This window comes from Balaenoptera borealis, assembly GCF_965194805.1.
Source record: "Balaenoptera borealis genome assembly, chromosome: 3".
NCBI classification, from domain to species: Eukaryota; Metazoa; Chordata; class Mammalia; order Artiodactyla; family Balaenopteridae; genus Balaenoptera; species Balaenoptera borealis.
The window spans coordinates 154,044,234-155,122,781 of NC_138866.1; the positions used below are offsets into that span (position 1 = coordinate 154,044,234).

General features: G+C 42.9%; 7 protein-coding genes, 5 long non-coding RNA genes and 4 pseudogenes across 60 annotated transcripts in view; 10 read left to right on the forward strand and 6 right to left on the reverse strand.

The window, feature by feature from the left end:
* Positions 1–21,858, reverse strand: part of ENTREP2 (endosomal transmembrane epsin interactor 2) — a 396,616-nt gene extending 374,758 nt beyond the window's left edge. For 3 of the 10 annotated variants that reach the window (XM_082386097.1, XM_082386095.1, XM_082386096.1), the window contains exon 1: positions 21,352–21,462. Coding sequence is in view for 5 of the 10 variants with exons in the window: in XM_082386093.1 (XP_082242219.1) it covers positions 21,352–21,570 (219 nt within the window). In the remaining 5 variants the exon portion in view is untranslated. Of the gene's footprint in view, positions 1–21,351 lie in introns of all 10 variants that reach the window. The other 7 variants (XM_082386089.1, XM_082386087.1, XM_082386093.1 and 4 more) reach the window with 6 other exon arrangements.
* Positions 21,859–114,473: 92,615 nt separating this feature from the next.
* LOC309625928 (heat shock cognate 71 kDa protein pseudogene) lies at positions 114,474–121,306 on the forward strand (annotated as a pseudogene). The gene has a single exon. The product of its transcript is annotated as a heat shock cognate 71 kDa protein pseudogene (transcript).
* Positions 121,307–129,625: 8,319 nt separating this feature from the next.
* TJP1 (tight junction protein 1) lies at positions 129,626–468,763 on the reverse strand. Of its 11 annotated transcripts, none has more exons than XM_082385987.1 (30): positions 468,533–468,763; positions 447,074–447,197; positions 363,599–363,731; positions 219,054–219,110; positions 193,666–193,790; positions 192,876–192,978; positions 182,546–182,822; positions 178,462–178,565; positions 177,712–177,880; positions 177,260–177,407; positions 165,954–166,093; positions 164,929–165,034; positions 161,871–162,021; positions 159,473–159,581; positions 158,286–158,505; positions 157,820–158,004; positions 157,624–157,719; positions 154,212–154,294; positions 153,406–153,616; positions 153,005–153,105; positions 149,504–149,854; positions 148,938–149,177; positions 147,202–148,065; positions 146,956–147,053; positions 145,488–145,700; positions 140,045–140,220; positions 136,530–137,010; positions 134,866–135,083; positions 133,595–133,738; positions 129,626–131,172 (listed from the first exon to the last, which is right to left on the reverse strand). In XM_082385987.1, exons 1-30 carry the CDS (start codon positions 468,618–468,620, stop codon positions 131,078–131,080), a joined length of 5,610 nt encoding a protein of 1,869 aa, XP_082242113.1. In that variant the 5' UTR covers positions 468,621–468,763; the 3' UTR covers positions 129,626–131,077. The 11 variants fall into 11 exon arrangements, with proteins under 11 accessions (XP_082242113.1, XP_082242119.1, XP_082242117.1 ...); XM_082385993.1 differs by lacking the exon at positions 148,938–149,177 and adding an exon at positions 450,417–450,461; XM_082385991.1 differs by lacking the exon at positions 468,533–468,763 and adding an exon at positions 447,998–448,061.
* On the forward strand, positions 193,797–201,717 carry LOC309625953 (large ribosomal subunit protein uL23 pseudogene; annotated as a pseudogene). Its single transcript has one exon. The product of its transcript is annotated as a large ribosomal subunit protein uL23 pseudogene (transcript).
* Positions 411,538–425,135, forward strand: LOC309625979. The gene is made up of 2 exons (XR_014242864.1): positions 411,538–416,557; positions 420,361–425,135. It is a non-coding gene; the product is annotated as an uncharacterized lncRNA (long non-coding RNA).
* Positions 453,772–458,608, forward strand: LOC309625984. The gene is made up of 2 exons (XR_014242869.1): positions 453,772–453,944; positions 454,294–458,608. It is a non-coding gene; the product is annotated as an uncharacterized lncRNA (long non-coding RNA).
* A 208-nt stretch (positions 468,764–468,971) lies between the features above and the next one.
* LOC309625983 lies at positions 468,972–470,669 on the forward strand. The gene is made up of 3 exons (XR_014242868.1): positions 468,972–469,309; positions 469,861–469,923; positions 470,642–470,669. It is a non-coding gene; the product is annotated as an uncharacterized lncRNA (long non-coding RNA).
* Positions 470,670–470,842: 173 nt separating this feature from the next.
* On the forward strand, positions 470,843–519,735 carry TARS3 (threonyl-tRNA synthetase 3). The gene is made up of 18 exons (XM_082386086.1): positions 470,843–474,051; positions 477,406–477,529; positions 480,589–480,710; positions 482,309–482,426; positions 483,984–484,048; positions 484,732–484,782; positions 486,732–486,810; positions 487,716–487,862; positions 488,676–488,774; positions 497,017–497,183; positions 498,849–499,011; positions 505,023–505,160; positions 507,309–507,386; positions 507,468–507,568; positions 514,053–514,157; positions 516,371–516,443; positions 517,073–517,187; positions 518,514–519,735. Exons 2-18 carry the CDS (start codon positions 477,503–477,505, stop codon positions 518,660–518,662), a joined length of 1,797 nt encoding a protein of 598 aa, XP_082242212.1. The 5' UTR covers positions 470,843–474,051; positions 477,406–477,502; the 3' UTR covers positions 518,663–519,735.
* Positions 519,736–520,864: 1,129 nt separating this feature from the next.
* TM2D3 (TM2 domain containing 3) lies at positions 520,865–711,339 on the forward strand. Of its 19 annotated transcripts, none has more exons than XR_014242799.1 (8): positions 520,865–521,014; positions 521,408–521,500; positions 523,010–523,167; positions 528,156–528,330; positions 530,110–530,185; positions 612,466–612,790; positions 627,155–634,678; positions 710,205–711,339. XR_014242799.1 is itself a non-coding variant. In XM_082386103.1 (7 exons), exons 1-6 carry the CDS (start codon positions 520,924–520,926, stop codon positions 580,797–580,799), a joined length of 627 nt encoding a protein of 208 aa, XP_082242229.1. In that variant the 5' UTR covers positions 520,865–520,923; the 3' UTR covers positions 586,486–600,128. The 19 variants fall into 19 exon arrangements, 10 of the variants coding, with proteins under 10 accessions (XP_082242229.1, XP_082242226.1, XP_082242232.1 ...); XR_014242800.1 differs by lacking the exons at positions 612,466–612,790; positions 710,205–711,339 and adding exons at positions 584,461–584,560; positions 638,641–646,481 and having other exon boundaries at positions 634,464–634,678; XR_014242801.1 differs by lacking the exons at positions 612,466–612,790; positions 710,205–711,339 and adding exons at positions 584,461–584,560; positions 638,641–646,481 and having other exon boundaries at positions 634,514–634,678.
* Positions 646,570–671,727, reverse strand: LOC309625954 (uncharacterized protein). The gene is made up of 5 exons (XM_082386126.1): positions 671,288–671,727; positions 668,356–668,484; positions 661,499–661,689; positions 656,152–656,314; positions 646,570–647,188 (listed from the first exon to the last, which is right to left on the reverse strand). The coding sequence occupies exons 2-5, from the start codon at positions 668,406–668,408 to the stop codon at positions 647,056–647,058; spliced, it is 540 nt and encodes a 179-aa protein (XP_082242252.1). The 5' UTR covers positions 668,409–668,484; positions 671,288–671,727; the 3' UTR covers positions 646,570–647,055.
* Positions 671,593–865,249, forward strand: PCSK6 (proprotein convertase subtilisin/kexin type 6; the record flags this gene model as incomplete). Of its 8 annotated transcripts, none has more annotated exons than XR_014242794.1 (24): positions 671,593–671,883; positions 719,007–719,111; positions 733,840–733,950; positions 734,467–734,610; positions 736,089–736,165; positions 738,420–738,508; positions 781,053–781,225; positions 785,297–785,509; positions 788,863–788,963; positions 792,970–793,073; positions 794,635–794,752; positions 805,565–805,753; positions 809,472–809,608; positions 840,472–840,651; positions 840,797–840,835; positions 846,383–846,485; positions 847,426–847,622; positions 849,432–849,519; positions 852,251–852,354; positions 856,457–856,586; positions 860,650–860,762; positions 862,145–862,238; positions 862,365–862,545; positions 864,132–865,249. XR_014242794.1 is itself a non-coding variant. In XM_082386016.1 (23 exons), the coding sequence occupies 23 exons, from the start codon at positions 671,593–671,595 to the stop codon at positions 862,411–862,413; spliced, it is 2,949 nt and encodes a 982-aa protein (XP_082242142.1). In that variant the 3' UTR covers positions 862,414–863,542. The 8 variants fall into 8 exon arrangements, 6 of the variants coding, with proteins under 6 accessions (XP_082242142.1, XP_082242143.1, XP_082242144.1 ...); XR_014242795.1 differs by having other exon boundaries at positions 864,135–865,249; XM_082386016.1 differs by lacking the exon at positions 864,132–865,249 and having other exon boundaries at positions 862,365–863,542.
* Positions 767,736–779,346, forward strand: LOC309625951 (testis-specific Y-encoded protein 10 pseudogene; annotated as a pseudogene). The gene has a single exon. The product of its transcript is annotated as a testis-specific Y-encoded protein 10 pseudogene (transcript).
* Positions 865,250–865,528: 279 nt separating the features above from the next.
* On the reverse strand, positions 865,529–870,892 carry LOC309625982. Its single transcript, XR_014242867.1, has 2 exons — positions 870,760–870,892; positions 865,529–866,935 (listed from the first exon to the last, which is right to left on the reverse strand). It is a non-coding gene; the product is annotated as an uncharacterized lncRNA (long non-coding RNA).
* Positions 870,893–871,146: 254 nt separating this feature from the next.
* Positions 871,147–883,777, forward strand: SNRPA1 (small nuclear ribonucleoprotein polypeptide A'). Its single transcript, XM_082386099.1, has 9 exons — positions 871,147–871,304; positions 872,905–873,052; positions 874,045–874,123; positions 877,900–877,946; positions 878,591–878,693; positions 879,284–879,363; positions 879,773–879,848; positions 880,484–880,577; positions 883,514–883,777. Exons 1-9 carry the CDS (start codon positions 871,223–871,225, stop codon positions 883,570–883,572), a joined length of 768 nt encoding a protein of 255 aa, XP_082242225.1. The 5' UTR covers positions 871,147–871,222; the 3' UTR covers positions 883,573–883,777.
* Positions 883,778–928,800: 45,023 nt separating this feature from the next.
* Positions 928,801–1,006,266, reverse strand: LOC309625963. Its single transcript, XR_014242839.1, has 3 exons — positions 1,001,447–1,006,266; positions 991,575–991,657; positions 928,801–939,412 (listed from the first exon to the last, which is right to left on the reverse strand). It is a non-coding gene; the product is annotated as an uncharacterized lncRNA (long non-coding RNA).
* Positions 969,569–987,703, reverse strand: LOC309625942 (ornithine decarboxylase pseudogene; annotated as a pseudogene). Its single transcript has one exon. The product of its transcript is annotated as an ornithine decarboxylase pseudogene (transcript).
* Positions 1,006,267–1,078,548: the final 72,282 nt, after the last annotated feature.

Sequence of the window (1,078,548 nt, forward strand, 5' to 3'; positions counted from 1 at the left end):
TATAAAACAACAAACCAGAGGCCAGAGAGAGCCGGTCGGGGGCAGGGGTTGCAGAGGCTGGGGTCCCCGCAGCCACAGCTGCGTCTCCAGGGCAGAGAAAGGGGCTTTGAAAAGATTGGCCGCTCAGGGACCCAAGAAGCCTCTTCGCTCTTCGCTCCAGCTTCTCAGGGTTCTTCTCTTACCCCCAGAGGGCTTTCTGCCTCCCCTTCCTGACCGCGTCCTGCTGGATGGAAGAACCCTTCCATCGTGTCCTCCGTTTACCAACACAGTGCTTAAGACTAAAACAATCTTCAGGCCTTTAAGCTTTGCTCTCAGTAGATAAAGGAAAGCTCCCGGCACTGAGAGATTCCTCTTCTCTCGTAACAAAGCCTGGTTTTCATGACTGTTGTCTCTTCCAGAGACTCAAGGAAGTCAGTGTTGGGACTCAAAGCTGAGGAATGAGTTCTCTGTTCTAAAGGGTACCTTCTCTTATCCTAAAGCCATGAATGTCCTCGAATGAATGGGTGAAAGAGCTGCAGGGTAATATGATTTACAGGAAGTTTAAAAATGGGTCCCTTTAAATTCTCAGAAATATTGTTCTTGGAATAACAAGAGTGAGGGCCAGAAAGTTGACACCAGGCAGTGGAAAGAGAGGTGCAATGCAACTTGGGGAGCTAGCCCAGGATGCAAGGGAGGCAGCTCTGCCATCCAGTCCCAGACCGTGTGAGCTGCTCCCCCTGAAATTCTCTGCCAAGGCAGCTAATCTGGGTGCCAGAGAAGAAAAAGAAGACCACTGAAAGATATGAAAAAAAGTTAAGCTCAGTTAATGGTGAAGGAATCAGAGGGAAGATTCTGGATGAGTATATATGTAAGAGAAGGCTTTGGAGATGAACCCCCAGACCACAGGTCCCAAGGGCAAAAGCAAGACATGGGACCCGAACAGCAGGTGTCTACAGTCTGTCTGCAGAACTACAGATGGGCCTCAGACCCCCAGACCCCCTGCCCTTAACCTAGACTTACAGCACTGGTGTCTGCTCTCAGGCAGAAACCAAAAGAATGCTGTATGCACCAAAGAAACGAGCTTTCTGCCTCGTCTGCTTCCAAAGCGAGAATTCACACCCCAGAGCAGACGCTCTCTCAAGCACATGGGAGGAGAGTCCCCACCCAACATCCAAAGGTGAAGCTGCCAGGTGACCTGCCTTGCCCACACCTAGACAGAGCGAGGTCAAGCCCCTGTTCAATGGGTAGGACAGGAAAGTCAAGGAAAACGTGCCAAGCACTGCTATGAATCAACTAGTCCCTCAATGATAAACCCCAAAGGACACCAAGAACAACCAGACCATTAGGGAAAATCAAAACCACAAAAGAGGCAGATTCAGAAGAAAAAATAGAAAAACGCTAGAGCAAACAATTCAAGAATAAGAAGAAACCTTCTTGACTTAATTAGTACCCTCAGGCAGAAATGGAAAATAATGCAAACAGAAAATAAGAGGAATACTAAGAAAAATTAGCAGAAAAGATGAAAGCATCACAATCTTAATTATGGTTACTGTATCAATACAGGGTTCATCTCTCCTGGGTGGTTACCACCCTGTGCTGGTGTCCGGAGGGGCTTGGAACCAGGGTGCAGACAGTCAGCCAAATCAGAATGAAATGCAGAAACTTGCAACTGATGTTGACCCATGCTGGGGTCCCAAACAGAGCAGGGGCAACCTACACCACCTTGTCAGGTGGTTTATAGAAAACGTTTGCACCTGTTCTCTAGGTTTTTGTTTTTGAACCTGGTAGCCTCGTTTTGGCTCTGTAATCAGAAGGATAGAAAAGACCCCTCCTCAGATGAGACACCTGCTCTCAAACATCTTGGCGCTTCACAATTCAAAGTCAAAGTGTGTCCTGTGTGGCAGAGGAAGGCCCCTGGCCGGGGGAGGGTGGGGGCGGGTCCAACTTCTGTGATATCTGCTTCCCTCGCCCTTCAGAAAAGCCTTGGGACTGACATGTACACACTACTACACTTAAAACAGATAACCAACAAGGACCTACTGTAGCACAGGTGACTCTGCTCAATATGATGTAACAACCTAAATGGGAAAAGAATTTGAAAAAGAATAGATATGTGTATTTGTATAACTAAATCACTTTGCTGTACACCTGGAACTAACACAACATTGTTAATCAACTATGCTCCAATATAAAATAAAAATTAAAAGAAAAAAGAAAAGAAAAGGCTTACTCAAGTGCAGCCTGCAGACCCCCAGGGAGTCCTTTCCATTGGCCAACCCTGTCGTTGCTGCAATTATTTTTTAAAATTTCAACACCTGGTCCAGAAGCTGAAGCTGAAGCTGAAGAAATCTCTCAGAGGATAAAGTAAAAAGTAGTGGCATGGCAAATAGGAGAGAAAAGTTAAGATGCCCAGAAGATCAACCCAGTAGGTCAAACAGCCAACAAACAGGAGTTCTGAGACAATAGAAATGAGGAAATAATCGAAGAAAACAATTTCCAGTATCAAAGAAGGGACACATTGAGTGCCTAAGTCCCTTCACGAAATACTGTGAAATAATCAGGACACCACGAATCAAGAGTAGACCACAGAAGCTTCCAGAAAGGAAAAATAGGCTAGGTCACCAACGAAAGAAGATGAATCAACACAGGATCAGACCTCTCGTCAGTGACATCTGATATGAAGACAATGGTGTAGCTGCCACCAAAGAAGTAACAACAGGGGACTTCCCTGGCAGTCCAGTGGTTAAGACTTCGCCTTCCAATGCAGAGGGTGCAGGTTCAATCCCTGGTCAGGGAGCTAAGAGCCCACATGCCTCCCAGCCAAAAAACCAAAACATAAAACAGAAGCAATATTGTAACAAATTCAATAAAGACTCTAAAAATGGTCCACATCAAAAAAAGAAATCTTAAAAAAAAAAAAAGTAACAATAGAAAGGTTGAAAATATTTAACTCCGAGGAATGGGGAAGGCGGGAGCTAAGGGTTCGATTTAGCACTTCGATTTGCACCCTTCCATGCTGTTTTAATTTTAATTTCCATGAAATTAAGTCAATAATACTTTTATCATCATCATCACAATCACCATCAAAAAATATAGAGAGATACACTGTGTGCTTTCACCAGAATATGTGATATCACGGCTCTTTCTCTTAAACTCTGATTTTATGCCTCTCACCTGAGAGGCACACCATCTGGATCACAGGTAACAGCCACAGGTGTAACTCCTGAAGTCACCGGGCAGATGCCTTGCTCAGGGGCTTTCTGGCTTTTTGTTTCATTTTCTTTTGGTTTTTGTTATTCTTTATACAGAAAAAAAAAAAGCATACACACACATACATATATATATGTATTATATTTACACATTCTCTTTCTTCGAAGAGAAAGTCAACCTTGAGAAGCTATTTACCACTAGTTATGACAGACTCCAGCTCTGTTAATCCACTCACACCTCTTGGGTGTTATTTCCTCATCTTGAAAAGGGTCAGCTCTGAGCCTCACACGCTGCCTCGGCACCAAAAGGCAATGACAAGCATGGAGAGAGGCCCCGGGGACACCAACACTGAATTTAATGAATTGGCAGGTGAAAAGCAGATGCTTTGACTTTTTCTGAGACTGGATCAAACGTTAGTTTCTACAAAGGCAGTGTCCCTTAGTGAACAGTTGTAAAGAGCTCTGTGGGGTATAATTGAAAAAAGAAAGATGTATTTTTTTAAATCACAAGATTCTTATGAGTATATGCTCTTCATTATATGTATTATATACTTAATATACATATATAGTATATGCTGCTTATTAACATGTTAAACAGGGACCATTCTCAGAGTCCTTTCAAATTCTGAGGGTTCCAAAAAATGTTTTTCAAAATCACTATTTGTATCACTATCAAAGCCATTAGCTACAATTTCTCATTACAGATGAGAAACAACACTCATCATTATGTCGCATCAATGTTTTTCAAAGAAAAATTTGCTTTTTCATGAAGTCCCAAATTCTCTATACTTTTTCTGTAAAAGGATGAGCTGAAATTTTAAGGGTTTATCTTTGAACAATTAAGTTGCTTGTCTCTGTGATAGATAATTACATAATAGGCTCTGGTAGCTGCTGATGCAAAAGAAGTAGTTTGTTTACATTTATCATGTACTTGACTGAAGGCCTCCCCCTCCCCCCAAAATGCCGGTATCCCCAATTCCTGTGGGCTCCACCTCACTGTACTGCACCCTTTAAGTGAAATAGGACACTTTCATCATCACTTGGATGTAGAGGCGGTAAGAGCAGGCCATAATGATCAATTGAAGCTATCAAGGTTAGGTGGGTAAAGTGCCTAAATGCAGAAACAGAATTCAGGCAGGCCTGAGCCTGGGCATGCCAGGGACAGTGGGCCTGGAAATCTCACCTTCCCTAGGAATTGTACCTGGTCGCTGGAAAGGAAGGCCTCAGGGCTGCACTTGGTCAGCACACAGGCAGGCATTCCTCCAGAGCCTCCAGAAAAGCGAACAGGAGCCATTACACATATGGCCCCTGTGGGGAAGGTAAAAGGAGTTCTCCCAGGACCAGAGGGTCCTCACCTCATCAGGCAAACTTCTCAGCAGAGGGTGTGGTCCTGCGGGCTGGAAGGCAGCCCTGTCATAGCCGCCTCTGCATCTTCCTTGCGGCCCACCATCTCTCCTTCCATCACTGTCACCCCAATGCCAGCTCTGCAAGGGCAAAGTGCTTGCATGTGGTTTGAACTCATCAACAAATATGGAAATAATAGAGTCGTCTTAAGAAACCATCACCAGCTTTATTATATTTTCCTGACTCTGCAATAAGACCATAGGATACACTACTTTTTGAACTTTTCAAGATTCAAATTCAAACTTATCCAATAAAAGACTGAAATCTGAAGCAAAAAAAAGTTCTCCCTCACATACTCAAATTATGTAGACTATATAATGTTCAAAGTCTGTTTTCTTTTGAACTCATCTTTCAAAATGAATCAGGGACACAGAGAAGTTCCAAAGGTTTCATCCTGTGGGGTTTGCAGGATAGGAGGTGAGGAGGTGGCCAAAGTGAGGGATGAGAAACTACAAAGAAACCATTTGGCTTAAAGGAGAAGGCTAGCAATCATATCTATCATTCAATTGGGTAGGCTAATAGAAAATTCAGATTTCAATCGATTGTCAAAGATGAAAATATAACTATTAGGAGAATGGAGACGCACAGGAGAAGGGGTTTGGGAAATGGAATAAAAATCAAAATGGGCAGAAGATCTAAACAGACATTTCTTCAAAGAAGACATACAGATGGCCAAAAAGCACATGAAAAGATGCTCAACATCACTAATTATTAGAGAAATGCAAATCAAAACCACCTCACACCAGTCAGAATGGCCATCATTAAAAAGTCTACAAATAACAAATGCTGGAGAGGGTGTGGAGAAAAGGGAACTCTCTCCTACACTGATGATGGGAATGTAAACTGCTATGGCCACTACGGAGAACAGTATGGAGGTTTCTTAAAAAACTAAAAATAGAGCTACCATATGATCCAGCAATCCCACTCCTGCACATATACCCAGAGAGAACTATAATTCGAAAAGATACATGCACCCCAATGGTCATTGCAGCACTATTTACAATAGCTAGGACATGGAAGCAACCTATATGTCCATCACCAGAGGAAAGGATAAAGATGTGGTACATATATACAATGGAATATCACTCAGCCATAAAAAAGAATAAAATAATGCCATTTGCAGCAACATGGATGGACCTAGAGATTATCATACTAAGTGAAGTGAGTCAGACACAGAAAGGCAAATATATGATATCGCTTATATGTGGAATCTAAACACAAGGGTACAAATGAGCTTATTTACAAAACAGAAGTAAAGCCACGGATGTAGAAAACAAACTTACGGTTACCAGGGGATATGGTTACCAGGGGATAAGGGGGGGAGGGATAAATTAGGAGATTGGGATTGACATATACACACTACTATATATAAAACAGGTAATAAGAACCTGCTGTGTAGCACAGGGAACTCTACTCAATACACTGTAATGGCCTATATGGGAAAAGAATCTAAAAAAAAAGAGTGCATATATGTATATGTATAACTGATTCACTTTGCTGTATACCTGAAACTAACACAACATTGTAAATCAACTATACTCCAATAAAAAAATTTTTTAAAAAGCCGCTTGAAAAGAGTTATGTGTGCACCCGTGTTCATAGCAGCATTATTCACAATAAGCCAAAAGGTGGAAGCAACCCAAGTGTCCATCAACAGAAGAATGGAAAAACAAAATATGGTCTATCCATACAACGGAATATTATTCAGCCTTCAAAAGGAAGAAAATCCTGATGTGTGCTACCACATGGATGAATCTTGAACATATTATGCAAAGTGAAATAAGCCAATCACAAAGGAAATACAACTGTATGATTCCATTACGCGAGTTGCCTGAAATAGCCAAATTTACACAGACAGGAAGTAGAAAGGTGGCTGCCAGGGGCTGGAGGTGGGGAAATAAGGAGTTAGTGTTTAATGGGGACGGAGGTTCAGTTTTGCAAAAGTTCTGGAGAGGATGGTGGTGACGGTTGCACAATCGTATCAATGTTCTTAATGCCACAGACCTGTACACTTAAAATGGTTAAAATCATAAATTTTACGTTATGTGTATTTTACAATTTTAAAAATACATATTTTTTTAAGAAAATTAACTTTATCAATCCAGCAAAAAGAAAACAGAAAACAGTAAAGTATAATAATAAAGTCAAAAGGAATGACTAAATCTATCACACATCTTAATAAATGGGAATGGCCTAAATTCCCTGAGCTGTCTAACTTAGAAAGAATAAAGCTTTCCTATGCTAGTCCTCAGAAAAATACGGAAAGCTCACCAATTTATTTTACAAAGCCAGCACAACATAACAAGGTTTAATAAAGATAGTGTATGCTTGTGTACATGTGTGAATGCACAAACTCCAGACCAATTTTGTATGTGGCTATAGAAGCAAATATCTTAATATTACAGCACATGGATTCTAACAATATGTTAAAAGAATAAGTGATAAGGATGATTCCAGGAAGCCAAGGATAATTCAACATTAGGAAGTCTATCAACATACTTCAGTACGTCAATTACTGAAAGAGAAAAACCAAGAGATTACATAACTAGATGACATCTGAATAATTCAGCAGTCATTCCTTGTAAGAATTCTAAACAGGAAACTACGTAAGTTTGACTTTTAAATTCCTAATTTGAATACTGGACTAGAGAGCAGGTGAGGGAAATATTTATAAAGAACATTTTGGGGACAATTGGCAAAATTTGAATATGGACTGTGGATAGTGTTGTATCGATGTTAATTTCCTCACTTTTATGGTGGCTTCATGTTTATGTAATGCCTATTTAGGAAATATACACTGGAGTATTTAGGGGCAAAGGGGCATGCAATGTACTCTCAAGTGATTCAGAAAAAATATGTAGATGGAGGTATCACCAATTGATTGTTCAGGGGGTTTGGGGGCCTGGAAATGACAAAATGAAAGGGGCAAAATGTTAAAAATTGGTGAATCTGGGTTAAGGATATATGGCATTTTTCGTACTTTTTTGCAACTTTTCTCCAAGTTTGAAATTACAGCAAAATTTAAGTCATCAAAATTACCTACCTATTAAGAAATAAAAGCAACGAAACTAAAGCTTTTCCCAGTAAACTCAAGAGCAAGACATGAATGCTTCCTTTCACAGTATCATTCAAAATGAAGATTCCGATTAATGCAATAAGGAAAGGAGCAAGCAGCGTACAACAAATATTGAGATATGAAAACACTGAATATAAAGAAACAATTATTTATAGATGATATGGGTGTAGAAATGGAAAGCACTAGACATTTACTTTAAAAAGTAGAATAAATAATTTCAAAATAAGAGAGAAATAAAAGTCAACAGTTTCTCTGTATAGGAGCAGTAAGTCCTGGAGAAGGGGAAATTTCAAAGACAACACAAACCAACACCACAAAAGCTTGGAGCACACTTGACAAGAAAGGTACAGCAGCCATAGGACAGAAGGTTAGAACACTTTACCTGTTCAAATATTTAACATTCATATTAAAAACGTTAATCATTGAAGCAAAATACAAAGATACAGCATTACATTGTATCACGAATAAGCAAGAATATATGAATCCTACCTTGCCTGGTACCAAGAGTGAGGCCTCAGACATAGAGAACAGACCTGTGGTTGTCAACGGGGAGGGGCATAGGGGAGGGAAGGATTGGGAGTTTGGGGTTAGCAGATGCAAACTACTACACATCGGATGGATAAGCAACAAGGTCCTACTGTATATATAGCACAGGGAACTATATTCAATATTCTGTAATAAACCAAAATGAAAAAGAATGTGTATATGTGTAAATCACTTTGCTGTACAGCAGAAATTAACACAACACTGTAAGTCAGCTACACTTCAATTTAAAAAGAGAGAGAGAGAGGCCTGCTTTCTTTTTATTTGAATTTGCCCGGTATATCTTTTCCAGTCCTTTTATATTTAGCCTTTCTAAATCTCTTCATTTTAACTCTATCTCCAGATCTTGCTTTGTTAAGTCAACCTGAAAAACTTTTTAAACTAGGTGAATTAAGCCCATTTATATAATGTTAGTACAGTCTGGATGTGTGGCATCAGCTTTGCAGATTTTTAGCCTTATATTTAAAACACTGACGCACAAACTCAGTCTTTTCGTCCGTGGGCTGCAGTCTGCTTGCTTCTCTCTCTGCGTTTCTGTAGGTACGTAGGAAGGATTTGGTTCTAGTTGCTCCTTTTATATTACTACCTTATATAACCCCCTTAGCACCCTCCACTTTTAGACATTATTACCTCCCTCCTATGAGCAATAATGTAATTAGCTAGTAATTGCTTCTTCATCTCCCCCTTCCCCCCCCTGCCCCCCGCCCCCCCGCTCTTCCTAAAGCATCCATTTTAGTCACTAGTATTCAATCTGCTGTTAATCTGTATGGTCTTCAATACACTTAACCTTCCACTTCTTGCTTTGTCAGTTTCGAGAGACATTTTTCCATCCTAGCTCACCCCAATGTGCCAATTAAGGAGCTGATTCTACTTCTCCCTCATCTCCTCCCATTTATTTTTCTAGCTGTATGGTTCTACATAACCCGAACGTCTAATGCTGTGTATTAGTCTGCCTCCCTTATTGCTATCTTTGAGTTTTAATTCTACAGTGAAACCTAGTCATTGTTCATCATTAGACCTTATGAAAAGCTTCACCATCATTTCAAGTTTTCTGAAGCTCACTCTCTAGTAAACAACTACGAAAGGGCTCACTAGGGGGAACAGCACTGAGGTTTTGGTCCCGGGTGGAGGAAGCACACACCATCCTGTGTCTCCCACTGATTGCAGCCGTGGACCTGATGGGATGCAGAGAACAGACCACTGGGAAACTCAGAGCAAAACAGCAGGCAGATGGGTGGAGAGCGATGGAACTCCAGTTACCACCACAGTGGCAGAGGGTTGTCATTGCTCCCTCTTGAGCATGCATCCCCCAGCCAAAATGCAACACAGCCCGAAACCCACAATTGAGCATGCAGGCAGACAGACAGGGCCCAGGAGAAGCCCCCGAGCTCTGGCTCAAGGATTTGGAAATCGGCTCCCTAATGCCCAAAGAGAGTGAGCAAATCCCCAGTGTTTTTGCTTCTGGGTTTCTCTCTCTTCTCTCTGCAGCACTCTCACACCCCAGCACCCAAGCAACACCACAGCAGAAACAGGAGCTGGCAATGCACAGAAGACCCTTCCCCTTTGCCTGCTCCAGAGGAGGGGCTTGGTCCCAAGGGGGCGGGACAAAGCCTTGTTGCTGGTTCTCTTGCTTTGTCCCCCCACTGCACGGCCCCTAAGCAAGACAAGGTAAAGCCCTAGCATTCTTTTGTTTATTTTTATTTTTATTTCCATTATTCTAGGATGTGGGTCAAAAAAGATCTTACTGTGATTTACGTCAAAGAGTGTTCTTCCTATGTTTTCCTCTAAGAGTTTTATAGTGTCCAGTCTTACAAAAGGGACCTAATGAAACTTAAAAGCTTTTGCACAGCAAAGAAAACCATAAACAAGACAAAAATGCAACCCTCAGAATGGGAGAAAATATTTGCAAATGAATCAACAGACAAAGGATTAATCTCCAAAATATAAAAACAGCTCATACAGCTCAATATCAAAAAAACAAACAACCCAATCAAAAAATGGAAGACCGAAACAGACATTTCTCCAAAGAAGACATACAGATGGCCAAGAGGCACATGAAGAGATGCTCAACATCACTAATAATTAGAGAAATGCAAATCAAAACTACAATGAGGTATCACCTGACACTGGTCAGAATGGCAATCATCAAAAAATCTACAAACAATAAATGCTGGAGAGGGTGTGGAGAAAAGGGAACCCTCTTGCACTGTTGGTGGGAATGTAAATTGATACAGCCACTGTGGAGAACAGTATGGAAGTTCCTTAAAACACTAAAAATAGAATTACCATGACCCAGCAATCCCACTCCTGAGCATATACCATATTTCAAAACCATAATTCAAAAAGACACATGCACCCCAATGTGCACTGCAGCACTATTTACAACAGCCAGGGTATGGAAGTACCTAAATGCCCATTGACAGACAAATGGATAAAGAAGATGTGGTACATATATACAATGGAATATTACTCAGCCATAAAAAGGAATGAAATTGGGTCATTTGTAGAGACGTGGATGGACCTAGAGACTGTCAAACAGAGTGAAGTAAGTCAGAAAAAGAAAAACAAATATCGTATATTAACGCATCTATGTGGAATCTAGAAAAATCATACAGGTGAACCCGTTTGCAAGGCAGAAATAGAGACACAGATGTAGAGAACAAATGTATGGACACCAAGGGGGGAAAGGAGGGGGTGGGATGAATTGGGAGATTGGGACTGACATATATACACTAATATATATAAAATAGATAACTAATGAGAAGCTGCTGTATAGCACAGGGAACTCCACTTCGCTGTACAGCAGAAGCTAACACAACATTGTAAAACAACTATACCCCAATAAAAAAAAAAGTCATGCATTACTCCTAAAAAAAATTTTTTTTTAAATAAACTTAATATTTACTTGAAAAAAAAAAAAATGCCCTAGCATTCTTGGAGGACTGGATAAGAGAAGCCCCAGGGAAACAGAAAACATCAGGAAGATCACAGAGGGAGGAACTGCAGGAAGTGATCCCTGAAATTTGTTTATGAACTAGTGGGCTCATCCCTGAGGCGAAGACATGACCCTAAACAGAATCCTTTCTTGTTTTTTTAATTTTTATTGGAATAGAGTTGATTTACAGTGTTGTGTTAGTTTCAGGCGTACAGCAAAGTGAATCAGTTATACATAGACATATATCCACTCTTTTTTAGATTCTTTTCCCACATAGGCCATTACAGAATATTGAGTAGAGTTCCCTGTGCTATACAGGATAGATCACCACCCCAGAACCAGACTGGCCACTGGGCGTTATATGTGCAGGACAGGCTGAAAAGTACTGCAAAGACTTTGAAAACTGGACTGACATCAGAATGACAATACACAGAAGGCTTAGCTCAATGTGGTCTAAATCAGAGAGAATGGATAGCCTGCTAACACAAAAACAGCAACATTCTTTTTTAAAAAATTTTATTGAAATATAGTTGATTTACAATGTTGTGTTAATTTCTACCGTACAGCAAAGTGATTCAGTTATACATATATAAATATATATTCTTTTTCAGATTCTTTTCCATTATGGTTTATCACAGGATATTGAATATAGTTCCCTGTGCTATACAGTAGGACCTTGTTGTTTATCTATTCTATATATAATAGTTTGCATCTGCTAATCCCAAACTCCCACTTCATCCCTCCCCCCGCCCCCTCCCTTGGCAACCAGAAGTCTGTTCTCTCTGTCTGTGAGTCTGTTTCATAGATAAGTTCCTTTGTGTCATAAAAAATAGCAACATTCTTAATTGCATTTAAACAATGTCCAGAGACTCACAACATAATATTCAAAATGTCCGGGATATAATCCAAAGTTACTCAGCCTACAAAGAATCAGGACTGTCAACTCCCAGGGGAAAACACAATCAATGATAGATCTTGGAATGATCAAAGACTTTAAAGCAGTGATGATAAAAATGTTCCAGTAAGTAAGAGCGAATGTTTTGGGAATGAATGAAAAGCTACAAAAACCGAAAGAAAAAAAAAAACGAGTTGAAAAAAAAAAAAAAAAAAACACGAGTTGATATGAAAGGAAACCCATGGAAAGTTTTAAAACTGAAAAACAGGGCTTCCCTGGTGGCACAGTGGTTGAGAATCTGCCTGCCAATGCAGGGGACACGGGTTCGAGCCCTGGTCTGGGAAGATCCCACATGCTGCGGAGCGACTAGGCCCGTGAGCCACAATTGCTGAGCCTGCGCGTCTGGAGCCTCTTGGAGCAACAAGAGAGGCCACGATATCTGAGAGGCCCATGCACCGCGATGAAGAGTGGCTCCCACTTGCCACAACTAGAGAAAGCCCTCGCACAGAAACAAAGACCCAACACAGCCATAAATAAATAAATAAATAAAATTAAATTAAAAAAAAAATCCAATATAAGCTGATTTAGCACAAATATACACAATTATATTTAAAAAAAAAAACTGAAAAACAGAATAACCAAAGTAAAAAATTCACTGGGTGAGTTTAACAGCAGAATGGAGATGAAAGGACAAAAAGGCAGTCAACTCACATGGGAGCAACAATTTAAATTACCATGGACTGCTCATCAGAGAATACAGAAGACAGAAGGAACTGAAAGAACATCTTGCATCTCCATTCTGCTTTTCATTCATTTCCAAGAACGCATAACCCGAGTGTGGCCATGAGGATAAACCGGATGGACCCAGGTTCAGGGTCATCCTATAGAATAATAAGGCTTATACTCTTTAGGACCATGGAAAACACAAAACACAAAGGAAGACTGAAGAGAACAAAGAGAAATGAGACATGCATATTCCTGGATAGGATCCTGGGCCAGAAAGGGGACAGGAACACTATTTGGGCAGTTGGTGAAATTGCGATGGAGTCTATGAATCGGGTGACAGTATTCTTTCAATGTTGATTTCCTAGTCTGGAGGAGTTTGTGCTGGTAATACAGAACAGTATCCTTGAGTGGGGGTGATATACTCTGAAATTATTAGGGGTGATGGGGCATCACCTCTGCAGCCTGCTCCCAAAAAGGTCAAGAAAAAAAACTAATGACAATGGATTTTTTTTTCCCACTGAGGAAGAGAGACAGGGTACACAAGTGCAAGCCATGGGGCAAATACAGTAAAACGGTTACATCAGGGAACTTAACTGAAGGGATACAGCACAGGAGTTCTCAGTTCTGTTCTATAACTTTTCTACAAGTTGGAAATTTCAACTTTTTCCCCCCAAAATTTACTTTTTAAAATATTGCTTCACCTTTTCTAGCAAAGAATTTATTTGGCTATGAGAATTCCAATGCACAATACAAATGACTAGGACTTTTTATCAGGATGCCCAAAGGATTTTTTCCTTATCTTTAACATTCATTATATTACAGGGATATATCTCAATGTTGATTATTCTGCACTGATTTCCCCCCCCCCAGTTACGTGGTAGACATTTTCAAGTCTTCTTTTATTTTTAGGTAAGTTTTCTTGCATTATAGTTCTAAATATTTATTTTATTCCATTGCTTTATTCTTCCTGTCTTAGACACTCTAATTGTATATATATATCTCAGATCTCTTTTGCCTGTCTCCTATACCGTCTAATTCACTCTATCCCTTTCTTTATTGGCTATTGTTTTCATTTTTCTCCTTTTCATCCTGTATTTTTACTTCTGTGCTGTCTATGGAAACCATTTGCTCTTGTGTTCCTTCTGGACACAATTTAGTCTTCCTTCCTAAAATTCATTTTTTCCTAATTCTTTCCTGACATCAATCTGTTCTCATTTCATAATTTTCTGTTATCTAGCCATATCCTTTGTCGTTTCTAAATTTCTGCTGGATGTTACTCTTTCAAATTGTTTTCTATTTTAGCTTATCTTGAAATATTAGTTTATGATTTTTCTGGTGTGCTCTCATTTTCTGTAGCACCATTATGTTCATTTTCATCATTTTCCTTTGAATCAATTTTGCATAAAGTTACCTAATGTTCCATTTTTTGTTCCCCATGTATGAATGAGGTGGTTTTTCCTGATGCGAGAAGAGAAAGCTCCTAAAGAAGAGGGGATGGGCTAGGACAGCTTTCCCAGACAGGCTCTGTGGACCTGTAAAGAACTCAAGTGTGAGATCTCTATGTATCCACTTATTTGTTTCTCAGAGTTAAACCCAGAACCCTCATAAAGCTCACTCCCACCCTGGCCCTTTGCTCCAGCTCTAGACCCCCGAAGTCCTTAATTTCCAAGACCACACTCTCTGCTCGGGGTCTTCTCTTTTGCTGCTGGAGCAGCTTCTGAGATCTCTTTCCCCTGACCTGCACCGTCGGAACCTCCCCTGCCTTGCCGTCTGCGTTCCCGTCCTGCTCAATTTGGTTTAGGTTTCCAGTCCTTCTGCTCAGGGTAAGGCTCTGACCTTCTAGGAGGAAAGACTCACTGTGCATTTCTCGGATGCTCCCAGGCTTGTGCTCCACGTCCCTGCACGGCTACTGTTCTTACCCACAACCAGAAGCCCCAGAGCACCTCTCCGGCGCCCACCCACTTTGCCGGTTAAGTAACTCGTGGTGATTTTGGTTCCCACAGCCTGTCAACAGCTCCCGTTCACTGCCCACCACCCACGCCCCGCCTCCCCTGCTGTTCATCTGCAGCTCCGGCTGCTGCTGGTGGACTGGCTACACCGTCTCTGTCCTGACCTGTGGGCGTCTCCCATCTTTCATCGACCTGTCCTCACTCAGCTTTTTCTAGGATGATCTTATAAACTGGTTTACTTTTCAAAAGCAGTTTAGGGGAGACTGAAAATCTGCCCCCATGAACGCATCCCCATAAAAGATTTTTCTGAAAGGTATAAGACAAAGGACAAAGAAATGAAGACGCAAACCATGTTCCTGAATTGGAAGTTTTCATATGATAAAACTGTCAGGACTTCCAAAATTGATCCATCAGTGTAATGCAACTGCAATCCAAATCCTAAGAGGGTTGGGCTTCCCTGGTGGCGCAGTGGTTAAGAATCTGCCTGCTAATGCAGGGGACACGGGTTCAAGCCCTGGTCCAGGAAGATCCCACATGCCGTGGAGCAACTAAGCCCATGCGCCACAACTACTGAGCCTGTGCTCTAGAGCCTGCAAGCCACAACTACTGAGCCCGTGTGCCACAACTACTGAGCCTGCGCTCCTAGAGCCTGTGCTCTGCAACAAGAGAAGCCACCGCAATAAGAAGCCCGTGCACCCCGCTTGCCACAACTAGAGATAGCCCGTGCGCAACAACGGAGACCCAATGCAGCCAAAAAATAAAATAAATTAACTAAAAAAAAAAAATCCTAAGAGGGTATTACTGGAAACTACTAATTTATGAGTAACAAACACAGATATTTTAAAGTTAATACAGAAGAAGAGCCAAGGCACTTTTGAAAAAGAAAACAGTATGGAGGGACCTGCCTGACCAAATAGCAAAACTCACCAGGATGTTGCCTTAATCAAAAGTATGCGGTATTGACCCTAAAACAATGAAGAGAGTAAAGTTGTCATGGGATGTGACGTACAGCATGGCAACTATAGTTAACAACAATCCTGTACTGCATATTTCGAAGTTGCTAAGAGACTAAATCCTAAAAGTTCTCATCCCAAGAAAAAAGAATTTTGTCAACTACGATATATATGGTGATGAATATGTAAGTAGACTTATTGCACAAGTAGACTTACTGTGGTGATCATTTTGCAGTACATACAAGTATCAGATCATTATGTTGTATGCTTGAAACTAGTATAATATTCTGTGTCAATTACATCTCAATGAAAAAAAAATAAAAGAGAGTAAAACTGAATAGAATCCAAAACAGAAGCATAGGTGCATAGGAACTTTGTCTGCAAGCAAATAAAGTTAGGCCCTTTTTTCATACCATATGCAAAACAAATTCTGGATGATTTAAAATTTGAATGTAAAAAATAAAATAAAAACATTAGAAGGAAATGTAAAGGAATGTTTGTGTGACCTTTGTAATGACAACCATCTTAACTAAGAAAACAGCCCACACACTGCAGAAGAGAAAACTAACAGATTTGACTACATAAAAAGTTTTAAATTTTATATATGGTAAAAGACACCAAAAATTAAGCCACATGAGAAATGAAAAACTGCAAGAAAACATTTGCAACATATGAGAGAAATAACCATGGAAAGTCAGATCAAGTGAAAACAATGAAATATTTTTTTCTTCCATCAGAGGAATAAAATGTTAAGGAATGCTAACAGCCTGGACTGGTAAAAGGGTGGCAAAAGGGCACCCTTGTGTCATGCTTCTGTGGGCAGGGATGACTGCAACCTTTTGTGTAATTAATCTGGCAATATCTAATGAAATTCCAAATTTGAATACCCTCTGACTAGCCATTCCACTTTGGGGAATTTATGCTCAGAAAACAAGCACTGGCCTCTAAGGCTAGATAAGCAGCATTCTTTATAGAGACACAGAACTGACACAGAGTATTCTCAGCAGGAGAAGAACTGAATAAATTATAAAAATTCATACTATGGACCCTTATGAAGTCATTAAAAATAATGGGCATAATAGGAATAATAAATTATGGCTGGGAATATTTATTATACACGAAATAAAAGAAAAAAAAGAAGTCACGGAGTAAGGTGTGTGGTATGACCTCTTGTAAAAATTATTTAAAAGGAAAGAAACATATTCCACACATATACATAAATCCTAATATTTTTGTGATTGTAAAGGAAAGTATGGAAAGGTCACATGAAACAACACCATCAATGCCGGTTACCTGTGGGTACAGAATTGGGATGGAAGAAGGCACTGTCGTCATTTTCTTTATACCATTCTGTGTTTTCAGTTACTGCAACAAGCATCTGTTGCTTTTGGAGTATAGTGTTGCTTTTAAAGGAAAAAAAATACATACACACACGTGCATAAACAGCTCCTATCGGCTATGTCTGGCTATGTCTTTATCAACACGTGTAACTGGCAATGTGGATCATTCACAGGGTACTTATTTGTCGCTGATGTCCTGGGCATGAAGAAAATTTCAAAGAAAAATAATGAGGCTGCTCTATCAAAGGATACCTACTCAAGACCTCCACTAGTGCCAGAGGCAGCACTGTAGATTTCCTTCCCCTCCCCTTTAATTCCATTTTTAATATTTTTTATTACATATACTAAACTGTTTCTATTCTATGATATAAGGTTCACTTAAAAAAAAAAACTGAATTCGATGATCATTTAAAAACAACACACACAGCCCTGGTAGTCTTCTAAATTGTTCATATAGATCATCATCTCTCAAAACGGGCCAAGCATTTATCCCTGGGGAAGTTAGCCCACCCCTAATTTCCAACTGGATGGCAGGGACCCAGAACAGGACCACCACTTGCAGTGGTTCTCAAGTCACTGAAACAGCAGCTGCTCCCTGGCCAGACCTGCCGCCCCTTCCCATTTCCAACCTTGCCAAGGACCCCCCAGCCCTGTCCCCGATCCTCAGACTTCCTCAATTTCCCTAATTTCATGCCTCCCCAAAGTGCTCTTGAATCATCACCTTTCTACACATATTTTGTGCTTTTCCTAAGAAACAGAGGTGTGTCCTCCCTGTGGAGGCTTTACCTTTGACCCTTTACAGCCTGCTCTATTCCACCACCCCACCCCCCATCAGCCTCTGCCTGGGGGGCAATTAAGTCTAATGGCTAGGACTGTGGCATCACAAGTCAGAGCAACTAAGTGCAAACCTGCGTCTTTATTGCTGTCCTGCTCCTAGGTTCATCAGAACCATTTTTTTTTTTAGATTCCATATATATGTGTTAGCATACGGTATTTGTTTTTATCTTTCTGACTTACTTCACTCTGTATGACAGACTCTAGGTCCATTCACCTCAGGGCGATCAGCTCGGTGCTTTTTAACACCCAGAGGGGTGGGATAGGGAGGGTGGGAGGGAGGCGCGAGAGGGAGGGGATATATGTATACATACAGCTGACTCACTTTGTTGTACAGCATAAACTAACACACATTGTAAAGCAATTATACTCCAAAAAAGATGTTAAAAAAAAAAAAGTGCAAACCTGACATTGGCCAGGTGTGACCTTGGGCAGGTGTGAAGGCTAATTTTATGTATCCACTTGACTAGACGAAGGGGTGCCCAGATAGACAGGAAAACATTATTTGGGGGTGTGTCTGAGAGGGTACCTCTAGAAGAGATTACCACTGAATCAGCAGACTGAGTAAAGGTCACCTTTATCCACGCAGATGGGCCTCATCCAAGCCAGTGAGGTCCTAAGTAGGACAAAAAGGAGGAACAAGGGCAGATTCACTCTCTCTGAGCTCGGACATCCATCTGCTCCTGCCCTCGGCCATCAGCACCCCTGGTCCTCAGGCTTTGGGGCCAAGCTGGGAATTACACCATGGGCCCTCCAGTTCCTGGGCCTTTGGACTTGGACTGAATTATACCAGCAGCATTCCTGGGTCTCCAGCTTGCTCATATGTATTTACTGGTTCTGTTTCTCTGGAGAACCCTGACTAATACAGCAAGTTCCTTAATCCCTCTTCACCTCAGTGGACTCTGCAGAAGCTGCCACGACATCTCAGGGCTTAGGCCTAGCCCTGGAGACAGCCTTAGTTCTGCTGCATCCCACTGGCTAAGGCCAGTCAGAGGTCCAGTCCAAGTACAAGTGCAGGGAACTGTGCAAGAGCAGGGGCGCCAGGGGCCACAGACGAAATGTGCTATCACAGCACGAAAAACACTCAGCTTAATGCCTGGCACACAGTATGTGCTCAATAAATGTAAGCCGTTTTCTTGGGTATTGATTTTTCTTCAATAAAGGAGAATTATTTTTACAATGGTTCTTCACCATGGACACACCACAGAGAAGGCCTAGCAACCTAGAAAGTGCTAAAGAGCCCACACCCCTTATTTCAGGAAATGCAGAGGAAACACAGGGCAGCCCTAAACCACGCAGAACAGATTTTGGTGTAAAGCCGGCCATCTTAGTCACCATTCGTAAAAGAAAACTATCCTTGCAAAGTGGTTTCCAGGTCCGGGCAGGCAGGCACATTCATGGCAAGGGGCCAGTGTTAGCGCCGAAAGCCATGCCAACATGCAGACCTGTCCCAACATCACTGGAACCAACCACCATGTCTGCAAAGGGCAGAGGTCATATGTAAAAAATGGTATATACTGTTTGGAAAGAATTGTAAAGGTGCATGTGGTAGATTCAGTTTCAAGAAAGAAAACTAGCCCGTGAAACAGTGGGTGTAAAGAGGCGGGGAGTGGGAGGTGGACGGAGAGCAGAATCTACAACCTCTAAAACGTAAGCAGAGGATGTTGTTCACTGTTGTCCCCAGAGCCTAGAGAAACGTCTGCACACAGCAGACACGTGTGGAATTATTCTGAATCGCAGGAAGTTAGGACTAATAGGTTATAGCTGTGGAAAGGAATAACTATGAATCACCCAAACTAAATCCATGGATTACATATTTATTTAACTCTTCAGACTAAAATGCAGTGAACGTACATTTTTCACATAAACAGCTTTTCTACCGTTTTTGACGAGTGTTTTCCCTTTTAAGCTTATTATTAAAAGGCAGGTCTTTTTCCATGCCCTTTGAAAAGTGCCAAAGCCACATAGCTCGGACTAGGTGGAGAAGCAGAGGCCCAGGGAGAGAAGCCAGGAAGAGAAGCTCATTTACCAGTCTGCCACCTGTAGGCCGCTCCAGCAGACACAAACTCGGGCCCACTAGACAGACCACATGGAAACAATGCATACTAAATCATGCTAAAAATTGAGCTACAGAGGTAGGAAGACTATATACAGGGGCCCGTTTTAATGATGACTTCTGGGTCTTGCTTCCAACCCCCTGTCTTTGATTTGAACACTGCGAGCTATGGCCTAATCAGCCATGGCTGATGTTTTAATCAGCTCTCCAAGACTCACCCCTGGTCTGAAATAAGCTTTGAAAATTAATACCCCCATTAGGATGAACCACCATACCTGCATCGATCAGGGTGTCACAGAGTCAGTTCTGCTCAGATCTCATTTTACCAGCCGGGCATCACACTTAGAGAACAAAGGCCATTACAAAAGAACAACAACAACAAAAAGCGAAGCTGGACAGAATTTTTAAATTTCCAAACTCAACAACAAATAGCAAACATTCGTTACAAAGGCTTGGTTTGGATTTCTGAAGATGGAACTTAAACACACTGCGTTTACGGTTTAAACCTATAAGATGTACTCCAGCACCAGAAACCAAATGTAGTTACAGATGTCAAGAGTTCGCAGAACAAGTGCCTCTCTTTATAAAGACTATCTGCTCTGCATCGATTTTTACCGTTTCCATATGTCCGTTCTTTACTAATACAGGAAAAAACGACTTCAATCAAAAAATGCCCCCCAAAATTAACTCTTGGAGACAATCATTTCCTTTAATGGGATTCCTGGTGGCTTTGCTCCTATGGAGGTTTGTCAGCCACTGGATTCTCTAATTTGGGGGTCAAAATCCTGAAAGTCGGTCACCCTCGCGGAGACGAAGCTCACTAAACACGCCCCCCGACGCCGCCAGCATTCGCTCGCCCAGTCCCGCCGCCCGCTGAGCTCGCCGGTGCGTTCCCGCCAAACGCGGGACGCGCCAAGTCCTGGACGCCAAGCGGGTGGGCGGCCAAAGCGGGTCCGGCCGGTTCCCGCCGCCTCGACTGACCAGCGACCCGACGCGACGCGCCCTGCTCCCCAGTGCCCGGCCAGAGCCGCCGCGGAGGCCAGGCGCACGGAGCCGCGGCCCGGCACCAGGCTCGCACCCCTGCTCCCGCCTCGCTCAGGGCCGCCCAGCCCGCCTGGCGGGTCCCCGGCCACCGGGAAGCAGGGGGCCCCAGGGCGCAGCCGCCCGCCCCGGAGCGCGCCCGCCGCCCACCCTCACCCGAAGGCCCCTCGGGTGGTCGCGGGCGCCTGGCTTCTGCTTCCTCGAAGAAAAGTTACTCCGGGACCAGCGCGATAGGAAAGGGAAAGCCACGCTCCCAGGGCGGCGAGCGGTGAGTCGGGTCCCCGGAGTTACCCTGCCCGAGTTTTGAAGCGCACCCCGGGCTGCGGCAGCTCGCGCGGACGCTTGCGCCCCGAACTTGGCGCCCGCGGGTTGGTAGGCTCGCCCCCGCCTGCAGCCCCGTGCGACACTCACCGAGAAGCCGGCCCAGAAGGGGCAGGAGTGGCGGACGCGGGCCGAGGTGGTGAGCGCCAGCGCGGCGAAGCTGACGGCCACGATGAGGCATCCGAGCGCCATCTGCGTGGCCCCGAGCGCCAGCACGATGCGGGAGCGGCCCGGGCACTCGCGCAGGCGGGACAGGCTGCGGGGCAGCGCGGCGGGGCGCGGCGCGCGCGGACCGCCGGCCGGAGGCATCGCGCCCGCACGCCTCGCCTGCTCCCGTCCGGCCCCGCGCGCCGCCCCTCCTCACCGAGGGTCCGAGGCAAGTTGCTCCGGCCGCGGGGTTGGCCTCCCCGCGGGCCGCAGGGGCTGCGGCGGCAGCGCACTGGGAGCGGGCCGGACCGGGCGGGGAGCCGGGCACCCGCAGCCCCCTCCAGTGCCCGCGCCCATGCCGCCGCCGCCGCTCAGCAGGGCCGCCCGCCGGCCGCGCCGCGCTGCGCCCTCTCCCGCCCGCCCGGCGCGCTCCCCAGCTCAGGCGCGGGAGCGAGCCGCCGCCGCCGCCGCCTCTGTCCGCGGGCGCGAGCCCCGCCGCCGCGCGCGGGGTCGGGGCCGGGGCCGGAGCTCGAGCCGGGACCGAGCGGGGCGGGAACGGGCTGGCACAGGTGTGGTCCCAGCGGCTGGGCCTCGGCGCTCGCGCCTCTCGCCGCGGAGGGGAGTGGGGATCGCGGGCGCTTCAAGGGCGAGGGCGGCAGGCGGAGCCCCGGGCCAGCGGCGGGGAAGGGGCCTGGGAGCCGGGCCCGTGGCCCGGCCGCGCCACAGGGGGCGAGCCGCCGCCGAGCCTGGGGCAGGCCCGGGGCGGGGGAGGGGCGCGCGTGGCGGGGCCGGGGTCGGGAAGATGTGAATTCCGAGCGCTCGGTCCCAGGTGTGGCGAGCAGGAGCCGCTCTCGAATGCGGAATTCCAAGATCCAGAATTTCTGCAGTTCCAGAATTTCTCAAGGCACCACTGAGAACTCGGCCCTGGAGGACTCGGCATTTAGAATATTCCCAGCTCACGAACGGATGTCTCTTGCCCACCTTCCATTTGCAGGGCTTTTGATACAAGTAAAAAGTTGGGGCTGAAAACAAATTGCACAAAACGAATTTAAATGAACAGTATCATGAAGGACCTACGAAATCATTTCTACTCCCTTTTGCCTGTATTAGGTTTTAAATACCTGACTGTTGGCTTCCTTAGGGTACCAAGAAAGCTTGGAAGTTTTGTCACAATTCACTTTGTGGCCCTGTTGATGTGACCACTTTAAGACTGCCAGTGTTGAAAAGGGTTGTGTTGACATGAGAGGCCCACGAGTGTCGGGCGACCTGAGGAGATTAGGCACAAAAAGGCAACGTTCACAGTAATAATAGTGGGAAATGGTGGGTCAGTCTTACACAGCCTCAAGGCGGGACTAAGGGAGTCCCCCTGTTGATCTGGATTGGCAACACTGCAGAGTCTTGCCCCAAAATACTGCAGTTGCTGTGCTGGAAATTACATCTTTAGAAGAGTTACTGATTCCTTTGGGGCTGATGAGCCTCTATTAAAATGCAAATTACTCTTGAAGGGGCAGTAGCTCAAGCCTTTATCAACCAACACCTTAGCGGGGATGGGATTTATTTTCCAATTCAAGTGGATGGCCCAAGGATGAACAGGGGTGGGAATTCCACAGATGAAGTGGCTGACCTCAGAACGCTGGCCTGTGGCCAAAGCTGCTCCTCCTGCAGTTCTTACCTGTAACAGGACTGAGCCTCTGACTGGCATGGTTCTGAGCACTGGAGTACAAATTCAAATTTCCTGGAGACGTTCTCTATCTAGAAATGTGCAGGCCAGCACTTTTTAAGGGCTTGGAATTATACCAAACAAGATCCTGGACTGCCAGGAAGTTAGGTTCTCACTGTAGTCAAGTCACTCATTCATTCATTTATGCATTCCTCCAGCAAAAGGTCACAAAGGGCCCTCTAAGCACTGGGCCCCCTTTTAGGCTCTCAGAGAACATGGGTGAACAGAACAGCCAACCCCCTGCCTTCCAGGGGCAAGGTGAGAAACAGATAACAAGCATAACAAATAAGTAAGTTACGTAGAGTTTATTGACATTATGTAGTATTTAAAAAATATGTTAAACACCCGCCGTGTACCAGACACTGAGGGTGTAAGGATGAGCAGAAGCAGACCAGATTCCTGTACTCAGAGACCTTTCAGTGTGGTGGGGAGACCGGCAGCATATGGATAATTGCTCAAATGGCCAATTGCAAATGGGTTCAGTGTTACGGAGAATTCTACACGGTGCCAAAAAACAGATGATAAGGAGCTTTGGAAAGAGCTTTCTGACCACAATATAGAAAATGGATTAAGGGATGCCCAAGGGAATGTAGAGAGATGAGATGCTGTTGCTGTCATGTAGGCAAGAGGTGACAGTGTTTTGGATTAAGGTGGAGAATTGGATGGATTTGAGAGCTGAATGGCAGGTGTCAGTGGTGAATTAAACATGGACTAAAAATATAGGTGGCCGCCAGTTGACACACCATGGGAAGAGTCACCAAGTGTTGGAAACCTCCAGTGAACTCCCATTTACGTATTAGATGTGCTTCCAAAATATATGTGAATCAATTCCTTCTATTTATAAATGACATGGAAAAAGCTCCAGGCAGCGCAGCAGGGGATTTTGGTGTACGTGGGTTAGGATAGGGATCTACCTCCTTGGTGAAATTTGATTTGGGGGCTGAGGGAGAGACTGATGTAGAAATTTAAAGCACTTTGCTCTTTTAAAAATCAATTCTGTATTTTAGAAAATCTTAAAATTCTGTCGTATTAAATGCAATAAATAATTAAGGTGAGTCAATTTCCTAGAAGTGAATCATAAAGAAAGGAAGGAGGGAGGGGGGGAAAGGGGGGGAGAAAAATAGGGAGGGTAGGAGCTGGCAAATCCTTGGCCCTCTTTGGTCCTCAGTGTTTTTCTCTTATGAAAGTCTGTAGTAATACATGTCCTAGTGTTATGGGAGATTCCTGGAGACCCCTGGAACCACCTTATAGCAACTTTTTCTTCTCCCTAAATCAGATTAGACTAACAGACCATTGTTCTTTTTTTTTTTTTTGATTTGATTGAAATATAGTTGATTTACAATGTTGTGTTAATTTTTCCTGTACAGCAAAGTGACTCAGTTATACATATATATGTATATGTTCTTTTTCATATTCTTTTCTATTATTGTTTATCACAGGATATTGAATATAGTTCCCTGTGCGATATAGTGGGACCTTGTTATTTATCCATTCTATATATAATAGTTTGCATCTGCTAATCCCAAACTCCCAATTCATCCCTCCCCCACCCCCTTCCCCTTGGCAACCACAAGTCTGTTCTCTATGTCTGTGAGTTTGTTTCTGTTTCGTAGATGTGTTGATTTGTGTCGTATTTTAGAGTCCACGTGTAAGTGATATTACATGGTATTTGTCTTTCTCTTCCTGACTGACTTCTCTTAGTATGATAATCTCTAGGTCCATCCATGTTGCTGCAAATGGCATTATTTTATCCTTTTTAATGGCTGAGTAATATTCCATTATATATATATATGTGTATATATATATATACACCACATCTTCTTTACCCATTCATCTGTCAATGGACATTTAGGTTGTTTCCATGTCTTGGCTATTGTAAACAGCGCAGCTATGAACATCAGGGCGCACGTATCTTTTCGAATTGTAGTTTTGTCTGGGTATTTGCCCAGGAGTGGGATTACAGGATCATATGGTAGCTCTCTTTTTAGTTTTTTGAGGAACCTCCATACTGTTTTCCATAGTGGTACCCACCAACAGTGTAGGAGGGCTCCCTTTTCTCCACACCCTCTTCAACATTTATTATTTGTAGACTTTTTAATGATGGCCATTCTGACCAGTGTGAGGTGGTGCCTCGTACTTTTGATTTGTATTTCTCCAATAATTAGTGATGATTAGTGGGGAGCATCTTTTCATGTGCCTGTTGGCCATCTGTATGTCCTCTTTGGAAAAATGTCTATTTAGGTCTTCTGCCCATTTGTTGATTGGGTTGTTTGGTTTTTTATTATTGAATTGTATGAGCTGTTTGTATATTTTGGAAATTAAGCCCTTATCAGTCGTATCATTTGCAAATATTTTCTCCCAGTCCGTAGGTTGTCTCTTTATTTTGTTTATGGTTTCCTTTGCTCTGCAAAAGCTTATAAGTTTGATTGGGTCCCATTTCTTTATTTTTGCTTTTATTTCTATTGCCTTGGGAGACAGACCTAAGAAAACATTGGTACGATTCATGTCAGAGACTGTTTTGCCTATGTTCTCTTCTAGGAGTTTACTGGTGTCTTGTCTTATGTTTAAATCTTTAAACCATTTTGAGTTTATTTTTGTGTACAGTGTAGGGGAGCATTCTAACTTCATTGATTTACATGCAGCTGTCCAACTTGCCCGGCACCACTTGCTGAAGAGACTGTCTTTTCCGCATTGTATATTCTTGCCTCTTTTGTCAAAGATAAATTGTCCATAGGTGTGTGGGTTTATTTCTGGGTTCTCTGTTCTGTTCCATTGATCCATATTTCTGTTTTTGTGCCAATACCATGCTGTTTTGATTACTGTAGCTTTGTAGTATTGTGAGCCATTGTTCTTAAGCAAAGAAGGTGGCTGAGCTTTCTGTGAAAGGCAAGGCTCACGCCTTCTTGCACCAAGGGGAGATAAGTAATTCTAATGCCTCCCTTACAGGCCCCTTGTTCCAGATTCCTGTTCTTTTCAACATATACGTCTCCATAAATGGATGAGAAATGAGCTTGCCCCTTTGCATCTCCTATAAGACAGAAGAAAGGTGTACTTGGATCTCACAATCCCTACCTCTGGAAAAGTAATGATCAGCAGAGAACTCCACTTCTAGGAAAAGCAGGCTAGCGAATTCTCCTGCTGAAGACAACTAAGAAGCCAAATGAAATATTTTTTAAATATGTTTTTTAAAGCATCAAAGAATTATGGAGATAATGAGAGAATACCAGGCCAAGATCTAGGAGGAATCCAGAGAGTTATGCAGCACTTGGACAGCTTCTGCCCTGAGCACTTGCATTCTGGCTCTGGCAACCACACAGGGTTAGAAGGATGAGTTTTGAGTCCAGGTCTCTCCAAGGGTGGGAACCCAGGAAGCCAGTCCCCTGCTTTGTGATGGACCCCCAGATGGCTGTGCCTGGGGATTAAGGGAGTAAGCCAGCCTTCTCTCTGGTTGCAGGTGCCCAGAAATCCCAAACCCAAAATTTGGATTAAAGTAATTCTGCATTGCTCAAGCCTCTAGGAGCTGACAAAAGCAATTGAAAATCATCTCTGGAGAAAAATAACACCAAAATAACATCATCCTAGGCCTCAAATTATTTCTAAAAATAACATTTTAAAGAGTCACTTTCCTTAAACTTCTTCAGTATGATAAAGGACATTTATGAAAAACCCACACCTAACATCATACTCAGGGTGAAAGATTGACAGCTTTTCCACAAAATTAGGAATGAGATAAGGGTGTTCATATTCACCGCTGCTATTCAACATTGTACTAGAAATTCTGACTAGAGCAATCAGACAAGAAAAAGAAAGAAGAAGCATACAAACTGGAAAGGAAGAACTAAAACTATCTCTGTTCACAGATGATATTATCCTATATTTATAGAAAATCCTCAAAGAATCCACAAGAAAGCTACTGGAGATGATAAATTCAGCAAAGTTGCAGGATACAAGATCAACACACAGAAGTTAGTCATTTGTTTATATACCAGCAAAAAACAACCTGAAGAGAACATTAATAAAGCAATTCCATTTACAATACATCTAAAAGAATAACATACCTGGGAATAAATTTACCCAAGGAAGTGAAAGATTTGTATACCAAAAATTACAGAACATTGCTGAAAGAAATTAAAGAAGACCTAAATAAACGGAAAGACACCATGTTCATGGATAGGAGGACTTAATATCAAGACATCAATACCCAAAACACTCTACAGATTCAATGTAATCCCTGTCAAAACTTAGACATATTTTTTTTTTTTTTGCAGAAATGGAAAAGCCAATCCTCAAATTCTTCTGGAATTGCAGTGGGCCCCAAATAGCCAAACAGTCTTGAAAAAGAAGAATAGAGTTGGAAGACTCACACTTCTAGATTTCAAAACTTACTATAAAGCTACAGTAATCAAAGCAGTGTGGTAGAGGCATAAGGATAGACAGACCATTAGAATAGAATTGAGGGTCCAGAAATAAATCCATCCATCTAACACCAGTCGAGTTTTGACAAGGCTGCCATTCAATGGAGAAAGAATAGTCTCTTCAACAGATGGAGCTGAGACAACTGGATTTTCATATGCAAAAGAAGGAAGTTGGACCCCAGCCTCACACCATGTATGAAAATTAACTCAAAATGGATCAAAGACCTAAATATAAGAGTGGAAACCATAAAGCTCTTAGAAGAAAAAATAGGTATAAATATTCATGATCTTGGATATGGCTGTGGATTCTTAGCTATGACACCAAATCCATGAGCAACTAAAGAAAAACTAGATAAATTGTACTTCATCAAAATTAAAAATTTTTGTTCATCAAAGAATACTATCAAGAAACTGCCTGCCAATGCAGGGTACCCAGGTTCGATCCCTGGTCTGGGAAGATCCCACATGCCGCGGAGCAACTAAGCCCGTGCGCCACAAGTACTGAGCCTGCACTCTAGAGCCCACAAGCCACAACTACTGAGCCCACGTGCCACAACTACTGAAGCGCGCATGCCTAGAGCCCATGCTCCGCAACAAGAGAAGCCACTGCAATGAGAAGCCTGCACACTGCAACAAAGAGTAGCCCCTGCTCACTGCAACTAGAGAAAGCCCATGCACAGCAATGAAGACACAACGCAGCCAAAAAAAAAAAAAAAGAAAGAAAGAAAGCAATAAGACAAACTATAGAATGGGAGGAAATATTTGCAAATTATATAGCTAATAATGATTTAATATCCAGAATGTATAAATAACTCAAAAACAAAAAGACAAACAACCCAATTTTTAAATTGACAAATGTCCGAAATAGACATTTCTCCAAAGAAAATATGTAAGTGGCCAATAATCACATGAAAAGATGTTCAACACCACTAATTAGAGAAATGCAAATCAAAACCACAATGTGATACCACTTGGCATCCATTAGGATGGCTATTATCCAAAACAAAACAAACAGAAAATAGCCAAGTGTCATTGAGAATATGGAGAAATTGAAACCCTTGTGTGCTGCTGATGGGAATGTCAAATGGTGCAGCCACTGTGGAAAACAGTATGGAAGTGCCTCAAGAAAATTAAACATAAAATTACTGTATCCAGCAAACCCACTTGTAAGTATGTACCACAAAGAATTGAAAGCAGGGACTCAGAGAGATATCTGTACTACTATCTGCTGAACCTTGAGGACATCATGCTGAGTAAAATAAGCCAGTCAACAAAGAGACAAATATTCTATGACTCCAATTATATGAGGTGCCTGGTGTAGTCAAATTTATAGAGACAGTAGAATGGTGGTTGCCAGGGGGTGGGGGGAGGACAGATGAGGAGTTAGTATTTAATGGGTGCAGGGTTTCTATTAGGGAAGGTGAAAAAGTTCTGCAGATGGATGGTGGTGATGGTTGTACAGCAATGTGAATGTGTTAGGTATATTATAACACAATAAGAAAAAACACAATGAAAAACCACTTCACACCACTAGGATGACTATAATAAAAAATTAAAAATGAAAAAACCTGCAAATCACAAGAGTTGGCAAGGACATGGAGAATTTGGAACCCTTGTTCATTACTAGTGGGAATATAAATTTATCACATGACCCAGTAATTCCACTTTTAGGTGTAGAATTGAAAAACAGTGACTTGAACTTGTTCCCCAGTGTCCTCTGGTCATCACCAACAGCTCTGGAGCACGTTTGTTCAGATAACTCTAACTGGAGGGGTGAAAACTGCACAGGCATCTCTGGGCTTTGATAAGAGAATAACTTCACGTGTGAAAACTTTGACTTGTCTCTGTCCATTGGGTTATAAAATGTCTATCTCACTGCCACCTGGGAATAAATTTAACCAAGGAGGTGAAAGATTTATACACTGAAAATTACAAAACATGGCTGAAAGAAATTAAAGAAAACATAAATGGTTGGAAAGACACTGTGTTCATGGATAGGAAGACTTAATATTAACATGTTAATACCTAAAGTGTTCCACACTTAAATAAAATAATTAAAGTACAATTTAGTGCAGAGAAGGAAGAAATCTAATTTTGACAGGCCTTGGAACACTCATAAAACCTCATAGTTTCTGTGATGAGATTTAAATTAGATCACAAATAGATAAAAGTATTTTGCAAACATAAAAGCACTTTGTGAATGCTGGGTGACATTATTCCATCAGTAATGAGTTCCTTATAGACAGGAACACAGTTTCATTCATGCTTTCAATCCCTTAATGTACCTGGCATAGTCCTTAGCAGATTGTAGTATTTAATTACTATTTATTCAATTGAATTCTCTATCCTAAACTCTATGTTAAAGTTAAATTTTTTATATATAAAAAGGATAAACAACAAGGTCCTACTGTATACCACAGGGAACTATATAGTCAATATCCTGTGATAAACCATAATGGAAAAGAATATAAAAATGTATATATGTATAACTGAACACTGCTGTACAGCAGAGATTAACACAACATTCTAAATCATCTATACTTCAATTAAAAAATGAAAAAATTTTAAAGATAAAATAAGTAAATCCAAAGTTAAGTTTTTAAGACTTCTGAGCTACTGACTAGAATTTTGTGAGAAGCCCCTGAGAAATAAATGATGTTGGATTACTCAGGAAGGGCAATGAGGCTAAGAAGTAGGTTCCACTTAAATTAACTCAACCAGCACCATTAAGTCAGGTTATTAGAAACATATATTGTAATGATTTCATTAGAATAAGCAGTTATTCACATTCACACACACTGACTCAAACAAAATTATGCATGAAAGAAGTGTTTTGCCTTCAGGGAAAATGTATCAAAATTACAAGTTAAGCTACATGAGATTTGATAATTCTCAACCATCAACTGAACAGAAAATAATGGAGTAAAATTTATCATTTGGTTTTGAAGGATGAGAGTCACCTTCAACGAGAACTCCTTGAATAGCTTTTTTATTTTTTAAGTATGAAACAAAAGTAAAGCACTTTGCTCACGGATAAATGGGAAGTCCCTGGAAAAATAAACATCAAGACTCACTGATCTTCTGTGTCAATTACGTCATTGGCCCCACTTTTCACAGTGCAGATATAATTCTCAGGGGATAGTTGGCCTTTCTCATGCAAGTAAGCTGTGTGCTCAGTGACAGCTCAGACCATCCAGCAAACCCCACTTCTCTCTCTGCTCTCCCCGACATGTTCCCCAGCCCTCTGCTCCAGCAAGACACTGGCCTCTGCTTTTTTAGCTTCTGGACATTAGTGGGCCATTCCTGCTGAGAATGACCTACTTCATCACCCATGCAAACTGTATCTCTACTTTAAGTTCTTTCTCACATCTAAAAGGCAGGCAGGCCAGCAGAGTAATTAGGGCATTGGTGCCTTAAATGCTGGTGTCATACAGCATTGGTCCAAACCCCAGCTCCATCACTTCCTACATAATGTGATAATAGTACCTGCCATATAAGCTCCTTGTGAGAATTCCATGATTTAATTCATCTAGAGTACTTAGAACAGCACTACCATACAGCATACACTAAGTGCCCATTATTCTTCTGTGATCGTGACACCATCCTGTATGAAAGCAGTGCTGTTGGGTTCAGCTGATCCTGGCCCAAAGCAGCGGAACAAGTTAGGTCAGAAAAGACCAAAACGTAAGTTAGATGCATAGGATCTGAAACCAGAAGGTGAAGTTAGGTTAGGACCCAAATGCCAAACCAAACCAAAATAGGAGGAAGGGTAAGCTTTAACACCATTGGTAGACAGAGCAGAGTACAGATGTCCAGCAGAGATGACTTGGTATCTGGAAGCCACCTTCCAGGACACTGTAGGGAAAAACAAACTAAGCTGTTTCCTCAAATACAGTATAGTAACTTTAAGGAGAGAATTCATAGTATTTCTTTGGATTTCCCACAGTTCTCAGAATAGTGCCTTATTAGAATAAAAGCTATAGTAAGTATCTTTTGTTTGATACTGATACAGCTTTCTTAAAATAGTTTATATTTTTCCTGATGTCATCCATCTATTCTAAAATATTATTAGTGGTATATGTGCAAGGCATTGTCCTAAACATGTAAAGATCAATAAGACTCAGTGCCAGACCTCATATTTCTTATGGATTAATTTCCATCTAGAATTCAAGAGGCATTATTGTAAGGCCTTTATTAGTTCTACTCTTACAACTATACAATATTCCAATAGCCTTAGGATAAATGGGCAAAGTAATGAAACTTCAGAAATCATTTAGTGATTTAAATGTGGGATCCAGACCAAAACCTCTTCCTAGGAAGTTTCAGACTTGATTATAATGATCCCCCTAACCTGGAAAGGTGGTAGAAGTCCCTTTTCTACTCTTGCAGAATTCCTTCTTGTTCGGGGCAAGGTGGGGGGGGTCATTCTTTGTTCTAGTAAGGCCTTCAACTGATTGGATGAGGGCCAGCTGCATTATGGAGAGGAATCTGTTTTGCTCAAAGTTCACTGATTTAAATGTTAATATCTTTCAAAAAATACCTTCAAAGAAACATACAAAATGATTTCTTATCACATATCTGGGCACTATGGCCCAGCCAAGGTGACCAAAAAATTAACCATCACAATGATGAAGTCAAAAAAGACCTAAACAGGGACTTCCCTGGTGGTCCAGTGGTTAAGACTCTGTGCTTCCCATGTAGGGGGTGTGGGTTCAATCCCTGGTCAGGGAACTAAGATCCCACATGCCACATGGCAAAAAGAAAAAAAAAAAGACCTAAACAAATGGAGAGGCACACTGTGTTCATGGATTGGAAGATGCAACATAGTAAAGATGTCAGTTCTTTCTGAATTTCCCTATAGGTTTAATGAAATTCATGTCAAAATCCCAGCAAGGATTTTTTTAGACTTATTTTTAGATTTGTGTGAAAAAGCACAGGCCCTAGAATAGCTAAAATAATCTTGAAAAAAAAGTAAAGTGGGAAGGATCACTGTACTCAATACTGAAACTTACTATAGAGATATAATGATCAAGATATTGTGGTTAGGGCAGAGGAATAAACACATTAAACAATGGAACTGAATAGAGAACTCAGAATAGACCCAAAACAATATGTCCAATTGATTGTTGAGATAGATGTACAAGCAATTCAATGAAGAAGGAGGGATAGGCTTTTCAACACATGGTGTTGGAGCAATTGGATATCTATAAGCAAAAAAAGTGAACTCCAACTTAACTTCACACTTTATACAAAAGTTAACTAAAAATGGATCATGGGATTAAATGTAAAACAGAAAAAGAATAAAAAGATATCAGAAATAAAGGCTATGCTAGAAAAAGTACAAGAGTGAGTAAATACAATTGCTAATAACCTGAGAGAAATAAAAGGTAAAAAGGAAGATAAAATTTAAATCATTGGGACTTCCCTGGCAGGTTAAGATTCTGGGCTTCCAATGCAGGGGGCATGGGTTTGATCCCTGGTCGGGGAGCTAAGATCCCACATGCCACGTGGTGTGGCCAAAAATAATAATAATAATAATAATTAAATCATAAATAAAAGAGGTGAGAAAAGATTTGTGAGAAAGCATATACTGAACAGTATTAAAGAAGATCCAACATATGGCTGAAAGGAGCTCCTGAAAAAGAAAACTAAAGCAAGGGAACAACACAAATATTAAAAACTATAATTCAAGAAAATAATCCTAAAAAAAATGACTTGAAATTGCATATTGAAAGAGTACACTCTGTGCAAGAGACTATCAAACCAGTATGGTCATGACCAAGACATACTGTAGTAAAATTACTGAATTCTAAAGAAAAAGGAGATATCCTTTGGGTATTGAGGCAAAAAGAGCAAGTAGCTCTTTAAGGAAATAATATATTTAACAATAATGCATTATGCCAGAAAATCAGTGAAGAAGCATTTCTAAGATAGTCAAAAGTAAAGAAAATGTCACCCAAAGATTTTATATCCAGAAACTGAACTTCAAGTATAAAGCTCACATATAAACTGTGATCAGTGTGCAAGAACTCATGGAATATTGTTCCCACGAGCCCTTCATGAAGAATCTTATTCGTTCATGAACCTCAAACAACCAAAGTAACTAGAGAAACATTAACATAAGTACAGGCTGAAGAGCAATAAATATAAATTTCCTTTTAGAACTAAGACTAAATGAGGACCCTACCTCATACCATATATAAAAATTAACTCAAAAATGCATCAAAGGGCTAAATATAAAAACTAAAACTATGAAACTCTTTGAAGAAAACATAGCTATAAATCTACATGACCTTGATTTAGGCAATGGTTTCTTAGCAATGACAGGCACGAGCACTAAAGAAAGAATAGATAAACTGGACTTCATCAAAATTGAAAATTGTCTTCAAAAGACATTATCAAGAAAATGAAAAGACAATCTATGGAAAAGTAGAACATGTTTACAAATCACATATCATGAATCTAGTATTCCAGAATACATATTCTTTTAAACTCTTGCAATTCAACAAAACAAATAACCCAACTAAAAATGGGCAAAGAATCTGAATTGACAATTCTGCAAAGAACATATAGAAATGGCCAATAAGCACGTGAAAAGATGTTCTACATCACCAGTTGTTAGGGAAATGCAAATCAAAACCACAATGAGATACCACTTCACAGCCACTAAAAGGGCTGTTATTACAACGATGACAATAACAAGTATTGGCAGGATGTGGAGAAAATGGAAACTTTGGATGTGCTGGTAGGAATATAAATGGTGCATCCACTTTGGAAAACCATTTGGCAGTTTCTCAATGTGCCCAGCTTAAAGTTACCACAGGACTCAGAGATTCCTGAGTACATGAGTGTTGATAGCAGTATTATTCATAGTAACCCAAAAATGATAACAGCCTATGTATCTCCAACTGATGAACAGACAAAATATGGTGGATCCAAACAATGAAATGTTTTCAGCCATAAAGAGGAATGAAGTAGTGAAAAATGCTATAAGATAGATGAACTTTGAAAACATTATATGAAAGAAGCCATTCACAGAGGACCATATAATTGTATCATTCCATTGATATGAAATGTCCAGAAGAGGCAAATCCATGGAGACAGAAAATAGATTAGTGGTTGCCAGGGGCCAGGGGAAGGAGGAATAGGAGTTTCTCCTAATGGGGACAGGTTTCTTTTTCAGGTGATGAAATATACTAAAATTAGATTGTGGTAATGGTTGCATTCTGCTGTGAACACACTAAAAACTACGGAGTTGCACACTTTAAAAGGGTGAATTTTGTGCTATGTGAATTATATTTTAATAAAGCTGTTCTATTTCAAAAGACCAAATGAGTATTAAAAGAAAAAGTGTAGTATGTACTGGTTATGTGCTCTGCTATAAACTGAATGTTGTGAACCTCTGAAATTCATATGCTGAAACCTAATCCCCAATATGATGATATTTGGAGATGAGCCTTTGGGAGGTGATTAGGTCATGAGGGTGGAGTCCTCATGAATGGGATTAGTGCCCTAATAAAAGAGACCCCAGAGAGCTCCCTCACCTCTTCTGCCACGTGAGGACACAGGAGGAAGATGGTCATCTATGAGCTAGGTAGCAAGCCCTCACCAGACACTGAGTCTGCTGGCACCTTGATCTTGGAATTCCCAGCCTCTGGAACTGTGAGGAATAAATGTCTGTGTTTATAAGCCACCCAGTCTGTAGTCTTCTAGAAGTCATAGCAGTCTGAACAGACTAAGACATGCTCTGACAATGTAGCTATAATACGACTATTTTTTAAAACTGAGGTTGAATGGGAAGAGCAAATGCAAAAGCTTTCACTGCGCCCAGTAATTAATTGGTTGCAGTAGGGTTTGCATTATTATTATGAGACTCTTTGCACATAATACCAGATTAAGCAAATGAGGAATTATGGGACATTCTAATTCTATCATTTTTTGTGTCCTTGAGAATTAGGATTCTCAGTGTAGAGAAAAGCAGTTAGAGATGCAATATAGATGTTACATAAAATTCCTGTAGTCCGGAATTTGAATTGGAAATAACAGTATGAATTTATGAACTATTTTGTCTTTCTGTGTAGCTTACTCTGTGTGTGTGTGTTTCTCTTCATTCTGTCCCCTGAAAAAGCCTAGAAACAATGACCAACCCAGTCGCAATGACTATCCCTAGTGCACTGATTATGGTCTTAAAATACCAGTTCTGAATAAAAGAATTGGCTGATCCCAGGTTTGGGATCGTATCAGATAGCAAAAACCTATGAGAGATTACTAGAGTAATGCCAAAAGGAATCAGGAGCTGACTTCAGAAGTTCTTACTTGCTAACGATGGGAAATTTTGAGCGTCAATTAGGATACTCATTGCAATGCATTGGAACTTATCAAATATGTTTAAATCCATAGGTTCATGATGATATTTTTTAAAAACTCATTGGTTGGCCTCAGAGGATAATAGGGAAATAATTCATAATCTTAAAAACTGGCAAATAACAAGAAAATTATCAGGCATTTATCCTGTCTTTCCTATATAAAATGTACCCTTGGGTAATCAGATAGTAGGTGAGGGGAAGTATCATTGTATAATAATATCAATTATTAGTGATAAGTGATCATTGAAAAAAATATTGAATTAAGATATCACCACTTTGCAGCCCACAATGAATTAATAGATACAGGAATTGAGCACCAACAGCTGCTGACATCAAAAAAAGAGTGAAAACCAGACATGATGGTCCTGATGGAAGGACACATCATTTGTATCTTGTGAAAGGGATTGAGCCTGACTCCAATCCAGTCTTTGGATCCAGCTGCCAATTGGCAGGACACCCAGAAGGCAGAGTAACATATTGAATTGTACCATGAGAATGCAGTCAGCAAAAGCCAGACTGTCAGATAGTCCAGGTTCCTCCACAGATAAATTGTAGGGAAAAGAGAAGGATGGTGGGAAACCTGGAGATTGAGACTTGAAAGACATTAAAAAATTTTTAATGGGCAAGACTAGCCTGTAGTGTCTAGGGAGAGATGCTTGAATGTTAAAACTACAAAGAAGTGAAAGGAAGTGATGACTACAAGTCAGAAAGTGGTTACTTTGGAGGAGGAGGAAGGGGTTATCATCGGGATGGGGCAGGTGGGGGGAACTCTGGTGTCGTTTGTGGTTAATTTCTTCACCTGGGGGCGTGGTTACAAGGCCACTCACCTTATAATAATTTACCCAGCTCTACACTTGATGTGTGTGGATTTCTGTATCAGTTTTCCCTTCCCTTCCCTCCCCCACCCAAAGCATGTTTATTTACATGAGATGGAAAACCTCACATTCTTGGCTTGTCAAGTTCATCGTGACCTTCCTGTACCATGACTTTTGTGCCTGTATCAGAGAGTGAATTTTTAAACAACTCCATTTTGTGTCTGACATCCTTGAACAAAGATGTATGTGCTGCTCTCCTGCAATGTGCCTCTGTGCGTCTTCATTCATCCTGGAAAAGGGGCTGCGTGTCATCTGCCAGATGCTTCTTGACAAGCAAACCCTTCATAGAACGAAAGGAAGCCGCAGCTGGGAACACCTCCTTCAGCTCCCCCCGCCCCGCCCCGCCCCACCTCTGCAGCCTTGTAGATGCTAACATACACTGTGTGCTGCGCCGCGGATTTATAGCTATTTGGATGTCGACTCTTTTTTTTAAATTTTATTGAAGTAGAGTTGATTTACAATGTTGTGTTAATTTCTGCTGTACAGCAAAGTGACTCAGTTATACACATATATATATATTCTTTTCATATTCTTTTCCATTATGGTTTATCACAGGATATTGAATATAGTTCCCTGTGCCATACAGTAAGACCTTGTTGTTTATCCATCCTATATATGGTATTTTGCATCTGCTAATCCCAAACTCCCACTCCATCCCTCCCCCATATTCCCTCCCCCTTGGTGACCACAAGTCTCTTCTCTATGTCTGTGATCTGGATGTCGACCCTTTATTCCTCCCAGACTTAATCTGCAGCAGATTTGTCAAAACAGGCAGCTGTGAAGCAGAGTGGAAAAAGCAATAAGCTTGGAATCCAAACACATGGCCCAGCCGGCCACCCCTCCCTGCCCTATGACCAGGGCCAGGCCACGTGCCATTCCTGCCTCCGTCACCTCATCTGGAAGGTGGGGGTGACTCATGGGGTGGTTTGAGGCTTCAGTGAAGAGACGAACAGAAAAGCAACTTGTAACCTCAGCTGTGGAATGTCTGCCTCACTCTTCCACACTTTCAATGAATTTCTTTCTCTGTCAGTACCTATGACTCTACAATGGGTCGCATTATAACTCTGCCCCATCAAACACAAAAAATGGCCCAAAGAGCTTGACGCCCTCGCAACAAGACCACTGGGAAGCCGAGGATAGAGAGGAAGAGCCTTGGGATGTGAAGACCTCAGAGCCATCTGGCCCAGATTGTCAGGCGGGTCCCTCCTGAGGAGCCTGGGGTTCACGGCCAGCGACCACGGCTGCCTCAGGGCCAGGAAGAGGAAGCCAGCCTCTGACCCCACCTACTTCTTCCGGAGCCGTTCTGCATCATCCAGTCTATTTCTTGGTGCCCTGTGTACGGGTTCATTCTACAGGTTTTGAAAAAAACACAAAACAGAAACGTAGCCATTCTAATCCTCATTTTACAGATGAGTATAAAGACCTAGGAAAGCTCAGAGACTTCTCCGGCATCTTCCAATGAGTGACAGGCACAACCGTGGCCAGCATGTAGTTCTTCCAGGTTCCAGGCCAGTGTCCTTCCCACCAGGTCCCTCTCTGTGGTGCGTCAAGGCTCTGTCTTGCCCTCACGGACAAGAAATGGAACGGGCAGCTGAGCCACCAGGGGTGGCTGTTCCCTGCACAAGGACGCCCCGTCAGGGGGGCTCAGTGAACCGAGTGGGTCTAATTCACCCCCACTCACCAGGCCAGGCACCCTGGCCTGGCGCTTGTCCCTTTCTCATTTTCTGCTTGGCACCAAGGTGCTGTGCATGCTGGCCTCAGCCCTGGCCGCCAGTGTGACCAACTCTGTGTGCCACGGCCCTCCTGCTTCGCTCCTCGGACCACTTTCAAGGTGTCCTTCCATCCAGCCCGCAGCTGATGGGTGGCCATGCAGACAGGTGAGTTTTGGATGAAACACATCAATAGAATTGTGAAGCCAGGTCATTTTTCCAACAGGCGGTGTCCTTGAAGTACCATCGGTAGGACTGGAAACTGTAATAGCATGTCCCAGCCACTAGGGTACCATTTAGGAAATTACTTCCTCAGTAAAATTTAGTAAATTATGGTTGTAATTTAGTAAAAGTAGGCTACTATTTGGTAAATTAGTGTTTCAGGGCAGTGGAATCATTTACTGCACAGCATAGTATCCAAGTGACCTAAAATCCTTAATGCTCCTTCCAGATGAGCCTGTACAAAGGAGAAAGCTTCCGTGTCGGAAAAAAATACTCAGTTTAATTATAATTCATGGAGAAGGGAGAAACCAAGGGTCCTTGGAGGTCCAAGGGTCCCGCTGTGTTCTTTAAGGAAGACAGCTCAAAGCACAGTAACTGCACGTGTAAATGTCTCCAGAATGGATCCAAGATGCTAAGCCTTCCACAGCCTCACAACTTCCAGGAAAAATTAATTTGGAGAGAGGAAAGAAGGAAGGAAGGGAAATTTTTCGTGATTGATATAATGGGATATTTAAAGATGTAACACAAAAGGCTTTTAAGGGATCCAAATATTCATAAACATGCTGATAGGATGACTGTGCTTTACAAATTCTCTAACATAAATTATTGTTAATATGCAAATAACACCCCAGAGGACCTATAATGTGATTCTCCTCAGAATTTTAACAAACTGCTGTGTCAATTAGCTATGAATACTGTCTCCATTAATCTTATACATTAATTAAACCTTCAAACGTTACTGTCATTTTTCTTTTGCCAGTCTCCCATCAGTCATTATTAAATACAACTTCTTATTTCTTTCTTCTTAAAAAACATCGCTTTTTTTCTTAAATTTTTCCAAAACGGTGTAACATACTAAAAGATTTGAGAAAAATCTGTCTTTGCTAAAAGATGCCCGTTGCAAGTCGATTCCTTCGAAAATAATTTTCTTGAAATCAATGCCTAACTCATTTTGCAGTCTTCTTTTAAAAGAGTCACTTAATTTTAGAAGACTCTTGTAAGGGAAACTTCTTTCCTTCATGCCCACTCGGTTCACTGAGCCCCCCTGACGGGGCGTCCTTGTGCAGGGAACAGCCACCCCTGGTGGCCCAGCTGCCCGTTCCATTTCTTGTCCATGAGGGCAAGACAGAGCCTTGACGCACCACAGAGAGGGACCTGGTGGGAAGGACACTGGCCTGGAACCTGGAAGAACTACATTCTGGCCACGGTTGTGCCTGTCACTCATTGGAAGATGCCAGAGAAGTCTCTGAGCTTTCCTAGGTCTTTATACTCATCTGTAAAATGAGGATTAGAATGGCTACGTTTCTGTTTTGTGTTTTTTTCATGCCCCCAAAAGGGCTGTATGGTATGCACGGTTCAGGTTTGTCTACTTCTTTGCTCCTCCCCATAAGAGAGGAGTGAGTTACTTGATTAGTGATTGGACCACATTACCTGTAGGACAGTGATGCCCATCTCCCCTGCTATGCGTTGAATTGTGTCTCCCAAGAGGGTGTGTTGATGTCCTAAACACTGGTACCTGTGAATGTGACCTTATTTTGAAATAGGGCCTTTGCAGAGGTACTCAAGTTAAGATGAGGTCATTAGGGTAGACCCTGATCCGATGTGACTGGTGTCCTTATAAGACCAAGAGAAGAAACACAGATGCACCTACAAGCCAAGTGGTGCCCAGGACTGCTGGCAAACACCAGCAGCTGGAAGAGGCAAAGAAGGATCTTCCCCTACAGGTTGCATAGGGAGCAGAGTCCTGCCAACACTTTGACCTTGGACTCTTGCCTCCAGAACTGTGAGAGCATAAATGTCTGTTGTTTCCAGCCACCTGGTTTGCAGTACTTTGTTACAGTGACCCTAGGAGACCAACATACCACCCTTGTTCCCTCTGCCTCTTGGATCTGTTTGCACCCAGCATGGTGACGGCCTGCTCCAGCCACATCTGATCTTTCAGATCCAGCTCTCACCTGTTGCAAAACTAGGAAAGTCAGGGTCATGAAGTCCTAAAAGTCTAGGTTGTGGGAGAAGGGTCCCTGCCCTCTCTCTAATCCACACCTGTCACTTACCAGAGCTGCTCCAAAACTTTGCTTCACTTTGTTCCTTGTGTCCATTTGCAGATGCTTATAACGGGGAGGCAGCTGCTGCTAGGCTGTGACATGCTCCCCTTTTGTGTCTCCCTGCTCACCCTGTGCTGGTTAACAAGCTTGTGTCAGCCCCAAATCCACCCGCTAGGCTCTGCTCTGTGTGGTGGGTACATTCCAGGGTTTCCTGCCTTCTTCATCCAAGCCCTGCCATCTCTCGAGTAACTTCAACATCCTCATGACAACCCACCCAGCAGCCTTGACCTCTCACCTCCTGCAAAGCCTCACCTCTGTGTTCTGCTCCACTGCATCTCAGCTGCCCCCTCCTGGAAGCACACCCAGATTTTGCCTTCACCAGAAGCAGCTTTCCTCCAAGATAATGACCGTGAAACCCATCCCCTCCCTGAAGTTTCCAGCTTGATCACTCAACCGTGACCACCCTTGGACCACTGTTTCTCCCGTGGATTCTTTCCCATCTGTCCAGGCTCCTCCACTCTGCACAGCAGCAAACACGTCATATTTGGTCAGGTCACTCTGAGCATGTCAATCTTAAAAAGTAAATCATAAAAAATGTATAGAGATGGAGAACAGAACGATGGTCACCAGGTTAGGGAGGGGATGGTGGTGCATGTGGCTACAAAGAGGTTCCACGAGGAAGCCTTGTGGTGATGGGACAGTCTCTTGATTGAGGTGATTACATGAGTTTCCCTCAAGTGATTTTTTTAAATATTTCTTTAATGATTAGACTGGGGCAATATGTTTTTGGGGAGAAAGACCACAGAGGTAAAGCATCATTCTCAGCACATCTTATCAAGGGGACATACTATGAATAAGATCCATCACTGTTGATGTTGACCTTGATGACCTGGCTGAGGGAGTGTTTGTCAGATTTCTTTCCTGTAAAGTGACTGTTTCCCTCTCCCATGCTGTGCTCTTTGGAAGGAAGCCACCACACACAGCCCACAATTAGGAGTGAGAAGTTATGCCCCTCTCCTTAAGGGCTGGGTATCTACATAAATTACTTGGAATTCTGCTCAGGAGATTTATATCTTCTCTGCTATTATTTTTTTTTTTCTTTTTTTTTAAAGCAAGGCAATGCTTTTTTTTTTTTTAATTTATTTTTTATTTATTTATTGTTGTCTGTGTTGGGTCTTCGTTTCTGTGCGAGGGCTTTCTCCAGTTGCGGCAAGCGGGGGCCACTCTTCATCGCGGTGCGCAGGCCTCTCACTATCGCGGCCCCTCTTGTTGCGGAGCACAGGCTCCAGACGCGCAGGCTCAGTAGTTGTGGCTCACGGGCCCAGTTGCCCTGCGGCATGTGGGATCATCCCAGACCAGGGCTCGAACCCGTGTCCCCTGCATTGGCAGGCAGATTCTCAACCACTGCGCCACCAGGGAAGCCCCCTCTGCTATTATTTATTCAATCATTTATATAAATGTGGACTCGTGAATATTCATTTTGTGATTTGTATACTACTTAATTTTCTTGCTCAGATTGTTCCGACTTGAGCCACTGGGAGCTCTTCAGTTGGCTCCTGTGTCCCTAGGACAGGCCTTCATCACGGTGGGTGTTTGGGTTTTTTGAGCACTTCCTTACTTTCTGGACCACAAGATGCTCCTAGCTCATCTCATATATTTCAAGCCTGAGTCCTGGATTTAGCCATTCTCTGGGGAGCCCTGGTCCCTTCTACTGAAGAACGGTATCAGAAACCAAGATCTGGACAGTAGGCGTGCTCATTGCTGCTGGGGAGACACTGCTTATAGGCCCTCTCAGCTCACAGAGCAAGGAAATGCGTGTGTGTGTACACTAACCTGTGTACATACACATATCTATAAGTATTTCTATACGTAACCATCTCTAACTGTATTAAGATAAACATGAGGTCTCCAATTCTAATCCATTACCACATGGATCCCTCTAGCTACTGCCCTTGCTTAGCTGTAACCTCTCATTCCTACAGTGAGAAACCTAACTTCTACCATGTACTTCATTAATCATTTAATTCCAGGAAACATGTACAGTGGTTTCAGAATTGTTCACTCATACCCACATGGGGAACAACTCTGTTAGCTAGAGTACAGCACTTGTGCATGGTTCTTTGTGCCTTTAGTCTTAGAGACTAAAGTTACTAAGAACTAAAGTTCATTTCCAAAGTTACTTAGGTCAGCACTTTATTCCCTACCCTCTTCTGTGAAGTTGTTTCATACATTTGTTTTATATTTAGATTCTTTTGACACATAATGCATTTCATCCTAGGATCCCTAACCTCCTAAATTTTTTTTTTTAATTTGCGTAATTAAGGTTTACTCTCTGTGCTGTAAAGTTCTTGGGTTTGACCAATGTTTGTCTTCATCATTATAGTATTATACAGAATAGTTTCACCACTCCAAAAAAATCCCCTGTGCTTCACCTATTCAATTGTCTCTCAGACTCCTAAACTTCTGGCAACCACTATCTGTATAGTTTTGCTTCTTACAGAATGTCATATAATTGGAATCATACAGAATGTAGCTTCTTTCACTTAACACTATGCATTTAAGATTCATCCATATCTTTTTGTGGCTTGACTCCTTCTAATTGCTGAAGGTACTCCATTGTCTGGTTGTGCTACAGTCTGTTCATCCACTCTCCCACTGAAGGACATCTAGGTTGCTTCCAGTTGTTGGCTATTATGAATAAAGGTGCTCTAAACATTTGCGTGCAGGTTTTTGTGTGGACATAAGTTTTCAGATTAGTTGGGTGATACCTGGGAGTGTGATTGCTGGATCCTATGGTAAGACTATGTTTCATTTTGTAATAAACTGTCAAACTGTCTTCCAAAGTGGCTGTATTTGGGTTTTGCATTCCAACCAGCATGGAATGAGAGTTCTTGTTGCTCCACATGCTCTCTAGGAATTGGTGTTGTCAGTTTTTTGGATTTTAGCTGTTCTAGTAGGTATTGTATGTAGCAGTATCTCATTATTGTTTTGATTTTCAATTCCCTGATAACAAATGATGTGCTACAGGTTAATTATTGTAAAATCATCCCTGTGGGCAGATACCCCCCATTATTTAAGTGACTTACAACTAATAACCATATTGATTCAGATATTGATTCAGCCAGTTACTGAAGGGAACATTTTGCAGCTACTTTTGCTTGGACTGTTCAACAGTTTATTACATGGTTTAAAGTTGGTATTCTATATTTTTTTATTGAAGGAGAGTTGATTTACAATGTTGTGTTAATTTCTGCTATACAGCAAAGTAATCCAGTTTTATTTATATATATATATATATATATAAATTATGACTTATCATAGGATATTGAATATAGTTCCCTGTGCTATACAGTAGGACCTTGTTGTTTATCCATCCTATATATATAAGAGTTTGCATCTGCTAATCACAAACTCCCAATCCATCCCTCCCTCACTCCCCCTCCCCCTTGGCAACCACCAGTATGTTCTCTATGTCTGTGAGTCTGTTTCATAGATAGATTCATTTGTGTCATATTTTAGATTCCACATATAAGTGATATCAGATGGTATTTGTCTTTTTCTGACTTACTTCACTTAGTAGGATAATCTCTAGTTACATCCATGTTGCTGCAAATGGCATTATTTCATTCTTTTTAATGGCTGAGTAATATTCCATTGTATATATATATATATACCACATTTCTTTATCCATTCATCTGTCCATGGACATTTAGGTTGTTTCCATGTCTTGGCTATTGTGAATAGCACTGCTATGAACATAGGGGTGTGTGTATCTTTTTGAGTTACAGTTTTGTCTGTATATATGCCCAGGAGTGGGAATGCAGGATCATATGGTAGCTCTATTTTTAGTTTTTTGAGAAACCTCCATACTGTTTTTCATCATGGATGCACCAGTGAAGTTGGTATTCTATAACTGCATTACAGAGATATTTTTATCACCAAGATTATATGTGTTTTAAATTTTTCAGACCAAAATTACTGAATATATGGTAAAAATCTGAGGTTTCAATGATCTATTCATCCATTGCTGAAGTGAGTAAAATCTTGACTCTGCAAAGTTACTCCCCATCCCATCCCATCTCCATGCACGAATGTTCATCCTTTCAGAACCTGCTGATAGGAAGTCCATCATTTTTCATAAGTGGATTTTGAACCATCTACTCATTAAATATGCAACCCTGTACATAATCAGCAACATGCTTCCCAAGACTTGTCAGGAGGACACCCTCAAATGCACTGCTGCTGGACATGCAGGAAACTTAGGTAAGAGAAACAGTAGTAATGCAGCATTACTTGAAGGCTACATTGACCATCCACTCATTTAGACACATGAGGACAGAAATGGATTAGAATTGATTATCACAATGACAATGCCCTAAAAAACAGACCATGAGGTCGTGCTTCCCAGATCCTCAGAGCTTTCCTGGTCCATGGCCCTTTGGAGCCCTGGTGGTTGAGATTTTCATTTGGTTCTTACAGCTGATAGAGCAAACTTCAGGAAGCAGAAGTAGAGGAGGAAAGATCGTGAAATTAGGCACTGGATGACTGGGCCCAGCACCTAATACTAGTGCTTCCTTGGGCAAGTCACTCACGCTCCATAAGCCTGTTTCTGAGTATGAAAATCAGGAAGTAACTGCATTATAACCTTTGCTTTGTCAGGATTCAGTATGTAGTATTACATACAAAAAACAGCACCATCGTCTGACAGTCTTGCAGCCTGAGGGAGCACAGAGATGTGCTTTGTTTGCCGTGCTCTGTGATATATTGTTTAAAAGCTGGAGTCAACCTTTTCAAATTGGGAAATTTCATATAAAGCTGAGATTGCTGGCTTCTTTTAAAATCTTTAATGGGTCTCACAACTCCTGAGCCTACATTTCCCAGAGCTGAGTAGCAGCCTTGCCCTTTAGACAGAGCGTAAGCCCTCCAGAGCACCTATACAATTATAAGTTGTTGTTGTTATTATTATTACTGGAGAGAACTTAGGGAAGACTTCCTAAAACCTAAGAGGCCACTGGACCTACATCTTGCTCAGAGTAAAGCTGAGAGTGGTCTCTCCAATGAGAGAAGGCACAGTTCAGCTGGTTGAGCTGAATCATTTTGTGCTGCATTGTTCCACATCTCTGCTCTGAGCATGCTCGGCGTGAACACCACTTTTTAGGCAACACACTCTGACATCAGGCTATTTGTCAGGCAAGATGCTTGAACAAATTCCACAGCCAAGCAACCCACCTTGCTAACATTGTTCCTAAGGCAGTGGTATTGCATGGGCTGCTATGTTGTTCTGCTCATACCTTTCCATGCTCCTGCCACCTTTCTTTCTCTGGGTTTGTCCAAATTGGAAATGTTGGCAGTGTCCATATTCCCATGGTCAGCTCTGTCTTCTGTGAGTCCCTGATTTGTTCTAGAATGCCATTCACGTCCAGCTCAAATTTCACCTCCATCTTTATCACTTTGTGTTTCTTTGTTGCACTTTCATCTTTGTTGGCCAATTCTTTCTTTTGATTATCCATTTTCATAAAGTGCCATGTGGGCTTATCACTGAGAAGCAAGGAGGCACCACAACTGCACACTTTGCTATCAGTGCATGAGCTGAATGATCTGCTGGAATCAGGAGGTTCGCCCAGCAGTTGGGGTTTTCACAGCTCTCTGGGGGATTCTGACTCTCGGTCAAGTGTGAGATCCACTGGAATAGGTGAGAGAACAGAGAGAAGAAACTCCAAAGGCAACTTCTGAACGAGGGAGGCTCCAGCTCAGAGCCTGGGTGGTAGCTATTCTCTGCCTGGGGCTGGCTTTAAAAAGCAAAAACAAAAACAACGCTGTCAAACACAAAGCAAAAAGGCCACAAAAGCCCTTCTTAAATTCTGATTAATGTGAAACTGAATTTTTTTTTCCACAGGACCCAATTGACAACCTGAAAATTAAATATTTCTATATGGCAAGATTTCTCACCAAAAATTAAGATGAGCAACAGGAGAGAAGATACTTGTAGTTACAATAGGGGGGTAAAGATCACTATCCTTAATATGCAAAGAACTCACAGAGAAAACTTAATAGAAAACTAGATAAAGGATGTGAGTGGGCATTTCACAGAAAGAAGAAATACTGGCTAATCCTGAATGGAGAGGCAAGCAGTCATGTTAGTAACAAAGTAATGCAGTCATGGCAACAGGATAGGCCTTCCTGCCTGTCAGAAGGCAAAGTAATTTTTTAGGGCTGATAACATCCAGTATTAGAGTTTCAGAAAATTGGGTGAATGGACCACATTCTGACACTGTTGGTGGGAATATAAATCGGTACAATTTTTGGTCCTGGCAATTTGATAATCTTCTAAAACTTAAAAATGCACATTCTTTGTGAACCAGAAAAAAAAAAAAAAAGAATTTCCACGAGACATGCACCACAATATTTTTTAAAGAAATCAGCTATTACACAGTTTAATTTCAATATAGATACCTTCTTATTCATAACATACTACATCAAGTAATTCTCAATTTACTTTCAGAGTAATTGTGTCATAAATCCCTGAGGTCATGGTACCTCTCACCCAGGGAATTATTGTATCTAGTAATAACAAAAAGCATTGAAAAGGAGTAACCTACTCAGAACATTTCAAATATTTTATTTTGAAATTCAATGTGGAATTTAAGCTGAGTGTTTTTATTGCTTTTGGTGTCGTAACAGAGAGCTATTTTCCCAGGGAAAAAAAGAAAAGCTTTGGTCCCCTATTACATCCAGTCCATTCTAAAGAAGCCAATTAGAGGAGAGAAAGGAGTGTGGTGAGTGGGGTAGAGGGTGGTCCTGGAGCAGAGAAGGGGACAGTCCTTACTAGTGGGTAAGAAAGGCGGGCAGTGGCCATGCCCTGTGCACTCTGGGCTCACTACACAGGGGACACGCGCCATGGTGTCTATAGGGAAATTCAAAGGCAGGCGAACCCCAACCACTCCCAGAAATGTGCAGAGAATGTTTTGGGGTTTTTTTTAATTATTTATTTATTCATTTGGCTGCACCGGGTCTTAGTTGCAGCACGCAGGATCTTTAGTTGCGGCATGCGGGATCTTAGTTGCTGTGAGTGAAGTCTTAGTTGCAGTAGTGGGATCTAGTTCCCCAACCAGGGATCAACCCCAGGCCCACTGCATTGGGAGCGTGGAGGCTTAACCACTGGAACGCCAGGGAAGTCCCCCGGCTCTTTTATAGACTCACTTTCTGTCAGCTGCTACCTGGTTATCCAATGGTATAGCTCATATAGGAAAGACAGGAAAATGTTGGATTCTTTCCTTTGATTTCCCAGTTTTCAAGGTAAAAGACTTGGTGCCCTAACATCTGAAGGTGATCAATTCTTTTTGTCTTAATATTACTATTAATTCATGGATTTAACATATTTGATGGATTTCAATCCGTTTCAATGATTATCCTTTTTAAAGCTTAAATGGTTCAATCTTGGGCCAATCTTAGCCTCTTCAAGTTGGCTCCTAGGTCCCTATGATCTGACTCTCCTGGTCCTCGACAGCTTCTCTGCCGTCTGGTGTCACAAGATGTTCCAGCCTCATCTTGTATGTTTCCTGCTCCAGCCCTCAAATAAATTATTTTGAAGCCCTTGTTTCTTTTGCTAAGAAGTAGTATTTCAATGCCATAGAATGGGTCATTATTTCTGGGCTGTTTTGGCAGACAGGGTTAGAAAAACAAACTAAATAAATAAAATACCTCTTGAGTTTATATTTATATTAGTCAGGGTTCTCCAGAGAAACAGAACGAATTGGAGAGATATAGATAGATGTGTGTGTGTGTGTGTGTGTGTGTGTGTGTGTGTGTGTGTGTGCATGGTGTGTGTAGATAAAAGATAGATATAGATAGATAGATAGATAGATAGATAGATAGATAGATAGATAGATAGATAGATGTATGGATAGGTAGATAGGAAGGAAAGAAATTGGCTCACATGATCACATGATTCTGAAGGCTGAGAAGTCTCTGTATCTGCAGTCAGCCAGCTGGAGACCCAGGAGAACTGATGGTATAAGTTCCACCCTGAGTCTGAAAACAGGGAAGATTGATGCCCCAGCTCCAAGACAGTCAGGCAGAGAGAGCAAATTCTCCTTTACTCCTCCTTTTTGTTCTATTCAGGCCTTCAACTGAGTGGATGAGGCCCACCCACATTAGGGAGGGCAATCTGCTTTCCTCAGTCCATCAAGTCAAATGTTAATCTCATCGAGAAACATCCTCACAGACACACCCAGAATAATGTTTAACCAAATATCTGGGCACCCCATGGCCCAGTATAGTTGCCACATAATATTAACCATTATAATATTGATATGTGCAATCTAAATTTGAGACCCATGTGGTTGTTCAGTTTTCTGAACACCATTTATTGAAGAGACTGTCCTTTCCCAATTGTATATTCTTTTCTTGTCATAAATTAATTGACCATGTATGGGTGGATTTATTTCTGGGTTCTCTATTCTGACCATTGATCTATGTGTCTGTATGCCAATTTCATACTGTTTTGATTACTGTAGCTTTGTAATATAGTTTGAAATCAGGGAGCATGATGCCTCTGCCTTTATTTTTCTTTCTCAAGATTTATTTGGCTATTCAGAATCTTTTGTGGTTCCATACAAATTTTGGTACTGTTTCCTCTATTTCTGTGAAAAATGCCATTGGGATTTTTATAGGGATTGCATTGAATCTGTAGATTGCTTTGGGTAATATGGACATTTGAATAATATTTCCTGCAATCCATGAGCATGAAATATCTTTCCATGTATTTGTGTCTTCTTCAATGTCTTATAGATTTCAGTGTACAGGTCTGTCACCTCCTTGGTTAAATTTATTCCTGGGTATTTTATTTTTGTGTGTGTGTCTAAGTATATTTTTATTTCTCCTGGATAAATTCCTAGGAGTGGAATTTCATATGGTAAGTATATATATAACTTTTTCTAAAAATTTTTATTGAAGTATACTTGATTTACAGTGCTGTGCCAATCTCTGCTCTACAGCAAAGTGACTCAGTTATACACATACATTCTTTTTTTATATTATTTTCCATTATGGTTTATCACAAGATATTCATTGTAGTTCCCTGTGCTATACAGTAGGACCTTGTTGTTTATCCATTCTAAATGTAATAGTTTGTATCGACCAACTCCAGACTCCCAATCCATCCCTCTCCCTCCCCTGACCCTTGTCAACCATAAGTCTGTTCTCTATGTCTGTGAGTCAGTTTCTATTCTGTAGATAGGTTCATTTGTGCCATATTTTAGATTCCACATATAAGTGATATCATGATATTTGTCTTTCTCTTTATGACTTACTTCACATACTATGATAATCTCTAGGTCCATACATGTTGCAGCAAATGTCATTTTTTCATTCTTTTTTATGGCTAAGAAATATTCCATTGTGTATGTATACCACATTTTCTTTTTTTTTTTTAACATCTTTATTGGAGTATAATTGCTTTACATTGTTGTGTTAGTTGCTGCTGTATAACAAAGTGAATCAGCTATATGTATACATATATCCCCATTTCCACTCCCTCTTGCATCTCCCTCCCACCCTCCCTATCCCACCCCTCTAGGTGGTCACAAGCACTGAGCTGATCTCCCTGTGCTGTGCGGCTGCTTCCCACTAGCTATCTATATTACATTTGGTAGTGTATATCTGTCAATGCCACTCACTCAATTTGTCTCAGCTTACCCTTCCACCTCCCCATGTCCTCAAGTCCATTCTCTACGTCTGCTTTTTTTTCTTGTCCTGGCCCTACGTTCTTCAGAATCATTTTTTTTATATTCCAAATATATGTGTTAGCATACAGTATTTGTTTTTCTCTTTCTGACTTACTTCACTCTGTATGACAGACTCTAGGTGCATCCACCTCACTACAAATAACTCAATTTCATTTCTTTTATGGCTGAGTAATATTGCATTGTATATATGTGCCACATCTTTGTTATCCATTCATCTGTCAATGGACACTGAGGTTGCTTCCGTGTCCTGGCTATTGTAAATAGTGCTGCAATGAACATTGTGGTACATGACTCTTTTTGAATTATGGTTTTCTCAGGGTATATGCCCAGTAGTGGGATTGTTGGGTCATATAGTAGTTCTATTTTTAGTTTTATAAGGCACCTCCATACTGTTCTCCATAGTGGCTGCATCAATTTACATTCCCACCAACAGTGCAAGAGGGTTCCCTTTTCTCCACACCCTCTCCAGCATTTATTGTTTGTAGATTTTTTGATGATGGCCATTCTGACCGGTGTGAGATGATATCTCATTGTAGTTTTGACTTGCATTTCTCTAATGATTAGTGATGTTGAACATCCTTTCATATGTTTGTTGGCAATCTGTATATCTTCTTTGGAGAAATGTCTATTTAGGTCTTCTGCCCATTTTTGGATTGGGTTTTTTGTTCTTTTGGTATTGAGCTGCATGAGTTGCTTGTAAATTTTGGAGATTAATCCTTTGTCAGTTGCTTCATTTGCAAACATTTTCTCCCACTCTGATGGCTGTCTTTTCGTCTTAGTTATGGCTTCCTTTGCTGTACAAAAGCTTTTAAGTTTCATTAGGTCCCATTTGTTTATTTTTGATTTTATTTCCATTTCTCTAGGAGGTGGGTCAAAAAGGATCTTGCTGTGATTTATGTTATAGACTATGCTGCCTGTGTTTTCCTCTAAGAGTTTGATAGTGTCTGGCCTTACATTTAGGTCTTTAATCCATTTTGAGTTTATTTTTGTATACGGTGTTAGGGAGTGTTCTAATTTCATTCTTTTACATGTAGCTGTCCAGTTTTCTCAGCACCACTTATTGAAGAGGCTGTCTTTTCTCCACTGTATATTCTTTCCTCCTTTATCAAAGATAAGGTGACCATATGTGAGTGGGTATATCTCTGGGCTTTCTATCCTGTTCCATTGATCTATATTTCTGTTTTTGTGCCAGTACCATACTGTCTTGATTACTGTAGCTTTGTAGTATAGCCTGAAGTCCGGGAGCCTGATTCCTCCAGCTCCGTTTCTCTTTCTCAAGATTGCTTTGGCTATTCGGGGTCTTTTGTGTTTCCATACAAATGGTGAAATTTTTTGTTCTAGTTCTGTGAAAAATGCCATTGGTAGTTTGATAGGGATTGCATTGAATCTGTAGATTCCTTTGGGTAGTATAGTCATTTTCACAATGTTGATTCTTCCAATCCAATAACATGCTATATCTCTCCATCTGTTTGTATCATCTTTAATTTCTTTCATCAGTGTCTTATAGTTTTCTGCATACAGGTCTTTTGTCTCCTTAGGTAGGTTTATTCCTGGGTATTTTATTCTTTCTGTTGCAGTGGTAAATGCGAGTGTTTCCTTAATTTCTCTTTCAGATTTTGCATCATTAGTGTATAGGAATGCAAGAGATTTCTGTGCATCAATTTTGTATCCTGCTACTTTACCAAATTCATTGATTAGCTCTAGTAGTTTTCTGATAGCTTCTTTAGGATTCCCTATGTATAGTATCATGTCACCTGCAAACAGTGACAGTTTTACTTCTTTATCCTATTTGGATTCCTTTTATTTCTTTTTCTTCTCTGATTGCTGTGGCTAAAACTTCCAAAGCATGTTGAATAATAGTGGTGAGAATGGGAACCTTGTCTTGTTCCTGATCTTAGTGGAAATGGTTTCAGTTTTTCACCATTGATAACAATGTTGGCTGTGGGTTTGTCATATATGGCCTTTATTATGTTGAGGTAAGTTCCCTCTATGCCTACTTTCTGGAGAGTTTTTATCATAAATGGGTGTTGAATTTTATCAAAAGCTTTTTCTGCATCTGTTGAGATGATCATATGATTTTTCTCCTTCAATTTGTCATTATGGTGTATCACATTGATTGATTTGCATATATTGAAGAATCCATGCATTCCTGGGATAAACCCCACTTGATCATGGTGTATGATCCTTTTAATGTGCTGTTGGATTCTGTTTGCTAGTATTTTGGTGAGGATTTTTGCATCTATGTTCATCAGTTATATTGGCCTGTAGTTTGCGTTTTTTGTAACATCTTTGGTTTGGGGATCAGGGTGATGGTGGACTCGTAGAATGACTTTGGGAGTGTTCCTCCCTCTGCTATATTTTGGAAGAGTTTGAGAAGAATAAGTGTTAGCTCTTCTCTAAATGTTTGATAAAATTCGCCTGTGACCCATCTGGTCCTGGGTTTTTGTTTGTTGGAAGATTTTTAATCACAATTTCAATTTCAGTACTTGTGATTGGTCTGTTTATATTTTCTATTTTTTTAGTTCAGTCTCAAAAGGTTGTGCCTTTCTAAGAATTTGTCCATTTCTTCCAGGTTGTCCATTATATTGGCATATAGTTGCTTGTAGTAATCTCTCATGATCCTTTGTATTTCTGCATTGTCAGTTGTTACTTCTCCTTTTTCATTTCTAATTCTGTTGATTTGAGTCTTCCTTTTTTTCATAATGAGTCTGGCTAATGGTTTATCAATTTTGTTTATCTTCTCAAAGAACCAGCTTTTAGTTTTGTTGATCTTTGCTATTGTTTCCTTCATTTCTTTTTCATTTATTTCTGATCTGATCTTTATAATTTCTTTCCTTCTGCTAACTTTGGGGGTTATTTGTTATTCTTTCTCTTTAGGTGTAAGGTCTGGTTGTTTATTTGAGATGTTTCTTATTTCTTGAGGTAGGATTGTATTGCTATAAACTTCCCTCTTAGGACTGCTTTTGCTGCATCCCATAGGTTTTGCGTCATCGTGTTTTCATTCTCATTTGTTTTTAGGTATTTTTTGATTTCCTCTGATTTCTTCAGTGATCTCTTGGTTATTTAGTAGTTTATTGTTTAGCCTCCATGTGTTTGTATTTTTTACAGTTTCTTTCCTGTAATTGATATCTAGTCTCCTAGCATTGTGGTCGGAAAAGTTACTTGATACTATTTCAGTTTTCTTAAATTTACCAAGACTTGATTTGTGACCCAAGATATGATCTATCCTGGAGAAAAGTCCATGAGCACTTGAGAAGAAAGTTTATTCTGTTGTTTGGATGGAATGTCCTATAAATATCAATTAAGTCCGTTTTGTTTAATGTTTCATTTAAAGCTTTTGTTTCCTTGTTTATTTTCATTTCAGTTGATCTGTCCATTGGTGAAAGTGGGGTGTTAATGTCCCCTACTATGATTCTGTTACTATCGATTTCCCCTTTTATGGCTGTTAGCATTTGCCTTATTTATTGAGGGGCTCCTATGTTGGGTGCATAAATACTTACTATTGTTATATCTTCTTCTTGGATTGATCCCTTGATCATTATGTAGTATCTTTCTTTGTCTCTTGTAATAGTCTTTATTTTAAAGTCTATTTTGTCTGATATGAGAATTGCTACTCCAGTTTTCTTTTGATTTCCATTTGCATGGAATATCTTTTTCCATCCCTTCACTTTCAGTCTGTATGTGTCCCCAGGTCTAAAGTGGGTCTATTGTAGACAGCATATATATGGGTCTTGTTTTTGTATCCATTCAGCCAGTCTGTGTCTTTTGTTTGGAGCATTTAATCCATTTACATTTAAGGTAATTGTTGATATGTTTGTTCCTATTACCATTTTCTTAATTGTTTTGGGTTTGTTACTGTAGGTCTTTTCCTTCTCTTGTGTTTCCCTCCTAGAGAAGTTCCTTTAGCATTTGTTGTAAAACTGAGGTTGGTGGTGCTGAATTCTCTTAGCTTTTGCTTGTCTGTAAAGGTTTTAATTTCTCTGTCAAATCTGAATGAGATCCTTGCTGGGTAGAGTAATCTTGGTTGTAGGTTTTTCTCTTTCATCACTTTAAATATGTCCTGCCACTCCCTTCTGGCTTGCAGAGTTTCTGCTGAAAGATCAGCTATAAACCTTATGGAGATTCTCTTGTATTTTATGTGTCGCTTTTCCCTTGCTGCTTTTAATATTTTTTCTTTGCATTTAATTTTTGATAGTTTGATTAATATGTTAATATGTTACCTATTTACATTTAAGGTAATTTTCGATATGTATGTTCTTATTGCCATTTTGTTAATTGTTCTGGAATTGTTTTTGTAAGTCTTTTTTCTTCCTTTCCTCTTTTATTCTCTTCTCTTGTGATTTGATAACTATTTTTAGTGTTGTGTTTGGATTCCTTTTTCTTTTTTGTGTGTATACCTATTACAGATTTTCGTTTGCAGTTACCATGAGGTTTTGATATAGCAGTCTATATATATACTTGATTGTTTTAAGTTGCTGATCTCTTAATTTTAAATGCATTTCAAATATCTGTATCTCTCATGATTAGTTATTTTGATATCATATTTGTGTGTGGATGTCTTCCTATCTTTGCTGTATGTTTGCCTTTATCAGGGAGATTTCCCATTTTGTAGTTTTCTTGTTTCTAGTTGTGTCCTTTTCTTTCCACCCAGAGAAGTTCCTTTAGCATTTGTTTTAAAGCTGGTTTGATGGTGCTGAATTCTTTTAGCTTTTGCTTATCTGTAAAGGTTTTGATTGCTCTGTCAAATCTGGATGAGAGCCTTGCTGGGTAGAATATACTTGTTTGTAGGTTTTTCCCTTTTATCACTTTAAATATACCATGCTACTCCCTTCTGGCCTGCAGAGTTTCTGCTGAAAAATCAGCTGATAACCTTATGGGGATTCCCTTGTATGTTATTTGTTGCTTTTCCCTTATTGCTTTTAATATTTTCTTTGTGTCTTTAATTTTTGTCAATTTGATTAATATGTATCTTGGCCTTTTCCTCCTTTGGTTAATCCTGTATGGACTCTGCACTTCCTAGAGTTGGGTGACTGTTTCCTTTCCCGTGTATGGAAGTTTTCAACTCTTATCTCTTCAAATATTTTCTCAGGCCCTTTCTCTGTCTCTTCTCCTTCTGGGACCTCTATAATGCGAATGTTGGTGCATTTAATGTTGTCCTAGAAGTCTCTTAAACTGTCCTCCTTTCTTTTCATTTTTTTTTTCTTATTCTGTTCTGCATCAGTGATATCCACCAATCTGTCTCCCAGCTCGCTTATCCATTCTTCTGCCTCATTTATTCTGGTATTCATTCCTTCTAGTGTATTTTTCATTCCAGTCATTGTGTTCTTCAACTCTGTTTGGTTGTTCTTTATATTTTCTAATTTTGTTAAAAATTTCTTGTAACTTCTCACACTGTGCATCCATTCTTTTACCAAGACTTTGGATCATCTTTATGATCCTTACTCTTTTTTCTTTTTCAGGTAGATTGCCTATCTCCACTTAGTTGTTCTGGGATTTTATCTCATTCCTTCTTCTGGAACATACTCCTCTTCTGTCTCATTTTGTCTAAATTTCTGTGTTTGCAGTGTCCATTCCACAGGCTGCAAGATTGTAATTCTTGTTTCTGGTGTCTCCCCCCAGTAGGTCAAGCTGGTCTAGAGGCTCGTACAGGCTTTCTGGTGGGATGGGCCAGTGCCTGCCCACTGATGGGTAGAGCTGGCTCTTGGCCCTCTGGTAGGCAGGGCCGTGTCAAGGGATGTGTCTAGGATTGGCTGTGGGCTCAAGAAGTCTTTAGGCAGCCTGCCTGTTGATGGGTGGGGCTGTGTTCCCGACCTGTTGGTTGTTTGGCCTGAGGCATCCCAGTTCTGGAGCCTGCAGGCTGTTGGGTGGGGCCAAATCTTGGTGCTGGTGACCCAAGCAAGATGTCAGCCTCCTCAAGAGTTAACATAGCTGAACACTCCCTGAAGTCCCCACCGCTAGTGTCTACATCCCCAGGGAGAGCCACAGCCACACCCTGCCTCCCCAGGAGACCCACCAATCCAGCAGGTAAGTGTGGCCCAGGCTCCTTTGAAGTCATTGCCTCTGCCCTGGGACCCAGTATGTGCAAGACCTTGTGTGTGCCCTCCAAGAGTGGAGTCTCTGCTTCCCCCAGTCCTATGGAGCTCCTGCAGTCAAGCCCGGCTGGCCTTCAAAGCCAAATGCTCTGGTGGGTCCTCCACCCGATGCCAGGCCCACAGGCTGGGGAGCCTGATGTGGGGCTCAGAACTCTCACTCCTGTGGATGAACTTCTGTGACATAATTATTCTCCAGTTTGTGGATCGCCCACCCTGCATGGGATTTGATTATATCACAAGTGTGCCCCTCCTACTGTCTTGTTGTGGTTTCTTCTTTATATCCTTGGATGTAGAAATCTTTTTTGGCAGGTTTAAGTCTTTTGTATTGATGGTTGTTCAGCAGTTAGTTGTGATTTTGGTGTTCTCATGGGAGGAAGTGAGCTCAGGGTCTTCTACTCCACCATCTTGTCTTCTGCCTCTAAGAAGGAAATTGTTAAAGATGATATTTATGGGTCCCACCACACACCTGCAGATTCATAACTTCTTAGAATGGGGAGCTGATCACAAAGGGATTTGTATTCACTTTAAAGCTTCAGAAAAACATGTTTAGGTAAGTGGTTACCTTCCAGTTTCCCATCAGGATCAGATGAGCAGTATTAAGAAATAACATCACCTATTCCCTGCCCACAGAGTCTGTTTATTCCTCCTGTGAGAGAATCAGTGTTGTACTAATTAAGTGCTCCAGGTGATTCTAAGGTGAGGCCAGGGTTAGATACGTGGGCTCTTGGTATATTTGTGAGAGTTAAGCCCAAGCTTTAGTCCAAGGAGAGGCAACATTGTCTGTTCTGAGTTTGGAATAGGAGTGTCAGTTCATCCCACATACTTCATTGTAGCGGAATTTTTGGACATCTATGAGGAAAGAACGTGTGTAGACAACAAAGGGAAACCTCAGTGTGGTCTCCATGTAGGACCTGATTATTCCTGAATCTCTCCTGAGACCAAGGGCGGGAGAGGTTGCCCTTTGCAGCATTTCAAGGTCCTTCTGCCTGTGGGTGCAGTGGGAGCAGTTGAAAAAGCTGTGCTGACACCTTTGAAGGTATTCAGTATATTCTCAAGATGCTGTTGTGATTCCTCCACATAATACTAGTGAGAAAACAACCCAGAGCAGGAGGAAGAAGAGGAGGAAATGGCAGCTTCTCAGGTAACTGTCCTGTCCTGGGTCAGAGGCTCTGTTTGCTTTTCCTCCTGATATGTCTTGGATTGAGAACTGCAAAATTTTAATTATCTACTTTTGATCTTTCTGCCTCGTGAGGTTGTTTTCAAGTACTTATTTTTTCTTTTATTCTTATGATACTCAGGATCAGCCTTTTAGAATAATTCTCTGTTATTTCCCAGAGCCTTTTTTTGGTAGTCGACCTCTTTGTTTCCTATAGAGTCTGAAGAATTCTCACCATGATTTAATGACATCCAAGTATTGAAAGTATTCCCTTTGTGAGAGATTAACACAGAAATTCATTGACATCCAAGATTCCCGTAGGGATGTGGTTGGGTTTCGGGCTCCTAGGGTAGAATGGGAAAATGTAGTTATTCTCTTACATCTGGATGCAGGATCAGCTTTTTGGATAGGATTAAGAAAATGTGCATATAGCTAGAATGACCTTAGTGATCTTGAATTTCTCAGAGTTCTGGAAAAAATAAAGAAAGTAGGAGAGTCTTTTCCCTATATTGATAAGAATGCCTTACTATTTAAATGCACTATTTGGAATACAGAACATGGGAGAAATATAAGGATTAAAATTTGCATAAAACTGACCTTTAAAAAAACTTTATTGATGCATAGTTGATTTACAATGTTGTGTTAGTTTCTGGTGTATAGCAAAGTGATTCAGTAATATACAGTTTTTTCATATTCTTTTCCATTATGGCTTATTATAGGATATTGAATATAGTTCCCTGTGCTATACAGTAGGACCTTGTTATTTATCTATTTTATATATAGTAGTTTGTATCCACTAATCTCAAACTTCTAATATATCCCTCCTTCCCCATTTGTTTGTTTTCTACGTCTCTATATCTGTTTCTGTTTTGTAGTAAGTTCGTTTGTATCATTTTTTAGATTCTACATGTAAGCGATATGATATGGGATCTGTCTTCCTCTGTCTGACTTACTTCACTTTGTGTGATAATCTCTTGGTCCATCCATGTTCCTGCAAATAATTTCATTTTTTATGGATGAATAGTATTCCATTGTATGTATGTACCACATCTTTATCCATTCATCTGTAGGTGGACATTTAGGTTGCTTCCATGTTCTGACTATTGTAAATAGTGCTGCTATGAACATGGGAGTGCATGTGTCTATTTCATTTAGAATTTTCATCTTTTCTGGATACATGCCCAGGAGTGGGATTGCTGGATCGTATGGCAACTATATATTTTGTCTTTTGAAGAACCTCCATACTGTTCTCCATAGTGGCTGCACCAGTTTACATTCCCATCAACAGCATTTGTTATTTGTAGACCTTTTAATGACTGGCCATTCTGACTGGTGTGAGGTGATACCTCATTGTAGTAAAACTGACATTTTTTTCAGGATAGATTCAGATTATGATTCCTTGGGTTTCTTTTAATATTTATTTATTTTGTTTATTTATTTTCTTTATTTTTTGGCTGCGTCCGGTCTTATTTGTGGCATGCAAGATCTTTTGTTTCGGCGTGCGGGCCTCTCTCTAGTTGTGGCGTGCAGGTTTTCTCTCTCTAATTGTGGCGTATGGGCTCAAGAGTGCTTGGGCTTTGTAGTTTGTGGCACATGGGCTCTCTACTTGAGGCGTGCGAGCTCAGTAGTTGTAGCATGTGGGCTTAGTTGCCCCATGGCATGTGGTATCTTAGTTCCCCAGCTAAGAATTGAACCCGCATCCCCTGCATTTGAAGGTGGATTCTCTACCACTGGACCACCAGGGAAGTCCCTATGATTCCCTATTTTTGCCAAAAATACCCAAGCAGTGATAATGTTTCGTTCTTTGTGCTTTAGTCACCTGATATCCATTTATCACACTACACCTGTTGTTCACAGGCACTTTCTGTGAGATTCTTGCACTGGGAATTTCATATTTTTGCGTTTATGTAAGTCTCCTGCATACGCCAATTAATAAGTCCAATTTGTTTGTAAGTCCAACAAAGTTAGCCTAGGTATCCAACCAACATGATCGGCTGTATAGTACTGTACTGTAATAGGTTTATAATACTTTTTACACAAATAATACATAAAAAACAAACAAACACAAACAAATGAAGGATCTCTGGGATATGAAGGGAAAGGAAACAAGAGCCATACACCCAGGTACGTGTGAATGGATGAAGCAGATGACACAGGTGTGAGGTCCAAAGATCATGGAGGAAGTCAAACCTTATAATATGGTATGGGAAGATCTGCTTTAGTGGAAATGATTTTTGAGAAACCCAGGCTTACTTCTGTTGCTGTCACTGAGGGACATCTCCTGCTCCATTCTTGTGCTCACATCTTTCATGTATTCTCCTTCAGCTCCAGTGATTATCCCTCACATCCACACCGAGAACCCAAATCCTCCTCTTGTCCTGTGATGACCTGCATTTATCTGGCTGTCCTTCCATTGCTTTTAAGGGCTTTGGAAAAACTGTTTACATTTCTGAGTATCTCTGTGTTAAGCTTATTTTTTAAAGTTCTGTTTCTGCCTCACGTCTGAAGTGCATGAGGGGAGTTGTGGAGATATTGAGATTTGGTGCCAAAATTCCAGGAATACTGGGGACAGATATTATGTTTTCTGCTTTATAAGATCTAATCCCATGGAAACTTCAAACATCACCCTAACAAAGTTCAGACTAAGTAATTACATCAGAGTGGAAAACACCTCCCTAAAATGATAAAATGTAATCCTCAGTTTTACTTAAAAATTTCCTTGTTTGTTGTATGAACTAATATTAGACATTTTAAGTGTATTTGTGTCAAATCTTTAATGTTAATTTATCTATTATGTCATAGAATTATTAAATACATTAATACGTAGGGGAGCTTAGAACACTGCCCACAATATTTCGAAGTCTCAATTCTTATTTAATTTCTTAATATCTATAATTTTATAATTTGCCTTATTTAAGATGAAACTTCCTTGGACTGTGTCCCATATGTTTTCACTTTCTGATTAATTTCATATCAAAATCATCTAAGATTTTAGATACAAAGTATCTAATGTAAAATATCTAATGCTTGGATGAACACAGGTTTGGTAAAGAGTGAGTTAGAGAAGTAGATGAACTCCGTGTTTATGAAAAAATTTGGTTCATAATTTTAAGATTACGTTAAACAAAAAGTAATCATTAGTTTTTCATCTGCTCTCCTCAGAGTTTATCTGAATCGTGGTATAATTTAATTGCAAATGTTTATTTTATATATCAGTGATTGTCTGCATATTTTAAAACTTTCATGTTTTTCCTTTATTTATAAAGATGGTTCTATTTTTGTTCTAAGGAATGGGTTACAGCCTTGTTAATTTGTGCATGTATATAAGCAATTTGTTAATGTTAAATTTCTCTACTGTCATTTAAATTCTTATTCATTCAAAATTTTCATTAGAGTTTAATATGAATGATTTTAGTGTATTTTCTGTGAAATTCTTGTGCCTTTAAACACATGCCAGTGATTGAAAATGGTTGCTTTTTATGGGTACAGTGTCACAGATGAAAATTAATGTTATTTAGAAGGATTCTTTTTTAATAGTACATATATGTTGCATTCAGAATTCAGGGCAATAAATTTTCTCTTATTCTTATTTAGCAATTCCACAACAATATGCTTCCTTTTTTTATTGGGGTATAGTTGATTTACAATGTTGTGTTAGTTTCTGGTGTACAGCAAAGTGATTCAGTTATATGTATATACACATTCTTTTTTTTTTAATATTCTTTTCCATATGGTTTATCATAGGATATTGAATATAGTTCCCTGTCCTATACAGTAGGACCTTGTTGTTTATCCATTCCATGTATAATAGTTTGCATCTGCTAATCCCAAACTCCTAATCCACCCCTCCTTCAACCCCCTCCCCCTTGGCAACCACAAGTCTGTTCTCTATGTCTGTGAGTCTGTTTCTGTTTCATGGATAAGTTCATTCGGGTCATATATTAGATTACACATATAATTGGTATCATATGGTATTTGTCTTTCTCTTTCTGACTTACTTCACTTAGTATGTAATCTCTAGTTGCATCCATGTTACTGCAAATGGCATTATTTCATTCTTTTAATGGCTGAGTAATATTCCATTCTATATATGTACCACCTCTTCTTTATCCATTCGTCTGCCAGTGGACATTTAGGTTGTTTCCATGTCTTGGCTATTGTAAATAGTGCTGCTATGACCATAGGGGTACATGTATCAGTATCTTTTGGATTATAGTTTTGTCTGGATATATGCCCAGGAGTAGGATTACAGGGTCATATGGTAGCTCTATTTTTAGTTTTTTTAAAGAACCTCCATACTGTTCTCCATAGTGACTGTACCAACTTACATTCCCACCAACAGTGTAGGAGGGTTCCCTCTTTTCCACACCGTCTCCAGCATTTGTTATTTGTAGACTTTTTAATGATGGCCATCCTGATTGGTTGGTGTGAGGTGGTACCTCATTGTAGTTTTGATTTGCATTTCTCTAATAATTAGTGATGGGGAGCATCTTTTCATGTGCCTTTTGGCCATCTGTATTTCTTCTTTGGAGAAATGTTTATTCAGGTCTTCTGCCCATTTTTTGATTGGGTTGCTTTTTTGTTGTTGAGTTGTATAAGCCGTTTGTATATTTTGGAAATTAAGCCCTTGTCGGTCTCATCATTTACAAATATGTTCTCCCACTCCTTAGGTTGTCTTTTCGTTTTGTTTATGGTTTCCTTTGCTGTGCAAAAGCTTGTAAGTTTGATTCGTTTTGTTTATTTTTGTTTTTATTTCCATGCTTTCTTTTTTATGATGTGTTTCCCCCAAATTAGTTAATTTCATTTTTGTTTTTAACCTATATTTCATGACTGTAAATGATAATTTTCAACTCAGTACACTTAAAACAATGTGGTGTTGAATTCAAATCTGACTTTTCCATATGTCTATTGCCAATAAAATATGTGATTGTTTATTTTATTATTACCCATACTGTGTACATGATTTATCAACATTATTTGTCTTCTTTGTTAATGATCAGTGTTTGTTTTATTCTGACTTGGTGAGTAGTTATGGAAATAATCTTAATCTCTCATCTATTTTTAAATGAATTTATTATTTTTATGAGAAAATTTTGAATTAAAAGTAATTTTTAAAAGTTTTTTACACATCTATTTTGGGTATTATTTAATTTTTAATTATGAGAAAAACATATCACAATATGTATCATCTTCACCATTTTTAACTGTACACTTCAGTGCATTAATTATATTCATGTGATTGTGCCATCCATCTCTGGATATTTTCATCTTGAAAAATTGACTGAATACTCGTTAAACAAACACTTCCCCATTTGCCTCTACTCCAAGCCTCTGTCAACTAACATTTCACTTTTTAAAATAAGGTTGACTACATTAAGTTGCTCACATAAGGGAAATACTATACTTTCTGTCCCTTTGTGACTATTACATATCACAACATAATGTCTTCAAGATTTATTCATGTTGTATCATGTGACAAGATCTGTTTCTTTTTCAAACCTGAATAATAATACACTGTATGTATATGCTACATTTTCTTTAACCATTCTTGTATGCATGAATATTGGGCTGTTTCCTCTGTTACTGATTTTGTGAGTAATACTCCAGTGTAGCTGGGTGTGAAAATGTCTCTAACAGATCCTCCTTTGAAGTTCTTTATATACATACCCAGAAGTGGGAGAACTGGATCATATCATAATTTTATGTTTAATTTTTTGAGAAAACTCCATATTGTTTTTTATGCTTGTTATACTCTTATATTTCTTTGAACAGTAAATAAGGATCCCAATTTCTCCATATCCTTGCCAACATTTGCCATATAAATATATCATAGATATAATGTAGATATATAATAGAATAGAATATAGATAGAATAAAGATAGAATATAATATATAAAATATATGTGTAGTGGTCATCCTAATCAGTATGAGGTGATACCTCATTGTGGTTTTTTTATTTCTCTAATAATAACTTATTCTGAGCATCTTTCACATTTCTGTTTTTATTTGCATATCTTATTTGAATTAATGTCTGTTTAATCCTCAGCCCATACATTATGGTACTTGTTTTTTGAAGTTGTTCTGTTCTAGGAGTTATTTATATATTCTTCACTTTGCTTCCTTATCAGATATTTGCTTTTGCAGAATTTTCTATTCTTCCACAGGTTGCCTTTTCACCCCATTGATTGTTTCCTCTAATGTGTACAAGTTTTTACACGTGATGTAATCCATTTCAATTCCACTGCTTTTGTTGCTTGAGCTTTAATTTCATACCCGAAAAATCACTGCCAAATCAAATGGCATAAAACTTCTCCCCTATGTTTTCTTCTAGGAGATTTATAGTTATATGTTTATATTTCAATCATCAATCCTTTTTGAGTTAACATTTGTATGTGGTATTAGTTAAGGGTCCAACATCAGTCTGTCACATGTAAACATCCAATTTTTCCAGCTCCATTTCTGTGTGAGACTATCCATTTCCATTTGCTTGTGATAGGCACCCTGGTTGAAGATGATTTGACCATAAACATGAGAGCTTCTATCTGTGCTCTCTATGTTGATCCATTATTTTGTTTCTGTCTGCAGGTTTGTACTACCCTTTTTTTGACAACTGTTGCTTTGTAGTATGTTTTAAAATCAGGACATGTCATGCCTCCAACTTTCTACTTTCTTTACCAGGTTATTCAGTATTTTATGATATTCCACATACATTTTAGAAGGAACTTTTCTATTTTTGCCTAAATTGTCATTGGGATTTTGAAAGAGAATGTTCTGAATCTATAGATCCCTTGAATAGTATTGACAGTTAATAATATAAATATTCCTATCCAAGAGCATGGAATGTGTGTCTGTTTATTTACATCTTCTCAAGTTACTTCCAGAAATATTTATAATTTTCACCATACAAGTCTCCATTTCCTTCATTACATTAACTCCTAATGTATTATTCTGTTTGAAGCTAGTGTAAATGAAAATATACTCTTAATATCTTTCTTGGATTATTTTTTGTTACTGTATAGAAACACAACTAATTTTTGTTTAATTTTGAATTTTGCTAAATTTGTTTATGATGTCTATGTTTATTTGCTTTTTAACATAGATGCTTTAAGTTTTTCTTTGTAAGATTTTGTCATCTGTAAACAGAGATATTTTACTCTTTCCTTTCTGGTTTGGATGCCTTTTTTTCTTTGCATGATCATTTTGATTAGGCAATCCAGTACTGTGTTGAATCCAAGTGACGAGAGTATGAATTCTTATCATTTTCTGAAATATAGAGACAAAGCTTTGTCTTCTACTATTGAGTATACTGGTAACTGGTCTTTTTGTATATGATTTTTATTACATTCTGATAGTTTTCATTAATTCCTATTTTGAGTGTTTTTAACATGAAAAAGTCCTGAATTGTCTATTTATCTGCATCATTTGATATGTAGTGTGACCTTAATTCTTTGTATGTGCCCTTAATATATTTTTTAAATTTCCATTTGTTGAAATACTTTTGAATTCTACAAATAATCCTGAATTTTATTGTTGTACAATCCTTAAACGTGCTTCTGAATTCATTTTTCTAGTATTTTATTGAGGACCTTTATGTCAGTATTCAGCACAGTTATTGGCTTGTAGTTTTTTTCTTTTCTTTTTTTTTTAAATTTGTAGTATCTTTGTTTATCTTTGATATTGGGTAATGTTGGCCTCATAGAAAGTGTTCTGATAATTTCTCTTCTCTTCACACTTTGGAAATATTTGTTGAGAATTGGTGCTAATTTTTCTCAAAATGTTGCTGGAATTATCCAGTTACTTCATCTGGTTCATTGATTTTCTTTGTTGGAAATTCTTTAAAATTAGTATTTTGTCTACTAAATAGTTGTAAGTTTGTTGTGATTTTTTAAATTCCTTCATGCTAAATTCTAAGTAGGCTGTATCTTTCTAGAAGTCCAATTTGTTGTTGAGTAATTATTCATAGTAGCCTCCTTTAATTTCTTTTATTTCTATAGTATCATTTTTTAATCTCTGCCTTCACTTCTGATTTTAGTTGAGTCTTTTCTGTTTTATTCTTAATCTAACTATGGGCTTATCAATTATACATAAAATTGTATGTATCTTCACTGAGATAACTGAGTGGGATAATTTATTATTTGGTATCTTTCAGCTATATCTTCTCATGACATACAGGGTTTGATGCCAAAAAAGCCAGGCATAGAGGATTTATTCCAAATCATGCTGGTCAGAAAATATGAAAGCTATTGCCTTGGAAATTTAAACTTAATGAAAGACTGGGAAAGTAAGGGGTCATGTGAAGGGCTGAAAGTATGTTATTATGGACATAATCATATTGGGACAATTTCCCATAATGAAAACATTACTGCCAAAAGAAACCAAGGATATAAATGAAAGTGGGAGAAACTATACTTTACGTCAATATCTTTGGCAGAAAATTATGTTTTTGTAAGCAAAGACCCACATCGTTTTTTTTAACATACACATTCTCCGAATGGAAATTTGGAAACCTGTAAAGTCATCTAATCTATACTGCAAATACTCATTCAGGCAATTACTAATATAGGCTTGGATTAAACATTCATTTAAACTTGTCTGAAGACAAGAGATTTTATTTTATTATTTATTTATTTGTTTGTTTATTTATTTATTTATTTATTTTACATTACTTCCATTTATTCCCCGGGCTCCATGCAAATTTTTTTTTTCCAAGACAAAAATCAATTTATTGTTTTGTTCTTATCTCTTCTCAAATTTAGTGCATTTTCACTTACGTTCAGTGTCCAGTATTTTGCAGCGCTTGATTAAAAGGTACCCACTACTGCATATAAAATAGATAAAGGCAAGAGATTTTAAAATGAAGAAAAAAATCCCAGTGTGACCAATTTGAGAGATCCTTTAGCAAGTGTTCTTAATTCCTTAACCAAGAAATATTTTCTCCATGTTCCAGAACCTGTAATGCTGATGATAATGGGAGAGTCGTTATTCAGCCAGCATTGTTCAATAGGTATCACAGTATAGGTAATATGAAACAACTTTTCTTGGGTAATAAAATTAGTAAGGCCTTAAGCAAGAGTTCTATTTTCAACGGTCACAAGAGTGTTTATAACGGTGCAAGAAGTTATCCATGCATTGAAACGTGGAATAACTTTGACCAAGACTCAAATCTTATGAAACGTCAGAATTCAACTTTCAGAGAACCATCTTAAAAGTAATAAATGTAGAAATGTCTTTTATCAAAGCTGAAATCTTACTGTGTATAAGAGTGTTCATATTGGAGACAAGGCTTACAGATGTAGTGAATATGGTAAAGTTTTTAACCAGTCTTCAAAACTTACTCAACATCAGAGAATTCATAATAGAGAGGAACGTTACAAGTGTAATAAATATGGGAAGGGCTTTAATCAGTCATTAAATCTAAGAAGACATAGGAAAATCCATACTGAAGGGGACCCTTACAAATGTAAAGAATGTGGTAAAGACCGTAAATTGTATTCAAACCTTAGTCAACATCAGATAATTCATACTGGGGAGAAACCATACAAATGTAAAGAACATGGCAAAGCCTTTACCCAGGACTCAAATCTTAAGCAGCATCAGAGATCTTATATTGGAGAGAAACCTTACAAATGCACAGAATGTGGCAAGGCTTTTAAAAGGCATTCAAAACTTTCTGAACGTCAGAGAATTCATACTGGGGAGAAACCACACAACTCTAAAGACTGTGGCAAAGCATTTACCCAGGGCTCAAATCTTAAGCAGCATCAGATGCAGCAGAAAAGCCTTACAAATGTACAGAATGTAGCAAAGCCTTTAAAAGGCATGCGCAGTTTACTCAGCATCACAGATTTCACACTGGGGAGAAACCATACAAATGTAAAAAATGTGGCAAACCTTTAATCAGCGTTCATGTCTTACTCAGCATCAGAGATCTCATACTGGAGAGAAACCTCCCAAATGTAGCCAATATAACAAAGCCTTTAACTGGGTCTCGAAACTTTCTAGACATCAGAAAATAGGTACTAGGGAAAATTGTACAAATGTGGAGAATGGGACAAAGCCTTTAACCAGAGTTGTCACCTTGCTTGACATCAGAGAGTCCATGGTGGAGAGAAACCCTGCAAATGTAATAAGTGATGAAAGATGTTTGTCTTAAATACATACTTTAGAAAACACCTGAGAGTTCATAATGGAAAGAAATTTGAATGACAAAAAAATTTAATCAAAAATAAATACTAATTAAATGCCAGAATACATAGTAGAAAGCATTCAGTCAATACCTCTTTTCTGGCATTACTCTAAATCAGAATATTGTAGAAAATAATCTAAAGACAAAACACTAATAGAATTTATTTGTTCGTATTGATTACAGGATAAAGGGGATGGATGTTTGGACAAGTAAATCATTATCAATACCTTTATTTATATCAGCACTAGTTGAGATTATTTGAAAACAATAATTAATACAACTCAACTCTCAAATGACTACATGTTATGCTTTTCTTTCTAGTGTGAATGTACACTCATTTTTTTTAATAGATCTTTATTGGAGTACAATTGCTTCACAATACTGTGTTAGTTTCTGTTGTACCCCAAAGTGAACCAGCCGTATGCATACATATGTCCCCATATCCCCTCCCTCCTGAGCCCTCTCTCCCATCCTACGTATCCCACCCCTCTAGGTCATCACAAAGCACCAAGCTGATCTCCCTGTGCTATGCTGCTGCTTCCCACTAGCTACCTATTTTACATTCGGTAGTGTATATATGTCGATGTTACTCTCAGTTCGCCCCAGCTTCCCCCTTTCACCCCGTGTCCTCGGGTCCATTCTCTATGTCTACATCTCTATTCCTGCCCTGCAACTAGGTTCATCAGTATCTTTTTTTTGTTTTTAGATTCCATATATATGTGTTAGAATACAGTATTTGTTTTCCTCTTTCTGACTTACTTCACTCTGTATGGTAGACTCTAGGTCCATCCACCTTACTACAAGTAACTCAATTTCGTTTCTTTTTATGGCTGAGTAATATTCCATTGTATATATGTGCCACATCTTCTTTATCCATTCATCTGTCAGTGGACATTTAGGTTTGTTCCATGTCCTGGCTATTGTAAATAGTGCTGCAATGAACGTGTGGTACATGACTCTTTTTGAATTATGGTTTTCTCAGGGTATATGCCCAGTAGTGGGATTGCTGGGTCATATGATAGTTCTATTTTTAGTTTTTTAAGGAACCTCCATACTGTTTTCCATAGTGGTTGTATCAATTTACATTCCCACCAACAGTACAGGAAGGCTCCCTTTTCACCACACCCTTTCCAGCATTTATTGTTTCTAGATTTTTTGATAATAGCCATCCGGACTGGTGTGAGGTGATACCTCATTGTAGTTTTTTGATTTGCATTTCTGTAATAATTAGTGATGTTGAGCATCTTTTCATGTGCCTCTTGATCATCTGTATGTCTTCCTTGGTGAAATGTCTATGTAGGTCTTCTGCCCATTTTTTAATTGGACTGTTTGTTTTTTTGATATTGAGCTCCATGAGCTGTTTGTATATTTTGGAGATTAATCCTTTGTCTGTTGTTTCATTTGCAAGTAGTTTCTCCCATTCTGAGGGTTGTCTTTTTTGTCTTGTTTATGGTTTCCTTTGCTGTGCAAAAGCTTTTAAGTTTAATTAAGTCCCATTTGTTTATTTTTGTTTTCATTTCTGTTACTCTAGGAGGTGGGTCAAAAAAGATCTTGCTGTGGTTTATGTCAAACAGTGTTTTTCCTATGTTTTCCTCTAAGAGCTTTATAGTGTCTGGTCTTACATTTAGGTCTTCAACCCATTTGGAGTTTATTTTTGTGTGTGGTGTTAGGTGGTGTTCTAATTTCATTCTTTTACATGTAGCTGTCCAGTTTTCCCAGGACCACTTATTGAAGAGGCTGTCCTTTCTCCATTGTATGTTCTTGCCTCCCTTGTAAATTAGGTGGCCATATGTGCGTGGGTTTATCTCTGGGCATTCTATCCTGTACCATTGATCTATATTTCTGTTTTTGTGCCAGTACCATACTGTCTTGATTACTGTAGCTTTGTGGTATAATTTGTAGTCAGGGAGCCTGATTCCTCCAACTCCTTTTGTCTTTCTCAAGATTGCTTTGGCTATTCGGGGTCTTTTATGTTTCCATACGAATTGTAAAATTTTTTTTGTTCTAATTCTGTGAAAAATGCCATTGGTAGTTTGATAGGGATTGCATTGAATCTGTAGATTGCTTTGGGTAGTATAGTCATTTCCACAATATTGATTCTTCCAATCCAAGAACATGGTATATTTCTCCAACTGTTTATGTCATCTTTGATTTCTTTCATCAGTGTTTTATAGGTTTCTGAGTACAAGTCTCTCACCTCCTTAGGCAGGTTTATTCCTAGGTATTTTATTCTTTTTGTTGTGATGGTAAATGGGATTGTTTTCTTAATTTCTCTTTCTGATTTTTCATTATTGGTGTATAGGAATGTCAGAGATTTCTGTGCATTAATTTTGTATCCTGAAACCTTACCAAATTCATTGATTAGTTCCAGTAGTTTTCAGGTGGCATCTTTAGGATTTTCTCTGTATAGTATCATGTCATCTGCAAACAGTGACAATTTTACTTCTTCTTTTCCAATTTGTATTCCTTTTATTTTTTTTTCTTCTCTGATTGCTGTGGCTAAGACTTCCAAAACTATGTTGAATAAGAGTGGTGAGAGTGGACATCCTTGTCATATTCCTGACCTAAGTGGAAATGCTTTCAGTTTTTCACCATTGAGTATGATACCTGCTGTGTGTTTGTCATATATGGCCTTTATTATGTTGAGGTTGTTTCCCTCTATGCCCATTTTCTGGAGAGTTTTTATCATAAATGGGAGTTGAATTTTGTCAAAAGTTTTTTCTGCATCTATTGAGAGGATCATATGGTTTTTATTCCTTAATTTGTTAATGTGGTGTATCACATTGATTGATTTGCATATATTGAAGAATCCTTGCATACCTGGGATAAATCCCACTTGATCATGGTTTATGATCCTTTTAATGTGTTGTTGGATTCTGTTTGCTTGTGTTCTGTTCAGGAATTTTGCATCTGTGTTCATCAGTGATATTGGTATATGATTTTCTTTTTTTGTGATATCTTTTTCTGGTTTTGGTATCAGGGTGATGGTGGCTTCGTAGAATGAATTTGGGAGTGTTTCTCCCTCTGCAATTTTTGGAAGAGTTTGAGAAGGATAGGTGTTAGCTCTTCTCTAAATGTTTGATTGAATTCGCCTGTGAAACCCTCTGGTCCTGGGCTTTTTTTTTGTTGGAAGATTTTTTTCTTTTTTATAAATTTATTTTATCGGTGGCTGTGTTGGGTCTTTGTTGCTCTGTGCGGGCTTTCTCTAGTTGCAGTGAGTGGGGGCTAGTCTTCATTGCTGTGCATGGTCTTTTCATTGTGGTGGCTTCTCTTATTGTGAAGCACAGGCTCTAGGCGTGCAGGCTTCAGTAGTTGTGGTGCACAGCCTCGGTATTTGTGGCTCACAGGCTCTAGAGTGCAGGCTCAGTGCACAGGCTGAGTTGTTCTGTGGCATGTGGGATCTTCCCAGACCAGGGCTTTAACCCGTGTCCCCTGCATTGGCAGGCAGATTCTTAACCACTGCACCACCAGGGAAGTCTGGAAGATTTTTAATTATGGTTTCAATTTCATTACTTGTGATAGGTCTGTTTATATTTCCTAATTCTTCCTGTTTCAGTCTTGGAAAATTGTACTTTCGAAGAATTTGTCCATTTCCTTGTGGTTGTCCGTTTTATTGGCATATAGTTTTTTGTAGTAGTCTCATAATCCTTTGTATTTCTGCAGTGTCAGTTGTGATTTCTCCTTTTTCATTTCTGATTTTATTGATTTGCGTCCTCTCCCTTTTTTTCTTGATGAGTCTGGCTAAGGGTTTATCAATTTTGTTTATCTTCTCAAAGAACCATCTTTTAGTTTTATTGATCTTTACTATTGTTTTCTTCGTTTCTATCTCATTTATTTCTGCTCTCATCTTTATGCTTTCTTTTCTTTTACTGACTTCTTTGGGTTTTCTTTGTTCTTCTTTCTCTAGTTGTTTTAAATGTAGGGTTAGATTGTTTATTTGAGATTTTTCTTCTTTCTTGAGGTGAGATTGAATTGCTATAAACTTCCCTCTTAGAACTGCTTTTGCTGTGTCCCATAGGTTTGGGGTCGTTATGTTTTCATTGTCATTTGTTTCTATGTATTTTTTTTATTTCTTCTTTGATTTCTTCAGTGATCTCTTGGTTATTTAGTAGCACACTGTTTAGCCTCCATGTATTTGTGTTTTTTACAGTTTTTTTTCTGTAATTGATTTCCAATCTCATAGCATTGTGTTCAGAAAAGAGGCTTGATACGATTTCAGTTTTCTTAAATTTTCCACGGCTTGATTTGTGACCCAAGATGTGGTCTATTCTGGAGAATGTTCTGTTTGCACTTGAGAAGAAAGTGTATTCTGCCACTTTTGGGTGGAATGTTCAATAAATATCAATTAAATCTATCTGGTCTATTGTGTCACTTAAAGCTTGTGTTTCCTTATTTATTTTCTGTTTGGATGATCTGTCCATTGATGTAAGTGGCATGTTAAAGTCCCCTACTATTGTTGTGTTACTGTCGATATTTCCTTTCATGGTTAGCATTTGCCTTATGTATTGAGGTGCTCCTGTGTTGGGTGCATAAACATTTATAATTGTTAAATCTTCTTCTTGGATTGATCCTTTGATCATTATGTAGTGTCCTTCTTTGTCTCTTGTAATAATCTTTATTTTAAAGTCTATTTTACTGGATACGAATATTGCTATTCCAGCTTTCTTTTGATTTATATTTGCATGGAATATCTTTCCATCCCCTCACCTTCAGTCTGTATGTGTCCCTAGTTCTGAAGTGGGTCTCTTGTAGATAGCATATATATGGGTCTTGTTTTTGTATCCATTCAGCCAGTCTGTGTCTTTTGGTTGGTGCATTTAATCCATTTACATTCAAGGTTATTATTGATATGTATGTTCCTATTACCATTTTCTTAATTGTTTTGGGTTTGTTTTTGTGGGTCTTTTTCTTCTTTTGTGTTTCCCACCTAGAGAAGTTTCTTTAGCATTTGTTGTAAAGCTGGTTTGGTGGTGCTGAATTTTCTTAGCTTTTGCTTGTCTGAAAAGCTTTTGATTTCTCCATTGAATCTGAATGAGATCCTTGCTGGGTAGAGTAATCTTGGTTGTAGGTTTTCCTCTTTCATCACTTTTAATATATCCTGCCACTCCCTTCTGGCCTGCAGAGTTACTGCTAAAAAATCAGCTGATAACCTTATGGGGCTTCCTTTATATGTTATTTTTTGTTTTTCCCTTGCTGCTTTTAATATTTTTTCTTTGAATTTAATTTTTGTTAGTTTTATTAATATATGTCTTGGTGTATTTTTCCTAGGGTTTATCCTGTATGGGACTCTCTGTGTTTCCTAGACTTGGGTGACTATTTCCTTTCCCATGTTAGGGAAGTTTTCGAGTATAATCTCTTCAAATATTTTCTCAGACCCTTTCTTTTTCTCTTCTTCCTCTGGGACCCCTATAATTTGAATGTTGGTGCGTTTAGTGTTGTCCCAGTGGTCTCTGAGATTATCTTCAATTCTTTTCATTCTTTTTTCTTTATTCTGCTCCTCAGCAGTTATTTCCACCATTTTGTCTCCCAGCTCACTTTTTCATTCTTCTGCCTGTTATTCTGTTATTGATTCCTTCTAGTGTATTTTTCATTTCAGTTATTGTGTTGTTCATCCCTGTTTGTTTGTTCTTTAGTTCTAGATCTTTGTTAAACAATTCTTGTATGTTCTCAATCCGTGCCTCCATTCTATTTCTGAGATTCTGGATCATCTTTACTATCATTACTCTGAATTCTTTTTCAGGTAGATTGCCTATTTCCTCTTAATTTATTTGGTCTTGTAGGTTTTTACCTTGCTTCTTCACCTGTGACATATTTCTTTGCTATCTGATTTTTTTTTTTTTTTTTATGAGTGGCATTGTGTTCCTGTCTTACTGGTTTTTTGGCCTGAGGCTTCCAACACTGGAGTTTGTAGGCTGTTGGGTAGAGCTAGGCCTTGGTACTGAGATGAGGACCTCTGTGAGACCTCACGCTGATGAATATTCCCTGGGGTCTGAGGTTCTCTGTTAGTCCAGTAGTTCCGACACAGAGCTCCCACAACAGGAGCTTTGGCCCAACCCCCAGCATGTGAACCAATATCCCACAAGCTGCATGGGGTGGCAAAAAAAAAGAGAGAGAGAACAATAACAAAATAAAAAATAAAATTAGACTAGGAAACTAACAGATATGTTAGAAAAAATATAAAAATAAAAATATAGTTGAATCAGCATCCGCAAGGTACAGCAGTACCACAATAGTAAGAAAGAGGAGGAAGGAAAAGAAAACAAAAAAAAAATGGGGAAAAATGGGCTGTGGAGGTTGGGGCCTAAGCAAGGGCGAGGTTTGGGCAGTGGGCAAGGCCTGTGCTTAGGACCCACAGGACTGGAAAAGGCTCTGGGGGCTGTGAGGGGTGAGGCTTAGGCTCAAGGAACAGAAGGGGCCCAGGCGTGCCCCCCCACCTCTGGTCTCAGGGATGGGGGACCTCACCTGGGAGCCCAGCAAGCTTCCTGGGCTAGAGCGGGTCGGGCAAATGCCCTCCTCTCCTCTCCTGCTCCTCCTGTCCCGGAGGGCCCCTCCCACCTGCCTCTCCAGATCTCCCTGGCCTCCCTCCTATGCCCCCAGGACCCACATGGCCTGGAGGGGGCTTTGGAGAGCAGGGGACTGGCCTGGGAGCTCAGCAGGCTCCCCAGGACAAGTGGGCCAGGCGATCTCCCTTTTCTCCTCTCCCGCTTCTCCCAGAGGGCCCCTCCCACCTACCTCTCCTGATCTCCCCAGCCTCAGGGGCGCTGATCCTGTTTGGCCTCCACTTCTTCTCCCCTCTCTGTCCCCCTTCATCCTACCAGTTCACTTGGGGGTTCCTCCCATCTCCTTGGGCGTCAGGGTCCCCCACCAGCAGCCGGCAGGCGCCCTAGTTGTGGGGAGATGCTAACTTGGTGTCTTCCCACACCACCATCTTGACTCCACCCTCTACACTCATGTTTTTTTGTTTTTTTGTGTTTTTTTTTTAATATTTATTTATTTATTCATTTTGGCTACGTTGGGTCTTAGTTACAGCACGCGGGATCATCGTTGCAGCATGAAGACTCTTAGTTGCTGCATGTGGACTCTTGTTGCATCATGCATGTGGGATCTAGTTACCCGACCAGGGATCGAACCCAGGCCCCCTGCACTGGGAGCACGGAGTCTTACCCACTGGACCACCAGGGAAGTCCCTACACTCATGTTTTTGATTGTTGATGCCTCCGAGGTAAGAGAAGTCCTTCTGTATTAGGTGGCAATCGTTTATTTTTACTACCATGGGTGTTTAAAGACCCTGTAATGTAAAATGTACAATGAAAATCTAAATGGACATGATGTTTGTCATTGATTTAAATCATTCCTGTAGATCACCATTAGTTAAGTGTTCAGGGAATCATTCTTTGTATTAAAGACAGACCACTCTAAGTTTTAAATAGTTTTGCCAATTGCTTTTTGGGATAAAAAGATGGCAGTTCATTAAAATTCTGATAAATATTCACTGAATCAATAGATAGAAGTCATGAATATTAGTTGGCATGTTTGAAATAAACACATCTTCATCCATATCCCGAAAAGTATAGGTAAACCTTGTATTAGAGATTATAAAACTGATGTACATCCATGTTTACTAAATAATTAGCCTCCCTTTTGTAAACCATATAAATCATAATTCTCAGATCATTCTATCAGAAGAAGAAAAATGCTTCTGAATTTCTGTAATCTGTATTTTGATAGAGAATCATAGGTGGATTGTTAAAGGTTTATTTAGGCTCTATGTGAACTTGTATGTTAATTAACAAGTTTTTAGTATGTTAAACTTGATGTGTAATGAATGAAAATCAACTTCTCCCACATTATTTAAGCATTATTTTAGGTAACAAATAACCACAAAAAACTATCTGAGAACAGAGTGGGGTGACATCTGTAGTAATCCCTTTCCTATTGGCCTTAAAGCTCAAATAATTTGAGATTGTATTTTTCATAATTTCTATATTGTATTTTCCCTCCTTTTTGTAACTACTGGCACATTGTGGTGGTTATAATAAGGATAATACAGGAGGATTGTTGAGAGCTGCGGAAGCTACTGCCTAATACTGCTTCCTCAGCAATCATTTTGTGTAGCCAGGCAGCCTCCAGGTGCCTTGAACTGACACCAGCCTTTCCTATGAGCACGTGCACTAGAAAGCAGGATACAAACTCACACGCAAATGCAAGTTCTTGCTGTGTCTTCCCCAGCAGCCCTTGTGATCAGCAGTCTTCCAGAAACCCTGGTCCCTCCTCTCAAGTATCCCTTCAGTAAGACCCTCAGAGCTTACGAAAATCCTGCTCAATTCGTTTTAATACAACAATACACACTTAACCCTGCAAACCCAAAGAATTTCACCCATTGTCATAATAAAGGCATGAGCCCAACTCCTGTGACGCTCTCTGCCTGCATCTTGCCTTGGCCTCCATGAGTGAGACTTCAGGGTTTGCTATTAATTATTACAGGACCTGTGAGTAATAAACTCATTTGCTTCAATTTCCCTTCTGGTCTTGTATTAAACCCGGATTCACCGTGCATTGCTGAGAGCTTTATTTTTTAAAATGTTAATTTAGCAAAGTCACAAGTATAATGAAAATCCATACTTTGAAATTCTGAGCCAATATTTTTAAATTTTGACACTATATTTTTCTTTGCACATGTTTCTTTACTCAGCAGGTGGAACACAAACTTTTTCATGATTTTGATATACAGGGAATGCAATGTGTAAATATATGGAGATATATTTAGGAGTAAGAAAACTAAGAAGGAAGAGTGTTTGTGTACACATAGCATTAGAAAGAATTTAGAAATAATGGATCATAACTGGTAATTTCAAAATTGTGGATGAATTACAAACTCAAGACACAGATATGTAGTATAGATCTATTTTGTCTACTTTACATTGAATTCATTTATTTCCATATGTCACGAGTCATGACTGAGATGCTCTCAAACCATCTTGTTTACTTGCCTGTTTATCATGAAAAATCTAGTTTATGATTTTATTTTCAAAAATTCATAAACAATTGCTTTCATGATATGCTGAGGCATTTTAAGGATGGTTTTCATTAAATTTAATGGTGTTCAGAAATTAATTTAAAGATGAGAATACCTCCCCAGTGAGCATATTAAGTTGATTTTGTTTACTTAATACATTATTACTTCTTAACTGGAGAGGAACACTAAAATGACTTTTTCTTCAGTTATTGTTTCTTCCACTTCTTATAAGTAACATTATCAAAGTTATTCATTTAAGTGTGACAGTTAGATCAAGTGAAAACCTGGAGACTTCATGAGTCATGGGATTGTTTAAGCAGGTGCGTGAGGTGAACAAACACACATGACCGTGATGGGTGTTTAATAGATATTGTAAAATTAGAAAAATATTCTAATTTGAGTGAGACAGAAAATGTGCAAAAGAAAGAACTGCATGAATCCTGCATGTGGAGAGAGGAGACCTGTTCTCTTGTTGCACAACTGACCCTCAGAGTTTAGGAGAAAAATCTACTTGTTTCGTTTCCTGATTATTTCCAGGGTTTTAAAAAATTTAACCTCATTGTCATCCTTGCTACACATGAGCCCCAGTCCTTGTCCTTCCTTGCCTTCATTATGGACACAGGGTTCTCACTGCTCTCCTCACCCCCAGTCATCCATGCAGGGCCTGGTAGTTTCTGATGTGTACTTTCAATTTTTTCTAAAGCAATGAGAAATTTAAGTGATGAATTTGAGGTCACTTATAAGATTCAAGTGCAACGTTGCCATCACTTAATTGTGGTAAGAGTGGAGCAGCTTCAGTGGACCAGGAAGACCTGGTCCTGGACCTGGACCTGGAAGCTTCCAGGACTCAGGAAGTCAGCTCTAGGAGACGTGTGAAGACTGAGCTCTGCTCAGTACTCTGTAACAACCTAAATGGGAAAAGAATCTGAAAAAGAATAGATACATGTACATGTTATAACTGAATCACTTTGCTGTACACCCGAAACTAACACAACATTGTTAATCAACTATACTCCAATATAAAATAAAAATTAGAAAATAAAAAATAGACACGTAAGACTTGCTGAAAGTACCTATGGAGAGTTCTTTCAAAATGTAGGGAGGCAAGCACAAGGAGGCTCTCTTTAATACTCCAAGGTCTTAGGCAACTGGTGGTGGTGTATTCTGATGTGCAAATGACAGAGATGGAGACTTGCCAAATGTGCTGGGTTCCTGAGAATCCAGGAAATCAGATACTGTCCTCATGATTTAAAATATTTCCTGGACAGTACTAGGACTGGATGCTGTTAGTAGACAGAGATTATTACATTTTCCCAGGCTCAAATCAGTGGCAGTTGGATGGAGAGGGGTGTGGAGTGAAAAACTTTGTTAACATACCTTTAAAATGTCCTGTGGCAGACTAGATGTGGAGATGAGGAAGGATTCTGGACACTGTGATAGGCAGGTCAGCACGGCATGTGCTGTGGTTTTACAGAAACCTAGGTGCCAGGTATATACCTGCAACATAAATTATATCTCCTTTAAATGAGTGACCTTCCAGGGAAGCTGACCTGCAGATGGCAGGGACCCTTCTCACTTCCTCTCAACAGAGTGATGGTCTTATGATGAGTTCTGGGTTCTGTACCAAGCGTCACTTAGTTGGGTGAGAAGTTCACCATCAGAGGCAGTGAGCATTTCTTTTTCAAACAGTTTATTTAGTTTTTAAGCTGGAAGTTCTCAAGTTTTTCACAGCCCATTTTGTCTTTTAACCCATCTTGATTGGAGTGGAAGGACAATATTTTCAGTTGTGGTAATTGATACAATGGAGTTGGTATCAGGTTATGCTCATATTTAACATTGGTATAAATGAAATATAAGAATCTGTGTTTTTCTGTAACTGGTAGTTTGTTTTCAGTTATACCAAGAACAGACTAATGCATATGTATAGAAAAGAAGATGTATATTTGGTGCTGTGTACACAGGGAATAGGTAGATGTTCAATGGCTGGGAAAACAAAAGGGACCTTTTCTTTTTTCACTTCTTCTCTCTGACATGGCTTATATGCAGCCTTGTACATGTTTTTGTTCTCTCATAACCCCAATATATACGGTTGCCACACTGTCAAGCACCAAACCATGTTCCATGCAACAAGAAGGAGGCTGTGTGAATCTGATAGGACATAGGGGTTTTGATTTGAAGCCACTCCTTTTTGATTTGGGGAACAACATCCTCCCCTGCCCTTCTCTCCCCATATCATTGGTCAGAATTCTATCAAGTGGCCACTCTAAGGAAATACATGTTCTGTAACACAGGGAACACGTGAGAAGATATTTGTGAATGGCTGATGTTACTTGAACTCTTTCACAGAGCCTGACACAAAGGATATCACAGATGGTTAAATGTTTGAATTCAGGATTGTGTGGCCACTGCAAAAAGGAGTGGTGTGTAGGGGACTTTGGCTTCATTTGGGCCAATTCCCTTTCTCTGTTGTGAGTTCTGATGTCACCCCTTGAAGGACCATCAACTGTCGGGAGAGGTTATGATGATACTGATGATGATGACAATGATTTGTATGTCTTTGAACTTGTTAAGAATAAAATAGTTTCTAGTATAATTGTCCCAGAAAATTGTGTTTATGTTAAATTGCTTTTATTTCACTATATAAAATAGGCAGGGAAGTGACTAAATGGGTTAAAATAGTGTGACTCTGGAGGTTAAGTCTCTGTTGGGCAGGCTTAGGGAAGGACAGTGAGGGAACGCCCCAGAGAGCCGGGGAGAACAGTGCAGGGAGCCAGCTTCTTCCTCAGCCCCGCCCAGATCTGCCCCCTCGGGAGGCTGCATCCAGGTCTATCCTCACCCTGGGTCCTCCCCTCACTGCACAGCTTACAGGAGATCAGAGTTTGGTTGGCTGTTCCTCCCACACTTCAGTGGCAGATGCTCGCATTTTGCTGAAACCCAAAAGCAGATATGTGAGAGCAAAGACCTGTATGTTTTGGAGTCTTAATTTCTCATTAAACCCTGCATTTCAAGAGCCATCCCGTTCAGTACCCTGCTTTCCATTCCTGCAGATCCAGTATTTGCTCAAGTTCAAAAATGTAAATAAACATGTATGTTGTGAAATGATTTCCACATTCAAGCTAATCAACCTGTCATCTCACTTATTTGCATTTTTTTCTGAGAACACTCCAAATACATTCTCTTAACAAAAGTATAATATACCCCATAACTAACTGTTTCACCAGGCCGTACTTAGATCTCTACAATTCATTCACCCTGCCTAACCAAATTTTTATGCCATGTGACCAACATCCCCTGTCTCCCCACAGCAAGTTCCTGACAATCAAGTTTCTGCTCTGTTTTATGCATTGGACTTTAGTAGTTTCCACGTATAATTGAGATAATACGGTATTTTCCTTTCTGTGTTGCCTTATTCCACTTAGCATCATGTCCTTCAGGTTCATTCGTGTTGTCCCAAATGGAAGGATGTTCTTTTTTTAAGGCTGAACAATATATCACATTTTCTTTATGTAATTATGCTAGTCACCAGGGGAACAATAGTGAGATGCCACCTCAAATTTCTAGATGCCTAAATTAAATTAATTAATTAATTAATTTAAAAAACCAAAAACTGGTAACATCAAATTTTAGTGAGAACGAAGAGGAACTAAAATTACCCTGTATTGCTGATGGAGATATAAAAAAATACATCCAGTTAGGAAAACGGATTGGCTTTCACTTATAAACATAAAACTTTACCCTATTAGAAAAAAAAGTAAACAGGACACAATGAAAACTCTCTGAACTTCTGAGATACCCTTCCTTTCTGTATTCCTCCAGCCATCTATAGAGATCTTCTGTTGTATGCAAATACTTTGAAAAATCAATGATAGGGAAACAGAAGAAGAGACAGAGATGTGAATCCCAGTATCTGCATCCTCATGGTTATTATGAGACTCCTAGTGCCCAAATCCCAGGGTATTATGAGGGTTAAGTCCAATAATACCAGTGAGGTCCCCAGAACAGTGCACCATAATCTACTTGTAAACACATAGTAGATGCTCAACAATCGTTGCACTAATGACTATATACATGTTGTCGTTTTCCAAATAGAGACTTACTCAGATGTTACAGCCTTTATCAGCCTTGTGTAAACTTTAAAGTGCCAACAAAACTTGTGATCCTTCAAGATGGTGATGGTGGTCATTAGTGGAACCAACAGTAGTCGTGTTGAGATAAGTTGGTTGGTACAAGGGGCTGAGGTGTGGTGTGCCTACTTTCTCTAGTGTAATGACACTAAAAATGGGTCTCGGAGGGCGGCATCAGCACAAGGAAGAAACCTGATAAAGATGCAATCCATGGGCCCCACTCCAAACCTGCAGAATCACAATTTCTTCAGTGGGTGCTGGAAAACTTTGTATCATAGGAAAGTTTGAGAGGCAAGATTTACATAAGTGCTTACCACTCTAGTCTTACAATAAAGATGACATGGTGAGTTTTAATAAGTACTATCACCTGTGATGTCTCTCACAGATTCTGGGTGGGTGTGGTTGTTTAAATGAAGTAGAGTTGACCTGAAATATTGTATTTGATTCAGGTGTGCAACATAGTTTCAGGTGAACATCATTTATATAGATTACAAATAACTTTGTTTTGATTAGGTGCTCCAGGCAATTACAGGGTGAAACCAGGGTTAATCAAGGTGGCTCTCAGGTGTATTTGTGGTGTGAGAGTTGAGTCCAGCGTTTGGTTTCAAGGAAAGGTAATAGAATCTGTGTGGGCACGTCAGGTCCTTGCAACCCACGTGCGCCATTGCTATAGTAGAATTAGTGGTTGACTGTGGGACAGGAGGGCATGTGAAAACAGGGCAGGAGAAAACACGTTTTGGTTTCCCTGGAGGAGCTCGTTTTTTTCTGAATCTTGTCACGTGGCCTTTTCTGCATTTCAAGGTCCTTCTGCCTCTGAGTGGGCGGGGGTAGCGTGTGAAGGGGCTGTGCTGATGCCTTCAAAGAGGTACAGGTGTGATTTCTCTCCACAGTATCGCCTGAGAAAGAAACCTCCAGATGGAGGGGGAAGAGGAAGAAATGGCAGGTCCTCAGGTAAGTGTTGTGACCCAGGTCAGCGGCTGTGTCACCTTTTCTTGATGAAATACCAAGTATTTAGAACTTCCAAACATTTACTTCTGTAGCTCTGGTAGTCCTGCCTAACAAATTTGTCTTCAGTACTTTTCTGTCTTTCCTAACGACAGCCATGGGTAGATCTTTCGGATATTCCTCTCTTATATCCCAGAGCCTTCTTTCCGTTTTCTCCATCCAAACTCCCTTTACAGCATAAAGAATGGCTACCGTGAATTGCTGACGTGCAAATGTTGAAAGTGTTTCTCTTTTTGTCAAATCAGCTTGGGGGATGTGTTTGATACACAAGACTCCCACTGAATGTGGGGTTGGGTCCTGAGATGTCAGTGAGGAAGGAGAATGTGTAATATTTAGGTCCTGCTTGGATCCAGCATCCGGATATGTAGACTAGGATTATGAAAATGCACCAATAATGCAGATTGATATATGGTCCAGAGTAACTCAAAGTTCTGGAAAAAAACAAAAACAAAAAAAAACAGAGCTCTCAATTGCCTCAAGGAAAGACTTACTATTTAAAATACACAAGAATACAGGATATCAGAGTTATATGTGGCTTTAAATGTGCTTCACCCTGTTCTCATAATTAGATTAATTTTGTTTGTTTGCTTATTTGCAAAACTATCAGAGCAATGATGAGTCCTGCCTGCATGGGGCAGCTGCTATCAATTTGTCCTATTATAGTTGATGCTAATTTTGTTCACTTGGCTCAGGGCCTGTCTGCCATATTCCTCGACTGAGAAGCTAACAATTTTCCAATTATCATTAATAGGGTCTTAGAGGGATTTACTGAGAGATGTGCATAAACCATCGCATTTAATCTGAAAACTCGCCCTGTCTAGTTCATTTCCCTTTACTTGTAGATTGCTTTGGAATGGCTCTCACCTTTGTTCAGCCTTTTGTTAGTAAATGTTCTGTAAATTCCCTTTTTATTCCACTGTCATGTCTCAGTTATTCTCCTCTTTATTACTTTTTGTATCTTCAGGAAAAGAAAACAAGAGTCCTATAGTATATGTTCAGGTATCTTAAAATGCTATAATATAAGCTGCACAAATGAGAAATGAAATCATTTCAAGGAAATAGGGGTTTATCGTTGCAAAGAAAATCTTCACAGCGTCTTGTCATCATTTCTTGAGTTGATCTGCATCTTTCACTCTAGATCAGTGATAATTCTAGATATTCATAAAATGAAAATATCATTGCCTACATCTTAAAATCAGATATTCATAAAATGAAAATATCATTGCCTACATCTTAAAATCAGATATCTATTCCTTATTTTGAATAGAGTAGTATTTGGAAGTAGATTTGAGGATCTGCAATTTAGAAATACTTCCTAAATTTCTTAAAGGGGCTGTCAGGAAGTAGTATTTGGTGAAGTAACTTTCTATAACCTATAATGTCCTCTCTTCTCTGTTGAACACAGTATTGGATTGAAAATTGTAGAATTCCCAGGGTGAGTCATGTTCCTTTTTTTAATAAAAAAGGTCTTGCTGTCTCGAAGGTGAACCTGGTCACTTTTTTGCGCAGAGAAAAGAACCCTGGGATGTGAAGAAAAGGAGACAACCGTCATACACCCAGGTATGTGGGAATGAATGAAGCAGATAGCACAGGTGTGATGTCCAAAGGTGAAGGAGGAAGCTAGGCTTTAAAATGCGGGTTGGGAAGCGCTGCTTCAATGGAAATTATTTTGAGAAGCCCAGGTTTATGTCTCTTGCTGTCACAGAGGTACATCTCCATCTCCTGTGTGAAGGTTTGGGCTAAAGAAAAGGCAAAAAAGTGAAAGGTTGTCAAAAACCCTAGGGGTAACAACACGGGTCAGAGGGAGAATTGGTCTGTGCTACAGATTGTGGTACCAGCTTCCAGCCTGCCTGAACTGTGAACTCTAGGGTGTGGGCCTCTTTGAAATGGGATTCAAGACTGGTGAGCTGGAGCCCCGCACTGGTGAAGGGAGGAGACTGTGAGTGGAGGTTCTGGCCCTGGGAGGGGCTGGTGTGTGCCAGAAGTCCTCTGTGCGCTGCTCAGCATGAGGTGGGAGACTCAGCGCGGGCATTGTGGTGTTATTATCAGGGGTGGAGTCTGGTCAGGTGAGGGCATAGCGGTGCTGGTGTGTTGCTGGCATGAGAGAGTGGGGGCAGGGAGAAGTGGGCAGAGACATCACACTGAGTCCTCAGGCCACGCTGCACCTGGGTGAGGTGTTCAGGGACTAGATGAGGAAAAAGCGCAAAAGGAAGTGTGGCTCTATGTGGTGTTAAAGATAAAATGATGCACATTCACATTTTCAGGAGTTAATTTGAGCATGCTTCTATTCAGTTCCAGCAGCCTCAGATCAAAGGCGGTTAGGAGCACTTTATCTGCAGGAGCTAGGGGAGAGGTTTTTCCAGAGAAGACACCACATCAAAGCAAGGATAATATTTGATTGTATCTTTACCAGTCACCTTGTGTTTGGAAAGCCTAGTTGGCTGTGTGTGATTGGTTGTTCTTAATTTATTTTCTCAGATTAAAGTGCCTTGACTCTGGATTAAGTTTTGTTGGCTTAAATAGGCTACCAAAGCATGAAAGTCACCTCAGCCTAATGGCCTCCTTGTTTAATTACTTTAACACTGGAAACGCAGTGTTATAATGGGATATTATACTTTTCACTCATTCGCACGGTAATTTAACAATGTGCCACATAATGTAGAAATGCACAGTCACGTTGGTGCAAAAATTTCATGTCCCAGAACCACCCACATATGTATACAAATCAAAGATCCACATTCTGTGATCACAGGAGAAAAACACATGCAACTATGCAAATGCATAGCCAGGGAGTGTTTCAGTAAAGTCATTTTATTCATAATTACCATGGAATATGATGTCGTGTGTTTGGGAATGCGGGAAATCCATTTCTACTGGTGCGACGATATCACCTTCATATGTCATTGGTTAAGGAACGTAATTTGATAGACAGAAAGTTTGATTTGACAATTATGTAAGTATTCAACCATGTACATAATATTTTAGTGTTTGTGTATGTGTGGATGCATATTATACAAATTCAAATGTAATTTCAGTTACACATGGAAATGCATAGCAAGGAGGATGTACTTGGAACTGATGATGTTATATCTGGAGATAAAACTTTTATTGCCTTTGGGAATGGTTAATTAATGGACACTGTTACTTGACTTTTATTGTTTAAATATTTTACAATATTATATTTTATAATGTTTATTATTTTATAATTAAATTCATTCCTATGCATAGTACTTTCCTATCACTGCCATAACATATGACCACACATTTAGCAGTTTAAAAAACATTCTACAGTTCATAAGTTAGAGATCCAGTTGTTTTTGCTGGGCTTTCTGTTTAGGGTCTTCCAAGGTCAAAAATCAGGGTTTCATGAGGCATAGGTTCTTATCTGCAACTTCCAGGGTAGAATCCACTTCCAAGACCATTCAGGTACTAGGCAGAATCCATTTCATTCTGTGAGCCCTCTGTGGTGACACTTTGCACCCGGTGTCCCTAAAGGAGAGAAGAAATATTGTATCATTGTTTACTCTTTTTTTCTCTAATCCTTTACTGTGTATTCAGTTGAAGGGATCATCACGAGTATTTTATGTAAATAAGGTTATTACCTCAAGGTCTCAAATTAGAAACTATTCACAATTATGTTATGATTTGAATGCAAATCATGGAATTAATGAATAGGAGAAAAAATGAGTGACCTTCAGTCTACCCGCTGCAACTACCATCACCCTACCTCCACCCCTCTACTCCATCTTTCTCTATTCCTCTGTGACCTTTATCTCTAGAATGAATTCTTCCCCTTCTAGGCTTCTCTGTTGCTCTCCCATGTCCATCCTGTGCATTTTAGACCTCCATCCCCATGAAACCTCTATCCCCTGGATTCCAGAGCTCTCAGCCCAACCCTCCTCCCCCTTCTATTGCTCCCAAACCTTTTATCCTTCATATCCTCCTTCTCCCTTGCCCTTTATCCTGCCCTCATTCCAGTGACTTCAGCCCATTTCTCATGTCCTATATGTCCAGTGCCCTCAAATGTTCCAGGCGTCAGTTATCACATGTTCTTAGTTTCCTCATGACCCTGCACCCATTTCCTCCAACCCTATAATTCCTGACCCTGCAATTTCCTCTGCCATTTTTTGGACTGTTCGAGAGAAATAGGTGTTAACTCTTCTCTAAATGTTTGGTAGAATTCACTTGTGAAGCCATCTGCTCCTGGACTTTCGTTTGTTGGAAGTTTTTTATTTTTTAATTTTTATTTTACATTGGAGTATAGTTGATTTACAATGTTGTGTTAGTTTCAGGTGTACATCAAAGTGCTTCAGTTATATATATACGTATATCTATCTTTTTCAGATGCTTTTCCTATATAGATTATTACAGAATATTGCATAGAGTTCCCTGTGCTATACAGTAGGTCCTTGTTGATTATCTATATTATATATAGTAGTGTGTAAATGTTAATCCCAACCTCCTAATTTATCCCTCTCTCCGACCTTTCTCCTTTGGTAACCATAAGTTTGTTTTTGAAGTCTGTGAGTCTGTTTCTGTTTTGTAAATAAGTTCATTCATATCATTAGATTCCACATATACATGATATCATATAGTATTTGTCTTTCTCTGTCTGACATACTTCATTTAGTATGACAATTTCTAGATCCATCTATGTTGCTGCAAATGGTATGATTTCATTCTTTTTTATGGCTGAGTAATATTCCACTGTATATATATATACCACATCTTCTTTATCCATTCATCTGTTGATGGACACTTAGGTTGCTTCCATGTCTTGACTGTTGTAATAGTGCTTCAGTGGACACTGGGGTGCATGTATCTTTTCAAATTACAGTTTTCTCTGGATATATGCCCAGGAGTGGGATTTCTGGATCATATGGTAGCTCTATTTTTAGTTTTTTAAGGAACCTCCATACTGTTCTCCATAGTGGCTGCACCAACTTACATTCCCACCAGCAGTGTAGGAGGGTTCCTTATTCTCCACACACTCTCTAGCATTTATTGTTTGTAGAGTTTTTGATGATGGCCATTCTGACCAGTGTGAGGTGCTATCTCATTGTACTTTTGATTTGCATTTCTCTAATTTGCAATGTTGAGCATCTTTTCATGACCTTTTTGGCCATCTGTATGTCTTCTTTGGAGAAATGTCTATTTATATCTCCTGCCCATTTATTGATTGGGTTTTTGTTTTTGTTTTTTGTTTTTTGTTTTGTTTTTGTTTTTTTTTGTTTTTTTTTTTTTGATATTGACGTGGATGAGCTGTTTGTATATTTTGGAGATTAATCCCTTGTCAGTCGCATCATTTGCAAATATTTTCTCCCATTCTCTGTGTTGTCTTTTTGTGTTGCTTATGTTTTCCTTTGCTGTGCAGAAGGTTTTAAGTTTAATTAGGTCAAATTTGTTTATTTTTGTTTTTATTTTCTTTACTCTAGGAGGTGAATTGAAAAAGATATTGCTGCAATTTATGTCAAAGAGTATTCTCCCTGTTTTGTTCTAGGAGTTTTATTGTATTTGGTCTTACATTTAGGTCTTTAATCTATTTTGAGTTTATTTTTGTGTATGGTGTTAGGAAGTGTTCTAATTTCATTCTTTTACATATAGCTGTCCAGTTTTCCCAACCCCGCTTACTGAAGAGACTGTCTTTTCTCCATTGTATATTCTTGCCTTTTTTGTCATAGATTAATTGACCATAGGTGTGTGGGTTGATTTCTGGGCCTTCTATCCTGTTCCATTGATCTATAAGTCTGTCTTTGTGCCCATACCATATTGTTTTGATTACTGTAGCTTTATACTATACTCTGAAGTCAGGGAGCCTGATTCCCCCAGCTCCATTTTTCTTTCTCAGGATTGCTTTATCTATTCTGTATCTTTTGTGTTTCCATACGAATTTAAGATTTTTTGTTCTAGATCTGCAAAAAATGCCATTGGTAATTTGATAGGGCTTGCAATGAGTCTGTAGATTGCCTTGGGTAGTATAGTCATTTTGACAGTATTGATTCTTCCAATCCAAGAACATGGTATCTTTCCATCTGTTTGTGTAATCTTCCATTTCTTTCCTCAGCGTCTTATAGTTTTCAGAATACAGGTCTTTTGCCTCCTTAGGTAAGCTTATTCCTAGGTAATTTTTTTTGATGCAATGGTAAAAGGGATTTTTTCCTTAATTTCTCTTTCCAACCTTCTGTTGTTAGTGTATAGAAATGCAACAGTTTTCTGTGTATTAATTCTGTATTCTTCAACTTTACCAAATTCATTAATGAGCTCTAGTAGTTTTCTGGTAGCATCTTTAGGGTTTTCTATGTATAGTTCATGTCATCTTCAAACACTGACAGTTTTACTTCTGCTTTTCCAGGTGGGATTCCTTTTATTTCTTTTTCTTCTCTGATTGCTGTGGCTAGGACTTCCAAAACTATGTTGAGTAAAAGTGGCAAGAGTGGACATCCTTGTCTTGTTCCTGATCTTAGAAGAAATGCCTTGAGCTTTTCACCATTGAGTATGATGTTAGCTGTGGGTTTGTCATATAAGGCCTTTATTACGTTGAGGTATGTTCCCTCTATTCCCACTTTCTAGAGTTTTTAAAATTTTATTTATTTTTGGTTGCATTGGGTCTTCATTGCTGCGTGCAGGCTTTCTCTAGTTGCGGCGAGCGGGAGCTACTCTTCATTGTGGTGTGTGGGCTTCTCATTGTGGTGGCTTCTTTTGTTGTGGAGCACGGGCTCTAGGCATATGGGCTTCAGTAGTTGTGGCACGCGGGCTGAGCAGTTGTGGCGCCTGGGCTTAGTTGCTCCATGGCATGTGGGATCTTCATTGGCAGGCAGATTCTTAACCACTGCACCACCAGGGAAGTACTCTCTAGAGAGTTTTTGTCATAAATGGATGTTGAATTTTATCAACAAAAAGCTATATCTACGTCTTTTGAGATGATCATATGATTTTTATTCAATTTGTTAGTGTGGTGTGTCACACTGATTGATTTGAGATATTGACAAATCCTTGCATCCCTGGGGTAAATCCCACTTGATCATGGTATATGATCCTTTTCATGCATTGTTGGATTTGGTTTGCTAGTATTTTGTTGAGGATTTTCGCGTCTACATTCATCAGTGATATTGGCCTGTAATTTTCTTTTTTTGTGGTATCTTTGTCTGGCTTTGGTATCAGGGTGATGGTGGCCTTGTAGAATGACTTTGGAAGCCTTCCTTCCTCTGCAATTTTTCCGAATAGTTTCAGAAGGTTAGGTGTTATCTCTTCTCTAAATGTTTCTTAGAATTTGCCCATGAAGCCATCTGATCCTGGACTTTTGTTATTAGGAGTTTTTTTTTAAATCACACTTTCAATTTCAGTACTTGTGATTAGTCTTCTTTTCAAAGAATCAGCTTTTAGTTTTATTGTTCTTTTCTGTTGTTTTCTTCATCTCTATTTCACTTCTTTCTGCTCTGATCTTTATCGTTTCTTTCCCTCTACTAGCTTTGGGTTTTGTTTGTTCCTGTTTCTCTAGTTGCTTTAGGTGTAAGGTTAGGTTGTTTATTTGAGATTTTTCTTGTTTCCTGAGGCAAGATTGTATCGCTATAAACTTCCTTCTAAGAACTGCTTTTGCTATGTCCCATAGGTTTAATATCGTTGTGTTTTCATTTTCATGTGTCTCTAGGTATTTTTTGATTTCCTCTCTGATTTCTTCAGTGATCCATTGGTTTGTTGGTTGTATATTGTTTAGCCTCCACGTGTTTGTGTTTTTTGCAGTTTTTTTTCTTTGTAATTGATTTCTAATTTCATAAAGTTGTGGTTGGAAAAGATGCTTGATAAGATTTCAATTTTCTTAAATTTATCAAGGCTCGCTTTGTGGCCCAGCATGTGATCTTTCCTGGAGAATGTTCCTCATGTACTTGAAAAGAAAGTGTATTCTGCTGCTTTCAGGTGGAATGTCCTATAAATATCAATTAAGTCTATCTGGTCTTAATTTTGTTCCTTGTTTATTTTCTGTCTGGATGATCTGTCCATTGGTGTAACTGAGGTGTTAAAATCCCCCACTATTATCGTGTTACTGTCGATTTCTCCTTTTATGTCTGTTAGTATTTGCCTTATATATTGAGATGCTCCTATGTTGGATGCATATATATTTACAATTGTTATATCTTCTTCTGAGATTGATCTCTTGATCATTATGTAGTGTCCTTCTTTGTCTCTGGTAACAGTCTTAAATGAGTATTGCTATGCCAGCTTTTTTTTTTTATTTCCATTTGCCTGGAATACCTTTTTCCATCCCCTCTCTTTCAGTCTGTATGTGGCCCTAGATCTGAAGTGGGTCTCTTCTAGACAGCATATATATGGGTCTTGTTTTTGTATCCATTCAGCCAGTCTGTGTCTTCCGGTTGGAGCATTTAATCCATTTACATTTAAGGTAATCATCACTATGTATGTTCTTATTGTCATTTTGTTGTTTTGGATTTGTTTGTCTTGATCTTTTTTCTTCCCTTCCTCTTTTATTCTCTTCTCTTGTGAACTGATGACTAACTTTAGTGTTGCGTTTGGATTCCTTTTTCTTTTTTGTGTATCTATTGTCGATTTTCAGTTTGCAATTACCATGAGGTTTTGATATAGCAGTCTATATATAAACAAGATTGTTTTAAGTTTCTGGTCTTTTAATTTCAAACATATTGCCAATATCCTGCATTTGTACTCTCCTCTTGTCACATTTGTTGGTTTTGATATCATATTTATGTGTGAATGATTTCCTACCATTACTGTATGTTTGCCTTTACCAGAGAGCTATCCCATTTTGTAGTTTTCTAGTTTCTAGTTGTGGCCTTTTCCACCTAGAGGAGTTCCTTTAGCATTTGTTGTAAAGCTGGTTTGGTGGTGCTAAATTCTCTTAGCTTTTACTTGTCTGTAAAGCTTTTGATTTCTCCATCAAATCTGAATAAGAGCCTTGATGGGTAGAGTATTCTTGGTTGTAGGTTTTTCCCTTTAATCACTTGAAATATATCGTGCCACTCACTTCTGGCCTGTAGTTTCTGCTGAATAATCAGCTGATAACATTATGGGAATTCCTTTGTATGTTATTTGTTGTTTTTTCCCTTGTTGCTTTTAATTTTTTCTCTTCGTCTTCAGTTATTTTCAGTTTGATTAATACATGTCTTGGCATGTTCCTCCTTGGGTTTATCCTGTATGGGACTCTCTGCACTTCCTGGACTTGTGTGACTGTTTCCTTTCCCATGTTAGGGAAGTTTTCAGCTATTATCTCTTCCAGTATCTTCTCAGGCCCGTTCTCTCTCTTCTCCTTCTGGGACCCTAAAATGCAAATGTTGGTGCATTTAATGTTGTCCCAAAAGTCTCTTAAACTGTCTTCACTTCTGTTCATTCTTTTTTCTTTATTCTGTTCTGCTGCAGTGATTTCCAACATTCTGTCTTCCAGCTCAGTCATCCATTCTTCTGCCTCATTTTTTCTACTATTGAATCCTTCCAGTGTGTTTTTCATTTCAGTTAATGTATGGTTCAACTCTGTTTGTTCTTAATATCTTCTTGCTCTTTTTTAAACATTTCTTGTACCTTCTTGGTCTGCGCCTCCATTCTTTTTACGAGATCTTTGATCATCTTTACTATCATTACTCTGAATTCTTTTGGACAGATTACCTATCTCTACTTCACTTAGTTCTTCTGGGGTTTTATCTTGTTCCTTCATCTGGAACATATTCCTCTTCTGTCTCATTTTGTCTAACTTACTGTGTTTGTGGTCTCCGTTCCACAGGCTGCCAGATTGTAGTTCCTCTTGCTTCTGGTGTCTGCCCCCTGGTGGGTGAGGTTGGTCCAGGGGCTTGTGCAGGCTTCCCGGTAGGAGGGGCTGGTACTTGCCCACTGGTGGGTGGAGCTGGGTCTTGTCCTTCTGGTGGTCAGGACCATGTCAAGTTGTGTGTTTAGAGGCGGCTGTAGGCTCAGGATGACTTTAAGCAGCCTGTTTGCTGATGAGTGGAGCTGTGCCCTTGCCTTGTTGGTTTTTTGGCCTGAGGCCTCCCAGCACTGGAGCCTGCAGGCTGTTGGGTGGGTCCAGGTCATGGTGTCAAAATGGTGACCTCCAGGAGAGCTCACACCAATGAGTACTCCCTGGTACCTCTACCACTAGTGTCCTTGTCTCCACAGTGAGCCACAGCTAGCCCCCACCTCCCCAGGCCACCCTCCAAGACCAGCAAGTTCTGGCCCAGGATCCTATGAAGTCACTGCTTTTGCCCTGGGTCCCAGTGTGCATGAGACCTTGTGTGTGCCCTCCAAGAGTGGAGTCTCTGTTTGCCCCAGGCCTGTGGAGTTCCTGCACTCATGACCTGCTGGCCCTCAAAGCCAAATGCTTTGGGGGCTCCTCCTCCCGAGGCCAGACCCCAAGGCTGGGGAGCCTAGTGTGGGGCTGAGAACTCTCAGTCCTGTGGGAGAACCTCTGCGACTATTATTATTTTCCATTTTGTGGATTGCCCACCTGGCCGGTATGGCATTTGATTAGCTCATGAATGCACCCCTCCTACCATCTCATTGTGGTTTCTTCTTTGTCTTTGGATGTAGACTATCTTTTTGGTAGGTTATAGTCTTTTTTTATCAATGATTGTTTAGCAGTTAGTTGTGATTTTGGTGTTTTCATTAGCAGAGGTGAGCTCAAGTACTTCTACTCCACCATCTTGTCTCCAGCCTACCCATTGTAGATCCTAGCATTGGCACTGAAGGTGGAAGTATGTTGTGGGTACCAAGGGAGAAGATGGATGAGCAGGCTTCAAGGCCCATGGAGAGGACCAGCTGGAAGAGGGCAGGCATAACCTGGAAGTTTTTTTTTTTTTGGTAACTGATTCAATATCATTACTGTAATTCATCTGATTATATTTTCTATTTCTTCCACGTTCAGTCTTGGGAGATTGTACATTTCTAGAAATTTGTCCATTTCTTCTAGGTTGTCCATTTTATTGGCATATAATTGTTCATAGTAGCCACTTTATGCTCACTGGTATTTCTGTGGTGTCAGTTGTTACTTCTCCTTTTTCATATCTGATTTTATTGATTTGGGCGCTCTTTTTTCTTAATGAATCTAACTAAAGGTTAATCAATTTTGTTTATCTTTTCAAAGAACAAGCTCTTAGTTTCATTGATCTTTTCTATTGATTTTTAGTCTATTTATTTCTACTCTCATCTTTACGTTTTGTTTTTTTTGTGTTTTTTTTTTTTTTTACTAACTTTGAGCTCTGTTCTTGTTTTTCTAAGTCCTTTGTGTGTATGGTTGCATTGTTCATTGAGATTTTTCTTGTTTCCTATGGTAAGCTTGTATCCCTGTAAACTTTCAGAACTGCTTTGGCTGTGCCCATAGATTTTGGATTGCTGTGTTTTCATTTTCATTTGTCTCTAGGTATTTTTTAATTTCCTCTTTGATATCTTCAGTGATCCATTGTTTGTTTAGTAGCATATTGCTTAGCCTCCATGTTTGTGTTTTTGCAGGTTTTTTTTCTTATAGTTGATTTGTAGTCTCATAGCATTGTGTTTGTAAATGATACTTTATATGATTTCAGTTTTCTTAAGTTTACTGTGGATTGTTTTGAGGCCTAGCATGTGATCTGTCCTGGAGAAAGTTACATGTGCACTTCAGAAGGAAGTGTATTCGGTTACTTTTGGATGGAATGTTTTATATATATATATATACATAAACTCCATCTGGTATAATATGTCATTTAAGGCCAGTGTTTCCTTATTGATTTTGGCTGAATGACCGGTACATTGATATAAATGGGGTTTTAAATTTCCCTACTATTATTGTGTTACTGTCAATTTCTCCCTCTATGTCAGTTAATATTTGCTTTATGTATTTAGGTGCTCCTATTTTGGGTGGATATATATTTACAGTTGTTATACCTTCTTGGATTGACCCCTTCATCATTATGTAATGTTCTTCTTTGTCTCTTTTTAACAGTCCTTATTTTAAAGCCTAATTTGTCTAATATAAGTATTGCTACCCTAGCCCTCTTTTGATATCCATTTGTATGGACTACATTTTTCCATCTCTCTACTTTCAATTTGTGTCTTTAGATCTGAAACGTGTCTCTTTTAGGCAGCATTTTATACAGATATTGTTTTTGTATCCATTCACCCACTCTGTGTCTTTTGCTTTAGTCCATTTACATTTAATATAATTATTGATATGTATGTTCTTATTGCCATTTTGTCAATTGTTTGGGGGTTGTTTTTTAGGTCTTTCTTGTTCCTTTCTTCTTTTTGTTCTCTTCACTTGTGATTTGATGGTTATCTTTAGTGTTATGTTTGGAGTCCTTTTACTTTTGTGTCCATGTGTATCTCTATTACAGATTTTTAGTTTGTGGTTACCATCAGGCTTATATATACATATATATATATATATATATATATATATATATATATATAGTTATTTTATGTTGCTGATCTCTTCATTTCAGTGCATTTTCACAACCCTGCATTTATACTACCCTCCCCTCATGATTACTGCCTTGATACCATATTTTATTCATAATTGTTTTGTGTATCCCTTAACTGCTTATTATCTATAGATGATTTTACTACATTTGTCTTTTAACCTTCCTACTAGATTTGTGCATGGATGATTTCCTACCTTTACTATATGTTCACCTTTACCTATCAGCTTTTTTCCTCTTATAATTTTCATGTTTTTTGCTTAGAGAATTTCCTTTAACATTTCTTATAAAGGTGGTTTGGTGGTTCTGAACTCTTTCAGCTTCTGCTTGTTTGTGAAGCTTGTGATCTCTCCATCAAATCTGAAAAAGAACCTTGCTGTTTAGAGTATTCTTGGTTGTAAGGATTTTTTTTTTCCCTTTCATCACTTTGAATATATCATGCCACTCCCTGCTGGCCTGCAGAGTTTATGCTGAAAAGTCAGCTGTTAGCCAAATGGGAGTTCCCTTGTGCTGCTTTCCTCTTGCTACTTTTAACATTCTCACTTTAATTTTTGCCATTTTTATTACAATGTGTCTTGATGTTTTCCTTGGTGGGTAATCCTGTATGTGACATTCTGTGCTTCCCGAACTTGGGTGTCTCGTTCCTATCCCAGGTTAGGGCACTTATCGCCTATTATGTCTTCAGTTGTGTTCACAGCCCCTTTTTCTCTCTCTCCTTCTTTTGGATCCTATAATGCAAATATTAGTGCACTTGGTGTTGTCCCAGAGGTCTATTAAGCTGTCCTCATTTCTTTTCCTTCTTTTTTCTCTTCAGCATCAGTGGTTTCCACTACTCTGTCTTCTAGCTCACTGCTTCATTCCTCTGTATCATTTAGTCTACTGTTGATTTCTTCTAGTGTGTTTTTCATTTCATTTATTTTATTCTTCATTTTGATTGGTTGTTCTTTATAGTCTCTAAATTTTTGTTGAAAATTTCTGGCTTCTTTGTGAATCCATTCTTCTCCCAAGTTTTTGATCATCTTTATGATCACTACTCTGAACTCTTTCTTGGGTAGATTGCCTATCTCCACTTCACTAACTTCTTCTTTTGGGGTTTTATCTTGTTCCTTTGTTTGGAACATGTTCCTCTGTCACCTAGTTTTCCCTAATTTGCTGTTTATGTCTTTATGTATCTCCCAGGTTGGTTATGTTTCTTTCCCGATGTTGGAGAAGTGGCTTTTTGCAGGAGACGTCCTATATGTCCCAGCAGTGCACTTTCCTCTCAACACCAGAGCATTATGCTCTAGAGGTTTCCCCTATGAGGGCTCCGTGGGTCTTTCTGTTGCGGTGGGCTCACTATGTGGGTGGTCTAGTAGGCTTGGTTGGCCCCTGGTCTGGTTGGTTGCTGGGTCCTGCCTTGTGTAGAGGCTTGTGGCTAGCTACTCCTTGTTAGGACTGTGTCAGGAGGTGGCTTACTGCAGAGCCGTGGGGGTACCCAGGGCTAGTGCTGCATTACTGGTGGGTGGAGTCAGTGTCCAGGAAACCCCAGGGCTGTTGCTCGACTTCTGTGGCTGAAACCACATCCTGGAGTCTGGTTACAGGTCCAAGGGGTCCCAGAACTTGTGTTGGACATTGGTGGGTGGGGCTGCTTTCTGACACAGTTGGCTGCAAGGCCTGGGGTGTCTTGAACCTTCTATTGAACTGCTAGTGCTTGGCACCAGGGCCCAGGTGGTCCCAGGGAAGGATCTGGCCTGCTAGTGGGTGAGGTATGTCTGGAGGCGTGGGGCTGCGGTTTTCTTATGCCTGGGGTCTGCCCACTGGTGGGTGAAGCTGGACTTGAGGCTACAGCAAGCTTGCTGGTGGGTGGCCTAGGGACCAGCCAGTCCCAGGGCATGGTCTGCCCTCCTGGTGGGTGGACCAGATCCACAGACTTCAGGGCTGCAGTTTTCTTGTGGCTGGTGTCCACCCCCGATGGGGAAGCTGGTCCTGAGGCTAGAGCGAGCTCTGTAGAGGGTGTAGCTCGGACCCATGGAATTCTGGGGATGGTGCCTGCCCCCTCTTGGTTGGAGCTGGGTCTCAGGTTCTCCAGCTGGAGGGCCCTCAGAGTCTCAGGTTTAGTGCCTGTGCACTGGAGCATGGGGCCATGTCTTGGGCCCTCTGATGGGCAGGACCATGTACAGAGGTGGTTGTGAGCTCACACAGTCCTAAGGCAGTCTTTCTGCCAGTGGGTGGGGATGTGTCTATGCTATGTTAGTTGCTTGTCCTGAGGCATCCCAGCACTGGCTCTTATAGGCTGTTTGGTCTGGGCAGGGCTGGGCATTCAGGCTATAAGCTAGAGGGAGGGTTCCAGGATGGCATTAGCCAGCACCAGTGTCCACATGGTAGAACGAGCTCCTCAAAATGGCTGTTGCCGGAGTCTGTGTCCCCAGGGTGAGCTCCAGTTATCTCCTGCCTCTCCAGGAGGCTCTCCAAAATCAGCAAGTAGGTCTGATCCGGACTCCTATCATATTACTGCTTCTTCCCTGGGTCCCACAGCATGTGCGATTTTTGTGTGTGCCCATTAAGGGTGAAGCCTCTATTTCCCCTAACCCTCTGGAACTCCTGAAATTAAGCCCCACTAGCCTTCAAAGCCAAATGCTCTGGGGGCTGGTTTTCTCGGTGCAGGACCCCGTGCTGAGGAGCCCAATGTGGTGCTTGGACATCTCTGTCTCTTTTTTTTTTTTTTTTCAATTTTTCAATTTTATTTTATTTACTTTTTTATACAGCACGTTCTTATTAGTCATCAATTTTATACACATCAGTGTATACATGTCAATCCCAATCGCCCAATTCATCACACCACCACCCCCACCACCCCGCCTCTTTCCCCCTTGGTGTCCATACGTTTGTTCTCTACATCTGTGTCTCAATTTCTGCCCTGCAAACCAGTTCATCTGTACCATTTTTCTAGGTTCCACATATATGCGTTAATATACAATATTTGTTTTTCTCTTTCTGACTTACTTCACTCTGTATGACAGTCTCTAGATCCATCCACGTCTCAACAAATGACCCAATTTCGTTCCTTTTTATGGCTGAGTGATATTCCATTGTATATATGTACCACATCTTCTTTATCCATTAGTCTTTCGATGGGCATTTAGATTGCTTCCATGACCTGGCTATTGTAAATAGTGCTGCACTGAACATTGGCGTGCATGTGTCTTTTTGAATTATGGCTTTCTCTGGGTGTCTGCCCAGTAGTGGGATTGCTGGATCATATGGTAGTTCTATTTTTAGTTTTTTAAGGAACCTCCATACTGTTCTCCATAGTGGCTGTATCAATTTACATTCCCACCAACCGTGCAAGAGGGTTCGCTTTTCTCCACACCCTCTCCAGCATTTGTTGTTTGTAGATTTTCTGATGATGCCCATTCTAACTGGTGTGAGGTGATACCTCATTGTAGTTTTGATTTGCATTTCTCTAATAATTAGTGATGTTGAGCAGCTTTTCATGTGATTCTTGTCCATCTGTATGTCTTCTTTGGAGAAATGTCTATTTATATTTCCTGCCCATTTATTGATTGGGTTTTTGTTTTTTTGATATTGAGGTGGTTGAGCTGTTTATATATTTTGGAGATTAATCCTTTGTCCGTTGATTCGTTTGCAAATATTTTCTCCCATTCTGAGGGTTGTCTTTTTGTCTTGTTTATGGTTTCCTTTGCTGTGCAACAGCTTTGAAGTTTCATTAGGTCCCATTTGTTTATTTTTGTTTTTATTTCCACTACTCTAGGAGGTGGATCAAAAACGATCTTCCTGTGATTTATGTCAAAGAGTGTTCTTCCTATGTTTTCCTCTAAGAGTTTTATAGTGTCTGGTCTTACATTTAGGTCTCTAATCCATTTTGAGTTTATTTTTGTGTATGCTGTTAGGAAGTGTTCTAATTTCATTCTTTTACATGTAGCTGTCCAGTTTTCCCAGCACCACTAATTGAAGAGACTGTCTTTTCTCCATTGTATATCCTTGCCTCCTTTGTCATAGATTAGTTGACCATAGGTGTGTGCGTTTATCTCTGGGCTTTCTGTCTTGTTCCATTGATCTGTGTTTCTGTTTTTGTGCCAGTACCATATCGTCTTGATTACTGTAGCTTTGTAGTATAGTCTGAAGTCAGGGAGTCTGATACATCCAGCTCCGTTTTTTTCCCTCAAGACTGCTTTGGCTATTCGGGGTCTTTTGTGTCTCCACACTAATTTTAAGATTTTTTTGTTCTAGTTCCGTAAAAAATGCCATCGGTAATTTGATAGGGATTGCGTTGAATCTGTAGATTGCTTTGGGTAGTATAGTCATTTTCACAATATTGATTCTTCCAATCCAAGAACATGGTATATCTCTCCATCTGTTGGTGTCATCTTTAATTTCTTTCATCAGTGTCTTATAGTTTTCTGCATACAGGTCTTTTGTCTCCCTAGGTAGGTTTATTCCTAGGTATTTTATTCTTTTTGCTGCAATGGTAAATGGGAGTGTTTCCTTAATTTCTCTTTCAGATTTTTCATCATTAGTGTATAGGAATGCAAGAGATTTCTGTGCATTAATTTTGTATCCTGCAACTTTACCAAATTCATTGATTAGCTCTAGTAGTTTTCTGGTGGCATTTTTAGGATTCTCTATGTATAATATCATGTCATCTGCAAACAGTGACAGCTTTACTTCTTCTTTTCCAATTTGTATTCCTTTTATTTCTTTTTCTTCTCTGATTGCCGTGGCTAGGACTTCCAAAACTATGTTGAATAATAGTGGCGAGAGTGGACATCCTTGTCTTGTTCCTGGTCTTAGAGGAAATGCTTTCAGTTTTTCACCATTGAGAATGATGTTTGCTGTGGGTTTGTCATATATGGCCTTTATTATGTTGAGGTAGGTTTCCTCTATGCCCACTTCCTGGAGAGTTTTTATCATAAACGGTGTTAAATTTTGTCAAAAGCTTTTTCTGCATCTATTGAGATGATCATATGGTTTTTATTCTTCAATTTGTTAATATGGTGTATCACATTGATTGTTTTGCGTATATTGAAGAATCCTTGCATCCCTGGGATAAATCCCACTTGATCATGGTGTATGATCCTTTTAATGTGTTGTTGGATTCTGTTTGCTAGTATTTTGTTGAGGATTTTTACATCTATGTTCATCAGTGATTTTGGTCTGTAAGTTTCTTTTTTTGTAGTATCTTTGTCTGGTTTTGGTATCAGGGTGATGGTGGCCTCATAGAATGAGTTTGGGAGTGTTCCTTCCTCTGCAGTTTTTTGGAAGAGTTTGAGAAGGATGGGTGTTAGCTCTTCTCTAAATGTTTGATAGAATTCACCTGTGAAGACAACTGGTCCTGGACTTTTTTTTTGTTGGAAGATTTTTAATCACAGTTTCAATTTCATTACTTGTGATTGGTCTTTTCATATTTTCTATTTCTTCCTGGTTCAGTCTTGGAAGGTTATACCTTTCTAAGAATTTGTCCATTTCTTCCAGGTTGTCCATTTTATTGGCCTAGAGTTGCTTGTGTAGTCTCTTAGGATGCTTTGTATTTCTGTAGTGTCTGTTGTAACTTCTCCTTTTTCATTTCTAATATTATTGATTTGAGTCCTCTCCCTCTTTTTCTTGATGAGTCTGGCTAATGGTTTATCAATTTTGTTTATCTTCTCAAAGAACCAGCTTTTAGTTTTATTGATCTTTGCTATTCTTTTCTTTGTTTCTATTTCATTTATTTCTGCTCTGATCTTTATGATTTCTTTCTTTTCGCTAACTTAGGGTTTTGTTTGTTCTTCTTTCTCTAGTTCCTTCACGTGTAAGGTTAGGTTGTTTATTTGAGATGTTTCTTGTTTCTTGAGGTAGGATTGTATTGCTATAAACTTCCCTCTTAGAACTGCTTTTGCTGCATCCCATAGGTTTTGGATTGTCGTGCTTTCATTGTCATTTGTCTCTAGGTATTTTTTGATTTCCTCTTTGATTTCTTCAGTGATCTCTTGGTTATTTAGTAACGTATTGTTTAGCCTCCATGTGTTTGTGTTTTTTACGTTTTTCTTCCGTGTAATTCATTTCTAATCTCATAGCGTTGTGGTCAGAAAAGATGCTTGATATGATTTCAATTTTCTTAAATTTACTGAGGCTTGATTAGTGGCCCAAGATGTGATCTATCGTGGAGAATGTTCTGTGTGCACTTGAGAAGAAAGTGTAATCTGCTGTTTTTGGATGGAATGTCCTGTAAATATCAGTTAAATCTGTCTGGCTATTATGTCATTTACAGCTTCTGTTTCCTTATTTATTTTCCTTTTGGATGATCTGTCTATTGGTGTTAGTGAGGTGTTAAAGTCCCCCACTATTACTGTGTTACTGTCAATTTCCTCTTTTATAGCTGTTAGCAGTTGCCTTATGTATTGTGGTGCTCCTATGTTGGGTGCATATATATTTTTAATGGTTATATCTTCTTCTTGGATTGATCCCCTGATCACTATGTAGTGTCCTTCCTTGTCTCTTGTAACATTCTTTATTTTAAAGTCTATTTTATCTGATATGAGTGTGCTACTCCAACTTTCTTTTGATTTCCATTTGCATGGAATATCTTTTTCCATCCCCTCACTTTCATTCTGAATGTGTCCCTAGGTCTGAAGTGGGTCTCTTGTAGATAGCATATATATAGGTCTTGTTTCTGTATCCATTCAGCAAGCCCGTGTCTTTTGGTTGGAGCATTTAATCCATTCACGTTTAGGGTAATTATTGATAGGTATGTTCCTATGACCATTTTCCTAATTGTTTTGGGTTTGTTTTTGTAGGTCCTTTTCTTCTCTTGTGTTTCCCACTTAGAGAAGTTCCTTTAGCATTTGTTGTGGAGCTGGTTTAGTGGTGCTGAATTTTCTTAGCTTTTGCTTGTCTGTAAAGCTTTTGATTTCTCCATCCAATCTGAATGAGATCCTTGCTGGGTAGAGTAATCTTAGTTGTAGGTTCTTCCCTTTCATCACTTTAAGTATTTCATGCCACTCCCTTCTGGCTTGTAGAGCTTCTGCTGAGAAATCAGCTGTTAACCTTATGGGAGTTCCCTTGTATGTTATTTGTCGTTTTTCCCTTGCTGCTTTCAATAATTTTTCTTTGTCTTTGATTTTTGCCACTTTGATTACTATGTGTCTCGGCGTGTTTCTCCTTGGGTTTATCCTGTATGAGACTCTCTGCACTTCCTGGACTTGGGTGCCTATTTCCTTTCCCATGTTACGGAAGTTTTCGACTATAATCTCTTCAAATATTTTCTCTGGTCCTTTCTCTCTCTCTTCTCCTTCTGGGACCCCTATAATGCAAATGTCGTTGTGTTTAATGTTGTCCCAGAGGTCTCTTAGGCTGTCTTCATTTCTTTTCATTCTCTTTTCTTTATTCTGTTCCACAGCAGTGAATCCACCATTCTGTCTTCCAGGTCACTTATCCGTTCTTCTGCCTCAGTTATTCTGCTATTGATTCCTTCTAGTGTATTTTTCATTTCAGTTATTGTATTGTTCTTCTCTGTTTGTTTGTTCTTTAATTCTTCTAGGTCTTTGTTAAACATTTCTTGCATCTTCTCGTTCTTTGCCTCCATTCTTTTTCCGAGGTCCTGGATCATCTTCACTATCATTATTCTGAATTCTTTTTCTGGAAGGTTGCCTATCTCCACTTCATTTAGTTGTTTTTCTGGGGTTTTATCTTGTTCCTTCATCTGGTACATAGCCCTCTGCCTTTTCATCTTGTCTGTCTTTCTGTGAATGTGGTTTTTGTTCCACAGGCTGCAGGATTTTAGTTCTTCTTGCTTCTTCTGTCTGCCCTCTGGTGAATGAGGCTATCTAAGAGGCTTATGCAAGTTTCCTGATGGGAGGGACTGGTGGTGGGTAGAGCTTACTGTTGCTCTGGTGGGCAGAGCTCAGTAAAACTTTAATCCGCTTGACTGCTGATGGGTGAGACTGGGTTCCCTCCCTGTTGGTTGTTTGGCCTGAGTCAACCCAACAGTGGAGCCTACCTGGGCTGTTTGGTGGGGCTAATGGCGGACTCTGGGAGGGCTCACGCCAAGGAGTACTTCCCAGAACTTCTGCTGCCAGTGTCCTTGTCCCCATGGTGAGCCACAGCCACCCCCACCTCTGCAGGAGACCCTCCAACACTAGCAGGTAGGTCTGGTTCAGTCTCCCCTGGGGTCACTGCTCCTTTCCCTGGGTCCCAGTGCGCACACTACTTTGTGTGTGCCCTCCAAGAGTGGAGTCTCTGTTTCCCCCAGTTCTGTTGAAGTTCTGCAGTCAAATCCCACTAGGCTTCAAAGTCTGAATCTCTATGAATTCCTCCTCCCATTGCCGGACCCCCAGGTTGGGAAGCCTGACGTGGGGTCAGAACCTTCACTCCAGTGTGTGGACTTCTGTGGTATAAGTGTTCTGCAGTCTGTGAGTGAGTCACCCACCCAGCAGTTATGGGATTTGATTTTACTGTGATTGCGCCCCTCCTACCGTCTCATTGTGGCTTCTCCTTTGTCTTTGGATGTGGGGTATCTTTTTTGTTGAGTTCCAGTGTCTTCCTGTTGATGATTGTCCAGCAGCTAATTGTGATTCTGGTGTTCTCGCAAGAGGGAGTGAGAGCACGTCCTTCTACTCTGCCATCTTGGTCCCAGTCTCAGAACATTCTTGGGATAGCTGGTTTTCCTTAGTTAACAATCATCTTTTAATGTTCCCCATTACCTGTGCTAGTCCCCTCTCCTGTCCCCTCCCCCCCCGGTACTTTAGCTCATGGAGGAAGGAGCTCAGTGGGACTTGGCTGAATAATCCTCTCTCTCTTTTGAGAGAACCTCTGCAGTTGTAATTATTCTCCCATTTGGGGGTTGCCAACCTGCGGGTATGGGACTTGACTATATTGCAGCTCCATCCCTACCACACATCTTGTCAATCCTTCTTTATATCTTTAGTTGTAGAAGGTCTTCTCTGGTAGGTTCCAGGTCTTTTTCGCCAATGGCCGTTCTGCAAATAGTTGTGCTTTTGGTGTGCCTTTGAAAGGATGTGCGCTCTGGGTCTTCCTACTCCACCATCTTCTCCCAGCTCTCTGATGTCTTGTAGTTTTGATTTTTTTTTTTTTTTTGCAGAAATTTAATCTTTGAACTTTTAAATTTTCTCTGTAATTACCTAACATAAGGCAGTTTATATCTATTTGTGTGGCAGCACTGTTTTGGCGTATTAGAGTGGCTTTTTTTTAATCGAAATATAATTGACATATAAAATTATATTAATTTAAGGAATACAACACAATGATTCAACATTTGTATACATTGCAAAGTGATCACCATAATTAGTCTAGTTACCACCTGTTGCCATATAAAGTTACAAAATTAACCTTTTTCATTGACAACTTTTTTCACTTACTTTCTTAGCTACTTCCAAATTGGCAATACAGTAATTTTGACTACAGTCACCATGCTGTACATTATATGTACATTATTTTATAACTGTAAACTTGTAGCTCTTGACCCCCTTCACCCATTTGATCAACCCCCTACCACCCATCCCCTCTGAAACCATCAATCTATCCTATGTATCTATGAGATTTGTTTTGTGTTTTGGGTTCCATATATTAGTGAAATCATACAGTATTTGTCTTTCTCTCTCTGACTTACTTCACTTAAAGTAATAACACCAAGATCCATCCATGTTTTTACAAACGGCAATATTTCATTCTTTTCTATGGCTGAGTAGTATTCCATTGTATGTATGTATATATGTATACTTACATGTTCACACACACACACACATACACGTATCTTCTTGTGATATATCATATCTTCTTTATCAGTTCATCTGTCGGTGGTGCTTATGTTGTTTCCCTATCTTGGCTATTGTAAATAATGCTGTAATGAACATAGCACATATATATATTTTCCAGTTAGTCTTTTTTTTTCAGATAAATACCCAAAAGTGGAATTGCAGGATTATATGGTAGTTCTATTTTTAATTTTTTGAGGAATTTCCATACTGTTTTCCATAGTGGCTACACCAATTTACATTCTCACCAACAGTGTGCTAGAATTCTCTTTTATCCACATTCTCGTCAACATTTGTTATTTCCTGTCCTTTTCATAATAGCCATTCTGACATGTGTGAGGTGATAGCTCATTGTGGGTATGATTTGCATATCCCTATTAGTGATGTTGAGCATCTTCTCATGTGCCTGTTGGCCATCTGTATAGCCATCTATTTTGGGAAAAAATGTGTATTTAGATCTTCTGCCCAGCCCATTTTTTAGCAGGATTGCTTGTTTTTTTCATTATTGAGCTGTATCAGTTTTTATGTATTTTGGATATTAGTATATATTTTATATATTTTCGATATTTCAGGGAGTCATATATAAGATCGTATTTTCTGAAAATAGAGAAAGCTTTACTTCTTCCTCTCCATTTTGGATGCCTTTTTATTTCTTATTTTCATGTCAGATTACTCTGGCTCTGACTTCATTACTCTCTTTAATAAGAGTAGTGAGCGTGGATACCCTTATCTTGTTCCTGATTTTAAAAGAAAAGCTTTCAGTTTTTCACCACTGGGTACAATGTTAGTTGTTGGGTGTATATTATATGGTCTTATTTTGAGTTATGCTCCTACCGTTTCCAATTTGTTGAATGCTTTTGTCATAAAAGTGTATTGAATTTTGTCACTTTCTTTTTTTGTATCTATTGAAAGGCTCATGTATTTATTCTTCTATTAACATTGTGTATCATCCTTATTGATAGATAGATATAGATATAGTGTCATCCTTCTATGATGGCAGGGATAAATTCCACTTGATTATGGTGTATGAGCTTTTTAACTTGCTCTTGAATTTGGTTTGACTTTTTGCTGAGAATTTTTGCATTTATATTCATCAGGCATATCAGCCTATAGATTTATTTTCTTGTGGTGTTCCTCATCTGGCTTTGATGTCAGAGTAATGCTGTCCTCATAAAAAGAGCTTGGGAGTGTTCCCTCCTCAATTTCTTGGGAAGAGTTTGAGAATGATTGGTGATAATTATTTTTTAATGTTTGGTAGAATTCACCAGTGAAACCATCTGGTTTGGGGCATTTCTTTGTCAGGAAGTTTGTGTTTATTGTTTCAAGCTCCTCATTTATTATTGATCTGTTCAGACTTTCTGTTCAAGATTGAGTCTTGGTAGGCTTCATGCTTCTGGGAATTTAATTATTTATTATAACTTATCTAATTTATTGGTGTGTAATTGTTAATTATGTACTCTTATGTTCCTTTGTATTTCTTTGATGTCTCTTTCATTTATCAGATTTTTTGGACTTCTCTTTTTTTCCCTTTGTTAATCAAGCTAAAAGTTTGTAAATTGGCTTTATTTTTTTATTTACTTATTTTCTGGGGGGCTGTGTTGGGTCTTTGTTGCTGCACACAGGCTTCCCCTAGTTGCGGTGAGCGGGGGCTACTCTTCGTTGTGGTGCATGGGCTTCTCATTGTGGTGGCTCCTCTTGTGGAGCACAGGCTTTAGAGCACAGGCTCAGTAGTTATGGTGCATGGGCTTAGTTGCTCCACGGCATTTGGGATCTTCCTGGACCAGGGCTCGAACCTGTGTCCCCTACACTGGCAGGTGGATTCTTAACCACTCTGCCACCAGGGAAGCCCAAGGCTTTATTTTTTAAAACACCAACTCTTAGCTTGATGTTTTTCTTTTTTTTTCTAGTCTTACTCCATTATTTATTCTCTAATCTTTGCTCTTTCCTTTCTTCTCCTAATTTTGTGTGTAATTCTTTTTTTCTACTTCCTTGATGTATAAAAATAGGTTGTTTTTCTTTTGAAAACTTTCATTTTTTTTTAAAGATTTATTTTTATTTATTTATTTTTGGCTGTGTTGGGTTTCGTTGCTGTGCGCAGGCTTTCTCTAGTTGCGGTGAGGGGGGGCTACTCTTCATTGCGGTGCATGGGCTTCTCATTGTGGTGGCTTCTCTTGTTGCGGAGCATGGGCTCTAGGCCCACGGGCTTCAGTAATTGTGGTGCGTGGGCTTCAGTAGTTGTGGCTCACAGGCTCTAGAGCACAGGCTCAGTAGTTGTGGCACATGGGCTTATTTGCTCCGTGGCATGTGGGATCTTCCCGGTCCAGGGCTTGAACCCATGTCCCCTGCGTTGGCAGGTGGATTCTTAACCACTGTGCCACCAGGGAAGCCCAAAAACTTTCATTTTTTTAAATGTAGGCACATAAGAACTACTTTTGATGTACTCTGTAAATTGTGGTATTTTGTATTTCTATTTTTCTCAAGATACTAATTTCTTTTGATTTCTACTTTGACCCATTGATTATTCAGAGTGTGTTGTTTAATTTCCATGTATTTGTGAATTTTTCAGGCTTTTCTCCTATTGAGTTATACTTCCATATCATTGTGATTGGAAAGCTATGAGGTATGATTTTAATGTTAAATATGTTAAGGTTAGCTTTGTGTCCCAGGAGTGATATATCCTGGAGAATGTTTTATTTGCCCTTGAGAAGAATGTGTTTTATGGTGTCGTTGGATGGAATGTTCTGTATATATCTGTTAGGTTTACTTTTCTAAAGTGTTAAGCAGGTCAGTGTTTTCTTATTAATTTTCTGTCTGGATGCTGTATCCACGTTTATAAGTGGGGTAATGCAGTACCCTACTATTATTTTATCGCTTTTTCTACATGTAATATTTGTTATGTTTGCTTTAAATATTTACATGCTTCAGTATTGGGTGCTTATATATATTTATACTTGTAATAGTCTCTTGATAATTTGACCCCTTGATCACTGTATAGTAACATTCTTTGTCTCTTGTGACTGATTTTGATTGAAAATATGTATTATATCATATACGTATAGTTACTCCTGCTCTCTTTTGGTTGCCATTTGTATGAATTATCTTTTTACATCCTCTTACATCCTTTATAAGTCCTTAAAGTTAAAGAGAGTCTCTTGTAGACAGCATATTGTAGGTTCTATTTTTAGATTAATTCAACCACTTTCTGTCATTATTTTTAGAGAATTTAGTCCCTTAATGTTTAACTTAATTGTTGATAAGAGCTTACAATTACCCTTTCATTGCTTTCTCTTTGTTATTGTTGTTGTTCCTTTGTATTTTTTTTATGTGCTATGAATTAATTCTTTATCTATTGTGCAATTACAATAGATTTTTCTTTGTAGTTCCCATGAAACTTAAATAAAATATCTTGTATGTAAAATATATTTAAGTTAATAATAACTAATCTTTAATTTCAGTAAAAACTCATTATTTTACATACATTATATCTATTCTCATTATTTTATGTAAACAATAAATTATCCCCAGAAAAACATTTTTGTGTACACAGACATATATATACACAAATATACATACATATATATACAAATACACACATATATGTGTATTGGTATATTTTTTCTCTATATATAAGATTTATTATTATATTGAAGGAAATAGTTTGATTTTCCTTTTCTTCAAATCTATATTATCTTTATAAGGAGTTCATGATAACTTTATTCATATAGGCTTTTCATGTGTTGTTAGATTTATTTTTATTTTATTTTATACTTTTAAAATGGCAGCCTCCCTTTTAATATGCCTTGTAACTGCTTGGAATGTGTCTATATGAACCATGTACTATATGCTTATGTTATAGTCTTTACGATATTTTATTGTCTTATTTTCTGAAACAATAATCCATTGATTCTTTGGGCTTACTAAATATATATCCATATTCTCTACAAATCAAGATGATTTTAATCCTTCTTTTCCAAAGGTAATTTTTTGACTAATACATCAAAGTGTTAAGTAAGTTAGGTATTCATATCTCCTAGTGATCTTTCTGACAATTAGAGGAAATTAATCTATTATTTCTCTATAGGTGAACTAGTGTTGGGGGTATGTGATATTTTTTTGAGTACATATGTATTAATATCTTCTTTATTTTTTAAGTTATTACCTGTAGAATTTTACCATGCTACTTTCTTTGCATCTATCAAGTTGATCACATGCCTATCATAAATTTATAAGCTGAATAGTTATATTTCCTAACAACCAAAACATTGGAGTCCTGGTGTAGGATTCACTTAATCTTGCTATAACGTTTTTTTCCTAAGTTAGGTTTATTAAGGTATTATTCATCTTTTTCTTTAAGTTTTATTGAGATATAATTGACATACAGCACTGTATGTTTCAGGTGTACAGCATAATGATTTGACTTACATACATCATGAAATGATTATCACCTGAAATGATTATCACAATCAATTTAGTGTAAATTCGTCATCTCATATAGATAAAAAGTTAAAGAAATAGCAAAAATGATAACTCTTAGGATATACTCTCTTAACAACTTTCATATAACATAAAGCAGTGTTAATTATGTTTATCATGTTGTACATTAAATCCCTAGTACTTATTATCTTATAACTGGAAGTTTGTACCTTTTGACTACATTCATCCAGTTCCCCTTCCACCCACACCCTGCCTCTGGTAACCTAAAATCTTTTTTTCTGTGATTTTATCTGTTTGTTCTTGAACTATAATTGACCTACAATACTGGTAGTTCCAGTTGTCCAACATAGTAATTTGATATTTCTGTACATTTAAAAATTATCAACACAGTAAAGTGTGTTTATGATATGTCACCATACAAACATATTACTTAGTTAATGAGTACATTTCTCAAATTGTATACCATCTCATACCCGAGACAGGTTTATTTTGCATCTGGAAGTTAGTACCTCTTAATCTCCCTCACCTATTTTTTCCTCCTCGCACTCCCCTTTCCTCTGGCAACCACCTGTTTTTCTCTGTATTTTCATAACTGTTTCTGTTTTGTTACATGTTCATTTGTTTTGTTTTTTAGATTAGTCAAATAATTGAAATCATACAGTATTTGTCTTTCTCAGTCTGACTTAGCATAGTATCTTCTCTGTCGATTCATGTCCTCTCAAATGGCAAGCTGTCATTCTTTTCTTTGGCTGAGTAATATTCCATTGTGTGTGTGTGTGTATACATAGACACACAGACATCACTTCTTCTTTATTCATTAATTGATGGATACTTGGGTTGCTTCTATATCCTGGCTATAATAAATAATGCTGCAGTGAATATAGGGGTGCGTATATATTTTCTAATTAGTGTTTTCTTTTTCTTCAGATAAATACACAGAAGTGGAATTGCTGGAACATATGGTAGACCTGTTTTTAAATTTTTTGAGAAATAGCCATACTTTTTTCCATAGTGGATGCACCAATTTACCTTTCACAAACAGTGCACAATGGTTACCTTATCTCCACATTGTTGTCTACATTTGTTATTTGTTGTCTTTTTGATAATACAATATTCTGAAAACTGTGACATGATGTCTGGTTGTTGTTTTGATTTGCATTTCCCTAGTGATTAGTGATGTTGAGCATCTTTTCATGTGCCTGTTGATCCCCTGTATGTCTTCTTTGGAAAATTGTCTCTTCAGATCCTCTGCTCATTTTTTAACTGGGTGCTTTGTTCTTTTACTCTTGAGCTTTATGAGTTCCTGATATATTTGAGGTATTAACCCTTTATCAGATATACAGTTTGCAAATGTATTCTCCCTTTCAGTAGATGGCATTTTCGTTTTGTTGATAACATCCTTCTCTACACAAAAGCTTTTTGGTTTAATGTAGTCCCATTTGTTTATTTTTGTTGTTGCTTCTCTTGCGATAGGAGATATATCCAAACAAATATTACTAAGACTGATGGCAAAGAGTGTACCGCCTATGGTTTCGTCTAGAAAATTTATGGTTTCAGTTCTTACATCTAAGTCTTTAATTCATTTTGAATTTATTTTTGTGCATGTTAAGGGAGACTAGTCCAGTTTGATTCTTTTGTAGGTAGCTTTCTAGTTTTCCCAGCACCATTTATTGAAGAGGCTGTCTTTTTCCCATCATATATTCTTGCCTCCTTTGACGTAGATAATTTGTTGGTTCATTTCTGGAATCTTGATTCTGTTACATTGATCTATTTGTCCATTTTTGTGCCAGTACCGTAGTGTTTTGATGACTGTAGCTTGGTAGTGTAATTTGATATCAGGAAACATTATGCCTCCAGCTTTGTTTTTCTTTTCAAAATTATTTTGGCTATTTGGGGTCTTTTGTGTGTTCATATGAATTTGAGAATTATTTGATCTAGTTCTGTGAAGCATGTCATAGATATTTTTATAAGGATTGTGTTGAATCTATAGATTGCTTTGGGTAGTGTGGAAATTTTAATATTAATTCTTCCAATCCATGAACACAGTATATCCTTACATTTGTTTGTGTCTTCAATTTTTATAAGTCTGTTATAGTTTTCTTTTTTTACGTTATTGAAATATAGTTGATTTACAAGTTGTGTTAATTTCTGCTGTACAGCAATGTGACTCAGTTTTATATATATATATATATATATATATATATATATATATATATATATATATATATATATATTCTTTTACATATTCTTTTCCATTATGGTTTATCACAGGATATTTAATATAGTTCCCCGTACTATACAGTAGGAACTTGTTGTTCATCCATCCTATATCTACTAGTTTGCATCTGCTAACTCCAAACTCCCAATCCTTCCCTCCCCGACCCCGACACCCCCTTGGCAACCGCAGGTCTTTTCTCTATGTCTGTGAGTCTGTTTCTGTTTCGTAGATATTTTCATTTGTATCGTATTTTAGATTCCACATATACGTGATATCCTATGGTATTTGTCTGACTTACTTCATTTAGTATGATAATTCATTTAGTATGATAATCTCTAGGTCCATCCATGTTGCTGCAAATGGCATTATTTTATACTTTTTCATGGCTGAGTAATACTCCACTGTATATATACACATCTTTATCCATTCCTCTGTCGATGGACATTTAGGTTGCTTCCATGTCTTGGCTATGGTAAATGATGCTGCTGTGAACATAGGAGTGCATGTATCTTTTCGAATTACAGATTTGTCTGGGTATATGCCCAGGAGTGGGATTGCTGGATCATATGGCACCTCTATTTTTAGTTTTTTGAGGAACCTCCATACTGTTCTCCATAGTGGCTGCACCAATTTGCATTCCCACCAGCAGTGTAGGAGGGCTCCCTTTTCTCCACACCCTTTCCAACATTTATTACTTGTAGACTTTTTAATGATGACCATTCTGACTGGTGTGTGGTGGTACCTCACTGTACTTTCGACTTGCATTTCTCTAACAATGATGAGCATATTTTCACGTACTTATTGGCCATCTGTACATCTTCTTTGGAGAAATGTCTTTAGGTCTTCTGCTCATTTTTCATTGGGTTGTTTGTTTTTTATTATTGAGTTATATGAGCTGTTTGTATATTTTGGAAATTAAGCCCTTGTTGGTTGCATCATTTGCAAATATTTCTCCCAGTCTGTAGGTTGTCTTTTCATTTTGTTTATGATTTCCCTTGCTGTGCAAAAGCTTGCAAGTTTGATTAGGTCCCATTTGTTTATTTTTACTTTTATTTCTTTTACATTGGGAGACAGACCTAAGAAAACATTGTTATGATATATGTCAGAGAATGTTTTGTTTATGTTCTCTTTTAGGAGGTTTATGGTGTCTTATAGTTAAATCTTTAAGCTATTTTGAATTTATTTTTGTGTATGGTGTGAGGGTGTTTTAGCTTCATTGATTTACATGCAGCTGTCCAACTTTTCCAACACTGCTTGCTGAAGAGACTTTTTCCCCATTGTATATTATTGACTCCTTTGGTGAAGATTAATTGTCCATAGGTATGCAGGTTTATTTCTGGACTGTATTCTGTTCCATTGATCCATATGTCTGTAGTTTGTAGTATTGTCTGAAGTCTGGGAGGGTTATGCCTCCTGCTTTGTTCTTTTTCCTCAGCATTACTTTGGCAATTCTGGGTCTTTTATGGATCCATATAAATTTTATGATTATTTGTTCTAGATCTATGAAAAATGCCGTGGGTAATTTGATAGGAATCACATTAAATCTGTAGATTGCTTTGGGTAATATGGCCATTTTAGCAATATTAATTCTTCCATTCCAAGAGTATGGGATATCTTTCCATTTATTTGAATCATCCTTAGTTTCCTTTGTTAATTTTTTGTAGTTCTCAGCATATAAGTCTTTCACCTTCTTAGTGAGGTTTATTCCTAAGTAGTTTATTTTTTTTGATGCGATTTTAAAGGGAATTGTTTGTTTGTATTCCCTTTGTGATACTTCGTTGTTAGTGTAAAGAAATGCAACTAATTTCTGTATGTTAATCTTGTATCCTGCTACTTTGCTGAAATCGTTTATCAGTTCTAGTTGTTTCTTGTATAGAGTCTTTAGGGTTTTCTATAAGTAATATCATGTCATCTGTGTATAGTGACAATTTTACCTCTTTCCTACCAATTTGAGTAGCTTTTATTTCATTTTCTTGTCTGATTGCTGCAGCTAGGACTTCCAATACTATGTTGAAGGGAACTGGTGAGAGTGGACTTCCTTGTCTTGTTTCAGATTTTAGTGGGAAGGCTTTCAGTTTTTCAGTATTATTATACTGGTAGTGGGTTTGTCATAAATAGCTTTTATTATGTTGCAATATGTTCCCTGTATACCCACTCTTGTAAGGATTTTTGTCGTGAATGGATGTTGAATTTTATTGAATTATTTTTCTGCATCTATTGAGATGATCATGTGTTTTTTTGTCTTTTCTTTTGTTGATGTCATGTATCACATTGATTGATTTGCATATGTTGAAACATCCTTGTGACTCTGGTATGAATCCAGCTTGGTCATGGTGTATGATCTTTTTTATGTGTTGTTGGATTCAGTTTGCTAATGTTTTGCTGAGAATTTTTGCCTCTATATTCATCAAAGATATTGGCCTGTAATTTTCTTTCTCGGTAGTGTCTTTGGTTTTGGTATCAGGGTGATGGTGGCTTCATAGAATGCCTTTGAGAGTGTTCCTTCCTCTTCAGTCTTCTGGAAGAGTTGAAGAAGGATCACTACAAGTTATTCCTTGTATGTTTGGTAGAATTCACTTGTGAAACCATCTGGCCCTGAATTTTTTTATATAGGGAGGTTTTTTTTATAACAGATTTGATTTCACTTCTAGTGGATTGGTCTGTTCAAGCTATCTATTTCTTTTTGATTCAGTTTTGGTGGACTGTATGTTTCTAGAAAGTTGTCCATTTCTTCTAGGTTGTCGAACTTGTTGACATATAATTGTTCATAGTATTTTTATGGATTTTTTTTTGTATTTCTGTGGTATCAGTTGTGATTTGTCCTCTTTCATTTCTTATTTTGTTTATTTGGATCTTCTCTCTTTCTTTCTTGGTGAGCCTGCTCAGAGGTATTTCAATTTGTTTACCATTTCAAAGAACCAGCTCTTCGTGTGTGTTTTTGGGGTTTTTTTTTTTTGTATTGTTTTTTAAATCTACATTTTATTTCCTCACTGATCTTTATTATCTCCTTCCTTCTGTTGACTTTAGGTTTTGTTTGTTCTTCTTTCTAATTGTTTTAGGTGGTGGGTTAGGTTGTTTGAGATTTTTCTTGTTTCTTAAAGAAGGCCTGTATTGCTATGAACTTTTGTCTAAGAACGGCTTTTGTTACATCCCATAGATTTTGTATAGTTGTGTTTTCATTGTCATTTGTCTCAAGGTATTTTTAAATTTCTCCTTTGATTTCATTGTTGACTCTTTGGTGTTTTAGTAGCATGTTGTTTAGTTTCCATGTAATTTTTTTTCTCATTTCTTTTTCTCTGGTTGATCTCTAGTTTCATACTGTTGTGATCAGAAAAGATGCTTGAGATAACTTCTATAGTCTTAAATTTCTTGAGGCTTGTTTTGTGCCCTAGTTTGTGGTCAATCCTTGAGAAAGTTCCATGTACACCGGAGAAGAATGGGCATTCTGCCTTTTTTGGATGTAATGTCCTGAAAATATCAGTTAAGTCTAACTGTTCTATTACTTCATTTAGGATCTCTGTTGCCCTATTAATTTTCTGGCTGGAAGATCTGTCTGTTAATGAGAGTCGGGTATTTAAAGTCTCCTACTACTATCTCGTTGAACGCGGCGGCAGCTCTATAGGTTGCTCTTTTCTCCTCCAGTGGACCTGGGCCTGCGCTCCAGCAACCATGTCTAAGGGACCTGCAGTTGGCATTGATCTTGGCACCACCTATTCTTGTGTGGGTGTCTTCCAGCACGGAAAGGTGGAAATAATTGCCAGTGATCAGGGGAACCAAACTACCCCAAGCTATGTCACCTTTACTGATACCGAACGATTGACTGGTGATGCTGCAAAGAACCAAGTTGCAATGAATCCCACCAACACGGTTTTTGATGCCAAACGCCTCATTGGACGAAGATTTGATGATGCTGTTTTCCAGTCTGATATGAAGCATTGGCCTTTCATGATGGTGAATGATGCAGGCAGGCTTAAGGTTCAAGTAGAATACAAGGGAGAGACAAAAGGTTTTTATCCAGAGGAGGTGTCATCCATGATTTTGACAAAGGTGAAGGAAATAGCAGAAGCCTACCTTGGGAAGACTGTTACCCATGCTGTTGTCACAGTACCCACTTACTTTAATGATTCTCAGTGTCAGGCTACCAAAGATGCTGGAACTATTGCTGGGCTCAGTGTACTTAGAATCATCAACGAGCCAACTGCTGCTGCTGTTGCCTATGGCTTAGACAAAAAGGTTGGAGCAGAAAGAAATGTGCTGATCTTTGACTTAGGTGGTGGCACTTTTGATGTGTCAATCCTCACTATTGAGGGTGGAATCTTTGAGGTCAAATCTACAGCTGGAGATACCCACTTCTCCGCTTAGGTGGAGAAGACTTTGACAACCGGATGGTCAACCATTTTATTGCAGAATTCAAGCGCAAGCACAAGAAGGACATCAGTGAGAACAAGAGGGCTGTCCGTCGCCTTTGTACTGCTTGTGAGCGTGCTAAGCGCACTCTCTCTTCCAGCATCCAGGCCAGTATTGAGATTGATTTCCTCTATGAAGGAATCGACTTCTATACCTCAATTACCCGTGCCTGATTTGAAGAACTGAATGCTGACCTGTTCCGTGGCACACTGGACCCTGTGGAGAAAGCCCTTTGGGATGCCAAGCTAGACAAGTCTCAGATCCATGATATTGTCCTGGTGGGTGGTTCAACCCGCATCCCCAAGGTTCAGAAACTTCTACAGGACTCCTTCAACGGGAAAGAACTGAATAAGAGCATCAACCCTGACGAGGCTGTTGCTTATGGTGCAGCTGTCCAGGCAGCCATTCTATCTGGAGACAAATCTGAAAATGTTCAAGACTTGCTGCTGTTGGATGTCACTCCTCTTTCCCTTGGAATTGAAACTGCTGGTGGAGTCATGACTGTCCTCATCAAGCGCAACACCACCATTCCCACCAAGCAGACGCAGACCTTCACAACCTACTCGGACAACCAGCCCAGTGTACTCATTCAGGTTTATGAAGGTGAGCATGCCATGACCAAGGATAACAACCTGCTTGGCAAGTTTGAACTCACAGGCATACCTCCTGCCCGCCCCCCACCGTGGTGTTCCTCATATTGAAGTCACTTTTGATATTGATGCCAATGGCATCCTCAATGTCTCTGCTGCAGATAAGAGTACAGGAAAAGAGAACAGGATTACCATCACTAATGACAAGGGCCATTTGAGCAAGGAAGACAGTGAACGCATGGTTCAGGAAGCAGAGGAGTATAAAGCTGAAGATGAGAAGCAGTGGGATAAGGTGTCTTTGAAGAATTCTCTTGAATCCTATGCTTTCAACATGAAAGCTACTGTTGAGGATGAGAAACTTCAAGGCAAGATTAATGATGAGGACAAACAGAAGATTCTTGATAAGTGTAATGAAATAATCAACTGGCTTGATAAGAACCAGACTGCAGAGAAGGAAGAATTTGAACATCAGCAGAAGGAGCTGGAAAAAGTCTGCAACCCCATCATTACCAAGCTGTACAAGAGTGCAGGAGGAATGCCCGGGGGCTTCCCTGGTGGTGGAGCTCCTCCGTCTGGTGGTGCCTTCTCTGGGCCCACCATTGAAGAGGTTGATTAAGCCAGCCTAGCATAGGTTTAGCATTGTTCCACACAACATTGAAGGATTTCTCCCTCTGTGTCTGTTAGTATTTGTTTTATGTATTTGGGTGCTCCTATATTGGGTGCATATACGTTGACAAGTGTAATATTCTCTTCTTGTATTGATCCTTTTATAATTTTATAGTGTCCTTCTTTATCCTTCTTTATAGTCTTTGTTTTAAAGTCTATTTTGTCTGATATAAATATTGTGATCCTGACTTTCTTGTCATTTCCGTCTGCATGAAATATCTTCTTCCATGTCCTCACTTTCAATCTGTGTGTGCCCTTTGCCCTAAAGTGGGTCTCTTGTCGTCGGCATGTTTTAGGCTCTTGTACTTTAATCCAACCTGCCACTCTGTGTCTTTTGATTGGAGCATTTAGTCCATTGACAACATAAGGTAATTATTGACAGATATGTATTTATTGCCATTTTAAACCCTGTTTTCCTGTTGATCTTATATTTTATTTGTCCTTTTGTTTTTTGAAGGTTTTCTTTTGTATTATATTTATGTTTTCTTCTTTTTGGTTTTTGTGACTGTACTGTATATTTTTGATTTCTGGTTACCCTGTTTTTCACGTGCATTAACCCCTTCTTATATTTACTTGCCTTAGACTGGAGTCGTGTAGGTTCAAACATATTCTAGGGAAAACATCTACATTTCCTCCCTCTCCTTCCACACATTTTGGGATTTGGATGTCCTCTTTTACATCATGTTTATCCTTTCACTGTTCCTTGTGGTTATCAGCACTTTCACAGAAAATTTTTCTTTTGTTTTTTTTTTTTTTCAATGTGTGTACTGGCTTATTTAAGTGATTTATTTTCCAATTGTAATTTTCTCTTTCATATAGATTCTTACTGCTTTTCTCTTTAGAGAAGGCCTTTCAATATTTCCTTTAGGATAGGTTTAGTATTGCTGTATTCTTTTAGTTTTTGCTTGTCTGAGAAGTTCTTTATCTCTCCTTCTATTCGAAATGATAATCTTGCTGGGTAGAGTATCCTAGGTTGCAGATTTTTCCCTTTCAGGACTTTGATTTTGAATATATTTTTCCACTCCTTCCCTGCCTGCAACGTTTCTGTAGAGAAATCAGCTGATAGCCTTATGGGGGTTCCCTTGCAATTAACTCTTTGTCTTGCTGCCTTGAGAATCCTCTCTTTAATTTTGCCATTTTTATTATAATATGTCTTGGTGTAGGTCTATTTGGGTTCATCTTGTTTGGGACCCTCTGTGCTTCCTGTACCTAGATATCTGTTCCCTTCTTTAGGTTAGGGAAGCTTTCAGCCATAATTTCTTCAAATACATTTTCAATCCCTTTTTCTCTATCTTCTCCTTCTGAGATCCCTATTATGCATAGATTGGCACACTTTATATTATCCCATAGGTCTCTTTTATTGCTTTCAATTTTTTTCATTAGGCATTCTGTCTGACGTCCTGATTGGGTGATTTCCATTATTCTATCTTGCAGATCACTTATTCATTCTTCTGCATTATTCATTCTGTTATTCATTGCCTTTAGCTCAGCTTTTGTCTCAGCAAATGAATTTTCTAATGTTTCTTGTCAGCTCCTTATAGTTTCTAGTTCCTTTTTACAGTGATATGCATTTCTGTCCATAGCCTTTCTTAATTCCTTCAGTATTTTCATTATCTCCTTTTTGAACTTAGTGTCTATTAGATTGAAGAGGTTGTTTTCATTCTGTGTTCTTTCAGGAGAATTCTCTTGATCTTTTAATTGAGAGTGGTTCCTCTGCTTCTTCATTTTACTTATATTTCTCTTGCTCTATGAGTTTAGGAGAAACAGTTATCTACTGTGGTCTTGGAGGGGTGTTTTTATGTGGGAACATCCCTGCATAGCTTGTGTGGATTTAATATTTTTTGGTGCGAGGGCTGTTTTTAGTGTGGATGCCTGCCATGTCTTTCCTTAGTGTATGGTGGCCATTGATAGGAAATGTGACTGCTGTTGTGGTGACCAGAGCCTGCACTGGGTATTGAGTGGGGCCCCCTCTTTGCTCTGTGGTTGTCACTGCCCTGTCAGGGTCAGGGTCTGCTCCCTAGTTGTTGGAGTAAAAGCCAGCAGATCTGTTTCTGAGCTACGTTTCTGGGCTGCAGTGTGAGGTAGATGGGATTGGAGTGCTCCCACTAGGAGATGAGCCACTGACTATTCCTCTGCCAGAGCTGTTCACTGGTGAGCATGCTCTGTTGTGTCACCTGTCATCTGTTGTGCGGGTTCACAAAGTACACTGTTGTTGGCACTGCCCTCGGTCCTGTCTCAACCTTGGAAACGCTAGCAATTGGCCCTGGTGTCCCTAAGGCATTGTTTTCACAAGGCCACCAGCACAGAGCCACTGAAATCAGGTACCAGGACCATATTAGTCACACATCCAGACCCACTGTGGGATCTCTGGGGGCAGCTCAGACCCTGGCCCAGCCCAGCACCCATGTACAGGCACCCACGTTCATGCACCCACAAAGCCCACAGCTGCTTAGGCCAGACCCGTCCCAGCCACAGGAGCACCCACTGTCCACTCGGATGTCCTGCAGGCGCTGAATTTACAAATCCAACAGCGGAGGTTTAAATCTGCAGCTGGTGCAGCTGCAGGGAGAGATTTCAGCCTTGCTTCCTAAGTCATGTGGCCCCTGGGTGTCAGCTGTGATTTCAGCCCTGCCTCTGTGAGTGGCAACCCACTGGCACCTACTCCCAGAGCCTGCTGAAATGGCAGCTGGGCACGAGATCCCGTGGAGGCCTGAGCCCCAGGTAGTGGCTGGGGCATGCTCTCCCAGAGCCTGAAGAGGTGGGGGCCCGTGCGTGGAGAAAGAGGCTGTAATGGCAGCCCCACCCCTCCCTTCATGCACCTCTTAACAATGGCACTTCACTTCCATGGAAGGTCCGGGTTTCTTCTGGGAACAGCCCCCTTTGGGGCTGTACCACACTCCAGCCCCTTCACGCTGTTTCCACAGCCAACCTCAGTCCTCTCCCTGGGTCTGTCCTCTAGACCCCGAGATCCAGCACCCAGCCCCCACCCCTACCAGTGGATGCGTGTCTCAGACTGGGGTGTGCAGGACAGTGGCAGGGACCGTCTGTGTAGGTCTGTCTCTGTTGTGCCTGCCACAAACCAGTTGTTGCATCCTCCTCTGAGCCTCTTCTGCTCCCTTTCTGTCCCAGGTGATCTCCCCACAGCTGAGAGGGTTTCCCAGGGTGTGAAAACATTTCCTCTCTTTCAGCTCCCTCCCTACCAGGGGCACAGGTCCTGTCCCAGTACCTCTTTTTTTTTTTTTTTTCTTTCATCCTACCCTATTTCATGGAGATGCTTCTTGTCCTTTCAGGTATTTGAGGTCTTCCGCTAGTGTTCAGTAGGTGTTTTGTGAGAATTGTTCCATTTGTCGAAGTATTTTGGATGTATTTGTGGGAGGACGTGAGTGCTACTTTCTTCTACTCCACCATCTTGATTTGATTCCCTAGTCTGTTTTTTTTTTTCTGAGTACAAGTCTTTTACCTCCTTAGTTAGTCTTATTCCCAGGTATTTTATTATTTTTGATGCTAATATAAATGAGATTGTTTTCTTTCAATTTCTGAAAGTTTGTTTTTAGTATGTAGAATTGCAACAGACTTCTGTTTAGTAATTTGGTATCCTGCAACTTAAACAAATTCATTTATGAGTTCTGGAAGTATTTTGGTGGAATCTTAAAGATTTTTTTTCTTTTTTTGTATAGTATCATGCCATCTTCCACACAGTGACATTTTTAGGTCTTTTGTTCCAATTTGGGTTTCTTTTATTTTTATTTCTTGTCTACTTGCTGTGGCTAGGATTACCAATACTATGTTGATAAAATTGGCAAGCGTAGGCATCCTTCTCTTTTCCTGATCTTGGAGGAAAATGCTTTCAGCTTTTCACTGTTGAGTATGATGTTACCTGTGGGCTTATCATATATGGCCATTATTAAGATGATGTATGTTGCCTCTGTACCCACTTTATTGAGAACTTTTATCATAAATCGACGTTGAGTTTTTTCAAAAGCTTTTCCTGCATCTATTGAGATGAGCACATTATTTTTACTCAAGTCATTAATATGGTGTATCATATAAATTGATTTTCCCTGAGATAAATCACACTTGATTATGGTATATGATCCTTTCATTGTATTCTTAAATTTTGTTGGAGTGTATTTACATCTCTGTTCATTAGTGATATTGGCCTGTAATTTATTTTTGTGATATCTTTATCTAGTTTTGGTATCAAGGTAATGGTAGCCTCATGGAATGATTTCAGAAGCACTTCTTCCTCTGCAACTTTTAGGATTAGTTTGAGAAGGATAGGTTTAAACTCTTCTAAATGTTTGGTAGAATTCACCTATGAAGCTGTTTGCTTCTAGATTTTTGCTTTGGGGCTTTTTTAAAAAATTATTACTCGTTCAATTTCATTATTAGTTATTGGTCTGTTCATATTTTCTGTTTCTTCCTGATTCAGTCTTAAGAGGTTGTATGTTTTTAGGAATTTGTGCATTTCTCCTTGGTTGTCCATTTTATAGATGTATAAAGGTTCATAGTACTCTCTTATACTCCTTCCTATTTTTGTGGCATTATTTGGAACTTTTCCTTTTCTGATTTTCTTTTAACTGGATCCTCTCTTTTCCTTTTTTTTTTTTCCCTTGCCTCTTTTTTTTTTTTTTTTTGACCTTCCTGTGCTTTTTATATTTTATTTTATTTTATTTTGTAACATCTTTATTGGACTATAATTGCTTTGCAATGGTGTGTTAGTTTCTGCTTAATAACAAAGTGAATCAGCTATACATATACATATATCCCCATATCTCCTCCCTCTTGCATCTCCCTCCCACTCTCCCTATCCCACCCCTCTAGGTGGTCACAAAGCACCAAGCTGATCTCCCTGTGCTATGGGGCTGCTTCCCACTAGCTATCTATTTTGCATTTGGTAGTATATGTAAGTCCATGCCACTCTCTCACTTCATCCCAGCTTATCCTTCCCCCTCCCCATGTCCTCAAGTCCATTCTCTACGTCTACGTCTTTATTCCTCTCCTGCCCCTAGGTTCTTCAGAAACACTTTTTTTTTTTATTCCATATATATGTGTTAGCATACGGTATTTATTTTTCTCTTTCTGACTTACTTCACTCTGTATGACAGTCTCTAGGTCCATCCACCTCACTACAGATAACTCAGTTTCGTTTCTTTTTATGGCTGAGTAATATTCCATTGTATATAGGTGCCACATCTTCTTTATCCATTCATCTGTCGATGGACACTTAGGTTGCTTCCATGTCCTGGCTATTGTAAATAGAGCTGCAGTGAACATTGTGGTACATATCTCTTTTTGAATTATGGTTTTCTCAGGGTATATGCCCAGTAGTGGGATTGCTGGGTCATATGGTAGTTCTAGTTTTAGTTTTTTAAGGAACCTCCATACAGTTTTCCATAGTGGCTGTATCAATTTACATTCCCACGAACAGTACAAGAGGGTTCCCTTTTCTCCACACCCTCTCCAGCATTTATTGTTTGTAGATTTTTGATGATGGCCATTCTGACTGGTGTGAGGTCATTGTAGTTTTGATTTGCATTTCTCTGATGATTAATGATGTTGAGCATCCTTTCATGTGTTTGTTGGCAATCTGTATATCTTCTTTGGAGAAATGTCTATTTAGATCTTCTGCCTGTCTTTGGATTGGGTGGTTTCATTTTTTGATATTGAGCTGCATGAGCTGCTTGTAAATTTTGGAGATTAATCCTTTGTCCGTTGCTTCATTTGCAAATATTTTCTCCCATTCTGAGGGTTGTCTTTTTGCCTTCTTTATGGTTTCCTTTGCTGTGCAAAAGGTTTTAAGTTTCATTAGGTCCCATTTGTTTATTTTTGTTTTTATTTCCATTTCTCTAGGAGCTGGGTCAAAAAGGATCTTGCTGTGATTTATGTCATAGAGTGTTCTGCCTATGTTTTCCTCTAAGAGTTTTATAGTGTCTGGCCTTACATTTGGGCCTTTAATCCATTTGGAGTTTATTTTTCTGTATGGTGTTAGGGAGTGTTCTAATTTCATTCCTTTACATGTAGCTGTCCAGTTTTCCCAGCACCACTTATTGAAGAGGCTGTCTTTTCTCCGTTGTATATTCTTGCCTCCTTTATCAAAAATAAGGTGACCATTTTTGCGTGGGTTTATCTCTGGGCTTTCTATCCTGTTCCATTGATCTATATTTCTGTTTTGGTGCCAATACCATACTGTCTTGGTTACTGTAGCTTTGTAGTATAGTCTGAAGTCTGGGAGCCTGATTCCTCCAGCTCCGTTTTTCTTTCTCAAGATTGCTTTGGCTATTCGGGGTCTTTTGTGTTTCCATACAAATTGTGAAATTTTTTGTTCTGGTTCTGTGAAAAATGCCATTGGTAGTTTGATAGGGATTGCATGGAATCTGTAGATTCCTTTGGATAGTATAGTCATTTTCACAATGTTGATTCTTGCAATTCAAGAACATGGTATATCTGTCCATCTGTTTGTATCATCTTTAATTTCTTTCATCAGTGTCTTATAGTTTTCTGCATACAGGTCTTTTGCCTCCTTAGGTAGGTTTATTCCTAGGTATTTTATTCTTTTTGTTGCAGTGGTAAATGGGGGTGTTTCCTTAATTTCTCTTTCAGATTTTTCATCATTAGTGTATAGGAATGCAAGAGATTTCTGTGCATTAATTTTGTATTCTGCTACTTTATAAAATTCATTGATTAGCTCTAGTAGTTTTCTGGTAGCATCTTCAGGATTCTCTATGTATACTATCATGTCATCTGCAACAGTGACAGCTTTACTTCTTCTTTTCCAATTTGGATTCCTTTTATTTCTTTTTCTTTTCTAATTGCTGTGGCCGAAACTTCCAAAACTTTGTTGAATAATAGTGGTGAGAGTGGATAACCTTGTCTTTTTCCTCATCTTAGAGGAGATGGTTTCAGTTTTTCACCATTGAGAACGATGTTGGCTGTGGGTTTGTCATATATGTCCTTTATTATGTTGAGGTAAGTTCCCTCTATGCCTACTTTCTGGAGGGTTTTTATCATAAATGGGTGTTGAATTTAGTCGAAAGCTTTTTCTGCATCTGTTGAGATGATCATATGGTTTTTCTCCTTCAATTTGTTAATATGGTTTATCACATTGATTGATTTGCATATATTAAAGAATCCTTGCATTCCTGGGATAAACCCCACTTGATCATGGTGTATGATCCTTTTAATGTGCTGTTGGATTCTGTTTGCTAGTATTTCGTTGAGGATTTTTGCATCTTTGTTCATCAGTGATATTGGCCTGTAGTTTTCTTTCTTTGTGACATCTTTGTCTGGTTTTGGTATCAGGGTGAGTGTGGCCTCGTAGAATGAGTTTGGGAGTGTTCCTCCCTCTGCTATATTTTTGGAAGAGTTTGAGAAGGATAGGTGTTAGCTCTTCTCTAAATGTTTGATAGAATTCGCCTGTGAAGCCATCTGGTCCTGGGCTTTTGTTTGTTGGGGGATTTTTAATCACAGTCTCAATTTCAGTGCTTGTGATTGGTCTGTTTATATTCTCTATTTCTTCCTGGTTCAGTCTTAGAAGGTTGTGCTTTTCTATGAATTTGTCCATTTCTTCCAGGTTGTCCATTTTATTGGGATATAGTTACTTGTAGTAATCTCTCATGCTCCTTTGTATTTCTGCAGTGTCAGCTGTTACTTCTCCTTTTTCATTTCTAATTCTATTGATTTGAGTCTTCTCCCCTTTTTTCTTGATGAGTCTGGCTACTGGTTTATCAATTTTGTTTATCTTCGCAGAGAACGAGCTTTCAGTTTTATTGATCTTTGCTATTGTTTCCTTCATTTCTTTTTCATTTATTTCTGATCTGATCTTTATAATTTCTTTCCTTCTGCTAACTTTGGGGGTTTTTTGTTCTTCTTTCTCTAATTGCTTTAGGTGTAAGGTTAGGTTGTTCATTTGAGATGTTTCTTGTTTCTTGAGGTAGGAATGTATTGCTATAAACTTCCCTCTTAGAACTGCTTTTGCTGCATCCCATAGGTTTTGGGTCGTCGTGTTTTCATTGTCATTTGTTTCTAGGTATTTTTTGATTTCCTCTTTGATTTGTCCAGTGATCTCTTGGTTATTAAGTAGTGTATTGTTTAGCCTCCATGTGTTTGTATTTTTTACAGATTTTTCCCCGTAATTGATACCTAGTCTGATAGCATTGTGGTCAGAAAAGATACTTGATACGATTTCAATTTTCTTAAATTTACCAAGGCTTGATTTGTGATCCAAAATATGATCTATCCTGGAGAATGTTCCATGAGCAGTTGAGAAGAAAGTGTATTCTGTTGTTTTTGGATGGAATGTCCTATAAATATTGATTAAGTCCATGTTGTTTAATGTATCATTTAAAGCTTGTGTTTCCGTATTGATTTTCATTTTGGATGATCTGTCCATTGGTGAAAGTGGGGTGTTAAGGTCCCCTACTATTATTGTGTTACTGTCGATTTCCCCTTCTATGGCTGTTAGCATTTGCCTTATGCATTGAGTTGCTCCTGTGTTGGGTGCATAAATATTTACAATTGTTATGTCTTCTTCTTGGATGGATCCCTTGATCATTATGTAGTGTCCTTCTTTGTCTCTTGTAATAGTCTTTATTTTAAAGTCTATTTTGTCTGAAATGAGAATTGCTACTCCAGCTTTGTTTTGATTTCCATTTGCATGGAATATCTTTTTCCATCCCCTCATTTTCAGTCTGTATGTGTCACTACGTCTGAAGTGGGTCTCTTGTAGACAGCATATATACAGGTCTTGTTTTTGTATCCATTCAGCCAGTCTGTGTCTTTTGGTGGGAGCATTTAATCCATTTACTTTTAAGGTAATTATCGATATGTATGTTCCTATTACCATTTTCTTAATTGTTTTGGGTTTGTTATTGTAGGTCTTTTCCTTCTCTTGTGTTTCCTGCCTAGAGAAGTTCCTTTAGCATTTGTTGTAAAGCTGGTTTGGTGGTGGTCAGTTCTCTTAGCTTGTGCTTGTCTGTAAAGGTTCTAATTTCTCCATCAAATCTGAATGAGATCCTTGCTGGGTAGAGTCATCTTGGTTGTTGGTCTTTCCCTTTCATCACGTTAAATATGTCTTGCCACTCCCTTCTGGCTTGCAGAGTTTCTGCTGAAAGATCAGCTGTTAACCTTATGGGGATTCCCTTTTATGTTATTTGTTGCTTTTCCCTTGCTGCTTTTAATATTTTTTCTTTGAATTTAATTTTTGTTAGTTTGATTAATATGTGTCTTGTTGTGTTTCCCCTAGGGTTTATCCTGTATGGGACTCTCTGTGCTTCCTGGACTTGGGTGACTATTCCCTTTCCCATGTTAGGGAAGTTTTCGACCATAATCGCTTCAAATATTTTTCAGACCCTTGTCTTTCTCTTCTTCTTCTGGGACCCCTATAATTCGAACGTTGGTGCATTTAATGTTGTCCCAGAGGTCTCTGAGACTGTCCTCAGCTCTTTTCATTCTTTTTTCTTTATTCTGCTCCTTGGCAGTTATTTCCACCATTCTGTCTTCCAGCTCACTTGTTTGTTCATTCTGCCTCCGTTATTCTGCTATCGATTCCTTTTAGTGTATTTTTCATTTCATTTATTGTATTGTTCATCACTGTGTTTGTTCTTTAGTTCTTCTAGGTCTTTGTTAAACATTTCATGTATTTTCTGAATCCGTGCCTCCATTCTATTTCCGAGATTTTGGATCATCTTTACTATCATTACTCTGAATTCTTTTTCAGGTAGGTTGCCTATTTCCTCTTCATTTATTTGGTCTTGTAGGTTTTTACCTTGCTCCTTCATCTGTAACATATTTTTTTGTCGTTTCATTTTTTTTGATGGGTGGGGCTGTGTTCCTGTTTTACTCGTTTAACCTGAGGTGTCCAGCACTGGAGTTTGCATGCAGCTGGACAAGAGCCGTGTCTTGTTGCTGAGATGAGGACCTTCGGGAGACCTCACTTTGATTAATATTCCCTGGGGTCTGAGGTTCTCTGTTAGTCCTGTGGTTTGGACTTGGCGCTCCCACCACAGGAGCTCAAGCCCAACCCACAGGCTGGGAACCAAGATTTGTATGGAGTGGCAAAAGAAAAAAGAAGAAAAAAAAAGAGTACGATAACAAAGAATAAAAAATAAAATTAGGAAAATAAAAAATATATTAGAAAAAATAAAAATATAAGTGAAACAGTAACAAGTTAAAACAGAAGCACAAGAGCAAAAAAAAACAAAAACAAAAACTGGAAAAGGCCTTAGCTGTGGGGGTGGGGCTTAGGTGGGGGCGGGGACCTACGCTAAGGACTTGTGCCACCGAAAATGGCAGCATGGTGGGAGGGGTCGTTGGAGTGTGGAGTGTAGAAGTAAGGCCCTGGGTGGGGGTATGTGGACAGGGCTTAGGCTCAGCGCAGCCGGAGGGGCCCTCTGAGCGCAGAGGATCAGGCCCGGGACCTCAGCAGGGTCCCAGGGCCCAAGTGGGCAGGGGAAATGCCGGCCGCATTCCCTTCCGATCCTCCGATCTCCCTAGTGTACCTCCCCGTCCCCGTTGCTCCCCTCACCATGGGTGGGCCCCTCTGGGCATGGGAACCCCTCCTCTCCCCCAGCCACCCCTCTGGGGCACTGATCCCATCCTGCCTCCACTTCTCTTCCCCTCTCCACCCCCCTCCCATGTCCTACCTGGTCGCTCAGGGGTTCATCCCGTCCCCTTAGGTGTTCGTTGTCCCCCACCAGTGCCTGGTAGGTGCCCAGTTATGTGATTCAGTTATAAATATACAAATATCTATTCATTTTCAGATTCTTTTCCCATATAGGTTACTACACAATATTGAGTAGAGTTCCCTGCACTATACAGTAGATCCTTGATTATTTTATATACAGTAGTGAGTATATGTTAATCTAACCTCCTAATTCATCCCTCCCCTACCCTTTCCCCTTTGGAAACCATAAGTTTGTTTTTTGTTTTTAATTCAGGTATATTTATTGAAGATAAAAATCTAGAGATTAATAAAAGAGTAAGCGGATTTCCACATATGGCTAACACAAATGCCTAAGTTTGTTTTTGAGGTCTGTGACTCCGTTTGATTTTGCTAAATAAGTTCATTTGTATCATTTTTTAGATTCCAAGTATGTGGTATCATATGATATTTGTCATTTTCTAACTCACTTCAACTAGTATACTTATCTCTAGGTCCATTCATGTTGCTGCAAATGGCATTATTTCATTCTTTGTTATGGCTGAATAGTATTCCATTGTGTATGTGCACCACTTCTTTATCCATTCATCTGTCGATGGATACTTAGGTTTGCTATTTTAAATAGTGCTCAATGGACATTAGGGTGCATGCATCTTTTGGAATTAATGGTTTTCTCCTTATGTACGCCCAAGTGTGATTACTAGATCATATAGTTGCTCTATTTTTAGTTTTTTAAGGAACTTCCATACTCTTCTTCATAGTGGCTGTACCAGTTTACATTCACACCAACAGTGTAGGAGGGTTTCCTTTTCTCCACACCCTCTACACCATTTATTGTTTGTAGACTTTTTGATGATGGCCATTCTGAACAGCGTGAGGTGATACCTCATTAGAGTACTGATTTGCATTTTTCTAATAATTAGGGATGTTGAGCATCTCTTCACGTGACTCTTGGCCATCTATATGTCTTCTTTGGAGAGATGTCTGTTTCGGTCTTCCATTTTTTGATTGGGTTTTTTTTTTTTTATATTGAGCTGCATGAGCTGTTTTTATATTTTGGAGATTAATCCTTTGTCCGTTGATTCATTTGAAAATATTTTCTCCCATTCTGAAGACTGTCTTTTCATCTTGTTTATGGTTTCCTTTGCTGTGCTAAAAACTTCTCAGTTTAATTACGTCCCACTTTATTTTTGTTTTTCTCATTACTTTAGGAGGTGGGTCAAAAAAGATCTTGGTGCGATTCATGTCAAAGAGTGTTTTGACTATGTTTTCCTCTAAGAGTTTTATGGTGTCTGGCTTTACATTTAGGTCTTTAATCCATTTGGAGTTTATTTTTGTGTTTAGGGAGTGTTCTAATTTCATTCTTTTACATGTAGCTGTCCAGTTTTTCCAGCACCACTTACTGAAGAGGCTGTCTTTGCTTTACTGTATATCCTTGCCTCCTTTGTTATAGATTCAGTGACCATAGGTGTATGGGTTTCTCTCTGGGCTTTCTGTCCTGTTCCACTGATCTATATTTGTTTTTGTACGAGTACCATACTGTCTTGATTACTGTAGCTTTGTAGTATAGTCTGAAGTCAGTGACCCTGATACCTCCAGCTCCATCCCCCCCCTCCCCCACCCCACCAAGATTGCTTTGGCTTCTCAAGGTGTTTTGTGTTTCCATACAAATTGTAAACTTTTTTGTTCTAATTCTGTGAAAAATGCCATTGGTAATTTGATAGGGAGTACACTGAATCTGTAGATTGCTTTGGGTAGTATAGTCATTTTCACAACATTGATTGTTCCAGTCAAAGAACATGGTATATCTCTCCAGCTGTTTGTGTCATCTTTGATTTATTTCATCAGTATCTTATACTTTTCTGCATACAGGTCTTTTGCCTCCTTAGGTATGTTTATTCCTAGATATTTTATTCTTTGTGTTGCAGGGGTAAATGGGATAGTTTCCTTAATTTCTCTTTCTGATCTTTCATTGTTAGTGTATAGGAACGCAAGAGATTTCTGTTTGTTAATCTTGTATCCTGCGACTTTACTAAATTCATTGATTAGTTCTGGTAATTTTCTGGTGGCATCTGCACAAACTGCAGATTAAATCCCCACAATCGGCCCATGTTATGTTTTTCTAAAAACTATGAGGAGACAAAACCATATACAAGTTGGCCCTATGGAACATGAATAAACACATACCTCCACATACACTTACAGGCACAGTGGGAAGACTCCGCCTGCCCCCCTCCTCCTGCTGTGTCTTCTGCCAGGATGCACTGGCAACAGGGGCTCACTCCAAATCCCCCACCCCCAATGCGGCAGCAGGCAACTGGGTGATGATGATCAGTGTGCAGGATTTTAAACTAGGATCATGAAGTTAAACAATACTAAAAATAGTGGGCAAACAGACCAAACCAGCACTTTATTTTAAAAAGTTTTATTCTGCAGATTTAGAAATTTGAGATTTTTTTTTTAATAACTGCAAAAGAAATTCAGTCACACCTATTGATTGATTAACAGAATGTAGTGGTGTATTATCTAAACAGAAATTGTGTTGATGTGCCATAATAAATTGTCTATTAGTAAAAAAATACACTTTAGGGCACAGCATCATATCACAAATTACAGTAGGGATACTTTGCAAGAATTTATTCAAACTAGAGAATTCTGAGTAACTGTATCTTTTGAATGCAGCATTTAAAAATGTAACAACTCTGTGCATTCTTTTTCTTAAAAAACTGACCTTGTGTGTGTCATAGAAATGCTGCTTTATTGCTGCAGAGGTCAAAGTTCAAGGCTCAAGAGGTACAGGAGAGAATACAAAGGTAGCCTTAAGAAACTTGGTTTTGTTTATGTATAAAAAAGGTAAAGTTTATAAAAGTTAATTTACAAACCAAGAACAAAGTGGTATGCACGTCTTATGTACAAGCATCCTTAAAACATCAGAAGTTTTTAAATGCCATAGCCAAAAAAAAAAAAGAGAGAGAGAAAACAACCACTGCCCCTTGCCAAACAAACAAAACAAAAAAAAAAAAACCACCCCAAATCACACCATTATTTTCTTCTGGGTGATTACACATTTCTGAAACCACCAAATCCACAATTTACTCAATCTTTTCATGATACAGTATCTAAATGTGCACAAAAGCCATAAAAACTTAGTAATACACAGAACGATCTAAGAATTAAAAACACAAGGGTAAGGCATTCCTGCTGGTTAGTATATCTATGGTGATATGGTTAACTTATAGATCCAAAGAGGCCACAGAACCAGTCTCACATGCTTTGGTGTCCTTCCCTAAGAAAAATGAGTTTTCATATACAGTAAGTAATTGTCTTCACTTGCCCTGCCCTGCCAAAAAAAAAAAAAAGCTATAAATTCCCCTTGCTGTACATTTCTGTTAAATCCACTACACTCGTTATATATTTGAGGTGCTTTTTAAAAACGTGTGATTACCTCATGCATAATAAAAATGTGTATGCCAGGCCAGGGCCATAATAAAGTCTGAAACAGTGTACTTTGGAAAGAACAGAACTCAAATGCACCCCACTTACTGGCTGGTATTTTAACGGAAATCAATATGTGAAGTTAAGCAGTGACCATATAAAAGTACAAAACTCATTACAAAGCATCACATCTTGGAGCCTGTAGCCAACACCAACCCCCAACATGCAGCAGGCAGCATGTTTCCCGAGCGCGGTTCAGGGGATGTTCACTCAGCCTCTCCAGTTCAAACAAAGCGTGTGACACTAACACACTGCAGTATCAATTCTAGGAAAAGTATAATACTTGATGGAGTGGTTCCATTTAGATTTAGTAAGTAAGTTTAACCCAGTTTCACATTATTTAATCAAGTTCCTATATTTTAAGAATTAAAAGTGGTCAATCAGGACAGAAACACAGTTTGCTCCAACAAGATAATTTGGATCTCCAGGAAGACACTTGTTTTGCCAGGTTTTAGGATCGCCTATGAGAGAAAAAAAAGTTCATGTCATTTCTGGTTGGTTAAACTGCTATCTGTAATGCTGTGCAATCATGGGACAAACGTAAACATATATATTTAGATACAGTTTTTCCTCTGTTTCTTCAGCATACTGCACTTGTACCAAAACTCTTAGTGCTATATACTTCATTGGAGACCCACTGGAATCTAATGATCCAACAGCTGTTGCAGATTTCTCTTTTATTTTTTATGTTTTCAAGTTCGAGCCTTTTAAAAAATGAATAAAAGTTAGGGTGATCATGTGCCTGGGACAGTTCCAGTTTGCCCCTGAGTCCAAACACTTATTAAGAGTACCCTTCTTTCACTTTCAAAAGTTTGGACAATAATTATATGATCACCCCATTTGAGCTGAGTATGAGAACACATTTCTCACACTTGACAGACCAAATGAAACCCTGAACATTCTGCAGAATTCGGTTAAGGAGCCTCCTCCCCTTTACAAAAAAATATATAAATAAAATAAAATTCATTAAGACTGGGCCAGAGTTTCTTAGCCCTGATCCTGCTGTACAACGAAACCATTCATGATGCTTCCAAAAGTCACTGAACTGAGTAAGACTGAAGCAGGGCCTGGGCTTTGGAGTTTTTAACCAGCTTTTAACCAGGTGATTTGAGATTTGCAGCTACAGCCAAGGAGCCCTGGCAGTGGACTCAACGTAAAGAAGGCTGGGACAGCCGAACATCTCTTGTGTCCATGGTAAGCGACAGTCAAAGCTGCTGCCTGTAAAGCAACAGTTCTCCACCAGGAGCAGTTCTGCCCCCCAGGGGACAATGTCTGGAGGCAATTTTGCTTGTCACAACTGGCATCTAGCGGGTGGAGGCCAGGAAGGCTGCTAAACACCCCACAGGGCCAAGGCTGAGAAACCCTGCTGCAGACTGTAAGCTGTCCGTTACCTAAGTGACGTCTGAGTCATGGTGGGCTCAGCAGTTTAAAACAGAGGGGTTTAACTTCACAGATACATGTGCGCTTATGCAATACTGCAGATAAATTGTTTAGGCAGTGAGATAGAGTTATGACAACTCTTGGGAAAAACTTTAGGTTCAAAATTCTTTCCAATATACTAATAAATACTTCTTGGAATTAAGTCAGTAGCTATCAAAATCTACCCTTGACTTTTTAAAACAGAACTTTATAGTAGCAAAAGCATTCCAGAATTACATTTCTCTTCTAGGTGTACATACTCAAATTTAACACAGGAAAAAAGTAAGTTGTTTCAATCTAACAAACAAAATAACTTATGTTCTGTGGCACAAAACAAATTATACGAAGCATACTGATTTTTTTCATATCTGGAAAAAAATCACTTATAAAACAAGTAACGACAGACAGTGACTTTAAGGACCCTCAACCTATTTTGGGTTAGAGGACGATCACAGCCCTCTAAATCACACTAAAACCTGACTTTTGGAATATATGTTTCAAATGCAGTTTTATTAATGTTAATTCATTAGTTCAAACTAGGCTAATAAAATGTTTCTCAGTGGAGTCCCTGAAGAACTTTTCCCTGAAAATGGGGTACTTGTGAATGAATATATGTAATATTTTATGTTGGGTAATACTAAAATATGTTCTTTACACCGTAAAACTCTATTTCATACTGTACCAAACTAAAACTGTATAATGCTCATCTGATTTATCAAAAATTCAGAAGAACTTTAAATTCTTTTTTTCTATATAAGGTTCAATTAAAGTGTTCTATGCCATAAATATAGAAACTTCTGACTTTAGTCTAACTGACTTAGTCACCCAAGGAAGTGAGAAATGTGAAAATGCAATGGAAGCTTTGAAATTATGATCTCGACAGCAAAAAGCCATTTTAAAAGTGTATTATATAAGTTATTTTGAGTTTTACATGGAAAAACCATGGCCAAGTACGATCACAGTGTAAGGTCTTTTATCTTTCAAGTTTCTCTAGTGTGTGTGTATACACACACACACACACACACACACACACACACACATATCTACAAAGTATATATATACACTTTGTAGACTGAGAAATAGTAACCAAAAATAGAAATTATTACATAAAGGAATCAAATCATCTTAGTATGAAGATGAAAATGCATATATATATGCAGGACAATATCAAATCTCCCACCTCATCTTAAAAATTTTGACAGAACAAATAATTCTGTTGAACACCAAGAAACAGTCAACCTTTGGCCAAATCATCAATGTTTACAAGGCAGAAGCTTCTCTACCTTTCAGTTTTCATTTACAATATATGCACCACAAATAAACTCCAAAACACTGGTGATGCCTACAAGGCCACAGGAACAGAGGGAGGATCTGCGCACAGACAGCACGGGTAGCTCCGTCAGCCCAGGGGTCAATCAACGACAGTACCCAAAGCCCCCAAAGGACAGAGTGAAGACAGCATACCCGACGAGGAGTCGGATGATTTTAGAGCAAAAGACCAACCGTCAGGAGTCATGGACGCACAGTGTGGTAAGCGCAGCTCCACGGGCTTCAGGAACTTGAGGCCATGGGGCCCGCACATCACTAAGGGGCTCAGCAGGGTCTCACCTGGGGGGGTGGGGGGAGAGAGGTTAGACGGCTGGCTTCCTTCTAGACCCACAGTTCTCCTCACCCTCCTTCTAACCATATGCTTTAAAGCCAAAGAGGGTTAGTTCTCTATAGTAGCACTGACCAAGAAAAATGTAACAGGAGCCACATATGTAACTTAATATTTTCCAGTAGCCACATTAAAAAGGAACAGTTAAAGTCAATTTTAATATTTTATATAACCCAATATATCCAAAACATTACTTCAACATGTGAGCAATATACTGAATCTTTGAAACTGATGTGTATTTTACACTTCTAGCCAGTTTCAATTAAAATAGCCACAATTCAAGTGCTAAATAGCCACAACGTTGCTGGTGGCTACTTCATTCAATCACAGCATTCTTATGGTATAAGACATACTCAAACATTTTACAAATGTTACTTATATCTTGTGTTTTTAATGTTGTATTTGCTACAGACTTGGTTTAAGAGATTCATGCAGGAGGGCCAACATGTTAGTATTCTGGCAAAATGTACGAAAATGAGCTAAAATAATGAATTTAAGGAAGCAAAGCACTGCTAAAATATTCTAAAAGAAGCTGCAATGTGGTTCATCATCATATCATCCTGACAGATCTGGAAGACTGTGAAAAATAAGAGCATTCCTAGATTCCTGAAGCAGCTCAGAAACACACACCACACCAGCCGATGGGGATGCTTCCTCCTCCGCGGCGTGTTCACTTGTGCAAGGTCTGTGGGGTGAGGAACCCGCGAGCCTTACATTCCACCAGCAGGTGGCGGCACAGAGCAAGGCCTTTGGAGTGGGTGTTACCTAACCCATCTCTAGAGCTGCAAGGCAGGAACGACTCAAAGACAAATCTGGTAAGGTCGGCTAAGACTGGCTGGCAGGTACAGGAGTGCCCACTGACCCATGCCCTACTGTCACCGTCACAGTGAAGGTAGCACAGGCTCCCCTCTCCACAGTGCTCATTCGAGAGGCCCTCCCTAGTAGAAGGAACTTGAGGGCAGCCAGGGTGTGGGAAGAAAAGAGGTCTAGGGTATCCTGTCTACTGAGCACGATAAGCTTTGAAGAGCACACAGGGCAACTCGAGTTATTGAAGCTAAGCAGGCAATCACACACTCACCTTTCTCCTTATCCAAAGGCGGGAGGATGCTGTTGTCTCGGCAGACCTTGAAATAGATTTCCTGCTCGACTCCCTCAGGAATGGCTCCTTGTGGGATAATTATACTAACGCCGGTCTCTATGGAGCTCAGCACCCCGCCGTTGCTGTTAAATACGCCGCGGGCGGTGGCCACCACAGTGTGACCGTCCTCATCTTCATCCTCTTCTACAGCTGAGGGACTGAGAGTTCAGAAATGGCTAATGAGTACATTCCTAGTGACATACAGGAGCTTTCACTGCTAGTGTAGTCGGTGGTTTCATTCTATTTTTATCTCTCCATATAATCAAGCAGTTACTTACTTTAATAAGTTTTCAGTGACAGACTTTACTCACAGGGATAACTAACTAAGCATATTCTTCCTTGAGAAGTCAATGTCATTTTTAACGGTAACTAGTCAAGTTACCTTCATTACTGATTTTTGCAATCAGAACATGCAAAGCCTGATACATTGCTCACCCAATATTTTACATCCATGAAATTGGTGTTTTAAAATTGATGGCACATCATGGTTTAATTGGTAGCATGTTTTTTCCTTCTTAGTGATACGTAAGACAGTGGTGCATCTCACAACTGATGGCATCTTAGACCTGATAAAATACACTAATTAGGCTCGCTCTCTCCTGAGGATTTCTGGTGTGCATACTATGGCCTTCCCTCCCCACTCCCTAAGCACAGACGCCCAATTCCGTGAGGTAATAAAGACTCTGGTGTGGGCAATCGCTCATGGAGAGGAGACGGTCCATTCACGTGGTTACACAAAGACACCCGAGGCAGAGGGGATGCGGTACCGATTCTCCTTCAAAAGTGGAGGTTCTCAGGACTTGTTGAAGTAAAGTTTTGAGCCAGGACTAAAGGTGAGCAGGAAGATGGGCCAACGAAATGAAACTAAGTGCAGGGAGCTGCTGCTTCACTCCTCCGTGGCCAGAGTGGTGGGGATGGGCTCCTCCCGGGGGCAGTGGCGCCATGGGCACCCTGGGAGGGGAGCCTGCTCCTCCACACCCCCCTGGCTGTCCTTCCGCTCGGGAGGCAGACCCGCGAGTGCTTTCTGCGTGGCCAGCACGGGTCTGGTCGGTCACTGTGCAGATGAGGGAAGGGGAGTAGGGAGCGCGGCTCCAGGCAGGCTGGCTTCATCTCATTTGCTCAGCCATCTGACCAAAACTATTAAGAAAGCTCTTTTTTAAACAACCATTTTGAGGTTATTACATCTTTACTTCTTTTCAAACTCACTGTTGAATAAACAGTGGATGAGGAATACAGATACTCTATTATTTTTGAGATATTCTCCAAACGTGCCTCCCCAGCTGGAGGTCAGAGGTCATGGGAAGCCAGGGCTGGTTAGGAGTCTGGCTCTGAGGTCAGAAGTCAGACCAGTGGTTGGGTCTAGGCTCCCTGAACACGGCTGTGTGACCCTGAGTGAAACGCAGTGCCTCTCAGCCTGGGTTCTTACACAATGAAGATAATGAGCACCAGCTTTAGTGCCTCTTGCAGAACCTTTAGTCATTCCAACATTTTGGACAACACCATTCAGCTTAAAGTTTGAGTTGAAATCATCAGTCAGGTTCCCTAAACTACACCCAACTCACGTGAGAGACATCACCAGGCCAAGAAAAAGGCAAAAATCTTACCTCACGGGCACAGCTTTAGGCCCTGTGCTGATACTGTTTACTTGATATTTAGGCTTATTATCTGTGTGGACAGAGAACGTCTCAACTCCGCTGTCAAACTCCGGAGGCTGTGTGGAACCGTGTGCTTTCACCAGAGTTTTCGGAGAAGTGGGGGCTTTGGAAGACAAGTCAGGTTTATGTGCAGTTTCACTCGTCAGGAGATTGTGACTGAATTTAGGACTTTCAAACTTGCGTTCAAATGGCCGCGCAGAACTTGTATATGGTTTTGGTGTGAATCGATTGTATGCTGGAGTGATCGTTTTCTGAGTCTGTTCGGCCCCGTTAGCTGGGGCTTTATCTGGGAAACTCTTCTGGGGATAGAAAGCAGACTGGGCAGCGTCTTCTCGGTTGGCTGGTCTGTAAGCTGCTGGCTTATTCTGAGATGGGGGTGGGTCTGGTTTGGACACTAAAGAGCTCTGAAAATCCAATGACATGGAATTACCTGAAAAACACATATAAGTATTACAAAAACTTCCTGAAAACAGAGTATAATCTGTAAAAATATTGAATTACTATGTTGTACATCAAAACTAATATTATAAGTCAACTATACTTCAATAAGAAAAACAATAAAGTACATTCGGTGGCTTGAACAAAAAAAATTACAAACCCATCTCTAACTGATTGTAATGGTTTGTGAGATGGAAAGGATGTTATAATGGGTCAAGAATAAAATCTATCCAGATGAGTAATTCATTCATGAAAGTATCAACAAGTGATATTCTGTGGGAGACCGCGGTGACCATGTTAAACTAAGTTTTTAGGAATAAATCTTGAAACAATTTTTCATCCATACAGAAAACAAAAACCAGAACGCCCTTCCTGACACAAATTCTAACAGTCATCTGATGTCCCTCTCACCTTAACCTGTCCTGGTGTCAGAGTCCATGACTGGGTCTGGGTCAGCAGTCTGAGGCCACTCTTGACCCCTGGTGGCCGTGTGTGATGCTGAGGGGCCAGGAGGTAGCAGGGACACCTGGGACAGCGTTCATGTACCTGCTGCCTGGAGTCAGGGTCATGTGGCTGGGAGTCCTGGCCTCCAGAGACTGGCATCGGAGCAACCCCGCTCCAGTGTCCACAATAAATTAGAAACAGAATGACAAAACTGGCCATGTTAAAAAAAAAAAAACCAGTACTACAAAACTCACCATAATTAAAGTTAAAAAAGAAAAGTCACAGATTGGCAGAAGCTATTTACAACATGTATAACTGATTTTTAAAAAAATTAGGATCCAAAACCTATGAAGAATACCTATACATCCATAAGAAAGAATCAACCAAGAGGAAAACAGGCAAAGACCTGAACAAGCAAAAACACAAGTGAGGACTAGACTAACCAGTAATCATACGGTAAGATACTCAACATCGCTATTAATTAGGAACATGCAAAACAAAAACAAAAAACATCATTTCACATCCATTAAATTGGCAAAACTTACAAGTTTGGTAATGCCAAGCATTGGCAAAGATGTGGAATAACAGAAATTTCCATGTACAGATCTTCCTCGACTTCCCAGGGGTGGTTCAAAGTCAAAAATGTGCTTAATACACGGGACCTACCAGAACCTCATAGCTCAGCCCAGTCTCCCTGAACGTGCTCAGAATACTCTCACTAGCCTACAGTTGGGCAAGATCATCTAACACAAAATATAATAATAAAGTGTTAAATATCTCATGTGATCTATTGAATACTGTCCTGTAAGTAAAAAACAGACTGGCTGTCTGGGTCCAGGACAGTTCAAAGTGTGTCAGTTATTCACCCCCGTGATGCAGCGTCTGACTGGGGGCTCTTCTCACAGCCGCTGCCCAGCTTCACGAGAGATTGTATTGCTTATTGCTAACCTGAGAAAAGATCGAAATTCGAAGTAGTTTCTAGTGAAATGTGTATCGCTTCTGCACCACGTAAAGTCAAACCGTCATAAGTCAGGGACCCTCTGTACCGCTGGTGGCAGTGCAAAATAGCACCAACTGAATTCTATGAAATAATTAAGGAAAAAATCATATCAGTGCTATACAAACTCTTCCAGAAATGAGAGAAAGAGGGAACACGTCCCATCTCTCTGTCTTTCATGAAACTAGCACAACTTTGATACCAAAACCAGACAAGGACATTATAAGGAAATTATAAACCAAAACTCCTTGTGAACGTAGTAAGATAACTTATTACAGAAACAGAATGAAGGAGACAAATCTTAGGATCATCTTAGTGCGTTTGGCCCGCTGTATCTGCAGATGCAGAGCCCATGGACACAGAGGGTCGACTGTACTACACCAGTTACACAGGGGACTTGTGTATCCGCAGATTTCAGTGTGCATGGTGGGATGGGAGTGAAGGGGGGTGGTCCTGGAACCAGTCCCCTGCGGATACTGAGGGACAATGTACATAAAAGAAAAAAACAGTTGACAAAATGCTTTCAGTAAACTAGGACTAGAAGGGAACATTCTGAACATAATAAAAGGCACCTACAAAAACCCACAAAAACCCCTACAGCTAATGTTGTAACGGTGAAACATTCAATCCTCTCTCCTCACAGTGGGGAACTAGCAAAAGATGTCTGCCACCATCACTTCAACTCAACATTTTACTAGACGTCTCAGCCAGTGCAAAAAAGGCATAAGGTTTGGAGAGTAAAAATTTAAACTTTATCTGCAGACATGATAGTGTGTAAAGAAAATCCTAACATAAAGTAATATCAAATTATACCCCTGGGATTGGACTCCTACATAAATACAGAGGAGCACTGTTTCCAGTAGCAAAACATCACCAGGAGATTGGTGAACTGTGGTGTATCCTTTGAAAGCACCAAATGAGAAGAGAGATGTTGGGAGGGTGGAGGCAACAGTCCCTTCCAGGACGTCTAATGGCTGTGGAGCTGGGAAGGTGGCATGAGGCAGTGGCACTTGCTGGAAGGCAAAGGGAAGGATTATGGGGAAGGGGAGAGGAAGATGAAGGAAGCAGGACAGGGGGGAGAGGAGCCAGGCCAGTGGCCCGGGAAGAGAGACAGTTACTGCTCAGAGGTGTGAAGGAGAAGACGTGCACACGCAGGGATGCCACCCTGAGGTGAGCGCTCTGGAGCTGATGAGATCTATCTCGATGAGCCTTCGCCACAGGACACAAATGCAAAGACGAGGTGCTCAGGGACATGTATTATGTGAAACTCTACGGCCGCCCTATATCCACGTGCGAAGACGGACATCACCATAATTTTTACAAACCACCATTCAAATATTTAGTTTTGGGTGTACTGGTAAACAAAAACTACTTCGAGAAATTAAGCTATGTTAAGGAGGCAGATTAAAATCTATTTAGCTAAAAGGCTTGTCCGACATAACTGTCGTTATCATAAAAAAGAAGAGATACTTATAACAAAACCCTTATTTTTCGCCGTTCTCAGCCCAGAGGTTTCGAGCACGTACTTTTCATCTTGTAAGTGTGAGTCTATTACAGTGGTCCTGCCAACTCCTGAGCCGCCTACCTTCGCCGAGTGTCCCCTTGGTGTGTGAGTGGAGGCTGAGGGCAGTGCTGGGGCCGGGCTGGGCGGCCTGGCTGTACTGGGCAGGCAGCGGCGGAGGGGGTGGTGTGGCCTGCAGTGGGTCATAGCGCTTCTCCCCAAACGGCCTGTCCACAGCTTCAACCTCAGCAGACTTCCCCCTGTGGAAAAATGAGGAAATGCCAACACCTGCAGGTGGGTCCACATTTACAAAGCAAGTTCCCATTCTTCTAAGTATCCCTGAGGTTTTTTTTTTTTAATTGAGAATTTCACAATTTACCCTTATGAGTATGGGTACTCTACCAAAATACACAAACAAGTTCAGCCAGTCATCAGCACAAGAGATGTAAAGACAGCACAGGTATTTTAAGAATATTAGTAAAACATCCAAAAGATGGCAACCAAAAGGCAGATGAAATTCGGGGTATACTTGTAATATTCAACACTGTGGTCTACAAAAAATAGTAACGGTTGGTAGGTTTAATGAAGTCTTCCAAATATTCTGAAAAATATTTATTGGCCCAAATCCTCATTAGATTCCCTTCTGGTGTAGTGCCTAAGAAGGTATGAAGCGCCAGCTTCTGGCGCAGACTAGGCACCACAGAAGGTGACATCACGGGCCAGGGGCTGGCAAGCCCTTAGTCAAGGGCTGATAGGAAATGCTATCAGCTTCTTGGCCATACGGCCTCTGTCACGGCTATTCAAACTCTGCCCCAAAGCAGCCAAAAACAGCTTGTAAATGAAAGGGTACTGCTGTGTTCCAGTAACACTGGACATTTTTTTTACTTCAAAATTTGCCCTGGATTTACCAGATCCATTTTTTGTTTCGCCATTGCTAGAGTAGCAAATACTGCTTGATTTTTAAGGCTCATTTAAATCAAATTATGAATGTATGCTTATTTTTTCCGATTGCCAACTGTTAACATAGAACACATAAAATTCACACGAAAGAAATCTTTAAAGCAGGACCCATAATTGCAACACTGCCCTCTGAGCTCTGCAGAGCCAAAGCTGCACCGGCTTTACGTGCACATGCAGTCACACGGACACTTGGAATGTACTTTCACAGAAGATTACTGTCGCAGAGTCTAGTCATGATCGGCTTTAAAGCTGCGCCGTTATCTCATTTTGGGTGTTTGGACTAAGCACTGAAGACGACGTTAACGCCTGCAAGTGCACGTAACGCCAGTGCCACAGCGAGGGACCCTCACGTCACAGCCTCACACCAATGCCCCGTCTTACCACATGACGCTCCTTTCCAAGTAGTCAGAGCTAGTATAAGAGCCAAGAAATCTAGGTGATGGCAAAGCAAGCGCAATAGAAAAATGAAAGAAAACGATCAATCTAAGTTTGCAGCAAACAGAACTCAAATGTCATTTTAAAGCATCAACCAAAGAACACACATCCACCATTTCAGCATACTTCGGTCTATAAAAGAAACTATCACTGGCTCTCATTTAGCTCGGGACACCAGCAGCCGGTGGAGACGTGGAACGCAGCTAGGCCCCACCCACCCACCCTCCACACATGGGGCTCTGGTGGGCAGCAGTATGGCTAAGCTTCACTCCTTGGCCCGCTGCCCACTCCTGGTGCTGAACAAAGAAATGAAATAAAGCAGCGGGTTCTAAAGAAGTGGGGGTGAGTGCTCTGTTGAAAGAAAGGGGGCTAGGCACAGAAGTCCAGAGTGAAAACACAGAAGTGAGGCAGCACCACAGCTAGCACGGTATGGATACATGATCAACACGTGCTCCTTCCGAGCCTGCCGCTGAGCCCCGAGGTGGGCAGAGCTGCCACGCTGACTCCCTTGGTCTCTACCTCTCTCATCTAATAATGCCACATGCACACAAAACCACCTAACGCCAATCTTATGCTTAATTCTTGTAAGCTGAAAACCACCAACATTTATCTTGAGACCTGGAAGTCTCACGGTAGGCTGCGTCTTCAGAGGTAGATATTCCAGTGACAGAAATCCCATTAGATGCCCTGAAGGAGACAACTCACTCTCTGAGCTGCAGCACGTGCACAGACCCAGACGGAGCCTGCTCTTCTGGCCCTGGCTTGGAATCCTGGCAACTCCTAACTTGCTTTGGAGGTGACGTCAGGGCTGCTGTCTCCTCACCTCTCCCAGCAACAATGTGGCTCAACAGATTGTAAGGCTGGGTGACAGCTGCCTGCTTCTGGGGCACTTATCCTGTGCTATCAAAGACTTCTCCCTGCTCTAATTCCCACCATTTTTAAGGTGCGCTTTTAAGTGGAACAAAAGCACGTATTATCTGGAAGACAGTAACTTTGTTATTTCTATATCTTACTTTAGGGAATAAGGCCTGTAGGCAATCTACTGGTGACAAACAGTAAATAGTTTTGAAATGTAAGACAAAGAGGGTCCCATATTTTAAACTATTTTCCAATTATTAAAGTTATATTAATTGGGCAAAAGAGTAAAACAGCATTCGAAAGGGAAGGCACAGAAACAACTTCCTGCTGAGTCATCTTCTAGGACACTCGAGTCTCCTTTCCAACTCTCTAACCATTAAAAACCTATATGGGAGGGCTTCCCTGGTGGTGCAGTGGTTAAGAATCCGCCTGCCAATGCAGGGGACATGGGTTCGAGCCGTGGTCCGGGAAGATCCCACATGCCACAGAGCAGCTAAGCCTGTGCGCCACAATGACTGAGCCTGTGCTCTAGAGCCCGCGAGCCACAACCACTGAAGCCCACGCACCTGGAGCCCATGCTCTGCAACAAGACCGCAATGAGAAGCCCGCACACCGCAACAAAGAGTAGCCCCCACTCGCCGCAACTAGAGAAAGCCCACGTGCAGCAAAGAAGACCCAACGCAGCCAAAAATAAATAAATTTTTTTAAAAAACCTTATTATATGGGAAAATGCAGCATTAATTTCATATACAAAGGAAGGAAAGGCATCCTAGTATCCATCTCAAGTTAGACTTTCTCACCCCATAACACTACCAACAGTAAACAGTAAAATCAAACCGAGTCCGCAGTGAATCTACAGAGACAGACGTGATCTCTTTCTCATGAGACCTCTGCCCAGCAAACACTGGTTCCTCCCAGGGCTGTGGACATGAGAAGGAGCGCGCCGGGGCCTGTGCTGAGCCCTTGGTCACTCCGCATGGAATGACTGAGCCACTCCACCGCCAAGTGCTCGGCAGTGTTCTAGACCATGTCTGAAAGCTATACGTCATAGATATATTATAGAGTCTTCTCTCTAGAGAACAAGATTCACACAAAACCAAAAATGCCTTGTCATCTGATTCCCTAGCAAAACTTTTAACTTACTTTTTAGACCTAAATGTATCCTGTTAAGGCTGTATTCTATTTACCAAGTATGTAAAAGGATAAATAAAATCTCTCTTTAAACTGGACTCCCTTCTGAGAGGAATGAATATGTTTAAACTGCTTCCACCTCACGGAAGGTGAGCTCCTCAGGCTCCACGCCCGGCTCGTCCTGGTCTGGACTCTCTCCAGATGCACTAGGCACCTCTCTAGGCTTGTGTCAGGGGAGGCTCACAACACTCGTGCAAGAATGTCTGCTTCAAACAGAGCCCGCACTGCAGCACTCACAGTTTGCAGCTGTGTTTCTCATAAACTGCTTTCTTCCATAGACAAAGATTTAAATGGATAACAGTGGAAAAGGTTTTAAATCTTCACTTTAAATGACGTCTTAGAAGGCAAGTGGTAATTAAAAGTAGGTTTTTAGGGACTTCCCTGGTGGTGCAGTGGTTAAGAATCCGCCTGCAAATGCAGGGGAGATGGGTCCGAGCCCTGGTCCGGGACGATCCCACATGCCACGGAGCAACTAAGCCCGTGCACCCCAACTACTGAGTCTGTGCTCTAGAGCCTGCAATCCACAACTACTGAGCCCGCGCACCTAGAGCCTGTGCTCTGCAACAAGAGAAGCCACCGCAATGAGAAGCCGGCGCACCACAACGAAGAGTAGCCCCCGCTCGCCGCAACTAGAGAGAGCTCGCGCGCAGCAACGATGACCCAAAGCAGCCATAAATAAATAAATTCATTTATTTTTTAAAAAGTAGGCTTTTAATATTAGAGGTTTTAAAGTATATTCTAAAAGAATTTTCACTGATCAGCAAGTGACAAATGATATGTTCAGACAGTCCGAAGCATCTAATTCAGTAAAAATCTTCATGCTTTTAAACTTAGGCACGAAAGTGATTTGTGGTTGCTTTTTAGTGTCTCATCCTGGCTACGCAGAACTACAGTCCTAGTTATTCACTCAGACACGAGTGCAGGTGTCCCCAGGGGGTTAACTAGATGGCCCTTCTCAAGAGGACTTAACAGCTTCCCTGAGCTCCGAGACCACTAGGCATTTCCCTTCCTGCCCTGCAGACTTAGGACTTGCTCAGCCGGCCCCACAACTGTGTAAACGAATTCCTTGTAATAAATCCACATCTGTTTCCATTCTTGTGGGCCTGTTCTGCTCAAGCATGAACCCACCTGTGCCTGTGTGGGTTTATACTCCACTCTCAGAACCAAATGCACCATCAGTCAGGGTTCAACCAGCGGCAGAACCGGAACAGGATACGAACTCAAGCAGGCACATGTGGGTTTGGAGTTTGTACCCCAACAAAACCCACAAGAAAGAAAAACAACAAAAAACCCAGTAGACAAGCAAACAGAAGGGAGCAGCACAGACAGGAAAAAGACAGCAGGAACTTGGGGCTCAGTCCTAGCTCTGACCCTGTCACGGCCCCTCGCTGGAGCTTGGGTTCCTCATGTTTACAGCTGGACCAGAAATCTCTAAAGTCCCCTCAAGCTCAAACAATAATATAAGACAAGTTTTTTCTTACCTTGGAAAAAAATTTTTTAAAACTCTTTAGTATCATCCCTCAATGTCACTCCCCAACATAACCCTACTTTTATATTTAAAAAACAAACACAGAAAAGAAGGACGAGAACCAGCATTAAGTGTGCTGCACAGAAGGGAGAGACTTAAAAATCAGGGTCTTAACCATTTACCCTCTCTTACCTCAAAACGCTTTGATTTCAAAATCCTTTGATTTTCACATATTCTCTAATGCAAAAAATTTACATATCTGACACTAGAGTTTAAGAACAAAAAACACACATCCCAGAGCTAGACAGCACACACTGCTGAAATGCTAAGAGCCTACAGAAGTCATGTATTACATAGTTAACTATTTTCCTTCAAAATATACTGAACTTAGGACTTCCCTGGCAGTCCAGTGGTTAGGACTCTGAACTTCCACTGCAGGGGCAAGGGTTTGATCCCTGGTCAGGGAACTAAGATCTCACATGCCATGCAGGCAAGGCCAAAAAACAAAACAAAAGAAAACACACACACAAACACACACACTGAACTTCGTGTGATTAACTCCACTTTATGTTTCATCTTATTTTTAAAAGGTAAGTCTTCAACAAAATAACTCACTTGGAAGAGTAACTAGAAAACTGTGGCTGAGGCTTGGCGGGCTCTGAGAGGTGGCTGGCAGGGACATGTGCAGAAGGCTTGCTCTCAAAACTTCTTCGATCAAAGTAGGAGAGCTGTTTTCGATAGTATTCTTCATCTTCCTCAGGATCATAATGATTTGACCTAACAATGTCTTCAGGCGGCTTCATTTGAGGTTTTTGCGGTTCGGGGATCCTGATAATGAATGATAAACGGAACAACTTTTGAGAAGTTAATTTGACAAATAAAATGGAATACACAAGTTTCACCTTGACCTTCCACTGACTGCTGTGATTACTCAGGATCTGGCTGAGCAGTGCAGCAGTCAAGGTGGACATTCCCAGTCCCGTATCCTCATACATTATACTCAGTGGCAACACTCTCCTGGCCCATGAGTCTTCAACACAACCTACCTACTGAGCTTGATAGTGACCTGGTTAGAAGCAGCTCATCAGAAAAGACAAAAGTAAGCCAGACAGTGGAGGGCTTCCTCAAGTACACGCACCATCGTCAGCAACAATAAAAACCGAGAGCTGAAGAACTTTACAGCAGGATCAATAAATGATCCTCATATAAGGAAAGAGCTTGACATGTCCAAAGTTCCAGAGGACACAGGAAGCACATGGGGAAGAAAGTAAATTATCAGCAAATTAAGGCACTGTTACAGAGGCCCTAGTTAGCAAATTTCAGAAACTCTGCATCAAAAATGGATAAACTTAAATACGTTTCACACCAAGAAGGGGGGGCTAAGCTTTCAGTTATTACATGTTTACTCTGTGTAGAAGAGCTTATTTGCTAGTGATCCCAGCTAAAGGAGACATCACAGTAGTTTACATTTTCATGAAGAGCACTAGACATTAAAATCAGAGGAAAATGTACATGTTAGACAGTAGTTCCTCTTTATTACAAGCACAAATATAAGCGAATGAAACATATTAGGCCAAAGAACTGTATTCAAATGCAGCCCGTCAACTTAACAGCAGCCAAATCGGGCCACAGCTAAGAGCACAGCTGGTGGGTTCCTCTCCCAGCAACTCCTGTCAGCCTCAGCCTCATCCCTCCTGGCGCTTTCTAAAGGATTAAGTTTAGTTATCTCATAGCTATCTGAGTCTGTTTCCTCACCCCTAAAAACTAACAGTTTGCACATCCAAAAGCCCTATTAAACTAAAAACCACAGTCTAAAAGTTAGGGCTTTAAAAACTGTACTTTAGCCATTTGCTAGAGAAATACGTTTTCGAAAGATTTGTTAACTGAAAGAATAACAAAAATGTGTTACAGAAGGTGTAAGAAATAAAGCTCTTTACTTTTCCTTCTAGGACAACTGTTTTAACTGCAAAAGCTGGAGGAGTTCACCTAAGGGCAAGGGAGACCTCTGCCTTCCCCGCCTCCTCTCTAGTAAGAGGGCCACACTCCCAGTCAGCTGTAGGCCACAAGCCCACAAAGCACCCACCTGTGCAGTGTTCTGTCGTGTTCAATGAGCTGATTCTGAGCAGGGGCTTTAGGACCCAGGACGGGAGCACCTGCAGGTTTAGACGTGACCTCTGGAGGCTGCAGAAAAATAAGACACACGAGCCTCAGGGAGAGATCATGAGAAAACAGGCTTCGTTTAAGGGGGAGGGAACATTATGAAGCGTTACGCACAACAGTCACTGAATGTGCTCTGCACGCAAGGCAGGAGACACAGTCACGTATTTACCTTGAAACCAGAGTTATGGTTTTCGTCCTTCTTGTTCTCCACTGATGCAGACCTTTTGTTTTCAAACATTTTCACTCTGGTGAGCACTGACTGCGGCTTCATCGCTGGGTCTTCCTCTTCCTCGGCCACAGCTGGGGGTGGAGGCAGTGGTTTGGTACTTGCCGGCGGCACTTCCGGCTTGTGTTGAGGCGGGACAAGGGCAGCACCGTGGAGAGGCTCGTAGTGGCCCGGGCCTGCTTTGGAGGTGAAGCCTTGGGGCGGGACCTGCTCGTAACTCCGTGGGTACTGGTCAAAATACTGCTTAGGCTCGGACGCCTTGGGGCCTGTGGAGGAGTAGGGCTGCGCATCTGGCCTGTACCTCCCGTGCACGTCAAACCCAGGAGCGGGCTGCTCTTCGTGCCGCAGGGTGGAGGTCCTGAGTGGCGGGTCGTAGCGCGGTCGGCTTTCATAGGACAGAGGGGTTGGCTCCTCGAAACGTGGGAAATACCCTCGTTCTGAGGACTCCTCGGGATGCTGTCTGGAGTCCAGGTCTCGCGGGTGCTGATTATCAAAGGAAGGCCGGGGCTGGTACGGCTGTTTGTCATCATAATAGGACCACTGCTCCTCATACGCAGGGATGCGGTCGTCATAGCGCAGACGATGGTCATAGTTTCGAGGAAACTGGTCCGCGTAGTTTGAGGAGTCGTATCTGTAGGCAGGCTGCTCCAGGTCCCTGCTGGCTTGTCTCTCTGCGTATGGGGGCTGCGGCTCATAGCTCAGACTGGGCTCCTTGTCTAGCCTCTGCCCTGGGTGAGCAACAGCTGGCTGCTTCAAAACATGGTTCTGTCTCATCACTTCCTCAGGATAGGGATCCTGCCTATATACCTGTATAAAAAATTCACGCGTAAGGACACAGGCTTGTTTCAAATTCTAGTCTAAAATTTAAGGGACAAACTATGATTTAATATGTAAAAATGGCATGTTCTACCATTTATTACCAGGACAGAAACAGATTAGTGGAGAAAGCCAGTTTAAGTGAAAGCTCAAAATTTACAATGCAAGTAGGCGCTTTTACTTTTCAGCATGTATCAATACTAAATGAAAAGTGAGTTAAAGATATTTTAACTTTTTAATTATTAAGTTTAGTAGAAAATTAATGCACTGAACTGTTGATTCCACTTGATTTGGACACTGAAAATAAAATCAAGAAGAAAATTTATGGACACCATAATTTACAGAACATAAAGAAGTTTAAAATGGGTCTGAACTATAGATTAAGAAATTCTGACCACCTAGAGGGGTGCGATAGGGAGGGTGGGAGGGAGATGCAAGAGGGAGGGGATATGGGGATATATATATATATATATATATATATATATACATATAGCTGATTCACTTCGTTATACAGCAGAAACTAATACAACATTGTAAAGCAATTATACTCCAGTAAAGATGTTTAAAAAAATAAAAATAAAAAAGAAAGAAAGAAATTCTGGAAGATTCTGAAAGCCAAACATTAAAAAATAATAAAAATATTAAGTACCAATCCCAATTAAAAGGCCTATTTTAAAATAATCAGTATATCACTGGAAGCCATGCAAAATAAAGAACCGAAATGATCTGTACTGATTTGAAAACACTATGGTGCATAAGCCCACAGTAAAAAGCAAAAGGAACACTTAAAGGGCAAAGCAAACATGATCATGTGCTAGACTGATGGAGAGCAACAGATTAGCGCAACACTGCAGCACAGGTACCTTTGCTGGATCTACATGCGACGACAATGATGGCTCTTGACCTCTTAGCATTATGTGAGCTGCCTCAGTGCGTGGTGCTCTTAAAGAATCAGCTTGTGGTGAGTCAGAGGTGGAAGGAGCTGGGGTGGGCTCCTCCAGTCTGACATTAGTTAAGTTTACATTAGGATTAACAGCAGAGGTTGATGATGCTGGGTTTGTTTCAGGCGAAAGGTAAGGGCCTGGAGAGGAGGCTTCTGCTTTCTGTGAAGTGTTTAAAATATTTTAAATACAGTGTTTCTCTTTACTGCTAACTTCCCACTTCCATTTATAGTGGTTGATAGACATACATTTTAAGTGTGCTGAATAACAAAACTATGACCTCATGTCCTGAATTTCTTAAATTTCAGTATACTGCTGTCTAAGATAAACACACAAAGTTTAGAATTAAGTCCTTGGTATTCTCAAGTTGAAATTAAAGATTAATTCTTAATCTGGAGAAAGGACAATATATTCTTTAATTCAATCACCACATCCTAGACTTTAACAATGCACCTCTAACTGCAAAACGTTGAATGCTTGCTGCTTACCTGTTGAGAGGCTGTTTTAAGTCCAGGGGAGTCTATTCTATGAACTGGCTGTGGCTGCGCTTGTGGTGAGTAAGGAGAATATGTCTGGTGATCATGATGCATTCCAGAGGAGTCCTCTCTGACAGGCTCAGAGGACCGTGTAATGGCAGACTCCGGGGGAGTCCCCACCTCATCATTAAGAGTCTCATCTAGTTCTTGATCAGTGTAGGCCCCGCCTTCTGTATCTGTGTCTTCATAGTCAGAAGTATGTCTACTGTCCGTGCTATACATTGAGTATTCACTACCTGGGGCTGACAGGTAGGACAGACGATCATCATGCAAATCAAGGTCATCACTTGTAGCACCATCCGCCTGGGTCAAATAGAAGTAAATTAAAAATTTATTCAGTAGTTCTTTAAGAGATGGCCTTTATTTTACAAGGGAGACTGAAAAGGATACTCTTCTTTGGAGAAATCACATCTATTTCTTGAAACTTCTGGTGAGGAAAGGTCAAGAAGATAGTACAAGCACACATGCAGACACACAGAGCATCCTTTGAGATCTGAAGGGCTTGGATGAGTGGAACATCGGCTGGCCGGCCGTGACAAAGCCCCAGAAGACAGCGAAGGAGCCCTGGCCCCACTCTGATTTTGAAACCTAGTCAGTCACTAGCTTGTCAGCCCAGAGCAGGGTGAAGAGGGAGAATGCTGACAGACCAAGCTCACAGAAACAAAGACACAGTGACTGACAGAACAGCGCACGTGAGAATAACCAGGAAAATAAACGCCACAGTTCAAGCTGAACAAGAGTTTATGTATATATAAAATCTATATATTAAAAAACAACTTCTTAAAAAAGTTGGTATTTGGCCCGAGAGCTTTATAAAACACAATGGAAAAGCATCATCTAAGTGCTGGTTGCCTAATTAAACTAAAAACTTTTAAAAATTATTCTTCACAGATGGATGCAGAGAGGGAAATGCAGTTATGACTCTCTTTTACAGGCAATTAAGAGCTGTTAGCCTTCAGTCTGCACTGATTATCTTCTGAGCAGACCAGAAAGAACAGAAGTATTTGAGGGAAAGGGAAGTACAGTGCTGCAGTCAACAGGCTGTCATAGATACTAATTTGAAGCTAGTGCCCGTATTACACACAACAGTCCCAGAAGACCCTGCCTGGACCCTGCGCCCAGAGAGGCACGAGAGCTGGAGGATCCAGAACCCAGAATTCAGACGGCATGAACTGAAGGATAAACAAGGCTCGAGCCGCCTGAATGGTGCTTCCCCCACAGTCCCAATCCTGGCTCTGCAACAGCCTGACCCTGAGCCCTCCCTTAATGGGAAAGACCAGCCTTCCGTGACTCTGGCTTTCAGCAGATCACCTGCCCGGTTTGGAGAGTAAGCACACCAGGGCTCTGCTCTATGTTCCGGCAGAGTCTCTCCCACTGAAATCTCAATGGCTTGAAACCTTCTTGCTATCTACTTTGATCTCTGACTTGCGGGGTCTGGAAGACTATAACCCAGAAGCCAGCCAGGGAAGTATTTAAGTCCCTGGGGAAGAACAACTCAACTCACTAATCTGCTTAGCTTTTGCAGTGGTATGAAATGCAGAAGTGAGCAAGAACCAGGAGTGCTCTGAACCAGAAATGACGTAAGCTTACATGTTAAGAAAGCCTCAGGATGATTTTTCTTGGTTTAATAGGGAACATACAAGCCTGTAACAGAAATTGCAAAAAGGAACTCTTCCTAGCAATCAAAGTAGTTAGCTCAGGAGAGTCGATGTGAAATGAAGTGGTTTTAGTTTAAGAATCTATTTGGAGAAAATATACTTGAATGGAAGGGGGGCATAAATCAAACTTGATTTAAATTGTAACACTTTTTCTGATTTACAAAATGCATCAATCTATTCTAATAGTAAATGACCTATTAGACCTATTAATAAAGTTAATAAAATTAATTGAGATGACCTATTTTCCTCACACAAAAAGCTGGGAGAGCTAGACCTTCATTTTAAAATCCAAGCAAAGAAAGGAAGCACACAATAGTATCACAAAGAGATCACAGAAAATTAAGATTTGTGGATTTAAAAAACCTCTGATAGGTAGACATGTATACCTTGCGCATTTATAAACTAATATTATTTCAAAAATCACCAGTGAAAGCTATTAACATTCTACCTGACCAAGGCTGCTAGCAGAACTGTGTTGTCATAGAAGATTAGTATGGAGAGGACGGTAATCCTTCTAATCAAATGCCACAAGAGTTAAGAATTAGTAACAGTGTGTCGTGTAAAGTGGTGCAGTGAGTTTATTCTACCTGCCTCTGTCTATAAAGCGTCCCGGCTGATATGTCAGTTACTAAGTGGTCTCAGGATCTCGTGTGTACAGTCCACTGCCCAGAGTGGTACTGAGGAGAAAAGGCATGGTTCTGACACAGGACCACAGGTGGGAGCAGTAGACACTACCTCTAGATGTCAGCATTTCAACATCTCTTCTTGGCAGAGGTTGTGTTTTCTGGGTAAGGGGCACGGGGGTCCTAAGCATGCAGCATGCACTGCCACAGCACCTGGGGCCATAGCCAGGCAGAGGAAAGTAGGGGCCATGCAAGGGCAAAACACAACAAAAACCAAGCCGACAAGGAAATACAAAAAACAAAATAAGAGAACACATATTCTCAATCTTCCCTAGCAACTAAAATATATTAATATTGTATTGATCTGAAGGTAAAAGACATTTAAAACAAAAGATTCTTTTAACTCTGTACTTTGAGAAAATTATTATCTCTCCCAACAAAATAAACAGGACTTTCCCATCAAGAACTGCTAAAAGACCAGACAGACTTAACAACAGAAAGTAGTTATTTTAATCTTTATAAAATCAAAGCCAAAAGGATGTATTGCTTTGTCTAACATTTTCAGTATGTTTTAAGAATGTTAACAGGTGCTGAGTGAAAAAAAATTCCTTAGGTAAGGATTTAGGGAAATGCTTAAAGTAGCAAAGTAAGTCCTTTACTTCAGACCTCTCAGAGCCGTCACCACGCTGGTGGGTACTGTGCTGCTCCAGGGGGTCTGGTTTGCAGCACGGTGGTCCCCACCCATTCCTTGCCTTCAGAGTGCCTTTTCTTCAGGGCCAGTCCTGGATCTCACATGCTGAGCACAGCACTTTAGGGACCACTCATCTAGCCCACCCATTCCCCTTGTTTCCAGAGGAGGAAACGGAAGCCAGGTTCAAAGTCATTCCTCAGTCAGACAGGGGCAGAGTCAGAACTCAACCCTGCTCTTTTAAGTTACCCTCTGAGAATTCTCTGAGAGAATACCACTGAATAGTAATTCAGTGGGGAGAGAAACTTCAGAATCTTCTACTATCAAAACAACTTTCATAACCCCTACAAATTATAAAAACCTAAAAGCTAATGCCCCAAATTACTTTAATAAGTTGATCCAATTAGAAAACAATGGTGACTCACAGGCTTCTCTGATTAGTTATATAATTTATCAAATGGGTTAAAAACAGGAAATTTCTTACCTTTCCCTCAGAAACCCACACCAACTGGTTCTGTTGTTGCTGAATTGCTTCTTTCAATGCACCATACCAACCATCATTCATTGAATTTAAATTAATTGTAGCTGCAAATAGATAACATTGTTCTATGATTAGAACACTGCAAAAGTCAGAATTCACTCAACCATTGCTTAGAGTTCAGTCACCACTACTGAGTTATCTGACAGATGGTATTGAGGACACACCCCTGGAAATGTCTATTTCGGCACTGAACCATTTCTTTTAATCAACAGCAGCCGTTAACACAACAGCAAACATAACAGGCAAAGGTTATATTAGTTTTAATATTTGAACAACACAACATTTTTGCCCACATACTGTTGCACAGACACTGTAAGCTGAAAGAAGGCCTTTAATATACTCACTTGTAAAAAGATGGTGATTATTTTTACGAAGTTTATGAGACCGCTCATATAATTTCCTGGCGCTTTTCCGAGATTCTGGACATAACCTCATCCTCATTGTTTTCACACCTTGCTTAGAATCAGGGTTAAGGAATACTACAATTGGATACCACTGGGCGTAATTCAGACGATCAACTGCATTTGGTGTTACATCCAATAAAGCATGTTTATCCTGAAGACACAAGAAAAAAATAAACAAGGACGCAAGACATGTTAACTAAGAAGCATCACCTTCAGAAAGTCACCGCTGAGACTACATTCCAATGGGAATGGACGTTTAACTGTGCTCCAAAATGTCTCAGGAGCACATATTAGAAAAAGGTGTACTCAGAAGTTAATGCAATATAATTTCTAGCCCAATTTTAAAAAAATGTTTTAACTAGCTCACTTTTAAGACACCCCAAATACTTGCAAGCAGAGAGTGAAAATAAGTGTAACAATTTAATGTTCCTGACATGACCTTGTGAGTAGCAACACATTCCTAACATATAAATATCAAAGTGCAACCTGAATTGTCCTGATGCGATATCAAGTCTGTCAACATATGTGAACACTGTATACTTTTTTGTGGTAATGAAAGCTCTTCTCAGGCATGTACTACTGTTCCATTGAAAGTGATTATTATAATGTCTCGGTAATTTACTTACGGTATACCAGTAATAACTTTAGAAAAACTACCTTCTACTTTCAGTTTAACCAAACCCATCCCACTGAGAAACACAAAATTCACAGCTTACAATGAAACGGGTCAATTTCTAATAACTTACTTGATCTATTATTTGCTTTATTGTATGAAGGCGAATAATGCCAGAGCTCCGTTGGTCAGTTCCAGCATCTCGAGGTTCACTTTCTAGTCGTGCAGTCAGGACAAAAACAAAACACGAAATTTGCACTGGTTAGGTCAGTTTCTCAACTGCTGGGCATAATGACACGCTGGGCTCCATGACGTGTAGTTGTGGGGGCTTCCCGTGCACCATGGCCTATTGAGCAGCATTTCTGGCCTCCACCCACTGGATGTCAGTAGCAGCCCCCCACCTCCCTTTTGCTCCCACGGTGACAAAGAGAACTGTGGCCAAATGTCCTCTCTGGAGCAGACCCACCCTGGCTGAGAACCCCGGGTTACATCAATGCTTCCAACACTCCTGGGATCAGAAGGCAAGTGGGAGAACTTCCCTGGTGGTCCAGTGGCTAAGACTCCGCGCTCTTGATGCAGGCAGGGGGCCAGGTTCAATCCCTGGTCAGGGAACTAGATCCCACATGCATGCTGCAACTAAGAGCCCACATGACCCAACTAAAGACCCTACATGTTGCAATGAAGATCCCGCATGCCACAACTAAGACCCAGCACAGCTAAATGAATAAGTAGGTAGGTAGGTAAGTAGGTAGGTAAGTAAGTAAATAAATAAATAAATAATTCTTTTTTTTTAAAGAGGCAAGTGGGCCACTCACCCCAGTGCAAAATTCAAGGGGGTGCCACCAAACCTCAGAAGTCCAATAATATTTGGATGCAATATGTTCACAAAAGCAAAATAAATACTTCAAAATGAACATTTTAAATAGAATCAGTAAGTAGAGGGACTTCCCTGATGGTCCAGTGGTTAAGAATCCGCCCTGCAATGCATGGGACGTGGGTTCAATCCCTGGTTGGGGAACTAAGATCCCACATGCCACGGGGCAACTAAGCCTGCGTGCTCTAGAGCCCACATGCCACAACTAGAGAGAAGCCGGCATGCCACAATGAAGAACCCGCGTGATGCAACTAAAACCTGATGCAGCCTAATTAATTAATTAATTAATAATTTAAAAGGAAAGAATCAGTAAGCGGAACTTGAGCAAAAATTATTTAGGACTGTCACTTGGTCAAGAGAAACAGCCAAATATGGCAATTCTCTCAATTGAAAATAAGCTTTAAAAAAAGAAAAGTAGATTTACAAAATAATATTGATAAATTTGCTTCCATTAAAACCAGGAAGGTAAAATTATAAACTATGTGTCTGGCCTAAATAAAATATTTAAATTTAAAATGTCAGTTTTAATACGCATGTTTTCAAAAATTTTCCAACTATTTTCATGTTCTGGAAAAAAGAGCCATTAAAAAATATATATAATATATATATAAAAACATGTATATAGGGATTTCCCTTTCTCTTTTGCTCCAGTGTGGCCTGGCATGGCACTGTCTGCAAACCTTTTTCACATTGTGGCATGTGAGTAGCAATGGTTCTGTCTGTATGGCACACAGATACCCTGAGGAGGCCTCCCCTCAGCAGGGCCCGCCCGGCCGCAGACGGCTGCTCAATACCCGGGCAGGCCCACACTCAGCAGCAACAACTACAGCAGACTGGCTGCGGAGTCCTGGGTTAGGGACCTCTTTTCACATCAGCAGAAGGGGACTTGGGAGCAGAAAAGGCTGTAACTTGTGACTATGACACAGCCTGTGCTTTCACACTGGCAACCTGTGCCTCCCTCCTGGCGCAGAACACGCCAAGGCAGCTTGGGCTGATTTCTAACCATGCGTCTCAGAGGTCTGCTGACATGAAGGCTTTCACCAAAAAGGCAGAGCGATGTCTGAGACTCTGGTCACAGGAAAGCTCAGTAGTTAGAGCTCTATAGTTGTTCAGATCAGACAAAGACAGAGACATGGAAGTTCAGAGGTCAGGCTGAGGGACAAGGGGATGATCTGGGAGAACAAGTCCATCGCGAGACAGCAGGGCCAACCTCCAATCTGGTGAACACAGGAGAACGACAGAGGGAGATCAACAGGGAGGTTCTGGGTGGAGAAAATGCTACTAGTCTCTAAACTCAAAAAACTCTCATTAGATTCAAAGAGGATACATAACTAAGCGATCTGAATCCCTTTCGTAAGAGTCTGGTTGTAGAGTAAACCCAATTAATCAACCAATTAGTCCTTAAGACAGAGCTTTCTAAGTCTTCACACTTGCTTTTTGTAAATTTAAAAGCCCTAAGTTTGGTTACGGGTGGTATCTATACATATCAACTTCTTCAGGCAAAATGTTATCTATAAGCAATGACCAAAAAAAGATCTCTTCTGAAAAGACTAACAAACTGAGTGATGAATCAGAAATGAACATTTTCTAAATTGTTCAAATTTTACTATCATTTGTCTGCAAATCTTCTGAGTTTCAGAAAATATCCTCATTCAACTTCACCAGCAACCAAATGAAAAGCAATATATATAATATTAAATCAGCACTTGGGAGTTTATAGTGCCAGCAGGAACAACAGCTGCACAACCCTCTGGAAGCAGCCACAGTTACACAGCAGCAGCCAGGAGTGCTCATGTCTTGGGTCATTCCTTCCTATCTTTGGTAATTCTGTCTAAGAAATTCAGCATATATATGGAAAAAGCTATATTCTTGAGGATTTAAATCCTTTGTGGAACAAAAGCAAAGCATAATATGGACAGACAAAGCAAACAAAATATGGACAGATTTCTGCACCCTTTGTATTAGTAAAATATAAATTTGAAACAGACTATACAAATAACTTAAAGCAAGCCTAAGTGATCATAACTAAGTCTGTGTATTTAAACTACCATAATAGCTAAAATAATGAAACAATGAAATAATCTGTAAGCAAAATCCGTAAGGCATTTAAAGCACTACTTCCTCAATATTTATATTTAATACTAAACTACTATATATGTCTGCAATAAGCAATAGCATGAGTCATGCTTTTATTACTCTTTTGACATATCTGAGTATTTCTGTTTGCTTAATGACTGAAAACACTGGGCTGGAGCCAGAAGGAGCTGGGTTCAGAGCCGAGTGTGTGACTCATTAGCTGGGTGTCATCATGACACCCCAACTAAAGAGGCGGGGCGGTGGTCTCAGTCACAACCACCCTACAGCTCAGCTTGCCCAGCTTCAGCTGGACATTCTGACACCTGCCCGATGGGATACTGTCAGGATTAAACAAGACTGTGTGCTAAGAGATTTTCATAAATGGTGATTCTTTTTCTTATGAAAGGGAACTGGCAGAGCACAGACACAGTCACTCAGGTTTCCCTCCAAATTAAATACATGGTGTCAATTGCAAATGTTCACTTACAAAAAGTGTTATTTCTATTAAGTGAATGGATCAGACCCACCCTTTAGAGAAGTAATTAGTAAAGAAACACGCTCAATCTCATCTGAAGTCTGTATGGAGACTACTTACTTGCAATCTGATAAATATCTGGTTCTTCTCTGGCCAGCTTTTCTCTGGCAACATCAGCTATTGGTCCAAAGATGGTTACAGGCCTCAGAAATCCAGCTGGAGAGATTCAAATGAAAAATAGCACAGTTTATACTTCTTCTTTCTTAGGCAAACTGACATTAAAAGGTATTAGGTTCATCTGTAGAAAACAGACTACCTTCTCGAAGAACAACTCTCTCATATGCTGGGAACTTTGTCTGAACTGGCTGAGCTGACAAATCTTCTCTGCTCTTGCGCAGATTTCTCTTGGAGCTACGCAGACCTCGGAATCTCCAGAAGTCGGCACGGTCTCCGCCTGCCGTCTTTGGAAGTGTGTATTGTACACTGGCTAACTGCTCAGCTCTGGACAAGAAAAGACAAAAATGAAAATAAGGGTATTTTAAAAACAAAATGGAGAAAGACTTATAGTGAAACAAAATGTCAAAACACTGGATAGAACTTCACATGCAGTTTAACTCTTAATGGTTAAACTAAAATAAAGGAGTTTATACAACTAACTCAGTTTTAGATATGGTAAATACAGTGAAAACTAATTCTTTACGTTACCAAAATTTCCCAGTGGGACTGAAATCTTGTCATCATTTCCTTAATTTGTTCTGTAAGAAGTATCCAAACATTCATACCTGTTCTTATTAGGGATGATGCCTCGTTCTACCTCCTTATGATTTTTGCCAATTCGAATAGCAAGCCAGGAGCCCAGTTTTCCATTGTACAAAGTATCCACAACACGGAACACCTCTCCTTTGTTAAAACTAAGTCCATAGGGAGATTCCTTTTCATATTCAAAATGGGTTCTAATATAGAAAGAATCTCCTACATCTGATTCTACGATGCGACGATAAACTAAAAGGAATCAAAACAAAAAATTATCAGTAACTAGTGGGAAAAGATATTAATCTGAAGAGCACACATTATGTGAAGATTCTATTGATAATATCAACAATAACAAAAACAACAGTATCCAACAAACGGTGGCTCCTTACTAATTACTAAGTATTCTGTCTCCTGGACACCATCATCATCTCACGACACGGGAACTCTTAGCACTTCCATTTCACAGATGAGGAAACTACTGCAGATACAGATCAAGCACCTTGTCCAAAGCCACACATGCTTTCTATTTAAATCATCTAACTTAATATCGCTGCAGCCCCTGCAAACCTCATCTATGTCCCATTTTCTAAATGAGTGGTTCTCAAATGAGGGCAATTCTGTTCCCCCCAGGAAATAGCTGGCATACATGGAGACATTTTTGATAGTTGCAACTGTGTGTTGAAAGGAGGGTGTGTGTGCTACAGACACTTAGTGAGCAGAGGGAAGGATGCTTTTAAACAGCCTAAAACACACGGGACAGCCTTTACAACAAAGAATTATTTGGTTCAAAACATCAACAGTGACAAGCTTGAGAAACCCTGTTCTAAATGAAAATGTATCTGCTTAATCACAGAGAAAATCAGGCATTCCCTTGCATTAATGCAACATCAGCATATATTGCTTAGAAAACATCAATACAAAATTCAGAAGCTGCTCATATGCACTTTTGTGTGGAATACTATAGGATTTTTCCATGCAGATGGCACTCTACTTCAAGAGAACGCCAGAAAGGTTGGCTGGTCCTATTACTGTGCTGTGCTAACGAGCACAGTGTAAGACTGTGTGCCCCTAAATGACAAAATAAACAAAATCTGTGAGATTAACAAATTCATTTATCACTTAACTTTGATTTATTAAAAACATTAAAATTAAAATTCCTATTTAAGTCCTCAAACTTTTCCAGGTTTATTTTCTCAATATTCTGACAGTATCTCACCATCCTTCTTCTTCTGAGCCAATATGGTCACTTCTTCTCCTTTTGGAAGGTCAAGTAGAAAAAGGACAGCTTCTTCTCTTATGATATTTGTGAAGTCTACATTGTTTACCTGTTAAAATAAATTTCACAAATTACTACTGGTCATATTTTAAGATTATAAAAACATTTATCTATGCAGGAAACAAATATTTCCAGAGTTTATCTAATTCGAAAATATCACATCTTCAAAAGTGAAAATTTTCATTTTACTTTGGAGAAAAGAATATACCCTAATTTAAAACAAGCAGAAACCAAGTAAATAAAATGAGTGAAGGTGTAAAGTCATTTAAAGAGTAGTCACGATGCATCCCGGCATTAGAGATCATGCACTGCAAAATCCAACCAATTCAGACCAAAAAAGACAACTTCTAATTCCAACTGTTTATTATTATTGTAAAATCTCGGGATTTAAAATTTTAAATTATAAGTTCTATGAATGTATAATAGAGCCCTACTTTTTACTAGGCTCTGAAAAAGAAATCAAAAGGAAACAAGATTAAAAAGAAATAGTGCATGCATTGTGCCACCTCTGTAAGAGCATCTGTATGATGTAAGCTCAGTGTCTGCCAAATCAATGTTTAATATTAGACGCTCCTAAGGACCAAAATGTAACTTATCAAAATGTCCCCAGTGACTATGTGCAGGATTACAGGTAGATTTTCTTCTACTCATCTTCTGGAAATTTTCCACATTAAAAAAAATTTTTTTTCTACATGTACTACCTTTATGATACGAAACAACAAAAAAACTATTAAATATTTTTTGAATGATGTATGATTACTTCAAACAGGATATGGGGTAGGTAAGAGAATAACAGGTCTGTTTAATTATCCATGTTGTATTTGACAAAATGTAGACATCATCTGGAGGAATCACAACACAAAGTCAGGCGGGAACCAGTGAGTCAGCAGACAATGCCCTGACTTTCTGACATGTAAGTCTGAAGGGGGAGGAGGAGGACGGGAGTGGCCATAGGCAGCCAGCACAGTCTGAGGGGGTTCGCAGAGTGCTCAGAGGACAGTTTCTGACCGCGGGCTGCTGCCAAAAGCGACCAAACCCAAGATAGAGATACGAAAGCAAGACAGAAGCAGGGGGCTGCTGACACATCCCAAGTTTTAGGAAGAATGATTAAAGAAGGTAGGAAAAGAACTGAAATGATTAGAGGAGTACCAGAAAAGCAGTGTTATGGAATCCAAGGAAGAAAGCACTTCCAAAAGGACTTTTTAAGAAGGTCAAAACACTAAGTTAAGAAATACAGGAAACTGAAGGCTGAAGATGACATTAGGTTGGCAATGCCTCATGAAAATTCACATTCAGTCGTGGTTAAGGTGGAAGGCAGACTACACAACTTTGTGACACAAAGACTGAAAAGCAAGCAGGGAAGGGACTCAACCAAACCTTCAACAAGTTCAACAGCCAAAGGAGAAAAGACAGACAATGGAAAGCTGATGAAGAACCAGAGGATAGGGAAAGAGAAAAACATGAACAAAGCAGCCATATTCTGGGGCAGGAGGAGAACAAATGCAGGACATGGGCAGGAGGTAGCCTGAATGCAGGAAGAGACCAGAACAGAGGTGGCAACGACAATCTGAGGTAGCAAGAGGAGTAGAGCAGATGTAGGAACTCCCACTTGAGAGATCTGATCTTCCGATTAAAATGGCATATAGTGCATCTGGCAGGAAGTTTGGATATTTTAAAAAGAGAAGAGAGAAATAAAGATGGTACTACGTTACTAGGCGGCATTGCTTATGGAAAAGAAACAAAAACAAACACAAACAAAAAACAAAAGAAAAAGACCCGATTGGTACCCTGCATCTGAACTAGGCTTTCCTGGACTCTTCCCTCTTGTGGGGTATGAAGCTTCAGAGCCAGGGCAGCTTACACACGTGCCTGATGGAAACCCCATGTCTGCACACCTGAGCCATCACCTGTGGTGAAGAAGGTCCTACAGGGCTCTGTGGGCTGCTGCAAAGACTACTCCCACTGGAGAGGAACACCTGACGCTGCCCTAGTGGCAAGTTGTGGCCCACGGCAGAGTCTAGCCAGCCTGAATGTTTAGTTGAACTTAAAAAATAACTGGTGGATATTATGGGGCTCTAAGACTTACTTTTTTTAGGTTCTATGAACATGAGTGATTAACACGAGACCACAGCACCACACTGTGTAGTAACAACACAGCAGTGAATAAGAGCAAAGGCAGGAATGGGAAGACCTGATGGATTCTCAATCTGCATGCTGAATTGGTTCTAGACACTACAACAGATTACAAGCTAACTGCGATAGTGAGTCTGCTGTGTCTGATGCCTTTTTTCTAAAGATTTAAGTACTGTGAAACCACATAAGTTGACCACTGACATACCCTGAGAATCTGATCACCCTCTTCCAAGCCTTCTTTGGCAGCAGGGCTATCTTCAAGAACGCCAGCTACAAATATTCCAACATCATTTCCACCAGCCAGCCGCAAACCCACACTATCTCCTTTCCTGAATTTTACTAATTTCATGCTGGGCCTGTTAAGACAAATATTTCATTTTAAACAGTTAAGAGAAGCTTGAAGAGTTATAGCAAACTACTACAGTAAAAACCATATTTAGAATAAAACAAAGGACCATCATCTTTAAAATTTACCCTACACCTCTAATTTACTGAATAAAATTTATCATTAGAATACCAAACCAGATTTAATAGCACTTTCTTTTAATTTTTGATTAACAAAATAAGTTTTGAAATAGCCAAATTCAATATGTAAGTACTGTTTTACATAATAATTATAAAATTACTTCATAACAATGCTTTCCCAACTCTGTGAGTCTTGGATATATGTGGTACATTAACAATGGCTAAAAAATCTTCCATTTTTCCCACCCCAATTCATACCATATCATCTCTACTGAATAATTAAGAAGCACTATTGTACAAAGGTAGAAACTGAGCATAAACTGACAAATTTCCCTAATGCCAGAGAGTCAAAATCAGGCTCTAAGCATTGTAATCTCTATACCCAACAGACAGTGGTTTTGAAACTTTGCAGTTGGGGGACTCCTTCAGTAGTTCACACAGATCACTTACTCTGCAGTCCCTTTGAATTTTAAACAAAAAGCTTATCATCATTCAGTCTTTTTGGATTAGCCCCATATTTAAGCTCTGCCCCCTTCTTGCTAGAGAGAATGCAAAGGAATTAATGCAGGCACATTCCTCTACTATCAGTGTAGTGTCAAAGCTCTGTGACACTCCTAAAACAAACACCAAAGAATGCCTTAGAAGAATGGCTAGACAGAAACACATCATAACTAAGCATTACCCTTTTGGGTAATTAATTACAAATTATATACATAATTACAAATTTCCCTTCTAGGTTTCTATAACCATCCCACATTCCAAGCCAAGAAGACACACAATTCTTCTACCTATTCTGACACGAAGTGTGGGGAAAAGTCCGTTTCCTCTTAATTTACTAAGTAACAATGAGCAAATAATTAGAAACTAGTAGTAACGAAAAAACACAAATCAAACGAATGAATGAGTTAAGGGAAGAGAGATGCCTAGTTCTTTAAAACCAACTAAAGACCACCTTAGCTTTCAGAACTTACAAGGTAGTCACATTTGACCTTGTTTCTTCATGTAGAACTAACATTAGCTAGATGGAAACCTGAGAGTCTGCAGGTCAGATGAGGTCACTTACTGCCAGAGCCGGTGGTACCCTCAGTGCCCCGAATCTATTTACTGGCTTTATCATGGAAGGTGTGAGTCCCTCGGCTGTGATGGATCCTACTTTTCCACCTGCATCAAGAGCCTTCTGACAGACTCCTCTCCCAAATCAACTGTACAGACAGCTCTTTTAAACATTTCCTTAAAGTCCTTAAGGCCCCAGGTCCCTCAAGTCCTCTCCTAACACTGACCCATCTAGTGCACCTCAAAAAGTAAAAGAGCTGATTGTAGTCTGCATCCTTTAGTAAAACCTGGCTTTTTATTGATAAAACCACTGTTCAAGGACAGCTCTAGGCCCCATCTTAGGGTCATGTGCCCTACATGCCTAATATTTTATACTCTGCCCTGTGTTATGTCAACCACATGCAACAGCAAAAATCCTTCTGCCTCAGATCCAGTCACCGAATCTGAATGAATAACTAAATCTTTCCTGGCTAAGCTACAAATCCTGCCCACATTCTCAGTTCTCTTTGGTACCTGTCCTGCAGTGCTCCCTCAGGGAAATAGGTCTCTGGAATCTAGTTATTAAAGTTTTCGTAAAACTTAAAGAGTTAGGAAAGCTCTCAGGCCATTCTTTTTTTTTTTTTGGCTGCATTGGATCTACACTACTGCCCGCGGGCTTTTCTCTAGTTGTGGTGGGCAGGCCTCTCATTGCGGTGGCTTCTCTTGTTGCGGAGCATGGGCTCTAGGCACGCGGGCTCAGTAGTTGTGGCACACGGGCTTAGTTCCTCCACGGCATGTGGGATCTTCCTGGACCAGGGCTCAAACCCGTGTCCCCTGCATTGGCAGGTGGATTCTTAACCGCTGAGCTACCAGGGAAGTCTCCAAAATGTGTAATTTTAAACTTGTGATACTTTCACCTATTTCAGGAGCCATTTCTCTCTACCAAGCTAGGTCTTATGGTAATAACCCAATTTTCTTTAGCAGAGAAAACAGATGAGAGCAGAGGTCTACATCTAACCTACTTAAGGAAATTTGGTAATTTTCCATTATTCATGTTATGTCTCTTTTACCAGAGAGGCAACAAAAACTAATCTGATGATCATGATAGTTTGAAATCTGGATATAAAATCTACATCTCAATCTCAATGTATAAAATATAAAGTAATAAAAGTTGTGAATATCAAAAACTTACTTTTGAGTTGCTAACTAGCCTAGAACAGGTTTCTCAACCAGAGGTGATTTTGCCTGCAGGGAACATTTGTCAGCGCCTAGAGATATTTCTAGTTGTCACAACTGGGGCGTGTATGTGTGTGCTACTAGCAGCCAGTGGCCAGCAATGCTACTAAGCATCTACAATGTAAAGGACAGTCCACCACAATAAACAGTTATCTGGCCCGAATGTCAACAGCGCTGAGATGGAGGAACACTGATTTTTTTTAAAATGCTAGGGATTTAGAATGCCTGTGAAAATTCTGACGTTTAAATAGAAAACAATTTTCTAGTTTTGTAATTCCTAATCTAAAAACTAGGTAGATAACAGTGGTGAGAAAGAAGTAAACATCTTAAATGTTTCTTTGTTGTTCTCTAATCTCTAACTGATTCTATCATATAAATAATTTAAAAAACCAAAACAAACACTAATCATAGCATTTAGTAGTATACACTGTCTTTAAAAGCATATGTAATATGGTTCGCAACTGAATTCTCAATTTAAATAATCCTTAGTAATGGGCCGAGAAGACAACACAAGTTTAAAACCACATTACCGAAGAATCCCATCTTCATGAGTTGCATTAGGCAGGATCCCATCAGATGGACTGACAGGTAAATCCACGTCTGGCTGTCCAACCTGAGCATACACAGGCTTTGGTTCTAAAAGAAAAGAAAATTTAAATTATGCAGGAATCACTTTACAAAATGGAATAACAAAGCAAGCAACCACTGAAATAACCAAACAATAAAAAGTCTGCAAAATGCAGCAAAAATGTAAGTTCAGAGAACCTGATCGGGAACATATATACTACATATGCATATATTAGGGTACATTTTACAGTTATAAATTCTGGGATCTTTATAGCATGTATGCACGTTACATGGTCACCTATGCTTTCTATAGCTCCAGCTGTTACAGTCTGAAAAATATACTTTTTAGGGAAGAATAACAGAGGAAGAAGAATATAAGAAGAGAGAATCCCTACATTTCTCTGTTAAGACTGTCAAAGTAGCCTTCTTTCTTCACTGTGATACAATTTATTTTTAAATTTCCACATTCCTGCCACTAAATAATCAGAGCAGAAACAGGTTTTGAGAGAAGGACCTGAGAGACAGTAGAAGCAGGACCTCCAGGCCTTTCAAGCAACTGGATCTCAGAACCTTGCAGATTCTTACGTGTGGTCTTATATACAGGTCAGCAAGGTATACTCATAAAGTGTTTCTGAAAACACTTTCAATAGACAAGAGAACTTTAAACAGTGTCTAAAGCCAATCTAATGTTTCCCTTAATGAGCAGTACTGGAAAACCACCTCACTCACTGTGAACAACTGTGAACCACAAATAACTTCTATCTGGAAAATTTAAAAAACATTCATGAACGCTTACTGATATATGGCAACCTCCCACTCACAAAGAAAATGCTGGAAGTACAGAAAAATTCACACATGGGTAGTAGGTAGCAGCAATAGTAGTAGTAATAATAATTGCATCTTTATATTTTCTGTAAATATAATTCTGTAAATTGTGAAACAATTTAGTCTGAATGCAAATGTTTTCTGCACTCTAGGCTAGGCTTACCTGGAAGATTGGGTGTTTGTTTCTCGTTTCTTTCAACTATAACTTCTTCCACTGTTTTAGGTGTGTGATCATCTGCATGCTTTACAGGAGTTGAGACAGCCCCGGGTTTAGAAATTCTCTCTTCCTCTCTGCTCCGGAGACTATACATCAGTAAAGTAAAAACTTATGAGCATATTGTGAAAGCAATTTGTAAAGAGTACAAGAACAGCCAAGACAATGTCAAAAAAGGATGACAAGGGACTTGCTCTAAAAGATAACAAAATATTGTAAAAACTTAGTAATTAAAACTAGAGTGCTACTGCCACAGAAACAGATAAATAGATCCATGTAACAAAACAGAAAATGGAGAAATATATCCACAGTACCAAAGTTTATTACAGAAGTGGCAGCCCAAAACTGTTGGAAGAGAACACGCTGTTTAATAAACAGTGTTTAGAACTGTACACAAATTTAGAAAAATTAGATCTCTATGCATATCAATGACATAAGTATAAATCAATTTCAGATAAAGTCCAAAACATAAAATATATTTTAAAAAATCTTATCAAAAAATAGAGGACTCTTAAAGTAAGATTCAATGCACAAAATGAAGTGAATACATAAAAAGTTTAAAAAGGTGTGAAAATAATTTGAAAAAATATGTCTTAGGTTGAACCAAATGAATTTTTTTTAAGTTCAAACAACTGAATATTAGCAATTTGACCAAACAAATGTTAACAGGAGTTCAATTTTAAGACTATATATTGATCTAACAATACATATAATAAGAATTTGATATTTAGAACATATGCAAACACATTTTTAAATTATTTTAGAAATAAAAAGAGCCAGTATGTGAACTCACAGACAAAAATGAAAAAGACGTAGAAACAGACTTTCCATAATATGGAAAATTTCTCATCAAAAGAATAAGCTGGAAGGATGCTCACCTGTGTTAAGTGAAATAAACTACTAACTGGGGAATATGTGCAGAGCCTGATCTTTTCAAATTATTTTTAAAACACACAGAAACTCTATGATGCTAAAATGTTCGCACGAGTACGGAGGAAAGCTTAATTCAAGAAGGAGATCTGGGATGAGGTGGAGTTGGCAGATTTGGCCTACTTCACCTGTTCTAACGAGCATACAATGCTTTCATAATTGAAGATTAAAAATAAAAATATTAAAGTTACAATGAAATAGAGTTATATCTGGAGACGTGAAAATAGCCCCAAAATAAAATGTGAGGAACAAACTGCAGAATATACATGGCGTGACATCACTGAGGTATTAAAGAAAACTCTCCACAGCTACACAAACACATGTCGACGCCACATGCAGAAAGACCCAGACGGACAGAGGCGACAGAGGTTCTCGGAGGGCGGAGCAGACAAAACAGCAGCCCAGGGAAATCTGAGATTTACCTCCACTATTTCAGTTTTCATAAGAAAATATTTACACAGTACTTATGAAGTAAAGACTGAAATGTTTTAAAATATTTTAAAATTATTTAAAAATGGAATTAAGTCTAATTTTAAACAAAGAATTTGATTCTATTAATGCATATTATTAGCAGTCTCTTATCAGGAAAAAATTTCTTTCCCTGTTATCCTCTTGAAAAAATAAAACATAAGCACTTTTCAGAGTTTCTATTTTCATGTTCATTTAACTACTCTGTGGGGGTGTATTCCAGTTTTAAATTATATGTATTAAATGAGCTGCATGTAAGTAAAACAGTCTTTCAGAAAATAAAGCCAAGATATCTTCTAGCTCAAACCAGAATGAACTTTCTAAATCATAAAAGGTTAAAATTTTTAGCCACTGCTTATGTAATAAAATCTTACATACAGTTAGTCTAAGTATAAATAAATACAGTTAAACTCTATCCCCAAACTGCTCTAGGCACCTCAGAATATAAAGGGAAATACAAAATAGTAAATTCTCCTTGCATTCTTTGCACTGAAAAATGCAAATGATATAAGTATGAACATTTTGAAGAGAATGAGATTAAAGAACTACATAATTTTAGTAGTTCTACAGATTTTGTCACTCTGCAACAGACTTTAAAGACTATTTGCTTAAAAAAGATCAAAAAACGTTTCCAATTGATTTTCTTGTTTCTTGTAACTTAAAAATTCTAAACTTAGAATGTGACCAAGTGACATTAATGATAACTAAGGATCAATGATAATATTTTAATCTGAACGTCCTCCCCAGTGATAACCAAGATTGTCGTGCAATAGGGCTCTTACTCCGTACATCACACGGAACTCCCGCTAGTAGAGTTGGCTAATTCTCATACTCTACTGACTACCACCTTTCTTTAATATAATTATTATGACTTAACATTGCAGATGGGTGGAACGCACATCATTCTATTAAATTTTTCATACGATTAATATCTGGAAAAAATCATTGTTCATTTTTAGTGTATTTCCATTATCTACCAAAAGATGGAAGCATTATTCAATACGTAGATTTGGAGCCGTGCTGTTAATGGAATTGTGAAGCAAGTCATTTATGTAATTTGAAATTTTCTAGAATCCATATTAAATAAATGAGGTGACATCAATTAATACATTTTATTTAACTCAGTATACCCAAAATATTATTTATCAATATAAATGATTAATGAGGTATTTTACACATTCTTTTTTGTGTACTCAGTCATCAAACTCCAGTGTGTAGTTCACACTTACATCTCTATTTAAACTGGCCACATTTCAAAGGCTCCACAGCCGCATGTGGCTAGTGGCAATGGTGTTGGGCAATGAAGATCTAGAGTAACAGTATAGAACAAAATAATCAACTTTCCCAAACATTTAAAATGTTCTACTATGAGCATGTATGACCATTAAGTCTGTTATAAGACAAAGAATAGAATTTAGACACACAGAATCAGCCTACAATCAGTGGCAGTTATTGAAAGTGAAGCCATAAAAAAGGAAAATACATTTTCCCCAAACCTTCCTTACATAGTTCTACCCTAATGGCTCCCATGTAATATTTAAGCTTTATTAAAAAACAACTTTTGCTATTATGAGTCAAGCCAACTTTATACAAAAACCATCTTTGTCCTGAGTTGGACTCATGTTTATCTACCACACTCTGGCTCCTAGAAGCCTAGAAAGAAACTCCAGGCATTCTAGGGGACCTTGAGACCCTCTGAAGGGTGTTTTTGTTTTTCCCCTGGAGGGTAAGCAGATAGGTTTTGTTTTTCAGATTTTTCACTTGTACATATTAATCTAACGGTAATGATCCATTAATCTAGAGACTTTGGGCTGGTTAAAAAGCTCTGCGGAGCAGTTGTTAAGACAAAGTCTCTGAAAGAGAGTTTTTACAGTCACATAAATGGGCTCACTGTAAACAGACCCTTAAGTTGTATCCAGTCAACTCTGTAAGTACAGTAGCAGATTAACACACATTCAACCAGATCAGCAAAGAGTGACAGATTAAGTGCAAAACTTCAGGTGTAAAGTCACAGCTGTTTGGGACCATTTAGCGCAGGCAGAGGGCAGGCAGCGCGGTGAGAAGAGGTGAGGGCTGTCCTCGGCAGCCCCTGCAGGACACAGGGTCACAAGCACTCAGTGGCCAGCAGCTTTCCCCAGGCACTTCCTAGGCTGGTTTTACAGTGCGCCGTCTCTGACAAGACACCTCCTCAAGACTGGCTTTCCCAAGCCCCTTGGAGGGCAGAGTTCCTGCAAGTTCATCCAGTGACACCACAGTGAATTCTCTGCCATGCAGTGAGCCTCAGGTGTGTGGGGACAGGTGGGGAAGCTTCCTCCTTTGGCAACTCCATCTCAGCACCAGGGGAAGGGCCTGCTCCTTACATCTGATTCTTATATTTTTCAGAGTTCTCTTTATTTATTACTGGCTAATCCCTTGTCACTCCAATCTCGTTATATTTAATCTCTTTATATTAAATTCGCTCTGTTCACAAGAAACTAGGCTTTCTGTCTTTTGGACCCTGATGAAATATGCCAGACTGCCAATTCTTCAAGGAGTTTTATTTCTGATTTCTAGCTCTCAAACACCTCCCCAACTGACTGGTTACATCTTATTTAAAAATAATCTTAATACAGGAAATAAACTGAGGCTGAATGTTCACTGTAATAAAACATCCTTTATAAAGCTAATTTCCTCTTAATAATAAACGACTCATCCTACATAAGCCAATTGATAATTTCTTTTCAGAAACTCATTTATTGCATAAAGGTAGGCAAGATCTACACAGCTTAGGATGAACACAGAAACTAGGTACCCTTTAAAGGCCACTGGACTATCTCAGCCCCAATTATCAATAAAGATAGAAACTTAGAAAGTAACTTAACCAGACTCCAGTCTTCTCCACTGGCAGGGACAGTTTGGCATGGAGGGCTCCTAATACATATGAGAAAGAAAAACTAAGGCACACTCAAGTCTGACTTCTCAGAATATTGCAGCCATTGCTAATCTTCTAAATTTCATATAGAAACAGATATTTACATACTGCAGTTCCTCCTCAACAGCAATTCAAAAATTACAGCATGGCACACAGACGATTATAGGGATGAAAAAGGCAGAGAGATGTGGAGATTCTGGGCTGGTACTTGGGCAGAGAAGTGAAGAGCTGCCCAGGGAGTATGCTGAGAAAGCAGGGGGAATAATTACCTTGTATCTACTTGGCTATATTTGCAAGCAAAGTTCTCACAATTTAAATTTGTTCTTTATACATTGTAAACTATTTTCAGAAATATATATATGTGTGGTGTACGCTTTTGAAAAAATATGAGTGTCTGTATTGCTCACTTTGACAAATGGCTTTCTGGCAATAACCTAGCTACATTATTTACATGAAGTCTATCAGTTTGTACAGCGATTCTCATCTTGCATGTTTGTTTATGACGATAATGACGACTAACCTAGTCCATCTGAATTAGAAAACAGATCTGTTGTTCAACAAGTATAATTGAAAAAATGAACAATTTTTAGTAAGGAACAACTAGGGAAAGACTAAGAAGGACCCTTCTTTTTTTTTTAATTAATTTATTTATTTATTTATTTTTGGCTGTGTTGGGTCTTCGTTTCTGTGCGAGGGCTTTCTCTAGTTGCGGCGAGCGGGGGCCACTCTTCCTCGTGGTGCGCGGGCCTCTCGTTGGGAGCACAGGCTCCAGACGCGCAGGCTCAGTAGTTGTGGCTCACGGGCCTAGTTGCTCCGCGGCACGTGGGATCTTCCCAGACCAGGGCTCGAACCCATGTTCCCTGCATTGGCAGGCAGATTTTCAACCACTGCGCCACCAGGGAAACCCTAAGAAGGACCCTTCTTTCACTTAAGGGACAACAGCATCGTCAGGGCTTCACTGCTGGTATGATTATTACATACTTAGATTAATATTTAGAGTAAAACAACCCTTGATTGTGCAGTATGTTTGGCTGATTTTATAACAAGAGACCAGTGTTACCATACTCTTCATTTTTTATTAACATTCTCTCAAAGGCAATAAAGAATTGTCCTACATTATTTAAACTAGAAATAAGATTTTTCATATACTTACTACTTTTACACGTGAGTGGAAGTCTGTTTTTATAATATTTTATGTTTTATACTGTACTTGTACAAGAAAATAGTTCTCAGCTGATGGAGTAAATAAAATGTACACTTTTACTTTAAAAATAGTGACTATAAAGTATAATATTTAAGCTTGCCTTGCTGTCATTAGGTCCATGATCTCCTCTTCAGGGTTAAAATCCATCAGCAATCACTGAGCACAACACTAATACACCTTGGTCTCTACTAACTAGAGAAATGTATGAGCTATGGTCCTCCCTCAGCCCGTCCCCTGAGAAAGCAGATGAAAACAAAACCTCAGTTTGGAGTTTTAATCTCGTAACCGAAAATTCCCAAGGATTGAAAATAACAGTTGGCTCTTATCTGAATAACAGAAGTTCAGGATGGGTCTTTAATATTCCACTCACTTTCAAAGGTTAGACAAAGAATCTTATTTTAAAAAGATTTAGTAACAATTCAAGTGATAAACAATTTTTTTGAAGTTTCACATTCTCGCTAACCAATTTTCCAAAACAGGAAAAAAAAAAAACCTTTTTAGAACTCCAAATCCCTGGCTACGTTGCCCTTGTGGTCCAGCCACACCCGTCACCTTGCTGTTCTTCCAACAAGCTGAATGTATCTCCATCTCTGTCTTATTCTGGAATGATCTTCCTCTGGCTGGCTCCTTCTTAGTCACTCATCTCAAGATAAGTTGACCGTAGAGAAGCCTTCTTTCTGCCCAAGCATGTCTCTAATACTGCCCCCTCTTCCTGCATTGTCACATCACCCTGATTTTCTTTACCACTAATGGAAATTACTGTTTCATATTTCAAACGTATTTATCTGTTTTATTCACTTGGATATAAGCTCTATGGTAGCAGGGATCTTGCCTAGATTGTTGAGGGCATAATTTATATTTATAATCATACACTGACAACATGTGCATTATCAAAAAAATACTTCATAGAGGAAAAATGAGCAGGGTAATGTCAAAATTACTGGTGAAGAAAAAATCTTTCAACCTTCACTGAAGAACACTCACTGTGCTAACTGCTGATCACTCACCATCAACTGCGCACGGCACAGGAGCCATAGGAAAGAAGGCATCAATTGTTGATTAAATTCACTGAGATTTAATAAACTGAATCTCTCTACCTGACTATCTTTCAGAGGTGAAGGGGGGAAAAGGGATGAAGGACTCCACAGCATGTCTGAAAAAGAAAATGTAATAGTACCTGCACCAAATTAATTACCAACAATATCACATATAAATCTTGTTTTGAATCAAGCATCTTTCAAATTGGAGGTAATGAAATCTTTTTTACCTAAGACAAAGGACTAAAACCAAGGATCAGGGGAAAAAACTCTGAAATTCACCAGTCAGAAGAAGGTCACTTCTCTACATTTTGAAACAGTAAAAAGAAGTGTTCAGCTTATGTATATGGATGTCTCAACAATAATTTTTAGCCTATTGGCAAAGTTCTATGTATGTTCCAGACAGAACTACACAATATCTAACAGAAACGATATATACTAGGGCAAAAGAATATTCACAGCTCTCTAAACTCAAAGAAAACAACTATGGAAGGTGACATATAAGGTGTGTAAATAAAAAAACTAGATCTTTAATTTAAAAGCCAAGGCTTCTCTAAGGTATTTAAGCAGAAACACCATATGCCCTACATGCATGTGTATGAGGACTCACCTGGCACTCTGAGAGAACAAAGGCATGAACCTGCCTTCAACCCTGATGATATAGGTAGACTGTATAGTTAAGGGATTTTTGATCCCATTATTTAACTTGATTATTTAACTTGGCTCAATGCTCAGATTTAGGCTAGAAATTCTCATTCATAAGAACCAATTTAATAATCATGTATTTGTTACACCATAAGCAGATCAATACTGACACCACTAACTGCAGAATTCAGTGGAGACATTTCTCTCAAGAGAAACAAATGATGAAACAAGTATTTTAAATTTCTACAGAGTTTTAATCTCTTCTAAACACTGCTTTCAAGTACTTCAGAAGCAATCGTTTTTATGAAATAGATATGCTAAATATAAATCAGACTTTTTCCTATTTGCTAAAATACACAATTCTCTAAAAACCTTAGACAACAGCTTAGGTCCCAGATGCACCTTGTCAGTTTATGGAATGACTGAGTATAAGAAATACAAAATACAAACCTTTACAATGCAAATTTTCTACAGTTGAACCTTATCCTAACTAGTCTGAGCTTTTACTGTAACAGAATTTTTTCAACAATGCGACTGCTTATGATTAATCAGTAGCATGAGAGTCACTTTTATTAAAATAGTTTATAGAACAGAACCAAAAACGTAAACATATGTTGTTCCTCTAGGGAGAAAACGCATAAAATGGATCTGTTAAATTAACTGTAAATACTAGGGAGAGTACAATATAACCAAGCAGAGGCTTAGAACACACTCTAAAAATCCAATACTCTCTAGTCATGCAGGGACTGCAGTGAAATCAGTGAGAGTCTTCTCATTGACAGCCCCTGACAATCGCCACGAGGCAGTGCCACCTGCCGAGGACTCTCAGTATGCCCAGCTCCCTCCTAGAGGGGGAGTCTCGGCCCAGAGTGGGCAGTGAAAAAACACCGAATAAAATATACAAAACAAACTTAGCAACAGCATCAAGCTATAACAAAATCACTGTAATAATTCTCTATACATATATTATTTTTAAATTTAAAAACAAAACTATTTTAACATCCTAGACCAGGGGAGGACTGGCACACTTTTTCTGTAAATGGCTCTGTGGGCCATGCAGTCTCTGCCACAACTTCTTAATTATGACATTGCAGGATGGGTTCCAGTAAAACTTTATTTGCAAAACCAGGCAGCAGTCTGGATTTGGCCCACAGGCTGTAGTTTGCCAGCCCCTGTTCAAGACAACAGTAAGGGTACACTGCTCATCTAATTATAATGAAGAAACACGCTCATGTGTTTTTCTCAGAACTCAGACCATACAACATTTGTTCTCCAAGAAAAGAACATCACACAGAGGAACATAAGTAGGTCATGACAACAATGGAATGCTTTATAGATTTCTGCTCCCTTAAGTAACCTTCCACTTTTTTCTTTCTCTACACCCATAAGGTCAAACACTTAAGTCAAAAGGACGAGAGCTTTAATCCTGGCTCTAATCTCTTGTCAACTACATAACCCTGGACTTTATCACAACCACTCAGCTTAAACTGACCTGCCTACAGAACGAGCAAATCTTCTTAGAAATGGTTTAATATGAGCAGATGTGAAAGCACATTTGGAAACTCTAACTGATGATACTATTACTACTACTACTAATCACCATACTAATGAGAGCAGCTAATATCTGCACCAGGTGTTCTAATAACTAATTTAACTTTCACAACTTTGTAATGTATGATGCCTTTTTTACAGCAAATGAGAAAACTAAAGTGCAGAGAGGTTTCAAGGTTGTGCAAGTAACCAATGGCAGGCTGGGACTCAAACCCAGGAAAACTTGCTTCAAAGCCCAAAGAAATCACTATATTCTATTGCCTCTGACAAAATAAAAGTTACTATTCTCAGCAGATAACTGCAATCTTACAAACATACGAAAATACTCAGAAATCTAGGAAGAGAACAAGGTGGGGCTAGTGTTTTACACACTAAACTGAAACTTTTCTCAGGAGTCTTTTTTGTTTCACTTTTTAAACAAGAGCATTTAAAGAACATTTGTAAAACAAAGACATCTGTACAAAATTAAATAACAAAAAGAAAATGTCCCATGCGTTTTTTAATACTAGGATTTTACTCTCTTACTATATTCTAAATTGTTTCTCAAAATGCAAGGCACCCTCTATATTAAAACTCTCACAGTTATCTGGATTTTAATATTAACTTTAGGGGGGAAATGAAAATGAAACCTTTAAGCAACTGGTACTACTTTACATCCTGCCTTTTGGCAGGCCACTTAATTTTCAGGAATTATATTCTCAGCACAAACATTTGGAAAAGAATCTGAAGACTTTTTGTCTTCTGTACTCAAAGTACTATCTTTTCCTTAGTATATGCTACATGTTCTAACCAGAAGTTCCCAAATCTGGTAATGTAGAGAAAGGAATGCTATCAGGAACTTTAAAAAAGTATTCCCTGCCTCTACCTCAGATGAACTGAGAAGCAGGCCCAGGATTCTGTATTTTTAAAAGATCTCATGTAACTGGTGTTACCCATAAAGAATACTTGAGGTTCCCAAGAGAAGTAAAACATCCCAATATAATATGAAGATAGTTAAAATTTTTTTTAAATCCTCTTCAACTTTAGTTAAAGTTACAGATGTCAAGTGTTTAGGAAATCTAAATGGAAAAAAGTAAGTATCAAAAAGAACTTTCTAAGGTTTAGAATTTGATTACAATAAATACAAATGGCCAAAATTTTGATGAGCATTTCTTTCTTTTTAAAGGAAAATCATGCCCAAATTGCTTGATGCCAGCCTAGCTTCTAGGTGAGAGAACTGTGTTACAATTACAGCCACTCCCCGTGACTCATCAGGGATGTTAGCTCTATCACTGTGTACATGTTGCGGCAGCTGTCCTTTTCCAGATAAGGTCTGTGCTGTGTCAGGGAGATTTTTAGAATTAATATGTTAACCTGCAGCAGTTAAAACTAATAATCGATTATAAGTCCATTTTGCATGTGACATACTATAATATTCCTTAAAAAAATAATTATAATATTAATTACAAAGATCAGGGTTAATACAATTTATATGTCTAAAATCTGAAATTCAGAGAGAATCAGCCTCACAAATATCTAAACTCAGGGGTGCATAACAACTGTTATCAGTATGATTTCTGACAATCTTGAGGACAGCTCTCTCCCAGGGAGGGACTTCTCCCTTGCCTCCTCAGCTTCCTCAGGGAACACTCCCTGTGCTCCACTTCTGGACATTCTATCTATATCGTTTCTCTTGGCAATTTTAGTGACTTCTATGGCTTCAGCTAACACCCTCATGCAGTAAGTCCCAAATCACCACCTTGAATCTTAAACTGGTCAGCTCTGGACTTGAAATTTCAAGTGCCTACAGAAGATCTCCATATGGATGGCTATTAAACCCTAGGTCCACTGGTGGCCTACAGAACCCCGGGAATGTCCAGAATTCTTATGTAAAGTGCTACATGTATGTGCACATGTGCATTTTTCTGGAAAGAAGAGTCATAATTTTCTTCATATTCTCAAATGTATATGTGACCCCAGAGACTATAAACTCAGGTAAGTCATATACTACTAGCATAGCAGACCCTTTGGCATAAATACCAGACAGTGTACTTTAAAACAGAAAACAAAGTCAGTGTACTTTAAAGCAGAAAACAAAGTCCAGGTTAATCTCTCCACTAAAGGACTTCTACTATATATAGCTAACTTGTCCTAAAGCTGGCTAGCATCTTCTAATGCAGTGGGTCAGCAAATTGCAGCTGAGAGCCAACTTTTTTAAAATAAAGTTTTATTGGAAAACAGCCATGCCCATTCATTTACATACTGTCTACAGTTAGTTTTGTGCCACAAAGACAGAGCTGAGTAGTGACAAGACTTGGCTCACGTGCCTAAAATACTTACTCTTTGGCCTTTAATGAAACAGTTTGACCTCTGTTATTCTAGATAAGAAATACCTAAATTGATAAAGAAACACGAACCTAATTTAAGTAATCCAAAGACAACCTATCTTCTAATTTTATTTCTAAGCAAAACCAGAAACATGTACCAAGCACACACACCTGTTTTATTTTAAACAACAGAGCATGATTACCTGCCATTGCTGGGCTGCTGTGGAGACTGTCTAGAATGGTCAGAAGGCTCTGACCGCTGGTCAGGAGATCGTGATCGGCTGTGACGGGGAGGCCGGTCGTGTGATCGACCGGAATGATCTGATGCCAGTGACTGAATTTCTGAAATGTCTGTTAAACAAAAGAGTGCTGTTTATTTTCCCATGAAATGACTACAGTAAAATATAAGGTACTCCAATAATAATGGAAATAAGTTACTAAACATAATTTCATATAAAATGGTTGATTTAAGTATTAACTTAATCAGCTACTATTTGATACTGGTGAGCTGTCAACAGAAAAAAATTTTTTTGAATTCTTATGTTTTGAAGGTGTCTGGCTTATAGAAAATTATCATTTCATTCTAACATGTCAAATCTTCCCACTTTAAGAAAGAGGTCACTTAAAGGGTCTCTGCAAACAGAGCCACACTCACCATCTCTCTCGGAGGCATTAGCCGAGTGGATACTGTCAGAAAGATCAGGGACATTCAGCAGGGTAGCCCGTTCATCTCTCTGAACTACCATCTTTAACTTGCCTTTAGACCTCTCTATCAATGTCTTTGCATCTGTCAATGACATATTTTCCGTCACGGTGCCATTTATCTGCAACAGAAAAGAAACTATAGGTTGAAGGTAAATGACAAAAATACAAACGTTAACTTAGTCTGACATGAACAGGAATATCTAAACTACTCCTGGGCTTGCCCTGAGAACCAAAATATTCCCTTTACACTTTTCCTAAACTATCAAAGTACTCCTCCTTACTGAAAAAATAAAATCTGTACTACACTGCTGCTCTGCCAGAAAAGCCCAAACTAGCATTCTCTACCTCCTCCCCATCACTTTCTATTACTCATGGGCAAACTAACAAAACACGTCAATAATATCTGGAGGAGTTATCAAAACCACTTAATGTGGAACAACAGACAAATCTATCTACAAAGTAACTCCTATTAGTGAAAAATATACATTTGGTGCTATTAATTCTCTAGGATGACTCTATGCCCAAAGAAAAGCGTCAGTGTTGACATGCAGTAATAGCCAGTGGCAAACTATCTAGTCCCCCAAACATTGATTTTTAATTCTTTTCGGCAAAATCGCTTCAAGCATGAACAGGATCTATGTGGTCACACTAGAACTTGTTTTCTATTGCAGTTCATCAAAATGTAAGAATATGACTATACCTTCAATACAACATCGCCTTCTTGAATATTGCCATCTCTTGCTGCCAAACTATCTTGTGAAATTTCCTTTACAAATATGTGGCTGGCCAATCGAAGACCATATTCTGAAATAATATATTTAAATGTCTTTAGTGTAAAATCCCAAGACTTTTAAATAGAGTTTAAAAGTATGAAACTAATAATCACCGCATAGAGTTTTTACAATAATAAGAAATTATTCTTGGCCTCCCTGCAAAGAAGACATTTCCTCTTATCATCAGAAAATTTTCACTGTCAGTGTGAAAGCAAAGGGAAAGTGCGTGGTTCAAACAAAAGATTGACGTATCATGCTCTCACTGTACTGAAAGAGAGAAAAATCCGAAGAGATGACCATTTCTCTCTGACGGTGTCATGCTGATGCACTAGCTTCTCAAAAGGTTTAATGAATACAGTTCTGAAAAGGAAAACTCTGGAATGCTTTACGATTTTGCTGATGACTTGTATTACCATGCATATACTGGTTTTGTTTTCCTCAGTTCCTACAGCAAAAGTATTTTGGATCCTGAACACCCCTCTGAGAGACATACACAGAGCATCAGTGTGCACCACTCAAACAAGGGCTTAAAATGAGCCAAGCAGATGTGGAGAGGAGTTAAAGATGCCAGTCCTTCCAACAACCAACAAAGTGCCCAGGTGCATGGCAACATTAATTGCACCTGTGGGTGAGGGAGTGGTCAGAGTTAAAGAAGTTACCAGGAGAGTCCAGAAAACTGTCCAGGGGGCCTGCAAAGCTGTACAATGACTACAACTAACAGTATAATGTCAATAGGAACAGGACTGCCCCAGTTGTGTTAGGAGAAAGAGAAGGACTGAGTCTTACTGGGAAAGAAAAATAAAACAAAAAACAAGAAGGGAAACAAAACTGTTTTTAAGATGGGATAAGTTAGCAGACCTGCTACTCAAGCTTTTAAAAGTTACATCAGTTACAGTTCAACTTAAGGCAAATACACAAAGAGTGTTCACAAGCAGGAATAGAATCAGGGTAAAAAAAGAAAATGACCTTCTAGGGGATCTAGGCAGTCAACTATGTGTGCTTTAGAAATGGTGACTATACTCACAGAAAGAAAGTATTGATTAAAAGACTGTCCTTATTTAAGATTTAAAAATTATAAATAACCAAAATACAGAGATGACTCTAAAATATTCCTTGTATATTAATGTATTCATTTATTCTAAGTACTTCCTTAGTAAATATTAACTAGGTGGTAGGCACTAGTGATAAAAACCAGCAATTGAGACAGTCCCTGCACTCTGGCAGCTTCCCTAGTCAGTAGGGAAAAAGACGTTACCACAATTACCAGTGTGATGAAGAGTTCGGATGGAGCAATACATGATTCTGTGCCTAGTGGGGGTCAGAGAAGGCCTCCCTGAGAAGCAAATGCGAAAGCTGAAACTCTACCTAAGAAATGCTAACACTAAACCTGAGAAATGAGGGTGTGTGTGTGTGTGTGTGTGTGTGTGTGTGTGCACGCGCGCGCACTGGTAGAGACAGAATGGTTAAAAACAAGTGCACCAGAAGGTATGAAGGAAAGACAAGGCAGGTTTGAAGAAGTCATAAGTGTAGGGCAAGAGTCAGACAGAGAAGCATCCCAGAGGACCCTGTAACCATGTGGAGCAGTCCAGAGAATGGACCAGGGAGATCCAGCGACTAGATCACGAGGCTGAGTGAGTCACTTAATAGACAATGGTGTGGTGTTCCTCACCCCCCCGCGCCCCCCCCCACACAAAAAAGGAAAAAGTAACTATGTGTTGATTAACTTGACTGTGGTGATCATTTCCTAGTGTATACATACCTCAAACCATCACACTGTACACCTTAAATACATACAACTTTACATATTTATATACAATGTCAATTACACCTCAATAAAGACGGAAGAAAAAAAAAGATGCTGGTAGCTTGGATGAGGGTGGTGGTGGTGGAGAAGGGAGGAGTAGGACAGTAAAGTGTGGTGTTTAGGAAGTTAGAAGGTGTTAACTGGGCATAGGAAAGCAGGGGAAAAAAGATGTCATGGGAAACTACACCATGCTGCGCCCGGCTGGCTTGAGAGACCGGGTAGACAGGAATATATTCAAATGGGATACTTCATAAGAAACATTCCAGGAGGGAGATGTGCTGCATCTGAGGGATGCAGACGAACACCTAAGTGAACATGCCTACGACTCAGCTGGGGCACCAGGGTGCACACACTGGACCTAGGGAAGGAGCTGTGCCACCATGAGCAGCCCACGACACTGAGAGACATGAGATTTCCTAAAGATGTTATATGAAGTAGAAAAGAGATTCTAGAACAGAAATCCACAGAACACTGAAAGGTAGGATGAAGACAATGAGCTTGCCAAGGATACAGAAAAGAAAGAGGGAGGAACCCTTGAAACCCACAGCATTACAGGAGCCAAGAGAAACCATTATTTCAAAAAATAGGAAGTGGTTAATTATTAGAGAAACGCAAATCAAAACTACAATGAGGTGTCACCTCACACCAGTTAGAATGGGCATCATCACAAAATCTACAAGCAACAAATGCTGGAGAGGGTGTGGAGAAAAGGGAACCCTCTTGCACTGTTGGTGGGAATGTAAATTGATACAGCCACTATGGAGAAGAGTATGGACGTTCCTTAAAAAACTAAAATAGAATTACAGTATGACCCAGCAATCCCACTACTGGGCATATACCCAGAGAAAACCATAATTCAAAAAGACACATGCACCCCAATGTTCACTGCAGCACTATTTACAATAGCCAGGTCATGGAAGCAACCTAAATGCCCATCGACAGACAAATGGATAAAGATGTGGTACATATATACAATGGAATATTACTCAGCCATAAAAAGAAACGAAACTGGGTCATTTGTAGAGACGTGGATGGATCTAGAGACTGTCATACAGAGTGAAGTTAAGTCAGAAAGAGAAAAACAAATACCGTATATTAACACATATATGTGGAACCTAGAAAAATGGTACAGATGAACCAGTTTGCAGGGCAGAAACAGACACAGATGTAGAGAACAAACATATGGACACCAAGGGGGGAAAGTGGGGGGGGGGCGGTGGGATGGGATGAATGGGGAGATTGGGATTGACATATATACACTAATATGTATAAAATAGCTAACTAATAATAACCTGCTATATAAAAAATAAATAAAATAAAATTCAAAAAAAAATAGGGAGTGGTTAACCACGTGAAATGGTACTGAGAAGGCAAGTAAGATAAAGACTAGAAATTTCTACCGGGTTTAGTATGACCAGTTCTGGGAGCAGATACCAGAGAGAGAGGGCTGAAGAGTGGATGGTGAACAAGGAGAAACAGCTCTGAACACAGACAGTCTGACTGAGAAGTCGGTTATGGATGAGGGCAGTGGGGAGCAAAAACCAGGAGACATGTCAGGTTTCAGTAAAGCCGATCAGAGCCAGGCTTCAAATACTCTTACACCTTTTTATCAAAATGATCAGTCATCAACGCTTTCCAGCATGGGAGAGACATGCCCACAGCAGCAAGAAGCTGCAATCAGACTCATTTGTATCAAATGTGATTACCTGAGGGGAGGCAGCTAGGCTTCAGTTTCAAAATTTTTTGACAAACAAGTCCTTTGCTTTTAGAGCAATATCCTGTGGGGGCTCCTCTCCCTCCTCCTCTCCATTTAGAAAAGGCAGCCTGCCCTCCCTCCGAATCCAATGATTTCTACCCAGATGTAGGTACTACTGATCCTGACAGCTAAGTAAAACACTGAACTGCAACTTGGTGATGGTGTGACATTTCTTGTATTAGCCTATTCTAATCACAAGAAGTAATCCAAAATCCAACTACTGGACGATTTATGTGAAGTACTATCTGCTACAACAAAATGATTCAAGAAGAGGAAACAGATGACCCCTGAAGCCTGACATCACAGGATTTGATTTAAAGCAACAGGACACAAAAACGAAGATAACAGAAGACAACAAAGCAAAGATATAAAGTGATGGCAAATTTACTTCTCATTAAAATTAGTCTTAAAATTTTCATGTGAAAATGATAAACGAGTTGGTAGAAAATACCTTCATTTTTCCGGGATTTCACCAGTGTGACTTTGGTGGGTCTGGCAGGTTGACTGGAGGCCACAGATCGCCTATCAGATCGCGGAGACAGACTCCTCTCTCGACTTGCACTTCTATCCCTGGCCCAGCTCTTCTCACTCCTCCTGTTAACCAGGCCCCCACGGCCACTTCTCCGGTCGTGTACTTCCTCATCATAACTATCTTCTTCATTCTCAGATACTGGTTCAGGATCAGGACGACTTACTGGTATCTGAACTTTCTTTTTCCTTCGAATGGTCTACAAATAAGAAAGATTACAATATGAGCTGATTGATTTTCACATACGTACTTTCAGTTCTTAAGAGAGGAAAACCACATTTTTCTGGTCTCATACTAATTATGAATAAGAGATATAATACACAAATATAACAAATTACTAAGGAATACTCTTCTATATTGGTTATCTTTTGTGCTCTCCTGATAAACAGATCTGGTTAAGAAGCAAATTTGGAATAGAGGGCCTAATAAAGTTCTTAATTAATTCAGAAGATCTTCTATGTGTAGTAATTACAAGCTTACAGGAAAACTAATAATTACTGGTGGTTTGAATGAAGGAGGGAGCACTGTACTCTAATACAATCAAATATACTGTAGTTGTTACCAAACCAGAGCAAACTTGCAGGCCCAACTTGATTCCTTAAAAATTTCAGAATCCATGAGTATCAAGGCCCACAACTGTCCTACTGGAACTCTAAGAGAGAAATTTATTGTACTTCCACACTAACAGTGAACTTAGTGTTGTGTTGGAGCTAATAACTCCATGATACTCTACCAATACAAACTGCTTTCAGTTTCTCTCTCTCCAAAATTTGTAATTTATGGTCTATGTATAAATTCCTTCTTCTGGCTTTCTTTCCTCAATTGACTCTGACACTGGTTCACTTTTCCCTGTCCACTTATTTCCTTTACTTTCTGTAAGATCAAGATCTATTTGCACTGCCTTCTGACTGAGTGGCCTCTTAATCCCTGGACTGCACTCTGTCTTCTCACACCAGTATACATCTGATCTCATCAGAGATCTGCAAGATCTTCTTGAGTAACACTCTTTGTCTTCTACTTCTGACACCCTGATCTACTGAAACTTCTCCATGTCCATCTTATCTCTGACTCCTCCATGCCCTCCTATTCTCCTAGTCCATCAATTCCCTCCTGGTTTCAACTGCCTTCCTCCCAAGTCTGGTGAGTTGTCATGCTTCGATATTTAAATGATTTTCTCTAGCCCCGGGATACCACAGCCCTGTACCTGCTGAGTCAGGACCCAGCCCACCCCAGTAGGCTGGCACCAGCCCCTGGACCCCCAGGGCCCTGCAGCCAGAGACTCCAGGACCAGCCTGCCTACCCTGGGCACTAGCCCTGGGACACATAGGACCCTGACCCTCTCCACCAGTAGGCCAATACCAGCTCCGAAACACCTTGGACCAATCAGCCAGCCACTCTGGGATCCAGCCCCACTCACCAGTAGGCTTACACAAGCTTTGGAACACCCCGAACCCTGCAGCCAGTGATGTCTGAAACCAGCCTGCTCACCAGCAAGCCTACACTAGGACCCCTGGCCGTACAACCAGCCACCCAGTTCTACCCACCAGTGGGCTGGCACTAGAGAGAGAGGGCCCAAATCAATAATATCAGAAATGAAAAAGCAGAAATTACAACTGACAGCACCGAAATACGAAAGATCACAAGAGATTACTGTGAACAATTATACGCAAATAAAATGGACAACCTAGAAGAAATGGACAAATTCCTAGAAATGTACAACCTCCCAAGACTGAACCAGGAAGAAATAGAAAATATGAACAGACCAATTACCAGTAATGAAACTGAATCAATAATTTAAAAACTCCCAACAAACAGAAGTCCAAGACCATATGGCTTCACAAGTGAATTCTACCAAACATTTACAGAAGCGTTAACATGTATCCTTCTGAAACTCTTCCAAAACATTGCAGAGGAAGGAGTGCTTCTGAACTCATTCTATGAGGCCAGCATCACCCTGATAGCAAAACCAGACAAAGATATCACACAGAAAAGAAAATTACAGGCCAATATCAATGATAAACATAGATGTAAAATGACTCAACAAAATATTAGCAAACTGAATTCAACAATACGTTAAAAGGATCATACACCATGATCAAGTGGATTTATCCCATGGATGCAAGGATGGTTCAATATCCACAAATCGACGTGATATATATACCACATTAACAAACTGAGGAAGAAAAATTTTATGATCGTCTCAATAAATGTTGAAAAAGCTTTTAATAAAATTCAACATCTACGTATGATAAAAGAAACTCTCAACAAAGTGCATATAGAGGGAACATACCTCAACATAAAAAAGGCCACATACAAGCCCACAGCTAACATGGTGGGCTCAATGGTATAAAGCTGAGAGCATTTTCTCTAAGATCAGGAACAAGACAAGGATGCCCACTGTCGCTCTTTTATTCAACTTAGTGTTGGAAGTCCTAGCCTCAGCAGTCAGACAAGAAAAAGAAAAGGAATCCAAATTGGAAAGGAAGAAGTACAACTGTTACTGTCTGAGCATGACATGATACCCTACAGAAAATCCTAAAGGCATCATGAATAAACTGCTAGAGCTCATCAATAAATTCGGCAAAGTTGCAGGATACAAAATTAATACACAGAAATCTGTTGTATTTCTATACACTAACAATGAACTACAGAAAGAGAAATTAAGAAAACAATCCCATTTACAAATCACATCGAAAAATAAAATCCCTGTGAATAAATCTAACTAAGGAGGTAAAAGACTTATACTCGGAAATATAAAGACACCAATGCAAGAAACTGAAGACAACGGGAACAGATGTAAAGATATACCAAGTTCATGGACTGGAACAATTAATATCACTAAAATGACCATACTATCCAAAGCAGTCTAAATATCCAATGCAATCCCTATCAAAATACCAATGGCATTTTTCACAGAACTAGAACAAGTAATTCTAAAATTTATATGGAAACACAAAAGACCCCAAATAGCAAAAAATGAACAAACAAAAACAATCTTGAGAATGAAGAACAAAGCTGGAGGCATCATGCACCCAGATTTCAAACTATACTATATGGTTACAGTCATCAAAACAGCATGGTACTAGCACAAAACCAGACACATAAATCAATGGAACGGAATAGAAGGCCCAGAAGATGAATCCACGCTTACATGGGCAATTAATCTATGACAAAGGAGGCAAGAATGCACAATGGGGAAAAAACAGCCTCTTCAATAAATGGTGCTGGGAAAACAGGACAATTACATACAGAAGAATCATACTGGACTACTCTCTCATATCATGCACAAAAATAAATTCAAAATGGATACAAGATTTAAATACAAGCTCTGAAACCATAAAACTCCTAGAAGAAAACATAGGCAGTACACTATTTGACATCAGTCTTAAAAATATTTTTTGGATATGCCTCCTCAGGCAAGGGAAACAAAAGCACAAATAAACAGGACTACATCCAACTAAAAAAGCTTTTACACAGTGAAGTTAACTATCAACAAACAAAAAGGCCGCCGACGCAATGGGAGAAGATATTTGCAAACGATATGACCCACAAGGGATTAATATCCAAAATATACAAAGAACTTACACAACTCAATGTCAAAAAATAAATAAACAACTCAATTAAAAACTGGGTACAGGATCTGAATAGACATTTTTCCAAAGAAGACATACAGATGGCCAACGGGCACATGAAAAGATGCTCAATATTACTAATCATCAGTGAAATGCAAATCAAAACCACAATGAGATATCACCTCCCACCTGTCAGAATGGCAATTATGAAAAAGAAAACAAATAACAAGCACTGACAAGGATGTGGAGAAAAGGGAACACTCATGCTCTGTTGGTGGGAAGGTAAATTAGTGCAGCCACTACAGAAAACAGTATGGAGACTCCTCAAAAAATTAAAAATAGAACTACCGTATGATCCAGCACATTCCACTCCTATTCACCCAGAGAAAATAAAAACACTAATTAGAAAAGACATTTATGGGAATCCCCTGGTGGTCCAGTGGTTAGGACTCCGCACTTCCACTACAGGGGGCGTGGGTGCAATCCCTGGTGAGGGAGCTAAGATCCTGCATGCCACAAGGCCAAAAAAAAAAAAGGAGGGGAGGGGAGGGAAGAAAGAAAAAGGAAAAGACATTTGCATGCCTCTGTTCATTGCAGCATTATTTATGATATCCAAGATATGGAAGCAAAGCAAGTGCCCATCAATAGATGAACGGATAAAGAAGATTTCACACACACACACATACACACACAAACACTACTCAGCCATGAAAAAGAATAACATCTTGCCATCTGCAACAACACAGATGGACCTGGAGGGTATTACGCTAAGTGAAATAAGTCAGACAGAGAAAGACAACTACTGTATCATTTCACTTATATGTGGAATCTAAACAACAAATGAACGAACGTAACAAAACAGAAATGGAGTTACAGATACAGAGAACAGGCGGCTGCCAGAGGGAAAGGAACAGGTGAGACAGATCAAACAAACTTCCAGTTGCAAAATAAATGAGTCATGGGTATGAAATGTATGGTGTGGGAAACACAGTAACTACCTCGTATCTTTGTATGGTGACATATCGTAACTAGACTTATCCTGGTGACCATTTTGAAATATAGAGAAATATAGAATCACCATGTTGTGTAACAGGAACTAACAGTGTTGTAGGTCAATTATACTTCAAAAACAAACAAATTTATAGAAAAAGAGGTCAGATTTTTGGCTACAGAGGTGACGGTGGGGGGGGGGGATTGGATGAGGGCAATCAAAAAGTGCAAATTGGGGCTTCCCTGGTGGCGCAGTGGTTGAGAATCGCCTGCCAAGGCAGGGGACATGGGTTCAATCCCTGGTCCGGGAAGATCCCACATGCCGCGGAGCAACTAAGCCCATGTGCCACAACTACTGAGCCTGCGCTCTAGAGCTCGCGAGCCACAACTACTGAAGCCGGCGTGCCTAGAGCCCGTGCTCCACAACAAGTGATGCCACCGCAATGAGAAGCCCATGCACCACAATGAAGAGTAGCCCCCGCAACTAGAGAAAGCCCATGCGCAGCAACAAAGACCCAATGCAGCCAAAAATAAAATAATTAATTTTTTTTTTTTAGAGTGCAGACTTCCCTTCACAAGATAAATAAGTACTAGGGATATAATGTACAACATGATAAATGTAATTTAAGTTGCTAAGAGAGTAAATCCTAAGAGTTCTCATCACAAGGAAAAAAAATTTTTTTCTATTTCTTTAATTTTGTATCTATATGAGATGATGGATGTCATCATTTCATGAAGTCAAATCATCATGCTGCACACCTTAAACTTACACAGTGCCGTATGTCAACTGCATCTCAGTAAAGCTGGGGGGAAGTTACTTTCTCTTGACCCGTCGGTCCTGTGCCGGGACAAACCCCATCCTGTATTATCTTCCCCTTCAGATGGCTGCATCCCCACACTGGCTGATTAGCCTCTCCTCTATAAATTCATTTTACTTGAAAGAATTCTTTCATTTATTCAGCAATCCTTTCATCTACCTCTTTTTGCCCCAAATTCCATGGGATTTGCTAACACAGGTATCCCGAAACTGTTCTCCGAGATGTCAGTCACTAGGCCTGATTTATAGAGATCAGTGCCACTTCACATCCCCACTCCCACATGCTTTCAGTGTCTCATTTATTTGGTCTTCCTTCCTGGTCTCAGACAATTCGATCCTCTTCCTGCATGAACGACACCCTTTCAGAGGGGCTTATTCTCATTCCTCCCCACCTCCAAGACCTTTCCTCATCAATTACCACCCCCCCCCCACGCCAGGTACCAACAACTATAATCTCTCCCTATTTACCTCCAGTCTGTCCTCTGCCTACTAATCAGCAAATTCATCTTCGATTCCTGTCTCGCTACTCATTTCCAAGCTATCATCTTTTCTCTTCCTTTTGTGACTCACTTTCTTCAAAGGGCTGCTCCACACTTAATACCACAGCTTCTTACCACCAAGAGTGATCAGAGAAGGACTCTCTGAGGAAACAACATCGAAGCTGAAGGTCAACAAGGAGCAAGAGGCCAGCATGTGGAAAGGACAGGCAGCCAAGGCCCTGTTATGAATGGAGAAAAGGCTGCCTGCCTTGCTACTCTTGGTGCCCCATGGCTGAGGCCCTTCTCGGGCAACATTTACTGTAAAGCATTCCTCACTGCCTCCCTGAGTCTTACTCTCACCTCTATTTCCATCTCCAACATATTGTATTAGAAGCAATTCTTTGTGTTGGCACTTCGATCTTCAATCGCTCTCTAGTAAGGTATAAACAAAACAACCAGTTGAGTCCTCAAAGCTTTCCCCGTCACTCCCCTAAGAGAGCGAGCGCCACCTGTCTGAAATCTGCACCTGAAGCACCCTCCATCTCAGATGGTGTGCATGATGGCTGTGACTGTGTGTACCCATCGAGCCTACTGAAATTCAAGTTCCCTGAGGAGAAGGTCCTGGCCAGGTCATTTACCTGTACCTGTAATGAAGTGTTTACACGTAGTAAGTGTTTAACTCATTGAAAAATATCCAATCCTGCTATGATTCCCCATTTATATTATGAGTTAAGTACTATAAACCCACTCAGGCTTGGTAATCATACTTGATTTTAACACTGAAAACTGTGAAACAAAAATTTTGGGAAAAAATGCCTACTTCAAAACAGGTCAGCTGAATTAAACATTCAAATATAAAACAAAACAATGAAATTATGTAAGTACTAGAATAAAATGTAAGATATATGTTTTTATAACTCTGGTAAGGTAAAGACTTTTGGAAGCATGACACCAAAGGCAGAGCCAATCAAGTGAAAGTCTGACAGATATGACAGGATAAAAATGAAAACATTCCCATGATGATGAAATAAAATGATATAAAAACAAACCAAAAAAACACCGTAAACAACTTACACACACTCACAAAGAAAATGGAAAAACAATATATGCAGTGTATACCACAAAAGGCTAATCATCTTAATACACACAACACTAGTGTGACAGTCATCACCATAAGGACAGGAACAGGCAAAGAAACATAACGGGAAGTATACACACCAGGTGAAGATCAAACCCACTTGTAATTTAAAATACCTCATTTGAAATACTATGTTTAGTCCATCAGTTTGGCAGAGATGTAAGTGTTGATGAAATTGGACTCTCTCAGTACCTTACTGGTTTTCTAATGGGCAAATTGGCAATCCATGTATCAAAAGTCATTCATGCCATCTGACTCTAAAAAGCTACTCCTAAGAAGTTATTCTTAAAAAGTAACTGGGGCTTCCCTGGTGGCGCAGTGGTTGAGAGTCTGCCTGCCAATGCAGGGGACACGGGTTTGAGCCCTGGTCTGGGAAGATCCCACATGCCGCGGAGCAACTAGGCCCGTGAGCCACAATTACTGAGCCTGCGCGTCTGGAGCCTGTGCTGCGCAACAAGAGAGGCCATGATAATGAGAGGCCCGCGCACCGCGATGAAGAGTGGTCCCCACTTGCCACAACTAGAGAAAGCCCTTGCACAGAAACGGAGACCCAACACAGCCATAAATAAAATAAATAAATAAATAAATATTAAAAAAAAAAAAAGTAACTGAACAAGTAGAAATACGATGATCTTTATTATTTTTAAAATAATAAAGATTATTTTTAAATAATCTTATTAAAAATAATTTTAATAAGATTATTTTAAAATAATCTTAATTTTAAAAAAAATACTTGTGGAAACTGGACACTGAAATGCCCATCAGTGAATGGGTCGAGGAAGTGTGCACACACACTGAAATGCTATGCAGCGATGTGGGTAAATACTGAAGTGCTCAGAGTTTATCTCTAGGAAGGTGTTTTCGCCCATTCGCTTCATAATGCTTTTTTAGTATGTTCAGAATTTTAGTAAAAATTACACATGTTCAGTATGTTATAAACAATCTTTTACTATCTTCTCCTTCACCTACTGTTAAACAAAATTAAGCATATTTATGGTAGTTATATTATCAAAGGAGTTCTAACATTTTAATTCAACTGAAAAGAAATTTATTGAGCCTAATGCCCAAGGGGTCTTAGTTTATGGAAAGATATAAACTAAGAACCATCAAAATATAAGAGCCCAGGGCGGGGGAGGGAAGGAGCTGGCTACTCAGAACTGGGGGTGGGGGGGGGGAAACATATAGAGTGACCTGAGGTTCTGGTTATGGCAGGAGATGAGTTAAGAAAGACATCCTACAATGAAAGGCCACATTCTAAGACACTATGGTTTTATTCTCAATGATGAAAACTTAGTGTATGTTGATGACGTAACCCACTCTCTTCAGATGCAGGAATGAACAGCTACCCTCTGCTGACTGAACATGCCTCCACCCAACCCTCCTACAGCTTCTCCCTGAAGAGCAAACTACTTGCCCAACCTTCCTGAGTTCCACCTTTCCAAATGATGTAGCGAAGCACAGTGAGAGGAAAACTCATCCTTCTTACATGTGCTATTTCAAATACATAACAGGTTTTGGACTGTTTCTTACAAAATCATTTCTAAGGTGAGAAAAGTCTGAAGTGTAGGAGTACAACTTTCTTGGCTGTATTATTGATGTGGGGCATGTGTACTAAACATTTTGCATGGAAAAACACAACAGTTCAATATTCCAAAGAATGAAGCTGGAGCTATGGGTGAAGCTCACAACCTCAGACACAGGGAGAAAAATCCAATTTACCTAAGGTGCTCACCTTGGAATATGCAGTGACTCATCTGAAGAACACTTATTCAATTTATAAAAACCAACAAATATAAAAATTAGCAATTTGCTTCTGTAAATGCTACAATCTCATGTTATAAAAACTGTTTAAAAATTGTACCATCAACTAGCCAGTCTGTACACGAACTGCAATTTAAAACAACACTAGAGTTCCAGATGTAAAAATACGGTTACAATAAAAAGCTGTGAAAACACATGCACAGAAGAAGATGCCTGTCATCTGGAATGCAGTAACTAAACACTGGTTCTACTGCCACATGAGAAAACTCACTTAACCAGCAAGGACACTGGTTCGGGGATGAGCCATACGGCACAGGAGCCTACACAAGGTGAGAGGGCCTCCAACTGTGGTTGTACAGTCTCAGGAAATACCCCTTCTGGCTCTCACCATAGCTCCCAGAGGTCAAAACACCATGCAGGCCTCCTCACTCCAGCCCTCTCCTTTCTGTTGGGTCCACTGTGGCTCTGACTGTCTGCTGCAAAGTAGAAAGGTTCTCAGAGGACAAGGCAGGACAAACCATGTAGCCGCCAGCCTCTTCTTCCTACTCTACACACCTGAGCTAAGGCCTCAAGCAGTACCTTAATTAGGCCTTTCAGAGTCTAGATAAGGCAGAAACAGGGGCAGCAAAGTGATTAATGTGCTCCTCTATGCATTGATAGATATAATTTTTTTTTTTTTTGGCCTCGTGGCATGCGGGATCCTAGTTCCCTGACCAGGGATCGAACCTGTGCCCCCTGCAGTGGAAGCACAGAGTACTAATCACTGGACCGCCAGGGAAGTCCCTATGTAGATATAATTTTACGTAGGACTTTAACATTAAATCCATTCTCTGCTACATGTGCCTAGTTTTAACTGTGATTTGAGGCCAGTTATCGAGAGCTAGCTGAACTTTTCTATTACTAAAAAAAGAAAAAAAAGAGGAAAAAAAAAACTTCTCAAATATGAACAGAAGTCTAGCAATATACTAAAAAACATATGAATCCTGAACAACTCTACAAAACAAAAAACCGAAAAAAAACAAAACACACAAAACAACCAAAAAAACAAACCCTTACCACTCTCTTTCCTCAAACTATATCACAGTAACAAAGTAGAGACAATATATGTGTTCAAGTGACAACATAAAATTTGTCCACTGAACAAAACCTATAACAGAAAATACTTTAAACTGACTATATGCCAAGATTCAGTCTAACTTAAGCATTTTTTTGAAAAGGAAGCATTAAGCCATAAAGAGGTAACCATTCAACCAGGAGCTCCTTCCTTTCTTTTTCAATCAAAAAAAAATCCTGGTATCTGAGCTTTGAGAAAATACGCACCAGTGATAAAACATACCACTGGTATTAGAAGAAACATTCTTACTTGTAAACAACTAACTTTAGAACTACTGTTCCAGATTTTATTTTCTTAAATGGGAAGAATGAATTCAAACACCAAAAGCATACCAACAGTAAAGTTGGTACCTTTATAAAATTAAAGGTAAAAAACACTTACAATTTTTGCATTTTTTCCACTTTTCCTTAGTTGCTGAACAGCAAAAGCATGTTCAACATTATCCATTGAAACGCCATTAACCATCGCGACTCGGTCATTTTCCCTAAGGAAAAAAAGTGACCAAAATAATAACATGTTAGATGAAACCATACAAATAAGTTTATAAAGATATTTTCAAGATAGGATCTTCAAAAAAGATATTCTAATTATGGGCTAATTAATCTGTCTTCAGATCAATGATAAAATAATGTCCAGCTATTTAATTTCAGATCCCCCACAAAAAATGTTTAGCACTTGTAACTAACCACAGGTCATTAATTTTTTAACCATTAACACAATGTTTCCCAAAAGGATTGAACAGGTACCACAATACACAAAATGACTTCTGGTGGTACAGTTACAGGCATTCAATGATACTAATAGTCACAAGGCTGGAAAAAGTTATTCCTTCTTTAAAGATAAAGTCTTTCTCCTTCCAATTTTCTTTCAGTCCTTCTACTCATACTCTCATTTTTTTGCTAGTGTAACTTTTGCCTCTTTTTTATCTTGCAAATCTTCTTGTTGAACAAAAATGGTTAAGACTCAGGGTGAGAGGCTCCTGAAGGCTAGATTCTACCCCAAACTGAGTAACAAGTTTTCTTTTCACTACCTTTATTTTTTACAGTGACCTTCTATTTAAGTTAAGTGATACTAGCTTTCCATATATGACAGAGACAAGCATAAACGTATATTAATTTAGAAAAATCACTAGCATGGCATGCCAGTGGCTAAGGGTAGGAAACATGCTTACTGCAGCTGCCCTTCTGCGGGTCCTCCTTTAAGCACATCTGAAATCACTATCGAGGTTTCCCCACTCTGGAAATGAGGATTATCTCTTCCACCAGATATTGCAATTCCAAATCCAAATCCAGGAGCCTAAAGTAATAATTACAGTAAAATGTTATGATGTCATACTCTACAATCTAAAAAACTTCAAATATAAAAATTACAATCCTATTACAAAACGCTCACTCACTTGTATGGAAACACATCAGAATGACCTATCCTGATATGGGAATGCAGGCTTTAATAAATTTAATGCTGGGTATAACAGAATATTGAAAACTGTCAATTACATGAATGTTCTTTAAGAACTAAAACACATTTAAAAATTCTGAACAATGAAATCCTGAATTCATTTTTGCTTATCAGAAGGGTTCCTGAGGGAATTGGCAGGGTCCCCCTGTGATCATCACAAACACTGGCAACTGATTTGTAGAATGACAGATTTAATAAGCATATAAACCAGGTGGCATTTTATATAATAAAATATCAACAGCTGTGAAAATCAACTTCCTTCACTTACCCTAAAAATCTCTACTGAAGTAATACACTATAATATCTTACGCACACTGCATACAATAGAAATTATACATTAATCGTATCAAGCATTTTAAAATTACTTATATTTTTAATTAAACAAAATCATAATTATATACTTCTAAATGAGCTGAAAATCTTTACCACAGTGACTAAGGACAGCCCAGCACAGAAAAAAAATCAAAATACTACCAAGTTATTTAAAAATTACCTAATCTCGCTTTTTTCACGAAGATGGCGCCAAAGGTGAAGAAGGAAGCCCCTGCCCCTCCCAAAGCATAAGCCAAAGCAAAGGCTTTGAAGGCCAAGAAAGCTGTGTTGAAAGGCGTACACAGCCACAAAAAAAAGAAGATCCGGACGTCACCCACCTTCCGACAGCCCAAAACACTGCGGCTCAGGAGGCAGCCCACATATCCTTGGAAGAGCACCTCTAGGAGAAAAAAGCTTGACCACTGTGCCACCATCAAGTTCCCCCTCACCACTGAGTCAGCCATGAAGAAGACAGAAGACAACAACACACTGGTGTTCACTGTGGATGTCAAGGCCAACAAGCACCAAATTAAACAGGCTGTGAAGAAGCTCTGTGACACTGACGTGGCTAAGGTCAACACCCTGATCAGGCATGATGGAGAGAAGAAGGCATATGTTCGACTGGCTCCTGACTATGATGCTTTGGATGTTGCCAACAAAATTGGGATCATCTGAGTCCAGCTGGCTAATTCTAAATATAGAAGTTTTTTTTCACTATAAAAAAATAATTAAATAAAAATAAATAAATAAAAATAAAAATTACCTAATCTCAAAGAAATCCACACCATTCCCTAGAAAGGAAATGAAGTATTCAGAGTCGTCTAAAAGAAACAGCCAATATTTTCCTAGGGCTCCAGAATCAGAAAATCAGAGGCTATGTTTTCATATAACGTTGTACTACACTATGCTCTACAATCCAAACCACCTGAGGACAAAGGTAACAACTTCCTTCCACGACTGTCCCGTCCACAAAGAAGACCACGCCCACCATGGACAGGGGATACATCATGACCTCCCCTTCCACCTCAAAGTCTACTGAAATAGCCAAATAAGAAGAAAAGAGAAAAACTCTCCTTAAAAAAAGAATAAACACCAGCAATTCCACACCTAGGTATATACTCAAGAGAAATGAAAACATGTGTGCACACAGAGATTTATAGCCACACACAGCAGCAGCATTTATAATAGCCAAAAACTGCAAACAACCCAAATGTCTATCAACTGATGAATGGATAACTAAAATATGGTATATCCATTAAATGAATTATCTGCAATAGAAAGGAGTGAAGTACTGATACATGCTACAAAATGGGGAACATAGAAAACATGATGCTATCCAGAAGAAGCCAACCATAAAAGACCGCACACATCATACAATTCCTCTTAGATGAAATGTTCAGAAAAGACCAATCTGTATGAAACAGAAAACAGACTGGTGATTGTCGAGGGCCGGGGTGTGGAAAGGGATGGAGACATTGGGGAGGGATGGTTTATGAGTAACATTATTCTTTTTAGGGTGATGGAATGCTTAAAAAGTGACTCTGGTGATGGTCTTACAGATCTGTGAATATACTAAAAATCAGTAAATTGTACATTTTAAAGGGTGAATTGTATGGTATGTGAATTACATTGCAATAAAGCTAATACCCCGAAAAAAGGTTAATGTGAAAAAACAAATAAACAGGAAAACATCTGGGTGGCAGAAGATAATGGCAACTGCCTGAATCTGTGTCTCCAAAATAATACAAAACAGATCACTACACAAAACCATACCCTTAATATAGCTCAAACCAGAGAATATGCAAATTTCAAAATAGGCAGAAGTATGCCTAAAATTTCAAAAATAAAGAAATGATTAGAAAGAAAATAACTATTAGCACACAATTAGAAAACATAAGAGACTGCAGAACAAGTTCAAATAAATTTGAAAACTTAGATAAAACAGATAATTTTGTAGGGAAATACAGATTATTGAAATTGACTCTATTAGAAATAAAGACTTCAGCAACCCAACTGCTGAAGAGGAAACAGAGATAGTTATGAGGGAATTATCCCACAAAAAACACCAGGCACAGATGATTTCACAGGGAATTCTACCAAAACATCAATATCCAGATAGCCTCGATGCTCCATAAATTGTTCCAGAGCATCCTAAAATGAACGAAAGCTTCTAATTCTTTTCAAGAAGCAATTATAATATTGATATCTAAATCTGATAATGACTATCCACGATAAAGACAGGGCTTCCCTGGCGGCGCAGTGGTTAAGAACCCACCTGCCAATGTAGGGGACACGGGTTCGAGCCCTGGTCCGGGAAGATCCCACATGCCACAGAGCAACTAAGCCTGTGCACCACAACCACTGAGCCTGTGCTCTAGAGCCCACACACCACAACTACTGAAGCCCGCATGCCTAAAGCCCATGCTCCGCAACAAGAGAAGCCACCACAATGAGAAGCCCAAGCACCGCAACAAGAGTAGCCCCTGCTTACTGCAACTAGAGAAAGCCCACGCGCAGCAACGAAGACCCATCACAGCCAAAAATTTAAAAAACAAATTAATTAATTGATTAAAAAGAAAAAGACAGAGCCCCCCTCCGAATACTAAAGCCTAACATCATTTATAAAGGCCAACACCATACAAATATTCCATGACGAGGTGATTTATTTCCAAGACTGTTATATTAGGAAAGCCACTGTATAGGAGACCCTATTAATAAACCTAGAGAAAAAAATTCAGAGATTATATCCATAGACCCTGGAAAGGCCTTTGACAAAATCTAACATTCACGACCAAGGGAAAAAAAAATTCATGAAAATGCCTTCAATCTGTTTTAATATTTCATTTTATGTTAAAGTACATGAAGAACCTCACCCACACACACAGTTGAAAAGGAGAGGAGTTATTTTAGTAAACCTTTTAGATAATTATGGATATTCATGTTTGATTTTATATCGGTAAGTGATAGTTTCTTAATGGGTGGCTACAATGTGCAACTTGAAACCATATCAGTGGACTTTTTGTAGTTACATGAATACCCATCCACTGGCCTATTTTGCACTTTGAATGGATTATTTTATCCATTGTGATTTTATAATAGCATGTCTTGGTCATCTGGAAATTATTTAGGTAAATCTTTCAAATGATGACACATTTCACCACTATACAATATTTTTTAAAAATCATACTTTAATTAAAATCACCACCAATGCAATCAAAGTCTTTAAGTAGTGAAAAGTATTGAGCTCATCTCATGGTGGCAGATAAATGTTTTCCAAATTTTAATTTTTGTTTTAAAATTCAATTTTCTTCATTGGCAACAACAATTATCAGAGTTGTTTTCCTTGAAGCAACAGGTACTCACTTGAGAAAAATGTTTGTCAAATATTCCAGTCTGGATAACCATTCCTTCAAGTAAAAGTGGTGTTACACACACAAATACACAGTTGGTTGAGCTTCCAATTCAAACAATCATGCAAGTACTTCAGTATAAAGCAGAAATGCCTTATGCATATTTCCCATTTCAATATACAGATTATTTTTAAAATGTCTATTCAAAAGCTGACGTGGTAAAATGAGTAATTTTTACTGCTTTAAGTTATTCTGCAGCAAAACTGGGATTGTTCTTATAAACTGTGAGTAAGCCCAGGAACTATTAGGATGGTTTGGGGCTCTGAGGCCAGTTTTACCTCATACCACTGCTTCTGTACCTTCACTACAACTATCAACACAGTGAAAAAAACAAATAACATTTTTGTGCTGTTATGAAAATAGTTTGTCCTAAGCATAAATAGACTTCAGAGATCTTTTGGGGTCCTCAGCCCATACTTTGAAAACACTGATATTAAAAACCACTGAAAAAAGAGCAAAAAAAAAAAAAAAAAAAAACCCAAAAACAAACAAAAAAAACCCCAATGAAGCAATTTACAAAAGATATGAAATGTTAAAACTCATAAGAAACACAAATTAAAACCACACAGAGAATGGTAAAAATTAAAGTATAACAACACATTTTGTTGAGGAGGCTGTAGAAAAATAGGCACCACTGCTAATGGGCATGCAAACTGCCACAATTCTTTAGGAGAGGAATTTAGCAATCCTAACAAAATTACAAAAGCATTTATGTATGTATGCATTTATTTATTTATATTTTTGGCTGCGTCAGGTCTTAGTTGTGGCACGCGGGCTCCAGAGCACATGGGCTCCATTGTTGCAGCACATGGGCTCTCTAGTTGTGGCACAGGGGCTCAAGTAGTTGCGGCACAGCATGTGGGATCTTAGTTCCCCGACCAGGGATCAAACCCGCGTCCCCTGCATTGGAAGGCAGATTCTTAACCACTGGGCCACCAGGGAAGTCCTCAAAAGCACTTTATCTTTCAACAGAGTGAACCAGTTTCTAGGAATGTACCCTGAAGATTACATATACAGCTCCAAAAATAAGAAAATACATATGTACATAGTTATTCACTGCAGATTGTAACTGCAAATACTGGAAAAAACCTAAAACACCCAAGGGTTACCTCCAGGGCAGTTTGGGGAGGGGTGTGTTATTCTCTGACTTTTTTTCCGTCCTTGGAGAAGGTTAGCACTAATCTTTTACTCTGGATACTTTTATACTGTGCATTTATATCTTGCTTGATAATTCTTTTATTTAAAAATTAAAAACATAACACAAAAATATTAAAGAAATGCCAAAAACATCAGGACTTTTCAATACGGAAGACGGAGGTCAGTAGATACTTCCTAAGATTTGCTTGTGAACAAGTAAGTACAGTCCTGGCTGCATGAGCCAGGCATCAAACCCAGGCGAAGCATACTGCTTCCATGCAGCGCCAGCACTCTGTGGGGCATGTCATCCTGCTGGATCAGCGCTGGCTGCAGTTCATTTAATGACTACCCAGGAAGTCTGTGAGTCCCAACCCTAGCTGCAGATGAAAATCATTTGGGATCAGTCTCAAAACTGCTTGATGATTGCCAAACTCCCAACCCCACAACAATTAAATAAAACTGGAGGAGGGCAGATAGCAGGCATTTAAAAAAAAAAAATCTCCTAAGTGATTCTAATGGGCAGTCAGGGCTGAGAACCTTAGCCTTAAAAGCTTTGTGAATATCAGACCAGGGTGATCATCAAAAACTATAAAAGGTTCGACTATCCCCCACTTTCCCTTCCCTCTTAGGGAAGGTTTCTCTCTGAAACCTTTTTAGCCTTAGATCTCCACCACGGTCCTATTTTTGGCCTTTTCAATAGATTTCTTACGTCCACTGCACTACAATTTACCCTCCATCATGTTCAAAGGATTATTATTCTAAAACAAACCCAATTCTGTCATTCTATTGCCCACAGGTCCAAGTTCCTTAACATGCAATATCCTGAAATGCAATGCCAGCTTGCTTCCCAGCACCCCAGTCTTTACCCTAAACACACTTAACTACTGACCCCCGCTTAAGCATGCCATGCATCATCAAGTTCCAAGCTTTCACATTTCTTCTCTGCCTAGGATTCCTTTAGCACCTCACCCTTCAACATCCAGTTTCAACGTCATCTCCTTCATAAAACCAACCTAGCTTTTCACAGGCACAAGTGCCCCATCCTGTAGGCTCTCCGACCACATAGACACACTTCTGCTACTTAACACACAGCACTGTAAGTAGCCTGGGTATCAGAGGTTCATTTGGGAGGGGTTTACATATTCTTCTACACATCCCAGCTGAGTACAACCCTGCAAGGACCTAACACAAAGTGGCTCATCAATGTTAGGGCACTAAAACAAGTATCTGACTAATTATTCAATTTAATTTTAACTCAATTTCCCTTTATAGAGTTGTCTTTTAAAACTCACACTAACTTGAGCACTAAAACCTCATTAGCAGCCAGAGTAGTAGCATGGATTTGGAATTTCCTGCATTTCCAAATAAAAACAAGCAGGGCAACTATACAGCAAAGCAAAAACCGTATATACAGCAAAAAAAAAACCCCACAGGTAACCAATGTACCCCCCTGAGGAAGCAGGTGGGGATGAGCAACACCTATGGGACTTGTGTGTTCCCAAAACCTACTTGGGAAGAAAGCCACAAGGCATCTGACACACCTAAGACCTGAAGAACCCCACAAATAACTAACAGGTATTTACTGGAAAAAGAACGGCAGGGCAATTTGAGAACAACAGCTGAAACTGGGAGGGATTTTGCCTCTCCAGTTGTCAGTGAGAACAAGGAGCCTGCAGTAGGGCGTGAATGGGCTACAGCAGTGTAACCCCTAGGAATTCTCAACACGGACCTGCCAGTGGATTCAGACTCGAGAGGGACAGGAACAGCAAAAGATGAAAGGGTACAAAAGGCATGGGCCTAGGAAATGTCAGACAGCAGCAGTTATGTTTCTTTAGTGCATGCACACACACAAGAAAACTAAGCCAATTTCTAGAAGCTCAAGAAAGCTAATTTCCCATAAAATTGAGCAAAAAAGGGATTATGATCAAATCCCTTAGAAAATTACTATAGAACACAATGAGTAGCAGAATACCCCTACAGAAAATGAAAGCATGCTGAAAAGAGTACTCAAAAAAAGAAAAATAAAGGCTCAAAACTGTTACTATTATAAAACAAGTGAAAAGGCATTACAAAAATATACAAGACATGAAAGAATATAAGTAAGAATTTTAGACAATCACAGAAAGATAGACAAAATGAAAAGGCAGAGGACTTTGTACCAGATGAAGGAACAAGATAAAACACCATAAAAACAACTAAATGAAGTGGAGATGGGCAACCTTCCAGAAAAAGAATTCAGAATAATGATAGTGAAGATGATCCAGGACCTCAGAAAAAGAACGAGAAGATGCAAGAAATGTTTAACAAAGACCTAGAAGAATTAAAGAACAAACAAACAGAGATGAACAATACAATAACTGAAATGAAAAATACACTAGAAGTAATCAATAGCAGAATAACTGAGGCAGAAAAACAGATAAGTGACCTGGAAGACAGAATGGTAGAACTCACTGCTGCGGAACAGAAAAAAGAAAAAAGAATGAAAAGAAATGAAGACAGCCTAAGAGACCTCTGGGACATTAAACGCAACAACATTCACATTACAGGGGTCCCAGAAGGAGAAGAGAGAGAAAGTACCCGAGAAAACATTTGAAGTGATTATAGTCGAAAACTGCCCTAACATGGGAAAAGAAATAGCCACCCAAGTCCAGGAAGCACAGAAGAGTCCCATACAAGATAAACCCAAGGAGACACACACCGAGACATAGTAATCAAACTGACAAAAATTAAAGACAAAGAAAAATCAATGAAAGCAACAAGGGAAAAATGACAAATAACATACATGGGAACTCCCATAAGGTTAACAGCTGATTTCTCAGCAGAAACTCTACACGCCAGAAGGGAGTGCCACGATATATTTAAAGTGATGAAAGGGAAGAACCTACAACCAAGATTACTCTACCTGGCAAGGAGAAATCAAAATCTTTACAGACAAGCAAATGCTAAGAGAATTCAGCACCACCAAACCAGGCCTACAACAAATGCTAAAGGAAATTCTCTAAGTGGAAAAAACAAGAGAAAAAAAGGACCTACAAAAACAAACAGGTAACAATAAAGAAAATGGTAATAGGAACATACATACTGATAATTACCTTAAATGTGAATGGATTAAATGCTCCAACCAAAAGATACAGGCTTACTGAATGGATACAAAAACAAGACCCATATATATGCTATCTACAAAACACCCACTTGAGACCTAGGGACACATACAAACTGAAAGTGAGGGGGATGGAAAAAGATATTCCATGCAAATGGAAATCAAAAGAAAGTTGGAGTAGCACACTCATATCAGATAAAATAGACTTTAAAATAAAGAATGTTACAAGAGACAAGGAAGGACACTACATAGTGATCAGGGGATAAATCCAAGAAGAAGATATAATCATTGTAAATATATATGCACCCAACATAGGAGCACCTCAATACATAAGGCAACTGCTAACAGCTATAAAAGAGGAAATCGACAGTAACACAAGAATAGTGGGGGACTTTAACACCTCACTTACACCAATGGACAGATCATCCAAAATGAAAATAAATAAGGAAACAGAAGCTTTAAATGACACAGTAGACCAAATAGATTTAACTGATATTTGTAGGACATTCCATCCAAAAACAGCAGATTACACTTTCTTCTCAAGTGCGCATGGAACATTCTCCAGGATAGATCACATCTTGGGTCACAAATCAAGTCTCAGTAAATTTAAGAGAACTGAAATCATATCAAGCATCTTTTCTGACCACAACGCTGTGAGATTAGAAATGAATTACAGGGAAAAAACCATAAAAAACACAAACACATGGAAGCTAAATAATACGTTATTAAATAACTAAGAGATCACTGAAGAAATCAAAGAGAAAATCAAAAAATACCTAGAGACAAATCACAATGAAAACACGACGATCCAAAACTTACGGGATGCAGCAAAAGCAGTTCTAAGAGGGGGAAGTTTATAGCTATACAAGCCTACCTCAAGAAACAAGAAAAATCTCAAACAACCTAACCTTACACTTAAAGGAACTAGAGAAAGAAGAACAAACAAAACCAAAAGTTAGCAGAAGGAAAGAAATCATAAAGATCAGAGCAGAAATAAATGAAATAGAAACAAAGAAAACAATAGCAAAGATCAATAAAACTAAAAGCTGGTTCTTTGAAAAGATAAACAAAATTGATAAACCTTTAGCCAGACTCATCAAGAAAAAGAGGGAGAGGACTCAAATCAATAAAATTAGAAATGAAAAAGGAGAAGTTACAACAGACACCACAGAAATACAAAGCATCCTAAGAGACTACTACAAGCAACTCTATGCCAATAAAATGGACAACCTGGAAGGAATGAACAAATTCTTAGAAAGGTATAACCTTCCAAGACTGAACCAGGAAGAAATAGAAAATATGAACAGACCAATCACAAGTAATGAAATTGAAACTGTGATTAAAAATCTTCCAACAAACAAAAGTCCAGGACCAGATGGCTTCACAGATGAATTCTATCAAACATTCAGAGAAGAGCTAACATCCATTCTTCTCAAACTCTTCCAAAAAATTGCAGAGGAAGGAACACTCCCAAACTCATTCTATGAGGCCACCATCACCCTGATACCAAAACCAGACAAAGATACCACAAAAAAAAGAAAATTATAGACAAATATCACTGATGAATATAAATGCAAAAATCCTCAACAAAATACTAGCAAACAGGATCATACACCATGATCAAGGTGGATTTTTCCCAGGGATGCAAGGATTCTTCAATATATGCAAATCAATCAATGTGATACACCATATTAACAAATTGAAGAATAAAAACCATATGATCATCTCAATAGATGCAGAAAAAGCTTTTGACAAAATTCAACACCCATTTATGATAAAAATTCTCCAGAAAGTGGGTATAGAGGGAACCTACCTCAACATGATAAGGCCATATACGACAAACTCACAGCAAACATCATGCTCAATGATGAAAAACTGCAATCAGTTCCTCTAAGATCAGGAACAAGACAAGGATGTCCACTCTCACCACTATTATTCAATATAGTTTTGGAAGATCTAGCCATGGTAATCAGAGAAGAAAAAGAAATAAAAGCAATACAAATTGGAAAAGAAGAAGTAAAACTGTCACTGTTTGCAGATGACATGATACTATACATAGAGAATCCTAAAGATGCCACCAGAAAACTACTAGAGCTAATCAATGAATTTGGTAAAGTTGCAGGATACAAAATTAATGCACAGAAATCTCTTGCATTCCTGTACACTAACAACAAAAGATCAGAAAGAGAAATTAAGGAAACAATCCCATTCACCATTGCAACAAAAAGAATAAAATACCTAGGAATAAACCTACCTAAGGAGGTAAAAGACCTGTACTCAGAAAACTGTTAACACACTGATGAAAGAAATTAAAGATGACACAAACAAATGGAGAGATACACCTTGTTCTTGGATTGGAAGAATCAATATTGTGAAAATGACTATACTACCCAAAGCAATCTACAAATTCAATGCAATCCCTATCAAATTACCAGTGGCATTCTTTACAGAACTAGAACAAAAAATCTTAAAATCTGCATGGAGACACAAAGACCCCGAATAGCCAAAGAAGTCTTGAGGGAAAAAAATGGAGCTGGAGGTATCAGACTCCCTGACTTCAGACTATACTGCAAAGCTACAGTAATCAAGACAACATGGTACTGGCAAAAAAACAGAAATATAGATCAGTGGAACAGGATAGAAAGCCCAGAGATAAACCCATGCACCTATGGTCAACTAATCTATGACAAAGGAGGCAAGGATATACAATGGAGAAAAGACAGTCTCTTCAATAAGTGGTGCTGGGAAAACTGGACAGCTACATGTAAAAGAATGAAATTAGAACACTCCTTAACACCATATACAAAAATAAACTAAAAGTAAGACTGGATACTGTAAAACTCTTAGAGGAAAACATAGGAAGAACACTCTTTGACATAAATCACAGCAAGATCTTTTTTGATCCACCTCCTAGAGTAATGGAAATAAAAACAAAAATAAACAAATGGGACCTAATGAAACTTCAAAGCTTTATTTAGCAAAGCAAGGGAAACTACAAACAAGATGAAAAGACAACCTTCAGAATGGGAGAAAATATTTGCAAACAAATCAACGGACAAATGACAAAGGATTAACCTCCAAAATATATAAACAGCTCATGCAGCTCAATATTAAAAAAACAAACAACCCAATCAAGAAATGGGGAGAAGACCTAAATAGACATTTCTCCAAAGAAGACATACAGATGGCCAAGAAGCACATGAAAAGCTGCTCAACATCACTATTATTAAGAAATGCAAATCCAAACTACAATGAGGTATCACCCCACACCAGTTACAATGGGCATCATCAGAAAATCTACAAACAACAAATGCTGGAGAGGGTGGGGAGAAAAGGGAACCCTCTTGCACTGTTGGTGGGAATGTAAATTGATACAGCCACTATGGAGAACAGTATGGAGGTTCCTTAAAAAACCAAAAATTTAATTACCATATGACCCAGCCATCCCACTACTGGGCATATACCCAGAGAAAACCATAATTCAAAAAGACACATGCACCCCAATGTTCACTGCAGCACTATTTACAATAGCCAGGTCATGGAAACAACCTAAATGCCCATTAACAGACAAATGGATAAAGAAGATGTGGTACATATATACAATGGAATATTACTCAGCCATAAAAAGGAATGAAATTGGGTCATTTGTAGAGACGTGGATGGATCTAGAGACTGTCATACAGAGTGAAGTAAGTCAGAAAGAGAAAAACAAATATCGTATATTAACGCATATATGTGGAACCTAAAAAAATGGTACAGATAAACTGGTTTGCAGGGCAGAAATAGAGACACAGATGTAGAGAACAAACATACGGACACCAAGGGGGGAAAGTGGTGGGAGTGGTGGTGGGATGAATTGGGAGATGGGGATTGACATGTATACACTAATATGTATAAAACACATAACTAATAAGAACCTTCTGTATAAAAAATAAAATAAAATTCCAAAACTCAGAAAATAAAAAAAAAGAATTTTAAGAATTCAGAAATGAGGCTGACAGAATTCAAGAGTTAATTAGAAATTTTAAAAAGCCATTTTAGATAGGAACACAAACATAATATCCTGAAAGAAACAGAAAGTAAAAAGGAGAAATCTTTTATAAAACAAAAAAGAAATGATTCAGGAGATTTTTTAAAAAGGATTTGAGAGAAAATTACAAATAATGAAGACAGGCAAAAGAGATACAACATACGAATAATAGGAATACCTAAAGACTAAACTGAAATAGGAGAAAAAAACCCCATAAAACTAAAATTAAATAAAGAACTTTCCTGATACATGTATTTTATATATCCTTCCATATATTTATATATGTAATCGAAACTGTATACTCAAAGGAGACAAATCACTGTAGATACCTGAGAATATCTATTCAGAGGAAATGCCAAAATAAATTCAAATAAAATGACTAGATTTTAAGAAGATTTTTTGGCATCTAGGCAAAAAGAGCTATAATTTAAAAAGAAATATAAATTAGATTATCATCACACTTGGGTAGCAACACATTATGCCAAAAATAACATAGTTAAGATACTCAAGGGAAACAATGAGCCATGGATTTTATATCCAGTAAAGCTAATCTTCAAGTATAAAAGGGCACAGAAAAGCTAGTAAACATATAAGAAAAACACAGGGAATATTGTTTTTCATGATCCTTTCCTAATAGAAAATAACTTTCTGACAATCAAAATGACAAGAGGCACATGGAAAGGACTGGTGATAAGCATTAAATATACACCTACTTACAGGATTAAATGCGGATTAAAGGGAGAAAGGTTAAATTATACAATAGCTATATGGTCTACATAGAGTAAAACCATTTCTTTAAAAGGAGAGAGGAATAGGGTGAGCATTTGTAAAAAATTTTTAACACTGTTTCCAGTAATCAAAATTGACAGTGGTAGAATTATTATTATTCTGAGGCAATCATATGCTCTGTACTGGATTTACAAAAGACTAACATGGTGCTTTTCAGAGGGATTTTCAAACGAAATGGAAAATAATTCATTTTTCTCATATATCTTTACCATAAAAAAATTTTAGGTATGTCAAAATATAGTTGATTTTTATATGTTTACATGAGAAAATGTCCAAGATAATGGTTTTTATTATGGTGATGGGAGAAGTGGTTTAAAGCAGTATAATATGATCTCATTGATATGTGCACACACACACGATTATAGCTTTTGGATGGAATTAAATGCATCGAAGAATTTTATTTTCATATTTTGTCCTTTCGACATCACAGGCAGCCATAAGCAACAATAATATGTATATCTACCTTTGCCTGGTAGTGAAACTGAGTTTATGATAAACAAGAGGCCTGGAATCTGTTCAAGTTATTTGCCCAGTTTCACTGGACACTAGCCATGCCCATTCCTTTACATTTCATTGTAACTGCTTTTGCACTGAGTACCTGCAACAGGGAACATATGGCCAACAAAGCTGAAAATATTTACTATCTGACCTTTTACAGAAAAGGTTTGCCCACTTATCTGTTATAGTATTTCTTGATTCCTTAAAAGATTTTTTAAAAAGGGGAAAAAATTCCTGAAGGTTGACTGTTGATTCACTTGCAGAAATATAACTGCATAATATGAATAACCTCTCCTCCAAAGATTCTTCTGTTTCCTTCAAATATGCCCAATTCTCTACTTAAAGATTCTCCCCGCTGCCTTCTTTTTTTTCTCCTGTTTTTCATGCCAAATTTCTACAACCAACTAACTTAATTCTAACTTTTCTCACCTTATACAGTTTTACTCCTATAGTTTTTGTAGTTTGACTCCTCTCCCCTTCTTCTTCCAATCTACCCTCAACATTCTATGAAAATTGTTCTAGTCATGTGTTTTCACAGTGAACACGGGGATCAAAATTTTTTTAAATGGATGGATCCAATTTTTCAAATGGTTCCTCGGCAATCATTTGTTCAACTTCCTTTCTACAAATGAATTCAGAAGGCCTGGAATCCTATGTGTCACTCCACTACCTGCCAACTAGACCTTATGTAGGACTTCTCTGTGGACTTAGAGAGATTAGGATTTTATCAACTCTGGTAACACTTTAATTCTATGAGGTCCCAAGAGAACTGAAAGGCCTGTTCAAAATCAGTAAGTGGTAAGCCCAAACTAGTTCAGAAGTCACAAGACCCCTACAGTTTTTCCACTGTACCTTGGTAGTTCTCAAAATGTTGTTTAAATGTCTACAACTGTTAGACTGGTTCTTTTTTACCTCTGAGCCCTTTATCAGCCCGTTGGTTACTCGCTCTTGTGGCTCTGTTTCCAAAATTATAGCTTTCATTTCTAATTCTTATTCCACTTTCCTATTTCCAGCTTCTTAAAGGACACCTCCAATTGCCCAAACTGTCATTTTCTCCACAAAACTGACCTCACCACCAATGTTCTAAACTTAAAAAAAAAAAGAAAAAAAACAAATAAAAAGCCAAAATTTTGGCTCCTTCCTTACCAAGGTTACTACTTTTTATTAATTTTATTACATATATATGTAGTTTATGTGGTAGAATTATGAGTTCTGAATTTCAGATATTATATTCCATAAGTATTTCTAATATTTAAAATTAAATTTTACATGTAAGTGAAAAGAGCATTATGAGTCCAGAGACCTGTGTTCAAGATGTACCTCTTTGGGACATTTCACTAGACCTTTCTGAGACTCAGTTTATTCCATGTGGTTATTAACACCTATTTCACAGAGAATTAAATAAAATAAAGGATTTGAAATATTCATAATACACTCTATAAATGTACACAATGGCCTTCAACCAGATAAAACAAGCCTAGCTTAGCTTACATGCTTACCTCAGTGTAAATGCTTACCTTCTACCCACCATACACTAGCCTGGAGCTACTCAAGAGATACGTAGGATTCCCCCTCCCTGGCCCCTTTTCTTAGAATAGCTTTATTGACATGTAAATCACCTACCGTAAATTCACTCTTCAAAATGTACAATTCTATGTTTTTTGTATGTTCGGAGTTGTGCAACCATCATCACAATCAATTGCATAAAATTTTCATCACCCTAAAATGAAATTCCCTACCCTTTAGCCATCATCCCTGAATTCCCCCATCCTAAAAACCACTAATCTTTCTGTCTATTCACCTGTTCTGACCATTTCATATAAATGGAATTATACAATAATGGTCCTTCGTGACTGGCTTCTTCGAGTTAGGGTAACGTTTTCAAGGTTCATCCATGTCACGGCATGTATCGGTACTTCATTTCTTTTCACTGTTGAACAATATTCCATTATATGGATATACCACATTTTGCTTATTCATCATTCATCAGTTAATGGGCATGTGGGTTCTTTACACTTTCAGGCTATACCACATTTTGCTTATTCATCATTCATCAGTTAATGGGCATGTGGGTTCTTTACACTTTCAGGCTATCATGAGTCGTGCTGCTATGAACAACCATGTTTAATAAGTTATTATGTCGGTATTTGTCTCCACTTCTCTTGGGTATATGCCTAGGAGTGGAATTGCTGGGCCATGTGGTAATTCTACATATGTTTACCTTTTGAGGAATACCTTACTTAGTACCACAGTTGGCTCCACCAGCCAACATCCACATCCTCATCAACACTTACTATTGCCTGCTTTTGTGATTACAGCCATTCTAGAGGGTGTGACAGGGTTATCTCACTGTCATTTTTGACATATATTTCCCTGATGGTCAGTACTGTTGAGCATCTTTTCATAAATAGTTCTGTATCTTCTTTGGAGAAATGTTTTTCAAATCTTCAGTCCATTTTAAAAACTGAATTACTTGTCTTTTTACTACTGAATTTCTATATTCTGGATACAAGTCCCTCCCTTATCAGATATGTAACTTGCAAATACTTTCTCATTCTGTGGGTTATCCTTTCACTTCCTTGTTGAGAGTTTCTTGGTTTCCTTTGAAACACAGAAGTTTTAAATTTTGATGTGGTCCAATTTTACCTGTTTTCTCTTCTGTTGCTTTTATTTTCAAGATCATATCTAAGAAACCACTGCCTAACCCAAGGTCATAAAGATTTATTCCTGTGTTTTCTTCTAAGAGTTTTACAGTTTTAGCACTTACATTTAGGTCTATGATCCATCTTAGGTTAATTTTTGTTCTTGGTGTGAAGTAGGAGTCAAAATTCATTACTTTCCATGATGTTGATCAGTTGTCCCAGTACCATCGGTTAAGACTACTCTTTCCCTCACTGCATTGCCTTGGCACCCTTGTTCCAAGTTTACTTCCTATTCAATCCCCTCCCTATTTGAAACACTTAGCTGCTTGCCCTTAGATGATCTCTTAACTAGATTCCTTGCTTTCAACATACTTTCACCATTTGATTTTTTTTTTTTTTTTTTTAGTTTTAGGTGTACAACATATTGTTTAAAAAAACTTTTTTACTGAAGTATAGTTGATTTATAATATTAGTTTCAGGTATACAACATAGTGATACAAGTTTTTATAGATTATACTCCTTTTATAGTTACTATAAAATATTGGCGGGCTTCCCTGGTGGCGCAGTGGTTGAGAATCCGCCTGCCAATGCAGGGGACATGGGTTCGAGCTCTGGTCTGGGAAGATCCCACATGCCGTGGAGCAACTGGGCCTGTGAGCCACGGCTGCTGAGCCTGCGCGTCTGGAGCCTGTGCTCCGCAACAAGAGAGGCCGCGATAGTGAGAGGCCCGCGCACCGCGATGAAGAGTGGCCCCCGCTTGCTGCAACTAGAGAAAGCCCTCGCACAGAAACGAAGACCCAACACAGCCAAAAATAAATAAATAAATAAATAAATAAATAAATATTGGCTATATTCCCCTGTCCTATATAATATATCCCTGTAGCTTATTTATTTTACAAATAGTAGTTTTTATCTCTTAATCCCCTTCCCCTATCCTGAACCTCCCCCCTTCCCTCTCCCCACTGGTAACTACTAGTTTGTTCTCTATATCTGTGAGTCTGTTTCTTTTTTTTTAGATTCTGCATATCCATGATAACATACATTGTCTTTTTCTGTCTAATAAGCATAATACCCTCTAGGTCCACCCATGTTGCTGAAAATGACCTTATTTTATTCTTCTATATGGCTGAGTAATATTCCATTACATATATATGTACCACATCTTCTTTATCCATTCATCTGTTGATGAACACTTAGGTTGCTTTCATATCTTGGTTATTGCAAATAATGCTGCTATGAACACTGGGGTGCATGTATCTTTACGAATTAGTGTTTTTGTTTTCTTCGAATATATACCCAGAAGTAGAACTGCTTGATCATATGGCAGTTCTATTTTTAGTTTTTTGAGGAACCTCCATACTGTTTTGCATAGTGCCTGCCCTAATTTACATTCTCACCAGTGTACTAGGGTTCCCATTTCTCCACATCCTCACCAACACATGTTATTTGTAGACTTTTTGATGATAGCCATTCTGAGGGGCCCAAGGAGTCCTGGGGCTGGTGTCACACAGTTGGTGGGTGGGGATGGGGGACCCAGGGGATCCCGGGGCTGATGCCCACCCACCAGTGAGTGAAGCCAGGTTCTAGGGCTAGTATCGGCCAACTGGTGGGCAGAGGCAGGTCCTGGGGTCTCTGGCTGCAGGGCCCAGGAGTCCCAGAGCTGGTGTGGAACCACTGGTGAATGGGGCTGAGGCCCAGGGGGTGCTGGGACTGGTGCATGCCCATGGGTGTGTGACGCTGGCCCCAGGGCTAGTGCCAACTCACAAGTGGGTGCAGCCAGGTCCTAGGGTGTCTGGCTGCAGGGCCCTGTGGGTCCTGGTGCTGATGAGTTAGAGGGAGGGTTCCACAATGACTCTTGCCAGCACCAGTGTCCACGTGGTAGAATGAGCTCCCCAAATGTCTGCTGCCAATGTCTATGTTCCTTGGGTGCACTCCAGTTGTCTCCTGCCTCTCCAGGAGGCTCTCCAAGATCAGAAGATGGGTCTGATACAGGTTCCTTTCAAATTACTACTTCTGCCTTGGGTCCCAGAGAGTGTGAAATTTTATGTGCACCCTTTAAGAGTGGAGTGTCTATTTCTCATAGTCCTCTGGGTCTTCAGAAAGTGAGCCCTGCTGGCCTTCAAAGCCAAATTCTGGGGACACGTCTTCCTGGTGCAGGACCCCTGGGCTGGGGAGCCTGCTGTGGGGCTCAGACCTCTCACTCCTTGGGAAGAACCTCTGTAACTGTAATTATCCTCCCATTTGTGGGTCGCCTACCTGGGGGTATGGGTCTTGACCATGACTCCACCCGTCCTACCCATCTCACTGTGGTTCCTTCTTATTATCTTTAGCTGTAGACCTTTATGCCTCCAGTCTTGCTCATCAATAATTGCTCTGTAAACAGTTGTTAATTTTGGTGTGCCCGTGAAAAGAGGTGAGCTCAGGGTCTTCCTACTCTGCCATCTTGGCCAAGCCTCTCTTAACTTCTCTCAACCCTTTAATTCTTTAATATAGAAATATTCACTTAATCTTTCATGTAATTTTTTTTCAGAAAATAAAAAAGAGATGACCAACTCATTCCTGAGTATTTATTCATTTCTCAAAGAATTATAAAAATATGTGCATTTTCTAAGGAAGAACATCTGAAACTAAAGAATGTTGTGGGTATGTCATGGGTGGGAGGGGTGGAACACAAGACCCTCTGGATGCAACTACCGTTTCAAGCTACAGACCTGCACTTGCCAATACTATAACCATTATACACACAACTACTGAGCACTTAAAATGTGGCTAGTCTTACCTGAAAGGTGCTGAAATTACAAGATGTGCATTGGTTTTCTAAGACTCAGTATGGAAAAAAAAAAGCAAAGTACAGTATACCAATTTTTAAATATTAATTACATGTTGAAAATGACAACATTTTGGATATACTGAGTTAAATGAGATCTATTATAAAATTCACCCATATTTTACATTTTTCAGTGTGAAGACTAGGAAAATTTTAATTACATTGTGGTTTGTATTATATTGCTACTAGACAATGCTGCTACTTGATCTCCTAAGAGTGACTTTGTTGAATAGATTGGCCTCCTGTGAAAATAAGTTTTAGTGGGCATAACTAAGTACACCAAGCCCTTATCTGGCAAGACACAATATCTGTAACTCCAGGTTACTGCCAAAAGCATATAGTCTCAAATTATCTCGGTCACTTACTACTATTCCAAAAGCTCACTTGGCTCACCTCAAGAAGAATAACTTTCTCTCATTCCTTTGTCAGCGTTACTTAAAAATGTGATGCCAGAGGACATGGCCCTCCATTTCAAACATGCATTTTTAAACATACATATTACGGGTCTCATCCCAGACCAAATGAATCAGAATCTCTGGTAGTTGGGCATGATCCAGTTGATTCCTCTTTACAATAAACCCTGAGAGCTACGACTCTAGTTCAGTGGTCAGCAAACTATGGCCTGCAGGCTAAATCCAGCTAGCTGCCCATTGTTGTAAATAAAGTTTTACTGGAACATAGCCACACCCATTTGTTAACCTACTCTCTACAGCTGCTTTTGCAATACAGCTACAGAGTTGAGAAGTTGTGACAGAGATTTATGGCCTGCAAGGCCTAAAGTATTTATTTATTATCTGGTTCTTTACAGCAAAAGTTTGCTGACAGTGCTCTAGATAGTCTAAATTTTATTCTGTAACAACTCAGAATACCAAAGGAAAGATATCTGAAAGTATAGTTCTGCAGCCTCAGAAAATGAAGTTAACTGAATTGTGCTTTGGCATAAGTTTCTGGGCTTACAATGACAGGTCTATTTTTAAAAACCTTCAAAAACGATTCCTGGAGGGATGGTTGTTGAGGACTTCCATTCTGTCATAGTCCCTCTCTGATGAGGCCCAGAGGCAACACAGCTCTGTGTTCCCAGCACAATAGTTAACATGTTTGAAAACCAAAGAATTATGAACTATATACTCATCTTATCTCCATGTATCTTTTGATGACATTTTTCTGGGCTAGTACCCCCCTCCTTCAGGGCAAAAGAAAACTGAAGCACAAGAAGAGCCCAGCTACAGAATGGAGTTTACACTGACCTTCTTCCTAGACAGGAGTTCCAGACTTGCCTGAGTATTACAACTACCATGATGAGTTGGTGTGACACTTTCAACAAATTCAAAAAATCAGATTCTGTTTCCTCAACATTCAGAATCTTTTCCTACTTTGCCTAAGTTAATGAGATACAGATCTGTAGTAAATAACTTAACATTTTCCCACAACTGACAAAACCAGGCAAAACAGTAGAAAGGAGAAACGTACTTTAGCTAATTTAAGTGTCTTATTTTATTTTCCTTACTTAAAAACTAAAAAGGTATTAGGAAAAAACAAATGTAACGTGATACGGTCGAATTACACCTATGGTCTCAAATGATCTAGCTTCTACCTTAAAAAATCATAAAAAGAAAAGCAACTTAAACCCAATATAAGCAGAAGAAACATTAAAGTAAGAGCAGAAATCAGTGAAATACAAAGCAGAAAATAAAAAATATCAATGAAAAGAAAAGCTGGTATTTTGAAAAGGTTAATAAAATTGTTAAACCTCTAGCCAGGCTGACCAAGAAATAAGAGAAGACACAAATTACCAATATCATAAATGAAAATGGGCCACCATTACAGATCCTAAAATATTAAAATAAGAGAATGTCATGAACAATTTTATGTCTATAAATTTGACAGTTTAGATAAAAGGAACTAATACTTTGAAAGATACAAACTACCAAAGTTACCCAAAAAATCTCCAAAAGCTAACAAAGAAGAAATACATAACCTGAATAGTCCTATATAAAATTAAAGAAAATAAATTTATAGTTAAAACCTTTCTCACAAAGAAAACTCCAGAACCAGATGGCTACACTGGTGAATTCTACCAAACATTTAAGGGAGAAATATCTTCAGTTGTACACAAACTCTACCACAGAACACAATAGGGAAGAATACTTCCCAACTGCTTGTTTTGAGGCTGGTAGCTTTCCTTACTACAAAACCAATAAAAACACAAGGAAAAAGTACTAACCAATATTCCTCATGAACACAGAAACAAATATCTTCATAAAACATTAGCAAATCAATCTGGCAATATATAATATGAATAATACATCACAACTAGGTAGAATTTATCTTGGGAATGAAAAGCTCTTCAACATCCAGAAAAGCAAGAAACTGACCATGCCAACAAACTAAAAAGAAAACTCGTATGATAACCTCAATCAATACTTACCAAAAAAGCACTGGCAAAATCCAACATCTATTCATGATTTAAAAAAAAAAAAAAAAAAAAAAAAAGCCTCTCAGCAAAGTTAAGTATAAAAGGGAACTTCCTCAACCTAGTAAATAGCAAAACAGAAATACATGGGAACTTCCTTAACCTCATAAAGAGCATCTACAAAAACCTTACTGCTAACATCATACATAACAGTGAAAGAATGCTTTCATTTAAAATTTGGAATAAGGCAAGGACGCCTGCTTATTACTGTCCCTATTCAACAACATCCTGGAAGTCCTAGCAAGTACAATAAGGCAAAAAAAAGAAATGAACAGCATATAGATGAAAAATGAAGACATAAAACTGCCTCTCTTCACAGATGAGATGACTGCATAGAAAAATGCCAAAGAATCTACCAAAGAAGTTCCTAGAACTCTAGAAAAGTTACAAGTTCACTATTTAAAAAAAAACAAAAATCAATTGTATTTCTACATATTAATAGAAAATCAAAAACTGAAATTAAAAAAAATACCATTTACAATAGCATGAGGAAACATAAAAAATATGCTTGACTAGAAATCTAACAAAACGTGTGTAGAATCTGTATGCCAAAAACTACAAAACCGTAATGAAGAGATACATCACATTCATAGTTTGGAATACTCAATACCGTTAATTCTCCCCAAATTAATCTGTAGATTCAATGCAATCCCAATGAAAAATCCTGGGAGATTTTTTTAATTTGACAAACTTATTCTAAAGTTTATATACAGAGACAAAGGAACTAGTCAAAATAATGAAAAATAATAATAGTAAGTTTGGAGGATTCACACTACCTGATTTCCAACTTAATATAAAGCTACAATAATCAAGGCAGAAGTAACTGGCAAAGGATAGACACACCGATCAATAAAAGAGACTAGGGAAAGACCGACACATGTATGGTCACTGATTTTTGACAAAGGGAGAAAGCAATTAAATGAAGAAAGGATAACCTTTTCATAAATCATTGTTCAAAAAATTGGACATCCGTATTAAAAAAAAATCCCCTAAAAAAAATCTTCATACAAAATTTAATTAAAACAAAAACAAAACAAAACCTTCCAGAAGAAAACAACAGGAAAGATATTTGGGACCTTAGGTTTGGCAGACTTCTCAGACACAAAACCAAAAGCAAAATCAATAAAAGCAAAAACTAACAAATTTGACTTTATCAAAATTTAAAACTTATACTCTGCAAAAGACACTGTTAAGAGAAGGAAAAAGGCAAGCCACAGACTGGGAAAAATATTTGCAAAACAATACCTATTAAAGAACTTGTATCCTGAAGATATTCAAAACTCTCAAAACTCAGTAACAACTTCTGTGCACCAAGGGACAATTAACAGAGTACAAACGTAATCCATGGAATGGGAAAAAAAAACATTTATGAGTCATATATCTGATAAGGGGTTAATGACCAGAATATATAAAAACTCCTACAATTCAACAAATAAAACCCAATTTAAAAATGGACAAAGGAACTGGACAGATGGCAAATTTTTGTTATGTGTATTTTACCATAGTTTAAAAAAACAGTAAGTATAAAAATTAATAAACAGAAACCTCAATTAAAATAGAGTTGGGAGGCCAGAAGGGGGAGCACTCATGCACTGTGCTGTTAGCAGAGCCCAGCAAGAAGAAAGACTTCCTCTTCTTGCCTGCCAAGAACTCAACCAATGACAGACTGTCACAATTCAGCCAATGAAAAACCACTACACTCTGCACTCTCAATTCCTCCAATGGACTCTGTTTACTACAGCCCTCCCAACTTCCTTTTCCCCTCTATAAAAGAGTTCTATTTTTGCTGGGGTCTTGCACTGTGTCTTGCAGTGGCTGCAGACCCTGAATTGCAATTCTCTGTTGATCCCAAGTAAACCCATTTTTGCTGGAGAAATAACTTGCAGTCTATTTGTTTACGGTCAATATAAGAAAACAAAAAACCTAATTAAAAATGGGCAAAAGATTTGAACACATTTTACCAAAGAAGATAATGGATGACAAATAAGCACATAAACAGATATTCGAAATCATTAGTCTTTAGAGAACTACAAACTAAAAACCACAATTCCATTCCTAGGAATTTACCCAAGAGAAATGAAAAGCTACGTTCATTCAAAAACCTGTACACTAGAGATTTATTCACAATCACCAAAAACTGGAAACCACCCCAGGGTATCAAGACTGGAGAATGAATAAGCAAATTATTCTACATTCATACAATGGAATACTACTCAGCAATAAGAACTACTGACATAAGTACATCACGGAGAAATCTCAAGTGCATTAGGCTAAGTGTAAGAAACCAGTCTCAAAAGGCTATGTATTGTATGAGTTCACCTACATGAGAGAAAAAGCAGACATACAGGAACAGAAAACACATCAGTGGTTACTAAGTGCTCAAGGTAAGCGGACGGGGTTGACTACAAATGGCACAAGGGAAAATTTCAGGGTGATGGAATTGTTCTATATTGTCTGTAGTGGTAGTTATATGACTTACATGACTAAATGCGTTTGGCAAACTCAGAACTGCACACTAAGGATGAATCTTACTGTGTGTAAATTATATCAATAAAAATAATACAGGCATTAAGAAAATAAATGTAATGTGATAAAATACCATATTATTCTATAAAAACCAGCCAATTAAACATTTATAAGGTATGATGGTATATGTTTAATCTGATTTAAATATGCTATCAGCACATTTCAAACAAATTCAGGCCATACCTTAGCTTTATAAATTAAAAGTTAAGGTTAGTATTATTTAATGATTTCTTTCACCATTTAGGGAGACACAAAAAAGTCTTATCTGAAATCACTGTTTTTTAATAATTAATTTACCCACTGTCTATCATGTGTAGATTCAAAGATTCACAAGATAATCAGGGGCAGGGTGGTTCAGGAACATGATTTTCCCCCTTTCCATTTTCCTAGTAATGGATATAGCTGGTAGAAGTAGTAAGTGTAAAATACTTAAATATTCTCTAATCTCTTTCTGTACATTCTCTAAGGAGAAGGGTAATCAGTAGAGTCAGCTCTCTTCAAAGGGAGGAAAGGAGAGATTTATGGGAGGCACTACTTTATGTCAAGCATGAGGTGGCATAAGCCCCATTTTTAACACTGAAAACCAATGCTTTAGAAGTGGGTTTGGTCACTTGCTCATTTCTAAAGGGAAGCAGGCAGCAGTAGGATTCAAATTCAGGGCAGTCTCATTTCAGACAAAGCTCTTACTCTTTTTTTTTTTTTTTAAGCTATTATTTATTTAATTCTTATTCCAGAATTTTCCATCTATTTCTAGTGCCGTGTGGCATGCGGGATCTTAGTTTCCCAACTAGGGGTCAAACCCACTCCCCCTGCATTGGAAGCGTGGAGTCTTAACCACTGGATCTCCAGGGAAGTCCCACAAAGCTCTTACTCTTACCCAGCTCACTAGGATTTGCTCTCTGCCCATCTGCAATTGCTTAAGCAAGAGCTTGGCTCTGCATGTTTCAAATCAAGGAGTATCTTTTAAGATTTTATTACTCACATGACCCTGATCAATTTTAAACCCCAAGCCTACAATACATACATATATACTCAGAAGAGCTGAATCAGTTTACAATTTACACGAAAATATGGTGTCTTTTATCTGATCAAATTTTTAAAAATAACCACTTAATTTCTTAAGTCATGATTAAAAACAGCAATATACAAATAACAACCAAAAGGATATATGAAAAAGTAATCATGTTCACTTTTGACCTTAATAAAGAATTTATTGCAACTCTAATTTTAAACAAAGGAATATCGAAAAGTTCTTCCCCTTTCTTCTGGCTTCCTGACATCTGGCTTTCCTCTATTGTTTTCAAAAGCTGCCAGTATCCTGACCTACACACAGATTATTTACTCCAACAGAACTCACCCTGTGAAGTGTCACCGTGTGTTGTTCCCATATAGCTGTTTCCTCCATTGCTGTGTTCTGATAAAGGAAAAGAAAAACAAATAATTATCTTTTAAGGAAATGTCTAACAAAGTGAATGAGAACATCTAGCAAACAATTTAGCACAGTAAAATACCAAAATTCATACTTTCAATATTAGATACTCTGAAAAAGGCTTAATAATTATAGAATGTTTTTTGCTTGCTTTTGTTTTTGTTGTAAGAGACAGGAAATTACACACAGGAACTTCCTTTGTTTTTAACTTAATTTGGACAGATGCCACTCTATAGTCATTTCATGCCAGCTGAAATCAGTGTTCAAGCTAATTCTGCAACTTTATACTTAACATCAGATAGAAATGAACAGAAGTTGGAATAGTATTTTTAAATATCTAACGAACAACACATAAAACATTTAAAAGTATTCCTTAACGTTGTGCAAAGGAAGGGAACGTCAAATACCTCTGAACTCAGTAATTATAAATACACGTATCACAGGAAAACAGATAAGACCATTTGATAGGTTTGGTCAATGGATGCTTCAGTATCAGTTAAAACATTACTGCTCCACCTAGTTTCAGTTTTACTACAGAATTATCTTCAAGCTTTGTTTATAACCCTGAAGAAAAAAAAAAAAGTCTTTTCTAATATACATATCATGCACACATGCCCATGCCACACACAAAAGAAACAAAAAAGAAAAACAAATAAACAATTCCAAACTCCCTGCCCCAAAGAACTGCCTTAAAATAAAAGTGATGCAAGCTCCAATAGAGGTGCTCAAATGTCAGTGTAGTTCAGGTTCTTCTCCTGTCAAGAACTTTTTACTAAAGAGAGAAATAAATCACTATCTAAGAGATAGACACTAAAGAATTCAAAGTAAATTTCTTATAAATTGGGTTAACTGCTCTTGGAGGCTTAAAGTAATTCAATCTCTTTTAATGTTACCATTTTCTTTAATTGGGGTTCCTGAACATATATATCTACAATTTGTTTAAAGGCTTTTTCAGAGGTATCACATCACAAGGTGCGGTAGAAGGGAGAATGCTGAGCACGATGCTTCCAGGACGTCACTTGTCACCCAGCCTCACCAACGTCTATTCCACAAATAAGGTTTGTTTTCTAGTGCACTGCTGTCACTACCATCATGAGAACATGTCCACCAAGGGGCCCTGGGCCCATTTCTCCTTTCTCACAGCAACTTTAATCGAACATTAATGCCACTTTAGAAAAGGAATCCCTATAAAGAAAGCCTGCTTCGCTAAATACAAAGCAACTAGATTAACTTTCCTGCCAGATGAATAAGAGAGGGAGAGAAAGGATCCCTCTGTTCACTCCCATAGATAAGAACTGTCAACCAGCGTTTTGTTTCAATCTTTCAGTCAAGTGCAGCAAAACCTCCTTTTAATGAGACCTCTGCTGGAAACAAAGCTGTTTTGTTTTTTAAAAAATTGACCAGCATTTATGTATTTTAAAAAATACCTCCATCAATGTGACACAGTGATGATATGAGTAATTCTGCTAAATATCAAGAGTCCTACTAAAATATACAGGATAAAAACATCTGCAATTGCCAGTTTGTCCAATCTTAGCTGACTTATTAAAAATGAGAACTGCTTGCATGGCTTTAAGCTTGTCTTGCTTTGATCTACTTCTTAAACCAGCAGCACTGCTTCACTACCCTTTTAATTCCTTTCCTATCAGTGCAAACTGAAAGTGATCTGATAACCAGAGAGGACCTCCATAACATATTCTTTGGAATGAAAATTTATCATCCTCCATATGGTTTTAATGGCCACACAATTTACCATTTAGTAAAAGAATATGAATCAAATGAGGAAATTCATTTAATGTGAAGGGAGGAAAAGCAGATTATGAAACGGCTTGTATATTGTTATCCTTTGTTTAAACATGAATATGAAAAGAAAAGCTAAAAGGATATACAAAATGTTAACACTGATCATCCTCAAAGTGAAGGGATTGTGAGTAATATTTTTTCATTAGGTTTTTTTTTTTGCTTTCCTTTCTCCATTCCCAGTCAGAAAAAACTGCCAAAATATTTTAAGCCACATTCATCAAATCCCACTTGAAACTTCAAATATCTATTTTTAACTTTTCTTTTAGGAAAAATCAAGTAATATTTAAGATTATTTTATGTTTTATTGTTAATTATAAAAAGTATCTTGTTAGTAAGGGATTTATAGAATGAGGTCTTAACGTACAAGCTTCTAGGAGTACAATAAGAGAAATTTAGATGATTTTGTTTATATAAGGGGAAAAATAAAAATACTAAAACAATTGTTCTCAGCATTCCAATCAAAATTAATGTTTCTTCAGAAAAGTACACAACTCAACCAACTCAATGGCTTCCCCAAAATGGGTAATACAATAGCTCCCTTCTCTGTTAAAGCCAAACACAGCCTTATTAGCTTGATTTATCAGAAGGGAGACCAATGTGCAAGAAAGAAGCCGAGAGAACGAAACATCAAAAAAGGGTGGTCAGTTAGGCTCTTGACCTGCGCACTAAAGCAACTGAATCCATAATATAAGTAAGTTGTTATGCCTTGCTGATCCTAGTCACTTAAAACACACACACAGAGAAAAAAGTGTTCCTAGTTTAAACCATGGACCCTTCCATCTCTCTCCACCCTCAGGCCTTCGGTTTCCTTCAGTGGCAAAAGCAGCAAGATTCTATCCATGGTTGTTTATATAACTAGGCAGACTTTATGAGGAGTTCTGAAGGAACTGAGAATACAAATACAGTAAAATATAATGGTAGAATCTTAGTTGACGGGATTCAAGTACCCACTGTAATTCTTTCAACTTTGCTATGTTTGAAAGTGAACATAAAATGTTGGGAGGTGGTGAGAGGAGATTCTTATTAAATCACTCAGAAACTGAAGGCTAAAACGGATATAAAAAACTTTTAGTACTACTAAATATGATACTTTAGAAATCTTGATACTTTAGATTTTAACGCTAAAATTTTGATACTTTAGAAAAAGGAGGAAGGGGATTTCCTTTGAAAGAATACCTAAAAAAACAAGTGGCCTCTGGGGTGGAGAAAGAGAAATTGGGGCAGGGAGGTAGGGAATCTTACATTTTCACTGTGAGCCCTTTTGTAATGCTCTATTATGTTCATCTACTACTTATTCAAATAGTTTTTGAAACATCATCCTTATTGTAAAATTGCTTACTTGTCATTTTTCTTACTGGAAAAAAAAAGCAGAATGCATAACTGGCAGAAGGATTTTCTGGTAAATGAATAGTCTCATTCCCAAAACATTTAGGCTTGTGGGGAGACCGCAAGTAAAAAAGTGTCATTCCTCTAAGAATGATTACAGCACTATCATTCCCTATAACTATGAAAGATGCTGTTAAACAGAAAATGAACTAAGCCAGAAATATCAAGATCACAGCCCAAATCTGCAATTAACTAGGTAAGTAACCTTAGTGTTCCTCATTTAGGGAATGGTATGACATTATCTCAAGTAAAAAGTCCTGTCCACCTCCAAAATTCTATTAGACTGTAATTTCAGTTCCAAACAGGCTGCAAATTCAATAATTAGTGAAGCACTGTAGGCATCCAGAAAAACTGCAATCGTGGCCACTGGACTCTGAGTTCTACATACACTTCTAAGTCAGTGTCAACTGACCAGAATCACAATTTCTGAAGAAGCAAAAAGCTGCATTTCAGAGAGTGCCAAGAGTTTGTTTGGTTTCTTTGTTCTAAGCTCCAGCTGGCAAAGACACTACTCAGATCACCAACTCTGAAGGGCTTCCTGCCAAAACTTAGGATCCTAATTCTAGGCAGTTTCACTGTCCTTTAGGGCTGATTACAGATCAAGGGGGAAAAGACAGGAGAACACAAGAACGGACAAGAAGGGATGAACCTATAACTGGGAGAAGACCAAATCCAAGACGGAATAAATAAAGCCAGTGTTCTCCAAATGAAGGAAAATCTTAACTCCTTAATATTAACTTGGTATATAGCCAGTTAAAATTTACCATCCTTATGGCTGTAATTTTAAAAACAATCCATTCATTTATTCAATCCAGACATTTATACTAAGTGCCGTAGAGGTCAAAAATAGGTCCTTCTTCCTCCTTAAGGGCTCAAGGAGAGGCTTACAACACTAGATAAATGTGTATACGAGGTGCCACGGGGGATGGAGAGGACGCTGCTTGCTGAGAAGATGGGAGACCCCGAGAAAGAAACATCTGAGTTCAAGCTTGATGGATGACCAGGAAAGAAAGTGGGGAAAGATGTTTCCAGAGAAGAAACAGGGTATCAGCAAGGTTGTTGATGCTGCACATAAAGCTGGCTTTGATGTGGCTGAACAGTACCATCTGTGGAATAGAGAAAGGGTAAAAAGAGAAGCTGCAGAAGTACATCCCAACAGGCCTTGTAACAAACACAACGCTAAGGACTGTAAACTCAATGGTAAGACACTAAGGAACTTCAGGCTGTCATATTCCATAGTCAGGACTCATTCTGATGGCTGTGATGTGGAAGAAGGAGTTGAGGCAGGGAGACCAGTTAGAAAGTGCAAGTAAAGAGGGGGGAGGAGCTAAAGATGGCTGTTACAGGTTTCTGAATTGAGCAGCTGCGTGAAAAAGCCAGCAGAAAAAGAGATTACAAATTCAGTTTTAGTCACCTTTAATTTAAGGTGCCTGTGGAAATACTGGAGCAGAGATATAGGCAGTAGGCAGGTGGATATAGGTGATCTGGCACAGACAAGGATCTAGGAGTAATCAACAAAGTAGTATTGAATCCAAGTGAAAAGATCCAATTACCAAAGGACTAAGATGACCCTGTGCACCACAAATATTCTGAGGGGAAAAAAGGAAGAACCTAAGGAATCTGAAAAGGAACAGCCAGTGAGGAACTAATACAAAAATGTCATTTATTGTCCAGAGAATACACCAAAACAAAATATAAAAATGGAAGACAACATAAAAGAATAAAATTTTCATATTTTTTAAATTGTTGGACCCTTACATATCAAATATATACTTTAAATAGTTTATTCAGTACTATCTCTTAAATAAAGCACACTGAGCACTCTTTCCTGATGACTTGTGGTCCCCCACTAGGAAAATTAAGTAGCAAAGAGAGAGGTAACACTGGTGGCTCTGAGTTTTTCTTCTGTATGCAAAGCTGTTATGCTGAATTGTTTCTGAATTCTCCTGCCCTCCAAAGTGTTTTGTTTTTTGTTTTTGTTTTTTTGCTTTCCATCCAAAATAGAAAGCAAGATTACCTACTGAGATAAGGTTGAGCCAGGAACTTAAGAAGTACAACGTAAGTTTTAGTGAATAAAACAAATGACCCCTGCCCCTCTTTGACCTTTCAGTTAAGCATTTAATTTCAAATGTGATCACTGCTATGCAAATAAAGTGCAAAGAAAGAGACTAGTGTATGTGCTAAAAGGTGGGGAAAATATACATTTGGATTGATCTGAAGGGCTGTCAAGTAAACTCTCAAAATGGAGATGTCCTGTCCAAGAGAGAATAAAAAAGATAAATCTGAAGTCAAATGAAGAGTGGTCTTGGAGACACTCAGGGAATTCAACAAATCTCACAAACAGGATAAGAACTCACTAAGCATAAGAACTAAAAATAATGATCAAAGTAACACTGCAGCAATTGTGGGATGACAGCCTCAACAGAAAGTAAGTAAATCGAGCATCTGACATCCCACTATTCTCAACACCAGTTAAATTTTCAAATACTTTATTGTGTGTTCACTCCTTGGCTGACTATTTAGGAGACAGACGATGAGATGGATAGGATTAGAAAATATTAGGAGCTGGAAGAAAGACATAGGTGGGCCTAGAATTTTTTTTGGTTGATCACAGCTAGAGATTTGCTTAAGTAAGTTCACAGATAAATTGCTATATTTGCCAATGTCCTAAGATCAAAGCGAAAGTGTTACCAAGTCCAAGCTTGCTCTGCTCGCCACATGACAGGCCAATGAATCGGAGACGAGGTGTTGAGGCAAAGGAATACGACTTTACTCGGAAAGCCAGCAGACCGAGAAGATGGCAGACTAGTGTCTCTGAAAAACCATCTTATCAGGGTCTGGATGCCAGTTTCTTTTATAGAATCAGAGAGGGAGACGCAGTGAGGATGTAAAATAAAAGGGCCATCAGTCTTGCAAGACATCTCCTGGAATGACCAGCCCCGGTGAGGGGATGTGTTTCTTTTTTCTTGCAGCCATGGACAGGTGGGCAGGGTTCCCTGAGGCAGGCCATTATGTGTGATTATAGTAACAATTATAACAACAAAGGCAACAAAAAGCAAAGGTTAAAGTCCAAGAAACAGATCCAACGTGGAGTCCTACTTAGCTTTAGCTCTTCCCTGTTACAAAAGAATATCAGCTTAAATAAGTTACCATTAAACCTTGAGAAATTCTCATCAGGGACAGTTACAGATACCCTCGAAAACTCAGTGCTTTCCAGTTATCAAAAATAAAACTTTTTAGGTTGACATTTTCTAATGGCTGAAAGTGGATAAAAGACCTTTCAAATTTTTTCCAGGTAAAAAGGGGAAAGGAAATGGGGTAGCACAGATGAGGAAGTGATATTTCTGAGTGTATCTTTTTGTGTAGCAGTATTGTTCCATGATATATTATCCTCCACATATCCAAAAGTCTTTCTCCAGGGGTGAGGGGAGAAATGGGTAAAAAATTTAAACTGTTTTGCGTGTATACTACAAGTGAAGAAATAATAGATAATGAGAGCTGGGTTTCTATTGCTGGAGAAAAAAACTATAAAGAAAAGGAGGGAGGCTAAACTGAACTCTATGATGTGAGATCAGAATCTGAGGTATCAGTATAAACCCATGGTTTTCAATATACATGCAGATAGATACAGAAATAAGAGTTTTGTAGATACGCATATGCCTACAGGATTCCTAGCTCTGTCTGCTGAGAGCCTAGAAGCAAGAAAAACTGCAATGAGCACAGCTAGCATGGAGATCTTAATTTCTAAATACTAGTCTTTAATAAAACAAACCAGAATTTCTCAGAGAAGGGGTTGGTTGCAGGGCTGGGTCAGGGAAAATGCAGCAGGAACCTGGAATATCATGTGGCACTAGAAATGAAGGCACTGCTCAAAAAATTATGGGGGCTTGTCAAGAGAACACAGGAACCAGCTTGAAAGAGCTTCTAAAGGCCAAAGCTGGAATAATGTGAGCAACAAAATAATGATAACATTAGACTTTAACCCACAGAATAATAACCCATGAGTCCACACTGATGTAATCAAATAAATAAATGGGAAAGGGACAGCTCTTCATTAGAGTGGAATTTCAGTTAAATGTGAAAGGAAAAGGGAAAACAGAATTACCATCAGCCAAACTCCAGAAACTGTTGTAGATAAAGATTCACCCACAGATGATAAAACTAGTGGGTGAATGTTTGAGGACTACCAGTTAAATTAAGCACAGCCCCAAATTACCTCCTCCAAAATATTTATAAATTACAGAAACACAGTAACTTTACAGTGGAGAAATACCATCTTAACCAAGGTAAACATTACCAATAATAAGACAGATCAATATCATGAACCCCTTGACATGATGAACAACATGGTTTTTATAGTATTCTTGCCAAAAATGCACGACCTCATTCCAATGATGAAAAAACATCAGACAAACCAAGTTGAAGGGCATTCTAAAAAATAACCAATCCTCTTCAAATAGTCATAAAAGACAGAGGGAAAACTGAGGATCTGTTACAGAGTCAGACACCAAAAAGAAGTAACAACTAAACGCAAATTGGAATCCTGGAAGAGAAAAAGGAAGAACTAGCAAAATTCAAATGTGGTGAGTAATTTAGTTATTGGATCACTGTTCATTTCTTATCCTTGATAACTGTTCTACAGTTACAGTTATGTAAAACGTTAAGGGGAGTGGAATGAAAGATATAAGAGAACTCTAATATTTTTGCAACTTTTCTCTAACATTAACTCAAAATATAAAAGTTTTTCCATAAACGAAACAAAAAGACAACTTACAGACTAAGAGAAAGTATTTGCAAATCATGTAACCGATAAGGGCTTAATTTCTAAAATACACAGACAGCTCATAAACCTCAGTATCAGAAAAACAACCCAATCAAAAAATGGGCAGAAGACCTAAATAGATCTCTCTCCAAGGAGGACATACAGATGGCCAAGAGGCACACGAAAGGATGCTCAACATCACTAATTATTAGAGAAATGCAAATCGAAACTACAATGAGGTATCACCTCACGAACCTGTTGGAATGGCTATCATCAGAAAAGTCTACAAATAATAAATGCTGGAGAGGGAGTGGAGAAAAGGAACTCCTGTACGTTGTTGGTGGGAATGAAAATTGGTGCAGCCACTATGGAAAACAGTATGGAGGTTCTTTATAAAACTAAAAATAGAGCTACCATATGACCCTGCAATCCCACTCCTGGGTATATATCCAGGGATTAACAGATATAAACCACTATATATAAAATAGATAAACAACAAGGATTTATTGTATAGTACAGGGAACTATATTGAATAGCTTATAATAACCTATAATGGAAAAGAATCTGAAGCTGTACACTTGGACCACGATCTTGTAAATCACTACAGTTAAATTAAAAATAAATATTCACAGAGCAAAAAAAAACAGAAAGGAATGGTAATGACAAGATTAATAAGGAGCTGAAAATTGCTAGGTACAAAAGAATGCCATCTTGACCACATTTGCTTTGGGCAGTAGAACATCTAAGTCATATTCTGAACGATAATATATGAGCAAATTCATCAGATTCTTATCAAAATCAAGAACATTCTTTCTTTAGCTGCTAAAATGAAGAATATAATTAACCTATTAAAGGAACCTGAATGGGTAGTTAACACGTCTGATTTTGGAGTTTCTTTGGTTATTCCTCCTCCTCACTAAATCACTATCTGATTTTCAAAAAATAAAAATAAAAAGTTTTAGGAAGTCTTTTCAATTTCTAAATAATAAAATATATGAAAAACCATGATACTTCTCTAACAAAGCACTCAATGGAAAACAGCAAATTTGTACACTCGACAGGCCACATTTCTTTAAAATCAGCCTCCTTACTTCACCTCAACCCTAAAACTATTTTAAACAAACCACAAAATGTCTAACGTAAAGTGACAAGCTGTGTTTCAACTGCTAAGCCTCACTTGGGCACACTCCATCAGGCAGCTCCCTCCTGGTTTCCAGACCAGGCACCCTGAGGCTGAAAACTTCACTATGAAGGAGGCAGTTGCGATAGATCAAGGTTCCGTAAGAAGTAAATATACCAGTCTGAATGTAAGCTTTTTGGTTATTAAAACTTAGGACTTTTCCCATACAAACAAAGAAGCAGTATCATTTATTTTCATGTAAATCTGGGCTTTTAAAGTAACCTGCTAATATCTATCTAACGAATCTAGTATTCACAGCCAGAAAATCAATAAAGACAAAGCGCCTAACAGAAAAGATGAGGCTGAGGGCTTGAGGAAGCACTTCAAACAAGAGGACAGTAAACACGTGGGAAAGTGCTCAACTTCCTTAATCAACAGGGTAATACAAATTAAAAACACAATTAAAGGCTACTACACAACCATACAATAAGCTAAAAGAAAATAATAATGAACACTCTAATCAAAACGCACCACTAGTGGACTTCCCTGGTGGCGCAGTGGTTAAGAATCCACCTGCCAATGTAGGGGACATGGGTTCGAGCCCTGGTCCGGGAAGATCCTACATGCCACGGAGCAACTAAGCCCGTGCGCCACAACTACTGAGCCTGCACTCTAGAGCCCGTGAGCCACAAATACTGAGCCCACGTGCCACAACTACTGAAGCCTGCACGCCTAGAGCCTGTGCTCCGCAACAAAGAGAAGCCACCTCAATGAGAAGCCCGTGCACCACAACAAAGAGTAGCCCCTGCTCGCCACAACGAGAGAAAGCCCGCACGCAGCAACGAAGATCCGACACAACCAAAAATAAATAAATAAATAAATTTATAAAAAGAAAAAAAAATTCACCACTAGTAGGAGTGTAAAATGGTATCACTGCTTTGGTAAGCTGGGTAAAATAAGCATACTCTATGATCAAATCAACAGAAATGTGTAAATATATTTACAAGAATGTTCACAAAAGCACTATTCTTAATAGCCAAAAACCAGAAACAATCTAGATGTCCACCAATGATAAAAGGGAAAACAATGCAACATTCACTCAATGGAAAATTACAGAGCCATGGAATGAATAAACTCTAACTACACAAATCAATATGGATGAACACTGATCAGTGTTGAAAAAAGAAGCCAGACATAAGAACATGTTTCCCTTTAAGTTTAATAACAGGTAAAATTGAAAAAAACACTGCAAAAGAAAAACTACTAGGGAGGAACTAGCCCTATCAAGTATGGCCTCTTAATTAAGACATACTATAAGGCATCTACAATTAAAAAAAGTGTGATACTGGGGCACGAGCAAATAGACCAGTGGAATAAAATGGAAAAATTCATAAACAGACCTTCAAATCACTGGAAAAATCAGTGTATGAGAAAGGTAACATCTCAAATTACTAAGGTAAAGATGCACTTTTTAATAAATGCGGCTAGAACATCTGGGCTGTCATTTGGAAAAAACATATATTAGATCTATATCTCACCATGCACAAGAATAAACTTCGAATGAATTTAGGAATCTAAATGTAAAAAACAAAACCATACGAGTACTAGAGAAAACCTGGGTGAATTCCTCTTTAATGTTAGTGTAGGGAAAGGTTTTCTAAGCATAACTCAAAGTCTAACGGAAATAAAACAAAGTATGTAAAAAATTTTAAAAGTCTGCCTGACCAAAAAAAGAAACACAAACACAAAACACCATAAACAAAGTCTTAAGAAAACTGCAAGATACACCATGAGAGCCAATATCCCTAAAACATAAAGAAATCAAAACTGCAGAAAAAAATTCAGTAGAAAAATGGGGAAAAAATACATCACAAAAAGGATATTAAGATTTGAAAAAATGTTCAAACTCAGTCATAATTAGAGAAATGCAAATTAAAATAACACCAAGATGCCATTTCTCACCTGCCAAAGCAGTCGAAGGGCAAGACTGTGAGGCTATATTCACTCACAAATATTTCCAGGGGAAATGCAAATTCATCCTGCCTTTCTGGAGGTAAATCTGGCAATACCTAACAAAACTGAATGTGTACCTAACCTTCTGACCCAGAGATCCCACTCCTAGGAAATCTGTCCTGAAGATAAACCTTCAACAATGTGACTATACATATGTACCAGGTATTCATGGTAGCAATGTTTGTAACTACAATACTGGGAACAACCTGTATGACCAAACTTGGGAGAATGGATGAATAAATTACAGCACATCACAGAGTGGAGTACTATGCAGCTATGAAAAATGGAAGATCTCTATGAACCGACATGGAGCAATTTCAAAGACAGACCTTTAAAAGAATAAAGCAAAGTGCACAAATACCAATAGTATTCCACCCTTCATGAAGGAAAGAAGGGAATATGATATATACATGTATCTGCTCATTTGTGCAAAAGAAATATAGAAATGATAAACCAGAAACTAAAGAAATTGATTACTTACAGAGTAAGTAGGTATGGGGTGGAAGGGAGAGAGAGGGTGGTAGGACTGAGGAAGGAATGATATTTCTTTGTGGCACTGAACTACAGTAACGTTTCACATACTCCAAAATAACAAATAAATAATTAAAATAAACAAGGATGAGGTGGTGGGAACCAAAATGAAATACAAACAGTAACAGATAAACCTATCTACTACAAATGAATACCACAACCAAAGAGAATGGGTAGAAAAACACTCAGCTAAGTAACTGTGGAAAACACTATTCTGACTGGATACTGTAATGTTAAAGACACAAAGAACTGTACACAAACACTGTACTCGAGTTAAGTCAATCTGTTTCTCAGAAGGGTAGGATGGGTTAACAATCTGCTAACTACTGGACAGGTACATGAGGAATAAACAAATAACTGAATATACTGTAGACAATGAGCTGATTTCTCACTGTCAGAGAAAGATGTTACAAGAAAGGGTGAAGGCTAGAATGAAGAGTGCTGGATAGGAATCATGACGTCCATATAAACCCATGGTTTTTAGTTAAAACATACACGTACAGATAACTAGATACATGAGGAAGAAGGGACAGCTCTTCCTTAGAAAGGAATGTGGAAGAAATGAGAGAAATACAAGATCACTATTTTAGGGAAAAAACACCATAATAACTGCTGCAGGCAAGATCAAAGAGTATAACCAGTGGGCAAAAGTTTGAAGAGAAACAATCTCAAAGTATCTTGCCCAAGATATTTATCAATTACAAAGGGAAAAACAGTAAGTACCTCACCAAATGTTCAAGGTTATCACACCAGTAATAAAACATAAATATCACATACCCTTTCCTAATCTGATGCATAACCTCAATCCAATCATGAGACAACATCAGACAAACCCAAATGGAAACATTCTAAAAAATAACTGACCGCCATTCACTGAAAGTGTCCAAGTCATAAAAGACAGGAGAAGACTGAGAAACCGGAAAAACTGTCACAGTTAAAATGATAATACATTGGATATATGCACAAATAAAATATTAAAATTAATGTCACCTGTTAAACTTTCTGATGTGGTTAACAAAATTTAAATCATGTATGTGGCTCATATGATATTTCTATTAGACAGAACTGCGCTGGCTCTAATCACCAATTTTCAGGAAATATAGCGGGCAAGAAACATTGTAACTATGACAGGGAAAATCCAGACCAAGAAATTGCATAGGACAAACAATTCTGTTCCTCACCAATAAAACGGCATCGTGGGTGGGGAGGCCAGGGCCAGAGCCAGATGGGGGAATCCTACAGTCTAAGAGACGTAGGAGACACACCAAACAATCACAATGGGAGGACTTTATTTGGATCCTGTTTTTTCTTAAATATATTGAAAAAAGAAGTTGATACTTAAGATAATTAGAAACTGTACATTGACTAAATGGTGGATTTTTAAATTTACAATTTGTTTTTAAAGTGTGATAATAGTAATATAGTTATTTTTTTTTAAAGAGTTCTTATCTTTTAGAGATATATACTCAAATATTAGATGAAAAGACATGTCTGGTGTTTGCTTCAGAGTAACGGGGGAGAGAGGATACAATGGGTAGAAGTATAGATGGAACAAGACTGGCCGTAAACTGACGACTGGACCTGTGAGGCTAGCGTGGCGATTCATTACACGCCTCGTATACTTCTGTATGGGCTCGAACTTTTTCCACTTAAAAAAAAGGAAGGCAACTGAGGGGACTACAAGTTAATTGTTGAATCTAGAAAAGACCCAAACCAAGAATCCTATGACCAGGATGCCAGGCCATTATGCAAAGTTTCCGCGGGCTGGCTCCTCAGCAGCTGCCTCCCCTTCCAGGAAAGATAAGTGCAGCGGGCCCTGGAGATGCACTAGGACCTTCTGGGAGCTTCTTGGCTGAATGTTACCTGGTCTATTACCACTAAGTGAGCACCACCGTGAAAACGGTGCCTCTGGTCCAGGAGGGACGTCAGATTTTAATCAAATAAGCAGCAGACAAATAAGTACAAGTTGTTGTACAGTGAAATACAGTTAAAGCACAGGGAGCTTAAAGCAGAGTTCTGAACTGTTTTCTGGGCTCAGGACAAGGTTCTCGAGGCTAAGTATTGGGACATGGCTCTCTGAGGAAGACAAGTCCTCAGAGCTCTGCCTGCTCTGGCTGAGGAACAAGGCAGGCAAGAAGCCTGGTTGTGGCCGCAGCAAAATGCGGGAAGGACCTGTGGGACCAGACTTGGCAGTTCAGGGAATTACAATCATCTTCACCAGCCTCAACACTGACTTGACCAGAGGCACAAAGGAAAAGCATCTCAAAGTGAAAGGACCAGTTCAGATGCATACCAAGACTCTGAGAATAGCTACAAGGAAAATTCCTGGTGGTGAAGGTTCTAAGACTTGGGATGGTTTTCAGAAGAGGCTCCACAGCGACTCACTGACTTGCACAGTCCTGAGATGGTTAAGCAGATTACCTCCATCAGCACTGAGCCAGGAGTCAGGGCTGAAGTCACCACTGCAAATTGCTGAAATCAACTTTTAATAAGTTGATAAGCACTTGTCAAAAAAAAAATTGGCACAGATGCTGGGTGAATGAGGGACAGAAGTGGGGAAGCTTTCCAGGTAGAGAAAACAGCATGTGCAAGAGCCCTAGGGTAGGAAAGCACTTTCCACGTTCATTCAAACAATATTTGAGTTTATTATAAGCTAGACACTTTGTTAAGCTCTGTGATGACAGGACACACCAAGATGACCTTTGTTCTCATGGAGCTTACGGTCTAATGGCAGAACTGGATGATCAAAGAATGTCACAACTGAATATATTATCACAGGCTTAAATAAATACTACAAAGAATGAGTGCCGTGAGAGGAACTCAAAGACAAACCTGGCAGGAAGTTCAGCACCCGCTAGGAACTAAAATGAGGACAGCACAGGTTGAGAACAGAGACCAAGAGGGGGGAAAAGATGTAAGGTGAGGCTAGAGGAGTAGGTAGGGGCCAAATAATCCTGTAGCAGCTTACTGATCATATTATGGATTTTGGTCTTTTACTTCTGAAGTCAATTAAGAAACCTAGGAGTTTTAGGATAAGCATGCATACTGGGGCACAGGGAAAGAGGGGGTACTAATCAAACTTGGATTTTGAGAAGATTGTTTTAAAAAGACAGACTGTACGGGACAAGAAGGGGTATGATACTACTTAAGAGGCTACTACAGGAGTACAAAGAGAAGAACAGAATGTGTGTATGTGTGTATGTATCTGTGAGTTGGAGGGAGGGGGGATGTAAATGGTCGAAAGTACCCATGAACGAGTGGAAAGATATGAGGTGCTCAGGAGTTAAGAACTGAACAGAATCTGCTAATCGGTCAGGTCATTCACCCTATCAGATAGGTAGCCCAACTGAACCAGGTACATTGGAGTAGGAGTAGTCTTTAGTCTCTATTCCCTAATTGGTCAGACAAAAGAGTGCATCTCTTACTTAATACTACTGTAATAAAATTTTTGAAAGTATCTCGGGAGCGCAAGGACTTTCTCTGACACCACAACACACCTTGCTGGTCTGGGACTCAACTAACCTTTGTCCAGTATCAAATAAATACATACATACATAAAATAAATAAATGTTTTAAGAGTGCACATACACAGAAATACCATAATTCCTATACACTTCTTCCCTGATATTAAGGTGGGCTTCACTTAAAATGTTTTTATTAAAAGATACAGGCAACGTAACAGCTCACCCTGTTCTGGGCACTGTGCTGAGTGTACAACCACCCTGAGACGGGTCCCTGAGTGTACTGTGATCATCTGAGTTGTACAGATGACAACACAGTATTAACTGGTAGACTCAAGATGCAGATTTCAGAGCCTAAACTCACGTAGTAAAGTAACAAAGACTTAGAGTTATTCAATGATAACCTTTTCAGTTCTTATATTGCTTGACCTCTCTCTGTGCAGCATCTGGCCTACCGAAAGACAGGTCCCTCTCTGGAAACTCTCTATTCCCTTGCTGGCCTTTCTCTTGTGTCACTACACTCAGACCACATTCAAATGAAGAGCTTCTATTCATCAAAAGACCATTAAGAGAACTACCACATTGGAAAATATACCTACAATACATATAATCAACTAGCTTTTATCCAAAAAAAAAATACAAAGCAAATCAATAAGATAATCCTAAAGAAAAATAGACAATAGACTCAAACAGGGCATAAACATGAAAAGTTGCTCAACTTCATCTAGTCAAAAAATGCAAATTAAAATCTCCAATGAGATTCACTAAAGACCAACCAGAAAGGGCTAAAAGTGTCTGCTAATACCAAGTATTGGTGAAAATGCAGAGCAACAGAAACTCTCATTCACTGATGACGACAAGTGTAACTTGGTATAATCTCTTTGCAGAAGACATCGTCTACTAAAAGTGAAGACACACTAAACAATCCAGCAGCAATTCCATCCCCAAATACATCTTAGAGAAAAACATGCACATGTTCACCAAGAAAGATGAACAAGTGTTCATCTTAATAGTGGAAGCATTATTCTTAATAGCCCGAAGTAGTAAACAACCCAAATGCCCATCAATGGTAGAATAAATACACTGTAGTACATTCACACAATAAAATACTAAACAGCAATGAAGATGAATGAATTCATAATGCAACAACAGATAAATTTTAAAAACATGAAGTCAGAATAGTGGCTGTCTTGGGGAAAGAATGGTGCTGGCAGGAAGATCCTAACACATGGGTCTTACAGTCGGGACAGTGGCTCACTGGCAGGATAAGGTTATCAGGTAGAGGGCAATGAAGGAAGCTGAAGAGCTGCCAATATTCTACTCCTTGAGCTGGGTGGTGCTTACATGGGTGTTCACTTTGTGATAATTCATTAATGTACACGTGCTATTTGCGCTTTTACATAGGAATTATGTTTCACAATAAAAAGGTATAAAAAATGAAGTCAGCTCCCAACACGTAAGTCAAGGTAATTTACGTAAAATCTGGATTTACAACCAGTTCTGGAAAAAAAACGGAAGATCCAGCATGCTGTCTTCGCCACCGGCAACAATCAGCTGGGGCGGGGCAATATCGGCCTCCTTCAGAGGAGCTCCTGCTCTCTGACCCCACAGCACCCTCTCTTCCTGCTCTCGTGAGTCACGACTCGCCTAACACCATTCCATACTCGTCTCCTTGACACTCCTTACAGCACATGAACGTAAAAGCATGCGCATGTGTGAATTATAAAGCCTAGAAGCAAGTGTGCCATTAGCCAGAGCAGTAAATTTAACCTCAGATCCCTCACCTATGAAACAGAGGTCACAAGAGCACCTACCACAATTGTTAAGATCAGATGAGGCAATGCACATAAAACAGCTGGCTTAGTATTGTCACAGAATCAGCACTCAGTATTAGGAGGCTATTATTTATTATTAACACACATTTCTCATATTTACAACTAGGATGTAAATCTGCTTGCCATGGCCACTGTCTTCTGACTTTACAGGAAATACAGCATCAAAATATGGGTTGGTATACGTTTGTTTAATTAAATACTCCAACATGTATCACTGTTTAAAAAAGAAAAATAGGGACTTGCTGGTGGTGCAGTGGTTAAGAATCCGCCTGCCAATGCAGGGAACACGGGTTCAAGCTCTGGTCTGGGAAGATCCCACATGCCACGGAGCAACTAGGCCCGTGCACCACAACTACTGAGTCTGCACTCTAGAGCCCACAAGCCACAACTACTGAAGCCCGTGCACCTAGAGCCCGTGCTCTGCAACAAGAGAAGCCACCGACCGCAATGAGAAGCCCGCACCACAACGAAGAGTAGCCCCCGCTCGCTGCAACTAGATAGAGAAAGCCCGCGCAGCAACAAAGACCCAACACAGCCAAAAATAAATAAATAAATTTATTTAAAAAAAAAAAAAGAAAAAAGAAAAAACAGTAAATAAATCTTCCAAAGTTCCTTTACATGACACCACTGGGAAAGATTTCCTACAATTATACTTTGAAAAGTACACTTGTGTTTACTTGTTTTTGCCGAACCACGAATTTCTCCCCATCAGGGCTTTCACTGGTCTGATCAGTGTCAGGTAAATGGATACCTATGAAAATACACTTTAAGATAATGGATTTTAAGACCTCAGTCATAAAAAGCCCTCAAAATTAAAACTGACTTTTCAAGGTAAACAGCATATGAACACCAAAAGCAGCTCCCTATTTTTCACATAGTTGTTAGTGTACCAACACCTAGCCAATACACTTAACCTAATTCTTGCCCCTCAGACAAGTATACATTTTCCCCCCAAAACCCACAAAAGTCTAATTCCAAATACTTTTTCCAGAAGCCAATCTGACAGTAAGCCCTCCTAAAACGGAAGACTACGAATTTCACCCACAAATACAATGATAGCTAATGAACTAGTCACCCACAATGTCCATCGTCTCACAGACACAACACTGAGCAAGAGAAGCCATATACAAGAGTCCACACCAGAAGATTCTGTTTGTGTAAAGTTCACAGGCAAAACCACAGTGTTTACGGAATGCATAAGTGGTAAAATTATACAGAAAAACTAGAAAATAAGTAATATAGAAGACAAGATACTTATAATCTTTGGGGAAAGCAGGTTATGATCCAGAAATGGCCTGTTAGGAATTCTAGTGCTCATCATCATTTTATTTACAGTATTTTATTTGTTGCTTTCTGCCCACACCATTAAAATGGTCCACAAGTACAGCATAGTGATATGTTCACTGCTCTATTTCTAGCACCTAGAACAGTGCCTGGTTCATACTAGGCCAGCAGTGAGTATCTGTTAAATACAGAATACAGTTTCAAAAATCCAAATTGTTACATATTTAACAACTGGCTAGACCCTAAATATAATAGTAACAGCCAGCTTACTGTCCATTTTCCATGTCAGTATATTCAAGGAGTTATAAGTATATAAGTAAATTCTAATTACTTTATAATTCTTAACCTTTTTCTCCTATTTAGACTTTCACCAAATGCGTGAATGTATCCAAATTCAACTGAAACATTTTTTTTTTAATTAACAAGGGAAAACGCGGAAACTCATGTGTTACAGTAAGCCCAGGCTCCAGATGGGATTCTACCACCTTCCCCAACCAAAAAAGCACAGCAGAGTGCTACGCTCTTATAAGATGACCTGGAGTGTGCTCATATTTATTTTAAGAGTAAAAACTCAAATTCTTTGGATCTTAAAAATGAATTACACATTTCACAGCTGATTATTACAATACAGGGCAGCTAAAAACTATAAGCCTTTAGAGGACAGGGATCCAAAACAAAATGTGCTCAATAAATACTTGCTGAACTAACAAAAAGAATCTCATTACTGATAACCTCCTGAATTTTAGCATTATGTATTGAATTAAGAGAACAATCATAAATTAAGTTTAATTCAGTTATCAAAAACTGTGTACAAACCCAAAAGATTACTAGCAACAATTTGAAAGAGTGAAAATTCCTAAAATAACCAAGAAAAAAATGAACTTTCACTCTTTGGGAATGTACACTATTTTTAAAAAACAAAAACAAAAAATATTTCAGCAAATCAAAAATAATTTTTTTAATCAAGCCAGGCATATACTAATCTTATGTCCCTAATTAGCATCCCTGCAAAGTAATATTCGTTCCAGTTTTCACCTCTCTTCTGGGCATGATAAACTAGAATGATTGAGGTCACTCACCGATCAACTCACTTCCCAGCGTTCTATCAGCATGAAAGAGTTAAGAGTGTTCTAATATACACTGAAATGCACCTACAGCACAAATTAAAACTTACCTTTTGATCTATCCCAAAGTTAAGGGCTTTCTGAGATTCAGTATTAACACTACATATGTAACAGGGCTTGTTAGTAAATCTCAAATGGTATTTTGTGGTATGAATTTTGGCAACATTGGTTTTCTCATATTAAAACTACTCTGTGGGATAGTCGATCACTCAGAGTCCATTATTTTCACACATTTTTAGGATATAACATGAAATTCCCTACCCATGAACTCATCGCACACACTTCTCATTATTAAGAATGTATCTGTTTAGGAAGGCATGGAAATCAAGCACCTGGCTAACCCATAAAGAAGCAACCTGAAGCCACTCTTCTCTGCAATAAATAAATTAGGAAGCACTCTAGGTCAGCAGTAGCAAAAGACCTATTTTTATTGCTGGCTTATATTAGAAATACTATACTAAAACAGACCAATTTTAGATTAAATTCAAAACTTGGTAAACTGTTCTAACGTGTCTCTTTCTACAAGATTAAAAGTTAAGCTAAGAAGGTTTTCCAAGATTGTCTTTCAAAATTCACAGGTGCAAAGCAAGTTCTAGTCAAATATTTCAGAAATATCATACTAGACATAAACTATCTTTTAATCTCTTATTTAACATTTGATCAAAAACTCTACGAATAAAAAATAACTCTGCTTGTCCCATGGCTGGTCTCCAGCCCCACCACGCTCCGTCAGTGCTCGACCCTGAGTGCGTGATTGGCACGGAGCCTGCAGTGAGCTGTGGCTGGGCGGCCAGGGTCCAGTGGCACCACACGTGGATTTACAGACGGACTCGTGGTCTTTCATTACACTGAATTTTTATCATGTCAGAACTACGTCAATAAACAGGATTACACTTCCAATTTTTTCACCAAAATTATTATTTTTAATGACACTTTCCTTCGCAGCTTGGTGATCTGTCTTGTTTATACTCAGTTTTATTCTTAGAACTGTACTGAGTTTACATTTGGTCTCTAAATAGAAAAAAGATTAAAGAGCACGTAAAAGTCAGAGCCAGTACATTGTTACCAGGCTTGAAAAAAAAAAAAAAAAAAGCAGTGAAACTACTGTAATCTTTCTCCTTCAAACCAAACAGGAAACAGTACTATATATACTACATTACAGCTCTCAAAGCCACAGATTGATTTTAACCTCATTATTTGTTGGTGTGGATGGCTGACCTCCACTATCACTCACTAATGGGGAAGCACTGTAGATTTGAAAAGTACCTGTCTAATGGAGCTGTCCTAAAATGAACTTAAGAGTTATAAATGCAGTCAGGATTATCAACCAAGCACATAAATGACAGTTTTAACCACAAGCATCTACCATGTCAAACACACTAACGTAAAAAATTAAGTCTTCGCTTTAAATACTATAAAAAATATTTCTAGTGAAAAACAAGTATTGTACAAATTTGGCAGGTAAAGAAAAACATTACTACAGTGAAGCCCAATAAACGTTGGCACACACAATTAGTGAATTCTCATAAAGCACAGTGAGTTTTTAATTTACCTTTAAAGCAGTATGAAGCAAATACCAATCACTAAGTACCAAAATTAAAACTACGTCATAACAGCCACTGAGGACACAATTCCTATCTATAAGGACTAATTTTGTAATTAGTTTTGTTCATTTTGCTTTATTCTACAGTTTTTAACTTTCAAATGTTCAGCTGTTAAGGAAAGTTCATTGTGCCTTATTTGATAACTATAAATCAATTCCTAAGAAGTGGTGTAAATAATTTCCATACTAAACTACATTATAATTTTAAAAATAATCAACCAGGCGAAAAACATTCTGTTCCTGAGACAAAATGGAAACTTTTAAGCAGCAAAATCTAATAAGCATACAGTACAATGTTACATTTTATTGCTTCCTCTTAAGTGAAACAGCTTAAAAATCCAGAAGCCACTGCACTTGCTTCAGCCACTTTCTGTGATTCAACAAATGGAAATGTTCCCAATTATTCATATCATTTTCTTACATAATTAAACAATTCCTTGGTGAAACAGAGAACCGCCCTCAAATTCCTGTTTTCAACTTTTGAATCATTTCATATCAGGTACACTAGTAATTCTGTTTGCAAATTCAGATGTATATCTGAACTTTTCCTTTATTACTTAAGTTAATATCATGCACTGAGAAGCCCTTTCCAACTGAAATATATATTTTTTAAAAGCATCCTACCCTTTCTTCTAGTATTTTATGATTTATCTTCTTTGCACTTTTTCAAACATTTCATTTGGATTTTTTTTTTCGGGGGGGTGGTCTTAGAATAAATTTTTTTTTTTTTTTTAAAGAGGATAACCAACAGTCCCAGCACTATTTATTGAATAATCCATCCTTTCTCCAGTAATCTTCCATGTTATTTTTATCATACAGTCTCAATTTTCCCTCTTGCTGGCTAGTTGAATTTAGGCAAGTTACTTTATCTCTCTGTGTTTCAATCTCCTCATCCATAAACTGGGGAATAACAGTAGTGCTCACTTCATATCGATACTGGGAACTACATCAGTTAATTCACGTTAAGCACTTAGAACAATAGCTGACACACATTAAATGCTGACGATCATAATCACTAAAAGCTCATAAACACACAGATGTTTCTGGACTCTGTGATTCCAATGTCTATTCCTGAGCTAAAAGACTGCTTCAAATTACTTTGAATTTATAACACATTAGGTTTTCTAATAAGGTATTCTTTTTCCAAAAATTTCATGGCTATCATCCATTTATTTTATCAGATAAATTTTCTCATCAATATGTCAAGTTTTCGACAATACCGCACTGGAATTCTATTTGGAATTGTGTTAACATTTATACACCAACTCTAGGAAATTTGGTATATTCTACAAGAGTCACTCTCCCCCATTCAGAGAGTATATTTTCTCATCTCATTTATTGAGGTTTTATGTCCTTTAAAATTAGGTAAGTTACCAACAATTGTTATATTTATTCCTAGGTACAACCGTTTTGGAGAAAGATTTAGTGGCGTATATCAGAATTTTAAATGCACATACCCTTTGACCCAGAAATTCCACTTTTAAGAATTTGACATACAGTAATACTATATAAGTGCAGATATAAAAATATAAGGCTACTTATTACAATAAAATCCTGGAAACAAATTAAATGTCTATCAGTAAGGCAATAATGACCTGCAGCATATTCATGGGATGGAATATTCAACCATTACAAAGAATATAGAATCAAAGGTACTGGTTTCGAGACGAGTTCTACAAACTATTACGCTAAAAGCAAGAAAAGCAAGCTGCAAAATTAATGTCTTCACTTTTTTTTAACTGGGAAGTGGAGGAAACAAAAATATATGTAAAGTATTGAGTACACAGCCTGGTTCTTCTTAAGCATTTTAATCACCTTACAAAATTAAACGTGACTTGGTTGGTTGAATACTATTTCATTTCACCTATCTTTTACGGCCTGCCTTGCTCTACATAAGATTTAATGGTGGCCTCATAACACAGCATTTCAGAAAAATAAGCTTTCAACTGACATTCTACTCATAAATATTTAAGAATGCAAACGTCCCTAAAATGTAATGTTTAACTAGTGATATTTTTCAAGATGCCATAAAATCTCAACACCATAATTCAAGAGAAAATGTATGACTCCTTCTAAATCATCATTTTACTATGGCAATCTATTGAAAACTTACTTCACTCCATACATGAAATAACCTTCTTAGAGTGTGTGGTCTTGGATATTAAGTGCCAGAGATCACACTGCAGGAACACAGTGACACTCTCTGTTAATACGGAAACAAAGCCTTTCCTCCCAAGAAAAGTAAATAATGTAAGCTTATTTTAAAATCATGCAAAATTCTGCCTTTTATTCTAAATCTTTAGATTGTTCTTAATCAGTATTAAGGTCAAAAAGGTACACATGAAAGTTTTCTTAAAGAGAGAACACTAAATTCCTTAGAAGAATTTATTCACTACTAAATGTAACCGCTAACTTCTGCCAGCCAAAAAACAAGGTCTTTAGATCAGAAACTCCAGGGCCTTATTATACCTGCTCCGAGATACTATGAATAAACATTTCAAACAGAAAAACAAACAAAAACAATCAAACCAGTACCTGCGTAAGCACTTTGATACTGTTTGAAGTAATGAATTGATTTTTAAGGGAGAAGATTTTTACTCTTCACATTTCTGTATTCCTTCAATCGTTTAAAAGAGCAGGTACTATTTTATGGTGAAAAAGGTTAAAATGTACAAAAGGAGAGAAGAATATTAACTGATTTTTAAGAACTTCAGCTTTTTAATGTCATATACAAAGTGGTTTGAAAGCACTGAGAAAATGGCATAATACTTCAAAGCACATGGAAAAATTGATAGGAAAAAGTGTTACTTTTTTGAGGAACCCACACGTCTTTGCCAATTTTTATTGTTTAGAGTTCATCTAATTGTCCATTTTTAAGGATATTTTGTGGTACTTCTGAAAGTTTAATTCAAACTAAACTATTAAAAACTGTTAAGAGATTAGTTTTTTCAATGTTACCGTAAGTAAATAAAACAGAGTTAAAACAACAAAAATCCAACCTACTCCACACAGGCTGAGTGTTTGCCGTCCCAATGTCTTGTCGCGGGCGCGCGCATACCAGCGACAGTGACATCAGATCGAAACCACACGGTTTCGCCAGGGACCAACCACTCCCGCAAAGACAGCAGCCGCCGCCCACCGGGGTGGCTCCGGCCCGACCTCCGCTCCCCGCGCCCGGCTTCCCGGCGGGACCTGTTGCGCGTTCCTGCCCGCCCTGCTCCCTCCCCGCGCGGGCATGAGCCGGGGACTGCCAGCGACGCCGCCGCGATGCACCTGCCTGGGCCCCGGCCGTCCCCACCCCCGGCCGCCCGCCCGCTCCTCGGGCCCCGGCCCAGCCGCCAGCCCGCGGGAGGAGGAAGACGGGCCCCCGGCGGGACGGGCCCCCGAAGCGCTCACCTTGGCGGCCGCGGCCCTGGCGGACATCTTGTCTCTCCGGTGCCGCACAACGCTCCTCGGACCCGAGACTCCTCGCCGCCAGCCACCGGTTCCTCACTCAGCTGCCCAGATAAACATCTCCCGGGAACGAGCGGGGCGGGGGCGCCGGAGAGGCCCGGCCCACGGGGAGGGGACTCAACTCGGACAAAAGTCCGCGCCGCGCCAGCCCCGCCCGGGGCTCCCCGCGGGGCGCGCCCGGCCGCAGCCCCGCCACCGGCACGGGCCCGCCCGCTCAACGCTCGGCAGCACCGAGCCCTCCGCGGCCCGCCCGCCGGCTCCCGGCGAGCCGCTTCCGCACGTAACTTCCCACGAACGAGCCGCAACGACGGGACGTGGCGTCGGCGGGCTGAGCCGGCGCCCGCAACTGCGGATGGCCACGCAAACCTGCCAACCCGACCCGGCCCACTGAGCATGCCCGGCCGGGGGGCGGGGCCGTGGCAGGGGCAGGGCCGCGCGTGGGGGGCGGGGCCGCGGCGGGGGCGGGGCCACGAGGGCGAGGGGCGAGCGGCTGGTCAGCTTCCTGTCCGGACGCGACCCCTGTCGCGGAAGGAAAAGCCCAGTTTCCGAAGTAGCTTGGAGACGGAGTTTCCTGTTTGTTCGCATCAGGGGTCAGGCGGAAAGCGCCCCCGAGGAGCGAGCCTCCGTGTACCCAGCCTTTGCGACTTGAACAGAGACACACCTGGCCGCGGCCCCCGCCGCCCGCCTGCCTAGGCCTCGCTGTGAAGTGCGTCCTGGCTGTCGCTGTGGACGGATCGACTGCCCCGCGGACACTGGTCACGGGGTCACGGGCACCAGGGGGCTCACGCACACGAGGCCTCGATATAGACCCAACACCCCCTTCTCCAGCCGGTACAGACAGGGATCCCAAAAGCATATTTTTGGCATAAAATATGTTGAAATTCTTAGTGGCGAGAGAAGGGGAGGCGCCCAGCAGAAAAGGCTGCGAGGACGTTCGGTCCACGGTCCGGCTGATCAGCCCGCAGTGCAGACGCCCTCACTAGACACCAAGGAGTATTTAAGAAACCTTTCCCGCCCTCATTATTCTACACTCTGTAAAATGTAAAGCTCTTCACAAATGTCAGGAATTCTTAGTAACATTAAATGGTAAGCTCCTTAAAAGTACCTAGTATAGTGCCATAAAAGGTACACAGGAAACAGAAAAAAGCAGAAACATCAGGTTTTAAACGATGGTTTTCTCTTTAGAATTCAAACTGTATGAAAAGATCTAACTTGTAACCAAGAAATATCTGTATATCATACATAAATATCAATTAAAATTTCAAAAATATCATACATTTTGCAACCTGAAGCTATGGAACTAGAAAAAAGCATTCTGCAAATCAAACCCTTACTCTTTTTTTTCCCCATGCACAGAAATGGTTACAGTCACTTTTGTTTTAAAGTCATGTTGGATGTGACTTTTGTTTTTGGACAAAGTATTATCTATTCTTTTAAGAACTGTAATTAAAACTTCCTTATGAACAAATACTATTTTTTTTAAATTGTGAAATATTTTATTTGAAAAGGTAGCTGTGGAAGACCTTCCACATTATCTTTATTAGTCTTCCCATTTAATAAGATGTGCAATCAGCATGACCTGCCTAGAACTAGACATCGTACCTTTAACAGACCTAAACCTAGAAATGTTATCTACAAATGCACTGAGACCTTTCCTCTTTCCTCATTTGTCACTTTTCATCAAGCCTACCGTATATAAGTTAAATGCTAGATTACATAATGATCTGTCAAAGATCTAATACATCTGATGGCAATTTTAGTTTATTTTCCTTTTGCCATGGTTTTAAAAATAATGAAATCAAGCAAGAAATTTAACCTTGAGAATACTATGCTTTAAAAATTACATTGATAAAAATATTTCAATGAAAAATAGTATACTTTAAAATTTTTTTCAATGGTAGTTATAATATCTAAATTAAGCTGTACGAATGGGAGAAAATATCTGCAAATGAAGCAACTGACAAAGGATTAATCTCCAAAATTTACAAGCAGCTCATGCAGCTCAATATCAAAAAACCGAACAACCCAATCCAAAAATGGGCAGAAGACCTAAATAGACATTTCTCCAAAGAAGATATACAGATTGCCAACAAACACATGAAAGGATGCTCAACGTCACTAATCATTAGAGAAATGCAAATCCAAACTACAATGAGGTATCACCTCACACCAGTCAGAATGGCCATCATCAAAAAATCTGCAAACAATAAATGCTGGAGAGGATGTGGAGAAAAAGGAACCCTCTTGCACTGTTGGTGGGAATGTAAATTAATACAGCCACTATGGAGAACAGTATGGAGGTTCCTTAAAAAACTAAAAGTAGAACTACCATACGACCCAGCAATCCCACTACTGGGCATATACCCTGAGAAAACCATAATTCAAAAAGAGTCATGTACCGCAATGTTCACTGCAGCTCTATTTACAATAGCCAGGACATGGAACAAACCTAAGTGTCCATCAACAGATGAATGGATAAAGAAGATGTGGCTCATATATACAATGGAATATTACTCAGCCATAAAAAGAAACGAAACTGAGTTATTTGTAGTGAGGTGGATGGACCTAGAGCCTGTCATACAGAGTGAGGTAAGTCAGAAAGAGAAAAACAAATACCGGATGCTAACACATATATATAGAATCTAAAAAAAAAAAAAAAAATGTTCTGAAGAACCTAGGGGTAGGACAGGAATAAAGACGCAGATGTAGAGAATGGACCTGGGGACACGGGAAGGGGGAAGGGTAAACTGGGACGAAGTGAGAGAGTGGCATGGACATATATACAGTACCAAATGTGAAACAGATAGCTAGTGGGAAGCAACCACATAGCACAGAGAGATCAGTTCGGTGCTTTGTGACCACCTAGAGGGGTGGGATAGGGAGGATGGCAGGGAGATGCAAGAGGGAGGAGATATGGGGACACATGTATATGTATAGCTGATTCACTCTGTTATAAAGCAGAAACTAACACACCATTGTAAAGCAATTATACTCCTATAAAGATGTTAAAAAATTAATTAATTAAGCTGTACAAGTTTTTTTAATGTCTCTCCTTTTCTCTAAAGAATCAAGAGAAAGTTTTTGTCATTTGTAAAAATAAAGGTAAAAGTTAGTTGTCAAGAATTAAAAGCACATCTCCATTCCTACAGTTTATTTCCGGGGAGATGGTTTGATAAGAAGTGGAAAGTATAAAGCATAATCTCAGATAGTTGCCCCTTTAACAATGAAGAGTTTATCCTTTGAACATCAAAAAAAGATTCACATTATACCACAACTTTAATGCCTACATATGGATGTGATTATAGCTCCTCTAGATCAATTATATGGGAAGAAATACAAGCAAATTTGAGATTCTCATTTAGAATTACAATAAAGTTTAACCAAGAATCTCTTTCGATTGCACAGACTATTTCTGATCATCTAATGCAAACTGAACAGGAAACTAAAAAACCACAACACTTTCAAAGACAACTTCCTGTGGGATTTTTGGTGTCTGTGGCTCAGAATGAAAAAAACAGCATGTGTGCAAAGTCTTTATAAATCTTAGAACCATTTATTAAAACAGCTTTGACCAAATGAACAACTATAACCACACCCACATTTTACATATGTATATTTATGTTTCTGTTACCAAAAAAATCCTTAGAAAAACATATTGTTATTTTTAGTATGAGTTGTGAGTTTACACATGAAATATAAAGGGGAAGTATGGCACTGTGGCAGAAAATGAGACAGTTTTGATAATGTCACAAAAGAGGACATATATACAAAATACTAGAATTAGGAGAACTTTATCAGAGCATTGTAGCAACAAAATAAGTAATCCTAATCTCACTCTTATGCCATATCTTTAAAAATTCTATAAACTGCTTCAGAGTTTTCCTCTGCCGATAAGAGTCATATAACACTGTTAAATAGGGAAAAGTATTTAAAGGTTCATAAAGTTTCTAGATTTCACAGACCAGTAAAATTTCACAAAAACAAAACAAAAGAAACAAAAAACCCACTTTAGGGGTACAATACAGGATGACCAACTTTTAATCTTATTTTATTTTGCAAAGTAAAGAACATTTAAAAACAAACATTATGAACTGTACACTTAAAGATGGTTAAAATGGTAAATTTTATGTAGATTTTTGCCACAATAAAAAAAAATACCAAAAGAATGTTACTATCACCAACATCATTTCATTTTTTTAAAGGACGTAGAAACACTAAAAACAAGTCATTTTTTATTCAGTTCAAAATAAAGAACAGTATTCAGTTCACAATAAAGAACAGTCCTTCCTAAGAAGAGTTCCTCCTAAGAAGAGTTCCTCCTAAGGAAGAGTGGGGCCATCCTTCCTCTGACCATGGCAAGGTAGAGCTTTCTCTTTTTTTATTATACTCAAGGAACTTATTTTCTCAGACTCATCATTGTAAAAGAACTTCTGTGAGATATTTTCTCAGCCTCAAACAATAAATGGAGATTAGAAGAAATCTTTCTATCCCACTTTAGTTTGGCATCTGTCTTTCCCAGACGGCAGGGAGTACCAAACTCATTGGATTAAAAAAAACAACCAGATATATTCCTTAACAGAAGCTAAACAGTCTGGTCTCCCAAAGTATAATGTTTGGATTTTGTTTACAGTTTATGCATGTGTAAAACCTTTATAATAGTAGTCTTTTAAAACAAATAATAAACATAAAATGTAGAAAAGTTAGTGGAACTCCACTGAAAAAGAGGTAAATATATTTTTATATTTAACATAATTTTCTTTTTTTTTAGGAAATCATCATCTTGTTACACTGAAATAACAGATTCAGGTACTGATCATCAAAGGATCAACACACCCATCAATGTTATAGCATTATTGAAAGTAAGACAAGCCAACACTGATGCCTCTGTGTGATGCGACTGGAAGCACACAGCCCTCTCTACAAAGGACACCTGCCCCAAGAGTGGCACCTGAATGAAATTCACCTATAGGGCAACTTCCACAAACAGAAATACAAGAGCTGGAGATGCACCTTAAATGACTCCACGAGGAAGCAGACAGACAAATGCAGAATGTGGGAGGTTCTATATACTATATAGAACTATACTATACTATTCCTACAGTATATAGGAAAACTCAGCCAGTTTTCAAAACAAATTAATAGGAAAAAAGAAAAGAAAAGCAAGTTGGGACTGCTATGGACCTTATGTGGATGGAATCCTTAAATCTACCTATTGTAAAAAGACATTTTTAAGACAATTGGGGAAATTTAATTATGGACTAAGTGCTAGATGATACCAAGATATGATCGTGGCATGTGGCCACATAAGTAAGGTATCCTTTTTGAGGAGATGCATATTGAAACATGCAGAGCTGCAACAGCACCATGTTTAGGACTTGCTTTAAAATACTTCAGCAAAGAGAAAAATTTAAAAATACAGGCCAAAAAAAGCAGCAAAATATTGAAAATTGTTGAATCCAGGTGATGGGCATATAAGAGGTTTAATGTATCATTCTTTTTACTTTAGGGTATTTTTGAATGTTGGTGTACATTTGAAATATGTTATCATGAAAATCAATAAAAACAGAAATATTCCTATCCGCAAAGGTAGGGAGATTACAAATAATTGTCAGAAATTCTTGCCATCCCTGTTTGGATGCCCCATTGCAATGTGACAGGGCAGCTCTTCTCAACAAGAGGTAGAGTCTTTCTTTTCTACCCCTTGAATTTGGGTAGCAGCATGACTTGTTTTAAAGGGCAAACATGACACAAGCAGAAGCCTGAAAAGCACTTGGGCATCAGGGCTTGCTGTGTCTTGCTGCTGAGGACCCTGCGACCTCCAGGGGAAGAAGCCCAAGTTAGCCTGCTGGAGAGGTCACATGGAAAGGAAACAAGATGCTCTGGCTGACAGTCTGCCAACCTCCAGAGACATGAGCAAGGGAATTCTAGACCATCCAGTCCCAGCCAAGCCACAAGCTGATGGCACCAACCTGAGTGAGCCCAGGCAAGTCCAGCAAAAGAACCACTTAGCTGATCCGAGCCCAAACTGCCAGCCCATAGAACCATCATTATTTTTAAAGATGCTTAGTATTGGGGTGGTTTGTTACACTGCAAGGACAAACTGATACGTAAGGCTAAACCTATAGGAGTACTACACAAACACATGCAGAAGATTAGCTTCTTAGTACTGTGGGGTACGTGGCATGTGCTCTGTAAGTGTATCTGAATGGGAATTCCACATCGCTAGAAAATGATATATGTAGAAACTGCTCTAAAGGCAACAAAGGCTTAGGTAGACTGCCTCCTTTTGTATGTATAATAAGGGCTATAAAACCAAGTAGTCTCTCCACTGATAAAGGCAGGTATGACCGATAAACTACGTAGAACTTTTTTTTTTTCTTTTAAGGACTAAAAAGGTCTGGCTCTGCCCCCTGGTCACCTATGATCAGACACTACACAATAGCCTTTGGGATTGCTGGCAGACGGCCCTGCCTGTCTCCTCTGACACAATTCTGCAACCCAAGTAGCCAGTACATAGAGAGAGCATACAATCTCCTGTCAGAGTCTGGCTGACCCGCCCTCCCCTAAGGGCCGCGCTGGGGCTACCCAGCACCCAGGAACACATCTAGGACACTTTCCAACTGGGCATATTTCACCCTGTGGACCCTAAGGACAAACATGACCCTAAGGACCCTAAACAAATCATGTTTCTTCTTTACGACAGATGTTCACCAGCGGATGCTGGATTCAGACATAAGGATTAATTAGAGAGTGTTTAGGGTGCCACAGAAAAACTAAACCAAAGTCACTGAGCTGCATAATGATGTTTTAGCTAAGGTATTTTTTTACTAAAACAAAATATTAAAGGATTTTAAATTGACTGATCAATTTAGCTGAATCACATAGCTTTAAAATAATCTTTGTAAGGATTCTGTAGCTCATCTTAGTATCATTAGCAAAATACTGTACTTGTAAAAGAAAAATTCAACATAGTTAAATATTTCTCCATAATACTAGTTATTTATTTGGAAATATTTGAAAGTTAATTTGATACTTTAATTTTTGATGAATATGGCTTTCAGTACGTTAGAATTACTTTTCGCACAAATGCCACCCACATTTGCATGCTAATTTATCCAGTCTCTTCATTTATATTTTTAAAGGTGCAGTATAATTTTTTGTAAGTACATTTTTTAAAGCACAAGAATCTTATAAGTAAATGACCATATTTTATACTATTTTGAATTAGCAAACTATTATTTAGTAAATGTTGCAAAAGCCTTTTTGGACTATGGGCTTGGAATTAACATTATTCAACAAGGTTTAATGATACAAAAAGATGGTATTTGGGAAGAATGGACTTTAAAAACTAGCAAATAAATAAATAAATTGGTGGCAGCTTCATTATTTGTGGAACTAAACTTAAAGGGGACAAATGAAAACTTGAGACTGAGCTGAAGGTACAGTAGAAACTAAGGGCCGCAGACTGAGGGAGTGCTTTTGAGCTCCTGCTCCTGGCAGTTCTACCTTCTCTTTTTGAGAGGGCCACACACAGAGCTAGGAAAAGCCGTTAGATTCATTATCTTTCTACTTAAAACCAAAATAAATGTCCTCTTTGGTTAACAAAGTGTGGACACACATGGTGAAGGCATCAGAAAGAACACGATGGAAATATCTGGGAAAGGTCTTCTGGGACTAAAGTTTCCTCATCTACACAACAGTGGGGGAGGGGCGTTAGGGGTGGGGTGACCCGGAGGGATTGATGTGTGGGTGGGGATGGGCTGGATTAATTCTCAGACCCTTTCTAGCCATAACTTTCAGTGATCTGAACAGTCAAAAGCTGAAGATCTTTTTCATCCCTGAAGCTATGAGGCCACTGTGGGATGTGGTTATTCGTAGGTCTTACAAGTTTTGGAAAGATACATATTATAAAACCATATAATTTGTTTCTATGAAGAGCTAACTTTAAACGAGTTTAATTTTAAATGTGATTAATATTTCCATGAGAGTACCTTTATGAAAATGAAAAGTTTTATAAAAGCTGGGCAAATTAAAAAACATGTAAAAATCCAGCTTAACTTAAATCTGTGTGTGAGAGTGTGTATGTTTTGAAAGGGTGTGGTTTCCTGACTGGATTGTTTGGAAACATTCTGACAAAGCCAAATTCACTTCTCTGATATCCTGAAGGCAGCAACGGAACTGGCACCTAAAATAGCACAAAAGATGATATTCCTATACATATAATCAATTTAAGTCAACTGAGAACTGTGATTTTAAAAAGATTTCTAATCTGTATTCTCCTAATTCCTTTTTAGAGATAGTCTACACCAGGGGTCCCCAACCCCTGAGCTGCAGACCAGGATGGGTCCTTGGCCTGTTAGGAATCGGGCTGCACAGCAGGAGGTGAGCGGCAGGCAAGCAAGGGGAAGCTTCATCTGCTGCTCCCCATCGGTCACATTATCCCCGAACCATCCCCCCCCACCCCTTCCATGGAAAAATTACCTTCCATGAAACTGGTCCCTGGTGCCAAAAAGGTTGGGGACTGCTGGTCTACACAATAAACTGGATTGGAAAATTTAGCAACACTTTGCATGCTTTTCACTCATTCACTCATTCATTCATTAACTCATGTTTCATCTATTCAACAAATATTTATACATCTCTTTATTTTTTACAAATATTTATACATCTCTTAGTATATGCCAGAAACAATGTCTTTTAATGTTTTTTCCAGTTTTTCTTTTTCATACTCCTTTACTATCACGCCTGCTTTTGTTAGGTATGATGCCATATTCAGATTACTCAAGAATACATTTAATGGGACTTCCCTGGTGGTCCACTGGTTAAGAATCCACCTTCCAATGCAGGGGACGCAGGTTCAATCCCTGGTCAGGGAACTAAGATGCCGAGGGGCAACTAAGCCCACACGCCACAACCAGAGAGTCCACGCACTGCAACTACTGAGCCTGCATGCTCTAGAGCCCACGAGCCACAACTAGAGAGAAGCCCGTGCGCCGCAACAAAAGATCCCGCGTGCCGCACCCAGGACCCGACTCAGCCAATAAATAAATATTTTTTAAAAAGAATACATTTAAAATTGAAGTACGGTTGATTTACAATGTTGTGTTGATTGCTGTACAAACAAATAAATAAATAATTTTTTTTAAAAAAAGATATTTAAAATGTGGTACTAAAATCACAATGCTCTCTTACTAAGGGAAAAACACACCCCCCTGGGTCAGCCCCTCACACTGAGGTGTCAGGAGGAGTGAACAGATTCCTGAGTAGTTTGGTACACTCTACCATCCCCCCTCAAGGGAACTACAGTCCTGGCTGGACATACTTATGCTTCTTCCACTATTGTTAAGAGAAGTTATTCTTAGGACAACCAACTTTTAGAGAGTCAACCCGGGACACAGCAATACAGACAAAAGACATAATAATATAATACATAATAAGTAACTATACACGTTACTGCTTTAACATAAAAAATTAGGTGCTGATGGAAATTGTATTATTCTGCATTATTTCCCTTTCTGTTACATAAATGTTATTATTTAAACAAAACAACATGAACTAGTTAATAGTGGCAATCAATAGTAATTAATAGGACTAATTAATGTGTGAGAAAAATATAACAATATTTTTTAATGTTTCTGTCCTATGATACAGCACTGTAACTCTTTTTAAATTATTTATTAGATATTTAAATTTTGTAGGCTTTATACTGTGTACTTTTAAGGTATATGAATGTAAGACTTCTTAAAAGGAAAATATAAATGCAAGGCTAAACAGATATTACCTATATTTAAGCACCACCACCACACACAGAAATATCCTGTTCCTTTCTGCTCCATGATACAGTAGGGTATTTTTACTCTTTCTGTTTCCTTTCCCCATAATACCTGTCTGAACTGCCTGAAGCTGCTGAGACACCCCTCTTCTCTTCCTGTGGTGGCAACAATGAACACAGTCACATGTAAAATTCACTCTGACTTGCCGCTCTGCCTTTGTCAGGCCCACAAGACAATGATGCCTGGTGTCAGTCCAGTGTGATGATATCAAGCTAAACATCCTCTCAACAAAAACATTTCAGCGTGGAGTAGTTACAATTTTATTTACTAGCAAGAGCAGGTTTTTAGACTTGTGGGAATTCATTTCAACCCTTCCAAAACTGTCCATCCACTTTGTATCTACAGGCTGTTTTGTTAATCAGGTCGTCTGCACCTATACCTTCATCAAATAAGCTACGTCTAAAAGATCCACTGTTTTATAAAACTCTTCATTTTGAAATAAGTATAGATTCACAAGAAGCTGCAAAGAAATGTACAGGGAAGCCCCGTGTTCCCTTCACCCAGCCTTCCCTGAGGTCAGCAATGAATACAACTCCAGTATCACTCTGATACCAAAAATGCACACTGGGACAACCCAAAGACTGTATTTAGATTTCACGAGCTGTACGTACGCTCGTGCGCGCGTGCCTGCACGCAGCTCTACACCACTTGTATAAACACACCCAGCAGCCCCCACTCACACTCTGCCTTCCCCACAGGGCTCCCTCCTGTCAGCCCTTTATAGCCACACCTGTCCGGTCCCCCCATCCCCTAACCTGGCAACTACTAATCTGTTCTCTATCTCTGTAATTACCTTACTTCATGAATATTACATAAATGGAATAACATAATATGTAACCTTTTGGAATTGGCTTTTTTCACTCAGCACGATTTCCCTGAGGTTTCTACAAGCTGTTGCGTGTACCAAGGGCTCCTCCCTTCTTAGTGCTGAGCAGTGTCCCACGGTATGGATGGATTACCGTCTGTTCAACCATCACCCACTGAAGGACATCTGAGGAGTTTCCAGTTCTTGGCTGTCATGGACAAAACTGCTATGAGTATCTGTGTACCAATCCCTGCATGAAAATAACTGTTCATTTCTCTGGGATAAATGCCCAAGAATTCAAACGCTGAGTCTCTATGGTGAATCCACTTTTAGTTTTGAAAGGAACTGCCCAACTATTTTCCAGAGAAGTTGTACCATGTTACATTCCTCCCAGCAATGAATGAGGGATCCAGTGTCTCTGCATCCTTGGTGTTATCACTATGTTTTATTTTAGCCATTCTGATAGGTGTGTGATGATATCTCATGTGGTTTTAATTTGCATTTCCCTAATGGCTAATGATGTTGAACAGTTTTTCATGTGCTTTTTTAAATTTAAATTTTTATTTTTATTTATTTATTTGGTTGCATTCAGTCTTAGTTGCAGGATCTTCCTTGTGGCATGAGGGATCTTTCGTTGTGGCATACAGGATCTTTCATTGCGGCACGCGGGCTCCAGAGCGCGCAGGCTCAGTAGTTGGGGCGCGCAGGCTCTAGAGTGAGAAGGCTTAGTTGCCCCGCGGCATGTGGGATCTTAGTTCCCCGACCAGGAATCGAACCTGCATCCCCTGCACTGGAAGGCACATTCTAAACCACTGGGCCACCAGGGAAGTCCCTCACGTGCTTTTTCTTTTTTTGGCTGCACCATGCAGCTTGTGGGATCTTAGTTCCTGACCAGGAGTTGAACTGGGGCCCTCGGCAGTGAAAGCAAGGAGTCCTAACCACTGGACCTCCAGAAAATTCCCCCATTTTCTCATCAAATTGTTTTTTTACTGTTGTTTTGAGAGTTCTTCATACAGTCTAGATACAAGCAGTTTGTTGGATGCATGGTTTGCAAATATTTTTTCCCAGTAAAGGGCTTGTCTCTTCATCCTTACGGATCACACTTTTGGTGTCCTCAGCCCTGTTCTAAGTCCTGAAGATTTTCTTTTATGTTGTTTCTAGAAATTCTATAGTTTTACGTTTTACATTTAAGCTTGCCTATCATTTTTAAACCATCCGAATGGACAAGTTACACCTCTCTCTCTCAGAGAAAATAGTTTTTGTTTTTTTTTTAAATTATTTATTTATTTATTTTTGGCTGTGTTGGGTCTTCGTTTCTGTGCGAGGGCTTTCTCTAGTTGCGGCAAGCAGGGGCCACGCTTCATCGCGGTGTGCGGGCCTCTCACTGTCGCGGCCTCTCTTGTTGCGGAGAACAGGCTCCAGACGCGCAGGCTCAGTAATTGTGGCTCACGGGCCTAGTTGCTCCGCGGCATGTGGGATCTTCCCAGACCAGGGCTCGAACCCGTGTCCCCTGCATTGGCAGGCAGATTCTCAACCACTGCGCCACCACAGAAGCCCAAGAAAATAGTTTTAAAGCAAAGATGTAATTTGAACTTGTGAGATCAAAGTTTTAGTTTGAGAAAGTTGCCCTTTTCTGATGACTTACAAAAAAATTTTAGGGCTTCTCTGGTGGCGCAGTGGTTAAGAATCCGCCTGCCAATGCACGGGACACGGGTTCGAGCCCTGGTCTGGGAAGATCCCACATGCCGCAGAGCAACTAAGCCTGTGCGCCACAACTACCAAGCCTGCGCTCTAGAGTCCGTGAGCCACAACTACTGAGCCCACGTGCCACAACTAATGAAGCCCACGCACCTAGAGCCCGTGCTCCACAACAAGAGAAGCCACCGCCATGAGAGGCCTGCGCACTGCAAAGAAGAGTAGGCCCCGCTCGCCACAACTAGAAAAAAGAAAGCCCGCGGGCAGCAACAAAGACCCAACGCAGCCAAAAATAAATAAATAAATTTAAAAAAAAATAAAAAAATTTTTAAGCAGTCATTTCAAAAAATGAGTCATTTTCTCGCCATATGAGTTTTTGCCTCAACTAAACATAACAGCAAACAACTCAGGTACAGTCGCTCCATCCTTTTCTAGGCTTCTTATACATCATCAAAGACCATTAAGCAGTTTTAAAGAAAGAGCATACAAATGTCTGTTTTACTGTACCTCTTTTCTCCATTCTCATCTTCAATGTATTTCCAAATTAGAGAAGGACAATTCTTTTTGTCCTGCACTTTGGAAATATGATTTTATGACAGGGCAATATTTTAACATCATTTGATGGCTGAGAACAACAATAGCCATTTTGTAGGCAAAGGTGCTAAGGAGGCTATTTCCTTCCACTTCTATAAATTCAAACATCTCATTAAGTGCTTCTAAACATTTTGAGGAAGCTGAAGAGCGACCAAACACTCGTATTATGAAAGTATCGCAGGTAAATCTTTTTAAGAGTGTTGTGTATGAGGCGTGCAGGCATTTACTAGGTAAGATCATTTCAGTTTCTTTGGTAATAAGTTTATAGACTAACTGGGATTTCCAAAATTTACATTTGCACTGCCTGCTGAATAGGCAGATGGATAAGCAAAGTAGGACAAGATATCAACAATCTTGTACAGTCTGTTTACCGAGATCTCATTAAAACCGTCACAGAAACAAAGATGATTTGAAACTTCAATTTTCAAATCAAAACACCTAATAGCTGGGCAGAACATTTTTGTTGCTCTGATCTGATGCATCACTTGACATACTGTAGACACAGGATGGTGGATGAACCCTGACAGAATCAGCTCTACGCCATAAGGGCCCAACACATCTGGAATCAAGATTTCCTCTTTTTTTTGCCCACATGGCACTTTATTGCAACTTCTGAATCAGGAAATATAACTTTACTCAGTTCCACAGAGTAATAGGGGAATAAAGCCGTGATGCATTCCTATGGCATGCCCAAGATTATTCCATGCCAGTTATTTTCATTTGAGTATTGGTGTCTTTGAGGGACATGAAAAAACTTTTGATTGATTCAGAAATATATATATATACTTGCCTATCTCAGCCCAAGTTCATGAGATCCAGTGTCCCTGTGTTCTCACCCTGCCCCTCCTGATGCCCTATTCCAACTCTGCTCTGTGTATTGCACATTATCTCTGTTTGGTCATCCCCCTCCCTGATCCAGTCCTCCTGCTCCTGGTGCATCCCTCCATCTGTTGTTAAAACATCGCAGTCACTCAGCCTTCTTTTTCAGTGAGGTCTGGGCCAAACTGTCAGTGCTATTTTAATCGTTTTCATCTTAATTATCTGAATCCTTAGAAAACATGATCAGAATGTTCACAATGTTAACATTTTAACCATCCCTATCTTGACACAAAGCACAACAGTTAGACAACAGTCCGAGTCAAAGCCGGATTCTTTAACACTCGTGGTTGCAATGCCCTTAATTACACACTTAAATCTCCTTGCTCGGTGAGGAAACAATGGGTGATGCTTTACTGTGACCTGCAAATCATGGATGCCATCAGAGGTCAGGGTAAGAAGAGTGACAACGACCACAGAAGGCAAATAATCCACGCAGGATCCAAGAGACGCTAAAATGGCATTGTTTCCAGCCCATATTTGGGGGGCCACCTTATGGGCTTTGTACTTTTCCCCAACTTTCAGTACCCATCACCAGAAGCCGGGGTTTTTCGTGTCCCAGGGAGTCATTTCGTGGGACACAGGATCTTCAGTGCTAGAATTAGGACACTCCTCGCTAAGGAAGTTAGTTAGTCCCCCAGTGATACCGTAGAAGAGCCTTCTAGAGGGCCCTAGACCAGGATGGCCCTCTCACCGGCTCCAGGCAGACCTTTCCTGTGCTCATTGTAGAGGACCGGTGGAGACGTTTCAGAGAGCAAATAAATGGGTATCTCTCCTTCTCTTCCTCCTTCTCAGCCACATCCCCACTTCATTCTTAGTCCAGAAGTTAAAACTGGTCCCAGAAAGGAAGAGGCAGAGATCAGAGGGGCAAACTATAAACTTGGAAGGCGCAGTGTGCAGACTCCTCCAGACATTTCTACTCAATGCACAGAGAAAAGTCGTACGCAGTAGCCCCATCGTGAATACAAAGCAGCCTTCTCCATCATCCACTAATGTTTCCTTATTAGGTGCCATTCACTACTCTACATGTTTGGGATACAAGAAAGAATCTACAGTCTAGAGAAGGAGACGATATAAGAGATAAGAACCAGAGAGCGAGAGCTAAGAGCAGGTCGGGGCAAGGGAAGCAGAGAAGAGAAGGGAGGTTTGCTTGGGTGGAGGCTTCGGGGAAGGCGTCCCTAGGAGATGGCTTGGGGGGAGGGTAAACATCTGAAACAGAAAACCATGGACCCAAGAATAAGAGTTCCTGCATTTCAAAGTCCCTGAAGTACCTTCAAAGAGTACCACCGGTTTGAGGGCTGCTCTTCAAAAACAGGACACTGACATTTCCCATGAGCAGCAAGAAGAACCCACCAAGGGTAGACGTGACTGCCTACGATTGACAAGAAGGGGAAGCAAGCCTGGCACCGACCCCACCAGCCTGGAAGGCTGGGTTTCCACCCTGATGGTCAGGGGCTGAGCCCACGCTCCCACGTAGTCTGGGCTGAAGTTGAGTCTGGCGAGTGCACGACAAAAAGCTTACCAAGCAGAAGGGCAGGGGGAAAATATTTCAGCAAAAATATTTAACTCACTGAAAATAATTTATATCTGTGTACAAACAACCTGCTGATTAAAACTGATCCTTAACTGCTCATTAAAAGGAGGTCCACCCTTCAGGACCTATACTTTGCAACACTTAGATACCATTTAATTGGAGTTACAGTATAAGCAAAATAGAAAAAGGCTGCATTTCTTTATATGCTATAATTTTACTTTTTTGACTAATTCCAACTTTCTCTGTGCTCAATTAGTCTGACTTAGTGATGTTTTGTCGTGTATAAGCTGTAAAGTCCTGACTTGTCTTTCAACTTTCCAGCCAGAAGTAGCAGGATTAGTAAATTCTTCAGATTTTTAAAAAGGTCAAATTTTCTTTACTAACTTTAAATGACTGTAAGCTCTTGGGAAAATAATTATTTATCATCAAAAATACAATCTATATTCTTCTTGACCACAACTTAGCTATGACTGAGAATCAAATTTGAGTTTGTGGTCTCCGTCTTATAATGTCCAGAATGCACTGTACATAATAAAGTTGGGTCCATCTGGGGCTTCCAAAGCCCAGAGACCCATTAAGAGTTCCCATAAATAAGGAAATTTCTAGAGGTGGAGGGTATAAAGCAAGGTTTTCTGATCTTCTGGTAAACTGTTAACTGGGAAGCCCAACTTTAGGTTATTTTATTTTGAGAGAGGGATGAAAATTTTAGCAAGTTGTAGCTTCCCAACGTAAGTATAGAAGGGAGACTGAATGCATGATCACAAGTGCAAATCTCTGACAAGAAATTAGGAAGAACCACTCTGCTGTTCCCTTAACACCTGCTGCCCACAGCAAAAAGAATAATCAGTTTTCTTAAGTCACACATTTCTCTGCCATGTGTGAGAAGAAAATTTCACTTCTGAAATGCTAAATTAATGTGTGGTTTCCAGCGAGCAAAGTTGCATAACGGTCCTGGCTTTGCCAGACACACGCTGTCTATGTGTGGACAAATTGCCCAACTTCTCTAAGCCACAGTGTTCTTCTCAATAAAGGTGGTGATGGTCACTGCTTTTTTTTTTTTTTTTTTTTAAATTACTTTAGCAGCTGTTTTTTTTTTTTTTTTTTTTTTTTTTTTATTTATGGCTGTGTTGGGTCTTCGTTTCTGTGCGAGGGCTTTCTCTAGTTGTGGCAAGTGGGGGCCACTCTTCATCGCAGTGCACGGGCCTCTCACTATCGCGGCCTCTCTTGTTGCGGAGCACAGGCTCCAGACGCGCAGGCTCAGTAATTGTGGCTCACGGGCCTAGTTGCTCCGTGGCATGTGGGATCTTCCTAGACCAGGGCTCGAACCCGTGTCCCCTGCATTGGCAGGCAGACTCTCAACCACTGCGCCACCAGAGAAGCCCCCGTCACTGCTTTTTATAAGCTGATGCCATGAGGAAGGATTAAATGAGCTCATGTATGAGAGAGTCCACAGGCACTCAATAAACATTTGCTCATTTTTTTAAGAATTATTCTGTTTTTAATTTTAACATGCTACTTGCTATTTACTGATGTTCTTATTTTTCATTTTTGTATCAGTGTAAAGTTAGAAGAGTCAAGCAACCGTTCTAAGGATGACACGAGTTATTTTCTAGACCCAATTCAATGATCAACCATCTGTTACGCTCTACATGCTGAGGACTCAGCCGTGGAGAGCAGACAAGAAGTCCTTCCCCCACATAGCTTCTACTGCAGTGGAGAAACGGAAACAGATAAATAAGAAAAATATGCAAAATGTTAGACATAGTAAATGCAAGTGAAGAAGACTGGGGAATCCATGGGGAAGGCAGGGGACAGCTGGATCTGTGGATTCAGGAAGGTCTCATGAAGAAGGCGACACCTGAGCACGGGGAGTGAGCCCCATGCATGCTGCAGAAGACCCTCCAGGTGGAAGGGGTGGCACTGCAAGGTCTCTGCGGAAGGATGGGAGGGGACTCGGTGTGTCAGGAGCAGCAGGAGGCCAGTGGCTGGAGCAGAGGAGAGCAGACGGAGCCAACAGGGAAGTGAAGGGGGGGGCATGCTGGCCAGCAGGCTTTCCCTGTGTTGGATGCAGGCCTGCGCAGGAATCTGATGGGGTGACAACGGAGCTACTGTTTGACAGAAATGCTCTGCTGCTGTGCAGAGAACGAAGGGAGAGAGCAACAGGGGAGGCAGGGAGGCCAGCCAGGGGCACCCACAGGGGCCTGGACCCACGTCAGTGGTGGTGCTGTCTGTGAATCCCACGTGGGTTCTGATGGTAGAGCCCATAGGATGTGCTGAGAGAGGAGATGCAGGGTACACCAGAGGAGAGGAGTCTTAAGATTTTTGATCTGAGCTACTGAAAGTGTGCAACTACCATAAAATAAGATCATAAACTGTGTGGAAAAAAGCAGGTTTTGGAGGCTGACATCAGGAGCTAGTTTTGGACATGTTGAATGTGAGACTCGTGTGGACATCCAAGGAGAAATGCTGGGTAGGCAGCGGGAAACGTGACTGGACTTGACGTCCAGTTGGATGCAGTGATCATCAATGTGAGAAGGTCCCTGAAGCCACAGGTGGGTGAGCTCATAGAGGAGTGGGTGTACGAGCAGAGAAGAGACCCAGGACCCAAGACCAAGCATGCCAGGGTCAGAGGTCAGGGAGAAGCAGCCCAGGTTACTAAGAATGAGAAACCAACAAGACAGAGGACAGTGTCTTAGAAGCCAAGTGAAGACAATGTTTGAAGGAGGAGGGGCTGATCAACTGTGAACCATGTCAAATGCTGTCATCAGGCTAAGAGCAGAGAACTGACCAAAGGGATACCCCAAAATCCTCATAAAAAGGTATGTTAAACCAGTCTGTAATGTTTTAATAAGGTCTTACAATTAAACACAAGATTTACATATGAATTTATCTCTTTACTAAATCTCACTAAAATGACAGTAAGTTATAAACACATAAGGACAAAGAGACAACATAGGTCAGGAAGTGTCTCCTTCCTTGCCCTCTCCCCTAAAACTTTAATCAGACCCTGGAATCTATTCCAAACATTCCAACAAACAATCTATACACCAAACAACAGAGCCTCAAAATGCCTGAAGCAAAAACTGATAAAGCTGAAAAGAGAAATAGATAAGTCCACATTTGTAGTTAGGAACTGCAGGCTCCCCTCAGCAACTGAGAACTACTAGACAGAAAATCAGTAAGAACAGAGAAGATCCACACAATCTCACAGGATCTTACTGACATATGTAGAACACTAACCCAACCTCAGCAGAATACAAATTATTTTCAAGCACTCTAGGAACATTCACTGAGAGACCATATGTTGGGCCATAAACCATGCCCCCCAAAATTTAAAATAATTGCAGTCATGCAAGTGTGCTATCTGCCATAATGAAATCAAACTAGAAAATGATAATAGACAAGAAAATAGCTAATCATGTGGAAATAAAACAACACATAAATAATCAATGTGTCAAAGAGGATGTCACAAAGAAATTTTAAAAATACATAGAACTAAATGAAAATGAAAACACATTGTATCAAATATGTGGGGTGCAGCAATAGCAGTAGCCAAGAGGAAAATTTATAGCACTAAATACTTAACTGAAAAATGCAGAAAGGTCTCAAATTAATAACCTAACTTCCTACTTCAAGAAACTAGGGGTGGGGTGGGGGAGTGGGAAGAAGAGAGCAAAATCAGCTCAAAGTGAACAAAAGAAAGTAATAAAGAGCAAAAACTAGTAAAATTAAAAACAGAAAAACAAAAGAGAAAAGCAAAAAACAAAAGGCTGGTTCTTGGGGGAGGGGGATCAACATAAAATTGACAAACCTCTAGTGAGACTGACAAAAACAAAAAGAGAGAAAACACAAAAAACCATTATCAGGAATGAAATAAGGGACATCACTACAGATCCCACAGTCAGCGATAAGATTACAAGGGAATACTATGAACAACTTTATACTCAGAGATTTGAAAACTCAGAGGAAATGGACCAATACCTCAAAAACCACAAACTACCAAAAAACTCAACCAAGAGGAAATAGTCAATCTGAATAGTCTTATCACTTTTTTAAAAAATTGAATATCTAACTTTAAAGCTTCCAGAAGATAAATTTCCAGGGCCAGAAGGATTCACTAGGGATTTCTACCAAACATTTAAGTAAGAATTAACACCAATCAAAATCCCTGCAAGATATTTATAGATACAGGCAAGATTATTCCAAAGTATATATGGATATGAATTCAGATGTCTCTGACTCCAAAGTGCTTTTTCCTTGTACAGTACATTAGGGTTTGTGTATAATCATTTGCCTAATTCTTAAAACCGTCTGTGATGTGAGAAGCCTAGTGTGCAAGAAATTAGACATCTTCCATTGTTTCACTGTGCATTTTAGAAAGAGTTGTTCCACTGTAAGCCAGTCCTCAACAAAACCATAAGTGGTTACATTCCTAAATGGGAAAAGAATTTGAAAAAGAGTAGATACAGGTATATGTATAACTGAATCACTTTGCTGTACACCTGAAAGTAACACAATATTGTTAATCAACTATGCTCCAATATAAAATAAAATTTTTTTAAAGAGTGGTTAATAAAATAGTATATATGGAAAGGCAAAGAAATTAGAATAGCTAAATCCATTTTGAAACAATAAATAAATAAAATGGGAGGAATCAAGTCTGTGAGATTTCAAGACTTATTATACATCTACAGTAATCAAGACTGTGTGGCGTGGACAAAGATCAGTACAATCCACACAAATATGTCTGACTCATTTTTAACAAAGGTGCAAAAGGTAATTCAATGGAAGGATAGCCTTTTGAACAAACAGTGCTGGAGCAATCAGACATTCATGAGCAAAAAATGAACCCGGACCTGAATCTCACATCTTACACAAAAACTAATTCAAAATCAATCAGATACTTAAATGTAAAACTGTAAAACCTTTGGGGAAAAAAAAGAGAAAATCTTCAGGATCTAGGAGTAGGCAAAGATTTCCTAGACGCAACACCAAAAGGACAATCCACAAAAGGAAACACTGAAGAACTGCACACCGTCAAACTTAAAAACTTTTCCTCTGCCAAAGACCCTATTAAGGGGATGAAAAGACAAGCCATAGACTGGAAGAAAATATTTGCAAACCACGTATCTGACAGAAAGACTAAAATATATAAGGAAAAGATGTTTCATTGAAGGGGATATTCAGATGGTTATTAGCATGAAAAGATGTTCAACATCCTTATCCCTCAGGGAAATTATGCAATGAGGTATATCACTGCACATCTATCAGTTACAAACCTATTTGGTGACAACACCGAATGCCAGAGAGGACATGGAAAAACTGGGTCACTCATACATTGCTGGTGGGAACGCGGTATGGTCAAGCCACTCTAAAAAACAGTTTGGCAGTTTCTTATAAAAGTAAACATGCAACTAGTATACCGAGAAATTGCACTCTTGGGCATTTATCTCAGTAAAATGAAAATTTATACTCACACAAAAACTCGTACATGAATGTTCATAGCAGCTTTACTTATAATAGCCCCAAACTAGAATCAGTCCAGATGTTCTCAAGCGGGTGAGTTAAACAAGTTGTGGTCTAGCTATACCACGGAATATTATTTCGTAATAAAAAGGAAAAAACAATTTACATATGCAACAACTTGGATGAATCGCCAGGAAATCATGTCAGTGAAATAAGCCAATCCCAAAAGGTTCAGTCTGTACTGAATGCTTGATTCCATTTATATAACATTTTGAAATGATAAAATTTTAGAAATAGAGAATAATTAGTTGTTGTCAGGGGTTAGGGACGTGCCAGGGGAAGGGAGAAAGTTGCGTGTGATTATAAAAAGGCAACATGAGAGATTCTGGTGGTGCTGAAAATATTCAGTATCTTGACTGTAGTCCCCCTATTTAATTAGCCATTCTAAGTAGGTCACTGTGTGACCAACCATCCTACTCTCTGGAGGCTGCTCAGATGATGGTTTAGGGGGGTGGGGGGCCAGTGATGTTTACTCTCTAGAACGACCCAGGTCCCTACCCCCCAGACCCTGTCTTTGGTTTAAAAGACCAAAGATGGGAAGGGGACGTAGCAGCCTGGGCAACAGCAGGCTCCTACTGGGGGTCTGGGATTGGGGATAACCCTTGAGAAACTTCTCCTCCCTTCCCTGCCCTCCCCACTCCTTGTGGGCGTGGGTTCCCATCACTCACACATGTCTGTGCACTGATGGGCTGGGCCAGCCAGGGGCTGGGGTGGGGACTGTCTCTACAAGTCAGATGTACACAACTTTTTCAGCCTATAAGACAAGTTAAGTTATGAAAGTTCAGTGACCTGTGTTTAATGCTGACCTACTGCTATAAGGTATTCTATATTTATATGACCTCAGAGACTCTTCTGGACTAGGACACTCTCCCTCCAGTGTCGCATCCAGTGCCAGCCCCAGAGAATGGGGCAGATTTGTGTATTTGTCTGTTTGGTAGGCTTACATGTCCAGGATCCTGTTTAAGGTTTTAGGATGCCTTCAGTACACTAACTTTTTGAAATAAAAATATTTCCTAAAAAAAAAAAAAAACTGTAGTGGTACATAACATATGTACCTACACAGGTTACACAGGTGATAAAATTGTACAGAACTTAATACACACACACACACACAAATAAAACTAAGGAAATCTGAATAAGATTAGTGGATTGTGTTAATGTCAATATCCTGGTTGTGATATTACCCTGTCCTTCTATAAACCATTATAATTGGGGAAACTGGACAAAGTATACAAGGGACTTCTCTGTATTGATTCTTTTAACTGCTTGTGAAATTACAATGATCTCAATATAAATTTTAATTTAAAAATATATAAAGGTTAGAAAAACAGAAATATTCACATTAAAGTGGCTCCATCCTTTTCTATAGGCTTCATATTTAACACAATGGCCATGCTACAAAAATTGAAAAAGAAGAACCCATACTCTGTGGTTATTTATCAACATATCAAAACTAAAATAAATACAAGTACATTCTAAAAATAAATTAAAAGCTCTATAAAATGCAATCTCACAAGGTAACTAAATGTTCTTGTTATCCGGATCATGAAAGTGATTTCCTTACATCAAAACCCAAACCTTCTGAAATGAATGTCCTTTGTTGGATGACTTACACAATGAATGCTATTCTGTCACGATCATGAAGTGACAGGGGTTTTTTTTCACGAGAGGCACAACTCATTGAGGGACAACAGATCTGCATTTCCAGCAGATGGTTGCTGTACCTTCACCACGTCACCACGAGGTTCCCATGAAGCATGAATAAGGAAATCAACATGTCACAGTGCTTCCACTCAGTTTATAATACATGGAAAAATGACCAGTCTCATTCTCTTCCCATATTTTCAAAAGAAATCACAGAATTACTTGGAAAAAATATATTTTACCAAACTCTAAATCCATGTGAAAAATGTAATATTTTATATACCATATAGAAAATATAGAAATACAAAAAAGATAGAGAAGTACCAAAAAACTATAAACAACAGAGATAGTCTATGTACTGGCAACTGCAGAATGGCTCCTGTACTAGGGTGGATGGTGGCCCCAACCAGATAGGTCCATACCCTAATCACCAGAATCAGTAAAATGTGACCTTATTTAGAAAAAGGGTCTTTACAGATGTAAATTAAGGATTCTGAGACAGGAGACCATCTAGATTATTATTGGGCCATAAATCCAATAAGTGTCCTTACAAGAGGGAGGCAGAGGGAGATCTGACAGAAACAGGGGAGAAGGGATGTGAAGACAAGGCAGAGACTGGAGAGCAGGGGCCGCTAGCTCAGGAACACCCAGGGATGCTGGGTTTGGGGAGCCACCCAAACTGGAAGAGACAAGGGTCAGATTCTCTCCTGGTCTCCTGGAGGGAGTGCAGCCCTACCAGATTTTGGACTTCTAGCCTCCAAAACTGTGCAGTAATTTGTTACAGCAGCCACAGAAAACTAATACACCCCCTTTACCAGGGAATACAATCCACACACCTGCCAATCAAAGCAAAACATGAAAATCACTATCTTTCAAATTCAGGATGAAACAGGTCTCAAGAATACCTTCGGACTCTAGCTCACAAAAGTGTGAAAATATGAAACAGAGTATCAAGGAATAACTTCAACCAACTATGCATGGACCTATATGAAAACAAAGAAACAAAAAAGTTAATTATTATTTTATTAATTATTATTTATACTTGTTTATTTCTTCAAGTCAAGAAGTGGGACACACCCAGCTGCTGAGTGGAGGACTAAACACTGTTAAGATGCAAGTTAGTCTCAAGTTTGTTTGACACAATGCAAAAAAAAAATCCCAAATATATTTTTCAAAGGAATTTAAATGACTCCAAAGTGCAAATGGTGCAAAAATCTAGTGATAAAGAAAAGATCTATAAGGTAAACTAACAGATATGATGATAACAAGATCTGCTAGATATTAGACATAATATAAAGGTATAACTAACAAAACATAAGGATGAAGCTAAATGAAGCAAAACAGATAACAGAGTAATAAATCTTGTTATGTAAGAGAATTAATCTATGGTAAAGCCAGCAACAGGAAAGAAAATATCAAATCAATAAGTTTTACAAGGACACTGGGCTAGCAGCTGGGTGGAGTGGGGGTAGGGAAGGATTCATATCCTTGTATCATACTGTATATGACAATAAACTACAAATGAACTGAAGACGTAAATGTTAAAAATTAAACAGCAAGCCAGAACGAAGAGAAAATGGACCAGATCTGGAGGCAATGGGGTGGGGGTGGCGGTGGGGGTGGGGTGGTTAAGAGATGAAAAGGGAAGGACTTTTAAATGCAGTGGAATAAGCCAGAAAGGAAAAAGATTGATAACTCTTACAAGGCCAAATTTTTTAGACTGAAAAAAAAAAAAGGACAAATAAGCTGGAGCAAATATTTGCAATAAATAAGTCAGAAAAAGGATTAATATCCTCAATATCTAGTAAGTTCACTCAGAGTAAAAAGTACATGAGAAAAAAAGAGAAAGTGGAAGAAAGATATTAATAAACATATAAAAAAAGAGCATGAAGAAATCCTACAATCCAAATAAAAAGACAACTCAATTTTAAAATGGACAAAGGGGGGCTTCCGTGGTGGCGCAGTGGTTGAGAATCTGCCTGCCAATGCAGGGGACACGGGTTCGAGCCCTGGTCTGGGAAGATCCCACATGCCGCGGAGCAACTAGGCCCGTGAGCCACAATTACTGAGCCTGCGCGTCTGGAGCCTGTTCTCCGCAAAAAGAGAGGCCGCGATAGTGAGAGGCCCGCGCACCGTGATGAAGAGGGGCCCCCCACTTGCCGCAACTAGAGAAAGCCCTCGCACAGAAACGAAGACCCAACACAGCATAAATAAATAAATAAATAAAATGGACAAAGGATGTGAATAGACGTTTCTCCCAAGAAGATATACAAATGGCCAATAAGCCCATAAAAAGATGTTCAACATTAGTAGTCATTAGGGAAATGCAAATGAAAACCATAATGAGACACCCCTTCACAACCACTAGGATGGCTATAATCAAAAAGACAGACAAAAACAAGTACAGGAGGATGCAGAGGAATTGAACTTTCATATATCACTAGTGGGGATGTAAAATGGTTCAGCTGCTTTAGAGAACAGTCTGGCAGTTCCTCAAAATGTTAAATACAGAGTTACCAGCAATTCCACACCCAAGAGAATTGAAAACATATATCCCTACAAAAATCTGTAAACAAACATTCATAGCAGCGTTATGTCACAATAGCCAAAGAGTAGAAGGAGCCCAAATGTCCATCAACTGATGAATGAACAAAATGTGATCTATTCATGCAACAGAATATTGTTCAGCCATTAAAAAGGAATGAACTATTGCTACAATATGAGTAAACCGTGAAAACATCATGTTAAGTGAAAGAAGCCAGACACAAAAGGCCATATATTGCATTATTCCATTTATATGAAATGTTCAGAATAGGCAAATCCACAGAGACAGAAAGTAGATTGGTGGTTGCCAGAGACTTGTAGGAGGGGAACTGGGGGGTGACTGCTAATTAGTATGAGGTTCTTTTGGGGGTGCTGAAAATGTTCTGGCATTATAAAGTTATATTTTTACCTTATACCACATCATGAAATAAATTTCAGTTAGAATAAAGACTTAAAAATAAAAAATAAGAATAGAAGAATATTTCAATAATCTTTAATTGGGATGGGTCACTCTAAGCACAGCATGGATTAAAGAAATTATAAAGGATGGATAGACTTAAGTTTATAAAATTCACACACTTTTACAACAAAAGAGACTTCCTGAATGGATACTGTTGGATTAAAAAAAAGGTGGTTTCTATTTACATTCTTTAAAAGGCCAATATAGTCAACACCTGCTGGTCTGCCTCTTATATCACATGGATCCACCTTGGGCCTTGGTCATGTTTTTCTGCCACAAGGACAAGAAAAGCAGAGAAGGCTTTTCTGCAGACAAACAAGAAGAAGAAAAGATTCGTGCGGGAGGGAAGACACCAACTATGGGGAACTGAATGCTGATGGCGTTCAAGTTCCTGCTCCAGCCATTCCCCAGACAACATGCATCCTGCCTTCAGGAGCTGGGAGACACTCGGTACTCTCAAACGAGCCTGTATTTCCAGTCAGTGGCTCTTAAGAAATGTTGCTTCGTTTCCAAGATTATTATTATTAGAAAGTGTTCTGTTAACAACGATGGCTTTATTTTTTATAAAATCTTCAAGTGAACAGTGTTTACGCCTTTGTTTTTTTGCCCAGTGTTTCTGTATTAACATTTAAATTTTAACATTTCAGGTGGAAACAAATATACACAGATTATAATAAGTCCACTTAGTTTCCATAAGAGCTGTTTGAAAGATTCTGAGAGTGTGAAAAACAGCCTTAAAGGACAGGAAATACACTCAAGGCCGAGATGCTCCGGCATTGTTTCTGCAATGACAAACCATGGTGGCCAATAAAAATTAAAACAGTTTCAGAGCCAACATGATTTTTCAATTTTCATCCTTAAGTTTTAGGATCCCTAAAACATCACAGTATCCCTAAAATCTGGAAGGAAGAAAAAGTGAGGTACAGCATGAGTGGCTGTGAGGTGGACTGTTTGATTTTTAAGATAAGAATGAGAAACAGTGTCATTTTCTTAAAGCCCAACCAGTAAGATCAGCTCTAACGTCACATCTGAAACGATGTCAAATTGCTATTAGTTGGTCTTGTTCATGGGTCTATCTTGTTTATAGGACCATCTAATTTAGAAAGCAAACTGTTTTGTGCCATACATTTCTCCCTATGTTGGAAATTAAATGAATTTTTTGGTTGGTTTTTATTTTTACATTTATGCTCAATGATTTTATGACTTTTTAAATGAAGTATAGTTGATTTACAATGTTTTGTTAGTTTCCACCGTATAGCAAAGTGATTTAGTTATGTGGGACTTCCCTGGTGGCGCAGTGGTTAAGAATCCACCTGCCAATGCAGGGGACACAGATGTGAGCCCTGGTCTGGGAAGATCCCACATGCTGTGGAGCAACCGAGCCTGTGCGCCACAACTACTGAGCCTTCACTCTAGAGCCCGCGTGCCACAACTACTGAGCCTGTGTGCTGCAACTACTGAAGCCCGTGCACCTAGAGCCCATGCTCCGCAACAAGAGAAGCCACCGCAATGAGAAGTCCACGCACCGCAACGAAGAGCAGCCCCCGCTCGCTGCAACTAGAGAAAGCCCCACGCAGCAACGAAGACCCAAAGCAGCCAAAAATAAATACATAAATTAATTTTTAAAAAATCCAAAGTGATTCAGTTACGTGTGTGCGTATGTATATACACATACACACACACATATATAATATATATATATTTATTCTTTTTCAGATTCTTTTCCCTTATAGGTTTTCACGAAATATTGAGTATAGTTCCCCGTGCTATAATGATTTTATAACTTGCCAAGGAAATATCTTACGGAGAAAAATTGATTGCAGGACATCTTCAAAGATACGTTGTCCACCAACCGAGTGAAGCCACAGGCACACATGTCCCGCAGGCAGGCCCTGTCTCCCCTGCTCTGCTCCCCACAGAGCGCTGCCTCCACACCACTGTCAAGGTGATGATGATCTTAGACCTGCTGTCCACACCACATCCTTGCCCTGGGGACTACATCCCACGCTCTGGCCTCAGGAGGGCGGGCTCCTTGCCCTCAGTCTTCCTGGCAGTCCTGTGTACCATTCTGCCTCCCTCCCTCCCTCCTGCTGCCTGGTTCCAGACAGCAGAATAGAATCACAGGACAGCTCTGCTTTCCACTCCCTCCTCAAGTCATCCAGGGCACCCTCAGATTTGCACAGTTATACTTACATACCTAGGAAACACTTCATGCTTGCTCTAGGGTAACCCAAGTCTGTGCATTGCTAGTCAGAACTCCTGGTTTATAACATCATCATGAGCATTGCAGATGGAGTCCTAGACGTGTTCCAGTCCTACTGAATCTGAACCAGGACAACAGGTTAGGCTCTCAAAGGGATTAAAAAAAAAAACAGCTTTCTTGAGATATAATTCAAATACCAAAAAGTCACCTTCTTAAAGTGTACAAATTCAGTCACGTGAAAGTGTACGAATTCACGAAGTTGTACAACTATCACCAGTATCTAAATCCAGAACATTTTCAGGGCCCCGTTGAGAACCTCATTCCAAGTAGCAGTCACTCCCCAATCTGCTCCCCTCCCCAACCCTAGTCCCTGGCAACTATTAACCTATTTTCTGTCTCTATGAACTTGCTTACTCTGAACATTTCATATAAATGGAATGATATAATATGTGGCCCTTTGTGACTGCCTTCTTTCACTTGGCACAATGTTTTCAAGGTTCACCCATGTTGTAGCATGTGTCAGTACTTCTTTTATTTTTATGGCTGAAAAATATTTTATCATATGGATATACCACAACCTGTTTATCCATTTATCAGCTGATGGACATTGCGGTTATTATGAAATAATGCTGCTACAAATGTTTATATATGAGTTTTGGTGTGGACAAATGTTTTCAGTTCTTTTATGTATATACCCCTAGGAATGGAATTGCATATGTGCTAACTATATGTTTAACATTTTTAGGAAATGCAAACTTTTTTCCTCAGCAGCGGCACCATTTTCCATTCACACCAGCATCCATGAGGGTTCCAATTTCTCCACTTTCTAGTTAACACTTATTACTGTTCATCTTGATTATAGCCAACCTAGTGGGTATGAAGTGGTATCTCAATGTGATTTTGATTTGTGTTTCCCTGACAACCAATGATGCTGAGCATCTTTTTCACATGCTTATTGGCCATTTGAATATTTTCTTTGGAGAACTGTCTATTCAAGTCCTTTGCCATTTAAAAAACTGAGTTGCCTTTTAATAGGTGACTTGTAAGAGTCCTTTATATATTCTGGATACTAGACCCTTATGAGATGTATGATTTGCAAGTATTTTCTCCCATTTTGTGAGTTGTCTTTTCACTTTACTAATGGTGTCCTTTGAAGCACAAAAGTTTATAATATTGATGAGATCTAAGGTATCTATTTTTCCTTCGGTCACAAGTGACCAAAGAACCACTGCTTATTCCAATGTCATAAAGCTTTACTCCTGGGTTCTCTTCTTATGAGTTTTATAGTTTAGTTCTTATATTTAGGTCTATAATCCACTTTGAGTCAATTTCAGTGTTTGGAGTGAAACAGGGGCCCAACTTCATGACTCTGCATGGGATGTCCATCGTGTTGTCCGGCACCACGGGTTGGACTCTAGGTTACTTTGATGGGCACCTCCAGTTAAGAACCACTGAATTCTAGCCCAACATTTCCAGTATCTTCATTTCATAGGTAAGAAATTTTAGGCTCAGAGAGATTGAGGTAAAACTGCTCTGTATTTGGAATAAAGGAAGTTACAGAAAAAAAGAGAAGTTGGTTCCCACATTTTAGAATTTCAAAGTCTGGTGAGGAAGGCAAACATCACAATGTCGGAATATAAACATTATAATTCAGGAATAAGCACAGAAATATACAAAGTGGCATGGATCGCAGGGAAGGGACTGATTAAGTAACTGTCTGGTGATTTAAGCTAAGATTCACCGGTGAGGGTCACTCCAGCAGAAGAAAGCTCACTCATGAAACCTTTAGGCTGAAGTGCTGCGGGAAGCACACACAGTCACCGGAGCAGTGGGGTCTTAAACCAGGGCCAACAGGAGAGGGAGTGATAGCAGACAAGGCTCTGTGCTCCGGCTGAAGCCCGGGCAGCAGGGAGCACTGGGTTTCCGCAGGGAAGTGACTCCACCAGACATAGGCTTCAGGAATCAGCAGCTGGCAACAGGGATGGCGGGTCCCAGGCGGCAGGGCCAGGAGGAAGGCTTCAGGAGATCCTGTAACAGCTCCTGACGAGGGCCCAAAGCACAGTCCTCAGCCCACAACCAGTTTTCTGATGCGGCCGGCAGATAAGCCTTGTTAGGCTAGAACAGCATCTTTAAAACATCTTGAACTCAAATGCCTGCTGGGGAGGAGGGGGCGCAAGATCTCCCTGGGGTGCTGGAACCCAGCACTCCCTCCTCAGGCCTGCCCAGCAGGAGCACCCAGGGATGCAGCCGGCCCGGCCCTGTAGGCCTTGCAGTTCACGACCTGGGCCTAGACTAAGGTGGCGATGACGTGAGAGCAAGAAGCTACGGCGGAGTCCCAGCATAGCGAGAAAGCGGCTGCCGCTGGCCCTGTGCGGGTGAAGGACCGCAGGGTGAGGCTGACCTCTGGACTTGGGTGCGCCTCACGCACCCACCCACCCTGCTCCCGGGAGGATGATAAAGCCTCTGCTGAACTCACCACTCTAAACCATTTGCACTGCTGGCTCCTGGCCTCCCGTGTCAAGAATAAGAATACATGAAGTCTTTCAAATGGCTTGTCAACTGTGGGGTTTTTTTCCTGCTGAAGGTTTATGACGGAAAACTGTGGAAAGTTCCCACCTTCCAGTTCCCTGGGGACTACAGGCTTCAACTTTTCCAAGGCTGTCAGGAGATGCTGGTGCTGGTCAGTGATAGGGTATTTACTTTACTTTCATTTGTCTTCAATTGATATCTCTCAAAAGAGTTCTCTCTCTCAAGATGAAAAGATGTATCCTAGTTTCGACAGAACGTTCTGTTCTCTTCTGAAGTCTGCTCACGCAGGTCCTTCTTTTAGAGCGTAAGTTCCTTAAGGGGAGGGACCGTGCACCTCATTCAGTTTGGTAACCTGGGAGCTTAATGAGGTCCCAGCCCACAGGCGGTGGTTACTGTTGAGAACTATACAAGCCTCCTACTGTCAGGACGGTTATCTGCAAGCTCTTTTCGGCTCCATTCGCCTGCAGGCCTCTGGGCCAGGTTCAAGTCCACAGGGCTCTCATCCGAATGAGGGGAATAAAGGCTGTGGAGGAAGGAAACTGGCATCTGACCCTGAGGGTCTCCAGCTCTTTTCTGTGGGACTGTGTCTCTGAGTCCTGCTGCCTTAACACGATCCCCACCTTTCTCATCAGTTGCCTCTGTGGGCACTTTCTCTCCGACAGACCCTTTACACCTGGCCCCTCTGTCTCTGTCTTACTGGGTACTGAGTGGTAAACATTTGTAGACTATTTATTAATCCTTTTAACTTTCTGCTTTACAAACACCTGTATTTTGTTTGTAAATCTCTTTTCTAAAATTAAAACAAAAGTTATATGATAAAAAGCAAACATTACGCTAAATTTAGAAGGCTTAAAATAACCTTTTTATCTCCTTCTCCAGGAGCGACATAAGAGGGCTCTTCCAACTCTGTAATTTGAAGATTCAGGAAACCATGAAAGCTCATGTGAGCCAAGATCTTCATAGTTTGCTTGAGCGGGAATCTACAAGTGAATTTTAACAGGATAAGCAATATGTAACAAGACCAGGAAACTATTCAAGGACAAGATTAGATGGCTGTTCTTGGTTTTAGCTGCACAAGTCAACACCAATCCCTCTGATAGGATAAGAATTACTCTTTCAGCAGTTACTGACAGCAGCAAATGGTAAGATGTTAACAAAGGGCATCCATTTAAAGCCTCAGCGCATGTGGAATGAAGCAGACGATTCTTACAAATGTTAACGTAAGCTCTGTAGTTCATTCCACTCCATCTTGTTGAAAATTTTACTCTGCCAGGTCTGGTGCAACCTCAAAATACAGTTTTCCGCAAAGAATGGGGCTGCAACTTCCTTCAACTTCAGGGTGATTTTTACATGGAAAGAAATCTGCGATATCCATAAGAACTTGGGGGATTTTCATAATATGATCATCTTCAGAAGTGCATTTTTTAATTTGTAAAAACTATCTTAATAGATATTTGGCAAATACATGAATGAATGAAGGTGCATAAAATGGTGAAACATCTGGAAGCCACTGGCACACACCCAGAGGAAGACTGATCCAGATACACAGGGCCTTGTCAGCAAAGAGGGCTGGTGAAGATGTTCACACACCTGGCAACATCTCTCGTGAGGTCTGAGCCAGACATCATCACCAACGCCAAGCGGGGAATGGATCTGGCCCTCCAGAGCCTTAATAGCTGTTGGAGAATGTAGAAAAGAAGTGAGGGAGTGAATTAGAGAGACAAACAGAAAGCTAAAAAGGCAGAAGTGGAGTGTTGAAGAGAAACAGGGATCCAGTCTCGTCCAGGATGAATTCTCATCTCCAGGCTCTGCCTAGGAACTAGGGGACACAATGTCTCTACTGAGAGAAGCCTTCTGCCCTTGACCAGTAATGAGACAGAAAAAAATTTGCAGATAACAACTGCAAAAGCATACTTCCATCACAGGCCCTTGGAAGAAAAGAAACACAGAGAGCTGACATAAATTTCGATGTAAACACAGCTTTAAGCATTTCTTCTTTTCCTTTTGGTGATCTGACACCTTCTTCTTTACAAAAATAGCAGCGTATTAATTCTTTGTTAAATCTTCTTTGAAATCTACGTTTCTGTCAGGCATGACTTTATCCCCATGTCACCTAGTCCTGCCCCCCACATTCCTGTTCCTTCTGGCAACACCCACCTAAATTTCAACACATTTTCCCTCACAAATGTAGCATTAGCTTAAGTCATTAACTATATTTAGAGCTTGCCTTCACCCTTACTGAGACATAGAGGCTAGCTGCAATAATGGTTCTGTTTGTTTATGATGAAAAAGTGTCCATTTTCAATCGGTACTTTTAAATACATCACTTCTATATTGGAACACAGCTTTGACAAACGTCCAGTGGGATGAAATCTCCACCCTGGTCAGAAAACAAACAGGCAGCATTCTTCATCTTATTATGTGAACTCCCCACAGAGCAGGCCATGTGGAATTTGTGTGGGATCTTATTTACTATATTACAAAAGCTGTCCTTAGTGTATGTTTTCTGCAGGACAAAAAAACAGGCTGCTTTTATAGAAGTCAAATGTCACATCAGAAAATAGTAGTCTGGAATGCTTGGAAAGCATTCTAATGCTTTGGATCCATTGAAAAATATAACGTGCCCTTCACAACAACAAATTAACTGAAGGGGAAAGGCACGTTTAATAAAAATAAAGACGTCTTCTGGTTGGGAGTGAGCTGTCAGGAGGCTGCGAAAGGAGGTCAGGCCTCCCGTGGGCCTCCTTCAGCAGCCACCCTCACCGGAGCTGGCTTGGGAGGCGGAGGGCCAGGGACACAGAGACCACAGGGAGCCGGCATCAGGAGCCCCCAGCCTCTCGAGGGGGAGGGGGAGGGGAGGGGGGAGGAGGAGGAGGAAGGGGAGGAATGCTCAAACTGAGCCGGGACGCGTGGTCACTCAGGTCCTGCCCCGTCCGTGTAGGGGCTCAGAGCTGCCTGTGCTTCTCGTTGCTTCTGTGTTCCCTAGGTCTTCCTGCAAGACCAAGCGAACTGGACTCAAGACATTTATTCAGAACAAATAAGATCAATCATGTACTATATAAACTGCAAGAAGTGAAAAGAGCAATTTCTGGCCAGCACCAGAGCTGCCCTGGACACAAGAAACCCCACCCCATCCAAGCTGACCAACGCCCGGATCAGATACACCGTCTGTTTGTGGCCAATATTAGAACTTGGTCTTTAACTGTAAAAGCCAAGGGCAATGGATAAACAAGAAATCAACTAAAAAAAATGAATGACCTACATGATGGCCATCACAAGAGATGACAGGGCAAAACTGTAAACCTGTTTGTTGGAGAGTCCAAGCAGGCATCCCTGTAGAAAGGGGACCCACCTTGCTTCCTCACACCCGACTCAGCCCACTTGCTCAGGGAAGGAGAAAAGCATTTCCTTCCCTTCCACGACATGGGGGCTCCGAATGCAGTTCTCCACTCTTTCCAGGAGAAAGAGAGGGTGTGTGTATTCCCTTGTAAACTGTCTCAGTGAGCAAAAATTATGTTTTGAAAACATTTCTAAGTAGAATTAGCAGAGGATTAGAGCAACAGCTCCTAATTCATTCTCTGTAATTTTCCAGGCATTAAAAATCACTGGTCAGTTATAAGGTTGCTAGTCCTGCCTGTGGTTGTACAAAGGCTTAGGATAAGAAGCAGGAACAGTTGCTGAGGAGGCTTCGTTCCCTTTTTTGCCTTTTCTGGTGATCTGGACTCTAAATGAGCTCTGAGACCGGGCCCTGTGTGTGGCCCAGGCCCGAGGATGAGGCCAAGCTCAGGTGCTCTCAGTGAATCCGAGGCTGGTCCTCCTCTCTGTCCCCGGCCAAGTTCAGTGTCCGCACAGAGCAACATGCAATCAACGCCGAGGGAGAGAAGGCAGGAAAAACAAATCAAGAGAATGAAACTGTGTCTGGCATTGGCAGACACTAGCTTCCCAGTATTTGTTGAGAAAATGAACCCCCTAAGGAAAATAGCCCAAATTTAAGTTTTTTTCAAACTTCCATTATAGACTGGTTCTGAGGACCTAAGAGAAAGATTTTGATACTGCTAACAAACTTTGCAAGAAGAAAAGTTTTCACCATGGAAAGAAAATCTGAAAAAAAAAAAAAAAAAGGAATGCATAGAAGCTAGCCCTAGCTGATAATAAAACATATTATGAAGCTTCAATATCAATACAGTTTGGAACTGGAGAAGAAATAAATAAGACAGATGACTGGATCACAAAAAGGATTAAAATATATAAGAGAATTTAATTTACTACAAAGGTATATTATATTACTATAAACGTAGCATTTCAAGAAAAGAGATCACTCAGTCAATGTGTTTAAATGTAACCAGGTAGCTATCCGGAAAAAATAAAGCCAGATTCCTCTCATGCTTTATATCAAAATTAATTTCAGATGAATCAAAGTTTCTGATGTAAACATGAAGCCATAAGAGAAAGCCAGGGAGAATAGTGAATATGTGTATCATCTCAAGATGGGAAGGATGGTCTCTTTCCATGCAGGACATAACCTCAGAATCAAACAAATAGGGAAAACATTTGCAACACAGATACAAAGGGTAACTTCCTTAATCTAGAAAGTGCTCATATGGGGACTTCCCTGGTGGTCCAGTGGTAAAGAATCCGCCTTCCAATGCAGGGGACGCAGGTTCGATCCCTGGTCGGGGAACTAAGATCCTACATGCTGCGGGGCAACTAAGCCTGCAGGCCACAAGTACTGAGTTCTCGCACCTCAACAAAAGATCCCACGTGCCTCAACAAAGATCCCACATGCCGCAAACTAAGACCCGACGCAGCCCAAAAAAATAAATAAATAAACAAAATAAATAAAATTTTTAAAAAAAGAAAGTGATCATACCAACAAAAAATAAACCAACGGAATAATGGGGAAGACATCAGAAAATTCACAGGAAGAGAAACACACATCTCAAAAACAAAACAAAAATCATAAGAAGATGCTCAACTTCACACATATTTAAAGAGGTAAGATCAAATAAATAATGAGATACTGTTTTTTTACCCATCACACTGCAAAATGGTGGGGAGAGCCTGGAATAACGCACTGAGACACCCCTGAGGGGAGTATATATTAAATGTAATGTTTCTGGGGAATGTGGCAATGTTTATCCAAATTTAGAAAACGTGTATCTCAGCAATCCCTGGACCACAAAGAATTTACCCGACAAATATACTCCCCTGATCCAAGGTCTGCTCTAAGGTCAAGGTTGCAGAAGCAGGAGTGCTGTCTCCAGGTGATGAACTGCGCTCAGGTTCAGCCCCACGTCCCTCAGACACGGCTCGGTACCCTCCCCGATGGTCCTGGGATGCCCTGGGCATACATCTCACCAGGCTCCAGTATCCATCCTTCCTACCTAATATTACATAGCCCAGAGTAGGTGTGCAAAATAACATTTGTTGAATGAATGAACAAATGAATGAGCGAACGTGTCAATGAGGTAAGTTAGCTAATGAGAAATACTAGTGGGCAGATTAGAGACAGGACTGAAACACAGGCGAAAGGTTAAAAAGAGAGAAAATTTTAGAATAGTTCTCTAATGAATTTAACCTGAGTCTTGTGTGTAAAAACGACTTTTATACTGAGTATGCAAAATTACCTTACAATAACAGAGCAACATGAGTAGACAGTAATGATCGTACAAATGAAGCAAGCAGGTTGGGTTAGATGGGATGAAACCAAAGACCCTCAAGGTTTGGAGACGAGCTTGTTAAATAACCAAGCTCCTGTAAACAGGCAGCTAGATTTATCGTGCCCCCGGGAAACTCTCTGGAATGAGAACAGAAAATGCTGCTGTTGATTAGCCCTCCTAGCTGGCGGCGGAATGTTGACCTAAAAGGGAAAGGCTTGCCCTCCAGATTTTACATAACGTGTGCCCTTATCAACTCCCGTCCTGGGACTGTCCCTCGCAGGGACATGAGGAAGGCGAACCCTCCAGCCTCAGCAACAGCCTGTGCTCCCAAGAGCCTGCTGCCCACCAGAAGCTGTCTACACCCGCTTGCGAACCGGAAAGAACAACTTTAAATTGAGGGCAAAAAGAGAAGGATAAGAAAGGATGAGGAAATTAACACAACGAACAAGTTTACTGACTGATGTATTCAGACAAAGAGAGGAAACCAGGGCCGTGAGTGTGTGACCACCTGACCCAGGTCATAAGGGACCTCGGGGGCAGCAGGGCCGGTCCTCCCCCAGCCAGACCTTCTCCGGCCACCTCAAAGGCAGGCTCAGCGGCAGGGAGGGGGCGTGTCCACGAGGTACCTCTGAATACCGCGCAGTGTTTTCACTTGACAAAGCAAAGCAAAGAGGCTCCTCCAAACAAGACACTGACCACTCACTCAGAGCTGGTAACTGAAGTCTCTGGCTGCAACTCAAGGCTCACTTTAACCAACTTTGGGGTTACTTCCCAGACAGTTCTAAAAAAGTACGCAAAGCAGGAAATGGAGTCAAAGAGAGATACTTCAAACTTTGTGAGAGTAACAATAAAATGAGAAGACTTTAATGTCGTAGGAAGCATTGTAAAATGTGGAAATGTCTATCGTTGGTTTTCTGGCTATTGTAGCCAATCTCCAAGGATGACACCCAGCCCTGACCCCCACCATGCCCACAGGCAGAACCCCCTGTATTCACCTCCGTGTGGCCCCCTGCCCCTGAAGGCAGCGAGGCGGAGCTGTGTGCCTTCTGAGACTGGATTCCTAAGACACCTCGCAGCTTCCATCTCTGGAGAGGCCTGCTGTGGGGCAAAGCGCACTGCTCACGAGGGGGCACAGCCTGGAGAGGGAGGCCCTCAGCCCCCAGCAGGCACCCAAGAGGCCGCCCTGGACGCCCAGCCCAGGTCACAGGAGCCCAGTCCCCACCCCATCAGAGCGCCAGCCCAGGACAGACCCTGGTGAGAACCGAGACAGAGAACAAGAGACAAGCCACCGAGTTCTGGGGTGGTTTCCTATTCAACAACGGATAATAAAACATTAGCTAACCACACTGTGGAAAGTACTGAAGTAGATTTCATGCTGTAAGACGTGAGAAATGTAAACCTAAAAGGTTAATAAACAGTGACTGCGCTCTTATGCTGCTTCTTTGAATGGAAGGCCTTAGAAATGCTTCTCTATTTTGAGGTCTTTTGAAGGAGCGCAGGTGTGAACACACAGCAGCGCTGGCAGGGGAAAGACGGGCCAGGAGCTGACAGGACGTACTGTGGGGTAGGGAGAGAAGGATGGTGACCACAGCGGCACCGGCAGGAGGCTGGCAGTTGAAGGACTCAGGACAATACTTGACTTTCAATCGGAAACAAATTCAGCCCTGCCGGTTATTTCTCTTACAAACTCTAGAATGGTCTAGGGTTGCAGAGGTATTTATACTGTGAGCATAAATGTGCTCGTACTGTCAAATTATGTGGCAAAATCTTTATTCTGTACTTTCTCCAGATTTGTATCTCTTTTTTTAGACTTAAATCTTATTGTATTTCAAACAAAGATGATTACGAAGTGCCTTGAACTCATGTTCAAATTTAAAATATAAAACAAAGATGAAAGCACAGACTAGAACAGAAAATAAAACAACAAACAAAACACAATTCAAGGATAGTATAACCAAAACATGTTTCAGATCCTGGAGAAAGCTGGTACTTTGTGATAGGAGGTCAAGTTCCAGGGGTACCTCATCCTTAACAACCAGATGTGTCCACCAGTCACTTCAGCCAAGTCATTTCTGCGGCTCAAAGCGGCATCGAAATGGGCCTCGCAGGATGAGTGGGATTTGGAAGAAAGCTGTGCAAGAGCAGGTGTTCATGTAAAAGGCACACACACCAGGGGCCTCAGGTGGTGATGGGCAAAGCTCCAAGCTCAGGAACTTCAAGCAGTTCTGAGCATTTCTTTTGATGTCTATTTGGCAAAAGAATTTCTTTTTAAATAGACCAACTCACCGTGTTTTGCCAAATATACTAAACACTTGTGAGACATTTTCTGGATCTTTCAGGTTTAAAAAATTAATTCTGGATATTAGTTGTTCCCAAATTCAAAGGTGACATCCCTTGCCGTTAAAACCTAATCCAGATGCGGGAAACACCTGGGGGAAGAGGAGTGACCAGGTGGACCCGCTCCCAGGGCCCAGGGGCTGCCACCCCTCCCGTGTAAGAGCAAACTGCTCCTCGTGATGAGTTGGTCCCTTTTTGAATCAAATTAGAAACGTAAAGAAAAGATAGAGGTCTATTCACTTATGATCAAGGCAATTGTCTACGCTTGATACTCTTTTTCAGTGTCATGTTTTCATGTTCTCATGGAGTAGCTGTCAAGCACGGCTCAGCGAGAGTGTGAAGGCAGCTCCACCTGCCCAGCGAGGCCCTGGGCTTTGTGGCCTGGTGATTTCCTAGGGGACGGACCACACAGGTATGCTGCTCCAGATAAACCTAGAAATCTTGCGGTGTAAATGCAACTGCTGATCATTAGTCTACATTTTGCTGAGGACAAAAGTGCATTCGATACTGCACAAAGCACAGCATTAGACAAGCTCCCACCCCAGAGGCTCAAAGTCCACATTAAAACAAGACAAGGAACAGAAAGGAAAGCAGTTTTCTGTCGCCCACCTCCCCCTCTTCTACCTCCTCCTCTCCCCGCAAATGTACCACCCACCCTCGGGGGGTTTCCTGGTCACACAGTTTAGTGCACAGAGATGACATGCCACGCTCTCCTCAGGTCCCGGTTTACAGCCGTCACCACCATCACAGCAGCAACAGCGATGGGGGTGCGGCCACATGAGTAAAACAAGAAGGGCCTGTTCTGAGGCCACGCGGCGGGGCCCGTGTCCTGGCTCCTCTCTCTCTGAGAAGGAGGGTGACAGGGTGAGAACGGCCCTCAGGGGGATGGTGGGGCATGTGTCACCAACGGGGCTGCAGCGCCCTGCGAAGTGCCCACTGTGCACTGTCAGAACCAATCAGGCCCTCAGCTTGTTGGAAGTTGGTTGCAGAGCAGTGGGTGGCGGGGTGCAGGGTAGGGAGGGCAACCTCACCCACACATCTCAGTCACGGGGCACAATCGGGACTGGCGTCGGCAGCCCTGAAACCAGCCTGCAGTGACGCTGCCAGAGACAATGCCCCGGGTAAAGCAGGAATGCACCCTATTATGAAAGAGGAGAAACCTCAGCAAATCGTTGTCTATGCTCTTTCTGAGCTGATAAAACGGCTTTACAATGAGCCAGGGGTGGCTAGTCCCTCAAAATCCACGTTAATGAAATTTTCTAAAACAAGTAAAAACTAGCAAAATCATCCTTTTAAACAAATTTAGAATTAAAAATTCTTATTTGTTTGCAAACATGATCATTAGCTTTTGAGATGAAAAGTCTAATTCAGCTCCTTATTTAACAAGGAATAGCTTTTAAATACAGCCTAATGCATTGCTGTATCAATATTACAACTACTAATATACGTGCTGCTTCTAATGATACCTATACGTATATATACACACACACAGATATCATGTAAATAGTGTTACCTAATTGATTTTGACATGCATATGTATAAAATAGGACCATTTGGATAAAGACAGAGTTCATGATTACAAGAAGCAAATAACACCCATTAAAACGACTTTTAAAGGGTGTTAGATTTTCACTCTCTTCCTCGGTAGAAAGTAGCATTTACTGCTATCTACATGTTACTGGGGCTGTAGCAGCAAACACCTGACTTGACTGAAGGATGAAATCCATTACATAAGGAACTCTTACTTTAAATGGAGGCCCCTCCCCAAGTCTAAGTCTGGCAGCCACTGCAGACTTGAAGGCAACCTTCCACTCTGTCCCAGTAAGTGTGCAGAGACAGGGGCACCGTGACCATCTGCAGACCAAGTGTGAGGCAAGCCTGTAGTATGAACTTCTCAATCAATACCCGAGAGGCTTTTTTAAGAGTGATTTCCACCTCGTTTTCATTGGTTTGATTTTATTCTACTCAAGTACCTTGTTGCAGTTGAAAACTACAGCTGACTTTATTATAGTCAACTTCTTTGAGTCCTCTTTTTCACCTATAATTCTATATGAATTCCTAAAACAAATCATTTGTGCAAGTTATCTGAGGACTAACTTCTCCTGGAGATGCAGTGTTCAAGTCTATGAATAACCCCCAAGCACAGGTTGTGGGTTTGGGTCTCCCCGCAGGAGGAAAGTGTTACCTTCTTCCCTACAGGCCACATCTCCAGTGACCAAATGTAATTGTTACTTCAGCCAAAACTCGACACCTTTGCTGTCTAACATGGTGGCCTCCAGCCACATGTGGCTATTTAAAGTCATTCAAAGTACATAAAAGTAGAAATTATGTTTCTCCTACACACTAAAGCCACATTTCAGGTGACCCCCAGTCACGTTCACCAGCACAGCCACACGGAGAGTGCAGGAAAGCCTCCTGGGCAGCACTGGTCTTCGTGCCGGGAGACGGCTGTGGACTTCTTAATACACGACACTGTCCACCAGGACACACACAACCAGACATGCCCATGGCCTCCAGAGAATTTGGGGGCACCATGACCCCCAGCAGCCCTGTGGATACAAACCTGAGGGACCAGCACACTCTGCTCAGAAGCCGGAAGTCCTCCCACACCTGCTCCTGAGGGGTCAGTACCACCCCTGAAGCACTCACCACACACATTCATGAGAACACAGTGAGGCCTAAGGAGCGAGCATGCCCACAAAATGGAAGAGTTTCAGTTCGTTTAAAGTTAAGGTTAATTCGGTTTTTCCTCACTTCTGTCAATTTTCTGTACAGCACATCAGTTTCCTTTGCTGCTTTAGTGTGCACACTCTACACCTAACCTTAATTCAGGACCTTACATTAATTGAGGCTCACTGTTTTTATAATTTCTTGTAAAGCAATAACAGATGTAAAAGATTTTAGAAGATCTGACTTAACATTTGACTCTAGGACATAAAAATGGAAGATTATTTCTTTTAAAAACAAATACTTTGACTTTTTAAATTAAAATTTGCCTGTTTTCCCTAAAAGTAAAGTATAGTTTTTTAAGAGCTGGTTAATTGTGACTAATCAAGTGCAATGTAAACTGACTTGGTCTCCATGCGCAGCCTCTGGACTTCCCCAGAACCATGAATTCCTTCAAGGAGTCGATATATGCTCCAAAAAGTACTTCATTTATATGTCGGATCATTCTGACATACTCTCATTTTAGGAAACAGGCCATAGTTCAGTCTACAGCCACCATCTGTCCTTAGAATACAAATAAGCAATAAAAGGAAGTCTCTAGAAGCATCCTTTGAAAGGTGTCCCCACAATTCTAGAGCCCCACAGCTCTGTATAGTTTCTAATCACGCACGTAAGCGGCTGAAATGAAAAACAATTTCCCTTTTGTATGTGCCCGTTTCCACATTTGCTTGTACAACATTCCCGTTCTGCCTGGACCAGCAGGGAAGCTGGTGTGGGAGGCAGGGCTGGCCTGGGACGCGTGCGCAGGAGAAAAGGTGACCTGCAAGTTAATTAATGTCCCCTCCCCCAGCACCCCTCCCCCCCACATTCCTACACAAGGGGTTAAAGCAGGATAAAGAGAACAGCAAAGACAGCGTTAGTGGGGCAGCAACGTCTCAGAAAGGCCAGATGCTAAACCTCGAGGTCGGTTTGCTGTCCCCTCCTGCTCTCCGCACCCCCGCCCCCCAGGCGTCTCCAGGACTCACTGCCTCCCCAGGGCCCGTGCGTTGGGCCAGATTCCCCACTGCCTTCTTTCCTCCCTTGAATATTTCCTTAGGTGTGTATTTCTAATGCTACATTAATGACTTCATCGGGTCAGTTTTAGTGGTTTAAAGCTAAGTCTCAGTTTCTAGGAAACGCCATTTTGTCATCAGCATCAACTCCAGTCCTCTGACCTCTGGTATGTTAGTGACAGGACCCTGATGTCAGATGCTCACTCTTCCACACATGGTTTTGACCAAGTGACAGTGTTAACTCATGTATTAAAAATATCTTCATCTTGTTAGCTACTTTGAAATATGTTGAGTATTGCTTTAAAAAACAATTGCTGGGCTTCCCTGGTGGCGCAGTGGTTGAGAATCGGCCTGCCAATGCAGGGGACACGGGTTCGAGCCCTGGTCTGGGAAGATCCCACATGCCGCGGAGCAACTGGGTCCGTGAGCCACAACTACTGAGCCTGCGCGTCTGGAGCTTGTGCTCTGCAACAAGAGAGGCCACGACAGTGAGAGGCCCGCGCACCGCGATGAAGAGCGGCCCCTGCTTGCCGCAACTAGAGAAAGCCCTCGCACAGAAATGAAGACCCAACACAGCCAAAAATAAATATAAATTAAAAAAAAAAAAGAAAACAATTGCTTCTCATTAATATAGAGTTAATTTCAAAGTTATACAAGGTTTTACTACATTTGTTGCTTTCGTCTTCACCATATCCTCACTAATTTCTTTCTTGGTGCAATTTATTGTGACAATTGATTCAACCATTTCTCTCTGTGTTATGTACATTCAGCGTTTTTTGTTTCTTTGTTATTTGTTTTGTCTCTAAAAACAAAGCAATAATAATAATAAAACATTAATGCCCTTGTGGTCTGTTGCATGCTTTGCAGGCAGGTAGTCCAGTGAAGTGGGTAACGAGGTAAAGCTTACAGCTTCATTACCTGAGTTCAAATCCTTCCAGTATCACTGTTTAGCCGAGGGCAAGTAACTGACTCTTTCTGCCTGGTTTCCTTCTCCCCTAATCTGGGGTAACATTAACTGAGAGACACAGGATCGCATCTACAAAGACTTTATCCAATTAATGTTCATCTCCTGTTGTGACAGTAGATTCAAATTTGACCCACAATTTGGATACTTTTCACCCCTACTCAGGAAGCTTTGTGGATATTTAGTAGTAATTCCCAGATACTCAAGTCAATGAAATTTTAAAAAGTGTTTCTGGACAATAAAGTCTGATGTCCTTGCCTCATTCCAATCCGGCCTTAAACTGCCCCAGTGCACTGACCAGGGAGACCTAGCGAGCCCCTCATTAGCACAGTTTCCCCATCACCAAGCATCAGGCAGAGTTCTTACCATATGTTTGACTTGTCTGTGTCTCAGTTTGGGCAAGGGGAAAAGAGGTGTCAGCGGGCTCAAAGCTATACGACAGAGCAGACCTTAAATATGAAAATGACTCTCATGCCCCCATCACCAGTATCAACGATAAAAGACTTCCTGATAACACCTGGAGATCTGAGAGACCTTTCTAAAATGACTTTGTGACTTTCATTCTAAATCGTTAGACAAACAACTTATTCAACAGACTGCAGAAAATGGGCCACAAAATGACCAGGAGGCACATGATATCATGCAGAGAAGAGGGAACAGGGACCACAGTTAAATCTGTAACTAGGTTTAAGTACAAAATCCCTAAGAGACTTAGGTGGCCGAATTACAAATGAAGAGCAACCGTCCCTGCATGTGTAACAAAGTCCCTCCCTAATGGCCTTCCCCAAATTCACAGTCATGGGTCCAATTCAGTGTGATCAACAATCGTTAAAACAACAAAAACACCACCACCACCACCTTTAGATCAATCTGGTGGAAGGTGATTTTCAGAGTCACTAGAAAAAGCGAAACAGACCCAAGATCTGACTAATGGGCTGCTTGCTCACTTGGTCTTGGTGGTGACTTCATCACTGTGGAATGCCTTCTCACTTTTGTCTGTGGCCTTCCTACTGCCCCTTCTGATTCTGCCACTCCTAGGACTTCTACATGGGAGGACTACAAACATGGCTAAAGCACTTAAAATTATTTTAAAATGGTTGTTTGAAAGAACTAACATAATTAATGAAAAAAAATATATGCCTCAATTTGAGTTCCAGGACTATTACTTCTGCTGGAAAAGAAAGTCTAGTAAATCTTCTTTCTGTGCTAAAATACAGAGACCCCTGTTTGGTTGTATACAGTTTGCAGCCCACTGGCAATCTATCCGCTTCCTGTGACTACAGTCAAAGAAATTTAACTTGGAATCTAATAAAAGAAAACATTTCTTTCAAGTTGTAGGCTTGCCTTGGGGCTTAGAGCAACACTGGGTCCACTTCCTGCAGCCTTGGAAAGCCTGCAAGAGAGGCCCTTAGGGCCAGGCTCCGGGCTTCTGTGCACAATGCCCAGAGAATGCAGAGAATGCAGAATGTTCTGTGTTCTCTCTCACTCTGAATTGTTTATACTTGCTAAATAACCTATATTTACTCCTCAATTCAAGATGACTTGTGTATGTGACTGAGGCGTAAAATGATACAATAATCTCACACACTCCAGGCAGCAACCATCTCCTTACTGCCCCCCCCCGCCCCGCCCACAACTTTTTAGTGGTGAAATGATGTTTTTATTTCCCTTTTAATCCTGACATCATTTATTCTATCAATGCCATTTAATAAAATGACCAAATGATAAAGGAGAAAAAGAGGTATTTTGAGAAGGGTTTCATTTCTGGCTTTAATTATAAGGATAGGGCTTTTTTTTCTTTTTTTTTTTTTTCAGAGTAAAAATTCTAGTGATAAAAGAACAGCATTTTAATGAATGCTAACTTTTTATAAATCTTTTATAATTTGTGGATATATTCTACTCATAAAATATTTACAACTCAATGAAATGAAGGAATAGACAAGCTATACACAGAGCTTGACAGCCTCATGTGCTTGGTGGTGAAATTATCACAACCATGGGCCACTACTATAATGTATTAATAAAGTGAACAAATGATAAATATGGAAACTCCTGAAAGGTAAAAATTCTTCAGAAAAAGTCTTTAGGCCGAAAGCTATACAGGGTATACCTGCTAAAACATGGCCATCCTACTAACCATGCCCTCCTTGTAGAGAATCTGAAGACACACCTTTTTCTACTAAATGATGAGGCACCTGCTCGTTATCTGTACTTGCGGCTGCACTGAACTCACAATAGGGAAAGGAAATGAAACATCTTCTGAAAGAAAGTAACTTTACAAAGAGATGTCCATCATGTCTAAGTGTTCTTTTTTTTTTAATAAATTTTATTTATTTATTTATTATTATTATTATCATTTTTTGGTTGTGTTGGGTCTTCGTTTCTGTGCAAGGGCTTTTCTCTAGCTGTGGCAAGCGGGGACCACTCTTCATCGCGGTGCACGGGCCTCTCACTGTCGCGGCCTCTCTTGTTGCGGAGCACAGGCTCCAGACGCACAGGCTCAGTAATTGTGGCTCACGGGCCCAGTTGCTCCGCCGCATGTGGGATCTTCCCAGACCAGGGCTCGAACCCGTGTCCCCTGCATTGGCAGGCAGATTCTCAACCACTGCGCCACCAGGGAAGCCCTCTAAGTGTTCTTTTAAAACAGAGCTGGAGAAACCACAGAGATCACCTTGTTCAGTGGTCCTCCACAGATGCTGCGTGGACCATGGAGGGGAGCGGGGCTGCTGTACTTACACGGCTCAGCCCCTGCAGCCAGGCCCGACAAAACTTGGAAGGCAGAGCCCAGACACCTACAATTTTAATAAGCACCTTATTTCATTCTTCTCTACAGTACCTCTGTTTTCCTAGTCCCTCTTCAAACACAGAAACTCTAATCCAGGTTGTCCAAGAAGGTAGAAAAGATATGTATATTCTCTTCAACTGTCTCACAGTGACATCGTGGGTTTTTCTCATTCATTCTTCTATTCCACAAACTTTACTGAATGCCCACACTACACAGGCATCACTGTCACAGCAGTAGGGGCTACAGAAGTGCCCTCAGGGAGCTTACAATTGAGCAGAGATAAGACATTTACACAAAGAGGTACGATTCAAGGTAGCCTTCAACAAACACAATAGGAGTAGGCTAACTAAAGGGATCCAAGGCTTCGAAGTAACTAGCCCTCCTCCTGGTTCAGGTGATCAAGGAAGACTTCAGGGAATTCCCTGGCAGTCCAGTGGTTAGGACTCTGTGCTCTCACTGCTGGGGCTGGGTAAAGGCCAGACGGGCAGGAGGGCTAGGCTAGCAATGGACAGCAGGGGCAGGGAGAACTCAGCTTACCGTCTCATGCGCTGCCCAGTGTGGACATCGTGGGTGGCTGCAGCCTTTATACAGAACTGCTCCAACTGAACGGAATAGGATGGGGTGGGGAACAAGACCCTCCCTGTACACGGGGGTGGTGTCTCCCCCAGGCTGCCAGGCTGCCCTGCGGGACTGCTCTCCCTGACTCCTCAGACTCTGGGGAAGATCTGGACCCTGCCCTCCCCACACCCCCAGTTCTGTAGGGAACCCCCATTTTCACCAGTGTCTTACATTCTTTCATGATGTGAATCCAGGCTCAGAGGGGACTGGCCCCTTCCCTGGGGCCCCGCTCCCTGCAGGAGCGGCCTGCAGGCTTGGATTCAGACATCCTGCCTCTCAAGCTGTGCTCCCCCCACCTCCCAGTTCTCTTTACAATCTGGCTGTAAGGGGCTCCCTGAGACAGCATTCCTGAGGGGAAAGGGAAACCCAAGCAGCACTTCTGAAGGCCATGGGGAGGGGCTTCAGGCCTTGAGGCTTTGTTTCCTCTTCCTTCTCCTTGATCAGTAAACGCCCCCAGGCATTTACTGAGCACAGGCAGCAGAGGACTGCCCTTGTGTTTTTCAGCTTTAGAACAATACAACAAAAACTGATAAACAATCAGATTTCTTTCCTGCCTTGGGCCAGTAAATTAAAAAAAGAAGTGAGCAGGGAACTTCCCTGGTGGGGCAGTGGTTAAGAATCCACCTGCCAATGCAGGGGACACAGGTTTAAGCCCTGTTCCGGGAAGATCCCACATGCCACGGAGCAACTAAGCCCGTGCACCACAACTACTGAGCCTGCACTCTAGAGCCCGCGAGCCACAACTACTGAGCCCACGCACCTAGAGCCCGTGCTCCCCAGCAAGAGAAGCCACTGCAATGAGAAGCCCGAGCACCGCAACGAAGAGTAGCCCCTGCTCGCCACAACTAGAGAAAGCCTGCACGCAGCAATGAACACCCAAAACATTCAAAAGTAAATAAAATTTAAAAAAAAAAACAACTTAAAAAAAAAAGTGAGGGGAGGAAAACAAAGCTGACCTAGAATTGTCAACCTTTGATTTTGCCATCTAAGAATATCTGGGGGGAAAAAAGCATTTTATACAAATAGGAAAGTTACTATTTTAATAGAGAGCAATTCTTTAAGTAGAATAAATTCAGATTATGAAAAATATGTTTTACATATTTTATTTTATTTATTTAGCCTTGGACTAGTGGCTAGTCCAGGTGGCCCCATCTATAGTACTTAGAAATGACTTCAGGCTGAGAAATGTAAACTACAGCTCAGAGATTCAGAGAGGGAGGGGAAGGGGGCTCCTGAAGAGCAGGGAAAAGAGCAGAAGCGTCGGAGCTTCTCAGGACAAGCACAAGTTCAGATCTGAAAACCCCTCATCAACTATAATCCAGGCTACAAAACTGTTCCCTGAGCCAAGAGAACCTAGCTGGACGAGAGGCTGATTTTAAAATATAGTGTGCTGTAAATAAATTTAAACATCAGCAGTGTAGGAAAACCAGTTTATGTCAAAACATACTGTTTAATAAAGTTCTTATGGAGTGTCTCCGCAAGACACAAATGTTGGCGAGGATGTAGAGAAAAGGGAACTCTTGTACACTGTTGGTGGGGCTGTAAATTAGTGCAGCTACTGTGAAAAACAGTATGGAGGTTCCTCAAAAAATTAAAAATAGAGTTACCATATGATCCTGCAATCCCACTCCTGGGCATATATCAGGACAAAACTATAATTCAAAAAGATACATGCACCCCAATGTTCATAGCAGCATTATTTACAATTGCCAAGACATGAAAGCAACCTAAGTGTCCATCAACAGATGAATGGATAAGGAAGATGTGGAATATATATATAATATTACTCAACCATAATAATAATAAAATTTCGCCATTTGCAACAACATGGATGGACCTAGAGATTACCATACTAAGTGAAATAAGTGAGACAGAGAAAAACACACACTGTATCATATCGCTTATATGTGGAATCTAAAAAATGAAACAAACAAATAAATATAAAAATAAAAACAGAAACAAACTTACAGATATAGAGAACAAACAAGTGGCTACCAGTACGGAGAGGGAAGGGAGGAGGGGCAAGATAGGGGTAGGAGATTAAGAGGTACAAACTACTATGTATAAAATAAATAAGCTATAAGGATCTATTATACAGCACAGGGAATGTAGCCAATGTTTTTTAATAATTTTAAATGAAATATAAGCTATAAAAATATTGAATCACTATGCTATACACCTGAAACTAATAATATTGTAAATCAACTATACAATAAAAATAATAAAATTTTACTATTTTGCTTTTTAAAAATGTCTTATTTTTAAAAAATTTTTCAGGAAATCAGGTCAATAGTAAGACATGAGAAAGAAACAAAAACTTAAATATTAAAAAAGAAGATAATTTTTGGATGTGTTTCTAGGAATCAAATGGGAAACTATTTGATTTAATTTAAAAGTGAGTGAATACAAGATACACAAAATTAAAATACCAAGTATCGGTCTGAAAATATGATGAAAGGAGATTGAAACACGATGTAAAATAAATAATAATAAACATAATGAGAAATGAATATGACCTATTTAAAGAAAATTGGAAATTTTGGTGAGAAATACAAAAAATAAGATTTGAGTTAAATGCACAGTCCATGCCACGTGCTTGATTAAGAAGACTAAACATTTTAAGTGGCCAGTTTTCTCAGAATAATTTGTAAATTCAACATAAGTATTCCCAAGTTCCTCTGAAAAAACAAACAGGCAAGAATCACAAAGAAAATTTGCAGAAGAATCCTGAGGGGGGTTAGCCATATCAGATACTAAATTATTTAAACAGTGTGGCACTGGCAGAAACACAGATAAGCAGAACAACTAGAGACAACCAAGGAATAAAACCTACTCATATTAAAAAGATATCACAAATCCATCAAATAAAATGGGGGAAAGATTGAGCCAACTTGGTAGCAATTCAGAAAGAAAAAAAGGCCCCTCATCCAATTCCATATACTGAAATAAATTCCACATGAATTAAAGAGTTTAATAAGAAAAAGCTTTAAGGTAGAAAAATATATTGGATATTTAAAACTTCTGGAAAAGAAACACCAAACTGCAAAAAATATTTGCAGTTAGAAATGATTATCAAAAGACTAATAGCTTTGCAATAAATAGAGTTATAACATTTGTATTAGATTTGCTAGCACCATGGTAAACTAATATAAACTTTTGGGAAGGTAATTTGGCAACACATGTAATTGGAATCTTAAATATATTCGTACCCATGACCCAGTAATTCCACTTCTGGGAATCAAGCCTAAGGAAACAATCACATATAATAAATACTCTCTGTGCACAAAGATGCTCATCACATTGAAAAGAACTGGAGACAATCTAAAAAAGTCTTAAAGAACAATTCAACTGTGCAGCCTTTAAAAACGATGCTTAGGAACAATGTGCAATAATATTTAAGTTTTATAATGTTAAAGAAAAAAACCTAGATACTAATTGCATATTCAATGAGGAACGTAACTTTATTTTTCAAACCTAGATTTATGTATAAAATACTAAACTATTTCATTAAAATATTTATTCAAACACTATATATACTCATTATATATGTGTACATAATGTACTATATATACATTTACGTATATTTTATATAAACATTATATATAATACACACACCCATCACCTGTTTAAGTACATTAATGTAGTACCCTGACTTACCAGGGTTCAACTTAAAGATTTTTCACCTTTACGACAGGGCAAAAGCAATATGCATTCAGCTGAACTGTACTTGGAATTTGAATTTTGGTCTTTTCCCAGGCCAGGGATGTGCAGTGCGATCCTCTCCTGCAAAACTGGGCAGCAGCCCCCAGTCAGCCATGCAATCATGGGGGTAAACAGCCGATATACTTACAACCATCCTGGACCCACAGAACACTCTGTTTTTCACTTTCAGTACAGTATTCAACAAACTATTCAATACATAAGCTATTCAACACTTTAGTATAAAATAAATGGGCTCTGAGTTGGATGATTTTGCCCAACTATCGGCTAAGGTGAGTGTTCTGAGCACGTTCAAGGCAGGCTGAGCTGAGCTACAATGTCTGCTAGGTTAGTGCATTTTCGACTTAGGATATTTTCAATTTAAGATGAGTTTATCAGGATGTAACCCCCATCTTAAGTCGAGGAAGATCTGTATTACCATTCATTTTGAAGGGTAATATTATAATTAATCCCAGAGCATCCCTAAGTCCCAAATTTTTCACCAAAATAAAGTCATTAAAAAAATACCCCATTATGAATTAAGTGTATTATTAAATAGTACTTATATTTAAAACAACAAATCATTTAAACCTTAAATACAATTCATTAGTCTCCTGAAATGGGTGAATAACACACAAATATTCTCATAAAAGTTCTTTTTTGTTTCTACCTCCACAAGCTTACATCCTAAAACTACATTCCGTAAGGAACGGCTCTGGCCTAGTGTGCCCAGAACTACAAGGGCATCTCCACTCATTTTCACTCCTGTCACTACAGTGACACCCCAACAGAAGCACAAGAAGAATGCTGAATGCAATGGGATGCTATTAAAAGGACTAAACATGGGACTGAAAACCTGGCAAGAAAATAGGAGAATGAGGAACCCCAGGGAGGCAGCAGACAGACTGGATCTCACCAAACACTCAAGCTGACAAATGCCCAGAAAATGTGCTCCACGGAAACCAAGGACTCCTGCTCCGCGGGACCAAGAGGTGGCAAATCCACTCCCCTGGCTGGGTAACCAATCCCAGGAAGGAAATGAGACGAGAGGCCTCAAAGTAAATCAGATTCGTAAAACAGATCCATGTATATGGTTTCAGTGTTAAGTGCAAGATAATCTTTGAGTGACTGTCATTTAAAGTGTTTAATATTTTAGAAGACCTGTCAGAATGGTCTTGTCATCTGTAAGCTGAAAGATGTACCAGAAATGTATTAAGTTTATAAATAATACTGTTATGTTTGAGATAACTTGATTACTGTACTAATAGTTTATTATATTTTGTTTGTTTGAGACTTTTTTTTTTCTATTGGGATTGTAAATTTGCCTCTCACACATTTTAAAGGCTTAAAAATAAAATATACTAAACCCATAAATGTAGTTTAAAATGTTGGAGGGGAATCCAATTAACTAAAATTAATCAACAATTAGTCTAATTGTATGCAAAATAATTAGATTCATTAATAGAATAATAAGATTTGTAAACTGAAGAGGAAAAGGAAAACTAGCTTTTTAAAAGTAAAACCTCCACAAACTGAACACCATTTTTAAAAACAAGTAACTACAAAAGTCCTTTGTAAGGACAGCAGTCCCTCTGGACATTGTGACCTATCACTTACTCCTCCCCAGCCTCTCCTGCAGCCACGGGAGACTTCCTGTGAAGGCTAGCCAGGCCCCAGCCCCTCCGCAGCCCTCTCCCACTCTGAGGTCACACTAAGTCATTCATCTCATCCTCCAGGGAGACCCAACGCCAAAAGGCATTATCAAGTCATAGTCATTTTACTAAAGATTTCACGGGGAAAAGGTCAGCAAAATTAATACTTTTTCCACATACCACATAGCAAAAAAATTTTAATTTCTTCCATTAGATATCTCCTTTCTTCTGCTCAAAAATTCTCTTTCCTACCAGTTTCATTAACTCTTTTGGCCTCTCCCACCACCTCTCTTCAGATACAGTTCTGACCCTCACCTGCATGCCCCACTCAGGAGAACAGAAGTTCCACGGTGGCCAGACAGTGTCCCCGCTCCCCCACCCACCCTGAGTCCACCACTCCAGTGTAAAAGCCCAACAAAACTGGGTAAGATAGGATCCCGCTGCCAAGGAAATGAGATTTTTCTCATATCATTTAAAACAAAATAACTGTGATAAGCCAGTAGAAACAAAACAAGAGTTAAGGCCATCATAAGGGAATAGAAGTACAGCCACTCCACTATTTTGCAACACCATCAGTTAGATCTTTATGCTACCCAAGGCAATCTATAGATTCAATGCAATCCCTATCACATTACTAATGGCATTTCTCACAGAACTAGGACAAAATTGTTTTTAATTTGTATGGAAACACAAAAAACCCCAAATAGCCAAAACAGTCTTAAGAGAAGAACGAAGCTGCAGGAACCATGCTCCCTGACTTCAGAATATACTACAAAGCTACAGTCATCAAAACAGTTTGGTACTGGCACAAAAACAGACATATAGATCAATGGAACAGGACAGAAAGCCCAGAAATAAACCCACGCACCTACGGTCAATTAATCTAAGACAAAGGAGGCAAGAATATACAATGGAGAAAAGACAGTCCCTTCAATAGGTGGTGCTGGGAAAACTGTATAGCTACATGTAAAAGAATGAAATTAGAAGATTCTCTAAACACCATACACAAAAATAAACTCAAAATGGATTAAAGTCCTAAATGTAAGACCGGATACTATAAAACTCCTAGAGGAAAACACAGGCAGAGCACTCCTTGACATAAATCACAACAATATTTTTTTTTGGATCCGTCTCCTAGAGTAATGGCAAGAAAAGGAAAAATAAACAAGTGGGATCTAATTAAACTTACAAAAGAAACTATAAACAAAATGAAAAGACAACCTACGAACTGGGAGAAAATATTTGCAAATGATGCAACCAACAAGGGCTTAATTTCCAAAATATACCAACATCTTATACAGCTCAATATCAAAAAAAACCCCAACAACCCAATCAAAAAGTGGGCAGAAGACCTCAATAGACATTTCTCCAAAGAAGACATACAGATGGACAACAGGTACATGAAAAGATGCTCAACTTGGCTAATTATGAGAGAAATGCAAATCAAAAGAACAGTGAGGTACCACCTCACACTGGTCAGAAAGGCCATCATCAAAAAGTCTACAATCAGGCTTCCCTGGTGACACAGTGGTTGAGAATCTGCCTGCCAATGCAGGGGACACGGGTTCGAGCCCTGGTCTGGGAAGATCCCACATGCCGCGGAGCAACTAGGCCCGTGAGCCACAACTACTGAGCCTGCGCGTCTGGAGCCTGTGCTCCGCAAAAAAGAGAGGCCGCGACGGTGAGAGGCCCGCGCACCATGATGAAGAGTGGCCCCCACTCGCCACAACTAGAGAAAGCCCACGCACAGAAACAAAGACCCAACACAGCCAAAAATAAATAAATAAATAAAGTGTAAAATTAAAAAAAAAAAAAAAGTCTACAATCTGTAGACCTGTAGACTTGTAATAACCTATAATGGAAAATAATGCTGGAGAGGGTGTGGAGAAAAGGGAACTCTTGTACACTGCTGGTGGGAATGGAAATTGGTACAACCATTATGGAGAACAGTATGGAGGTTCCTTAAAAAAATAAATGAAGAACTACCATATGATCCTGTAATCCCACTCCTGGGCGTATATTCAGAAAAGACTAAACTCTAATTTGAAAAGATACATGTACCCCAGTGTTCACCACAGCACTATTCACAATACCCAAGATATGGAAACAACCTAAATGCCCATCGACAGACGAATGGATAAAGAAGATGTGGTACATATATACAATGGAATATTACTCAGCTATAAAAAAGAATGAAATATTGTCATTTGAAGCAATATGGATGGGCCTAGAGATGATCATACTAAGAGAAGTAAGTCAGACAGAGAAAGACAAATATATGATATAACTTATATGTGGAATCTAAAAAAATGATACAAATGAACTTATTTACAAAACAGAAACAGACTTACAGACTTTTAAAACCAAATTTTGGTTACCAAAGGGGATAGCGGGGGTGGGGGAGATAAATTAGGAGTTTGGGATTAACAGATACACACTACTATGTATAAAATAGATGAACAACAAGGACCTACTGTATAGCACAGGGAACTATATTCAATATCTTGTAATAATCTATAATGGAAAATAATCTGAAAAAGAACAGATATATATATATGTAAAAATGAATTATTTTACTGTACATCTGAAACACTGTAAATGAACTATACTTCAATAAAAATTTTTAAAAAACTAGAAAAGCTGGAAATGGGGATGGGCATTCTAAATAAGCTCAAAGCCCAGGTGAATCACTCTCACTGCAATGAAAAGCAATTACATATGTTATACCAACAGAGCCACTGTTGGTGTGGTTTCCTAAGGGAAAAAATGGACAGCTGTCAGGAAATGGAAACCAGAGGAATATTTTCCCAGTTTTCAGAAAAGAGCAAAGAGTAAAAATACGGAAATTGCAAACTGGTAAATATGACATTGATCTCTAACAAAATTCTAGAACAGACAAACCAATGTTCTGCTGTGAAAGGAATAGTATATACAGTATGTTCAATACAAAATGCATTAAAAAATTACTAGACACCCCCCCACCAGCCCTTCACAGAGAACTTGATGTGACAGTAAATCTCTACACAACTGCTAAAGGAGGAAAGAGAATCCTCCTCTACTATTCCCTCATCTACTGTCAAAAAAGCAGAATCCCTAGAAAACTGATACCACAGAAGAGTGCAAAGGCCATGAACGAGGAGGGACACTGCCAGGGGAAACGTCTGCGTGTTCCAGTGCAGCCCTCTCAAGCCTGCAATCCAGGCCCGGATGCACGTGAGCCCTGCCTGGGGGCTGCAAGGGCGCGGCTCCCAGCCCAAGTTCACCCCCTCCCCTCTACACTGCCTGCCTCGGTGCAGGACCAACATCGTGCTGGGGCAGCATCCTTCCCCAGGATGCTTTCTGTGGCGGGATGCACACCTGGAGTCCGAAGCCTGGCGTTCACTCCTCAACTTGAAACCCTCCCTGGCTTCCGTCCTCCTATTAAGGGTACGAGTGAGCCTTGCAGGTTGATGGTGAGGACCCAATGCCAACAGGTATGAGGCGCACTGGGCAGAGTGCCAGGCGCCACTCTGAGAAAACCCCCAGGGTCTTAGACCAGACCTCTGTGGTCTGGAACTCTAAATCTGAGATCCTGTGACCGGAGTTCGGAATCAGAAACTCTTGACTCAGATCCTTTTTGGCTATCATCTTTTCATTACAGTTAAAATTTAAAATGTGAACAACTGGAAAAAAGAGGATTCTCTGAACACAAATTTAATTTTCTATTCTTCCCATTTCATAAAGCCAACTATAAAAACAAAAGCTTCTGAAGTAACAGGTTTATTATACTTGTTCTCTGTGAAAACAGTCATAAAGTCATCCTCTGCACCATCCCTGTCCATCTTCCTCTCTGTTTTAATCAGATTCTATGAAGCCACATTTATGCAATAAGTAGATTTTTGTAAAAAAAAAAAAAAAATGGGAGGTCGGGGGGAGGATTCCTATGTGACCATGTCTTGAGAAGCAAGTGTTCCATGGATGGTCTCATTAACGATGTGTCTGGGGCCAGGTGGACAGCAATGACGTCACCTGAGGGACACATATTGAAGGATGTGCTGTGTCCACACAACTGACAAGTGGTGGTCAGAAGAGACTCCAAGTGCATAAAAGTCTGTACATAAAGGAATCTGAACACAGGACACAGCTATACAGAATCTCTTCAGATATGTTCTGAAAGCAAAAGTTCTTTCGTTTCAATCAATAGTTCTATTTAATGAATATATTTCAGAATGTTTCAAATAAAATCTATCCGATAAAAGAAATACAGCACGTTTGTTACATGATGCTAACATAATAATTCTTAAACTGAAAGAATTATTCCCGCCACGAATTCTCGTGGGGTGCAGGAGGCCTTGTCCGATGGGGAATCCAGGCCTGTCCGGCCCGACGTGTGGTTCTGGAAGCCGGCTAAGCCTCAGCCGCCTCCGGGTACGACGGCCACTGCCACGTCTGCAGCAGCACAGGTCTGCTGGGAGGTTTAAAGCCACTGGAAAGCACATGAGGAGTTCAATAATCATAATAAAGTCGTTGAAAAGGTGGGTTTTCTCTTTTCCTCCTGATCAAGGTACAGTCCTTGAAGAAAATCATACAGCCAAGAGGATCCCATCCTCAAAGAAACCCACCAAATAATCATCTAATAGCAGGGAATTGGACCAGCGAATTCATTTCTTCACCAAATATGCCGTAACTATTTGTTCTGTGCCAGATGCTGTCACAGGTACTGAGGATACAGCAGGGAACAGGCACAAATCCCAGCTCTCCTGCAGCTTACATCCTAGTAGGGAAAACACAACTGACAAAATAAATATGTAAGCACAGGGAATTCTAGTCAACATTCTTTAATGACCTATATGGGAAAAGAATCTAAAAAAGAGTGGATATATGTCTATGTATAACTGAATCACTTTGCTGTACAGCAGAAGCTAACACAACATTGTAAATCAACTGTATTCCAATAAAAAAAATATGTAAAACATACAGTATACCAAATGGTGGTGGGGGCTTTGAGGAAAAAAAATAAGGCAGGGAGAAAGTGAGAGGGGACGGGAAGTGTGACTGTAACAGGGGTTCCGGCACAGGTGACACTAAAGTAAGACTGAAGCACTGAGCATCCCGGTCATGCAGCTGTGCAGACAGGCCGAGCGGCCGCAAGGGCCTGGCACAGTGGTGCACGTCCGGACGGCCGGGGCAGCCGCAGCAGACACCAGGGCAAGGGAAGGTGGGGGGACAAGAAGGGACAGCCACGGGCTTTACCCAGAGTGAGACGGGAGCCCTGGCGGAGCTCTGAGCGGAGGAGTGACACCCACAGCTTCCCTTTTCACAGGATCCTGAGGTCCTCTGAAGAGTGTGCTAGGAAAACTGACTGCAGGAGGGCAGCGTGAGAACAGGAAGTCGCCAACAAGCCACTGCACCAATCCAGGTGAAAGGTGGTGCCAGCTCAGGCGCGGGTGGCAAATGCAGGCGGGGAGAGGCAGTCACAGGGGCATCAACTCTGAGGTGTGGCCAGGAGAGCCCTGCTGATGGACTGAACACAGCCAAGCACGAGAGAAAGGGGGCAAGGATGAGCCCAGCGTCTCTGGCCTGAGCAGGAGCAAGGACGAGGTCACCACTAACTGAGATAGCGGGTAGGGGAGGAGTCAGATTTTGGTTTTGGACTCAGTTTGAAGTGATGGCCTGTGTGATTCTGGAGTCCAGGAAAGAGGTCCCTATTAGCATTTGGATGTACTAGGTAAGCCATGAGGCCGGCTAAGGCCAGCAGGGGAACGAGTCCAGAAAGAAGGGGAAGCCCAGGAACCAGGCCCGGGGCCAACACTGAGATGTGGGGCAGAAGGAGAACCAGAGGCGTGTGGGTCCTGGGGACATGCTCCCAGGCGGAGAGGGTTTCACTGGTGCCGAGGACAGTCCAGGAGGAGGAGGCTGGCTGACCAACACGACTGTGACCTTGGTAGCACGAAGGTCTGCCAATAAGCCACTGGTGACTTCCCAGGAGAGCGGTTTCAGGGGAGCAGGGGAGACAAGCGCCTGATTCAAGTGGATGGGAAAGAGACTGGGACACAGCTGACTCTTCTAGGCTCCAGTGCTGACTCTTGTCCCAACCGTGGAGCCTCAGAACTCCAAAGCCTCCTTTGCTCTTAATTGTCACACAGGACTTCCTTGTTTCCAATTAAACTTCTCCTGTTTTAGTTTTTTTTTTTTTTTTTTCTGTTTTAGTTTTTAACACCATTTCCTTGTATTTGGTCCTTTATAAACTGGGAAAAAATATTCTGTATCTCTCTAACACGGACAAAAATCTGTTAACACTTTATATTCTTAAAAATAGTAGTCAAGGGACTTCCCTGGTGGTCCAATGGTTAGGAATCCGCCTTCCAGTGCAGGGGACACGGGTTTGATCCCTGGTCAGGGAACTAAGATCCCACATGCCATGGGGGAACTAAGATCCCACATGCCATGGGGGAACTAAGATCCCACATGCCATGGGGGAACTAAGATCCCACATGCCATGGGGGAACTAAGCCTGCATGCCACAACTAGAGATCCCGCATGCTGCGACTAAAGAGGCAACGTGCTCTGGAGCCCACATCCCACAACTCGAGAGCCTGTGCACCACAACAACAGAACCCACGTGCCGCAGCTAAGACGTGCCGCAGCTAAGACCCGATGCAGCCAAAAATAAATAAATAAATGAAATTTTTTTTTTTAAATAGTAGTCAATAAGAAAATAATTCCATTTACAATAGCATCAAAAGGAATACGATACTTAGGAATAAATTTAACAAAACCAGCACAAGATTTGTATACTAAAAACTACAAAACGTCCTTGAAAGAAATTTAAAAAGACTGAACTAAAAGGAAAGACATCCAATGTTCAAGAACTGGAGGCCTTAATACTGTGGAGTTGGCAGCATTGTACCAATCGCTCTACAGACTCAGCGCAGCTCCATCGAAGTCCCAGCTGTCGGACTTCCCTGGTGGTCCAGTGGTTAAGACTCCGCACTTCCTCTGCTGAGGGTGCGGGTTCCATCCTTGGTCAGGGAACTAAGTTCCTGCATGCTGTGTGGCATGGCCAAAAAAAAAAAAAAAGTCCCAACTGCCTTTTTAAAAAAAGAAATTGACAAGCTCACCCTAAAACCCATATGAACATACAGTGTACCCAGAATAGCTAAAACAATCTTGAAAAAGAAAAAAAAAGTGGGAGGATTGACATTTCCCAATTTCAAAACTTACTGCACAGAGTGGCTCTGGCCTAAAGAGAGACACATGGATGAACGGAATAGAAGCTAGAGTCCAAAAACAAACTGTACAAACAAAAATGTATTTATTGTCAATGGATTTTCAACAAAGGTGCCAGGACAATTCAACAATTTCAACAACTGATGCAGAACAACTGGATAACAACATGCAAAAGTATGAGTTTGGACTCCTACCTCACACCATCTACAAATTAACTCAAAATGAGTCACCAACTTTAAATGTAAGAGCTAAAACTAGAAAACTCTTGGTAGAAAACAGAGGAGTTAATCTTTGTGACCTCAGATTTAGCAATGGTTTCTCAGATATGATACCAAAAGAACAATCAACAAAAGAAAAAGCACACACCATTGTAAAGCAATTATACTTCAATAAAGATGTTAAAAAAAAAAAGAAAAAGAAAAAAAAAGAAAAAGCAAATAAATTAGACCTCAAAAGGATTTTTAAAGTTTTGTGCTTCAAAGGACAGCATCAATCAACTGAAAAGACAACCCACACAGTGGGAGAGAAATATTTGCAAATAATATATCTGATAAGCAACTTCTATCCAAAGTATATAAAAAATGCCTATAACTCAATAATAAAAAAATAAATAACCCAACTGAAAAATTGGCAAAAGGTCTGAATAAACATTTATCCAAAGAAGACATACAAATGGCCCAAAATCTCACAAAAAGATGCTCAACAAGATTAACCACTGGGAGATGCAAATCGAAACCACAATAGAATTCTAATTCTCAGACACCAGACTGGCTACAATCAAAAGATGAACAATAAGGAGTGCTGGTGAGGGCGTGGAGGACCTGAGCCCTCAGACATGGCTGGTGAAAATGGAAACAGTGCAGCCGCCATTCAGCAAGGCACAGAACTGTCGGATGACTTAGCAATTCTCCTCCTAGGTTTATATCCAAGAGAAATGAAAACATATGCCTACACAGCCACAAAACATACATCCGTACACAAATGTTCACAACAACATTACTCAGAATAGCCAAAAAAATAGAAACAGCCCAAATGTCTATCAATTGATACATGAATAAATAAAATGTGGCACATCCATATGATAAAATATTATTAGGCACCAAAAAGGAATGAAGTACTGATACATGCTACAATATGAACGAACCTTGAAAACATCATACTAAGTGAAAGAAGAATATATTATTCCATTAATATGAAATGCCCAGAACTGGCAAATCTACAGAGACAGAAAATAGATTAGTGGTTCTCTAGGGCTGGTGGAGGGGATGAGGGAGGGAATGGGCAGTGACTAAGCCCAGGATTTCTTTGTGGTGATGAAAAAGTTTTAAAATTAGATTGTGGTGACAGCTGTATAACTGTTAATGTATTAAAAACCACTGAAATGTATACTTTAAATGGATGAATTGTATTTTATGTGAATATCTCAATAAAGCTGCTACATAAAAAATAGTAATCAAATCTCTAACCGACTCTATGTTAAATAATCCCAATTTTTAAAACTCTGAATAATTTTCATTATTTGTTACTTTTCTATGATCCATTTTTCTGGCTTTTTTTTCCATATCCTTTAAGAGATGATAGCTTAATTAAAGTGCTCATTTAATCTAGAACAGGGGTCAGCAAACTACAACCTGAGAGCCAAACAGAGCTAAGAATGGTTTTTATTATTTTAAAGGGCTAACAACAACAAAAAAAAGAATATACAACAGACACCATATTTGGTCCACAAAGCCTAAAATATTTGCTGTCTGGTCATTACAAAGGTTTGCTGACCCATGATCTAGAACAACAAAGTGAGTCTGCACCATACACTCATCACAAAATATATTAGAAACATGTTTACTTTGATCCATATTCATATTGTGATTAGCTATGTTTAATGCGCAGAGGAGGAATAAAGGGACTGTATTAAACAAACTCCCTTTCTACTAATATAATCCATTTTAAATGTCTATATTCCAGGCTGTAACCACAGGTAATTTCGCGAAACTGATAACTATATACACAACTGCCCCGTCCAGAAGACAGAAGAGATACTGACTCAGGCAGGTGCTACAGTCAGACCTTAGAGGTTACGGTGCAAAATCCGTCAGATTTTGGCCAAATCGCTTTGCGGCAATAAAGTCAAGGATGTACTATCTGGACTGTGAACATGTGTGAAGGAAACGTGACTCAGAACTGGAAGCAGGAAGCTGGGAAGGAGGGTGCCGGCCCAGCCCGCAGGGCCCAGCAAGAAGGAGGAGGGTCTCCAGACGACAGCACAAGCTGCAGGGTCCTTGCCTGCAGCCACGGGGAAGCCGCCTCCATTCTGCACTTCCGTTTTCCTCCAGTGACTTTTATTCCAAACATCTTCTGCCAGCCTCCTCCTTTCCTCCACAAAGAACGTTCTCCTCTGTTCACTGGACTAGCCTAGGGGCCACCAGTTTGCTTGTCCCGAATGGCAATTCCTCTGCTATTCCCAAATAAATCCTTTCTGCTTAAATAAAATTGCTCTTTGTGCTGTTAGACGTTGACATGACCTGAACCCTGAGAGTTTTCAAGTGCATTATCATCTTACCGTCCCCACGCTTTAGTAGGCGTAATGCTAGCAGAGTCAGACAGGATTCAGGCTCTGCTTCCAAGCTGCACAGCCTGCACCTATGATGTAATTTCTGACTCTGAGGATTAGATGAGTAATGAACGCAGGTCAGCACCCAGCCTGACGCCGGGCACAGTGGGCCCTCAGGTTATATTTGGGTTCAAATCAACGAACCCTACTGAATGTCTGCTCTGTGCCTGGTGCTGAGTCTGCTGGTCCAGAGATACAAACAGAGAAGATGTGGAATCCACCCTCCAGAAGTTCACAACCTAGTGAGAGAAAGAAACCTTCCTCAGTAGCACAAGGGTCAACATCTGTCACAGGAATGCGCATAAGATACCGAAGTCAGGCTGGGAAGGCGAGGATGTCTAGGAGGGCTTCCGAGAAGAGGTGTCAGCAGAGCAGTGAGTGGCCTTCACAGAAAAGGGATGAGAACTGGCACACCTGGGGAAAGCCTGTAGAGAGGGACAGGACATTGAGCGTCTACCACTGAGGACAGGCCGTCTCCCCTCTATGTGTCACAGCGCGACAGTGCCGGTCACCCATCCTGGAGATCACAACACAGACACAGGTCCCTCTGAATGATCCTTGACTGGCACGTAGTTGCTGTTTGGTTTGACCATTCTTGCTTTCATAATCATAGCTGGGTTCAGTCAATGCTAGCCGGCAGCATAACTCTGCATTTCAGACCTCCAGAGCAAAACTCTGCAGAACCACAGCTGTCTGAGGAGGAGGTCCCTGATCCACACCGCTCGGGCTTCCTCTTCCCATAGCTTCCAACAACCACAGAAGCCCCTTGCGCACTCTGATCCTCAGCCATGAACTAGTGTCACTTTTAATAACATTTCTCAATTGGTGATATGTTTGCCTCATGGTCAATCATAATTCAGATCTTTTTTTTTCCAGTTATACATATATACATTCTTTTTCATATTCTTTTCCATTATGGTTTGTTACAGGATATTGAATATAGTTTCCTGTGCTATACAGTAAGGCCTTGTTGTTTATCTATTTTATATATAATAGTTTGTATCTGTTAATCCCATAGTCCTAATTTATCCCTCTCCCTCTCCTTTTCCTCCCCTTTGGTAACCATAAATTTCCTTTCTATGTCTGTGAGTCTGTTTCTGTTTTATAACTAAGTTCATTTGTATCATTTTTTTAGATTCCACATATAAGTGATATCTAATGATATTTGTCTTTCTCTGCCCGACTTAATTCACTTAGTAGGATAATCTCTAGGTCCATCCATGTTGCTGCAAATGGCATTATTTCATTCTTTTTTTATGGCTGAGTAATATTCCATTGTATATATCTACCACATCTTCTTTATCCATTCATCTGTTGATGGACATTTACGTTGCTTCCATGTCTTCTTGGCTATTGTAAATAGTCAGATCTTTTTATACTGTTCACATATTAAGTACCAGCCTATAATTCTGTATTTAATCTGATTTTTCTTAGTAACACAAAATAAAAGGACTACAAACATTTTAAATAATATGGAAAAATAAACCATGTATTTCTGTATTAACCCTCTAGTTCATGCCACCAACCCCCAAAACGACTCTATTTCCAAGGGTTGGACGATAAATAGGAAAAAAAATCCAGATAGCAAATGAAAATTTTAAAATGTCACATTTGGTTCTTTAATTAAATCATGGAGATCTTTGAAATTCTATTTTGTGAGAAAATCGTAAAATGGGAAACAAACAAAAACAGACCATAAAGAAATGCAATTTTAAAAACCTTTTCACTGAAAGAAATGCAACATTATATTTTTTCCCTTGCTGGTTATTTGAAAGTTACAGGTTCAACTGCTTGAGAAAGGTAAGTTAATACTTCAGTGTCATTAGTTTGTATTTTGTTCTAACAGAACAAACAGTAGAAGAAATCATTAGTAAAGTAAGGGTAAAACAAACTCAGTTAATTACAGTTAAAAACAGTTAAAAACAATCAAGGGTCAGGCTTAATTTTAAAAAGAACATTTCCAGAATGTTAAAAATCAATGTTACCTCAATTAAAAAAAAATGTTTTTAATAAAAAATAAATTAAAAAATAAAGTAAAGAAAAAGAAACTTTCTATCCAGTCACAATACTCATGTAGGTTTACAGGGGTAGATTCCTAGTCCCATATATAAACACCTTTTAAAAATGACCAGGAATATGGGAATCTTCTTCATTAATGCTCCTTTTTGACCATGAAGCAGTTCTGTTAAGACAGAACTCCTCTACTCAATAAATTGCACTAAAGTACCATTTGCCCTGCCCTAAAGGAATCAGTTTGATCCAAAAGAAACTGGTAAGAGCTAGAGAATGTGGAAACCAACAGTTCAGCAAGTTAACAAGCGTTACATGCCATTCACTTCCAAGGAAAAAACAACACAACTGCCAACCCTATTTAAGAAAAGTACCTTTTCTATCTCACAGGCCAGGTCTTGACCTGAGTGATTTACAGGCAAGCCAAGCCTCAGTGAACAAGGCCAGGCTTCTCATAAACACACCTGCCCGGTCCCCTCCACCCCTCTCACACCCATCTCCTGCCTTCATACACTCAGAGGAGGGTGAGTCTGAATGAAGCAAAACTTTCCAACTCATCTATGTGTCGTCTTCCCCAAGCTCTATATGAAGCTCAAGATGAATATTTTACAAAGGCACAACACGCATAACACAAATTTAATATTTAGTTTCCTTCCAGGATCAAATGTACTTATAATATCGTGTAATATTTACCTAGAAGGATCTCCTTGGCATTTGGTAAAACAGAAGATAAAGATTAAAGCCTTACTCATTGAGAAATTATTAAGTGTTCACTCTGACATGTTTAATCTTACCAAGTTTCAAAATACTAAAAAATCAGAAAATTTCCTTTTGCAGTCTTGGAGATATTTGTCCTTTCTTTCTCAGGAATCGGAGTAGAACTTTTGTGAAAAGCAGCAATCTAAGCAGATCATAGCAATGGGAAATTCCTTTATGGGAATTTAACTTTTAAAACTCCAAATAAAGACATGTATTTGCAGTAGGCAACTTGAAGACAAAATACCACGCTCAAACAAAATGAGCTGCAGAGCTGGGGAACAGGCCTGCTCGGGAGCAGCTCCATTTGTTATCAATTCTTTGACCTCTCAGAGCTGGGTCTGAGGCCTAAAATACGTAGAGCAGATTTCAGCAGAGTTGCCTGAAGGCCTGGATCTGCAAACGCATTGGGATAAACAGGAGGGAGGGCTGGGGCAGAGGGGCAGGAGAGGCGGGGGAGGAGGTTCAGACCCCAGGACCACCAGCGGGCCTCAGGCTTTTGTTCCAAACGCGAGCAGATCCATTGAAGGGCTCTGAGCAGAAGAGCCACAGGGTCTGATTTACATTTGAAAAGGACTGTTCTGGCTGCTGGTTGAGATCAAACTGGGTGGAGAAACAAAAGGATGGCTTGGACCTGGCAGGCAGTAGAGGAGGGGTGAGAAGTGATCAGATCCAGGATATAATTAGAGGAGAAGATGCAAGATGAAAGAGTTAGACAAAGGTACATCTCTACCTCTTTTCATAAATAAAAATAAATTCCAGATTGTTCGATGAGTTAAGGTAAACCATTGAACTGAAAACTAGGTAAGGGCTACAAACAATTTACAAAACAAGAAATACATGCAAATAACCATACCAAAAGATTTCAACATCACTAGTAATACGAATTGCACTACATAAATACAAATTAAAAAAAAAAAAAAGGATGCTTTCCCCCCTGTTCTGATTAGAAAAGAAATTTAAAGATAATCGTAGTGGTATGGATAGTATTCCCCAAATTCATGTCCACCAGGAACCTCAGAGAGTGACCTTATTTGGAACAGGGTCTTTGCGTATATAATGACTTAAGATGAGATCATAGTAGATTAGGTGGGCCCTAAACTCAATGGCTGGGGTCCTTCTAGGAAGAGGAGAGGACACACAGAGATACAAAAGCATGGGATAGGCCATGTGACAATGGAGGCTAGACTAGAGTGATGCAGCTGTAAGCCAACGACCACCCAGGACTGTCAGAGGATCAGAAGTGAGAAGCAGCAAGGCAGAATCCTTCCCCAGAGCCTTCGGAAGGAGCACAGGCCTGCTGACACCTTATTCTGACTTCTAGTCTCCAGAACTGTGAGAGAATAAATTTCTGTTGTTTAAAGCCCCAAAATTTGTGCTACTGCAGTCCTGGGAAACCAGTACAGTAATATATGATGTTACCGAGAGCATGGGAGGCAGTCAGTCTCGTTCCCCATTGGCAGAGCCTAAGTCAGGGGTACAACCTTTGGGAAAGACCATGTCACAGTGCTTACACAGTTCTAAATGACCAGATCTCCTGGACCAGGAATCCAATTTGAGAGATTTACATCCAGCAAATAATTAGCAATGTATGCAAAGATTTAAAAAGAAGAATGTTCATCCCAGGGTTACAATTGGAAAGAATATAAACGTTCAAAAATTTGGAATTAGTCAAGTAAACTATGGTGTAAACTTACAATGAAATATCACATTGCTATTGAAACGGATCTTGATTGGAAGACAGTTTGGTAGTTTCTTACAAAACTATACATACTCTTACCATATAATCCAGCAATCACACTCCTTAGAATTTACCCAAATGAGCTGAAAACTTAGGTCCACACAAAAACCTGCACATGATGTTTACAGCAGTTTCATTCATAATTGCCAAAACTTGGAAGCAACCAAGATGTCCTTCAGCAGGTGAATGGATAAGCTTTGGTACATCCAGACAATGGAATATTATTCAGCAAAAAAAAAAGAAAAAAAAAGAAAAAGAAATGCGCTATCTATCAAGCCACAGAAAGACATGAAGGAAGCTTAAATGCATATTACTAAGTGAAAGAAGCCAGTCCAAAAAAGGCTACATAGTATATGATTCCAACTATATGACATTCTAGAAAAGGCAAAACTACAGAGATAGTAAAAAGATCAGTGGTTGCCAGGAGTTAGGGGGTTGGGGAGAGAGATTAAAAGGTGGAGTGGAGCACAGGACATTTTTAGAGTGGGGAACTATTCTGTGTGATACTGTAATGGTGGGTACATGTCATTACACCTTGTCCAAACCTACAGAATGAACAACACAAAAAGTGAATCCTGGGACTTCCCTGGTGGCGCAGTGGTTAAGAATCTGCCTGCCAATGCAGGGCACACGGGTTCGAGCCCTGGTCCCGGAACATCCCACATGTCACGGAGCAACTAAGCCTGTGCGCCACAACTACTGAGCCTGCATTCTAGAGCCCGCGCGCCACAGCTACTGAAGCCCGCGTGCCTAGAGCCCGTGCTCCGCAACAAGAGAAGCCACCATGGTGAGAAGCCCGCGCACAGCCGCGAAGAGTAGCCCCCACTCGCTGCAACTAGAGAAAATCTGCACGCAGCAACAAAGACCCAACGCAGCCAAAAATAAATAAATTAATTAATTAAAAAACAAAACAAAAGTGAATACTAATGTAAACTATGGATCTGGGGTGATAATGAGGTATCAATGTCAGTTCACCAATTTTAAGAAATGTAGTACCCTGGTGTGGCTGTTGATAGTGGGGCGGTGAACACATGTGGGGACAGGGAGCATATGGGAAAACTCTGCACTTTCTGCTCAATTTTGCTATGAACATAAAGCTGCTCTAAAAAATAGTCTATTAATTTTTTTTAATTTGAAAGAAAAAAATGATCTTGAAAAAATATTTAAAGCTAAGAATATTCAAAATATGTGATGCATTGTTAACTGGAAAAAGAATATAGAAACGACCTACAGTCAGATTCTAATTTTGTTTTTAGAAGGAATATATGTATTCATATACTATTAGAGATAGCACAGAGAACGCTCAAATATTAATAATGGGTTATCTCTGAGTGGTGGGATTCACACAATTTTTATGTTTTTCTTTGTGATTTCTTGTATTCTCCAAAATTTCTACAATAAACATGTATTACTTTCGTAGTCAGGAATGTAGAGTTAATGTCATTTACAAGTAATAACAAATGCAAGGGTCTAAGAAACCTAAGAACATTAATCTGAGAAAAAACAAACGTCCTTTAAACTCCTTTTCTTCTACTAAGCTGACTGCCTACCTCTTCAGGGATGCTGAAATCCATGGAGTATGAACAACCTCTGATTCCCTCGCTTGCACAACGAAGTTTCCTGGAATATTCACCCACTTTATCTTTCATTCCTCTGTCACTTACTGCTCTTTAAAAATAGAACAGAGAACAAAAGCGCGCTTGAAAACTAAAAATATGGGAGAAGGGGAAAAGGAATCAATGGAAATTTGGGAGATAAAGTTGTGAAATTATCTCATAAAGCAGAAAAAATAAAAGGATAAGGGAGGTGGGGAATAGAGATAAAAAGAGAGAGAAATTAAAAGATAGTCCAACAGTCCCAACAAGAGAGGAAGAAAACATCACTAAACAACTTCCCAAAGTTTGGAAGATATTTTCTGGTTTCAGGTTTCCACTTGGAAGTTTCAAGTTCCCATCACAATGAATAAAAAAAAGACCTACTTCACAGCACATCAGAATACTGGGGATAAAGAGAATTTCCTAAAAATTTCCACAAAAGAGGGAGGAACAGGAACACACAAAAGGTTGAAGATGAAAATGCCATTTAGGGACAAGACTGGAAACTGGAAGGCTGCAGAATGAGGGGGAAGTGACCTCTGCCCTGCAATGGTACCCCCAGCAACCATCCAGTGGGTGGGCAACACGGACGTTCTCAGACATTCAGTTTACCAAATCCTTTGACACCACAGCAGCTGATGGCCTACTCAACAGCCATCCTCCTCCTTTCTTGCTAACAAACCCTGACTTTATTCCTCTATTAAGTGGTCGTCTGTTTTGCAGGAAGGGGGGTATCGGCCCCAGGAAGGCGAATCCTTCCTAGAAACCAGTTATGGCGATTCCATTCCCTGTGCTATGGCCTGAGATGTGAACTAAAGTTGGCGAAGAGGTTTTGAGAAAAGGAGTTTCTGACCTTTAAAAAGAGGCTCACCAGAGAAAACGGTTCATTTTTCGCTTCTGGATATTGTCTACATATGACACTTGAAATATGGCAGGCACCTCGGAGCTGGTCCATGAGCCCAAATCCTCACACAGAAGCCCAAAGAGTTGAACGTTTGAAAGAATCTATGTTTGAAGATATCACTAAGCTGACCCTGCACCAGCCTAGCTCCTGACTTATCTGATACAGTAAATGTCCTTTCTGTTTAGTCACTTGTAGTTGGCTCCTACCTGTAGCTGAAAGCATCATAAACTGAGATGTCCCCATTCTCAGAACGCCAATGGCGGTGGCCTCACTGGAGCCAGGAACAGGAGAGGTGAGGGAAACCCCTGGAATGACAGTGAAATGACGCCCAAGAAAAACAGCCGTGCAAAGGCCTAGGGATAATACATGTGACTGGAGCCAGAGGACAGGCTCCAGCAGGGTCCCCAGGGAAAACCCACAGACGTGCAGTTTGTGACCACATGAAAAATAACATTAAGGAGGACTCCGTAATTTGCTTACCAGTTTAAAAAGACATAATAATAGCTGCATAGAAAATTAAGCAAATAAAAAGATGAGGGAATTTTTAAGTCCAAGGAAAACAAAAATTTGCACAAGAAAGGAGAAAATGGTCATAGTACTCTACTTGGCTCAGCAGTGAGTAATATTTATATAGTCACACTATATAGTGTCAGAATTCTGAGAGGTAAGTTAGAAGAGGGAGGGGAGCACAGGGAGGGGGCTTCCCCCTCATCTTCCGCAACAGGACGGCAGCGGAGAATGTCTAACGTAGTCACACAAGAGACATGGCAACAAGCACGTTACCTAAAACGCGGAGGTAAGTTCCATAGAAAAGTTAAAGGTATTTAGTCTTTGAATGCTTCTGAAAGTTGAAGATATTTAATCCTGTAGTACTCTGTAACGTATTAAGCCATATGACTATATTACCGTAGTGTAATAAAGAACCTGTCTGGTCTTCATCCCGGGTTTCCGGCATGGAGCGTGCACAACCCTTAACATCTCCTGAGTGACAGGAGTGTCTCTGTTACGCTCACGTGCTAACTCCCCGGATGGGGATGGCTTCCGGCTTCCGGCTGAGGGCTGGGCACCAGGAAGACCAACTCTGTGATGAGAGAGCTGGCGGGACTTTCCGCTGCCTGACCTCCACGGAGGGAGGAGAGGGCTGAGGGCTGACTTCAATCACGTGGCCCATGATTCAGTCAATCGCGCTTCTGTAATGAAACCCCAGTAAAATATCTGGCCCATAAAACTCAGCAGAGCTTCCTGTCTGGTGAACACACAGATGTGCCGGGAGGGTGATGCTCGCTGAGGAACATGAGGAACGGAGCAGAAGCTCTGCATTCCTTCCCAGACCTCACCCCATGCATCTCTTCATTGGGCTGGTCCTCTTTTTAATAAGACTGCAATCATAACCACAGTGCTTTCCTGAGTTTTAAGCATTGTTCTGGTAAGTTATCCAGCCTGAAGGGATCATGGGAACCCCCTCACTTATAGCCGCTTGGTCAGAAGTGCAGGTGGCATCTGAAGTAAAGGAAATCTTGTCGGTTACCAGGCCCTGTAACTTGTGGGGTCTATGCTAATTCTGGGCGGTTAATGCCTGAGTGGAATGGCAGGAGACCCAGTTAGGCCTGGTACAGAATAGTTACTTTGCTAAATTAATTTTTTAAAGGAAAAAAGAGTAAACCTCATCAGCCTAATCATTGGAGGGTTCTGTGGCATGTGTATGAAGGCCCACCCGAGGGTGGAGGACCACAGCTGTGGCAGCACTGCTGATGGCCAGTGAGCACTCACAGCAGGGAGCATGCCTGGGGTGGGTGGGGCAGGGAATGCAGGCCTCGCTTCTGCACGAGGATGCAGAAAAGGAGGCTTCTTGAGACTTTTCATTTAATTCCACATTCTTCAAAACAAATGTCCAGTAGTTCCCTTGTGGCTGGAGTTGGCCAAAGGTAAAGTAAAAAAAAGCAGCTTGTTCTTGGTATCCTGTGTTCTCCAGGCCTTCCTTCCTCTGCCTTCGGGGAACCTCAGCATCCATCTGAGCCAAACCCGCTGAGCTGGGCCTCTCCAGGCCACTCTCCTTCTCCTCCAAAGTCTCCCTTCCCCTGCCATCCTCCTCCCCTTTAAACCTCAAAGACCTGGTTTTGGCTATCTGGTAGTGGGAAACTCATTTATTCATTCACAAATAAAAACAAGTGACTGCTTTATATAGGTGTTAACTTTTTAAAAGAAAAGACTGGATAATTTAAAAGAGATATTTCAGGGCTTCCCTGATGGCACAGTGGTTAAGAATCCACCTGCCAATGCAGGGGACACGGGTTCGAGCCCTGGTCCAGGAATATCCCACATGCCGCGGAGCAACTAAGCCCGTGCGCCATAACTACTGAGCCTGTGCCCTAGAGCCCGTGAGCCACAACTACTGAGCCTGCGCTCTAGAGCCTGTGCTCCGCAACAAGAGAAGCCACCACAATGAGAAGCCCTCACAACCGCAACGAAGAGCAGCCCCTATTCGCTGCAACTAGAGAAAGCCTGCGTGCAGCAACAAAGACCCAACACAGCCAAAAATAAATAAATAAAAATAAATTTATTTAAAAAAACAGTGAGGGCTTCCCTGGTGGCGCAGTGGTTGAGAATCTGCCTGCTAATGCAGGGGACACGGGTTCGAGCCCTGGTCTGGGAAGATCCCACATGCCACGGAGCAACTAGGCCCGTGAGCCACAACTACTGAGCCTGCGCGTCTGGAGCCTGTGCTCCACAACAAGAGAGGCCGCGATAGTGAGAGGCCCGCGCATCGCAATGAAGAGTGGTCCCCGCTTGCCGCAACTAGAGAAAGCCCTCGCACAGAAACGAAGACCCAACACAGCCAAAAGTAAATAAATTAATTAATTAATTAAATTAAAAAAAAAAAAAAACAGTGATATTTCAGAGAGAAGAGATTCTGATGCTCTTCAAACCAATTTAGGGACAAACTGGTTAGGAGTCAAAATCAAAATCATTCTTCCTGGTGCCGAGAATCTCAGCAGCTCTGGGTGCAAGACTGGCCTCCGCCGTGCAGGGGCTGCTGCTGCTCCCAGGACACTGGGCCTGGGCAACTCCCGCTCGCACATCACGCACACATAACGTTCTGAGGGGAGCTGGGCGCCCCTTCCCACCAAGCATAATGTCTCTGTGCACTGGCGCCAAGCTGGAGTCTGCAGATTAGAACCCAGGTCCCCAAGGGGTGCAGTGGCTGAACCCTTCCAGGGCTAGCCACGGCCGTCAGGGCCCGGGGAGGCCTGGGCTTCACAGGGAACCCATCCATGGGTTACAGTGTAGCAGGCAGAGGTGGGAAATTAAGTCAGCTCTTTAAGAGTTCTTTAAGTCTTCATCATTTATGTCCATCAAAGCAGAGTTTCTAGAAGGATCCAGATTCACGCTCCACAAAGGGCTGAGATATCTGCACTGAAATCGGAAAATGCTCTAAGAGCAACGTGATATTTGTTTGTTTGTACTACTAGAAACCACTGGAGAAAACGCCTTATCTGGAAACACAATCTGAACTTTTACTCACCTCCCCAAATCTAAATTGATATCTAATACCCACTTTCCTCGCAAAACAATAGCAGGCAGTGGGGACAGAGTCTTTCATAGTAAGAAATGTTATAATGTCACAGAAACCTGACACGATATAGATAATGGGACATTTTCTGTCCACTCACTTTCTCTTTAACATCAAAGCCTGCTTACATTGCTAAACACTGCAGTGGAAAGACTGACCTTACTATGTTCACTCCACCCAGGTTCATTGCTACAGTTACCTGAATCTGTGCCAAAGTGCCCGGCCTATCGCTTGGAAGCCCTACACGCAGCCCTGTTTTTGAACACTTTTACCACTCCCTTAATCTTTCCACTTTAAAAATATTTTCTGATATTTTGTTTACTTTTATATTTTAACCACCGTTCGTATGAAAGAAAGCATTTTAATTAAATCAAGCAATGGAGCTCATGCTTACTACCTGCATGTAGATGTTCTATAATATTTTATTAAAGTCGAAAAGACATACATCGCAGTATACAGCTCTAACAACCCTGCTAGTAACGCTAGTGACACAAATGGACTTATGAGTCTGTTTTCAGAAGTCCTGATGTGTATAATGCCCAACATCAACCCCCATCCCAACGGCTCTGAAGACCTGAGACTCATCAGCTCCTCTCCTGCAAACATAAGCACAGGGAGACCCCCGTGAGACACAGACACCACATCCTCAGTGATGTGTAACAGGCTGCACGAAAGGAGAGAAAGACATGCCCTGAGCCCGGATCGGTGGGAGGGACACCTGAGAGCAGGGGTGCCCAGGACTGGTCACTGGCTGCCACCTGCAGCCCCAGGTGGCTCTGCTGCTTTCAGAGCACATGGGCAAGTAAGCTGGGCCATGACGCTCTCGAGGAGCATGGAGGCAGACAGAGTGAAGATGAGGGGACACTTTCTCTCTAATTCCTTCTCCTGCGGAGGTGTCTCCTGAACCCCAGCAGGTGCCCACCTCCCAGGAGAGGCTGTCCCCACGCCTGGGCTCGGAGCCGGCGGCGGGCAGCACACCTGACCTGCCCCCTCGCGCAACTCAATTCTGAAATCCAGCTGCTGCAGGAGCTGAGGCTGCTGCTTCTGGCCTGACGGGGCAGGGGGACCTGGGAGGAGATTCAGATGAAGAAAGAAAAGGCAGGAAAATGAGGATGAGGGAAGTTCAACCTCACAATTAAAACAAACCTTACAATTAGTTGTGTTAACCATGCAATCATGTGTTGACTCAACTAAGGCTCACACCCTGGGAGCTCAAAATGCACCAGGTTCTATGGTAGGAACGATGGGGAAACAGAAAAATGAGGCATGATTTAGTTACCATCCAATGAGGAGAAAGAAGCAAACAGCTATTTAGTTTTAGATTAAACATTCAGTTGAACCACACAAAATTATATTAAAAAACAGAACACTACAGAGGGTAGCATGAAGGAATGTTCTGGGGGGTGATGGAACTGTTCTGTATCTTGATGGTGGTGAAGGATTTGTTAAAATTCTCAGAATGGTACACCAAGAAGAGTGAATTCTACTGTTTATAAATTAAATAATACATTTTAAAAGCAGCTGAATATCAGCAGTTTCAACCTCACAGATGCTCCAGTGCAGGCAGATGGTGCTGCATGAGCACAGGAAACAAAGATGAGCAGAGATTAACAAGGGAGTAAAAGACAGTCTTGTGGGGCTTCCCTGGTTAAGAATCTGCCTGCCAATGCAGGGGACACATGTTTGAGCCCTGGTCCGGGAAGATCCCACACGCCGCGTAGCAACTAGGCCCGTGCGCCACAACTACTGAGCCTGAGCTCTAGAGCCCATGAGCCACAACTACTGAGCCTGTGAGCCACAACTACTGACCCTGCATACCAGAACTACTGAAGCCTGTGCGCCTAGAGCCCGTGCTCCGCAACAAGAGAAGCCACCGCAATGAGAAGCCCGTGCACCGCAATGAAGAGTAGCCCCCACTCGCTGCAACTAGAGAAAGCGTGCACACAGCAACAAAGACCCAACGCAGCCAAATAAATTAATTAATTTTTAAAAAGACCTCATTTAAGAAAAAAAAAAAAAGACGGTCTTGTGAGTGACAATCATGTCATCAGAGCTTTGAAAAAGTACATGCTTTAAACAGATGGAGAAGGGGAGGGTGAGTAGGTAAGCATTCTAGGTACAAGAACTTCAATGAGTTGGCAAAAAGTTATGCAAACTCACAGTATGTCAGGCAGGAGAAAGTTCGTGAAAGCGGGGAAGCCCAAAAAATGGGACAGAATTAGGTGATGGAGTTCCCTACAGACCATGCGGAAGAGACTAGAATTTATTCTACAAAGACAGTCAAGTTTTTAAGCAGGGGAGGGACATTATTACATCTACTTTGGAAAGATAGCCTTGGTGAAAATATGGAGGATTTATGTGTTGCAAGAGCTATCAGAGACAGGAAAATGGCCCTGACGAGGTTTTCTCAACCAGGGTCTGCGAATCTCTCAAGATGACTGAAAAATTGTGTGTGTGTGAGTGTGTTTGTATGTGTGTACACGCGTGAGTATATGCGCTTTCTCAGGAAGAGGGCCTATGCTTTCATCAGATACTCAAGGGGTCACAATCTCAAAAAAGGTGAAGAACTAGAGTTAACACTCACGTGTACAGCGATGGGGAAGGAGCAGTATGTGTGCAGAGAACAGAGTAAATTCATGAGACTCTTTGTAAAGACTGCATTTCTGGACCTGCAATCAGCTAGTGGGTGAGAGTGAGAGGAGAATTTAATGACAGTAAAGATCCTAAAGATTCTAGCTCAGTGATTCACAAAGTGTGAGGAGGAGAGGAACAGAGGGGGTGTCGTTACACTAAGAACAAAAATAATAACAATTTCACTTCAAAGAATCAAATACTTAACCTTTTCACTTAGCTGGAGGTTTTGGCCCATTTTTATGGGCCAAAGTATTTCTGGCTAAAGACAGAGATAAGATGAACTGCAGAGGACTCTGTTTGCATATAAAAATAAAAAGCAGATGAGAAAACAATCTTCAAAGTCTTTTCCAGAGTGGTTTCTCTTTCCGTATTCTCATGGCATCAGGAAACCTCAGGGAGATGGCAACGAATTTAACATACATAAGTAAAGTAAGCTAAAGACAGCAGTCCAGAGAGTGTTAATTTTTTTTTCAAATGTACAAAACTTTTTGTATTACTTGAGGTTTCACAAATTAGGGATTTGACTCTCCAGGGTGGATTACCCCTTGAATGAGTATAGCCTCACCCTTGTTTTTATACACATACCATGTATGATGAAACAAATTCACATCTTTAGTAAACCTTTGTTAAGCATACCCTTAAGGCCCTTTTCAGTGTCCCTTTCTCTGTGTCCCAACCCCCAAAGTTAAAATAGTTACTGACACACAGCAGGTGCTCAAAGTTGGGTCCAGAACAATGTAATTTCTCACCTCTAGCTTTTCAATTTCTAAGTAAAACAAAAATTTCTGTGGATTTGGAAACCAATTTCAAAGATATCTGCTTTTGTTACATAAGTAAGACAGGGAAGAATTCCAACTGTAAAATAAACCCATACTGGCCTAATATGTGTTCCATTACAGCAGCCAGCAAAGTGGTCCAAGCACCATGGAGCCAAAAGGTCCAGGTGTGCTTGTTTAAAATGCAGATTCCTGGGCCCCACCTAGACTCATAAGTCAGAATCCCTGCAGTGGGGTGGGGAGTCCAAATGGTACAGTCACCCCCACATGATTCTTGCTCGCAGTAGTCTGAAAGCCACTGGTCTAAGAAATAGGTGGTAGGGGGAGAAAGAGGGGGTTGAGGACTAGCAGAAAAAACCAGGATGTCTAGAAAGACAACAGAGAAAATCCGCCTGAGTGTCTGGCAGGAGGTGGTGGGGTTAGAGCACCACAAACTTTGATCTCCGGGACAGTCAAGGAAACTGGTCCCACAAATTTCCTTCCCGACTGTTCTTAAAGAAACGATTCTTCTGTGACTTTCTCTGATTCCATGACCTCTGAACTGGCTCTGCTGTTTGAAAATCTGTAAGTCAAGGCTGTAAGAGAAGACGCAGGAGAAGAGGCAGGAGTAAGCACACTGCTTCCCTCACTCTCACTCCCCCCGCCGCCCGCCACGGAGACCACGCCAGCGTGTCTCCCGCTGTCACAACGCCACGCTCAGGGCCAGCACTGAAGCGCACCTCCTGCCACTGCACCCGCTGACCCAGGCCCCCACTTTCTCTCAAGGAGGCCCTCAGGGACCACACAGTCTGGCTGGAAAGGAGCTTGAAGCCGAGTTTACAGAGAACTTCACATGGCCTGGGAAACACTCATTAAAACTGGGGGAGTGGAGCCCTCGTGCATTCTATGAGCGGCTCTCAAACTTCAGCCAGAGTCAACGTCACCCGGAGGGCTGGGTTTCGGATACAGTAGGTGTGGGCGCACCTGAGATCCTGCATTGCCAACTAGCTCCCGGCGCTGCCGCTGCTGCTGGTTCAGCGCTGGCTCTCTGAGAACCGCTGGGCCTCACTGTCACCTCTGCTGACGCCTCCTCTTTACCACCGAACAGCTTGTTTATCAGGCAGTTTTTTGGCACATGCCAGGGAAAATGTAGATCTAGAGCCAAAAAAACACTTTAGCCCTGAGTGCTAAAGGAGTAAGCAAGGGTCAGGCAGCCGTGTCCAGACACAAGGTTCCAGCAGAAGAGGAGGAGGGAGCAGGAGCAGGGCAAAGCGGGGTGGGCCGCAGAGGGATTAGAAAGGGACAGAGAATGGCTTCGGGAAGGGCAGAAGGCTACAAGGGGTGCCTTCCCTTACCCTAGAGTCCTGGAAGGGCCTGAAATTGCGCGAAAAGGGTGCAGGTCTATGTGTATTTTTTCCTGCGAAGAGTCCATAGTCTCTTCAGGGTCTGTGCCCCCAGAAAAGTTTGTGATCTTCTGCTCTGAGCCAAGCTTCCTCAGAACAGGGCAAATGCGAGTGACAGACCCCACCAGCTGGCCCATGTGCCACCCAGTCTGCTCCAGCTCTGGGCAAATCAGACCATCCCCAGCCAGAAGAGGGAGGCCTTTCAGGTACCCAAAGCTGCAGGCCCCTCCGAGGCTCTGATTTAGCGTTCTGGCCATCCCTACATTTAAGAGCCTGCCCTGCCCTCAGAGTCTCCTGTGCCCTAAGTCTGGAAGAGGATGCTTTATAGAGAACTGCCCGAACGGCTCTGTTTGCTCTGTCTGACCCACCTCCCAGGACCGAGGGTCCAGTAAGCGTAGCCTCGGGAAGCCTGGAGAAAGCTAAATGGCGAAGGCCAGCGAGTCTGTGTCAAACAGACAGGCACTGATGGGCAGACACCCTGACGGTGTCAGAACGCACAACGGTGCCAGGGGCTCTCTGCTTGTGGATTCAGGCTCAGCCACGCAGGGCAGGCCCCGGAGGAAGAGCCTGCCTGGCTGGAAGGCCAGGGAAGGCTGCTCCTGGAAGGAGACAGCTGCCGCGTGGAGCTGAGAGGGGCCAAGAAAGGAGACCTCGGGGAGCGAGTGCGGCTCCCAAACGCTCACATCCACACCAGACAGCAGGGCCCTCCTACCCAGACTCCACGCAGCAGCTTGGCAGATCCACCACCGCCCTCACCTCCTTGGTGAAGAATCACACCCGCCCAGGACCGCGGCCCACAGGGCCCTCAGGCTCCCCCGCTGCCTGCAACACTCATGCACACCAAGCATGCCTGCACACACACACACACACACACACACACACACACACGCAGGTACACGCACTTCCACTCTTAGCAGCCGAGCTCTATGAATACAACCTTAGCCGACTTCACTGTTCCATTTGTACTTATTATTGTAACTGATGAATGGGTGCAAAAAGAATTGTTCAATGAATGCTTTGGAAGCACCTGATGAAGGCAAATTACTAAAAAAAAAAAATATGCTGTCAAATTTAGCATGGAAGAGATTAACTGTAAAAAGGAGGAAGGGAAATTATTAAAAGTCATGAAAGCCTCTCGAGGTCTTTCCACTTTAAAGAAAGCCCACCTGCACTATGGCTGTGCTTCACGGAAAAACAAAGATGCAGAACTAAGCAAATCTATATTCAAACAAAAGGCCTGGGAGCTACATCCAAAAACTGGTAAATAAATGTGCATTTATAGGTACTTAATTAATATAAAATGTTTAAGGAGCATATGGAACATTTTTTTATGATTTTCTGCTCAACTTTTTTGCAATTTGCTGGCCAACTACTATAGGATTAACCAAAAACCTAGCAGTTCTCCAATTCCTCCTCCTTTTATTATTATTAATTAATTAATTTATTTATTTATTTGGCTGCGTCTGGTCTTAGCTGCAGCATGCAGGATCTAGTTCCCTGACCAGGGATCGAACTCGGGCCCCCTGCATTGAGAGCATGGAGTCAGCCACTGGACCACCAGGGAGGTCCCTCCAATTCCTCTTCTGCAGGGATACACCCCACCCCACATGACCAGCTGCTCTCCCTTTCAACTGGAAAATTCTTGGCCCTGTTACCAGACTGTACCAAAGATGATTTGCAAACCATACAATCTCATTTACTGTGCTCTGCGTTTAGCTTTACTTGATAAAAAGGATTTTATATTAAAACTTAAACCTTAACCACGCCAAACCTTCCTTAACCTTATCTAATGAGATTTCATAAACTTAGAACAGGATTGATAAACTGAATAAATATATGAAGAAGTCTATCAAAGCAGTTTCTTAGTGGTTATTATTATTTGTATTCCAGTTACAGAATTTTAAATATTGAAGATTATCTTTAAAAAAACTTTTAAAATTAATTTGTAAATGCAAAAAATGTGGTTACTTACTTTGTTTTGATATATTTCAATCTGAGATACTATACAGTAACAAAAACATTCAAGTTGCAACTACTGAAATGAAATCTGATAAGCAACCTGTCATTTTATTGAACAATTGCCTTGCTCATGTTTTTTGAAACATTTAGTTGGAGAAGCTGTCTTCCTTTAAAAACTGATGCTTTAAAATCCATGTTATTCAAATATCATATATTAATGCATATATGTGGAATCTAGAAAAATGGTACAGATGAACGAGTCTGCAAGGCAGAAACAGAGACACAGATGTAGAGAACAAACATGCACACCAAGGGAGAAAAGGGGGGTGCGGTGGTGGGATGAATTGGGAGATTGGGACTGACATATATACACTAATATGTATAAAATAGATAACTGATAAGAACCTGCTGTATAGCACAGGGAACTCCACTTCGCTGTGCAGTAGAAACTAACACAACATTGTAAAACAACTATACCTAAAAAAAAATCCATGTTATAAAAAGATTATTAGGGAATAGCAGCTATTCAGTAGCTCTTCATAATGTGTTTAAACACCAATTTAACTATTCAGTATACTTCTAGCATATTTGTAAGATCTCAAGAGCACTATGGAATGCTCTGGACTGTTTTAACACACAGGATTCAATGTAACAGAGCGACTTCAGAAGCTAGAACTGGATTTCCTGACTGGTTAATGGGATCTCTTAAATTTAATCCACTGGAGGCCAACGAACGTCATCCTTAATTAAAAAAGAAAAAAGTGGTATTATTAAAAAAACATTTACTTCAAGTGATAGGCAGCCAAAACGGAAACTACAGAGTCCTGTGAATTTTAAACCGTACACAAATGCTGTTACACAAACTCATTTTTCTCCGGTCTTCAAAGTGTTGCCCAAGTTTTTTACAAGTAAGCTCCTGCAGACCTGAGGGGTCTGCTTTACAATGGCTGTTGTCAATTAAAGGTGGGATTCCTTTTTAAGGATCACAATTAAAAGGGCAGATGGGGCTTCCCTGGTGGCGCAGTGGTTAAGAATCCGCCTGCCAATGCAGAGGACACGGGTTTGAGCCCTGGTCTGGGAAGATCCCACATACCACGGAGCAACTTAAGCCCGTGAGCCACAACTACTGAGCCTGTGCGTCTGGAGCCTGTGCTCCGCAACGGGAGAGGCCGCGACAGTGATAGGCCAGCGCACCGCGATGAAGACTGGCCCCCGCTCGCCGCAACTAGAGAAAGCCCTCACACAGAAATGAAGACCCAACACAGCCAAAAATAAATAAATAAATAAATTTTAAAAAGGGCAGATGTACCTAAAAAATGTTAATATATGGCCATCATAAGTTAGTTTTGAAACGACCTCACTACTTAACTTTAGTGTATCAGTCTATAGCATCTATTAAGCAACTGGTATAAAGCAGGGGTCCCCAACCCCCAGGCCGCGGACCGGTACCAGTCCATGGCCTGTTAGGAACCGGGCCACACAGCAGGAGGTAAGCAGCGGGCAGGCCAGCAAGCAAAGCTTCATGTGCTGCTCCCCATCGCTTGCATTACTGCCTGAATCATCATCCCCCACCACCGTCTGTGGAAAAATTGTCTTCCATGAAACTGTCCCTGGTGCCAAAAAGGTTGGGGACCACTGGTATAAAGCATTTTGAAACCAACAACAAGCAGTGAGTGATGATGTCATGCACATGTTCCTTTTAAGCCCTCCCCTTAATCCACCTTTCCAACAGCCACTACACACACATACACAGCACACAAAGACACACACACCAGACACACATCACACAGACAAACCCCCCCCACCACCAATTTTTCATGGCAACACACACCAATCTTTCATGGATATATCTATGGCTTAAATTTAGCCAGATTTTAACAAAATTTTTATTGAAGTATAGTTGATTTACAATGTTGTGTTAATTTCTTCTGTACAGCAAATAAATTTAGCCAAATTAATGTTAATTTCTTCTGATAACCTTGGAAGTATTTTTCAACATTCTTTAGATAATTGACAAAAAGACATTTAGGACTCAGCTCTATAAAGGTATCATTGTTGTTATTGCTGTTTTCTGTCTCCTTTAAGGAACGTCTCATGCTTGTCAGGACACAGAGCTGTCACTCAGCTGTGATGAACAGACACTGCCTTGAGGGGCCTGTCGCTCAGCAGAGCCTGGGTTTAGCAGGCTCCCAGGGGACAGCTGTGCTGTGCTGATGTGGACAATAACATCAACTGAAGAGCTGGCTGAAATAAGCACTTTGAATTTTCATTTGTATGTGAGTAGATTAAAGAGATTAAAGTGGTATATCCATAATTATATCATTACAGCTATTAAAAAATAGCTATGCCGACTTCTAATTTAAAAGGTAGATAGTCCATGTATGTTATCTCTTCTCTCTCCTGCATCACTGCTCCCCACCCCCTCACCAAGAAGAGATAAAGCCACAAGGAAAACAGATCCAAATGAGTGGGAGACAGCCACACGTTGTGGAAGAACAAGAAAAAGCAGAGTCGGCAGCCCTGGGCCTGCAGAGGGCATGACACAGGGAGACCAGTTTGCCTTGAGACCCAGGAAAGGCTCCGGGGTCCGGGCACCCGGACCAACCACGCAGGGCAGGGGGACAGGGCTCAAGACCAGGGAGTCCATGAAGGCCAAGATGTGAGGACTTGGATCCCCAGGTCCCCCCGCCCCACCCCGGCCTGCTCAACGGCTTCAATCTGCTTGTTAGTGACTCACTCCTTCATATAAACTGATAACTAAGGATTAGACAAGTTTCAGTAAAACTTTCCAAAATTAAAGACAGAAACCAAAAGAAATGAGGAAGGAGTCTTGAACATTTAAAATAGCACAAATAAATAATTTTTAGCGGGGTTGCATAAAAAGATCAAACGTTGCAGACAAAAGAGAGGAATCAATATTTTCCAACATCAAATTAATAGAGAAGAAAGGTGTTTATCAAGAAAAAAAAGAAGACCTTTCTCAAAATTAGAAAATGCCAAAGGGCTTTCTAAGAGCCCGGCCAAGATGAAAATACACCGTTTGAGGCACATCACAGTGAAATGCAGAAGGAATAAAGAGAAGATGCTAAAAGGTTTCACAGAAAATAGCACGTCACATCAAGGCTTAGGAAATGGAATAGAATCAGAGGTCTCAACAGCACCACTCAAGCCAGACCACAGTAGAACAATGATTTTCAGGTTCAGAGGAAAACACTTTTCAAGCTAGAATTCCATAACTAAGCAAACCACCAACCAGGAAAGAGGCACGAAGGGCCTGGTTCACATCAGAGAGGCAGAGGAGCTGGCGAACCCAGACCCACAGTGGTCAGAGCAGGGTGTGGAGGCCTCCCACGTCCCTCGGTCGCGTTCCTGAGGGTCTCCTCTGCCACGGCTGTCTGTCGGGGGACAGAAAGAGCTCTCCTTCTCCCGGAACTTTCATTCCAAGTGGGAAGGGGCAACTAACAAACAAACATACCCCATTAGGTAAAGAGCTGAGGAAAACGAGCAGGGTGGGGGACAGAGTGTGACCCAGTGGACAGAGCCCTGGGGGTCGATGAGTAGTCAGGTAGCGGGATGCCAGGACCACCTGCCCCCACCAAGGACAAGGTTTCCCACTTGTCCCCAGCCATCTCAGCTCTTCCCGATCCTCTGGGAAGCTCTGCCTGGGGCCCAGGGACCAGGCTAAGTGACCCTAGTCACCACACATCTGGGCCCTGCCAGGCTGATCCTCTGTCCCCTCCCCATGCAGTGGGGACCTTGCAAGGGAGATGGAACCCCGGACAGAAAGGACACGAGCAGTTAAGTCTAAAGCGGTAAGCCCAGGCGCAAACAGGTCTAGGCAACCTGTCACCCTCTACTTCCATAGCTCTTTATGTGTGTTTCCACAAGCCAGGGAGGGCAGAGCAGGTACCACCATCTTCCTCTACAGACCAGAGACTGAGGCCCTGCCAGGCAAGGAATTCACCCCAGGTCACAGAACACAGCTACAGAGCCCAAACGACAACATAAACCTCCTTCAGAGACCAGCCAACACCATTTTCCCATTACTCTTCATTTTCTCCATACAGGTAAAAATAAAGCTCAAGCTGTAAGTGGTTCATGAGAACAAAAGAGCTCCCAATTTAGCATTTAATAAATTATAACTCTACTCCTCCGGGAACTTCTCCTTGAGTTGTCATTTTCTCGCTACCCATGGTAAGAGACAGGTACCAGAACTAGGCTAGACTTACTCCACCTCAGATAAGAAATAACTACAATTCAGGAAAAAAACAAAATGCTACAAGATGGAAAAAAGACAACCTGGAAGAAGAAAGATGTGTCAATGTTTGGATCACTAGCATCACCCAAGTCCCTCCTGGAGCCCACCACCCTGGCCTTCCAAACTTCCCGCTCCCCTTCTCTCCCTGCCTGTGGGCTGCAGTCCCATCCTGGATCCTGAGAGCATCCGAGGGTGCAGGATGGGAGGGGTCGCCCAGGCCCACACTGTGGAGTCAGCAGCTGGCCCTGCTGAGCAGGGAAAGCGGGGTGGCCTGTCTCCACCTGGGTCTGGCACAGCTCCCGGAGCTGACTCAAGAACTGAGTCATCATTTGCAACCTGAAGTCAGGCAACTTCTTAGCCAGGTTTAAAACATCCTGTATTTCTACAGCATCTCACAGTTAAACAGTACTTTCACATTTAATCCTCAACACTGCTGCATGAGAGAAGCACAATGGTGTCTGCAATTTATCTGAAATAAGTCAAAAAAGTAAAATGGATGGATGGATGGATGGATGAATGGATGGATGGATGGAGGGATGGATGGATATGTAACAAAACAAGTAAAATGATCAAGGTAGAAACCAGGTATTGGACATATGAGTATTCATTGTAACATGCTTTCATCTTCAGTGTATTTTTGAGATTTTTCATGATAAAATCTTTGGGGTGGCTCGCCCTGAATAATTTCAACATCCATGTGAATGATTAATTCAACAACCTGGCGTCCAGCTTCGTGACCCTCGATACCTGGGGGGCTCCCTCAGCTCACAGACCTTATCCTCACGCAGAGCAGCGCTGCCTGCCTGTAAAGAAGACGCTGCTTCTTCAGACCAAATTCCTCTCATTCCAGCTCACTGTCCTCACTGGTGCTTCCACCTCAGGAAGAGGCTGAGGGCCCGAACCCCGCCTTTCTCCACGATTTCTCTTTCTTCCATGCCCAGCAGAGACCCCATGGATCATTAACCAGCCACGCACACTCTTATCAGCTCCCTCAGCAACTTCCCTGAAAACAAGCAGGGCCAGGCACTGTTAGGTACTAGGGATGCAGAGGCAGGAAAAAACCTAAACAGCCCTGCCTCTGGGGAGCTTCTCTGGAGCTGAGCAGCCAGACGTCCAGCAAGCTGTTCAACCGGGGGCGGGGCGGGGGGGACCCAGCTCCCACCCTGGGCCCCCGGCAGGCCCCGGGGCACACTTGCCTCACCTGTGGTGGACCTCCTCTTTTCCATGGCCCATATCTTCCAGGAGAGCTTACTTTACTCTCATTTTGATAGAGCATGCCTTTCAACTGCTTAAACACTTTTTATTATGAAATATTTAAAATATACTCAAAAGTAGAAAGAAATGCATGATTAAATGCATCCCTCAAACTCAACAACATCAAGATTTTGACAGGGACTTCCCTGGTGACACAGTGGTTAAGAATCCACCTGACAATGCAGGGGACATGGGTTCTAGCCCTAGTCTGGGAAGATCCCACAAGCCACGGAGCAACTAAGCCCATGTGCCACAACTACTGAGCCTGCACTCTAGAGCCCGCAAGCCACAACTACTGAGCCCACGTGGCACAACTGCTGAAGCCCGTGTGCCTAGAGCCCGTGCTCTGCAACAAGAAAAGCCACTGCAGTGAGAAGCCCGCACACCGCAATGAACAGTAGCCCCCGCTCGCCACAACTAGGGAAAGCCCATGCACAGCAATGAAGACCCAACGCAGCCAAAAATAAATAAATTTAAAAAAAAAAGATTTTGACATATTTGCTTCACTATCCCATTTTTCTTTTTCTTCTCATTCTTTGCTGAAGTACTTTAAAGGAACTCTCAGCTTTTCGATATGCCTCTAAAAATGCGGAATTTGAAAAACATACCGCAATGTCACTATCACATATAACAAAATTAAACATAACTTCTTGCTAGCATATAATACTTAGTGCACAATAAAAATATCCTGATTGTCTGAAAAATGTCTTTTTACCCAAACAGGTTTTAATCAGGATCCAAGCAGGGTCCCCGGATCTGTTCCCTGTAGCTGCAGGTCTCTTAGGTCTCTTAGGGCCTCTGTAATACAGGAGTCACCCCTTCCCCATCTTTGTTCATTTAATGCCATTAATTCATTGCATTTGTTCCAGCTGACCTGGACTTCTCTGCTTGTTTCCTCACCGTGTCATTTGTTTAATTTATTCCTTTCTCTCCATGTCTTCTGCAAACAGAATTTAGCTCTAGCAGCACGATTAAACTCAGGGTACAGTGTTTGGCAGGTATGATTCTCGGGCAGCGCACTGTGCTTCCTCCTGCATCTGATCAGGAGGCCTGCAGTGTTGCAGGCACCTGTCCTAGGATCCAGCAGTGGACTGAGCTGGTGACGGCCTGGACTCTGCACCGCGAAGCCCCCTCAACCTTTCACCCGGTGCTTTCACTGCCTCCATCTGTTACCTCACCAAGGGTCGTACAGTGACGATTTTCTAAGTCTACCATACTTTCCACAGCTCAGAGCTGGAATTCTTCTGCAAAGAACAACTTTCCCTTGTGAGTTACAGTTGTTTACCTGTATTACAGTTCATAACACAAAAGGCAGGACAAGGGCACAATTCTTTCCTTTTACTTACTAACTTTCAGAGTAAGACTACGACCCTAATTCTGAAATAATCCAACAGGGCCCAATGAGTTGTTTGTTTGACTTTCTCTCTCTTTTAAAGTATTCTTATAAACTCACAGGATTTTACATATTCTTTAATTAATTGCATTTTTATGTGTGTGACTCCCAAACTGCCCCATCTTTGTCCGATGAGAGCTCCTTCATGTTGGGTCCTATGTCTCTTGACATGACCCCATTAGTCTTTAGTAACTTCTTGGCTTTCTGGCACAATAAAATGTTCCAGGCTCATCCTGAATATTTCCTGCCCAAACCAGAACTGGCCATTCCTCCAAGGAGCCCTGGCTAGATGCTACAGTCTGGGTGATGGATGTGTTCACTGCTACAGTTATCACCGCTTCTAGGACTGTTGTGTAAAGAGAGCTAGGAAAAATAATTTTAATTAAAAAAAATCAGTTCATACTGATATTTCCAATTGAGATTTCACATCACAGGGGTTTTATTTAAGATCTGCCAGAAGAGAAGATTTTTAACTCTTTCTTTCCAAGTTGTAGGCCTCTCACATTCCTGACTTTAAAAGGAAGGCCTCTAGTTTTTCCCCACTAAGTACGGTGCTGACTTTGGGGGGTGTGTGTATGCATGCATGTGAGAACGTTTAATCATGCCAGGCTACTACGCACTGAGTCCTATTTTAAAACTGAGCATTTTTTAAGGGATGAGTGTTGAATGTTGTTAAATGCTTTTCTGGCATCTATGGAGATGATCACGTAATTAATTTTTTTCCTTAAATCTACTAACTTAATCTGATAAACTATATGAATGGATTAATAAATCACATTTGAATTCCTGGAATAAACTATACTTGATCATGATCTATCTTTTTTATGTACTATCAGATTATATTTGTTAGCATTTTACTTAACATTTTTACATTTAAAGTCTCTATCAGACTTTAGTATTAATGTTATATTCACTTCATTAAAAGAATTTGGAAATTTTCCTTCTTTTTCTGTGCTCTGGAACAGTTTAAGTAGTATTGAGATCATCTGGGCTTTGAAGCTTTGAAAGAATTCCCCTGTGAGACCATCTGGGCATGGTACTTAAGTTCTTCTACAGTTTTTCCTACATCATGTATTGTTGGGCCCTTTAGATTTTCTGTTTCTACTGGGATAAGTTCTAGTAAATTATATCTTCATAAAACATTGCCCATTTCATCTAGGTTTTCAAATGTATTTGAATGGAACTGTGCAAAGTAATCTCCTGTTTTAAATTTCTTCTGTTTTGATGGTTATTTCTCCCTTGTCATATCTTATTTGGATACATATTGTTTTCTACCCCCACTTTTTTTAAATTAGGGGGGCTAGTAGTTTTTATCTTTTTTTTTTAAAAGTATTTATTTATTTGGCTGCGTCGGGTCTTAGTTGTGGCATGTGGGCTCAGTAGCTGCAGTGCGTGGGCTCTCTAGTTGTGGCACTCAGGCTCTAGAGCGAACTGGCTCAGGAGCTGTGGCGCTCGGGCTTAGTTGCCCTATGGCATGTGGGATCTGAGTTCCCTGACCAGGATTGAACCTGCATGCCCTGCATTGGAAGGCGGATTCTTAACCACTGGACCACAAGGGAAGTCCCAGTTTTTATCTTTTGAGCTTCACCCTGAGAACCAGATTCCTGATTTAGTCATTCTTCTGTTTTTCCATTTACTAATCAGTTAATTTCAGTTTTTATATTTACTAATGCCTTCTTTCTGTTTTTTTTTTACTTTATTGTTTATTACACCAGAGTTTTACTTAGTTCATTTTGTTCATTTTTTGTTTTGATTTTTATTTATGCAGCTATTTATGCTATGAATCTTCCTAAGCATTGTTTCATCCACAATGACTCTGATACAGCATGTTTTTAATATTGTTATTTTCTCAGAATTCTGTTCATGTTTCCCTTTTGATCCAATAACTACTTAATAAAGTTTTAAATGTTCCAGATTGAAGAGTCTTCTTTTTCAAATAAATAAATGACTGTTATTTAAGACTGCACCTTGGAGCAAATGGACATCCTTACTCCACTCTAAAAAGTTCCACATAAAGGAAGTTTTGTTTTTATTTTTACTTGCTTTATCTTTTTCTTTGTGTGTGGTTATCCCTCTTCTTCTGGTCCTATTAGTTTTACTCCAAAGATGTGATGCTTCTGGTGTACACTCTTGACAGAAAACAAGGTCAAACCATAGCTCCGTCACTAACCAGCTGTAAGACTTGTTAGTCTACAACTAACCTCTCTGGGCTTCAATATCATCCTCTATTTAAGTAGGGCATCGACTCCAAGGTTTATTCTAGGTCTAAGTTCTATAGCTTCACTGGGAGTGATAATTACTTCCATTTTCTATTTGGAATAAATTGGCACTCAAGTAATATGCTACTCCTCACTTGTTCTTGAACTTTAAAGCAGAGGAATTTGGAGAGTCTTGTGACCACTTTTTGCATTTCCCTCTTGACAATCATGTATCTTCTTTGAATGTTGATGAAAATAATGAGTTCATGTCAAGTTCATGCTTATTATTAGTTCACTTCATGGAACTATTTTAATGCCAAAAACTTTAAAGGAAGAACATGATCACTTTTTTTTTAAACTTGAATTTGCCAGACATTTTACATAAATTCTCAATAAATCTTCACCCTAAAGGTAGGTGATATTATCCACTTGAAAACAGAGGAAGTGATTTTTAAAGCTGACTGCTTTTCTTGGGCCTCAAGGTGTTGGAAAATCCATCATTTGAACCTAGCTCTCTATGGAGGCAAAGTCTGCCCCAATTCACACTGATCTGCTAAAGGTCAACCATGTGTTCTTTCTGGTTCCATCAGGTCACTGGGTTTTTGTTATTCCTTTTTCTTAGGCTTTAAAAAAAATTGTGGTAAAATACACATAACATGAAATTTACCATTATAACCATTTTTAAGGTATAATTCAGTAGTGTCAAGTACATTCACACTGCTGTGAAACTAGTCTTTTGTTTCTATTAATTTCTAATTTTATTCAGAATATGTTGATTTATTTCTTTTTTTCAAAATTATATGAAGTTTTTTACAATCAACTAATATAAGGTCAACTGGTATCAATGATCCACATGCACGTGAAATCAAGGTAGAGTCCCCATCCCTGGGGTACATAGTTCAGCATGTGTCTACAGGTCTCCTAGCTGATCACCTACTTAGGCATCTACACCCTCACACACTTTTGCACTTGATCTGTGTAATCAGAGAGCACGTTAAACACCCCTACTTATCAGCATGTGCTATTCCTCCTTGCAGCAACAGTTCCTGCTTTAGGAACATTGTTTCTGTGTTATTAAAAGCACAGATATTAAAAACTATCATTTTTTTCATTGTAAATCATAGCTTTTTGCATTATACGGTATCTCTGTCTCATGTGATCTTTTTTGGCCTAAATTCTACTTTGTCTGATATCAAGACTTTCTTTTTACATATATTTTCCTGGAACATCTTTCCCAACCCTTTATTTCTAACACTTCTCAATCACTTTAAGTGTGTCTCTATACACAGCATAGAGTTAGATTTTACTTTACCAATCGGAGACTCTAACTTTTAATAGCAACTTAGGTCTATATACATTTATCATTATGACAGATTTCCGTAATAATACTCAACATATATTGTGAGATTTGTTTTCTCTGCTCTGTTTTTCCTTTTCTAGTATTTCTTTTGGTACTTAGAAAGTTTTGTATTTGTGTTCTACTAGCTTCTTTATACTAAACCTCTATGTAAGATTCTTAGTCATCTCTTTATTCAGCTATTACCTTTTGGCTTCACAACTGGAAAATTCCAGAATTATCATTCAGAGCTGGAGATAGGCTATTTTCACCATGACTACTCATGATAAAGTAATGCGTGAAATAAAAAGGAAGATTTTCGGACTTTCCTGGTGGCGCAGTGGTTGAAAATCCGCCTGCCAATGCAAGGGACAAGGGTTCAAGCCCTGGTCTGGGAAGATCCCACATGCCGCAGAGCAACTAAGCCCATGTGCCACAACTACTGAAGCCTGCACGCCTAAAGCCCGTGCTCCGCAACAAGAGAAGCCACCGCAGTGAGAAGCCCGCACCACAACCAAGAGCAGCCCCCGCTCGCCACAACTAGAGAAAGCCTGCGCACAGCAACGAAGGCCCAACACAGGCAAAAAATAAATTAAAAAAAAAAAAAAAAAAAACCTCATTAAAAAAGGAAGATTTTCTAGGGAGCATAAAAAGAATGCAACTTTTCCCTCATTCCAAAGAGGGGAAAGAGGGAAATTCGGAAAAATGAAGAGAGTAGTAGAGAAACTAAAAAAAGAAGCCATTCAGAAATATGGGAAATTAATGCAAAAGTCAGCAAAAGTTACAGTCTATTAAATTGATATTTAGTAATTTTGGTTTGTAACTAAGAGATTAACCCTGAGGCTACACATACACAGTGTATTTGTAAAGGACCATGCTTTTAAGTTTCTAAGAAAATCTTCAGTTACCAGTTTAGAGTCTTCTAAAATTAAAATAAAAAGAATTAATTGGTGTGAAAATACAAGGGTTAGCTGTGTGGGAAAATGTCTAATTGAGGGTTGTAAGTTTCTTGTATCTTGAGAAGAATGAATATTTTGAAGAGTAACACTGAAGGTGGCATTTTAAAAGACATTAAATGCTTATTAAAAGCCACAGGAAAAGTAGTGGAAAGGAAATGGTAATAGAACAGTCAAAGAAAAGGATAATGGAATAATAAACAGGTTAACATTAGAAAAATGATTATTAACAGTAATAAAAAGATATCACTACAATTTCAATTAAACATAAAGCAGTGGAAGGGATACTGAAATACTTGACTACATAAAAATTCTAAACTTTTACTTATAAACTTCCAACCTTATATATTTGAAATAAAAAAGCATAAATGGCCAAAATGTAAATTGGCCATATCCTTTCAACCATCAAATCTACTTCTAGAAATTTACCCATAGAAGACAATCACATAAATATGCAAAGATATATATGAAGCAGTGTTCAAAAGAGTGAAAACTAGGAAATACTCAAATATCCACAAACAATGGATAGGGTAAATAAACTATGGTACATCCGCAAAAAGGACTACTGCTACAGCCATAAAAACATACAGATGTTGGAGAAAGTCACGTTAACAAAGAAACTTAGTGCCATAAATTCATGACCATTGCTCCCAAATGGGGCCCCTACACACTCCCTCTGACCACACAGACTTACAGGTCCTTCTCCTGAGCCAACCAAAGCTCTCCTATCAGCAATAGAAAGGAATAAAGTACTAACATACACTACAACATGGAAGACCATTGAAAACATCATGCTAAGTGAAAAAAGCCAGACACAAAGGGCCACATAGTGTATGAAATGTCCAGAGCTGGGGCGGAGGGTTTGGAATGGGGGAATAAGGGAGTGATGGCTAAAGGGAGTGGGGGTTGGGGGGGGAATGAAAATATTCTAAAATTGATTGTGATGATAGATGCACAACTTTACAAATATACTACGAGCTGCTGAATCATACATTTTAAATGGGTGACTTGTATGACATGTATAATATCTCAATAAATGTATTAAAAAAAACCAAGTTCTCCCATATGCTGAATATCTTTACAATGTCCCGTTACGACCTCAGTACTCTTATCTTTAAAGCTGAATATGCCTTATTTGTTTATCCTAGTATATCTGTGAGTTTCACCATCTGTATGCAACAAGCCAGCTCTATGCTCATCTGTTACTCCACCTTTCTAGAAAGCCATCTGACAAGACATACCAAGAGCTAAAATAACACTTCTCATCCATTGATTCAAATATTCTCTTTTAGAAATCTATCATAAGGAAATATAAATTTAGAGATTTATATTCAAAGAAGTAATTTTTTAATTTGGGAAAAAAATGCAAGCAATCTAAATGTTTTAACAATCGAGGAATCAATAAACTGTAATATGTACATATAAGGAATAGCAAAAAGTCATTAAAATGTCTTCAAAGAATATCGAATATTTTAAAAAGTGGAACACAAAGAGTATAGACAGTGTGGTCCCTGTTACGTACATTACACGTGCCTGCGACACGGATGTGGGGGACGTCCATGCCGTCTCTGGACACCAGCCCCCCAGCCCTAGCACCACCGTGCTCGTGTAGTGTGACCACACTGCCTTGCCACAGGGACAGGGGCTGATCTGGGGGCGGGATGGGCAGTGAGGGACCCTTCCCCGGAAATGTGCAACTGAGACCATGAGATTCAACCCGGCTGCTCCGCTGAACTGCAGAGGGCTGACCCGTTGGCTGGGCCTGCAGTTATCTGAGGAATGCTGCCGGGGTCTCTGCCTCTGCCCTGACACTTGCTACACTTGAATGCCGTGTTCTCAGCGTTCGCTGGAAGGCAGGGCCGGGAGTCTCCCAGCACAAGATGCCTGGTAGGAAACAGCGAGGCTCACCCCCTGGGAGCACTGCTGGCGAGAATCCGCCTGTGCCAGCAGCTCCCTGCAGCATCCTCTCATTTAACCTGCTCCAACCACAGAAAATAATCCAAGAGCCAATTCTGCTACACCAACAACTAGAGTCCAGGCCAGCGAAGCTTTCTATCCGCTGGTCTAAAGCGTGGGCCGTGGGTCCAGCCACACGTCCTGCGGGCTGAGCGGATTGTGCACTCTCGCCCAGGGTTGTGGTTTGACCCTCAGGCCCTGCGCGCATCTCCCTTCAGCTTCCTCCTGTCCTGGGAAGAGACAGCGGCACGGCAGAAACAGCGAAAAGTGCCATGAACTGTGAAGGGGAATCTTCTCAGCCTCCCCAGCTAAGCACCCTTCTCTGAGAGCACTTGGATCTTTGAGAACAGAGCAGACCTGCCGCTGGTACGTGGGGATGGAGAGAGGGAGGCCGTCTGGTCCCTGAGACCAGGCTGTGTCCTCTCCTGTCCTGGTCATTAAAGCCAGTCACTCAGCACCTCCAGAGACGCAACATGGGGACACAACGTGCATCTCACTGAAGGCTCTCATCAAACAGTACTTCTCATCCCTCTTCTGTGCTACCTCCTTTTCTATTAAAAAATACAACATTTAAAAACAGAAAAAAAAAAAAGAGAAACAAAAAAAACCCCAGAGATACCCACTTGGCTGCTGTGGACATAATAATTACAACCTGTAAACCATGGCATTCACCAACAGCCCAGGAAGTCATTCCTATAAACACACACACACACACACACACACACACACACACACACACACACACACACCTCTTCCTGCTTGTATGTATTGTACTTGGAAATACCGGTCACACTGAGTCAGGGCTTCTGGAATTCATGAGCAGGTCAGTCAGCAGTTTCTGATGCATTCTCCTTGATCTCTCTGACCGGCAGATCTTCCTCTTTTACAGCTTGATTGAGGTACATTTCACACATCATAAAATTCACCCATCGAAAGGGTAAAGTTCAGTGGTTTTTATTATTTACAGGCAGATCCTGACCAGCATAGAGTGGAAGATAATAAAAGTCTGTTCTCAGCCGGCATCTTCGTCTTCCCCTCCTCTGCTGTTTTCCTGGGCGCTCCATCTAACCCCTGGCCATCTTCAGCCCCTTGGGGGCTGCAAGCCTGGGAGGGAGCCCTAAGCCAGGGCAGCGGGCTTGGCTCACTATGCCATGACCCCAACACTCCCCACAAAGGAACTCTAGGCTCAGAATACATGATCTTATTGAACACCAGAAAAACAAGGATAAAAAGCAAGTGAAAGAAATAAACATTTTTGTATACTTTTAAAGTATAGAGAGCAAGTTGAGAGTTTATAAGCAAAAGCTGAGTTTTTTAAAAAGAGCTTTTTTCATAATCTTTGTCCTATTCCTACAAATAATTAAAATCTCACAAATGACCATAGGAACCCATCGAATAGTAAAGAATTATTTACTGTATAAGGAATGAATTATTTACAGTATAAGGAATGAATTCACATGTGTGATGGACAATGAAAGGCCCAAAGAAATGAAAATCCCAGAAGAAGAAGGGTAAAAACAAAGCACAGGGAAACATGATAGAACTGTATCTAAATACATCATAAATCACAGTAAGTATAAATAAATGAAATGTATCTGTTAAAGTGGATAAAAATTTAGATTTTGTAAAAAGAAAAATAAACCCCACAAAATCCACAGAGACATATACAGATACAGAGAGGTTAAGAATAAAAAGAGGAAAAAATATATCTATGGGAGGAATTCAGATTCTGGAAATGGTGGTCTGGGTAATTCAGATTAAGCCTCCCTCTGAATGTAACTGGAAAAACATAAAGAACATTTTCTTGAAGGAATCACAGAACCAACCAGATAGCAAAGAACGGCCAAGCCAAATCCTGCGAGAATGGAGGTCTGGGAAGGTGAGCCAAGCACACGGGGGCCACTCTCCCCTGCGGGTGTCCTCTGATTCCGGGGTGTGGCTGAGCAGCTCTGTGACTCCATCCAGGGATCAAGGGACAGAAACTGGAGTCCAAGGCCCACCAAGTCAGAGTGCCTGGGAAATCCTCCTTAATTTGGGTTGGGATTCTGAAGGAGTGCTCCCTCCAAATAAAGAAACAACCAGGTCTTCACAGGCACTTCACAGGTTCAGTTCTGAACCACGTAAGTCCTTGGAATTGGACTCAGGAGTTGCAACAGATTCCAAGTGCCTGGCAGAAACACACACAAATGCACTGTGGAAGAAGACTAGACCTCAACTTATTTTTAATTTTTTTAATCTTTTTGGCACTCACTCAATAAAAAATAATCAGACATACAAGAAGACAAGACTCTATGGAAAAAACCTCACAAGCAATAGAATACTCACACAATCACTCTGAATATTAGAGAGTGAGACACAAAGTGTAAAATAACTTTGTTATTGTGTTCAACAAGATAAAAGACAAGACTGTTCAGACAGAGAGTTGGAAACTGCAAAGAAGAACAAAGAAACATATGAAAAGAGGCTCAATCTCATTAATTATTACAGACATGCACACTAAAACCACGATGTGCTACTACTACACACCAACTACGATGGCTAAAATTAAAAACCTGACAACACCAAGTGCTGCTAAAAATAGTGTAACAGGAACTCTCATGCAGCACTTGTGAGATTATATTGTTTAAACCACTTTAGAAAACTGTGTAGTGTCATCTAATAAAACTGAACACATGCACAAGCTAATACATAGTAATTCTACATCTAGGTTATACAACCAGCAGAAATACACGCACATATACACCAAGGGCCTTACACAAGTAAACTTCTAACAGCAAAACTTGATCACTAGAAGGAAAAAATGGATAACCCCAACTATCACAGTAGCAAGAGTTAACGCGCTTATTTCAGTAAATTAATTGATCAAGTAGAGAAAATCTGAATAACAACTAATAAGCCTAATGTAAAGAGATTAGAGAACTCATTATCTTCAACCCTCAGGCATTTTTTAAAAACTGACTTTATTAGGTAATAATGCACATTTCAACAATTATCATAGAATCATTATCACACAGACCACATTATCTTACAACAATGAAATCAGAAATCTGGGGCAAAAAGGTAACCAATTTGTGCCCTTCTTCTTGGAAATTTATGGACACAGCTCCAAATAATCATAGGTCAGAGAAGAAACCATAAAGGATATTAGAAAATACTTAAAACTTTAATGACAATGAAAGAACTAAATATTGAAATACATAGGACTCAGCTAAATCACTACTTAGAGAGAAATCTGGTGTTTTAAGTGTATATTAGAAAAGAAGACTGAAAACCACTGAGCTAAATGTGCAACTCAAACATGAGAGGAAGAATGAGCAGAGGGTAAGAGGGTATGAGCAGAATGATGAAACTAAAAACAAACCATAACAAGAAGCAACACAATCAAAAGCTGGCTCTTTGACTAAAGAAAAATATAGTAGGTATAAAGAAGCAATATCAGGAATGCAAAAAAGGGTCACAACTACACATACAGCTGACACTAAAAAAAAAGACAGAATACAGTAAACAACTTTTTGCAAATACAAGTGAAATTTTGAGGGAGAATGGACAGTTTTTAAGAAAAATATAACATCAAAATTAACTCAAGAAGAAATGTAAAACTTGAATAAACCTAGAAGCACTAAAGAAACTGAATCAGCAGTTCAATATCTACTCCTCAAAACATACTAGAAACAAACAAAAATCAGCTCTAGATGATACTTCAGGCACGTTATATCAAACATCCAAGACGCAGATAAATGTCTACACAAACTACTCCGGAGAAGAAGAAGAGAAGGAATCATTCCCAACTCATATAATGAAGATAGGAAAAGCCAGAAACCAAAGCACATAAGAACAGCACCAACATCTCAGTTTCTAACAGATGTAAAAATCTTTCTAAAAATGTTAGGAAACCCAATTTTGCAAAGTCTTAAATAACAACAACAACATTTTCAAGTATAATTTATCCAAGTAACACAAAAACAGTTTCATACTAGAAATTACAATAGTAGAATTCTGTAATTCACCACATTGATATGAACATGTCAATTAAGATCAGGGGAGAAACACTGCATTATCTTAATAGGTATAGAAAAAGTACTCTTTAAAATTTAACACTCATTCATGACACAAATTCTTAGAAAACTGAGACGAGGAGTTCTCTAACCTGATGAAGGTGATCTACAAAAATATACAGCAAATGCCACCCTTAAGGACGAAGCATTAGAAGCTAAGGGGCCATTATCATGGCCCCCATCCAGCCGTGCACTGGAAAGCCCGGCACAGAGGGAAGACGGCATGGTGGCATGAGGGCTGGGACCAGACAAACCCGTCACAACACGCAGGGAGCAGCAGAGTATACAGAGAATCACCAAGAAATCCAGACACTATTAGAATTAAAATGACAGGCTGCTGGTTATAACACGAAAATACACAAGTCGTTTACACATCTATACATCAGCAAAGTTAGAAAGTGAAAATAAAATTTAAGCCATTTACAATGACCAAAAACTCTGTAACAAATCTAACAAGTCATACAAGATACAACTTTACTGAAAACCGTTTTAGAATAGATAGATAGGCCATGTGCTCTATCCAAGTATAATAAGAGTCCAAACTATAAAGAGATTAATTCTCTCCCATTCTAATTCTATATATTCAATGTAATTCCAATCAAACTCCCATGGGTGTTTTGTGTGGAATTTGACAGATTGATTATAAAATGTGTAAGGAACGTCGAAGGGCCAAGCGTAGCGAAAGCAACTTTAAATAATTAGGGTGAGGTGGGAAGGCACCTACCAGTTTTCAAGATTTGTTTGTAAGTTATAGTAATTAACACAGTGTGGTTTTAACACACGACTAGGTAAACAGACCAATGGAAAAGAAAAGGGAGAAACAGATCCACACATACATGGGAACTTTCTGTTTGACAGACAAGGTATTACAGATCAGTATGAAAGGATGAAACATTCCATGTATAGTATCCATACTGAAAATAATAAGGCAATCTCTGCCTTTCACCACACCCAAAAAGTAAATTTCAGGATTAAAGACTCAAATGTGAAAAGCAAACATTAAAACATTTTAAAAGATATACGGGAGAACATCTTTATGGCTTGGAGAAAGAAAGGGGTCTTTAAATAAGACATTAAAAGAATAAAAATCATAAAGGAAAAGACCAATAAACATGCCTACATTAAAATGATGAACACGAAATAGAAAGGTAAACCACAGACAAGATGTTTGCAATGCCATTACCATTAGAGGACTAATAACTAAAACATACAAGGAATTCCTACAAATCAATAATCAATCTTCTCTCCAAATAACTTAGCTATTTTTACAAGTGTGAAAAGTCTCCCTTTTTTTGCTTCCATTTTGAAAAATGAATATTTAGCTTCTCTGAGAGTATTCTTTTTCTCTTATTGTCATTTCCAACATAGAATTCTAAAACTGATTTGAATAGTATTAGAACTATTAAAAATATATTAAAACTAATGTACTTTATTTTTATGATTATAAAATAACTCATAATTGTAGAAATTTTATAAAGATATTAAAATATACATTTGAAATATTAAATAATTAAAATGTTAAAATTAAATGGAAAAGAAACAAATTTAGAAAAACATAAAAATCATTAATAATCCTTCATGTACACACACATCCTTGCTAATATTTTGGAATTTTTTTCTAGACTTTGTTTCTATTAATATATACAGACCTGTATCAATATATTACACTGTAATATATACATTAACCTAACATGCATGACAAGTTGGGTCTCAAGTGAGGGCAGGTCATTTCAAGTGATGACACCCATCAATCAGCAGGAGATGCAAGCCGACTCAGGAGGTCTTCCTAGAGCAACAAGAGTTAAAACCACTCTTGGAGGAAGGAACTGTAACAGGAGTGAAGGCTTAACGCTGGGATAAGGACCACATTCAGATGGTGGGTTAAAGAACTCCTGGAAAAACAGAAGGCAAAATCGGAGAGGTTAGGACGAGAAGCAGGATGTTGTGGAAGAATTTCAAGAAGAGGATACTGCTCAACTGCCAGATCCTGCAAAGAAGTTAAGGAGAATGAGTGAAGAAAAGGCATCCAAGAGGGCCATGGTGAAAATATCAGATTACAAGGATGTGAAGAAAACAGGAGATAAAGATGTGTGTGTGGACCTCACAGTCAGCAAATCAGGCAGGAAGCGAAGGTGACAAATCAGCGGAAGTTTAACCCAATCCACTGAGAGACTGCGGATGCAGGAAGAGAGAGAAAAGGAGGACGCAGAGGCCTGAGGGCAGCGGGAGAAAAGGATTGGCGTCACCACAGAGCTGTTCCGAAGCTGATGACAGACAGGAGGAGAGCCTCAAGCCAGGTAAACTTGGTCATTTTACCACTAAGATCTGGCATGGGACAAAAGTCTATTTGAATCAAGACGCATCCCCACTAAGCTGCTATATCTGACAGAATACTAGAAATACAGAAAAAGAAAAAAAAACCCTCATTATGTCTTTGCTTCAAGTCACTCATGGCAGGAGAACCAAGATTTGAGAGAAACTTCATAAAAATTGATGCTAAGGGGAATTTTTAAAACTAGCTACCCACTGACACAAATGACTGACAAGCTCTTATTTCCTTAAAAGAAGGAAAGTCCTGATTTATTTAATATTATTTTTTGACAGTGTCTATCCACACGACTGGAGAATGCTACACGTAATGAATGTTTCTGTGCTACCTGGTCAACTGCATAATTGCTAGTTTAAGATACAAAATTAAAAGCAAAACAATACAAGGTGGAATAACGAAACCCATGTTTTCCTAAACATCTGTGATTCCAGCAGGAATGTGATGACTCACGGTTCTCTGTAGGTAACAGGGACGCACGGCTAGGGCCGTGACCTTCCCAGCTCCCTCCACATCCTCTACACCCCTCCTCACCTCGCCCCACCTTGAATGACACCAAGTTAAAACAATAATGAAGACACCCCCAGCGCCATAAACCCAACAAACTGGAGAAACAAGAACGCTAATTGACCTCTTTAATTACTCCTTAAAAAAAAGATCTAAAATTTATGCATATTAAAATTTTAAAAAGAACATTTATCTTCTAAGTGTATACATGATTAAAGCTTATGACTGAAGTATTTGGAACTTCTAAAGTGGTTTTCGACTTCAAATACAAACATTTATTAGAGACAAAAGCTAATTAGCTTTATTTCAAGGAGGGTGTGAAGAGCTGATGTGATCTGAGGAAGTAAATAAAGCTTGCACAGATTTTCATTTGACTGTGGATTTACAAAATGTTCGATAATTCTAATTTCTGAAATAGTTGTCATCTTCCTATAGGATAAGATAAATCAGTCACCTAAGGGTGGAGGTCTCTGAGGTAATATCAAATCCAGGCCACTAGAGGGAAACTCTCAGAAGTGTCTGGAGAACGATCTTCAAAATGAAGTCACAAAGTACCCACATCCTCCCACCTTCCACGCATGCTTCTTCTATTTACCTACACGCGCCCCTAGCAACACCTGTGCATCTCCTAACAGCATTTAACTCTCCAGTTAGTTGAAACCACTCCACAAACCATTTCTTCTCTCTTCCTTCAGAGGTTCCTTATTCTCAAATTTCTCAAATTTTGTTCAATTTTAAACTCTTTATATTTACCTTCTAAACATTTTAGTCACCTCCTCTGCTCCAATCAGAGGAGCAAGTACTCGACTCTCTAAGCCCCTATCGCTTTCAGCAATTACTGTCAGGCATTTTCTTAAAATTCTTATGTCTCCAGTAAGGTGCTGGTGGCTTTACAAGAGTCGCCCAGAGCAGTGTTAACACGACCAGGGAAGGACAGTGGGGAATTGCCATTTCACCGCCCGTGGTCACTCCAAATGACTTGACCAGCTCTGGGAGGACCCTGACCCCCACTCCATTCCAACTGTCCACTCCCAAAGCCACACCTGGTCTCAGTCGCCGCTACTCCCCTGACAACTTCTTAAACTTCTACGCGCAGAACTCAAGCCAAAGCTCTTGAATTCTGCACCAAGGCCCCAGCCGCCCGATCCCTTCTGATTTCATATCCTGGTCCCAGGGGTCATCATCTCCGTCATCCTCTCACCTTTAATCTCAATTCCCCCCGTCCTTCACTGCACACTCCCTTCTGAACCGGCCAGCCCCCTCTCCACTGCGCCCCCCAGGCTTCGGAGCCCTTCTGGAGAGAATCACACAGGCTCGCCCCATGCAGTCATGGTCTCCGACCTCTGGGGTCCCTCAACCATGCCCGGCAGTCCCTACTCATGTTCCCAGTCATTCCCTCTCTCTTTGTCCCTCAGCAGCAATCCTGCATCATCACCTCTCTAGAAATCTTACCTACTCCTTCTTCCTCGACTGGCAATCTCAATGCCCTCTTAGAAAATGAAACTACCTCCCAGCCCCACCTTACCTCTATACACAACTATTCATTCAGTTCCTCCTCTCTGGCGGGGTGGGGTCCTTACTCTGTGCTGTGAATTCCATCCACCACTGCCCCCCACCCCGTCCCCACAGCAGCAGAGCCCTCCATCTCTGTCCCTGCTCCCTCTGGTATCTCTGAAGTTTCCCCCAGGCATATAAAGATGCTCAATACTCTCCCATTTTTAAAAAATGGCATATATTGAAAATGACAAACTTCTACAGAGTATGTTTAACTCTCACTAAATACAGTGGTCTGCTCACCCTTCACTGTATTATTTTATCTGTGTTGTCAGTACCTGGCTCCCCTGGTCTTTACTGTAGACACTGACGCTCATCCCTGTTGCTTTGGCTCCAGCAAGTTCCTAAGCTGCTGGCCAAGCGTCCAGCCTTCCTGTGGGATCTAGAGGGCCACCCACTGGCTCTCCAAATTGAGTGTTTCTTTCTCACACCTGCAACTCTGATCACTCAACTCTCGGCTTGGTTTCAGCTTTGACTCCGTCCAGGTACCTGCTGGGACTGCAGTGTGACCCTGGACCCCCACTTACTGCACTCATTTCCAACCAATGTCCAGGCAAAGGATCAGCTTTTTTCTGCTGAGGGTCCTGATTTCCTCTTAAGCCCAGGAATTATTAGGGGTCCCTTCACTCTCAATTTCACATCACTATACTTAGCTGAATAAAAACCTGGCCTTTAGACTGCTCTACCCTGGGTTGACAGTTAGACTCATTCAGGACCCTGGCTGCTCTGCTGGAGTCCAGCTACATGGCCGCTGGTCTCCTCACCCCTGGCTCCATTGCTTGCAATTTCCTCTCATTTTCTACTGATCTCCAACCCATCTCTCATCAAATCTACAGGCAAACACCCATGCCACAATAGGTGGTCATTTCATTCACTACTTATTTTAAGTTGTGGTAAGTGTTATAACCAATTTCTGAAATCTACATTACTCTTTTAGCGGTCAGCAAACAACACTGTTACAGACTCCGTTATATTTCATAATCATATATTATATATAATGTGAATGCTCTAGGATTTATGCTCAGAGAAGATCATCATTTTAAGAGCACAATATATGTGAAACTGTTCAGTCAGTCAAAAACAAGGAGAAAAGGTTAATATCAGGTGGTCATATCCTGGAAAATCAAATCTTGAACAAAGATTTAGGGATCCTTAGACTTACAAGTGTATTGGTTTCTACTGGATTATTTCTTGATGGTCTCATTTATACCATCCAAACAAAGGAACTGATATTATGTTTTTAAAAAAATGATCCAAAATAAATCTGAGAAAACAGGAAAATTTTATATATTGTATATTCTGAAATGAAAACGAAGAAAAAGCCAGCATGCTAAAACCCAGTGGCACTACCGTACTTCTTCATGATCACACCACAAAGCAGAATTTAATAGCTTCAAAAAGTAGTTATCAGATACCATCTGCACAGGACATGCAAAGGAAATAACAAGTACACAACCTAAAACAGACAACACTGACCCTGTCCAAGACACAAAATGACATGCAAACTCACACTGAACACACCATCTTCCTGAGAGTAAGTCAAGAAAGGCAACGGCATGACTCTGACCCTTTCCTAAAGCATGGTCTTGATAACTCAGCAGCTTCAGTAAAACTCCTCTTTTGCCCTGGTCAAAATGCACTTAAATATGAGAAAGTACAAGGAAGAGCATTTCTCTTCACTAGAAAGAAATCTAGTTATCAGATGCTAAATCCAAGTGTTACGTGAAAACAAAATTTAGATGAAATAAAATATGGCCCTGCCTCAAAGCATTAGCAAGTCTTGCCAGTCTCAATGTACCTCACTAACAATTTCAAGGCGGAAAAAATAAACATTTGAACCATTTAAAATTACACAGTCCATTAAACATTCTGCTGTGCACACAGAACACACAGTGTGCTTATTTTACTTGACATGTAAAAAGAATAACATTTATGTGGAAGCCAAAGGTTAAACAGATTTTTAAAATATGAACAGTAGCAACAATATACTGAATTATATACTATCCAAAATGTTGAAAATGAATTTTCATGCTAAAATAGTAGGAAAATACCAGTGATTATGAGTTACTGAAATAAAATGCAGTAACTCAAAGTATATAGTTAGATCAAAAGGAAAAAAGTAAAATATTTAAGAAGCTAGTTCATGATTTTCATTCTAATTATAATAAATCTTTCAAAATTGAATAAACAATAGAGAATGGAGAAAAAAAGTTAATAAATGCTTACAAAGATGGTGCATGTTACACTAAAATATGGAAGTGACCATCAAAACATGATTTTTAAAATGATCAAAAGCTAAAGTCATGTTTGGAGTACAGGTATATAGCTAGTTTTAAAGAATTTCAACTAAGTTACTTTTTTAAAAAAAATCAACAAAAAAGCTTGACTTCTTTCTGGCGGCACAGAGTCCTTAAAGAAGTGTGGAAGCACTTTCATTTTTCATTGCAAAGACGAAAACAGTCACTGCTGTCATTCTGCTACCAGTTATCCTCCAGTCATCAAAGTCCCTGGCATTTAAATCACCTTCAGACAAGCACAGGTGGCTCCAAATTCTACTCCGCCCTCAGCAGCACCTTCTAAATATCAAGAGCTTCCAGAAATTCAAACAACCACAACAACTTCAAATTGGAAAGGCCTTCCACTTTCATTCCACATTGAAGTCCATCAGTCACGAATTTAAGCAGAGATGTGACGGGCGAGGAGTACGAAGAATGAAGCTGTTAGGCAGCCAGGCCCCAGCGGCTGTCCCCGCCTGGGCGGCAGGTCACTTGCTGAGGAGCCCTGCCCCCAAGTGGCCACCAGCTGCCCTGCCCAGGGATGAAGGGAGAAGGCCACCCGGGCTGTCCTCCTGCGAGGACACTCTCCCTTCCCAGGCTCAGGCCCGGTTTCCTGACCAGAAGGAAAACAGCCGCCGGACCTGCAGGTGCCTCACGGAGGGGCCCTCGAGGGGATTCAGCCAACGTGGACTTTCAAGTTCTGAGCCTGTTTGCTCTGGGAGTCAGAGTGGGACTCCCAGAACAAACAGGCCACACTGAGATCTGGGGAGGACTGGGTCTTGTGCCCGCACCCAGATCAGGCTCTGAAGAACAAGCCCTCCTACAAGCCACGACGTCACCACTGAAGGGAAATGACTATAGTATTACCCTCCCCCACTTGCCACAGGAAAGAACACAGTAAAGCACTGAGGACACCAAAGCCTTCCCTCTGCCTGGTGTCTTCTCTCAGGGCCGCCCCAGCTCAGGCCAAGAGCTGGCACCCCGCTGAGCATGCCTGCACCCCCTCTGCACCGGGCCCACAGCCAGCCCTCACCACTATCTGGTTACCACAAAATGTTGGGCTTCCCTAAGATAGAAGACGGCATAGAGATAGAAAACTACACATTTTGAATCTTCCATTTGTCATCCTAATGCTCAGAAGTCACAGAATAACCAAATAAGTTAAAATGCTTTTATTTAGACTAGCAAGAACAGAATATCTGCTTCAAAGACAAATATAACCAATTTCTACCTATCCTTGAAATTATAGTGTGTGTGCATACTGACACAGGTAATTACATTATTTATGTTCCCCAGAGATTATTTATTCTGTTCAGTAACAAATATGGAAATCAAACAATTCAGTTTCTTGAGTTAAAAGTAATGAAATAATATAAGATCACCTCTGAAAACCTGAAGCAGATCCATTTTAGATAAAAAACAATTATGTCCATAGACTTACTCATACAGCACACAGGAAAATATTCTTTTTATTTCTGTAATTTCAACCTCCTTTGGTCTGCCTGCCTGTCAGCCACTGCCCTTGGCTAATGTCACCAGCCACCTCCAAAAGCCCCCCAGCCCGCTCACCACTGTAAGCACAGCACCTGGAGGGTGAGTTCCACTGCCCTTTGCCCCCTTCATAGCCCTGGGGGAGGGGCTGTCAGAGAGGTGATGGAACTGTCAGAGCCCATGACATCAGCTCTATAGGTTTTGAAGCAGTGATGGCTCTCTTTGTTCTGTGACTGTATGAAAAATTACATTATTCCTCCTCTCAAGATAAAAAGTAAAAGAAAGGATAAACTCTAATTCCCACTTCTTAAGTGACCTTCTCTGACCGCTGGAAGGTCCAAGTCGCCTTTGCCCTCCCCCACTATCTGAGGCTGCACGTATCTGCTGGTCACTCACTCCCTTCTGGAAACTGCCCTCCTCAGCTGCTCTATCACCCACCAATGAACTCCCCTGCTCGCTCCCCTCCTGCTGCCCACCCTTGAACTGGCCATGTCCTCTGGTTCTAGCATTAGCCCTCTTAGTTCACAGAAGCGTCGTCGTGGCAGAATCCTTCTTTTTAAGCGAAACGGTGCACATCCCCCTGCCCTCCTGCAGCGGAACAGATAAATGCGGAGCTCCAGACAGGAGGTGAGGTGGGGGCTCAAGACTGACTGACCCTGCCCCTCGGGGTCAGAACGATCTGTGGTCCCTCCCACGGCCCTGGCAGCTCTCAGCTCGCCCCCACTCCCTGCTCTGCTCCCTCAACCTGGCGACCTCCTCCCCACCTCCTCCCCCACAAAGTCAGATGCATCCTTCAGGTCCAGTGCAAGAGTCACCTTCTTCGTGACTCTCGTCTGCACCAGGGGGGGGATGAGCACCCGTATTCCCCAGGGGTACCCTGCACTGCCTCTACTACTGTCCATGGTGTGGTGTGTTTACATTTCTGCCTTCTCTATTAAACTGAGACCATTTTAGAGGCAGGCGAGATGGTGGTGGTGGTGGTGGTGTGTGTGCGTGAGAGAGAAAGACGTGGGGGAGAGGAGTCCCAGGTGAACCGAACATGAGGCTCAGGCGTGTTCTGCTGTGGGCTGGTGTCCCGCATGGAGAGAAGTGAGGCCGTGGGGCGGGCAGTGACTGGGAGCTGGAGGGGAAAGCAGCCGCCGGTCTCCAGCCCACACAACAAAAGGAATCGAAGCCCTAGAGAGAGACATGGTCAGGCAAAATCCAGGAGCAGCTTTCCCAAGAGACTATGAGATACAAATTAAGGCAGAAAACTAAAGGCTTCTTGTTCTCTTCTTGGAAATCCTATTTTTAATATTCTTTTCCTTAAGACCTAAATTTCTAAAAGGCCTGTGTTTTCTGCTCAGTTCTGATGAATAAAATCCTGCCTAAAATCAGAGCCAACAAAGGTCCCAACTAGCAGTTGTTAGTGAAAAGAAACTCTAAAGAGATAAGCTATGTCAGGATAGGTCCAAGATGGAGACAAAATTCTGAGCTCCTGAAACAATACAAAAGACAGGGGCTGACAATGTTCACAAGAAGAGTACTTGTAGCCATTGTGTTTATTAACCATTTAAAAAACAAAAGTCCTTGTAAGGCTGTCTGTAAAAGTCCCTTAGAGATGTCTGGACATTCATGGTTTAATGAAGAAGTAACCATTATGGGCAAAGCAGCTCCTACTAATTGGTTGTCAATTGGCAAACTGCATTCCAACTGGTCTCTGGACGTCCTAAAGTGACATAAATAGCCCGATTTTTTTGTTCTCCCTACCTGACTCTGCTCACTCTGGAAAACTGATGAGGGTGGTAATTCTGGTGGATCCCTGTGCCCTCCAGCCATGCCTCTCCCCACATAGGGTTGGGACTGGGCCACTCTGGCATCCAGTGATGAGGCCAGACCTCAGTGAGCTGGGACTAGTGAGGACAGCCCCTCAGCTACTGCTCGGAGCACATAACCTGAGTCTGGTCATGGGGAAACACAGAACAGCCCCAGGTTGAGGATTCTTTAAAACTGCCAAGGAGGAGATATGACACCTAGAAACAATGCCTGTTCCTGGGTGGGATCCTGCACCAGAAGGGAAACAAGACACTGCTGGGACAGCAGTACAGTTTGGATGGGATGTGTGGACTGGATAGAATTGCCGTGCCAACGTTGACTTCCTGCCTTGGTTATACGGGTTATATCGTGATTAAGTAGAAACTGCCCTTGTTTGGGGGAACTAAACCCAAAAAAGTTTAGGGGCTGTGGGACACCATATCTACAGCTTGCTCTCAAGAGTTCAGCAAAAGACTAATAACAAAGGGTGTATTCACACACGCACATACACATCTCTACACAGAGAGAGTGGGCAGTGGAGCAAACGCTATGAAATGTTATCAGTTGGGAAATTTGGGAGAGTGGGGTTATGGCAGTTCTCTGTACTGTTCTTACAATTTTTCTTTAAGTTTAAAAATATTTCAAAATGACATTTAAAAATTCCCCCTATTGTTCATTCTAGTACTTTTTATCTTCTCCTTTCCTTACATCTGACAAAGCCCACCAGCCAAAGACCCCCGGACATGCCTGTAGTCAAACAGAGTGAGGTGTGTGAACTTGCTGCAGCCAACAAGGAAGCTGTTCACACAGAACCATAAGGAACCACAAGCATCTCGATGGCAGCGGAGTGAGGGAGGCGGCAGAGAGGAAAGGGCACTGAGAGGGCCTGAGGGAGGAAGGAGGCAAGAGTCCATCACTGCATGGTCCTGGCAAAGACTGGTCAGAATTCACAGAGCAAGGAGTAGCAGGACCAGTCAGTGGTTTTACCTTTAGAGCACAGGAGTTTGAGGAGTGACCGCTAGACCAGTTTGTCTTTGGCCTTATCTTGGAACATTTGGGTCTGTATGGGCCAGTATTAAAAGAGTCTGAACCAGTCTATGGTGGCCATCATGGCGTGGTCGAGCACAGTTTATGTTTTGCAAATTGGGTATGTTTTGCAAGTTGTGGTTTCCATTGCCATTCACAGTGCCTCCTCCCGGCCTACCTGCCAGGGAGGCCATTGATTCACCTAATAAAATCTCTTCGTTCATTCAACAAATATTTATCCTGAGTTCCTCTAAGTCCTCTAGTTTCCTTTGCTGTGCAAAAGCTTTTAAGTTTCATTAGGTCCCATTTGTTTATTTGTGTTTTTATTTCCATTTCTCTAGGAGCTGGGTCAAAAAGGATCTTGCTGTGATTTATGTCATAGAGTGTTCTGCCTATGTTTTCCTCTAAGAGTTTGATAGTGTCTGGCCTTACATTTAGGTCTTTAATCCATTTTGAGTTTATTTTTGTGTATGGTATTAGGGAGTGTTCTAATTTCATACTTTTACATGTACCTGTCCAGTTTTCCCAGCACCACTTATTGAAGAGGTTGTCTTTTCTCCACTGTATATACTTGCCTCCTTTATCAAAGATAAGATGACCATATGTGCGTGGGTTTATCTCTGGGCTTTCTATCCTGTTCCATTGATCTATGTTTCTGTTTTTGTGCCAGTACCAAACTGTCTTGATTACTGTAGCTTTGTAATATAGTCTGAAGTCAGGGAGCCTGATTCCTCCAGCTCCATTTTTCGTTCTCAAGATTGCTTTGGCTATTCGGGGTCTTTTGTGTTTCCATACAAACTGTGAAATTTTTTGTTCTAGTTCTGTGAAAAATGCCAGTGGTAGTTTGATAGGGATTGCATTGAATCTGTAGATTGCTTTGGGTAGTAGAGTCATTTTCACAATGTTGATTCTTCCAAACCAAGAACATGGTATATCTCTCCATCTATTTGTATCATCTTTAATTTCTTTCATCAGTGTCCTATAATTTTCTGCATACAGGTCTTTTGTCTCCTTAGGTAGGTTTATTTCTAGATATTTTATTCTTTTTGTTGCAATGGTAAATGGGAGTGTTTTCTTAATTTCACTTTCAGATTTTTCATCATTAGTGTATAGGAATGCAAGAGATTTCTGTGCATTAATTTTGTATCCTGCTACTTTACCAAATTCATTGATTAGTTCTAGTAGTTTTCTGGTAGCATCTTTAGGATTCTCTATGAATAGTATCATGTCATCTGCAAACAGTGACAGCTTTACTTCTTCTTTTCCGATTTGGATTCCTTTTATTTCTTTTTCTTCCCTGATCGCTGTGGCTAACACTTCCAAAACTATGTTGAATAATAGTGGTGAGAGTGGGCAACCTTGTCTTGTTCCTGATCTTAGTGGAAATGCTTTCAGTTTTTCACCATTGAGGACAATGTTGGCTGTGAGTTTGTCATATATGGCCTTTATTATGTTGAGGAAAGTTCCCTCTATGCCTACTTTCTGCAGGGCTTTTATCATAAATGGGTGTTGAATTTTGTCGAAAGCTTTCTCTGCATCTATTGAGATAATCATATGGTTTTTCTCCTTCAATTTGTTAATATGATGTATCACGTTGATTGATTTGCATATATTGAAGAATCCTTGCATTCCTGGAATAAACCCCACTTGATCATGGTGTATGATCCTTTTAACGTGCTGTTGGATTCCGTTTGCTAGTATTTCGTTGAGGATTTTTGCATCTATGTTCATCACTGATATTGGCCTGTAGTTTTCTTTCTTTGTGACATCTTTGTCTCGTTTTGGTATCAGGGTGAGTGTGGCCTCGTAGAATGAGTTGGGGAGTGTTCCTCCCTCTGCAATATTTTGGAAGAGTTTGAGAAGGACAGGTGTTAGCTCTTCCCTAAATGTTTGATAGAATTTGCCTGTGAAGCCATCTGGTCCTGGGCTTTTGTTTGTTGGAAGATTTTTAATCACAGTTTCAATTTCAGTGCTTGTGATTGGTCTGTTCATATTTTCTATTTCTTCCTGGTTCAGTCTCGGCATGTTGTGCATTTCTAAGAATTTGTCCATTTCTTCCAGGTTGTCCATTTTATTGGCATAGAGTTGCTTGTAGTAATCTCTCATGATTGTTTGTATTTCTGCAGTGTCAGTTGTTACTTCTCCTTTTTCATTTCTAATTCTATTGATTTGAGTCTTCTCCCTTTTTCTCTTGATGAGTCTGGCTAATGGTTTATCAATTTTGTTTATCTTCTCAAAGAACCAGCTTTTAGTTTTATTGATCTTTGCTATTGTTTCCTTCATTTCTTTTTCATTTATTTCTGATCTGATCTTTATAATTTCTTTCCTTCTGCTAGCTTTGGGGTTTTTTTGTTCTTCTTTCTCTAATTGCTTTAGGTGCAACGTTAGGTTGTTTATTCGAGATGTTTCCTGTTTCTTGATGTAGGCTTGTATTGCTATAAACTTCCCTCTTAGAACTGCTTTTGCTGCATCCCATAGGTTTTGGGTCGTCGTGTCTCCATTGTCATTTGTTTCTAGGTATTTTTTGATTTCCCCTTTGATTTCTTCAGTGATCACTACGTTATTAAGTAGTGTATTGTGTAGCCTCCATGTGTTTGTATTTTTTATAGATCTTTTCCTGTAATTGATATCTAGTCTCATAGCGTTGTGGTCGGAAAAGATACTTGATACTATTTCAATTTTCTTAAATTTACCAAGGCTTGATTTGTGACCCAAGATATGATCTATCCTGGAGAATGTTCCATGAGCACTTGAGAAGAATGTGTATTCTGTTGTTTTTGGGTGGAATGTCCTATAAATATCAATTAAGTCCATCTTGTTTAATGTATCATTTAAAGCTTGTGTTTCCTTATTTATTTTCATTTTGGATGATCTGTCCATTTGTGAAAGTGGGGTGTTAAAGTCCCCTACTATGATTGTGTTACTGTTGATTTCCCCTTTTATGGCTGTTAGTATTTGCCTTATGTATTGAGGTGCTCCTACGTTGGGTGCATAAATATTTACAATTGTTATACCTTCTTCTTGGATCGATCCTTTGATCATTATATAGTATCCTTCTTTGTCTCTTGTAATAGTCTTTATTTTAAAGTCTATTTTGTCTGATATGAGAATTGCTACTCCAGCTTTCTTTTGATTTCCATTTGCATGGAAAATCGTTTTCCATCCCTTCACCTTCAGTCTGTATGTGTCCCTAGGTCTGAAATGGGTCTCTTGTAGACAGCATATATATGGGTCTTGTTTTTGTATCCATTCAGCCAGTCTGTGTCTTTTGGTGGGAGCATTTAATCCATTTACATTTAAGGTAATTATCGATATGTATGTTCCTATTCCCATTTTCTTAAATGTTTTGGGTTTGTTATTGTAGGTGTTTTCCTTCTCTTGTGTTTCTTGCCTAGAGAAGTTCCTTTAGCATTTGTTGTAAAGCTGGTTTGGTGGTGCTGAACTCTCTCAGCTTTTGCTCGTCTGTAAAGGTTTTAATTTCTCCATCAAATCTGAATGAGATCCTTGCTGGGTAGGGTAATCTTGGTTGTAGGTTTTTCTCTTTCATCACCTTAAATATGTCTTGCCACTCCCTCTGGGTTGCAGACTATCTGCTGAAAGATCAGCTGTTAACCTTATGGGGATTTCCTTGTGTGTTATTTGTTGATTTTCCCTTGCTGCTTTTAATATGTTTTCTTTATATTTAATTTTTGATAGTTTGATTAATATGTGTCTTGGTGTGTTTCTCCTTGGATTTATCTTGTATGGGACTCTCTGTGCTTCCAGGACTTGATTAACTATTTCCTTTCCCATATTAGGGAAGTTTTCAACTATAATCTCTTCAAATATTTTCTCAGTCCCTTTCTTTTTCTCTTCTTCTTCTGGGACCCCTATAATTTGAATGTTGGTGCGTTTAATGTTGTCCCAGAGGTCTCTGAGACTGTCCTCAGTTCTTTTCATTCTTTTTTCTTTATTCTGCTCTGCAGTAGTTATTTCCACTATTTTAACTTCCAGGTCACTTATCCGTTCTTCTGCCTCAGTTATTCTGCTATTGATCCCTTCTAGAGTATTTTTAATTTCATTTATTGTGTTTTTCATCATTGCTTGGTTCCTCTTTAGTTCTTCTACGTCCTTGTTAAATGTTTCTTGCATTTTGTCTATTCTATTTCCAAGATTTTGGATCATCTTTACTATCATTATTCTGAATTCTTTTTCAGGTAGACTGACTATTTCCTCTTCATTTGTTAGGTCTGGTGTGTTTTGACCCTGCTCCTTCGTCTGCTGTGTGCTTTTCTGTCTTCTCATTTTGCTTATCTTACTGTGTTTGGGGTCTCCTTTTCACAGGCTGCAGGTTCGTAATTCCCGTTGTTTTTGGTATCTGTCCCCAGTGGCTAAGGTTGGTTCAGTGGGTTGTGTAGGCTTCCTGGTGGAGGGGACTAGTGCCTGTGTTCTGTTGGATGAGGCTGCATCTTGTCTTTCTGGTGGGCACGTCCATGTCTGGTGGTGTGTTTTGGGGTGTCTGTGACCTTATTATGATTTTAGGCAGCCTCTCTGCTAATGGATGGGGCTGTGTTCCTGTCTTGCTAGTTGTTTGGCATAGGGTGTCCAGCACTGTAGCTTGCTGGTTGTTGAGTGAAGCTGGGTCTTGATGCTGAGATGGAGATCTCTGAGAGATTTTCGCCATTTGGTATTACGTGGAGCTGGGAGGTCTCTTGTGGACCAGTGTCCTGAAGTTGGCTCTCCCACCTCAGAGGCACAGCCCTGATGCCTGGCTGGAGCACCTAGAGCCTTTCATCCACACAGCTCAGAATAAAAGGGAGAAAAGATAGAAAGAAAGAAAGAGGATAAAATAAAATAAAATAAAATAAAGCTATTATAATAAAAAATAAAAAATTATTAAGAAAATTTTTTTTAATTTTTAAAAATAAATTTATTAATTTTTTATAATAAAAAATAAGAAAAAATTATTAAGAAAAAAATTTTTTTAATTTTTTAAAATAAAAAATAAGGAAAAAATTATTAAGAAAAAATTTATTAAGAAAAAAAATTTTTTTAAGTAAAAAAAAAAAAAAAAAAGGACGAACCAAACCCTAGGACAAATGGTGAAAGCAAAGCTATACAGACAAAATCTCACCCAGAAGCATACACATATGCACTCACAAAAAAAGGAAAAGGGGAAAAATTAATATATCCTGCTCTCAAAGTCCACCTCCTGAATTTGGGATGATTTGTTGTCTATTCAGTTATTCAACAGGTGCAGGTACATCAAGTTTGTGGAGCTTTAATCCGCTGCTTCTGAGGCTGCTGGGAGAAATTTCCCTTTTTCTTCTTTGTTCGTACAGCTTCCGGGGTTCAGCTTTGGATGTGGCCCCACCTCTGCGTGTAGGTCACCTGAGGGTGTCTGTTCTTCGGTCACACAGGACGGGGTTAAAGGAGCAGCTGCTTCGGGGGCTCTGGCTCACTCAGGCGGTGGAGGAGGGAAGGGTACGGATGCGGGGCAAGCCTGCAGCAGCAGAGGCCGGTGTGATGTTGCAGCAGCCTGAGGCACGCCATGCGTTCTCCCGGGGAAGTTGTCCCTGGATCACGGGAGCCTGGCAGTGGCGGGCTGCACAGGCTCCTGGGAGGGGCAGTGTGGAGAGTGACCTGCGCTCGCACACAGGCTTCTTGGTGGTGGCAGCAGCAGCCTTAGCGTCTCATTCCCGTCTCTGGGGTCTGTGCTGATAGCCGTGGCTCGCGCCCCTCTCTGGAGCTCGTTTAGGCGGTGCTCTGAATCCCCTCTCCTTGCTCACCGCGAAACAAAGAGGCAAGAAAAAGTCTCTTGCCTCTTCGGCAGCTGCAGACCTTTTCCCGGACTCCCTCCCGGTTAGCTGTGGCGCACTAGCCCCTTCAGGCTGTGTTCACGCCGCCAACCCCAGTCCTCTCCCTGCGATCGACCGACCAAAGCCCTAGCCTCAGCTCCCAGCCCCCACCCGCCCCGGCGGGTGAGCAGACAAGCCTCTCCGGCTGGTGAGTGCTGGTCAGCACTGATCCTCTGTGTGGGAATCTCTCCGCTTTGGCTTCCGCACCCCTGTGGCTGCGCTCTCCTCCGTGGTTCCGAAGCTTCCCCCCTCTGCCACCCTCAGTCTCTGCCCGCGAAGGGGCTTCCTAGTGTGTGGAAACCTTTCCTCCTTCACAGCTCCCTCCCACTGGTGCAGGTCCCGTCCCTATTCTTTTGTCTCTGTTATTTCTTTTTTCTTTTGCCCTACCCAAGCACATGGGGAGTTTCTTGCCTTTTGGGAGGTCTGACGTCTTCTGCCAGCATTCAGTGGGTGTTCTGTAGGAGCAGTTCCACGTGTAGATGTATTTCTAATGTATCTGTGGGAAGGAAGGTGATCTCCACGTCTTACTCTTCTGCCATCTTGCCTCTCCTCCTCCCTGGCAGTTGATTTTAAATGACTATAATTCAATCAGCCAACTCTTACATCCATATAGCTGTTATTTATGGATTTGGGGGGTTTGGGGCACTTTTTTGGTCAAAGAACCCAGCTAAGCAAATCAATACACATCATCCACCAGGCCAGATCCTCATCCAGGAAAAGGCCCAATGAGAGAAATGGGAAGTGGCAAAGGGGGCTTCAGGGAAGGGTTTCCATGCTTGTAAGAGAGAGACTCCCCTTCCTTCCTGACTTTATCCATGTGGATGTGAGGCCCAGAACTGCCACACTCATCACGTGACAAGTCTACTGATGAGGTCTATGCAGAGAGGAAAGTAGACCTAAGATTCCCAGGAAAATGGAACTGGACCCATGGGATTCAATCAGGCATGAAGATCACCCTATTAGACTTCTAGAGCTCTAGGAATGTGACCTGATAAACGTCCTTAATGTTCAGGTCACTCTGAGTCAGTGTTTTGTAATATGCAATCAGGAACATTCTCACTGCCTCAAAATGTGAAGGACCTGGCCACTTTGAGAACAGAAGCTGCCACAATCATCTCCTCCACCTCCACCATCACTACCTGCATCACCACCACCACCTCCACCATCATCACCTAAACCAGCATCACCTCCATCACCATTATCATCACCACCTCTATCACCACCACCATCACCACCACCATCTCCATCAACACCACCATCACCACCCCAACTACCATCTCCACCACCACCTCTGTCACCACCTCCATCACCATCACCACCACCAACTCCATCACTTCCACCATCACCACCTCCACCACTTCCACCACCATCACTTCCATCACCACTGCCTCCACCACCATCTCCATCACCACCTCCACCATCGCCTCCACCACCACCACCACCACACCTCCACCTCCATTACCACAACCACCATCACACCTCCACCACTTCCACCACACCCTCCATCACCTCCTGCATCACCAGCACCACCACCACCACCAGCACCACCACCACCAGCATAACCTCTGCCATCACCACCACCACTGCCTCCACCACCACCTCTACCACCATCTCCATCACCACCTTTACCACCATCACCTCCACCTCTACCACCACCACCTCCATTAACACCACCATCACCACCACCACTGCCTCCACCACCACCCCCACTCTCACCAATACTACTCCACCGTCATCATCACCATCACCACCACCACCTTCACCTACACCTCCAACACCACCAATACCACTACCTCTACCTCCTCCACCACCACCACCAACACTACCTAAATCCCCTCCACGATGATCTCTACCTCCATCATCCCACCACCACCTCCACCTCCACCAGTTACCTCCACTACCTCCATCAGTACCATCACATCTACTCTGGCTATTCAAAAAAATGTCCCCCTTACTTCTTCATGCTCAGGCATGTTCACCATAAGAGAAGTCAATACATGAAGTTGCTTCCTTTTCCTGTATGTCAAGTGAGTGACATGATTTTACATGTCCTCTTGCTTCTCAGCCCCACCACTTTAACATTTAATGGTCTCTCAGCTTTCTTCTACTCAGCTACCACAGTTATTGGAGCAATAAGTCAACCAACAATAAACCAGCAAATACTTAATGAGCATAGACCTGACATGCTTAGCACTGCGGAATACAAAAGACATGCTCCCTGCCTTTGAGGAGCTGAAACACATCATCAATGGAGAACAGAACACATACTAAGAGGCAAAGGTGCAGTGAGGAGATGTGTAGGTGGCCTGGGGTCAGCACCCACAATGACATGGAGATACCTAAAGTGAATGGAAAGATGCCAAGTCACTAGAGCTCAGGGTGAGAAGAGCAGAGGGCGCCCACGATGCTCACTGCTGTTTCTTCTAAGCTCTCCTCCGGTGAGGCGGGTGGTGGTGATCAGAGCAGAGCGAGGAGCAGGGAGTGGCTGGTCCTTCCCACCAAACCAGGAAGCAGGGTAAGCTGGTGTTCAGTGTCCTTCACGTCTTCTCCCTCTACTGACTCCGCACCTTCAGTGCCAGCTCCTTACTCATCAGTCAGGCACCAAAAAAGCAAACTTAACATATGGTCAAAGTCAAAGGGATATTTAGTTTTAAAACAGGCCTCTGGGGTCTCAGCATCCCACACATCTCATAGTAGGAGGTCTTGGGTAGAGAAAGGAGAAAATTTCCGTCACTAATATCCCGACAGGGTTGCAAAGATCCTCCAGTAGCATACACAGATGCCTCTTTACCAGGAGAAAAAAGTTTCTTTTCAAATGTGAAAAATTGCTGATCATTAAAAAACCACAGAACTATTATTCAGGCAGCAGTGAAATGTGACATATTAGCCCCAAAAGGTAACACTCCAAATAATATCTTCACATATTTTCCCTCCCATGACAAAAACTCCTCGAAGGGTTTTGAAAAATGTATCATTTTGCCTAATGGTTCTCAGTGATGACTGAATCCTTTTTACTCAAGGCTAAAGGAACAGAGACATAAATTATTAATTAGTTCATTGTTTCTATTTATTGTATATAGAACTTTTTTGTAGTATTTCTCTGTTGGCAGAAAGAGAAAACTGGCAATCTAGGTTTATACCTCCCAAAACAAGAAATAAATTACTTAAGTTCACGTTAAGGACAGCGTTCCCAAACTGAAGGAATCCCACTCAACTGGCTCCATCTTCCTATTTTAGGTAGGAGGTATAATCAAGAGAAGCTGTAAAATTTCAAGCAATCTGTTGAATTTTTAAATTACCACTTAAAATTCTTTGACAACACATTTAGAATCTGAGAGAGAGGAAGGGACAGAAGTGAAAATGCAACCTGATGACTCTAAACCTGATGGCAATGACACCGCAGTGACATGGAAGAGCTAAGAACGGAAACATCATTAGCTAAATCTAAAGAAAAACGGTTGCTTTTCTTCTTCATACTGATTATCAATACATCCTTCCTTCACCCAAAGGAAAAAAACAGAACTTGTCACATGGTTTATATAGCATTTTACTCATTAAAGTGTTGAAGAAAGGCTCAGGTTTTCTAGGCAAAACACATCATCATAACAGACTTGTCCATTCCAGACCTCACCTAAGAAAACTGTACCAAGTATCCCTGGGACACTGTCTCAAGGACCTAGAGAGAGTGGATGGATTCCAGGCCCCCTCAGTAAACTAGGTTGTCAATCAATTATGCTGCAGGGTTTACAGAATGAACTAGAAAGCCCATCCCATTTAATCCCCACAGAGAAAGCTGAAACAATCACTTCTCCCCAGGGGTGAAATGGCATCAATCTGATGCCAGGACCAAAGCCAACAGTCTCAGCTGGAAGCTGAGGCTTATCAGCCAGAAATTGGGACCTTGAAACCATGGCAAGTGGACCTCCGGCTCCACTTGCTAAGTTCTTCCAAAAGCAATAAAAATTGCATTTTTTCTCAGGCAAACTTTAAAGCAAAATGTAAAAATATAAATGCTACTCTGTTGGTCATGCAAATTTGATATATATGCACATGACAGGAGACCATGAACTAAGTTTCAGTCTTTCTATTTTAAGGTTTTCTGTTTACTTTGGCAGTTAAAGGAAGCCATACATTTAATAAGAATTTTTACAATTTAAAAAACAGTGCATAATATGACAAATTTTTCAGTCTTTTTGAACTAGAAGAACATTTATGAAGAGATACATACAATGGCTAAGCTATTTCCTGAAGAGAATAAGGGTTATGTATTCCTATACAATTGGAAGTCATTACAGACCCTTTCCCAAGGATCTTCTTCCCTTTAAACTTTGTGGCAAAGATTTTAAAATTTGGTTCTCCACGATTATATGGCACAGCCAACTGCATTAGAGAACCAAATCTGAACACTTTTTACCTCCCATGAAACCCTTTTCTAAACCACGTTTTTAAAAAGCGGAGTACTCCCTTTTTTAAAAAAAAGAAGATAAAATTTTAAAAGTGGAGGGAAAGGGATTCCCTGGTGGCTCAGTGGTTAAGAACCCACCTGCCAATGCAGGGGACACGGGTTCGAGCCCTGGTCCAGGAAGATCCCACATGCCGCAGAACAACTAAGCCCATGTGCCGCAACTACTGAGCCTGCACTGTAGAGCCCGTGAGCCACAACTACTGAGACCATGTTCCACAACTACTGAAGCCCGCGTGCCTAGAGCCTGTGTTCCGCAACCAGAAAAGCCACCACAATGAGAAGCCCGCGCACCATAACGAAGAGTAGCCTCGGCTCGCCACAACTAGAGAAAGCCTGCACGCAGCAACGAAGACCCAACACAGCCAAAAATAAAAACAAATAAATAAATTTTTTTTTAAAAAAGTGGAGGGAAAAAGTCCTTTTTCAGCCCCATGCCAAAGATGCTCCATGTCCCTATATATTCTGAATATTGTAGTATTACCTGACCATAGCTTATGGTAGAAAGTGGGAATAGCCAAGCTGGGAGAGTCTTCTTTCTATTATTTTATTGTTCAGAAAATCAGTTTATTGCTTTGCTAAAAACGGAACATGCTCATTGTAAAAAATTTCTGACAATCTAAAAATGTTCAAAGAACAAAACACTAAATTGCTGCCCCACCAACCATGACTGCAAAAACCTGAGACAGAAAATGAACTCAAATTGCAAAAAACCCAAATTGATTGCAGTAATTACATTTCGTTAATACATTCCCATTACTGACAAGTAGATGAACTATCAGTACATGGCCTTTCAAAGCACTCTGCAGAAAGCAGAACACCAAAGTCACACACAGCACAGCTCATGCAGCCGAGCACACCCCACACCAGAACCCACAGCTCTTCCCAGGAATCCACTTTCCCTACCTCAGCTTTACCTCTCTTTGAACCTCAATGTCAAAATGTCTTCCCTCCAGAGATGCTAAAACATTTCACTTTTGAGATAAAGTCAAACAGGGAAGGTCATCAAAAAGAAAGAAATTAATTCTGCACCTGGCTAGTGTTATCTTTTTCCTTGCTTGGACTGTGCACTAACTTCAGCCAAATCAACTCTTTCATGGAATGAGACAGGAAATTTACTATCAATAATTTTTAGACATGTTCATCACAATAAAAAGATAACTCTATTCACCAACTTTTCCTCACAGCTGAAATAATCTATTTCTATTTCTGAGAAACTGAAGGCAACCTTATGTGAAGTTAAGCTCTTCTTCTGTCATATTCTAGAAAAATTTTAACATCTTCCCCCACCACAATAATTCTGTTTAAGCAAGTAAACATATTTTATGACATGCCAAATTAATTATCTGATTATGCTTCAGTAATGATAATATTTAACATCATATAAAATAACGTGATAAAATTTCAACTCCCATTTTTATGTTCTAACAAATAATTCAAATTTGTTTCTCAATTAATTCAGTGTTTCACTTTTGAAAAGCAATTTGCTTTATTTTGAGCCAGACATATTTTTTTCTGTCACTTTAAGACTACTTAGCAAGAATTTACTGTCTTTTAACCCCTTTTATCAGTTATTGCTTAAGTGTCTTCTGATAGGTCACATTTCACCTTCTTGTCTTATGTGGTCAAGCATAGTTCTAAGTAAAATAATTGGGTAAAATTATTTTAATAAAAATAATTACTAAAATTTTTGAAAACTAAAAATATAGAGTATTCACAATTACTGAACTTTTGTTTTCATCAATTATAGGCAAAAGATGCAGCAGTCATATCCTCAGAAAAGATAGGCTTTACTTTCACACTTTGTTACCACCTTTTGGAACAATAATGGTCAATGGTACTTTTATAATTCTGAATTCTTCAGCGATCAAGGGAGAAATGAACACATCTAGTCTAAGTATCCCTTACATCCATTAATCTGCCAATGAATGCTACAACACATAAATGTGAATAAAACCTTCTTACAGCTAGGAAAATTCTAGTGTTTCCTTTATGGCATTACAGTAGCTCTTCCAGGACAACAAAATTAATAGGAAAGGACAGTGGGGCCTGAAAGGGCCAGTGTTCCTCTAAAAACGTGCATGAATCTACCACATACCCATGTGAAAACCTGTCACTAGGCCTGGGGCAAAAAAGATCACTAATGTTAATCACTTAGAAGAAAACCCCATCATTAACTGAACTGGGATCTGTCCTAATAATATGAGAGCACCTCTATTTTCTGGAACTACCAGGAGGTTGGGTGTTTGGGGTTCATCAAATACTTAGGTCTGTACTTACATTGACATGTGGATTTGTGATTTTCCGGGAAGTTTACATTATCCACTGAACTTAATTCAATTTTTATTGTAGAGCTCAGGAAACATTTCTTTATTTTGGTCTTTGAACCAGAATCATCATTATGAACCGCTTATCATAAATGTATCTATGGATATCGGTTAAGAAAGTTATGCTGGTCGGTAACCTGTTGGATAAACCAGTTTTTACCAAAAAATGCTTACCACAAAATAAGCCTGTTGCATTTTTATGAAAGTTTTTAAAAATCAAATTTTTCATATTCTTTGAAAAGGAAGAAAAGCGTTAAACAATCCACTTACAGTGAGTTCACAGAAATCGATGCTATCAAGGCTTTTGCTTCTGTGTAGTCTCCCTTTAATTCGTCTTAGAGAAGGTTTTCCTTGGCTGACACTAGAAGTAGCACCATTAGGATTTTCAGAGGATGGTGTTACCCTGCAAGAAGAGGAAAATTCTTAAGAAGACAGGTTTATAGGTGAATACTTTTCTCAAGTATGAGGTAAGCATTTACTTGAGAATAGCTTTGGAGATGTCATACTCCTTTTTCAACCAAAAAGCTAAGAATCACAGTGGAGCTACATTCTACCAGATACCTTTCTAAATATTTCTTAGCAGCTTGCTAGTTTAGAAATCCTTCATGACAGTTCAAATATTCCAACATTAAGATTCACTAAAAGTCAACTCTGTAACCATCAGAAAAGCAACCAAGACCAGACTGAAGTTTCCTAGGTAACTGAGAGGCACTGCTTCCCTCTGGGTGGTTATTTATCTAGTGCTCAGCCTGGTGCCTGGCACACCAGTGCACGGCAGCCATCACTGTCCACAACCACAGAAACTGCTCAGGAGGATTCTGTTAAGCATGAAAATAGCCTTTAAAAATTTAAGCATGAGACGTAGCATGGACTTGAGGACACGGGGAGGGGGGAAGGGTAACTGGGATGAAGTGAGAGAGTAGCACTGACATATATAGACTACCAAATGTAAAACAGATAGCTAGTGGGAAGCAGCTGCATAGCACAGGGAGATCAGCTCAGTGCTTTGTGACCACCTAGACGGGTGGGATAGACAGGGTGGGAGAGAGACGCAAGAGGGAGGGGATATGGGGATGTATGTATACATATAGCTGATTCACTTTGTTATACAGCAGAAACTAACACAACATTGTAAAGCAATTATACTCCAATAAAGATGTTAAAAAAAAATGTAAGCATGACAGTCGACACTTAATTCACTATTAATTCAGTATTACTATGGAACCAAGAAAATTCAGATAAGAAGAAACAGCACACAAACTAAGTCATCTACAGAACGCACCCTGGGCAACGTGTTCACACATACACACACACACTCTAGACTGCCATGCGTCCTCCCGTTTCTGTGCCACTGCTGGTGGCAGCCTTGGAACAAGGTGCCTTGGGAACCTGGGAGGACACTGCTCAGTGGATTATGGTTTTTAGAGATAATAAAGATTATAAAGTAATGAGGCTGATGTGTAAGTGTGGTTGTGTGGTTTGTGAAAAACAGCATCCTTATTTTATGATCAGATCTCCTATTTGTAATACATTCCATGTTCATATATTTATCAACCTTCACGACCTATTTAATCTTTGATATTTAAAATGTTGTCTGAGGGACTTCCCTGGTGGTGCAGTGGTTAAGAATCCGCCTGCCAATGCAGGGGACACCAGTTCGATCTCTGCTCCGGGAAGATACCACATGCCACGGAGCAACAAAGCCCATGCACCATAACTACTGAGCCTGCGCTCTAGAGCCCAGGAGCCACAACTACTGAGCCCAGGTGCCACAACTACTGAAGCCCGCACACCTAGAGCTGGTGGTACGCAACGAGAGGCCACTGCAGTGAGAAGCACGTGCAACGCAACGAAGAGTGGCCCCCGCTCACTGAAACGAGAGAAGGCCTGCGTGCAGCAACAAAGACCCAACGCAACCAAAAATAAATAAATAATAAAATAAATACATTTAAAAAATAAAATAAAATGTTGTCTGAAAGGGATAAATGTCTCTTGTTGCTTGAAAAGGACACAAAGGATGGACTACTAGCAAAATTAATTTGACAACAAAAATAACATAGAAGTAAATACCATAAAATAGACTACTTTAGGTACATCTACAGCTTAAAATAAAAGTACTCCATCCATATAGTCAGAATATTTGAAGAGTACAGCAAGATACAAAAACAACAAGTAAAAGCCTCCCTCCTCCCCCCTCATCCCAAATCCCCATCCCTCTTCCTAAGGACAATCATTGCCAACAGCTCTTTGTATAACCGTGCAGACAAATGCTCATGTTTATCTATGTATGTGTTAATCTCCTTTTGAAACTTTTAAGGTAAGGCACCAAATTGTTTATATTGTCCTGCATCTTATATTTTTCACTTAATTACCTATCGACACTCTTCCCATAATAACCCATACAGATCTATTTCATTCTTATTTAATGGCTAACCACTATTCCATAGCATAGGTGTATGGCAATTTATTCAATCATTCCCCTATTATGGGCATTTAGTTTAGTTTTCAAACGTTTGCTATCAAACCACAAAGTAATGAACACCTTTTTTTGACAACATCTTTGGGTACAAATGCAGTATTTACTTAGGAAAAGTTACTAGAAGTTGCTAAGTACTGCCTTTCAAAAAGACCTTACCAACTTACACTTCCATCAACAGTATATAACAATGCCCATTTGGCGGTCCTTAAATACAAGGACAATTTTACCGTTTTATCTTATTAGTTAAAACTCAACTTCTCTGTGTCCTTCATTGTATTTGTCTTGCTGAGTTGCTGATTTCTATAAAAAAGACTAGTATCGAGCTCCCCAGCATGAATATGGATTTGTCAGTTGATCTTTGTATATCATTAGTTTTTCCTTTATATATCTCAAATCTGTTTTATAGATGCCTTAATGTTTGTAACTCAGATCTTCTTAGGGATTTAACCATTTAGCATATGAAAAGTCTCTGTGCCAATTCAAGATTTTACCCTAAATGCTATTTTGTATGATAATGTTCTCCATCTATATTTTTACATTAAACTTTTCCTGGCTTATCTTTTTCTGTGCTTGTATTTTCCACCTTCCCAAGTGTCTGTCTGTCTCTCTCTTTTTAGCTGTACCTTTAACTCCTGGTAAACAGCATGTAGCTGTATTCCTTTTCTTTTTTACCCAATCTGAAAATCAGTATTTTTTGAGAGGACCTTAATCCATTCAAAGTACTCTTTACTCATATGTTTAGATTTCTTCCTACCATCTTTGTTTTATGATTTGTGTGTGTGTGTGTGTGTGTGTTTAAATTTAAATACTTTGTTCTTTTTTTTCTGCCTTTTCATTATGATTTTCTTTGCCCCGCCCCCCACCGCAGACTCTTCCCCCTTCCAATTAGTTTGAAAGTTGTACATTTTATAAGGGCAACTCTAACTCTAGCTAACTAACTATATGCATACATTTAAGTATTTATATGTATATACACAAACATGTATATGTAAATATACATGCATACACATACATACATGTTTAAACTCATATTTTTCTATCAGCATCTCCGGTTCATTGGTTTTCTTACCTCCTCTTCCACAAGAAATTACATTAATACATCTTCATTTTCCTTCCTTCCCAGCACCACCACATCCCTGCCAAAAGTCCAACCCCCTCTTGGATATTTTTTTTTTAATTTAATTTTATTTTTTTTATACAGCAGGTTATTATTAGTTTATCTATTTTATACATATTAGTGTATATATGTCAATCCCAATCTCCCAATTCATCCCACCACCACCACCCGGCCCCACCACTTTCCCCCCTTGGTGTCCATACGTTTGCTCTCTACATCTGTGTCTCTATTTCTGCCCTGCAAACCGGTTCATCTGTACCATTTTTCTAGGTTCCACATATATGCGTTAATATACGATATTTGTTTTTCTCTTTCTGACTTACTTCACTCTGTATGACAGTCTCTAGATCCATCCACGTCTCTACAAATGACCCAATTTCACTTTTTATGGCTAAGTAATATTCCACTGTATATATGTACCATATCTTCTTTATCCATTCGTCTGTCGATGGGCATTTAGGTTGATTCCATGACCTGGCTATTGTAAACAGTGCTGCAATGAACAGTAGGGTACATGACTCTTTTTGAATTACGGCTTTCTCTGGGTATATGCCCAGTAGTGGGATTGCTGGGTCATATGGTAATTCTATTTTTAGTTTCTTAAGGAACCTCCATACTGTTCTCCATAGTGGCTGTATCAATTTACATTCCCACCAACAGTGCAAGAGGGTTCCCTTTTCTCCACACCCTCACCAGCACTTGTTGTAGATTTTCTGATGATGCCCATTCTAACTGGTGTGAGGTGATACTTCATTGTAGTTTTGATTTGCATTTCTCTAATAATTAGTGATGTTGAGCAGCTTTTCATGTGCTTCTTGGCCATCTGTAAGTCTTCTTTGGAGAAATGTCTATTTAGGTCTTCTGCCCATTTTTGGATTCGGTTGTTTGTTTTTTTAATATTGAGCTTCATTAGATGTTTATATATTTTGGAGATTAATCCTTTGTCAGTTGATTCGTTTGCAAATATTTTCTCCCACTCTGAGGGCTGTCTTTTCGTCTTGTTTCTAGTTTCCTTCGCTTTGCAAAAGCTTTTAAGTTTCATTAGGTCTCATTTGTTTATTTTTGTTTTTATTTCCATTTCTCTAGGAGGTGGATCAAAAAAGATCTTGCTGTGATTTATGTCAAAGAGTGTTCTTCCTATGTTTTCCTCTAAGAGTTTTATAGTGTCCAGTCTTACATTTAGGTCTCTAATCCATTTTGAGTTTATTTTTGTGTATGGTGTTAGGGAGTGTTCTAATTTCATTCTTTTACATGTAGCTGTCCAGTTTTCCCAACCCCATTTATTGAAGAGACTGTCTTTTCTCCATTGTATATCCTTGCCTCCTTTGTCATAGATTAGTTGACCATAGGTGCGTGGGTTTATCTCTGGGCTTTCTATCCTGTTCCATTGATCTGTATTTCTGTTTTTTCCCAGTACCATATTGTCTTGATTACTGTAGCTTTGTAGTATAGTCTGAAGTCAGGGAGTCTGACTCCTCCAGCTCCGTTTTTTTCCCTCAAGACTGCTTTGGCTATTCAGGGTCTTTTCTGTCTCCATACAAATTTTAAGATTTTTTGTTCTAGTTCTGTAAAAAATGCCACTGGTAATTTGATAGGGATTACACTGAATCTGTAGATTGCTTCAGGTAATATAGTCATTTTCACAATGTTGATTCTTCCAATCCAAGAACATGGTATATCTCTCCATCTGTTTGTGTCATCTTTGATTTCTTTCGAGAGCTCCTAAGTTCTCTTTCTTTTCATCCCTTTCTTTGTGAGTCTTTAGCTTACTTCTCCAGACTAATTTGTTTTTCAATTTTGTCAATTCAGCCATTCTTTTACTTCAATGAGTACATTTTAAATCTGTAAAGTGTCTAGTATGCTTTTTTATTAATAGAATATTCTCTTGCATCTTTCTGAAAACCATGTTAATCCAAAGTTTCTCCTTTTTCTCGGAGATTAGTTCCTCTGCTTGTTGAATGTGGTATTCTCTTAATACTGGCTTTTTCCAACTGTTGTATGATTTTTAAAGTCTATTTATATTTCTATTAGAGAACGTCTGTTTCCCCACAGTAGTGCTTAAGGTGGCCTGCCTTTGGCAGCTCTGGCAGAGACAGGACACACTGCCGGGAGGTCTGTGAGGCAGCTTCTCTTCTGCGTCAAGGGATGCAGTGGACATCTCACGTTCAGCCCTGTCTCCCTGGCCCTAGTGCCCACATCACTGCCTCAGTGAGAAAGCAACACTGCTGTCCCCTCCGTGTCACACATCAGTGAGGGAGTCGGATCTGATGAACCCCCCACACGTCCCCTGCTCCTTCTATCCCTTGGTGCTGCTTCAAGCCTCCCACCCTTAACTTTGCAGGAATCTTCTGCGCATTTTCCAGACAATGGTTTCTACAAGGTATTTCTCTCAGTAGATCTGTCCCTATCTATTAACTACTTCTCAGACATTCCTCAGGAATGCTGGTCCATCAATGGTATTTTTTACTGTTTACTCAGACTGTTATTATTTTTGTTGCAGCTTTTTTAATTTATATTTTTGTTATTTCATTGGGTTCCAATGAGTCCACCTTTCAAGTCATCTCCCAGAGTAAAATTTGGGTGATGCCACTTTCATTATTCTCAATACAAAGAGCAGCACCCTGTACAGTTTTGTTCTCCTCTCTGCAGGGTAAAAGATTCCATAAAAATAATGAAAAACTCTGTTCAAGAAGAGGGCATATGGTCACTAATTATTAGAGAAATGCAAATCAAAACTACAATGAGGTATCACCTGACACCGGTCAGAATGGCCATCATCTACAAACAATAAATGCTGGAGAGGGTGTGGAGGAAAGGAACCCTGCTACATTGTTGGGATCCCTCCTACACTCTACACTAAAAACAGAGCTACCATATGATCCAGCAATCCCTCTCCTGCACATATATCTGGAGAAAACCATAATTCGAAAGGATACATGCACCCCAATGGTTGTAGCAGCACTATTTACAATAGCCAAGACATGGAAGCAACCTAAATGTCCATCAACAGAGGAATGAATAAAGAAAATGTGGCACAGGGACTTCCCTGGTGGGTGCAGTGGTTAAGAACACGCCTGCCAATGCAGGGGACACGGGTTCGAGCCCTGGTCCAGGAAGATCCCACATGCCATGGAGCAACTAAGCCCGTGCACCACAACTACTGAGCCCATGCTCTAGAGCCCGTGAGCCACAACTACTGGGCCCGCGTACCTCAACTACTGAAGCCCACCTGCCTAGAGCCCATGCTCTGCAACAAGAGAAGCCACCGCAGTGAGAAGCCTGCACACCGCAATGAAGAGTAGCCCCCGCTTGCTGCAACTAGAGAAAGCCCCAGCACAGCAACGAGGACCCAATGCAGCCAAAAAATAAATAAATAAATTTATTTAAAAAAAAAAAAAAAGACGTGGTACATATATACAATGGAATATTACTCAGCCATAAAAAAGAACAAAATAACACCATTTGCAGCGACATGGATGGATTTAGAGATTGTCATACTGAGTGAAGTAAGTCAGAGAAAGACAAATATATGATATCGCTTATTGGAATCTAAAGAAATGGTACAAATGAACCTATTTACAAAACAGAAGTCCAGTCACAGATGTAGAAAGCAAACTTGTGGTTACTGGGGGGAAAGCAGGGGGAGGGATAAATTGGGAGATTGGGATTGACATATACACACTACTATATATAAAACAGATAACTAATAAGAACCTACTGTATAGCACAGGTTAGCACAATACTCTATAATGACCTATATGGGAATAGAATCTAAAAGAGTGGATATATGTGTATGTATAACTGGCTCACTTTGCTGTACAGCAAAAACTAACACAATATTGTAAATCAACTATACTCCAATTTAAGAAAAAAAAGAAGAAGGTATATGGGAAAGAAAAACAGAATGGCAAAACAATATACAAGGCTTAAATTTTCTTTATTTCCTCTCTCTCATTTCATGTGGACAGCACTGCTTATATGGTGTGATCATTTATAAGAAATTAACACAAATATAAACTTTTCTCCACAAAGAAAATTTTCAAAAGATTTTCCTCTCATCTGACTTAGAGATGCATCACTATTTTCCTTTTTTCCAAACCTAAAAGCCTAAAACCTGAAGCCTGCAATAAGAATTTATATCCACCAAATTTTATAAATGACTAAAAGCCAAGAAATTTCTCAGACTTAGCACAATGTAATATTAAATCCAGTAACAAAGTAAAAGAGAAAACAAAGATCCTAAATATAACTAGAAGAATGGACTCTCCCCCTCCCTGCCAGGATCATAATAAAAATCTTTAATAACCAGGAGGGATGAGCTGGCATATACCAGGTGAATATCAGGTCGGTACCCGCCCTACCCACAGACTCAGCGGGAGGACGGTGTCTTGTCCCAGAACTGAACCAGCTCCTAGAGAGTAATTTTAGTAACTTTAAAGCTCAGACTAGATCTCTGTGAAGCTAAGAGGTCAACTGTTAAAAACCATATGGCTCAGTAATGGTCCCCCTTTCTTTGATAGGAGATAAAGAAAAGGAATAAACAGGTCCAGATAATAATGGACCAGATTATTATGCAGAAGGAGTCGAGATATAAGGGAATTTTAAATGTCACTTCTCTTCTGTTTTAATATTTCTCAAAAATTAATATTTGTCCTGGGGTGGAAATACGTGTGTTCAAATAGTTCTCTGCTAGGCATGCACAAGAATACAGAGGTGCATCTACAACTCAGGTGGGGAGTACTGTCTTTGGGTACTCGTGATGTGGAGTATAAGGAGCCTCTGTCACCCCAAGGCACTGCTCTCCCCCAACCTGAGGTATTCCCCCACTGAATACCTCAGACTGTGGAGATCATTCCCCAGATATTTAGGAGAATGGCCTTTGATGACAAGGAAATAAAGTTAGGAAGTGAGCTGTAAGCACCTTGGATGCTTTCCCTTGAACTCTGGAGAAATCAATACTCGGCCTACAATGAAGTTTTTCTTTTCCTAATTCTTAATTCCATTTAATCATCCCTAGTGGGTAACTGGGGAGAAAATGTCTGCCTCTCTCCACTCGCTTCATAACTTCTCTAACAGCGTCGTGTTTTTATTTGCAGCCTTGGCTGACAGGCTTAAAGGGCAGAAACCCAGGGTCCACCCTCTCACTTTGTTATAACTCAGCAGATTTGGCTCACGACCAGTTTTGACCACGGTTCACTTGGGACAAACAACTCCCAAGCTCATCTACCACACCCATTTCTAATTTCTAGTGGAAAAGAACTCAATAATAACAAAGAATTGGGCAAAAATAATGAAGATGGTAAAAACAAAGCAGTTATACAAGAACAAAACTATCAACAAAAGTAATATCTAAAATTAATTCTAAAATATCAGCAACTGACAGCTACAACCAAGTCAAGATAACACTTAATGAGAGATAGCAAAGCATCCTTCCCCCAAATGAGGGGAATTCCAAACAAGGGTGTGAGAACAGGAGCCTTGAGATACTGCTTAGTATAGCAGGGCAGCTGACTTTAGAAGGATGCTGAGTACTTCTGAAGGATTCTTCAGTAAGTGCTAGTAATATGCTAATTTTTGTTTACGAGTACCAGACTTCGGAAACCTTAATAGCTCACTGAAAAGATTCATATTAATGGTCCTTAGTTGTACTTATAAATAATAATGTGTGTAACTGCCTACAATTTGCTCATTAAAGAAACCAAGGAAGGACTTGGATATCGGTCCCATCCAGTCAGGGAACTCTGTGAGCCGTGAATGGGCCACAGGTCACCATGGGAGAAACAACATCCTATAAGGGACTTTCCCGTCCTTTTGTTCCTGTCTTCAGTCCGTCTCTCTTTCTGGACTGGCATGTCCTCACTCAAATATGTTTTTAACCCCAAGAACTGGCATAAAAGCTGAAGTGTGACTCTGGGCAAGCCAATGACCTCATCTGTAAAGTTGGGGAGATACAGCCTGCACCTCACAGAGGGATATAGGGCCCAGCAAGGAACAAGCTCAATGAACAGCAGCTCTTCTTATTTCTGGAATCTGACTATTAGATGACAACTTCAATGGACGAATGGATACTGCATGGCCTTCAATAATTACTGACTCAACTGGGAGAAACAGACTTAGAAGCATGAAGAAAATGATATGACACTCTTTTCCCCTAAGATCCGTGTAAATGCTCCTGAAAGCACTCAATGCAAAAATCAAGGCTCTGGGGAGACCTTCAAGATGGTGGAGGAGTAAGACATGGAGATCACCTTCCTCCCACAAATACATCAGAAATACATCTACATGTGGAACAGCTCCTACAGAACACCTACTAAACGCTGGCAGAAGAGCTCAGACTTCCCAAAAGGCAAGAAACTCCCCACGTACCTGGGTAGGGAAAAAGAAAAAAGAAAAAACAGAGACAAAAGAATAGGGATGGAACCTGCACCACTGGGAGGGAGCTGTGAAGGAGGAAAGGTTTCCACACACTAGGAAGCCCCTTCACTGGCGGAGACGGGGTTGGGGGCAAGCTTTGGAGCCACGGAGGAGAGCATAGCAACCGGGGTGCGGAGGGCAAAGCGGAGAGATTCCCACACAGAGGATCGGTGCCGACCAGCACTCACCAGCCTGAGAGGCTTGTCTGCTCACCCGCCAGGGTGGGCAGGGGCTGGGAGCTGAGGCTCCGGCTTCGGAGGTCAGATCCCAGGGAGAGGACTGGGGTTGGCTGCGTGAACACAGCCTGAAGGGGGCTAGTGCGCCACGGCTAGCCGGGAGGGAGTCCAGGAAAAAGTCTGGACCTGCCTAAGAGGCAAGAGACCATTGTTTCTGGGTGCGCAAGGAGAGGGGATTCAGAGCACCACCTACATGAGCTCCAGAGATGGGCGCGAGCTGCGGCTATCAGCGCAGATGCCAGAGATGGGTATGAGACGCTAAGGCTGCTGTTGCAGCCACCAAGAAGCCTGTGTGCAAACACAGGGCACTATCCACACCTCCCCTCCCAGGAGACTGTGCAGCCCGCCACTGCCGGGGTCCCGTGATCCAGGGACAACTTCCCCGGGAGAACACACGGCGTGCCTCAGGCTGTTGCAACGTCATGCCAGCCTCTGCCTCTGCGAAGAACAGACGCCCTCAGGCGATCTAAACGCAGAGGCGGGGTCAAATCCAAAGCTGAACCCCAGGAGCTGGGCGAACAAAGAGAAAGGGAAATTTCTCCCAGTAGCCTCAGGAGCAGCAGATTAAATCTCCACAATCAACTTGATGTACCCTGCATCTCTGGAATACCTGAATAGATGACTCATCCCAAAATTGAGGCAGTGGACTTTGCGAGATTTTGTCTGTATAGTTTTGCTTTTACCATTTGTCCTAGGGGTCTGTCTGTCTGGTATTTTTGTTTGTTTGTTTGGTTGGGGGTGTTTTTAGTATAGTTTTTAGTGCTTGTTATCACTGATGGACTTGTTTTCGGGTTTGGTTACTCTCTTCTTTCTTTCTTTATTTTTATTACTTTTTAATTTTTTTATTTTTAATAATTTTTTTAATTTTTAATTTTTTTATAACTTTATTTTTTTCTTTCTTTTTTTCTCCCTTTTCTTCTGAGCTGTGTGGCTGACAGGGTCTTGGTGCACTGGCCAGGTGTCAGGTCTGTGCCTCTGAGGTGGGAGAGCCGAGTTCAGGATACTGGTCCACCAGAGACCTCCTGGCTCCACGTAATATCAAATGGCAAAAGCTCTCCCAGAGATTTTGATCTCAACGCTAAGACCCAGCTCCACTCAATGACCAGCAAGTTCCAGTGCTGGACACCCTATGCCAAACAACTAGCAAGACAGGAACACAACCCCACCCATTAGCAGAGAGGCTGCCTAAAATCATAATAAGGTCAGAGACACCCCAAAACAAACCAGCGGACGCAGTCCTGTCCACCAGAAAGACAAGATCCGGCCTCATCCACCAGAACACAGGCACCAGCCCCCTCCACGAGGAAGCCTACACAACTCACTGAACCAACCTTAGCCACTGGGGGCAGACACCAAAAACAACAGGAACTACGAACCTGCAGCCTGCGAAAAGGAGACCCCAAACACACTAAGTTAAGCAAAATGAGAAGACAGAGAAACACACAGTAGATGAAGGAGCAAGGTAAAAACCCACCAGACCAAACAAATGAAGAGGAAACAGGCAGTCTACCTGAAAAAGAATTCAGAGTAATGATAGTAAAGATAATCCAAAATCTTGGAAACAGAATGGAGAAAATACAAGAAACCTTTAACAAGGACCCAGAAGAACTAAAGAGCAAACAAACAATGATGAACAACACAATAAATGAAATATGTTCTACTTGTGGAACAATCAATAATGAAAGGACATATTTAAAGTGATGAAAGGGAAAAAGCTACAACCAAGATTACTCTACCCAGCAAGGATCTCATTCAGATTCGATGGGGAAATTAAAACCTTTACAGACAAGCAAAAGCTAAGAGAATTCAGCACCACCAAACGAGCTTTACAACAAATGCTAAAGGAACTTCTCTAGGCAGGAAACACAAGACAAGGAAAAGACCTACAATAACAAACCCAAAACAATTAAGAATATGGTCATAGGAACATACATATCGATAACTAACTTAAATGTAAATGGATTAAATGCTACAACCAAAAGACACAGACTGGCTGAATGGATACAAAAACAAGACCCATATATATGCTGTCTACAAGAGACCCACTTCAGACCTAGGGACACATACAGACTGAAAGTGAGGGGATGGAAAAAGATATCCCATGCAAATGGAAATCAAAAGCTGGAGTACCAATTCTCATATCAGACAAAATAGACTTTAAAATAAAGACTGTGACAAGAGATAAGGAAGGACACTACATAATGATCAAGGGATCAATCCAAGAAGAAGATATAACAATTGTAAATATTTATGCACCCAACATAGGAGCACCTCAATACATAAGGCAATTGCTAACAGCCATAAAAGGGGAAATCGACAGTAACACAATCATAGTAGGGGACTTTAACACCTCACTTTCACCAATGGACAGATCATCCAAAATGAAAATAAATAAGGAAACACAAGCTTTAAATGATACATTAAACAAGATGGACTTAATTGATATTTATAGGACATTCCATCCAAAAACAACAGAATACACTTTCTTCTCAACTGCTCATGGAACATTCTCCAGGATAGATCATATCTTGGATCACAAATCAAGCCTTGGTAAATTTAAGAAAATTGAAATCATATCAAGTATCTTTTCTGACCACAATGTTATCAGACTAGGTATCAATTACAGGAAAAAATCTGTAAAAAATACAAACACATGGATGCTAAACAATACACTACTTAATAACCAAGAGATCACTGGAGAAATCAAAGAGGAAATCAAAAAATACCTAGAAACAAATGACAATGAAAACATGACGACCCAAAACCTATGGGATGCAGCAAAAGCAGTTCTAAGAGGGAAGTTTATAGCAATACATTCCTACCTCAAGAAAAAAGAAACATCTCAAATGAACAACCTAACCTTACACCTAAAGCAATTAGAGAAAGAAGAACAAAAAACCCCCAAAGCAAAAGGAAAGAAATTATAAAGATCAGATCAGAAATAAATGATAAAGAAATGAAGGAAACAATAGCAAAGATCAATAAAACTGAAAGCTCGTTCTCTGCAAAGATAAACAAAATTGATAAACCATTAGCCAGACTCATCAAGAAAAAAGGGGAGAAGACTCAAATCAATAGAATTAGAAATGAAAAAGGAGAAGTAACAACTGACACTGCAGAAATATAAAGGATCATGAGAGATTACTACAAGCAACTATATGCCAGTAAAATGGACAACGTGGAAGAAATGGACAAATTCATAGAAAAGCACAACCTTCCAAGACTGAACCAGGAAGAAACAGAAAATATAAACAGACCAATCACAAGCACTGAAATTGAGACTGTGATTAAAAATCTTCCAACAAACAAAAGCCCAGGACCAGATGGCTTCACAGGCAAATTCTAACAAACATTTAGAGAAGAGCTAACACCTACCCTTCTCAAACTCTTCCAAAATACACCCGAGGGAGGAACACTCCCAAACTCATTCTATGAGGTCACCATCACCCTGATACCAAAACCACACAAAGATGTCACAAAAAACGAAAACTACAGGCCAATATCACTGATGAACACAGATGCAAAAATTCTCCACAAAATACTAGCAAACAGAATCCAACAGCACATTAAAAGGATCATACACCATGATCAAGTGGGGTTTATCCCAGGAATGCAAGAATTCTCCAATATATGCAAATCAATCAATGTGATACACCATATTAACAAATTGAAGGAGAAAAACAATATGATCATCTCAACAGATGCAGAGAAAGCTTTCGACAAAATTCAACACCCATTTATGATAAAAACCCTCCAGAAAGTAGGCATAGAGGGAACTTACCTCAACATAATAAAGGCCATATATGACAAACCCACAGCCAACATCATTCTCAATGGTGAAAAACTGAAACCATTTCCTCTAAGATCAGGAACAAGACAAGGTTGTCCACTCTCACCACTATTATTCAACATAGTTTTGGAAGTTTTAGCCACAGCAATCAGACAAGAAAAAGAAATAAAAGGAATCCAAATCGGAAAAGAAAAAGTAATGCTGTTACTGTTTGCAGATGACATGATACTATACACAAAGAATCCTAAATATGCTACCAGAAAACTACTAGAGCTAATCAATGAATTCAGTAAAGTAACAGGATACAAAATTAATGCACAGGAATCTCTTGCATTCCTATACACTAACAATGAAAAATCTGAAAGAGAAGTTAAGGAAACACTCCCATTTACCATTGCAGCAAAAAGAATAAAATACCTAGCTATAAACCTACCTAAGGAGACAGAAGACCTGTATGCAGAAAACTATAAGACACTGATGAGAGAAATTAAAGATGATACAAACAGATGGAGAGATATACCATGTTCTTGGATTGGAATAATCAACATTGTGAAAATGACTATACCACCCAAAGCAATCTACAGATTCAATGCAATCCCTATCAAACTACCAATGACATTTTCCACAGAACTAGAACAAAAAAATCTTAAAATTTGTATGGAGACACAAAAGACACCGAATAGCCAAAGCAGTCTTGAGGGAAAAAAACGGAGCTGGAGGAATCAGACTCCCTGACTTCAGACTATACTACAAAGCTACAGTAATCAAGACAGTATGGTACTGGCAAAAAACAGAAATACAGATCAATGGAACAGGATAGAAAGCCCAGAGATAAACCCACGCACCTATGGTCAACTAATCTATGACAAAGGAGGCAAGGATATACAATGGAGAAAAGACAGCCTCTTCAATAAGTGGTGCTGGGAAAACTGGACAGCTACATGTAAAAGAATGAAATTAGAACACTCCCTAACACCATACACAAAAATAAACTGAAAACGGATTAAAGACCTAAATGTAAGGCCAGACACTACAAAACTCTTAGAGAAAAACATAGGCAGAACACTCTATAACATAAATCACAGCAAGATCCTTTTTGACCTATCTCCTAGAGAAATGGAAATAAAAACAAAAATAAACAAATGGGACCTCATGAAACTTAAAAGCTTTTGCACAGCAAAGGAAACCATAAACAAGATGAAAAGACAACCCTCAGAATGGGAGAAAATATTTGCAAATGAAGCAACTGACATAGGATTAATCTCCAAAATTTACAAGCAGCTCATGCAGCTCAATATCAAAAAACCAAACAACCCAATCCAAAAATGGGCAGAAGACCTAAATAGACATTTCTCCAAAGAAGATATACAGATTGCCAACAAACACATGAAAGGATGCTCAACATCACTAATCATTAGAGAAATGCAAATCCAAACTACAATGAGGTATCACCTCACACCAGTCAGAATGGGCATCATCAAAAAATCTACAAACAATAAATGCTGGAGAGGGTGTGGAGAAAAGGGAACACTCTTGCACTGTTGGTGGGAATGTAAATTGATACAGCCACTATGGAGAACAGTATGGAGGTTCCTTAAAAAACTAAAACTAGAACTACCATACGACCCAGTAATCCCACTACTGGGCATATACCCTGAGAAAACTATAATTCAAAAAGAGTCATGTACCACAATGTTCACTGCAGCTCTATTTATAATAGTCAGGACATGGAAGCAACCTTAGTGTCTATCAACAGATGAATGGATAAAGATGTGGTACCGATATACAATGGAATATTACTCAGCCATAAAAAGAAACAAAATTGAGTTATTTGTAGTGAGGTGGATGGACCCAGAGTCTGTCATACAGAGTGAAGTAAGTCAGAAAGAGAAAAACAAATACCGTATGCTAACACATATATATGGAATCTAAAAAAAAAAAAAAATGGTTCTGAAGAACCTAGGGGTAGGACAGGAATAAAGACACAGATGTAGAGAATGGACTTGACACGGGAAGGGGGAAGCATAAGCTGGGACAAAGTGAGAGAGTGGCGTGGACATATATACACTACCAAATGTAAAATAGATAGCTAGTGGGAAGCAGTCACATAGCACAGGGAGATCAGCTCGGTGCTTTGTGACCACCTAGAGGGGTGGGATAGGGAGGGTGGGAGGGAGACACAAGAAGGAGGAGATATGCGGATGTATCTATATGTATAGCTGCTTCACTTTGTTATAAAGCAGAAACTAACACACCATTGTAAAGCAATTATACCCCAATAAGAAGTTAAAAAAAAAATCAAGGCTCTGACAACAATAAACTTATTATGAAAATATTTTTTGCATTTCACCTGAAATAGACAGGAGTAACAGCTATTTGGGCCTCACACCCGCTGAACAGCGAGGAACCAGCCATGGTTCCCGCAATGGACTGAACTGTGCCCCTCCTCCCCCCACCTCCTAACAACCCAGTGGATGTGACCCTGTTTAGAGAAAGTGTCTTCACAGAGGTTACTACGGTGAGGATCTCGAGATGAGCTCACCCTGGATTACCCAGGTGGACCCTAACTCCGATACAAGTGTTCTTGTAAGAGACAGAAGAGGAGAAGACAAGACACACGGACAAGACCACGTGAGGGTGCTGAGAGAGACTGAAGAGGAACCCAAGGAACCCTGGGGCCACAGACACTGGAGGAGGCAGGAAGGATTCTCCCCAGAGCTCCTGGGGGAGCGTGGCCCTGCCGACGCCTTTATTTCAGACTCTGGCCTCCAGAACTGGGGGAGAAGAAATTCCTGTTGCTTTTGGTGATCTGTTACGGCAGATCTAGGAAATACTGCGCTCTACTGCTTCTGTCCATCACTGACCATTATCTGAGGCCCCCAGAGCAGGCAGCAGCCGCACAAGCTCACATCTCCCTCGGGTAACAGGCCTGAGCTCCAGGTTCGTAAACAGTAATGATTCAGAACCAAACACTGCAAACACTCCTACTTACTAAACTTCTTAGAGAAGGAGCCAAGGAGAAGAGGGCTCCTGCAGGCTCCACTGATGCAGGTCTGGCTGCGTGTCCACTTCAGTTTCCATGTAAAATGGTCTGCAAGTGCTGTACTCCTTAAAGGATTTGTAGAGCCAGTCAGAAAGACAGAAAGGTATTGCAAAGAGGAAAGCGGATGAGCACAGATGGCCAAACTAGATAGAAGTGTGGGGCCAAAGCTCTGGCCCATTCAACCCTAACCTTCACTTAGACGGGCATAAGCTTTGCAGGTATGCAGTCTTCCCATACAGACTGTAATAGTTAACAGAGAGAGAAACACAGGGAGCATACACATCTTCCTAAAGGTCTTCACATAAACCTTTATATAAGCCATGAACAATGACCATGGTATGTCCTCACATCTTGTAAATGGACATAAGCTGGTGCACCCCAAGATCTGAATGCACTATTGATGTCGCCTGTGGGTTCCCACCAACCACTCTAGAGACAGACCCCATCCTCACATCTTCTAGCCAAATAATGGCCCCATCCATCTCAAATTCTCCACGTGCAGTTGCTAGGGCACTGGCAAAATGAAATGTTATCTAGAAAATAAACTCCAGAAGATGTAAGAGATAGATTAACCAGGCAGCACGATATTCTCCAACTAAAAAAAAAAAAAGACTATACATCTATGTCCCAAAGTACCACCCAGTGCCGAGTTGTGTAGAGTGTGCTCTTCACTTTGCCACTGGAGAAAGTAGATGAACATTTGCAAATCCGCTTACCATTGAGTGGAAATCCTGAAATGCTCATTTAAGACTGTGGGAAAGCTCAATGAAATCCCCCTCTTTCCAGGCTGTCTCTTCATAAGACGGTTTTTAATGCTGGTCCCAGGTCACTGCCTGCCTCAAACGTGAATCTCTAGAGTACAAATGTTACCGGGATTTCATTTCCTTGTGTTCTCTCTTCACAAACTCTATACTCGGGAAACTAGTTTCAGAAGCAGCACTCCAATGATAAGAAAGAATAAGCCAAGCTTCTTGACCTTGTGACCAATTGCTGCTAATATTCATGCCTAACAGCTCCTCAAACCTTATTTCCACATCTTGGTTTTTAAGTGTAACATGAAGAAAATTTCCTTGGGAATTCCTTGGCGGTCCAGTGGTTAGGACTCTGCGCTTTCACTGCCAAGCATGCAGGTTCAGTCCCTGGTCAGGAAACTAAGATCCTGCAATGCAATCCGTTCAGCGCGGCCACAAAAAAAAAGAAAAAAATCCTTAACTTTCTTTTCCAATTATGCATTAAGAATTCATTTATTCAACAGTTATCTTTTGCGAACCTATTTTGTACCAGACACTGGTTGAAGGGAATTTAGTAATCAACTAAACAGACAAAAGCCCTGGCCCCATGCTTACATTCTAGGGCGGGGGGAGAAGCGATATATATGAAAATTAAGTAAAATAGGCAGTGTGTTCGATACTGATAAGCACTCAGGAGAAAATCTGGGTGGGGGGTAAGACTGTTGGTGCTGACCTCTCTTTTTTTTTTTCTGTAAACCATCCATCTGAAAAGTCAACTTCAAATGTTACTGCTTCTTGCTTCAGAATAATGACATATTCTTGATGTATTTGCTAAAACTTTCTTCCATGGACATTTCTTAATTCAATCACTGTCAACTTTTACCAGCCTAGTCTTCCAGGTGTTGTCACTTGCTGTACATCAAATTAAAATATTTTGCAGAATAAATTTATCTTTTTTTAACAACTGGGCGGGAGTGGGGGTGTGAGGGGGGGTGGAGGAAGACAATAATATTTACTCAGCACCTACTATGCAGTGGGGGAGAGTGGCCAGCACTTTGTATTGACCATCACAGTTGGTCTACACATGGCCCCATGAGGTAGAGAATATTGCTCCCATTTTACAGACAAAGAAACAGATTCTCCAGTAACTTGTCTATAGTAACACAATAAGTGGCACAGCTGAAATTTGAACTTTGCTGGTCATAATTTTTGGTCTTACCTCCAAAATTCTCCACTATTGGGATTTTTTTTTAAGCTCCTTTCTCCTGGCTGCTCAATCCTTATGTTCCTTAGATCGTTATTCCATTTTGCCTTACATAGCAGACATTACTCTTCCCAATGCTTAAATGCAACTGAACTATGTTCAGTTGAATTGAATCAACCTCTATCAACTATATTAACCACGCATTTAATTGAAATAACCACTGAATACCACAATCACCGGCACCTTTTTTCTACAGTCACCACCCCTTTACTGGACCATTCCTCTTGTGACAGAACCGCACACCTAAGTCCCAAGTGGATGGAACGCCTGGGTCGCCACTGGGATTCCCTGTGACATGTTTACATGCTAATAAAACGCGATACAATCCGATAGATGATCCGGTGTGTACACCGGTTCCAGGTGACCCTAGACACCTTTCTTTAGGGGCGTTCTTCCCATTACCCCGAGAGCGGTTTCCAGGTGGGAGCACCGGACGGCCTACAGGTAAAGCCCAGTCACCGACTCCGCGAGGATGACCCCGCCGGCCGCGGACGTCCCGACCCGGATCGGCGGCCGATGGATCCGAGGCGCCGCAGGAAACGCACGGCGAGCCCGGCTGCACGTTCGGAGCCAGAACCTGCCGGCGCGGCGCCGGCTGCGGTCCCCGCCCCGCCCGGCCGCGCGCTCTCTGGTGACCGAGGGGGTTGAGGGCGCCCACCGCCCGGCCCCCGGTCCGTTGTCCCCCGCCGACCCCCGCCCCCGGGCCCCGCCCTCACCACAGCCTCCTCTTGAGCGGCAGAAGGCTGCCGCGGTTGGACGGCGTGACGCCGATGGCCATCTGCAGCACCGTCAGGTACTTCTGGTACTTCATCTTGTCCCCGCTCCGCTCGCGGCCCGGGCCCCGCCGCCGCCGCCGCCGCCGCCGGCACAGCCCCTCCAGGCGCCGCATAGGTCAGCCCTGGGCCATCCGCCGCCGCCGCCCGCACCTACCGCCCCGCGCCCCTACCGCCCCTGCCGCCCCTACCGCCCCTGTCGCCCCTGCCGCCGCCGCCGCCGTCGCCGCCGTGCGTCCGGCCGTGCGTGCCGGGTCCCGCGCCCGCGTGCGTGCGTGCCCGCCGCTCCCGCCGCCGCCGCCGTGCGTGGCCCGCGCCCTGTCGCCCCCGCGCTGCGCACCGACTGGCGGGGCTCCGGTCCGGAGCGGCGGGCGAGGCCGGCACCGCCCCGCATTGCCCCCCTCGCCCCGCCCATCCCGTCCTCCGCCCCGCCCCCGAGGCCTCGCTCCCGTCAGCGCTTGGTGGGAGCTCGCTTCCCCACCACCTCACTCCCGCAGAATCCCAACCACAACCTTCCAGAGAGGGAAAAATTACTATTTTGTATTTATAATTACCCCCGAATAGCTGTCACCGTCACTTACGCTCTACCCTGAACTGTGTGGACGCGTGCTGTGTATAAAATGCACGCGTGTCCGTGTGCTGTACGTGTGGATACTGCGTGTGTACTCGTGCGGGCCTCACTGGTGGGTGGGCAGGCGGTGGACAGGACCCTGAACCGTGCAAAACCATCTTCAAGGGGAAAATCAACATTGTTCCACGACCTTTAAAAATGTCCAAACATGCCTAGCTGTTCATTCATGGTTATAAATGTGTAGGGAAACGAAAAAAAAAAAAAAAGCAAACCAATCATTTGTTATGCTGTAAAGCATTACAAACATGGAGACTTGAAGTGTTTTATTTCTGTGTAGGAAAAACTTAACAAGAGTGGCTGGAACAGTGCTTGTCTTTTCCTGAGAGTTGTTACATGCCGAGAGAGCATCTTTTCTGTGTCTTGGCAAAGCGTCCTGTTTGGGCCACTTTCAACGTTTTATCCTCTGGGCGTTCCCCATCGCGGAGTGTGTCCGAGTTCCTTTAATGCGATGTCCTCTGGGACGTCCCCATCCTTTTGTCACAGCCGAATTTTTCATTCAAGTTTGCATTCAGTGCGATTCCCCCAGCGGCACATCTAAAGGCTCTGGAAAGGTGGCAACATCAGCATTCCCACAGTTGCCTATTTTTTTTATAACTCCAATTACATTCCATTCATATTTCATGCCACTTCCATCTTTATCGTTTTTTGTTTCTTTGCTGCACTTCCATCTTTGTTGCCCAATTTTCTCTTTCAGTTACCCTTTTTCTGTTTTTGTTTTTTAACAAGGCTCTGTGGGTATATCACTGGGAGAAAAGGAGGCAACACAACGGCACACTTTGCTGTCAGTGGCTAAGCTAAAAAATGCTCAGAGACCGAATACTGACAACTTTGAAAGAACTGCTGTCACTGATCGTGATGCACATGTTATGTGGTGATTTCTGGACTAAAGAGATGGCGTCAAGTTTGTACTATATGTACTGGTACTGGATGTATTTACTCACAGTTAGTATGCCATGAGAACTGAAATTTCACCCATATTGTTGAGCAGCTGGTATTATTTAATTAAACCATGGTAGCTGACATCAGGCATATCTGAACCCACAAAGCAAGGACTGCCTGGAAGCAGGTGTATACTCTATGTGTATGTGAAGAGCACAGATAACAAGTGCCTATGCACCCACCAGGCAGAATGATCAAATGTCAACCCACTCCCACTACAATGCATCCCTCCTGTACATCTACTTAAACACTTCATTTTCAAATTAATTAGCACACAGGAGAATTAGAAAAAAACAGTCTCCTTCTGGTTTAGGCTCTCAACATGATTTCACAGTCACTTTGGTAGAAAAACAGGTCTAAATCTATTTCACTTTTGTTTATTCAGAGGTTTTAGCTCTCACATAAAATGAGGAGTTGGCAGATCTTTCACACTGCAAATGTATATTCATACCTGGGAGAGGACCTTTTAAAAGGTACTGGGAGCAGTACTTTTAAAAGACATCAGGGCCTGTACTTATCTATTCACCATTTCTTAGATGTGCTCATCCTTTTGCATCACCTTGCTATACTGTTGTAAGGTATTTGATGAAAATACTGCACTGTACTCAAGGATTTAGATAACTGGAGGTTGAGGGGATCTATTCAGGATAACGAGGGATAAAAATAAATCTGGCAGAAGCACCGTCCAGAATGGCAGAAAAATCTGCTTCTCCATAAAAAGAGAGAGCTGGCTTAAATTGTCAAATCAACCTTTTCTGAACTCCAGAAATCAACCAAAGGCTTGCAACAATCCCAAGATTGTTTTTCAAGAAAAATGATTGAATCTTGATAAGAACAGTGAGCCTTATGGGATTTTAACTTGCCCACTTCCCAACCCCTTCTACCCAGCTCTGTGGTAGCCTTGGAAACTAATAGCCTCATAATTACAATAGCTTTGAAACCCAGTAGACTAGCAGCCACTGGAAGGGAAGAATGGGTTTAGAGGTCCCCAAAAGCCCTATCCCCAGAGAACTGTCATTATTTGACCTGTTGGCAGCTCCGCTCACAAGGCTTGTCTTTATTTGATCTGCCTCAGAATTCACTCTGTGCAACCAGCCCTATCCTTAGGGCATTTGTCAAAAACAATCAGCAGCAGTTGTTGAACATCACAGCTGCCTGAGGTGGTGAAACCAGTTGGGGCTAACAAGAGGTTAACCAAAAAAATGCAAGAATGGGGAATGAGAGTCCATAGTGTGCCTTGAAAGCTCTGACATATTCCTGGGAATCCAGAATGCCATGCACGGTGCAGGACTGTGCACACACTCAGGAAACACCTGAGAAGGCCCTAATCTCTCACTTCTGGTTGACTTCGAGGTTCAGTGCAAGCAGAAAGTGAAGGCTAAAGAAGAGTCATAACTTACCTACCAGAATATTGAAGGCATGCCCCAACACACACACAGCCTCTCAGCAAAGCCTAGGAGATTTACTGGTTCAAAACATTTAAGTAAACCTCTGTCCAATAATTAGTTGACCACTAAACTACCGGATCAAGGACGTCAGTGGCCACACGTGACAACGAATACAGACTTTACAGAATTAGTCTGGAAAAGTCACTAGACAAACAACAACAATGAACCTTGGGGTAGGAGGAGGGATATTATTTCTGGAATGGCCACATTTTGTTATTCAAAATGTCCACACGTCAACAAAAAAAAAATTACAGGACATGCAAAGCAACAGAACAATACAGTCCATATATAGGGGGAAAAGTTGTTAATAGAAACTGTTCTTGAGGAAGCCCAGACATTGGACTTACTGGACAAAGACTTTAAATCAGCTATTATAAATATGTTCACTAAAGGAGACCATGTGCTAAGAATTAAGGAAAGTACGACAAGAATATCTCACCAAATAGATAATATCAATAAACAGAAATTTAAAAAAAATAGAAACCTGGAGTTTTGAAAAATACAATAACTGAAATTAAAAATTCAACAACATATTTGAACTGGCAGAGTAAGAGTCAGTGAAGTCTAGTATAAATCAACTGAGTTTATCCAGTCTGGAATAGAAAGGAAAAAGAATGAAGAAAAACAAACAGATTGAGAGACCTATGAAAAACCATTAAACATACCAATATATGCATAAAGTCCCAAAGGAAAGGAGAGAGAGGAAGGACCCAAAGAATATTTGAAGAAATAATAACTAAAAACTTTCCAAATGTTGTGAAATATATTAATCTGCATTTAAGGACATTCAAGGAGTTCAAAGAACTCCAAGTAGAATATACTCAAAGCACTCCAGGGACTTCCCTGGTGGTACAATGGGTAAGACTCCACACTCCCAATGCAGGGGGCCCAGGTCCGAACCCTGGTCAGGGAACTAGATCCTGCATGCATGCCGCAACTAAGAAGCACGCATGCGGCAATTAAAAAGTCCGCATGCTGCAACTAAAAGATCCTGCGTGCCACAACCAAGACCTGGCACAGCCAAAACTAACTAAATAAATAAATAAAAATAAAATCTTTAAAAAAATACAGCAGTCCACACCTAGGCTAATAGTCAAACTGTTGAAAGCCAAAGACAATGAGAGAATCTTAAAGCAGCAAGAGAAAAGCAACTTATCACATATAAGGGATCCTCAATAAGATTAACATCTGACTTCTCATCAGAAATGGAGGTCAGAAGTCAGAATGAAGACATTTAAAGGGCTGAAAGAAAAAGACTATCATCTGAGAATTCTACATCCAGCAACAGTATACTTCAAAAATGAAGGAGAAATTAAGGCATTCCCAGATAAACTAAAACTGAGAAATCATGCCTAGCATACATGCACTTTAAGAAATACCAAAAGACTCCTTCAGGCTGAAATGAAGGATACTAAACAGTAACTTGAAGACACATGAAGAAATATAGAACATTGGTAAAAATAACTATCAAATTGAATATAAAAGAGAGTATAAAATATTTAAAATTTTTTAATTTTTAAAATATTTTAATTAAAAATATTTTTATTTGAAACTCTTTTATCTGATTTAAAAGACAAATACATAAAGCAACAATTATAAACTGTACTGATGGGCTTATAATGTGTGCATGTATATATACATATTTATGTATTTATATGTAATTTGAATGATAATAACAGCACAAAGAAGAAGGGAGAGAATGGGGCACTATTGGGGCCTAGTTTTGGTGTCCTACAGAAATTATATTAGTATTAATTTTACCTAGATTATTTTAAGTTAAGAAGTTAATTGTAATCCCCAAGACAACCATTAAAAAAACAACTTTTTAAAATATAGTAAAAGAAACAACAAGGAAATTAAAATACTACACTAGAAAATATATAGCAAAAAAGAAGGCAGTAATAGAGAAACAGAGGAACAAAAAGACATAAGATATGCAGAATACAAATAGCAAAATGGCAGCCATAAATCCTTCCCTATCAGTAATTTCATTAAATGTAAATATACTAAATATTCCAATCAAAAGACAGAGATTGACAGAATAGACATAAAAACATGATCCAACTATATGCTATCTACAAGAGACATACTTTAAAGTCACACATGGGTTGAAAGTAAAAGGATGGAAAGACATGTACCATGTAAAAAGAAAGATGAAGTGGCTATGCTAATATCAGACAAAATAGACTTTCAGAGATAAATTGTTCCTAGAAACAAAGAAAAACATTTTATACTGACAAAAGGGTCAGTCCATCAAGAAAACATAACATTTAAGAAACGCATTGCACATAACGGCTGAACCCCAAAATAGCGAAAACTGACAGAACTGAAGGGGAAAAGTAGACAATTCAACAATAATAATCAGAGATTTCAATATCCCCACTTTTCATAATGGGTAGAACAAGGCAGATGATCAACAAGGAAAAAGAAGTCTTGAACAATACCAAAGTCTTGAACAAACCCCAACTAGACCCAACACATTTGTGGATCATTTGCATCCAACACAGTAGAATACACATTATTTTCAAGTGCACATGGAACATTCTTCAGGATAAATCATATATCAGGCCACAAAACAAGCCCTCAATAAATTTAGAAGTATTGAAACAATACAAAGTATGTTCTCCAACCACAATGGAATTAAATCAGAAACCAGTTACAGAAGGAAATTTGGGGAATTCAAAAATATGTGAAAATTAAACAAAACACCCCTAAACCTAAATAACCAATGGAAAAAAGAAGAAATCATAAGAAAAATTAGAAAAAATTATGACTGGGGCAAAAAGCATAACATAGGACTTGGATGCAGTTAAAGCAGTGCTATGAAGGAAATTTATAATTGTGATCCCAATATTTTAAAAGATGAAAGAGTTAAAATATATAGCCTAACCTTCCACCTTAACAAATTAGAAAAGAAGAACACACTAAACCCAAAGCAAGCAGAAGGAAGGAAATAATAAATATTAGAGTGGAAGTAAACAAAATAGAGAATAGAAAAATAATAGAGAAAAATTAACAAAACCAAAAGTTGGTTCTTAGAAGAGATAATAAAATTGACAAACCTTTAGCTAGACACCAAGGCAAAAAGGGAGAAAACTCAAATTACTAAAATTTGGGATGAAAGAGAGGACATCACCACCAATCTTACAGGAATAAAAAGGATTTTAAGGGAATACTATGAGTAATTGTATGCCAACAAATTAAACAACCTAGATGAAATGGTAAAATTCCTAGAAAGACCAAACTGCTGAAACTGACTCAAGAACAAACAGAAAATGTGAATAGAACTATAACAAGTAAAAAGATTGAATTAAAAAACTTCCCACCATGCAAAGCCCAGGTCCAGGGGAAAGGGTTGATGTCAGTGTTGTTCACTGCTATATCTCTAGTCTCGAGAACAGGGTCTGGTATACAGTAGGCACTCAATAAATATTTGTTGAACTTGAGTGAAAGACTCCATGACTTTTCATAAAATGTATCATTTTCCTAACAAATGAGACAAACTACCTGTAGAGTTTTGCATGCAGTGGAGATAAACATTACAGCTGGAAAGCTGACATCGTTTTACAAAGTGAAAGAAATAAAAATGCGCTATTAGTTCTCAGAGGATAGCCAGTGCTTCAAAGGAAAATGAGGGGGCTGCTACAATGACACTGTGCAAGACCCACGGGAAATCTTCCAGCAAGCAAGTCGCTGGGGATTATAGCACCTATACCTGTTGCCCACATTCCTCTCAGACAGGGTCCTTCAAGTTGTTTTGACTACCACCTCCAGTAAGAAGCACATTTAAAAAAAATTTTTTTTTAATTTATTGAAGTATAGTTGATTTACAATGTTGTGTTGATTTCTGCTGTACAGCAAAGTGACTCAGTTATACATATATAAATATTGGTTTGGCCAAAAGTTTCGTTCTTCTTTTTTTCCGTAAGATGGCTCTAGTAGCACTTAGTTGTTTTTAACTTCATTCGAAACAATCTTGTTAGATTGTATGTGACAGCTGTCATATCAGCGTGTATTTAAAAAAGGACTTATCATATTTGATGAATTTTTGTGTAGCCATTTTAATATTGAAGATGGAAGGAAAAAAGCAACATTTTGGGCATATTATGCTTTATTATTTCAAGAAAGATAAAAATGCAACCAAAACACAAAAAAAGATTTGTGCAGTGTATGGAGAAGGTGTGTGACTGATCAAACGTGTCAAAAGTTAGTGTCATACAATCCATTTGATATTCTCCCCTCATCAAATGAACCTCATTTGTTTTTCCTGTAACTCCAAGTAGGTATAATACCATCTGGTGTTTTCCGCTTTTGACCCAAAACCACAGATGGTTTCGTCTGAGTAATCAGGAGCTGGGAAGGGGCAGGCTCGGGAACGGGTTAGTGTCACAAGTCACTTGGTAATTTAAAAACCCCTTGGCTATAACACTTGCTCCCCGCAATAAAATATCCACTGTAGGATTCTGATAAAACTGTGTTATGTTAAACATCAGTAGTTGGAAGGTCAGGGTGTGAGTTTTATTGATGCCATGGCTGATATGAAGTATTACATTTCAAAAAGACAACCAGAGAGGCAGTTAAAGAAACATTTCTTGTATGCTCATTCTTTGCCTACCATTTCATACATGTTAACTTCCTCCTAAAAATAATCTGGGTGACTGTGGTACAAGTGACTAAAGATAATAATTGATCTATTTATCATCCATTTCATTCAGTCACTAATTGTTCAGTATGTACTATTTGCCAAGCATTGTGCTAGTTCCTATAGATTTAAATAAGAATTTTTAAATGTAGACATTCAGAGATAAAGATATATTGAAAGACTGTAATGGACAGCAGAAAACTGAGATGAGTAATCTGAAATCAACTTCCACAGACTAATAATCCTAGAAAGCCTACTGGAAAATTAATAGCAGAAACTGAGTTTGGACATTTTGTAATTCTCTTTTAGCCACACAAAATTAAATTAGAAATTCTCAGAAGACTCAGGCTTCTTCACTGTTAACATGAGATTTTGACACATACCAATTAGAAATACAAGTTTCTTATATGGCATAATATAGAAATAAGGTGTCCTAGATTGTCAACTATTCTGATTGAAAGATAAAAAGTTTTAATAGGTTATAGCTGAGTGAGTGGCTCAAAATTCCATTAGAATATTCTAAGCTTTAGTGCAGAAGTTGACACAAGAGTCACAGAAAATGAAATTTAAAACCAAGACCTGGAGAGCGCTCATTAATTTAAGGGCAGGTCATTTTTTGAGAGGAAAAAATCATTGGATTGTCAAAAATTGAAATAGGTCAATTTCATCTGACTAATTGATACAGTTGGTCAAATCTTTGAAAGTCATGAATTTAGAAGCTGCTGATGCTATGGTAGAGAAAATCTGCCTATAAGAAGGTGTTCAATCCAGAGCTGCTGGGGGTTCTATGCCCCTTGGGTTTCCAGTATGTTTCACTTGGAGCTCAGGCCACTGTCCTGAGCTTTTGACCTTGGAACATCAGTTGGTCTGACATGCTTGTTTCATCATTCATTAGTTGTATGAATAATTTATAATCTCTAAAACTCAGTGTACTCTTATGTAAGTGTGTTTAAATATAACCATTATGATGTCCTGTACATATTCTGTTAATTTTCTTAATGATGTTTGAAAGGCTTAAAAGGATTTTATCTACAAAATTTATAAGGCTGATTTAGTAGATTGACAAGAGTGGCTTAAATGCTTAGTAAGATTTTGTTTCTTACATTTGTAATCCTCTCTTGGTGTATTTGAAATGTTTGAGAGAGTCAATTGTGTTAAAATTGGACTTTGAAATAGCCAAGGGAATTTGATTAAAGTTAAATATCTAAATATGTTACATGTAGGAATTAACTGTAAAAGCACAAGTGAAAATGATTGTTCTTATTTTTGATTAAAATTATAAAATTTGTAAATGAAATAAAAGCTGTAAATGTTTAAGGAAAACAAGATTTTTACCTTCATAGCTATAATAATACAATATGAATTAAAACATGTTAATTAGAAGGATTCCTTTCTGTGCACAAAAGCCCAACTAGGATAGTAAAAGCCCCAAACACAGAGTTAACCAATAACAGAAGTAGGAGTAAGCTGTGGGTGTGGGCTGTGGGTCAACCATTAGGGTACTTGAAGAAAGATCCTCATTCCTAGCAGTAGGGTCAGTGGGGCTCCACAAATAGGTTCCAAGTGAAAGGATGGAAAAAGGTATTCCATGCAAGTGGAAACTAAAAGAGACAAGGGGTAGCTATACTTATATCAGACAAAATAGATTTTTAACTAAAAAGCCGTAACAAGAGACAAAGAAAGTCATTATATAATTATAAAGGATTCAATGCATCAAGAGGATATAACAATTGTAAATATACACGTACCCAGCATTGGAGTACCTAAATATATTAAGCAAATATTAGCAGATCTGAAGGGAGAAATAGACAACAATTCAATAATAATAGGTGACTTCAATACTCCACTCTGAACAATGGATAAAGCATTTAGACAGAAAATCAATAAGGAGACATTGGACTTGAACTATACTTTGATCAAATGAATCAACAGACAACTACAGAATATTCCATCCAACAACAGCAGAATATACATTCTTCTCAAGTACATAAGGAATATTCTCCAGGATAGATCACAGGAGAGGTCACAAAACAAGTCTTAGCAAATTTAAGAAGATTGAAATCATACCAAATATCTTTTCCAACTATAATGATGTGAAACTAGAAATCAATAACAAAAGGAAAATTGGAAAATTCGCAAGTATGTGGAAGTTAAACAATACACTCCTGAACAACCAGTGGGTCAAAGAAGAAATCAAAAAATATCTTGAGACAAATGAAAATGGAAACACAACATACTGAAACATGGGATCCAGCAAAAGCAGTTCTAAGAGGAAAATTTACATCAATAAAATTTACATTAAGGAAAAAGGATGATCTCAAATGAAATACCTAACTTTACACCTCAAAGAACTAGAAAAATAAGAAAAACTAAGCCTAAAGTTAACAGAAGGAAGGAAATAACAAAAATCAGAGCAGAAATAGAGACAAGAAAAATAATAGAAAAAAATCAAGGAAACCAAGAGCTGGGGTTTTTTTGAAAAAAAAAATTGGTAAACCTTTAGCTAGACTAAGAAAAAAGAGAATAACCCAGGTAAATAAAATCAGAAATGAAAGAGGCAACATTATAACCTGATACCACAAAAATACAAAAGATCAGAAGAGACTACACTGAACAAATATATACCAACAAATTGGATAACATAAAAGAAATGGAATAATTCGCAGAAATATACAACCTACCAAGACTGAATGATGAGAAAATGGAAAACCTGAACAGACCAAAAATGAGTAAGGAGATTGAATCAGTTATTTAAAAACTCCCAACAAAGGAAAGTCCAGATGGTTTCACTGGTGAATTTTACCAAATATTTAAAGAAGAATTAACTCCAGTTCTTTTCAAACTCTTCCAAAACATTGAAGGGGAGGGAATGCTCCCAAATTTATTTTACGAGGCCTAGTAGCCTGATACCAAATCTAGGTAAAGACACGACAAGAAAAAAAAATAGGCCAATATCCTTAATGAATATAGATGCAAAAATTCTCAACAAAGTACTTGCAAACTGAATTCAGCAGCACATTAAAAGGATCATACACCATGATCAAGTGGGAATTATCCCTGGAATGCAAAGATGGCTCAATATATGCAAATCAATAAATGTGATACATCACTTAATAGAATTAAAGATAAAAATCATAAGATCATCTCAATAGATGAAGAAAAAGCATTCTATAAAACTCAATATCCTTTCATGACAAAAACTCTCAATAAAATGGGTATAGAAGGAACCTACCTCAACATGATAAAGGCCATACATGACAAGCCTACAGCTAACATCATATTCAGTGTTGAAAGGTTGATCAGGAACAAGAAAAAGGTGCCCACTCCCACCACTTCCATTTGAAATAATACTGTGACTCCTAGCCAGAGTAATTAGGCAAGAAAAAGAAGTAAAAGGCATCTGAGTTGGAAAGGAAGAATTTAAATTGTCTGTTTGCAGGTGACATGATTTTTTATATAGAAAATCCTAGAAACTCTACCAAAAAACCTGTTAGAACTAATCAACAAATTCAGTAAAGTTGTGGGATACAAAATTAGTGTACAAAAAGCCATAGCATTTCTATAGATTCATGCAACTCCTGTCAAGATTCCAATGGCATTTTAAAAACAGAAAAGAAAAAGTAATCCTAAAATTCATTTGGAATCACAAGACCCCAAATAGCCAAAGCAATCCTGAGAAATAAGAACGAAGTTGGAGGCATAACACTTCCTGATTTCAAACTATATTACAAAGCTATAGTAATTAAAAGAGTATAGTATTGGCATAGAAACAGACACATTAGACAAATGGAACAGAACTGAGAGCCCAGAAACCAACCTTCACATTTATAGTCAACTAATATTTGATAAGGGAGCCAAGAACACTCAGTAGAGAAAAGACAGTCTCTTCAATAAATGGTGCTGGGGAAATTGGATATGCACATGTAAGAGAATGACTGGACCTTTATATTACATCTTTCACCAAAATTAACTCAAAATCGATTAAAGACTTAATGTAAGACCTGAAACCATAAAACTCCAATGATTTTTTTGATATGTCACCTAAAGAACAAGCGACAAAAGCAAAAATAAACAAGTAGGACTACATCAAACTAAAAAGCTCTTCACAGCAAGAGAAACAAGCTACAAAATGAAAAGGCAACCTATGGAATGGGAGAAAATCTGTTCATCTATCTGATAAGGGGTTAATATCTAAAATATATGCAACTCAATAGCAAAAAAAAAATCATCCAATTAAAAAATGGGCAGAGCTGCGATGAAGAGTGGCCCCTGGCTCACCACAACTAGAGAAAGCCCTCGCACAGAAACGAAGACCCAACACAGCCATAAATAAATAAATAAATAAATAAATAAATTCAAATAACCTTTAAAAAAAAAAAAAATGGAAAGAGGACTGGAGTAGACATTTTTTTTTCCAAAGAAGATACTCAAATGGACAGCGGGTATATGAAAAGGTGATCAACATCACTAATCATCAGGGGAATGCAAATCCATACCACAATGAATTATCACCTCACGCGAAAAGAATGGTAATTATCAAGAAGACAAGAAATAACAAGTGTTGGTGAGGAGGTGGAGAAAAGGGAACACTTGTACATTGTTGGTGGGAATGTAAATTGGTGCAGCCACTACAGAAAACAGTGTGGATGTTCCTGAAGAAATTAGAAATGGAACTATAATATGATCCAGTAGTTCCACTTCTGGGTATATTCCTGAAGGAAATGAAATCATGATCTTGAAGAGAAATCTGAACTCCCATGTTCATGGCATCATTACTTATAATAGCCAAGACTTAGGAAACAACCTAAGTGTCCATTGATGGATGAATGGATAAAGATGTGTATATTTATATTTATACACACACACACGGAAATTATTATTTCAGCCATGAGAAAGAAGGAAATTCTGCCATTTGTGACAATACAGATGGATCTGGAGGGCATTATGCTAAGTGAAATAAGTCAGACAAAGACAAATACTGTATAATCTCACTTATATGTGGAATCGAAAAAAACTAAACTCATAGAAACAGAGAGCATGGGACTTCCCTGGTGGTCCAGTGGTTAAGAATTTGCCTTCCAATGCAGGGGATGCAGGTTCGATCCCTGGTAGGGAAACTAAGATCCCACATGCCGCAGGGCAACTAGGCCTGTGCACCACAGCTACTGAGCATGAGAGCCACAACTAGAGAGCCCTCAGGCCACAATGAAAGATCCCGCATGCCACAACGAAGATCCCGAGTGCCACAACTAAAACCCGACGCAGGCAAAAATAAAATAAATAAATAAATAACTATTAAAAAAAGAAAGAAAGAAAGAAACAGAACAATTTGGTGGTTACCAGAAGTGGGAGCTGGTGGGGGGAGAATGAGTGAAGGTGGTCAAAAGGTAACACTTCCAGTTATGAGATAAATTAGTTCTTGGGATATAATGTGCAGTATGGTGACTATAGTTAACAATACTGTATTGTATATTTGAAAGTTGCTAAGAGAGTAGACCTTAAAATTTCTCATCATGAGAAAAAAATTGTAACTATGTGAGGTGATGGATGTTAACTAAACTTATTGTAGTAATCATTTTGTAATATATACATATATCAAAGCATTGTGTTGTACACCTTAAACTTATACAATGTTATATGTCAATTATATCTCAATAAAACTGGGAGAAAAAGACATTTTTTCATTCACTTAATCCATATTTTCCTCTACATTCTTTAATATGCTTGTACCAGTTATTTAACATCCTTTTTTTTTACCAACTCAAATAGCTAGGATATTTGTGGGTCTGTTTTATTATCCATTTTTTCCCCTTGATTTATCAGTCATGTCCTCTGCTTTTTCTTATGTCTCAAATTTTTGATTCTATGCTGGACATTGTGTATAAAATAACCATAGAGACTGAAGTTGGTATTTATTTTCTAAGGAGATGGTTCCCCATTTCCTCCATGAGACAGAGGGCTGAGAGGCTGAACACTTCAATCTGGTCAGGGATTGTGTGGTTTGGGCTACATAGGTTTGCTCTTGTGGGCTTTTGACCTCAGTCACTAGGGTTCTTTTATAGTCAATATCCAGCACACACAGTCATGGTTGCTCCTCCATACTGTATAATATTGATATTACATATTGTGCAACAACAGAGTCATTGGATAATGAATTTTACCATGTTTGTTTTGTTTTCTCTCTAAGCATATTTGCCATTAACTTTGAGACTATTTTTGTAAGTCTCTTGGAAATACAGTGACCTGTACCAGTTTTTGCAGAATGCAGTGATGATCTTTAGTTTTACTTCTCTTTTAGAGACACAATTTATCAAGTTTGTGCTGGAAAGCATTACTGGTTTTGTAAAACTTCCATTGCTTTAACAGACAGCAACTCACTGTACTCTCCTTGAAAATTACATAAAACATTGATGGATTGTGCCATTATTTGTCAAATTATATCATGGGGAATTATTAGAGGAATAGATTGCCAGTCCTCAAATCCTCAATTTTCAGAAATTCATCTTTGAACTTCCTATTCAATGGTTCATATATTTATTTATTTTGGACACTTATTTGAATTCTCTACACTGGCAGATATCTAGTCTGAATATATACTGATTTGTGTTCTAATTTACACTGGAGTCCTATTCACCATTTAACCTTACATTTTTTAAGGTATATGTATTTTCTATCTGAACACTACTTTTAAGCTTAATGAACATCCCTAAGCAATTGGTCCACTTGGAGAATCAAGGTTGTATTACAACACAATAATAATAATTAGAAAAACATTCAATGTAAAAATAGCATAGTTGAGAACCATAACTGAATGTTAATGAGACAAATTATCCAATGAAGAAATATCACTAAAATAAACAAGGGATGCTTGTTTTGGGATACTGAACAGTCATCAGAGTGATCTTGTGATTCCTGCAACCTCATAGGAAGGAGAGAAAAACTGAAAGCCCTGCAGCAGAGTAATGGGTCCCACTCATCTTTAGGAACAGGGATAGAGCCTTGCTAATAGAGGAAACATTTTCTTCCAATCTGAGTTTAGATCCAAGTTTTCAAATTCATGGCCTAAGGGCTGTATTGAATCACAGACATCTTTGTTTGGCCTGCTTATTATTATTACTATTACTACTACTACTATTATTAGGCTGTGCCACATGGCTTGTGGGATCTTAGTTCCCCAACTAGGGATTGAACCCTCACCCTCAGCAGTGAAAGCACAGAGTCCTAACCACTGGACCACCAGGGAATTCCCCACATTATTTTTTAAATTGGGAAATTTCATATAAATATCTGGCACTTCTGGAACAATCATTCCTTCAAGTCAACAGTTGGAGCTACTTAGATGTTGTTCTCAGATGGCACTTTCATCTCCAATTTGCTACAGTTGCCATCACTTCCTATTTTGAAACACTTGACTTGCCTTATGCTCTAACATTACCTGGCTGACTTCTGTAAGCATTTTTGTGACTGTTGACTACACCATTCCCAAAGGGGGAAAAAAATAGATCCTCTAGTAAAGGAGCTAAAGACCAGACTCCTGCTGATGGGAAGACTAGAAAAGAAACTCAAGGCCAGGATATCATAAAGCCTAAACTCTCTCTCAAGACTGTAGGACTCAGAAAGGCTGAAAGAGCTACACCTCTTCTTATGGAGGTGGATGGAGATTTCAATTTCTAGGGAGAGGAAAGTGGAATTTTGTATTGAAAGACTTGAAAAAAGGAGGTAATTACTTGCTCATTGGAGGCATAAATCTGACGGTGGATAAATCCCATTAGGACTAGATAGAGCCCCCAGTCAGATTACAAGTAATTTTAAAAAAAAATTTCCAAACTTCAAAAATATGCTAATGACTATACTGTTTTTTTGTTTTTTGTTTTTCTTTCATTAAAGTAACATTTTTACAAAGGTTAAAAGGACCCTTAAGTCTAAGTCTAGGAGCATAATCGCTGGGTCATGAGATGTGCACATCTCCAAAGTTTGATAGAAAGTTTCAAACTGTTCTTCATACACTCCCACTAGAGTGAACACACTGTTCTACAGCCAGCCAGTCCTTGATGGTGTCAGGCTCTGTACTTGGTGCCAACCTGATGATTATGAAATTATATCTTTTTGTGGTTTTAACTTGCATTTTCCTGATTATTAGTGGAATTGAACCTTTCTTATTTTCTCTTGTCTGAATTGTCTATTTGTCTCATAATTTTACTATTGTGTTGTCTCTTTCTTGTTTATATACATATATTCTGAATTAATCCCTTGAGGGTGATATGTGTTGCAAATGTTTTCTCCTAGTTTACACTGACTTTTCACTTTTAGTGTGCCTTTCACTGAGCAGTTTTATATTCTCATTTAGTTCAATCTATTAATCTTCCCTTTCATAGTTTTATAGTTTGTGCTTAGTTTTTGAAAAATCAAGAACTATTTTGGGGACTTCCCTGGTGGCGCAGTGGTTAAGAATCCACCTGCCAATGTAGGGGACATGGGTTCGAGCCCTGGTCCAGGAAGATTCCACAGGCAATGGAGCAACTAAGCCAGCCCGTGTGCCACAACTACTGAGCCTGCGCTCTAGAGCCCGCGAGCCACAACTACTGAGCCCACGTGCCAGAACTACTGAAGCCCACGTGCCTAGGGCCTGTGCTCCACAACAAGAGAAGCCACCACAATGAGAAGCCCACACACCGCAATGAAAAGTAGCCCCCGCTCGACGCAACTAGAGAAAAGCCCACATGCAGCAACAAAGACCCAATGCAGCCAAAAGTAAATAAATAAATTTATATAAAAAGAAAAACCATTTTGGCAGTATTTCAACAGCTTTGCCTATAAGACACAATGTATTTTATATATACATATACAAATATGCCAAAATAACAACTCTGCCTAAATTATACAGCTCTAACTAGCTTTAAATATTGTAATTAAAAGTGTATTATTAAAATAAGCATGCCAGCCAATGGTTTAAAAAATAGTTTCACTCCAGTCTGGTATTTATTTAGCTCTTGAGCTACTGAAATCAGTGGCCGGAGTAAAGCAATTATCTGACGCTTGTGGGTGGCAACCTTGGAGAATCTTAGCCTCTTCTTCCATCCCATCCTATTTTTGTCCTTAATAGCAGATATTTAATTCAATTTTAGATTCTATTATTTTTTTATAATCATAATCTAAAAATGTTAAAATAGTACTAAATTTCATGTGGAATGAAACTTCAGATTCTCAGCAACTTATCTTTCTTAGTGATTCCTACTCTAGCCCCCAATATAATTATATAAACTCTTACATAACATAAACAGTTGTTTTTTATTTAGTATTATCTAAAAGGAAAAGGAAAGGGAAAAATAGAGCCCAAATTATCTATAACTGCCTCTACCTTCTGAGGAAGGCAGCATAGTTTATATCAGTGAAGAGAGAAATCTCTCTATGGCTTTATTCTCCTGACATGGACCAGCGGGAGAGAGAGGAAGGTGTGAGACCCCAGTTCAGCGGAGCCTCTGGGTATTCAGTGGAGTCCCAGAGCTGAGTTCTCCAAAGGAATGGACAGAGATTTGGGATGGAAGACAGAGAAGGAGGAAGAGGGGAAGAGGGGGCTAAATATTTTGGTGGAAGGCTGGATCCTGAGCTGGCAGATATGGTCAAAGAATTATTTCAGTACACAAATTAGAGATTTGAGGTGACCCCACTCTCCCTGTTACCTTAGATTCTTCATCTAGTCTGCTCTATATATTGTGTGAACAATGCTTTTGAGGAAAGGAAGTCTATGTTTCATGTGATACAAGGTATAAAAGGAATAGCATATATGGATGGTGAGATTCTCTTCCACTGAACTAATTCAGCTGTGGACGATGATCAGAACAAATAGGAACTGGGCTGCTTTGTGGTCCTCAAAGACGTTAAGAAGGATCACCCACAGCAAGGGGCTCAGGCAGTTTTATTAGAATCTCCTGTCATCCGAGTTATACAAACTAAGGAGAAGAATGGGAAACATACAGCAGTCACTCGTGCATTATAGTTCCAAAGTCCAGCCAGGCACCAGTGGCCAAAAAAAATATTCCTTAATTAGGGTCTATTTCTGCTCCCTGGAAGTGGTTCCCTGGTCATTACTTTCTGAGGCTCTCGAATTCATCCTCTGTGCTCATGGCTCTGCCTTCTTAATTGTCCTTCCTTTTCATTAGAAGCTTCTCTCTCCACCTGCTTCTTGCCTCCCCCAAATTGTGAGCCTACAGAGCTCTTTTCATTTTGAACTGTCTCTGCTCCTTTTAGTGAAAGCTGGTGCTGCTTTCACAAGTATAATTGTCTTTAAACTGTTCTAGATTCCCTATGAATCTTATTGGGGATCACACCATGGCAAAATGAAATACATCCATAATTCTTTCTAAGATGGGCTTCTCTTTTCCTTGGGCCACATGGGAAGCAGCTGTGGGAAAATATGGCATTAATATTCTTAGAAGTCCAACTGTCTAGTTGAAAGGCTCTAGTAGGTGCTGCCTTAAGTCTTTTTTTTTTTTTTAAACATCTTTGCCTTAAGTCTTAATGGGGTTTTAACCAGGGATCTTACAGCCAAGCCCATGATTTAATCTTTACTCTGAGCCTATATCTTACTTTGAGAATGTTTTGCTGGCCAGAGAGGCTATCTTGAGCCCTCTATATTTCTTCTTTATCCTGCCTAAAAACTAAATACTTCCTTCTTTATTTAATCTCTCTCTTCTTGCATTTTATAAATGCAGCTAAAAGAAGCCAGTTGCACTTTCTTTTTTATAATATGTGCACTTATTTATTATTTTTTTTATTGAGGTATAATTGACATATAACATTAGCTTCAGATGTACAACATAATTTGATATTTGTATATAAATATTTATATATATTGTAAAATGATCACCACAATAAGTCTAGTTAACACCCATTGCCATACATAGTTATATAATCTTTTTTCCTCATGATAAGAATTTTTAAGATCTTAGCAACTTTCAACTATACAATACACTACTATTAACTATGGTCACCATGCTGTACATTACACCCTCATGAAAGTTGTACCTTTTTATCCACTTCACCCATTTCTCCCACCCCCACCTCCCACCCTCTGTCAACCGTCAATCTGTTCTCTGTATCCATGAGTTTTTTTTTTTAGATTCCGCATAAAAGTGAGATTACACAGCATTTGTCTTTCTCTGTTTGACTTATTTCACTTAGCGTAACACCCTCTAGGTCCATCCATGTTGGTGCAAAAGGCAAGATTTCCTTCTTTTTTGGTGGCTGAATAATATTCCATTGTGTATACAGACCACATTTTTTTTTAAACATCTTTATTGGAGTATAATTGCTTTACAATGTTGTGTTAGTTTCTGCTGTATAACAAAGTGATTCAGCTATATGTATACATATATCCCCATATCTCCTCCCTCTTGCATCTCCCTCCCACCCTCCCTATCCCGCCCCTCCTATCCCACCCCTCTAGGTGGTCACAAAGCATTGTGCTGATCTCCCTGTGTATAGACCACATTTTGAAGTCCATTTACCCATTGATGGACAGACACTTAGGTTGTTTTCATATCTTGGCTATTGCAAATAATGATGCAATGAACGTAGGGGTGCAGATATCTTTTCAAGTTAATGTTTTTGTTTTCTTCAGACAAACATCAAGAAATGGAATTGCTGGATCATATGGTAGTTCTAGTTTTAATATTTTCCGGCACCTCCATAACTGTTTTCCATAGTGGCTGCACCAATTTACATTCCTAACAACAGTGCACAAGTGTTCCCTTTTCTTCACATTCTCACCAACGCTTGTTATTTCTTGTCTTTTTGATGATAGCCAGTCTAACAGGTGTGTGGTGATATCTTATTGTGATTTTCATTTGCAATCCCCTGATGAGGAGTGATGTTGAGTACCTTTTCATGTACCTGTTGGCCCATCTGTATGTCTTCTTTGTAAAAAATGTTTATTCAGATCCTCTGCCCACTTTTAAACCAGACTGTTTGTTTTTTTGCTACTGAATTGTATGAGTTCCTTATATATTTTGGATATTAATCCCTTATCAGATAGATAATTTGAAAATACTTTTTCCCACTCCTTAGGTTGCCTGCACTTTCAGTATTTTGCCTGGAAATCTCCTTATCCAGATCAGCAAGTTCATTAGCTGCAGTTTTCTATCTTCCATGATACGGTGTGGCCAAAAATTCCACCAGGTGTAACACAGGTCACCCTTTTCTTGAGCCTCCAATAGCAATTTTCTCCCTGCTATTCCAGGCTTCCCTGACAGTTTTCTTGTTGCTCCTTTGGCCTCTGTTCCCAGTGTCAAAACTAATGATGTTACTGAACAAAAGTCTGTGCCCGACGCACAGTGAGGCCAAACAATACCAAAACGTGGGAATTTGGAGCAGAGAAAGGATTATTGCAGGGCCATGCAAGGAGACAGGTGGCTCATGCTTTAAAGACCCTGAACTCCCCGAAATCTTTCAGCAAATCCCTTTTATACAATAGGTGAGAGAGGGATGTGGTTAGTTGTTGCAAACTTCTTGGTGTCAGATCCTTTGTTCCTGAGGTCAGGTCATGGTCAGGTCACCATCTTCCTGTAAACCTCCACCAACACAAATGTTATTCTCTGTTCTGACAAGCAAGGGCAAGGTCCCAAGGCTCAACTTTCGCCCTCCGAGGTCCAGGCCTGGCTAAGAGGAGGGGGTCCCCGCGGGGGCCGGTTACCCTGCCCCGGAGCGCTCTTCCAACACCCAATCTGGGTCCTCCTACCAGTGCCCAGGCCTGGCTGAAGAGGCAGATCTCAGCTGACGGCGTCCTCAGGGCCAGGTCCCCAGACCCTGCCCAGCCATCATCACTGAGGGAGCCGGGCGCCCAGGACACAGCCAGCCCTCAGGCTTCTCATTTAAACTGGAGAGAATCAGTTGTATAGGATCCATAGGAATAAATGTGGTAGCAAATACCCATCACGTTAATTCCCAGCTCACAGCAATTGCCCGTCTTAGAGAAAAGCCCCAGCCACACAGGTGGACCTGAAGTAACGATGTGCAGTGTCCTTGCAACTTAACCCTGACTTCTGGCCACCTCCTAGGGGTGGACAACCGATCTAACCTGTACCAAGTTTTGAAACTTGAACGGAGAGACGAAAGCTGGTTGAGCTGTTACCTTTTTTTTTTTCTTGTCTTTATTGAATTTGTTACAATATTCCTCCTGTTTTATGTTTTTTGGCCGCGAGGCATATGGGATCTTAGCTCCCCAACCAGGGATCGAACCCACACCCCCTGCATTGGAAGGTGAAATCTTAACCACTAGTCCCTGAGCTGTTACCTTAACGGCCGTGTCCATATGCTCCAGTTGCCGAGGCCTCCACGGACTGCGGCCCATGGAGACCTTCACCTCCATTAGGTCTCGGAGGAAGGGATGGAGGAGAGGTTCGCCGCTGCTTCAAGGCCTGGGCCCAGCCATTGGGTGGCCATGGCAAGGGCTCTGGAGCTCTGCAGGACACAAGCCCCCAGCCTGTCCCCAGGCCCCCAGCTCACCCACCAGCCCGAGGTCGGAGGGCCTGGAGGGCCCTGGGGAGAAGGCCATGGTCTGCCTCTCACTCTCTGCCACAAGGGCCACTGCCACGCTGACCATTGGCAGAGCAGGACCTCTATCAGCCGGGCTGCAGATCTCGCACTGAGGGTCTGGCGGTAACAGCCTTGCAGTAAAGGCTGTGCACCTGCCCTGCCCCTATTACAGATATCTTCAGTTTTTGTAATGGCAGCACCTTCCTCCCAGATACCAATTTCTGTTTCAGTTATCTGTTTCTGTGTAATAAACCAGCCCAGCATTTAGTAGCTTAAATCAATGTCAGTTTTATTGCTCACAATTCTGTCAGCTAGGAACTTGGGCAAGCGTTGGTGGGAGCAGCTGTCCTCGGCTCTGGTGGGGTCAGCTGGGGCAGATGAGGCTGGAAGATCCCAGCTTCTGCCTGCTGGTGCTGGCTGTCAGCCTGGGTTCCTTGGTTCTCCTCTGTGGGGCCTCTTATTATCCAGGCCCTCTTTCTGTCTAGGTGGCCTCTCCAAGAGGGTTGTCTAGATTTCGGTACATGGCCCTTGGCTTCCAAGAGGCAGAAACAGAATCTTCAAGGCCTCTAAAGGCCTAGGCCGAGAAGTCACACAGTGTAACTTGCACTACATCCCACTGGTCAGAGAGAAGTCACAGGCCCAGTTCAGATTCAAAGGAAGAAATTTCATTTCTTTGTTGGTAAAGTCACATGGCAGAAGGGCATACAGGATGGGACAGATTGCTGTGACCATCTTTAGAAACAACCTATCCCACAGATAGAAGGAAAAAGATCATGAACCCAAATGCTCTCTGAGGCCATTTCTATTCTGTATCCAGCAATAAACCTGATGTTCAAACTATCTCCTTAGCAAACTGGCTAATTAAGCCAAGGTAGGTCAGAAGGGAGTTAAGACAAAACTAATCGACGCAAGACTGCTTTTACGGGACTTCCCTGGTGGTCCAGTGGCTAAGACTCCGCGCTCCCAAAGCAGGGGGCCCGGGTTCAATCCCTGGTCAGGAACTAGATCCCACATGCCACAACTAAAGATCCTGCATGCCGCAACTAAAAAGAGATCTCACATGCCGCAATGAAGATCCCGTCTGCCTGCAACTAAGACCTGGCACAGCCAAATATTAATAAATAAATACATATTTTAAAAAAATGCCTTTAAAAAAAAAGACTGCTTCTACAACATCCCTATCTGTATTTTCTTGGACATTTTGAGAGACAAGCCACCTCAGAGGGCGACCTGTCTCATTGTTGAACAACTCTAAAATCTAGAGCAGTCTTCCATTTGTGAGGCCGACACTGCCTTTCTGTGAGTCCTCCCAGGGTCAGAGATCTGCTGTCTGGAGCCAACTCCCTTCCAAATATGGCTTTCTTTCTTTTTTTTTTTTTTTGTAATTGTTCTTTTTTTTTAATTTAATTTTTATTTTACATTGGGACGGTATAGTTGATTTACAATGTTGTGTTAGTTTCCGGTGTACAGCAAAGTGATTCACTTATATATACATGTATCTATTCTTTTCCAGATTCTTTTCCCATCTAGGTTATTACAGAGTATTGAGTAGAGTTCCCTGTGCTATATAGTAGGTCCTTGTTGATTATCTATTTTATATATAGTAGTGTGTATATGTTAATCCCAAACTCCTACCAAATAGGGCTTTCATTCAGATTTAGGTATTCTCAATTCAAGGCTCGACATCTCCCAACTTCTTTACTTGTCTGTCTCAAGTCATGATTTCCCAAACATGTGTTTGCCTGTATAACATATAACTCATAGTGTAAATTTTGCCCAGTTAGTGTGTTTAAGAAGAGAGGAAAGTAACAGATTATTAAAAGGTTTAAAATATCTGACAGTGCAAACAAATGGGCTGTTTACTGTAAGTGTCTGACACACCGGCCTGGCTTAAACTTCGGTTTGATCTTGTGGAAATACAGTGCTTGAAATTTATCTTGTCCCAACTTTTTCATAATTTATTCACTCTTAACCAAAATAATTATCTAACTGAACCATTTCTATAATTAGTATTCAGTGGGTGATACAAGTGGGGACCATTAATACACAAATTCTGAGAAAAGCTGAAGGTAAAGTTTACTGTTCTGTTACAACTGATGAAAAAAAAATTACCCAGATAAGACAAACTCTGCTTGATGCTTTTTGTGCCAAATGAAAAATAGGAGCCTGTATGACTGGTTGAAGAATCATTTCTCCCCATGGGTGGTGCTTATGTAAGATGCCTCAGACCCAAAATTAGGGTGAAGCTTTCTCTCGTCAGGGAAGGTGGCTGTTAAAAGATGAGAATAATGAAAAGCTATGACCAATAAAAAGACAGAGAACTTAATCACAGCCTTATCAATCCCCAACCAGGGGTCACAAAAAGCCTTAATCACGTCCTATAGTATTAAGACAACAACCCTACATTTTCTTGACAACAATTTTTTGGTGCTAATATTTTGGTCTTTGCCTCCAAGTACTAGCCTCCTAATAAAGACAGAAAGCTTTAAAAATGTATGTGTGTATGTGTGTTTGTTTTATAAATAGATATACATTTGAGGATATATGAAAGGAGCAAAGTATTTATCTCACCACACAGTTAAGGACTTTAAAAAATATTCATTGTTGTATGATGTCTTTTAAAACATTAAAATAAGCAGGACAGTTGCTTTGAATTTATGAAGAATAACACATATATAATTAATGACTTTCCTCTTCTGTCTGTATCATACTTGCTTAGTTTTTTTCAGGCTTAGTGAAAAGGCTTTAATATAGGAAAAATAATGTGTATATGTAATAATAAAGAAATAATGTGGACTATCAATGACATGAAAAATAGTCATTTACATACATTTTGTTTGAAGATATTTTCAGATATTTCCCTACATTCACCTTTCATATTTAGTGCATCAATGGCATGAGAAGATCTTCAAAATTAGGTAACTCAAATGTGTTCCAGTTGAACACAAAAAAGTGAGAAAAAATTAATTTTCCTAAATATATAATAGAGGGTAGAAGATTGTTGGAATTGCAGAAATCTTTTTCAAAATTGATTCTGAAACTAGTTAGTGGCGATGGTTGTACAACAATGTGAATGGACTAAATACCTCTAAATCATACACTTTAAAATGACTAAAATAGTAAATTTTGCTATATGGATTTTACCATAATAAAAAAATGGTCTTTCCAAAAAAAGCCCCATAGTTCATCTAAATAGGCAAAGTAGATTTCTAGGAAGCTAAAATCTGAGATTTGAAGGAAAAAAAGAATAAACCTGGGTTGAATTTGCTGGGATTGCCCATCATTGTCTTTGTTAACAACCTGCTAAATATTTACAAACTTCTGGGCAAGTCTGAGGTCAGTCGGTATAATCAGCAAAGAAGTGAAGTGCACTTGGTCCCAGGCAGACTGGTACCCAGGGTGTCTTTGGATGTTTAATTGGTCTGAGTTCCCTGCTGAGACTGTTGCAGACAGGAGCAGGCAGGTTCAAGAGTTACTGTTGCTCAGAGTGTACAGCGGAGTCAGCTGATCGTGAACGGGGCTGGTACAAGTGGCCTTTTATGCTAGAGCCCTGCTGGCCGCCCAGAGGACAATCCCCCATTCATTTGTTTCTTTTGGATGCTCGTGGTCTTGGGGCCTTTTGGATTTTTATTGCTGCAGATGACAGAAAACAGGCGTGGGTGCATGTTATAGTAGGGTCTTCTCTACACTTGCAAAAATTCCTGGCTAGAAATAAAATAACAACAACAACAAATGGGAAAGGTGGACCACACCAGGCAGTGTAGCTCCTGAGAAAATGACTTTATCCAGAATTATCCTAAAATATAAGCTGGCTCAGCACGACTCCGGGCCTGGCCATGGACTATATTAAAGTGTCATACATACAGGTGGGCAACAGGCACATGAAAAAATGCTCAACATCGCTAATTATTAGAGAAATGCAAATCAAAACTACAATGAGGTATCACATCACACTGGTCAGAATGGCCATCCTCAAAAAGTCTACAAACAATAAATGCTGGAGAAGGTGTGGAGAAAATGGAACCCTCCTACACTATTGGTGGGAATGTAAATTGATACAGCCACTATGGAGAACAGTATGGAGGTTCCTTAAGAAACTAAAAATAGAACTACCATATGACCCAGCAATCCCACTCCTGGGCATATATCCAGAGAAAAGCATGGTTCAAAAAGACAGATGCACCTCAGTGTTCATAGGAGCACTATTTACAGTGCAAGACATGGAAGCAACCTAAATGTCTATCGACAGAGGAATCGATAAAGAAGAGGTGGTACATGTATAAAATGGAATACTACTCAGCCATAAAAAAGAATGAAATAATGCCATTTACAGCAACATGGATGGACCTAGAGATTATCATACTAAGTGAAGTAAGTCAGACTGACAGAGAAAAGAAAAAAAAAGAAAATGAAGATCTTTCCTGGAGGGCCTGGCAAACTTCTCAGCTTGCTCATTGACCTGAATTGGGTCTCATGCCCATTTCTGAACTGACTTAGGGCAATGAGTATGGGTCACCCTCTGACCAACCACCAGGTTGGAGGTGGAATCTACTTCCACTAAGGCACATGGGGTGGGGGTGGGGGGTCCCATGGTAGGGGTTGGGGGAAAAGAACTGCACAAAATCAGAGCTCTGTTAGGAAGGAGGAAGCAGTGAATGGGTGCTATGTATGCACAGAAGGTGCAGAAGGAGGAAGGTGTAGAACAGCATGTCCAGCATGTTGCCAGTTTTTATTAAAAAAAGAGGTGGGGGAAAGAGAGAGAGAAATATATTCATGTATGCATAAAATATATTTGGAAGTGTAAATAAGAAACCGTTCAAGTGGCTGCCTCATGGGAAATAACCAGGTGTCTGGAGACAAGTTTACAAGAAGTAAAATTTTCACTCTACACTTATTTATACCTTTAAAATTTTGAACCACGTGAATATATTGCTGATTCAAAGAATAATTAATGAAATAAAATTAAAAATAAAAATGGACTTTCAGACTTCCCTGGCGGTCCAGTGGTTAAGACTCTGTGCTCCCAATGCAGGGGGCACGGGTTCGATCCCTGGTCGGGGAAGATCCCACATGCTGTGTGGCACGGCCAAAAAAAAAAAAACCTGTTAAAAATAAAAATGGACTTTCAGAAGCAAGTGGGACTTGGGGACTCCAAATCTAGACCCTTTCAAGGACTTTGCTCCAGATTAAATGGACACTATGCTTACTTATTCACCCAAGCGCCCAATGGATAACTGGGCATGTATTGTTTGTGTCAAATAATCACACACACAGACACAGACACACACACACACACACACACACTCACCAAACGTTAATTTTCAGAGGCAGTGCAGTCTGAGTTCATCCTTAGGAAGGAAGTGTTTCCCTAAGTTCTTCTCATGCGAGGATTGTTTTTGTGACTAGGCAGAGAGGCGACAGGCCTCTTCTTCCATTGCCAGCCTCTAAAGCGCTGATCCTCAACCAAGGGTGGTTTCACAGCCCTCACTAAGGGGCCTTTGACAATATCTAGGGGCCTCTTTGGTTGTCAGATCTTGGGGGTGCTACAGGTATAGAGTGGGGAGAAGACAAGGATATTGCTAAACATGCTAAAATGAACAGCACAGGCCCCCAACAAAAAATGATGGCCCCCAAAATGTCAATGGTGCCACTGTTGAGAAACCCAGCTCCAAGGCAGAAAGCACAAGAAAAGAGCCAACTCTCAATGGCCACGGTGTAAGAAAATACCTGTCTTTGTAATTGCCATTTGTCTTACTCCCAGATAAGAATTCTTACTAGAATGCTGCCACAATAAATGAAGCAATGTGGAAAGTTGTGATATCCAGGATTTAACGGAGTGGAGACACTAGTCTCCTAGTCAAAGTAGGTTGGCTCCATCCCGTGAATGGAACATGGTGCCCACTGAGCTTCTGTACCATGTTTTCCTTCAACAGCTTGCTGCTGAGAAGCAGTTGGAGGTTTTCTTTATACTAATGTTGCAATGATTGCTACCTATGTGCTAAGCATTCTTCTAGTCTGTATAAATATACCTAACCTTCACAACAGTTCCATGAGCTGACTACATCATCTCCACCTCACAGATGAGGCTCAGGTAGGTAAGGTAACTTGTCACAGTCACACAGCTAGAAAGTTGCTGAGGTGACATCTGATCCCTGGCAGGCTGATTCCAGAGCCTGAGTGCCTAACTCACTGCTGTCCTGCTTTGGCACACTCAAACTATCCTACACCTCTGTGTACTCTTGTGAGAAGGAACATTGTCTTCCAAGAAGATTATTCTGACATATTGTCCAATGAATAATACATAGGAGTGACTGTTTCCCCTCATCCTCACCAACAGCAGGTATAATGCATTTTTAAAAACCTGTCACCCACCATTATTATTTCTATTTTTCATCTCCTACCTTAGAATGAAATTATGCATCTTTTCATGTGTTTATATTTGCACTTTGTATTTGTTTTTCTGTGAGATGCTTGCCTCTTTTTCTATTGGGATGTTTATTCTTTACTTTTCAGATTTAAAACACTTCTTTGTTTACTAGGAAGATGTAACCATTGATCATCGTGTATCACCAATATTTTGCCCAAATTTATCTTTTGTAGCTTTTATTGTACTTTTCTTTTTCTGTGCAAAGGAGCTTAATTTTTATGTCCTTGGATTTATCAATCTTTTCCTACTTGGCTTCTTGAGTCTGATGTCATCCTTGGAAGCTTCTTACCTATAAAGTATTATTTAAAATATTTACCCCTGTTTCCTTCTTACAGATTCTCATTGTAGAACTCTCATCTTTAATCCATCTGAAATTAGTACACTAAATTTGCATATGCATGCGTATTTTGACACAGTAAGAATCGCAAATAGATCATGTATATTCTTAACATAATGCAGATTTCAGTTGAGGTCACTCTGTATTTTAAGATTTACAAAAAAATTGACCCAAATCCCCATTGCACACCTGGAGGGAAGCCCAAACCCCTTTCCAAGATTTCTGTGGGCCCCACAGTTTAGTCTGATTCTCTGCTCTGGCTGAATCACTGAGCTCCTTTGTTTCCCTCAATCCTCACCGTATTCTGCTCTCTGTTCCTTCAGCCAGATGAGAAACTCAACCTATCTTTTTTCTTTGGTAGAAAGCCCCTCACATGCAGATCTTTCTATAGGGTCGAGGTGGTGCCACACCAACCGTAAATTGAATAGTAAAGTTCTTTGGTCAACTCACACAGTTGGGAATTTCTAACTGGCATATTTCTCCAAGAGTCTCAGGCTTCTACCCAGTTTGCTCAAACATATATACTATATTCTGCTTCCCTCCCATCTTTTTTTCTCCCTTCCCTGAACTTCTGCTTAGTTTTTGTGCCAAATAGTGTTACTATTTTCTTGCTGGGCATTCCAGGGCAAACCACTCCCTCAGGGCTTTGCCTTCCAATCGAAATATTTTTAAAAACAGAGAGACCATTCCATCATTAAACATACCTTGATACTATCTATTTAAAAATAAATTACTCTTTCTGCTACAGTATTTGAAAGTCTTTTCAAATAATGCAAATTTTTCAAATGGCTTCGTAGAATTAAGGTAATCGTAAGGCTTTCATTCTTAATTATTAATAAATGGAGTTCCTAAATCAAAGGATTTTTTCATTCTTAAATTAAGCCTTGCTTAGTAATACTGTGTGTTTCTTGTAATACATTTTCTTTAAGTATATGTCGGAGATTTGTAACTAAGTTCATAAGTAAGACTTTAAAATAGGGATGCTTTGTGAGTGTGCATATCTGTGTGAGAGCCACCTGCATCAGCTTTTAGAAGCCATAATGCAGTAACTTAGGAAATAAATTAGGAAGGCTCCCTTCCTCCTCTGTGCTTTCGAACAGTTTGAATGCCATTGGAGTCATCTTTTCCTAGAGTAGCTTTATTTATATAAAACAAAGTAGACTTCAGAAGAAAGAAAATTACCAGAGACAAAGAGGAAAAACACTTTTAACTATAGAGGAGCAACAATGAGAATTACATCTAATGTCTCAGAAACCATGTAAGCAAGAAGATACTGGAATGAAATATTTAAAGTACAGAAAGAAAAACAATACCAATCTAGAATATCATATCCAGAAAAATTATCCTTCAAAAGTGAAGGAGGAAGAAAGACTTTCGCAGAAGAAAAAAAAATTGAGGTAATTTGTTGCCAGTAGACATGCTTTGCAAGAAATGTTAAAAAAAAGATCTTCAGAGATAAGGAAATTGATAGGTCAGAAACTTTGATCTACATAAAGAAAGAAAGGACATTATATATGTAAGCAAGCTACCAGATACACAGAAATAAAAACAGCGGGTTAGGTAAAATGAGGCCGTTAGATTGCTGACTCAGTGCTCTGGAAGTTACAATATGTCCTAGAACACAACAGAGGAACATGTTCCAAATGAAGGAACAAGATAAAATCCCAGAAGAACTAAGTGAAATGGAGACAGGCAGTCTACCTGAGAAAGAGTTCAAGGTAATGATCATAAAGATGATCAAAGAACTCAAGAAAAAAACTCATGAACAGAGCGAGAAGTTAGAGGGTTTTAACAAAGAGTTAGAAAATATAAAGAGAGACAGTAAAAAACTCAGTCATTGCCCGGGGTTTGGGGGAAGAGGAGAGAGATTAATAGGTGGAGTACTGGACTTTTTGGGGTGGTGAAACTATTCTGTGTGATGCTGTAATGGTGCATACACAATATGAGTTTGTCAGAACATGTAGAACTGTACAAAACACAAAGAGTGAATGCTAATGTAAACTATGGACATTACTTTTTTTAAAATGTTAAGTCCCTCCCCATTTAATAACTTTTTTTTCTTCCAGTGTATTTTGTCTTGTATTAATATGCCACTCTGGCCCTCTTACAGTCGCTGTTTGCATGATATATCTTTCCCAACCTTTTACTTTCAACCTCTTTGAATCGAAAGTGGATCATAGTTGTTGTTGTTGTTTTTTAAATCCAGCCTGACAATCTCTGACTTTTGATTGGAGTGTTTAATCCATTCACATTTAATGTTTTTATTTATCTAGTTGGAACTATCTCTGCCATCTGGACATTTGTTTTCTATACAACTCTCTATGTTTTGTTCCTCTATTCCTCCTCTACTGCCTCTTTTGTAGTAAGTAGATATTTCCTTGTGTATCATTTTCATTCTTTTGTCGACTTTTGGACTGTTTTTGGTTTTAGTTATCTTCTTAGTAGTTGCTTTACATCTGAAGCAACTACTACTGAGGGGATTAGAATTGGTGTCAGGAGACCCATCAGAGTTACCACGTGAATGCAAACTGCCGTCCACGCTCTCCTGCCTGCTGGAGCCACCAGCTTCTGGAAGCTGATCTGGATCACTCTTCCTCTCTGGGGATTGGTTTTGCCTTTCAGTCCCAATTTGGTCTGTTGCCCAAGTCCTGGACTTCAGGCTGAGCCTGATGGACCTTTTGACCTGGCTCTTCTTGCAGTCACTGACTGTGATTCCAAGGCTTTCTGATTTTTGAGCAGCTCTACTCGCCTGCCAGAAATCAGTAAGGAAGCTCCTTTATAGGTGCAGAAGCAGGGATCTGAATCAGATAATATTGAAAGGTTCTTTCTAATTATTTTATTCCCCGATTGCCTTAAAATAGTATTGGAAACATTTCTCACCTTCTGCTGTTCCCACACATCATCTCTTTGAATCTGGTATGAAACAAGGTATCTGTTGCGTGCTTTTAACACCTTTTTGCCTGAGTTCAGATAAACTATTACTGAAGTTGTAACCCTTTTTGTATTATGAAACTACAGAATATCTTAAATATGTTTCCTGATAGATCTAGGGCAGCAAATCCCCTCTGGATATTTTTCTCTGAAATTACACTGAAAGAAAGAAACAGCTGTCAGGAGGATGCAGGCTAAACCATTAGATTGCTGACTCAGTGCTCTGGAAGTTACAATACATCCTAGAATGCAAGTCACTTGGCCTGACATTCAAGTACTCATTTTCTTTTTTTGAAGGTTAACGTAAATTCGTTGTGGGAGGTTGAAAAGAGGACAGGGGAATAACTGGAAAATGCAAATGCATGGGCCAGTAACAACCAGTATTCTAGCTGTACAGGCATGGTCAAACACACAGGTAATATGAAAAATATGATTCATGTCTAATTTATGATGCAGAAAGCCTTGTGTTAATAATGGTTCTTTTTACCCATTAAAGCTACTGAAGTATATATTTCTTTGTTGCTTGGTCTTGTTTTCCCCTGAAAGACCCTATAAATCAGCTGTAATGAAAGCAGTATTTTACAAATACAAAACCAGTGCATTTTGTCCTTAAGCCATATTTCATTTCAACCTCTGTCATCTCATCTTGAAGTAGAGTCAAGAGGCTTACTGCCCGGGGTAGAGAGCATGTATGCGCCCTCTTTCGCATGATGCTAGGCTTGAAATCCAGGCTTTGTGCATTTGGTCGATTCACTGAATGGCCATTCAAATGGCCTAGACCTGACTTGGAACTTAAACCATCTCCTAAAGTGAAGAGAGAAGAGGGTCCTTTTATCTATCTCTGCTGGGCCCCAGGGTTTTCTTCAACCTGGTGCAAGGAAACTCTCGCAGAAGAGATGTAAAGGGAAGCGCAGCTCCTCCCCTCTGAAAGATGGTGGTAGGAGAGAGCAAGAAGGGTCCGGCTACGTGGTCAGTCTGATGTCGGTGCCGAGTGGTCCTCACGAAGCTCCAGCAGGAAGGGGTGTAGAACGTACGGGCTCTGCAAGAGGCTACTGGGTGGGGTCCCCTGCGCTGACATGAAGGGGCCCAGCCTCCTGAAGAGCACAGAGCCCAGAGCTCAGCGAGAGAGTTTTCCAATCCCCATCAGCAAGGCCCTGAGCTGACAGCCGCCGGGCCACCCTGAGTCCTGGTGGTGGGGCAAGGCCAGGCTGCAGGGGCCCCGAAGGAGGTGCAGGGAAGATGCTGCAAGCTCTTGGAGGGGCTCAGCCAGCGAGATGGAAGAGAAGCTGGGTCCATTGGGGGCCATGACTCCCAGGTGGGAACCTGCAGGTCCCCCCAGGAATGAGCAGCCGCAGCCCTCAGCTCGGAAGCAAGCAGGGAGCCTGGTGCCCACACAGCCAGGAGTACCACCAGGACCCAGAGGAGGACCATCTCACAAGAGGACACTCGAACAGATGGAAACAGGGGAGGCTGGCCAGTGCCCAAGCAACGGATTACAGAATCAATTGCCTCTAAGCTTTAAACCTCATGGGCCACTTAGTTGGGTTCTGTTGGTTTGTTTGCTCTGTTTCCCTGCAAACAGGTACTTGAGGAAGGCAGGAAATCTGTGTAAACACAATGAGAAACAACATTTTCTCCACACATCCCAGCTGTGGCAAGTGTCGCTGAAGGTAGGTTATAGGTTGAAGGAAGCACATGTGAGTGCACACGCACTCACACTTGCTGTAACTCAGGAGCGGAGCTTAAGGGAGTGAGTGTGAGGAGCAGAGCAAAGCACACACAGCCCTCTCCGTGTGGCTCTCCTGCCCCGAGGTTCCTTCCAGGGCTCACAGCTGCCTTCCTGTAGGAGGAGTCCTGGACATCCTTGCTCACTCTCTTATACTGGGGCTTGCGGCACCTTTCCAGAAGAACGTCCACACACCATGTTTTTTCTTCTTTTTAAAACCACTTTACTGATGTATGACTGATTTACAAAAAGCTGTATATTTAATATATGCAAGTTGATGAGTTTGGAGATAGGTATGCATCTGTGAAAACATCACCACAACCAAGTCCTTAACTCCTCTTTGTTCTTTTTGTAAAATTTTTTCATTTTATACTGGACTGTAGTTGATTTATAATGTTGTGTTAACTTCAGGTGTAGAGCAAAGTGATTCACTTATACATATACATGTATCTATTCGTTTTCAAGTTCTTTTCCCATTTAGGTTATTACAGAATATTGAGCAGAGTTCCCCATACACCATTTTAAGAGAGGATTCACCAACACAGGAAGCTCCTGGTCCTTGAAGGCAAGTCAGCATCAGCGTGGCCAGTTCTCCTCCAGAGGAAGAAAGCCCTGCTGTGCTCAAGGCCCTGAACCACTGCCCGCTTCCAGCATTCCAGGAACCCTGTGTCAGGGAGCTGGTCAGCCGCTCGAGAATCAGCATCTTCAAACACATGATTATGGGTGTTACACACACATGATTTTACTTCTGTAACTAATTTTTTTTTTGTTTTTGTTTGGATTTTTAGAAATTTCATGTAATGTCTGAAACATTTATATTAACATATTTCCATACAAATAACCCAATGAAAGTTTAGTATTAGTTGTTTTGTTTGTTTTTTTATACTGCAGGTTCTTATTAGGCATCAATTTTATACACATCAGTGTATACATGTCAATCCCAATCGCCCAATTCAGCACACCACCATCCCCACCTCACCGCAGTTTTCCCACCTTGGTGTCCATATGTCCATTCTCTACATCTGTGTCTCAACTTCTGCCCTGCAAACTGGCTCATCTGTACCATTTTTCTAGGTTCCACACACATGCATTAATATACGATATTTGTTTTTCGCTTTCTGACTTACTTCACTCTGTATGACAGTCTCTAGATCCATCCACGTCTCAACAAATGACTCAATTTCGTTCCTTTTTATGGCTGAGTAATATTCCATTGTATATATGTACCACAACTTCTTTATCCATTCGTCTGTCAACGGGCATTTAGGTTGCTTCCATGACCTGGCTATTGTAAATAGTGCTGCAATGAACATTCGGGTGCATGTGTCTTTTTGAATTACGGTTTTCTCTGGGTATATGCCCAGTAGTGGGATTGCTGGGTCATATGGTAATTCTATTTTTAGTTTTTTGAGGAACCTCCATATTGTTCTCCATAGTGGCTGTATCAATTTACATTCCCACCAACAGTGCAAAAGGGTTCCCTTTTCTCCACACCCTCTCCAGCATTTGTTGTTTGTAGATTTTCTGATGATGCCCATTCTAACCGGTGTGAGGTGATACCTCATTGTAGTTTTGATTTGCATTTCTCTAATAATTAGTGATGTTGAGCATCTTTTCATGTGCTTCGTGGCCGTCTGTATGTCTTCTTTGGAGAAATGTCTATTTAGGTCTTCTGCCCATTTTTGGATTGGGGTGTTTGTTTCTTTGATATTGAGCTGAATGAGCTGTTTATATATTTTGGAGATTAATCCTTTGTCCGTTGATTCATTTGCAAATATTTTCTCCCATTCTGAGGGTTGTCTTTTCGTCTTGTTTATGGTTTCCTTTGCTGTGCAAAAGCTTTGAAGTTTCATTAGGTCCCACTTGTTTATTTTTGTTTTTATTTCCATTACTCTAGGAGGTGGATCAAAAAAGATCTTGCTGTGATTTATGTCAAAGAGTGTTCTTCCTATGTTTTCCTCTAAGAGTTTTATAGTGTCCAGTCTTATATTTAGGTCTCTAATCCATTTTGAGTTTATTTTTGTGTATGGTGTTAGGGAGTATTCTAATTTCATTCTTTTACATGTAGCTGTCCAGTTTTCCCAGCACCACTTATTGAAGAGACTGTCTTTTCTCCATTGTATATCTTTGCCTCCTTTGTCATAGATTAGTTGACCATAGGTGCGTGGGTTAATCTCTGGGCTTTCTATCTTGTTCCATTGATCTATGTTTCTGTTTTTGTGCCAGTACCATATTGTCTTGATTACTGTAGCTTTGTAGTATAGTCTGAAGTCAGGGAGTCTGATTCCTCCAGCTCCATTTTTTTGCCTCAAGACTGCTTTGGCTATTCGGGGTCTTTTGTGTCTCCATACAAATTTTAAGATGATTTGTTCTAGCTCCGTAAAAAATGCCATTGGTAATTTGATAGGGATTGCATTGAATCTGTAGATTGCTTTGGGTAGTATACTCATTTTCACAATGTTGATTCTTCCAATCCAAGAACGTGGTATATCTCTCCATCTGTTGGTATCATCTTTAATTTCTTTCATCAGTGTCTTATAGTTTTCTGCATACAGGTCTTTTGTCTCCCTAGGTAGGTTTATTCCTAGGTATTTTATTCTTTTTGTTGCAATGGTAAATGGGAGTGTTTCCATAATTTCTCTTTCAGATTTTTCATCATTAATGTATAGGAATGCAAGAGATTTCTGTGCATTAATTTTGTATCCTGCAACTTTACCATATTCATTAATTAGCTCTAGCAGTTTTCTGGTGGCAGTTTTAGGATTCTCTATGTATAGTATCATGTCATCTGCAAACAGTGACAGTTTTACTTCTTCTTTTCCAATTTGTATTCCTTTTATTTCTTTTTCTTCTCTGATTGCCGTGGCTAGGACTTCCAGAACTATGTTGAATAATAGTGGTGAGAGTGGACATCCTTGTCTTGTTCCTGATCTTAGAGGAAATGCTTTCAGTTTTTCACCATTGAGAATGATGTTTGCTGTGGGTTTGTCATATATGGCCTTTATTATGTTGAGGTAGGTTCCCTCTATGCCCACTTTCTGGAGAGTTTTTATCAGAAATGGGTGTTGAATTTTGTCAAAAGCTTTTTCTGCATCTATTGAGATGATCATATGGTTTTTATTCTTCAATTTGTTAATATGGTGTATCACATTGATTGATTTGCGTACATTGAAGAATCCTTGCATCCCTGGGATAAATCCCACTTGATCGTGGTGTATGATCCTTTTAATGTGTTGTTGGATTCTGTTTGCTAGTATTTTGTTGAGGATTTTTGCATCTGTATTCATCAGTGATATTGGTCTGTAATTTTCTTTTTTTGTAGTGTCTTTGTCTGGTTTTGGTATCAGGGTGATGGTGGCCTCATAGAATGAGTTTGGGAGTGTTCCTTCCTCTGCAATTTTTTGGAAGAGTTTGAGAAGGATGGGTGTTAGCTCTTCTCTAAATGTTTGATAGAATTCACCTGTGAAGCCATCTGGTCCCGGACTTTTGTTTGTTGGAAGATTTTTAATCACAGTTTCAATTTCATTACTTGTGATTGGTCTGTTCATATTTTCTGTTTCTTCCTGGTTCAGTCTTGGAAGGTTATACCTTTCTAAGAATTTGTCCATTTCTTCCAGGTTGTCCATTTTATTGGCATAAAGTTGTTTGTAGTAGTCTCTTAGGATGCTTTGTATTTCTGCAGTGTCTGTTGTAACTTCTCCTTTTTCATTTCTGATTTTATTGATTTGAGTCCTCTCCCTCTTTTTCTTGATGAGTCTGGCTAATGGCTTATCAATTTTGTTTATCTTCTCAAAGAACCAACTTTTAGTTTTATTGATCTTTGCTATTGTTTTCTTTGTTTCTATTTCATTTATTTCTGCTCTGATCTTTATGATTTCTTTCCTTCTGCTAACTTTGGGTTTTGTTTGTTCTTCTTTCTCTAGTTTCTTTAGGTGTAAGGTTAGATTGTTTACTTGAGATTTTTCTTGTTTCTTGAGGTAGGCTTGTATAGCTATAAACTTCCCTCTTAGAACTGCTTTTGCTGCATCCCATAGGTTTTGGGTCATCGTGTTTTCATTGTCATTTGTCTCTAGGTATTTTTTTATTTCCTCTTTGATTTCTTCAGTGATCTCTTGGTTATTTAGTAACGTATTGTTTAGCCTCCATGTGTTTGTCTTTTTTACGTTTTTTTCCCTGTAATTCATTTCTAATCTCATAGCGTTGTGGTCAGAAAAGATGCTTGATATGATTTCAATTTTCTTAAATTTACTGAGGCTTGATTTGTGACCCAAGATGTGATCTATCCTGGAGAATGTTCCGTGTGCACTTGAGAAGAACGTGTAATCTGCTGTTTTTGGATGGAATGTCCTATATATATCAATTAAATCTATCTGGTCTATTGTGTCATTTAAAGCTTCTGTTTCCTTATTTATTTTCATTTTGGATGATCTGTCCATTGGTGTAAGTGAGGTGTTAAAGTCCCCCACTATTATTGTGTTACTGTCGATTTCCTCTTTTATAGCTGTTAGCAGTTGCCTTATGTATTGAGGTGCTCCTATGTTGGGTGCATATCTGTAACTAATTTTTATCAGATTAAGTGTTTACCCATCTTAGAGTTGTCAGAGCGTAGCAATGGGTGACAGAGTGTCTCCTTCAGGGCATCGCAATGCGGTGAGGGGGTCTTGGGCGGTCTCAGCACAGTGAAATTGCTCCCCTGGGGAGCTGAAGATGTTTCCCATCTTCCTATCTTCCCGCAGACCACGCCAGGATGAACAAATCTTCTCCAGACTGAATCACACTGACCCTCCCAAACCCTTTCAGAAGTTTCCCAACTCTTGAACTTAATATGGAAGCTTGAAAAGCTACACATTATTTTCCCTTTATTGTATTGAATATACTTATCTCTGTATCCAGTATTTCATCTTTTTTTTTTTTTTTTTTTTTTACTAGTCTCTGAAACAACAGTTGTGAAGGCCTCTTTTCTACCACACTGTGTTGATTTGGGTTTTCCTTACCTTCAAAAATGTCTCACTGCATCATCCTTCTCTAACCCTGCCCTGTCACTCCTTTTTTCCCCTATTTTATTTCACTTATCTACATCTATTTTTATCTCAGCTCAGACACCAGAAGAATTTCTAATATGCTCATTTTAAAGTTTGACATTATCTGTTAGGATCAGAGGTCAGAATCTGTTTGACATTAGGAAAGCTTGCGATGGCCAGCAAATTGAGGACTGTGGGATTCTTCCTTTTGTGGAAGAAGAATGTGCTGGGAGGTTTTTTTGTTTTTGTTTTTGTTTTTTTGGTCGCACCATGCAACTTCTGGGATCCTAGTTTCCCAACCAGAGATCAAACCCCGGCCCCCTGCAGTGGAAGTGCAGAGTCCCAACCACTGGACCACTAGGGAATTCTCAAGAATGTGCTGGGAGTTTGATAGACCCTAAGCCCTGGAGTTGTTTGTGTTTGGAGTCGGGCACACTGGTCATAGCGCCATTTTTGGAGCAAGGTGACCCCAACAGTAGCACTGGAAAATGCCATCTCAAGGGGGACCCTGGACATTCCCTTTTCTGATTTTTCTTTCAGAATATCGATGGATCCAGACTCTGTAGGACTTCCTGAAGTCTTTTCTGTTGAGCTCATCCTCTGTTGAGCCACGACTTTATCAAATTATGGTACCACACATGGGCCTCTCTTCCCACTGGAAAATTCCAAAAGCAGCCAAAATTCTAAAAAGATAAGCTAAAACACATGGGAAAGGCCAACTGTTCCAAACTATAAATTAAAAAAGGTGTTCAAAGAACTGATTGGCTGAGGTCTCAGGCATGGGCCCAGCATCTGTCTCCACTGGGGTTTGTCAGGTATCTTCGAGGGGCTCTCTTGGCATTTTGGGTGGGACAATTCTTTGTTCAGAGCTATCGCACACATTATCAGACGGTTAGCATCCTGGGCCTTCAGGCACCAAGTAGAATTTCCATGTTATCATGGCAACCATGATGACCCCTACACATTTCTGAATGCCCCCTTGGAGGTGGTCTCTCCTCCAACTGAGATCCGTTAGCTCTGTCCTAAAGAGTATGAATGAATGATTTCAGAGCACTTTGTTTAGTTAGAATTTCATGTTTGTAATCAATTCTCTAGATCAAAAGCTACATTTTTAAACTTCCAGTGAGTTAGTAGGATGACCAGATCCAGCCAGAATCGTGCTAGTCTCCCGCTGTCAGCCCTTAGTTGTTTAGAGCTTTTCTGCGTGAAGTGTGTCCCCACAGGAGCAGCTCATTAGAGCTTGTTAGAAATGCAAAAGCTACTGGATTAAAAACTGTATTTTAGACAAGATTGCCACTGAATCCATATGCACTTTAAATTTTGAGATGCAGTGCTTTAGAGAATACCCTGGACAGTCTTGTGACAGCTCTTGTAGTTACACTTTTCCCCACTCAGTGGCACAAATGATTTCGATCCCAACCCCAAATGGTATTAAACGCTTCCCATTTGCACTTTGCCATTGTGATGGGAGCAGCAACGACTCTACCAAAGACCCACTGTGTTCCTCACTAGCTTGGGCTCCAACCACATCAACTAAGCTCTCTTATAATTGTGAGAAAGCCAGATTATCAGGTGATCTCAAATATTCCTCTTACCGTCTATCAGAGTTTTTTTCTTTCCCATTATGGTTTATCACAGGATATTGAATATAGTTCCCTGTGCTATACAGTAGGTTTTGTTGTTTATTTTACATACAGTAGTGTGTATCTGCTAATCCCCAACTCCCAATTTATCCCTCCCCTACCCCAGCAACCACAAGCCTGTTCTCTATGTCTGTGAGTCTGTTTCTGTTTTGTAAATAAGTTCATTTGTGTCATATTTTTTAATTTTTTATTTGTATTTATTTTTTTACAGATTAACTTTCAGACATTTTCTCAATTAAAAAAAATTTATTTATTTATTTACTTACTTACTTATTTTTGGCTGCATCGGGTCTTAGTTGCGGCATGCAGGATCTTTCCTTGCAGTGTGCAGGCTCTTCCTTGCAGCGCGTGAGCTTCTCTCTAGTTGTGGCATGTGGGCTCTCTAGTTGTGGCATGCGGGCTCCAGAGCGTGGGCTCTGTAGTTGTGGCATGCAGGCTTAGTTGCCCCATGGCATGTGAGATCTTAGTTCCCCGACCAGGGATCGAACCCACGTCCCCTGCATTGGAAGGCAGATTCTCAACCACTCGACCACCAGCGAAGTCCCTGTGTCATATATTAGATTCCACATATCAGTGATATCATATGATATTTGTCTTCTGCTGGCCATCTGTATGTCTTCCTTGGAGAAATGTCTATTTAGGTCTTCTGCCCATTTTTTTTTTTAACATCTTTATTGGAGTATAACTGCTTTACAATCGTGTGTTAGTTTCTGCTTTATAACAAAGTGAATCAGCTATACATATACATATATCCCCATATTTCCACCCCCCCAAAAAAAATGGTTCTGAAGAACCTTGGGGCAGGACAGGAATAAAGACGCAGACGTAGAGAATGGACTTGAGGACACGGGGAGGAGGCAGTGTAAGCTGGGACGAAGTGAGAGAGTGGCATGGACATATATACACTACCAAATGTAAAACAGATAGCTAGTGGGAAGCAGCCACATAGCACAGGGAGATCAGCTCGGTGCTTTGTGACCACCTAGAGGGGTGGGATAGGGAGGGTGGGAGGGAGACGCAAGAGGGAGGAGATATGGGGATATATGTATATGTATAGCTGCCCATTTTTTGATTGGGTTGTTTGGGTTTTTGTTTTGTTTTGTTTTGTGTTATTGAGTTGTGTAACCTGTTTGTATATTTTGCAAATTAATCCCTTGTTGGTAGCATCATTTGCAAATATTTTCTCCCATTCAGTAGGTTGTCTTTTCATTTTGTTTATGGTTTCCTTTGCTGTTCAAAAGCTTTTATGCTTAATTAGGTCCCATATGTTTATTTTTGCTTTTATTTCCATTACTCTAGGAGAGGGATTTTAAAAGATATTGCTGTGATTTACGCCGAACAGTGTTATTCTACCTATGTTTTCCAGTAGGTTAATTTCTTTTTTTTTTAACGCTATGATTTTTTTAAAATGTTAAAATCCATTTGTTTTATTTATTCTTTTATTTAATTTTTTATTTTATATTGGAGCATAGTTGATTAACAATGTTGTGTTAGTTTCAGGTGTACAGCAAAGTGATTCAGCTATGTATATATACATATATATATTTTTTTCAGATTCTTTTCCCATTTAGGTTATTACAGAACATTGAGCAGAGTTCCCTGTGCTATACAGTAGGTCTTTGTTGGTTATCTCTTTTAAATATAGTAGTGTGTACATGTCATTTCCTTTTGAGAGAGCTATGGAAGGGAATCTTCCTCACTTCCCTTGTTCATCCCTGTGTAGGGAAATGAAGATGACGTGACACTACCGGCATGGCCCTGGAGGAACTGGAGTGCTTGGATTAAGCCAATCCTGAAGGCTGTTCTACTGAAGTCCTTCCAGGTGTAGGACGGAGGGTCTAGTCGACTAGGTTAGAGTCAGGAAGCAGTGACATGGGAGCTATACGTGTAAATGTGAAGCCATTTCAAGTCCAACTCTGGTGTGGCTTGCAGGCTTTTGGTTTACAACAGTAAAATCATCTCTCTGATGTATAGTATGTTATGGTTTAAAAAGTAGTCTCACACTCAGGTCTTGCTTGAGAGTAACTGTGCAAGGCAAGGCCTATGCCCCACTGCACAAGTGAGGGAAGGAAAACACAGTGGGGGAAAGTGCTTGTCCAAGGCCACTCATCTTGTAAGAGGCAGAACTGGAATCTGACCTAAGTTTGCTTCTACATCAAGGTAGAAGCTTGACTCTCCTCCAAATCCCAGGCTGCTCAGATCAAGGCATTTGTACCCACAAACGTGTAATGAGGGCCCAGGCTGCCCTCCAGAGCGGCGGGACCAGGAATCTCTAGATGGTCAGCAAGTAGGAAAGGGCAGGAAAAGCCCCACTGGGATACAACTGCTGTCACTAAGGCTGCTGCCACCATGACAGTATGACCTCTAACATTTGACCCTGCCCAGGTCCTCAAGATTCAGTGGCCCAGGAGCCAACATGTAGCCTCCAGGCTCCACTAGGGCAGGAGAAAACGACCTGGTGCCCCTCATCTGATGGAAGATTCCCCAAGATGGACATTAGGGTGCTATGCTAGGGACCCCTAAATGGCAAAGGTTCCCCCAATCTCTAAGGCTCCTGCCATCTCCAAAACTCTGGTGGCAAATGCAATGAATAACCTTTAGTCACCTCCTTCCTCTGGAAAGTTTTCTTTCTTTCTTTTTTAATTAAGACTTCAATTAATTTAAAGAGAATTTAATCCAAAAGATGAGAGTAGAGTTGATGATGGGGTCAGGGAGCTGACCTCAATCAAAAGTTAGGAAAAAGATACATGTGAGCAATAACATCGTTGGATTCAAATTTAGTCCCAGAGCTACAACTGAGTCTGTGAGTGTGTCATTTGGACACATGCTATGTGTTGCACATACCCTTTTGTTTCTGCACGAGCCCAGGCACGCCACAGTGGTGTTGTTGCCTTTTCTTTTTAATCCTAGGTTTGTTTTTAGATCCTAAAGCACAAAACGGAATTCAAGAAGTGTGAATTTACTTGAACCAAACTGAAAAAAGGTTTTATCAGCCTCTGCAAAATGCGGCTGCAGAATTCTCAACAGTTTTAATTATAACACACTAAATAAATACAGTAAGCAACTCTTTGCTCTGAGGTTGAAATCTCTATCTATTTTTATCTCCAAGCAGATAACAGACCAGAAGGGAAAGTTACGACATTGTGAGTAGATTATTGAATCTAAGCATCAACAACTTCTTTGACATTATTTTGTACTGCATGCTGAAGAAAATCATTTACCTGAAAATGTCTTCTAAAAAGTCTTAATTTTTTTTGCTTAGTCTGTTTACCATGATCAAATAGGATTTATATCAGGGAGGCAAGGATGGTTCAATATCTGCAAATCAATCAGTGTGATACACAACATTAACAAAAGGAAGGATAAAAATCACATGATTATCTCAACTGATGCACAAAAAGTATTGACAAAATTGAACATCCATTCATGAAAAAAACTCTCATCAAAGTTGGTATAAACTGTCACTATTTGCAGATGACATGATACACTATATAGAAAGTCTCCACCAAAAAAACTATTAGAACCAATCAATGAATTCAGTAAAGTTGCAGGATACAAGATTAATATACAGAAATCTGTTGCTTTTCTATACACTAATAATGAAATATCAGAAAGAGAAAGCAAGAAAACAATTCCTTTTAAAATTGCATCAGAGAATAAAATACCTAAGAATAAATTTAGCCAAGGAGGTAAAAGACCTATACTCTGAAAACTATAAGACATTGATGAAGGAAATTGAAGATGATACAAAGAAATGGAAAGATATTCTGTGTTCATGGACTGGAAGAATTAATATTGTTAAAATGTCCATACTACAAAAAACAATCTACAGATTTAAACCAATCCCTATCAAAATACCCATGACATTTTCCACAGAACTAGAACAAATAATGCTAAAATTTATATGGAACCACAAAACACCCCGAATTGCCAAAGCAATCTTGAGAAAAAAGAACAAAGCTTGGAGACGTCACGGTCCCTGACTTCAGACTATACTACAAAGCTACAGTAATCAAAACAATATAGTACTGGCACAAAAACAGACACATAGATTAATGGAACAGAATAGAGAGCCCAGAAATAAACCTACACACTTATGATCAATTAACCTCTGATGAAGGAGGCAAGAATATACAATTAATGAAAAACATTCTCTTCAATAAGTGGTGCTGGGAAAACGAAACAGCTATATTTAAAAGAATGAAATTAGAACATATTCTCACACCATATACAAAAATAAACTCAAAATGGATTAAAGATCTAAATGTAGCATCAGAAACCATAAAACTCCTAGAATAAAGCATAGGCAGAGCACTCCTTGACATAAATCAAAGCAATATTTTTTTTGGATCTGTCATCTAAGGCAAAGGAAACAAAAGCAAAACTAAACAATGGGACCTAAGTAAACTAAAAGCTTTTGCATAGCAAAGGAAACCAGAAACAAAATGAAAAGACAACCTACTGAATGAGAGAAAATATTTGCAAATGATATGACCAATAAGGGGTTAATATCCAAAATATACCAACAGTTCACACAACTCAATATCAAAAAAAACCAAAATTAAAGTTTTGAAAGAACTTTATTAGAAGAACCCAATTAAAAAATGGGCAGAAGACCTGACAAGACATTTTTCCAGAGAAGACATACAGATGGCCAACAGGCACAGGAAAAGATACTCAACATCACTAATCATCAGAGAAAAGCAAATCAAAACCACAATGAGATATCACCTCACATCTTTCAGAATGGCTATCATCAAAAAGACCACAAATAACAAATGTTGGTGAGGATGTGGAGAAACCCCTACACTGTTGGTGGGAATGTAAATTGTTGCAGCCACTATGGAAAACAGTATGGAGGTTCCTCAGAAAACTAAAAGGAGAACTACCATATGATCCAGCAATTCCACCTTGGGAATATATCAGAAGAAAATGAAAACACTAATTCAAAAAGATGCATGCATCCTAATGTTCATAGCAGCACTATTTATAATAGCCAAGATTTGGAACCAACCAACCTAAGTGTCTATCAACAGATGAATGGATAAAGAAGATGTGTCATATATATATATATATATGTATATATATATATATATATATATATATATATATACACACACACACACGCATATATACATATATACTTACATATATATATATCAATCTACAATGGGATACTACTTGGCCATAAAAAAGAATGAAATTTGTAATTTTGCAGACTAGGATGGACCTGGAGTATATTATGCTTAGTGAAATAAGTCAGAGAAAGAGAATGCTATCACTTATATGTGGAATCTAAAAAATAAAACAAATAAATGAATGTAACAAAACAGAAACAGACTCACAGATATAGAGAACAAACTAGTGGTTACCAGTGGGGAGAAGAAATAGGGGAGGGGCAAGGTAGAGGTAGGGGATTAAGAGTTATGAACTACTATGTATAAAATAAATAAACTACAAGGCTATATTGTATAGCACAGAGAATATAGCCAATATTTTATAATAACTTTAAATGGAGTATAATCTATAAAAATATTGAACCAGTATGTTGTACACTGAAATTAATATAGTGTTGTAAATCAATTATACTCCAGTACAAAAATGGTTAAGATGGTAAGTTTTTTCTTTTTGTCAGAGTATCTTTATTTATTATTTATTTTTAATTTATTTTATTGAAGTATAGTTGATTTACAATGTGTTAATTTCTGCTGTACAGCAAAGTGATTCAGTTATACATATATATACATTCTTTTTCATATTCTTTTCCACTATGGCTTATCACAGGATATTGAATATAGTTCCCTGTGCTATACAGTAGGACCTTGTTGTTTACCCATTCTACATATAATAGTTTGCACCTGCTAATCCCAACCTCCCAATCCATCCCTCCCCACCCCCCTTGGCAAACATAAGTCTGTTTTCTATGTCTGTTGAGTTTGTTTCTGTTTTGTAAATATGTTCATTTGTATCATTTTGTTTTAGATTCCACATATAAGTGATATCATATGATATTTGTCTTTCTCTGTCTGACTTACTTCGCTTAGTATGATAATCTCTAGGTCCATCCATGTTGCTGCAAATGGCATTATTTCATTCTTTTTTATGGCTGAGTAGTATTCCATTGTATATACGTACCACATAAGATGGTAAATTTTATGTTATGTATATTTTTACAATAGAAAAATTGAAAACAGGGACGTCCCTGGTGGTCCAGTAGGTAAGACTCTGTGCTCCTAATGCAGGGGGCCCGGGTTTGATCCCTGGTCAGGGAACTTGATCCCACAAGCTGCAACTAAGAGCCAGCATGCTGCAACTAAAGATCCTGTCACAAACAAAAAACCCCATACTGCTCTGAAATAATTTTGAAGTGTAATTCTCCTCTTGACTTTCAGAAGAGCCCTTAGTGAGGGCAGAACTCTCCCTTTCTCACCTCTCCACAGTCGCCGGGGCCTTGGTGCTCAGGCCATGAAAATGAAGACCCCTCCAGTCACCACTGCAGCTGGGCTCTGGGGACAGTGGGGATCCAAGAACAGAGTGCCCTGGCGTGGTCAGCTGGGGCCTTGGTGAGGGCTGCAGGTTGAGGGAAGGCCCAGGGGGTTGCATACCTGCCCTTGGCCTCACTTCCCTGCTCTTCTCCTAGATGATTCTATCAGAAATGATTTGGGCCCAAGAATGGGCCTGTGATGCCAACTCTGGGCTGAATTCCTCCCCTGCATGTGGGCATCACACCGTAGACCCCGATCTTCCATAGCAGCGTAAGAAAGGGAGGGCAAAGCCGGGAGCAGAGAACAGACGTTGAGAGGTTCACTCACTTATTTTCAAAGCAGGCCATACTACCAATGAGGAAACAGGTGCATGGAGGTGAAGAGCCTTGCTGGAGACTGTGCTTCACCCCAGCTCTGTCTGACTCAAAGCTTTGAATTACATCATAATTTCCAAAAGAAAGGGTTAGGGAACCGTTGACCGTAACCACTTGCCTTGGCCAGGCATGATGATAACCGTTTGCCTGAGTTTTCTCACAATAGGACGTCCTGATAAAGAACTCAGTGCTGCCACCGGAAACAAACCGGGAGAATTCGGGAGGGGCCGAAAGGACGGAGGGAGAAGAAGTTATGTCCAGAATCCTCCTCGCTGGAATCCATCTTGGCTGAGCCATGTGCGAGCCACCAGGAAGGACCCTGAGTCAGAGTGATTGGCCAGAGACAACCCGGAAACTAATCCCATCACCATAAAACCCTGAGACTGCGAGCCACGTGGGGAGCAGTACTCCTGGGCTCCCTTACCTGCTGCTCTCCACCCAGGCGCCCCTTCCCAATAAAGTCTCCTGCTTTATCAGCACGTGTGTCTCCTCGGACAATTCATTTCTGAGTGTTCGACAAGAGCCCACTCTTGGGTTCCCCTTCCTGCAACAAAAGGGTTGATCCTCACAATTACAATAAAATTAACAAGCGGCCTAAAGGACTTGTTTGGGAAATTCAGTCAAATGACTACATAACAAGTTTAACATCAAAGGCAGCCTCATTGCTTACATTATGTTTTACCATAAGCAGTTATTAAATCACTTAAAGATGTTTCAGGACTGAACGGGTTATTTCTCTATGATGCATTTCTAATGAAAGGAAACATGAACTATTATTATTCATTATAAAATGTAAAACAGGAGATTTCACAGCCAATCAAACCAGAGTTTAGAACTGGATCCTCTTGCACTTTCCCCCACATGTGTGTCAAAGCCGTTCCCTTCTGCAGGCTTCTGCTGGCCTCTGAGCGCCCTGGACCACCAGCTACGGGGTGCTGCCTGCCTGATCTGGCCAAGAACACACCAGGAACACGCCCCAGGGAGAGGCATCATCTTCCATGGAGCTGTTGAAAACACTGGGGCTTGTTGCCATGACTGCCTTCACCTACTCTAAGGATTTATCAAGTGAACAAAAACACATTAAAACCTCAGTGCTTGGCTTGGGGTTTTGAAGATCAGTGGCATCTGTTGTTGGGATAGATCCTTGGGGCTTTCCCAGCTCCTATTGATTGATTGATTAATTGATTGTGGTACGGATGCCCGAGGGCTCTGTGCGCAGCCCAGCTCTCTCTCTGTTGCTAATTCTCCCGCAGATCCTCGGCTGCAGCTCTGGTTCTTGCCTCTTCGTTCACACTATGTGGGACCTGAAACTTGTCTGTCCTGTGGCCCCAGAACCTTGACCGGGCAGCCTCTCCTGTCGGCTCCCAGGGAGGTTCGGCTGCCTTTTCTGATTGAGGGCTGCATGACTGAACCACACAAAGTTGCCCTTTTTGTTGGCTATTTTTGTCCTGCAAAAAGGAGAGTTTCACATCCTGCACTTTTATACTTCTGGAGGAGTAAACGACCTGCTTTTGTTGCCCAATTCAGGGAACAAATGGTTCCTTCGTCAAAGAACTTTTTTGAGCCAAACAATGCTTGTTTGATGCCTGTTTCCTCTTCAGTGACACATGTGGCACCATCACAGGAGGACCATAGTCTCTCCTGCCTTCCTAGGGAGCTCCAGCCCTTTGTGCGACAAGTGCCCTTCCTCTGGGCAGCTCCACTGTGATGATCTTTTTCTGAGGGTGCAGTGACAAGAAAAACGTGAAATATTGTTCCTGTTCCCTTAAGTAATAAATTACAATTTCTTCCATTTTCTCTTTGGCTAAAAGCTTTACCCAACTTTAACCTTTCTTCTCCATTATGTAAATAGCAAAAAGAATGCGACGTGTCCACCCAAACTTAGACTGTTTGGAGCTGGAAACATCACTGACCTCTTTGTTTACTGTCTTAGAATCTTTGCAGCTGATAAATGTGTTTCTTCTTTCAAATGAACTGGAACAGATGAGTTCCCACAAAGCCTGGGTCTGAGCACGTGGTAGGAGAATGTGCAGCTTCTCCACGGCTGGTGCCGGCCCATCTCGTAGAAGCTCAGAGGCCCGGGGAGGCCAGCCCCAGCTGGTCCCGGGAGAGGACCATGGTCAGCTCCGTATGCGAAATCTTACTGCCGGAAAGGGATTTGGGGTGCATCATATGAATATATACATACAATTATAAAATAAAAATAAAATAAGCAAAGAAATGGAGATGGAGGAGAATGAAGGTAGAAAGTTGAGGCCACGTTTTTCTTTTTGCCTATTCATATTTTGAGTTTTCTCACTTTCCTTATTGACTTGTAGGAGTTCCTTGTATATTCCAGGTCTGTGCTGTCCAGTGGGGTAGCCACTGGTCCCATGCGCCTGTTAGAATGACAATTAATTAAAATCCAGCTGCTCAGTCACACTGGCTGCATTTCAAGTGCTCATTAGCCGCCAGTGGCTCACGGCCAGCACAGACCTGGAACATTCCCATGAGTGCGACAAATCTTCTCAGACAGAGTGGTTCTATCTATGAACCCCTTGTCAATTTTATTCATTTCAAATCTTCTTCCAGATTATTGTTTTCTGCTAACTTTGACTATGACGACTTCACTGAACCACAGGTAGAGTTTTTAGATGGTCTTATCCCTCCTATTTTGCCCTGTCGTTGGTGCATTGAGGGTCTTGTTTGAATAGTCTCCTCCCTGAGGTCGCCAAGGCATTTCCTTTGACCTTTTTGCATCTGTTTTATGGTTTTACTTTTCCTATTTTTCTTTTAAATTTGTATTGGAGTGTAGTTGATTTACACTGCTGTGATAGTTTCAGGTGTACAGCAAAGTGAATCAGTTATACATATACACATATCGATTCTTTTTTAGATTCTTTTCCTATATAGGTCATTACAGAGTACTGAGTAGAGTTTCCTGTGCTGTACAGTAGGTCCTTGATGGTTACCTATTTTATATACAGTAGTGTGTATATGTCAATCCCAAACTCCCAATTTATCCCTCCCCCCCTTCCCCCCTGGTAATCATAAGTTCGTTTTCTACATGTGTGACTCTATTTCTGCTTTGTAAATAAGTTCATTTGTACCCTTTTTTTTTGATTCCACATATAAGCGATATCATATGATAATTTGTCTTTGACTTCACTCAGTATGACAATCTCTAGGTCCATCCATACTTTACCTATTAAAGTATTGAATCCAACAGGACTTTGCCTCCTTTACACAGTGGGAGGGAGGAATCCATTTACTGAGACAGGTTTCCCCAACGCTGCTGCAAACACATGGGTCTTCTCCCCGCTGGTCTGGAGCACTGCTGCTCTCCCGAGCCCGTCCCAGGCCTGCGTGTGTCTTGTGGGTCCGTGGCTCTCTCACGGGCTGCATCCACCTCTTTGCTTTTCCTCTGCTGGAGCACGCTGCCTTCTTGCTACGACTCCGTGGTGTGACTTCATATGGGGGGTGTGCCCTGCAACCCCTAGCTCTTCTTTTGCCAAAGTGTCTTAGCCATTCATGGACCCTACCCATCTACATGCATTTTAAAATCCATTTTGTGAGTTCCTCAAACATACATATCTATCTATCTATCTATCTATCTAAAATCGGCAATACTAATGAAATACGCTCCTTTAATTTTAAAAGAGTGTATGTACGGGGCAAGCTCTGAAATCTCCTTTTGAACCTAAGAATGAAGTGCAAGTGTTAACAGTGATTAAAAATCCATTCCATGGAGTTTCAATGATTCTGGAGCACCTGTAAATGCTCATTTCCAAAGTGCTTTGCTTTTGGAGGCTCCTAATGAAGGCAGTGTGTTGCCATGGTAACAGTTACTTTTAGTTAGTACTTTTTATAGATTTAAGGGTTACACCTTGGAGTCTCTTCCTACAAATGAGTAACTCTTAAGGCAGTGTGGTACTTCATTTAATGTAGATATTTAATGGCATAGAGTCGACTTGAAAGAACCAGAAATGGGAAATTTTCAGCCTTTGTATTTGATGTAGACACACATTGTTACCAGGGCTACAACATTTGCATCAATTTTTTTTTTCACAAAATAAAAGTTAATCTTTTTATCCAATGAAATGTATTAAATATGGATTTAATAAATTATGGCAGAAATATATATGTGTGTCAGGAGTTTGCCCAGATCACTGTTTTTTACCTTGGGGCAGAATCCCCAGTTACTGTCGGGAACCTGAAGACTTGAAGAACGGTGTCTCCTGACCTAATGGGGGGACGTCACAGGCGCCCGGGGAGGAGGGAGCTGGTGGGCCTGGGTTTGGATACTAGCTCTGCTCTTTACTGCCTGTGAAGGCTTGAGCTTCAGAAGATACGGTAACCCCCATCTTCTACTGCAGAGCATGTTCTGCAGAACATGATGACTGAAACAGATCCATGTCAAAAGTGCAGAGGGAAGGCAACAGAGAGTGGTCCTCGGGGGTGCCCGGCACCAGGGAACAGATTGGGCCCTCTGCTTCCATGCAGGGGCCACGGAGCACAGAGGCAAGGCCTCGGACAGGGGGCAAGGGCCTGGGCAGAGGGCCTGGGGCTGGTGGGGTGAGGATGGTCAGGACAACGGGGCGGCGATCAGAGGCCCCAGTGTAGGCGAGAGCTCTGTACTTTACACAGCAGCCAGCTCGGTGACCGGAGTGTGGCAGAGGGAAGACCTGGCAAAGCTAAGGGGCACAGAGAGGCTGGCACGAGGGCCGTGTGTGCCCTCGGCCTGAGGAGAGCAGGGGTGACCTTAGGCAGGGATCTGGGAGGGAGGTGACACTGCGAACCTCAGTCACCAAGAGGAGGCTCCTCTGGGCATGGAGAAGCAGAAGGAGTGGAAGGAGCCAGAGCTTATCCTGAAAACTTTGATCTTCTCTGATAAACAACTGTTTAAAGAACAGCGACGATCATAACAATATGTGGTGTATACACTGATATGTATAAAATTGATGACTGATTAAAAAAAAAAACAATATGTGGTTTGAATATCTGACATTTGTCCTTTTAAAAAAAGTTTCAAAATGCATTTATGAGCATTATCTCATTTGGCTCCCACAAGATCTTTGTGAGCTAGAACAGGCAGACTTTACATCCTTGTCTAAAATAGGAAGAGACTGTTTCTAGAAAAGTAACAACCGCAATGAAGGCAAAACAATTTCCAGGCCTTATTCTGCCTCCAAAAAGAAAAAAAAAGAAAAAAAAGTGGCTTCTTTTGCCTCTGTGGTTCAACACCATGGCCAAGGTCAGTCTCATATCAGTTCTCTGGGAATCAGGAGGAAATTGCTGAAAAATGGACATGCCCAGGAGCGGTCCCTTAGACTTCTCGAGGACAGAGCTGATTGTCCAGATGACAGATCAGTTTATTGTGCAATGAAATGAAGTATACATGTCCTACAGGTGGTCAAAACAGGGTGCTTCCCAGTCTATGAGCTCTCCCACGACTCACATGCGTGTGGGCTGAGGTTTTGGGACACCTACTGGGAATACAACTCAGCCTATCATCTGGGTCCATGTGACCTCCATCCCAGCTGCTGTATTGTGGTCCCTGATATTTCCACTCCTCCAGTCCCCTAGGGAGTCAGGAGCTTCCCACACAGCTGCCAGTGACACCCACCTCCTGGTATTCATGACTTTGTGTGTATGGGCTGGACCAGCGACTTGATTTTAATGAACAAAATACAGCAGAGGTGATGGGGTGTCACTTATGAGAGGAGGTTATAAAAGACTGTGACTTCCCTCTTTTTCATATACTCTGTCTTTCTGACTCTCCTCACACATTTGCTCTGATAAAGTGGAGAAGGTCACATGGCAAGAAACTCTGGGCAACCTCCAACTGCCAGTAAAGAAGCCAGAGCCTCATCCTAACATCTCACAGGGAGCTGAATCCTGCCGACAACCATAGGAGTGAGCTGGAATTTGATTGTTCTCTTTTGGAAACTTCAGATGAGACCACAGCCCCAGCTGACACCTTGATTACAGCCTGTGAGAACCCCTGAGCTGTGTAACCCAGCTAAACTGTGCCCTGATTCCTGGCCCACAGAAACAATGAGATGATAACTGTGTTTTTTAAGCCACACACTTTGGGGTGATTTGGGGGTAATTTGTTTTGCAGCAACAGATAATTAATACACCTAGGTTCCAACACTTGGGGCTATCTTTGATCCTATCGATTACAATAAGGCACGTAGAAGTTCTCCCGCCCTTTTCTCAAGGCCCCTAAATTTATGCTTCTCTGGAATCTGAGGGAAGATATTGGGGAGGAAGATAATGCTTAGGAAGGAAAAGATCACTCCGTATCAGCCTCCAGACACTCTTTCCTCTGCTGGACAACCACTTCTCCAGCTTTTTGCCTTCCTTGCTATTCTGCCTTGGACTTTCTATGTTCCAAAACTTAGCTTGAGTCCAGACTGTCTTCTTCTTCATCCTTGACCTGGATTCCAACTCCAGAGCCTGATTGCTGGGGTTCTCAGCCTGACCTGGTCAGCAGATCTTTTATCACTGCTGCATTTGATGGTTGGTCTGTGGTGTTCTTGTCCTTGTCCGACACCCACACAGATCAAACCTCCTTAGCAGCCCTGCAGGATGGCCTGATTCCCTGCCCGGGCAGTACACCGACAGGCCCCCGACTAGCTCCCAGTGCCCAGCCCTGGTGCATGGCTCCCTGACTGCTCTGCTCAAGCTTTTCATATCACTGACCTTCGCAGCCCCGCTGCCTTACAAGGCTCACACAGTCTTTCAAAGGCCTGTGCCAAGTTCTGAGCTCCTTCCTCCTGTCTGTCCAGGGGGGTGGGATGGGACTTACGGACGGGCCAGCTCTTCGGGGGAGATGTGAATGCAGCAGCTCCACGGAGAGTTTGGCACCAGGCCTGGCCACTCAGTGGCACTGCGGTGACTCACAAAGCAGTGGGGAGTGGGGTGTGGAGTCAGAACCAGCTCCCAGGCCCTCTCAGCAATGATGAAGCAGACCGTTGACTTGCAGCCATGAAAACGGAGTAAAAGTTCCTTTTTCTGGCCTCCAGGGATTGCCACAGATGGACGGATGCCAGGCCACCCGCCCAATCTGTCCTCCTCCTGAGCCCTCTGCTCCCGCCATTTTCTAGTCCAGAATTCTTTACTTTACAAAATATTTATTGGGACTTCCCTAGTGGTCCAGTGGTTAAGACTTCGCCTTCCAATGTAGGGGGTGTGGGTTTGATCCCTGGTCGGGGAACTAAGATCCCATATGCCTCACAGCCAAGAAACCAAAACATAAAACAGAAGCAATATTGTAACAAATTCAATAAAGACTTTAAAAATGGTCCACATCAAAAAAAAAAATAAAAATAAAGAATAAAAAAATAAAAAATATTTATTGAATGGGTGAACCCCACAGACATTATGTGAAGCAAAAGGATCTGAATACAAATGAGTAAATGCTGTGCACTTCCTTTAGATGGCATTTTAGAATAGGTGAAGTTCAGTAAGGTGAAAAAAAATCCTACTAGTTGCCTCTGGTTGGTGAGGGATTGCCTGACCAGAGATGTGAAGGAACTTTCTGGACAGATGGAGATGTTCTCTGTCACAGGGTTGGGGGCACCACAGGTGTATGCATTTGCCAAAATCGTACAGCCAGCTTTGTGGTTCTGTCACTAAGTCATTTTGATAGATGTAAATTTTACCTCCAAAAAAACTAAAAAATAATATTATGTCAGGGCAGGGAGTGGGTGGGATTACAAAAGCAGCAGAAATGGCAGAATGTGGATAATTCCTGAAACTGGGTAACTGGTGCACAGAGGCTCATTACATTATTCTGTTTACTTTGTATATGCATAAACTTTTCCATAATAAGGCATTGAAAAATTATCTACTGAACACATATTCTGTATGAGACCCTAAGCTAAATGACACGGCACAGGCAGACAAGGCTGCAGATACAAAAAGTCAATTAAAGATGGAATTTTTACTTACAAACATTAAGTGCCTTGAAAGGGGGAAATGTGGAAAGAAATGCTGACCATTAGTAATACCTTAAATTGTTATTCATTAATAACCCTTTAGTGTCGTTTATAATTTACCACGGATATGTATGCTTAGGAGGAATACTAATGATACTCTCATCAGATCTATAGACAAAATTGCTCTGAGATATCTTGTTTCTTCCCACTTCTATACCTTTGTTTTTGCTATTTCCATGAATGCTTGCTTCCCTCTATCCCTCCAAACCTATGTAAATTCCACTCATGATTTAGCAGCACTACTCAAAACACGGGCCCAGGAAGATGCGGACCTTTTACCAGGGGTAAATCCACCTGCTGCTTCTTTCATCAAGATTGTCATGTTATGTTACCCTCATAAGAAGAAGGGCAGCAGAACTAAACGTTGTGCTGGGTGATGTAGTTGATTTACATTCTGATTCAAGCTGGATTCTTAGACCAGCAGCCAGTCCTGGGACTAACACTAGGGCAATGGTTCATTAGATTCACCTGGGGAGCATACAGGTCCACTAAAGCAGAATCTCTGTGTTGTGAGTTCTCCACGTGATTCCAATACACAGCCAGCGTGTGAACCAGTGATTCATGAACCGCATAAGTCACTTCCCCTCCAGGAGTTTCTCTGTGCCGGCTCTGGAAGAGTTTTCTTTTATCCAACACCCTCCACGTTGCTGACTTCCAATCTGCTGTCTAAGTGTCTGGGGCCTTGTACTGTTTCAAACAGTCATGCTTGGTTTCTTCAATAAGGATGTATGGATATGTGTTTTTGAGGGTAGGGACCATCTTTTACTTCTTTGTATCCCTCCCAACACTTGGCACTATGGTGCTCAGTAAACATTTGTTCAAAATGTTTTTTTAGAAAACGATCAAGTATTTCCTTATTAAAACTTGCCTGGGGATTTCCCTGGTGGTGCAATGGTTGAGAATCTGCCTGCCAGTGCAGGGGACACGGGTTCGATCTCTGGTCTGGGAAGATCCCACATGCCGTGGAGCAACTAAGCCCATGCACCACAACTACTGAGCCTGCCCTGTAGAGCCTGCAATCCACAACTACTGAGCCCGCATGCCGCAACTACTGAAGCCCACGCGCCTAGAGCCCATGCTCCGCAACAAGAGAAGCCACCGCAATGAGAAGCCCACACACTGCAACGAAGAGTAGCCCCTGCTTGCTGCAACTAGAGAAAACCCATGCATAGCAACGAAGACCCAACGCAGCCAAAAAAACCAAAAAAAAAACAAACAAATAAAAACTTGCCTGTATTCTTTAATTATATATATATATATAGATAGATAGATAGATAGATAGATATAAATTCCTATGGTCTGAATGCTTATGTCTCTCCCCGCAATTCTATGTTGAAATTCTAACCTGCAAGGTGAGGGTATTAGGAGGTAGAGCCTTAGGGAGGTGATTAGGTGCCCATATAAAAGGGACCCCAGAGAGCTTCCTCGTCCCTTCTACCACATGAGGAGACAGAGAGAAAACAGCTATCTATGAATCAAGAAGTTCTCACCAGACACTGAATCTGCCGACACCTTGATCTTGGGCGTCCCAGTCTCCAGAACTGTGAGAAATAAATTTTTGTTTTTTATAAGCCACCTAGCTGAGGGTATTTTGTTATAACAAACCAAATGGATAAAGACATATAGATATCTATAAATAACTCAAGAATTCTTTCTCAAGGTATTGAACTAAATGATTAATTATTACTGGGACATGCTTTTTCATGAAGGAAATATAAAAAGAGATAAAATTTAAACATAACTTTTCAGTTATTTAATTTTGCAATATGCCAATTCAATGTATTTCCTATTTAAAAGATTCTGTCTATATTATTTTGCTATCCGTCCTCACGCAAACTATTTATATGCTGAGTTGTTTGCAGAGGAGAAATTTGTTCTAATGGAGTTACTGGGAGTTGAGGTAAACCGACTCAGGCTTTAGAGAACCATCGTTCTTACCAGTTGACCACAAATGAGAGGAACTATGCGTACCTATTACAGATCAACACCAGAATGATCTTCACACATAATGGTGCAGAATTTTTTTCCCAATGAAACATGGAAAAATGTAGCAGCCCAGAGTGAAGTTGCCTTCAAAAGCTCTCTGGAGTGAAACCACTGTGTTCTCCTGGGTGACAGAGCCCAGTTCTAACGTCCATCAGAGAGGCTCCTAGGAACGGCTTCCATTAAACCAGAGCCTGGTTGCTTGTACCACACTGATAAAGACAAAATTCATCCTATCTACCAAAAACATTCTTGCCATACAAGACTTAGCAATGAAAATAAACAAAAGCTTTAGCTGTCAACTACAGATACCATGAAGAACGGTGAATTTCGGTTTTTGTTAGTGCTCATTTGTCTTTGCTTTTAATTGCTTAGTTGGCTGCAAAAAGTGTTCACATTCCTTTACGATATTGTTTCACTTGAAGTTAATTGTGAAAGAAAAGAGAGAATTAATAGCACTTCTCAGAGCCCACATGTTATTTAACCTAAAGAACTTTACGTCAGAGATTTCAGTATGAGTCAAAGGCCATCATTCCTTCATAATAGGGTGATTTAGCAAATTAAAATTAGGAGAGCAGTAGATAGTGCTGATGAGAATGGCAAAAACGCATTAAGAGTGATTCATTCCTTGAAGAAAAGAATCACTGTCAATGCCAATTTTAAACACTGTGAAATTTACTAACTATTGCAGAGCACCACCTAGTGGTGATGATATAGCTCCCCCCTCGTGTTAAAGGAGGACTGCACTTTACCTCAGCCTGAAATTGGCAAATCCACATCCACAGTGGATGACACACACCATGACTGTAAACTATCAAAAAGGTGAAAGGAGAAAGGCATCTTTTATCACTCAAAATTTGTTTAGGGTGATAAAGTGCATTAATATAGATAAGGTAAGCAAGTTTCAGTAGCTTATATGAAATTTTAAAATGTTCCAGGGTCTCAGACATGTCCAATATGGATTCTCAGTAAATTCTGTTTTAGGATATTGAACAAGTACTGTGGTTACTTTTCTCACAATAATTACTGCAATCTGTCTTATCTGTCTTGAGTTATACCATAGAATATTGAGTACTGCTTTGTTTTTTTCTTACTCGAAACAAGTGTAATTTGTGCATTTCTTCAAGTGCAATCTGAAAATCAAACGCTTTTGACATGGTAGGTGTCACAATTATCTTTATTTAATGAGATTTATGGAGGATGAAAAAATGTTTAAAGGGATATTTGCTTCTATGACAACTTGAGGGCATAGCTGAGAGTATTATGGGTAATTTGGACACTTTCTGATCAAATTCAGATATAACAAGGCACTTACACTTAGTTTACCAATATTTCTAATTATAAGCACATTTTCAGACATATAGGGCTCACTGTATTTTAAACATAGACAAGATTCAATGTGAATCTATCATTTTTCTCTTGCTTCAAGCCTTGTTCTATAAAAGAGCCATTGATTTGTTTGGCATGGGTAAACCTAATTTAATCTATTAGATGTCCTTCTCAACAATAAAGGGTCTGAAGAAAAAAGTTAATGACTAGGCCTGAAATTATTTTTAAAATTCACAATGTTGTCTATTCTATTTTCCTTACTGACTTAACAAATCTTTAAACCACCTTCATGTGTATTATGGAGATATAACTTATACCATACAGTGATGTGATTTATTGAATGTGAGAGAAATTCTCACATTCAATCTTAATTTCCTTAAAAAGAAAAGACGAGAACAGGTTACAGTGTTTAAATAGTGAATGCTTTTGTAAAAGAGCGGCTAAGTGCAGTCTTTCTCACAACTACTCAACTTTGGTGGCAGCATGAAAGCAGCCATAAACTTTATGCAAATGAGCAGATGTGCCTGTTTTCCAATAAAGTTTTTTTTTAATTATTTATTTATTTATTATTTATGGCTGTGTTGGGTCTTCGTTTCTGTGCGAGGGCTTTCTCTAGTTGCAGCGAGTGGGGGCCACTCTTCATCGCGGCATGCGGGCCTCTCACTATCGTGGCCTCGCTTGTTGCGGAGCACAGGCTCCAGACGCGCAGGCTCAGTAGTTGTGGCTCACGGGCCTAGTCGCTCCGTGGCATGTGGGATCTTCCCAGACCAGGGCTCGAACCCGTGTCCCCTGCATTGGCAGATTCTCAACCACTGCGCCACCAGGGAAGCCCTCCAATAAAGTTTTATTTACAAAAACAGGCTGCGGGTTGGATTTGGTCCACTGCCATACTTCACTAACCTTGATCTCTATCATCAGCAGGGAATTTGGTATTTTGCTGCATCTTATTAAACCTCTGTTCAATATTTTTTATTATTTATTTATTATAACAAATATTTATTGAGCACCTACTGTGCTCCAGGCACTGCTCTAGGAACTAGGGATACAGACGTGAACAAAATAAAATCTCTATCCTCACAGAGCTTGCATTCTACTGGGAGAAAACAAACGAACAAAGAAACAAAACATGCAATGCATCAGGGAGTGATAAGTGCTTGAAGAAAATAAGGCAGGATGAGGGATGGATAGTTCTAGAGGTGGGAGTGGCACAGTTCTAGAAGGAGGGCTAGGAAAGTCCTCCCCGAGAGGTACGTGAGGGTCAGAAAGAAGCCGCCCCACCCCTCTGCTGCGTAGGGGGGGTTGGCAGCTGTTCCAGGGAAGACAGGAGGGTGGAGTCCTGAGCCAGGAGGAGAACCAGCCAAAGGCTGATGAGCCTGCAGCCCTAGGGGAAGGAAGGGAGGTATCCAGGGGCCAGGGCCAGGGCCTCCAAGGCCATTTTGAGGAGCAAGGACTTTATCTTGGTGTCATGGAGGCCCCTAGGGGCCTTTAAGCCAGGCAGTGAAGTGACTGATTGACGCATTTATAATGTGTCTCTCTCCGCTGTGGCACCATGGGCTGTGGGTCCAGGACCAAGCAGGGCGGGTTAGGAAGCCCCACAGCCTCCAGGTGCGGGTGGTTGGACTTGGCCGCGTGGTGAGGAGCAGTCAGATCCCGGGAACAGCTGGGGCTGGGACGTGGGATGAGGGGAAGGGAAGCCAGGGGGACCGTCCAAGGACTTTGGACAGAAGTGCCATTTGCTGAGCCCTAAGCAGTCGTGGGCTTGGCACTTGGCAGGGGCTGGTTCCCAGGTGCTTTGCTAGCATCGTTTGGGTCGCCTCTTAGGCTGGAGGCAGTGGATCGGACTGGGCTTCAGGGAGGAGATGCCAGTTGGGGAGTGATGGGTAGAGGCCCACAAAGTCATCAAGAGAGCCACCAGGACTGGGATCCCGCGGAGGAGCAGGAGGAGTCGGGAGGGAGGCAGGGAGCGCATCCTGGAACAGCTGAGGAGAAGGCCAGGGATGGAGGGATGCGGGGGGGGTCTCACCACAGCCTTTATGGGGGCGGCAGGGGGAGGGGGAGTGGGCTGCAGAGTAGGTTCAAGAGGAACCAGGGGGTGAGGAAGCCAAGCCGGGTGCGTGGAGACCCAGGCCCAGGATGGGCAAGCTTTCACCTCTGCTCACTGCAGGCCAAGCCGCGAGCTCCGTCCCAGGCTGTGCTGGGCTCTGAGAAGGAAAAGGTGGATGTAAAAGATTCCTTCTTGTGAGTGTGTGTGCCAGGGGTCGGGAGGCAGGGGAGGTGTGAGGGGAAACAACCCATCTATTCTGATAAGCATGAAAATAGGGGCCAGAGTATGTGGAAACAGAGCTGAGGGTCCCATCCCCGGGGAGGGTCCCATCCTGGCTGCCCAGGTGTGTTGCTGGACAGTGGAGGAAATTTTAAAGTGAGATTCCCAAGGGCCTAATCAACCAAAAAGTGTGGACCCCACACGGGTGGTTTGGCTGTTCCCAATCCACAGTGAGGCCTGGTGGGCAGAAGACCTTCCATCTGTAGGTGTAGGTGTTTCCTTCCATCGGTAGGTGTGCTAAGAAGCAGGCCGGCCAAGTCCTGGGGCTTGCATCCCGCACACACCCTGTGAAGGAGGAGTGCCAGGTCCTTGGAGGCCGTGGGGCTCTGGAAAGGGCACAGAACCAGGGGCCTGGAGCCAGTCCCTTCAGCCCTGAGCCTCAGCTCCTAAACCTGCCACTTGGGGATAATCGCACTCTGAGGTGTGGGGAGAGGAGCTAAGATAACGCATGGAAAATGACTGTGCCCCGAGGGGGCTGTGGGTGTGTGACGAGAGTGTCCTCAGAACTCCGCAGGAGCATCCAGACCCACCCGAGAATTATGACCTGACACCTGAGGTGAGGCTCTTCCCAAATGAGTGAAATATTTAGTTATAGGACACGCCCAGCATTTCTTTCCGTTCATCCCTCATTGTCCCTTTTCAATGCATTTAATGACTGTAAACAGAAACACAGTGTCAGCTGGGCTCCTCCCCGCCTCCGGCGGCCTCATCCAGATGCAGCCTGCCTGCTGCCTGTGTCTGGGATGCCATCTGGGCGTCCTCAGGACTGCTGCTGCCTTCTCATGGGTGGAGCCGCAGGTCCTGGATACTGTTGCCTTGGTGAATTCACAGTGCTGTGTGTGGGTAGCAGGGGAAAAATCTCTGATTTAGTCTCTGCTCTTAAACATTGAGGTTATCCCTGATGAGGCTTAAAATTAAGACTTCCTCTCTCTTTCCTTGTCTTTTTCTTCAGTGTATGCGTCTGTGAGCAAGGAGTGTTCTTTTCTTGACAGGTGAATGAACAGAAAAAGGAGAAAAGCACATGCTTGCTGTGTCCAAGTCAATCCCCTCTCTCTAGCTCTTCACGGAAAGGAGAGAGAAACATCACGAAGCACGCGGGGTACTTTTTCTGAAATCAGGTCCCAGTGCTGAGTGGGAGGACCCACTTCGAAGGCCTCCACTCCAGCCTGACTTCTGCGCTGTCCTGGGGTAGAAGTCCTGCTCCAGCCTCCTCTGCCGACGGTGAGCAGGAGGATGAGGGGAGAACGGTGACCCCACCGGGCACAGAGCAGGGCCTTCACCACGACCGCTGTGCAGCAGACGTACGCGTGGATGAAATGTCCTCTAACAGTTGGTGGAACCCAAGCTGATTTTGCTGCTAGTGTGGCAAAACTCAGACAGGAAAGACACTTTCCTCACCTCCTAATAAAATCACATAGTGCATCTCTAACTTATTCATTAATTCACAGAACCTGGATATAAATTTCGGGAGAGGAATTATCATAGGACTGCCCTTCTCAAGAGGCATATTTAGGAGCTGGCCATACAGGTGCTTAATAATACCTACTGTCATCACTACTGTGATGAAATAACCTAATGAGGTGTATTTTTCACAGGACTCCATTCAACACGAGTATGAGATGATCAATGATTATTTTAGACCAGTGTTTCACAGATGCAGAAAAATCGACATATTATAGGTTGTTTTCTAACCCAAATAGGATTTAGGTTATACACTTTGCAGGTTAACCTAACAGACATAACTATTGTTCTAGAATGTAGAACATGTTTATCCAACATGTAGGGCCATTTTAACTCTTTAAATCATGGCAAGATACAGTTGGGAGTCTGCAGAAATTGTTAGCAATAAACAGTGAACACAGAGGGAGTGATGATAAAATGATAAACCAACACAAACAGAATGTCCAGTGATGGCCCAGTGGGGAAGGTTCTCAACATGTTCTCCAGCAGGGTTGGGGGTATCCCGTTTAGAATTTCAGGCTAGGAAAGGACAGTGAGGTCAGAGAGAAGACAAGCAATGCGCAGAAGGGAAGAACAGGTCAGGGGAGGCTGTTGAGAGCATAGGTCACGGCTCTGGAGAGAAGGGCCAATCTAGAGATATGGGTGGGGTCGGCCGCAACTTTTCCTCGGGAAATGGCTAAAGTCACGAGCTCAGTCTTCAGCTCAGAAGGGCCTGAGGCTGGGGGCAGGGGGAGATGCACTTAGACCACTCCAGGGCACGTCTCACCCCACATGCACCTGTATCCACACAGACATGGCCCTGGGGAATGGAGGAAAAAGAGAAGGTGTTGACCCTCCCCAGGAATCAGGAAAATCCAAAGCCTTAGAAGCTCAAAGAAAGCAATTTTTTTGTGTGAACTTGTCTAGTCCGCGGTGCCCAGGTGTTTCGTCAAACACCAGTCTAGACGTGGCTGTAAGGATATTTCTTAGGTGTGATTAACATCTAAACCAGTGGACTTTGAGTAAAGCAGGTTACCCTTCCTAGTGTGGGTGAGCCTCACCCAATCACATGAATAAAGAATAAAGACAAAGTTTTCCTGAAATAGAAGGAATTCTCCTTAAGATTGCAACATAGAAACCTGCCAGGGTTTCCAGCCTGCTGCCCTGTGGAGTTCGGACTGAAGCCTCAACATCAAGTCTGATCTGGATTCCCACCCTGCCAGGGCTTGCCCTGTGGATTTTGGACTTGCCAGCTCCCACAAATGCACAAGCCAATTCCTTAAAATAACTTTCTCTCTCTCTTTCTCCGTAGGGGTGTGTGTGTGTGTGTGTGTGTGTGTGCGTGCGTGCGTGCGCGCGCGCGCACGCGTGTGTGTATCCTTTCTCCTTATTGAAAACAAGAAGTAGACGGGGAAAGAAACAAAAATCACCTCTTTGACAAACGCTGCAGGCACCTGTCGCCCTGGGTCCTGTTCCGGGAAGGGCTGGGATGCCGGGGGGCCGGCCTTGGGCCTGCTGGACACAGCTGGGAGGACACTGCGCTCCCCACAGAGGGGGCTCACCTGCACGAGGAGCGCTCATCACAGGGAGCCCAAGCCCACCCAGGTCAGCTTCAGGGACCCCTGAGAGCTTTGCCCCAAGACTAAATGGGTTCTCCACACAGCCAGAAAAAGGATCAAAAGCAGGATGTATACTTTCCAAGTGAATAGACTATGATAATGAGGCCCCAAGTACATATTTAAGTTAATAAGCCCTATGAATGGAAAAATCGATTACATACGCTAATTAAATACATTAAAGGTTGGCCTGTGCACTTTTTCCACAATGCTTACTAATTATCACAATGTAGCTATTTATAAGCAAGCCATAAGCAAATTAAAGAAAACGGATGGTTTACATTTTTCATGCCTTTTGGAGGGGGAAGGATTTTGACTGGAGTAGAAACCGTTTTGACAGTTGCTTTCGGTTCTCGGTTTATTCAAATCCTTCCCATCAGAGTCTGTATCTGCAAGAAAGAGCCATGAAGGCTGAGCACAGTCCAAGTTTCACTGTAGCCCATAACATACGTAACCTGTGAGCTGGAAAAGCAGACGAAGGCCACTCATATTAGAATACTTCCAGAACGTCCCATAAAAAGTTGAATATTCAGGGTTTTTTTGAGGGGGAAAGCATTAGAACACATTTTAGTGGATCACTGCACGATTTTTTTTTTTTTTTTTTTTTTTGGCTGCGCTGTGTGGTTTGTGGGATCTCAGTTCCCTGACCAGGGATTGATCCCAGGCCACAGCAGTGAAAGCCCGGAATCCTAACCACTAGGCCACCAGGGAACTCCCCAATGCATCCAGGACATTCAGATGTTAGAATTTTACCACTGAAATGCAGAGTTATCCGGGAGGCTCTGAAAGTGCAGTTCGGGGCTCCAATAAGGAACAAAAGCCCGAGGGCAATTAGGAGCGTGCTTCCATGGCATCCAGGGTCTGAGATTCATGTGCTCTCCAAGAACCATTTTTCTACACCGTGGAACAACCCAAGAAGACACACAGTGGCCTGGGCACATCCTCTAAAATATGGGCATCAGCAAAACGATTTGTAAATGGTCAGGGGTCAGGGTGAAATCAGAGCTACGCGGGGAGGAAGAAAACAGAAAAGAAAAACATAGGACTTTTCAAAAGCTGGAAACACACGCAGAATGTGAACATACTTGTTAAATAATTGAAGACTTTCTCGATCCTCAGTCTCAAGGACACTGCTAGGTTCGGGCTGAGTTCCAACCCTTGCTTTTTCCTCTGCGGCAGCTACATCTTGCAGGATCCTGTGGGTCTGCTCTGCATTGTAACATAAACAGGAATCACAGTTCTGGCAAGACGCTCTCCCACTTATCCCTGTCTTGCTTCCCTTTGCTAAAGTCATCTCTTGCTGGAGACGTGGCTGTTCCAGTAGTGCAGAGAAGGGCAAACAGGATTCAGGCCACACTTTTCTAAACAAACACCCGTTAGTTCATTGAAATACGGATTATTGTAAGTCCTTCAATTGCTCCTTGGGGCTGGGAAGAAAGGGCCGTTTTTCAAAAGCCCATGTCGGTATTTTTCTGAGCACAGGGCTTTGGAGTAAATAAATACTCACATTCCTTGCAATATGTAAAAATGGGTTTCATGGAAACAGGGAAGAAGGAAAAGGAGGAGCCAGGATCCCTTTCAAATGTGGCTTCTCCTGAGCTGCTGACCCAGGACACCCACGGCCTGTGTGGGTTTGGGAGGCAGAGGCACGTGAGGCTCACCAGGAAAGCTCATCTTCTTCCTCTCTGGGACCTGACTGTGATTTGGGGCAGCAGCTTTACCGCACGCCCGATTCAAACCCTCTGAGACTTTGTTCCCTACAAGCCTCTTTGTCCCACCTCCCATCTGTCACAAGAAGCCATCTTCCCTACCAAAGAGCTGAGGCACCCAATTAAAACCCTCCGTGGGGCCCCTTCAGCATCCAAGGCCACCTGCCGACCCCTCTGCCCACCCCCGCCTGCACCGGCCCTCGCGCTCACGTGCTCCTCCTTTGTCATGTCCCCCTCGCCCTCCTGCTCCTGGAAGGCAGCCCGCATCCTCCCAGAGCACGCCCAGTGCTGGTCACATACCTGCCAGGTGCAGGCGTGTCGTGATCTGTGTGGCCACAAGGAATCGCATCGCGGTGGAAGAGCCCACCCAAGAACTGGGCTGAGGGAGAGGCTGACTCTGCTCACACTTACATGGTCCTTCCAGCTCTAGATCCCGCCTGCCCTCCCAGTGCACGAGGGTGGGAATAGGAGAAACGCAGTGCCCACCTTAAGGGGCCGTAGGGATGAGCCTCTCGCCCTGTGTGTGGGGTTCTCCCCCGTACTTAGGGGTGTCAGGCGCTCTTTTCATCTCTATGGGCACAAATGACCTGTTGTAACAACTAGTGCTTCCACAAAGAACGTTAAAATGTGGACATAGGGACTTCCCTGGTGGTCCTGTGGTTAAGAATCCGCCTTCCAGTGCAGGGGACGCGGGTTCTATCCCTGGTCAGGGAACTAAGATCCCACATGCCGCGGGGCAGCTGAGCCTGCGCAACGCAACTACTGAGCCCAGGCGCCACAACTACAGAGCTCACATGTTCTGGAGCCCGTGTGCCTCAACTAGAGAGAAGCCCGCGTGCCGCAAAGAGCCCTCGCGCCGCAATGAAAGATCCCACGTGCCACAGCTAAGATCTGATGCCGCCAATCAATCAATCAATCAATCAATAAAATGCCACCATAAAACATAGGACACTGTAGTGCTCCTGGGCCCCGAGATCTCATTAGCTGTTGATACTGAGTGAAATACAGTAACTTCATGCCTCCACCTTTACACCAATTAGATCGTTTTACCTTTGCAGATGCTGTGAAGCATAATTGCTAACTTGGATCCTTTCCCGCGTGGTCACCCTGGGACATATTTGTTTATAGTATGTATGTCTAGTGATGGCAGCTGGCCTTGTGTGTATTCTAAGGACGGCAAGACCTCCTAGGCATTTACACAGGCTGATTCTACCCCCATACAGTGAGAGGAGATGGATTTCCTTCTGAAGGGAGGTGTCATGATAGTCCATCATAAAGCAGCCCCTTCTGGGCACCTACAAAGGGTGAGCCCCATAGAGCACAGGGGGGTCACCCCATGCTGGAAGGAAGTGAACCTCTGCAAAGAACTTACAGAATAGCCCAGAATAGCCCAGAATTATGACCTAGGGAATCACCTACAAAAGTTACTTTAAAACTCTAAATTCTGACTGTTGACATGAAATTCAGGTAGCAAAAGAAGTTGAACATTTTAGAATTTGATTTTTGAAAAATAATCTCTCCAGTTAAATTCTGATGTTATTGTTACATTTTTTTTTACAACTTTTAATTTTCAAAAAGTTGGGTAGAAGTTATAAATACAATACAGAGAGCTCCCATGTACCCTTCACTCTGCTTCCTCCAATGATAATGTTTTACATAATCCTAGTTATGTATTGAATAATGAATCAACCATTCAAACCAGAAAACTGATATTGGCACAGTACTAACCTATAGACGTTATTCAGATTGTACTAGTTTTTACATGCACTCATTTTTTTGTGGGTTTTTTGTGGTTCTTGTATAGTTCTATAAAATGTTGTCATCAGTACAGATTTGTGTAACCACCACCACAATCAGATTATTTTTTACAATTCAAATACTTCTATTTTTATTTTTGCTGAGGAACATGTTCAAATATGCAGAAAAGTATAGAAAATAATATAAGAAATATAAGAAATAGCCATGTTTCCAACTCTGTATTTAACAAGTGTTAACATTTTCATACATATGCTTCAGAATTTTTTTGTTACTTTTTAAATTTAAGTATAGTTGATTTACAATGTTGTGTTAGTTTCAGGTGTCCAGAAAAGTGATTCAGTTATATATATGTGTATATATATACACATATATATATTCTTTTTCAGATTATTTTCCTATATAGGTTATTACAAAGTATTGAGTATAGTTCCCTGTGCTATACCGAAGGTCCTTGTTAGTTATCTATTTTATATATAGTACTGTGTATCTGTTAATCCCAAACTCCTAAATTATCCCTCCACCCCCTTCCACCTTTGGTAACCATAAGTTTGTTTTCTATGCCTATGGGTCTATTTCTGTTTTGTAGATAAGTTCATTTGTATCTTTTTTTTCTTAGATTCCACAAATAAGTGATATAATATGATATTTTTCTTTCTCTGTCTGGCTTACTTCACTTAGTATGATAATCTCTAGGTCCATCCATGGTGCTGCAAATGGCATTATTTCATTCTTTTTATAACTGAGTAATATTCCATTGTATATATGTACTGCATCTTCCTATCCATTCATCTGTTGATGGATACTTATGTTGCTTCCATGTCTTGGCTATGGTAAATAGTGCGGCAATGAACATTGGGGTACATGTATCTTTTCAAGTTATGGTTTTCTCTGGATATATGCCCAGGATATGCTTCAAATTTTTTTAAAGAATTAAAATGTTAAAGATACAACTAATCTCCACCTGATCCTTTTCCCTCTCCCTCTTCCTTTTCAGCCAAGGTTATTTCTTTACAAGAAAAAAATTAAGCAACAAATAAACAAAACTCACTGTGTAACTGACCCTTACCTAAAAAGTTAAATGATTACTGTAATAGATATTCAGGCTATTTTTGACTTATCAACATTTTAAATTACATTGTAAAAAATATTTACCAAAGGGGTTTTCTTTTTTTTACTGTATGATAGATATTTAATAGCAATAAAGGACTTGGCAATAAAAAATAAAGGACTGCATTGTTCTTGTTTACCACAGTACTGTATAAAGTTGTATAGAATCAATAAATGAATGGATGAACAAATACTCCTCTGATAAATTTATATTAATTACAACCTGAAATATGTATAATTATTTATATTACACGATAGCCTAAATAATGTATAAATAAGAAGCCATTTATAAATATCCACTTTCACCATCTTGACCTGGTCCATGGATGGACCATTTTACTGAACATTATAATTCACAACTATCTTAAAAACCAAGGATAATTTTTCCACTGAGACAAATCTTAAAATAGATGTATCTATTGTAAAGCTGGGATTCTTATGGTTCAGGCAAATGAAGACCAACAACCAAACACTTTCTGCAATTCTCGAAGACTTGAGTGGCATAGTAATATTCCATTGCATGGATATACCACATTTTGTTTATCCATTCATCACTTGATGGACATTCGGGTCATTATTTCTTGGCTATTATGAATAATGCTGCTGTGAACATTCTCACACAGGTTTTTTCTGTGGACATGTCTTTATTTCTCTTGGGAGCAGTGGAATCCTGGGTCATATGGTAACTCTTACATTTTGAGGAACCATGGCAATTTTTGTGCCTTTACCTATAAAATGAAAGCTCAGGCCAGCTTCTATTAACTGAAACTTAATCTATTAATAGTTTATGCCTTGCAATTAAAAGTCCTCATTAAAATCAGAAAGGCGCAAATCATTCTATGAGACAACTGAAGTCATCCCCTAGGCTGTGTTGTGTAAGGTTTTATGTGACACCATAAGCATTTACTTCTGTATCATGAGACTTTAGAGAGAAGTATTGGATCTTTTTATTAAAATAAAAATCAATGCTGCATTGGAGCGCATTCTTAAAGAGTGTGGTTGTAGTGCCAGATATTTTGATTAGACCATCATTAATCTTAACACTTCTCAGAGCAAACCATGTTCTTACCTTGAAGGTAAAGAAACAAGCAGGTGAGCAGGTAAGGGCAGAATTCCTCCAGATGAGAGCAAAAAGCACAGAAAGCCTTTGGCCCTTTGGAGCACAGCTTCAAGAAAAAAGAGTCCACTCTCTCCAAAGAGCCATCCCGGGAGAGGATCTGGTTGCACTCCTGCAAGGAGAACACACCGTCGTACACCAAGTGTGGGAGCACCCAGCTCATGTCCAAGTCCCTCAGGATCCTCTCTTTGTAACTCCTGGGGATCTCCGAGAGCTGCTCGGCCCTCCTCTCCTTTTCTCTCCGTGTCGTTGGCTCGCAGTGATAGAACCAAGACCCGGCCCCTGTCTCTGCTGTCCTGGCACGTGGAGGGCCCGTGAAAGGGCTCCCTCCCGGTCCAGGCAGCTCCACGGCCTCCGTGGGCAACATCCACACCGCACAGGCATCTGCAGGCCGACTCATCCCGCCGTCTGGAGAGATTGCAGGTCTTCGGGGAGAGGGGGGGCCTTGGATTAAACCTGCAGTGCTGGCCATCGTGGCCTAAGAGGATTGCCCTGCACCTGTGAGCCCCTTGCAGTGGTGAACTTGGGAAGATGAACAAGACGCAGCCTGGCTGAATCCCCTTCAGCTGAAATTCGTCCCCTGGTCCCCAAGTGAGCACTTCCCCAGGCGACCCCTGCATCCCCCCAAACGATTATTTTCAGCATCACAAACGTAACAGGCTCACGGTCTATACTGAAGGGTCTCCTTGTGACGCTGGAAGCTGTATCAGGACCCGACTACTCATCTCTCTGGCCTTCTCTCCCCTGTCGTTGGGGGTTGGACATGGCCTGACAGCCAGCCTGGCTGTGGACAAGCGGGGACTTTGCCAAAGCCAGCTGTTCAACAGAGCATTTTGGTTTTCCCAAACTGTCTGCTAAGTGCTGTTTCTTAGGGCATGGTTTTTCTTTTAGAAATTGGCACACTTCTGTGTGATGGTTTGGTTAAATGATTCAGTCCCACAGATGACCCCCCTCCTCTGATCCAACCCCGATGTCCACTTAATGGAGTTATTGCCGGGTCAGTGGAGGCCTCTGCCACGAGCCATGCCTCACTACGCACCACACAGATGCAGGATGATTGCGCGTTCCGCCTGCTGGAGCTGCCAGGCCTGACTCACCTCAGGATGCTCCCCGGCTGCGTCTGCAGGTGACCTGTTCTTCTCTGGCCTGTCCCTCTCCCTCTGCCCATGAGACGGAAGCATAGCCTAGGGGTCTTTCTCCCACTCACATTACCATGTCTTCTCTCTAAAAGTCACCCTAGGATCATTCACCCAACAAGGACCTACTGTATAGCACTGGGAGCTCTACTGAATATTCTGTGATAACCTATATGGGAAAAAAATCTGAAAAAGAATGAATATAGGTATATGTATAACTGAATCACTTTGCTGTACACCTGAAACTCACACAACATTGTAAATCAACTACAATCCAATAAAATTAGAAAACAAACAAAAAAAAGCAGATCGTTCGCAGGTGAAGAGAAATGATTCAAAGAAGCCCAATTTTTATAAACTGCTTTCCAGTTAGGAAATTGATGAAAAGATCTGCAATTCTCGTCATATTCTTGCCAGTTCCATTTATAGAAGCAATTATATATTTTTCTACAGTATCTGGGTGGAAGATTTGCTTTTCAGAAATCCAAACTCCCTTGGGGTGTTCTGGTGATGGTGCTTTTCCTGGCTTTGCTTCTGACCTCGTGTGTGACCTTGAGAAAATAATTCTCTGTCATCATACTCCTTAGTGTTAACCATGTATTTCTGATGTTTTGACATCTTGGCGCCTTGCTGACTCCGAAGAGATTGCCCCCCTCCTCGCCCCGCCCCCAGGACTGGCCCGTTCCTAGAGACAGCAAAGAACTCGCCTGCAAGCACAACTTTCGTAGGCAAGTCACCAATCCGGAGTTCACACCCCCAAACACCTCCTTTGTGGGGCCCTTACACTTGGGGCCACTCACTACCTGCCCTAATGACCCCAGGGTCAGGTATCAGACAACTAGGGACAGCCCCTCTGTCCCACAGCCTGCTGAAAGTATTCAAACTAGCCCATCGTAAGCCTGCTTACCCTGCCTCACCTGTTCCTTCCTGCAGAAACCACGAGCCCCACACCTGCCTCCTGACAGACCCCCGGTGCTCCCCCATGTGCCCCTGCTTGGCACGGAGCCCCCCCTCCTTTTGAGAACTGTAAATGACAAACCATCTTTTCAGTGGTCGTGGTCTCCTGATCCGTTGGCCTCGCCCTGCCTGAGTAACAATAAACTCGACACTTTAACACATCCATTGAAAAGTACAAACCTGGGGGCTTCCCTGGTGGCGCAGTGGTTGAGAATCTGCCTGCCAATGCAGGGGACACGGGTTCGAGCCCTGGTCTGGGAAGATCCCACATGCCGCGGAGCAACTGGGCCCGTGAGCCACAACTACTGAGCCTGCGCATTTGGAGTCTGTGCTCCACAACAAGAGAGGCCGCGATAGTGAGAGGCCCGCGCACCGCGATGAGGGGTGGCCCCTGCTTGCCGCAACTAGAGAAAGCCCTTGCACAGAAACAAAGACCCAACACAGCCAAAAATAAATATTAAAAAAAAAATAAATAAATAAATAAATAAAAAGAGAAGGCAGCACTTTAAAAAAAAAGAAAGTACAAAGCTGGGGCTGAGCTGTGACAATGCTGTAAAGCACTTTGAGTGTCGTAAGAACTGGACTGGAGATCACAGAACCCCTAACCCTAACTACATTCTTCTGCACCAGCAGCAAAGATCATGTGCCCCACATTGAAACTTCTAAGGGAATTAGTGCCATCTTGTGGTATTTTTATAGTCTCTCAGGCCATTTCTTTTTCTTAACAGACTTTACTTTTTTAGAGCAGTTTTAGGTTCGCAGCAAAGTTGAACAGGAAGTACAGAGAGTTCCCATATACCTCCTGCTCCCACACGCCCACAGCCTCCCCTATTATCAACACCTCCACCAGAGGGGTACGTTTGTTACAATGACGAACCTACACTGACACATAATTATCACCCAGAGTCCACAGTTCACTGTTGGTGGTTTACATTCCGTGGGTTTGGACAAATGTGTATCCATCATTACTGCATCAGATGTAGTTCCACTGCCCTAAAATCCTCCGTGCTCCACCTAGTCATCCCTCCCTCCCCTCTAACATCTGGCACCCACTGATCATTTTCCTGCCTCCAAATTTTTGTCACAGGCCATTTCTACTCTAAGATTTTCTTTATTTTGTTGCCCACCTTGTGCTGAGCATGATACAAAATAATGGTGAGGAAGACAGACAACTTCCCTACCCAGAGAAAAGGTCCAGGTAGGGAGAGAAAAAAGCCAGGTAACAAATAAATAAAATAGTTACAATATTGTTGAAAAAGATGCTGAGGAAATGTGGATAGGGATACCTTAAATAGAGTGGAGAGGTGGCACACGAGCTAAAACTGCCAGGATGAAAAGAAGTCAGATGTTAAGAGTGGATGGAAGCTATGAGCAGGCAGAGACTCAGAATGTGTAAAATCCCAGAGCAGGAGAGCGTGGGAATCATTGGGCATCTGAGGGCTCCACGAACCAGCATGTGGGGTTGGACTGCGTGGGGTCAGGGAGCAATGTTGGAAAGGCCGTCAGGAGGTCAATCTGGCCAGCCTGCTAGGTCCTGATAAGAAATTTGAGGCTTCCCTGGTGGCACAGTGGTTAAGAATCCACCTGCCAATGCAGGGGACACGGGTTCAAGCCCTGGTCCGGGAAGATCCCACATGTCGCGGAGCAACTAAGCCCGTGCACCACAGCTACTGAGCCTGCGCTCTACAGCCTGTGAGCCACAGCTACGGAGCCCACGTGCCACAATTACTGAAGCCCGTGCGCCTAGAGCCCATGCTTCGCAACAAGAGAAGCCACCACAATGAGAAGCCCGCGTGCAGCAACGAAGACCCAATGCAGCCAAAAATAAATAAATTTATTTAAAAAAAAAAAAGAAAGAAGTTGGATTTTCCTCCCCTTGCAGTAGAAAGCTCCTGAAGGCTTTACCTGGAGGAGAGATATCATCTGATGGAAGTTTTCAGAACTGGTGTTAATTTTCAGAAGCCTCACGTTTGAGGCTGGTAACATTTTTTTACTCTTTGCTTTATCATTTGTTCTCTCTCCCTCTACAATACATTTTTCTGAACTATTTGGATGTAAGTTCTATACATCATGACCCTTGACCCCTAAATTCTTCAGCTTGCTTTTACTAAGAATGGAGATAATCACTTATATAACATTAGAACAATGACCAACCTCATACATTCACATTAATCCTTTTCTCTAATATTGCATTCCTATTCTACTTCTGTCTGGTTGATCTAATAATGTCCTTTATAGCTTTTTACCCCCCAGATCTGATCCAATCTGGGGTCAGATATTGCATTTACTTATCATGGCTTTTTAACCTCCTTTAATCTGGAACTACAAACTTTAATCTACAAACTTTATCTTTCACAATGTTGACATTTTTTAAGAAAACCATTCCTCCTCCCCCTCATGGCCATTTTGTTAATACTATGTTCCTCATTTTGTGTTTATCTGAGGTTTCCTTGTGATTATATCGGGGTTATGAATTAGGGGGGGTGCATGATGTCCACCTGTGCCTCATAGGTGATGTTAACTTTGATCACCCAGTCAAGGTACTGCATGATTTCTCAACCGTGTAATTAGTTTTTTTTTCCCTCTCCCTTGCAACTAATCAACAGTCTGTAGGGAGACACTTTGCAAACCTTAAAAGTATCCTGCTACTTCTCAGAAGGCTACCTAGATTGTTTTTGCCTTATCCAGTCTTTACTATGACAGTGGCAAAGGTATTTTTCAATTACACATTTACTTCTGCATTTACCATTCAGCCCTCTTATCAGTATGAATTCCTATATTTTTCAATGGTTTATCATTCATTACTGTACTTAATTGTTTTTTGCTGTTCAAGTGGTCCCAAGTGTGGCCAGTGGGAGCCCTTCCAACCTGGTTCCTATGTCCTTGTGACATGTTCCCATCACTTTGAGGGTGGTGGTGAGCACATTACTTTCCAGCAAAACAAGGTCTCCAGGCTTGTCTTCAACCTACATGCTCCAGCCCTGGTACCAGCCGTTTCTCCCAGGAGCCCTGGTTCCTCATTTAGTGAGCAATGGTATCAGCGGTCAAGACCTTGATGCTAGGTGTGCTCATTGCTGCTGAGTATATTTGCTTCTTGACACCTTCAGCATACAGCGTTAGGAAATATAGGCATGGATGTACAAAAACATATACACATGTACATATATGCATATGTTTAAGTACATGTGCACACAAACAAGCATATTCGCATACATTTTAACGAGTTCATGCTGATCCCTCAATTCCAATCTATCCTCATAGGGTTGTTTCCTGCTTTCTGGTATTCTGTATTCGTATTTTTCTTCTACATTGAGAACCCTAGTTCTCAATAACATCCAGACATTTACTCATGTGCTCCAGCCTATAATGCACCAAAAGTTGTTTCAGAATTCCTTTGCTCAGACCACTACAATAATCAAACCTTCTAAAAAGGGTTCAGTATTCATTTGAAATACTTCCCCCACCTCACTCAACCCTGGCTGAGACTGAGCATGTACAGTCATTCATTCTTTCTTCCCTCCCCCTTCTCTTTGGTTATGGCATTCATTTGAATTATAATCAAGTTCATTTGTTTCAAATTCCTTCCAATTTAAGCTTTCCCCCTTCTCATATCTATTGATTTAATTTCGGAATATGTAAAATATACACGTTCAGAAGTCAAAACTATACAAAGAGGTACACCCAGGGAAGTATGATTCCCTCTGCCACCACCCTAGTCCATCTTCCCAACCCTTGTAGACACCCAACGCCATCCTTCTGTTCATCGTTCTTCTGCTTCTTTTTGCGATGATACACCGATATATGCATGTTTTTTTCCTATTTTGTCTTCTTTCTTACACAAAATGTAGCATACTGTATATGCACTATATATGCTCTTTTGAACTTTTTTTTTTTAACTCTATAATATTTCCTGGGAATCACTCCAAATCAGTTCATAAACATTTTACTAATTCTTTTTTAACAACTGCATAATACTTCATTGTGTTGATGTAGCATAGTTTATTGAAACAATCTCCTATGCAGTATATTACAATTATAAATAATTTTTGTTCAAACGCATTTAGTATTCTTGGTGGTGTATCCTCCAAATAAATTTATAGAAGTAAGATTTCTGAGCTGAAGGATAAACGCATATGTAATTTTATTAGATATTGTCATGATTCCTTCCATGGAGGTTCTATGATTCTGTATTCCCACCAGCAACGTATGAGAGGGCCTGTTTCTCCACAGGCTCACCTATAGTGAACTGTCAAACTTCTGAATTTTTTAAACCTGATGGGTAAGGATAGTATCTTAATAAAATTTGAATTTACATTTTTCTTATTAGTAGTAAAATTAAACATCTTTCATACGTTTAAGGGCCATTTTTCTATTTCTTTTTGTAGACTATGTCTTTTTCTCATTTTTCTGTGGGATTTTTGGTCTCTTTTGTTCTCAATTTTTAAAGTATTTATAAATTTGGGAGATTATTCCTTTACCTGCGATGTACATTGAAAATATTTTTTCCCAGCTTGTCATGTTTTTTGCCTTGCTGATAGTGACTTTTGCCATGTGAATTTTTAAATTTTTTAAGTAGTCAAATCTATCCATCCTTGTTCACTGATTTGCCTCTGGATGTTGAGCCATAGATAGAATGTCTTTGTCCACACCAAGGTTAAAGAGGAATTCACCTCTGTTTTCTTCCAGTATTTGTGTAGTTTCCATTTTTACATTTAGATCACTCATTCATCTTGCGTTCATTCTTGTGCCTGATGTAAGGAATGGGTCTAACTTCATCTTTTTCCTACTGGTGATTGAGCTGTCCTTACACCGTTTATTAGAATCCTCACACCATTTTTTTTTAAAAAGAAAAAGACTACATTTGCCCCAGTTATTTGTGATACCACCTTGATCATCTACTAGATTTTTATACTGGGTCTAATTCTGAAATTTCTGTTCTATTTGTAGATATGTCTGTTTACTCATGCTCCAGCACCATATTCTTTTTTTAAATAGAAGTATAGTTGATTTACAATGTTTCAGATGCACAGCGAAGTGATTCAGTTATATATGTATATATATCCTTTTTCAGATTCTTTTCCATTATAGGTTATTACAAGATATGGAGTGTAGTTCCCTATACTATACAGTAGGTCCTTGTTGTTTACCTATTTTATATATGGTCGTTTGTATCTGCTAATCCCAAGCTCCTAATTTATCCTTCCCCCACAACTTTCCCCTTTGGTAACCATAAGTTTGTTTTCTATGTCTGTGAGTTTATTTCTGTTTTGTAAATAAGTCGATTCCTATCATTTTTTAGATTCCACACATAAGTGATATCAGATGCTATTTGTCCATATTCTTAATTATAGAGCTTTTGTCATATGTTTTAATATCCAGTAGGGCTGGCCTTACAGCTCTTTCTCTTCAGTGTTTTCCTAGCTATTATTATGTGCTTACTTTTCCATGTGAACTTTAGGATCAACTTTTCTAGGTTCATAAAAAAGCTCTTTGGAATTTTTATTGGGATCATATTAAATTTCTAAGTACAGTAAGGAGGGCTGGCCTCTAAAGGATGTTGAGGTGTCCTAACCAAGAACAAAGACATTATACCATCAGTTCAATTCTACCTCTGTGGCTTTCAGAAGTGTTTTAAGGTTTTCTTCATATAAGTTATGAATATTTCTTGTGGACTAGATTATGACATAAAGCTAGAGAGTTTATGTAGTCCTGGGGTAAGAATGTGAAGATATTGCTAGTCTTTCCAGCTGAAAGAAAACTGCTTTTGATGGCCTTTCATGAACAGGTGGAGAGAAAAAGGCATTAGCCTGACCAATAGCTGCATATAAGGTGGCAGGGATGATGTTGATACACTCCACCAATCATAGCATACCAGGAAGAGCAGCTGCAACTAAAGTCACCATCTAATTGTATGATAATCCACTGTAGTTCCTCAACACATATCTGTCATGTACACAAGCAAAACAGGGGAGGTAAATGGAGATGTGATGAGAATCTCCACACCTGCACCGTTCGAGTCCTGGAGGGTGGTAGTCATCTCTGCAATTCCTCCAGGAATGCGGTGTTTGTTTTGGTTTACGATTTTTGAAGGTTGAGAAAATTCGAGTGGCTCCCACTTGGCCTTTCTTACTAGAATATCCTTAAGTCCGTGGGTCAAGGAACCACTGTGGGGATTCTGCCAGTTGCTGAATATGTCTATGCAAACTCTGCTTTCTGAAACTGGGCAAATAAGCAGAGTGTGGGTTTGGGGAACAGATGAGCTGGCTGTGAGATAGGTCCCAGACCAAACCTGGACACAATCCAAATGTCCAACAACAGATAAATGGATAAACGAATTATGGTATAGGCGTACAATGGAATACTACTCAAGAGAAAGAAAGAAAGGGGCGGAGTCAAGATGGTGGACTAGAAGGACGAGGAGTTCCCGACTCCGCAAAACTAGGGCACCTACCAGGCACTGGGGTGGGGGGGCATGGACACCTAAGGGGACAGGAGGAAACCTCAGCGACCGGGTAGGGTGTGGCAGGGGAGCGAGGCGGGAGGAGAAGTGGAGACAGGACAGGACTGGCACCCCTGAGGGGCAGCTGGGGGAGGGGAAGGGATCCCACGTCCAGAGGGGGAAAGAGGAGTACCGTTGGGAGGGCAGAGGATCAGAAGGGAGCATGGCCAGCATTTCCACTGTCCACATGGGCCCCGGGGAGCCTGCTGAGACCCAGGCCTGATCCTCTGCCCACTGAGGCCCCCAACAGCTGTGTGGGTCCTGAGGGAGTGGGAGGGAGGGAGGGGGGAGGAAAAGTAAAGGCCGGACCGATGGGACCTGCACCCCTGAGGGGCAGCTGGGAGAGGGGAGGATTTCTCATACCCAGTGGGGCCCACCCATAGTTAGGGGTTCAGTGGTGACGGCAGAGACCCTTGGGAGGGCAGAGGAACAGAAAGGAGAGTGGCCAGTGCTTTTCCTGCCCACTTGGGCACCGGGGAGCCTCTTGGGCTCCCAGGTCTAATCCCCAGCCCTCGGAGGCTCCCTCTGGGAGTGCAGAACCCCACCCCCAACCCCCACCCAGGGCCCTACCTCTACAGGCGGCACTCGGAGACCCCCTCTGAGACCCCTCCAACTGCACAGGGCCTAAACCCTGCTCACACACCCTCACCTAAGGCCTTACCTCCAAACTCCAGAACCCCACACTCCGAGACCCCGCCTCAGGCCGTGCTGCCTTTTCCCTGCCAGGCAGGTCCTGAGCATAGGCCCTGCCCCCACCCTAAACCCCACCCCCGCCTAAGCTCCGCCCCCCCCCCCCCCAGCCAAGGCCTTTAACGGCCTTTTTTTTTCTTCTTCTTCTTTTAGGGTGTGCTTCTGTTTTACCTTGTTGTTCATTCATTTATATTTATATTTTTTCTAATAAATCTTTTATTTTTCTAATTTTATTTTATTCTTTGTACTTTGTTATTGTTCTCCTTTTGGCGTATTCCCTTTTTTCTTTCTTTCTTTTTTCTGTTGTGGTTCTGTTTTACCTTGTAGTTGTTTCAATTATATTTTTTTCTTAATATATTTATATATATTTATTTATATTTATATGTAAATATATAAACATATATACAAATGTATATATTTATATATTTAAAATATATATTTATATATATTTTATATATGTAATATATTTTTTATCTTTCTAATTTTATTTTATCTTTTATTCTTTGTTATTCTACTGCTCCTTTTTTTTTTCCTTTGCCATGCTGCACGCCTTGCAGGATCTTGGTTCCCAGGCCAGGAGTCAGGCTCCTGTAGTGGGAGCACTGAGTCCAAACTGCTGGACTAACAGAGAACCTCAGACCCCACGGAAAATTAATCGGAGTGAGGTCACCCAGAGGTCCTTATCTGGGCACCAAGACCCAGCTCTACCCAGCTGCCTGCAAATGCCAGTGCAGGATGCCTCAGGCCAAACAACCAGTAACACAGGAACACAACTCCACCCATCAAGAAAGTGAGACGACAAAAAAATACGTTACAGACGAAGGAGCAAGGTAAAAACCTACAAGACCAAATAAATGAAGAGGAAACAGGCAACCTATGTGAAAAAAAATTCAGAGTAATGATAGTAAAGATGATCCAAAATCTTGGAAACAGAATGGAGAAAATACAAGAAACGTTTAACAAGGACCTAGAAGAGCTAAAGAGCAAACAAACAGTGACGAACAACAAATAACTGAAATTAAAAATACTCCAGGGCTTCCCTGGTGGCGCAGTGGTTAAGAATCTGCCTGCCAATGTAGGGGACACGGGTTCGAGCTCTGGTCTGGGAAGACCCCACATGCCGCGGAACAGCTAAGCCCGTGAGCCACAATTACTGAGCCTGCGCGTCTGGAGCCTGTGCTCCGCAACGGGAGAGGCCACGATAGTGAGAGGCCCGCGCACCGCGATGAAGAGTGGCCCCCGCTTGCCACAGCTGGAGAAAGCCCTTGCACAGAAACAAAGACCCAACACAGCCAAAAATAAATAAATTAATTAAAAAAAAAATACTCCAGAAGGAATCAATAGTAGAATAACTGAGGCAGAAGAATGGATAAGTGAGCTGGAAGATAAAATGGTGGAAATAACTGCCGTGGAGCAGAATAAAGAAAAAAGAATGAAAAGAATTGAGGACAGTCTCAGAGACCTCTGGGACAATATTAAACACACCAACATTCGAATTATAGGAGTCCCAGAAGAAGAGAAAGAGAAAGGGTCTGAGAAAATAATTGAAGACATTATAGTAAAAAACTTCCCTAATATGGGAAAGGAAATAGCCACCCAAGTCCAGGAAGCGCAGAGAGTCCCATACAGGATAAACCCTAGGAGAAACACACCAAGACACATATTAATTGAACTAACAAAAATTAAATTCAAAGAAAAAATATTAAAAGCAGCAAGGGAAAAACAACAAATAACATACAAGGGAATTCCCATAAGATTATCAGCTGATTTCTCAGCAGAAACTCTGCAGGCCAGGAGGGAGTGGCAGGATATATTTAAAGTGATGAAAGGGAAAAATCTACAACCAAGATTACTCTACCGAGCAAGGATCTCATTCAGATTCAATGGAGAAATCAAAAGCTTTACAGACAAGCAAACACTATGAGAATTTAGCACCACCAAACCAGATTTACAACAAATGCTGAAGGAACTTCTCTAAGCAGGAAACACAAGAGAAGAAAAAGACCCACAAAAACAAGCCCAAACAGTTAAGATAATGGTAATAGGAACATACATATTGATAATTACCTTGAATGTAAATGGATTAAATGCTCCAACCAAAAGACACAAACTGGCTGAATGGATACAAAAACAAGGCTCATATATATGCTGTCTACAAGAGACCCACTTCAGACCTAGGGACACATACAGACTGAAAGTGAGGGGATGGAAAAAGATATTCCATGCAAATGGAAATCACAAGAATGCTGGAGTAGCAATACTCATATCAGATAAAATAGACTTTAAAATAAAGACTGTGACAAGAGATAAGGAAGGACACTGCATAATGATCAAGGTATCAAGCCAAGAAGAAAACATAACAATTATAAATATTTATGCACCCAAAATAGGAGCACCTCAATACATAAGGCAAATGCTAACAGCCATAAAAGGGGACATTGACAGTAACACAATAATAGCGGGGGACTTTAACACCCCACTTGCACCAATAGACAGATCATCCAGACAGAAAATAAATAAGGAAACACAAGCTTTAAATAACACAATAGACTAGATAGACTTAATTGATATTTATAGGACATTCCACCCGAAAGCGGAAGAATACACTTTCTTCTCAAGTGCACATGGAAAGTTCTCCAGAATAGATCACACCTTGGGTCACAAATAAAGCTTGGAAAATTTAAGAAAATTGAAATCATATCAAGCATGTTTTCTGACCACAATGCTATGAGATTAGAAATCAATTACACGGAAAAAACTGTAAAAAACACAAACACATTGAGGTTAAACAGTGCACTGCTAAATAACCCACAGACCACTGAAGAAATCAAAGAAGAAATAAAAGAATACCTAGAAATGAATGACAATGAAAACACAACGATCCAAAACCTATGGGATGCAGCAAAAGCATTCTAAGAGGGAAGTTTATAGCAATACAAGCTCACCTCAAGAAACAAGAAAAATCTCAAACAATCTAACCTTACACCTAAAGCAACTAGAAGAAGAAGAACAAAGAAAACCCAAAGTTCGTAGAAGGAAAGAAATCATAAAGATCAGAGCAGAAATAAATGAGATAGAAACGAAGAAAACAATAGCAAAGATCAATAAAACTAAAAGCTTGTTCTTTTATCTTTGAAAAGATAAACAAAACAGATAAACCTTTAGCCAGACTCATCAAGAAAAAGGGAGAGGACTCAAATCAATAAAATTAGAAATGAAAAATGAGAGATTACAACTGATACCACAGAAATACAAAGGATCATAAGAGACTACTACAAGCAACTATATGCCAATAAAATGGACAACCTGGAAGAAATGGACAAATTCTTGGAAAGGTACAACTTTCCAAGACCAAACCAGGAAGAATTAGAAAATATAAACAGACCAATCACAGGTAATGAAATTGAAACTGTAATTAACCGTATATGACAAACTCACAGCAAACATCATTCTCAATGGTGAAAAACTGAAAGCATTTCCTCTAAAATCAGGAACAAGACAAGGATGTCCACTCTCACCACTCTTATTCAACATAGTATTGGAAGTCCTAGCCATGGCAATCAGAGAACAGAAAGAAATAAAAGGAATACAAATTGGAAAAGAAGAAGTAAAACTGTTACTGTTTGCGGATGACATGATACTATACATAGAAAATCCTAAAGATGCCACTAGAAAACTACTAGAACTAATCAATGGATCCGGTAAGGTTGCAGGATACAAAATTAATGCACAGAAATCTCTTGCATTCCTATACACTAACAGCGAAAGATCAGAAAGAGAAATTAAGGAAACAACCCTTTTTACCATCGCAACAAAAAGAATAAAATACCTAGGAATAAACCTACCTAAGGAGGCAAAAGACCTGTACTCAGAAAACTATAAAACACTGATGAAAGAAATCAAAGATGACACAAACAGATGGAGAGATATACCATGCTCCTGGATTGGAAGAATCAATATTGTGAAAATGACTATACTACCCAAAGCAATCTACAGGTTCAGTGCAATCCCTATCACATTACCAATGGCATTTTTCACAGAACTACAACAAAAACTTATACAATTTGTATGGAAACACAAAAGACCCTGAATATCCAAGGCAATCCTGAGAAAGAAAAACGGAGCTGGAGGAATCAGGGTCCCTGACTTCAGACTATGCTACAAAGTTACAGTAATCAAGACAGTATGGTACTGGCACGAAAACAGAAATATAGGTCAATGGTACAGGATAGAAAGGCCAGAGATAAACCCATGCACCTATGGCCACCTAATCTATGACAAAGGAGGCAAGAATATACAATGGAGACAAGACAGTCTCTTCAATAAATGGTGCTGGGAAAACCGGACAACTACAAGTAAAAGAATGAAATTAGAATGCTACCTAACACCATTCACAAGAATAAACTCAAAATGGATTAAAGACCTAAATCTAAGATCGGACACTATAAAACTCTTAGAGGGAAACATAGGGAAAAACACTCTGACGTAAATCACAGCAAGATCTTTTTTGACCCACCTCCTAGAGCAATGAAAACAAAATCAAAAATAAACAAATGGGACCTAATGAAACTTAAAAGCTTATGCACAGCAAAGGAAACCATAAACAAGACAAAAAGACAACCCACAGAATAGGAGAAAATATTGGTAAATGAAGCAACAGACAAAGGATTAATCTCCAAAATATATGAACAGCTCACGTAGCTCAATATCAAAAAAACAAACAACCCAATCAAAAAATGGGTGGAGGACCTAAATAGAAATTTCAGCAAAGAAGACATACAGGTGGCCAAGAGGCACATGAAAAGATGCTCAACAGCACTAATTATTAGAGAAATGCAAATCAAAACTACAGTGAGGTATCACCTCACACCGGTTAGAATGGGCATCATCAGAAAATCTACAAACAGTAAATGCTGGAGAGGGTGCGGAGAAAAGAGAACCCTCTTGCACTGTTGCTGGGAATGTAAATTGATATAGCCACTACGGAGAACAGTATGGAGGTTCCTTAAAAAACTAAAAACTGAACTACCATGTGACCCAGCAATCCTACTACTGGGCATATACCCTGAGAAAACCATAATTCAAAAAGACACATGTACCCCAATGTTCACTGCAGCACTATTTACAATAGCCAGGACATGGAAACAACCTAAATGTCCACTGACAGATGAATGGATAAAGAAGATGTAGTACATATATATAATAGAATATTACTCCGCCATAAAAAGAAATGAAATTGGGTCATTTGTAGAGATGTAGATGGACCTAGAATCTGTCATACAGAGTGAAGTACGTCAGAAAGAGAAAAACAAATATCGTATATTAATGCATATATGTGGAATCTAGAAAAATGGTACAGATGAACCTATTTGCAGGGCAGGAATAGAGATGCAGACGTAGAGAATGGACGTGTGGACATGGGAGGAAGGGGAGGGTGGGATGAATCGGGAGATTAGGTTTGACATAAATACATTACCATGTGTAAAATAGATAGCTAGTGGGAACCTGCTGTATAGCAGAGGGATCTCAGCTCGGCGCTCTGTGATGGTCTAGTTGGGTGGGATGGGGTGGGGAGGGAGGTCCAAGAGGGAGGGGATGTGCATATGCATATGGCTGATTCACTTTGCTGTATGGCAGAAACTAACACAACATTGTAAAGCAATTAAACTCCAATAAAAATAATGAAAAAAAAAGAGAAAGAAAGAAGGAAAGAGAGAGAGAGAGGGGGAGGGAGAGAGGGAGGTGGAAAGAAGGAAAGAAAGAAAGAAGGAAGGAAGGAAGGAAAGAAAGAAGGAGAGAAAGAACTGATATACCCAACAACATGGGTAAATCTCAAAATTACTATGCTGAGCGTAAGAAGCCAAATAAAAGGAGTACATACCATATGATTCCTTTTATAGAAAACTCCAGAAAATGTAAACTAACCTATAGTGACAGAAAGCAGATCAGCGGTTTCCTGGGGGTTGGCGATGGGGCCTAAGAGAGACAAATTACAAAGGCCACGGCATTTGACAGTGCGTAGGTCACGCCAGAATGGGAGGAGCAGAAATCAGATGGGGGGAAGTGGGGAAGAGAGTGGGAAGGCTGTGGAGCCTGTGAGTCTGTGTAAGTCCGTCCAGAAGCTGATCAGGGGAGGGAATAACAAAGACGCACTGGTATTAGTGTCATACTTATGGAACCTCCTCCTGGGAGCTGTGTGTGACTCCAATCAGCTCGCCCCCTCACCTCCTACAGAGGCATTCATCCACCTCTCCTCCTTCCTAACACCTGCCAACCTTTATTTTCCAGAGCATCTGCTCCCTTCCCAACTGCACCAGTCCAAACTAAGCTCTCCCATTTTGGAACCACGATGACATTCATGGCCTGTATCTCATCAGACTACCTGTCCAGTTAAACTTTACCGCAGTCGAAAGGCAGCCTAGTGCTGAGCACATGAACATGCCTCGGATGGTCGAAGCTTGAACCTCAGCTGTGCCATGCAGTGATGGTGTGACCTTGAACACTTAGTTTCTCTGTTCTTCAGTTTTCCATCTATAAACGGCTATAACAGTAGTGTCTCTCGCTGTAAGTATTAAAGGAGTTAATATCTGTGTAAAGAATTTAGAACAAGGTTTGCCACATTCTAAGCCCTAAGAATGTTAATAAAAACCAACTTGTGTTCCTACTACGGGAAGGTGTGTGTGCTCATGGTTATGAGGGATACAAAGACCTATGTGGCATTTGCCCTACCGTCGAGGAACTAGCAATTTCTTGCCATCAGATTTAAATTTTTGTAGTGATCTGCGCGCCCTGGTGCAGCGACCTTTGCATTTGGGCAGCCTTGGCATGAGGCCAAAGAAGGTCAATTCTCAGTGGCCACTTTTTAGAACCCGGTGGCAAGTTAAAAGAATGGCAACTGCCGGGATTCACGAGAGGGAAAACAGGAGCCATTCTGGGAAGGGAGATGGTTTTGGACAATATGCATTTTGGCAACATACTCGTAGCTTTGAAGGCACAGTGAGCCTGTTTAGGGCCCACTCCACTCTCCAGGTCACTCTGCCTGTTTTGGCCCCCCAGCCCCGAAGCGTGTTCAACGTGGGTCCACCAGCCCCGCCTCAACCCGTCTCCTCGCCCCGCCCCCCCTCCCCCCCCCCGTTCCTACAGCCCTGCCCCTGCAGTGCACAGCCAGCCTCACCCCTCTCCTTTGCCCCGCCCTCTACAGTTCCAATAGCCCAGCCTCTGCAGTGCACAGCCGGCCCCACCCCTCCCCATCACCCCACCCCCTACAGTTCTATCACTCCGTCTCTCCCCTTCACTCCGCCCCCTACAGTTCCTATAGCCCGCCCCTGCAGTGTAAGCCGGTCCCACCCCTCCCCATCGCCACGCCCCCTACAGTTCCTATAGCCCCGCCCCATATCTCCGCCCTCCTCAGCTCCTATCGTCCCGCCCCTACACTGCACAGCCAGCCCCGCCCCGCCCCGTCTCCCCGTTCCTCCCCACCCCCGCCTCCCGCCATTTATATAGCGTCGGCCCCGGCCCGACACCGCAGTGCGCCCCTTCGCAGGCGACTGTATACCACGGGGTGCCGGTACCTGTGTGAGGCGAGGCGGACGCCATGGCGGCCGAGGCCGTGGCGGCGGATGCTGTGGCGTCGCGCCTGGCGCGGCAGGAGGAGGACATCCGCTGGCTGTGGACGGAGGTCCACCGCCTGAGGGACGAGCAGCTGAACGCGCCCGACCGCTGCCAGGCCGAGGGGCCGTGCCTCACGCGCGAGGTGGCGCAGCTGCAGGCCGAGAACCGCGAGCTGCGCCACCGCCTGTACCGCCTGCGGCTGTGCCTCGCGGAGGAGCTGAGCCACCAGGCGCGACGGGAGAGCGCCCTGCGGCAGGAGGCCGGGCGCGAGGCCGCGGGCGCGCAGGTACCGGGTGGGGACCTGTCCACAGGGCGCGGCGGAGCTGGTGCGCTGAGAGCCCTGGGGCGGCAGGTGGGCGTGCGCGCGGCGGCAGGTGCGCTGCGGCGGCAACGGCGGCGGGGGGCGGGGCGGGGCGGGGCGGGGCGGGGCCTGCCCTCCCGGGCCCCTGCCCCGCGCCCTCACTCGGGCCGGGAACCCGCGACGGGCTGGACACGCCGGGGCCGCTGCGTTTCCAGCGATCGCCAGGCTGACCTAACGTTGTAATGTCTCAGCTCTTCCCGTAAATTGCTCGCCGCACATTTTATTCAGTGACAGAAATAGCATTTTCCTGTCTTGGAAAAAAATGCTGCCGTGTTTAAAACTCACGCTTCTTTCCTTGGGCAGGAAGACCAACAGCTCCACGTAGAAACACTTCCCTTCCCCCTGGTGAATGTCTGGTCTGAGCTGTTTATGACAGGTGGTTTGGGGTGTTTAGTTGTTGCCTTGTTTTGGAGGTCTATCTTGAGATTTGCGTATTTAACATTGTCATTTGATAGCGTATTTTAATGTTTTGGTTCACTTACCTTCTTCTAACGTAATGCATTTCTAAGTTCTGAAGGCCTTCTCAGACTGTGGGTGTTCTCAGTCTTTGTACCAGCGGACTGTGGTGCTCCTGGGCAACACCTTCCTGTAACAGTGCATTTAAAGTCTCTGGCAGCAGCTATGCAACCATTAATCCCAGGGACATTATTTGTTTAAAATTTAGGGGGGAAAATTTTTAAAGAGCAAAATATATTAAGTGTACTTAGCAAGCATGTGTGAAAGTGCACATTCAGGAAGGACTGAACCCCAGAAAACGGCTTACCTGTTGAGGGTTGTAAGTAATGGTCAGTAGAGCCCCAGCCGTGAGCCTCTAAACGTGGGACGCTTGCTGCCTGCTGGCGTGTCCCTCTCCTGCTTCGGGCTTCAGATATGTAGCTCTTTGTTGTCATTGGGATGAGTTGTTTATTATTTCCCTTTATTTCTCAGCCTCCTCCTAGTCAGAGCCAAGAAAAGGACATTAAAAAGAAGGAAAGCGGGCCTGACAGTGAGGTAAGTCATTGCTGTGGAAATAATATAAAATACTACCTATAATTTAAATATGCTTATGTAGTTAATTTCCCAGGGTTTTTAATTAAAACAGTTGCTGTAAATTACGACTTGGGCCACAGGAGTGTGTTTAAAATTTTGTTAGCCATAGATACAAGATGTCTTAACTTAGGGGTGAGCCAGCCCCATAGCTGTAAAGGGCTCCTTAGTCTATTTAAGTTGAGAAAGCAGAGCTCTTCTTTTGTGTTAAGGAAACCAGCTTCTTTGCTTTTTAAATATAAATCATTAAAACAACCAGAATTGATCAGGCACATCAACATTTGGTAGGAGCAGAGGAGGATTATGCTTGGCCTCAGGGAACCATCGGGTTAAGGAGTTCAGACAAACGGGAGAAACAACTAGAGAACAAAGTCAGATGGTGTATCAATAAGGGCTGAGTTGTGTGGCTCTGTGCACGAGCATGTTAAACCTGTGGAGAAGGGCGATGCCAGTGGGTGTGGTAGTTGGAAGAGGAGGGCTTTGCGCAGGACCCTGAGAGCTAGGAGGGAGTTAGACCCTGGGAGGGGAGTCTGCAGGGGGTGAGAGTGAAAGCAGAGCCATAGGGGCTGGTGGGGGCCGTGACCTGGGCCTGCTGAGAAGGGGTGGGGCTTACTTAGAGCTGAGCCTTTAGGAAAAAAGTGGACTGTGTCTGTTAACCCTACTGTATTCTAATGGTTTTCAGGTGAAGAATCCACCAAATTTTGTGAAGGAGAGATTGAAGCTTTTTGAAATACTGAAGAAAGATCATCAGCTCTTACTTGCCATTTATGAAAAAAAGGGGAATACAAGCAATGTGATCACAGTAAGAGTGGCTGATGGGACAACAGTGGAAGGGGAAGCTTGGAAAACAACACCTTACCAAGTGGCTGCTGAAATTAGGTAAACCATAGTGTGGAGCAGATAATCAGTACTGAGTGTTGGGCCAGAGCTTGGTGAAAATGTGTTCTTAGGGACTGCTAAAATATTCTTTTCTTACTCAGTTGAATAAATTAAATGTAATTAGGTAATTATTTCCCTCTTGCCTTCTAAAGGGGCCATTTAATAAGTAATTGAATATCAGAACACAATCTCTCTTTAAAGGGTCCAACTTTTAGAGTTCTAATAAAAATTTATAGTAGAGAAAAGTGTATAATCCTTGACAGCCGACATTACATTGACCCGGTTCATCATCAAGTTATTTCCATGAGATTTTACAGGTCTTTTGTTGGACTTGACTCCAAGCCATTGTTCCACCAGTAAATAACTGTGGGTGGGTCTTTGGACCAATGTGGGCAGATCCCTCAAGCTTTTCAAGCCTGTTTTCTTACATCTTAAGTGGAAATAATAATACTTTTATCGTTTACCTTACGAGGTTGTAAAGATTAAATGAAATACTGTATATGAGAGATACTCTGAAAATGAAAGCAACTCTAGAAATGTACAAAAAGGCCTATTAATTATAGATTGAAGATGTATGTGTTAGAGCTATGATCAGCCCTGGAAGCTTTGACCTTCCTAGAAATTAGATACTTCAGTGAAGTTGTGTTGTTTTGACTAATGTTAATTCCTGGCATTAAATAAAATTCTGTGGAAGCTGTAGCTCAAAACTGCCATGTAAATAAACTTCTTATTTAAAAAGAAAACTTTTCAACAATTAAAATCTTCAGATTTCCTTTAAAAAATATGGTTAAAATTGTATTTTTCATCCTATTATGTCATACACCCTAAAGGCCCCTTCCAACCTGTTCCTGTGCTTTCCAGGAGAGAGGAATAGATGTGCTGGGAATGGGCTTTGAGGCAAAAATAAGTTTATGTTTCCTCGTGGAGAGTCATTTGCATGTTGGCGGATTGAAGTCTGAGCCGTCCTGCACTGAAGAGACTGTCCAAGCTTGGGAAACAAGGTCATTTCATTATAGGACGTGTTCTCATTGTACAGTCAGTGACTTGCATTCCCACAGGTACCAGTTTAAAACCACCCTGGAGTTTAATGACAGAGGGGTTGCAGGAGTGTCTAAAAAGTAAAATTGTCCAAAACTAAAGCATGGGCAAAGCTATATCAGGCAAACCTGATAAGAAGAAAGCAGTGGTCTTAATGTTACCATCAGACAGCAGAATTTAGGGCTGGAATCATTGAATGGGAGACTGAGGCTTATTTTTAAAATAGAAAAACAGTGTAATTCCCAATTTGTCACGCACCTTTATGAGTTATATAACGTAGCATCAAACCAGAAATACAAAATTATAGGAACTCAAGAGTGGCAAACTTTAACATGCCTTTCTCAGTTTTTGATCAAATAACCCAAAATTAAGATTATATGGTCTGAATAATAACACTCTAATAAGGTAGGCTTTGTGGCTACTCCCTGATCTCTGTGCTGTGGCCCAGATGGTGCCTTCTCTCTTGGCACCTGTGGTCGTGCTTTCGGTTCCTCAGAATCTTAATAAAATACAGAAACACACAGTTAGCATTCTGTAAGCAAAGTGAAATCCGTTGTGAACTCAGTAAGCATTAAATGACAACAAGACAAAACAAAACTAGGAAATTAAAAAAACTTCAAAATACTCAGGTAAAAAGAAATAAAAACAAGTATTTTCAGAAATAAAAAGAGTAAAAAAGGAGTATTCTTAGAAAATACTTCTAATGAGGAGAATATATTTCAAAATCTATGTAATACATCTGAAGTGGTGATCAGGAACAGATTTATAGTGTTGAAGGCTTTTATTATTGAATAAGAAAAAATGAAATGACCAAGAATTCAACTCAGGAAGTTAGAAAAAGAACAATTAAACAAGGAGGAAACTAAAAAAGTGAATTAGAGAAGAGTATTAACTGAAAAACTATTAAAATAAGTAAGGGTGCAGCAAGGTGTATGGTTATAAAAATAAAGTTAAAAATAATAGTTTTATTAAATTAAATGATACTGACTGTTCCCTTGGTTTCCTGAGACTTGATTGCATAGATGATTTTCCCTGCTCTGAGGGAGTGTCGGCCTTCCTGAGTGTAACATGTAAGGTACAAATCATTAAGGAAAAGACAGACAGAGTCAAAAACACTTAGGAAAAATGGCTATGCGTAAAAATGACGCATAAAAAGGAGGAAAAGATAGTCTTAGAAATGCAAATTAAAGTAATTGTGTATTATCTATTGGTCTGTCAAAGATTTATGAATAATAGTTAATATTGATATGATTTTGGGGAAATGGCGCTGCTGGAGGGTGGATGCAGAGGCGCAGTCTCTTTCTTAAATGTGCAAACCCCAACCCTTGGATCCAGTCATTCTGTACATAGCCATTTATCCCAAGGAAATACCCCAGCAGAAGAAATGAGCAAAGGACAGTTCATAGTAGTTCATTGAAGAGTAGTTCTCGGAATGTGGTCCCCAAACCAGCAGCGTTAGCATCCCCTGGGAACTTGATGGAAGAGCAGATTCTCGGGCCCCATCCCACACTTCCTGAATCAGTCATCTGTGTTTCCAGGAGCCCCCCCAGGGGCTTCTGACTAAACTGCTACAGGAAAGAGCCCCTAGAGATCATGGCTTAAATAAGGCAGACGCCACATACTCCCCTGACAGACTCGTGGTGGCCAGGCTGGTGGGCGTCTCTGATCTAGGCAGTCCTTCATGGACCCAAGATCCCCACATCTTGTCGCTCTGCCGTCCCCTTAGGTAGGGTTTGTCCACGTCTAGGGGTGGAGGCTGGGTCACACCCATGGACCTGCTTGCAGGCAGGGGAAGAGCGGCTGGAGAGCAAGGGTGCTTTGAGGCCAAGACCCTGGAGCAGCACGTTTAATTCCCACCTACAGCCTGTTAGCTCACGCTTAGTCACACAGACACGCCGCCTGTAAGAGAATGGAAACGTAGCTCCTTCTGGCTGGCCACGTGTCCAGCCCAGGCACTCTCACCACAGGAGAGAGCAAGGATGGTCTTGGGGACAGCGTCCGCCGCAGCGTGCCGCTGGAACCTCCAGACACCTGTGAGCATCTGCCATGCGTCATCCCCCACACTCCCTCACTCTCCCAGCGAGACCACTCCAGGCCCTGGCAGCAGAAAGCCCAGGATTTTCAGGTGAAGCACACAACGCCCCCACTGGCTGGCTGCTCGCGCTCTAGCAGCAGGTAAACCGATAGATGAGGCTGCCCACGCCACGTTTGTATAGTGGTGGGATAAACACAATCACGATTACAGTGTCATTTGGAAAAAAGAGGAGTGATGCGGCAGACAGTGGTGCTCAGGAGCCCCCAGATCTTGTCTGCAGCCTGGCCGTGGGTGAGGCTCGGGTCAAACCGTCTGGCCACCCTTTGTCCTCTGGGAGCAGCTCTCTTGTCCACCGCCCTCTGTCGGCCCTGATTTTGCAATTTGGAGGGTTTGTCGTTGTCCCTCGCCCTCACTTGCCGCATCTGAAGTGCAGGCAGTTGTTCATCATGGAGGCCGCGAGGTTTGCTGGTGCGGCTCCGGCTGGTGCACATGTGAGGCTCAGGGTTCCTGTGAAGATCAGTCGCGGGTACTTGTAAGCTGGGCTTGTAGTTTGTTTGGCAAAACAATTCCCTCAAGCAGTTAACCGTAGTAGCCTTCTAACTAGAAGCTTCTAATCAGTTTCCCATGAAAGTAACCATACTGAAGATTTCTCCTAGACAGAGACTTCCCACCCTTTTATTCCCTGGCCTTTGCCCTTTGCTTGTTCCTCTCTCCATCAGTTAAATGGGCTGAGATCAGACAAAACCCGAGGTTGGGGGCAGGCGGCTCCCTTACTCTGATCCTTGTAGTTGGACCAGCCTGTGTTGTCTGTCTCTGTGTGGCCTTTGAGAAGGGCTGTCAGTGCCTGTTCCTCCTGCTCTTTGGGACAGAAGATTGTTTCTGCATCTTGCACAGCCTCACACTTCTGAGCTCCCAGTCAGTTTGGCTTACAGGCCGCGTGCGGAGAGAGCCTCCCTCGCAAGGGGACAAATACCGTCTGAGCTTATCTTGGCCTGGTAGTATTTTGTTAAAAGCCGCGAGAGTTACCCAGTGTATCCCAGCGTTTGCCTTTGTATAACCGTTTATTCATGTGCTACAGGCATCGTAAGCACATTATTTGCCTGCAAGTCTTAGGAGACACTTTGTTATGCTGTAACAGGGTTATTGGCTTTCCATGCCTGAGTACCTCTTTCTGTGTAACCCACCGCCCATCCGCTAAGCCAATGCCGGATGATTTGTTTTTGTTACTCACTTGCAGGCCCTTATTTCTGCGTTAGTTAAGACACAGGCTAAGCTGCTGCAACAGGCCACAGAAAACTTAGTGCCTTAAATACGACCAGAGCCTCTCTGACAGCAGTCTGGGGGTGCGGGGTCCAGGCTGGCAGGCAGCGCTTCTCCATACATTTATTTGGGGACCTAAATTCCTTCCATCTGGCTGTTGGGTGGTCTGGTACAGTGTTCCCTTGTCCGTATGGTCCAAAGGTCGTAGCATGTGTGCTCCATCTACAGAGGGCCGGATGGACAGTTGCCCTGCATGGTGTTAAGGCTGAGATCTGGCAGTGCTGGACACCGCTTCTGCCTCCACCTAAGCCACGTGGCTACCTCCTGCTGCAAGGACGGCCAGGCACTGACTGTAGAGGACAGAGAGAATGGGCTTGAGGAGCCCTTAGCAGCCTGGCACGGCCAGCAAAGGTGAAGATAAAATTCTACTCCACTGATAACAATCCTGAACGTGTATTAAGTTCTTATTATGAGTACACCTTACTTAATCCTTAGGATAAATATATGAGGAAGGTCCTGTAATTCCCACCTTGGTGATGAGGAAACCGAGGCTTAGAAAAGCTGAGTAAATTGTCCCGTGTTTAACCCCAGGTTGGCCTGACCCTAGAGTGTGTGCTGTTAACCACAGTGCTGTGCCCCTGCTCAAGTTACTCACAGAAATGCAAATGAAAACGTTACATTGTCAAGATGACACAATTTTGTACTCCTGAAGGTGAGAGCACAGAGAAAGGTATTTTGGGACCCTCTCCTGATAGGAAAGTTTGGTAATATAGTCCAATTAAAGTCATTAAAAGTGCTTATCCCTTGACTCAGTAGTTTTACTTCTAGAATTTTTCCTGAGGAAAAATCAGGAACTGAGATGTATGTTCAAGAATGTCCATTGCAGCTTTATTTGTCATTGTCAAAATAAAACAAGAAAAACCAAAACCCACAAAGAAATAACCCAAATCCCAGCAATAGTGGGTTCATTAAGCAAATCTTAGTTCTACTGCAGCTGTCAAATAGCATGTTTTACAAGTCTATTTGCTGTTGGGGAAAATGTCATGGTTTATTGTTAAGTTTAAAAAATAGGTTATCATATAACATAAAGAGTAATACTATTAAAATTTTTACGTTGGTGTATGTATATATCCAAAAAATGGCAAGATGGACAGCAAATGTTAACAGTGATTTCTGGGTGACTGGATTGAGGGTGAATTTTTTTTTTGGCCGCGCATGTGGGATCATAGTTGCCCAACCAGGGATCGAACCTGTGCCCCCTGCGTTGGAAGCAGGAAGTCTTAACCACTAGACCGTCAGGGAAGTCCAGAGGGTGACTTTTTTTCTTTGTGCTTTTCTGTGCTTTATACGTCTCTTCTCTTAACATGTTATTTTTGTCAGTAATTTTCAAACAATAAATGTTAATGAAAAGACAGACAGACACACACACACACACACACACACACACACACACACACACAAAGGAAAAGGATCAACACCTCAGTAGAAAATAGGCGAAGGACATGGACAATTCATAAACGTAAACTGGCCAGTAAACATTTATAATCCAATAAATCAAATTAAAACAACCAACATCACATTGGCAAAGTTTGAAAAAATCAGGGTGCGTGGAAGTGGTACATTCAGACAATATTTATCAGCAGTCCTTCAGAGGCACATGCTCTTTGACCTAATAATTTTACTTCCAAAGGCCTATTCCCAGAAAAATCACCAAAGAACAAAGCCGCCTGTGCACGGATGTCTGTGCAGTGTACGCTCTGATAAGCACACAACGACCTGGTGTGCAGGAGGAGGCTTCCTTAATCAGTGTGGTCCTTCCAGAATGTTCTGGGAGTCTGTCTGATGGCATGGTTGTGAAGAAAATTATGTAGGCAACCATGTTTTTTTATGATGGGGTTGTGTACTTTGTGTGTGTGTGTGTGTGCTGTGTGAAGGAGGGGCGGGTATAGATAAAGACTGGAAAAACATGTGCCAGAATGTTATGAGTGGTGATCTCTGGGAGGTGAGATTTATATGATTTTTATTTTATTCTGTGCATTCTCTGTTTTCTGAGTTTTTACAGTGAATGTATCTTATTACTTTTGTACTTAAAATAAGTGTTACAAAATTTTTAAAAATCTATCCTATTAGTTTACATTTGTACTTTCCACTAAAGAAAGAAACCCTGGAAATCATTTTCATCTTTTGTTTTAGCCTGTGATGCGTTAACGTCCACGTGACTATTCTCTCACCAGTCAGGAGCTGGCGGAAAGCACAGTGATAGCCAAAGTGAATGGGGAGCTGTGGGACCTGGACCGTCCGCTGGAAGGGGACTCCACCCTAGAGCTGCTCATGTTTGAGGACAAGGAAGCCCAAGCTGTAAGTGTTTAAAGACCAACCCACCATACTTTGGCTATTTATGTTGTCAATTATATTATGTAATTATGAAGCCACATACTGAAGTCAAGAATGATGGGTTTTGTGGCCTTCTACGGTTTAAAATGCATATGTTGGTGTTTAATAAATATAATATTAATAACACCATATTTAAAAGTGACTCAGAAAGAGCAATTTTTAAATGAAATACATAGCTTATATGTATTATTTTGTTTTTCTCACTTAAGATCTAACCCAAACAACTGTCACCTAACTATATGCCAACTGTTGCCCCAGAACTTGTGAACATGTATTGATTCCCTCAGTCAGCTGAACAGTATCTAAGCTGTTGGGTGCACGTGCCAGACCTTGTGGGGCGGCAGAGGCTCCTGCTACAGAGAGTTCACTGGTGGGAGGGGTGGTGAGCAAGGAAATAAACAACTAGACACTTTCGGGTGGTGTCAGCCTCCGGAGAAGTCAAGTAGGAGCAGCCATGGTAGCTGGCCCGGCAGTTACTTTTAACCCTCTCCTGAGGGCGGAATCCTGCCAAGACCTGAGCACTTTCCCACACTAGCTGGCTCTTGGTTGACCTGCGGACACTGCTCTTTAACAGACGCTTTAACAGTGGGCTGCTGCAGGCTTTCAGTCTGTCAGGTGTTTGGGTGGGGGGACGGGGGAGCTACCAAACTTAATGTTCCATGGAGGGGTCGGCCTCTTTGGAGTTCTTTCCCCCTGTGTTTAGTGACATCATGAAAGAGAAAACTTATTTATCATATTATCTTGGGGAATGTTTCTAGAGGGTCTCATCAGCCCACCCCTCTGCCTACCCTGATACTAACATGGCACCTGGTGTCACATTGCAGGGCTTCCAAAATACTTGTGGTTGTTTATGAAAATGAGAATGTTCCATGCCAGGCACCAGCCCCAGCCCCTTGTGTACGTTATCTCCCTGAGTCTGCACTTACCTTTTCACACAGGTACCGTGTTAATAGTACACAGGCTCAGGATGGTTCAGTAACTTTTCCAAGCTCTTGATGCTTCTTTTAGTGTAATTTAGTAACAGAGACTTTTTTTGTTGTTCTTGGATTTTATTTTCCTGTTACTATGAACATATTAAGATTTTGAGCATAAACCCATTTATGAATATTTAATGCATATCCATGAAAAAGAAATCCTAGAAAAGCAAATCTAGAAAACTCAGATCTGCAAGATGATAAAATTAATGATTTTGTAAAGCATTTTTTACTTTACAGAAAAATTCGTCTCCTTTGTATAGCAAACTCTTAAACTTCTATTTTAAAAGATGCTTCTATTTACAAGACTGTTTAGTGCATGATGTAACATATGAAAGTAAATAGTCCCCACCCTCTAGGTAAATTCATGTCGAAAGTGACAGCAAGAATGTTCATGTAAAGTTGATAAATACGCGCACCAGAAACAAGGAGCATTTTATAAAATGGTAGAGCTTTCAAGTTTAAAATGTATCTAATAGATATTTCCTTTTGCAAGCATGCTGTCCAGCAGGAGAATGTATGTGGGTATTCATTCTGCTCTAAATCTTTGCCAAAGTCCCAGGAGCAGTCAGCGATGTGCTGCTGGGACCTCATGCTCAGAAAGGATAGGTACTTATCTGAGGTGTAAACAAGGTACTTATCTGAGGTGTAAACAAAACCAGACGTATGTAAGAACCCAAGCTGCTAGTTCTGTGATGCACGATGTTTTAAATGTAAATTCAGTCATTTCTTTTCTGCTTAAAACCTTTTAATACATCCCACTGCATTAGAATAAAACTCAAATCCCTCTCCAAGGCCTGCATGGTCGCTGGCCTGTTCTTACCTGTCAGCCTTCCTCAAGCTGCTGAGTGGTACATCCCCCCAACCCTAACCACGCTGTGAATACAGGGCCTTCGCTGTGATTCTTGATTACAGCACCCTGTTCATCTTCTTTTAAATACTCTTCTCGTCTTGCGATGATGCACTTAGAGGTTTGTTGCCTGCCCTCTCCCCCACTAGGCTGCAAACCGCACGAGGCCGGTGGCTCTCATTTCTTTCTCTCTTGTGTCTCCAGCACCTAACACAGTGTTTGGCTCAGGCAATTTCCAGGTGTGCACAATGCACCAAAGAAGGTACTTGGGCTGACGCTGGCAGCCAGCCTGCCATCCTGTACCATCCCAAGCAGAGGGCTCTGCCCCAAGGACTGACCCTCTAGGCCTGGTGCCGCGGGTCGGGATTGCACAGAGCCTGCTCAATCAGCTAACTCCCTCTACTCCGGTTTATTATCTCAGACAGCTTTCTAATTGCAATTTGCTTCCTATTTAATTAAGGAAAGTGCTGCCAGAGGACTCGATTGTCTTGTTCCTTTGGCATCTATATTTATTGATATTTGGTGACTGGTTAGTTTTAATGTATCCATAAACCATTGATTCCTTGGTAATTCAAAACCCAATCAACTTTCTGAACTTGTAGAGCTAATGACTGGCCCTTGGACTGCAGTGAATTGACTAATGTACACCCTGCCCAGGGGACCCCGGCAGCCAGCAGACAGTCCTCAGTGACCCCTCTGTCTTGAGTTATCTTTCAAACTTCCACAGCCACGTGCTATTCAGCGCGTGAAGACTGCTGTGTAGACGCAGAATCTTGTTAACGTGAGCGATGTCATGAGCAGCCGCTGTGGCCTCGAATCTGACTCCGAGAGGCTGCCCGGAGGAGGAGGAGGAAGGGCGCCCATGCCCGGCACTCCCTGGCGTTCCTCTGTGCTGGGCCCGGACCTGCCCTGGGCGGCTGCTCTGCTTGGTGGTTAAGGCACAGAAGGAAGCGGTGCAGGAGCTGGGCTTCAGTGCCACACAGAGCAGCAGCTGCGTGTTAGAACCAAGCAGCCAGCTGCCGGGGGTTCCAGAGAGGGCTCAGGAAGCATCTCGCGTCAGCAGTCACCAGAGACTGATGCTGCCTTGTGTCCCAGTGTCTGTCCCCTTACACTGTATCCACGTGCTCGCTTGTCCTCTTGTCTGCCTGACGGCTTCCTGTGACCCGTGGTCGTGGCCGCGGCCTCTGTCCTGCCCGCAGGTGTACTGGCACTCCAGTGCCCACGTCCTCGGGGAAGCCCTGGAGCTCCGCTACGGGGGCCTCCTGTGCTGTGGGCCACCCACCGACTGCGGGTTCTACGACGACATGTTCCTCGAAGACAGGTAATGCCTCTGAGTGCATGTGTTTATAGTGGTTACACATTAGTGTAGTGTGAATACCTATTGCAGAATGTGATTATAGATTAGGTCACCATTTATGAACAGTATTATTTTTTATGAGTTTAGATTCAAGGGTAACTTCTCAAATTGTTTTCTTTCTTTTCTTGAGAAGGATGTGATATGCTATTTATGTAACCTGAGACTTGGCTAGGGCAAACTACTAATTCGGACCAGAGTTGTAGGGTTAATCCCTGGAGAGAACATAGTTCAGCTCTGCACCGTGACAGTCAAGGGCGCTGTCCACCCCTGCCACACAGGTCCCACAGCTGGTGCCAAAGGGGCTGGTTCGCAGAGGCCTCACGTTCCTCAAGTAGATCTGTGCTTGAAATCACGAGCAGCAGGCCCAGCCCCGGCCCACCTCCTTCTCCATATCCCTCGTCGCCCTTAAGAAACCACCAGCTCTCAAACCAGAACCTGAGGGTCCTCCCAAGCCCACCCTGCTCCTTGCCACCCCCTACCCCGCCCCCTCAGTCACTCCATCCAGTTCTGCCAGTTTTATCCCCTAAGTAGTTCTCCCCCACCTTCTGCCTTAACATAGACCCCCATTGTCCTTGCCTGGACGACCGTGGTGCATTTTCCCGCCATCTGCCACCTCCACACTGCCAAAGTGACCCGTCCCTAACCAAGCGCCCGGCACTCTGCAGCTCCTGCTCCCAGCCTGTGCAGCGTAGTCCCCTGTTTGGACACCCCCCCACCAGGAGTCATTCCGCAGGATGTGTTGACGCCTCCTGTGTGCTCCGGGCTTGGTGCTGCTGACTCCGCACTGAACAGATCAGCCTGTCCTCGTGGGCTCAGCAGTCTGGCTGGGGGAGACAGACATAGACAGACACACAGCTGTCTGCTGTCGGAGGTGACGAGGTGGTGAGGGCTGTGAAAGGAAGAGGAAGGTGGGGGCCTGAGCAGGCAGACGGTCAGCTGAGAGCTCAGTGACCTTGAAGCAAGAGTGGGGCGGAGGGAGGAAGGGAGCGAGCTCTGAGGCTGGTGGGGGAAGAACGTCCCAGGCCTCTGTGGGACAGCCCTGGGTTACGGTGTGTGCGGCTTGTTTGAGGAATGCAGGTGGCCCACAGGGCTGGAGGGGTGTGAGCACAGACAGGGGTTTCTGAGAGGAGCCGGGGCTGCCCAGCGGAGGCCGGCTGACCTGCAGTTCACGCTCTCAGAGCTTCCTCCCAGCCTGGATCTCCTGGTCTAGGGCAGGGGCATGGCGCATACTCCACACTACGCTTTTGAACAAAACCGTAAACGTGTGAAGAATGAGGAAGACTGCCCAGATGATCAGGCCCCGGAGGAGCTTGCGGTCCAGCTGGGGAGTGTCCAACGGGGCTATTCAGAGAACCGAGGGCAGTTCATCAGCTGACGCCTCCGTCTCCCTCTTTGAGAAGTAGGGTTACCTGCCTTGTGAAAGGATGACTGACCCTCTGAAGTCCTGGACAGTAAAGTACCATGTTCCTCGATGTAGAAGGCTAGTCAGCTGGTGACAAAGGCCACAGGTCTAAGGTCATGTCTGAGCAATCTGTGCTGATTCTCGCTGCTTTTCCCTGCAGGGCCGTGTCCAGCACAGAGCTGCCAGCGCTGGAGACCGCGTGCAAGGCCATCATCAAAGAGCAGCAGCCTTTCGAAAGGTTGGAAGTCAGCAAGGAGGCCCTGCTGGACCTGTTTAAGGTGATTTCGTGCCGGGAACGTGAACAATATTTAACACAGACGACTGGTTTTAACAAATAATTGGCCACTGCTCACCAAATTGTTCCCAACGGGTTGGTTGAATTTTTAATGCAGACATAGGTAGGTGAAGGGCCGGGTGAATAGTTTCATATGTGTGTTTTATGAATCTGATTAATTCTGAGTGTTGTTAGTACTCCGGCTATTGAATTCAGCAATATGTATAATACCATATAAAATTCTGGGTTTTCCTCTTTTGTTTGGGGTTTTCTGCTAATTTTTTTTTTCACATCTTTATTGGAGTAAAAATGCTTTACAATGTTGTGTTAGTTTCTACTGTACAACAAAGTGAATCAGCTATATGTATACATATATCCCCATATCCCCTCCCTCTTGAGCCTCCCTCCCACCCTCCCTATCCCACCCCTCTAGGTCATCACAAAGCACTGAGCTGATCTCCCTGTGCTATGCAGCAACTTCCCACTAGCCATCCATTTTACATTTGGTAGTGTATATATGTCCATGTCACTCTCTCACTTCATCCCAGCTTACCCCCTCCCTGTGCCCTCAAGACCATTCTCTACACCTGCGTCTTTATTCTTGCCCTACCACTAGGTTCATCAGTACCGCTTTTTAAAATTCCATATATAAGCGTTAGCATACAGTATTTGTTTTTCTCTTTCTGACTTACTTCACTCTGTATGACAGATTCTAGGTCCATCCACCTCACTACAAATAACTCAATTTCGTTCCTTTTTATGGCTGAGTAATATTCCATTGTATATATGTGCCACATCTTCTTTATCCATTCATTTGTTGATGGACATTTAGGTTGCTTCCATGTCCTGGCTATTGTAAATAGTGCTGCAGTGAACATTTTGGTACATGTATCTTTTTGAATTATGATTTTCTCTGGGTATATGCCCAGGAGTGGGATTGCTGGGCCATATGGTATTCTATTTTTAGTTTCTTAAGGAACCTCCATACTGTTCTCCATAGTGGCTTGTATCAATTTACATTCCCACCAACAGTGCAGGAGGGTTCCCTTTTTAAATTTTTACATGTCCTCAGAATTTTATTTACTTCATGTAGTTAAAATTGGAATCTTCGAGAACAGTGCTGTCCAATAATGAGATCCACAAATCTCAGCCACATATGTCATCTTAAATTTTCTGGTAGCCACCTTTTAAAAGTAAAAGAAAGATGAAATTAATTTTTATAACATTTTATTTAACCCAATAAATCAAAAATATTGCTTCAACATGTAACCAACATAAAAAGTAATTAGTGAGCTATTTTATTTTCTTCTTTTCACATTATGCCTCTGAAATCCAGTGTTTTGCCCTTGTGGTGCACCTCATTTCAGATCAGTTGCATTTCAAATGCTCAGTAGGCTCCCGTCCTGGATGGCACAGCTCTGGGCTCTCAGCTCTTTGTATCCCCACGGTCTCAGCACCTAGAACATAGCAGACGCCCATTCAGTGTGTGTTGAAAAAAGTTAACATTTTTTCCCACTTAAACATTTTGTGTGATAATATGTAAATGTATTTTTCTTTGTAGTACAATAAATTTAAATGCCGCATCCTGAAGGAGAAGATTAACACGCCAACGACCACAGTTTACAGGTAAGATGTGTGTGAATTTTAAACACTGCTCAGTGGTACATCTGAAGGCATTAACAGTAGCAAGTGTGTCTTTGGTGGGTGGTCTATTTGTAAATTGGCATGGTTGGTATAGTACTACTGTAGGTGGGGACTCTGAAATGTTATCACCAAAGGGGAATTGTTATCTTCTCATTTGTATTTATCAGGATGGTACTAAAAACCCACATTCTGTGTTCTGGATGTTAGCTATAGCAGCCTCTTTCTCCCTGTGAGTAAGACTGTGTTCTCAGGGCCTCACATTTTGGGGGACTGTTAGGGAAAGGAATTCTGTTTGTCCTCCCACATTCTTATTGAGGGGCGGTGGGAGCTGTCATGGGCCATCTCCTCGGGCAGTGATTCTCTGCCTCTTACCATGCCCTCCACTGCTTGGGGTCCAAGAGCATTACCCTCCAGGCATCAGCCGGACTCACAGTGAGACAAGAAGTGGTGGGAAGCAGAGGCCAGTGGGAGCCCCTACCCAAACCACTTAGTTTTGCTGGGCATTAGGCTCCCAACCCCTTTTACTGGCCACTTGTTCAGCTGCCTTGTGGGTACTGCTCGTCTCTGTTCCTGTGTGTCCTGCTCTCTGGCTGCCTGTAACCTTCACGGTCCCATCGGAGAAGACCTGGTCCCTGTATAAGTACGACCACAAATATCCTCCACAGGGAACTTCCTTTCCACATTCAAGTACTATGGTTCTCTGACTTAATTGTACTGTGAGTAAAATTGTACCCCCTTTATGCACAGCTGTGCACAGTGCATTTCTTTTTTTAAAAAAATTAATTTTATTTATTTATTTATTTATTTTTGGCTGCGTTGGGTCTTCATTGCTGCACGTGGGCTTTCTCTAGTTGCGGTGAGCAAGGGCTACTCTTCGTTGCCATGCGCGGGCTTCTCACTGTGGTGGCTGTTGCGGAGCACAGGCTCTAGGCACGTGGGCTTCAGTAGTTGTGGCACGCAAGCTCAGTAGGTGTGGCTCACGGGCTCTAGAGCGCAGGCTCAGTAGTTGTGGTGCACGGGCTTAGTTGCTCCATGGCGTGTGGGATCTTCCCGGACCAGGGCTCAAACCCATGTCCCCTGCATTGGCAGGTGGATTCCTAACCACTGCACCACCAGGGAGGTCCCCACACTGCGTTTCTTAAATGATAATATGAACACATGGCCGTTTTATGCTGAAGGTGGATACCATGCTTATCTTATTTTTGCTGCTCTCCAATGACCTGATAAGATTTTGTTATTTATTACCTCTAATACAAATAAGTGTCAGTATAATCATTTTAAAGTTTAAAAATAAATGAAGAAATTGAAAAGATATGCTAAGTTTTAAATTTCTGGCTTTTAATACTTGACATTTTGGGTCTTTTTTTCTAACTTAGGTTAACATTGATGCTTATTCTATCAATTGGAATGGCTTGTATTTAATTTTTTGAAAATAAACAGCTTTTTTTTCTATGGAATTATTTAAAGATTAGCTTATTAAAGTCTTTCATGCTAATCAGGCATTTTTTTCCATTTCTCTGAGCATTGACTTACAACCTCCATCTTGGACAGAGAACAATACATTAAAGCCTGGTCATTCAGAGAAATGATGTTTTCATGTTTAAAGCTTCATTGTACTTTGGTGAATAATCCAGTCCCTTTATGTATTCATTGTAATTTTTAACTTTTTAACCAGTGAACTTTAAAAATACTTAAAATTGGTTGAAATAGTTAAGGAACAACTTTCTTTCTTTACTAAATTTTCCTTAAATTGGTTGACGTTAAGTCACCTTAGACCCACATTATTGGTATCTTAACTCTGTTAATGTTTCTGTACTTGGAGAAAAGTCTGCGCTTGTTAGGGTTTGGTGGTCCCTTGTTCATTATAGGTGCAGGCGAGTCCCCAGCTGCAGCCCCGTGTGCTTTAATAGCGGTGTCGTCTCTGATCTAAACCTTTGCCTGAGATTTACGTTGTTAAGTCGGTATGCTGTTTTTCTAAACCAAGAGACAATTAGACATTTTGTCATGAAATCAGGGGGCCTAAAAACAAACAAACAAAAGCCCTTGAATTTATTTACTCTTTAAGTAGACTTTATTTTTTAGAGCCGTTTAGGTTCGCAGCAAAATTTAGAAGAAGATGCAGAGAGTTCCCATACACCCTTGCCCCCATATATGCACAACTTCCCCATGGTCAAGATTACCCACCAGAGGTGGGAAATGAGTTACAATCCATCTACACTGATGCTTATATCATGCTTCACTGTTGGTGTTGTGCGTTCTGTGGGTTTGGTGAAGTTTATTTTTAAAGTAAAATATCAACTTAACGCATTTTTTATAACTGTCATATAATTTTGGTTTTGAAAATTAGTGTAGAGCAGGGAAATGGCTATCTGATTTTAAGACAGTGAAGGTTTTCAGGAGCCTTAGGGTGTGACAATGAAAAGTGGTGTCTCTGTCTGCACAGTTTCTTTCCAATGATTCTGTGGCTTTTGAATGTGAGCCAAGGAGAGAAGGCTGGGATCTGAGACTAGGTGAATCGCCTCTTTCCTGCTCCTTAAATTAAAAATTAATTTAAATTAAGTTGTTCCTAAATTAAACATTGCCCCAAAACATAGAACATGGTTTCTAATGAATAGTCCCAAAAGCTATAACTGTGCCTGGGCATGTTTTAAATATTTCATTACAGGTGTGGTCCACTAGTTGACCTTTGTAAAGGCCCCCATGTAAGCCACACTGGAAAAATTAAAGCGATAAAAATTTTCAAGGTAAGGATTGATTTTTTTCTTAATACAGTAAACTTAAGATGAACTAGAAAAGACAGTAGTTCAATAATATCTTTTATAACCTGAACACCATGCCTCTTAGAAACACTACATTCATATTTAATTTTTATATGGGCTTCTAAAAATAATATAATTTTTTAGAATTTTGGTAATTAGAACATTATATGTAGCCTTTAATTGTTTATCATTTAACCTGACTATAAGTGTTACAGTGCATTTCTTTTTCATCTATATTAAAATATTGTTCTGCATACTATTGTTTTCTTGAATTGCCCTAATGTGAACAAGAATGTTTATGTGCATGTGAGAATAACATACTGTAGGAAACGGAGAAAAAAAAGGGATAGAGTGGTATGATGCAGAAAACACACTCTGGAATCAGGCCTGAGACTGACATCACCGTCCTGCCCTTCCCAGGCCTTGGTTTTCTCACAGGTGGAGGAAGGGTGGTGACAGTCAGCAAGGCTGGCCTTCATGTCCCCACACCTCTTCCTCCACTGCCTTCTCCTGGGTGATGCACTCGGTGCTTGGCCTTCCCTCATTGCCACACTTTCTTTCTTACTTTTCATCCCTAGAATCCACAGCAGACTGACTACATAATTTACTGATTAATGGTATAATTTGGGCTGGGAAGGTTTAGTTAGAAACAATTTAAGATTCCAAGTCTACAAAAACTCATCTTTAAGTAAGCTATGCTGATGTTAGGGTGAGGAATTGTGTACAGTCATCCCTTGGCATCCACGGGGCAGTGGTTCCAGGATACCCGGCTGATACCAAAGTCCACGGTAGCTCAGGCCCCTGGTATGAACCAACTGTACATGTTTCAGAGCAGTTTTATTTGTAACCAAGGGTTTGGTGTGTTTACCCAAATCTCCTCTGATGTTTAGAATTCCTCAACATATTGGGAGGGTAACCCTGAAATGGAGACGCTGCAGAGGGTCTACGGGATATCCTTTCCTGATGACCAGATGATGACAGCCTGGGAGAAGCTGCAGGAGGAGGCCAAGACCCAGGATCACAGGAGGATTGGGAAGGTACGCCGCGCTGAGCGCTGCTGAGCTGGCCTGCGACCGTGTCTCAGAACTAGGGTGTCTTAAAACTAACATTTCTTCTTCTCCTCCTCTCCTGTCTTCTGTTTTGCTGGCGCTCATGGTTTGCTGCTGAGTTCTTTCACACTTCTACCCCAATGTCTTCTAACCTCTTTCCTTCTTGTATTTTTTATTAGATTTAAACAATTGCACCTTTCATTTTTATCATGATATAAAAATAACCTTTTTTAAAAAATTGTGTATACTTGATAATATACTTTGTATTTGGGAAGCAGAGCAGAAACAAAGAAGATCTGCAAGGAGGCAGACCTGGGTTTAACTCTCAGTCCTGCCATGTAGGAGCTGTTACATGACAGGCCAGGCACTTGCTGTGGAGCTCCATGTCCTCGGCTCTGCTGGGTAGTGTGCAAGGTGGCATGAGGACGGACACTGGGTGGTGGTGGCCGCCAGGGTGGGCTCTAAGCATGATGGCCATGCTGATGTCACGTCACTCAGAGCCCACCTCCAGCCATGTCTCCCCATGAGATCTGTACTCCAAAGTGCCGAGGAGGAAATCAGCAGTAAATACTAGGTGAAATAAAAGCCAAGTTCAAAGCTAAGTAACCATAAATATGAGTTGTAATTTTACATGTGCTGTTACATGTAGTTAGATTCAAGTACAGTACTGAGGGACTTTGGAATGTCAATATTAGAATCGGAAATAACTGAGTATATGTTTTATTCCTAGTGTATCATTTGTATACAGTAAATGTTATGCAACGACAGTGAAAATGACATGCAATTATTGTTTTCATCTAGGAACAAGAACTTTTCTTCTTCCATGATCTGAGTCCTGGAAGCTGTTTCTTTCTTCCCAGAGGAGCCTTTGTTTATAATACACTTACGGATTTCATACGAGTAAGTTAACTTTTAAAATATTCTATACTTATTCAACTCCATTTTACATTTTACTATTTTCTCTCATCGTAAAATGGCCAAGCATTTCCATTAATTTTATTTTAATAATACTAAGAATTTTGAACCTCAAAGAGAAATGCCACATTGTGCCTTCAGTTAAAAACATTAAAACAATTTGTATTTTTCCTAAATATTTACATTTATCCTTGGACTTCATTAAATGTACCTCTTGTCCATGTAAGTTTCTAGAGCACGTAGGATACTAAGATAAACTTCAGACCAAGTGTGGAACTCCCCCTGAGAGAAGGAAGGAGGAAGGGTTCTGTGTGGCACAGAATGCTAAACTGTGAAGTATCATTGCTTCTCAGGATGTGATCCCTGGACCACTGGTGCCCCCCGCCATTGTTTATTATGTGACTCCTGGGTGATTTGGCAGCTCCAGAGCAAAGAGTGAAAAAACAATTTTGTAAAATAGCTACTTGTACAATAGGACAAGTTCATAGAGTGGAAAGTCTTCATTAGGACTATGTAGATATTGTTCAGAGGTGACCCAGGCAGACTACTAGGATTACTTTTCCTTTCTGTACTTTCTGTGTCTTTCCTGTAATTAATAATTACCTAAAACTTTCATTTCCTCAGTTTTCTATGTGCCCATCACTAATTCATCCTAAACTTTCTGTCAAAACTCTGAAACTCCTTGCAGTGTATTCTGATGATTCAGGTAATCTCTAAGTAAATTTTTTTTCTTCAAATTTGGTCCTCTCCCTCCAGAATTGACTTGCTAAGATTCTTGACAACTGATGTCTTAGGACTTCTTTTCGTCATTGCCCTGGCTACTCCCCTCCTGTCTTTCCTGTGCTGAGCCCCCTCTCCCCTGACCCATGTCTTCCTCTTCCTTGCTTGTCCCTCTCGTTGGGGGGACCACCTTCCGCAGTGCCTTCCTGAGAAGGTACGCGGCCTGTACTGGTTACTCTCTGACTTGCTTTCCTTCCTTCTCTTCTCGGCTGTGTGCCTGGAGGCTGACCTCTGTGGGCTGCATGCCTTCCACAGGGACTGGCCACTGCTTAGCCATGGGAGGAGATCAGAGAGCAGGGAGGTAAGACCTGAAGAGTCTTTGAAGGGTGTCAGACTTCACTTGGTGGTAATGGCCATCACAGCTGCTGTTTGGGGTGTGCTGTCTTTGCTGGAAAATCAGCACAGCCCCTGGCACCTTGAACTTCCTGGGTTGGAGGTGGAATGTGTGGAGAATAAATAGGATGCCTCTGTGGTGGCCTTAAAAGAATCTTTTATCTCTTATAGATGCAAGACAGACATGGCTGATGATCAGGCCCAAGGCCTGATCCTATGGGTTGCAGTACTGTACAGTCATTAATGTACGTAAGCCCAGTGGTCTCTTCCGCTGAGGTAAGGGCATTGGTGGGAAGGACGGGGGTCTCTGAGGCTTGGAAGGGGAATGGTTGGCAGACACAGATGAGGTGAAGAACTCTGAACCCCCAGATATCCGTGTCTGAGGAAATCGGCCTTTCCATGCAAAAAAGAAAAACCTCTCAGAGACTTTGCCTTCTCCTGGTTTTCTGGTACGCGGTCTTGCCTCTTTCCACAGCTGATTGTTTTCTATTCTATGCTGGATATTGTATGTAAACATACCTGCAGAGGCTTCGGGTGGTGTTTTCTCCCACTTGAGCAGTTACCCATCGCCTAGACGGAAGAAGAAGCCCTCAGTGCAGAGACTGAGCTCAGTCAGGGCTGGGCTTGCGTTTGTATGAGACACAGACTGCCCTTGTGTCCGGGGCCTGGCCCCCGGGGCTTCCAGCTGAGCGTCTGGTGGCTCTTTATGTCTTCAACCCCCAAAGGCTGGAGGAGAGTCAGCTGTGCCCTTTGTGTTTGAGTGCTGAGTAAAAGGTCTGCCAAGTCTCCTCTGGTTACCACATCAGCGCAGAAGCTCGTAACTCATCTCGGTGCAGAGGAGGCTTCTCAGGTGTAGAGTTCCCGTCAGTGTAAGACCTGTGGACTAAAGAGACAGGTTACCTGTGGGCCACCTCACTCCCCCCACCCCGCCACATTATAAAATGATGATGGAGGAGTAGGAGGCCGGGGACATTCCCACTCAGGAAGGAATGGGGGCAGAAGGAGGTGCTGGGGTCGGTGATCTGTCGAAACCCTGATTCCCACCCGTCTTCCCTGCTCCAAGGTCAGAAAACGCTTGTTATTCAGGACTCAGTTCTCTTCCCTCTGGGCCCTGGTTCCGAGTCAGCCTCCCTGCCTGTGTGGACCTCTGAGCAGCTTTCTCAATGTCCCCAGCCTGATTCCTTCTGTGAAGGTTGGGGTCCAGAGACCTCATTTCTTTTTGTGCTGTCTCTGTCCCTTTCAATCCCAGCTAGTACAGTTCCTTTAAGAGTGTGGGGGGCACTTTTACATACAGTGTTTATAATCAACGCTTAGATAAAAGCCATCCCTACGTCTCTTTCTGGGACAGATCCTTCCCTACCCAGGGCTGCCTGGGAGGCTGCTGGGAGATGACACTTAAAAATGTAAAAGCCTCATCTTTAACTGAGTGTACAAAGCGCAGTCCTAAGACTCTTAAAGCCCCATTGGGTACTCAGCTCATTCCGAGGTCTTTGCAAAGGGCAGACAGTCGCACCCTTAAGATTTTACCTTTGTCCTCAAGAGTCTTGTGACTCTTTTGCTGGGAGGGTCTGAGGGTGAGAAAGTTTTATTTTTGAATCCGGTAGGTCCTGCCACCTTTGTATTTCCTCTAAATTTGTCTCAGAAACGTATTAGTGCTCTCTCTAGTTTCTGTCTTCTTGTATTTTGTCACAGGCAGTTAGAAGTCGGCTGTCTCTTTCCACATTCTGCCCGGACACCCCCAGCTAAATCTGTGAGTTCTTTGGGGACTCTTTCTATTTTCTGTGTTACCTGGGGTGACAGGGTTACCAAATCTCTGGCACCACCTAACAAGGGTCCTCTTTTCTTCAACTTCCAGTAACATTTTCCTTCCTATTAGTGTTCAGCTCCTCAGAGACAGTTTCTTTAAGGCCCCTCTAGCTCTGCCCACCACTTGGCCCTAAAGCCACAGCCCCCTGTTTTAGGGTTACTGGTGCAGCAGCACCCATGGCCAGTGCACATGCTGTCCTCGTTGTCTGTTCTATCGCAGCCTAGAAAACCGTCCTGAAACTGAGTAGCTTAAAACTGCTGATTAAAACTTATCTTTCATGGTTCCAAGTGTTAGGCTCATCGGGGTGGTTCTTGCATTAGGTCTCTTATGTTGTTGCAGGAAGGGGGACCCCTTCCAGAGCCCAAGAGCGGGCTCTTGGCTAACGCTTGGAAATGAATTGTCCGAGGAGACACACGTGCTGACAAAGCAGGAGACTTTATTGGTAAGGGGTGCCCGGGCAGAGAGCAGTAGGGTAAGGGAACCCAGGAGGACTGCTCTCCACGTGGCTCGAAGTCTCGGGTTTCATGGTGATGGGGTTAGTTTCAGGTTGTCTCTGGCCGATCATCTTGCTTGGCCCATATTTGGTGACTCAGGGTCCTTCCTGGTGGCGCGCGCATCTCTCAGCCAAGATGGATTCCAGCACGAGGGTTTCTGGGAGGTTGGCAGGACATATTATGGGCTGGCGTCTCCTCCCTTCTCCTTTCAGCCCCTCCCGAATTCTCCCCGTTAGTTTTCGGTGGCAGCACCGTGTTCTTTATCAGGACCTCCTGCTGTGAGACAACACAGGCAAGCGGTCATCATAGTGCCTGGCCAAGGCGGGCAGTTTCGGTCAGCGGTTCCCTAACAATATTACTGCATTCAGAGGGAGGCTACTGATTGAAATAAAAGTTACATTCATTAAAGTGGACAAATCTGAAGCATTTCACGTGTGCACGTCTACCAGCCACACTCAAATCAAGACCAAGAACCTTTCATCTTGTTGTGTGTCCTCTTGGGTCTCTTCCCGGTTGGTACCTGCCTCCCCTCCCCTCCCCTGAGATCATCTCTATGCTGATTTTGGTTACCATAGATAAATTACCCATGGTTTTAAACTTCATAACATGGAATCGTAGTATTCACTATTGTGTTTCTGGCTTCTTTTGTTCAACTTAATGTGTGAGATTCATCCAAGTTGTGTGTATTTTGATTTATCCCATTTTATGACTATAGTACAATCTGTTTATTTATTCTCCTGAGATGCACATGTAGGTTGTTTCCAGTTTGGGGCTATTACATATGAAGCTGCTGTGAACATTCTTGATCATGTCTTTGGTGCTCCCAAGAACCCACTTCTCTTGGGTATTTACTTGGGAGTAGAATTGCTAGGTCCTGGGGAAGTAATGACAAAGTTTTTAAGAAAATGCTGAACAGTTTTTATGTAGTTGAACCACTTACTACTCCTTCTAGGAATATATGACTATTTAATTCTTCTACACTGTTAAAAACAAAATTCAGCCAAATAAATTTGAAGAACTAATTGGCTTTATTCAGAAATTCAAGAATCAGCAGCAGTAGGAGGGGTTTGTACGAAATGGAAGGTTTTTATAGGTAGAAGGAGGGGAGGGGGCGAGAAGGTGTTAGCAAATGAAAAGAAAGGATTATTTCAGGCAGGCTGTCTTCTACTGGGGGAGGAACAGCAGGGTCGGTCTTTCTCAGGCAGTTACGGTCTTTCTCAGGCAGTTACGTCACCAGTGCTGATCAGGACATTTCAGATGGGCTGTTGCAAAGGTCACATCTCTGGGGGGGATTGAAACTGTCTTGGTTTCCTGTCCTGGGGGTAAGTGACCCCGTTTGGGGCTTGTTATTTCTTTTTTAACACTTGGTATAATAGCATTATTTTGCATATCCCTGATGGATAGTGATGTTGAGAATCTTTTCATATGCTTATTGGCCACTTGGGTGTTCTCTTTTGTGAAGCTCCTGTTTAAATATTTTGCCCATTTAAAAGTTTAGGTTGTCTTTTTATTGTTGATTTGTAGGAATTTTTTTCTATATTCTGAATCTGAGTCCTTAGTTAAATATATGTAATAAGTATATTTTTTCAGTCTGTGGCTTCTTGATTTATTTTTTAATGATGTCTTTGGACCAACACTTTTTATGTTTATTAATGAAGTCCAGTTTACTTTTTTTCTTTTCTGCTTAGTGTTTTTCACGTCCTATTTAAGAAATCTTTGCCGACTTCAGAGTCATGAAACTGTTTTTCTTTGTTCTGTTTAAAAACTTGTTTGCTTTCACTCTTAAGGCTATGATTTACCTTGGATTCATTTTGCGGTTCTGTGCTTATCCAGTAACTTCAGTACCATTTATTACTGTAGCAGAATCTTTGTCCTAAACCAAATCATCACATATATATTTTTTCCGGGTATTTATTCTGTTCTTCTGGTCCCTTTGTTGTCTGGCTTTGCATCAGTACCACACCGCTTTGATTACTGTAACTGTATTTTAAGTCTTGGTGTCAGTAGTTTAAGTTCTTTAATTTTATTATTTTTCTTCAGGATTATTTTGGCTATTCTTTGCATTTCCATATAACTTTTACAAGAAGCTTGTCAATTTCCTAAAAAAGGAAAAAAACACTGCTGGGATTTTGATTAGAATTACATTCAATCTATAGATTAATTTGCAGATAATGACAACAATATTGAGTTTAACAATCCATAAATATGGAAATCTTGTCAACTCATTTAGGTCTTTATTTTCCCTCAACAGTATTTTGTTATTGCTACTTTAGAGGTCTTAACACATCTTTCATCAGATTTATCCCTAGATATTTGATTTTGTTAATGGAAACAGCAGAAAAAACACACAGAAAAATGCTAAACATCGTTAGTCATAAAAGAAATGAAATTTTCAATAGAAACCCTAAAATATAGAAGACAGGAGCAATACCTTAAAAATGTGAAGCCAAGAAATCTATATCCAGCCAGAGTAGTCTTGCCTCTGGGATTCTCCCATAAAGTTTCAGCTTTCCCAGATCTGCTGAGGCTGTTGCTCATCTGCTTTCCAGATTTGTAAGTATATAGCTGTCATCTCCTCTCCTTTTTCTCTTTGGCCTTGTAGAATTATGCTTTTATTAAAACTCTGGTATTTTAGTGTGATTTTGGAAAGGATCTGTTTAAGTGGAATCACTTTAGTGTTTATAATGAAAAATTACTTAAGATAATTTCTCTATGCACTGATATTTAGGTGCTATTTCTGGTGGCCAAATCACAGGTGCAGGTGGAGATTCAGTACCTTCTACGGTCTGAAATTATTACTTCAGGGATGAAATATGCTTTTTAATCTTCAGAATAAGCCTTCAGGATTTCTTCAGATCAGACTGAGCTATAGACTGCTCAGTCATCATGACTTTGCTCTTTCTCAGACTTGATTTTCTTTACTCTTTAGAGAAAGAAATTGATAATATGGATTCAGATACATTGTTCCCCAACTTTTTCTTTCAAAAAGTTCAAATCTACAGAAAAGTTAAAGCGCAGTACAGTGAGCGTACATATGTCCTTCATCTAGATTCATCAATTGTTAAGTTTGCCAATTTGCTTTCTCTGTCTCTGACATGTATGTGCATGTGAGAGAGACAAAACAATATATATATATATATATTACACACATATAATATACAGAGATAAGGTGGTATACATGCAATATATTTATACATTTTATGTATAAATATGGCAGTTGTTTTTTGCTAAACTGCATAAAAGAAGTTGCAAACATAATGACACTTGCCCTCATAGGGCATAGTTTAAAATCGTTTCCAAACACCTCAGCAAAACAAATTCCTAACATGATTGTGTCCAGAGTGGGTTAAAAAAAATCTATCAATTACTATCTCCTGAGCTTAGCTTTAAAAGTAACCTCTAGTAAAAAAGAAGCCAAAACACAAAAACCCCTTTAATTTCTGGGACCTTGTTTTTTGTTTTTTTTTTGTTTGTTTTTAAGTTTATTTATTTATTTATTTGATTTTGAACTGTGTTGGATTTTCATCGTTGCACGCGGGCTTTTTCTAGTTGTGGCGAGCGAGGGCTACTCTTTGTTGCGGTGCGTAGGCTTCTCATTGCGGTGGCTTCTCTTGTTGCAGAGCACGGGCTCTAGGTGCGTGGGCTTCAGTAGTTGTGGCACGCAGGCTCAGTAGTTGTGGCGCACGGGCCCAGTTGCTCCGCGGCATGTGGGATCTTCCCGGACCAGGGCTCGAACTCGTGTCCCCTGCATTGGCAGGCGGATTCTTAACCACTGTGCCACCAGGGAAGTAGCTGGGACATTGTTTAATCTGAGTATATGGAGCCATCTGACTTACCACTAAATAATTACTGCCATTCATAGTAACCTATAATTTTGTTGAAATTTTCCGATTGGTAAAAACAAAGGTTAAGTAAAGAAGCTTACTGGATAGCTGAGACCCAGGCTCTTCACGACTGGACTGAAAAGATGCTCAGCTGAAGAGCGACAAGTAATATATCCCTGTCAGTGATGTAAAACTGTTCTTTGTAGTAATTTTGAAATAGTATGTTTTATATTTTTTTAATTGTATAAAAAATATATTTTTACTTAGCTAAAATATGGTGATCTAGGTTTGTGCCAGATGCCCATTAAATGATTAACAAATGTTGAAACTCTAAGAAACACTGAACAGAGATCATCAGATTGATAACTTGAAGAAAAAAAAAGCAAAGTTAAAGTAAAAGAACTCTGCTTGAAAACAAGACTCTCTTTTCCTGACCCCAGTGATGGAATGAGGGAAGCTGTTAGTTGATAGGGAGGGAGCAAAGCCAGCTCATGACTCAGTAGATAACAACCACTTAAAATATTACAAATTCAAATTCCTAGCTTTATTTCTATTTAAAACTAAATGGGTCAAAACTGTAAATTAACATGGCACTCAGAGGCTTATTGAGTTATAAAATTATTCTACCTCTTAAGTAATAGAAAAAAACCCCTGCTGTTTATCTGGAAGGTACAAGGATTTGGGAGTTTGTAGTTACAGAAAGTTTATATATATAGTATTTCAATTACTAATTATCAAAGAATTAAAACATTACATACTATATACTATTATACTATAAAACAAATATACTTAATGTGAAAATTATACTGAGCATACACTAATCTTTCTTTCATGATCCATAAAGTACCACCCTTAAAGCCAAGGGCATATTAACCATGAATTAATGTAAGACATAATCCTGAATTTAAATATCTTTGTTCACGGTGTTATTTGCCTGGAGTTGTGACCTGTCCCAGCAGATTTTAACTTTGCGTGTGCGTCTCTTTTAGGAGGAGTACCACCGACGCAGCTTCATGGAGGTGCTCTCCCCCAACGTGTACAGCAGCAAGCTCTGGGAAACCTCTGGACACTGGCAGCATTACAGTGACAACATGTTCACCTTTGACATTGACAAGGACACTTTTGCCCTTAAGCCCATGAATTGTCCGGGGCACTGGTGAGTATTAAAAGTGAAGCAGATCTGTGCCTATAAGCGCATAGCAGACTTCCTCACAATTAGTCTTTAATATTATTTTGCTTTTTGGAACTAAGTGATTCCTTTAATCTGAAGAGTGGTGGTTAGAAATCATCTTTACCAAGTTATTTCATTCTAGAGAATAAATTTACTTTTTAAAATATGTTTGACAGGTGTGGGATGTTAGCTGGAAACCATTTAGTATTTTGTGCTTCTCAGAGGATAATGTTACATATCAACTTTATAAATTATTGTAATATTTCTCTTCCTAATAGTAATACACTTCAAATATACGTATTTGCAGAACATCTAGTTCTTACATACTATTTGGGTTGATTGTAACAAGAACAGTGAGGTCAAAATAGATGACTGGATTTCATTGTTTCTAAGTTGGCTTTACCCCTGAAATTGGGACGCATCTTATAATTGTTATCTTAACATTATGCCATAATTTAATTAATGGTTATTTTCTTTCTTAGTGATGTATAAAATAATGGTACATCTTACAATCAAGGTTGTCTTAGAGTCTGTGAAAGAATGTAATTATCATAAAGTTGCATTGTATGCAAATGCAACCTTGTAAGAGTAGCAGATTTTACAACTGGAAGTGAACAGATACAACTCTCCACAAAAAAATATCCTAACTATTGTAGCTTTGTATCATCAACTACATAGTTTCCGGTAAATTTACTTTAGAAGGTAACTACTTAAAACAAACCTCTGAACACTGAAGAAAGCTCTTTGCCCTTTTCAGTAAAGACTGAAAGAAGTTCAACTTTATGATGGCAGCATGTAAAAAATATATATTTATCTTTAATTTTCTAAAAACTGTTATGTAAATATTCTATAACCTCTTTTTAAAAACAGAAGGTGGAGGCTAACCTAGTGCTTTGCATTCTCTAAAACACCTGTATTAACAACTTCTTAACTCAGTTTCCCATTGGGTACCAGTTGAAGCTGTGATTTCAATAGAATTAGAAGAAAGCTGAACACAAGTAGAGAATGCAATTTTGTATTTTCATGTCTTAGAACAAGGAAGAGCAGGACCACAGTGGCCTAGTGGTGATGGGATATGGGAGCCAGGGGTGCTTCCTGCAGAAGAGCGGCCTTTCATTCAACAGAGAACATTAGCCGAGTGTTTCCAGTGCTGGGAGCTGGAAATGCAGAGGTGATTCAGACGCAATCCATTTCCCCCCGGAGCTCATGAGCAGAGTGGGGAAGGAACAGATATATAGACAGTCAGTTATAAAAATAGCAAGACCAGTGTCAAAATTGTGGCAATTCCAGCTGTTCTTGGAGCCTGAGGCAAGCCTGACTAGCCCTTCTGGGGGAGTGTCCAGGGCTGCTTCACTTAAGAAGTAGCCTTTGAAATGGATTGTAAACGGTAAGTGGATATTCCCTGGGTGAATGAGAGTAGGGAACAGCATTCTGGAGAAGATAAGAGGGTTCTTTCTCAGAGTGTGCAGGGATGTAAATTCAAGGTTCACTAATTCATGGGAGAAGAATTTTTGTAAAATTGGTGATCTAAGAACCAGAATAAGGTGTTTACAAATCCTGAGGCATTTAACTGTACCTTATTAACATCTAGATCATTACATAATCTTTTCCATGCTAAGGAAAAGCTGTGTGCCATTGTGTCTTTTCTAGTCTGATGTTTGCCCATCGTCCACGATCATGGAGGGAAATGCCTATTAGATTTGCTGACTTCGGAGCTCTTCACAGGAATGAGCCGTTGGGAACTTTGAGTGGCTTGACCTGCGTCAGGCGCTTCCAGCAGGATGACGCTCACATCTTCTGCACTGTGGAGCAGGTAAATGGGGACACGGGGGAGGCGTGGTCAGCACAGGTCCCATGTGCTGCCTTGGACAGATCGCTGAGTCTTTCAGAGTCACTGTGAAATGTGTTGTTCAGTCTAGTCTCTGAGGGCCCATCAGCTCCAACATTTTGTGATTCTCTAATTTGGGTCATAGATCAGTAATCTCATGACATGAAAAAGTTTTTTTCGAACATAATTTATTTTATTATAAAGGAACCTAATTCTCTGAAAATTCGAAGTTCTGTTTGATGCTATTTAAAAATTTTTAACAATCAATCACTGACAGAAATAAAAAGTAAAGATAATTTTATTATTATACATTGGAACATAAATCACATTGTTGTTTATCTATTTTATGTAAAGTAGTGTGTGTCTGTTAATCCCAAACTCCTAATTTTTTCTCCCCCTTCCCTTTCCCCTTTGGTAACCATAAGTTATTTTCTGTGTCTGTGAGTCTGTTTCTGTTTTGTAAATAAGTTCATTTGTATCATTTTTTAGATTCCACATATAAATGATATGATTTTTGTCTTTCTCTGTCTGACTCACTTCACTTAGTATGATAACCTCTAGGTTCATCCATGTTGCTGCAAATAGCAATATTTCATTCTCTTTTATAGCTGGGTACTGTTCTGTTGTGTGCGTATATATATATGTATACACACCACATCTTCTTTATCCATTCATCTGTCCATGGACACTTAGGTTGCTTACATGCCTTGGCTGTTGTAAATAGTGCTGCTGTGAACATTGGGGTGCATGTATCTTTTTGAATTAGAGTTTTCATCTTTTCTGGATATTTGTCCAGGAGTGGGATTGCTGAATCATATGGCAACTCTATTTTTAGCTTTTTAAGCTAAATTTTTATGTTCTCCATAGTGACTGCACCAGTTTACATTCCTGCCAATGGTGTAGGAGGGTTCCATTTTCTCCACACCCTCTCTAGCACTTATTATTTTGTTGACTTCTTGATGATGTCCATTCTGACCAGTGTGAGGTGATACCTCATTGTAGTTTTGATTTGCACTTCTCTAATAATTAGTGATGTTGAGCATCTTTTCATGTGCCTGCTGGCCATCTGTATGTCTTCTTTGGAGAAATGTCTATTTAGGTCTTCTGCCATTTTTTGATTGGGTTGTTTGTTTTTCTTGACATGAAATTTATTATTATTTTTTTTCCAAGTATTTGGAAGGTGAATCATACACTACTAAATAACCCATGTGTCAAATAAGAAATCAAAGGGAGGGCTTTCCTGGTGGTGCAGTGGTTAAGAATCCACCTTCCAGTGCAGTGGACAAGGGTTCGAGCCCTGGTCTGGGAAGATCCCACATGCCACGGAGCAGCTAAGCCCGTGCACCACAACTACTGAGCCTGCGCTCTAGAGCCCATGAGCCACAACTACTGAGCCCGCGTGCCTAGAGCCCATGTTCCACAACAAGAGAAGCCACCACAATGAGAAGCCCGCACACCACAATGAAGAGTAGCCCCCACTCACAGCAACCAGAGAAAACCCGTGCACAGCAATGAAGACCCAATGCAGCCAAAAATAAATAAATACATAAATAAATAAATTAAAAAAAAAAAAGAAATCAAAGGGAAATTAGAAAATATTGTCCAGTTAACCCTTGAACAACACAACAATATCAATAAAAACCAAAGGCTGGTTCTCCTAGAAGATCAATAAGATTCATAAACCTTTAGTTTTGTTGGAGAAAAAAGAGAAGATACTAATTAAAAACATTAGGACTGGGGACTTCCCTGGTGGTCCAGTGGTTAGGATTCTGCACTCTCACTGCATGGGCCCGGGTTTGATCCCTGGTCGGGGAACTAAGATCCCACAAGCTGCATGGCGCAGCCAAAAAAAAAAGGAAAGAAAAAGAAAAAAAAATATTAGGACTGAGAGAAGTGACATTACTACATATCCTATAGATATTAAAAGGGTAATAAGGCAGTATTATGAACAAGCTTATGCCAGTAAATTTGACAAATTAGATGAAATGGACAAATTCTTTGAAAAACACAAACTACCAAACTTTACTCAAGGAGAAATAGATAATCTGAGTAGCCCTGTGTTTATTAAAGAAATTGAATTGGTAGTTAACAACATTTCCACAAAGAAAACTCCAGGCCCAGAAGGAATCACTAGTGAATTCTACCAAACACTTAAAGAAGAAATCATACCAATTCTACTCATCCCTGCCAGGCATTAACAGGGATCTCCCCACACCCACCCCATAATGTCAGTGGAGACTAAGTGGGAGCCTGGACTTCCACCCTCACCTGGCAGTCACAAGGTGCCTCTTCCACTTCCTGCTTGAGTGGAGAGACAAAACTTCTACTACCACTCCACAGTAATGAGGCCGTGCACCCTGGGGGTTGCTAAAGGCCACGTGAGGAGCAGTACCAAGATACCCCTGCCTCTCCCAGCTGAGGTGTTATCAGAGGAAACCTACTAAGGTGCAGAACTCCTACTCACCCAGCAGTAATGAGGAGCCTCTGCCTCCCTTGCGGTCCCCAGTGGGAAACCCAGACATCTGCTCCTGCTTTGCAATAACCAGGCAGTACTGCTCCCTCCCTGTTGGAGCAGAGTCAGTGGAAGCCAGCTAAAATGAAGAGTTTAAATAAAATCCAAAGTCTTATAATATCCAAAATATCTAGATTTCAGAAATCAAAAATCAATCATCATGTCAAGAACAAGGAAAATCTCAACTTGAATGACAAAGGGCAGTGTAGGAGCACTGATGTGGACATGGCAGGGATATTAGAATTATCTAATGAGAATCTTAAAGAAGCCATCATAAAAATGCTTTAATAAGCAATTACAAGCACATTTGGAACAAATGCAAAAATAGACAGTCTCAGGAAAGAAATAGAATATATAAAGAAGAACCAAATGGAAATTTTAGAACTGAAAAATGTAATAACCGAAGTATTCAGTGGATGGATTCCTGAGCAGAATGGAGGAGGCAGAGAAAAGAATCAGTGAACTTGAAGACACCAGGAGAAATGACACCATGTGAAAAACAGACAGAAAAGAGACGGAAAGAAAAATGAACAGAACCTCAGAGACGAGTGGGACTATAACAGAATGCCTAATATTTATGTCACCAGAGTTCTGGAATAGTTCTGAAAATAGTTCTGGAAATGTAGGGTGGAGGTGAAAAAGTACTCAAAGAGGTAATGGCTGAAAACTGGCCAAATTTGGCAAGAAACATAAGCTTACAGATTCAAGTAGCTGAGAAAGTCCACACAGGATAAACCCAAAGAAATTCACACCAAGACACATCATAGCCAAACTTCTGAAAGCTAAAGAAAAAGAAAAAAATTTGAAAACAGTGAGAAAGAAATGATACCTTACCATTAAGGAAAAAAACAAAAAAACAAAAAAAAAACAACAAACAGATTTCTTATCAAAAACAAAACAAAACAGAGGCCAGAAGGAAGTGGCACAGCATTTTCCAAATGCTGAAATAACTGTTAACCCAAAATTCTATACCCAGAAAAAATGTCTTTATGGAATGAAGGTGAAATCAAGACATTAGACCTACCTTAGAAGAATGGCTATAGGAATTTCTCTGAAGAGAAAGGAAATGATAAAAGGAAGAGTCTTGGAACATTAAGAAGGAAGAAAGAACAACTGTAAAAGTAAAACATGGTTAAATACAATAAATATTCCTTTTCCTTTTCCTTTTTCTCTTGAGTTTTCTGAGTTGTGTTTGACGGTTGAAGCAAAAATTATATCACCACTGGGGAAACCTGAGTAAATGGTACCACGGTCTTATTTCTTACAAATGCATGTGAATCTCAAAAAGTTAAACTTTAAAAAATGGGCAAAAAGATTTGACCATTCAAATGGTCAAAGAATATATACAGAAGAAGATACATATCTAAGGAGATGGCAGATGGCAAAGAAGGACATGAATGATGACAGATGACAGATGGCAAAGAAGGACATGAATAAGGGGTGCAAGATGATCAGTCACTAAGGAGATGAAGACTGAAACCGTAAGGAGCTGCCTCTACACCAGCTAGAATGGTTAAAACGTAAAAGGCTTACTCTGACACGTGTTGGGAGTGTGGAGGGGATGGACTTCTCACGCACTGGTTGTGGAAATGGAAGACAGCACAGTTACTTTGGAAATCAGTTTGGCAGTTTCTTAAAAAGTGAAGCAGAGACTTCCCTGGTGGTGCAGTGGTTAAGACTCCACCCTCCCAAAGCAGGGGGCACGGGTTCTATCCCTGGTCAGGGAACTATATCCCACATGCATGCCGCAACTAAAGATCCCACACACCCCAACGAAGATCACACGTGCGGCAACAAAGATCCTGTGTGCCGCAACTAAGACCCAGCACAGCCAAATAAGTAAATAAATAATTTTTTTCTTTAAAGTAAAGCACACACCTACCATATGTCCCAGCCATCTTACTCCTTTTCCTTTTCCAAGAGAAAAAGAAAGCACATGTCCATACAAAGACTTGTCCACACGTGTTCATAGCAACTTTATTTGAAATAGCCAAAATATAGAAACAGCCCAATGACAGGTGAGCATATAAAGGAACAGTGATATATCCATACAGTGGAAAACCACTCAGCAAGAAAAAAGAATGATCTATTGATGCACACAACAGTATGAATGAATCTTGAAATAATTCTACATAGTGTAAAAAGCCAGACAGAAAAAAGAGCAAGGGCTGCATGATTCCACTGATGAAAATCCCAAAACCTAATCCCTGGTGACACGCAGATCCTTACTTGTCCCCTCTCTCTACGTCTCTGTTTTTGCTGCCCCATCTCATCCGCACTTAGATGTGCTTGTCTTTCTCCCTGTTAAGGCTGCTGTCTCTCAGCCTCACAGCCCTGGCCCTGCTCTTCTCACCCTGCGCTCTCTGGCTTCAGTGCCTCTCCTACCTCCGCTGCGTCTCAGCTGTCCCCCCTGAGCTCCAAGCCCTCCAGGGGCTGGGGGACGTGTCTGCTTGGCCATCACAAACACCCTTGCATTGGCCAGGCCCAGGTTGGCCCCTCTTCTGCCTTTCACACCACGTCCTCCTCCTCTCAGCGATGCACCAGCACCCTCTCCATGGCCCAGACCAGGAACCCAGGTGTCCTTTGGTTTTCACTTCTCATGTCCAGTTTATCACAAGCCCTATTGATCACCCTTCTTAAATATATTATTCTTGAATAAGTTCATTCATTCCTGAATTCCCGGCATCCAGCACAGTGCTGACAATATAGGCAATTACTGTTAGTGAAAGGACAGGTATCCTGCAAACGCATCTGATTCCCTGCATTCCAGCCGCTTCTGTTTCAAGCTGCCATCCTCTTGCTCCTGAAGGATCCCAACAGCTTCCTAATGGGCTGCTCTTCTCGTCTTGCCAGTCTTTTTCCCGTACTTCAGACAATCACATTGAACTGTGTTAGTCCACTGCTGAAACCTCCACTGGTTCTCCATTGCTCTCAGGCTAAAAAGTGCAGACATTACCCTGGCTTTGAAAGCACTGCATTTTCTCTGGCCCCGGCCTGCCTCTATCCTGACTGTCTGCCATGCTCTGTGCCGTCTGTCCCGTCACGTGCAGCTTCCCACGGCTGTCCTGCCCTGGCCCACTCCTCCATCCTGTGGGTCTTCACCCTCAGTGTTTCCTCTGCTCCGGGAGCTCCTGCTCTGCCTCCGTGGAGAACGCTTAACCTCTCCTCTGGCTGCAGCTTGGCCATCACTTCCTCTGGACAGCCGCCCTTCCTCCTGTGTGGCATTGTGCACGGAGAGGTACCCTCGCCTGGGTCTTCGCCCAGCCCTGCGCTGGACCATGGGGGCCTCCAGCAGCCTGTGTGCATTGGCACCTGGTGGGTGTCCCGTGAATATTTGAGTAAGGAAAAGACAACAACCCGAACAGTGCCATTGACTATAGTAAAAGCACGCTTTATTTCTATCTGACAAGAAGAATGTTTTTTAATGCCATAAATAGGTTTAAATTTGGTGTTATTTAAGGTTTTTCATTTGCTCTAATTTCAGATTGAAGAAGAAATAAAAGGGTGTTTGCAGTTTTTGCAATCCGTTTACTCAACATTTGGCTTCTCCTTTCAATTAAATTTGTCAACAAGACCTGAAAACTTTCTAGGGGAGGTTGAGATATGGGATGAAGCTGAAAAGGTAGGGAGAAACAAAGTGTTACCCTTCATTTTTGTGAATATGGAAAATACCTTGCATGAGGATGCGATGCTTTGCAATGGAAATTTAAAATTGGAAGTTCTGGGATAAATGTGCCCATTGTAGAATGTTGTTAATCCAGTTTTCTTCAAAACAATGATAAGAGCAGTACCTTACATTTGCTTCACACTTTAGTTTATATCAGGTTTTCATTTATACTCTTTTCAGTGCTGGTCACTAATAACCAATTTCATAAGTTTTTAAAGAAATTCTCTGGCTCCTTCTTCAGCAGCTCTGGTTTGGCCTCTGCCACTGGAACTGATGTAGGTCCATCGGCTCCTTGGAGCTGGATTAACCTCAAACCTCTCTTGGGGGCTTCCCTGGTGGCGCAGTGGTTAAGAACCCGCCTGCCAATGCAGGGGACACGGGTTCGAGCCCTGGTCCGGGAAGATCCCACATGGCGCGGAGCAACTAAGCCCGTGTGCCGCAACTACTGAAGCCTGTGCTCTAGAGCCCTCATGAGCCACAACTACTGAAGCCCATGCACCTAGAGCCCATGCTCCGCAACAAGAGAAGCCACCGCAATTAGAAGCCCGTGCACGCAACAAAGAGTAGCCCCCACTCGCCGCAACTAGAGAAAGCCCGCGCACAGCAACAGAGACCCAATGAAACCAAAAATAAATAATAAATTAATTAATTTTAAAAAAAAAAACCTCTCTTGGGTTCCACTTTCCCAGAGTTGCAGTGAGTCATTAGATCCCTAAGAATATTCCAGCCCCTCCCACATAAGCACAAGCAAACTGATGTGCCCGAAGCCCAGCACGTCCCACAGTCTAGACGCTAGTGATCTTGGGAGCCAGAGACCTGGCATGCGTGGGGCAGGACAGACAGCAGGGAGAAGAGGTGCCGGGCAGTGTCCCCGGGCCAGGCCTGGGAGTGGCGGTTCCAGCTCTGCCCAGACGTCCCCTCTTCCCAGACCTTGTGTCAACCCAAAGCTTTCTTGGCCTCGGCCCCTCCCATCAGGCCTTCCTATCCTGGTGTCCCCAGGGAGAGGACAGAGCAGTGGACGCAGTGACCTCTGCTGTATGCTCTTCCCCCAAACCTGGCCTTTCTTTCACTTTTAATTCCCTGGGAGCCCCTACTATCGCTGTTACCTGCTGTAGCAGGCCCTTGTTTTGTCTGAGAACATGGGTCACAGTCTCTTCTCCCTTCAGAAACAAAGTCGGGGGAGGGCAGCTCCAGCTTATGAAGTTCATCTGTGAAGGTGGCCTTCCCAGCCCTGAGCACAAGGGAAGCCTCTTCAGGAGGGTTGAGTCCCTGAGGGACCCCCTGGGGTCTGGCCAGGAGCAGCTCCTGACCTGCTCTGACTGAGGCCCTGGAGGAGGCTTTCTGGGTGATGCTGGCCTGGCCCAAGACACCACCACTGCTTTCCTTCCCTGTCGGGCACTTCACTCCCAAATGTCTCCCCCCTCACGGCTCCAGTGTGCTGGGGCGATGACGGGAGTCTGGCTGCTGTTGTGACAGTCTTGTAGCCAGGGCCTTAGGGATGCCTGGGTGCTTCCCAGAGAAGCTGTTTTCACAGGGAGTGGCCGGAAGACTCAAAGAGCCCTATCACTAATGCTCGTGTGCACACCCCGTCACCGTCAGTGTCGAGCGGCCTCACTGTGAGCTAACTTGGGTGACTTTACGTGGCTTAGTCTGGAGACCAGAGTGGGCCTCCCGCTTCCACAGCCTCTGTGTCCCAAGGGGCCCTGCCCACCAGCTGCAGGCACAGAGGTGGGGGAGAAGCAAGAGCGAGTGCAAGGCCTGTCCCCCAGTCTTCTGAGCACAGAGTGCACGAGGAGCAAGGCCACATCTTGCTTGACTATTACGGCGTGGAGGCGCCTCCTGAAAGGAGCTGGAGAGGGTAGGGCAGAGGGGGCCTGCACCGTGGAAGTGCCCAAAGTAGCCCTCTATCACTTACCTGGAATTCAGTGGAACAGTTTAGTAAGTTATCTTTTTTCTCCCCCAATTAAAATGTGTATGTTTCTTGAGAGTAAGCACCATCTTAATTTTCTTTACGTAGTCCTTGCTCAGTAGTTTATTGAATGTGAAAGAGGTTCAATAAGTATATGGTGATTAAGTAATGTTCTCTTCTTATTAAAAAAATAGCAACTACAGAACAGCTTGATGGAATTTGGGAAACCATGGAAGATGAACCCGGGAGATGGAGCATTTTATGGTCCTAAAGTAAGTAGGCCATATGCTTCAAAAAAAGTAAAATTTAAAAGAAAAATAAAACCTGTCTCTAAGCAAACATTTAATTTACAGATTGATATAAAAATCAAGGATGCTATTGGCAGATACCATCAGTGTGCTACAATTCAGCTGGACTTCCAACTGCCTGTAAGATTTAATCTTACATATGTTAGGTGAGTGATTGAATGTGATAAATAATGTAGGACTCATATCTTAATTATTGTCATTTGAGCATTAGCAGTACGGAAACAAGCGTCAGTGAATGTCTGTCTGTGTGCAAGATACTCAGTATATATTTGTTTACCTGCTTGTAATCTAGTTGGAGGTCAGCTTTAGTTTTCTGGTTAGAGCTATGAACAAAGGACGTGGAAACATGACCCAAACAGAGAAATCTCCCTGAGGCAGAGGGAGAGACTTCAAAAAGGGCTGACCCTGGGTCTGTGTCTTAAGGATGATATTTACCAGGGAAAGCAGAGGAAAAAAGGCAGTTTCATCACTGCAAACCAACAACTTCTTTAAAAAATTTTTTCGTAACTCACAGTAAAGTTGACTTTGTGTGTATATGTGTGTGTGTGTACAGTTCTGTAAGTTTTAACATCGTATAGAGTGGTGTGCCCACCACCACGATTGTGATTCCATCAGGCAAGCAAATCCCTGTGCTGTTCCTTTACAGTCACACTCTCCTCCCACCCCAGCCCTGGGCAGCCACTGACCTCCTCTCCATCACTTTCCCAGAATTCCACACAAGTGGGATCATACTGTATATCACCTTTTGAGGGTGGCTCATCCTATCAAGGGTGTGCATGGCATCAATGTGACTTGTCAGCAGTGATGTAACCTCCATCACTTGGTTAAAATAAAGTTTGCCAGATTTCCCCACTGCAGAGTTATTGTTATTCCCTTTCCATAATCTGTTTTTTGGAATTGAGATTTTCCTGGTGATGAATATGCTGAGTAGTTTTGAATTGCATCCCAGACATTGTTAATATTATATTGTGAGATGCTGGGTCTTGTTTAAATCCTAAGGGGATTGTTGACTTTTTAGCAGTCATTCTACCTGGGCAGGTTCAGGCTGTAATTTCTAACCCGCCTTCTGTGGTTCCAACGTCAGCTCAGTTTTCTGAGCCTGTACAGTCGGCCCTCTGTATCCGTATCTGTATCCATATCCGTTAAGCCCATGGATATGGAGGGCCGACTGGGCTCACTGTACCAGCCATTGTATATAAGGGATATGAGCATCTGTGGATCTTGGCCTCAGCGAGGCCTCCTGTCCTGTGTGCACCACCCAGGGGCCAAGTCCCACAGTCCAATTCTCAAGCCTTTTATGTGCTGTTAGGGTCGGATCCAAGCATGTGCAATGAGAGGTAAGGCCAGCCGAGCTCATACACCCCTTTATGGGGCAGCTCTTCTGCGCCCCCTGCTCTCTCTATTTCCCGGACACTTTTTGGTTCCCTGAAGTCCCTTTCTGTAGTCCTGTGGCCAGAACGCTGGGCTTTAGCTTCCCTGCTCCACATGCTGTTTCCAGGGCTATCTGTGTCAGAGGCCAGGCATCAGGAGGCCAGCCAGAGAGAGAGAGCACAGGGATTCACGTACGCTTGGGATCACAGCTGTTCTGGTCGGAGAGAAGGATCCCCTTCCTTGGAGTTTTAGGTGCCTGTTTAGTCTCTGTGCCACTGTGGGAATGCTGGGGGCTGGAGGAAGAGAGGAGAAAAAAGAAACAGAAGAAAACTCCAGGACGTCCCCCACCCCCACTTTTTCTGAAACTTAGCAGTTATTTTCTGGCTCTTGGCCAGAAAGTGAGGATTTCTCTTGAAGCTTTTCCTGTCTGCACCTGGTATGTATTCTTGCGTGTGGGCTGTCTTTGAGTCCAGGCCACACAAACTGGAAGACAAAATGACAAAAAACTAAGTGCAGTTTGGTGGCACTTCAGATTCTGGCCTTCTTCGGCAATCCCCCGGCACCAGTCACTCCTCCCAGCCCTCGGGTGGCTGTTCTACATGTTCTCTCCAGTGTCCACGTCTGCGTTCAGCAAGAGAGTCAGGTGTGGCATGCTTACTTCATTCTGCCTGGAACCAGCTTCTTTTTAAAGACCATTCCACTGACTTGAATTAGACAAAAATCACAACATCATTTCTTTAAACTCTCCTCTTCTTACCATGTCCAGTTTTAGATGTGGTGTTAATTAGATAATGTGTTGAGATCTCTTTCACTCAAGATTATTAATTTAAAAAGGAAAAATTATTGGCATATTTTAAGTCTAATAATTTTTAATAGAATATTTTCCTAATAAGATTCTTATAATAAATGAACAACCACCAATTTCCCAGAATGTAGGATTTTATGCAGTGATCTCAATGTATGTTCAACCAACAAAAATTTTATTTTGGATTCTCCAACTTGTGTTTTGATTAATGGTTATAGAGCTACACTCAGAGTTACATCCTGTGAGAAAGTAAAGAGCTGAAGAATAGTTGAAGTGTTCATACAGGGAGTTACATCAGGACATGAGAATAATAAAAATTCTCAAAGGTTAAAGGGGAAAGCACGGAACTTTCAAGAATAAATTCAGGCCTTTTGGAAAAGATGGTGTCTTAAGTTCATATTTGTAAAATCATCTTTCCCCAGTAACCTACCAAAATGAACAAAAAGAATTAGGGGTAGGGGGACTTTATGCCAAAATAACCCAACTAGTGCAACAACATTTGAACATTACTAGCCATCCAAGGGGGATGTGGAGGAGCAGTAGATCAGGCAAGCCATCCACCCATCCATCCATCCACCCACCCAGCAACCCATCCACCCACCCAGCAACCCATCCACCCACCCACCCACCCATCCACCCATCTACCCATCCATCCATCCATCCATCCATCCATCCATCATCCTAGGTGTTGTGTGGACAGTGGGGATTGGAAAGCAGAAGTGGAAGCAGTGGTCTGTAGGCCAGCTAAGAGATGATGACAGAACATGGTGGCAGTGATACATAGAGATGAGAAAAGTGGAGGTATTTGGGGTATATTTTGGAGGTAGAACCAATGCGATCTGTTTGTGGCTTAGATATGAGGGGAGAAGAGGGAGGAGCAGCGAGGCCATCACCTTGATCAAGTAAGTTTTTTACCCAAGAAAGCAGGGGTGGTTTGGGACTTCCCTGGCGGTCCAGTGCTTAAGACTCCACACTCCCAATGCAGGGGGCCTGGGTTTGGATCCCTGGTCAGGGAACTAGATCCCGCATGCCACAGCTAAGAGCCCGCATGCCGCAACTAAAGATCCCCGTGTGCCGCAACTAAAGATTCCACATGCCGCCAGGAAGATCCCGCACACAGCAACCGCAGCTAAGACCCAGGTGCAGCCAAATAAATAAATATTAAAAAAAAAAAGAAAGCAGGGGTGGTTTAACATTACGAAGCGTATTGTCACCCATTACCTTCAACAGCGCTGAAAGGCATTGGATAAAGTGTAACATTCATTCCTGTGAGAGGAACAGAAATAAAGTTTCCTGTAATGGTAAGGAGTATTTATTAGAAAACAACAATAACATCTCGACTTAGTTGAGAAGATGGTGACTAGCCTGTTTGTACTCTTACTCACAATTGTTCTGGGATATGTAGACATATTGAAATAAAGAGCCAAATTTTCATTATATGTAGATGCTTAGATGTCTAGAAATCCAATAGAATCAGATGGAGAAAAATTAAAACTGATAATAAAGTAAGGTACCTAGCAATAAGGTCAAAACGCAAACATCAATTTGCTTTCATATATATTAGCGACAACCTGCTAAGAAGTGCAATGGAAAAAAAATTTCAGAAACAGTAACAACAACAATAACAACAAAAACCAACAACAGTAACAACAGAAACCAAGCGAAGGGGCTTCCCCAGTGGTGCAGTGGTTAAGAATCCACCTGCCAATGCGGGGGACACTGGCTTGAGCCCTGGTCTGCGAAGATCCCACGTGCAGCGAAGCAACTAATCCTGTGCGCCACAACTACTGAGCCTGTGCTCTAGAGCCTGTGAGCCACAACTACGGGGCCCATGTGCCACAACTACTGAAGCCCACGTGCCTAGAGCCTGTGCTGCACAACAAGAGAAGCCACCACAGGGGTTCCCTGGTGGCGCAGTGGTTGAGAGTCTGCCTGCCAATGCAGGGGACACGGGTTCGTGCCCTGGTCTGGGAAGATCCCACATGCCACGGAGCAGCTAGGCCCATGAGCCGCAACTACTGAGACTGTGCGTCTGGAGCCTGTGCTCCGCAACGGGAGAGGCCGCGACAGTGAGAGGCCCGCACACCGTGATGAAAAGTGGCCCCCGCTCGCCGCAACTGGAGAAAGCCCTCGCACAGAAACGAAGACCCAACACAGCCAAAAATAAATAAATAAATAAAATTAATAAGAGGATTCCCAGCCATTGGTCACTGGGGATGCTTAAAAAAAAAAAAAAAGAGAAGCCACCACAATGAGAAGCCTGCGCACCTCAATGAAGAGTAGCCCCTGCTCGCCACAGCTAGAGAAAGCCCGTGCGCAGCAATGAAGACCCAACACAGCCAAAAATAAATAAATAAAATAAACTAAAAAAAAAAAAAAGCAAAATATCTAGGAATAAACTTAACAAGAAATATAAATATATAATATTTATTTGAAATATATACCATAAAACTTTATCAAAGGCAAAATAAACAGTTGTTTAAATGAAGATTCACACCACTGTTGGAATGGGAAGAATCAATATTGTGAAGATACTAATTCTCTTCAAATGTATCTCTAAATCTAATGTAATTCCAACTAAATCCATGAGGATTGTTTGGGGGAACTTGTCATTAATTCTAACGTTTACCTGAAAGTATAGATGTGTAAGCATAGTTTAGGTCACTCTTTGCCCTTCTTTAGACCTGATTTTAATTCTTTTAAAATAAATGATGGGACAGAAATTTCTGGTACCCAGGGGCCTGTGAAAGGATCATGCTGCTTCTCTTTCATTCCCTACACAGGCAACATTATGTGACATTCAGGAACATACCATGCTGTTTCCAGTTTGTAGAATGAATTATTTCTTCATATATCTGAGCAGGACTGGACTCAGGCCCCCCAGCCCCACCCCAAAGCTTCTGTAGGATCTGACAGAGGATTTGGCCTGCAGTCAGTCTGCCGTGGCTCTTAGCAGAAATGATTGGCAATGACGATGTCCAATGAAAACTCTTTTGAAGTGAGTTTAATGAATGAGTCTCTGTTTTTATTTGTCTGTTTGCCCTGTATGTATATGTGTTTTAGTAGTAACTAGCTGGTACAACGTTTAGATAAAAATTTATCCTAAGAACTTTGTAAGTATCACATATTATTACATTTGTTGCAATAATGTGAAATTTATCTTTCTGGGAAAAGTATGCACAGATCTTGGAGTGCCTTACTTTATTACAATTAACAGTTGTAATTTGCTTTTTACATCTTTTTCTGAAAGGGAGGAGAGAATTCTCAAATGTAAGGAGAATGTCATGAAGGTTTCAGGTCTGTAAACGGAATTTGACCAGTGGACTTCTGGAACAAGTATCAGGAACATTTTGAAATATATCAGTAGTATGGGGGCATAGTGTTTACAATATGGCAGTGTGTTTACAGTGGATGGTGTCAGGAATGGGTGCATTTGGACCAAACCAGACTGGCTGTGAGTTGACATTTGCTGATGCTGAGAAAGGGTTATGTGGGAGTTCATTATACTATTCTCTCTACTTTTGTATATGTTTTCAATATTCTCTAATAACTAATAACTTATATTAATTAAACAAGGTTGGTAAATTTTTTGCCAGCCACCGTGGTCATACCATTAACCCAAACTAATAGAATACCAACATATTCTATTAGAGAGTACAGAAACCCATTTTCTTTATTTTTGCAATGTCTTTGATAATTGTTCAATAAATTAGTGGTGAAGTAAGCCATAGTTCAAAATAAAGTTAATTTAAAAAACAATGATTTGTAAGATTGCCTCTCAATATGAGTAAACTGGTAGTTTCGAATAAAGCTGGTAGTTTAGAATAATCAGTAGATTTGTAATAAGATAGTGATCTAATATTACCTTGCTTTTTCCTAGATGATATATTTTATTTCCCTTTGGTTTGTAAAAGATACCATAGGGCTTCCCTGGTGGTGCAGTGGTTAAGAATCCACCTGCCAATGCAGGGGACACGGGTTCAAGCCCTGGTCTGGGAAGATACCACATGCCGCGGAGCAGCTAAGCCCGTGCGCCACAACTACTGAAGCCTGCACGCCTAGAGCTCATGCTCTGCAACAAGAGAAGCCACCACAATGAGAAGCCCGGGCACCACAACGAAGAGTAGCCCCCGCTCGCTGCAACTAGAGAAAGCCCATGCGCAGCAACGAAGACCTAATGCAGCCAAAAATAAATAAATTTTAAAAATAATAAACTATTAGAAAAATAAAAAACATAATGCAAAATCTCTTTAATAAAAGATAAAAGGTACCATAATTTGAAAGAAAAAAACCCTTTATTTCTAATTAATGGCACTTTTATGTTTAAAGATAATTTATGAGTAATCTATTGTTTTACCTAGTTTGGGAAAATACCTTTTAAATATAAGGTAAGAAGATAAAGTTATTTATGAATCTTAAGAGAATAATTAACTGTATAATTTTCATTTTTTTAGTAAGGATGGGGATGATAAGAAGAGCCCTGTGATCATTCATCGAGCCATTTTGGGGTCAGTGGAAAGAATGATAGCCATTCTCTCAGAAAACTATGGAGGAAGATGGTAAGTGATATGGAAAAGAAAAGCTATATGTCTACTGTTCTTAAAAATCATGTCTAAAAGATGAAATTAATATGAAAAAATTGGTGGCTCTTGCCTTATAATTAGCAAGTATCCAAACAGCAAATAAAAATTTTTGTGGCATCTGCCAGACCAGAAAACAAAACAAAGAAAACAAAGGCAACGTGGCATACCACTATCATTTACCTTTTTGGGATCTCAGTAAAATTAGAGTAACCTTTTCACTTGTGTCAAACAAACCCCGCAAAGATCTAGCCGCTGGAACATATATGGCCCACACTCTCAGGGCACCGTCTCTAGCTGTACTGCCCTCCTTCCTTCCACTGTGCTGTTGACCTCACAGCCCTGTGACCACTGACTTAGGAGGAAACATGTAAGCCTGGTTCACACATGGCCCCAAAGCCAAAGAGAACCGCTGCAGTTTTCCAGCGGGATGGAGGGGGAAGGTGAATGCCCTGAGTGCAGGCTTTTGAGTGGTACGTCTGCTCATCCTCCGTGCCCCGAGGGAAAAGTGGCCAGACGTGTGGGTTACATTTATGCGTGGGATCTGGTTATTGCTTTGGCCACAGGGTCAGAGACTTAAGAGATATACTTAGGTTGGAAACCAGATGACAAGTCGATTTGGTATGTGGATGGTCACTCAGAATAGGCCATGAGGATGGTATTGCCCGAGTCTGTGTCTGTCCCTTAGATTTTATTTGCAATCCTAGAGAAATATACTGAGGTGTCATGGGGGTGTCCAATCTATTACAGGTACAGAGAATCCAAAACTATAGATATGAATATGTGTGTGTGTGAATTAACATGTTTATATTTCTCTCTAGTTGATTCTGTTGTAAATAGTTAACATAGTGAGAGATGGTGGGTCTTGCAAGAGAGCAGTAGAACTAGGGGATCAGGAGATGGTGTGGGCACAACTCCCTGTGGAGACACAGTACCACTCTCCACAGTTTACACAGCAAGCCTTTGGACTTCTACCAAGTTGTGGTGGAAATCTCCCTGAGAAATAAAAATAGAAATGTTTAAAATGTGGCTCTCTTGAGTTGGTGGGGCTGAAGCAGGGGTGAGAACAGAGCTCAAAAAGATACATTTACTTTTCATTTTATAATCTGTATTTCATCATGTATATAATTACATTTGTCACATGTATTATTTTGCTTTTCTAATTTAAGAATAAGTATGTGAAAACATATATGCACAAAGTGCCATCTGGTAATAGTCCCCGTGCATTTCCTTCCACCTTCAAACTAAATATGCTGAAGAAAAAGGCAAACATTTCCCACATCAAACATTGCTTATACCCACCTTTCCATCTTTTAAAAAATCTTCATTTTGAGATAACTGTAGAATCATTTACAGAGGTCCAGCATACCTTTTACCAGTTTTCCCCAATGGTAACATCTTGCAGAACTGTATACAACATAACTGGGGAGTGACAATCCACCAACCTTATTCAGGTCTTGAATTTGTGCACACGTGTAGATTGGTGTACCCGCCAGTCAAGGTACAGGACAGTTCCATTACTTATAAGGATCCCTCATGCTGCCGTTTATTTTATGGCCACACACCTCCTACCCCATCCCTGTCACCATCCTCCGGCAGCCACTCATCTGGTCTCCATCTTCATAATTTTATAATTTCCAGAATGTTACATAAATGGAATCACAGTGTGCAGCCGTTTGAGACTGACTTTTTTCACTCCTTGGATGGAGTCGCCTTGAGATGCATCCGAGGCATCTCAAGTACCAGTCGTTGGCTCCCTTTCACTGCTGATGGTGTTCTGTAGTGTGATGCACAGTTTGAGCATTCACTCGCTGAAGGGCATTTCGGATATTTCCAGTTTGGGGCTATTATACGTAAAGCTGCTATAAATGTTAGCGTGCAGGTTTTTGTGTGAACATGTTTCCATTTCTCTGGGATAAATACCCAGGAGAGTGGTTGCTGGGTCATATGGTCAGTGATGTTTAGCCCTTTCATCTAGCTGCCAACCTGTTTTCCCTCCCTTTCCAATCAAAATGCCCAGTTTCCCCTTTTGTCTCCTCTATTGCCTTTTAATATGGTTTGCTTTACTTCCACACCCCTCTGCTGAACCTGCTCTCTTGTGAAGTCTTACTTAAAAAGAAAAAAAGAGTCTTTGGTTATTTTTTAATCTTGTAATAAATGGTCATTTTAAAAATACGTATTATATTTTTCAGGCCTTTCTGGCTGTCTCCTCGTCAGGTAATGGTCATCCCTGTGGAGCCAACTTGTGAAAAATATGCACTTCAGGTAAAATTAGAGACATTTAAAGTACATAATCTTGGCATGTGGTCTATGAACGTCATTGACTTGGAATGTTATTCACACCTTAAAATATTGCATAACTAATACATTAATTTACCACCCCATGTTTTCAGTAAATGTTTTCAGTAACACCTGAGTCGTGTCTATGTAGCTGTATCAGAACTATTTTATTTCTTAATGTTTTTGAGAAATTGGTGTTTTAAAACATCTCATAGTTCTTCTTTTCCTCATGGCTGTATTAGGAAGAATACTTAAAATCTGTTGCTGTGTAACAAATTAGCCCAAAACTTGGCAGCTTAGAACAACAAGCATTTATTATCTCAGTTTCTGCGAGTCAGAATCTGGGACAGCTTGGCTGGGGACTCTGGCTCGGGTGCCTGGTGAGGCTTCTCAGAGGCTGAGGCAGGGGGAGTGACAGCCCTTTAACCTCATCTCAGAAGTGGGGTGCCATCACTCTCCCTCCACTGTGGTCACACAGACCAACCTGGTACAAGGTGGAGGGGACACACAAGGGTGTGAATACCGGGGGGGTGGGACCCTGGGGGTCATCTTGGAGGCTGGCCACTGCATTACCATACACAATGTATTAATGAAAGTGTCTCATTCTCTTATAGGTATCCACTGAATTTTTTGAAGAAGGATTCATGGCTGATGTTGACTTAGATCATAGTTGTACACTAAATAAGAAAATACGAAATGCACAGCTGGATCAGTATAATTTTATTTTGGGTAATCTAAATTTGTATATATTTTTCCCAAATGCTTGTTTTTTCACTTTAATTCCAAAAAAACCCAAAAAACAAAATAAAGAATATGGTATAACTGCTTGATTATGACAAATAGCTGTTGAATACTTATACACAAAGAAGAGTCTGTGGTGTTCCTGGCTAGATACTTTGTTATTTACCAGAAAAGAAGAGTTATGAAGTTTCACATGGATCCTGTGGTGTAGTATTACTAGGAAGAATTAATAACTCAAACCGATAGTGGAAAATGATCTTATCAGTAGAATTATACTCCTTATGTTTCAGTCATGTGATAGGACTGAAATAATCTCCTTTACTTTTCTGGTTTATTATAAATCTTTAGGATGAAACTAATGACTAGGAAATGTTCTAAATTTAAGATGATCAAAACAAAAGAATTAAGTGAAAAAATAAAACGTCCTTGAGGAACATGAGTAATTAGATGCAGAATCTAAAATTTTGACGTAAAAATGATTCAAAATCAAGGGAAACTTATTTATATGCCTGCAGGCATGATATGGTTATCTCCTATAAGTTGAAAGTTTCTGTAGAAGGCAAAATAAGTATGCACAGGGCTGTCCTATGAGCAGTTTGTCTTCAAAAATGTTTGTAGTAGGTAGTGTGATGCTTCAGTCAGCCTTCTTGTGGTGACAGAAATTTCAAATTAGCTTAGACACGATGGAATGTATTGGAAGGGAGTTAGAGTATCTCGTGCCATGGAAAGTAGAATTAAGTAGCCAAATCATTAGAAAAGTAACTGGAAGGGGAACTCAACCCTTACCAGGACCATTTCTCCCCATTTCTGTTCCCTGTTTTGATCTGCTTCTTTAAGCTTCTCTTGATCTATTTTATCCCCCTTACTTGCTGGCCAGTATGTTCTTTCCAGACAGCAAGAAACATGGTGGCAGAATTCTGCATCATCTCACAGTATGGGCCACTAGCGAGAACAGACCTTTTACATATATACCAGAAAATTCTGTTGGCTGGTTGGGCACGTGTCTGGTGCCCGCCTCTTGATTCATCCAGTGTGCCAGGTGGAGTCAGGGGGTCTTTAGGAGCTCCCTCCTCCCACCTGTACCCCACGACCACCACAGGTGTTCTGGAAAATGGATGATAGGGAGATGGGATTAGAAGTCATTCCTTGTCTCAAGAAATTTACTCTTAGAGGATGACCAAATGGACATTAGATTGATATTTGGTGATTAGTACTAAGAAGAAAACTTAATAAGACACATGCCATATGACTGCTGACTTAATATTTAGTAAATTGTTGATTGAAAATATATTTATTTCCCTTTGTTTTCTACAGTGGTTGGAGAAAAGGAAAAGACAAATAATGCCGTAAATGTTCGAACAAGAGACAACAAAATTCATGGAGAGATTTCAGTAACTTCTGCCATTGATAAATTGAAGAATCTCAAGAAATCACGTACCCTGAATGCTGAGGAAGAATTCTGAAGTCCTTTCCTTGTGCTCACATCTGTGTAACCTTGTTCTGAACCCTGAACATGCATTTTCCTTAGTTACCATTCGTACTTCTTCTGAGAACTTGGGACCCACTGTCTAGTCCACTGATGGGCACAGTGAGAAGTGAGACGGGGAATGAGTGGCTGATATGCACAAAATCTGATTCACTAATGTGTCTGCGGACAATGAGAGGACAAGTGTGGGAAATTTTAAATTTCCCAAATATCTTGAGAGACTTAAATGGGAAAATGTCGTTCATCAAAGAGGGAAATACTAGGAAATGAGCATTATGAGATGTTACTGTTAAGAATTGTGATTTTCAAAAGATAAGTTTCAAATAAAAGTCTGCAAAGCTTTTTGAATATGGGGGGAAATCTTATTTTCTAATAACATTATGTCTCAGGTATTTTTTAACTGAAGTTTTACTAAAGTTCACACTGAAACTTTATTTTTCTTATTTTTGGCCACACCCCACAGCATGTGGAACTTCCTTGACCAGGGATCGAAACCATGCCCCCTGTAGTGGAAATGTGGAGTCTTAACCTCTGGACCACCAGGGAGGTCCTGAAACTTTATTTTCAAAATTGGAATCAATTTGTTTTAACTAACCAACAATCACAAAAGAAGAAACTAGTACTAAATATTGGATTATTAACAAAGGATTCTGAACTCAAAGAAATTCAGTGTTGTGCAATCTTCTGTAGTTTCCACTATAGGATAAGAGTTGCCATTTTAATGCTTCTAAATGACAATTGAACCTTATTTATCTTTAGAAAAAATAAACTCTCAAATAATATGTTACGTAGCACTTCCAGGGTTTCACCTATAGGTTTATACCATAATAATTTGCTCCCCTAGAGTTAAATTACTCGTCTGATGGGATGACATTCCACTGATTTACAGACACGAGTGGATTTCTGATTTTAACAGAGGAATACCTTACTGCTCAGAACTGAATTAAAATGGCTTTATGTCAGTAGTGAATTTAGCTACCAATCAAGCAGTATTTTTTGTGTTTATTTGGTTATGTGCTGTGGAATTCAAAATAAATTTAAGACCTGCTCTCTCTTCTGTACACACTTATCATTTAGCTTCCTGAAGAGTTGGAAGACAAAACAGTAGAGCTGACCGTGAACAACAGGGGATTGAACTGCACGGGTCCACTTACCCGTGGGTTTCTTTCAATAGCAAATGCTAGAGTATACACAATCCTACCCACAGTTGGTGGAATCTAAGGAGGTGGAGTCACCGATAGGGAAGAACCGAATGAGGAGGGCCCGCTCTAAGTTACACTGCAGCCCTCACCCCGAAGTTGTTCAAGTGTCAGGCCTGTGTGATGCTAGAAGGTGCAGATTGTGTGATGTACCTGTTTAAGCTAACTTTAATTGAGGCCAAGCACTATTCGATACATTCCTTGAATTCACCAAACGTGCTAGTGAGGCAGGGGGCGTCAGAAGACTCCCCATCCCCACCCCAGACAACCTTGTGGCGGGTGGGCGGGGAGAGGGAAGCCCGCGCGCAGCCCAGCACGAAGGTTGCTGCGGTGGGAACAGGTGCGGATCGCTGTGCCGGCCGCAGGGAGCCGCGGCCTGGGAGCAGCTCCCTCCCGGGGCGGGCCTCCTCCAGTGGGGTCTGGGGGCCTGAGACCCGCGGCCGCACTTCAGTCCGGACTCTCCCCGTCTTCGAGGAGCGTCTCTGAGGACTGGTTAGACATCCGGGCAGGGCGGGCCTGGAGAGATGCTCGCGGGACGCTGCCCGGGCCCTGGGGTCGCGGGGAGTGGGTGCTTGGAGGCCACCTGGCACACCTGGGGTCCTTACCGAGCAGTCTGGGCCAGTTTCCTCATCTGTAAAGAGCCTTTTTTAGTCTGACAAAAACGTAACGTCGTCAAACCTCCGCACGGTACCAAGCGCACAGCAGCAGTTTTTATCTCTAAACGTACAGATCCGGCCACAGGTAAACAGCGGCCAACTTTCCACATTTGCCCGCCTCTGCTCTCGATCCCTCAGGTGTGACTTTCGGGGCCCAGGTGACCTTCCCGTGTCTCCAGCCGCCGTGGGAGAGGTGAACGCCTCGTCCCAGGCGCTGGCAGTGATCTGGCACCTGGCAGCCGTCTGACACCTGGCAGCCCTAGGAGGCGGGGCGCGGGGAACTCGGGAGGAGGGGCCGCGCCTGCGCCGTGGACCCACCCGGACCCGCCTCTCCCCGCTCGGCCCGGCGTCCCCCGCGGCCCGGAAGTGCTCCCGCCGGCAAGATGGCGGCTGCAGGGGTTCTGCTGCGGGGCCTGTGCCGCCTGTGTCGCGTGCTGCTGTTCCTCTCGCAGTTCTACATCCTCTCGGGCGGCGGTGAGTTGGGGGCAGGGGTGTGCGCCGGGCCGGGCTGAGGGGTGGGGAACCCAGGACCGCGGGGACCGTCGGCCTGGGTCCGTGGGCGGAGGCTGAGTGCGGGCGGAGGGCGCGGGTCGCTACAGCCGAGTCCGGCGCGTCCTGCCGCCGCCCCTCGGCTCAGGGAGCCGGAGCCGCGAGCCTCGAACTGTGGGCCTGGGGGCTCGGCCGGGGACGCGGAGCTGGGTCTCGGCACCGCGCGTCGTCTCCAGTTGCCCGCAGACCTAAATTAGTGTCGACCCCGTTGGGTTTCATGTTCAGTTTCCCGGCGGTCAGGCCGAGATGTTTGCCCGAGCAGCTGTGGGCCTGGCGCGATACCCACACAGCCTGAGGTCTTCGTTTCTCTAATCATAGGGTCCTTCAGTGTAGAGCCTTCGCAGCCGCTGGCTCAGTCCGACAAGGATCCGGGCCCCACACGTACGTTCACAGTAGTGCCCAGGGCAGCAGGTACTAGACGTTTTCTCTTCTAGTAAACGTGTATGTTTGTATCTAGTGGTCTCTTCCTTTCCTTTTTGGATAAAATTTCTTGTAGAATATGAAATCACTTTACATGTTTTGAACATTTTATTGATTGCATTTTAGATTATGTGAATTAAAGGCAGATACAGACCTTTTCTGTAGACAATCTTGTTATTTCAGTACCTTTTGACATTCCTGTCTCATCTTCTTCCAGTCCCAGGCTCCCCATTTCCATCTCTTTATTTCAAAGGTTTTTTTTTTTTCCACTTCATCCATCAAGATAACCTTCAACCAATGCTTCTTTCCCTTCAGAAAATTTCTTGTGCTTTTGGAACCCTGTTCCTGATGTTGGATATTATTAAAGGCTCCCCCAAGGCTGTGTGAAATGGAGGGATTGCAGAGGGAATGGTACAGACTTGGCATCTATCTCTGGTGGTGCTGCTGGGAGCTGGAGCAAATTATTCACCTTTTTGGGTTTCGGTTTTCTCATCTTTTTAAGGTGGTGGGGTTGCCCTGGCCCTGTAAAACTCTTAGCTTTGTGATTCTAAGTGCCCATCCTCCAGCCGCGGTAGTAATAGGAACAAAAGAAAAGAAAATTTTCTTTTCTTTTGTTCCTATTACAAAAGGGTATAATAGGAATTATACCCTTTTGTAAGTATACCCTTTTGTAGGAATTTTGTAGAATTGCCCACTTCATAGTGACTTTAAGTAGGACCAGTTTTAAATGAGTATTAGTGTGTTTTGCTAAATGAAACTTTGGTCTCTGTAGTTTCATCCCTTTAGAGTTCCATTACTTCAGTGAATTAAAACTGGCAGACGTATTTTACTGATTCTATAAAAGACTACTAGAAGACAGCAGCATACTTGAGTTTAAAACATAGATTATTTTAAAGAGAAAGCACAAGAATTTTTTACTCTCTTGGACGTTTTTGAAAGCTTCTCTTCCTGAGAATACTGGTTGCAATTTTGATCCTCTCTTAAGTGATGGTAATATATTATACTCCCAGCTAGGCTGGCTGGAGAAACTTACTGCAACCCACTGAATAAGTTACTAATATAAAGAACTATTTTGAACTTTGGTATTGTAAAATTGTAAATGTTACTTGCAGATGGTGGCTTGTTGAAGTACCAAAGTGGAATAATGACAAGACGTTTTTCTAGGGTTGGTACCTTGTACCGATTGATTCACTTAGAGGGTTAGGGGCTTCACTTACAAATTCGTGAATTCAAGTGAAAAGAACATTGGATTGGAAACTGAGAGATTTGGGTTCTGGTTCCAGTTTTGCCCTCCCTCTGTGATCTTGAACGAACTTTATCATCTGTAAGCCTTCGTTTTTTTCATCTTGTAACATGATAGACTTTTTGACGTCCTAATTTATTTCTAGCACTGTATATATGTTATGCTCATGATTGTGTTCCTTAAGCTTAGAAAACTGCTTTCCTCTGTTATTGTAATCAGTATTCCAAGAGAATAAGCTTCTCTCTCACCTCTCACAGAAAGCACCGATATCCCACCTTATATGATGAAGTGTCCGAGCAATGGTTTGTGTAGCAGACTTCCCGCAGACTGTATAGAGTGCAAGACCAATTTCTCCTGTGTCTATGGGAAGCCTGTCACTTTTGACTGCACAGTCAAACCTTCTGTTACCTGTGTTGTAAGTACTGCAGCTTACTTATTCTTAATAAACTCATCGTAAAGCTCGAGTTATAAGTAGAGTTTAGACTTGGCTATGGAGGAAATTCAGAAAGTGCTCTGCATTTTAAAAGTAAGATTTGAGGAATAAAGTCAACTTTATCAGAAGATGGAAACTTCCATCTCCAAGTAAAGTTTGTTTACAAGGCTTCACATAGCAATTTTTTGACATAAGGATAAATTGAAGCAATTGTCAGACTTCTTACAAAAAGTAGGAAATAGAAAAGGCTCAAGCGCACCAACTGTTGCCCATTAGAAATGACCCTGTTACAGTGGTCACACCTGCAGCCCATCTCTGATATGTTGACAGCCAGGAAGGAGCCTACAAAGGCTTCCACAGCCGGTGTTCCTTAGCGTGCTCTCAGGGTACCTGCTTCAGAGCCACGGACTCCTGGAGGCAGCCCCACACCTGTTGAGTGTGACGAGGGCAGGGAGACTCACGTATCTGCATTTTTGAACCGTTGGACCAGGGAAATTACTGCAAACTTCATTGTAGTCCCAGCATGTGGGTGAGATAGAGAGTCGAAATGAATAGTGAGGCAGTGTTTTACTCTTGGACCTGCCATGACTAGCTCTGTGATTTAGTCATCTGTCTCTTGTTAAATCAGGAGATGGGCCCAGAACAGCTTTTCCTAAAGTGTTTCCATGGCGCCCTCTTTCTGGGAGATGGTCAAGGAGGAAAACACAGATTCCATACCATATTCTCTCTCTCTGTCTTTTTTCTTTTTTTTAAGGGAAGCAGTAGGAAGTAAGATTTTTCTTTTAATTAATTTATTAATTTATCTTTGGCTGCGTTGGGTCTTCATTGCTGCACGCAGGCTTTCTCTAGTTGTGGTGAGCGGGGGCTACTCTTTGTTGCGGTGCGCAGGCTTCTCCTTGCGGTGGCTTCTCTTGTTGCGGAGCATGGGCTCTAGGTGCTCAGGCTTTGGTAGTTGTGGCGCATGGGCTTCAGTAGTTGTGGCTCGTGGGCTCTAGGGCGCAGGCTCAGTAGTTGTGGCGCACGGGCTTAGTTGCTCCGCGGCATGTGGGATCTTCCCGGACCAGGGCTCGAACCCATGTCCCCTGCATTGGCAGGCGGATTCTTAACCACTGCGCCACCAGGGAAGCCCACCATATTCTCTTTTGCAGATTCCCTTTGACCCAGCGATTCTAACTTACTTGAACAAGATACCTTTCCCCGTCGGTTCATTGGAACTTGGTCTGCAGAGGGCTAGATTAGAAAGTTCCTTCCACCCCCAGGCTCTTTCTCTATTTCTCCTGAGGTCTAGTATCAGGAGAGGGCATGAGGGAGGCTTCACTCCAAAGGGGAAATGAGATTTTATGTGTTCTCAGTGTCTGGACATAGTGTTTGTAACTGTCACTATTTGTCATTTTCTTATATCAGAGTTACGCTTTAAAGTGTGCTGGAAAATTGAACTAGTTGCTGGGTAATCTTCATGACTGCCCTTGGATTATCAGTTAGTCTCTGTTGCTGTATCTTACATAGAATTTTCTCCCTACTTACCTAATGGCGAAACCTGTTTGAAGGCTTTTGAAATTGTGTACTTCATGGGTCTGGCAGATAGTAGGTACCTTGTGAAAAATGAGAAAACTGATGGCTGAGGAGAGCTTTTCCAGAATTAGCCTCCTTTGTTTGCCTCAGTGTCTTTGACATTCATCTCTCACAGCTGGTTCCTGAAGGAAGCACAGTTCTCAATTTCTTCCTTCTTTAGGTGTTCCAAAAACAAGTAGTTTCATTTAGTGGAAAATAGCAGAGAATAGGAGAAATTACAAAGGTAGAGAAATTACAAAGCTTAGGGAAGTTTCTGAATTCCTGGGTCCTGGTCCCTGGTGCATCCTCACCCCTTGGCTGAGATGTGCCCTGGATGGGTTCCTTCCCTTCTCCTCCCCAGGTGCTTTCACCTCACCTGCTTCCTGACTAGCCAGTCATCGCGAATCCTGTAAAGTAGCAGGTGCCCAGCCCGCAAGTGTGGCATTTGAAGGCAGCCTCAGGAGCGTCTGGTGGTCTGTTTCTTCTTAAAAATGAAGAGCAGTCAAATAATTGGCTGTCAGGAGCCACGGGTCCCAGGACTGCTGCGGCCAGGTGATCTGGGGCAGGCCGTGCGTTCTTCCCTTGTTTGTTTAATGACCACCTGTAGGATCCTGTCTCGCTAAATAAGTTAGCATTTCAGGAAGAAATAAGCTGTGACCAACTGCATACGCAGGTGCACGTGCAAATGCTCATCCTTTCGCTGTGCTGCACTCAGCTCTCTCCCTCCCTCCCGCACCTTATTTTGAACTTCATATTAATGGAAAGAAAGAAACTCTTCTTGTCCTTCTAATGCATACTGCACAGGGACTCAGAGCAAGGGAACCTTACCTGGATTACACTAGTCAAAGAAATTGTTTTATGACGGCCCTGTTAAGTATATAAATAGAAATTAATGCAAAAATCCTGCAACCCCTTTCATATCAGATAGCTCCTGCTCCAGCTGTGATGGGAACTATCAAGCCAGTTACCTCAGCTGGAAATGTGCTTGATAGAAACGCTGCTTTCTGTTCATTGGAGAAGAGCTCAGTCTGCTAGTGTATTTGAAGCAAGTTTATTTCCTTCAGATAGGTTCTGTATCCTTACTAATGACAGCTGTTTCACAAAGGGAAAGGTAACACATCTTTTTACTACAGATGAGCTTTTGTTGGGATCTATACTTTTTTGTGGTGTGAAAATGGATTCAGTAAATGCTGGGGTGCCTGCGTAGCTATATGGAAAAAAGTGGAATCCTGTTTTATCCAAAGTAAATTCCAGATCAAAGATTTAATGTGAAAAAGTGAAACCACAAAGTACCAGAGAAAGCATGAGATAGTTTTGCTATAATCTCAAAGTAGGGAATATTTTTCTAAGTATGAAATAAAATTTAGAAGCCATAAAAGAAGGAATTGATAGATTTGACTGCTAAAAATTAGAGATTTCTGCATGACCTACAAAAAAGCATAAAGGCCAAAGATAAATGACAAACTAGGAAAAAGTATTTCTAACACATGTGACAAATAATGCACTAATATCCATAATATATAAAGACTTCCAAAAAGCCAATGAGAAAAAGATGACAGTCGTGTAGAGAAATGGTTTTAGGACATGAACAGATGGTTCATAGGAAAGGAAATACAATTGGACTTTCAATGCATGAAAAAAAGTTTAATTTTTCTCATGATTAAGTACAAATCAATGTGTTTTTTAAACTATCAGATTGGCAAAACAATCAAAAAGTTTGATAACACTCTGAGTTCTTAAGGGTATAAGGGACAAACACTCCTGTATCTTGTTAGCAGACAGGTAGGTTAGTCAGCCTCTTGTGAGCACTTTGTCTTATCTCTGAAACTTATAGATGCACATAAGCTTTGACCCAGCAATTCCATATTTGGGAAATTATCTTACAGATATTACATATTGCACGTGTATGCAAATAAATATGCCTAAGGATATTCTTAGCTGCTTTGTTCACACAGGCAAGATTGGAAACAAGCCGAATGTACAAAAGAGAACAGTTTAATTTATGGTCCACTGTGTAGTGAAATAAATACATTGCAGCCATTGAGAAGAACTAGGCAGCTCTAGGGATATTTATCGATATCTATAGAATTAAGCAAAAAGTAAATATCAGTGGGAACATTAAATTAAAAAAAAAAAAAGAAACGTACCTGACGTAAACGTGCCCACGCATAGAACAGACTCCCTGGAAGGCCAGAGTGGGTGAGCGGTGCTTGGCGCTGGGGAGGGCAGTGCTGCTGAGGGCTGGGCTGCACCAGCCTCCTCCTCACTCTCCTGTTGTCTCCGGGAGTTTGTACCACGTACACTTACTACCTAGTTTTAAAAAACAATTGATAAGAAACGTGTTATGGATGCATCACTAGAAATATGCAGACATTTAAAACAATATTGCTTAAATCACGTGGTGCCTTACTCGGTTTCAAATACTGTCCATAATAGGAGTTTTGCATTAATCAAAAAAGTTAATAAATATAATATTTCCAGAGGTGATTGTGTTACCATTTAAATATGATTTTGAAAAATATTTATTACAATATAATGTCAAGTGGATACAAAATGTTTTCAGTATAATTCCATGTATGTAAATCTGTACTATAGGAAGGAAAAATGAAAGAAGGTTAAAAGTGCTTGTCTCTGGAGAGGTTACAGGTTTTTTCTGTAATTTCCAAATGTGCAACATGTAAGAACATGGACTGCTCTTATAGGCAGAAAACAGAATAAGGACATTTAAAATTGAAATGAAAAATACCTCTGGTCTCGAAGTTCAGGGCCCACAGTGAACACTTGCTCATCAGCCTCTCTATGCAGTTCTTTCTAAGTTGGGAGTGGTTTTCTGGGGCTGCCTATGGGTCGGTCCTGCTGGGTGCTTGTGGGGGTGTGACAGCAGTGACAGCCCTGGGACTCTGGGCCACTGCAGGGCGGCTCCTAGGGAAGAGTTGAGACCCGGTGGCCAGGCTGTTCCTCCAGTAACAGGGCTCCTGCGTTCTGCACGGGCTTGCAGCTCCGTGACCTTGAGCAGAGGGACTCATCTGCCCTTTGAACTCTCTGTGACTCCGAGGCTTTATAAAGTACATTTTCCTTTTTTCTGTGTTATAAAAGTACACATGTGCATTATTAAAAATTTAGCCAAAGTAACAGTGATGAAATACTTATCATTCTGAAATAACCTTTGTTACTTTGATGTGCATTTATCTAGATATTTTTTGTTAGGTATATATTTTTGGTTGTATATTTATGATCATAGGATCATAGCATACACATTTGTATTGTGTACGTATTGGTTTGATACCTGTTTTTCTGCCACTTCCTCCTAGGTCATAAAGTATTTTAGACACTTGGTGCCATATGACTGTGTAGTTTTATTGACCTATTAACAAACTACTGTATCATGATTGAATAGTTCTGTGTCCTTTGGTACATAGGATCAAGACTTCAAATCCCGAAAGAGCTTTGTCCTCAACATGACTTGCAGGTTCTGCTGGCAGCTTCCAGAAACCGACTACGAGTGCTCCAGCTCCACCAGCTGCATGGCGGTGTCCTGCCCGCGGCAGCGCTACACGGCCAACTGCACCGTGCGGGACCATGTCCACTGCCTCGGTAGGTCGGCAGTTAAGGAAATCTGTGAGCAAGATATTTTTCTCTAGGCTTATTTATGGACCTGTAACCAGAAACTTGAGAATTAAATTTTAATTGTTTCGTCAGAAATATTTATTAGCACTATTTTTAGTTATGCCAGTTCTATTTTAAAATGTAATATTTGATAAAACAAAAAATGTATAAGGTATAAAGCATAGTGTATAATTGAGTTTCACCCAAATTAACAACTAAAGCAGCGTGATGCCATTGAAACTACCAGAGTGTGTTTCCTGCACCCAGTTACCCTGCCTCTTCTTCAGAGGTAACCACCCTTTTGGATTTTCTTATCATCTCACTTCCTTTTCTTTAAATTTTTTGTAGTTCTATCACATGAATGTACTAGAATATAGTGTGGTAAATTATTCAGTAGTGCATGTTTTAGAATTGTATAATATAGACTGTTTATGGTCTTCTGAGACCGTCTTTCAACATCATGGCTCTAAGATTCTTCCATTTGTCTTCTCTTATTACTATTTTTTTACTTCTGTATAATAACTTGTAAGATTGTATCATAGTTTATCCTTTCTCCACTGTATTTGGATTATTTACAGTTTTTTTCCTTACAAATTGCGCTGCTGTTAAAGCTTTTGTCCCTGTCTCCTGGTTGCACATGTGCAGGAGTTTGTCTGGCATACACTCTCTTGCGTGTGTTATTTTCCAGGACGGTTGTATCCGTTTACATTCCCACCAGTGGTACACAACTGTTCGTGATGATCCACATCCTCTCCAATACTTGTTATCCCTACGTTTTGTTTTTTTTCCTTACCGGCTTCTAGGAATTCTTTTATATTTTGGGTAGTAACCTTTTGGTGTCCCTAACGTCCTCTCCCAGATTTTAACTACCCCCCCCCAGCCCCTTTCTTTTGGTATCTTTTGAACAGAACTTTAAATTTTTAGTTAGTTGAAGTTTTTAGTCTTTCAGAGTTAGCCCTTTTTTGTTGTAAGAAATCTTTCCCTATTCCAGATTCATAATTTCCTGTGCGTTCTTTTAAAAGTTGTAAATGTGGCCTTTCACGTTTAGGTCTCTAGTCCCCTGGGGTTGGTTTGGTGAATGGTGTAAGGTGGATTCAGTCTCACTTTTTCCAGCTGGAACAGCCCAGTGTCCCAGGACTCACAGGTGGTCTGTGGGCCCGCTCCCTTCCCGGTGCCTGGTTTGTCTGTCTCAGCCCCACGTTACCCATGTTTTCACAGCAGGTGGGGTGTTTTACCTTCTTCAAGCTGTGATCCTCACAAAACTGATTTAAATGTCGAGTCTGTGCTCATAGACAGTCAGGGCTTTCTTTTTACCATTCGTTGTAGTGAACATTTACTTTTGTAAAGAAAGTTGACTTTTTAGATTGTAAATCACAAGGCCGCTAGTTATAATTTAGTCTGTGTGAGAGTATTTTTTGGGGGGGGGGGGGCTTTTATTTATTTATTTATTTTTGCTGTGTTGGATCTTCATTTCTGTGCGAGGGCTTTCTCTAGTTGCGGCAAGCGGGGGCCACTCTTCATCGCGGTGCGCGGGCCTCTCACTATCGCGGCCTCTCTTGTTGCGGAGCACAGGCTCCAGACGCGCAGGCTCAGTAATTGTGGCTCACGGGCCCAGTTGCTCCGCAGCATGTGGGATCTTCCCAGACCAGGGCTCGAACCCGTGTCCCCTGCATTGGCAGGCGGATTCTTAACCACTGCGCCACCAGGGAAGCCCTGAGAGTATTTTTATACCCGTGTTTTTATGTGGAGTGTTTTCCCTTTTTTAAGGTAACCGTACTTTTCCGAAAATGCTGTACTGCAACTGGACTGGCGGTTATAAGTGGTCTACTGCTCTGGCTCTGAGGTAAGCTCTGTTTCTAGTAAGTCGGATGCGATTTGGATTTCGTTGGGGTTGGTGGGCTCTTCCAAGCTCCTCCTCCATCCACTCAGATCCTGCCATGTGTTAGGTAGACCATAGGGACAGCACTGTGGGGGGTTATTTAGGTGGTCAGACCAGTACCCTCGTGGAATTTAATGGCCCGTTGCTGGTTTTCCTCCCAAGATGCCTGCACATTCTAGAGGTGACTGTAGTCATTACTAGAGATCATTAGAACCAGTCAGTGGTTCCCATCCTGAGTGTACCGTGAATTAGTAAAATGACATATACTTTAAACTTGGTACCTTTATGATGTATATCTTTAATTTTCAGTAATTTTCTTCTTTATTACAAAAAATAATACATGCTCAGTACTGAAAACTGGAAAAAAATGAAAATGACAAAGAGAAACGTTGAAAATCACCTATAATTCCACCATTCAAACATAATTATAGACTTACAATTTTTACATAAAAATTTGCTTGTATTAGTTAAACTTTTCAACAGTTTGAAAAGAAAATTGTACCAGTTCTTCCCACCGGAGGGAAGGGCAGGTGGGGTGCTGGTTAAATGATTCCCTGATTAGGAAGGTGGGCATCCGCTGTTGGAGGTTTAGGGTAAGAGTCTGAGGTGGCCTGTGGCCTGTGGTGAGACGCGGGCAGGGCTTCTCAGCTTTGTCATTGTTGACGTTTGGGCCACGAATTCTCTGCTGTGGGGCATCCTGTGCGGAGCAGGATGTTCAGTAGCATCTCTGGACTCCATTTACTGGGTGTTAGCAGTCTCCCCAACCCCCGCTGAAGCTGTGAGAATCAAAAATGCCTCCAGGGGTGGCTGAGTGGCCCCTTGTCGGGAACCACTGCGTCAGGGTTTGGGCTGGGGAAGAGGAGGATCCTGCTGGCAGGAAGGCACAGCTGGAAAGTGAAAGACGGGTCCATGATAGAAAATTAGATGCAACGACAGTGATATTTGGTGACACCCAGCGTCTTTGTCAGCAGTGGTTCACATTCAAACTAACAGCCGACTTTCTGCTTTTCAACAAACTTTATTTTGGAATAATTTTAGATTTACAGAAAAGTTGCAAAGCTAGAGAGTTCCTGTACAGCCTTCACCCAGCTTCCCCAACATTGTTGACATCTTAAATTACCATGGCACATTTAATAGCTGATTTTTTAAAAATAAGAATAATTTTCTTCGCTGGGCTCAACATGGTTTCTTTGAGAATATTCACGGTGAATGTGATAACACCCAGTGTTTGCTTCTTGGTACTCGGGGTGAGGGATTGGAAGGGTGTAGATGAACCAGGGATGGACACGTGTTGATAACTATTGGAGCTGGGTCATGGGTGCTGTTCTCTTCTTTTTACCTTTTTTTTTTTTTTTTAAGTACCTGATTATTACTTTTTTTTTAAATTTTTTTATTTATTTATTTATTTTTGGCTGTGTTGGGTCTTCGTTTCTGTACGAGGGCTTTCTCTGGTTGCGGCAAGCGGGGGCCACTCTTCATCGCGATGCGCGGGCCTCTCACTATCGCGGCCTCTCTTGTTGCGGAGCACAGGCTCCAGATGCACAGGCTCAGTAGTTGTGGCTCATGGGCCCAGTTGCTCCGCGGCATGTGGGATCTTCCCAGACCAGGGCTCGAACCCGTGTCCCCGGCATTGGCAGGCAGACTCTCAACCACTGCGCCACCAGGGAAGCCCCCTTTTTACTTTTATATGTTTGGAATTTTTCATAATAAAAACTTTAAAAGAAATACAATGAGAAGTTGTCCGAATATTGTTAGATCTTAGAATTTGAAGGAACCTTAAAAGTCATTTATTCTGAACATGAAATTTTTAAACATGGGTGACTGACAGTGTTCACGACTTGATCTGAGCGGCCAGGTGGTGTTGGCTGCTTGGCGATGCCACCTTCGACCACCACGTTCCTGCACTGTTTGTAGGACTAGCCCCACTTTGCTCTCCTGGATGTGCCATTTCAAGGTTAAAAAAGCAACAAGCTTGATTTTCTTGAAAAGAGAAACATTAGATTTCATTACAGCTAAAAATTGTGTTTACTTTTGACAATTAAACGGTCTTGTTGCCCATGATTTTTTAGCGTTGTACATTTGTGAGATAGTCAGTGTGTCCTGATTAAGGGACCTTAATTTGATTTGAGGCCCTTTCCCACATGTGAGTTAGCGGTTACTGAGGCACAGTAATGCAGGCGCAGTCGGGGGGGCCGTTGATGGACTCCAGGCCTGTTTGCTGTTGCAGCATCACCCTTGGTGGGTTTGGAGCGGACCGCTTCTACCTGGGCCAGTGGCGAGAAGGCCTCGGCAAGCTCTTCAGCTTCGGGGGCCTGGGAATATGGACGCTGCTCGACGTCCTGCTCATTGGAGTCGGCTACGTGGGACCAGCGGATGGCTCTTTGTACATTTAGCTGCAGTTGCGCGCTTCAGAGAGGAGCAGTGCTTAGAAAACGGCCTCTTCCCTGTAGGAGTCCATGTGCCGTGAATGGTGTATGTGTATGTTTTTAATGTACAGCATCTGTACTCTGCCTGCCTTGATGAAGGTAAAATAAAAAACACTGAACTATGTTTATCTGGAATTCGTTTTTATTTGCCTGAAGCCTATTTTTTTTTCTGTGAAAAAATTTAAACTTACTTAAACTAGAAGAGCAACCTGTGCAGCGACTGAAAATCTGTTCAATTCGTAGACTTGAGTTTTATATTGCTTACCTCAAACTGTGCCACATGTATCTCCAGCCTGAGTGTCATCTGCCGTAAAAAGCTTTTCAGCTATAATTGCAGGAAGTGGGAAGTGTTACTCTTTATTATTCTTTAGCTAAATAAAATTATCTACCTGAATTTCAGTCATCTCTGAGTTTTGCAGTGTATTGTCTCTGTAGTCTGGTCTTCATATATGACTGTTTGAAGTAAACTGCAGAAATTTTGTGTCTGGTTCCTGTGATTGGAATTTTGTTAGTAATATAAAATGTTGCAAGAGTACTGGAAAATTAATAAAACTACAAGTTACTTTAAAAATTTTGCAGACTTCTTCCTGTTATGTTTTTTATATTAAAACATAATCTTGAATAATCCTAGCAACTTTTATTATTGAGAAGTAAAATGTTTATTTTTCAGGGCATTACTCCGTTCTAATAGATATATTCATAATTGGCTGGCTCATTAACACACAGTGGAAGTGTTAAAAAATGTGTTGGTGTGATAAATGGTTTTGAGTCTTTGTAAGATCTGTTGTAGACCCTTTCTTGGAAAGAAAAACATTTATTAATCCAAAAATATTTTTAATTAACTTTTTAAAATTCAAGTATAGTTGATTTACAGTGTTTCAGACTGATTCAGTTATGTTTATATGTGTATATATATATACACATATATGTATGTGTATTTTTTCATATTCTTTTCCATTGTAGGTTATAAGATATTGAATATAGTTTGCTGTGCTATACAGTAGGTCCTTGTTGGTTATCTCTTTTATATATAGTAGTGTGTGTATGTTCGTCCCAAATTCCCAATTTATCTCTCCCCACCTTTCTGCTTTGGTAACCATAAGTTTGTTTTCTATGTCTGTGAGTCTATTTGTTTTGTAAATAAGTTCGTTTGTATGATTTTTTTAGATTCCACATATAAGTGATATCGTATGATGTTTGTCTTTCTCTGTCTGACTTACTTCACTTAGAATGATAATCTCTAGGTCCATCCATGTTGCTGCAAATGGCATTATTTCATTTTTTTATGGCTGAGTAATATTCCATTGGATATATGTACCACATCTTCTTTATCCATTCCTCCATCAACTGACACTTAGCTATTGTAAATAGTGCTGCTATGAACTTGGCTATTGTATATAGTGCTGCTGTGAACATTGAGGTACATGTATCTTTCCAAATCAGGGTTTTCATCTTTCTGGTTATATGCCCAGGAGTGGGATTGCTGGATCATATGGTAACTCTATCTTTAGTTTTTTAAGGATGCTCCATACCATACTGTTCTCCATAGTGGCTGCACCAATTTATATTCCCACCAACAGTGCAAGAGGGTTCTCTTTTCTCCACACCCTCTCCAGCATTTATTATTTGTAGACTTTTTGATGATAGCCATTCTGACTGGTGTGAGGTGATACGTCATTGTAGTTTTCATTTGCATTTCTCTAATAATTAGTGATGTTGAGAATCTTTTTATGTGCCTGTTGGCCATCTGTATGTCTTCTTTGGAGAAATGGCTATTTAGGACTTCTGCCCATTTTTTTGATTGGGTTGTTTGATTTTTTGATATTGAACTGTATAAGCTGTTCGTATGTTCTGGAAAATATATACCTTGTTGGTTGCATCCTTTACAAATATTTTCTCCCAGTCCGTAGGTTGCCTTTTGGTTTTGTTTATGGTTTCCTTTGCTGTGCAAAAGCTTTTAAGTTTAATTAGGTCCCTTTTGTTTATTTTTGCTTTTGCTTTCATTACTTTAGGAGTAATTCCAAAAAAATATTGCTACAATTTATGTCAAAGAGTGTTCTGCCTATGTTTTCCTCTAGGAGTTTTATAGTATCTGATCTTACATTTAGGTCTTTAATCCATTTTGAGTTTATTTTTTGTGTATGGTGTTGGAGAATGTTCTGATTTCATTCTTTTACATGTAGCTGTCCAGTTTTCCCAGGACCACTTATTGAAGAGACTGTCTTTTTTTTTCATTGTATATTTTTGCCTCCTTTGTTGTAGATTAACTGACCATAAATGCAGGGGTTTATTTCTGGGCTTTCTATCCTGTTCCATTGATCTATGTGTCTGTTTTTGTGTTCAGTATCATACTGTTTTAATGACTGTAGCTTTGTAGCAAGTCAGGGAGCGTGATTCCTCCAGCTCCATTCTTCTTTCTTAAGATTGTTTTGGCTACTTGTTCTAGTTCTGTGAAAAATGCCATTGGTAATTTGACAGGGATTTCATTGAATGTATAGATTGCCTTGGGTAGTATAGTCATTTCAACAGTATTGATTCTGACAATCCAAGAACATGGTATATCTTTTCATCTGTTTGTGTGGTCTTCCATTTCTTTCATCAGCATCTTACAGTTTTCAGAGTATGGGTCTTTTGCCTCCTTAGGTAGGTTTATTCCTAGGTATTTTATTCTTTTTGATGTGATGATAAGTGGGATTGTTTCCTGAATTTCTCTTTCTGATATTTCATTGTTAGTGTATGGAAATGCAGCAGATTTCTGTGTATTAATTTTGTATCCTGCATCTTTACCAAACTTATTGATGAGCTCTAGTAGTTTTCTGGTAGCATCTTTAGAATTTTCTGTATATAGATCATGTCATCTGCAAACAGTGACAGTTTTCCTTCTTTTCCGATTTGGAATCCTTTTATTTCTTCTTCTTCTCTGATTACTGTGGCGAGAACTTCCAAAACTATGTTGAATAAAAGTAGTGAGAGTGGACATCCTTGTCTTGTTCCTGATCTTAGAGGGAATGCTTTCAGTTTTTCACCATTGAGAATGATGTTAGCTGTGTGTTTGTCATATATGGTCTTTATCATGTTGAGGTATGTTCCCTCTATGCCCACTTTCTGGTGAGTTATTACCATAAATGGATGTTGAATTTTGTCAGAAGCTTTTTTGCATCTATTGAGATGATCATATGTTTTTTATTCTTCAGTTTGTTAATAGGGTGTATCACGTTGACTGATTTGTGGGTATTGAAAAATCCTTGCATCTGAGGGATGAATCCCACTTGATATGTTGTATCATGCTTTTTAATATGTTGTTGAATTCTTTTTGCTAGTATTTCGTTGAGGATTTTTGCGTCTATGTTCATCAGTGATACCGGCCTGTAATTTTTTGTGTGTGCGTGTTATCTTTGGTTTTGGTATCAGGGTGATGTTGGCCTCATATAATGTGTTTGGCCGCGTTCCTTCCTCTGCAATTTTTTGGAATAGTTTCAGAAGGATAGGTGTTAACTCTTCTCTAAATGTTTGGTAGAATTCACCTGTGAAGCCATCTAGTCCTGGTCTTTTGTTTGTTGGGAGTTTTTAAATCACAGATTCAATTTCAGTACTCGTGATTGGTCTGTTCATATTTTCTATTTCTTCCTGGTTCAGTCTTGGGAGGTTGTACCTTTCTAAGAATTTGTTCATTACTTCTAGGTTGTCCATTTTATTGACATACAGTTGTTTGTAGTAGTCTCTCATGATCCTTTGTATTTCTGTGGTGTCAGTTGTAACTTTTCTCCTTTTTTGTTTTTGATTTTATTAATGTGGGCCCTCTCCCTTTTTTCTTGATGAGTCTAGCTAAAGGTTCATCAATTTTGTTTCTCTTTTCAAAGAAGCAGCTTTTAGTTTTGTTGATCTTTTCTATTTTTTTTTAATCTGTATTTCATTTATTTCTGCTCTGATCTTTATGATTTCTTTTACTAAGTTTGGGTTTTGTTTTTCTTTCTCTAGTTGCTTTAGGTGTAAGGTTAGGTTGTTTACTTGAGATTTTTCTTGTTTCCTGAGGTAAGCTGGTAACACTATAAACTTCCCTGTTAGAACTGCTTTTGCCGCATCTCATAGGTTTTGGATTATTGTGGTTTCCTTTTTGTGTGTCCCTAGGTATTTTTTGATTTCCTCTTTGATTTCTTCAGTGATCCACTGGTTGTTTAGTAGCATATTGTTTAGCTTCCACGTGTTTGTGTTTTTTGCAAGTTTTTTCTTGTGGTTGAGTTCTAGCCTCATAGCGTTGTGGTCGGAAAAGATGGCTGATACTCAATTTTCTTGAATTTACCGAGGCTTGCTTTGTGACTCAGTATATGATCTATCCTGGAGAATGTTCCATGTGCAGTTGAAAAGAATGTGTATTCTCTTGGTTTTTGGTGGAGTGCTCTATAAATATCAGTTAAGTCCATCTGGTCTAATGTGTCATTTGAGGCCTGTGTTTCCTTATTGATTTTCTGTCTGGATGATCTGTCCATTGATGAAAGTGGGGTGTTAAAGTCCCCCACTATTATAATGTTACTGTCAGTTTCTCCCTTCATGGCTGTTAGCATTTGCTTTATTGAGGTGCTCCTGTGTTGGTTGTATATATACTTACAATTGTTATATCTTCTTTTTGGATTGATCCCTTGATCATTATGTAGTGTCCTTCTTTGTCTCTTGTAACAGTCTTTATTTTAAAGTCTGTTTTGTCTGATAGGAGTATTGCTACTCCAGCATTCTTGTGATTTCCATTTGCATCCCCTCACTTTCAGTCTGTATGTGTCTCTAGGTCTGAAGTGGTTCTCTTGTAGACAGCATATATACGGGTCTTGTTTCTGTATCCATTCAGTCTATTTCTTTTGGTTGGAACATTTAGTCCCTTTACATTTAAGGTTATTATTGATATGTATTTTATTTTCATTAATTGTTTTGGATTTGTAGGTCTTTTTGAGTTTTAATAACTATTTCCCTAGACACATTTACAAATTTTTAACATTTTCCCCTTAAAATTGGGTATCTGAGTGTTACTTTTTAAACATCTGTGTCAGTAGCCAGCAGACTTAACCAGGCCATCAGATCTTTAGCTATAAAATATTTTTTGAGAATATCTCCATAAATCTCAGGTGACAAAAACATGTTTCTTCACCAGAATAAATTACAGTTTACCTGAAAAAGGAACTGAATTATTTGGTGCAATAACTTGCCCTTTAGGAATCAAGAATCTTGTCTGTGCAGGTGTGTGTTGGTCTGGTTGAGTAGCAGTTCCAGCTCTGGCCACTAGGTGGGGCATCCCCATTACCATTGCTTTCCCATCATATTCCCAGAAACAGCCAGTCTTGACTTGTTTTTTCCCCCGGGAGCCTGAGCCTGGGCACAGAGCAGGGCTGCACTTCCAGGTGGGCAGCCCAGTTTGCACGGGACTTTCTTTTCTAAAGACAGCACACTTTCTTACCCGACATGGGTACATGAGACTCTTGGCTGAGCTGGTATTTCTTTAGAGGAGGACCTGTTCCTGCCAGGAAGCAGCCCCTTTGCTAATTATAATAAAGATTTCCCCAGAATCCCCTCAGTAGTCGGCTCCACGTAGAAGAGGATCTCCACTGCTGTGCTCCCACACAAGGAGGAGCGGGGGAGTGATGGGAATTGCTTGCTGGCTGTTCCTGGTGTTCATGGGAGAGGTATGTATCTTGACCGTTGACCATCTGTATGCTTTATGGCCTGAGTTAAACAACGAAACTCCAGCATTTGAAAGGCGAAAGCTGAAATGATTCTGAATCCACAAGAGGAGATGGATGAACTTGTTCCTAAATCCTAAGGAAGTTTTTATATGGTGATAGTCTTTGGAACCTAAAGGATGTAAGCAAATGGGGATTCTTCCTATCAAGGATTTGATGGAGCTGATGGCCTCAGAGAGCTAGCAGGAAGATGAAGAGATTCCCAAATTTATGAGTGAGGAACTCACATGTGTCCCTAAAAGGAAGTGTAACAGAACTACATGTTCAAAGGGCACCAGAGAGGGTGGATGTAATCTCTAGCCAATTCCATGAGCCTCTGCTGGCAGCAAACTGTCTTGTTTGGGTCTGACCTTTAGGCTCTATTCCCGTGTGCTGGGAGCTCAGATCAGAGGCTGTGAGATGGGGAAGCTTGTCACAGGCTGGGAACCGTATTAGTCACCAACCTCTGTTGACGGTTCTCTGGAAATTGAGAATTTATCACTGCCGCATGCTGTGTGTCATTACTTTGTCTTATGAATGGCTGCCTTGCTTTGTCAGCATTCTTCTTCCACTTGCCCCAGTAACTCCTGGTGGGCAGGTGCTGTGTTATTTATTTCTCCCCCGTCGTCCCCAGCACAGTGTTGTGCACACAGTGGCCCTCATATTTGCTGAGTGAGTTAATGCCATGGGTGTCTTGCAGGTACTGAAGCACCTGAGTGGGATTCTGGGCCCTGGCAGTTGAGGTGGCTGCAGGGTGGTAATATACAGAAATTGGCTCTAACTAAATATTGGCCGTAGCACCACGTGAATCCGATTCCTGCAGATTGCTGGGGAGCAACTGGTTTATGGTGCTTATAAAAAGAGATTTTTAAAAGGTTTTATGCTTCAGGATTTAAAAATGTAAAATTGTCTTCTCTGTGCCACACAACTTTGTTTCCCTATACTTTTTAAATACTTTGTGCCAGAATTGAATTTATTTTTGGCACATCATCAAGTAAGGAATTTGCAAGTGATTCTAATTCATCCCGTAAGCGATGAGTGGAAAACAGCTCTCCTTTTCAAATACATCAGGAGAGCTTAAAAATGCAGGCGGATTCCTTCACTCACGCTCTCAAGCTTCCCCTCTGTCCAGGCCATAGCGTGTGAAGTGTCACAAGGATATTAGAGGGTTTGCAACTTGGTATAAATTCTTGGATTTAAAGTATTGAAATTATCTTCTATAAACATGCTTTTATGTGAAATGAAGCCTTGATTGAGACACTTGGGCGTCATTTACTAAGAGGCTCCAGGAGAGCAGGACTCTGGTTCTCTGCTGTACCCCAGCTGTGAGAGCCCACAGTAGGTAGGCACACAGTAGGTGCACAGTGACTATTTGTTCGATGAATGAATAATGGGGAATCTCCTGGAGTAAGCTAAAGACCTAAATGTATTGCTAAGAGTTTCTGGGTAGAGTGGAGAGAGCAGGTGGGTCACAACATCTCCCTTTTCAAACACTCAGTGACATGAACACAGTAGTTAAACTGGAGCCTCCTTACCACAAAGAACAAGCAAACGAATAAGCCCAGCAGCAAACAAGGAAAAAGGCAACCAAATAAAAATCATCTAAAAATGACAAGAGAAGAAAAAAGATTATTGCTCAGGTGTGCCAGGCTCCTCCTGCAAATGGTCTTGGTGAGTCAGCAAAATCCAGGAACTCTGACTCACAAGAGTGACTAGTTGGGAGAAGAGGGATATCCTTATCTTTTCCTGTTACTTCAGGGGGTGGGGTGTGTGAAAAGGGCTGTTGAGGAGAAACTGATGAGAGGACTGACTCTGATGGAAGTGGGGGTTTCATGCTGAGCCAGAGAACGGATCCAGAGCCCAGGATGGCCCCCAGGGGTCATGACATCACCTCCTACCCAGGGGACAGGAAACCTTGCTGGGGACATTTTGAAAACCTTAGTGAAGAGGCCGGAGACCAGATATTCTAGCAAAAATAGTCTCAGTTGAGCTCTTCCCTGCCTTGCCTCTGGCTATCACGCTCCCGAACATTCAGTAGGATGCAAAATAACAGCTTTCAAACTGCTCAGAGAGAAAAAATAAATAGGGTAATTTGCTCACCCAATATCATGAAGTTGCCCACATAAGAGAACACAATAAAAAGAAATGACATTGCTTCACACCCACCAGAATGACTAACAGGAAAGAGAGACAATAACAAGAATTAGGATATGGAAAAATTGGAACCCTCATACACTGCTGGTGGGAATGGAAAATGATGCAGCCACTTTGGAAAACAGTGGCAGTTCTTAAAAGTTTTCAAACATAGAGTTACTGTTTTTGACTCAGCAATTCTAGATATATGCCCAAGAAAAATGAAAATATATGTACACACAGAAACTTGTACATAGCAACAATATCCATAATAGTCAAAAGTGGAAACAAGCCAAATATCCATCAACTGATGCGTTAACAAAATGTGGTCTATCAATACAATATAACAGTATTTGGTCATAAAAAGGAAGTATTGATACATGCTAAAACATGGATAAACCTCAAAAACTTGATGCTAAGTGAAAAAGTCAGATATATTTTAGGCTGGTGAACTTTATGGTATGTAAATTATCTCAGTAAAGCTCAACAATTGGCACAGCAACTGTGTATACTATTGCAGGGGGAATGGAAGAACACAGAAGAAATAGAGGAAGGAACATAGGCTTCAAAAAAAGAGGAAGAGCCCATCTTGAAGAAAACATGACCCAGGAAATAGAAGAAAAGCCCCTGCAAATTTTTTGTGCTATAGAGCACGTAAGTGTATTCCTTTGTTCAGCAAATAGATGCTGTGGTGCTAGTATATGACATGCACCATTCTGGGCATTGGAGATAGAGCAGGGAGCAAGTTCTTCCTGTCCCAGAGCTTCCATTCTTGGGTATAAATGTGTAAGTACAAGGCAATTGATTCCATTGGACCTCTTCTGTCATGGAAGGGATATTGATTCATCCTCATGGAATAGACACATACTCTGGATGTGGATTTGTCTCCCTAGCCTTGTTTACTGCTTCACACAAGATTGCTTCTGCTCAAAGAACTCATTTCACAGCAAAACACATGGGGCACCAAGTATGAGGTCATGCTCAGAAAGGGAAAAATGGCCCCAGTAATAGCCAGGCTGTGATTTTTAACCTCTAAATATAAAAAATGCTCAGAATACAAGCCATACTCCTCCCTACCGCTTTTTCTCCCCCCACGTTCTTAAGGTGGAAGCTTGGGTCATTGATTTGAGACACTTGTCTTTTTCTAATACAAGTATTTAATGCTATAAATTTCCCTCTAAACTTGAGTACATCTCATGAATTCCATTGTGTACAATTAAAAATATTTTATAATTCTTCTTTCAACTTCCTCTTTGACCCAAGGATTATTTTTAAATGTACTGTTTAGCTTCCAAATATTTGGGAATTTTCAAGATATATTTTTGTAATTAGTTTCTAGTTGAATTTCATTGTGGTCAGAGAATAAAATTTGTATTCTAATTTAAAAAAACTTGTTGGTTTGCTTTATGGCTCAAAATATGGTCTGTCATGCTGAATATCATGTGTACTTGAAAAAAGTGTGTACTGTTCCAGGTAATGTGTTTTATAAATGTCAATTAGATCAAGTTGGTTGGTAGTATTTTTCAGCATTTTTATATATTTACAAATATTCTATCCACTTGTTCTGTCAATTAGTGACAGAAGAGTGTTGTAGTCTCCAACTATAATGATGGGTTTGTATTTCTCATTTCAGTTCTATCAATTTTTGCTTATGTATTCTAATACTTTGCTGTTACATATATGCATTTAGGATTGTGATAACTTTATAGGTGTCATAAAATATGCATAACACAAAATTTACCATTTTAACCACTTTAAGTGTACAGTTCAGTGGCATTAAGTACATTTACATTGTTGTGCAACTCTCACCACAATCCAGAACTTTTGCATCTTCCCAAAATGAAATTCTGTGCCCATTAAACAACTCCTTATTCTCCCCCTTCCCTGCCAAACACCATTCTATCCTCATGTAATACGGAGCATACAGTATTTGTCATTTTGTGACTTACCATTATGTCTTCAAAGTTCATCCATGTTGTAACATGTGTCAGAATTCATTCCTTTTTAAGGCTGTATAATATTCCGTTGTTTGTCCAGTCATCTGTTGATGGAAATTTGGGTTGTTTATGCCTTTTGGCTATTGTGAATAATGCTGCTGTGAACACTAGTATACAGACATCTGTTTGAATCCCTGTTTGAATTATTTTGGATATATGCCCAGAAGTGGGATTGTTGGATCATATGGTAGTTCTGTGTTTAATTTTTGAGGAATGTGTGATGTTTTCTTGATGAATTGACCCCTTTATTATCATGCAATGTTCCTCTTTATCCCTGGTAATATTCTTTGTTTTGAAGTCTACTTTTCTGCTATTAATATAGCCACTATTATACTAATGTTATACTATTTATTATTAGTGTTTGCTTAGTATATCTTCTTCCATCCTTTTACTTTTATAACATATCCATGTCTTTATATTTAATTGAATTCCTTCTAGATGCATATGTTGGGTTTTGATTTTTCATCTAATCTGACAATCTCTGCCTTTTAATTGGGGATTTTAGACCATTTACATTTAATATCACTAGTGATAGAATTGGATTTAAGTCTACCAGTTTGTTTGTTGTTTACATTTGTTCCATCTGTTCCTTGTCTTCTTTTTCATATTTTCCTGCCTGCTTTTGGATTAGTTGAATTAAAAAAAATTATTTTCAGCCATTTTTCCCCAAATATTTTTTTCAGATTCATACTCTTTCTCCTCTTTCTCTGAGACTCCAGTAATACAAATGTTAGATTTTTTGGTTATTGTCCCACAGGTTCCTGAGACACTGTTCTTCTTTTTTTTTTTTTAAGTCTATTTTCTCTCTGTTGTTCAGATTGGAAATTTCTATTGATTGGTCTTTGTGTTCACTGATTCTTTCCTCTACCATCTCCAATTTACTGTTGAGCCTGTCCAGAGAGTTTTTAATTTCAATTATCATATTTTTTAGTTATATAATTTCCCTTTCGTTCTTTTTTTATATCTTATATTTATTTGTTGTAATCTTCCTATTCTTTATTTAAGAGTGTACATAATTGCTTATTGAAGCATTTTTATCATGGCTGCTTTAAATCCTTGTCAGGTTAATTCCAACCTCCAAGTAATCTCAGTGTTGGTGCCTTTTGATTATCTTTTCTCATTCAGGTTGTGATTGCCCCAGTTCTTGGTGTGGCAAGTAAATTTGTACCCTGGGCATTTCTGGTATTGTGTTGCGAGACCTGTTTGATCTTTTTCCTGTTTAAATCCTTTATCTTTCTGGGTGTAGTGTGCAGGTCCAGCTCGGGGTGCATGCAAAGCTTCCTGTGGGGCTTTTTTGACTCCTCCCTGACAGTGGAGCGTTGGCTCATTGCCTTGTTGCAGGTGGATGTAACTTAATCCCAGGACCCCTTGTAGGACAAGCTGCTGTGATACGAACTACCTGTAGAGGGCCATGTGGCAGGGAGCAGTGGGCAGCCTGTAGGAGCTGAGGGCCTCAGTCCTATAACTGCAAGGAATTGAATTCTTCCAACAACCATGTGAGTTTGGAAGAAGGCCCCAAGATCCAGAAAGGAGCACAGCCCCACTGGCACTTGATTGCAGCCTGGTGAGGGCCTGAAACAGAGAATCCAGCTAAGCCACCCCAGACTCCTGATCCATGTGTGTTGTTTTAAACTATCCACATTTACAGCCACAGAAAACTGACATGCCCTTTCTGCTCTTTCTCGTTCCTCATGTTCCAGGTTTCCTTCCATTGTCATTTCCTTTCTGTTTGAAGAACTTCCTTTAGCATTTTTTTTTTCTTCAGTAGAGCAGGCCTGCTGACAACAAATTTCTTAGGTTTCCTTCATCTGAGAATTTCACCTTCATCCCTGAAACAGTTTTGCTGAATATAGAATTCTGGGTGACAGCTTTTTTCTCTCACACTTGAAAAATGCTTCCTTCTGGCATTCATGATTTTTAATGAGAAACATGCTGTCATAGGAATAGTTTTACTGTTCACATCAGGTAGCACATCATTTTTTTCTGGTGGCTTTCAAGATTTTTCCTTTGTCTTTAGTTTTCAGAAATTTAATTATGATGTATCCAGGCATGGATTTCTTTGGGTTTATCCTGTTTAGGGTTTGCTTCTTCAAATTTGGTAAGATTTCAGTCATTATTTCTTTAAATATTTTTTCAGCATTACACTCATTCTTCTCTCCCGCTGGGTCTCTGATGACATGAATGTTAGATTATTTTGTTATTGTCCCACATGTTTCTGAGATTCTATTCATTTTCAAAATCTATTCTCCCTCTGTTGAAATCAGATAATTTCAGTTTTTCTGTCTTCAGGTTCATTGATTCTTTCTGATGTCGTATCCCCCTGCTGTTCAGCCCATTCATTGAGTTTTTAAATTTCACTTATTTTTCATTTCTCAAGTTTTTATTGGTTCTTCTTAAGTCTTTTTCTTTGCCTAGAGTTTCTGTTTTTTCTCTTTTCTCAGTGTTAGTGTCTGTTTGGGAACATTTTTATGAGAGCTTCTATAAAATTCTCATCAGGTGATTATAGCATCTGTATCATCTTGATGTTGACGTCTGCTGATTGTTTTTTCCCATTTGAGTTGAGATTTTCCGGGTCTCAGTATGATGAGTAATTGTGGAATGTGCCAGGACAAATTGTGAGTTTATGAGATTCTGGTTTGCATTTCAATCTGCTTTTAGCAGGCGCTCAGCCTGTTTAGGTTCCAAGTGCATGGCCTGGCACACTTCTGTGGGCCATGCTTCAGACGCCAGTGTGGTTTGCAGTGCTGTCCTGCCCAGCCATGTGCTGCCCAGAGGCCAGCCTGAAACGAGAGCAGCATTTGACCTTGAGTTCAGTTCTCCAGTCTTCTGATGTGTTCATTCTGGTTGGTCATGCATGGGCTGCTTAGGGGTCTGCCCAGGACTTCATGCACAGATTTAAGTATCCCTGTCTCCTGCTCTGTTCTCTCTGTAATCCTCACCCCCTCTGATAGGGGGGGAGCAGGTGCTGCCTCCTTGTTCCTGTTTGCTTAGTGCACGTGGGGCTGTCACAGTCTCTGCAGCTGATGTGCTACTTGGTGGGGGGGAGACTACTTGTGTGCTGGCGTTTGCTTAGTGCAGAGCCGAAATGGTAATGGGGACCCCTCCACAGTGTGTGCAGTGCGGGGGGTATGGAGTGGGAGCTGCGCCTCTGCTCATATTAGTGTGGGACAGAATGGTCGACAGGGTTCACCCCAGAGTCTGCCCACAGTCCCATTGTGCTATTGGAAAGCAGGGGTGGTCACAGGGCTCCCCCTCAGTCTCCACGGCCCTACCCCACTGGGGAGGGGGGCCTCCTGGTCAGCGTAGGGCAGGGATGGTCACAGGGCTCTGCCTGCTATCCCTGTGGCTACAGTGTTGGGTAGGGGTGGGGGATGGAGTAGCTTTTTTGAGGTTTCATCTGGAGTAGAGTGGGTTCCATCCTGCAGGGCTGCCCTTTATCGAGGCTTTGGGCCAGAGAGAAGAGACTTTCCTTGGAGCTTGTTGGTCTGTGCTTGCTGGCATTTCTGGGTTGTGGACCCCTCCAACTCTCGGGCGAGAATCTGTAGGAGGAATGCCCTGCCTGCTTGGTCTTCAAATCAAGGTCCCTGCCGCCCACCTTCTCTTCTGCACCCCTCAGAGTCTTCTGCCAGCTGCTCTGTGTATCTGTGGAGAGTTTTGTTTGCAAACAGTATGAGGAATAGGGTGAAATGTGTATTTTGTCTGGAATTCACAGAAGCTGTGGATTATCTTTCATTGTGACTTAAAGTAAGAAAAGTCTTCTGTAGTTAACGTCCATTTTTGCCACTTCTGGTGGCCCACATTTCTTTGTTGACTGATTTTCTCTCTGTCGTCATATCCATGTAATAAAGAGTAAGTCTCCATTTTTGATGTTGGGCTATCTCCAGCTTTCAAGCCCCACTCCTTTCTTCCCTTTTGGCTCCACATCTGGGGAAAAGCCAGTAAGATAATGATGAGAAGACCTGGTTACTCGCTCCAGAATTGCCAGCAGGAAGTTCACAGTGTGTGAGCCCCAGCCCGAGGGCCTGAGCCCTTTCCTCAGCCCAGCGTCACTGGCCCTGCACTGCTCTTGCCATTTGGCCTGGCTGGCTGGCCCCTGCCCTCCTCTCCTCAGGAAAGCTCACGGGTAATAAATCTTCCCATATCTTCTTGGTGCCCGTGGCCTTACGAGTCTCAACATCTCAGCTCTCCCACCTCCGTGGGGTGACCGTCAGACACTCCTTCTGCCCCAAGGACTCTGTTAACATTTCTTGTAATGCATGTCTGCTGTCAGTGAATTCTATAAGATGTTGTTTGTTTGAAAATGTCATTGTTTTCCCACAATTTTTGACAGATATTTGCACTGAGTGTAGAACTCTGAGTTGACGGGTTTTCCTTTCAGCCACTGTGTTGTCTTTGCCCTGCACAGTTTCTGATCAGAAGTGTCCTGTAACTCTTATCTTTGCTCCTCTGTGTGTAATGTTCCCTCTTTCCTCCGGCTGCCTTCAAGCTTTTCTTTCTGTTTTCTTTAAAACAGTTTTTTTCCTCCAGTTTTATTGAGATATAATAGACATACAGCACTGTATAAGTTTAAGGTATATGGAATAATGATTTGACCTACACACACACCATGAAATGATGACCACTGTAAGTGTGGTGAACATCCATCATCTCATATAAATACAAAATAAAAGAAAAAGATAAAAATTTTTCTTGTGATTGACGACTCAGGATTTACTCTCCTAGCAACTTTCGTTTATAACGTAAGCAGCGTTACTTCTAGTCATCACATTGTAAAGCTTTTTTTCTTCTCATCTTTCAGCAGGTAGACCATGATGTGTATAGGTGTATGTGGGCCTTTTTCTGGTTGGTGTTGAGTTTTCTTTTTCTTTTCTTTTTTTTTGGTATTTATTCCTTTTAGAGTCCTCTGTATTCTTAGAGCTGTGGTTTAATGTTTATCCTTATTTTTGGAAAATTCTTGACTGTGACCTTCTTCAAATAGTTCTTCTCTTCAAATTCTCCCTCTTCTTCTGTCACTCCAGTTACGTGTATGTTCGACCATCTGGCGGTTCCTACAGGCCTGGAGTGCTCTGATTTGCTTTCACCACGTTATTATCCTTGTGTTTCAGTTCACTTAATTTCTATTGACCCATGCTCAAGCTGGTTGATTTTTCCAAAGTGATATTCATTCTACTCGTGTGCCTGTCACAAGAATTTTCCATTTCTGACATCATATAGTTTATTTCTAGCATTTCTGTTTTACTCTTTCTTATAGTTTTTATCTCTCTGGTGAAATTTCCCTACAGTTTCAATTATCTGGGTCATCAAATCTATTTCCATTGATTGCTTTATCTCTAGATTGTTTTCTCTTACTTATTATTTTTTTGAAACTAATTTTTTTGATTGTATGCTAGACCTCATGTGTACAAGGACAGTACAGACAGAGGTAAACTGTATTCACACCTGTGCTAGCATGCCTCTTCGGTCTGGGTTTTAGTGTGTGACGTTGAGTCAATTTAGTTAGGGGTTGAGCTGGATTTAGGTTTTGTTGTTTCATTGCTACTGTCAGTGCAGCTAAGGCTTCTACTTTCTCTAAATGTGGATGCTTTTCCCTTGTGCTTACGGGGATGCTGAGGTTCCAGGTGGTTTTTCTCAGTGATTCTGATGCTTCCTTCACCTGTAGATGTTCCTGCATTTCTGTGCGACCGAGGAGAGCTCTTGCCTCTCCTTCAGGGATAGAGGGCCACTACTTGTTTCTCAGCACGAAGTTTACGGTGAGAGGGGGATTCCTCTGATGTCTTGGTCCAGCTCATTCTTAGATCCTAAATCTCAGTGTGGTGCTTCCTGCCCCTCTTTCCCATGGCAACCCAAATCTGCCTTGTATCTGTGTTGATTCTGGACAGGAGTTTCCTGCTCCTCCTCCCTCTGCCTGGTATTGATCTAAGGTCCTGGGCCCTAAATGGTTTCTTGTCTTTCCTCAGAAGTAGGACATTTTACTCCTGCAGTAGTAATGGGTTTTTCCCTGTGTCCTTGGGGCAAGAGGTTTCTAACTTCTCTCCCAGAGGCAGATGGGTTTTGCCTCTCTGTCTTCGAAAGCAATGGATTTTTACCTGTGCCCTGTGGGTAGGAGGCTTTGGTGCCCTTCCCTCAGTTCATAGGAGGGATGGATCCGGGAAAGGGGTGGGTCCGTGCCCATCCTTCCCCGGCTCCTGCCCTGCTCCTAGTATTTCCCTTGCGAGCACTCTTGCTGGATGACTTAGCTGTTCCAAACGTACATGCAAGCCCACACTTGGCCTTTAAAGATTTGCTAACGTTTTAGCTGAGATCTCCACCCCCAAAGGCAGCCCCGTGTTTCTCCTGGTCTTCGCATAAGGGAACAGGTAGCAGCCGTGTTTCCCCTGGAGGCTCTGCCCCTCCTTTGGAAATCACTGTATTTGGTTGCCACGCAACCTCACATCTCTAATAGATTCAAGAAAGATGATAATTTTTGTAGACCTCCAGATTTTTCTCATTCTCATTCTCTACTTCCTACATGGAAGCAGAAATTAGATGTTTTAAATCAAAATTACAAACTTGCCTTCATTTATCTGCATTTATCAAGAACATTGCATGAATTTTTTTCCAATTATAAAATGACTTTCAAAGAGTTTCCCAGCCATATTTAGAAGCTAAAAGCTGTGAATGATCTGCTTTTCTTCTTATTTTGTAACCTAGTAACCAACATTATTAATGAATATCAAAGTTAAGTTTTTTTCCCTTTGAAAAAATTTGAGTCAACATATAGAAGGTTAACTTTTTTCTCTTTTCTTTGGAAATTCTGGAGTTACAGGCAGACCTCATTTTATTGTGCTTTGCTTTAGTGCACTTTGCAGTTACTGCATTTTTTAATAAATTGGAGGTTTCTGGCAACCCTGCGTCATCAGATGATGGTGAGCATTTTTTTAGCAATGAAGTATTTTTAATTAAGGTATGTACATTGTTTTTTTAGACATACTGCTATTGCACACTTAAGAGACTACAGTAGAGGGTAAACATAACTTTTATATGCACTGGGAAATCAAATAATCATGTGACTCGCTTTATTGCGATATTTGCTTCATTGCGGTGGTCTGAAATTGAACCTGCAATATCTCTGAGGTCGGTTGTATGCCGACATCTTCTTTTAAATTTATATAAACTGTCTGTAACCAATTAGGACAGTATCTCCTGTGGACTGTAATACACCTTATGATCTGATTTATTTTTCCTTTGTGTTAGGTCTGTTTATCTGGGCTGGTCAGTTCTGCAATGTGGACATAATGACAGAACATTTTTGTGATTATTTAATGTGCCAGCTTCTGTGGGTGTGTAACTAATCACTTCAGAGCTTAGTGACATAAAACAACCACTTACTTTAACAGGTACTGTGGATTGGAAATTTGGGCAAGGCACAGCAGAACGGTTTGTCTGTCCTGTCTGCCAGTGGGACTCAAGAGTGGGGACCAGAGCCACCTGGGGGCTTGTTCTCACACTTGGTGGGTCCTCTCCACAAGTCCCTCCGGGTGGTCTCTGGGGGTCTTTCCTACAGCGTGGAGGTTGGCCGCATGGACCTGGGTTCCCTGTCCTGACCTGGCTCTGAAGCCATCAGCATCATGTCCACCACAGTCCACTCACTGAGTCAGTGACGGGCCCCTCAACATCTGGGGAACAGACATAAATGCAGCTCTTAATAGGGGAGTGGGAAGGTTCAGGAGAAAAGCATGTAAAACTAAAATATTTTGGTGGACATTTTTAGAAAATATAATCTCCTGCAATTCATTTCCAAAGTCGTTCAAGAGATGAGGGAAAAGGGAAGGAAAAGAAGTTGTGTGGGAGCTGGCTGCGGTGACCCTGGAGCCCCTTCAGAGCACCTCAGAATTCGCTAGTTCCTGGTTCGTTGTGGCTAGGAGGGGACAATTTCTAGTTATTCCTTTGTCTGCAATATTGAGAAGCGTCTCTGTTAGTAGACTTTCCACTTTGTGTTTTTAAGCACTGGTTAGCCGTGTCCCTTTTAGGGCCATGCCGATTAGCTTTCCTCATCTACAGCTTTGCATCTCCTAGCCCTTCCACAGGTGGATGGTTGGAGGAGGCCGGAGAGCCTACATATTGACCCCCTTCACCCATTTCCCCTACCCTCCAACCCCCCCTCCCCTCTAGCAACCACCATTATGTTCTTTGTATCTATGAGTTTTATTTTGTTTGTTCATTTATTTTGTTTTTTAGATTCCACATGTAAGTGAAATCACACAGTATTTTCTTTTTCTCATTTAGTGTAATTCTCTTGAGGTCCATCAATATTGTTGCAAGTGGCAAGATTCCTTTCTTTTTTCTGGCTGGGTACTATATTCCATTGCATATATATACCACATCTTTAGTCATTCATCCATCAGTGAACCCTTAGATTTGCATATCTTGGCTATTGTAAAAAATGCTGCAATAAACGGGTAGAAGTATCTTTTTGAACTAGTATTTTCATTTTATTTAGATAAATACCTACTAGTGGAATTGCTTGATCATATGGTAGTTCTATCTTTAATATTTGAGGAACCTCCATACTGTTCTCCATAGTGGCTGCCCAATTTACATTCCCACTGACAGTGCACAAGGGTTCCCTTTTCTCTGCATCCTCACCAACACTTGTTATTTCTTGTCTTTTGTATGATGGCCTTTCTGACAGGTGGCAGGTGATATCTCATTGTGGTTTGTTGTTTGTTTGTTTGTTTTTTTTTGGTAGAGATAGAATTGAATCTGTGGATCACTTTGAATAGTATTGACATCTTTTTTTTTTAACATCTTTATTGGAGTGTAATTGCTTTTCAGTGGTGTGTTAGTTTCTGCTTTATAACAAAGTGAATCAGCTATACATATACATATATCCCCATATCTCCTCCCTCTTAACGTCTCCCTCCCACCCTCCCTATCCCACCCCTCTAGGTGGTCACGAAGCACCGAGCTGATCTCCCTGTGCTATGTGGCTGCTTCCCACTAGCTATCTATTTTGCATTTGGTAGTATATATAAGTCCATGCCATTCTCTCACTTCCTCCCAGCTTATCCTTCCCCCTCCCCATGTCCTCAAGTCCATTCTCTACGTCTATGTCTTTATTCCTGTCCTGCCCCTAGGTTCTTCAGAACCATTTTTTTTTTTAGATTCCATATATATGTATTAGCATATAGTATTTGTTTTTCTCTTTCTGACTTACTTCACTCTGTATGACAGACTCTAGGTCCATCCACCTCACTACAAATAACTCAATTTCATTTCCTTTTATGGCTGAGTAATACTCCATTGTGTATATGTGCCACATCTTCTTTATCCATTCATCTGTCAATGGACACTGAGGTTGCTTCCATGTCCTGGCTATTGTAAATAGAGCTGCAATGAACATTGTGGTACATGACTCTTTCAGAATTATGGTTTTCTCAGGGTATATGCCTAGTAGTGGGATTGCTGGGTCATTTGGTAGTTCTATTTTTAGTTTCTTAAGGAACCTCCATACTGTTCTCCATAGTGGCTGTATCAATTTACATTCCCACCAACAGTGCAAGAGGGTTCCCTTTTCTCCACACCCTCTCCAGCATTTATTGTTTGTAGATTTTTTGATGATGGCCATTCTGACTGGTGTGAGGTGATACCTCATTGTAGTTTTGATTTACATTTCTCTAATGATTAATGATGTTGAGCATCCTTTCATGTGTTTGTTTGCACTCTGTATATCTTCTTTGGAGAAATGTCTGTTTAGGTCTTCTGCCCATTTTTGGATTGGGTTGTTTGTTTTTTTGATATTGAGCTGCATGAGCTGCTTGTAAATTTTGGAGATTAATCCTTTGTCTGTTGCTTCATTTGCCAATATTTTCTCCCATTCTGAGGGTTGTCTTTTCGTCTTGTTTATGGTTTCCTTTGCTGTGCAAAAGCTTTTAAGTTTCATTGGGTCCCATTTGTTTATTTTTGTTTTTATTTCCATTTCTCTAGGAGGTGGGTCAAAAAGGATCTTGCTGTGATTTATGTCATAGAGTGTTCTGCCTATGTTTTCCTCTAAGAGTTTTATAGTGTCTGGCCTTACATTTAGGTCTTTAATCCATTTTGAGTTTATTTTTGTGTATGGTGTATGGAGTGTTCTAATTTCATTCTTTTACATGTAGCTGTCCAGTTTTCCCAGCACCACTTATTGAAGAGGCTGTCTTTTCTCCATTGTATATTCTTGCCTCCTTCATCAAAAATAAGGTGACCATATGTGCGTGTGTTTATCTCTGGGCTTTCTATCCTGTTCCATTGATCTATATTTCTGTTTTTGTGCCAGTACCATACTGTCTTGATTACTGTAGCTTTGTAGTATAGTCTGAAGTCATTGTGGTTTTAATTTGCATTTCCCTGATGATTAGTGATGTTGAGCATCTTTTCATGTGCCTGTTGGACATCTGTATGTCTTCTTTGGAAAAATATCTATTCAGATCCTCTGCCCATTTTTTAGATGGATTATTTGTTGTTTGGCTATTGAGGTGTTTGAGTTCTTTAATTATTTTGGATAGTAACCCCATATCAGATACATGATTTACAAATATTTTTCCCATTGTGTAGGTTGCCTTTTTTATTTTGTCGATGGTTTCTTTTGCTTTACAGAAGCTTTTTAGTTCAATGTAGTTCCATTTGTTTATTTTTGCTTTTGTTGCCTTTGCTTTTAGAGTCAGATCCAAAAAAATAATTGCCAAGACAGATATCAGGAGCTTATTGCCTATGTTTTCTTCTAGGAGTTTTATAGTTTCAAGTCTTACATTCAAGTCTTTAATCCATTTTGAGTTAATTTTTGTGAATGGTGTAAGATTTTTCATTCTTTTGTATGTGGCTGTCCAGTTTTCCCAGCATCATTTATTGAAGAAACTGTCCTTTCCCCATTGTGTATTCTTGCCTGCTTTGTTGTAAATTCATTGATCATATATGTGTGGGTTTATTTCTGGGACATCTATTTGGTTGCATTGATTTATGTGTCTGTTTTTATGCCAGTACCATACTGTTGTGATTATATAGCTTTGTAATGTGGTTTGAAATCAGGGAGTGATTTCAGCTTTGTCCTTTCTCAAGATTGCTCTGGCTGTTTGGGTTCTTTTGTGGTCCATACAAATTTTAGGAATGTTCTGTTTCTGTGAAAAATGCCATTGGAATTTTGACAGGGATTGCAGTAAATCTATAGAATGCTTCAGGTAATATGGACATTCTAATCCATGATAATCCATGAGCACAGAATATCTTTTCATTTATTTGTGTCTTCCCCAGTTTCTTTCATCGATGTCATGTAGTTTTCAGTGTACAGGTCTTTCATCTCCTTGGTTAAATTTATTCCTAGGCATTTTATTCTCTCTGATGCTTTGTAAATTGGATAGTTTTCTTAATTTGCCTTTCTGATAGTTTGTTATTAGTATATAGAAACACAACAGCTTTTTGTATATTGATTTTCTACCCTGTGACTTTACTGAATTCATTTTATTAGTTCTAACGGATTTTTGGTGGAGTCTTTCAGGTTTTCTATATATAAAATCATGTTGTCTGCTAATAGTGACAGTTTTACCTCCTCCTTTCCAGTTTGGATGCCTTTTATTTCTTTTTCTTGACTAATTACTCTGGCTAGGCTTTCCAATACTTTGTTGAATAAAGTGGTAAGAGTGGGCATCCTTATCTTATTCCTGATCTTAGTTGAAAAACTTTAAGCTTTTCACCATTGAGTATGATGTTAGGTGTCATATATGGCAAGTCATATATGACTTTTATTATGGAGATATACATTCTGTCTATACACTTTGTTGAGAGTGTTTATCATAAATGGATGTTAAATTTTGTCACATGCTTTTTCTGTATCTTTTGAGATGATCATATGATTTTTATCCATCATTTTGTCAGTGTGGTGTATCATATTGATTTGTGGATGTTGAACCATCCTTGCATCCCTGGGATAAATCCCCCTTGACTTTGATGTATGATCTTTTAAATGTATTGTTGAATTCAGTTTGCTAATATTTAATTGAGGATTTTTGTATGTATGTTCATCAGGGATATTGGCATGTAATTTTCTTTTTGCGGTATCTTTTTCTAGTTTTCATATCAGGATAATGCTGGCCTTGTAAACTGAGTTTGGATGTGTTTCCTTCTCTTCAATTTTCTGGAAAGTTTTGAGAAGAATAGGTATTAAGTCTTCTTTAAATGTTTGGTAGACTTAAGCAGTGAAGCCTCTGGTCCTGGGCTTTTTTTGGTTGTTGTTGAGAGGTTTTTGATTACTGATTCCATATCCCTATTAGTAATTGGTCTATTCAGATTTAGTTCATGATTCAGTCTTGGAAGATTATATGTTTCTAGGAATTTTTCCATTTGTTCTCAGTTGTCCAACTTGTTGCTGTACAATTTTTTTTTAAAGGCTTGAGAGCTGACATTTATTTTTTATTATTTAAAAAATTATTTATTTATTTGGTTGTGCCGGGTCTTAGTTGTGGCAGGTGGGCTCCTTAGTTGTGGCTTGCAGTCTCCTTAGTTGCAGCTTGTCGACTCCTTAGTTGGAGCACATGGGCTCCTTAGTTGTGGCATGTGAACTCTTAGTTGCAGCATGCATGTGGGATCTAGTTCCCTGATCAGGGATTGAACCTGGGCCCCCTGCATTGGGAGCTTGGAGTCTTAACCACTGCACCACCAGGGAAGTCCAGTAGCTCTATAATTGTTCATAGTAACCTCTTATGATCCTTTGTATTTCTGTGGTATCAGTTGTAACATCTCTTTCATTTCTGATTTTATTTATTGATTCCTCTTTTTTTTCTTGGTGAGTTTAGCTAAAGGTTTGTCAGTTTTGTTTATCTTTTCAAAGAACCAGTTTTATTGATCTTTTCTGTGTCTTTTTAGTCTCTATTTATTTCCACTCTGATCTTTGTTATTTCCTTTCTTCTACTAACTTTGGGATTTGTTTTTTCTTTTTCTAGTTCCTTTAGGTGTAAAGCGAGATTGTTTGAGATATCTTGTTTAGTTCATTTAGTCTAATGTGTCATTTAAAGCCAGTTGTTCCTTATTGATTTTGTCTGGATGACCTGTCCATTATGTAAGTGGGGAAGTCTCTTACTATTATTGTGTGGCTGTCAATTTCTCTCTTTAGTTCTGTTAATATTTGCTCTGTATATTTAGGTGCTCCTATGTCGGGCACATAAATATTTACAAATTTTGTATCCTCTTGTTGGACTGACCACTTTACCATTATGTAATGCCCTTTGTCTTCTATTACAGTCTTTGTTTTAAAGTATTTTATCAGATATAAGTATAGGTTCCAGTCTATTTTAAATTGATAGCAGCTTAAATTTGAACACATTCTAAAACTTCCCTACCCACTACATTTTATGTTTTTGATGTCACATTTTATGTTTTTTTAATTTTGTGTATTCCTTAACTAATTGTTATAGTTATGGTCATTTTTACTACTGTTGTCTTTTCACCTTCCTGCTAGCTTTATAAGTGATCAATTCACTACGTTTTCTATATATTTACCTTTACCAGTGATATTTATACTTTCATATGTTTTTGTTACTATTTAGTGCCCTTTCTTTTAAGCTTAAAGAAGTCCCTTTAACATTTATTGTAAGGCTGATTTAGTGGTGATGAACTAATTTAGCTTTTGCTTTTTTGGAAATTCTTTCTCTCTCTTAGTTCTGTTCCTTCCTTTCTTTCTTTCTTTCTTTCTTTCTTTCTTCCTTTCTTCCTTTCTTTCTTTCTTTCTTTCTTTCTTTCTATCCATCTATTTATTTATTTATGGCTGCGTTGGGTTGTCATTGCTGCGCGCAGACTTTCTCTAGTTGTGGCGAGGGGGGCTACTCTTTGATGTAGTGCGTGGGCTTCTCACTGTGGTGGCTTCTCCTGTTGCGCAGCATGGTCTCTAGGCGTGCGGGCTTCAGTAGTTGTGGCACATGGGCTCAGTATTTGTGGCTCGCAGGCTCCAGAGCGCAGGCTCAGTAGTTGTGGCACATGGGCTTAGTTGCTCCATGGCATGTGGGATCTTCCCAGACCAGGGCTCGAACCCGTGTCCCCTGCATTGGCAGGTGGATTCTTAACCACTGCACCACCAGGGAAGTCTCTCTCTCTCTTAATTCTGAGTAATAACCTTGCTAAGTAGAATATTCTTAGTTGGAAGTTTCTTCCTTTGAACACTTTAAATATATCATGCACTCCCTTCTGCCCTGTAAAGTTTCTACTGAAAAATATGCTGATAGTCTTATGCAGATTCCCTTATAGGTAACAAGTCGTTTTCCTCTTGCTGCATTTAAGTTTCTCTCTTTATCTTTAACTTTTGACATTTTAATTATAACGTGTCCTGGTGTGGATCTCTTTGGCTTCATCTTCTTTGGAGCTCTCTGGGATTCCTGGACCTGGATGTCTCTTTCCTTCCCCAAGTTAGGGAAGCTTTCAGCCATTATTTCTTTCTTTTTTTAAAAAATAAATTTATTTATTTATTTATTTTTGGCTGCATTGGGTCCTCGTTGCTGCATGTGGGCTTTCTTTAGTTGCAGTGAGTGGAGGCTACTCTTTGTTGCGGTGCGCAGGCTTCTCAGCACAGTGGCTTCTCTTGTTGTGGAGCACGGGCTCTAGGCGCACGGGCTTCAGTAGTTGTGGCACGCAGGCTCAGTAGTTGGGACTCACAGGCTTTGTTGCTCTGTGACATGTGGGATCTTCCTGGACCAGGGATCGAACCTGTGTCCCCTGCATTGGCAGGTGGATTCTTAATAGTTTTTTTTTTTTGTTTGTTTGTTTACAATTATTTATTTATTTATTTTTAGCTATGTTGGGTCTTTGTTTCTGTGCGAGGGCTTTCTCTAGTTGCGGCAAGCGGGGGCCACTCTTCATTGCGGTACGCGGGCCTCTCACTATTGCAACCTCTCTTGTTGCGGAGAACAGGCTCCAGACGCGCAGGCTCAGTAATTGTGGCTCATGGGCCTAGTTGCTCCGCGGCATGTGGGATCTTCCTGGACCAGGGCTCGAACCCGTGTCCCCTGCATTGGCAGGCAGATTCTCAACCACTGCGCCACCACGGAAGCCCTGGCAGGTGGATTCTTAACCACTGCACCACCAGGGAAGTCCCGCCATTATTTCTTAAAATAAGTTTTCTGTCCCTTTCTCCTCTCCTTCTGGGACGCCTGTAATTTGAATGTTATCTGCTTGATGTTGTCCCACAGGTCCCTTAAACTATCTTCCCTTTTTTAAAATTACTTTTTCTTTTTGCTTTTCTGTTTGGGTGAGTTCCACTGCCCTGTCTTCCTGCTCACAGAGCCTTTCTTTGCTTCATCTAGTCTCTGTTGAACCCCTCTAATGTATTTTTTAGTTAAGTTATTGTGTTCTTTGGCTTTGTGACTTCTGCCTGGTACTTTCTTATAGTTTCTATCTCTTTGTTGAAGTTCTCACTGTGTTCATCCATTGTTTTTTTAAGTTTGGTAAGAATATTTATGACCATGGCTTTGAATTCTTCATCAAGTAAATTATTTGTTTCTATTTCATTAAAGTTTCTCCGTGAGTTTTTATCTTGCTCTTTTGTTTTGAACATACTGCTCTGTTTCCTCATTTTGCTTGAATCTCTGTGTTTGTTCATGTATTCAGTGAAACAGCTACCTCTTCCAGTCTTGAAGGAGTGGCCTGTGTAGGGGATGAATCTTGTCCTTCAACCTTGTCCTAGAATTGTCTCTTGAATCTTTGTGGTTGTCTAAGCAGCCTGATTTATCCACGACAGGTCCTGGTCATTGAGGGTGTGCTGAGACCTGCCAGCATTCCAGAGAGAGGGATCTCAGTCAGCACCAGGTTTTAGGCTGATTAGAAGCCAGACTCTCAGGTTGCAGCTTTTAAAGTATGCAAATATGTACAGTCCTGTGGGATTGCAATTATAAACCCATAAATCTTCTGGCCTCCAGACCAGGTGATCTGGGGTTGTCCTTTGGGTGACAGTTGCAGAAACTGGGGCTCCAGATGAGTGAGTGTATAAGCTTATTCTGGGAGGTACTGGCACGCGGCACTAAGGCCTAGACAGAGCACCAGGCTTGTGTCCCCACCCTGTGCTCCTTGAGAGCACCTCTGGAACCTCTAGCATGTGGCAAACCTGAGTCCTGCCCTCAGGCTGAAGCTTCAGGACAGGTACATAGGACCTTTTCACAGGGAGACTGGGGGTGTGTTTTAGTCTGCTGTCTGTGTGGTGCTCTGGGGAGGTAGCCTGCCAGGAACTGTCTCCCAGATTTTTACAGCCCCATGGGACTCAGGGATGCAAGGCCCCCTGGCCACCAGAGCCAGATGATCAAGGAGAGTCACCTGTGTCGTCAGTGCGTGGTTGCCGGCTTTAGTGGGGCAGCTGAAGAGTGCAGGGGATGGGTATTCAGGTCTTTTTCGGAGGGAATTGTTCCATATGTGGCTGTAGATTTGGTGTGTCCTTGGGAGGAGGTGAGTTCAGGATCTTCCTATGCTGCCCTCTTGGACCTTCTTGTGGTCTTTATATTTGAAATAATTGTTACTGTTGTCTACCCCCAGGATATCTTTCCCCATCCTGGACTACAGAAGCAATGATGCAAACAAATGTTTTACATTTCATCTGCTGGAGGATTATGTTTTGAAATATTAGTTATCCTTTCATTTTTTTGATCCTGTTGTTACATAGAAATTTAGAAACTGAAAGAACACCTTAATTTACATTCTTTGACTGTGTGGGTGAGGGAAGAAGAAACTGTTCGGTTTATATTATATTTTTAGGTTGTTAAACTCCCTTTCTTTTTTTTTGGTAATGTGATGAGATTAACATTTATCAGCAGCTTAGAATTCCTGAGGCAGCAGCAGCAACAGATAAACTAAGCAGGAGATTGTCCGTCTCAGGGTGCCAGGGGTCAGCCTTGGCGCTGCTCCCTCTGAACAAGCCAGTTAGGGGGTTGTCAAGGTCAGTGGTCCTCCCTTCTTAGGAAACTAACTATTAAGGGTGCCTGTGACCAGAGCCTTACACTCTGCTTTGGGGTATTAGGACACCAGTCTCTCCCCCACTTTCCAGGGAGTCCTTGAAGTCGGGGCCCAGCCTTATTTACCTGTCTGCATCTGGAACCCCTTTGGGTCCTTGTCCTGCATCAGAGGGAGTGGACATCTGTCACAGTGGATGCCCATAGTCTTTTCAGCACCTCCTGGACATTTTCACCATCCCCTACCTTGTGAATCCTACCTTCCACACTGACTTCCTCTCCCATGAGACGCCAAACACGTGTGACTGAGGAGGGCACCCAGGAAGCCTCAGGCAAGGTGGCATCTGCATGGAGCATGCAGGGGCAGGGGCAGGGACGTTGGGGGCACCGCCCCGCCCCAGCACGGTGGAGGCAGGGTGGCATCGGATCAGCAAATCTGGCTCTCGGGTTCTGGAAGCTCAGCCCGAGTCGAATTCTTCACTCTTCCTGAAGGTGCTGTGAGACTTCTCACACCCACCAATAAACCCTATCCCACCTCAACCAAACTGAGTGGTTTTGTGCATGGTCATGGGTCAGAAACATGGGCTCAAAGATTATCTAATTGGGAGTCCCCTTTATGAAGAAGAACATAAAATTATGCAAACAAAACTAAGTACAAAGGTGAATATTTAATGAGAAAAAAATAAGAAATCACAAGAAAGTAAAAATTCAAACCTCAAACATCACAGCATTCTGAAAAATAACATAATTTAAAAAATTAATTTTATGCCCTAACATACCTCTAGGTTACTTCATTGCCATATATATATATATATTTTTTTTTACAGTAACTTTGTAATGGCATTTTCTGTAGAGAGAATCGAAAGAGAAATGAAGCTTTCCTTTAGCACTATTGATTAAAATTTGATTTTCTTATTGATAGTTTAGAAAAGTTATTTTCATCTTTACAACTGGTCATTAATGAAATGGCATGTAAAATTCTGGATTATTTCCAATTTGAGGAAATCTTTATCAAGTACCTGTCATATGTGAGCTGTGAGATTACAAGGCATTTCAAGTTTTCTTGTGCAATGGACAATCTGAAATATTCTTTCAGTTGATAGCATTCATTATGCAGTTAGTCAATATTTTCTTGTCACTTGCCAGGTGAGTTGACACAGTGCACAGTAAGCAAATTTTTGGAAGACATTCCTATACCAGATGACTTCAGTAATTTAATTATATACCAAAGCCACTCTGAATCACATAAATATATCCCATAAAACTCAGACTTAATATATCCTCAGCTCACTTCCTCTTCAGATCTGTAACCACCCCAAAATGTCCATAGGCACCCCCAAAACCCAATAAGAGGGGACATATAATGGAGGGGAAATCAGAGTGGAGACAGAGACTGCTTGGAGCCAATTACAGTTAAAATCCCTTAGTCCTGAAAATTTTATAAAACGTGCAACCATGTGAACATGGCTAGGATCCCTTCTAGGGATCCTAGAAGGTCCCATGCTGGTGGGGGATCTGGATATGCAGGGTGACTGGCATTGCCTCAGTGTCCAATAATAATAATAGTAGTAATAATAATAATAATAAAATAAAGCTATTTAGTCTCAGATTTGTGTAAGGGCCAAGTCACAAAAAGCTAATTAGTATCCTGAAATCCTCAGTAAATTGTCTTAACATTTTCATGGGCTTTACACCATTGTACTGCATCCTAACTCCACAATAGAATTAGAATCGTTCTGTCTTGTACATTCGACTCAGAAGTAAAGCAGTATAATGTGCTCTTGGAGATTTGCAAAGTATTTGGAGGGTAGACTTTTTTTTTTTATTGAAGTATAGTTGATGTACAATGTGTTAAGTTTCAGGTGTACAGCACAGTGCTTCCGTTATACACATACACACGCACGCACACACACACGCACACACACACAGATATACTTTTTCAGATTCTTTTCCCTTATAGGTTATTACAAGATAGTTAGTATAGTCCCCTGTGCTGTATAGTAGGTCCCTGTTGGTTATCTATCTTATATATAGGAGTGTGTATCTGTCAATCCCAAACTCCTAATTTATCCCCCCTTATTTTCAAAACAGAAATAGACTTCGAGACATAGAAAACAAACTTATGGTTACCAAAGGGGAAAGGAGGGTAGGGTAGCCTCTTTGTATTGTGGTAAATCAGCTTAGGTTCCTGATCCTAGGTAAATGAAGGAAAATTTTCACCTAAAAATGCACGTTGTCCAGGAATATGGCATATACACACTTCCTCTATTTCTCTCAGTACAATTAAAACACTGGACCTTATATATTAAAGCAATATAAGAAGGCTCTGATTGGAACTTCCCTGGTGGCGCAGTGGTTAAGAATCCACCTGCCAATGCAGGGGACACAGGATCAATCCCTGGTCTGGGAAGATCCCACATGCCACGGAGCAACTAAGCCTGTGCATCACAACTACTGAAGACCACGTGCCTAGAGCCCATGCTCCACAACAAGAGAAGCCACCGCAATGAGAAGCCCATGCACTGCAATGAAGAGTAGCCCCCGCTCGCTGCAACTAGAGAAAGCCCGCGTGCAGCAACGAAGACCCAACACAGCCAAAAATAAAAGAAATAAAGAAGGCTCTGATAAACTGAGAGAAGGCGGCAGACTGGCTAGGCACCTCAGGACCCAAGGAACTACATGGGGATGAGTTCCCTGAGTATTCTTTTTGCCTCACATAGCCCAGACTTAGAGCTGAAGAGGCAGGCAAAACACTAATACACACAAACAAAAGAAGTCCCTACAGAAGCTTGCTATCTCTAGCCAAAGGGCCAGGAAGACAGAAAACGCTTAGTCAGTAACTGCTGTACTTCAGCCAGACACCCCAGAAAAACCGTGGCACTATCCCTACCCATGCAAGTAGGTGAGCCTCGCTTTCCACCCTCACCAGGCTGTGTAGCAGGGTATCCCAGCTTCCCTGATGGAACAATGTCAGAGAAGGCTGAGCAGGGGGCCGGGACTTTAATCCACGCCAGGCAGTTATGAGGCACCACACATCCCGACCTCTGGTGTCAGTAGAGGCCATGTGAGGACAGCAGGGAAGCACCCCAGAATTGCCATCCCGGCCACCAGCCACAAGGGGTCCTTCCCCTCCTTCATGTCAGTGGAGGCCAAGTGAGGAATCTGGGCGTTGATCCCCTTGGCAGTAACAAAGCAGTGCCTTCTGTTCGCCTGCCAGAGTGGTATCATGGAACCAGCTCAAACAGAAGGTTTAATAGTATCCAGTCTCATAACATCATATCCAAATGTCCTAGTTCTAATCAAAAAGCACTTGTTATATACCAAGGACCTGGAAAATTTCAACTTGAATGAAAAAGACAATCAATACATGTTAACACTGAGTTGACAGAGATGTTAGAATTATCTAACAATAATTTTAAGGCAGTCTTGATAAAAATGCTTCAATGAATTATGAACAGATTTGAAACAAATGAAAAATAGAAAGTCTCAGAAAAGAAATGGAAGATCTCAGGAAAGAAATAAAAGATATATAGATGAAAAATGCAACTTTTAGAACTGAAAAATATGGTAATGGAAATAAAAAGCTCACTGGGTGACCCCAACAGCAGAATGGAGAGGAAGGAAGAATCAGTGAACTTGAAGGTGGAGCAGTAAAAATCACCCAGTCTAAACTAGAGAGACAAAATAGACTTAAAAAAAAATGATCAGAGTATCAGGGACCCGTGGGACTATAACAAAAGAACTAAGATTTGTGTCATTGGAGCCCCAGAAAGAGGGGAAAAGGGCAGGATTTGAATAAATAATAGCTGAAAACACCTCAAATTTGGCAAAAGAAATAAACCTACAGATTCAAGAAGCTGAATGAATTCCAAACAGGATGAATCTAATGAAATCATGCCAAGATTTTAAATATTTATATATTTATAATTATAATATTTAACATTATATATTTATATTTAATATAAATTTATAATTTTCTATCAATATATTTATAAATATTTATAATATTTATATATATTACATCATAATCAAATATATGAAAACCAAAGAGAAAGGAAAAATCTTGAAAGCAGCAAGAGAGAAACAAAATTTCACCTATAGGGAAAAAATCAATTCAAATGACAGCAAATTTCTCTTTAGAAACCATGGAGGTCAGAAGGAAGTGGCACAACACTTTCTGATGCTGAAAAAGAACTGTCCACCGAGAATTCTGTATCCAGAGAAAATGTTCTTCAGGAATGAAGGAGGAAATCAAGTCTTTCTCAGATGAAGAAAATCTAAGAGAATTTGTTGTCAGCAGGCCTACTCTAAAAGAATGGCTAAAGGAATATCTATAACAGGAAGAAAATTATAACAGAAGGAATCCTGAAACATCAGGAATAAAGAAAGAACAATGGAATGAGTCAAGATAAGCTTAAATATAATACATTTTGCTTCACCTCTTGAGTTTTCTAAGTTATGCTTGAGAGTTGAAATAAAAATTATAACATTGATGAAGTTCTACATGTATGTAGAAGACATAAATTTAAGACAATTACAGTACTATAAACAGTAGGAGGAAAAGGGATGTAAGGGAAGATAAGATTTCTATGCTTCATTCAAAATGGTAAAATGTTGACATCAGTAGATTGATAAGTTATGTATATATGATTTACAGGCACTAAAAAAGGTATACAAAGAGATTCGCTCAAAATCACTATAAATCAAAATGGAATTCTAAAAAAACATTCAAGTAACCCACAGGAGAACAGGAAAAAGAAAACAGAGAAACCAAAAGCAGAGGTAACAGAAAACAGAATAAAATGACTGACTTAAACATATCAACAATCACATTAAATGTAAATGATACACATACACTGAGAAAAGGATAGAAATTTGCAAAGTGTATTAGAAAACATGACCCAAATATATGCTAAAATAAATTCACTTCAAATATAATTGTATAGGTAGGTTGAAAGTTAAAGGATAGGGAAGGATATTCCAGACAACATTAATAAGAAGAAAGCACAAGTAGCTATATTAATATCAAATAAAATAGACTTCAAAGAGAAAATTATTAAAGACAGGGAAATTATGGTGATAAAAGGGTCAGTCCACCAAAAAGTCATAGCAAATTAAACGTGAATGCACCAGACAGCAGAGCTGTAAAAATGTGTGAAGCAAAACCTGATAGAACTGAAAGGGGAAATAGACAAACTTACAATTATAGTTGGAGACTTCAGCATCCGTATTTCAACAATTGACAGGACAACTATAGAGGAAATTAGGAAAGATATGGAGGAACTCAGCAACACCATCAATCACTGACTGTAAGTTTCTTTTTCTTTTCTTTGGCCACACCATGCTGGCAAGTAGGATCTTAGTTCCCCAACCAGGGATCGAAGCCTTGCCCCCTGCATTGGAAGTGTGGAGTCTTAACCACCGCGCCACCAGGGAAGTCCCGAAACCATCAGTCAACAGGACCTCATCAACACTTATAGAGCTTACCACCCAGCAACAGCAGAGTACATACTCTTCCAGCGCCCACAGAACATATACCAACATAGATCATATCCTGGCGCATTACAATAAACACTCAGCAAATTTAGAAGAATTGAAATCATACCAAGTATTTTTTCCTTCCATAGTGGAATCAAACTAGAAATCAACAACATAAAGAAAACAGGAACATCTCTAGACACTTGGAAACTGAACAACATACTTCTAAATAATCCTTGGGTCACAGAAGAAGTTACCATGGAAAATTTTTTTTCAAAGGTTGAACTGAATGAAAATGAAAATACAACATATCAGAATTTGTGGGATGTAGCTAAATAAGTGCTAACAGGTAAATATATAGCACTGAATATTTATATCAGAAAACAGCAAATGTCTCAAGTATATCATCTAAGCTCCCACTTCAGAATCTAGAAAAAGAAGAGCAAAATAAAGCCAAAGCATATAAAAGGAAGGAATAATAAAGATAAGAGCAGAAATCAATGACACTGAAAACAGAAAAAGTATAGAAAAAAGTCAATTAAACAAAAAGCTGTTTCTTTGAAAAGAATAAAATGCATCTCAAAGAATCAATAAAATAGTCAATAAAATGTATCCCCCCAAATCAATAAAAGATCTATAAAATTGACAAACTTAACAAGACTGACGGAATAAAAATGAAAGGGAAGACACAAATTACCAATATCAGGATTCAAACAGTTGATATTGCTACAGATTCTATAGATAAATAGAAAATTTAAAAATATTGCAAACAACTATACACATAACTTTGACAACTAAGATGAAACAGACCAGTTACTTGAAATGTACCAACTACTACCACAATTCACCCAATATTAATTAGGTAATTTGAATAGCCCTATAACTATTAAGGAAATTGAATTTTTAAAGATTAACAATCTTCCATTTTTACAGCAGTTTTAGGTTTACAGAAAAATTGAGCAGGAAGTACAGAGAGTTTCCATTCACTCCTCTCTGCTCCCAGTTTCCCCCATTATTAGCATCTTGCATTAGTGTGATATGTATGTTACAACTGGTGAACCAATAGCAATACATTATTATTGACTAAATCCCATAAGTTACATTAGGGCTCACTCTTTGTGTTATTCAGTTCTATGGGTTTTTTAAGTACACTTCATTTTTAGAGAAGTTTTAGGTTCACTGCAAAATTGATCACAAAGTACAGAGAGTTCCCATTTACCCTCTGCCTGCATACACTTGGTCTCCTCCACTATGAACATCCCACACCAGATGGTACATTTGTTACACTGGCACATTATTATTGTCCAAAGACCATAATTTACATTAAGGTTCACTCTTGGCATTGTACATTACATGGGTTTGGACAAATGTATAATGACATATCCACCATTATAGTATCACATAGAATAGTTTCACTCCCCTAAAAATCATCTGTGCTCTGCCTATTCATCCCTCCCTCCCCACGACCCCTGGCAGCCACTGATCTTTTTACTGTCTCCATAGCTTTGCCTTTTCCAAAATGTCCTATAGTTGGAATCATAACAGTATGTAGCCTTTTCAGATTGGCTTCTTTCACTTAGTAATGTGCATTTACGTTTCCTCCATGTCTTTTCATGACTTGATAGCTCATTTCTTTTTAGTGCTGAATAATATTTTATTATATGAATGTACCCCAATTTACGTATCCATTGACATGATGAAGGATATCTTAGTTGTTTCCAAGTCTTGGCGATTATGAATGAAGCTGCAATAGACATCCATATGCAGGTTTTCGTGTGGACATGTCTTCAATTCATTTGAGGTGTAATTGCTGGAGTGAATGATAAGACTGTTTAGCTTTCTAAGAAATGGCCAAACTGTCTTCCAAAGTGGCTGCAGTATTTTGCATTCCACCAGCAATGAATGAGACTTCCCAATGCTCCACATCCTCATCAGCATTTGGTATTGTCACTGTTTCGGATTATAGGTGTGTATTGGTACCTCATTGTTGTTTTAATTTGAAATTAATGGTATGTGATGTTGAACATCTTTACATATGCTTATTTGCCTAAGTATATCTTCTTTGGTGAGGTGCCTGTTCAGGTTTTCTGCCCCCCTTTGGGCAAACAATTGGATCGTTTTCTTATTGTTGAGTTTTAAGCGTTCTTTGTATATTTTGGATACAATTCCTCTATCAGTTATATGTTTTGCAAATATCTTCTCCTAGTCTGTGGCTTATCATTTTATTCTCTTAATAATGCCATTCACAGATAAGTTCTTTTATTTTAATGAACTCCATCTCATCAATATTTTCATTCACAGTTATGTTTTTGGAGTGATATCTGAAAAGTCATTGCCAGGCTCAAGGTCACAAACATTTTCTCTCATGTTATAGCCTAGAAGTTTCATTGTTTTGTGTCTTAACATTTAGGCCTGAGATAATTTTGAGTTAATTTTTTGAAAGATAAAAAGTCTTTGTCTAGATTCATTTATTTTATTTATTTATTTTTTTGCATGTATGCAGTTTACCTAACACTATTTGTTCAAAAGACTTCCTCCTCCATTTAATTGCCTTTGCTACCCTTTGTCAAAAAGCAACTGACTATATTTGTGTGTATTTATTTCTGAGTTCTCCATTCTCTTCCATTGATCTATTTGTATATTCTTTCACCAATACCATACACTTTGACTACTGTATCTTGATAGTAAATCTTGAAATTGGATCGTGACAGTCCTCTGACTCTGTTCTTTTTCTTCAATATTGTATTGGCTATTCTGGGTCTTTAGCTTTCTGTGTAAACTTTAGAATCAGTTTGTCTGTATTCAGAAAATACCTTGCTAGGATTTAGATTGGAATTGTGTTGAGTCTACACATCAACTACAGTTGGGAAGAATTAACATCTTAACAACATTAAGTCTTCCTATACATGAACATGGAATACCTCTCCACTTATTTATTCTTCTTTTATTCCTTTCATTAAAGATATATAATTTCTCTCATATATATCTTGTACATATTTTGTTAGATTTATGTCTAAGTATTTCATTTTTTGGTGCTAATGTAAATGGTGCTGTTTTTAATTCAAATTCCAATGGTTCATTACTCGTATATAAGAAAGCAATTGATTTTTTTGTATATTAACATTGTGTCTTGAACCTTGCTCAATTGCTTATTGATTCTAGGAGTTTTTGTTTGTTTAACAATTCCCAAGAAGGGGCTTTCCTGGTGGCACAATGGTTAAGAATCTGCCTGCCAATGCAGGGGACATGGGTTTGAGCCCTGGTCCGGGAAGATCCCACATGCTGCGGAGCAACTAAGCCTGTGCGCCACAACTACTGAGCCTGTGCTCTAGAGCCACGAGCCACAACTACTGAAGCCCATGCTCCTAGAGCCCATGCTCCGCAACAAGAGAAGCCACTGCAATGAGAAGCCTGAGCACCGCAACAAAAGAGTAGTCCCCACTCGCCGCAACTAGAGAAAGCCCGCGTGCAGCAACAAAGACCCAAACAACACAGCCAAAAATAAATAAATAAAAATAAATGAATAAATTAATTAATAAAAAAATTATACAACTCTAAAAAGAAGAACTAAAAGTGTCCCTATTTGCAGGTAGTATGATTGTCTATGTAAAATATCCCAAGAAATCTACCCCCCAAATGATAGAACTAATAAGTGCATACTTCAAGGCCACAAGAAGATCAACATACAGAAATCAATTGTATTTCTCTATAATATTAATAAACACGTGGATGTCAACATTTAAAATATAATATCATTGCTAAAAAAAGAAAAAGAAAAACTTATGTGTATATTTAACAAAACTTGTATGGCCAAAAACTACAAAACACTGATAGTAGAATTCAGAGAAGCTCTAGATAAATGGTGAGATATACCTTACTCATGGATTGGAAGACACAATATAGTAAAGATACCAGTTCTCTCCAAATATATCTATTGGTTAAATGCAATTCCTATCAAAATCCCAGGAAGTTTTTGTAGATACATATATTCTAAGATTTATGGAAAGACAACGGAACTAGAAGAACTAAAACAATTTTGAGAAAGAAAAATAAATTGGGAGGAATCAGTCTATCCAATTTCAAGACTTACTATAGCTAAAGGAGTCAAGACCCTGTGGTGTGCGTGGCGGGATAGACACAAAGATCAATGGAACAGGAAAGAGAACCTAGAAATAGACCCACACAAATATGCCCAACTGATTTTTGACAAAGGTGCAAAAGAATTCAATGAAGGGAGGATAACCTTTTCAATAGAAGGTGCTGGAGAAACTACGCATCTGTAGGAAAAAATATGCACCTACCTAAACCTCATACCTTATGAAAAAAAAGTCAAAATAGCTCATATATAAATGTAAAGTATATTTTTTAAAAAATGTGAAGTGTAAAACTATAAATTTTTTAAGAAAAAAATCATAGGAGAAAATCTTTGGGATTTAGAGCTAGGGAAAGAGAGTTTGAACTTAACACCAAAAGCACAATCCATAAAGGAAAAATCAATAGATTTGACTTCATCAAAATTAAAGCCTTTTGTCCTATGAAAGACCTTGTTAAGAGATGAAAGCTTCTGCAGTGGCAGAAAACACTGCAAACCACATAAATAACAAAGAACTAGTATCTGTAATATACAAACAACTTTTGAAACTTAACAGTAAAAAATAAACAATTCAGTTATAAAATGGGCAAAAGACATGAACAGACATTCCACCAAAGGGGGTATACAGGTGGCAGATAAATGTATGAAAAGGTATTCAATATCATTAGTCACTAGGGAAATGCAAGTTGAAACCACAATGAGATATTACTGCACACCTATCAGAATGGTTAAAATGAAAAATAGTGACAACACCAAGTGTTATCAAGGATTCAGAGTAATTGGATCACTTCACTTATATATTGCTGGCAGGAATGTAAATGGAACAGCCACTCTGGAAAACAGTTTGGCAGTTTCTTAAGGAGATAAACAGGCAACTACCATACAACTCAGTAATTGTGTTCCTGGGCAATTATCCTGGAGAAGTCAAGACTTAGGTTCACACAATAACTTGTACAAGAATGTTCATAGCAGCTTTATTCATAATAGCGAGAAGCTGGAAACCATCCAGATGTTCTGTGAGCCACAGGTAAACAGAACATGCATACTGTGGAATGCTACTTGGCAATAAAATGAAGGAACTGCTGATACATGTACAACTAGGATGATTCTCCAGGGAATTATGCTGAATGGAAAAAAATAATGGTTACCTACTGGTATGAGTTCATTTATGTGACATTCTTGATGGCAAAATTATATGAATGGTGAATATACAATGGATTAGCGGTTGCCAGGGGTGAAGGACTGGGGGTGGGAGGCATGAGGGAAGTGGCTGTGACTATAAAGGGGCCACTGGAGCAGTCCTTGTAGTGATGGAAAAGTTCTGAATCTTGACTGGATCGATGTCAATTTTCTGGTTGGGATATTATACTATTGGGGAAAACTGTGTAAAGGGTACATAGTGTCTCCGTATTATTATTATCACTATTTTTGAGGAAGGTGACAGGGACTACAGAAACTTAACTCAATCTTTATTTTTTTTTTAATTGAAGTGTAGTCGATTTACAATGTGTTAATTTCTGCTGTACAGCAAAGTGATTCACTTATATATTCTTTTTCATATTCTTTTTCTTTATGGTTTATTACAGGATATTGAATATAGTTCTCTGGCTCTATAGTAGGACCTTGTTGTTTATCTATTTTGTATATAATTGTTTGCATCTGCTAGTCCCAAACTCCTGATTTATCCCTCTACCACCCCATTTCCCCATTGGTAACTGTAAGTTTGTTTTCTATTTCTGTGAGTCTGTTTCTGTTTTGGAAATAAGTTCATTTGTGTCTTTTTTTTCTTTTAGATACCACATATAAGTGATATCATATGATATTTTTCTTTCTCTGTCTGACTTACTTCACTTAGCATGATAATCTCTAGGTCCATCCATGTTGCTGCAAATGGCATTATTTCATTCTTTTTTATGGCTGAGTAATATTCCACTGTATATACAGACCACCTCTTCTTTACCCATTCCTCTGTCAATGGACATTTAGATTGCTTCCATGTCTTGGCTACTGTAAATAGTGCTGCTATGAACATTGGGGTGCATGTATCTTTTCAAATTGTGGTTTTCTCCTTTCTTTCTTGTGCTATGGCAACATTCAGGGAGGATGAATAGTTTTAAAGCTGAAGACATCTGACCGCTAGTTCCTCAATGTAAATTGCTACAGCTCTTTAATAGGCAGCTGGGAAGAGAGAATCTGCCCAGCCTGGACTTTGTTGCTTCAAGTCTGAAAGGACCCCCACCCCCACCCCCGACACCCACCTAGCTAGAACTAATGCTTTCTCTGTGTAGCTGAGGACCTGGCTTCTGGTTGTGAGCCCAGAGCCTGTGGCAGATCTGGAGAGAAGATGCTGCCTCTCAAAGAGGCATCCACTCAACCCAGATGGCAGCATTGGGGCCCCTGAATGGACCTTCTGCATCTCAAGGAGCAGCAAAGGCTTTTCCCAGAACTGTAGCAGGAAGGGGGACCCCTTCCAGGGCCCAAGAGTGGGCTCTCGTCTAACACTTGGAAATGATTGTCAGAGGAGACGCACATGCTGACAAAGCAAGAGACTTTATTGGGAAGGGGCACCTGGGCGGAGAGCAGCAGGTGAGGGAACCCAGGAGAACTGCTTCGTAAATAAGGTCATTTGTGTCATATTTTAGATTCCACGTGTAAGTGAAATTATGTGGTATTTGTCTTTGTCTGACTTACTTCACTTAGTATGATCACCTCTGGGTCCATCCATATTGCTGCAAATGGCATTATTACATGGTTTTTCATGGCTGAGTAACATTCCATTGTATATATGTACCACATCTTCTTTATCCATCTATCTGTCAATGGACATTTAGGTTGCTTCCATGTCATGGCTATTGTAAATAGGGCTGCAATGAATATTGGGGTACATGTATATCTTCGAATTATAATTTTGTTTAGATATATGCCCAGGAGTAGAATTGCTGGATCATATGGTAAATCTATTTTTAGTTTTTTAGGGAGCCTCCATACTGTTTTCCATAGTGGCTGCACCAACTTATATTCCCACCATCTCTCTGTATTATTCTTAAAGCTGCAGATGAACCTGCAATTATCTCAAATTTAAAAGTTTAATTTCTAAAAAGCAAGAAGAATGCAAATTCATAGGGCTAAACCATGTTAGACACAAGGCCACTGGCTGACAGTAGGAATTCTCCCTGACAATTCCAGATGTGACCCAGTGTGAGTGTGTATCAGTTACCTGCTGCATGCTCCAAACAGGTGTGGGAAAACCTTTAAAAGTGGGATTCCAAGTTAAGTATGATGGGCACTGGTCTGGCATGTTATCCTGGTTCTGTCTCAAGCCCACTAGGTGACTGTGAATATAGTAGTTGGTTGCTTTAAGTAGCAAGTGACAGAATATGACACCATCTCATTCACACAAGTATTGTTACCTAATCCAACAGGAAGCAGGGAGGTGGGCAGCTGCAAGGCGGGTCAGCAGCGCTCACTTGGCCTTTCTGAAATTCCCTAAGTCGATCCCAGCAACTCAAGGCAACACTACCCGATACCATGTGTGCAAAGCAGAGAAAAGGGGATAGCAAACAAGGAACTTTTCCCTTGCATGTCCTTTGCTAATTGAGAAGGAAAATGATCACACAGTTTCCTAGTGGACTTTTTTGTTTCTTTGGCCAGAACTGGTCACATGCCTGCCTCTACCACTGATGACCAGTGGACGGACTCGTGATTCATTCCCTGTTGCTGGGCCCATCGCCACCCAGGAACAACTGGAACTCAGTTAGCAAGGAAGGATGGAGAGGGATGTTGGATGGCCCAGCAGCAGGCTGCCATGGTGGAACGCTGGCCCCTGGCCTGTGGAATGTTCTGGGCTTCTGTGCTGCTCCAGGTTTGGCTCTCCAGCCTGGGAGCGCCTCTCCAAGAGGGCTGGGGGGTGCTGGGCCTGGTGGGCAGGCCCAACCACAGCCCCTTATCCATCCAGCCAATGAGAGTGTTTCCATCAAACGAAAATGGGGTATCTGGGGCTTCCTCGGCCCGACCTCTGGCCCAGATATTTGCCCACCGCCTGCATCTCTCAGCTGGAGAGACAGATGCTTCCGGCTCCTCAGAAAGATTGTGCAGCAATAAGGGGCCTGCGAGGCGGCCTGAGGACGGTGTGACGGATAAGCATCCATGAGATGAGCAGCATGAGGACGGCGCGAGCTGATTGTTGGCAAGTCCGCCTTCTCTCTTCATTCTTCATCCGTCCCCCGGGGAGCTAGAAAACGGCCAGGTTCATCCCGCACGTGTGGTTTAATAGTATAAGTGCCCGTTAGATTTCTCCTGCAATTCAGGGACCACGTCTGGTTGGCTGTCTCGGCCAGCTTTAGGATATTGGTTCGAAAAAGGGTCATAAATTTTATTTTCAATTTTGTTTCTGTGGCGTTTATCCTTTAATGTGCCCCCGCAGACTTGCCGGGCCTTACGGTCAGGTTACGGAGAGGAGTCCTCTGCCCCATGGGGGGATCTGCAGCCTCGGAGACAGCCCCCCTCCCTTCGTGGTGTCAGCCAGTTTGGGGTCTAAGTTGTGTGTGGACTGGGGCTGCAGGTGCGGACGCTGTGCCTTCCGGCTCAGTGGAGGATGCTACCCCTGATCCTTCTTCCTGGTGGGGCGGGGAGGCCCACCCTGGGGCTGCAGGTCTGACACGTGACCCAGGCCCAGCCAATCAGAGGACTCAGCCCTGTGTAAGGGGCGGGGCAAGGAAGCTGGGCCAAATGCTGGCCTTGGTGGGAGCTGCTGGGCTGCGGGCTGCCAATCCCCTGGTGCAGCTGTGCCCAAAGCTAGATGCCCCGCCGAAGCCCTGCTACACAAGGCAGTAAGCTCCCCACCTGACTGACCCCTTTTAACCTTGAAAGGTATTTGGAATTGGTATTGTCTCTTGCAACTGAAAGAGTCCTTTGGATACTGATGTCCCCAGGGCATCAACAATTGGCCCCCGCCCCCCTGGGGCGGTATTTGAAGGGCTGGCGGCCACTTCTCAGCCCTGCTACTGCACACCTTGCCAGCACCGCACAAGGGCGATCTTTCCTGCCCCCCACCCCCCTCAGTTTTCTCTTATATAAAACGAGCTGCCTACCCTGGAGATGTGCGGGAGTGAGGTGAGAAATGAAGTGACACGAGGCTGTCTGTAGTCTGTGACCGTCAGCTCCCTTCCCTGCGTTGGGGCTTCTTGTGTCCTTGGGTTCCCCCCAAAGTACTTCCACCCTGATCCGCTCCTGTGCACTTAATGTCGTAGGGCCCCTGTGGCTTCTGCATTGCTCAGCAAAGTAACCGAGGCTCACACCTGCACAGGAAAGCGCATCTGTCCCTGCCTTCAAGGACAAGTTACTAGTTATTATGACCAGTACGACTTCTCCTTCCCGCTCTCCTTCCCTCCCCCCCACCCTGCGTGCGCGTGCACGCGCACACACACACACACGTACACACACACACACTTGGGAGGGGGAGGGCATCGTACAAAATTACTTATGGATTCAAAGAAGTGGATAGTGGTGAGGAAGGGGGGCAGCCGCTGACGACAGGGTCCCGTCCGGGGTGGGCACCGTGGGGCTGTGGCACATGTCCTTTGCCTCCATCTCTCCATCGCAGCCTCTTGGGGGTGCATTTCTCAGGCTCACTTGCTTCTGACGGTCAGTAAGGGTGTGGCAATTCAGTGCATGACACTTGGAAAGGGAGGTGAGGCTGAGGCCCGGCTGCTGCTGCTTCCGTTCTGATCTGCTGGTGAGCACAGTACAAGAGGCATTTGGGTTTTCTGCATCGGTGGAAGCAACGGCCTCATGCTTGCAAGAGGTAGGCAGAGGGCATCCGCGTAGCAAGTGTGGTCGTGGCTGAGAGCCGAGAGGCACGTGGGCTTCCTCCTCCTCCCCAACTTCCTGGTGGCGATGGTGCCAGAGGTGGAGCTCACCTGGTGTCCAGTTCCGCGTGGAGAACGAACCCCAAAGCCACGCCTCTAGCCCAGAGGGTTCTGTGCACTCCTAACACCCTCTGTGAACTCCCCTCTGTGTAAACCTGTGAGGGTGTTTTCTGTGATTACACCTGAGCCATGTCGTGGGGTCACACAAAGGACGATGCAGAAGCCATTAAACTTGAGGGAAAGAACTATTTCAGAGGACTCGGAGCTCTGAAGGACCACGTAGGAGCAAGAATCCGGGCGGGTTTGGCGGCGCCTTGGGTGATGCTGACGGGGAAAGGTAGATGGTGCAGCCTTTCAAAGAGCAGTTCTGGAGAGATGACCCTGAACCATGTTCTGGGTGCAGCCCCAGGATGTGGGCTGCCCCTTCCTCCTGCCCTTTAACTTGGAGGAGGCAGCAGCCCCCATCCAAGAAGACAGTGCAGTGTGGAGATCCTGGGGAGACCTCGGGCTTGTTTAGGCCCAGGAGTGGAAGGAGGCTGAGGAGAAAGGATTGAGGGCAGAGGGGAGATGATTTCCCACAGAACAGGACTTGTTCAGGCCAGGGAGGAAGGGTTCGTGGAAGGACCTGGGTGGGTGCTGGGAGCAAGGAGACGTGGGTCTGCAGCGCCCCCCCATGGTGCAGCCAGGGGCTGGACCGGGAGAATGAAGACAATGGCGTTGTCTGTGCCCGGGATGGTTCTTCTCTGCCAACTGCTGGTTAGAAGTCAGCTCTGGGGCTGGGAATAAGCCCAGCCATGCATAATTTGAATAGATAAGCCCTCAAATAAAATGAAGTGGAAATGGTTTCACTTGCTGTTCTCCTATGGTTAATTATAGATGATTAAATTCGTCCATCATTTTTCCATTTGTTGTTACTTTTTTTCTTCCTGGTGAATTTACACTGTGATTTTTTAAAAGATTTTGCAGGGCAAGATGTGGTAGGGAGAAATGGTGCTGTTGTTACTGCCCTATCCCTGTTGGGTCCACCTGCTGGTGCTCTGGGGGAGGCGTGTGTATCTGGGTGAGGGGGGTCCGGGTCAGGGTCAGGAGAGCTGGGATACAGCTGGAGGATGGGGATTCTCTGCCTCCGGAGCAGGGTGGTGAAGGATGGAGTGGGGAGGGTTGGGAAGGAAGCAGGACTGGCGACTTTTGTCCTAAGCATCCACTCCACTTGCCCCCCACCACCAGCCATGGTGGGACACCCCTGGTCCTGCCACCTGAGCCTCCTGCCAGCCTTCCTCGCTGGAAGGCTTAGAGCCATGCAGGCCTGCTTCTCGCCAGCCCTGCCGCCCGGCGCTGCGCTGGCGGAGCAGCCAGATGAGCCCTTCAGCTCCCATTTCATTTCCGAGGGTCTCTCCTTGGCTGTCCCACCCTTTCTGTCGCCCTCCAGTCCCACCGCCCATTTCGGTTTTTCCATCTGATGAGTCTCTGGAGTTTCACTTACATTTTGATGCTGAGATTCTTTTCATGCATTTATAAGCAGTTGGAGATCTTTTGTGAATTGCCTGTTTATACCCTTTCTCCATCTTGTAGTAAGCTGTTTCTTCTTTGGTGATACCCAGAGCCTCTTTATATGTTATGGCCATTAACCCTTTGTCTACTGAATATGGCAAATATTTTCTCTCAGCCTGTCTCTTATCTTTTTCTTTTTGTTAGTGACAGGGTTTTTGGGGGTAGTAAACGGATTTATATTTTGATATATAAATCTCTCCATCTTTTCTTTCTATGAATCCTGAGTTTTGGCTCTTGGTTAGGAAGTCCTTCCCCATCCCAAGATTATAAAAATATTATACTTTCCTCTGATTCTTTTGTGGTTTTGATTTCTTCATGTAGAGTTTTAGCCTATCTGGAATTTACTTTGGAGTGTGGTGTGTGAGGTAGGGATCAAAGCTATTTTTTCTACAAAACATCTGGACACTATTGATGAGTCCATTTCTTCTCACTGTTATTATTCAATATTGGAATTCTATTAATGTAATTTACTGTCATATTAAGGGGAAGATACATATTTATCTTGGTACATTTCTTTTGTTTTAAAAGCTTAATTCTTTTTTTTTTTTAATTTACTTATTTTTTCTTTATTTTTGGCTGCATTGGGTCTTTGTTGCTGTGCATGGGCTTCCTCCAGTTGCAGCCAGCGGGGGCCACTCTCAGCTGCGGTGCGCCGGCCTCTCATTGTGGTGGCCCCTCCCACTGTGGAACACGGGCTCTAGGCGCGTGGGCCTCAGCAGTTGTGATTCGCGAGCTCCAGAGTGCAGGCTCAGTAGCTGTGGTGCACGGGCCCAGCCGCTCCGCAGCATGTGTGATCCTCCAGGACCAGGGCTCAAACCTGTGTCCCCTGCATTGGCAGCAGACTCTCAACCACTGTGCCACCAGGGAAGCCCTTGGTACATTTCTTCAATTAAAAAACCTGACACCCAACCTGATAAAAATCCTCAGTAAGCTAATAATACAATGAAACTTCCTCAACCTAAAAAAAAAGACACAACAATTTGTCACAGATGTTCCCCACACTAATGCAAAATGTTAAAAATTACAGGAATTGGTGGAGAGCAAGGGGTTTGTGGGAACTCTCTGTACTTTCCACTCAATTTTCTTTCTGTAAAAATTAAAACAGCTTAAAAAAATTTTTTTTTAAAGATCAAATTTATAGAGAGAATGTTTTGCTTATCTCTTTTAAATTTTATTTATTTATTTATTTATGGCTGTGTTGGGTCTTAGTTCCTGTGCAAGGGCTTTCTCCAGTTGTGGCAAGTGGGGGCCACTCTTCATCGCAGTGCGCGGGCCTCTCACTATCGCGGCCTCTCTTGTTGCAGAGCACAGGCTCCAGACACGCAGGCTCAGCAATTGTGGCTCACGGGCCCAGCTGCTCTGTGGCATGTGGGATCTTCCGGGACCAGGGCTCGAACCCATGTCCCCTGAATTGGAAGGCGGATTCTTAACCACTGCGCCACCAGGGAAGCCCAGCTTAAAAATTTTTAAACGTATAAAATAAAAAACCAAGCCACAGCAAACATATTCAGTAGAGACACTTTGTAAGCATTCTGATTAAAATCAGAACAAGATATTTAAGTGATATCAGTACCTCATCTATATCATTTCTTGTTCTAGCAAACGTAACCTGTGTTTCTGGATCCCTTACTCTGTGAAAAGAGGACGTCACACCTCTGCTTACACCCAGTTCTGCTTCCCAGCCTCTGTCAGTGCATCTCTCCACATACACTGTCAAGACTGATAAAGATTATCTGTTGCTTTGTTTGTAGATTGATTCTCAGAGGTGAAAACCAACAGACAAGCAAAAAAACCAAGCCAAGTCATGTGCCAGAATTATGTTTCCTTCTTTACCGGTCTACTGTCGGTATCCTCGGGTCTTTGAAAAAAAAAGTTTCACATGGACTGTGTTTCATGCTATGAGTTACTCGAAATCATGATAGATATTTTGGTCTGTTTCATATTTGGATCATATCTTTTATGTTCAGTTTGTCTTTCTTTTGGAAAGAAGACACATCCGCCTCATTCAACAAATGCCTGCAGTTTCCAGCTTCCTACACTTCTATGTGGCTTAGTCCATTTCATCCTTATTCTCGGGTCCTACCTGAATCCTGTGCTAATTTGAATCAGGTGCTTCATATGTAGATTGCAACTCTCCACCCTTTGGCCATCCATGGAGCCCCTGGATGCCCCTCTGCTTCCGCCTCACACGCTGTGCCCTTGTCACAACTCCAGTGTCTGGGCGTGCAGTGCCCTTTCTTCCCTGGTCCTCCCTCCCAGGGCCTCTGACCTGCTCCAGCCTAGAGCTCACTGCTCAAATGTGGTCCTGGGGCTTCTCCTGACTGCAGTTCTGGGTTTGGACCCATTGTTTCCTGGAGTCTCTGTTTTCCCTTTTCTTGGTTCCTTCTCTTATTCTGCTGGAGTATTCTCTTTTATTATTTCCTAAGGAAAAAATGCATGAGAGCTTAACTTTTCGTTCACAGGTATCCAAAAATGTCTTTGGTGCATTCTCCCACTGGAGGGTCACTTTGGCTGGACTTTTAGACTGAAGCCATTTTCGCTCAGTGTCGCAGGCTTCGCTCCGCGGTGTGCCAGCATCCTGCAGGGCTGCCAGTCCATGCTTGCCTGGCTCTCATTCCTTTGAGGACCATCTCTTTTTCCCCTCTGGAAGCTTTTTGGAATTTTCTCTTGATCCTGGCTCTTCTAATAATTCATCATTTGTGGTTAGATATGGATCTTTGTATCATTCAGGATGCTTTCAGCTCCCTGAATAGGGCTTCCAACATATGGCAACTTGAAAGGTAAGGAGATGTACTGGCTCATATAATAACACGTCCCAAAGTGGGGCAGTTCCAGAGTTGGCTCATCAGGGCCCCACCTTCTCTCCATCTTCTCTCTCTGCTGACCTTGACACGTCAAAAGGGCTGCAGTGACTCCAGGCATCCCCTTGCCCTGCAGTGTTCAGAGTAGGAGAGGGACACTCTTGTCCTTGTGTCTTATTTTAAGAACTAAGAAATCCATCACAGACTCCCTCCTGGGAGACTTTTCCTGTATCTCATCGGCCAGAACTGGGTCACATGCCTCTCCCTGTGCCTGTGACGAGAATTACCGGGATTGAATTAGACCAATACAGAGCCAGTCTCTGGGGCTGGGGCTGGGGCTGCACAGAGGAGCATGAAGACAGAAAAAAAAGGAGGAATCATGATTTGGTTGTAAAGAAGAAAGAGGGAGGAATGGCTGTCGAGTAACGGGCCATTTCTTCAATTTTTATTTCATACTTTCAAATATAAAAATTTAAAATTCTGATACCAATCATCTCAAAACCATGCAAAGCAACCCAAAATGTTTACAAGTATTTCTCTTGAGTTTTTCTTCTTTAAACAATGATGTGATTAACATAACATGATTTTCTTGGATGAGAGGTATATATAGACATATGTACAGACAGACAGATAATAGAGACCCAGAACCAATTCAGTGGTAAGTGCATCACTGTTAATTCATCTGTCCCATCTCTGTACCCTTAACAGGAACAGAGGATGGCATTGCTCAGTGGGAAGAGTTTTCTGTTTTCAAACTGCGGAAGATAAGGTTCTGCCTCAGGCCCACGAGGGCCTGCACTGTCTGTGGTCAGGGCACCAGGTCTCACTGCTCGCATGTGTCTGCTCTTGTTCTGAAAGCTTGACCCCGGCTCCTTTGGGGGAGGGGACATTGAGCTTGACCCCCACACAGTGCGTCCGTGCCTCGGAAGGAGAAAAGCCCTGCTGTGCACACAGCCTCAAGGGTGAAGGGACACCCTTCTTGTTACCGGTGGTTAGACTGCTTCAGTCTGAAAGTTTGGGGGGTGACTCTTCAAGAGGAACAAATGCCCTTAGGCCTTTTGATTTAATTTTCCTGAGCTGGCTTCAGAGAGCTCTGTGGTGAGAATCACCCCTGGAGAACCGGGTATTCAGCTGTTTCACCCTGAACTCTTGTCTCCTATAAATCTAGGACACTTTCTGGCATTGTTTTTTGAGAAGTACTATACCTGAACTTGATTGTAGAGTGATAGAGAGCATGAGAGAGAACCTGAGATTCTTTGAATAAAGATTATGCATTCTTTTATATGACCATGGGATAATTCTCACTTTTCTAACAAAATACTACGCATATTTTTTTAATCAAAAAGTTTACTTAGGCTAATAATGAAAAACAGCTTTTTCCTGCCTCATCTGTGAAACTTCTAATTTTCACTCCTCTGAGGCAAATGTTTTTAACTCTTTTTTTTTTTTCCTGGTATTTGTATCCATATTTCTATACAACTTGATCACACTGCTATTTCTTGAGTATTTAGTTTTAGATATTATTTATTGATAATTAATCTTTCTCCACTCCTTGTCCACAGACACACATGTCAATATTGCGATATCAGTTTCTAGGTATGTGTATATTTATATCCACATTTTGAGCCTGCAACTGTTATTCACAACAAGTCATGTACTGTGCTATGCTTACTTGTTTTTTCTTTGCTCAGCTTTCTGTCTTTCTAGATTAAAAAAAATTTTTTTTAATAAATTTATTTATTTATTTATTTATTTATGGCTGCACTGGGTCCTCATTGCTGCGCCTGGGCTTTCTCTAGTTGCAGCGAGCGGGGGCTACTCTTTGTTGCGGTGTGTAGGCTTCTCATTGCAGTGGCTTCTCTTGTTGCAGAGCACAGGCTCTAGGCGCTCGGGCTTCAGTAGTTGTGACACATGCACGCTAGAGCGCAGGCTCAGTAGTTGTGGCTCACGGGCTTAGTTGCTCCATGGCATGTGGGATCTTCCCGGACCAGGGCTCGAACCCGTGTCCCCTGAATTGGCAGGCAGATTCTTTTTTTTTTTTTTTTTTAAACATCTTTATTGAAGTATAATTGCTTTGCAATGGTGTGTTAGTTTCTGCTTTATAACAAAGTGAATCAGTTATACATATACATATGTTACCATATCTCTTCCCTCTTGCATCTCCCTCCCTCCCACCCTCCCCATCCCACCCCTCTAGGTGGTCACAAAGCACCGTGCTGATCTCCCTGTGCTATGCGGCTGCTTCCCACTAGCTATCTATTTTGCATTTGGTAGTGTATATATGTCCATGACACTCTCTCATCCTGTCACATCTCACCCCTCTCCCTCCCCATATCCTCAAGTCCATTCTCTAGTAGGTCTGTGTCTTTATTCCCATCTTGCCACTAGGTTCTTCATGGCCTTTTTTTTTTTTCCCTTAGATTCCATATATATGTGTTAGCATACTGTATTTGTTTTTCTCTTTCTGACTTACTTCACTCTGTATGACAGACTCTAGGTCCATCCACCTCACTACAAATACCTCCATTTCATTTCTTTTTATGGCTGAGTAATATTCCATTGTATATATGTGCCACATCTTCTTTATCCATTCTTCTGTCGATGGACATTTAGGTTGCTTCCATGTCCTGGCTATTGTAAATAGAGCTGCAATGAACATTTTGGTACATGACTCTTTTTGAACTATGGTTTTCTCAGGGTATATGCCCAGTAGTGGGATTGCTGGGTCGTATGGTAGTTCTATTTGTAGTTTTTTAAGGAACTTCCATACTCTTCTCCATAGTGGCTGTATCAGTTTACATTCCCACCAACAGTGGCAGGCAGATTCTTAACCACTGCTGCACCAGAGAAGCTCTTAAAATTTTTTGAATGTTTCCATTTGCTTTCCCATTTGTTCTCTATATAGTAATCACTAATTTATCACCAAAATGATTATAAAATTCTTTCGAGTATGTTCAGACCATCCACGCCAGCTCCATTCTCGAACTGGCGACGTCTTTCTCAGACGCCCTGTCTGCTGCTCTAATCTGGCCTTATCACCGCCAGCCGCTGCACAGCTGTCATCCTGGGGCTTTAATATCATCCTTGGCGTTCCCTTTGACTCTCTCTTATGTTGAAGCTCCTGTTTTCTGAATCTCCAGAAATCTATGTTCTCAACTTACATATCCCTTTTTAATTGAAATATAGTTCATATACCATAAAATTCACCCTTTTGAAGTGTACAATTCAGTGTTTTATTATATTCACAGAACCGTGCTTCTGTCTAATTCCAGAATATTTTCATCACCCCCAAAATAAACCCCAAACCCGTCAGCAGTCATTCCCCTTTCCTTTCTCCCTCCAGACCCTGGAAACCACTAATCCACTTTCTGTCTCTGTGGATTTGCTTATTCTGGACATTTCAAATAAATAGAGCCATACAACATGTGGCCTTTTTTGTCTGGCTTCTTTCACTTAGCATGTTTTTTGAGGTTCATCTATATTGTAGCATGGATCCGTATCTCATTCCTTACATAGCTGAATAATACTCCATTGAATTGATATAGCACATTTAGTTCACCCATTCATCAGTGGAATGGCGTTGGGATTGTTTCCACTTTTTGACTGTTATGAATAATGCTGCTATGAAATTCGTGTGCAAGTTTTTGTGTGGATGTATGTTTTTCTGTTCTTTTGGGTAAGTATAAGTATACTAACCCAAGTATACTTGACCTTCAAGTAAGCGTAAGTATACACTTATTCATTTTGATAAGGTACATCCTTCAGCAGCTTCCTGAGAAAGGATGAATAGCAGCACGTTTTGGGTACCTTGAATATTTGCAAATGCCTTTATTGTACCCTTACCCTTGGTTGACAGTTTGAGTATAGACTTATCAGGTGGAAACTGTTCCCTCAGAATTTTGAAGGCATTTTCTCCATTGCCTTCTACCTTCCAGTGTTGCCACTGAGAAGTCCACTGTCGTTTTTATTCCAGATTCTTTTTATGTGACCATTTTTTTCATCTTTGAAAGTTTATAAAAACTTCTCTTTTCCCATAGTATTCTGATATTTCCAAGTGATGTCCCTAGTGTAGTATTTTTCCCATTTATTATAGTGAAAATTTAGTGGAAACTTTTAATCTGGAAACTCATCTTTTAAGTCTGGGAAATTTTTCTGTACTATGTCTTTGGCAATTTCTTTCTCTTTTTCTCCTTTATTCTTCTTGATGTGTTAATTACTGAGGTTTAGACTTCCTGGATTGATGCTCTGTGTCAGTTAGCTGTGTAGTAAACTACCGCCAAATGTAGTGGCTTGAAACAACCACCACTAATTTAGCTGAAGATTCTGGAGGTCAGCAGTTTGGTGTGGGCCTCGCTGTGCAGTCTCTCTCGTCTTGGCTGGGCTCATTCATGCGTCCCTGGTCAGCTGCTGGGCTTGCTGGTGGTTGGCTGGTGTCAGATGGTCTCAGCTAAGACAGCTCCTCCCCCACATGCTCTCTAGTCTTCAAGACAGCAAGTCTGGGGCTGTTCACATGGCGGCCACGTAGGGGTCTGGGGAAACAAGCAGGAGTGTACAAGGCTTGTGTGTCACTTCCGCCACATTCTACTGGCTAAAGCAAATTCCAAGGCCAGCCCGATTCAAGGGGAGGGGGAAGAGATGCCACCTTTGTAGGCTGGAGCTGCAGTCTCATTGCATAGGGGATGTGCTTTGCCCTGAATGTTTGTGTCCTCCTAAAAATTCATATGTTGAAACCCTGATCCCCAAAGTGATGGCATTTAGAAATGGGCCTTTGGAGAGGTGATTAGGTCATGAGGGTGGAGCTCTCATGATGGGGTTAGTGACCTAATAAAAAGAGACATGAGGAATCTTGATTCAGCTCTGTCTCTCCCACGTGAGGATACAAGGAGAAGACATCCATCTACGAACCAGGAAGCAGGTCCTCACCAGACACCAGATCTGCTGGGACCTTGGTCTTGGATGTCCAGCCTCTAGAACTGTGGGAAGTAAGTGTTTGTTGTTAAGCTGCCCAGCCTGTGGCATTTTGGCTGTAGCAGCCCGAGCTGACAGGGACAGCGTGGACTCAGGGAGTGTGGAGCATGGTGGCTGTCTTTGTAATAGGCCACATGTTCCCGTGTGCTGCTTCTCTACTTTTATTTTTCTTGAAATATTTCTCCACTTGACCCTTCAAGCCTTCTGTTGAGTTTTTAATTTCTACTATTGTATTTGTAATTTCCAAGAGTTTTTTTCTTGTTTCTTGATTTTTCTTTTTTTTTAACAGTAGTGTGATGATTCTGGCCTGAAACAGACCCTTTCCTGTATCCTTTAGAGGGAACCCACCTTGCTGGCACCTTGAACTTGGATGTCCAGCTTCCAGACCTGTGAGAAAAATACATTTCTTCTGCTGAAGCTGCCCCGTGTAGGGTATTTGGTTACCTGAGATATGCAGTGTAGACTGCTTCACAGTCACGGGCGAGCTTCCTCTGAGGCCCGGCCAGCGTCCTCCCCCGGCGCCTCTCTGACAGAGGGAGGGGCACTGGCTCGGGACCTTCCCTCGGCTGAGCCCCCTGCCCGCCTTCAAGTATGATCCTCACCCCGTCTGTCAGCTGGGAGGCCGAGGTGAAGAGAGGCTCAGACCTGGGGATGCTGCGCCCCCAGGAGTTGGGGGTGTGGCTCTTCCTCCCGGTTTGCCCCTGCCCGCCCCCTTCCCCCATCCTAAGCCCAGCACCCTTCCCCATCTCTTCTTCCCCTGGCTCCTCTCCATATGCTTTAAATTCATTCAATACCAGAAGGATTTGAGAAACTTGGTTTGCCTGCGAGCCTTTCCGCGCCGGGGACCTTTTCGCCCTTCGGAGCCTCAGGCCTCTCAGCCCTGCTCACGGTCCTGTTTCTCTGCCCCTTCTGCTCTGCCTTCCATTCTTCTTCATGCAGCAAACCCTGCTGCTGTTGTTACGTGTTCCTTCTGCACCTCAGGCTCACTCTGCCCTTAGGAGCAGTGTTCATGGTTGCACAGACCATGGGGCTCTCTGCTGGTGGCCTTTGTGGTGGCTCTCGGCTCTGGTGGCTCCCCGCCACGCCCCAGCTTTCCCACCCAGCACGCAGGTACCTTCTCAGCCTGCTGGCCAAGGGTGGTCCAGTCCTGGGGGAAAACGCGTCCATCCTCTGGGGGCGGAAGTACAGATGAGTCCATCCTCACATCAGGGAGAAATGGTCAGGCCATGCTGCCAGCATCCTCTTAAGAAAGGACGTCCCAGGCAAAGCTTTTAGTTTCTGCAACCCTGGGTCTTTCTGGCAAAGAGAAATGGGTGGTTACGGTTTGCATTCAGCTGTGCGATCCACTGCTTTTAAAGCGTCCAGTTCCACGGCCTCTCCAGCAGGCTGTTGAACTTGGTGTGATTCCTCACACATGACGAAGAACTTCCATCTCCCAGATGCTGATGTTGTTATTGTTCTCGAGTGTGGAGAGAAATAAGAAAAATCTTCTGTAGCTACTGCTCTTCTAAACATGGATTCAGTTCCTGTTTGGTTGACTCCATGAAATACCATCTCCAGAAGACACTGGGAACACAGCAGCTCTTCTCATTTTCCAGTGATTTGCCCAAGACAAAGTCATTGTTTCTTTTTTTCCTTCTACTCCGGGGAAGGCTCTTGCCTGTCTTCCGGGTGAATTTTCAATGGCATTTGCACCAGGAATGGTCACTCTTTCTGGCTGGTGGCTGACCTCCTTACACTGAAGTCCCTGGAAGCACCTGGCAGGTGCCCAGAGGCAGGCTTCTCCCCTGTGTCTACACCGCCTCCCAGAGGCAGCATGGCGAGGCCAGCGGTGACTTCAGTCTGCCCATCCATTTCAGCAGCCCCTTTCCTGCCATGATAAGTAGCTTGATTTATGACAGTTGCTGCAGTCTCTTCCCCTGCTTTGTTAGAGAGAGAGAGAGGGAAACCTCTATTGGAATGAGTGTCTTTGGGGAAGAAGCAAAACTTCTTTTGGCAGAAACTTCCTGAGCCCATTAGACACATTAGTCCAATCTGTGTGGAGGCTGCTTGAAGAATCGGTGAGGGCAATACAGGCGGCAGGCAAGAGGGTGGGGCGGGCCAGGAACCCACACTCTTCCCCTGTGATTTGGTAACTCCCTGTAGAGAAGGAATCACAAACAAGGATTCAGCCAAATACATCTCTCACAGCTCTGATCTTCTGACTTTTAATTCTGCTGGCATGGTCACAAATAAAAAATATGTGAGGCCCCGTTCTCTTTTCTTCCTCTGTCGTTTCTGGCCAAGTCACAAGCTCTGAAATCTTTGCTTCCAGAGATACTGTGCTGGGGCGGAGAGACCAGACCAGTGTCAAGGGATGTGGCTTCTGGTTCCAGTCCTGTTATTCAGGTGTCTACTGAGCGGCACTCGGACCTCATGTCCTCAGAACTCAAGGAGGAATTAGAACCAATGACCCGATGGAGATGAGCATTAATATGAACTAGAATCCTGTAAATTGAGTTATTAATGGTGATCCTCAGTGTCTCAACTTAGAAAATTACTCAAAATATGTAGCAAACAAATAACATGAAAATTAAAATGGCACATTATAAGATATCGATTTAACACAAAAGAAGGCAGTAACAGAGGATCTTGGAACAACAGCAACAAAGGTGAGCATTTTAATTTAAAATCTCTTACAAGATAAAGTTTCAACTGTTCAGTGTTCCCCACAAGCCATTTAACTTATAACATTCACACATTTCCCATTCCATAAAAATGAAATTTCATGTCTTGATGCCTCACCCTCGAGGGTACTGTCAGAGCTGCCTGAAAATGGAGACATCTATTATTTGGATAAAAAATGTTTTTTAATCCATTTTAAAGAGTTGTATTTTTTTAAACAGACAATTTGATTGATCAGTTGGCTATTATATTGATTAAGACAATTTTGTTTGCAAGTGACAGACACCCAAGTAAAACCATCCACAAGAGTAATTTATTGTCATGTGTATAAATTAGGATTCTTTGTTGCAGACAACAGAATCCACTCCAGTTTGTTTCAGAGAAAGGAATTTATTCCAACATGTTATGTGGTTTATAGAATTTCTGGGCAGGTCAGGGACACACACTTAGATCCTACAGCCAGAGAGGCACCTGTCAGACAACAGGACTCATCTTCTGAAAACCCCACAGTGACTTCGGCCCCAGCCCACAGCTGAGGGCCGGAACAACAGACGCTCCACCTCAGCTGCTCAGGCGGGGGAGACAAGCACTGGGTCCATCCTGCCTGGAGGAGGCCCAATTTCCCTGAGTGTAGGCTCATTTCCACCTGCCAGTGTCCTGCAGATGTGTGGCTAGTGGGATCTCGGTCACACATGAAGCCTTTGCTGCAATGGAGTCTGGGAAATGTAGGCTTTAGCTTCCCACCCTCGAATTACTGAGCAGGAGGGGTAACAGTGTGCAGGGCATTCCTGGGCAGGAAAGAGCTGGCCTCAGCAAAAGGGCTGGCACTGGACACTGGAGAAGTGAGAAAATTCTGTCTCCATGTTTCCTCTGCCTCTCTCTGCCTGGCTGCCAGAAGCTTCAGAGTTTTACCTTAGAGTCCAGGCCCCAGAGGGGTCTAAGTCCCATTTCCATCCTCCTGAGGAAAGGGATGGGTGGACCCAGGCAGGGTCAGCTGCCCACTTCTGACAGGAACAGAGCCAGAGTGCACCAAATGGCCATTCGCTTGGAAGTAAAGAAAATAATTTTCAGAAAAGAGTAGCAGAGGGGAGAAGTGTAGTGTCTGGGCAAACCAGACGATATCAAGAAGGCAAGAATTCTTGCTGAAGCAACTTCATCCCTCAGTTTCTGTTGGCTGAGTCTAGCTCTGTCTCCCTGCTGGATGGGAGTGTGGCTTTCTCACACCATTGTATGTTCACTGTTCTTCTGTATCATAGCTGCTGGGAACAAAGCAGGTGGTGAGAGCAAGACACTCAGCCCCGTTGTCACCCAGACGAGTGGCCTTGGGCAAGCCACTTCAGCCCTCTTCTCCCCTGTGTGCAAAACGAGCTGGCAATAGATGCTCCAGAGACTGTGGAATTTAGACTACAGATGCAGTGGTCCCTCCATGGCATCCTGAGAGGGGCCTATTGGAAAGACAGGAATAGAGGAATCTAGTCAAGCACCCGATTAGTAGCTTAAAGGAGGAAAGGATGATAAAGGAACACCTAGAGGTTCCAGATGACCTGAGATCTCCAGAGTCAACCCACTACTGGAAATTTTTTAAATTTTAGGTGAAATTTATGTAACATAAAATTAACCATTTGAAAGTGAACAATTCAGTGGCATTTAGTACATTCACAGTGTTATGCAACCATCACCTCTGTCTCGTTCCAAAATGTGCTCATCACCCCAAAAGGTGTGGTGTTTCAGTTCTCTTGGGTCTATACCTAACCATGGAATTGCTGGGTCACGTGGTAACTCTGTGTTTATGCAGAACTGCCAAATTGTTTTCCACAGTGGCTGCGTCATTTCACACTCCTGCCAGCGACGTACGAGGGTTCCCATTTCTCCACAGCCACACCAAAAAGTTGTGAAGGGGTGTCCCTGTGGCTTTGATTTGCTTTTCTGAGAAATTTCTGAAGTGACAGATGACACTTTTTCTTGATTCTTGAGGAGAATCCTGGCAGATAGGAGGTGGAGTGAATGCCTGCAGCAGAGCAAATGTTATCCCAGTTCTCAAAACAGAGGGGAAAGTGGGCTCCAGAAACTCAAGCCTTCCATCCCCAGCCACATCTGAGGGGCTCCAATAACCAGATGGAAAACAGGAAGAGAGGGGCCCCAGGGGAAGGCCGTTTCCCCAGTGAACCTGTGGTCACGTCATTGCAATCGTGCGTTTGTACTCTTTTGTGAACAGCATAGAGACACATTGTGGGTAGGTGGCCTCACTGTGGGATGCACAGTCACACCCCAAGACAGGAGGGCTCTGCGTCTGGGTTGCCTGGTATCAGGGCCTCTGGGGCAAAGATGGGGCAGAGTGGCAGGAAGTGATCCAGGGATGTCTTGGGAGATTGGCTGTCCAGAGATGACCAGCTGCATGAGAAGGCAAGGTCGACTGGGACCAGGTTCTGGACTGGGTTCAAAAATGGATGACACATGACCAGGCTCTCTAGGTGACTGGCAACTTGGGTGTAAGAAAATTTGCCTATTCAGTGGCGTGCTGGCCCACATGAGTGGAGAACATGGTGTGGCCTCAGGGAGCTGATCTAAGTGAAAAAGCCATTAGCGGATGTCTCCCACCAGGGTGGAGCTCTGCACCATCAGACAGCCACATCCTAAGGAAGGGAAAGCTGGCCTGTGCTTGGAGATTAGGGCAGCGAATGCCACCCTGTGACAGGCGAGGGGCAGCGACCTCCCCACCGCCGTGGCCCACACCGTGTACACCGCTCCTTTGCCCTCCAGTCCACCCACCGCCTGCCTCCTGGCTTCCACCATCATGTCTGTTTTCACATTCCAGTTTCTTTGCAGTGGAGCCTCTATGGCCTAATCATCTAATAACGATTCCTCCCTCTGCTCTCCCGTCCCCACCACACTGGGTGGCACAACCCCAGAACTTTTTGCACCTGTTCCCTGTCCTGCCCAGCAGTTTCGCAGGCATAGCCTGCACTGTGGGAGGGTCCAGACAGGGTTCCATGGGTCAGTCCCTGGGGCTCCTGGACCCCAGGACTGGAAACATTGGCTGGAGGAGTGGTTTTGCTTCTGTGGAGATGGTTGTATGAAGAGGCTGCCATCTGTCTTCCCTCCCAGGCCCCTTGGGGATGTGCGGCCTCCCCTGCCCCTCGATTAGCTCAGGTCTGATGCGTTAGCCAGCCCCTGCTTGCCCAGCTGCTCCCCCAGCCTGAAAGAACCTTGGTGACCAGACCAGCCTGTACAGCTTCTAACCAGATAGACTAACCCTCTCAGGCTGCTGAATGAGGCACAGAATTCAGCATAGGGATTTCTCCAGTTCTGCACATAAGGAGTTTGGAAGTTGCCACTCTGTCCTAACAAGTAAAAAGCTGAGCAGCCTGAGAAGTCAATAACTCTTCTTGGGTCCCTGAGAGAGGGGAGGGCATATGGCCAACCACTGCCCCCAAGATTGGAGAGACAGGCAGCTTCCCAGAGCAGAGATGCAGGGCTGGACACTGCTGCAGAGCCTGGGCCAGGGCGGGAAAACCTGGAGTGTAATTGATGACTTGTTGGAGGCTTGATGCCGACAACTCTGAGAGTTAAAAACTCCAGGGGACCCAGTCACGGGAGGTTTTCCACAACTTTGTGAAATTTGCCTCCAGGAGCTCGACCCTTCAGAAAGTAGGCATAGAGGGAACTTACCTCAACATAATAAAGGCCATATATGACAAACCCACAGCCAACATCATTCTCAATGGTGAAAAACTGAAACCATTTCCTTTAAGATCAGAAAAAAGACAAGGTTGTCCACTCTCACCACTATTATTCAACATAGTTTTGGAAGTTTTAGCCACAGAAATCAGAGAAGAAAAAGAAATAAAAGGAATCCAAATTGGAAAAGAAGAAGTAAAGCTGTCACTGTTTGCAGGTGACATGATACTATACATAGAGAATCCTAAAGATGCTACCAGAAAACTACTAGAGCTAATCAATGAATTTGGTAAAGTAGCAGGATACAAAATTAATGCACAGAAATCTCTTGCATTCCTATACACTAATGATGAAAACTCTGAAAGAGAAATTAAGGAAACACTCCCATTTACCACTGCAACAAAAAGAATAAAATACCTAGCAATAAACCTACCTAAGGAGACAGAAGACCTGTATGCAGAAAACTATAAGACACTGATGAAAGAAATTAAAGATGATACAAACAGATGGAGAGATATACTTTGTTCTTGGATTGGAAGAATCAACATTGTGAAAATGACTATACTACCCAAAGCAATCTACAGATTCAATGCAATCCCCATCAAACTACCAATGGCATTTTTCACAGAACTAGAACAAAAAATTTCATGATTTGTATGGAAACACAAAAGACCCAGAATAGCCAAAGCAATCTTGAGAAAGAAAAACGGAGCTGGAGGAATCAGGCTCCCGGACTTCAGACGATACTACAAAGCTACAGTAATCAGGACAGTATGGTACTGGCACAAAAACAGAAACATAGATCAATGGAACAGGATAGAAAGCCCAGCGATAAACCCACGCACATATGGTCACCTTATTTTTAATAAAGGAGGCAAGAATATACAATGGAGAGAAGACAGTCTCTTCAGTAAGTGGTACTGGGAAAACTGAACAGCTACATGTAAAAGAATGAAATTTGAACACTCCATACACCATACACAAAAATAAACTCAAAATGGGTTAAAGGCCTAAATGTATGGCCAGACACTATAGAACTCTTAGAGGGAAACATAGGCAGAACGCTCTATGACATAAATCACAGCAAGATCCTTTTTGACCCAGCTCCTAGAGAAATGGAAATAAAAACAAAAATAAACAAATGGGACCCAATGAAACTTAAAAGCTTTTGCACAGCAAAGGAAACCATAAACAAGACGAAAAGACAACCCTCAGAATGGGAGAAAATATTTGCAAATGAAGCAACTGACAAAGGATTAATCTGCAAAATTTACAAGCAGCTCATGCAGCTCAATATCAAAAAAACAAACAACCCAATCCAAAAATGGGCAGAAGACCTAAACAGACATTTCTCCAAAGAAGATATACAGATTGCCAACAAACACATGAAAGGATGCTCAACATCACTAATCATTAGAGAAATGCAAATCAAAACTACAGTGAGGTATCACCTCACACCCGTCAGAATGGCCATCATCAAAAAATCTACAAACAACAAATGCTGGAGAGGGTGTGGAGAAAAGGGAACCCTCTTGCACTGTTGGTGGGAATGTAAATTGATACAGCCACTATGGAGAACAGTATGGAGGTTCCTTAAAAAACTAGAAGTAGAACTACCATACGACCCAGCAATCCCACTACTGGGCATATACCTGAGAAAACCATAATTCAAAAAGAGTCATGTACCACAATGTTCACTGCAGCTCTATTTACAATAGCCAGGACATAGAAGCAACCTAAGTGTCCATAGACAGATGAATGGATAAAGATGTGGCACATATACACAATGGAGTATTAGGCATGAAAAGAAACAAAATTGAGTTATTTGTAGTGAGGTGGATGGACCTAGAGTCTGTCATACAGAGTGAAGTAAGTCAGAAAGAGAAAAACAAATACCATATGCTAACACATATATATGGAATCTAAAAAAAAAAAAAAAAAAAAAAAAGGTCTGAAGAACGTAGGGGCAGGACAGGAATAAAGGTGCAGACAGAGAGAATGGACTTGAAGACACAGGGAGAGGGAAGGGTAAGCTGGAACAGGGAGAGGGAAGGGTAAGCTGGAACAAAGTGAGAGAGTGGCATGTACTTATATATAGTACCAAATGTAAAATAGATAGCTAGTGGGAAGCAGCCGCATAGCACAGGGAGATCAGCTTGGTGCTTTGTGACCACCTAGAGGGGTGGGATAGGGAGGGTGGGAGGGAGATGCAAGAGGGAGGAGATATGCGGATATATGTATACGTATAGCTGATTCACTTTGTTATAAAGCAGAAACTAACACACCACTGTAAAGCAATTATACTCCAATAAAGCTGTTAAGAAAAAATTACAAGGCATATCAAAAAGCAAAACAAAACAACAAAACAAACAAATGACAAACCCAAAACAAACAAAACCCACAATTTGAAGTGACAGAGCAAGCTTCAGAATGAAACGTGGCAGGGATGTTGGAATTATTAGACTGAGAATTTAAAGCAACTATGATTAATGTGCTAAGGGCTCTAAGAGATAAAGTAGGCAGCTTGCAGAAAAGATAGGCAATGTAAGCAGAGAGATGGAAATCCCAAGAAAGAACCAAAAAGAAATGCTAGAGATCAAGAATACGGTAACAGAAAAGAAGAATGTCTTTGATGGGCTTGTTAGTAGACTGGACACAGCTGGGAAAGAATCTCTGAGCTAGGGGATATATCAACAGAATTCTCAAAAACCAAAAAGCAAAGAGAACAAAGATTGAAAAAAAGGAAAACAGAATATGCAAAACAGTGGGACAAGTACAAACGATGTAACTTATGCATAATGGGAACACCAGAAAGAGAAGAAAGGGAGAAAAGAAGAAAAGAAATGTTTGAAACCATCATGATGGAGAAATTCCCCAAGTTAATGTCAGACACCAAACCACAGATCCAGGAAGCTCAGAGAACACTAAGCAGGATAAACGCAAAAAACAAAACAAAACAAAAACACCAAAAAACAAAAAACACCCTACACCACACACAAAAACCCCTCAAAACAAAACATCAGTCCTCCCCTGCAAAACAAAACACAACAAAAACTATACCTCAGCATACTATTTTCAAACTACAGAAAATCAAAGATTAAAAATAAAAATCCTGAAAGAAGCCAGAGGGGAAAAAACATCATATCCATAGAGAAGCAAAAATTAGAATATTGTCTGACTTTTCCTCAGAAAGCATGCAAGCAAGAAGAGAGTAGAGTGAAATATTTAAAGTGTTGAGAGAAAGAATACACCCACCTAGTATTCTTTACCCTGTGAAAGCATCCTTCAAAAGTGAAGGAGAAATAAAACTTTCTCAGATAAACAAATTGACTTGTTGCCAGTGGACCTACTTTGATAGAAATGTTAAAAGAAGTTCTTTGAAGAGAAAGAAAATAATATAGTTCAGAAACTTGGATTTACATAAAGTAAAGAAGAGCACTGAAGTGAAGATAAATAGAATAAGTGAAGGTAAAATAAATATTTTTCTTGTCCTTAATTGATCTAATAGACAACAGTTTGTTCAAAATAACAATAAACACAATTGTATTTGAATATGTATGCTTATATATAAGTGAAATGAATGACAGCAATGATACAAGGGAGGAATTAGGGAGATTTTATTATTATAATGTACTCACACTACCTGTGAAGAGGTATAGTGTTATTTGAAACGAATTAGGTTAGTTGTAAATGTATATGGCAAACTCTAGGGCAACCACTAAAAAAAAGCAAAAAAAGAAGTCTAACTGATATTCTAACAAAGTAGAGAAAATGGAATTATAAAATGCTCACTAAAAACAACAAAGGCAGAAAGAGAGTGGAAGACAAAAATAGACACAATGAACAAGGGCAACAAACAGAAAATAGTAACAAATGGTAGATATTAATCTAACCATACCAATAATCACTTTCAATGTCAATAGCTTAAATGCACCAATTAAAAGAATTTGTTAGAGTGGATTAAAACACAAGACCCAATTATATGTTGTCTACAAGAAACCCACTTTAAATATAAAGATACATATAGATTAGAACTAAAAGGATAGAGGGAAAAATATATTATGTTAACACTAATCAATAAAAAAGTGGGAGTAGCTGTATTAATTTCAGGCAGAGCAAGGAAAGTTATCAGGGATAAAGAAGGGCATTACATAATGATAAAGAGAATTCTCCAAGAAGACATAACAATTCTTAATATGCACGTACCTAACAACAGAGTGTCAAACTACACAAGACAAAAACTAATAGAACTGCAAGAAGAAATAGTTGACTCCACTATCATAGATGGAGCTTTTGACACCCCTCCATGATAAATGGACAGATCTGTCAGAAAATCAGTAAGAGCATAGTTGACCTCAATAACACCATCAATCAACTGGATTTAACTAACATCTCTAGACTACTTCTTCCAGCAACAGTAGAATACATATTTTTCTCAAACTCACGTGGAATATTCACCAAGTCGTACCACATTCTGGGGCATAAAACACCCTTTAACATATGTGAAAGAATAGGGATAAAGCAGTGTCTGGTCTCAGACCCCAGTGGAATTAAACAAGAAGTCAATAACAGAAAGTAACCTGGAAAATCCCAAAACACATGGAGATTAAACAACACATTTCTAAATAACATGCGGGTCTAGGAAGACATCTCAAGAGAAATTTTAAAGTAGTTTGAATGAAATGAAAATAAAAACACAACTCATCAAAATTTGTGGGATGCAACGAAAGCAGTGCTTAGAGGAAATTTTACAGCATTGAATGCATCTAAAATCAATAAGCTTTCACCTTAGGAAACTAGAAAATGAGCAAATTAAATTGAAAATGAGCAGAAGGAAAGAAATAATTAGAGCAGAAATCAGTGAAGTTGAAAACAGGAAATCAATAGAGAAAATCAATGAAACCAAAAGCTGGTTCTTTGAAAAGATCAATAAAATTGATAAGCCTCTAGCCAGGCTAACCAAGAAAAAAAAAGATAGGACACAAAGTACTAATATCAGAAATGAAAGAAGGAACACCACTACAGATCTTATGGACATTAAAAGAATTAAAAAAGGAGTACTATGAACAACTCTATGCCCACAAATTTGAGAACCTAGATGAAATGGACCAATTCCTTAAAGGAAACAATCTATCAAAACTCACTCAAGAAGAAATAGATAGTCCGAATAGACCTATATCTATTAAGGAAATTGAATCAATAGTTAATAACCTTCCAAACAGAAAGCACGAGGCCCAGATGGGCTCACTGGTGAATTCTACCAAACATTTAAAGAAGAAATTATACCAATTCTCTACAATCTCTTTCAGAGGATAGAAGCAGAGGAAATACTTTCTAGCTTGTTTTCTGAGGCCAGTATTTCCCTAATACTAAAAACATCCAAAAACTTTACCAGAAAAGAAAACTATAGACCAATAACTTTCATGAACATAGATGCAAAAATTCTCAACAAAATATTAGCAAATTGAATCCAACAATGTTCAAAAAGAATTATATACCACAACCAAGTGGGATTTATCCCAGGTATGGAAACCTCAACATTTGAAAATTAATTAATATAATCCACCGCATCAACAGACTATAAAAGAAGAGTCACATGGTCATATCAATAGATGTAGAAAAACATCTGACAAAATCCAGCACCCATTAATGATAAAACCCTCAGCAAACTAGGAATAGAGGGGAACCTCCTCAACCTGATAAAGAATATCTACCAAAAAAAACCCTACAGCTAACATCGTATTTAATGGTGAGAATCTCAAAACTTTCCTGCAAAGATCAGGAACAAGGCAAGGATATTCCTTCTCACCACCCCTTTTTAACATTGTACTGAAAGTCCAAGCTAATGCAATAATACAAGAAAAAAAATTTTTTTTAAGTAATACGGATTGAGAAGGAAGAAATAAAACAATCTTTGTTTGCAGATGACGTGATCATCTATGTAGAAAAATCCAAAGCATTAACTAAAAAACTCTGGGAACTAATAAATGATTACCACAACATTGCAGGGTACAAAGTTAATATACAAAAGTTATTCACTTTTCTACATACCATCAATGAACAAGTGGAATTTGAAATTAAAAACACAATACCATTTAAAAATGAAATCCTAAGTTTTAAATCTAACAAAATACATACAAAATCTATATGAAAAAGACTACAAAATGCTGATGAAGGATATCAAAGAGTTAAATAAATGGAGAGATGTTCCATGTTCATTGATAGGAAGACTCAATATTGTCAAGATGTCAGTTCTTTCCAGTTTGATCTATAGATTCAATATAATCCTAATCAAAATCCCTGCAAGTTATTTTTTGAATATTTACAAGCTGATTCTAAAGTTTAAATGGAGAGGCAAAAGCACAGAACAGCCAACACAATATTGAAGAAGAAGAACAAAGTTGGAGGACTGACACACCCAACTTTAAAACTTAATATAAAGCTAAAGTAATCAAGATAGCATGGTATCAGTGAAAGAATAGACATTTATGTCAGTGCTATAGAATAGAGAGCCCAGAAATATACCCACATAAATATAGTCAACTGATCTTTGACAAAAATACAAAGGCAATGCAATGGAGCAAAGGTAGTCTTTTCAACAAATGGTCTTGGAAGAACTGTACATCCACATGTGAAAAATGAATCCAGACCCCAGATTTTATACCCTTCACAAAGATTAACTCAAAATGGATCATAAACCTAAAGGTAAAACATAAAACTATAAAACTCCTGGAAGATAACATAGGAGAAAACTTAGTATGATGTGATGACTTAGTATGGTGATGACTTTTTAGATACAGCACCAAAGACATGATCAATGAACAAAATAATTGATAAGCTGGACTTCACTGAAATTAAAGACTTCTGCTCTGTGAAAGACAATGTCAACAGAGTGAGGACACAAGCCACTGGACTGGAAGAAAATATTTGCAAAAGAAACATCTGATAAATGAACTCTTCAAACTTAACAATAAGAAACTCAAATAACTCTTCAAACTCAGCAATAAGAAAAGAAACAACCCAATTAAAAACTGGGCCAAAGGCCTTAAAACCTCACCAAAAAAGACATACAGATGGCAAAGAAGTATATGAAAAGATGCTCCACATCATACATCGTCAGGGAAATGCAAATTAAAACAACAATGAGATATCACTATGCACCTATTAGAATGGCTAAACTCCAGAACACTGACACCACCAAATGCTGGCAAGGATGTGGTGCAACAGGAACTCTCATCCATTGCTGGTGGGAATGCAAAATGGTGCAGCCGCTTCAGAAGACAGTTTGGTGGTTTCTTACAAAACTAAACATACTCTTACCATATAATCCAGCAATCATGCTCTTTGGTATTTAATTAACCAAATGAGTTGAAAATTTATGTCTATACAAAAACCCTCACACAGACATTTATAGCAGCTTTATTCATAATTGCCCAAACTTGGAAGCAACCAAGAAGTCCTTTAATAGGTGGATGGCTAAATAAACTGTGGAAAAAACCAAACAATGGAATATTACTCAGTGCTAAAAAGAAATGAGCTGTCAAGCCATGAAAAGACATGGAGGAATCTTAAAAGCATATGATTAAGTGAAAAAAAAGCCAATCTGCAAAGGCTACATACTGTGTGATTCCAACTGTGTGACATTTTGGAAAAGGCAAAACTACGGAGAAAGTAAAAAGATCAGTGGTTGCCAGGGGTTAAGGGGAGAGAGGGATGAACAGGTGGAACACAGAGGGCTTTTAGGGCAGTAAAAATACTCTGTGTGAATCTATAACAGCGGATACCTGTCATTATACATTTGTCCAAAATCCATAGAATGTACAACACCAAGAGTGAACCCTGTTGGACCTTGGGCGATAATGATGTGTCAGTGTAGGTCCATCAGTTGTAACGAATGTTCCAATCTGGGGGGGGATGTTGATAGTGAGGTAGGCTATGTGGGGGGGGTGGGAGGGGGCAGGGGTACTTGGAACTCTCTATACCTTTTTTTTTTAATTTGTTTATCTATTTGGTTTTTTTTTAAATTTTTGGCTATGTTGGGTCTTTGCTGCTGCTCATGGGCTCTCTCTAGTTGAGGCAAGCGGGGGCTACTCCTTGTTGCGGCACACAGGCCTCTCATTGTCGTGGCCTCTCTTGTTGCAGAGCACAGTCTCTAGAGCGCAGGCTCAGCAGTTGTGGCACACAGGCCCAGCTGCTCCGCGGCATGTGGGATCTTCCTGGGCCAGGGATTGAACCTACGTCCCCTGCACTGGCAGGCGGATTCCTAACCACTGCACCACCAGGGAAGCCCTCTATACCTTCTTAGTTTGCTGTGAACTTGAAACCACTCAAAAAAAAAAAGTCTTATTAAAAAAAAAAAAAAAGAATCTCGCTCCAACTATGGAATCAGATTTGCTGAACTTGAAACCAGCCTAATGTGGCCTCTGACAAGTTAATTAACCTCTCTGTGCCTCAGTTTCCACATCTGTAAAGCAGGGATAATAACAGTCCTGACCCATAGAGTGGATGTGAGTGTTACAAGACAGTGCATGTAAAGCATGTAGCCCCGTGTCTACTGAAAAAGAGAGAGCGATTTGAGTTATTTACAACTGGTTTGTTGAACAGTCTGAACAAGTGAGGAACAAACAGGAAATGGCTTGATCTTCCTCCAACCCTGGGCTTCAAATAAGTTCTTCCACATCTTCCTTCTCTGCCCCTTGCCAACATCTCAGCAAGCCAGCTCCCCTTAGCACATGGGGCAGTTTTAACTACAAGAACAAGCTCCATTTCTATAAAGATGACTCACTTCCAGGCATTAAGGAGTCCAATCCAGTCTCAGTCGAAATTCGAATCTCACATCCAAGCCAAACTCGAAGGCAGGCCCTGTGGCTGAGCCAGTGATGGAGGAGGGGCTTTGCGCCCCTTTCCTTTTCCTGGTTCTCTCACTCTTCCCTTCCTCTCTGGGGCGAGGGCGTGGGAGATTAGAGGCAGGGAGCAGAACGTCTTTTTTCTTTTTAACTTAAGTAGTCCTGTGGCTGTCGCCCTCACTTGGCAATCCTCCAAATGCTGCCCCTCTCAAGGTCCACATTTTGTGGATTCTTTGGAGACCCCCTGGGGCCATGCAGACTACAGAGTTTCTTAACCTGGGAGATACATTCTTTGCATAATCTCTCGCAACCCATCCTTTCTGGTTCATCTCCGCTGCACCCCGTCTCCCCGCCCTGATCTTTGCCCCCGCTTCTCTTTCTCTGTGCCCCCAGAGCCTGAACCCTCTGGACTGTGCCTCCGGGGCTTCCTTGCTCACTGATCTCCGGGTTCCGCCCGTGGAGGCCCCGGCCGGAGACAGGAGGGTGGGAGCCGGGCTGCCCCGCCTCCCAGCACCAGGCGACACTGTCTGTCCCCTTGACCTCTGTCCTTGGAACAGGAATGGCTCTCTGATGTCGTTAGTCCCCAGGAGCCTCGACATCCACCTGAAGTAGCACCTTCAGAAAAATTCTTCAGGGAATTCCCTGGCGGTGTAGTGGTTATGACTTTGTGCTTTCACTGCTGAGGGCCCAGGTTCAATCCCTAGTCAGGGAACTAAGATCCCACAAGCTGCATGGAGTGGCAAAAAAAAAAAAAAAAAAAAAAAGGAAAGATAAAAGTTAAAGAAAAAGGAAAAAAAAGAAAGAAAAATTCATCAAAAGGCAGCACATAGAGTTCCATGTCAGAAACAGTTATCGACAACGTGTAAGTCTGACAAAGGACGTGCGCAAAGAATATACACAGAATTCCTACACGCCAACAAGAGAAAGATAACATGAAAATGGACTTGAATAGGCACGTCTCAAAAGAATGAATCAAAATATCCTCTTTCATGCGTTTCATAAACAGACAGAAAGGGGTCGATCTTGTTGGTCATCAGAGATATGGCCGCACACCCACTCGTGTGGCGGAAGGGGAAGTCGTGGAAAATACCAAGTGCTGGCTAGGCTGCGGGGCAACCGGGACTCCCCCACGCGGCTGGGGGAGGGGGAAGGGGTGTGAGCATTTTGAAAAGGTCCTTGGTGCGTCCACTGACATTGAAGATACACACACCTGATGCTCCGGCAGTTCCACTCCCAGGAAAGCAACCAATGGTCGTGAAAAGACAGGTACAGCCCCAAACTGGACATGGCACACATGAGTATTAACAACTGAATGAATCAGTGAATTGTGGTGCATCAGTGAGAAGCAGTGGTCTACATGGAAGTGCAACACACGTACGACTCTTACAAATATAATGTTGAGTGAAAGAACAGAGAGTCAAAAGAAGACACACTATATGATTCCATTTACAGAAAGTTTAAAAGCAGGCAAAACTCCTCTCAGCTGTTAGAAGTCTAAGTAATGGTTATGGAGGGTGGGGTGGGGCAGACGGGGAGTATGAGTATCTGAATGGCAGGAAAGGGTCTGTTTCCTAATCTGGGGCTGATAACACAGAGGTGCTCAGTTTGCAAAACCTCCTTGAGCTGTACACAGACGTGCATGTTTCTGCAAGTATTTTATACTTCAGTAAAAAAAGCTCTCTTTGTTCTTTTCAACAAGCGGTGCTGTAACACTTGGATCTCCGTGTGGAATGACCCTCAGCCCTTACCTCATGCCACATTATAGCATTAACTTGAAGTGGATCATAGTCCTAAATGTAAGAGCTAACACTATGCAACTTTGAGAAGAAAAGATAGGAGAACATCTATGTGCACTTGTGTTAGGCAAAGATTTACAAGCTACAACACAAAAAGCACCCAGTATAAAAGAAAAAAAATTGATAAATGGGACTTCATCAAAGTTTTAAAACTTTCATTCTTCAAAAGACTGTTTAAAAAATGGAAAGACAAGCCATAGTCTGGGAGAAAATACTTACAAAGTACATATCTGACAAAACACTTGTGTTATTCAGATTACATAAAGAATGTGCTCTTCTTAATAACTGATAAGAAGATTAAAAACAAAAATTGGCAAAATATTTGAATAGACACTTCACCAAAGATATACAGACAGCAAATGAGCACATGAAAAGACTCTCAATAGCACCAGTCGTTAGGGAAATGAAATTAAAACCCCCTGAGATACCTCTGCACACGTAATAGATTGGCTGAAATTCAGAAGACTTCCAATACTAAGTCCTGGCAAGAATGTGGAGGAAATGGAACTCTCGTACACTTCCAACGAGGATGCAAAACGTTACAAGCACTTCGGAAAATTTTGCCAGCTTCTTACAATGTTAAACACACACTTACCATATGACTCAGCTCTTCCACTCCTAGATACTTGCCTAAGAGAAATGAAAACATATGTCCACACAAAGATCTGTATATGAACATTTATAGCCCCATTATTCATAATCACCCCAAAATAGAAACAAAATGTCCTTCCACAGAGAATGGATAAACAAAGGTACATCCATGCAAGGGTACACTATCCAGAAATAAAAAGGAACAAACTGCAGACAAATGCAAATTTGATGCCCAATATCCCTTCTGGGGGGCGCCCCATCTCTAAAGGGGTCTCTGGGCCCCACTTCACCTGGTTTGAGTGCTCCCCGCGGGCCAGTGACCCCACTGCTTCTACAGAACTCCCACTTGACCCCATCCCTCTCGAGTTTCTACAGCGGGTTGGCAGGTGCCACTGGGGTAAGGGCCTCAGAACCGGTTTAGACTTCTTAGCAAAGCCCAGAATGGATTTCTGGGAGCTGCTGGTGCTCTTCTGACAATGTGGCAGGTGCTTCTTTGCTGTTGTCCTCGGCTTTGGGGTCTTAGCTGAAGTTCAAATGCTCCAGGGAACATTTCCGTAGTGGCTGACAGTGGGGCCCTCATCTGCTCCCACCTGTTGGTGTGCCCACGGAAACAAGTGACACATAGCCATCACTTGTTAAGTGGTTTTCAAAAATAGCTGGTTGGTTGGCTGAATCAGACCAGACAGCTTTTTCTGAAGAGTTGCAGTGAATAAATAAAAACTGCAGTGCACCTGAAGTAAACCCTAACCATTTCCTGCCTAACTCATGGGGCTCCACTAGGATGAAAGAATCTGTGTTTGCAGCATCCCTCATGTGCCCACGAGACAGCAACCCCAGATTCATGTAGAGAATACTCTCCTAACCATATTTATCCTTGATGGTCATGAGTATAACCCTGGAAAAGTTGGCTTCTTGTGCCATGGCAACATTCAGGGAGGATGAATATTTTTTTTATTGAAGTATGGTTGATTTACAATATTGCATAAGTTTCAGGTGTACAGCACAGAGATTCAGATATACATATATATGTATATATATATAACTTTAAATACATGTATTTATATGTATAATATATATTCTTTTTCAGATTCTTTTCCCTTATAGTTTATTACAAAATACTGAGTATAGTTCCCTGTGCTCTACAGTAGGACCTTGTTGGTTATCTATTTTATATAGAGTAGTGTGTATATGTTAATCCCAGCCTCCTAATTCCCCCCTCCCCCCCACTATCGCTTGTGGTCACCATAAGTTTGTTTTCTATGACTGTGAGTCTGTTTCTGTTTTGGAAATAAGCTCATTTGTGTCTTTTTTTCTTTTAGATTCTACATATAAGCGATATCATATGATATTTGTCTTTCTCTGTCTGACTTACTGTACTTAGTATGATAATCTCTAGGTCCATCCATGTTGCTGCAAATGGCATTATTTCATTCTTTTTTATGGCTAATATTCCCTTGTGTATATATGGACCACATCTCTATCCATTCATCTGTCAGTGGGCATTTAGGTTGCTTCCACATCTTGGCTATTGTAAATAGTGCTTCTGTGAACACTGGGGTGCACATATCTTCTTGAATTACGGTTTTCTCCTTTCTTCTTTCTTGTGCCATGGCAACATTCAGGGAGGATGAATATTTTTAAAGCTGAAGACATCTGACTGCTGGTTCCTCAATGAAAGTTGCTACAGCTCTTTAATAGGCAGCTGGGAAAAGAGAATCTGCCCAGCCTGGACTTTGTTGCTTCAAGTCTGAAAGGACCCCCGCCACCTTGCTAGAACTAATGCTTTCTCTGTGTAGTTGAGGACCTGGCTTCTGGTCATGAGTCCAGAGCCTGTAGCAGAGCCAGGGAGAAGATGCTGCCTCTGAAAGAGACATCCACAGAGAACCCAGGTGGCTGCATTGGGGTGCGTGAATGGACCTTCTGCATCTCGAGGAGCAGCAAAGCCCTTTCACAGAACTGTAGCAGGAAGGGGGACCCCTTCCAGGGCCCAAGAGTGAGCTCTTGTCTAACACTTGGAAATGATTGTCCAAGGAGACACACGTGCTGACAAAGCAAGAGACTTTATTGGGAAGGGGCGCCCAGGCGGAGAGCAGAAAGGTAAGGGAACCCAGGAGAACTGCTGTCCACGTGGCTCGCAGTCACAGGGTTTATGGTGATGGGGTTAGTTTCTGGTTGTCTCTGGCCAATCATCTTGCTTGGCCCATATTTGGTGACTCAGGGTCTTTCCTGGTGGTGCGTGCATCACTCAACCAAGACGGATTCCAGTGCAAAGGACTCTTGGAGGTTTTCAGGACATATTATGGGCTGGCGTCTCCTCCCTCCTCCTTTCGGCCCCTCCCGAATTCTCCCCGTTAGTTTTCGGTGGCAGCACTGTGTCCTTTATCAGGACCTCCTGTTGTGAGACAACTTAGGCAAGCGGTTATCATCGTGCCTGGCCAAGGCGGGCGGTTTTGGTCAACGGTTCCCTAACAGAACAACACACCGGCAGAGTCACCCATCTGCCCAGGGAACCCGAGAGGCTTCAGTGTGAGTGAGGGGAGCGCCAGTGGGCTTCAGCCACACGTCTCGCAGCCTGCTTCTGTGCACAGGACATGCTTCCCTCCACAGCCGAGCTGCGAGCGTCTGTCTTGTTCTTTCCAGGTATGAGCATTTGTCAGCCCTCCACAGCATCCTTACACTAGTGATGTTCACGGGTAACCCAGTCCAGTTAAGAACATGCTCCCATTGCAGGTATTAGTGGGGGGTCTTCATGATCCAAAATCCGATTTCCTCCTTGGCCAAGCCCCAGCTCCCCGGCCCTTCCTGGAATGGAGGCACTCTGCCCTCATTGCTCGTCCTGGAAATTCCTGCTGCTTCCTCGCAGTGAAAGCTGGGCTTGTCCAGTCAACACACTTGCTAGTTCACTAGTTCTTGACAACCTCTTGTAGGACCAGCTGTTGTGATATAAGACTGAAGTTCCTCTTTCAAGTGTAAATACTTCCTAGCAGGAGAAGAATTGCAAATGGCATGCAAAATCAAATAATTTAAACCCATAAGCATTTTAGTCATGTCAGTTTCCACTCCTTGTGGTTTCCAAAGCTGGGGAAGTGAGGGCCTGGGAGAAAATTGACACGTTGCCTCACGGGCTGCTGGCATAAACCCCGCCATGGAGTCCTTCGCTCGCTACCAGAGGCGTCTGGTTTGGTTTGGTTTTTGAACACTGATCTGATCACACTCCCACGCTTTGGCCGGAAAGTTCAGGACAAAGTCCAAGTATCTCAGCAGGGAACTCAAGGCCTTTCACAAATGACTCAAATACGCTGATTTAACCCAATCACTTGTCCACACCTGCCCTCATCCCCATCCTCCTGTGCAGCCTGCACGCCCAGCGATGGGACTAAATGCCACTCAGGAGGTGCCCATGATGTGAGAGCCTTCATGCCCCACTGCCTCACAACCCCACCCCCACCAGCTCCCCCCGCCCCCTCGACCCCCCATCTGCTCCCTCCGCCCCCCCGGACCCCCACCTGCTCCCTCTGACTCCCTGGACTCCTGTCAGCTCCTCTGACACCCTGCTTTGGAAGGAGCCCCCTCAGACTCCCTGGGCATAGAGTCATGCCTGAAGCATCTAGCGCATTCTTCTGTGAAGCCTGAGTGTCAGCTGAGGTCACCCTGTCCTTTGAGATTCCCCACATAGCCTGTGTCCCCACCCCACACTCTCCTCAGGATGCTGTGTCTGCACCTACTTTCTCATGGGGTCCCCAACTCCTGACCCTGACCTGTGATGCCTCCTGTCCCCTGCAGGCCTGTCCTTCCCTCTGCCCTGCAAGGCCCAGGACGTGAAGTCCAGCTCCTCTGTCTGACCTCCCTCACCCACGGGGGTCCCTGCTGTAGAGCGGGCTTGGCTGAAGCAGTGAAATGAAGGAAGGTTTACGCTGTGGAGATTCGGTGGCTGGAAACCAGACACCTCTATTCCCGAAGGCCCCAGGGCTCTGCCGCTGGGAACCTTGCATTGATATTTATCCTTACAGAGATTATTCCCATGTATATATTATACAGGTACTTTTTTTTTTTTTAAGAAAAAAGAGCTTATTCTCAGCGTACAGTCATGTATTTTGTTTCCTTCACTCAATAGGGTGAAAATTCCATGTTAATTAAATATTCTTCTTCAATGCCTTTGCCTTTGCACAGTATTCAATTTTCTGGATTATTACAATTGATCAAGTACTCTAATGTTGGGCATTTAAATGGAAAATTCTTTTGGCATTGACACTCAATCAGTCTGTTCTTTCCTGTAATATTTCTAAAATTGATCTTCTCATAAACACTCTGATTATTTCACTGTTTTCCTGGCACCACTGCAGCCCCGACCACTGTGCTATGAAGCTTATTGTTTTTCAGGCAGACAAATATTTACGGATGCCCATGGTCCTTGGAAGACCCAAAAGACATATATGTGGCTCTGATCTCAAAGGAGGGCACAGTCCTATTAACAGTCATTTTGATCGTATTAGTTTCCTGTTGATGGTGTAACAAATTGCCACACACATAGTGGCTTAAGACAGCACAAATTTATTATCTTATAGTTCTTTAGATCAGAAGTCTGACATGGGTCTCAATGGATTAAAACCAAGGTCTCGGCAGGCTGCATTACTTTCTGGAGGTTCTAGGGGATAATCCACTACCTGGCCTCTTCCAGCTTTGAGAGTCTGTCCACAGTCCTTGGCTTATGGCCCCTTCCTCCACCTTCAGAGCCAGCAGTGCTGTGTTTCTCTGCAACCCCCACCCGTAGCCACTTCTTCCTCTGATTACAACTGGGAAAGTTTCTTTTTTTTTCTTTTCCATTATGGTTTATTCCAGGATATTGAACATAGTTCCCTGTGCTATATGATAGGTCCTTGTTGGTTATTTGTTTTATACACAGTAGTGTGTACATGCTAATCCCAACCTCCTAATATATCCCTCCCCCACACCTTTCCCCTTTGGTCACCATAAGTTTGTTTTCTGTGTCTGTGAGTCTGTTTCTGTTTTGTAAATAAGTTAATTTGTGTCATATTTTAGATTCCACATATAAGTGATATCATATGGTATTTAGTATGATCATCTCTAGGTCCATCCATGTTACTGCAAATGGCATTATTTCATTCTTTTTTATGGCTGAGTAATATTCCATTGTATATAGGTACCCCATCTTCTTTATCCATTCCTCTGTTGATGGACACTTAAGTTGCTTCCATGTCTTGGCTACTGTGAATAGTGCTGCTATGAACATTGGGGTGCATGTATCTTTTCTAATTATAGTTTTTGCTGATATATGCCCAGCAGTGGGATTACTGGATTATATGGCAACTCTATTTTTAGTTTTTTGAGGAACCTCCATGCTGTTTTCCGTAATGGTTGCACCAATTTACATTGGGAAAGCTTCTTTGATTCTAAGGGTTTGTGTGATTACATTGGGTCCCCCTGGAAAATTCAGGATAATCTCCCCATCTCAAGGTCCTTCACCTTAATCACACCTGCAAAATCCTGTCTGCCCTGTGACATAACATACAAGTTCCAGGGATGGGGGTGTGGACATCTGGGTGGGGGGGCATTACTCTGTCCACCACATGACATAAGCTAGCATTTGTCAAGTAGTTGTTATTGTCAGTTTGAACAAAGCACTTTACAGGTCTTATCTCATTTAACCCAGCCCCGAATCCATGAGGCAGGTACTATTATCCTCACTGGACAAATGAGGAAACTGAGACTGAGAGCAGTGATTTAAGAGTCGAGGTTAATTCTCATGAGTAACACAAGTCAATGAGAACTGTGAGCTTTCTCCATTTATTTGTTTGTTTGTTTGCTTATTTATTTATTTAAAGACAACTTTAAAACCTTACCAGAGACCCAGAACTTTCTGGGGAGTTGCTGTTTATAACACTGAGCTGGCCTACTCGGTGTTTAATCCACATTGTTTGTGAAGGGTTAGGGAACCCTCCACTGAAGCTGTCGAGCTGGGTCAGGTGTGGATGCCCCGACCACGGAGGCAGGGGCTTGGGCTGCCATTTTGTCAAGCTTAGCGCATCTTCCGTGGAACCAGACGTGGCTCTATGGACTTACAGACCCCAAACTGCACTTGTGACAGCTGCTAGGTGTGCACTGAGGCCTCCATTTAAAAGGAAGTCGGGGCTGAGTGACTCCGCCGCCATCTCTTGGGGGAGATGAGTCTGATTCAGCCTCACGGGAGGTTTCCCTGGCCACAGCCTCCAGAGAGAGCTGTCATGGGCCTTCAGGTCTCGGGTCGCCATCCATCAGGCAGGGGCACACGGGAAGTACAAAAAGGTCAAGTCCGAGTGACCTCCTGGTGCCTCCAGGGCAGGTGGGCTTTTTCTTCCTCAGGGGAACTGACAAGAGGTGACGTTAGCATCCCCAAAGAACAGGGTCGCCAGATTTAGGGAAAGAAAAAAACAAAGAACAAAACAGGATACCCAGTTAAATTTGCTTTGGATTGAATTTCAGATAAATGATGAATAATTTTTTAGTGTAAGTATGGTCCAAATAATGCATGTTTCCATACTTATACAAAACAAATATTTGTTGTTTATCTCAAATTCAAATTTACCCAGGCATCCCGTATCTTATCTGACAGCCCTATGCTGGATGGAAGACACACATTTCTAGCTCAGGCACCAAATTCAGTGAATCCAAGCCTCATATTCCAAACCCTCTAATTTTTTCTGTGGCTGCTTTTCAGATATTCTCTTTGGTTTTCAGCAGTTTTACCACGTTCTGTCTGGATGTGGTTTTTTTTTCATTGATACCACTTGGGCTTTATAACTCTTCTTAAATCTGAGGCTTTCTGTCTTCCATCATTTTTGGACAATTCTCAGCCATTGTCTCTTCAAATATTACTTTTGCCCCCATTCTCTCTTTCTCCTTCTGGGACTCTAATTACATACATTTCTTTTACATTCTTTTTGTATTTTTTAAATATTTATTTATTTATTTATTTATTTTTGGCCGCGTTGGGTCTTCGTTGCTGTGCGTGGGCTTTCTCTAGTTGCGGCCAGCAGGGGCTACTCTTCATTGCAGTGCGCGGGCTTCTCATTGCAGTGGCTTCTCTCATTGCGGAGCACAGGCTCTAGGCGCTTGGACTTCAGTAGTTGTGGCATGCAGGCTCAGTAGTTGTGGCTCATGGGCTCTAGAACATAGGCTCAGTAGTTGTGGTGAACAGGCTTAGTTGCTCCGCAGCATGTGGGATCTCCCCGGACCAGGGCTCGAACCCATGTCCCCTGCATTGGCAGGCGGATTCTTAATTAACTCTTTAATTTTTTTCTCTTCTTGCTTCAGTCTGGATGTATTTTTCTAATCTGCCTTCATGATTACTTATTTTCTTCACCTTGTATAATCTGTAGTTGAACTTAATTTTAGTTAAAATCAGTGCCTTAATTTTAGTTACTGTATTTTAAAGTTCTACAATGACCATTTATTGCTTCCAGGTTGCTAGTGAAAATATTCATCTTGTCATTTAATTTCTGGAACATATGACTCTAGTATTTTAAAGTTCTTAAGAGCCTGACAACACCAATATCAGAATCTCCAGTGGCTCTGCTTCTATTGTCCAATTTTTTTCTCTTGTTCCAATCTTGTCATTTTTTCACACCTGGTCATTTTTGATTGAATGTTGGGCATTGTGAAGGAAAATATTGAGAAAATGCCTTCCAGAAAGGTGGCAATCTTTGCTCTTAGTTGTGGACAAGGGAGCCCGTTTCCCCACATCATACAACTGGGTGTCACCATCTCTACCAAAGAGAACTTATCTTTGTATCTTTGCTGTATAAACCTTTTGGATGGTGTGGAGTTTAAGTTTTCACCTTTCTTTGACCCCTAGTGAGGTAGAGCCTTATTTCTTATGCTTATTGGCCATTTATATTTACTCTAAAGAATGTTTTCAGTGTAAACCTTCACTTGGGTCATGTATATTGAACATTGCTGAACAGATCTGGTGGATGGAAAAGGAAAACACAGCTGTGGATGAGTTTGTGGACAGCAGTATCTCTGTCACAAGTTCACCCAGTGACCCGATCAATTAAAAGAGCTCCAAACTATGAGTGCTGGCTCCTTTTTAAAGACTCCAACATCAGTTTCTTGACTGGTGGGAGCCAATTCCTACTTAAGCCGTTTGGGCCGTGAGGTGGTGAAGGGCTCTGTAACAATTGCAGTCATGAAGGGAGAAGCATGGTCAGAGTTCACGGTCCCGTGGAAAAGAGAGATGCCCAAGCTCGGAGCGGACAGCCACTCCGGTGTCCACTGTTCTTCCCATTTCAGTGGCCGTTGTCACAACGGGCAAAGGAGAGTGTTGCTTTTGCAAGTCATTGTACTCCTGGCTGCATTGTGTGCCAGGCAGCCCTCCTGGGATCTACTGTCTCGAAACCCCCATCCCTCACGGTTGCTCTCATGTAAAGAGCACGTAGGTGGCATCTTCTGCAGCAGAGAAGGGTTTGTGTCTGGGCATAGGTGTTTGCTTTCTAAATACCTCCCCCAGCATGGGCCAAAGCAACTGGACTTGGGCATTTAATTAGTCATTTTTAAGATAAGGGGGTGAGGGCTTCCCTGGTGGCACAGTGGTTAAGAATCCGCCTGCCAATGCAGGGGACACGGGTTCAAGTCCTGGTCCAGAAAGATCCCACATGCCGCGGAACAACTAAGCCCGTGCGCCACAACTACTGAGCCTGCACTCTAGAGCCCGCGAGCCACAATTACTGAAGCCCGCGCACCTAGAGCCCGTGCTCTGCAATAAGAGAAGCCACCACAATGAGAAGCCCGCGCACCACCACAAAGAGTAGCCCCCGCTCGCCTTGTCGCAACTAGAGAAACCCAGGCACGGCAACGAAGATCCAATGCAGCCAAAAATAAATTAAAATAACTTTATTTAAAAAAATAAAATAAGGGAGTGGGCCAAGCATGCTTAGTTTAGGAGGGGAGAAGGAAACCTTCCTTTTCTCCTCAATCCCACACCAGTTCTCTCTGGGCTCCTTTGTGGTCACACAGGCGGCAGTTCCAGGGTCAGATCTGGGCAGCCCATGGTGCTAGGTTCCAGGAGGGATTTTCACAGTTAATGACCCCCCAGGTGGCCCTCAGACGTCCATCCAGTCAGTGAGTAATTGGGAGTTCCTGCTTGGGAACTGGACTTTCTGTCAATGAGAACTTGAAGACCAGCTTCCCACTGGCTCTAAATGGGCTTTTATGGCTGAGACTCCAGATCCAGGGCTTTTTGACAAAGGCTTTATACAGCAATTAATGGCTGCAAGCAAACGCTCAACCTCAGATGCTGAGCCAGTGCCAGATTCTTTGCTGCTATGGAGGCTCCAAGAGCAGTGTTTGTTCTCTGAAGTTGCTCTAAATGGGGACTATTTTACCGCCATAAATAACTGCTTTTCTTGCGGCGGGGGTTTTGGGGGGGGGAGCAGGGGGACAGGTGAATCACAGCAAGGTATTTTTTTAAAGAAGAGAAACTGTAAACTTATTATGTCTCAAGAAATTTCCAAGGATGTCCCATATATTCCTTGTAGGAAATACCCTGTAATTTTCCTAACTTTCATGCCAGTTTTCCTCATTTTTTACTTTAATGAATGAGGCTTGCAGCCATCCCACGTTAGTTCAGCTCTTTAACATTTTTTCCATATTGTTATTTGGAGACTAGCTTTCCCCACAGACTCCCTTCCACCCACACACATAGTGCTTGAAACTGTCCGTCCAGATGGTCCTGGTGTGGTGGGCAGGGGGTCCTCTGGCCCCAGTGGCCAAGCCGTGCAAGCAGCACAGACACCCCTGGGTCCCGTGGATGGGCAGGGGGTGGGGGTGGAGGCTGCAGGGCATCAGGAAGTGGAGAAGGTTCTGTGTCACCCATCCTCACCCTGCGTGGCAATCACTTGGGAACTCAGGCCGAGCTGGGGCGGTGGCCTGGGTAGATGATGGATGGACGAGGCCTGCAGGTCTAGTGGGGGAGGGGATGTGGGCCCCTGGGCGGTGACACGTTCATATCAGCTGAGAATGTCATTGGAGCTGCTTCCGGCTTCAGACATGGCTGTGGAAACTCTCTAAAGACACTCCTTCCCTGTTCTCCAGGGACGGGCGCGTGAACGGGAGCTTTCCCCGGCCCGCAGGTTCCGGGCCCCAAGTGATGGTTATAATCCTCCGTTCTTATTGGACACTGAATCCTGGCTCTGCTGCTGGGAACTCCGGCGGGGGAAGACCCCCTGGGACTTCATGAAACTATAAAGGCTACTAGTCATGACCTCTAGACCGTTTCCTTTTTTGAGCAAAATAAGAAATACCAAACGCTAAGTTCTCGGGAGTGTAGAGCGGGATTGGTGAGTGGGCCTGAGCCCCAGCTGCCTTCTTGGCCTCAGTGCCTCTCCTGTACAAGGACGACACCGGCTCTGCCCTTGCTGCAAGGAGAAGGGCCCGGCACACAAGATGTGCTCCAGAAGCCTGAGCTGCTGCTAGTATTTTAATTCTTCAATGTGAATAACGAATGTCACACTTGATTTGCTCCAGAGGCAGGAGGAGGGGAGCCAAAGGAGGGAGTCTGGAGGCAGGACCAACACGGAGGCACCACTGAGGCCGGACCAGGGGGCTGCTCCCGGGAGCAGAGGGAGGAGCGGGCGAGGAAGGCCAGTCCCTCCAGGCCCCTGGCCCCGGGGCCCCAGCCACACCGGCCCTGCAGTCCTAACCTGCCCTGTCCTCCACCTCCAGCCCCAGGTCCTTCCAGAACCCCCTGGACCAACTGGCAGACATTTGCCCCTCGGCCTCGGCTGCAGGTCCTGGGAGGTCTACTGTTCAAGGCAAGGACCCCGGGCTCTGGCAAGGGGACCCATTCCCCCAACCGTGCGCACGTGTGTGTGAGTCTGCCTCATGGACGGGAGGAAGGGCTGGCTCACGGAGTCTCCCCAGAGGCCAGAGCCACCCCCTTGGATTGCCCACGGCTCCCAGACACACCGCAGATGTGGATGAGCCTGGCCTGCACCTGGAGGAAAGACCCCGGGCCCTGCAGGACAGAGACAGAGCCCGGCCAAGGCAGGTGCCGACCAGACCCCACCCCCATACCCTGCCATCATCGCAAACACCACATGGGGCTTTGGCCCAAGTTGGCCTCCCCAGCCCAAGGGTCCAGTTTTGGGTGCTGGGCAGGATGGAGGAAGGGTGGGGAGAGCAGTACTGGGGATGGGGTTGGGATGCTGGGCCATGTGTGGGGATAAGGACCACGGTCGGGCCCCGGGGCTGATGGCAGCAGACAGGGCACAAACCCAGGGGTCATAGGTGTGGGGTCTGTGCCCACCTGGTCCTGGACGGGGGCAGCCCTCGGAGGTCTAGGCAAGGGCCCAGGGCCTGGCAGAAGGGCGGGGGTCAGGAGGGACAGGGAGGGGGCCTGGGAGGAGAATGGGGACATAAAAGGGGCCTGGGGGTGTGCGGGGAATACAGCGATGGAAGGAAGGAGGCCCAGATAAGCCAGAACGCGGCAGCTGGCCTCAGCCTCCCCTGCGCCCGGCCCAGGTGGGCACTTTCCCCTCCCCGCCCAAAGTGCTCCTCCTTCCCACCCACCGGTGGAAACCCTCCCCTGAGGCCCAGTAATCCGGCTGGGACTCCTCAGGCCCCTCAGTGCTGCTGTCTGTTATCCAAGCCCTTTAAGGCTTTGTGACTGTGTGTTATTCATCCCCCATCCCCAGCACCCACCCCAGAGCCGGGCGCCTGGGTCACCCACTCGCTCCCCCGCCCCCTGCACAAGGGCGGCCTGAGCCCTGCCAGGCTGCAGGCACTGAGCCCGATGGGCAGGCAGCGACCCCGCCAGCAGGTCCCTGTCTTTGCCAGCCTGACATCCCAGAGCGGAGACAGACGATAGCGGACACGTGGACCAGACAGGTGGACCAGAGGATTCCAGAGCATGGGAAGGGCCACGATTATGAGAAACAGAAAAACGTGACAGCGGGGTGGAGGTGACTTTGACTTGAGCGGGCAGGTTTGTCCTGGGCTAAGCCCGGCCTGGTGGACAGGCGGAGGAGGTGCTGGGTAAATGGACGCAGGGGATCCGATGGCAATGGGCAGGACTTGGAGCCTCGGCTCTTTGGCTGGGAACCGGCCTGTTCCTCCTGCACCTGCCAGATGCTCCCCCACAGGGTACAGGATGCCATGATCCCAACCAAGGGGGAGGGCAGGTGTTCTCAGGACACGGTGCTCGCATCCTGGGAGCAGGCCTCACACCGCACTGAGCCCAGTGGGCCTATCGATGGGGACTGGGTGGGGCTGGTGGTCCCTCGCAGGGGCTCCCAGTGCCCGATGCCAGGTGGAGGGGGTCCCTGAGGCCTCACTTGCCTCCCCCCAGGGCCCCAGATCTGCGCTCGACAGGGAAGAGAGACCCCTAGAATAAGGTGCCAGCTGCCCCAAGAGCATCAGTGCTCCTAGAGGGGGACTCCAAATGCCACAGGTGACCGTACACGGGCAGGGAAAACCCTGCCCAGTCCTGCCCTGGGGAGGGGCCCCAGCGCGTCTAGGCGGTCTTTTCTCGGAGACACCCAGCCCTGCGCAAGCCTGCCTCTACCTGTGCCTCTTCCTGTCCTGCTCCCTGCTCCTCGGCCTCGAGGCCCCACGAGGGTCCAGTGGTCTCTCCGTGCCAGGGAAATGCCCCCTCCAGCAGGCTCTTCGTTTCCAAAGAGCAGCCTGGATCCTGGGGTTCTCACCCAGTCTGTCCCCAGAGATCCCCGGCTGCTTCCTTAGACTGTTGGTGGGCTCTCGGGATGCCCTGGGAGCTCACCTGTCGGAGCCACTGGACTTCTGTGGGGGACAAGGGTCCTGGAATTCCAGTTCAGAGCAAGTAGCCACCGGTGGGCCGTCCCCCATCAGCTGGTCCTCCAGCTGTCCCTGAAACTCTTCTCCCCTCTCTGCCCTCCCCTGGCCCTCCTCCGGCAGGCCAACCCTGTTCTGGTCCACTCTGGTTTTCCAGTTTCCGTCCGTGGAGTAGCACGGCCACCCCAGATCCAGGCCTGCTTCGATCTGGCCCCCAGCCCCTGAGCTGGCCTCTCGTGGCTCAGCAGGGGCTGTGTTCCTGCCCCCAGGCTGGTCCTGACACTGCCCCTCCTGAGGCAAGATCTCATCCACTGCAGGCCAGCCCCTGACAGTCCCAGCTCTTGTCCTCTGTGTTGCGGAGCCGTGACCCTTGGCCTCTCCCCTCCGCCCCCACTGGTCCTTCATGAACAGCAGTCGGGGCAGCTGCCCCGCTGGGAGGTGCCCCCTTGAGCCCTCACTGCCTCCCATGAACCCCAGCGTCAGTCCCTGAAGTCCACCTTGGGAGCCTCAGTGGAACCAACAGTACGAGGACCCTCCGGGACTCCACGTTTCAAACCAGGTGTTCAGGTCAAGAACAAAGCCCACGTGGATTGGTTCAGGTTCCCTGGAGAGTCAAGCCATGGCAAATAAATAATGCAGGGTAAAAAAAGGGGGAGAAAAGAAAGGCTTAACTCTCCTTTTTCTACTGAGGTATGAACCATAAAAAAAGGAAGAACAAACTTTGAAGCAGCAGTGATTTTGGAACAAACCCTGAACGTAGAAGGATGCTCTGGGGGGAGGGGAAAGAAATGGTATGCAACATCTTCCCTAGAAAAAAGGCAAGGGCCCCCCTGCCCCCTTCCTTCTGCAGACGCTGCAGGGCAGGCCCTGGCCTCGAGTGGTTTTTCCACAGCAGAGATGCGCTGAACCCACTGTCTTTGTGTTGAAGTCTGTGTGTCTCATCACCTGGCCATTTTGCATTCCTAAAACTCAGAATGTGGGTGTGTAGATGAATCTTTTAAAACTGTTCTTAGATGCAGCATTTGAGGTGAGGCCCCTTGATGAACTAGATTTTGGGGAGGAAAAGTTTAGCCAGGAATGCATGACTGGCCCGGGAGGGGCCCCTCTCATGGCCTCCGAGCACACAATCCCGTCCGCTGCAGGCTGACCACTGCCCCACCCACCCAGAAACACAGGTGCCGAAGCCGCCCATGTGGGAGCAGCAGCTCCCCTCCACCGGAGCCCTTTCTACCCTCCCACCGACCCGCCCCGGCCCCCGGCTGACCCGGCACAGTACACTTGAACACTCGCTGTGGTCCTGTTTCCTTCCATCTGAGGGATTCATCCATATCGGTTTTGTTTGGTTTTTTTTTTAACATCTTTATTGGAGTATAATTGCTTTACAATGGTGTGTTAGTTTCTGCTTTATAACAAAGTGAATCAGCTGTACATATACATATATCCCCATATCTCCTCCCTATCCCACCCCTCTAGGTGGACACAAAGCACCGAGCTGATCTCCCTGTGCTATGCGGCTGCTTCCCACTAGCTATCTACTTTACATGTACTTTACATGTAGTGTATATGTGTCCATGCCACTCTCTCACTTCGTCCCAGCTTACCCTGTGTCGTTTTACGTTTTATTTTCATAGCTTGAACAATATACTAACTTACTGTACAAACATTAGAAAATATGGGAAAACAATAAATGAATGGCAGCTCCAATTCCTCTCTTCAGATGTTCAGAAATTGCCTCCAGTCACACACATACACGTGAGCCTGAATTTCTGGTTATGATGGCTTATGCTATGGTCTGAATGTTCTTGTCCCCTCACATTCATATGTTGAAACCTAATCCCCAACGTGATGGTATCAGGAAGTGGGGCCTTTGGGGTGATGAGGTCATGAGGGTGGAGCCCTCCCTCATGACCTCCCTCAATCCCTACCGATGAGGGGATCGGTGCCCTCATCAAAGAGACCCCAGAGCTCCTCGCCCCTTCCACCATGTGAGGACCCAGCGAGAAGGTGCCGTCTGTGCCCCAGGAAGCTCTCACCACACACTGACTCTGTCAGTGCCTTGACCTTGGACTTCCCAGCCTCCAGAAATGTAGAAATAAATGTGTTTATAAGCCAGCCAGTTAATGTTATACCAGCCTGAACGGACTAAAACAGCTGTGTAACAAATTACCCCCAAAACTTAGTGGCGTAAAGCAGTCCTTTATTATTCTGTGGATCAGGGAAGGAATTTGGACCTAGTGGGGATATTTGGCCTCTGCTCCGTGATGTTGGGGCCTCAGCTGCAAGACCAGAAGGCTGGGGGCTGGAGAGTTGTCTGGGGTTTCCTTCTGTCACATGGTCAAAGGGGCTGTTCTCGACTTCTCGGGGGAGCTTTATGGGACAAGCAGACAGCAGTGGTTATGAATGGAGAGGGGCGCCTCAGCCACGGGGGTACCATCCTCAGGTTGGCTCGAATGGCTCGGAAAGAGGATTTACATCTGTTACCACGTGAACATCTATGACATGCGACAGCGTGCCCGGAGGCTGAGCGTACACACTGCCATCGTCCTCCCTGCTCCCTTTTCGTGCTCACTCTCCACGTTGCTCTGCTTTCACACAGAGGATGGCATGTGCACTTGTCTGCATCACTGTCAGAGGCTTCTGCTGAAATACGCTTCGTAGTGATGTGGAAGCATCTTGCTTTATACACTCTCCTTGTCCGCCAGCTCTGTTTTCTAGGAGGCGTTGTCTTATTTGTCCACAATCATCCAAGAAGATAAAGGGGAGGAAAAGAGAGGGAGGAAGAGGGAGAGGGTTGTTATAATTGTTCTAATTTTCCTGGGAGGGAAGCGTGGTTTGTGGAGTCATATATCACCATGTTAGGTTTACAAATAAAGACACCAGAGGCCACTGGTGCTCAAACACAGGTTGCAGACTTTCTGTCTGCAAATCGTTTTTTTCTCAGGAAAATTAAATTCCGAAAATATTTGCACTGACAAAAAAAGTTTCTCTTCACATCTCTCATTTTTAGCTACATTCCTCATTTGTGTGTTGAGTTTGAGTCCCTTTTTTAAAAGTTTAAATAGGATAGGAAGCTATCCGTTGAAGTTGAAGCCAAGCTTAGAGGAAACGTCCTGTAAAGGGAAAGAACACCATAAATGTGACAGAGAAAGTGAAGAGAAAACCCCTTCCCCCATTTAAATGTCGTTGAAGGCAGACCCTCAGAAGCACCCTCCAGACTGTCAGGCTCCCCCTGGGGGTGGGAATGGAGGTACAGTCTAGAGGTGCTGTCTGAGGGGCACAGGTTGGGGCCAGCATGAAAGGAGGCCCGGGTGATGGAATGTTCTGGAAACAACCAGCGGCCGGCGAGAAAGCAAGTCTGCAGATTTCAAACCTGACCTCGGCCCATGCAGATATGCAAGCAGGACATCAGCAGACAGTGTCTTTAACACAGAGCCACGATCCCGTTACCTCCCGGAGCTGGCGTGGGAGCAGGAGAGAATGCCTTTGGGATCCAGGGAGTGGAGCAGCTGCCGTGCCACGTGGCCCTGGGCCCAGGCTTCGGAGCCACTATCCCGTGGGGGTGCCTGCTGTACCGTGCAGGGTCATAGCACAGGCGCCACGGGACCTGCCGCCCCTCCCACCGCCACTGCGACACCTGCATCCCTGTCCCCCGCAGGAGACACCTCCGCGCGGGCACCATCTGCCCCTTCACCCGCTGCTCAGCGCAGGGCAGGTCTGCCCAGTCACAGCTCAGACCCAGGGAGAGCCCGTCATGGGCAGCACGGCAAGGGGACAGAGCGTGGCGTGCGGGGCTGAGGGCCGGGGTGCTGGGCCAAGACCCTCACTCTGAGTCCAGGCGCGGCTCTGCCTCGGCTACCGCATCCGAGATGCGCGGCCCTGCCCTCCACCCCGCACCCACTGCGTCTCGGCTGCGCCGGGACACCGTCCAGCCCCAGCAAGGTTATCTCCCTCCTGGATCATGTCCTCCAACCAACACCAAACAAAAAAATCCTTCTGTGACCCACTTTCCCTCCGGCTACGGCGCATTTCTCTTTCCCTTTCCAGGAAACTTCTCAGCGAGCTGTCGACACTCGCTGTCTCTAATTCCTCTGCCATTCTCTCTCCAAGGCTGTCCGGCTTTCTCCCCCTGCGTGCCACCCAGGGGCTCTGGACAACTCTGCCCTCCAGCTGCTGACCCCGTCCTCCCTCTACCCCAGGCTGGCAGCCCCGTCCTGGTGCCACCCTGTGCGCCGCCCTCTGCACGCTCTGGACCCCGATGATCGTGCCTCCCGCAGCACCTTCATCACGGCCTCACCTGGGCTTCCTGCCCCGCCTCCACGGCTGGACCCCCTCACCTCCTTAGGGAAGGCCGGGGTTCCGTCCTGAGCCTCTTCCCTTTTCCATCAGCGCCTCCTCCTTGATGGCCCGTCGGTCTCCTGGCCTTAAATGTCAGGACCCCCAAGCACACGTCTCCCACCCACTTCTGCACGGCCTGGGCCGCTGGTTCTCAGCACCAAGGCTAAAAGCAGCTTGAGCCCAGCGTGTCATCAGCACAGAGCATCCCAGTGCCCCATGCCTCCCCAGTCTCACCTGCCAGGAAGTGGCAGCCCCACAGCACAGGCCACACATCCGAGTCCCCTGGACTCCCCTCCTTCTGTGCCCTGTTACTCGGAAGAGCACCCACTGGGGGCCACTGTTCCCACCATGACTGCATGACCCTGGTCCCTGTCATCACCGCCTCTGGATTATTGCAAACAGCCCCCTCCTGAGTCCCTGCGTGGCCCCTGCAGTCTCGCCTCAATACATAAAAGAGTGACCCTTTCAGACAGAGGCCAACGGGGTCCCCCACGGACCCCTCCAGCCTCACGCAGAGACAGAGCCAAAGCCCCTGCAGTGCAGGAGGCCGCCTTGACCCAGCCCTGCTCCCCGGTGATGGTGACGGCACCTCTGCCCCCTCCTCCAAGCCCGATGTATCCCCCCCTTCCTGATCTCAGGGCCGAGCTGTCCCTGCCAGGGCTGCCTGCCCCTCCCCCCCATGCCTCCTGGGTGTGCTCAGATCTCACCATCTTGGAGACACCCCCACACACACACTTATTTAAATTGCAGCTTCCCTGGGGATCACTTCCTGTCCTCTTTTCCTGCTTCATTTTCCTCCTTATCACATTTCTCTCTGTGTGTATTTTATTTAACTGTCCTGTTTATGTCTGCCTTCCCCATTAGGCTGTAACAGAATGTCCACTCCATAAAAACAGAGCAGGTATTGTATCTGTTTTGTCCACCCTGCATCCCCAGGGCCCAGATCGGGGCTGGACACAAAACCTCCCTCTGCCAGGGAGTGAACAGCTCAGAACGTCAGCCCCACTGTAGTGTCGCCGGCCTCCCCCGGCCCAACCCCACAGGATGCAGCCATCGGGTCGCACATGTGGAAAAGTACCATGCAGCTCAGGGTGGGTCCCCTGAAGAGCAAAGTTCGGGGTGTGCTGACCTCCTGAGTCACACAGAACCGTCCACGGTGAGGGCTGTGAGGTGGGCCTGCTCTCACGGACGAGGAGAGAACTGACAAACGCAGTGGACAGTCCAACAACCACTTCCAAAGAGAAAGTCTCCAAAGACGCAGCGTTCAGGAGGCCCTCGGGCTTTTGCAAGACCAACCCTCCCCCTGACCAGGATGCAGATGTCACACAGGAAGTGAGGGACACGCACCGAGCCCAGTGGGGAGGGGCCGGGACTGTGGCCCTACAGCACAGGCCATGTGGCTGGCAAGTCGCTTCAACTCTCTGCACCTCTGTCTTCTCATCTGTAAAATGGGGATAGTAATGGTGTTTTTCTCATGATTGTGAACATTAAATATATTAAATACATACACACATCTATAGTTTAGAACAGTGCCTGGCACTTAGTAAATGCTATAGAAATGTTTGCTATTAATATTGTCAAGCATACGAAATTATGCCCCCAAACTAACAATAGATTCCTTCATCTCTCTAAGAGGTATTTTATAGTTGCATATCAGGTAATTTTTTAAAATTATAGGACAAAATGAGCTTCTCATGTGTGAATATTTACACATTTTCACAATTTTATTTCATTGCTTTTTTAATAAATTTATTTATTTTATTTATTTATTTTTGGCTGCGTTGGGTCTTCGTTGCTGCGCACGGGCTTTCTCTAGTTGCAGCGAGCGGGGACTACTCTTCGTTGTGATGCATAGGCTTCTCATTGCGGTGGCTTCTCTTGTTGCAGAGCACAGGCTCTAGGCACGCGGGCTTCAGTAGTTGTGGTGCTCAGGCTCTAGAGGGAAGGCTCAGTAGCTGTGGTGCACAGGCTTAGTTGCTCCGTGGCATGTGGGATCTTCCCAGACCAGGGCTCGAACCCGTGTCCCCTGCATTGGCAGGCAGATTCTTAACCACTGCACCACCAGGGATGCCCTATTAAATTTTTAAAGAAGGTTCCAGCTAAGCCCCCTTTTTCCACTATTGACTGTGACATGTGGTTTCCCTCTCAGTGGATTCAAAGTGACTTTATCCAGGTCCAGTAGGGACTGACAGGGGACGTGTGCTCTCCGGAGAGGGCAGAGCCAGGGCTGGGGGAGTGAAGAGGCCCATTACCAGACGTCCACAAAGGAGCGCTGAAGGTGGGCTCCAGGGGGGCCATCCACCGCTTCATCCATGAATTCATCCAGCCACGTTTGTGTGCATCCACCAGGGCCTGGAATCCAGCGGGAGTTGGGGGAGGGTAGAAGGATGGATGATAGGCTTCTGGGTCCAGACAAGACAGAGAACAAGCAGGGGCTGCCCTCACCCCCACGAGCAGCGACCTTGGAGGCCCCGCAGGAGAGGGAGGGACACAGAACTGGAAAGTCCTGAGGAGACCCCAGGCTAGTGGGAACACTGGGGGTGGTGATGGGAGAGCTGGGACCGTGGGGGTGGCGGGACCGCCACCAGGGCAGGGGGCAGAGGAGAGCTGGGAAATTCTGTTGCTGTCTCTGCCTGTTCTCCCAGATACAGACCAGCAGCCCAGCCCACAGCCTCTTATCGGGGAGGGTCTGGTTGGGGTGGCCCAGTCCTGCCAGGTGAGGAGCTGATAGAAGCGGCCCTGCCAGATCGGCTTCCCTCAAACACCCTCTCCTTGCCTCCCCCTCTGCTCCCCAGGGCTGGTGGGCTGCAACCTGGAAAGCCAACCTCCTCCTGGGACCACTGACATCTGTGAGTTTAAGGAAAATTCTGGTGGAGCAACAGCAAAGAGGGTGCTCGGCAGTAATTCTGTGGTATTAGGGCTCATCCCTCTCTCCCGTCAGCCCCTCCAGGAGGGACACAGAAACCCAGGTGAGGCCTGGGCTTCGCCTAGTCCCCCATTACCTGTCCCCAAACAGGGTGACAACAGCCCCAGGAGGACAGGAGTCCACGAGCCAAGGGCAAACAGAAGACCCAGGAGTACAGCAGCTCATATGGAGAATATGCCCTGGACCACAGTCACCTCGGGAAGCAGAATTTTCAGGCAGATCCAGAATTTTTTTTTTTTTTATAAATTTATTTATTTTATTTATTTTATTTTTGGCTGCGTTGGGTCTTCATTGCTGTGTGCGGGCTTTCTCTGGTTGTGGCGAGCGGGGGCTACTCTTCGTTGCGGTGTTCAGTCTTCTCATTGTGGTGGCTTCTCTTGTTGAGGAGCACAAGCTCTAGAGCACAGGCTCAGTAGTTGTGGCGCACGGGCTTAGTTGCTCCGTGGCACGTGGGATCTTCCCGGACCAGGGCTCAAACCTGTGTCCCCTGCGTTGGCAGGTGGATTCTTAACCACTGTGCCACCAGGGAAGTCCCCAGATCCAGAATTTAAAATAAGTACAATAAATATTCTCAGGCAAGGGAGTGTATCAATAATAAAACAGAAACAAGGAGTCATAAAAGAACCAAAGGGTGTAAACTATAACCATGGAAAGAAGAGTAGTGGTAGATGGGACCTGCACACAGATGGTTTTGGTAGGATTGCGTGCAGTGGGGAGGGGATGGCCTGGGGCAGGGGGATGAGCCAACTGTGAGGGGTGGGCCTGGGACTCTAGGCCCCTGTTAGAAGCAAAGGCCTAGATGCACACAGAACAGGAATGAATCATGGTGATGGTGCTGAGTGGAAATAAGAAAACAAACAAGGCCAACAGAGTAATATTAATCATGTAAATTAAAAATATGAAACTGTGTCAACAGATGAGTGGATAACAAAACGTGGTCTCCTCAGCCCTAAAAAGGAAGGAAACTCTGACACCTGCTACAGTGTGGATGAACCCTCAGACACTGTACTCAGTGAAATAAGCTGGTCACAAAAGAACAAATATTGTGTGACTGCACTCATGTGAGGTCCCCAGAGGAGTCAAATTCCTAAAGACAGAAAGCAGATGGTGGGTGCCAGGAGCTGGAGGACGGGTGAGTAGGGAATTAGTGTTAAGGGGCTCAGGGTGGCATTTGGGGAGGATGAAAAGAGCTCTGTGGACGGATGGTGGTGATGATTGCACAACCATGTGAATGTACTTAATGCCACTGAACTGTCCACTTTAAAATAGTTAAAATGGTAAATTTTATATTAGGTATATTTTACCGCAATAAAAAAAAATCTAATGAAGGTAATGAAAACAACACTGTGTGTTATATACACGGACAGGACAGATACCAATAAAAGGACACACAGTCTACCAGGATAAACAGACAAATGAGCCAAAGGGCTGCAGTGTGGGGCAGACGGTGACCTCTGCACGGTCCACAGAATGGCACCCACATCCTCGCCAAGGAAGGAGTGGTTGGCAGGTCAAGAGACGGGATTATCTCAGGAACCGCTTTTCCGAGGGCAGGGGCTTCCCCGCGCCGGCAGAGCCACCAGCCCTTCCAAACTCCAGTTCCCAAAGCACTGTCCGGGGTCCCCTTATCCTCTGCTCGGCTGCATCTGGAACCCGTCCCCGCCTTGCTGGTCACCCGGCCACCCCTCCCCCCACACCCACGGCCATGGCCAGCTTATGCCCCTGCTGGGTGCGGGGGCCCACAGCCAGGCTCGTGCGTGCAGTAGGTGCTCAGCGCGTTTCTGTTGGGTGACAGTGAATGATGGGGAGGGAAAAGGGGGCGAGCTCTCTTGGCCTGGAAAAGTGACAGGATGCTTCCATTCAAGGAGCCTGGTGGGATAAACCTCACTCCCAAACTCAGGAGCGTGAGAATGGCCACTCTGCTCCCCAAGGCCCAACGGGGGCAGAGTTGCCCTGGGTAACGTGACCATGCTTAGTCACTCAGCTAAGCCTGAGGACCACTGCTTCCCAGCCGGGCAGCCTGACCTCTGACCCTGACTCGGCCTTCGGAGCCGTGTGTATACAGTGGCGAAAACAGGACTTTGCTGGAGCCCTTCCAGGCTTGTAATTCCGTTTCCAACCAGTGAGACAGACAGATAGGGGATGCCACCCAGCCCTCACCAGCATGCTGCCAAATTTTGGTTCATGTGTGCAGTTTTAGGAAAGACTGAGTCCGTCAGAACGCCCAGGTGGTGGGGGGAGGGGCGGCGCAGGGGTGAGGAGGGGGAGGAGCAGCGCAGGGGTGAGGAGGGGGTGGGGGCAGCGCGGGGGTGAGGAGGGAGTGGGGCAGCGCGGGGGTGAGGAGGGAGTGGGGCAGCGCAAGGGCGAGGTGGGGTAGGGGCAGCGCAGGGGCGGGAGGGGGTGGTGGGAAGGGCAGCGCAGGCTGTGCCTGGCACAGGCAGAGGTGAGAAGCTGAGGGTTCCGTTGAGCATGTTGTTGGCGGCTTTGCCCTAGAGCTGCCAGGACAGAAGGGGGCGTCCTCCGCAGCAGCATAGGGCTGAAGGTGAGGGCGCCCAGCAGGGCTCCTGGCTGCAGAACAGCCCTGGGTGATCGTAAGGAGAGGCATTTATTAAAAGGAGACCAAGTGGCTGGAGAATCACTTGGGGAAAATGATCAGGAACCCAGAGGTGCTGGGTGACCACAGCCTCAGCCCAGATCCCACCCGATGTGTAACTGGGCCGCTGCTGTCTGTGCCCAGGGTCCTGCTGGGACCCCTGCCCAGCCCTGCGCCCCCTTGCAGGGCTCAAGGAGAGCACATTCTGGCCTTTTAGGTTTTCGTAGAGGGAGGCAGGGTCTTACCTCCCACTAGAATGGCTGATTCCCCAGAGGTGAGTAGGCCATTCTGATGATGGACAACCATAAAACAAAAATGACCAGCAATGGCTCAGTGGTCCTGGATATTTCTAGACCCCGTGGGCCCCTCTTTTGCTGAAGTGGAATGATTGCTAACTGTTGTTTTGATTCTTCTTACCCCTGCCAGTGTTCTTTCAGATTTCCAGTTGTCAGAACCGTGCTGTGCACACAGAAAAGTTTCTTCCAATACCTTAGACAGTCTCGTGCCTTTTTCTCAGAGTATAAAAATGTATTAATTCCCTGAAACCCAGCAGTAAATATCCATGCAAACGTTGGCTCTAACAAACGAAAAGTTATTTTAACAAAGATTGATGTGCGGGCCCCAGTCCATGTACAGATTTGTCACAATGGGACACTGCTCAGCGCTTCAGCCTTTACAATAAATGGCCAGCTGTGTAAACAGCCATCAGAGAGCTGTCCGGGGGTCAAGGTCAGCTGTGGTTTGGGTGGGGTGGGCAGTGGCTTGCTGGGAGGTACCCAGGATTGTGGGTCTACAGTTGGGCAACTCCACAATCGATGCCCTGGATGATGAAATGGAGCTTATGGCAGCAGCCCTTGGTTCTGAACTGGAATTTCACATCCAGGTGACCCCAAGAGCGACCCATGTGTATGGGCTCCAGGAGGCCCCTGTGGGAAGGCGTTAGGGGTGATGGAAAATAGGCCCAGGGGGAGTAAGGCTTGAGGTGAGTGCATGATCCTTCACTCCTGGCCTGATTTATCCAGACTCGGTAAAGATAACCAGGCTCATGGAGGCCTGGCACACGGAAGTGGGAACGATCCTGAGAACACTCCTGAAAACAGGCTCGCTTGTCATTTCCGGGAAGCAGTCTGGTCTGGTGTCCCTAAAGGCCCAAGTGTGAGCTGGAGGATTTTCAAGCAAGCTTGTGATTCTTTCCACAAATTAGAGCCTCTCCACTTGCGAGCACCTGTCCCCGGCTGTGCGCAGGGAGTTCTGCAAGGAATCCCCCGCGGGACAGCGCATGAGGCCAGAAGGAGGGCCCAGCCAGGGCTGCAGGGCGCAACTGCCCACACGAGGGGCCGGCCGGCCAGCCAGGAGCCACCTCCCAGGCCCAGCTGCAGGGCTGGGTTTCCTGCAAACCACGATTCTGGAGCAGGGCCGCCAAGCCGATGATGCATGTTTATGGTTTTCACTGTACTCCTGGGACAGCTGTGGGCCTCCTGGATCTAGAGCTGCTGGATCTGGAATCCCTGGCAGCTGCTAGTCCCCTAAAGCCTCCCACTGGCTTTGAGCAATTGGGGCTGTTTGTTCATCTCTCCTGTAAACAGTTGTTTTCCCAGTGACTGCCCAGATCATGTTAAATATTAACAAAGAGCTGCCTCCACAGCTGCTAGCAGGGCGTCTGCTTTAAATATTTAAGTAATTGCCTTTCAGTCCCTGAGTGACTTTGGCTCCAACTGCTCTGTCACTGCACTTGCCTCCCTGGTTATGGAGCAGCTGGATGTGTCAAAGCTCCTGTTCTCTCTCCTCTTCTTCACTCCCTGCCCCTGCTCGCGTGCGCTCTCTCTCTCTCTCGCTGGACATCCATCACTCAGGTGCTGGGTCAGATGTGTGTGGCCAGGGCGCACCCCTCCTCCCTCTCACTTCTGGGGTGCGCGCTCCCACTCTTGGGGTCCGTGGCCGGGGCATCGCCGTCCTATCGCATCGGGACTTCTAAGCCATCCTCTGGTTTGCTCTTCATCCACATCAGGGTTCGTGTGAGCCGTGTGGGTTTTCTTTTGGAGGCTCGTTGTGAAGCTCAGGAAAGGATTAAGAGCTCAGATAGTGACCTCGGCCCCGGAAGTTGGGCGGCCTCCCCGCAGGGAGAAGGGGTGCAGAGGGGCTGTCCTTGGGGGGCATGGAGCCCGGGGCTCCTGGGAGCTGAGGTTGTGCTGGGTGTCTCTGTGTCCGTGTGGCATCGGGTCATAACCACACACCTTGGAACAGTATCCCTGAAACCACAGCTTTATGTGGACTCAGCTGTGGACACTTCAGTGGATCTGGCCCCAAACGGGCACTATGGAGGAACCACAAGGCAATGATTTTCTCTAGCTCTCTCATTCCTTGGCTGGAGTTTGGGGATGAAACCACTGAAGGTCTCCATAGAAAAGTCGGGAAATTCAGAGGAAAGGGCAGGTGCTGCCTGGCCCCTAGCTGGGATCTCCTCTCCCTGGCCAGGAGCCTACGGAAGCCTCGGTGGAAGACAAGCCATTATCTTTCTACAGCTTGGGCTGGAGATTTCTCACCTAAATTTGTGAGACCCCATGACAGTCATACATATCCTAAAAGCTATTGAGATCTTCTCAAAGCTAAACTAATTGAAATCCATTTTATCTCAAGAGCTACTGTGAAGCTCTCAGAGTAAAATGAACTTCAATTCACTTTAATTTAGAAATGGGCTTTTTAAAATAGATACATTTTTTAAAAAATACCTTTTTTTTTTAAACAGGGAGAAGGGGGTCACAGTTACAAATTGCAATTCCGGCTTGGCCCAGGTGGGGCATCACTGCGTCCTGGGGCCACTTCCCGTTGGCAGAGCCTGTTGTAAGTTGCAGCCAGTAGCCCACGAGCCTGCGTGGGAGTCACAGGTCCCCAGCTGTGCGGCCTCTCAGCTTCTCACTCCCCTCATTTCTTTTTTTTTTTTTTAATAAATTTATTTATTTTTGGCTGCATTGGATCTTCGTTGCTGCGCCTGGGTTTCTCTAGTTGCGGTGAGGCGAGCAGGGGCTACTCTTTGTGGTGGTGCGCGGGCTTCTCACTGCTGTGGCTTCTCTTGTTGCGGAGCACAGGCTCTAGGCGTGCGGGCTTCAGTAGTTGTGCCACGTGGGCTCAGTAGTTGTGGCTCACGGGCTCTAGAGCACAGGCTTAGTAGTTGTGGCACACGGGCTTAGTTGCTCCGCGGCATGTGGGACCTTCCCGGACCAGGGCTCGCACCCGTGTCCCCTGCACTGGCAGGTGGATTCTAAACCACTGCGCCACCAGGGAAGTCCTCATGCCCATCATTTCTAAATGGAGAAAATAATAGTATCTACCTCACAGTGTTCAGAGATTACTGTAGACCCTGTCCGTGAAATGTGGTGCCTGAACACGGTAAGCCAACAACAAACATGCTGGAGATACAGCCATGACCACCAGCTGGAAAGAAGTGTTGTCTGGGCCAAGCTGGAAGCATCCAGGGCCGCACACAGGAGTCGGCGGCAGAGCATGAACTGGCTGCCGTGGTCCAGGCCAGCCTGGAGGCAGGGGCGTTAGCAGTCAAAAGATTTGGGGAAAAAACCAGCAAAAAATGATTCTGTAAGCTGGAAAGAAAATGGATGGGTATGAACGGAGGAGAAAGAAAGGCAGAGTCCACCTCTCAGAACATTGTCAGAGGGAGGCTGCAGGGGCAGGCCAGTCCCTACCCGAACCCAGAGGGGCACAGGCTGCGAGCTGGCAGGTGAGGAGGGGTGGGGGGGATAGGAGCGCTGAAAAACGCAGGACTGATAGGAAATCTGTTTATGAAGTGGCTCAGTCTAAGGCCCCCCCCCACCAAGGCACAGAACAATGACAACCTCAAGCCAAAAAAGGGGCTCTTTTTTAGAGAAATTGAACAAACGTCCCAAGACAAACTAGACTTCCAATGTGGAAGAATCTACTCTAAAGCTGTGCTTCTCAAAATATGTTCCTCACCATCAGCATCACCTGGGAACTTGTTAGAAATGCAAATTCCCAGGCCCACCCCAGACCTGCTGAATCAGCAGCTCTTGGCCTTGGGGCCCATCCGTCCATGTTTTAACCATCCCTCCAGGAGATGGAGGCTACACTGAAGGCTGAGAGTCCCTGATCTAGAACAGAACTTCTCAACCTCGGCTGCATACTGAAATCACTTTAGAAAATGCTGAGGCCTGGGGCCCCAACCCCCAGAGATTCTGACCTCATGGGTTCTGCATGTGGCCCGGGCATCAGGATTTTAAGACATTCACCAGGTCCAGCCAGGATGGAGAACCATTGGTCTAGAATAAGGCCTTCCTATTTAGCATGTACCAGCCATCAGCCCAATTGCTCATCCCACAGTGAAGCTTCTAGGCCACAAGCCCTGTGCACTTCATCAGATCTCACTGTCACCCTCCCCAGTTAAGGGAGAGGCCTCATGGGGTACAGACTGACTACAACCGCAGGGGAACAACATACCAGGCACCCAGGACCATTGGCCTGGAGCTTCACTCTCAAATATGAAAGGAGGACCAAGGGTCCCCAGGCACATAAGGGAGACCAGCCATGTGAATGAGAAATATGAAGATTAGCAAGCAAAACAACCAACCCTATAGGAAAAAGAAACAATGCAGGGATCACAAGATAATTCCTAAAAATTCTCATATCCTCAGAAGGATATGAGAAGTTATTAAATCTGTAAAACAAAAACTGATGCTATGAAAAGGAAATAATTGTATAATCAAGAAGAAATCTTAGAAATTAAAAATACGATTTTTTAAATAAAACTTTCAATAAAAGAAAATTAGGAAGCTTCCCAGATGGTAGGACAAAAATGAGAAAGAAACCAAAAACATGAGAGAGAGGGAAAAAAAGAAATAGCAGTTCAAACCAGGATGTCCAACATTTGACTGTTACAGCTGCAGAACAAGCAGAGGATACTGAGGGAAAGAAAATAATCTCAGATATACTAGAGGATATTTTCTCAAAGGCAAGAGATAGAAGTCGTCAGACTGAGGAGGCCTACGAGTGCCACTCTGGATCTGTAATCAAACATCCACAACCAGACACAGTCTCATGAATTTCAGAACATGAAAATGAAAGGCAGGTACCGAAAGCATCCAGGGAGAAAATAAATTAATACAATCAGACTGCCTGTAAAGAAATAAAACCCAGACCTCCTCAGGGAGATTGGGTTCTAGAAGACAAAGGCCTTCCAAGGTTTGAGAGGAAATATTTTGAACATAGAACTCTATACCCTGGGCTTCCCTGGTGGCGCAGTGGTTAAGAATCCACCTGCCAATGCAGGGGACACGGTTTCAAGCCCTGGTCCGGGAAGATCCCACATGCCGTGGAGCAGCTAAGCCCGGGCACCACACTTCTGAGCCTGTGCTCAAGAGCCTTTGAGCCACAACTACTGAGCCCTTGCCCCACAACTACTGAAGCCCTCTCTCCTAGAGCCCGTGCTCCACAACAAGAGAAGCCACTGCAATGAGAAGCCCACGCAGTGCAACCAAGAGTAGCCCCCACTCGCTGCAACTAGAGAAAGCCCGCACACAGCAACAAAGACCCAACACAGCCAAAAATAAAAAAATAAATAAAACAAATTTATAAAAAAAACAAATTCTATACCCAGTGAAACAATTCTCAAAAGGATTCGGACTAACAAATGCAGTTTCCAGACATCTGGAAACTTAGAAATTCTGCCACCTTTTCTTATAGAGTCTCCTGAGGAACTACTCCAGCAAAACAAGGAGGAAAACCAAGAAGGAAGGATCCAAGAAACAGGCGCTCTACCCTGGAGGCTCGGTGGAGGGAAGTCCCCAGATGACACGGATGCCCCGGCCTGGGGCCCCTGGGTCAGGATGTGAGCCTTCAGGAGGCTCTGGGATGGGTGTCCCCAGGCAGGGAAGACTCAGTGCAGCAGGATAGTGTATCGGCCAGTGTCCAGTCAGGAAAGCAGAAACTCCTCTAGATATTTCCAACAGAGGGGGTTGAAATCAGGAACTTGCTTTAAGACATATTGAAAGCGACTCACAGTTTCTGGTCTGACATGTAAGGAGCTTGGAAGTTATCACTCCCATCTTCACAACAAGAAAAAAGCTGAACCAACTGAAAATCAACAACTCCTCTTAGATCTACAGGAGAACTGGGGTCACAGGTAAACCACTGCCCCAAATATTGGAGAGACAGACAGGTAGGTATGGAGAATCACAGCTTACTGGAGGCGAAGCCCAGGAACAAAAGCCTCTGTGGACCAGCGCCAGGGAAGAAAGACCCAAACTGTCCCTCGAGGGCTGGAGCCCCGGTGTGGACCATCTGAGCGGGCTCCAGCCTTAGGAGGGGGGCCCACACTTTCATGAGTTTTACCTACAGGGACGATCAGAGCACAGTCTTCCCTTGTGCTTCCAACAGGGGGATTAGAAAAGTAGCCATTCTGGGGACTTCCCTGGTGGTCCAGTGGTTAGGACTCTGCACGTCCACTGCAGGGGACACGGGTTCGATCCCTGGTTGGTGAACTGAGATCCTGCATGCTGTGCAGTGCAGCCAAAAAAAAAAAGAGAAAAGTTGCCATTCTGAAATATTTCCAGAGCATTCTGTTCTTCTTAACTGAACACGTGGCCGGATTTTGAGCAAGATGAATGTGTGGAAGAATCCTTCAGCCTTGAGGCTAAAATCGTTCTCCTTTGTGTGACTTGGGAAAGCCATCAGCCTATAGAGAAGGAAACCACGTAACTGCTGTGGACAGAGAATGTCGCCTGCCATTTCAGTAAACAAAGGATGTTGCTGTGGCCACCAAGCCTAAAGCCACCAGCACTGCAGCTGCCCCACCCCATGCGCCCTGTGGGGATTCGGGATGGAGAAAAACAGGATACTGGCCTTAAGTAGTTAAGGTGTATATCAAAGGAATAAATTCAATGCACCCAGACTCTTGCATCTTCCCAAACATAAAAAAAGCATTAAATCATTAACTTGAGATGTCTGTTTTTGTGATTAGCAGTAATAGAACAGTCCCTCAGAGGGATCTGAGAGGCTGTCATCCCAGGCTATAGTCCTCAGTAATGCCCCAAGTAAAACATGATTCTCAGCTTTTAGATTGTGCTTTTTTTTTCTCAGTCAACACTATTGTGAATAGTTTACAGAGTTGTAAAAATGCCAATGTTGTTTACTTGTTTTCAATACCTAGATAAAACTTAACAAAGAACAGAAAACTTAATTATGGCTGTCAAACAAAATGTTATAAATCTCTGATGCCGTAAAAGGAAAACCCAGCTGATGAGGGAGCGACAGGGAAGGGAGGTGGAGGAAAGAGCAGGGTTGCCGTGGCCTCTGTTATGTGGTGAAAACTCAACACTGCTTACAGTGGACGGAAAAGCAATGTGTTTCAAGGCTATCTATATAGCTGCAAATGTAACAAATATGAAAAATAAAAAATTATGATTTGGAGGAGGTGGGGTTAAAGGTAAATAAGTGAAATTCTCATTTTTAAGAGTGTAGAATCAGTAGAGATTGTCTAAAAATGACAAATGAAGAAGTAAAGATATCAGCATACTGCCAAGAGTTGTGATGGTGAACGAATGGATCCTTTTTAAGGATGGAAACAAGGCCAAAACTGCAGAACTATGTCACAGACGTCATTTAACCCAGAGTCCCTGAGGTTGGGGTGTGGGGTTGGCTGCCCTATCACCTCTGGACAGTTTTGTGCTGTTTTGTTTTTTTCCTTTGCCATTTGCTTCCAGAGGCATTTACACAAGTTTTTATGTTTCCTTGAGCTATTAGAGGTTGCTAGAAATTTTTCTGGGCCTGTTTGTCTTACTGTAACCATCACAAAGCTGTGTGTATCTTCACAAATTAGATGTGGTTTAGCTTCTCAAATTAGCACTTTTGCCCAAGGGCATGTTTGCCTTCTCTTTCTTGCTTGCTCAGGGAGGGGAAAGTAAGCCTGGGTATAGCTTTAGTTGCCCTCCGAGGGCCAAGCTGGCTGTCCTCAGGCCCCAGCACCTTCCTGCAAGGCTGTGGCCTGGCGAGCACCTGTGAGGTGCTGGACCAGATCTTGCCGAGCACGGAGGCAGAAGAGCTGGTCACCCGGGAGCCGGTCACGGGCACTGCGTGGCACTCACATCTCTGTGGCCCACGGCCCTGTGAACCCAGGCAAGCTCCTCTTCCTTTCCAGTGTCCCCTTCCCAGTTTGTGGGACAAATGGTGCCACATCTTGCACAGGCACCTTGTAGGCAGTGGTCCCCTCACCACCCCTGCTTGTCAGAGGTCTCCTTGTTCACCCATCTCCACCCAGGGCTGCCTTGGGTCTCCAACACCTCCTTTCTCATCCTCCACCCAGGAGCTCCCCCTCCTTCCACTTCCAGGGCCCGCGTGCCAGGACTTGCAGCCACCTGTTTTGTCTCCCCGCATCTGAGTGCCAGCCGTCCGCTGGCATTTCCGGCATATTGCTCTTCCTTGTCCTCACTCTGCACACGACTCCTGACTTTGCCATAACTCCAGGTACTGGCCTGCTCCTTCTGGCCCTGAGTCCCCCCAATTTCACTTCAATACAGGCCATTAGGTGACCCCTTGTAGCCATGCTGTAAACAAGGGGACAGACAAGACGTGGGAGGAGAGGACAACTATCCTTCTCAGCAAACACTTACTGTGTGCCCGATATCGCTCGAGGCATTTTATGTCTGTGAACTCATTTACTCCTCAGAACAACCCAATCTTATCTCCTTTCTACAGATGAGGCTACTGCTGCACAGAGAGGTTAAGTGACTTTCCTGAGGTCACACAGCCAGGAAGGGACAGAGAAGGGGTTTGAATTCAGGCTCCAGAGTCCAGGCACTTAATGTCTACACTCTACTGCCCCTCCCTGAGGGTTGCTGGTGATCTTGGCCTGGGGTAAAGACGAATTCCACCTGATTGCCCTCCTACCTGATGCCCGGAGCCCAGAGGAGGGTACAGACAACCCCTTGATGTCCCTGCGAGGGCCTAGATATTTAAATATTATCTCTGTTAGGTTCCCGGGGCTGCTATAACCAAGTCCCACAAACTAGTGGCTTAGAATGACAGAAATTTGTTGTCTCAGAGTCCTGGAGGCCAGAAGTCCAAAATCAAGGCGTCAGCAGGGCCACGCTCCCTCTGAAGCCTCCGGGAAGAATCCTTCCTGTCTCCTCAGCTTCTGGTGGCTCCAGGTGTGACCTGCCTGGCAGCTGCAGCCCTCCAGCCTCTGCCTCCATCATCACTTGCATTCCCTGCGAGTGACTCTTTCTCCTCTTCTCACACGGACGACAGTCATGTTGGATTATGCCCACCCTCATTCAGTAGGACCTCACTTTAACTTGATCACGTCTGCAAAGACCCTGTTTCCAAATAGGGTCACATTCACAGGGACTGGGAGTTAGGACTTGAATACATCCTTTGCAGGGACACAATTCAACCCATGCTGCAATTATCTTTGTCCTGGGTTGTTCTTTGTGTGTGATGGATAACTAGCATAATTTCCAGAATGTCCAGCAATGCCCCCTCCAGCACATAAGCTACCTCCTTAGAAAAAAAAAAACAACACTTTTTTTCTAAGGGGACATAAGGGGAGATTTGCTTTTCCCTCCCTGATGGTGTGGCAGGAAAAGTGGGGCGAGAGGACAGCCACGTCCTGGGTCTCGGGTGAGTCCCTGGGAATGGGCCACCAAGTGAGGGTCCTTGGCTTCACGTGGGAAAGTATTCAAGAGCGAGAGGTAGTAAAGGGAAAGCAGGTTTATTAAGAGAGATACACGCTCCATAGGCAGAGTGTGGGTGTCTCAGAAAGTGAGAGGCCCTGAAATATGGGCTGGTTAGTTTTTAACAGGCCGGGTAATCTCACAGGGTAAGGAATGGGAGAAGGGGCGGGGATTTCCAGGACTTAGACCACCGCCCCCTTTTTGGCCTTTTATGGTCAGCCCTGAACTGCCATGGCGCCTGTGGGTGTGGCTTAGATGCCAGCGTATTACAATGAGGTATAACGAGGCCCAAGGTCCACCGGAAGTTGAACCTTCCGCCATCTTGGGCCTAGTGAGTTCTGACGGTTTATGTCCTGTCCTCCAGGGCTCTGTCCTTCTTTTAATGGTCGTGCCCTGCCTTCCCTCCTGTCTCAGTGGAAGTTAAGGAGCAGTTTGGAGACAGGACGTGCAGAACCGGCGGCCACCTGGGTCCATGTGAAGGGAGGTGGCAAATGGAGGGGATGACGGAGAGACGCCCTCAAGACCCTGCTGAGCACGAGCACGGACTGCCCGCCACCCGAGCTCCCGTGTCCTTGAGAGGTAAGAAAACATCCTCACTGCCGGCGCCGCTGCTTACTGGGCGCTCGGGCAGCACAGCTCCCATCGGTCCAGCAGCCTTCTTTTGACCAGCGCGCCTCTGAGCCGGGTCTGCAGCTCAGCTCGCCCACAGGGGGCTCCTCGGGCTTCCGGGCTCCCCGGGGGCAGGGGAGCTGGTAGGCCACAGCGCCTCCGAGCCCCGCTCATGGAGAGGGGGCGCGTCGTCTGAGCAGGCCACCCGCATGGCCGCCAGCTGCGTGGTTGATGGTGACACGTGGCTCTGAGGCTGCCGCTTCCGCCTCGCGACCCGCCCCTGCCCGGCCCCAGACCAGGGTCTACTTTCTTTCCGTGCCTGCAGGTCCTCTGGGGCTCCACCCTCTCCCTTTCTTTCCACGGATTACCTCCCCCCACTCCCTGTCCTGGGCGAAGTTGATCTTTGTCACGTGCCGGCCTTGTGTCTTCAACTTGGAAACATTGGCACAAGGTTGCCTTTGTTTTACTCCATCTAGTTTATGGAGTTGCGGCTCTTGTTTGGGAATACATGTAAGAAAGGATGCGCTGAGAGTGGTCCCCTGGAGGGGGCGCGGGGTCAGGCGGTGACCGTAACGGGACACGGGGAAGACCCGACTCTCCCCGAAGGCGTCTGGCCTTCTGGGTATCTGTCAGGATGTGCAGATTCCTCAGCCTGTGCACGTGTGACGAGGGCTCTTTTCCGGACCCGTGTAGCACGGCAGTAAACAGGGTTTTGTTTGCGGTTTAAACAAAGGGAACAACCAGAGGAGGATTTCGCTTTGGTGAACAAAGAGGACACAGATGCGGGTTTTCCTTGGAACCCAAATCCACTCCAAGCCAGGTTTCGTGGTGGCAGCTGGAGGGAGCTGTGGGGACCCAGATGTCTTTGCCACTGTCCGTGCCTTTCTTCCCCGTGGTGCCCTCAGGGACTGCCCCTGGATCTGAGTTCTGACTGTTTACTGCTCTGGAATTTCCGTTTTGCTGGTTTGTGGGGTGGCTGCTGCGGCCCTGGGGCTGTTGGGTGTGGGTTTCCTCAAGCACGGCGATGTTTATATCCATCCATGGCTCTGCAGCATTTTTTGGAAGAGAATTAAAACCAAAGTAACTGCCATGATAAACGTCCATAGCCTTGACTCCTATCAGACCTTCTGGTAGAACTTGGAACTGGTCAGTTCCAAGGAGGATAAACTTAATGATAATAATACTTTGCACTTGGTCTAGCAAAAATATTTTGAATACGGTGGAGGCAAGGATATGAATGTTTGCTTGGCGCTATTTATCAGGAAGTGCTTCTGCTTGTTATGTTAGGGCTTTGTATACAGAAATCAATTTTTCCTCTCTCACCAATGGGGGGGGCACATTTCTTGCCAGCTGCTACATCCAAAGTTTAACAGGAAGTTGCCGTTCATATTTAAATGGTATATTTTAAAAACATATCTGTAAATAGCTGAGGACAGGACGGCTGAAGGTGTGGAGTTGTTTAATATTCTCCCTGACAGATATTTTTGCTCGTGAAATTACATCTCAGTAGTTGTGAAACAGGAAATTTAAAAGCACCAAGTCCAGGAGATGGTGACATTTTAATGCTTACCCATCTTTGAATCTGTGGAGGTTCAGAGATACTCAGGGGATAAGGATTTTTTTTGGTGGGGGGAGGGTGGCTCTGAAGAATTATTCTTAGCTGTATCCAAACGTATAATAGGAGAGCAGGAGATAACCTGGGAAAAGCAAAGTGCATATCAATATTCTCCCCTAGTTGACAGGGGGGGAGAAAAAGACCCTTTATATGCAGCATGGTAGCTGTCTTTTCTCCAATAATTATTAAGAGTTTTCTTGCAGATCTTTCACTTCCTCCAGGGGCCATCTCCCCGCTGTGTAATACATCACCTATGGGGACTCTTTGGCATCAATAAAACAGCACCAGAATGATGGGTTGGAGCTGTACACATCCCAGCAACAGGTCCCTTGGATGGGTATTAGGGCAATCCGTCTCCAGCACAGGGCTCGGGTAATGTATTATTCACAGGATAGAATCACCCAAGGACCAATACACTCTGGCTGTAACTCAGATCAACCCAAGATGCAGCTCCAGGTTGCTTATTGGGTGTACACGGCAGTAATTCAGTATTTTGTAATCCTTTGGAGTCAGAGATCTTGCTACAGCAAATCTGGCTTCAGATCCAGGGGACTCTGTTACCCCCACAAACCAGCAGACATCCAGTCTGTGCACCACAGACCCATGGCACCGGCTGGCTCAAGAACTTGGAACGTTCTTTGACTGCTACTTAGACGTTTGTCTAAGTTAAGGAAAAACCAATTATGTGTTTATTCTGCAGAAGCTTAAGGGCTCATAAAACTGGGGAAAAACAGACTTCTGGTTTAAGAAGGTGGATTTTTCGCATGGATTTTTCTTTTTCCTTCCAAATCCCAATAAAAAGGTACAAAATGAAAAAATATCCCCAAACAGGAAGGGGGTTGGAGAAAGGGTTATAGGCAAATAAGACATTAAAATGGATGTAGGGAGATAGAGAGCAGAAGGCACAGGTAACAGATGAGAAAAAGCCAAGGATGGGTGTGCAGTGCAGAGAACATGGCAGTGGGGCTCACAGCAGTGGCCAGTCCTCCCAACAGAGCACAGAGAGACTGGAAAGTGAAGGAGGGCATCAAACAGAATGTTTAATTAAAGGTTTGTCAACAGTTGTGTCAATCAGTGCCTTCTCTAAATCCCCACTCACTTCACAGGGAGAGACCAACATTAGATATTTACTCCTAAGCAAACTAAAAAACCAGAAGGCTCTTCCTAAAGACGTTTGACCAAGGAGATCCAAGGTTCCTAGTGTCAGTATTGGTGACTTCCCATTCTAATATCAAAGAATGGTCCCAAGAGCACCAGCATCCTACTTGTGAACCCTAAAGCAAAGTCTGCTGGTGCACAAGGCCAACCCCACACGTGATACTCCCGTCCAGGCCTTTTATCAGCTCAAGGGTGTGGCTTGTTGACAAGACACAACATGCCAGCTACTGTAAATATGGTCCTTCAACCTCAAATATGAACAGAGGACTAAACATAACCAGACACATGGGGAAAGCTGGCCATCTGGAAAAAAAAAGACCAAGAATATTGAACAGAATAGCTGACTGCATAAGATTAAAAACACAACCCAGGGAAGAGAGAGAACCTGACAAATCTAGTTAGTATCCTCAGAGAAATCTGGGGGAGATTTTGCATCCACAAAATCAGAAGTGGATGCTATGAAAAGAGAATGAGAAGGAGCGGTTTTTGTTTGTTTGTTTGATTTCTGGCTTAAAACAACAGAAATTCTTTCCCTCACAGTTCTAGAGGTTAGAAGTTTGAAATCAGGTGTTGGCAGGTCTGTGCTCCCTCTGAAGGCTCTAGGGAAGAATCAAGAAGGCATTTTTTGAAGCTAAACATTCAGACGAAGAGCTGAGAGATAAAGTTGAGGAAACCTTTTGGATGTGAAACACAAGAACAAAGATATAAAAAATATGAGAGAAAACTTAAGGGACCTAAAGCATTACTCCAAGAGGGCAGCACCCAACTACTATCCATTTTCAGACAGAAAATGGAGAGAAGAATATTAGCAAAGAAAAATAGAGATTTTTTTTTTGTTCTTTCTTTTTAAAAAATTTTTTATTGAAATATGGTTGATTTACAGTGTTGTTTCAGGTGTATAGTAAAGTAATTCAGATATATATATATATATTTCTTACATTCTCTTCCATTATAGGTTATTAAAGATACTGAGTATAGTTCCCTGTGCTGTATAGTCTGTCCTTTTCGGTTATCTATTTTATATATAGTAGTGTGTATATTTTAATCCCAAACTCCTAATTTATCCTTCCCCCCCACTTTCGTAACCATAAGTTTGTTTCCTATTTCCGTGCATCTATTTCTGTTTTGTAAATAAGATCGTTTGTATCCTTTTTTTTAGATTCCACATACAAGTGATATCATACGGTATTTATCTTTCTCTGTCAGACTTACTTCACTTAGTATGATAATCTCTAGGTCCACCCATGTTGCTGCAAATGGTATTATTTCATTCTTTTTTATGGCTGAGTAATGTTCCATTGTATATACGTACCACATCTTTATCCATTCATCTGTCGATGGACATTTAGGTTGTTTCCATGTCTTGGCTATTGTACATAGTGCTGCAGTGAACATTGGGGTGCATGTATCTTTTGGAATTATGGTTTTCTCTGGATATATGCCAAGCAGTGAGATTGCAGGATCATATGGTAGCTCTATTTTTAGTTTTTTGAGGAACCTCCATACTGTTCTCCATAATGGCTGCACCAGTTTACATTACCACCAACAGTACAGGAGGGTTCTCTTTTCTCCACACCTTCTCCAGCATTTATTGTTTATAGACTTTTTGATGATGTCCATTCTGACTAGTGTGAGGTGATACCTCATTATAGTTTTGACTTCCATTTCTTTAATACTTAGCGAAGTTGAGCATCTTTTCATGTGTCTATTGGCCACCTGTATGTCGTCTTTGGAGAAATGTCTTTTTAGATCCTCTGCCCATTTATTTACTGGGTTGTTTGTTTTTTGATATTGAGCTGTATGAGCTATATGTATATTTTGGAGATTAATCCCTTGTAAGTTGCATCGTTTCCAAATATTTTCACCCATTCTGTAGGTTGTCTTTTTGTTTTATTTATGGTTTCCTTTGCTGTGCAAAAGCTTTTAAGTTTAATTAGGTCCCATTTGTTTACTCTTGTTTTTATTTCAGTTACGCTAGAAGATGTAATCCAAAAAGATATTGCTTCGATTTATGTCAAAGACTGTTCTGCCTGTGTTTTCCTCTAGGAGTTTTATAGTATCTGGTCTTGCATTTAGGTCTTTAATACATTTTGAGTTTATTTTTGTGTAGGTGTTAGAGAATCTTCTAATTTCATTCTTTTACATGTAGCTGTCCAGTTTTCCCAGCACCACTTATTGAAGAGACTGTCTTTCTCCATTGTATATTCTTGCCTCCTTTTCATAGATTAATTGACCATAAGTGCATGGGTTTATTTCTGGGCTTTCTATCCTGTTCCATTGGTCTATATTTTTGTTTTTGTGCCAGTACCATACTGTTTTGGTTACTGTAGTTTTGTAGTATAGCCTGAAGTCAGGGAGCCTGATTCCTCCAACTTTTGTTTTACTTTCTCAAGATTGCTTTGGCTATTTGGGGTCTTTTGTGTTTTCATACACATTTGAAATTTTTTTGTTCTAGTTCTAAGAAAAATGCAGTTTGTAATTTGATAGAAATTGCATTGAATCTGTAGATTGCCTTGGTAGTATAGTCATTTGGACAATATTGATTCTTCCAATCCAAGAAAATGGTATATCTTTCCATTTGTTTGTGTCATTTTTGATATCTTTCATCAGGGTCTTTTAGTTTTCAGAGTACAGGGCTTTTGCTTCCTTAGGTAGGTTTATTCCTAGGTATTTTATTCTTTTTGATGCAGTCGTAAATGGGATTGTTTCCTTAATTTCTCTTTCTGATATTTCATTGTTAGTGTATAGAAATGCAACAGATTTCTGTTTATTAATTTTGTATGCTGCAACTTTACCAGATTCACTGATGAGCTCTAGTAGTTTTCTGGTAGTGTCTTTAGGATTTTCTATGTATAGTATCATGCCATCTGCAAACACTGACAGTTTTACTTCTTTTCCAATTTGGATTCCTTTTTCTTCTCTGATTGCTGTGGCTAGCACTTCCAAAAGTATGTTGAACAAAAGTGGCAAAATGGGACATCCTTGTTGTGTTCCTGATCTTAGAGGAAATACTTTCAGCTTTTCACCATTGAATATGATGTTAGCTGGGGTTTTGTCGTATATGACCTGTATTATGTTGAAGTCAGTTCCCTCTATGCCCACTTTCATGATAGTTTTTATCATAAATGGATGTTCAATTTTATCAAAAGCTTTTATGCGTCTATTGAGATGATCATACGGTTTTTATTCTTCAATTTGTTAATGTGGTTTATCACACTGATTGATTTGCAGATATTGAAAAATCCTTGCATCCCTGGGATAAATCACACTTGATCATGGTGTGTGATCCTTTTCGTGTATTGTTGGATTCAGTTTGCTAGTATTTTGTTGAGGACTTTTGCATCTATGTTCGTCAGCAAAATTGGCCTGTAATTCTCTTTTTTTGTGTGTGTGGTATCTTTGTCTGGTTTTGGTATCAGGGTGATGCTGTCCTCATAGAATGAGTTTGGAAGAGTTCCTTCCTCTGCAATTTTTTGGAATAGTTTCAGAAGTTTAGGTGTTAATTCTTCTGTAAATGTTTGCTAGAATTTGCCTGTGAAGCCATCTGGTCATGGACTTTTGTTTGTTGGAAGCTTTTAAATCACAGATTCAATTTCAGTACTTGGAATTGGTCTGTTCATATTTTCTATTTCTTCCTGGTTCAGTCTTGGGAGATTGTACCTTTCTGAGATTTTGTCCATTTCTTCTAGGTTGTCCATTTTATTAACATATAGTTGCTTCTAGTAGTCTTTTATAGTTCTTTGTATTTCTATGGTGTCAATTGTAACTTCTCCTTTTTCATTTCTAATTTTATAGATTTGAACCCTCTCCCTTTTTTTCTTCATCAATTTGGCTAAAGGTTTATCAATTTTGTTTATCTTTTCAAGGAACCAGCTTTTAGTTTCCTTGATCTCTTTATTTTTTTTTAGTCTCTGTTTCATTTATTTCTTCTCTGATCTTTATGATTTCTTTCTTTCTGCTAACTTTGGTTTTTGTTTGTTCTTCTTTCTCTTGCTGCTTTAGGTGTAAGGTTAAGTTGTTTATTTGAGATTTTTTTCTTGTTTCCTGAGGTGAGCTTGTATTGCTATAAACTTCCCTCGTGGAACTGCCTTTGCTGCATCCCATAGGATTTGTATTATGGGTTTTGGGTTGTCGTGTTTTTGTTTTCCTTTGTCTCTAGGTATTTTTTGACATCTTCTTTGTCTTCTTCAGTGATCCATTGGTTGTTAAGTAGCATATTGTTTGGCTTCACGTTTTTGTGTTTTTGCTTTTTTGCAGTATTTTTTTTCTCATACTTGATTTCTAATCTTATAGCATTGTGGTTGGAAAAGTTGCTTGATACAATTTCAATTTTCTTAAATTTACTGAGGCTTACTTTACGGCCCAGCATGTGATCTGTCCTGAAGAATGTTCCATGTGCACTTGAAAAGAATGTTTATTCTGCTGCTTTCAGATGGAATGGTCTATAAGTATCAACTAAGTCCATCTGGTCTAATGTGTCATTTAAGGCCTGTATTTCCTTATTGATTTTCTGTCTGGATGATCTATCCATCAATGAAAGTGAGGTGTTAAAGTCCCCCACTATTATTGTGTTACTGTCAATTTCTGCTTTTATGTCTGTTAACGTTTGCCTTACATATTGATATGCTATTATGTTGGGTGTATATATATTTACAATTGTTATATCTTCTTTGTGGATTAACCCATTTATCATTATGTAGTGTCTTTCTTTGTCTCTTGTAACAGCTTTCATTTTAAAGTCTATTGAAAGTCTATGCTGCCTTGGAACTTCCCTGGTGGTGCAGTGGTAGAGAATCTACCTTCCAATGCACCGGACAAGGGTTCAATCCCTGGTCAGGGAACTAAGATCCCACATGCTGCGGGGCAACTAGGCCCGTGCAGTGCAACTACTGGGCCTGCGTGTCCTCAAGTAGAGAGCCCACATGCAACAAACTACAGAGCCCACATGCTCTGGAGCACGTGCGCCACATTACAGAACCCATGCGCTCTGGAGCCTGCACGCCACAACTAGAGAGAGAAAACCTGCACACCACTACTAGAGAGAAGCCCGTGCACCACAACAGAAGATCCCGTGTGCCACAACTAAGACCTGACAGCCAAAAATAAAAATAAATAAATAAATACTAAAAAAACAATAAAGTCTATGCTGTGTTGTAGACAGCATATATATGTGTCTTGCTTTTGTATCCATTCAGCCAGTCATGTCTTTTGGTTGGAGCATTTTATCTGTTTATATTTAAGGTAATTATCAGTATGTATGTTCTTATTTCCATTTTGTTAATAGTTTTGGATTTTTTTTTGTAGGTCTTTTTTCTTCCTTTCCTCTTTTGTTCTCTTGTGTTTTGATAACTATTTTTAGTTTAGATTCCTTTTTCTTTTTTGAGTGTGTATATCTATTATAGATTTTTGGTTTGCGGTTACCATGAGGTTTTGCTATAGCAGTCTATATAAATATATGATTGTTTTAAGTTGCTGATCTCTTAATTTCAAATGCATTTCAAATATCCTGGATTTGTACTTTCCTCTTCTTATGATTAGTGGTTTTGATACCCTATTTGTGTGTATCCAACCTTTCCTACCTTTACTGTATGTTTGCCTTTACCAGTGAGCTTTCCCATTTTGTACTTTCCTTGTTTCTCATTGTGGCCTTTTCTTTTCTGCCTGGAGAAGTTCCTTTAGCATTTGTTGTAAAGCTGGTTTGGTGGTGCTGAACTCTTTTAGCTTTTGCTTTTCTGTAAAGCTTTTGATTTCTCTGTCAAATCTGAACGAGAGCCTTGCTGGGTAGAGTACACTTGGTTGTAGGTTTTTCCCTTTCATCACTTTTTAAAAAAAATTTATTTCTTTTACTTATTTGTCTTTGGCTGCATTGGGTCCTCACTGCTGTGTGCAGGCTTTCTCTAGTTGTGGCGAGTGGGTCTACTCTCCGTTGCAGTGCATGGGCTTCTCATTGCGGTGGCTTCTCTTGTTGCAGAGCACGGGCTCTAGGTGCACAGGCTTCAGTAGTTCTGGCACACGGGCTCAGTAGTTGGGGCTCATGGGCTCAGTAGTTGTGGCTTGTGGGCTCTAGAGCACAGGCTCAGTAGTTGTGGTGCACGGGCTTAGTTGCTCTGCGGCATGTGGGATCTTCCCGGATCAGGTCTTGAACCCGTGTCCCCTGCATTGGCAGGCAGATTCTTAACCACTGTGCCACCAGGGAAGCCCCCCTTTCATCACTTTAAATACATCATTCCACTCCCTTTTGGTCTGCAGAGTTTCTGCTGAAAAATCAGCTGATAAACTTATGGGGATTCCCTTTTATGTCATTTGTTGCTTTTCCCTTGCTGCTTTTAATATTTTCTATTTATCCTTAATTTTTGTCAGTTTGATTACTATGTGTCTCAGTGTGGTCCTCCTTGGGTTAATCCTGTATAGGACTCTCTGCACTTCCTGGATTGGGTGACTGCTTCCTTTCCCATGTTAGGGAAGTTTTCAGCTATTATCTCTTCAGATATCTTCTCAGGCCTCTTCTCTCTCTCTTTTCCTTCTGGGACCCCTGTAATGCAAACGTTGGTGCATTTGACATTGTCCCAGAGGTCTCTTAAACTGTCCTCATTTTTCATTTTTTCTTTATTCTGTTCCAAGGCAGTGATTTCCACCACTCTGTATTCCTGGTCACTTATCCATTTTTCTGTTTCATTTATTCTGCTATTGATTCCTTCTAGTGTATTTTTCACTTCAGTTATTTTATTCTTCAACTCTGTTTGGTTGTTCATTATTTTTTCTAATTCTTTGTCAAAAACTTTTTGTGGGGCTTCCCTGGTGGTGCAGTGGTTAAGAATCTGCCTGCCAATGCAGGGGACATAGGTTTGAGCCCTGGTCCGGGAAGATCCCACATGCTGCAGAGCAACTAAGCCCATGAGCCACAACTACTGAGCCTGTGCTCTAGAGCCCACGAGCCACAACTACTGAGCCCACATGCCACAACTACTGAAGCCTGTGCACCTAGAGCCCATGCTCTGCAACAGGAGAAGCCACCACAATGAGAAGCCTGTGCACTGCAATGAAGAGTAGCCCCCGCTCACCACAACTAGAGAAAGCCCACGCACAGCAATAAAGACCCAACACAACCAAAAATAAATAAAATAAAAAGTAAATAAATTTTTTTTAAAAAGCTTTAAAAAATAACTTTTTTTAACTTCTTACTTTGTGCATCCATTCTTTCCCCAAGTTCTTGGATCATCTTTACTATCATTACTCAGAACTCTTTTTAAGGTAGATTGCCTGTCTCCACTTAACTTAGTTGTTCTTCTGGGGCTTTATCTTGCTCTTTTGTCTGGAACATATTCCTTTGCTGTCTCATTTTGTTTAAACTTATATTTGTATTTTTATGGATGTAGTAGCTTAGTTATGTTTCTTGACCTTGGAGAAGTGGCCTTCTGTAAGGGAAGTCCTATGTGTCCCAGCAGTATACTCTCCTCTCATCACCCAAGGGCCAGGGACCAGCTGGTCTCAGGGTAGGTTCTGACATGTGATTACAGACTCAGTTCTGCAGGTTAAGGAACATAGTTTCCTTCCTTCTGGTGTCTGCTCCCTGGTGGGTGAGGCTGGACTAAAGGCTTGTGTAGGCTTCCTGGTGGGAGGGACTGTTGCCTGCCCACTGGTGGATGGAATTGGGTCTTGGCTCTCTGGTGGGCAGGACCGTGTCACGGGGCATGTCTAGAGGTGGCTGTGGGCTCAGGATGTCTTTAGGCAGCCTGTCTGTTGATGGGTAGGACTGTGTTCCCACCCTGTTGGCTGTTTGGCCTGAGGAGTCCCAGCACTGGAGCCTGCAGGCTGTTGGGTGGGGCCAGGTCTTGGTGCTAATGTTCCAAGCAAGATGTCAGCCCTCAGATGAGTACTCTGTATATGTTTGCCACCAGCTTTTATGTCCCAAGAGAGAGCCACAGCTGCCCCTTGCCTCCCCAGGAGACCCTCCAAGACCAGCAGGTAGGTCTGACCCAGGCTCCTTTGAAGTCACTGCTTTTGCCCTGGGTCCCAGTGTGCATGAGACGTTGTGTGTGCCCTCCAAGAGTGGAGTTTCTGTTTCCCTCAGTCCTATAGATTTCCTGTGATCAAGACCCGCTGGCCTTCAAAGCCAAATGCTCTGGGGCTCCTTCTCCTAATGCTAAACATGGGGCTCAGAACTCTTCCGTGGAAGAACTTCTGTGATATAATTATTCTCCAGTTTGTGGGTCGCCTACCCAGGCTGGTATGGGGTTTTTTTGTATCATGAATGTGCCCCTCCTACCATTTCATTGTGATTTCTTCTTTGTTTTTGGATGTACAGTATCTTTTTTGGTAGGTTCCAGTCTTTTTTATTGATGGTTGTTCAGCAGTTGTGATTTTGGTGTTCTCATAGGAGGAGGTGAGCTCAAGGTTATCTACTCTGCCATCTTGTCTTCAATATCAAGAGTATATTATTCTTATTCAGGATACCCGTGTCCCTCTGCCTCACAGTGATGCTGTTGCCTTGGTTAAAATCCATGCTGCGAATGGGCAGTCCCTCACGGAAAAACAGAGACTCTCAGATTGGCTTAAAATTCTGCCATATCCTGCTTATAAGGTACATGCCTTTGCTCTCAGTGCTGGGCAGTCTGAAAGCGCCACGTAACAGAGCAGCCTGACAGAAGTGTCAACAGGATGACCAGGTCCAGAGAAGGTAGGGAAACCGGTGGGGCAGTCAATCATCAGGGAGGCCCGAGCCCCAGCTGCTCATGGTGCAACCCCGGCTGCGCTCCAAATAGAGATATTTTAGAAATAGATCTATCTTCTGGTTTAACATGGCAGAGAAAACACCTGAATTTATGGTTGCTTTCTCACAAAGGAAGCAATTTCAATAAAATGAAAATGGGGGGCTAGATCTGTAAAGGCAAAGAGAATGGGAGGAGAGACTGAAGCAATCCGTTTGGAAGCTGGGAGGTAGATGGCTGAGGAATAACTGTTAATGGACCCATGAAAGCTGAAGCCTACACTAGGGGAAAATCTAGAAACTGAAGAATTACCAAAAGACTCTGGAGTTGAAAGCATCAGTTAACTCTGAATGAAGGGATTAGGTGAGGCTCAAATGAGGAAGAATGTTTGAAAATCTTTACATGAAGTAGGTAGACCTCCTGGGATTCCCTCCCTCATCCTGTGCATCCTGATGAGCATCACCCTCTTGTGATAAGCAGAAGAAAGCTTAAAAAATCATAATTGAAATCTTAGAAACAAATCTATCCATTAAACAGGATTATTGGACTTCTATTTTACCTGGTGATAAATGTAACAGGAATCAGATTTATCCTCTCTTCTAAAACAACTAAAAATCTGGAAAAATAAATGAAACTGAACTGTAGGGCGACTTGAAATGGCCTATTATATGTAATTGGAACTCTAGAAGGAGAAGATAGTGGGGTGAGGTTGGGGTAGGAGGCAGAAAAAACATTTGAAGAAATAATGGCTGTGATTTCCCCAATTTTGATGAAAATTATAAATTCACAGGTCTAAGGAATTCAGTAAACCCCAAGCACAAGAAATGTAAAGAAAACTACACAAAGGCACATCATAATCAAATTGCTTAAAACCAGAGGTAAAGAGAAAATCTTAAGAGCAGCCAGAAAAAAATATACACTGCTATTAGATAAAAGTGATAGCAACTTCTTGTTGGAAACAAAGCAAGCCAGAAGACAGTGGAGCAACATATTAATGTACTGAAAGGAAAAAAACATTGTCAGACTAGAATTTTATACATGGAGAAATTGGGAAACACTAAAGCAGAAAAAAGTTACCACTTGCAGAAACAAACTAGAAGAAGTTTTAAAAGAAGTCATGGAGACAGAAGGAAAATGATCCTAGAAGAAAAACTGGATCTGCACAAAGGAATGATAAGCACCAGAAATGATGTGTATGTGAATGTAAGATTTCTTTTTTTGTTTTTAAAAAAGTGTTAATTTTAAATATAAAAATAGTAACCATAGAGGGTTAAGTTTATAACATGTAAAATCTAGACAAAATATAGCACAAAATTCAGGGGAGGAAGAATGGAAATATACTGTTGTAAAATTCTTATACTACATACAAAGTGGTATAATATTACTTTAAGTGAGACTGTAATAAGTTAAAGATGTATACCATAAACCCTAAAGTAACCAGTAAAATCAGAAAGTAAAGGCTTACAGCTAGTAAGCCAAAAGAGGAGATAAAATTAAATTATAAAAATACTCAATCCAAAAGAAGCCAGCACAGAAGGAAAACAGAAACAAATAAAAGTTGAGACAAATAGGAAACAAATATCAAAATGATGTATTTAAACCCAAACACATTAATAATCACACTTAATGTAAATGGTATAAACATCCCCAATCAAAAGGCAGAGATAGTCAGAATGAATAAAAACAGGATAACTATTTGCTTTCTAAAAGAAACCCATTAAAATATAAAGGCACAAACAGGTTAAAAGTAAAAGTTGAAAGAAGGCATACAAGGTGAAAAATAGATTTAAAAAATTTAGATCCAGTAGTCTAAAACCAATTTAAAGAAAGAAGCAGTGGCTATCAGAGAAATTAAATTTCAGAGCAAAGAATATTATTAGGGATAAAGATGATAATTTGATAATGATAAAAGAAGCAAGTTACCAAGAGTGTACAAAACAAATGTAAGCATTAATGCACATCATAACAGAACTTCAAAATACTTGAAGCGAGAGTGAATAGAATTGTAAGGAGAAATGGACAAATCCAAATTATAGTTAGAGATTTCAACATTCTACTCTCAATAATTTGAATATAGATAGAAAATCAGTAAAGATATAGAAGCCTTGAACAATACTTTAAACCAACATGTTCTAATTGATATTTATACAACTTTACACTTAACAACAGAAGAATACACATTCTTTTGCAGTACGTATGGAACACCCACTAAAATAGTGTATTCTTGGGCAATAAAAAATTCAATAACTGTATAAGAATTTAAATCAAACAGTCTGTTCTCTGATCACAATGGAATTAAAAGTTAATAATGTAAGGATTGCTGAATATCTTGAAATATTTGGAAATTAGACAACACATTTTAAAATAACCCAAAGGTCAAGGAAGAAATCAATAGGGAACTGAATCAAAATGAAAATGCAACCTATCAAAATTTGTGGGATGCAAGTTTGTGGGAGGCACTATGCTTTAGTTAGGGGAAAATTTATAGTACCAAATGCATATACAGTAAGTCTCCTACATACGAATGAGTTCCATTCCAAGAGTGCATTCGTAAGTCCAATTTGTTCATAAGTCCAACAGAGTTAGCCTAGGTACCCAACTTTTACAGATAACGCCAGACATGTGAACTAACTTACATGATTGGACATGCAAACGCATGTTTGCGTCTTTGAAAGTTCACAACTGGAAGGTTTGTATGTAGGGGACTTACTGTATTAGAAAAAAGAAAAGTCTCAAATAAATTACTTCAGCTTATACTATAAGAAATAAGAGAAAGAAGAAAAATTAAACTCAAAACAGAAGAAAAGAAACAATAAAGAGTATAAATAAATAAAATAGAGAATAGAAAACAAAAGAAAAAAATCAGTGAAACCAAAAGTTTGTTCTTTGATAAAATCAATAAAACTCATAAGCTTCTTGCCAGAAGTACCAGAAAAAAAGATCAAAGATACAAATTACCAATATCAGGAATGAGAGAGGGAACATCACTACAGACTTTATATACATTAAAAGGAAAATTATAAAGTATTATAAATAACTTCATATGAGTCAATTTAATAATTGAGATGAAAGAGACTTCCCTTGAAAGATATAAACTTTCAAAGCTCACTCAAAAAGAAACAGCCATAATAAAAAACAACATTCTGATACTTGCTACAACATGGATGAACCTTGAAAACATTAAGCTGAGTGAGTAAGCCAGACACAAAAAGACACATGTTGTATGATTCCACTTACGTGAAGTATCTATAATAGGCAAATTTCATAGAGAGGTATAGAGGTTACTGGACTGAGAGGAGGGGGGAAAAGCAGTTTACTGTTTAATGGGTACAGAGTTTCTGTTTGGAATGATGAGAGCGTTCTGGAAATAGTGGTGATGGTTATGGGACATTGTTTATGTGCTTAGTGCCCTTGAATTGTATATTTAAAATATTTGAAATGGTAAATTGTATGTTATGAATATTTTATCACACAAAAAATAAAAAGAATCTGAATTTGAAATAGATAATCTGAATCAAAAATATATAATCTGAATATGAATAAATCTATTAAAGAAGTTTAATTTGTAAGTAAAAGTCTTTCCAAAAAGATGACTCCAGGCACAGATGGCTTCGCTGGTGTATTCTGCCATACATTTAAGGAAGAAATAACATCAGTTCTATACAAACTCTTCCAGAAAATTGAAAAGGAGGAAATACTTTGCAACTCATTCTTTGAGGCCAGCATTTCTCTGATACCAAAACCAGACAAAGACATTATAAGAATACAATACTACAGACAAATTCCCTTCATGAATTTAGATGCAAAAATTTTTAACAAAATTAAGCAGAGTGAATCTAACAGTAAATAAAAATTACAATGCATATTGCCAGGTGGGATTTTTCCCAGGAATGCAATGTTAAACATTAAAAAATCAAGTAACTCATCATATTAGCAACTAAAAAAGAAGAATCACGTAACCATCTCAGTATATGCAGACAAAGCATTTAACAAAATCTGACATCCATTCCTGGTCACAACGCTCAGCAAACTACAATTAGAAGCGAACTTCCTTGACCTGATAAAAGGTGTCTATGAAAAACCTATAGCTAACATCAAACTTAATGGTGAAAAACTGAATGCTTAAAGCAACAATAAGATACTGCCACACACCTGTTAGAATCTAAATCCAAAACACTGACAACATCAAATGTTGGTGAGGATACGGAGCAACAGGAATTCTCATTCATTGCTGCTGGAATGCAAAACACTAAATCCACTTTGGAAGACAGTGGTAGTTTCTTACAAAACTAACCATATTCTTACCATACAATCCAGCAATTGCACTACTTGGTATTTATCCAGATGAGTTGAAAAATTACGTCCACACCCAAAAACTGCACACAGATGTTTATAGCAGCTTTATTCATAATCGCCAAAATTTGGAAGCAACCAAGATTTCGTTCAGTAGAAGAATGGATAAACTGTGGTACATCCATGCAATGGAATGTTATTCAGCACTAAAAAGTAATGAGCTATCAAGCCATGAAAAGACATGGAGGAAACATAAATGCATATTGTTAAGTAAAAGAAGCCAATCTGAAAAGGCTACATACTGTATGATTCCAACTATATGACATTTTGGAAAAGGTAAAACCATGGAGACAGTGAAAAGACAGTAACAAATGTCCCAGTCTGGGGCAGGATGTTAATAGTGGATGAGGCTGTCCATGTGTGGGGGCCGGGGTGTATATGGGAATTCTCTGTACTTTCTGCTCAATTTTGCTGTGAGCCTAAAACTGCCCTGAAAAATAAAGTCTATTTAAAAAAAGAAAAGGAAAAGCACCCACAATATTATGTTTCACTATGTTGTGCTTTGTTAGAAAAATTCACCTTTCTCTCACAAGATTTCTTTTATGATTATTACGTTGTACGTCTAAGAAAGTGATCTTTTAAGTTAAAAAAAAACAAAACTGAATGTTTTCCCTCTAAGACAAGAAACAAAGCTAGGATGTCTGCTTTCAGTATTTCTATTCAACCTTGTCCTGGAAATTCTAGCCCATTCAATAAGGCAAGAAAAAAACATAAGGCATCCATATGGGAAAAAAGAAGAAAAACTGTCCTCCTTTATAGACATGATCATTCTTGTAGGAAGTCCTTACAAAATCTACAAAGAGCTACTAGAGCTAAGAAGTAGTTACAGCAAGATTATAGGATATTTGATCCATGTACAAAAAAAGTTAATGTGTTTCTATATACTAGCAACGAATAATTAGAAATTAAAGTTTCAAAAACAATGCCATTTACAGTAGCATCAAAAAATTAGATATTTAGGGATAAGCTTGATGAAAGATGTGAAACACCTTTATGCTAAGAGAAATTAAGGAGGATCTAAACAAATGGAGAGAGAACGCCTTGTTCATGGATCAGAAGTCTCAATATTATTAACAGGGCAGTTCTCTCCAAATTGATGTATAGATTTAACACAGTCAGAATCCCAGCAGATTGTTTTGTAGATATTAATGCACTATTTCTAAAATTTATATGTAAATGCAAAGGACCCAGAATGGCCAAAACAACTTTGAAGAGAAGAACAAATGAGGAGGGCTTTCACTACCTGATTTTCAGACTTATGATGTAGCTACAGTAATCAAGTAGGGTGGTATTGGTGTAAAGATACACAAGGAGATCAGTGGAGGAGAGGAGAGTCCAGACATAGACTCACACATGTATGGGCAATTAATTTTTGAGAAAGACCCCAAGGTGATTCAAGGAGAAAGGGATAATGCTTTTCAATAAATAGCATTGGAACAATTTGATACACATATGCAAAAAAAAAATGAACCCTGTTTATTGGTTTACATTGGATCATAGACCAAAATGTAAATCCTAAAACTACAAATCTTCTAGATAAAGAAAACATAGGAAAAAAATCTTCATGAGCATGAATCAGGGAAAAATTTATCAAAAGCGTAATTCATCTAAGAAAAAATTATTATATTGATTGTGGTGATGGTTTCATGGGTATATACATATGTCAAAACTTATCAAATTGTATATTTTAGATGTGAACAATTACATATTAATTTTACTTCAGTAAGGCTGATCAAAGAATATTGCTGTAGAAAGGAGGATTTAGAACACAAAAATGATTTTGGAATTTTAAAAAAAAAAGCAGAAATGAAATATTTAGTAGAAGCCTGGAAAGAAAGTTGAGGAAATCTCCTAATAATTAGAACAACTCCAACAGAGAAATGGAAAATAGAAGCTAAAAACTAAGAAAATTAGACTAAGCATGAAATAGAACAGTTTAAATTACAGAACTTTCAAAAATAGAGAAGAAGGAAAATGGAGGGGCAATTTACCAAAGAAACAACTCAAGGAAATTTCCTGCACACAAAAGACATGGATTTCTAGTCTGAGGGGTTTACCACTTGTCCAGCATGATGAGTGGAAACAAAGCCACACAAGACACACCAGTGAAAAGTTTCAAAACACTGGGGACAAAAAAAAAGGCACTAAAGTTCCCAGAGAGAAAGAATAGGCCCACACAAGGCCTAGTATTAGTCCTGTATTAGACTTCTCAGCAGCAAGGCTGAAGGTAAAGGATAAGAAAGACCTTCACAATTCTTGTTGAAAATGATGTCTCAGAATTCTATATCCTCAAACTCTCACCATGCTTTTCAGATATGCAGTGTCCTGAATTTTTAAAAAATTGCTCATATTTTCTTTCCCAGGAAAGGGGAGATTTTTTCTTCTGTTGAAGAGTTTGGGGATGAATTTGTGATAGGTACCTAAAAAAACTAAACAAATGGAAAAAAAAATTGCCTCCAGTGAAAACAAAAAATTGTATAAGAAAGAAAATTTTAATGTACCACATGCTACAGCCTCAAATAATATTTACAGTCATAATAAATGCTAAATATTGATTTGTCCAAAAATTATACCATTCTGTTAGAAGAATGGGAAGGGAAAGAAATGTATTTTAGGGTATGGGAGTGGAGTGCAAGAGCTGAACCCTTATTGTCCATTGTCTGAAGTAAATACATTATATTTAAAATAAACAAAAATCAATACATTGGAATTTAAGCATGTGATTTACAAATACAGAGGCAAATATCAGAGGCTAAAAGCATCAAAAGTAGTGGCTTCTGGGGTGTGGAAAGGAAACAGCTAACTTCATGTAAGACCTATAGAACTATATGATTTTTAAACCATGTAAATGTACAACTTTTGTTAAAATTAAAAGAATCAAGACACTATAGAAGAAAGTTTCTCAGAACTGAAGAAACATAGTTATCTCCAGAATAAAAGACCCTCCAAGCTCCAGGTAGGACAGAGAATAAAAGATTCATGCCTTGATGCAGACTCAAGAGATTTCAGGACATCACACATAAAGAGAAATTCCTAAAGCTTCCAGGAGAGAAGAAGTCATCCTTGAAAGAGCAAAAATAATGCTGGCCTCAGACATCTTACCAGGAACATTCGATACTAGAAGAAGAAAAAATTCTGAAAAATATAATTTAAAACTCAGTATTCTATATGAAGAAAATTGTTATGCATGTGAGAAAACACAGAGTTTTAGATTTATAAGTACTCTAAAAACTGATCTCCAAAGCGCTCTTTCTGTTACTGCAGGATATATTCCAGCAAAAAACTTCAAGAAATAGTAGGATTAAGAGGCTTGGTAATCTCAAAGATCCAGCAAAGAAAAAATAAGGCAAATAAAAATTCCAAGAACAAAAAGTTATGTGAGAAGCTCATGTCTATGTCTAAATGTGAAGGAAGCAAAGTGACAAGAATTTAATGATTGACCATTCGTCAATCTTGTAGTTAATGACACTGGACCCACCGAGAAGGAAATAAAATCCTACTATCCTGACTGACTTTGAAGGAACAATATTTACTAAGTCATAATAGCGTAAACAGTGTTTATTGTTTTTTTGGTTTTTAGAATCAGCCTATGGACAAAACATGAAAGAATTATGTTCATAAAATAGTATATAAAATTATCAACTCTGACAATTTAAATGTTGTCAGGGTATAGTTGAGAGAAATTAAGAGATTGTCTGAAAACAATAGAAGAAGAAGTAAGATTAGGTGTGAGACAATGTTTCAAAGGTAGCCAACAGAAAAATTTAAATAGTAACTCTTAAAATTTAGAGGAGGGAGTAGTGTGTTAGCTAAAGCCTGTGGTTCATAGCAAAGAGTCAAGCTGAATATCAAGATAGAACCATAGTGTGCTAGAATTAAGATGGTAACCACCAGAAAAGCCAAATGCAGAAATGGTTAAAGATGGCAAAAAAAAAAGGATGGCAGCTTCTGGGACTGTGGGTGGGGAAGGGAACAGAGTGGGTGGTCTTTGCTTTTCATTATGTGTCCTCTTCTACCGCGCATATTCAGAAAAGCATTCTGAAATGCTTTAAATGAATAAAATAAGATGTTGATGTAGTGCAAGCCCAGACAGTTTTTCGCTTCTATTTGTCTTTTCTGTTTTGCAGTGCAAGTGCCTGACTTACTCTCTGATCGCCTAGGCATCTACTTCAAAGACGGCTGTCTGTAAACACACAGCCAGCCACAGGGCTGGAGAGAGAGCCAGACTGCCTCCCTCACTGAGGCTCCCCGTTTTAGAGATCTTGGTTGATTTCAATAACTAACCATTTGGGCCACTTGGTTTTTTTTTTTTTTTCCCTTCCTGCTCTTGTGTTTTAAATTCACCAATAGTGAGCGAGCCTGTGAAACCCTGGGCCACGCCCTCAACCCCAGTAAAAGCAGAAGCCCAGGCCCTAGAACTCTCTGTGTGGCTGTGTAATTTCCAGGTCCTGTAGGTAATAAACCTTTATTTTCTCCAAGTTTCCTGATGGCTGTTGCTGAAGGGTATCTTGCAGTCATAATAAGAACCACAAGGGCCCGTCCATCCATAACACTGGTTATTGATAGGCGGAGACAGGCACAAAACAGTTGCATTGTGAATAAATACATCCTTGTTCTGAGAACTAGATGTGAAAAAGTTGATAGTGAAAAGCAGTGTCTTAGACCATCAGGACACGAGGGTCTTCAGCATTTGTCATCCATTTGTCATCAGGCTCCAGGATGGTGGCCTCGCTGGGAGTAGGAGGGACAGTCCCTTCCTCATTAGGACTTCCCAAAATTAAGGATGAGCTTACTGTGGACACAGGGTATTGTTTTGATGGCCGTGTGTGTGCGCGCATGCGTGTGCCAGGTGGATGATAAGAAAAGTGTCTGAGTTATGAATCAAAATGACCGAGTGGTTTTGGTAGAATGTGATGTAGAAGACCTAAGAACAGAACAAGACTAAGTATAAAAGAAAGTCCATTATTATGACCTTTAGTGATAGAGCCAACTGCCAGCTGGACCTCTCCCCCAGCCCCCTCCACCCGCCCCCGCTCTGACAGACTTCTGTAGTGGCCTCTGCTCAGAGAGGGTCCCTTGCATGCTGGTCTTATGAGAGAATCATGTAAGAAAGCCCAGGTTAGTTCAAAAGACTTGGAGACCCTTTTTGCTTCCTGTTTACCTGCCTCCTCACCCCGACAGCCACCTCTGGGTCCCAGCAGACAGACCCCAGTGAGCTGGCAACTGACCTGCCACCTGGCAGGTGCCCACGGCCTCCTGTTCTCCCACTTCCCTTCCTGTCTCGTTGTGGGAGGTAGTTCCTACATTGCATGACCTCTTACATGCCAAGCTAAGCCTCCAGTGGACCACGTCTAACAGCCCAGGTCACAGGCCCAGCGTCCGAAGGCCTCGGAGACGGCAGGCGTGTGGGCCCAGCCCCAAGGGATCTCCCTCCCCATTTCACCCCTACCACCCCAAGAGCCGAGGTGCATAAGGATGGCGTGGACAGCTTGGGCGACCCCTGAATTTCAGCATCAGCGAATGCTCTGACCTTTAGATCCAATCTGGTGTTCAGGGTGTCGGTGGAATCTGTACATCGCTTACATATTTCACATGGAAAAAATTCTCACCTGGCCAAAAATGCAGGCCATCTTGCCAGCCCCTTCAGGCTATTTTCAGTGCCACTGTCTTTTCCACTAGCACTTAGACTCTTATCTTGATTGCACTTGTTTAGTTTTAATGACCACTTGGTTATCTTTGCCTTTGGGGCTGTGGGTCGGACCCTTTTGGCCTCTGTGGGAAAAGCTTTGAGTGATGTATGTCTGCACGGAGGTAGTGTGCATCTCGGTCTCACTTCAAACGAGAAACTGCGTCACCTTCACGTGAAGCTCTGAGAAGAGCAGAATCAGGGCCGTGTTAGAGGATCTGGGGCCAAGATGGGCTATTAACGCTTGGTTGGTCTGAAAGGCTCCCAGACACCCACTGACACGGTGCATCCTGGTTGCTCCTCCAACACGAGGGATGACCGCCCCCCCCCCATCAGGGTTTGGTCCAGGTCCCTGGTGACGGCCAGCGGGAGCACCCCCCTTGCCTGGCAAAGCACGGGGAGGGGTTGATGTCACTGCAGATGCGCTTGGCTGGAAAAGCGTTCAAATGATGGGCTGGTGACAAAAGTTTGACATTTCAATATCTCTTTGCCTTTTAACATGTTCATTTGGGGACAGCCTGTACCTGCTTTTCTGCTTTAATCGATCATTTTTCTCTGGGCAAAAGCACAAAATAATACAGAACAGGAAGAATTTTGGGTCCAGCAATGGCAGGTACAGCCAGCTCTCCATGAACCTGACAACACGTAGATGAATCAGAACGTGGTTGGCACCCTGTTCCTGTGTGTGGCAGACGTGGATGACAATTTTCATGTAATTAGAGAACAGTTCAGTAAATTACTGTATCGTAGATTCTGTTTAACCCGTGGCCCAGACAACCCTAGGACTGCTTACAGCCTTGACACCGACAGTCCAAACATTGTCATTATTCTATAGATCCCCAGAAGGGCTGGTTAATGTAGAACTGCAGTCGCTAACCCTTAACCCTGCCCCCCCCTTTTGGACTAGAAGACAGTGCTGTTGACATTCCTCCTGGACTCCTCCTTGCAAAGAGCAGTGTGTGTCCCCATGGCCTCCTGCCTGGTGTCCGAGCTGCCCCACGTGCTGTGTCTCTCACCACGCCTGCCCCAGCAAAGCAAAGTTCACGGAAAAGTTCACGGGTGCCTAGTCCCATGGGGCAGAAAGGGCAACAGACAGAATTCATGTTGGGTTATATATAGGCACAGGTGTCTTGCTGACAATCAGAAAAACATTTTTGGGGGGAAAATAAGTAACAAGAAAATGGAGGAAAAATAATTGAAAACTCAAGAAGACAGTATAAGATGTGAAAGGAAATGACAAAATAGAAGAAATAGGAATTGTTTGGGAGGGGTGCCTCTGACTTGGACAATTGTCCATTTTGCTGGGGTGTCAGGGTGGGTAGCGGGAGCAGGGAAGGACCCTGGGGGGGCGGGGAACGAGCACAGCCTGGGCGGAGCCCGTTGGGGCCAGGATGGGAGGGGGATTGGCAGGCAAAGGGGTGCTTCCCGGGTCACCCAAATCCTGCCTGATACACCAGCTTGCAAAACCTCCCTGGCATGAGCCATTTCCGAGCCACCGCTTCTCCCATGGATGCTGCTGCCGGAGGCCCCGAGGGTTGTTACGATAGTCTCAGGTGTTTCGTTTAGTCTTATCTCCCTCCCTGTCTGTGTCTTTCTTTGCTTTTATTTATTTTTATGTTATTTTAATCTGTCTAGATGCCTAATGGCCTGTATCTGAGCTCAGCAAGATACTTTTAATGGTTTGAGTAGCTTGATTCCTGGCCCCATCAGAAAGTGTTCTGAATTTTTAAACCAAAACCTTTGCCTGGCACTTCTTCTTAAAGTATTATTGATACCCTGCCCTCCCCAGTTCCAGCTGAAGCATTTGGTCCCCATCTAGAGTTGCCAGGTTTAGCAAATAAAAATACAGGACAGCCAGGTAAGTTGGAATTTCAGATAAATAGCAAATCATTTTATTAGTATAAGTATATCCCAACTATTGTGTGGGATATACTTATACTTAAAAAAATTTTTTTTCCCGTTCTTTATCTGAAATTCAAATTTAACTCAGCATCTAGTATTTGTCTGGCAACCCTGCCAACTAATCCTTCAGCCATTCTAGGAAAGCACTTAACCCCAGGCTCATACACAGTAGACATATGTAGTCATATTTATCGCCTAGCGATCACCCATATTGTTTGTTCATGGTGTGCACATCTCTGTCTGGATGCAGACAGCGGGCTCCAGGGGAAGGGGCTGATTGCACAGCTCGCCTTTGGACAGTGGTAAGGCCACTGGAGGGGAAGATGTGGGGCGCTCACCGGCTCTGCTTGAGGCTGTTTACACTGAGTTCTGGAATTGGGGAGCTGGCCCTGGGAGTCAGTGTGAGCTCAGCTTCCTGGAGGGTGAAGGAGGCCCCTCCTCACCATCTCCAGCAGGTGCTGCCCCAGCTCTTCTTGAACCCCTCCCGCTCAGGAGGCTCATCACCGCATGGGAGCACAGTACCTGTGGGAACAGCAGTCCCTGCCGGTCTCCCCTTCAGCCCAAGTCCTTCATTTTCCAGCCAGGGAAAGCCTGGCTCAGGAGGGAAGGGCATTTCCCTCAAAGCAGGGTGTCCAATGAGGCCTTCTGATCTCGAATCCTGCTCCTTTCCCAATGAACTCTGCATTCTGTTTCCTTCCTTCCCTTCCCCTTCCTTCCTTCCCTCCCTCCCTTCCTCTCTCTTTTTTTGTTTTGCCTATTAGAAGACCATAAACAGTTGTTATTTTTTCATGTCAAAAAGGACATGTGTCCCAAAGATGTGACTGCAGGTCGTGGGAGGTTTGTGTGGACTAGTTGGGGGAGCCCCAAGGGGTGGAGTGGGGCTGCTCCCCAGGTGACAGGCATGTAGTTCCTGCCGCTCCGCAGCCCGTGGCCGTCAGGGGGAGCGCAGTGACTTGACAGGAGGATTTATTTCCGCCAGCGAGAGAATGGCTCATAATTTACAGCCCGCTGAGCCTGCTTCCACCACATCATTAGAGCCTTCTTTTTGTAGACAGTAATAAATTGTCTTATCACCAGTGCTGACATAACATGCTCCTTTTTAAGTACACCATAATTTTTATTTTTAAGAGAATATTCATACTTGATGGCAGAGCTCATGGGCATGTGAATGCTGCCCCGGAGAGAAGACTTTTTTTTTTCTGTTTTAAAAAAGAAGGTATAATTCAATTCCCAAATACCACTGGCGGGGGTAGGTAGGCTTGCCTTCTAAACAGACATTGGGGGCAGAAAGATGTTTCTAGACCCTTGGTAGACAGAGTGCCTTGTCCTTCGGTAGGGAGGCATCAAAAAGATGAAAGCAAGACACTTTTAGTGGTTTGCATTGCCTTGATTCCTGGCCCCATCAGAAGGTGTTCTGAATTTTTAAACCAAAACCTTCGCCTGGCACTTCATTTTTAAAGTATTAGTGATACCCTGCCCTCCCCAATTCCAGCTGAAGCATTTGGTCCCCATGTAAAGTTGCCAGATTTAGCAAAGAAAATTACAGGACAGCCAGGTAAGTTGGAATTTCAGATAAATAATTAGTATAAGTATATCCCAACTATTGTGTGGGATATATTTATACTGAAAAGTTTTTTCATTGTTTATCTGAAATTCAAATTTAACTGGGCATCTAGCATTTATCTGCAAGCCTAGCAGCTAGTCCTGCAACTGCCCTGTGGAAATGTGAACCCCAGGCTGGTGGACGGTGCCCTTCCTCAGATGTGGCCACGCTGCTGCCTCTGGAGGAAAGCCATGGGGTGTGGGTGCATCCTTGGGCTTTGTGTCCCAAAGGACCAGTTTTGCCCCCACCCAGGGCACTCACTTTCTTGAGTTCCTCTGACAGGGAGGTGACACAGGCAGAGAGTGGAGGCAGCTCCGGGGCTGGCGGGCCCCCCACCCAGGGGTTCCCCAGCTTGGAAACCCTGGCCTCCCTCCTGGCCTCCCTGGGCTGGCTGCTCCAGACACGGCTCCTCCCTCCTCTGTCTCCTCTAGGGGCAACAGTGTAGCCTGCTGACCCCGGGGGCAGTTCTGGAGGGACCCTGAGTGCCCAGGAGCACAGCCCTGGGGTGGGGATGGCACAGATGGTCACCATGAGCCAGTGACTTCCCCAGGCCTGTCGCCCGTTTCTGCCGACCCCCAGGTGGACCAGCGGAGGGTTCTGCTTCCCCGCCCTCCAGGCCTCGCGGGCCTTGCCTGTCATCCAAGGATCCCGCTCACTGTCTGTGGGACAGGACAGGCACCTCTGGGCGTGACTCGGCTTCCTCCTCCACCTTTGTCTTGTGCCTTCACCACCACCCTTCCACCCCGACTAGAACATTCACTTTTATCTGTAAAACGGGAGGAATGATAACCACTGTACGGGACGGCTTTAAAAACAAATGAGACACAGATGTACGTGAAAGCCTGGCAGAGGCCTCAGTAGGACATGAGTGTTTCTCTTCCTTGCCCCCACTTTGTCCTGCCTTCCTTGGCCTCCACTGCCTCCTTCCTTCCTTGCCTGGCTCCCTCCTGATGGCCCTGGGGCTGTCTGTGCGCTGCGTGCTCCTTCTGTGTCTGGGATGTGGAGCATCGGTCTCCGTGGAGCGGCGCCATGGGGCTGGCCGGCCTGGAGCACATTTGTGCTCACACAGCCGCACACAAACTTCTGCAGCATGTGTTTACAGGTAGCAATCAGATGTCTGGCCTCATAATCACACCTCTTACGTGATGCTGTCTAAGCACAGGTCACAAGTCAGAGCACTTTACATTGACTCATTTGAGGTGAACACAGATTTTGTGCCCATTTTATCCTCAGTTGGGAAAACCCAGGCCCAGAGAGGTTAACTGACTTGCCTGAGGTCACACAGCTAGGAATGGCAGAGCTGGAATGAGAACCTAGATGGTCAGTTCAAGAATCTCTGCTCTAACCACAGTGCTCCACTGCCTCTCCTTCTCCTGCCTGGGCATCTGCTTTGTCCAGACCCTCCCCTGCCTGTTCCGGGAGACAGGACCTGAGCTCACTTCCTGCTGTGCTGTCTTGTGGTACTGCTTGTGCCCCAAGCCCTCCATGAACTTTGACCTGAGAGGTGCAGCATCTTGGCCGTGAGCGAGAAGGTTCCCAAGGGTGGGGACTGAGAGAACGAGGGTGACCACCTGTGACCCATGATGACTGCGTGCTTGGGGTGAGCACACTGCTCCATGCTGCTGGTTTGTAACGAAAGATCGCCTTGCAGGATCGGGGTAAAAGGGGCTCAGGAGAAAGAGAAGTAATAAGGGAATTAGCCCCGATCCAGATGAAGAGAGCTAGACGCAAAATCGTATGGGTCACAGAAATATTGTTTGGTTACCAAATTTTCCACCTTTTGGAAATGACCGTATGGAACGGCAGGCCTGGTGGCGTTGTTGGTGGGACTGGACACGGTGGCCAGTGGCCCCGCACAGGGCAGAGGAGTTCCTGGGTCTCGCTCCCCGAGGAGAGAGAGTGCTGGGCTTGCTGGGGCCGCAGTTCACGCCGCTGTGTTCTCTGCTGCTGGTGCGTCTGGGTGGAGAGAAAACACAGCAGGAGTGATTTTGGCTGGCTTGGGAATTTGGGAGAGTTTAGACTATAAATAGTGAATATATAAAAAGCCTCAAGTGGATTTTTGGAAGCCCTAAATTCACCACATAGATCCAAGCAAGATAAGTAACCATTTAGGTTTTAGTAACATCTAAACGTAACTCGGCACAGCGCCCTGCCACCCCACGCTTCTGCTGTCACCACAACCCCTGCCAGCATCTGCCAAACCAGAGACACACGTCTCAGGAGCTTTGCTGCCAGCCTGCTGGCTGCCCTCAAGGTCCTGGCCCTGCATGAATGACCTTGCCTACTCTCCATGGAGGGGCCGTTTTAAGTCTCATCTACGGCGGAGGAAACCGAGGCCTAGCAGGCAAGGTGACCTGTCCAAAGTGACACAGCCAGCAAGTGCTGGGCTGGATTCCACCCACTACCCAGAGCCCACCCCACTGCCCACTGCCCCACCCTGCCTGAGACCGGACTCCGGGGCCCGCACCAGGGCAATCCTGCAGGAAGCTGTGTTCAGGTCAGCAGAAAATTGAAGCAGCATGTGGAAAGGAACGTGGGTGCCTTTGCGTCTTGCTTCGCGGGGCCTGTGGTCACCAGGCTTCTCTCGTCTCTAGGCCCCTTGTTTCACGTGATACACCGACTCGTCATAAACCCCCTCTGCACTCCTGCAGCCCCCGCTCGGCAAGCCCAACGCCTGCCCTGGTCATAGGGCTGCTTTGCGTCGACGAGACCCGGCTCTACTGCCCTTGGCCCTGGATCTGCTGCTGCTCTTGGCCATCTACAGTCAGGTCTTCTGGTCTTGATTCTTTTAGCAAAATCATTGTCACCTGATACTGAGGGATAGATAACCTGGACGGAGTGACATTTAGGATGACAGCAATCATATTTATAGGAAAAACCCAGGGCTCCAATGGGTTGTTTTTAAACCTGTAGGATTCCCTTCACAGTCCTGCCTGCCCACGTCAGACTAGCTTATCCTCCTCCAAGGTTCTGGAAGAGACTGCTGTAGGAAACCCCAGAAGGAGGTTCTAGCTTGTTTGTACAGGGGAAGGGCACCAGGTCTGAGGCTTCTTCCTACCAGGGAGGAAAGGGAGGCCCAGGGAGCCCCAAGAGATGGAAAGCAGCTTCTGAGACTCAGCCCCCAGTCGGCACCGAGCTGGGTGTGAGAGATTCCAGAACCAGAACGTCAGCCAGGTGAGCAGTTCTGCCTGGGGACAAGAGGGAGAGGGCTGGGGCATGGGAGGGGTGATTTTGGTGAAGGAAGGCTTCACGGAGGAGGTGCCTTGCAGCAGGAGGAATTTGCATGTGGGGGCGGGGAGGGGAGGAAGGCACACCCAGGGAGGAGGTGTCGAAATCCAAGCAGCCTGGGCCTGAAGGGCTGGTCCATCTGGGAAGGTGGTTGGCCCACGATGGGGCAGGAAGAGCAAGAAAGACAGCGCCAGCTTGCTAAGGCCATGAGGGCTCTGCCTCATGGAGTTTGGTCTCCACCCTGTTGGCTGCAAACATTCACAGTGGTCTAAGTAGGCTCCCAAGAGCACATGGGAACCGAGCCTCAGGTTGGGGGTGGGGTTAGAGGGGCAGTGAGCTGGAGCAGAGAGCCAGGCTGGAAGTTATCCTGACAGCCTGTGTGTGCACGGTGAGGCCTCCGCTGGGACGGGAGCCAGGCAGGAGCCAGGTGAGGGAACAACACTTCCATGAATGTCACAGGGAACGTTTGAGGCCAGGGTCTGGGCAGGGCGGAGGTGAGCAGGCTGGTGTTTAAGAGGCCAGAGACAGTGAGGGTGTTGAGTAAAGAGCTAAAGGTGTGGGACCCAAGGTGTGTTCTTCTGAAGATGGGAAGGGCTGCAGATACAGGCTTGAGAGCCACGAGGCTTGGCTGGTCGCAACAGCGGGAGCGTCTCTCCTCTGCTTTCCACTCCTCTTCGCATTAAGTCCAAATTCTTGCCAGGGCTGGTGAAGCTACCCCAGCCTGGCCTCGTGTCCCCTCTCAGGCCACCCTCCTTTCACTATCAGTGCCCCTGCCCCTTTGCTTCTCTTCCAGCTCTCCCACCACACCACCTTTCTCCTGCCCCAGGGCCTTTGCACATGCTGGACCAACTGCCAGGCACTTTGCCTGGAGCCGGGTCATACCGTGGGTGGGGGAGTCGGTGTTAATGTCGGGTTGCCCCTCCCTCCCCCATCTCAGCTCTTCGATCATCCATGTCACTAGTTCCATCCACTGTAAACACTTGGTGCAGTTTCTGTTTTCCTACTTAGACCTGACTGATGTCTGCTCATCTGGGTATTTCCTGTTTATTTCTTTGAGCTCAGCTTAAAAGTCACTTCCTCCGGGAAGCTCAAACCATCCATTTCAATGGTCTTCCGATATCTGACCAACGGGCTGTGCATGGTGGGGGTGGAGGCTTGGGGTGGGTTGTAAGGGACCTCTGGGGCTGCAAGGACTTTGGTTTTGCTCTGCGTGAGCCTGGAAGGACTCTAAGCTGGGGAGTGGCCTATGTGACTCTGTTTCACATGATCCCCCGTGTTGAGGGCTGATTCAAGGGGCAAGGGCAGAATAGGGAGGGCATTTAGGAGACTGCTGAGTACACCAGGGGACATGTGAGCGTGGCCTGGCCCAGGGCGGTAGCAGTCGGAGTGGTGAGAAGTACTCAGGCTCTGGATGGATTTCCAAGGTAGAAATGACCAGATTCCCTGAGAGCCTAGACTCGGGGAGGGGTCGAGGGGGCCGCAGGCTTTGGGGCTGCCCTTTACCATGATGGGAAATCTGGGGGTGGGTTAGGGGGCTGGGAAGAGCAGGAGCTCAGTTTGTGTGATGAGCCTTAGACGCAGAGGGGAGATGTCCTCAGTGTCTGGTGATCAGGTGTGACGTCCAAGCCGGCGACACAGGTTGGGAACCATCAGCCGGTAATGGGCACCCGCGGTGATGAAAATGACTGACGTCCCGGTGGGGCAGTGGAGGTGGGTGGGCAGGGGAGAGGGAGGAAGCCCAGAACTGGGGCTTGGGGCCCTTGATGCTAAGAACCAGCAGTGGAGACTGAGGAGCAGCCTCTGTGTTGGGGGGACCAGCGCGGTGGGGAGGGGTGTCCCGGAGGCCACGTGGGAAAGGCTTCAGGGACGAGTGGTCACATGCTGCAGGAAGGGCTCCGGGGACCAGGGCTGAGAACTGGCCCCTGGCCTCTAGCCACCCGGGGCAGTGGTGACAGCAAGCAGGGTGTGGCTTCGGGCAGTGAGGGGTGATCTGATTGGCGTGGTCAAGTTTGAGAGAGCCGGAGAGAAACCGAGACACTGGGTGGAGACAACTTTTTGAGAGTTTTGTTTTCCTATAAAGGGAGGAAGAAAAATGGGAGGGTAGCTGGAGAGTTCGTCGTTATCGCTGTTTTAAAGATGCTGGAATCACAGCAGCAAAGAGAGAACTCAGCAGCTGGTGCAGGGACACCCTTGAAGAACCACGTGGCGGGGCGGGGTGGGGCGCAGGGGGGTGCCCAGGAAGGGAGTGGGGTCCTCGGCAGGAGCGGGGCCCCCTCGGGCAGCAGGGTGGGGAGACGAGCCCACGGGTGCAGTGCGAGGGGACGGTCCCCCCTGAGAACTTGGTGAAGAAGGACGCGGGGCCTCGGGAGAGTGAGGGTGGGGACAGGGTGGGAGGTGGAGAAAGGAGCGTGGGGATTTGCACGACTGCGGAGGTGTGGATGGCGCGTGTCAGGGAGACAGGTGGCTGGTTCTCCGTCTGCGGTCGGCTGCGGTCGCAGGTGCTGAGTCCACGGAGAGCCAGGAGCACAGTGACCCTTAGGTGAAGAGCCAGGTGACCTTCTCCAGGGCCTCGGTGGTAAGAGCCGAAGGGGGGAGGGGGGTGAGGGAGCCTGTATAGGGTGGGGGGCGGGGCACTGGGAAACGTGCAGATGAGGGGAAGGATCTGGGAGAGGAAAAGTTGAGTGTGCGCAATTGCCAGAGCAGGAGCCCACGGTGTGGGGGCGGCGGGGGGAGGGTTCCCTGAGGACCGGGGCAACCAGGGAGGGGCAGCTTGGAGGGGGCGGGGGGACAGAGGAGTGACGGACCGCATTGCTGCCTCTGGCCGCAGCAGCCAGTTCCTCCGCCGCACCCAGCCCAGCCCCTGAGCTGCACGTTCCCCATTATCTCTTTATACACTCGGGTTCCCGAGACAATGGTTGTCTAGAAAGGACTGGATTTCGAGCTCTTCTTCTCTCCAGCTTGTGCCTCGCTCCATTTGCAGAGAGTGTGGGGGGCGGAGCCCAAGTTCCTAATTTATTCTCACTTGGAAAGAGTGCTCAGGCAACGAAGCCAAAACTCATCCTGGCATCAAAGGAATGATGTCCTCACCCAGGAGTAAGATGCAGATCCTGTTGCCCATCTGCTGGGCTCGGGTAAAATGCAGTGCTATCCTGGGGGTCTGCTTGGCATGGGGGTGGGGGGCACCTCCTTCCCCCCCTCCTCCCTTCTGTTCTTCCTTTCAATAAATACGCATTTGCAGTCTGAATCTATATGAAGGTGATGAAATAGAAAGGGAGGGGAGGAGATGGTAGGCCCAGCCAGCAGCCTTCCTGGACCGGCGTCTTGCTAGCAGATCTCTGATTTTGCTCAGTCTGGGGTGGTGATGTTTCCCCAGGAGGAAAACCAAGACTGATGCAAACCAACGTGGGCGACCCCGCTTACTCTGTCAATGATTACCTGGGAGGGGGAGGGTTTGTGATCCAGTTCAGGTCAGTGGGGCCTGAGGTGAAATGGACTGGACATTGGGTGTGTTCCCCTAAGGAGATGAGACAGTCACGAGAGGGAAGGTCGCTCCTGCCATTCCTTCCTTGGAGGCCATCTTGAGTTGCCCCAGTGTGGGGCAGTTATCTCTGTCCGTGAGGAGAAGGCCAGGCAAAGGATAGGAAGGCTATCTTGAGCCCTGCTATCACTGAGCTGCTGAATTAACAACCCTGGATCCAGCTCTCACCAAATTCCTGTTCATGGGATAGTGAGCCATCTTTATTGTCCACGTGCCTTTTACTTGGATATTCTAGTACTTGTAACCAGAGGCATCCTAACTGCTGCGGCAAGGAGAAAGTAAACCATTGTGGTTTTCTATCACATGGGGCGCGGAGCCTCCTGGGAGCCAAGGCAAGAAGGGAAAACAGAGAAACGGCAAAGCTTTCATTCTTAGTCGGGAAGAGCTTCTGAGGGAGTTTCAGCTGTTTTGCTCCTAAATTCCTTGTTTGACACTAAATTTCCGCCTGGGAGTTTATGAAAGGAACACTGAGATACATAATTGCTAGATTCAGGATAATTGTTTTGCAGGAGAAGCAGTTTTCACAAGACTCTTTGTTAACAGGAGGAGGATCTAGGTAAAAGGGAGAGTCTAACCAGAGAGGCAAAGAGTGGGTGGGAGTGGGGTGGGCAGAGAGCTGCTCCACGCACCCCCTCAGATTGTCAGCCCCCCGCCCCCAAAAGGAGTAAAGCCCAATATGAATCAGCCCACACTGAGGAGACGATGAGATAAACTGGCAGTAACACAGACCGAAAGGGAAGACCCCTGACCTGCCACAGCGAGAAGGATTTTGGGTGAAAAGACTTGGAGTCAGTTGGGGGACCCCTGGTTTGTAGAAGCCCTGGGCCTGGGTGCTTTCTCGGGACTGGGGGTGGGGGGTGAGGAGACGGGGTGTGTGTGGAAGGGGTGGAAGGAGGCAGTGGTCTACTCTTTTGCGGGCCCACTCTCATCACAGGCCCACTCACTATGTGGCGTCTGTGTCAGCATCTCCTGTCCCCCCAGGCTAGGGACCATGTGTGTTATCCAGGCTTGGTGGCAGGGCTGTCAGTTCTACAGAATGCATCCCATCGGGCATCACACCTCTGAATGCTGTGTAGTCTAAAGCATCCAGGTGTTCTCCTGAGAGAAGGGTAGAATTTGAAAATTCACACTAACCAGGCAATGGAAGACCTTTGCTTTGCCAAAGGAGTCAAAACAGATTTTCATTAAAAACACGGCACTCTCTGTACCTCTGCTGTAGGATGTTAATAGATGCTACACGAAGAAACATCAAATACATTTGAGAGAGTTAAATAGGCATCTTTACTGCAATGTGTCTTAGAGGCATTAATGCCATATTCATCAAATCCAAGAGACACCCTTGAGTGGAAGATGCATCAGGATTTGACATATTACTGAGAAAGGAAAAGTGTCCAAGTTGGGAAGTGTCATGGGGACTCTTCCATGAAGCTGTGCCAGTGAAAGGCTACACCATTGGTGCAGGAGAAGATGAGAAATAAACCCACCACCAGAGAGGGACAGCAGGGAGCCCTCTGGCCTCTCCCCTGGCCATGGTGGAGGCAGGGAGAAACGCTTGCACTGATCATTTGAACCATAAGCTGGTTCTCAGCTGGGGGTCACACCACCCACGTGGTCCCCAAGGGGTCTCAGGAGCTGTGTCCCAGATCACTGGCAGGAGCAAACACAAATCCTCTCAGGAAGAAGTCAGTTTCGGTCCAGGCCAGTGGTGACCACAAGACACTGACTGTGAGATTTTCCCCGATTTCAGGGATGTTAAGATGTGAGGAAATGTGCAACGAGGCCTGGTGGAAGGACAGGACATTTATGTGCCCGTGAACCCCACAGAGGGACAGAGTGTGCAGCCTTGCCCATCTTACCCCACTGGAGGCTCCTGGTGCCCGGCGGCAGCAGTGGTCACCGGTGTCACCATTTGTTCAGCGTGTACTTGGTGCCAGGCTGGGCAAGGGGCTTGGCCCCTGTCAGCTTTGACTGGCTCCGCAGCTCCCCTGCATGGGCGCAGCGTCATTACTGCCATTTTGGCAGAGGATACTGGAATAACTTCGCCCGGGGTTGCACACAAGTAGCAGGGAAGCTCTGCTGAGTGCATGCTCTTCTCTCACATCCTGAAGGTGGTGCCCATCAGACATTCTTTGAGGGATGCCACCCCAACCTACCGAACTTAGCACACTTCCGAAGTTTTAGAAAACTTCCCTTCAGAAGTTTTAGAAAATGCTAATACAAAGATGTGATATTTATGCTAGTATCTTCCCAAATCAGACAAGAGGAGGTGGCATCACTGGGAAGATGTTACTGAATTACGTGTTCTCATGCCCACCATTGATCCCTTCACAGCAAGTACAGGATTACACAGCTGGGGCCAAGGGGTGCCCAGTACTGCCCGGACCACTTGATAGCAGAAGATTTCACATAGCCACTTGGGGTGTGTTGAAACAGAATTTGATCCAGAAATTGCCTCCTTTCGAAGTGGTTAAGATTCCACGCTTCCAATGCAGGGTGTGTGGGTTGGATCCCCGGTCGGGGAACTAAGATCCCACACGCCGTGTAGTGTGACCAAAAAATAATTTTTAAAAATAATAATAAAATTAAAAAAAAAAAACTTCTGAAAAATTTCCTGGCTCCAGTCACCTTTGTGGTCCATGTCCTGTCCATCCGCAGGCCTGCTGACCTCAGTCTAGGGAAGCAGCAGGCCCCACCTCCCCGTCCCTACAGAGCTGTGTGGCCCTCAAGGGCCATCTGGAGAGCTGGAGCTGGAGTGCGTGGTAAACCCGTTCCCTACAGGAAGACGAGGCAGGTCTTATTCCAGATCCGGTCACAGTGCAAAGGGCTGGTCCTTCTGGGATCGAGCTGTCCTGTCACCTTGTAAATCAATGGGCAACCCACAGCAGGTGCTTTAAGATGTTCATTTTGGGAAGCTGGGCTCCCAACAACATTGAAGCCAAGATATTGTCTGGGCACGTCCACAGTAAATGGAAAGTTTAGCCCCAAACGAGCAGATCTATTAATAAAATAAATTCGGATCCCTCCAAATAAAAATTCAGATGCATTTTAGTCTCCTCTCAGTTCAGTGGGCTGAATCCCTTAATCTACTAAATTATTATGGAAAAACCCTTATCTCTGTCTGTCAAAATCACTGCTGCTGTGGCAGTATCCTCTTGGGAGACATGAGCCGCTTCATAATAACTTAGATTATGTGCAGTGTAGCCTTAGCTTGAAGAGGGTCACATACTTGAAGGAGTACAACACGGGGTCCAGGACAGGGCCAAGGGACAGTCTGGCCAACAGGGGCCAGAAAGGTGACAGGTGTATTGCTGGTAAGTGACAGAGGGAGGCCTTTAATCCAGTGTCCCTCCTCTGTGGGCAGCCAGGGTGGCATTGGGAAGAGACAGGCTATGGGTTCTGGGCACTGTTTCTGCCCTCTCGGGGCAGTGCGGTTTCCCGCAGGGCAGCCCAGCCTGTGTTAGGGCTTCTGTCTCTCACGTGGGCAGGGCGAGGCCATCTGCAGGAGGGAAACTCAGGGCCTGCATTCTGCATCGTGGGCTGAGCCCACTTGGCCAGGGGAGGAAAGGGAGGACAAACTGCATTTAGTGCAGAAAAGGGAAGAAAGTGTGGGAAATCAATCCCCAGGTTCCAGAGGGGCCCCTGGCAGGAGCACTTGTGAACAAGAATTTGGCTGGTCCCTGTCGGGCCTCCTGTTCTCCCACCTCCACTGGGGTGACTCACGCCAGCAGAAAGGATGAATCATGTGGGTTATGAAACCGAAGGGCTCCTGAGAGGGAGGCTGGAAAGGACCCGGGGAAGCCATCGGCATGGGTCCTGCTCTGTCCCCACCTGCTCCTGCCTCTCGTCACCGACCTTCCACCTGCCAAGCCACAGACTTGCACAGTGAGCTCTCTACAGCTGCCCGAAGGCAAGGGGCTGCTCCTGGAGACAGACCATCAGGGCATGATTCCCTTCCCACCTCAAGGCCTTCGTGGCCTTGTTTTTGTTTCTTTGCCAGCCGCTAGTAATCAAGGTAATAAAGGCTTGCTTTCCACATGTGGCCAGTTGGGACCAACACCCCTTGGGAGGAATAGGAGAAGAGACCCTGCCATTCACCTGTTGCAGGTGTGAACATTTCTACAGCTCTCCAGGTGCACCAAATAAGTCTCTGTTGGATTCTAGGCTGCCCCAGGCAGCAGGGGCCAAGATGATTCCACTTACTTTCCCACTGACTGGTCCCAGGTCAGCGGGAGCTTTTAAGAGTCTACACAGCTAGTGATCCACCTACCATGCGGCAGGCCCTGCGTTCATATAAACACTTATCAACAGCCGATTGCAAGGCCAGCGCTCATGTCATGCCCTAAACAGCCCCACGGGGTAGATAACTACTGTCACCCGCAATCACAGGTGGAGCCCTGTGCTCAGAAAGGACAGCAGCTTGCCCAGGATCACACAGCTAGGAACTGGACAGCTCGGGATCCAGAGCACCGTCTACCCCCCAGTGGGCTGCAACCTGGGGGCTGTCCCCCGAGGTTCCTCCCGAAGCCAGCTAATCTGCCAAACGTCTTTGCCCCCCTCACCAAGTCCCTTCCATCAGGCCTAGTTCTGAACGGGCCCTGACCTGTCTTTCCTTGTGGCTTCTTCCCCCAGAACCCAGGACCTAGGGCGAGCCGCTTGTCTCACGCAGGGACGAGCAAGAGCAAGGCCTCGCACGCAGGTCAAAACACCATCAGGCAAATGAGGCCCCCAGGCTGCCCGACCGGAGGGGGGCGCCGGTCCCCAGCCCGCCAGGCTGGGAACGGGACTCACCTGAGACGATCCGGGCCCTCCCGGACGCCAGTGGAACGCGTGTCCCGAGGGCCCCCGAAGTCTGCGGGAAGTTCCAGGGGGGCGCTTCGCCCCGGGCGCGCGAAGGTCGGGTGCGGGCCGCCCAGCGCGGGCCAGGGCGCCGCCGGGCCGCGCGGGCGGGAACGCGCGGCGGCCGTCCCCTCCTCCTTCGCTCCCGCCCGCAGCGGCGGCGGCGGCGCTTCCCCGGCGCGGAGCGGCTTTAAAAGGCGGCACCCCACCCCCCCGGCGCACTCGCCGCTCGGGCGCCGAGCGAGCCTGCCGTTGCCATGCCTCCGCGCGCGCCGCCCGCGCCAGGGCCCCGGCCGCCGCCCCGGGCCCCCGCCGCCGCCGGGGACGCGGACACCGACACGGACACGGGGGGCGCCGGCGGGCCCGGGCTCCGGCCGCTCGCGCCGCGCCCCTGGCGCTGGCTGCTGCTGCTCGCGCTGCCCGCCGCCTGCTCCGCGCCGCCGCCGCCGCGCCCCGTCTACACCAACCACTGGGCGGTGCAAGTGCTGGGCGGCCCGGCCGCGGCGGACCGCGTGGCCGCGGCGCACGGCTACCTCAACTTGGGCCAGGTGAGTGCGGCCGGCCCCGTGCGCCCGAAACTTTCCCGGCCTCCGGCGGGCGCGGCGCGAGGGGCCGCCCTGCAGGGAGTCGCCTGGGAGCGCGGCGCGCGGGGCCCTCGGCGGGGACGCAGGGGCAGGCCCGGCGCGACGGGGGCAGCGACCCGGGCGCGGGCACCTGCCCAGCCGCACGGGAGGGGAGCCTGTGGCGGGAGCCGTCTTCCGTGTCCCCCGAGCTCGTCCCGCCGCCGACCCCGGCCCCTCCGCGCCGGGCCCTCTGACCTCGTCGGGCCGCGCGGGGCTCAGGATTCTGTGCGCGCGCCGGAGGGGCAGGCGGCTCCGGGGGTGACGTGCGCTCCCTAAGTGTCCGCGACTCCCGGAGGGAGAGCGGCTGGTGCCTGTGCCCGGGAGCCGTCGTCGGGGAGGCGTTCCGGGTGGCGCGGGACCGGGCAGTCGCGCCGAGGGTCGGAGGCGGCTGTCCCGCGTTTGAAACCCCTCCAGGCTTCTGGCGGCGACGGCGGGGGTGGAGGGAGTTGGCTTTGTTTCTGGGCCTCCGCGCGGGGTTCTGATGGTAGTTCTCTGCGGACCAGATGTGTGAACTTAGGCAAGTCACTTCCCGTCTTCTCCATCTGTCCGGGCAGTGACAGTGCGTACGTGTGCAGTGGTTGAGACAATCCCGTGTTTTCTGACCGCAGAGCACCTGCCGGGCCTGACCCTGGCCGGGGAGCCAGGCGTTCTCCCGCGGCCTCGCTCTCAGGACTGCTGTCAGTTAGCAAGAGGGGACAAGCTCCGGGCACAGAGGCTGCATAACTCCAAAGGACCTCCGTGGCAGGTCCCTTTTTCCTGCTCCAACCCTGCGGGGTGGCAGTGGGGCGGGTTGATCCTGATTTATGGCGGGTGGAGGGGCCGCAGCAGGCTCAAATGTGCAGTCCCACCAGTGGACCTCTCCGTACGGTGAACAAATCTCCTACAAACTACACACTTAGAGGATCAAATGGAGTGACAGAGACTCGCGCGCTCATAACTCAAGCCCTACTGCCAAGCAGCGTTAAATTTAGTTTCATCGTTATCCGTGACAGAAGCTAGCAAAGTGTGGTGCGGCCCTGAGGTAAATGACATCTCTTTGCATCCTGAGTCTAGTCCGGATGCTGCTAATGTGAGATGTGCCACCTTCGGGAAAAGTGGGTTCTACCCGTTTCAACTGTACTTCACATCGCAGGTTAGAGTGTGTCTGAAACAACCCATCACATCCTTGTATATCTTTTTTTGTTGTTGTATTTTGACCACTCAAGTCTCTCCAAACATCCTGTGATTTAAGATTTGCCTTTGGGTAGCACTGGCTTCAGTTCTCCCTGTGGTTCCTAAATCTCCCTGGTTCATGGTCCAGACTGAAGAAGGGGCTCCTCAGGGTCCATCCGGTGCCTTGCTTACACTGTTGGCTTAGGGCCCCAGCTCCTGCTACACTTGGCTGCTCTGCCCAGATGGCCCAGCAATTTGTCTTCCGCTAAAAGTGACTTTTAAATGGCGTGGTAAATTACAAAGTGCCTGGGTTCCTGGCTCTTATAATTAAATGAGCAGAGGGGAACTGAAGTTGAGTGGAGAGCTCCTGGACGTTGCCCGAGAGAGGCACGGTGACTCCCCCTCATGACTTCTGTCCTTGGGGATCAGAAATGCCAGTCCCCTGGCCGCTCCCGATCTTTGAAACGACTTCTTTCTGACTCACTGAGTTGCTTGTGCATGAAGTCTGCTGTCCTCACTTTGCCTGTGGGAGAGAAGTTTGCTCAGGGTGTGCACCCCTCCACCCGGGACCTTCTGGGGGAGCGTCTCAGGGTCTCCCCACTTGGTCCAGGGCAGCCAGGGTGGACTGCACACAGCGTGGTCGCTCAGCCTGGTGGGCGTGCTTCGGGGGCTGCCGCTGGAGGCGCTCTCAAACTGAGGGGCTGGTTGGTTTGGGATACGAGCTGTGTCAGGCGACTGTGTGTGTGTGTGTGTGCGTGCGTGCGTGCGTGCGCGCGCGCACGTGCAGTTACTCAAGGAAGGCCTGTTATTCTTTATTCCCAAACCCGCTTTCCTGCCCACCTCCCCCAAGTGCATTGCTAATGTGGAAAAGGCCTGGAGCACTCCACCTTGTACCTATTCAGTAAGAACTCTTTAAAAACCTTATTTGCCTTTTTCAGCCAGGAGAATTTGTGACTCATAAATAAGATGTAGATATTATTAGCTTTGATTTATGGGTGAATGAACTGTGGTGAAGCGCGGGCTGGAAGCTGTTTGTGTTCACACAACAAGAGTGTGTCCCCTCCAACAGTTGTGATTCGTCCACTTCATCTCCTGCTACGTTCTCTGGTCCCAGGTCTCCTTTGGGTGACTCTTTCCCCAAACCCTTCATGGGCAGTTAGTGTTACGCCCAGTACCTGCCCTGACTGTTTTTCTCCTGGGTCTTTGCTGCGCTCAAGTTCTGGCTTGATTACTTTACTTTCTTTCTCTCATACAACTGATAACCTGATTCTGTTTATTCATGGTTTTTCATCTTTCTTGAATCGTGGGTCCACTTCAGAGTCTGATAAAGGCTCTGGATCCGCTCCATTTAAAAATATGCGTCATCAGGAACAAGACAAATGAGCCTCTTTTGGCCCTGGGGGCCCCAGATAATGCAACACAATTTACAAAAAAGGAATAAAGATTGGGAGGAGTCAAATGTCACTCTTGACAGATGACAAAATTAGCCACAAGGATAATCCGAGAGAACCTGGAGACCAGCTAATGAGTTGAGTGGGTGCTTGATCAACAGGAGCTGCCCGACAGTGGCCACAGCTGCAAAGATGAGAGGAATTATAATTCCCTGCAGCATAGGCACTGTTAGAGACTTAGGAATAAATCTTAGAGAAGCGCGAGACTTCCGTGGAGAAGATTACAAAACATTTAAAGAAGCATTGGGAGAAAGAAGGCCTGAATGATGGAGAGACAGATTATGTTCATGATGGGAGGGCTGACTGTCACAGGTCCCCTGAATTAACGTGTAAATTCAATGTCGTCTAGTTGTGGTACTGATAGGTTTTGTGTTTTTTTTTTAAGCCAGGTATGAGCGATTTATTTATTTTTGATTTTGACAGTTTGGGAATTTTTATCTTTTAATAGTGGAATTTGACATACTGGCATTTACTGTTCAAACCATGTGATATTCTTTTTTTTTTAACAAAGTATATTTTTTTAATTAAAAAAATTTTTTTTAAATTTTGACAATTTGGGAATTTTTATCTTTTAATAGTGGAATTTGACATATTGGCATTTACTGTTCAAACCATGTGGTATTACTTTTTTTTTTTAACAAAGTATTTTTTTTAATTAAAAAACTTTTTTTAACATCTTTATTGGAGTATAGTTGCTTTACAATGGTGTGTTAGTTTCTGCTTTGTAACAAAGTGAATCAGCTATACATATACATATATCCCCATATCTCCTCCCTCTTGCGTCTCCCTCCCACCCTCCCTATCCCACCCCTCTAGGTGGTCACAAAGCACCGAGCTGATCTCCCGGTGCTATGCGGCTGCTTCCCACTAGCTATCTGTTTTACATTTGGTAGTGTATATATGTCCATGCCACTCTCTCACTTCATCCCAGCTTACCCTTCCCCCTCCCCGTGTCCTCCAGTCCATTTTCTATGTCTGCATCTTTGTTCCTGTCCTGTCTCTAGGTTCATCAGAACCATCTTCTTTTCTGGATTCCGTATATATGTGTTAGCATATGGTATTTGTTTTTCTCTTTCTGACTTATTTCACTATGTATGACAGATTCTAGGTCCATCCACCTCACTACAAATAACTCAATTTCGTTTCTTTTTATGGCTGAGTAATATTCCATTGTATATATGTGCCACATCTTCTTTATCCATTCATCTGAAGATATACAGATTGCCAACAAACACATGAAAGGATGCTCAACATCCCTAATCATTAGAGAAATGCAAATCAAAACTACAATGAGGTATCACCTCACACCAGTCAGAATGGCCATCATCAAAAAATCTGCAAACAATAAATGCTGGAGAGGGTGTGGAGAAAAGGGAACCCTCTTGCACTGTTGGTGGGAATGTAAATTGATACAGCCACTATGGAGAACAGTATGGAGGTTCCTTAAAAAACTAAAAATAGAACTACGTTATGACCCAGCAATCCCACTACTGGGCATATACCCTGAGAAAACCATAATTCAAAAAGAGTCACGTACCACAATGTTCACTGCAGCTCTGTTTACAATAGCCAGGACATGGAAGCAACCTAAGTGCCGATAGGTTTTGATATGGAGTATGAAATCACACAAAGGAAGAGTAGGGTCTTGGAATACCAGAGACGACTCTGAGAAGGAAGATGGGCAGCGTCTCTGCCACCATAAGCCTTGGTGATCACGGCAGCTCCGCCTTGGCCCAGTGATGGTCTGGTCCATCGGTGGAGTTGACTCCAACCCAGGCATATGTGGGAGCTTGTATGTGAGCAGAAGAGGCTCATGTGGATGGGAAGTCTGGACAGTTCAGTAAACGGTGCTGAGAGGGCTGACTCTCCACAGGGAAGGGCAGTCAGACCCTCACCTCACACTCCGTAACAACAAACGCCAGATGGAATGAGAGCCTGAATGTGTAACTGCCATGGAAGGCCTTTATGACATAGGGAAAGGAAAGGATTCCTTTTTTTTTAAACTTATTTTACTGAATTATAGTTGATTTACAGTGTTGTGTTAATTTCTGCTCTACAGCAGAGTGATTCACTTATACATATACATACATTCTTTTTCATATTCTTTTCCATTATGGTTTGTCCCAGGAGATTGGTTATAGTTCCCTGTGCTGTACAGCAGGACCTTGTTGTTTATCCATCCTATATATAATAGTTTGCCTCTGCTAACCCCAAACTCCCAATCCATCCCTCCCCCACCTCCCGCCCCCTTGGCAACCACCAGTCTGTTTTCTATGTCTGCGAGTCTGTTTCTGTTTCATAGATAAGTTCATTTGTGTCATATTTTAGATTCCACATATAAGTGATATCGTATGGTATTTGTCTTTCTCTTTCTGACTTACTTCACTTAGTATGATAATCTCTAGGTCCATCCCTGTTGCTGCAAACAGCATTAGTTCATTCTTGTTTTATGGCTGAGTAATATTCCATTGTATGTATGTACCACATCTTCTTTATCCATTCTTTTGTTGATGGACATTTAGGTTGTTTCTGTGTCTTGGCTATTGTGAATAGTGCTGCTACGAATATAGGAGTGCATGTATCTTTTTGAATTAGAGTTTTGTCCAGATGAATGCCCAGGAGTGGGATTGCTGGGTCATACGGTAGTTCTATTTTTAGTTTTTTGAGGAACCTCCATACTGTTCTCCATACTGGCTGTACCAATTTACATTCCCACCAACAGCGTAGGAGGGTTGAGAAAGGAAAAGATTTCTTAAACAAGACGCAAAAAGATCAAATAAAAAAGGGAAGAGATTGATCCATTAAAAGTTCTGTATAATAAAGGCATCATAACAGTTGAAAAGCAAATAAGAGAGTAGGGAAAGTATTTATAACATATAACAGATTAATGCGTAGATTATTTAAAAAGTTATAAATCAATGAGAAAAAGGATAAATGCCAGGTAGAAAAATGGGGAGGCATATGAATAGGGAATTGAATGAAAAGGAAACCCCGATGAGAAAAGACACCCAGCCTCCCTGGGAGCTGCTGGGGCAATGCACCTTCAGGCAATAATCCCATTTCACACCTATCGGATTGGCAGACTGCGAACGTGTTAGTATCAAGTGTTGCCAAGGCTGTAGAGGAGCTGGGACTTTCAGATGCTGCTGACAGAGTGGAAATGGGGACAACTACTTGGAGAGCAATCTGGGGTCAGGTCACATCAGCGAGTCCACATCTCAGCTTTGTCATGAGAAACTCTTGCACAGGTGCACTGGGAGACTTGTACCGGAATGAACACAGGGGCATTTTTAAACGAAGGGAAACACAACCTAAATATCCATCAGCAGAATAATGGAGAGACATATCGAAATAGCCACACCATGGGGTACTCAACAATACTTAGATACATGCCTAGCTCACTCATTTCTACATAGATAAATGTCAGAAATAATGTTGAGTGAAAGAGGCAAGTTGCCGATGCACAATGTAATAGTATTTATGTAAATTTGAAAAAACACTGAGCCATTCTGTAATATTTATGAATGTTTACACATGTAGTAAAAGTATAGAAGCTTGGGCTGGAAGGATCCGCAGCAAATTCTAGTTAGTAGTAGAATTTCAAATTTCATCTGCAGTGTTCTAATTCCTAATGCACTTTGTAGACATATATGTAATATATATGTTATATATAAAATCATGTTTAAGTGTATTGCACTTTTCTTTGTGTCAAAATATATCATATATAGTAATATATACACTTATAGGGGCTTCCCTGGTGGCACAGTGGTTAAAAATCTGTCTGCCAATGTGAGGGACAAGGGTTTGAGCCCTGGTCCGGGGGGATCCCACATGCCGCGGAGCAACTAGGCCTGAGGGTCACGGCTGCTGAGCCTGCGCTCTGGAGCCCGTAAGCCACAACTGCTGGGGCCTGCGTGCCTGGAGCCCGCGCTCCGTAACAGGAGAGGCCGCTGTGGTGAGAGGCCTGCACACTGCAGCGAGGAGTGGCCCCCGCTCGCTGCAACTGGGGAGCGCCCGCACATAGCAAAGAAGACCCAGCACAGCCATAATAAATAAATAAATAAAATAAAATAAAATAAATATATATATACACTTGTATACAGACATCCATCTGTACATGCATATACACACGTGCATATTTATATGGGTATACACGTACACCTACACATGTGCACATACACAGATACACATGAAATGTTAAAGGGGGGGAAAAGAAAAGAAAAATGCACATCATACACACATACCACTGTGTTTCTGGGCCACCTGTGGGCATACAGGTAGCTGTGGACCCAGCATGAGAAGCCCCTGCTTTACACTCCCCAGGCTGGGGTGATCCGCTTGTCAAGGAAATGGTGACCTAGGGAAACAATGCCTGGCTGCAGCTCACGAGGCTGTTGGGAAAGAGCTGGACCCAGAGCCCAGGAACCCTGCTGCTGGCCACTGCCTTCTCCCTCTGCCAGGCTTCTTTCTCCCTCAGGTCAGTTTGTGGCAGAGGTGGCCTCCAACCTACATCGTTACCTTTGACATTGCTGACTCCGAGAAAAGACAAGTTGTGTATTCACGTGAAAAGAAAGGAAGCAAGCCATTTGCACAAACCAAATCACAGCAGCTCAACGTCTGCAGCTCTTAGAAGTGATGTTTACCTTAAAGGTGGCACTGAGGCACCACGCTTGCCCTTAACGTTTCTGCTTTGCCTGGGGAATTGAGCTAATTTGTTGGTTCTGAGTCTGAACATAAAACGGTAGGCTGGCTGCCAGGGCCCTAAAAGATCTAAGAGCCTTCAATGATTTTGAACTTGCCTTAAATAGTTTTACTTAAAATAGCTGCTGAGTGGAGCATACCTGGCTCAGAATTTCAGGTGGGCCTTTGTCATTCACTTGTCAACAGGAAAATTGTCATGCTGTGGACGGCTTGTTCTTACAACTGAAAACAAGCTGAAGCTTTAGCCGGGTGTTAAAATAATGGGCCAGAACTTGTTCCAGGGAGTGTTGGGGGCTTGGGAGGGGCAAGGGGAAGCCCTGCAGCTTCCCCAGTCACCTGCAGCATAGTTCTCTGGTATTGATTTTCAGCTGGAGGCTGTCTTTTATGCTGTGAACCAGGAGCCATGCTGGTGGCTGGCCTGCGAATGGCAAGGGAGAGGTTCTGGTGTGAGCTGGGGCCGGGGGTACAAACAAAATTGGGATTGTGAAGCTTGTGTAGTATCACACCTTCCCACTTGCTATCTTTATTCGGATGGTAATGGATCAAAGTGGGCGGGGCTTTATTTGATGGGGCGGCAGTGGAGAGAGGTGTGCCAGGCTGAGTTGCAGCACGTGGAGCCGGGAAAGCTCCCAAGGGCAGCGTCCGAGGGGGACTTGGAACCAGGCTGGGGTGGCTGGCTTGGCTGTCTGGTCCCTTGGGAGGGTTTGAGCTTCTCTAGGCAGAAACCAAGGGTGCAAATGAGAAACACAGCTGTTGATGGGGTGAGAGAGCCTGAGGACTGTCTGGGGCCCCCTCCCTGGTCTTGGGCTTTGCAGGACTGTCCACATCCTGGGGAATACTCCGGGATCCTCGGGGTCTCTGAGTCTCTGCACAGATCTTGCCTCTAAAAAGTAGTTCCTCTGGTCTAACCCAGCCCAGCCAGGCGCTGACACCCTCCCCCTGCTCCTCCCGGCACCCTGCCTGGGGAGGCCTTCTGAGCTGCGCTTGTGAGCGCCGTCTCCTTTCCAGCTTGGACTGTGGCGTGGCCTCGCACTGACCGGAGGCCCTGGCGTGTGCTTGCGCCTGGTGGGCAATTCCCTGGGGGTGCTATCGCCCACGGAGCCTCATACCAACCTGCAGGCAGGTGTCACAGGGCCTGTTTCACTGTGAAGAGACCTCAGGTCCGGTTAAGTGTGACTTGCTGCAGGTTACAAACTGGTGACTGACAGGCCAGGGCCCAGAGCCCTCCCATTCGGCTCGCCTGCCCCGTCCTCCCCTCTGGCAGAGGAACCTCACCTCTGTGTCTCAAACAAGGGTGAGCAGCGGACAAACCTGCCAGCCGCCGTCCCTCCTTCCTGCCACCTGCTTATGTGCACACAGGGTGCTGGAGGTGGCGGGTTCCATCCTGAGTAGCCTGCGCTGGCTTCTTCTCATCAGCATTGAGACTCACAGTTCTCCACGTGGAGGGAAAAAAACCAACCCCTCCCTAGGATGCCACATGCAGTCCCTCAAGGTCTGCACGTTCTCCACGGGACGAGCCTCCTTTGCTGCGAACCTCCTTCTCTCTGTGTGTCCCCGTCCACGGGAGGGACCACCGTCCACCTGAAGCTCAAGGCCTGGAAGTCACCACTGCTCCCCTGCTCCCGCGCCTCCTGTCCTGTCCATAACCAAGCTTGTCTCTTTGGCCTCCTGGATGGTTCTTAGGTCCCCCCGGCTTCTCCCCACCACCGCCCGGCACAGGCCTAGACCTCTCACCCGTCCACGCCGTGCAGGCCCAGTCCGCTGCCTTCAGCTCCGGCCCCGCTGATCCCCTCACTTCGTGCACTTGCTTCCCTTTCAGCTTCCTTGTGCTGTTCTTTCTGCCTAGGATGGCTTTCCCCCGCCCATCTGGTCAGCGCCTCATCCTTCCTGGCCGTCTGTGGCCGGACCTGACTTCCCCAGCTCTGCAGATGTGCCCTCTGGGCTCCCAAACCTCCATCATCCTGACCCTGTCTGCTGGCTTGTGTGTTTCTGCCCCTGGGCTCTGGACTTTGTGGTGCCTCAGTCCACATCGGCCGTCTGGCTGCCCTCTGAGATCAGGTCCGATTCTGCCGTTTCTCTGATGGCAGAGCCGTCTTCCCAGGGCAGCCTGGGCCCAGCAGACACACCCTCATTTATTCAGCCAGTGTTTGTTATGTGCTCATGCTCGGGTGCTGGGCCCTCAGAGATAAGGAAAAGGTGGCCCCTGCCCTGTGAGAGCCTTTCAGTGGAGGGCAGGATGTGAGCATTGTGACTGAGCAAGGTCAGGCTCCTCTCAGTGTCTGGACCCAACCATCTCCAGCCACACCTTTTATCTTAATCCCTTGCTTCTCAGAGTCATACTCAGCCGGTCCCTCCCGGCTCTGCGCGGATGCATGGGGAGAAGCCAGCCCGTGATGCTCTAGTTTGCTCCTAGGTCTGGTCGGCTACACATTGCGGCCCAGCCGTGCCCTGGAGCCCACCGTAGATGCTTCAGATCCCAAGGGTCGCATCATCCTGCTGAGTCCTGAGTCTTCCTGAGGTCCGGTGCCTCTGCTCTTGGAGGATTTTGAAGACCCGGCAGCAGGCACAAGGCCCTTGGTCCAGTGCTGCGCAGAATGGGGTGAATAGCCGTCAGCTGTCTGGAGGGAGCCTCACGCTCCACAGGATGGGATGGGATCAGCAGCTCGAGTTCCCATGGTAACCAGCCCATCAATGCCCTCAGTGTCAAGTCGGTGGCACCGTGGAGAGGAAGAAACAGTCTCATTGTCTCCCCCTTGGCCGCTTGGGCACAAACCAGCTGCGCTCCACAGGGCTGGACAGCCATGAGCCACCGTGGGGCACGATCCAGCCAGAAAGGGGCCGTGGGCTTCAGCTTCCTAACCCCTCCTGGGGCCTCATAAATTCCTACCGCTGGCCAGCATCTGTCACTTACAGAGTCCTTGTTGGGTGACTGTCTTCTCAGTGGGAAGAAACGGACCATCCACCATGGGGGTGGATAAACTGTGTCCAGCGTCTCGGTCGGGTGCTCGAAAGGGACCTCGATGTCCAGACCTCCCCTTTTTGTTTGTGCAGCGGTTCTCAGAGATGACCTCCTGTGTTTACTCGACCAGAACCTCGTTGCCCCCGAAAGGCCCCAGCCCAACCCGGGGTCTTTGTCAGACTCCCCCGGGTGGACAGTCTGGGCAGGAGGGGGCGAGGGGGAGGGCAGGCTGGCCCGCTCATCAGATAAGGGCCTGGGGTCCCCTGGCCTGGAGGAGGCGAGGCTGTTCCCCTGCTCACCCGTCCTCACCCTGTCCTCCAAGCCAGAAACCAGGGCATCGCTGAGTTTCCCTCCTCCGCTGGTGCCTGTCTGCTGGCTGCAGCTCCTTCTCTCTGCCTCCTGGTCTCGCCTGCAGCCCTTTCCCTGCCTCTGACAGCGCCTGGGTTACTGCCTCACTGCTCTCTAGGCTGTTCCCCACCTCGTGCTGTCGTTTCCCTGCTTTGAAACCCACAGAGGCTCCTCCACAGCAAAGCCTGACAGGCTCAGCCCTTGGGGAGCGAGCTGTCCCCCTGTCCCTGCCTCTCCATCCTCCACCCAGAACCCCTCACAGTTGCCAGATGCTCCAGCTGGTCCGGACCTCTGCTATGCTGGAAATGATCCATATGCCTTTTCTTTCTTGTGCACCTGCTATTTTGGGGCAGCTTTTTAACCTGGGTGCCCGTTCCCATGTGGTCCACCTGGAGAACCTGCTCCTCTTCAGGATGAGCTGAAGTGCTGTTTCCTGACCTGTCTGCTGCCCAGCAGGGCTGAGCTCTGGCTCCCAGGCTCCAGGGCCACGGCCTGCGAGGGTGTCTGTCTCTCCACCAGACCGCAGCCTCTTGTGGTCAGCGTCTTTGTTCTTTTTGTTTGCTCAGGCCCCGGCCCCGCTCTCTGCTCCCACACCACCTCCCAGAAGCACCTGGTGACTGTGTTTCGTTAGAAGGGGGTCACTTGGCCACTGGGTTCCAGGACCCCCATCACCACTGCCACCGGCCAGCCCCTGCGCTGCTCTTCCTGTTCACCAAGCACTGCTCTGATCATCACCCCAGAGCCCTATTAACCCCGTTACACAGAGGAGCAGACTGAGGCACCGAGCAGCTGAGGAACTCACTAAGGCTCAGTCCAGGTCAGAGCAAGGCTTTCCACACGGGCGCCTTCGATTCCAGTGTCCACGTCGGGAAAGGCTGCGGAGAGCAGGTGGCAGCGGGGCTGACCCGGGAGCTGGAGTTGGGGTCTTCTAACTGGTGAGGCAGAGGGTGCAGTCCAGGCAGAGGGAAGGCTGAGACACAGGGGTGCCCTGGGAAGGTACCTGCACCCTCCCAGTGAGGCGGAGGGCTCGGCTGTACCTTCGGACCCTCCCTTCTTATCAGGCCTGTGGGCCGGGGCTTCACTTCAAAGGCTTATCCATGCAGGAATGAAGGCAGCCCGAAGCTTTGGAGTCTAAGAGCCTCAGGAGCGGGGAGCTTTCCTTGGATGCCTCACACAGCCTACTGGAGCCGGGAGGAGAGTAGAAAACTGTCAAGCGGACACCCAGCAAAAAAACCAGAACTGGAGAGAAGGGGCTTCATGACCCAGGGTTGCACAGAGAGTGGCACAGCCTGGATGTGAAATTGTCATTACTTGATTTTTCTTTGTATAATACAGAAAGAATACACTGTATAGGAAGTTTGGAAAATATGGAAAAGAACAAAGAAAACTTAAAAAATCATTTATAATTCTTCCACCCAAAGATAATCACTGTTAACATTTTGGACCATTTCTTTTTTTTTTTTTTTTTAAACTGTGTGAGAGTGTGTGTTTGTGTGCACGTATATATCTGTATATATGGATGCACACACACAAATGTCTTAGGCAAATAGGGTTGTACAGTTTTGCACCTGTACCTCCCAGGTCTATAACTGTTCTGTGGTGCAGTTTTTTAAAAATATTTATTTATTTATTTATGTGCCAGGTCTTGGTTGCGGCGCGCGGGATCTTTAGTTGTGGCATGTGAACTCTTAGTCACAGCATGCATGCAGGATCTAGTTCCCTTACCAGGGATCGAACCTGGGCCCCCTGCATTGGGAGTGCAGAGTCTTACCCACTGGACCACCATGGAAGTCCCTGTGGTGCAATTTTTAATGACTGCTCAGTGCATCATTTAGTGGCTGGCCCATAACTTACCTAATCTTTCCCCTGACATTTAGGTCAGTGGATTCTTTGTGAGTCCTCGGGAAGGTGGACATTGCTGCTGGTCTGGAATGCCAGCACCGGCTAAGGAGGTGGACGGGTTTCGTCCCTGCCCGGCTGCCTGCTACCAGGCCTCACAGCCCTGGTTCCCACGCCCGTCACTTTCCCCGTCTCCCCACCCTGATAACCTGTGCTTAGTTCAACTCATAAGGATTGTATGCAGTATTTTTTCCTTATTTTATAAAGTTACACATGTATTATAAATATTCTCCCATCATAAAGATTCAAACAGTGCAGATGTATAAAGAGGGAAAACCCCAAATCTCCTTCCTCCCCTCATCCCATCCTCAACTTAACCTTCCCCCCAGACGCCACCACTGTCCACACGTTAGTATCTGTGTGTCCTGTTTCACAAACACATCAGCACACTTACATGGAGAGTTTAGGGGGTTATTTTTTACATAAATGGGTTTGTGCCAAACATGTTTTTCTGCATCTAGCTTTTCTTAGCCTAACAATACATCTGGGAAAGCTTTCTATGCAAGTACACAGAGATCTACCTCATTCTTTTGGAACAGTTTAAAACTATTGTATTGAAGTGACATATTTGGTTTACAGCATTGACTTAATGTTATTTGATTTGCCTCCAGGTTTTTGGGGTTTTTCTGGGGGATATTATAAACAACATTGCAGTGATCATCCTTATTCGTCCCCTCTGTACACATGTATGAGAATTTCTGTAGGATACATAATAGCAAAAACAAGTAGTAGTTATAGTAGTGAATAACAATTACAGACACCTACTGGCCCTTATGTGCTTTCCTGGAATTGACTCGTTTAATCTTAGAAACCCTGTGAAGTAAGTACTGTCATTATCCCCATTTTACAGATGAGGAAACCAAGGCACAGAAAGGTTAAGTAACTTGTCCATGCTTGCAGAGCTTGTAAGTGCCAGAGCCAAGATTTGAACTGAGATGGTCTGGCTCCAGAGGCTGGGGAACTGCTGAGGCAAAGCTGTGTTTGGCATGGGGGCGGCGGGGGCGGGGGCGGCCCAGGCAGGCGGCTCCGAGTGGCACTGACCCCAGAACTGTGTGGAGGCCAGGCCCTCAGTGGTCCTGTGGGGAGGTCATCAATGCTCGAATTTGCTAGTTCTTACAGGTGAAAATGAGCTCTCGTGGTTGTTTTGCCTTTTTCTGATTACTGTTAAATACCTCTTCATAAAGTTATTAATCACTTTAATTCTTCTCTGAGCGACTTATCTTCTTTGCCCATTTTTCAGTTGGGTTATTTCTCTTTTCTCCTGATGATCCGTAGATGCCGTCGCTATATTGTGGATGTGAATCTCCTCTCTGTAAATAGACTCTCCCGTCTGTCACTTTACTTTGAACGTTGTTCAGAGGGTGTGTTTGCTGCTTGTTCTCGGAAGTAAAATCCGGAGTTCCCTTTGTTTGCAGGGCTTTGGGCTGGTCACTTCATGTAACTCAGAGTGAACAAGGCAGGGTCCCTACCCACAGCAGAAAAGAACTTAAGTAACCGTTGCAAGAGGAATACTGGAAATAATACAGGGGTGAAGTCCACATGCTTTAGGATGATAGGAGAGCGGGGCTGATTTTCACCTGGGAGGTTCAAGGGAGGCTTGGTGACCAGTGGCCTTTGAACCAGACCTGGAAGGGTCCACGGGTTGTCATAGGCAAAGGGAGGAGAAGCGGGGAGCAGGTGGGCCATGCGTGGGAGCAATAATCTGCGTCCCATCGGGAAGCAACCCAGCTCAACGGCTCAGGCAGAGGCACATTTACAGCGGGGCTGCTTCTAGACGTGTGAGCTGGGTGACAGAAACCAACCAAGGCTGTTGGCCAGCACGGGGGGGAGCTGCTACCCACCTTGGGCTGAGGGGACAAAGGGAGGAAACAGGGTCAGCAGAGCCTGTGAGAGCTGGGGTGGTGAGGATGCAGCCTCCTCACCTGGCTTGTACCTCCCACTGGCTGAGCCCTCAGGAGGTGTGTCGTCAGGAGGGGTGCAGGGCAGGGCAGGGCAGAGAGGAGAATACCAAGAGAGGAAGAAAAGTCCTGGGTACGATGTCATTAGAGGGCAGAGGAATTCACTTGCTGCTGCTTTTATTCAGCAGGCATTTATCGGGTGCTGGCATGAAGCCTGGCACCATGCAAAGGACTGAGTGGGTAAAGGTGTGTCCGGCTGGCGCTGCCCCTGGAGACGGGGCCTCGGCGCCACCGTTAACTCTCCGAGTGTCCTCTTGGAGGGGACGGCAGAGGTGCGTGGTTGCAGCCCTGCTAGACCCCACGTACCTGGATCTGTGCCTCCTTGTCCCAGTTGGGGTTTATTTAGGTATGTCCGGCTGAAGACAGATTTTAACACGGAAAAATAAGTCCATTTCTGGCCACTAGGCACTTGGTCTAACACATGTCTTGATCTTCTGCTGTTTTCCTAAACATAAACAAACAAGCAAAAATATCCCTATTTGGGTTCCTCTTGATAAAGCCTAATTTCTGTAAAAAGAAAAGAAACCTTATTTCTGTTTTGCTATTAAAGTAGCCGTTCATGGACTTCCCTGGTGGCACAGTGGTTAAGAATCCGCCTGCCAATGCAGGGGACATGGGTTCGAGCCCTGGTCCGGGAAGATCCCATATGCCGCGGAGCAACTAAGCCCCTGCGAACAACTACTGAGCCCGCGCTCTAGAGCGCGAGAGCCACAACTACTGAGCCCACGTGCCACAACGACTGAAGCCTGGGCGCTTAGAGCCTGTGCTCTGCGACAAGAGAAGCCACTGCAGTGAGAAGCCTGTGTGCCGCAATGAAGAGTGGCCCCCGCTCTCCACAACTAGAGAAAGCCTGCTCGCAGCAACGAAGACCCAACGCAGCCATAAATAAATAAATAGATAGATAGATAGTAGTCGTTCATGCCTGAGATCTTAGGCACGTCTCAATTTCTCTTTTGCAGGAATATGAAATTATTAGCCACAAACAAGCAGCGGGATTTGTTTCAGTAGCTTAAACAAGTTTATATACCACAACTTTGTCGATTCCACACCCTCACACCCCTCCATTTAAGTTCAAGATGCAAAAGCCCATTTATGGGAAAGGAAGCTTTCTGTTCCCAGAGTTTTGTGTCCTTGTACAAAATGAACTCTCTGGTACTTTCTAGGTCTTTTTTTTTTTTTTGGTTTGCTTTCTCAAGGAACATGGTTTTCTACCTTCCTGTGATATATGGCCACACCAGGAACACCCTAAAACCAAATTGTTACTTCTCACACCAAGTAGCCTTGAAATCCAAACAAACCCCAGAGGTAGAGGTGGGTTCGCTAAGTCAGGAAGACCATCTCTGAGGCTCGTGGCCAGGGGCCAGGACTGACCACCCCACATAAGGACAAGCTGTGTCATTCTTACTCCACCTGAGGAAGTGCATTTCCACAACCTAACCAGGAGCATCTTTCCACTTTACAACTTGACTTTTACTTGCAAAGAGCCCTGGATGTGTTTCTGTTTTCTTCTTGTGTCAGAAGTTCGATTGCTACATAGAACCATTAGAAAAGCCTCTCTTCAAGCCAGTTGGTTTGTCTCACTAAAAGTTGGTTTTACTTTCCAGCAGTTGGTTCCTTTCCTGAAGTTTGTCACTTGCGGTGCATTGAGCTGTGCCGACGGCTGTGCCAGCAGCCTGGGCTTGTCTTGGGTCCAGTCAACCGCTCAGCCTCATCCCTGGGGTCTCCCCAGCACACTCACCTCCTCGGGGGAGTCTTGAAATGACTCGGCGCCTCCACTGAGACCTCTTTTCTCCCGGCAAAGCCAAGGAAACTTGTTGGCGTGCTCGCCGCTGCTTTTCTCCCCTCGGTGTTTGTGTTTCATTTGAATCATGTGGTCAGGCTGTATGGATTAGGCTCCAAGTCTCCAGGCAGGGCTGTGTTTCTGCATGCACCCTGGGCACGGAAGAGATGCTCAAAGATTGTTATAGACAATGGATGCAGCCGGGAGGGAATAGCCATCTCGCCGGAACTGCCCAGTTTGTTCTAAATGACCGCCTTTGTCCTGAGGTCTTTTGGGGGAGTTTTGTTAGCATTGAGCCCAGTTTGATTTCTGCATCAGCCTTTCATAGCAGAAGATGACATGTTGGCCGCTGTGACTAGCCTTCCTGTGGCCAGCAGGAGCGGGTGCCATGGTTTCCCCAGCAGGTCGTGGTGCTCTGCTGAGAGAATCAGACGGACACGTGTTTCCATCCGTCAGAGCAAGACACCAGCCTGCCTGTCCCCCTGCTGGTTTCTCAGCAATCTGGGGGCAAACTCTTTTTGACTTTTTTCCCCCCAGAGGCTTATGGAGTTTCCTGGGTTGTTGAGCTTGTTTATCACAATTCCTTAAGTTTCTGAGGTCCACCAACAGGAGAATGGATAAACCAATGTGATGTATTCCTTCGATGGGCATCTTTATTCAGCAATAAAGAGGAATAGGCAACTGCTATGTAACAGTGTGGATGAATCTCAGGCTTTGTACAGAGTGAAAGAAGCCTCACACAAGAGAGCCATCTGATTCCATTTCTAGAACAGGCAAAACCAATCTGTGGTGGAATAAAAACTAATCTATGGGGTGGGGATTGACTGGGAAGGTGCATAGGGAGACTTTCTGGGGGTGATGGCTATGTTCTCCCTCTTGATAGGGGCTTGGGCTACACAGGTACACACGGTTATGAAAACTTAACAAGTGTATAACTAACAGTTACTCATTTCCCTATGTGTAAATTTTACTTCAAAAGAGAAAATCTGTAAGCAAGTATTGAACTCCCCATTATGATGTATATATTGAAGTATTTAGGGGATGTGTACTGATACTGCAGTCTACTTTGGAATGCACTGGAAATAAGATGGATTGACAGATGGATAGAGGCATGGATAGATGGAGAGGAATGTGATAGAGTCACTGTAGCGATTGTCAGTGGTGGAGTCAGGGCGGTGGGTATTTGGGTGTTTGCTGTACAGTTCTTTCAACTTTGCTGTATGTTTGAAAATTTTCACAATAAAATGTTGGGAGAAAAGGATCTTTAGGGTTGTGGTGGGGATAGGACAGATTTGGAAGACATCCCCTGCTGTCCTTGGAGACATACTCATAAATCTGTGTGTAGAGATAAGGATGAGAAGCCTGGGGATTTCATGGGGCCAGTGAGGTCATCAGAAAAAGCCCCATGGAATCTGGGTTTGGGGGACGTTTGCTTTGGTAAGGTGTGTTCTGGGGTCACGCCTGCATCTGGAAGGATTACTGTGGCTCCCTGAGCCCTTAACTTGCTCGTTTCCCAGGGACAGAGCTTCAGCCTGGGGAGAAGCACCCAGTCCACGTAAAGGAGCAGAGTCCTGCTGTTGAAGGACCTTCCTACAGGTAGATAAGCCTGCAACATACACCCCTGGCACAGCGGTGCTGGTCTGGGTTGCTGGCCTGCTACTTACCTCCTTGGGCCTGTTCTGCAGTGCTTTTCTAGTTCCAGGATTTGAATTATTGACTTTGTACAGAATTTTCAGCCTCTCTTTAGTCATCGGATTGGAGAGCTGGACTAGCAGCCGTCCTGCACGGAGTCCTGACGGAGGGCTGTCCTAAGCTGGGATCCTGCCCCTGCCTTGCTCGGGGCTGCCCCAGGCCAGATGCACCAGAGGTACTGCCCTCAGGCTCCTCGCCGGAGAATCTCTGCCTGAGAGAGGAAGCTCCCCGTCTGCTGGTAAATTTAGGGCATGTGTGAGAAGGGGGGGTAGGGAGAGTGGAGAAGAATGAAAGCATTATTCTAGGAAGCTTCTTTTATTTATAGATTCTCCTAATTCTATTAAAATGAATGCCGGAGGGTTATAAAACTTGGAACATGTAACATAATAGCCATGAAAGGATGTTAAGTGAAAATAGGGAACAATGATAAAGTAAGAAGAGAGTGTTAGTACTGAGAGGAAGATGTGACATTTTTCAGAAATAAAATCGTCTTAGAGCACACTGTACAGGGAAAGTGAATTAAAATAAGGACTTGGGGGCTTCCCTGGTGGCGCAGTGGTTAAGAATCCACCTGCCAATGCAGGGGACACGGGTTCGAGCCCTGGTCTGGGAAGATCCCACATGCTGCGGAGCAGCTAAGCCCGTGCACCACAACTACTGAGCCTGCGCTCTAGAGCCCGTGAGCCACAACTACTGAAGCCCGCGCACCTAGAGCCCATGCTCCAAAACAAAGAGAAGCCACCGCAATGAGAAGCCCGTGCACCGAAACTAGAGAAAGCCTGCGCGCAGCAACAAAGACCCAATGCAGCCAAAAATAAACTAAGTTAATTTATTAAAAAAAAAAATAAGGACTTGGTTAGGAGAGAACTTGGAAGGAAACAGAAAATATTTCATAATGAAAAAGAGAAAGTGTTAGCTGACTCAAGGGGAAAACAAAGACATTACACTAATTACATTATAGCGACAAATAAAATGTCATAGTTCTAAAAGGAAATAAAACTAATTAAATACTTAATGTGCTTTAAGAGGAGTTGGCAAAATAAAATGTATTAAATATGATAAATATGTAAATAGCCATAATTTGCCTGCTTTGTTCTAGCAGCCAGGACAGTGCCTTATCTCCCACATATAAAACAAGGGATTTTTGATTCCTGACATAACATATTAATGGGACAGAAAACTAAGTAGCCCCTTATATTAGAAAAGCTGGAATCAAACAAATGCTTTTAAATGGATGAATTGATGAATGAATAAGGAGTTTAAAAATACACACTCAAAAGGGAAAACGACAGAACTACCTTCTAAGATAAAAATCGAATGAATGAAGGCATGAAAGAAGGTGCTTCTCTTTACTGCCAGTAACTTAACCTCTTTGTGCTTTTTCTACTGGAGAACAGAAGTTACCCTGACAGGTGCTTGGAAAAAGCCAGGCCCGAAATGGACACTCATGCATGTTAATACTAATAATATTATCATCACGGTGATTACTGTTAATACCAAAAGAGGGGAGTGACATGTCCTTTCAATGTCAGGCATTGGAGTCAGACTAGGAAGGCACCGTCTGTTTTTAAAGTAGGACTTCAAAGCTAGCAAAAGGTGTCATGGAGAAGATTTCAGACATACTGCTTCTTATACCTTTCATTTTTTCTTTGGGAAAAGATGAGCTGATGTGGTAAGTTTAGGGTGGGAAAGGTAGAAGTTAAGCCAGACCAAGAAAGAGCCAGTGAGCCATGGTTTGGGAAGCCAGGACACCCCAGCCGCAGAGCCTGCCCACCGGCTCCCAGGGAGGCACCTGGCCAGTGGCCGCTCCAGCCAGCCCCACATGGGATGCGCCCTCCTCAGCCGTCCCCCTGCCTGGTACGCTCAGCCAGACTCATGTCCATCACCACGGCTGCAAAAGAGGACAACTCCTGCTTGGAATTAATTGGTTAATGATCCTCTCTGGAGGATGAAAGAAAATTTTAGATTAAGTAAAACTTATTATCAGTGAGCCTGTGTGGGCACCTGAGAGCCAACGCAGAAGCTCAGGAAGGAATAGTTTGTTACCTGGACCCGGCAACCTGGGGCCTGGAGCAGCTCTGTGCAACGTGCGTTTGCCTGTTGATTACAACTGACAGGTCCACTTTCACTCCTGACAGAGAAGAGTGTGCCTGGGGATGCTGGATTTTATCCTTTTCCCAAACTGTTTTTAGTCTTGACATCACTCAGGAGGGATTGCACAGAGCACTGACTCTCCTAATTCAATGAGCAAGAGTCATAATCAGACTTCAGGAACAGGAGGGCAAGAGGTGGGTTTTCTCTTCTGCTGCTCTTCTTGTAAGAGCCAAATCTCCCCACAATGGGTGTTTTTCATTTTATCAGGCTGTTTTGATCTGGTGGCTCTTGCAGTCAGAGCCAGTGGCCAAAACACAGACTGTAGGATCAGAAGAGCCGGGTTCTAATCCCAGCACTTTGTCTGCAAATTGGTCAGCAACTGACGAGCCAGTTCACATCTCTGGGTGTCAAGTCATGCATTGATCTATAACGTATGATTGTAATAATCACTTTCTAAATAGAGTTCTCATCTGGCTGTTGTGAGTATCACGGTGTGGACCTCAACATCTACATGACTGAAAGGGGGTGGTGGTTATCAGTGCAGCTGTGAGTGAGCCCACTGGACCAACAGACGCTCTGCGCAGGCCTCCCGCGTGGACACTGTGACCACCAGCCCAGGGCCCACTCCCATGTACCAGTGCCTGCTGTAGCTCCTCCCCCACATCTTGCCTGGGTTGGTTCCGTATTGATTTTGGAGGAGCTGTGGAATGCTGGGTGTTCGTGGCATCCTGGGGTCACAGTCCATCTTGGGGTGTGAGAGCTGAAATATGAAATGATCAGATTGCTGCAATTTAATTTAAGTGGTAATCTAAAAGCTCCCCTGCTGAGAGTGGAGATGTTCATTCTGCTGGGGGATAGGACAATGTGCCACCAATTTCAGAGCATCGTGGGACGGTAGCTCGGGATGCATTCAGCTGCTAAACAAGAAGATGGTGCCTGAAACAAAGGTGCACACAGCAGGTCCGGAGATGGGCCCTCCAGGGTTGGCGCGGGGCCTGTCGGTGTCTCCCTCCCCTTCAGGCCTCACGTCCAAGTTCCAGGTAGGAGACAGGGCTGGGGGCAAAAGGTGGAAGGGTGAAGTCTTTCCCTTTTTATTCAGGAAAGGTCACCTTCCCCAGGGACTTGTGCTGACAGCTCATGGGATAGAACTATGTCCCTGGCTATGCTGGCTACAAGGGAGTCTGAGAAATCAGGATTTTAGATTCTACAACCTCTACAGAAGAGGCGGGTAGAAGAGGTGTTGGAAGTTGAGGTAGTGTCTGCCAGCCATGCATCACAATGGCTGTAGTACGCTTCTAGTGTCTTACGGATGATCAGGGAGGAGGGGGTCTTGTGTTATAACAAGAGAGAAACCACCTCTTAAAGTTGCTCAGAGTAAGCAGCAGTTCAGGGAAGGGCAGGCTCTGACTTAGCTGCTATGGGAACACAGAGAGCACCAAGGAGGCAAGCTGGTCTCAGGACTTGCTCTCCAGCCAGGGAGACACCTGCACCAATAACCAACCAGTAGAATGTGGTAAGTTGGCTGGGAGGTGTGGAAGTGATACTGGAGGACTGGGCAGTGGGAGATCACTTGTACGTTCCAAAGGAAAATACTGAGGAAGACAATGATGATGATGATAAGGATAATGATAGGATGAGGAGGAGGAGGAGGAGGATTATGAGGAAGAGGATGACGATGGTGATAAGGGTGATGACAGTGACAATGACAAGGATGGTAAAACGCTTATTGGGCCAGAAACTGCTCTACATGCTTGATCTCATTTACTCCTTACAGCCACCTCCTTACCACGGTTAAAAGATAAACCAAGGCATATTGAAAATTTTAAGAATTTATTTGAGCAAAAATCGATTTGAATCAGGCAGTGCCAAACAGGAAGTGGTTATTAACGCTGTACGGACAGGAGCAAGACTTTTATAGGGGAGACACAGAAGCAAAGCAAGGAAGTGATTTGATAGGCTGTAGCTGCAGCAGTTGCCTTATTTGGGAAAGCCTAGTTAGCTGTTCATGATTGGCTGTCCTTAGGTTTTGATTTCTTAACCTTGAGGCATTTACAAGCTTGGGTTTGGCTGCTTGTAAATGCAGGCTGCTAAGGCCTTAGAGCCACCTCAGCCTAATGGCCTCCTCGTATAATTAATTTAACCCCACCCTGCCCCCATCTCTCCAGCCCCACAGGGTAACTGCTGTCCAAACAGTGCATGTACCACAGGTGAAGAAGACATGCTTAGACAATACCTTGCTTAGTTTTGCTTTTGAGCTCTATAAAAATGATATACTGTGTGGTGTTCTGGGACCTCCCCTCAACCCTTACATGTTTCTAAGGCTCAGCCACATTGTAGCCACAGCCCCAGCTTAGCTGTGGTTCATTTATTTTCACTGCTATACAATATTCATTGGCCAACAAATCATGATGTATCTGTCCTTCTCCTGGCAATGCATGTTTGTGATTTTTACTAAGAACATTGTTGCTAAGAACAGCCTTGTGCGTGACCTGTGGTGACCTGTGGTGCGCATATGCCAGAGTTTTTCTTGGGTACATGCCTAGAATTGGAATGACTGGGTTTATGTATACTGGATACCAGTGCTTTATCAGTTGCGAGGGAAATAGTATTTCCCAGTTTGTGAATTTTTTAAAAACTTGTGTACGTGTCTTCTGATTAAATAGAATTAACTTTTACATAATTGTATGTATCAATCTTTCCTCTTTTTTTATAGCCGTTTTATTAAGATATAATTCATGTGCCGTATGATTTACCCATTTAAAATGTACAATTCAGTGTTTTTTAGTGTATTCACAGGGTGTGCTGCCGTCAATGCAATCAGGTCTAGAGCATTTCGTCACCCCAGAAAGAAACCCCACACCCACTGGCTGCTACTCCCCATCCTGCCCCCACTCCCCCAGCCCTAAGCAACAACTAATCTGCTTTCTGTCTCTATATATTTGCCTACTCTGGACATTTCATATAATGGAATCATACACTATGTGGTTTTTTTTGTGACTGGCTTCTTTCCCTTAGTGTGTTTTCAAGATTATTTTGTAATATGTACCAGTACTTTATTCTTTTTATTTCCAAATATTCCACTGTATGGATATACCAATATATGGATATTTTATTTGTCTATCAATTGATGGACATTGAGGTTGTTTCTACTTTTTTGGCTCTTATGAGTAATGCTGCTCTGAGCATTTGCACGGAAGTTTTTGTGTGGGTGTGTGCTTTCACTCCTTTAGGATTATATTGAGGAGTGGAGTTGCTGGGTCACATGGTAACCCTATGTTTGACCTATTGAGAAACTACCAGATTGCTTTCTAAAGTGGCTCCACCATTTTACAATCTCTCCAGCAGTGTATGAGTATTCCAGTTGCTCCACACTGTAATCTACACTTGTTATTATCTGTCTTTTGTACCCATCCTAGTGCTGTTCTGGTTTTGGTTTGCGTTTCCCTGATGGCTGATGATGTTGAGCATCTTTTCATGTGTTTCTTGGCCTTTTGCATGTCTTCTGTAGAGATGTCTGTTCCAATCCTTTGCCCATTTATTGTTTTGTCTTTTATTATTACATATTTTAGATGCAAGTCCATACCAGATAGGTGATTTGCAAATACTTTCTCCCATTTTGTGGGTTGTCTTTGCACTTTCTTGGTGTTGCCCTTTGCAGCACAAAAGTTTTTTTTTTTTCATCCATTGTTTCTCTGTCTTTTAGTTGGTATATTTAGGCCAGTCACATTTAAAGTGATTGCTGATATCATTGGCTTAATATCTACCATGTTTCTAATTGTTTTCTGTTATATTTGTTCTCCTTCCTGCTTTTTCTACATTCTCTGATTATAATGGAGCCTCTTAGATAATTCTATTTTACCTCCTCACTTAGCATATCAATTATACTTCTTTAAAATTTTTTAAAGAGATTTCCTTGGAGTTCACAATATACACCGTTAACTAATTTAAGTCCGCCTTCAGATAGCTCTGTGCCACTTCATGGGTAGCGCAGGTGCCTTGTAACAGAGTATTCCCAATTTTCCCACCCCCCACCCCCTGCCCCTGGTGATGCCAGTCTCTTCCTCTGTGGATAGCGCTTCCTCTGCTCTTGTTGAAGAAACCCTTCCTTACCTGAGGTCAGAAGGCTCGCCCACGGTATCACTCAGCATTGCAGAAGGAGCAGACGGCACCATGGCCCTTTCTTTATAATAGCCCCAGGCCCCCCACTCCAGAGCCAAAGTGGGGCCATGGCCATTCCCTGGCGTGCCTGCCAGGCTCTGTGTTCTGGACCTGGGAAATGACCCAGCAGGGGCCCTCGGGGGCACTGGACACAGCCTCAGGTGGACCTGGTCCATGAACAAAATAAAACAGAATATAAGGAGCGTTTACATCAGTCAGAGGCAGGACCCGTGGGCCACGGTGGCATTTCAGGGATGTGGGATCAGTGCAAGTTCAGAGCTCAAGGCTCATAGCTGCCGGGAGGTCTGGATGCCCCTCCCCCAGTGCACCGCCTCCAGGAGGGGGCTGCAGGAGCCTGGGGAGGTGTGAGGAAGGGCTCTCCCCTAAAGGCACCCAGCCTTTCTGTGCTTGTTGCAGAGCTCTGGGTCTGGGCACTGAGATACTGGGAATCCCCACTGCAGGGCTGCGCAGCAGCTGAGTAGGCTTCGGCTTCTCTGTGTCAAGAGGCTGCCCCTCTTTTCCTGGGTCTCACTCCATCTCTTTGCTCAGGGTCATCATCACACCTACCTCCTGGCCTCCATCGGCTGTGCCCACCACTGGCGTCTGCCTCTCAGAATCCCGTGGTTCCCACTGAGAGGCGCTGGAGCAACCCTTGGTCACCTGCCTGACAGAGAGGATGGCCACCTGGAGCCCTTGAAGGATGCTGCCCTGCCTCCCCCAGGCACCTTCTTAACTCCTTGGTGAGGGATGGCTGAGCAGGTTTCAGAGAACAGATCCCTCCAACATTCCTGTTTCCTGGGGTCCCCACTGACCACCCACAGCAGCATGTTGGACCCTGCAAGAGATACAATTGCTTGGACCCCACTACGGCCCTGCTCGATGAGAACCTCTGTGGGTGGGCCCAGCCGTCGGGTGTGACGAGCCCCTGGGGACCCAGCGCCCTCAAGTCTGGAGAGCCACTGCCTCACGGATGTTGGTAGTTCCAGCATCCTGACCTCACCAGCCATCAGATTTGGTTCACTCTCTATGTTGATCAGCCAATCTTACCAACTGTAAACATGCCCTGCGTATCTGAGTTACACCTTACACACCCCATTTGTGGGGAAAGCACTCGTATCTGCGAGTCTGGCTCTGTCTGGACCATTTACATCCCATTCGCCTGCTCTCGCGTGGTCCAGGCTCCTGCTGGTACACACTGGCTCTCTCCTCCCAGGGTAGCTCCTGGATCCCTGGGACGCACCTCATTTTGTGGGTGTAGGCGACGAGGGGAGTGGACTGGGTCCTGAGGAGAGAGGCCCCCCCCCCCCCGACCGCTGTGAAGCAGTAGTTTTTCTTGCAGAGGTGAGCCTTTCCCCTCACAGCTGGTGGGAGGGTTGTTTCTGCAGGTGGGGCAGGTCAGTCCTCTGTTGCAGCCAGTGTCTGCCTGGGTCTGATGGGCCCTCTTCTTCCCACCTTTCCCAACTGTTACTTACCTAGGAGTGTTGTGCATTTCAATTTTTTTTTTTTTTTTTTACTCTGGAACCTTAAAATCACACTCTGGGGCTGCCATGGGGGTCTTCTGGTTCTCCACATGTGTTCTTAGTTACTGATTCTTAGCTTTTAATTTCTCTTTTCCCCGATGTGTGCTCTCTAGGGTCATAAGCAGAATCGACCCAACTTTACAAGCTTTGCAATCATGTTTGCTACGGCCCCTGTTCTCCCAAGGCCCCACCTCCTCCTGCACTTCATCCCACGTATCATTATGTGTAATCACGGATGCTCTGGATTTGCGTGTAATCCAGTGCTGTGGATTACCCGTAGTCACACATGCACACACACACCGTCCCCAGCAAGGTGATTATCTCAGTGCTCCGGAAATGTATGCACAACCCAATCCCAGTATCCCATTTTGAGGGTCTATTTTAGGATCACTTCCAGTAACGATTACTTTATCAGTCAGGATCTCAGCAGGAAAGATTAGGGTACTGTGAGGAGGGTAAATAGATAGACTCACCTTTTCCAAAGATGTGGGTGGACTGTTAACAGCAGAGTTGCCTTTGTCCCATGGCCCTGAAGGAATAGGGAGGGAAAAGTGGTGGAGCCTGGGAGGAGAGATGTCTTCGACCAGGTGCCTTGAGAAGAGCAGTGACTTTCAGGGAGACGTGGCAGCCTGAAGAGACCCCACAGGGAGGGTCAGGGGAGTAAATAGGACAACTTCACTCTCTCCGTCCTCCCTCTGCTACCTTCCCAAGGTTTTCCAGGACCAAACCCATCCTCAGCCAGAGGGCAGAGAGCTCGCTGATGCAGTCCTTGTTACTGGGGCTGAGAGCCGGGTGGAGGAAAGTATTCAGTAGATTTAGGGAGTTAATTAGAAGCTATCTGGCCCATTCCCATAAGTTCTAAGAACTTTAGTTAGACTTCTCACACTTAAGTACTTAATCTGGCTCCAGTTTGTTTTTGTATTTGATGTGAAGAAGGGATTTAACTCCCCCCTACCCCATGAATTTCCTAACATCATAATTTGATAAGTCCCTCATTTTAATTGATGTTTCCTGATAAATCAAGTTCTGTATTTGCATGAGTTTGTCTCTTTTCTGTTCTGTGAGTTTATTTGTCTGTCCCTGACCCACTGCATCACAAACTTTCGTACTGTAGCCTTATAATAAGGCTTGATGTTTTGTAGGACAAGTCTTATTCTTTTTCAGGAATATCTAGGCTATTCTTGGCCCTTTGTTCTAACATGTTAACTTTGAATCAATTTGACAAGTTTCACAAAACAAACAAACAAAAACCCCATTTGAAATTTGACTGAAATTTTATTTAATATATAAATCTGTTTGATGTATTTGTTATATCTTTATGATATGGGGTCTTCCTGTCCATGAACATGGTATGTCTATTTATTTACATCTCCCTTAATGTCTATTAGCAAAGTTTTATAACTTTCTATATATAAGACTTAACACATCTTTTGTTAAATGTATAGGTACCTTAAGTTTTCTAACATTTGTTGCTAGTATGTAGAAATGCAATTTATTTTTAAAAAATACTGTTCTTACATCCAGCCACCTTACTATAAACTCCTTATTCTTTCTAATAATTTGTCTATAAATTTGTTATGGTTTCCTAAGTAGATAGTCATATCACCAGTGAATAATGGTAGTTTTGTTTCTTCCTGATCAATATTTAAGCTGTTTACTTACTTATTGTTGGTGATGCTGGACCTTCAGTATAATGATAAATAAAACATTGGTTATTTGGACATTCTTACCTTGCTCTTGATTTTAAAGGGAATACTTTCAATATTTCCCTGTTAAGATTGCTATTTGCTATTTGTTTTTATAGATAACTTTTTAACAGTTTAAGAAAGTTCCCTTTTCTTTCTAACTTACTAAGAGCTTTTTATCATGGGTTTTGCATTTTAGTAAAAGTTTTCCTGCATCTCCTTTAATCTATTCATGTAATGAATTACATTTATTGATTTTCTAATGTTAAAATACCCTTGCATTTCTGGGATAAACCAAACTTGGTCCTGGTGGACTACCTTTTTTACTCATTGCAGAATTTGGTTTTCTAATATTCTAGTTAGGAGTTTGCTCCTATACTTATGAGTAAAATGAACCCATAATATTCCTTTCTTATACTGTCCTTGTTTGGTTTTAATATTAAAGATATTCTGGCCTTATAAAATTTTACTCTTTTTCTACTCTCTGGAAGAGTTAGTGCAAGAGTGGGATGATCCACACTTTTATTTTGGTAGAGCTTACCCGTAAAACGTATAGGCCTGTTTGTGTGATAGAAAAGATGTTTAACTACTGCTTCAGTTTCTTTAATGGAAAGTCTGATGTCTTGTATTTCTTTCTTTGTTAGTTTTTATAATTTTCCAGGGACTTGTTCCTGTTGCCTAAGTTTTCAAATTTGTTAGCTTACCATCGTTGATAGTGTTTCCTTATTATTTTTAAATTCTCTGCTTTATCTGTGGTTATATCTCTCCTTTCATTCCCTTCTTCCTAGGTTTTGGCCTTGTTTATTCTCTTTATTATAAATTTATTTTCTATTTTTGCAGAATTCTCCTAAATTTATCTCCTTTCTTCTCTGGTTTATTTATTTTTAAAAATTTTTAGTAAGACACTTAATCTCGTGAATTTTCAGTGTGTTCACTTCTAATTGGAGCACCTAAGGTTATACATTTCCCTTCCACTGTCATGTTCACTGATGCTCATAAGTTGTTGTATGTAGTATTTTCATTCATTCCATTCTGTGTATTTTAAAATTCCCATTATGGTGTTTTCTTTGACCTATGAGTCCTATAAACATGTTTGTTAATTTCCAAGTGTGTGGGATTTTTGAATCCCTCTTTACGTTACTGATGTCCAGCTTAATTACACCGCCATCAGAGACTGTGTTGTCTGGGAGATCAGTTCTTTGATGCTGTAGCAGACTTGCTTTTAGCCCTGGTCCTGGGTCAGTTTTTGAAAATGTCTTGTGTGTCTGGAAGAGTGCTGTCCTCTGTGGTTGGGTGCAGAGTTCTGAGCCCTCTTGAACACGCCTCTGGATAGAGCTGCTCAGACCCTCTGCATCTCCGTTGACTTTTTGTCCACGCGCCTCTCTGCTCTCCGGGGATATCTCTGTGCCTTACGGCTTCTGGAGTTGGGGCTCATTAAGGAGAAACAGGTTTGGGCTGACCGTGGAGGATGAGGAGGATTCTGTCCAATGAGGGGGGAGGTGGCTGGACGAGAGCAGCATGAATACTGGTGGGAGGAGGGCCAGAGAGAAGGGGCAGTTTGGGGCAAGGACCAGAGGCCCTGGGAAAGGCCTGTTTTAAGAAGAGAGGCAGGAGAGAGTTGTCGGAGGGCTAAAAGAAGGGGACCCACAGGAGGGAGAAAGCCGAGGGGCTTTGAGCTGGGTGGGCCTGTGCTGTGGTGGAGGGTGTCCTCTGGTCACTGAGAAGCCCGGCAGTGCTGAGGGTCTAATGTCATGACAGCTTGACCGGGTGGGAAGGATGCCCTTAGCCGTGCCGGGGACTGGAAAAGCAGGATGGCTGAAGGTGGGAGGGACAGGCAATGTAGGGTTCTAAGGACAACGTGGTTGAAACAGTGGCCCCAAAGGACCAGGCTAGGTTCGACGGACGGGGCAGGATGGACCAGTGATCGGGAGCATCCAGGTCATGATGGACGGGAGGGGAGAGTCGTGGCGAGGGAGGGGTTTGGGTGTGGGGACCTGGCTGGGAACGTGCTCACGGTTGCTGGAATGGGGGAGGTGGTCTGGAAGAGAATGAGGGGAGTGTTGAGGCCAGGGTGTCAGGAGGGTTGTTTACCAGGGTGTCAAAGTCATGTGTCAGTGGCAAAATGGTGATGAGAGGAGGGTGAGCCCCTTGACGGTGGCATGAGGGGTGTAGCCGGGAATACATGGTGGTGGGCGGTATGGACTCAGGGAGAGGAAACTCGGGTCGGCCTGGAGGCGTTCTTTCCTGGGAGGGGCCCACGGTCACGTTTCTGAGAGTGAGGAAAGCTGTGAATAATCAGGTCAGACACTAGGACTGAGAAAACCAGGACACACACGGTATACTGGGGGGTCCCAGGCAACTTGGGGCTTTCAGCTAAGACGAGGCTGTGTACGGAAATACCAGACCGGTAGAGGAATGTTTTGTTTGTTTCAGGCTTTTTTTTTTATAAGTTTATTTTGTTTTATAAATTTATTTATTTATTTTTTTTGGCGGTGTTGGGTCTTCATTGCTGCGCGCCGGCTTTCTCTAGTTGCGGCGAGCAGGGGCTACTCTTGGTTGCGGTGTGCCGGCTTCCCATTGTGGTGGCCTCTCTTGTTGCGGAGCACGGGCTCTAGGCGTGCGGGCTTCAGTAGTTGTGGCTCACGGGCTTAGTTGCTCCGCAGCATGTGGGATCTTCCCTGACCAGGGCTCGAACCCCTGTCCCCTGCATTGGCAGGCGGATTCTTAACCACTGCGCCACCAGGGAAGTACCTGAGGCTTTTTTAAAAAGTGGTCAACTGTGGTAAAATATGTGTAACATAAAATGTACCATTTTCACCATTTTTCAGTGGACATTTCAGTGGCATTGGGTACATTGACATTGTGGTGCAACCGTCACTACTGTCCGTCTCCAGAGCTCCTTGTCTTGCAAAACTGAAAATTTCTATCTAGTAAACACTAACTTACCACTCCCCTCCCCCTTCACCCCTAGCAACCATCATTTTACTTTCTGTCTCTATGAATTTGCCGACTCCAAGTGCTTCATAGGAGTGGAATCTTACGATATTTATCCTTTTGTGACTGGCTTATTTCACGCAGCATAATGTCCCCAAGATTCATCTGTACTGTAGCAGGTCTCAGGATTTCCTTCCTTTTCAAGGTTGAATAATATTCCGTTGTGTGGATAGAGCACATTTTGGTTATCCATTCATCTTTCAGTGAGCACCTTTGGCTACTGTGACTAGTGCTCCTATGAACACTGGCTTACAAAGATCTCTTTGAGATCCTGTTTCTAATTCTTTTGGGGCATGTACTCAGAAGTGGAGTCGCCAGATCATATGGTAATTTTATGTTTACCTTTTAGAGGAACCACAATGCTGTACCATTTTACATTCTCACCAGCAGTGTACAAGGGTTCAAATTCCTGCACATCCTTGACAACACTTGTTATTTTCTGCTTTTTTAGGTTTTTTTTTTATAGTAGCCATCCTAACTGGTGTGAAATAGTATTCCATTGTGCTTTTGGTTTGCATTTCCCTAATGATTAGTGATGTTGAGCATCTTTTTATGTGCTTATTGGCCATTTGAATATCTTCTTTAGGGAAATGTCTATTCAAGTCCTTTGCTCATTTTTAATCTGGGTTTTGTTATTGTTGAGTTGTAGGAGTTCTTTATATATTCTGGATATTAGCCCCTTTTCAGATATATGACTTGCAAATATTTTTTCCTATTCCATTTTTTAAAAATTTTTTTAATTATTTTTTTTGACCACACCACGAGGCTTGTGGGATCTTAGTTCCCCGACCAGGGATTGAACCTGGGCCCTCGGCAATGAGAGCACAGAGTGCTAACCACTGGACTGCCAGGGAATTCCCCCATTTTAAAAAAATAATAGGGATTCCCAAGGGTTCAGTGAGAGGAGCTAGGAGCAGGGCTGGGTGAGGACATTCAGGGGGTAGGGAGTGGGGAGAGGGGACCTGGAGGGGGCTTGGGGGTGTGGAGTGAGTGAGCAGTTGGTGTCTGAAGCTGGGGCGATTCACCCATGTGGGTGTCCAGGATGAGGGAAGTTGGGCTGTCACATTACATGGCAGTGGATACGGCTGGCGGTGGAGCAGGGGGTCCACACGCGCGGCTTCCCCTGGCACGCAGGTGTGATTCACAAGCCCAGTTTCCCCCGCACGGCACGCAGGTGTGATTCACAAGCCCTTCCAAACTCTGGGATCTCCAGGTGCCCGGAGCAAGGTGGTGATGGCTTCTTTGACTTGGGGGCAGGATAGCTTGTCAAAACAAGTTGCGTTTTAGTTTCTTTTTCTGATCTTTTCTTCTATCCCAAAGCCTCTCTCCCTTGGCTGAGAAAAGCCACACGTACAGCCATTCTAGTTGAATATGAGGCCTGCAGAACCACAGCAGAACTGCTGGCAGTAAATAGCCAGGCGCAGAAAAGAATTCTTGAGGAAAGTTCCATGGCAGGTAGGGGTCATCAAATGAAATGGAAGGCAATTTGTTTTTCTCCAGGTGAGGCTGATGTGGAGGAGTTATATAGAAGCTGACAGAGATCTACCAAAAGCTGCTAAACGTAGCTTGGATTTGGGGAAGAAAGAGGTTTGAGAGGTGATATGTTGAGTAATTAGACCCATCGCTGAGAATCTGAGAATCTGAGTCACCATTTGACAGCGTTCACGTCTGTCGTCGTCACTGGGGAGAAACATAACAGAGCGGAGGTCTTTGAAAGGAGCTGATCTGCAGAGAACTCCCTCCAGGCTGCTGGGTCTGTTCCTCTCAGGGAGACGCCCTGAGAGGGGTATGTGCTGTGAGATGCAGAGCAGGGCGGGGGGCCCTAGAGGTGGGAGATGGTCCCCAGAGGGGGGAGCGAACTCAGAGGGCGTGGCAGGGGAGCCAGGTCCCACGGTGGCCCAGGGGTGTGTGCAGCCCCCCAGGTGTATTTTATTCTAATTAGAATGTTTTTAGAAAATTGGAATAGTTACTAACATTTAAACATTGGGAGGAACTCTGCTCAATATTCTATAATAACCTAAATGGGAAAAGAATTTTTAAGAGAATGAATATGTGTATGTGTATAACTGAATCACTTTGCTGTACACCTGAAACTAACAAACATTGTAAATCAACTATAGTCCAATATAAAATAAAAATTACCAAAAAATAAACGTTAGGAGATTTCAGATAGGAATTTAAGTTTCCAGCTTCTCTCTTTCATTTTTTTTAAAATGGTATCATTTTATTCAGGAACAAGAAATTCAGTGCTACCTACTTTTTAAAAATAATTTTTATTTTTTTAATTGAAGTATAGTTAATTTACAATGTTGTGTTAGTTTCAGGTGTACAGCAAAGTGATTCAAGTTATATATATATATTTTGTTTTTCAGATTCTTTTCCATTATAGGGTATTACAAGATATTGAATATAGTTCCCTGTGTGACAGAGTAGGTCCTTGTTGTCTACCTATTTTATATATAGTAGTTTGCATCTGCTAATCCCACGCCCCTAATTTATCCCTCCCCCGCTTCAGCTTCTCTTGAAAAACGGAAGAGCGGGTCCCTTCCTCACAGGGAGACAAAAGAGGGAAATTGACCCCAGAGCACCTGTGTCCTGTTGGGTCTCGGGACAGATGCTCCCTTTGCCACAACTTGGCTCTCCCTTCCCCTTTGCCCATCATCCTCTGGGAGGGGGGCAGGTCCTCGCTGCTGACCCAGCTCTGGAAGAGAAGCCGCTGGGCCCTGGGAGCGCAGGTGTGCGGCCGCGACCTTGTGGGTCATCCGGAAAGCCCTGGACCCCGTTCCCCTCGGAGGAGATGTGTCATCTGTGTCTGCTGATGCTGGTGTGGAAGTGCCAGTTCTAGGCTCCAGTGAGTGGTGATCATAAATCAGACAGAACCTCACAGAACCCAGTGAGCGAGTCACTCGGAGAGAGTTTGTCTTTACAGACTTGTGAACATGAATGATGACAGAAGCATGAATTCATTTTACAGAACTGAAAAAAATGGCTCAGCCTGGAAGTGATCATATATTGCAACCTCATTTTATATGAGTGGATGAAAATAAGAGGGACAAGAAGTTAAGTCCATCTCAGGGACATGAAACATCCCGAGGATGCGCGGACAGGGCAGGCAGCGCGGCGCATGCGTGGAGGCCCCCAGCCCTGCGGGTTCCCACGTGCCCCCAGCACAGGCCTGGCCAGTGGCGGGTGGGGAGTGTTCACACTGGCCTCTTTGGCTCTGTCTAGGTGGGATTATTTTCCCCACAGGGACCACTAATAAAGAGGTGTATGTATATGTTTTTTAAAAAATATTTATTTATTTATTTATTTGGCTGCACTGGGTCTTAGTTGCAGCCCACGGGATCTTTTAGTTGCAGCATGCATGTGGGATCTAGTTCCCTGACCCGGGATCGAACCAGGCCCCCTGCATTGGGAGCGCGGAGTCTTAACCACTGGACCACCAGGGAATGTATATATGTGTTTTTAATTGAAATCAAAGGGCAAATGGGATTTGTTACCTAACTAACTTTGCAACTGGCTTTGTTGCAAACCATTTTTTCCCTCCCAAAGTGGGATGTGTATTATTTCTTACAGAAATAATATGAAAAAAGCTACTTGAACGACAGCCTGCCATGTGTCAGGCCCCGTGCAGGCATTCACATGTGTCGTGCCTCATTTATCCTCCCAGCAGCCATGGGGGGGGGTGTGGAGGTATACTGTTACCCCATTGCCTGGAAAGGGAAATGGAGGCAAAGAAAAATTAAGGAACTTGACTGGAGTCTCTTTTCAAATGGAGGAGCTGGAATTTAGATCCCGGCGGCCTGGCTCCAAGGCCACAGTCGCAACTTGGAGTCCCCCCGCTCCCCCCGTCCCAAGTCCATGTAAGGTGGTGACCGGGGTCCCTTTGTTGTCACCTCCCTGCCCTGGCCCCATCTTTCCTTGAAAGCCCAGTAGAGAAGAGGTTCTCTCCACTGGTAGGACGCCAGCCTCTCCAAATGTGGGTCCCCGTTTCTGTCTTAGGGAGCATTTGGGTAGCCTGTTGCTCAGAGTTGAGATCTGAGTGCCAGCCGGGAAGGAGGGCTTCGTCTGGGGCCCTCCTCGCCCTGCTCTGCGGCGCTCACTTCTGGGGGCCCTCCCCGGAGGCAGGTCCTGGGCCGCGTGAGCCCTGCAGGACCCCAGAGCCTGGAATAGTGCCCAACTCGAGAGCTGCTCAGAGACTTGTGGGGAGAGTGGAGGCGTGAGCGGGCAGTCATGTGGGTGTGTCCGGGGCAGTAAACACAGGAGGGTAGCCGAAGGGCAGCGCCCCGTGGGGGAGGCCTTCATCCGGCCGTCAGTCAGTCGTGTGCATCATCTAAGTGAATCGTGGGCAGAGGTGAGAGGGCAGACAGAGAACAGGATAATCTGTTTTGTCCCACTTTCCTTTCAAACAGTGACTTCTCACCTACAAATTAGTGCTTTTGAAGTTTTACTTTGAATACTAAAGTTCTGTTGAAATTTTTTATGGCCAGATATTCCATAAACCATAATGTTAACATGAAAGGGACAGAGAGAGAAGCTGATCCAGCTCCTCCCGAAAGAGAGTAGAAACAGAGGCTGGCAGCCACCGCGGTCCCCTGACCCCTTAATGCAGCAGCTGCGTGAAAAGTCCCAAAAGCCACAGTAAAAGGGCCCAGATGGAAACAGTTGCACGAAGCTGTTTTAGTTTATAAACCAAGATGTGCTTTGCAACCAGGTAAGGGTGTCCCTCGGGTTGGGTGTTGGTGAAATCATGACAGCTGACTCCCCAGCAGCTTCTTCACTTTGAACTACTGGCGGGGGGTTGAGTCACAGAAGCCAAAGGACAGTGCGTGCTTCTCTTTCCGTCTGTTCTTAATGGGCATTATTGAGTTTGGGCACTGATGTGCTTAGACTGAAGGTTTCCGTGAAATCTAAGCCTCCTGTCTCAGCAGGGCCAGACCCTGAGAGGCCAGCTTCCAGGGTGGGTCATGGGACCCCTGGTCAGCAGACCTTCAAGGCTGTCACTTGGGATGGGCGTCAGGATATAAGGAAGGAAGCTGGGGTGATGGGCTCAGGTCCCTCCCTGGTGTCTCTTTTCCCTTTAGGGGAAACCACATAATTGAGAGGGACATAGGATGGGGATGAGCTGCCTGGAGCCCAGAGTAGTTAGTAATCACAGCCGAGCAGCGTCACTGGCCTCTGTTTCTGTTCTGGGCTCTTTGGGGCTGATGGCACCTCCCCCTCTCAGACCTCCACATGCCACTGTCATGGGAGCTGAGGTCCCCAACACCCAGAGTGACACCGGAGAGGAGTCAGTTTTAGGAAAGGGGAGGCAAGAATGTAGAGGAGATGAGATATATTTTTTTAATTGTGGTAAAATATACGTAATAAAATTTACCATCTTCACCATTTTTAATTGTCCAGTTCAGTGACATTAAGCACATTCGCATTGTTGTGCAGCCGTCACCACCATCTCCAGAACGTCTTCATCTTCCAAAAATGAAACTCTGTCCCTGTCAGACACTAACCCACCCCCAGCCCCCACCATCTACTTTCTGTCTCTGTGAATGTGACTCGTCTGGTGCCTCAGATAAATGGAATCAAGCAGGATTTGTCCTTCTGTGTCTGGCTTATTTCACTGAGCATAATGTCCTCAAGGTTCATCCGTGTCGTAGCAGGTGTCAGACTGTCCTTCCTTTTTTAAGGCTGAATGATAGTCCCTTGTATGCATAGAACACACTTTGTTTATCCATTCATCCATCGATGGGCACTTGGGTTGCATCCAGCTATTGTGAATCATGCTGCTGTGAACATGGGTGTACAGATATCTGTCCGAGTCTCTGCTTTCACTTCTTTTGGGTATAAGAGCTATTTATTTTTAAAGTGAAAAATTTTGAAGATTAATTTCTCTAAAACTCTTTTTAATTTCCCTTAGCATAACTCCTCTCACATTGAGAGTTTTTGATATTAAAGTTTGAATTTTTTTTAAAAATTTATTTATTTATTTGTATTTTATTATTTTTGGCTGTGTTGGGTCTTCGTTTCTGCGCGAGGGCTCTCTCCAGTTGCGGCAAGCGGGGGCCACTCTTCATGGTGGTGCGCGGGCCTCTCACTATCGCGGCCCCTCTTGTTGCAGAGCACAGGCTCCAGACGCGCAGGCTCAGTAGTTGTGTCTCACGGGCCCAGCTGCTCCGCGGCATATGGGATCTTCCCAGACCAGGGCTCGAACCCGTGTCCCCTGCATTGGCAGGCAGATTCTCAACCACTGCGCCACCAGGGAAGCCCCTAAAGTTTGAATTTTAAACATTTTTTTCATAAGGACAAAAATCTTTTTTTTTGGCTGTGCCACGCAGCATGCGAGATCTTAGTTCCCCAACCAGGGATTGAACCTGGTTGTGCCCCCTACAGTGAAAGCGTGGAGCCCTAACCACTGGACCACCAGGGGAGTCCCTACAAATCTTTTTTTTTCTTTTTTTCATACCTTATAACCTCCTGACCTGCCTTAGTCAAGTTGCCCCAAATTGCAGCCCAGCACTGGCCCTTCTTTCTGGGGAGCCTGGGAGGGGGCTGGTAGGACCCAGATGGGCCCCCCCAGTTTCCTTGGGTGCTCAGGGGATCCCCGGCATTGCTGGCCCCCCAAAGTGTGCTGTGCATGGCCATTGTGCTGAAGGTCATGGACATCTTTTACTCCACTCACAAGCCGAGATGCTCTTTGCTAAGAGCAAATCTGGGCATGTCTGTCCCAGACTGTCTCTTCCCTGGCTAATTTTCCAGATGAGAGTTTCTGAAGATAAGCCTCTCCCCCTATGTCTTCCGTACTCAGCAAGAAAAATGTCAGCAGCAGGCCTCCTAGAGTGGGGAAAGTCCAGACCAAATATCTAGATTCCCCCGTCGCAAGGACCACGGGCTGCTTGCAGCCCACAGGTTTGTTTTAGGCGGGCCGCACAGGGGTGTTAACATTTTAGAATTAGTTGCCAGTGTAATAATAAAAACTTGCAAGAGCTCATGTAGGATCTGAACGTTGGCTTCTCTGGAAGATTTCCAGAGATCCAGCAGTACTGAGTTCCCGACTCTTTACCCACCCATCACCTCCCGGTCGTGGGGTCCCTGCCTGGGCCCTGTGGGCGTCGGGGGTACCTCTCCCCACTGGAGACCAAACACACTGCAGAGCGGTTAGCAGGCAGCGGGGACACACGGGGTGAACCCACCCTCACCATCAAATCAGCCACATGGGTGATGGCTTAGAAATCTGGCAAAACGACTAATTCCGGACAGCCATAAAGAAACCTTTAACCAGTAAATGGTTTGAAATGAAGAGCTTCAAAAAGGTTGTAGAGTTTTTCAGATGTCTCTTTGTGAATATTAAAGGTATAGGTTGAGGCCAGATGTATACATTAACTGTCCTCACCTGAAGCTAGACAATTTGGCTTGGTGACTTCAGGGAAGAGAAAATGCAGTCTGCTAAGTAAAAATTAATGATTTTTCAGGAATTTGTAGGAAGTTGAGCAGCTTAATTGCGCGCTTTGGGTGGATACATGTTGAAGAAAGCAATCTGAGGAGACTAGGAAATTGTGTAATAACCTTAACTTGGGTCAGAATTGTAATCACTGTAGTAACAGAATGTTGCTGTGTGTATCTGTGACCGAAATGGGAAGCAGGATTTTTTAAAAATGCTTTTGAAAGTAACAACAAAATGTCCATTCTCTCTCTCTGGACTTCCTTAATTATAAATACCAAGTAACTCCGTGCTGGCTAAATATAGGTTCAGTGGCCATCTATGTTTATAACTTTCTAAAGGTGGAAGTCACCAGCGCAAGGCCGAATTAATTTGGTGTGTAGGTTTTTATAGGGTCTAATTAGTTATGTTTTTCTTAAGCAGACCCACTGGGATGAATAACATATAACTGAACTCTGACGCCCGTCACTTTCAAACATAGACTCTCCTCCAAGAGCCGGGGCCCTTGGAAGACACAGGCCCTGCAGACCAGGAGCTCCAGGAGCTGGCCCACTGCAGCTGTGAGCAGCCGGGCTCAGGACATCTGTTTCCATCCAAGGGCAGGCTATGGGAGTGATAAAGTGAATACTTTTTCACAAAGTCAGAAGCCTCATCTGCAGCCCACTGGCATCTGAGACCTTGAATTGTGACACTTTGTGACTTATCAGCTGTTCCTCTGAGGCAGATGCCACTGTGCTGGCCTGGGGAGGTGGGTGGCATCCCAGTGGACTGACCAAAGTATGTGCTTGGCCATCCCCCCCACAAAAGCCAGCTTGCTGACTCGAGGGCTTACGGCATTGCACCTGCATCTGAGGTCACGTCCGTCGGAGGCCTGAGTGGGCGGGTGGACCTTTGGAACCATCAGATGTCATTTGGGGTGGATCCGGCATGCTCATCAGTGACTTTGCCGCAAAGCAAACGTGATAAATTAGATGAGGTTCTCCTCCTCTGTTCCCGAGGCTCTGCAAAAAACACCAAGTCATCTTCTTTTCCTCCAGGAAGGCAGGGTGCGCCCCAGCTGGCAGCACCCACGGATCCCTCCTACCTCACACCTGCCCTGTATAAGCAGGGAGGTGATTTGAAGCTGGCTGTACTCACATTGACAGGAAAAAACAGGACAAGAGAGGCTCTTCCTATAAACACCCCCAGCCCGGGCCTTTCCCCCATCACACTTGGCTTTTGCCCCTTCCTTGCTGGGCTCTGCAAGCTGTTTACGCTCTTCCCCACCTGTGGTCACTGAGATGCTTCCTCTCCACAGCCAGCCACTTGGAGGGAGTGCAGAGCCCTGCACCGCCGGCCTCGCTCAGCCCCGTGTCCCTGTGACTGGACGTCAGAGGGGCCGGCTCGGGCCCCGCCCAGGCCACACAGCTGGTGGGTGGTCGGCCTGCCTCCACAGCCTCAGGACTGTCCTGGGAGGGGGCTAGAGAGAGCCCAAAGGCAAAACAGCTGGGAGGCCTGGGGTCTTGGTCACAGCCGAACTGGACAACCCTATGTAGGTGGACAGGGGAAGACATGTGTCCTTCCAGTGTCACTCAAGGTCTGTTCATTTCACCAAACATTTCTTGAGCTCCTGCTGTGCACCAGACGCTGCCAGGGCCTGAGGATTATACAGATGACAGTTTCTGCCTTTGAGGAGCTTAGCATGGAGGGACGAAGGGAGGGAGGATAGGCTGTGATGGGTACATGTAGTCAGACCTGGGCCTGGGAGGTCCAGGAGGGCTTCCTGGAGGCAGTGACAGCTGAGGTGATGGTTCAAATCAGAGTGGGAGGTGGACTTGTTGGTGTGAGGTGTCCAGCATGGGCAGGCTCGGGGGTGTGAAAGAGCACGCGAGGGTCCCTCAAACACAGCAGTGTCACTGGAGAACAGAAGGTGAGGCAGGTGAGGCCAGGCCTATGCCGGAGAGCTGGCCTGGCCTGGTTGTGGAGACATTCGTGTGCCCCGTGAAGGACTCGGGCTTCATGCCCCTAGAGGGGGCAGAGCTGGCATGGCAATGGCAGTGTGATGGAGACTAGGAGGCCAGCAGTGCCCTGCCCTGGTGCAGGCAGGCAGGGCGGTGGGGCTGCCTGCACTGGAGCGGGGTCATTGGGGAGCAGCCAGGCTCGAGAACCATTCAAGAGGTCGCTTTCAGAGGGTTTGATGACTGGATGCACGCGGAGGATGGTGGTGCCTTCACCAAGATGAGGGATTCCTCGGGAGGAGGAACGGATCTGTGTGGAGGTGAGGGCAGCAAGATGGTGTTGATCTAAGGATGCATGCTCTGGTTGTGGCTGGGGTCGTCTCACCCCAGGTGGTCTGCCGAGAACAGGGAGGACTCAGCCTTTCCAGCACAGCGTGCTCAGGGCCCCAGGCAGGACCAGTGGGGAAGTGCCAGGCAGGAAGGGGAGGAGGGTAGGGGCCTTCTCCTGGAAAGGGCTGTCCTCGGGATTTGACACGATCCTCGGCTGCAGCTCAGCGTCTCCTGGGGATGGGTTTCGGAATCCACATGCTCAGTGGTGTTCCAGACCTCTAGAACCAGAACCTCCATCTGGGGGCAGGTCTGGCCCACAGCGGGTTTGCGCCAAGCCTCAGATGCAGAGGTTCTGAATTAGGGTGACCTGCAGTGGCCCTGGAGGTCCACTCGGATGTGAGGGCTGTGGGAAAACCAAAGACTTGCCTGGTTGCATCTCAGGGCCATTTATGTGTGAATCTTGCATAAACACACACAACTATATGCACACAAACATAAATATACACACAAATCTGAATACACAACATATGTGTGTATACACACACACATCTGTGTGCACACACATGCAGTCATACATCTATATACATACATACATACATAAATACACAGACACACGCATTTCCATGCCCATCCATCCACACACACACTCACACACAGACACAGTGCAACAGATGTGTGTGTGGGCCGTAATAGTGTCTCTCCTGATTCCTGCACTGGAAGGAAAGAACGTGAGCCCCGTGAGGCACTGGGCTGTGTGTGAACGAACTGCTGCCGGGGACCAGACTGAGATGAGTGGGATCCCCGTGGCAGTGATGCTGCAGGTGTGTCGAGAGGCAGAGGGGTGATGGTTAAGGGTGTGAACTCTGATTCACCTCCTGACTGTGCTGCGTGGGGTGGGGTGGGGGGCTTGAGCCAGTCACTTAACCACTCTGTTAAGTGGTGCCTCTGTTTCCCCATATGCAAGATGAGGGTGCTCCTGGCACCTCCCTCGTAAGGTTGTTGCAAGAATCAAGTTAATGCATCTGAACTCTCAGCTTGCGGCCTGGGTACTGTTCTTGTTATGAACCAGGAGCCCCCAGCAAAAGTCGGGGACCTTAGTGGCTGCGAGAAGGAAGAGGGGGACTTGCTGTTCCCTATAACTCTATACCCTGTTTACCGTCCAGATTTTGTACCGAGTGCATATATGACTAGGTTTTTTTTTAAAGTGTCTAAAAGAGCAGAGGTCCCCAACCTTTCTGGCATCAGGGACCGGTTTCATGGAAGACAGCTTTTCCACGGATGGGGGCCGGGGGGGATGGTTCAGGTGGTATTGCGAGCGATGGGGAGCGATGGGGAGCGGCAGAGGAAGCTTCGCTCGCTGGCCTGCTGCTCCCCTCCTGCTGTGCGGCCCAGCTCCTAACAGGCCTGGGGGTCGGGGACCCCTGTAACAGAGGAATCTGTTAGAGAGAAACCACATCCAGCTCTCCTCACTATGGGTCCTTTGATCTCATTTCTTCCAGTGTTCTGGCTGAGAACTCTTAGCAAGGTTTTTAATGATGTTACCAATTTTATCACCTAATGTGTATAATTACATATCAGTGTCGAGTGAAGAGATGGGAGCATCACAGCCTCAGCGGATTGTTCATTTTCTATGGTGGCAGGCTGAGAGAATGACTCTAATTAACGCATTGTGAAAATATGAAGGATACGAAAGAGAAAAAGCATTTATGGAAATTTTATGTCGTGACCAACACTCCCCTCCCACGCCCCGAAAAACAACAAAAAACACCTCGCAGACCGGAGATCAGATTCATTGAGGAAGAACAGACTGAGGGTCTGGGGGTTCAGCGCCGAGCAGGACTGGTGGGCAGCCTGGGAGGATGGGGAAGAGCATCTATTCCGTGCTCCGGAGGAGGAAGAGGAGGCTGCCAGGGCCCTCGGGCAGCAGGGTTCTGCTGCAACCGCCACCCCCGTGTTGACGGAGCAGGTTGCTTAGGCGCTGGCTGGGGAAGCGGTGCCCAGAGCGTGGGCGTGGTGGCCAGGGGAGCACAGCAAGGCCAGGCCAAGGGATGGCATCCAGGATGGCCAGGGCTGCCAAGCCAGGATGAGCACCTACTTTAATGTCAGTGCAGATGCCAAGTAAAAATAAGAACGTTTTCTTTCTTAGGGGATTACCCTGAATTTAAGATGTCTTTGTGCCAACCCCACCTTTTTTGTCTATTCTTCCACTTCCAAGTCTTGTCAGTTTGACCCTGAAGCTGCACCAAAAGTGTAGCAATAGTCCTAAGCCCTAACTTGTGTATCTGTTTGTCATTCGGTGTAAGATGTCATCACCTGTTTGTCTGTGGGCACAATGGGGAGAGTTGGCTAAGGAATTGGGAGCCCCTGAGGGTAACGTTGGGATTAACCCCCCTGGGCCTCAGTCTTCCCGTCTGTAAAATGGGGTCATCTCCGTGTTTCCTCCCCCCCCCCGCCCCCGTCTGTGAGGCCAGAGGACAGTCAGCTGTCCCTCGTGTTTAACCAGGCCAGTGGCCACGTCCCCAGAGTGACGTGCCCTCCTATCCTCTTATCTCACGAAGGCACCCAAAGAGCTCAAGGGGCAGCTCCCAGGTGGGGAGGGCATAACTGGGGTTGACATGGCTGTGGTGGGGGAGGTGACAGCGTGGGCAAGGGGGACGGGGCAAGATATGGCTATGTCGTAAATGCCACGTCATCCAAGCTGGGCTGTGTCCCACTTGCGGTCAGGGCACCTGCCTCCTGCTCTGCCATCCCTTGATCCTTTCCAACCTTCTGCCCATCTCGGAAACCTCATATTCCTGACCCAGGCCTAATGCCAGGGGGAGAGCTGGGCAGAGGGCAGTGCAGCGTGAGTCAGACAGACAGGAGTGACCCGGGGGGCATCAGACAAGGATAGTGCTTGGAGAAAGGGCAGCTCAATGACTAGGTAAGATGCTGAAGGCGCTGGCATGGCAGCTGCACTTGTGTTTTTAAGCAGAGCCCCTCGGTGTGTGGACTGGTGGTCCCCACCCCTTAAAGAGAAACCATGTCCAACCTCAGAGACTTTGGTGGACTCCCTAGACACACTCAGCAACAAATGCTAGAAATCGCAGGTTGGCAGACATTTTCTGTAAAGTCCACATGTGACATGTTTTAGGCATGGGGGCCAGAGGGTCTCTGTAGCCACCACTCAACTCTGGCATCACAGCATGAGAGCAATTGTGGGCAGGAGGTAAGTGAACGCTGGTGGCCGTGCCCCAGTAAAGCTTTATTTATAAAAACAGGAGTTGTGTGTACGTCCAAAAGAATGGAACGCAGGGTCATAGACTGATGCTTGCCTACCCGTGCTCAGAGCAGCATGATTCACAACAGTCAAAAGTAGAGGCAACCCAAGTGCCCATCAGTGGATGAACAGATAAACGACCTGTGACTTGTACACACAATGGAATATGATTCAGCCTGAAAAAGGAAGGAAATTCTGACACCTGCTGCAGCATGGGTGAACCTCGAGGACATCATGTTAAGGGAAACAAGCCAGTCACAAAAGGGCAAATGATCCCGCTGAGACAGCTAGAGTTGTCAAATTCACAGAAACAAAAAGCAGATGGTGGGTGCCCGGGGCTGGGAGAAGGGGAGGGGGAGCTCGTGTTTAACGGGGACAGAGTTTCAGTTTGGGAAGATGAAAAGATTCCGGAGGTGAAGGTGGTGACGGTTACATGACAGAGCGAATGTGCCCAGTGCCCCTGAACTATACGCTTAAACATTGTTACAATCATAAATGTTATGTCTATTTTAACCACAATTTTAAAAATTAATGTAAAAAAGCAACATAGACCAGATTTGGCCCATGGGCCATCGTCTGCCCACCACTGCTCTGAATGAGTTAGTACTTGATAACCACACAGTGTAGCCACAGGCTTCGGGATATCATGTTCATCCAAGCTGCAGAGGGTGCCCAGGCCTCTCACAGTAGCTGGATTCCCTCCTGAGCATCTGGGCCCTGTCTTCCTCCTTCCTTCCTTTTCCTACCCTTGCAGTCATTCCAGCGTCAGGCAGCCCTTTCTGTCCCTTGCCCTGTCAGGCCTATGTTTGCCTGACATTCAAATCTTTGGTTTCAAGGAAGGAAGGTGTCTCTCCCCATGCTCTCACCCCGGCTTCTGGAGGGGCAGAGGGTGGATGGAGGTGCACAGAATCTCACGGGGATCTGGAGGGCCGCTTCCAGATTTCCGAATAGCCAGTGACCCAACTCCCTCCCCTTTTTTCCTGAGTCAGATTCCAGCTTTTCCTGCAGCTGGGGTTGTCAAGGCAGGAGGGGGGCCTTGGCTGGCGTCCCCTTCTCCCCTGCACCTAACCCTAACCCAGACCCTCACCCTCCCAGATCCTAACCCTAACCTAACCCTAACCCAGACCCTAACCCTCCCCAGATCCTAACCCTAACCCAGACCCTCAGCCTCCATGCTGGGCTGAATATAAGTTTCCAAACAGATGTGGCATTGGCCATTGCTGCCCTCAGGGGCAGTTGGCCGGGTCAGGACTGTGAGAACCATCTGTTCTTCCCTTGAATTACTCAAAGAGAATGACTCCTGTCAGCGCAGACCCTCTGAGCTATTGCTCAGGATGTGGCTGGATAAGGGCAGAGGCAGGGGCCTGGATGGCCTTGGGACTGGCCTTTGAAGAGAGGCTTGGCTGCTCTGAAGGCAGGTGCTGCCCTGAATGGCTTCCAGGGTTACCCTGACATGGGTCTGCTTAGGGTCAGCAGCTCTTCAATTAATCCATCCCCTTGCCAGCAAATTTGATTCAACTCTTAGTTTTTCCATGTCCCTGAGTGGAAATTGACTTGAATGCCTGGAGTTAAAAGACCAAAAGTTGTGAAACATCTCCCAGGGAAGGTAGCAGCTTATAAGCAAACATGCTGATTAAACATTGCTGTAAGTTAAGACTCCATTATTGCTAAATAACAGCTCTGGCTTGTTCTAGGAGGAGCCCTTTGACATAACAATTAACTTTGTTGAAGACGTGAGCAGTTAACTGTAGGAGGAGGGAAAAAAGTGCTTTTGTGCAAAATACGGCAGAAATAATGAGGTTTATGATGGTAGAACAGTGTCTTGAGGTAGAAAATGAACTGAGAATCATAATTGCAGAGAACTATGTATAGAGTACTTACTACCTGCTGGGCACTCAGCTAGCTCTTTATATATAAAGAGCTGTACCTGACTCTGTACATATATAGAGAGAGAGAGTCTTGGGTAGTCTTTAACTACCCTTAAAAGTAGTAGTTAGTTTTCTCACAAGGAAAGTAAGACTCATGGAGGGTCTGAAGCCCAGGTCACCCAGCAGGAATGGTTGAGTTGAGGTCCATCCTAGACCCAGTGAAGAATTGAAGGAGCCTTGGAGAAGAGCTAGAGAGAGAATCCCAGCTCAATACGGCCAGGATTTCTCGAACACCCACTAGGTTCAAGGCACTAAACTAGGCACTATACAGATGATACCTGCTTACCCTCATGACGATTACGGTATTCACTGTTCTGTGCTTGTAAGTGACAGAAACACCGTGGAGCAAGCTTAAGTGAACAAGGGCGTTCTTTATTTCAAGGACAAGTGGGTGTCTCTAGAAACTCAAGAACAGGATGCATCCAGACTGCCAGGCTTTCTGGCAATGAGGGCTGAAGGGTATAGTAAAGTGGGCTCTCTCTGTAGATCCTTGCTTGATCTTCTTGTGGAAAGATGTGGAAATGGCCACTCAGAATCTCCACGTCCCTCCAGGTCTCTGCCTGGGCCAGTCCTCTCTGCTGGGGACATCTTGTAGCAGATGCAATGTCTGTGAGTAGAAGGTCTTGGTGAATTGGGTGGACGTTAGTCCTACTTAAACAACTGCATGGGGTAAGTAGTTTTATCCCCATTTTACACATGAGGAGTTGAGATTTGCAGGAGGTGAATCTTGCCTGAGATCACACGATCATTGGCGGTGAAGGGAGTGGGCAGGGCTTGGATTAGGTCTATCTGACTGGAAACCTAGGTGCATCATCACGACATCTAACTGCTCTAGAGGACAATTCACCCTAAATTCACTCTTTAATCAGATGCTGGAAAAGAAACTAGGATGGTTTAGCCTGAGAAGGGCAGCATGAGAGTCTATATAGTATTCGGTCAGAAAGCTCTGCTCTTCAGTTAGAAAGCTGAAGGATGGTGACCTCCAGCCGTCAAGGATGGTGACCAACCAGCTGTTTTCAACAACCAGTGGAAGTTAGAACGAGAAGCATGTCTTCTGAGAACGGTGACCTGATGCTCCAGGGTCGTGAGACACGAGAGCAAGTCGGTGCTGCGGGGAGTGGCCAGCGGGGGCAGCCCATCGGAGGGCCACATTGACTGCTCCTCTACGTCGCCTCCAGGCCTCAGGCTGAAATCTGTCCCGACAAACCACTGCTGGCAGAAAACTGGGACACCCTGGGGGCTTGGATGTTCTCAGCTGACCTTTCTGCAATCCCCAAGCAGATGGGGCCGAGTGTTTGCCTTGGCTCCCTTGTTGCACTTGAGAGTGAATGTTCATTCTTAGATATTTCAGTTTACCCGTGGGGTGGAGAGGATGGAGTTTGTTTATAAATGAATATTTTGATGTAGACCTGACTTGACACTAACTTAGCTACTTCAGGGATGCTTGACCCTAAATGAACATTAATTCATGTCTAAAAAACTTGGCCAAGATAATACAAACTTTAAATGATATGACCTCATCGCAAGATTTGGGGAGTGTGTGCTTCATTGGAAAATACTACTAGTGTTGTTTATCCAAAAGGAGTCTCTGAATTGACCGTCACGTTCACAGACGCTGAGTCTGCCAGAGACTTGAGTGGGGAAGTGTAACGAAGGGTATGTTTCCTTTGGGAGCAGGACGAGCCTCTCAGAGGAAGGGGGAGATGTTTGTGGGATGCAGGATTTTGTAAGACTATTGACTGGTGATATCCTGCTTCTTGTTTTGCAGATCGGAAACCTGGAAGATTACTACCACTTTTATCATAGCAAAACCTTTAAAAGATCAACCTTGAGTAGCAGAGGCCCTCACACCTTCCTCAGGATGGACCCCCAGGTACAAATCTCTGCTCCCTGTGCAGGATGCTTTTTTAGGGCCTAGGGTATTGTTTGCTTATTGTTTGGGGCTGTGGTTCTGAAAATGCCTGAGTCTGGATTTTAATGGGATTCTAGATAGCCTTTAGTTTTCCATATCCACTTTGAATAAAACAAGACAGATGTGCAGCTACATATCAGACCATCTAAAGGCTCCAAATATTTGGGTTCCTTGGGAGACTTGGGAATTTAAATTCCTGACTTCCAATCAAATGACTATAGATCTAATATTTTAAATCTTTAAAAATCAACAAAATACACAGTAGTCAGAGGAGATAAATATGTGAATCTTACTCATAAAGGCTATGCAATTCAAGCTAGCATTTTAATAATGAAATTAGGATTTGGACAAGTGGATGTTTTTGTGATTGTCATAACACATATCTTAATGGTTACCATGAACTTAAAAACCTGGGCAGTAAATATAACTCTTTTTTTCCTTAAAAATTCCTGTGATCTCTGAGATGAAAACAAATGTAATTTGAAAAGAGGCTGACATTTTTAGTATAGTTCATATTTATTGGGTGGTTAATTATACTTTCTGCATAGATTTTAGTTTAATATTTGACAAATATCAATCAACAGATACTTGGTAAGATTAAAAATGTCAGATGGTCAAGTGAGCCTTTGATGACTTCATTCATTCACCAGGTGATTTTGGAATACCTGCTACATGTCACGCTGTGTCCACAGAGTGGATGGTGGGGCTGACAAGTCTATAGAAGAATATGTGATATGTCACAGGGCATTGAGTGCTATGAGGGACAGTGAAGTTCAAGTGAGAAGCAGTAGCAGCCCCAACAAAGAAATGAGGCCATTGGTAAATCGTAGTTTAGAACATGGAAATCACCTTCTCTTAAAAGCAATGTGTGAAATGTTCACTTGGGCTCCCCAGCTGGCACGTGGTACTCCTTCAGTGATCCGCAGAGAATGTGGATAATAAAGTTTCCTTGGGGAAATTGGCCTTGGTGTTGTCCCATGCCACCCCACTGATAATCGTGGATACTTTTGTGTTGGCGGAGCTGGGGGTGGTGGGAGAGATGGTGTATCCCTGAGAACTGCACCTAAAACATTTCTCCAGGACATGACCTTGTGGTGGTCTGGTTTCAAGAACATGAGGAAGTGGTCCCTGTGAAACTAATTCGTGCAGTTGGGCTCTGACAAGGTAGACATGTAGTGTATGGTTCTGAGTTCATTTTATAGGTGGGTAGAAGGATGGATGGATGGAAGTGTGGGTGGGTGGACAGACGGAAGGAGATAGATAGCAAATATTGTGCTAATCCCATTCTTCCTTCATAGCAGGGAAAGGAATTTAATGTTTTTGTTTTGTTTGTTTTTTAAATTATTTATTTATGCATGCATGCATGGATGCATGCTGCATCAGGTCTTAGTTGCGGCATGCTGGATCTTTTAGTTGCAGCATATGGACTTCTTATTTGCAGCATGCGACTCTTACTTGCGGCATGCAAACTCTTAGTTTAGGCATGCATGCAGGATCTAGTTCCCTGACCAGGGATCGAACCCGGGCCCCCTGCATTGGGAGCACGGAGTCTTACCCACTGGACCACCAGAGAAGTCCCAGGAATTTAATGTTTATGAAGGGATTAGTATGTGCTCAGGCACCTTACATGCATCCTCCCACCTGACCGTTTGGGGCTGTGTTTATACCCCTGTGTGTTCATGCCATGGAGCTTGAAGGAACGCTTTTCAAAGGGGCTGGGGTATTGTTTTTTCTTCTCAGAAGCAAAGCCAGGTGGTAGTAGCTCATTCCCACAGGATAGGGCCACTGGAGAAGGGTGAGCAGACCCGAATCACCGTAGAGCTGAGTGCAGGGTGCTCGGCCCATCACCAAAGACGTGTGGGTTCTATGCGGCTGCGGGGTTGGGGGAAGCGGGTTGGGGGCTGAGGTTCGCAGTGGCCAGCCACCTGTCAGAGTGTGGAGACGTTTCTAAGCTAGGAAGGGAGTTGCTGCAGTGCCCTCCACAATTTCTCTTAAGCAAGCAGTGATCTGTCTTGTGAGGACGGCATACTTGTTCCCTGTCCGAAGTCTTCAGAGTTATTGTTCCCACAGAGGGAGTCACAGCGAGGGGCGCTCTGTTTGCATGGGGGAGCCCCTGCCCCCCCCCCCAGCCCCGTATAGATGTGCAATGAGAAGAGGATGGGACAGTGGGTTTCTTGGTCCCCTTTCTGTCACTGACCAGTGTTCTTGGCCTCCTTAATCAAAAGAAGTTGATGAAAGGCCAGACAAGAAATTCAGGCAAGGCTTTATTGGGGCCCCGCTGCAGCAGAGGGGAGCGAGAACAAACAACAGGTGCCCTTGCTAGCTCCCTGATGGGGGGTGAGCTGGTTCCTTATATGGGGGGAGGGTAGGGGGTGTGGCCAGAGGGGTGGCTTAGGTGGTGGTGTGTGCAGGGGGTGTGCGCAGTACCCTGATTTTGCTCCTGATCCCCTGCTTTTGCTCCCAGCTCTTCAGAAGTGGCAGTTGGGTTTTTGGTCTTTTTGTATCTTGCTGTCCATAAATTGCCCCAACTGTGCATGCATGCAGTTATTTTTTAGTCCCTTATAGTTTCTTTGTATTTTGTTGCTTGAGGAGACGTTTGTCCAGGTGCAAGCACTGCAGCAAAGGGTCCCAGGTCCCAGCCTGTCTCATTTCCTGAGGGATTTTGGAGAATTAAGCTGTTTCTCAATTGTTAGAACTATTTCTATTAGTTAGAGTTAATCTGTGTTTTAGGGGGCACCCACTCTTTTTTAGTGACTAAATTTTAAAACTCTTAAAGGTATTCAACTCAACTCCTCCATCCTTCCTTCCAAAAATATTAATTACGCACCTGCTGGGTGTGAGGCCCTGTGCCCCAGGGGATGCAGAGATGCCCACCCAGCGGGTCTCCGCTCTGTCAACACCAGCGGAGCCGGACACTGCAGCCCGAGCGTCAGACGGCAGGAGGCGGCTGAGGAGAATTCCGGGTGGGCCCCAGCCAGCCTCCTCCAAGGCATCTGAGATGATGGGCTTGTGCATTGTAGGTGGGTTCAAAGTACTGCATTCAGTCTGGGTCTGAGGGCAAGGTATTCCGGTCATCAGCTGTGTCCTTGAAGGAAAGAGAAGGAAGGAGAGACTTCCAAAGGCTATGGCAGTTAAGTTTTTCAAAAAAAAATCCCTTTTGTACAGAGCTTCTTAATAAGCTCCTGGCAGGGCTGCTATCAGACCATCCTGCCAATAAAGAGGAAAGAGAGAAAAGGTAAACAGCCCTCACATTCCAGCACTGCCTTCGACTCCCACGTGATTGGCTGATTGTTTCCTACAGTTCTAATTAAATGCTTAGCCCCAGGGAACGCGCATAGACATCCGAACCCAATTCCGAATACAAATTCAGAATTGTAACTGAAATGCCTCTGTTTAAATCAGTCTAGTTTTAATGCAAACCATATCAATTAGCTGTCACTCTAATATTTACTCTACCTAGTCGTTCCAGTGAAATATTGGGTAAAATTAGCTATTTTACAAAAGTGTTTAGTGTTACCTTGTCCTGCAGCACCAGGACATTTTCCCACATGAGCAAAGCGTTTTTGTGTCACCTTCTCGATTGGAGAGTTGTGTAATTAATATTATTGAGAAAGGGAAAAGATGATTTAATATTATTCTAAGTCATTGGAATGCAGTTGCCATCGTGTTTGAATGACCAAACTGGAGATGAATGTTATAGGGCTTAGGATAAAGCTCAATCGAATGCAGATGGTATTTTATTTTAATTAGCTCCAGTCCCTATTGTATAAAATTGCTTTGATAAGTGATGGAATTTACAACCCACCCCTACTTCGCATGAAAACTGATAGAGTGTACATTTGTTGAACAAAACGGAAACAACACACGAGAGGGAGGGAAGATTTAAGACTTCAGCCACACGTGCACACACATTTATTAAGCATCTCTTTGCTCCGATCTTGTACAAGCATCGTGCGGTTGTTTTCCTTCCATTCTTAATCACCTTTACTTGATGTTTTTAACCACCTTTGGAAAGGGCCATTTTGCTCAAAGGGGTTTGTGGACCAGCCCTCTCCTTGGGAGAACAGCCCAACTGTTCTCAGGGTGCAGTATCAATCACTGGGTTTTTCCAAGGACTGTCATTTAAGCCAACTGAGGGCATTTGTTTTTAACTTGTTCTTTTGCCAAAAGTCGGGAGAAGGGTGGATGTTACTGAAGCACCAGCCAATAGCTGTAAGGGCTCCCAAATTTTTAAAAAATTACTTGTTCTGATTACATTCCAAGCTGGCTTATAGTTCGACATTGCTGCTGCATCTTCCAACCCTTACATTTTAGAATGATGACTCTGGTTCAGCCCTTCCCTTGCATGCTCAGCCAGATGGATGACGGAAATGGGAGGATAAAGATGTTATTAGGGGGGCCCTCGGTGGCTCCTTCCGGGGTGGTGGGAGGCTTCGGGTTGATGCTTTGTTTCAGTCCTTCAACGCTCAGGAGCTGGAAAATGATTTCCAGGGCCGGAGTGGGCATTCTGTTTTGTAGGATGGGACTTTGCCCCAGAGTCTAATCAGAGCTCAGTTTTTTTTTTCCAGCAGTGATGCAACGTTTAAGCAGATCTTTCCATTAACCACAGAGGGAATTTTATCTGACAGTTTTGTGTGCTAGAGCCATTTGGAGTGCAAACAAACAAAAAGTTCCTGGCAAATACCAGCACATAGACAGGAAGTGACCACATTGATCTGGATGAACTGCGAGATGGGCTGGGGGGAGGGTGGGCTGCCACCCGGGGCCCGACAGGTTCACCCGCGTGGGGACAGCAGGGCTTCAGCTGTCTCTTCACGTTTCAGCACAACCCCGCTGGATCTAGTGAACTGGATGCTACCAGTTGGTAAGCAGTTAGAATTTTCAAATAGGCTTTAAAAGATGGTGCTTTATGATTTCACCGGCAGACTTGACGCTTCCACTTAGATGCCTCCAAGATGTCTCAAAGTCACCGCATCCCAAAGCCGAGTCAGCACCTCTGACCGCACCTCTGTCTCACAGAGGAGCAGCCCCTCCCCCATGCCCGTTCCCCCACCCTCCGTCCACCACCCATGCAGCCCGTGCCCCAGGCCTGTCCTCTGGCATGTGGACGCTGCATGGCCCCTCTCACTGGCCAGCTGTGGGCATCCTTGCCCAACACCAGTCTGCTCTCCACTGTCCCGAGGGAGCCTATGAAACACCCCTGTCATGGTGCCACCGCCCCTGGGAATGTCCTGCCCAGGTCCCCCTTGGTCTGGCCTCCCTGTGGCCCCTGGACCCCCGCCACGCTGGCCTTTAAGATCCTCATCGGATGACATTTGCCCTTTCCCCCTGCGCAGGCTTTGCACACACTGGCTACCCCTGTGTCTCTCTCTGGTCTCGGCCTGTGCATCCCTGCCACCGGGAGCTGGCTCAGCGGCTGCTCCTAGCAGTTGGATGTCAGTGCTCTGTGTCTGCGAGGTCCCCTCAGCATCTGCCTTCCCCAGGGACTCCAGGAGCGGAGGGCTCGTGGCTGTTCAGATCTTGTCCCAGCACGGAAGTGACAGGGCTAGAGTGCGTCTGGCCGTGTTCGCAGGTGCCCGCTGCTGCAGGGGACGCACCGTCTTAAAGGGTTTAGTGGTCACGTGGGCGTCCCCCTCCCTGAGGTTCCCAGCGCCGTGAGGGCGGTAAGGAGCCCATCCATCGGCTCTCGGGCCCCCACTTTGTTCCTGTAATGTCTGTTTCCTGGCCGCCTTGGAGACAGTGCCAGGACCGCAGGCCCAGGTGGGAGCGAGGAGGGGTTTCATTTGCTGGGGATCCAGTAATGACAGGGACCAGGGACACGGCTGGTGGGAGCTGCAGGTGGTTCCAGGAGGCCTGGAGCGCGAGGCCGGGCAGCAGCCGTGAAAGGCAGGGGGATGGGGGGCGGGGGGAGCTCGGGATGAGACGCACACAGCCTGCCTTGTGCCGGGGGGTGTCACGTTCTCCAGGGCCAGGGCTGCCCTCACTTGCTTTCACTCCAGGTCCGGCAGGCTACCCAGTAAATAGCAGGCGGACCCTTAGTCAATGTTTATTGAAACAGATCTCAGTTTTCAGGGAGTAAGTTCAGGTAGCAAGTTGTATCTGTTACCATTTGCTCATCAACTTCTTTTTACCTAAACGACTTTAGAAGTATCTTGTGGCCTTGGTTAAATTGCGACAAAAACCCTAAAGAGGGCTTGAATTCATCAGGCTGCAGAATGACCGACATGGAGCCAGCCGGGCAGTGTGCTGACCAGCGTCTGGCTGGTGACCGTGGGGAGCAGGGGTCCTTCAGCCACCTGTCGGTCATGTGAGTAGAGGCAGGTGATCCTCAGGGGGACGGGGTGCTTCCCATCAGAGCCCTGATTTCCCGAAGTCCGTTCATGTTTCCCAGTATTAGCAGGAGGAGTGGTGCCGGCTCTCACCAGCAATAAGCGGTCACCTTTTGGCCCGTGTAGTTCAGCTTGGATGGAACGAATTCGAGAAGTGGCCTGTTGAGGAAGGGGGGACAGGCCTGGGTCCCCGCTTGCCTCTGTGATGTGGGAGGAGGAGGGGGAGGTCTTCTAGTCTGAGTTAGAACAGCTTTTAGATTTTTGGTTCGTCTTCCTTCTCCTCTGCCTCTTCTACTGCCCTGGCTCATGGATTTCCATAGCAACCCGGCATCTCCTCCCCACCCCAGGTGGTACCCTCAGGAGGGCTCGAGCGTCTCCCTGAGACATGACCTAACAAGGCTGTTTAACCATCACTCGCTTGTGGGGCTGGTGCCCTCTGCCCCAGGAAGATAAGCGTGGGAGTATCAATCCTCGTATGGAGTCGGACCCCAGTCCACTTGCCACCTCCACGAGCCCGGCTGAGTCCCATGCTTCTTAACCATGTCGGAATCACAGGCCCCTCTGCAAAGCTGATGGAAGTCGTGGACATTCTCTCTATCCAGAGGAGAAAAGAAGTCATGTGCTCATGTCCACGCTGCTCTGCATACAGCTTCTGGGGGTTCCTGGGACGTAAGCCTGCCCTTCCATCCTCCAGGATCTCTGGGCCCCAGGCGGGAAGTCCCCAGCTTGGCTACCACTCAGCTCCTACGTGCCTGAACCATTGCCTGTCCTGAGAGAAGGACCACCTTGCAAACTGTAAGGTGATGTGCACTTGTCAGGGAGGATTATTTTCCTTTCTTTGAATCCTCACTTGGCGAGTTAACTTGTCACTGCTCTTCAGCTGGTGGAAAGTTGACCCAACACGTGTCGGGACAGGTGTTGAGAGCAGTCGGTGTTGACGGGACTTGAGATGTAAGGGTCCAGGCTGCTGAGTGCAGGGGTCACAGAAATGGGCTGGTTCGGCCCCTCCCTCAGCTGGAGGCTGAGGCACAGAGGATGGGGTCAAAGGTTGACCTTCCCCCATGCTCCCGCTGCACTGTTCTCTCCTGGAAGAGGCCTGAGGATCGGGGGGCCCCTGGACACTTGGGGGTCTGGCCTCTGACATCTTCCACGGATTTGCCCTGATCTGCAGGCAGGGCTGGCTCTGTCACGGCAAACGGTGGAGGGAATGCCTGTCCTTCCACAGTGACAGAATGAAATGTCCCTCCCTTTGATGAAGATAAGGGAAAAAGAAAAGGGGAAGCTGGCCAGAGCTGTCTCCCTTGCCCTGGACACAGCTGTGCACAAACACGAACCCTAAATAGAACGCACTGCTCTTCCTCTCGCACTGGTGGAGATCTGGAGGGTATGGGGACGAGGATCTCGGAGAACAGCCTTTGTTGCCTTAGCTCCCTCTCAGAGCAAAGCCCCTGGAGCCCCTTCTAGGACCTACCAGCTCCTAAAGATGCCCTGGGGCTTCCCGAGCCTGGCGGGGCCCGTTAGAGGTCGACAGCTTTAAGGCAGAGCGTAGGCGTGTGGTGGCTTTGGGTGGAACGCAGGGGTCATTCATGCTCTCTCTGGTGACATTGGCTCATGAAACTTCAAAATAACGTGACAGCAACCCCCTTTTGTACTTGTTGAACCCAGGACTGATGTGCCAGGCTGCCTTCTGTTCTGGCAGTGTGCCCGTGGCCCCAGGAAGAGGATGCGGCTGGGGCTGCCCAAGGCACGCCTGCCTAGACGACGCTCAGGCAGTTGTACAACCGGCAGCACTGATTGGGATCCTGCTCGTTTGCATGACTTCTTTCTAAGCATCTTTTTTTTTTTAAACATAAACTTTTTTAAGGGAATAGTTTTCTAACATTCTTTTTTAAAAAAAATATTTATTTATTTATTTGGTTGCACCAGGTCTTAGTTGCGGCAAGTGAGCTCCTTAGTTGCAGCTCCAGGGCTCCTTAGTTGTGGCATGCAAACTCTTAGTTACGGCATGCAAATGGGATCCAGTTCCCTGGTCAGGGATTGAACCTGGGCCCCCTGCATTGGGAGCGCGGAATCTTATCCACTGCACCACCAGGGAAGTCCCTCTAGCATGTTTTAAGTTTACCTCCTCTTATCTACAGAGTGACATTCAACAGATACCGAATTTTAATTTGACTTCTCGAGAAGAAAGCTGGAGGAAGCGTTGCCTCCAAAAGAAAGCGTTGCTCTTCACCTCATCATGAGAAGAAGATAAAGTCTTCGCGACAAAAATGTTTCACGGGAAACATACAGAAAATGGATAAAAGGAAGAGGGTCAGAGTGAAGTCCCACCTTCAAAATATGACTTTGAAGAAGTCAAGACACTTTATACAGGTTTATAGAGGTTTGCCCAGGAGAGATACTCTGTGTTGAGCTGGGGTTGCAGGTGGCAAACCTTGCTCTTGTCCAAAATCACTGATCTTCCACAAAAAGTCCACGCAGATCACCTGGGGGTCATGAAGACCCAGTCGCACTGTCTACTCCAAAGTGTTTTTGAAAGTCTGACTGTGGTTATAACATATTTGATATCTGAAGGGTATTCATTTAACTTCACTCCTTTGTTCAGGGAGCATTTAGTGAACTCCTACTGTATACCATGCATCGCCTGGCACACAGAAGTATAGTGGTGAGTGAAACACAGCCCACGTGGTCCGCACAGGCCAGTGGGGAGCAGAGGGTGGTCACACCGACCCCGGACACATCCGACCACAGCTGCGGTTCGTGCCGGACAAGTCAGGTCAGGGAAGCCCCTCGCCCCTGGCAGAGACACACCTAACTTTGCAGCGTCAGCTTTCAATTTGCCTTTTCAGGAAGAAAGAGGACAGGACTTTAGTCCAGCAGATCTTTGCTGAGCAGGTCCCTGTTACAGGCAGGTGTTGGCTGAGAGGTGGAGAAACAAGCGTGCCTGAGACGCATGCCTCCCTCTGGGGGAAAGTGGGCTTCTGAACAGTTGATGTCCATGTCCTGGGGTGGAGGCAACGTCACCATGCACACACCTGTGGGGGCACAGGAGCCCGGAGGGCCCCCCTGGCCCCCCTGGGTGTCAGGGAAGGATTCCAGGGTGGGGAGGGTTAAAGTGGAACACAAGTAAGTTGGCCCAGTGAAGGGGCACCGTGAGAGTCAGGCCTGCGGGCGATGGGGTGCCGGGGGGGCGAGAGGCGGGGCTGGAGGGGGCCCTGTTTGGGGGTCAGACCGCATCGTGCATCGGTCATGGGGCAGGGACACCCCGAGAGTCACGTGACCGTCCAGATGCCAGGGGATCGTTGCCATGGTGAACCTTGGGGATGGGATCCTGACCCCTTGAGGAGATGGAATGTGTGACACTTGTGTTGGAGAGGATCCCAGCTTTGTTCTGACTTGGGAGACAGGTGGGCTTTAGTGCTGATGAGTTAGGAGAATCAGGAGGGTGAGAGGGACCTGGGTAGAGGGGGCAGGACCCACTTTGGGGCAGCTTTAGTTTGAGAGAACGGCGGGGAGAGGTGTCCAGGGCCCTGAGATGTGCAGGGGAGAGCCGTTAAGGTGGGGGCTGCAGGCTTGTGTGGGTGAGGCTGCCAGCCAGAGCTGGCACCGCTGGGTACACCAGGACGGCCATTCTGTTCTGGTTTTTCAGATACTGGGGGGACTTCCCTGGTGGTCCAGTGGCTAAGATTACACGTTCCCAATGCAGGGGGCCCAGGTTCAATCCCTGGCCAGGGAACTAGATCCCACGTGCCACAACTAAGAGTTCTCATGCCTCAACTAAAAAGATCCCACATGTCACAACGAAGATCCTGCACGAAATAGTAAAAAAAATAAAATTTTGGGTAAGAGCTTCTGCCTTGAGTCCCACCCCTACCCCAGTGCTTTTCCTGCAGCCTCAGCCCATCCTCTGGGGGCCTCCGGATCCTCCGTTAGCAGGACAGCCTCATGGATTCTCAAACATTTAAAATTTCAACCCTGATCAAGGCTGTGATTTAAACCTGTATCAGTCTCCCAGGGCGGCTGTAACAAATGACCAACAATTGGGTGGCTTAAAACAACAGAAATGTGTTGTCTCACAGTCTGGAGTCCACAAGTCTGAAGCTAAGGTGTCGGCAGGGCAGCAGTCCCTCCGAGGGCTCTCAGGGAGCATCCTTCCTTGACTCTTCCAGCTCCTGGTGGTTCCAGGTGCTCCTCAGCTTGTGGAATCTGTCTTCACAAGGCCTCCTCCTCCTGTGTCTCAATCTCCCTTTGCCTGTCCTTTGTAAGGACACTTGTCATTGGATTTAGGGCACAGCATGACCACATCGCCAGAGCCTTAACTTAATTACATGTGCAAAGACCCTTTTCCCAAGTGAGGCCACATTAACTGGTTCCGGGTGAATGTACCTTTTGGGAGGCCACCAGTCAACTCTCTACAAAACCTAAAGAGAGTGATGTGGAATGAGCAGGGCCTTTCTTCTCAGCAATATTTCCCCTTCCTTCACTCCAGTGATCTGAAGGCTTTGCAGAGTGATTGGTGCTCTTCCTAAGAAGGCTGGGGACCCACCATAAGAGCTCAGCTCTTACCACGCACGCTTAGTCACAATGTGTATTTTAATATGCCCCAGGCCCACTCATTTGCAGGCTTACCTGGGTTTAGGACTTACCTTCCAAGTATATTCCTATGGCCTTGAAAGGCAGACAGTGTGTACCGCTGTCTGTCCCCTGCCTTTTTCACCAAGAGAAGGTCTGCACACCTCCTCTAGGAGTTCTGAGGGATCTGATGATCAGAGCATGAGCGTAGCTACAGTGTAAAGTGACAGCCGGGCACACTGCCAGCAAAATATGATGACTTTCCTTTTGCACTAGCCCTCTTAGGGGAGGAAGAGTACTGCCAATTCTTCTGAGCATCTCAGGTTGCTTTTCCTCACAGAGATAATCACAGGAAGAACACCACAGTCAGGCCCCCTCCCAGCCTGACTCTCCCCATCACCACCAGCTGACCGCTTGTATTCCTTCCTCTGCAATTTTTTGGAATAGCTTCAGAAGGATAGGTGTTAACTCTTCTCTAAATGATAGAATTCGCCTGTGAAGCCATCTGGTCCTGGACTTTTGTTTGTTGGAAGTTTTTAAATCACAGTTTCAATTTCAGTACTTGTGATTGGTCAGTTCCAGCTCACCGTTTGTTTGCGAGCTCTGCGGAAGAATCAATTCCACGCGTGACACGTCCTTAGGGATCCTGAACTGTGTGTTCCTTTGTCATAAAGAACATCGCTGTTCATGATGAGGGTACCCTTGGGAAAGCTAAAGTTTCAGGCACTTGGATTTGGGTCATCGGCACCCCTGACCTTACTGGAGAGGCCAGCTGGCTCTGGGTTCCAACCTGAGGGGCCCCTGAAGTAGAGCTCTGGGTCTGAGCTGGAGGGTGGGAGGGGGGCCTTGGTCCTGGATGGGAACCGGTGGTATTTACACTCATACTCATGTTCCCAGAACCTAGCGCCGGACACACAGTGAGACTCAGTGCAGCTTTGGTGAGCGAATAAGGGACCACGGGGGCCGTGCTCTCCAGAGAAATCAGGGCAAATCTGGAAAATGCCAGGATGATGGGATCCAGGAGCCCCCACCCTTTCCTGGAGTTGGGTGAGAAGAAAGGCAGTGGCTGGAGCCTGGAGAAAGGAGATGGGTAGCAGGCTCTGACCAAGTGACCGCTGGCTGAGTCAGCCTCTGTGACTGGGAGGTCACCTGTGAATCCATCTCCACAGACCTGGAGAGTAATTTGTTATATCCAGTTCCATTGGCCTACAGTGCCTGGCTGGCTGTCAGAGTCTTACAATGACCTGTCTCAGGGGAGAGGTCTGCCCTGGGAGCACGCCACAAGGAGAGCCTCCAGCTCTGCCGCGGGCCCTGGGCCATCACAGCCCACCCTCAGAACTGTGTGTTAAGTTGGGTTCTTACCCAGAGCCCAGGAACGATTGAAGGCCAGGTGCCCTCACTCTTTTGTCCCACTAGGGGATTGTTTTGTGACTTCTGGCAACAGGCTTTCCCATGTCACCTGCCTGATTCGGGGGAGTCACCCACTCAGGCTTGGAAGAGGAGGGTTCACCTCCTCTGTGACAGGAAGTAAAGCCTGGTGGGCACCACAGTTGGAAGGCACTGGTGCTGGTAAGATGGGTAGTGAGTCAGCCAGGCAAGGTGGACGGGAGCATCCCGGGAGCTTGGAGCTGTCAGTGGCTTGCCTACCACTGTACTTTACAACAGGTTGCCTAGCAGGTTAGGAAATACAGTCTTAGGTTTTTTATACTGAGTAAAAGCTTTCTGGTTCAGGCAGTAATATATGAGGAAGTTGCAAAATGCCATCAGAGGGTGTTATGAGCAAAATATCTCACTGTACAGTTTTATTTTCCATGGAAGTATCTATCAGTGGCAACTATAAATGATCCAGGACTTGGGCCTGGGCTTGTTTTAGTGCCTAATCCAAATTGTTTTTGAGCTCTTTGTGGCATTTCTCAGGAAGCTGATCTACTGGTGTTTTGTAGACAAGTCACATTGTTGGGGGGACAGGCTGTGATATTTCTTTCTAAGCATTTTGTCCTGGTGACCAACAATGCCTTGAGATCAGTTGTCACCCTTAGATGTGAATGAGGCTGTCCTCTCCTCCCTCAGGACCATGTGGGGAGGTCAAGGCTGAGCGGTCTGAGGGGAGCAGCTTGACCCTCAGACTTTGTGCCTTCATTCCCCTGGGGTCACCAGCCTTGGCCTGGCCTCCAGGTCAGCCAGGGTCCCCCATCAGCACCCTCCCAGAGGCTCCATCCTCCTCCTCCTCCTCCTCCCCTTCACCTTCTCTGCCCTGGGCCACCTGTTGCCTTCTTGGAGCCTGCATCACACCCTGCGCTGTGTGGTGGGGAGCCCCCGACTGGAGCACAAACTTCTGAGAGCAGGGCCTGGTGCCCCCATCCTGCCCATCTCAGCGCACTGCGCAGAGCTGAGCCCCAGCGGGTGATGTACTGAATCAGGGGGCCCATAGCAGCAGGACCAAGAAAATGTTTCAGTTCAGGGCACAGGGATTCAGGTCCCACATCTTTTAAAAGTGAAAAAACTCAGACTTCCCTGGTGGCGCAGTGGTTAAGAATCCGCCTGCCAACGCAGGGAACACAGGTTCGAGCCCTGGTCTGGGAAGATCCCACATGCCATGGAGCAACTAACTAAGCCCGTGCACCACAGCTACTGAGCCTGCGCTCTAGAGCTCGCGAGCCACAACTACTGAGTCTATGCGCCACAACTACTGAAGCCCGCGTGCCTAGATCCCGTGCTCCGCAACAAGAGACGCCACCGCAACGAGAAGCCTGCGCACCGAAACGAAGAGTAGCCCCTGCTCGCCGCAGCTAGAGAAAGCCCGAGCGCAGCAACGAAGACCCAACACAGCCAATAAATAAATAAATAAATTTTAAAATAAATAAATAGGTAAATAAATAAAAGTGAAAAAACTCTTCCACCTTGAAAAACTCTTACACACACACATACACACATGTGAGGATAATACAGCCTTGTGCCAAGCAGTGATGTGCATGCTTTGTATGCCAGTTTATATGCCAGTGCTCCCTCATGACAAGCCACAGTGATGCCCATCGTACGGATGAGGCCAGGGAGGCTAACTGACTGCTGTAAGTCACGCAGCTGGTGAGTGTGGGGCTGGCTTTTGAATCCAGGCAGCCAGGCTCCTGGATTCCTGCTCTCGAATAACATTTATCCTGCCTCTCAAGCTTTTTTCCTTGGTTGTGAAGGCAGATCATGCCGATTGAAAGAAGTTTATAAAACCCTGAAGATAATTTTAAAATTTTAAATGAATAATAGTGTCACCATCAAGGAATTGCTGCTATTAATAGTTTGCTGTATCCCTTTCTAGGTTTTTTTCTATACATGTTTCGGTACCATGTTTGCAGAAGCTGCTAAAAATGCCAATATATGGATTATCACAATTAACCGTATCCTCCCTGTAAAACATTTTACTTCCAACTCCTGATCACCATTTGACCGGTTTCTCCCCTCTCTTCACTCTTTTCATACCCTTGCATGTATTTCCTTTTAATTAGGGACAAGGATCACCAGAGAATCTGTTGACAACTTCACAAGGTCTTTTTTTTTTAGTAGAATCATTTCAAACTCTATGAGAGTGGTCCTATTTCCTCTCCTACAGACCCAGACTAGTTCTTATCTTTCAAATATGGTCACTTGAAGTGAAAACATCTCCTTGGAATTTACCATCCAAGGCATCTAATAGACACAGCTATTCATGGAAAAGGATAGCTGGAGCACCTACGAGGAGGCCACGTGAAACCAGGAGATCGTTTTTAAAACAAAAAGTAACTGCATTTCTCCCCTGGTAGGTGAAATGGCTCCAACAACAAGAAGTTAAACGCAGGGTGAAGAGACAGGTGCGAAGCGACCCTCAGGCCCTTTATTTCAACGACCCCATTTGGTCCAACATGTGGTACATGGTGAGTAGGGCGTGGGCCTCTCTGTCCCTGGAGCGTTTGCAGTGCCGTGTTTCTGAGACGGGTCAATTTCCCCCAACAAAGCTAAATTCTCATGACAGCTCCAAACAGACACACTTCATCTGAGTGTAAAACTCCTGTTTTAATGCTGTGAGGTGCAAGCTTTCTTGTGAAGTTTTTTTAATTATGTGAAAGTCCAAGGGGAGGGGCTCTTTGAGCAGGGGAGCGATTGGCTGCACGGTGTATGAGTCACTACATGGTGAGTAGTGAACAGAGCCCCTGAAGGGCGGTGGGTGTCCTGGGAAAGTGATGGACAGATTGCGAGGGCAGAAAAAGCAGTAGAGCCTCCACGTGGACCCTTCCCAGAAATGGGTGGTAGAAAGAGGGTCCTGCTTTATCAGGCACGGGAAAGCATTTTCTCCGTATTCCCTTATGAGCATAGGAGCACCTCTGCTGGGTTTGCGGGTCTGTGTCAGGTGTGTCTGTGCTGGGGGGGCTTTGTGTCTTCTGTGCCTGCAGCATTGTGGCGACAAGAACAGTCGCTGCCGATCAGAAATGAATGTCCAGGCGGCGTGGAAGCGGGGCTACACGGGAAAAAACGTGGTGGTCACCATCCTGGATGATGGCATAGAGCGGAATCACCCTGACCTGGCGCCAAACTATGTAAGTCAAGCCTTAAAACTGGCAACTGGCATGCAGAGACATTCAACTGCGCGGGTCATTAAATAAGGACACATTTGTAAAATGATAAGGTGCCTACCCCTCCCTATATCAGACAATACAGAAAACCGAGCTGGGTGGGCTGGTGAGCCCAGATCCCCTGCTACCCGGAGCCAGGGGTTTGCAGAGGGATTCATTCACATTTTAGAGGATTCACATGTACTTCTGGGAACGGGTCCTAAGAAACTCAGAAACATGTGCATGGAGGTGGCCATCAGATCAACATCAGCAACGTGAGAAATGGCAGGGTTAAGACATGGGCTCTGGACCCAAACTGCTGGGGCTTCTGTCCTGGCTCTGTGGCTTATTAACTCTGAGACCCTGGGCAAGTTACTTGACTTCTCTGTGCCTCAGTGTCACCATCTGTAAAACGGGGTTAGTAACAGGATTACTACCTCCTCGGGTAATTGTGAGGATTAAATGGCTTCATAAATGTAAAGAAGGGATCCCAGCATGTAGTAAATATAAGAAAGGTATTTAGTATTCTGAGGCACCTGGGGTACAGTGTTGTCTTAATTTCTGCTGTACAGCAAAGTGATTCAGTTATGCATATATATATATATATATATATATATATATTCTTTTTCATGTTCTTTTCCATTACGGTTTATCACAGGATATTGAATATAGTTCCCTGTGCTATACAGTAGGACCTTGTTGCTTATCCATCCTATATATACTAGTTTGCAAAGGATGACAGTTTTGAAGTCAACAATCTGGAGAGCTTTTATAATGTGTTTTAAAAGGAGGTTAGGAAATTACACGAATACTATGATTATAAGTATGTACGCAAAAACATACATATTAAAAATATGAGATGAAGGAAATTCTGACACTTGCTACCACATGGGTGAACCTTTATCTGATGCATGCTGCCACATGGACCAGCCACATCGGTGAAGACATTATCTAGGTCACAAAAGGATAAACACTGTATGCTTTCACTTACGTGAGGTCCCTAGAGGAGTCGAATTCACAGAGACAGAAAGTAGATGCTGGGTGCCAGGGGCTGGGGAGGGGGATGGGGAGTTAAGTGTTTCATGGGGACAGAGTTGAAGTTTTGCAAGACGAAAAGCGTTCTGTGGATGGATGGTGGTGATGGCCGCCCAGCAGTGTGAATGTACTTAAAGCCATTGAACTGTGCACTTAAAAATGGTTAGGGTGGTAAATTTTGTTATGTGTATTTCCCACCATAATATATATACATACATATATATACATACATACATACATACATACATACATACATACATACATATATATATATATATATATATATATATATATAAAATTACAGTTATAGTAAGAGAGTACCAAGCGTGCGTTTTTCTCTGTTTCCAATTGAGGCGTAAAAACAATTTAAAGCAGGGCTGTGATATGCTGGGCCTTTTCTCTTCGGTCACGAGGGTTTCATTTCTTAGGATTCCTATGCGAGCTATGACGTCAACGGAAACGATTACGACCCGTCTCCGCGATATGATGCCAGCAATGAGAATAAGTATGTCACTTGGTCACTTGGCCAGCCCCTCCTTGCTTCCCTTTCCGTCTCCCTGCAGTCACTGTTGAGCTGGCCCACAGTCAGGATGCTGGAACTGTGACGGGCCAGAGGCAGCTCTCCGGCTGCCTGGCCGGGTCTGGGGCTGAGCCAGGAGCCAGCCCCGCGCAGCCCTTCAGGCACAAGGCAGCCTCGGTGGATTCGGCCCCTTCCTAAGGGGCGTCACCCCTGCTGGTCAGCTAGCAATGGATGTTGGACCAGCATCGTTCCTGTTCGAAACACTGTTGGAATATTTGAAGAGAGTAACCCTTAAATCTTGCGGTCTCCACGGCTGGCTGTGTTCAGACCACAGTGCATGGGTCAATATCCAAGCCCTTTTGAGTCTGTCTGTGACCTCACGAGGGAGGTGGCAGGAGAGTGAATGATGCTGGGTAAATTGGGGCTCAGATCCTGGGCCTGGCTGTGTGCCTCTGTGCAGGCTGGGTGATGTCTCGTAGCCTGAGGCGCCCCATGCCCCAGGGCCGTGGGTGGGAGTCAGGTGATGGATGAGGGACACACACCGAGGGTGTTCAGTCAGTGACGCTTGTGATCGTCACTTTGCAAATGAAGGCGGGAGGAGGTCTGGAGAGATCAGGTGACTCGGCTCCGGTCATCGGTGGCAGCCCTGGGGTTGAGGTCCACTTTCCCCAGCCCAGCCCTGGAGCTCGTTTGCTGTGTCCTGCCTGTCGTTTCTCCGTCAGCATGCCCCATGCCCCGAGCTCTTCCCATTCTTCCAAAAATATTTAGAGAAGAACAGAAGCCCTTTCTTTCTTCTCCACTGTTTTTTTTGGTTTTGTTTTGGTTTTTTTTTAATTTAATTTTATTTGTTTTAGTTGTGCCGGGTCTTAGCTGCGGTCTTACCGACTCCTTTAGTTGTGGCATGTGTGCTCCTTAGTTGTGGCTGGCGGGCTTCTCAGTTGTGGCATGTGAACTCTTAGTTGCAGCATGCATGTGGGATCTTAGTTCCCTGACCAGGAATGGAACCCATGTCCCCTGCATTGGAAGGCAGATTCTTAACCACTGCGCCACCAGGAAAGTCCCTTTCTTCTCCACTGTTGACATGACGCTTGCCAAGGTGTGTCTTCGTCCATAATATTTTAGGTTGTGGTTGATTTGATTCTGAGGTTCAAATCCTGGTGCCCACAGGGTGCTGTGCAGGGAGGCTCGGCCGGCGAACGCGGTCAACACGACGGACCACGGCGCTCTGGGGAGCCCGCAAAGGCCCCAGCCTCACGTCCCCAGGGGCCCTTCCCACTCAGCGGCCAGCACGCCAGGGGTGCAGGGCGCCTGGTCTCCCAGCCCCGAGTGCAGGGAGCCAGGAGGGATAATCCAGACACTGCACAGTGATCCATGAAGGGGAGGATTGAATGCTGAGTGGGACGGTGGGCTGCGTGACTTGGGAGCAGCCCTGGCTGTGGGTGCACAAGGTCCAGAGGACAGAGGGCTGCCTCCCCGGGGCTAATGCATGAGCCCTGGACTAGTTTCAAAGGTGGTTTTAAAGTTGAATCAGTGATTCTGATCCCCTGTGGACTCTTCTCAAAGATGTGCTCCTTAAACTTGCCGGTATTTTTTGGCTTCTGCTGAAGGAACTGACCCGATGCAGCATGTTGCAGAACGGGGTCATTACCGAGGGGAGCGATCTGTTTTTCATGTGGCCTCTTCCTAGTCCGTCCACCGCTGCTGAGTGTTCCATTTCGAGCTTTCTTCCTCGGGTCCTGCTGCAATGGCCGTGGAAAGGGTAGGGGGGCTGCCCAAGGTGAGCATGGGGTGGGAGGAGGGGGACACAAGGGGACACAGGATCTAGGTTCTCATTTGTTCTTACTTCAGCTCGGCAGCCAGGCAGGCGTCTACACTGTGTTGTCAGTCGCGGGGACGCAGAGCTTGGGAGGAGGGATGCTTGGGCCCCTGGCGCCGGAGCAGGATACTCAGCCTGATGCGGGAGCATTGTGTCTGCAGGGCGGCGGGAAGGCCTTGCCAGCCTATGGGGCGCAGGGCGGGGGTGGGGAACGGGACGACCCAGGGCTGTGCAAAAGCCCACTTGATGCCCCTCCTGGAGCAGCCGTCAGAGCAGGCGATGGGAAGGGATGTGGGGAAAAGGCTTCAGCATCCTCCCCGGGCTTAGGGATAAATGACTCTTCTTGCAGGAGAGCTGAGCAGGGCACTGAACCCACTGCAAGGTGCTGGCGGAGTCCTAACTTCGTTTTTTCCTTTGTCTCAGACACGGTACGCGCTGTGCAGGAGAGGTCGCCGCTTCAGCCAACAACTCTTACTGCATCGTGGGCATCGCGTACAATGCAAGAATCGGAGGTAAGGCCCAGGAGTGTGCTGCCCGGGGGCTCGGGCCTGGGGCAGGGGTACCGGACGTGTCCCTCCTGCGAGTCTCAGCAGTTGCACTTCCGTTGGCCTCGGTGGCCAAGTCGGACCCTGGGCCTGACTTCACGCTGCCAGGGGCCTGGAGGCGGAGGTATTGCTCACTGGTTTGCCTGAAAAGCCTCTGCGGACCCTGTGGGTCTGGCTGCTGACTCACCGCTGTCAAGCCGACCAGTCCTAAGGGGCCGCGTGGGTCCCCTCCTGCTGCCCATCCTGCCCTCCCTCTGACTTTCCCAGCAGGGTTCACAGTTTTCACCTGGGACAGAGGCCTTTCCTTGGCCCCAACTCCCGCTCGAGCATCCTGGCCCACTGCTCCTGCCCCGTCCCTCGGCTTTAGCCAGAGGACATTTGTCATAGTGCCCCCCAGAGATGCCTGGTCTCCCCTGTTTATGACGGGCTGGTAACATTTGCCTCACCCCAATAACCTCTCCCCGCAGCTCCGTTCTGCTCAGTCCACCCATGACTTATGGCCTCTCACGCCCTCTCTGCTTCATGGAGTGCTCCCCAAATCCAGGTGTCCCCCCTCGTCTTGTTTACTGGGGGAGGTCAGCCTTCCAGGTCCCTTTAAGGAGCACGCCTGACCCTGGGTGTCTCTGGTTCTGTTGTTTGGTTTCTCCATTTGTGAGTCAAGCTTCTTTTGTTAGGATGGGGCTTTAGAGCAAAGAGTCACACGTCTTCCTCGCCCTCCGCCCCTGCCCCTGCCCCTGCCCCCGCCCCCTGAGCCTGGCAGATTGACAACTCAAACCGGCAGACAGTCAGTTAGTAAGTCCTCTGCAGTGCCTGGTAGGTGCACATCACTGAGCTGGCACTGAGCAGGTGTGGCCAGGGCATGAATTGTCCTCGACCCTCCACATGGCCTTGGGGCACTAGCTCTCGGTTTGGAGGTGCTCACACGTACGCTGATGGCCATGCTGGGATGCCTTCCTGGGGTGTGGCCTTCTCTGCTGCTTTGCCTTTGTGGAGGTGGTTGTAGCTCCCTCAGCTCTACTACGAGCAGCACAAGGTGGAGAACTCTGGGTCATGCAGTCTTTGGGGAATTTCTTGAGTTTTGAAAATAGGGTCCCCAGCTTTCACTTATTTAGGACCCTCTGCCTGCCCTTTCCCTTGGAAACCTTTGAAGTGTCTGGGATTTAACCAGCCATCATTAACCACCAAGGGCGTGTCCTGCAGAACAGATCAGGAGACTGTCACCTGGCCTCACTCCTTCGTGGATAGTTCTTTTATGTTGAGATGTTTAAGTTCTCCTTGGAGCTCTTGATGAGTGAAGACCCATGAGAAGTCTCCCTGGCTGACCTGGGTACCAGTTCCATTCCCACCACCCACTGGCTCTGTGTCCTTGGACAACGGGTATAAACTGTGTGTGACACGGTGTTGGGTTTGCAATGGAGACATAGTGTGGGGTTGAGGTTGACATTGACCCAGGGAACCTGTAACAGCCACGTCTCCAAGGCTGCTGCACACAGCTGTAGCCTCTCCACACAGGCAGCCGCACCTCTTCCTGCCCCTCCCTCCAAGCCCACCCCTGGACAGGGCAGCCTTCAGGCACCCCTAACATAGCCTCTCTCTCCACGTGTTGACACAGAGCAGGGAATTTCTCTGAGATGCCCCTGGTGTGACCATGAGCTCTACCTTTTTATATCTTTTTTATTTTTAAAGTTGTTGTTCAAGAGATTAAAATGGATATCCTAATTTATTCCAATCTATGTGGAATTAATATTATACCACTTCATGTATAGTATATAAACCTAAAACATTATTTGAGTTCACACTCACTGTCGTTCTTTATGCTGTTGTTTTTGTGTTTTACTTCATATATTATAAACCCAGTGTTTATTCTTATTTAAACAGTTGGCTTTAAAATACTTATGGAAAGAAATATACTTACCTACATAGTTATCAGTCCCAGTGCTCTTCCTTATTTTCTAGCTTCATATTTCTTCTAACTCGTTTCAATTTTTCTTCAGCCTGAGAATTTCTTTAATATTTTAGTATTTCTTTACATGTAGCTATGCTGGCGAGAAGTCATCTCAGCTTTTAGGTGAAATTCATCTAAATTTCATCTTCATTTTTGAAAAAAATTTTGCTGAACATAGAATTTCTAGGCTGACATGTTTTTCTTTCAGCCCTTTAAAGATGCTATTCCATTGTCTCTGGCATCCATTGTTTCTGATGATGAGTCAGTTGTCATACTTATTGTTGTTCCCCTTTATGTAATGTGATTTGTTCCTCTGGCTACTTTTATATATTTTTTCTATCTGTGCTTTGTCTGTGACTATAATGCCCCTTGGTGTAATTTCTTTCAAATTTATCCAGCTTGGGGTTAGCTGTGCTTCCTCCTGGATTATTATTATTATTACTTTTTTTCTAAATCGGATTTGGAAAAATGTCAGTATTTTTTGCAATCCTGTTTCCTCTCTTTTCTCTTTGGGCACCAATTATACTTGTTAGATTGCTTGATATACCTCACAGGTTGAGGCTGTGTTCATTTTTTAAAATCTTTTTTTCTCTGTGTGCTTCAAATTTGATAATTTCTTTTGCACTGTCTTCTTCAGGTTCACTAATCCTTTCTTTTGTTGTTTCCAATCTGTTGTTGATTCCACCCAATGAATTTTTTTTTCTTTTTTCTTTTCTACTCAGATATTGTGCTTTTCTGTTCTATGATGTCCATTTGGCTTTTTTTTTTTTAATATTTCCAAATCTTTCCTTACATTTCCCTTCTCTTCACCCATTATACCTATATTTTATTTTGGACTCTTTAACATACTTATGAGTTATTTTACAGTCTTTTATACTAATTCCAATACCTAAGTCATTTGTGGGTATGTTTCTTTTTTTTTGTTGTTCCCTGTGGAATACCTTCTTCACTTTTTTCTTTTTTAACATCTTTGTTGGAGTATAATCGCTTTACAGTGTTGTGTTAATTTCTGCTGTATAACAAAGTGAATCAGCTACATTCATATGTATATCCCCATATCCCCTCCCTCTTGTGTCTCCCTCCCACCCTCCTTATCCCACCCCTCTAGGTGGTTGCAAAGCACCAAGCTGATCTCCCTGTGCAGGGCAGCTGCTTCCCACTAGCTATCTATTTTATATTTGGTAGTGTATATATGTCAGTGCTACTCTCTCACTTCGTCCCAACTTACCCTTCCCCCTCCCTGTGTCCTAAAGTCCATTTTTACGTCTGTGTCTTTATTCCTGTCCTGCCCCTAGGTTCATCAGAACCATTTTTTTTTTTAAGATTCCATATATATCTGTTAGCATACAGTATTTGTTTTTCTCTTTCTGACTTACTTCATTCTGTATGACAGACTCTAGGTCCATCCACCTCACTACAAATAACTTAATTTCGTTTCTTTTTATGGCTGAGTAATATTCCATTGTATATATGTGCCACATCTTTATCCATTCATCTGTTTATGGACACTTAGGTTGCTTCCATGTCCTGGCTATTGTAAATAGTGCTGCAATGAACATTGTGGTACATGACTCTTTTTGAATTATGGTTTTCTCAGGGTATATGCCCAGTGGTGGGATTGCTGGGTCGTATGGTAGTTCTATTTTTAGTTTTTTAAGGAACCTCCATACTGTTCTCCATAGTGGCTTTATCAATTTACATTCCCACCAACCGTGCAAGAAGGTTCCCTTTTCTCTGCACTCTCACCAGCGTTTATTGTTTGTAGATTTTTTGATGATGGCCATTCTGACCATTGTGAGATGATACCTCATTGTAGTTTTGATTTGCGTTTCTCTAATGATTAGTGATATTGAGCATCTTTTCATGTGTTTGTTGGCAGTCTGTATATCTTCTTTGGAGAAATGTATATTTAGGCCTTCTGCCCATTTTTGGATTGGGTTGTTTGTTTTTTGATATTGAGCTGCATGAGCTACTTGTATGTTTTGGAGATTAATCCTTTGTCAGTTGCTTCGTTTGCAAATACTTTCTCCCATTCTGAGGGTTGTCTTTTCATCTTGTTTATGTTTTCCTTTGATGTGCAAAAGCTTTTAAGTTTCACTAGGTCCCATTTGTTTATTTTTGTTTTTATTTCATTTCTGTAGGAGCTGGGTCAAAAAGGATCTTGCTGTGATTTATGTCATAGAGTGTTCTGCCTATGTTTTGCTCTAAGAGTTTTATACGGTCTGGCCTTACATTTAGGTGTCTAATCCATTTTGAGTTTATTTTTGTGTATGGTGTTAGGGAGTGTTCTAATTTCATACTTTTACATATACCTGTCCTGTTTTCCCAGCACCACTTATTGAAGAGGCTGTCTTTTCTCCATTGTATACTCTTGCCCCCTTTATCAAAGATAAGGTGACCATATGTGCATGGGATTATCTCTTGGCTTTCTATCCTGTTCCATTGAACTATATTTCTGTTTTTGTGCCAGTACCATACTGTCTTGATTATTGTAGCTTTGTAGTATAGTCTGAAGTCTGGGAGCCTGATTGCTCCAGCTCTGTTTTTCTTTCTCAAGATTGTTTTGGCTATTCGGGGTCTTTTGTGTTTCCATACAAATGGTGAAATTTTTTGTTCTAGTTCTGTGAAAAATGCCAGTGGTAGTTTGATAGGGATTGCATTGAATCTGTAGATTCCTTTGGGTAGTATAGTCATTTTCACAATGTTGATTCTTGTAATTCAAGAACATGGTATATCTGTCCATCTGTTTGTGTCATCTTTAACTTCTTTCATCAGTGTCTTATAGTTTTCTGCATACAGATTTTTTGTCTCCTTAGGTAGGTTTATTCCTAGGTATTTTTTTCTTTTTGTTGCAGTGGTAAATGGGAGTGTTTCCTTAATTTCTCTTTCAGATTTTTCATCATTAGTGTATAGGAATGCAATAGATTTCTGTGCATTAATTTTGTATCCTGCTACTTTACCAAATTCATTGATTAGCTCTAGTAGTTTTCTGGTAGCATCTTTAGGAGTCTCTATGTATAGTATCATGTCATGTGCAGACAGGGACAGTTTTACTTCTTCTTTTCTGATTTGGATTCCTTTTATTTCTTTTTCTTCTCTGATTGCTGTGGCCAAAACTTCCAAAACTGTGTTGAATAATAGTGGTGAGAGCAGGCAACCTTGTCTTATTCCTGATCATAGAGGAAATGGTTTCAGTTTTTCACTGTTGAGAACGATGTTGGCTGTGGGTTTGTTATATATGGCCTTTATTATATTGAGGTAGGTTCCCTCTATGCCTACTTTCTGGAGAGTTTTTATCATAAATGGGTGTTGAATTTTATCAAAAGCTTTTTCTGCATCTGTTGAGATGATCATATGGTTTTTCTCCTTCAGTTTGTTAATATGGTGTATCACATTGATTGATTTGCGTATATTGAAGAATCCTTGCATTCCTGAGATAAACTCCACTTGATCATGGTGTATGATCCTTTTAATGTGCTGTTGGATTCTGTTTACTAGTATTTTGTTGAGGATTTTTGCATCTATGTTCCTCAGTGATACTGGCCTGTAGTTTTCTTTCTATGTGACATCTTTGTCTGGTTTTGGTATCAGGGTGAGGGTGGCCTCGTAGAATGAGTTTCGGAGTGTTCCTCCCTCTGCTATATTTTGGAAGAATTTGAGAAGGATAGGTGTTTGCTCTTCTCTAAATGTTTGATAGAATTTGCCTGTGAAGCTATCTGGTCCTAGGCTTTTGTTTGTTGGAAGATTTTTAATCACAATTTCAATTTCAGTGCTTGTGATTGGTCTGTTTATATTTTCTATTTCTTCCTGGTTCACTCTGGAAGGTTGTGCTTTTCTAAGTATTTGTCCATTTCTTCCAGGTTGTTCATTTTATTGGCATATAGTTGCTTGTAGTAATCTCTCATGATCCTTTGTATTTCTGCAGTGTCATTTGTTACTTCTCCTTTTTCATTTCTAATTGTTTTGATTTGAGTCTTCTCCCGTTTTTTCTTGATGAGTCTGGCTAATGGTTTATCAATTTTATTTATCTTCTCAAAGAACCAGCTTTTAGTTTTATTGATCTTTGCTATTGTTTCCTTCATTTCTTTTTCTTTTATTTCTGATCTGATCTTTATGATTTCTTTCCTTCTGCTAACTTTGGGGTTTTTTTTTGTTCCTCTTTCTCTAATTGCTTTAGGTGTAAGGTTAGGTTGTTTATTTGAGGTTTTTCTTGTTTCTTGAGGTAGGAATGTATTGCTATAAACTTCCCTCTTAGAACTGCTTTTACTGCAGCCCATACGTTTTGGGTCGTCGTGTTTTTATTGTCATTTGTTTCTAGGTATTTTTTGATTTCCTCTTTGATTTCTTCAGTGATCTCTTGGTTATTTAGTCGTGTATTGTTTAGCCTCCATGTGTTTGTATTTTTTAGTTTTTTTCCTGTAATTGATATCTAGTGTCATAGCACTGTGGTTGGAAAAGATACTTGATAAGATTTCAATTTTCTTAAATTTACCAAGGCTTTATTTGTGACCCAAAATATGATCTATCCTGGAGAATGTTCCATGAGCACTTGAGAAGAAAGTTCATTCTGTTGTTTTTGGATGGAATGTCCTATAAATATCATTTAAGTCCATCTTGTTTAATGTATCATTTAAAGCTTGTGTTTCCTTATTTATTTTCATTTTGGTTGATCTGTCCATGGGTAAAAGTGTGGTGTTAAAGTCCCCTACTATGATTGTGTTACTGTTGACTTCCCCGTTTATGGCTGTTAGCATTTGCCTTATGTATTGGGGTGCTCCTATGTTGGGTGCATAAATATTTACAATTGTTATATCTTCTTCTTGCATTGATCCCTTGATCATTTTGTACTGTCCTTCTGTGTCTCTTGTAATAGTCTTTATTTTAAAGTCTGTCTTGTCTGATATGAGAATTGCTACTCCAGCTTTCTTTTGTTTTCCATTTGCATGGAATATCTTTTTCCATCCCCTCACTTTCAGTCTGTATGTGTCCCTAGGTCTGAAGTGGGTCTCTTGTAGACAACATATGTATTGGTCTTGTTTTTGTGTTCATTCAGCCAGTGTATGTCTTTTGGTTGGAGCATTTAATCCCTTTACATTTAAGGTAATTATTGATATGTGTGTTCCTATTACCATTTTCTTAATTGTTTTGGGTTTGTTTTTATAGGTCTTTTCCTTCTCTTGTGATTCCTTCCTAGAGAAGTTCCTTTAGCATTTGTTGTAAAGCTGGTTTGGTGGTGCTGAGTTCTCTTTAACTTTTGCATGTATGTAAAGGTTTTAATTTCTCCATCGAATGTGAATCAGATCCTTGCTGGGTAGAGAAATCTTGGTTGTTGGTTTTTCCCTTTCATCACTTTAAACATGTCCTGCCTCTCCCTTCTGGCTTGCATAATTTCTGCTGAAAGATCAGCTGTTAACCTTATGGAGATTCCCTTGTATGTTATTTGTTGTTTTTCCCTTGCTGCTTTTAATATTTTTTCTTTGTATTTAATTTTTGATAGTTTGAGTAATATGTGTCTTGGCGTGTTTCTCTTTGGGTTTACCCCGTATGGTACTCTGTGTGCTTCCTGGACTTGATTGACTATTTCCTTTCCCATGTTAGGGAAGTTTTCGACTATAATCTCTTCAAATATTTTCTCAGCCCCTTTCTTTTTCTCTTCTTCTTCTGGTACCCCTATAATTCAAATGTTGGTGCATTTAATATTGTTCCAGAGGTCTCTGAGACTGTCCTCAATTCTTTTCATTCTTTTTTCTTTATTCTGCTCCCTGGCAGTTATTTCCAGCATTTTATCTTCCAGCTCACTTTTCCGTTCTTCTGTCTCAGTTATTCTGTTACTGTTTCTTTCTAGAGTATTTTTAATTTCAGTAATTGTGTTGTTCATCACTGTTTGTTTGCTCTTTAGTTCTTCTAGATCCTTGTTAAATGTTTCTTGTATTTTCTCCATTCTGTTTCCGAGATTTTGGATCATCTTTACTATCATTACTCTGAATTCTTTTTCAGGTAGGTTGCCTATTTCATCTTCATTTATTTGGTCTTGCAGGTTTTTACCTTGCTCCTTCATCTGTAGCATATTTTTCTGTTGCTTCTTTTTTTTTTTTTTTTTTTGGTGGGTGGTGCTGTATTCCTGTCTTACTGGTTGTTTGGCCTGAGACATCCAGCACTGGAGTTTGCAGGCAATTAGATAGAGCTGGGTCTTGGTGCTGAGATGAGGACCTTCAGGAGGGCTCACTCCAATTGATATTCCCTGAGGTCTGAGGTTCTCTGTTAGTCCAGTGGTTTTGACTCAGATCTCCCACCACAGGAGTTTGGGCCTGACTTCCAGCCTGGGAACCAAGATCTGGCAAGCTTCGTGGCACGTTATAAAAAAAAAAAAAAATGGAAGAAAGAAAGAAAGGAGCAGTACAATATCAAAAATAAAAAACAAAATAAAATTAGAAGGATAAAAAACATATTAGGAAAAATAAAACTATAATTGAAACAGCTGCAACAAAGTAAAATAAAACCACAGCAGAAAAAAGAAAAAAAAAGGGTGGGTGGGGGCAAAAAGCCAAAAGGAGAGATCACTAACAAAGTATAAAGAGTAAAATAAGGGGCTTCCCTGGTGGCACAGCGGTTGAGAATCTGCCTGCTAATGCAGGGGACACGGGTTCGAGCCCTGGTCTGGGAAGATCCCACATGCCACGGAGCAACTAGGCCCGTGAGCCACAACTACTGAGCCTGCGGGTCTGGAGCCTGTGCTCCGCAACAGGATAGGCCACGACAGTGAGAGGCCCGCGCACTGCAATGAAGAGTGGCTCCTGCTTGCCGCAACTAGAGGAAGCCCTCACACAGAAACGAAGACCCAACACAGCCAAAAAAATAAATAAATAAATAAATAATAATTAAAGGTGCTAATAATTCTTTTTAAAAAAATGTTAATGTTATAAAAATAAAAGAGTAAAATAAAGTTAGAAAAATAAAAGATTTATTAGGAAAAATAAAAATATAAAAGAATCAACAACAGTGAATCAACAAGGTAAAACAGAATCCCAATGTAAAAGAGGAAAAAAGAAAAGAAAAAAAAAAGCCTTGGCTATGGGGGTGTTTAGGCAGGGCGGGGTGGAACTTAGGCAGGGGTGGGGTTTACGGTGGGGCAGGACCTAGGTGGGTGGGAGGGGTGATGATTGAGCATGGGGCGGGGCCTCTACTTAGGACCTGAGTGAAAGGGGAGAGGCAGCACATCGAAAGGAGGGCCTCTGGAGTGTGGGCTTCCAGAGTTTGGAGGTAGGGCCCTGAGTGAGGGTGTGTGGGTGGAGTTTAGGCCCAGCATGTTGGAGGGGGCCTCAGAGGGGGTCTCCAAGTGTAGATGTAGGGCCCTGGGTGGGGGTGTAGGGACGGGGCTTGGGCTCTGCATGGCAGGAGGGAGGCTCTGAGCGCAGAGGATTAGGCCCGGGAGCCCAGCAGGCTTCCCGGTGCCTAAGTGGACAGGGAAAGCGTTGGCCGCGTTCCCTTCCGTTCCTTCACGCCCCTCCCTCAGCATCTCCCCCAGGGTCTGCCCCCTCGCCGCTGGACCCCTAACCATGGGTGGGTCCCGCTGGGTGTAGGAACTCCTCCCCTCCCCCAGCCGCCACTCAGGGGTGCAGGTCCCAGAGGTCCAGCCTTTACTTTTGCTCCCCCTTCCCTCCCTCCCACTCCCTCAGGACCCACGTGGCTGGAGGGGGCCTCGGTGGGCAGAGGATCAGGCCCAGGATCTCAACAGGCTCCCGGGAGCCCAAGTGGGCAGGGGAAACCTGGCCACGCTCTCTTTTGTTTCTCTGTCCTCCCAGTGGTTCCCCAATTTCCCCCTTCGGGTGTGGGATCTCTTCTCCTCCCCCAGCCACCCCTCAGGGGCGCCAGTCCCATCCCGCCTCCACTTCTCCTCCCCCTTCCCTCCCCTCACGTCCCATGTCCTACCCGGTCGCTGGGGGTTCCTCCCGTCCCGTTAGGTGTCCGTGGTCCCCCATGGGTGCCTGGTAGGTGCCCTAGTTTTGCGGAGCCACGAATTCCATGTCCTTCTAGTACGCCATCTTGACTCCGCCCTGTTTCTTTTTTTAAAAATTGAAGTATTGTTGATTTACAGTTTTCAGGTGTACAGCAAAGTGATTCATATGTGTGTGTATTTATACACACACATATACATATACATCTTTTTCAGATTTTTTTCCATTATAGGTTATTACAAAATATTAAATATAGTTCCCTGTCCTATATAGTAGGTCTTTGTTGTTTATCTATTTTATATGTAGTGTGTTTCTGTTAATCCCAAATTCCCAATTTGAAGTCAAAGACAAATATCATATGATATCACTTATATGTGGAATTTTTTTAAAAAATGATACAAATGAACTTATTTGCAAAACGGAAATACACTCACAGACATAGAAAACAAACTTACGGATACCAAAGGTGTGGGGAGGGATAAATTGGGAATGTGGGTATGTTTTCAATCACTGATATTTCTTTTTACAATGTGCACATTTGTGCATGTCTAGTAATTTTTTTATTGTACACCGGACATTGTTATGCTACATTGTAGGGACTCTTGATCCTGTTATCCTTGAATACTGTTGAGTTTAGTTCTTGCAGTCAGTTCAGTTTGAACTTATGGAGGCTTGATTTTTCATTTTTTTAGGATTGATCCCTTTCTGATTTGTCCTTAGCCTTAGAGAAAATCCTTTAGCCCAAGCACATAATCTTTACTCTTAGGTAGTGTGACCCTTTTGGTATTTCAGCGGAAAGACTGAAGTGTTTAGCCAACACCTCTAACTTGGCAAGACTCAAACTCCAAATTGACTCCCCTGCAATGGGCAGCGGCTGGAACATCTGCTCACTCACTCATTCAGCCTCCAGCTATTCCTTTCCTCCTGGACTTCTTAGAGAGTTGCCCAAACATGTTTAGTCCAGCGGTTAGCCGAGTGTTTGAGGGAAGTTTATGTATGTCCTCTTCCATAGCTCTCTCCTTTCTAGGATTTCTCTCAATTTCCAGCCGCTCTAACAATCCCAGACTCCATCCCATGACTCCCCAGGAGAATAAGATTGCATTTTCCTGATGGAGTTCTAGCTTCTCTGCATCAAGAGAAATGGGGAGTTCCCTCAGAGGAAAAGTATAAACTTGCATCATACCCAGTATTGTTGCTCTTTTAAGAACTGAATTGCCTGCCTCTGCCTTCTTATGGTTGCTTTCCAATGCCCTTAAAAAGGTGGTGTTTTCTTAAATAAGTATTTAGTCCAGGGTTTATAATTATTACTTTTAGAAGAGTTAGTGTGATAGAAGCTACTCTGCCATTATTGACACTAAAACATGGTTTCTATTTCTTTACCAAATAGATGATGTATTAGTTATCTATTGCTGCATGACAGTTACTCGAACAAACATTTGTTATCTAGCACAGATGGTGGCTTAAATGAGTGATTCTGGCTGAGCGTCACTCATGAGGTTGGCTGTGACTGTAGTCTGAAGGCTTGGCTGTGACTGGAGTATCCACTTCCAAGATGGGTCACTTCTTTGTTGTTGGCTAAAGTCCTCAGTTCCTTGTTGGCTGTTGGCAGGAGGCCTTGTTTCCTCAACATGTGTATCTCTCCATGGGGTTCTTAGAGTGTCCCCATGGCATGTAGCCAGCTTCCCTTATTGCAGGTGATTCAAAGAGAGAACCAGGAGGAAGCAGCAATGTTTTTTTTATGACTTAGTCTTAGAAGTAACATACTGTCACTTAGGTCATACTCTATTCTGTAGAAATGAATTCTGCATACACTCAAGGGGAGAGAAATTAAGCTGCACCTTTTGAATGGAAAAGTGTCAAAGACTTGTGGTTATGGTTTAAAATCAGCACGGATGGGCTCCTAAAATTTGACTATATATTTATACAAATGGAGTAATTTTTTCTACCAGATTTCTTTGTAGAATTGCATGTTTCTTACATGTTTTATCACATAAAAATCGAATGCAAGTAGTAGAACTGTCCAAATTATATCTTTAAAATAATATGCTTGCTAGAACATTACTAATAAGTCAAGATAACTCCAAAATATATGTAATGCTGTATCAAAATGCAGAAGAGCACAAGGAAGGTAAAATATCATCTGGATCCTGGTGAAAACAGGAATAACCAGTACTTACTGAGCTCTTGCTAGATCACAAGCACTGATCTAAGGTCTCTATAGGTATTGTCTTATGTAATCTTTACAAAACGCTATGTCATTGATGCTACTTTTATCCCCATTTCAAAGATAAGGGCCAGAAAGTTTATGTAACTTGCCAAAGATCAAACCAAGCTGACTTCAGGCCCCAGCTCTTAGTTTCTACTCTTTAACAAAAATCTTTAAACCGTATATATGAAGTGTGGATGGATGGGTGGATGGATAGATGGATGGACAATATTATTTCTTTAACATTTGATCATACTATACAGATGGTTCCTGATATATGATGGTTTGACTTATGATTTTTCAACTTTACTATGGTGTGAAAGTGATACACATTCAGTGGAAACCCTACTTTGAATTTTGAATTTTGCTGCTTTCTTGAGCTAGCGATATGCAGTACAATACTCTCTCATGATGCTTGGCAGTGGCAGCCCCAGCTCCCTGTCAGCCACACAATCACAAGGGCAAACAACTGATACAACATTCTGTTTTCACTTTCAGTATAGTATTCAATAAATTACATGAGATATTCAACATATTATTATAAAATAGGCTTTGTTTTAGATGATTTTGACCAACTGTAGGCTAATGTAAGTGTTCTGAGCGTGTTTAAGGTAGGCTGGGCTAATATTTTCAACTTATGATTCATTTACCAGGATGTAACCCTATCATAAGTCGAGGAAGATCTGTATTTGTTTTCAGTAAAATATACTAAGTTTAATTTTATGCAAACTTAACACAAGAGAAAGTAAGTCAAACTGAATATTGCTGAACTTCAGATTTAATTCTATGTTTAATTTTGTTTGTTTACTGTTTAACTTTATGCTTAATTTATTTGGTTTATGTGAATTTAACAGAAGAAAAAGAAACAAGTTTAAAGGGAAGGAATTGCTGAACTTCACATAAATGCTTCCTTATAATGAGATATTTTCTCAAATATCCCTCTTTTATTGAAAAAAAAAAAGCCTCAAGATTGTGACAGTCTTAAGAGGCCAGGGTTACATTTTTTTGTTGTTTTTACATATTTCCCATATCAAGTAATTAGCCTTTACTTCAGTTTGTTCTCACTTCTTCACCCCACACCTCAATATTAGGTTGTTGTTTTTTTTAATTTATTTTCTTTTATTATTTTTGGCTGTGTCGGGTTTTAGTTGCGGCATGCAGTCTCTTCATTGTGGTGCTCAGCCTTCTCTCTGGTTCCGGCGCTCAGGCTTCTCTCTAGTTGTGGTGTGTAAGTTTTCTCTTCTCTAGTTGTAGCGTGCAGGCTCCAGAGCGTGTGGGCTCTGTAGTTTGCGGCATGTGGGCTCTCACGTTGAGGCATGGGAGCTCAGTACTTGCGGCTCACGGGCTTAGTTGCCCCGCGGCGTATGGGATCTTAGTTCACTGACCAGGGATCAAACCCGCATCCCCTGCATTTTTTTTTCTTTCCTCTTTTTTTTTTATTGGGGTATAGTTGTTTTACAATGTTGTGTTAGTTACTACTGTACAGCGAAGTGGAGTTCCCTGTGCTATACAGCAGGTTCTCATTAGTTACCTATTTTATACATATTAGTTTATATATGTCAATCCCAATCCCCTGCGTTGGAAGGCAGATTCTTTACCACTGGACCACCAGGGAAGCCCCTAGGGTTTTTGTTTATTTTCTTTGATGTTGTTTTTACATTGTCGGGGTTCAGTATTAACTGTCTGTCACTATGAGTCTCACAGTTTTTTAGTCTTGGTCACCACCATCATTTTCAGCACAGCTTTTCCATTCCTGAGTAATTTATTTTGATTCATTTCTTAATTCACTGGACTTTGCCACCAAGTAACTTTTTCAAGAAAGGCCAACAGGTGCTGTTTTCTTTCATGTTTGAGAAGTTCTGAAGGTTGCCTTTACACCTGAATTATATCTTTTATATATTACAGCCTTACAGAACTTGGTAAACATCACCTGTTTGTCTTCTGCATTCATTGTTGCTTGGAAGAGTTTGAAGCCAGCCCAACTTCTTCCCCTTGTAGGTGACGACTTTTTGGCTTGGATAGGATTCTTCCTTTATCCTTGAAGTCTAGTAGCTTTGCTGGGCCACCTCTGGCTGAGGGTTATTCTATAGCAGCTGTTCTTGGGATTCAGTATCCTTAAAAAGATCTGGGTATTTAAAAATTTTAGGCAAATTTTCTTGTCACGATTTTTGAATATTTTTAGCTACATATGTTCAGTTCTATGCTTCCTGTGTACCACTTATACATAAATTGGATCTCGATTTCCTGAATTCTATATCTCTTTCTAAACATATTTAACATTTCTTTTCTATTTTATTTTTCCTCAGCTTTTCTCAGGCTTGTCCTCCGTATCTCTGACAGTTTCCCCAGTGCCTTTTTCTCCCTAGAGAAAAGTCTAATATGGCTTTCATTTCTAAAAGTCTTTAATTTTTTCCATCTGTTTCTTTCCTGAGGATGAACACACTTGGGGCCTCTTGCTTTTGTCTTGCTATTTCTTCATGGAATCCTTGTATCTCTTTGAGCTCTTGCTTCATAGAGAAATCATTTTTTCTTTAAATTTTGGATATTATGAAGAAATGTTTGTTTTTAGTTTTCATCATTTTCTTGCACTTGTTATGCCCCCTTTTTCCTTATTTTTTGCAGCATTGTTGCAGAGGTGTCATGCTAGTCACTTTCTGGTTATGATTAGTGACTGGCTGGAGAGGATTGAGGTCTTTCTTTCTAAGCCAGTAAGATGCTAAAATATGGGAAGGAAGAGAAGGGGGAGTGAGCTAGGCTGTAGGCACTGTGAACCCAGATCCTTCTCTTCTGCCGGTCCAGTATCTCTGAGAGATCCCCTCCCCTCACCAGTGAATTAGCATTAATTCATTATATGTGGACACAGCAGGGACAGGGGCATATCTGACTGTCACTTACTTTTTCTCCTCCAACAAATCATGCCACAGAAACTGCCTGTTCTTGGAAAGATGATGTGTTTGTGTGATTCCTGGTCAGACATCACTGTTTCTAAAATAATGGGCATTTAGGTGGCTTTTCATTTTTGCTATAAATGCAATACAGTGTGGCAAAGAAACAAACTCCCCTAGCCACCCATGCCCCAGTCATATGGACCTGAGGTGCGTCACTACTTTGTGGAGAAATTATATACCCTTGGGAATCACAGAGGCATGTGTCATCTTATTGTTTTCAGAGAGGAGAGTGGATCACTCCTACATGTTTAACTGGAAGTCCCAAACTTTCATTTCAGAGAAATTTTAATTTTTAAAAAGTTGTAGAGCTGTACATTGATGATTTTTGACCTTTTTTCTATACGTAATATTTCAATAAAAATCTGTTTAAAATTTTTATGTTGTCACATTTGTTAATCTTCCTTTATGACTCTTGGGTTTTGGATCTTGCTTAGAAAAGCCCAAGATAATAAATCTGTTTTATATTTCATCTAAAAACTTAGCTTTAGAAGAATAGTTCATCTTGAAGCCTTCATGGTTTTGCCTTTTCTGTTAAGCTTTTTAATCCATGTAGAATTTATTTCTATGAATGTTGTGAAGGGGAAATCTAACTGTATTTTTCTCCAGAATTAATATTTAGTGATCTCTGCATGCCACCCTTATCATATACTAAATTCCCCTATGTGTACTGGATCCTCCATTATGTTTCGTTAGTCTTTTAATCCCTAAATAATACTTCATTTTAAATTATCATGATTTAAGAAGATTTTTTTGATAACTGATAGGATAAATTTTCTCTTAAGGTTCTTTTCAAAAATTTCTTGGCTATTCTTGCACATTTTCTCTTTCAGGTGAACTTGAGAATCTACTTATCAAGTTCCATAAAAAATCCTGTTGGGATTTTGATTGGGATTACATGGAAATTATAGATTAATTGGGGGAGAATTGACATCTTTACAGTATTGTCTTCCCACCCAGGAACATGGTATGTTTTTATTTATTCAGGTCTTCTTTGACGTCATTTAAAATAGTTTTATCACTGTCTTCATATTGATCTTATGCATTTCTTGTTAGGTTCATATCTAGGTTGATTTTTTTAAAATTATATTGCTAATTATTATTGAAATGGATATAGAGAAACTATTGATTTTTGTGTGTCGGTTTTTTTGTACCTAGCCACCTTAATAAACTCTATTGGTGCTATTATTTTTTATTCTCTTGGCTTTTCTAGACAGGTGTAAATAAAAGCTGTCTGTAAATGGTGGCTTTTATCCCTTTAATATTAATTACTGTCATTTCTTTTTCATGTCTTATTTCAGTGTATAGGAACTCCTGATGAATAATTAATAGTGGTTGTCTATAGGTGTTGTTGTTTTGTTTCTGATGTATACAGGAATGATCCTGTGTTATACCATTTGTAGGTGTCTTCTGTAGGTTTCCTGCAGTTACTCTTTATTAAATTAAGGAAATTTTTATATTCCTAGATTTCTAAGAGTTTTGATCAGGAGTGGATGTTGAATTTTATTACATGCTTTTAAAAAAAGCATTTATTGAGGTGATTTTATTGTTTTTCAACTTTACTATTTAATCTGTTTAATGTAGTAAATTGCAGTAATAGATTTCCTAACATTGGAAATTTCACCCTTCCATTCTTGGAATGAGTTGTATTTGATTATGAGTATTGTTCTTTTAATACAGTACTGCATTCAATTGTTAATATTTTATGCATGGATTTTCCATCTTTATTTATAAGATAGATTGAGCTACAGTTGCTCTTTTTTTGCGATGTCCCTCATGAGTCTGGGTATCAGAATCAAGCTGGTTTTGTAGAATGAGTTAGGAAGCTTTCTAGCATTTATTGTGTTCTGAAACAGTTTATATACTGTGGACATTGCCTGTTTTTTGAAATGTTGGTAGAACTTATTAATCAGTCTGACCAGACATGGTGACTCTTTAAAGAGCTAGGTCTGTTCAGGCTTTACATTTCTCCTTGAGGGAATTTTAGTAGTTAAACTTTCCTAGAAAATCATCAATTTCTCCAGATTTTCAAATATATGACATACGAATTTTATATCATATTTTCATAATTAAAAACTATATTCTCCATGTTTATAGCTATAATTGTTCCTAATCTTATTCATGGCATCTCTCCTTTTTCCCTTGATCAGACTAGTGAAAAATTTGCTATTTCCTATAAAATAGGTTTTTCAGAGAACTAGATTTCTTAAATTTAAATACAATTGACATACAACATTATACTGTTTCAGGTGTACAACATAATGATTCAATATTTGTATACATTATGAAATGATCACAATAAGTCTAGTTACCATCTGTCACCCCACAGCGTTATGAAATATTTTTTCTTGTCATGAGAACTTTTAAGATTCATTTCCGTAGCAGTTTCAAATTTGCAGTACAGTATTATTGACTATATTCACCATGCGGTACGTTATATCCCCGTGACTGACTTACTTTATAACCGGGAGTTTGTACCTCTTGATCCCCTTCACCCGTTTCCCCCCCACACCCCAAACCCCCTTCCCTCTGGCAACCACCAGTCTGTTCTCTGTACAGTAGTGCCCCCTTAACCATGGTTTCGCTTTCTGTGGTTTCAGTTACCCTCAGTCAACTGTGGCCTGAAATACTAAGTGGAAAATTCCAGAAATAAAGAATTCATAAGTTTTAAATTGCACGCCCATCAGAGTAGTGTGATGAAATCTCGCGCCAACCCGCTCAGCCCTGCCTGGGACATGAATCATTTCTTTGTCTAGATATATCCCTCCATTAGGCACTTAGTAGTCATCTCAGTTATCAGATGGATGTCACAGTAACACAGTGCTTGTGTTCAAGTAACCCTTATTTTACTAATGGCCCCAAAGCCCAAGGAATAGTGATGCTGGCAATTCGGATATGCCAAAGAGAAGCTGTAAAGTGCTTCCTTTAAGTGAAAAGGTGAAAGTTCTCGATTTAATAAGGAAACAAAAAAATCATATGCTGAGGTTACTAAGAACTACAGTAAGAACAAATCTTCTATCCATGAAATTGTGAAGAAGGAAAAGAAATTTGTGCTAGTTTTGCTGTTGAACCTCAAACTGCAAAAGTTATGGCCACAGTGCATGATGAGTGCTTCGTTAAGATGGAAAAGGCATTAAATTTGTACAATAAGATATTTTGAGAGAGAGCGAGAAAGAGACAGACTGCATTCACATAACTTTTATTACAGTATATTGTTATAATTGTTCTATTTTATTCTTATTGTTGTTAATCTCTTACTGTGCCTAATTTATAAGTTAAATTTTGTCATAGGTATAGGTATGCATGTATAGGAAAATACATAGTATATATAGGGTTCAGTACTATCCATGGTATCAGGCATTCACTTCAAGTCTTGGAATGTATTCAGCATGGGTAAGGGGGGACTGTAGTATCTGAGAGTTTTGTTTTGGTTTTTAGATTCAACATATAAGTGAAATCATACAGTATTTTTCTTTCTCTATCTGGCTCATTTCACTTACATTCAAGGTCCCCTGTTGTTGCAAATGGCAAGATTTCATTCTTTTTAATGGCTGATTATATGCCATTGTATATGTGTCTCAGATCTTCTTTATCCATTCATCCATCAATGGACTCTTAAGTTGTTTCTGTATCTTGCCTACTGTAAATAATGCTGCAATGAACATGAGGGTGCATGTATCTTTTTGAATTAGGGTTTTCATTTTCTTCGGATAAATATCCAGAAGTGGGATTGCTGGATCATATGGTAGTTCTATTCTTAATTTTTTGACGAGTCTCTGTACTGTTTTCCATAGTGGCTGCACCAATTTACATTCCCACCAACAGTACACAAGGGATCCCTTTTCTCCACATCCTCACTAACATTTGTTATTTCTTGTCCTTTGCGTAATAGCCATTCTGACAGGTGTGAGGTGATAATAGCTCCCTGTGGTTTTGATTTGCATTTCCCTGATGATTAGTGATGTAGAGCATCTTTTCATGTGCCTGTTGGCCATCTGTATGTCTTTTTTGGAAAAACGTCTATTCAGATCCTCTTCCCATTTTTTAATCAGATTGTGGATTTTTTGTTATTGAGCTGAATGAGTTCTTTAGGATATTAACCCCTTATCAGACAGATGATTTGCAAATATCTAATCCAATTCAGGAGGTTACCTTTTTATTTTGTTGATGGTTTCCTTCACTGAGCAGAAGCTTTTTAGTTTGATGTGGTCCCATTTGTTTATTTTTACTTTGGTTGCCATTGCCTTTGGAGTCACATCCAAAAAAATATTGCCAAAGAGTGATGGTAAGGAGCTTACCACCTATGTTTTCTTCTTGGAGTTTTATGCTTTCAGGTCTTTACATTCATGTTTTTAATCCATTTTGAGTTAATTTTGTGTATGGTAAGATATTTGTCCAGTTTTGTTCTTTTGCATATGGCTGTCCAGTTTTCCCAATACCATTTATTGAAGAGATTGCCCTTTCCCCATTGTATATTCTTGCCTCCTTTGTTGTAAATTAATTAACCATATATGATTGGATTTATTTCTGGGCTCTCTATTCTGCTCCACTGATGTATGTTTCTGTTTTTATGGCAATACCGTACTATATTGATTATTATAGCTTTGTAATATAGTTTCAAGTCAGGGAGCATGATGCCTCCAGCTTTATTCTTCTTTGTTACGATTGCTTTGGCTTTTATGGTTTCATACAGATTTTAGGATTATTTGTTCTAGTTCTGTGAAAAATGTCATTGGAATTTTGATAGGGATTGCATTGGAACTGTAGATTGCTTTGAGTAATATGGACATTTTTACAATATTAATTATTCCAATCCATGAACATGAAATATCTTTCTGTTTATTTGTGTCATCTTCAATTTCTTTCTTCAGTGTCTTATAGTTTTCAGTGTACAGGTCTTTCACCTTCTTGGTTAAATTTATTCCTAGATGTGTTATTCTTTTTGATGCAATTGTAAATGGTATTAATTCTTACTTAATTTCTCTTCTGATAGTTTGTTGTTAGTGTATAAAATGCAACAGATTTTTGTATATTAATTTTGTATCCTGAAACTTTACTGAATTTATTAGTTCTAACAATTTTTGTGTGTGTGTGGAGTGTTTAGGGTTTTCTATATATAAAATCATATCATCCACAAATAGTGATAGTTTTACTTCTTCCTTTCAAATTTATATGCCTTTTATTTCTGTTTCCTGCCAATCACTCTGGCTAGGACTTCCAATACTATGTTGAATAAAAGTGGCCAGAGTGTGCATCCTTGTCTTGTTCCTGATCTTAAGGGAAAAGCTTTCAGCTTTTCACTGTTGAGTGTGGTTAGCTGTGGGCCTGTCATATATGGCCTTTATTATGTGTTGAGGCATGTTCCCTCTGTACCCACTTGGCTGAGAGTTTTTATCATAAATGGATGTTGAATTTTGTCAAATGTTTTTTCTGCATCCATTGACATGGTCATACGATTTTTATCTTCATGTTGTGTATCATGTTGATTGAGTTGCAGATGTTGAGCCATCCTTGTATCCCTGGAATAAATCCCACTTGATCATGAGGTATGATCCTTTTAATGTATTACTGAATCTGATTTGCTAATATTTTGTTGAGGAGTTTTACATCTATGTTTATCAGGGTTGTTGGCCTGTGTAATGTTCTTTTTTTTGATGTCCTTGTCTGGTTTTGGTATTAGGGTGGTGCTGGCCTCATAACATGAGTTTGGAAGCATTCCCTCCTTTTTAATTTTTTTGGAAGAGTTTGAGAAGAGTAGGTATTAAATCTTCAGATGTTTGGTAGAATTAACCAGTGAAGCCATCTGGTTCTGGGCTTTCGTTTGTTGGGAGTTTTTTGATTACTGATTCAATCTCCCTACTAGTAATTGGTCTATTCGAGTTTTCTATTGCTTCATGATTCAGTCTTAGAAGAGTGTATGTTTCTAGGAATTTATCCATTTCTTCTCGGTTGGCCAATTTGTTCATGTATAATTGTTCATAGTAGTCTCATGATCTTTTGTATTTCTTTGATATCAGTTGTAATGCCTCCTCTTTCATTTATGATTTTATTTAAGCCCTCTCTTTTTTTCTTAGTGAGTCTAGCTAAAGGTCTGTCAATTTTGTTTATGTTTTCAAGGAACCAGTTTTATTGATCTTTTCTATTGTCTTTTTAGGCTCTATTTATTTCCACTCTGGTCCTTATTATTTCTCCCCTTCTACTAACTTTGGGCTTCATTTCTTATTTTTTTAGTTTCTTTAGTTATAAAGTTAGATTGCTTATTAGAAATTTTTCTTGATACTTGAGGTAGGCCTGAATTGCTATAAACTTCTTTCTTAGAACTGTCTATGCTGCATCCCATAGATTTTGGTATGTTCTATTTTCATTTTCATTTGTTTCAAGGTATTTTTTAAATTTCTCTTTTTATTTCTTCATTGATCCATTGGTTGTTCAGTAGCATATTGTTTAATTTCTACATACTTGTGATTTTTCCAGTTTTCTTCTTGTAATTGAGTTCTAGTTTCATACCATTACTTGATATGATTTCAGTCTTCTTAAATTTATTTAGATTTGTTTTGTGGCCTAACATATGATCTATCCTGGGGAATGCTCCATGTGCACTTGAGAAGATTATATATTCTGCTGTTTTGGGATGGAATGTTCTGTATTTATTAGGTCCATCTTTTAAACATCATTTAAGTCTGATGTTTCCTTATTAATTTTCTGTCTGGATGATCTATCCATTGATGTAAGTGGGGTATTAAAGCACCCTACTGTTATTGTATTGCTGTCAATTTCTCCCTTTAGGTCTGTTAATATTTGCTTTATATATTTAGGTGTTCCTATGTTGGATACATAAATATTTACAAATGTTATATCTTATTATTGGGTTGACTCCTTTATCATTATTTAATGCCCATCTTTGTCTTTTATTACAGACTTTGTTTTAAAGTCTATTTTGTCTGATATCAGTATAGCTACCCCAGCTTTCTTTTGGTTTCCCTTTGTATGAAACACCTTTTTCCATCTGTTCACTTTCAGTCTGTGTATTTGTCCTTACATCTGAAGTGAATCTCTTATAGGCAGCATATAGTTGAGTCTTGTTGTTGTTGTTGTTTATCCATTCAAGTGTGGATAAACATTGGAGAATTTAGTCCATTTACATTTAAAGTAATTATTGATAGGAATGTATCAATACTTACTGCCATTTTGATAATTGTTTTCTGACTGTTTTGTAGTTTTTCTGTTTCTTTCTTGTTATCTTGCTTTCTTCCCTGTGTTTTGATGACTTTCTGTATTGTTACGCTTAGATTCCTTTCTTATTATCTTTTGTGCATCTACTGTAGGTTTTTGCTTTGTGGGTACCATGGGACTCACATACAACAGCCTATATATACAACAATCTATTTTATGTTGATAGTAAGTTAAATTTGTGTGCATTCTAAAACCGCATTTTCACTACCCCCCACCACATTCTATGTTTTTGATGTCACTTTTTACATCTTGTTATTTTGTCTATCCCTTAACTAATTATTACAGTTATTTTTACTACTTTTGTCGTGTCATCTTTATACTAGCTTTATAAGTGATTAACCCACTTCCTTTCCTGTATATTTACCTTATTTACCTTACCAGTGAGACTTTCCCTTTCAGTTATTTTCTTGTTACCAATTAGTTCCATTTCTTTTCAGCTTAAAGAAGTCCCTTTAACATTTCTTGTAGGACCAGTTTAGTGGTGATTAACTCCTTTAGCTTTTGCTTGTCTGGAGAACTCTTTACCTCTCCTTCAATTTTGATTGATAACCTTGCCCAGTAGAGTATTCTTGGTTGGAAGTTTTTTTTTTCTAGCACTTTGAATATGTCATGTCACTCCCTTCTGGCCTGCAAAGGTTCTGCTGAGAAATCTGCTGATAGTCTCATGGGGGTTCCCTTGTATATAACAAATTGTTTTTCTCTTGCTGTTTTTAGGATTCTGTCTTTAGCTTTTGACATTTTAATTATAATGTGTCTTGGTATGGGTGTCTTTGGGTTCATCTTGTTTGGAACTCTCTGAGATTCCTGGATCTGGATGTCTGCTTCCTCCCCAGGGTAAGGGAGTTTACAGACATTATTTCTTCAAATAAATTTTCTTCCCCTTTCTCTCTCTTTTCTCTTTCTGCATTCTCTATAATTCGAATGTTATTGTGTTTGATGTTGTCCCATAGGTCCCTTAAGCTATCTTCGCTTTTTTTAAAAAATTATTTTTTCTTTTTGCTTCTCTGTTTGGGTAAGTTCCACTGCCCTGTCTTCTGCTCACGGATCCTTTCTTTGCCTCATCTAGTCTGCTGTTGAACTCCTCCAGTGTATTTTTCAGTTAAGTTATTGTGTTCTTCAGCTTTGTGACTTCTGCCTGTTACCTTCTTATATTTTCTGTTTGTCGAAATTCTCACTGTGTTCATCCATTCTTCTCCCAAGTTTGTTGAGCATTTTTATGACCATTATTTTGAACTTTTAATTGGGTAAATTACTTATCTCTGTTTCATTAAGGGTTTTTTCTGGGATTTTTATCTTGTTCTTTCATTTGGAGCTAATTCCTCTGTTTCCTCATTTTGCTTGACTCTCTGTGTTTTCGTCTCTGTGTTAGGAGAAACAGCTCTCCCAGTCTTGATAGGGTGTACCTGTGTAGGTGATGAACTTTATTGTTTAAAGTTGCCCTCATTCTTGGTTGTCTCTTGAACTACCTCTTTGATTGTTTCAGACCTGTTAGCCCCAGAAACACAATCCTCTCTGGCCACCAGAGCCTGGCACACAAGGGCATCCCATGTGTGGGCTGCATGCACCCACTGACTTTGGGGAACTGTGGGGGGCTGTGGCACTTGCCTGCTGCCTCTGATGGGGCTACAGCAGCAGTGCAGGGGGGGCAGGGAGGACAGATGCTAACAGGTTAGAGTCAGAGGGCAGAGGGCAGAAATGGCACCTGCCAGCCTCATTCCCTGAAGAGACTCCCAACAGGCTTTTGCTTCTTTGGCAGATATTTTAGGATTTTCAAATGAATGTTTTTCACATAAGATCAAGGCTCTTTTCAAGCTTCTGCTTTTGTGCTGGGTACTGGGGCAAGTGAGTCTGCGTGGGAGCCCTTTAAGGGCAGAATCTCCATTCCCTCTAGCCCTATGGTCTCCTGGACATAAGCCCCATTGGTTTTCTTTCTTTTTTTTAAAATAAAGATATTTAGTCTTCAGTTTTATTGAAAATGTATTTTCAGGTGCAAAAGTGAATCACCTCACCCCCAGACTCCTTAATGGCTAAAACTAACCCCCTTAATTATTATTTTTTTCACTTTCCCCTAAATGAAACATTTTTATTGACTGCAAGTTGTGTGTGGGTGGATGGGAATTGTTTATCAATTTTCAAGATACTGTTAATTACCCACTTGTTTTTATTCCCTTTAAGTGGAGTCTTTATGGTAGGGAACGCTTCTTGCTCCCCTTCCCATTTCCTTCTTTTTTTTTAATTATTATTTTTTATTTTAAAATTTTTATTGGGGTATAGTTGCTTTACAGTGTTGTGTTAGTTTCTGCTGTACAGTGAAGTGAATCAGTTATATGTATACATATATATATATATATATATATATATATATCTCCTCTTTTTTAGATTTCCTTCCCATTCAGGTCACCACAGAGCATTGAGTAGAGTTCCCTGTGTTATACAGTAGGTTCTCATTAGTTATCTATTTTATACATAATAGTGTATATATGTCACTCCCAATCTCCCAATTCATCCCATCCCTCCCTTCCCCCTTGGTATCCATAAGTTTGTTCTCTATATCTCTGTCTCTATTTCTGCTTTGCAAATAGGACTTTGCACTTCCACTGCAGGGGGCACGGGTTCAATCCCTGGTCAAGGAACTAAGATCCTGCATGCTGCGGCACAGCCAAAAAAATAAAAACCCTGTTGGTTTTCAAAGCCAGACGTTTGGGGGGCTTGTCTCTCTAGGGCAGATCCCCAAGGTTGGGGTACCTGACATGGGACAACAACCCTCTGGCTCCTCAGGGAGAAGTTATGTATTTGTGAGATCCCTCCAGACTTTGGGTCTCCATGCTGGCAGTGGGGGGTGGGGTGGGCTTGGCGAGACCATGTCCCTGCCTCTCCTACCCACCTTGATGTGGCCCTTTTATCCTTTGTTGTGGAGTAGCTGTAGCTACTTCTCAGGTTCTGTTCAGAGGGAATATTTCCATATGTTGCTGTAGATTTTTGTGTGTCCATGAGAGGAGGTGAGTTCAGGATCTTCCTATGCCAGCATCTTGAACCAACTCCTTCCTTCTCCTTCTGCCAGTCTCCATACCTCACTGAGCATCCCCTGCCGCCCCCTCTGGCTTCCAGGTGTTTAATTGGTCCCCCTGATTCCTCCCTGAAGAACTCCACTTTTTGCCCTGTCCCTCTGGAGAGCAGCCGGAGGCAGTGGAATGCACAGCCGTTTTGGAGCCGTCACAACTCCTGGCAGTCCAGAGCAATCTGCCTCTTCCTTTGCGCTCTCCTTTCCCTCCCTGAATGGGGCCAGTTTCAGATTTCAGCCCGGGAACTACGGGGTCGCCAGCCAACACAGCTTCAGCCTGAGTCCCAGCTCCACCCTCTCAACCCCTGGAAGCCACCTCATCTCCCTCCCACAGCTCAGACCAATTTTTATTTTTTGATTTAGTTCTTTTATTTTCTAACTCATGAATTTCTATTTTTGTTTGTTTATTAATTCCTCCAGCTTTTAAATTTTTATTATTTTTTTCCTAACTCCTTTGAATAGAATGTTTTGTTCTTTATTTTCAGGCTTTGATGTGCTTTAATAAGTAATAAACATTTTATTTTTTTTCCTCTCATTACCTATCTCTGGCTTGATTATACAGTGCTCTTATTGGTATTCATTTCTGAATAATTTTTTATTTCGGCTTTGATTTTTTTCTCTATAACTCAAAAGTTATTTATAAGGGATTTAAGTTTTTTTCCAACTGCATAGACTTTTTTGGTGCTCCTTTTGTTGCTGATTTTTAACTTTATTGGGATCAGAGACTGCGCTCTGTATAATTTCTGCCTTTCTGAATTTGTTAAAAAATTCTTTATGTGGTTTAGTACATGTTCAGTTTTTGTCAACACTCCAATGAGTATTTGAGGAGTAGTTTTATTCTGTGCTTATTGAGTACAAAAGTCTATATAAGTTAGATCAGAGTTTGCCACCAGGAGCCCACAGGCTGCCTTGGCCTGCAGATATGTTTTGTACGACCTACACAAGTTTTTTTTTTTTTTTTTTTTTAAGAGAAAGGTAATTTTAAATTTATTTATTTATTTATTTATTTTTGGCTGTGTTGGATCTTCGTTTCTGTGCGGGGGCTTTCTCTAGTTGCGGCGAGCGGGAGCCACTCTTCATCGCGGTGCGCGGGCCTCTCACTATCGCGGCTTCTCTTGTTGCGGAGCACAGGCTCCAGGCGCGCAGGCTCAGTAGTTGTGGCTCACGGGCCCAGTTGCTCCGCGGCATGTGGGATCTTCCCAGACCAGGGCTCGAACCCGTGTCCCCTGCATTGGCAGGCGGATTCTCAACCACTGCGCCACCAGGGAAGCCCTACACAAGTTTTTTGTTTTTTTTTTTTTAACTTGAGGAAACATTTACAAATCAAGAGATTTTATGTAGAAAATAGGGATTTGGGGTTTCTCTTGAAAAAAAATCAGAAGCTCTGGCTCTGCTGGACCCTCATTCCTTCATGGCGACACTTAGCTGGGCTGCACAGTGGCTGCACCTTCAAAGGATGGTTTACCCATCCCCCTCACCTGTCCACGTCAGCCGTTCATCCTGCCTGCCTGGTGCCTGTAGGGGCCGCATTTGTCACCTGTGGCTGCATGAAGCTCATTCAGGTGTTTGGGCGTCTTGTGTTTTGTCTACCTGGTCTGTTTCTGAGAAGGGACGTTAGTCTCCACATCGATTGTGGGTTTGTCGATTTCTCTCAATTTTTGGTGTATGCATTTCATAGTTATAAGATGTACAAAAGTTATCATCGCATATTGATGTAATGAGTCTTTCTTTAATCAATATAAAAATCCCCTCTTTGTCTTATTGTCTTTTTGCCTTTAATTATTCTTTGGATGATATTTATATCACCACACCTGTTAAATTATTTTTATCATCACTTTCCTCATATGTTTTTCATCTCTCTATTTTTAACCTTAGTTTTGCAATCAGCATGTATCTGGCTTCATTTTTTTTTTTTTAATTTTGATACCATCTAAGAGTTTTTTGGGTTTTTTTAATTTGTTTATTTTTGGCTGCATTGGGTCTTTGTTGCTGTGTGCGGGCTTTCTCTAGCTCCGGCGAGCAGGGGCTGCTCTTCGTTGCAGTGCGCGGGCTTCTTGTTGCGGTGGCTTCTCTTGTCGCGGAGCATGGGCTCTAGGCGTGTGGGCTTCAGTAGTTGTGGCATGTGGGCTCAGTAGTTGTGGTGCACAGGCTTAGTTGCTCCACGGCATGTGGGATCTTCCTGGACCAGGGCTGGAACCTGTGTCCCCTGCATTGGCAGGCAGATTCTTAGCCACTGTGCCACCAGGGAAGTCCCTCTTTGGTCACCTTTTTTTCTTTAATCTTCTTTCTTTTATGCTAAGTTTTTTAGTTTACAAGATCTTTTTCTCTACTAAGTCATTCATTCTTTCGAAAGATATTTTTGAGTGCTTGCTGTATATATGGATGGCTATCTAGGTAGTAAACTTTCTGAGTTCTTGAAGTCTTTATTTTCTTCCAACAAATTAGGCTGAGTTTAGATTTTAAGTTCAAAATAACTTTCACTGAGAATTTCAAAAACCTTGTCCCCTGGTTTTTTGGCCTGCAGCATTGCTGACGAGGCATCTGGTGCCAATATTAATTGTTGTTCCTTTTCAGATAACTTTCTTCTTCTTCCAGAACCTTTCAGGATTCTTTTCTCTTTCCTTGTTCTGGGATTTGACCTGTGTGTGTTGATGTGAGTTTGTTTTCCTTTTCCTGCCTAGCCCTCAGTGAGTTATTAACCGTTTTTCATTATACTCCAACAATTATCTGAGCTGAACTGTAAAGGTGGGCCAGTTTCTTTGGTCACCGTTGTTTAGATTTGAGATTGAAATTCAAAGACTTCTGTGCTTGGCCTCAGGAAATTCTTCTGTTATTTATTTGACTCTTTTGCTTTATTTTTCCTCATTCCATCCTCCTAGAACTCTTATTAGACAGATACTAGAGGTTGGCCTCTTCAGACTTTCTATCCCTTTGACCCTTTGTCTTGGGTCTTGGGAGAATCCCTAAGCTCAGTTGACCAGCTCTCTGACACACCCTATCTTTGCAGTTTTTACATTTTGAAAAGAATTTACCTTCTAGGGTTTCTAGTTGATGTTTTCAATGAAATGTATATTTGAAATAATTATAGATTCACATGCAATTGTAAGAAACAGTACACGGAGATCCAGTGTATCCTTTATCCAGTTTTCCATCATGGTGATCTCCTGTTGAAACTACAGCAACAGCGTCACAACCAGGATACTGATGCCGATACAGTCAAGATACAGAACAGGGTCACAAAAGGGTCCTTCATGGCGCCTCTTTATTACCACAACCACTCTTGCCCCAATCCCTTCCTTAACCCCTGGCAACCACTCTTCTGTCCTCCATTTCCGTAATTTTCTCATTTCAAAAATGATGTAAAACGGAACCATAATTTGGGAACAGGAATGTTTGGGAATGTCTTCCTCTCGGAAAAGTGAATTAACTCTAAGGACCAGTTAGTAACCAGGATTAAGAAATCACTCTGTTTTCTATTACAGAGTATCCAACCACATTGGCCAACAGAGTTTGTTAAATACTCTGTGGTAGGATTAAATCATGGTATTGATAAATAGAAATATGCCAATTACAATGTATACATAAAGATGCTCCATTAATATCAGCATTATAGATGCCAGAGAGTTAAATGTAAACTTTCCCCCATCATACTTCCTGAGAAGGAATTAGAGTTGAGAGATTAAAATTTAAACAAAAATCCAAAATTTTTGAATCCAAAAGAATTGACTGAAAAATCTCTTTTTCTTTTATTTTTAAACATGTGAAGAAATGAAGTTCAAGATTCTTCCTCCCCAGCTGTCTAACTCACTTTTAGCTAGAGGTTGTAATCAATGTCTGGCTAGCATATATTGATTTTTAAATCAATAGAAATATTATTAACTTTTTTATGTTCAAATATTTTTTTCTCCAGTTTGTTAATAATTGTTATTCAATATTGGTGTTAAAAATTTTATTTTTATGTGGTCAGAATAATTTTTTATCTTTAATTTCTGACTTTAGTTTTGTGATTATTATTGTCTAATTGATTTGTAATGAAGCTCAATAAAACTTGAAAAAAAATGGAGATGCGTTCCCAACCCCCGCCCCAGTTGGCCCCCTACCCCCCCAAGTCCGCATTGCAGGGTGACTCTAGTCGTTGGGCCTGCTCTGTGGGCCACATGCTGTGCTTCCACCTCCGGCTCCTTCATAGCTGTCCCAGCTCAGGGCCAGGGCCACATGGTGAGTGAGGCCGGCCTGGGGAAGGCGGCGCTGCCCAGGGACCCTGGGTCATCCTAGGTGTGGGAGGGGGTCCTCAGAAGCAGGGGCCCGCAGTCCCCCAGGTGCGGTGGGGACCGCGGGCACTAGCTGATGGGTCGGGCAAGGAGGGCCACCATCTTCAGGGTAGAGGTCGTGCAGCAAGGCACGGCTCTGGAGGAGCGAGAGGTGGTGGGGATCGGGGAGGAGTTGGGGCTGCTGGTGGAGGATATCATACAAGTGGTGGAGGTGGTGGCGGAGGAGCGGGAGCAGGTGCTGGCAGAGGAGCGGGAGGAGAAGCCCCAGGAGCAGGGGCTGGAAATGCCAGGGCCACGACCCATGACTGCCTGGCCCCTGCTGGAGGCGCTGGAGGCCCTGCAGTTAGAGCTGAGCACTCTGAATGCCCAAGCCAGCAGGGCCTACACTTGGCTCAAGCACAAGATCGGTCAGAGGCAGAAGCCTCACTTGGATTGCAGGAGGGCCATCCTCCAGGGCATCCCTGGCTTCTGGGCCAGAGCCGTTATGAACCACCCCCAGATGTTGGCCATAATCAATGACCAAGATGAAGACATGCTTAGCTACATGATCCATTTGGAGGTGCAGGAACTGGGCCATCCCAGGCACCGCTGCAAGTTGATGTGTTTTTTTTGGAACAACCCCTACTTCTGGAACAACGCGATCATTAAGGAGTAACACCTTAGCATCGCTGGATATAGGGCGTCTCGTTACACTCCAGTCCAGTGGTTCTGGGATTATGAACTGGGAGCCCCCAGTCGCAGGCAGGACACCACCAGCCTTAACTTCCTCAACTGGTTGTCTGATCACAACTGCCCAGGGTCTAACAGGATTGCTGAGATCATCAGCGAAGACCTGTGGCCCAATCCCCTGCACTACTACCCCAGGGAGGAAGGCTCCACTGGAACAGACCCGGAGATGAAGGCACTGAGGGAGCATTAGAATTTGGCCAAATAGCACAAGAGGCAGGAGGCGTCTACAGATGCGGAAGATGGGTGGATGTATGTACCTATGCGGTTCTCGTGCCCAGGGGAGAAACGAGGAAAGGATGGCCAGTGAAGGTTCCAAAGAGCGGGACCCCACGTGCCAGGAATGACGCCCAGAGAGACATAAGCTAACAAGTGGAAAAAAAAAAAAAAAAAAAAGGAACCATATACCATGTAACCTTCGGGACTGGTGCTTCTCACTCAGCATGGTTCTTCGAAGATTCATCCAGGTTGTTGTGTATATCTGTAGTTTATTGATAAGTAGTATTCCATGGTATGGATGTGACACAGTTTGTCTAACCATTCACCCATTAGAGGACATCTGGGTTGTTTCTAGTTTTTGGATATTACAGGTAAAGCACCTAAAAACATTGTTGTATAGGTTTTTGTGTGAGCATTGTCTTCATTTTTGGGGGATAAACATCCAGGAATGCAGTTGCCGGGTTGTATAATAGTACATGTTTATTTTTTTAAGAAACTGGGAAATTATTTTTCAGAGAAGCTCTACCATTTGACATCTAACAATGTATGAATGATCCAGTTTCTCTACATACTTGCCAATGTTTGGTATTGTCACTGTTTTTTTGTATTAGACATTGTGATAGGTATATCGTAACATCTCATTAATTTGCATTTCTCTAAGGCTAGTGATGTGAGGTATCTTTTTATGTGCTCATTTGCCATCCATCTATCCTCTCCAGTGAAATGTCTCTTCATGTCTTTTTCTCATTTTCTAATTTTTAACTATTGAGTGTTGAGAGATCTTTATATATTCTAGCTACTTGTGCTTTGATGATTATGTTGTTTGTGAATATTTTCTCCCATTTTGTAACATGTCTTTTCATCCTCTTTAACCGGGTCTTTTCCAGAGTAAAATTTTAAAATTTTGATAAAATCCAATTTATTAACTTTTCCTTTTAGGGTCATGTTTTTTGGTATCAATCTTAGAACTCTTTGCCTTATCTTAGATTCTAAAGATACTCTCTGGTTTTTTTTTCCCTAAAAGCTTTATAGTTTTATAAAAGTTATATATTCTGAGTTTCATTTTAAGAGATCCAATTTGAGTTAATGTTGTATAAGGTATCAGACTTAGGTCAAGGGGTTTTTTTGTTTGTTTTTTGTTTTGTTTGCCTATGGTCATCCAGTTACTCCAGCACCATGTGTTGAAATGCCTGTCGTTCTTCCACTGAGTTGCTTTGCACTTTTGTCAAGAGTCATTTGGGCATATTTGTGTGGGTTTATTTCCGAGCTCTCTGTCTGTTCCATTGATCTATGTGTCTGTCCCTCTCCCAGTGCAGCAGAGTCTTGATTATTATAGCTACAAAAAGTTGTGAAATGGGGTAGACTGATTGCTCCCACTTTAGTGGGAGCAATAAGTTCTTTTTCAAACTTATATGAACTTTTCTAGTTCTTTTGCCTTTCCATACAAGTTTTATCATTATCTTGTCAATATCTACAAAAAATATCTTGCTGGGGTTTTGGTAGGGATTGTGTTAGACCTGTACATCAGTTGGGAGAACTGACATCTTTACTATGTTCAGTCTTCACAAACACAATACCTCTTTTCATTTTTTTAGATCTTCTTTGATTTCTTTCATCAGCACTATGAAGCTTTCACTATGCAAGTCCTATACATGTTTGGTTAGATTTATACCTAAATATTTCATTTTATTTAAGCAATGATAAAAGGCATTGTATTTCTTTCTTTTTTTCTTCGTTGCTGTGCGCAGGCTTTCTCTAGTTGCCGCGAAGCGGGGGCTACTCTTCATTGCGGAACACGGGCTCTAGGCACGCGGGCTTCAGTAGTTGTGACACGCGGACTCAGTAGTTGTGGCTCTCGGACTCTAGAATGCAGGCTCGGTAGTTGTGGCGCACGGGCTTAGTTGCTCCACAGCATGTGGTATATTTCCAGACCAGGGGTCGAACCCGTGTCCCCTGCATTGGCAGGCAGATTCTTAACCAGTGCGCCACCAGGAAAGTCCCAGGCATTATATTTTTAATTTTGATGTTCATGTGTTCATTGTTAACATACAGAAATATAACTGCTTTTGCATGTTAATCTTATATCCTGCAACCTTTCTGAACTTGCTTATTAGTTCTAGGAGTAGATTCTTTAAGATTTTATACTTGATAATGTCATCTACAAATAAGGGCAGTTTTATTTCTTCTTTTTGATCCTTATGCCTTTTATTTCCTTTTCTTGTTTTGTTGCCATGGCTAGAACTTCCAACCTAGGGCAGACATCTTTACCTTGTTCCTGACTTTAGGGGAAAGCATTCAGACTTTCACCATTAAGTATAATGTTACTTGTAGGCTTTTTTTGTAAATACTCTTCAGCAAGTTGGTGATGTTCCCTTCTAGTCATAGTTTGAGAGTTTTTTTTCTTTTTTAAATGAATGGGTATTGAATTTTGTCACTGCCTTTTCCTTGTTGAGTGACACGATTATGTGATTTTTCTTCTTTAAATTGTTAATATGGTAGGTTATATTGGTTGATTTCTGAATATTGATCCAGTACTGAATCTGACCAAGCCCCACTTGGTCATGGTGTTTCCTTTTTTATATATATATTACTGAAACCTGTTTGCTAATATTTTGTTAAGGGTGTTTGTGTCTGTGTTCATGAGGATTCTTGGTCTGTAATTTTCTTTTTCTTTCTCTCTCTTGCTCTTTTTTTTTTTTTTTTGGGACTGTCTTTGTACTATCAGGGTAATCCTAGCTTCAGTAAATGAATTGGGAAGTGTTCCCTCCTCTTTTATGTTCTGGAAGTGATTGTGTTGAATTGGTGTTAATTCTTTAAACTATTAGTAAAATCTTCCAGTGGAACCATATCTCTTTGGCGGGGAGATTTTTTAAAAATTACAAACTAAGTTTCTTGGAAAGTTATATAGGGTTGTTCAAATTATCCTTTTCATATTGGGGTGAGTTGTAGTAGTTTGTGTGTTCTGAGGAAGTGGTCCATTTCATCTAATTTATCAAGTATATTTGTGTAGAGTTGTTTGTAATATTCCCTTATTACACTTTTGCTGTTGGTAGCATCTGTGGGTATATTCTTTGTTTCTTTCCTGATATTGGTAATTTGTGTCTTCTTTTTTTTTTGCTTAGTCATTCTTAACTGGAAGGTTGTCAGTTTTATTGATCTTTTCACAAAATTAGCTCTTTGTTACACTTATTTTCTCTAGTGTTTTTCTGTTTTCAATTTCACTGTTTTCTGCTCTTTATTATTTCCTTCCTTCCTTTTGCTTTGGGCTTATTTAGCTCTTCTTTTTCTAGGATCTTGAAGTGGGTGCTTCGGTTATTGATTTGAGACTTTTCTTCTTTTCTGATGTAAACAATGGTGCCATAAATCTCCCTCTTAGCAATAGTGTAGCCATGTCTCACAGATTTTGGTATGTTGTATTTTCCTTTTCATTCAGTTCAATGTTTTGTTTTGTTTTTCCCTTGAGACTTCCTCTTGGACTTGTGGAGTTTTTAAAAGTGTGTTGTTTTGTTTCCAGCTGCTTGGAGATTTTTCTATTTTCCGTCCGTGGTCAGTTACTAGTTGGATTCCATTGTGGTTGCAGAACACATTCTGTAGGAGTTCAGTTCTCTTAAATTCATTGAGGTCAGGGTCTAATCTATCTTGGAATATGTTCTGTGGGCCCTTGAGAATAACGTGTATTCTGTTGTTGAGTAGAATGTTCTAAAAATGTTTATGAGAACCTGTTGGTTGATGGTGTTGAGTTCTTCCTCATCCTTTCTAATTTTCTGTCTGGCTGTTCTATCGAGTGTTGAGAGAAGATGTTGAAGTCTGGTAGGGCGGTGGCAGCCTCCCCATCCCCGGGCTCTGTCCTGCCTCTCAGCCTCTGAATGAAGCGTGCTGCTGCCCAAGCCCAGCCTGGGCGCCCCTGCCCTGCTCCTCTGGCACTGCTCTCCCCTCGGCAGCAGCCTCCCCACCCAGGCCCTGCTTCCTCCTGCAACCTCATCCCATCTGCTCGCTGCCTTCCCGCAGTTCCTTGGACATCTCATCTGCCAGTCTTGTTTCCAGGGCTGTTACAGTTTTATTCGTTTTCTTCTCTTTTTCCTGTTATTTCTAGGGATTTGGGCCCTGAGTAGAGGTGGACCGAGGGCTCGGTTTTCCTTCGTGGTCCAAGCTCCTTAGTATTTTTATTGTGATGGTGCTAAGTGCTGTCACTGGTTGCTGTTAGTTACCAGATGCTGCACCAGACATGTATACTCGTCTGTGCATCTCATCCTCAGAATGGTTCTGCAAGTTGGATATTAATTATCATGGCCACTTTTCACCAGGGGTAAGTGACAACCAGAGAAGTTCCCTGCCATGTCCAGGTCCACACAGCTGCTGAGGCAGAGCCAGGATGTGAACTCAGGCCTGCTGACCTGAAGCCCGGGTTGTCCCTTTGTGGCTGTGGTTCTCTGATGCTGGACACGGTGGTGGCCGGATGAGGACAGCTGCCACCAAGCCCTGTGAGCAGGAACAGAAGCAGGAAGGAAGGGTCCATGGTGTGCACGCGTATTCTTTTCCTTGTTTGCATTCACATTCCTTCCAAAGATATTTCAGCCTTGCTCTCTCTCTCAGCCTCAAATGTACTAAGCTGTGTACTCCGTCCTTCCTCCGATAATGGGGCAACGTGGGAGGTGGAGGGAAAGGATGGCGGGCCTCACCCCTGTCCTCTCTCCTCACTTAACCTCTCTTTACTCTCTCACTCTGTTAACCTTTTTTTTTTTTTTTTCAGCCCTATGTTTGATCTTCCGCTTCTCACTCCCTGTAATGCTCCTTCCCTCTTTCCCCATCTGCTTCTGGTCAGCACTGGTGGTGGGTGGGCTCAGACTTGCCTGCACCTACCAGCCTTCAGCTCCATCATCATCATCATCATCATCTCCTTCATCTCACCCGCCAGGTGAGCTCCATAGACGGGGCCCTCCCTGCCGGTGCCTTGAGGGGCCCCTGGGTGTGAGCCCGGCCGCTGCATCACGTCCTCCTGGCTTCATGGCCCCTCCCAGCACCTGTGAGACAGGCTTTCTGGGCAGCCAGCTGTCCACCCCACCCCGGCCTGAGCAGAACTTGCTCTGTCAGGGAACCTGCAAGGCAGGCAGTGATGCCCGCACCCCTTTCACTCTAAAGGGCATCAGTCTTTTGGGGCGTTGCTCCCCTGAACTGATGCTTAGCAAGATTCAGACACTTGCCTGGGTCAGGACGGTGTCACCTGGAGCACAGCCTGCCCTGCGTCCAGCTCGGAGAAGCACCCCTGGCCCAAGGGGCAGATCCCAAGGCTGCTAGGGAGCAGGGCCATGGGCGGCTGCCAGGAACCCCTCCCGGGCCTGGCAGATGCCCTGAAACTGAAAAACTCTCTGCTCAGGCTGCATGAAGGACGTGCATCTTTTCAGTCTGTTGACTCTGTTTCTGGGAAGGAAAAGCGAAACAGCAGCAGGCAAATTCCTGTTGGTGTTTTTGTTCTCTGTTTTGACTGGGGAACTGAATCATGCCTTTTCTTTTCGCAAACATGAGACTGTTAAGTACCTAACAGCTAAATTAATCCTTGCCCGTAAATTACTTAATTATGTTAATTCAGACTCACAGAATTCAGTCTCATTAGTGTTTCCATTAAGCAGTTTAGGCTTATGAGTGTTTTAAGAGGACAGTTTAAGCTACAGTTTAATCTTCAAAGGCTCCAAGTGCATTTTCCACTGCAGGAGGATTCTAAATGCCTTGGGAGGTTTGGGGGGATTTAGTGACTGTGGGCAGCTGTAGCCCCACATTCTCATCAAAGACCCCCCGCCTGCTGGGTCTGGGACCCCGAGGCTAAGAGGAGCCTTGGGAAGGAGGAGATGGACAAGCGTGGCCACAGCTCCTGCACCCTGTGTCCCCCTGGTGGCCACGCCCCCGCCACGCTGCCCTGCAGCCCCCCGCCCCAAGGACAGGTGAGCCGGTTCTAGGCTGCGTGTTGGGGTTCCTGAGGTTGTCCTCACAGACACTGAGTGGGAAGCAGCTCCGCTTCTGGGGGTGTGTGAGAAAGGCCGGGGAGAGCACAGGGAACAAGTCCAAGCCTACGTGACAAGCCGGTGGCCTCTGTTCTGGGTGGTGTGACTGTCTTATCGCCACCGTGTTCTGGTCTCTGTCAAAGGCCAGCTCAGGGCATGTGCTCACGTCCTTGTCACAGGTACACATCCGCTAGGGCTCCTCGTGTTCCCACTTGCAGGATGGATACTCGGGTCCCCATCATGCTCTTCTGTCCCCTGTCCCAAGCTGCCAGCTCTCACTGGATCGCCTTGTTCTCTGGCCCCTGCTCCCTGGTGGAGAGACCACGAAAGTCAGTCCGGGTTTCAAATCTCTAGAGCATTGCTGAGGTTCTTCCACTTTTTTATAGTTCTCTGAAAAATCAGCAGAACCTGATTATAAAAGAGTGACCTGTTTTAAAATAGAGTTTTCATTACTATTTAGGTATGACAAGGCCCACAGATCAGGAGACAATGGCCATTGAACAGAGTTTGTTACCCACAGTTCCCAAGAGGATGGGTTATGCCTGGCATGGAGGACACACGGAAAAGCACCAGGGTCGGTCAGGAGGCAGAGGGAGCGAGGGGACCTGTGGGCTTCAGCCTTTATTGTGGTTTCTGCAGGAAAGAATGGGCGAGGTGGGGTGAGCAGGCTTAGGATGGGTTAGTTTGAATCATTTCAGGGCTCAGGGCTTAGGGGCTGCCCCTGCTTGTATGGTACCTGGCCCTGGCCCTGGGGTGATTAGGGCAGGTGGAGAGTAACCCCAACTGTAAAAGCCCCATAAAGGGGGGGTGCTTGGGGGGTGTGAGCTCTGGATTGGTTGGTTTGCATAGGAAAGATGTGCTCCTGGGGGAGTTCTGGACCATCTCCAGGAACTGGCCAGCCCTGGAGCATGGAGGTGTCAGTCCCTGCAGGGTCAGCAAGGCCCCAAGATGTCAAAGCATCAGAATACAGAAAATAAGAGACCCGGTTCAAGACCTACCTAGGAGGGGCCCAGGGCTCCGTGGCAGGACAGGCCAGTGAGTTCACTGGGGCACCGCTGGCTCTAGCTGTGTTTCCACTACAGAGGGAGATTGGGAACCTAGCAGGAGGCCAGGGGAAACTTGGCTTGGCCGTCAGCCGCAGGTCTCCAGGCATTTCGTGTGACAATGGCAAGTGCAGATGTGGCTCACAACCCGGCCGACCATGACCCCCCCGGGTCCTAGGAGGAGGCTGTCACATGTGGGTGTATTTAGAGATCTGAGAGCCCTGTTTGTCTTAGGCCATAATGAGAGTTAACAGAAACCTTTTAGGTTTTTAGCATTTCTAAACAACTGTTGCAACCTCACTTGGCCCAGAATGGCTGTTGGTAGAACAGAATGTACTGTAGTTTTAGTGGGGGGAGAAAAAAAAACCAAAAACCAATTCTCTGTGGATTTATGAAAATAAACTCAGAATTAATAGCAAAATTTGTTGGGGAGGCCTATTTGTCACACTCAGGAAGCTACAATCTCATTTTACTTGCCTCTATTGCTCTAGCATTGCCATTCGTTTGCTGAAGGCAAAATACATTACTTCTAAATAAACAAAAGTGGGCCCTGTGCCCCGCTCCCCTGCCTTCCTGCAAACATTAATAACCGGCTGATAGCTGACTTCTTGTGTGTGTGTGTGTGTGTGTGTGTGTGTGTGTGTGTGTGTATGTGTGTGTGTCTGTTCTTCCTGTTACCTTTTTTGGGGCTTACCAACAGAAATGTATGTTCTCTTGGTTATGGAGGCTGTGAGTCCAAGATCAAGGTGTCGGAAGATCTGGTTTCTTCCGAGGCCTCTCTCTAGACCAGCACACACGGCTGCTTTTCGCTGTGTCTTCTCGTGGTCATCCCTTAGTCTGTGTTGTCTGTGTCAGAATTTCCTCTTCTTAAAAGGACACCAGTCATGTTGGATGGGTGCCCACCCATGTGACCTCATTTCAGCTTAATTACCCCTTTAAGGACCCCGTCTCCAAATCCAGCACTCTGATCTTACTGTTTACTGTTTTAAAATTGTTTATTTATTTATTTTATATCGAAGTACAGTTGATTTACATTGTTGTGTTAGTTTCATCTGCACAGCACAGTGATTCAGTTTTATATATATTTTATATATAAATATTGTTTTTCAGATTCTTTTCCCATATAGGTTATTACAGAGTATTGAGTAGAGTTCCCTGTGCTATACAGTAGGTCCTTGTTGGTTATCTCTTTTATATTTAGTAGTGTGTGTATGTTAATCCCAAACTCCTAATTTATCCCCCACCCTTTTCCCCTTTGGGAAAAGACAAATATCATATGATGTCGCCTATATGCAGAATCTAAAAAAAAAATATAAATAAACTTATTTACAAAACAGAAAGAGACTCACAGACATAGAAGACAAATCCATTGCCTTTGAACATGGAACTTCTTCAGGACGTTTTCAGGGGAAATGCTGTGTCTCGGGCTGCTTCACATGGTCGTCTGCATGTCCACGGGTTTGCCTTGCCTTATACAAGCCTGTGGTTTGCAAAGTCCCACCATAAATTGGAGCAGGAAAAGAGAGGAAGGACAGGTCACTATGGAAAAAAAAGTGTTTTGGGTTTTTTTTTAATAAATTTATTTATTTATATTTATTTTTGGCTGCGTTGGGTCTTCGTTGCTGCACGCAGGCTTTCTCTAGTTACAGCAAGCAGGGGCTACTCTTTGTTGTGGTGCGCGGGCTTCTCATTGCGGTGGCTTCTCTTGTTGTGGAAAACAGGCTCGAGGCGCGTGGGCTTCAGTAGTTGTGGCACACGGGCTCAGTAGTTGTGGCTCACGGGCTGTAGAGCACAGGTTCAGTAGTTGTGGCGCACGGGCTTAGTTGCTCCGTGGCATGTGGGATCTTCCCGGTCCAGGGCTCGAACCTGTGTGCCCTGCATTGGCAGGCGGATTCTTAACCACTGCGCCACCAGGGAAGTCCCGGTTAGTTTTTTTAACTTCATCAAGAGACTTGTAAAATCATTGCTTTCATCAGGTTCTCCTGGGGCCTTGAAGCTATCGTTGGGTGCAGGCCAGTTTATGGACAGTTCATTGTTTCCTGTGAGGCAAGCTATGTGATTCTTCCCTGGGGGGCTGAGCCCTGGCAGCACTAGGAGTTGTCCACCCAAATGCAAACCTGTCAGACCCTGCAAAGCCCCGTCCTCCTCCTCCTCACACTCCTCCCACCTGGTGCCACAGACTGGCCCTTGGAGTGGACGGCTCAGGCCTGCTTATCCTACCCTGGGAGCCCTGAACCCAGCCCACTGCTGAGTCGTGAGCACGCTAACAACCATGAGTGGATCTGCCATCCAAATGATTTGTCCACATTATTTTTGTACCTGACAGTTTATGGGAAATGAGTCTTTATTTTTTCATTGGAGAAATGACTGTTTTCTTCAGTTTGGCGTTTCCAGAGAGCCATTCACATTTAAAGCTAATATTGGAACAGCAGGTTTCCACTGAAAATATTTACCTTTTCCTTGTTGGCAACTTGTCAGTGTTGGGGGAAATAGATGCTTCATTAAAATCTAAATACATTATGCTTTCTTTCTCACACGTCAGTTACTCTTCCTCCAAGATGAGGAGCATTGTGAGAAGTGTTGGGAAAGCATTCTGGTCTTATGTTTTTACTTATTTTAGATGTCGTTTGGCATCTTGTTCTTGTTCAAAAAGAGGCATCCCAACACCTATCACTGGCATGGAGAAGCCCTAGGATAGCAGGTTAAATGTCACCCCTAGGACATCAGAATTGATTGTGGCTACAGTGTGACCGGCGGGGTCTCTTGCCCTGGAAAATCCATTGCCATATAGAAGGGCATAAAGAAAGCAGCTGCCATTTCTCAAAAAGCACAGGGCCCCAGGGCCTTAACAAATATTTAATCCTCCCCACTACCCTGGCAGGTAAGTTTTGTGGAAAACAAGGGCTCGGACAGTTTGAGACCCTGGGCCAAGGTCACACGCAGCCGAGATGAGATTCCACCCCAGGACTGTCTGACCCCTGCTCTCTTCCCCCAGCTGTGAGCTGCTCTTTATTTTGCCTGGGGCCCCGCCTTTGCCACACCACGTGGCCAGCGTCCTGTACTGGTTATGGCCCCTCCTTGGGGTTCGTGGCTTCAAGAGCCTCTGGGCCCAGTGTCTCTGACGCAGCCAAAGAGACGAAGGCCCTGGGCACACAGACTAGCAACTGGGAAGGATGGTACTTGGGGCTACTCTGACTCTCCTCGTCCACCCAGAAATCTGAGAAAGGAGAAAGTGCGATGAGCTGATGCAGCAGAAGTGGCACCACCCCACGACAGATGCCCACAAACCCAGAAAAGATTTGGCCCTCGTAATAACCCCCTTGATCTTCAAAGGGAAATTGGCTCCCACTCTCTTGAAATTAAGAACCTCTGTTTATCAAAAGACACCATAACAAGTGAGAAGACAAGGCATCAACTGGGAGAAGATGTTTACAACATACATAACCAAGAAAGGATGAATTCCCAGTACAAGCAAAGCTAAGCAGTGTATTATGCATACAGTTGTATTAAAGCACCCGTTTTTAAAGGCAATGGAAAGACTAGTCCAAAATTCTGAGCAGTTTCCTCCGTGAGGGGCAGGGCCTGGGTTGAGGCCACAGTGGCTCAAGTTCATATTTTCCCTAGATGGATGTTCACGTGTGTCTTGTTATTTTATTAGGCTTTATAACTAACACGTTTGTGCCAGGCAATCCTTCATACATGTCAAATAGTAAATGTTTTAAAAATAAAGGTAAAAAGTAGTTATTAACAACCCCCGGAGGTAGGTTTCACTATCCCCGTTTTTACAGATGGGGTCAGACTAGCTGCTGACACACACTGGGTACTTACCGCACTCCAGGCACTTTATATGAACCATCTTTTTGAGTGTTTATGGCACCTCTATAGATACAATAATTTTCATCATCACAGTTTATAGAAAACAGAAGCTTAGTGAGACAAGGTAGCTCTTGTAGTCACTAGCTGGTCACGACTGGTGGTCAAAGCAGGGCTTCCCCCGTGGCCTGCCCCATGTCCCTCCCGTGGGTGAGGGGGTGACAAGGCATCTACCCCCACTTGTCCTGTGCCGCTGTCTCCGTGTCTGAACGATGGTGGCATCCCCACGCTGTCCTACTGCAAGGCACCTGAGGTTCTGAATCACTCGGGGGGTCATAGACCGGGAGGCCCAAATCACAGACAGTTATGTCCCACAGTTCTGGAGGCTAGAAGTCCAAGATCAAGGTGCTGGCCCACTGGTTCCCCGTGAGGCCCACGTGGTGGCTGGCAGACGACCACCATCCGTGTCCTCACGCGGTGGAGGGGACAGGAAGCCAGCGAAGGGTGCTAATCTTGCCCTGGGGCCACCCTCCTGACCTCACCTAAACCTAGTTACCTCCTAAAGTCCCACCTCCAGATGCCCTCACATCGGGGGTTAGGGCTCCAGCATGTGAATCTGGAGGGACATAAGCGTTCAGTCCATGATAGGCAGGGACGAGGGGAAGGGAAATAGATGGAGAGCCGGCAGGTAAAGCAGACGGTGTTGAAGTCTATCTCTGCTGCTCCCCTTTAAGGCTGTCCAGCTATAAGGAGCTGGTTCTCTGATGACCTCAGCCCCTTCCTCGGTCAGCACCCATGTGGCTGTGAGTACTCTTGTTGAGTTTTTGATGTCACCCGGGCCTAATCTCACTCTTGTTTTGCCGTGAATGTCCCTGACATTGTGTTTGAGTACAGTTTCGAGGTTCTAAGAGCAGGAGTTTCCAGTAGCTTGGTGTCCCAGCTAAGCACGGGGCCCGGATGCTGTGCCCAGCACCCCGGACAGCTGTGCGGGGACCACGGTCCACACGGGGACCAGTGGCCATGCGGGGACCAACGTCCGCACGGAACCTCACCCACCCACCCACCTTCCATGCGACTGTCACGGGCCTGTGCTTCCAGGCATCCGCATGCTGGACGGAGACGTGACCGACGTGGTGGAGGCCAAGTCCCTGGGCATCAGACCCAACTACATCGACATTTACAGCGCGAGCTGGGGGCCGGACGACGACGGGAAGACGGTGGACGGGCCCGGCCGACTGGCCAGACAGGCCTTCGAGTACGGCATTAAAAAGGTGTGAGTAACCCAGAGCTGCGAGGGAGCCTCAGGGATGGGGGGAATAGTGAAAATATTTAACAGTGAGACATCAGAAGGAATAAAGCCAAAAAGATAATATTAAAAACACTCTCAATCCGACAAACCCAAAGATGATCTTCCAAATGCTCTTTATTTAACACTTCTATGCATATAGAAGGAACTGGGTTCACTCACCTTTTTAAGAAACAAATATGGGACCATCTTCATGCTGTTTCAAAGTATGTCTTATTAAACAACCAACATGTCATATAGGTAAGAAGAAATCTTGTCACGTAGGTAACAGTAAATAAACTTGAGGGACGTCCTTGGCGGTCCAGTGGTTAAGACTCCGTGCTTCCACTGCAGGGGGCGTGGGTTCCATCCCTGGTCGGGGAACTAGATCCCACATGCCGTGCAGTGTGGCCCCCCCCCAAAAAAATTAAAAAAATAAATAAATTTGAGCAGCATACACACAGAATTAGAGTGACAGGGGAGAGCCCCAAAGCAGGACAGCGATGGTGCCAGGACCAGAGCGAGGGAGAAGTCATTTGGGGGCTCAGGGAAGCGGCCGTCCACCAACGAGAGCAGAAGGACGTCACCTCATTACAGAGCAGCTGTTCCGGAAAGTACCAGCTGGTCACTCACCAGCCCTCTGGCTCTGAGCCTTGGAGCCTGACTGCCCCCAGCTGAGGGGTGTATGCAGGTAGGTGGTGGGGATCCCAGACTAACCACCTGGCCTGTTACCTGGGACAGTGCAGGTGGAAGGGGTGTCTGGGCCTCGGCCCACCTGCTCACAGGAACCCCGAGCCGAGGAGCGGTCTGCGTCCATCACGGGGAGTGTGCTCAGCCAGCACCCCCGCAGCAGCAGGTCTTGGCCGTGTTCTCTCCCTGCCAGCTCGCAGCCCAGTGTGTTTAGGATGTGTGGGGTGGACCCCACTGGGGGCTACACCGAGCAAACATCTGAGCATGGGCCCTCCACCCACCGGCTGAGGGGGAGCAGAGGAGGCTGGCAGGCTCCTCTCGGGAGGTCCAGCCCAGTCTCTCTGTGGTCATCAGTTGTGGGTCCTTGTGAGTCAGGAAAGCCTGGGTGGGGGGGTGTCCTGGAGATGACCCAGCTCTTACAAGCAGGGTGGCAAGGCAGATTTCTGGGCGAGGACAGCTTCTTGGAGCAGACACAGAGCTGTGGTCAGCGTCCGGGTGGCCCTGGGAGGCCCGGCGATGCTGGCAGGGTTGGGTCAGGAGGTCCAGGCATCCCCAAGGCAGGGTTTATACCTCTGGTTTCTACAGGAAACAGGACGGGGGCCAGGTCAAGCCCATTTTATTATCTATATTTTTTTAAACGTATTTTAAAAGTTCTTACCTTATTGTAAACCATGCATGATTAAAATGTGGTTAATAAATAGTTAACAAATCAGCTAGTACCAGAGGATTATAGTGAAAGCAGCCCTTATCACCCTCTGCCCATCCCCCCGTGGTGCCCCACAGAGGAGCAATCCTGAATTCTGAGCAACACCGGCTTCATCCAGCTCTCAGGGGAGTGTGGAAGGTGCAGAGAGGACCATGTGGTTCCCCGCCATTCTTGTCATAGTTTCTTGAAATACTGGTCATTTCATTTTTTTTTTAGTCATTCTGAATAAAATATGCCACATAGGGAGCCTTAAATCACAGCTGTCTGAAGTTGTCACTGAAAATCCTCCTAGAGATTTGATGATCTCAGACCGAACCACATTCTCCCATCTGTTTTTCCTCCGCGATGCCCTGTTGTTTGTCACCTATATCCTTTTACTGTAAAATCTGACTTCATCTTTGGTAGATCGTGTGGGTTGGTGGTAGGAGACATCAGACTCTGTACTTTGGCATAAAGATGTGTTTGATGTTGGTCCTCATGTGGCTTGTCACCCAGAAGGGGAGAGTCAGTGTCACTGTGGCTGAAAGCACTGGCTTTGTCCAGATGCCGGGCATGTGCTAGCCCTCTGAGTCTGTGGATGAGGTCTCCGCTTCCCAGGCAAGATGCTCAAATACGTTCCGATGGGGTTGAGGTGGTGGCTTCCTGAACAGAAGTGCAAGTTCATAGCCGGGGTTGAAACGTCCCCTAGAGCCTCTGTCCTGTGGCTTCCATAGGAACGGAAGACCCGGAAAGTGAAAATGCAGTCCTCAGAGATGGCTCAGACCTGGGTGTTTCCTCTGCCTCGTTCCCACGTTCCCTTTCCAGGAAACTGTTTTCAGAAGGGAAAGAGGCTTTGGACGCCTTGATGCCTGTGAGAACTCATGGGTCTAGTGGTACCTGCAAAGTGCAAGGTGAAGAGATGCAAGTCTTTGGCATTCAGGCCTCTGTTATTCAAAGTGGGGTCCCAAGCAGCAGGGCTGGCATCACCTGGGAGCCCGTCAGAAGTGCAGAATCTTGGGCTCACCTGGACCAGCTGAGCCCAAGTCTGCGATGTAACGAGACCCCCGGGGATTCTCCTCACGAGTGTGAGAAGTGCTTTTTGAGGCCATTCTCCATGCTGCTGGAGCAGTAAGGTCGCTTGCCCTGCTTTGCAAAATGACAGCCTTTGATAAATAATTTGGAGTGAGGTGAGGAGTTGGAGGTGAAATAAAGATAGGCTCTGATGGGTTCAACAGCCTTTCATTCCAATTTTCGTTGCTTTGAACGAGCTTCTGATTAATCTTTTCCTACAGGTAGTTATGGGCACAGACACACGCATGTCCTTAGTCCTTTGTGCCTTTTTTCCAGAAGGTTGCCCTTTTTGCTAACTGTAAGTAACTTTTCTGTCGAGCTCTTGGCCGTTTGGGCAGGTCTACCTTCGAGATGTGGAAAACGGAGTGGATGAGGCAGTTTTGAGCCCTGGGACTGGGCTGTCCCTCGAGCCTCAGGTTGGAACTGGTGGGGATGTGGGAGTGAAGACAAACAGGCACAAAAGGGTGGGGACCTGTGGTCTACTTGGTCCAAAAGTGGGGTGTCCGGGTGCTTCTGGAGCAGGTGGGTGCCCTCAGTCCGGGTGGACTTGAGCTCCAAGGGTGTGTCAGGCATCCTGTCAGAAGCAGCGCTTCGGTCGGGCTATGGGGAATTGTATGATTTTGTTGAAAATTTTCTTTAAATTGGCCAGTTGTTGGACCTAAGTGTCAGTTTCCTCCTGTGTGTTTGGACAGGAGTATCCTTGGCAAGGATGCCGGAGCCGCCAGCCCACGTGGAGACGGGTATTGGCACTGCTCTCTGGGCCTGGCTGTGCCCACCAACCGTCCAGCCTTTCGGACCGAACGGGTCGGTTCCATCTTGGAACTGGTGTTCTTCTTTAGCTGGTGTTTGTGGCTGGGATGAGTGTTGGTTGGATCCCATGGGTGTGGGTTGGAGAGGCTGCAGGAGCTCCCCTGACCTGCTACTGTCTTCCAGAGACTTGCTGTCACATGTGTGTCCTTAAATGTGAAAACCTACACACAGGTGAAGCCGCTGGCCTTGGTTGCACTGGCAGTGTGGCCGCTTCAACGCTGACCCATGGGGAAGCCCCGGGGCGCTCTCCTAGGATGGCCCCGGGGTGTTCTGGCCCTTGGCCCTTGTTCCTGCAAATCCTGGGCCCACCCGCTTTTCAAGGAGCTCGCTCTCCAGGAAGGATGCTTCTGCAGCTGGGTTTTCTGGAACTTTTGCCCTCTTCCTCCCCCAGAAAAATTAACGTCATAAATTCAGCCGTCAGCTTTCATCTCAGTGTACTTGAGGGCGCTGCTTGGTCTTTTTGATCATGGGTCATTGCGGTGGAAATTACTGGTGTTGCTCTGGGACAGAACAGCTTGTGTGAGGGCCTTGATTTTCCCGTGAAGAACAGGGAGGACTTTCTGGGCCAGCTTCTCAGTATGACGTTGTGATTCTGCGGTGTCATAGCTGTTGCCGCCAACACTCTATGAAAATTGGAACGACGGAGCCCACCAGCCCACAAACCACGCACTGGGCGGCCTCTGTCTGGTCTGAGTGCATCCTCCTCAGCCCCCTCCCTCTTCAGGGGCGGAGGGGGGCGCCGGACAGGGGTGAGACCAGCTGGGGGTCCGTGTGGGCTGACACCTGTCCTCTCCCCTCCAGGGCCGGCAGGGCCTGGGCTCCATTTTCGTCTGGGCGTCGGGGAACGGCGGCCGAGAGGGGGACCACTGCTCCTGCGATGGCTACACCAACAGCATCTACACCATCTCCGTGAGCAGCACCACCGAGAACGGCTACAAGCCCTGGTACCTAGAGGAGTGTGCGTCCACCCTGGCCACCACCTACAGCAGCGGGGCCTTCTACGAGCGCAAAATCGTGAGTCCTCGGCGGAACCCCGGGGGATGAGCTCCTCGTCCCATTCCCGGGAGGACGGGCCAGTCAGGGCAGTGTGTACCTGGCCCCGGGCCCAGCCTTGCCGTCAGGGCACTAGTTGTGCCTCAAGGAAAACCCCAGGCCCTTGGCAACCTTCCTCAGACCCTGCCTTTCTAATTTTGGCACAAAATACCAATTAAAACCCTCTCTGTCTCTAGGGATCTAAAAATACCCTTTAAGAACGGGGTGTATTCTCAGCACAGTGTCTTTTTTTAGCTTTCTACTTTCTGTGGTCACATCGCTTGGGATCCAACTGGCCAGTTCAGTTTCAACGTGCAAAACAGAGTGAGAGAAAGTCTTGCTTCTGTACTGAAACAGTTTAGAAATCCGAGTGTCCTAGGTGTTCCCTTCCTCACAAAAGGACTTTTCCAGACACTTCAGGTTGAGAGTGGTTTCTGTCGGTTACGCTCACTTCAATGAACATAAGTGCGGTTTATCTTTTAGAGAGTAACTTTTAGTTTAGTGATGGGTGAAGTTTGTGCTTGTTCCTTCCCTACGTGCTTTCCTACTTTAAAAAAATGTAAGAGGGGAGGGTTTCAAGTTGAAATGAATGCAGAATTCAAATGCACAGTCATTAAGATGGTTTTTAGACGTTTAAAAAAGGAGACCGTGGAGCTGGCCAACTGGTTTAACCTGAAAGCTCACTGGCGTCTTTTCATTTCTCCTGTTGCCTGGCCACATCTTTAGACATTATTTGCAGGCATATTTTTACATTTTTCTGCGGGAGCGTGCAGGCTTCCCATTCCCTGATTTGCTCTGCACCAGCGGGAAGGTCAGCCGCGATCCTCCCACCGCCAGCCTGGCAGCGGCCCGGGCTGGTTCACGAAGGTATTAATTTATTTTCCTTTTCTACTGGACCGTGCACCCCTGGGATGGGGCTGAGATTCTGAATGGTGTCCTGTTCATTTAGGAATCTAGCTCGTTTGAACACGGACTTGCTGGAGTCTCATTAAGCAGAACCTGACAGAGGCCTCGGCTGGAGGGGGCAGGGAGGTGCTGTGTGCCGGGGGCTCTGTGCTGGGTGGATGCCATTCCCCATCCCTGGGAGCAGGGCTTGCAGCTTTATTTGCTTAATTAATCACACGGCATCTGCATGTGTGTACGTGTGCATGCGTGGGCACACGCCTTAGCTACAAAATGCCTGAATTTCTTTTTCTTTTTTAAAACAATTCTCTGAGCCCTAATGTATGGTAAGAAGGGTGTCGCTGGGCAGAGGGTGAAAGAGAAAATCACACTCCATTGCAGCTGCTGTCCTGGTGCTCGTCCCTGGTAGTATGGGTGGCAGGTTGTTTTTTGTTTTGGTTTTTGTTTTTTCCCCCAACTCAACAAGGCCAGGTGTTTGCTCTGAGTCCCTTAGTCCCTCAGAGACCCTGCCAGGGGGTGAGCCCCTGCCCTGGATGGTGGGCAGCTCGCGTCTGCACGTTCAGGCAGGTGTCCATGGAAATTGGAGCTCGGACCCCTCGTCCTCTTCTCTTGCTACCATCCAGCGAGTGCCGACCTGCGAGGGGTTGCCCGGTGCTGAGACAGGGCTTGTGATCAAATAAGTTGCACCTGAAGCGGCATCTCTCCCTCATTCATTCACTCACTGAACACGGCCAAGTACCAAGCAGGATGTAGGGTTTCAGGAAGGGGCTGCCCACCTTGGTTCAGCCATCCCCTCCCTGTGGGGAGGCCCCTCTACTCATGCCCCTTTCTCTGAGGCTGGAGAGCCAGCCACGAGCCTTACCTGCTCTTGGGAGCTTGGTCTGCTGCCCACACAATCTCAGTTTCCCTCACTGGCCACCTTTGACTGAGTACAAGTATGTGCCAGGTGCCAGCTGTGCTTTCACAGGAGCCCCGTGAAGGACTTGGCATTAAGCCCCTTTGCAGATGAAGATCCTGGGGTCAGAGAGGTTGCATCCTCATCCCTGCTCCCTTGCCCTCCCCACTGTCAAGGTCCTGCTGAACTAGGAGGGGGGAGGAGGCTGGTCTCCACCAGCATCCCTGTCGAATCTTCCTCTGTGTTTGTGACACGGGCTGGATCCCTCTCACTGGTGATGGTCGGCCCAGCTGAATCATGAGGAAGGAAAATGCTGTGTTTGGAAGAGGATCTGGACTGTTACCACGGGGGAAATTCGTTCTCAAGGGTTTTGCAGATGGGTTGCTGGAGCCTTGCAGTTGGTGGGTATATTAGTCTCCTATTGCTGTCATAACAAATTGTCCCAAACTTCGCAGCTGGAAACAGCACAGCTGTGTCATCTCACAGCTCTGTGGGCCAGAAGTGCTGCAGCCTCCACTGGGTCTCACGAGGCTGATGTCCAGGTGTTGGCCGGGCTGCGTTCCTTTCCAGAGGCTGGAGGGAGAATCCATTCATTGTTCATCCAGGGTGTTCACAGAACTTAGTTCCTGGTGGTTATAGGACTGAGCTCCTGTTTCCGTGTGGGCTGGCTGCCGAGGGCTGTTCCCAGCTTCTGCGGGCCACCCATGTTCCTGGCTTTTGTCCCCCCAGTGCCCTCTTCAAAGCCAGCAGGGAGGGTCAGGTCCCTCGTAAGCCTCTGTGACAGACTTTTAAGAGCCCTCCCTGTAGTTACATCGGGCCTGCTAGATAATCCAGGATAAATCTGCGATTTAAGGTCAGCTGGTTAGCAGCCTTAGTTCCACCTGCAAAATGCATGGGAGTCACACTAGGGCCAGTGTCCCATCCAGCACAACAGGCATCTCCCAGCTGTACCCACGCGTGCTTCTCCGTTTCAGTTCAAAGGGAAGGTGCAGTCAGGCTGGACTGTGGTGAGGCCCAGAATCAGTGCCCACCCCTGTCACCAAGGGACACAGTTGTAGCTCCTGCTGCAGACAGAACTGGGTGCTCTGGGACACTGTCAGCTACCTGGGAGGACGTCCTGGTGGAGAGTGCTCTGTGCTCTGACCTTCTCTGACCGATGGCCGACTTCTGGCTCACGGCAGAGATGCTCTCTGGGCCAGACGGCACCTGCACGTGTTTCCCTGCTCTGAAGTCTGGAGTGACTTGGGGGTTGTTGATGGGGGCCCTGGCAGGGGGTCTTGCCGCGGAGGCCCCTCTGTTTCGTTCTGTCTCTCTGTTGAGTCTCGGGCTGCATCTGCAGTGGTGGGGGGCTGTGGCCTTGACCCCGTTCCCACCCCGCCATCACCCTGTTGCTGCAGGAGGTGCCAGACACGCAGAAACCTCCGTTGCCAAGGTGTGTCTGCATAGCACCTCTTCCGTCCCTGGGGCCAAGGTCACGCCTGCCCAGGGGCAGTGTCCTGAGCAGCCTCTGACCTGGCTGCTTGCTGCCCCCGCCCAGGTGACCACGGATCTGCGCCAGCGCTGCACCGATGGCCACACCGGGACCTCAGTTTCGGCCCCCATGGTGGCCGGCATCATCGCCTTGGCGCTGGAAGCAAAGTAAGTTCCCACCTACCTTCCCTCCTTTTCCTTTTTTTAAAAAAGTTTTTATTGTGGTAAAATACACATAACGTACAATTTACATTTTACACACCATTTTAAGGGTGGTGCTCGTTAAGCACATTCACTGTTGAGTGACCGTCGCCGCCAGCCATCTGCAGAACATTTTCGTCTGCCCAGACTGAAGCCCTGTACCCATCAGACAGCTTCCTGTGTGGTCTGCTGGGGCTGCCATAATGAAACACCACAGGCGGGGCTTAAACAACAGAAACGTACGATCTCACAGTTCTGGAGGCTAGAGGTCTAAGATCGCGGTGTTGGCAAGGCTGTTTTCCTCTGAGGCCTCTCTCCTTGGCGTGTCAGTGGCCACCTTCTCCCCATGTCCTCACGTGGCCTCTGTGTGTGTGTGTTTAGATCCTTCTATAAGGACACCAGTCATGTTGGATCAGGGCCCACCCTAATGACCCCATTTCACCTTAATCACCTCTTTACAGACCCCATCTCCAAGTGCAGTCACGTCTGAGGTCCTGGGGGTCAGGGCCTCAACGTGTGATTTTGGGGAAGGGACGCAATTCAGCCCATAATGCTCCCCATTTCCCCCTCCCCCAGCTCCTGCCAACCACCGTTCTAGTTTCTGTCTTTATGAACCTGACTCCTCTCAGACTTCAAATTTGTGGGATCACACAGTGTTTGTCCTTCTGTGTCTGGCTCACTTCACTCAGCCTAGTGTCCTCCAGGTTCACGTCAGGATTTCTCCTTCACGGGCGTGAGTGGCTTCTTCCCTTCTCTCCCGTCTTCAAGCTCACAGTCTCCTGCCCTTCGTAGGAGCACAGGGAACCGAGGGGGTGCCCCAAGCCTGCACCGCACCCCAAGACCACACTTCAGGCTGATACAGCTGCCCTTTGTCAACTTTAGTTCATAAGTTGACAATACAGTGGTGATGATTTATCTGCTTTAAGATGAATAAAACCCCTAGAGTTGTCAATGGGTGGATGGTTCAGAAAAAGAGACTCTACTACACATACAGTCATGGGGTCAAAAACAGATTTTAGTTTAACTATCAAAACTGGCTCAGAACATCCCAGCCCTTTGAAGGAGTCATTTGCTGCAGATGAGATTTTAAATGATTCAGAAGTTATATTTGGGTGGCTGCAATCCTTCTAATTATGTATGTTTGCTTGTTGATTTGCATCAGGCGAAAGAGTGTAAAACTCAAATGCTACCCGTTTCACAAAGAAAGAGTGAAATATGTTTGATTTTCAGGCCAAAATGATGGCTTCTGTGTCCTAAGGCTCATTTAAAAAATGCTAAATAGTTGCTTGTGTGGAAAGTTGCTTTCACATACTTGGTGATTCGTTGTTTTATATTTTCTTTCCTTCCTTATTGGAAACATGCAAGGAGTTTTGTTAGTTGAAACTAAATAGAAAACAAACCCCGCTTTGTGCCGGATTGTCCCATTAAACTTGGCCTGTGGACTCATGAATTCCCCGATCACTGCCTCATCATTTTAGCTCTTCCTCAGAATTTTACAGGTGGTAGGTCAAGCACACGTCATTGGAAACAGTGTCCACTTAGAGCATTTAAACGCATAGGGTTGGTCCAGGAAGGAACTTGGTGTAACCAGGGACACTGCCGGCCTCAGCTGAGGGGCTTTGGAGGCGGGGGTAGTGTCTGGACAGCTGCTCATGTGTGCAACAATTTTGCTGTGGAAGGAGGCCAGGCAAAGCCAGGTCACCTAGGGGGAGAAGCAGTGTGTGACAAGGATGAAGGAAGAGCCTTATGTGTAAGAACCACCCCCAAAGCCCAGCAATCCCTTCTTCATTTAAAAAAACATTTTAAACACCATTTCTTAGACATGTTTTCATACAACTATATATGTGATTTCATTACTATCATCAAAAATGAAATGGAGTTTCTCCTAGTAAGATGGTTTCTCACATCCTCCCTTTCTGGACCCTTTCTGTGTCAGCTCTGAAGCCCAGGCTTCCTGGCATCTGTGCTGAGCTCCCGGGGGGCTGGCTTTCTCCATCCTTGGTGGACCTTGCGGATGTGAGGGGTGACGAGCCCGGCCAAGCAGGGAAAAGGGCGGCAGGCACATCTGCTGTCTGGACTCCAAAGCCTGTGCATGCGCCTCTCCGCCAGAGGGCAAGGCTGTGGGCCACTCAGGGCCTCAGATCCTCCTCTAACAGTGAGGCTGGCTGTGGTCCTCAGGAGGGCAGTGGATACGGGGAGGATAGCAGGTCAGCTTGTGCCAAGAAAAAGTCTGGAAACTGTACTGATGGGAACAGTTGGGATAGGCAGCCAGGAGGCCACTGACTGGCCGGGGACCAGCACAGTGTCAAGAGCGTGGTGGAGAAATCAGGGGAAGCCAGGGCTAGACCCCAGAGAGCGGGAGCCCCCAGGGAGGAGGAGTACACAGGCCCCCCAGGACTCAAGCCACAGGTGAGCTTCCAGTACTAAAGCAGGCAAAGAGGGGGCATTTGTTGGGAAAGTAAAATAGTGCAGCTGTTGTGAAAAACAGTGTGATGGCTCCTCAAAAAATGAAACAAAGAATTACCATATAATTTAACAATTCCACTTGTGAGTGTGCACCCAAAAGGACTGAGAGCAGAGACTCGAAGAGATATTTATACAGCCATGTTCACAGCAGCATTACTCACAATAGCAGAAGGTGGAAGCCACCCAGATGTCCATCGATAGATGAATGTGGTCTATGGAATGTCATTCGGCCTTGAGAAGGAAGGAGGTTCTGACCCCTGCAGCAACGTGGACGAACCTGGAGGACATTATGCTGAGTGAACTAAGCCAGTCACAGAAGGACAGATATCTTGGGACTCCACTTGTGTGAGGCACCTGGAGTCATCAAATCCATAGAGACAAAGTAGGATGGCCTGGCCAGGGACCTGGGGGAGGGATGGGGAGTGAGTGAGTGATGGGGGCAGAGGTTCAGTGGGTTAAGATGATCACGTTCTGGAGACGCACGGTGGTGACAGCTGCATAGCAAGGTGAATGTATTTAATGGCACTGAACTGTACGCTTAAAAACGGTTGAGATGGTACATTTTATGTCATGTATATTTGCAGACACACACACAAAGAGTGGGCAGTTGGAAAGATGCCTGTGAGGACTGGCCAGGGCAGGTGCTATTTAAGAAGAGGTGGCGATGGCCACGTCCAGGGAGCTCCCGCTCTTTTTTTTTTTTTTTTTTTTGGTCATGCTGCGTGGCTTGCAGGATCTTAGTTCCCCAACCAAGGATCGAACCCATAACCCCCTGCAGTGGAAGCACGGAGTCCTAACCACTGGACCGCCAGGGAAGTCCCCAGGGAGTTCCCATTCTTGTCTGTGACGCGGTCCTAGCGCTGTGGACAGAGCAGGGTTCTGAGAGCATCATTGTCAGGTGGATCCTGTTTTGAGGAGTGTTGAAAAGGCAAGCAAATGTGTCTTAGTGTCCAAGATATCTCATCTCTGCATTTTTAATCGTGAGCAAGTGTTCTTTTAATGAAATGTTTCTACTCTGCACCAAAATGAATATATTGTTAATGTAGAATTACTAAAATCTCAAATTCTAGTGTGTGGGCAGTGGTCCTGGGCATGGGGTCTGAGTAGGTGATGGCTGGGCGTGCCCCGGCCCACGGAACGCTCACTCACATAGTGAAGACCAGTCCAGATTCTCCCAACACGTGCTGATACGTAAGGCTGTCCTCTCCCCGGGGCCAGAGTTTGCCATAGAGCCTCATACAGACTCAGGTGGATCGTGGTAGCAAGGCTGGGCTTTAACACTGTGGGTTTTTGGTCACCCATTGTACTATCTTATCTCAGGGTTTGATGACTAGAAACCGTTCTTTACAAAGAGGCTGTGACGTTGACCCTTGACAAGGAGGGGAGCCCGCGGAGCCTTCCTCAAGTCCAGGCACGAGGCCAGCTCCCAGCGCCCCACCTCTGATGGGCCTTGCGGCCGCCTTACAAAACCACGTGAGTACAGCCGTCTGTCCTTGTGTCATTGCAGCAGCCAGCTGACCTGGAGGGACGTCCAGCACCTGCTGGTGAAGACGTCCAGGCCGGCCCACCTCAAAGCAAACGACTGGAAGGTGAACGGTGCTGGTCATAAAGGTGCGGCCAAGACTCCGGGGCTGAGTGGGTCCTGACCTCCTGGAGCCTGTATAGGCGGGGACATGAATTTCTCAAAAAGAACCCCCAAATAACATTAATTATGTGTCACGAGAATGAAAAGTACAAATCCAGTAGTTTAAGGAAAGTACCCTAAGGTCACTCAAGTTCTGGGCTCGCTAAGCCTCACGACTTTTGCCATGTCAGGGGCCACCTGTACCAGTATTGACTTCATAGTTCTCTTTAAATGGGCTTGCCCATTTTTATTTTTATTTTTTTTACACAAAGAAATATATTTTAAAAGGAAGCTCTATTACATCTAGTTACTCATGGGTTTGATATGTAGTTATGTTTTTTCTAATGCACATTAAAACAAATCCATAATTATTAAGATAAATGATGTTTGCTTATGTGCCACCTAAGGACAACTTGCATTCTTAGCCCTGGGTAGCTCTACGATTTTGAAACTATCCCTCAGTTTCCTCACCTGTACAAGGAGGACATTGAGATAGTTATATAAGTTACTTTCTAACTATAAAACTTCTCTCATCAAGCCCTTGTGTTTTAAAAGGGCTCTGTCCCCATCATAGCCTGGGACAGACACAGGTACCATGAAATCAACCCACAGTCCAGGCTTGTAACCCAGATATTTGGAGCCTCTTGAGCAGGTTATTATAGGACTGTGCCACTGGCTTTGTTTGTCTCGCTTCTTACCAGAGATACTTGAAAAAGATTTACATTCAGCCATGGTATGGTAGGGAGGACTTTTTTTCCTTTTCTTTAGCTCAGGTCCAACTATTTTGACACCAAGCCTGATACTACCCTTTGAAAAATATAGGTCAAGCATTGTTACCCTAAGTTCCTAGGGACATTCCTTTTAATAAGGAGGCCATTGATTAGGCCTGATGCATCTTTGTCTTGCAGGAATGTTTGTGGTAGTGGTGTGCTGTAACAAGAGCTGACCTACATTTCAATTTTGGCCTAATTAAATAGGAAAAGAGATTGTATCTAGTTCTTGACCTTGCCTCTTAAATTCAACTCTGAAACTCTCCTGCGTTGGCCAAATTAAACACCAGCTTGGGCCAGCCTGTGTGCTGGGTGATGCTGCTCTCCCTGAATGCCCTAGAAATTCAGCAGGGAAAGCAAATGGCAAAAGAGATGAGCAGCGCCTTGTTTTATTGTGCTTATTGCACGTCGTGGTTGCGTGAACTAAGGCGTCTCATGTTTTGCTTTTCTTGTCCGGTTCAAAATTCGGGGAGCGCAGATGCCAGGAAGTCCCTTTAATATAAAGAAACTCGCCCTCATCTCACAAAAAGAAAGTACTAGCCCCCCCTCAACACTTCCTTTATTTTGCACCAAAATGGGACATATTTTCTGGCCCTCACTCCTGGCCTGAAAGAGTTGAGAGAGTAAAGCAGCTGGGAGTGTCCTCAGAAGGACGGGTGCTGTGGCCCGGGGCTCTCAGGCGCTGGCAGGGGCCCTGCAGCCCTGGAGGGACACAGGTGGCCTGTCCCCGGACGGTGGTGGCAGTGGGGAGCGGGGTCTGAAGGCCCTGTCTTTTCAGTTAGCCACCTCTATGGATTTGGCTTGGTAGACGCGGACGCCCTCGTCGTCGAGGCCAAGAAGTGGACCGCGGTGCCCCTGCAGCACAGCTGTGTCGCCGTCACAGACAAGAGGCCCAGGTGAGCTCGGCTCTTCCCGTGTGTCCTTTGGACTCTGCTGGAAGGTATTTCGGGGAGGGGGGAGATAGGTGTTCACACACGCATTCCTGTGCACATTGGTGGGGACATGCGTACGTGGGTGCGTGCAGTGCGTCTGTATATATGTGTGCATTTTTTTCTTGTGGATTGTGAAACAGGAAAAGGAATCGATTCTTAATCCAGTACTGTTCTGAGGCCTTTTGCTGTCATTGTAGTTTCCCCTTTTGTCAATTGCTCCATTCTGAGGCGTCCGTCCCTCAGCCTGAACCCCAGCCTAGGATCGGAAATTCTTAGCCGTAATATTTAGCAGAGCCACCCAGACCTGGGAGCTGCCCTGCTGGCTGGGGGCGATGGGCAGCAGCACCGAGCGGCCTCCTAGAGGCTGGAGCCGTAGCTCTGGCACCTCCACCGGCCCCGAGAGTCCGCAGTGAGACCCCGTCGGTCCTGGACCAGGGTGGCAGCCCCGCTTCTTCTCTGTGGCAGGAGACGGTTTAGTATCCAGAGTGCACAGCAGCACGGTGTCTCAGATAAGCTCAGAGTGCACAGCATGGACTCAGATAAGCTTCAAGTGTAAACACGGGGATTTTTTTTTTTTAACATCTTTATTGTAGTATAATTGCTTTACAGTGTGGTGTTAGTTTCTGCTGTATAGCAAAGTGAATCAACTATATGTATACATATATCCCCTTATCCCCTCCCTCTTGCGTCTCCCTCCCACCCTCCCTATCCCACCCCTCTAGGTGGTCACAAAGCACCAAGTTAATCTCCCTGTGCTATGCGGCTGCTTCCCACTAGCTATCTATTTTACATTTGGTAGTTTATATATGTCCATGCCACTCTCTCACTTTGTCCCAGCTTACCCTTCCCCCTCCCGGTATCCTCAAGTCCATTCTCTACGTCTGTGTCTTTATTCCTGTCCTGCCCCTAGGTTCATGAGAACCTTTTTTTTTTTTTTTTGGATCCATATGTATGTGTTAGCATATAGTATTTGTTTTTCTCTTTCTAACTTACTTCACTTTGTATGACAGACTTTAGGTCCATCTACCTCACTACAAATAATTCAATTTCTTTTCTTTTTATGGCTGAGTAAAGTTCCATTGTATATATATGCCACGTCTTCTTTATCCATTCATCTGTCAGTGGACACTTAGGCTGCTTCCATGTCCTGGCTACTGTAAATAGTGCTACAGTGAACATTGTGGTACATGACTCTTTTTGAATTATGGTTTTCTCAGGGTATATGCCCAGTGGTGGGATTGCTGGGTCATATGGTAGTTCTTAAAAAAATCAGCTGTACGGAATTCCCTGGCAGTCCAGTGGTTAAGACTCTGCGCTTCCACTGCAGGGGGCACAGGTTCAGTCCCTGGTTGGGAAATTAACATCCCGCAGGCTGTGTCACATGGCCAAAAAAATCAGCTATAAAGTAAATAAAACAGCAAGAACCCTATTCCATTAGGAGAGGAAATCAGATTATTCTCCTGAATTCTGCTGTTGCCGCTGTCCATTTTATCCTTTTCAGAATGGTGTTTCTCTAGGCTTTAAAATCTGATGAAGAATGGAATGCATTTCTTTCTATCTATAACTGTTTATTACCTTTGGAAAATGTATGTTTGAAAAAAAAAGAAATGATGGGTGATTAAAAGGGATTCTTGCTTTATCAACAAATATAGATCACTCTCTTTGAGATCGCCCCTTCCTTAAAGACATCTACCTCTTATAATATGCCCTTCTGCTATAAAATGTTGAGCAAAGTGTTTCTTGCTGATGCCTTGCGTACAGTAGGAATTCAGAAGGTATTTGTTGGATGAATAGCCACAGAAGGATCTTTTGAAAAATTGCATTTCCCTCCTGCTGCTAATTGTGAAGACTGACTGCCGGGTTATCCCTCCAAGGCCTGAGGAGCTGGTCTGCCAGCAGGCGAGTCTCAGCCTTGACATTTGAAAGCATCGTTTTCTCTGGGGATCCTTAGACTGTCAAACTCAGGAGAAAGTGGAAGGTTTTCTGAGATTAAGAGGCCTTTTGCATTCTTTTGCTTGGTTATTTGGAAGACCCCTGGCACACAGACACTCAAGCTCCAGGTTAGACGGTGCTGGACTCGGGGGCTGGGTCCCACCCGCGAGGCTGCCCTCTGCCCGGCCGTGCCCAGGCTGCAGCCCTTCCTTTCCGCTGGCCTCCCCGTTGGGGCAGCTCCTGAATGAAGCATTCTTCTCCTGCCAGAAATAGTTTTAAGATGGGAGAGTGGTGCCTAGGTGGCGAAGGGTTGTTTTTATTTTTATTTTATTTTGTTTTTTAAGTGCTGGTACACGGAGTCTAGACAGCATGGGTTGAGGGGCGCAGCCATACCACACAGTGTGACATTGTTCCTGTCCTTTGAGGAAAGGTCCCCGCAAATTCCAGCAGACGGGAAGAATCGCACTTCTGTTTCTAAGGGAAAATCATCTTTACGTTTAGCAGTTTCAGACTCTCTGGAATATTCAGCCAATCTGCTGTCCCAAACCTCAACTGCACATTCAGTTGTTCCCAAGGACATAAGAGCCAAGAGAGAGACAGACAGCCAAGTGCTCCCGCCTGGAAGGCAGATACGTGTTTAGCCCTGATGGCTTCATCTCCCGGCAGAGCTGCAGCCTGCCTGCCAGGGTCGCTTGAGCCAGGGCCGCTGAGCGCCCCCAGTGCTTATGGCTGGTTTCCTTCATCAGGGTTCTTGTGTAGCTTTGCCTAAGCTGCTGGGACCGTTTAGCTTAGAGATGAAAAGGAAGTCTTCCCACATGCCTGCTTCTCCCTCTGCCTCTCCCTGCTCCCTCTCTGCAGATGTTTCTTGGTCCAGGGGTCCCCGGAGACAGCTGTCCACTGTCTTGGCCTCTTTCTGGTTTTTCCTTCTCATGGTGGAATCTTAGGATGCCGTGAATGTCCCAGACCTGGCTTCAGTGCTTCCAGTGGAGAAGAACACCGAGAGAGAGAGGGAGGAAGGGGGGAGGGGGCCTCTTTGGCCGCCCTGTGCGGACCCATGTACCCATGGGACACGTTTCCCTGTCTTCCCACCTTAGTATAAGGACCAGGCCACCTTACTGTGACCTTCAGAGAACAGTGTTCCTTGCTATTAAGTGCAGGCATCCCGGCAAGGACTGTGGCCACACCTGCCAGTTCTGCGGTGACGTCTGAGCCAGGGGGCCTGGGTGTCCGTGGTCACGGGCAGGGCAGGAATGAAGAGCACTGACATCCAGCCGCGGCTGCTCCTTAACTCCTTTGAGCCCCAGTTTCTTCATCTATGACGTGGGGATTTAAAACAGCTCCCAAACCTCACACCCTGGTTGGGGGTTTTGAATGAGTGAATACACACGGAGTGCTTAGAACAATGCCCGGCTCACAGTAAGGGCCTGATAATTGTCATCCATCACATTCACCTACGTATTTACAAGCAGAGTTGTTACAAAATGACATCACACGCAGTCTGGTTTAATGAAATACCAGAAAAGTAAACAGCATGTGGTTAGTGCACAGTTAATTCTTGAACATCTAGAAATAGATGGTCTGCTCTATAGATAAACCTAAATATTCAAAGCTTTTAGTTTTGAAGTATCTTTTGTGTGGTGGGTGAGTTCTTTAATAAAAGACAAGCCATACTAAACCAAAAGCTGTCTAGATGGTAATCTTCCAAACCTGCTGAAGCTGAAGACAAGTACATAAGTCCTCTTTGCTTTAGAAGACTCTGGTTGTCTTTCCAGCACGAAGTTAGGAGACATGGATGTCATAAACTGTTTCGCCATAGCCTGGGTTTTTAAAGACGCAAGGGAAGTGCCGGCTAGAAAATCCTGCGAGCCAAATAAGATACTTAAAAGCTGGGCCTCTTTTTCATTCACGGGAATTATACTAAGCTTGATTTTCTTTTTCACTTTTTTAGAAAGGCTATAAAAGTGTTCATTTTATCCTTCTCTATCTGACACCCACAGACTTTCAAATAATTTTGCACAGGCAGATGGCACTGTTCATGATCCTATTTACCTTCCTGTAATTGACAAAAGTTCTAAGGAGATTTAAAACCATCTGTGCCCAAGATCAGGCAAGAATGTCTTCCATGTGTGTTTGAATGTCACAACAGAGACTCGGGCTCAGCTCATATTTTCACCGGTGTCATCTGTAAGGCCCGTAACAAGCCATTCTCTATCGCGAAAGTGCCCAGCGAGTTCAAGGGATTTCCCCTCCTGCTGCACCGACACTCAGCACTCCCTGAAAGCTGCGTAGGCTGTGCTTTCCCCGTGGGTGCCTGAGAGGTAGGTCAGACACCACAGCCTGTTCTGTGGGGCGGGGGGCTGTTCCGGGGTGGGGGTGGGTGACAGGCTGTAAAGAGACGGCCCAGGGAGATCTGGCAGCGCCTCGGAGTGAGGGGCCTGGCCCCTCTCGTTCCTCGCCGCGCCCATACCTGCAGGCCCGTCTCTCCTGGTGGCTCCCTGACCTTCTCCATGACCCCAGGGACTTCTTACTGTCTCTCGGGCGGGGGATCCCGACAGAGACAGGCTAAATCCCCCACCCCCCGTCCCTAGATGTACAGCATCCAGACTAGGGGTGTCCGCATGGCCTTCCTTCAGAAGGGAACAAGCACAGCTTCCCCCGACTGGTCTGTGATGGCAGCCCCCAGCCCCTGCCCATCACAGCCTCTCTCCTGCTGTGCTGCTGGCCTTTCTGCTCCTCTTGGCCTGAGCCTGACTCAAGGGTGGGGGTGGTTCTGGACGGAGGAGGCCAGCAGAGGGGCACCAGCAGGGCCTGAGTGGTCCCCCAGGGCACAGTGGGTGCCATGCTCATGTCTGAGCACAGGCTGGGTCCCAGGCAGGATCTGCAGAGAGGGTGGCCCTGTGACTCCTCGGGTCATGGCCCTGGGGACCGTCTCCCTGAACAGGATGTACCCCAGGGGAGGATAGCCCGGTTAGGGCTGAGGGGCGGGCGAGGGTAGAGGGGTGTCAGTGCTCTTCGTTGTGACCACGGACACCCAGGCCCCTGGCTCAGAACCCACACGACCTCACGCAGAACTGGCAGGTGTGGCCACAGCCCTCACCAGGACGCCTGCACTTAATGCCAATGAACACCGTTCTCTGAAGGTCACACTAGGGTGGCCTGGTCCTTCTACTCAGGAGGGAAGACCGGGAAACGTGTCCCTCTGGGCAGGAGCGCATCCCAGGAGCTCAGGCAGGATGGAACCACGTCCCCCAGGACACCTTCCCTCCATCCCTCTGCATCCCGGCTGCGGGGCACACTGGCTCTGAGACGGAAAGGCACCTTGGCCTTGGCTACCTGCAGGCTCCTGCAGTCTCCGTCAGCCGCCACCACCCACGGGGCCGGGCCCTGGTGTTTGTCGTGCAGCAGGTCAGCTGGGCTGGCCCGGAGCACCTGTGTGGCTGGACCCATGCCCGCCCGACTCCAGGGCTCTGCAGGGGGGCTGTGGCACACAACTGGGGCTCACGGCTCTTCAGGCAGCTAGAAGCCCCTCTTTCCTGCTCTGTACTGTGCAGGTTCCCTGCCCTCCCAGCCCCTCTCCAGGGCATCCGATCTGTGCCCGCCTGCTACTGTATGAGGCCGCTGCTCCTGGCTTCCTCCATCATGGCATCCTACATGGGCCTGGGTGCCTTAAGGAAACTCAAGGGGTGCTCTGCAGTCCTGCGCTGGGGGTGACCATACCCAGGCCCTCGACCTTTGTTCTGTCTCCTCATATCCCTTTAGTTAACTGTTTGTTTTCCTGCAGCCCTTGTCCTCCTTAGCTTTTTTTCTTTTTTAAGACTTTTGGATGTGGACCATTTTTTAAAAATCTTTATTGAGTTTGTTGCAATATTGCTTCTGTCCTATGTTTTGGTTTTTTGGCCGCAAGGCATCTTAGCTCCCTGACCAGGGATCAAACCTGCACCCCTTGCATTGGAAGGTGAAGTCTTAATCAGTGGACCACCAGGGAAGTCCCCTTAGCTTATTTTTTGATGCAAACCTGTTTCCCCAGGCTTCCCTGGTGACGCAGTGATTAAGAATCCACCTGCCAATGCAGGGGACACGGGTTCGAGCCCTGGTCCACGAAGATCCCACATGCCGTGGAGCAACTAAGCCCATGCGCCACAACTACTGAGCCTGCGTGCCACAACTACTGAAGCCCACATGCCTAGAGCCTGTGCCCTGCAACAAGATTAGCCACCTCAATGATAAGTCCACGCACCGCAACAAAATGTAGCCCCTGATCGCCACAACTAGAGAAAGCCCACACACAACAACGAAGACCCAACGCAGCCAAAAATAAATAAATAATTAACTAAAAAAAGGAAAAAACCTGTTTCCCCCACATTGTGAGCGCTCCCTACTTGTAAGACAAGCAGTTGAAGTTGAATGATACCGTGATTCTCATTGTTCACAGTAGTTCTATGACGTCACTACAAATGCTGACTTCATGAATGCAGCACCATCGTTCCTGGGAGCCTCTGGTCACGACACTTTTGTCAACCGGTCAATACAGAAACTTGTTTTATATGTGTTTCTGTCTAGAGACACTTTAAAGTGTATAGTTGACTCATCAACAGTGAGCCATGGTCGGCGGCACTGTAACTCAGGCCTGGACGATGCCTGAACCAACACATGGATTTTCTCCACAAGCCACATCAGTGCCTTCCTGTGCTTAGGACATTAGCCAGCACTGCAGCACTGTGCTTGGGGCCATTTTAAACAGTGAAACCACCAACAGAAAGCACAAAAATGTGAAAAACGTGGCACTCGGTAGACCAGAAGAAGGACATTTGTTTATAGTATGAGCTTGTTCGACCTCAGCTGGGAACACACACACTGGGCAGTTCACATATTTTGCCTCTCTCTCTGCAAATGACCACAAAAGCACCACAAGTATTGATTTGAAGTTATAAATAAATTTTAGTGGGTAGGTGAATTTGCAAATATGGACTCATGATAATGAGGATTGACTGTAATTTCATTGTCTCCCCCCACCCCCGTCAGACTGAACCTTAGAATTGGAAGGAATGTTTAAAAGTCAGCTAATTTAGCCCCTTCATTTCACATAGAAGAAAAATATGTGCCATAAATTTAAACACTGTGCGTTTAAAACACCTTATAGCCCAATTAATCATGGACAGCCCTGTCTAAATTAATATACTGGATTAGCCTCTTTTTTTTTTTTAAGCTAAATTTTATTTGCAGCCTAAATGATCATCTGTGGTTTGATAATCAAAAGTAATTTCATCTAAGGAAAATCCTAAATGTGAACTAACCTGAGTAAGAAAGTCACAGAATCTCTGCCTCAGACTCTCATGACCCTCCTTCCAAAAACAGTCATCCTGGAACATAGACCCAGGAAGTGACTCAGAACCTCCTTGCTGTCCCCAAACAGATGGCCCCAGGCCCTCCCACAGGCCATGTTGCCTTCCTAAGTCTAATAAGTCTGTCGCAATTAACCCCTCTCCATCCAATCATGACCCTTTAGAAGGTCGATGCAGGGGTTTCCTGGTTGACCTTCTGGTTGACCTTCCTGGGTGACCCTCCGTTGTCATGGTCCTCGGCTCTGCAGCAGCCTCCTCTCCCCCAGACAGATGCCAAATACCACAGGGGGAAGGACGCTGCTGCTTTCTGGTTCCACTGGGTCTCCTGCTCCACGTGACCTCAGGACTGTCGGGGGAGGAACTGAGCACGGCCCGCTTGGCCCCAGCCCTGCGCGTGGAAAGGTGGCGTCACCCTGGGTATGCTCGGGGCCAAGGCACAGGTCTGGCCTTGCAGCTGAGCTGGGGAGAGGTCTTCAAGGTAGGAGTGAGGAATGCAGGCAGACCTTGGAGATATTATTGGTTCAGTTCCAGACCACTGCAATAAAACGAGTCACATGAATTTTTTGGTTTCCCAGCGCGTATAAAAGTTGCGTTTCCAACGTGCCGTAGTCTGTTAAGTGTGCAACAGCATTATGTTTAAAAAGACAATGTACATACCTTAATAGAAGATACTTTATCGCCAAAAAAGACTCCCCATGATCTGAGCCTTCAGTGAGTCATAATCTTTTTGCAATAGTAACATCAAAGATCACTCATCACAGACCACCAGAACTTTTAATAATAATACTGAAGTGTTTGAAGTATTGTGAGAATAACCAAAATGTGACACTAAGTGAGCGAATGCTTTTGGAAAAGTGTCGCCGACAGACTTGCTTGTCGCAGGGTTGCTGTAGACCTTCAATTTGTACAGAACGCAATTAAGCGAAGTGCAGTGAAAGGAGGTCTGCATGTGCTGACCTGTAGTGGCTTCCCAGCTTTAGCAGAAAGACGCGGGGAGGGAGAGAGCTTCTGCCCCTTGCCCACCTTCTCCTGCTTTTCCCAGCCACTTGGTTTACTAGAAAACATTTCTACCTCTGGCTCTGAATGTCACTGATTCCATAAGATTTTAAGCGTTGTGATTTGGCAAGCACCTTGAATTTAGTAAACTGCGAACTTGTTTCTACGCATTTACACACAATTAGATGGTATTATGTACTAGAGAATACTGGATGGAGGTACCGGGAAGTTACTATGAAGCCTGTGGGCTGGTAGCCCTCCCCCCTCAGGAGAAGGGAGCTGCTGAGGGGCCTTAGGATGAAGGAACATCTGGAAGGTCCATAATTAAGTCTGACGTGTGGCTTAGCAGGAAGTGACACGTCTCTGTCCCCAGAGCCCTCTTCTAAGGAGGGCAGCCCCCAGAGCTTGAATATCACTGGGTCTGGAGGGAGGTCTTATAGGACCTTTTACTCCTCGGTTCCCCTAGGTCCTGGGAAGATGGCTTTGTGCACAGACAACAATTTCGGAGTTTAGTAGCAGAGGAACATTTTCGGTTATCTTGGGAGCTGTAAGATCTCTCTAAATCAGTTTTGGTGATTAAAGTACAACTTACCTGTGTTTGTGTTTCTGTGCATTGTTTAACCTAAACCCTGCAGCTTCTGTGCGTCAGACTGGCCAACCTTTGTGACCTCAGGGGGCCTGGCAGCTGGGGTCCCTGAGCAGGAATAAAAACAGCAGATTGCAAGAGGCTTTGACAGTCTTGTTGAGGACGTCACACGCCCTGAGCTGCGCTTTCCTCTAGATGTCCACACCAGGGCTGGGCCCAGGGAGGCGGCCGTGAGGGGGGTCGGGCTGCCCTTTTTTTTTTCTCCTGCTCCTATTCTCTGAATGCCTGCACCTCATCCCTAGGATTAAGGTTTCCTGGCTGGGATCCCAGGTCTGTTTCTCGAGCAGGGTGATTGCTTCGCATCCTAATTGGCAAATGGTCGGGAGTGGGGGCAGGTACAGAGTTTAAAACTTCATTATGACTTTTGTTTCTGTTTCACCCCCATCTTGCTCTTCAGCCCAGGAGAGCATGGGGTTGTTTAGTGAGTCTTCACATGGAGGGGTCCCCTCCCCCCAGCACCCACGCTGCCTTCTTAGTGCAAGAGGGCCGGGAATAATTTACCTGGAGATACATGTGTGCCCGGCGGGGCTGGAACTCTCCAGAGCTTTCTGTTCTGCGCTGCGTCTCCCGCAGCGGGGGGCCCACTGACCTGTAAACACAGACAGTGAAGCTTGGGAGAAGGCAATGGAAGAAGTCAGCATCTCTAAATCAATTTAGGATGTATGCAAATCATGTTTTCAAATATTTAGAGAGTCTCTGAGGGAATTACATCACTGTTTATAAGTGTTTTGATTGTTTTTTATGACTCGGGCCCAGTCGAGCCAAGCGACGTAATTCCTGAGATGCTGAACCCACGCTGCGAGCCCCGCGCCTCCCTAGAGGGAAGTCGGGCATAATGGGAAAAGCACTCCCCATAATAAACAGAGCGCTGGCCAAGCGGTGGGGAATTATTCCTGTGCTGCTGGGCAGAGGGTGGCCTTTGTTCAGTTTACAGACCATTAGGGTGACCTGCGGTGGTGCAGACTCAGAGGGTGGCCCGGCCGGGGCTCTGCAGCAGCGTCGTGTGCAGGCTTGTCTGCTCCATCTGGGGAGCATGTGAGAAAATCCTGGTGGAACTGAGTCTTGAATGACTGGGGCTTGGTGCCTGTCCTCAGATTCCACCCCAGATGATAAAGCTTCCCTGAGTTTGTACAGAGAACTGTCATCCACTCCCTTCACGGGGCAGGGGAGGAAGGGGCCCCCAGCCTTCAAGCAGACGGTCCGGAGCAGACCATCTCCTGTCCAGTCACTGTGGCCTCGACCAGTGCATTCAGCACCAGAGGCCAGGTCTGGCCCTGGGTCCCTTGTCCGTCTCCTCTTTCCTGGTTTCTTGAACACGAGTGTGGGTCCACACAAGCTGGGCACCTCTGGGGACTCAGAGTCTTAAACCCCAGCTCTGCCTCTCAGTAGCTCTGTGACCTTGGGCACAATCCTCGATCTCTCTCTGGATCAAACGGGTCGGTCTTCGTGAATTCTCACAACGGGCTGGTGTCCGGCACACAGCCAACTCAGGAAATGTTTGCTGTTGTTATCATTCAGCATCACGACTTATATCTTCAAGGCCAGTCTTTGAGACAGAAGTGCTGGGGTTTTAAAGCCTTGCAGACCCCAGGCGTTGAGGAGATGAGCTGGCCAAAGGGTTAGGGCACCGAGGGGGCGGATCCATGGGTACGTTAGCCGAGTCTGCACAAGAAGACATTCTTTAAATGTCTCTAAGCAAATTCCAGAACGATAAACCTCTTCTGGGCAGGTGATGTAACCCCGACAGGCATTTCTGAGTGTGAGACCAAGGGGCTGCGGCCGGGAGGCCTGGCTCCGTCCCCTTCGTGCGCGACTTAGGGCTTCAGGTGCCAAGTACTAAGCCCCTCCCTCCTCCACCAGGAGCATCCCCATGGTGCAGACGCTGAGGACCAGCGCCCTGACCACCGCCTGCGCCGACCACTCCGACCAGCGTGTGGGCTACCTGGAGCACGTGGTGGCCCGAATCACCGTCTCCCACCCACGCCGAGGGGACCTGCAGATCCACTTGATTTCTCCCTCAGGGACCAAGTCTCAGCTTTTGGCAAAGAGGTAAATCCAGGCTGGCCTGGGGGGCCGGGGCGGGAGCTGGGCTCACCTCAAGGTCACATGGCCCTGCAAGGCACCCGGCACGTTGGGGGTCTAGCTGTTTCTGTCTCTTGAAGACACTCACACGTAGACCCAACAAACCTGAAAAATAGCCTCCTGCAAACTGCCCTTCAAAGCCGCCCTGGGAAACTCTCCATTTCAGGCAGTAAGTAGTGACAAAGGTTTGTGGTTGTTTCGTTGCTTAGTGGAGAAATGCATGGAATTCTGGCTATGACTTCATTGCTGAGGTCCTTGGAGATCATTTTTATCGTATTCATTCTGCATTTTAAGGGAGAACGCGTGTCAGAGGAGCACTGTTTTGTGTCCTGGGGTAGAGCCTGCACGGGCAGGAGGCTCTGAGGGCGACGCACAGGTGTTAGGAGGCTTCTTTCTGCGGAGGTCTTGCCGATGCACTAGGACGGTCCCTGTGGAGCAGATGCTCTGAGAGGGGGGCTCTGAACTCTTGGAGCCTGGTGTACAGTTTGTGGTGCCCGGTTTGTGCAAGGCTGTGGAGTCATTTCTTCGACAGATTTCGAGACAAGAAGAAGTGCTTTGCTGCATTTATGTGACTTGCGGGTCATCAGAGTGAAGTGGTATCGGGAGCTCGGGGGAGGCTAGAGGGGCCTGGGCCTCCTTTTCCAGCTCCTTCCAGCTACGAGGCAGAAGGAGAAAAAAGGTTTCACGGACAAATCAGCATTTCTCGCTTCTCTTGAAAAACAGAACTGGCCGTCGTGCCCAGTACCCCTCGGGACACACCCTGAGACTGCCCTGCCCGCTGGACCGCAGCCCCTGCTGCCTGCGTGCTCCGCCTGGGCCCCCTGGCCTCGTTTGGGTCCCCTGCCCAGGGCTGCAGCCCTTCTTGCGGCTGCAAGATTCAGAAATGGGGGTGAGTGACAGCCTCCAGACAGGACCAGGCAGGAGGGGCCCTTTCTCTTGATGCCCCTCTGTCCCCGGCTGCTCTGCATGACACGGAGAGAGGCAGTCGGCCTCCATCAGAGAGAGGGGAGTGTGCTGTGTCCTCCTCGGCCCCCCCGCCTCCCCAGCAGCCCGGTCCCTCTGTGGCAGGAGACTGTGGGCCCAGCCCTGGGCTTGTCCTCAGTGCGCTGGACACACCCGGAGACCAGACCCTGGCTTCATCAGCTCCCACGGCTTGGGCACCAAGCTTGGCCCCTGCTGGGCTCCCCCCTCATAGCACAAGAGTGACAGGTGGCATCTCCCCTCTGAAGGTAGGCCCGGGCCACCCTCTGCACATGGGAGACCACCATGCGCACGAGTATTTTGAGGGTGCCGGCTGGCAAGCTGCAGCTTTGTGCTATTTTGCAACCAGAGTTGCTGTTATTACTAATCAGAACTTTTAGAGATTTCCTTTAAAAGTCCAAATTTCTAGTGCTTCTTGAAAAATTGGAAGCTGTCCAATACTGGGCTCACGTTCCAGGGCAAATACTCACTAGAGCACCCCAGGGCCCTATCCTTGCACCAGCACTGAGGCCGGGCGTGGGCCGCTCGTGCCCAGGCTCTCGTGAGGTCACCTCGCTGGACCCCCGTTTGCTCCAGGCCAGATGCCTAGAGGCATCCAAGTTGGCAACCCTTGAATCTGAGGCAGGAGCTGGGCGCAGACCCCAAATGGTGGTCTGCGTTGACCTTGAGCACGGGGAGGCTTGGGGTGGGGGCAGCAGTGACCAGGGAGGGCCGGCGTGGGCTCTGGAGCCCAGAGGCCTGAGCTCACAACCTGCTCCTTCACCTCCCAGTGGGGCACCTGGGAGCTGGCCACTGCTCCTCAACTCTGGAAACGTCCTGTGACCCCTCCGTCACAGTTAAGAGTATTACAAGAACTGGATGTGATGATACAGGTGGAAATACTGGCATGGTCCCTGGCTCAGGGGCTAGCTGTGCTCCCATCCTGCTTACACCTGCCTACCCGTCAGCAGAAACCTTCCAGCACCCGGCTCTGTGTTCATCCCTTCCTAACTTCCATCCCTCTGCTCATGCCCAGGGTTGGAGCCCCTGGGATGAGAGAGCGGGCACTGCTGAGCTCACCTGGTTCACAGCTGCCCGCTCCCTGGGTCACGCTGAGCCAGCGCCATCAAGCATGTTCAACCCATCCGGAGCCACTGGGGTCGTCATCTGAGTCTTGGGAATTTGGTTTTTTCCAAGGCAGATTGTGTGACTATACCAAGAATTTGTGTTTTAGGATCCAATCGCTTCTCGGCCTTTTGGCTAAGATCAAGTGCAGGATTGATTACCTTCTACTTTATTTCACATCTTGCTTAATTCAGAAGCTTTTTTCAGGTTTCCAGGTGTTTTTCGCTCCGAGTAAGCTGACGTCTTAAGTAACTCAGCCCTTGAAAGAGCTTGTCTTTGTTCTGTCCCCAGTGCCTTAGATTCAGTCTGGCATCGTGTGTGAAGATCAGCCTTGACCTTTGTGGTTTCTTAGAAGAAAGTAGAGGATTTCCCCTCCCCGCACTGTTGTCCATGCAAAGCACATTTCCTTGATAAACATTTTTGTACAATGGATGTTTGGAGAACCCCCAAGTGGGAATTGAATCTGACATCACACAAAACATATATCTGAATTTCTGATGAACAGTAAAGAGCCTCTACATTAAAAAATTGTTATTCCAAAATAGAGATAGAAAATTAGGCCGTGAAGGAACAGTCCAGAATTGTTCCTTCTACAGAGACTGAGGGGCCCTGGGTGCTGGAGAAGGAGGGTGTCCATGAGTTGCTCCCTGTTTCTGCCTGAACCAAGCGTGAGAAAATGGACCGGGGCCGAAGGTCCAACAGGAAGGACCTTCTTCCAGTCTGGAAGGACCGAGGGGGCTCTTGCACCTGCAGGGGACACGGGCCATGGGAGGAGCGCCCAGGGGTGCCTCCTGCCCACAGTGGAAAACCACCAGGCCTGTTGCGTTCCCTCCCCCAAATGCAGCTGTGGAAACCTGCTAAGCCCTGGAGATTAAGGGACAACATCTTTCCCACAAGTTTGAGTAGTTGTTCATTTTTTCTTACTTGTATCTTCTGGAGAAGAACCACAAGAGCTGGCTCTCAGACAAATGTGAAAGATTCCTTCGTTCCATAAACCAGCATTTTAGAAAGGCCTCCTTTGTGATGACCTTGTGGCTCTGGGGGAAGGATGGTGTGGCCCAGCCTCCATCCAGGAGCTGGGGGTCACGGGCTCTGTAGGATCCCTCCTGGGGTGGAACATGGGGGCGTTTGTTGGTGATGGAGAGAACCCAGGACAGGAGTCAAAATGCCCTTGAGGGCATTCCAGCTCAGCCAGTCACTGGAGGGGGGACCTGCAGAAGATCCCTACTCCCGGGGCCTCTCATCTGCAAATTAGGGTGGGGGGAGGAGCCCACCGCTGACCCAGCCCCTGCCTTATGCTGGCAGCACCTGTGCAGCCTGACTGCCTTCCTTTTAGAGTGTTTGGAGACCCAGTGAGGTCACGGAGGTGAAGGTGCCGTGCAGGGCTGTGCTGCACAGCCAGGGCCTGAAGGCATCAGCGTCTCCTGCACCTTCAGGCCAGCCACGGGCCAGCCCCCTTCTGCCCTGTGGGGGGGCACTTCAGCCAGCTCTGCAGTCACCTGGGCATAATTCCCAGGCAGGAGAGCCCTCGGTGGACTGGTCACCCCGGCCACCATCCCTTCGGGGACCCTGTGTTCTGACCCCACGTTTCCGATTGCAGGTTGCTGGATCATTCCAACGAAGGCTTTACAAACTGGGAGTTCATGACCGTGCACTGTTGGGGAGAGAAGGCCGAGGGGGAATGGACCCTGGAAATCCAGGACATGCCGTCCCAGGTCCGCAACCCAGAGAAACAAGGTCAGTGGGTCTTGGGAAAGTCCCAGCAACTTTTGTATTTCAATCCTTTTGTTAACTCTAGACTTTTATTCAACTACAGTACGTGGATCATTCTTTGTTGTTGTTTTTTCTTGGAGGTAAAATTTACATGATATAAATGTCACCGCTCAAATTGTTTTTAAGTGTACAATTCCATGGCTTTCAGTGCATTCACAATGTTGTGCAGCCGTCACCACGATCTAATTCCAGAACTTTGTCATCACGCCAGAGGGAAATCCCAATACCCATTAAACGGTCGCCCTCATCCCCCACCCCTCCCAGCCCTTAGCAACTCCTCAGCTATTTTCTATTTCTGGATTTGCCTCTTCTGGGCGTTTCATATGAATGGAATCATACAACACGTGACCTTTTGTGACTGGCTTCTTTCATTTAGCTTGATGTTTTCAAGGTTCGTCCGTACTGCAGCAGGTGTCAGTGCTTCTTTCCTTTATATGACTAAATACTCTCCCACATTTTGTTTATTCATTCATCAGTTGATGGACAGGTGGGTTGTTTCTACTTAATAGCTGTTATGAACGTCCATGTACAAGTTTCTGTGTGGACATGTGTTTTCAGTTCTTTTGGCTGTATACCTAGGAGTGTAATTGCTAGGTCATATGGTAACTGTGTTTAACTTTTTGAGGGACTGCCGAACTGTTTCACAGTGGCCAGACCATTTTACATTTCTGTCAGCAAGATATGAGGATTTTAATTTCTCTGCCAGCACTTTTTTTTAATTATAACCATCCTAGTGGATGAGAAGTGGTATCGCATTGTGGTTTTGATTTTCATTTCCCTTATGATTAGTGATGTTGACCATCTTTTCATGTGCTTCTTGGCATTTTATATCTTCTTTGGAGACATGTCTATTCAAGTCATTGGCCCACTTTTAAATTAGATTTTTTGTTTTTTTATTATTGAGTTATAATCATACAACAAGAGTTGAGTAAGAGTTCTTTAAATATTCTGGATACTAGACCCTTATCAGATAACATGATCTGCAAATTTTTTCTCCCATTATGTGGGTTTTTCTTTCACTTTATCGATAGTGCCCTTTGGTGCACAAAAGTTTTGGTTTTTTTAAATAATTTCATTTATTTATTTTTGGCTGCATTGGATCTTCATTGGCGCGCACCGACTTTCTCTAGTTGTGGCGAGTGGGAGCTACTCTTCATTGCAGTGCGCAGGCTTCTCATTGCGGTGGCTTCTCTTGTTGCAGAGCACCGGCTCTAGGCGTGCGGGCTTCAGTAGCTGTGGCTCGCAGGCTCTAGAGAGCAGACTCAGTAGTTGTGGCGCACAGGCTTAGTTGCTCCGTGGCATGTGGGATCTTCCCTGACCAGGGCTCAAACCCGTGTCCCCTTCATTGGCAGGAGGATTCTTAACCACTGCGCCACCAGGGAAGCCCAGGTTTTTTATTTTGATGAAATTCAGTTTATTTTTTCTAGTTTTGCTTTGCTTTTAACATCATATTTAAGAAACCATTGCCTAATCTGAGGCCACAAAGATTGAAACCTATGTTGTTGTTTTTTTAATTTACTTTATTTTATTTATTTATGTTTGGCTGCGTTGGGTCTTCATTGCTGCACGCGGGCTTTCTTTAGTTGCAGAGAGTGGGGGCTACTCTTTGTTGCGGTGTGTGGGCTTCTCATTGCGGTGGCTTCTTTTGTTGCAGAGCATAGGCTCTAGGCACTCCAGCTTCCGTAGTTGTGGTACACGGGCCTAGTTGCTCCGCGGCATGTGGGATCTTCGTGGACCAGGGCTCAAACCCATGTCCCCTGCATTGGCAGGCGGATTCTTAACCTCTGCACCACCAGGGAAGTCCCGAAACCTATGTTTTCTTCTAAGAGTTTTATAGTTTTAGCTCTATACGTTTAGGACTCGGATCCGTTTTTAATTACTTTTTGTATGTAGCATGAGGTAAGAGTCCACAAATTCATTCATTTGCATGTGGCTATCCTGTTGTCCCAGCACCATTTGTTGAAAAGACTATTCTTTCCCCAGTGAATGGTTTTGACACCTTGTCTAAAATCAATTGGCCATAAATGTATAAGCTTGTTTCTGGGCTCCCAGCTCTATTCCACTGGTCCATAGGTCTCTCCCTATGTCAGTAACACACTGTTTTGATTACTGAAGGTTTGTAGTAAGTTTTGAAATCAGGGATATATGGGTCCTCTGACTTTTTCTTTTTCAAAATTGGTTTGGCTATTCGCGGTCCCTTGCAATTCCATATGAATTATAGGATCAGCTTGTTAATTTCTGGAAAAAGCGTAGTTGGAATTTTGGTAGAGATTTTGATGAATCTGTGGGTCAACTTGGAGAGTATCGCTGTCTTAACATCATGAAGTTTTCCCATCCATGGACACAGATGTCTTTCCATTTATTTAGGGCTTCTTTCAGTAGTATTTTGTAGTTTTCAGTCTACTTCCTTGGTTATATTTGTTCCTAAGTAGTTTATTCTTCTTGATGCTATTGTAAATGGAATGGTTTTTTAAATGTTTTCAGATTGTTTACTTCTCTGATAATTTTTGCTCCCTTTCATAACTCTTAGCTAATAATCGTCTGTTTAACCGATCTTTATTAAATGCCTGCTACTGGCCAGGCGTCGATCTAGGTGACAGGGTACATACACCAGGAAGGAAAAGCAGGTAACGGTGATGTCTTGTCCTGTAGTCACCACCGAGGTGCTGAGCTCTACCAAAGTCCCTCTGTCGGGTTCCTGGTGGAGTGCGGGGACTGTTCTCCAGTCTGGCTTGTCTGTGGAACAGTTTTACCCAAGCTTTGTTTTCTCTGATCAGCTGTTCCCTGCGGCCTTCTCTGCAGACATGCTCTTCTTTTTGATGACCCTAAACCCTTCCTCTGCCCTGGTTCTTTTCTGATTCTCTGTAAAACAGTTTCACGGATTTTTTTTTTTTAATAGGGGAGGAGAGAGGAGCGTTGACTTGCTTTATGCAAAAAAATTGACTTTAAGTGATCAAGTCATCTCCGAGGTCCTCCATGCGCCCCCCAAATCACTTTCTTTCTGCCTTTAAAATAATCACTATTATGCAATACATTAGTGGAACAAATTCTGAAAATACAAAAACTTAAAATTTTAAATCACTTGAAATTGACGTCTTTTAAAACTAGACGCTCCTCAAGTAGTCCTTTAAAAGCCCCAGAGTGCATCAGCCCTATTAAAGGTCAAGGGTCAGGCCGATGCGTCCCCTGCGCCACGGGCAGAGGCAGAGTCCCCGCGCCAGCCGGCACCACACTGGCCACTCGCGCAGGGGAGCAGCAAAGGCTGTGCATCCACACGCCGCAGCCAGCCTGCCTGTTGGAAGCGCGGGATGAGCCTCGTGGGTGTCCATGTTTCTCAGCACTTAGTAAGTCCAGGCTCCTCTCTGGACCTCAGCATCCTCAGCTGGGACATGGAGCCGAGCTGGATCTCTCCTGGCCGTGGCCTGTGTGGTACGTCCACATCCTGGGAGGGGCCTCGCTGGCCTGGATGGCTCCTCCGCGCTCTCTGGCCTGTCCAGATCCCGCTCCTCTTCCAGACCCAGCTCCAGACAGCCTACTGTGGGGCTGGGTGGGAGCGGAGCAGGCAGACGCCTAGGAGACCCCGGGCCTCCTCGTCTAGCGCTCCCCCTGGGGTTTTGTCGACACGCAGGTGGTGATGCAGTGTGCCCGGTGGTGCCCGAGACGCGGCAAGGCCGGACTGCGCCGAGCTTTGTGGGCTGTCGTCAGGATTGATGTTGGTGGGACGCCCTGGAGAGATTGTGAGCAGAGGAGAGAGATGGTCTGAACCACAATGTGGACAGGGTCACTCTGACAGCTGGATCAGAGTGACTGAGTGGGGAGAGGGCAGAGGCGGTAGGGGGCAGTTAGGAGGCTATCACAGTGTGAGGTGAAGGTGACCCTGACTGGGGCTGGGGGGCAGCAGTGGAGGTATTGAAAGCAGCTGGTTCCTAAAGTAGAGTCAAGAGGACATGCTGACAGATCTGATGTGGGTTCCGAGAGGAGAGGGGGCCCTGAGGACTCCGGAGGTTTGTCCTGTGCGTCGGGAGAAGGCAGAGCAATTTCCTAGATCTGGGACATCGCGGGGGAGTGGGTGCTGGGGGAAGGATCAGGAGCTCAGTTTGAAGGTGTCTGTGACATATCCAGGTAGAGAAGTGGACCTGGAGGTCGGGTGCACACATTTCAGTGCTGTGAGCAAATGGCGTGTCTTGAAAGCCACGCGTGTGGACGGGCTCCCCCAGGGGTGAGTGAGGTGACCCTGTGCCTGCAGGATGTGGGCGCCGGAAGGGAATCTGTTTCCGTAATGATTCCACACGGGTGCACGTGCCGAGCTGGGGGCTGCTTCGGTGCAGCGCGCGGAATTGCGTGCCGTGCACCTCCCCGCCACCCCATCCTGCCCATCCGCTCCCCGCCTCTGGCCTGCACCGCACGCGCTGGCTCTGCCCTTGTCCTGCTAACATTTGCTCTCTGGAGTCTGGTCCTCCGGCGGCTGCTGTGTCCCCAGTGCCTCCTGCTGCATGGCTGGTAATGGACGCAGAAGATGTTTGGTGAACGGACGAGGACAGGGGTGATCACCCCGTGACCGACGCTCTGCCTGCTGCAGAGGACACAGGCTTAGCGGAGCGGGGGACAACCCCGAATTAAGTCCTGAAACAGGCCGTCTCCCTCCCTGAGTGTGGGTGGCGTCTGGGCCTGGGCCGGTTGAGACCGGCGCAGAATACACACCCCCTGGTACCTTCTAGCTCTGACCTTCTGTGACCTGCTGGACTCTGGGGGGCGGGGACCCTTCCTTCAGTGCTGTCGTAGAGGGTCTCCTTGCTCCTACAGCGGCCCCTGGGGTGGGTTCATTTGTCTGAGCTCCACCCTGTAGAAACACCATTCCTGAGGCAGCCTTGTGGAAACTGGTAGCCAGTGGCTGTTGACAAACCACACGCCCTGCTTCCCGGGCAGGACGAGGTTGGGCTCCCCGTCTCGGCCGCCCGTCCAGCCACCCGCTCAGCCGTTCAGGCACTACCTAGCACCTCCCCCCAGAGTGCAGCCGAAGTCTGCGTTGGCTCCATCGGCGTCTCTGCACGTAGATGGGGGCGGGAGGGAGAGGGTAAGGACTGTGGCAACCAGACCCTGAACCGTGCAGCTCAGTCTGGTGGGACCTCAGCCTGCGAAGGTGACACAGAAGACTAGGGTTTCCCCCTGACGCAGACCCCGAAGCCCAGTAGAAATGCAGGCCTTCGAGATGCTGTTGGTGCCGAGGCTGTGATGGGTCCCAGTGGGCATGTCGTTCCCTCCCTGGTTGTCAGCTCAAGGTGGCCTGTAGGTACCGGGTCTCCGTTGGCCTCGGTGCCAGGAATAAAGCAACAACACACGGTCACTGCCCTCAGAAAGCACGGCCCCTGTCCTTCCTCTGCAGTGATTCCAAGAATGGGTCCTGGGGTGCGGGGCTGCGTCTCTGTTCATTTCAGTCCCCCTCAAATCTCTGCATCGTAATTGCTTAAAAAAAAGAAAGCCAATTCAGTTCCAGTGGTATGCTGGGTGAGAGTGCTCTAAAATCTGAGATAAGACCCGGGGCTTACTGAGTAACTAAGTTGTCTGAATGACACGCTCCTTCAAGCAGTACTCACCTCCTGTCACACTGAGCCTCGTTTATGTTGTTAGTTTTAAAACTCTTTTTTTTACGACTGAGGAGCAGATTACTCATTCGTTTTTCTCTTCAGTTCCTGGGCCAAGGAGACGGTGTGTCTTCTCCTGGGATTACGCTCCTCCGGAGGCAAGTTAGGGATGGGACTGAGTACAAATCCTGCTTCACAGCCAGGTTGCCTTTGCAAGTGGTGTTTCAATCATTCCCATCCATGTTCAGTGCACCTTTATTGAAATCTAATCAGTTCCAACTTGGGGCTACTAGGACCTTGCCTTGCCGCTCGCTGGGGGAGCAGGGCTGGGCTCAGGTGTGGTGGGGAGGGCACCCCAGAGGCAGGTAGGCTGGCCGAACCCCCTCCCCCAACACCTCCCCCACAGGCCACACCACCACCACATAGAGAGAGGCCAGGCCCAGCACCGCAAGCCGCCGACAGCACCGTCAGAGCAGAGCAGGGGTCCCATCCTGCAGAACATCTCTCAGGGAAGAGTGGCTGCATTTTACAAAGTTTCCATCTCGAATGCTCTAGCTTTTCAGTTTGGGCACTGAATGCAGAAAGTTCCAATTCTTTGGGAAACGTGTGCTTCATTCTGCATCTGCCTGGGGCAGGCCTGGGGTCGGCTCCTGGTGCCCCTGCTTTCCTGAATCGCTGTTGTCGTTGTAAGGGCTGCTATAGCAGAGTGTCGTAGACTGGGGTGTTTATCAACAACAGGCATGTCTCTCTCACAGTCTGGAGGCTGGAAGCCCAAGATCAGGGGCCAGCGTGGTCGGGTTCTGGTGGGGGCCTCTTCCAGGTTGCAGACGGCCACCTTCTCCTTGTGTCCTCACAGGGCAGAGGGAGAGTTCGCTAGCGCTCTGGGATCTCTTTCGTGAGGGCACTAATCTCATTCCTGAGGAGCCCCCCTCATGACCTAATCACCTCCCAAAGGCTGGGGGTCGGATTTCAGCATATGAATTTGGGAGGGATGCAAACTCATACATAACGACATCTGGCCCCAGTGCTGGGCCCCTTCCCCTTTAAGATGAGGATGGACAAACTTTCCTCAGGGGGTCACTCGGACGTGATGACCCGGGCCCAGTAATTGAGGGGCGGGACCTCCCCATCCGCCCTCCTCACCTCGAGCTCATGTTGGTGATCACACCTGGGGCACAAGGCAAAGCCTGTACGCCTGCCGGCGTCAGGCCAGCCTCCCGGCCCAGGTGTGCACACTGCTCCGCATCTGGGTGCGGGGAGGCCCCCAGCACCGCTGTGACCTGGGGCTCCTGCAGGCACCCCTGCACATGCGTGAGGCTGTGGGTCCTCCCTGCTTGGCTGGGATCGGCCCAGCTTTGAGCAGCACCGGGATGTCCTCCCTTGGTCTTCTCACTCATTCACACACTTACCTGCTACGCGCTGAGTCCACTGGGCAGGCACAGGGCTGAAACATGCTTCTTCCTCCCTCCCCTATGCACCCCCGAGCACCCTGCTCGGCGCCCCACATGGAGACTTTGCTGGGGCTGTGGTTTCTCTCTGTGCAGGGCCTGCACTTCCCCTGCGAGGGGGAGTCAGGAGCCATCGATGTTTAAATGGGAAGCATAATCAAGCATCCTTCCAATCCTCTTTCTGTGATCAGCACCAGATAGCTTATTTAATGGCCCCAACAGGAGTTAGTCTTACGTACTTGGCATTCACATCGTAATAAATAGACTTTCTGAGACAATTGATGGCATTTAAAAAAATCCTGTTGTTCTCCTGAACTCAGGGAATTCACTTTTTCTCCTCAATTAAAATTTCTTTTTTTCTCTTATCTTCCCTCTGTTTCCAAAAGAGCAGCAACCCACATGTGCCAGGTTTCTCTTGGTTTCCATAGCATTTCCAGACTCTCATTGAAGGAACGTGAGGAATATGATGATAATGAGTGCTTATGTATTTTCCATTAGGCACTGGGTGTTATCTCATTGCTAGAAGTCCATATAGAATCAGGGCATCTTAAACAGAGTCCTAGCCGACAAGGAATTAAGGTTTATGAAAATAAAAACGTCTTATTGCTAGCGATACACACCATAGTATTTACAAGTGAAATGTTAGTGATGTCTAGGATTAGCTTTAGAACACTCCAGGGGTGTAGGATGGGAAAGTGGAGGATGGGGAGGGCATGAACAGACGAAGTAGGATGGGCCAAATTTCCATGATTGTTGGGACGTTGGGAATTCATTGTACTATTTTCTCTGTTTTGTGTTTATTTGAAAATTCACATCATGAAAAGTTTTTTAAAATACATGTATGGGGAACATCTCTTCCAAAGTGGTCAGAAGGAAAAACTATTATGCAGATTGGGCTTGCACAATTAAATAAAATAAAGATGTAGGTGCTTTAGAGCAAATACACCTCAATTCTCCACAAGTGTGAAAAAAAAAAATGTTCAGTACGCCACTGAAGAACTAGTTTCTTTGGACTTTCTTACTCTCAGACAGTCAGTCTAAAATCTATGAAGGAATAAGGCAGGGTCCCAAACTCTGTGTGTGCAAGTGCGTAAGTGTGTATGTGCCTGCACGTATGGGAGTGGGTATCGTATGTGTGTATATGTGTGCCCATAGGTAAGTTATCTGTATACATGTGGGTATGTACGTGCGTGTGTGTGCATTCACCTATGTGTGTGCGCGTGCATGTGTGGGTGTGGTGGGTATGCACGTGTGTGTGTGTGTGTGTTTGCTTGTTTCTAAAGAACCAGCACAGCCTAGCAGTTGAGCCCTGGAGCTGGCCTGCTCAGCGGACCCCTGTCCTGCATCTCACCAGCAGTGGCCCTGGACGGGTCACTCCTCCCACTGAGCCTCGAGGCCTCCTCTGCATAGGGTTGTTGGGAGGATTAAATGAAGCGGCACATGTGAGGTGCTCAGTGTTATGAAGCTTACTCCTCATAGCAATTACTGTGTGTTTTTATCCTCCTTCTGTGGGAGAGGAAGCTGGTTCAAGCCCCACGTAGAGCCTGACGGAGCTCACCTAGCGTAAGGGCGCAGCCTGGAGTCAGGTGTGCTTCTGCACAGACAGGCCCGGCCCACTCCATCCCCCCACCCCCGCCGGTGGGTGAGTCCCCACGCACCCACCCAAGGTGCACCCGGCAGGCACCCTCCGTGGATGTTTTCCTCTTTAGCCCTGTGGCCAGTGCTTTTCACGTGTCTGGCTTTAGGATATTTGTAGTTGGGTTTTTTACTTTAAAGTGTTGCAATTAGAAGATAAAAATCAAATGAAATAACAAAGACTGACAGTTGCCTGGTACCAGGAGCATCTGCTGTGCGTGAGGGTCAGGGATCCTAGGAAGCCCTTCTCCTGAGAGGCTGCCTCACCTGGCCTGAGGCTCCAGGGAGCATTTGACTTCTGAGACCTCACTATGATTGACAGGTGTGGGCATGGTCCTTTATTTTTTTAACCCACCAGAGCTCTTGAAACACAATAGGCACTTAGGATAGATAGTTATCAATCTTTAAGGATTTTTCCTATACACTCTGTGCCTGGCTTCAGTATCATTGATTAATCCATTCTTAGCAAATCTACCATTTTATAACACTCCCAGCAAATATCACCATGAAATTAAGGGATGTGGGGAGCTCGACTGAATGATTATAAAGTTCTCTGGAAGAGTGAGACTAGGGAGAGAAATTCTGAAAGAATTAAATGCAGATATTTAACATATTTTTAAACTATAATAACTATTGGTGCCAGAATAGACAGATGAGTCAAGGGGACCAGAATAGATAGTCCACAAATAGAGTGGTGTAGACACACTAAGTGTAACATTTCAATCTGGCGGGGAAAGAATAAAGCGTTGAATAAAAGATATTGACAATTGGCTCACCATTTGGAAAGGAAATCATTATCTTGGTAGATTTATACCCATAAAATTAGAAACTTCTGTTTGGCAAAAAATACCATAATATTAAAATTAGAAAAATATTTATAAAATATTTTGTACAAACTTGAGTCATTTGCAGATGGTCTTTTTCACTTCTCCGTAGCCCAAGGACTCAAACTTTCTCTGTGAAGGGCTTTCTGGTCTCTGTGACAACAACAACTCTGCCATTTTAGTGCAAAAACAACCACAGAAAATATGTAAATGAAGAGCCTACTGTATTCTAACAGAGCTTTACAAAAACAGGCTGTGGCTGTAGCCTGTTTACATGTTGCGGTTGAATTGAGTACGTGCTCTGTTACTTGGTGATGAAGAGGCCTGTTTATTTGGGTATTTTTTGAGGCATCCCATCCAGGCCCCATTTTCCCACACATGGAACCATATTGTCCCATGTGACGGTAAGTGTTTAACAACTTACCAGTGCTCTGGGGGGAAATTATGTATGTCTATATATCACATATGTTTATTATAAACTACTGACACAAAGTACGTGTAGAACAAGATTTACAAATAAAAATAAAATATGCACTCTTCATACTGTAAATTCCATGTAGCCCATCGATACTCAGAGAATGCTTTCATTAATTTTCACCAGGGACTTCCCTGGAAGTACAGTGGTTAAGACTCTGTGCTTCCACTGCAGGGGGCACAGGTTCAAGAACTAAGGGAACTAAGATCCCACATGCCACGAGGTGTGGCATGCATGCATCAATCAATCAATCAATAAAATTTTCACCAAACTCTCTTATCCATGGCCAACCTATGGATGTAGTTGATGAGCAGCTGTCTTTGCGACATAAATATAGTTCTGAACTTCATTCATTTGTCAACAACACAAGCAACTTTTTTGCTGAATTGGATAATACTTTTCAAAAACTGAAAGAATATTTTCATAATTTTTTATGCCACTCCCAGTGTAATGACTATAAACACAACACACTTTTAAGTTTAATCTGTTATTAATATTATCTCTGTCACTTTCAGTCTAGAAAATCAACAATAAATGAAGTCCTTATTTGTTGCATTTGTCCATTTCCACGTATAAATTCTCCCACCATGACCAATTTCAAGCTACCAAGGTGTTGACTCTGAAGATAGAGTTGGAAGGAGACGCACAGGCCACCAGTAGAGAGTATTTCCATCATGTAGACAGAATAGATGTAAATAATGCCCAGAGTATAGGAAATGACAAGATAAAGTAATTAGGAAGTGGTGATTTCTGAATATTTGTTACCTTTGTTCTCAATATAATTTAATCATAATTTTATGTAGTTTAATTTTTAATAATAGTTATGTTAAGAACCCACTCACAACAGTCTTGAAAGTGTTAACAGTCAGCTGTATTAAGTCAATGTGAGCTGGCCCAGCACACCCCTGCATATTGGCAATTGTATAGGTAGAGGACTTTCTTTCTTTTTTTTTTTAATTTATTTTATTAAAATATAGTTCATGTACAATGTTGTGTTAATTTCTGCTGTACAGCAAAGTGATTCAGACACCCACTCCATCCCTCCGTGACCCGCTTCCCCCCTTGGCAACCACAAGTCTGTTCTCTATGTCTGTGAGTCTGTTTCTGTTTCATAGATAAGTTCATTTGTGTCATATTTTAGATTCCACATATAAGTGAGATCATATGGTATTTGTCTCTCTTTCTGACTTACTCCATTTAGTGAGATAATCTCTAGGTCCATCCATGTTGCTGCAAATGGCATTATTTCATTCTTTTTTATAGCTGAGTAATATTCCATCATACATATGTACCACATCTTCTTTATCCATTCAAGCATCAAGGGACATTTAGGTTGTTTCCATGTCTTGGCTGTTGTGAATAGTGCTGCTATGAACATAGGGGTGCATGTATCTTTTCGAATTGCAGTTTTGTCTGGGTATATGCCCAGGAGTGGGATTGCTGGGTAATATGGTAGTTCTATTTTTAGTTTTTGAGGAACCTCCATACTGTTTTCCATAGTGGCTGCACCAATTTACATTCCCACTAACAGTGTAGGAGGGTTCCTTTTTCTCCACACCCTCTCCAGCATTTGTAGACTTTTTAATAATGACCATTCCGACTGGTGTGAGGTAGTACCTCACTGTAGTTTTGATTTGCATTTCTCTAATAATTAGTGATGTTGAGCATCTTTTCATGTGCCTGTTGGCCATCTGTACGTCTTCTTTGGAGAAATGTCTGTTTAGGTCTTCTCCCCTTTTTTGATTGGGTTATTTGTTTTTTTGTTATTGAGTTGTATGAGCTGCTTGTATATTTTGGAAATTAAGCCCTTGTCGGTTGCATCATTTTCAAATATTTTCTCCCAGTCTGTAGGTTGTCTTTTTGTTTTGTTTATGGTTTCCTTTGCCGTGCAAAAGCCCTTGTGAGTTTGATTAGGTCCCATTTGTTTGTTTTTACTTTCATTTCTATTGCCTTGGGAGACTCACCTAAGAAAACATTGGTCCAATTTATGTCAGAGAACGTTTTGCCTATGTTCTCTTCTAGGAGTTTTATGGTGTCATGTCTAATATTTAAGACTTTAAGCCATTTTGAGTTTATTTTTGTGTATGGTGGGAGGGTGTGTTCTAACTTCATTGATTTGCATGCATCCAGCTTTCCCAACACCACTTGCTGTGGAGACTTTCTTTTCCCCATTGTATAATCTTGCCTCCTTTGTCAAAGATTAATTGACCGTAGGTGTGTGGGTTTATTTCTTGGTGCTCTATTCTGTTCTGTTGATCCATATGTCTGTTTTTGTGCCAGTACCATGCAGTTTTGATTACTATAGCTTTGTAGTATTGTCTAAGGTCTGGGAGAGTTGTTCCTCCTGCTTTGTTCTTCTTTCTCAGGATTGCTTTGGAAATTCTGGGTCTTTTATGGTTCCATATAAATTTTAGGATTATTTGTTCTAGTTCTGTGAAAAATGTCATGGATAATTTGATAGGGATAGCATTAACTCTGTAGATTGCTTTGGATAGTATGGCCGTTTTAACATTGTTAATTCTTCCAATCCAAGAACATGGGATATATTTCCATTTCTTTGAATCATCTTAAATTTCTTTTATTAATGTTTTATAGTTCTCAGCATATAATTCTTTCACCTCCTTGGTCAGGTTTATTCCCAAGTATTTTATTTTTTTGACGCAATTTTAAAAGAGATTTTTTTTTTTTAACGTTCCCTCTCTATTTCATTGTTAGTGTAAAAAAACGCAACCGATTTCTGTATGTTAATCTTGTATCCTGCTACCTTGCTGAATTCGTTTATCAGTTTTAGTAGTTTTGTGTGTAGTCTTTAGGGTTTTCTATATATAATATCATGTCATCTGCATATAATGACAATTTTACCTCTTTAGGTAAAGGCCTTTTTTTGGGATGAGTATACTTTAAGGTGGATACATTCAATTGTGACCGAGACTCAGACCTTACAAAGTGCTCTGCCCCCAACCCCAAAACTCCTTTTTATCCCAGTAGCCAGCCCTCCTGAGCAGAGCCTTGGTCCCTCCCCAAGGACCAGACAGCACAATCAGGGGCTCTTATTTCATTGGTTTATTTCTTTCCAAGACCCACTTGGAGGAGTAAGGTCTAATCGCCATTGGTTTAACTGCTTATTTACGAAATCAAACTACTTTTTTTTTTCTTTACTAAATCTTGCTAATCAGTAAACAGTCATCATTTGAATTCTCAATATGCTAAAAAGTCATTTTTCCAAGGGGGATAATTAAGACAGTATTTGGTATAAAAAATTCCATACACAGGCAGACACCTTCTTCATCTCAAATCCCATGGTTAGATGATTGCAAACAGAGGTTTATACCATTATAGCCTTAACGTGTAAGGAATCACTAAGAAGTCTCACAGATCGCTAAGAAATATGTGAAGCATCCCAGTAGAAAAATAGGCAAAGAGCTTGAAAGAGCAATTCATGAAGAAAAATGACAACCAGTAAACAAAAGCTATTTAATCTTTGCAGTAATGGAAGAAAGTACAAATGAAAACAGAGACAGGAAGGTAAATATCAGGATAACAAGCAAACAAGCGGAAGTTCCGGGGATTACAAAACAAAGCCGAGAATGTGCCTGGCATTCTGCAGGTAGGGCCACAGCATGACCTGGTATAGAGAGCCTGAATATAGGCGTAAAAAGGCCTGGGTCCCAGTTCCAGCTCCACCAACTACTGCCTAGGAGACCTTGTGAGTGATAATAACTCCCTCGTGGACATGTTTGGGCACCTAATGGGAATGAATATTTCCAGCATGACCTGGCACGGGATGGGTTGTCATGGAAGCTCAGTCCCTTTTCCCCCTCTTCTCACATATATAGGTTCTAACCACAGCCTTTGGGAACTGGTCCATTTTCCCTCCGGGAAAGCTCCAGCCCAGAGGGAACAGGTGGAGACCTGCCTCCACACCTTTGAAGAAGATTAAACTGGCTGTGATTCTGGAGAGCCCAGGAATTTGGAAACAACAGAATCCAGGGGTGCTGTGCTGAGGACATGCTGGGTTGCCATCCAGCCAATTCTTTCAAGTTTGGAGCTCAGCAGGTCCATTTCTATCCTTTCTTCTTCTTAAGCAACATTTTTTTCCAAACAAAAGAAGCAAAAATTTGCTCACAGCTTGGTTTTGAAACTGCTGTGAGCAGATAATACGCGGCGAACTGCCCTGGCCCTGAGTGGCTCTGTGTGCATGCAGTGAGTCCCGGGGCAGAGCCATGTAAGATGTTCCCACACGCCTTGGCTTTCTTTGGAGCTGGCCCAGAGCACCTGACTCCACCGGCTCCCTTCCGTGGAATCCCATCTTTGGGTTTCTCCTTCCCCCAAACCTGAAAGGTGAAGCCGGGGCAAGATCAAAGAGGTCCAGGCAGCATTTGGTGTGTTTGCCAAAACGTGCGGAGTAAAGCTGCAGGGGCCCAGGCGAGTTACGAAGCTGGAACCTGCGCCCCATTCACGCTGACCTGACTGAGAGGAGGCAGAGTCTGTGAGAAGCGGGTGGCCAGAGGGAGACCAGGCTCCGCAGAGCCCGGAGTCAGGCGCAGCATTCAGGCCTGGGGACCCTGCGTGGGGTGAGCCCAGAGCAGAGCCTGGCAGGTGTGATCTGAGTTCCTGCCAGGCCACTTTCTGGCCTGGTTCTGGAACCTGGTTCTGGAACCTGGTTCTGGAACCTCCCTTCCTGCACACATGTGACGCGAATAATAGTATCTGCATCACAGGCCTGGATGAGATTCAAATGTAGATTTTATATGAACAGATACTTGGTGAGGAATTTTGAGGTTTTAGGGTTATGAGCTGAAACATCTAAAGCAGTGACTGATAACTCTCAGTGTTACGCTCTCTCTTCTGTGTCACGTTCTGCATTTCTGCCTTAGCAAGCTACGACGCTCCCTTGAATGGAAGGGAAGGGACCAAAGAAAGCTCAGGGAAGTCATTCTTTTCGAACTTTACTCGTGGTAGTTCATGCCTTCTGCATTGAATCCTGTGTGTTGATTACACTTTACTCCCTACATCTCAAACCGCACCCGCCGTGTTCTCCCCAGGTTGCCTCAGTCCCGCTGCCTTGGGGCCTCACCTCTTGCCCAGTGGAGAGGTCTGGCCTCACGTCAGCTCCCCCAGCCTCCACCGAGGTGAAGGCTCAGCTAGGGCACAGCTGCCTTGTTCCCACACAGGTAGGAGCTGTGTTGGCCATAGGGGGCCAATCAAACCCAAGAGGACGTGAGGAGGCTGTAACTTTTCCTCTCCACTTCCAAGTGACATGTGAAATCCAGGCTTCCCAGTGTCGACTGAAAAAAAAATGCACAACCTAAAAGTTGAGAGTTATGTTTTATTTGGCTGGCAAAGCTGAGGACTTAAGCCTGGGACATAGCCTCGCAGATAGTTCTGAGGGACTGCTCAGAAGAGGCAAGGGGGAAGCCAGGATGTAGAGGAGTTTTTGCAACGAAGTAGTCAAAACATCAGAAGACTATTGTTAATTAAAGAAAACCAGGGACTTCCCTGGCAGTCCAGTGGCTAAGACTTCGCCTTCCAATGCAGGGGGTGCAGGTTCGATCCCTGGCCAGGGAGCTAAGATCCCACATGCCTCGAGCCAAAAAAACAAAACATAAAACAGAAGCAATATTGTAAAAAATTCAATAAAGACTTTAAAAATAGTCCACATCCCAAAAAAAAAATCTTTAAAAGAAAACCAGACATCTCAAGTTAAGGAATTTAGTGCTATTCTGTGTATAGAAAGATGCAAGATCCTGGGCTCCCTGAAGTCATTCCTTTGATATGCACCTCAGCTATCTGGGGCCAGTATCCTGCTTTTCTCCATCCTGAGTCCCCTTAGGGTGCACCGTTGTGGGGGGCCGCAGTGGCTGAGGGTGGCAGTGGGCAGCCCGTTTGTCTCCATCTGAGTTTCCTCAGGGCTCACGTCAGGGTGGCTGTAATGTCATGGCTTGATGGCTGCAACATCCTTTGTTCACTGATAGGGCAGGTGATATTTTAGTTCACACCAGCATCTAGCCACGTGGAGGGGCAGGTAACACACCTGGGAGTGCACGGGAGGTTTGCCCAGAGAGAGCTGAGAGAAAGGCCTACATCCTTCCCACATGCCCCACAAGGCCCATTTGGAAGACCTCCCCTGGCCTAGCAACCTGCTGCTTTGGTGTGAAGTTGCAGCCAGCTTGGTACTAGTTTCCCCCTTCCCGGCCGCCCCTCCTCTGCACTCCTGTTGCCCCAGGACTGCACCTCCCGGTGAAGCCTCAGCCCCTGGGCTTTGCCACAGTGCTTGCTCTCTAGAGAATGTTGCCTAAAGCATGTGGTCAGTGGCAGACTAAGTGTGCACTTCAGTAATCCCCGTGAACTACTGCGAGGGGTGGGTCATCACGGGCATCCCATTAGAACTGGTTGGGTGTGATTCTGCACTACAGGAAGTGCAGGATGTGGTCTCTCCTCTCTCCCCGGCGCTCAGCCCTTGGAACGTGGCTATAATGAGCAGGTGTTGGATGATGGAGGGAATGAAGGTACCCGCAGCCCTGAACCTTGTTTAAATCAAGAGCTCATATAATTTGAATCAACTGTTTTCAGCTATGCACACTCAGTAACCCGTTTAATAATCAGTTAAAAGAGGTAGAAATTAGTCTTTCCGGTGTGACTGTTCTTTCCCTTTTTTCATCATAAAACGTTCCATGGTTTCTTGTGTTGACTTTAAAAAATGCACAACGTGAGACCTGCGAGTTAAGTTGTATTTGGGGCAAAATGAGGACTGCAGCCCAGGAGACAGTGTTTCCGATAACTCTGAGAAACTGCTCCGACGGGGTGAGGGGGGAGCCAAGATACATAGGAATTTTGCAATAAAGAGCAGGTAATTGGGAAAGTCAAAAAATTATTGTTAAATAAAGAAAGCCAGATATCTCAAGTTAAGGAATTTAGCGCTTGTCTATGTATGGGAAGATGCAAGAGTCTGGGCTCACTGAAATCGTTCCTTTGATGTGCACCTCAGCTATCTGGGGCCAATATCCTGTATTTTCACATCCTGAGTTTCCTTAGGGCTCACAGCAGGGAGTGGCTGCAGTCTGATGGCTGCTAGATGGCAAGTATCCTTTTCAGCCCTGAGCTTCCTCAGGGCTCACTGACTCACGTTGGAGGGCTGCAGTCGTTGATGACTCTGACATCCTGTGTTTATTGATATGGCAGGAAATATTCCATTTATAAATATACCATTTATCACTTGATTTCTGTTCAGTAGCTCTTTCATACACTTCCTCCTCCTGAGAGCATAGCTGTTCTCATTTTCTTGCTGGTGTTATTGACCACGGTTGAATTGACATCTGCTTTGAGCTAGACTTCACTTCCAAAAGAAGAATGGAGATTTTGCAATCTGTGTTTGATGGCTCAATTTATCTCATACTGGCAGCTTAGATTTCAAGCATGTGCCTTCTGTGCTGGCTTCCAAGTTTGTCACTAAACTCTCATTTCTGGAAAGTGTGATTATGGAGAATCGCTCCCGCTTCCTGGAAAGAACTGAGGACTCCGGGAGGTTTCCAGGCACCATACACACGGTTGTCCAAAAGTTCCATTTGCTTCGAAAGGACTCAGTGTTTCAGTTGGTCTCGTTGCCTCCCTTCTGCTCTTTCAGGGGACTGTTATAGTGGTGCTGTTGCCCAAAGTCTCCTAGTTCAGGAGAAAAGGAAGCGTGACACCCTGCTTGTTCAGGTGCACGTACGTGAGTTGTGGCTTTGTTCATCACCCTATGTCTCGCCTGATCGTGGATGTAACAAAGAGATGAGTTTCTTCTTTAATATTTCATTTTTGCAAATAAAATACAAAATGTTGATGAAGATGAAAAATAAAATGTATGGAAAGAGGAAGAGCTCTCCTGAAACCCCTTCCTCAGGTTCTCCACTGTTGCATCAGGTACAAAGGTACACCTGCACTGGTCAGCATTCTGGCAGCCAGATACCCCCCCACCCCCTGCGCCAAGAATATGTAAGTGCATTTAATGTTTGAACATTTGACTTTGTTATTTTCAGAAGCACATCATGTTCAATATGTCTATATTTCCACTTGGTGTTTTTTCGTCTTGACGTTTTACTGCGTTCCAACCGTGCTGCGTACATAACTTTGTATTTCTTTCTGTTACTTGCATATCAAGCGCTTTTTCATGTCATTTTATATCCTTTGTGAGCAGCATTTTATGTATTTTTATAATACTTCGCCAAGTAGAAATACCATCATTTATTTAGGCATTCCTCTATCGTTGGGACGCGTAGATTGTTTTCTGGAGTTTTTGCTATTATAAACAACAGCTTAGTGCAGAAAGCTTTCTCCTAAATTTAAAATTATTTCCTTGGGATCGTTCACCAGAAGTAAAATTACTAGGATAAATAAGCGGTGGAAACCACAAATATACCTGCGCTGGATACATTTTACTAATTTGCTTTTCAAAATGGTTGAACCAACATACAACTTCATCAGGCACAAGTAGGCACTCACTTGCCAGCTCTCGAGGAGATAAATGATATCTTTCCTTAATTTGCGTTGTGATAATTACTAAGGAGGGTGAACACTTTTCCAAATGTTTGTGTACAAAGTGTGTGTGTGTGTTTTTAATTGCCCTTTCTCTTTTTGTCCAGAGAATAGTCAGTATTGTTATTAAGCTAATAGGTACTCCATGTAAAATACAAATGTAATAACCCTTTCCGGGTCATAGCTCCTATAAATATTTTTTCTGGTCTGTTATTTGACTTATATATATTTTTAAGATAATCTTAAATTTCTTTTCCAGAATTTCGATAATTCTTTTTTTATTCCCAGTTTGTGATTTGATCTTTTTCAGAATCTGTTTGATTTGGGGTTTTTTTTTTAGTATAAGGTAAATATTTTTCATAAATTGCTAACGAATTACCCCAAAACAAAGACAAAATTGAAATGTTAAGAGATGTTGTGGGCTTCTGCATCTGGCAACAGAAAGACCCAAGAACAGGACAACTAGCAAAACAACTAAAATATACAAAACAAGTTGTGAAAATAAGTCCAGGCGTATTGATAGTTTCAATAAAGGTAAATAGATTGCTTCATTTAGAAGACAAAGATTGTCAGATTAGATTTTTTACATGTGTCTGCTGTTGTGCCGGGTGTATTTGATTTACCAACCAGACCCCTGTGCACTCCTGTCTGCCCCACTCTGTCTGAGGCTGGTCTATCCACAGACTCTCTGCCTGTGGCTGGTGGTGGAATTCAGCCAGGGGGAAACTCCAGCAGGAGAATGGAAGGAGGAAGGAGATGTTTCTTTCAAAGTTATTTATCCCTCCAGCACCCCTCGGGGTCACAGACCCACCCTCCCCTTGCTGGTAGACTATTGTACACTTATGGGCTAAACACCCCTTCTGTTTCTAGCCCCGGGGAACTCCATCGTCCCTTGTGGCTGTGTTTTGCTCTGCTGACACCTCTGTAAACAGTCTCTTTATTAAAGCCTTATTGGATTATCCTAGTTTAATTATGCTGCCTTCTTCCTGCTAAGACAGACTGATGGAACTATATGTAAGAACAATATCTAAAGTATAAGAAAACTGCAAAGTTAAAAATAAAGTGGATGGGAAAAGATAGGCCAAGCAAATGCTAACAAAGAAAGCTGATGTAGTTACGTTAACATCAGACAAACAGAAATGTTATGGCGAAAAGCAATCCCAAAGCTGAAGAGGGTCACTGCACGTTGATAAAAGATTTGGTTCAATTCTAACGTGGCCTCGAAATACATAATGCAAAAATTTGTTAAAACTCCAAAGAGAAAAAGACAGACTCACACACAAGGTGGGAGATTTAGCATACCTCAAATATATTTGATAGACAAAATAACAAAAATCAGTAGAAAGAGAAGATTTGAACTTCACAGTTGACAATTTAGGTCTAACCAATGGACCTACACCCAACAACCAAAGAATACACTCGCCTTTCAATCACAGGTGGATTATTCATGAAAATTGGCCACGTAGTAGGCCATTTGGCAAACTTCAGAGTATTTCCAAGGATTGGTAGTATATAAGCCCTGTCCTCTGAGATTACAGGTAAGAAATCAAAACTTAAAAGATAACTAGAAAAAGCCCATACATTTGATAGTTAAAAAATACTTCTAAACAACTCATGTGTCAAAGGAAAATAATCATAATTTAATAGGGAGGGACTTCCCTGGTGGCACAGTGGCTAAGAATCCACCTGCCAATGCAGGGGACACAGGTTCGAGCCCTGGTCTGGGAAGATCCCACATGCCACGGAGCAACTAAGCCCATGTGCCACAACTACTGAGCCTGCGCTCTAGAGCCCACGAGCCACAACTGCTGAGCCCATGTGCCACAACTACTGAAGCCCATGCGCCTAGAGCCTGTGCTCCACAACAAGAGAAGCGACCACAATGAGAAGCCCGTGCACCACAATGAAGAGTATCCCCCGCCTGCTGAAACTACAGAAGGCCCGTGTGCAGCAACAAACACCCAACACAGCCAAAAATAAATAAATTAAATAAATAAATTTATTTTAAAAAAAGGATAATAATTTAATAGGGTATCTTTGGAACTGGATGATAATAAAAATACTGCATATCCAAACAGGTAATGCAGGTGAAGTAGAGATGAGAGAGGAATGTATGTTCCCAACTGCATGTGTTAGAAAAGAAGAAGGGCTAAAGATTGATGGTAGGTGCTTTGTGTCCACCTAGAGGGGTGGGATAGGGAGGGTGGGAGGGAGATGCAATAGGGAGGAGATATGGAGATGTATGTATATGTATAGCTGATTCACTTTGTTATACAGCAGAAACTAACACAATATTGTAAAGCAATTATACTCCAATAAAGATGTTAAAAAAAAAAAATTGATGGTAGAAAATGACCAGCAACATAAACTCAAAGACAGCAGAAAAAAGGAATTTTTAAACTAGCAGAAATCAATGAAATAGAAAACAAACGTACATAGAGAGAATTGACAAAAGCCCTGAGTTGGCCCTTTGAAGACACTAATAAAATTGATAAACCTCTGGGAAGACTGGTCAAGGAAAAACCTGAGAATGTAGTTGACCCTTGGACAGCACAGGTTTGAACTGTGAAGGCCCACTTAGATGCAGATTTTTTTTTTTTTTTTTTTCAGTAAATAAGAACTACAGTCCAACGCAGTCTGTGGTTGGTTGAATCTGCAGATGCAGGGCTGGCTGTAAAGTTATACATGGGGGTTGGCACCCCAGACCCCTGTGTTGTTCAAGGGTCATCTGTATATAATTTCACGAATGAAAAAGAAGAATGTTACTATAGATCCTGTATACATCAAAGTTATTATAAGAAGATATTATAAACAACTTTGTGACCAAAAAAATGAAATGTTAAGTGAAATGACCAAAAATAATGTAACAGCAAAATTGACACAAGAAGAAACAAAAAATTGTGTGATTAAAGAAATTGATTCTATAATTTAAAAGAAAACTCAGGGCTGGACAGATGCACTGGCAGATTCTCCTAAACATTTAAATGGAAGAAATGTAATGTCAATATTCCTCAGACTCTTCCAGAAGGTAGAAAAAGAGGGAAAAAGAGTCCCCAGTTAATTTGATGAAGCCTGAGTATCCTTGATACCAACTCCCAACAGCCCACTATGAGAATGGAGACTTTTCAGCCAGTGTCACTTGGGAACGTAAATAGGAAAATCCCAAGTTCAATATTAACAAACTAAATCCAACAGTATTTTTAAAAAGTTCCTCTTTTCCTGTCTTTTTTTGGATTAAATATGTTTGAATATTCCATCTTATTTCCTTTAGGATTTTTAGCCTATTTTGTGATTGTCGCAGTAGACTTGGAGTTAATACTCCTCCCCACTTTCTGCTGTAGTTGTGTGCTATATGTTACTTCTATACACATTACAAACTCCATCTTGCAGGGATATTTTTGCTTTAAAGACAGTCGTTGTCTTTTAAAGAAATTAAGAGAAAAAATAAAGCTACTCTTATATTTACCTACATGGTCACCATTTCTGGTACTCTGTACTTTCCTGTAGATCCAGATTTTCATCTGTGACCATTTTCCTTCTGCCTGAAGAACTTCCTTCACCATTTCTTATCATGCTGGTCTGCTGGCCATGAATTTGCTCTGCTTGGATTTATTCCAAAATATCTTTATTTCAACCCATTTTCAGTTTGTTTTTAAAAATAGGTTTATTTATTGACACACTGATTTTGACTCTGCTTAGAGGAAGTCATTGCGATGGTGCTGTGACTCCACCCATTTTTTTAAATTAATTTATTTTTGGCTGCGTTGGGTCTTTGTTGCTGCGTGTGGGCTTTCTCAAGTTGTGGTGAGCGAGGGCTACTCTTTGTTGTGGTGCGCGGGCTTCTCATTGTGGTGACTTCTCCTGTTGCAGAGCACAGGCTCTAGGCGCACGGGCTTCAGTAGTTGGGGCATGTGGGCTCAATATTTGTGGCTCGCGGGCTCTAGAGCGCAGGCTCAGTAGTTGTGGTGCACGGGCTTAGTTGCTCCACGGCATGTGGGATCTTCCCAGACCAGGGCTCGAACCCGTGTCCCCTGCATTGGTGGGTGGATTCTTAACCACTGCACCACCAGGGAAGTCCTCCACCCATTTTTGAATGGCTATTTTCTCTAGATATAGAATTCTAGGTTGGCAGTATTTTTTATTTGTTTATTTATTTTTGGCTGCATTGGGTCTTTGTTGCTGCACACGGGCTTTCTCTAGTTGTGGCAGGCAGGGACTACTCTTTGTTGTGGTGCATAGGTTTCTCATTGTGGTGGCTTCTCTTGTTGCAGAGCACGGGCTCTAGGCGCACGGGCTTCAGTAGTTGTGGCTCGTGGGCTCTAGAGTGCAGGCTCAGTAGTTGTGGCACATGTGGGCTCTAGAGCGCAGGCTCAGTAGTTGAGGCACACGGGCTTAGTCGCTCCACGGCATGTGGGATCTTCCTGGACCAGGGCTCGAACCCGTGTCCCGTGCATTGGCAGGCAGATTCTTGACCACTGCGCCACCAGAGAAGCCCTATTTTTTTTTTTTTCATTTCAGCACTTTAAAGATATTACATTTTCTTCTTATCTCCATTGTTTCTGATAGGAAGTGCTTGCATTTACTATGAAAACAAGCGTTTACATCTAAGCTATCTGGCGTGCAAGGATAACATTTCCTTTCTCATTTTGTTCAGGCTAGCAAGTTTGCCGAATACAAAATCAATAAACAAAAAGTGCATTTTCACATTTCAGCATGCAGAACTTCTAATCATTCTAAGTGCCTCACTGCTAAATATAGAAGGACCTCCACACATTCGAGAAGATTATGCAACATTAAAACAGACGCAAACCCTGAAGAGAATAAACTTAGAGGTAAGAGCGAATTCAGGCAGGAAAAGCAAACAAATAAAAGCACAACAACAACAACAACAAAACTTCAAAAAAACTGTAGTTGGTGTTACAAGACAGAAAACCAAGTAGGGAAAAGGCCAGTTCTTCTTCCCTCCTGTGTTTCTCTCCTGTGTGTCTCCTTTATTGTTAACACAGAACTCTTCACTTCCAGTACTTCTAGTCACCAAATGTGTGGGGTTTTCCCCCCACAGCAAACAATTCTCTGCAGCACCATCTGGGTGTCCTCCGATGCAACTCAGTTCTGGCACCGCCTACCCGGGGACAGAGTCAGGCCCCACAGGCTAAGGGCTCAGTCCCGCAAGACTGTCCGCCGCACACATACACACACACACTTTGGACACCCGTTGTAAGCCTGGGTTATCACCTGTGCTTTTGACCGACTGCCCTGGAGATCTAAAGACCCCCTCCTTGGGTTCAGTTAATTTGCTAGAGCTGCTCACAAAACTCAGGGAAACAGTTGCTTACATTTACCAGTTTATTAAAGGCTATGATAAAAGGGTACAGATGAACAGCCAGAGGAAGAGATACACAGGGTCTGTGAGGGTCCCTAGTGCAGGAGCCTCTGTCCTTGTGGAGTTGGGATGCATCACCCTGCTGGGTTGATGTCTTCACCCACCTAGCAGCTCCCTGAACCCCATGCTATTGGGATTTTATGGAGGCCTCCTCATGTAGGCGCGATCAATTACAAACTCCGTTTTTAGCCCTTTTCCCCTCTCTAGAGAAATGGGGGGTGGGGCTGAAAAGTCCAAGCTCCGAATCCTGGCTTGGTCTTTCTGGTGACCAGCCCCCATCCAGGAACCACCCAGGAGCCCACCAGAGTCACCTCATTAGAACAAAAGTTGCTCCTAGTATTTTTTTCACTTGGGAATTGACAAGGGTTTTAGGAGCCCTGTGCCAGGAACCGGGGGTAGAGACCAATATATAGTTTCTGTTATTTCATAGGTATCCTCAGGGAAGATAAAGCATTTCAGTGCTGAAATAAGAACAGGATGCTGCATTTTAAAAAGGAACATTGGGAGAACCAGATAAATGACTTGAAATTTTAAAATATGAGGCAAAAATTAGAAAGGCAAGAGATAGGTTGGAAGAGGAAACCTCCCAGAAAATGAAGAGCAAGTGGGGTGGGCATGTGGTGGATAGTGTAGGAGAAAGGATTCTCGATGTCCTGGGTAAGGAGGCATTGGACAATGGCTAGAATTCAGGAGCTTGGACAGAGCACGTGAGCATTTACCCTAGAAGGGCCCCCTTGGAGCCTTACGAGAGACTGAGTCTGGGGCAGGACGCAGAAAGGTGGAGAGGGTGGCGGGAAGGACCGCTGTCCTGTTATAACCCATGTAGCAGACTTTGTCTTTTCAAACTGTTAATTTATTACTTTGAACTAACTGAAAAATGTTGAAAGATGGTATTTTAGTGTTCTCTATCTCACCCTGTAGGTGCCATTAAGAAAAGTGCAGTTTTGTGTGTTGCCGAACTGTACAAGTGATTGTTCTTTACCTGATATGTGTGTTTCCACACTTCACCCAAAGAAACACTGGCGCTTGGGATTCTGAGATCCTCCTTCTGGCACTGAAAATACCATCTTGAAGGGTTTTTATGGCTACGAGATCATAGGGAAGATTCTCCCATCTGCCCGGCTTTACTTCCGGCTCTGGAGGTGTGCACGCATGTGTGTATGTGTGCATGTCCATAGGGGACACATACATGTGCGCACTCTTCCTTCTTCTTTTCTAGGCCATTTCCTAAATTCTCTCTATCTTCCTACCTCTTGTTTGCCATAATGTGGACTTAAAGCACATTTATAACTATGTTAAATTCATTGAGTAAAGGTTGATATTTCTGTGAGTGTATAATAGTTCATATAATGGTTTTATTGAAATATAATTCACACAGCATAAAATTCACCCTTTAAAGCATCCTTGTATATTTTTATAAACAGAAGGAGGAGAGCCTTTTTTATCCCTCTACCCAAACCTCTGCGTTAAACTTTGTAAACAGGTTCCCTGGACCTCAGAAGGAAAAGGCTTCCCCTGGAGTGTTATTTAGACTGAAACATATTTCTTGATTATAGGCTTCTCTTTCTTTACTGTGTTTCAACTAAAGAATTTCTCCCTGAATGTTGTAAATGTGGCGGGGGGGTGGGGGGGAGAATTAGTAAATTCTTTATTGTTAATAGCTTCTCTTATGGCCAAAGAAAACCCAGGAATTCAAAAGTATTAGCTCGGAGTCCTTAATCTAAAAAAACCTTTCCCCCGCTCCTAGCTGGTTTGTCTCCAATTGTAAATTCCCCTCTCAAGGATTTTTAATGCTTAATTCAGAATGCTGGAAGAGAAAAGCTTCATTACTGCTGGTACTTCCCTATTGGCAAATTCAACCTCAGTCTTCCCTTAATTCTCGTTCTTTCTTTGAATAGGAATAATCCTGTTTGTTCATTACAAATTCAGTTCATTGAGGGGGAAATGCATTGAAGATGGTGAATGATGATAAAGCCATTTATCGGCAGCCTCCGGGGTACTAGCTAGGATTATCCTCTGCCTCTCACAAGCAGTGCTGGCCCTGAGTGTTTAAGTAGGTGGATTTGCCCTTCTTTCTTCTAGGGGCTCAGGAATCTGATGGAGAGAAAGCCAGGGAATTTGGATTTGGGCATCTTTTCAGACCTCTTCCAGGAAATTAAGGAATGAATGGTACTAGTTGGGTTTTGTAAGGGTAAGCTTGAACAGGCATGCCGACGTCTTGACTAGTAATCAATACACTCTTGTTAAACGCTTTGTCCAAAGCAGACCAACATTCCGAAGTCCTCCCACCTCTGGAAGGCAGTTCTGTGGAGTGTGGACTGGGTCTCTGGTCTGGTGTAGCCCTGGATCGTTCTTCTTCTGCTTCTTCCTTGGTTCTTCCCTCCAGGTGTCTCATCTCCTCAAAGCGAGGGCGGGCTCTGGGCTTGGTGAGCGTGGTGGGACCTGGTCCTCGCGTGGGCTGGACCCTTGGGGTCGTGGATAAGTGTTGACTCAGCGAGAGGAGAGGACCACCCTAAAGCCTAGAGCCCAGAGCTGCATGTTCCTGTGCGTCTCTGCCTTACCCTGTGATGTCAAGTCACTGGTGTCTGATCCTTCTGACTTGCCCCAGGTGGGACTGCGGGTTGGAGGCGGGCTGTATACCAGGTGGGCTTCTTCCCAGGTGCGCTGTGGTCTCTCACCTGGCAGTTTCTGAATCAAGCCTCATGAGATGCCAAACTCCATGAAAGGGTTATTGGGCCCCGTAACATTATGTGTCAAGAGCCTTCACAATGTTGTATTCTCTTCGGGGAATCGACCTGGGGAGAGTAGTTCAGATGCAGCAAGTGATATTTCCTGCAAATTCATGTATAAAACCAAAAATGAAAAGGAAACTGAAACACATGTCCTGTTATAACCTATTATGAGAGATTGGTTAAGAAAATGCTTATATTCATACAGTGAAATAGTTTGCTGATATTTTAAGATATCAGTGTATTAATTTAGCAAACATTTGTTGAGCACACATAGCAGAAACTTGCCACACGCTGGGGCCAGTATGCCACATAAGAAAGGCACATTCCTGCCCACATGACACCTCTGGTCTGATGAAGGGGAGAAGACATTAAACGGGTGAAGAAATGATTTCTGGATGTGATTAACATGATGCTGAGTTAGAGAAGAAAGAGAAATTGCTGTCCTGCGTGATTTCAACTATGTGAAAAACAAACACGCATAGAAAATAGCCAAGAGGAGACTATGCCAGACAAGTTAGAGGTGATTTTTATTTTCTTCTTTATTTGTTTCAGTATTTAATAATCATCCCTCTTTTATAACTAGGAAAAAATAACTTAAAAAGAGAATTGCACTTCAAATTATGCCATATACTGGAATACTTGTTTTCATGTCTTATGAAGGCAAAAAAACCAGAGACTCTCTTGGTAGAAGTAAAAAGAGCATGTTCACCTTTAAGTACAAAAAAAAAAAGGAGGAAAATGTCTCTAGAATCACCACTGTCTAAACCTTACCCTCAGGTCAAGTTGTCCGCACAGAACCTTCTAGGACAGGGGAGGTCTCCTTCCCTCCTCCTGCCATCTCCCTGCCGCTCTTTCTTCTGTGCTCCTAAGTCACCAGCACGGCACCTGGGCCCTCAGAGGCTCTAGTGAATATCTCTTGCGGACGGAGAGAAGGAACAGAAATTTAAACCAAGTGTGAGCAACCATCTTCTTGGTCCACTTGTAAATCTTTGGTACAAACGTGGCAAAAGTGCACTTTTAATGCATCTTAGAAGTTTCATCACTTGTCCCCGGCAAATATTTTTGGCAAATTTCTGAATTTATAAATTGCTTCCAATTTTATCAAATCAGAAAGATGTCAAGCTCTTAATCATCTGAAAAGATGCTCAGCTTCTTGTGTCAATAAGAGAAATGTAAAGTGAACTTCTCTGAATTGTCAGGTTGTCCGTCCAAGGCTGTGAGGAAGCAGGTATGTTGGTATATTCCTGGCAGGGGTGTGATGTGACCAGACTCCGTGGAGGGCAGTTTGGCAATGTCTGTCAAAATGACAAATTCACATCCTTTTTGATCCCTGCGCCTCCCCCCACACCATTCTACTTTTAACAATGTAGACTACAGATACACTTACACACATGTGAAATGATATGCTCCTTAGATTTTATTTAACAAACTCTGTGCAACAGCTCCCATATGACAGTCACTGTTCTAAATCTCTTACCATCATTAAAGTCATTTAATCCCCCAAGCTACTCTATGAGGTAGATATTATGATTATTATCCCCACTTTACAGATGAGGAAACTGAAGAACAGAGAGATTAAGTACTTTGCCCAAGGCCACACAGCTAGTAGGTCGCAGAGCCAGGATTCAAACCCAGACTGTGCAGCTCCAGGCTCCTTGCTCTGCCAACCTCAACAGGTACCTCCTCGTGTGACCACAGTTATGGCACTGTTTGTAATTGCAAACATTTGGAAACAAGTTAAATGCCTGTCAAGAGGGGATTGTTAAGTAAGTGACGCGATACCTCTCTGATGCAGCGATGGAAAGATGACCAAGATGCATTTTAATGGAAAAAGCAAAGTGCAGAAGGTGCTCCCAGGTGTGTTGATACAGGGGACGGGGCAGAATATGTGCTCGTATTTGCTTGGATAAGAATAAAACACCACCGGAAGGGTGCTCCAGAAACCGGGAACCGGTTGCCATGGAGAGAGATGGTGGAGAGAGATGGGGAAGCAGCTGGAAGGGGGACTTCCACTGTGTTCCCTTTTATACTTGTAGATTTTGAGCCATTCACATTTGTTGATTATTTGGAAATGTAACTCAAAAGCCCTGAGTACCACAGCTTTTTCGTGTTTTTTTTTTTTCCTTGACCATATAACCAATTTGTTTCTAGATTTTTAAATTAAACTTAATTTTTAAAATTGATGTATGTGAAAGGTAATATAATATATGCCACGGTTTTTTTTTTTTTTAATCAAACAATCTGGAAGAGAAAACAATAAAAATGAAGTCTCTCTTCCATTCCTGAACCCCAGTCTCCCCTCCTGGGCCCCTCCCGCAAGACAGCTCCTACTGCTGGTTTCTTGGATTTTTTTTTTTTCTTTTCAGCTTTATTGAGATATAATTGACATGTAGCACTGATAAGTGTAAGGCATACAGCATAATGACTTACACGCATTGGGAAATGATTGCCCCAATAAGTTTCATTAATATCCATCATCTCTTATAGACACACACAAGGAAAGAGGAAAAAAACTGGGTTTTTTCCTCGTGATGAGAACTCGTAGGATCTGCTCCCTGGTTTCTTGGAATTCATTCTGTTCTCCCCCCTCACACAGGGTGTGTGCCGATCCCAAGCTTGGATCAGCCCCTCTTCTCTTGTTTGTCCTACCAAAACTCTATCCGAAAATAAGAATCTAATTTTAGTGATGAGGCCTTTGGTGGGTGTTTTTGGAGACATCATATAGGATTGAAATAAATCTCGATTCAAATTATAGCTCACGGAGCCCTTGTTCCCTGCCCTGTAGTTATTATTCTCCCCCTTAATGACAGTTCATCACTCAGCAGTTCAAATGTCCAGAGCCTTTGTGGTTTTGAAATGTAGCTTTAATTTGATCCCCGGGAGTTGAGAACGGATGATCGTTCATAGACGGGCCCTGTGTTTGCTGCACCTGCACCCATGTGAAGTATCAATACTTCTCGTGTAAGTGTCGCTCACTGCGTTAGGGAAATGGCCACGGAAAGAGCCCGGCCCTTTGGAGACCATGTCCCGGGAGACAGTCAGCTCAGGACGGTTCTTTTAAACAGAAGGACCCACATCCTTCAATCCTGGCCAGGCCAGGAGAGGCCCGAGCAGTGCAGGGCCTGACTTGGGGGCTTCGGAGGCTGCAGGCTTTCAGGACCTGGGGCCTTAGTTGGCCAGGATGATGGTTAAAAGGAAACAGTGCTGCTCTGTGCCCCGCCGTGGGACAGAATCGATTCGTGTTGGGTTGATCCTCTTCTCAATAAACCCTGAGGGGCTGGGGTGCCCATTAGCACGAGCCGCGTGTCCTCTGGCAGGTCACACTGGCCTTCGGCCCCTCGCCTGAGTGACAGTGACAGCAGTGACCTCCCCGACATGGTCACACAGTCCCAAATGCTGGGCACACCATGGTGAGAAGGGAAGCCGGCCCATGGCCCATGGTCACGTCCAACCTGGCCCTTGTGTGCTTTATTACATCAGGGATCCCGCCTGGACGTTGCAGGCCGGGTTTCCCCTTCTGTTCTCACCTGAGGACACTGAGCGGCATGGGCCTCGCTCCCTGGTGGAGGCGGTGGTTGGGGGGGGCGCCTGCTGCCCCCTGCTGCCCCTGCCCCATCCCCGGGCGCAGCCGGCTGCTCTCCCGTGAGCCTCTGTCCTCCCCCCACACCCAGACCAGCGTGGGTACCAGGCATCCTCCTGTTTCTGAGGAGGTCCTCCCCATGCCCGGCCTCGGCGGACGTTTGGGTGTGTGCCACCCGCCAAACTTGCCCACCTGCCCTGGACTAACTGGGATGGAGGGAGCCCGAGACCCAGGGTGGAGCATCCAAAAAGCAGGACTCCTCAGTGTAACCCAGTTACCACATCTGGGGACAATGGGACACGGCTGAGTGCCAGGCGCCGCCCCAGATCCACCCACTGGATGTTCCAAGATAGAGAGGGGGCTGCTGCCCATCATGAGGGTGGGGGCCAAGGGAGGGAGGCTGTGCCGAGACCCAGAGACGGAGACTGTGGCCTGGGCAGGAGGTGGGTTCCTGGTTCCCAGGTGACGAGGAGGGGAAGATGCTGGGCTCAGAGCCCTGCTGTCGGGGGAGGGCTCGGGGACCTGAGCCGGGCAGGGCCAGGCACTTCTGTGGGTGACGGAGGCCCCCGGCCAGACCAAGGGGCCAGAGCACATCAAGGGCTTCCCGAAGGAGGCTGTTGACCCTCGGGTGAGTCTGGGTCCGGTGCCTTCCAGGGAAATTGAAAGAGTGGAGCCTCATCCTGTACGGCACGGCCCAGCACCCCTATACCACCTTCAGCGCCCATCAGTCTCGCTCCCGGATGCTGGAGCTCTCGGCCCCAGAGCCAGAGCCACCCAAGGCTGCCCTGTCGCCATCCCAGGCCGAGGTTCCCGAGGACGAAGAGGACTACACAGGTAATGAACCTGAGGCCAGAGGAGATGCTCGGTTTTCCAGTGCAGCTCTTAAAACGCGGGCTGTTCCCGGCGGAAGGCGGGGCTAGGGCTGTAGGCCTTCCTCTTTCCTGGGAGTCGTAATAATGATGGTAATTTGCACTCACAGCTCCTCCCTCCCATGGCTCTCCTAATATTTTACAGACCAGTAAGTATGCTTCAAACCAGTAAGTACTCACCAACCTTCCCAGCCCGGGAATAGAGGTTCCCTATGCCCAACCAGAACGGGGACTTGCCCCCTGGCTAGTGACACTCCTCTGGGGCGCCCCCTTTTCCTCAGGGGCCCCCGTCTTCCGTCTCAGCCTCCTGACCCTCTCCCAAGTCCATCCACTTTCAGTCCTTGTGACCAGAATGTGGGAAGGACCAGGGTGCTACCGGGAGCCCAGGATGGTTGGGCTGAGTGAGCACAGCCAGGAGTTGCTGGCAGTGGAGATCTTGACCAGCCCAGGGGCTGAGAGAAAGACCCAGCACAGGGTCTCAGACCTGATGTCAGAGGACACTGATGCTGCAAGAAGCAGCTCAAGCCTCTCACAGGAAGTAAAGATGCCTCGTTGCAAATCCTCTTCCTCCTGCTGCACCACTGCAGGGTGGCCCTCGGCTCTGGGCCTGCAGCGCTCCACGCTGAGAGCTGGGGCAGCATGCAGAAGGACGTTCCCAGCCGCCGGGCTGGGTGCAGTTTTGGTCAGCGTGCTAGGTGGCAAGCTCTTCCTTTCCCCCTGAACCATCCCAGTGATTTGTGAGAAACAGAGCCTTTCTGGTTGGGCATATTTTCCTTAGCTAAATGTTACAGCTACTTGATAAATGATGGGTGAGATCTAAGAATATTGATGCTTTGAGTTATCTAATAGCTTCTGAAAAAAAAAAGTAACAAAATGGAGAATTCCACCAATACAGATCAAGCATAAATTATGGCCGATTCAATTTTAAATTTCTTCTACCGTGCCTTTAAAATGGAGCATTGAATTATGTATGGACTAATCTGCTCTGTTTCCCCCTGTGATTTATAAACTGTGGCAAGATTCAGTAATTATTAATAAAGGACTGATTTTTTTTTTTTTCCCTTAAAATCTGCTATGACTCTAACCTCACACTGTCCTGGAATCTCACTCTAACTGTTCTGCAGCCCAGGCCACTCAGTCCTTCCCAAGCCTGGCCCAGGTGGTTAGAGGGGTCTCTGGGACTAAGGTGTGTTTCCGACACTTGGGGAAGTTCCGTGCAATCTCAAGGGCAAGTGGGGCGGGTGCACCAGTCACAGCAGGAAAGAGCAAGAGAGGGGAGGGGGCAGGAGGGGTGTGGCGTGGAGGGAGAGGAGGAGAGGGCTTGGGGGGTGGGAGAGCAGTGTGGAGGAGCATCTCATTGGTGCCCTGGGGGAAGCCCTCTGAGTCACAGACAAACAAGCCCAGGTGCAGAAGCCCAGGGAGAAAGAGAGGGTGCTGGGCAGGGGAGATTTTGAGGTGGGGCGATGATTTTCAACGACTTTCTAAATATTTATTTACTTATTTATTTATTTGGTTGCGTCTGGTGTTCGTTGCAGCATGTGGGCTCCTTAGTTGCGGCACGTGGGCTCCTTAGTTGCCAGCAGCTGGGCTCCTTAGTTGTGGCATGCGAACTCTTAGTTGCGGCACGTATGTGGGATCTAGTTCCCTGACCAGGAATTGAACCCGGGCCCCCTGCATTGGGAGCGCGGATTCTTAACCACTGCACCACCGCGGAAGTCCCTGTTGATGCTTTCTGTGGAGCTTCACGCACAGCTGAGGGGTGAGCTGGCAGGGGTGGCTGCGTGCCGGGGACACCTCTCGGAGGCATTGAGCTGGTCATGCAGACAGTGCGTGGGGGGCTCTGGGCCCCACCCTCCGTCGGGCAGCGGGGGGCACCAAGCAGCGCTGTGATGGGGGCACACAGGTGGAGGGCCAGCTCTCCCCGGGACAAGGAGTAAAGGGGAGGAGGTGAGTGAGGGGCGGAGAGGGGAGTCCAGCCGCCCGTGGACAGTAAGGATCCCAGGACGGAAGGGGAGCGGGGCTCCTGGGGGGGCTCATGGGGGTGTCAGGTGCCTCGCCAGAGCCATCAGGACAGCTGCCCTGTGAAGGGGTCAGCTGTGAGGTGGACACGGGTAGGGGACACTCTCAACCACTGTCGCCCCCTGGCGATGGGGGCAGGGGAGGCAGCCAGAGGCTGAGTGGGTGGAGGGTCAGGGTCGTGGTGGGGCCTGGGGTTCCCAAAGTTAATGAGGGTGTGGAAGTGCAACCTAGGGGGCTGCTAAGAGATCAGGAGGCTTGGGGGTTCAGCCCGGAGGAAGGGCGGGGTCAGGTGCCTGGGAGACGTCAGTGGCCGAGGTCCTGAAGGTAGAGGGCTTTGCAGGGATGGCCAGCCTGCTGGGACCCAGCCATCTGCAGAGCAGCAGGGTGGAGGTGGGGTAGTACTGGAGAGCACAGACCGAGGTCCCCGGTAACTCTCCCAGGATGCTTGGTTGCAGGGCAGGCCACCCCAGGACTGATCCAGCAGGTCTGGGGTGCTCAGGTGCTGTGGGCTAGGGAGCCGGGGTGATGGCAGGAAGGGGGAGGGGCTGGGGCTGCTACAGGAGAGCAGCCACAAGGGGAGGACAGGACCTCGAGAGAACAGAGGGGAGCCTGGGCTTCAGGAGAGGAGGACACACGGGCTGAGGACAGGGTGCCTGGCCACTCAGGGCCGTGCGGGGAGCCGAGAGTCCAGGCAGCCTTTGCCTGGAGACGTTGCCCCAGCGGCCTGACGGCTCAGGGTAGCTGATTCACAGGCCGCAGGGCTGCGTGGGTCACAGACTCACGGCACGTCAGCACTCACCCAACAGGCGGGCTAAAGCGTTAGGTAACATGCCCCGGTCACAGGCCCTCAAGGAAGAGACCAGCCCTGCCATAAGGGGGTCTCTGTGCAGACAGCTCTACCCTGGCACCCACCTCGGGCCTCTTAGTGACACAGGGGGCCCAGCGCACTTCTCTTGGGTGGCGTGAATGGTGAGAACGACTGTGATACTTACTGAATCCGCCTGGTCCTCCAGGAATTGGTCTAAGCCCATGACAAAACCCATCGAGAGTTCCCCAGTTGCTTTCTAATGTTTGTTTATGCATGTTTTTTATCCTGGATTTGCTCCACTAAGGATTCAAGGTAGAGTTTTCAAATAAGCCTGTGTCAGTCTGACACCCTGCAGAAGGGAGTAGCTGTGATCCAGCCGGCTCAGCACGAGGGTCATGCTGCCCTGTAGCTGGAGCCCTGGGAGGTGAGACGGGAAGGTAGTGGGTCTCTGAGGAACGTTCGGGCTCATTGAGAAAAGAAGAAAAGGAGACACAAATACGATTGCAGTGAATAGCATGTGCTCACCCAGAGAATGAGTTAACAGCGGTACCAGAGAAAACCCAGGTGCATTCTTAGAAGTGATGGTGGCGTTGGGACAAGATGGCCAAGCAGGTGGATGTAATTCAAGAAAGTTTCAGGACTTCCCTGACCGTCCAGTGGTTAGAACTCCAAGCTCCCCTGCAGGGGGGCACAGGTTCGATCCCTGGTCGGGGAACTAAGATCCCACGTGCCGCAAGGCGAGACCAAAACAATAAATAAGTAAATAAAAGAATGTTTCATGGCAGAAATGAGTCTCGATATTGGGCTTGTCGAGGTAATCTGGTAGAGAGCCGTACTGGGGAGGGCGCTTACAGATATGGACCCAAGCACCCTGAATGGGGGCGGTGGTTCTTACCGAGCTCTCCAAAGCAGGGCTGGACATGGCCGTCACCTAGATGCCCTGGCGGGGTCCTGCTGCCCTTGCTGTTGGGTCGTCCCTGCCTTGCATGGGGCTCCCGCTGGCTTCCTGACTAATCTCTGCCCCACAGAGAGGCCCCGGAGGGAGGGGGCTCCGTGAAGTCCACACACCGCGAACCAGGCTTTCCCCGAGGCCCTCCCGTCCTGTGTGTGGACGGGAGGGCACTGCGCCTCCCCAGTTTCTGCCCCTCTCCTTTCATCCGTTCTCTCATCCTCAGCCACTCAGCAGATAATTATTGAGCGCCTGCCCTGTGCTGAACGCCTTTCCAGGTGCTGAGAAGTTGGCAGTGGACACGCTAGACCAGATCCTGCCCGCGGGGAGCTTCGTCTCCTCCCTGTCCCCCCACTTCTCCTTAGGACTAGGAAGTGGTTCACTTTCTCACGTGAGACAGGCCTGCCTCGGGGAGAGGTGACCGCAGGGGAAGGCGGGGTGTCAGGCCAGCTCAGCGGGGAGGGCTGGACCCCACAAGTGGATTGGGATGAGGCGAACAAGGATCAAGTCAAATGAGAATCGATCCCCAAATCGAGTGAGTCTGGGGCTTGGGAAGGGGTGGGGGCACCTTGTGCTCCAGCACGACCCCAGCGCCCTCCCCCACCCAGACCACAAGGAGCGTCTAGTGCATCCCCAGGGATGGACGCGGCTCTGAAAGGGGTTCACGGGGGGACCCACAATGAGAACCTTGGAAATGTCAGCAACGGTAAACCTTCAGGGAGGGAAGCCAAATACAGCTGAGTCTAACACTGGGAAGGTCTGGAGGCCCTTTAAAGAGGAATGAAGAGGGCTTTGTGCCCCTCAGCAAAGACCCATTGTGGGTGGCAGAGAATGGGGACTTTTGTCTTTCCCTCACGTCCCCAGGAAACTCTGGTGGCTGGCAAGACACCTCTTCTTTGCTTCTGAACTCACTCCCCACCCCCTCCAACAACTAAAACCTTGTAGAAGGTTGTTTTTTCTTCCAAGGACTCAAAAACTTTCATAATGCCCCGCCGGGCCCTTCCCTCCCCACACGGGGAGGCTTTCCAGAACCATCTCCCAGAGGAGGAAGAGCGTCGGGGGGCAAGGGAGGTGGGGGTCCCAGCACAGCACCGGCCCTGACCCCCAGGTGAGGAGGACACCTGTGGAGGGGCCGCCCGGCCTGAGGGCAAGAGCCAGTCAAACTGGGCTCTTCCCCGTGGCGCAGGTGGAGGGGAGACCTAGGACAGGGGGCCCGATGGGGTCCCCCAGCTCCCGCATTTTTCTCCGTCGCTTTGACAACACCACACAGGCTCCCAGAGTTAGAATTTGGGGATCGAGGGAAGACAGGATGCCCCCCTCTGAGGGTGAGAGAGAGGGGAGCTGAAAAGGGCTCAGCTCCCGCCCACCCCAGACCCACCAGGGACATGGAAACCCACCTGCCTCCTTCACCGCGTGTGAGGGACATGGCGCATTCTATTCCAGCCTCTCCCGCTTCATTTCTGTCGGATCTTCACTGCTTGGCCGCAGTTTCCTTGGCGCCTTCAAGCCCTCAACGCCCCGTATCGCGTTGCTCTGTCCTTCACAATGGAAATCAGAGTTGGTGGCTGGTCCAGCATCGTATCTCTGCTGCAGGGGAGGACACTGCATGAGGCTGTCCCCTGCCCCTCCCGCCCCGCCATGGCTGCTCCTCTAGAACCTCACAATGCCTGTCTTCACCCACCCGGGTCCTCACCCACCACCGGCTGTCCTGCTTGTCCTCGGGCCGTCCCTGTCTCGAGTCATCAGACCCTCTGACACTGGAGCCCAGAGCCAGGCTTGGCTCCCAGCTGAGGCGGGTCCCGCAGGGGTGGGTGCTCTGGCCCAGCAGGGGCCTGTGAGGCCCGGACATGGGGTCCTAGGAGACTGGACGTGATTGAGAAAGCATCTCTATGGGTGAAAGGAAATGCTTGTTTCTTTAAGGTGTGTGCCATCCGGAGTGTGGTGACAAAGGCTGTGATGGCCCCAATGCAGACCAGTGCTTGAACTGTGTCCACTTCAGCCTGGGGAGCGTCAAGACCAGCAGGTAAAGGGCTGGGCTGCCCCGGCGTGTCCTGGAGACGCCCAGCGTCCCGCCAAGGTGGCCAAGCTGTGTTCTCCACCCCCGCAGCCTGGCACCATACTTAGGAATTAACCAAACACCCCGGAAAGGAGATCATCCTGAGGGTCACTGCTTGGGAATTTTATGTTTTTGTAACCTTTTATTCTCATCTCATAAATAACGCGTGACCATGACAGAGAACTCAGAGGCCGTGGCATTGTTTTGTCTGTGCTTATAAACTTTTTTCTCTCCATTTTGCTAAACAAAAATGGGTCGTATTGAGCATGACAGCCACTTGGGAACTGCAGACAGATGTCATCTTAAGGGCCAGTACTGTTCTAAAAGTCAGCACAATCGGCCGTGAATGAGGAGCCCCCATCCCTGAGCGCCCGGGCAGGGGTGCAGCCCTCCAGGGGAGCACATACCCACCAGGGCTCTGGCAGGGGTGCGGCTGGGACTCTCACGGTGTCCTCGGGGCCCAGACACAGCCGCACCCTCCCTGCGCTGTGCGAAGACGTTTGTTCTGCTGGCTGGACACAGCCTGGAGACCGCTTACTGCCCGTGGGCACTGTCAGTGGGGTTTTGCCGGAGCTGAACATTCCAAAAGTCAGATACCGTTATGGTGTTGCCCAAGGAAGCCAAGCACAACCTGCGAGTGCCCCCGCCCCCCTCGGGGAAACTTTGAAAGGGCAGGAGTCCCAGGTTCCCATGCAAGCCCTCAACCCTCTCCTGCATCAGGAACTTCTCAGGGGCATTAGTGGTTTACCTCCGCCCTGGGGCCTTTGTTTCCTCAGAGTCTGCTGACGGGGAGGCAGCTAAGATTTCCCTCCTGGCCAGCTGCCCTGCCTCGGCCTGACCCCCATGCTGCCAGGTAGGCGTGGGGCTGGGGCCAGTAGGAAAGTCCTCTCCTGATCTGCTCCCACAGGAAGTGCGTGAACGTGTGCCCCTTGGGCTACTTTGGGGACATGGCAGCCCGCCGCTGCCGCCGCTGCCACAAGGGATGTGAGACCTGCTCGGGCCGGGGCCCCACCCAGTGCCTGTCTTGCCGCCGCGGGTTCTACCACCACCAGGAGGTGAACACCTGTGTGACCTTCTGTCCCGCCGGATTTTATGCTGATGAAAGTAAGTGTGTGTCCCCGGGCCTAGAAATGAGGAGTCAGCCCCTCTCTGGACTGGGGTCCCCTCTCCTGGGAGAATTTTCCCCGCCCTCTGCTTCCTGTGTACTCTGTCCTCCTGAGAAAGGACCCTTAACGGGAGGGAGGGAGAGAGGATGAAATCAAAGCCCTCGGACCCTGGTAGTGGATAGCAGTTCACACCCAAACCTCGCCAGGATGGTTCAAAGTGACTCAGAAATGGAGCCCCCGTAGTCTGGGGTTGTCACACTTCTGTAGGTCAATGTCTCTTCTTCAGGATGGACAGGGAGGTAGCTTGAGCCAGTGGCTCTCAGGCTCAGACCGATTGCAGACACCCAAATAGAAAGGCTTCCGGTATGCCCTGCAGTCTCTCCTGGAGCAGTGGATGTGGCCGCTGGGCGGGGTGCGGGACCCGGCACCGGCTTGTGGCCTTGGTGATTGAAACTGGATGAAAGCCCCTCCCAGCAAGAGCCGCTCAGCTGAAACCGGGGTTTAAGGCCGGGGAGGTTTGCGGCTCTCCATGAATGAAGAGGAGCCTGCTGCCGGGCATAACTGGGCTCAGGGGGACAGGTTGGTCTTGCTTGTGCACTTTACATAGTGACCACACTCCCAAGAGGGGGGCGACGCTTTCCTCACCTTGCAGATGGGGAAGTGAAGCCGAGCGAGGCCAGAGGGCCCACAGCTAGCAATGACCCAGTGAACTCAGAGCAGCACAGGGGTCCTGCCATCCTGCCTGTCCTGGGAAGTGGGGTGGATGGGCTCTGGGGCCGGGACCTCATGCCAAGGTTTGAACACTCACCTTGGCCTGGAAGAGGCCAAAGAGAGGGCTTGGGTTAAATTGATGGAGGACAGTTTTCAGACGACGTGTTGGCTGTTGTGCAGGGAGGGGGCAGCGCTTCCCAGAGCTCGCCTCTGGCCCGCATCCTGCAGGAGGGGTCCCGTCACAGCGTTGCTCTCACTCCTATGGGGAAGGAGCCAGGGAATCCTTAAGGACATATAAAGCCATGGAATAACCACACTCTTTAGAGGGGATGCAAAGAGTCACGCAAGACACGTTTCACAGGCTTTGCAAACACCTGCCCTGGGCTGCAACCAGACCTGTTTTCGGGGCAGAGGCTCCTCCATCCCTAACCCCCACCCTACCCCTGGGCAAGAACCAGCCACCTCGGTCACCCCGACAGTCACCCCCAGACGCCCTTGCTGAGCCCCTGCAGCGTGTGTGTGATGCCACCTGTGGGGCCCCAAGGAGGAGGCCCCAAGCACAGGGTGGTGCTGACCAGGTGCCAGGATGAGTGACCTGGGTAATCACCGAGACCCAGGGCTTCCCGCAAGGTGTGGTGGGTGTCGGAGATTCATGTCTGTGCAGGTGACCGCCAACGTGTCAGTAAAGACCCCTGTGAGGGCCCTGGGTGGGTGGGGTCGCTCAGGGGCACCCTCAGGCCCCACTGGTCACACTTAGGAGGACTGGCACCTCGGTAAACTCTGCTCCGCTGGCTCCAGTCCCGGGGGAAGATGCAGGACTAGAGCACGTCTCCTCTGGAAAGGGCCCACCTCCAAGCCTCAAGGTCGTGTGAGGACTTCACTCCAGAAAAGAGGTGCGAGGCCTGTGATCTGACACCTGGGCACGCGGTCTCCACATGCCTCTGGCGGTCGGTCACCATGTCACCCGTCTGGAGACAACGCCGGTGATGGCTGTTCCATCAACCCTGCTTTGAAACACCCGAGTCTCATTTACCCAGGTTTGATCCACATCCACTCTTCCCACCTCTTCTCTTTTCCTCCTCTTATTTTTCTCCAGATCAGAAAAACTGCCTTAAATGCCACCCAAGCTGTAAAAAGTGCATGGATGAACCAGAGAAATGTACTGTCTGTAAAGAAGGATTCAGGTAAGACCCTCCCTTCAGACCTGAGGCGCGGCCATGGGTATATGCTGGTACAAGTGTCTGTCATTGATGTACCAAGTGTGTGCCACCTTTTCCTAAAAGCTAAAATTTCAGAGGCCCAAAGCCTTTCAGGATACAGATTCCGAGTCAAAATCAGATTTCCACTTAGAGATTGCTGTTTATGATAGAAAGTCAGAGGATGGGGAACAACATTTGGAGAATTGGTAAGAGCGAGAGTGGATCCTCTCATAGAAAGTAGGGCTGGCGGCTGGAAGGGTGGGGAGTTCTAACGAAGCACGGAGCTCCCTTTCTTAGGCACCGAGCCCCACTCACTCCAGTTTCCTTCCCAGTCTGGATGACTGAGGGAAGGGAGGAGGGGGCTTGCTCCCTGGAGATACTCTGTAGATTCCTGGTTTGCCCGGCTCCACCAAGCTCAGCCCACGTCTCCTTTAAAAGCATCTTACCGAGCTAATGATTTTTTACTGGAGTATTTTGGGATGTTGGTGTAGCCTGTTTACTGCCACCAAGTATACATTACTTGTTCCTTGAAGTTACCATCTAGGAGCTTAGAAATCATTCTGTTCGAAATTGTGCTGTGGACCCTCCCGCGATCCAGCCTTGAACCGGGGTTTGCACTTTAAGGAAGAAAGGGACGGGTCAGCGAGGGCAGTGAGCAGGGGCGGGGCCGGGGGGCATCACCGGACTCTTGTTAAAATGCAGGTGCCGACCCAGCGGCTCTGTGACTCTGCATTTCTACCTGGCCCCCAGGGGACAAGGATGCTGCCGGTCCTGCAGCCTCCCCTTCCCTCCCCTCACATTCAACCCCACAGGGTTGAATTCTTTTGCAGTAAGGAGTGAAGGAAGAAAACAAGCATTTTACTCCAGCTGCTCTCACCAATACTGCCTCATTTAATCTTCACAGCAACCTATGACGTATGTGACATATATGGCATTCTTCTTCACATTTTACTAACGGGGAGAGGAACAGTTTCCTGGAGCAGCATGACTAAGGTTCCCCAAGCCCACCCCACCCCCTCCAGATCAGGGGATCGGAGAGAAGAGGGTCCACTGCCCTGTGCTCCTGGGAGTCGGGGGAGGGAAGGGGAACAGGACTCCAGAGTCACACGTCATGCCCGTTCTCTGAACCGGGGAGCTGCATGAGGCAGGATGAGGAGTGGAGGGGCGACATGTGGAGGAAGGGGAGCCCCAGAAGGGAAAGGTGGAGAGGTTCAGCTGGCCGCCACTGGGGCCTGGGAGCTTGGCTGCGGGACCCTCCCGCAGGGCCCCCCACTCAGGCCGGAGACTCAGGGTGTCAGGGGGAGGCACTGTGTTTCCAGCTCCCTGGAGCCTGTTTCCCAGTGGGGATGTGCTGGGGGGGGAGCTCGTCCCTGCTCCTGTGGGTCAGGTCAGGGAGAGGAGGTCAGATGCTCAGGCCAGGAGCTGTGTCCTGGGGAGAAAATGCCTCTCAGGCAGCAGCCCCCCAGGTGGAGGCAGCGGTGCAGCCGTGACGAGCAGTCAGAGAGGACTGCGGACACTGAAACATCATCAGCCGTAATCCACAGAAAGCTTCCTTTTATTGCCCAATATCCCCTTTAGCTGTGGCTTCAAATCATCGGTCACACTGAAGCAGTGAGGGCGGCCAAGCCGTGCGTCCATCTCTTTAGGCTGGGAACATCCGTTAGTAAAGACTTGACTGAACAGCTGGTGCAGTGGCCTGGGGGCCGGGACGAGAGGGAGCCCTGGGGTCGGCCTCCGCCTTGATACAGAGATGCTTTCAGCCCCACCGACGTCCCCCCACCAAGCACAGGAGCCTCTGGATCTCACAGACCCTGGGGCACGTGTTTGATGTGTCAGGCAGCAGATCCATCTACAGCATGTGCAGCAGTGAGCTTGGGAACTGAAGCGGCCATGGCCGCCAACACCCACTCACACTGCTGGGTGCCCGACACCTGCCAAGGTTCTGTCCTCAAAGCAACCTGACCACGCAGGAGCCTTGACGGACAGCTGAGGGGACGGAGGGGCAGGAAGGTTGGCTGGCTTGCCCAGGGCCGGGGCTGCACAGCTGGGAAGGGCAGAGGGTCTGCTCCAGAAGCCATGCGCTCGCTGCCTGGCCGAGCGAGGTGAGGGAGGAAGGCCGGAGCCACAGCAGGCAGGGCTGCTAGGTCCCAGGAGCGGATTTTATCTCAGGTTCATTGTGAAGCACAGAACGTTTCCAGCAAGGGCGAGGCAGGAGCCCACTGGGACTCAGGGTCAGTCTTGCCGCCAACCCCCCTCACGCATCACAGATGCCAAGGCTTCACCCAGGGCTGCGCCCAGTGAGACCAAGCCAGTGGGGTGACCCACGCGTGCTCGAGTTCTCCTTGTGGGCCTTGGGTTCTAGTGTGATTGGTGTCAGTGAAGAGAAGGTGTCACAGAGCAGGAGAGCACAGAAGGCGTGGAGGGCATGGCCTCCCGCACAGGGGCCGAGGCCACGGGGCTTTGGGAAGGAGCTTCGGGACCACCGGCCACCAGAAGGCGGAGACTCTGCTTCCAGGCCCGGGTGTCCCTTCCAGCCGAACTCGAGATGCTGCCAGACAGCTTTGCCGCTTTCATTAGTTCAGAACCTTAAGTGACGCCAAGAGCTGTGCTTTAGCAACTTTCAGTTCCTCTCATGAAAGGTATTTGAGGGCAAATCATAATTGAATTAGAGCTTCGGAAAGGATATAAAAGAGTGCCTTTTTTTTCTTTTCAACAGCCTTGCACGGGGCAGCTGCATTCCAGACTGTGAGCCAGGCACCTACTTTGACTCTGAGCTGATCAGGTGCGGGGAATGCCATCCCACCTGCCAGACCTGCGTGGGTGAGTTCACGGCCTGCGGGGGCCACACTTGGAGCCCAAGTTCCCCAGGCCGGTGGGCTGACTACCTGGAAACCCAGAAAGCCCTAGGACTTACAGGCTTCCGTGGGTGTTGCAGCATTAAATACCAGAGGCCCTACCAGGGGCTGGGAGAGGGGAAAGGGGGATAGTGATTAATGGGTACAGAGGTTCAGCTTGGGAAGATAAAAAAGTTCTGGGGATGGATGGATGGTGGTGATGCTTGCATAACAATATGAATGTACTTAATGCCACTGAACTGTATGCTTAAATGGTTAGTATGGTCAATTGTATGTTACGTACATTTTACCACAATTTTTATAATTGAAAAAAAAAAGAAAAAGAAAGAAAGAAAAACCACAAGGGCCCACTTGGAGCAGCCTGGGCTTCCCGGTGTCAGGAGCCCAGCCAGGTAGGGGATGCTTTCAGGCCGGGCAGGGATACTAACTGCTCGTGAGCTCTTGCGTGGAACCCAGCCCTTGCCTCAGGGTAGCAGTGCCGGGGGTTCATGATGCATCGGGGAGAGGCTGGGCAAGTTCCCGTGGTGAAGGAAGAAGGCTTTTTAAAACATAGCCTTAGTTCCTTGTACCTATCTTCCCTATTTTTGAACATTTTACTCAAAAGAGGAAAAGATCTCTGTAAACAATATTATGTGTATTGTAATTTCCCACAGAGATGATAGCACAGCTGCCTTCCAGGCACAGTTTTTATGCAGAATCGCAGAGAATGATTGTCTTGTTGGGTTTCGTGCTGCAGAGTTGTTGGCACCAGGATACTGTAGCACATTCTGAGCTTGTGGGCTCATATATATTTCTGATTGAATCTTCTCCTCTTGACCCTCCTTCCTGACCCAGCGCTTTGGTCCTTGTTCTAAGAAACCCACATCAGGTTGAGTTTTTGCTGCAGTGACAATGTAAGAATTAGGTCTCTGCTAGGTCACCGATGCCGTAACATGGGTCCCAGGATGCGTGGCAGGACGGGGCAGCCGTCCCAGTGTGGCCGCGTGAGCCCATGTCAAGGGGCCCTTGACCCTTGACCAGAAGTGGACATGCCATGGCCAAGACCAGCACTCTCAAGGCCTTTGGAAGATGTGCCTTGCTGGGGCCCCCTCCTGGGACAACCCCCCAAAAGGCAGGGGCCCAGCAGCCTTTCCTAGCGTTTGCCTTGTTGCCTGTCATTTTCATTCTGTTTCTTTGACTCATTGTTTAGCCCAGGTTGATTAAGAGCATCGCCGATGTCACTTATTTAAATTTCGTACTCACTTGAATCCATAAAATTCAGGCGTGTGGCTTTATAATGCTTTTGATTTCAATTATTCAATGTGGTTTCATTTCTCTGCATCCCCACACTGCCTGCTGGCAAACAGCTTTATAGTCGCTGTGGGTTCTCTCACCCAGTCCAGTGACCTCTTTGTCACTTGAGGGGTCAGGCTGTCCAGGGGTCTCCCCTGCTCCCCACACCCACCTGCCCGGGTTCCCTCTATGCTCTGGGACGTGTGCATCCACCCCAGCCGCTGCTGGGACAGGGACCCCACCCACTTCCGGCGCTGAAGGCTTCTCACTGCCTGTCACGGTCCCTGTCGGGAGCCCCTGGAGGCCTAGGCCACCTGGTCCTCCCCTCCCAGCTCCCACTCCATGACCACTGCTGCTCCCCGCCTGTGAGGGGCCTGGGTGCAGTGTGGGGAGGGTCGTGGTTAGGCATGAGTACAGCATGGAGCATGGTGGCATCTGTCCCCACCTCAGGCCAGCAGTACCTTGGGACACTCAGTGTTGACTCAGTAGGAATAAGCCTCTTCCCATCCTGGTTCAGGTACCCAGAGCCTCTGGCACAGAGGATGTGATCCCTTGGGGAACCCATCTGCCTTGGGTGGGTGCAGGGGACCCGGTAGGCAGGGCGTGGTGCGTGAGTCAGTGGCTAGCGGCCAGTGGGGCACATGTATGTGGAGTTGAGGGGCATGAGGGCCAGTCCTCACCCAGGGGAGCACAACATGAAATAGCAGATAAAAACCATGACAGGTCAAGAGAGAGATGGCAGAAGAAAGGAACGCGTTTTGTATCTTAGCACCCTTCATAGCACGTTTTTCCTGCCTTTTGAATAAGGGCCCTGCGTTTTCACTTTGTCCTGGGCCCCACAAATGATGCAGTGGATCCTGCCTAAGCATCACCCGTTTTGCTACGATTTTTATGATCTGTGTCCGCTTTTCAAGTGTCTGATGCCTGGAAAGCCCTGTGACTAAACGGAATCCCTGAGAGACTTTGAGTTACAAAGTTCACAATTTTTAGTAGTAGTGAAAATAGTTGCTCTAGGAGATTTGTGTTGACTCAGCTTTTGTCATCGTGCTAAAAGATCTGGAACATAAAACCTACCATTTTGAAGTGCACGCCTCAGCAGCACTGAGCACCTTCATGTTGTCATGGGGCCGTCGCCTCCACCCATCCCAGGGCTTTCTCTTCTAACCCCAGCTGAACGAGTTTCATCCGCTTTTAAGTTTAGCAAATTGAGCATTGAACTAGGAACAAACAGGAATGAGTGTTCTTTCCCATTGCAGAAGCTCCTTAGGCACTGGGGCCCTGGCGGCCCAGGCAGTAGGACTTGGGTGATGGGGTTTGCGGGGGGGGCCCAATGCCAGATGCTCCCTGCAGATAAGTGATGGGGGTTGGGGCACAAGAGCAGCCGTCCATCCAGAAGGACATAAACCGGACGCATTTGTGGGGCGGCTCTCCCACTGCGTTGCAGCAACAGAGGGAGGACCCCCGTGGAGACCCCAGGCGGGTGGGCAGCTACTCCTCATGAAGGCCCTGGAACCCCAAGGGCTCCCACTTCTGCCTCACGCTCAGTCCTGGGTGAGCTCAGAATCCCCTTCCAAGCTGGAAGCTATGGTTCTGAAAGGAGAAACCAGCTGCCAGAGCACCAAGTCTCGGGGCTGGCAGAGCCGCCCTGCAGACCCCTGTCTACATGACGCAGCCCAGAGGCCCCCAGTAGGTCCAGAAGTCACTCCAGGAAGATGGCCGGACACCTCTGCCTCAGCTTGTCAGGCCTCAAGCCGAGACAAGACCACAGTGGGGGGAGGTCTAAGGAGGGGCTGTGGTCTCCGTGAGCATCTGAGATGGTTTCTCCCCGAGTTCAGTCCTCTAAGCCGTCAGCCAGTGGCCACCTCGCTGCCTCTCTGATGCTCCTTGGGGACTCTGACACGGAGTGCACACCCAGCACTGACTTGTTGTTGGCCTGAATGAATGAACAGATGGGCAGACAGACAGATGGACAGCACGGTTTCTTCACTCTGGGCCACTGCCTGCCCAGGCTGATGAGTCCTCTTGACTGAGCTGCAGATTTTCCTTCACGACTCTTGATCCTTCATTCAGAGCTTTTGCCTTTTCTGGTCCCCACGCCTCACCCTATAAGGCCTTAGTTGTTTTTTCTCTGTTGAAAGAGTCCTGATCCTTCACACCAAATACCTGTCAACCCCAGGCCCCCAAACCTCTTCTTTCCCTTTTCCCACATATTCTTACACCAAGTTCTGTCCACTAGAAATACGATGTGAGCTACTGATGCAGCTTTAAGTTCCCTCAAGAAACAGGTGAAAATAATTATAACATCTTATTTAACCCCGTGTATCTAAATACTATCATTTCTACATGTAATCAATATTTTAAAAATCAACGAGCTATTTCACATTTTTTTTTAACTTTGTCTCTGAAATCCAGTGTGTAAGTATGTTTGGCCAGGCCACATTTTGAGCACTCAGAGCTACCTGTGGCTGCCCTAGCCGAAATCGGGCCCAGGCCTGTTGGGAAAGGAGGCACCTGGAATCAGGGCCGATGAACGCGGCCCGGGCAGTGGGAGGTGTGCTGAGCTTGATGCAGCCTCCATGTCCCCATCCGTGAGATGTGGGCGTGAGGCCCACCTCCCAGGAGTGGCAAGGAGGGCCCAGTGCAGACGCACAGTGGCACCTGGGTGAATCTAGCTGTGTGGTGGCCTTGGGGCGTCTGAATAGGACCTGGATCTCACAGGTGCTGCAGCAGGTCTGGGGCACGTGATGGGCAGGTGGGCGGTCCCTGACCTCTGCTGCTTTTCCCGCACCCCTCAGGGCCCAGCAGAGAAGAGTGTATTCACTGTGCCCCAAACTTCCACTTCCAAGACTGGAAATGTGTGCCAGCCTGTGGCGAGGGCTTCTACCCAGAGGAGATGCCGGGCTTGCCCCACAAAGTGTGCCGAAGGTATGTGCGCCTTCCAGGCAGTCCTCCTGACTTAGCCCGAGATGGCCGGCGAAGGGCGGTCAGCGGTGCCCGTGAAGGAGTGGCAGGAGGGCTGTGTCTGATGGCCCCTGTCCCAGGGGCTGGGGGCAGGGTGGGCCATGTTCCACGACAGCAGTGGGTGCAGTGGGCAGACAGGAACCCATTTACAGAGGAGGGGGCCCTGCAGGTGGTGATGGCCAAGGTCACAGTCAGGCGGCGGCCCTCATGCCTTTGTTCACGTCCTGAGTACCTGTGGAGACCTACTGTGTACCAGGCGCCGTGTGGCTGGGAGGGCAGGACGCGGAGGACGGGGGCCTGACTGGCAGAGCCGCTACCCCGGGGCAGACTCCAGCGAGCCCCACCTGCACCATGGACCACAGTGCGTTCACAGCACGTCATTAAGGAAACCACGTGTAGGATTTGTTTAAAATTTAAATTGGATAATTTAGAGAAGATACAAGATCCCGACAACTTCCTCATTCTAAAGCCGCTTCCAGCCAATGCAGAGATGTTATAACCCTGCTCGTTCTCCTTTTCCACTCCCTCCCGTGTGTCTGCAAGGCGCACGGTCCTTTTCTGGGGGCTCTGAGCAGCGTTCTCTCTTGTCACGGGATGTGGGCAGTGAACGCAGAAGCCATCTGCTCGGTGTCCTCTTGTCCTGCTGAACACTGCCTCATGTCAGGCCTCATCACCTGGAGCCCAGGAACAGGGCAGGGCAGTCTGTCTCGTCTAGGGTGAGAGTGACGATGAGGAGTCTGCAGGTGACCTTGAAGATCGTGGTGGTGGGAGTGGGGAAGGGACCGTCCCTCTGACGTAGACTCAAAGAGGGAGCCTCAGGCGCCCACTTCAGAGCAGTGCAGGGAGACCATGCCCGTCTGGCAGCTCACAGCTGGGGACCCACAGTGGGGGGGGTCTTTGAGATCCCCTCAGGCTGTGTTTGAGAAGTCTTCTGGATTGTAACCTATTCTTTAAAACAAACAAACACCAGTAACCTACGTGAGCAAATGAGAGACCACCTGGTCCTTGCGCTTGTGGGACCCACTCAAAGAGGGTTAGGGTTTCAGCCCCACTACCCAGCCACCTTCACCCAGCCTTGCTGAGTCCCGTGAAGGACCCTCGGCACCGGTGTCTGAAGTAAAGTTTCATTTTAACCAGCCAGCTGGTTCCAGGGTGATTACCCTAAGTATGGCAGCCAGGGACAATGTGGAATTACACAGTGATAATCGGTTTCGTTTGTCAGACACCCTGGCTCTCAGAGGATGCTGGGAATTCCCACGAGTATGGCAAACAGCCCCCGCAGGGCACCCAGAAGCTATGGGGTCCCCAGCGCCAGGAGGCAGGGGGCAGGCAGCCCCCGTGAGCCCCTCCTTGGCTGAGGAGGGCAGGAGCTCCCTGGGTGCTCACCTCCACGCATGGCAAAGCTTTAAGTCCTGGAGGAGCGTCCAGTGCTGGGGCTGACACAGCAGGTCTCAGAGATATAACCCCAGGAAGCACCCTGCACGGGACGCCGAGGTGGTGAATTGCTAGCACTTCAGAGAATTCCCGTCTCCCGAGTCCCAGGGCTCTGAAGACCCCTCAGTGTGGATTCCCCTGGAAGGACAAATGGCCTTGGTTCCGCAGGGCCTCTCCCCACCGAGGCAGCAGCAGCGTTCAGAGAGCCTGGCTTCCCGAAGGCCCCAGAATGCTGAGTGCCGGCCAGGGCAGCCTCGAGGGAGCGAGCAGCCAGCCAGGGCTCATGGGGAAAAGCCAGGCCGGGACGCAGGCCTGCTAGGTTAGCGGCCTGGATGCCGAGTCAAGACCCGTTATGCTGAGGCCCACGGCTGAGAACAGTCCATGATAAGTATCTCAAAAGAGGCGCCGGACACCCCAAGACTTAGGAAGAGGACCTAGAAGAGGGAGCAAGGACCTCTTTGAAGACAGAGCAACTCAGTGGGGTGTCTGCCCCCCACCCTCCTACCACCCTCCCTCCCCCGGCCCCTCCTGGGTATGTTTAAGCAGGGCAAGACTCAGGCAGGCCTTCTGCTCTGTCCTGTGCCCAGTGTGATGAGATTTCTGCCATCTGACTGTCACCTGGAACAGCCTAAAGACGGGAGGCGGGGAAGTGGCCCAGGCAGCAGGGCAGGGAGAGGACTGCAGTGGGCGCCGCCCTGCAGAGTTTGGCAGGACAGTCGCTGTGGTGTTTGGGGGTGAGGGCGGTACCACAGAAGGAGCAGAGCCAGAGGCGTCTTGAAAGCCCCCTGCCCAAGAGGACCACCTGCCAGGCACGGTAACCTTGATGGAGGAGCCAAGAGGGTCTCTCAGAGAAACAGGGGCCCCGAGGCAGTTGGGGGAGCAGCCTGATGCCGGATTCTTGCCCAAGCCGGGGCCTCCAGATCCGAGCCCAGGCTGGCCGACAGCTGACCGGGGCCTTGTGAGCCCGAGAGAGAGCCCGTCCGAGGCTGCCCAGGCTTCTGCTTGCGGAACTGGGAGATGCTGAACAGTGGTGGATTAAGCTGCTGCATTGTGGTCATGGGTTACATGGCTGAAGAAAACCGACACAGCTCCCGGGGGCTGCCGTGAAGATCCTGGGGCTCTGTGAGGCTGAATTTGGAGAAGAAAGGGAGCTGTGTCAGCCGGGTCTCCACTGTAGCCGCCCTCTTACTGTTCATAGCAAAGCAACCCTCAGCCACGGCCTTCGAGACAGCTGACCCCCAATTACATGGCTTGGCTTGGCCCTAGCTCCCGTGTCACTAGCGGACATCATCTGTAAGAGAAGCGGGAGTTGGGGGGAGTGGTCTCCTGTGCAGTGGCATGAGGGGCCTGTGGCCCGGCCAGAGCAGTGCAGCAGGACAGGGGCCAGGCCCTGGGGTCTTCCCCAAAGTGCGCAGTAAGAGTCTACACGACGGGCCCCGTCCTCCCGCTCCAGGGTCTGTGAGGGGGTAGGGCAGGCTCTTGCTGCAGGAGGAGGAAGTCGGAAGGGCTCCTGGATGCGGTTTGCCTGTGGGTTTACACGTTTATAAACTATGGGCCCGAACTCCAGTTTGGAGGCGCCCTCAGCGACCCCAGGAGAACAAAAGCCACCTCTCATCCAGGCTGAGGGCCTGCTGTCCCGGAGGCCCTGTGCAGGCAGAATCCATGGTGGCATCTGACGCCGGCACAGGCCCGCTCAGGAAGGAGGCCTACAGTGAGCCTTGCTGTTGGCGTCTGGTCGCTGCCTGGGAGGTGGCATCTGTCCCAAGCACTGCCTACCCGCTGCCCCGCCCACCCTGTCCGAGCCCCGCTCCCGGGTCTGCTGGGCCTGCAGCTGACAGGGAGCTGCGAGGTGGGTCTGGGGAGACCCAGTCCCTGGAGCTGGACGCAGAGAAGGCAGCAGGTACAGCCCAGGTCCCTACATGGCCCAGAGCAGGAAGGGGCGTCGGCAGGCTCCTCTGTGAAGGGCCCGATGGTGAGTCGTTTAGGCTTTGCTGGCCGTACGGTCTCCAGAGCAGCTGCTCAGCTCCAGTGCCACAGACGCAGCCACAGACAGACGCAGATAAACGCACGGGACAGTGGAGTGCGCTGACCCTCCCACCCCCAAGGTCATGGCACTCTGTTAGCAATAGTCCTGGGTCCTGTCTTCGGGACAGGTCGAAAGGGCATCCCCACCCCCTGTCCCCAGCGGGGAGGCCGACGTCACCACAAAGGAGGCTCAGCCCCGGCCAGCCCCAGGGTCATGTCTGTCACGTTCGGGGGAGCCTGGCCCCGAGCCCCAAGAGTCAATGCTGACATCCTCAGGGAGCCACCTGTGGCCACAGTGCCCAGGAGGGCGTCCAGGTGAGCCACGGGGAGGCTCAGAGACCTGGGCCCATCCTCAGCTCCAGGCATCCTCCTGCCAACTGGCCATGACCGTCTCCGCCCTCCCAGGGCAATAGAGGAGAGACGTGCAGATGCTTGGCCAGAGTCTCGGGCCGTCGTGGGGGGCACGGTTACAGCCAGGGGGCGCAGTGCAGGAGGGTGGGAGGGCCCTGGGAAGGGGCCTGGAGTGGATGTGCCTCTTTCTCATCTGGGAACCCGTGTTCCCCCGCAGGTGTGATGAGAGCTGCTTGAGCTGTGAAGGCTCCAGCAGGAACTGCAGCCGGTGTAAGACAGGCTTCACACAGCTGGGAACCTCGTGCGTCACCAACCACACGTGCAGCAACGGTGAGCATGGGTGGGTGACGGCCCCTGAGCCACCCGGGGGCTGCCCCGGGCAGAAGAGAAAGGAAAAGAAGATGCAGGGACCGCAGTCCCTTGGACAGCCCTGTGGCCCCTCCTCTCGATGACCACTTGGCTCTCCCTTGGGCCTCCTCCCTTCCCTTTAGGCCTCTCACATTGACCAGAGAGGCATCTCCACCACCAGCCCAGCTAGTGTGGGTCGGTCCGTTGAGTAACTCTTACAAATGATTCTGTTCTCGTACCGTTCCCACTCTCCTGCCATAAGCCCAAGGTGGCCTGGGTGTGGTGACATGCGTTAGGAGAGGCCAGACCTTGGAGGTCAAAGTCAGGAGGCCTGAAGGCTCTCAGCCTCCCTGAACATGTGTCAAGGCCCGTGTGTCCATGGGAAGGACCTGCCTCTGTGCTGTGGGAGAGCCCTGGTGCTCTAAGCCGATGAGGAGAGGCAAGGATGGGCTGTGAAAACAGGAGCTCACAGGAGACCAATTTGGGGATTCCGGGCAAGAGAAAGTTTGGCAGAGGACTCTGGCCCGGAGACCCAATGCAGGGGCCGTGGGCAGACGTGCTGTGGCGAGAAGGAGCCTCCATGGCTCAGCAAGCCTAGGGAGGAGCAGCCTAGAGCTGGCTCTGGGCGCTGTGAGCTGGCTGGCGTGCAGGAGAGGGGAACCGCCAGTGCCATGCTGTCCGTGGGCACGGAGCTGGCACCGGCCCCAGCCTGGCAGAGCGCGAAGCCCGCAGAGAGCACCCTGGGCACGCCCTGTGGACCACAAGGTGGTTTTCTTGGCTTGCAGAATTATGTCCCTTCAAAGGCCAGGAAGCTCCTGCTTTAGGAAGCCACCTCCTCGGGTTATGTATCCAGCCTGAGAAAGTGAGGCTGTCCCCGGGGTGTCTCCCGGTTCCCATGAATGGCAACATCCTCAAAAGCCAGCTGCCGAGGGGAGGGGCCGGCCTCCGTGGCTCTTCCCTTCCCCCTCAGCCTTTCCCTCTTGGTGACCCCCTTCCTCCCCGATTTGGGGTGTCCCCGGGATCATGGCGTAGCCTCCATCCTGCCCCTGCCAGGCCTGACCCCATCTTCCTCCCAAGTCCCCCAGCACAGCTGTCCAGGAAGAGGAACAGGGAGCCTGAGGGCTCCCTGGCACAGCCCAGGTGTCCCCAGGCCCTGCCCACTCCCCTGCCACCCCGAGTCCGCTTTTGTCTCCCAGACTCAGCTCTGGCCTCTGCCGCGCCAGGCCCGCCACACATCACGGGGGTGACTGGGAGGCCTGCCGCCCCTGCTCCCCCTGTGTCCCCAGCAGAGTGGGGTGATGGGAACAATCCTAACTGGCCCCCAAATCTGACGTGTCCCTCCTTTCTCCTTCCCGGGGGCCCAGCCGATGAGACCTTCTGCGAGATGGTCAAGTCCAACCGGCTCTGCGAACGCAAGCTCTTCATCCAGTTCTGCTGCCGCACCTGCCTCCTGGCCGGGTAGGGGCGCCCGGCCGCCCGCACAGGGCAGGGCCCCTCCTGTCTGTCCGTCCACCTTCCTCCAGGCTGTCGGCCAGAGTCCGTTTCAGGAGTGGTGCCCTGCACCTGACAGCTTTATCTCCCCAGGAGCGAGGTCCGTCCGTGGCATCTCTGGGCGCCCAGGCCAGGTGGGTGAGGGCTTCGAGGAGGTGTCAGCGATGCCCTCTCACACCCTGCTTGCTGGCTCCGTTCTTCTGGCTAACTCACAACGGGAGTGGAACGAATTCCAGGAATCCACAGCTCCGGCTTCAGAGCAGCTTCTGGGACCGTAAGTTTACTGAATCTTCGAGACCAAAGCAGAAAGGCGGGATGCTTGGTGCGTTGCTCTTCTCCCCGTGCTTTTGGGCAGCCCGCAGACCCCTGGGCTGTGCCCCTGCGTGATGGAGGGCTGAGGGGCATACCTGCTCATCTGCCTGCCACAGTCTGGGGGACGGTTTGGTCAGACTGTAAATAAAACAGATTTCGGGGCTTAAAACGTGCGACCGCTGGGGATGGAGCATCTATTTCTACATAATCAGCGACTTCTGAAACTGCTGCCATGGCTTAGAAAGTCAAATCCCAAACGGATGGGTTGGAGGGACCCTCCTTCCTCTGCCGCCCTTTCCTCTGAGGGAGCTGAAGGTCCCTGGTCTCTGCATCCTGTCTGTGTCTCTGGGAGTCTCATGGCCCAGATGAACGGTCACCTCTGCCTAACACAGAGGGTCCCCAGGAGGCGTCCCGGGTGCTGGCCAAAAGGTGTCCCAACGACCAAGCAATTCTTCCTACCAAAATGTAAACCCAGCCTGTGAATTGTTCATTGTCTGTCGTGTCCCATTTTGTGGAATTGCTTTGAAAATACATTGGCCCTGCTTTTCAGGAGACTTGTTCTTAAGGTGGGCGCCCCTGTGTCTGTGTGTGCTATGAGCCTAACGACACGGTTGGATTTATTTTTGCCAAACCTGTGTGGGTATTTTATAAGCTACGTGTTCTAATTTTTACCGATGTTAATTATTTTGACAAATATTTCATATATTTTCATTGATATGCACAGATCTGCTTGATCAAGTCCCTTTAATATGGGAGTAACATTTGCCTTAAATTTTTTCGAGCTCGTTCTCCATTTCGTCCTGCTCCCCTCTGTGACTGTAACACGTTTGACGAGTCCCCTGTCGGCTGGGGGGGAGCCCAGCTGTTGTTTGTTGAATCCACAACAACGAAAATGAAATCCACAAAGCAAATACAGTGTTAACCCTAAATTAATAAAAGAGTTAACATTTCATGGCAAAGGAGCCTGTGTTTCTTTCCAAGGCACAACGTTGAAACGTGGGTACTGGCCAGTGTGTAAAATGGCTTTATGTGTGCTTTTATTTCAAGGTCTTTGAGCTTTAGCGAATAATGCTGCAGCAGTCGTGGGAGAATCCCAAAGTTCCAGCTCCAGGGTGTCCTTTGGCAAACAGACCCTCTTCAGGCCACAAAAGCTTGGTTGGGTAGAGGGGCTGGAGGTAGGGACGCCTCCTTTCTGTCCCGGAGGAGCCCAGACTGCAAGCCTCTTCACCTAGAGCTGCGAGTGTGATTTCATTAGGTTACAGCTTGTCTTCCGCACCATGGCTGAAATCCCCGCACCCGTGGGCTCCGCGCTGCATGGGATTTTTACCCTGGCCTCTCTGTGAGGTCGGAGTTGTACTTACTAGGAGTCCTTTGTCTGCAAATACAGGAAATGCACCAACTAGAACTGACTTGGGAAAAGACAAAAGTGGGGGAGGGCCATTGTTTTGGGATTCCAGGGTTGTCTGGGAATTTCAGGAAAGGTGCAGCTGGGGCTTGGGAGCCCTGGGACCAGCATTAAGTGTCACCTGGACCCTCTTCTCATTGCAGCAGTGCCTCCTCTCTGTGCACTTGATGGGACCAATGACAAGACCACTCACAGCTCCCAAGAAAAATTGGTGCCCATCCAACCCTCTAAACAAGATTTCTGAATCTGCTTCAGGCCCGGGTTCGTCTGCCTTGCATCCGTGTTTGCCCGGTTCCACCAGCTCTGGCCACAGGGACACGTGGCCCCAGAGCCCTTCCAGTGACCACGTGGCCGGAGGTGGGGAGCAGCGTGCAGCTCTCGGAAAGCGGGGTAGGCCATGTGACCAGCCAGCTAGCTGCCGCCACGAGCAGGACTTGGCCCGAGTTGTCAACGTGACGTAATGAAGGACTGAGTAAGTGTGTTTGGGAGACAGTAGCCAGGACTGGGCAGAATATCAGTAAGAATTCAACCTCCGCCAGGAGCCTGATTGAATTAAAACCAGCAGCTTGCTAAGCACCTCTGGTGCGGGGCACCATTTTAGCCGCTAGAGCTTTTTGGCCACTGAGAACTCATGGTTTAACATGTTTGCAGCCGAACCAGAAATCAAGTCCTGTTATTCCCAAAGGACACCACCTACAAGAAGCCCAGCGGGCAGCACGTACCCGCCTGGCAGTGGCTGGGCCAGCCTGTCCTGGGGCTGGCGAGTGCAGTGCGGAGTTGAGAAGGTGTTCACAAAGGCCTAAGGACCAATCACCCCCTTGTTAAAAGGGACCGACCACAAAAAATGCCTGTTTGCAAATGGTCCGACCTTAAGATTATCTGGACTCCGTTGGTGCAGGACACGTCTATGGATTTTGTTTTGCGTGATGGACTCGTGGGGCACGTCCTCTAAACCTGTCATTTCACAGACCGAGGCTCGTAGAGCTGAAGTGACTTGTCTGGGGCCGCACACTGGCGAGGGTGCTCCATCATGTGCCCCGGGAGGGAGGCCGGCTCTCGGCAGGAGGGATGGTCACTTCTGCAGCTGGCCAAACGCGGCCACGATGCATTCATTTTAAACTGTCTTCATTGCCAGGGGATGACATTTTTCTGACCTTGTCCCCAAAGTCTTTGGCACCTCACAGTGGTCTCCAGATGCATGTCCCCATCCCTTCCAGGCCACTGCTGGTTTTATACCTTGTACCTCTTCAAAGGGCTGGGGAGAATTGCACTTTTTACAGGAGATGCACTTATAGTGGGAAGGAGAGGGGTGAACGGAGCTTTAAGTACAAAACGGCGGGGGTCGGGGGGCAACATAGTCTAAATGTGGCCAGTAGTGAAGTTCCCTTGAACTTGGGGGACTGCCATTTGCATTTAAATCATTGATAATGTGGCTGGAGGGGCCTTAAGCCTGCAAGCTTGGGGCACACTGGGGCCCCTGGGAGCAGGTGAGGGGTGGAGGTTTAGATCACAGGATGCAAAGGGGAAGGAGGTGGAGAAGTGAAGTAAAAGGAAGGTTATTTTAATAAGAACAAGCAAGGGTGATGGAAAGTAATACACCAAAGCCATTCTCTGGCATCGTAAGGTTCTGCCCAGCCGGCTGAGAGGCAGCTAGGGGCCGACTGTCATGGGAAAGGAGGAGTTTGCATCCTGTCCCAGACTTCTCGGCTGCGTTCCTTGGTGAGCCCAGGCTTTATCCGTCCTGCTGGTTGTCTCAGGCCTGTCCCGACGCCCCAGGCTCTGCGGCTTGTCCGAGCACGGAACAGCACCGCTACGTGGCACAGCAGCTCCTACCACCCAAAGCTGCCCCCCCAGGCACCCCCCACTCTGTATCAGCTACACTAAGGGTGGTCCTGTTGAGCAGATGGGCACCAGCGTGCCCAGAGCAGAGAACATCTCATTGCAAAGACAGTGGTTCTCACCCAGGGGGTGATTTTTGTCTCCCTGGAGACATCTGTACTGACATCTAGTGGGTAGAGGCCAGGGATGCTGCTAAACATCGTGGAATGCACAAGACAGTCCCCACAGCAAAGAGTTATCCAGCCCCCAAAGGTCAACGGTGCTGAGGAGGCTGAGAAACCCTAGCTAAGAGAAGTGCAATCAAAAAAGAAAACCTGTTCTCAACTTCCTAGAGATACCCTAAAATGAATAAAACCAGCTATAGCTTATGTCCCTGTTCGTGTGCTGAAGCAAGGGAAACCCATACTACTTTCCTTTTTTAAAGTAAAGAAATAAGCTCTTTTGTTTTTTGTTTTGTTTTGTTTTTTGTTTTTTGACATCTTTATTGGCGGATAATTGCTTACTTACCCTTTTGTTTTTAATTGAATAAGAGAAGGGCTTGTCAAATCAGCTCTCTGGTCTAAGGACTCCACCTGGTGGTTCTCTCGGGAATGAAGTGAAGTTTGGATTGTTTTGTTCTTTATTTTGAATCAATCACAAGGCAAAAATTACAGAAAAGTTGCAAGTATAGTACAAAGAAATGTTTTCCTGAACAATTTGAAAGTAAATTACCGATGTAATATCCTACCACCTCCTAAATACTTCAAATTATTTCCCATAACAAGGATCTTCTCCTACATAACCATGGGAATCAGGAAATTGGTATATTCCTACCATCAATCCTCTGACTGGATTCAAGTCTTGCCAGCTGTCCTGATAATGCCCTTAGCAAAGGGGTCCAATTTAGATCACACTCTGCATGTACTCTTCAGGGCTCTAGCCTTCAATCTAGAACAGTTCCCTGGTTCTTTGACGTTCATGACCTTGAACCTTTTAAAGACGACCAGCCAGTTATTTGTAGGCTGTCCCTCAGTGTGTGCTTGTCTGAGGTTTCCTCGTATTTCCATTCAGGTCAAGTGTCTTTGACATGAATCTCTCCGAAGCAATGCTGTGTTCTTGTCATTGCATCCTAGTAGGTGATACAAGACTTTTGACTTGTTCCGTTATTGGTGGTGTTAACTTTGATCAGGTGATGAGGGTTCCCTCCCCTACGCACCCCCGCCCCCGGGCTATGAAGTGATGCCTGCTAAAGGATGTCCACTATCCAACATTGTGCTGATGATCCCAGCCAAAGCAATAGGGCAAAAAATAAAGAACTGGTATAAGAATTGGAAAGGCAGAAATAAAACGCTCATTATTCTCAAGGAGCAGGGTTAGGCATGTAGAAAATCCAAAAGAACAGTTATACATTAATGATTAGAATTAGTAAATAACTTCAGCAAGACTGCTGGATACAATGCCAGTATCAATTGTATTTCCACTGTAAATCAACTGTATTTCAATATACCAGCACTCAATGATTAGAAAATGGAATTTTTTTAATAGAAGATACTGTTTACAATAGCATCAGAAACTATTAAATAACTAGAATAAATCTAGTAAAAGAGGTATAGGACCTCTACACAAAAGCTATAAAACACTAAGAGAAACCAAAGAATATCTAAATAAATGTTTATGGATTGGAATACTCAATATTGTAAAGATAAGAATTCCCTTCAGGGACTTCCCTGCTTGCACAGTGGTTGAGAATCCACCTGCCAATGCAGGGGACACGGGTTCAATCTCTGGTCCGGGAAGATCCCACATGCCACGGAGCAACTAAGCCCATGCGCCACAACTACTGGAGCCTGCGCTCTAGAGCCCATGAGCCACAACTACAGAGCCCACGTGCTGCAACTCCCAAAGCCCGCGTGCCTAGAGCTCATGCTCCACAACAGAAGCCACCGCAAAGAGAAGCCCATGCACCACAACGAAGAGTAGCCCGTGCTCACCACAACTAGAGAAAGCCCGCACACAGCAATGAAGACCCAACGCAGCAAAAAAAAAAAAAAAAAGAATTCCCTTCATCCACAGATCCAATACAATATAAATCAAAGTATGGGTTCTTTTTTAGATACAAGATTTATCTAAAATTTCTATTAAAATGCAAAGGGCCATAATAACCAAGACAATCTTGAAAAAAAAAGTGGCTCTTTTTTGAGGCGAATATCAAGTTTTAAAATAGAGCTTATTATTATAAAGACAGTAAGATGGTATGCAAAAATAGGTGACTAAATCCATGGAACAGAATAGCTAGTCCAGAATTAAATCCTCACATATTTAGACATTTGATTTATGAAAAAGGTAGCACTGCAGCACAATGGTGAAAGGATGGGCTTTTCAATAAATGGTGCTGGATCAACTGAATACCCAGATGAGGAAAAAATATATCTTGATCCCTACCTCAGAGTATGTATGAAAATCTATTCCAGACAGATTGCAAATCCAAATGTGAAAGGGGAAACAATAAAGCTTTTAGAAGAAAAGATTTATAGTTTTGGCATAGGCAAAGATTTCTTAAAGAGGACTCAAAAAACATTAACCATATAGGGAAAAGTTCGTATATTAGACTATGTTAAAATGAAGAACTTCTGTTCACCAAAAGACAGCATTAACAGAGTGAAAAGGCCACAGACAGAGGGAAGATAGTCACTGTACTTTTATCTCACAAGGACTTCTATCCAAAAAAAAGCACCTACAAATCAGTAAAAAAGGACAACCCAATAGAAAACCAGACAAAACACCTAAACAAACACTTCACAAAAGCTAATTAAATGGACCATAAATATATTGTTTTTAAAGTTCTCAACTGTGTTAGTAATCAGAGAAATAGAATGAAAACCACAATGGGATACCACTACCAACCCACCAGAATGGCTAAACTTAAAAAGACAGGCGATACCAAACGTCAGTAAGGAGTATAAACTGGTACAACCACTTTGGAAAATTAGTAGTATCTACTTAAGCTGAAAGTAAGTAAACCCTATGGCGCAACAATTCTATTTCCAAGTATATATCAGTATATGTGTTCACTTAAAGATATATATTATGTTAGTAGGTGCACTATTTATAATAGCTCCAAATTGAAAATTACCCAAATGCTCATCAACAGCAGAATAGACAAACTGTGGAATATTCACACAATGAGAAACTATATAACAACGAGAATAAATGAACTACATCTACACACAAACAGGTTAAGCAAGAGTTGCATAATGTACAATTTCATTTTGCATAAATACAAAACTAGGCAAAGCCAATCTACGCAAGATGTTAGATTAGTGGTTACCCTTGGGGCAAGGGTGTGGCTGGAAGAGGGCAAGAGGGGTGCTTCTGGAATGTGCAATCTCCTGTTCTTGATCTGGATGTCAGTTGCTTGGGTGTGTGTAGTTTGCAGTCTGCTGCATGTATATCATGCTTCAATAGAAAGTTCAAAAGGAATCAATTCCAGGGGAATTGGAGAGCTAAATGTGAAGGATAAAACAACTGAGCCTCTAGTAGATAACACAGAAAAACATTTTGGAGATGAGGGAAGATTTCTCAAACAAGACGCACATGTGCATACACATACACATAAACTGAACTATGTGAAAATTAGAAACTTCTGGTCATTAAACAACACCTTTTCATTAACAGTGAAAAGGTCAGTAAGCAGAAAACCCTTTCTGGGTCCCAGACCTACATGACCATAGTAAAAGTGTCCCCCCCCAAGATAGGACAAAAGACACTGTCAATGGGCAGGGCTTCCTGAGCTAAAAAGTTCTGATGTCTGTTCTTGAATTGGACCCTTTGAAAGCTTGTTTCTTTTTCAAAATGGGAGAGGCAGTCACATTTCTTATCCTTTTGATTCAATTTACAGCCCAGATTATGATTTGGTGATTTGGGGAATAAGATGTTTTCCTAGACCAAAATGGATTATAATGAGGATGTATATGAGGACAGTATTTCCACTCCCTGTGAGGTCTTTGGTATTTAAGCAGTTTTAACCAAAAAAAAAAAAAAAGTGAAAGGTAAACCACAGAGTATACTCATATCCAGAATATATAAAGAAATCCCATAATGAATAATAATAAAAATAAAAGGCAGACAACCCAATAGAAAAAGATGGGCAAAGACTTGAATGGGCACTTTGCAAAAGATATCAAGAGTGGACAACATATACAGAAGATCCTCAACTTTATTAGTTATTAGAGAAAAGCAAATCAAAGCATTAGTGCAATACCACTACACACCCACCAGAATCGCTAAAATTATAAAGACTTACAGTGCCAATGAGGCTGACGTTGGAAGTGATGGAAACCCTAACACACCACTAGAGACTGGAAATTATTTCAGCCTCTTGGCAGTGATCGTCAGGCATTATCTACTGATGATACAACATCCTATGTCCCATTAGTTCCACTCCTGGAGAAATTCAGATGCACGTGCATCAGATCCATGCACATGAAAATTTATAGCAGCATTATGCAGAACAGCCCCAAACTGGAAACAACCCTAATGTCCATGAACAGCAAAATGGATAAGTTATGGTGTGAGAGACACAATGGAATTCTATACAACAGCAAGTAAACAAACCTCTGCTGCCTGCAACCTGGATGGATTCCAGGCACGACACAGAGCCGAAGGAAGCAGGCACAAAAGCAGATCGCATGAGTCTATATCAAAAGCAAGCAAAACTAATCTATGGTGTTGGATTCGCAGTTGCCTTTGGGGAGGGGTGAGGGGGGCAGGTTTTCCGAATAGTGTTCGTTTAGGAGGCCGGCGGCGGCCACGCGGGTGTGCTCACTCTGCTGCAGATTTCTGATCTGCGCGCTTTCCCGTGTACCAGGCTTCAACATGAATATCTAATTGTCTATAGAGCACAGACCTAACCACAAATTCGACCGGGGCGGTCGACCCAGCCCCTGTCCTCACCTGGTAGGCTGGGGGCCAAAATCCGGGACCCATCACTGGATCCACGGGTGGAGTGAGGACAGTCACAGCCTCCCTTTCACCTCACGGTGCACTGATGCACGAGAAAGTTCCCTTCGGGGGCTTTCACATTTTGTTAACTTGCGGACACAGCTGTCTGGACTCGCGGGCCCTGCCGACCGCGGCGGCGCCAGAGGAACGGAGCCAGAACCAGAGGCGCGGCGACGCGCACCGGACCGCCGCGGAGCCCGAGCCCGGGAGGCGGAGCCCGAGCCCGGGAGGCGGAGCCCGAGCCCGGGAGGCGGAGCCCGAGCCCGGGGGCGTGGCTCCTCGATTGCTTCGGCCTGGACGCCGCTCAGGCCGCGCACGCCGGCGGCGATTGGTGCTGCCTGGCGCGGGCGCGGGGCACGCCGGGACGTCGGTGCGGCGAGAGGAGCGGGTGGCGCGGCGGGTGGGAGGCAGCAGGATGGTGAAGCTGACGGCGGAGCTAATAGAGCAGGCGGCGCAGTACACCAACGCTGTGCGGGACCGCGAGCTGGACCTGCGGGGTGAGTTGGACGGGGGCGGGCGGTCCGGCCTACCCCCCCGCCAGGCGGCCCGGCCCAGCCGCGTGCTCCAGGGCCGGAGCGTGGCCGGCGGTCTGCGTCCCGAGACCCGAGCCGGGCTGGGTCCCGCTGTCGTCGGCGAAAGGCCGTCCCTGGGCCCTTCCGAGGCGCCCCTCACCCCAGCTCCTCCCCGCACACACGGGGCCGCCGCGATGCTCCGGTAGGACCGCGGGCCTGTGCCGGGCCAGCCGGGCGGGCTTCGCGGCCTGAGCTGCTGCGGGGCCGGGAAATACACAATCTAGCTAGCGGTTGCGACCCTCGTGCGGAGCGAGACGCGTTAACGTGCTGTCGGGAGAGTGTAGACAGGGTAAGGGAGCGAGGAGACGAAGTACGGGACAAAAGCGATTGTCTCCCCGACATTTGCCCCTCATTGGCTTCAGTCGTCTTTTCCCCTTTTACCAGAACATTGCAAAGAGCGGACTGTCGGAGCGAGGCTGGCGCTGCCGGGTGCCTGCGGAAGGGTTGCGGAAGCCCCCGAACTGTTAGGTTCCTGTAGTGATTTCCGCCTCGGCGTGCAGCTCATCAGCATTTTAGGGGGCGGCTTCTCCGGGGATAAGATAATCAGTCTTGGCCTGAGAATCGCTCCCACGGAGAAAGCGCGGTCGCCGGAGCACCACGGCTGCGGGCTCTGCTTTCTGCTTGCTTTTTTGTTTGCTGGCAAAGCCCAGTACTTTCGTTTTGTTGAAACTAACTTTCTTAGAGAAAGGTTCAACTCAAGCGTAACCGACCGCTTTTACAGTCTTGGCACAGGTGATCCCTGCCTTCTCTCTGAGTCTGAAGTGCACCCAGTGTTGAGGAGTCTTGTTTTGGTGCAGCACTTACTTTGATGTAGCCCTTACAGCTCTGCACTGTGTACTTTCACCTTGGCTCGTTTAACTTCTTTTTTTCTCCGAGCACCTAGCACAATAAATATGCCCGTGTTAGACAAATCAGGGAGTATTTGAGTTGTCCACAGGGTGATTTACCATTCTTTGTGACCTATTGACTTTCAACTCTGGGTTTGAGCTGGGGGAGGTGAAGTAAGGGGGAACGGTCATCATATCATGAAGACATCCCAATGAGTTCTAAGAATCGGGCCTGTGGGATGCAAAAGAGGTTGAGGGCTGTTGTCCACCATGTGTGAACAACGTTTGGACGCTGACAGTTAAGCAACTCACAGCGTAAAGTCCTCTTAGGCCACTTCACTAGCTCTGGGGCCTTGCTTAGAGCAGCATGAGGCACCTTGTAAATATACTTGAAAACTGTTAGGTACTAGTTACTGCTAGTAAGTATTCTCATCATTACTGCCCTTGTCACCGTCGCCATCTTCATGTCCACTGCTAGACTATAAGCTTCATGGCAGCTGGGACTTGTGACTGTCTTGTTCCTCGTACTATGTGCCAGTACCTTGGCAGTGTCTGGCAACGGCATAGGTGCTAGGTAAACACTTTTGGAAGGAGCATTAGCTGTGAGTCCAATTACATGAAATGCTGCCAATGTTTTAGGTGCCTTTTAATTATATTAATACTTGTGTGGGTGTTTTTTTTTTTCCTCCTTTTTGCAGGGTATAAAATTCCTGTCATTGAAAATCTAGGCGCTACCTTAGACCAGTTTGATGCCATTGATTTTTCTGACAATGAAATCAGGAAACTGGATGGTTTTCCTTTGTTGAGAAGACTGAAAACATTATTAGTGAACAACAACAGAATATGGTAATTGTCTACTAGTGGAAAGTAGCTTTTTCCCCCTAAATGTTGCAGAGTTCCCTGAAGAAGTTGCAGTATATACTGCCAGTTAAACCTACATATTTCTTTTTTTTCTTTTTAACCTACATATTTCTTAAATGGAAAATGAGCTGCACTTGTCCCATACAGATCCAGAGATTAATTTGTCATTGGTCTAGTCTTATTTGCATTTATTCAGAAATCTTGTGTGTATATATATATATGTTCATGGTAAGTTTCTAATTTAAGTTAAAAACATGCTGCTTTGTACATATTTTGGCTCGTTTCTAAAATAATAATTAAAGTTATCAGAGGGGTCATATTAAAGAGATAACATAAAATTCAACAATTATATTTTTGACTTAACATCTCATTCTACCTCAAATCCTCTGCTATTTGTTTTTCTTTAACTGCAGCTGATTTTTAGAATATTGCTTATTGAAATTAAGATCTTTTTTTTGACCCACGTTCATCATCTTTGTAAATTTTGTTGGAGAAAAGTTATTAAAGGTCTATAGACAATGTCTTTAAGAAGTTCTGGGTGTTGAGTTGCGTTTTTTTAATTGGTGTATTTCTCATGAGTTAACTATTCCGTTGTGGTTTGGTTGGTGTATCTTGTGCTTGAGCTGTGAATGCAGAACCACTTGTATTTCTGTGCTACCTGCACACAAGTCCTGAGATGAGCAAAGTAAGTCTGTTTACACAGGACTTTCTCTTTGTCTTAGGTCTCATTAGATAGTGTAGCAGTGGAAAGAGCCCTCGCAGCTTTCAGGAGGCATTTCAGGAGGCATTTCAGGAGGCATGGGTTTTAAAATCATCCCACTTCTGTGACCTCAGACAAGGTCCTTCCTTCTGTTAGAGTGTTGGAAGAAAGATCTCTAAGGTTCTTACCACTTTGAAGTCCTCTGGGCAAAGGCTTAGATGAAGTTGTTAGTTTACTTAATTTTTACTTTCATTAAGATTTTTTCTTTTTATTTTAGCCGTATAGGTGAGGGACTTGATCAGGCTCTGCCCTGTCTGACAGAACTCATTCTCACCAACAACAGTCTTGTGGAATTGGTAAGTTGAACAGGGGAAAAACGTATTTGCAGGGAGGAGTTAAAGGTACTACATGCCTTTTATAGAAAACTTGGAAAATCCAGAAAATTATCTCATCATCCTTTTTCTTTTCTTAATTAATTCAGGAAATGGGCCTTTTTTGGTTATGTGTTGCAAATATCTTCCCACTCTCTAGCTCACCTTTTGACTCTCTTAGGGTCTTGATAGAGAAGTTGCTAATTCAAGCATAATCCATTTCATCAGTCTGTTGTTATTAGTACTTTTGAGTTCTGTTAAGCTTCCCCTACGCCAGGGTCATAAAGAAACTCACATATTCTGTTTTCTAGAATCGAAGTGTCCAGTATGGTAGCTACTAGCCAGAAGTGGCTACTTTGAATTAAGATATACTAGAATATAAAATACACTACAGATTCTACAGAGTTAGTACAAAAAAAAAAGAATATAAACTATCAATAATTTTTTTATACTGACATTGAAATGGTAATATTTTGGAAAATAGGTAAAACAATGTATTATTAAAATTAGTTTCTCCTGTTTTAATGTCATTACTAGAAAATTACATATGTGACATATATTAAATTTTGTTGGAGGGTTTTATTCAAGAAATTATTGTTTTACTCCACATTTAGATCAACGATCCATTTGAAATCTGTTTTTTCTTTTTTAAAAAAACATTACACTTTGTTTCTTTATTTTTTTATAAGTTTATTTATTTATTTTATTATTTTTGGCTGCGTTGGGTCTTCGTTGCTGCGTGTGGGCTTTCTCTAGTTGTGGCAAGTGGGCTTCTCATTGCGGTGGCTTCTCTTGTTGTGGAGCATGGGCTCCAGGTGCACGGGCTTCAGTAGTTGCGGCGAGCGGCCTTAGTTGCCCCTCAGCATGTGGGATCTTCCCGGACCAGGGCTCGAACCCGTGTCCCCTGCATTGGCAGATGGATTCTTAACCACTGTGCCACCAAGGAAACCCCTGAAATCCAGTTTCTTATAGGGGGCAAGTTTCATTTTCTCTATTTGGATATGATTATTTTTATGCTTTTTAAATTTCTGCTCTGTGTATAATTTTTAACAAAATTGAGCTTATACTATACATTGTTTTGCAACCTAAATTTCTCACTTAAATACTTAAATACTTAAGTTCATGTGATATAACTTGATTTTAGGTTATTATGCCCTTAACCCCTCCCTTCCCTATTTCCCTGATTGTTCCTTTCCTGGTGGACGAGGTTTATAAGCGTCTTTCAGATTCCCAAAGGAGTACTTGACTCCAAAAGTAAGAAAGCACTGATCTGAGGGCATGTCCTTTCTAAACTATATGAGGTATGTGTGTTCATAGGGAATGTGTGGCATGATGGGGGCAGTATATTCTGTGTGTTGTAATTGTGTTTAAAGCTGTTTGCAAAGATGAAGGCTGTTTGTCCGATCAGTCACTGAAAGAGGTGTATTAAAATCCTACATGATAGTGGATTTGACTGTTTCCATGGAGTTCTGTCAATTTTAGTTTTATATATTTTTAGGTTATTTGATATATCCAAATTTTATGTATCTTACTGATGAAATAAACCTTTTATCATGTGTGGTGACCCTCTTTACATCTTATTAGTGCTGTTTTACCCTGGTTGTCCGTTTTATCTGCTGCAGTATATCAAAACAAGCATTTTTTCAGTTAGTATTTGCATAATCATTTTTTTCATCCAAAATTTACATTGTTTTTCTGTACTTATATTTTAGATTTGTCTCTTGAAAAACAGCATATGATAGGATTTTTTTTTTAAATCCAGTCTGAAATCTGACTTTTAAATGAAATAGTCTGTTTATGTTTAATGTAATTACTGGTATATTTGAGTTTATCTTCTTTCTTTTCTAGAATTTTTTATTTGTTCCATCTGTCTGCAATTTTTTTTCTCTCCTGTATTGCTCTCTTTTTTTGGCATTCCACTTTTCCTTCTGATAGTTTAGAGATTAACTAATTATTAAATAGACTCTGTTTCTATTCTTAGCATCCTAGGAATTAGCACACACATATTTATCCAAGTGTAAAGCAGTTAACCAGCACCTCTACCTCCTGAATAATACAGCACCTTAACCATCTCACCCCCCGCCGCCCCCCCCACCCCGTGAAGACATCACTGTGTTTTACACAGTCTGTATGTGTGTCTGTGTGTGTGACTAAAGTTACTGTTCTTCCTTTCTTTTGGTTTTTGCAGGTTTATTGAAGTATGATGGACAAATGAAAATTATATATGTTTAAGGTGTACAATGTGAAATTTGATATATGTATACATTGTGAAATGATTACCACAGACTAACATATTCACCACTTCACCTAGTTACCTTTTTGTGTGTGCAGTGAGAATACTTGAGATCTACTTTTTTATCATATTGAGTACACCATATGTTATTTTTAACTGTAGTCGTTAAATGTTGTACCAGAAATCTCTAGAACTTATTTATCTTATAACTGAAAGTTTGTGCTCTTTAATCAATAGCTCATCTCCCCTTTCCTCCACCCCCCAGCCTCTGGTAACCACCATTCAACTCTGTTGCTGTGAGTTGGACTTTTCTTGAGATTCCACATAAAAGTGAGGTCATGCAATATTTGTCTTCCTTTGTTCCTTTTTGGATTGTTCTTTAGATTTCCTTTAGTGATGGTGTGCCAGTAGCAAGCTTTAGAGCTCCCTCCCATGCTGTTGTGAAGTATTTAAAAGCGGCAGCTTTCTGAGCACCTGGCTGTGTTGCCCTCCCCTGCTTTTACTTGTACTTTTTTCCTCATTGTCCCTCTTGGCCCTGTCCCACTCAGTTCAGATCTGTTCCAGCAGTTTCTCCTCCGTGTGGGGCTTTGTTCTGGAAAGGGCACAGTTTCTGGTGGAGTGAAGTCCCAGATTGCTCGAGCCCTTCAGGCGTCATCACACACTTTAATGTGTTCATTATTGGGACATGCCTATCCTTTGCCTATCCTTTCTCAAACTGGGTACCTGTCAGTCGCTTTGGAGTTCTCGGGTCTGTTGGACGCCTCTCTGCCTTTCCTCTCTTCTTCTTGTGTGGATGTTGTCACCAGGCAAGTCATGTAGCTCTCACAGTAGTTTGTCCTCACTGGCTCCTGTGTTAGGTTCTTGCCAGAGTACCTTTTCATCTAGTTTGCTTGTAGTTGACCATAGGTTTTGGTTTTTCTATCCTTGTTGCACTGTGTTTTATGGCATAATTTGGGAAGATTCAAAAGCTAACCTGCCTTCTTCCCATATACGTTTTTTTTTAACTATACTCCTTGTCCTTGAAAATGTTATTTGAAGAGATTTGGGGGCGCCTAGAATAAAGGTGCCTTCCTTCAAAGATGACATACCTGTGTTGCCCCCAGGCACCAACAGGAAAAACCACCTTACACCAGGATCATGGTTTGAGGTTCCCTGTGTGAACAACTTGCTCAAAAGTTACAGCAGTTTTCACATTGCTTTCTTTTCTCAATCACTGCTTTAAGCTCAGTAGTCCTTTTGAATTTGCTACAGGAAATGATTTTATTTTTTTGGTCTCTTCTGCTGTTGAGACAGAAACTGTTGTGGCCAAGATATTAAGTTTAAGAAGCTCAAATTTATGAACGAGTGTTTTCAGTAGAAATGTACCAAGCATCTGTGATGTGCTAGTGTTGTGCTGGGTTCTGGGGCAGGAAAAACAAATAAGTGCATAAAAGACAAGATCAGTCCTTGCTCCAAAGGCATCCACCATTTCACAGTATCAAAATGGGGTGTGGTATTTGTGTTCTTACCTGTGGCTGTTATTTTACAGGGTGATCTGGACCCTTTGGCATCTCTCAAATCATTGACTTATCTAAGGTATGGAAATTATTTGTGGTGGTGACAATAAAGTCTTTTAAAATAACACCATTACCAGCCTTGATCTCAAAGTCATCAGTTAGTAAAAAGTACCTTTTTTTTTTTTTTTTTAATTTTATAGCTACTTTATTTATTTATTTATTTATTTATTTTTGGCTGTGTTGGGTCTTCGGTTCGTGCGAGGGCTTTCTCTAGTTACGGCAAGTGGGGGCCACTCTTCATCGCGGTGCGGGGACCGCTCTTCATCGCGGTGCGTGGGCCTTTCACTATCGCGGCCCCTCCCGTTGCGGGGCACAGGCTCCAGACGCGCAGGCTCAGTAGTTGTGGCTCACGGGCCCAGCTGCTCCGTGGCATGTGGGATCTTCCCAGACCAGGGCTCGAACCCGTGTCCCCTGCGTTAGCAGGCAGATTCTCAACCACTGCGCCACCAGGGAAGCCCAAAAAGTACCTTTAAAAAACAAATATTGAAAGTATTTCCTTTGGGCTCTGTTAAAATTTCCCTAGTGTTAAGTTCTTATGACATTGAAATGTGAAGAATAGTGAACTTTTCCTTACTTCATGGACTCATTAGATTTTATTAAAATGGACCTCTTGAATGCTGTGCTGTGAACAACATTGGCATTGTATTGTTCCTTTTCTTGTAGTATTCTAAGAAATCCTGTAACAAATAAGAAGCATTACAGACTATATGTGATTTATAAAGTTCCACAAGTCAGAGTACTGGATTTCCAGAAGGTGAAACTAAAAGTAAGTATTACTCTGTTGTAAGTCATTATAGATTGGTGTGTTTTCCTTTATACTTTTGTGACTGACTTTTTAAACGGCCCAGTGATTTTTATCATTGGTTTGTAATGAGAATGGGGAGGGGGTGCTAAGTCAATTTTCCCATATGGTGTTTATGGTAGGACTTTGAGTTCCGGTTGTCTTGTGTGGGGCTAGTCTTTCTAGAGGTGGCACAGCCTCAGAGCCACCGTGGGCACTGTCACAGCAGATGGCCTGCTTAGATGCACTCCCTGTGGGGAGTGTAATGTAATCCACATTTCAGTACCTTTAATTGTTAGAATGATTTTCCCTTTATTGGGGGATTTTTTTTTTTTTTTTTTTAACCTTCTTAGTTCCTTGAGAGCCCCTCCTTGAAACTCAGAGAGGGAACTTTCTTCAGGGACCTTCACCAGAAAGGCGACCACTGTGTCTCCTTTTAATTTGAAATTGGCTTCGTGGTATTTTCACCAGCCCAGAGTATTCCAGGAGAGTTTTCTTCCATGTTTTCTGAGGAATGCATCTAAATGCATGTGGTATTCCTATTTCCATTAACTGTGTGTGTGGTGTCGCTGTAGGAGCGTCAGGAAGCAGAGAAAATGTTCAAGGGCAAACGGGGTGCACAACTTGCAAAGGATATTGCCAGGAGAAGCAAAACGTAAGATCCGGATATCCAACTTCACTCCACTTCACCTTCAGAAACATTATCTGTCTGGCATTTTGCCTCCTGCAAAATGAAATGAAACACCTGTGACTAATACAGTACTAAATTTGCGTGATGATGATCCATGACCATCAGTGGTCCGTGTATCACGTGAGATTTCTACCAGATTAGCAGAGCAGATATTTCAGTATTCAGTCTTAGTGCGATATTATATACATCCTCCTTTCTCTGTAGGAAGATGAACTGGGTGGTGTTTCTGAAGGAGAGGGTTTCTTGTATCAGTTTGTTAACAAAGATAAGATACTACACTGGTTGAATTACTTTCAAAAGCTTTTGAAAGTAAAAGAGAAGCAATTTCTGTTGGTCTGGATTTGACAGTTTTGTACTTCCCTCCCCTCCCAAGTTTCAATCCAGGTGCTGGTTTGCCAACTGACAAAAAGAAAGGTGGGCCATCTCCAGGGGATGTGGAAGCAATCAAGGTAATCATGTGTTAGGATTCTTGGACTGGAGTGAGCTGTTATGGGTTTAGGACTCAAAATTATGTAATAACCCAAGTAATAAATCAAACACTGCAGATTTTCCCCACAATTGTTAGAATCCAGCTGTATTTTTGTGTAAGGAAAAACTAGCTTAAAGATATCATTTGACCAGACTTTGACTTGAATTAATTATGTGAGCCAGTCAAAGTGGAGGCAACTCTAGTCTTTCTCATTTTCCCAGGATGTGTTTATTTGAACAGTTAGTTACCTTTGCATGCTGTCTTAATTTTTACTTTGAAAGATCCTGCTTGATGAGAAATCCTAATTTTATAATACTGCCTCCTAAATTATCCAGTAGCATAATTCCAAATAGGTCCTTCAATTAGCTAAGATTTTAGGACACAAGCAGCGATTATTTGCTCTCTTATAATAGGGTCTGCAGCTGTTTACCAATTTTGGAAATTTATGATTTGGTTTTGGGGTTGATTTCACTGTGCCAGTAAAATTCTTCCCCCAACAAAGAACTATTTAATATTCCAACTCAAAAAGATGGTGTGAATTCCTGTGAGTGTTTTCTGGGTGATGGAGGCTTAGATGAAAGTAACTGTCCGTCTCCATTGTCTCCTGGCATCCAGAATGCTATAGCAAACGCGTCAACTTTGGCTGAAGTGGAGCGGCTGAAGGGCTTGCTTCAGTCCGGTCAGATACCTGGCAGAGAACGCAGATCAGGTAACAGTGTTCTGTCTTTATTTCCAAATTAATGGTACACTTGAAGTGATTGCAAAACAGTTTACATGCTACGACCCAAGAATGCTAGAATAGTGCCTCATTACCATCTAATCTAATCCACTCAAAATGCCTTTAAATGCTCTTTGAAGATAAATCATTTGTTAAAGAATGTTATGTCGTAGGACTCTGGGGTTTCTGTAAAAGTTGAGACAAACATTATTTCATAGCCATGGAATGAGAGCGAACAGTGGAGGTGACCGTGTTGCCTTTGACCCCTGTCCATGTAGGCTAGCTTAGCAGATGAGGACACAGGTTCCAGAGCCAGACAGGCTGAGGGTCAGAGCTTAGCTTCACCAGTTCTGGCCTTGGGTAAATTTCTTAATCTCCACTTAATCTTAAATCTGTGTCCTTATCTTTAAATCTGAGATCGTGATAATGGTAACCTCAAAAGGTTGTTGGGAGGACTAAGTAAGATACTTGTAGGTAGCACTGAGCAGAGGGTGTGAGCCGTTCTGATAGTAAATGCCAGCTTTGTGTCAGGCAAACTGGTGGACACTGGGGTATAAAGTGAAAACTACCCCAGACCGTGCATATTGCAAGTTTGATATGAATGTAACTGGGACCTCTGTCTAGACTGGCAGCTCAGGGAAAGTTTCCTTGGGGAAATAATGTTGGAACTGAAGCTAAAAACAAGTAAGACATTAATTAGACCAGTGGTTCTCACCTGTGTGGTCCTTGGGCCCCTGGGGCGCACATTTTTGGTTTCCTGGGTGACGATGGAATGGGGGTGCATAGAGCACCTCTGTGCCTACGTGGGTGGTTGGCTCCCTGCGCTTGTGCTGGCTCAGGTGAGAGGCAGGCAGCTTCACCAACGTGAAGTGAGCTTTCCACTTCAAGGAGAGCAGCTAGTATTTGTTACCAATGATAATACTCAAAATTTCAAGCAGAAGTTAAAAGCTGGGAAACTTTTTTTCCACAATTGTAACTTTGACAGTTTCCCAGTACTTCCAGACTTCTCTGCGGAAATTGTTGCTATTAATGAATGTGATTTTTTTTTTATAACATATAAAGAAATGGGTCAACATTTGGAAGACCTGCATAACTCAGTGAGCAACGTTTTCCAAATGATGTTACAGAGTCATGCATGCATAAATGATCCATTCAGAGTACAGAATAAACCGGTGGATTTTCAAGTCAGAGAGTACGAAAAGTTCATTGATAAGGTTTCAGACTCCACACTGCAATCTAACCTTTAAGAAACTACCACTTTTGGGACTTCCCTGGCAGTCCAGTGGTTAAGACTTGGCTTTTACTGCTGTGGGCCTGGGTTCGGTCCCTGGTCGGGGAACTAAAATCCCACAAGCCAAGTGGCGTGACCAAAAAAAAAAAAAAAAAAAACTACCACTTCTGTCAAGTTTTGGCATAGTATCAGAAAAGAATATCCACAACTGCCTGCAAAGACTATTAAAATACTCCTCCCTTGTCTAACTACATGTCTGTGTGAGGCTGATTTTCTTCATACCCTTCAATCAAAACAACATACTGTAGCAAGTGGAATGATGAAGTCAGTACAAGGGTCCAGCTGCTATTTGGCAGACATTACAGAGATGGGCAAAAATAGAAAATAATGCCAACTTTCTCACTAAATATTTTTGTTTTAGAAAATATTGGTATTGTTATATTTTATAAAAATATAAACATTGTTAATATATAATAGATTCATTGTTTTAATGAATTACTGTTTTTTAAAATACTTTTAATTTCTAACATACTATCAATAAACGTAATCTACTTAAACAAAAGCTCTTTGGGTCCTAAAACTAAAGTATTTGAGAACCCTTGAACTAGACAAAGGCAGAATGGCATTCTTGGGGGATGGAACTGCACTGGCAGAAAACCTGTGATAAGAGAGCCTTGCACACTTGGACTGAAGGAGGACAGTGTGAGCCAAGGTCAAGGGACGGGGGGGAATGTGGTGAGACGGGCAGCAGAGTGAGCTCTCAAGTCCAGCCCCTCGGGGGACTGCAGGCCTTGTGCTGGAGGAGGTCTGCGGTCCTGAGAACAATACAGGTCTGTTGAAGGCTTTCAAGGCTCCCTGGTAATAGCTTGGAGGAGGAAGCTGTGTCGAATTGCTTACTGGGACTGCAGTATGACAAAATTACTGACTTAATTTGCTCCCCCTAAAGTGTTTTATTTGGGCCTTAGGCTAGTTTTGGATTTTTCAGTGTCATCTAAACACGTTGGCACATTGAGAAGAGGAAGACGGAGATTGTTCATGGTTCTGTCAATTTCAGTGGGCCCAGGCTTCTGAGTAGCACTTCCTGTATCTAGAAATGTAATGTTTGGGTCTAACTAGAAACAAAGGCTTAAACATGAGAAATTTTCCCTAACATTGACAGGGTTAAAACATTTCCTTTATCAGAATACATTTACTAAAATATCTGCAATGAATTGTTGACAAATAACAACCATTTCATTGTTGTTGCCATATTTTTCTTAATTTAGAGACATAGTCACTAACTGACTATCCCCAGCATGTGGTAGGCATTCCCCCCTGCCCCTTTTTTAATTTTTTTGAGTGTTCCCAGTTTCTTTGCCCATAGTAGTGGCAAGAACAAAACACAAAGTTTAAGCTTTTTACCTTTATAAAAAGTGAGTTATCAGCTTGACCAGAATGGGTTAGAATGGCAGGCAAAGAGTTTGACTTTCATAAAACACCTTTGTGACCCTTCCCCTTAGGAACTGACAGTCCTTTCCAATACCTGCCAAAGACAGATGGTCTCCAGACCCTAAACTCCTCAAGGCAGAGGCCGCTGTTGGGCTTTTGTACCTTGCCCAGGGCCTGGCACACAGCAGCCTCACGGATGGGCGCTCACACACTGAGCGAGCACGTTCTCTAAAATTGATATGACTTCCGGCTTTGTGTTTTTCTCTAGGCCCCACTGATGATGGTGAAGAGGAGATGGAAGAAGACACAGTCACAAATGGGTCCTGAGCAGGGTGGCCTCTAAGGATCTCAGGACATACAATAGTCCACTTCAGACAGGTCCTGGTTTTTGAATAGCCTTGTTTGTGTCAGCAGAGTAGAGTTCATAAGCATTGTTGAAATGCTTAAGACTGCTGGTAATTTTGTAATAAAAATTTTGAAATCTAAATGCCAGTTTTCTATCAATAGTGCAAATAAAGGACACTCGCTGTGCTGCGGATTGCACATCATTGGGGCGTGTGTGCGGTGAGGCCTGGATGTGTGGGAACTGGAAATGCAGGAGGGCAGATCTTGTGGGTAGGCTTCCCAGTCCTCATGAAATGTTTAGGTTTTTAAATTCATAATAAAACTTACGGTTATCTGTGTGCTGCCACTGGTTGTCAGAATTTGAGATCTTGGGTGCATTTTTTTCTGCATGAAGAATAACAAGAGCTTTGTTAAAGGCAGCCAGGCTCTAGGGCTTTACAGAAGTCAGCATCCTTTAAAGTTTTTATTTAACCCTACGTACAAACACGCAAACGATGAACTGCTGGTTCGGACAGTTAGAGGGGATGTGATGTCTGCCTGTCAGTTGGTGGGATTTGTGCAGAGCAGCAGCACGCTCCAGCGCTGAGGACGCAGTGGAGGAGTAGGGGCTGCCCGGTGGCCCACTAAGGCGTGGTGTCCAGCTCCTGGGTGCCCGTTACAGTCCTCACACCCTGCTGTGGCCAGTTTGGGCTAATCTAAAAATCAAGGTGGTGGAGGGGAGTGCCTTCGCCAGCCATCTTTTCTCATCTGCTGGTGTTTGTTTGGGTGGTTGTTTTTTAAAGCCCCCTGGATGATTCTAAATGTGAGAAACACTCCTCTAAATAGGCCCTGAAACAGTCTAGGGTGATTGCTGATGGGCTAGTTGCTGTTCGTGTAAGGCATATACAAGATGCCTGGGACGTGAATAAACTCCTGCTTGGAGGAGCTGACAGTCTAACTGGGGAGACAGAACCTCACACAGTAGTGGGGCTAAACCTCAGTGCGGTAGCAACGAAGAGAAAAGAATGGGTAGAGCCTTCAGAAAGCTTTGGAAAGGAGATGGAGCTTGGGCATCAGGAGGACCTGGCCTTTAAATTTCCTCAGTACAACCCTAGACCAGTGCCTCTCCAACTCCAGTGCACTGTGAACCCTGGGGGTCTTGCCAAAATGCAGGGTCTGTTGTGGGGCCTGAGGCTGTGTGCTTCTAGCAGGTTCCCAGGAGTTATCCATCGGAGGATAGCACTCGGGATTTCTAGCCTTACTGCTCACCCCTTCCTTAACCCACCTTATACCTTCAACTCCTTCAGGGGCCGTCCCCTATGATCTGTTTACTGATTCATTACAAAAAGCACTTCTCTTTCTCCTTGGAGGTAAAGTGTGGTCTTACCTGCCTTTTCTTTAGCAAATCATTTTCCTGGATGATTGTGCCATGTCAGGAAGGGCCTGTGCTGTCAGGAACCAGGATTTATACTCAGCCCCTGGCTGCACTGAAAAGGCCTCCCTGGCAGAGGCCAGCCTGCTGGGTGTCTTGAGTGACACTTGCAGCTTCTGATGGAGGGGATAATGTTCAAAAAGCCAGGTGGTTAACACTTTAGCTCTTGATAGTGGAGTAGGTACTTGGTGTGAGCTCAGAGTGGTGTCTGGTTTTCACTCAAGTTGGATTTCAATATTTTGATTGTTAGTGCTGTGTCCATCATCAGTTTGGGGGCATTTCCCTGATGGACCTCCCTACACCCTCCCCTCTCGTGATTTGTCTTTCAAAGCTCCCAACAGGAAAGGTTTACAGTCCCATGACATGACCAAAGCACAAGACTGCAGAAAACCCACAGCCATCCCAGAGGGCTACAGGCCCCTGAGCTGCCCCCTCCCCTGCCAGCTGGCTGATCCCCCAACCCCCACCAACAACCAAGGAGGGAAGGAGGAGAGGGGAAGGGAAGGAAAGAGGAAGAAAAGTATCTCCTGAGGACCCTGCTCCACTCCAGGGACCGCTCACCCCAGCCTGGCCTCGCTCCCCACTTCCCTGCCTGAGCTCTCCAAAGACGTAAAACTGTTTGTAGATGACATGACGCTAAATGTAGAAAATCCTAAAGATGCTACCAGAAAACTACTAGAGCTCATCAATGAATTAGTAAAGTTGCTGGATACAAAATTAATACACAGAAATCTGTTGCATTTCGATACACTACCAATGAAATATCTGAAAGAGAAATTAAGGAAACAATCCCATTTACCATTGCATCAAAAAGAATAAAATACCTAGGAATAAGCCTACCTAAGAAGGCAAAAGACCTGTACTCCAAAAACTGTAAGATGCTGATGAAACTGAAGAGCACACAAACAGATGGAAAGAATGGAGGTGGAGGAATCATGTTCCTGGGCTTCGGACTATACTACAAAGCTACAGTAATCAAAACAGTATGGTACTGGCACAAAAATAGACATGGATCAATGGAACAGGATAGAAAGTCCAGAAATAAACCCATTTGTGGTCAATTAATCTACAACAAAGAGGACAAGAATGTACAGTGGAGAAAAAAGTCTCTTCAATAAGTGTTGCTGGGAAAACTGGAAAGCTACATGTAAAAGAATGAAATTAGAAAACCTCACATTATATACAAAAAAAACCTCAAAATGGATTAAAGACCTAAATGTAAGACTGGATACTATAAAACTCCTAGAGGAGAACAGGCAGAACACTGACATAAATCGCAGCAATATCTTTTTGGATCCATCTCCTAGAGTAATGGAAATAAAAATAAATGGGACCTAATTAAACTTAAAAGCTTTTGCAAAGGAAACCATAAACAAAATGAAAAGACAACCTACAGACTGGGAGAAAATATTTGCAGATGATGTGACCGACAAGATTAATTTCCACAATATACAAACAGCTCATATAGCTTAATATCAAAAATTAAATCAAAGAAACCCAATCAAAGTCATATTTCTATGGCTTCTTTTCTTTGAATGACCAAGATGTTCTTTCACACTTCTTAGAACCCAGATTAAAACATAGGTCCATCAGATAAATGGAAGCAATTTTAAAAATAGAAAGAGGGATAGAAATTTCATTTGTATATACGCGGGGGAAAAGTTATTTTTTTTAATGATAAGAATTTTGCAAATTTTATCGATGGTGAAAACTGTTCCATTTTCCATGTACTCCCTTAGGTTTACCAAATCAAACTCTCTACAATGAGTGTGTCTAGCACTGAGCTGTTTTAAATTCTTATTTTCCCGTCATCAATGACCAAGTGCAGAGGTCATCAGGAGGTCAACTCTAATCCACCCATGGACATGGCAGCCTTGACTACTGATGTTCAAGCTAGACACCATCAGCAGAACCACATCTCCTCGCATGGGTGAATTTCTACTAGTAATCATGGAAACAGGGAAATCAAAGGATATTCTCTATTGAGAATCAAAGTTGTAGATCCCTATCATGGGTTCATTACTTTGAATATTTGACCCGAAACACATACATCTATTGCACCATGTCCAATTCTACTATCTTTATAAGATGCAGCCTTACAGTGAAAGAGAAACAGGTGCAACAGCAATATCTCATCCTCTCTGAAGACCCTAGAGTTAGAAGTTTTAAAGGCAAAAGAAAGTCATACTTTTCCTGAACAAAAAGAGTAGAGGCATTTAAATTTAAATTTAAATTTGGAGTCTGTCCCATCCCTTAACTGTCACGTACACTCTCTTTCCTCATAAGCCTGAGTTTAGGATGTGTTGTTCAGAGATTGTATTGTGATGAATGAAGTATTTTTTATTCTTTAAAAAATATTACTTATTTGTTAAAAAGTGATGGAGTGAGCATAATACTAAATTTCATGATTTTTTTTACCAGAATACTGAGATGGACCACCTTGAAGTCCAGTTTCTTCATAAGAGTCTATTTAGTGATAGCATTAACTTCCCTATAAAGCAAATAATCCCTACAAAAGAAATGTTAAAAATATGACTCATGCTCTCTGACTAAAAGAAAGCAAGGTGCAAACTGAGCAGTTAGATAATCAGTGTAATAAATTATATACATGAATCTTACTGCAGCATTGTTTATAATAGTGAAACTGGATGTCATCAAATTTCTATCAAAGAAGGAATAATTAGACAAATCATGGTATAAAAAAATAATTAGGAATTAAGAATGAAGGGAAGGGCTTCCCTGGTGGCGCAGTGGTTGAGAGTCTGCCTGCCAATGCAGGGGACACGGGTTCGAGCCCTGGTCTGGGAAGATCCCACATGCCGCGGAGCAACTGGGCCCGTGAGCCACAACTACTGAGCCTGCGCGTCTGGAGCCAGTGCTCCGCAACAAGAGAGGCCGCGATAGTGAGAGGCCCGCGCACCGCGATGAAGAGTGGCCCCCGCTTGCCACAACTGGAGAGAGCCCTTGCACAGAAACGAAGAGCCAACACAGCCGTAAATAAAAATAAATAAATAAATAAATAAATAAATAAATAAATAAATAAATAAAATTAAAAAAAAAAAAAGAATGAAGGGAAGAAAGATTATTAACATTTGAATAAAGCAAAGCTTTCACAGGGAAATAAAGGAACAAAAAACAACAATTCAGACTTCATTTCTGGTTCAGCATGTGAAGAATTTGGAAGTTGCCATTCTAACAACAAGTAAAAAACTAAACAAACTGAAAATCAGTAAATTTTTTTAGATCAGAGAATTGAGGTCACAGACGAATTGCCAGCCCCCAAATCGGAGAGACAGGTAGGTACAAAGTATCTCATTTACCAGAGCAGAAAGGTGCAAGCAGAAACCTCCATGGACACCAGGGAGGAAACCTGAACCGTGATTGACAAATTGCTGGAGGCTCAGTGCAGCAAGTGTGAGAGTTACAAACTCCAGGGGGGCCCAGTGTTAGGGAGGGGTCCTCCACTTTTGTGAGTCTTAGCTTCAAACTTCCTACCAGGTTCTCACACTGAGAAATTGGAGACAGTGTGCTCCACGTCCAGCAGGGGGACAAGAAACTTTTGAAATAGGCCCACAACATTTTATTCTTCTTAATGAAGCCTGCCCTCAAGAGAATCTATTTTACCAGACCCTAAACAACTGGGGATTTAACAGAACATAACTGACCTGAAGGAAGAGAAATACCAAAATCCAGCCCTCTCTAGAGAAACTATACGAATGTAATACATGTAAGAAAAGCAGTGGCTAGAGAGCAAACCTTCATCCAGACCAAAGAACTCATGCTACATGCTTGCGTGGCTCTGCTCCGTGTCATCTTCCCTCTGGACTCGGGTTGACGGAGCAGTCTCTATCTGGATACTGCCTTTGCCAGGGAAAGAGGAAGATCATGCACTGGTTCTTAAGTGTGTGCTCACATTTCTTTCCCTGTTCATCAGCCCCTTTGCCGTGACTGGAGAAACAAAGGGTAGGGCTGTATAATCCTCCAGTGAGAGGAGAGCAACAGCAAAGGGCATTGAATGTGGACGAATCGTAATCCAGTTCCACACCAGGCTTAAGATTTTTATGTTTATCTTAGGAGCAGTGGAAAACCACTGAGTACATTTTCCATTTTTAATAAATCACCCTGGCTGTAGTGAGAACAGCAGAGTGGATGTGGGGAGAAACTTTAGGAGGTCATTTCAGTTTTCCCAGGACAAAGGATAGTACTTTAGACCAGGGCCCTGGCGGTGGAACTGGAGAGAAACCAATAGACTTAAAGACAGGAGGACCTAGTGCTGTGCAAATGGAAGCAGAGGTGAGTGACCATGTGGCCCCAGGAGGGTGGAAGAAACACAGCAAACCTGGCGACTTCATGTCTCACCAGCTGCAGCTCCAGTCTTCTGGAAAGACAGCTAATCCATTCCCTGTTCTTAGGTTCCCTGTTTTCTCATAAATCGCCCTTCTGGTTTAAAAAAAAAAAAAAGCATGAGCTAAATAAAGGAGGGAACAAATGGATTAATAAGGTGACCTGACAATAAGTGACAGAATGACCAGGGGTATTAATTCACGTCCCCAAATGTTCAGAGTGAAGGGAAACTAGACTCGTCCAGAAGAAAACAGTCTCCCTGCTGAGCCTGCCTCTGAGGGATCCCTCACTTCCCCACCAACACACCAGGGGTCTCTGTTCTTCCGGGGAGCCATGACCAACTTCATCTGTGACAGAGAAAGGGAAGCAGAGAGGGAGGTGGATGATGGATGCACTCCGTGGAACCTCCACACCATCCTCTCCTACCCGTCATGTGGCCTCCCTCTACTTCCTTTTGAGAGCCCCAAACTTGACTGTAAGTGGGAGAACTTGGGAATCACAAATGCCCCAAAAGATTTTCTGGGGCAGCAGCAGCATTGGGCAAGCTCATAGGGACCTAGAGCTGGGGGTCTTCACAGGCACGGAAAGCGCTGATCCTCCTCTGCCCTGGGTGCTCTCAGCAGCCATGAAGGGGAAGGATTTAGATGCACAGCTGTGTGACTGTGGACTCATCTCAGCCCAGCTCTGCCGTGGGAGAGTTGTGGCCATTTTCCATGGTGCTCATCGGCTGACTCAGCTGGAGAGACATGTTCTAATACCCAACCACAGCATGTCAGAGCTGAGGGGGCTCCAGGACCTCATTTTCCCCAGTGCCTCCTCAGATGAGAAAGCAGAAGCCCAGAGAGGAGGAGGAATTCCTCAGGGCCACACGGTGGGTGGCAGAGTGGGACTGGAAGCTCACCTCCAGATGCTTCATCAGACAAAACTTGTTCCCTTTTGGAGGCTCCTGGGTGATACCCACTACTCAGAACAACTAATAGTCCTGAGAACCCATAGCAGCGTGTAGTAGGTGCTCAGTGGATGTTTGTTGACTGAATAAATGATTGTAACGGGACGCAAAAAGCAAGCCTTGAGTCTGGAAGGGGATCCCCAATCCTGTCTTCAAACAGGAAGTCTTGCTCCTTTTTGGGGTTGGTCGGTGAAACGGGGCTTGGGAAGAGAAGAAATGCATCATGAATTCTTTTGTAAACAGAGGACAAAGGGGTGTGGGAGGAGGATGTGAGCAGGTACCTCCCAGGAAACTGAGCACAGAGGACGCAGCAGCTGGTCCCTCACCCCTGCTCTCTGCTCATCACGCTATCTCCCACCCCACACAAAGGGTGAACAGCTCGCAAGTTTCCCGGAGAAGATGGTCACATGACCTCGACCTGGCCAATCAGCATGTGCCATCCTCCCTGGCCACCGTGATTGGCTCAGGAGTGGGCTACTGACCAATCAGGGCCCAGGGAGGGGCCTTGTGCTGGAATCCTGGGAAAGAGAAGCTGCGTTTCTCTTGGGAGTGGCGGGGATATGAGGCCAGCCCGCGGCAGCTGGAGGGGACTTGACCTCAGCCTGTGGCAGTTGGTGGCCGTCTTGCTCCCATCAAGGTAGAGCCGCCTGCGTGAGGATGACACCAGTAAGCAGAACCCAGAGGCGGGGAGAGACCGTTCCTGCTGACGTCCCTGAGCTCCAGGTGCAGCCCTGCCGGAAGCCGTCTATCTGTGGACTTAGTTACGTAAGTCATTCTCTCCTGCTTGTTTGTTAGCCTGTTTGAGCCACTTTGGGTTTTCTGTCCAGCTGGCTAAGTGGAGACCCTGGAACTGCAACTGTGTGGGTTTCGTCTAGCTTCACGGAAGAATTTCCAGATAACACTTGGGAGACTCCAGTTTAATCTGGAGATCCGAATGGATTCAAGCGGTATCTGTTGGGGCCAGCTATAAATTCTAGGATCACCCAAATTAGTCCTCACAGGATTAATCCCGTTAAGGTAGCAATCCATGTCCCCGTTTAGAGGACAAGACTGGGGTTCAGAGAAGGGAGGTAACTGGGCTACAGTGAGGAAGTGTGGAGCCAGACAGAACCCCCAGATCCTGCTGCTTGAACTCTGGGGAAGCCCCATGATATGGCTTGTTCCTTAGACGGGGCTAAGGTACCCAGCAGTGCTTGGGCCAAAGTGACTCCACAGGCATTTTGATGGCTGGAGGTTTCTGGCCGTGGTGGGGGTGGGGCGAGGTCCCTGAGGCTCTGAAGGCCCACGGTGTGCAGGCTCAGGGGACACAGAGAGGAGAAGGCAGAGGCCTGCCCCGGAGGTGTTCACAGACCAAATATGGACGGGCCAGACAGGCAGACAGGGTACCATAGCGCCTGAGTTGCTTTCACAGGTGAAGGGTGGGGGGCTTTTATTTCTCTATGGGACAAAGCTCTCAGCTTCACATTGAGTCCCATTAGGGACATAAATAGTGTCCCTTTCATGTCCCTTCAGTATAAGAGGCCACCCCAAAACTTCCCCTCCCTTCCCCTTGTCAAGGCCTCCGCACAGGTGAGCAGGGCTCTTTTAATGCAGTTGTGCAGATTTTTTGAGCTAAGGATTTAGAATAACGAGGCAAGGAGGGCCCTGCCCCACAGGAGGGCAGGGTGGGCAGGTGGTGATGAGTCACCTGTACAACCTCAGCCGGCTGAAGTGTCAGCAGCAGCAGGAGAGCAGCAGCCAAGCACTGAGTGGGTGCAGAATAGTGGATTAAATGTGTTCATCCAGCAGCCTCTGGGATGGTGGGCCCTGGAGCACAACTCTAAGTGTGGAAGAGGGAGGGTCCCCAGTGCCTGGACCCCCACCTTCTAGAAATCTGGGTTAAGATGTGACTTTGAAATCACAACACGGTTCAAAGCTGGCTCCAACACTTGGGCCTCCGTTTTCTCATCTGTAAAATGGGAATATTGAAGTCTCTCCCTCTTAGTGTGGGGAGGGGATTAAATAGGATGACAGGTAGAGCACAGGGGCTGGTTGGGCTGAGCGTGCGCCCAGGCACACTGTTGTTGCTGCTAAACCACTGTCTTCCAGGCCAGGGTCGGCACACTTTTCCCAAAAATTATTTCACAGCCCTCTGCTGTTGTAGAGCAAACGCAGCTTCGGCAACAGGTTGTCCACGCTCTCACCCCTGATTGCTGAGATATAGATATTGGATGTGATTGTCACATAACACTGTTAGTTTTAGGTGTCCAGCATCATGATTTGATATATGTACCTATTGTGAAATGATCACCACAATAAGTTTAGTTACCATCACCACCACACACAGCTACAGATTATTTTTCCTGTGATGAGAACTTTGAAGATCTTCTCTCTTAGCAACTTTCACATACACAACACAGTGATGTTGACCACAGTCACCTTGCTGTACATACATCCCCAGGGCTTGTGTATCTTACAGCTGGAAGTTTGTGCCTTTTGACCCTCTTCACCCATTTCACCAGCCCCCTCAACACCCCGCCTCTGATAATCACCATCCTGTTCTCTGTTTCTATGAGTTTGGTTTATTTTTTCAACTCCATAAGTGAGGTTGTATCTTTCTCTATCTGACTTATTTCACTTAGCATAATGCCCTCAAGGTCCATCCATGTTGCAAATGGCAAGATTTCCTTCTTTTTTATGGCTGAGTAAGAGTCCATTATATATATAATTTTTATATATATATATATATATGTAACATTTTCTTCACCCATTCATGTGTCGATGGACACCTAGGTTGTTTTCATGTTACTGAACACAAGTCCATGTGCCCGATGCACAGTGAAGCCAAACAAACACACACCAGAGTGTGAAGCAGAGAAAGGTTTATTGTAGGGCCAGCAAGGAGACGGGTGGCTCATGCCCCCAAAATCCCGAACTCCCCAAAGGGTTTCAGCAAAGCATTTTTAAAGTCCAGGTGAGGGAGGGGGGGTCACAGGGTGTGTGATCAGCTTGTACACGATTCTCTGATTGGTCGATGGTGAGGTGTCGCAGGGGTTAACTTTATCAGTCCTTAGGTGCCAGTAGGTCTGGGGGCTCATGATCATCAAGTAGTTAATTTTTTCCACTTGGTGGGGGTTTTTAGCATCTGAAAAACTCAGGAAACACACATGAGATACTATTATCTGGCTACTTCAGAGAGGAACTACAGCAGAGAATATGGGGGAGGGGTCTGTCCCGGGAAGGCCCCATAGGGTCCTGCTCGGTTACATCCATATCTTGGTTATTGTAAATAATGCTGCAGTGAACTGCCTTCCATGTCCACTCCAGGCCTGCAGCCCTGCTGGCAGCATAAAGCCGGTCGTGAAGGACACAGGCCGTGGGGCCTGGGTGATAGCAGGGCTTCCCTGCTCCTTCTCTGTGCCTCAGTGTCCTTGGCTGTAACAGAGTACTAGTAACAGGGCCTCCAGGAAAACTCACAAAGACCCTGCTGTGTGACCTTGGGCGCCAGTGCCCTCTGTGTGCTTCAGTGTCCTCATCTGTATTAAAGAACTAGTAACAGGACCCCCTCCCAGAAGGGTGCCCTAAGACCGAGCTCTGAGACCTTGGGAGGACAGTGAACTCTCAGTGCCTCAGTGTTCTCATCTGCAATAGAGAACTTGTAACAGGCCCCAGGAGGGCTCACTAAGAACCTAATCTGTGATATTAGGCAGCCACTGCCCTCTATGTGCCTCAGAGACCTCATGTATAATAAGGAACTTGTAACAGGGCTGCAGGAGGACTCAGTAAGGCCCTGCTCTATGATCTTGGGTGGCCCCGTCCCTCTCTCTGGCTCAGTGTCCTCATCTGTATGAAAGAACTAGTAACAGCCACCCCAGGAAGGCTCCCTAAGTCCTGCTGTGTGACCTTTGGTGGCCCCTGCCCTCTCTGTGCCTCAGTGTCCTCATCTATAATAGAGAACTAGTAACAGGGCCCCAGGAGGGCTCACTGAGAGCTGCTCTCATCAGCTGCCCCATCATTACAGAGGAAGGGGGAAGGAGGCCTGCTACAGGTACAATCCCTCTACTCCCCACACCTTCTGAGCCATTGTGCATGCTGTTCCACCAAGCACACCTGTCCCCTGTTCCCCCAGATCACATGGTGGTGATGCTCCAAGGCCACCCCAGTCACCTGACCTCCCCTCCCCATCAGATGTATTCTCCTTCCTCCTTGAAGCCCTTGACACCACTGCCTTCTCATCTGGTTTATTTGGTCCCTTGTGGTCAGATGCCCAGACTCCCCCCCATGCCCCAAGCTCCCATGCCAGGACCAAGTACACAGCAGGTGCTCGATAAAGGTTTAGGGCTGCAGGGAAGGCTCACTCACTCTCCTGCACAAGGTTGCTCCTCTTGGGGAGCTCAACTCCAGCTCTTCAGCACGAAGGGCAAGCCTAGTCTGGTGGGTAGAGGGCTGGATCAGTGTGCGTGTGTGCATGAGTGGTCTCAAAGCTCCAGCTGCCGAAGATCTGCTGAAGGAAAGGGCAATCCCAGAAGAGCCGTGTCCCCTCCATACCCTGACCGGAGGGGCTGGTTCCTGGGGATGAAGCTGTCCCCTGAACATCCATGAGGAGGCACTGGGCAGGGCTGGGGACGTGGGCACAGGGGCTGTGCAGTGACAAGGCATCCAGCGTGGACCCTGCCTCAGGGTGGCTGGCCAGCCCACCCTTGGTCTTAAACCAAGGGCCTTGAACTAGGGCTCAGGGGCAAGTCTAGATTTTTTAAATTAGTTCTAACATTTAAAAACTAGAAGATTTCAGGCAAAAACCCAGGCTTCTAGCTTTGTTAGTTTGTTAGTTTTGATATGAAGTGAGAAGTTCCGGCCTCCTGGGTGACGTTCCCTCTGGGCAAAGCTCTTCTGGGGCTGAGTGGGAGCCCAGTCTGGACGGAGCTTGTGTCCCCAGCTCATCACAGTCCCCACCGCCCCCTAAGATTCCCACGGGCCCGGGCCCTCCCCCAGCCTCTCCTTGCCTGGCCCCTGGAGACATCTGAGTTTGCAGTCCTCCCTCTAGCCCTCACTGCTTCACAAGGCACACGAGGGCCACAGTCGTGTGGAGCCTGCCTTGAACGCCGGGCGGGTGGGATAAATGGGCTGAGTGTAGCCTTCAAAAGAGGGGTTCCTCGCATGTCCTCTGAAGGCAACCAGGAAGGGGTGGGGGTGGGAGAGGCCCAGGGCCAGGGGCTCTGGAAAGTATCCCCTGGATGCCCTGTCTTCTGGCTCCAAAGCTGCCCCCTAACCTCTGCCCTTCTCCCACCCCCTCATGCCTCGCTGCACCCAGGCTTTCTGCAAACCCTGGCCATGCCGAGGCCCGCTTCCAGGGTCAGCCCTGAAGGTCACAGCCACAGGCCCCCAGCCCTGCTCCTCCTCTGGCAGGTCCAGCAGCTGACTGTCGCTGTGGGGTGGCCACTGCCAGACCCCTTTACAGGGAGAGATGGAGCCTCCCAGGGGATAAGGGACTCGCCCAGGGTCACGCAGACTTAGAGCTTACAACCGAGGTCTGCTGGTCTCTCAGCTGGTCCCGAGAAGCAGACCATGTCCCGGGGAGTCAGGTCATCCTCAGGCCGTGACAACCAGGAGAGGTGAATGCAGAGCGGGTGAGTGGGTCACAGTGGGACGGGTGCACCAGGCGGGCAGGGTCAGGGACAAGCCCTCAGAAGAGCAGGGTCTTGAAGGGTGAGGGAGTTGCTGCTGGTTGAGTAGAGGAGAGGGGCTCCTGCTGGAGGCCCAGCCATATGAGGGCCTGCAGGTGTGATGCAGCGTGGGCTACAGGCTCCCGTGTTGAGGCAGGAGCAGCAGGAGGTGACCCTGGGAGCCCCTGGACTCCCCTCCTCCTGCCGTGACCGCCTCCTCTCTCTCCATCTCCCCTCTGCCTGCCCCTGAGGCCCAGCCCCTGAGCCATCTCCTCCTCCACAGCCTGTGTTTCCATCCTGTCCAGTCTCAGCTCAGACACGACAGGTGGATCCCACTGCTGAAGTGGTGACTGAGTTTCTCACTACTGAGGGGCACCGTCGTGACACGGCTTCCAAGTTAAAAAAAATTAAAATTGAAGGAGGTGGGGGAGGAAGGTGCAGCAGACCGGGCCTGAGGGCGTCTGGATGTTCACTAACTGGGGTCCTCAGGGCAGAGACCGTCATGCTCACTTCACAGCCGCCTGGTGCCAGACACAGCTGGGCCCAGGGAGGCCACTCAGTAAACATGTGCTGACTTGACCAGTATTCACCTGTTTCCACTTTAAATCACGGGTAGAATTTGCTAAACTCAACAGGTGGTGACCCAGACTCAGGTTAATTAGCAAGAAAGGTGAAACCAAGGATTATAAATAAAAGCAACATGCAGACTGGAGAGAAAACTAAGAATCCACACGGATAACTAAGACTCTGGACCTGCAGCCCACTGTGGCCTCAGGGCCTTTGAACTGGCCATCACCTCAGCCGGGAACTCTCTCCCTCTGCATCGCTCGCTCCCTCAACACCTCCAGGAGTTCGCTCCAGCGTCCTGCCTGACTTTATTTTTCTCCATGGAACATCTCACTGCCTGACTTTGCCTATATTTTACTTATTTTTCTCTGTCTCACCCCCCTAGGCTGTTGGCTGCATGAGAATGGAGACCAGGTGTCTGGAGCCCGCCCAGCACACAGTAAGGCCTCAGTGAACGTGCACTGGGTGTGTGGACGCTGAGACCACGGACAAGAACGTTCCAGGCGGCGATGGTAAGAGCCGTTGATTCACTGTTTGCTGAGCCCCCTGTGTGCCCGCACTGACCTGGGCAGCGGGCCCGGCACTGACGGAGGTGCACGGTGAGCACACGGCCTGTTAGAAGGCCACGTGCTGCGGGGACATGCAGGACTCGGGGAAGTCAGGAGGGCAGGGTCGGGGGGAGAGAGATGGGAGACCAGGTCATGCGGGGCCTGTGGCCCCTGCGAGGACCCTTCTTCTGGGTGCGCAGCAGGGGGCCGGCCCTGAGCGCTGTGCAAGAATGAAGTGGCTGAGGGCTGGGGAGCCTGTCCCGGTAGACTGTGCAGGCAGGGAAGGCTCCTCTGAGGAGGTGACATTTGAGCTGAGCCTGTACGGACCGTGTTTCTACCTTCTGTAAACTTGGTGCTTTGCTTTTGCCGGACACCCCCTGTTCTGTGTCACCTCGACTTGGCCTCCTGCCCCCCTTGTCAGCCCCCGCCCACCCACAGGAGGAGTCCTTTTAGGGCCCAGTTTTTTTGGGTTTTTTTTGGCTGCATCTCGCGGCTCGCAGGATCTTAGTTCCCCAACCAGGGATCAAACCCAGGCCCTCGGCAGTGAGAGTGCCAAGTGCTAACCGCTGGTCCACCAAGGAAGTCCCCCAGCACCCACTTTTCAAATACAAACCAAGCACCTCCTCTGTTGGACTCACACTCTGAGCCATTGTCCACCTGCCCTGCTCCCCCAGGGTCAGGCTCCAGGCCGCTGGGGGCCCCTACAGCCCAGAGCCCATGATGTTGCTCAGCCTGGCCGGTCCTCCACCTGCTCACCCCACCTGCCTTTCCCTCCACAGAAGCTGCGATGAAGACTCCTGTCCGTCTGTCTGTCCGCAGCTCCGGGCTCCTCCGCCTCCTGCCCTCCCCATGCTCCCTGCGTGGTGCGTCCTCCCCCTCCTCTGACACTGTGAGTAGAAAGTCTCTTTTCAGCGGCAGTTGTCTCCTGACCTGCTGGCCTTACTGACCCTCAAACTTTCTACTAAACATTCTATTTTAAACCAGCCTACGAGACACTTTGCAGACACTTAGAGTAAACAAATGAAGAATAAGTGAACTGTACACCTTTTTACAATATTGTCAAGTTTAATAATTTAATTTTTAGAACTCCTTTTCCCATAAAATCACAGGCTCCATCAGGGTGGAAGGTGTATAAAAATCACGTGCACAGGACCAGACACCTGTGAGGTCCTAACTCTCCGTCTCCCTAAACTGAGGGCTCAGGCCCAGGCTTGACCAAGTCCCAGTCTCTGCCTTTGCACCGTGAGTGGAATTTGGTTGGTTTTCAAATTAAGCTTTTATGCTTGTCTGCTTAGCAGGGAAATTGTCGGTTCTAAACTCTTCTTTCCAGCAATAATCAAGTCACACCACACGTGAGACAGCCTGTTCCCTGAGTTATGTGATTAGAATCTACAGATATTAGCAGGGATAGAGTCAGCGAAGCATATTTCAAAGCAAGCTGCGTCTGGGAGAGAGAGGGGGTGGGGCCCCTGGAAGGTACCAGCTCCTGATTTGTTCAGTCGGGAGCATCTGTCTTCCCGTGTTAGATTTCCAGAGAAGCGCCCTGAGAGGACAGTGGGCTGGAGCTGAGCTTGGCTGTCACCCCTGGAAGGGAGGGCTGGAAACGTCAGACAGTTGTGGTCCTGGGAGCAGCCGGACCCAAGGGAACCACAAGAAATGTCCCCTCCAGGACCGCAGTCCTGCTTAGGATAAGGCTCAGCGGCTGTAACACAGGGCCACAGCAGAGTGGCAAGCGGAAGTTGGCATCCGTCATGCTGGGTCTGGAGGCAGACAGTCCAGAGCTGGTCCAGGAAGCTTCTGTCCCTGATGCCCTGTCAACCCAGCGGAGTTGCCTCGTCCACACGGGCAGGATGAGCTCCAACCTCAGAGCTCACGTTCCCAGCGGCAGGACAGAGGGAGAAGCAGAAAGGGCCTTCTTCTCTCTCCTGGGACGTATTCTAGAGGTTGTGCAAATCACTTCCCTTCCTGTCCTGGAGGGAGAGCTTGGTCACACAAGCAGCCTCGCTGCAGCGGAGGTGGGAACTCTGTAGTCCTGGGCGTCCGCGTGACCAGCTAAAGATCGGTGTTCGGTGCTCTGGGAGGTGGACAAGGCTATGGGGAGCCACCCGGACGCCTCGGCCCCACCCCTTCTAGTGCTCCCTCCCAGCACCCGACCCCCCTCTACCCTGAGGTCAGGTTTTATGAGAGACTGGCCATTAGACAAATTGCATTAAGGAATTCAGGAATCAGTTGAAAATCATGGGCTGGTCGGTGTTTTTCATGAGCTTTGCTGCCAAATTGCGGGCTCGCTGATCTTCTGCCCTGACTCCTGGTCCTCCTGCAGCTGCTCACTTTCTTCCTGGTAGAGCCACGTGGGTATCACGGTGGACACCCCAGGGCTTGGGGAAGGCTCAACGTCATGGCTGCTGAGGTCAGCAGAAGGGGAGGGCCTCACAGTGATGGTGCAGCCCCCCACCTCGGGTTCCTCTGAGCTCACACTGTCATGCTTCCTACCTGTTCCTGAGTCCTGGATCTGGTCCCACCTCAAGCCCAGAGCCACTACCACTGTCACCCCCGGGTCCTTGTCAGAGGACAACTCACGGTATGGCCAGAGTGGCTCCTCCTGGCCCATGTTCACCCATGGATGCCTCATTAGGTCGGTTAAGGTGCCTCTGTCACTGAGGTCGAGGGCAATCATTTTTTTTTTTTTTTAGAGTATTAGTCATTTTATTATTTTTATTTATTTATTTATTTATGGCTGTGTTGGGTCTTCGTTTCTGTGTGAGGGCTTTCTCTAGTTGTGGCAAGTGGGGGCCGCTCTTCATCGCGGAGCGCGGGCCTCTCACTATCGTGGCCTCTCTTGTTGCGGAGCACAGGCTCCAGACGTGCAGGCTTAGTAATTGTGGCTCACGGGCCCAGTTGCTCCGCGGCACGTGGGATCTTCTCAGACCAGGGCTCGAACCCGTGTCCCCTGCATTGGCAGGCGGATTCTCAACCAGTGCGCCACCAGGGAAGCCCCAAACAACTTTTAAAATGCTTCTTTTTAAATTGCAGATATTCATTATATCTTTATTGAGTGGATTTTTCTGTGGCCTTTTGCTTCTTTCAAAGAAGCATATTTAATTTCTTCACTTACTGCCGCTCACAAATTTATAGACAGTAATACACTTATAGAGTCTATGGATTCAACGAAAGATTTTATTTTATTTTATTTATTTTTAACATCTTTATTGGAGTATTATTGCTTTACAATGGTGTGTTAGTTTCTGCTTTATAACAAAGTGAATCAGTTATACATATACATATGTTCCCATATCTCTTCCCTATTGCATCTCCCTCCCTCCCACCCTCCCTATCCCACCCCTCTAGGTGGTCACAAAGCACAGAGCTGATCTCCCTGTGCTATGCGGTTGTTTCCCACTGGCTATCTATTTTACGTTTGGTAGTGTATATATGTCCATGCCACTCTCTCACTTTGTCACATCTTACCTTTCCCCCTCCCCATATCCTCAAGTCCATTCTCTAGTAGGCCTGTGTCTTTATTCCCGTCTTGCCACTAGGTTCTTCATGACCTTTTTTTTTTTTTTCCTTAGATTCCATATATATGTGTTAGCATACTGTATTTGTTTTTCTCTTTCTGACTTACTTCACTCTGTATGACAGACTCTAACTCCATCCACCTCACTACAAATACCTCCATTTCGTTTCTTTTTATGGCTGAGTAATATTCCATTGTATATATGTGCCACATCTTCTTTATCCATTCATCCGATGATGGACACTTAGGTTGCTTCCATGTCCTGGCTATTGTAAATAGAGCTGCAATGAACATTTTGGTACATGACTCTTTGAATTATGGTTTTCTCAGGATATATGCCCAGTAGTGGGATTGCTGGGTCGTATGGTAGTTCTATTTTTAGTTTTTTAAGGAACTTCCATACTGTTCTCCATAGTGGCTGTATCAATATACATTCCTACCAACAGTGCAAGAGGGTTCCCTTTTCTCCACATCCTCTCCAGCATTTATTGTTTCTAGATTTTTTGATGATGGCCATTCTGACTGGTGTGAGATGATATCTCATTGTAGTTTTGATTTGCATTTCTCTAATGATTAATGATGTTGAGCATTCTTTCATGTGTTTGTTGGCAATCTGTATATCTTCTTTGGAGAAATGTCTATTTAGGTCTTCTGCCCATTTTTGGATTGGGTTGTTTGTTATTTTGATATTGAGCTGCATGAGCTGCTTGTAAATTTTGGAGATTAATCCTTTGTCAGTTGCTTCATTTGCAAATATTTTCTCCCATTCTGAGGGTTGTCTTTTCGTCTTGTTTATGGTTTCCTTTGCTGTGCAAAAGCTTTTAAGTTTCATTAGGTCCCATTTGTTTATTTTTGTTTTTATTTCCATTTCTCTAGGAGCTGGATCAAAAAGGATCTTGCTGTGATTTATGTCATAGAGCGTTCTGCCTATGTTTTCCTCTAAGAGTTTGATAGTGTCTGGCCTTACGTTTAGGTCTTTAATCCATTTTGAGTTTATTTTTGTGTATGGTGTTAGGGAGTGTTCTAATTTCATACTTTTACATATACCTGTCCAGTTTTCCCAGCACCACTTATTGAAGAGGCTGTCTTTTCTCCACTGTATATGCTTGCCTCCTTTATCAAAGATAAGGTGACCATATGTGCGTGGGTTTATCTCTGGGCTTTCTATCCTGTTCCATTGATCTATGTTTCTGTTTTTGTGCCAGTACCATACTGTCTTGATTACTGTAGCTTTGTAGTATAGTCTGAAGTCAAGGAGCCTGATGCCTCCAGCTCCATTTTTCGTTCTCAAGATTGCTTTGGCTATTCGGGGTCTTTTGTGTCTCCATACAAATTGTGAAATTTTTTGTTCTAGTTCTGTGAAAAATGCCGGTGGTAGTTTTATAGGGATTGCATGGAATCTGTAGATTGCTTTGGGTAGTAGAGTCATTTTCACAATGTTGATTCTTCCAATCCAAGAACATGGTATATCTCTCCATCTATTTGTATCATCTTTAATTTCTTTCATCAGTGTCTTATAATTTTCTGCATACAGGTCTTTTGTCTCCTTAGGTAGGTTTATTCCTAGATATTTTATTCTTTTTGTTGCAATGGTAAATGGGAGTGTTTTCTTAATTTCACTTTCAGATTTTTCATCATTAGTGTATAGGAACGGAAGAGATTTCTGTGCATTAATTTTTTATCCTGCTACTTTACCAAATTCATTGATTAGCTCTAGTAGTTTTCTGGTAGCATCTTTAGGATTCTCTATGTATAGTATCATGTCATCTGCAAACAGTGACAGCTTTACTTCTTCTTTTCCAATTTGGATTCATTTTATTTCTTTTTCTTCTCTGATTGCCGTGGCTAGGACTTCTAAAACTATGTTGAATAATAGTGGTGAGAGTGGACATCCTTGTCTCATTCCTGATCTTAGAGGAAATGCTTTCAGTTTTTCACTGTTGAGGACGATGTTGGCTGTGGGTTTGTCATATATGGCCTTTATTATGTTGAGGTAAGTTCCCTCTATGCCTACTTTCTGCAGGGCTTTTATCATAAATGGGTGTTGAATTTTGTCGAAAGCTTTCTCTGCATCTATTGAGATGATCACATGGTTTTTCTCCTTCAATTTGTTAATATGGTGTATCACGTTGATTGATTTGCATGTATTGAAGAATCCTTGCATTCCTGGAATAAACCCCACTTGATGATGGCGTATAATCCTTTTAATGTGCTGTTGGATTCCGTTTGCTAGTATTTTGTTGAGGATTTTTGCATCTATGTTCATCAGTGATATTGGCCTGTAGTTTTCTTTGTGACATCTTTGTCTGGTTTTGGTATCAGGGTGATGGTGGCCTCGTAGAATGAGTTGAGGAGTGTTCCTCCCTCTGCAATATTTTGGAAGAGTTTGAGAAGGATAGGTGTGAGCTCTTCTCTAAATGTTTGATAGAATTCGCCTGTGAAGCCATCTGGTCCTGGGCTTTTGTTTGTTGGAAGGTTTTTAATCACAGTTTCAATTTCAGTGCTTGTGATTGGTCTGTTCATATTTTCTATTTCTTCCTGGTTCAGTCTCGGCAGGTTGTGCATTTCTAAGAATTTGTCCATTTCTTCCAGGTTGTCCATTTTATTGGCATAGAGTTGCTTGTAGTAATCTCTCATGATCCTTTGTATTTCTGCAGTGTCAGTTGTTACTTCTCCTTTTTCGTTTCTAATTCTATTGATTTGGGTCTTCTCCCTTTTTTTCTTGATGAGTCTGGCTAATGGTTTATCAATTTTGTTTATCTTCTCAAAGAACCAGCTTTTAGTTTTATTGATGTTTGCTATTGTTTCCTTCATTTCTTTTTCATTTATTTCTGATCTGATCTTTATGATTTCTTTCCTTCTGCTAACTTTGGGGGTTTTTTGTTCTTTCTCTGATTGCTTTAGGTGCAAGGTTAGGTTGTTTATTTGAGATGTTTCCTGTTTCTTGAGGTAGGCTTGTGTTGCTATAAACTTTCCTCTTAGAACTGCTTTTGCTGCATCGCATAGGTTTTGGGTAGTCGTGTCTCCATTGTCATTTGTTTCTAGGTATTTTTTGATTTCCCCTTTGATTTCTTCAGTGATCACTTCGTTATTAAGTAGTGTATTGTTTAGCCTCCATGTGTTTGTATTTTTTACAGATCTTTTCCTGTAATTGATATCTAGTCTTATAGCGTTGTGGTCGGAAAAGATACTTGTTACGATTTCAATTTTCTAAAATTTACCGAAGGCTTGATTTGTGACCCAAGATATGATCTATGCTGGAGAATGTTCCATGAGCACTTGAGAAAAATGTGTATTCTGTTGTTTTTGGGTGGAATGTCCTATAAATATCAATTAAGTCCATCTTGTTTAATGTATCATTTAAAGCTTGTGTTTCCTTATTTATTTTCATTTTGGATGATCTGTCCATTGGTGAAAGTGGGGTGTTAAAGTCCCCTACTATGATTGTGTTACTGTCGATTTCCCCTTTTATGGCTGTTAGTATTTGCCTTATGTATTGAGGTGCTCCTATGTTGGGTGCATAAATATTTACAATTGTTATATCTTCTTCTTGGATTGATCCCTTGATCATTATATAGTGTCCTTCTTTGTCTCTTGTAATAGTCTTTATTTTAAAGTCTATTTTGTCTGATATGAGAATTGCTATTCCAGGTTTCTTTTGATTTCCATTTGCATGGAATATCTTTTTCCATCCCCTCACTTTCAGTCTGCATGTGTCCCTAGGTCTGAAGTGGGTCTCTTGTAGACAGCATATACACGGGTCTTGTGTTTTTTTTTTTTTTTTTTTTTTTTGAGTAATATGGATTTTAATGTAAAGACTTTGGTGCTTTCAAGATCATTGGAATGGCTGAAGTTGTGGGTTTAAGGTTGGGCCTCTTTATAAACATACCTTCACCCTACAGAATTGACCAAGGGCAGCTACCTCTGCCAAAGAGACTTCTAGAATGATTCTACATTCAAAAATTCTCCACCAATAATATCTGTGGCTTGAGAATGGACACCAGAATGTTGATGCAGAGAAGCTTTCTGTCTGTGAGCCTGATTTTCAGAAGAGCCACAAAAAGGCCTCTTCGCACTTTGCACAGCATCTAATTTGCAGCTTCAATATTGGTGGCAAATGATTCTGAGGAGGGTAGCCATTGCTTTCTTTTTTCCAGAAAGAAGGTGGAATAGATATTGACATTGCCTGTTAACTGTGTCCAGGACATGCCCTCTTTGTTCCTCATTTGAAAATTGATTTAGCTTTTTGAGAAATTTTCCCTCCCACATTCATTGAAAACTAAATTAGTTGAGTTTATCAAAAGTGCCAGCTTAAATTTTGATTGGGATAACATTGGCTATATAGATTAATCTGAGGGCAAAAAGCTATGTTAAAGCAAATGCACTATTACAATCAAAACAGTTGCTTATAACTGTATTTATTCAAATCTTTAATGTATTTTAATAGAGTTGTAATTTTTGTTTTTCTTTTATTCTTTGTTAGGTTGATTTCCAGATACCATTAAAAATATCAGCTCTATGAAGTACATTATACTCTAGCCTAGTATTGTTGAAATGCTGTTGAATTTTGTAAGATCATTTTGTGTTTATCAGCCTTGCTAACTTTCTCATTTATTTTTATTTTTTATTTATTTTATTTTTTCACACACACACACACACACTGTATTTTATTTTTACAAGAGATAAATAGACTGACACCAAGCATTGTAAATGGATGACCACAACAAAAGCAACAATGATTGCAATTACCAAACACGAAACACACTCATACTATGTCATAATACAGACATTCAGTCCAGTAATCCTCCACTGTAACAGCTCCTTTACTTTGCATTGAAAATTGATTTGCATATTCTTTGCCTCTGAGTCCTTGTGGGATTTTTTTTTTAATTCAAACAGAAAGTCACAAAAATTATAATCATCCTCATCACTTCACTCAGTCCCATGTAATTAATTTTTTTTCATCTTGATCTTTTGTTAGCACTTTTATGAGTTCATCAGTTTTTCATTAGAGTTCTGAAAATGCTTATTCATTCAGTTCAGCAGTACAATCAGTTACCAGAAACCTGTACTTGTCAGAGTCTTTTCCATGAGTTCATTGAAGATGAAACCCTTTTATAGGAACATATTTGCAAAAGCATCAGAGTACACCCAGAACTGTCTGTAAATGACAAAAGACTTAAAAATGACCACGGTTAAAGATTTGATGAAAGTTCATAATGATGCAATTGACAGGGAAATTTAGTTATTTCTGAGATATACATTTTAAAGTAATAACTAGAATTATAACTTATAACATTATACCAGAACATATAAGATTTTTAGAAATTTCATGTAATGTCTGAAACATTTATATTAACATATTTCCATACAAATAACCCCGTGAAACTTTAGTATTAGTTGTTTTGTTTGTTTGTTTTTTTATACTGCAGTTTCTTATTAGTCATCACTTTTATACACATCAGTGTATACATGTCAATCCCAATCGCCCAATTCAGAACACCACCATCCCCACCCCACCACAGTTTTCCCCCCTTGGTGTCCATATGTCTGTTCTATACATCTGTGTCTCAACTTCTGCCCTGCAAACCGCCTCATCTGTACCATTTTTCTAGGTTCCACATACATGCGTTAATATATGATATTTGTTTTTCTCTTTCTGACTTACTTCACTCTGTATGACAGTCTCTAGATCCATCCACTTCTCAACAAATGACTCAATTTCGTTCCTTTTTATGGCTGAGTAATATTCCATTGTATATATGTACCACAACTTCTTTATCCATTTGTCTGTCGATGGGCGTTTAGGTTGCTTCCATGACCTGGCTATTGTAAATAGTGCTGCAGTGAACATTGGGGTGCATGTGTCTTTTTGAATTATGGTTTTCTCTGGGTATACACCCAGTAGTGGGATTGCTGGATCATATGGTAAATCTATTTTTAGTTTTTTAAGGAACCTCCATACTGTTCTCCATAGTGGCTGTATCAATTTACATTCCCACCAACAGTGCAAGAGGGTTCCCTTTTCTCCACACCCTCTCCAGCATTTGTTGTTTGTAGATTTTCCGATGATGTCCATTCTAACCGGTGTGAGGTGATACCTCATTGTAGTTTTGATTTGCATTTCTCTAATAATTAGTGATGTTGAGCATCTTTTCATGTGCTTCTTGGCCATCTGTATGTCTTCTTTGGAGAAATGTCTATTTAGATCTTCTGCCCATTTTTGGATTGGGTTGTTTGTTTCTTTAATATTGAGCTGAATGAGCTGTTTATATATTTTGGAGATTAATCCTTTGTCCGTTGATTCGTTTGCAAATATTTTCTCCCATTCTGAGGGTTGTCTTTTGGTCTTGTTTATGGTTTCCTTTGCTGTGCAACAGCTTTGAAGTTTCATTAGGTCCCATTTGTTTATTTTTGTTTTTATTTCCATTACTCTAGGAGGTGGATCAAAAAAGATCTTGCTGTGATTTATGTCAAAGAGTGTTCTTCCTATGTTTTCCTCTAAGAGTTTGATAGTGTCCGGTCTTGTATTTAGGTCTCGAATCCATTTTGAGTTTATTTTTGTGTATGGTGTTAGGGAGTATTCTAATTTCACTCTTTTACATGTAGCTGTCCAGTTTTCCCAGCACCACTCATTGAAGAGACTGTCTTTTCTCCATTGTATATCTTTGCCTCCTTTGTCATAGATTAGTTGACCATAGGTGCATGGGTTTGTCTCTGGGCTTTCTATCTTGTTCCATTGATCTATGTTTCTGTTTTTGTGCCAGTACCATATTGTCTGGATTACTGTAGCTTTGTAGTATAGTCTGAAGTCAGGGAGTCTGATTCCTCCAGCTCCGTTTTTTTCCCTCAAGACTGCTTTGGCTATTTCGGGTCTTCTGTGTCTCCATACAAATTTTAAGATGATTTGTTCTAGTTCCGTAAAAAATGCCATTGGTAATTTGATAGAGATTGCATCGAATCTGTAGATTGCTTTGGGTAGTATAGTCATTTTCACAATATTGATTCTTTCAATCCAAGAACATGGTATATCTCTCCATCTGTTGGTATCATCTTTAATTTCTTTCATCAGTGTCTTATAGTTTTCTGCATACAGGTCTTTTGTCTCCCTAGGTAGGTTTATTCCTAGGTATTTTATTCTTTTTGTTGCAGTGGTAAATGGGAGTGTTTCCTTAATTTCTCTTTCAGATTTTTCATCATTAGTGTATAGGAATGCAAGAGATTTCATGCATTAATTTTGTATCCTGCAACTTTACCAAATTCATTGATTAGCTCTAGTAGCTTTCTGGTGGCATTTTTAGGATTCTCTATGTATAGTATCATGTCATCTGCAAACAGTGACAGTTTTACTTCTTCTTTTCCAATTTGTATTCCTTTTCTTTTTCTTCTCTGATTGCCGTGGCTAGGACTTCCAAAATTATGTTTAATAATAGTGGTGAGAGTGGACATCCTTGTCTCGTTCCTGATCTTAGAGGAAATGCTTTCAGTTTTTCACCGTTGAGAATGATGTTTGCTGTGGGTTTGTCATATATGGCCTTTATTATGTTGAGGTAAGTTCCCTCTATGCCCACTTTCTGGAGAGTTTTTATCATAAATTGGCGTTGAATTTTGTCAAAAGCTTTTTCTGCATCTATTGAGATGATCATATGGTTTTTATTCTTCAGTTTGTTAATATGGTGTACCACATTGATTGATTTTCGTATATTGAAGAATCCTTGCATCTCTGGGATAAATCCCACTTGATCGTGGTGTATGATCCTTTTAATGTGTTGTTGGATTCTGTTTGCTAGTATTTTGTTGAGGATTTTTGCATCTATAGTCATCAGTGATATTGGTCTGTAATTTTCTTTTTTTGTAGTATCTTTGTCTGGTTTTGGTATCAGGGTGATGGTGGCCTCATAGAATGAGATTGGGAGTGTTCCTTCCTCTGCAATTTTTGGAAGAGTTTGAGAAGAATAGGTGTTAGCTCTTCTCTAAATGTTTGATAGAATTCATCTGTGAAGCCATCTGGTCCTGGACTTTTGTTTGTTGGAAGATTTTTAATCACAGTTTCAATTTCATTACTTTTGATTGGTCTGTTCATATTTTCTGCTTCTTCCTGGTTCAGTCTTGGAAGGTTATACCTTTCTAAGAATTTGTCCATTTCTTCCAGGTTGTCCATTTTATTGGCATAGAGTTGCTTGTAGTAGTCTCTTAGGATGCTTTGTATTTCTGTGGTGTCTGTTGTAACTTCTCCTTTTGCATTTCTGATTTTATTGATTTCAGTCCTCTCCCTCTTTTTTCTGATGAGTCTGGCTAATGGCTTATCAATTTTGTTTATCTTCTCAAAGAACCAGCTTTTAGTTTTATTGATCTTTGCTATTGTTTTCTTTGTTTCTATTTCAGTTATTTCTGCTCTGATCTTTATGATTTCTTTTCTTCTGCTAACTTTGGGTTTTGTTTGTTCTTCTTTCTCTAGTTCCTTTAGGTGTAAGGTTAGATTGTTTACTTGAGATTTTTCTTATTTCTTTAGGTAGGCTTGTATAGCTATAAACTTCCCTCTTAGAACTGCTTTTGCTACATCCCATAGGTTTTGGATCGTCGTGTTTTCATTGTCATTTGTCTCTAGGTAGTTTTTGATTTCCTCTTTGATTTCTTCAGTGATCTCTTGGTTATTTAGTAACGTATTGTTTAGCCTCCATGTGTTTGTGCTTTTTACGTTTTTTTCCCTGTAATTCATTTCTAATATAGCGTTGTGGTCAGAAAGGTGCTTGATATGATTTCAATTTTCTTAAATTTACTGAGACTTGATTTGTGACCCAAGATGTGATCTATCCTGGAGAATGTTCCGTGTGCACTTGAGAAAGTGTAATCTACTGCTTTTGGATGGAATGTCCTATAAATATCAATTAAATCTATCTGGTCTATTGTGTCATTTAAAGCTTCTGTTTCCTTATTTATTTTCATTTTGGATGATCTGTCCATTGGTGTTAGTGAGGTGTTAAAGTCCCCCACTATTATCGTGTTACTGTCAATTTCCTCTTTTATAGCTGCTAGCAGTTACCTTATATATTGAGGTGCTCCTATGTTGGATGCATATATGTTTATAATTGTTATATCTTCTTCTTGGATTGATCCCTTGATCATTATGTAGTGTCCTTCCTTGTCTCTTGTAACATTCTTTATTTTAAACTCCATTTTATCTGATATGAGTATAGCTACTCCAGCTTTCTTTTGATTTCCATTTGCATGGAATATCTTTTTCCATCCCCTCACTTTCAGTCTGTATGTGTCCCTAGGTCTGAAGTGGGTCTCTTGTAGACAGCATATATATGGGTCTTGTTTTTGTATCCATTCAGCAAGCCTGTGTCTTTTGGTTGGAGCATTTAATCCACTCACGTTTAAGATAATTATCGATATGTATGTTCCTATGACCATTTTCTTAATTGTTTTGGGTTTGTTTTTGTAGGTTGTTTTCTTCTCTTGTGTTTCCCACTTAGAGAAGTTCCTTTAGCATTTGTTGTAGAGCTGGTTTGGTGGTGCTGAATTCTCTTAGCTTTTGCTTGACTGTAAAGCTTTTGATTTCTCCATCAAATCTAAATGAGATCCTTGCCGGGTAGAGTAATCTTGGTTGTAGGTTCTTCCCTTTCATCACTTTAAGTATATCATGCCACTTCCTTCTGGCTTGTAGAGTTTCTGCTGAGAAATCAGCTGTTAACCTTATGGGAGTTCCCTTGGATGTTATTTGTCGTTTTTCCCTTCCTGCTTTCAATAATTTTTCTTTGTCTTTAATTTTTGCCAATTTGATTACTATGTGTCTCGGCGTGTTTCTCCTTGGGTTTATCCTGTATGGGACTCTCTGCGCTTCCTGGACTTGGGTGGCTATTTCCTTTCCCATGTTAGGGAAGTTTTCAACTATAATCTCTTCAAATATTTTCTCTGGTCCTTTCTCTCTTCTCCTTCTGGGACAGCTATAATGCAAATGTTGTTGCGTTTAATGTTGTCCCAGAGGTCTCTTAGGCTGTCTTCATTTCTTTTCATTCTTTTTTCTTTATTCTGTTCTGCAGCAGTGAATTCCACCATTCTGTCTTCCAGGTCACTTATCCGTTCTTCTGCCTCAGTTATTCTGCTATTGATTCCTTCTAGTGTAGTTTTCATTTCAGTTATTGTATTGTTCATCTTTGTTTGTTTGTTCTTTAATTCTTCTAGGTCTTTGTTAAACATTTGTTGCATCTTCTTGATCTTTGCCTCCGTTCTTATTCTGAGGTCCTGGATCATCTTCACTATCATTATTCTGAATTCTTTTTCTGGAAGGTTGCCTATCTCCACTTCATTTAATTGTTTTCCTGGGGTTTTATCTAGTTCCTTCATCTGGTATATAGCCCTCTGCCTTTTCATCTTGTCTATCTTTCTGTGAGTGTGGTTTTTGTTCCACAGGCTGCAGGATTGTAGTTTTTCTTGCTTCTGCTGTCTGCCCTCTGGTGGTTGAGGCTATCTAAGAGGCTTGATGGGAGGCTCTGGTGGTGGGTAGAGCTGACTGTTGCTGTGGTGGTCAGAGCTCAGTAAAACTTTAATCCCGGGATTGCATGTTTTTGACCTCAGGATTCATATTAAATATCTTTCTGGCAAAACAGTCATGCAGATGGCCAACAGGTACTGAAAAGATGCTCAGCATCACTAATCAGGGAAATGCAAATCAAAACCACAAGGAGATATCACTTCACACCTTTTAGAATAAACGTCATCAAAAGGACAAGAGATAACAGGTGTTGAGGAGGGTGTGGAGAAAAGGGAGACCTTGGCCACTGTTGCTGGGAATGTAAGTTGGTGCAGCCACTGTGCAAAAGAGTTTGGAGGTTCCTCCAAAGATTAAAAATAGAACTATCGTAAGATCCAGCAATTCCAATTTTAGGTATATATTGAAGGAAATGAAATCACGTTCTCAAAAAGATATCTGCAGCCCCAAGTTCACTGCAGCATTATTTGCAATAGCCAAGATATGGAAACAATCTAAGTGTCCCTCAATGGGTGGAGAAAATGTGATATATCTATATAGAAACCAATCAATCTATATATCTATCTATCATCTATTTATCTCTATATATAGAAATGTGTATATATCTGCCATACAAAGAAAAAATTTCTACCATATTCCACAAAAAGAAAGGCCTTTGAGGGCATGATGCTAAGTTAAGTATGTCAGAGAAAGTTAAATAGTTCTCACTTAAATGTTCTCACTTACAAGTGGAATCTAAAAAACTCAACTCCTCTTTTTCTTTCTTCAGTGGAAGCTTCTTATACTCTGTCTCTTTATTTCCAATTCACTGTACATTGGCTCTTTTTTTTTTCAATATGCTTTTTTTAAAAAAATTTATTCATTTTATTTATTTTTGGCTGTGTTGGGTCTTCGTTTCTGTGCGAGGGCTTTCTCTAGTTGCAGCGAGCAGGGGCCACTCTTCATTGCGGTGCATGGGCCTCTCACTATCGCGGCCTCTCTTGTTGCGGAGCACAGGCTCCAGACGCGCAGGCTCAGCAGTTTGTGGCTCACGGGCCTAGTTGCTCCATGGCATGTGGGATCTTCTCAGACCAGGGCTCGAACCCATGTCCCCTGCATTGGCAGGCAGATTCTCAACCACTGTGCCACCAGGGAAGCCCTGTACGTTGGCTCTTGATTTTCAAAAATGATGATGCCCTTATGTTCATCACTGGTCATGTAAAGGAACTGATAATAGAAAATGTTCAATAAAATACAGAAAAAGGTGAGTGGAAATATAAAGGAAATTCACAGAACTTTATGATCACTGTTGCTTTCATCTTAATGGTCACCTTCTGGAGATCTCAGCATGTTGATCTAAGATGCTCCCAAATATGAATTACATCATTCTCTTACCAATCCAGGTTCATTTGCCCGATGATCAGCAAGGCAAAGGCCAAGATTCCAAGGTTTGCAGCAGAGAAAGGGTTTATTTACAAGGGAATCAAGGGAGGAGACAGGAGAACAAGTTTGAGATCTATCACTTCAAAAGGAAGGGAGCAGGGATATTTAGGGGTGAAGAGTAGAGGGAGGTTGGAGGTGAAGGGAAAGGTGATTAAAGGCAGGAAAAATGTGAGGTTATCGCTGTTCTGTGCAGGCATATCTCTGTTACATGCTAGTTCATGGGATGCATGTTCAGAATATGGTGGCATTAGCATGAGCTAAGGATGGAGCTTTTGGCCCCCTCATTTCAAATGGTCATCTGCTGGGCACTCGCACCCACCCAATTGAATGTTTGATGGTCTTGTCTGGTTTGAACAGAGCAAGACTAGATTCATGACCTGAAAAAAACAACCAACCATTACTATAGTGACCCATCTCTCAGAGGAGTTATCTACAGGCGGTGGTTAAAGGAGTCTTGTAATATATTGTCTAAGCTATGGGAAGCTTTCAGGGTATGCAATTCGCAGGAACAATGAATGCGAGCTTGACGGTGAAGGCATGTTACAAGAGGAGGGTTTTAAACAAGCTGTTCCCTTATCTGCTGTTCTGTGAGACAAACTCAAGAATTTCTATTAGTTAACAGTTTCTGATAACCCTATGAGATGGGTTTCAATTCCACAAGGATTGGATCCATGTAACTTTCACTTGCTAAATTCCATCTAGGCCTAGTGGAACCCGGGTATATATTAAACTTTTGTTAAGACATGATCTGAAATAATGAATGAAAGAATGATTGCTATATTCATAGGGAATTTTATTTAAGAATGGATTGATTATAAAGTCAGTCATGGGACCTGTATTTTACTTTAACGTACTATGGACAACACCACCTTTTTTTTTTTAACATCTTTATTGGAGTATAATTGCTTTACAATGTTGTGTTTGTTTCTGCTGTATAACAAAGTGAATCAGCTATATATATACATATATCCCCATATCCCCCCCTCTTGTGTCTCCCTCCCACCCTCCCTATCCCAGTCCTCTAGGTGGTCACAAAGCACTGAGCTGATCTCCCTGTGCTATGCAGCTGCTTCCCACTAGCTATCTGTTTTACATTTGGCAGTGTATATATGTCCATGCCACTGTCTCACTTCATCCCAGCTTACCCTTCCCCCTCCCCGTGTCCTCAGGTCCATTCTCTACATCTGTGTCTTTATTCCTGTCCTGCCCCTAGGTTCATCAGAACCTTTTTTTTTTAGATGCCATATATATGTGTTAGCATACGGTATTTGTTTTTCTCTTTCTGACTTACTCCACTCTGTATGACAGTCTCTAGGTCCATCCACGTCTCTATGAATGACCCAATTTCATTCCTTTTTATGGCTGAGTAATATTCCATTGTATATATGTACCACATCTTCTTTATCCATTCATCTATTGATGGACACTTAGGTTGCTTCCATATCCTGGCTATTGTAAATAGTGCTGCAATGAACTTTGTAGTACATGCTTCTTTTTGAATTATGGTTTTCTCAGGGTATATGCCCAGTAGTGGGATTGCTGGGTCATATGGTAGTTCTATTTTTAGGTTTTTAAGGAATGCCCATACAGTTCTCCATAGTGGCTGTATCAATTTACATTCCCACCAACAGTGCAAGAGGGTTCCCTTTTCTCCACACCCTCTCCAGAATTTATTATTTGTAGAATTTTTGATGATGGCCATTCTGACCAGTGGGAGGTGATACCTCATTGTAGTTTTGATTTGCATTTCTCTAATAATTACTGATGTTGAGCATCTTTTCATGTGCCTCTTGGCCATCTGTATGTCTTCTTTGGAGAAATGTCTATTTAGGTCTTCTGCCCATTATTTGATTGGGTTGTTTTTTTGATATTGAGTTGCATGAGCTGTTTGTGTATTTTGGAGATTAATCTATTGTCCGTTGCTTCACTTGCAAATATTTTCTCCCATTCTGAGGGCTGTCTTTACGTCTTGTTTAGGGTTTCCTTTGCCGTGCAAAAGCTTTTAAGTTTAATTAGGTCCCGTTACTATTTTATTTTCATTACTCGAGGACGTGGGTCAAAAAAGATCTCGCTGCGATTATATGTTAAAGTGTGTTCTGCCTATGTTTTCCTCTAAGAGTTTTATAGTGTCTGGCCTTACATTTAGGTCTTTAACCCATTTTGAGTTTATTTTTATGTATGGTGTTAGGAAGTGTTCTAATTTCATTCTTTTACATGTAGCTGTCCTATTTTCCCAGCACCACTTATTGAAGAGGCTATCTTTTCTCAATTGTATATTCTTGCCTCCTTTGTCATAGATTAGGTGACCATATGTGTGAGTTTATCTCTGGGCTTTCTATCCTGTACCATTGATCTATATTTCTGTTTTTGTGCCAGTACCATACTGTCTTGATTATTGTAACTTAGTATTATAGTCTGAAGTCAGGGAACCTGATTCCTCCAGCTCTGTTTTTTTTCCTCAGGGTTGCTTTGGCTATTCAGGGTCTTCTGTGTTTCCATAGAAACTGTAATATTTTTTGTTCTAATTTTGTGAAAAATGCCATTGTTAAGTCGAGGGGGATTGCACTGAATCTGTAGATTGCTTTTGGTAGTGTAGTCATTTTCACAAGATTGATTCTTCCAATCCAAGAACATGATATATTTCTCCATCTGTCTGTGTCATCTTTGATTTCTTTCATCAGTGTTTTATAGTTTTCTGAGTACATGTCTTTTGCCTCCTTAGGTAGGCTTATTCCTAGGTAGTTTATTCTTTTTGTTGTGATGGTAAATAGGATTATTTCCTTAATTTCTCTTTCTGATCTTTCATTGTTAGTTTATAGGAATGCAAGAGATTTCTGTGCAGTAATTTTGTATCCTGCAACTTTACCAAATTCATTGATTAGTTCCAGTAGTTTTCTGGTAGCATCTTTAGGATTTTCTATGTATAGTATCATGTCATCTGCAAACAGTGACAGTTTTACTTCTTCTTTTCCAATTTGTAGTCCTTTTATTTCTTTTTCTTCTCTGATTGCCATGGTTAGGACTTCCAGAACTATGCTGAATAAGAGGGGTGAGATCTATATCCTTGTCTTGTGCCTGACCTTAGAGGAAATGCTTTCAGTTTTTCACCATTGAGAATGATGTTTGCTGTGGGTTTGTCATATATGGCCTTTATTATGTTGAGGTGGGTTCCCTCTATGCCTACTTTCTGGAGAATTTTTATCATAAATGGGTATTGAATTTTGTCAAAAGCTTTTTCTGCATCTATTTAGATGATCGTATGGTTTTTATTCTTTAATTTGTTAATATGGTTTATCACATTGATTGATTTGCATATCTTGAAGAATCCTTGCGCATTCCTGGGATAAATCCCACTTGGTCATGGTGTATGATCCTTTTAACGTGTTGTTGGATTCTGTTTGCTAACATTTTGTTGAGGATTTTTGCGTCTGTTCATCAGAGAAATTGACCTGTAATTTTCTTTCTTTCTTTCTTTCTTTTGTGATATCTTTGTGTGGCTTTGGTATTGGGTGATAGTGGCCTCGTAGAATGAGTTTGGGATTGTTCCATCCTCTGCATTTTTTTGGAAGAGTTTGAGAAGGATAGGTTTTAGCTCTTCTCTCAATGTTTGATAGAATTCACGTGTGAAGCCTTCTGGTCCTGGACTTCTGTTTGTTGGAAGATCTTTAATTTCAGTTTCAATTTCATTGCTTGTGATTGGTCTGTTTATATTTTCTAATTTTCCTGTTTTAATCTTGGAAAGTTGTACCTTTCCAAGAATTTGTCCATTTCTTCAGGGTTGTCCATTTACTGGCATATAGTTGCTTGTAGTAGTGTCTTATGATCCTTTGTATTTCTGCGGTGTCAGTTGTAATTTCCCCTTTTTCACTTCTAATTTTATTGATTTGAGTCCTCTCCCTTTATTTCTTCTTTTTTTTTTTAATGCTATTCTTTTTATTTATGTATGTATGGCTTTGTTGGGTCTTCGTTTCTGTGCGAGGGCTTTCTCTAGTTGTGGCAAGCGGGGGCCACTCTTCATCGCGGTGCGCGGGCCTCTCACTATCGCGGCTTCTCGTTGCCGAGCACAGGCTCCAGACGCGCAGGCTCAGTAGTCATGGCTCACGGGCCGAGTTGCTCCGCGGCATGTGGGATCTTCCCAGACCAGGGCTCGAACCCGTGTGCCCTGCATTGGCAGGCAGATTCTCAACCACTGCGCCACCAGGGAAGCCCCTCCCTTTATTTCTTGATGAGTCTGGCTAAAGGTTTATCAATTTTGTTTATCTTCTCAAAGAACCACCTTTTAGTTTTATTGATCTTTGTTATTCTTTTCTTCATTTCTATTTCATTTATTTCTGCTCTGATCCTTATGATTTCTTTCCTTCAACTAACTTTGGGTTTTCTTTGTTCTTCTTCCTCTAGTTGCTTTAGGTGTAAGGTTAGCTTGTTTATTTGAGCTTTTACTTGTTTCTTGACGTGAGATTGAATTGCTATAAACTTCCCTCTTAGAACTGCTTTTATGTGTCTCATAGGTTTTGGGTCATCATGTTTTCATTGTCATTTGTTTCTGTGTATTTTTTTATTTCCTCTTTGATTTCTTCAGTGATCTCTTGGTTATTTAGCAGTGCACTGTTTAGCTTCCATGTATTTGTGTTTTTTACAGTTTTCTTTTCCCCCTGTAATTGATTTCCAATCTCATAGCATTTGTGGTCAGAAAAGATGCTTGATACAATTTCAATTTTCTTAAATTTTCCAGTGCTTGATTTGTGACCTAAGATGTGATCTATCCTGGAGAATGTTCCCTGTGCACTTGAGAAGGAAGTGTATTCTGCCACTTTCGGGTGAAGTGTCCTGTAAATGTCAATTAAATCTATCTGGTTTATTGGGTCATTTAAAGCTTGTGTTTCCTTATTTATTTTCTGTCTGGATGATCTGTCCATTAGTGTAAATGGGGTGTTAAAGTCCCCCACTATAATTGTGTTCTTGTTGATTTCCCATTTTATGGCTGTTAGCCTTTGCCTTATGTATTGAGGTGCTCCTATGTGGGGTGCATAAATATTTATAACTGTTATATTTTCTTCTTGGATTGATCCCCTGATCATTATGTAGTGTCCTTCCTTATCTCTTGTAACAGTCTTTATTTCAAAGTCTATTTTATCTGATACGAGTATTGCTACTTCAGCTTTCTTGTGATTTCCATTTGTATAGAATAACTTTTTTCACTTTCAGTCTGTATGTGTCCCTAGGTCTGAAGTGGGTCTCTTGTAGACAGCATATATAAGGGTCTTGTTTTTGTATCCATTCAGCCAGTCTGTGTCTTTTGGTTGGAGCATTTAATCCATTTACATTCACGGTAATTATCAACATGTATGTTCCTATTACCATTTTCTTAATTGTTTGGGCTTGTTTTTGTTGGTCTTTTTCTCCTCTTGTGTTTCCTGCCTAGAGAAGTTCCTTTAGCATTTGTTGTAAAGCTCATTTGGTGGTGCTGAATTCTCTTAGCTTTTGCTTGTCTGTAAAGGTTTTAATTTCTCCGTCAAATCTGAATGAGATTCTTGCTGGGTAGAGTAATCTTGGTTGTCGGTTTTTCCCTTTCATCACTTTAAATATATCCTGCCACTCCCTTCTAGCTTGCAGAGTTTCTGTTGAAAAATCAGCTGATAACCTTATGGGGATTCCCTAGTATGTTATTTGCTGCTTTTCCTTTGCTGCTTTTAATACTTTGAATTTAATTTTTGTTGGTTTGATTAATATGTGTCTTGGCGTGTTTCTCCTAGGGTTTATCCTATATGGGACTCTCTGCGCTTCCTGGACTTGGGTGGCTATTTCCATTCCCATGTTAGGGAACTTTTGAAATATAACCTTTTCAAATATTTTCTCAGACCCTTTCTCTTTCTTTTCTTCTGAGACCCCTATAATTCAAATGTTGGTGCATTTAATGTTGTCCCAGAGGTCTCTGAGACTGTCCTCAATTCTTTTCATCCTTTTTTCTTTATTCTGCTCCACGGCAGTTATTTCCACCATTCTATCTTCCAGCTCACTTATTTGTTCTTCTGCCTCAGTTATTCTGCTATTGATTCCTTCTAGTGTATTTTTCATTTCAGTTATTGTATTGTTCATCACTGTTTGCTCTTTAGTTCTCTTCTAGGTCTTTGTTAAACAATTTTTTGTATTTTCATGATCCCTGCCTCCATTCTATTTCTGAAAGTTTCTATCATCTTTACTATCATTACTCTGAATTCTTTTTCAGGTAGGTTGCCCATTTCCTCTTCATTTATTTGATCTTGTAGGTTTTTACCTTGCTCCTTCATCTGTAACAATTTGTTTGGTCGTCTCATTTTCTTTTTTGATGGGTGAGGCTGTGTTCCTGTCTTCCTGGTTGTTTGCCCTGAGTCATCCAGCACTGAAGTTTGCAGGCAGTTAGATAGAGCTGGGTCTTGGTGCTGAGATGAGGATCTCTGGGAGACCTCACTCTGATGAATATTCCCTGTGGTCTGAGTTTCTCTGTTAGTCCAGTGGTTTGGACTTGGCACTCCCACCATATGAGTCAGACCTGACCCCTGGCCTGGGAACCAAGATCCCGCAAGCCACGTGGCACGTCAAAAGAAAAACAAAAGGAACAGTACAATAACAAAGAATAATAAAATAAAATAAAATTAGAAAAATTAAAAATTCATTAGAAAAAATAAAAATATAAGTGAAACAACAAGAAAAAGGTAAAACAGAACCACAACCTCAAAAAACAGAAAAAAATAGAAAAAAAAGGGCCAGAAAAGTCCTTGGCTGTGGGGGGTGGGGCTTAGGTGGGGGTGGGGTTTAGGGTGGGGGCGAGGCCTAGGCTCAGGACCCACAAGGCCTGGAAAAGGCAGCATGGCTGGAGAGGGCCTCAGAGTGTGCAGTGCAGAGGTAAGTCCCTAGGCGGGTGTGCAGAGGTAGGGCTTAGGCCCAGCGCAGGTGGAGGGGGACTCGGAGGGCAGAGGATCTGGCCCAGGACCTCAGCAGGCTCCTGGGGGCCCGAGTGGGCAGGGGAAATGCTGGCCTAGTTCCCTTCTGATCCTCCAGTCCCCCAAGGGTTTCTCCCCGCCCCTGCTGATCCCCTCACTGTGGGTGGGCCCCTCCTGAGCAAGGGAGTAGCTTCCTCTGCTGCTCTTCTTGCCTGCAAAACAAATCAGGTTAAGTTGCAGAACCCCAATCTCCTTGTCAGAGTGTGGTTGTGACAGTGGAACAGTCACATTGCCAAATTCCACAGTTTCAGTGGGGAATGGCCCTGCCTTGCTGACTTATATAGGGCTTTAAGGTCACATGATCTCCTTGAGTCTTTCCCACCCAAGGAATTTTATCTCTCACCTTTTTTCACACCTTACATCAAAGGGTGTGACTGCAAGTTGTGCTGTAGTGTTTTCATGCATTTTAGGCTTATCTGGACATTTGTCTATTTTTAGCAGTATATTTATTTTTGGAAAGAACAACTATTTTTTTTTTAGCATGTCTATGTTTTTCTAAATTCCACAACGCTTATCATGGTAAAATATAGAGAACATAATATTTACTATTTAAATATCACTTGGAGTGTATTTCCTAGGGCCTCCTTTGTCTTCGTATATTAGTGCAAACAGCAACATCACCGAGGTACTAAGGTCTAACGGCCACACGTACTCTCCACAGACAGGAGAAAATGAAATAGAATTTTTATTCAGTAAAATACCAATCATACAAACATGGGATGCCTTCATTTAATACTTTCATACAGGCATTTGAACATCAAAGCAAGTGTGCCTACTTCTGAAAAAATAGGCTTTCCCATATGACAAAAGATGAGTCTACCTTCATTTACAGGTTTACCTGGGGAATCTTTTCTGATCCAGTAGACTGGTAGCTTCATAGCTGGGTATTTGAACTCTTTTCTTTTAGCTTTTATCTTGGTGTGGGGTTGCATTTTCTTTCTCATACGGTCAAATGAAGAGGTTTCAGGTAGGAAGGAACGAATAATGATTTGGCCTATCCAAGCCTATAGAAAGATAGCTACCACTTTGCTTCACAGCACTTGCGTTGGGATTTTATAAATCCCAGTGGTTATGTCCATGTCATTGCATGGCCATCTTCATGAAATATATAGCATGCAGAATGATTTATCAGTCTGTTTCAGAATTTCTTATAAAGGATCTCTCAATTGCAATCTGGCATGCTATAACCCAAACTAACCCAAACTCAACTCAAGAAATGCCATGAGTGGAATACAGAATTAGAAATTTTACTATTTCTAGAGGAAAAGACAGGCTATACAATGCTTCATATCATTCTTAATCCATGGATCACTCGGTCATGAAGAATGGATAATGCCTAGGCAGAATGTGCAATTTCCCCCCTTAAGACCTCAGATATTATTTATTATTTCTATTCCCCATTCTTTGGGAGGCAGAGAGTCATCTCTGAGCTAAGTTTCTTGCATTTCATAGGACCATGACCTTGGCAGAAAAATGGGGGAGGTGGAGAGAGAAATTGCTTTAAAATAACATTGTAAAATATCCATCTAATATCAATCATCTTTGTATGAATATATATATGATGTGAGTATGAATGTCTCTATGTTTGTATCTATACACCTCTCTATTGACCTACCAAATTTTTTTTCTCATTCCCTACAATTCATGGGTTCTATTTCACTCCCCTTTAGAAGCCATATAAGTTACAAATAAATTTGTGATTCATTCAAATGGCACCCCATCATTTTTCTTAGTTTCTAAATATCTTGAAATTTCACATTTTCCAGTATCTTTGTTCATTGGGCTGTTTGAAATATCATTTAAAAAACAGGTTAGCCAGTAAAGCATCCGTACTCCAATAAAAATTAATTTAAAAAATAGGTTAACCAATTTTTTCTTACTCTGTCTGGGAATTTTCTATCAAGTATGAAGAAAGAGTTTCCTGACTTGCCCTGGGTAGATTAAACAAACAAACAAACAAACAAAAAATACCTTGCCTTAACTGACATCACTTGATTTCAGTGAGCCTCACATCAATGCTGAATTACTAAAACGTAACATTCATGTGTCCTGGGACCATGCTCCCTGTGTTGGCAGGTCCAAGTTCTTGCACCCATACCTTCATTCCAATCTCAAATGGCTTCTCTAACAGACGCCTATTCTTTACTTCAGTGAGGCTTAGAAGATTCTGGAAAGTAGAGTCAGTGCCTACTCAAACCCTATGCTATGATAGAAGGAAAGAGTAGAGCTATTTGGGTTTTGTCAGAGTCCATCATTCAGTAAAAGGGCCAGATTTGGTCAGAAGACAAGGGAGGAAAAGGCATAAACTGTGACATAGGTCACTGGAGACAGGTTCATATCCACAGTTGTAGCAGGCTCTGGGTGTAGCCCAAAGGGGAGCCTTTCTATTTCCTCCATATTTAAAAGACCTTTTGGTTTCCTCCAACCACAGTGGTTTTTCTGTCCTGGAGGTACAGAGTTCTGCAGAAGGAAGACATACTCCCCAAACAGGTGTTCTCTAGGATTGAGGGAGCAGCCATTGGCTCCTCCCAGGAAGTTCCTTCTATAAAGCTACATAGTTTTCCTTGGTCCTAGTCAGATTGTGTCCTATGTTAGAGAAAGGAGATGACATGGGACTTAGAGGATATCCTGGCACACCACCTCCAGTGGTTCTCAAACATTGCCGCCTAATCCACTCATCTGGAGAGCAGCTGAAATCCCAATACCCGGGCCTCAAAACAGACAACCGAAACGTGGGATCCTTTGAAGTAAGATTGAGGCATATGTAGCTATTAAAATTCACCCTCAGAGTGGCATGTGGGCCTCAGTGAGAACAAGTCAGCCTACAGTGCTCATCACATTCTCCATGCCTGACACTGACAAGGGCACACTGTGTATGTGCATATACTGACCAGTGAGTGGTCTTGGGGGCAGGGGCGCCTGAGAGTCTATATTTCTGAACAGCCTCAGTCCTTCCAAGCTCCTCTGTCCTCCCAGTTCCATAAGCTTTGAGGATGAAAAATAAATGTCAAGGGGATCTTCAAGGCTGAAAAATAAAAACCACGTATGCCATGACTTGTTTTGCCCAGAATTTTATTGGTATTGAAAGAAAAATTTTAAACAAAGCTTTAGAATAATGTTTACTAAGAAAAATAACAATAATAATAATAATAAACAAAGCCACAGGAGCAGTCCCCTGTATGATTTACATGGAAAGAAGTCCACAGAATCCACAAATCTCATCTTAACTCAGGGACCTGCTGTCATTCTATAAAGCAGAGTTAGGCCCTTTAGCCAGGTGCAATACTTTCAGACATTTGCCACCAATTCCAGATTCTCACCACAGCTTTCTATTTACACCACAGTTAAAACTTTCTCATGGAATTGTCTCAAAGTTGTCTACAAAGGATTGAGCTTGCAAAAGAATTGACATTCCAGTTTGATAAGCACCATTTCCATGTTGACTCTAATTCCATCAGGAGAAAATGCAGTGCTTTCCACATGTGTGTCCCTAAGCAAAACCTGGGTTTCCACTATTGTTTCACCCACCCACCCCCCAGAGGTGAAGAATCACTGATTCACCTGGGACAGGGCACTCCTTGGGACTTCCCCTCCTCTGTTCCACAGTCACCTCCAGGGTACCTGGGGCTGAAGGACATGTCCTAGCGGTCATTGGTGTCTCCCTCTCACTCACTCTCTTCAGAGGAAGAAGAAATCTGAAGGTCATCATAGAGGACACTCCAGTGGCCTGGGGCACAGTGCTCCTCAGACTTCTTGTCCATGGGTGGGTTCTGCACAGGAGAGGTTGGCTTCTCAGCAGGAGACAAAGAGGGAGATGTCATGTATGTGCAGCTCCACCAGGCTTCGCCTACTCTCCTGAAGAGCATCCTGAGAGGCTGGCCTGGAACATGTTTGACAGGTGGAGGCTGGACTCTGGTGTAGGCCTGGAGAGTATTCAGGTAAGATGTGTTGCGTGGAGGCTGGAGGTCAATGCTTTGCACCTGGGCGGGTGTCTTCCTGGTCACTGGGGGTGCCACGGTTGGCCCAGGTCCGGTGGTACTGGGTGGAGGCTGCAGATTCTGGAAAACCCCCCGATCTGGTCTCAGGGTGCTCTTTTTGGGAAATTGGATGGGACTCAGTCTGGGTTTCTTTGGTGGGTTCAGACAAGCCAGGGTGGAGATCTGAGCAGATCTCTTGCCTGGTGCCTGGATGCTGCTTATGGAGTCCTGGACCAAACTTCTCTTGATGGGACGCCCTGAGGGCCAGGTGGATTTCAGGTCATCATTCCCGATCAGTGAGCTAATCGGGCGATCCATTTCCAGGACAGATTTCCTCTTGGATGCCTGGATGAGCATTGGCCGTTGTGGAGGCTGTAGGAGAGAACCAAAAACAGAAAGACAATATGTTAGAATTTCCTCATCGCCCCGTAAGAATTAAAATTAACCAAACAACATCTCCTATATTAAATTTCACAGTAAGAGACAGACAAGGAGTCAACCTAAATGTAATGAGTTACTCAACCTCTGGGGTGGTCACCAAAAACCTTGATACATTTTAAACATCAGCTCAAAAAAGAGGAAGGTTGTAATCAGTGTCTGTTGTTCAACTAATGGAGACAAGGTTTTTATACACTCTTCTTGGGACTCTACACCACTTAGTGTCTTGCAGGCCCTGTGATGGTGAAATGAGTTTTGATGGCCAATTTTGGAGGATTCCTCGCAATTGAAAACTGGCTCTTCTAACTTCAAGGATTCAGCTTATGGCACGGTATGGCTAAAATGACTTTCATTTCCCCTGCCAATATACTCTATTCTTCCCAGAGAGGCAAGGAAGAATGCAGAATGAAAGAAATGGAGGAAAATGGCATCTGAAAGGTCCACTAAATGACCCCATTGGTCAGAAGGGAATGGGAACAATTTCCTCACACAAAAGGGGATAGGGAGACCAATCAGGGTTACCCAGGAGGGAAAGAGTGTAGGAACCAGGAGGGACTCACCCTCACAGAGTTGCAGGATTCTGTCACTTCCTTTCATTGCTGCTGCTGCCCCCCTTGGGGTCTCCTGGGAAATCTCCACCCCTCCCCTCCCCCAGCTACCCCTCAGGGGCACTGGTCCCCGCCCACACCCTCAGGACCCACGTGACCAGAGGGGGCCTAGGAAGGCAGAGGATAAGGCCCAGGACCTCAGCAGGCTCCCCAGGGCCCAAGTGGGTGGGGAACATGCTAGCTGCTTTCCCTTTCATTCCTCCAATCTTCTGAGGGTCTCTCCCTGTCCCCGTTGCTCCCCTCACTGTGGGTGGGCCCCTCCAGGTATGGGTACCCTTCCCCTCCCCCAGCTTCCCTTCATGAGTACTGGTCCCATCCTGCCTCCACTTCTCCTTTCCCCTCCCTCCCCATGTCCTACCTGGTCGCTCCAGGGTTCCTCCCATCCCATTAGGTGTCTGTGGTTCCCCACCAGTGCTTGGTAGGTGCCCTAATTGTTGGGAGACATGAACTCTGTGTCCTCCTACCCTGCCATCTTGACTCCACTCCTGTATCACATTGTTTTGATTCCTGTAGCTTTGTAGTAGTATCTGAAGTCTGGAAGGGTTTATGGTTCCTGCTTTGTTCTTTTTCCTCAGGTTGCTTTGTCAACTCTCAGTCTTTTATGGTTCTGTATAAATTTTAGGATTATTTGTTCTTGTTCTGTAAAAAATGTCATGGATAATTTGATAGGGATCACATTATATCTGTAGGTTGCTTTGGGTATTATGGCCATTTTAACAATATTAATTCTTCCAATCCAAGAGCATGGAATATCCCTTTCTTTGAATCATCTTCAATTTCCTTTATTAATATTTTGTAGTTCTCAGCATATATGTCTTTCACCTACTTGGTGAGGTTTACACCTAAGTATTTTACTTTTTGATGTGATTTTAAAAGGAATTGTTTGTTTACATTCCTTTTTTGATATTTCATTGTAAATGTAAACAAATGAAACCAATTTCTGTATGTTAATCTTGTATCCTGGTACCTTCCTGAATTTGTTTATCAGTTCTAGTTTTTTTATGGAGTCTTTAGAGTTTTCTATATATAGTACTATGTCATCTGCATATAATGAAAATTTTACCTCTTCTCTTCCAATCTGGATACCTTTTCTTTTTCTTGTCTTATTGCTGTGGCCGGGACTATGTTGAAGAGAAGTGGTGAGACTGGGCATCCTTGTCTTGTTCCAGATTTTAGTGGTAAGGCTTTCTGCTTTTTACTATTGAGTAGTATTTTGGCTGTGGGTTTGTCATAAATAGCTTTTATCATGTTGGGATATGTTCCCTTTATGCCCACTTTCACAAGGGTTTTTATCATGAATGGATATTGAATTTTAGGAAATGCTTTTTCTGCATCTCTTTAGATGATCATGTGGATCTTGTCTTTTTTTGTTGTTGTTGATATGGTGTATCACATTGATTTGTGTATGTTGAATCATCCTTTTGACCCTTAGATAAATCCAGTGTGGTCATGGTATATGATTTTTTTATGTGTTGTTTGATTCAGTTTGCTAATATTTTATTGATAGTTTTTGCTTCTATATTCATCAGAGATATTGGCCTGTAATTTTTTTTTTTTGGTAGCATCTTTGTCTGGTTTTGGGATCAGGGTGATGGTGGCTTCATAGAATGTCTTTGGGAGTATTCCTTCCTGTTCAACCTTTTGGAAGAGGTTGAAAACAATTGGTATAAGTTCTTTTTTGTATGTTTGGTAGAATTTGCCTGTGAAGCCATCTGGTCCTGGACTTTTGTTGGCAGGGAATTTTTTAATTTACAGATTCTATTTCACTTCTATTGATCTGTTCAAATTGTCTGTTTCTTCTTGATTCAGTTTTGGTGGGCTCTATGTTTCTAGAAACTTACCCATTTCTTCTAGGTTGTCCAATTTGCTGCCGTATAATTGTTCATAGTATATATATATGTGTATATATATATATATATTTTTTTTTTAATTGTTGTTATTTCTGTGGTATCAGTTGTAGTTTCTCAGCTTGCCACCAAGACATTTGGTCTGGACTGTGTCCTCAACCACAAGGCATAACTCAAGTGTCTTGAAGTAGACTCAATGCCCAGACCATAGCTTGTCAAACATAAATTTGGCCAGGACTCCAAACTCAGGCACTGGGCAAGAGATCTGCCCAGCTCTCCATCCAGACTTGCTAGAAGCTACCCACCCCCCCACCCTACCTTCCAAAAAAGTAAGACTCAGGTCCTTTTTATCCTCTGAGGATACTCAGAGACCTGACCTGTCGAGTTGTCCATAGTCTCCATCCTCTTCCCAGTACAACTGGACTTGGATACAAACAGGCACACCAAATGACCATGAGGAAGTCTGGCCGAATGCTAAGCATTGACCCCCCAGCCTCTACTCAACTCACCTCACCTGAGCACAATCCAGGCCTGCATTGTCCTCCAATCCCCACCATCTATACATGTTCCAGACCAACTCTTCAGAATTGTCTTCATGAGATGGGACAAGGGATGGGGGGAGGCTGGGTCTAGGTTCAGAACAACCCTTGCATTTCATCCTCCTGAGATGCCTCCTCCTACAAGTCATATGTTTCACATCTTGGAGTAATCTGAGTGATACTGATCCATGTCCCAGTCCATGTTCTCCATGAGGACCTTCTGATATCTTCTGAGGAGAGTGACTCTCCCCCCATGGCAGAGAAGCTTCAGCCTCCAATCTAACATGTCTAGGAGGTGACTACGGGAGTAAGAGAAAGAAGAAAAAAGCAGAGTCAGCTGCTCTTGAATCAGTGTCTCATGAATCAGCACTCTCCCAGCTGTGGTATATGTAAGGATTTCAGAACACCAAATAATATTGAGGGTCTCACAGCCAATTTCATGTAATGTTATGAATTATGTAAATTTAACTTATGTTTTTTTAAAAATTTATTTTAATTTATTTATTTTTGGCTGCATTGGGTCTTCATTGCTGCATGTGGGCTTTCTCTAGTTGGGGTGAGCAGGGGTTACTCTTCATTGCTGTGCATGGGCTTCTCATTGTGGTGGCTTCTCTTGTTGTGGAGCATGGGCTGTAGGCGCGCGGGCTTCAGTAGTTGTGGCACGTGGGCTCAGTAGCTGTGGCTCGTGGGCTCTAGAGAGCAGGCTCAGTAGTCGTGGCGCACGGGCTTAGTTGCTCCGCTGCATGTGGGATCTTCCCAGACCAGGGCTCGAACCCATGTCCCCTTCTTTGGCAGGCGGATTCTTAACCACTGTGCCACCAGGGAAGCCCTAACTTATGTTTTAAAAGGAGATTACCAAACTGTCATATGAAATATTTAGTAAATTAGAAAATTTTTTAATTGTTTCCTAATCCTTTCACAGTATGTAAGTCATTATGCTGTATAGCTCCAACTTCTATGGTATTATATGTCAATTATATCTCAATAAAACTGAAAGGAAAATATTAGTAAATTAATAAGAAACTGAGTCAACACACTGTAAAATATAGAGCTATGTCAGTAGGAAAATAATTAAAAATTATTTGTATTCATTGTGCAAGTGACTGGAATTTGGGAAACTCTGGATAAAATAGACACCTCTGGGGATGAAAAGGTCTGTACTTTTTAAGCTGAGCCTTTACTGAAACTAGAATTTTTGTCTCTGAGAGAAAGTTGTACTGATAACCATAATGGAGGATATTGTCTTCATTTTACATGTTTTGTTTATTAAAGATCACTTGAAATGATATTTGGTTAGTTTCTTCATGATAATGAGATCCTCCCAATGTGTTATATTGTACAAATATCCTCACTTCCAATCATCTCTAATAAGTTTTTTTATTTACATGAGTGTAAAGAGGACCTTAGTAGTCTCAGTGTAGTCTCTGTCCCTGAATTGTGTTCAGATTTCAGTCTTTTAGGCATAACTCAGGCCTCCTGGTCAGAAAGTGCGTTTTAACAGTATTTTCATGTGACTCACACGCACTTTTTTTTTTAACTAAGTAGGGCAGGTGTACTTATTCTCAATTTGATAGCATTTTGAATAAGCTGGTGATCTTTTAAAAGTAATGATGCCCAGAAATACTAATTTACTGAATCCTTTTAAGTTCTGAAAATGGGAATTTTTAAATGTTTTCCAAGTAATAATGATGTAAAGCAAAGAGAACTCCTGGAGGTGAAGAAAAAGGGAAACAGCTCCCTGATTTCTTCTTGTCTTTTTACAGCATGGGAAGAAACTCTGACCTGGGTCAAGAAAGTGTGGGTGGTTTTATAGAGAGTGGGGTTCTATTAGGAGGGACAAAGGACCTAATCATTTTTCCATGTGAGAATCTGTCAATCACGTGGAATTGTCTCTCTGTCTGTCTCTCTCTCTCTCTCTCTCTAGGACTTCTTCCCTTAATAAATGAAGAATGGGAGACTTGGGAGACTCCAGGTGGCCTCATGGTTGAGGCTTCTAGATGAGTGAAAAAAGATAAAAGCAAAGTAAAAGCAGCTCAGGTTGAGTTACTCACTTTGACTTGAATATACTTCTGTGAGGAGTTACATCAGCATTATGATTGAATAAGATGTGTTTCATCATACCCCCCCTTTAATAACAACTTGGCTTCATTCACAGACCAAAGTGTCTTTGTGGGAGCTGTGGGATCCAGCAAAATATGTCAAGGGGAACAGGAGGAGTCTCACCCACCTGTGCACAGGGTATTAGGCATAGAGACCTCAGTCCCAGCTCTGGACATTGCAGTCATCTGTTAACTGGCTCCATACCCTCTTGGCTACAGCCTGGGGGTACCTGGAAAATCCTGTTTTAATCCATCACTTAAGAACGAAAGAGCTTTTGTGGATATTCAGGTTTCTTGTAGAGAAGTACTGGCATAATGTTGGGGCAAAAAAAAAAAATACATATGAGTTTGCATGCATTGAACAAAGTAAAAGGAATGGTTTCACTTGACGAACATCAAGCCTCCCCGAAGACTGAACAACTAAAGGCCAAGAGGGCTCTTCCTGGCCCATGATTTCCCCTGCAGGGGCAAGTGAGAGCATGTGAATTAACATGTAGTTTCTCCAACTGTGTGGGATGTTGCCAAAAAGGCCCATTGATTTCTTGCCCCATTCAGAGTGCTGAATTATGAGATGAATGACTGGGGTGGGAAGAGGTAGCAGATAGGATTCTTAGAAGAAATTGATGTGATGCAGATTCTACCTGCTGTATCACAGACTCCATCAAGAAGCCCATCCATGAGCAAATAGGGATGCCTTACACGTGGATCCTCCCAACTAGCCAGTGGGCACCCTCAGTGCTCTTAACACATTATACAACTATCCACTGTGGCTAGTTTACTTGGTGCTCACAACCAAGGCAGTGAGGGAAGGCTTTGGCTGACAGCTTGATAACACACAAAGGAAGCTGGCTCACATCTGCAGGCCAGAGACAGATCATAAATTTCTGCATTAGCACCACCCTTAGGAGAAGAAAAGGGACTCTATCATCAGCCCCCAGCCTATTGTGTTGCTAGATAAAAATAGAGCATATAAGCTCAAGAATTCTGCCAAAAGATGAAATAAGAAGCATGAAACACTTTTATACATAGAAGGTCTGAGAAAGCCTCAGACACTCTATGTCTAGAGGGCCAACAGAAGGTGTTTTTCTCCTGAAGACAATTAGCAAACACTGGAGTAGGTGGCTGCTACTTCAAAAGTGAAGACAGAAGCACAAAACGCCAGGAACATTTTTTTTTCAAAAATCAAAGTAACCTAACACAACTAAAGGATTACAGAGTCTTCCAGTTATTAATCCCAAAGACTTTGAAATCTGCAATCTACCTAATAAATAATTCAAAAACACTGTTATAAGAAACCACAGTGAGCTACAAGGAAAGATTGAAAGACAATTCAGTGAAATCAGAAAAAACATGAAGAAAACAAAAATAGACAAAAACTGTAAAAAAAAAAAAAAAAAAAAAAAAAAGGAACCAAAAACATTCTGGGGATGAAATGAAAAATGCAATAGAAAAGTCTATAGCTACAATAGCTTTTTTAAAAATATGCAGAATAAAATGAAGTGTATTGTGACGTTAAAAATATAAAAGAATTAAAAATGGAACATTTACAGGCCTACAAAGATAAGTTTCTATCAACATAAAACGGACTGTTTTAACTATGAGTTATTTTATGTATGCCTCATGGTAACCCCAAAGCAAATATTTTTAGTAGAATCACAAACACTAAAAAAGGAAACAGAGCATACCAACATGGTAAACCACCCATTATAAAGGTAGACAGAACCAGAGGGGAAAAAGAAACAGTGGAAATGTAAAACAGGGGTCCCCAACCCCCGGACCATGGACTGGTACTGGTCCGTGGCCTGTTAGGAACTGGGCCGCACAGCAGGAGGTGAGTGGTGGGCAAGCAAGAGAAACTTCATCTGTATTTACAGCAGCTCCCCATCACTCGCATTACCACCTGAGCTCTGCCTCCTTTCAGATCATTGGCAGCATTAGATTCCATAGGAGCGTGAACCCTACTGTGAACTGGGCATGTGAGGGATCTAGGTTGCATGCTTCTTATGAGAATCTAATGCCTCATGATCTGAGGTGGAGCTGAAGCGGTGATGCTAGCACTGGGGAGCGGCTGCAAATACGGATTATCATTAGCAGAGAGGTTTGCTGCACAGAGACCATAACAAATCAATTGCTTGCAGACTCATATCAAAACCCTATCAATGGGGCTTCCCTGGTGGCGCAGTGGTTGAGAATCTGCCTGCCAATGCAGGGGACACGGGTTCAAGCCCTGGTCTGGGAAGATCCCACATGCCGCGGAGCAACTGGGTCCGTGAACCACAACTACTGAGCCTGCGTGTCTGGAGCCTGTGCTCCGCAACAAGAGAGGCCACGATAGTGAGAGGACTGCGCACCGCGATGAAGAGTGGCCCCGCTTGCTGCAACTAGAAAAAGCCCTCCCACAGAAACGAAGACCCAACACAGCCAAAAATAAATTAATTAATAAATTTAAAAAAAAAAAAAAAAAAAACCCTATCAGTGAGTGGCAAGTGAAAGCAAGCTCAGGGCTCCCACTGATTCTGCATTATGGTGAGTTGTATAATTATTTCATTATATATTACAATGTAATAATAATAGAAATAAAGTGGACTATAAATATAATGTGCTTGAATTATCCTGAAACCATCCCCACCTCCCACTCCGTGGAAAAATTGTCTTGCATGAAACTGGTCCCTGGTGCCAAAAAGGTTGGGGAACACTGATATAAAACATTCAGAAAGCAATTAATAATATGGCAGTAATAAGTCCTTACGTATCAAAATTCACTCTAAATATAAGTGGATTTAATTTACAAATTAAAGCCACAGAGTGGCTGGATGTATAAAAAATATATAAGGTACAATTATATTCTGCATATAAGACACTCATTTCAGCTTTAAGACACACATATACTCAAAATAAAGAGGTGGAATATTATATTCCATGCAAGTAGAAGCCAAATAATGTGGGGGTAGCCATACTTATATCAGACAAAACAGACTTTAACAAGAACAATATCAAGACACAAAGAAAGTCATTATATTCAATATAATGATACAAAGGTCAACATATCAAGAAGATGTAACAATTGTAAACAGATACACACCCAACACCAGAGCACCTAAATATATTAAGCAAATGCTAACAGATCTGAAGGGAGAAAAAAACAATACAATAATAGTAGGGAACTTCAATACTCCACTCTCAGCAGTGGATAGATCATCCATATAGTGGATGAGCAAGGATTTATGTATATAGACCAGTGTATACACCAAATGGACTGAACAGGCATATATAGAACATTCCATCCAGCAACTTGTTCTCAAGTGCACATGGAACATACTCCGGGATAGATTATATGAAAAACGATGTCTTAGCAAATTTAAGAAGATCAGAATCATACCAACTATCTGAACACAATGATATAAAACTAGAAAGCAATGAGTATATCTGGAAAATCTACAAAGAAGGGAAAACTACACAGTGCACTTCCAAAAAAGTCTATGAGTCAAACAAGAAAAGGAAAACTTTTTAAAAACTTTAAAGCAAATGATAATGGAGACACAACTTACCAGATCCTATGAGATGCTGCAAAAGCATTCCAGAAAGGAAAGTGTATAGCGATAAGTGCAAATGGCAAGAAATTAGAAAGTGCCTAAATAATCTAACTCGACATATCGAGGAACTAGAAAAATAAGAAATTTATCCTAAAGTTAGCAGAGGGAAGAATATAATAAAGACTAGAGTGGAAATAAATAAAATAGATACAAGAAAATCAATAGAAAGGATCAACAAGCTAAAAGCTGGATTTTCAAAAAATATATAATTCACAGACTTTTAGCTAGACTAGGAAAAAAGAAGACAAAATTAGAAATGAAAGAGGAGACATTACCACTGATACTACAGAAATACATAGGATCATAAGACTACTATGGATAGTACATATAGTACTGCAAGTATTGGTATTAGCTGGAGCAATTAGGCAAGACAAAGAAAGACATCTAACTAAGAAAGTAAGAACTAAAATTGTCATTATTTGAAGATATAACTTTCTATATAAAAAATCCTAATGAAGCAACCAAAAAGTTGTAACTAATCAACAAAGTATGTAAAATTGCACTGTATAAAATCAACACACATAATCAGTTGTATTTCTATACACAAATAGTGAAACATCTCTCTGAAAAAATAAAGAAGACTAATTTACAATACCATCAAAAAAAAATAAATTACTTAGGAATAAATTTAACAAAGTTGGTGAAACGTCTCTACGTTGAACACGACAAGGCATTGATAAAATAAATTGAAGACACTAACAAATGGGAAGATATCCTATGCTCATAGGTTGGAGGAATTTCTAAGATTTAAAAGTCCTTATTAGTTCAACACCATCTGTAGATTCAAAGAAACCTCTCCCAAAAATCCAATGACATTCTCTACAGAAATAGAAAAATCAATTCTAAACTTTCTATCAAACCAGAAAAGAACTGAATACAATTCTGAGAAGAAGAAAACCAGAATCATCACAGTTCCTAATTTCAAGCTCTACTACAATCTATACTATTTAAAACAGTATGGTGCTAGCATCAAAACAGACACCCAGACCAGAGGGACAGAATAAAGAGCCCAGAATTAAACCCCCACATAGAAGGTTAACTAATTTTTGACAAGGTAGCCAAGAACAACCATGGGGAAATAATAGTGTCTTCAATAAATGGTGTTGGAAAACCTGGATAAACTCAAGCAAAAAGTAAATCTGGACCCTTATCTTAAATCACTCAAAAGAATGAACTCAAGATGGGTGAAAGACTTGAACCTAAGACCTGATACCATAAAAGTCCTAAAAGAAACATAAGAAACTCCTCTGAATTTGTTTTGATGACTTTTTGAATATGACACCAAAAGCACAAAAAACAAAGGCAGAAGTCAACAAAGGAGAATAAATCAAACTTCAAAGCTTCTATACAACAAATTAAAAAATCAATAAAATGAAAAGTCAACCTACTTTTGGGAAAAGATGCAGAAAAAATGGGGAAAAATGTGGACCATATATTGGATAAAAGGCACATAATTAAAATACCTAAAAAAAAAGCCTCATAAAATACATATGAAACCAAACAATGGTTTGGTTTCATGAATGGGCAAAGGAAATGATTTTTTTTTTTTAAAAAGACATACAGATGACCGATAGGTATATAAAAATGTCATCCTGACTAATCATAAGAACAATGCAGGGCTTCCCTGGTGGCACAGTGGTTGAGAATCTGCCTGCCAATGCAGGGGACACGGGTTCGAGCCCTGGTCTGGGAAGATCCCACATGCCACGGAGCAACTGGGCCCGTGAGCCACAATTACTGAGCCTGCGCGTCTGGAGCCTGTGCTCCGCAACAAGAGAGGCCGCGATAGTGAGAGGCCTGCGCACCACGATGAAGAGTGGCCCCCACTTGCCGCAACTAGAGAAAGCCCTCACACAGAAACGAAGACCCAACACAGCCATAAATAAAAATAAATAAATTAATTAAAAAAAAATCTGTTTAAAAAAAAAAAAGAACAATGCAAATCAAAACCACAACACGATATTATCTTGCACTGGTTAGAATGGTTATCATTAAATAACAAGAGATAATGAGTGTTGGTGAGGATGTGGACAAAAGGGAACACTTGTGAACTGTTAGTGGGGATATATGTTTTGCAGCAACTAAGTAAAACAATATGAAGGTTTCTCAAAACTTTAAAAATACATATACTATATGATCCAGCAATTCCACTTCTGGGTATTTATCCAAAGAAAATAAAAGCACTAACTTGAAAAGATACATGCACCTCCATATTTACTGCAGCATTATCCACAATAGCCAAGATATGGAATCAACCTAAATTCCTATCAACTGATGAATGGATAAGACAAATGTGATATTTATATTTATATATTTATATTTACATACAATGAATATTATCAGTCATTAGAAAGAAGAAAATTCTACCATTTTCAACATTGAGTACCTTGGGTAAGTTATGCTGAGATAAGTCAAAAAGAGAATGAAAAATACTATGTGATATCATCTATTTATAAAATTAAAAAAAAAAAAGCCAAACTCACAAAAACAACCAGTAGAATGTTGGTTGCCAGGGGCTGGGGTGTGGGGAATAGGAGAGATGTTATTTAAGGGTACAAACTTTTAACTAATAGTAAATAATTCCTAAAGATCTGATGCACAGTATAGAGAATCTAGACAGTGGTATTTTATTATAATCATCAAGCTTGCTAAGAGACTAGAACTTAATTTTTCTAAACACAATAAAGAAATAGTAATGATAACTACTGCTACAATGGCAATCATAGTATAATACGTAAATGTATCAAATCACCATGTTGTACACCTTAAATTCAAATATTATATGTTAAATATATTGTAAGGAAAAAAAGAAATGCTAAAAAGTATCATCAATATCAAAACAGGTCAAGCAGAAGAAATTTTCTGTGAGTTAGAAGACAGTAAGTTGAAAATATCCACTCAGAGGAGAACAAAGAGAAAAAGAGTGAAGAATAACTATGTGATCTATAGGATAAAATCAAAAGAAACATTCTGTGAATTACAGAGACTTAGAAGGAAAAAATAGAGACAGAAAGCTTCTTTAAAGAAATAGTGGCTGAGAACTTTCCAAATCAGGGGAGAGATTTGGATATCCAAGTTCATGAAGCTCATAGATACCAAACTCAACTCAAAAAACTATCTTCTCCAAAACACATTAGAGTAAAACTGTCAACTATCAAAAGCAAAGAATCTTAAAAGCAGCAGGAGGAGAGGAACTTATAACTTACAACAGAACCCTCATAAGGTTATCCACTGATTTCGCAACAGAAACCTCACAGGTCAGGAGAGGGTGGGATAATAGATTCAAATTGTTCAATTTAAAAAAAAAAAGTCAACCAAGATAATCGTCTCCATCATAGCTGTCCCTCTTAAATGGAGAGATTAAAAACTCTTTCAAAAAAAAAAAAAAAAAGCTGAGAGAGTGCATCATCACTAGCTCTGTCTTAAAAGAAATTCTAAAAGAGTTTCTCAAGCTAAAATAAAACTAAATAGTACCATGAAAACATATGAGAATACACAATAGACTTGTAAACATAAGTATATAGTTAAGGTAGGAATACTTAAATAGTGTGATATGGTGGTGTGTTAACCAGTTAACTTTAGTATAAAGGTTAAAGTATGTGATGATTAAAATAACTGCAGCTATAATCATTTTAATGTATAAACAATATACAAAGAGCTAAACTCCACAAAATTTTATGGAGGGGAGTAAAAGAGTAGATTTTTTGTATGTGATGGAACTTAAATTGTTATCAACATAAAATAGTGTTATATCTATAAGATGTTTTCTGTGAGCCTCATGGAACCACAAAGCAAAAACCTAGAGTAGATTTAGAAAATAAAAAGAGAAGGAAATCATAATATACCACTACACAATATCACTCATTCACAAAAAAAAGGAGAAGAGGAAGAAAGGAACAAGAAACAACAAAACATCCAGAAAACCATAAGATGGCATTGGTTAGTCCTTACCTACCAATAATTACTATAAACATAAATATATTAAATTCTTTAGTCAAAAGTCAGAGAGTGGCTAGACAGATAAAAATTCATGATCAAACTATAAGCAGCCTATCAGAGACTCACTTCAATATTAAAAACACAAATAGGCTCAAAATGAAGCACTGGAACAAGATATTCCACACAAGTGGAAACCAAAAGAAAGCAGAGGTAGCTACAGTTACACAAGACAAAAATAAAAATCAGCCAAAAGCTGCAACAACAACAAAAATAAGGTCATTATATAATGATAACATTGTCAATTCATCAAGAATACAATCATAAATAAATGTGCCTTAACAGTGGAGGACTTATGTTAAGCAAATACAGATTTGAAGATAGAAATAGACAATACAAAAAAAAATTGTAGGGATCTTTCATACCCAACTTTGAACAATGAATCCAGAAAGAAAATCAATGAGGAAGTACTGAACTTGAATTATACGTTAGACCAAATGGACTTAACAGACAAAAACAGAGCAGTCCATCAAACAGGGGCAGAATACATATTCTTCTCCAGTGCACACTGAACATTCTGTAGGACAGATCATGTGATGGGTCACTAAACAAGTCTTAGCAAATTTAAGAAGACTGATATCATACTAAGTATTTTTTCAACTACAATGGTAAGAAACCAGAAATGAACAACAGGAAGAATCTGGAAAATTTACAAGTATGTGGAAATTAAACAACACAATCCTAAAGAATCAATGGGCTAAAGAAAAAATTTAAAAATAAAAAATAAAAAGACTGAATCATGAAGAAATAAAACAATCTGAACAGGCCAAATTACTATTAAGGAGATTGAATCAGTTCTCAAAAACCTCCCAGCAAAAATTTGTATTTTATAAATACACTAGGGGAGACACACACAATGATATAAGGTAGAGCTACTGGTTCTGAATCCCTGATTTTGTAGAAAATATTTATCATTTGAGTTGAGCTATATTTCAGAAATTTAACACAATTGAGCATACATTAACAATATGATTCTTGTAAACTTTTTTGAAAATACAAAGAAGTGATAAAGAAGAGTATGTCTGTTAGATGAGTGTGGAGTATAATGGAAACTTAGAAGAGTCTTGACTGATTACAACTTCCACTTGTAAAGCCAATGTCTTTAATAAAGAAAGGTGAAAATGTTCATTTTTCAAAAACAAACTACAAACGAAAACTAAGAAGAAATGGGAATTTCCAGATTTACTGTGATGGTTTATGCACATTTCTCAGTGAATCACACAAAACCCTTATTAAAGATAAAAGAAATATTTGAACATCATGGAGGAATCTGCAGAAAGCACCTAAACCAGTGAACATCAGGTGTATTGGGACAAATGATTATCAGGTGACGGAAGCAGGCAAGACATTATCACTGCTGTGGTATTCTCGGTGAAAATACGTAAGAAAATCATCTGAAACTATCATGAAAAAAATGTAAGTTTATGCAAATTTCAGTCCACATATACTTCTGATGTTCCCTGACTCTTAATTGTGTATTTAAATAGTAAGTCTTTCTTATAAATATAGAGAGCAAGTCTCTCCTAATTACTTTTTTTTTTTCAGAACTTTGCATTATCTAGATCACTAATGCCATCCCATTTAAAAGTGCATTTTCTGGGACTTCCCTGGTGGTGCAGTGGTTAAGAATCCACCTGCCAATGCAGGGGACACGGGTTTGAGCCCTGGTCTGGGAAGATCCCACATGCACAGAGCAACTAAGCCCATGTGCCACAACTACTGAGCCTGCGCTCTAGAGCCTGCGTGCTGCAACTACTGAAACCTGTGTGCCTAGAGCCGGTGCTCTGCAACAAGAGAAGCCACTGCAACGAGAAGCCCACACACCGCAACAAAGAGTAGACCCCGCTCACCGCAACTAGAGAAAGCCCGCGGGCAGCAACAAAGACCCAACGCAGCCAAAAATAAATAAATAAATTTATTTAAAAAAATTTAAAAAAAGAAAAGTGCATTTTCTTAATCCTGGTGTGATAAGTTGTTGCATTCAGATGTACATTAATCATTTCACTTTCCCCTTATTCACTAATAGCTCAACATCCAAAATTATCCCATAGGGAATTTTGGATATTAATGCCTTCCCATGTAGATCTTTCACAAAGGGAATCATTTCAATAGTTGAGTGTCATTCTCCATGCTCTACAGGGAGCCTGGATGCAGACAATGGGGAAAAGGCTCTGGAACACAGGGTAGAAGTATTCTAAAGTGCTGACTTTGACTATCACAAGAAGGAAAAAAGTAAGTAGTTGAAAATGACCTTGCTAGGCACATAAGAAGTAGAGAGTTAAAGATTTGTAGGTTCTTGGGCTTCCCTGGTGGCGCAGTGCTTGCGAGTCTGCCTGCCAATGCAGGGGACACGGGTTCGAGACCTGGTCTGGGAGGATCCCATATGCCACGGAGCAACTAGGCCCATGAGCCACAATTGCTGAGCCTGCGCGTCTGGAGCCTGTGCTCCGCAACAAGAGAGGCCGCTATAGTGAGAGGCCCGCGCACCGCGATGAAGGGTGGCCCCCGCTTGCCACAACTGGAGGGGGCCCTCGCACAGAAATGAAGACACAACACAGCCATAAATAAATAAATAAATAAAATTTAAAAAAGATTTGTAGGTTCTTAATCCACGACATTTCAGGAGGAAAAGCAGACAGAGCCTCTGACCCAGGACAGGACAGTTACCTGAGAAGCTGCCATTTCCTCCTCTCCTTCCTCCTGCTCTGGGTCGTTTTCTTATTGATATGATGTTGAGGAATCACATTGGTATCTTGAAAATATGCCTTCAGTGGCGTCAGCACAGCTCCTTCACCTCTTCCCACAACACCAACAGGCTAAAGGACCTTGAAATGCTGAAACGGCAACCTTCTGAAAAAGAGATTCAGGAACAATGAGCTCCTGCATGGAGACCGAACTGTGAGCTTTTTCTTTCCTGCCAACACATGCTCTCCCCTCACACAGATGCCCCAAAACTTCCGCTACAGCACAGAGTAAGTTGGCTACACTGACCTGCCCTTTCCAATGTCTCCCCAAAGGCAAAAGGACTGAAGACTGCAAACAACTATCACCAGGTACCAGTAGCCCTTGGGCTTGGGCTTAAACCGGGCCTAACCTTAGAATCACCTGGAGTTAAAACAACTCGGATGCTCCCACCCAGATCAATAGACTCTGTGGGGAGGGCACAGGTGATGTTATTTCTAAATACTCATCATGTAATACTAATGGGAAATTGCATGGGAACCACGTAGCAAATGTTTCTTCTGAAGCTTTAAAGTGCGTACAAATTTGGGGGGAAGCAGGGCCCACTCTTAAGTTATGAATCTCCTGTAGGGCTCAAAAAATGACATCTTTTACGAGTTTTCTTGTTCATGCAGATGTTACTCCCTCAGATCCATATTCAGTAGCACTGAGATAGAGATCAGGCATAGCACACCTGAGACCACTGAGTAGTGTGAAGGCTTCAGAGAATTTCCAGAAGTGCAGGTTCCCTGGGCCTGATTCCTAGGGGCCGAGTTCCTCCTGGAATAGGTGTTGTCTTGTTGTTGCCTATGGTAGATGCTGCTTGGTTGGTGGAAATCATGTGGTGGGTTTAGGGATGTGTGAGGGGTCACCCTTAGAAATCTTCCCAAAGGTACCCTTTGTCCTCAGGTCCTTTAGCCCCCTCTCCTCTCAGGGCCCACTTGACAGACAGGACTACCCAGGGACAGGGCAGGTCCACCTGTCCTCAGGTGAGCTGAGACTCCATACCCCAAAAGATGCAGAGCACAAAGTTGTTTACATCACAGATCTGTTTGAAAATAAACCAAAGGCAGCAAGGAAGGGTGGATTAACATTTTGGGTTGGGAATGGACAGAAGACTTTGAAAATGATGCCATGAATGCATATTTGATGATTAACAAAGGAAGTTGTGATCTATGTTAAGTAATAAAGCACATTATACCTGAATTAACAGATCAGATTTTTCATTCATTGTATGTTTGTCTATGTGTGTGTGTTATAAATTGTGGTGCCACAGTTTGTTCTCCCCATCTCCCCTTACGTGTTTATACTTTCTCACATTTTTAATATATTTTTATTTATTTATTTTGGCTGCACTGGATCTTAGTTGAGGCATGCAGGATCTTCGCTGCAGCATATTTAGCTGCAGCATGTGGGATTTTTTTTTTTTTTAGTTGCAGCATGTGGGCTTCTTAGTTGTGGGATGCATGTGGGATCTAGTTCCCCCACCAGGGATCAAACCCGGGCCCCCTGCATTGGGAGTGCGGAGTCTTACCCACTGGACCACCAGGGAAGTCCCTATACTTTCTCACATTTTAAAAAGCACATTGATTAAGGTAAAAATTAGAGAAAAGCATATCCACTTTTTCAAATATTCTCTTAGAATTCTGAATCTTTAAAAAATTTTATTAAAAATTTCTTTTTAATTTTTATACAACTTTAAAGGTTACTTTTCACTTACAGTTACTATAAAATATTGGTTATTTTCCCCAATATGTATGTTGTACAATATGTCTTTCAGCTATCTTACAACGAATTGTTTGTACTTTCCACTCCCCAACTCCTATATTGCCCCTCCCCCCTCCTCACTGGTAGTTTGTTCAATATATCTCTGAGTTTGCTTCTTTTTTGTTATATTTACTAGTTTTGTTTTATTTTTTAGATTCTACATATAAGTGATATCATACAGTATTTGACTTTCTTTGTCTGACTTATTTCACTTAGCATAATGCCCTCCAAGTCCATCTATGTCGCTACAAATGGCAAAATTTCATTTTTTCGTGGCTGAATAGTATTGTATTGTACATATATACCACATCTTCTTTTTTTAATTTTTATTTTATATTGGAGTATACTTGATTTACAGTGTTGTGTTAGTTTCAGGTGTACAGCCAAGTAATATATATATATATTTTCAAATTATTTACCTGTTTAGATTATTACAGAATATTGAGCAGAGTTCTCTGTGCTATACACTAGGTCCTTGTTGGTTATCTGTGTGGGTATGTCAATCCCAAACTCTCAATTTATCCCTCCCACACATACACACCTTTCCCCTTTGGTAACCATAAATTTGTTTTCTAAGTCTGTGAGTCTGTTTTGTAAATAAGCTCATTTGTATCATTTTTTTTAGATTCCACATGTAAGTGATATCATATGATATTTGTCTTTCTCTGTCTGACTTTCTTCACTTAGTATGATAATCTCCAGGTCCATCCATGTTGCTTCAAATGGCATTATTTCACTGTTTTTAATGGCCGAGTAATATTCCATTGTATATATGTACCACATCTTCTTTATCCATCCATTCATCTGTTGATGGACATTTAGGTTGCATCCATGGCTTGGCTGTTGTAAATAGTGCTGCAATGAACACTAGGGTGCATGTATCTTTTTGAGTTATGTTTTTTTCTGGATATATGCCCAGGAGTTGGATTGTTGGCTCATATGGTAGTTCTATTTTTAGTTTTTAAAGGAACCTCCACACTGTTCTCCATAGTGATTGTATCAATTTACATTCCCATTAGCACCATAGCAGGGTTCCCTTTCCTTCCACCCCTTCACTAACATTTTTTCTTTGTAGACTTTTTGATGATGGCCATTCTGACTGATGTGAGGTAATACCTCATTGCAGTTTAGATTTGCATTTCTCTGATAATGTTTCAACATTGATGTACCTTGGGTAAGTTATATTGAGATAAGACAAAAAGAGAAAAGAGTTTTGGTAGCTAAATTTCCTCAAGTTTCATCCATGTTGTAGCATATTCCTAGATCTTTTCCTTCTGAAGACTGAATAATATTCTATTATATGTGTATACCACATTTTGTTTATCCAGGAACTAGTGGATGAACACTTAGGTTGCCTTCATACTTTAGCTACTGTGAATATTACTGCTATAAACAGTGGAGTACAAATATTTCTTCAAGACACTGCTTTCAATTCTTTTGGGTATACCCCAAAGTAAAATTACTGGATCATGTAGTAATTCTACTTTTCAGTATCAGAAAAAATCACCATACTGTTTTGCAAAGCAGCTGTATCGTTCTACATTCCCACTGACATAGCACAATGGTTTCAGTTCCCTCACATCCTCACCAATTCTTGTTTTCTGCTTGTGTGTGTGCATACACACAAATATATAAATATGTATCTAGTGATATGGTGCATATTTTCAAGTGCTTGTCATTTGTACATCTTCTTTTGGAGAAATATCTATTCAAGTCTTTTGTCCATTTTTGAATCAGGGTGTTTGCTTTTTTTTTTTGAGTTGTAGGAGTTCTCTGTATATTCCGAATAGAAATCCCTTCTCAGATATATGGCTTTAAAATATTTTCTCCCATCTTATGGGTTGCCATTATATTATGTTTATGGTTTCTTTGATACACATTTTTAAAAATTTATGTACTGCCATTTATTTATCTTTTGTTAGTTATTCCTTTGTTTCATATTGAAGAAAACACTGCCAAATCCAATATCATGAAGCTCTTGTCCTATGTCTTCTTCTAAGACTTTTATTGTTTTGGGTCTTATGTTGAGTTTCTTGATACATTTTTATTAATTTTTGTATATGATGTTAGGTTAGCATCCATCTTCCTTCTTTTGCATGTTGACAACAAGACTTCCCAGCACCATTTGTTGAAGACTGTCCTTTCTACTTTGAATGGACTTGGCAAATTGTCAAAAATCATTTGTCCATATATCAAGGTTTATTTCTGGGTGCTCTATTCTATTCTATTTGTTGTGAATAATGGAGAAAACAGTATAATCTATCCAGGTTGATGAAGAACATAAAGAAAGACCAGCACTAGATTTAGAAGGGCAATATAGGAGAGCAGAGAATAAAAGGCAGTGTGAGAGAAAATCTTGTATTTGCAAGATAATGGAAATATGATCATGCTAGAACCACTAAAAGCCTGACCTTGAACAAGAGAGTAAATATTTTAGCAAGGAACATAATACTTACCCATCTCTGGGAAATATAGTATGGGCATAAAGAGGAACCACAAATAAATATATGTGAAAGGGAAGGGTTTTCATGGTGTGAGAATATTGTGGGATTTGAAATACAATTTACTTCTATTCTACCATTGTCTCTAAAATTTATCAAAGTGTATATACCAGCAATTCCAATTCTGGTAATATGTTTGACAGGCTTACATATGAACTTCAGCAGACCAGTAAATGTACATTCATAGTAGGACTGTTCCCTAAAACAAAACAAAACAAAACCTGGAAAGACTATAAAGAGGAAGATAGGTAAATTTACTTTGTTAACACACACACAGATGCCATGATCGTTAACAGTCCAAAAACAGAGGGAGAGCATGGGTGCAAGATGTTCCCCAGGCTGGCGGTGTGGTGCAGAGTTTGAGGGTAACACAGGTAGAAAAGGCTTTTGTCAAGTCCTTGATTTTTGAGTTAGGTAGATTCACAGGTAACTTTTATTTCAAAATGAATGTATGCACTATACAAATTTTTAAACCAGGAGAAGTAAACATGAGTGATAAGAAATTTCAAACTGTTACAATTCAAACAGGATATTAGAAAAAATTAAATAATATGATTTAAGGGCTTCCCTGGTGGCGCAGTGGTTAAGAATCCGCCTGCTAATGCAGGGGACATGGGTTCGAGCCCTGGTCCAGGAAGATCCCACATGCCGTGGAGCATCTAAGCCTGTGGGCCACAACTACTGAGCCTGTGCTCTAGAGCCCATGAGCCACAACTACTGAAGCCCACATGCCTTGAGCCCATGCCCCACAGCAAGGGAAGCCACTGCAATGAGAAGCCCTCGCACTGCAATGAAGAGTAGCCCCTGCTCGCCACAGCTAGAGAAAACCCACGTGCAGCAATGAAGACCCAACATAGCCAAAAATAAAAAAGTAAATGAATTTATTTAAAAAATAATATGATTTAAGAATGAAGTAGAGATTGTCCAACATGATGGCATGGAAGGACCCTGAGCTCAATTCCTCTCCCTAGCACACCAAAATCACAACTATTTACAGAACAGCAATTGATGGAAAAGGCTGGAACCTATCATAAAATATCTTCTACAGGTAAGGACATAAAGAAGACACCACAACCAGACAGGTGGGGGGGGAAATCTCGGTATAGTCAAGACTGATACCCCCAGGTGGGTGACCCACAAATGGGAAAATAATTACAATTTCTGAGGTTCTCCCAGAGAGTGAGGGATATGAACCCCACGTTGGGTTCCCCAGCCCAGGGTCCTGTGCTGGGAAGAAGAGTCCCTAGAATGATGGGCTTTGAAGACCAGTAGGGCTTATTTTCCAGAGAGCCAGAGGACTGTGTGAAATAGAGACTCTACTCTTGAGGGTGCACACAAAATCCCACATGCTCTGAGACACAGGGCAGAACAGTAATTTGAAAGGATCCTGGGTCATACCTACCTCCTGATCTTGGAGAGTCTCCTGGAGAGGCAGGAGGCAACTACAGGACATCCTCAGGGACATAGACTCTGGCAGCAGCCACTTTTGGGAGCTCCTTCTACCTTGTGGACACTGGTACTAGCAAGCATAATTTCAGAATCCTCCCTTTAGCTTATTAGCCTCAAGACCTAGCCCCATACATTTCCACAAGTCTATAGACAGAAGTAGTAGGATGCCACAGGCCAAGCAACTAACTGAGCAGGGACAGAGCCCCATCCACCAGCAGACAGGCTGCCTTAAGATACTCTCAAGTCCACAGCTGCCCCTGGACTTGACTCCAACCACTAGAAGCCCTAGGACCATGCTCCACACACCAGTGCACAGGCACTATATCCAGGACCCCCAGGACCCTCTAGCCAGAGACCCTGGTTCCCAACTCCACCCACCAGTGGGCAGGCACAAGCCCCAGAATCCCCGGCCCCTCCAAGAAGTGAGCCTGTTCTAGCCTTGGGACCAACCTCACCCATCAGCAGGTGGTCACCACCCAGGGACTCGCTGGAACTTGGCCTAACCAACAGCAAACCTGCTCTAGCCTTGGGACCAGCTTCACAAACCAACAGGCAGACACCATTCCCAGGTATACCACTGCCCAGCAGCCTGTGGAACCAGCCCACTCACTAGCAGGCCAGAACAAGCCCTAAGACTGGCTGGGCCCTGGCAGCAACCACTACTGAGCCTGCTCAAGCTTTACAACCAGCCCCACCTACCAGTGGATAGACAGCAGACCTAGGACTACCACAGCCCAGCAGCCTGCAGACCCAGCCTAAACACCAGCAGGCCAGCACCAGCCATGGACTCAGCTGGGTCCTGATCTTACCCATCAGAATGCCAGCACAGGATTTGGGATGCTCCAGACCCCACAGCCAGCTGTGTCAGGAACAGTGGTCCAACAACACTTCTAGGAACCCTGGGCTCTACATCTAGAGCCCAGGACCTGGCTCTGCCTGCCAGTAAGCCAGCATAGCCCCAGGACTTGGCTTTATACACCAGTGGTTGGTCACTAGGCATGATATCTCCTGGACCCCAACTCCACCCACAAGTGAGCCAGCAGTAGATTCAGTGTTGCCCAGGACTGTGTGCAGCCAGCTGCCTCACAATTCTGTCCCACCAAGAAGTACTGACAGCCTCCATACAAGGCAGAACCTGTCAAACAACCAGACTGGGGGCAGCCAAGCCTACCAGACTACCCACAGTAGTCAGCCCACCACAACAGAAGGACCCAAGCAGCCCACATAGAGGGTACACCTAGAGCATATAGTTCTAGTGACCAGGGGAGAGTGGGCTGCTGGGACACATAGGACATCTCCTACAAAAGGCCACTTCTCCAAGGTCAGTAAATGTAACTAACCTACCAGAAGCATAGCAAGAAAATGAGGTGACAGAGAAACATGATCCAAATGAAGGAACAAGATAAGAACAAAGAAGAAGATCTAAGTGAAGTGGAGATAGCCAATCTACCCAAGGAAGACTTCAAGGTAATGATTATAAAGATGATCAAAGAACTCAGGAGAAGAATGGACGACCAGAGCAAGAAGTTTTTAAAAAAGAGTTAGAATCTTAAAGAACAACCAAACAGAGATGAGGAATACGTAACTGAAATGAAAAATACACTAAAAGGAAACATGTAGACTAAATTATATAGAGAAATGAATCAGAAAACTGGAAGATAGAATACTGGAAATCACTGAAGGTGAACAACAACAAAAAGTAGGATAAAAGAAATGAGGACATTTTAACAGACCTCTGAAACAACATCAGGAGCACTAACATTTGCATTATAGTGGTCCCAGAAGGAAAAGGGAAAGAGAAAGAGGCAGAGAACATACTTGGAGACACAAAAGCTGAAAAATTGCCTTACCTGGGAAAGAAAACAGACATTCAAGTCCACTAAACACAGTACGCCCCAAACAGGATCAACTGAAAAAGGACCATACCAAGACTCATTGCAATTAAAATGGCAAAAATTGAAGATAAAGAGAGACTATTAAAAGGAGCAAAGGAAAAGCAACAAGTTACATACATGGGAACTAGCATAAGGTCATCTCCTGACTTTTCAGGATAAACTCTGCAGACCAGAGTGGGTGGTATGGTATATTTAAAGTGATGAAAGGGAAAACCCTGTAACCAAAAATGCTCTACACAGCAAGGCTCTCCTTCAGATTTGATGGAGCGATCTAAAGTTTTATAGAGAAGCATAACTAAAAGAGTTCAGCATCACCAAACCAGCTTTATGAGAAATATTAAAGGGGTTAAGTGAAAAAGAAAAGACCACAACTGAAACATGAAAATTACGAAAGGAAAAACCTCACTGGTAAAGGCAAATATTCAGTAAATGTAGTAAATCAACCATGTACACAGCTAGTAGGAAGGATAAAAGAAAAAGTAGTAAAATCACCTATATTCACAATAAAGGGACACACAAAACAAGTAGGTATAAAATATGATATCAAAACCAGTACTTGTGAGGGAAGGAGAGCAAAAATGCAGGGTTGTTAATATGCATGTGATATTAAGAGATCAGCAACCTAAAATCATCATACACACACACACATATATAAATGTCCTGGTAACTATAAACCAAAAATCAATAATAGATAAACACACACAAAACAAACAAACACAAAACAACTGAAAGAAATCCAAACATAATATTAAAGATAGTCCTCACATCACAGGGGAAGAGAAAAAAGAAGAAAGGAACACTGAAGAAATTAATGAGGAATTCCAAAAATACCTGGAGACAAATGAAAATGAACACTGAATGATCCAAAATCTATGGGACACAGCCAACAGTGATACAAGTTTCATCTCAGGAAACAAGAAAAAATATCAAATAAACCACCTAACATTACACCTGGAGCAACTAGAAAAAGAAGAAAAACAAAACTCAAAGTAGGTAGAAACATAGGAAATATAAAGATCAGAGTAGATTTTTTTTTTTAATAGCTACTAAAAATTCAATAGAAAAGATCAATGAAACTAAGGGCTGGTTCTCTGAAAAGATAACACAAAATTGATACACATTTACCCAGACTCATTGAGAAAAACAGAGAGGGCCCAAATCAATAACATCAGAAATGAAAAAAGAGAAGCTACAAATGACACAACAGAAACACAAAGGATCATAAGAAATTAATATGAACAACTATATATGCCGATAAAATGAACAAAGTAGAAGAAATGGACAAATTCCTAGAATTGTACCATCTCCCAGGACTGAACCCAGAAGAAATAGAAAATATGAACAGAGCAATTGCCAGTAATGAAATAGAATCAGTAATAATTAAAAACAAAAACAAAAACTCAACAAACAAAAGTGAACGATCAGATGGCTTCAGAGTTGAATTCTACCAAACATTTAGAAAAAAGTTAACATATAACCTTCTCAAACTATTCCAAAATATTGCAGAGGATTAGGTCAGCATCATCCTGATATCAAAATCAGACAAAAATATCACATAAAAAAAGAAAATTACTAGGCAATGTCACTGATGAACATACATGCAAAAATCCTCAAAAAATATCAGCAAAATGAGTCCAACAATATATTAAAAGTATCATACACCATGGTCAAGTGGGATTAATCCCAGGGAGTCAAGGATGGTTCAGTATCTTCATGTCAATCCATGTGATAAACCACAGTAACAAATTGAAGAATAAAAACCATATGATAAAAAATAAACATATGATCATCTCAATAGATGCATAAAAAGCTTTTGACAAAATTCAACATCAATTCATGATTAAAAGCTCTCCAGGGGGCTTCCCTGGTGTCGCAGTGGTTGAGAATCTGTCTGCTAATGCAGGGGACACGGGTTCGAGCCCTGGTCTGGGAAGATCCCACATGCCGCGGAGCAACTGGGCCCGTGAGCCACAACTACTGAGCCTGCGTGTCTGGAGCCTGTGCTCTGCAACAAGAGAGGCCACGATAGTGAGAGGCCCACGCACCGCGATGAAGAGTGGCCCCCGCTTGCCGCAACTAGGGAAAGCCCTAGCACAGAAACGAAGACCCAACATAGCAACCAATCAATCAATCAATTAAAAAAAAAAAAAAAAAAGCTCTCCAGACACTGGATATAGAGGATACATACCTCAACATAATAAAGGCCATTTGGAGAAGGCAACAGCTAACATCATACTCAATGGTGAAAAACTGAAAGCATTTCCTTAAGATCTGGGTCAAGACAGGAATGCCCACTCTTGCCACTTTTATTCAACATAGTATTGGAAATCCAGGCACACCAAATCAGACAAGAAAAAGAAATAAAAGCAAACCAAATTGGAAAGGAAGAAGTACAACTGTCACTGTCTGCAGATGACATAACACTGTACATAGAAAATCCTAAAGACGCCACCAAAAAACCACTAGAGCACATCAATGAATTCAGAAAAGTTGCAAGATACAAAATTAATATACAGGTCTGTTGCATTTCTATACACTGACAATGAACTATCAGAAAGAGAAATTAAAGAAACTATACCATATGCAATAACATCACAAAGAATAAAATACCTAGGAATAAACATACCTAAGCAGGTAAAAGACACATACTCAAAAAACTATCAGAAATTGATAAAAGAAGTTGAAGGCAACACAGAAAGATGAAAAAATATACCATGCTCATGGTTTGGAAGAATTAATACTTTAAAAATGACCATACTACCATATATATATGGTATATCTCACATGCTCTTTCATTTCATGTAGCTATTCATACAACTCCAGGCTGAGTTTGTTTCCAGGAAAATATATTATTTCAGATACCTATTTGCACACTCAAGACTCCTCTGTAACCCCAGATTATTTAAGAGGCTTCTGCTTGACACTGCCTAGATTCTGAAGCTCCACTACAAGCATTAATAAAATTATATTTACAAAAAAAAAAAAAATTATATTTACATAGGTATTTATATGATAATCAAACAGTAATGCATTTACAATTGTACTATGATTTATTGCTTCTTTTGGAGCATAAAATTGTCTTATTTGCCACTCTCTTGTAAATGACTGTAAATTATACTTAGTACTTAGAGAGGAATGAATATACAAAAAACTGACCAATGTGCAAATATCATCAATTTACATATATCTCACAAGATTAGGAAATTCTCCCATTATTATCAAAGAAAAACAAAGCCTGGATACTCTGCAGTCATGAATCAAGAGAATGCAGGGGGCTAGAGGTAAGAAACAGACAGTAATCAATGCAGCAGAGTTCACCATTCACCAGTTGGGACTACTAAAAGGAGCCAAACAAATGTGAAATATGGAAGAGAGGGTTACAAAGACACAAAAGTGCTCACCAAGACAAGGATGCTTTGGGTGGCTCTAGATTCAGGGGAGGATCTAGGGGAGATAATAGTCCTATGGATGTGTTGAATCTGCTGCCTGTGCCTATTCAAGATGAAAACCATAGAGACATGGATCAGATCATGAGCAGCAAACATGAAACATCAGGGAATACGTAATAACAGTCCTACAGTCAGTAAGATGGTGATTCTGTTATGAAATAAATCATAACTGAATCCCAAATCCTTTTTCTGTTGACAAACCTAGCATACTTAATTACTATGATATATTTACAAATCTAGTTAGCTGTGTTTTTCCAATAGTTTAGATATATATTTATCTGTTTTCCTAACCTGTTATTATAGTTTAAGTTGGTGGTAATTCTTATTTTAGTACCGACAAGTTTCCAGTTCGGTATAAAGATTTATTTAATAGGCCAATATCAATTATGCAAAGGATGTAGTGATCTTAATATAGATGCTCTCATTGTAATACTACAGAAACCTGCTATATGACAAAGTTGGATTTAATACATGCAAGACAGGCTCAATATTAGGACAGCAACAGAGAGTCATATGTTTCTGTGCCTGAACAAAATGGAATACCACCTATCACAGGAATTGTTGAATAGCATCATAGTGTGCCTTAAAGTAGTTGTTATGAATCACTAATATTAATAAAATTGTGTAGGGTAAAAAAATTTTACTAATTTCACATCATATTATCATCAATTTATTAATATGTGAGTGAAGTAAAACTATTAGCAGTGAAGACAGATACACCTTTTATGTTATTTTAACATACGAGATAGTTATGCTCTCAGACATCACACCTGTGCCATCTGCTTTATTCATTCCCACCTACCAGAGGGTATGACTGTTATCTCCTTTTCTTCACATCCCTGCTCTTTCCTTTGCTCAAAAAAGGTGACCAGGTTCAGCTTAGAGACAGCAAGACCTGTTTATTTAGAAAAGGAACATGACTCATCCCGGGGATTCTACAATTTCCAATCCAGTACTGTGTTCAGCAGAGAAGAGAGGATACTCTATGTTATAGAAAATGATTTCACCAAATAGTATTTCCTGACAGCCCCTTTAAAATACATAGAAAGAATTTCTAATTTGCAGATTTTGAGGCCAAAATGTGATATTCTCCTTCCCTGTTTTCACCTGCCCTTCGGCCTCACAGTCAACCACTAATTCTGCTACAGCAATGGGGAATATGGTTTGCAAGGACCTGACCCGACCACACAGACTCTATTACCTTTTCTTGAACCAAAGGTTGAACTCAACTCTCACACCACAAATATACCTGAGAGCCCTCTTGCTTAACTCTGGTTTCACCCTGGAATTGCCTGAAGCATGCAGTTTAAAAATATTTATTGTAATCTATATAAATTATGCTGTTCACCTGAAACTATGTTGTACACCTGCATCAAATATAATATTGTAGGTCAATTATACTTTTTTTTTTTTAATGTGCTCTCAGGCAGAACCTGTGAAGGAGGACTTCCCAGGTGGCTCAGTGGTTACAAATCTGTCTGCAATGCAGGGGACATGGGTTTGAGCCCTGGTCCGGGAAGATCCCACATGCTGCGGAGCAACTAAGCCCGTGCACCACAACTACTAAGCCTGCGCTCTAGAACCCGTGAGCCACAACTACTGAGGCCACGTGCCACAACTACTGAAGCCTGCGCACCTAGACCCCAAGCTCCGCAACAAGAGAAGCCACTGCAATGAGAAGCCCGCACACCACAACGAACTATAGCCCCCGCTCACCGCAACAAGAGAAAGCCTGCACACAGCAACAAAGACCCAAATGCAGCCAAAAATCAAATTAATTAATTTAAAAAAAGAAGAATCTGTGAAGGAGGTCACAGGTGATACTGGTTATTATAACTCACCATGTCATCTTTATTGTAAGCCTAGAGTAATAAGCATTTATGTAAATTGTGCCTCTCAAATTTAAATATGCATACAAAGCATTCCAGGACCCATGGAAGAGATTGTCATTCTGCAGGTTTGGAGTGGGGCCCAGGAACTGGCATCTTTATCAAGTTTCTTCTTTGTGCCAATGCTGCTCCCCAGACCAGTTTTTAGTAGCACTACACTTGCACTACTTAATAACCATAAGGATGCAGATACTGGGACTCACCTTTCTGTCTCTTGTTCTGTTTCCCTATCATTGATTTTAAAAAGCGTTTGCATGCAATAGAAGCTAACTATAGATGGTGGAGGAATACAGAGTGGAAGGGTATCTTAGAAGTTCAGAGATTTTTCATTGTTTTGTGCTTACTTTCACTTTTTTTTTCTAACAGGGTAAAGTTTTATGTTTATTAGTAAAAGTCAATCAGTTTTCCTAACTGGATATATTTTTAATTCTCCAATCAGCAATACAGGAGATTAATTGCTCTTCATTCTCACTAAGATTTGATGATCCCAATTTGTGTTTTATTTATTTATTTAATTTAGGCATCTAGAAATTTGAGGTGCCATCTATTGCTTCCCTGGTGTCTAGCATAGATAAAGAAATGTGATATATATGACTGTGGGGCAACCATACCAGGGTTATGAGAGAACAGAAATGTGTAAAGTGCCTGCATGTAGCCAACACCAGAGAGAAGAAGTGAAAAAAGAAAAGGTACCTCATAAATTTTCTCAGCCATTTTTTCAGCTATGAACATCTACCTATGCACTGTGTACATAACACCAAATGTACATCTTTTCTATGCATATGCATAAGTCCGTTCTTGGTATAACTGAAAACAAACGACTAGTTACAGAAAAACACACATGATTATATTTTACTTATACCAAGGTTAAAAGTAGCATAAACTGCTACCCAAGCCCACTGTATCAATTAGCACAACTGAAAAAAGTCCTCTTCCCATTACAGGCAAGATTGGTAAAAATACAGTATGGGCTATGAAAAAACTCAGAACTTCTAGCCTAAAAACCAAATAAACTGTTTGAAAAAGAAATGCTCACTGCCTCTGACTGATAAACTTTTCCCCCAACTAAGTGACACCTGGTACAGATCCCAGAGCACATGACAAGGCCATCACTCTGTTGAGAGGAAGTGAGGGTGCTCCCTGCCACCTGTGGGTCAGCTTCCCTGGAAGGTCACTCATTTACAGTAGATATATTTTATGTGAAACCACAGCACATGCCATGCTGACCCGCCTATTACAGTGTCCGGAAGTCTTCCTCATCTCCACATCTAGTCCACCACGGGACATTTCAAGCTATGTTCACAAAGATTGTTTCATTCCACACCCCATCTCCATCAAACTGCCACTGATCTAAGCCTGGAAAAATGTAATAATCTCTGTCTACTAATAGCATCCAGTCCTTAGTACTGCCCAGGAAATATTTTAAATCACTAGGACAGAATTAGATTTCCTGGATTCTCAGAAACCCAGCACACTTGCCAAGTCTCCATCTCTGTCATTTGTACATCCGAATACACCACCACCAGCTGCCTAAGACCTTGGGGTGAATATGTGGAGCTTCCTTGCTACATTCCTTTCCTCCCTACATTTCCAAAGAACTCTCCATATGTACTTTCAACAAGTCTTATGTATCTCTCTCTAAAAAAAAACCCAACCAACCAAACAAAAAAACACCATTGTCCTATTTTATCTGTCTTTCCAAGTCTCCTAGTGCTAACTGCCTGAGTTAAAACTCTGGTCCATTGAAGCTGCTCCACTCTTCTCACAATTAAGTGATCACAATGCTGTATTTGAATCGTATAAGTGACCTCAAATTGATCACTTAAATTTCTCATTGCTTTCGAAAATTTTGAAGGTACACATCAGAAACTACCAGGGCCTGCATGGATGACTGGGGGTGAGGAGAGCAGTGGGAACCCTATGTCCATAATGAAAGCAAAGAAGGGCAGTGACTGTGATTCATATGTAGCAAGGATGACAATGATAAAAACAAAAAACAAAAAACAAAAACCTGGAAATAATCAGGAAATGAAACAAGTAGATTTTTCTCCTAAATTCAGGGTGTGTCAGTTGTGCAGTCAGAGAACAGGTGTCCTCTCACCACATGCGAAATCATGCAATTCTTCATCTTGTACATTTTCTTTTACATCATGCTACAGCATCATTCAAATTGGAATATTTTTCTCCTAATTTTACAAAATCTATTAAACACCCATCACAGTCACGTGTGTTTGTTCATGCCTAAACAACTCCATGACTTATGAATTCTCCAAATTTTCACCTGATCTAATTTTTACAGTAAAGTGAATAACTTTGATAATGTTACATATAAGAGGTGGAAGAAACAATAACTGAAGAAAAGCCATCTTAGTGTTCCTCTCCAATTGAGAAGTAATTAACTGTATTAATTAAACAAAATCAACTTAATATGCTCACTGAGGAATTACTCTCATCTTTAATTTCTGAACATGAAAAATTTAATGAAAACCATCCTAAAAATGCCCCAGCATATAATAAAAGCAATAGTCATGAATTTTGGACCAAAAAACCCCTCATAAACTAGATTTTTCATGACTAAAGGCAAGTAAAAAAGATGGTTTTGTAAAGGGAAGAGCTAAATCGGACTCCACGTTCCATCTGTTTCTTTGACTTTAACCTTTGCTTTTCGTTGCAGTTGTTATTATAATCATACATAATGGCCTGCCTCAGCGAACCCTGCCCTTCTGCCTGAATGTTAAACTAAATGCCTGGGTTCAGCTCACAGGGAGACAATCTGACCCTGTCCACCTGTGGATGGCTGCAAGAAAGAAGAAATTAACACATCCCCTCCCCAAAGCTGGCCATTCCAGGGGGTATTTGCAAAGCTTATGGCCTTTTCACTTTACTTCCTCATCTCCTCTCCCTCTCTGTGCTATAAAAGAAACTGGCATCCAAACCCCACCCCCCCGCCCCCACCCACTCCCCCCACCCCACCAGTTAAGATGGTTTTTCAGAGACACTAATCTACCATCTTCTCAGTCTGCTGGCTTTCCGAATAAAGTCGTATTCCTTTGCCTCAACACCTCGTCTCCGATTCATTGGCCTGTCATGCGGCAAGCAGAGAGAGCTTGGACTTGGTAAAAAATTTGGCTTAGCCAGCCAGGAGCCTTGCTGCTCGTGGCTAGCCGCCCTGGTCAGGGAATACTGGGGCAAGGCCCTAGCAGCTGCTGGGACCATTTGTCCTGAGGATCTTCCCTTCAAAGTTCCCTGAAGCGGCACCAGCTACCCCAGCGCTTGGCAGTTGAGGCAAGGAACCGACCAACTTCAGTTTGGGGCTACGAGTTGATGGACTCGATTCGATTCTGGAACTTCGGTTCCAATTTGGGGAACTTTGGTTCCATTTGGGGAACTTCGGTTCCATTTAGGGCTATGAGTCGACAGACTCTGATTCTGGAGGGTAAGTTGCTCCGGCGTGCGCACCAGGAACATATTCCCCCGTCAGTCTGGGCTTTTCCTTTATGGGACAAGCCAATCTGGTTGGAATACCCTGTTGGTGGGGGGAATTGTTGTTGAACTCTACCTGATTCTGGGAACCGGTTCACTGGGAAAAAGTTCTTTGGTTTTGTAGGGTTAACCCTACCTGATCTGGGAACTAGTTCATTGGTTTTGTCGTGGTTTTGTGTGCATCGATGCTAGAATTTGTGCCTTTTGTATTGGAATTTGCATCTTTTGTGTCTTGGTGTTATTAAACTTTTAAAAGTGGAAAACACTCCATCTATCCCAAAGGAGAGCATTTTGGGGAATATATTAGATAAATGGGCAAAACATAGAGGTGAATCTATGACTAAGAAAGACATGATAGATATACTATTGTAATAGGGTGTAGACCCAGTATATCTTAAGATCAGAAGAATGATGGCCTCTGAATGGCTCACTCGCAGTTAGAAATGTTCTGCAAAAGAGCAGGGAATTATGGTTTTCTCAGGGTATATGCCCAGTAGTGGGATTGCTGGGCCATATGGTAGTTTTATTTTTAGTTTTTTAAGGAACCGCCATATTGTTCTCCAGTGACATATATACACTACCAAATACAAAATAGATAGCTAGTGGGAAGCAGCCAAATATCACAGGGAGATCACCTTGGTGCTTTGTGACCACCTAGAGGGGTGGGATAGGGAGGGTGGGAGGGAAACGCCAAGAGGGAGGGCATATGGGGATATATGTATACGTATAGCTGATTCACTGTTATACAGCAGCAACTAACACAACAATGTAAAGCAATTATACCTCAATAAAGATGTTTAAAAAAAAGAGCAGGAAAAAGAGATGAGATTCCATATGTAGGAGCATTTATGCTATTGCATCAGGAGGAAAAGGAGTCAGAGGGCTGCCATCTTATGGTGCAGCAGTCTGAAGGGAAACCCAAGGGGAAGACTGTTCTACAAAGGAAGAGAAAAAAAATGAGAGTGGGGACATGTTATTTCAAAACTTACACCCTGCTTCAGCCTATCCAGCTCCTTCAATGGCCGAGCAGGCTGCAATGGCAGTAGTTCCAACTGCTCCCCTCCCATGCCGCCAACATATACACTGCCTCCTGTTTCCCCTACCCATGGGGATCAAATAGAAGTTTCTATGGTAAACCCCAGGGCACAGGGACCTGGTTTAGTATCACCATCTAAGTAAGACCCAACTGGGCACCCAATTTGGACTGGGAGCCACTTCTAGAGCAGAGCAATTTCCCTTGCCCCGATATCCTGTAAGAGGCCAGGACTCAAGTTCAATTTCCCTTGTACTTGAGGCATCTGATTCTGATTTCCCCACAGGAGCCCCAGGTACCATTTACAGTGGGGAACAAGTTGATTGATTTTCTAATAAATACGGGTGATCTTAAGAGGCTTGTAAATACTAAAGGGAAAACAAAGTGATCCTAGGAGAAACTTGCCTGTATCTTTGAGATACAATTGTCCTATCTGGTCTTCTCAAAAACCCTTATCTCTGCCATCTTTTTAAAATGCAAATTTTGAAAAAGAGAGTACAGCAATTTAGAACTTAACTTGTTTTCCATAAATATTAGTAGAAAGGGTTTAGCCATCTAGACAAGTGAGCTTGATTTGTTCCATCTGCCAGAAACCCAACTTTAATCCAAACTCTTTTGTAAACTGATGGGTTTTACATTGTTATACCTGACTCAGGGCTGAAATTTTGAAATGAGAACTATGATGTCTCTGTTTGTTTGTGTGTTTGTATGTGTATTTGTCTTTGGATAACATTGCTGAGGTTAATCTGTAAATGAGCTCTATTTAATTGGCTTAAAGAAAAGTAAGTGCTTACAAACCAAACAATTCTAACTACAAGAGAAATTAAGCTAAATGAGTTTCAGGTTCACGTGAAGTGGGAAATATTTAGTATTAAATTAATACCTGGTATTAATGTTGAAGTTTGTTGATCTAATTAATATAGACATGTCTTTAGAGCCATCAACATTAAGTATAGTAATTTCACTGCACCTAGATTTAAAAAAAGTTAAATGAAATCTTGTTATATCTGTTGCAAATTTGTCAGCAAGAAAAATAACTTGATATGATGAAATTTTAAATGTAAATGAAATAAGAGCTTTTAGGTAAACTATAAAAATAATTATGTTCTAAAAATCATCTGAATAGTTTCTCCAGATTTTGGTAACTATTACTTGCCTCTTGGTTGTCACTAGAAATTAAGGTTTTTAAGAGTCAGGGATTCTAATTTAAATATATAATTAAAGCAACTGAAAATAATAAAACATTTCAGTATGGTAAAATGTGTGTTTTCAGTAAAGATGGTATGAGGAATGGAATTACATTTTACTGGAAAGTTTTATACATGGTCAGGATTAACTAAATTTAGATTGAAGTTAACTAACTAAATGGATTTTGTTAAGTAAGCTAATACAAGACTGGAATTTGATCTCTCTCTGTTAGAAGTGCTCCCTTTGATAACAGATTATATAAGTTTCTATGCCCTTAGGTGATCCGTATTTGTTTTCTTTTAATCATTTTGTGACTTCGGTTAAATGAATAAGCATTCTTTCACAGTGACCTAGGATCCTGTTGTGTTTTAAAACATTTTTGATATTTTTAACAAACTTCCCAAATATCAAAATCTGACCAAAGTTTTTTAGCCTCCAGCTGACTCTGGGGCACTTCGAAAGAACATCTCAGTGAGAAATGTCAAACTAAGTTTATTTGGTATGTTAAAATTACTTCAAAAACTTTGTCAAGGGATTGGAGACGAACCTTAGGTTATAGTGTATGGGTAAACGCCATTTATATAGATATTCCAAAATGTATATGGAATCCCTAACATCTGATATGTCCTGATATGTTATCAATCATAATACTAGCTATTCTAAAATGGTATATCCAAGTTTCCTGCTAATTACATTGTACGCAAATCTTTAACCATGCTGTTTTAAGTTTTGTCCTGATGCTTTTACAAAATGAAGATTTTCAAGAAGACTGATAAAAAGGAACTTTTTAACAAATATAACTTTCTGATAGCCTTCAGATAATATCACTGGACTGGGTAACAAAGGACAAAACTAAAGGGAAACATGATTATTTCATCCAGATGAATGGGAATTAATTACATGGGACTGAATGAACTGGTAAATATGATTTATAACTTTATGACTTTGGGAAATATACTGGCTTTGTTGCTGAAATCTCGGCTTCTCTGTGCACCGATGCTAAACAGAAATACAGAGACAGAGATTTTGGAGGAAGAGAGAGATGGCTTTATTTTTCTGCCAGGCAGAAGGGAAGACACAGCAGGCTAGCACCTCAAGAACTGTGCGCTCCTCTGGGAATCGGAGAAGATTTTATATGTGGGGCCCCCAGTCCAGGGTATATGATAAGGATCAAAGTAGTAAAGGTCTTGCATTCTTCTTCCTGCATTATTTCAAAACAGTCACAGCTGACGTCAGGCAGCCTGGTAATTGGGTCTGTTTGTCTCTGGGTTATCAGCCTGTGACTTTTTTCTGAAATGCAAATACTACAAGGGGTGATTTGCTACAAGGGAGTGCAGGATGTAACTCACATAGTGTTAAAGAGTAATAGGTTAGCTTTGTGAAGTACAAATCTAGTTACAGATAGTAACAGTTAAAAAAAAAAAAAGTAGGAGTGATTAACTCTTTCAGGCCAGGCTATGTTTCTTCTCTAGCCTGTTCACTGTTACCTTTATTTTCCTTGTTCTCAGGAGAGGGAAAACTTCATTTCTATTATCGCTGCAACAGCTTTAATCTTTGTTTTTAGGAAAAACCTTTTCTCTTATGCTATGACCTACAACAAGTTGATAAAGTATGCCTTTGTAAACAAAGGGGAAACTTTTATCTTTTTCTCTCCACCTGATCCTGCCAGAATTTGTTGTTTCCAGCTGACTCTCCTGTGGACTTGATATTATGTTAACCACTGTTTTAATTTGTTCTTTGTTTCAAAATTGCTTGTGCTTTGTGTCTCCCTGCTTTACTATGTCTTTGTCAAGATTACTATCTACATTACTTATATCTTGTCTATTTTATAAGATTGTTGTCTCTTGCAGTACCCAGTGTATAACCAAGCCTCCAACAAAACTTCTATAGCTAAACATCTTACAGAAATAGATCACATTTATAACATAAAATAATTGTAATAATGTGATTCCAGGTATGGGAAGAAACAACACGGGAAAATGTCTCCTGGATCATAATTAGACAGAGGATTCAGAGAATCTTTAAATATCGATAGGGCCTAATCCGAAAATTAGCACCTGGACTGGTATATCAAGATTTTTCACCTGACCTGGGATGAGCCTCCCAGCACCATGGGACAAAATTTGATCATAAAATGTCTCTCAAATATTGGTCAAATTCCTGACCAAGAGGAGAGGCTCAATCATCAGCGACTGCAGCTCTCCAACATGAGCCAGTGAACCCTGAGAAAACTCAGGGAGGAGAAGAATACCTGCCGTCAGCAGCCGGACTGCAGCCACTCCCTGCGGTAAGCCCTGAGGAAACTCAGGATGTGAAAATACAGCATACAGGCCACAGATAGGTGTGGTGCATATCAAAGGAATTATTTCAGTGAGCCCTGACCCTTGCATCTTCCCGTATAGAAAAACACTAAATTCCTTAACTTGAGATGCGGTCTCCAGGCTTGAAGCCCTCAAAATTCCTGATAAATCTCCACTTTAAGGTTGTAAATATTTTTCAGTCTACAGATGTAAAGTAGAAACTTCCAAAGCAGAACAAAAGAAAAATCTCAACATTTGGAACATTGAACCGATGGCAGAAACTCCCAGAAAGAGCCATCTGACGGAACAGTTAAAACGTTGTCACGCCTTTTTTCCACAAGATTGTGGCATGTACATTGACAATGGGGAATTGTAACAGGGAAGAGCTAAATCGGACTCCATGTTCCATCTGTTTCTTTGACTTTAACCTTTGTTTTTTGTTGCTTTTGTTATAATAATCATACATAATGGCCTACCTCAGGGAATACTGCCCCTGTGCCTGAATGTTAATTAAAGTGCCTCTGTTCAGCTCACAGGGAGACAATCTGACCCTGTCCACCTGTGGATGGCTGCAAGAAAGAAGAAATTAACACATCCCCTCCCTGAGGCTGGCCATTCCAGGGAATATTGCAAAATTTAAGGCCTTTTTACTTTACTGCCTCAATTCCTCCCACTCTCTGTGCTATAAAAGAAACTGGCATCCAAACCCTGATAAGATGGTTTTTCGAGACACTAGTCTGCCATCATGTTGGTCTGCCGGCTTTCCGAATAAAGTCGTATTCTTCGCCTCAACACCTCGTCTCCGATTCATTGGCCTGTTGTGCAGCGAAAATAGTGAAATTGGACTCTGTAAAAATAGCAACTAGCAGAGACATGGAAATCAAACAACAAGGAGGGAACACATTGCGCTGGTCTCAAAGGCCATCATAAAAATCACAATGAATAAATGGTTGAGAGGGCTTTGAGAAAAGGAAACCCTTTTACGGTGATGGTAGGATGTAAATGTGGAACAGCCACTATAGAGAACATTATGGAAGTGCCTTTAAAAGGTAAAAAAAGACCTAACATATGATCTGGCAGTGCTACCACAAAGAGTATATGCAGAGAAAACCAGAATTTGAAAAGACACATGAACCCAAGCTTGCACTGCAGCACCGTTTATAATACTCAAGATGTGGAGACATAAAAAATGTCCATGGACAGATGAAGAGATTAAAAAAAAAGTGATACACGTACACAGTGGTATATGACTCCACCATGTAAAAGAATGAAATAATGCCATTTGCAGGAACGTAGATAAACCTAGAGATAATCATACTAAGTAAAGTAAGTGAGTATCAGAAAGACAAATATGATATAACGTATAGCTGGAATCTAAAAATACACATGATTGAAATAATTGAGAAAACATGAGCAGACACAGGAACCTAGAAAAAAAAATATGGTTACCAACCGGACAGAAGGGGTCAAGGGATAAATTAGGAGAATTAACAAATACATACTATTTCATATAAAATAGATATTCAACAGGGATCTATGTATACCAAGGAAGGGCTAGCAACACTCTCTAATAAACTAAATGGGAAAAGAAGCCAAATATGCAGAGATATGTGTATATGTATAACTGAAAATGGTTCTGTATCCCTACAACATACACAACATTGTATATCAATGTCACTCCAAAAAAAAAGAAATTTATTAAAAAGTGGTAATGAGACACAAGATTTGAGTGTTTCTTCTGGCACATTCCTCTTTTTTTACAAGCCCCAAACAGGATTTCCCCTAAGGCCCTGGTTGCTGGCATAAGCAGAGTTGGGCCCGAGGAAATGCTGGCCTTATGACCATGCCACAAAAGCAACCTCAAAAAGATTGCTTATGGGCACTTGATATTCACATTAGACTTCTGGACTCTAAATGATGCCTGACATCACAAAATGTCCAGGGCTAAGTGTTCAAAAATCATTGAAAAGAGGGCAGACTTCCAAGAAGGCAATTTCAACAGGTAAATTCTACTCACACTGTTTATGAATTAAAACAGCCCATAAGAACATGTTCAACACAGCAATTAGCAGAGACATGCAAATCTAAATCAAAATGAGGATTCACCTTCACCAGTCGGTAAGGCGATCATCAAAAATTGAAAATGAATAAATGATGTAGAGGGCATGGAGAAATGCAAACCCTTTTATTGTGCTGGTGAGATACAAATTGTAACAGCCACTATAGACAACATTATGGAAGTGCCTTCAAACCTAAAAGGAGAGATACCATATGATCCACCATTGCTACCCTTAGGAGTATATGAAGAGAAAAGCAGAATTCGAAAAGACATATGCACCCAGAGTGCACTGCAGCACCATTTACACGAGCCAAAACATGGAGGCATAAAAAATGTCCATGGCCAGGTGAACAGAAAAAGAAGAACTAATATATGTACGCAATAAAATATGACTCAGACATTTTAAAAAATCTATTTATTTATTTATTTTTGGCTGTGTTGGGTCTTCATTGCTGTGCGTGGGCTTTCTCTAGTTGTGACGAGCAGGGGCTACTCTTCATTGCGGTGCGTGCGCTTCTCATTGCGGTGGCTTCTCTTTGCTGTTAGAGCACGGGATCTAGGCGCGCGGGCTTCAGTAGCTGTGGCTCATGGGCTCTAGAGCGCAGGCTCAGTAGTTGTGGCACATGGGCTTAGTTGCTCTGCGCATGTGGGGTCTCCCCGGACCAGGGCTCGAACCCTGTCCCCTGCATTGACAGGAGGATTCTTAACCACTGCGCCACCAGGGAAGCCCCAGACACTTTTTAAATACATTTATTTATTTATTTTTATTTATTTTTGGCTGCATTGGGTCTTCGTTGCTATGCACGAGCTTTCTCTAGTTGCGATGAGCTGGGGCTACTCTTCGTTGTGGTGTGCAGGCTTCTCATTGCAGTGGCTTCTCTTGTCACAGAACATGGGCTCTAGGTGTGCAAGCTTCAATACTTCTGGCACCTGGGCTCAGTAGTTGTGGCTCGTGGGCTCCAGAGCACAGGCTCAATAGTTGTAGCACACGGGATTAATTGCTCCTCGGCATGTGGGATCTTCCCGGACCTGGGCTGAAACCTGTGTCCCCTGAATTGGCAGGCGGATTCTTAACAACTGCACCACCAGGGAAGTCCCTCAGACATTTAAATAAATGAAATTATGCCATTTGCAGGAACATAGAAAACCTAGAGATAATCATACTAAATAAAGTCAGAATCAGAAAGACTAATACCATATGATATCACTTATAGGTGGAATCTAAAAATACACACCATTGAACAAGTAAGAGAACACAAAACTGAAGGACTCATGGACTTAGAAATCACACATATGGTTAACAAAAAGGACAAAAGGGGGTCAAAGGATAAATTAGGACAATGGAAATAATAAATATGCAGTTTTCCAATAAAAGAGATAATCAACAAGGACCTATGTATACCAGGGAGTTCTATCAACAGTCTCTAGTAACCTATATGGGAAAAGAAGCCGAAGCTGCACAGAATATATGGATATGTATAAGAGAAAACGATTCACTATACCTACAACATCCTCCACACTGTACATCAAAGTTCCACCAAGAAAAAGTAACAATTATTCTAATTAAAAATGTGGCAATGAGACACAAGATTTGGGTGTTTGTACTGTCACATTCCACTCTAATTTAGAAGCCCCAAACGGAATTTCCCCTTAGTGTCTGGTTGCCGGGGTAACCAGAGTAGGTCCCGAGAAAATACTGACGCCTGGTGGCCATTTCCCGCAAAAGCAACCTCAAAACGCTTGCTTAGGGGCACTTTGTATTCATAACGACTTCAGGGCCCAACATGATACCTGACGTCAACAAATGTCCAGGCGAAAGTGTTCGAAAATCATTGAAAAGGGGGCAGACATTCAAGAAGGCAATTGAATCAGGTAAATTCTACTCACACGGGTATATGAAGAAAAAGAGCCTATAAAAACACGTTCAGCGTAGCAATTAGCAGACATGCAAATCAAAACTACAATTAGAGATCACCTTGCACTGCACTAAAATGTCATCACCAAACTTTACAGTGAATAAATGGTGGAGAGGACATGGAGCAAAGGAAATCCTTTTATGGACCTGGTGGGAAATAAATGGTAACAGCCCCTAGAGAGAACATTATGGATATGCCTTTAAAAGCTAAAAAGAGTGCTACCCTATGATTCTGCAGAGCTTCCCCTAAGATAATAGGCCGACAAGTCCAGAATTCGAAAAAACACATGCACCCAAGTGTGCATGGCACCACCGTTTACAATACCCAAGATGAGGAGACATACAAAATGTCCACGGACAGAAGAACAGATAAAATAGAAGTGATACATGTACACAATGGTATACAATTCCTCCATGCAAAAGCATGAAATAATGCCAATTGCAGGATCATAGATAAACCTAAAGATAATCATACTAAGTGAACTAAGTGAGATTCAGAAAGACAAATATTATATGATCTCACTTATACCTGTGATCTATACATATACATCACTGAAATAACTGAAAAATATAAACAGTCTCATAAACTTAAGAAAAATACAAACTTATGGTTACCTAATGCGACAGATGGGGTCAAGGGATACATTAGGACGATGGGATTCAAAATACAAAATGTTTCGTATAAACTGGATTTTCCATAAGAATCTTTGTATACCTAGGAATGGCTATCAACACTCTCTAATAACCTAAATGGGAAAAGAAACCGAACATGTATAGATACGTATAACTGAAAATGGTTCTGTATTCCTCTGACATAAATAATACTGTATATGAATGTTATTACAAAAAAAAGAGAAATTAATCTAATTAATTAAACTGTTATAATGAGACACAAGATTTGAATGTTGGTTCTGCACGTTTGTCTCTTAACTTACAAGCTCCAAACAAGATGTCCCCTAAGGCTCAGGTTGCTGGCTTAAGGAGAATTGGGTAGGAAGAAATCTTGCGCTTTAAGAATGTTTCCTGCAAAAGCAACCTCAAAAAGATGCTTCTGGGCACTTAATATTCCCAAGGACTGCTGGACTCTAAATGGTATCTGAGATCACAAAATGTCCAGACTTAAGTGTTTCACAATCAATGAAAACAGGGCCGACTTTCAGCGAAAGCATTTTCAACAGGTAAATTCTACTCACGTAGAATATGAATAAAAACAGCCCATAAGCACATGCTCAACATAGTAATTTGCAGACACGTGCAAATCAAGCTCACCACGGGGTGTCACCTTGCACCTGTCAGAAGGCCATCATCAAAAATCGACAATGAATAAATGATGTAGAGGGCATAGAGAAGTGCAAACCCTTTTATTGTGCTGTTGGGTTGCAAATTCTAACAGCCAATTTAGAGAACATCATGGAAGTGCCTTCAAACTTAAAATTAGAGCTACCATAAGATTCGCCATTGGTACCCTAAGTGTATATGCGGAGATAACCAGAATTCGAAAAGACATATGCACCCAAGTGGGCACTGCAGCACCATTTACACGAGCCAAAACACGGAGGCACACAAAATGTCTATGGCCAGATGAACAGCTAAAGAAGAAGTGACACATGTTTGCAATGCAATATGACTCAGACATTTAAATAAGTGAAATTTTGCCATTTTTCAGGAACACGGAAAACCTAGAGATAATCATACTAAATAAGGTAAATCAGAATCTTAAAATCTAATATCGTATGATATCTCTTCTAGGTGGAATTGAAAAACACACACCATTGAACCAATTAGAGAACAATGAAACAGACTAAGGGACTTGGAAATCAAACAAGTGGTTACTACAAAGGACAGGAAGGGTGAAGGGATTAATTAGGACGATGGAAATAACAAATACGCAGTATTTCCAATAAAAGAGATAATCAACAAGGACCTATGTATACCAGGGAGTTCTATCAACACTCTCTAGTAACCTCTAAGGGAAAAGAAGCCGAAGATGCATACATATATGTCTATGTATAAGGGAAAAATATTCTCTATACCTATAACATACCCAACATTGTCCATCAATGTTCCTTCAAGAAAAAATAAAAATTAATCTAATTAAAAATGTGGTAATGAGACACAGATTTGGGTGTTTGTACTGTCACATTCCACTCGATGTGAGAAGCCCGAAACAGAATTTCCCCTTAGCGTCTGGTTGCCGGGGTAACCAGAGTTGGGTCCAAGGACATACTGCAGCCTAGTGGCCATTTCCCGCAAAAGCAACCTCAAAACGCTTGCTTAGGAGCACTTTGTATTGACAAGGACTGCAGGGCCCTAAATGATACCTGACATCAACAAATGTCCATGCGAAAGTGTTCGAACGTCACTGAAAAGGGGAAGACGTTCAAGAAGGCAATTGAATCAGATAAATTCTACTCGCACGGGTATATGAAGAAAAACAGCATATGAAAACATACTCAACACAGCAATTAACATAGACATGCAAATCAAAACTACAGTGAGAGATCACCTTGCACTGGAGTAAAAGGCCATCACCAAAATTAAAAATGAATGAATCGTGGAAAGGGCATGGAGAAAAGGAAATCCTTTTATGGAGCTGGTGGGAAATAAATGGTAACAGCCACTATAGAGAACATTAAAGATGTGCCTTTAAAAGCTAAAAAGAGTGCTACCCTATGATCCTGCAGTTTCCCCTAAAATTATAGGCCGACAGGTCCAGAAGTCGAAAAAACACACGCACCCAAGCGGGCACAGCAGCACCATTTACAATACCCAAGATGTGGAGACATACAAAATGTCCATGGACAGATGAACAGATAAAAAAGAAATGATCAATGTACACAGTGGTATACAATTCCTCCATGCAAAAGAATGAAATAATGGCAATTGCAGGAACATAGATAATCTTACAGATAATCATACGAAGTGAAGGAAGTGAGAATCAGTAAGACAAATATTATATGAACTCACTTATAGTTGGAATCTATAAAGACAAAGCATTGAAATAATTGAAAAACATAAACAGTCTCAGAGAGTTTAAAAAACCCCAAACTTATGGTTACCTAATGGGACAGAAGGAGTTAAGGGATATGTTACAAGGATGGGATTAAAAATACAAAATATTTCGTATAACTAAATATCAACAAGAATCTATGTATACCTAAGAACGACTATCAACACTCTCTAATAACCTAAATGGGCAAAGAAGCCAAACATGTATACATATGTGGATATGTATAACTGAAAATGGTTCTGTATCCCTACAACATACATAATACTGTATATCAATGTTATTCCAAAAAAATAGAAATTATTCTAATTAATTAAACTGTCATAATGAGGCACAAGATTTGACTGTTTGTTCTGCACATTCCTTTCTAATTTATAAACCCCAAAGAGGATTTCCCATAAGGCTCTGGCTGCTGGCCTCAGCAGAGTTCAGTCTGAGGAAATCCTGCGCCTCATGAACGTTTCTCGCAAAGGAACCTCAAAAACATTTCTTATGAGCACTTAATATTCCCAAGGACTCCTGGGCTCTAAATGATACCTGACATCATAAAATGTCCAGGCTTAAGTGTTCCAAAATCATTGAAAACAGGGCCGACTTTCAAAGGAGACATTTTCAACAGGTAAATTCTACTCACACTGATTATGAATAAAAACAGCCCATAAGCACATGCTCAACATAGCCGTTAGCAGAGACATTCAAATCATAATCACAATGAGGGATCTCCTTGCACCGGTTGGAAAGGCGATCATCGAAAATGTACAATGAATAAATGATGTAGAGGGCTGGTGGGTTGCAAATTTTAACAGTCAATTTAGAGAACAACATGGAAGTGCTTTCAAACTTAAAATTTGAGCTACCATATGATCCGCCATTGCCACCCCTAAGAGTATATGTGCAGAAAACCAGAATTTGAAAAGACATATGCACCCAAGTGTGCACTGTAGCACCATTTACATGAGCCAAAACATGTAGGCACACAAATGTCTAGGCTGGATGAACAGATAAAGAACTGACACATGTAAGCAATGCAATAACACTCAGACATTTAAATAAATGATATTATGCCATTTGCAGGCACATTGAAAACCTAGAGATAATCATACTAAAGAAATTAAATCAGATTTTAAAAATCTAATATCATATTGCTTATAGGTGGAATCAAAAAATACACAACACTGAACTAATTAGAGAACACTGAAACAGGCTCATTGAGTTGGAAAACAAACATATGGTTGCCAAAAAGGACAGAAGGGGTCAAGTGTTAAATTAGGAGGATAGAATTAACAAATACACTGTATTCCAATAAAAGAGATAATCAAAAAGGACCTACGTATACCAGGGAGTTCTATCAACACTCTCTAGTAACCTAAATTTGTTCTCTAAGTCTGAGTTTTTCTGTTTTTTTGCTGGGTCCTCAGCATGAGAGATCTTAGTTCCCCAACCAGGGATTGAATCCACACCCCTTTAGAGTCTTAACTACTGGACTGTCAGAAAAGTGGTTTTTGTCATACTGAGTGAAGTAAGTCAGACAGGGAAAGAGAAATATTGTATGATATCGCTTATATGCTCAATCTTAAAATAATAATAGAAATGAACTTATTTACAAAACAGAAAAACTCACAAACTTAGAGAACAAATTTAGGGTTCTGGGAGGGATGGGTGAGTGGGAGGGTTAGTTAGGGAGTTTGGGATTGACATGTACCCACTGCTATATTTATTTATTTATATTTAAAGAAAATTTTTTTTTTTTTAATTTTTCACAGGAGAACATGGTTTCTTTTATTTATTTGTTTATTTTTGGCTATGTTGGGTCTTCGTTTCTGTGCGAGGGCTTTCTCTAGTTGCAGCAAGTGGGGGCCACTCTTCATCGCGGTGTGTGGGCCTCTCACTATTGCAGCCTCTCTTGTTACGGAGCACAGGCTCCAGACGTGCAGGCTCAGTAGTTGTGGCTCATGGGCCTAGTTGCTCCACAGCATGTGGGATCTTCCCAGACCAGGGCTCGAACCTGTGTCCCCTGCATTGGCAGGCAGATTCTCAACCACTGCGCCACCAGGGAAGCCCCCCCACTGCTATATTTAAAATGAATAACAAACAAGGACCTACTGTATAGCACAGGGAATGCTGCTCAATATTATGTAACAACCTAAATGGAAAAGAATTTGAAAAAGAATAAATACATGTATATATGTAACTGAATCATTTGTCTGTACACCTGAAACTAACACAATATTGTTAATCAACTATACTCCAATATAAAATAAAACTTAAAAAGAAGTTTATGTTAATTGTTGACAAGGACTTACAATTACTCTTTCATTATTTTCTGTTTGTTGTTGTTGTAGTTCCTTTGTTTTTGTTTTTTTGGTTTTTTTTGATGCGGTATGAATTCACTCTTTTTCTGTACCTTTTGTGTAACTACAATAGAGTTTTTCTTAGTAGTTTCCATGAAATGTACATAAAATATACTTAAGTTAATAACTAATCTTTAATTTTATAAAATAACAATTTTAGGTATATTTTATATATATTTCCTCATTATTTTATGTAAACAATATATTATCAATCTCCAGAAAAATATTTGTGTGTATACACATACAAATATATACAAATATACACATATCTATATCTATCTCTCTATATACATCTCTACACACAAATATACATATGTATACATATACACAGATGTGTATTGGAATTTTTTAATTGATATAAAACATTTGTTATTATATTTAAGGAAATAGCTTGATTTTCTTTTTCTTCAAATCTGTATTATCTATATAAGGAGTTCATGGTAATTTTTTTTATATAGGCTTTTCTCATGTGTTGTTAGATTTATTTTTATTTTTATTTATTTTATTTTATACTTGTAAAATTAGAGGCTTCCTTTTTATGTACTTTGTAACTGCTTGGAATGTGTCTGTATGAATTGTGTACTATATGCTTATGTTATACTCTTTACAATATTTTGTTGTCTTATTTTCTGTAACAAATTTCCATTGATTCCTTGGGCTTACTAGATATACATTCATATGCTCTGCAACTGGAGATGATTTTAATCCTTTTCCAATGGTATTTTTTTTACTGATACCTCAAAGTGTTAAGTAAGTTGGGTGATCATGTCTCCTAGTGATCTCTCTGACAATGAGAGGAAATTATTTATTATTTCTCTGTAGGTGAACTAGTGTTGGGGGGCCTGTGATATTTCTTTGAGTACATACGCATGAATTTTTTTTTTTAATTTCAAGACACTTTATTTTAAAACAGGTCACAACACTAAGCTTCTGGCCCATTCTGCCAATGCACAAGCTACAAATGCTTGCTCAGCAGTTGAGGGGCATGCTTTAGTAGCATGTTTGAAAAGTGAATAAAAATCCATATAAGACAAATATTCAAATAGTTTCCATAGGAACACAGATAAGTATGACCCCATCACCTAGTCTTCCACATTGTTGCATCTGTGCCAACCCTATTCACATAGACATCTCAAAACTCACAGTAATTAAGTTAAATGGTCCCCCCCAAACCCTTAAATCAAGCTAAACTCGCAGTTAACAGCTACAAGAATGGTATCTATACATTAATACAAGCTGAAGCACAGGCTGCTGGGTGCCGTTTCATTCCACTCTCCCAAGCACAGGACACAGGCACGGTGCCAACATCCTGCTCCTCTATGCTGGGTGGGAAATCGTGGTTCTGGATTTGCTGCATCAGTTACCATGTTGGCCCTGACATCACATAGTAGATGGTCCGTCTCTGGAATCCATTGAAAGTGGAAGCAGCAGCGACAGTGTAAGCACCCATGTTTTCAAAGAGCATCCAATCGCCCACATGCATCTTGGGAAAGTTACAGTGCTCAACCTTGCAATCCAGGCCATCACAGGTCTGTCCCCAGATGCTGGGTGAATAATACTTCTCATCTGGTTTGGGTCTCTTCTGCATAAGAGGCTTCACATGTGCATTATTGTAGAGGATGCAGTTGAATGATCCATATACTCCATCATTCACATAATACATAAATGTCTGTTCACTTGACTCGTCATCAGAGCCTGTCTGTTCCTTTAATACGAGTTTTTTGGCAATGATATTAACTGCTAGCATGAAAGCTGATGCAACATAGTATCTGCCTGGCTCAGCTATCATTCTCACTCCAGAGTCTGATGGAAAATACTTGTCCAATGCTGGGTTGATTACACTGGTGATCTCTTCAAATTTAAGCTTTACATCCTCAGATACAGGAAAGCCACCACCAGTATCAAGCAGATACATGTCGAAACCAACCTCAGCTCCCATGTCAAAGACACAGTGGGCATCAGAGATGGCCTGCACGAAGGTCTCCAGATCAGTACAACCACCTCCCACGTGGAAGCTGACACCAATGACATCAATATCTAGCTCTTTCGCCCATTCCAAAAGAAGCCTGCTGGTTTTGAGTGTGGCACCAAATTTGACACTGAGGCAACAGACTGCTTTGGAATCATCAGTGGCAACCCGCAAAACCAACTTGCCCTTTGGATGTGCCCTGGCAACTTTCATCAACTCAACTTCACTATCAAAAGTCATCATCTAGGGCTTCCCTGGTGGCACAGTGGTTAAGAACCCGCCTGCCAATGCAGGGGACATGGGTTCGAGCCCTGGTCTGGGAAGATCCCGCATGCTGCGGAGTAACTAAGCCTGTGTGCCACAACTAGTGAGCCTGCGCTCTAGAGCCCATGAGCCACAACTACTGAACCTGCGTGCCACACTACTACTGAAGCCCGGGCGCCTAGACCCCGTGCTCCGCAACAAGAGAAGTCACTGCAATGAGAAGCCTGCGCACCGTAACGAAGAGCAGCCCCTGCTCGCAACTAAAGAAAGCCCGCGAGCAGCAACGAAGACCCAGTGCAGCCAAAAATAAATAAATAAATAAATAAATAAATGTCCTGAGGTCGGTAACTGACACAAAAATTCAAAACTGGGCAAATTTTCAAGAAGACAATTTCAAGACATAAATTTTACTCACACTGAAAAAAAAAAAAAGGACATGGCAAAATGCTTAATATCACAAATTATTAGAGACATGCAAGTCCTAACTACAAAAAGTAGGGGAGAAGGAAGGAGACACAAGCCCTTGGGTGTTTGTCCAGGCACATTCTACTCTAATTTCCAATCAGGAAAAGGACTTTCCCTAAGGCTCAGCTTGCCCCAATTACCAGAGTGGGGCATGCAACAACAACATGAAAACTGGTGCTTGGGGGCCCTGCATATTCACAAGGCCCTCCAGGCTGTAAATGACAGGCTGTAAATGACACCTGTGTCTCTGGGTTAGTTATGGAAAACAAATTCAAAACGAGGCAGGATTTCAGGAACCAGATATCAAGATGTAAATTTCCCGCACAGTGATTTTATATATTTTTTAAAAAGTGCACCAGAAGCTACTCAACATCGGAAATTGTAGGCTAATGCAAAAAAGGTATACCTAATTGTAGGCTAATGCAAAAAAGGATACCTAGAATGAGGTATCACCTCTCACCAGTCAGAATGACCATCACTACAAAGTCTCAAAGGAAGAAATGCTGGAGAGAGGTGAAGAAAAGGGAACCTTGTTACACTGTTGCTGGGAATGAAATTTGCTAACAGGCACTCTGGAGAACATTATGAAGGTTCCTTAAAAATAGAAAAATAGAGCTACCTTAGGATCCAGCAAATCCACTCCTGGGTGTAAATCCGGGGAAAACCAGAAATCAACAAGACACATGCACCACAACATTCACTGTAGCACTGTTTACAAGAGGCTAGACTTGAAAGCAACGAAAGTGTCCATCGAAGGATGAATGGATAAAAAACATGTTGTACATATATACAATGGAATATTACTCAACTATGAAATGAATGAAATAAGGTCATTTGCAGCAACTTGGTTGGACCTTGATATACTCATACTAAGTGACATAAATCAGACAGAGAAAGGTAAATGTCATATGATATCACTTAGAGGTAGAATCTAAAAATTGATACAAATGAACTAACTTACAAAACAGAAACAGAGTCACAGATTTAGAAAACAAACTTATGGCTACCAATGAGAAAGGTGGGGAGGAGGCATAAATTAGGAGGTTTAAATTAGCATACATATTCTTTTTTTTTTATAAGCACATATTTAATTTTTATTTATTTATTTTTGGCTCTGTTGGGTCTTCGTTTCTGTGCGAGGGCTTTCTCTAGTTGTGGCAAGCGGGGGCCACTCTTTATCGCGGTGCACGGACCTCTCACTATCGCGGCCTCTCGTTGCGGAGCACAGGCTCCAGTCGCGCAGGCTCAGTAGTCGTGGCTCACGGGCCTAGTTGCTCCACGGCATGTGGGACCCTCCCAGACCAGGGCTCGAACCCGTGTCCCCTGCATTGGCAGGCAGATTCTCAACCACTGCGCCACCAGGGAAGCCCAGCATACATATTCTTATACAGAGAAAATAGATAATCAATAAGGACCTACTATATAGCACAGGGAATATGACTCAACAGATTCTAATAACTGAAAAAGAATATGTAAGAATATGTTATGAATCCAAAAAAGAATACCTAGACGTCTTTGTATAAGTGATTCCAGTTGCTGTACTCAAAAGAGGAACACAACTTTGTAAGTCAGCTATACTCCACTATACAATGAAAATTAAATTCAAAAAAAAAAAAAAAAGAGAGAGAGAAATAGTTTCTAAATTGCTTCAGGCGCAGTGCCCCAAACTGGAGTCACATCCCTGGAGCCAGAACTGGCTTGGGTCCCAAGGCTGCACTGTCATTGGGCTGAGTTGGGGAGACAGTGCCAGTAAATGAGGGGCCCCTGGAATTGTACTGGCTGACCCCACTACATAGATCCAAAACCTCCAAGTCCAGGCAAACCGCCCTACTGCTAAAACATGGCTCAGACACCCAATGGATGGTGGATTCCCTGGGCTGGAAGAGATTTAAAAAGTCACCTGGTCTCCCCATCTGCTGGTGTTGGGGTTCACACCTCTAGCCTTTTTTTAGAGTCGCCCCACCGGCTGAAGACAGTACCCTCAACAGCCAGTTTTGCACGTCTTGGAATTTGTCCGGGGGGGATGAAGGGGAAGGTGGGGAAGGAATGAGACACAAGCCCTAGGGTCTTGGACAGGCACATTCCACTCTAATTTCCAATCAGGAAAAGGACTTTCCCTAAGGCCCAGGTTGCCCCAATTACCACAGTGGGGTATGAAGAAATCCTGCCGCTTTGTGGCCAATTCCCGAAACGACAAATTGAAAACTGGTGCTTGGGAGAACTGCAGAGTCACAAGGCCCTCGAGGTTGTAAATGCCACCTGCATCTTGGGGTTAGTTATCGAAAATGACTCAAAACAGGGCAGAATTTCGAGAAGCAGATATCAAGATGTAAATTTCATTCACAGTTTTTTTTTTTTTTTTTTTTAAAGCCCACCAAAACCTGCTCAACATCGCAAATTCTAGGGAAATGCAAAAACACTACAAGGAGGTATTACCATTGAGGCAGGACGACCATCAGCACAAAAGTCTAAAGGAAGAAATGCTAGAGAGTACGGGGAGAATATAGAACCGTGGCACACTGCTGCTGAGAATGTAATTGCTAACTGCCGCTCTGAAGAACAGTATGAGATTCCTTAAAAATCGAAAAATAGATCTACCAGCGGGTCCGGCAATTCCACTCCTAGGTGTAAATCGGGGAAAACCAGATTTCAAAAAGACACATGCACCCCAACATTCACTGTAGCACTGTTTCCAAGAGCCTAGCCTAGGAAGCAAAGAAAGTGTCCATCGAAGGATGAGTGGATAAAGAAGATGTGGTACTTATGTACAATGGAATATTACACAACCATGGATATGAATGAAATAAGGCCAGTTGCAGCAACTCGGGTGGACCTATATACGATCATACTAACTGACATAGAGAAAGAGACTTATAATATCACTTACAGGTGGAATCTAAAAATGGATGCAAATGAACTAACTTACAAAACAGAAACAGAGTCACAGATTTAGAAAACAAGTTTATGGCTACCAAAAGGGAAAGGTGAGGGGGGGGGAAGCATAAACCAGGAGGTTGAAATTAGCATACATACACTTCCATAGAGAAAAGAGATAATCGATAAGAACCTACTGTATAGCACACAGAACTTGACTCAACACACTGTAATCACCAGAAAAGAATACATAAGACCGGTAAGAATCTGAAAAAGAATATATAGATGTCTCTCTGTAAGTGAATCAAGTGGATGTACACCAGAAATAAACACAGCATTGTAAGTCAGCTATACTCCACTATAAAAATAGAGATAAACTACAAAAAGAGAGAGAGAGAAATTCTTACTAAATTCGTTCAGGGGTGGTGACCCAACCTGGTGTCACATCATCTAGACCCAGAGCTGGCTAGGGTCCTAAGGCTGGACACTCCTGGGGCTGAGCAACCTATGAGGATGTGCCAGCGAATGCAGCCCCATTGGAGTTGTACCGCCTGGTCCCCACTCCATGGGTCCCAAATCTCCAGGTGCAGGGGAGCCAACCTACAGCCAAACATGCCTGTGACCCCAAGGATGGTGGACTGTCTGGTTGGGAAGAGTTTGGAAAAGTCGCCTCATCTCCACATCTCCTGGTGGTGGGGTTCCCCCCACCCAGCCTCTTTCCTTAAAGTCTCCCCACCTGGGGAAGACAGCACCCTCAACAGCCGGTTTTGCACGGCTTGGAATTTGTCCGGGGGATGGGGGGAAGGGGGGGGAAGGAATGAGACACAAGCCCCAGGTGTTTGGAGAGGCACATACCACTCTAATTTCCAATCAGGAAGAGGGCTTTCCCAAAGGCTCAGGTTGCCCCAGTAACCAGAATGGGGCTTGAAGCAATCCTGCTGTGCTGTGGCAGGTTCCCCGAAACAAGTTGAAAACCGGTGCTCAGGGACACTGCAATTCACAAAGCCTACAGGGTTGTAAATGACACCTATCCTCCACAAACGTCTTGGGGTAAATAATCGAAAAGGACTTGAAAACAAGGCAGAATTGCAGGAACCAGATTGCAAGAGGTAGATTGGACTCGCCTTTAAAGCACATGAAAAGCTGCTCAACATCGCCAATGATTCAGCTGGCCAAAAAGGGCGTACTGGTTTTTCCTTAATATATTAAGGAATTAAATGACAAACTGATGTTTTCTCTAAGTAACAAACTGACGCTGACCCTAACTAAGGCCTTGATGCTGTCCCTAACTGAGGCCCTGACGCTAAGCCTAAATCCCTGAGCTGTCCCTCATCATCCTCAACCTATCCCTAGGTAACGACTTGATGCTCTTCCCTAGCTAGCGCCCTGACTCTGTCCCTAACTAATGAACTGATGCTCTTCCTAAGGCCCAGATGCCATCCCTAACTAACACTCTGGTGCTGACATTAACTAAGGCCCTGACAGTGCCCCTAACTATCACCCTGAACTGGTCCCTAACTAATGGCCTGGTGCTGCCTGAAGGTAATGTCCTGAGACTGTTCCTAACTAATGTCCTGACACTGTCCCAAACTATTACCTTGATGCTCTCCCTAACTAAGGCCCTAACACAGTCCTTATCTAAGGCCCTGATGCTGTCTCTATCTCCCTGAATCTGTCCTTAACTAATGACCTGATGCTGCCTATAAGTAATGAGCTGACACTGTCCCTAACCATCACCCTCATGCTGTCTCTAACAAAAGCCTGACACTGACCTAAGTGCCTGATGCTGTCCACTAGTAAAGCCCTAAACCTGTCTCTAAGTAACGACCTAATGCTGTCCCTAAATAAAGTACTGATGTTTTTCCCCAGCTCTAGCCCTGATGCTGTCCTTAACTAATGACCTGATGTTATCTGTAAGTAATGACCTGATGCTGTCCCTAACACCTGACACTGTTGCGAACTATTGCCCTGATGCTGCCCCTAACTAAAGCCTGATGCTAACCCTAAAAGTCCCTGACGCTGTCTCTATCACCCTGAACCTGTCCCTAAATAACAAGCTGATGCTTCCTCTAAGTAACAAACTGATGTCCCTAAATAAGGCCCTGACGCAGTCTGTAACTATCACCCTGGAACTGTCCCTAGGTAACGACCTGAGGCTCTTCCCTAGCTATTGCCTTGACACTGTCCCTAACTAACACCCTGATGCTGTCCCTAACTAAAGTCTTGATACTGGCCCTATCACTCTGAACCTGTCCCTAACTAACAACCTGATACTGCCTGTAGGTAAAGACCTGATGCTGTCCCTAATACCTGACACTGTCCCTAAGAATCTGACACTGTTCCTTACTAAGACCCTAACACTGTCACTTACTAATGCCCTGACACTCCCTAACTAATAACCTGAAGCTGTCCTTCACTAATGCCTGATGGTGAACCTAACTAAGGCCCTCACGCTGTCCCTAAATAAGGGCCTGATGCTGTTATTAACTAAAGCCCTGACGCTGTTCCTATCTCCCTGAACCTCTCCGTAACTAATGACCTGAGGCTGTCTGTAAGTAATGGCCTAATGCTGTCCCTAACCAATGCCTGATGCTGTCGCTAACTATTGCACTGATTCTGTCCCTAACTAAAGCCCAACGCTGACCCTAAGTCCCTGATGCTGTCTCTAAATGTCCCCCTGAACCTGTCAATAAATAATGACCTGACAAAGTCCCTAACACCTGAGGCAGTACCTAACTAAAGTCCTGATGCTGTTCCCTAAGCTCTTGCCCTGACCCTGTCTCTAAATAATGCCTGTAGCTGTCCCTAACTATTGCCCTGATGCTGTCCCTAACTAAAGCCTTACCATGTCCCTAACTAATGCCCTGACGCTCTCCCTAATGATCACCCTGATCTGACCATAAGTCCCTGATGCACTCTATAACTATTGCCCTGAACCTGTTCCTAAATAACGACCTTTCCCTGTTCCTAACTAAATTCCTGATGCTGTTCCCTACCTATCCCTCTGAACATGTCCCTCAATAAGGAACTGATGGTATCCCTAACTAAAGACCACATGCTGTTCCCTAGCTATCACCTTGAACATGTCCCTAAGGGTCTAACGCTGTCCCTAACCCTAACCCTGAGACTGTGACTATGTCCCTGATTCTGTCCCTAATAATCACTTTAAACCTGTCTCTAAGTAATGACCTGATGCTGTCCCTAAGTCCTGATGCTGTTCCCTAGCTTTAGCCCTGACGTTGTCCTTAACTAACCACCCGACAATGTCCCTAACTATCATCCTGACGCTGTCCATAACTAAAGCCTGATGCTGACCCTAACTATCGCCCTGATGCTGGTTTGAACTAAAGCCAGATACTGACCCTAAAGAAGTCTCTGACACTGTCTCTATTGCCCTGAACCTGTCCCTAAATAAAAACCAGATGTTTTCTGTAAGTAAAGAACTGAAACTGTAACCTAACTTAAGGCTCTGACGCTATCCCTAACTGTCACCCTGAACCTGTCCCTAGGTAACGACCTGATGCTCTTCCCTAGCTATCGCCCTGCCACTGTCCCTAACTAATGCCCTGAACTGTTCCTAACTAAGTCCCTGATGCTGTCCCTAACTAACGTTCTGATGCTGGTCCTAACTAGCACCTTACTCTGACCCCACCAAAGGCCCTGTTGCTGGCCCTAAGACCCTGACGCTGTCCCTAACTCAGACCCTGACGCTGTCCCTAACTAATGACCTGAAGCTGTCCATAATTAATGCATGATGCTGAACCTAAGGTCCTGATGCTGTCCCTAACTATCTCCCTGAACCTTTCCCTAACTAACGACCTGAGGCTGTCTGTAAGTAATGACATAATGCTGTCCCTAACTAACACCGGATGCTGTTGCCAACTATTGCCCTGATTCTATCCCTAACTAAAGCCGACACTGACCCTAACTCAGTCCATGATGTGGTTTGTAACTATCGCCCTAAACATGTTCCTAAATAATGACCTGAGGCTGTCCTTGATGCCAAAAACTTGGCCTCTGTGCACTGGTGCTGAATCAAGTCTCAGAGACATCGAGATTGGGATGAAGTAGAAATGAATAACCTTATTGCTTTGCCAGGCAAAGGGGAACTTAGCAAGCCTGTGCCCCTCAAAACTGTGTTCCCAACCTGGGCAGATTTGGTGAGGAGTTTAATAACAGTGGTTCAAGGGCAGGGTTGCTGATAAGATTAGGGTGTGTGCAGGGCCTGTACTCCTTTAATCTGGCCTCAGGAGGTCTCCTAATGAGTTTCTCTGGTTCCTTTAATCTGGACTCAGGTGGTCTTCTGTGCAATGAAAAATGCTAACCTCTTCCATTTGTTGGGGGTTTTAGTTCTGCAAAGAGCTCAAAGATATTGTTATGTATATCCCTTGAAGAGGAACCAGGACCCTGCCCCAAGGCTACACTATTGTTTTTGGCTATTCCTCCTTTGTCTCTGCATCCCCTCCATTCCCAGATTAGCAACTGTTCGAATCTGCCCTTTGGAATTCAGGAAAGTTCATGGAGGCTGGAGTCTATTCTTTGTAAGAATTGGGTGACACAGAAAGTCTTCTGTGCCAAGGAGTCCAACAGGGTCCTGCTTGGTTTCACTCCCCCCTTTTCTTTGATACTCCTCAATCTTGAGGAGAATAGATGTCCTTCAAGTAGAGGAATAATCATTTCAGACAGAGACATTAATCATAAACTCAGCAGGGGATCTCGGTTTTAGGGGGACACGTCTTTCATCCCCATTTCGGTTTTATCTTTCCCCAAATCTTACAGGGAACAGGGTGACAACCGCTCTGGCTACTTCCTGCTGAAATGGGGTGTAGGCCTGCCTAAATTTTGGGGAATGGATACCGAATTAGTAATATTTGAGTTCCAAGTCCTGGATCCGATTCTTGTATGATTAAGATCTCCATCCCTTGGTCCGCCATTTTGGTGCAACAGACCCAGTTAGAAGTAGGAGGAGTGACAACTGGAACTTCCAGAATGGTCACTTAGTTTTACCTTGGATGTCTGAATCATGGTTATTCCATTTTGAATTGCAAATGTATTCCCCTCCTGAATGGTCAAAGCATATGTACAATGCATTTCAAAGGCCACAAAACAGGCTGCTTTGGTCAGTAAAGTTTAAGTTAAACCATGTATAAGTCAAAGTGACTTCCTCATATCTCAATATGTGCAGGTTGTTTTTTTCATCATTTTCCATTTTGATTGCAAGTCTTTCAATAGAAAACATTGATAAAAATACCTATCCCTCAATGCCGGGATGATTCAGCTGTTTGCCCCAAGAGTAGATTATGTCCATCAGGGCTAGGCCTCCTTTCTATTTGCCTAGTTAATCCACGTTGGGGAAAACTGATCATGTGTCATGAACAAGCTCAGAGGTATGTTAATGAGGAAACACTTTATAGGACATACATTTTATCATTTATACCCAATTGTCACACAAGCATTGTACACGTGCTTTGAGGCCTAAAACAAGCAGTGATACATCATAAGTAATTACACTCTGATAACTTCTCTAGGTAATTTCCATTTCCTCCTAAACATCAGGGCAAAATTGTGGCTAACACAATAACTTTCAAAAATACAGACTTCAATTAACAGAACTAGAATTTCCTATCTATTGAAGCATAATCTTTTTTTCCTAAAATTACCCTCATCTCCATCAAACACAGCCAAATCAAGACATCTGTTTCCAAAATAAGTCTGGTTCATTGACCACATAGGCTCCTCCATATTGTCTCTGGTGTAATTCCTCAGAAGGAGCCTCAGACTAAATTCCTGAAAGGTCTCTCAAGGCCAGGAAAGCCATGCCAAGGGCTAACCATCAGATTCTGCCTTGGTGCATTTCTCTTTTCTAGAAGTCCCCAAAATATTGAGATTCCTGGACATGCCATGAGATAGTCTTTCCCATTCACCTGATAAGATTGTTCAGAACCCAAGTGTCTCCAATATCTGGAAAGACCAGGAAGAGAGAAAAGAAAAATATTTCAATTTCACCTATAGAAGTATAATTTACCCAATTGCTCTAAGTCATAAGTAGCTTGAGGGGAATGGCTCCCCTATGTCTGGAAAACACAGATCAAAACCAGTAATAATAATCAAAAAAATTATGACCATATTCACCAGTTCACTCAGTAACTAATTCTTTTGTTAACTTTTTATGAAGTCATCAGATTCTCCATAAAGATTTTTAATTTCTTACCCAGTTCGGTGGTATGATATGAAATTTATCACAGACCTGTGTTTGTCAAAAGGTCCTTCACATAAATCTTCTTGAAGATGGAGCACTTTTGCAAAAGTGTTAGAGCACAACAATAACTGTCTATAAATCACGGAAGGACTTAAAAGGTCACAGTTAAACATTTGATCACAGTGTAATTGACAAAAGAAACTTAGTTATCGCTGTGACATGCAACATTTAAAAATAACTAGAATTATGAATGATAACATTTTGCCAGGACATACTAGATGTTTAGGAATTCCTTGTAATTTAACATACTAATCAAACATTTCTCTGAAATGCCTCAGGGGCCTTCTAAAGCATCTCAAAGTTAGCTGGAGGTCAAAAGAACTGTTAGAATCTGCCAAACACATGTGCAACAACTACTGAAGCCTGCACACCTAGAGCCTGTGCTCTGCAACAAGAGAAACCACCGCAATGAGAAGCCCACACACTGCAATGAAGAGTAGCCCCCACTTGCCACAACTAGAGAAAGGCCACACGCAGAAACGAAGACCCAACACAGCCAAAAATAAATAAATTTATTAAAAAAAAACCTGCCAAACAATACTCACTTAACCAAAGTGAAGAGATTTCAAAGGCAAATACAGATCACCTAAAGGCAAAGGAGCTCACAAGCTGTTATCAAAAGGAGTAATCCAAGAAAACTTTGGAGGGAGAAACCAAATCCAGTCTTGCACTAGCCCACTTCCAAGAAAATCTATTTACCCAGCTAAATTTAATCCAATCTTAGAAAATCCTGATCACGCACAACGCTTTTCTCAGTGTCCCCATTTCACAAACTTTCCATCATCTTCTATATCCATCTTATTTTGCCCCTTATTTTTTCCCCATTCAGAAACAACCAGCTCTAGGACAAAAGACTTTCTTTTCTCTTTGTACCATCAGCCTGTCACTTAGCTGCTCATTTTCTTTATTATGTAGTTTCATAAATGCTTGAACATATGGAACTTCTTTTGTCTTTTTCCTCCTGTGACAAAACAACTCTGGCTGAAGGATAGTATAGTAATTTAGGCTACCATTCAAAGACCACCTTTCCTCATTCTCAAGAATGTACATTGGCCACACAAAATTACAACAGAATTTCATTCTTTTCTTAGTCATAGGTTTACAACTATAGGTAGATCAGCGTGCCAGGATTTTGCACAGGTGGCTACCAGGTGGAACTGAAGAAGCGCTTCCCATGTTTGATCGATAGAACACTCACGTGCGGACTAAGAACAAAACAAAATACTCGCCAGTAATGGAAGCCTCAAACCAAAGGAACCAAAACCCAAACAGTAACCAAAAACCAAACAGCACAAGACTCAAATCGGCTTCCAAGTCTCAACTTAGCCTGTGACCTCTGTCTAAGTGGTGCACCTTCCAAATGAGATTTCCTGAAATGAAAAATCACCCAAATGGGAATCAAGGTTCCCCCAAATTTACAGGGCTAAAAGGACCTCAGAGTGCATGCCGGGGGTGTTACCACACACTGGTCAAGGTGTCGCAACACCCCAAATGCTCCTTTTCTGGTTCCCCAAAATAATTCTTTGGAGTAGGACATTCAGGGCGGTCCAAGCAGGAGGAAGAAAGGAACGTCCTCAAGGCAAAGATGGCCTCGGCAGCTTCTAGGGTGGTCCCTCTTTTGCCATCTACTCCTGCCCCAGAGTTCCAACTGCTGGGATGGTGGATAGGGTATAACTGGGGCTTGGCCCTTCCAGGCAAGGGTCCCAGGAGATCTGGCCTCTAAAGGAATTCTCCAACCCTCCACGCTCTTGAAAGAGGCTAGCGTGGAGAAAGTCTCGGAGCATCCGATCAAGTCAGGGGACCCACAGGGGCCGTCCCCAAGTCAGCCCCACATTGGATGCCAAATTTGATGCCGAAAACTCGGCCTCTGTGCACCAGTGCCAAATCGAATCTCAGAGACAGGGTTTTGGATGAAGTAGAAAAAGCATAGTTTTACTGCTTTGCCAGCCAAAGGAGGACACAGAAAACTCATGCCCTCAAAAACTGTGTTTCACAATGTGGGAGGGTTCTGTGAGGAGTTTTATAGCAATGGTTTAAGGGCGGAGCTGCTTATAAGGATTAGGGTATATGCGGGACCTGCACTCCTTTAATCTGGCCTCAGGTGCTCTCTTGATGATCTTCTCCGGAATGAAGAATGCTAAAATCTTCCATGGAGGGGGGGGGGTTAGTTTGGTAAAGAGCTCGAAGATATTGTTATGCTTATCCCTTGAGGCAGAACCAGGACCCTGCCCCAAGGCTGAACTATTGTTTCTTGACTGTTCCTCCCTTATCTCTGCATCCCCTCCCTTCCCTGATTAGCAACTGTTCGAATCTGCCCTTGGGAACTCAGGGAAGATCATGGAGCCTGGAGTCTTTCCCCAACAAACAAGAAACAGGAGACATGGGACAGGCTTCCATGCCCAGGTGCCCCACAGGTTTCTGCTCGATTTCATCACTAGGCCCTGACCCTGACACTAACTATGGTCCTGAGCTGTCTGTAATGGCCTGAGTTTTCCCTAACTATGGATTTAACTCTCTCTCTAACTAAGGTCCTAATGCTGTACCTGACTCAGGACTGAGGCTGTCTAAGGCCCAGACGATGTCCTTAACTAATGGCCTGAACTGTCTCTAAGGCCTTGACACAGACCCTAAGTAAGGTCCTTATGCTGTCCCTAAGGCCCAGAGGCTGTCCCTAACAAAGACCCTGCAGCTGTCCCTAACAAAGGCCCTCAAGTTATCTTTAACTGAGCGCCCCCACCACCAGACTCTGTCCCTAAGGACTTGACTGTTTCTAACTAAGACCCTGAGTCTGTCTTTAACTAATGGCCTCCTTCCCTAACTATGCCCCTGACACGGTCCCTAATAACCTGAGCTGTCCCTCATTAATGCCCAGACGCTGTCCATAACTGACGACCTGAAGATGGCACTAAGGTCCTGACAATGTCACTAATGGCCCAAAATGTCTCTTACTAAGGTCCTAAGTTACCTCTAACTGAGGCCCTAAAGCTGTCCATAACTAAGTCCCTGACACTGTCCCTAAGACCCTCAAGTTATCTTTAACTGAGGTCCTGACATCACTAAGGACTTGATGCTGTCTCTAAGAACCTGAGGCTCTCTTTAACTAACGGCCTCACTCTTTCCATAACTATACCTTGATGCTGGCCCTAAAAAAGGCCCTGACACTGGCCCTAACAAATGCCGACGCCATCCCTAATGTAGGCTTTTGATGCTGTCAGTAACTAAGGCCCTGATGCTGTCCCTTATAGCCTAAGCTATCACTAAATAACGCCCTGATTCTGTCTGTAACTAAGGCCCTGAATATGTCCCTAACTAAGCCCCTGATGCTGTCCCTAACTAATGACCTGAACTATCTCTTATTAAGACCCTCAAGTTATCTCTAACAGAGGCCCTGAAGCTAGCCCTAACTAATGTCCTGACGCTGGCCCTAACTGAGGCCCTGAGGCTTTTCCTAACTAAGGACTTGACGATATATCTACTTGAAACCCTGACACTGTCAGTAACTAAGTATCTGACTCTTACCCTAACTAACACCCTAACTTTGTCCCTAACTAAAACTCTGACACTGGTTCTAACTATGGCCCTGACCTGGCCTGAATTAAGGCTCTGAAGATGTCCCTTAGTAACAGCCTAAACTGTGTCTAACTAAAGCCATCAAGTTATCTCTAACTGAAGCCTTGACGCTATGCTTAACTAAGGCGTGTGGCTGTCTCTAACAAAGTCCCTGACGCTGTCCCTCACTAGCACCCTAATGCTGGCCCTAACTTAGGCCCTGATGATGTCCCTAATAACTTTAAATGTCCCTCAGTTGCCCATGATCCTGTCTAGAACTAAGGCCCTGAATATGTCCCTAAGTAAGTCTCTGACCCTCTCCCTAAGGTCCTGATACTGCCTCTACTCAAGTCACCAACACTGTCTATAATAATGGCCTTTTTCCCTAACTAACACGCTTTTGTTGTCTCTAATGCCCTGACACAAGTCCTAACTATGGCTCTAATCCTGGCCCTAAGACCCTGATGATGTCCCTAATAGCCTTAAATGTCCCTCAGTACTGTCCTGATCCTGTCCATAACTAAGGCCTTGAATATGTCCCTAAGTAAGTCTCTTACGCTGTCCCTAAGGCCCTGAAGCTGTCTCTACCTAAGGCCTTGAGACTGTCTATAATAATGGCCTGAATCTTTCCCTAACTAACACCCTGATGCTGTCCTTAGCTAAGCCCACACACTGGCCATATCTACGGCCCTGACACTGCCCTTTCTAAGGCTCTGACGATGTCCCTAAGGAACAGCCTGAACTATGTCTAACAAAGGCCCTCAAGTTATCTATAACAGAGGCCCTGACACTGTCCCTAACTTAGGCCTTGACACTGTCCCTTATAGCTTAATCAGTCAGTAACTAATGCCCTGCTTCTGTCTGTATCTAAAGCCCTGAATATGTCCCTAAGCCCCTGACGCTGACCCTAACTAATGTCCTTATGCTAGCCCTAACCAAGGCCCTGAAGCTCATCCTAACTAAGGACTTGACACTATGTCTACTTTAAAGACTGACACTGTCCTTAATGAAGGACCTGACTGTTTCCCTAACACTCTAATTTCGACCTTAATTAATGCCCTGATACTGGTTCTAACTATGGCCCTGATCCTGTCTTTAACTAAGGCTCTGAAGATATACCTAAGTAACAACCTGAACTGTGTCTAACTAAGGCCTTCAAGTTATCTCTAACTGAAGCCTTGACACTGTCCCTAACTAAGGACCTGATGATGTCCCTAATACCCTTAGATGTCTCTCAGCATCCCCCTGATCCTGTCCATAACTAAGGCCCTGGAATGCCCCTAAGTAATTCTCTAAGGCTGTCCCTAACTAAGGTGCTGAAGCTGTCTCTACCTAAGGCTCTGACACTCTACCTCCTGACTCTTTCCCTAACATCCTGACACTGGTCCTAACTACAGACCTGACACTAGCTCTATTAAGGCCCTGATGTTGTCCCTAAGTAACTGTCCATAAGCCTGAACTGTGTCTAACTAAGACCCTCAAGATATCTCTAACTGAAGCACTGACACTGTCCTTCACTAAGCCCCTGATGCTGTCCCTAGCTAATGGCCTGAGCTATAACTTACTAAGGCCCTAACCATGTCCCTAAGACCCTGACACTCTAACTTAGGCCTTGGCACAGTCACTTACAGCCTAAGCTGTCACTAAATATCACCCTGATCCTGTCCATAACTAAGGCCCTGAATATGTCTTAGTAAGTCGCTGACAATCTCTCTAACAGCCTGAATTGTCTCTTACTAAGGCTCTCAAGTTTTCTCTAACAGAGGCCCTGACGCTGTCCCTAACTAAGGCCTGAAGATGGCCCTAGCTAACACCCTAACACTGGCCCTAGCTAACGCCCTAACGCTGGCCCTAACTAACACCATGAAACTGCTATGGCCCTGATCCTGTTCATAACTAAGGCCCTGAATATGTCCCTAAGTAAGTCTCTGCCACTATCCTTAACTAAGGCCCTGACCCTGTCTAAATAGTGGCCAGACTCTTTCCCTAACACACGGATGCTCTCCCTCACTAACTCCCCAACAATGGTCATAACTATGGCCCTGATGCTGCCCTATCTAAGGCCCTGATAATGTCCCTAACTAACAGCCTGAACTGTCTCTTACTAAGGCCCTCAAGTTATCTCTGAGGTCCTGACACTGTCCCTAACTAAGGCCCTGATGCTGGCCCTTACTAAGGCCTCGCCCCAGGGTTGTTCCAGACTGCTGGGCAGTTTTCTCTTGTCCACATCTCTAGCCAGATGCCTGTCATTGGCCAATCTAAGCTTCTGTGATGCAGTGGTCCCATGTGGGATGTGCCTTAGTAGGCTCACCTGCGGGAGGAGGGTCATGGCCACTCCACCCTCCAAGGGACCACAGCTCAGTGTGGGAATCTCTCAGCCAGTGTCTGAACACAGGGTTCTATGTCCTTGTTTGTTTTAAAACCCTTGGAGTTACCTCTAACATTTTTAAAATGGATCTCCCCCTCAGCATATTTATAATATAAATTATTTACCGCATTAAAATACAGGAATGACATTATTAGAATAAGCAGGAAGACACAGGATGCCCCCCCCCACCACCAATGATCTATTACTTGGAGGATCATAAAATTCTAATGAGAAGGGGATTCGAGAGCGGGACATTCAGCTTGCGAGCGGGAACTTCTTAGTCGTACACGGAGAAAGAATGATTTAAAAATGGTGATGTTGAGAAGGGCAAGAAGATTTTTGTTCAGAAGTGTGCCCAGTGCCATACTGTGGAAAAGGGAGGCAAGCACAAGACTGTACTTCCCAAGAAGTACATCCCTGGAACAAAAATGATCTTTGCTGGCATTAAGAAGAAGGGAGAAAGGGCAGACTTGATAGCTTATCTCTAAAAAGCTACTAATGAGTAGTAGTTGGCCACTGCCTTATTTATTATGAAACAAATGTCTCATGACTTTTTATGTGTACCATATTTAAATTGATCTCATACACTAGAATTCAGATCATGAATGGCTGATGTAATATTTCTGTCCTGATTTAAATAAGATTGGCTTGTGGCTAAATGAATATGGTCAGCTTTTTGGATTTTGATAGTAATTCTGGTTCAACAAGTACTATCACTGTTTTCCTCTTCTAAAGAGATGATTAAACTTGAATAAGGAATGTTAAACTTTTCAGGGATATGGTGAATGCCTTCTCAAACCCTATAGGAGATTGGTTTTATATTTAGATTTCTATAACTGGTTATATTAATATATTTAAATACTGAGACGCTCCCTTCACTGTCTCATAGACCAGCAAGATTCACCTGTGTTTCAAGTTGTGTTCATTCACCTGTTAAGTCAAGGGCTGAAGAAACACTGACAATGCCCACTTTATCTTTTTGGTCTTAACTATGCCAATTTAATTAAAATTCTCCATCTAAAAAAAAAAAAAATTCTAATGAGAAAACACCTACTCTCATCACCCTCTTGGGCATCAGCACAAGGTGGGAATCAGCTGCATTCTTTATTTATCCCTCCGATTTTTCCAGAACCTTTCCTTCAAGGAGAAATCTCTGGGCTCTGCAGGAACTACGAGTGGTGACCATCAGGTAAATCTGAGACTGAAAAGCAAGAGACGGGAGATGAGAATTGGTGATGGGGAGAAGCAGGGGAGTCCACATTCAATCTCAGGCTGAGAGTCTGGGTTAATCTCCAACGAAGGTAAGGACCACCAGGAGCTGGCCCCACTGGCTTTGTCAGCTGGTGTGGGGATTGGGGACAGCCAAACCACCATGGCCACTCTCAGAGAAGTAAAGAAGGTGAGAGGGCACCCCTGGCAGCCAGATTGAAAGTGGTCACTGCTATGAAATAAGATGCCCTTTTCAGAAAAGCGAAGGATGTTCTCTTCATTCTCAAAGACTCGCAAATACTCTGTGTTCTTCCGGAGGCATGCTGAAGCCTTCAGTGTTTGAGGGCAGTAATGGAAGGAATCTGGGCTCAAAACAATCCAGCACTCACTCCTTGAGGGTGCTGAGGATGACCAGTGTCCACCCCTTGGGTGCTGTGGGGCCTGAAATCCCTTTATCACCTAGGATGGGAGGGGCCACACACACACTCCCCTGGACCAGCACGGGGGCTGGGCTGGTGGGCTACAGACCTTTATCAGATACATGATTTACAAACATCTTGTGTAATTTTGGATGGTGGATTACCTTTTTCCTTGCTCCTTTTATTCACAACAGTTTTTTGTTTTGAGGAAGTCCAATTCATCTATTTTGTCTTTTGTTGCTTGTGCTTTTGGTAGCAGATCTAAGAAATCATGGCCAAATCCAAGGTCATGAAGATTTACTCTCATGTTTTATTCTCCGAGTTTTATAATTTTGGTTCTTACATCTAGGCCTTTGATCCATTTTGAGTTGATTTTGTATACAGGGGGAGGTAAGGGTCCAACTTTATTCTTTTGCATGTGGGTATCCTGTTGTCCCAGCACCTGTGCTAATTGTTTGGGAGAAAATATTTGCAAATGATGCAACCATCAAGGGCCTAATTTCCAAATATACAAACAGCTCATACAACTCAAAAAAAAAAAAAAAAATCAAAAAATGGGCAGAAGCTCTAATTAGACATTTCTCCAAAGAAAACATACAGATGGGCAATAGGCACATGAAAAGATGCTCCACATCGCTAATTATTAGAGCAATGCAAATCAAAACTACAATGAGGTACCACCTCACACTGATCAGAATGGCCATCATTAAAACATCTACAAATAAATGCTGGAGGGAGTGTGGAGAAAAGAAAACCCTCCTACACTGTTGGTGGGAATGTAAATTGGTGCAGTCACTATGAAAAACAATATGGAGGTTCCTCAAAAAACTACAGTTGCCATATGAACCAGCAATCCTACTCCTGGGCATATATCCAGACAAAACTATAATTCAAAAAGATACATACACCACTATGTTCATAGCAGCACTATTCACAATAGCCAAGACATGAAAACAACCTGAATGTCCATCAACAGAAGAATGGATAAAGAAGATGTGATATATATATATACACACACAATGGAATGCTACTCAGCTATAAAAAAAGAGTGAAATAATGCCATTTACAGCAACATGGATGGACCTAGAGGTTATCATACTAAGTGAAATAAGTCAGACAGAGAAAGACAAATACCATATGATATCACTTATATGTGGAATCTAAAATGAGACACAAATGAACATATCTACCAAACAGAAACAGATTCATAGATATAGAAAACAGACTTGTGGTTGCCAAGGGGAAGAAGCAGGGAGGGATGGATTGGGAGTTTGGGATTAGCAGATGCAAACTATTACATATAGGATGGATAAACAACAAGCTCTTACTGTATAGCATAGGGAACTATATTCAATATCCTGTAATAAACCATAATGGAAAAGTGTATGAAAAAGAGTATATATATTTTTATATATATATATCTGAATCACTTTGCTGTACAACAGAAATTAACACAACATTGTAAATCAACTATACTTGAATAAAATAAATTAAAAAAAAATTAAGTTGAGATTATACCAATTAGTTTGAAGGCACTTTTATAAAGTAGGCCTTATTCCTCTTGTCCTTTCATACTGGGACAAATGTATAAATAGACAGAAACTAAACCAGGATTACTCCAGTCTGAACTCATATCACACAGAACTTTAATTGTTGAACAAACTATTAACACCAGTTACACCATTGGGATGTCCTGATGCAATATCAAGGTTGTAAACCTTGTATCAAGCCTGCAGAATCCACTAAATATGGAAATTCAAACTGAAATGAAGCCAAATATCCCATGACTTCTCCAAAACTAGTTATTCGACAATCAGTTGGAAACCATATGCAATCAAATGAATGTAGACAGAAACAACTATACCCTTCCTTTTTTTTCTTTTTAGATGAGGATGGTATTTAAGGTGATGTCTTGGGCCATTTCAGGGAGTTACTCAATTTCCTGGGTAGCTCCCATGCACACAGGAGGAGCACATGTCATTTAACTTGTTTGTGCAACTATGTGAAGGTAGTTAATACCACAAAACTGTATACTTAAAATGCATTAAATGGTAAATGTCATGTTTTGTATTTTTAATAACAATGAAAAAAAAAGCATAGTGCTGATATTTGTTACAACATAAATGAATATTAAAAACATCCTTAGTGGAAAAAAGCCATACAGAAAAGGCCACCCAGATCCCATATTTATCTTGTCTGCTTTAAATCCATAAAGGTTGTCCAAATGAGGGAAAAACTCAGTAACGGTTCCAGAAAAAGAAAACTAGATCAGGATGGAAAAAGACATTTTCATACAGTTGGGACAGCAGGTGAAAATTTATGTAGGCCTGTGTATTAAATTATAATGTGAAAATCATGATTTCCTCATTTAGGGGTTATGTGCTAGTTCTTCAGGAGAATGTCCCTGTTTTGGGTAAAACACACTGAGCATTTTGTGTGAAGTGGCAAATGTGAGTACTTTTTGCCATTACTGAAAGTTTTCCGTACACTTTAAATTACTCGAAAGTGAATTACTTTTCAGAACAACCATGTCAATACCATACCAGAAAATCAGATAAGACAGCCATCAAACTTTATTATAGAGGCCAAGACTTACCCAGACCAAGTTCACCAAGTAAGTGATACTTACTTCCCTTGTAGGAGTCCACATGATATTAAGAGGCACCATGGGAAGAGTATAGTAGCTACCATGTCTTGGGTCCTGTGGATTACCTGGGATGCAGTAGAAACAGTGAGCTTTTAGCATTACAATTTTTCACATTACTTCAAGAAACATGTTAAAAAAATAAATTCAGTAAAGTTGCAAAGTATGGAATCAATATGCACAAACCAGTTTTGTTTCTATACACTAATAACAAACAATCAGAAAGAAAAATTAAGAAAAGAATCCCATTTACAATTCCATCAGAGAGAACAAACTGTTTACGAATAAATTTAACCAAGGACATGAAAGACCTATACTCAGAAAACTATAGGACACTGATAAAGAAATTGAAGACACAATAGAAAACAATATTCCATGCTCATGCATCAGAAAAATTACCATCATTAAAATGTTTATTCTACCCTAAGCCATCAACAAACAGTGCCAGGAAAACTAGACACCAGACTCCAAAGAACGACACTGGTCACCATCTACACTGCACAAAAACTAACTAAAAGCCCACAAGGTTCCATATTAAACCCTTTCTCTCCTGAGTCCCCTGAAGATGCACCCCACCCACCCAGCAGTCAGCTGCACTGGAAGTTTCTCCCCACTTGCTCATTTCTTCCTCTTGTGGCATCTCCTCACCAGTGGGTCTTGAGAAAACCCAGCTCCTGTCAGTGTGGACACTGCCCCATGGTCCAGAAACCTAAGCCCTGATGGGAGACAAAGCTCCTTGTCCACTTGTCACGGAGCAAACTCTGTGGGCAGGATGCACCTGTGCCCGCAGTGTCAGAGAGGTGGGTTCAGCGCCCCCTGTGGGACATCAGAGAAGTGCTGGGAGCACCGCACTCACAAACCCAGAGGCCTCATCCCAAATGCAGTTCTGCTGTATATACTAAGTTTGAAAATCCAAACTGAGATGGAGCCAAGTATCTCACCATATCTTCTCAAAAGATAGTTAAGGAACAATTAATTAGAAACCATATATAATGAAATGAATGTAGACACAAACTTTACAACTTAAACCAAAATTCACTCAAAATTGCCCATAGACAAATCTAAATTACCAAACTATAAAAATTCTAGAATCTGAGAACAGAAGAAAATCTACATGACCTTGGGTCTGGTGATCCATTTTAAAACACACAACACCAAAAGTCTATCAACAAAAGAAAAATAATTAATAATGTAGACTTTATAAAATTAAAAATTTCTACTCTATGAAAGACCTTATTCAGAAAACCACAAACTGGAAGAAACTATTTCCAAAACACATATCTGATAAAGGATTTGTACGCAATTAAAACTTGGTAAAGATTGAAACACACACCTGGCCAAAGAAGATAAACAGAAAATAAGCATACAACAGTATACTCAAGATGCTGGTGGAATGCATGTACAACCTACTTTAGAAGACAGTTTGGCAGTTTTTTCCAAATCTAAACAGTCTCACCTTAGGATCCAAGAAGCGTACCTCTTGTACTTAGACAACTGTTTTGAAAAACTGTGTTCAAACAAAAACAAGCATTAAGTAATGCACAGCAGCTCTACTCATAATGGCTAAAAACTTAAAGCTATCAGGATGTCCTTCTGTAAATGAATTCGTAAGCAAATTAGAGGACATACATCTCAAGGGGAGCAGAATACACCACCCTAAAATACACCCATTTGACAAAAGGATTATTTTGGACTGATTAATTAAAAAAATAGCAGACCCAGGAGAATCCTTGAAAACCAAGTAGAAAATGCCCTTTTATGAAGTAAATTTACATTTACTAAGGATATCTCCATTTGTAAGGGTGTGTCCCTCTCTGGACCAGGAACTGAAAGATGACTAAATATCAAGAAAAACTTGTCAGTGGAATAGGCCTGGATGTAAATCTGCATAACAACCATACCCTTGTTTACTGTGCTTTGCCTAATAATCTCTCTTAAATGGCTTCCTCCATTCCCTAACATCTTTCTTTTGTTCTCAGCTGAAGGTAGTATTTAAGGTGATGGCTTGGGTCATTTCAGGGAGTGACTCAGTTTTCCTGGGTATCTTTCAAGTATACAGGAGGTATGCATGGTATATTTTAAACTTCCGATTGTTTTTCTCCAGTTCATCTCCCTTTCATTACGGGGGGGTGGAGGGGGGGAGGCGCGGTCCCAATGAAGAACATAGAAGGGTAGAGGGAAAATTATTTTTCCTCTCATAAAATGCAATGCAATAGTATTTGGAGATATAAAGGAATGAACCATCAACTCGTGCAACAACAACAAAAAAAGGATAAATCTAACACTTACATTGCTAAGTGAAAGAATCCAGTCTGAAGTGCTACACACTGTATGACCTCATTTATATGACATTCTAGCAAAGGCAAAACAGACATGGTAAACAGTTTATGGAATATGTGGTTGAAATAGTCCATATGATACTTTAGTGGTGAATACCTGTCATTATGCATTTGTCTACACCCACAGATTTTTACAACCCAACAAGTAAATTATAATCTATTCAAATTTAGTTACTTAGGATATGGGAGTGTCAAAGACTGGAGTACAGAATATAACAAAGAACCTAACTGATTTAGAAATGTATGAAAAAACTCACTGTTGGTGGTGGGACAAAATGAGCTGACCTAAATTAACTTTGGAAATGAACGGAATCTGTAAGCCAAAGGCAAAATGTACCATACATAAACAGTGGACTCTAAGTTCTTTCCCATGGTGGGTAGTAGCTAACAGTACTGAAACTACTGTATCAGTAATCGAATGGAACAAGCACTGAATTTAATAAATGACAAATGGTGGAAGCCAGGTTTCTTACCAATGGAGTGGGAAGTTACAGACAAAGGGAGAAGGTTACAATATCCATGTCATAACAGATCAGGTTGGAGACATCAGTATAAACTATCTTTAGCCTAATAGAGATACACATAGTGCCACATGGAAATCTTTATAATTATGTGTATATGTATAGGCTGGGATACGTGCATATATTTCCACGCATTGTCAGCTGAGCCTATTTAGCTCCCACATGTAAGTTTTTAATACTATTCTCTAATAAGAGGAACAAGGGCTCTTTGAAGAAAGGGCTGATACTAGGACTGAGACAGTAAATATGTGAAGCAGGATAATCTTAAAATATCAGAAAGTAAAAAAGTACCAAAAAAAAAAAAAAACCACTTAAGAAAAATTATGTAAAATGAGAACAGGAGCAAATGGAAAAAGCTCTCAATAGCCAAAGCAAGAATGAACTAAGCAGTCTAATAATGCAATACTGGATTATAACTAGACGTTTACAATAATTGTTCACATGTCCAAAAATAAATTACACAGTTTTTTATGAATGGTGTTAAATAGAAATCTCCTATGCAGAAAGATTCTAAACAATTCACATAGACACTCAGCTGTCCATCAAGGATGTGAAGCTAACTCCCCTCTCCTCAAGTGTGGGTTCTGCATTATGACTTTCTCCTAAATAAGACACACAGGATGGACATGGGAAAAAAATTAACCTCACTGTGGGAAAACTTGACAAACACTACCTCAGCTAGGTAACCAAATTTAAGAATATAAGTGATAAATTCCCTTGAGAGCCTGTTCTCTTGATATATAGTGAAGAGGAAGCACTTTACCTCTGTAATCTGCATTTTCAAAAGCCACGTCTAATCACAACAAAAACACCAAGAAAATCCCAGTGCAGGGCAGTCTACAAAATACCTGACCAGTCCTCCTCCACACTGTCAAGGCCATAGAAACAAGGAGAGTCTGAGCAACTGTCAAGGCCCAGAAGAGACTAAACAGACATTATGACCACATGTCCTTTGTGATCCTGGAACAAGGAAAGGTATAACAAAGGGAGCGTGAACATGGACTTCAGTTAATAATAAAGTATCAATATTTGTTCATTATTTGTGATGATTCTGTAGAAAATTAGACAGGAAAAATTAAAAGTCAAATAAGAGAAACCTATTGTAACAAACTGGAAATCTAGAGGAAACAGGTGATTTCTTTGTAAAAACACATTACCAAAATGGACCCTAAATTAAGGAAAATACAAAAAGACTAATTAAACACTGAGGAACCTCTTTCCCCTACTGGTTATCCTCTATCACTGTTCCAGGGTTTCCCTCTCCCAGGACAGGGAGGGAACAGGGACAGAGCTGTTTGGCAGCTCCCCAAATATCTGACCCCACCCAGTATCTTCATCTCCCCCAGCCATGTGAGGACACCTGAGGATGGATCAGGGATTTATTGATTCAGATGTGTCAACTAGGACTTTTTTTTATTCCCAGTGACTGGACACACTTACTGAAGTAAAATAAATTAGTATTTATTGTAAGGGTAGAAATAAATTAATACTGGCAAGTGGCAAGTTTAAGAATGGGTTTGGACCTGGCAGGTCCCGTGACTCATACTATCTCAGTGTGGTCTTGCTCCTTTCCAAAACTCTGTCCTGCTCAGGGCCTTTGGGTGATCCCATTCACAGGCACAGTCTCTCTCACTGTCCTTGGGCCAACAGCAATTCTAGGCTGACAACCACTCACCATCCTTTTTCCAAGAAAGAGCTTCTCCTTTTCTTGGGTACCAAGAAAAGTCATGGTTTTAAACTCCTTTGGCCTGGCTTGGGTTACATTCTCATCCTTGACCCATCACAGGAACCAGAAGATGGAAAATGGGACTGGCTAGATGTGGGTTGTAAACCCATCTTCGAGCTGGGTGGAACGTGAGGTCATCCTTCTGGAACTGTTTGGACTGGAAGCAGGTGAGATGTAATTCCCAAAGGAAAACTGAGGCACTAGACTTGGGCATGAGAACAGATGCTGGCTGAGAGAAAGCAGCAGATTCTATGTCAATGACAGCTCACTGCACAGCACAGAATCTGACACAAAAGGAAAAAAGCAGTTCACTTAGGGTCAGGGGCTGCAGCTACTCATCCAGTGTGCTCTTACTGCCCTCTCAAGAGGGCAAGAAGTTCTTTCACTTGCTGAAAAGGCAGGATCGTTGTTGGTGGTAAACTCAAAGTCTCCTGCCTTGGGTATCAGGTCCTCACATCTCAGGGTTTGGCCCAGGATAGCCTATGTGCCCTCAGAAGACACACAGACCTCATTCCTGCCCCTGAGAGGTGGGAGCCCTTGAGTCATGCCATCTCCCTGGCCATATTAATTACTCACTCCTGAAGAACAATGCTGCTCATTTTCCAGTTTCTTCTCTCTCCTTTACTAAGGGAAGAAACCAAATGCTAGGGTGGTAAGGAAACTCTTGTGCAATGAAGTAATGGGAGGTTCAAGAATTATTCCATGCCATGGAACCCATAATTGGCAGGCTTTCCAGAGGCCACATGGATGCATATGGCTCTCCAAGACCATGCAGCCTCAGTATGAACCTCCCATTGGGAGGCCCAGTTACTCCCATATCTTTGATTCTTAATGAATATGAATGTCAAAATTTCTAACAACTGAAGGGACAAAGGATTGCAGGGCCATGGTCTGCTGTATGGTTGTTGTGTCAGGGACACACTCAGACGTTTAGTGTTATTACCTCTCTTGGCAGGCTACGAGGCTGTGAAGGCTGTGAAGGCTGTGAAGAGGAGGACCTTTTCTCAACCACATGGACATTGATAGTTGAAACATCTCAAAGGAATGTCTACACTGCCCAGGTAGCTGTTCCATTGCCCAGCAGCATGGTCAGCTCAGTGATTGTCCATGGGGTCTTGACAGGGCCCAGGCTGGACTGAGCTAGAGGACCACAGATGCCTGCCTGGATGCTCAGAGGTCAAGGACTGTCCTGCCTGAGACTTGATTGTCTATTGATGCCCAGTCAGATGGGACAAAGCATGCCTACAGTCCCAGGAGGGTCCCACCAGCCCTCAAGTAGGCTGGGGGCTGGCAGGTTGTTACACCCAGTCCTGCATAAATCCACACATGTCCATTGAGTGCCCTCCTGTCTGGGCTCTGCTGGAACCTGGGGCTGCCCAGGCAGAGTGAAGCCAGCACCACCTTTCCCAGATGGGAGGGCAGGAAGAAACCTGCGTGACTTGACACCTTCCACAACCCTTGACTAACATCGAGTTTGATTTGAAACACTCAGAAACAGTACAGACATTTCATTCTTCTCTCAGAGCCCAGGACTGGGGGGTAGAAAAACAGTGGTCCAGCTCAACTCCCTGACTCATGTGTGACCCTGGGCAAATCGTGTCCATCCTGGAGACCTCAGAGAGGAGAAGGGAAGAGCAAAGGGGGCCAATTATGCTTAAACCTAACCCTAGGGCTTCCCTGGTGGCGCAGTGGTTAAGAATCTGCCTGCCAATGCAGGGGACACGGGTTCGAGCCCTGGTCTGGGAAGATCCCACATGCCGCGGAGCAACTAAGCCCGTGAGCCACAACTACTGAGCCTGCGCGTCTGGAGCCTGTGCTCCGCAACAAGAGAGGCCGCGACAGTGAGAGGCCCGCGCACCGTGATGAAGAGTGGCCCCCACTCGCCACAGCTGGAGAAAGCCCTCGCACAGAAACGAAGACCCAACACAGCCAAAAATAAATAAATAAATTAATTAATTAAAAAAAAAAAAAAAAAAAAAAACCTAACCCTAACCCTAAAGAAATCTAACCTCTAACGCTAACACCCTAAGCCCAGACCCCTAGACCCTCTACCCTGACTCTCCAACCCTGACCCCTGACCTCTAAACCCTGACACTGACTTAAACCCCAGACCTAAATCCTAGCCTAGTGGATACTGAGGGTATGCACCCTGGAATAAACCAAGGGATTCATGACCTTCATTTAGCAATAGTTTCTTATATCTCAAACTAAAGCTCAAGCAATGAAAGAAAAAAAATAGATCAACTGGAGTTCCTCAAAATTACAAACCTTTGTACATCAAAAGAGGCTATCCAGAAAGTAAAAAGACAGCCCAAAGAATGGAAGAAAATATTGGCACATTATATCTGATGAGAGCCTTTATCCAGAATCTATCAAGAACTTTTACCACTCAACAAAAGAGCAACCCAATTTTTTAAATGGACAAAGGACTTGAATGGACTGTTCTCCAGACAAGGCATACAAATGGTCAGCAAGCACATGAAGAGATGTCAAACATCAGTAGTCATGATGGAAATGCAAATTAAAACCACAACTTTTCACACACACTAGAATGGTTATATTAAGAATAAACAAAAATAACAAATGTTGGCAACAATGTAGAGAAATTGGAACTCTTAAACTTTACTTGTGGAAATGTAAAATGGTGCAATCTATGTGTGCTAAATTTGGGCATTTTCTCAAAAATATAAAAATGTAATTATCATGTTTCAACAACTCCACTCCTAGATATATATCCAAAGCATTGAAAACAGGTGTTCAAATAAAAACTTGTACACCAATATCCATAGCAGCACTATTCACAATAGCCCAAGGTAAGAACAATTAAAATGTCCACCAATGGGTGAATGGATAAGCAAAATAGGGTAGATCCATAAGATGCATTATTCTGCCATATAAAGGAATAAAGTAAAATGGTGCAAGCAGCTGTGGAAAACAGTAGGGGGGCTCCTCAAAAACTTAAACATAGAATTAGCATAGAATCCCTCAATTCCACCCCAGGGTATACACCCAAAATATTTAAAAGCAAGGACAGGAACAGATATTTTGTACCCCATATTCATAGCAGCATTATTCACAGTAGCCAAGAGGTGGAAGCAACTGGAGGGTCCTTCAGCAGATGAATGGATAAACATAATGTAGTATATACACCATGGAATGCAATTCAACCTTTAAAACTAAGGTAATTCTCACACAGGCTACAATGTGGATAAACCTTGAAGTCATTATGCTAAGTGAAACAAGCCAGACACAAAAGGACAGACATTCTATGAGTCCACTAGTATGAGATATCCAGATAAGTCAAATTCAAAGACAAAAAGCAGAATAAGGTTGCCAGGGGTTGAGGGGAATAAGTGTTTAATGGTTACAATTTCACTTGGGGAAAATGAAAAAGTTCTGGAGATGGATGGTAAGGATATTTTTACAACGTGAATGAACGTAATGCTATAGAAGTGTATACTTAAAATTGTTTAAATGATGTTATATTTTTTAATCACAATGAAAAAAAAATGATACATGTTACAGCATGGAAAAACACTGAAAACATCCTAAGTGAAAGAAGCCATACAGAAAAAGTCACACAGATCATACTCATCTTGTACACTTCAAATTCATGAAGGTTTTTAAAACGAGGGAAAGCCCCAGTGATGGTTCCAGAAAAAGAAAACCGGATTAGAATGGAAAAAGACATTTCCACAAAGGTGGGGCAGCTGCTGAAAGTTGAAGTGGTCCTGTGGATAGGATTATAATGTGGAAACCATAATTATTCCTCATTTTGGGGCTATGTGCTGGTTCCCTGGGAGAGTGGCCCTGTTTTGGGTAAAACACACTGCACTTGGTGTGAACGTAGAAAACTTTGTACTGCTATTTAAAGTTTAAACATTTGAAATTTACTAGAAAATAAATTACTTTTCAATACAACCATGTCAGTAACATGCCAGAAAATCAGAGATGACATCAAACATTGCTATAGAGGCCAAGACTTACCCAGGCCAAATTCAACCAAAGTGGTGATGCTAATCGCCCTTGTAGGGGTCCCCATGGTATTAAGAGGCACGGTGGTAAGATTATATTAGCAGCCACTATGTCTTGGGTGCTGTGGATGACCTGGATATAGTTGGAACAGTAGATTTCTGAATTCTAGCTTTCTACATGAAACCACCAAAAGACTGTCAGAACTAAAAAATGAGTTCAACAAAACTGCAGGATCATTTGTGATTCTATACATTAATAATGAACTATCAGAAAGAGAAATTAAGAAAACAATTCCATTTACAATCGCACCCCAAAAAAAACTAGCAGTAAATTTAACGAAGGACTTGAAAGACCTGCACACTGAAAACTGCAAAGACATTGATGAAAGAAACTGAACAGACCCAAAAAAATGGAAAGATATCCCACGCTCATGGGTGAAAATATTGTTAAAATGTCCATTCTACCCAAAGCAACCTACACATTCACGCAGTCACTACCAAAATTTCAATGACATTTTTCACAGAAACAAAAAACAATTTGTGTGGAGCCACAAAGGACGCAGAAGAGCCAAAGCGACACTGAGAAAGGAAAACAGGCTGGAGGCGTTGCCCTCCCTGACTTCAATCTATATTATGAAGCTAAAGGCACCAAAAAAAGTGTGGAATTGGCACAGAAACAGGCACACAGACCAGAGAGCCCAGAAAGAAACCTACAGGTACGTGGTCAGTTAATTCACAAAAAAAGGAGCCAAGAACATACACCGGGGAAAGGACAGTTCCCTCAGTAAACGGTGCCGGGGAAAATGGACGACACACGCCAAGGAACAACACCGGCTAAAAACTGACTAAAAACCCACAACTGGGCTTCCCTGGTGGCGCAGTGGTTGAGAATCTGCCTGCCAATGCAGGGGACACGGGTTCGAGCCCTGGTCTGGGAAGATCCCACATGCCGCGGAGCAACTGGGCCCGTGAGCCACAACTACTGAGCCTGCGCGTTTGGAGTCTGTGCTCCGCAACAAGAGAGGCCGCGATAATGAGAGGCCCGCGCACCGCGATGAAGAGTGGCCCCCACTTGCCGCAACTAGAGAAAGCCCTCGCACAGAAACGAAGACCCAACACAGCTATAAATAATAAATAAATAAATAAATAAATAAAATAAAATAAAAAATTAAAAAAAAAAAAAAAACCCACAACTTTCCACAACAAGCCATTCCAGTCCTGGGTCCTGTGAAGACAGACACCCCTCAGGAGTCGGCCGCACACAGGAACCTTCTCCCCTCTTCTCACTTTTCCTCACCTTTTCCGTCAGCCGCGCCACCTCCCGGCCGGTCCTGAGGAGACGGGGCTCCCGTCAGCGTGAACTGGACTCCACAACGTCCCAAAGCCGAAGCCTCAGCAACTCCTGAGGAGACCTGGCTCCCGTTAGCGTGGACTCGACCCTGTGTTGTCCTGAAGACCCCGCGTTGTCATCATGGATTCAGCCCCATGTGTTCCAGAAGCCAAAGCCCCAGCGAGTCCTGAGGAGACCAGGCTCGCGTCAGCTGCCAGGGGAAGCCAAGGCCGCGGGCCGAACACGCATTCCCAAAGGGGATCAGAGAGGCGGGCTCTGCGTTCCCTGCCAGCCAATGGGAAAGCGCAGACCAAGCCGCCCTCACAGTTTAGTGGAGACCCCACCCCCTGAGGGCGGTTCTGCTAGATCCATTAAACGGGAAATTCAAACTGAAATAGAGGCAGTATCCCATAACTTCTCCAAAATACTTAAGGAACAATTAACTTGAAACAGTATGGAATGAAGTGAAGGTAGACACAAACTTTAAAACTTACACCAAAGTCACTGGAATTTATTAACAGACAGTTAAAACGCGAAACTATGGAAATTACAGAGATAAACATAGAAAATCTACATGACCTTGGGTTTGGTCTGTAGATAATAAGCTTTGAGTTTTAACACACAAAAAGCCAATCCACAAAAGGAAAAAGTAATATTGTGGACTTTATAAAATTAAAGATTTCTACTCTGAAAGACCTTATTCAGAAAATCAAAAGACAAGCCACAAACTGGGAGAAAAATACTTGCAAAACTTGTATCTGATAAAGGATTTGGACTCAAAATAGACAAAGACCTCTAAAACAACCCCATAAAAAAAAAAAACAAACAGGTAAGGATCTGAACAGACACCCAGCCGAAAAAGATATACAGTAAAAATCATTTAAAAAATGCTCAACATTATATACCTTTAGGGAATTATAAATTAAAATCATGAGATAGCACACCTATTAGGACTGCTAAATTCAAAATATGACAATACCCACTGCTAGAGGGTGAGGAACAACAGGAACTCTCCCTCCTTGCTAGTGGGATGCATGTACAGCCACTTTTTAAGACAGTTTGGCAGTTTTTTCCAAAGGTAAACAAGTCTCACATTGGGATCCAACAATCATGCTCCCAGTATTTAGGCAACTGCTTTGAAAATCTATGTCCAAATGCAAACAAAGATGCCATTATGCACAGCACCTCTACTCATAACGGCTAAAAACTTGAAGAAAGCAGAATGTCCTTCAACAGATGAATGCATAAGCAAATTGGGGTACATCCATGTCAAGACGAGTAGAATATGCCACCCCAAAGTATGCCTATCTGGCATAAGGATTATTTCAGTCTGCTAAAAACAAACAAACAAAAATAAAAAACTCTTAGAAAACTGAGTAGAGAAGGACATTTACAATAGAGAAATCTCCATTTATAAGGTCATGTCCCTCTTTGCACCAGAAATAGAAGGATAATTAAATCTCAAGTAACTCTTATCAATGGAGAAGTCCTGACTTAAATCTGCAAACAATCATACCCTTGTTTACTGTGCTTTGCATGATAACCTGCCATAACTGGCTTCCTCCCTTCCCCAACTTCATTCTTCTGTTTTTAGCTGAAGTAGGTATTTAAGGTGATGGCTTTGGTCATTTCAGGGAGTGACTCAGTTTTCCTTGGTATCCCCCCTGTATACAGCAGGTATACGTGTTATTAAACTTCTGTTTTTCTCCTGGTAATCTGTCTTTTATTATGGGAGTGGGGTGTCTCAACCAAGAACCTAGAAGGGTAGAGGGAAAATTGTTTTTCTTCCCACGCACATGCAATGGAATACTACTGAACAGTAGAAAGGAATGAACCAACAACCTGTGGAAAGACATGGATAAATCTTCTGTATATATTGCTAAGTGAAAGAACCCAGTCTGAGGAGGCTGCACACAGTATGACCCCATTTATGACATTCTAAGAAAGGCAAAGCTACACTACATAAATGATAAGCAGATCATGGGGTGGGGGGTTTGAAGTATTCCACGTGATACTTTAGGATGGATACCTGTCACTATGCATTTGTATAGCCCAAGGGGTAAATCATAGTCTATTCAAATTTAGTTATTTAGAATGTAGGAGTGTCACAGGATGGAATACATAATGCAACAGAATCTAACTATTGGAAATGTATTGAAAAAACTCACTGTAGGGGATGGGGTAAAAGGTGCTGACCTAAGTTAACTTTGGAAATGAATGGAATCTGTAGACTAAAGGCAAAATGGACCATACGTAAACAGAGGACTTTATTTTATGAAGTTCTTTCCAGGTTGTAGTAGCTAACAATTCTGAAACCACTGTACATGTAATTTGAAAAGGAGAAATTGAGGCAGGAGATAGATAGGCTCCAGGCTAAACATTTACAACTGGCCTCCTGTTCACACTTCCTAGAGTGAGAAGAAGATGGGCTCCAGGACGGACATTAATTACCAGCCCCCGGTTTACATCTCCTGAGACAAGAAACAAACAGGCTCCGGACTACATATTTATGACCGGACTCCTGTCTATATTTCGAGATCTGCACTTCGATATAAGAAACAACAACAGAGGACTTCCCTGGTGGTGCGGTGGTTAAGAATCCGCCTGCCAATGCAGGGGACACGGGTTCGAGCCCTGGTCCGGGAAGATCCCACATGCTGCGGAGCAACAAAGCCTGTGCACCACAGCTACTGAGCCTATGCTCTAGAGCCTGCAAGCCACAACTACTGAGCCCGTGTGCCACTACTACTGAAGCCCACGCACCTAGAGCCCATGCTTCACAACAAGAGAAGCCACTGCAATGAGAAGCCCGCGCACCACAACAAAGAGTAGCTCCCACTTGCTGCAACTAGAAAAAACCCGTGCACAGCACCAAAGACCCAATGCAGCCAAAAATAAATAAATAAATAAATAATTTTTTTAAAAAGAAACAACAATAGGAATAGGGTAGATAACCGGACATCGGACACTTTTATGGCAGGGACAGAGAGGGGTTAAACCCTGTTAAAAGATCAAGAGGTCCTACATTTCCCATCCTTGGGGCAAGGGAAACATTGCACATGTGCAGAAATGCTCTTTGGGGGTCAAAAAGGAAGGGGCAACACCCCATAATATGTGATGCTAAGGCCGTCCCATAGGCCTCTGGGCTGTAATCCATCTTGGAAAAAAGTTGGGCATGCATGTTAGGGACGGTCCTAGGGCAGGTCAGGTGTGGAAAAAGAAACCAGATAATTGGCCAAAGGTAAACAAAGACCCAGAAGAACTGCCCTGTATAAATGACTTAATCGCCTCTTTACTGCGCTCCTCCTCATTAGGGAGGCTGGCCGCACCCTTTCTCTCCGGCTGTGCATCTCTGCCTTGCTTCAATCTTAACAAAACAAACTGTTTCTCTGTGTGCTCTCCCATATGTTGTTGTGCTATGTCTCATAATAAAATTTGTACCTGTTTTTACAGTTTTTGCCTCCATGAGAAATGCATTTTCACTGGGGGCAAGAGCGAGGGGGTGTGGTGGCTAGGGTTCCTGGTCTTCATCCAGGCTACCCAGGTTCAATTCCTGGGCAGAGAATTAAGATCTCGCTTCACGCCACCACTCACCGCTGCCTCACTGAGATCAAAATGAATTGATAAATGGCAGATGGTGGGAGCCAGACTCCTCACTGTGGGAGTGGGAATTTACAGATAAGCAAAGCAATAAGAGAATGAAGCTGATCCCCTGCCAGCCTCTCCTTTCTGGCTCTGAGTTGCTTCCAACAGGACCGCAGTCACCTGCTTGTAGTCTGCTGTGACCCATCTGCCATTTCCTCTTCCTCCCCGCCATGATTCCAGTGACATTTCCAGCCTGGACCCCTCTCCCAGGCCAGACGTATCTGTCCAGCCACTGCATCCCCATCTCACCCTGGGGGCTAACAAGCCCCTCAGAGGACTGTGATCCCGCTACTCCCCAAACCCCAGGAGGCAGGCCCACCTTCCCTGGTTGCTGAGCCCAGACACCTGGTGTAACCGAGCAGGACCCTATGGGGCCTTCCCAGGACAGACCCCTCCCCCCATATCCTCTGCTGTAGCTCCTTTCTGAAGTACATAGATAATAGTATCTGATGCACATTTCCTGAGTTGTTTTACAGATGCTAAAACCACCACCAAATGGAAGAAATTAACTACTTGATGATCATCAACACAGAGCTACTGGTGCGTAATAATTTGTAATGTTAACTTCCCTGTTACCTCTGCATCAACCAGAGAATTGGGCACCAGCTGATCACATACCCTGTGACCACCCTCCCTCACCTGACCTTTAAAATTGCTTTGCTGAAACCCTGCAGGGAGTTTGGCACAAGCCACCTGTCCTCCTTGTATTGACACTTTTACAATTAAAGCTTCACTTTTCTTCACCACAATTTGGTGTCAGTAGACTGGCTTTACTGCACTCTGACACATGGACCCAAGTTTGGTTCGATAACACTGGAGCCTCCCAGGCTCCCACTTCCTTGTGCCCCAGTAACTGTCAGCTCCTCCTCCAGAGTCTATGGCCAGTTCCCACGCTAATTCCCCTCTACACCGACAGCCCTGGCCCAAGCCCGATCTTGTGCCTGGTTCCTCCATCAGGCCCTGACAAAGCTCCCTACCCTCACCGTGCACCTCACATCCCACCCCAAACTGGTCTTTCTGAAGCATAAACAAGACCGTGACTCTCTCCCACCTGTAATCCCCCAAATGTTTCTCCACTTTGCTGGGGTGACTGGTGGGAGAGACATGTGCCAAGGCTCTGAGAGTCCCGGCATCCCCACTAGGCTGCTGGCTCCTGGGTCCCCTGGCACTGAGCACCTCAGCAGGCCAGGCGACACGGAACTGCTCACCTCAGGATGGGGCTGGCACTGCCGCTGCCTGATCAAAGAGAGCAGAGAAGGGTTCCCCAGCTGGACACAAACTCTGCACAAGTGGCCTTTCCCTGAGCCATCAGATGATCCCCGTGTGACTTGAGGGAAGGAGGGACCAAGGCACATATTAGTTCCTAAGCAGGATGGTGTAGACTCAGTCGTATCCCCCAAAATTCACATGCTGAATCTCTAACTCCCAGGACCCCAGAATGTGGCTGTATTTGGAGATGGAGTTTTTAAAGAGGTGATCAAGGTAAAATGCAGTCACTAGGGTGGATCCTAATTCAATCGGACTGATGTCCTACAAGAAGAGATTAGGACACAGATAGGCACAGGGGGAGACCATGTGAGGACACGGAGAGAAGATGGCTGTCTACACACCAAGGAGAGAGGCCTCAGGAGAAACCAGCCTGCAGACATCTTGATCTCACACAGCATCCAGGGCTGGGAGATGTCTGTTGTTTAAGCTGCCCTGTCTGTGGTATTTGTAATAGCAGCCCCTGAGCAGACTCACACACAGGGTAACTCAGGGCTCAAACTGGACAGAGCCCACTCTCCATTCCCCCGTACGTGAGTTACAGGAGCCTCAGGAACTAAGGACGAGGTCCCCGAGGAGATGGACAAGATACAAGACCTTAGGCATAACACGACTGCATTCACGTTAAATGTGCCTGAACTACACTCACATGAGATGGTTTTGTCCTGTATGTACACCCACATCGGCACCTTCAGTCTGACCTGCAGACCTTTGGCTTCATCACCTCCACTGAGAGCATTAGTTTCACCTGCTGTAAACCACCTCCTATAGGATTTCCAGAACCACAAAACATCGAAGAGCTCATGCTGATGTGTAATCACATTTCGCAGGCCCCAGAGACTGTGTGCTGGTGTCCGGGCGACCCTCACAGCAGAGCCGCCCAGCTGCCCTCCAGAACCCATTTCCCTTTTTCCTGTTCACAGCTACCCTGCACCTTGCAGCTGGGGCACAGTGTCTCGTATTTCCAAGGGGAAGCAGTGGAGGTGGTGAGGCCCTTGGCCAGCCTGCATCCTTGGACAGAGGGCTTGGTGCCCACGTGGTCACCCCACCCTGCTAGTTGGAGCCCTTACCTGGAAGCAGGGAGGAGAAACAAGGTAGACAGAGCCTGGGCCCCTACACCCACCTGCCCTGGACTCTCACATGAAGGGGACAGAGACATCTTGAGCTTCAGCCCATTTCTGGGGGGACACTTTGTTCCAGTAACAAACCTTTGCCCTAAAAGCCAAGGTGTTTTACAAACCCCTCCCCCACTATAACAGAAAGTAAGGCTTAATCTCATCACACTTTTCTCAAACCACAGCTCATGTTGAGACCACCACTCAGGTGATGGTGCTTCAGAGCAGCCCCTTTAAAAGATCCCTGCAGTTCAGTTCCCCCAGCCCTGCCTTCAGTTTAAGGGAGAAGTTTCCTTGACAACCTTGACAAACCTGCTCGGTTTCCTTGACAACCAAGCTTCACAATCTCCCAAACTCTTCTCCTTCAAACATTCCTACTCTAGGCTTGATGAGCCTAAAGTGACAGTGCTGTCATCACGTGCCAGAAAGTGATTCCTCCAAGCCCGTAATTATTGGTTACATGATGCTATTGATGATGAAGTCCCAGAAGAGCCAGCTTTGCAAGGTAAACACTTTTGTACTTAACACTGTGTCCCTTTCAACAGACAGGATGGAGTGGCTGTTTTCATGGGTCCCGTAGTGGAAGAGTTCACCTTCTGATGAAGCCAGGCCTTGATCCTTTCCAGGTGATTCCAGGGTCCTAATTTTCCCCAGACCCGCACCCACATGGCTGCTGTCTGTGCCAGTCTATATGGGACCTTGGTAATCTCCTAAAATGAGGGTTATTTTATACACAGATAATGGGTTGAATGGTGACCCCAAAAGATGTGTCCCTCCAGAACATGTGAACAGGACCATATCTGGGAAAAGGGTCTTTGTAGATGTAGTTAAGGATCTCGAGGTGAGGTCATCTTGGGTCAGAGTGACCCTCAATCCAATGGTAGCATCCTTATAAGAGACAAAAGAGGAGAGACACAGACACAGAGGAGAAGCCACGTGAAGATGGAGGCAGAGATGGGAGGGATGCAGCCGCAAGCCTGGGGATGCCTGGAGCTCCCAGAAGCTGGAAAAGGCAGAAACAACCCTATTCTGGAGCCTCTGGAGGGACTTCAGTCCTGCGACACCTTGATCTCAGATGTCTGGTCTCCAGGACTGCGGGAGGATGAATTCCTGTTTTAAACCACCCAGCTTGTGGTCATTTGTTAGAGAAGCCACAGAACAGTCCCACAGACCCTGCTCTGTAGGATCCTGGAAGTGTGGGTCTCACTAAAGACAGAGGCTGGATTATGGAACCCTTAGAGCCAGGATTGGCCCCCAGAAATCCTAAAGCAGTGGCTGGACACCAGAATGTTGGAAACCCATCCCTAAGGGTGCCGGTTGCACACGGCCTCCCCAGGTTCTTACACCTATACTTGTGGGGGGTAAGTATTTCCATCCTGATTTAGGAACTTTGATGTCACCATTCATGTTGCTAATTAAGAACCCGCCAGTTCCACAGATGAAACCCAATCAGGACACTTGCTACACTGATGAACAATTCTAAAGATGGTCAGAGGTGGGGAATTATCTCACATACAGCCAGCAGCCCCCCTGACCCCCGCAAGGAGAGTCCTCATTGGAGAGCTGGTGGACCGTGAGGAGGCGTCTCTGAGTAAATGTTACCCCAGGCCAGCTGCTCCTGAACCTTACCCACCCTTCCCAGGTAAAACACCTAAATATGTGCAAAGACTTTAAAGGCTGGAGGAAAGGGCTTGGAGCCACACCAGCGACAGCATGCATGCCGAGATGGTGCCTGCAGGCCAGGCAGGATGGTCCTGGCCCCAGGCACTCTTCTGGAAGCTTTCCATTTCCCTACCTAAGTTACCCCTCCTCTCCTGGCTCCCGCTGCCTTTTTTCTTGCTTCCTTACCTCTGCCCCGGGAGAACTTCCAACGGCAGGTGTAGGCAATGTATCCTCTTCCTTAGCAGGTAGCAGCCTGGCAACTCCTGCAGAAAGTCCAGCAGAGCCCCACTCAGTCTGGGCCACCCACAGAGCTGTGGCCCCTCACTCCCTCCCACCAGCCCAGCCCCGTGGCTGCTGATGGGGCAGAGAGTATGGCCTCAGACACAGCTGCAGGTGCTCTTGCTGCCTGCAGGGTGTATTTATACAGACATCAACCTAGGGCTGGCCGGCCAGGTCAGACTGCCCAGGTCAGCCAATCCTCACCCATCAGGGGCTCATAGTTGCAGAAAATGGGCCTTGCTGCATCGGCCAGGTCCAAGGAACAGGTGTGGCGTCCTGAGGGTCAGGATAGACATGAGGCTGCAGCTCTGGCTTGTTTACTAATCATTTTATCTGGCCCACGAGTGGGAGACAATTTCAAGAAGACCCTCTCTTACTGAGAAGAACCCAGGAGTCAGGGAGAGGAGGGGTGGTGGGTGGAGACAGGAGCCCAGTTCCCCAGGTGCAGCGGAAGCCTCTGGAAGACCCGGTGGAGGGAGGCCACACAGAGTGAAGCCCAGGGTCACAGACCTGTCCAGGAGCTGCTGTTTGTTAGCTCAGGTCCTGCTCTGAGGTGCTCAGGGTCAGCTCTGTCCAACAGGTGAGCTGGGGGTGCTCCACAATGAGGGCTATGTGAGGGTTTCTGTGCACCGAGCCCTGCCAGGGTGCTTGCCCAGATGAGGCCCATATCCTGGGAGGGACCTGCCCACATGAGCCCCGTGGGCTGCTGGGTGCCTGCCCAGGTGAGCTCCATATCCTGGGAGGTGCCTGTCCATAAGAGCCCCGTGTGCTGGGAGGAGGCGAGTGTATGAGTGTCCTCTCTGTGCAACCGACACAGAGTTGCTTAGCGACTTCCCTGTGAGCAGTGCTGGGATGAAATGAGAACCAGGAGATGCTGCAGGCCCCCTGAGTCCCTGCCTGGGCCCATCCAGAGTGATGAAGTCAGTAGGCGGGTGCTGGCCACTGTGCTGCGTGAGGGAGGCCCCATGGTTACCACTTGTTTCTTCCACCTGACACCACGGAGGCCTCCCCAGGACAGAGCAGACAGCCTGCCCCAGGCGGGCGGGAGCCCCTGGTGACACTGCAGGGGACATGAAAGGGAAGGACCAGGCAGGAGGCAGTGGGAACCCAGGCAGAGCCATGGGACTAGGGGCCCAAGGGGGCCTTTCTGGGTCTGAGCTGGGAGTGGATGAACAGGTGGTGAGTGTGATTCAGGAAAGGTACTCTGGTGACATGAGACTGAACCTGCTTCAAGCCTTCCGGATGATCCCAAAAACAGGATAGTAAGACGGCTCCAGTTAAAAGAAGGTAAGTGAATCCGCCTAAGAGGAGGCTCTGTGAGCTGATCCCCGGAGGGGGATGAAGGTAATGGATATGGAACCTGCTGGGAGTGGGCGGTCAACCTGGGCGGGCGGTGGGTGCAGACCCCACTCTGTGGCCGCACATCTGTGCTTCTGGCTGGGTTACTTGGCTTCTCAGAGTCTCAGCTTCCCAGTCCGCTTGTGGGGTGATGGTAGCATGGATTGGCTAGTAATTTTCTCAGAACAGGGTAGAAAGGGATCTAGTGGAAATTCCACAGAATACCGTCACTATGGGAATCGCAGGCCCTGTTTCCCGCAGGTCTGTCTTCGGGATCAGGAGAGCAAATCCGAGCAGACTTGCAGCAGAGCCCGGGGATGGGCTCAGTTTTGGTGGGTCCTCCTGTTTCCTGAATCTCGGAAGGAGCAGGCGCCAGTGGGCAGTGGCAGTGGCAGGTTCATCCCACACCCGGAAGCATCCGGACCTCAAGGCCCAGCAGCCCCTGAGCCCTGTGTCTGGGCCCCCAGGAGGCAGACGGGACATCACAGCCTCCTCCTCAGCCCTCTTCCTGCCCAGAACATTTGAGATCCAGGCCATGATTAGGGAGAAGCAGGGATGGGGGCATCCCATGTGGGAAGAGGACATGGGGTAGCTTCTTGTGTACGTGGATGTCCACACCAGGGATGTGGGTCGGTGGTACACGGGCACTGGGAGGGGCAGACGGTGGGCCTGAGTAAGCAGGGCGGGGCCGGGGGTCCCAAGGAGGGGGCACGTCGAGCTTTGCCTGAGCTGGACCTCAGACTCCACTGGCCTTCCCTCTCCTGGTCACTGGGGAGGAGGAGCTGAGCAACATTGGTGGAATGACCACTCTCATCCCCAGGCCCTGCCAGTGTTGGCCCTTCAGGCTCTGGGTCGGGGAGCCTGAGGAATGCAGGTCCAGCTGTGTGCACCAGGGAGGCCTGGAGGGGTCGGGCAGGAAGCTCTGGTGTGGTCATCAACTGTGCGGAAGCTTCCAAGCCCGTGTCCAGTAGGAGCTCTCACCTTGCACGTGGGTTTCAAGTCCATAGCACAGATCCCCTTCTAGCCACTTGGTTTGTTTTCTAGACACAAAGCAAAGTCCTAATATTTACTATGTCCACTGCCTGTAAAAAGGCACATGTGATCTGGCACCAGGTGCTGCCTCTGGGTCCTTCCTGACTAGATGCCCGGCAGCCAGTGTCACCACGTCAAACTGTCAGGTGGTATCAGGCGTGGGGGGACAAGAGCACACGGTCCAGGCCCACGAGGGGCCGTGCTGTCCACAGAGCCGGTGCTGTGGCTGTAGGTGTTCCCTCCACCCACCCCACGGGCAGAGACCACTGTCTCCTTACAGATTGCTACCAAGTTAAGTCGTATGGACCCTGCTCGGGCCCTAGCCTGGCCGAGGCTCTCTGCCTGGCTGGGGAAGATTTCCTTTTTCCATTCGGGTTCAGGTAGGTGAATAACGAAACCAAAGCTGACACCGACACAGCACAGGTTTTATTCAGTGGCCAAAGAACGGAGAAGTGGGAGCTAAGTTCACAGATCAACTTCTCGCCCACCTGGAGAGAGTGGTTTAATTTTAAAGAGTAAAGACAAAGGGAGGAGGAGGGAGGCTAATGGTGGGGAGGCATATGCGTTTGTCTACCGGGGACGGGGCAGGGCTTTTTCCAAGGGAGTGGGGTATCACTTCCTTTTTACCCTTTTTTGGTCCTTCATGTCCAGTTATGGCCACGGGTAGATGTGTCACTTAACATGCTGATATGGTAAATTCAACATATAATGAGACTCAGGGTCTGTTGGAGGTCAGATTCACTGCCATCTTGGTCCCAGCTGGTTCCATTTGATTTTTTTGTTTGTAGCTTCCTTTCTTATCTCTGGACCCTTTAACTTAAAGACTTCTGTTAACTCCTGCTGAAGGTGGGGAGTGGAGGACAGCCCTATTAAAGGTGGGTTCATGGGTTTTGAGTGGGGCCTGGAGCAGCTCTGACAACAAGAGGAGGAGGCTGAGATGGGCAGTCGGTCTGACACCTGCACTGGGGCCTGTGGTCGGCATGTGGAGGCAGTCAGCAGGGGGCTTGTGTCAGGGAAGGTTCTCAGTGTTTACAAGGAAGACGTGAACGTGGGTCCAGATGCAGAGCTGCCTGCAGACGCTGCTACAGAAACCCCTGATTCTTTCCTAAGGATATTGGAGGCGGGGGGCATTCAGGCAACAGGGCAAACAGCTTGTTCTGGAGGCTCTTGTGGGGAAGTGGGGGCATAGCAACAGGGGCTCAGCCTGCAAAACCCCAGAACCCCTCCCAGAACAGCTCCAGAACTGCTCCTGGAATGGCAAGAAGTGGGTCTTTCCACCTACTAGAAGTGGAGGGAAGGGGTGGGGTCTGCAAGGCCACCCTCACCTTCAAGGACTTGCTGGGAGGCTCACAGGACTCAGCACATGCTTGTGTGCTCACAGCCGAGATGGGTCACAGTGCGCAGGGGATGCACGGGTGGGAGGGTCCCTGCTCCAGTCACCTCATGACCCTTCATGCCCCCTCCTTCCCTCGAGGGTCTCTAGGGTGTCTCTTCCCCCAGCGACAAAGGGCAGAACCATGACAGTTACCCCCGTCCCCCCAGGGAAGCTCATTAGAGACTTGGCACCCGGCTGGAACCCGCCACCCCTCGGCCCTGCCCCAGCCTTGGGATGGTTTCTCACCTACAGGCCTGCCCTGGGAAAGCGTTTTCACATTGTGTGAGTCCAGTGTGGCTGTCCTGTGTGTCCCTGGAGGCTCAGGAAGCCACAGAGTTGGGGCACCTCTAGCACTGGGTGTCCCAGGTCATTTCACAGATCTAGAGACTGGGCTGAGCATTGGAGGGAACTGGCCCCTTCCTGATCCACAGGGCTAGGATGCCCCATATGCAGGAGGGCCCTGGACTCAGCTTAACTACCACCTGGGGTCTCCTACACCTCCCCTGGTAGAGGCGCCCTGCAGATTCCAGGGCCTGGAGACCATCCCCACTTTTGACCCTGATTGAGGGGTTGGGGGCCCTGAGACCACCCCAGGTTCTTTTTTTTGGAGGCTCCCAGGACTCACTGAAATTTTATACTCAGTGTCAGAGTTTGTTATGGTAAATGGATGTAGATACAATCAGCTGAGGGCAGAGGTCAGGAGTAGAGTTGGGGGTCCATGAGGTGTGGCTGCCCATGGAAGTGCACCTTAGCCCTGGGGGACAGGTTTTCACTGGGGTCCATCTCATCGATGTGGGGGACATGGTATGGCCGACCTTCAAGTCAACGACCGTGACAACACGCCACAACCCCGGGGGTCCCAACAGCAGAGATTTCTCTCTCGCAGCTCTGGATGCTGGAAATACAAAATGAAGGTGTGGTTGATTCCTTCTGGAACCTCAGGGAATATGCCCCGGCCTCTCCCAGCTTCTCTGGTTTCCAGAAATCCTTGGCGCCCCTGGACTTGGGGCTGCATCACCTCCACCTCTGCCTCCATGGTCATGTGGCTTCTCCTCTATGTCTGTGTCCAGATTTCCCTCTTCTTATAGGACACCAGCTGTTGGATTTAGGGCTCTCCCTAATCCAGCATGACCTCATCTTAACCATATATGCAGAGACCCTGTTTCAAAAATAAGGCCTGATTCTGGGGTCAGAATGGATATAAATTTGGGGGGACAGCAGTAGGTGAGGTGTTGGGAGGATGGAGGGAACGAGAAGTGCCCACCGAACTGACAGGGCATCGTGAGACCAAAAACCAAGTCAGGCAGCTCCATGTAATCAATGGATCCGTTTATTATTGGGTAGTTTCCTCACAGGGTAGGATCAGGATATGGTGGACGACGATCGGAAGCATGTGCAGCTGCGCTCTGCATGGCCAAGGGGTCACCGGGACAATTATGGTTAACATCGGGGGGTGCTTGGAAACAGGATGTGCATTCCTAAGTCAAGTTTCATGAATGGGTAACTGGTCACATGGGCCCCGGGAACACATAGCCAAAGGTCTTCATCGTTTGGGGATTAACAAAGCATAGAGGCCACCTGGCCCTAATGATTATTAAACAGCCTCTGTTAACTAGAAAGGCCTTGAGGACAGAGAAGTGATTGACCACACAGTACAATCCTGGGTAGGGTCAGTGGACGGACAGGAGGAGCTGTACGGGCCCAGGATGGCATCAGTTATGCTGACAGACAACCTTACACGGTGCTGGGGTGGAGGGGGGGTGGGGTGAGGCAGGGCTGGGGAAGGTGTGGGCTTGAGCTCCACAGAGAAAGGGACTTGGGCCGGGCAGTGGGGCGGGCTTGGCGCCTCAGGCGGGACAGGGGTGTGGCCCTAAAAAGTGACCTCACACTTGCTCGTAGGGACCCCTCTGCGCAGGGTGAACGCGTCTGTGTCCAGGGTCATGTCCTGCTTCTTTGGGACCTGACTGCTTAGACCTCTGTGTGATCTCTGCAGGCCAGCCTGAGCGGGAGCATATTGTGTCAGGAGCCTCAGGCAGGACACATCCTCAGGGTTCGGGCAGGACCCCAAGTGGGCCTTGGAGGCCAATTCTGCAGGGTGGCGGGGGGCAAGGGCTCAACTCCAACCACCGTGGGGAAGGTGAGCAGGGCAGGGGTCGTCCACACATGGCGGGGGTGGTGTTATCAGCTCACATAAGAAAATAACCTTTCACGGCTCCTGTGTTTTATGTAAAAATCATGTTTCTACCATGCGGGTTTTCAAGTAACTGGAGGTGCTCCAGTCTTACTCTGCAGCCGTGCCTGTGGTCCAGTAGCGACCATGGACTGACTGAAGTGCTGTCCACTTCACCCGGCAGTTCCCAGCCTCGGGGTGAGAGGAATCAGGCCACAGCCCCTGGCGCCCAGGGCTGTGGTCAGTCAGTCCCCAGTGCACAGCCACCGGCCCCACAAGGCTGTTCACAGCTCGATGATAAAGCCGGCCAACCCTCCCAGTGGATTCTGTCCTGCACTGTTGGGGATGCATCTACACGTGTGCTGAGCACTGGGTCTGCCTCTGGACCGTCCCTGTGTGGGGTCGTTCATGCCCTCATCTACACTCCACAGCCCCAATGTTGTCACCCAGGAAGCACCTGGGCAAGCAGACGGGGTCTTTCAGCAGAAGTGGGAATTCCCTGTGCTGTCAAGTTGTTGATGTGATGAACAATGATTTTTTTTTTAAATTGTGGTAAGATATATGTAACATAAAACTCACCATTTACCGTTAAAGTGGACAACTCAGTGGCATTTATCAAGTTCCCAATGTTGTGCAAGTACCACCTGTATCTGGTTCCAAAACATTCTCAGCCCCCCAAAGGAGACCCCATCCCCATGCCCATGAACAGTCATTTCCCATTTTTCTTCCCCGCCCCCAGCACCTGGCACCACTAACCCACTTCCTGTCTCTGTGGATTTGCCTGTTCTAGATGTTTCCTATAAATGGAATCATACAGTTTGTGGTTATTCTTGGCTGAATGTTTGTGTCCCCCCAAAATTCACATGTTGGAATCCTAACCCCCAAGGTGATGGTATTAGGAGATGGGGCCTTGAGGACGTGATGAGGTCACGAGAGTGGAGCCACTGTGAATGGAATCAGTGTCCTTATAAAAGAGACCCCAGAGAGTCCCCTTGCCCCTTCCTCCATGTGAGGACACAGTGAGAAGACACCATCTGCAACCAAGAACAGAGCTTCACCAGAACCTGACCATCCTGACACCCTGATCTCAGACTTCTGGCCTCCAGAAATATAGGAAATATATTTCTGTTGTTTAAGCCCCCAGCCTGGTATTTTGCTACGGCAGCCCAAGCAGAATAAGACAGTGTCCTTCTGTGCCTGGCTTCTCTCACTGAGCATCTTGTTTTCAAGTTTCATCCATGTTGTAGCCTGTGTCAGAGCTTCACTCCTTTTCATGGCTGAGTAACGTTCCATCGTGTGGATGGACCACACAATGGACCACATTGTGTATCTGTTCTCTGTTCACCTGTTGATGGTCATTTGGGTGGTTTCCACCTTTTGGCTCTTGTGAATCATGCTGCTATGAACATGCATGTACAAGTGTTTGTGTCGACATGAGTTTTCCTTTCTCTTGTGTTTATACGTAGGAGTGGAATTGCTGGGTCATGTGGTGACTCCATGTCTGGCATTTTGAGGAACTGCCAGACTGTTTTCCAAAACAGCAGCATCATTTCACATTCCCGCCAGTGGTGTTTGAAGGTTCCAATCTCTCCCCTTGTCATTGTCTGTCTTTTCGATTCTAGCACCTTAGCGGGAATGAAATGCTGTGTCATGGGGGTTCTGTCAGCCCATCAGACCCTCACCCCTTTTGTAGCAAGTATTTTGTGACACTCCCCTCACTTTCTGAAATCAAATGCAGAGATAACGTAATCTCTCTACGCATATAATTTAAATATAATTATATTTATGTATGTATCCATGCAGTTATAGTTACAATAGAGAGGAGCATTAAAGAGAAATATATTTTAACGAAATAATACATAATTTAATAGGTGAGTGCTTGGCTTCAGCTACACTAAGTAATCAGATGTTTGCTTGAGATTTTCTTCAATTTAGATTTAAGAAAATGTAGATAACATTCAACTCGATTCAACCTTTATATTTAATGTTTTTAAATGAGGGCAAATAGGCACCTTTGTATATAGTTTGAATTACTGTGCTGACAGCAATCCTGGTGCATTTACTGGCAATTCAGAAACTCTGAGCCAGGAGATGTGATTTTCTAAAATGTTGGAGAATTCTTGTTAAAGTTCTGAATAACTATGAGAACAAGCTTTCCTAGAACCACATCATTGTGATATTCCTGCATAATTTAGCTTATCTTAAAGATATACAGAAATAACTTGTTTGAAGTGGAACAGAGTCAGATTCTCGGCTCAGAAAATCACTGGCAGGTCCTTCCCAGGAAGGGCAAGCAGGCACAGGGCAGCCCTTCCTGCAGGATGCCTGGCGGCTCAGGGCACACCCACAATGTGCCCGAGAACTGCGACCTTCGTGTTGACCACAAATACACAATTCCACCTGTACCTGGGAGACCCCAGCTGAGACCAGAGGTTCCCAAACAGGGACATGTGCCCTCCTGTCCAGGGCCCAGGAGAGTGCATGGTTTGGAAGGGGTCACTTTGCAGCTGCCCCTGAAGCTGGCCTGCCTGCAGCCCCTGTGCTCAGAGTAGCTCACAAGCAGAGGGACCCTGGTGCAACCCCCTCTTTCTAGGACAGTAAATCCTTAAGTCCCCATAAATGCAAGGAATCTTAACTTGGCTACTATAATAAACACAACACACAGGGCTGCTTAAAAAACAGACATTTATTTCTCACAGTCCTGGAGGCTGGAAGTTCCAGAGCAAGGTGTCAGCAGGGCTGGTTCCTCCTGAGACCTCTCTCCTTGGTGTGTAGACGGCCGTCTTCTCCCTGTGTCCTCATATGGTCATCCCTCTGTGTGTGTCTGTGTCCCAATCTCCTCTTCCTTATAGGGCACCAGTCACGTCGGAGTATAGCCCACCCTAGTGACTTCATTTTACTTTAATCTCTTCTTTAAAGACCTCATCTCCAAACACAGTCCATTCTGAGACCCTGAGGGTCAGGACTCAACATGTGAATTTTGAGGATACGATTCAGCCCAGAGCAGGCACATGCCTGTAACACAAGACTGCCTGCCTTTCCCGGCCCAGGGACGTTTGTGTTGAGGGCGAGACAGAAGATGGGGCAGGTGGCCTCACCGGGTGGCCGGAAATCAGCTGCGGGTTGTGCCCTGGAGCAAGCACTCTGTGACATCTTCCCAGTGGGTGTGCTTTCCTGGAGTGGCCAGAGCTTCTTTTGTTTACTCCGCGTGTGGCTGGTCCTCATCAAACCTTAGAAAACGTTTATAACTTTCTATCTGTACACTTTTATATTAATACAGTGTATTCTACCTTGCAGACCTGATCTGCCCACCCCTTTGCATTTTCTGGAAATGTACTCATATGTACATTTCCAGAAAATGCAAAGTAATCTGTAGTGACAGAGAGCAGATCCGACTTTGCCTGGATTGGGGAGGGCGGGAGGAAAGTTCTGGGGATGAGGGTATTGATGAAATAAAAATTCATATTTTAAGGTAGGACAAGAAAAATTTTAAACATAAACTTTTTCTCTGCTCTTTGGCCTCCTCCCTCCCCGCTAGTGTGCAATGTGCATCTGCATTATGTGTTCACCTGACCTCCCCAATGGCAGAAATATCTGCTCAGCCACAGAAATCAACTTTTTCTCCTGGAGACAGCCATGTAACTCCTTAGAAGATAACATTTCTTTCCTTATCCCGTAAGGGGTCACGATGACCCACCACTCACCTTGTACGTGCAGACGTCTTTGGTGGACTTTATGGACAAGGCCACTATATCATTTCCCTTAAAGATAATGATTGGTGCAGAACAGACTGGTCAGATGACCTGCGGAGATACTGGGCCACACCTAAAAGAAGTGCTTAGCTTAAATACTTACTTATGACCTTATTAACGTCACTAGCTATATTACTTGTATTCTACCTATTTTACAAGATTTTTGTTTCTTTCATTACCAAATGTGTGACTGAGCCTCCACTAAAAATAATGATGACTAGGTGACCTAAAACAATTGTCAAATACATAGTTCTATAAACTCAGTGATTGTAATAATGTAACTCTAAATATGGGAGGAAGCCACAAGAGGGAACCATTTCCTGGACCATAACAGACTAGTAGGACAGGCAGCCCAGAGGCTTTGGGCTACTGTTAACAAGCCCTAGTCCAGTAACAGCACATTGAGTGGCCTATCAAGGAAATCCTCACCTGACCTGGGAATGAGCATTCCTAGCGCCATGGGATAAATTGGTCATGAAATGCCTCCCAAACCTTGGTCAAAATTAAGACCAAAAGGGAGGGGATTGTAACATAAAGAATGTTGCCCACCATCCAGTTCTACAAGAATTAAGTCATCAGCCACCACAGTCGCTGACTTACAATACACCCTGAAAGGAATTCAGGGTGAAGATCAGGATGAGGCACTTTGTGCTCTGGCAGAACTGGCCCTCAGAGAGTTAGATATTTTCAGGAGAAAATTTTTATGAACCTGGATTCTTGCCTCTTCCCACACTTAGAAAAGCACTAAAACCATTAAGGTATCTGTTCCTCCTGAATAGCAGTAACCTCCTACCAAGTTCTGTGCTTGGTTGCACGTACCCCTTCATCAAAATCACATATATACTGGCCTCCCCCTTACCTCTTCAGAACAGTCCTCAGAGCTTTCTGAAAAACTGCCTCCCGGGTTATAATCCTCAGGTTGGCGCAAATAAAATTCTCCATTTCTTTCTTAGATTGACCACTGATTAATTTTTCATCCACAGTACAATCATTATCTTGATGGGGTACACCTGTTTCAAAACCTATCAGACTGTACACTTTAAAGGTGTGCATTTGTCATAGGTCGATTACACCTCGATAAAGCTGTTAAAATATCCTGGAGTTTTAGCTAATAATGCATCATTGCACCTTCAGTGGCTTAATGAGGAGTGGCATTTTGATCTCTCTTGTTATTGTGACTTACTTAAATAGGAACCATGTTCACCCCAGCTCCATCTTATTCTGATCTGGGTGGGGCTGCTTTTAGGGATGTGTCCTGCAGTTTGCCTCTCACCTGTTTGGTGAGCCTCCTCTCAACACAAACACACCCATTTTTCTTGCAGTGAACATTGAAATGAGTCTTGACTATCAGAGAATCCAACCAGGCTGGTGGGCCAAGCAGGGAGGATGGACGTGCCAATCATCTTCCACAAGCAGAATAAGCTAAATATGCAGATTTGAAGAAAGTGCACTTAAAGCACACCCTGAAGTAAGAACCCTTTATTAAAGTAAAATACTACATGCACAAAGGTGGAATAAGATGGACAGTGTTGCAACTTTCCTGGGCCATCAGGTTAAGCAAGACTTTCTCACTGAAAGAATAGCTGCCCGTATTGACAGTTGCTCAGTTGCTGAGCCTGGTGAAGGCTGCTTCCCAGACACTGAGAAGGGATTCTCATAAATCCTCTTGAAATTTACCCATGGTTTGCCTTCAATAAGATTGAAAGAAAAGCTAATCACATTGTCAGCTGATAGGTTACCAAACCTTTTGTGTAATATTTGGGTATGTAATTGGGAAGGAATTGAAAGAATAAGTGACATTTTTATAACAAAACTCCCACTCTTATCTGAACAAGGTGTCTCAGTGCTAATATCTAAAAAATACAAACTAGGAATAGATCTACTTATTGAATCTTTTCTCTTCCTAGCAATTAGTTATAATTGAATGTAAAAAATAAAAGGGAAAATTCACATTCCTTCTATTAAAAGATATGTTTCAAATAAGTATTTATCTTTGTTTAATAATTATAAAAAATGTGTAATATATATATATACTGTTTTAATGATTTGGAACTACTTATAATTGTAATAATAATTCAGAAAAAAATGTAACCCTTAGAACTCTATGGTCATAGTAAATAAAACAAAAATTTAATTATCTGTTTATAGACATGGATATGCTGGGTAGTCAGTGAGACTTCTAGGCATCAAAGTCCATTGCACTGGAATAACATTCTGAGTGATGTGGAATGAAAAGACAATTTCAAATAAAAAAAGAACAGGAAGTTGGTCTGAGACGCTACGTCCTATGTGATTCCAACCAAATGATATGTTGGGGAGGGCAGATTACAGAGACAGTAAGTGGGTGGTGTTGCCAGGGGATGGGGGCATCACACAGGCAGAATACAGAGAATTTTTAGAACAGAGAAATACCCTGTATGTTACTATAATTGTGGATACATGACATTATGCATTTGCCTAAATATATACATATGTTGATGTATACACACACACATATATGTAAAATAACCCAATAAACAATTGCCATATATATGTCCCATAAATAGCCCAGCAGAAAACTGGGCCAGTCATGAACAGCATTTCACAGGAGAGCAAACTGAATGGGCCAGCCGACAGTGGTGAGATGGTCCTCGACATGCGCCTTGCCCTACATGGTCTGAGGTCCCACACGGCTCTCCTTTCACCCACCGTGTTGGGGGAAGATGAACCAGAATATCTGGCCCTGTGTGTCTGACATGGCCCCCTGCCCCCCCTGGACATGGGTCTCCCGGTGGGGGAAAACACAGCCCCTCAAGTCCTTCTCTTTTGTCTCAGGTGCAGGGACCACCCCTCTGCAGCCCAGATGCCTTGGTGCAGAGCAGCCACTAGCAGGAGTGACCTCCACTGAAGCAGCAGAAGAGGAAGGTCACCATCACCACGGAGGTGACCCTCTTCAAGAAGTACTTGTCCAGGGCAAGTACTCTGTGCCGGTGCAGCCACTGAGGGGGGAGCGGTTGGGGGCATGGGAGCTGCTGGGGCACGTGGTGGGAGAGGGACGGGGTGGGGGTGGGGGAGGGATGCTCCACACCAGGCAGGGTCAGTGGCTCGAGCCCATGGCAGCACTGCAGCCCTGTGGTGCGTGCCCTGCCCGCCAAGATGCCACATGCACCTGATGACGTGTGTGTGCACTGCTGGCCCGTCACATGCACCTGATCTCTCACACATGTGTGCTCACTGATGATCATCACATGTGCCTGATGTCACACACACACGTGTGCTCACCTGCTCACTGCAAGCCCATTACATACACTTAGTCACACACCCGCTCACTGCTGCCTGTCGCCCCCCAGACCACGTGGGTTGAGTCCTATAAAGAGGACAGAGTTATCCTGCTGGACCTCATCAGCTGGTTTAGTGCTACAGCTGTGAAGGGAAACTTCACGCGGGTGCTTTCTGGCATCTTTCACACTTGGGCCGTGAGCTGCACTCTCCTGCCCAGGTCAGTTTCCAAGAGACCAGGTGGGCTTGGACCTTGTCAAGGGGCTGGCTTAGGTAAGGGGGTTGCTTGTTTTCTGGGCAACATTATCTGTTATCTCAGACTGAAGGGGAATTGTGTACCCCCAGGGAAAGAGATATCCATGTCCTGACCCCACAGCCTCAGGACGTGACCTCATTTGGAAGTAGGGCCTGGTCGTGTAAGTAGGTAAGACAAGGACCATTAGGTTGGTCCCAATCCTGTGTCCTTATAAAATGAGTAGAGACTCAGACACAGAGGAGAAGCCACGTGAAGATGAAGGCAGAGATGGGAGGGCTGCAGCCACAAGTCCAGGGATGCCTGGAGCCCCCAGAAGCTGGAAGAGGCAGGAAGGACCCTCCCCTGGAGCCTCAGCACTTTCCAACTAGACAGTTATCATGAGTGGGCCTGAAGTGAAGGCAGCACCGTGGCCCTTGACTATTCTGTCTTGCCCGCATGGTGCCCTGAGGAGCAGCTCTCACAGGACACTAACCAGTGAGTTGGTGTCACATGAGACCACAGGGTGCTGGTCCTATAAACATGCAGGCCCATCTCACCCTTCCTCCTGGGCTCTGGTCACACAGGGTGACTGTGCACCATGTGGTGCTGGGCTTTCAGCCTCTGCACAGGACCCCCAGGTCTTGGTTAAAAGTGCAGGTTACACCCCAAGAATGACAGAAGGTGAATTTCTCATCTGTCTCTGTGGATCTGACTGCTCCAGGGGCTTCGTATGAGTGGAATCACACAGTATTTCTCCTTTTGTGTCTGGCTTATATCACTGAGCATAATGCCCTCAAGGGTCATCCATGCTGTATCCTGTGTCAGAATTGCCTTCCTTTTTAGGCTGAATAACATACCCTGTGTGGAGGGACCATGTTTTGGTTTTCTGTTCACCCATCAATGGACACATTTAGTATCTATATTAATTTCTCATGTCATAATATTTAGGGAGTAACTTGCTCAGCACAGCCCCAACTCTGATGGGGTCAGCACCTCTTTCTGTGGAGGGTTCTGTTGTCCAGTGAAGGGGGTTCATTCACCTCAAACTCAGCATCAGGAGTGGAGGGGTTGACAGCCACCCCTGGGTCTCCTTCATGTGAGACTCTGTGCTTTTGAAAGAGCAGGTACTGTGCACACAGGGGTGATGGGGGTGAGATGTAGGCCCCTGGTAGACAAGTGGGTCACTGGGCGGAGATGGGCCAGTGCACAAGGAGCTTGGCCTGTGGGTCCTCTGCTTGGACGGCTTCCCTTGAAGAAGACAGCGTGGTGCCCATTCTGGGCGTCATCCCAGTGCATGAAGTCACTTGACCAGGAGCCATAGGAGAAATCAGCACCCCCCGACACCCTGCACATGCTGCTGGGAAGCAGGATCTGAGTGTGGGGCTTTCAGCAACACTGAGCACGCTCCACCCGGAATCAGCCTGTAGGATGGACTGTTCTGCCCAGGCTTCCAGGGTGGCCACCTTCGGCTGGAAGCCTGGGACGCTGGAGTCAGGCCACTTCTGGTCTGTCCTTGCAGGATCCTGGGCTGCACTACACGAAGCTCCCTGCTCACCCTATTACCAAGTCCAAGCTCACTCTGCTCAACACATGACAGTCCAATAAATCGGGAGATGAGGTGTTGAGGCAAGGAATAGTGACTTTATTTGGAAAGCCAGGCATCTGAGAAGATGGTGAACTAATGTCCTAGAGTACCATCTTATCAGGGTCTGGATGCCTGCTAACTTCTTCTATAGAACAGAGAGGGGAGGAAGTGAGAAAGTAAAGTAAAAAGGCCATTAGTCTTGCAAAATATATCCCGGCTTGGCCAGCATCAGGGAGGGGATGTGCTAATTTCTTCTCTTCTGCAGCCTTTCACAGGTGGGCAGTGTCAGAATGTCTCCCTGTGAGCAGACCAAAACACTTTAGTTTAACATTCAGGTAGAGGGGCAGGGTTCCCCAAGGCAGACCATTATATATGCTTACAGCTATAGACAGCATCCTTTTAATGATCATAATAACAAAAGCAATGAAAAGCAAATGTTAAAGTAAAAGAAACAGATCCAACATGGAGTCAGATTTTGCCCTTCCCTGTTACAATTCCCCACTGTCAATGTCCATTCCACAATCTTGTGGGGAAAAGGATGACAACCTCTCTAACTGCTTCCTGATGTGTAAGGGTGCCTAGGGGTGATCGTGGAATGGAACTGATCAGCCTTGGGCAGGGAATAATTCTTAGAATTTTTAGTAAATAGTGCAACTCTCAACTATTTGAACCTGATGCTGTGTTGTTCAGTAGAACAGGGTTAAACAAGTAGACTGACCCACCCTTGTCCAGCTGTAAGGAAACTGCACTCTCAAGTTAAGGAATTCAGTGCTTTTCTATGTATGGGGAAATGCAAGAGTCTGGGCTCACTGAAATCATTCCTTTGATATGCACCTCAGCTATCTGGGGCCTGTATCCTGGATTTTCACATCCTGAGTTTCCTCAAGGCTCACCATAGGGAGTGGCTGCAGTCTGATGGCTGCTAGATGGCAGGCATTCTTTCCTTCCTGAGCTTCCTCAAGGCTCACCAGCTCATGTTGCAGGGCTGCAATCGATGATGACTGTGGCAGGAAATATTCCATTTCTCAGATCCTCCTCTTGGTCCGGAATTCGACCAATATTTGGGAGACATTTCATGACCAAATTTTGTCCCACGGCACTGGGAGGCTCATCCCAGATCAGGCAAAAATTCTTGTTGATATGCCACTCCAGGTGCTAATTTCTGGATTAGGCCCCGTTGACAATTAAAGATTCTCTAGATCCTCTGTCTTTCTAGTCTATTATGATCCAGGAAATGTTTTCCCTTATTGCTTCTTCCCATACTTAGAATCACAGTATTACAATTATTCTATAAGAGTCATAAATGTGATCTATTTCCTCAAGATGTTGAGCCATCATCAATTTTGTTGGAGTCTTGGTTATACACTGGGTACTGTAAGAGACAACAATCTTTTAAAATAGAAAGGATATAAGTAATGCAGCTAGTAACAATGACAAAGTCATAGTGTCGCAGGGAGACACAAAGCATAAACAATTTTGAAACAAAGGACAAATTAAAACAATGCTTAGTATAACTAGTTGTAATCCAGTTACATTAAACCATCAAGTTCACAGGAGAGCCAACTGGAGAAGCCAAATTCTGGCAGGATCAGGTAGAGAGAAAAAGATAAATGTTTCATCTCTGTTTACAAGGGTATACTTTATCAACTTGTTGTAGGTCATAGCATAAGAGAAAAGGTTTTTCTGGAAAACAAAGATTAAGGTTAGTATATTTCCCAAAGTCATAAAGTTGTAAATCTTATTCATCAGTTCATTCAGTCCCATGTAATTAATTCCTGTTGATCTGGATGAAATAAGCAGTTTCCCATTAGTTTTGTCATTTGTTACACAGTCTAATGGTATTATCTAAAGGCTATCAGAAACTTGTATTTGTTTAAAAAATTTCTTTTTATGAGTCTTCTTGAAGATGTGGCAGTTTTGCAAAGCATCACCTTAGCTGCCTATGAATGATAAAGATCTTAAAAACGCAAAGTTAAAGATCTGATTACAATTCTTCTTGGCAAAGAAGCTTATCCAAGTTGTTGTGATTTACAACATTTAAGATAACAACTAAAACTATAACATTATACCAGGACATAGGCAAATTTCAGAAACTTTACATAATTTTTAGAATGTCTATATTAATAACATTTATTCATACTGTATAATCTGAGGAGGCTAATCATGCATTTGACAATGCTTTCCATGTAATTTAGCATACCAACCAATTCTAGTCAGTTTAATATATATATATATATTTTAATATGTATATATATTTTCTCTGAAGCACCTCAGGGTCACAGTTCCCTAGTCCCAGAAAAGGAAGATTCCCATCCAATGCCCCGTCAGTACAAAAGGGAAGCACCCCAACCAATGCCCCATCGGAGATGAAGCTGAATGAATGACCAAGGCTAGTTCAAAAGGGAAAATCCCAACCAATGCTCCACAGCAGGCAAAACCTATGCAATAGGGAAGGCTCTCAGGGGCCCTCTGAAGCATCCCAAAGCTAGCTGAAGTCAAAAGAACTTTAATTAGAATTTGATAGGTGGGGACTTCCCTCGTGGCGCAGTGGTTAAGAATCCACCTGCCAATGCAGGGGACATAGGTTCGAGCCCTGGTCTGGGAAGATCCCACATGCCGCGGAGCAACTAAGTCCATGCACCACAACTACTGAGCCTGCGCTCTAGAGCCCACGAGCCACAACTACTGAGCCCACATGCCACAACTACTGAAGCCTGCATGCCTAGAGGCTGTGCCCTGCAACAAGAGAAGCCACTGCAATGAGAAGCCCGCGCACTGCACTGAAGAGTAGCCCCCACTCACCGCAACTAGAGAAAGCCCGCGGGCAGCAACAAAGACCCAACGCAGCCAAAAATAAATAAAAAAAAAAAAGAATTTGATAGGAAATTCGTCAAAAATATCAAAAATATGTTTTTAGACATTTGGTCAGATAGAAAATTTAAAAACAAATACAGCTCTGTTAAAGGCAAGATAGTTCACACAATCTGATATCAAAAGCAGCATTCTAAGTAAACTTGTTCTCTTAGCAAAGAGGAACAAAGTCTGGCCCTGCACCAGTCTACTTTTAATAACAAAATCCATTTACCCAATTAAGTTTAATCCAATTTCATCCTGACCATGCATAAAATTCCTTTTTACTCAAAACATATATCCCACTTTCCTATTATATATTGAAATGTTTTATTATTTTTAGTAGCTTTAACTATGTATTTAAATTAGAATCCCCAACTCTTAAAAACCTTAATTTCTAGTGAATACCAAGAGGCAAGTAATAGTTACCAAAATCTGGAGAGACTATTTAGATAATTTTCAGAACATAATTATTCCTGTAGAGTTTACCTAAAAGCTCTTATCTCGTTTACATTTACTTTAAAGTTTCATCATATCAAGTTATTTTCCTTGCAACAGATGTAATAAGGTCTTATTTGATTCCCAGGCACAAAAAGGGATTATGCTTAATATTAATGAATCTAAAGACATGTCTATATTAATTAGATCAACAAACTTAGATCTGTAAAATCTAGAGTTGTAAAACAAGGACAGTTTTTTTTTTCTTTTCTTCAAAGAAATGGGTGGCTACCTCAATGATATTGAAGGACTGACATACCCATTTACCTATGTTGGAATGTTTTACTTTTAGCTGCTGTGATTCTTCTGCAATAGGAATGCAGAAAAAAAGGCATCTTTTAAGTCCAGGACTGAGAATCAGCCATATTCTCCTGGAATAGTTGTGAGCAGAGTGTATGGGTTAGACACCACAGGGTGTAAGTCTTGGACTACTTCATTAATAGCCCTCAAATCTTGGACAAAGCGATACTCTGCTGAGTTTGGCCTTTTGACCAGGAGGATAGTGGTGTTATGTGGGGACTTGCAAGGTTTAATCAGTCCTGTTTTCAAAAACTTTTCCAAAATTGGCTGAATTCCCTTTTGGGCCTCTTGTCTCAGAGGATATTGTTTTAGATTAGGTGTCCCAGCCTCCATTTTACAAAGGAGATCTCATCCCAAAAGGGGTTTGGACACCCTGGATGTTTCAGGGTAAGGTCCCTTAGTTGGCATTCTAGAGGTTGTAAGAACAAATGATTTTGTACTTCTCCAGAAACTCCCTTGACTGGGATAGACTGAGGTGTTTTCTGTGCCACCTTGGTGTTTACCATAGAATATGTGGCACCCATATCTATTAGAAAGTCAGTCAACTTGTTCCCCACTGTCAAAGTTACCTGGGGCTCCTGTGGGGAAATTAGAATCGACGCCTCAAGCCCAAGGGAGTCCCCTGGGCTCTTCATTCATTATCAGAGTCTCTCTTTCTACCATATGAGAGGCTTCTGTCTTCCTTCTATTACCCTCCTTCTTATTATTTAGTCTAGGGAAATCTTTTTTCTAATGCCCTTCCTCCTTGCAGTAAGCACATTGTTCCTTCCCCAGTGGTGGCTTACCTTCCTTTAAGTTACTTCCTTTCTGGGAATTCAATGCTACTGCCAGAAAAGCTGCATTCCGTTTTGAATCTTCTTGCTTCTGTCATTGTTCCCTGTTGTTAAGTACTTTAAAAGCAACATCTACTAATTGAGAAGGGTTCATTCCAAATGCACCATGTAACTTCTATAATTTTCTTCTTATATCTGAGGCGCTTTGCCTGATGAAGGTCATATTTACCATCCTTACGTTTTCAGGGACCTCAGGGTCTGCATCCGTGTAGCGCCTATAAGCTTGATAAATCCTTTCTAGAAACTCTGATGAATCCTCATTTGGTTTTTGCTTTATCTCCTGAATTTTGTTTAAGCTCTTTTGTCTAGGTCCCCTCTTGGGTTTTCTTTCAGACTGCTGCACCATAAGGTGGCTGTCCTCTGATTTCTTTTCCTCCTGATAAAACAGCATAAAAGCTTCTACATATGGAACCTCATCTCTTTTCCCTGCTCTTTTGCAAAACACTTCTAATTGCAAGATCATATAATAATTGAGTGAGACATTCAGGGGCCATAGCTCTTCTGATCCTAACATATACTGGGTCCACACCCTATTACAATAGTATATCATGTCTTTCTTAGTCATAGACTCACTGCTACATTTTGCTCACTTATCTAATATATGCCCCAAAGGGCTCTCCTTCAGGATAGGTGGAGTATTTCTCATTTTTATAAGTTTGATAACACCAAAACACAAAAGATGCAAATTCCAACACAAAAGCCCCAAACAAATTCCAGCACTGATGCACACAAAACCAAAACCAAAACCAACAAACCAGTTCCCAAATCAGGTAGAGTCCAACAACAATTCCCCTCTCCAAAGGGGTCCCCCAACCAAACAAATTGGCTTGTCCCATAAAGGAAGAGCCCAAATCGAGGGGGAATATGTTCCCAGTGTGCACAATGGAGCGACTTACCCTCCAAAATTGAGTCTGTCGACTCGCAAAAGTTTGTAGTTTCCTTGCTTCAACTGCCAAGTGCTGGGGCAGCCAGTGCTGCTTCAGAGAATTTTGAAGGAAAGATCTTCAGGACAAATGGTCCCAGCAGCTGCTAGGGCCTTGCCCCAAAATTCCCTGACCGGGGCCAGCTAGCCAAGAGCAGCAAGGCTCCTGGCTCGCTAAGCCAAATTTGTTACCGAGTCCAAGCTCTCTCTGCTTGCCACATGGCAGGCCAATAAATCAGGAGACAAGGTGTTGAGGCAAGGAATAGTGACTTTATTTGGAAAGCCAGGAGTCCAAGAAGATGGTGGACTAATGTCCTAGAGTACCATCTTATTGGGGTCTGGATGTCAGCTTCTTTTATAGAACAGAGCGAGGGAAGATGTGAGGAAGTAAAGTAAAAAGGTCATAAGTCTTGCAAAATATCTCCCGGCTTGGCCAGATCAGAGAAGAGATGTGTTAATTTCTTCTTTTCTGCAGCCATTCACAGGTGGGCAGAGTCGGAATGTTTCCATGTGGGAGGAACAAAGTCACTTTAACATTCAAGCAGAGGGGCAGTGTTCCCCTAGGCAGGTCATTATGTGTGCCAATAGCTATAGGTAACATCCTTTCAGTGATTATAGTAACAAAAAGCAATGGAGAGCAAAGGTTAAAGTAAAAGAAACAGATCCAACATGGAGTCAGATTTTGCTCTTCCCTGTTACAACTCCTGGATCCCGACCATCACGTGGCCAAAGAAATTGGTAACATTTTTGTTTTGCATGCCGAAATGTTTAATGACAGAAAGATTTTGTTCAGTTTCCTGATGTGGGTGAAGTGTGGAGCCTGATATTGATTTAGTCTCCAAGCAATGTACGTCCTAGTTCCCACATGAGAGTGAGCCCCCTGTCCAGAGATGAGAGACCCCACTTGTGTGACCTGTACCTCCTAGGAGAACAGCCCTAAGCTAGTTTAAACCTGACCAAGTTCTGTCTACACAGTAGATTTAGATCTCCCATATTCTGTCTACACTGGGATATTTAGGCCCAAGAGTGATCTGTCTACACTAAGCACATTTATACCTGGCTGTGTTCTGTCTGCACTGTAACATTGGAATATTTACCCTGAAGATGCCTGTCTACACTGAGTATATTTAGACCTAAAAGTATTCTGTCCCTTTGAGCACATTGATACCTGATGGTGTACTGTCTACACTGAGTACATTTAGACCTGAGCTCGTTCTGTCTATACTGGAACATTTAGACCAGAACACGTTCTGTCCATGCTGGGAAATTTAGACCTTACCATCTTTTTTACATCAAGTACGTTTAGACCTGACCATGTTCTGCATACACTAGGATATGGGACCTAGATAGAGATGCAGCCTTGCCTCAGTGCTGGCAGCTTCAGGGTGGGCGTGGAGACCTGGGTAGAGATCTGGCTTGGCCTCAGTGCTGGGAAGCTCTGTACTTGCATCCAAATGTCAGTGCTCAGATGTCTGGGGTCTGGAGCTGAGGTGGGCTTGTCTGGGTAACAGCCACTGCTCTGAGTGTGGTTACCTGGCCCTCCCAGGGGATGCATGCTGAGAGTCAGTGCTGTGGTAGGGGCCTCAGTCCTCACCCCTGTGAGGTTCACCTTCCCTGGGGCTCATGGAGATTCTTCAGCTGGGCTACCTGGTAATTACTCCAATTCACCAGCACACACAGGGCGAGTAGGGAGGCAGGTTTACCTGGTGAATTGATTGCAGGGCATGTGGATCTGGGCATAAAGTTGATGGGCAACAGGTGAAGTTGCTCTGTGCTGTACTTCCAGTCAATCATCCATACACAGCAGAGTCTGGGCCTGCCCTCCTCTTTCAGCCCTCCTGTCCCATGAGTTTTCTCAATACCTCAGTGAGAAAGGAAAGGGCTGAGCCTGCCAGAACCAAGGCTGTGTGTTCAACTTTAGCATGAAAGCATTAAAAACAATTAAAATAACATGGAACCAAAGTGGAAACAGGAGGGGACTGACTTCTCTGGGCCAAGTGTGGGGAGAGGAGACAGACCCTACACTTCTTTCTAGGGTCCCAGGAGGTCTAGGAACCTACCTTGTTCACACATATGGTCCCATTTTGCACAGCTGTGGTGTCCTGACCAAGGTAGATATGTGACCCCAGGTCTGGAGTCTGGGGAGGTAAGGGTCACTCTGGTGAGTGTGGACAGGTAACCCCAGGTTCAGGGTCTGGGGAGGTGAGGGTCACTCTGAAGAGTGTGGATGTGTGACCCCAGGTGCAGGGTCTGGGGATTGTGTGGGTCTCACCCCATGTACATGGGTCAGGCTCACATGAAGGGGGAAACCCCATATCTGCTCTTTGCCTGCAGTATGACTTGTCCCCTCTGAGATTTCCAACATCTGAATTGAGGGTGTTGTTCTGATTAACCTGTGGTCCCTTTTCTTGTCTTAATCTTGTCACATTCTTATGAGGACAGGTACCTTTGAGCAAGTTGCTGTTCCATGTTCTGCTGAGTGACAAATAACCCTTGGTGGTATCATAGTAATATCATAGCATATTGTATATCTAATCTGGGGGGTCACCGCTCTCTGGGTTCCCCTGGAAAGACCTCAGGTATCACAGAGTAGCCCCCTAAGAATGGTCCCCCATGTGCCATGGGAGGATACCATTATGGCCCCCAAGGTGGGGGATGGTGCTTGGGCCTCACACATTTGTGATAAAGGGGAGTCTAACTGGAATCCCAATTAATAAGACATCATTTTAAATTTTTATTTTATTTTATTTTAAGTGAAATAAAACACACATCGCATGCCCTTTACCATCATCACCCTTTTAGGTGCATGTTTCTGAGGCATCAGATATATTCACCTTCTCGTGGAGGCATCACACCATCCCTAGAACTTTTCTTTTCTTTTTTTTTTTTTTTTAAACATCTTTATTGAAGTATAATTGCTTCACAATGGTGTGTTAGTTTCTGCTTTATAACAAAGTGAATCAGCTACACATATACACACGTTCCCATATCTCCTCCCTCCTGCATCTCCCTCCCTCCCACCCTCCCCATCCCACCCCCCCAGGCGGTCACATAGCACCGAGCTGATCTCCCTGTGCTATGTGGCTGCTTCCCACAAGCTATCTATTTTACATTTGGTAGTGTGTATATGTCCATGACACTCTCTCACCCTGTCACATCTCACCCCTCCTCCTCCCCATATCCTCAAGTCTATTCTTTAGTAGGTCTGTGTCTTTATTCCCATCTTGCCACTAGGTTCTTCATGACCTTTTTTTTTTTTCCCTTAGATTCCATACATATGTGTTAGCATACTGTATTTGTTTTTCTCTTTCTGACTTACTTCACTCTGTATGACAGACTCTAACTCCATCCACCTCATTACAAATACCTCCATTTCATTTCTTTTTATGGCTGAGTAATATTCCATTGTATATATGTGCCACATCTTCTTTATCCATTCATCCGATGATGGACACTTAGGTTGCTTCCATGTCCTGGCTATTGTAACTAGAGCTACAATGAACATTTTGGTACATGACTCTTTTTGAATTATGGTTTTCTCAGGGTATATGCCCAGTAGTGGGATTGCTGGGTCGTATGGTAGTTCAATTTTTAGTTTTTTAAGGAACCTCCATACTGTTCTCCATAGTGGCTGTATCAATTTACATTCCCACCAACAGTGCAAGAGGGTTCCCTTTTCTCCACAGCCTCTCCAGCATTTATTGTTTGTAGATTTTTTGATGATGGCCATTCTGACCGGTGTGAGATGGTACCTCATTGTAGTTTTGATTTGCATTTCTCTAATGATTAATGATGTTGAGCATTCTTTCATGTGTCTGTTGGCCATCTGTATATCTTCTTTGGAGAAATGTCTATTTAGGTCTTCTGTCCATTTTTGGATTGGGTTGTTTGTTTTTTTGTTATTGAGCTGCATGAGCTGCTTGTAAATCTTGGAGATTAATCCTTTGTCAGTTGCTTCATTTGCAAATATTTTCTCCCATTCTGAGGGTTGTCTTTTCGTCTTGTTTATGGTTTCCTTTGCTGTGCAAAAGCTTTTAAGTTTCATTAGGTCCCATTTGTTTATTTTTGTTTTTATTTCCATTTCTCTAGGAGCTGGGTCAAAAAGGATCTTGCTGTGATTTATGTCATAGAGTGTTCTGCCTATGTTTTCCTCTAAGAGTTTGATAGTGTCTGCCCTTACACTTAGGTCTTTAATCCATTTTGAGTTTATTTTTGTGCATGGTGTCAGGGAGTGTTCTAATTTCATACTTTTACATGTACCTGTCCAATTTTCCCAGCACCACTTATTGAAGAGGCTGTCTTTTCTCCACTGTATATGCTTGCCTCCTTTATCAAAAATAAGGTGACCATATGTGCGTGGGTTTATCTCTGGGCTTTCTATCCTGTTCCATTGATCTATATTTCTGTTTTTGTGCCAGTACCAAACTGTCTTGATTACTGTAGCTTTGTAATATAGTCTGAAGTCAGGGAGCCTGATTCCTCCAGCTCCATTTTTCGTTCTCAAGATTGCTTTGGCTATTCGGGTCTTTTGTGTCTCCATACAAATTGTGAAATTTTTTGTTCTAGTTCTGTGAAAAATGCCAGTGGTAGTTTGATAGGGATTGCATGGAATCTGTAGATTGCTTTGGGTAGTAGAGTCATTTTCACAGTGTTGAGTCTTCCAATCCAAGAACATGGTATATCTCTCCATCTATTTGTATCATCTTTAATTTGTTTCATCAGTGCCCTATAATTTTCTGCATACAGGTCTTTTGTCTCCTTCGGTAGGTTTATTCCTAGATATTTTATTCTTTTTGTTGCAATGGTAAACGGGAGTGTTTTCTTAATTTCACTTTCAGATTTTTCATCATTAGTATATAGGAATGCAAGAGACTTCTGTGCATTAATTTTGTATCCTGCTACTTTACCAAATTCATTGATTAGCTCTAGTAGTTTTCTGGTAGCTTCTTTAGGATTCTCTATGTATAGTATCATGTCATCTGCAAACAGTGACAGCTTTACTTCTTCTTTTCCGATTTGGATTCCTTTTATTTCTTTTTCTTCTCTGATTGCTGTGGCTAACACTTCCAAAACTATGTTGAATAATAGTGGTGAGAGTGGGCAACCTTGTCTTGTTCCTGATCTTAGTGGAAATGGTTTCAGTTTTTCACCATTGAGGACAATGTTGGCTGTGGGTTTGTCATATATGGCCTTTATTATGTTGAGGAAAGTTCCCTCTATGCCTACTTTCTGCAGGGCTTTTATCATAAATGGGTGTTGAATTTTGTCGAAAGCTTTCTCTGCATCTGTTGAGATGATCATATGGTTTTTCTCCTTCAATTTGTTAATATGATGTATCACGTTGATTGATTTGCATATATTGAAGAATCCTTGCATTCCTGGGATAAACCCCACTTGATCATGGTGTATGATCCTTTTAATGTGCTGTTGGATTCTGTTTGCTAGTATTTTGTTGAGGATTTTTGCATCTATGTTCATCAGTGATATTGGCCTGTAGTTTTCTTTCTTTGTGACATCTTTGTCTGGTTTTGGTATCAGGGTGATGGTGGCCTCGTAGAATGAGTTTGGGAGTGTTCCTCCCTCTGCAATATTTTGGAAGAGTTTGAGAAGGATAGGTGTTAGTTCTTCTCTAAATGTTTGATAGAATTCGCCTGTGAAGCCATCTGGTCCTGGGCTTTTGTTTGTTGGAAGATTTTTAATCACAGTTTCAATTTCAGTGCTTGTGATTGGTCTGTTCATATTTTCTATTTCTTCCTGGTTCAGTCTCGGCAGGTTGTGCATTTCTAAGAATCTGTCCATTTCTTCCAGGTTGTCCATTTTATTGGCATAGAGTTGCTTGTAGTAATCTCTCATGATCGTTTGTATTTCTGCAGTGTCAGTTGTTACTTCTCCTTTTTCATTTCTAATTCTATTGATTTGAGTCTTCTCCCTTCTTCTCTTGATGAGTCTGGCTAATGGTTTATCAATTTTGTTTATCTTCTCGAAGAACCAGCTTTTAGTTTCATTGATTTTTGCTATTGTTTCCCTCGTTTCTTTTTCATTTATTTCTGATTCCCTAGAACTTTTCATCTTGTAAAACCCAAATTCCTCAACTATGAAAGTCTCAGTCCCATGCCCTCCCACTGACCCTGGCACTGACATCCACCTCGGTCCATGAGTTGTTGACTTCAGGGCCCCTATTTGAATGGAATCCTGCAGTGTTTGCTGATGGGTCATTTTGGAAGAGCTGCCTTTCAGTCTGATGTTCTGCCTGTTTGCATCTGAAGAATCTGCATTTAGGGTGAGGGTGTATGAGGAAGGGGGTGTATGAGGGACAAAGGTGTCTGGAGTGCAGATGAGCCAGGACCTGACCAGCTGCCTGTTGGGTCCTCTGGTCCCGTCTCTTGGGCTGTGCCTCATCTTCATCATCAGTGTCCCCAGTAGCGATCCTGGGGTGTTGTTGTCTGAGTGAGATTCCTCTGGTGCCCCCACTTCCACCCCTTCTTCTTGCCTGTTGGGGAGGGGGCTGCTTGCTGGATGGTCTCTACTCCTGTGGCAGGAACGACCCTGCAGGGTGGACCCACAGAGTGTGGGGTGTGGTCCCAAGAGCATGGGGCCCACATTGGACGCAGCATCAGGGCTGTGACAAGCCCTTAGGCCATTGCATCACCAACACAGAATGTTCCTGACACTCCACTCAGGAGGGCGTGATGGGTGGTCTGGGACCCCAGAGGCCCCATTCCCGTCATGGAGCTCAGAGAGTGCATCCCCCATGGGCTCCAAATTCATCCCTGCATCTCAGCCATCTCCTTCTGTCCTGTCTTTGAACACAGAAAAATGACCTCTACTGATCATCGTCCACAACATAATGCCTGGTCCTGTTGATATTAGGATTCTTTAATTTAGGCGTCCTGGGATAGCAGCTGTTTTTTAGGCCTAAAAAAGGAACAGCTCATGAGTGTAAAACATTTTGGGATGAAATTAACATTTGATGATTATCTCTATGCTACTCATTTATTGACTTTTTTAAAAAATTTCATTGATTTCTTTTTTTTAAAAATATCTATTATTTATTTAATTTATTTTTTTGGCTGCATTGGGTCTTAGTTGCAGCACGCAGGATCTTCATTGAGGCATGCAGGATCTTTCGTTGCAGTGCGCGGGCTTTCTGTTTTGTTGCGTGGGCTTCTCTCTAGTTATGGCTCTCGGGCTCCAGGGCATGTGGACTCTGTAGTTTGTGGCATGCAGGCTCTCTATTGAGGCACTGGAGCTCAGTAGTTGTGGCACGTGAGCTTAGTTGCCCCGCAGCATGTGGGATCTTAGTTCCCTGACCAGGGATCGAACCCGCGTCCCCTGCATTGGAAGACTGATTCTTTACCACTAGACCACCAGGAAGTCCCTTATTGACTTCTATTAGTCATAATTCTCCTGGTTTTAGATCTGATGTGGGGATTATAGAGGAATCAACATTTAAATCTTCATAATCTGTGTATTCATAGCTTCAGTATCCTTAATGACCCCTAATTTTTATGGTTCGGAAAGAGTTATTGATTTCATATATCATGCAAAGGATTCACAATGATGATAGGGCAATTAAGATTACAATGATGGCTTGTGAATTGTTCAACTTTTCTCTACCTGTGCATCTGTTGTATGTATATGAGTCAGTTTAGTTGTCAATATTAGTGAAATAATACAGAGGGCTACAGAACTTATTTTAAAAATGATTATTAATGTGTGATTATGAAAATGTAAAAGTTCTTCCATAATAGATGATGTTGCATCTTCAGAGCCTAGATGAAATGGATGTGCCTTAGTGATATACAGAATTTTTGCCTATGATTTAACTTTGAGAAAGTTATATAATTTTTCAGTATTATCTCATTTATTGAGAAAGACATAATGATTATGGTGTTGGCTTGACACCAGTTGAAAAGGATTCAATTCCTTCCTTATTTTAACTTTACATAGGTAGGATCTTCAAATGTAGGATGTGGTGGAGGGCATCCATGTAACCATTCTAGGTTAGTAGTAGTAGCTTCTACTACTGAGACTTCCCGTTTGGGTGCAAAGCCTTCTCAAATTATGAAGATTATTAGCATTACTGCTGTTAATAAGATGAATGAGCCTATAGATGAAATATTTCATGTTGTGTGTGCATCAGGGTAGTTGGAATACCATCAGGACATCCCTGAAAGGGTGAGAAAGTGCTTCAGGAAGAAAATCATATTTACTACTACAAATATAACTGTGAAGTAAATTTTTGCTCATGTTGAGTTAAGTGTATAACCTGAGAATAGTGGAAATCAGTGTACGAAGCCTCCTCTAACAGTGAAGACTGCTCCCATTGACATTACATACTGGAATTATATGGATGAATTAGCTAAGACAAGTCCTGTCAAAGCACCTACTGTAAAAAGAAAAATAAAACCTAAGGCTCATAATATAGTAGGAGATCATTTAATATAACCTCTGTGAAGACATCTAACCCTACTGTAAACATATGATGGACCCACACAATAAATCCTAAAAAGCCAACATGTAACTTGAAGTGGGGTCCGGCCACTCGCTGCTCTAAAGTCAATAAAGAGGCAAGGTTGGTGGAAAGGAAAGTTTGTTTTATTTTGGATGGCGGCAACTGGGGGGGATGGCGAACTCCTGTCCAAAGGCTGACTCCCCGCTACCCCACTGACAATCAGGGGCAAGAGTTTTTATAGACAGAGGAAGGGGGCTACATGCAGAAACAATACAGTCAGCTCTGACAGTCATCTTGAAATTGGTCATGTGGTGGTCTGACCAGCATCATCTTGATTGTTTTAAGTACAGTTAATCTTCAGTTCCAGGGTCAGTTTGTTCCCATTTCTTTGAGGTCAATTCTCAGAATTGTGGCAGCTTATGTCACGGCTACAGTCTGGTTATCATGTAGTTAACTTCTTCCACCTGGTGGAGGTTTCAGTATCTACAAAACAGCTCACAGGATACGGTTCAGAATATTATCTATAGCCCTTGAGAAGGAACTAAAGGTACTTGACTATGCTTAATGACTAAACTATTATTGTTTTGTCCTGTTTGACTGCTTTTCTTTGTTCTGCATTTTCTCACTTCTCTGATTAAACTTATTGTTTGTCTAAAGTTTTTCCACAGACAAAAGGCAGGCTGAGGACATGCCGGGCAAGGACCATAGGGTCCTGCTCCATTTCAAATGGATATCATGACTCATGCTATTCCCGTATATCTGAAAGGCTCACTTTGTCCTAAATAATATGTAACAATATGTGAGATTATTCCAAACCCTGGTAGGCTACGAATACATACTTCAGAGTGACCAAAGAATCAAAATAGGTGTTGGTATAGGATTGGGTCTCTTCCTGCAGGGTCAAAGAAAAGTAGTGTTTAGATTTCTGTTAACAGTATGGCAATTCTGGCTGCTCGGACTGAGAGTGATAATTATAGTAATATGGCTATAGTTGGGGCAGATTAAACAAATAACGGTGTTTGGTATTGGGATGTGTCTGCTGCTTTTATATTAAAGATTATAGTAATAAAATTCATAACACCAAGAATTGAAGAGACACCCGCTAAATGTAAGGAGAAAATGGCTAAGTCAACAGAGGCTCCTGCATGGTCCACATTGCCGGCTAGAGCTGAATTTACAGTTCCCCTGGTACCAGAACCAGCTTCTACTATTGGTGATACGAGTAGGAGTAAGAATGATGGGGGAAGTAGTCAAAAGTTTATAAGATTTATTTGGGGAAATGCTACTTCAGCTGCCCCAGTTATTAGTGCGACAGGTCAGTTTCTGAACCCTGCAATCATAATGGGCACAACTATAAAGAAAATTATTACGAGTGCAGGGACTGTTATGACTACGTTACACATTTGGTCATCTCCAAGTAGCGCTCCAGGTTAGTATAGCTCAACATGGATTAATAGACTTAAGGTGCTGCCTGCTACTCCAGCTCAAGCACCAAATAGTAAATATAAGATGCCGATATCTTTGCGATTTGTTGAAAATAATCAGCAGTTTATGAACAGAGGTAAAATAACAGAGCTGGCATTAGACTGTAAATCTAAAGACAGAGATTGAGCCCTCTTTTTGCTAAACCCTGTGGTGAATTAACAAATTGAACTGTAACTTCAAAGAAGCAGCTTCAATTCTGCCAGTGCTTTTCCTGCCTTTTTTTCCTTGATGGCAGAAATAGATTGAAACCAGTTGACTAGAGTACATACCTGTTAACTAAAATTTCCTGGGGTGGAAGAACATCAATCTAGTAAGAACTTAGCTTAATTAAAGTGTTTGATTGGCATTCAAATGATGTAGGATAGGGTCTTGCAATCCTTATTTTCAGGAATTAAGTAAATTATACTTGCTCAGGGCTTTGAAAGCTCTTGGTCTAAACTAACCTAAATTCCTAGTCCAGCACTGATAGAAATCGGAGTTAAGGGTAGTAATTGTGTGGCTATTGTGATTAGTAATGATAAGAAGGTTATTTGTTTTGTATGTTCAAGTTGTTTTATTTTTGTGTTGTTTAATGAAGGGAATATAGTTAGTGATGTGGAGTATGTTAGCTGCAAGTAGAAATATATGCTGAGGACTGCTGTGATGGCTATTAGTGTTGGTAAAATGATGTTATCATTTTTGCTATATCTTGGATAATTATTCATTTGGGTAAAAACCCTGAAGTGGTGGGTGACCTCCTAATGATACTATAATGGTGAGGATAAGGATTGTGATGAGAGGTGTTTTATCTCATGTGGGTGATAATGATACTGTTGTAGTACATGATCTGGGCATAAATAGTAAGAAGATAGTGTTCTTATGTTATAAATTAGTATGTTTAGGATTGTTTTAATTGGAATATACGTTATAATAATTGTTATTCATCCTACATGGGCAATTGATGAGGAGGCTCTAATTTTTTCTAGGTGAGTATGGCTAAGTCTGCCTCAGCTTCCAATTATGATTCATAATATCACTATGATTAATAGCATGTTTAGGTTGATGGATGGTGACATGTGGTATAAAACTGATAGGGGTGTAATTTTGTCATGTTAATGGCATCAGGCCTGCTGTTCATGGAATACCTTGTGTTACTTCATGAACTCAGAAGTGAAATGGGGAAAGTCCTACTTTTGTGACAAGGGCTATTGTTAATGATGGTGGATGCTACTGGATTAAAGATTTTTGTAATTCATTGTGTTCTTTGACCAGAGTATATTAGATTAGCAATAATAGTCATTACAAGTAGTATCGATGTGGTGGGTTGTTTTAGAAAATATTTGTTGTATGTTTCTATAGCTCATGAGTTAAATTTTTTTATTAGAATGGGGATAACAGTAACCAGTGTGAGCTTGTTACTACAATTATGGTACCTGAGATGATGGTCAGTAGAATGATAGCAAAAATAGGTTTTATTAGTACAGGAAGGATATACAACAACATTTTTGGGGGTATGGGCCTAATAGCTTATTTAGCAGGCCTTACTGTTGCATGTGGTGTTATGTGGTAGCATGGAGAATGTAAAATTCTTAAGAGTAGGTTCAATTCCTATGATTCTAGGAATAAGAGCATTTAAACCTTTATTATTTACTCTATCATAGTAACTCTTTCCTCACACATATTACTTATGTTTGTCGTGCAATGCCTGATGTGATGACAGGTAGTGAAACCTCTCATATATAATACATAGGGCTAATGTTAGTGGTAAAAAAATTTTATAAGAGATGTAAGTCAGAAAGAGAAAGACAAATACCATATCATATCACTTATATGTGGAATCTGAATATGGCACAAATGAACCTATCTACAAAGCAGAAACAGACACACAGACATAGACAACAGACTTGTGGTTGCCAAGGGGGAGTGGCATGGGGGAGGGAAGGACTGGGAGTTTGGGATCAGCAGATGTAAACTATTACATATAGAATGGATAAACAACATGGTCCTACTGTATAGCACAGGGAACTATATTCAATATCCTGTGATAAACCATAATGGAAAAGAATATTAAAAAAAAAGAATGTCTCTATGTGTATAACTGAGTCACTTTGCTGTACAGCAGAGATTGGCACAGCATTGTAAATCAACTATACGTCAATATAAAATAAAATTTAAAAAAATGAGAGATGTATAAGTTGATCATATCAAAATTGTGCATACGATGCTCGATTTTATAGAAAGGAGATTGTTAGGAGGAGTGTTTTAATGATGACATTAGCTGTATATAATTCTGGTATGTAGGAGTTGTGAAATGCTCCTAAAAATAAGATTTTATGAAAATGTTTCTTATAATGATATTGACATATTCTGCTAGGAAGAACAGGGCAAATGGTCCTGCTACGTTTTCTACATTGAAGCCAAATACAGGTTTCTCCTTCTGTTAAATCAAATGGGATTTCTGCTAGAATAGAGATAATCAATTTATGGTCAGGAGGAAAATTAGTTATAGGTGTTCTTGTGTGCCAACTAAAGTTTGGCGCTTTCCACCTACCTCTACAAGGATTAAATCACAAGCTGTTGAGACTGCTGACCTTCAACACCCCCTGAAAGGAGTTCAGGGTGGAGATCAGGAATGAGGCACTCTGTGCTCTGGGGAAAACTGGAAGAACAGGCCTTCAGATAGTTAGATATTTTCAGGAGAAGATTTTATGAGCCCAATTCTTCCATCTCCTCATATCTAGAAAAGCATTAAAATCTTTCATGGTGACGTCTGTTTCACGAGACTAGCAGCGACCTTCTGCAAAAATGTGTATGTACCCCTCTTCACCAAAATCACGTATATACTGACCTTCCTCCCTGCCTCTTTGGAGCAGTTTCTCTGAGTTGTCTGAAATGCTGTCTCCCGGGCTATAGTCCTCATTTTGCCCCAAATAAAACTTAACTCACAACTCTCACATTGTGCATTTTTTTTCAGTCGACATGTGTAATAATTACTGTTGAAGGTGCAAATGATCCATTTATCAGTAGGATGGTTAAGAGAATAACTGCTACTGTTACTTCATATGAAGTTTCCTGTGCTGCTGTCCATAGAGCTCCAATTACTGCATATTTTAAATCTGAAGCTCATCCAGGTCAGAGGATGGAATAAATGGCTAGGCTTGATATGGCTAATATAAATAGTATGCCTAGTTTATATTAATTAGTGGATAAGGTATGAGAAGAGGAATTCATATTGTGACAGCCAGGGTTAAAGCTAGCATTGGCACAATAATAAGCATATAAGTTGGTGATGTTGATGGTCATAGTGGTCCCTTAATAAATAATTTGACTGCATCAGCAATGGGCTGTAATAATCCATAGGGCTGATGATGTTTGGCCCTTTCTGGATTTGAATATAGCCTAGGATTTTCCATTCAGTTAATGTAAGGAATGCTATGGCGAGTAAAATTGGGTAATTAGTGAAAGAATGTTCATTATAAACATATTCTTAGGAAGAGGACATGAACCTCTGGGAATAGAGGTTTAAATTTTATGCAATTGCTGGGCTCTGCAAACCCTAACAAACCCTGTCTACAGTAAGGTATGTATAAATTAATTGAATGTAGATTATATCATCATTTAGTTTGAAGGCGCTTTTGTAAAGTACGCCTTATTTCTCTTGTCCTTTCATACTGAGATAAATGTATAATAGATAGAAACCGACTGGGATTACTCTAGTCTGAAGTCAGATCACATAAGACTTTAATCATTGAACAAACAGACCATTAGTAGCAGTCACACCATTGGGATGTCCTGAACCAACACTGAGGTCAAAAACCCTACTGTGGATATGAACTTTAGAACAGGATTGAGCTATCATCCCTAGGGTAACTTGTTCCATTGATCAATGTTTTGAATCAATAAGTGGTAAAGCATTTTGACTAGTAGGTCTAAATTTTAATCCCTCTGAGGTTGTTTTATTCTTTGAGGTCACCCAAGCAAAATTGTTAATCCATTAAAAGTTATGTTATCCCTTAAAATTTGTTTATTGTTTATTTTTTAGATTAATTCATTAAAGCTTCTTAGGGTCTCCTCATCTTATTTCCACCTTTTCACAGGAAGGTCCATTTCACGGATTAAAAGAGACAGTAAATCCCTTGTGTGACCAGTCATACACATCCTTCTTTAAAGAACAAATGATTAGGCTGTGTTTTCACAGTCGGGATACTGTGACTGTTAAAGAGGTATCACTGGGCAGGCAGTTCCTCTAATATCAGAAGTGCTAGAGGTAATGTTTTTGGTAAACAGGCAGGGTTTGTGATTGCCAAGTTCCTTTTACTTTTTAAAATCTTTCCTTAAATGCATACTTGTGTTGGGTTAACAATATTTGACTAGATTAAGTGTTAGTTTAGGTTTATTTTACTGTTAACTATCAGTGGGCTATCTGTTCTAAGATTCTGCATGGAGAAATATTTCTTGTTACTCATATTAACAATATTGCTTCTATTAATTAATAGATTAGTCCAGTATTAAATTAGAAGTTGGTTTATTTACTATTGGTATTAAGATGAATGTGTTGTTGATCTTGAATGCTTTCTTAATTGGTGGCTGCTTTTAAGCCAACTATGGTGATATTTATGCATACTCTCTTGGGAAGGTTGTATCTTATATCTAAAAAGCTGTATCTTTTTATAAAGACATTTAAAATTATGTTAAAAGTTATGTTTTTAAATTAATATTTAAAGTTAAGCTAAAATTCTTTTCTGGACAACCAGCTGTCACCAGGCTTGTTAGGCTTGTCACCTCTACTCATAAATCTTTTTCACTCTTTTGCCATATAGAGGAGTTTGTTCTTGTAAACTGTTCATAAGCAGCTCGTCTGATTTCAGGGCATTTAACCTAAGTCCTCTTTGCTAAAGTTTTCTAGTTAAATCATTATGCAAAAGGTAAAAGGGGTAAGTTTTGGGTACTTTTAATGTTTCTTTCATCATTCCTTTATGGTACTTTATCTATAGCACCAGACAAATTTCTATCTCCTATACTTTAGATGTTGAATGAATGTTGTATTTAATTTACTTAATGATAGTTGAAATTGGTGGAAAGTTTGGGCTAGTTTTAGTACAAAGTGTTCATGCAGTACAAAATCTCCAGGGTGTAAACCAGATGCTTTTCTTTAAGCTACACTTGGGTTCATCCAAGCACACTTTCCAGTGTGCTCACCTCCTTACAACTCATATCCTCCTGTATGTTTGGTACTTGTTAATAGGTTATGAAAAGTTATCTATATCTGAGGAGGGTGTTGGGCAATATGTGCATGCTTCATGTCCTGATTCAATTAAACACTCTATTCTTAATTTACTACTAAGTCTTCCTTGGGTTTTTTATTTCATAAAAACTTTTGTATGAATTATTTTATGTTCTTTTTTTTTTTTTTAATAAATTTATTTATTTTTGGCTGGGTTGGGTCTTCGTTGCTGCGCTCAGGCTTTCTCTAGTTGTGGAGAGCAGGGGCTACTCTTCGTTGCAGTGCGCGGGCTTCTCATTGCAGTGGCTTCTCTTGTTGCGGAGCACGGGCTCTAGGCGCACAGGTTTCAGTAGCTGTGGCACACGGGTTTCAGTAGCTGTGGCACACGGGCTCAGTAGTTGTGGCTCACGGGCTCTAGAGTGCAGGCTCAGTAGTTGTGGTGCACGGGCTTAGTTGCTCCGCGGCATGTGGGATCTTCCCACACCAGGGCTCGAACCCGGGTTCCCTGCATTGGCAGGCAGATTCTTAATCACTGCGCCACCAGGGAAGCCCTATTTTATGTTCTTGAGGTAGCAAATGTAGCCCACTTCTTCCCTTCCCATAGGTTACCTTGACCTAACATTTTTGTGTCTGATAACTATGCTTGCTATTGTTCTTTACCAGGGTTTCCTGAAGATGACGGTATATAGGGCTGGTGAGGTTTGTCAGAGTTTATTGATTATAGAACAGGTTCCTCTAGAACGGCGTGAAGCACCACCAACTTCTTTGACTTTTAGGCTCATGCTAGTAGTATTTTGGGAATAATTTTATTGTTGTAATTATTTGAATTTAGGGATAACATAGTGGGATATCTAATCCCAGTTTGGATTTCATCTGTCATGTAATCAGAAACGTTAAAGTCATTTTCATAGCTTATTTTTATTTTAGCTATGTTTTTTACAGGTTAGCTAGGACATAACTTTATTTTGGGATAATCTTTAACACACTTTACACTGGATTTCTATTAATATGGGTTAGTCTTGTGACCAAGGTGGCTGATATGAAGTTTGCCAACCCTAATTAGTTAATATAACTTGCTTGAACTTCCTTTTATGGCTTAATTTTTATCACTGCCATTTCCCATGAGGACAAAGTTAAGCAAGGCATTAACTTTAGTGTGCTTGGTTCCTGCTCCTTTTAATCTTTTATGATTTAGAGGGCATTCTCAATGGGATGCAGATACTTGCATGTGTAATTTTATCAGAAATTAGTAGGCTGGGACCACACCTATGTGTTTATGGAGTTAGTAAATTCATCTAGGCATTTACAGTGCTTCACTATAATTATTAAGATACACCAACAGGTTAAGTAGGACTTTGTACATAGAAGATTTCTGTATTTAAGTGATATATTGGTATTTGGTTTAGTAGTTTGGGTTTTGTTAAAATTAGTATTGAAATATTTAATATTTTTTCTTATGCAAACTATTAAAATGTACTTTATTTTTTATTTTATTTGAGGTAAATGGCAGATCTAGGGGGATGTCTTTCTACATAAGACTTCTACAGGTAACTGATTGGTATTATGAGGAGGCTAGTTTGTGCTTATACTAACTTTGGGTTGGTCAGGTAAGGGCAATATGTTTGTTAGATGAGTTAGTTGACTCATGTAGTTTTACGCTTTGCCTTGTTTGGGGGGTTTGGCAGGGCAATAATGGCATACAAAGTATGAGATTTAGTGGGAAGTAGGAGGGTTTGATTAAGGAAGCTATTTACTTGAAACACGTGTGCGTATGTACATGTGTATGTAATTATTCTATGCACTGTGACCATTGACTCAATAACACATTATAGTTGATTACCTTGGTAAATAATATTCAATTTAAGCTCAGCTACAAGTTGTTTGACTGTGTTAAGGCCTCTGATGGCCATGGCATCCCCCCAAATTAAAAACACGTACACAGGAGTAGATAATTAATACATGATTATATGATCATGTATTATGTATGATAAAGCATATGTATACTATTTATATATGTGGAAGGATATGTAATGCACAAAGTACATAGTAATGTCAGGTTTTTGGGGGGATTTTTTGTTTTGTTTTGTTTTGTTCTTTTGGCCACACCATGCGGCATGCAGGATCTTAGTTCCCCAACCAGAGATAGAGCCCATGCTCCCTGCAGTGGAAGTGCAGAGTCTTAACCACTGGACCGCCAGGGAAGTCCCCAAATGTCAGGTTTTTTTACGTCAGTTTTTCATGCTTACATAGTACTTAAAGATAGTACTTAAAGAAAAACAGGCAAATCGTTCAGGGAATCATTTCAGTAGAATTTCAGCTTTGGGAGCTGAAGGTGGAGCTGGAGCTTCTTCCTCGAGTCTTAGAGAGATATGTTGTTCTCCTCTTCTGATTTACAAAACAAGGTAATAAATATACTGCAGAGACCCTTCTTTTTAAGTGGTTATTTTCAATCATGCTTGTTATTGGTATAAGGACAAGAATTAAAAGAAAGTATAGATGCTAGTTCAGGTTCATGCAGCCAAAAAGCAAAACCAAAGCTGAGATCGATGCCGCACAAGTTTTATTCAATGGCCAAAGAATGGAAAAGTGGGGACTTAGTTCACAGATCAACTTCTCACCCATGTGAAGAGAGGGATTTGATTTTAAAGAGTAAAGACAAAGGGAGAAGGAATGAGGCTAATGATGGGGAGTCCTATGAATTTGGCTACTGACGAAGGGCAGGGCTTTCTGAGGGAATGAGGTGGCCACCATCTTTTTATCCTTTTTTTGGTCTGCATCTTCCAGTCATGACTGCCAGTAGGTGTGTCATCTAGTAGCTAATATAGTAAAATCAGCATACAATGAGACTGAGGGTCTGTTGGAGGTCAGATTTGTAGCCACCTTGGTTCCAGTTGTTTCTATCTGGTTTTTGTTTGTCTCTTTGTATAGCTTTCTTTGTCTCTGGACCCTGTGACTTAAAAAGATATGTTTATTCCTGTTCAAGGAGGGGTTGGTGGGTTTTGAACTGTTCCTCATTCTTGAGGGCATGCTGAAGGTCAAAGCTCTGCCTTGTGAAGCTGCTTCCTGCTGAACATGGGCATAGTTTTTCCCTGGATTAGAGGAGCAGAACTGTTCCCTGACTGGCCTAAAATATATCTGATGGTCATCAGCCTGCAGTCCCAGTTGCTTGTACCCCAGGGTTAGTATCATCTGAAGTTTGATGGCTTCAAGCCATTTACAAACAAAGTTGACAAGGTAGTTAAGGAGGCAAGACCCAAAGATAAGCAGGAGGATAATAGCAGTTAGTGGGCCAAGAAATGGAAGAAACCAGGTTAAACTGGGGAGGCTCTGTTTGACCATATTCCAGATGGAGCTTGGATCAGGACCTTGTGTGTTACATCTATGCAACCACTGAGCTTGCTCATGTATCTCTTTTATGTTGCCCTCAATCTGACCAGAGTTATTGACATACATGCAGCAAGTTTCATTCATAACTGCACATACTCTCCCTTGCTCACCCAAGAGATAGTCAAGGGCTAGGCTATTGTCAAGAAGAACATTTGCTAGTGAGTCCAGAGAAGTACAGAGTCCTTGTAAGGCATCCCCCACATTTTTAGACAAGTACTCAAGGGACCAGGTGAGATTTTGTAGAGTGATTTCACAGTACGGGACACCTCCCCAAGGGGCCTCCAGTCCGAGAGGGATCCCTACTCCTGCCGGAATGAGTCTCATTGCCCTTTGATCTCAGGGCTGGGCAATATTATGAATGGTTATACCTAGGTCCCGAGAACTTAGCTGGCCTAATGTGCATTGTGCACAGATTAGGCATTATCTAAGCAAGGGTGGGCTAGAGCCCACCCCAGAGAAGGGAAGGAGGAGTTGGTGTTGTCCTGATAAGACAATGGATTTATCCGTGGGCCAAAAAGTAACAGTTACCCAGGGGAAGCACATGCCCAGCACATTTCTGAGGAATAAACCACCTCCCTAAGTGGTTAGCCCAAGAGGGGGTGCCTTTGCAGTACGGGGAGAGAGGCCCACCTGCATAACAGGGGTCACTCGGGGGTCCTTGACTGATGGCTTTTCCCCAGGCCTCAGGAGGGCCACGTCCTAAACTCCAGACAGCTGTTGTCTTCTCTCCCCAATAAGTACATCTCCCGTCTGGTCCCTGTGTGTATTCAAGTCCGTGCAGAGGGCACCAGTGGGTGAAGATTTCCTTAGGAGTCAATCCCAGGGTGCTTAAATAATGGGGCAATGGAAGAAGCAGTGATCAGAGTCTAGAGCAGCCCAGGGTGTTATTGCAAGTGGAACCAAGCAAGGCCCTGTGGGGCTCCGAGGCATGGAGGCCATTTTTTGCATGCGCGCGCGCACACACACACACACACACACACACGCTCCCCATTTCTCATAGGCAAGGCTCCAGCCTCCATGACCTTCCCTGAATTCCAAAGGGCAGATTCAAACTGTTGCTAATTAAGGGAGGAGCAGCCAAGAAACCACCTGAGGAAAGATTAAAGGGAGCAGAGAAGCTCATCAAGACTAGGAGATGAGGGACTTCCCTGGTGGCGCAGTAGTTAAGAATCCACTTGCTAATGCAGGGGGCACGGGTTCAAGCCCTGGTCCAGGAAGATCCCACATGCCGCAGAACAACTAAGCCCGTGTGCCACAGCTACTGAGCCTGTGCTCTAGAGCCCACGAACCACAACTACTGAGCCCGCATGCCACAACTACTGAAGCCCACGTGCCTAGAGCACGTGCTCTGCAACAAGAGAAGCCACCGCAATGAGAAGCTCGCGCACTGCAAAGAAGAGTATCTCCTGCTTGCGGCAACTAGAGAAAGCCATGTGCAGCAACAAAGACCAAAGGCAGCCAAAAACATAAATAAGTAAATAAATTTTTTAAAAAAATTTTCGATTTTTAAAAATAATTCATCACTCACCAAAACCTAGTTTTTGTCTTAACCCCATGAATTCTGTCTAAGATGTCTGAAATTCAAATTTATATGCCATCTGCAGAGACCAGGTTATAGCATCAGGATGACTGTACTCTTTTCTGTAGGAGGTAGATTATTATTGTTATTCTGGGACAAGGCAGCAGTCAAAGAAATAAAGATGAGAGAATATGGATCACTTGGACTAAGCCAGTGTCCCTACTCAAACTGATGTCATACATTTGTTAAAAAAGATCTCATCTAGAAAGAAGACATATTGCTTCATCCATTTTAAGTTATCGTCTTCAAATACATGAGCCAGAGTTTCATTAGCCAAATTCAATAGTGTTTTCCTTTATGAAAACACAAGGGCACATGTGTAGATACTTAGTGGTCTGTTCCAGATGAATTTGAGAAAGCTTCACTGAAAATGTCATTCATTAGGTGTGTAATAAAGTAGTGGTGTTTGTTAAAATACAGTCCATTATACCTGAGAGTGGATTTGGCCTTTATTCTCTGAAACATCCCAATCATCTTCAGTCCTAAAAGATGTTGGGATTTTAAGAGGAACACCCACACTTCTGAAAGTCAAGGACATTTATAACTTTCCCTTAGACAAGCATTGCAGCTCTCTGACCTCGTGGCATCCAGACCATCTTTACTTCCATGTATGAGTCAAACTTGTTTAGAGCAAACCTGCAGGGTTGGACATCTAACAGCAGGCTTGTATAAAGACATCTGTTTGGAAGGTGTTCCCTATCACTTCTTTTTAGATCCATCATAGAATCTCTTCCCTTCATCTTATCTGTACCTTATTAAGTCTATTTCAGTGTCTTTCCTAACCTAAGGAAGAGGAGGAATTAGATTTCAGTTCTCTGCCTTTACAAGAAGCTTTCAAGAGTGTTGAGTTTAGCTTATTCCTTCTTCCTTCCCTAAAACCCCATTTGTCTAGCTTCTTGGAAACCTGGGGATAAATCTTATTAATGTTTCAAAGTCCTTATCCAAGCTCTTTTTCCATATTTCAATAAATTCAGCTTCTTCCTTAGGACAAAAGCTTCAAGACATTGGATTTGGCAATGATTTCTTGGTATGACACCAAAGGCATAGGCAACAACAATAAAAAAATAAACTAATTGGACTTCATGAAAATTTTTGAATTTGTTCACCAAAAGACACTGTCCTCAGAGTAAAAAGGCAACTCACAGAATGGGAGAAAAAAACTTTGCAAATCATGTATATGATGAGAGATTAATGACCAGAATATACAGAGAAATCCTAAAACTCAACAATAAAAAAACAAACAACCTGGGACTTCCCAGGTGGCACAGTAGTTAAGAATTCGCCTCCCAATGCAGGGGATGTGACTTTGATCCCTTCGATATATATAAAGCCAGTAAGCACAAGAAAAGATACTCAACATCGCTAATCATTAGGGAAATGCAAATCAAAACTACAATTAAGGGGACCTTCAAGATGGCAGAGGAGTAAGACGTGGAGACCGCCTTCCTCCTCACAAATACATGAAAAATACATCTACATGTGGAACAACTCCTACAGAACACCCACTGAATGCTGGCAGAAGACCTCAGACTTCTCAAAAGGCAAGAAAATCCTCATGTACCTGGGTAGGGCAAAAGAAAAAACAAAAAACAGAGACAAAAGGATAGGGAGGGGACATGCACCTCTGGGAGGGAGCTGTGAAGAAGGAAAAGTTTCCACACACTAGGAAGCCCATTCACTGACAGAGATGGGGGTGTGGGGGAGGGGGAAGCTTTGGAGCCATGGAGGAGAGCACAGCAACAGGGGTGCAGAGGGCAAAGCGGAGAGATTCTCACACAGAGGATGGGTGCTGACCAGCACTCACCAGCCCGAGAGGCTTGTCTGCTCACCCGCTGGGGCAGGTGGGGGCTGGGGGCTGAGGCATGGGCTTCGGAGGTCAGACCCCAGGGAGAGGACTGGGGTTGGCTGCGTGAACATAGCCTGAAGGGGACTAGTGTGCCACAGCTAGCCGGGAGGGAGTCCGGGAAAAAGTCTGGACCTGCCTAAGAGGCAAGAGACCATTGTTTCAGGATGCACGAGGAGAGGGGATTCCTTCCCCGTTTGCCCACAGAAGGCAGAGCAACACCTAAACGAGCTCCAGAGATGGGTGCGAGCCACAGCTATCAGCTCGGACCCCAGAGACGGGAATGAAATGCTAACACTGCTGCTGCAGCCACCAAGAATCCTGTGTGTAGACACAGCTCACTAAAGACACTCCCCCCCGGGAGACTGTGCAGCCTGCCACTGCCAGGGTCTCGTGATCCAGGGACAACGTCCCCAGGAGAACACACAGTGCACCTCAGGTTGTTGCAACATCACGCCAGCCTCTGCCACTGCAGGCTGGCCCCACATTCTAATTATAACTACCATACCCTTCCCTCCCCCTGGCCTGAATGAGCCAGAGCCCCCTAATCAGCCGCTGCTTTAACCCCCTCCTGTTTGGGTGGGGAACAGATACCTGAGTTTGACCTACACGCAGAGGTGGGGCCAAAACCAAAGCTGAACCCCAGGAGCTGTGCAAACAAAGAAGAGAAAGGGAAATTTCTCCATGCAGCCTCAGGAGCAGCAGATTAAACTCCCACAATCAACTTGATAAACCCTGCATCTGTGGAATACCTGAATAGACAACGAATCATCCCAAAATTGAGGTGGTGGACTTTGGGAGCAAACTGTAGACTTGGGGTTTGCTATCTGTAACTGATTTGTTTCTGATTTTTATGTTTACCTTAGTTTAGTTTTTAGCACTTGTTATCATTGGTGGATTTGTTTATTGGTTTGGTTGTTCTCTTTATTATTATTATTATTATTTGTAATTTTAATAATTTTAAAATTTATTTATTTTCTTTCTTTTTTTTCTCCCTTTTCTTCTGAGCCGTGTGGCTGACAGAGTCTTGGTGCTCCGGCCTGGTGTCAGGCCTGAGTCTCTGAGGTGGGAGAGCTGAGTTCAGGACATTAGACAACCAGAGACCTCCCAGCCCCATGTAATATCAATTGGCGAGAGCTCTCCCAGAGATCTCTGTCTCAACGCTAAGACCCAGCTCCACTCAATGACCAGCAAGCTCCAATGCTGGACGTTCCATGCCAAACAACTAGCAAGACAGGAACACAGCCCCACCCATTAGCAGAGAGGCTGCCTAAAATCATACTAAGTTCACACTAAGTTCACAGACACCCCAAAGCACACCACTGGAGGCGGCCCTGCCCACCAGGAAGGCAAGAGCCAGCCCTACCCACCAGAACACAGGCACCAGTCCCCTCCACCAGGAAGCCTACACAAGCCACTGAACCAACCTCACCCACTGGGGGCAGAGACCAAAAACAACGGGAACTATGAACATGCAGCCTGCAAAAAGAAGACCCCAACTACAGTAAATTAAACAAAATGAGAAGACAGAGAAATATGCAGCAGATGAAGGAGCAAGGTAAAAACCCACCAGACCAAACAAATGAAGAGGATATAGGCAGTCTACCTGAAAAAGAATTCATAGTCATGACAGTAAAGATGATCCAAAATCTTGGAAATAAAATGAGAAAATACAAGAAACGTTTAACAAGGACCTAGAAGAACTAAAGAGCAAACAAACAATGATGAACAACACCATAAATGAAATTAAAAATTCTCTAGAAGGAATCAATAGCAGAATAACTGAGGCAGAAGAATGGATAAGTGACCTGGAAGATAAAATAATGGAAATAACTACCACAGAGCAGAATAAAGAAAAAAGAATGAAAAGAATTCAGGACAGTCTCAGAGACCTCTGGGACAACACTAAACGCACCAACATTCGAATTATAGGGGTCCCAGAAGAAGAAGAAGAGAAAAAGAAAGGGACTGAGAAAATATTTGAGGAGATCATACTTGAACACTTCACTAATATGGGAAAGGATATAGTCAATCAAGTCCAGGAATCACAGAGAGTCCCATACAGGATAAATCCAAGGAGAAACATGCCAAGACACATATTAATCAAACTATCAAAAATTAAATACAAAGAAAAAATATTAAAAGCAGCAAGGGAAAAGCAACAAATAACATACAAGGGAATCCCCATAAGGTTAACAGGTGATCTTTCAGCAGAAACTCTGCAAGCCAGAAGGGAGTGGCAAAACATATTTAAAATGATGAAAGGGAGACACCTACAAGCATGATTACTCTACCCAGCAAGGATCTCATTCAGAGATTCAGATGGAGAAATTAAAATCTTTACAGATAAGCAAAAGTTAAGAGAATTCAGCACTACCAAACCAGCTTTACAACAAATGCTAAAGGAACTTCTCTAGGCAGGAAACACAAGAGAAGGAAGAGACCTACAATAACAAACCCAAAACAATTAAGAAAATAGTAATAGGAACATACATATTGATAACTAACTTAAATGTAAATGGATCAAATGTTCCAACCAAAGACATAGACTGGCTGAATGGATACAAAAACAAGACCTGTATATATGCTGTCTACAAGAGACCCACTTCAGACCTAGGGACACATACAGCCTGAAAGTGAGGGGATGGAAAAAGATATTCCATGCAAATGGAAATCAAAAGAAAGCTGGAGTAGCAGTTCTCATATCAGTCAAAATAGACTTTAAAATAAAGACTATTACAAGAGACAAAGAAGGACACTACATAATGATCAAGGGATCAATCCAAGAAGAATATAACAATTGTAAATATTTATGCACCCAACACAGGAGCACCTCAATACATAAGGCAAATGCTAACAGCCATAAAAGGGGAAGTCGACAGTAATGCAATCATAGTAGGGGGCTTTAACACCCCACTTTCACCAGTGGACAGGTCATCCAAAATGAAAATAAATAAGGAAACACAAGCTTTAAATGATACATTAAACAAGATGGACTTAATTGATATTTATAGGACATTCCATCCAAAAACAACAGAATACACGTTCTTCTCAAGTGCTCATAGAACATTCTCCAGGATAGATCATATCTTGGGTCACAAATCAAGCCTCAGTAAATTTCAGAAAACTGAAATCATATGAAGTATCTTTGCTTACCACAATGCTATGAGACTAGATATCAAATACAGGAAAAAAATCTGTAAAAAATACAAACACATGGAGGCTAAACAATACACTACTTAATAATCAAGAGACCACTGAAGAAGTCAAAAAATACCTAGAAACAACTGACAATGAAAACACAATGACCCAAAACCTATGGCATGCAGCAAAAGTAGTTCTAAGAGAAAAGTTTATAGCAATACAATCCAACCTCAAGAAACAAGAAACATTTCAAATAAAGAACCTAACCTTACACCTAAAGCAATTTAGAGAAAGAAGAACAAAAAACCCCAAAGTTAGCAGAAGGAAAGAAATCATAAAGATCAGATCAGAAATAAATGAAAAAGAAATGAAGGAAACAATAGCAACGGTCAATAAAACTAAAAGCTGGTTCTTTGAGAAGATAATCAAAATTGATAAACCATTAGCCAGGCTCATCAAGAAAAAAAGGGACAAGACTCAAATCAACAGAATTAGAAATGAAAAAGCAGTAACAACTGACACTGCAGAAATACAAAGGATCATGAGCGTTACTACAAGCAACTCTATGCCAATAAAATGGACAACCTGGAAGAAATGGACAAATTCTTAGAAATGCACAACCTGCCGAGACTGAACCAGGAAGAAATAGAAAATATAAACAGACCAATCACAACCACTGAAATTGAAACTGTGACTAAAAATCTTCCAACAAACAAAAGCCCAGGACGAGATGGCTTCACAGGCAAATTCTATCAAAAATTTAGAGAAGAGCTAACGCCTATCCTTCTCAAACTCTTCCAAAATATAGCAGAGGGAGGAACACTCCCAAACTCATTCTATGAGGCCACCATCACGCTGATACCAAAACCAGACAAAGATGTCACAAAAAAAGAAAACTACAGGCCAATATTGCTGATGAACATGGATGCAAAAATCCTCAATAAAATACTAGCAAACAGAATCCAACAGCACATTAAAAGGATCACACACCATGATCAAGTGGGGTTTATCCCAGGAATGCAAGGATTCTTCAATATACGCAAATCAATCAGTATGATAAACCATATTAACAAACTGAAGGAGAAAAACCATATGATCATCTCAATAGATGTAGAAAAATCTTTCGACAAAATTCAACACCCAGTTATGATAAAAACTCTCCAGAAAGTAGGCATAGAGGGAACTTACCTCAACATAATAAAGGCCATATATGACAAACCCACAGCCAACATCATCCTCAATGGTGAAAAACTGAAACCACTTCCACTAAGATCAGGAACAAGACAAGGTTGCCCACTCTCACCACTATTATTCAACATAGTTTGGGAAGTTTTAGCCACAGCAATCAGAGAAGAAAAAGAAATAAAAGGAATCCAAATTGGAAAAGAAGTAAAACTGTCACTGTTTGCAGATGACATGATACTATACATAGAGAATCCTAAAGATGCTACCAGAAAACTACTAGAGCTAATCAATGAATTTGGTAAAGTAGCAGGATAAAAAATTAATACACAGAAGTCTCTTGTATTCCTATACAGTAATGATGAAAAATCTGAAAGAGAAATTAAGGAAACACTCCCATTTACCGTTGCAACATAAAGAATAAAATATCTAGGAATAAACCTACCTAAGGAGACAAAAGACCTGTATGCAGAAAACTGTAAGACACTGATGAAAGAAATTAAAGGTGATACAAACAGATGGAGAGATATACCATGTTCTTGGATTGGAAGAATCAACATTGTGAAAATGACTATTCTACCCAAAACAATCTACAGATTCAATGCAATCCCTATCAAACTACCAATGGCATTTTTCACAGAACTAGAAAAAAACTTCACAATTTGTATGGAAACACAAAAGACCCCAAATAGCCAAAGCAATCTTGAGAAAGAAAAACGGAGCTGGAGGAATCAGGCTCCCTGACTTCAGACTTCACTACAAAGCTACAGTAATCAAGACAGTATGGTACTGGCACAAAAACAGAAATATAAATCAATGGAACAGGATAGAAAGCCCAGAGATAAACCCATGCACATATGGTCACCTTATCTTGATAAAGGAGACAAGAATATACAATGGAGAAAAGACAGCCTCTTCAATAAGTGGTGCTGGGAAAACTGGACAGCTACATGTAAAAGAGTGAAGTTAGAACACTCCCTAACACCATACACAAAAATAAGCTTAAAATGGATTAAAGACCTAAATATAAGGCCAGACACTATCAAACTCTTAGAGGAAAACATAGGCAGAACGCTCTATGACATAAATCACAGGAAGATCCTTTTTGACCCAGCTCCTAGAGAAATGGAAATAAAAACAAAAATAAACAAATGGGACCTAATGAAACTTAAAAGCTTTTGCACAGGAAACCATAAACAAGATGAAAAGACAACCCTCAGAATGGGAGAAAACATTTGCAAACGAAGCAACTGACAAGGGATTAATCTCCAAAATATATAAGCAGCTCATGCAGCTCAATATCAAAGAAAACAAAAAACACAATCCAAAAATGGGCAGAAGACCTCAATGGATATTTCTCCAAAGAAGATATACAGATTGCCAACAAACACATGAAAAGATGCTCAACATCACTAATCATTAGAGAAATGCAAATCAAAAGTACAATGAGGTATCACCTCACACTGGTCAGAATGGCCATCATCAAAAAATCAACAAAAAATAAATGCTGGAGAGGGTGTGGAAAAAAGGGAACTCTCTTGCACTGTTGGTGGGAATGTAAATTGATACAGCCACTATGGAGAACAGTATGGAGGTTCCTTAAAAAACTAAAAATAGAACTACCATATGACCCAGCAATCCCACTACTGGGCATATATCCTGAGAAAACCATAATTCAAAAAGAGTCATGTACCAAAATGTTCATTGCAGCTCTATTTACAATATCGAGGACATGGAAGCAACCTAAGTGTCCATCGGCAGATGAATGGATAAAGAAGATGTGGCACATATATACAATGGAATATTACTTAGCCATAAAAAGAAACGAAATTGAGTTATTTGTAGTGAGGTGGATGGACCTAGAGACTGTCATACGGAGTGAAGTAAGTCAGAAAGAGAAAAACAAATACCGTATGCTAACACATATATATGGAATCTAAAAAAAAAAAAAAAAGTTCTGAAGAACCTAGGCGCAGGACAGGAACAAAGACAGAGACATAGAGAATGGACTTGAGGACACGGGGAGGGGGAAGGGTAAGTTGGGACAAAGCGAGAGAGTGGCATGGACATATATACACTACCAAATGTAAAATAGATAGCTAGTGGGAAGAAGCTGCATAGCACAGGGAGATCAGCTCGGTGCTTTGTGTTCACCTAGAGGGGTGGGATAGGAAGTGTGGGAGGGAAGTGCAAGAGGGAGGAGATATGGGCATATATGTATATGTATAGCTGATTCACTTTGTTATACAGCAGAAACTAACACACCATTGTAAAGCAATTATACTCCAATAAAGATGTTTAAAAAAAAAAAACTACAATGAAATACCGTCTCACACCCATCAGGATGACTACTATCAAAAAAACAGAAAATAACAAGTGTTGGCCCAGATGTGGAGAAATTGGACCCCTTTTGCCCAGTTGGTGGGGATAGAAAATGTTACAGCCACTGTAGAAAACAATATGACAGTTCCTCAGGAGCTTAAAAATAGATATACCATAGGATCCAGCAATTCCACTTCTGGGGATATAACCAAAAGAATTGAAAGCAGGGTCTCAAAGGGATATTTATATACCCACAATCACAGCAGCATTATTCACAACAGCTAAAATGTGGATGCAACTGAAATATTCATCCACAGATGAAAAGATAAGAAAAATGTGTTATATACATAATGGAATATTATTTAGCCTTAAAAAGGAAGGAAATTCTGCAATATTGTATAACATGGATAAACCTTGGGAACATTATGCTAAATGAAATATGCCAGTCACAAGAAGACTTATACTGTGTCTTTGTATATGAGAAGTGTTTCATGTGTTTGTTGGCATTCCACTTATATGAGGTACTTAGAGTAGAGAAGATATACAGGTGGGAAATACGCATATGAAAAGATGTTCCTCAAAACATGTCATCAGGGCTTCCCTGGTAGCGCAGTGGTTGAGAATCTGCCTGCCAATGCAGGGGACACGGGTTCAAGCCCTGGTCTGGGAAGATCCCACATGCCACGGAGCAACTGGGCCCGTGAGCCACAATTACTGAGCCTGTGCATCTGGAGCCTGTGCTCCGCAACAAGACAGACCGTGATAGTGAGAGGCCCGCGCACCGCGATGAAGAGTGACCCCCACTTGCCACAACTAGAGAAAGCCCTCGCACAGAAACGAAGACCCAACACAGCCATAAATAAATTAATTAATTAATTAAAAAAAACAAACAAAAAACATGTCATCAAGGAAATGCAAATGTCCATAGGTGAGTGGACCCAAGTTTGGTTTGGTAACATTTATGGAGTGGCTATCTGGAGAGGGGCAGGGGGTATATGGGAAATCTCTGTACCTTCCTCACAATTTTGCTGTGTGCCTAGCACTGTTATTTTCAAATGTCTCAAAAAAGAGAGACTTAAGAATGTGATAAACGTGAAAGAAAAATTTAGATAAACACAGGTTAACAATATTAAAGTTCATAAGAAAGCATTTAACATATATCTAGATATGATACTCCTTTAAATTTGCTCTAATTTTTCTATTACATGGTTTAAAGAATCAATATGGCATCAATAATATTAATTCATTGTAGAAAATTAATTAAGTGACATGATATGCTGATATGGCAGATCTTTAATAAATTACTAAATCCCCAAGTTATTTTGGACGATTGAAAGAATAAGAAAGTAAGAACTAAGAAAAATGAAGGAAGCCAATCTCCCTCCCACAGTCCATGATATTTTGACTCTTTGCTTCAATTTTCCTCATATACAAAGAAAGAAAAACACCAGGAAATAGAGTTGATGGTTTAGTCAATGTTCAGAAATTTTAAATTGTCAGTTTCAACCTTCACTAAACTTGAAAAATGTACTATTTTTGGTCACATTTCCTGTGTCGGTCAAACTGGTTTGGCTAGTTTTTCACTCTTTGTAATCCAGGTAGACTCAAATAAAAAATGCCTTGTTGTTGACACGTGAGTACCAGAATACACATCCATATGTTTATCATCTAGTGTGAATGATGCCTGAGGAGACAAGACAAGGCTTTAGGTACTACTAAAAGTAAATTTACAGTATTTGAGAAACATGGTCAAGACGTTACAGAAAAATAAGGTAAAACGTTATATACAATAGTAGATAAAGTCTGAGTATCTTAAGGAAATGCAAGAAAAAAACAAGCTGACTAAAGCAAAAATATACAAAATGTGGCAAGACTAACCATGTGTTTGTAATTGTTAAAGCTGGATAATAGTACATGGCAGTGGGGCTTCCCTGGTGGAGCAGTGGTTGAGAATCTGCCTGCCAATGCAGGGGACACGGGTTTGAGCCCTGGTCTGGGAAGATCCCACATGCTGTGGAGCAACTGGGCCCGTGAGCCACAACTACTGAGCCTGCGCGTCTGGAGCCTGTGCTCCGCAACAAGAGAGGCCGCGATAGTGAGAGGCCTGCGCACCGCGATGAAGAGTGGCCCCAGCTTGCCGCAACTAGAGAAAGCCCTCGCACAGAAACGAAGACCCAACACAGCCAAAAATAAATAAATAAAATAAAGAATTAAAAAAAAAAAAAAAAAGAAAAAAGATCCCACATGCCACAGCTAAGACCCGGTGCAGACAAAATAAATAAATATTAAAAAAAAAAAATAGTACATGGCAGTGAATCATTCCATTCCCTTGACTTTGTGTTTGAAATTTTCCATACAAAAAAAAAAAAAAAACAGGAGAAAAATAAAACTGAAAAAAATCCAACTTGTGTTTTTTGAAGACCTTTATTAAACAACTAAATAAAAATATAGAAAAGTAGTAATGAACACATGATGCATTGAATTATAAGTTTCCTAGGGAAAAATAATACAATACAGAATATTGAATTAATATCAGGGGGAAAACGACCGACCATCAATTAACCAAGAAAAGGTTGTGACTTTTAATGAAACGAATAAGTTCAGTATTCTTCTTTGTTGTTGTTTTAAGCTTTTAACAAGATAAATGAGAATGCTGGTTCAAAAACACGCACACACACACACACACACACACCACACACACACACTGTCCATTGCCCCAAAAAGGAGAGGGGATTCTTAGGAAATTGCAACTTATATAAGCAAGTACAATTGACCCTTGAACAACATGGGTTTGAACTGCACAAGTCCACTTATATGTAGATTTTTTTTCAATAAATGCATACTATGTTACTACATAATCTAAGGTTGGTTGAATCTGTGGATGCAGAATCATGAATATGGAGCGCCGATTTCAGACTGTGTAGGAATGGGCAATTCTAACCCTGGCGTTGTTCAAGGGTCAGTGGTAGTTTTAGGTAAATGATTTGCGAAAGTTTTTGTACTAAGCCAGTTATTTTTTTAAATCACTGGGTGCTAGGAAACTAAATGTTTCTAAAATACAAATATGGTACCAATTCAAAGACAAAAGGGACGTTTTTGGTTAAAATGATATTACATTGAGTCCAATACAAATACCTTAGTAAAATTATGTGTAGCCAAAAACTTTTGGAAATAGAATCAAATGAAAAACAAAAGTAAAGTTTTAAAGAAAAACCAGGCCTAATATTTAATAGTTTTTGTTAGTAGAATCACAGTATTAGTGGGGTGGAGGACTTTAGTATGTTACCCATTGTTTGGTCTAAAATAAAATATATACACTGCCTCAGGAAATTTTGTCTGAAAATTGAATCTGCATTATGGACTAGCTTCTCAGTGAAGAACCTCAAGCTGAATGATGAGGGTGACTTGTTAAAGAAAAATAAAATAAAGAGTTTGTATTGTTAGGAAAACAATAAAAATTACAAGCCTGCATATTTTGTTCTCAGAAGTTCCCTTTGGAACAAAAAAAGCACAAATGCCCTAGTATACTACCTACCCTGGTCTGAGGGCTTTCTTTCTTTGCTACTTTGTTCCCCTGTTTCTGAACACTTCTCCTCCCCTTAGCACTCGTGGACCCTGTCTGTAATCTAACATCGAATTCTTATCAGAATTTTCTGTCCCCTGAATCAATCCTGTCAACTCCTTAAAGCTAATTTTGTATAGAACAAGATTTATTTAAACAATCTTTCTGACAAATTTATTTAAAGACTCCTAATTTAGAAGGAAGAAAAGCACACTTAAGAGGTAACTAAATAATTTAGTGATTCTCACAAGGAGACCTAAGGGAAAACTTAGGAGTGCACATGGGTACTTATTTTTTCTGCTTTATTGAGGTATAAATCACAAATAAAATTGTAAGATAATTAAAGTGTGCAACAGGATGATTTGATATACATCTACGTTGTGAAAGGATTCCCCTCCCTCCAGTCAAGTTAATTAACATATCCATCACCTAACATATTTGCCTTTTTTCTTTTTGTGGTGAGAACATTTAAGTTTTACTCTCTTAGCAAATTTCAGTTATACAAAACTGAAACTGATAACTGAGTGTTATCAACTCATAGTCACCATGTTATACATTCGATCCTCAGACCTTATTCATCTCATAACTGACTTTTTCCTTTCTACCAGCCTCTTATTTCCCCCATCTGCAGTCCCTGGAAACCACTTTTCTACTCTGTTTCTATGTGTTCAACTTTTTTTTAGATTCCCCATCTAAGTGATACTGTAACCGAAAGTGGGGTCTGGCTGCTGACCACTCAAAAGCCAATAAAGGGGCAAGGTTGGTGGAAAGGAAAGTTTGCTTTATTTTGGATGCCGGCAAGTGTGGGGGAGGGCGGATGCCTGTCCATAGGCCAACTCACCCGCACTGAAAATCAGGGGGCAAGAGCTTTTATAGGCTGAGGGAGGGGGCTACATGCAGAAATAGCACAGTCAGCTCTGACCGTCATCTTGAAATTGGTCATTGGTGGTCTGAGCAGCGTCATCTTGATTGTTTTAAGTACAATTAATCTTTATTTCCAGGGTAGGTTTGTTTCCATTTCTTGAGGCCAATTCTCGGAATTGTGGCAGCTGATGTCATGGCTACAGTCTGGTCATCATGTAGTTAACTTCTCCACCTGGTGTGGGTTTCAGTATCTACAAGACAGCTCACAGGATATGGCTCAGAATATTATCTATAGCCCTCGAGAAGGAACTAAAGGTCCTTGACTATGCTTAATGACTAAACTATTATTGTTTGGTCTCCTTTGACTCTTGTCCTTTGTTTCTGCATTTTCTCACTTCTCTGATTAAACTTATTCTTTGGCTAAAGTTTTTCCACAGACAAAAGGCAGGCGGAGGACATGGGTGGCATAGACCATAGGGTCCTGCTCCATTTCAATACCATACAGTGTTTGTCTTTGTCTGGCTTATTTCATTTAGCATAATGCCTTCTAGGTTATCCACATTGTCAAAAATGACAGGATTTCCATTTTTTATAAGGCTGAGTAATATCCCTCTGTGTGTGTGTGTGTGTGTGTGTGTGTGTTTGTGTCTGTAAGTGTATCTAATAATTTCTTGATTATTCTTCCACTGACAGACAGGTTGTTTTCATACCTTGGTTATTGTGAATAATGCTGCAATGAACATGGGAGTACAGCTATCTCTTTGAGATAATGTTTTTGTTTCCTTCGGATATATACTCAGACGTGGGATTGCTAGATCATATGGTAGTTCTATTTTAATTTTTTGAGGAACCTCAAAAACTGTTTTCCACTGTGGCTGTACCAGTTTACATTCCCATCATGTGTGCATAAGAGTTCCCTTTTTTAAATATGAAAGCATTTATTGTGTTCAAAAAGATAAATTTATAATATATTACACATGAAAAACTTACAACTTACTTTGTAGGACAGCTTCTTAGAATGTAAAGTTAATTTTAAATGACAATGAATGTGCAACAATTTATAGTATAAGCTCCTGTCTTTTTGAACAATGTAATGATCATTCTTGAGAATTAAAATAAGTTTCTGTAGTATTCATCGCTGTAGCTATACAGGAATAGCACAGACACATTTTTTTCTACTTTGATGTTATAAATTTCATCACAGACTAATTTGAGGTATCTTTATTTTGACAAGCATGACAGCAGCTACTTCACAGTTGTGTTAAATGCCTGTTCATCAGCATCCCACTCTAATGATAAAAACTGTAAGATTGTTTCTTTGGGTAGATCCACAGCCAAAATTTCAATTTCACTGCTTTTCTGATGTAAGTTGGCAAGGCAGGTATGAAGTGTTTTTATCTGAGTTTCATACCATCCCCTAGTGCTGGCTGACAGCTTCTCTGGGACAATCACACTCACAATATGAACAAATGTTGCTTCATGGATTTCAACAAACCTGAAGCATTTGAAAATGACCCCTTCAGATTTTGTACTGCAAGATTTTCAGAAACTTCTCTGATAGTCCTTTTGTAACCGAGCAGGACCCAAGGGGCCTTCCTGTGACACCTGCCCCCGACGTCCTCCACTTGCCTCTTGTCTGTAGAAAAACTTTAGCCAAAGAATTAATTTAATCAGAGGAGTGAGAAAAATGCAGAAGCAAAGAAAAGCAGTCAATAAGACAAAATAATAATAGTTTAGTCATTAAACAAAGTCAAGGACCTCTAGTTCCTCCTCAAGGGCTATAGATAATATTCTGAGCCATGTACTTTGAGCTGTTTTGCAGATACACAAACCCCAACCAGGTGGAAGAAGTTAACTGCATGATGACCAGACTGTAGCCATGACATAAACTGCTCCATGTTACACAATTCCAAGAACTGGCCTCAAGGAAATGGGAACAAACAGACCCTGGAACTGAAGATTAACTGTACTTAAAACAATCAAGATGACACTGATCAGACCACCACATGACCAAATTCAAGTTGATTGTCAGAGTTGACTGTGCTGTTCTGCATGTAGCCCACTCCCTCCACTTACAACCCCTGAAACTTCCCTTTAAAATCTCATGCCCCTTGATTGGCAGTTGGGAGTTGGTTCTTTGTGACATGAGTCCACCTTCTTCCCAGGATTGCTGGCCTCCTAAATAAAACAACCTTTCCTTTCTACCAATACTTGTATCTTGAGTATTGGCTTTCAAGCAGTGAGCAACCAAATCTAAGTTTAGTAACACTTTCATCACTGACTTTAGTCCTCAGTTTCTGCCCAACATGGACCACGAGATTGGACTCCAGCACTCATTTCTCTGTTAGCCATTCCTTCTCAAAAGATTTAACCTTGACGTGGCTTCCTTCTTTATCTGAGACAAGGGTCACATAGGTGAGTTCATCATGTCTGCAGTACTCCTGTAATTCCTCTTGGGACTGTGACAAGTCATACATGATTTCCGCTGTGATTCTCGCTGACCAGAGTTTCTGGGCTTGGTTGATGGCTCTGGTCATGGACATCTGGCCAGCACTTACAACAAGGAGGTCACAAGAGCTTATTATAACAGGTTCTTCCAGGTTGAGGACAGCAGATTCCCTTTTCTCAACATCCTTGCCAACACCTATTATCACTTGCCTTTTTGTTAATAGTCCTCCTAAGTGGTGTGAGGTAATATTGCAGTTTTGATTTGCATTTCTCTGATGATTAGTGATGTTAAGCCCCTTTTTATGTGCCTGTTAGCCATTCGTATGTCTTCTCTGGAAAAACTCCATTCCAATCTTTTGCCCATATTTTAATTGGGTTGTTTGTAGGTTTTTTGCTATTAAGTTGTATGAGTTCCTTGTATATTTTGGATATTAATCTCTCAACAGATATGTGGTTTGAAATATGTTCTCCCATTCCATAGGTTGCGTTTTCATTTTGTTGATGGTTTCCTTTGCTGAGCAGAAACTTTTTCCCCACATTTGGTTCACTGGTATAATAGTAGCAGAAATACTATTGTCAAGTTTATAACAACTCTGAATTGAAAGGTATGAAACAAAAAATGAATATATAGAATAAACAGATTATAGAATTATCCATGGGAGAAAAACCTACTGTGATAAATGACTTCTGACCTTTTAAAAAATATTCATTTATTTATTTATTTGGCTGTGTGGGGTCTTAGCTGCAACACAGGGGATCTTTGTTGCTGTGTGTGGGATCTTCATCGTGGTGTGCAGGATCTTTAGCTGCAGCATGTGGAATCTTTAGTTGCAATATGCGAACTCTTAGTTGTAGCACGTGGGATCTAGTTCCTTGATCAGAGATTGAACCCGGGCCCCCTGCATTGGGAGTGCAGAGTCTTAGCCACTGGACCACCAGAGAAGTCCCGACTTCTGACTTTTTAGCAGTATTCAGTTGGGAGTTCCAGGAACTGAAATATTTTGTCTTAAGTTTCAGTAGTTTTCTGTAGAAGACTTAGCTTTGTTTCCCTAGAAACTTGATGATAATTTTTCAGAGACACATAATCAACAAATTATTCTCTGCCCGATTTAAAAATTGCATTCATTATTTACCAAAAAAGATGAAAAATATAATAAATTTTAGAAATATTTATTTCAAATGTATTAATAAAATAGGTCTTTGACACTGCAATTTTTAGTTTCCTGGAAAATTCACTTATGTGGAATGGCTTATTCTCTGACAGGGGCACAGTACAAGATTTTTAGTTTTATATAATCCCACTTGTTATTTTTGCTTTTGTTGCCTTTGCTCTTGGTGTCAAATCCAGAAAATCACTGCCAAGACCAACGTCAAGGAGCTTATCCTTTATATTTCTTCTAGAAGTTTTACAGTTTCAGGTCTTATGTTCATGTCTTTAATCCATTTTGAGTTGATTTTTTTGTATGGTGTAAGATAAAAGTGCAATTTCATTCTTTTGCATATGACAATCCAGTTTTCCTAACACCATTTATTAAAGAGACTGTCCTATTGAGATGATCATGTGATTTTTATCCTTCATTTTGTTAATGTAGTGTATTGTATTATTGATTGATTTGCAGATGTTGAACCATCCTGTATCCCTGGAATAAATCCCATTTGATCATGTTGAATCATTGTTTTCATACTATTGAATATGATTCACTAATATTTTGTTGAGAATTTTTGCATCTATGTTCATTAATGATATGACTTGTAATATTCTTTTCTTGTAGTGTTCTTGTCTGGCTTTGGTATCAGGGTAATGTTACCCTTGTAAAATAAGTTTGGAAGTGTTTTTTTAAATTTTGTTCTATTTTTTTATACAGCAGGTTGGAAATGTTTTCTTGTCTTCTATTTTTTGGGAGAGTTTGAGAAGGACTGGTATTAGTTCTTCTTTAAATGTTGAGCAGAATTCGACAGTGAAGCTATCTGGTCCTGGAATTTTCTTTGTCAGGAGGTTTTTTTATTACTGATTCAATCTCCTTTATTAGCAATTGGTCTGCTCATATTATCTATTTTTTTATAATTTAGTCTCGGTTGGTTGTATGTTTCTAGTAATTTCTCCATTTCTTCCAGGTTGTCCAATCTGTTGGTGTATAATTGTTCATAGTAGTTTCTTAGGGTCCTTTGTATTTGTGTAGTATCAGTTGTAATGTCTTCTCTTTAATTTCTAATTTTATTTGAGTCTTCTTTTCTTGATAAGTCTAGCTAAAGGTTTGTCTATTTTGTTTGTCTTTTCAAAAAACCACTCTTAGTTTCATTGTTTCATTGATCTTTTCTCTTTTCTTTCTTTTTAGTCTGTATTTCATTTATTTCTGCTCTGATTTTTGTTATTTCCCTTCTTAACTTTGGGCTTAGTTTGTTCTTCTTCTTCTAGTTGCTTAAGGTGTAAAATAAGATTGCTTGTTTGAGACATTTTTTTTTTCTTAATATAGGTATTTATAGCTACAAACTTCTTTCTTAGAATTGCCTTTCCTTCGTCCCATAATTTTTGTATTGTTTATATATTTGTTATAACAATTTTATTAGAAACTGTTGTATTTTGGGGACTTCCCAGGTGGTCCAGTGGCTAAGACTCCATGCACCCAGTGCAGGGGGCCCAGGTTTGAATCCTGGTCAGAGAACTAATCCCACATGCTGCAACTAAGAGTTTGCATGCCACAACTAAGAGTTCGCATGCTGCAACTAAAAATCACTCAGGCCGCAGCTAAAGATCCCATGTGCTGCAACTAAGACCTGACACAGCCAAATTAAATAAATAAATAAATAAATATTTTAAAAAAGAAATTATTGTATTTTTACGTAGTAAGATAGTCAAACTTTCTTTTAAAATATTTATAAATCCCTTCACAATGGTTTATTATGTGACCTATGGACTATCCCTGTGCTCTTAGTGATAATGACAGGCCTACTTTACTCTCAGACAAGCACAAAATAGTGAATGGAAAAATCATGAGTGCTATGGACTAAACTGTGTCCTCAAAAATTCATATGTTGAAAACCTAGCCCCCAATTTGGCTTTATTAAGAGTAAGGAAGTAATTAAGGTTTAAACGAGGTCATAAGGGTGGGGCCTTGATCTTATAGGATTAGGGTCCTTATAAGAAGAGGCCAGTTATCTCATTCCCTCACTCCCCCACTCCCTGCCCATGTGAGGACACAGCAAGAAGGCAACCATCAGCAAGCCAGGAATACAGTCCTTATCAGAAACCTAATCAGCTAGCACTTCAATCTTGGACTTCCTAGCCTCTGGAAGTGTGAGAAAATAAACTTCTGTTGCTCTGTTAATAAATTTCAGTCTAAGGTATTTTCTTATGGCAGTCCGAGTAGACTAATACAATGAGCAAATTACAAGTTCATATCTTCCAACTAAATTGTATTTGTATGCTTTTCCTCAAGCTAGCATTTGACTAGAGGTTTTATCAGTTAATTTTATTTCCCCTTCCTCAATTCCAGTTTTATAAAGCCATATCGGTAGCAGAAGAGGGAAAAGGGGAAGTAAGGAATATGCATAATACACATGGCAGGCATGTGCCTTATAAAATGCTAACTATATTCATTATTTACAGTGGTTAAGTATATTAGATCGACACATGTTTTATGAAAATTACGGTGAATCCAGATGGAAGAAGGGTCCCTTGATTCAGCCCCTCTGTGTCCAACCAAGCCAGGATTGTAGACATAAATTTTCGTAGTGTAAAGGCAAAGAGCACTGCTTTGGATCCAGAGAGACTTGGGTGTGTGATATTGAAAAACCTACCTAGACATTCTGAACTTTAGTTTCTTCATATGTAAAAGAGGGATAATAATAACTACCTCATAGAGCTTCGTGAGAATTGAGATAACATATGGCACTCAATGAATGGTTGATATTATTATGAAGGGAAAATATTTAATTCAGAGGAACAATGGTGTTTGAACTGAATTAGCAATGAAAGCTGGCTACAGTGCAAACCTTCATTGGGTCTTAAGAACTATATACCTAAACTATGCACTACACATACAAATGCTTGTAAAAAATGGAAACCTAAAGCTATTTGTGTGTTATTTTAATGGGTGAAGCATCACAAGAAGCCTCCATTCCAGATGTAGAAGAATCCGTTCCTTCCCTCATTTCTATAGCATCTGGTGGCCTTAGACTTGAGAATTTCTGTTGAAGCAGAGCCCTTGTTCTGAAGCATGCAGCTCTGCCTCTGGTAGTCAGAGTTTCTAAACACATCCTTGTGATTGCTTTTTTATTTTTTAATAGTTGATGTACAATATTATATAAGTTACAGATATATAACATAGTGGTTCACAATTTTTAAAGGTTATACTCCATTTATAGTTATCATAAAATATTGTCTACTTTCCTTGTGTTGTACAATATATCCTTGTAGCTTATTTATTTTATACATAATAGTGTGTATCTCTTAATCCCCTACCCCTGACATCTTTGTGACTTTTAACATCCAAATTAGCTAGTGGTTTCACTCTTTATTTACAGAGATGAAAATTTTGATTATTTTTATTTTTGAAACCTATCTTTCATTTGATTAACCTCATATTCATGAATATAATATAATCTCATTCTTATGACCAAAAAGAAGTCAGCAGTGATGGGAAACAAAAACTGATCCCCACTTAGAACCTATTTACTTATTAAGAAGGTGCTTAGAAGGTACTGCTTCCTGAGGCATGTAAATTCAAACACCAAAAAGGGACCAACTAAACTTGAGTTCAAAATAAAAGAAATAGACTTGGGTAGACTGTGAGTTGGCATACGTTACCAGACCCAAGAAATGCAAGATCATACAAAGTCATCCTGCCTGAATTTCATGTATTCTCCCCTACACTACTCCACTACCTGTACACTACTGTCACAATGCTACCCAAAATGTCAAAAATTACAGAGTAAACCACCAACGGGCAACTTATCTACTGAAAACAAAGTCTTAAAATAAGATATTTTGTCAATAAATGAGGAAAAAACCATTTTTCAGATGCTCTATTTTGACAAACCTTGCTTAGAATAACTTAGAAAAATTCAGATACTTACTTATAAGGTTTTAGAATGAATTTTACATACATTAAGATGGAAAGGATACATATTAACTCCAAATACACCAGGACAGGACAGAAACAGGATTTCACACAAAATATATTTCTTTTCTCTTTCGTATTGCCTGAATTTCAAAAATAACTATATATAATACTATGTAAGTAAATACATATAATATGAAGTAAATTAGTTAATTTCACTTCCCATGTTAACTCTTTCATGTGGCTTGTTTTCTTAATTTCGTGTACCAGAAACTTACATCTATTAGTATTATGTACACAAAGCGCAATTCTAAGAACTCTCTACAGTTACCTATGAATATACTTAATGGGGAAATAAAGAATAGTGTGTCACTTAACATAATGACACAGGAGACCTGAAGATGAAATTATCACTTCCGTAATGAGGCTTTTCTCAATTAAAAAATAAAAACGCAAAGCAATGGACAATAGAACCCACCCTCACCCAAAAGAGAAAAAAAAAAACCCAGAAGGAAGAAAGCACACAGATTTATATACCAGGCAAAGAGGTAGTCACTCTGGACCCATTTTGAATGAGAGAAAGACCTCAAGAAATCTTGGAATGCAACTGGGCTTATTTTTTAAGTGGACAGACCCTTTATAGCCTAGTTCCTTTGTGAGCTTCACCACTCCCAACCCCCATCCCCCATCTGTGCTACTTTCAACAGAGCAGTGATCCATTTGTTGCCAGGGGATGTATCGTGGGTTTCAATGGCAAAGCTCCCAGAGAAACTCCCTGCGGGGGGGGGGGTCAGAGTTTCCTCCTGGGAGGAGTGGTTAGAACAACAAGTAGTTTTTCCCTTCATAACTCTCATCTCCCCAAGGTTTTCCTCTGTAGCTTCTTTACCCCAAGCTTATGTGTAGATTTGGTGGCTGAACTGATGCTGTGAAGGAGAGCAGTTAACCTGGTTAAGTTGGTGACATTGTCTGAGCCATACATCAAATCAAGGGATGGGAACAAAACCTTTGTTTCGGCACTGTGGGGTTTCTTTCAAGCACAGAAACACTGCTTTATTGGTGTCTCTGTACAATGTTGTTCCATCATCACAGTCTTTAAAATATTGGAATGCCAAAACTCAATGATTTTATGTCTCTTTGCAATGTAATAAACTCTTTGTAGGACAAAGGCTGAATATAATTGGTGAGATCGACAATGCCTAGCAGGTCTTAAAAAAAAAAAAAAGGAAGATATGCAAGAGAGAAGAGAAACAGTAGGGAAAAAAACCTGTTAACTCACGAAGAATTGAGGGAGTATGAAGTATGCACGTGTCTCACCAAATTTCTGAACTAGAGACTTTTAAAAGTCATATATAGAATGAATAATAGGAGATTAATTAGGCAGATTACTTTTTATTTATAATAAATATCAGTAATATCAAGATATATCAATTCCATTATTGCATCATAATAATGATAATTAAATCCCTTTTATCTCAAGGTATATTTTACGGAATACATGTTCCCTTCAAAAATTTCTGTTTCTTATGATCATACTTAGGCACAAGAATCACTTAAAGTTCTTAAGTCTACACCAAGTTATTAAACTATAGAAAGATTCAGTGTAAAATTTGTTACATTATGATTACTGATCAGGCTATTCTTCTTAGTTATGGGACAAGAATTATAATCTTCTAAACATATGTCTGAGGATAACAAATATTTTCTTAACTAGCTAGAGGCAAGCAACGATAAGGCTATATTATCCAAATGTCAGCAATTAGCCACTAAAATTAAATTAAATTAAATTAAAATAAATTTACACTTCAGTCCATCAAATGCACTGGCCATATGTCAAGTGCTCAAAGCCACACATGTCTAGTAGCTACCTTGTTGGACAGTGCAGATACAGAACATTTCCATCACCACAGAGTTCTCCTGGCCATTGCTGCTCTAAGGAGAAGCCTCTAAAAAAAGAGGATCTGGTAGATAAGTGGGGAGGAGAACTAAGCTCAGTGACTCAATGTGAGGCTATGCCATCCCTTTTTTATATCAGTTTCACCTCATTATTTAGGAAGAGATAGATGAATGTGTTTCTCTCAGAGTTTGAAGGAAGTGTTGCTTGTCCTGTGCTGAACTCAATCAGAAAAATTGAATTATGATGTCTTACTCTCACGTACAAGATGTAGTCCAACAAGACTCAAACAGACACAGTTTTCAGTTATTTTAAATAACTAATTTTAAACTAACAATTAGGGACTTCTGTGGTGGCGCAGTGGATAGGACTCTGCGCTCCCAATGCAGAGGGCCTGGGTTTGATTCCTGGTCAGGGAACTAGATCCCACATGCATGCCGCAACTAAGAGCTTGCATGCCACAACTAAGGAGCCTGCCTGCCGCAACTAAGACCCAGTGCAACCAAATAAATAAATTTAAAAAAACCCAAAAAAACAGCAACTAACAACTAATAAAGGCATAAGGAATCTAGATCACAAGAGAAAAGTATGCCCTTGACAAACTGGGAGAAGTTTAATTTAACATTTTCGCAATCTTTTAAATATCTATGACCTCTTCTAACAAAAAGCATCAGTAAGCTTTATGAGCCTTCAAAGGTCTCTTCATTACAGATGCAGGCCATTTTTAACTGCTGCTATGTAGGTTCAAATATGCAAAACAATTTTGAAAAAAAAAGAGAAAAAACAAAACAAAACATGTTTCAGTTGAAAACTTTAGGACCTAAAGGAGACAAATGTATTTGCACTAAAACATAGCCAGAATAGAGAGAAAAAAACACTTATTTCAAAGGAATTGATATTGAATATTTAAAGATTTTATGAAGAAGAATTTGTACTTGGGCCAGAAGATTGCATTTCTTTTCCTACTGCTGCTAGATAAACTAGGTATGTGTGTTTTCATTACAAAAGAACTCCTTGAATTAAAAAAGTACTCAAAAAATAAATTAATAAATTAAAAAGTACTCAAATCAGTTTACTTAAATAGAAAATTACCATAAGCGCTTGTGTTTGTGTATATGTATGGGTATATTTTTATATGTGAATAAAAGTGTTGAGAGAAGGCAAACTTAAGTGGAAGTCTGCAGAGTCATTGATACATGCTCTAGCCTACATCACTTCATCTCTAGAAAAGATTCAACAGCAAAGCAAAAATCACAGAGCCACAGTTGCTGACTGGCTTAAGAAGAAGTGTGAAAACAAAGTAACAAAGTAAAAAATTAGGAATCAACTACTTGAACCTGGAGGGAAGTCAAGAATAACTAAATATGTATAGAAAGAAAGAAATAAAAACTGTATTTTCTGGGTGAAAAACAAAACGGGAAAGATGAAATTAGACTTCTAATCCTTTCTCCCTTAATAGAGAAAAATAAAAGAAGATGTAATCCTTTTAACTTCCTCTGGAAATTGGTGAGTTCCTGATACATAAATATATTATTAGTTTTCTCTATTATATTGATATAGTTAGTATGGTACGTATTGGATTGAACATAACTCCCTTTAGCCAAAGAAATTCATTCCACTCACCCAGTATCTCTGGGAAAATCATCATATGGCAGCAGGGGAAACTTACTGGAGTACTTCTTTACTAGAATTGGTACTATAGGAATTTTAACTATTCCAGCTACTAATTTTCCAAAACAATTTTTGACTACTCCCTCTGTCTAATTTTGTAGAAGTGTATTGTCTTGAGAGAGATTTAATTCAGACTTAGCTTCTTCTTCCAGGACATGATTAACAGACCTTTAGGTGTACAAACTTCCATTTGAAGAGAAGGGCATCCTCATAACTGCTTTAAGTATAACAAACCAAGTTGAAAATTCATTCCCCACAACCTAGGTTATCTCCACTCTTGGCTTGAGTGGGGCTGACTCCTCTCCCAAGTTCTCAGGACTTTTGATGCTGGAACTCCAGGGACCCCGCAGAAACCACACACCTTTCCCCTGCCCATATCCCTCATTGGCCCCCGACTGTTCAGAGAATATACTCATTTCTACTGAAGAGTTCAGGGAAGGCAACCAGCTGGGCAAAGAAACTAAAGGCAAATACCTTTTTTGTGAGTAATGTATTGAGCACAAACTTCAGAGTCAGCTAGTCTCACTGATTATTAATCTCCTGATGTAGATTATTCATATAAACTAGTTGGTCTGATTTTCCTGGAGATGTGATAGGAATGGAACGTCATAAAGGTTTGTGGACATGTCCTTACATTCTTCTCTTCTTTCAAAAGATAGAAAGAGGAGATGAAGTAAGAAAGACAGGCTTGGGGCTTCCCTGGTGGCACAGTGGTTGAGCATCCGCCTGCCAATGCAGGGGACACGGGTTCGAGCCCTGGTCCGGGAAGATCCCACATGCCACGGAGCAACTAAGCCCGTGCGCCACAACTACTGAGCCTGTGCTCTAGAGCCCGTGAGCCACAACTACTGAGCCCGCGTGCCTAGAGCCCGTGCTCCGCAACAAGAGAAGCCACCGCAGTGAGAAGCCCGCGCACCGCAACAAAGAGTATCCCCCGCTCGCCGCAACTAGAGAAAGCCCGCGTGCAGCAACGAAGACCCAATGCAGCCAAAAATAAATAAATAAAATAAATCTATAAAAAAAAAGAAAGACAGGCTTATGCTATGAGTGCTGCTCCCATGTCTGTGCATTTTTGATAAAGAAATCTGAGCCCCATAGGAATATAGGGTGTTTGTAAGGGTGAGCCACCAGTTCTATAAATGTGCCACCTAACAAACTATTTTGGCTGCATGGCTTGCCAGGGGGTATATTCATTCAAAACCAAAACAGGCATAGCTAATCCACTCTCCCAGCAACCACACAGCAGGCTGCAGTGACTACGGGGCCATTATTCCCTCCAGCCAGGCATAAAAATAGAGGCTGAGTATCCAAGGAGGTTTGTTTAATGGTTACAATCAGAGCCCATGTAACCAAGACCCACCGGGAATCAAAAGAGGGAATTCTTTACACTATGCCGATATAGTGCCTTCTGAGAGAGAAAATTCCTAATGTACTATCAATACTTGGAGAGATTTTGTTCCCCAATCTTTGGTGAATCCATCGTTGAGTTCACGTCCAGGGTTAAGCAGATCTGCTAAACAATTCTTTAATGGTGATTACTTTCAAATGAAGGACTTGAAATTTAACTTTACCCAATTTTATCAACATGCAAGGTAAACATTTATTGTCTTCTAAAACACATTATTTAACAAGAATATATTTAAGTAGAGAAAAGCTTTCTAATTCTCTTTGGTAAACGTTGCACCTTGTGTGAAATGACTGCCAAGTGCAGAGCTGAAGGGAATCTCTGCCTGCCTGTTCAGATCTGGGGAGAGGAGCTCACTGGCCCTACACAGGATCTAAGCCATATGCTCAATAAAAGGATTGTAACCTATCACAATCGTACAAAAGGAATGAAGGCAAACTTCTGATGAGGATGAACGAAGTAGGTAACTGCCAGTCAGGAGTTAACTCTAAAAGGCAGCTACTTCTTTGATCTCTTCTGAAAAAGGAATAAGAAAAACTTCTTTATCAGAATAGAGGAAGTTCAAATAAGGGAATTTATTTCTATTTCACGTTGTTACATTGTCTGAATTTTAGAAAATATTCCCTGGAATAAAACAAAATATTTATGTATTTCATAAGCACTGGAACTTTTAGCACTAGTGCTTTCGTTTGTAGGAACGGCATAAGTGAAATGTTCCTTGACTGATATCGGGCTGTGTGTGCTGGATGGGAAAAGTGCTTTATGTTTCTGAACTTAGTAAAAAATACTACATAAGCCTTATATTAGTTTTGATATTTCATCAGGCATGTTATTCTAACTTGTTTCTAAGTATTCTAAGTTCAGTTATTAGAATTATTATTTTATAGAAGAATCTTATTTTCTTTTTAAACATATAGAATTGTGTATCATCATACATCAGATTTAAAGATTTTTGTAATGATGTCTACTAACTCCATTTTTTAAATGGGTGCTAAGACCAATTATTTTTCTTTTTTAAAAAAAAATTATTTATTTGGTTGCACTGGGTCTTAGTTGAGGCAGGCGGACTCCTTAGTTGCAGCTCACCGGTTCCTTAGTTGCGGCATGCATGTGGGATCTAGTTCCCTTCCCAGGGATAGAACCTGGGCTCCCTGCACTGGGAGTGCAGAGTCTTAACCACTGTACCACCAGGGAAGTCCTTATTCTTTTTTTCACTGAAAATGATTGAAATTCTGCATTCTCCAGGGAAGGAAACAAGCACTAAAATATTTTACTGACTTTAATGATCATGTAAAATAGGGATTGTACTGTTTTTAAAGTACTTTAAAAACATTTCCCATGAAACTATTATATAGATCTGAAACTTTGATACTTTTTAAAAAATTACCAATAAATAAATTACCTTGGTAAAGATTAACAACACTAATATGTACAAAATAGATAACAAATGAGAACCTGCTATGTAGCACAGAGAACTCTACCTCACTTCACTGTACAGTAGAAACTAACACAACATTGTAAAACAACTATACCCCAATTAAAAAAAAAGATTTACATGCATATCAAAGGAAAAAAAAAGATTAAGAGACATGAACCTCATATCTGAACATGGGTTTCATTTTGTATGATCTCTTCAGAGCTGGATGAGGACAAGATTGCCGACACCAAGAAGAAAGCCCTCCCTACCCTGGGCTGAGATTGGCACGTCTGTTCTCGGCAGACTCTCCCTTCGTCCATGGGAATGTTGTGATCAGTGTTACTCACCTGGGAAATGAGGTCTGAAGGAAGGATTGGAGCAGGGTGATCATTCTATAAAACCCAGACTTAGGTGGGAAAATGCAGAGGGAACAGTAACGAATGTGGAACCAGATAACTGACTCACTCCTGGACAGATTCTGTAGCGTTTACATCTATAGCACAATTATGAGGCCATTTATAAGGTACAATGTCTTATAAAAGTGGAATTATACATGTGAGTTGTCTTAGTTACAATACGGAAAAGATGAACAGGAAGATAGTTTAAAGAAAAATATTTTTCTCCTCTCTCATTTTACATGAAGGATAAAACATGAAATTCTATTAATTTTCTTACTTAGGTTTTAATAAACATTTTGTGTACTTCCTAAGATTGAGGTCAAGAAAACCTGATGAGTAGGGTGCTCTGAGCAAGCCTTCCTAGAAGCAGTGTCCAGATGGACTCTGGTCGCCATTGTGTACTGGGCACAGCATGGAATCATGTGCACATCTTCTTTGACCCAGTAAATCTCCTTGGACATTCACACACCCTCTCTGCACACCCCTGCACACCCCCACTTAGACAAGCCCTTCACAGAACCCCCCCTCTCCCTGGCATCCCAGATATTGTCCTAAATGAAAATAGCTAGCAAAGAGAATGAGATCAAAACAATGACTTAAATGACTATTAAATTTCAGGCTTGTTTTGACAAAATTATATATTAATTTTCTAAACATTCTAAACAATTCATCCTTCAGAAATTTTAATACCCTTTGTAAACTTTCAAAATGTAACTACAAATTCTAGGACACCTTTCTGCTTTCTCATTAATCTCTCACCAAGACCATAGCATACTTTGTAGGTTGAGACACAGAGTGGTAGAAATTGTTGAAGTAATAAATATAGTGGTTAAGAATTTAAAAGGCAGAGTATTGTACAGAATCTCTTTCCCATGTATTCCATTAAGCACTTTTATTTTTGAAATATATCTGCTTAGCATGAAATTATATTAAGTCCTGTTTAGTGTCTACCAAAAATCACTGTTCCAGCTCCCTCTATTAACAAATAAACAATGATTTCAAGTTGTTCCCCTGGATGTTCTATAACAGAACTGTGCTGAATTGTGGCCATTGATATCCCAAAGGCCATGATATAGACTGTTCAAAAAAAAGTCCAGCAAATAGAAAAAATAGAAATACAAGCAAGTTTGCTCATTTAAGAGTATACTTCCGGCTTCGCTGGTGGCGCAGTGGTTGAGAATCTGCCTGCCAATGCAGGGGTCACGGGTTCGAGCCCTGGTCTGGGAAGATCCCACATGCCGCGGAGCAGCTAGGCCCGTGAGCCACAATTACTGAGCCTGCGTGTCTGAAGCCTGTGCTCCGCAACGGGAGAGGCCGCGATAATGAGAGGCCTGCGCACCGCGATGAAGAGTGGCCCCCACTTGCCACAACTAGAGAAAGCCCTCGCACAGAAATGAAGACCCAACACAGCCATAAATAAATAAATAAATGTTAAAAAAAAAAAAGAAGAGTATACTTCAACCACTGGTAAAAGAATAAGTTAAAATGAATAAATTGTGCAACTATTAAAAAGAATTAGTTGTATATAAAATTTTTTTTTTAAATGAGTAAATTGAAAACACATTGTATTTTTTTTCCCCTATCTGCAGCAATGTCTGGAGACAAGGAAATTCCATGATGTCAGCAGTTGAAAGATGA

What these genes read in the sequence shown, in the direction of transcription:
- TJP1 (XM_082385987.1), bottom strand. Translation starts at nt 468,620, where the DNA reads ATGTCCTCCTCCTGCCGCGCCAGGCGCGACGCCACAGCATCCGCCGCC. An exon ending in GAGAGTTGTTCTTCGAGAAG is followed by an intron (nt 157,720 to 157,819) that starts GTAGTCTGTTTT and finishes GAATCTCTCCAG; the next exon opens with CTGGATTTCTGAGGCCTGTA. An exon ending in ATCATCCGACTCCTCGTCGG is followed by an intron (nt 131,173 to 133,594) that starts GTATGCTGTCTT and finishes TTTCTCTCATAG; the next exon opens with GCGATCCTAAAACCTGGCAA.
- TARS3 (XM_082386086.1), top strand. Translation starts at nt 477,503, where the DNA reads ATGTTTGAGGACAAGGAAGCCCAAGCT. An exon ending in TTTAATCTTACATATGTTAG is followed by an intron (nt 507,569 to 514,052) that starts GTGAGTGATTGA and finishes TCATTTTTTTAG; the next exon opens with TAAGGATGGGGATGATAAGA. An exon ending in GTGAAAAATATGCACTTCAG is followed by an intron (nt 516,444 to 517,072) that starts GTAAAATTAGAG and finishes ATTCTCTTATAG; the next exon opens with GTATCCACTGAATTTTTTGA.
- TM2D3 (XM_082386107.1), top strand. Translation starts at nt 520,924, where the DNA reads ATGGCGGCTGCAGGGGTTCTGCTGCGGGGCCTGTGCCGCCTGTGTCGC. An exon ending in AACCTTCTGTTACCTGTGTT is followed by an intron (nt 523,168 to 528,155) that starts GTAAGTACTGCA and finishes TTTGGTACATAG; the next exon opens with GATCAAGACTTCAAATCCCG. An exon ending in GGACCATGTCCACTGCCTCG is followed by an intron (nt 528,331 to 530,109) that starts GTAGGTCGGCAG and finishes CCCTTTTTTAAG; the next exon opens with GTAACCGTACTTTTCCGAAA.
- LOC309625954 (XM_082386126.1), bottom strand. Translation starts at nt 668,408, where the DNA reads ATGGTGACACCGGTGACCACTGCTGCCGCCGGGCACCAGGAGCCTCCA. An exon ending in CACCAGGAGCCTCCAGTGGG is followed by an intron (nt 661,690 to 668,355) that starts GTAAGATGGGCA and finishes CTCTCCACCCAG; the next exon opens with ACGCACCAGCAGCAGAGAAC. An exon ending in TCCAAAAGGTGGAAAATTTG is followed by an intron (nt 656,315 to 661,498) that starts GTAACCAAACAA and finishes CTTTTCCCACAG; the next exon opens with AGGCCAAAAGGGTCCGACCC.
- SNRPA1 (XM_082386099.1), top strand. Translation starts at nt 871,223, where the DNA reads ATGGTGAAGCTGACGGCGGAGCTAATAGAGCAGGCGGCGCAGTACACC. An exon ending in AAATCATTGACTTATCTAAG is followed by an intron (nt 877,947 to 878,590) that starts GTATGGAAATTA and finishes CTTTTCTTGTAG; the next exon opens with TATTCTAAGAAATCCTGTAA. An exon ending in TCCAGAAGGTGAAACTAAAA is followed by an intron (nt 878,694 to 879,283) that starts GTAAGTATTACT and finishes GTGTCGCTGTAG; the next exon opens with GAGCGTCAGGAAGCAGAGAA.